This window comes from Microcaecilia unicolor, chromosome 5 (assembly GCF_901765095.1).
Source record: "Microcaecilia unicolor chromosome 5, aMicUni1.1, whole genome shotgun sequence".
In the NCBI taxonomy this organism is placed as follows: Eukaryota; Metazoa; Chordata; class Amphibia; order Gymnophiona; family Siphonopidae; genus Microcaecilia; species Microcaecilia unicolor.
Genome location: NC_044035.1, coordinates 261,475,368 through 262,568,271, shown reverse-complemented (window position 1 = coordinate 262,568,271; position 1,092,904 = coordinate 261,475,368). Strand labels below are relative to the sequence as shown.

Genomic DNA, 1,092,904 nt, shown 5'->3' with positions numbered 1-1,092,904 from the left:
AAACCTCTCCGCGAAAAACTGCACTGGCTCCCAATCAAAGAACGCATTGCCTTCAAAATCTGTACCCTGGTCCAAAAGATTATCTACGGTGAAGCCTGGGATACACGACAGACTTGATCGACTTACCAACTAGAAACACATCAGAATCAACACGATCATATCTAAATCTGCACTACCCAAGCTGCAAAGGACTTAAATACAAATCAACTCACACATCCATCTTCTTCTACATAAGCACACAACTATGGAACACATTACCAAAAGCTTTGAAATTGACGTACGACCACCTAAACTTCCAGAAATTACTAAAAACTAACCTGTTCAAAAAGGCATACCCCACTGATCCAATTTAAATGCCTGATCCCTACAACACAACAAAACTAAAGTACGTAATGGACAAAAAGCAACTCTTCTGATGTACGTTTCCCTAATGTGGCTATGCCACATGAACTTCATCTTGCCACAACATCAGTTTGTATTTGTTCTCACCGGAGTCTGCAAACGCCTCTCTGATACTATGTAAGCCACATTGAGCCTACAAATAGGTGGGAAAATGTGGGATACAAATGTAACAAATAAATAAATACATCCTGTGGTATTAGTTTCTTTAGGCTTTCTGCATATTTGCAGAGAGCTTAAGCTTAATTCCTGTGTCACGTCTTCTGCTGTATGTACCCCCGTGCAGGACATGCACGCAGGATGTCAGGAGTCAGAAACAGATCATCAGCGAAGGCGCCGAAGTCGACTGGCGCTGAAGAAGACTTCGGCTGGCGGGGGTTGGGGACCCCTGCCAGCAAAGGTACCTGGTGGTGACGGGGGAGGGTCGGCGGCTGCGGCGGGAGGGGGGTCCAAAGTTGTAGGGGCCCATGCCCCCTGGCCCCACCTAGCTATGCCCCTGCCCTGGAGGCAGGCTTTTGTTGCAAAACAGCAGTGGAGATAGGTTTCACAGCTAACACATTCTATAGTTCCTTGGTTGTTTAGGCCCTTCCACCCTGCACCTCAGTCCACCCCCCAAGGGTGCCACTTTCTATATAGTTTGCCAAATCTACTGTATCTCCAAAACTTACTTATTTTATTTTTATTTTTAAATCATTTTTATTGATGAACCTCAGAAAAAGAATAAGTATAATACTGGCAATAAAGAATTTTTGTTTAAAACATGGAAGACTCCCATTATCACCCCACCATCCACTCTCCTTTCCAAGCCAGTTATCATTCAACTTCTTATTAATGACAGTAGAAAAAGGTATATCTATCAAAGCACTTACAAACAGTATATATGGAGTGTGTACAATAGAAAAACACAGAAAATTATCAGCAGTCCAATAAATTGACTAAACAAGCAAGAAATAAATGCAGATAACCTGTAAAGGCATAAAACGTATGAGTCCACTAACTTATACAGACGTCCGACTGGGGGAGCAACAGAAACCCTAAATTAAACATTGCAGCACTTCTAGTTCAAAGATCCCAACCATCCTCCTTCAATTCTCGGCGGCCATTTTGAATCTCGCCGAGACCGTCAGGCAGCAATGCATACAGGAGGATGGAGAGCAGCGCGCTGGGCAGGAAAGAGGGGGCTCTTTCCTGCCCCGACATCACTAGACCACCAGGGAAGATCGCGTGAGTAAGGGGAGAAATGGTGACAGGGCCGGGGGGGGGGGGGGGGGAGGAGGAGGTAACCCTGATGGCGATGCCGAACTCGGAGGGAGGGATTCGGACAAGACGCACTGGAGCACCTAGGTTTTAGAGGAGGGAAAAAGGAAACTTTTTTTTTTCCTATTTCCCTCCTCTAAAACCTAGGTGCGTCTTATGGTCCGGTGCGTCTTATAGTCCGAAAAATACGGTAGGTCTTTAGGACTTTTCTGAATGGAAGATAGTTCATGATGCTTCTTATGACTATGGGAATTGAGTTCCACCATTTTGAGTGCAGGTAGCTAAATCCTGCTGTGTAGGTGGACTTATATAGTACGTTTTTGCAGTTAGGTGGGTGAAGTAGTAGGTAACCTCTGGTTCCTGGGTTTGCATTTCTTGGTGATAGTTTGATCATGTCTAGCATACATGCTAAACAGTATTTTGAAGATGATTGTGCTGGTTTTGAAAAATAGTCTGGCCTTGATTGGAAGCCAACGTAGCATTACACATCCACCTTTCCCTATATTAGCGCTCATTTGTGGAATGGATTACCTAAATCAGTAAAAACTACTTACGATCATCCGACTTTCAGAATATCTCTGAAGACCACCTCATTTGGAAAAGCTTACACTAAAGTCCCGCATTGCATCAATAACTCCTGAACTGTAACTATCATACGGACGTATTGAACTCTACTGCCCTTTCTCTTTTCTTCCCCTCTGTAATTATTCACCAACCTCTTCAACTGAAATGTGTCTGAATGTTTGTTGCTAGATTGATGTAAGCCACATTGAGTCTGCCCATGGGTGGGAAAATGTGGGATATAAATGCTATAAATAAATAAATTATGAGTAGTGGTGTTGCTCTATCATATTTTGACATTTTGAATATCAATCTCACTGTGTTTTGGATGGTCTGCAACAATCGTAGTAGGTTTTCTTTGCAGCCTACATTTGCAGCATTACAGTAGTCTACTTGGGACAATATCAGTGTCTGTACTATAAGATGGAATGACTGTCTGGGGAAATAGTCTATATATATATATATATATATATATATATATATATATATATATATATATATATATAAAATCCAATTTGCAGCTATTTTTTGAAAAGCCAATCATCTCTGATTGCAGTAGCTCTCCAGCTTTGTACCAGGCGCCCTTCCTATTTTAGATTAAAAAGATCTCTTTTTAGCATAAACATAGGTTTGTTACTTTTTATATACCTTTAATAGAAGGGTATCAATTTACCTTCTCTTACCCTTAAACTTACTACAGGTTTTTACCTTTTCTGTACTCTATAAAGTTTACAGTTAAACTACCTGCTTCCAGTAACTTACAGAACAGGTGAAGGAAAAAAATAGGGTTGGGTCTTTGGTAGGCCTCTTCACGTCTTTTATCCATAGGTAAAAATAGCTCCTACAATTGTTGTATGGCAAAGAAACATTGTGCCCTTAAAGCTACGGCTCTTGTTACAGCTCCTGACTCTGTCCAGACTGAATGCTTGGCCCAAGACAATATTCTGGTTTCATGCGATAGATGCATACACATTGAATCCCTCATGAAAGAAGTACATGAACTAAGAGAGGAGGTGGCAAAACTAAGAGGCATTTGTGACTACCAGAAATTCATCCCAGAGACACATGATGGAACACTGAGGATCACCAGCAAATGGAGAGAAGATTGTGTGCAGAAAGAGGACAGTTGGACACAGGTCACCAGATCCTGCAATATCAACCCCCCAACTCTATCTTCTGTTGAACTGAACAATCGATTCACAACCCTTGAGGTAGAAGAACTGAAAACATCTCGGGACATTTCACAGTGGTGCACACAGAGACGGCAGACAAACCACAATCCAATACTCTACTTAATAGAGCACCAAAATCCACCTCTCCACTGTCCTACTCAATAACAAGACAGCTCACAGCTTGACTTATTCCCTTTTATATCAGGTCTAGGCATGGAAATCCTTGGTTCCAGTCATGAAGCGTTGTCCCACTATCCATTAGGATATCCAGAGTGTAATGCTGCCTTTGACATGCTCCTAGAATACCCATTCAGGGAACATCCAACTTGGAACACCTAGCTTATCCGACATTGCTGCCTGGATGTCCAACCGCCACCTGAAACTGAACATGGCCAAGACCGAGCTTATCGTTTTTCCACCAAAACCCACTTCTCCTCTTCCTCCACTCTCTATCTCAGTCAATAACACCCTCATCCTCCCCGTCCCATCTCCCGCAACCTCGGAGTCATCTTTGACTCCTCCCTCTCCTTCTCTGCGCTTATCCAGCAGATAGCCAAGACCTGTCGCTTCTTTCTCTTTAACATCAGCAAAATTCGCCCTTTCCTCTCTGAGCACACCACCCGAACTCTCATTCACTCTCTCATTACCTCTCGCCTTGACTACTGTAACCTACTCCTCACTGGCCTCCAACAACCATCTATCCCCCCTTCAATCCATTCAGAACTCTGCTGCACGTCTTATATTCCGCCTGGACCGATACGCTCATATCACCCCTCTCCTCAAGTCACTTCACTGGCTTCTGATCAGGTACCGCATACAGTTCAAGCTCCTCCTTCTAACCTACAAATGCACTCAATCTGCAGCCCCTCATTAACTCTCTACCCTCATCTCCTCTTACATTCCCACCCAAAACCTCCGCTCACAGGACAAATCCCTCCTCTCAGTACCCTTCTCCACCACTGCCAACTCCAGGCTCCGCCCTTTCTGCCTTGCTTCACCCTATGCTTGGAATAAACTTCCTGAGCCCTTACGCCAAGCCCCCTCCCTGCCCATCTTCAAATCCTTGCTTAAAGCCCACCTCTTCAATGTCGCCTTCGGCACCTAACCTTCATACCTCTATTCAGGAAATCTAGACTGCCCAATTTGACTGCCCCTATTTGACTGACTGTACATTTGTCCTTTAGATTGTAAGCTCCTTGAGCAGGGACTGTCCTTCTATGTTAAACTGTACAGCGCTGCGTAACCCTAGTAGCGCTTTAGTAATGTTTAGTAGTAGTAGTAGTAGCTCACTTGGATGTTCCCTATTTAGGTAGTGCAAAATCGCTATTTACACAATCGAGGCAAATGGATGTCCTTTTTGGCTTTTTGAGATGTCCATCTGCTTCAGAAATGAGTGCCATAGGGTGACAAATAATACCTTTGTACTGGCCTTGGGAAAGAGGCTGGTTTGACTAAACTGGAAACTCAAAATGCAGGAGGAAACTGCTGGACTATTCCCCCCAAAATTAAACATTTGCCTCTCCTTTCCACTAGAGGTCCTCAGAGGCTTATAATTTCTAACACAAATGCTACAAAAGCTCATTAGAGTTTGTAGTTCAGTTGTGCAAGCAATAGCTTGGAAAAATGTTCATTAAAAAAAAAGAAATATAACTAGGTGTCACTATTATTTCATTTACAGGTTTATCACTTCTAACTTAGAACAGGATCACAGATGGAAGTGAAGGTCATGATTTAAGTGTGGAGCGGAGAAATACAACCCCCACCTTCCTAGTAGGAATAATGAGTGGTGAAGTGTCTTTTTATCTCAGTATTTGGTAGGGGTAGGGCTGGATTGGGGAGTTGGGAGGGGGGGGGGTGAAATTCCTCTTCAGTTGTGTAACCTGCACCCTTACAGGGAGTAGAAGAGTAGCCAAGTGGTTAGAACTGCAGGCTCTACACAAGGGAGGCCAGGGTTCAAATCCTGTTTCTCCCAGAGACATCCTATGGGGGTCTTTTACTAAACTGTGGTAGCGGTTTTTTTTTTTTAGCTCACAGTAGAAATCAACTGGCAGTAAACACAGAGACACCCATAGGAATATAATGGGTGTCTCGGCATTTACCACCAGCTGATTTCTACCGCAGCTTAATAAAAGACCTCCTTTGTGAATTTGGGCATATCACTTAACCTTCCATTGTTTCAGGTAAAAAAAAGAATGCTTAACTAATATTGTGGTAGCATCAGGGCCAGTGCAAGAGTATTGAGTGGAACAGGTGAACCTTCAGCCTTACATCCCCACTTCCCCAAATTAACTTTCAGATCCCTAATCTGCTTCTCCCCAAGACATTGTGCTTTTAAATATTAAACTGTTGTTTGTGTGTATATGTATATGTTTCACTTACACATAATGAAAGCAGTTTTTATTTAAAATTTACCTACCATTTCTCAGGTAAAAGCACGTGATTATGGTTCTTTGAGTTTGTGTGGCTGGCAGGGACCTGTTGTTTTGCTTTAACTACAGCTGCTTTTTGCTGTCCCTAGTGCCCACTTAATCTTGCCTGATGGTTTGAGCCAGCCCTGGTTAGATTTACTAAAATGCCTTATAGTAAATCTGTCTCTTAGATTATAAACCCTCTTTTATGTGCCTAACTGCAAGCTCAGCCTTGGGAAAGCAAATTATTAAATTCAAAAATCCATTTATGAGGCTTTATCTTCAGCTTTTTAGGTGGAAAGGTTCAGATTTTTCCTGATGTTTTGAAAGGAAAGGTGAGAAGAAATTGTTGGGGATGAGGTAAGTAGAATTATGTTTGGGTGCCCATTTCCAACTTCATTTTCCCTGTAAATGTCTCCTTCTGATTTAAAGACAAGAAATATGTTTTCTTTGAACCTTTTCAATTGTGCAGCTTTCTAAAGGGGTCTTTTACAAAGGTGCGCTAGTGTTTTTAGCGCGTGCTAAACAATAGCATGCATTAACCTTGTAGATGCCCATAATATTCCTATGGGCATTCTATTGCATGCCAAAAACGCTAGCGCACCTTTGTAAATGGGCCCCTAAATTTGCAGTGTAGTTTGGGCCCTATTTCCAGTGAGTTAGCTGGTTAAGGGCCCCTTTTACAAAGGCGCACTTGCATTTTTAATGTGTGCTAAACACTAAGACACCCATTATATTCATATGAGCATCTTAGCGTTTAGCGCACATGTATTTTTAGCACACGCTAAAAATGCTAGCTGCTTTTGTAAAAGACCCCCTAAATAAGTTTATGGGAAGGTTGCCCTATCTTTCCTAGTTACTTTTTTCTTTATCCAACTTCCCTGAGGTTGATAAAAACAACATTATTCAGCACCACACAAGTGATATGACCCGACACGGGGCCATGTTTCGACGGAACTATCATCTGCCTCAGGGGTCTGACATCAACTGTTGAAAATCACAAAATATTGGTGCAGAATAGTACGATTGATGATCAAAACAGCTTTTGTGGAGCAGATCTTTCGCCATGCCTAACAACCTTGGTGTGAGAAGGGCCGGTTTTGGGAAGGGCCAATACCATCTTGATCCAAACAGCACCATTAGCCACTTTGCACTTGTGGATTTTGTGTTGACTCAAGTGCAAAGTGGCTAATGGTGCTGTGTGGAGCAAGATGGTATTGGCCCTTCCCACACCTTTCAACAGTGAGTGTCAGACCCCTGAGGCAGACAGCTGTTCCGTCAAAACAAGGCGCCGTGTCAGATCATACACTTGTGTGGTGCTGAATAAAGTTGTTTTTATCAACCTCAGGCTGCGAAGATTTTTTGGTCCTCTCCTAATTCCTGGATTTTATGCTTACCTTTTAAACACCAGTCTAAAGTCCAGAATATTCTCATTAATCAAACATTCTCAAAAATACTAGTAAGAGTCCATAGAATGCAGCCTGTAATTGACTGTATGTTCCATTGGCAGGGTATATGTTCTATCTCTTATATTTTTGCAAATCTGAAGGAGGCAGAAAAATGATAGCCTCCTTAAATTTGTTAGCATTACTATTTAGTTGAAAAAAGGAAAGTACTATAACAGTATTGCATGAGTCAATTCATGTGATTACGATGATCCTCCCCCCAACAGTTTATAATCCCATGTTGCCTTCTGAGAGGTTAAGTGATTGCACTGCCAGCGAATAATAGTTGGCGTTATAGAGTCTAATGAAGTCAGTATGTCTCTGCAACAACTGGCAGTGCTGGAATTCTGCTGACAGATTGCAATTTTCCATGGAACAGCTCTTCCTTGCGTTTGGCCAGATGCATGAAGGGGTTTCTCCATTTTTGTGTCCATGGGAAAATGATTTCTACATCTGGCCAGTTGTGTCTTTCAAATTCAGAATGTAAACAGCATACGCTTCCATTTTCTACCATCATCTCTTGCTCTCTCTGCTCATGAACATGCAAATTAAATTAAAATATTTTTATACATGGCGTGTAAGCTTGGGGTGAACTGTGCAATGTGTTTTCTGCCTCATCATCTAGTTGAGCTTAGATGTCTTTGAAATGCAAATTTGACTATACTTCAAACCCATTTTGAGGGCAAGTTAATGAGGACCAGGCTGTACTCATGAAATTTTATCCATGCTAAAAATAATATAAAATTAACACATCTTATTATGTGATATGCATTATTTTATTTCCATATTATGTTGGATCCTTTCATGAGTAAACCTGGAAATTGATTTGAGTTTATGGTGAGTTTCTTCTCCCCATAGATGACCTCTTGTAATTTAATAGACTTTGTATGTGAGAGGTCAGCATTATTCAGCTACATTCAAACTTGGAAGCATTGACTGAAATAGGAAAACTGTAGGATACTGGATATTATGTAATGATCTGAAAAGGTAGTCTTTATAAATGTGGATTATATAATAACATAACCCTGGAAAACTGGACACTATCCAGGAAAAGTTGCTGGTCTTGCCTATTGATCTTATCTTTCCCAATAGTTTCTCCTTTATCACTGTTCTCTTTAACATGATGTACTTGGGTAAAAGATCTGTGTGGCACATCATTCCATTTGAGGACCCTCTGATTTATAGGACCATATGATTTATAGAACAATCCTTAGGGGAGATTATTATTGTAGCCAGCAAGATATACATTTCAATTTTTTCTTTGTAACAGTTTGTACTGGGCTGTGGGAGCTCCGAATATCTTCCCCTGTCTATTTCTCTATTTATTTATTTATTTAGCCATTCATTTATTCTTTTACATTTTTATTTGTTTTATTTTTCATGTGGTTTTTTAATAATCCTATATTTATCATTTCACATTTTATTTTTATCCTTCTGTTTTTGGTTTCATTAGTTTTATTAAATGATCAAGCTGTTTTTATAAAATGTTTAAATGTAAATATGTCCTTATATTTGTTGTACGATTGTTGGTGTGATACCCATCCTAGTGGCAGTGTTGATGCAGGCATTTGATTGCCAAAATATGTTGGGCATCGACTATAACATCTAAATGGTAGGACAACATTGATACATGCTGCTATCAGATGTTGCTCTTCTAATAAAAGTGTATATGTCTACAGCCATGGTTTGTGGAACTGCTTCTGTTTGTGGACTTGTGGCTTGCTGTAGCTATTCCGTGCCCCTTTCTCCTGGTGTATAGGTTTTGCAGATGTACACAGTGAATATGCATGAAATAGATTTGCTTGCAGTACCTCCATTGTTTGCAGATCTATTTCATACATTTTCAATGTGGATGTCCTAGAAACCGCACTGACTGGGTGTGTCCCTAGGACTTTGAGAAACCTTAATTTATAATGATATGATATATCATCAAGGTAACAGAGAGTAGACACTGTCCCGGTCAGACTTTCTAGCATGTGTTTTAGGAAAGATACTCTGTAAAGCAAAGATTGTGCCTGTTTTCAGTGTGCACTGTGACATCTTGAACCCTCTCTCTGTATATGTAAAGGTAATAGTGTGGTACACAGAACAGCAGTAAACACTTAAGATATACGCAGTCGACTGAAGTGACTGTATGTTCACTGACTCTGTGGACCCCATCCACTCCAGCAGTGATCTGGGGTTTTTTCCTTCCCAGAAAATCCATTATATGAGGAGAGAAATGGAATGGGGGAGCACAGAAACCTGCAGAAAAAAATCAGGGGTAGATTGCCCTGCTGGTCATTTGGATGTGCCCTAATAGACTGAGTGATACTGGGAGTTTGGGCCAGAGAGCATCAGCAGCATGTGCGTGAAGGGAGCTGCAGGTTGAAGAGGCAAAAAGAAAGTAAAAACAAAACAAAAACAAAGCATGGGGCCTCTGAGCTGCTGCAGGGCTGAACTTAGGCCCTGCAGTGTTCTCATCCTCTCCTTTGGCTATATTGGTATCAGGAAGTCTGTGCCAGAGCAGGGGGCATGAACACAGCAAGCAGTAACTTAGAGGTCCTGCACTTATTTTTTACTTTATTGCTGCAGATTGAAGGGATCCTTCTGGCCCATGGTGAGGCAAGGGGAGAAGAGCAGATGGGAAAGAAAGAGATGGGCTGGTATGAGAAAATAATCCTCTGGGCTGGTATTTTCATACAGTCTGCCCCAGGAAAGAAGGCTGTGTCAGCAAGTGCTGTAGTAGCCAGCATTTGTCGTAAAAGTGAGAAAAGCCATATGATTCACAGTAGTAACCAAAGTTGCCAGGGTTGCGTTTTTCCAACGCAATTGGGTGGCTTGTCGGAGATGGTTGTGGAGCATTTTCGAATCTTGCGGGTTGCGGGGATTGGGCGGGTTTCCCAGCAGCTGCGGCGTGGGATTTGGCAGTTTTTGCGGCCGCTGATTGGCCGGTTTTCCCCGTGTTACCATGGTAACCACCAATTAAAGCCTCGCTGAGCAGCCTTTAAAGAAGTACGCATGCTGACCGAACCCCCCCCCCCCCACGGAATAAGTGCATGACGAAGTAAAGTTCTTCTGTTCAGAGACTTGTCTGTTCCTGCTCACCGCCCGTGACCCGTCCCGTCCGTGACCGTGACTAGAGAATCATCAATCATCATCAGAGAAGAAAAAAAAGAGCACCACTGCTACTGCTGTAAGTACTAAGAAGTTAGAACTTTAAACCCCACCACGAGCCCCAGACCCCGTTGCCTTGCCAGACTAGCCACTCACCGCCGCTGGACCCCCCCCCTCGTTCCCCGCCCTCCCCCCTCCGATCCACTGTGGATAAGGATTTCAGATGGCTTGCAATTGCAAAGTTTTTGTCTCTCGACATTGGGAATGGGATAGATAGATGGAAGGGAGGAAGGTCTGTTTTGGCAGTGCCTTTTTTTTTGTCTTAGGTAAGGTTTTTCTAATCGATCTGAGTAGTCGACAACGGTGTTAGTCTTAAGCAGATATCAAAGATTTTACGAAATGGAGACATATTTCGTCTACATTTATAAAGATTATGTTCTAGCCTCGCATGCTATAATGTTTAACAAAGTAGGGAGTTTTGTTCTCTTCAGATGTACTTTTAAACTCGGTCTATAGAATTTCAATTTGAAAAAGTTACATGTTTTGCCTCTTAAACACACCCTGAAAAGTTATGATTATTTTGTCTCTACGGGAGGCGGGGCTGGTGGTTGGGAGGCGGGGATAGTACTGGGCAGACTTATACGGTCTGTGCCAGAGCCGGTGGTGGGAGGCAGGGATAGTGCTGGGCAGACTTATACGGTCTGTGCCAGAGCTGGTGGTTGGGAGGCGGGGATAGTGCTGGGCAGACTTATATGGTCTGTGCCAGAGCCGGTGGTTGGGAGGCGGGGCTGGTGGTTGGGAGGCGGGGATAGTGCTGGGCAGACTTATACGGTCTGTGCCCTGAAGAACACAGGTACAAATCAAAGTAGGGTATACACAAAATTAGCACATATGAGTTATCTTGTTGGGCAGACTGGATGGACCGTGCAGGTCTTTTTCTGCCGTCATCTACTATGTTACTATGTTACATTGTTAAGTGATTCAACAATTGACCCATTTTATTCATCTGTAGCGATCGATTGCCTACCTATATAATGGCTTAATTTACAACATTTATACAATTGATTATAAGGTTCCCTAAACTGTTTTGAGGACCCCAAGTCGGTCAGGTTTTTAGGTTATCTGCATTGAATATGTACGAGAGAAATGTGCTTTTATTCATTGTAATACACAGACAAAAGTTTTCTGTCTCTCACTGTATTTTCAAATGTAAGCCACATTGAACCCGAGTTTGTTTGAGATAATGTGGGACAAAAAAAATGGACAACAAATGTATCCTCCACCTTTTAAGACACTGCCTATGCCTATCCAGCTGGTGATGGCAAAAGAACAAAATGCAAGAACAGTGAAGTGCATTAGGGGCTTATATAGCCCATTTAGTTATGTTTAAACAAAAGAGATCTGCATGAAACAAAGTATTTATATGTATTTTGACTTATTTATTTAAATTCTTACATTTGTATCCCACATTTTCCCACCTATTTGTAGTCTCAATGTGCTTCAGGCCTCTCGCAATATGAATATAACTTTATTGCTACCAAGTAATACACAGTGCAGGGGCATCTGCTTTGAACTTGTTTTTGTTCTTGCATGCAGATGCAGACATAAGATTGCTAATGTAAAAGGAGAGGGGAAGGGGTTACAGTGGTGGAAATAAGTATTTGATCCCTTGCTGATTTTGTAAGTTTGCCCACTGACAAAGACATGAGCAGCCCATAATTGAAGGGTAGGTTATTGGTAACAGTGAGAGATAGCACATCACAAATTAAATCCGGAAAATCACATTGTGGAAAGTATATGAATTTATTTGCATTCTGCAGAGGGAAATAAGTATTTGATCCCCCACCAACCAGTAAGAGATCTGGCCCCTACAGACCAGGTAGATGCTCCAAATCAACTCGTTACCTGCATGACAGACAGCTGTCGGCAATGGTCACCTGTATGAAAGACACCTGTCCACAGACTCAGTGAATCAGTCAGACTCTAACCTCTACAAAATGGCCAAGAGCAAGGAGCTGTCTAAGGATGTCAGGGACAAGATCATACACCTGCACAAGGCTGGAATGGGCTACAAAACCATCAGTAAGACGCTGGGCGAGAAGGAGACAACTGTTGGTGCCATAGTAAGAAAATGGAAGAAGTACAAAATGACTGTCAATCGACAAAGATCTGGGGCTCCACGCAAAATCTCACCTCGTGGGGTATCCTTGATCATGAGGAAGGTTAGAAATCAGCCTACAACTACAAGGGGGGAACTTGTCAATGATCTCAAGGCAGCTGGGACCACTGTCACCACGAAAACCATTGGTAACACATTACGACATAACGGATTGCAATCCTGCAGTGCCCGCAAGGTCCCCCTGCTCCGGAAGGCACATGTGACGGCCCGTCTGAAGTTTGCCAGTGAACACCTGGATGATGCTGAGAGTGATTGGGAGAAGGTGCTGTGGTCAGATGAGACAAAAATTGAGCTCTTTGGCATGAACTCAACTCGCCGTGTTTGGAGGAAGAGAAATGCTGCCTATGACCCAAAGAACACCGTCCCCACTGTCAAGCATGGAGGTGGAAATGTTATGTTTTGGGGGTGTTTCTCTGCTAAGGGCACAGGACTACTTCACCGCATCAATGGGAGAATGGATGGGGCCATGTACCGTACAATTCTGAGTGACAACCTCCTTCCCTCCGCCAGGGCCTTAAAAATGGGTCGTGGCTGGGTCTTCCAGCACGACAATGACCCAAAACATACAGCCAAGGCAACAAAGGAGTGGCTCAGGAAGAAGCACATTAGGGTCATGGAGTGGCCTAGCCAGTCACCAGACCTTAATCCCATTGAAAACTTATGGAGGGAGCTGAAGCTGCGAGTTGCCAAGCGACAGCCCAGAACTCTTAATGATTTAGAGATGATCTGCAAAGAGGAGTGGACCAAAATTCCTCCTGACATGTGTGCAAACCTCATCATCAACTACAGAAGACGTCTGACCGCTGTGCTTGCCAACAAGGGTTTTGCCACCAAGTATTAGGTCTTGTTTGCCAGAGGGATTAAATACTTATTTCCCTCTGCAGAATGCAAATAAATTCATATACTTTCCACAATGTGATTTTCCGGATTTAATTTGTGATGTGCTATCTCTCACTGTTACCAATAACCTACCCTTCAATTATGGGCTGCTCATGTCTTTGTCAGTGGGCAAACTTACAAAATCAGCAAGGGATCAAATACTTATTTCCACCACTGTATGTATGGCACTTTATTGCATATATTTGTGGTTTACATGACTAGCAAATCAGTCTTTCTTTACTATAGCTTCTTTTCTAATACTACTACTATTTATAATTTCTATAGTGCTACAAGGCATACGCAGCGCTGTACACCATAGACAAAAAAACAGTCCCTGCTGATAGTTTGCTACTTCCCGACCATTCCTATTCATATCATCATGGGAAAGTGGGCATCGTATACCAAGAAATACTGCAAGAGCTGGGAGAAAGAGGCACACTTAAAAGACTGGATAAGGAGTGTGCCAGGAGACGACAACAAAGCATATTGTCATTTTTGCAAAGCTGAGATACGTGCACATCATCATGATTTAGTTAACCATTCCATTACAGCCAAACATAAGAGGAATGCAGCGCCATTTTCAAGTGCTAGGACTTTATTTGATATGGGCTGCCAGTCTACCACTATCGACAAATCGACCAAGATAGCGGAGCTGAAGTTGGCGGCACACGTTGCATGCCATTCCAGTATTGCAACGATCGATCACCTAGGCGAGGTTATCAAGGACATTTCAGGCAAAGACATAGCTATACACCGCACGAAATGTTCTGCACTGATCAAGAATGTCCTTGGCCCTGCAGTCCATCAAGAATTAATTTCGGACCTGGGCAAAAATGACATGTCTTATTCCTTGATCATCGATGAAAGCACAGATATTGGCCTAGAGAAGCAGCTGTGTGTGATGGTGCACTACTACAGTACTTCCTTGAAGTGTATTACCACCGCATTTCTAGGAATATTAGCCCTTGAGACTGGTACTGCAGAAGGAATATTCAGTGCCATAACCAATTTTCTTCTAGCAAATCATCTTCAAATAGACAAATGCATTGGCTTAGCAACCGATGGCTGTAGTACCACATGTGGAAGAAATAATTCAGTAATAACAAGGTTCCGTGAAGGTCCCCAACATTGTACATATAAAGTGTATTTGCCATTCAATTCAGCTTAGTTCTTCACATGCGCTGATGGTGTTGCCAAGGAACATTGAATTCATGTTTGCTGAGACCTATAACTGCTTCTGCCATAGTACTGTACGCCAGCAGAAATACAAACAGATATATCAATGCATTAATGTTGGTCAAGAACCACTAAAGATCCTGAGGTTGTCAGACACTCGCTGGCTGTCCATAGCTGCTTGTGTTCAGTGTGTGCTTGATCAATATGATGAACTGAAGCGTCACTTCCAGGTAGCAAAGGATGAGGCACGCAGCTACACCGCCGACCAGCTCTACCAGATGTACAACCAGTGCTTTTTTTGTAGAAAAAAAGGTGCCGGTACTCATTATGGGCGGGGTCACCACATATGGCCCCACCCCTATGATAGCCACACCCACATTAACCACACCCCCTATACCAGCCATGGCGCATATAAACAGACATCATTGAAAATATTATAGTACTATAGGAGACAAAAATAACCTGAATTTTTTTCATTATAAATAATCTCTGTAAGCTCTTACAGCTCCAGTATACCCAGTGCAAAATAAGACAGCCAATGTAAATTCTCAAATTAGACATACAGTGGTGGAAATAAGTATTTGATCCCTTGCTGATTTTGTAAGTTTGCCCACTGACAAAGACATGAGCAGCCCATAATTGAAGGGTAGGTTATTGGTAACAGTGAGAGATAGCACATCACAAATTAAATCCGGAAAATCACATTGTGGAAAGTATATGAATTTATTTGCATTCTGCAGAGGGAAATAAGTATTTGATCCCCCACCAACCAGTAAGAGATCTGGCCCCTACAGACCAGGTAGATGCTCCAAATCAACTCGTTACCTGCATGACAGACAGCTGTCGGCAATGGTCACCTGTATGAAAGACACCTGTCCACAGACTCAGTGAATCAGTCAGACTCTAACCTCTACAAAATGGCCAAGAGCAAGGAGCTGTCTAAGGATGTCAGGGACAAGATCATACACCTGCACAAGGCTGGAATGGGCTACAAAACCATCAGTAAGACGCTGGGCGAGAAGGAGACAACTGTTGGTGCCATAGTAAGAAAATGGAAGAAGTACAAAATGACTGTCAATCGACAAAGATCTGGGGCTCCACGCAAAATCTCACCTCGTGGGGTATCCTTGATCATGAGGAAGGTTAGAAATCAGCCTACAACTACAAGGGGGGAACTTGTCAATGATCTCAAGGCAGCTGGGACCACTGTCACCACGAAAACCATTGGTAACACATTACGACATAACGGATTGCAATCCTGCAGTGCCCGCAAGGTCCCCCTGCTCCGGAAGGCACATGTGACGGCCCGTCTGAAGTTTGCCAGTGAACACCTGGATGATGCCGAGAGTGATTGGGAGAAGGTGCTGTGGTCAGATGAGACAAAAATTGAGCTCTTTGGCATGAACTCAACTCGCCGTGTTTGGAGGAAGAGAAATGCTGCCTATGACCCAAAGAACACCGTCCCCACTGTCAAGCATGGAGGTGGAAATGTTATGTTTTGGGGGTGTTTCTCTGCTAAGGGCACAGGACTACTTCACCGCATCAATGGGAGAATGGATGGGGCCATGTACCGTACAATTCTGAGTGACAACCTCCTTCCCTCCGCCAGGGCTTTAAAAATGGGTCGTGGCTGGGTCTTCCAGCACGACAATGACCCAAAACATACAGCCAAGGCAACAAAGGAGTGGCTCAGGAAGAAGCACATTAGGGTCATGGAGTGGCCTAGCCAGTCACCAGACCTTAATCCCATTGAAAACTTATGGAGGGAGCTGAAGCTGCGAGTTGCCAAGCGACAGCCCAGAACTCTTAATGATTTAGAGATGATCTGCAAAGAGGAGTGGACCAAAATTCCTCCTGACATGTGTGCAAACCTCATCATCAACTACAGAAGACGTCTGACCGCTGTGCTTGCCAACAAGGGTTTTGCCACCAAGTATTAGGTCTTGTTTGCCAGAGGGATTAAATACTTATTTCCCTCTGCAGAATGCAAATAAATTCATATACTTTCCACAATGTGATTTTCCGGATTTAATTTGTGATGTGCTATCTCTCACTGTTACTAATAACCTACCCTTCAATTATGGGCTGCTCATGTCTTTGTCAGTGGGCAAACTTACAAAATCAGCAAGGGATCAAATACTTATTTCCACCACTGTATTACAAACACTAAAATGAAAATAAAATGATTTTTTTCTACCTTTGTTGTCTGGTGACTGTTTTTCTTTCCATATTGGTCCCAGTCTGTGATTCTGCTTTCCTTTGTTTTCGCTTAACTCTTCTGTGCCATTTGTCATTTTTGTCTCCTTTTTCTTTGCTTTCTTCAATATTTTTCAGGCTCTCTCTCTGTCCAGATTTAATTCATTCTTACTATCCATTCTTTAATTTCTTTCATCTACCTGTGGCTTTTCATCTTTTCTTCACCCTTGTTCTCCCCATGCCCCTTCCTCTTATTCTCCAGTCTTTCTCTATTCCCCTTTTCCATCCAGCAGCTCTGCTTTCTCTCCCCATCCTTCCAGTGTCTCCCCTATTTCTTTCTGCATTCTTCCATCCAGCGTCTTCCCTCTTTCTCTCCCTATCCTTCCATTTTCCCTCTCTCTCGCCCCATCCTTCCATCTGTTTTTCCCTCTCTCTCTCTCCCCATCCTTCCATCTGTTTTCCCCCTCTCTCTCCCCATCCTTCCATCTGTTTTCCCTCTCTTTCCCCATCCTTCCATCTGTTTTTCCCTCTCTCCCCAATCCTTCCATCTGTGTTTTTCCCTCTCTCTCCCCATCCTTCCATCTGTTTCCCCCTCTCTCTCCCCAATCCTTTCCTCTGTTGTTTTCCCTCTCTCTCCCCAATCCTTCCCTCTGTTGTTTTCCCTCTTTCTCTCTCTCTCCCCAATCCTTCCCTCTGTTGTTTTCCCTCTCTCTCTCTCTCCCCCAATCCTTCCCTCTGTTGTTTTCCCTCTTTCTCTCTCTCCCCAATCCTTCCCTCTGTTGTTTTCCCTCTTTCTTTCTCTCCCCAATCCTTCCCTCTGTTGTTTTCCCTCTCTCTCCCCCAATCCTTCCCTCTGTTGTTTTCCCTCTCTCTCTCTCTCCCCCCAATCCTTCCCTCTGTTGTTTTCCCTCTTTCTTTCTCTCCCCAATCCTTCCCTCTGTTGTTTTCCCTCTTTCTCTCTCTCCCCAATCCTTCCCTCTGTTGGTTTCCCTCTTTCTCTCTCTCCCCAATCCTTCGCTCTGTTGGTTTCCCTCTTTCTCTCTCTCCCCAATCCTTCCCTCTTTCTCTCTCTCCCCAATCCTTCCCTCTGTTGTTTTCCCTCTTTCTCTCTCCCCAATCCTTCCCTGTTGTTTTCCCTCTCTCTCTCTCTCCCCCAATCCTTCCCTCTGTTGTTTTCCCTCTTTCTCTCTCTCCCCAATCCTTCCCTCTGTTGTTTTCCCTCTTTCTTTCTCTCCCCAATCCTTCCCTCTGTTGTTTTCCCTCTCTCTCTCTCTCCCCCAATCCTTCCCTCTGTTGTTTTCCCTCTCTCTCTCTCTCCCCCCAATCCTTCCCTCTGTTGTTTTCCCTCTTTCTTTCTCTCCCCAATCCTTCCCTCTGTTGTTTTCCCTCTTTCTCTCTCTCCCCAATCCTTCCCTCTGTTGGTTTCCCTCTTTCTCTCTCTCCCCAATCCTTCGCTCTGTTGGTTTCCCTCTTTCTCTCTCTCCCCAATCCTTCCCTCTTTCTCTCTCTCCACAATCCTTCCCTCTTTCTCTCTCTCCCCAATCCTTCCCTCTGTTGGTTTCCCTCTTTCTCTCTCTCCCCCCAATCCTTCCCTCTGTTGGTTTCCCTCTCTCTCTCTCTCCCCAATCCTTCCCTCTGTTGGTTTCCCTCTTTCCCTCTCTCCCCAATCCTTCCCTCTGTTGGTTTCCCTCTTTCCCTCTCTCCCCCCAATCCTTCCCTCTGTTGGTTTCCCTCTCTCTCTCTCTCCCCCCAATCCTTCCCTCTGTTGTTTTCCCTCTTTCTCTCTCTCCCCAATCCTTCCCTCTGTTGTTTTCCCTCTTTCCCTCTCTCCCCACTCTTTCCCTCTGTTGTTTTCCCTCTTTCTCTCTCTCCCCAATCCTTCCCTCTGTTGGTTTCCCTCTTTCTCTCTCTCCCCAATCCTTCCCTCTGTTGTTTTCCCTCTTTCTCTCTCTCCCCAATCCTTCCCTCTGTTGGTTTCCCTCTCTCTCTCTCTCCCCCCAATCCTTCCCTCTGTTGTTTTCCCTCTTTCTCTCTCTCCCCAATCCTTCCCTCTGTTGTTTTCCCTCTTTCTCTCTCTCCCCAATCCTTCCCTCTTTCTCTCTCTCCCCAATCCTTCCCTCTGTTGGTTTCCCTCTTTCTCTCTCTCCCCAATCCTTCCCTCTGTTGTTTTCCCTCTTTCCCTCTCTCCCCACTCTTTCCCTCTGTTGTTTTCCCTCTTTCTCTCTCTCCCCAATCCTTCCCTCTTTCTCTCTCTCCCCAATCCTTCCCTCTGTTGGTTTCCCTCTTTCTCTCTCTCCCCAATCCTTCCCTCTGTTGTTTTCCCTCTTTCTCTCTCTCCCCAATCCTTCCCTCTTTCTCTCTCTCCCCAATCCTTCCCTCTGTTGGTTTCCCTCTTTCCCTCTCTCCCCAATCCTTCCCTCTGTTGGTTTCCCTCTTTCCCTCTCTCCCCAATCCTTCCCTCTGTTGGTTTCCCTCTTTCTCTCTCTCCCCCCCAATCCTTCCCTCTGTTGGTTTCCCTCTCTCTCTCTCTCCCCCCAATCCTTCCCTCTGTTGGTTTCCCTCTTTCCCTCTCTCCCCAATCCTTCCCTCTGTTGGTTTCCCTCTTTCCCTCTCTCCCCAATCCTTCCCTCTGTTGTTTTCCCTCTTTCCCTCTCTCCCCACTCTTTCCCTCTGTTGTTTTCCCTCTTTCTCTCTCTCCCCAATCCTTCCCTCTTTCTCTCTCTCCCCAATCCTTCCCTCTGTTGGTTTCCCTCTTTCTCTCTCTCCCCAATCCTTCCCTCTTTCTCTCTCTCCCCAATCCTTCCCTCTGTTGGTTTCCCTCTTTCTCTCTCTCCCCCCAATCCTTCCCTCTGTTGGTTTCCCTCTCTCTCTCTCTCCCCCCAATCCTTCCCTCTGTTGGTTTCCCTCTTTCCCTCTCTCCCCAATCCTTCCCTCTGTTGGTTTCCCTCTTTCCCTCTCTCCCCAATCCTTCCCTCTGTTGGTTTCCCTCTTTCCCTCTCTCCCCAATCCTTCCCTCTGTTGGTTTCCCTCTTTCTCTCTCTCCCCAATCCTTCCCTCTGTTGGTTTCCCTCTCTCTCTCTCCCCCCCAATCCTTCCCTCTGTTGTTTTCCCTCTTTCTCTCTCTCCCCAATCCTTCCCTCTTTCTCTCTCTCCCCAATCCTTCCCTCTGTTGGTTTCCCTCTTTCTCTCTCTCCCCAATCCTTCCCTCTGTTGGTTTCCCTCTTTCTCTCTCTCCCCAATCCTTCCCTCTGTTGTTTTCCCTCTTTCTCTCTCTCCCCAATCCTTCCCTCTGTTGGTTTCCCTCTCTCTCTCTCTCCCCCCAATCCTTCCCTCTGTTGTTTTCCCTCTTTCTCTCTCTCCCCAATCCTTCCCTCTGTTGTTTTCCCTCTTTCTCTCTCTCCCCAATCCTTCCCTCTTTCTCTCTCTCCCCAATCCTTCCCTCTGTTGGTTTCCCTCTTTCTCTCTCTCCCCAATCCTTCCCTCTGTTGTTTTCCCTCTTTCCCTCTCTCCCCACTCTTTCCCTCTGTTGTTTTCCCTCTTTCTCTCTCTCCCCAATCCTTCCCTCTTTCTCTCTCTCCCCAATCCTTCCCTCTGTTGGTTTCCCTCTTTCTCTCTCTCCCCAATCCTTCCCTCTGTTGTTTTCCCTCTTTCTCTCTCTCCCCAATCCTTCCCTCTTTCTCTCTCTCCCCAATCCTTCCCTCTGTTGGTTTCCCTCTTTCCCTCTCTCCCCAATCCTTCCCTCTGTTGGTTTCCCTCTTTCCCTCTCTCCCCAATCCTTCCCTCTGTTGGTTTCCCTCTTTCTCTCTCTCCCCCCCAATCCTTCCCTCTGTTGGTTTCCCTCTCTCTCTCTCTCCCCCCAATCCTTCCCTCTGTTGGTTTCCCTCTTTCCCTCTCTCCCCAATCCTTCCCTCTTTCTCTCTCTCCCCAATCCTTCCCTCTGTTGGTTTCCCTCTTTCTCTCTCTCCCCAATCCTTCCCTCTGTTGGTTTCCCTCTTTCTCTCTCTCTCCCCAATCCTTCCCTCTGTTGGTTTCCCTCTCCCTGCCAAGTTTCCCGCGAACGGCGCGAAGTCGCGACGCACGCGGCACCAGCCCTTATTTCCGGCCGCTGCTGCTTCTCCTGTTGAGCAGCAGCGGCCGCTACACAAAGAAAAAGAAGATTTAAAAAAAAATGTGAAACCTGGCTGAAACGCGGCACCCCAGCACTGTAGACAGCCATTAGGCATTGGCTGTTGCCCCGCAGCCGCTCCTCCTCTTGCCTCTACATCACTGCCCCTGGAGGAAGACCCCGGAGGAGCGCAGTGACGTAGAGGCAAGAGGAGGAGCGGCTGTGGGGCAACAGCCAATGCCTAATGGCTGTCTACAGTGCCGGGGTGCCGCGTTTCAGCCAGGTTTCAATTTTTAAAAAAATCTTTTTCTTTGTGTAGCGGCCGCTGCTGCTCAACAGGAGAAGCAGCAGCGGCCGGAAATGGGGGCTGGCACTGCGTGCGGGACATGGACTCACGGGGCGGGGGGAGCAAAAAAAAAAGGTGCCGGTACGCCGTACCGTTGCGTACCGGCACAAAAAAAGCACTGTGTACAACACACCACAAAACAAGCTGTACTTGATATTTTTGAGGCCCATACTGCAGGAAGTCAACCGAGTGAACAAGCTGTTTCAGTCTGATAAAGCGAGCCCTGTCTGTTTGCTCGACGACCTGATGACATTGTATCACACCATGCTGCTGTGACTTGTGAGACCGACCACATTCACATCGTGGGGAGCAACTCTGATGTATGATTTGGAAGACAGGTCTAAGAATCTACCGCTGGCAGCGATGAACTTTGGTATTGAATTCCAGTTGGCGCTGCATGACTCTGGAATCGAACCTGTATCTGCAGAACACATTAAAGAATGCTGTAGAAATTACCTATTTGAACTTCTAAGGGAAATGCGTCAGAGGCTACCGTCAAATGTCCACCTGCTAGAGTCTCTGTCAGATCTTTCTCCATCTGTTGCCCTTGGAGCCCTGAAACCACAGCTGTCGAAGTTGTCATTTCTACTTCTGTATAACGGTAGTATTGGAGATCTGGAGCAACAGTGGCTGCGGATCAGCACAGTGTTATGGCCAATCTACAGTGACAATGAGATCGAGCAGTTTTGGGTGACTGTAGCAAATCACACAGATGCTACAGGAGATCATGACTTCCTCCTGCTGGGGAATTTTGCCCTATGCATGTTGGCTTTGCCTTTCAGCAATGCAGCTGTGGAAAGAACCTTTTCTCAGATGAATCTTATCAAGACAAAACTGAGAAACAGGATGCGACAAAGCACTCTGGAAGCTTTGTTGCCTATTTCTTAGCTACATGGGGCGCAAAGGCATATGCTGCAATGAGTTTGTTCCTACAGATCGGATGCTGAGTTTATTCAAGTCTGATATCTATGCGAGTACAAGCCAGGCCCAGGAGGAGGAGGAGGATGACGCGATATTGATACCCAACGATGACGATTGTGCACCTTCCTGCAGCGGAGTTTCCAGGCCGTAAGAGCCCGGTGAGTACTCTGCTTAGAGGGGGTGGGTGTGGGTAGCCTGACTGACCATTGGGTGAGACAGTTCCATTTTCATCTGTTTCAATGTAGTTCTAACTGTTCCATCCTAATCTGTTTCTTTTTCTCTTTCAGTTTCAGTGTTCCTGTGCCTGTTCCTGCCTTGATGATGGTCCTGTTCCTGTCCCCGTCCCTCTGGGCCTACCTTGGTGTTCCTGCTACTGTTTCTGTTCCTATTCCTGGCCATCAGCAGGAACACCAGGGGCAGTTCCAGGAACAGTAAGATTGGGGCAGGCCTCAGTGTGTACCCTGTTCCTGGGCCTGCCTCAGTGTTCTGTTCCTGGCCTGGGCCTACCTCAGTCAGCATTGCGGCTTGTGTTTCCAGGTGCTCGGCTTGTGTTTACAGGTGCTTTTTACTGCTCTGCTTCTGTTTTTTTTTTTTCAGGTGCTCTGTTCCTGCCTCAGTTGGCATCCTGTTCCTGTTGCCTCAGCATTTCCTGTCAGGATCTTCTTGATACTTAAACTAAGTTCTTGCTTAAATTAATCTCTCAAAAATGTAATTTGAAAAGTATATATATATTCTCGAGTTCCTCATGAATATTCACGATTCCTCATGAATATTAACTTTGGGCTCCTTTCGGGCTTCTTTTGACCACAGATTGGGCTGGAAAGTTTTTTGCAATCTGGCAACCCAACCCCTCAGCTAAGATCAACTGTGATTTTTTTTGCTTAAAGAGGAGGAAACCAGCAGCTGAACATGCAGGGTTGACTGGAAAGCAGGAAGAGGAGCCACTTATCTCCATCCCCACTGTTAGGATACATTTCCTGGAATAGATAGACTCAGTGGGTAGCTGGATATAGGAAGGAATACCAGAGCAGTGCTTCTTTTTTTCATACTGACTAGAGTCTAGAGCAGATTGTTCAAGAATCTACTGATTTAAAGAAACCATGTTTGGGATTTCAAGATTTAGAAGCTGGGTCTATTGAAATTCTGATAATTGCGGAAGGTCTGAAGAAGTCAGTTAGTAGTATGATATTCCTTAAACATGCACAGGAAATTAGCATAGAAGTAGTGACTGCTGAAGCCAGGAGCACCCTCTAACCACAGCAGGTTATTTAGAAATGATTCTGGCCTTTTTGCTTCTCCTCTGCCCTCAATCCAACCTCAGCTTCAGCAACTGCTGCAACAGAACCAAAGAGTCACTCAAAAATGTGGATGAGGCACTTTAGCACCATGGGGGATCAATTTGCACTTTCATAAAGCAAAAGATGGGATTTTGGTATGTCACCTTTCTCTGGTTATAATCAAAGCAGTTTTACATGTTATATGCAGGTACTTATTTTATAACTGGGGCAACAGAGAGTTAAGTAACTTGCCCAGAGTCACAAGGAGCTGCAGTGGGAATCAAACCTGGTTCCCCTGATTCTCAGGCCACTACACTAACCATTAGGCTACTCTTCCAATCCACACTGCTGTTAGTCAAAAATTTGGTTTAAATTCAGTTCATTTTTATTGTTCACTATCCTTCCTGTCATCATGCACATTAAGGCAACTAACAAAAATTTCCAAATACATAAATAAAAACAAACTCTGTCCATTCCTACCCTACCTCAACACAAATTAAAAAATTTAAAACCCAGGGGTCGATAATCAACGTGATGTAGTCGGCCAGTACGGCTCTTGGCCAGTTGAATTGCTTGTTCAGGGTTAACTGATCATATTCAGGGACTATTTTGGGGGCATTCTGGGGGTGGAGCTAGGACTTGGCTGGTAAAGTGCTGATATATTCAGCACTTAACCAGTCAAGGTAACTGTATAAATAGGACTACATTAAGAGTCAGTCCTATCTTTGTGCGGTTTGCCATAGCCAGTTTAGGGGTCCTTTTACTAAGCTGTGGCAAAAAGTGGCCTGTGGTAGTGTGGGTGTATGTTTTTGGCGCATGCTGGGCCAGTTTTTACCGCATCTGGGGAAAAAAAAGGCTTTTTTTCCAATGGGCCAGGAAAAGGGCCTGTGGGAATATTTAAACCAGCGTGTGCCTATTTATGGCCTGAGCCCTTAACATCATCCGTTGATTTAGTGGTAAGGGCTCACATGCGGTGACTGGTTGGCATGTGCTAACTGCCCATTAATGCTGGAAATGTCGCATGTGGTAGGAAATAAAAGAATAATTTGTCCCGGCGGTATGTGCATGCACCAAATCTGAAATTACCACCAGGGGGGCATGCTAGTCTCATTTTGGTATGCACTGCACATGCGTAGAGTCTAACGCGCCTTTGCAAAATGTCCCCTAAGTGCTGAATATCGCACTTAACTGGCTATGGTTTCACCAGCTCCGTAAACCTGGATTGAATGCCAGAGCCCAGACATGACCTGGCATTGAATTTGTGGGTGTATAACGCTGGCAGTGGTCAGAAAAATGCTGAGTGCTGCCGGCTGAATTTCAACCTCCTGAGTATAACTCAGCAGCCCCCATCTCCCTGTCTCTCCCTCCTTCTTTAGTACATAAGTACATAAGTATTGCCATACTGGGACAGACCAAAGGTACATCAAGCCCAGCATCCTGTTTCCAACAGTGGCCAATCCAGGTCACATATACCTGGCAAGATCCCAAAAAGTACAAAACATTTTATGCTGCTTATCCTAGAATTAAGCAGTGGAGTTTCCACATTTTAATAGTGGTCTATGGAATTTTCCTTTTGCAAGCCGTCCAAACCTTTTTAAAACCCCGCTAAGCTAACCACCTTTACCACATTCTCTAGCAATGAATTCCAGAGTTTAATTACACATTGAATGAAGAAACATTTTCTCCAATTTGTTTTAAATTTACTACTTTGTATCTTCATCGAATGCCCCCTAGTCCTAGTATTTTTGGAAAGCGTAAACAGATGCTTCACGTCTACCCTTTCCACTCCACTCATTATTTATAGACCTCTATCATATCTCCCCTCAGCTGTCTTTTCTCCAAGCTGAAGAGCCTTAGCTGCTTTAGCCTTTCCTCATAGGGAAGTCGTCTCATCCCCTTTATCATTTTTGTCACCCTTCTCTGCACCTTTTCTAATTTCACTATTTCTTTTTTGAGTTGCGGTGTCCAGAATTGAACACAATATTTGAGGTGCGGTTGCACCATGGAGCGATACAAAGACATTATAATGTCCTCATTTTTGTTTTCCATTCCTTTCATAATAATACCTAACATAGCTATATCAATAGAAGTCATTTTTGATTTCTGCATATTTTTGTTATCAATAGAAATCAAACAAAATAAAACATGGAAAAGAAAATAAGATGATACCTTTTTTATTGGACATAACTTAATACATTTCTTGATTAGCTCTCGAAGGTTGCCCTTCTTCCTCAGATCGGAAATAAACAAATGTGCTAGCTGACAGTGTATATAAGTGAAAACATTCAAGCATTACTATGACAGTCTGACAGGGTGGGAGGATGGGGGTGGGTAGGAGGTATGCATGGGGACATCAAAGAATATGATTGATATTCTAACAGGATGGGTGTGGATAGGTGAGGGGTGGGGTGATCAACAGAGTTGCACAGTTGCAAACTATGCCAAAACATTTCACAGGACCCCACAGTCATCCACAAAGGAAAGATATTCAACATAAAGGAATCTTTCACTTGCTCATCTTCCAATGTGGTATATATCATTCAGTGTAAAAAATGTAATGAAGGATGCTATATTGGAGAAACAGGCCAGAAGCTTAAGACAAGATTCAATTTACATAGACATCACATGAACAATACTGGTGCCAGTAGGGCTCCCACCCCTGTTGGTCAGCATTTTACAGGACCAGGACACTGTACCAGTGACTTCACAGTGAGAATCCTGAAAGGTAACTTTAAAACCATACAAGAACGTAAGACCTTTGAAGTCAGAATGATTGAATATTTTAACACCCAACAGAAAGGACTTAAGGATCTGGGGTTCCTAGCCCATTATAAACCATAAAGCTGTATTTCTCTGTTGATCACCCCAGCCCTCTCCTATCCACACCCATCCTGTTAGAATATCAATGATATGCTTTGATGTCCCCATGCATACCTCCTACCCACCCCCATCCTCCCACCCTGTCAGACTGTCATAGTAATGCTTGAATGTTTTCACTTATATACACTGTCAGCTAGCACATTTGCTTATTTCCGATCTGACGAAGAAGGGCAACCCTCGAAAGCTAATCAAGAAATGTATTAAGTTATGTCCAATAAAAAAGGTATCATCTTATTTTCTTTTCCATGTTTTATTGTAAGCTCCTTGAGCAGGGACTGTCCTTCCATGTTAAATTGTACAGCGCTGCGTAACCCTAGTAGCGCTTTAGAAATGTTAAGTAGTAGTAGTAGTATTTTGTTTGATTTCTATTGATAACCTTAAGAGTGGACTAACACGGCTACCACACTCCTCTGCATATTTTTGAAATTTTTTGTGCATGTCAATTTCAAATTAGTAGCATGAAATCTCAAAAGTGCTGGTACAGAGCTATAGCAGGACACTCAAGTTTTTCCTCTATAGTTTAAACAGAAAAAAATTCTGTTGCTTCTTGCTCCTTTCCAAGTGTGATTTACGAGGTAACTGGAGGATGGCCCTGTGTATCCCTGGGCAGTGGGTGTATCCTAGGTTTTTGAAGGAACATATAAAAAGGCCTTGCTTCTGGGGTCTAGGAAATGGTTGATATGTAGGAGCCTATTGTCAAAGCACAGCTTGAGCCTTGTGTGACTCATGCTGTAGAGAGCAGCAAGTGAACTGCACCTCCGATGGCTGGATTGGTCAAACAGAAGTAGATGGTTTCTTCCTTAGGCTGGATTGACCTAAGAAAGAAAGGAAAGAGTGGAAGAAGCCGGCCAAACCAAGGAAGGTCTAGGGGAGAGGTCAGCTGGGACAGATTAGAAATGATGAAGACTAAGGGACATCAATCCAAGTGTCAGAAGGAGCATAGCTGCCTGGAAAATTTTTGAAACAAAACAAAAATGTTTTCTATGCACAGCCTTACTAACAGGGCAATAGACTCCATAACCTGCACGTATAATTAAAAATAAGCAGATCTGTTGGAACATATTCACAAAGCAGAGTTCTTCTTGTTTTGTTTTTCCATCTGCATGTTCTCTAATTTCTCATTCTGTGCTTTCAATCAGGTATTGGAACTATAGAAGACTGGGGAGCAGACTCGCATTATGCATATGTCAAAAGCTATACTCCCACTATAAAAAATTTTCAGATTCCTTTGATAATACCGTAGTGTATCTTCTGCCTTGCAATCTTGGAGTTATATTATCTAGCAAATGCAATAGATGTAGACAGATGGGCTCTCATATTGCCTAACTCCAGTCCTGTGGGTTGTCATAATTCAGCTCACTGTGAGTCCCCATTGGACCTTGACAGTTTTGTTGGGTAGGATCAGAAAGCCAGGTGTTCTTCTAGTGTTTTCTCCAAAGCACAACATTAAAGTCTATCAAACTACTATTTTCAGTATTCTAGAAGATGCATATAATGAAAAATGTGCATTGCAGGCAGTCAAGTAGGAAAAATATTTTGCTTTAGATCAAATCAAAGAGAACAGCAGAAACTGTGTAGATTTGCTCAGAAATACAGACTGGTTCCAGTTTGTACAAAACAATGACTAGAGCACTGGTAATTGCACCCTCAAAATGCCAGATTGGAATACAGAAATTTCTCAGTATTCCAGGAAAGCATGTCACTACATGAAGACACATTTTCTATAAAGTGTTCAGGTAAGTGCATTGAGGCAGCTCTGTATAGTTTCACTTCAAGACATTTGCAATTCTCTCTTTTATCACCTGAAGATTTACTTTTGTTCCAGAAAGAAAAGTTGATTACTTTTCCAGCAGTTCAACTTGCAAGCTGTTGGCACCTATGTTTCATAGTCTGCTGCTAGCTGCTTCTAATTCTGTCACTTTAAGCTCTTGACTAATGCTGTACCCAACTGTTTACGTTGTTTAATAAATGTTTAAACTCATATGTGACAGAATTGAATTCAACAATTTGTGACCTGCCAAGTGTTTTGACCCAGTTATGACACATTTTGGGCACTTCTCTACCGTAACTTAGGCACAAACACACCGCCTGCCAGCTGTCAGCTATATTCAGAAGCAGTCCAAGGTTGTTTAATATCTTGCACATAGATCTATCAGAAAGGTATGAAGGGGAAATTCTGTTACAGTACAGCTGCTCTGGCATCTGGTCTGGTTATCGAGAGTCTACATATCAGACAAAAAGAAGCTGTCTCTTTTTCTTTTTTTTTTTTTAAGTGAGTGGGAGGATATGGAGTCATGTTTTGGATAGTATTTGCCCCAGTGAACCTCTGTAGAAGGTGAGGCAGTGACATTTCAGCTCGTACCATCTGCATCTATGTAGCTCCTGCAGCGCCAGTACTGGAGACTAAAGTCTCCTTGGGAACTACAAGTACACCACGTCCTTATTAGAGATGGGCCAATTCATTTTTTGGCAATCTGTTTTTTAGTTTAAAAAAAAAATCACAAATTGGCTCAAGTGAAAAAGTAATAAAAACATTGAATGTAGTGGCAGATAAAGACCATATGCATGGACAGATTAAGGCATAAGCAAACTAGGTGCATGCCTAGAGCCCCATTTAGAGTTACCAACTGACTGCAGATTTTCAAAATAGGTCAAGCCAGGCCTGCCTTTAGCTTGCCGCCTGCATGGGCTTGTCTTGTTTTTCTTAGGAAAACCAATAGGGACACCAGAACTAAAAGTTTATACAGGAAGGAGGGTAAAGCTAGGACGGAATCAACCTTTTCTGAAAAAACAAAAAACGGAGCCTGTTGGCAACCCAAGCACAAATGTTCAGGGGGCGGCCTCTACCACTTGTGCTAATTCAGTGTTTTGCAATTCCTATGTTTAACTCTGCTAGTAAATTATGGTCCCAGAAAGGCAGGTGGTGCCTGACCATCTGGCAGAGAAGAGCAAGGATAGTCTAGAGCTACTGTAACCTGCAAAAGTCTTTTTATCTATTCTCCATGCCTTCCGATGCACTATCCTCTAATTAGCAAGAGGAAATGGCAGTCAGTGCTTTTTACTTGCTGTTACCACAGCCTTTTCTGCCTGCTTTTTACTACTGTTGGAATAATGTGACACTGGTAGTGCTTTCTAATCTGCTAGTTCTCCACAGTTCCAACTGCAGAGGAGGAGGAGGAGGAGGAGGAGGAGGAAGAGGAGGAGGAGGAGGCAACAGCAGCAGCAGCAGCAACAGGAGATAAGAAGCACTGCTTACAAGCAGTCTGCTGGAAGAGTTTAGGAATGGGGCAGATGATAAAAGTGATTATGTATGCTGGTGTGATGGTGGTAGGAGGAGAGGATGAGGGAGAGTTTTTGAGTATATCACTTTGGAACACTCATTACAAATGAAAGAGAAAAAAGGTGCTCTGATATGTGATCTGAAGCATGAAGGACTGACTGATTTACCTTGCAAATAGTGGTGGTGGTGGTTATGTATGTGACTGTTCATTGCTTTGAGTCCTCCCGGATAGGTGGTTTCTATATGCAAGCAATAAATAAATGTTGTATATCAATTGAACCTGCTGCATTTGTACCCCGCGCTTTCCCACTCATGGCAGGCTCAATGCGGCTTACATGGGGCAATGGAGGGTTAAGTGACTTGTCCAGAGTCACAAAGAGCTGCCTGTGCCTGAAGTGGGAATCAAACTCAGTTCCTCAGTTCCCCAGGACCAAAGTCCACCACCCTAACCACGTTTTGAACTGAATATAGGTTTTCATTCTTTTTCTTAGTTGAATCAATTTTATTGAAATGTAAATTGAACATTTACATTCATCTAGTCTATAAACTCCATTAACAAACAGGAGACCTTCCGATTACAATTCCCAGTTGTAGCTATAACCTCCCAACCTCCTTTATCAAACTTTAGCTCTTTCCGCCCATCAGATCCACTCTCACACACCAACACACAACTGCCTAATCTTTCCAATGGGTCAGCACTCTACAGTTCGCTCATAAATTTAGAATGGCACTTCAGTTGCTCATGGGGATAGATTGAATGCAAGGAAGCCACATGTCCAGAAGACACCTCTCCTCTCTTTAAAAAAAAAATAATTTTACCACCTAGAATAGAATTCATCATTAATAATTTAAAGAGTCTCCCGCTAACTAGTAGTTCCAATGACCACTACCCCCCCCCCCCCCCAAGATAGAGTTTTCTTAATTTCTTGAGTATTGTGGGATTAGTGTTCCTTGTTATGTTAATACTATTCTTTATTTGAGTACTGGTGATTTCAATATGCAAATCTTCAGTCCACTGGGGTGCTAAGCATTGATGGTCAATATCTGGTGTGGAGTCAAGTAGGTGCCTGTAGTAAAATCTTAAAGGAACCAATTGCTGAGAGCCTAGGGTAAAGGCTTCACTCAACGTCTCCTGTATATCTTCCGTGAGATCTGTCCATTGCAAAGATTGAATATAGTGACACGTCTGCCAATATGCAAATACATCTGTTGCTGGTAAATTAAATTCACGCTGAAGAGTGGGAAATGATTTAACCTTCACTTCCAAATCTATCAAATGGAGTACATAGACAATTCCCTTTCTACTCCAATGTGTAAATACACTCTTCCCTGTCCTGGGGGAAACTCCACATTATCACAGAGTGATATATATGGTGTGGTCTGTGACAAGAATGTGGACTTCTTGCAAACCCATTTCCAAACCTCTCGTCCTCTTCTAATGGTAGAGTGAGCTTTATAGGTTCCAGTAGGCAGGGAGAGCAGACCATGTAAAAAACACTAAAATGTATCCCCTGTACCTGGTGAGTCTCTAGGTCCCCTAAGGAAAGATAATTGGTCACCCTGTACCAGTCAGTAATGTGGTGCATGCCACTCCCCACTGTTAAATATCTCAAATTTAACAGGCCCATCCCACCATGCTTTATGGGAGTTTGTAAAATTTGTAACGGTAGTCTTGATCTTTTACCCTGCCACAGGAATTGTCGCAACATCCTGTTGATCTTCAATTAGTTACCGTCTTTCAAAATTAAGGGCAAAATTTGAAATGTGTACCGCCATTTTGGGGCCAATATCATGTTAAATAAATGAATGTAACCCCACAGAGATACCAGGTACATCCTCCAAAAGTGTAATCTTATACAAGTATCTCTGAGAAGGGGCTTAATATTAAGGGCGTACAGGCATGAAAGGTCTGCGGGCAATGTGATGCCTAAGTGTGTGAGGGCAGTCAACTCCCATGTAAGCAGAAAAGACCCCTTCCAGTCTTCATACACCTTCATAGAAAGTGGCATGGCCCTTGATTTTAAGAAATTCAGGGAGAAACCCAAGATGTTCCCATATCTAGTCACCAGGTCATGGAGAGCAGGTAAAGAGCGTTGGGGTCTATTAAGGACACTATTAAGTCATCAGCAAATGCTAGACCCTTCACCTGGTGCCCTGATATCGCTGTTAAAGATAGCAAGCAGGGGTTTGAGGGCTAGGATGAACAAAAGGGTGGAAAGGGGACACCCCTGTTTTGTACCTCACTCTATAGTGAACCCAGGTGACCTCCCTCTGTTAATTATGAGTTGCGCCTTGGGAGCTACATATAATGAGCAGATGGCTCGCAAAAACCATCTCTGAAACCTAAAGTGAGTAAACACTTCAGAAAGATATGGCCAGTGGACTCTTATCAAAGGCCTTCTTGGTGTCCAGACTGATAAGCATGGTTGGAATCTCCTGGGACTGGCAATGAGTCATAGCGAGAAGTATCTTCCTGACATTAAGAACAGAGTGATGAGATTGCACAAAGCCCACTTGAGTATCCGCCACTAGTTATGGAATAAGTTTCCCCAGTCTGTTGGCCAAAATTTGTGCAAGCAGTTTTAAATCTACATTAAGTAATGATATTGGTCTGTATGAATCTGCTTGTTCTCTAGGCTTATAATGTTTTGGGTGTATTGGCATGGAGTGGAAACTCTCCCTGTTCTATCACCTGTGTAGTATTAAATTAGGGGCCCCATTAGCAGAACTTGAAGCATTTTATAGAACTCCCCTGAAAATCTGTCCAGCCCCGAGGCTGAGCAATATTTAAGAGAATGAATTGCCTGTTGGAGCTCCTTAGTCTGAATTGGCTGATTTAGGACCTCCTGGTTATCTGGGGACAACTTGGGAAGTTTGGCTACCCCAAGAAATGCTGCTATCTCATCTGGGATAGCCTGGGTGCTGGACACTTAGAGTAACGAGAAGTGGTCAACTAAAATTTGAATAATGCGATCATGCTTACATGTGACCCCTTCTATTGGGTCTTTCAATGCAGATATTGGTCTAGGACCTCCCAAATGTTTTACTAATTGGGCCAGCATTTAGGCAGATTTATTCCCGTAATAGTGAAAGCGATACTTTCTAAAGATAGCTGAGCGAGTTACATGTTCTGTATTAAGGTATTCAGTTTGGCCATTATAGCATGATATCGTTCTTTTGTGGTAGCATTTGGGGTCTTAGCTAACTTCTTTTTTGCCACTGCAAGATCTCTCTTTAGCATCATAATTGCTGCGGTGTGCTGTGCATTCATTGCACTTGTATAGGTGATTATGTCCCTCCGCAAGACCACTTTCATGGTGTCCCAGAAAAGGCAGGGTTGGTCATATGTTCACCATTACTGTGGTGAAGTCCTCTCATTTACACTGTAGAATTTTTTTGAAGGAGGGGTTCTTAACTAAGTAAGTCTGGAAGCGCCAAGCCCATTGTGTCTGGTATTCAACTCTGGAACGCCATACCAAGATACATCCGAACAACTAACGAACATCTACCTTTCCAAAAGTTGCTGAAAACATACCTCTTCAAACAAGGCTACCCAAACTACCCAACTTAACTCGCGAACCTAATCCACATCACCTACATTAACCATAACCCATTCCTCCCCCACATCTCTTCCTCTCATCCTTCTCTATACAATTGTGCTATCTATGGGATCCATACATTGTGTTGTCTCTGGGATACTTTGTACCCAAAACATTGTGTTATCTCTGTGATATATTGTACCCATACATTGTAAGCCGCACTGAACCTGCTATCGAGCGGGAAAGAGTGGGGTATAAATGCTACAAATAAATAAATAAATTGGAGATTCCAAATCTACCCACACCAGGGAGTGGTTCGAAACTCCTCCCGACCCAATCTGCACTCCTTTCACCTGTTGTAATAGTGTGTGATGCAGTAACACGTGGAGGGGCATAATCGAAAGGGGTGCCCAAGTTTTCCTGAGGAAGTCCTCGCAGGATGTCCCACCTTCGCTACGCCTCCGACACACCCCTGGGAACTTTGGTCATCCCTGTGACAGAAAGCAGTTGGGGACACCCAACATCAGCTTTCGATTATGCCGAATTGGGCGACCCTAGGAGAAGGACGCCCATCTTCCGATTTGTGTCGAAAGATGGGTGTCCTTCTCTTTTGAAAATAAGCCTAATAGTTCTAGATAGTGTCCCATATGCTCTAGAGATGTGTGTATAGTCCCTCTCATTGGGATATAGAAGGCGCCATGAGTCTACTAGGTTCATATCTGTTGCAAAAAGGTGGAACACCCTGGCCCACAACTATGCCTCATGCCAGCTGCTCCTGCTCTGTCCAATTCGGTGTCCATAACCAAATTAGTATTGCTCATTACTAGTAGGTGTTTATAGGCTAGCAATTTAGTAAGTAGAGATGGAAAAAACTTTCTGTCAAATGATGTGGGCCATATAAGACTAATAAGTAAAGCTCTTGACCCTGCACCCATACCCACAACAGGAGGTAAGACCCTCTGTCATCGCGGAGTAGTTCCTTAGCTGAGTAATTAAGGGATTTGCTAAAGAGTATGGCCACACCCCCGCATCTTCCCCCAGTATGTTCTTTAAAATGGCTGCCGAGACTTCCAATGGTGGCCTTCCAACAGTGGAAGTCTCATGAGGCCACCGATGGAAGTCTCAGCAGCCATTTTTAAAGAGCGATGTGGCTGGCAGCAAGAGGGTCAGCGCTGGTAGCGGCAAGGAAAGACTGGGGATCTTTCCGGCCCTGAAGACTCCACTAGACCACCAGGATGGCATCAGGTATGTGTAGGGAGGGCACCCTGCAGCTCTGGGGAGGAGAGGAAAGAGTCAGATTGCGGCAATAGCAGGGAGCGGGAGGGAGTGTTGCAGGGTCCCTGGAAGCACGAAGCCCTGTGCAACCGCCCCTGTTGATCCTGCCTAAGACCAGCCCTGTAAGCAGGCAGGAACCTCTCCTGCTTGCTTAAATAGCTTCCTGATGCCTAACCAGGGATATTCAAAGCACTTAACTGGAAGTGCTGCTAAATATTCCCTGAGACCGTCCAAACAAAAAGTGGGCAGGTCAGAGGTGGCGTTATGGGTGGCACTGGGGAGGAGCCCCAGGTTATGCGGGTTCCAGCATTATTCAGTGATGGCACCCGCATAGCTAAGCAGCTTCATTTAGGACAGCTCAAGAGCCGACCTAAATAAGACTGCTTAGCTGTGCGGGTGCCGGCTCTGCATATTGAGCTGGCACCCGCATAACTTAAAAGTTTTTTTAAAAAGTCTTTTATTTCTTTAGTAAAGCCCCCGAGCCCCTTCAAGCCCCCCATGCCAATGTCTCCTTCTTTCCCTCCCCCTCCCAGTCCGCATCAAGACCCCCTACTCCCCAGCCATGCAGGAAGGCCCTCCAGGCCTACCTATATCCCTAGTGGTCCAGCGGGGTCATTGGGGGCAGGAGTGCAGCCACCTCTCTCCTGCCTCTTGCAGTGCCATTCTCAAATGACTGCTGCGATCTCTAGAGGCAGCTCATGGCACTATACAAAGTACCGTGAGAGGTCGTGGCAGCCACATTAGAGTGGCACAGTAGGGGGCAGGAATGAGGGGGCCACGCTCCTGCCCCCAATGACCCTGCTGGACCACCAGGGATATAGGTAGGGATGGAGGGAGGGCCTGTCTGCACTGCTGGGGGGTGGGGGGGAGTCCTACAGGGTGGGGGACCTTGATGCAGGCTGGGAGGAAGGAGAGAAAGAAGGGGACACTGAGGAGGGCTGGAGGGGGCTTGGATGCTTTAGTAAAGAAAAAATAATTTATGAGGGCCGGCTGGCCCAGTATTCAGACAGGGCCGCATAACCCAGCCCACCCCAAAAAAATCCCCAATATTCAGTGCCAGTGCCTGGACATGGCCTGGCACTGAATATAAGGGGATAAGTTAGCCAGCAACGATCAGCATTTAAAAAAACACTGACCACCGCTGGCTGAATATTGGGGAGTAGGTTCTTACTTCTTGAAACATTTTCCAAAGATTCCAATTTTCTCTGTAGTACCCAATTACCTTTAATTAAGACAGTTTGTAATTACTCAGCTTTGGAAACTCTCTCTTCTAGTTTTTCAAACTTTTTAGCTTGTGTTTCAAATAAAATAATCTGTTCAGGTGTTTTCTCAGGCAAAAAAAGTCACCTGTATGTTCACATCTTTAAACTGCATAACCAAAATCATTCCTAAACATACAATTCCAGTGCTGTTATTTGTGGTTTCACATATCTCCAGAGATTCTTGAGCTTTAAAGGCTGAAGTTTGTGTCACAGAAGCCATACCAGGTGTAGAGACACAATCTTCCCCACTAACTGTGTTACACCCCCTGAACTCTGGGTTGAGGTCACTGCATATGCTCCATGCATATCTTCTGGGTCACTCCCCCATTGAACACCAGAAAGCTCTTTGCCAGGTTGGGGGGGGGGAAATCTACACTCTTTGGGACTTACATTGGTTTCAGAAGCCAAGGATGATGTCCACCTCTGTCAACGCAGGCAATACCTCCAGCAGTCACTCTACCAAGGTTCTAGACAAGTCCAAGCATCATTCCACAAAATTGTCCATAGGACCAAATACAGGTAAGGGAAGTGACTGTTTTAGACTCATTTGGGTGTGTCCTTTCAGTCTACCTGTTGTAAAAGGCAATTCAAGAAAGCAAGTAGGGTTGCCATCATGCTTCACCCTACTCAAGTCTTTGTTTTGGTAAATAAGTAGGACAATAACAATAGCAGAGGCAGTCACTTTGGTAGAGGCATAAGCAAAACAGTCTTTACAAAGTCTACCTCTGTTGTAACTCCTTTCATGTGAGACTATGTGAATATCATCTCCTTAACACTCCTTGATAACAGTGTAGCAAATAGTATAAATTAGTATCAAAGATGATAATCACAGTCTTTGCTGTTAGAAGTGTTCAGAGACTCAGGGACTCTAAGGCTCCAAAGCCTCAGAGCTGGGTCTTGCTGGGTTGTATGTTGATCCTCAGGAGACTTACCTGCTTATAATCGAACGAGAAAAACGCCCAAGTTCCGACCTAAATCGGGAGATGGACGTTTATCTCACAAATATGAATAAAGCGGTATAATCGAAAGCCGATTTTTGGACGTTTTCAACTGCACTCCGTCGCGGATGCGGACAAAGTTGATGGGGGCGTGTCAGAGGTGTGGTGAAGGCGGAACTGGGGCGTGGCTATCTGCCGAACAAAGATGGGCGCATTTCACCGATAATGGGAAAAAAGTATGCGTTTTTAGCTAGAATTTAGGACACTTTTCCTGGACCCTGTTTTTTCACGAATAGGGCCCCAAAAAGTGCCCTAAATGACCAGATGACCACTGGAGGGAATCGGGGATGACCTCCCCTGACTCCCCAAGTGGTCACTAACCCCCTCCCACCACAAAAAAATGATGTTTCACAACTTTTTATTTTCACCCTCAAATGTCATACCCAGCTCCCTGGCAGCAGTATGCAGGTCACTGGAGGAGTTGTTAGGGGGTGCAGTGGACTTCAGGCAGGTGGACCCAGGCCCATCCCCCCTACCTGTTACAATTGTGCTGCTTAATGCTTATTAGTCGTCCAACCCCCCCAAACCCACTGTACCCACATGTAGGTGCCCCCCTTCACCCCTTAGGGCTATAGTAATGGTGTAGATTTGTGGGCAGTGAGTTTTGAGGGGGATTTGGGGGGCTCAACACACAAGGGAAGGGTGCTATGCACCTGGGAGCTCTTTTACCTTTTTTTTTGGTTTTGTAAAAGTGCCCCCTAGGGTGCCCGGTTGGTGTCCTGGCATGTGAGGGGGACCAGTGCACTACGAATCCTGGCCCCTCCCACGAATAAATGTCTTGGATTTATTCGTTTTTGAGCTGGGCACTTTCATTTTCCATTATCGCTGAAAAACGAAAACGCCCAGCTCACACATTGTTGAATAAAACATGGGCGTCTATTTTTTTCAAAAATATGGTTCGGTCCGCCCCTTCACGGACCCGTTCTCGGAGATAAACGCCCATGGAGATAGGCGTTTTCATTCAATTATGCCCCTCTTGGTGGTGTAAGCTGCACTTGTAGTTTCTTCTTCAGTCTCTGGAGATGTACCAGGAGCCTATGTAGATGATAGATGATCCTGGTCACCCTGCTGGAAATACACAACAGAGCCAAGTTTCTCCTTGAGACCTTTGGTTCTAAGAGTGTATATAAGGATGGTTCCCTATATCTACAGAACTTAAGTGGTTGCTGTCACTGTAAATGCTCCTAGACTTTTTTTTTTTTAAATAGATTGTCCTAACTAGGGTAGCCAGGTATCCCTATTTTCTATAATTGTTTGGGCTTAGATGGCTAAAGCGTTTGAGCTGGTTGGCTCTCCTCTCATGTGCAGGTTATTTGGCTAGGGAGGCAAGGAGCCAAAGACAGAGATATGAATTACAGTAATACCTCAGTTTTCGTTGATTTCGGTTATCGTCGGTTTCGGTTTTCATCGATTTTTTCCGCGAAACATTTGTCTTGAATTTTGTCGGTTGCCTTGGATTTCGTCGGCGTGCCTACGTGACCTCGCTGCAAATTTTGCGAAAACAAAGGGCGACCCACGCGTTCTCCTGCTCAGTGTGGTGTTGTTTCTCGTTGTGTGAGCATCACCCTGTGCATTGATTCATATGGAAATAATTGCCTCGGTTTTCGCCGATTGTTTTTGGATGGATTATCAACGAAAACCGAGGTATTACTGTATGTGCAGGGTTTTATACCCTTAGCTGGTTCCCTCCAAAACAAATCTCCTCCCTTGATTAGGATACTTGTAAAAGGGGAAGATATTTTGCTCTAGCAACTAGGAATGTCATAGTTAAGTTAAAGTAGATTATTTTAGGAGAGTCTCTAGGTGTCACTGTCAGCATATCATACTATATACTGTAGCAGGACTCTAGGCTCTATATACAAAGAAGGAGGTATGCCCCTTTCCCATTACAGCATAGCAGATTGTCAGAGGAAAACCCTCTCCTCTTCCTCTTGCTACTCCTGCACAAGGTAAATCTGATCTTGTACAGAATGGTAAAATCTGGAAGAAGATTTGGCATAAATCATCAATATAGTACTTCTATTCTTCAGCCTGCTTCCATCTGCTTTGATCTCCTGTACTCTTATGGATGTCAAAATTGCTCTGACATCTCAGAGGACCACAAATGTGTTTTTCCATATCCTAGGGTGACTGCACATTCGGTCACTGGCAGCCATGTATTAAAACCATACTAAGAAAGTATGCGGCACCTTTTGATGGATGAGCCACATGGGTTTGGAGTTGGAAATGTTGAAAATTAAATAGCAGCTGTAAAAATAACTAAGGGCACAAGGGGATGTGTGTGGCATAAACAGATAACCATTTCAGGGTTGTCAAAGTAAATGAAGTCAAATGTTCTTGTTTATTAAATACAGCACTGGAGGAATATGATTAAGGAATGTTATTCTTGCTTTGATATATTTAATTGTTTTTCTGGATTTAGTTTACATTAATCTTCCAGAGATGTCACTGTATTAATCTGTAAAGAACACAAGGCTGGTGGCACCTTATTCATTAAGGGATCCTTTTACTGAGGTACATTGAAAAATGGCCTGTGTTAGTGTAGGCGTGTGTTTTGGATGCGTGCAGGTCCATTTTTCAGCATGCCTGTAAAAAAGGCCTTTTTTGGGGCTGAAAATGGACGTGTGGCAAAATAAAAATTGGCGCGCATCCATTTTGGGTCTGAGACCTTACCGCCATCCATTGACTTAGCGGTAAGGTCTCACGTTAACCGGGCGGAAATTATCAGCGCACATACACTGCCAGTTACCACCTGGTTAGCATCATGCGTTAGAAAATAAAAAATATTTTCTGATGTGCATATCTGACGCGCGTATAAAATGGAATTACCACCCGGGCCATGTGGTAGTTCCAAAATGACACATGTTGGACATCTTTAAGGAAGAAATACATTTGGACTGTAATGTGTTAATAGCCATAAGGTATATTTCCTTATGAACTCTGGTAGTTACATAGTGCCATCAAAGATAAAAGTTCAATGAAAGAGCCTATATGGTCATGAACAATTGTAGTCTATAAAATGTTTTAGAACAATATGGATATTTAAAGTATAATTTACCTGAACGGGTTGTCCATTTCAAAAGTTTTTAATTTCTGTAATTTATTTATATTTTTATTTTGCCGGATTTTGTATTACAGTTGTGATTTATTTAGTATAAGACCTCCAGATGCAGGCATGAAACCGAAGCATGGCTGTTGGGTCTCTATAAAGTATTTATCATCTTGTACTTGTTTCTCATGGGTTGTTTTTTGGCACCTTCTTTCTTGGTTATTAGTCTGAAGTATTTGTGGAGGTTGTCTACTCTTCCTTCCATTTTCCTTATATTATCAATTAGCATGCATGTATAGGTACCAAGGCTCATAGCATCAATTATTTTCAGTTATTGCTTCTTAAAGGAACATCCAAGCCCTAAGGAACACAGGAGAGATTCATATGTATATGTAAAGAAAGATGTTCCAATAATATCAGCTCGATTATTCTCTATATTTCAAAAATTTTTTCTCTGTATTTTGAATAACATTACCAGTTGAGAACAGTGACAGCCAATATGAACCTATGTATTAAAAAGGGAGTGAAGAAAGAGACTTTAGTTTATTAATTTCTAACTATGCTAATACAAATGAATAAAAATCATGATACTGACATTGATTTGAAAGCAAATCTATCAAGGAGTATGTATTAATGCAAGGATCACTCAACACAGGCAAGTGCTGGATTTAAAAAATCAGCAACACTGTGCTCTGTGAAAAAATAAACAACTTCTTGAGAAGGGACTCGCTCAAAACTAAGGCATCTGAAAGGAGAGAGATACTTAGTGGAGAAAGGCTGCCTGAGAGAAAGCTTGTTGCAGTTCCATCTTTTGTGTAGTTTCAGCAAAGTGTGCAAGCAGCTAGGGTACCCCTGAGCTCACATCATTGCTTGAATCCTTGGTACTGAGAAAAGCGTGCCTTGCAGGATGTGGCCATAGGAGTGTGCCCAAAGGGGCATGCCATGCCCCTTGGGAGCACCACAGGAGTAACACAGGAGCTACAAACGTTTATGAGAGATGCGCTGACTATCATCACTGGAAAATTCCCAGAGGAAGACATTGTTATTTGTGAGTTAATTTAATGCTTATGGGGAGAAAGCCAGCTAAATCTACAGGAATGACTGTATCCAGCACACCAATTCATGGTCCTTTGGACAAACATGTTTTACTAACACAACCTTCTGACTCTTGGGCCAATACTCAGAACTCGGCACTCTGGAACAGCACCCGATCAATACTGCGGGAGCAGCACTGCAAAATAGCTCTCCAGTGCTCAACTGTAAAAAGATGCAAATGATATGCATGCTGTTTGACTGAAAGCAAGGGGGAGGAATATGCCTGGTGCACGTATACAAGAGTTTTGCGATACGCACAGCTCTTGTATGCATTCACCAAGCAAACTCAAAAGCAAAGAACACATCAGCACTGTTCTTTTGCGCCTTTAAATATAAGCTTTTCAAAATATTTTTTCACCTGAAAAGCTTATATTTAAACACAGAAAACAGGTGCCAATGTGTGCTTTCACTTTCGGGTTTGCTCTGATTTGCATACTAGAGGCTTGTATGGGCTTCTTCTGCTTTCAAATTAAAACCAGCAGCTTTTAAAGAAAAAATTGCAGGAAATCTTCTCTTCAAACACCCTGATGTGTGCTCTGAGCTGGCGTTAGGTTTTCATCATTAAGGGTGGCTTTGTTTTGTGCACTGTTCTCTGAGCATTGGGAGGAAATAGGAAATGATCTCAATAACATCTGTTTGACTACATTTGCATGCAATTTGCGCTAATCTTTGGCCCACACATTGAGGCATATTTTCAAAGCACTTTGGGAGGCTAAGTTCCATAGGTTTCTATGGAACTTTGGGAGGCTAAGTGCTTTGAAAATGAGCTTGATTGTCTCCTGCGCTAGAGCCCTCTAAGCATTCTGTATTCACTAACGTCGGCTCTATTGGTTTAGCTGAGAGAATCCCTCCCCTGGCTCCTAATATTTCCTTGACACCAACTTCCTTAGTGCCTGCAGTGGGACTGCTTTGACTGCTGCGAGTAAACCAGTGTGTGTGTGTGTGTGTGTGTGGGGGGGGGGGGGGGGGGGGAGGGGGAGACAACTCGAAAATTCCTATGCACAAACCAGTTTATTTCTCTGATTCTGAGAAGCCAGTTTGGAACATCATCAGAGCAACTAGGGTCCTGCAGCTCTCACCTACAGTCCTTTTGTGATAGGACAGACCCTGTACCTGTTACACTATCTATTAAATAGATAGATATAGGTTTATATTTAGGTGTAGCAGGACTCCAAAAATGTACCTTCCTATTTAGTTGCAGGAGGAACATTCTTGATTCCTGCTCCAGAAAAGGTGCCAATCAAACTTGAATAGTGGGAGGTCTATTCTGGGATTGTGGCCCAATCACATCTGAGTTTGAGCTTTTGGAGGGAAGTATAAAGATCTAAGTACAAGGGAGGAAGCTGAGGAGCCAGGGTCTTCCTTCTTCAGAGGGTGTCCAACAAGGAGCATGTAGAGGAGCAGCAGGTAGGGAAACTCTACCCAGGAGTCCACTAGAACCTTAGTTCCTTGCCCTAGGGACTAAAGGAAAGGAAGGAGAGGAATCAGGCACAGGAGCTGCCAACTTTACTTTCAGTTGTCCCTTAAAGCAATGAAGAAGGAGAGCACTGTTTCCATATGAGGGCGCCTTTTACCAAGCTGCAGCAAAAGGGGGCCTGTGCTGGCGTTGGCGCGTGTTTTCACTTGTGCCGAGGCCCCCTTTTACAGCAGCGGGTAAAAGGGAAGTCTCTCTTTCCTGCAGGACACGGCCATGCGGCAAGTAAAGCACTTGCCACATGGCCACTTCGGGAGGAGCCCTTACCACCACCCATTGAGGTGGTGGTAGGGGCTCCCTTAGTGACTGGGCAGCATGCAACACTGTCCGATTACTGCCGGGCCCACTCTGGCGCTACAAAAATAAATAAATAAATAAATAAAAATTGATTCACTTCTACCCAATCTACACCACTTATGATTTAATAAACCTCAATCATATTTCCCTTCAGCCGTCTTTTTCCAAGCTGAAGAGTCTTAACCTCTTTAGCTGTTCCTCATATGGGAGGAGTTCCATCCCCTTTATCATTTTGGTTGCTCTTGTTTGAACCTTTTCTTATTCCGCTATATCTTTTTTGACATACGGCGACCAGAATAAATATATTTTTGTAGCACCAGATATGATGGCGTGCTAGGGGTGGGAAGTACCGCTGGGCTGCTGCGGTAGCCCAGTGGTACTTCCTGTTTAGTGAGCGGTAAGCCTGTGTTGGGCTTACCGCCGCTTAGTAAAAGGGGCCCTAAGTAAACTGATCAGCCTGAGTCACAGCTGCCCCTGAGACACAGAGTGCCCTAAGAAAGGAGATCTGATGATGGAGAGACTGCATCCTGAATCTCAGAGTGAAGCTGTTGATGATAGTCCCAAACAGAGAAGAGATTTGAAACTGGAGACAGAGGTGCCAGTGAGTGCCTACCACTGTTAAATAGCAAAGGAAAATACACCCACCCAGGGATTTATCCTTAACTTGTTCAATAAGCTCAAATCTACAGCTCTCAGGAAACAGAGAAACACCAAAGAGAGATAACTGAAACACTGAAGTGATAGGAGCACAAAATACCTATTGATGCCTACTAGGACATAAAGAGAACCGCAGGGCTTAACTTTTGCCTCAACATGCTCACTAAATTAAGGAGGACAAAAGATCTATAGAGTAAGAGAGAGAGAGAGAGAGAGAGAGAGAGAGACAGACAGACAGACAGACAGACAGACAAAAACACCAAAGGCAGCTACATTTGGAGTTTGAAATGCAGGAAAATTCCCAAAGGAGACCCAGAACATTTTTCTTGCCAAAGTGTTATGGTACTTGTAACTACTTTACACTGACTTTAGAGACAATTTGCCTTTTGCTTTTTATTATTCTTCCTTTGTACTTAACTATGGAGTGGAGGAGGAATAGCCTAAAGGTTAGTGAAGCAGGCTGTGATCCTGGGGCACTGTGTGCAATTCTCACTGCAGCTTCTTGTGACCTTGGGTAAGTCACTTACCCCAGACACAAAGGCACTTAGATTATGAGCCCACTAGGGACAGAGAAAGTATCTGCAAACAATGTGTACAGCACTCCATACATCTAGTAGTGCTCTAGAAATGATAAGTAGTCATTGCGTTCATTACTGGCATGCACATTAAATTAAATTTTTCTTTTTTAAATTTTATTTTGAAGGCAGCCATTGCCTTCACTATCTGTATTGCTTGTTCTGGTTAAATCCAAGTCTTGTAGTTTGGAAAGTATGTAGGATGCTGAGGCTGGCATTGAGAAAAATCTACACAAAGGGGTAATTTAAACATTTATGCATTGATTACATTTGTAAATGGTTAGAATGCTGGCATTTACATGTGTATGTGTGCACATATGCTTTTAAATGCTGAACATCTGCCTAAGTGCTAGTCTAAAAATACATACATATCTTATATAGTGCATAATTGACTGGCAGTTGTACACATGGAGAGGGCTCATATGCATATATCTTAAGCAATACTATAAGAAGATAAGAATAGCCATACTGGGTCAGACCAATGGTCCATCTAGCCCAGTATTCTGCTTCCAACAGTGGCCAATCCAGGTCACAAGTACCTGACAGAAACCCAATTAGTAGCAACGTTTCATGCTACCAATCCCAGGGCAAGCAGTGGCTTCCCCCATGTCCATCTCAATAACAGACTATGCACTTTTCCTCCAAGAACTTGTCCAAACCTTTTTTTAAACCCAGATACACTAACTGCTATTACCACATCCTCCGGTAGTGAGATCCAGAGAGTAACTATTCTTTGAATGAAAAAATATTTCCTCTTCTTTGTTTTAAAAGTATTTCCATATAATTTCATTGAGTGTCCCCTAGTCTTTGGTTCTTTTTGAAACAGTGAAAAATTGATTCACTTCTACCCATTCTACACCACTTATGATTTAATAAACCTCAATCATATTTCCCTTCAGCCGTCTTTTTCCAAGCTGAAGAGTCTTAACCTCTTTAGCTGTTCCTCATATGGGAGGAGTTCCATCCCCTTTATTATTTTGGTTGCTCTTGTTTGAACCTTTTCTTATTCTGCTATATCTTTTTTGACATACGGCGACCAGAATTGAGTGCAATACTCAAGGTGAGAGTGCACCATGGAGCGATGCAGAGGCATTATAATATTTTTGGTCTTATTATGCATCCCTTTACTAATAATTCCTTACATCCTGTTTGCTTTTTTTGGCTGCCACTGCATCTTTCCATTTTCCAGATCATTTATAAATATGTTAAATAGCACCTGTCCCAAAACAGATCCCTGCAGTACTCCACTATTCACCCTCCTCCATTCAGAAAAATGGCCGTTTAACCCTACCCTTTGTTTTTTTATCCAATAACCAATTCCTAATCCAAAGAAGGGCATTGCCTCCTATCCCATGACTCTTTAATTTTCTCAGGAGTCTCTCATGAGGAACTTTGTCAAAAGCTTTCTGAAAATCCAGATATACTACATCAACCAGTTTATCTTTTTCCACATGTTTATTTACGCCTTCAAAGAAATGAAGCAAATTGGTGAGGCATGACTTCCCTTGGCTGAACCCATGCTGACTGTCTCATTAAACCATGTTTGTCTATGTGTTCCATAATTTTATTCTTTAAAATAGTTTCCACTATTTTCCCCAGCACTGAAGTCATGCTTACTGGACTGTAATTTCTTAGATCACCCCTGGAACCCTATTTAAAAATCAGCGTTACATTGGCCACCCTCCAATCTTCAGGTACTATGGATGATTTTAACGACAGGTTACAGATACTAACAACAGATCAGTAATATTATGCTTGAGTTCTTTTAGTGCTTTGAGTTCCTGGGGTATAGGCCATCCTGTCAAGGTAATTTTTCACTCTTTAACTTGTCAATTTGGCTTAGTACGTCTTCCAGGTTCACCGAGATTTCTTTCAGTTCCTCTGCATCTTCACTCTTGAAAACCATTTCTGGTATAGGTACATCTCTTTCATTTTACTCATGTATCTCCTACAGTTAGGTACGAGCACTTTACATCAGCTCTGTGACTGACATAAGTACTTGTATCTAAATTATATGCACGTATCTAACCTGTTATGCACCTACTTTCCTTTATAGAATATGTGCCAATCAGGCACCCTCTAGGCATCTACGTTTAGGCACTCTGTTATAGGATTCTGCTGAAAATGCCCATTAGGGTTGCTCAGTTACAAGATTTTTTTAGTTTGTACAAAATTGGCAGAGAAAGATATTTATGGATGTAAGCAGCATCTGGCCAATTTGGAAGCTAAAATACATCAAAGAAAAAACAAAATGCTCACTTGACTGATAAGATAGAACACTTGGAAAATGTTATGTGGTAGCATGTTTTAAGCTTCAATTTTTCTAAATCATCTATGATATGTTTGTTGGATTTGTTGATATGTCCAGGTGTCTCTAACAATCCTACATTTGTAGTAAAGATTCTCTATGTGCCTGCAGGGATGCAACTGCCCTGAAAACAGCATCCACTTGATTATAAAAAGGCTGCCAAAAATTGTGCATGCAAATTTAGGTCTGTTCTCCCAATTTGCGCATGCAATTTAATAGAATAATGAGCCAATTAGTGCCAATAGGCTTTTTAACAAGCAACTATTGGCACTAATTTGAATTAATTGGGACTTACATGCATAACGTTAGGTGTAGGATCCACACCTAAAATTTACACATGGCCCAAAAAAGGGGGCATTGAAATGGGAGAGTCATGGGCGTTTCGGGGTGGATTGGGGATGTGGTTTTGAGTTACACATGTAATTGTAGAATAATGGGGCTCTTCGCATAAATTTAGGTGTGGGCATTTGCACCACATTTTTGTTGGTGCAAATGGTGGCACCTAAATTTATGCACAACCTCTCTGCTTAAGTGTTAATTCATAAGCGGGATTTTTTTCAGTGCCAATTTTGTATGCACCATATATATAAACTAGACCCATATGGGAATAAACAACTGAGACTGCTCTAGCTGGATACCCAATTGGCATGTTAGAGGGGTTCCTTAGATTATTTAAGGGTCCACTTTTGAAGAAAAAGCCTTCTCTCTGCTTCTGTTCTGCCTCCCAATAGAAAGTTCCATGCCAGCACCCTGCTGGATGTAGCCATTTGGGCCATGAGAAAATCCTTTGGATTTCAGGGCAATAGAAAAAGAAGGTTGACTTCTTGGAGAAGAGGTTATTGGATCCCAAATTCTTGCTGCTCAGGAAGCAGACTGAATTCTGTTTGGGGAAGAGAGTTTCAAGTCCTGTGAGGGAAGGTAAAGTGGTGTAGCCAGGGGGATTGCCAGGGGAGCGGCTGCTTCCCCAAATGGAGTTCTGCCAGCTCCGGCGCCTATTTTTTTCTCAATGTGTTGCATTGAAAATGTGCGCCAGCCTGCTCTCGCTCCCCCCACTTCGTCAACCTGGCTCCACTTCTGGGAAGGTATACTTAGAAGCACAGAGGTAAAGGGAGAAGGAAGCCTCTGACCAAGAGAACAACTAATTGGCTCTTGCATTTTAGCAATTGTAATATCTTTAAACTAGAGTAACACGTGGCATTTGAGTGTCTGACTACCTGCATTTCACTAGGTGTTTTTTTTTTGAGCCACTAGCAGCTCTGAAGACTCCTGAATGGATAAGAGGTATGAATGGAAATAGAGGAGCCAGAAAAAGAGCTGCCTAAAAATGATATTGAGTAGAAATCCGAGAATAAGTGAAGCTGTAGAGCTGTTCATTAAACTTACCCTTGAACTGTAGATATGTTCTGAAGTGTCTTCCAAGAAGATGCTGTATCAGATTGAGTTGCCCCAAAGTTAATCTGTAAAGTTATTTAATGCTCGATCAGTCACCACCACAGAAAGGGGGTCCCCATGTAGGGACCTTTCAAAATGGGGACCCCTTTTCTGTGGTGGTGACTGTACATAAGTACATAAGTACATAAGTAGTGCCATACTGGGAAAGACCAAAGGTCCATCTAGCCCAGCATCCTGTCACCGACAGTGGCCAATCCAGGTCAAGGGCACCTGGCACGCTCCCCAAACGTAAAACATTCCAGACAAGTTATACCTAAAAATGCGGAATTTTTCCAAGTCCATTTAATAGCGGTCTATGGACTGATCGAGCATTAAATAACTTTACAGATTAACTTTGGGGCAACTCAATCTGATACAGCATCTTCTTGGATCTTCAGCATCTTCCAAACAGTTTGGAAAAAATGTGTCTTTTTGAGTGCGTAGTGGTGTAGGGCCTTGAAGAAGAGTTTCCCCTGCCACACATCCACCCCCCCCACCAAAAAGTTATGTAAACCCAGATTCTACCTCAATAATAGGGGGTTTATCAGAACCTACCTTAAATGTAAAAAAATATATATTTTTTAAGGTTTTGGAAATACTAGAAAATTCTTGTCCTCTCATATCTAGAGTCTGTTATTTGCCTCTTTTAAAAAGGTGGAGATGGCAGCAGAGACAGGGGCATAGCCAGACCTCGAGATGGGAGGGAGACAGAGCCCAAAGTGAGGGGGCACATTTTGGTCCACCCCCCCCCCCACCGCCATCACCATCGCCACTGCTGCTGTTGCTCTCTTCCCCACATGTCATGACCGGCATGCTCGTTTTAATTAAATTGAGCATGTGCACATGCTCAGTTTCACTAAAATGAGCATGCCAGATGTGAAAGGAAGAGAGAGTATGGCAGGAAATGCAGTGGTGCCGGAGACCAGCACTGGAAAAAACGCTTCAGTTGGTGGGGGTTGGGGACCCCCACCAGCCAAATAAGGGGCACAGATCCAGTTTGGGGGGCCCAGGCCCCCGTGGCCCCCCGTAGCCACGTCTCTGCATTTCCTGCTTCCTAGCTGTCTTTTGATTCCCTTGATTTGACTGCCATCCTGGATTCATCAAATCTATTTCATCTGCTACTTTAATTATGAAGGATATAATTTTTTTAAATCATAGAATACAAATGGGAGCCTGGTTTTGGATGAATTTTTCCTGAAAACATGTAATTAAATATCTGGATATTAGGTTTATATTGATGAACCATTGCATTTGACCACATTTAAATCTTCTAGAACAGTTAGTTCTGTTGTCTCTGACTCTTCTCTGGCAGCCCACACCAAGAGTTTCCTCTTAAGATGTAGATTCTTGTAATTCATGTCAGATTAAGGAATGACTGGATGTACCGCTTTCTCATAAATTTCTTCTATTGTGGTGTCCTGGAAATGAATTTCCCTATCACTGTGGACTGGGAAGTACAAAGAAAGTTATTTTGCCTTTTTCTTTTTCTTTGTAATAGGGAATATATTTACTCATTGCTGATTTCTGTACAAGATATATTTCTTATTTTGTATGTTAAAATTTCCATAAATACAAAGAAAATAAAAATTGGAGTATTTCATCTTCTCTACAGATAGATCAGTACTTTTAAAAAAAAATACATATTTGTGTTTCTGATACTTCAGTAAACTAGTCAGTTAAGGGTGTATAACAGCGAAGAACTGGTGTGTTGCCTAGCAGATATATAATGGACTGCCAAAGATTGTTTCTTCTCCCCCCATCTCCTCCATCTTGCCACTTTCCATACGAGTTCTAGTACTCTTAAGGAAGCATTAATGCAATTATTTTGGTAGCTATAAACCATTATTGCATGTCCTGGATGTTTGTCTGAGAATGAGGAGATGAGTAGAAAATTTGAGATTTAACTTGAACCATGCAAATTTCATCTTAATTTTGAGTTTTCATACAGGGGTAGATCCTGTTTAATTCAATGAATGGACATTCCTACAAGGTTCACTGAATTGTGGTAAGAAAATACAGACTCTGTTTGCTGCAGTCCTCATAATTCAGAGGGGCCTGCTTCCCTGCAGGTTTGCTGATTCAAGGACTCTGCATAATATTCTATTTCGTGATAAAGTTCTCCGAGCTAATTTAAACTACAAACATTCCTGTGGATTCAGTGAATTTGTGGGCCAACACAGTTACCTTACATTAGAGCCACGCGCCAAAGCTCAGTGCTTGGTTTCCTATCGTAAGTGTAACGCAAACATTTGCTTCCCAATGCTGTGCGCAAATAGCATGCAAATAGGCCTAGTGTAAAAAAGTATGTGCTAACATGGGACAGCGTGTTAGGGATGGGCAGGCAGAAAATGTTCATTTCATGTCATTTCCCATGTCGTTTAGGGGAATATTTGTTTTGTTTGGAGGTTCTGTTTGAACTTTTACTGTGCTTCCTAAAGGATGCAAAATGGTGCTGCCCTTTGACAATTGTTCCTCTTGAACTAGAATAGCTAAGACTACTGATTTTTGCTGCGGTGTTTAAAGAATGCCATAGCAGGTTTTATTTCGCTTCATGACACAAATATGGCCTTGGTATTACAAATCACTCGTTGGCCCCTGGGATAACTGTACTGTGAAACAAAACAGATCTTGATTGAAAAAAATTCCATATGGTTTGGTTTTGTCTGGCAAGAATAAAATGAGGGAGCTTGGATAGCAATGCAATTCTGCTAATCAAAAGCACACTTTAAAAAACAATAGGAAAGCAGTGTATTGTTGCAAAAGATGGAAGAAGAAATCTATACACTATACTTATTCTCTTGTTTTATGGCTGATAATAAACATGGTGTGTATTTGTCCACCTGAACCAGAACAATGAAGTTTTTTTTGTCTGTGTGTGCTAATTTCTTCTGCTTCTTTTCAGTTTACAGTATTTTCTGGGGGAGGGAGAGGGTTTTGTTACAATTATTTAAGCATCCTCTATGGCTCAACCACCATTTTCCGATCCTCTATGGCTCAGCCACCATTCTGCAGTCTGTAGGCCACAAGCCCCAGATTGATTCCCAGCAAACCCTCACACAAAGAGATTCCACATAGTGCCTTTTGTTAAAAGGTGACCCTTGGGGGGGGGGGGGGGTATCACATGATAGAAGATTCCTGAACAGATACCTCGCGTCTGCTTTCCTCTCCCAACTCCTCTAAATTCTCTCTTTTTTTTCCCACCTTGCTTCACTTCATATATACTATTTTTTTTTTTTACCTTGCTGGTACCTGCTCATACCTTAGAGTCAGCAGTTCAGCTGTTTTTCTCACTTTTTTGGGACTGACTGCTGTTATGCTGATTAAAACACTGCAGCTGCATGAGAACCGCAGGAAGTTGTCTACAGGTAAGATGGTAACAGAATCAACTGCATCACCTGTGCAAGTGCCCACCCTAGTCATCGAGCAGCAAGAAGCAGCTATTAAAGAAATTACAAGACACATTTTGGATGATAAACTGGTAAAGTTACATTCTACTATCGAGGACATTACAGGCTGATTGGACTCTCTGGCAGGTCGTATTCAACAAACAGAGGAAAAAATATCCAAACAAGAAGATCTTACTCGGGAGACAGATGGGAGAGTGTCCGAGTGGGAGAGGCAGTGTAAGACTCTCAGTGCGCAAGTGGAAGAGCAAGAAAACAGGGGCTGCCAAAATAACATTAATATTATTGGAGTCCCTGAGTTGGTGAAGGACAGAGAACTGGGATATGGTGGAGATGTGGCTGGCCTAGAACTGGATGGGCTACAGCTGAAGGCAGAAAAAGTTCATTAAATTGGAGTTTTTAAAAAAGATCAGGGGAGACCTCTCTACTGATGGCTCGTTATAACACTAAATGAGCTGTGGAATACAAGGGTGCAAAACTGTTGTTATTTCAAGACTTCTTGGTGAAAGTTACAGAGCAGAGAAGACTTTTGATGCCCTACTTTACTCAACTGTTTCAAAGAGGTATCAGGTTTTCCCTATAATACCTAAGAGTAATGCACAAGTCTTTTACTTTGGAAACACCGGATGAACTGCGGGCCTTTCTTGATAAGCCACCTGAAAGTTACCTTTTTATGTCTAAGTCAACTGATAACTTTCTTAGGGACAAAGTGTCAAGGTTTATGGTTTTGAGGTTGGAACCCTTGTGGATAATTGCTACTCTTTCTTTCATATCATCTTAATAACCTTTTAGTCTATGCAAGTGTTTACTGATTCGCTTGTTATCAGTTAAATTAACTTGTTTGCTCCAGATGTACGAAGCTAGTACCAGATCTTGCATACTGGCCATATATGGTGGGAATAAAATGTCTTATCCAGCTTAGTTACGCCATTTATGCGTGGGAGCAGTATCCAGGTGCTGACTACAGTTCTCACTAGCTTCCACAGAGGCAACATCTTTGTTACCCAGTTCTGGATTATCTGCTACTAGTCCTGTTTTAATGGATCTGCAGATGATCACTCCTGGATTTTTTTCTGGTGGGCTTATGGTACCTGATGGCAAGGGAGCCTGCTTACTTTCCAAATCTTTCCATCGTGGAGGTCGCTGTGGACATTTTGATAAAAATTATGAGTTGAACTAAGTGCAGCGGGTTTATATTTCTTATCTTTTCTTTCTTCCTTCTCCTGTTTGGGAGGTTTGGGGGTGGGGAGGAGGGGGACAACTATTCTATCAGTTGATGGAGAATGGGGGTTCCGTGTGCATGGGGGTTGATTGCTGGAAGAAGTGTATGGGGTGTTTTGTCCTTGGGGAGGAGGGAGGGGGTGTTGAGTGGGGTGATTGGAGACTCTAGAGACGGGGGTACTCTAGTTGGGGAAAGGCCCCTTGGGACAGGTTGTTCGGGTGAGCTCAGCTGGGATATGCTACTTTTTACAGTAGGTTGTTCTTGATTGCAGTACTGTGTAACTGTGGTAATATCTGTCAAATTAACATGTTCGCAGATGATATGCTCCTATTTATCGCTCAAGCTACCATAAACATATCATGAGCATCATTTGTGCATTTGGGGCATTCGCAGGACTGAAAAAAACTTCTCCAAATCAGAGGCCTACCTATATCTCACTCCTGTGGCTGTGCAGTGATGCAGAACTTTCAGCTTACCTGGGCTGGTAATGGGAATCAAATATTTCAGTGTTTTACTTAGCCCCAACTTTGATTGGCTTTACAAACAAAATGTGATTAATAAACTAGAGGTCATGTGATAGCTTTGTAATTTACCCGTCAATTTTTTGGGTAGGGTAGTGCTGACTAAATTGGCCCTACTTTACAAGCTGCTTTACCCCCTCCAAATGATTTCTGTTTCTGTGGCTCCCAATGAGGATAAACTCTATAGATCAATCATCAGCACTTTTGTATGGCAGACCACGCATACGTTTCACTAAGCTGACCTAAGGCAGAGGGATGGGGGGAGTTTGCCTTTCGGATTTACGTCTGTATAATGTAGCCACACCAATGAGGTGGATAAACGAGTTACACACGAAACAAGCTTTCTTTGCCCCAGCTAACTTTTAGGATATTTGATGTGTGCCCTTTGCAACTTTTAAAGTTTTGGCAAATTGGGAGAAGCAATGATGATCTTTGTATAAGCTCTTGGTAAGGCATGGTCCTCGTAGAGGTTTATCCTGGGTGGTGCGAGGGGTGCAAATCCCTTTATTACCTTAGAAGGCATTGCAGACTTCCTGGCAGGGCAGAAATTCTCCCCCTTTCAGGGATGGCAACTTAAAGGATGCACATATCTGGGGGATCTGGATACACTGTGTGGTGGGCATTCCTGTCCTTTGATCAGATCAAACATGCTTGGGCCATTCCTAAACATCATTTCTTTGACTACGTATAAGTCCATCATTACTACTACTCTGTAGTAAACAGAAGCAAAAATTGGATTACTTTCACCAAATTGGATCAGGTGTTCCTGCTGCACCCACCAAAAATTAAACAAACTCTTTCAATATTATCAGATAAGTAGGGATAATAGAGGGGCCCTGTACTTGGAGCAGCTTGCAAGGGCCTGGGAATCAGTCAAGGTCAAGAATGTAACAGTTAAACAACTGCAGCACGTGTTTGAGGAAATTCAGGGGACCACACCTAATGCCACACTTCAGATGATTCAGGGTAAAATTTTATATCGTGTCCATATTACTAGACAAAGAGGGACACTTATAGGACTGTGGGAGGATTCTACTTGTCAGAGGTGCGGGGCTGGTACTAGTACTTTTGTACATTCCTTTTTGGAATGCCCTGAATTGCATAACTTGTGGACAAGGGCCCTGGGGACAATGGAGCAGGTGCTGCAGATGAATGTTGAATGGTCTCACAGTACATTATTGATGGGCTGACTGATGCTCAATATAAGTTTTACAGTCATGGGCTTTACCAGGTGTGCCATCATATTCTGCTTGGCTTAACTTGATGCGAGAAATGTCAACTTGGGTAACCACCCAGTCTCAGCTGCAGTCATCTCAAGGTAGCTGCCATTATCAAGAGCTCGAGGAAATTTACTGAACTGAAAATATAATAGGATTTGGGGTCATTTATTGTTTGACTGTGGAAGTATGCGGAGAAAGAGGGGAGGGATGAAGGGAAGGATGGGTTTTATTATTGAAAATGCCAATCACAATTTTCTTTTTCTGTACTGCTATGATGTTGGTAGAATAACTCTTTGACATTGTTGCTATTATTCTTGTGAGTATTGATGCTTTATACTGCTTTTGGTCTTTATTAAGATATCTATATAAATAATTCTCACCTCCAATTCTGAAGCTCACTGTGTGGCAGGGAAACACTGAAGCCCTGTACTGTTGCAGCCTCTCACACCACTCATTCTCACTCTCACTCATACACCCGCCCTCAGCCACGCCCCATCTGGACATAATTCGCAACCCCAACATTCGAATGAAGCCACCCAAGCTCCACCCACTTTCGTGAAGAGTTCGTGGATTCATGGTGGTGAAGCCTCTCCACTGCCCATACCTGTCTGTCACGCCCTCGCGTCGAACGTCATGACGTTGACGCTACGTCACGATGCCCCGCGCCACAGAACACAAGTGCCAATTAAACCAGGAACGCCCCGCAGCCGACAACACACATGTGCCTCCGCAGGAAAGGGATCGTGGATTCGTGCTGCTAAAGCCCATCCAACTCCCCATGTCTGTATGCCCCGCCCACGCGTCACAACGCGATGACGTGAAGGGCGGGGCGTTACACAGAGCGGCGCTGATACAGGACTTGGAGGGAGATCCCGGAGTTCCCCTCAGTATTTCCGGTGACACGGCGGAGTAGCAGCGAGGACAGAACAAAAAATAAACACCAACAGGACTTCGAGGGAGATCCTGGAGCCCCCCTCCGAATTTCAGCTGACATGGTAGCGGCGAGCCCAAAACAAAAATAAAACACCGAGAGGGAACTGTAGCTCCGCCCTCGTGTCAAAACACTATGACGTTGAGGGTGGGCTGGTACAGACAGCGGCGCCAAGACAGCACTTCTGGGAGATCCCGGTGCACCCCTCGGTAAGCACCTGGCTAGCGCCCGTTTCATTTTTTTCCGAAACGGGCCCTTTTTTACTAGTATATATATATATTTTAAAGTGACCCTCATTGACAGAAAGCATTCCTGGGGCTTTTTAAGGAAATCAAAATTGCGTTTTCCTTTTTTGAGATCCTGCTCTATACTTGTAACCTGGATTGGCCATTGTTGGAAAGAAGATGCTGGGCTGGATCGACCATTGGTCTGACCTAGTTTGGCAACTCTAATATTCTTAGGTTCACTGTTATTTCGAGATCATGCAAATGCTTCTAAACAAAGATCTACTGTTCTTACTGTTCTGCTTTGATGTGGTGAGCTATATCATAGAGATAGCCGTTTGGTTCTTGCCATGTTGGGACTGATGCCTTCTAAGCACTTGGTCCAACAAATACTTATATTTGGAGCATGGCAGTATCCCAGAATAGTACAGCCAGGATTCTAATTGTATGTCCACAGAAGACCACGAGAGGAGGTCCCAGGCAAAGGCGAATAGCTTTGTCATGCTGCTTGTACAGGAAATGTAGTTCTAAGTCCTCTGCATATAACACTGTGACTTCATTTGCAACAGAAATAGTTTTGATGCACATTGAACCTAAAGCGCATAAGTTAGCTGAAATTATTCATGTTGCACCTTATCTATCACTGCCCAATGACCTGTTTAATTTGCAAAGGCCTTTTTTGGAGCAACCTCTCTTACCACTTTTTGGACCAAGGAATAGGAATCACAAGAAATCACGAATAACTTTCTTGTGTCAAATCCCACTCATCAATTTGCTGGAATGCTCTACCATCATCATTAAAAGAGACCACACTGTGTTTAAGAAATTCTTCAAGACTTATCTCTGTGACAGAGCCTACTCCACTGTTACTTAACTGCCTGCCGTCCCTCATTTGTTCCCCCTGTTGTTCCCCCCCCCATGTTGATCCCTATTCTCTGTTCCACCCTGAATTAGTATGTTGTTATTTCTTTAACTGCTGTTAGCCACATAGAGCCTGCTATGTTGGGAATATGTGGGATATAAATGTTCTAAATAAAAATAAAATAAAAAATAAATAATACAGTGAGAATGGTCCTCATTAAAAAGGTTTAAGAGAGGCACGTTAGATGTTAGCTGTTGTGTGCTGCAAGACTTCATATATCAGCATTCTGTTAATTTCAAATACTGCTCCTGTCTCTCCTATACCAAATGGAGTTCCTATTATCCTTCTCTCTTTTGACCTATTTATGCTTACTCTCATTTCTTCTATTCTTTATTTTTGATTTAACTACTACTATTTAGCATTTCTATAGCGCTACAAGGCGTACGCAGCGCTGCACAAACATAGAAGAAAGACAGTCCCTGCTCAAAGAGCTTACAATCTAATAGACAAAAAAAAATAAAGTAAGCAAATCAAAACAATTAATGTGTACAGGAAGGAGGAGAGGAGGGTAGGTGGAGGCGAGTGGTTACAAGTGGTTACGAGTCAAAAGCAATGTCAAAGAGGTGGGCTTTCAGTCTAGATTTAAAGGTGGCCAAGGATGGGGCAAGACGTAGGGGCTCAGGAAGTTTATTCCAGGCGTAGGGTGCAGCGAGACAGAAGGCGCGAAGTCTGGAGTTTGCAGTAGTGGAGAAGGGAATAGATAAGAAGGATTTATCCATGGAGCGGAGTGCAAGGGAAGGGGTGTAGGGAAGGACGAGTGTGGAGAGATACTGGGGAGCAGCAGAGTGAGTACATTTATAGGTTAGTAGAAGAAGTTTGAACAGGATGCGAAAACGGATAGGGAGCCAGTGAAGGGTCTTGAGGAGGGGGGTAGTATGAGTAAAGCGACCCTGGCGGAAGATGAGACGGGCAGCAGAGTTTTGAACCGACTGGAGAGCGGCGAGGTGACTAAGTGGGAGGCCAGCAAGAAGCAGATTGCAGTAGTCTAAATGAGAGGTGACAAGGGTGTGGATGAGGGTTTTGGTAGAGTGCTCGGAAAGAAAGGGGCGGATTTTAGGGATTTAACTTCTTGTATATTTATTATGTAAACCACCCTGAAGGCCTATGCTCTGGGGTGGTATATCAAATTTTAATAAACCTGAAACCTGCAAAAAGATCAATGTACAGCCATCCTACGTTGTGCAACTATGGCAAAATAAACCATGATGCTGTCAGGGCCATCAGGAAGCCTGAATTAACTAGTGCTGGGCATGAGCCTCCCTGTCTGTAGAAGGAGCCATGTCCAATGAGGAAACACAAGTGATGGGGATGGGTATGCCCCTTGTTACTAGCCCTCTTTCCCTGTGTCTTGTCTGATTGGCCCTTGCTGGACCCAACCCAGACAGCAGGAGTTATATTACCTGCTTATGTATTTGATCAGCACTGGGCCATTAACTGTGATACTTGTGATATCTATGGTTCCTATGATTCCCATATTTCTTGGTTCTTGTTTCTCATCTGAGTTTCCAGCTGGCTGTAATTCCTGTTGTCCTGTGTCTGTGTTCATGCCCCCCCCCCCCAACCTTGGTCTATGTTTCTATTTCATTTGGTGGTGTGTTGTGTGTCCATGGATTCCTTGTCAGTGCTCGCACCTATGGATTATGCTTCATGTTCTATACCTATCCATGGACTCTCACAAAGGGGTGAGTGAAGGAACTAGCCCATTGTACAATAGTTCTGTATCTATTTAACCTGTGTATTGTGAGGCTAGTGAAGATTAAACTGCCTTTGCACCTGCTGTGATGTTCACTGTTTATTAGTAGTGGACCAATCCCTTTTGGCCAGTTCCCCTCACAGTTGCAAATTACTGAGACATATCGCTGTACACACGAAGGCTATTCCTTGGTTTCATAGTATAACTGATAGTCTTTAGAAAAGGAGCACAACATATTGCATCTGTCCACTTAACAAGCCACATACAATTCCCCTAGCTAACTTGTTACAGCTGAATAAATACACTTTATCTACAGTGAGTATGCAGCTAGTGATAAGTGCTTATCTTTTCCTTATAGTGAATATGAAATGACAAGGCATGATATGCAGTACTAGAGGAGGTAATCTCAAAGCTACAGAACTGCTTACATTTAACTTTGGCCTTCTTGCCATATTTCCTTCCTGGCGAAAATCACAGGTAGATCATGAGTTTTCCATGTAATGCCTTCAGAAAGCTTGTGATGATGAAGGTCACCTTTATTTCATAACTAGTAAAAAAGGCCCGTTTCTGACACAAATGAAACGGGCGCTAGCAAGGCTTTCCTCGGAGTGTGTATGTTTGAGAGAGTGTGTGTGAGAGTGACTGTGTGTGTGAGAGAGAGAGAGTGAATGTGCGAGTGTGTGTGTGTGACAGAGAGAGAGTGAGACTGGGTGCAAGTGTGTCTATGAGAGAGAGAGAGTGTGTGTGAGCATGAGAGTGTGTGCCAGGGCCCCCTCCCTCCCTGTTCCAGGGTCCCCCCTCCCTCCCACCCTCTGAGTTCCAGGGTTGTCCCCCCCTCCCTCCTTGCCTTTGAGTTCCAGGGTCGTCCCCTCCCTGCCTCTGAGTTCCAGGGTCGTCCCCTCCTTGCCTCCCTCCGAGTTTCAGGGTCCCCTCCCTCCCCTGCATTCATCCATATGCAGGCAACGTCCTCTGTGCCCTGCCTCCTCCTTCCATCCAAGAGTGCAGCATCTCTCCCCTGCCCCCTCCACCTCCCTTCGAGTTCCAGTGTCCCCTTCCCTCCCTCCCATTTCCAGGGTCCCCTCCCTCTGTCCCTCCATCCCTCCCTCCCAGTTCCAGGGTCCCATGGAACTGGGAGGGAGGGGGGACGGAGAACGTTGGAGGAGTGACATCAGCAGGTGGTTACAATCCCAGTGACACACATTGGAATGTTGGAGGAGCAAATTATTATATTAGATGTGCATTATGGACTCTGTTCGCCAGTGGGTGGTCTTATACTTGGTACTTATTTCAAGGAATGTCTTCAAAGCAAAACATAAAGAGGAATAGAAACTGCAAGATATACATTGTTGGATTAAGTCCTCTCTGAATACATGCGTTACTGAGAGCCTCCATTTTTAATAGTTTTTGCATTTCCGTAATTGTTTCAATGCACAAAATGTCAAACTTTGTGTTTTGTGCAATCTGACACTAAGGCTGGCATGAGCAGTAACATTTGTTTAGAAAAGTTCTTTGAAATGTGAGCCTGAGAATTTAAGATTCTTGTTTCAAATAAACCATACTTAACAAGAAGGAGGAAGAGGGAACTAATTCATTGTTTTTCATTTAACCCCACAGATAAAATTTGTAGGTGAAAATTTGTTAACAATCTTGCTTCATTTTATTGAAATCATGGAGAATCTCTTGAGTCCTGCAAGGGGTTTGATGTCAGCTGCATTGGTCCTGGTATGTTTTTTAAGCTATGATTTTTGTGGAGCAATCCAAAGATGATATAATGCACGAGCTTTCCAGGCCACATGGGTCTCCCCTTCAGATGCAACTGAAGGCTGAGGAAAATGTGAAGATGTGTGAGACAGTTATATCTAGGACTTTTCCTCATTAGACTGCCTGGTCGTCTTTTGTCACAATGTCGATTTAAAACAAAGTTGCTGGTAACAGGAAAGGAAATAATGGAGGCATTTATGGATGCTTCAGGGAACAAGGAGGCTGTTCTGGAAGCTCTGATTTGGCTCTCACACCTTGCTCAGCATCACCCCAGGAACAGTGTAGAAGCAGCCACATTGAAGGGTTTCTTTTTTTTTACCAAGCTGACCTGAATGCTGGACAAACTCAAGCCAGAGGGATCTCTGAACTCAGAAGGAGGGGAGACAAAAGAAAAAGACAGGGAGAGTGCCTAGATGTCCTCTCATATTTATCACTGAGGAAAGGAAGGACCAGTAGAGCCTCAAATGGACTCAAGACTCAGTAGCTAATCCTGCAACCCATAAAGGAAGGTGATCTTAAACTAGTTAACAAAGCTGGGGTCTCCTGTGGAGCTTAGAATTGAATAAATGAGAGCAGTGCAAGAGAGAATCAAGTCTTCTTGCCTAGAAAGTAAAGCTATTGTATATATTACTGTATATCTATAGGAGAAAGTATATCTACTTCGTGTTCCCTTTGCTGCTGTTCATTTTGATTAATGACAGTTCCTTATGTTTGACTCCTGTTGTGTTGCTACTAAATTTGGAGATACAGTTCTCTGATTGCATATGGAATGGACTTATTTCTGAAAACCACCCAATGCAGGAATCTAATACTGTAAAAAAAAAGCTGCAGGTGTGAGGGCCATAAAGAGAATTCTCCCCCTCACCACCACCACCCCAGAGTATCCATCCTTGGATTATTTGTGTAGCCCCAGATAATGCCTTCTGTAAGGGGTCTACCTGGGATTTCTTACACAGGAGTCCATGGGTAGGCATAGAGAATATGAAGCATCAGCCATAGACAGGAGTACAGTCAAGTAATCCAAGGATTCATGATATACAGCCAACTGGAATGGAAACAGAGTCCCAGAACATGACAGCATGAGCACAGGCACAGGAAGCAAAGATCATGGCCAGCTGGAAACTCAGGAATTGGACAAGAACCAAGGAACATGGGTAGCACAGATATCATAGATAATGATCCATTGGTTCAGAAGATCCTTCTCAGTGCACAAAAACTATCCAGTCAATATTCAGCCAGAATGTTTCTAATGCTCACCATTGCCAGTCAATTTAGACCTGAATTTTCAATGCTGGGCAATGCCTGGGCACCAGCATTGAGTATCTGGGTGAGCAGCGATACCTGGAAGTTATATGGGTATGGATGATATTTTATTTTTTTATTTATTTTATTTATACCATGCCTATCACCTAAGCAGGTTACAATTAAAACACATAAAAATTGTCCATAAACACAACAGCAATGACATCCTTCCAAATTAACTCTTAATCAACATCATGCATAGGACTGTGCAAATAAATACGTTTTCAACTTCCTCTTAAAATCAAGTACTGATGGTAACATATGAATGGTGCCTGGCAACTTATTCCACAAAATTGAACCAGCAAAAGAGAGAGCACTATCTGAAGTATCCACATGGAGGGGCATTTTTTGATATGACGTCTAAGTCAAATTTGTATATCATCAGCATAAATTCTAAATGACACATCTAGTTTTCTCAATCAGTCACACAGTGATTTCATATACAAATTGAATAACAAAGCTGATTTAGGCCGAGCTCTGGAGAACCCCCTTATCTAGCTGGTAAATCACTGATGTTGTTTCATTCCATCTCACTACCATTTTTCTATTCTGCAGGTAAGAAACAAATCAATCAAAAACTATTCTTCATCCCAAAACTCCAAATTCAATTCAGAAGAATGGTGTAATTCACTGTATCAAAAGCTGATGATATATCAAGAGCCACAACTATTCCCTTTTTAAGCACATATTCAGTGCCATAAGGGTAATTCATGATATACCTCTGCAAAGTTAGGACTGCTATGTATGTGGTCCTATTTGCCCAGTTAACTATGTAGGTGCTGGCACTGGATGTTGCCACTGCCCACATAACCTTTGGGACCACCCTGAATCCACCCCCAGACTGTTCATGAACTGCCTGGTCAGAGCCATGGTCGTCAGAGCCGATATTCAGTGACACTGCCTGCTTAAATTATGCTGAATATCTATGCCCAGGTTGTAGCTCATGTCTTAGAGCATGCCAGTTGACACATATAATTTGACCTGGAAGACTTTCCAAATGCTGAAGGAATGCGTCCCTCTTCACTAATAACTACAAGGCTGATAGAAGTCAGCCTAATATGCACTGTGTCATGGATGGTAATCACCACTACAGTGATCCATATGGTTGTACTACTACTACTACTACTATTTAGCATTTCTATAGCGCTACAAGGCGTACGCAGCGCTGCACAAACATAGAAGAAAGACAGTCCCTGCTCAAAGAGCTTACAATCTAATAGACAAAAAATAAAGTAATCAAATCAATTAATGTGAACGGGAAGGAAGAGAGGAGGGTAGGTGGAGGCGAGTGGTTACAAGTGGTTACGAGTCAAAAGCAATGTTAAAGAGGTGGGCTTTCAGTCTAGATTTAAAGGTGGCCAAGGATGGGGCAAGATGTAGGGGCTCAGGAAGTTTATTCCAGGCGTAGGGTGCAGCGAGACAGCAGGCGCGAAGTCTGGAGTTGGCAGTAGTGGAGAAGGGAACAGATAAGAAGGATTTATCCATGGAGCTGAGTGCACGGGAAGGGGTGTAGAGAAGGACGAGTGTGGAGAGATACTGGGGAGCAGCAGAGTGAGTACATTTATAGGTTAGTAGAAGAAGTTTGAACAGGATGCGAAAACGGATAGGGAGCCAGTGAAGGGTCTTGAGGAGAGGGGTAGTATGAGTAAAGCGACCCTGGCGGAAGATGAGACGGGCAGCTCATGCTCCAGGTACGTTTCACTTCTGTTGCACATTCTGATGACAAGTGGTTCAAGGCCTTCATAGCTCAGAATTCGAAAGGTTACAATGGTTATTTTGTTGACAATCAGCTGTTGCAGGAAATGATGGATATGAGTTTGTTAGTGCAGGGCAGTAAGCTTTTAAAACCCGGGTATCCAATAATCCTGAAATCCATCCACCACTCCCCATAATGAGAACCATATAAAAAAAAAAAAGAACCCACCACATTTGCTTCATTTTCGATTTGTCAAATTACAGCTAATCTAATAGTTAAAAATTGCTATCTAAAATAGAGGTTTGACTCACGTCTGCCACACACAAAAATCATAAAACTCCCATAATACTGAGTCACTGATCCAGTCACTGCACAAAGGAGCACACTAAGGAACCTGCCTTTGACTTGCAGCTTAGATGATGCGCTGAGCGGCAGCACGCTGCTAGGTGCTTGTTTAAAACAGGCGCTGTGGGTGACATCAGGAAAAGGGGGTGGAGTAATCTACCATGCCCAGACTTCGATAGAGATGACAGCACAGCTCGAGCTCTCAGGAACAAGATGGCACAGCTCTCCGCTAGTGAGTAGGTAACACAGGCTGTAATAGTAATAAAGTCTTTAGCGGGCTTTGAATTTACCATGTGCTAGTTTTTACACTTAATTCCTAGGAAGTCTACCACACTTTAGGGAAAGGATCCTTACATTTTTGTGGTTTGTTCCTGGCCCTTGTTGCTTGGATTACAGCTTCCCAAAAGGTAGGTCGAGACCCCCAAATGGGGTCACAAAACTTAAGTTTGGGGTCACGACCTAGGTGGGCTCTTCATAGTTTTTTTTTTATTTTTATTTTTTTTACCTTTATTAATCATTTAATGATTCACACAGCAATGTGATAATACAATTCACATTGAAATTACAAAAGAAATTCTTTACAAAAAGTATGAGGAAACAATAAACACTTTTTTTTCCGTCCACAACTAAAGAAAAACGATTCCAAGAAAAGGAAAAAAGATTAAGAAGAAGCATTAAATTATTAATACACACTTACTATCTCTAAATTCAGACTCGAGCCTGCAATGTAGGAGGGCATGTAACAGTCACTTCAACTCTAGCATCTAGAAAATCTTTAAGCTGTTTAGGGTCTACAAATTGAAATTGTTTGCCCTCAAGCATAACAGTACATATACAAGGAAAACGTAATACAAAATTAGCTTTCAAGGCTTCTACTCTGGGACGGAGTTCCAAAAAGGCCCTGCGTCTCACTTGTGTCGGCCTAGAAAGATCAGGAAAGATCCTAACTTTGGAACCCATAAACAGATCGTCTAAATGTCTCAGGGAAAGTCTTAACACAGCGTTCCGATCTGGTTCCAGCACAAAAGTGACTAACATTGTAGTCCTGTAGGTAATCACATCCAGTGAACTTTCCAGGAAGGAAGTAAGATTCATTTCTTCACCCATTTCTCGTCTAGGGGGATCTCCCAATGTCCCCTTAATATTCCAGATGTAATAGGCTCGAGTTATGGGAGGCAATGATTCTTTGTCCATTCCCAGAATGTCAATCATGTATTTTTTCACCATCTCCATTGAGGAAATTAAAGGAGACTTGGGGAAATTAAGAAACCGGAGGTTAAGTCTCCGAGACTGATTTTCAAGGTATTCCAAACGTTTGTGTAGGAAATTATTGTCCTTAACCAAAACGGATTCCAAAGACCCCATTTCTTGAATCTTAGTATCTAGTTTTTCAATCTTAGAGGACTGCTGTGCTGTCACCTGTGCCTGAATCAGAACTGCTTCTGAAAGAGTTTTAATATCTTTAGTATTTTCTTTTAGCATACTTTGCATGGAGGAGTGAGTATTATATACCATATCCCACAGTGACTCAAGTGTCACAATAGAGGGCTTACTTATTCCACTTGTTGGCAAAAGGGAGTGTGGTGGGGTCTCGGTACAAATAAGTCTATTAATAATAGCTTACGGTAATACCTTTGAGGCCAAATCAGCTGAAAACGTAAAGTCCGGGGTCCCACTCAGTTTTGCCGCTGTCCTCCCCTCTGGCAGCTCCGAATTCACCCCTTCGGTTTCGGATACTGCCTGGGCTGCGGCAAGTAGTTCACTTCCTGGCTGTGGAGGTTCCCTGCGGTCTTCGGGGCTCAAGGAAACCCCGTCTCCGCTTTCCATCGACGTCGTCACGTCGACAGTGGCAGAGGGAGTCGATGAACATAGAGGTCCCGGCGGCGTCCTGGGGAACTGTAAAATTGTTTGCCTCAAAACCGACGAAGGTCCAGGAACCGAGGGGAGCTCCCTAACCTTCCCCCTCCGTTTTCCCATCGTAAACGACGGGATGAGGGAGTCGCAGAAGGAAATAATTCGCAGCGTCCTCAGGGAGCTCACATAGGTGCGTGTGTACGAAACGCCATCTTGGAATCTCCTGGCTCTTCATAGTTTCACCATTATTTTGCATTTCCAGGGGGTGGGGGGGGGGGGGGGGAGTCACAGAATTTTATCTGCTGTAATCACAGGGTCATGCACACAAAAAGATTGGGAATCACTGCCTTGGATCTGAATTCTGAATTGGAATTCAGAAAGTTTTTTTGTGTAATTCTTTACTGATATGCCATAGATAATTACCATCTGCTCACATGCCCATATGCAAAAAGTGACCTACAGATGGCACTCTCTGGATAGTATAAAGTTTCAGAATTTACCCCTTCAGGTCTTGCAAAAGGAATCCATTTATTAAAACCTGTCACATTGCTTCCAAATGATTCCCATTATTTTTTTCTTCTGCTATGTGTTGAGATATAACTAAATTCTTTCTAAATCTTGTAAACCAAAAGCTCAATGGTTATACAAATGTAACAGGAAATTCATTATAGAATTAATGCATGTCTTGCATACTTTATTAGTCATGCAGGCATATCTTCTTGTCAATTTACATCATTATGAACCTATATGCTTAAATAGGATTAGCTTTTTTTTTCACAAGTCACTGCAAGGACAATATTTAGATAGAAGCAGCTTAAAGTTAGCAGAAATGTATTTCTAATTATTCAGTACTGGTTGCATGCCAGGACCTTTCTTGTGAACCCCCCCCCCCCCCCCCCCCCCCCCAATGTGGAATCACATGAAGAATTCTATTATATGCTGTATAATAACCATAGAGGCATCAGGAGACTGGCAAAATAGCATATCTATAACAATAAATGTAGATAATTGCAATAGACAAAATATATGAAGCTTTTTTTTGGACAAAGATTAAATGAACTCTGTTCTTGGGAAAATGCTGTACTTCTTAAAAATTATTTATAATGATATTATATAAATCATGGAAAAATTTTTAACATATGGGATTGATTTCTCTTACTCAGGGATTAATCACAAGTACTTACAGGAATGTAGGAAGAGGTACCTCCTTATTTATACTTTTTAGTGGACTAAGGCGCCCTTTTACAAAAGGGTGGTAGGGCTACACATAGTAACATAGTAAATGATGGCAGATAAAGACCTGAACGGTCCATCCAGTCTGCCCAACAAGGTAAGCTCATTTTACATGGTATGTGATACTTTATATGTATACCTGAGTTTGATTTGTCCTTGCTTTTCTCAGGGCACAGACCGTAGAAGTCTGCCCAGTACTGTTCTTGTACTAAGTTCTGAAGCTAACATCGAAACCCCTTAAACTTTACACTCCAGCCCATCCCTATCTATTCAGTCACGATCAGGACATAGACCGTAGAAGTCTGCCCTGCTCCCATTTTGTTTCCCAATTACCGTCGTAGCACACGGAAAAACAGCACTACAGCCGGGCATGCTCGGGCGCCCCGCAGTAGTTCTGTTTTTGGTGCACACCATTTCCTGCGCTAGAAAATAATTTTAATTCTGTAGTGTGGGGACAGGGAACAGGCATTCCTGATGGTAATTGGGTAGCATGTGAGCCCTTACTGCCTTCTAAAGAGGTATTAGTAAGTGCTCAGGTAATATGTGGAGGAGTGGCCTAGTGGTTAGAGCACTGGTCTTGCAATCCAGAGGTGGCCGGTTCAAATCCCACTGCTGCTTGCTGTGATCTTGGGCAAGTCACTTAACCCTCTGTTACCTCAGGTACAAACTTAGATTGTGAGCCCTCCTGGGACATAGAAATATCCAGTATACCTGAATGTGATTCACCTTGAGCTACTACTGAAAAGGTTGTGAGCAAAATCTAAATAAATTAAGGACCTTAATTAAAAGTAGGGTTTTTCCCACCATGGTAAAGAATGGCTTCAGTGCAACAATCCCATATATGATTTAGATTTTGCATACTTTGGAAATGCTTCCAAAATGTGCCTAGATACCTAAGGGTCCCTTTTACTAAGCTGCGGTAAAAAGTGACCTGCGCTAGTTTGGGCATGTGAAATTGGTGTGTGCCGGGCCATTTTTTACCATGGTGGGTAAAAAGGCCTTTCTAAAAATGAGCAAGTAAATGGCCGTGCGCTAATATTAAAAGTAGCGCGTGGCTATTTACTGCCTGAGCCCTTACCACCACCTGTTTACTTGGCGGTAAAGGCTCACGCGCTGCTCGTGCGGTAATCATTCAATTTGGCCGCACTGCCAATTACTGCTAGGCACGCCCTCATAGTAGAAAAGAAAATTATTTTCTACCATGGGAAACTGTGTGCGCCAACTTTGGAACTACCACCGGTTGCCCACACTACCCTGGCAGTAGTGTTTATTTGGTGCACGCTTCCCGCACAGTAGTCCTACTGTAGCTTAATAAAAGGGCTCCTTAATAAATGGAAGTGTATCCATGCCTCTAGTTTTATTAATATTCATTAACTTACATGTGCTGTTTCATTATGCATTTTATAATGGGACAATAAAGGTTAATAAATAAAAATCAAAAATAAAAGATAAGAAGATACCTTTTTATTGGACCAAGTATATTTTAAGCCCCATTTTGCATAGGATAGCTGAATGCAGAGGTTTAAAAAAAAAAAAAAAAATACATATAAGCCACTGTTCCTTCTAAGCTGAATGGGAGTCCTCCAACTGCATTGCTACCAGTAGGGGGTGGTGCTTCAACATTATGTTTTCAATTGCAAGGGACAGGCAGGTTCCCTGAAACAGCATCCCCCATTTGCAGGAGTGTAAATGGAGGACTCCCACTCAGTTTAGAGGGAATAGTGGTATAAGCATACTGGCAAGTATACTTGTTTTTGCCAGCATGTACAGTGAGAGCATCAATTTCACAAATCTACATGATCCCCAAAACAAACAAACAACAAAAAAGCAAACCAGCAGCCTCATTTGGGGCTTTACATGTGCAAGCGATGGCAATTACATGTATGCATACCAATCTACACATCTGTTTGCCACCACTTACATGTGTAACTGCTGAATTTCACAAAACTACAAGTTCTAGAAAAATCAGTTTATGAAATGAGTGAAATACGCTTCTTAAAAATTTTTTTGGTGTTAAATGCCACAGAGGAAAGCACAATGGCTCCCTTAATCAATGGCAGAGACAAGCTTTAGCTGATGCTAATGCCTACCATGGATTAAAAGCAGGGATGGAGCATGATGGCAGCATGAAGGGTTTATTTTTTTTTATTTCCTTTTGGGTTTATTGCCTCGGTATGTCTGATAAAAGAAAGAGGAAGGTTTGTATTTACTTCTCTAAGGGTGTGGTAGCTCCTGCAGATGAAAGGAAGACTGAGGAATTTACAACCAACCTGACAGTTGGGGGAACAAATTTCCATAGCTGATATGATGAAGGGAGGTTCTGTTTGGTTGGGAAATTATATATTCTTAATCCCTCTAGAACCGATCCCACCACTGCTGAAGGATTAAGGCACATTGGAATGACATCAAGCCCCTCCGAAGGGACACCACCTTGTAGGGGTGGAGGGGCTTGTGTGTTTCAATGACTTAGAGGGCTATGCCAAAGGGTTACCCATATCAGACAGGCCTCTGAGGAGAAACCAGACAAAGAGTGTCCCAAACTGGGAGAGTGGTAAGATGGTGACCTGAAGTTCGTATGCCCAACGGCCCAGCTGCCCTCTGAAGTTTCATCTTCTTTAAGTAAATTTCCTCTCTGCAATTGCAGTTACCTTAACTGAGAGGAAGGGGACAACCGGTGGTCAGCTGTCGATGGCCAGCATTTTATCCCCTGAGCAGCAAGTGCGCGACAAACTGCCCACAGATGAAAGGGTTGGCGAGTCCTTTGATTAGCGCCGGCGAAGGAGCGTCAACGCTCTTGGACCTGGAAAAAACAACTCCATCGCTCCCGAATTATTCGACCACCATGCCCAAAGGAGTGGAGGAGTGAGTTAGAGGTATACAGTGGTGGAAATAAGTATTTGATCCCTTGCTGATTTTGTAAGTTTGCCCATTGACAAAGACATGAGCAGCCCATAATTGAAGGGTAGGTTATTGGTAACAGTGAGAGATAGCACATCACAAATTAAATCCGGAAAATCACATTGTGGAAAGTATATGAATTTATTTGCATTCTGCAGAGGGAAATAAGTATTTAATCCCTCTGGCAAACAAGACCTAATACTTGGTGGCAAAACCCTTGTTGGCAAGCACAGCGGTCAGACGTCTTCTGTAGTTGATGATGAGGTTTGCACACATGTCAGGAGGAATTTTGGTCCACTCCTCTTTGCAGATCATCTCTAAATCATTAAGAGTTCTGGGCTGTCGCTTGGCAACTCGCAGCTTCAGCTCCCTCCATAAGTTTTCAATGGGATTAAGGTCTGGTGACTGGCTAGGCCACTCCATGACCCTAATGTGCTTCTTCCTGAGCCACTCCTTTGTTGCCTTGGCTGTATGTTTTGGGTCATTGTCGTGCTGGAAGACCCAGCCACGACCCATTTTTAAGGCCCTGGCGGAGGGAAGGAGGTTGTCACTCAGAATTGTACGGTACATGGCCCCATCCATTCTCCCATTGATGCGGTGAAGTAGTCCTGTGCCCTTAGCAGAGAAACACCCCCAAAACATAACATTTCCACCTCCATGCTTGACAGTGGGGACGGTGTTCTTTGGGTCATAGGCAGCATTTCTCTTCCTCCAAACACGGCGAGTTGAGTTCATGCCAAAGAGCTCAATTTTTGTCTCATCTGACCACAGCACCTTCTCCCAATCACTCTCGGCATCATCCAGGTGTTCACTGGCAAACTTCAGACGGGCCGTCACATGTGCCTTCCGGAGCAGGGGGACCTTGCGGGCACTGCAGGATTGCAATCCGTTATGTCGTAATGTGTTACCAATGGTTTTCGTGGTGACAGTGGTCCCAGCTGCCTTGAGATCATTGACAAGTTCCCCCCTTGTAGTTGTAGGCTGATTTCTAACCTTCCTCATGATCAAGGATACCCCACGAGGTGAGATTTTGCATGGAGCCCCAGATCTTTGTCGATTGACAGTCATTTTGTACTTCTTCCATTTTCTTACTATGGCACCAACAGTTGTCTCCTTCTCGCCCAGCGTCTTACTGATGGTTTTGTAGCCCATTCCAGCCTTGTGCAGGTGTATGATCTTGTCCCTGACATCCTTAGACAGCTCCTTGCTCTTGGCCATTTTGTAGAGGTTAGAGTCTGACTGATTCACTGAGTCTGTGGACAGGTGTCTTTCATACAGGTGACCATTGCCGACAGCTGTCTGTCATGCAGGTAACGAGTTGATTTGGAGCATCTACCTGGTCTGTAGGGGCCAGATCTCTTACTGGTTGGTGGGGGATCAAATACTTATTTCCCTCTGCAGAATGCAAATAAATTCATATACTTTCCACAATGTGATTTTCCGGATTTAATTTGTGATGTGCTATCTCTCACTGTTACCAATAACCTACCCTTCAATTATGGGCTGCTCATGTCTTTGTCAGTGGGCAAACTTACAAAATCAGCAAGGGATCAAATACTTATTTCCACCACTGTATGCTGAAACGGAGGACGTTTACAGCAGAACCCGAATCGGCGGAACCACTCCTAAACACCTATGAGAAATCAACTTGGAGTTTTTGGCTCCCGTGGAGGTTACATTGAATACCATCTTAAGGGCGCTTCGGGACCTAACAGTGGCAGTAAATAATTTTGTTTCAGATATCATTTTATTAGAGAGTTACATGGACAATTCAACTGAACCCTTTGAGAGTAAAAAATTGATATAACAAATGATTCTACATGAGCAAGAAGTGGTTATGATTTTGAAAACAATAATAGACCAGAAATTTTGATTAATAAAATGAATATTATTATAGATGACTAATATCGAGATTACTGTTTTTCCCAGAGTTCCGGGTATGACTCCTAAAGTGTTCCTCAGAAATATTTCCTCAAATTATTACTTTAAAAGGAGTGAAGCCTGTGAAAACTGAGATTACTTTAATCAGTGGGATTTGAATTAGAGACTTAAGTATATATATAGTTAAATAACTTCTGGTTTTTAAAAGAGAAAGAATGTAATCAGATGTATTATTTGTAACTAATATTGGATAATAAGTATGTTTTCAATGAAATGATTTGACTATACACCGTATTGGCCCTGAAGAAGCCAACCAGATGATTAATGTGGAATAATGAATTAGATGAGTAATATCTGGGGATAATCAGGTTAATACCATGGTTTTTTTTCTGTTTACTGTTTAATTGATCTCCTTATCTTGTTTCACTCTCCCTATTTAGTGGTCTGAAGAAGGGAATAGAATTACCTGACTGAAATAATTCCTACATATTACTTTCTCTGTATTTTCAGCAAGTTATTTTATCGCTTGTAAAAATTTAAATGGTTATAAATAAAAAATTTAAAAAAAAAAGGAATGACATCAAGCTCTGACTGTAGGAAAAGGCAAGCAGTCAGAGGGTGTCAGTATATAACATTCGGATATAAGAATTGTTATGCTTGGTTGGATCAAAGTTCCATGAAGGGGTACTTTTAACAAGCGGTGGTAAAAGGACCCCAGCGGTGGCATCAGCACACAGGTTTGCTGTGCAGCGAGGCCTCCTTTTACCGCCACTGGTAAAAGGATTTTTAAAAAAGAAAAATTGAAATGGCGGTGCAGTAAATGTAACACTTGCCATGTGGCCATTTCCGGGGAGAGCTGCCTGATTACCGCCGGGTAAGCCCATGGTGCTAAAAAATAAAAACAAAATGTTGGGGGGGGGGGGGGGGTGGAAATGCCATGCAGTGGGAGTTGGCACTACCACTAGGCTCCCACAGTAGCTCGGTGGTAGGGCCGAATCGCTACACGCTAGGCCCGCAGTAGCCCTACCGCAGCTTGGTAAAAGGGCCTCTAAGCCTAATATCCTGTTTCCAGAAATGGCTAATCCAGGTCAGAAGTACCTGGCAAAATTCCCAAAAATAGTAAGGCTCCATACTGCTTACCCCTAAGGAATGAACAGTGTCTTTAAGAAAGATGTATCACATTCATACAAAGCACAACTATACACTGAAAAACAAATTCTACAATATAACTACTACCGTTTAAATATTAACCCTCCACTCATGATTTTATAGATTCCTATCATATCTCCCTTCAGTCCATAACCTCTTGAGCTTTCCCTCATAGGAAAAATTAAATCATAGACTTGCATGCTGCAGAGCTCCTGCACACCCTTTTCATTCCTCCACTCAGTATTGTATAGACCTCTGTCATATCTCCCCTCAGCCATCTCTTCTCCAAGCTGAAAAGCCCTAGCTTTTTTTTTAGCTTTTCCTCATATGGAAGTCGTCCCTTCCCCTTTATCATTTTGCTTGCCCTTCTCTGTACCTTTTCTATTTCTACTATATCTTTTTGAGATGTACTGACCGGAATTGTACACAATATTTGAGTTGCAGTTGCACCATAGAAAGAGCCAGGATCCAACAGATGAAAGGTCAAGGCAAAGAGTTGGACACAAAACCACATAGCAGTATTATGAAGATGCTTTAATTGATAAAGTATTATGATATTCTTTGTTTTATTCTCTATTCCTTTTCTATTAATTCCTAACATTTTGTTTTGTTTTATGGATGCCACTGCACACTTAGCAGAAGATTTCTGCAATGATGCTTAGATCCTTTCCTGGGTGGTGACATCTAATGTAGAACTTAGCATCATGTAGCTATAACTTGGAGTATTCTTTCCTATGTGCACCACTTTCCATTTCTCGGTATCCGATTTCATCACTCATTTGGATGCCCAGTCTCCAGGTTTCCCAAGGTCCTCCTGCAATTTCTCATAATTAGCGTTTGATTGAACAACTTTGAATTCTTTTGTATCATCTACAAATTTGGGGGTAATTTTACTAAGGTGCGCTAATGATTAGCTTGGGCTAAATTATAAGATATCCATTATACTCCTATGAGCGTCTTATAATTTAGCGCACACTTAGGGGGCATTTACAAAGCCACGCTAGCATTTTTAACTCACGGTAAAAATCAGCTGGCAGTAAATGTTGAGATGCCCATTATATTCCTATGAACATCTCAGCATTTACTGCCAGCTTATTTTTACCACGAACTAAAAATGCTAGCATGGCTGAATTGAGGAAAAACAAACAGGCTAGACATCCCAAGCTAAAAAAAAGTGTTGTCAAATGAAAAAATAATTGCGATTAAATCTATAAATAAAAATAAAAATAAACACGCAAAAAAGTAACGATATTAATGAAAATCCAGATACACAATATCAACTGGCTCCCTTTGTCCACATGTTTGTTTACTCCTTCAAAGAATTGAAGTAAATTGGTCAGGCAAGATTTCCCAACACAAAAGCCGTGCTGACTCGGTCTCAGTAATCCATGTCCTCGGATGTGCTCTGTAATTTTGTTTTTAATAATAGCCTCTACCATTTTCCCCGGCACCAATGTCAGACTCACCGGTCTATAATTTCCCGGATCTCCCCTGGAGCCTTTTTTAAAAAGGGGCGTTACATTGGCCACCCTCCAATCTTCCGGTACCACGCTCGATTTTAAGGATAAGTTGCATATCACTAGTAGTAGCTCCACAAGCTCATTTTTCAGTTCTATCAGTACTCTAGGGTGAATACCATCCGGTCCAGGAGATTTGCTACTCTTCAGTTTGCCGAACTGCCCCATTACGTCCTCCAGGTTTACCGTGAAGTCAGTAAGTTTCTCCGACTCGTCCGCTTGAAATACCATTTCCGACACCGGTATCCCACCCAAATCTTCCTCGGTGAAGACCGAAGCAAAGAATTCATTCAGTCTCTCCGCTACGTCTTTGTGTTCCTTGATCGCCCCTTTTACCCCTCGGTCATCCAGCGGCCCAACCGATTCTTTTGCCGGCTTCTTGCTTTTAATATACCGAAAAAATTTTTTAATTATGTTTTTTTGCCTCTAATGCAATCTTTTTTTCGTAATCCCTCTTGGCCTTCTTTATCTGCGCCTTGCATTTGCTTTGACACTCCTTATGCTGCTTCTTGTTATTTTCAGACGGTTCCTTCTTCCATTTTCTGAAGGCGTTTCTTTTAGCCCTAATAGCTTCCTTCACCTCACTTTTCAACCAGGCCGGCTGTCTTTTGGAGTTCCGTCTTTCTTTTCTAATTCGCGGAATATGTATGACAAGGTACCTCATGAAAGGCTACAGAGGAAATTGGAGGGTCATGGGATAGGAGGAAATGTCCTATTGTGGATTAAAAACTGGTTAAAGGATAGGAAACAGAGAATGGGGTTAAATGGGCAGTATTCACAATGGAGAAGGGTAGTTAGTGGGGTTCCTCAGGGGTCTGTGCTAGGACCGCTGCTTTTTAATATATTTATAAATGATTTAGAGATGGGAGTAACTAGCGAGGTAATTAAATTTGCTGATGACACAAAGTTATTCAAAGTCGTTAACTCGCGACAGGATTGTGAAAAATTACAAGAGGACCTTACGAGACTGGGAGACTGGGCGGCTAAATGGCAGATGACGTTTAATGTGAGCAAGTGCAAGGTGATGCATGTGGGAAAAAAGAACCCGAATTATAGTTACGTCATGCAAGGTTCCATGTTAGGAGTTACGGACCAAGAAAGGGATCTGGGTGTCGTCGTCGATAACACACTGAAACCTTCTGCTCAGTGTGCTGCTGCGGCTAGGAAAGCGAATAGAATGTTGGGTATTATTAGGAAAGGTATGGAAAACAGGTGTGAGGATGTTATAATGCCGTTGTATCGCTCCATGGTGTGACCGCACCTTGAGTATTGTGTTCAATTCTGGTCGCCACATCTCAAGAAAGATATAGTAGAATTGGAAAAGGTGCAGCGAAGGGCGACTAAAATGATAGCGGGGATGGGATGACTTTCCTATGAAGAAAGACTAAGGAGGCTAGGGCTATTCAGCTTGGAGAAGAGACGGCTGAGGGGAGACATGATAGAGGTATATAAAATAATGAGTGGAGTGGAACAGGTGGATGTGAAGCGTCTGTTCACGCTTTCCAAAAATACTAGGACTAGGGGGCATGCGATTAAACTACAATGTAGTAAATTTAAAACAAATCAGAGAAAATTTTTCTTCACCCAATGTGTAATTAAACTCTGGAATTCATTGCCGGAAAATGTGGTGAAGGCGGTTAGCTTAGCAGAGTTTAAAAAGGGGTTGGACGGTTTCCTAAAGGACAAGTCCATAAACCGCTACTAAACGGACTTGGAAAAATCCAAAATTCCAGGAATAACATGTATAGAATGTTTGTACGTTTGGGAAGCTTGCCAGGTGCCCTTGGCCTGGATTGGCCGCTGTCGTGGACAAGATGCTGGGCTCGATTGACCCTTGGTCTTTTCCCAGTATGGCATTACTTATGTATTATGTACGTTATTATTGAAACTATATATACACAAAACTATGAAAAATGGAGCCATGGACTCATTTATTTTTTAATGTAATGTAAATGTATGAAAAAGATGAATGCCAAAATTCAAAAGTGCTGAGTTAGAAGAACATACCCAAAGGGTGATAATAATTTGAATGAATGTGAAAGAATACATGTATGTGTGTTAATTAAAGTGAAGAATCTTGTTCTGCACAAATCTTACATAATGCAAGAGTGACGATGTCATGGAAAAGAACATTATTTGGGGAATAGTGTATGTAATTAAGTGGAAGCAGCAGCCACAGCTTGCAGAGAGCTGTGGTCCCATGCAGCTTTGCTGTATAATTAGTACTGCAGTCACGACAGACATGGCAACAGGAGAGAGGGAACAAAAAGTGCTACAGATCGGACGGAGGGTGGCTTGGGGAAGGGGGACAAAGGGTCAATACTGGGAAGATAGCAGGTGGGGAAGGTCACGGTTGGAGCTGGGGAGTCTTAGCTTCCCTGAGCCTTTTATACCGGACGCCTATGTTGCCTTTTTATTTAAAAAGGTGAGCCTACTTAACTGTTTAACTTTGTGTTTAAGGAAAGATATTCAGACATTAAGGAGGAGTAGCCTAGTGGTTAGTGCAGTGGACTTTGATCCTGGGGAACTGGGTTCGATTCCCACTGCAGCTCCTTGTGACTCTGGGCAAGTCACTCAACACTCCATTGCCTCAGGTACCAAAAAAAAACTTAGATTGTGAGCCCTCTAGGGACAGAGAAAGTACCTGCATATAATTTATACAGCGCTGTGTATGTCTAGTAGTGCTATAGAAATGATTAGTAGTAGTGGCTAGTTACTAAACTCAAAATATTGTATTTTACTACAGCTTAATTTAACATGGGAGTCACAAACCTGTGATAACTCAGTAGTGTAAGTTAGTGACTCCACAGAAAATGAATAATACAACTTGAAATCAACCTCACCGGCTGCATTATTCTGTTCCAGGAAGCCTTGTTAAAGAGGTCAGAGCAAAAATTTAGGTTTCCCAGCCCTGGTCCCAAACTATGTGAGCAGTCGCCCTTATAGCAGGTGCAAAGATCAATGCTATCTCCCTTCCTTATATCCCTCCCCCCCAAACTTCCAGGTCTTCATGCTCACACTACCTTAACAGGAAGAATGACCCTCATGATGCATCCTAATGTGAAGACCTCCCCCCTCCACTGTTGAAGATGCCCTCCCAAATATCAAACCCCTCCTTCTCTAGGCTGCTCCTCCGAACATCAATACCCTCACATGAGGGTCCCCTCGGTAGACCCTCTCATATCCCCTGATGCCAGTTCCAGCTCCTATTGAGAATCCCTGGTGGTGTTGTGGGAGTAGGAACAATTCCCAGTCACTTCTATTCCTGTGGCTCATCTCAAAATGGTGCCACGTCCCCTAGCAATTGTCTCATGATACTGCTGGTAGGGGTCAAGCAGCCAAATAAGGAAATATCCCCTAGGAAGCAGAGGAGAGGAGTAGCAGACTATGGACTTTTCTTCTGGGAACCTGTCCAAACCTTTTCTTAAACCCAGATATGCTAACTGCTATAACCACATCCTCTAGCAACAAGTTCCAGAGTTTAACTATTTGCTCAGCTTAAAGGGAACAATGACCTGATAGATCTGCATTCAATGGAAGCAGTGCATGTAAAATTTATCTCATGTATGCTCGTTGTGGATGTTTTGAAAACCAGACTGGCTTGGTGTGTCTCGGGAACCCCTGCTATAAAAGGTACAATATTAACAGTACTCAGAGCACTCTTTTCCATTGACATTTACTAGCAGAGTGGGCCTGCTTGAATGCATATCATAGTGGTTAAAAGTAATTCATTTTGCACCATGAAACAGGTTTGCAAACTCCTAGGATAAGAGGCAGCAGGCTGTATTAAAAACTTGCTCCTATTTTTGTTAGACTTGGCCATCCTAGCATCTTCACCTTGGGTAGACAATGAGCCCCCTTGAATTTGAAACATGAAGGCATCCCTCTTAAAGAGGCCCCTTCCTAAATTGTTTTTGTAATGAATGTTCTAATGGCTCACTTTCTGCTGCTCATGTGTAAAAGTGATTTCTTTCTTTTATTTTAGAATTTCAACATAACATTCAAGCATATATTTGAAAAAAAAAAAATCAGAACAAGGCAGAGAAATACAGGGAAACCCCTCAATAGAGGAAATAAACATAATCCATTAGTCCACAATATTGCTAGAGTCAAGCAGGAAACAAAAATATAGAAAAATAACCCCTCCCATAACAACAAGGCAGATGAATCCTATACAGTGACATCCAGATTACGTGCTAACCAAGGGGAACTACCATTGCAATCGAACCTCTTTCCCAAGCTACCAAATATTCCAACAATTGCTTAGGTTCAAGAAGCCTTATGCCTGGAACAGACTTCCCGAGCCCATATGCCATGTGCCCTCCCTGCTCATCTTCAAGTCCTTACTCAAAGCCCATCTTTTCTCCCTTGCTTTTGGCGCCTAACCACCTTCCCTACATAGCTTATAACCTTTAGATTGTAAGCTACCTACATTGACTACATAAGTTGTAAGTTACCTACACTGACTACATAGTTTGTAACCTTTAGATTGTAAGCTCTCTTGAGCAGGGACTGTCCTTCCCCATGCTAAAATTGTACAGCGCTGCGTAACCCTGGCAGCGCTATAGAAATGCTAAGTAGTAGTAGTAGTAGGTTCAAGAAGTAACAAATCACCACCATTAAATTTTACATGATGTATAGCTGGAAATTTTAACAAGTAAGATGGCCCCACATCGCCAAGACCCTTGGGCAGAATCCGAGAAAAGTCCTTACGGTGCCTTGGAGTTACCTAAGAAAGATCAGGAAAAAATACGAACATCAGAAATTGTTCATTCATATATCTGAAGTAATCATGCGACACCAAATTTCTGTCTAGTTCTAGGGCAAAGGTTACTAATAGGGTGGATTTAAACACCCTGTATTTCCACCTTGGCCTGGATATCCCCAGACTTTTCCAGAAATACTTCACAGTTTGCTATAGGGACAAGCAAACTGTCCAGCATCTTGATGGCTTCCCATATGGTGTCACAGTCAACTACTGCTAGTCTCTGTAATCCACTGAGGGCAGTGCTGTGCTGAACCAATCCTGCAGCGCCAGAAGTTGTAGTGTCAAACCTTGATCCCCAATAACCTCTCCCCCAGCCAACTTGGGGGGAATGGGGCATTCCATGCTCTGACTTCCCGCTTGATGAGGCTGACTAACTTCTCCTGCCCTTTGCAGATAGTGCAGAAGCTGACAAATAGCTTACTGATCTCAGTGGAACAAGTCTATCTTCCATGCTCAAAGACACTCGCTTTGCACTAAGGCCCGACTCATTAAATGTTGGGTCCTCCGAAGGCACTGTAGCGGTTTCATGGGTTGTGATGCCAGCAACCTCGAAGGCCTGAATCAGCTCAAAAACAGAACCATGCACCTCTGGATAGGTATGTATCTGTCCTTTCTTCTTCCCCATTGTAACAGGCACAAACAGGGAGAAATTGGCTTAAAACAGATGCCAACACAGGAGCTCACAGCACTTCAGCCTCAAACACTATCTTGACTCCTGTAGGTATGTGACACTCTTAGTCTGGTTTCTCCTCAGAGGCCTGTCTGATATGAGTGGCCCTACAGCATAGCCCTACGAGTCATTAAAACACACAAGCCTCTCCACCACTACAAGGTGGTGTCCCTTCAGAGGGGTGTAAAAGTTAATTCTGCACTATACAAGCCCCTTCGAGAAGAACTGCATTGGCTCCCAATTTAAGAACAAATTACCTTCAAAATCTGTACCCTGGTCCACAAAATTATCTACGGCGATGTCCCAGGATACGTGACAGACCTCATAGATTTACCATCTAGAAACAGAAGCGGATCATCACGAACTTATCTAAACCTCCACTACCCAAACTGCAAAGGACTCAAATACAAAACAACCTATGCATCCAGCTTCTTCTACATAAGCACACAACTATGGAATGCACTACCAAAAGCAGTGAAAACAACCTACAACCATCTAAACTTCAGAAAATCACTAAAAACCAACCTGTTCAAAAAGGCATACCCAACATAAATACCAATACTCTGAAACACAGCAAAACCAAAGATCGTTTTGGACACTATCACATAACCTCCCTCTTCGACCCCATTGTGCCTGGAACAATCGTAACTCTTCAGCTATAACATCACCTTGTATTTGTTTCTCTACCGGTCTTGGCATACACCTTACGGTATTATGTAAGCCACATTGAGCCTACAAATAGGTGGTAAAATGTGGGATATAAATGCAACAAACAAATAAATAAATAAATAAATAAATAAATAAAATGCGTACATAGCCAAGAAGGATATCATGACAATTACCTTTCAGTCAGCCTACTAAGCCTTAGATAAGCTGCAGATGGGAACTTCCTACTAATAATATAGGATTATTGCCCATAGTATAATCATCCTAAATTCACCTAATACAAGGTATGTTTGTAAGGCTCTCCTTTAATGCCAGTTTCCTTCCATATCACTTGCCAAACTATTGCTAGAATCCAGAGCACATTGGTAAATGATAACTAGAGACTTACTGATTACTTATCTTATGAAATCTCAAGCGCTATGTTTAGCAGCCTGAAATATTTATCCCTCAGTCTAATTTCTATGTGCCTGATTTTCCAATTATACATAGTCCAGTGCTGTCGTCATGGAAATTCCTCCCAGCCTTTCATGTGGCTGTTCGTGAGAGAGTGTTTTTGTATATTTAAGTAAAAGCACAAGAAACAAGGGGCACATTTTGCACTTGCTGATTGCGGTCAAAGGGAATTTTTTTGAAGGAGTTCCTGGAAGGACATCCTGTGCACTCAAAGGAAAGTGCTCAAATGCAGAGTGTTCTTTTAAGAAAGCATTTTGATTAAGAAGTGATGTTTGTATCAAAATTGGTCATGTAGATATGCTCTTATTTAATAACAATGTGTGTGTTCAAGGCACTGAGGGCCCCTTTTGCAAAGGCACGCTAGCGTTTTTAGTGCGTGCTAAAAATAAGTATGTGCTAAATGCTAGAGTTGCCTGTATATTCCTATGGGTGTCTAGCATTTAGCGTACGCTAAAAACACTAGCGTGCCTTTGTAAAAGACCCCCTGAATGAGGCATTTCATATAACTACAAAATCTACATGGCTACAGAACCATTTAGGTTTGACCATAGGGAGCTTAAGGTCACATACTGCAAACTGGATAAAGTGATTTTTCGCTTTTATCACTTTATGGTCCAATGGTTTCTGTTCCTTTTGGCTTTAGTTCAATTGGATTTGTCCTTTGTTGTTACCGTGGAGGGGCATAATCGAATGAAAACGTCTATCTCCATGGGCGTTTATCTCCGAGAACGGGTCCGTGAAGGGGCGGACCGAACCGTATTTTGGGAAAAAATAGACGTCCATGTTTTATTCGACAATTTGTGATTTGGGCGTTTTTGGTTTTCAGCGATAATGGAAAATGAAAGCGCCCAGCTCAAAAACGAATAAATCCAAGGCATTTGTTCGTGGGAGGGGCCAGGAGTCGTAGTGCACTGGTCCCCCTCACATGCCAGGACACCAACCGGGCACCCTAGGGGACACTTTTACAAAAACAAAAAAAAGGTAAAAGAGCTCCCAGGTGCATAGCACCCTTCCCTTGTGTGTTGAGCCCCCCAAATCCCCCTCAAAACCCACTGCCCACAAGCCTACACCATTACTATAGCCCTAAGGGGTGAAGGGGGGCACCTACATGTGGGTACAGTGGGTTTGGGGGGCGGTGTGGAGGGCTCCCATTTACCAGCACAAGTGTAACAGGTGGGGGGGGGATGGGCCTGGGTCTACCTGCCTGACGTCCACTGCACCCCCTAATAACTGCTCCAGTGACCTGCATACTGCTGCCAGGGAGGTGAGTATGACATTTGAGGGTGAACATAAAAAGTTGTGAAATGGCATATTTTTGTGGTGGGAGGGGGTTTGTGACCACTGGGGGAGTCAGGGGAGGTCATCCCCGACTCCCTCCAGTGGTCATCTGGTCATTTAGGGCACTTTTTGGGGCCCTATTCGTGGAAAAACAGGGTCCAGGAAAAGTGCCCTAAATTCTCGCTAAAAACGCATATTTTTTTCCATTATCGGCGAACGGCGCCTATCTCTGATCGGCCGATAACCACGCCCCAGTTCCGCCTTCACCACGCCTTTGACACGCCCCCATCAACTTTGTCCGCATCCGCGACGGAGTGCAGTTGAAAACGTCCAAATTCGGCTTTCGATTATACCGCTTTATTCGTTTTTGTGAGATAAACGTCTATCTCCCGATTTGGGTCGCAATATAGGCGTTTTTTTTTTCAATTATAAGCTGGATAGTCTCTCATGAGCCTCTATTCACAAATACTTGGATTTTGCTTACTCTAGAAAAGTCCCTCCCACCCTTCTCCCCCAGCCTCACTTATCACCCCCCAGCCTCACCCCACCTCACCCCCCAGCCTTACCCTCCACCTCATCCTCACGCCCCCCCATCCTCACCTCCCCCAGCCTCAGTCTCTCCACTCTCACCCTTCCACAGCTCTTACCACAGCACCAGGCTACTCCAGGGACCTGCTTGCTGCTCTAATAGGACTGGTCATAAAATCTAAAGCTGTCATAGAGGCTGGTATGTACTGTTTCTTTCACATCTTTGGGGGATGGGTGGGGGTCAGTGACCACTGGGGAAGTAAGAGGGGATCATGCCTTAATTCCTCCAGTGGTCATTTTGTCATTTAGAGCATCTTTTTGTGACTTAGTTGTGATTGAAACAGGTCTAGACCAAAAGATCTAACTTTTTAGCCCTGGATGTTTTTGCTTTGTTCCATTATGGCAGGAAAAGGTCCAAGTTCTGGGAACGCCCAAATCCCACCTCCAACATGCCTCCAACACACCCCCTTATAATTTGGCCACACAACACACAAACTGCATAGAAAACAGTCTTAAAAATGGGTTTTGAGAATAGCAATTTGGATGTTGGTAAAAAAACATCCATCTGCCGTTTGTGTCACTTTTTGTCTGTTTCGAAAATGAGCCCCTATAACTTTTTGCAATCTTTGCTCCTTTATGTTAAATGTAAAGCAGGGATCCATTTGGCAATGAATTATGTTGTATTTTTTAACAAATGTGCATTCAAGGGAAAGCCTGTACCGAATATTCGTATTTCATTTGATTTGGCCCCAAATAGTGCCTCATATACATTATTTGTATTTGGCCGAATAGTGATTTAAATTCGAATATGAATAATCCGAGGATGTACTGTGCTAAATCCTACTGCAATAAATACTTGATCTCTGATTTCACGTTGCTTCTTTTATTATTTGTTATGTTAAATCTTAGTACCCATTATTCGTATTTGGCCAAATAATATTTTTCATTATTCTTATTCAGTACAGCTCTACTTTTGAGTATTTATTATATGCAAGGGTAACCAAATGGCTTCTTGACACCAATCTTGATATATAGATCATAGAGGATACATTCAGGGGAAGCATAAAGAAATATTTATTTGCAGAAGAGATGGTGAATGCACAGCTGTCTCATAGAAGAAATGACACAGGCAAAAACAGCAACAGAATAAATACAGAGGATCCTTGCATGTGAGGATGAAGCCCAAGATATTCTAACAGGAAAGGGCAGACTAGGTAGAACCTGCATCCTTTTTGTGCCATCATGGTCTGTTTGTAATATGTCTAAAGGGGCCACAGTACCCTTTACTAGAGTCCTGTGCTTCTCCACTGTGTAGCAAATGGAAGAAGTAGAGCAGAGAGTGAATGTAATAGGGACTATACCATTTGGCCATGATGCACTCCTGTGGGCCTGACCAGAATAGTATGGTCAAGGGGGTTAGTCAGTTTCACATGGATCAAGAGAGTAGTGTTTCTAGGATTTCTGCTGGGGAGCAGCCTTTGAGAAGCCTCCTAGTGTTGATGACTTTGGAGAAGCAGAAATCCATTGATCTGCTCCTAGGAGTCACCAGAAAGGTGAATAAAGTCATCTGAGAGGTAAGATTCTGTCTCTCCTTGAGTTCTAGAATGATGGAAGCAGAGGTGCTTCTGTCTCTTCACTTGTGGAAGCTGTTTTGCTCCACCAGTGTTTCATCCCTCTACTCAACCACTATGTTATCCAAGTCTGTCAATAAGGCTGTCTCTTCTTATATTACTATTCTCTGTTCTGGATACTCTCGCTCTTCCCATTCCTCATTCTATAAGGCCTACCAAACCCCAGCCTTGGCTGACCTCTAGAATCCGCTACCTACTTTCCTGTGCCTAATCTGCTGAATGTCTTTGATTATATCCTGTGTCCATGCTGACTTCCTAAATTTCAAATTCTTGCTGACCTCCTTCCAGTCTGCTGTTTCACTTGCCAAGCAAGACTACAACATCCAATTGACAAACTCTCTTGGCTCAAACCCTCGATGTCTCTTTGCCACACTGCACTCACTCTTCAAAGTACCTTCACCTCCTTAGACTATGGCTGAGTATTTCCATGACAAGGTTCACAAGATTAACCTTGAGTTCTCAACCAAGTCACCTTCTTCTCTCCTTTTCCAAGTCCATCCCATTAACCCTCCGTCAACCTCTGCCACCTTTTCTTCCTTTTCTGAAATCACTGAGGAGGAAGCTGCACATTTTCTTTCCTCCTCCAAATTGACTACCTGTTCCTTTGATCCTATTCTCACCCATCTACTCAATACTATTTCCCCTATTGTCATCCTTTCTATCTGTCATATGCTCAACATTTCACTTTCCATTGCCACTGTTCCTGATGTCTTCAAACATGCTGTAGTTACACCATTCCTCAAAAAACCTTCATTGGACCCTACTTGCCCTTCCAACTATCGTCCCATCTCCCTCCTCCCTTTCTTATCTAAGCTACTTGAATGGTGCTGTTCACTGCAATTGTCTTGGCTTTCTTTCACCTCAAGCTATTTTTGATCCACTTCAATCTGGCTTTCACCCTCTACATTCAACTGAAACAGCCCTTGCTAAAGTCTCCAATGACCTGTTCCTGGTCAGATCCAAGGTCTTTATTCTTTACTCATTCTTCTTGATCTATCTGCTGATTTTGCACTGTTGATCACCACCTGCTCCTTGATACACTGTCCTCACTTGGATTTTAGGGCTCTCTTCTTTCTTGGTTTTCTTCTTATCTCTCCCATCACACTTTTAGTGTATGCTCTGGTGGTTGCTCCTCCACTTCTATCTCGCTATCAGTTGGGATATCAGTTTCTCTATCTATACTTATTCCCTTGGTGCTCTGATCTCCTCCCATGGTTTTTAGTATCACCTTTATGCTTTTGACTTCCAGATCTATCTCTCCACACAGAAATTTCAGCAGGAATATAGGCCTAATTTAGGCATCAGCATTTATACCAGGTTTTACTTGGTGTAACTGCCCGCAACTACATTTAGCTGTGCAGATGGGCGCTCGGCATAGTCTATAAACTGCATGGAAAATTAGGCTTATTCTATAAAGTGCCTAAATTAAGGTGTATTTTATAGAATCCGCTTAGGTAAATTTCATTTTGACGCCAAAATTTAGGCATGATATCTAGGCACCTAACTTTAGATGATCTTTCTTGAATTAACCCCTAGATACCACATATACATTGAGGAGAGGAGATGCATATACTGCAGCATTGGAGAAATTGTGTTGGTGTGTCCCTGGTGGACTGGGATTACATTATGAAAAAAGCTAGCAGAGTGTACTGGGCAGTTTGGCTTTTAGAGGTAAAGTTTTCTTTTTCTGGTTAAGTTTGAGGTGTAGGCCCTTTAGTAGGTTTTGTGGTGGCACTCTGTGGTCTTTATCTTTTCTTTAGGGCCTTATTAATAGTGTTTGTATAGCTGAACTGTGGCTACACACCTCCTTGATATATACTAGAAACTACATTAGCACATAATAGAAGCCTCCATTGTCCTTGAACTGATGTAGCCTTGTGTCAGCATCCTGCAGTAAAGTTCCCAGACCTCTAGCAAACAGAAACCGAACACTGTAAAATGAGAGCAAATGACATATGACCTATTGGAAATAAATTCCAATGTATCTCTTTTCAGCATGTTACATACTTAGGATTTATTTTCAGTAGCTGGATGCACTGCTTCTCTTAACCACTTGGTAATTTGAAGCCATCCAAATCATGAAAATGGCACACAAGCCTGCAGTGGGCAGAATACTGTAATCTTGATTCTGTATATTTCAGGTAAGAATAAGGGTTTGTTTCCCTTAGATGATGGGGTAGGGGGTTGGTAGTTAGGCCCAGGTTTCTCACAGGAAGAAATATTAAATTAAACCATTGACCAAAAATTGATTTATTATCCTATATAATAATTCTCATCTCCAACGTTCCATTTGTCTTGCGGGCCAAGACCGTGGCACCTCGGTCTGCTAGGCTCCGTAGCTCAGGCTGTTCTGCGCATGCGTCGCCCCCCCCAGGAGGACGTCACGTACAATGCCAGAGACGGAGGAGGAGGGGCGAAAGGAACAGGGCACAACAGTCGAGCGACGTCAGAAACAGAGGAGGAGTGGCGAAAGGGACAAGGCACAGGGGTGGAGGCGTAGCTACACAGAAAAACAGAGCGTCGTGACCAATACAACAACACAGGTATGGGCACAGGGGCGGAGGCGTAGCTTCAAAGAAAAACAGAGCGTCGCAAACAATAGAAAAACCCGGGTAAGAGCGCACGGCGACCAGGAATATTTCACTGAAACTGGGAGGAAGCGAGGGAGGAAAGCAGCCTGAACGTGGGATGGAGGGAGCGAGCCAGCCTGAACGTGGGAGGGAGGGAGGGAGGGAGGCAGGCAGGCAGGCAGCCTGAATGTGGGAGGGTGGGAGGGAGGGAGTGAGCCAGCCAGCCAACCTGAACTTGGGAGGGAGGGAGAGAGCCAGCCTGAACGTGGGAGTGGGAGGGAGGGAGCCAGCCTGAATGTGGGAGTGGGAGGGAGGGACCCTGAACGTGGGAGGGAGGGAGGGGGCAACGACCCTGAAAGGCGGAGGGAGGGGGGCCACGACCCTGAAGCTGGGAGGGGGGAGGGGAGGAAAAATGGGAGGGGGAGGGGAAGGAAGGGGGGGAAGGAGGGTGGGAGACGGAGGGGGGGCCCCTGCCGTACACTCTCATTCTTTCTCACACACCCACTCTCACACAGACAGTCTCACTCTATGTCACACACACAAACACACACACACACACACACACACACACACACACACACACACACACACACTCGCACATTCACTCTGTCTGTCTCTCTCACACAGTCACTCTCACACACACTCTCTCAAACATACACACTCCGAGGAAAACCTTGCTAGCGCCCATTTCATTTGTCTCAGAAACGGGCCTTTTTTTACTAGTATTGAATAAGTTGAATCATGAGAGATTGAATAAGTTGAATCCTGAGGGGTGGACCCTTGCCCTGAAATGTTGGGACCAAGAGGTGAAAAGGCAACGAGCCCTGCAAAATGGGATAGAATAGCTCAATTTGATAAAAGCAAGCAAATTAACAAAACAGTCTAGGAGTACTGCAGGGATAACACTGAATGAGAAGAAAGGAGATTCAGAAGCCAGTCTTTGGAAATACTTGCAAGCCAAAAGTGGCATTTTCTAACCTTTAAGAGTAACTGATACTCAAAGTGTATGGGTGCCTGGTAGAATTTCAGAAGTTTGTTATTCTGCTAGCAGGATTACATTGAATTCTGAGTTAGACCACACAAAACACATGGAGGGAAGGAGACCAGGATATCTAAAAGTTGCTTATGATAGTTCTTTGATGTTATGCCATTTAATATTTATATGTTTTATTAGTGTGTGAACTTTCCAGAGCTGCTATTATATTTCTTGTGGGTTTTAGAAATATGAGTTGCTTTCTGCATCATATATAAATTACAAAGAGGGGCATTTTTGATAGTGTATCTATGTCGAATTTGAACGTTTTACGCTAAACGTACCAAATCTGAATAGAAAATATACCCATTTTTGAAAAAAGAAAGTCTTTTTTTTCTTCAAAAATATAGTTTAGAACAAGGTTTTGTGCTTTGTGCATTTATCTTTTTAGATAATTTTCGAACCCCCCCCCCCCAAGTTAAAAATGCACAAAATCAAGCCATTAGGATGTAGGAGGAGCCAGCATTTTTAGCAGACTGTTCCCCCAGATCTTCCAGAAGAGCAATGGGGCACCCTAGGGGGCACTGCTGTGGACTTATATAAATGCTCCTAGGTACACATCTCACCATTGCTCCCTTATCTTGTCATCTGATCCCTCCAAAACCCCCGACCCCCAACTGTACACCATTACAATAGCCCTTATGGGTGAAGGAGACACCTATATGTGGGTACAGTGGGCTTCTGGTGAGTTCTGGAGGGCACACAGTTTCCACCACATGTAACAGGTAGGAGGAGGTATGGGCCTGGGTTTACCTGTCTACAGTGCACTGCACCCACCACTACTCTACTCTAGGGACCTGCATGATGCTCCAATGGACCTGGCTACAACATCTGAGGCTGTCATAGAGGCTGCTGAATACTATTTTTATGCACATTTTTGGGGGTGGGAGGGGTCGGTGACTGCTGGGGGAGTAAGGGGTGTCATCTATGAATCCCTCAGGGCACCTTTTTAGTTTTGTTCCATTATGGCTGTAAAACGGCCAAGTGTTAGGTCTGCCCTAATCCCACCTTTGAAACACCGCCAACATGTCTCCTTGTGATTTGGGCACACTGCAGCCAAAATGCATAGATGGATGTCTGGAACAAAATACTGATTTGGATGTTTTTCTCTTTCAAAAATGAGCCCCATAGTCTACATTTTAATGAAAATTAGAAGTCAAAGCACAACATTATTATAACAACTAAACTGCATTATATTCAGTTTATAATTTTATATTATCACTCAATTTGAAGGTTACAAAATTAAAATTAGTGTAATAAAAATCAAATAGAGGCATTTTTACAAGACTTGTTCTTTTTATTTACTTCAATTATTTTCCCATCTTGAGTCTTTCTGGTTTTAATTATTTTAATAAACGTTTATAGAAATAGGTGATCGGCACCGTTTTGTTGCATGGCCATAGGCTGTAATACTGGGGATCGATCCTGCCTCAAGTCAACTGCTATTGCAACCTGGCCCAGATCTGGAGGGAGAGGAGCAACTGGGGAATACTCCTGCTCCTTACCTACATGGGAAACGTGGGGTTCAAGGATCTTGTTCATTCATTTGAAGACACAATGAAAAATGCTGCTTCTGTACTCTTCTCCGGATGCTTCAGTCTATTATTATAGTGAGAAAGAAAGAATCATAAGTCAAAGAAAATTACAAGTAAACATATTGCCAATTACACCATAGGGATAAAAACAATAGAATTCATAACAGACAGTTAAAATAGCAAGCTGAGCTGGCAGAAGAAAGAGAAGGAGGAATTCCAATAACTGGCCTTGAATTCAGAAATGTGGTTAGTTGAGAAGGTTAAAAAAATATATACTCTATTAGCTTGGTTTTGATTATACGTTTACAAGGGAAATTTTTTGTAAAACCAGTTCCTTCATTTCCTCCTTTTGGAGTAAAAATAAGGCTTTTTGTTCCGTCTTTCTACAAAATGAAATTCTGGAATTGGTTTTTCATACTCTGGGCAAACAATGTCAGAAATATCTATATTATGTTACCTTTTGTGCTGTCTTGGTTCCATTTGTATGAATGATTTTCTCTTTTCATGTAATTGAAGTTGGGGGGGGGGGGGGGGGGGGTGAAGGGCCTCAGGAAAAATTCTTACTATTTACTTACCTGTGTATAACAGGGTTAAAATTTAAATTCAAACTCAGCATTAACTTTCATTGTCACTATATCCTTACTTTTTGAATGACTGGAAATCTGATTTCAGATTCTGAGTGGCGACATTCCAAAAACTTTAGTATACAGTTTTGTCCATTTCACTTGAAAGAAATTCAAAAGGTCCATTATTCTGTAGCATTTAACTGAGTAGTGCCACTCAGTATCTCCACAAACCTCGGGGCAAAGTTTGGGCAAAGCCACAACTTAGCTGGTTACAGGTGATATTTGGTCTGCTAACCGGCTAAGGTAAGTACATAAAGTTAGGACAGCAAAAAGGTTGTCCTAACTTTAGGCACTGAGGCCCCCTTTTATCAAACCGCGCTCGCAGCTGCCGGTGCGGTAATACCGACATACTTTGAATGGACTCCGTCAGCATTGCCGTGCAGCTTGATAAAAGGGCACCTGGGTAATCCAGGCACCAGTCAATATTGGCCTGTGCCCAGTTAACTTCTGGGTCCACACACATACCCGGAAATTCAGTGCTGGAAGCCGTGCATGTTCCAGCATTTATATCCAGGTTAGTTCAGCCCACAACTTTGAGTAGCTTCAAGCCACCACCATGGGCTGAATATTTTGGAAGCACAATTCTCGTGTCCATAGGAGCCAACACTTTGGATGCCAGTAGGAGCTGCACCCCCAGTAGTGAGCAAGCTCCTTCATTGTGCCCACAAAGGGGTAATTTATATTGTGTTTGGCACTTTTAATCATTTGAAACGTTGGCACCTAATGTTAAAGTCATACTTCCAGAAGAAGACCATAACTTTCTTTGGTCAATTGATTTTAATTGATGTGGCTAGACCAACCCAATTGAAATGTAAAGCCTTCCTCCATCTCAAGCCTCATGTTTTGCCTGTTGGAGGCACATTTTTCCTGAAGTTTCCTTACAAACTGTCTAGTCACGTATGGAAGTTTTTTGGATCCGACTCATCTAGAATTATTTCTTTCTGCTAAAGTGACTGAGAATTCCTTAGATGTTACATAGATTATGGTTTTTTTTTGGTGGGGGTGGGGGTGGGGATTGTAGTTATTCTCTTTCCTGTAGGAAATTTTTCTCTCTTTAGTTTTTCTTGGAAGATTATTAGTCACCGGTAAATTCAGCTGTTTTCTCCTCGATGTAGACTGAGAGATGTGGTGATACTGTATTACTGTTTATGTAATTTTTCTTATATGTTTTCTTTGTAAATGACTTATATATTTCAATAAAACCAAAAACAACAACAAAAAAAGAAATGTTGGCACCTTTGACTCTGACCCTCTCCCTAAACCATTGATATTTGTTCTTTTTGCTAGTATGTTTTGAACTAGTGGAGAGTAATTTTGTAAAAGATCACCTAGGTGGGGTGAGTAGGGTTAAATGGTCAGTATTCTCCGTGGGGAAGGGTAGATAGTAGGGTTCCCCAGGATCTGTGCTGGGAGCGGTGCTTTTTAACAAATTTATAAATGATCTAGAGATAGCAGTAACTAGTGAGGTAATTAAATTTGCTGATGACATAAAGTTATCCAAAGTTGTTAAATCACAAGAGGATTGTGAAAAATTACATGAGGGCCTTATAAGACTGGGAGACTGGGCATCCAAATGGCAGATGAAGCTTAATGTGAGCAAATGCAAAGTGATGCATGTTGGGAAAAGGAGATAGAGAAGCTTTTAAACCAGAAACGAGGGGAAGGCCGACAGTCGCTCAAAAGCGCATGGTTTGGGATAAGGTATCTTTCAAAGATATCACCAAAACAGGGAAGATAGGGTATCCTGATAGTGAGATTGCAAAACAGACCATAGTAGATCAGGTGTCCTTAAATAAAAATAAAAATCAGACAAAGGATTGCAAATTAATACAATCAAGTACTAAGCATCATGTAAATAGGAACAACAAACATACTTTGAAATGTCTATATGCTAATGCCAGGAGCCTAAGAAATAAGATGGGAGAGTTAGAATATATTGCACTAAATGAAAAATTAGATTTAATAGGCATCTCTGAGACCTGGTGGAAGGAGGATAACCAGTGGGACACTGTCATACCGGGGTACAAATTATATCGTAGTGATAGGGTGGATCGAATTGGTGGAGGGGTAGCATTGTATATTAACGAGAGCCTTGAATCAAATAGATTGAAAATTCTGCAGGAAACAAAACACTTTTTGGAATCACTGTGGATTGAAATTCCATGTGTAAAGGGGAAAAGGATAGTGATAGGAGTGTACTACCGTCCGCCTGGCCAGGATGAACAGACGGATACAGAAATGTTAAAGGAAATTAGGGATGCAAACAAACTGGGCAACACAATAATAATGGGTGATTTCAATTACCCTGATATTGACTGGGTAAATGTAACATCGAGGCACGCTAGGGAGGTAAAATTCCTTGATGAAATCAAGGACAGCGTTATGGAGCAGCTGGTACAGAAGCCAATGAGAGAAGGAAAAATTCTAGACCTAGTCCTTAATGGAGCGCATGATCTGGTGTGGGAGGTAATGGTGCTGGGGCCGTTTGATAACAGTGATCATAATATGATTGGATTTGATATTAGCTTTGAAGTAAGTATACACAGGAAATCAAATACGTTAGTGTTTAACTTTAAAAAAGGAGACTATGGTAAAATGAGAAGAACAGTGAAAAACAAACTCAGAGAAGCGGCTGCGAGGGTCAAAAATTTACATCAGGCGTGGATGCTGTTCAAAAACACCATCCTGGAAGCCCAGGCCAAATATATTCCGCGTATTAAAAAAGGGCTGGCGGGTATTTTAAGTCGTAATTGTATAATTTTCTCCTTGAAGTATTTCGCAAGGTTGTTGACATCTGGTATGTCTTTGCTGTTGTTTGTAACTGGTGTGGTGTCTAACAGTTTATTCACGAGGTAGAAGAGTTTGTGAGTGTCTTTGTAGTTTGGTCCTATCATTGTTTTGTAATGTAGTCTTTTAGTCTGTTTTATGGTATATTTGTATTTCCTCCAAAGTAGTTTCCAGGCATTTAGTGTTTGTTCATCTTTCTTTTTGTTCCATGCGCGTTCTAGTTTCCTGACTTGTGTTTTAAGTTTTTTCAGCTCTTCAGTGAACCATGGATTTGATTTTTTCCTATGTGATGTTCTGGTTTGGATTGGGGCAATTTTGTCTAATGTTGTTGTGCATATATCGTCCCATTCTAGGAGGAATTGGATGGTGTCAGCATTTGTTGACCATTCGTTCTGGTAGATCTGTTGCCAGAATATTGTGGGGTCTATTTTTCCTCTCGTGGTGTATGTTGTTCGCTCAAGTTTGTTGATTGCGTTTATGTGTGTTTTTCGCCAGTAGAGGGAGACATGTGCTTTGTGGTGGTCTGACCATAGTGTAGGTGTCCATCTTGTGTCGGTAAGTAGGATAGTTGAGTCTGGGTCGAATTTGTGTGTAATGATGTCTAGTGTGTGTGTCCTTTTGTGTGTGTTGGTTGAGTGTTAGGTGCATGTAGATCCCAGAGTTTTAAGAATTCTTTGCATTCTTGTGTGCCTGTTGAGGTGTCGTCTTCAAGGTGTAGGTTGATGACTCCTATTATAAGGATGTTTGAGGCAGAGACACATGTGTTCGAGATGAAGTCCATGAGTTGCGTTTGGGAGTCTTGCCATTTTTCTGGTGGCCTGTAGAATAGGATTGCGTTGAGGTGTCCTTGTAGGTTTGGATGATTGATTCTTGTCGAGGCAATTTCAAGTTGTGGTGAGGTGGATTCACCCGTGGTTGTGATAGTGAACTTGGGTTTGTAAATTATGGCTATTCCGCCCCCTCTTTTTCCATTTCTTGTCCAGTGGGTGATTTTGTATTCTGGTGGGCAAGTCTCTAGGATGGCGGGGTCAGTAGGGCTGTGGAACCAGGTTTCTGTGATGAGTAGAAGGTCTAAATTATCTGTGGTAATCCAGTCTAGTATATCTACTGAGTTGCTTACTGCTGATCTTGCATTGATGTATCCTAGTTGGATTGAGTGGTATGGTTCTGTGGGGGGGTTCGATGTGTTTATTTTTATTAGTTGTCTGTTTCCTCGGTGGTTGAATTTGTTGTTGTTGTTTTTTTCCTCTTTCTGTTGGTGGTTTTCGTATGTGGAGATTTTTCCTTTTGGTTGGTTATTGTGTCTTTGGTCTGGTGAGTTATTAGTAGGTTGTACATAGAGTTGGTGTATTGTGGTTGGGTTGTTTTGTATGTTCTTTAGGGTGGACATTATGTGTATGTAAGTGCTGTATGATTTGTGAGTTATGGGGTTGTTGCTATCTGGGTCATGGATTGTGGTTGCATGTAAGAGTAGGGTGAGACAGTAAATGGTTAGGAGTGTTTTGTTGGTGTTCATATCAGTATTTAGGCGCTATAACAATCAATCTGCTGGTTTACATTCAAATCGAAGCAAAGCCTTCATTTACATTTAAGCTTGGCAACAGTTCATGCTGATCATATTTGGTTTATAATCAAAGCATAGCAAAGCCTGCATTTACAATTAAAGCATAATAGTAAGTGTTACATGTTGATGATTTTAACTTACTGTGCAAGGTGGCTGATTTGTCTAAAGGTCAGAACAAGCAAGGTGAGTTAGTTGCATTTAAATGAAAGCTGTTAGCAGTGCAAGCGACAATTTTTGCTTTGAAATAAGAACAAAGCTGCTCATTTGCTTTGTATTTAAGCGAAGCAAGGCAATTGCATTTAAATCTTTAAAGAAAATAGTGTTATTTTAGCTGAGCAGCTCATTTGCCTTCTGTGTATAATATTTAAGATATTCAGAAGCATTCACCTTTAAATCATTGCAAGGAGTGGTGCTATTCTACCATGGCAGCTTGTTTGCCTTCTATTTAGAGTAGAACAAAGTAAAGTATAAAACTTTTAAATCATAGCTGTTAGCGTGTGCATGCATTTAAAACAAAGTAAGCAGTTATATTCAGTTCTTAAGGGCTATATTATCCTTCTTCCGTGGTTGGGGTGCTCCTCTGTCCACCGCTCCACCGGATCAGTGGTTACCAGCTGTACAGCACGTACCTCTTTCTCCACCGGATGGTACTTGCAGCGTGTACTGGACCGTTGTTGCTAGTCCAGCGCTGCCACCGTTGTGGGGAGTTCCGACGCTCGGGTCTGCCGGTCTCCACACTGCAACTCCGCTGGTCTTGCTCGTCGGATCGGCAGAAGATTTAAAAAAAAAAAACCAAAAACCTCTGTTTCAACAGGGCCAAGTGGCCGAGCCCACAGACCCCAGGTTCTGGCACCGGAATCTGCCTTCGCCTCCTTGCTCTAGGCCGTCTCCTCTGCCTCCGCTGCGGTGTGGTAAGGTGCTGTGCAGTCGGGTTGTGGGGAGTGGCGTCCCAGCTCCTCTCTCTTTTCGCTGCCCGTTCACTGTTCAGCTCCGCGAGCCCAGACGGCCGGGTGGGAGAATGTGGACAGGCGGGGGTGCTGGTCTGGGTCCGCAGTCGTAACTCGGCTGTCTGCCTCCTTCCAGACTCGCACTCTCCGTCCGCTCATTAATCGGCCGGTTTGGATGGGTCTGTCCGGTCTGATGTGTTGGGCCACGAGGTCAGCTGCGGTCGGCTCGCTTGTTCGCTCCAGAGAGCCGCGGCACCGCTCCGGTCTAGGGATCCCGACCGGCTACGATCCTGTTTTATTATGGGCCAGTTCTCAGCTCGGTCCCCTAGGCTTGGGCCGATCCGACAGGCTCAGCCAGTCCCAGATGGGCCGTCTGGTCGGGAGTACGCAGGGACACCAAGGTCAGCTACGGCCAGGCCAACCCGGCCAGTCTTGGCTTTGCTCACCTGTGCTGTGCTGTTCCTTGTGGTCCCGCAGTTCTCGGTTCAACTGCGGACCCGTTTCGATTTAGTTCCGGCCCATTCCGGTCCGGTTGGAGACAGCGCACGGTGGTCCAGGTACGTTTGTTTCTCTGGACTTCGGGAGCTTCTCACCTGGGGTCCCTACCTGTCGGCCATTGGAGTCACTGACCAGGAACAGGATCTAGGTGTCATCGTTGATGATATATTGAAATCCTCTGCTCAGTGTGCAGCGGCAGCTAAGAAAGCAACTAGAATGTAAGGTATTATTGGAAAGGAATGGAAAACAAAAATGAGGACGTTATAATGCCTTTGTATCTCTCCTTGGTGCGACTGCACCTCGAATACTGTGTGCAATTCTGGTCACCGCATCTCAAAAAAGATATACTGGAATTAGAAAAGGTACAGAGAAGGGAGACAAAAATGGTAAAGGGGATGGGACGACTTCTCTATGAGGAATGGCTAAAGTGGCTAGGGCTCTTCAGCATGGAGAAAAGATGGCTGGCAAGATGGGGAGATATGATAGAGGTCTATAAAATATTGAGTGGAGTGGAATGGGTAGACATGAAACACTTGTTTACTCTTTCCTAAAATACTATGACTAGGGGGCACACAATGAAGCTACAAAGTAGTAAATTTCAAATGAATCAGAAATATTTCTTCAGTTAATGTGTAATTAAATTCTGGAATTTGTTGCCAGAGAATGTGGTAAAAGCAGTTAGTTTAGCAAGGTTTTAAAAAGGTTTGGCTAACTTTCTAAAAGAAAACTCCATAAGCTATTATTAAGATGGGCTTGGTGAAAATCTACTGCTTATTTCTAGGATAAACAGCATAAAATGTATTGTACTGTTTTGGGATCTTGCTAGGTACTTGTAATCTGGATTTACCACTTTTGGAAACAGGATGCTTGACTTGACGGACCTTTGGTCTGTCCCAGTACGGCAACATTTATGTTCTTATGGTCAAGTGGGTGCTTATTTTGGGACTGTCTTATAAAGACACATATGTACACAAACCCTGCAGCAATTGTGGTTATAATGAACTTGCATATCTTTATACCAGCTTGAGAGCAGATATAAATGCATGCACATATGGGCTAGATTCAGTAAATGATGCCCAAAGTTAGGCGCCGGGAAGATCTGTGCTAAGTCAGTATTCTGCAAAGGGCGCTCTGTGCCAAAGAACATTTACAGAATACTAGCTTAGTGTAGATCTTGCATGTAACTTTGGGCACGAGCACTTACCTCTGCCAAAAGCTGGTGTGAAAACTGGCGCCTAACTAATGGCAGTTGGGTGTGTAGATGACACTATTCTATAACATCATCCCTAAATCCTGGGAATGTCCCTGATCTGCACATGCCCCTCCCATGGCCACACCCACTTTGAAGTTGCATGTGGGAGAAGCTAGGTCCTCAGTTTACAGAATAGGGGCGTAAATCAGTTATGCATGCAACTGCTAATTAGTCTCAATTAGTATTAAGGCCAATTATTGGTACTTATATCCAATTAAGTGCCAATTTAGCTTAAGTAGCTAATGATGTTCCACACATAACTGACCCTATTCTATAACTGGGAGTATTTGCTCATCCAAATTTAGGCACCGTTTACAGAATTTGGAGACTAGTACACAAGAATGCATTTATTTTCTAAAGTGCATGCAAAATTGTGATTCTACCCGCACTCTGCTCATTACCCATTCCTGAATACACCTACACCCAAGTGACATACCAATATGCTCCTTTTTCAAATAGCACATATTTTTACATGTAAGGCAGTATATTCTTGAATATATGCATGAAAATTTCTTTCTAAAATTACCCCCTTAGTACAAAGTTTAAGCTTCTTATCTGGTCTAGAAGTTTCAGAATTCGGCATGGAGACCAGGAGCAATATTCTTGCTAAAGAGCTGAAATCTGTGTAGGAGCCTTCCACTGGTGTTCCTGCTGAAATATCAGGCTTCATTTGCAACAGGCAAGCAGGCTGTGGATATTTTAGCACCACCCCCACTGCCAGGAATGCTGGCGAAGGACTCCTGAGCTGCTTCCAACTGCTTAGTGGTTGACCAGGAGCCAGCACCATTGGTGCTATACCAGTCTTTTTATTTGATTACCAGAAGAACTGATCCTACCTCACTTCATTGCTTTCTCCTCCTCGCCATGTGGGCCTAACATCAATAGAATCAATAATGGGCCTTACATGTCCAGAAGGAGGAAGCAATGGATTGAAGCATTATCTGTGGCATGGATGGTAAAACAAAACATTTGGTAAAACAAACAAATAAACAAGGAGGCCTTTGAAGTCAAAGAAGGAAGCAAGAGAGGCAGTGTTGGATTGGAGACTAAAAGTGAGCTGGGGATCTTGTTTGGGAGATGGAGAAAGAGAGGACTGGTGGTAGAGTGGCCAAACCTAGAGTGGGTGTATAGAAACCCAGAGAAATTGGGAGACTTACTGGGGGTGGAAAGTGGGAATTGAGAGTCCAGACTGGGAAGTGCAGAGGAGAGTTGGGGGTGGGGAGAATAAAAAATAGGTTGAGGGTTAAACCTGGGAGAAACAGATTAAGCTGAAGGTAGAGAGGAAAAGAGAGAGTTGGGAGGGTTGAGCCAGGGTTGGAGGGTGGGGAGGAAAAGGAGACAAGACAGAGTGATGATGATCTAGGATGGGGAAGTTAAGCCAGAAAAATGGTCTGGGATTTATGATTGGGAAGTTCTGGATAAAAAATAGATACATTTGAGTAATAACTTTTTCTGTATTGCACCAGATTTACTCAAATACCCTAATTATACTGTGTTATACTGACAAATAGGGTATCCATATTTTTAAAATATTACATACAGAAGAAGGAGGAGAAGGGGCCGGAAAAAGAAGAACATGAAAGTATTTAAAACTGTCTGCTGCTGGAGAAAAGATTTAAAGAAAAGAAAGACATGAAATTAGAAAAGAAAAAGGACGGAGGACACTAGAAAGACAGACAGAAATAGGAATAGAGATGAGGGCAAAGAAAGACATTGAGCCAGAAAATCAAGTGAATAACACTACTAGGGATGTGCTGCCATTTGAAACCAAATAGGAAATGTCAAGAACATTTCCCTTTCATTTTATGCAGAATTTCAGATAAGGGCTCTAAAGTCCATCTGATCTTTGCCCAATTACATTTTTGATGCAATACCATAGACCCTAGTTGATCTTTGGCTTTCCCCCACCTCTTTACACCTAAGATTCCTTTATGTCTATCTCAGGCTTTCTTGAATTCCATTACTGTTTTATCTCATATTCCCGAAGATTCCCGAAGATCAAGAGATTATGGGGGCAATTCTATAACTTGGCACCTCCAGTTAGGTGCACCAATGCCACGTGCTGAGTCCAGTTCTATAATGGCATCTGTGCACCAATGGAAACCTGGATTGGTATGCCAAAATTTAGGCATAACCATTTATACCAAGTCAATGGCAAGCATAAATGAGCATGTGATACAGCTCTTGCATCCCGCCATTTCCCACTGAATCAGTAGTTAAAGGTAGAAAATGCAACTTATGATATGCCTAACAAAAATAAAACAAAACAAAAAACACTAAAAGACAAAAAAACTCCGCTTAAACAAATACGTCTTAAGAGTTTTAGAAACTGAAGATAGCCAGAAGAATTTCAAAGATTAATAGGAAGAGAAAGTCAAAACTAAGGGGAATAATAACAAAACAAAGTTTCCACTATTTTCTTATATTTGATACCAACTAAAGATGGTAGTAATAGGCGTAACAGATCTGTAAATTACAAAGAACCTCGTACACGGGGAAAAGTATTCAGATTTAAGAAACACTCTGGAGATGAACCATCAAATATCTTGTAAAAAACATACATGCCACCATGCAACACGTGCAACTTATAATATTCTATAAGTATGCCCGTCCCATGGTCTGCCCACATGTACACCTCCCTGGTGTTGTAGAATAGTGCATAGTGCACCTATGTGCATTAATGCCAATATTCTCAGCACTTGTGTGCACCATCCCCTGGATTCTATAAAGGGTGTCTATATTTGGGTGCCCAAATTTGCACATGATTGAGAGTTGCATGTGCAGCTAAATTAGGGGTCCTTTTACTAAGGCACGCTAGCATTTTTAGCATGAGCTAAAAATAAGTGTGCGCTAAATGCTAAAGATGCCCATATATGGGCATCTCTAGCGTTTAGCACACACTAAAAACTGTACTGTGCCTTTGTAAGAGACCCCCTTAGTTAACATGCCATTAACAATCTGTACTTGAGTGCTAACAATCAATTACTGGCATTAATTGGCAGAACTGCCTATGTGCAATTCTATAATGAACCGCTCCTACATCTTCTCGTGTGCAGCTAAAAGGGGGTGTGGCCATGGGAGGGGCATGGGTGGATCAAGGACATACCCAATAGTTGGATGCACTGGTACAGAATTCTGTCATTTATGTGCCAGAATTACACCAGGTTTCAGCTGACATAATTCTGGTGCCCAATGTTAGATGTGAGAATCGGCACTAAGCATGTGCCCTTTATTGAATAGTTCTTAGCGCTGATTTTTTTCCTGTGCCTAAATTTGGGTGCAGTTTACTGAATGTGGCCCAAGGTGTGCATAAGTGCAGGTACCCTTTAAGTATATGTACGGGTGGGTGGGAGGGAGGGGAGGAAAAAGTATTGAACCTGTCAGGAGCAGAATGAAGAGAGCAAAAGGATAAATATGTGAAGATGGAGACACACAGACAGAGCAAGAAATTGCATATGTGTGTATGTATGGGGGGGGGGGGGGGGGGGCGGTTGGAAATAAAAAATGTGACACTCATCACAATAATTAAAACCTATGATCTTTAGTACCAGGGTTGCTGTGGGATAAAACAAATTGCAGCTAAATTAAATTCTCTTCCCCAGTGGGACCAATGACCTGAGACTGAAAGAGTTTAATGCTATTTTTTCTTATCATGTCTAGTAGAAGTGGATACACCAAAGTGTCATCTAAAATTAAAGAGAAAGAAAAAATAACTCCATTTTCAAGTTAGAAGAACTACAGTTTAGCAGGCTGGGGTCTGAACCAGAGGAAGCATCTATTGATTATTAATTTTTGTATTTTTTTTCTTTTTTTAATTTCCTTAATCTTGGAATCAAATTTCCTTAACTTGTGGACAAATGGGCTGTAAAGATATATACTTATCATTTTTGTTTGCTAATGTTAAATAATGCCGATTGCATATTCACTTTAAGTGGTGATATATTGGAAAATTTAAATAATTAAATAAATAAAAAAAAAGAAGAACTACAGTTGGGCAACCCAGTGTTAAATGAGTAATTTTTTTCATCTGCTATATTTTATTACTGTTAAAGCAGGTCTGTATTTAAACCAAGTTAATTGTTTTCAGTGGTTGTTTTGTTTATTTTTCTGATTTTATTACTGTTGTGGTCTATAAATAAAACCACGCTTTTGATCTTTGGACAAGCTGGAGCTGCCTTGGGTTAAGTTGTGCATGCAGTGCAGACCTGCAGGAGTTGATGTGCTGACAAAATATTCTGACATTTGATATTCTGATGTTCAGTCTTGTGTTTATTTTTTTCTGCAAACTTTTTGCTTTGTTTGCACATAGGCACCTGGAAAAGTTAAGCATTCCTGAAACCCAAGCAGAAGCATAAGAATGCTCTACTAACAGTGTAGGCTGAAAATGTGGTGGGACAGGAGTCGAGGTAGGAGTCTGGATGAAGTTATCTGTTGTTGGTGCTGCTAATTCCTCACCTCTTGCTTCTGATTGGCTCATTTTGCAAGTAGTGAGAAGCTGGGAGAGGAGCAAAGAGTGGGAATGGAATCAGGTGCTTCGAAACAAACCAGAGACAGTTAGGCATCAATCAATAGTCTTTAATGGAAGATGACTCAACAAGGTACCCTGTTTTGGAACACAAGGTTCCTTCCTCAGAAGTCTTGTAGTTGGCTTTTGAAAAGGTGAATCTTCTAATCGAAAATCATGCTTTTTTAGCAACATCCAGAAGCGATACTATTTTACTTCTTCAAAGGTCTTTCTTAAGACCAATGACGCTCAAGAGATTATGTGTTCGTATTTGTGTGGGAGATCAAGTCTGAATGTGAAAAGGGATGCAAAGAGGAGAGAATAAGAATGGTGTGTATGAGGGGGGGGAGGGAATAAGGCAAGAGAGGAAAAGACTGAGTTTGGAAGGCAAAACAGAGATGAGAAAGCAGGAGATTGTGAGCATGAAGAGAGACCAGTCTTTTTTTTCTTCAACCCTTTAACAGCCTTAGTCCAAGACCACAATATAACTACGTATTATTGTACTGATGACATCCCTTGGTTTATTATGTAGATTCCTTATCTCTAGATATTTCAGACTTTCAAGTAGAACTCAACGCCATCTCAGCATGTTTACAGCAAAACTGCTTGGTCCTTAATCCATCAAAAATGATCGCTTGTTGGATAACTGGTAATTTACAACCGCCATCATTAGCACCATCAATTCAGGGTACATCTATTAAATTAGTTACACAGTTCAAAATTCTAGGCATCTTCATTGATCAAAGTCTATGCTTTGAACCTCAGGTATCAGCACAGATTAAATCCTTCTTCTTTTCTCTTAGACAAGTCCACAGACTATTATGAGCAATGTGAACTTGGGAAAACCATTGCTGAGTTGCCCATATATTCTTGTGGGTATCACTAGCGTTTAGGACATGCTAAAAATGCTTCCGCAGCTTAGTAAAAGACCCCTGAGTGAGGAAATATTTTCTTTGATTTGTAACTGCCCATTCCACCACACTCATGATTTTATAGACTGCTATCATATCTCCCCTCTGCAGTCTCTTTTCTAAGCTGAAGAGCCCTAACCTCTTTAGCTTTTCCTCATAGGGAAGTTGTTTCATCTTCTTTATTCATTTTGGTCACTCTTCTCTGTACCTTTTCTAATTCTGCTGTATCTTTTTTGAGATGCAATGACCAGAATTGCACACAGCATTCAAGATGTGGTCACACCATGGAGCAATACAAAGGCATTATAATATTCTCTATTTTATTCTCCATTCCTTTCCCAATAATTCCTATTTGCTTTCTTGACTGCTGCTGCACACTGAGCAGAGGATTTCAATTTATCATCATTGATGATATCTAGATCCTTTTCCTGGGTGGCGACTCCTAATGTGGAACCTTGCATTATGTAGCTAAAGTTTTGATTGTTCTTCCCTACTTGCATCACTTTGCACTTGCTTACATTTAATTTCATTTGCCATTTGGATGCCCGGTCTCACAGGGCCCTCTTGCAATTTCTCATAATCCTCTTGTGATTTAACAACATCAAATACATTTCTACCATCAGTACATTTGATCACTCCACTCATTCTTGTTTCCAGATCATTTATAAATGTTAAAAAGTAGTAGTCCCAGCACAGATTCCTGGGAAACCCCACTATTTACCCTTCTCTATTGAGAATAATGACCATTTAACCCTACTCTCTTTTTTCTATCTTTTAACCAGTTCTTAATCTATAGTACGACACTGCCTCCTGTCCCGTGACATTTTAATTTCTCAAGAGTCATTCATAGGATACTTTTAAAATGTTTTCTGAAAATCCAGATGCACAAGATCAATCAGCTCACCTTTATCCACATATTTATTCACCCTTTCAAAGACATGTAGCAGATTGGTTTGGCAAGATTTTCCTTGGCTAAGTTTATGTTGACTTTGTCCCATTAATCCATGCCTGTGTTCATGTGAACCCAAAGATGAGTTCTTGTTTTGATTGTAGGTTTGTAGAAAAACAGACATCTTTGTTCAGATCTTCATAAGTGTAGCCCTTTTGACATTCTGGTGAAGTCCTTTCAGGGTTATTTTACTCTGTTTGACAGACTGGGGGCACACCTTCAGAGAGGTAACTCTTCAGTGGAGGGTTATTTTCCCTGGATAATATATGAGGGTCCAAGTTGGGATCAGTAAAAATAGGGAGCAATTGGCAAATTAATCCAGTCTTCCACTGGTACTCAATAACTTAGTCCAGGCCACAATTGAGGTCCTGAATCAAAAGGTTTACTTAAAATTAGTCTTTAAGAAAAAAGGGACAGACTTCACAACAATAGCAAAAAACAAAGGCAGAGAGCAATAATTAACAACAGACATTTGCAGTCACTTAATTCTCTCAGGACGCTTCCAATCCCCACAGGCTTTTCCTTCTCTTTTTCCTCTTGTACACTTTCAGAACTGGCTTTAACTCACACATAGTCCCAGATGCAGTTCTGTTTAGCTGTTTGTCCTCCTTATTCAGACCCATGGGATGTTCCCAGTATCCTCTTCCAGGATCAGGCTCCCTGCTGATTACTTGTACTCCAACACCGCTTAACTCCTTTCTGCAGTGGAGTTCTGGTATCTGTCACTTCTCACTATTTCTCTATTCCCAAATATCCAAGTTTATTTTACACTTGATATATCGCCCATCCTTAAATACCATCTAAGCGGTGTACAATAAAAATAAATATAAGGATGAAAAAAGCTGCATGTCCAGGAATGCCCCAATCACCCCAGCCAGCACTGAGCACCAAAGCCACAGAGTATTAGCCAGGGTAGCACTGGAAGAATAAATGAGATTTCAAATGTCCTTTAAACTGGGAGAGCAACTGTTCCAGTCATAGACTTAACAAGAGATTATTCCACAGTGACGGAGCAACCACCGAAAAAATAGAGGACCAGATGAGACTGGGAGACTGGGCGGCTAAATGGCAGATGATGTTTAATGTGAGCAAGTGCAAGGTGATGCATGTAGGAAAAAAAGAACCCGAATTATAGCTACGTCATGCAAGGTTCCATGTTAGGAGTTACGGACCAAGAAAGGGATCTGGGTGTCGTCGTCGATAATACACTGAAACCTTCTGCTCAGTGTGCTGCTGTGGCTAGGAAAGCGAATAGAATGTTGGGTATTATTAGGAAAGGTATGGAAAACAGGTGTGAGGATGTTATAATGCCATTGTATCACTCCATGGTGCGACCGCACCTTGAGTATTGTGTTCAATTCTGGTCGCCGCATCTCAAGAAAGATATAGTAGAATTGGAAAAGGTGCAGCGAAGGGCGACTAAAATGATAGCGGGGATGGGACGACTACCCTATGAAGAAAGACTGAGGAGGCTAGGGCTTTTCAGCTTGGAGAAGAGACGGCTGAGGGGAGACATGATAGAGGTATATAAAATAATGAGTGGAATGGAACAGGTGGATGTGAAGCATCTGTTCACGCTTTCCAAAAATACTAGGACTAGGGGGCATGCGATGAAACTACAGTATAGTAAATTTAAAACAAATAGGAGAAAATATTTTTTCACCCAACGCATAATTAAACTCTGGAATTCGTTGCCGGAGAACGTGGTGAAGGTGGTTAGCTTAGCAGAGTTTAAAAAGGGGTTAGACGGTTTCCTAAAGGACAAGTCCATAAACCACTACTAAATGGACTTGGGATAAATCCACAATTCCAGGAATAACATGTATAGAATGTTTGTACGTTTGGGAAGCTTGCCAGGTGCCCTTGGCCTGGATTGGCTGCTGTCGTGGACAGGATGCTGGGCTCGATGGACCCTTGGTCTTTTTCCAGTGTGGCATTACTTATGTACTTATGTACCAGGGGCGTAGCTACGGGTGGGCCTGGGTGGGCCCAGGCCCACCCAATTTCAGTCCAGGCCCGCCCAGCGCCAGCGCCAGCTCCCATTGCCGGCCACTGCTGCTTTTCCTGATGAGCAGCAGTGGCCGGCGCTACAAAAAGAAGAAGCGCTCAGCTGACTGAGCTGAGCGCCGCCGCCAACGCATCGCTAAGGAAGAGAAAAAAATGTTTAAAAAAAAACGCGGCACTGCACGCAGCCTCGAACCATTGGCTGCTGGCTCTGTGCAGGCTTCTCCCGTCTCTTACATCACTGCCCCTGTAGCGAAGCAGGGGCAGTGACGTAAGAGACGGAAGGAGCCTGCAGAGCCAGCAGCCAATGGTTCGAGGCTGCCTGCGGTGCCGCATTTTTTTAAAAACATTTTTTTTCTCTTCCTTAGCGACCCGTTGGCGCTCAGCTCAGTCAGCTGAGCGCTTCTTCTTTTTGTAGCGCCGGCCACTGCTGCTCATCAGGAAAAGCAGCAGTGGCCGGCAATGGGAGCTGGGGCTGGTGGGCCTGAATGGGAGAGGGAAAATGGATGGCAGGATGGGGGGAGAAAGAGGGAAAATGGAAGGATGGGGAGAGAAAGAGGGAAAACAGATGGGAGGATGGCAGAGAAAGTGGGAAAACAGAAGGATGGGGAGAGAAAGAGGGAAAACAGATGGGAGGATGGCAGAGAAAGAGGGGAAACGGAAGGATGGGGAGAGAAAGAGGGAAAACAGATGGGAGGATGGCAGAGAAAGAGGGGAAATGGATGGATGGGGAGAGAAAGAGGGAAAACAGATGGCAGGATGGGGAGAAAGGGAAAATGGAAGGATGGCGAGAAAGAGGGAAAACAGATGGCAGGATGGGGAGAAAGAGGGAAAATGGAAGGATGGCGAGAGAAAGAGGGAAAACAGATGGGAGGATGGCAGAGAAAGAGGGAAAACAGATGGGAGGATGGCAGAGAAAGAGGGAAAACGGAAGGATGGGGAGAGAAAGAGGGAAAACAGATGGGAGGATGGCAGAGAAAGAGGGGAAACGGAAGGATGGGGAGAGAAAGAGGGAAAACAGATGGGAGGATGGCAGAGAAAGAGGGGAAACGGATGGATGGGGAGAGAAAGAGGGAAAACAGATGGCAGGATGGGGAGAAAGAGGAAAAATGGAAGGATGGCGAGAGAAAGAGGGAAAACAGATGGGAGGATGGCAGAGAAAGAGGGAAAACGGAAGGATGTGGAGAGAAAGAGGGAAGACGCTGGATGGAAGGGTAGGGAGAAAGAGGTGACACTGGATGGAAGGATGCAGAAAGAAAGAGGGGAGACTATTGGAAGGATGGGGAGAGAGAGGGGAGACACTGGAAGGATGGGGAGAGAAAGAGGAGAGGCTGCATGGAAAGGGGGAGTAGTGAAAGATTGGAGAATAAGAGGAAGGGGCATGGGGAGAACAAGGGTGAGAAAAAGATGAAAAGCCATAAGTAGATGAAGGAAATTAAAGAATGGATAGTAAGAATGAATTAAATCTGGACACAGAGAGAGGCAGAAAAATATTGAAGAAAGCAAAGAAAAAGGAGAGAAAAATGACAAATGGCCAGGAAACCCTGGCAGAAGAGTTAAGCGAAACGAAGGAAAGCAGAATCTAGAGACTGGGAGCAACACAATGAGAAAAAGTAAATGGCCATACAACAAAGGTAAAGAAAATAATTGTATTTTTAATTTAGGATAAAGTAATATGGTGTTAATAAAGTTTCAGAGACCAATACTTCCTTCCTTAGGTCAGGAGAGGATACCATTATTCTGACCTGAGGCAGGAGGTTTTGGGCTCTGAAAGCTCATTGAAAAGGGTGTTAGGCTATTAAATAAATTTTCTGAAATCTGATGCACTGAAAAGCAGCACTTTACCCTGTGTGACAAATGCATCTGAGTGTGACTAAATTTTGCTGGGGGGGGGGGGTAGAGAGAAAATTTTGTGCCCACCCACTTTGGGTTCAGGCCCACCCAAAATTGGCAGTCTGGCTACGCCACTGTTATGTACATAAGAAAAACTGAAAGAGGGAACCACCAACAATGCCTGTTGGGAGGACCAGAGAATCTGAGAAGGGCACAAAGAGTCTATGTAGAAATTGAGGAGATTCCGAAGAGTGAATTTTATGAAGTAGCAAGAAAATCTTATAAGAAATCCTTGATACAATTGCATCCTTCTATAAGACCTTGATTGCCTTACAGAAAGGTGCAATGGCTGGAGATTTACTAACCAAAGACGCAGAATTCAAACAGGGCTATGGCTTTATACCAAAACGGGTTACCTCCTACCATTACCTCACTGGTCTGGAGGGCCCTCCTTTTGTTCTAGAAAATGCAGAGTCTGCCATCCACCAAAAAGCAGAACCTTAGAGGTCTCTACAGAAGATTCTATTTGCACATCTAAGTAAACTAGCAACGTTTAATATCAAATAATTCATCTAACTCCTCTGCCTTCAGCTTACCTATTCACTTTACAATATTTTACAACTTTGCAAACACACTGCTGTTATAATCCAACTTACAATTTCATTGTATGTTCAGACATTATCCATCTTTGGCTATTTTTTCCTATTTTAACCGGTTGAGGCATAGTACAGGCCACCAAAAAGTGACACCTGCCAATGCCTTAGGTACATTTTGCATGAAATGCCTTTGCCCTTTTTTCAAAAAGTAAAAAAGGGCACAATCTTTACTTCTTCTAGAAAAAGTAAGGATCACGGGTAACTGCATGAACAACAAAACAATTTTGTATAACAAGCAAAATTAATAGAAAGAGGTTTAAAAAAAACCCAAACAAACAAGTGAGGGGAGAGGATCAAATAATGTGCCCCATGTCTTAGGACACCCTATGCTATGGGGCACATTTATTTGATGCTTTCTCCTCACTTGGCTTTTTTTTTTTTTTCTATTAATTTGTCTTGTTATATAAAGTTGTTTTGTCATTCATGCAGTTACCCATGATCCTTACCTTTGTCCTGTTTTACCCATAATAATCATATCTGATGTGATTTATATATAGGGGCTTCTGATTTTTTGGAAAACCCCTGAAAAATTGCTCTTCCTTTGCATGTCACCTGGCAGTTGCTGTACCAGATGGATGATGTCATTGAAACTGGCTACTGTGGCAGTTTCCCTTTGTAGTGGATGGGAGTTTGTGCTTTTGCTCCCACTGCTGTCTCGTTCTTCATTAGCTCTGCCAACAGCAGTGGAAAGGGTTAAGATATAAAAGCAGGTACTTCCTGTTTTTGTGTTTCAAATCCTTCCGTAGTGCTGGCAGCAGAATTAGCTAAAGAAACACGAGCTTCCACTGCCGGAGCAGGTAGGGGAAACACTGATGCTATTGTTGGACTTGGAGAAGGGGGACTAATACTGGGGATGGGAGAAGGTAGCCGAGATTGAAAAATTGTGTTTTGGGCCATTTATTTTATTCATTTGTATTTAGTTCATTCCTTTCCAGTAGTATTCCAGGGTGAATTACATTCAGCCACAATAGATATTGTTCTATTCCAAGTGAACTTACAATTAAGGGGCCCTTTTACTAATGTGGCGTTAGCATAGGAAAACAGGCATTAATGCTTATTGTGGTGTTTTGCCTGTTTTCACACATTACATCCACGTTAACGTAAAAAAATATTTTTTGTAGAGAGGACGTGTCATGGGTGGAGACTGCTATTTATTTGATTCATTTGTAGTTAGTTCATTCCTTTCCAGTAGTATGAATTACATTCAGCCATAATAGATATTGTTCTATTCCCAGTGAGCTTACAATTAAGGGGCCCTTTTACTAATGTGACATTAGCATGGGAAAACAGGCTACCACAAAATGCATTAATTCTTTTTGTGGTGATTTGCCTGTTTTCGCACATTATATGCACATTAACATAAAAAAATATTTTTGTAGAGGGGATGTGCTATCTGGCTAGCACATTCTGGTTAGCACACACCAGATAATGCAGATTTAATGCAGGAGCAAGTGCTCCCATGTTAATGTTTTGCAGGTCTTGTGTACTAATGATAGCATTAGCATACAACCTGCAAATTAAAAAAAAATATATATATATAAAGCCCTAAAAAGTGCCACATTAACTCCCTGTTTACAAAGCCGCACTAGCGGCTGCCATGCGATAATGATGATACAGCCCATTCGCTTTGAATGGACTATGTCAGCCCAAATAATAAAGCCTGGGATCAGAAGCCCTATAAAAATCTATCTACATGATCCATGAAATTCAGGAGAAGCAGTTTTAATCATAGATTTCTGTGTAAGGATACAAGAATCCAAGATGGCAGCATTCTACCTCACTGTCACAGCAGGCAGGATTTACAATTGTTTTTTTTCCTTGCTATGGACAAGCATAAGCACAGGTCACACATCTATCCAACAACATGTGAGTGAGATTTCTTCAGCTGGCCCTCATAGACCAGCATGTCACCTGCATTGTAGTGGCCACAGTGCCAGGCTCAGTGGAGAGCTGCAGACTGCTAGAGGACCACCGATCATAAGGTTACTTTTATCCATGAGTGATGTATTCCTCCCTTGATGCCAGTTGCATGTGAGCATGGAGTGTCCCAGAGGAGTTGTAGATTATTGATATGCTGGCAGGGTTGGCAGGCTCAGCATAGTTGGCTGTGAGGGCAACAGATGGAGCAACAGCTGTAACAGCAGTGTCCTTAGAAAAAAAAATGAGAACAGAGCAGCAGAGAACTGGTTCAGGACTTTAAGGTTGCTTCAGTTGATGTTCCTTTAAGAGAAATCTTGGAAGAGGGGCCACTTGAATCATTTGAGTCAGCAAACAGATATAGAGGTCCTGATGAAGGTTCAAGCTCTAAGTTTGGAGTTGATTTGAGATGCTATAACTACTATGTTGGTACAGATTAATCAACTTCCAACCCAGGCCTAGTTTGCTATTATATCAGTTTCATGTAACTTGAATTGGGGAGCCATAAGCACCATTTGGATCTATCTGATGGAATAACAGATGGAAACTATCCAAGAATGTACTAACTTTTTTGCTAAAGGAAATTTGATTCTTCAAATTAAACTGGATTCCATGGACACGATTAAGTATGCATTTCTGATTGGAAATGTTTAAAACATCTCTTTGTGAGGTATTAAATATCCCTGACTCTGCTGTTCCACTTATTTCTAGGCTTTTCTTTTACCTTCATTCCTTTTAACAAAAGAGATGAGGGAATAAGTAATCCCTCTCCTGTTCCATTGCAGGAGTCCTTTGATTTGCTTGATCTATAAAAAGGTTTTGGAATCCCCTCAAGGTGAAGTTTCTGTACCTGTCACACCTATTGATAATCTTGTGTTGGACTCAGATTAAGACTTTCTTTTTAAACATTTTTCTGGAGGCAGCCTTTAACGCCACCTACTTAGGTGATGGTAAGGCTCCTGTGCTAACCTGGCGGTAATCGGGCAGTGCGCGGTGCTGCCTGAATACCATCGGGTAAGCCTTGCACTACAAAAATACTAAATATTTTGTAGTGCCAGAAATGGCATGCGCTGGGGGTGGGAACTACTGCCGGGCTCCTGCCATAACCTGGTAATAGTTCTGAATTGGCGAGTGGGATGTTATAATGCCGTTCTATCGCTTCATGGTGCGACCGCACCTTGAGTATTGTGTTCAATTCTGGTCACCGCATCTCAAGAAAGATATAGTAGAACTGGAAAAGGTGCAGTGAAGGGCAACAAAAATGATAGCGGGGATGGGACGACTTCCCTATGAAGTAAGACTAAGGAGGCTAGGGCTTTTCAGCTTGGAGAAGAGATGGCTGAGGGGAGACATGATAGAGGTATATATATAAAATAATGAGTGGAGTGGAGCAGGTGGATGTGAAGCGTCTGTTCACGCTTTCCAAAAGTACTAGGACTAGGGGGCATGCGATGAAACTACAGTGTAGTAAATTTAAAACAAATAGGAGAAAATATTTCTTCACCCAACGTGTAATTAAACTCTGGAATTCGTTGCCGGAGAACGTAGTGAAGGCGGTTAGCTTGGCAGAGTTTTAAAAGCGGTTGGACGGTTTCCTAAAGGACAAGTCCATAGACTGCTACTAAATGGACTTGGAAAAAATCCACAATTTCGAGAATAACTTGTATAAAATGTTTGTACGTTTGAGTAGCTTGCCAGGTGCCCTTGGCCTGGATTGGCCACTGTCGGGGACAGGATGCTGGGCTCAATGGACCTTTGGTCTTTTCCCATTATGGCATTACTTATGTACTTATGTAATAGTGTGCGGCAATCTCCAAGGAACAGAGACCAGTTTTTCATGCAATGAAATGGGAAGATAATATCAAAAAGAAAATATATAAGGTACTAAATATGACTTGACTTAGGAGTCCTTTTACAAAAGGGCAGTAGGGGTACCACCGCCTTGGTGTGTGGCGATTCAGCCCTACTGTGGGGCTCCCGGGGGAGCTCGGCAGTACTTCTGACTTCTGCCAATTCTAGCACTAGAAAACATTTTTTAAATTGTCTACCACTAGGAGGTGGTAAGACCTCCCCAGGGAAATAGCCACATGGCAAGTATTTTAACTTACCACATGGCCATTTCCTTATGTAAAAGAAAAAAAGCCTTTTACTCGCGGCAGTAAAAGGGGGCTTCGACAAGTCTGTACACCACCACCACCGCAGGGCCCCTTTTAATGCTGGACTACAAACAGTTCCAAAAATCTATGAAAGCTTTTTTATTTTGTAAAGTTGTATTAACTAGTAGGAGTTGCCTAGTGGTTAGAGCACCGGTCTTGCAATCCAGAGGTGGCTGGTTCAAATCCCACTGCTGTGCCTTTTGATCTTGGGCAAGTCACTTAACCCTCCATTGCCTCAGGTACAAACTTAGATGGTGAACCCTCCTGGGACAGCGAAACATCCAGTGTACCTGGATGTAACTCACCCCAAGCTACTACTGAAAAAGGTGTGAGCAAAATCTAAATAAGTAAGAATGTGTTTTGGAGTCTTGTAACTGATTGATGTATCAATTCCTGAGAATGTTCAGTTGCTTCTTATTGTGAGCCGCCTTGAACTTTGAGGAATTGGCAGTTGATAAACGCAATTTGTAATTTAATGTAATATATATTTGAAAATCTCCCCCAAAAGTAAATAGATTTACACATAAATACACTGAAGTAGTGGTAAACAAAATCTTAATAGCAGAGATGGCTGAACATATGGTTGCATGTGCAGCCATGCCAACTATTAAAAAAGATAGGCATACATGGATATATACCAGAAGGAGATTGGCAAGCAGGTTCTTAGATTTCAGATTGCCTGAGCATATGTGTCATGAACAGTCTCATTGTTGTGCTTCATGTGTTAGAGGCCGGGTCTGTATGTGCTGCTTAATAGCTACTGAAATCAGTTTCTCCACATTCTCCCCTCTGCAAAACAAAAAAGAATTGGAGGAGGTAGGAGACATCAGATCATATTATTGTATCAGCAGCTAATATCTATTGACTCTGTAAACACATCTGATTAAAACTACAGTGGATGAAGTTATTAGCTGTCCAGTTTTGGCAAAAATATGAACTAATCAAATGACCATCTGATGGAATAACCAAGCAGTTTTAGTCTTATCAGTCTAGAATCTCTCTCTCAAAATGAAACCATCCTGGTTTTTTGATTCCTACCCCAGTTCGTTTTGCCTTTCTCTTGGGCGGCTTGAGGTGAAGTTGGCCGTGCTTCAGCTATGTGTGACAGAGTAGTTTTCTGTCTACATTATATTACATGTTCTACTTTTCCATAGAAAATGCCAAATGTGAGATTCCCATTGAACAAGGATGTGGCTGACACCAGAAACATAACGTGGCAGGCAGATGGCTCAGATAGATGTTTCCAGATTCAAAGGGGAATGAGAACCCAAGAGATGAGTGAGGTTAGTCCAGGGCACAGAAGCAGAGGCACAACAACCAGACAGATGATTTGCAAATGGAGACACATTGGTGTCTCAACAGCTGCTAAGCAGGTGTGGCATGGCAGTGCGTAATATACAAACAAAAATTATACCTTAAGGTTCACTTGGTCTGCCCGGTTTTATTTCCAGTGCAGTTTCATAAACCCAAATTGATTGTTAGTTTTCCTCTTATAATTTTGCAACCAGAAATAGGGCCAGTGTAGTTGTGAGATCAAAGCCTTTAACAAGGCAAAGCGAGTGCATTCCTGCAGAAGCCTCTCCGCACTCTGGCAAGTTAAAGGATGGAGTTTTGTTAGTGTTGTTTTTCTATGGGTGCCAGTTGATTTAAAAGTGCTTGTTTCTTTTCAAAAGGGGACTGAATATAGACTGGAAGCAGCTTTTTAGGTGCTGATCTTCTTCACTGCCATCCAGAGGAACTTGGATTCGATTCCCTGCTCAGGTCTTCCACTTTTTGACTGGCCATCATTTACATCTTTTGAGGCAGAGGAGTCATTATCATTGTGCAATGACGTAGACCTGCTAAGTTACTCAGTTCTAACTGGTACATTTTAGACCCAGTCCAGGATTTCTGATGGCCCTATCCTGGTGTATTATGGGACCTGCAACACTGATTTTGATGGGTAGACTCAAGGACTACAAATCCCACACTGCTATGGGTTGTCAGTTTAAAACCAGGACTGACCACAAAGTCTCCCTCTTGGATCTGGATAACTTGGCAGTTCTGATGACACCTAATGACTGGATTCAGAGCCCATGAATGGAAGGACCTGGAAGGGGCCCTGATGCATGGACCCCTGACCCAGGACCATCACTGCAACAGCTGGACTGAGTTGGGATGGGATTTAAAACATAAAATAAATCCCCAGGTAATAGAGTTGACAACTAGATCCAGATTTGCCCTACAGGGTGCATGCAGGGACTTGTGGTTCTGATCTCCCCATTGGAATCCCTAAGAAAAGCAAGGCTACAAGTTCCTGCATGCATTGGGGGTAATCCCAGGACTGGATCAACCCTTTCAGGCGAATCTGGATCTTGTTGGCAACCCTACCAGGTGATTGCAAGTGAAGGCTCATGGCACTAATTCCCAGCCCTGGTTTCAACTGAGCTAAAGTAAGAAGAAACTGCTTGGTTAAAAAATAAAAATTCCCTCAAGCATAAATCTCATCTTCTACCAATTTGTTTGTTAATTTCTATCATTTGCTTATTTTCTGCTTAGTGATTTCTGCAGATTCCTTTGAAGATATCAGATGCTCCAGACATAAACATAAGTATAAAAATAAACCGAGGGTTCAATCTGCAAAGGAATTCTCCATATATAAATTTTATTTATTTATTTGGTACATTTGTATCCCACATTTTCCCAGGCTAAATGTGGCTTACTTAGTACCGTAAATGGCGTTAGCCGATTCTGGTATGAACTAATACAAGTATGAACAATTACAAGGTGATATTGTGTTAGAAAGAGGTACATGTGTGGTAAATACAATTGGGGGAACATTAGAGAGGGGGAGGAAGAGTTAGGATATGTCCATTACGGTCTTTGGCCTCGTTATGTCGCAGGTATACAGGTTTTATTATGTTGGGTCGGTGGGATATGCTTTTCTGAACAGGTCTGTTTTTAGTGCTTTCCGGAAGTTTAGGTGGTCGACCATAGTTTTTACTACTTTTGGTAGTGCGTTCCATAGTTGTGCGCTTAAGTAGGAAAAGCTGGATGCATAAGTGGATTTGTATTTGAGTCCTTTGCTGCTTGAGTAGTGGAGGTTTAGGTATGATCGTGCTGATTTCCCAGTGTTTCTGGTTGGCAGGTCGATGAGGTCTGTCATGTATCCCGGTGCCTCGTCGTAAATAATTTTATGAACTGTTGTGCAGATTTTGAAAATGATACATTCTTTAATTGGAAGCCAGTGCAGTTTTTCTCGTAGTGGTTTGGCGTTGTCAAAACACGTTTTTCCACATACAAGCCTAGCTGCTGTGTTTACCCACAGAGAACGGTAACTTACCCTTCTTTGTCCATGTGGATAATTTTGAAATCCCCACACCTGCAAAATGTGTAGGTTGAGAGCTTTCTGCAATATCTGCAAACCATTTGATCCCTAAAGGGAACTCACTGGAGAGTTTCACTTTTAAAATTGGTCTGCATGACAGCCTGGCTAAAAATTACCCTTTGAAACTGCAGTTTGGATCCATTCAGTTTTCTAGGATGCTAGCAATAGATAAATGTCCAAGGGGCCCTTTTACAAAGCTACGCAAAAAAGTGGTCTGTGCTATTTTTAGCATGTGGGATTCCTGCATGCTGAGGCCACTTTTAGGGTGGCTATAAAATGGCCACAATTTCAATTTTCCCCTGAATTTCCAAATTAGCATGTAGCCATTAGCACGTGAGCCCTTATTGCCATTTATTTATTAGGCGGTAAGGGCTCCTACACTAACCTCACACTAATCGGGCAACACACGGTGATTTACCCGCACTATCCAATTTGCACAGGGCATGCTTATCCTCCATCTCCAAACATGCCCCCCCATGCAGATACCAGAACTACTGCTTTGCAAAAGGGCCCCATATGTTGTCCCCTTTCTTTTCTTATTACTTGGAGTGGAGGAGTGGCCTAGCGGTTGGAGCACTGGTCTTGCAATCCAGAGGTGGCTGTTTCAAATCCCACTGCTGCTCCTTGTGATCTTGGGCAAGTCACTTAACCCTCCATTGCCTCAGGTACAAACTTAGATTGTGAGCCCTCCTGGGACAGAGAAATATTCAGAGTACCTGAATGCAACTCACCTTGAGCTACTACTGAAAAAGGTGTGAGCAAAATCTAAATAAATAAATCTATTGGCATTAGCTGCAACAATTAACAAAGTAGCAAATATTGCACTTTGTAAATGGCCATTCAAGATGCAGATTGAGAAATGGTTGTGTCCGTGGCTGTAGAAAAGAAGGGACTGCAGGTCATGTAGAACAGGATGGTGCTCTGAGCAAGTGCAGAGGTCTTTGTACCAAAACCGTCATCTCAAGCACTGACATGAGCCTTTCAGAACTTGTTTCCTCTTCCCTTTTGCTGCTGGCCCTGATTTTGTACTCTTTTTTAAAAAACATTCTTTCTAACCTAACAGAAGTTGGAAACAATTACACAAAACAGGTTGAGAATGTCTGTCTCTGTCTGGGGGGCAAAATAACTCCAAAAGTTTAGTGGAATGGAATGAAACTTAGCTTGTGGGGGAAATAGACACACCGAATTCAAAAATAGGTTAAATGGGAATGGGGGTTCCAGGGAAACAAGCCCCCACCCTAGCATAAAATGGCCCAGTGCATTTCTATGTGAGAAGGAGTTCCAGCTTTTATAGCCTAGAAACTTGCATACAGTGAAATTCAGCAGTTAAGGAATTCCTCCTTTCAAACCACCTTCCCCTATTATCTACTTTTCCAACACCCAAACTGCCCTACCCCATAAAACTAGCTCCCTGCACAAATTGTCCTACCCCCACAATCTACTCCTGCAACTTTCCCAGCATCCCACAAACTGTCTCATCCCTGAAATATGCCCCATGCAATTGCTGCACCATCCTGAAAACTGTGTCACACTCAAAATACCCCATAACTGCCCTACTACCCTGAAAACTGCCCCACAACCCTTCTAGTTGCTTCTACTCTCAAAATCTACCCCTGCAACTGTACTACCACCTTCCAAATTGCTCCAACACCACCAACTATCCCGCACAAGCAAAACACATGCAGATTACACACAGAACACACAACAGAGATACACACAAACAGGGATTACAAATTATTCCCTAGCTGCAATGTAGGCAGGGCTAGGTCAAGACACTGACAAACTAAGAACATACCCAAGGTCCAAAGATTAGGGGAGCCCTGCTAGATGTGCTACAATCGTGTCTGGAAGCTAAAAGGATGGCTAATATGTCCGAACATTGTTTTGAGTTTAAAAACTCTATCTGCACATCTCCAATCCTTCCTCCTGTGTGACTGAACTTGCCCTCAAGGTTTCCAGTGTAACTAACAGAGACTGTGGATGTGATCCAGCCAATGGGATCACAAATACCTAGCAAGATTCCAGAACAGTGAAGTTGTGGTATGACCTGGTAAGTCCCACTCACCAGGTCATACCTGGATTTCAGTAGCACTTACTTGGATAGTGCCAGTGAAATCTGATCATATTGATTTGGCACTATCTGGTTGACGCTGGTGCTGTCTGGGGGTGAAGTCTGGACAGAGCCAAGAGTTAACAGCAATATTCAGGGGCCCTTTTACTAAGCCACATAGGCACCTATGTGCGTCCTACGAGCGTCAGTTTTGAACTACCACCCAGCTACCGTGTGGCCCGGGCACTAATTTCATTTTTATGAGCGTCCACTAAGGATGCCGGGCGGTAATCAGCTTTGTATGCGTATAGACCATTACTGCCTGGTTAATGCGTGAGACTTTACCACTAGGTTAATGGGTGGCAGTAAGGTCTCAGGCCCAAAATGGACGCACGTCAATTTTTACTTTGCCGCACATCCATTTTCGGCCAAAAAATTTAAAAAGGCCTTTTTTGCAGGTGTGCAGAAAAATGGACCTGTGCGCATCCAATACACATGTCTACACCAGAGCAGGCCACTTTTCGGCGCACCTTAGTAAAAGGACCTGCCGATATTCAGGGCTATTTAACCGGCCAGGAATGGCTAAATTTATTCTTGGTACAAACTAAACAAAACTACGAGGAAGAGAACCCTCTGAAGAACTCTCGTCTAAACAAAAACAAAAGTGGGGGTTCCCTTGCTAAACTAAATTCATGAGCAGTGTGGAATAAGGAGGAAAAAGCCTCAAGAAGCTCCCATCTAGAAAAAGTAGCGGGAGCAGGGCTGCTTCATCATCGGCATAAAAAACCTCCTTGTAACAATAAGTGCAACACAATCTCTTCAGTGATGTGACACAAACTTCAAACAATATGCTGTATTTAAATATTACTTAGCTTTTGAAGTCTTTCATTCCTTCCTTTCCTCAAAAATCAGACCGAGACCAACAGTGGCCAGCGTTTCGTCTGCCTGCATCAGGGTCTAATGGTCAAAGTGTTTGAATGTCTCCACTGTTCACAGTGGAGGTGTTCAAACACTTTGAACGTTAGGCCCTGATGTTTGAATACCTCCGCTCTTGACCATTAGACCATTTGACCGTTAGACCCTGATGTTTGAATACCTCCACTCTTCACTCAACGGAGAATCTCCACTGAGTGAAGAGTGGAGGTATTCAAACACTTTGACCGTTAGACCCTGATGCAGGCTGGCCTCCAATGGTCATAGTCTGATTTTTAAGGAAAGGAAGGAATGAAAAACTTTACAAGCTAAATAATATTTAAATACAGCATATTGTTTGAAGTTTGTGACACATCAATGAAGATATTGTGTTCTGTACTTATTTGCACTTATTGTTACAAGGAGGTTTTTTATGCCGATGATGAAGCAGCCCTGCTCCTGCTACGTTTTCTAATTGGGAGCTTCTTGAGGCTTTTTCCTCCTTATTCCACACTGCTCATGAATTTAGTTTAGCAAGGGAACTCTCCCCCCCCCTTTTGTTTTTGTTTAAATTTAGTCATGGCCAGTTACGCCGAGTAAAAGTTAGTGTAAATGCTGACACCTAAATTATGCGTAGATCGGGCATATTCAATAAAAATGCGCATAGATTTTAGGAATGCCCATGACATGCCCATGGCCACACCCACTTTTCAACTATGCGACTTAGAATTTAGGGACATCACATTACAGAATATGCATAGACAGTTGTGCGCATAAATTCTAATTGATGCCAATTAGTGTCAATAATTGCTTAAGTGGCAATTAGTGCCGACTGACTTTTTAGCTAATTAAGTTGGATGTACAAATACAGAATATGACTGTGTGCACACAACTTTAGACACACTGTATAGAATCCAGGGGATAGTGGCTAACTGGCTATATCGCGTGATATAACCGGCTAGCTGTGAATATTCAGCGCATCGCTGGCTACATTTGGAGGCCAAATCGGGCCATCCAAATAGCAGGCTTATCTTTGGCCGCTATAAACTTAACCGGCCAGCACAATATATTGACTTGGCTGACTGACCCCCCCCCCCCCCCCCCCCCAAAGCAGATATTCAATGCCGGTCACCAGAAACGGCCCAGCATCGACTATCCAGGCTTAGCGCCAATCGGGGGACTTAGCTGGCCTGCCTCTCATTGGCTGAATATCGGCCAGTAGGTAACTAGCCATATAAAGCTAGGACAGCAAAAGGCTAAGCGCCTGTGGCTGTATTATACCTGCATATTCATCATCGGTATCTGGGTATGGCCAGCACTGGATATCTGGATATATTATATATTATAATATATGTATCTGGATATCTGGATATATTATAAAAAGCCTATGGTGGCCAGCATTGAAAAATATTATTGACTGCTGCGGGGTGAATATTGGCCTGGAAGTTTCTGTATGTGATAGGAGATGGAAGAGAAATGAAACCACTCCCTAACACAGCAATTGCAGAACTGTACCTTTCAAATAGTCAGCCCCCTCTCATCTCCTCTTCCAATCACAGACACACACACAACATGCCCATTTCTTTACTAACACACACATATACAAGCATTTACACACATACAAGCATTGACACACAAACATAGTCATATATATATGAACACACAGACATGGCAGCCCAGAAATATGAACACACACAAAGAAAATACAGATACACATTCACACATACAAAACAGAGATGCTTGCACTCATGCATGCACACAGCGGTTGCAAAGAATTCCATGCATGCTATTCCCATTTGTTGTTAAGAAAATTACCACCGATTCCAAGAATCTTGGTAGCAGAAGATGAGATGATATCAGCGTACAGTTTCATGCTATACCTATCCAGATAGAAAGCTTTTAAGGAATGAAAGGAAACATAAGCTGTTGATAGAGACAGCTCAAGGCATAAAAAAAACTGCAATTCAAGGAACACTAATCATATTGTACGTCTTGCTCCATCTCTACCTATTTTCAAATCTATGCTGAAAACCCACCTTTTCACTGCTGCTTTTGGCTCCTAGCCACTACTCATTTGCCTCCCCTTGTTCCTTCTCACCCAGTACTTGCCCTTATTGTCTTGTCTGTCTGTATTACTTTAGATTGTAAGCTCTATTGAGCAGGGACTGTCTCTCTGTATCAGGTGTTCAGCGCTGCGTGCGTCTGGTAGCGCTATACAAATGCTAATAATAATAATAATAATATTGTGGAGCAAATGTAATCCCCTGAAATGACTTTCAAAGAGAACTATACAAAGGTGGTGGCATTGATGGGAACAAAGTCTTCTGTATAGTAGCAATACTATTATTCATGGTGTGCCTTTAAGAGAAAACTAGTGATTTGTTGAGGAAGGCTCCCAGATATTTATTGGGCCCCCCTTCTGATTTATAAGCTTTGTGGTGCAATTGGTAGGTCACTTTCCCACTGTGCCTATGATTTGAGTTCTGTTAGGTATCTGGCCTCTGGCCTACTCAGCGATCCATCCACCTTTGGTCAGTTAAAGGGTCTTTTACTAAGGCGCGCTCACGTTTTTGGTGTGTGCTAAAATTGTAGGCATGCTAAACATTAGCGATGCCAATGCATTCCTATGGGCGTATCTAATGTTTAGCACGCCCACAATTTTAGCACGCTAAAAACGTGAGTGCACCTTAGTAAAAGACGCCGTAAATGAGTACCTAGCCTTGGCGGGGCGGGGGGAGGGGGGGGGGTAAAGATGACTGGCAAACCACCCTGCTAATAGTCTGCCAAGAAACTGTCACACAACTGATGGCATGAGACTACCTTTATCTTTTAGCTTTCCAGTTACTTTATGAAAACAAGGAGTGTCTAGTAGATTGTATAGAGCTGGTCAGAGGCTCTTGATATAATATGTTGGTACCACATCACTGTATAAAACATGAAATGGAGTCAGAGCAGAAACGGGGAGTACCAGGTTTTGGTGGTCCATTTGTTCATGTATATGGCTCTGGGTTTCTGTATACTGATGCATTTGTGTAAGGTGAGATTTTTAAATAATTCTTTGTAGAAAATATGTCAACCCAAGTCCAAGAACTAATAGAATGGAAGCTAAAAACCTGGAGTAACTGTTCTGTGAGGCCCGAATCCAACTAACACAAATTGGACAATTCAGACTTTTCTGCCAAATTAAGTCCTGATGTATGGGAAAATCTAGTGCTTTTCTTGTAGAAAAAAAGGTACCGGTACTCATTATGGGTGGGGCTATGGCTCCACCCCTATGATAGCCACACCCATGTTAGCCACACCCCTTATTCCAACCATGGCGCATATAAACAGGCATAGGAGAAAAAAAAACTTGAATTTTTTCATTATAAATAATTTCTGTAAGATGTTACAGCTCCAGTATACCCAGTGCAAAATAAGATAGCAGATGTAAATTCTCAAATTGGACATATTCCAAACACTAAAATGAAAATAAAATGATTTTTTTCTACCTTTGTTGTCTGGTGACTTTGTTTTTCTGATCATGTTGGTCCCAGTCTCTGATTCTGCTGCTCTCTATCTGTTCCCTTAACTCCGTTTCCAGGGATTCCTTTCCATTTATTTCTTTACTTTCCTCCTTTCTTTTTCATTTCTTGCTCTACATGCATAGGTAAAAGCTGGGTCCTCTGCAGACTTGACTGGAGGAGGTATAGAGTGGCTCCAGTTTTTGCCTATTTTCTCCATCCATGTGCAGTTTTTCTCCTCTTTTCCCTTTCCCTCATCTCCGTAAGTATGCATCTCCTTCCTATTCTTCCCTCCCATCCATCCATATGCATCTCCTGTTCTTCCTCTCTCTTCCCTCTCATCCATCCATGTCCAGCATTTCTCCTCTCCCCTTCCCTCCATCCATGTTCATCTCACTTCCTCCCCCTTTCCTCTCCTCCATCAATGTTCATCTCATTTCCTCTCTCTTCCCTCCCTTCCATTCATGTCCAGCATTTCAACTCTCTCCCCTCCATCTGTGTCCAGAATTTCTTGTCTCCCCTAAATCCATGTTCGTCTCTTCCTCTGTCTTCCCTCCCCTCCATCCATATCCAGCATTTCTCCTCTCCCATTCCCCTCCTTCCATCCATGTTCATCTCACTTCCTTTCTCTTTCCTCCTCTCCATCCATGTCCAGCATTTCAACTCTCTCCCCTCCCCACCATCCATGTGCATCTCCTTCCTCTGTCTTCCCTCTCCTCCATCCAAGTCCAGCATTTCTCCTCTCTCCCTTCCCCTCCATCCGTGTGCATCTCCTTCCTCTGTCTTTCCTTCCCTCCAACATTTCTTTTCCCTGCCCTCCACTCTATCCATGTCCAGAATTTCTCCTCTCTCCCCTCCATCCATGTGCATCTCCTTCTTGTCTTCCATCTCCTCCATCCATGTTCAGAATTTCTCCTGCCCTCCCCTCCCCTCCATCCATGTCCAGCAACTCTCCTCTCTCCCCTGCCCTCCCCTCCCATCCATGTCCAGCGATTCTCTTCTGCCCTCCCCTCCCATCCATGTCCAGTGATTCTCCTTTGCCTCTATTCTTCCCTCCCATCCATGTCCAGTGATTCTCCTCTCTCCCCTGCCCGCCCATCCCATCCATGTTCAATGATTCTCCTCTCTCCCCTGCCCTCCCATCCCATCCATGTCCAGCGATTCTCCTCTCTCCCCTGCCCTCCCATCCCATCCATGTCAGCATTTCTCCTCTTTCCCCTCCGCTCCATCCATGTGCATCTCCTTCCTGTCTTCCCTCTCCTCCATCCATGTCCAGCATTTCTTCTGTCCTCCCCTCCATCCATCCATGTCCATCAACTCTCCTCTCTCCCGTGCCCTCCCCTCCCATCCATGTTCAGCAATTCTCCTTTGCCCCGATCCTTCCCTCCCATCAATGTTCACCGATTCTCCTCTGCCCTCCCCTCCATGTCCAGTGATTCTCCTTTGCCCCCTATCCTCCCCCTCCCTTCCATGTCCAGTGACTCACCCCAGCCTCCACCTACCCACAAGATCGTTCCAACCCCATCCCCACCTGCCCGCCCCCAGCTCCCCAACTTTCCGTTCTGTCCTCTGCGTTGAAATCTTCTATTTACCCAAAGTCGCAGCGGCGAACCGGCAGTGAAAGCAGCAGGCAGGCAGGCTCACCTCATCGCTTCCCTGCCCTCTCAGCATCCCGCCCTCGTGGAAAGGAAATTACATTAGAGGAAGGCGGGGTGCTGAGAGGGCAGGGAAGCGACAAGGAGGCGATCCTGCCCATAGGCGCTCGGAATAAGAGGCTTGGGGAGGCTAAGCCTCCCCAGCCCAACCGCTGCCCCCACCCCGCAAGCTGCAGGCTTCCCCGTCTGCCCTCAGCTGCCATTTCCTGCCGTCTTCCAGATCACCCGCTCCCCCACTCCCCCCGTCGTCAATCATCTCACGTCTGCCCGGAGCAGGGGTGTATCTGAGGTTCGGCGGTAGGGGGGCAGGGGCACATTATAGCCCCCCCCAGCCGCCCCCCCACTTACCGCCGTCAACCCTCCCCCCTACCGCCGTTAACCCTCCCTCCCCTGCCTACCGCCATCACCTACTCCCGAGGTCCACTGCCTCCTGCCGGCTTTTTAAAATATTGCTTCAGCTGGCGGGGGACTCCAACCCCCCGCCAGCTCAGCCGCGGTCTTCTTTAACTTCTTCATCCTTGTCGTGCTGAAAGCTGCATGCATCCTTAGTTCCAGTTGGACGGAGTCTGACGTCGCAGCACGTTGTCACGTACTGCGACATCAGACACCGTCCAACTGGAACTAAGGATGCATGCAGCTTTCAGCACGACGAGGATGAAGAAGTTAAAGAAGACCGCGGCTGAGCTGGCGGGGAGTTGGGGTCCCCTGCCAGCTGAAGCAATATTTTAAAAAGCCGGCAGGAGGAAGCAGACCTTGGGGGTAGGTGACGGCGGTAGGCGGGGGAGGGAGGGAGGGCTAACAGCGGTAGGGGGGTCCGGGGCAGATACGCCCCTAGCCTGGAGTGCCCACCCCTCAGCTGCCCGATAGCCCGTTTCCTTCCTGCCCTCACCCTACGCCCTACCTTAAAATATTGTAATTTTCCTGGAGCGGGCAGCGCCGGCATTGCAAGGAGCAGCAGGCTCCAGCCTTCCCTCGCATGGTTCCGCCCTCTTCTGATGTATTTCCTGTTTCCACAAGGGCAGAACCATGCGAGGAAAGGCTGGAGCCTGCTGCTCCTTGCAATGCCGGCTTCTCTCAGCATAACCTCCCCGTCTCAGCATCCGGCTGCAGCTTAACCCCACACTGACACTAACTACTTCCCCCTGCAGCCAGGGCCGCCGAGAGCCGGGGCCAGGCCTGGGACAAGGCCGCCCCCAGGCTGCCCCCAGGCCCCCCCACTTGAGGTCGCGTCGCGCCCCCCCATCCGAGGTTGACGGCACCTCCCCCAACCGGTGCCAGTGCCGGGCCCCCTGATCTTACCTGAAGCGCCTTCATCTTCGCAGCAAGCAGCAGCAGGGCAGACCTCTCCTTCCTTCCCTGCCCCGCCCTCACAGACGTTACGTCAGGCGAGAGCGGGACACAGAAGGAAGGAGTGGCCTGCCCTGCTGCTGCTGCGAAGATGAACGTGCTTAAGGTGGTTAGTTGTGGGAGCGACGGAAGGCTTAAGGTTAGTTGTGGAAGCGACGGAAGGGCGGGCGGGCGGGCCTGACTGCGGCAGCGCCGGGCCCCCCCTGGAGGCCCGGGGACTTTTGTCCCCCCTGTCCCCCCCTCTCGGCGGCCCTGCCTGCAGCTGCAGGCTGGATTGTGAGAGCAGAAGAAGGCAGGAGACAGCAGCAAGGGAGCATCTGGTACAAGTTTACCCAGAGGTAAGGCAGAGAGACAAGTCCCCTCTCACGCAGAGAGTGCCACTAATCAGAGAATGTGACAGGCAAAGAAGGACTAGGGCTATTCACTGCTCCAAGTCCTGAACAGAGGACAGATATGAAACACAGCAGGAGATATGAAAGAGGTGAGACTTGGAGAGTGCAAAAAGATATAACATGAGATTGAGAGAGATAGGAAAGAAGAGACAGAAAGAGGGAGAGATTGATAGGTAGCAAGGTGAAGAGATAGAAGATGAATGGAGTTTAGAGAGATTTATCAGTTAAGGGAAAGGGGGGAAGAAGGAAAAGTTGTGCATAGTGTTTTGCAGTTGAGCGATTGTGGTTAGTATATGCTTTGAGCAACCACTTTATTCTTTGACATATGATACATATCTAATATCAAAATTTAATAAAAGGTATTAATTGTGACTTATTTTTATTTATTTTTTCTGTGTGCTATCAGCCAATTATGGATTTAAGCTCCACCCCCAACCCCACCCCCAACCCACCCCCTTTAGCCTCCCCAAACAGTTGGGCCACCGACCGCCTATGATCCTGCCTGTTTGCTGCTTTCACGGTCGCCGGTTTGCCACTGCGACTGCAGGTAAATAGAAGATTTGCAGGGGGCAGAACGGAAAGTCAGAGAGCTGAGGGCCGGCAGGTGAGAACGAGGTCTAGTGTCCAGGTATTCTTCTATAATTTTTAAGCAATCTTGTTGAGGTAGGGACGTATAAAGAGCTGTGAAGTCTAGTGTGACCATGATGAGTTGATGTTCTCTGGGAGGTATAGTATCTAAAAAAATGTCAAAAATGTGTGCTATTTCTTAAATAGGAGGCACTGCCTTGTACCATTGGACTAAAGAACCAATTTATGTATAGCCACAACTGAATTATGTAGAATACCAAGCCAAAGTCATAGACCAATTCAGTCTCTTTTTAGTAATAACTAGAGATCAGGGAAAGTTAGATCATTATTTAAGCAGCCTGGTTAAATAATCCTTCTATTACAAAGCAGAGTTCATTCTGAGTCTGGGTAATATCTGATTGAACATATGCATAAACTATTCCACTGGAAGAAAATGTGTCAACAAACCAAATGGCATGGTGGTGTTTATGTATAACTTAAATTTTGTGCACAATTGAAATCATTGGCTTATGCTTTCTTGACATATACTGTAAGCAGAGCTAGTTGCAATTCAGGCTCTTAGGGCTAAATTCTATATATGGCACCCAAAAAAAAGCAGCACAGAAAAAACTGCTATTCTATAAGCCTCGCTTAAAGTTAGGCACGGTTTATGGAATAACGCTTACACCTTGGAATCTACTATTTACTACTACTATTTAACATTTCTAAAGCGCTATCAGGGTTACGCAGCGCTGTACAATCTAACAAAGAAGGACAGTCCATGCTCAAAGGAGCTTACAATCTAAAGGACAAAAAAGTGCAGTCAATCAAATTGGGGGCAGTCTAGATTTCCTGGATAGAGGTACAATGGTTAGGTGCTGGAAGCGACATTGAAGAGGTGGGCTTTGAGCAAGGATTTGAAGATGGGCAGGGAGGGGGCTTGGCGTATGGGCTCAGGGAGTTTATTCCAAGCATAGGGTGAGGCGAGGCAGAAAGGGCAGAGCCTGGAGTTGGCGGTGGTGGAGAAGGGTACTGAGAGGAGGGATTTGTCCTGTGAGCGGAAGTTACAGGTAGGAGCGTAAGGGGAGATGAGGGTAGAGAGGTAATGAGGGGCTGCAGATTGAGTGCATTTGCAGGTTAGTAGGAGAAGCTTGAACTGTATGCGGTACCTGATCGGAAGCCAGTGAAGTGACTTGAGGAGAGGGGTGATATGAGCATATCGGTCTAGGCAGAAGATAAGACGGGCAGCAGAGTTCTTAACGGATTGAAGAGGGGATAGATGGTTAAGTGGGAGGCCAGTGAGGAGTAGGTTGCAGTAGTCAAGGCGAGAGGTGATGAGAGAGTGGATGAGAGTTCGGGTGGTGTGCTCAGAGAAGAAGGGGCGAATTTTGCTGATTTTATAGAGAAAGAAGCGACAGGTCTTGGCTGTTTGCTGGATATGGGCAGAGAAGGAGAGGGAGGAGTCAAAGATGACTCCGAGGTTGCGGGCAGATGAGACGGGGAGGATGAGGGTGTTGTCGACTGAAATAGAGAGTGGAGGGAGAGAAGAAGTGGGTTTGGGTGGAAAGACAATGAGCTCGGTCTTGGCCATGTTCAGTTTCAGGTGGCGGTTGGACATCCAGGCAGCAATGTCGAATAAGCAGGCTGATACTTTGGCCTGGGTTTTCGCAGTGATTTCTGGTGTGGAGAGGTAAAGCTGGGTCTCGTCAGCATAAAGATGGTATTGGAAACCATGAGATGATATCAGCGAGCACAGGGAAGAGGTGTAGATTGAAAAAAGAAGGGGTCCAAGGACAGATCCCTGAGGAACTCCAACAGAGAGCGGGATGGGGGTGGAGGAAGATCCATGAGAATGTACTCTGAAGGTACGGTGGGAGAGATAAGAGGAGAACCAGGAGAGGAGAGAGCCCTGGAACCCAAATGAGGATAGTGCAGCAAGAAGTAAATTATGATTGACAGTGTCAAAAGCGGCGGATAGGTCGAGGAGATGAGGATGGAGTAGTGACCTTTGGATTTGGCAAGGAACAGGTCATTACATACTTTAGTGAGTACCATTTCTGTTGAGTGTAGAGGGTGAAAACCGGATTGAAGAGGATCGTGGATGGCATGAGAGGAGAGAAAATCAAGGCAGCGGCTATGAACGGCGCATTCAAGTATCTTGGAGAGGAAGGGTAGGAGGGAGATGGGGCGGTAGTTGGAAGGACAGGTAGGGTCTAGTGATGGTTTTTTGAGAAGTGGTGTGACTACAGCATGCTTGAAGGTGTCAGGGACAGTTGCAGTGGAGAGAGAGAGGTTGAGGATAAGACAGATGGGGGGGGGGGGGGAAGGTGACAGTAGGAGAGATGGTGTTTAGTAAGTTGGTGGGGATGGGATCAGAGGAACAGGTGGTGCATTTCGAGGAGGAAAGAAGGTGGGCGGTTTCATCCTCAGTGATATCAGGAAAAGAGGAGAAGGAGGCCTGGGTTGGTTGGTTGAGGGAGTGGGTTAAAGGGTGAAGAGGAGGAGGTGGCTTGGTAGTGAATTTGAGGTTGATCTTCTGCACCTTGTCACAGAAGTAGTCAGCTAGTGATTGAGGAGAGAGTGAGGGGGGTGGGGGTGGGAGCGGAGGGCACTTTGAGGAGGGAGTTAAGGGTGGCGAAGAGACGACGAGGGTTGGAGCTGAGAGAAGAAGCGATATGGATCACCTTAAAAAGAGAGGATAGAACCTTGGTCCACGTGGGTGTTGTCTATAGACCCCCGACACAATTGGAAGAACTAGATAAAGATCTGATCGCTGATATTCAAAAGTTGGGGAAGAAAAGAGAGGTACTGTTGTTGGGAGATTTTAATCTGCCAGATGTAGATTGGAGGGTTCCGTCTGCAAAATCGGAAAGAAGTAGAGAGATTGTGGATGCTTTCCAAAGTGCTCTGCTCAGACAAATGGTGAACGAACCCACGAGGGAGGCAGCCACGTTAGATCTGGTGCTCACGAATGGGGATAGTGTGTCAAATGTCCGAGTAGCTGCGCATCTTGGAAACATTGACCATCAAATGGTTTGTTTTGATGTAACGGCTCATGTGGACGGCAGCCACTCTAAACTCAAAGTCCTCGATTTCAAGCGAGCTGACTTTAACAAAATGGGAGAATACCTGAGGAAGGAGCTGATGGGCTGGGAGGACATACGAGAAGTGGAAGGACAGTGGTCCAGGCTAAAAGAAGTAATAAACAGGGCCACAGACCTTTATGTAAGGAGAGTAAATAAAAGCAGGAGAAAACGGAAACTGATGTGGTTCTCAAAGCAAGTGGCTGAGAAAATAAAGATTAAAGAGTTAGCGTTCCAGAAATATAGAAAATCTCAAGAGGAGGAACACTGGGAGGAATACCGGATGAAACTGAAAGAAGCCAAGAGAGAGGTACGTCTGGCGAAGGCGCAAGCGGAAGAACAAATGGATAGAAATGTAAGGAGAGGAGACAAAAACTTCTTCAGGTATATTTGTGAAAGGAGAAAGACTATAAAGGGAATTGTGAGACTAAAAGATACAACAAAACATTATGTAGAAAATGATGAAGAAAAAGCCAATTTGCTAAATTTATTTATTTATTGCATTTGTATCCCACATTTTCCCACCTATTTGCGGGCTCAGTGTGGCTTACAATAAGATATGAATAATAGAGATACATTGGTTACAACTAGGTTATGGATTACATTGAACAGGGTTGTGCGAGACATTCTAATATCATTGGGAATATAACAATGGGACATCAATTGAAAAACATTGGAAAGAGACAATGGGAAAAAACATTCATTGTTGGACACCAAGACATTTGGTGTATAAAGTTCTGTGAATAAATATGTGATTGACTGGATAGCGGGATGAGGGATAAGAAGTGGATGTGCATTGCATTGGTGAACAGTGAGTGTGGTCTCTATGTGTTTAGGCTCTTTCCGTAGGTTTGTTCAAACAGGTGAGTCTTCAGTAGTTTACGGAAGGAGGCTTGTTCGTTAATCATTCTTAGGTTGCGCGGTAGTGTATTCCAGGATTGCGTGCTCTTGTAGGAGAAGGTTGACGCGTATAGCGTCTTGTATTTCAGGCCCTTGCAGGTTGGGTAGTGGAGGTTGAGGTGAGTTCGGGATGATCTTTTAGCGTTTCTGAGTGGTAGGTCTATTAAATCAGACATGTACGCTGGGGCTTCGCCGTGAATGATCTTATGGACTAATGTGCAGATTTTAAAAGTAACGCGGTCATTGAGTGGAAGCCAATGTAGTTTCTCTCGTAGTGGTTTTGCTCTTTCGTATCTAGGTTTTCCGAAGATGAGCCTGGCTGCTGTGTTCTGGGCTGTCTGAAGTTTCCTCAGTATTTGCTCTTTGCATCCTGCGTATAATGAGTTGCAGTAATCCAAGTGGCTAAGGACGAAGGATTGAACTAGGCTGCGGAAGACAAATTTTGGGAAGAATGGTCTTAGCCTTTTCAACTTCCACATGTAGAAGAACATCTTCTTTGTTATGTTGTTTGCGTGGGTTTCGAGTGTTAGGTAGCGGTCGATAGTCACTCCAAGGATTTTTAGCGTTTCTGAGATAGGGAGTTTAAGGTTTGGTGTGTTTAACATGTTGAATTCAGTTGTGTTGTATTGGGAGGTGAGTATCAGGCATTGGGATTTTTCAGCGTTCAGTTTCAGGCGGAATGTATTTGCCCATGTGTTCATGATGTGTAGACTCTGATTGATTTCTTTTGAGATTTCTTTGGTGTCTTGTTTGAATGGGATGTATATTGTAACATCATCGGCGTATATATATGGGTTGAGGTTATGGTTTGATAGGAGTTTCGCTAGAGGGATCATCATTAGGTTAAATATGGTTGGTGAGAGAGGTGAGCCTTGTGGGACTCCACATTCAGGTATCCATGCTTTGGACGTGGTTGAGTTTGATGTGACTTGATACGAACGCAGGGTTAAGAACCCCTTGAACCAGTTCAGGACGTTTCCTCCGATGCCAAAGTATTCAAGTATGTGTAGTAGGATTTCATGGTCAACCATGTCGAAGGCGCTTGACATGTCAAATTGTAGGAGGAGTATATTGTTGCCGGTTGCAATTATTTGTTTGAATTTGGTCATAAGGGTGACTAATACTGTTTCTGTACTGTGATTTGAACGGAATCCTGATTGGGCATCATGCAGTATTGAATGTTTGTCTAGATAGTTTGTGAGTTGTTTATACTTTTGTTCTGTTTTCACTGAAGAAAACCCTGGGGAAGGACCGAGAGAGACTGGCAAAAGTACACCTGAAAATGAGGTGGATAGAGCGCCGTTCACGGAAGAGAGTGTGTATCAACAACTTGGAAAGCTAAAGGTGGACAAAGCCATGGGGCCGGACGGGATCCACCCCAGAATACTGAGGGAGCTCAGAGAGGTTCTGGCGGGTCCTCTTAAAGACTTGTTTAATAAATCCTTGGAGACGGGAGAGGTTCCGAGGGATTGGAGAACGGCGGAGGTGGTCCCTCTTCACAAAAGTGGGGATAGGGAAGAAGCTGGAAACTACAGGCCGGTAAGCCTCACTTCGGTTATTGGAAAAGTAATGGAAGCCATGCTGAAGGAAAGGATAGTGAATTTCCTGGAAGCCAATAAGTTGCAAGATCCGAGACAACATGGTTTCACCAAAGGGAAATCGTGCCAAACGAATCTCATTGAATTCTTTGACTGGGTGACGGGAGAATTAAATCAAGGACGTGCTATGGACATCATCTACTTAGATTTCAGCAAGGCTTTCGACACGGTTCCCCACAGGAGGCTCTTAAATAAACTAGACGGCCTGAAAATAGGACCCGAAGTGGTGAACTGGATTAGGAACTGGTTGACGGACAGATGCCAGAGGGTGGTGGTGAATGGAGTTCGCTCGGAGGAGGGAAAGGTGAGTAGTGGAGTGCCTCAGGGATCGGTGCTGGGGCCGATTCTGTTCAATATATTTGTGAGTGACATTGCCGAAGGGTTACAAGGTAAAGTTTGCCTTTTTGCGGATGACACCAAGATTTCCAACAGAGTGGACACCCCGGAGGGTGTGGAAAACATGAAAAAAGATCTGAAGAAGCTAGAAGAATGGTCTAACATTTGGCAATTAAAATTCAATGCGAAGAAATGCAAAGTGATGCACTTAGGGAGTAGAAATCCAAGGGAGACGTATGTGTTAGGCGGGGAGAGTCTGATAGGCACGGACGGGGAGAGGGATCTTGGGGTGATAGTATCTGAGGACCTGAAGGCGACGAAACAGTGCGACAAGGCGGTGGCAGTAGCTAGAAGATTGCTAGGCTGTATAGAGAGAGGAGTGACCAGCAGAAGAAAGGAGGTTTTAATGCCCCTGTATAAGACGTTGGTGAGGCCCCACCTGGAGTATTGTGTTCAGTTTTGGAGGCCGTATCTTGCGAAGGATGTTAAAAAAATGGAAGCGGTGCAAAGAAAAGCTACGAGGATGGTATGGGATTTACGTTCCAAGACGTATGAAGAGAGGCTTGCTGACCTGAACATGTATACTCTGGAAGAAAGGAGGAACAGGGGTGATATGATACAGACGTTCAAATATTTGAAAGGTATTAATCCGCAAACGAATCTTTTCCGGAGATGGGAAGGCAGTAGAACGAGAGGACATGAAATGAGATTGAAGGGGGGCAGACTCAGGAAAGATGTCAGGAAGTATTTTTTCACGGAGAGGGTGGTGGACGCTTGGAATGCCCTCCCGCGGGAGGTGGTGGAGATGAAAACGGTAATGGAGTTCAAACATGCGTGGGATATGCATAGAGGAATCCTGTGCAGAAGGAATGGATCCTCAGAAGCTTAGCTGAAATTGGGTGGCGGAGCAGTTGGGGGGAAGAGGGGGTGGTGGTTGGGAGGCGAGGATAGGGGAGGGCAGACTTATACGGTCTGTAACAGAGCCAGTGATGGGAGGCGGGACTGGTGGTTGGGAGGCGGGAAATACTGCTGGGCAGACTTATATGGTCTGTGCCCTGAAAAGGACAGGTACAAATTCAAGGTAAGGTATACACATATGAGTTTGTCATGGGCAGACTGGATGGACCATATAGGTCTTTTTCTGCCGTCATCTACTATGTTACTATGTTACTAATTGGGTGTAATAGTCCTGTTTGGCAAGGAATAGGGAGGACTGGAAGGAGGATAGCATGAGTTTGTAATGAATGAAGTTGGTATGGGTGCGAGATTTCCTCCAGAGGCGTTCGGCAGATTGGGCGCAGGAACGAAGGTATCGGATGCAAGGGGTCAGCCAGGGCTGGGGATTAGTACGCCTTGTGGGACAGGAGATGGATGGTGCAAGTGTGTCCAGAGCAGTGGAGAGAGTGGCATTGTAAGCAGAGACAGCCTTGTCGACAGACTCGGAGGACTTGATGGAAGGGAGGAGATTTGAGATACAAGAGGATAAGGTGGGAGGATCGACAGCCTGGAGATTCCTGAAAGTAGTGGTTAATGTTGGGCGGGACTGAGGGGGAGGGTGATGAAGTGTGAAGGTGATCAGGTGATGATCTGAGAGAGGAAGAGCAGAGGCACAGAAATTGGAGGGTGAGCAGGTAGAGGAGAGGACAAGGTCAAGACAATGGCCAGTTTGGTGAGTAGGGGTGGTGGAGCTCAGCTGGAGGTTGAAGGAGGATGTCAGAGTGAGGAACTGAGAAGCATAGGAGTCGGGTGGGTCATCAGCATGTATATTAAAGTCTCCAAGAATGAGGGACGGAGATGAAGGTTCAAGAAAAACAGAGAGCCAGGCATCAAAGTCGGTAACGAAGGAAGGAAGGGAGGGACTTATCGGGGGGGGGGGGGGGGCAGTAAATGACTGCAACTCTGAGTGGCAGCGGGTAGAATAGATGGATGGAGTGAACTTCAAAGAATGAAAAGCAGTGAGACTGCGGTAGAAGGAGGGGTTGGAAACTACAGGAGGGCGAAAGTAGAAACCCGACTCCTCCTCCGTGGCCAACTGGGCAGGGAGTGTGGGAGAACAGATAACCTCCATAGCACAGGGCCGCGACTGAGGCAGAGTCGTCGGGGGTGAGCCAGGTTTCAGTTAGGGATCGTGCCTAATTTTAGGCACGGCCATTTGCACCAACTGAAATGTGGTGCAAATGTACGCACCTACATTAGGCATGTATCCCCATTATTCTATAACAACTCGTGTTAATTTTAGAAATGGCCCCGTTACAATCATGACCCTCCCATTTCCGCACCCCCTTTTCACGTAAATGCCAATTAAATCAAATTAGTGCTAATTGCTTGTTAAAAAGCCATTTATTGGTGACAGCTCGTAATTCAATTAAATTGCATGCACAAATTGGGCATGTACCAAATTTGCACACACAATTTTTGGTGACTTTTATACAATTCTGAGGTTAATAAATAATATCAGCATTGATAATATGTGCATTCTCAATGTTAAAGAATATCCTAGCATTTAGATACTGTGTAATATTTCAAAAGTACTAGTGACAAGTGGTAATAGTTACTCTATACTATTTAATTAAACTTGAGTTGCTTGTAATTTTCTTCAGTTAACTTGACTCAGTTCCCTTGGGTGCAACCATGTTGATAATAATGGATATTACACTCAGTGGATGTAATTGGTATACATTGGGTATAATGGTAGAAATGATGAGAACATTATATGGAACAGTTAGAGACACTGTATGCATGTTACACTCCTACCTTGCTGCTCCTGGCGGCGGCCATATTGAGAGATTCATTTGAGGGGCGGCCATCTTGAGAGGTTCATCAGTATCAGTTTCTGAAGATCAGCCATCTTGAGAAGAGCATCTTCATCGGTTCCTGAGGGGCAGCCATCTTGAGAGGCTTATTCATATGGGTGTGCCCAATGAGGTTCCTCGCCTGTCAGCTGTGGCAGGGATCTCCTGATGAGAGGCCTATTTAAGAACAGAACACTGTCATCAGTTTGCTTCGGCTTCTATTTTGGTGGAGTTCGTGGTGTTTCCTGTTGTTTTGTGGATTTGACCATTGCCTGAATCCTGACTACTTCTTTATTTGTAGCCTGCCGTGACCATTGCCTGAATCCTGACCACCTCTTTGTTTGCTGCCTGCCGTGACCATTGCCTGAATCCTGACCACCTCTTTGTTTGCTGCCTGCCTTGACCATTGCCTGAATCCTGACCACCTCTTTGTTTGCTGCCTGCCTTGACCATTGCCTGAATCCTGACCATCTCTTTGTTTGTTGCCTGCCTTGACCATTGCCTGAATCCTGACTACTTCTCTGTTTGCTGTCTGCCTTGACCATTGCCTGAATCCTGACCACCTCTTTGTTTGCTTCCTGCCTTGATTATTGCCTGTATCCTGACTACCTCTTTGTTTGCCGCCAGCCTCGACTCTTGCCTGTCGTCTGACCACTCCCGGTTGGAGTTCAGAAGTCCTGTCAGCCCCCGGCCCTGGGGGCTCAATCCCTGGGGGAAGGGGTCGCTCCAGGTGAAGTCTCGGGATTGTTCGGCCGCCCTGTGGAGCTCAGGTCTGAGCTTGTCTCATCTGTGCTTCGTTGGGCACAGGGACTCACAGCCTTAACAATGCATTAAGGATTATTTTGTGCTTGCCAACAAAAGAATTGAATAACGTCTGTGGTGGTGACCAAAAAGCAAACAGGATGCTAGGAATTATTAGGAAAGGGATGCAAAATAAGACCAAAAATATTACAATGCCTCTGTATCGCTCCATGGTGCGAACTCACCTTGAGTATTGTGTTCAGTTCTGGTCACTTTATCTCTAAAAAGATATAGTGGATTTAGAAAAGGTTCAAAGAAGAGCAACCAAAATGATAAAGGGGATGGAACTGCTCCTGCATGAGGAACGGCTAAAGAGTTTAGGGCTCTTCAGCTTGGAAAAGAGACAGCTGAGGTCTATGATTGAGGTCTACAAAATCCTGAGTGGTGTGGAGCAGATGGAGGTGAATCGAATTTTCACTCATTGAAAAAGAACAAAGACCAGGGGGCACTCAATGAAGTTGCATGGAAGTACTTTTAAAAAAAATACGAGGAAATATATATTTCACTCAAAGAATAGTTAAGCCTTGGAGCTCATTGCCAGATGATGTGGTAACAGCGGTTAGCGTGTCTGGGTTTACAAAAAGGTTTGGACAAAGTTCCTGGAGGAAAAGTCTATAGTCTGTTATTGAGATGGACATGGGAGAAGCCACTGCTTGCCCTGGGATTGGTAGCATGGAATGGGGCTACTAATTGGGTTCTTGCCAGGTACTTGTGACCTGGATTGGCCACTGCTAGAAGAAGGATACTGGGCTAGATGGACCATTGGTCTGACCCAATATGACTACACTTATGTTCTTATGAAATGATTTTCCCTAAATTTATAGCAGGTGGTTACTGCTGTTTACAATTAAAAAGATAAGCACATGCCATTATATGTCTAAATTTCCCAAGGTCTGGTGACTCTTTGACTGATGATGAGAACACCCCAGGCATTCATATCATTAAAGTCTCTGCACAATGAACTGCTGTATGCAGCCCATAATCTAATCCAGTAGTTCCCAAATTCTGTCCTTGGCATGCTCAACCATGGCAGGCTAACCAGTGCATGGCAAATTAACTTGGTTCTTAGATCAAATATGTGAAAATATACTTCATAAATATTTGTCTTGAACCAGACCTGACAATGTGACAAAGTCTGAATTTTGGAGCCAGTGATGTAACACTGAGAAGTTCTCATCAAAAATTACAGAATGTCTTACTCTTAAAACTATTTATACTGATTGAGTTACATTTTAATAACAGGAGTCTCTCCATGAATATCAGTTCTATCCTGAGGAGAAATGTTTTTATTCATAGAACTCTTTTCTCCCAAGTGAAAACATAGAATCAAAGATTACGATGTGTTTTGGTTTTTTTCCAAGCTATAGACTGGTATTCACAGGTAGCTGTAAAAAAGAAAAATGAATACGATAGGATCAGTCTGCCATTTGTGGAGCAATCTCTACAATGTGTCTATTTCTCAAGGTTTCTAGCTCAAGGTATGGACTACAGTGGTAGCATTTTATGGCCCCTTGAGGAAATGTGTCATTTTAATTTTAGTAAACACAAGAATCCCTACATAGGAGAAGATTCTATATATGGCACCTAAAAAAATCGGGGCAGAAATCAATGCCAACAAAATGTATTCTATAAGCAGTATCTAGATTTAGGCATGGTATATAGAATACATTTAGTTGATATCTTCACCTAAAACTACTTGCCTCCATTTACACCAACAAAAACATGGCATAAATCCTGGCATGTAGATTTAGGCACACTGGGCCATATTTTATAACTATGCACATAAATTTCAGAAAACCCACAAAATGCTCATTTCCCCTCCTATAACCACACCCCTTTTTGCCTGCATGCATTAGAAGGTAGGTGCACTGCTTTACAGAATGCAAAAAGCGAGCTGTGAGCTTAAGACTAATTGTTGCCAATTAATGCTCATTATTGCTTCTTAATGCTGATTAGCTTGCTAAGCTAATTAAGGTACACGTGTTGTTAAAGAATGTGCTTGGATTTCGGCACAGATCTCTAGGTGCACTATGTAGAATCTAGGGGATATTGCATAATACTGAACCTGGATTGGCCACAGTTGGAAGCAGGATACTGGGCTAGATGACCATTGGTCTGACCCAGTATGGCTAATCTTATGATACAGAGGCATTATAGTATTTTTGGTCTTATTTACCATCCCTTTTCTAATAATTCCTAGAATCCTGTTTGTTGTTTTGGCTGCCGCTGCACACTGGACAGAAGATTTCAGCGTATTGTCTACAATGATACCTAGATCTTTTCTTGGGTGTTGACTCCCAAGGTAGACTCTAGCATCCGGTAACTTTGGTTCAGATTATTCTTCCCAATGTGCATCACTTTGCATTTGTCCACATTAAATTTCATTTGCCATTTGGATGCCCAGCCTTCCAATTTCCTAAGGTTTTCCTGCAAATTTTCATAATCCGCATGTGTTTTAACAACTTTGAATAGTTTTGTGCCATCTGCAAATTTAGTCACCTCACATGTCATTCCATTTTCCAGATCATTTATAAACATGTTAAATAGCACCGATCCCAGTACAGATCCTTGCGGCACTCTACTATTCACTTTCCTCTATTCAGAAAAATGGCCATTTAACCCTACGCTCTGTTTTCTGTCCAATAACCAATTTCTAATCCACAACAGAATATTGCTATCCCATGACTCTTTAATTTTCTCAGGAGTATCTCATGAGGAACTTTGTCAAAAGCTTTCTGAAAATCTAGATACACCACATCAACCAGCTCACCTTTATAGACATGTTTATTCATACCTTCAAAGGAATGAAGTAGATTGGTAAGGCAAGACTTCCCTTGGCTGCATTCGTGCTGACTCTCCCATTAAACCATGTTTATCTGTGTGTTCCGTAATTTTATTCTTTATAATAGTTGCTACTGTTTAGCCCGACACTGACATCAGGCTTCCGGACTGTAATTTCCCGGATCACCCCTGGAACCCTTTAAAAAAATCGGTGTACATTGGCCACCATCCAATCTTCAGGTACTATGGATGATTTTAAAGACAGATTACAGATCACTAACAGCAAATCAGCAATTTCATGGTTGAGTTCTTTCAGTACCTTAGGGTGAGTGCCATCTGGTCCAGGTGTTTAATTTGTCGATTTGGCTCAGTATGTCTTCCAGGTTCACTGAGATTTCCTTCAGTTTCTCTACATCATCACACTTGAAAACCATTTCTTGTACAGGTAGATCTCTTGCATCTTCTTCCATAAAGACCAAAGCAAAGAATTCATTTAACCTCTCCGCTATGGCCTTGTCATCCCTGAGTGCTCCTTTTGCTCCTTCATGATCTAGTGGTCCCTCGGATTCCCTCACATGTTTTCTGCTTGTGATGTACCTGAAAATGTTGTTACTATGAATTTTTGCCTCTGTGGCAAGTTTCTTTTCATATTCTCTTTTAGCCTTCTTTATCAATGCTTTGTTTCTAACTTGCCAGTTCTTATGTTGCTTCTTGTTTTCTTCATTCAAGTCATTTTTACATTCTTTGTTCTTTTGTCTCTAATAGCCTCTTTCACTTCAACTTTTAACCATACTGACATTGTTTACTCTTCTTTTCACCTTTTTTATATGTGGAATGCTTCTGGTCTGGGCTTCCAAGTTCAGATTTTTAAACAACATCCATACCTGATTTAAAGTCCTAACCTTTGCAGCCAATCCTTTTAGCTTCTTTTTAAACATTTTCCTCATTTTAGCATAGTTGCCCTTTCAAAAGTTAAATGCTGCTACAGTAGATTTCATTTGCAATTTAACTCTAGATATTAGCTCACATTTGATCGTGCTGTGATCACTGTTTCCCAGCAGACCCAACACCGTTACCTCTCATACTTTGCCTTGCATTCTACTAAGGACTAGATCTAAAATAGCTCCCCCTCTTCTCGGTTCCTGGACCAGTTGCTCAAAGAAGCAGTAATTTATTACATCTAGGAAGTTTACCTCTTTAGCACTCCCTGATGTAAAAATGCATAATTGGACATCATACTCTTTGCTGTCCCTCTTCAAAGCTGCTGCCCTAGGTGACTTGCCTAGTCCTGCTTTTTTTTTTTTAATCTAGCTTCATATGATCTTTTTTTGGGAGTGAGGAAGGCAGTATCAACAACTTTTTCTGTTTGGGGCTTGCAGAGACCCTTTCTAGAGGACTGAGGGGGCAGGATACAATAGCAGAAGCCTTCATTTCTTCAGGGAGCACAGGCTAGGAGGCAGCTGCACAGATTCGTTAATCTCAGCATATCTAAGCATGTCACCCTCCTCCAGATGTTGGTGCTCTAGGTCACACCTAGTTTGCTTAATTGTTAAAGAACCCAGCCTCTTTGGCAGTGAGCTTTCCCTGCTAGCATCATGAGTTTATTTTAATCTGGCGAGGTCTGCATGCAGGAAGTTTGAAACATGCTCATAGTGTTGGCCAGGCATATGCACTTTTGTGGCTGCTCCATCAATGGTCTGGAAAAACACAAATGTTTTCTTTCAGCTTTGTTGTTGTTGTCATTTTATTTTGTTGAAAGGGAGGCATCATTAATTTTGTTTTCGTATATGGTTTTAAACAACTATAAATCCCTACAGGACCTGCAAAACTAAAAATAGAAGATGGAGGAGTGGTCTAATGGTTAGTGCAGTGGCCTGAGTACCAGGGGAACCGGGCTCAGTTCTTCCTGTAGCTCCTTGTGACTCTGGGTAAGTCAGTTAACCCTCCATTATCCCAGGTACAAAATAAGTACCTATAATTTAGGCGCACCCGTTTAGGCCACCTACAGATTTATATTCATTTACCTCCAATAAAACCATAGAAATACATAGAAGTCAACACTGAAAGAGAGAGAACCGGTAGGAGAGGGTCTTACTCAGTTATCTCCCACTGCCCATACCATGCCTGGATATTGCTGCTGAATATCTGGGCAGATTGCCATGACACTATCTGGTTAGTGCAGGGGTGATCCAGGAGTGGAGCCATAACTTAACTAGTTTGCAGTAATTTTCACTCCATTAACTGATAAGTCCCTGGATAAAGTTAGGACAACAAAAAAGTTTGTTCTAAATATATCCAGGTTGATATCAGGGTATTGATCTGAATATCGGCTGGCACCTGGATCATTTCTGACAGCTGCCAATGACCTGGATTCAGTGCTGGTTCTGGGTTAGGTTCAGCATTGAATATCTGGATCATTTTTTCCTGCTGTGGTCAGCACTGTCAAAGTTGTTGATACAGCCTATCTTGTCTGCCCATCCATACCAAATATTAATCTGTACTATTCCTTCCTGTCCTTTAGCGATCCCCTGCACATGCCTCATGCTTTCTTGAATTAAGATACAGCCCTCATGTCCACCACCTCCACTGGGAGGCCATTTCATACATCTATCATCATGACATCATGCTTATATAATATTGAGGTAAACAAAGGACTTGAATACTAAATTAGCCAAAAGCTCTTTCAAAAAGAAACACCTTCAGTTTCCACCTAAACTGGAAATACTTCAACTCTGGTCTAATATTTTGAAGAGCAAAGTAAATGCACTCAGAAGAAAAGTTAGGCCCCTTCAAGAGTTACTGGCCAAATGCAGAAGTTAGAATTTCCCAACAGAGAAGTTATGATTCAAGTTCCAAGTTTATTTAATTCTGTTATGCCACATAATGGGGATACCTTGTAAGCAGTTTACAAAACTAAAAGCCGAAATAGTCTAGGAGTATTTAAATAAAGAAGATACAGAAATAAATAACTTCAGATTACCCCCATCGACTGCTATATGAGTTTGAAATACACATCAACATTCTAAAAATAAGACGGGAGAGTTACAATGCATGGCATTAAATGAAGAGCTAGACATAGTTGGCATCACTGAGACCTGGTGAAAGGAGGACAACTAATGGGATACCATAATATTATTGTACAATTATACTGAAATGACAGGGTGGATCAAATTGAAGAGATAGTGCTAAATATTAAGGACGGCATAGAGTCAAACAGATTAAAGGTTTTACAGGAAACAAGATGCAAAGTGAAATCTTTATGGATAGAAGTTCCGTGTGTGATGGGGAAGAGAATACTGGTGGGAGTATACTACTGTCCACCTGGATAGGATGAAGAAACAGAGAGTGAAATGCAAACAGAGATTAGGAAGACTTACAAATTTGAGGGCCTTTTCACTAAGATGTGCTAAGCCCTAAATCAGGCTTAGCGCACTGATAAAGGCTTACCACAGAACACACTAAAGCATCCTATAGTAATTTTCTTGTTTGAATGCACTAATTGCACACTATTTATTCTTTGGAGGGGGGGCATGGTATGGGTGGGGAAGTGTTATCCAGCTAGCACATTCACATTAGTGCTTGTAACTAGATAATGAGAATGTAACGTAGGAACCTTTAGTGCCTCCTAAATAGGAGGCAATAAGTGCTCCTGCATTATTTTTTTACAAATCCCATGTGGTAATTGAAAAATTTGCACGGGACCTGCAAAACTAAAACTAGAACATGGATGAATGGCCTAATGGTTAGTGCAGTAGCCTGAGTACCAGGGGAACCGGGTTCAATTCTCCCTGCAGCTCGTTGTGACCCTGGGTAAGTCAGTTAACCTTCCATTGTCCCAGGTACAAAATAAGAACCTGTATAGAATATGTAAACTGCTTTGATTGTAGTTGCAGAAGTCTTATCCCCTTTCCCTATATTTTACTACTGTGGTAAAAATGGGCTTAGCAAATGGGAAAGTCCCATGTTAGGATGTGCTAAGCCCTTTTTAAATTTTTTTTTTTTACCACAGTTCCAAGTAAAGGGCCACTTGGTGGTGGGATTACTGGGCAATAGTGATCACAATGCAACCAAAGTTTAAAAAGGAAAATTGATGAATGAGGAGATTAGTTAGAAAAAAAATATAGTTGCCAGGGTCAAAATTTAGCATGCACGAGAAGTCCCAGCATGCTGCTCAGAGCTAGAAACAAGCAGCGGGAAGTGATGGCAGTCCATTTATTGGCTGGTGGGGCTCAGCATCCCTGCCAACAAAGGTATGCCTAACATGCCCGTATGAGGGGGGGGGAGAGAGGCATGAGTTGCCCCCCCCCCAGTCCACCCCTTCCCACCCCAACTTCAGGGCTAGCTATGCCTGGAGAGTCTATTGTTAAAAATTTACCATCACACCCCTGGTCATTTCCCTCAGAATAGACCTCCTACTACTCAGACTTGATTAGCACTACTCAACTAAAATATTGGATTTTGACTTGTAAATATCCCCATAGCTTCTGGAACAAGGAGAGGGTCTCTCCTGTCCAGTGAAGTCATGGTAGAAGGAGACGTCTTTTGGAGGGAGACTGTGACAGGTATAAAACCCAGACCTGTTCTAATTTATTTGTTTTTGGCTTCTGCTTCCTCAGCCATTATACCACACAACAAGGAGAAGAGGTCCTTAGCTAACCCAGTCATTGTACTAGAAGGAGAACATAGAGCAATGCAGAATTGCTGAGGTTCTTACACTAGTCTTCAGGTGTAAGCTAGAATGAGGAACCAGCCCACTGCCACTTCTAAGGAGGATGATAAAGGAGAAAATAGTAGCAAAGCTAGAGAAGTAGCTGAAGATCCTGGTCCTGATACAAGGAGGAAGTCCCCTGCGGGGATAGTGCTGGGCAGACTTATACGGTCTGTGCCAGAGCCGGTGGTGGGCAGTGGGTCTGGTGGTTGGGAGGCGGGGATAGTGCTGGACAGACTTGTACGGTCTGTGCCAGAGCCGGTGGTTGGGAGGCAGGGCTGGTGGTTGGGAGGTGAAGATAGTGCTGGGCAGACTTATACGGTCTGTGCCAGAGCCGGTGGTTGGGAGGAGGGGCTGGTGGTTGGGAGGCGGGGATAGTGCTGGGCAGACTTATACGGTCTGTGCCCTGAAGAGCACAGGTACAAATCAAAGTAGGATATACACAAAAAGCAGCAAATATGAGTTATCTTGTTGGGCAGACTGGATGGACCGTGCAGGTCTTTTTCTGCCGTCATCTACTATGTTACTATGTTACAGAGACAAAGAAACTTACAGAGGAGTTCCTGATGGGGAACCAGTTCAACTCGGAGAGAGCACAGCCTCAAGAGAAGGGTACAGGAGGGTCTCTAAAGAGTGGACAGCCCTTTAGCCACAGATGAAAAAAACTGTGTTATGATTTTATTGCATTTTTCCTGCTTCTGCCTGTTTGACAATTATGAGAATTGTTGTCCCTTTTGCTTACAGATTTTAAGTAAATCCACTTGGTTCAGAACCCAAATTCTGACCTGGACTGAATTACTGTGTGCCAGAGAGGAGTGTGGAGCGAGTAGATTAATTATGCCTGTGGTCCCTCAGTGAATGCTGGTCCCGACCTGGACCAACCAACAAAATTTAATATATTTTAAATAAAGTGACCCGCTTAAGACTAATTTATCTGAAATAGGGTTAGAAATACTAGCATAGTTTTAAACACGTGGATTTAAACATCTGTTTTCCTATTTAGGCAATCTATGCAAAGTTATCCTTCACATGTTCTATAGCTAGACTTTTTATTTTCATTTTTACCATGATGGATTTGTCTAAGTAAAATAGCTGACTTGTCCTTCATGGACCAGTTGTGAAGTTTCCATAAATTACTTAGCTATGAATAATTTGGGATTAAGACTCTTGTCTTCAACATGTCATTCAACAGACGGTCCAGCAAAGCACTATTCCCCAGCTGTCTTATGTACAGCTTTCATCTTAAGCTTCACCTGCTATGAATACTCCCTTCCACAAACCTCTTTTCCCTTTCTGCTCTGTGTTCCAGGATAAGTTTATCAGTGCTTCTAAAAAGCTAGAATATATATTTAGTGCACATCAAAGATGTTCTAATGCCCATGTTAGTATTTGGCATGCATCTAGTTCAGTTAATACTCAGTCTCTTGTGTATCTTACAAATAATGTAGGGGCTTAAGGGATAAACTGAAGAGCAGTTAAAGAATTGTTGGCAGTGCCAGCTGTCATTGCACTTTAACATCATGCCCTATGTGTATTCACACTTTAAAACAGCGGTCTTTGCTAATTTTCAAGTCAGAACCTCTTTGGGTCCAAAGGGATGAAAGAGAGCTGCCAAATGTATTCCCACATGGGGAGTGGAGGAGTAGCCTAATGGTTAACACGGTTAGCTGAAAACTTGGGAAACTGGTTTCAATTCCCACTGTGGCTCCTTTTGCCCCAGGCAAGTCACTTACCCTCAGAATCTATGTAGCCTGCCTAGAAATCTGTGCTAAAATTGGTGCAGATTGTACAATAACACATGTAACTTAATTGGCTTAACAAGTTAATCAGCATTGATAACAGCTCTCAACAAGCAATAATGAGTACTAATTGGTACTGATTAGAATTTATGCACACAACTTGCTAAGCGTATTCTGTAACAAAGTGCGCTGACCTTCTAATGCGTGCAGGCAAAAGAGGGCGTGGTTACGGGCAGAGAAATGGGTATTTCATAGGTGTTCTGAAATTTACACGCATAGTTATAGAATATGGCCCAGCGCACGTAAATCTACATGCTGGGATTTATGCCACGTTTTCATTGGTGTAAATGGAAGCGTGTAGTTTTAGGTGCTGAGATAGCAACTAAGCGTATTCTTTAATCGATTATAGAATACGCTTAGTCGGCACTGATTTCAGTGCCGATTTTTTAGGTGCCATATACAGAATCTCCTCCTTAACCCTTTTTTCCCACTACATCAGATACAAAATAAAAACCTTCCCTCAGATTGTGAGCTCACTAGGAATAGAGAAAAGTGCCTTCATGCAGTAAATGTAAATCACTTTGGTTGTACCACAGAAAAGCGGTATATAAAATCTATGGCCACAACACTAACCAGTGTATGCCAATCACATCAGATACTGTATGCTTTTAAGAGATCTTTATAGGGTTCTAATCCCAAAGAAACTTGGTTGTGAAGGCTAGTATTTGAGCAGGGCAGGGAAGGGAACATCTCCAGATAAGACCAGAGGTGTCAAGGGTGAACTATCCCAAAGAATGAAAATTTCTGCCCCAAAGAGTGAGACTGAAGGCTAAAGAGTGAGATTTTTCTGGTTTGTGGTATAAATGTACAGTACAATGAGTTAAGTGTTATAATATTTTAGAAGTGAAAGAAGCAGTTATAAACTGATATTTGCTTTTCTGTATGCCTCTGAGAAGATATAGAAGAGCAGAGGCAATGAGACAATTTTCAAAGTGGTCTTCACTCAATGACTAAAAGTATGTGCTCAGATTTAACAGCATCTGTAGGGTGTAGGGGAAAGGGATGGGGCAGTGGAAGGCAAAGTTTGCAGGAAGGTGTGTGTTCAGATTTCTTCTTACTGGTCGGGCTACCTGGCTGTTTTCTTTTTAGAGTAATTCTCATGAAAATAGTGATCAGATCACAGCACTAATACTGAGGCTCTGAGTGAGAGAGGAGACTAAAAGAGTGAGATAGCCTTCAAATAAATATGACACACATTCCTAATAAGTGAGCTTTGGCATTTTTGTGAGACAACATGAGTAGATGTACAGAGGGCTAAGAAACTACCAGAAGGGTCAGGGCCAAAAAACGGTCAGGAAGATCATAGAGTGAAAGTGGGAGGGAGATTGTAATAGGCTTAACACTAGCACTTCAGTTCAAGAAGTGAAAGCTGCAGTCAGTGCAAATGTACAACTCAGCAAGGGCTTTTGGGTGGTTGCACAGAGTGTGGACCAGCTTTTAGGTAAACATCCAATGAACATGTGGATTGTCCTAGTGGCTCAGGGATGGGGCTAATATTATAACTGAGATAACAGTCTTGAATACAGAATACACTTACCTGGGAGCCTCTAAATTGTGATCAGCCTGAGATTCATTGGTGCACGGAAGCTGAACATGTGCGGTGAGCCAGCATTGGTGTCAGCCCAGGGGCATTGCCACTGACTGCCAAGCTTGGTAGGAATTCTTGTTGCCAAAAGAGAAGGTCATCAGCTGGTGGGACTTGGGGAGACCTTCAGATTTCATTGAACTCCTGGAATCTCTGGGTGAAATCTGAAGAATTCTCAGGTATAGAAATATAAACATTATTTAACTGCACGTGCCTGGCTAGGTGCAATGTTTCTGGGAGTTTTAAAGCAGCCCAAAACAGGTTACAAGCAGCAGGCTGTTACACCAGTATATTATTATTATTATTATTAACACATTTGAGTGCTAACAGGTTGATAAGTAGAAAAAGGGAATGCATATATAATACAGTATTTGGATTCAGGTCATGAAGAATTCTTCAGTATGTTCCTGTACTTGGTATTCACCTCTGAAGCAGCAACATTTACTATTCTTACCAAAACACTATGGTAATTCTATGTAAACAAACATTGATGGCATATTTTGCATTTTTTGCATAAGACAAATTTTTATGTTAGTGTCTACAGTGCAAACCACTACAACCATCTAGGGTTGTTGTATGCAGCCCACAGGCATCTCCATTGTTTGCATGGAACAGCACACAGATTTAGTGGTTTATGCAGTTCAAACAAGAAAAGTTTATAATGTGTATAAGGTTATGACTTCGTCTTGTAAATTGTGGTATACTGTATTCAGAGGCCAGGTCAGATGGTGAAAAGTTGGCAGTCTTTCCAAGTGCAGAGGACAGTCCATTTGCACTCAGATAAACAGGGCCGTGCCAAGGGTCTCTGGTGCCCCCCTGCAGACTATCAGTTGGTGCCCCCCCCCCCCCCCCCCCCCCCCCCCCCGTCTCGCTTCTTCATTAGATGTTTCTCCATTGCTACCTGTCTTTCCTTTAGACTGAAAACTACAGGCCCAGCCAGACCTGACAAAAGGGTCTACCACACCCTTCAATGTCAAGCATATACTAGAAAACTGTAAATTAGCTTACACAGGAAAGCAGTTTAAAAAAATAAACACAGTTCCTGCTGTTTGTTAACACTGCTCTCCAGAGAAAGCACTGCCTTTATAAAGAGGCTTTTCAGTGGGACTTAGCCTATTAAAAACTATTAGCATAATTAGGAATGGCCAGCCCTTGTAACTGCAGAGACCTAAGCTTTGATTATGCATGTTCCTGTCTTTGTTACAGTGGGGGGTGTGGGGGGGGGGGGGGGGGGTCTCTTCATCTCATTTACACAGTCTGACCTCCCCTGACTCACTGGGAGCCCAGTCTCTTGGAGACTGCTATACATTGCAAAATAAAATAGCAGATGTAAATTCTCAAAGTGGACATATTCCAAACACTAAAATGAAAATAAAACGATTTTTTTCTACCTTTGTTGGCTGGTGACTTTCTTTTTCTGATCATGCTGGCCCAGTATCTGATTCTGTTGCTGGTATCTGTCCTCTTAACTCTGTTTCCAGGGCTTCCTTTCCACTGTATGTATCCCTCATTGATAAGTCTCTGACTCTAAAGTTTAGCAATTTCATTAAAGCAAAATGTATTTTCAAATATCACAAACTCTCCCTATCCAAGCAGAATGTTTTATATAAAAACAAACACACAAAAAAAGCAATCAGATTTTTACTTACCAGCTATTCTACACTATACGTCAGCTAAACTTCCTCAGCCAATTAAATGGATTTTAGCTGTAGCTATGATAATTATGTACACATCATTGCAGTCATGCCCTCCTCTCAGTGTACATGCTCAAAAAACAAAAACTTTGAACCACTTACAGATAACAATTACACTATTTATTTTTTATTTCTCCCCAGTCTCACTTGCACACCTGCCTCCAAACCTGTTCTCTTTAATTTGAATGTTGTTCCAGCTCACCCTGAATAAAAGTTGTTCACACACCAAAGCCATAAATAGCTGCTGGTTGTACTCTTTGAAACAGCTTTAGCAGAGCAGCGTGTCTGTCTCAGCACTGGTGGGCTACCTTCACTTCCTGATGCGGGAAGGGCAGGGGAGAAAGGAGAATCACAACTTCAGGTAAAAGATTTTGCAAGTGAGTGGCGCCCTCTAGAGGTCGGTGCCCGCCCTCTAGAGGTCGGTGCCCCCCTGCATTGCTTACCTCGCTTACTGTGTCAGCACGGCCCTGCAGATAAATAACATCTTTATTGTCTAAATATTCCAAAGTGAGTTTTTTTTAATTTAAGCATTTCTTCACCTGGCATGTACTAAGCCAGTGGTTCATGCCAGGTGAAATGTTCTCAAACCTGTCCTGGTGGACCACCAGCCAGTTGGGGTTTCAGGATATCCCTAATAAATATGCACTGTTTTCCCCAGTAACTTATCATACACTTTTTCAACATATACAATCATTTTTATTTATAAATGTTTAAATTCTTGCACATTTTGTTTCTTTCATTGTCCTATCCTCTCTCTTTCTCTCATACTCCACTTGTACTCCATTCATACCTACTCACTCATACCTACTACCTTTCAACACAGTGAAATTGTCTGGACTAACGTTCTTGAACCTCAAGCAGTTAAATAAAGCTGTTCTTTCTAATTGCGGGATTCTGGCTACATTAGTATTCAATGTTTCTTATATAGCACATTGGAAAAAAAGTCTTATTCTGTCATATCACTCTATTTGTAACCATAGCATAATTTCTTTAGGACTATAAAGATCTCGTCGTTTATTTCATTGATGCATAATGTGCTGAATGAAGAAAGTTTCTCATTAAAGAGCTGTCTCTTTGGAGTGCTGTCACTACTCCCTTTTCTTCTTCTCAGTCTTGTCCCCACTGAGAAAATGCAATCCTTTCTCTCTACACCTTTATCTCCACCGACAATGTCCAACAATTGCACCGTGCTTCTATGGAATTCCTTTTCGGTTGTATCAAAACCTTCCTTTTCAACTGTATCAGGGCCCTTGTAGATCAGGCAGAATTAATGAGACAACTTGTCAGACAACAGGGATACCCTCAAAAGAGTCATACATAAGGCATTTAAAAGGGCAATTGTTGGACTTTGTCGGTGGAGATAAAGGTGCAGGGAGAAAAGGACAACTCTTTAATGAGAAACTTTCTTCAATCAGCACATTATACATCAATGAAATAAACGACGCAATCTTTCTAGTCCTAAAGAAATTATACTATGGTTACAAATAGAGTGATATGACAGAATAAGAAGAATTGGATTAGACTTTTTTTTCCCAATGTGCTATATAAGAAACATTGGATACTAATGTAACCAGAATCCCGCAATAAGAAAGAACAGCTTTATTTAACTGCTTGAGGTTTAAGAACGTTAGTCCAGACAATTTCACTGTGTTGAAAGGTAGTAGGTATGAGTGAGTAGGTTTGAATGGAGTACAAGTGGAGTATGAGAGAAAGAAAGAGGATAAGACAATGAAAGAAACAAAATGTGCAAGAATTTAAACATTTATAAATAAAAACGATTGTATATGTTGAAAAAGTGTATGATAAGTTACTGGGAAAAATAATAGATTAAGGTAACTAATTGAAGATAATTACTCACAAGGGGAAGTAATGAGATTTGCATATAATGGAGGTAACAGGCATACAAATATGTCTCATGCATATTCTTTAGGGATATCCTGACAATTTGACAGGCTGGTGGCCCCCCAGGCCAGGTTTGATAACCACGATACTAAGACTTTATTTTCATCTGAATATGCTTAGACAAGAAACCAGACTGATAATTCAGCAATAGCCCTGTATAAACACAAGAGCACGACAGGTTGACCTTCATTTTGCAGTCTGAACAGGAGGGTGGACAACTCCAGTCCTTAAATACTGCAAGTTGGTCAGGTTTTCCAAATATCCATAATAAATATGCATGAGATGCGTATGCTTAAAAAGTGGAGGCCATGCATACAAATGTATCTCATGCATATTCAGTGAGGATATCTTAAAAACTTGACTGGCTTGCTCCACTCAAGGACTGGAGTTGCTTGCTGGATCTTAACCTTTCAGTGACAGTACGGGAAACGTGATCTGATCATTTTTACGAAAAGGGTGTCAAGGCACCGAATCTCACAATTCCATGTATTTTAATTGGCTTTTCAGAAGTTGCAAACTTGGAACTGAGGCAGAATGGAACAGAGGTTTTGAAGAGAGCAGTGTTGAGTAGTGAATCCCCACATTAGAAGTATGATTTTCTTTGCTTCTCTCTAGAAAAATGGGTCAGTTCAGTTTCCATCATCAAAAAATCACATTCCAGCAGTCATTTTGGGTCACAGGATGCCTGGTTCATGAAAAACAGAAAACTCATGGTACAGAGCCAGATGGATCATGAAAAATTCATGAATCAAAAGAGGTCTAAGTTAAAAATGATTATACTCATCTATAACGTTTCTTAAGCAAGCCTAAGATCACAGGCGTCGAATCAAAGCGATTGACCTGGGTGGGAGAGGCTCCTGCCTGGTTAAATCGCTTGTGCAGTGACACTTCATTAGCTAGTGCTTCTGAATATCAATCCTAACCACTAAATCCATAGCTGTGATTTTGTGGACAATCCGGGGGGCGGAGTTTGCACTTTTGCAGTTAAGAGCTGATATTCAGCACTTATCACCTAAGTTAACCAGACAAATCGGACTGCAAAAATCTCATTTTTATCTGGTTTCACTTAGGAGGTTGCTTGCAGAATATCATACTTAACCAGATAAGGGATAGCAAGCTGTACAAACCTGGATAATCAATGACAGTGCTCAAACATGGCTTGGCATTGTATATCCAGACATAGTGCCACTAGCAGCCAAAAAATACAGACCTCTGCTGGCTGAATATTTATGAGGAGAGAGATGAAATCGTGGGAGCCACCAAAAAACAAGGAACGTAAGAACAGTCATACTGGGTCAGACCAATCATTCATCCCCTTATTTGGGGAAAAGCCACTATTTCTGGGATAAGCAGTATAAAATGTTTTGTACTTTTTTGGGATCTTGCCACTGTTGGAAACAGGATGCTGGGCTTGTTGGACCTTTGGTCTGTCCCAGTATGGCAATACTTATGTACTTATGTAGCCCAGTATCTGCTTCCAACAGTAGCCAATCCAGGTCACAAGTACCTGGCAGAAACACAATTAGTAGCAACATTCCATGCAAAATATGGCACTGACTCTCGCCATCCAAACGGCCTTTGCTTTTCAGCACTACTGTCCGATTGTGGATGTTACAAAGATTTGACAACCAGGATTTTACAGCCAGGACTTTGACTACCATCTCGTTGTTTAGAATCTTTGCCATAACATCAGAGATTCACCAGACGCTGTTTTCCAATAAAAACTACTTGATATCCTCCCCACATCCACCTCACTGTATTGTTTGTTGCTCACATTCACATGAGGTCTGCTCCTCCTTTTCGTTTGTCTTGTTACCTCTGTAGAACCAGTTACAATTGGTCTGGGAGTCTGAGAATGCAGGAGAAACCTGCTGGGCCCAAAAAAGAAATGTGCTATCAGGATTGGATTATCCTTGAGAGACCAATACAGTCTACATTGTCATACTATGGAATGCATGAATGAAGTCTAGTAACTAAGAATCATATCATGTACTTAAAATGTATGAAAGAATGTTCTGAAATTGCAACCAGTACAATAGTATTGACTAGCACTCATCAGCAGCATAGCCACGGGAGGGCATGGGGCCATTCATTTTTGCCTCAGGCCCATTTAGCAGCAGTGCACCATTGGTGTAACTGGCGGGGACCCTTGATCCCTGCCAACTGAAGACATCAGCAGCTTGCTAAAGTTGCAGGCCACTGATAAAAACCACAGCGATCAGCACTCCAAGCCACCAATGCCAGTACCCCACGAATGCTCAGTTCTAATGCATGCTGAGTTTGTGCTTGAGAACTGAGCATTGATGACACTGATTGCTATGGTTTTTGGTGGGGGTTGAAAACTTTGATGGGCCCCCAGCTTGGGGATCCCTGCCAACCAAGGTATTTAAAGTTTTGTGGATGAGTAGCGGGTATGGGGCAGTGGAGTGGGGCCAGAGAGAGGAAATGCATGCCCACTCAACCTACCCATTAGCCCCCATAAAATCTGCCTTCTGTCTAATTCACATCACTGCCACTCATGATGATACCAGGACCAGTTTTAGAGAAGAGGAAAGTAGTACAATTGCCTGAGGCCACAGTACCACAGGTAGCCCCCCCCCCCCCCCCCCCCCCCCCGACCCCATTTGTGAAGCTGAGTAATGTCATTAGGGCCGAGCTGCAGGGTGCTTAGGCTTACTTCCTAGTTGCTATCTTTGGCTCAATGTGTCTAATCCCTGTCTTTGTTGTGTGACATTATCATTTGTAGTAGTGTTGGATACTGCTACTTAGGGGTAAGAAATGCAAAGTGCTAGTCATGGTTTCAGTACTGCAACATCATATGCTCCCAAAGTATAGTCAAATGTGCCTCTTGTAAGGAACCTATGAGACAGAAAATATTGAATTTTCGTCTTCTACAAACATCTAAATATGTGCACAGACTTATGCAGCATAAATGAATCCTAAAAGAGAATTTTCTAAGCTCCATCTGCAAAATCCATTATCACTCTCTGGGAGGTCTTAAAAGCTCATGCCCTGCAACATCTCATTTTGTACTTTTTGAAAGGTATTTTAAATCTGCTAAGACCTCACTTTTCTCTTGGACTAATAGGTCTACTTAGAACTGCATTCCCTGAGCTAAATTCATTATCCAACTTGCCACCAGGATGAGCATATATCCCGTTCACTGTCCGGTTTGCAACAAAAATCTCGGTCACCAACTTTCTTTCCAAGTTTCCCCATCTTTATACACTCCTGTATTGTGTGGTTTTTTTACACTTCCTAATTCAATAAAAAGTTAATAAAGGCCATACCCAAAGTCAGTAAATGTATTTATTCATCTTTTGGGTGCCATTAATAAACTAGTACAAATAATCTGTCTGATATTTACAAGCACTTATGTAGCTAACAGCACCTGCTACTTGGATAAGTACTGTTGACTGGGGCCCCTCTTTGATTTTCAGGGGCATTTTCCGAATTATGCTGTTGAAAGTCATTGCAGATTGTGCCGGTGCTATCTGGATAACATGGGAGCAGAGTGAGTGCAGTCCCTGGAGTTAGCCAGTTAGTGGTGTGATTTAGGGCCCTGTTGAGTGCTGGGCAGACTTATATGGTCTGTGCCGGGGCTGGTGGTTGGGCGGCGGGGATAGTGCTGGGCAGACTTATACGGTCTGTGCCAGAGCCGGTGGTGGGAGGCAGGGATAGTGCTGGGCAGACTTATAGGGTCTGTGCCAGAGCTGGTGGTTGGGAGGCGGGGTTGGTGGTTGGGAGGCGGGGATAGGGCTGGCCAGACTTATACGGTCTGTGCACTGAAGAGGACAGTACAAATAAAAAAGTAGCACATATGAATTTATCTTCTTGGGCAGACTGGATGGACCGTGCAGGTCTTTTTCTGCCGTCATCTACTATGTTACTATGTTACTATGTTTACTAAGCTGTGCTACAGGCACACTAGCATTTTTAGCATGTGCTAATCAGGGGCGTAGCCAGACTTCGGCGGGAGGGGGGTCCAGACCCCAAGGTGAGGGGGCACATTTTAGCCCCACCAGCCATTGCCGACTTTGCTCCCCCCCCCCCCCGCCGATGGCTCTCTCGACCCCCCTCCCGCTGCCAACCCGCCGTCGCCTACCTTTGCTGGCGGGGGACGCCAACCCCCGCCAGCCGAGGTCCTCCTCTTCTCGCAAAAGGGTTCCTTCTGTTTCTGACGTCCTGCACATTGTGCGTGCAGGACGTCAGAAACAGAAGCAAGCCTTTTGCGAGAAGAAGAGGACCTCGGCTGGCGGGGCTTGGGGTCCCCCGCCAGCAAAGGCAGGCGATGGCAACGGTGGGTTGGCAGTGAGAGGGGGGGTTGGGCGGGTCGTCGGCAGGGGGGTCCAGGGCCAAATCTATGGGGGCCCAGGCCCCTCCTGGTCCCACATAGCTACGCCACTGGTGCAAACGCTAGAGACAGCCATAGTAATATATGGGCATCTCTGGTGCTTAGTGCACGATAATTTTAGTGCACGCTAAAAATGCTAGCGTACCTTAGTAATCAAGGCCCTTAGTCTGATAAGCCCATAGCCATCTAGACAATGTTAGGAAAGCAAAAAGGATACCCTAACTTTATCCAGTGAGCCATCTACTGGGTGAGGCAAAAAAAAGTAACCCCCTAGAGTTTTTTGCCGTTTTCTCAGCAACCACTTTGAATTTCAGTGAGAAATTGTATGTACTTCTTTTGCCATTACTATTAAATAACATTTAATTATCTTAAGTTATGTTGATGTTACTGACATTTTAGCATTACTACCTAGCGGTTTTTGCATATTAAAAATGTTTGAGCTAAAACACAGTAAAAAAACATCATTCAAACAATACAATTAACAATGTGTCAGAAGTCTGCTGTCACTGTGAATGCTCAAAGTGTCCACCCCAGCTTTAACACAGGCCTTCAGTTGCTTTGGGAAGTTCTTAACAGCCTTGTCAATTGGTTCCTGTGGCAGGCTGTCTCAGACCATCTGCAGGGCTTCCTTGAGTTCGGCGATTGATTTGGCTTTGGGTGGAGGTAGTGATAGGCCTCCAAAATTGCTCCCCAGACAAAAGTCTAGGTCACTGTGACGTAAATTAACAGTAAGCTGGTACCATAATTTTTTTTTTTCAAATAATGGTAGTTTTACAGTGCAAACATTTTTGAACATTTGAAAATCGCTGGGTGGTTATGCTAAAAATTCTATAACTTGATCGCGCTTAAAGATAATATCATTCCACTTAATATATAAAAGTAGATAGTAATAACAAATAAAGCTATAAAATTTAATGTCGACATTCCAAGCAGTGGCTGAGGAAACAGCAAAAACCTCCCTGTAGATAGCAGGCTGAATATCATCGCTATCTGAATAGTGCTGGCACTGACCACCCTATCCAGATATTCAGCACCACCACTGTCTGAAAACTGGCACCTTTTATCTGGATTTATTTCAGCCACAGATGCCAGCATTTTAAAAAATGCTGACTGCTCTGGCTATTGACAGATGTGTACATAGGCTTACCATCTGGTTCCAGTTCAAGAAGAATCAGCGGATCAGTCCTGGTTTAATTCCATCACTGGTGATTCTCAAACCTGTCTTTGGGGGTCATCAACTAGGCTGGTTTTCAGGATATCTGCAATGAATATGTATGTACTAGATTTGCATACACAACCCTATATTGCATGGAAATATACCTCATGCATATTCATTGTGGATATCCTGAAAACATGACAAGCTGGTGCTCCTCCAAGAGAGGTTTGAGAACTACTATCCTACAGTAGATACAAAGGTGGAAATTAGGACTTGTTCAGCCTATGCCCTGTAGTCTTACATTGCCTGTGCTACCTTGGATCTCAGTCAAGCAGCTAAGGGTCTCTAGCACATACTTTCAAATTCTATATATGGCACCCAAAATTGGGCACTGAACTTTGGTTGCCGATTCAAGATGTGCGCCTAACTAAATTGGCTCACAATTCAGGCTCCGCTCATTCTGCCTCACCTCACCCTATGCTTGGAACAACCTTCCTGAACCCTTACGCCAAGCCCCCTCCCTGCCCGTCTTCAAGTCTTTGCTTAAAGCCCACCTCTTCAATGCTGCATTCGGCACCTAACCCTTACCGTTCGGTGAATCCAGACTGCCCCAATTTGACTGCCCCTATCGGACCGACCGTTCACTTGTCTATTAGATTGTAAGCTCTTTGAGCAGGGACTGTCTCTCTTTGTTAAATTGTACAGCGCTGCGTAACCCTAGTAGCGCTCTAGAAATGTTAAGTAGTAGTAGTAGTAGTAGTACTAATTACTGCTGATGATTAGGTGCAAATTGTCACTAATTTGGAATTGGGCACACATCTTGCTATACACTATTCTATAACAATGTGTGCCCAAATACTATAGAGGGTCATAATCGAACGGCGCCGACCAAATAGATAGCCGGCCATCTATATGGCTGGTGCCACAAAGAGCAGTCCCGAACCGTATTATCGAAAAAGATGGCCGGCCATCTTTCGTTTCGATAATACGGTTCGGGCCGGCCAAATGTCAGAGATGGCTGGGTTTGAGATGGCCAGCATCGGTTTTCGCCGATAATGGAAACTAATGCCGGCGATCTCAAACCTGGCCAAATCCAAGGCATTTGGTCGTGGGAGGAGCCAGCATTTGTAGTGCACTGGTCCCCCTGACATGCCAGGACACCAACCGGGCACCCTAGGGGGCACTGCAGTGGACTTCAAAAATAGCTCCCAGGTGCATAGCTCCCTTACCTTGGGTGCTGAGCCCCCCAAATCCCCCCAAAACCCACTCCCCACAACTGTACACCACTACCATAGCCCTTAGGGATGAAGGGGGGGCACCTACATGTGGGTACAGTGGGTTTGGTGGGGGGGGGGGGTTGGAGGGCTTAACATTTACCACCACAACAGGTAGGGGGGGATGGACCTGGGTCCACCTGCCTGAAGTGTACTGCACCCACAAAAAACTGCTCCATGGACCTGCATACTGCTGTCAGGGAGCTGGGTATGACATTTCAGGCTGGCATAGAGGCTGGCAAAAAAATATTTTTCTTTTTTTTGGGTGGGAGGGGGTTGGTGACCACTGGGGGAGTAAGGGGAGGTCATCCCCAATTTTGTTCGGTGGTCATTTGGTCAGTTGGGGCACTTTTTTGAAGCTTGGTCCTGAAAAAAAAGAGACCAAGTGAAGCCAGCGAAATGCTCATCAAGACTGGCTTTCTTTTTTCCATTATCGGGCGAAGCTGGTCATCTCGTACCATGCTCCCGTCCTGCCTTCGCTACCCTACCGACACGCCCCCTTGATGTTTGGCCAGCTCAGCGACAGAAAGCAGTTGGCGCCGGCCAAAATCGGCTTTCGATTATACTGATTTGGCCGGGTTCAGGAGATCACCGGCCATCTCCCGATTTGTGTCGGAAGATGGCCGGCGATCTCCTTCGAAAATAAGTTGGATAGTGTGCAACCTGAAGAGGGCAAGGCCAAGGGAGGAGCATGGGCAGGTTGGGGGCATTCCTAAAATTTGCACGCAATCTTCTAGAATATCAGAGATGTGTGCCCAAATTGGGCGCTGAGACTTATGTCTTGGCACCATATTTGTGCACCAAAAATTAGCACTCAATGCTATTCTATAATGGGTACTCATCCTTTAATACCCATTCTAGAAGCACCGTTTTTTGAGAACCATTTACTTAATCTAGCCCATAGGGGATAATTCTATAAAATGGATGTCACAATTAAGTGCTAAGTATGCACTTTTTTGGACTTAAGACATTAGGCGTCATTGTTAAAATTTAAGTGGCACTTGAAAACTTATTTATTTGAGCAAGCCTTTTCAGCTGTTTCCCACCATTGATTTGATTTTTCACCATTGATTCTTTTCACCCATTTGTGTACCCTTTTGCAGCAATCTTACCCTACTATACTCATATTTTGCATTTGTTATCTCTTCTTTTTTACTACCTTCCTTCCTTACGTATCTCACTATTACATGGAGGGGCATAATCGAACGGGGCCGGTCATCTATGTGGGTGACCATCTCTAAGGCTGGCCCCGTAAAGTGGCATACCCGACCGTATAATCGAAACAAGATGGCCGGCCATCTTTCTTTTTGATAATACGGTCGGGGTCGGCCAAATTTCAACATTTGGGCCGGCGTTAGAGATGGCCGGCGTTAGAGATGGCCACCATTGGTTTCCCGCCGATAATGGAAACTAATGGCGGCCATCTCAAACCCGGCCAAATCCAAGGCATTTGGTCATGGGAGGAGCCAGCATTTATAGTGCAGTGGTCCCCCTCACATGCCAGGACACCAACCGGGCACCCTAGGGGGCACTGCAGTGGACTACACAAATTGCTCCCAGGTCCATAGCTCCCTTACCTTGTGTGCTGAGCCCCCCCAAACCCACTCCCCACAACTGTACAACACTACCATATGGGTGAAGGGGGGCACCTACATGTGGGTACAGTGGGTTTTGGGTGGGTTTTGGAGGGCTCACATTTATCACCACAAATGTAACAGGTAGGGGTTGGATGGGCCTGGGTCCGCCTGCCTGAAGTCCACTGCAGTACCCACTAAAAACTGCTCCAGGGACCTGCATAGTGCTATGATGGAGCTGGGTATGACATTCGAGGGTGGCATAGAAGCTGGCAAAAAAATGTTTTTTAATTTATTTTTTGGGTGGGAGGGGGTTGGTGACCACTGGGGGAGTAAGGGGAGGTGATCCCCGATTCCCTCCAGTGGTCATCTGGTCAGTTCGGGCACTTTTTTGAGGCTTGATCCTAAAAATAAATGGACCAAGTGAAGCCGGCCAAGTGCTTGTCAGAGCCGGTCTTCTTTTTTCCATTATCGTCCAAAGCCGGCCATCTCGTAACCACGCCCCTGTCCCGCCTTCCGTTCCCTGCTGAAACGCCCCCTTTAACTTTCGCCGGCCCTGAGATGGAAAGCAGTTGAAGCCGGCCAAAATCGGCTTTCGATTATACCGATTTGGCCGGCTTTAGGAGAAGGTCGGCCATCTCCCAATATGTGTCGGAAGATGGCCGGCCTTCTCGTTTGAAAATAAGCAGGATAGTTACCCCCTTTTACAATGGGCTGTGTCGACATTACTGCACCGGCAGCCACTAGTGCAGCTTTGTAAAAGGGGGGATTAATTAGGAGGGAATTCAATAAACAGTGCCAAAACTTAGGTGCTGAAAAATTCAGTGCTAAGTGTATTCTATAAAAGGTGCGTGTCTATATGGAAGAGCATTTAGCATGGATACCACACCCGAGTTAGGCATGGTTAGGCTATGTTCTGTAATTCTGCATGCAACATTTTAGAATGCCCCTGACATGCACATGGCCACGCCCTCTTTTGAGATACACACCATGAGTTATAGAATAGCGCACATTCAGATACAAGCATGAATTTTAATGAGTGCCAATTAACATCAATAATTGATAGCACCCAATTATTGATGTTCAGAACTCATTCTTCAATGTATTTGTGCACGAATCTCAGAAACACATAACCACGGGCGCCATATATAGAAATCAGGGGTTATTGTATAAATGTGATATATAATTGACTCATCTTACCTAGGCCACTCTTCTCTTCCAATTCCTTTTCGTGCTATTTTCTTTGTAATTGTAAACTGCTTAGCTATCATGATTTTGTGGCATATTAAATAAATTTGAATTGTAAACTGAGTGTAAATGAACAGTATACCGGCACTTAAGCACATAAATGCCTAAATTCTGGCTATGCGCTATTCTATAAAAAGGCACCTAAATGCATTAGAGTGTAATTTGAAAGTGGGCAGAACATTACACACATAAAGAATACCATAATTTACACGTGTTTCAACAATTTAGGTGAAATCTTTTACACCAGCTCTACAGCTGGCATAGCTGTTTGCACCTAAATTATATGCACATATTTTACCGATTAAGCCAGTATTCTGTAGAACGCAGGTACCTACGTTTCTTTATATATGTAAGCCCCCTTTGTAGAGGTGCCTAGGCTAATGCCTAGACACAGCCCAGAAGATGGAAGAAGAAGCACATACTTTATTTGTTTGGTGGGACCAGGGCCGGGGCCAACCTTAAGGCTGGAGGGCCGAGCAAGCAAGGCATCAGACCAGTGGCTTAGCCAGAAGACAATTTTTGGGTGGGCCAGTGGGTTGGATGGGTGGGCACTAACCCCCCCCCCCCACACACACACGGTCCAGCACATTTAAAGTTATCGGCGCTGCCTTCACTCACCTTCTCCCACTGTGGCGCTGCCTCCTCTCCTGCACTTCATGGTTTCCTTCTCCCACCCCCGCGGCAGCGCTCTATCGGCGCTGCCTGCCTGACAGCTGACAGAAGCGGCGCGATGACGTCCTGCTCCGGGACCTTCCCTCTGCCGCATGCAATCCACCCTGTGTAAACAGGAAGTTGAATCAATGCAGCAGAGGGAAGGCCCCGGAGCAGGAGGACGTCGTGCCGCGTCTGTCAGCTGTCAGGCAGGCAGCGCTGATAGCAAATTGAAAGCGCTGCCGCGAGGGTGGGAGACAGACACCGTGAAGTGCAGGAGAGGAGGCAGCGCTACGGCGGGGGTGGGAGAAGGTGAGGATGGGCCTGAGACAAAACTGGGTGGGCCTGGGCCCATCCAGGCCCACCCATAGCTACGCCCCTGCATCAGACTGTCCATCCATTCAAAAATCTGGGCCATACCATGAGGTAACTTAAAACTTGAACCTTTACTGTACTGTCAACTGATGAAGCACAGGAACATTGCAAACAAAAGTCAAGTGAAATAGCAACTTATTTACAGCAGATATCCATTCCTCCTGCTCACACTTCTTAAATGTTAAGGCTACTCAGGGTAAGCTGATGGTATTCAGACAGTTGATAGCACAGTTCCATGAGATGTTACATTTACACAAGCTGATGGTCACACAATTTAGATAAACACTTTTGTTTTATTGTTTTTTCTAAAATTTCCTCTACTCTGCCATGGATGTAGTGTCCCATACAAGTGGTGTATGGACTGCCTGGGTGGTAAGGCTGAGATTCCCCTTACTTCTTCCAAAGGGTCTATAAGGAGTGAGAAGGGTTCCCGCATCTCCTCACTATAGCAAGCCAGCACCGGGTTTCAGATCTGTCACTTGCCCCAGTCTCTGAATCCTTGCTCCTGCAAGTGCCAAGAATGTCTAACCGATTGGATATAGGCAGACTGATTCTCTCTCTCTCTCTCTCTCTATCTCTCTTTCTCTCATCGGGGCCAGCTACAGGCTTTGGCAGGAATGGGGCTCTCCCTTGACAGGTATGGTCAGTGGCGGGAGAGATTCCACAGACAAATGTTTGGCGACAAGTCAGAGTTTAAATCTTCTTCAGGTGAGTATACTACTGCCACTAGCAACACCCTTTAGAAGGTTCAATTCCTTCCCTGCGTCTAGGTGCCCCTTCCAGAAACTGCTGTAATCCTCTGGCAGGATCTAGTGCCAGAATGTCTGAGTACCTCATGCACTTGAACAGGTGCAGGAAGCACACAGGAAAAACAGCAGGTCAGAAGTGCAGCCTAGAGCACCTAGGTCTGAAGATGGCTTAAACCCCCCCCCCCCCCCCCACACAAAGCCACCAAACATTCATTCTTATGGGCTGACAGAAAAGAAGGCTGCCAGCCATCAGCTAAACTAAAAAACAGCAAGGCGGCCGGATAACAAGATCCAATGTGGAAGAGAACAACAGTAAGCCGATGAAACTTAAAAAAAAAAAAAATCTTGTTTATTCACCACACTTGCTCCAGGTTGCTTAAAAACAGATGCCCAACATGGCCATGTTTCTCTAAGGTCTGCTCCAGGGGCATATAAAGTACTGTAAACACATATATACATTAAAACATATTAGTAAAATTATAAATACATATTCAAACCATATATAAAAAAAATAAGGATTCCTTTTACAAAGCTGCGGTAATTATGACTGTGCGCTGAAAGTGACAAAGCACATAGGAACTGAATGGTCTTTGTCACATTTGGTGCACCGCTAATCACTAGAGGTGGCTTTATCAAAGGAGCCCTAAATTACAACCATTTCAAAACTCAATAAAACTAGCTATAAAAAAATCAATAAATATCAAATCAGGACAAATATAAGAAATTAAAATTGAAAATAGGCTTAGACATACATTAAAACCACAGCTGCAAAATAACACCCAGTTGGTTCTAAAATCCACCCTTGACCAACTGGTAAAATCTAATAGAAAAGTAAAACAATAAATAAAAGCCTCAAAACCATACTGAGTGACACAAAAATAAGGAATTAAAAAAATCAGCTGCTAAAGAAATCTAAAAACTATATTTATCAGTGTCTCCAACATGAGCTGCAGTGTAATGAATCTACCAAACGTCTTAGCAAAATCTACCTTTGTAGCTCCAGAAGGCTTCTATTCTGCAACCATATACTGTATATTTTCCATTACATAGGAAAGGCACCCTATAGGCCTCCTCCTGGCACCTAAATAGAGGCACATGTTATAGAATTGCCATTGTCGTGGCTGGGAAAGGAAAAGGCGGTTGCAAAATCTGGTATTAATTGCAATGTCTTAATAGAATTTAAAGGATACTATTGTATTAACTGGAAGAGCAAGTTTTCAGTCCTCTTATAAGTGGGAGAGAGATCACAGGCAAGACATAAATTAGCATCAGAACAAAGAGAAGAGACTGTTAAAGATTTGTCCATTCAGAAACATATAGAATTTAAAGACCAGAAATGAGGTTACTTCAAAAACATCAAGTATCATGCATGTCCTTGGAATGAACACAATACAGAGTCAAGCCACAGGTGTCTGGCAAACTCTGAGGCCAAACCAGAAAATACTCATGGACCCAGGAGGTTTGAAGGCACGCTCATCTCCAATTAAAATCCTTCATTTCACAAAACAGGATAGGATTAAATGGTGCTTTCAGAATGTAACTTTCTGTTTTAATAATTTGCATGGTTATGTGTTTCCAACTATTCTTTACACATGATAAAGAGTTTTTTCTGGTTTCCAGAGGGTTTTTTTTTGTATGTTAATCCCACGACGGAACTATTTGGATTTAGGACAGTTCCTTATGACTCCTGTTAGGGAGAGAATTTTATTTCTATTTTTTTTTTCTGATTAGAAATGTGCATCAAGAAAATAACCCGCCCGATATTCAAAAGGATTTAATCTGGCAGGAGAGGCTAAATCCATTCTGGCAACCTAAGCATTGATGTTCAGTGGCACTTAATCAGACAGTGCTGCTGAACATCACCAAAGACTGCCCCTGCAGTTAGAGTTGGGGTGGTCTGTGGTTAGAGCTTGGGTGGTGTCTGGAAGGAGCTGGGACATCTCTCCCTTTCTCTTCCTTCCCTCCCTCTCCTCTTTTTGCACATCCATTATCTCTCTTTCTTTCCTGGGGTCCATTCTCTATCTCTTCCCTTCCTTCCTCCCTCCCATTGTCCAGCACCTCTCCCTCTCTCCCCTCCTCTTCCATGAGCAGCACCAAGCTCTTCTCATAGTTCCTGGAGCTCACTGCCTTGGTCATAGCTTCCATCAGTGGGCCCTCCAGTTCTGATTGGGTCTGCAGCTCACTCCCTTCCCCCCACCCAGGGTTCAGCATCTTCTCCCTTCTCAATCCCCTCCACCTGTCTGACTTAAAGGTAGTCTTCTATTGGTTCCTGTAAGTGGCAGCATTGCACATATGTCCCTCTGATGATTCTCCGTTGGAAAATGTGGGTGCTAGTACTGCACTAATGGCCTCTAGTGCCTGCGTTTACTTTTGATCATCAGGACCTGAAGGACAACCTTTGACCATAATGAAATGGAAGGAGAAATGCATCAAGAAATTGGCAACTTGATATTATAAAGAACATGTAGCCATATTTATGGTAGAACTGTTGCTTTAACCTATTAAGAATACTGTGACCAGGTATGTCTTGGGTAACATATTGTGCTTTTGATTGGTAAATTTATTTGTATGTACTTGATTGATTGCTTTCCCACATGCGCATGCTTAGTTTCACTAAAACGAGTGTGCTAGATGTAAGGGAAAAAGAGAGCAGGGCAGGCAATGCAATGCAGCAGGAGCGCCAGAGACTAGTGCTAGACAAACGCTTCAGCTGGTGGGGTTGAGGACCCCCCACCAGCCAAACCAGGGGCACAGAGCCAATTTGGAGGGGCCTAGGCCCCCATGGCCCCCCGTAGCTACGCCACTGCCAGTCAGGAAAAGGCAGGGCCCAATCAGTTCGAACTGAAGAAAATAGGTAGTGAAATGACATCGTTTAGGTGAGGTGGCCATTGTGAGTGTAGGCTTGTTGCAAATTTATTCAGGATGGTATATCTCAAGTTATATTGAAATTGGTCAAGTTTTGACAAAGTTATCCAAAAAACAAGATTTGTTTGAAACACAGTGTATATTGTGAAACGTATGCGCCTATTTGACTTAACGCCTTGGAGTGTTGCTATACAATTACCCTCCACATGTATTAAGTTAGAAAGATATCATATATTTTTTGTTGGCAATTATTTCTGTGCATTCTTGTGGACAATGTCAACCATGCTACTTTATCTTTGACTGTAGGTTAGAATCCATACATACTGTCTCTGAGCAATAAACAACTTGGCAGGTCTTTCTTGGCTCCAATATCATCTTCTTTTTTTAGTAATGCTATTGTTGGAATTTGACAGCTCTGGAGCCAAGGATATGAACATGAGCAGAAGTTCATTCTTCTGATCAGGTATTCTTAGTATTGAATGCAGTGGCTTCTATTGCAAGAGAAACCACTGTATGAACCTCTTCCTTCCCTCCTAGCTACTTATGCTACCAACCAATACTGGTATCATTTATTAAAGAGATTTTCACTATTATTATCTGTACTGGAGAACAAATGCTTAAACATTTGATGTGAGCCTGATCCCTGTGACCCTTCTCATTTCTGATTTGATTGGTTTCTTTTTCCGCATGACAATCTATTTTTGGTATTTATTTAGTTGATAAGATTTTGGTTGTACCTCAGGAGTGGACAGAAATTGGCCATCCATGTTTCACCGCTGGAGGTTATTGAACATCATCTTTTCAGTCATAAGAAACAGGCAGATCCCTTGGGAGTCCTGCAGAACTTGCAAGCACCACACAATGGAAAAAGAATGATTTCTGCACCACACTCAACTGTAGGAACAAGGAGGGCAGAGCCCTATACATCTTAGAATTAGTTATAATACCATTCCTTTACATTTGCAGATCAATGTGGTTGCCATTTTGCCTTCTTTTATTATGGGTTATAGCACTAAAAAACAAGAATACACTTGGCAACCTGTAAAAGTGGGAGACCAGTTCAAAAATCTTTGTGAAATGATGCTATGTTATTAATACTTACACACTACATAGTTTTTATGTTAAATATTTTTATTGCTTTACTTATGTTACACAAGTAGTAACTTGTTACATGCAACACAGGGAAATAATACAAATTCAATATGTCTTCACAAACAAGAAAAAGGAAAAAAAAAACTTTTTTGCCATCATTTTTGTTTCGTATTTAACCCTTCCTTAGACCACAAACTTGGGGAGTGACCAAACAATTGAGGCAATCAAAGTGGAATACAATAAACAAGATAAGGCCCAGCCCGCCCTACGTTAAATCATACAGCCTCTTTAACAGTTGTTAATTCCCTTGATACCCTCTTCAGGTCTAAGAAAGCCCTAAGCTGATCTGGTACAAAAAAACCCCATATTTGATTCCAAAATATTTAACTATGCATTTACAAGGGTAAGCTAAAAAGAAAGTAGGCCCCAACAATTTTGTTTCATCTCTCATATCTAAGAAACTTTTCTGTTTGTCTTGAGTAGACCTGGTGACATCTGGGAATATCCTTAATTTTTGACCACAAAATTTTTGGTTAGCATTCTTAAAGTATAATTTCAGAATGGCATTAAAGTCTTGTTCAAATACAAATGATACCAATAATGTGGCCCTTTTTGTTACTTCTGATAATGAGTCCTCCAAAATCAAGGAAATATTTCTTAAATCATCCAGTTTCTCCTCTTCCTGGACCTGTTCCATTTCTTCATAACAACCTACTTGTCTCTTCTTTTCCAGAAGAAAGAATATCTTATTTATAGGAGGAATATTTTGAGCTGAAATTTTCAAATTTTCCATGAGGTATTTTTTTAAATGGTTCTAAAGGAAGAATTCCAACAGGCCTTGGGAAGTTCAATATCCTCATGTTTAGACGTTTGTTATAATTTTCAATTTGTTCTATTTTTTTTTTTACGTATAAACTATCTTTCATAACTGCCGAAACATTGTCCTTAATAGTTACAACTTCAGTTTGATATTTTAGTACCTGATCGTTGAAGTTCTGCTTTAATTTATCCATTGATTTGGAAAGCTGCTCCACCGTTGAAACTAATGTTGTTGTTTCACAACTAGATGATCGTCACAGAAACCAAGACTGAGGATTTGCCTCGGTGTTAGCATTGCTAAATTTCTCAGCAGCTTTTGACACTGTGGATCATTATATCATGCTAGCACAACTGGCAGAAACATATATCAATGGAGCAATACTTGCTTGGTTCAGAGCCTATCAGACAGGCAGCAATCCATAATGTTTGGCAGTACCTCATCACTACCATGGGCACTTATCTGTGGGGTACCAGAAGGATCGATACTGTCATCTTTTCTGTTCAATATCCACCTCAAACCACTAGCCAAGCTAATTTGGTCAATGGACACTCAGTTCTACATTTATGTGGATGATGTGCAGCTACTCATACCCATTGAACCTGACTCACCTAAAGCTCTGAATAAACTGATTACTTTTACTAAAGCTTAGCTCGAGTTATCTGCATGGGCCCTGCTAAGCTTTAGTAAAATACCCCCTATATGTTCCATCTTTGCTTATACCTTACGCTGTCTATTAAAATGTTCTATTTCATATTGTGATGACATTGTAAGTAGTATACCATGCCATACTTTGTATTGTTATTTGAATATTTTTACTGCTGTAATTGTCTATTGCTTATGTTTGATTTATTCTTATTGTACACTGCCTTGAGTGAATTTTTTCAAAAAGGTGGTAAATAAATCCTAATAAATAAAATCAAAGGCGACACAATGCAAGCTAGTCAGATTTCAGAACACTTGACATTGTAACAGTTCAGCATGATCTCTTATCCCAGTAAACATTTCACAACTGAACAGATGGGAGCTATTACCCTAGTTTTATTGGCCCTATCCCATGTATTTCACATGTTGTTCACAGATCTCCTATATGTGGTAGAAAAAAAGTGGGTTTAATGATTGTGAATTATATGTTTCAGATTTTTTTGTTGTTGTTTTTTTTTTGAACACTTTCCAGTTGTGAACCACAGAGACTATTTTCAACCAATATTAGAACATATTACTTGCCATACTAGGTCAGACCAATGGTCTATGTAGTCCAGTATTCTCTTTCTAACAGTGGCCAATCTAGGTCACAAGTACCTGGCAGAATCCCAAAAGGATTAAGCAGTAGCTTTCCCCAGGTCTATCTTAATAATGGTTTATGGAGTTAATCCCCGGCAATTTATCCAACCCTTTTTTAAATACAGCTACATTAACTGCTTTTACTGGTTGCTATAGCATCAAGGTTATGAGCTTAACTATAAGCTGAGTGAAAAAATATTTTCTCCTATTTTTTTTTAATTATTACTATGTAACTTCATAGAGTGGATCCTAATTGTTGTACTGTTGAAAGAATAATCTTTCAATTCACTTTTAACCATTCCATTCCACCCTTCTCCAAATTCAAATGGGAGTGGACGGCAATTCAGCTGCTTTCATGCATTACTCGTCTTCTCCCCACCTCTCCCTCTCTTTTTCCATTCCCCTTTTTCCCAAGCTCACCCTTTTGCCTACATGAAGTATATGTGAGACACAGTGACGCATACAATTCTTCTGAATTATAGAAAATGTATTAACAAGGCTGCAGCACAAATTTCATTGATCAAGTTGACTAACAAATCAGCAATCTAAACAAACAACCAATGTAATTATGCTTATCAATACCTAACACCTCCAGCCTTAATGTATAGGATGGTAACCCTTGAGACACACCATGTTAACAGCCATCAACACTTTATCAGGAAATTGCAACATTATCAAATGAATCATTACAAACACATATTAGTATTGATCATAAAAGCCAGTTATCCTTACAGCCAGTCCCTTCTGATGGTTGCCATAAAAGCTTGCCTATTCATAACCCTTGTGCTTCCCCTGTAAACATCAAAATTTGGGGGTATATGGCAGGTTCAATCAAGCATTTCTGTATTAGTATGAGTTTCAGGCCCCCTTCTGTATAAGATAGGGGGCTACCCCCTCCTTGCTTTACATCAGTTGCTACCCGTCACTCATCAGAGATGTAACTCTGTTGTTATGACAATAAGCTCCTTTTTGATGATCTCCTAATCCAGTGTAATCCTTCTAGTTACCACCCTACTATGCCACGGCCCATGACATCAACACCTCACTTGGCAGGGGCTCCCCCACTCAACTAACCCTGGCTGCGGCCTTCCCTTAGGAGTAGTATATCAATGGTACCATGAATGGTCCTGATAAAAATATCTAAATCCACATCAGACAAGTGCGTGCCATTAAGGCGATAGAGTCCTGAGCATGATTCCATTAAAATGTCATGCAAGATAATAAGCCCTCTCATAGAAGATGTGAACTTACACATCCGTTTATTGAACTTTTGCCTTTTTTTAAATCATGCAGTGTGATCGTTCACCTTTTCATATGCATAGTGGGATGATGCAGGACTATACCAAATGGATACTTCAAGTATGTTACATTGCTTCTTGTGGACTAATTCAATGGTTCGTTGCCCCCAAGGTGGATGATGAAGGCCAAAGGGGGCTGATGTGTGTTCTGTCATTCAAGGAAGGATGACATCGGCTGATCCCACAAGCAAAGAAAAGGAATGGAAGGAGCCAACCACCACAAGACAGAATGTCACAAAATGGCTCAATTTATCAACAGCAAATTTCCAAAAATATCCAATAAGAATGTATAATGTCCAAAAATGTATATTAAAAGTAGTGTATAGTGGATACTTTATCAGCTGATCCCACTTCATACCACAATGTCCTAACCAAGTCACCTGGATGCCTAACTCCATAAACCAAAGCTAATTCCCTGGGGTTTAGTTAGTGCCTTCTTGAGGGCCTAATTGGGGGGGGGGGGGGGCGGGGGAACGTAACAAAGTTAGCAAAGTAAGCATGCAGGGGAGGGGTGGCGGTGAAGATTTAACAAAAAATGGGTCTAATATATTGCTTATACTTCTTCGACCACCATTTCCCAATGGCCATAATTTGGTCTTTTGAAAGGCCTAGCTCATTTGCAGTCTTAGCCGGTCCAATTATAAAGGAATGTGTTCCAAATTATTTAGAATCCAATCCCATTGCTGTTACACCTAGCTTTAGAACTTTCGCAAATTGATAGCAGATTAATGGGAGGCTGTTTTCATATATTAGTAATTTAGTTTACGAAGTTTTGAATGGGACATGTTATGTTACCTTTTAGACTTAAACTGAGTGACTGGCCTCAAACATGATGGTCAATTTTGGAACAGTAGATAGTAATCTATATCTTGCAATTGTCTACAGTTAAGTCAATCAGTAATAGCCTATTTGTGTAATCTGGATGAGTTTTGTGGGGAACCGACCCAAAAAGCACTGAAAAGGCAAGTGAGAACACACATCTAAATAGCATCTAAAAGTGATCAAAACATACTTGCTCTAAGACTAATATTAAGCCAGTTAGTATCTTGAGGGTAATAGGACACTTATGATCATCAGTTCTTGGTAAGGATGAGGCCCACCCCTTTATCAACTGCCTCACTGGAAAGCTCTCTGAGGATTCCATATCCCAAATGTTTCTAAGAAAAAATGATGCTCGTTAGCTGTGTCCATGTAGCGGAATAACTCTCATTGTTAGCCTTCGTTATTAGTATACATTTCATACTTGTGTTAACATCAAATTGAAAGTCATTATTGTAAGTCTCAAACTGACAGAAATCAAGGATCTTCAGGAAGGACTGGATGCACTTTCATCTGGTGCTTTCTGGCAGGGCAGCAAGAATCAGCCTCAAAGTTTCTGGAGGCCAAACATCTATACTGCATCGGGAATTGGCATTCTTGTATCATCTACCAATGGGGCAAAGAAGCCGAACTTCCTAAACTTGAAATGAGATAGTGCGTCTGTTATATTATTTCTTATGCCAGAAATGTGTGACGCTCTAAAAATAATATTTTGACACATACAGAACAGAACTCTCTCTAAGTAGGCTGATTACAATTAAATTCCTGGCAGAAAGTCTGTTAATGGCTTCAACCACTGCCATATTATCGGACCTGAAAACAATGTGCTTGTTGGCCAGCTTAGTGGCCCAAAGCTGTAATGCTACCATAATAGGAAACAACTATAAAAAGTAATGTCCTTTGTGGACCCATTGTCATGCTATGTAGGTGGCCGTTGCTATGTGCACCAGGCCCCAGGGAAATATATACCAAAACCCACACCCCCAGATGCTTCTGGAAACAGCCCCAATGCCTCATTGCAAATGGGATCATGCTGCCAAAGGTTAAACCACTGAAGGAGCATAAGAAACTGTCCCAAACTTGCAAGTCATCTTTTAGATCCTTGGTTATTCTGAAGTAATGATCACTCCTTCTGACCCCTGTTGTGGCCAGTGATAAGTTGCATGAGAAAACCCTACAGTACACATAGGAACCATGCTGAAGGCAAAAACCATGGACCATAACAATGACTGAAACTACCTTCTTAGCCTGACAAAAATACTCTTGTTTCACCACTTAATTTGGAAAGCTTGTCCTGTGGCAAAATGGAAACTTGGTGCGCTGTATCAAGCTCAATATCCAAAAAGGTTAGGGATGGTAATGGGCCCACCATCTTTTCAGCTGCAAGAGGAATGCTTAAGTGGCTGCCCAGTCTCTAAAATGTATATAAAGCTATAAGCATTCCTCCCATGTCCCTTTCCTATCAATAAGAAATCATCAAGATAATGAACAATGCAAGGAGCACCAATCAGTTGCTCTGTCAGCCAGTGTATAAATTTACTGAATTGTTTGAAATGCCTGCAAAAAAAACGGAGAATCCCATATGTATGCATTTGTCAAAGCAGAATTCATTACCCAAACCCCAAGGCCATGTTAATAATGGCTTATGGACTTTTCCTTTAGGAAGTTAAACAAACTTTTTTAAACCTCGCTAAGCTAACTGCTTTTACAACATTTTCTGGCAACGAATTCCAGAGTTTAATTACACGTTGAGTGAAGAAATATTTTCTCCAATTTGTTTTAAAATTACTACTTTGCAGCTTCATTGCATGCCCCCTAGTCCTAGTATTTTTGAAAAGAGTAAACAAGCGATTCACATCTACCTGTTCCACTCCACTCATTATTTTATAGACCTCTATTATATCTTCCCTCGGCCATCTTTTCTTCAAGCTGAACAACCTTAGTCGCTTTAGCCTTTCCTCATTGGGAAGTTTTCCCATCTCCTTTATCATTTTTGTCGCCCTTCTCTTTACCTTTTCTAATTCCAGTATATCTTTTTTGAGATGCGGTGACCAGAATTGCACACAGTACTCGAGGTGTGGTCGAACCATGGAGTAATGTAAAGGCATTATAACGTCCTCATTTTTGTTTTCTATTCCTTTCCTGATAATACCTAACATTCTATTTGCTTTCTTAGTCGCCACCACACACAGAGCAGAGGGTTTCAATGTATCATCAACAATGACACCTAGGTCCTTTTCCTGATTGGTGACTAATGGGAAACCTTGCATCACTTAGCTATAGTTCGGGTTCCTCTTTCCCACACACATCACTTTGCACTTGTTCACATTTGACTTGCCATTCGTTATGCTGTTTCCTATTATTTTCATTCGGATCCTTTTTCCATTTTCTGAAGGATGTTTTTTTTTTTTTTAGCTTTAATAGCTTCCTTCACCACGCTTGTTAACCATGCTGACTGTCATTTGGCCTTTCTTCTTCTTTTTTAAATACATGGAATATCTAGCTTGGGCTTCCAGGATGGTATTTTTGAACAGCATCCATTCCTGATGTAAATGTTTGACCTTTGCACCTACTCCTCTGGGGTTTTTTTGCCGTTCTTTTCATTTTATTGTGGTCTCCTTTTTGAAAGTTAAATGCTAAAGTATTGGATTTACTGTGCATACTTAATCCAGAGCTTATATCAAATTTGATCACGTTATGATCACTGTTATCAAGTGACCCCAGCACCATTACTTCCTGCACCAGATCATGTGCTTTACTAAGGACGAAGTCTAGAATTCTTCCTTCTCTTGTCGGCTCTTGAACCAGCTGCTCCATAAATCAGTCCTTGATTTCATCAAGGAATTTTACCTCTCTAGCATGCCCTGATATTACATTTACCCAGTCAATATTGGGGTAAATGAAATCACTATTCACAAACAAACCTCTACACTGTTATTCTGTATCTCAAGAAGGGTCATGAAAAGCAATAGTATTGAAAATATCAAAAAAGTGGAGAAAAAAGACTTCAGAAACAACGAGAAGCACACCCACTTGTAAGGGCAAACCTTCATATATGTAGGTGGCTCTCCACAATCAGTAGTCATTAAAAAAACCACCTTATTATCCATTTTCTGCAAATTGACCAAAAACTTTGAGAGATACAGAATTTTAACTTTGGAAAGCATAAAAAATGTTGTTGCTTCTAAATCAATAAAGTACTTATCTTGGGAGCAATCAACTATATTTTTCTTGAAATAAATTTCACCAATCCTGACAGGGGTTCCCTGTTTCACCACCATAGGCTGCTTCAGGGGAAACACATAATTTTATAACCTCCTTCCAAGATAGTTTGCCATCAGCAATTTTCAAGAACAAACTTTCCATACATGGCTTCTCTCAAAATGGCAACGGGCTTAAAAAAAACGCCTTCAATATATACCGATGTAGTGACATCATCACTTTCAACACAACTGATGTCAACATTCATAAAAAAGCTTTCCACTTAATCGCAACGTTTAAACCTTGAGGTGCCACCATGCATAATGAAAAAAATCCATCTTTATTACCGCATTCAGTTCAAGCTCCTCCTTCTTACCTACAAATGTACTCAATCTGCTGCCCCTCACTACCTCTCTACCCTCATCTCCCCTTATGTTCCCACCCAAAACCTCCGTTCACAGGACAAATCCCTCCTCTCAGTACCAGGGGCGTATCTGGACTCCGGCGGTAGGGGGGGCCAGAGCCAGAGGGAGGAGGCACATTTTAGCCCCCCCCCCGCCGCCGCCGAGCCCCCACCGCCGAGCCCCCACCGCCACCAATGACTCTCTCCACCCCCCCCTCCCGCCGCCAACCCTCCCCCGCTGCCGTTCTTACTTTTGCTGGCGGGGGACCCCAACCCCCGCCAGCCGAGGTCTGCTTCCACCTGCCGCAAAAACTTCTTTTTCAGCCGGCGGGGGACCCCAAACCCCCGCCAGCCGCCCCGCGGTGTTTAAAATTCATCTTCGGCCTCCGTGGCCGTGCTGCTGTGATAGGCGCTGTTGAAATCCACTTCGGAGTCTGACGTCGCAGCACGTACAATGTACAACGACGTCAGACTCCGAAGTGGATTTCAACAGCGCCTATCACAGCAGCACGGCCACGGAGGCCGGAAGATGAATTTAAACACCGCGGGGCGGCTGGCGGGGGTTTGGGGTCCCCCGCCGGCTGAAGAAGAAGTTTTTGCGGCAGGTGGAAGCAGACCTCGGCTGGCGGGGGTTGGGGTCCCCCGCCAGCAAAAGTAAGAACGGCAGCGGGGGAGGGTTGATGGCGGTAGGGGGGTCCAGGGCAAAATCTGCAGGGGCCCAGGCCCCTGAGGCCCCACGCAGATACGCCCCTGCTCAGTACCCTTCTCCACCACTGCCAACTCCAGGCTCCGCCCATTCTGCCTCGCCTCACCCTATGCCTGGAACAACCTTCCTGAGCCCCTACATCAAGCCCCCTCCCTGCCCATCTTTAAGTCTCTGCTTAAAACCCACCTCTTCAATGCTGCCTTCGGCACCTAACTCTTACCTTCAGGATATCTGGACTGCCCCAAATTGACTGCCCCCATCGTATCGTCTACTGACTTGTCCTTTAGATTGTAAGCTCTTTGAGCAGGGCCTGTCCTTTTATGTTAAATTGTACAGCGCTGCGTAACCCTAGCAGCGCTATAGAAATGTTAAGTAGTAGTAGTAGTATACGTCTCACATCCCCTCTTCTTTCGGGAATGCTTAACTGTTCCAAAATGATACAGCGAATCTCGGCGAAGGAGTGCCATTTATCCAAAAAATGTATCACTAGAGGTACATTTAGCTTTTCAGCTTGAACGCAATGTCAATGTTCTATCAATCATGTTTTCAGAGATCTAGAGGTTTGTCCTATGTAATATAAATTACATGGACATTTAAGTAAATATATCACATTAGTGGAATTGCAGGTTGTGTTAGTGTGTAAAGGGTATACCCTGCCTGTATGTGTGTCAACAAACTGACTAGATTTAATCATCACCGTGCATACCAAGCATGTCCCACAAGCTTCATGTTGTGCTCTGTTCGCCATTTCAATGTTTTTTCTATTCCAAACTTCTGTTGTACATAAAATATAATTTAAGTTGTTATTCCTTTGATAAGAAAATATCACTTGAAGTTGTTGAAAACAGGGATGAATCTGCAGAACCGGTAAATGTTTTCTAAAAGCCCTTACCAACATATTAGTATGGGTATTGAACTTAGTAACAAATGTAAACATCTCATTTCTCACTGTTCGACTATTATTCGGAGCAAGTAACAGCTCTCTCTGGTTATAGAGAGCCCGTTTACCTGCCTTCTTGACCAAGGAAGTGGAATATCCTCTTCCAATAAACTTCTCCGATAGCACTGGCAATTGTTGCTTAAACTCAGATGTAGAAAAGCAAATCCTGCGATAACGCATGAATTGTGAAAAAGGTATACTAGACTTGCAATGAAAAAGATGCATACTCGTAAATTGCAACAGTATATTCCTGTCCGCGGGTTTAACATATACTGATGTTTCAAATACCCCCTGTTTTAAAGTGATCCAAATGTCCAAAAAAGCAATGCTTGAAGTGCTGCTCTGCATATCAAACTTGATGGTATTCAGACACTCATTCAAATAGTGCACAAAAAGTTCCAAATATTCTTGGGTGCTCTTCCACAACATAAAAATATCATCGATTATATCTCCACCAACAGTTGACATCGTCTGTTGGTGGAGATATAATCGATATTTTTATGTTGTGGAAGAGCACCTTTCTGTCTGTATTGATAGAGATGTCTTTGAATCGCTTAATCAATAGAGGCATATTGCACTGAGCAAATCCGGGGGTCAATGAAATCATTTACTAAACCACATATAGGATATAATAGGTAATGTATAAGGCAGAATTTTCCTGGCTTTTTCTTAGGCACGATGCCCAATAGGGATAGTACCATGCTCATGATTGAAGCCTTAGGGAAGGAGCCTGCAACCCCACCTATATTAATTTCTTTTTGAATTTTTCTGGTCATCACCTGTATATGGATATCTATAGAGTTAGCATTGTGGGGGTATGGAATACCCATATGAGCTGGGTCGCTATAGGGAATCAGGAAAGCATTGGAAAAACCTTCTCTTTCTCCTACTTCTGCCTTAGGTATTGAGCTAACCAGGAGAGCATCACTTCCAGATTAATTGGTGATGAGCCCGTGAACATCAGATGCTCAAAAGGGGTGCTACAGCTGGGGACATTTTCCCTAGTGGTCTGATACTGTGCGGCTTGGTGGGGAGCTCCATAGTAAGAACAGGCATGATGAAACCTGCATGAATTCCATGTACAAGGCATTGTTATATTGCCCTCACGGCAATGTTTGCTTATGCATTAATAAGTGATAAATAATTTTTTTATGATGATTAATTTTTTTATGAAGACCTCAGCAGAGAGGTAAGATGGATGTTAGATCTTATTCCATCTAAAACAACTCTCCAAAGTTGTCACCGGTCTTCTTCTTCTTATTTATTTTTATCTTTTTTTGCTTGTACTTGTAATTATCAAACCCTAAAACTGTCTTAGATTCTTCATTATAAATTGCATTACTTCCTTCCTTATTTTCTTTTTTTTAAATCTGCAACTGGCCCATCGCTCCATATACTGTCCCCACACCCAAAAACTACCCCCTGCAATAGCCACACCAGCCTGCAAACTGCACTATCTCAAGATTCAAGTTTTACTTCTAGGTGATTTACAATATTCAAATAAAGAAAAACATAAGGAAATAAGTAAGCACTAAGCAGGAGAGATATAAGAGAACTCCAGAGTAATGGACTTTACAGTAATTTAACTGGGTTATCATGAATGAGTGGATCAAGATGCGAATGGTAGATTTGTCAAAGAAGTGTCATAGGGAATAGATCTGCCTGAGTTTAAAAAAGGAAGTTTTTATGATGTTAGAGAACTGGACTGGGAAACTCATAGTGTCATCAAGAAGGACACCCAGGATTTTCATACAGGTAGAGAGGGTTACAGGCATCCCTGCTAGTAGGACTGGGGTTATCAAGTGGGGCGATCCCTATGGCCGAAGACTATGCTTTGCGACTTAGTTGTGTTTAATTTAAGCTTATGAATGTGGAGCCAGTCCACAATGCTGGACAGGTTCTGATGAAGGGTGCAATTTCATCTGGATCATCATTGCTAATGCTAGTCAAAACTTGAATGTTGTCAGCATATATAAAAAGGGAACAGTCTAAGAGACTGAATAAGCGTAAGAAGAGGGGACATAATGGTGTTGAAAAGGATCAAGGCCAGAATGGATCCTTGTGGGACACCAAAACCTACACCCTGTCCTTATACCCAAATTCTATGCCCTGCAATGACTACCCCACCCCACATACTGCTCCCATACCCAAAAGTTAACCCCCACACTGCCTCACCATCCTGCAAACTGTTCTTTCTCCTAAAAAAGAATTCCCACAACTGCCACCATACCCCACAAACTGCACTGCTACCTCCACACTCATAAACTACCCCCACAGCTGCTACACCACTCCATAAATTGTCCTATCCCCAAAATCTACTCCTTCAATTGCCCCATATCCAAATGTTACCCCCTGAGATTGGCATATCACTTGCATATTGTCCCCACACCCAACCTTCCCCCCAAATCCCCTGCAACTTTATCATCACCTCCAACTGCCCCACCACCTTTCAGTTTCTACAAAATACTGCTGCTGGACTGAGTTTTAAAGCAAGGAAATACGATAGAATGACTCCCCTGTTGATGAGGTTACATTGGTTGTCAATCTAGGTTTGGGTTTTCTTTAAAGTAGCTTGAAAAAGTTTAAGTATGCTTTGAGGTTTTAGTGCAGAGTATTTTCACATTCCTTAGTAATGCATGTTTCTAAATATTCATGGAATTCACACCACTGTTTGTTCAAATTCCCTTCTAGTAAAGAAATTCAGTTTAAACCAGTTTTTGATTCCTCTTTCCAATTTCAAGTAACTAAACTTTAGAAAGGGAAAAGGACTTGATATACCACCTTTCTGTGATTTTTGCAACATAATTTACATAGTATATACAGGTACTTATTTTGTACTTGGGGCAATGCAGGGATGTGCCCAGGGAGCTGCAGTGGGAATCAAACCCAGTTCCCTAGGCTCAAAGTCTTTTGCACTAACCACTAGGCTACTCCTCCACAATAGGGTCCCTTTACACTTCTTACTCGAGTTTTCATTGTGTTCTGAAAACATTTTGGGCCCTGTTTACTAAGCCGCGCTATAGGTACACTAGTGTTTTTAGCACATGCTAAAAATAAACATTCGCTGAATGCTAGAGATGCCCGTATATTCCTATGGGCATCTCTAACATTTAGCGTGCGCTAATAACACTACTGTGCCTTTGTAAAAGACCCCCTCAGGTGTTTGATATACCGGGAGTAGCCTAGTGGTTAGTGCAGTGGACGTTGATCCTGGGAGACTGAGTTCGATTCCCACTGCAGCTCCTTGTGACTCTGGGCAGGTCACTTAACCCTCCATTGCCCCTGGTACAAAATAAGTACCTGAATATATGTAAACCGCTTTGAATGTACAGTAGTTGCAAAAACCTCAGAAAGGTAGTATATCAAGTCCCATTTCCCTTTCCCTATATCAGAGTCTGATCAAAGTGGTTAACAATAAAAAACAAAAATATATAAAACAAGGGAAAAGAATGCCAATTCTTGAAAGGAAAGCAAACACATTCATAAACAAATGGGAAGGGAAAGTTAAGGTAGTAGATAAAAAGGGGGAATGAGCAAGGGCTGACTGTCCCCGGTATTTCAGGCTCAGTAGTATCAATTAAAATCATACCTAGAGTGGTCGGAAGGCTAATTCAAAGTAATATGTTTTAAGGTAAGACTTAAGTTTTGTAAAGGAAAATTCCAATCTGATATACTTTGGCAGATCATTCCATAGTCTAGATGCTAGGAAAAGAACGCTGACGACTTGGTACTGTCATAGCGGGACTGCTTGTTGATGGTAGAACAAAACGATGCCCAGTCAAGGAATACAATGCGTGTGCTGGGGTATATGGGATGACAATATTTGAGAAGTAAGAGGGAGTTCTGAGATGGTAGGCCTTGAAAGCTAGGCACAGAATTTTAAATTGTATGTAAGATTTGATAGGCAACCAGTGTAAAGAACGAAACAGAGGAGTGACGTGATCATGCTTTTTCACACAGCATAAGAAACAGATGGCAGCATTCTGTAAAGTTTGCAACCTTCTGAACTGTTAATTGGTTATTCCCTATATATAGGGGGACCCTGTGAGATGTGCTCAGGACTCAGGAGAAGAGAATGGCACAAGGACAAAGTTTGTACCTGTTCCCATGAGCTCTGTCCTGTCCCCACCCCATCCCTATGAGCTCTGTTTCCATCCCTGTCCTGTCCCCATGAGCTCTGACCCTCTATAAAAAGAAACAACATTCAGTGACGATCCTAGGTCGGCTGCCACCCGGGGCTGATCGCCGATGTGCACCCCCCCCCCCCCGGGTGCAGCACGACACCCCCCCTGGCGCAATGACACCTCCCCGGCGCATCAACCCCCCCCCCCCGGATGCATTCTTAGATGCTGGGAGCAGCCTCACGGCCCTCGGCTTCGCTGGCTCCCTGCTCCCTCTGCCCCTGCAGAAATAGTGCCTAGATTATGGGCACTGATGCTTATGCCTGCTTGGGTAGCAGGATTAAATGTAAGCATGTAAAGTACTTGTGTATTTTATATAAAACATACATAAATCACAGCTGAATCCATGCTTCACCCAAACTCTTCCCCTGAGCATTCCTACTCTACATGTATTTATATGTACCAATCGTACTTTTAGGTGGGGTCTTTTACTCATGGAAATCAGCGTTTTACAGGGCCAGATTCAGTAAATGGCTCTTTTATGATCCGCGCTAAGCTAGTTTTCTGTAAAGGGTGCTTTATGCAGAGCATCCTTTATAGATTACTAAATTTGCACATTTCACACTTAACTTTGGGTGTGAACACTTATGCCTGACAATAGCTGGTGTAAATGCTCATGTCCAACTGATGGCAGTTAGGCGCATAAATGCCAGTATTCTATAAAATCAACAATAACTATCAGGCTTATTTTCGAAAGTGATCGCAGGCAATCTTCCGACATAAATCGGGAGATGGCCGGCGATTTCGCAAAAGTGGCGAAATTGGTACAATCGAAAGCGGTGTTTTTGACACCATCACCGCTTTCCCGTCACTGCGCCGGCGAAAGTGCAAGTGGGTGTGTTGGTGGCGAAGCGAAGGCGGGACATGGGCGGGCATGGGCATGGCTACCAGATGGCCGGCTTTCACGGATAATGGAAAAAAAAAAGCGTCTTTAAGCAGTATTTTGCTGGGTTTACTTAGCCCTTTAATTTTCACGACCAAGCCTCAAAAAAGTGCCCCAATTGACCAGATGACCACCGGAGGGAATGGGGGATGACCTCCCCATACTCCCCCAGTGGTCACCAACTCCCTCCCACACTAAAAAAATAAAAATAAAACACTTTTTTGCCAGCCTGTATGCCAGCCTCAAATGTCATTCCCAGCTCCCTGACAGCAGTATGCAGGTCCCTGGAGCAGTTTTTAATGGGTGCAGTGCACTTCAGGAAGGCAGAACCAGGTCCCCCCCCCCCCCCCCCTACGTGTTACACTTGTGGTGCTAAGTGTTGAGCCCTACAACCCCCCCAAAACCCACTGTACCCACATGTAGGTGCCCCCCTTCGCCATAAGGGCTATGGTAATGGTGTAGAGTTGTGGGGAGTGGGTTTTGGGGGGATTTGGGGGGGATTTGGGGGGGCTCAGCACCCAAGGTAAGGGAGCTATGGACCTGGGAGCTATTTGTATATATTTTTTTAATTTTTAGAAGTGCCCCCTAGGGTACCCGGTTGGTGTCCTGGCATGTCAGGGGGACCAGTGCACTACAAATGCTGGCTCCTCCCATGACCAAATGCCTTGGATTTTGCCGGGTTTTAGATGGCCGGCATTTTTTTCCATTATCGCTGAAAAACAAAACCGGCGATCTCAAACCCGGCGAACTCTGGCATTTGGCCGGGCTAAACTGTATTATCGAAAAAAAAGATGGCCGGCCATCTTTTTCGATAATACGGTTCCGGCCAGCTGTTGTGCCGCCGCTAAAATAGATCGCTGTCGACCTATTTCGCCGGCGATGTTCGATTATGCCCCTCCACAATACCCAGCACCAAAAATTCTTTCAAACACTATGTTATTGTCAAACAGGCTTGAGCAAATTAACTTACTCAAGAGCTCAGCGGCGACTTGTTTTACAAGAGCTAACATGCTCTTGATTCACCTGTCTCTTCATTGGTCCATAATGAACTTTAATCAATAAACATTTTCTGCTCCATTGTTTACTTCATATCTATGCTCTTTTTTGAAAATACATTTTCTGTTATTCTAAAATGTAATATAATGCACTTAGCTTAAAGTATGTCAATTGCAGGACCACTAGCCTACATGAGGCATGTTTCACTATATCGCTGCATCAGGGTTCGGTCCTCTGCCAACGTCTCTCAACTCCCATAGGCTGCCCTGCCCTGGTCTGGCTCCTCCCTACTGCGAACAGCCCTCCTCTCTGATGCAATTTCCTGTTTCCTGGTTCATATCCTGCTGCTGCTCCTTGTGATCTTAGGCAAGTCACTTAACCTACCATTGCCCCAGGCAGAATAATTAGATTGTGAGCCCTCTGGGAACAGGGAAATACTTAGTATACCTGGATGTAACTCACCTTGAACTACTACTGAAAAAGGTGTGACCTAAATCACAATAAATAAATATTGATTCTATTACTTCTTAACATGCAGCTTATGGGGCCACCCGCAGTAGAGAGAAGGGGCGGTGGCAGGGCAGCCCATGGGAGTTGGGGTTGGAGAGGGGAGGGCGGGGGGGGGGGGGGTGATGCCACCTCACAACAGTGCGGCCTGAGGCCCCCGCCTCAGGTAGCCTAATGGTAGGGCCGCCACTGCATACACACTTGACATGGCCATGTTTTACCAAAGGGGCTCCTTCAAGGGAGAATGGATACTGCTAGAAAAGCAAACCAGCCTAGAAGCACTTTTGCTACCAATCAAGCTAATACAAAGCTCTAATTGTCCTTGAATATATTTTGCTATGAGAAATGGCTGTCCTTTTACTACACAATCTTTTTGTAAGCTGCATGTTAAGAAGTACTAGACAGAATCAATATTTATTTATTGGGATTTAGGTCACACCTTTTTCAGTAGTAGGTCAAGGTGAGTTACATCTAGGTATACTAGTTATTTTCCTGTTCCCAGAGGGCTCACAGTCTAATTTTTCTGCCTGGGCAATGGAAGGTTAAATGACTTGCCCAAGATCACAAGGAGCAGCAGCAGAATATAAACCAGGATTCTCTGAATATCAAACCAGTGCTCTAACCACCAAGCTACTTCTCTACCACTTGTTGTGATGTAAATAATATAAACCTTGGAGCTGGGACCCGTTCTCCACCAAGCCCCCCCCCCCCACCCCATCTTCCCCCCCTTCCCCTTCACCGTAATAACTCTCTTGAAACCATTGTTGGGAAAACTTAGGCCGCAGCTTACTTTATTAACAATTCAAGTTAGTTAACTTGTACAACTTATCATCCCCCCCTCACCCGAGCTACGTGGGTCCGGCCATGCCATAAGCCTGGACCCCCCCCCCCCCCCCCCCCATCCGCCGATCGCCCTGTCAGCAAATCGGCACTCTCGTCTAAGCCCCGACCTCGCAGCAGGGGCCGACTCTGTGTGGACCTCCACACTTGTCTCCCGGGTCACCCGACCCGCCTTCCATGCTCCGGCTCAGCCCCCCCATGAGCCATGTCTTTTGTAGCTCGGGTTTTCGTTCTTTATTTTTGCCGCTGCGACATCACCTGCTCAACCTGAAAAAACAAAAAACACACACATCCTCCTACAGCACATCCCCCTCCCCCTGTCACCTGAGGGCGGGTGGGTGGGAAACAGCCTCCGCGGATCACCAGCACCCTGGTATCCGACGTCTCCCTCCTCCCTTTATGTCCTCGCCCAGCCCCGCCCCTTTCCACCTTCCCAGCCAATCAGCAGCCTGCCCTGCCCCAGAACCAGAGTGCATTCTTTGTTCTAGCCAATCTGAGCTGGCTGCTCTCCTGCATGACCCCTCTCCCTCCCAGCATGCCCATCGCTGGCTCGAACGGGCCCAGCCCGCGTTTAACTGGGCCCTTCGAGACCAGCTCTCGGGCCTCTCATAAACCTTGGAGCTGGGACCCGTTCTCCACCAAGCCCCCCCCCCACCCCATCTTCCCCCCCCTTCCCCTTCACCGTAATAACTCTCTTGAAACCATTGTTGGGAAAACTTAGGCCGCAGCTTACTTTATTAACAATTCAAATTAGTTAACTTGTACAACTTATCATCCCCCCCTCACCCGAGCTACGTGGGTCCGGCCATGCCATAAGCCTGGACCCCCCCCCCCCCCCATCTGCCGATCGCCCTGTCAGCAAATCGGCACTCTCGTCTAAGCCCCGCCCTCGCAGCAGGGGCCGACTCTGTGTGGACCTCCACACTTGTCTCCCGGGTCACCCGACCCGCCTTCCATGCTCCGGCTCAGCCCCCCCATGAGCCATGTCTTTTGTAGCTCGGGTTTTCGTTCTTTATTTTTGCCACAAGAGGAGGGTCTTGCACCTGCAAGACTCTCCTCTCCCCCCAAAGAAGCTGCGGCCTACCTCATTGTTGACCCCAAATGAACTCTAAACACTCTTGTATGTCCAACAAAAACAAATCTAGTCCCACATCAGACAAATGGACTCGATCCCTGGCAAATAGCCCCGCACACGATGTATCCACCCAATCGTGCTTTATTTGATACCCCCCCCTGGCTGTAACCCAAAGACCCACCTGCCGATTTATCTTGCTTAGCCCGCGCCGCCATTTGCGGGCTGGCAGGCAAGCAGGCCTGGGTATTATATCTGACCAAACCAGTTTGGTATCCGGATACCACATCATGACCAGGCGCAAGTCATCCTTCACCATGTCGATCAGTCGCTTGCCTGTCAAACTATCCACATCGTTGCCTCCCAAATGAATCAGCAATATCCGCGGAGATCGCTGTCTTCCTCGCAGCCGATACAGCAAGGACACCAGCTGCCTCCACCTCATTCCGCGCTCGCCCCACCACGATATTCGGAGGCCCCGCGTCGCCAATCCCAGATGGAGTCCACCCGGGCACCTGGCTGCCCGAGCACTGGCCCAATGCACAAAGGAATGTCCCACAATCCATACAGCTTCCGCGACTCCTCCATCTACAAGGGGAAGCAACCAACACAAAGAGTCCCCACTCCGTGTCAACTGACAGCAGGTCAGAGAACCTCACCCCCCCGTCGCCCCGCGCCCCTACGCACCACCCTTACCCCTTTTATGTGGGCCTAATATACCCCCGATATGCCCCCGACGCCCAACGTCCTATGCGACGAATATCGGCCGCTCCAAGCCCAGCTTGATGTGCACTGGTCGCCGCTCCTATCCGGAACGAATGGGTACCAAACTGCCGAGGATCTTCCCCCACCGCCGTAAGACTCTGGCGCAATACTGCTGCAAATTGGTACCTCGTCAAGACCTGCCCGTCCGCGTGCACCAACAAGGATGACGGCCCCGCTGGCCGGACCTCGAGGTACGCCGCCACCAATGCTACCGGACAATAGTCAACGCCCGGCACCCCTATCAACACGATTGTACTGCCCACTCCTCTCTGATCCGTTTTTGACCGCAGCAATCTGATACGTAACTGCCCGTCTTGAATGGATGCATTCTCCCGTAATAGACCTGAACACTCCGTCACCGACCGGCGTCTTTCAACTAACTCCCCCACTCGGAACGCCCCATAGAATGCCAGCGCATAAGCCGCGCGAAAAAGCCTCGCTTCGAAATCCGACCGCGCCACCTGGAACACCGCGTGTAACACGCGCACTAATAACCCATGTGTAATTGGCCGCCTTGTGTCCCCCACCAGTGGCACGACCCTCCCCCATCCCTTCAATGCGCTTCCCACCAGAAACTGCGATTCAGGAACCCCCCACCCATATGCCTTACTGAAAAAATAAAAACCCGCTAAATGCCTTCGGACCGCACTGCGCGAAGTACCCGACCCTCGGGCACTCGCAACATAAGCTGCTAACAATTCATCAGATGCCCGCCCATCCTCCCAACCCTGGCTGTGTAGGAAACCAGTCACTTTGTCGAAGCCACATACGTATGCTGTCCATGTAGCTGGGGCAACTGAAGACTTCAACAACTGCCACACCTCGGGTCTCCGAGTCGCCAAAGTTGTTCCGGCATTCGCTGCCCTTCCTGATCCGCCCCCGGCGCTAATGTTCTGAACGTCTGCAATTGAAAACGGGACAGCGCATCAGCTATCCGGTTATCCACTCCTGGAACATGCCTCGCCCGCAAATGAACATTTAGTCGCAAACAGCGCAGCACTAATTCCCTCATTAACGAGTTAACTAATAAACAACGCGCCGACTGCTTATTCACCACCTCCACTACCCCTAGATTGTCACACCAGACTACAACGCTTTTGTTCCGTAGTCGCTCTGGCCACAACTCGCAGACTACTACAAATGGAAACAACTCCAGAAATGTGATATTTTTTGTAATCCCAGACGCGACCCACCAACCCGGCCATGGGGCCGCGCACCACGCACCCGCACAGTACACTCCGAAACCATGACCCCCCGCTGCATCTGTAAACAGTTCCAAATCCACATGCGCCACGACTGGACTCTGTAAAACCAACGTGCCATTGAACTCAGCAAGGAATTCCAACCACATACGCAAGTCTCTGCGCACCCCCGCGGACAAACGGATGTGGTGATGCGGCTGTGACACTTGAGCCGTTGCCGCCCCCAGGCGCCTCAAAAAGGCGCGTCCCATCGGAAGCACCCGACAGGCAAAATTCAGGCTTCCCACCAACGACTGAATGGCCTCGAGCGTGGCCTTTTTTGCATGCAACACCCCTATGATCTGCTCCTCTAGCTGCTCGACTTTCCCTTGCGGTAACCGCGTCACCATTTGTTCCGTGTCAATCTCAATCCCCAGAAATGTGAGGACTGAAGTTGGGCCCTCTGTCTTGTCCGCTGCCAAGGGAATACCGAACTCCGCAGCCACTGCCATAAAGGCAGCCAGCAACTGGCCACACGCCCCCCCGTCCGCTGCTCCTATAAACAGGAAATCGTCTAAATAATGGACCAGTGTGTCCAACCCTGCCTTCTGAGCTGTCACCCAATGGGCGAAGGAACTAAAGCGCTCGAAATATGCACAAGACACTGAACACCCCATTGGCATACAGCGGTCGTAGTAGAAGGCCCCCTCGAAATGGAAACTGAGCAAAGGGAATGCCGTCGGGTGCACCGGCAGTAAACGAAAGGCCGCCTCAATATCAACCTTCGCCAGCTGGGCGCCCTCTCCGCACTGTCGAACCAATCGCACCGCGCAATCAAATGAAGTGTATTGGACCGAACAGCAATCTTTTGGGATACCCGCGTTCACCGACTTGCCCTCCGGATACGAGAGGTTATGTATGAGGCGAAACTTCCCAGGCGCTTTCTTAGGGATCACTGCTAGCGGGGAAATCATGAATGGGGAAAAGGGGGGGTTCTGAAACGGCCCCACAATTCTCCCTAAACTCAGCTCCTCATCCAGCTTTTGCCGTACCACCTCCTTCAATTTCGTTACGGACGCCGAATTCTGCACCCAATTGGACTCTACCCTCCCCCGATAAGGAATCCGAAACCCCTCCCGAAAACCACCCTCCAGCAATTGAGCCGCTGACCGCACCGGATATCGATGGAGCCATGGCAGCATCGCATCGACTTGCACCGGCGTGGGGGCCCGACCCGCCCACTTACTTGGCAAGGGTTGTGCCCCCTGCTCCCTTCTTGGTACATTTAATGGACGGGTGCCCCTGCCCACACGTGGAACAGGCGTGCCTGAATTTGCAATCGGGGAATAGACATGCTGCTCTATTGAACCGCCATACATACATATGCTGTTGAAGCCGTCCCCGTCCCGCCAGCGCTCCCCTCTCCTCTCCCCGCGACCCGAAAGGGCCGACTACTCGAGGCCTGCTGAATACCCCCCCTTCCCACTCCCCCAGCCACCGCGCCACGAGGGGCCATGTGCATTAGCCACAGGTTTATGTCCTGTGTCCCCCACGTCATGTGGAGGTTTTCTTCCATCTTATCTCTAAAGGCTTCGCCAAACGTAAAAATGCCCGCATCCAATTAACTATTGTTTTCGCTACCTTACGCTCCTTATCGGCCTCTACTTTCTTACCTCGCTTTTTTCCGCGCCTAGGCTTCCTACCTTCCAACAACCGGAATACGTCTATACACTTCCGGCGCCGAATTTTTCGCCGTAACGCCCGCGGGACCTGTTCCCATAGTTCCGACAACGCCACTAGCGCCGGCGGCCCTCTCTCTCCTACCCCTGGCATCCCTGCTGCAACTCTCCCCGCCTCTTGTCTCTCAGGCCTAGAAGTGGAGGAAGAGGACGAAGAAGTCGTAGATGTGTTAGACGACGAGGACGAGGACCTATCCCTTTTCCCCTTCCCCTTACACCTGCGCCGCCCTCGCCTCCCCCGCTCTCCCCGTGCGCACTCACTGTTACCACATCCAGATGGCCCCGCCGTGGGGAGCGCTGGCCCATCTCCTGCTGCTGGGCCACTGCCCGCCGAGCATGCCGCCTGGTCCGTGGTCACAGTATGCTCCGCTGGCCTCGCTCGTCCTCCCGTCTCGGTCTCCAGCTGTTCCACTCGTGTGGTCCCAAACTGGTCTGTCTCCAGTCCTGGGCGCCTCGGTGCTGGCACTCCAACCGCGTGGACCTCTCCTTGCACCTGTAAAGACAAATTGGGAGGAGCAGCAGGGACAGCCCACCGTGTGCCCCATCCGGGGTCCCGGACCCCCACCCCAGGACGTCCTGAGCTCGGCCATCCCTCCATCCAGCCCGGTGCTCCACCCCAAGGGACTGCCCACTGACCTGCTACTTGTTCCGACCACAAAGGCATCCCAAACGCGGGCCAAGCACCCCAGGGGTACTGGCCCCACCCCATCCTATCCCCACTTACGCCCCGAGGGGGGCATTCACCAAAGCTGCCTGCAGCAAGACCGGTTGCTGAGGCTGGGCCACCCGGGGCTGCCCTCCATGACCAATCTGGGCCGCTCTCCCGCTCCGGTGCTTGCTGGCTCCCCCCATCCTCCAAGTCCTCCAACCCCTCCCGTCCCCTTCTCCCACTAGTGCCCCTCCTCTTACCAGTGCCAGCCCCTACTCCCCTCTCTCTTCCCTCCGGGCCGCCCTGTGCTTCCTCCTCAGGCCCAAACCCCTGCCCCAGAGCGCCCCCCAACCTGCCTGCACTAAGATGTTGAGTTTTCTTCTGCCTCTTCTTCCCTGCCACAGCTGCATCAGCAGCTATGGCTGTTCTAGCAATCTCCTTGATCTGCGGGGGCCTGCAGGCTCTCCTCCCTCCCTCCCCCCCCTCCCGCACTCACTTCCTCCGGACTCCTCCCGATAGAGTCACTAGCACAGAAGGACACCTCCGCTCCTCCAGTTTCTTCTCCTGACTCTCTTCCATCCGCCATGCTGGAGAATCAGGGCCCTGCACAAAAACGCCTCAGAAAACCGCCAAAAAACAGCCTCCGCGGATCACCAGCACCCTGGTATCCGACGTCTCCCTCCTCCCTTTATGTCCTCGCCCAGCCCCGCCCCCTTCCACCTTCCCAGCCAATCAGCAGCCTGCCCTGCCCCAGAACCAGAGTGCATTCTTTGTTCTAGCCAATCTGAGCTGGCTGCTCTCCTGCATGACCCCTCTCCCTCCCAGCATGCCCATCGCTGGCTCGAACGGGCCCAGCCCGCGTTTAACTGGGCCCTTCGAGACCAGCTCTCGGGCCTCTCATTCTTTCTTGTATAAAGTGATAACAAGGAAGCAAGTTTTAAAATACTAGTGAAAAGTTGAATCCTGAATACTAAAGCATTAGGAGTTTGATTTGTTTGCAAAAAAGGAGCTAAGCAATGACATCCTGCTGTTCAGTTGCAATCATCATGGATGAATCTGAAACATGGTTATCGCCTGTCTTGTCTGTCTGTTCTATGATTCCCTTTGTTCAGAGCGTAAGTAATGAAAACCTTTCCAAAGGGCACAATGATTAAAGTGAGTAATTACTAATGTCTTGTGTGTTTCTAAGGGAGGGAAACTAAACAGCAGATGGCGTAGTTGATCATAATGTAAATTTATTACAAAATGCAAATCTTGGATGCTTCGTTTGAAAAAAAAAAAAGACTTGATGTGCATGGATTCAAGTGATTCAGATTTGGCTACCAACTATAAGAGATAGGATACCTCAAGTTCGTAATATGTGCTAAAGAAGAACTCATTTCAGCATCTCGAACTAAATCATCAGTAAGAATAAGTGTAAGAACTAATAAAGGAAATCCCCTTCTAAAATGTGTATAACACTATAAGAAAGGTGGTCCTTGAAGAAAATAAAGGGCATGTTACAACACTAGTCTTAACATTTAATTTTGTGTTGCAACATCAGGTCATAATTGAGATATTGCATCCCACCGGGAACATTGCTATCCAAAAATCAGATAATTTTTTAAAACAAATTACACTGGGGAGATCCAAAGGAAATAATGTCACTTAGTAGTAGTGTTCAAAGGAATGAGTTGGAAATGCTAGTACTTAAGTTTACACAGAATCCTATAAGCAGAGTGCTATGCCAAAGATCCATGAAAAAAGCCCCACTATTTGTCTGAAGATCATGGTCCAATTGAAACCAGTCTTCAATAAAATGTACCAAATAACTGAAACTCGCCACAGCATGATAAATGTGAACAATATTTCTAAGTGTGATCTTTTTGTTTGGATTTCACTTTTTCCACAGAATATTATAGTCAGTTTCATCGGGTACAAAGACTTCAGAGAATAAACTGAAAAAAGGTGAACAACACAAAGCATTAATGATTATAAATATAAACATACAAATATAATCAATAATAAAATAAAATAATGGTATAGATAAAAAAAAATTAATCAAGGATACACACTGTGGATACACAAAAAACAGTATAAAACTTTGCTGCTCCCGATAACCCCCATCATGCCTGCACTCGTTAATAGCAAATACCCATACGTTTTCCTCTTACCACCTGGCGACACAAAACCCAGAGCCCTGAGACTTGATAGCAGTTGCACAGCAGGTGGATGGCATCCTATTCCTAACCCGCAAAGGAGAAAGGGAAATCTGGAGAAGCCAAAAAGGCTGTCGGTGGCCCAACTGTTTGGGGAGGCTAAAGGGGGCGGGGTTAGGGGTGGGGCCAGGGGTGGAGCTTAAATCCATAATTGTCTGATGACGCACAGAAAAAAAAAATAAAAATAAAAGTCACAATTAATACCTTTTATTAAATTTAGATATTAGATATGTATCATATGTCAAAGAATAAAGTGGTTGCTCAAAGCATATACTAACCACAATCGTTCAACTGCAAAACACTATGCACAACTTTGTGCAAAAACACACTCAGAACCTTACTGTACCATAAATATTACACTGGGCAGAACCTAATACACCATTAGGGGCTTATAGCCCATTTAGTTATGTTTAAACAAAAGAGATCTGCATTAAAAAATATTTATTTTTATTTTGACCTATAAAACCACTTGTCCCTGAAACATGCCTAAAAACAGAATAATCCAGTTGTGTATCTTAAATGTAAATTCCTACAAATGAGACGACGTTAAAATGTGCATCCATGTGCCCCAATGAAAGGTGAGTTTAATTCTACTTCCATTTAATTTCCATATATTCTATCATCTTTATAACACCAGCTTCCCAAGGCAGAGTACAACAACAGTTGAGATAAACTCATTAGGAAACAGGATATCCTCACTTGTATAGAAGAACAGTGAAGAAAAATGAGCACAAACTACAGAGTTTATAATTGCTTTTTCTACCAGCTACAATAATTTTTTAAGCCGTTTTATTTCCTTTCTCCTCCAGCTTTTAAGGCATTGCCTATTAACAGAAACAGCTTTAGCCTTGTTACAGATCAACAATAAGGAACGACAACGTGGATGCAGTAGCTCATAAGTTTGCTTAAGTTCTCAAAATAGACTTGTGAAATGCAGAAAAGGTATTTTTCAGTGACAAAAGCACTTTCTGCCTCTTTGGAGACCAGATTTGCACATATAAGGTGATTTCAAGGTAAAGAATGCAAGCAAGAGTGTTTGAATGTGTCTGTCAAACATCCGTTGAAGATCATGTCATGGCATTAAATGACAACAAGTGATGTTGGGATGTCTACAAATTGTCAGTGGTATGGTAAATGCCAAGGAATACAATGAGATACTGCAGAAGTGCATGACTCCATCATCAGAAAAACTTTTTCAGGTAACTACATTGTCTAGGATGACAATGTCCCATGTTATTGAGCAAAAGCAGTTGTTGACTGGAAGAAATCCAAGATCTCTGCCTTTGATTGGCCAACTCAGTCACCAAACTTTAATCCAATCAAGAACTTGTGGTTTGAAAAATCACTGGAAATATCCAAGCGGCACCCTGCATCCACAACCACTGACGGGGACACTCACTGCAGCCTGGAATCAAGTGGTCACCAGCCAACGTCTTCTAAAGTTGGTCCATTCAGTGCCAGAATGATGCAAGACCAAATCCTAACCATCACTAACATGTACCCAAATGGCCATGTTGTAGCCACATTAAATAAATAAATACCTTTAGTTTAGTCATATAGGGCTAGATTCTATATATTGTGCCTGGATTTCTGTGCGAAAATCAAAGCGTATTCTGTAAAGTATGCTTTAATTTAGGCAAATATTGTAGAATACGCCAAGTGCTGCTCCATGTGGCTAAATTTAGTCATGGTCAATTACACCAACTAAAACCTGGTGTAAATCCTAACGCCTACATTAAGTGTGGAGTGGGTGCATTCTATAACAACACGCTTAGATTTTAGAAACGCCCACAACCCATCCATTCTACTCCCATAGCCACCCCACTTTTAAACTATGCAATGTTGAATGTTTTATTGCTGTAATTGTCTATTTCTCATGTTTGATTTATTCTTACTGTACACCGCCTTGAGTGAATTCCTTCAAAAAAGCGGTAAATAAATCCTAATAAATAAATTCTAATTAATGCCAATTAGTGCTGATAATTGCTTATTAACATCCAATTATTGTCACGGTTGTGGCCGTGCCACGGGTCTACACTCACCTCTCCTTCCAGTGACCAGGCCCTGTGGCTGCTGTGGACTGTTTCTCCCCTGTTTCCCAGTTGTGTTCCAGAGATTATTTCAGTCCTGTTCCGATGTTTCAGCATTCCAGCCTTGCTTTGGTGTTCGTAAAGCCAAGCCTCGCTTTAGAGTTCTCTGTAGCCAAGCCTCGCCCTGGTGTTCCTGCTGCCATCATGATGTGACATCATCAGTAAAAAATCCTTTATAAAGCACCTGGGAACTTTCAGGCTTTGCCTTTGCAACAGAGGTCTTCAGGTGAGTTTTCGTCTGTGTTTGTTTGTTGCAGTTCCAGCCCTGCTTGTTCCAGTCTTCAACTTCAATCCTAACCCTGCTTGTTCCAGTCCTGTAAGTCTTCAGCTTCAGTTCCAGTCCTGCGTGTTCCAGCCCTGTCTGCCTTCAGCTTCAGTTCCAGTCCTGTTTGTTCCAACCCTGCCTGCTTTCAGCTTCAGTTCCGGTCCTGCTTGTTCCAGTCCTGTCTGCCTTCAGCATCAGTTCCAGTCCTGCTTGTTCCAATCCTGTTTGTTCAAGCCTTGCCTGCCTTCAGCTTCAGCCCTGGTCCTGCTTGTTCCAGTCCTGCTGTTCTAGCCCTGCCTGCCTTCAGCTTCAGCTCCAGTCCTCCTTGTTCGAGTCCTGCTGTTCCAGCCCTGTCTGCCTCCAGCTTCAGCTCCCGTCCTGCTTGTTTGAGTCCGGCCTGCCTTCAGCTTCCACTCTAGTCCTGCTTGTTCCAGTCCTGCTTGTTGAGTCCTGCCTGTCATCCGCTTCAATTCCAGTCCTGCTTGTACCAGTCCTGTCTGTTTTCAGCCTTGATCCTTGTTTGGGTGGTTCGCCTGCTACTGCCGGTTGTCGGCAGTGCCCCAAGGGCTCACTATTCCTGACTTTTGTGACAATTATCAGCGCTGATTAGCTTGTTAACTAATTAAGTTATGTACATTGTTATGGAATACACTTTCATTTTCGTACGGAAATCTAGGTTAGGGATAGATTCAAGAAAGAGCACCAAAAGTTTGGTACTGGGATGATGCATTCTAAGCACGAATTCTATAATGGCAGTTTCACATGGAGAAAAAGTCCATAGTCTGCTATTGAAACAGACATGGGAAACAACTGCTTCCCTGGGATTTGTAGTATGGAGTGTTTATTAGGATTAGTTTTATTTATTAGGATTTATTTACCGCCTTTGTGAAGGAATTCATTCAAGGCGGTGTACATGGACTTGTGACCTGGCTTGGCCACTGTTTGGAAAACAGGACACTGGGCTAGATGGACTGTTGGTCTGACCCATTATGGCTACTCTTATGTTTTTATATAATACTAACGCAAGTATGTAGTTTCAACCCTAACGAGGTGTAAGCACTTATGCCATGTTAAAAGTTGGTGTAAGTACTCACACCTAACTGTTGGCAATTAGGTGTTGTTATGTTACTATTAATCTTTATTTAAGGAGGAGAGGCAATTTTTTTTTTTATTTTATATCTGATGGAAATCACATAAGCCATGTTTTCTTAAACTTTTTTTTTAACAACATAGGCAACAATCCAGTATTCAGTAGAAATTATTTCTTCAAAATATGGTGCAAACAAGTCATGTTTGGAATAAGTGGGTTCTTTTTTTGCAATGCAGTTTCATGTGCACCATTGTAAGGCAACCAACATAGGTCTGCCTACTAGGTCTTCTACCAGATTTCACATTATTGAAGTTCATAGAAATAATCAGGACTGGCGCAAGGGTGTTAGACATCCTACGGGAAACTTCAGCCTTTTGCCACTACCCCTCAATTATTTATTTATTTGTTGTATTTGTATCCCACATTTTCCCACCTATTTGCAGGCTCCATGTGGCTTACAATATTCCGTCATGGCATTCGCCATTCCGGAGTAGACAAACAATTGGTGTTACATGAATACATGGATGACAATATAGATTTAGCTTATAAATCTTTTATGTTCCTAGGCACCCCCTAAGATTTTCATAATTAAATTCAACAATCATAATTACCCATCCCAGGACAATCCTGTAAAACTGCACAGATGGACATCACACTTTTATGTATTAACCTTTGTTTTGTGTGAATGTACAAAGTGATGAAAAGCCATTTGCCCAGGTAAATAGGCTATTTGAAAATTACTCATCCTATCTATAGGTAAAAGTACGGGCTGATAGTTTTTTGAGCTGCATTCTACTATTTTGTTTTGACTGTGCCTTCTCTTTGCCTCCTCCAGAAGCTGCTGCCCCAGGCAGCTGTCTAGTTTGCCTGATGGTTAACCTGACCCTGGAAATAGTACCCTCATAACAATACCTTTCATATTGACTTTACATTATGAAGATATGGGAGGCAAAATCTGGTAGAAACAGTGGTGTAGTAATACCAGCTTTCTGTCTTTTTCCCTCTCTATGCACCTGCCACCCAACCATGCTTATACTTTGATGGTTTTGCAATGTTTGTGTTTCATCTAACCAATTTCATGCTTCCTGCTGCTGGTCATTCCTACAGTGGTGTCCTTGAAAATTAATTCTCTGCAACTTTTCAAAGCATTTTTCATTAGCTTCTGCAGTCTCTGATATTGTTGTACGCTCAACTAGGTTTTTTTTTTTTACACCTTGGCTCCATAGAGGCTGCTTTTCCCATGACTCTTCTCTTCCTAGGGTCATGTATTACTCTGCCAGTAATCTTTAGATTCTGCTGACAGAATGCAACCCTCTCCAGCTCTGCACTCGAAGTCTATTGCCAGCTGATTCCCTTATGATTAATACTAGCCTGTAGTACAAGGAGGCTTACCCTCTGTCTAATGAGCTGATAAGAATACTATTACTATTTCTCTTCCTCTTACTTGTCTTGCATTGTTTTCCATTGCGATGGCTGTAGCTTTACTCTTGTGGGCTTTTGATATTCACATAACCCCTTGATGACAGTACAGGATTGATAGCATGATAAACTACACATCCTATGTCTACTTTATGCTAGGCTGACTGTTCACAGCTCATGCAACTGGCAACAAGACCATCTTATGATGTCCTGGGCTTTTAAGGCAGACTTTCATTATTCTCCATAAACCTAAGTATAATGCACATTTCTGACCCCCTTTTTTGTGCAGAAACAAACAAATCAGTTCCTTTTGCCATCATGGTTTTGAAACTGAGAGGAACAGGGGACCTCAGAGTTTGCAGAAGATAGCACATATATCTTCTGCCCAGCAGTACTTCAGTGCAAGCAGAAGAATAAGTATGAAGTGGATTAATTTGTTCCATGTGGCATTCCATCATGGCAATGTTTACTTTAATTAAACAAACTTAATAAGAAATTAACAACCATTTCTCTTTACTGAAACCTTCTGCAATGATTATAGGGTTTGCAATACAGCATCTTAACCCTGTATTTGCCCAAATCTTATGTGATGTCTCTTCACTCCATCTCAATGCCTGCCTGGAAAAATAATCATGATTCTTTCTACCCACAGAGTGAAATTTACAGTTAAAAATGTATGAAAATGTAATATGTTATTAATTAGTGCATATGGTCTTTATCAGGAACTATTTTAATTCATGTCTTGCTCTGCCTTGGTTCATTAGTGAATCTTCACAATGGTTAATTAACGAGTCTTCAAAAATACTGTGTTAATGCTAAGTGTATGTGTTTCACATGTACTATAAAACTGGGGTTAAGAGAATAAACAAACATTTATACTGAAAAATGGATATCTTACTCTTTGCCCCGAAAATAAAGATCAGCTCAGCATCGTCCTACCATACTCTCCATCCATAATATTTGCTTGGATACAGATCACAGGCCAATCTTTAGCATAGAAGGACCCTCTCTCTGGAACACTGTCCCCTCCTGCTTAAGGTTGGAAACCGCTTACAAGTATTTAAGAAAGGATCTGAAACATTCTGTTTTCTTTTAGAATAGCTAATCTACAATTTTCAACTACAGCTCTTTAACTCAGTACAGGGCAGCTCAGGGTGCAAGGTCAGTTCTCCTCTCTTTGCTGACTTATTCTGAGGTTTTAACTTCTGATTTCTCCCTTTTTTCTATCTTTTATTCTTATTTATAATTTTAGTTTTGTATACCGCCATGAAGGTAAATCCAGTTAGCAGCATATCATGTCTGGAAACCTGAATGCTTGACATTTATCTATTTCACTCTCCGAGAAGACAATACTTTCAGTGTCTGTAGCATCAGTGCCTTGAATATCTGCATCACAGCTGCCTCATCTTTTTATTAGCATACACAAAATATAGTTTTATTTCTGATTGAAACCTGTATTAAGCTTGCAAACATGGTTTCTCCCCTATATTTGTGCTGAATGGTAAAGGGAAAATTATCTTCAGGCAACTAAGAGAGAACCTAATAGAGATGGAAGTAAAACCCCATATGTCTTTCCATACCACACGGCTACCACATCACTTTACCATACAAGTTTTTTTTTTAAATTCAGAGGTTGTTCTGCATTCTGTGCAAGAAAATTTGGAAGTGTTTATTTTTCCTGACAGAAAATCAGTTTTCTTGTTTTTCTACTTGTTGGAAGCTGCTCTAGTTGAGGTCATTCAGGCTATGTCCCTTAGGAGGTTGTCAAAAATCAGTGCTGGACTTATAAACAAGAGAGAAATCTGGCACTCATTCCACTTTTCACCAAATATTTTTTAAAAGCAGATTTTGTATGGTATCTTTTCCATTCCTCCGCTTTATAATTTTGTACCACCAGGCTTTGAGGTGACTAGCGTCAATGGTTTTAAAAAAAACCTAAAACCTGTTGTAGGTCTTAATACTCTGTGGCTCTGCCGTACCACCAGATCATGAGCAAGATCCTTAAACAACATCCCCACATTCCAGGGTTTGTTTTGTAGAAGCAGTGTGTTTTAACCACAGTCTCAGCTGCTCCACAGTGCACAGACCTGTGTCTGCATCTCATGACACAGTTTTTCACATGCTGGGAATTTTATGATCTTATAATGGCAAATTATCGCTTTGGCTGCTGCTGAATCCCAGTATGGCTTTTAAGGCACTGTGTTGCTGTTCCCAAAGCACCTTAATATATGGAAACATCAATATATATTCTTCTTCTGAAAATTATATGGAAGAAAGGAATGACAATTGCTGATGTAATTTAACTCTTTATACTTATTTTAAATTTTTTACGCAGATGTTTAAGGATTAAGGGGTCTTTTTACTAAGGTGCACCGAAAAATGGCCTGCGCTGTTGTAGAATCGCCTGCCTCAGGGGTCAAGGTGTATCTTCACAATGTATAAGCAGATATCCCAAGTGAATTGCCAGCTACTGCTGGACGTACTTTCAATCACGCTGAGAGCTGGCTAGTTTCCAAAACAGCCAACTAGCCAGCTCTCAGCGTGATTGAAAGTACGTCCAGCGGTAGCTAGCAATTCACTTAGGATTTCTGCTTATACATTGTGAAGATACACCTTGACCCCTGAGGCAGGAGCTTGTGCGCCGAAACACGTCCCGTGTCGGGTCTTTTTCACAATAAAAGGACGGCTATTATCTCTTTCTTGAGTGGTGCTTTTTTGTCTGTGCTGTATATTTGTATGCTGTATTACCCTCTCTTTTGTTACTGCACTGTTGTAGACGCACGTATTGGATGCGCGCATGTCCATTTTTCAGCGTGCCTGCAAAAAAGGTCTTTTTTGGGGCCAAAAATGGATGTGCGGCAAAATAAAAATTGGTGCGCGTCCATTTTGGGCCTGAGACCTTACCCGCCATCCATTGACTTAGCGGTAAGGTCTCGCGTGTTAACTGAGTGATAATTGTCTGCAAATGTACAATGCTGATTACTGCCCAGTTAGCACCACACACCGGAAAATAAAATATATTTTCCGGTGCGCGTAGTGGGCATGCGTAAAAAATGAAATTACTGCCCAGGCCACACGGTAGCAGGGTGATAGTTCCGAATTGGTGCTCATAGGCACCTACGCAGCTTAGTAAAAGGGCCCCTAAGCTTTTGGACGTGAAATATAAAATATAAAATATAATATTTTATATTAGATACAGCATTTTTTAGGATTAGTAGCACTGAAATAGTATGGGCATATCTTATGTTTATTTACATGTCATTATGGGATAATTTATGAAAAGCACTTATGTGGAATGTCCAGGAAAGTGCCTATTTTATAAAGGGCCAGTTTTGGCAGTTCATTCAAGTTTTGTTGATTTTCCTATTATGACGTTTCAACAAGGCAACAATATTGGTGAGTTTATTTCCCTCAAGTGCCCGAACAGGATACAGCAAGTGATGAATGGACATGCGGCTTATAGAAATTGTTCATGGTGTGCCTGAATCATGAAAAGTTTGGCATGGACCTCTCCAATTAATAATTATAAAATAACAGCTAAGGCTGATAGTACCTGTGAGTCATCATGGGGCAGATTCTATATATGGCACCTAAAAAATCTGAGCAAAAATCAGTGCCGACTAAGTGTATTCTATAAGCAGTGCCTAAATTTAGGCGTGGTATATAGAATATGCTTAGTTTATATCTCAGGACCTAAAACTACGCGCCTCCAATTACACCAGTGAAAATGTGGCATAAATCCTGGTGCATAGATTTGGGCGCACTGGGCCATATTGTACAACTATGCACATAAATTTTGGAACACCCACAAAATGCCCATTTTCCCCACCCATAACCATGCCCCTTTTTCCCTGTGTACATTAGAAGTTAGGCACATTGCATTACAGAATGCGCTTAGTGAGTTATGCGCGTAAATTCTAATTATTGCCAATTAGTGTTCATTATTGCTTGTTAAAAGCTGTTATCAGCACTAATTAGCTTGTTAAGCCAATGAAATTATGCATGTTGTTATAGAATACACTTGGTTTTCAGCGCAGATCTCTAGGTGCGCTACATAGAATCTGGGAGCATATGTTGTATATGTTATATCATGCTCGTATCCTTTAGTATATGTGGAAAGATTGAAGCAATGCACAAAATTGAGACTTAATGAACCCAAGAGTTGGTTGGGAACAGGACCACTCACAGTGCCTTTAGTGGTCCACTGACATAAATCAGCAGCATCAGATTACTGATTTGAAGTGGTAAATTGTAGATGTTGTGCTGGGTCCCAGACTGGGAGGGGATTGCAGCTGGCAAATCAAGAACAATTTTGGATATATAAATTAGCCACTTGGGGGTAATTCTACATATCACACTATAAGTTAGATGCCAATCAGGTGCCTAATTGAAGGTATGATAATGGCAGATAATGGTAGTTAAAAGCACCAAAATGGGAGTGAAAGGCAGGTAGGCATAAAAGTGCACTTAGGTCCCCAGTTATAAATTAGCACCTAAGTGTTCTCGCACGTAAATGCAAAGGGGGCATGCCTCTATAGAGACTACTGTACCAGTGCATATTTTTAAAATTTTAAATACCCCCCTGGATAATAGAACAGTACAGAAAACCAAGAACAATCCACACTACGAAAAATGGACAAAAGAACAGCCATGGCTGAGGCGTGCAGTCTTCTACCCCAAGCCACGTTACCTGTGGATTCCAACCTGTGGTTTCAAATTGAGGTTTACATTGAAGGGGGAGGGGGTTCATATTCAACTAATAACCTATGCATATTCAATCGATGGGTTATTGGACATTTTATAGGTGTATTTTTTTAATAGATAAGCTTTCAGCATTTTGTGGAATGTCCCAAGGTGAGATAAAGTCCTTATCTGAGTCAGTAAACTATTCCAATATTTTGCAGTTAAGTAGGGTAAAGTTAGTACATACATTGATCTGAATTTGATGCCCATAGTAGAGGGGAATAGCAAATCTAGTAGGTTGCCAGCTAGGCTCCTATTCCTGGGTTTGGGTAATAGTATCCATTGGTTTGAATTTTCCGGCGAGTTACCGTACATTGCCAAGTATATCATTATGCAAAGTATGAATATCCCTCTTGCCCCCACCAGGAACCAATGTAGTTCAGTGAGCAGTGGAATTACTCTCTCAAATTTCGATATGGAGAATATCAAATTTGCATTTTGTATCGATTCTTTTTCTAACTGATATATTACAGCTGACATATTGCAGTAGTCAATTTGAGATTGGGTGAGGGACTGTACCAGTAGTCTGAAGATATCAGTGCTAAAACGGTGGATCATGGGGGTAGGCCTTCCGGAACAGGTTGGTCTTGAGTATTTTCCTAAAGTTGAGATGGTTTTGAATAGATTTGACAGCTTTTGGCAATGCATTCCATAGTTGGGTGCTGATGAAGGAAAAGGAGGAAGCGTAAGTGGATTTATATTTGAGGCCGTTACAGGTAGGGTAATGGAGATTTAGGAATGAACGGCATGTGCTTGATGTATTCCTGGCTGGAAGATTGATTAGGTTATACATGTATCCTGGGGCTTCTCCATAAAGAATTTTGTGGACTATGGTGCAGATCTTGAAGTTAATTCGTTCCTTTATTGGGAGCCAGTGCAATTTCTCTCGAAGGGGCTTGGAACTTTCAAATTTGGATTTACCAAAGAGTAGTCTTGCTGCTATGTTTTGTTAATTATGATTAACGCACATATTATATTCCATAACGATCTGCACATAAATCCTAATGCATGTAACTATTTGGGGGCATGGCTAGGGGCATTTTTGGGGCATTCCTAAATTTTATGCGTATACATATAGAATCGCACCTAACTATAGGCGCCTACAACTAGGTCTACTCATAATAGGACTAATTGTAGGCACCTACAGTTAGGCATAGTTATGCACTAAGCACAATTCTATAAAGGACACATATCCCTTATAGCAGAGATTTTCAAAAATTTTCATCTCATGGCACACTTACATGGCACCAAAATTCTCAAAGCACACCCCTATACAGAGTGCATAATTTTACCTTCTCTCTCCCCCTTCACAAAGAGTCTAGCATTTACCTTCTGTTCCCTCCACCCTCCACCCTCACAAATAGTCCAGCATATACCTTCTCTTCCCCCCACCCTCACAAATACTACCACTACTACTACTTAGCATTTCTATAGCGCTGCCAGGGTTAGTCCAGCATTTACCTTTTCTCCCCCCCCCCCCCCCCCGCAACCACAAAAATAGTCCAGCATCTCTTCCTCTTGTCCCCTCTCCAGCTGGTGATCAGGCATCTCCCCTTATCTCTCTTGATTCTCCCTCCCCCCCATGTACCTTTAAAAGTTTTCTTGTGGCACCATATGCATGGCTGGCAGGGATGCTCAAATCCTGCCAGCAGAAGAAATTTGCCACTGGAGCTCCCACCCATGCTGTTTGAGCAGCAGGAAGTCAGCAGGATGCTCCAGCCACTGATGCTGGCACTTCTGCGCATGCTTAGTTCATGCAATAAACTGAGCATGTGCAGAAGAAGTGTCAGCGTTGAAGACTAGAGCACCCACTGGCTTCCTTGCTGCTCCGGCAGCACAGGCAGGGGCTCCAGTTGCAAAATCCACCACACTTCCTCCACAGGTCTTCACCCTATGCACCTTGCCCACTAGTTCAAAACTGAGGCTGAACAGAAAGGTCCATTTATACTTGACCTTCTCTTTGTTAAGACACTAAAATATTGGTCAGCCTAAAGGAGGAAATGTCCTGGTAGACTTGAATAGATGCATCTTGAAATCACACAAATACTCCCCATCATGCTTTCAGCAAGAGTTGCTCTTTACAAACTTAGGAAAGCACAAAATGATATCCTGAGTTCTGTGGTTTACTGGCAGGACCAATGCTCAATCTGTTCTTTCCAGCTCCACAGGGGCTTGATCAGTCTCACTCCCCAACAACTGCTAGCAAAGGGTCTGCACAGTTATCGGAATGTCCTCCTGCCCTGATTTTCAATGTCATCAAGTTTATACTGCAGTTCTTCATATCTTTCCAAGAGAGCCATATTCTGTGCACATGCTTCTCCACTTTATTCTCCACATCTTCAAGCCATGTTCCCAACTTGAGCAATTCTTCATGGATAGTGTCAATTACTGCACTCAGTCCTAAGATTGCCCTCCTCCCCCCCCCCCCCCAATCAAAGACTGTGCCTCAGAATCACAAAGCAATGTCTGCAATAGCAAGTCTGCTCAGCGCTGTGCCTTATCACCAGGACAAGGTGTTGAGCGGCCTTCTTCAACCACTTTTGATCATTTGAACTTTGATACCATACAACTGGCCTTAGTCAAGGGCAATGTCATCAATAGTGCATTCTGTTGCACAATAGTGTGCCTGTTGATAAATAGTGCATGTTTTTGAGCAAAAGGGTGCATGGGGGAACCAAGGTCGACACCAGACAGACTTCTACAGTCTGTATCCCACAAATGGCAAAAGACTGGTGAAGATTCAGCATAGATCACTTTATTTTTACGTGCTACAAGTGAAGGTACTGTGCAGCTTAGGGAGGAGGGGAAGACATCTTGACTGGTAAGTTGAATACTGTCAGCAATATTTGGGGTTGATATATGGTACCAAGACTCCATCATGTTTGGCTACCTATTTGTGGTTGGCATGATGGAGGTTTAAGCATGTTTAAGCATGGGTGGCTGTGGCTCGAACACAGTGGTGAGTGTGGCTTTGAATACCTTATTGGGCAGACTGGATGGACCGTGCGGGTCTTAATCTGCTGTCATTTACTGTGTAACTGTGTTTTGATGACATGGGGAGAAAAACCTCTACATTTCATTGTTTTTTCTTTTGTTTCAGGTTAAAAATGAAATTACATTCCAAATGAATGCACATGGAAACTCTTTGTAACATTAGAAAGAGTAGGCTTCCTACAGTTCAGCTTTTTGTAACTAGAATTGCTCTCCTCTCTATATAGGGGGTAATTCTATAACAGTGCACCTAAATATAGGAGCCTAGAAGGCATCTGATTGGAGCATATTCTATAAAGGAAAGTAAGCACCTACTAGTATAACAAGTTAGATACATGTGTATAATTTAGGCGTCAACACTTACACCAGTCAAAGTATTTTATAAATTACACATATAAGTCTGAGTCCTATTTACACTTCACCCAGACTCCACCTATGTGTGTGTGTGTCTACATGCAAATACACCCTATGTAAGATACAGAATAACACTTAGGCAGAATATTGGTATTTATGAGAATATGTGCAAACATATGCACATATATGCTATTATTCTAATCATTTTGCATGTAATCTGCATGTAAATGTTAGCACCCTCATAGTGCAGTAGTGCACCCTGAAGTGCAACAGACCTAGAAAAAGCACCCCCCCCCCTTCTCAAATGGTTAAAAATGCCCAATCATGAAAATGAAGTAGATATGTTTTAAAAATGTCAGCATAAGAGAAACTCCTCCATGCATCGTGTGATAGAATGGTTCCTTGTATCAACTCTTCCTTAGTGATGGTCCTATTGAGTTCTTCAGGAGGACTAGGACCAGGAGCATTGTAAGATAAAAGTATTGAGAAGCACTTAGCTAGACCTAGGGCACCATTCCTAACAGATAGTGTATACTGTCTACTGCAGGGCCTATTTTATTCCTCTGGGCCCTGCAGCAGATAATACACACTAACACCATTAGCCTGGACTCATCATTAGTAAATGATCCCCTAAGTGGGTTGCAAAGAGCAGTGTTGCATTTAGAAACTGCACTTAAGAGAACTATATTTGGGTTTCTTGGCAAAGTACTTTGGCTATATATGGGATAGAATTTGAGAGAAAATGAGGACATCGTGGAATAGTGAAACTGACTTCTTCCATTAGCAACTCTATAGAAATAAAGATCAACAAATATTGTGGGTGAGAACTTTTTTTTTAATTGGGCTATTGCTTACAACCTCTTTATTGACCTTTTATTTTTACGCATCCAGGTGGATTAACATGGCAACTGCACTATCTCATTACATTAGCAAGTATAGTTTTTCAAAGCTATCACATATGGCATGTACTGAAGAACTTGAGATGGGCAAAGTTTTGAAATTATTCCAGACTCCTTTAAGCCAAGAGAGATTTATTTATTTAATAAACAGAAGCTTAACAGACTGAAAACTGAGATCCTGTGTTTGGGTCACAATCCTCTGCCTAAATGAGCTGAATACCCTGTAGCTGAGGAAGGCCTGTTTAGTAAAGAACATAGCAAGCAATAAAATAAAATTAAAAAATTAGGGATTGTGCTAGAGGCTCATGAGGTGTGACTACTGTAGGGGCGGAGCCATGGTGAACCTGCCCCTGGATGGTAGGGAGCGCTGACTAATAAGCTTTAGGAGGGCACCAGAAACCCAAGCTCCAGCCCTGAGCAAAATGGTGCCTGCAGCGGATCCCTGGACGATGACATGAGTCACAAAACCCTCCAATGGTGTTTGAATTAACTTAGGTGTCGAGGAAACTGCCCTTGAAGCTGCTGGAGCAACCTTCCCGTAGCAATTTTTAGGCATACTTGCGGTAAGTGGAGGAGCAACTTCTGCGTCTTGCCTCTAGGGCGCCATCTTGCCCCCGCCGCAAGCAATCTTGATAAAAGAGGTGCTAAATTAAATACCACCTGGATCTTGAAAATCTCAGAAAACAGCCTAAAAGCACTAACATGCTTGCAATTTCAGTGAGAATTCTTTCTCCTTGAAAAGAATACACCTTTTCTCCCATGGAGAGAGGGACATAAATGTATACAATTCTGGTGGGGGAGGGAGCAAAAGAGACTTACCTGAAACTTAAGAGTGTGTTCTCAAATGAAACCATATGCAATTCACAAATATGTAAAAAAAATCACAGATCGCTAGCTGAAGTAAGTGAGAGGTATTAAGGATTGTGATCAGATGACCACCAACTTAGACCAATCCCTCTGTATTAATTAGTGATGCAGAAAGTGGCATAAATTCCAAAGGTGGGAACGAGGGCCAGAACAATCAGAACTGAACCACTACAGGTGGGGATCATGTCAGATAAATCCAAAACATTTTGCTGCAAATTATTTTGTCATGCAGCCCAAATCTCCAGATTTGCCTTATGGGAACAACTTAGAAGAATATTTTTCAAGCAGGGGCCACTTTGGCAAGAAGACTTCAGTGTGACAGCCAGAACCTTCACTGGACAAAGTGACTGGAGCCCTAAACAGTGGGGACAATGAAGGATTTCCCTCTAATGATGCAGTCAACCCAAGTGGCCTGTGCTGGTGAAGGCACGTGTTTTGGATGCACACTGGTCCATTTTCTGAACACGCCTGGAAAAAAGGGGATTTTTTTAATGTGCCAGAAAATGGACATGTGGCAAAATGAAACCCAGCGCGCGACCATTTTTGGCCTGAAATCTCAATACCACCCATTGAATTAGTAGTAAGGTCTCATGCGCTAACTGGATGGTAAGCATGCAGCATGCACCAATTGCTGATTACTGCTGACTATGGGCCCCACGATAGAAAATAGAAAATATTTTCTGTGTGTTTTGGGCATTTGGAATTACCGGCCAGGGCATGCAGTAACTGGGCAGTAGCACCAATTTGACTTGCGTAGGCACCTACGCGCCTTTGTAAAAGGGCTCCCAGATGTATTGGGGTCGACTTCTTGTTATGTCTTCTTGTCGGATTGTACTGCTAATTCTTGGAAACTTGTTTGTTTTTGGAAGATGTGTTGTAATCTCCTTCCATTCAACAATAAAGACAATTTTTAAAAAATGAAGTCTGCTTCACCCAAAACACATTCTCTCCCTCACTCAGCTTATCAGCTTCTAGTCCATCTCCCACCAAATCATCTCCCTCAATATGCTTTCTACAAAAACTCTCCCCAACTCTTCTCTTCAAGAAATACTCTTCCCAGTGGCGTAGCCACAGGTGGGCCTGGGTGGGCCAGGGCCCACCCACTTTGGACTCAGGCCCGCCCAAAATTGTGACACTCTTTCTGTGGCTGGTGGGGATCCCCAAAACCTTGCCAGCTGAAGATTTTCTCTCCTTGGGCACCAGTGCTCTTCCAAATGTCAGCCAGCGGCACTTGCCTGGAGACTGGCCCTTCTGCACATGCTCAGTTTTCACATATGCATAAGCACTGAGCATGCACGACAAGCTGGTAGCAGCATCAGTTTGAGGCAAGTGCTGCCGGCTGCCGTTTGGAAGAGTGCTGGCTGCTTGAGGAGGAGGAGGAAATCTCCAGGAAGCAGGGTTTGGGGATCCCCGCCTGCTCAAGTATTTAATATTTGGGGTCTGTGGGCAGGGAAGGGTGGAGAGAGGAGCAAACCAAAGGGGGATTGGGGGGGGATGTGAATTCCATGCCCGCCCATCTTGGGCTCAGGCCCACCCAAATTTGACCATCTGGCTACGCCCCTGACTCTTCCCCCAGTACATGCTCTCCTCCAGCCTTACCACAGTCAGTTTTAATGCTCATCTGGTTCTTTCATCAGTCTGGTCGCACCATCCTGTCTTCATTCCCACCTCCTCCAAGCCAGCTCATCACTTGCACTCTCTCTCTCCCTTCCCCCAGTTTATAATCTCTCTCCAGATGTTTTCTACCAGTGGCACCTCTAGAACAGCTTTTCTGTTTTCTTCCTGTATGGCACAACTTTCAGTGAATTTGAGTCACCTGTTGTCCCAACTTGTCCAGTGTCTGCACAGCCTCACAAGACTAGCATGGCAGCTCAGGCACTGCATTGCTCAAACTCAATGACAGCCACACAATACCAGAAGAAAACAGCACAGCTGTTCCAAAAACAGTGCTGACAGCAGGCCTCCAGAGAATGTGGGGGAGAGTAAGCACTGAGGAAAGAATCAGTGAGGTGCATTTAAGGCTGATAGATGCCACTACTGCACTTTCCCTCTCCCTCTTCCGTTGACCCTTATTGTACCTTATACCCTAACCTTACCTGACCCCTATTTCAATCTATATTTGTTTACCCCTACCGGACTTGGTGTTCGCCTTTACGGTATTTTGTAAGCCACATTGAGCCTGCTAATGGGTGGGAAAATGTGGGATACAAATGTTACAAATAAATAAATAAATATGTGGCACAGTCCACAAATGATTTCAAGGATTCCTGAAATCAAGATCTTACAAATTGAAAATGAAAGGAACCTTATCCTCTCCTTGGTCACCAGACTGTGGTGTTCTTCAGGGCTGAAACAGCGGGTTTAAAAACATTCATATATGCTGACGATGTTACCATATACATGACCTTCAAAAAGAACATTCAAGACATCTTACAAAAGGCAAAACGGCTTAAATTTGATGGAAACCTGGGCCTCAGAATTCAAACTAAAGCTAAATAAAGAAAAAACTAAATTCATGGTCATTATCAACCTATTTGAGCAAAACAACTTCAACAGTTTCACAGTTGACAACATTTCATTCCCCATTGACAATAATCTGAAAATTCTAGGTATAATTATAGATAAACATTTAACATTTGAAACTCAAATTTCCTCAGTACTCACAAAATCTTTCAGGTCTCTTTGGAAACTAAAAAGGATAAAGACCCTAGTTCTCATCAGATTTGTGTAGTAGGGAGAAATGTGAAAGGTAGTCCATAGTTTGTGCTGCTACTATTCCTTCCATCGCCTTTACTACTACTACTACTACTACTACTACTACTTATCTTACCATCAAAGGAATGGAGGCTACTGGTCTGTAGTTTGTTATATCAGATATGGTGATTGCGCTGCGCACCCCCCCCCCCCCCCCAGGTGCAGCACGGCGCACCCCCCCCCCCCTCGGCGTGCGCTTCCCCCCAGGAACGCTTACCACTACCATAGAAAAAGGGGCAGGCGGGCGGGAGGGCCATTCCGCCTGGAGTGCACGTCGCTGGGAGCTGCGTCGGCTCTGCTGGTTCCCTGCTCTCTCTGCCCCGGAACAGGAAGTAACCTGTTCCGGGGCAGAGAGAGCAGAGAACCAGCAGAGCCGACACCCCCCCAGCGGCATGCACCCGGGGCGGACTGCCCTACCGCCCCCCTTCCTACGCCACTGTATTGGTGTTAGGGTAATAGAGCACCTTTTTGTCTCAGCTTAGGGAGATGGAGAGGCCATGATCCCCACCACCACCACATCCTTCACCAATTTCTCCAGGTCCTCACCAAAAAGTAAGCACCCCCCAAAGGGCAGCTGACTAAAAAGCTTCTTAGAGGCCACAACCCAGTGGTGGAGCCACAACAAACAGCGTCCCATCACTGGAGCAGTCACCAAGGGGGAAGCCAAGTGGACCAGATCATATTAAATGTCTGCTAAAAAAAGCCATCCCTGATTCCAGGCAGGCACATTGGTGGACTGCTGCAGCTGCTGCAACCAATGCAGCATGACCCTAGTCACATAGCCACTACAAATAGTGACATGAATGCTTGAAGCTTCCACTGACAAGACCAAGTGGAGCTGCTGTTTCACCTTTTTATCATGGAGCTCCTTAAAGGTCAACCCCCCCCCCCCCGGTCTGGCACCATAGTCGCTTTTGTGACCACCATAACCAGAGTATCTACATTGGGAAAACCTATTACTTCTCCACCTCTGCAGGAGTGAAGGTGTAGAGATGAACTAGAACCCTGAAACCCCGAAGGGATCCCTCTGAAGACTCCCTCTCTGCCATCAAAATGTGGATGAGGGCCTTGTGGAGGGGAAAAACTACATTATGGGACAGACCTCTACCCTGACAAAGTGCTCGAAACCTGGCTATGTTGACAGAGAATCCAATTTGCATTATTGATTTAAATGCTTTAAAAGTTAAGTACTTCAATTGCTTTTTAATAAAAGTTATATGAGAAGCAAGCTGTTAAGCATTTTTGTAGATATGTGGCCAGCTGAAATTGAGAAGAAAAAAAATGGACCGACAAGGAATGTGCAGCAATGCATTTTATAAAAAATTAGTATGCTCTAAGATTAAAAAAAAAAAATTAAAAAATTATTCAGAAAATATTTTTTTAATAAGTGATTAAGTATATTGGAACTGGTGACAGAAATGAAGTATTTGGTTGCTGGGATTTTGATTGCTGGGAAATGGCCCCGGGCCATTTCAGAAATCAGAAATGACCCATCACACTGGAGACAGAGCCAGCAGCTGTACTTAGCTGCCAGTTCATACAAACCCCGCAACACCTACAGGCTGGGATGCCCAACCATGTGGCACTGGCAGGTAAGCATGGGCTTGCCTGTCCTCTTAGTTCTGCCTTGGCCTAGAGGTCTGACGACCCCGCCATTCCCTGGCTCTCAGAGGATGTATGAAACAAGGAAAAGCCTTTTTCAAAGCTGCTGTAGCAGTTTTAACTCACAATAGCTTTAGTCCCTTAAACAGGGAATAAACCCAAGCCAAGCCAAATTATTATTTTTTTTGTAAAGCCTGGAAGCTGCATGGGAGCCCGTGAAGATTACACCCAAACAGGGTGTACAGGCAAGAAGGGTGAGTGGGGGAGGGGGGATATGCACCCCTAAGACAAGGTCCTGTGGGACCGAGCCAAAGCTTAACACAGTGCCAATAAGAAGTGTGACTGGGGGCTGCAGAGCCAATTTCCACACTCAGCCAGGTATGGTTCAAGACCTTGAACCTGGGACCGGCCATTAGTCTCAACCACACTATATGGCCATGGCCAGCAGAGCAGGGAGCTAGGCCAGGGATAGGAGCACTGACAGCACAACCCACCACCTGCTGAAGATAGAGAAAAATACTGGATTGTTCCAGGGAGCACCCCAGCTTATACCGGTGATGTCACTGGTAGAATTCAGTTTTTGCTACCTCCACCTGCTGGTAGGAAAGGATAACACCCATCAGTGCAGAACAGTGGAGCTGACTCAAAGGAATGGGCTGTTACCTTGATTGCATTTGGGGAAAAAACATACGCTATTATACATTCATTGGTCTCACTGGAGATTACAGTGTTACTAGAGAACCATTTCTTACCTATTTTATCTATAATTGTGCTAATGTTTCAGTTTCACAAACAGAATCAGGTTTGTAATGAAAGCATTTCCATCAATATGGATGTGCTGCACAGAATCAGGGTGAATTCTTAATATGCTTCATGGTCATCTAGTCTGTGGGGGTCCAGAATAGGGTTACCATATGTCCCGATTTACCCGGACATGTCCTCTTTTTGAGGACATGTCCAGACAACCGGGCGGGTTTTGCCAATCTGCCCGTTTGTCTGGATTTCTGGACAAACGGGCAGGCTGGTGGGTGGACAAATGGGCAGATTGCTAGCCTCCCCTCCCCTTATTTACTACTGCCCTGGTGGTCTAGTGACCTCTTCCGCCTTCGGGGCAGGAAAGAGCCCCCTGCTGCCCTGCATGTATCCTTCTTGTTGCTGATCTCGGCGTAGGTTCAAAATGGCCGCAGAGAGTTGAAGTGACCTCGCGAGACTTCAACTCTCGGCGGCCATTTTGAATCAGCCTGCCCCGAACAGGTCACTATACCACCAGGGCAGTAGCAAGGTAAGGGGAGGGGTGATGGGGTGTGTGACAGGGGGGAGGGAAAATGTGACAGGGGGCGGGGTGAGGGTGTGAAAGGGGGCAGAGTGAGGATGCGAAAGGGGTGGAGTGAGGGCGTGAAAGGGGGTGGGGGTGTGTGACGGGGCAGGGTGGGTGTGTGGTGGGGCGGGGCATTTGTCCTCCTTTTTGGGGGACAAAATATGGTAACCCTAGTCCAGAATAAAGCATGTCAGATCCATTTCCTTGCTAAGTCAGACCTCACTGCAGAATTACAACTCAAACAGGAACAGGAGTTAGACACCTCCTTGGGTTCATCTACTTTGCACTCTTTTCCTTGCTTCCATCATCAAGATCACTGGACCTCTGATGGAAAACTCTGGCATTGCCATATTGATCAACTGTAAGATAATGTATCCTTAAGTACTGAAGTGTGTAATTCAGAGCACACTGTCATTCCAGTAGCACCAAGCTCTCCTTTAGTTCCAGACATGCCCACCACTGTGTGGTGATTATGACTTATTAATGGCTGAAAGTGATGTGTACCCTTCAGAAACATTAGTTGATCACAGCCGGGGCATGCAGAGACCTAGATGCAGTTGGCAGCAGCTCCTAAAACTGGACAATTATCGTCACCTAGCCAGAGTGTCCACAGGGGGAGCTCTAGTATATGTTAAGTACAGGTTCTGTTCTAGACACTTTTTTTTTTTTTGTCCAGTTTTCTTATGTCTGATGCCTCTGGTTGTGCAGCTGTCATCCAAAGTGGCTACTGGTGTAGATAACAAAGGCTCATATGAAAAATTGCTGGCTGTTTGGTTATGTTCTTTTCTGACTTGACTCTGCACTGTTTTCATACTCTGCTCTGTTCCTTCTCACCACTTCATACCATGGATTACGCAGCTTCTTGCACAAACTTCTAAGCTGTTTTTCTGTTCACTAATTCCATTCAGAACCTGTTAACACATAGGGAGAGAACACATGTGGAATTTACATAACTTCAATTTCCATGTCACATTTCATTTATCACAAAGCAGCTTCTGCCTGTGAAATGTTGCAATATAAGTCTCTCACTTTTCCTATCATTCCTCCCCTTTCCTTTTTTTTTTTAACTTAGCTTCTCCTCTTTGCTTTGTTGTCCTGGATACAAAACAGTCCTTAGTAGTCACAAGATCTAATCTACAGTATAGGGTGTTCTGAGCTAAACACATGAGCAAAAGAGAAAATGACATTTTTTTTTCAGCCAGGATAATGAAAGTTTGTATGTCAAGAGAAAGCAGTTCAAATTGATCATGAGCTTATCAGAAAAGTATTTTTTATGCAGTAGGTTTTAAAAATGGATCTGATTCTGATTTTTTTTCTTAGGGGGATTTTGGTCACTCAGAATACAAATATTTATATTCAATTATATTACAGTTATTTATTAGGATTTACCGCCTTTTGAAGAAATTCACTGAAAATGGTGTACAAAATATTCGGGACATGTGAACCAAAGATCCTGATATCCATGGGACCTCCTTAACTGTGTAATCTGAAATTTTGTTTTTGGGCTCTGCTAATGCAGCAAATGATTAGAAACATGGCATCCAGAATCATCTACAATGAACTAATTTCTTGGTTTTCTTTCCATTTCAGGTTACAGGTAGATGCATTAATACCTATTTCCTTGCTCCTCACTCTCAGTCCTCGAGGGCTTCCAACAGGTCAGGTTTTCAGGATGCTACTAATGAATATGCATGAGAGAGATTTGCATGTGTACTACCTCTATTGTATGCAAATCTCTCATGCATATTCATTAGTAGCATCCTGACCTGTTGGAAGCCCTTGAGGACTAGGAGAGAGTGAAGACCATGACTTATTTTAATACTTCGCCGATTCAGGTTTATCCATGGTCAACACTAGCTGTTACAACCTGTAGGCTATTCTCTAAAACGTGCCCACTTGGAATCAACCTGTCACAGTGCTTTCTTCTTCCTGGCTCCTCATACCTGGAACAATCTCACCCTTTCTCTCCGTAGCAATTCCTCTTTTAAGGATTTTAAAACTGAGCTGAAAACCTGGCTTTTCTGCTTAGCTTTTGGTGAAATGCTTTGCTGAAATTGCCAGTTTTGGAGGCCGTATCTTGCTAATGATGTAAAAAGACTGGAAGCAGTGCAAAGAAAAGCTACAAAAATGGTATGGGATTTGCGTTGCAAACCGTATGAGGAGAGACTTGCCGACATGAACATGTATACCTTGGAGGAAAGGAGAAACAGGGGTGACATGATACAGACGTTCAAATATTTGAAAGGTAATAATCTGTAAACAAACCTTTTCCGGAGACGGGAAGGTGGTAGAACTAGAGGACATGAATTGAGGTTGAAGGGGGGGCAGACTCAGGAGTAATGTCAGGAAGTATTTTTTCATCGAAAGGGTGGTAGATACGTGGAATGCCCTCCCGCGGGAGGTGGTGGATATGAAAACGGTAATGGAATTCAAACATGCGTGGGATAAACACAAAGGAATCCGGTTTAGAAAGAATGGATCTAAGGAATGTTAGCGGAGATTGGGTGGCGACACCGGTAATTGGAGAGTAAAACCATTGCTGAGTGGACTTCTACTGTCTGCACCCTGATCGTGGCTGAATAGATATGGATGGGCTGGAGTGTAAATTTTAAGGGGCTTCACATTAGCTTCAGAACATTTAGTACAGGAACAGTGCTGGGCAGACATTTACGGTCTCTGCCCTGAGAAAGGCAGGGACAAATCAAATTTGGGTATACATATAAAGTATCACATACCATGTAAAATGAGTTTATCTTGTTGGGCATACTGGATGGACCGTTCAGGTCTTTATGTGCCGTCATTTACTATGTTACCCTTTGACTCTGTCCTTCTTTTGTGTGTTTGCTTTGCTCTCTTTTTGCAATGCTTATGTCTCTTCACTTAACACCCTGCTTTCCTATACATTAATGGAGTTCTTGTTTCCTATTTTTAGCCTGTACACCGCTCTGTTCTGCCCGTCAGCTAGAGCGGTATAGAAAGTTATTGCAAATAAAATACATCAAAAAATTATCTTTTTTTCTGCTATCATCTAGCGTGCTACAATCAGTCCCTACAGCCCATCTACGCATTCATGCCCACAATGTATGTGTATGGATATGTCCCAGCTGCCATTCATAGAGTGTGATCATTAGATATCTCTTTATCCAAGACAATTTTTGTTGTCTTTAGTACTCTTGGGCAGATAAGCATACAAAATCCCCAACTTAGCTCATATCCAATATCCACCTTTCCCATTTATTTTTATTCATTTATATTCTGGCTGAACCAAGATAGATCACAAATCAATATACATAATAAAGTAACATTTAAGACAGCAATCTAACTTAGGACAAATTACAACTAAGACATAAAACAGCAACTACTATGGCAGTTGGAAACAAAACAGCCCATCTCCAGGTTTACCAAGACAACATTATATTAGTATGGGCCTCCAAAACCCTGCACAAAAACAAAATTTCAAGCTGTTTCCTAAAATCTACTGTGTCAAACATAAATCATAAACCAATTGAGAGTGTATTTCAGTGATAGAAAATGTGCATGCTCTTATTTCAGTGAAATGGATTTTGGAAAGTGAAGGTATGAACAGGTGCTGTGATCCTTCAGACCTCAGTGTCCTATAAGGTCTATAGATTTTCAAGATTGGAGAAATAGCAGGGGTATCCAGAGATGCCAAGGGTGGCCCATCCCAGAGCTGAAGATTTACCACAGCAATGCTGGAGATTGAATAAGGTTTTTCTTGTGGGCCCCAGCCATGTCTAAAACTAGTTCTGCCAGATGCACATTCCAAAACTTGACATGTTCCAATCAATAAATAGAAAATAAAATTCTTTTTTCTACCTTTGTTGTCTGGTCATTTTTTATTTTTCTAATTGTGTTGGTCCTAATCTCTGGTTTCTTCTTTCCTCTTTCTTCTCTTAACTGTATTGTCAGAGTCTCCTCATCCATTTGGCATTCTTTTCTTGCCATGTTCACCATCCATCTTCTATCTGGCTGAGCATCACCCCTGTGTCCTTGATCCCATCTTCCCATTATATTGAGCATCTCCCATTTCTGTGTTCCTATTCTTGCCTTGCCCAACATAACTCTTCTGTGTCCCTATGCTGCCTCCAGTTGCCAGCATCTCTCCCTCTTTTTTCCTTCTCACCTGTCTCCTCCCCAGGCCAGTATCTCTCCCTATCTCTTCCCTCCCTCTGCCCCCATGGGTCCAATAAATGTTCCTCTCTCTTCCCCCACTCCTGTTCTATATCCCCTTTGCATGTCCAGCACCTCTCCCTCTTCCTTCATTACCCACAGGTCCTGGCATCTCTTCCTCTTCGGTCCCCATCCTGGAAGTTCTTCCTTCTCCCCCTCATCATCTTGGCAGCTGTCCTGGCATTGCTTCCTCTCCACCTCCCCAACCATCCTGATAGCTATTCCCCCCCCCCCCCCCCCCCATCTTGGCTTCTCTTCCTGGTAGCTGTCCTGGGATCTCTTCCTCCCCTCTCCCCATCCATCTTGGCATCTTTCTCTCTTCCATCACCATCCTAGCATTCTTTCCTTTCTCTTCCCTCATGTGCAGCATTTGCTTCCTTCCATTATTTCAATCCATGTGCAGTATTTGCCCCCTCCCTTTCTTTTAATCCATGTACTGGATTTCTCTCCTCTCCCTTCCCTTCCATTCATGTGCAGCGTCTTCCCTCTTCTCCTCCCCCTCCCTCCTGCAGGTCTGCAGCTTTTCTTATCTCCTTCTATAAACCTGCAGTATTCACTGGCACTGAAGGCAGCGATTACAGCAGGCTCCCTTCAGCTGATCCAAGGCTTTCCCTCTACTGCATTCTGCCCACATGGCAACAGGAAGTTGCAACAGAGGGAAGGACCTCGAGGCTGGCCAGAGAGAGCCTGCTGTAATCGCTGCCTGCAACACTAGTAATCACCACAGGTTTGTAGGGTTTGGGGGGGGGGGGGGCAGAGGTTAGGTAGGAAGGCAATATTGGACCTGTGAAAGGGAAGGGGGAATAGAGAGGGAGGTATGAGCCAATGCCAGGGAGCAGGGAGGGAGTCAATGCATGAGATTGGGCCTTTTAAGCTTGTGAGTTGGAGAAGGGGCCCTTAAGTGTGTGACTTGGCATGTCTGGGTATCCTTTCAAATACACCTTGCAAGTTAGGAGCAGACTCCAGAATTATCCCCTTTTTAAAAATATAAAGGGACAATTAGGGAGCTTTACTAGCTACAAAAGTTTGTTGAAAGTAAATCTGTATCTGTAATATTTTGCGTTTACATTGCCCCTTCAGACATGAAATGGTAATCAAAACTGAGAAATAAGTACTGCTACAAGCCAAGGACTTTTTAGATATCATCTGCAGCATTCCTTGGTGACGCTATAAATTGTCTTTTGGCAGATTTCTTCTAAAGACAAATTAACGTGTATTTTTTCATTGTTCTGATTCCTTGCACACTACTTCAGTGATTTAAATTTTTCATTTGTGAATAGCATATATTTATTGTTTTAGTATAATTTAGAATTTCTGACCTAAACCTAGATGTATTTTCTTACTGCTTTGTTATCAACAATACTGAGGGGGTCTTTTACAAAGGGGCGCTAGCGTTTTTAGTTCAAGCTAAAAATCAGCTGGCACTAAATGCTGAGACGCCCATAGGATTACAATAGGCATTTTAGCATTTAGCGTGAACTAAAAATGCTAACGCACCTTAGTAAAAGACCTCCTGAAAGAGAAGCTACGGCACAGGATGGCTTATAGCTCAGATTTGGAGTTCTATCTGTTTCCACTTGCTGGTGGATGGGCATACCCCGCAAGTCTTTGGATTGATCTGGTGGGACTCAAGGAAAGTAAATTAACAGATAAGAACTAATTTTCCTTCAGTTAATGAAAACTGAAACTAAAAGCCACAGTGCTTTTCAATGGCTGACTTTGCACTACATTTGGAGTGACAGCTGATGCCATATCTCCACAGAGGGGCTAATTCCTAAAGAGCTTATCATCCCAAATCTACAGACTTAAATTTCTGCTAAACTTTTGCATTAAAAACATTTATTTGGAGCACTCTATTTACCATATAAACTACTATGTAAGATCATAAGTGCATTACTTGCATTCACATTACATAAAAAAAAAAAGAAAGCAAAGAGTAACTCCCTCAACCCCCAGACTGCCTTGCAATCCTTTGTGGTCTAGTGGTATAGGCAGGGCAGGAGTGATCCCCAGTCGCTTTTGCTCATATCAGCTCTCCTCTCAAAATGGCTGCTGTGACCTCTTGCGGCAGTCTCATGAGATTGCCACTAGAGGTCATGGCAGCCATTTTGAGAGCAGAACCTAGAGGGAGACAAAGAGGACAAAGAACACATTTTTGACTTCCACCAAAAACACACAGTCATTTTTCTGCCAAAACTATAACTGAAACAAACTGAAGCTTGGTCAGCCTCTACACCTGAGACCAGATTTTCTGCTTCCGGGGATATGGAAGGAGCATGTTCCCCGACCAGGTATTGTAAACCACCCCCCGGTATTCGAGGGTTTGAGAGGACATCAACTGGCTCCTAGCAAATTTGACCACCCATCCCAAGGACTGAAGGAGGTTGACCACTCTGGCCATCACCCAAACACTCTCCTCCAAGTACGATGCCTGAATCAGCCTGTTATCTAGATATGGATGGACCCGAATCCCCTCTCAATACAAGAACTCCACCACAACTACCATGACCCTGGACAAGGTATGTGGGGTGGTGGCAAGCCCAAAGGGCATCCCACTGAACTTTTAGTGTTCCCCCAGAACTGCAAATCACAGGAAATGCTGATGTAGAGTCCAAATAGGGATAAGTAAATATGCCTGTTTGAGGTCCAGAGAAGCAAGAAACTCTCCTGGTTGCACCAACAGCACCACTGAACGTAGAGTTTCCATGTGGAAATGACAGACCTTGAAGGCCCTGTTGACATGCGTGAGATCAAGGACAGGATGAAAAGAATCTCCATTTTTGGGAACCACAAAGTAAATAGAATAGCGCCCCTGTCCCTTGTTTGTACAATGAGCCTGTGCACCGCCCCCAAGGGGATGAGACCTTGCAAGGTCTCCTGAATCACTTGAATCTTGTCTGGAGCCTTGCAAGGGGAGACCAAGAAAAAATCTGTGAGAGGATGAGTGAACTCTAACTTATAACCTTCTCTGATCATGTCCAAGATCCATTGGTGTGAGATGATCTTGGCCCACTCCTCAAAGAAGGGGGACAGCTGCCCCCAGATGAGAACTTTCAAGGAATGAGCCTGCAGACCATCATTAGGCAGGCTGCCCTATTGCGGCCAGCCTTGAGGTGGGGGCTGGAGCCCTCTTGTCCAACCGAAAGGACTGCTGATGTTACGGATAACAGGTTTTCTGGAAGGAGCCAGATTTACTAGCACCTAGCCTCCATAAATTTGGCCCGAGGCAGGGAGGAACAGAACATAGACATAGGCTTATCCTTGGGCAAGTACTGGCCTTTATTGTCCCCCAAGACTTTCACAATCTTCTCCAAGTCCTCTCCAAAACACACAAGGGCAACTTGGATAATCTGGCCTTTAAAGCAGCATCCACCGCCCAGTGAAGGAGTCAGAGTCAACATCTGGCAGTCACTGCCAAGGACATCTCTTTAGCAGAGGCCAGCGGCAGATCATACAACAAGTCTGCCAGATAGGCCAAGCCTGCCTCCAAAGAAGACAGTGATGGTATCAGTTCCTCAGCAGATGAGGCCTTCTGAACCCAACTGAGGCATGCCTTGGTCATATAGGAGCCACATACTGTAGCCTAGAGGCACAAGGCCACAACCCAAATGACATCTTAAAGGATGACTCCACCTTGCTCTCCTGGATAATCTTACATTCAGTACCAACCTCTACTCATAGAGTGGACTTTTTGGTGACTGCCACGATCAGGGAATCCACCCTAGGCAACCTCAAAGACTCCAACTCCTAAGCAGGGAGGGGATAAAGGTGAAATATAGTGTGCAGACCAGAATCAGGGGCTTCAAACTTAGCTGAAATCAGGACCCTCATGGCTACATGAATGTGAAAGATCCTGGGCGGCTTCTTGGTGCTAGACATAATGGGATGGGACGAAGCCCCCAAGCTTAGGGGGGCTGGAGACTGGATATTAAAGACCTCCAAAACCTTGGATATCAGGAAGGAAACTCATTCTTACAAAACAGCCTGACTGCAGTAGGACCAGCACCCTCCTTGGAAGAAAGCTCACCCTCTTCCAGAGGGTCTGAGGGAGAATGGCCCACTGCTGCCGAGAAATGGACATTAGAGCCATGGTCCAGGTCCCTCAGTGCCTCCAAATGCAGCTTCTTAGTCTGTAAGCCAGAAACAGATCCTGAGGGAGCAGGAGGGGTCTGAGGGAGCACAGGCCACTTTAACAAAAAGGCCTGGTGCATAAGCAGCACAAACTCTGTAGAAAACAGATTGTTCAGCACCAACTGACCTATCTCCACCAGGGAAGAAGAGTTCACTAGCTGTGAGTACATGCCAGCCAAACTCCCCTCCAAACGTGACTTCTCTGCTGCAGGCACATTTAAAGAAGAGCTGGACAGCAAATCAAAGATGGCCACCGTGCGCACTGGCTGCGACAGCAAGGGGCCCACCAAAATTTTAGCCCATGGTCCATCTGATCCTCCCCCTGCCTGCGGTAGCTGATGACCTCGATTTGGCGGGGGGGGGGGGGGGGGGGGGGGGAGGGAGGAGAGCTGACGGAAGAGGAGGAGGCCGGACTGCAAGCTCTGATGCTGCCCTCTGCCTCTCACACTGGGAGCAGCAGCATTTAACTGCACGTGGGCCTGCATCAGGAGCAGAAAAACTTACAGGTTGGAGGATCATTGCTAGCAGAGGCAAGTGTAGTAAGCAAGCCATGGTGCTTCCCAAGGCTCCATCCTACCGAGCACTGATTGAGTCGTCCAGCACAACTGTCCTGCTGCTCCTTCTCTTTTTTTTTTGTTTTCACTTTTAAAGAGGCAGGAGGTTTTCTGGTGAATCAATCCCCCTTTAAAAAAAAAAAAAAAATCACCATAAGGAGTAGGCAAAGTAAGGCAGTTTTGGGGAAGGGGGGAGAGAGGGACCTGGCAACCACCAGCAAAGCCAAGGCACCCCCCTTAGCTCAACTAAATGTGGAAACCAGGCCAGGAGCAAGCACCCATTACAGAACTGCGCAGGATATGTCCATCCACCTACTGAGATAGAGAGAATACTGAAGGAGGAGCTATCTATGGCACAGGATGGCTTATAGCTCAGATTTGGCATTCTGTCTATCTCCATCTGCTGGTAGATGGAGAAATTCAGAATGATGACTCTTCCCATGATCCTGCCACTCTTAGATAGGAACACTTGGTTGGTAGCGCTGGACTTGTAAGTTGCTTACTTGCACATTTCAATCCATCCATCTTCCAGGTAGTATCTACACTTTCAATTAGGAAATCAGCATTACCCATACTGAGTTCTACCCTTTGGATTCACATCGGCTCCAAGGGTTTTCACAGTAGTGGCTCACCTGTGACAGCAAGGTATTGCGGTGTTTCCGTATCTAGATGACTGGTTGATCTCAGCATTGACATCAGACAATACCCTCCAAACATTGCAAAAGACTGTTCCACTCCTTTTGATCGAGACAAGTCTCAGATGACTCCTATTCAAGAACTCAAATTCATTAGAGCATTTCTCCAAACACCTCGGGCATTAGTACAGTTGCCCTCATCCAGAGCAGAAACAATTCGGGCACTAATGCTTCAACTACAATTGGTCACATTCACGATGGCAGCTACTGTCTCTCTGGTGCCATTGGCACGACTCAACATGAGAGTCCTTCGATGGCATCTGCTGAGAGATTGCTGTATTCAAGCAATTCAATCACTGTCGGTGAAAGTCAGCTTGACACAGCAACTCAAGGACTCCCTCATGTGGTGGACGCATATGAGCAAATCCAAGAAGACAGGAGGAGCCTCCACGGAGAGTCAAAGCAAAACAGCAGACGTAGAGGCTGACAAATGCGCAAACCAATAGGGAGATAATATCAAAAAACAGTTTATTCAGAATATTCATATCAAAGACCCGACACGGTCCGTGTTTCGGAGCCAAAGCGCCTGCCTCAGGGGTCACAAACAACTTTCTCTGAGAAGAAGCTGATTGGCTTGAATAATTCCTTTATGTATGCACGTGGTTATAAAAACAAGTTAATCCACAGAGAGAATAAAAGACCAGCCAACCGATCAGCAAACACCATATAATAGGACGCATATGACCCATCTTCTGCAAGGAGTGCCATTCCATCCTCCACAATCAACCACCTATTTGACTATGGATGCATCAAAGCAAAGATGGGGAGTTCATCTCAAGAAATACAAGACTCGGGGCTCCTGGACTCTGGTAGAGCAGAGGAGCAGCATCAACTTCCTAGAATTGAGAGTTATCAAAGTAGCTGTCTGAGTGTTCCAACAACAGTTGACCCACCACTTGATCCATGTGCACACAGACAATAATGCATTACATCAACAAGTACAGGGGAACAGGATTCCACTCTTTATGCAGAGAAGTGATGGAGATATGGCAGTTTGTGCTTGAGATTCATTCCACTCTCATGGCATCATGTCTTCCAGGAAAATTGAATACAGTCACAAACTCGTTCAGCAGAAAACTGGAACCTCACAAATGGTCACTCAAGATGTTATTCATTCCCTCTTCAAGAGATGGGGAAAGCCATTCATCGATCTGTTTGCATCCCTACTGAATGCCAAGTATTCCAGATACTGCTCAAAATATCAGAGTCTGAAAAGAGAAGCAGAGGACACCTTTCAGCTCAACTGGATGGTCTCCTATATGTCTATCCTCCAATTCCACTAATATCAAAAACATTTCAAAAGGTGAGGTCCAAAGGAGCAACACTCCTGCTAATAGCTCTGTATTGGCCCAGACAGGCCTGGTTCCTATTACTACTGCACATGACTACACAACCTCTGATTTCCTTGCCTCAAGAACCAGACCTCATTCAGAAGCATCAGGGATGCCTGTTGCATCCAAGCCTCACCACTCTTCACCTCACAGCGTGGTTTATCATCCCAAAGAGATCACACCAATAGACTTATCCCAAGATGTTATAAATATTCTCCTTGCATCCAGGAAAGACTCTACCAAAAAGTCATATGTTGTGAAATGGCACCGATTTTGTCAGTGATGTGATTGAAGGCACCTGGAGCCGACCACTGTTCTATTCCCTCGAGTCTTGGATTACCTCCTCCATCTGTCTAGGGCTGGCTTATCGTACAACTCTAACAAGGTTCATTTCACAGTGTTGTCCATATTTCATGACCCACTTGACAACATGACTCTTGTCCAATACCCTGCTACTAAAAGATTTATAAAAGGCTTACATCTTCCACTTTGGCCTCCTCTACCAGCGTGGGATCTTAATTTAGTGCTCAATCTACTCACCTTTCCACCTTTTGAGCCTCTGGAACTCACGGAGAACAAGTTTTTAATGTGGAAAACACTGTTTTAGTCATATTAATGTCGGCACAATGCATCGATAAAATACAAGCGTTGGTCTATTATCCACTATTCACTCAAGTACTTCATGACAAAGTTTTACTCAGAACCCATCTGAAATTCATGCCAAAGGTAGGCTCTCCTTTTTCATTTGAATCAGACTATTGTGCTTCCTGTTTTTTTAATCCATTTCCTCATATGGATGTCATGCAACTGAGATTGCATACCTTGGACTGTGTTATCTTCACAGGACAGCATGTGCAGACAGACCATCTCAATTATTTCTCTATCTGTTCTGATATTAGGCCACAGCTTGTAACAAAGAGAACACTATCCCACTGGATTGTGGCATGTATTTGTTACTGTTATCAGCATGCGGACGCTACAGTATCTATATGCATGTAATTGCTCATTGCTTTCGTGCCATGGCAGCAACAAAAGCCCACATACAATGTACTTTGCCAGCTACTTGGTCAATTGTGCATACATTTACCAAGTATTACTGCAATGACACTGCATCCTCTGCAGATTCTTCTTTTGGGCAAGCGGATCTGTCCTCTGGAATATGAGGCATCAACTTTCCTCCTTCTGGACCAGGTACCAGACATTCCTTTATATATATATATATATATATATATATATATATATATATATGTCAGTATCGTGTATATTACATGTATGCTTTATGTCTGTAGAGCTTAGAAGTCTTCAGCTGTGTGGCTGCAACATAACTCTGTCCAGGGAGAAATAAAAGTTTCTTACCTAATGATAGTTCTCCTTGGACAGATGATCTTGCAACCCCACACATCCGCCCTGCCCTCTCAGAGTTGCTGCCAGCTTTCAGACATAACTGATGGGAGGCAGGGTTAACTGTATATAAAATATGTACGGTAAGGCAGGAATTCCCACATATGCGCATAAAGTTTTCCTGAGCTTTCACAGCTTTGACAGTGGCCAGGTTGATTCCATCACCTTAACGTAATTCAATTGCCTGGCTGCAAGATCATTTGTCCAAGGAGAACTAGCATTACAGGTAAGCACTTTCATTTACACTCTCTCTGACCAGGAAGAAGAAACTCAACCCTCTGGTAGGATTGCGACATAATTGTTTGCACACTTAACAGGTGAGCACCTCTTTTAGTGAGGTTCCCTCACAATATAATTAAATCCTGGGTTTATAAAATGTTTGGGTAAGTTCCTGGAGGAAAATTCTATAAACCATTATTAAAGTGGACTTGGAGAAGTCCACAGCTTACTCCTAGGGGTATGCAGCATGGAACCCATTTATCTTTTGAGATCTGCCAAGTATTTGTGACCCTGATTGACCATAGTTAGAAACAGGAAACTGGGTTTGATGGACCTTTGGTATGACCCAGTAAGACAAATCTTATGTTCTATATTTTCTGCAGTGCAAAGGAGCCCTTGTGCAAAAATGTGGTAATTATTATTATTATTATTATTGCATTTGTACCCCACATTATCCCACCTCTTTGCAGGCTCAATGTGGCTTACAAAGTGTTGTTATGGTGCAGTCATTACATGATCTTAGATAAAGTCGATAATAAGTTAAGGTAGGTAAATTTAGAAGTAAGAGCTAGGTAGGTATTGTGAGAGGTATTTTGGATGCACCTGGGTAGTTTGGGAATAGTTAGTTAGTGAGGATGTCCTTAATAGGCTTTGTTGAAGAGGTGTGTCTTCAGAGATTTGCGAAAGCTGGTTAGGTTGTCCATTTTTTTCAGGGCCATTGGTAGTGTGTTCCAGATCTGTGTACTTTTGTACTCAAAAGTGGTAGCGTATGACTGTTTGTATTTGATTCCTTTGCAGCTGAGGAAGTTCAGGTTGAGGTAAGTTTTTGTACTTTGTGCTTTAACTTAAAAATTGAACATATGATAAGTGCAAGGGCAGTGTGATAATTGTTGAAGGTGTACCCTGCATGTCCTCTGCTAGTTACTGCACTAAAATGCTCTTTACTGTGTAAGACTATTTGCAATTTGCTTAGATGCACTTACCGCCTCCTCTTCTGACAGTGCATGATAAGCACTTTCTGCTAACTGCCGTGTGCAATCCATACCTACTCTCTACCCAAAACCTGCTTAGTTCCCCCCTTGATACAGAATGCAAGTGATGCATGAATTAGCGTGCAATTTATTATTATTATTTATTTATTTGTTGCATTTGTATCCCACATTTTCCCAACAATTTGCAGGCTCAATGTGGCTAACATTGTTCTGTCATGGCAGTCACCATTACAGAGTAAAAGATACAATTAGTATTACATAAAGAACATGGGTGACATAATAGAATTAAACAATCAGTATGCAGAGGTCGTATTCGGAATAATAGATAAAGCGTAAATGCGATACAGTTCTTATGATGGCTCGCTGGAGTATGCTTTGTTGAAGAGATAAGTCTTCAGTGATTTCCGAAAGCTGATTAGATCGCGTATTGTTTTCACATCAGATGGTAGTGCATTTCACAACTGCAAACTCATGTAGGAGAAACTGGACGCATGTATTAATTTGTATTTTAGACCTTTGCAGCTGGGGAAGTGGAGATTCAGGAATGTGCGTGCTGATCTTTTAGTATTCCTGGGTGGTAGGTCTATGAGGTCTGACCTGTAGGCCAGGGCATCTCCGTAAATGATTTTATGAACCAGAGTGCAGACCCTTGGTCTTTTCCCAGTATGGCATTACTTATGTACCTTGAACGTAATATGTTCCTTGAGTGGAAGCCAATGCAGTTTTTCTCTTAAGGGTTTGGCACTTTCGTATTTTGTTTTACCAAATATGAGTCTGGCTGCAGTGTTTTGGGCTGTTTGAAGTTTTTTGATGATTTGTTCTTTATAACCAGCAAAGAGGGCGTTGCAATAGTCTAGGTGGCTTAGCACCATTGACTGTACCAGGCTGCGAAAGATATCCCTTGATATCCCTTATTATTTACTAAACCAGTTACCATGCTCATGCAATATCAGCACGTGTTAATTCATTTCTCAACTGCTTAATGTGCTGTATTCTGTGTGAGTTAACAGCATGGCCAGATACTGGGAAAGCCCCCAACAGTTAACATAGAGGTTTTGCAATTACCTTTCTGTAATTTTCATACGTACAGTGCAGTAACTGCAAAATGTTACTGCACTTTAATAAAAGACCCCCTTTTCTCATGAGCTTCTGTGACTCAGAACACACACACACAAAAGGAAATTCCATCATCTGGTATGAATGGATGATTTATAGCATATTCTAAATTGTAGAAGTTGTGGTTACACAAACAAAAGGGTTTCCAAGCATTTCTTCATCAGGTGCTTCACCCTTAACTACCTCCATCCCACTTTACATTTAGCTATTAGCCTATACAATGGAAGCAGTTAACTTTTACTATGCTAAATTTATGAAATATTTAACAGATTGTTACACACAAGAAGATTTGCAAGTCAACACATTTTAACAAAGCACTTGTCTTTCAAATGATGGCAAAAATAAGAGCTTTGCCGGACCATCATGGTGGCTGGCCAGATTAGTGGTGTGTATCTTGTCTGAAAGCACACAGGTTCTGCCCCATGGAGCTATAATAGTGAAAGAGTGTACTGGTTCTTGATTGTTCTTTCTAGTAATCAATAAAGAATGTTTGGCTGATGCTAGTGACTAATGAAAAGCAATAATGGCTGCCTAGAGAATCCTCTCTCCTTGATTTCTTCCAACGTGGTGTTTGTGTTGGCAAGAAAAAAGTAGAAATAAATTCCATCTTTAGCAAATGATGGCCTAATAGTAATTTGTTGCTGTGACTTCTCCATGGTAACAGTTACAATGTTGACACTTTAATTAAGGGAAATCATAAAAGAGGGCTTTATTACAGCAGAGTACAAACAATACTTAGAAGTTTGCAGTATAATAGGTCTGGCATCCCAGTGAGTTTCTGAGTTGAAGAGGTAAGGAAGGGGGGAGGGGTGTCCAGGAGGAGTCTGGAACTCTGTACTCGGCTACTGACCTATAGCTTTGGGTCCAATGTTTAGTTTTGTCTGGTAGGAGAGATGCACAAACTTCATATTGAACCCAAGCCTGATTTCCACCAGATTGGAGTTTCATATCTGATGCAATTTTGGATTTTCCTTCCGGATGCACTGGGGAAATCTATTTACTTTTGCCCATTGGATCTGGGAAAATTTCAAGGTGAATTTCAAAAATGTGTTTTGCGCCTTTGGAAAACCTGAAGCTGGTTCTGACAATCTGATGAATTCTGCTGTGGATTTCTCAAAACCCAAAGATGTTTCTGGTTCAATGATTCTTCGTCTTCTTTGTATTATTATTATTATTATTCCAGTTCTTCATAGACACATCCAGCTAGTCTGGTTTTCAGTATATCTACAATTAATATGCATGAGATAGATTTGCATACCATGGAGGCAGGATATCCTGAAAATCCATCTGGCTGAATGTGTTCTGTGGACCAGGTTGAGAACCATTGTTAAAGTGGGGCAGGAAGCTCCGTACTATATTAATATGCAATAGTGATAATAATAGTATATTTGAATATGTAATAATAATACTAGGTCACAAAATACCAAGCTATGCAAATGGAAATTGTGAAAATTTTGAAAACAAATTAACAGTAGTACAGATTGTCATTGGGCACTAGGTACAATACCACAATGACTAAGAAGGAATTGGATTGTCTAAAACTGGAACAAATGACAGCTTATATTATATTAACAGGAACCACCTTCATGATTTCCAAGCCCAAGCCCTTGGCTAGTATATGAATCATGAAAAAAAAATTGTTCAAAACTCCAAAAAAGGAGAAAATATCCCCTATGACAAAATGCAAATGAAAAAGAAGTAGGGAAGGATCAATATAAAAATAAATCATAAAAAGGAACCTAGGAGACTAGAACTGACAAACACAAAGTTTCTTATAATAAAACCTAGACCATTAACAATTCCCCTAAACAGTGGAAGTTCAAAAGGACTCGACACAGTGCTGTTTCAGCGCAACCACCTGCATCGAGAGTCACAAAAATCTGAGTAATTCTAACCACAAGTATCTGTTATTGGAGATTAAATAATCCTCTAAAGAGGAAAGCCTCCATGTGAATGCTTCGTCTGCTAAATACTCCATTGGTTTTGACACACTATTTATGATCTGTGGACAATAATAATAATAATAATGTCTCAAGTTATTTAACAAACCTTCAAAAATTTTCTAGATAAATATGTTCAGTGAACCTATAGATTTAAGCTGATACACTTTTTTCTATAATATTTTTTACACTACAACATCATTTCATAGCTTGCACTTATGAATGTATATAATACTGTAGGCATGGGCATAGGAAAACATTGTTTGTGTCATGAAGCCCATAGGAAAATATTTTTTGTCATGTTCTTTCCTATTTGCTTCCTCTCATTTGCTGCACAGGAATTTGTTTGTGTTATTCTTACCACATAATATACTGATACAACATGAATACACTGTTTACAATATACATACCTTTACTACATTCTCAGAATATGTGCAGGAGTGTGGTAGCCGTGTTAGTCCACTCTTAAGGTTATCCACACCCATCCTGTTAGAATATCAATGATATGCTTTGATGTCCCCATGCATACCTCCTACCCACCCCCATCCTCCCACCCTGTCAGACTGTCATACTAATGCTTGAATGTTTTCACTTATATACATTGTCAGCTAGCACATTTGCTTATTTCCGATCTGATGAAGAAGGGCAACCTTCGAAAGCTAATCAAGAAATATATTAAGTTATGTCCAATAAAAAAGGTATCATCTTATTTTCTTTTCCATGTTTTATTTTGTTTGATTTCTATTGATAATCAGAATATGTGCTAAACTGACATAAGCGATATTTTGTTAATTTTTGTTTGACATTTCAGATGGATACAGCACAAAATAATATCACAAATGTTACTGTTTTCACTTTTTAAAATGATAGCACTACACTGTTGCCCTAATATGTGATGGGTAACTAGTGAAAACAATTAGTAAAATGTTAGTATTATCAATGGAGAAGGGTAGACAGTGGGGTTCCCCAGGGGTCTGTGCTGGGACTGCTACTTGTTAACATATTTATAAATGATCTAGAAATGGGAGTAACTAGTGAAATAATTAAACTTGCTGATGACACAAAGTTATTCAAAGTTGTTAAATCGCGAGAGGATTGTGAAAAATTACAAGAGGACCTGACGAGACTGGGAGACTGGGCGCCTAAATGGCAGATGGCGTTTAATGGAGCAAGTGCAAAGTGATGCATGTGGGAAAGAGGAACCCGAAATATAGTTATGTTATGCAAGGTTCCACGTTAGGAGTCACCAACCAAGAAAGGGATCTCGGCGTCGTTGTTGATGATACGTTAAAACCCTCTGCTCAGTGTGCTGTGGCAGCTAAGAAAGCACATAGAATATTAGGTATTACTAGGAAAGGAATGGAAAACAAAAGTGAGGACATTATAATGCCTTTGTATCGGTCCATGGTGAGACCGCACCTCAAATATTGTGTTCAATTCTGGTCACAGCATCTCAAAAAACCTATAGTGGAATTAGAAAAGGTACAGAGAAGGGCGACAAAAATGATAAATGGGATGGGACAACTTCCCTGTGAGGAAAGGCTAAAGCGTCTAGGGCTCTTCAGCTTGGAGAAAAGACGGCTGAGGGGAGATATGATAGAGGTATATAAAATAATGAGTGGAGTGGAATGGGTAGACGTGAATCATTCGTTTACTCTTTCCAAAAAGACAAGGATTAGGGTGCACGTGATGAAGCTACAAAGTAGTAAATTTAATACGAATCGGAGAAAGTTTTTCTTCACTCAACATGTAATTAAACTCTGGAATTCTTTGCCAGAGAATGTGGTAAAGGCGGTTCGCTTAGCGGGGTTTTAAAAAGGTCTGGATGGCTTCCTAAAGGAAAAGTCCATAGACCATTATTAAATTGACTTGGGGAAAATCCACTGCTTATTTCTGGGATAAGCAGCATAAAATGTATTGAACTTTTTCGGGATCTTGCCAGGTATTTGTGACCTGGATTGTCCACTGTTGGAAACAGGATGCTGTATACCTGGCTGTAATTGGGCAGTGCCGTGTGCTTCCCAGTTACTGCCAGGTTAGCATGGGAGCACTTTCCACTACCTCAATGGATGGTGGTAAGGTCTCCCTCCCCGAAATGGCCGCATGTTAAGTGCTTCACTTGCCACATGTCCATTTCTTTAAAAAAAAAAAAGAAAGATCTACCTTTTACCCACTGTGGTAAAAGGGGGTCTTAGCACACATCAAAAACACATGCTAGCGCCAGGACAAGCCCCTTATGCTGCATCTTGGTAAAAGGGGCCCTTTGTGTCTGATGGAGTTTGGCAATTCTTATGTTAACCACTAGGGGGAGGAAAAGACTTTTCCTCCATTGAATGCTATATGGGCTTGATGTACTACAGGGATTGTCCTATGTGTAAAATGATTTTATAAAATTAGGTCACGTCTAAAAGTGTATGCAGTGAAAGTCGGAGTGTACTTTTACAATAGATGTGTTCAGAGAAGGAGTTAAGGTAGGGTTTGTGCACGTGAAGTATGGACTAACATTTACACCTGTTCTTAAGCAGGTGAATTAGCGCCTTCAATCTAAGTGCAATTTCTGCAGGACCTGTGCTTGTATTTTATAAAAGCACACAAGCGCCTAAGTCTTTATAAAATAAGTTTAAAATGGGCAGCTTCACCTCCAAACCTAGGAGCCTTTTTAAAAAATGGGCGTTACATTGGCCACCCTCCAATCTTCCGGTACCACGCTCGATTTTAAGGATAAGTTGCATATCACTAGCAGTAGCTCCGCAAGCTCGTTTTTCAGTTCTATCAGTACTCTAGGATGAATACCATCCGGTCCAGGAGATTTGCTACTCTTCAGTTTGCCGAACTGCCCCATTACGTCCTCCAGGTTTACCGTGAAGTCAGTAAGTTTCTTCGACTCGTCCGCTTGAAATACCATTTCCGACACCGGTATCCCACCCAAATCTTCCTCGGTGAAGACCGAAGCAAAGAATTCATTCAGTCTCTCCGCTACGTCTTTGTCTTCCTTGATCGCCCCTTTTACCCCTTGGGCCGCTGGATGACCAAGGGGTAAAAGGGGCGATCAAGGAAGACAAAGACGTAGCGGAGAGATTTAGAGATGGGAGTAAGTTATTCAAAGTCATTAAATCGCGACAGGATTGTGAAAAATTACAAGAGGACCTTACGAGACTGGGAGACTGGGCGGCTAAATGGCAGATGATGTTTAATGTGAGCAAGTGCAAGGTGATGCATGTGGGAAAAAAGAACCCGAATTATAGCTACGTCATGCAAGGTTCCACATTAGGAGTTACGGACCAAGAAAGGGATCTGGGTGTCGTCGTCGATAACACACTGAAACCTTCTGCTCAGTGTGCTGCTGCGGCTAAGAAAGCGAATAGAATGTTGGGTATTATCAGGAAAGGTATGGAAAACAGGTGTGAGGATGTTATAATGCCGTTGTATCGCTCCATGGTGCGACCGCACCTTGAGTATTGTGTTCAATTCTGGTCGCCGCATCTCAAGAAAGATATAGTAGAATTGGAAAAGGTGCAGCGAAGGGCGACTAAAATGATAGCGGGGATGGGACGACTTCCCTATGAAGAAAGACTAAGGAGGCTAGGGCTATACAGCTTGGAGAAGAGACGGCTGAGGGGAGACATGATAGAGGTATATAAAATAATGAGTGGAGTGGAACAGGTGGATGTGAAGCGTCTGTTCACGCTTTCCAAAAATACTAGGACTAGGGGGCATGCGATGAAACTACAGTGTAGTAAATTTAAAACAAATCGGAGAAAATTTTTCTTCACCCAACGTGTAATTAAACTCTGGAATTCGTTGCCGGAGAAAGTGGTGAAGGCGGTTAGCTTAGCAGAGTTTAAAAAGGGGTTGGACGGTTTCCTAAAGGACAAGTCCATAAACCGCTACTAAACGGACTTGGAAAACTCCAAAATTCCAGGAATAACATGTATAGAATGTTTGTACGTTTGGGAAGCTTGCCAGGTGCCCTTGGCCTGGATTGGCCGCTGTCGTGGACAGGATGCTGGGCTCGATGGACCCTTGGTCTTTTCCCAGTATGGCATTACTTATGTACTTATGTACTCTACATACTAAGGGGCCTGTTTACTAAGCCACCAGGGCTTTTTTTGAGAGGATACTTGGGGGTACTGAGTACCGGCACCTTTTCCATTGTCTGTTAAAATTGACCCATGGTCCCCAGGTTTTAATGAAAGTGCTCAGGCTCTACACACCAATTCTGCCTTGTCATAGATTCTGTGACTGGTTGCAGGGGGCCTGGCTATTGTGGGGCGGATCCTTCAGTGATCACCCCACCTCTGAAGGGTGGCCTGGCATTTGAATAACGGCACCTTTTTTGCTAGAGAAAACACACTGCCTACCACACACCAAAAAGCACTGCCAATCACCGTACTACTGTGTTAAAAAAGAGGCTTTATTTTTAGTGTGGGAGGCATGTTTATGGGCGGAGATTAGGTGTGCAATTAGTGCGGGAACCTTTACCACCTAGTAAATAGGTGGTGGTAAGGACTCCCGTGCTATCACCATGCGCCAATTGGGAAATTAGCACATGGCCATTATGGGATACAATACAAATGTGATCGCGGGTCACTTTTTAGCACAGCTTAATAAAAAAAGCCCCTAAGTATGTGTAGTATAGTATGCAGTGTTTTATTCTTCAGCAGTTGTCAGTTTAAGCTTTAGCTTCTATTTTTTTTGCTTTTAATTTGCCTTATCTCTTAACTGATCTGGCTTGTAAGTTGTTTCTCCATAGTATTCTCTTTTCCCCCCTCCTACTCCTTCCTTCTCTTACAAGTTCTAATCCCTCTTAGCCCCCCCCCCCCCCCCCCCAAGTTATCCTGTCTTGCTGCAATTGTTCACTACCAGTTGGTATGACTGCTCTTTTGGCTTTCTTATCAATTATTGTAGTTCCTTTCTGTTTTCTTTTGCATTGTTTTTGGATTAATGTACACTGCCTAGATCTGCAAGTTAGTTATGGCATAAGTACATAAGTATTGCTATACTGGGAAAGACCAAAGGTCCATCAAGCCCAGCATCCTGTATCCAACAGTGGCCAATCCAGGTCACAAATACCTGGCAAGATCCCCAAAAAGTACAAAACATTTTATACTGCTTACCCCAGAAATAGTGGATTTTCCCCAAGTTCATTTAATAACGGTCTATGGACTTTTCCTTTAGGAAGCCGTCCAGACCTTTTTAAAACTCTGCTAAGCTAACCGCCTATACCACATTCTCTGGCAACGAATTCCAGAGACTGTGGTAAAGATGATTGTACTATTGCAATTTTAATAAACTATAAACTATCCTAATTTATGGAGTCCGTTTCTATATGGTAAATGCTGTGTGGTTTTATTGTGGTTTTTTAAAATATTTGTCTTTATAGAGTATTTATGTTTTTTGATTTATGCTATGTCTGTTTTACTGATTTCTGTATATGTATTGTCACTTGCCTTGAGCTATATATTGTAATAAAAAAAACCTCAGCATATCAGCAGAACTGGTTGAACAGGAAGACAGAGAGGAGCCTGAGGAATGGTGGTCTGATTCCTTACAAGGCTGAGACAGAGCAGGAAAAGACAGAGTGAAAGAGATGGACTTGAGTTCAGTTGAAGTAACTCCTGCATAACTGTGTAAAGTCAAAACTCTATGGGCACAGTGGTGCTGGTTTTTATCTTTTGTTTTATAGGAGGGCTGCTAAGTTTAGATCAACCTCCTAGTAACATAGTAAATGATGGCAGATAAAGACCTGTATGGTCCATCCAGTCTGCCCAACAGGATAAACTCATTTTACATGGTATGTGATACTTTATACCCGAGTTTGATTTGTCCATGCCATTCCCAGGGCACAGACCATAGAAGTCTACCCAGCACTGTTCCTGTACTAAGTTCTGAAGGTAACGTCGAAGCCCCTTAATATTTACACTCAAGCCCATCCATATGTATTGTCACGATCAGGATATAGACCGTAGAAGTCTGCCCAGCACCGGTTTTGCTTCCCAATTATCGGTGTAGCCGCCTAATCTCTGCTAAGATTCCGTGGATCCATTCCTTCTAAACAGAATTCCTTTGTGTTTATACCACGCACGTTATAGTAAAAATTCTAATTGTTTTTACCTCTAAAGCAGCCTATTTGTGGGCAAAAAGGAAAACCACATCAAGTGATTGTACTAATAAAGGAACTGTGCATCTGAGAACCATGGGGTCCTTTTACTAAGGTGCACCAAAAAGTGGCCTGTGCTGGTGTAGACAGGTGTATTGGATGTGTGCAGGTCCATTTTTCAGTGCAACTGCAAAAAAGGCCTTTATTTAGTCAAAAATGGACATGGGGGAAAAATAAAAATTGGCGCGTCCATTTTGGGCCTGAGACTTTACCGCCACCCATTGACTTAGTGGTAAGGTCTCACGTGTTAACCAGGCAGTAATCATCAGCACATACCAAGCCGATTACCATCCAGTTAGCGCCATGTGCTGGAAAATAAAATATATTTTCTAGCGCACGTAGTGGACACGTGTAAAAAATGAAATTACTACTCAGACCATGCGGTAGCTGGGCGGTAATTCCAAATTGGTGGACATTGGGTGCACGTAGGTGCCCACGCAGCTTATTAAATAGGTCCCCATATTCTGGGATCTGCTCTTTTCTATTCCATTGGACTACCTGCAGATTTATATATTGGAATTGGAGGATATAAACTATTAAGCATAAAGGAACCTGCATGCTAGTTTTGTAGAAAAATAATCATGGCCAGCTTTGAGTATCTATAAGTGTTTTGTACAGTGCTTTTTTTGTAGAAAAAAAGGTGCCGGTACTCATTATGGGCGGGGTCACCACATATGGATCCACCCCTATGATAGCCACACCCACATTAACCACACCCCCTATACCAGCCATGGCGCATATAAACAGACATCATTGAAAATATTATAGTACTATAGGAGAAAAAAATAACGTGATTTTTTTTCATTATAAATAATCTCTGTAAGCTCTTACAGCTCCAGTATACCCAGTGCAAAATAAGACAGCCAATGTAAATTCTCAAATTGGACATATTACAAACACTAAAATGAAAATAAAATGATTTTTTTCTACCTTTGTTGTCTGGTGACTGTTTTTCTTTCCATATTGGTCCCAGTCTGTGATTCTGCTTTCCTTTGTTTTCGCTTAACTCTTCTGTGCCATTTGTCATTTTTGTCTCCTTTTTCTTTGCTTTCTTCAATATTTTTCAGGCTCTCTCTCTGTCCAGATTTAATTCATTCTTACTATCCATTCTTTAATTTCCTTCATCTACCTGTGGCTTTTCATCTTTTCCTCACCCTTGTTCTCCCCATGCCCTTCCTCTTATTCTCCAGTCTTTCTCTATTCCCCTTTTCCATCCAGCAGCTCTGCTTTCTCTCCCCATCCTTCCAGTGTCTCCCCTATTTCTTTCTGCATTCTTCCATCCAGCGTCTTCCCTCTTTCTCTCCCTATCCTTCCGTTTTCCCTCTCTTTCTCCCCAATCCTTCCATCTGTTTTCCCCTCTCTCCCCAATCCTTCCATCTGTTTTTCCCTCTCTCTCCCAATCCTTCCATCTGTTTTCCCTCTCTCTCCCCATCCTTCCATCTGTTTTCCCTCTCTCTCCCCATCCTTCCATCTGTTTTCCCCTCTCTCTCCCCAATCCTTCCCTCTGTTGTTTTCACTCTTTCTCTCTCTCCCCATCCTTCCATCTGTTTTTCCCTTCTCTCCCCAATCCTTCCATCTGTTTTCCCCTCTCTCTCCCCAATCCTTCCCTCTGTTGTTTTCACTCTCTCTCCCCATCCTTCCATCTGTTTTTCCCTCTCTCTCCCCATCCTTCCATCTGTTTTCCCTCTCTCTTTCCCCATCCTTCCATCTGTTTTCCCTCTCTCTTTCCCCATCCTTCCATCTGTTTTCCCCTCTCTCCCCAATCCTTCCATCTGTTTTTCCCTCTCTCTCCCAATCCTTCCCTGTTGTTTTCACTCTTTCTCTCTCCCCATCCTTCCATCTGTTTTTCCCTTCTCTCCCCAATCCTTCCATCTGTTTTCCCTCTCTCTCCCCATCCTTCCATCTGTTTTCCCCTCTCTCCCCAATCCTTCCATCTGTTTTTCCCTCTCTCTCCCAATCCTTCCCTCTGTTGTTTTCACTCTTTCTCTCTCTCCCCATCCTTCCATCTGTTTTTCCCCTCTCTCCCCAATCCTTCCATCTGTTTTCCCTCTCTCTCCCCATCCTTCCATCTGTTTTTCCCCTCTCTCTCCAATCCTTCCCTCTGTTGGTTTCCCTCTCCCTGCCAAGTTTCCCGCGAACGGCGCGAAATCGCGATGCAGGCGGCACCAGCCCCTATTTCCGGCCGCTGCTGCTTCTCCAGTTGAACAGCAGCGGCCGCTACACAAAGAAAAAGAAGATTTAAAAATAATTTGAAACCTGGCTGAAACGCGGCACCCCGGCACTGTAGACAGCCATTAGGCATTGGCTGTTGCCCCGCAGCCGCTCCTCCTCTTGCCTCTACGTCACTGCCCCTGGAGGAAGACCCCGGAGGAGCGCAGTGACGTAGAGGCAAGAGGAGGAGCGGCTGCGGGGCAACAGCCAATGCCTAATGGCTGTCTACAGTGCCGGGGTGCCGCGTTTCAGCCAGGTTTGAAGTTTTTAAAAAAAATCTTTTTCTTTGTGTAGCGGCCGCTGCTGCTCAACAGGAGAAGCAGCAGCGGCCGGAAATGGGGGCTGGCACTGCGTGCGGGACATGGACTCACGGGGCGGGGGGAGGAAAAAAAAAAAGGTGCCGGTACGCCGTACCGTTGCGTACCGGCACAAAAAAAGCACTGGTTTTGTAGCCATTTGCATTGTGTTGAACTTACATCAACAGTTGAAAGGTGTTCAAGAAAATTAAGGAGCAAAGCCAGAAGACAGAGTACTGTGACTCAAGAAAAGTTATTTCTGTGATTTTCAAATATTTTTGTTTTGTTGCTAATAGAACAGCATTTTCAAGAGACTCATTTGATATTAGCATTTGTTTTCACTGAAAGCAATTTTTTTTAAAAGAATAAAGAATTGGTCTTTTGTCCCTGTAGGTACTAACACACATATTGCTGATTTATATAGAGGAGACAGAAATTTGTCTTAGACTCTAGTTTGCTGATGGTCATAAATAAAGTGGTCAGTTGAAGGGATTCACTTGTATGTACACAGTCTACAAATCATGAATCTGAACAACAAATAATCCAAAAATCTAAAAGGAAATTAGATATCCTGAGAACCAAACTGACTGGGTGTGCCTGAGAACTGGGTTAAGAACCACTGCTTTATTACACATCTGTAATTGAAATACTTACTGTGAAGTTCCACTGCCAGCCACAGATGGTTCAATTTCTAAGATGACATTCTGATGGAATGACCTTCTACCCTCCCACTAGCTGTTGTTAGCATGTTTTGATGTAACTATTTTTATTGATAGGAGAGACTCGATGAAGTGCAATGGCCGGACTCCAGGCCATCCCCAGTACCAAAGCAAAGAAGGTACTGACTTATAAAGCAATCACCTTTCAGTGGAGTTGTGCCCTCAGGTGCAGGCAGCCATGGCCTTGGGCCATGACTTCACAGGATTGATTCTTATTGGTATGATAGTAAAAATGTTGACACAAACAGCTGAGACACTCCCAATGCGAAGGCTGCTTTGGAGACCAGAGCAGAAAGAAACAAAAACATGGCAAGGAAGCAGGGTCTGAAGAGTAACTAAATCAACTGAGGTTGGAGTCAAGGAGATATTACATTGTTCCTCCTTATTAGGCGAATTTAGATCATTTCTAACAATTCACCCCTAGCCTCATCATAGCAAGAACATTTTCTTTCTTTTTTTATTATTTTTTATATACTACCTGCATGCCCACAAACTTCACCTACTCTGTAAAGAAGAAAAATATAAATTACCCTACATATATTTTCTCTCTTTCATTACTCATTGTTCTTGGCCACTTTCTGAGCTTTTTCTACTCTGTAGGTCTCCAAGGGGGTCTTTTACTAAATGGTAGTAAGCCCAACACTACCGCCAGTGCGCGCCATTTTCGGTGCTAGAAAAAAAAAGGTTTTTTTAGAGCCGATGTTTATCCAGTGGTAATCAGGCAGTGCCATGGGCTGCCCAGTTACCGCCAGGTTAGCACAGAGCCCTAACCACCACCTCAAAGGGTGGCGGTAAGTGCCTCCACCATAATGGCCACGTGGCAAGTGCTTCACTTGCCATATGGCCATTTCTTTAAAAAAAATCCAGCCTTTTACCCACTGCAGTAAAAGGGGGCCTCAGCACAAGTCAAGAACACTTTTGCCGCAGCTTACAAATCAGCATACAAATCAGCTGAGTCACAAAAGCAACGAACAGCTCATTTGCATGCGATTTTTACCGATTTGGAAATACAGACAGATTCTTGACGGGGACCTTTGTGCATCTGGGTCTCAGTGTGGTGTGCTAACTGCCATGTGCACTCTATGCCCATAAGCTGCTCAGTTCCCATCTCTTACAGATGCCATTAGAGAGTAAGCTCTCCTCATGGTACCTAGATGTCAGTGCTGTATGATTAGTGGGATTATCTCCCCCATGAGCATCTCAGGTCTGGCCAGCCAAAGCAATGAACTACCTGACACAGGGATCAAATCAAATCAAGGTCCTCCCGTGGTGGCACTGCCAATGTGCCACCAGGTTGAATTTTTGTTTTAGGGGTTTGAAGTTTTTGTATTTTTTAAAAATCATTAACTCATTAAATGTGAAAGGTTTTGCTTTTTGCTTGAAAGGCACTACTGTTCTTTCATTTGCTTTTATTCTCAAGTTGAGCTTCCCTCTTTTGAGGCTTAGAATAGCTTTGAGGGTCTCATTTTTGTCTTTGCTTTTGGATGGATTCCTTGTTCATTTCAAAGATCTTAAATGGAAAGAACCAGTTTCTGAAGAGTATATTTTAGTAATGATGCTCTTAATATGGCCAACCTGATTGTCCGACATTCTGCTTGGAGCTGGGAACGGACTGAAGATTGTAATTTATTGCACAAGTACTGTAAACATGATCAACTTTCACATACTGTTAACAGTCTGGTAAGAAATGTTCCATGAGTGTAATTGACCCAAGATGGGGGTGCCATATTTAAGAAGTTACAAGTTGTTCCTTTCTCAGCATAAGCAATTAATACTTGGTCTGTTGAGTAACTGGGATTCACATTTATACATTTGGCTTGCTTGGTTGGTGTATTAGTTTCCTTGGCCCTGCTTACCTTGGGTTTCTTATTGATTTCCTATCTAAGGGGCCCTTTTACTAAGACCGTAGGTGCCTATGCGTGTACAACATGCATCAAATTAGAACTACCGCCCGGCTACCGCGTGCCCCTGGCGGTAATTCTAATTTCTATGCATGTCGAAAATGCACAGCAGAAAAGAATTTCTATTTTCTATCTCGTTGCGCTAACCGGGCGGTAATCAGCAGTGTATGCGCGCTGATGATTACCGCCTGGTTAACACGTGAGACCTTGCCGCTAAGTCAATGGGTGGTGGTAAGGTCTCAGGCACAAAATGGACGCACGCTGATTTTTATTCTGCCGCATGTACGTTTTCGGCAAAAAGGCCTTTTTTGCAGGTGTGCTGAAAAATGCACCTGCGCGCCTCCAATGCACACGACTACACCAGCGCAGGCCATTTTTAAGCGCACATTAGTAAAAGGGCCTCTAAGTACTAACCAGTTCTGATCCTCCTTAGCCTGGTATTTGTGAAGTACAATCCATAAATGTTGTTTCAGTGCTAGTCCTTGAAGTGGTAAAACACTCGCTTTGAAAACTTTCAGTAAACTTGTGTGCCAAATGTCTTGCTGTTGCAATCTCTGAAAACAGAAATTAATAGAAATGCTAGGGGACTATTAAGGCAAAATTCCATCTTTTGTATAGGGTTTGTGCTGTTTCATGGCAGATGACCAGCTAGCTGCTCTAGAGTCACACACATACACCAGGGGCGTAGCCAGACACCCAATTTGGGTGAGCCTGGGCCCAAGATGGGTGTGCAGAAGAACTCTGCCTTCTCCCACAAGTGATTTGGTATCTCCCTCTCTCGCCTGCATGCCATATGGTCTCTCTTAAACATCCCCCCTCCTCCCCTGCATATCTTTTAAATAGCAGATTTTCATTGGCAGCAAGCAGCAACTAATACACATTGCTCATGTGGGCCCCACAGCCTTCCCTCTGATGCAACTTCCTGTTTCCGCATAAGCGGGAATACATCAGAGGGAAGGCTGTTGCGCCGGTGCGAGCAGTATGTATCAGTCACTGCTCACTGCAAGCGAAGATCTGCTATTTACAAGGTATGCAGGAGGGACAGTTGTTGGGAGTTTTCGACTGATGGGGCTTGGGGATCCCTACCAGTCACATCATAGGTGTACTGCTATTGGGTGGGCCTGAGCCCAAAGTGGGTGGGCCTGGACCCACCCGAGCCCACCCCTACGCCACTGAGTCATACACAAAAAAAGAATAAGGTGAATTTTCTCTGACATAAAGACTTATTACTAGCTTTCATAAGTTAGAAGATGATCATAAAATAAGTGGACAGAAAAAATTAGTGTTTTGACACTGTGTAAGGCTCTCTGCCACATAATTAAATTTTTATGAAATGCCAAAGGCACAGTAAGGCTAGGTGACTGATTTTTCCTCTTGTATTCCAGGACTGTTGGGATTTTCACTTAAATGTACAAGGATATAGAAACACAGAAACAGAGAAAAATGTAGGCGTGTGGCCTATTCACTTTACCTATCCATGCCATATATGAATTTGCAGAATACTTATGGAAGTATTTGTGATATGAATTTTCTTTCCTCTTCACATGTCCTTATGCAAAGTTATCACATTTTTGACTGTTTTTCTGTGTTGAGGAAAATATCTCCAAATGGGTTAGTTTTGAGAAGAATAACCCTCACTCCTAAATCAGAGTGTGTGGGATGATCTCAGTCTCTCAGACTTACTGATAGTGTTTGCCTTAATCCAGGGTGACTCAATATGCCTTCTCCACTGGGAATTTTCCTGCATCCAGGAAGTTTACTATACCTTGGTGCAAAAATAGCAAAACTTCACATGGAACACTTTACAACAAGTACGCAGGACAGACATCCAGTGAACAATGAGAGCTAGCATACTTTTGTAGACATGTTTAACTAGAGCAACAGGAGGATGAGAATACCTTTCCCAATTTCTATTTGCATCAGCAACATCACCATCATAATCTAACTCCTGGATGTAATGGATGCAATGTTTGGGTTGGTATTTCCTAAAAAATGAGGCAAGCACATCTGCAGGTGGAACTGTTTCATTAGTAGCAAGTAGCTCCCTCTGGTTGGTCATATTATTAACAACTGAGTAGATTTTTTTATAGATCCATATGCTCCTTACCCACATAATTTGAATAGTAATTTAGTTGAACTTACATTTTTCTTCCTTGCGTTTTGTGGTTGATGTGTCTTTGATATTGTGTATCTGGATTTTCAAAAAGCGTTTGACAAAGTACCTCATGAAAGACTCCAGAGGAAATTGGAGAGTCATGGGATAGGAGATAGTGTCCTATTGTGGATTATGAACTGGTTAAAAGGTAGAAACCAGAGAGTAGGGTTAAATGGTCAGCATTCTCAATGGAGAAGGGTAGATAGTGGGGTTCCTAGGGGTCTGTGCTAGGTCTGCTGCTTTTTAACATATTTATAAATGATCTAGAGATGGGAGTAACTAGTGAGGTAATTACATTTGCTGATGACACAAAGTTATTCAAAGTTGTTAAATCGCGAGAGGATTGTGAAAAATTACAAGAGGACCTTACGAGACTGGGAGACTGGGTGTCTAAATGGCAGATGATGTTTAATGTGAGCAAGTGCAAAGTGATGCATGTGGGAAAGAGGAATCCAAATTATAGCTACATAATGCAAGGTTCCACGTTAGGAGTCACCGACCATGAATGGGATCTAGGGTTGATGATACGTTGAAACCCTCTGCTCAATGTGCTGCTGCAGCTAAGAAAGCAAATAGAATGTTAGGTATTATTAGGAAAGGAATGGAAAACAAAAATGAGGATGTTATAATGCCTTTGTATTGGTCCATGGTGTGACAGCACCTCGAATATTGTGTTCAATTCTGGTCACCGCATCTCAAACAAGGTATAGTGGAGTTAGAAAAGGTGCAGAGAAGGGCATCGAAAATGATAAAGGGGATGGGACGACTTCCTTATGAGGAAAGGCTGAAGTGGCTAGGGCTCTTCAGCTTGGAGAAAAAATGGCTGAGGGGAGATATGATAGAGGTCTATAAAGTAATGAGTGAAGTGGAATGGGTAGACATGAATCATTTGTTTACTCTTTCCAAAAATACTAGGACTAGGGGGCATGCAATGAAGCTACAAAGTAGTATATTTAAAACGAATCGGAGAAATATTTCTTCACTCAATGTGTAATTAAACTCTCGAATTTGTTGCCAGAGAATGTGGTAAAGGCGGTTAGCTTAGCGGGGTTTAAACAAGGTTGGACAGCTTCCTAAAGGAAAAGTCCATAGACTATTATTAAAATGACTTGGGGAAAATCCACTGCTTATTTCTGGGATAAGCAGCATAAAATGTATTGAACTTTTTTGGGATCTTGCCAGGTATTTGTAACCTGGATTGGCCACTGTTTGAAACAGGATGCTGGGCTTGATGAACCTTTGGTTTGTCCCAGTGTGGCAATACTTATGTACATATTTTCATCAGAAACTTGCATCACATCTTACTGATGTAGCACCTATTGTCTGCAGTACGTAAGCCCAGTCTGCCTTGCTTGCAGAAAATGCCCTGTAGAGTTCTGCTACATTTTTTGATCCTGGATAATGTCTGGAATCACAATGATTGAACCGGTATGGTCCAAACATATTGTAGTACATGAGGGTTTCAGAACACATCAATCTTACATCAATCTTGTCCTCCATTCAACATGACTACTACTACTAAATATTTCTATAGTGCTACAGGCATACAGAGCTCTAGGGCTAAACTAAACAATACATGTGTATTCCTCATTTCAGAAGGGGAATGAATGTTTATGGTCAACAAGAGCAACATTGAGATTTAAAGTGCTCATTTTGGGCAGCGTTCCACAGGAGGGATTAGGAAACGCCAGCCTTTTAATCTACCAGTGTTTGATCCCCCCGCTCCTCCAAATCAGTTGTGCTGAATGATTGCAACCTCTGTACATAATTAGTAGCATTTAGACATTTAGATTTCCAAAATGGCAAACATACAGGTCTAACATAAAAACATAAGCATTGCCATACTGGGACGCACTGAAGGTCCATCAAGCCCAGTATCCTGTTTCCAATAGTGGCCAATGATTTCCAGAGTTTAATTACATGTTAAATAAAGGCATATTTTCTCTGATTTGTTTAAAATTTGCCACTTAAGGGGGAATTCATCAAGGGGCATTATGGCCTTAACGTACGATAAGGGAAATAGTGCACGCTAAATACAAAAGCCCATTGTATACATTTGGGATTTTAGCATTTAGCGTGTGCTAATTCCCTTAATTTGTGTTATGGTGCTTTAAGGCCATAACATCCCTTGATGAATTCCCCTCAAGTAGCTTCACTGCATGTCCCTTAGTCCTTGTATATTTGCAATGAGTAAACAAGTGATTCATGTCTACCATTCCACTCCACTTAGTATTTCATAGACCTCTATCATATCTCCTCTCAGCCATCTGTTCTCCAAGCTGAAGAGCCTTAGTCGCTTTAGCCTTTCCTCCTAGCGAAGCCAACCCATCCCCTTTATCATTTTCAACACTTTTCTCTGTACCTTTTCTAATTCTGCTATATCTTTTTTGAGATGCGGTGACCAGGAGTGCACACAGTGTTTGAGGTGCAGTCACACTATGGAGCGATATAAAGGCGTTATAACATTCTCATTTTTGTTTTCGATTCCTTTCCTATTAATTCCTAACATTATATTTGCTTTCTTAGCCACTGCTGCACACTGAGCACAGGGTTTCAATGTATCGTCAATGATGACACCTAGATCCTTTTCCTTGGTGGTGACTCCTAATGTGGAACCTTTCATCATGTAGCTATATTATGGGTTCCTCTTTCCTACATGCATCACTTTGCACTTGCTCGCATTAAATGTCATCTGCCGAGTACCGGAGAGGAGTTAAGATGGCGGCATGTACTCCACACGCTTGAGAGCTTCTCTGTTCAGCCACAAACAAACTTTTTTTCCTGCTAACTAATATGCCTCATACCAAAAGAAAAGGCTTGGTTAAGACCGCAGCCTCGACGATCAGAACCTTGTCACCGTCACAGCTGAGCATTGAGAGGTTCGCGGTGAAGATGCCTGGACAAAAATCCGGGACAAACCCTGCTGACTTAGGAGGAGGAGAACCCTTCATCCAGGGGCTAGATGTCATGCTTTCACCCCCGGAAATCAATCCACCGCCTCCACCTGCAGCTTCCCTGTTACAGTTGAGGTCTTCAAACTCGGAAGACGGTGAAGAAAGGCCTCAGGTATGAGGCACTGTAGAGGGAAATGCTAGCGGAGGCCTGGGATGTTTGGATTCCCACTGCTTTATTTAGATCTTTGCCATCTAAGGAGCCGGTAACTTTGGAGAGCATTTGGCAAGCTCTCCAAAGACTTGACATTAAACTAACTAATTCTACGCAAGAAATTTCTATCCTAGTAACTACAGTTGATTCATTATCAAAATCTTTTGAAACATTTAAAACAGATTCTTCAAGTCAAATATCTGAAATAAAGACTGATGTAAGAAAGTTACAAGATTTTTCTATAGCAGCGATAAAAGATAAAAACATAATTCATAGAAAAATTGAGCAAATAGAAAATTACAATTGAAGACTGAACTTACGTCTTTTAAATTTTCCTAAAAGTTTTGGTTATACTCCTCTTGATATCTTTAAAAAATATTTGGTGGGAATTTTGAATTATTCTTCTGATCATATTCCTCTGATAAACCGAATATAAATTCCAACTAAAAAGAATCAAGAAGGAGAAATTTTGGATTCATCCCAACAATTATCTTCACAAAAAGATTTAAAAGAAAATATGCTTAACTTAACGGAGATTTTAGAATCTTCAATAACTGAGATACTGAAAGGAAGACTTTGGTTGTTTCATTTATATTTGAACAAGATATGGAAGCAGTGAAACGCATGTTTTTTAAGAAGTCACAATCCTTGTTTTTATGGGAAAAAGATATGGATGTATCCTGACGTTACTAGACAGACACAGGAAAGAAGAAAATCTTTTTTGGCTTTAAGAAAAGACATTTTGGACCTAGGAGCTTCCTTTTACTTGAACTATCCATGTAAATGTGTGATAAAATTCCGAAGTCTAAAATATGTTTTTTCAACCTGAACAATTGATAGCTTTCATAAATCAAAAGAAAATGTTAAAGTAATTAAAGTTTAATGTCAAATGAAGAGAGATTGTGTTATTCTAGTAACAGGTGATTGTGCTATGCTAAATTGTTCTAATGTTTTTTTTCTATTTTTCAATTTCTCTCCTGAAAATGTACCTTCTCCCCAAAATGCTCTTTTGTGGTCTAAAGAAGGTAAAAATGTTTATCAAAATAATACTTTATATTGGTGTTACTCCTGTATTACCTTATTCAAGTTTTGTACTTGGTAAAAAAATTTAAACTAATAAACATAAAATTAAAACAAATAAATGTCATCTGCCTGGCAAATGTGTTGGCATTTATACACCTAAGTTCTGTAATACCAATTTTCACATGGATGGTCTTACAGACAAGTGGACTAACCCTCAATTTTACTAATTTGTGGCTTTTTGGATCTGACGTCGGTGCCGGGCAAGATGGTGGAGGCTATTATTAAGAATAAAATTGCAGAGCATATACAAAAACATGGACTGATGAGACAAAGTCAGCACGGATTTAGTGAAGGGAAGTCTTGCCTCACCAATCTAATGCATTTTTTTGAGGGGGTAAGCAAACATGTGGACAATGGGGAGCCGGTTGATATTGTATATCTGGATTTTCAGAAGGCGTTTGACAAAGTGCCGCACGAAAGACTCCTGAAGAAATTGCAGAGTCATGGAATCGGAGGTAGGGTATTATTTTGGATTAAGAACTGGTTGAAAGATAGGAAGCAGAGAGTAGGATTGCGTGGCCAGTATTCTCAGTGGAGGAGGGTAGTTAGTGGGGTCCCGCAGGGGTCTGTGCTGGGTCCGTTGCTTTTTAATGTATTTATAAATGACCTAGAGATGGGAATAACTAGTGAGGTAATTAAATTCGCCGATGACACAAAATTATTCAGGGTCGTCAAGTCGCAGGAGGAATGTGAACGATTACAGGAGGACCTTGCGAGACTGGGAGAATGGGCGTGCAAGTGGCAGATGAAGTTCAATGTTGACAAGTGCAAAGTGATGCATGTGGGTAAGAGGAACCCGAATTATAGCTACGTCTTGCAAGGTTCCGCGTTAGGAGTTACGGATCAAGAAAGGGATCTGGGTGTCGTCGTCGATGATACGCTGAAACCTTCTGCTCAGTGTGCTGCTGCGGCTAGGAAAGCGAATAGAATGTTGGGTGTTATTAGGAAGGGTATGGAGTCCAGGTGTGCGGATGTTATAATGCCGTTGTATCGCTCCATGGTGCGACCGCACCTGGAGTATTGTGTTCAGTACTGGTCTCCGTATCTCAAAAAAGATATAGTAGAATTGGAAAAGGTACAGCGAAGGGCGACGAAAATGATAGTGGGGATGGGACGACTTTCCTATGAAGAGAGGCTGAGAAGGCTAGGGCTTTTCAGCTTGGAGAAGAGACGGCTGAGGGGAGATATGATAGAAGTGTATAAAATAATGAGTGGAATGGATCGGGTGGATGTGAAGCGACTGTTCACGCTATCCAAAAATACTAGGACTAGAGGGCATGAGTTGAAGCTACAGTGTGGTAAATTTAAAACGAATCGGAGAAAATTTTTCTTCACCCAACGTGTAATTAGACTCTGGAATTCGTTGCCGGAGAACGTGGTACGGGCGGTTAGCTTGACGGAGTTTAAAAAGGGGTTAGATAGATTCCTAAAGGACAAGTCCATAGACCGCTATTAAATGGACTTGGAAAAATTCCGCATTTTTAGGTATAACTTGTCTGGAATGTTTTTACGTTTGGGGAGCGTGCCAGGTGCCCTTGACCTGGATTGGCCACTGTCGGTGACAGGATGCTGGGCTAGATGGACCTTTGGTCTTTCCCAGTATGGCACTACTTATGTACTTATGTACTTATGAACCTAAGTGGGAGATGAAGTGACTTGCACAAGATCACATGTCATGTCAGTCCACTTTAAAGGTTAATTAAAAAAATAAATAATAATTTTAAAAAAAGGAACATGAGGTGATACTTTTTTATTGGACTAACTTAATACATTTTTTGACTAGCCTTCAGAGGCCAAAACCTCCTTCCTCAGGTCAGGACAGTATAACTGATGTGAACAGTGGACTATCAGGTTTTAATAAATCAAAATGTGAACCTGGTTTCTCTAATTTGCAGTCTGGCACTCTTACCGCTAGGCTGCTGCTTCTCTTCCTTACTGCGATGTCATTTGGGACCCTGAACATTTTTTCTACTCCTTTTCTATGCCCACATCTTCCCTCTTCTTGCTGCTTGCTGCATTTTCCACAAAGCAGCCTCCTGTTTAGATCAAGTAGTCTACTGTTGCCTCAGGCCAGACTGCCTTGGTTTCTGGCAGCCCTGGGTTCTGGCAGGGGTTGAATAAAGACTATCATCACTTTGCAATTAATGGAGTGACCCCTCAACCAGAACACGGTATCATGTTCATAAAGGGTCTGGAAAAAAAATCCAGTAACTGAATGGTTAACCCATACAGCACATTTCCTTGACTTCATAAATAGAAGATACTCTACACTAATATTGGATCAGACTATTGCCCCAGTCCTTTGCACATGAAACACCCTTAGAGAAACTCTCAGCTTTTTTGTGTGTGCTCCTTGGCTTTTTTCTCCTGTAAGTAATCTGAAGACCTAGATGGAATTTTGACATAATCCAGGGAGTTACTTTTGCAACACAAGTAATTATAAGCTAAATTTTCCTGCCTCCCTCCCTCTATATATACTATCATGACAGTAAGCAGGGGAATGGGGCATGGGGGACCGCAGAATATCTCTTTTTATGCTAAGTAACAACTTTTTTTCAGTGAAAGCCTGTGGTGATGTCACTGTGTCTCCTCCCCTCCAAGCTTAGCTCTTGTCAAAGTTGCTGCCTCTGTGAGCAGTTCCCCACACTGCAGCTACCTTGCCTGATACACTCCAGCATCACTGACAGGGCGAGTTTGGGGTTGTTACCATGCTGTCCAGATTGTTTTTCCTTCTTATTTGTGGAAATATTGCAGAATACCTGGGAAATGCAAAGAAATTGCCAAGAGGCGAGTAGCAATACAATTCTCTCTACATATTTTTTTTCTTTGTTTAAAATGCTTCTGTCAATAATTTGCTTTAAAGCATGCAAAGCTGTGCTGTTCTGAACAAGAAAGATTATACACAGTAAATACCAGATGAAATGAATACCTGGATCTTCAAAGATCGTATAGTTATTGCTTGGAGCCTGTAAAGAGTTGAGGAGCTTTTTGTTTTTCGTCTAGGTAATAGATAAATGTTTATATAGTGCATATACTTACAGAGGTGAAGCATCTAACCTATATAAAATACAGTGTTTATACGAATTTCCTAAACCTGTGTAGGAACAAAACATCGTACTGTAACAATCCCCCCATATAAGGTTTTGTTTCTGGAGCGTTCCATATTATTTATGTAATACAGAAGATGATTTAATGGTGTGTATTAAAGAACATGATAATGAAGACACCAACCTTTGGAAGATGATTTGCAAAATGCTTGTCCTAAAGGGACACTCCCCCTTTCTTGTACTGATTTGAACTGCACGCTGGCATTTTGGTATTTGTTTGTTGTACGAACAGCTGCAATTAGAAATTAAACCAGTTTCTAAATCTGGATCGAAAGCAGGTCATTTTTACAGCTTTGGCACTAATGGGTCTTTTCTCCTGCCTACAAAACTTTTCTATGTAATAGCTGGGTGCACCAGCTGTCTGCTTGGTGCTTATTGAGTGCAATGGATATTTTATTCGGTCCACTCTTGAGAACAGGGGTTGGTTGTAAATCAGTCATTTTAGTGAGAAGCTAAATGAAACATTGGTCACTCTTCTCAACCCTTCTATCTGCAATCAAGGCAGTGTCAGGAAGGGAGGAGGGTATATACCAGACATGGTAACTCTAACACAGTTTGGACACTGGAGGGATTCTGAAACAAACCAGAAGTGTTCCTTGTAAGCCTGGCAATATTTCCAGCTGTCTACATTGGAGCTGCTGGAGGAGCAACTTGAAGAATTTGCAAAATTGTGATGGGAAGGAGGGGATTTCCTTGATAATAGGCGGCAACTGAGATGTCAGATTTTTTATTTTTTTTTTTTGGCTTTACTTACAGACATTTGGAATCCAGTCAAGGTTCCAAGACTCACTTGCTGGCCCAGGTGTTGCCGAATTTTATTCTCTGGGTCTATTTAAATAATCATTTTGACTTCAGCAACTAAAAGCAAAAGGCAAAAGGAACTCTACATCTGGTTTGTCAGTTAGTGCTACTCGGAAAAAAAGACACTCACACCTACTCCAGTTTCTGCTGACAGTCTCTCCTTTCTGAAAGAACCTATAGGAGGGAGGTTTATGGTACAGGTCTTACAAGTTTTATAGCAAGAACAGGGGTATTTTAACAGGATCTAGCCCAGAGGGTTTCTGCTTTTTTTAAATTTATGTTCCCGAGAAGCCTCATTTTCCAACCTTTCCAGTGTCAAAGCCCCATAGATGGTTTGGTTTGATTTTCTTGTAGCTTGGCTGGGATGATAGCAGATGTATTGAACTAACAGTATACTTTTGGCAGGATTGAAGTTTTATTTTTAAAATTCATTCCTGAAGCATTACTAAAGATGCAGGTGTCAAAAAAGAAAAATGCATAATGCGCTGCATTGCATTGCAGGACTTTTCCTTATGTAGGGATTCCCTCACCAGCCCTGGCGATCTCCACAGCCAGTTGGATTTTTAGGATAACTACAATCAACACACCAGACAATGCTGCAGAAAGCACCAGAAGTGCCTTTTAAAAAAGATGGCAGCTGTGTTAGTGCCCCAGTTGCCCTGACAATGAATATGCATAAGAGAATCTTTTGCTGATACTAGATTTTCCATAAATGTGAACGTACCTCACCCTTATTTATTCTGAATATCCTAAAAATTAGACTGGTTTGGAAAGCTGTCCTATAGCACGTTGAACTGTGGATCTAGTGAGTTCCTCATTTTTGAATCTCTATCCCTTTATAATGTCTCTCCTATTGGCGGGCAAACTCTAACCTAGTAGTTCATATTTGTGCAGTTTGTAAGCTTTTCTCCAAATTATTTTATTTATTTATTAGGATTTATTTACCACCTTTTTGAAGGTGTACAGTAACAACATAGTAACATGGAGAGGCATAATTAAATGTCACCGGCGAAATAGATCGCCGGCGATCTATTTTGGCGGCGGCGCTACAGCTGGCCGGAACCGTATTATCGAAAAAGATGGCTGGCCATCTTTTTTTCGATAATACGGTTTAGCCCGGCCAAATGCCAGAGTTTGCCGGGTTTGAGATGGCCGGTTTTGTTTTTCAGCGATAATGGAAAAAAATGCCAGCGATCTCCAACCCGGCGACATCCAAGGCATTTGGTCTTGGGAGGAGCCAGCATTTGTAGTGCACTGGTCCTCCTCACATGCCAGGACACCAACCGGGCACCCTAGGGGGCACTTCTAAAAATTAAAAAAATATACAAATACCTCCCGGGGGAATAGCTCCCTTCCCTTAGGTGCTGAGCCCCCCAAATCCCCCCCAAAAACCCACTCCCCACAACTCTTCACCACTACCATAGTCCTTATGGGTGAAGGGGGGCACCTACATGTGGGTAAAGTGGGTTTTGGGGGGGTTTGGAGGGCTCAACACTTACCACCACAAGTGTAACAGGTAGGGGGAGTGGGCCTGGGTCCACCTGCCTGAAGTCCACTGCAACCAACATAAACTGTTCCAGGGACCTGCATACTGCTGTCAGGGAGCTGGTTATGACATTTGAGGCTAGCATAGAGGCTGGCAAAAAAGGTTTTTATTTTTATTGTTTTAGTGTGGGAGGGGGTTGGTGACCACTGAGGGAGTATGGGGAGGTCATCCCCCATTCCCTCCGGTGGTCATCCGGTCAGTTTGGGCACCTTTTTGAGGCTTGGTCATGAAAATAAAAGGACCAAGTAAAAGCAGCGAAATACTGATTAACACTGCTTTTTTTCCCCCATTATCCGCAAAAGTACAAAAGCCGGCCATCTGGTAGCCACGCCCATGCCCACCCATATCCCGCCTTCGCTTCACCACTGACACGCCCCCTTGAACTTTCGCCGACACGGCGACGGGAAAGCGGCGATGGTGTCAAAAAAGTAGCTTTCGATTATACCGATTTCGCTGCTTTTGCAAGATCACCGGTCATATCCCGATTTATGTCGGAAGATCGCTGGCAATCACTTTCGAAAATAAGCCTGATAGTAACATAATAGATGACGGCAGAAAAAGACCTGCACTCCTTCCAGTCTGCCCAACAAGATAAACTCATATGTGCTACTTTTGTGTATACCTTACTTTGATTTGTATCTGCCATTTTCAGGGCACAGACCGTAGAAGTCTTGCCCAGCACTAGCCCCGCCTCCCAAACCCCAGCCCCGCATGAGCAATAGACAATTACAGCAGTGAAAATATTCAAATAACAGTACAAAGGATGGCATAGTATACTACTTACATTGTCAACACAATACATAATAGAACATTTTAATTGACAGTGTAGGTAAAGCATTCCTAATTCTATTTTTTTGTTTCATTTACTGTTTTGAGTTTTTTAGGCTAATGTGAGGGGTAGCTTATATGATTATTGTGCTGATATTCAGGACTCCATAAATACAGTGGAGTCTGTTCAACTGGCTAACTCAGTTTTGAAGACTGTGTTGTTCTAAAATCATTTATTATGAGGAATTGGTTTGTGGGTGTGTGTGGGTTGGGGGTTAGAGGTAGAGAGGTATTAGGGCTCACAGAGGGGACAGCTACATGGGAAACCACATAGGGAAGGCAGAGATGCCATTGCCAAGTCACCCAGTTCCAGGCTGGAGATTTTGGGATAGTTCTAGATTTCTGACTACCCCATCCTAGGGTATTATGGGACCTGCAGCACTGATTTCAATGGGCAGGATCAGGCATTACAAATCCAACACTGCTTTGGGATGTAAGTTTAAAACCAGGATTGTCCCAAAATCTCCAGCCTGGAATTAGGTAACTTAGCATCTGTGGAGGGGGTCCTGCAGGTAGCCTCATTGAATAAGCATTGGACATGCAGGGAAAAGCATAGGGAGGGGCTCCCCCAATAGGACAACTCACAGCAACAAACGTTTAAAAAAAATCAAATAAAAATGTAGGAAGGATGAAAAAATCATGAACAAAGTGACAGAAAATGACAAGTCATGTGAAAGTGATATCAAATGGTTTGCATAACTTCCATGACACATGTAACATGACATATTTGAATGCAAAGAATAAATCTTGCTAGTCTGGAAAGCTATGGGGCTCATTTTCAAAGCACAGACTTACAAAATTCCATATGGTGCTCATTTTCAAACTTTGCAAGTCTAAGTGCTTTGAAAATACGCCTTGCCTAACATCTTTTTAAAGGAAACATAAAAGGTACCTGTGCCTACAGAACTTCCAGTTATCTCCAGAGCCAGTGTGGCTAGTAAAACTCTGTGTTGCAAGGCACCTGTGAAATATGTGTTGGAAACTGTGTGGTTTGTGAAGTGTGATTCTTCCTAATCTTTACTGATTCATTTCTAATCAGCTCTTGTGATATTGTGCTTGCATAAGAAACAAGGTCAGAGCATTTCATGCCGACTGAATCTTCACTCCATCTATGTGGTCAACTGTGTCAGTGGTTACTAATGTATCAGGTGGCAGCCAGGAGTGACAGAGATGAAGGAAAGCTCAGAAGGAGCATGAGAATATATAGTAGATCACTGTAAATGACTTGCTCATAGTTTCACACTGCTGGCAGTGGAGATGGAATTCAAACAAGAGAGTCTGATAGCTCTCGGGTTCCATGGTGTTGACCTCTCTGTTAGGGGTGTTGTCTGCTTGCCCTGGCACTAGACTGGCTTTACTTTGATTGTAGGCAGGCAGCGGTGACCAAAGGAATATTCTGCAGATATAGGTTTGATTGGTGCAGAAAGTTTTGTTGACTCGTATCTTTTAAATGAGAAACAGAAAGATGAAAGAAAAACCTGGTCCTCCCAGAGTTTAATTCAGCTGTTGATCGACGATGTTACTGTATAATGATATTTGAGTGTTGGAATTTAGCTATCCTGAGAACGTGGCTATCATTCTAAGCTAGGAGGAGACAGCCACAAAGTTGATCTTACTGCTTTCCTTGCAGCGGCAGACTCCAGACTTAATGCAACATGAGTCTTGAACATAGGTGCCAACTCTGTAGGCGCTTAAGTACCCCCCTTCCCCCCCTTATTGTGTAGTTTATGTGGATTGTAGTGGGGATGTTCATTCATTTCCCCCGTGTCTTTTTTTTTTACCTGAAATAAGAGGAACCCCCTGGAAATTTTATTTTTTCTATTTATTTAGATTTTGCTCACACCTTTTTCAGTAGTAGCTCAAGGTGAGTTACATTCAGGTACACTGGATATTTCTCTATCCCAGGAGGGCTCACAATCTAAGTTTGTACCTGGTAATGAGGGTTAAGTGACTTGCCCAAGATCACAAGGAGCAGTAGTGGGATTTGAACTGGCCACCTCTGGATTGCAAGACCAGTGCTCTAACCACTAGGCCACTCCTCCACTCTCTGTCATCAATGGTGCGCACAGTTTCATAATAGATGCACTGTTGTAGAATAGTGTACCAATTGATAAAGAGTTCATTTTATTGATTGATAGTATGTGGATATTGAGCAATAGTGCGCCCTATTGACGTCATTTCTCCTGAAATGAAAAATCCTAAACAAAACAAAAAATCCCATAAATGCCATGGGAAGTTAACAAAACAAAGGGCCCTTTTACAAAGCTGTGGTAAGCACTAATGCGTGCTTACCGCAGGAACAAAAATGGCTTACCAGAGGGCACACTACCCACATGTTAAAAAATGAAATTTATTTTACAGAAAACTCATATTTGGAAGACTTCTGCAAAGATTGTAGGGGCACAAAGGGCTTGATTTCTTGCCTGAACATATATTTGAGATCTTTGGTTAAGCCTTCTTGTGTACACCGCACTAGGTGGCAGGACGAACTGAGGACTGAAATTGAGGAGGATGATTGGTCTCTCCTGGAGCAGGCTTCACTAAAGGTTTTCATATCTGTCCCCTTAAAGGAAAACTGTGTCAAGGTGCTATAAAAGCCCTGAAAACCACGTACGACCACCTAAACTTCTGGGAATCACTAAAAACTTACCTGTTTAAAAAGGCATACCCTACCAATCCAACATAAATGCCGATCTCTGCAACACACCAAAACTAAAGTACGTAAAGGACATGACACAACTCTTCCATTGTACGATTCCCAAATGTGGCTGTGCGACATGAACTTTATCTTACTACAATATCACTTTGTATTTGTTTACACCAGAGTCTGCAAACGCAGCTCCAGTACTATGTAAGCCACATTGAGCCTACAAATAGGTGGGAAAATGTGGGATACAAATGTAACAAATAAATAAATAAATATAGATGGTACTTGACTCCTGCTCGTCTTAATCAAATTTATCCCCAAGTGTCATCGTCATGTTGGAGGGCTAGGGGAACAATGGGTCACTTATGTTGGACTTATAGTAAAGCTAGGGCATACTGGAAGGTGATACAGTAAAGGCTACAAAGATGGCTAGGTAGGCCACTTTGGTGATCTCCTCTTTATTTTTTGTTTTGTAAGAAGCTTCCAGGCTTGACCAAGTCTCAAGCACTGTTAGTGTGACATGCAATGTCTGCCGCTCAAGTGACGTTAGCAGCACATTGGAAACAATCCTCTGTCCCCCACTATTACTAAATGGCTGAACAAACTTTGGTATATCTGTGAAATGGAAAAACTTTGGGCAATAAAATGTCACACTCTTGTTAAGTGGGAAGCTATCTGGGACCCCTTTTTGAAATATTGTTCTCACTGATCTGATTTGATGTTTGATTTGAGGAGTTGGGGGATGGGTAAAGGGGAACTTGTACAAGACAATGCTTAAACACTTTGAAGTTAAGTCCATCTTTTTGTATACTAGGAAGTACTATTCTCATATATTGTTGTTTCTTATACTGTTGGTTGTTCTGGTACTGTGTACCAGTGGCCTTGATGTTTGCTTGTTTTGGTGTGATGTGTCTTACGCTGTTGCTTCGAAAAGATTTCAATAAAGACTTCATACAAATTTTTTTTTTTAATGAAATTTATTTTTTTGTGCTAGGGTGTGTCTAGGGTGAAGAGTGGGTGTGTTCTGTGCTAATTGGTTAGCACAGATACATTGCAGTGCGCTAACCGATTACCGCATGCTTAGTGCATGAGCCCTTACTGCCTATATATTGGGTGGCAGTAGAGGCTCACGCGCTAATGGGTATGTGCTAATAAAATTAATCTTAAAAAATTGAAAATTTGTCAATTTTACTCCAATGGTAAAAGTGGCCTTAACACACAGGAAAGACCTGCGTAAGGGCACACCAAGGCCACTTTTTACCTCTGTTTGGCCTGCACATCCCTAGAATTTAGCATATCTGATCATTTTGAAAAGTTGGCTTGAAATAAAGCAGCTGCCCAGGCCCTTTCCATCTCCTCCTCTCTCACACATCTTGCTACTTGGAGGATGTTTAAAAGATTGTCCTCTTCCAGGGACAGACTGACCATTGGGGCAACCAGGCAGTGCCTGAGGATCCAGAGACTCTAGTGGGCTCAGAGGCTCTTCCCCCCCTCCCAGCCACCACCACACACTACAGCACCCCGAGCTTCAGTGGGCCCTCCCTGGTACCACCTTGAAGGGCCCCTAGTGGTCTAGTTGCCTCTGCAGGGGCAGGAAAGAACCCTACTCTTTCCTGCCTGCTGCTGCTATTCTGCCCAGTGCCGCACCACTCTGTTTTAAAAATGGCTGCCGAGACTCCCTACAGCAGCTTCGCGAGACTGTCGAGACACGCGAAACTACTGCGGGAAGTCTCAGCAGCTATTTTGAAAACATGGCGGTGCCGGGCAGAATAGCGATAGTAGGCAGGAAAGAGTGGGATTCTTTCCTGCTCCCGAAGAAGCCACTAGACCACCAGCGCCCTTCAAGGTATGACCAGGGAGGGCCCACTGAGGCATACGGGACTGTAGTGTGCAGGAAGGGGCAGCAGCTGCGGCAGTAGAGGGGGCTGTAGTGTGTGGGAGGTGGGCGGTGGGCAGCTGCCAAGGGGGCCCCAATGATCTGTACTGCCTGGGGACCCAGATCACTGTCAATCCGCCCCTGTCCTCTCCACACATTTTAGAAAGGAAGGACAAATTGGAACTGAGCCAGTCAAGGACGTGTCAAGGTCCGCTACCATTTTAAAACAGGATCTGGTAACACAGAGCCTGTTCTAAAATGCATCCAGGAATAGACATGTATGTGCCAGTTATGTGCAGTGGGAGTATTCATTTTACAAATATCAACATCTAAAATATGAATGAGGTCAACATGGCAACACGTTCATGTAAGTACCAGCATATATACTTGTATGTTAGTATTTTACAACATACATGTGTATGTGCTGGAATATAGATGTAGATGTCAGCCATTTATTTAAGAAACCTACATGCGTAAGTTTCACCAAATATAGGGGGAACCATCCCTAATCCCTCCTATTATAGCACTGCACAAAACAAGCAACTTTCTCTAATCTAGATATCCCCAGGAACAGATGGAAATCCTGACATTGATATCAATGTGCCTTCCCCTCCTGAAATGGGAAATGCATATGTACATTTTAGCCCAGACCTACTCCTGCCCAGAACATGCCCAGACCACACCCCCTTGCAATATGCATGTATTCGTGATTTGGCTGTGTTTATCCTGGCTTCCTAAAACTGGGATTTAGATATGTATGTAATATGCCCATTTAAATGCTAGTTTATTGACTTCCAAAACATGAATAAGGCTTCTAAAATGACTGCCAAAATCTGTGTTACTAAAGGCTTTTACCACACCTTGATTTACCACGGGAGCAGAGGCATAGCCAGACTCAGTGTTTTGGATAGGCTCTTCCACATGCACGAGCCCCTTCCACCCCAACCACATACCACAAATATCTTCCCGGAGATATTTTTTAAGAACATAAGAAGCTTTTTTTCACCTACCCCATATCTTCTCCCTCTCCTCTGCAGCATCCCAGCATCTGTGCTCCTGTCTCTGAACTCTGTCCCTCCCCTATGTTGGTACAGGCGTCCTTGGCGCCTGCAGAGATTCATTCTCGCTGCTTGTGCCGGCCCCGCAGGCTTCCATCTGCCATGTCCCGACCTTGCTGACGTCATTGCCTGTTTCCTGTCTGATGGAACATGGCAGATAGAAGCCTGCGGGGCCAGCTCAAGCAGCAAGAATGAATCACTGCAGTCGCCGAGGACATCTGTACCAACATCAGGGAGGGAAGGGTTTCAGAGACCGGAGCGCAGATGCCGGGACACCACAGAGGAGAGGGGGGAAGGGAACAGTGTGGCACTGTAGCTGGGTGGGCCTGAGCCAAGATTGAGTGGACCTGTGCCCACCCAGACCCACTCGTAGCTACACCACTGCATGGAAATCAGCAACCTACACTATTGCAGTACCACAGGTCTGAATAAAATGATCCAGGCTGCTTGCGAGTAGATGTCCTTATACAGAAATATAACTCCTAGTGGTAGTTATTTTACCAACTATATCACAGCTTCTGGTGTGCTCCTGATGCACCCCACAAGCCACAGTATATTATTTACATAGTAATGAGATACACAACATACATGTTTACTATCTATGTAATAAAAATAGATCAATGTATATCCAAGTGTCCTTGTTTGATGAAAAAGCTTTACTCAATGACAAGTTTAAGATTCTAGAGTAACTCAAATAAATAATTCATTTCTTTAATATTTCAAAAGACCTCAGCGATGTTCGTTGCCATCATATTTAATGTGGTGGCAGCGTTAACATCCATATTCTTCATTGGTCTTATTGTAATAATTCTTAGAAAACTTAAGTTTTCTAAAAATTATTACAATAAGACCAATGAAGAATATGGATGTTGTTTAACGCTGCCACCACATTAAATATGATGGCAACGGACATCGCTGAGGTCTTTTGAAATATTAAAGAAATGAATTATTTATTTGAGTTACTCTAGAATCTTAAACTTGTCATTGAGTAAAGCTTTTTCATCAAACAAGGACACTTGGATATACATTGATCTATTTTTATTGATATTTTGTTATCCAAAAATTTCTTTATAAAATTAATAGTCATACATAGTTTTATACTATCTATGTAAAGCAGGGTGACCTAATTATAACAACATTAGGGCACTGCACCCAGCTTTAGAATCCTTTAACACATGTTAAGGGGCAAATAATGCATGTTAGTGCCCTATGATACCTTGATAACTACCCCTTTGACATCATTAGAGATGGTAAAAAAAAAATAGAGCAGATTTCAGACTGGTTTTGGTTTCTCATTAGTTTTGGATTTTTTCCCAGATATAAATTCTTACCAGTAAATCTGTGGAATGTTTTGGAAAATGTCAAAAACTACCAATCAGATAGGTAAGTCACTGAAACCTGCTTTGGTTTTCTTCCAAAGAAATTTGCCAGACCAGCTTAATGAACCTTCAACATTTTTCCAGGTTTATCAAAGTGCTTGAACTTTCACTGTCCTGCACAGCTACAGAGCTCTGTCTTGGCTTATAGCTAATCCTACTGTGATTCTCCTGAAGGTTTGAGGTACTGTGCTATAACTCCATTCAGTGGTCTACTCTGTCCACTCAGAATCTGCCTTTAGTTAGCAGTTATTACCCTTGACCTCATTCGGGGGGGGGGGGGGGGGGGGGGGTGTTTGCAAAACTGGATGCTGTGTTGACTATTGTTATGTCTGATTTGGTTTCATTATCAAATGAGATAAAAGTATTGGCACACAGGGATGAAGCTTGCACCAAGGAATACTGGGAAAGAATTGTGGCCTTGCAGAATAATATAGGGAATATGAAAACTGTTAATGCCTTTCTTATTCAAGAAAATATATATCGTTAGGAAGTTGGCGCATTTGGAGACTTCTGCATGGCAGCTTACACTTGCACATTAAACTTTTCTAAAGTGATTGAGATGGCTCGTTGCAAGCTGCTTAGTGCAGTGGGGTACCCTGGAGGGCACTATAGCTCTATTATAATGCTTTTTTCCCCCTTCTTTCCTATCCAAATGGAATTCTCTTTTTTTTTCTTTTGACTTATAATATTGTAATGTTATAATATTGTAATATTGTGATACTGTAATATTGTGATATTGTATTCACAATTGACTGAAACCTTACACTAGAGAGCCAAGTGAAATCTACAACAAAGAAAATGTTCCACTCAATGTGGAAACTCAAACGCGTGAAGCCATTCTTCCCTAGAGAAATATTTCGCAACCTGATACAATCAATGGTACTAAGCCATGTAGACTACTGCAATGGAATATATGCAGGATGCAAAGAACAAATCATAAAGAAACTACAGACCGCTCAGAACACGGCAGCCAGGCTCATATTTGGAAAAACGCGTTTCAAAAGCGCCAAACCCCTCCTAGAAAAACTGCATTGGCTCCTAATCAAAGAACGTATAGCCTTCAAAGTCTGCACCATGGTTCATAAAATTATCTACGGCGAGGCCCCGGGATACATGACAGATCTCATAGACCTACCAACCGGAAATACAATCAGATCAGCAAGAACATACTTAAACCTCCATTACCCGAGCTGCAAAGGACTTAAATACAAATCAGCTTATGCAGCTAGCTTCTCCTACATAAGTACACAACTGTGGAACACACTACCAAAAGCCATAAAAACAACCTATGACCACCTAGACTTCCGGAGATCACTAAAAAACAATCTATTCAAAAAGGCATTCCCTACGGACCCAACTTAAACGCCTGAATCCCACAACACAACAAAACTAAAGTTCGCAATGGACATAACTCTTCCTCTCTATGTTTCCAAATGTGTCTGTAACACATGAACCTTATCCTACCACACATCACACTGTATTTGTTCTTTACCGGACTGGGCGAACGCCTTTACGGTACCATGTAAGCCACATTTAGCCTGCAAATAGGTGGGAAAATGTGGGATACAAATGCAACAAATAAATAAATAAATAAATAATGTATGTAAACCACTCAGACCTGTATATCAAGTAATAAAGAAACTTGAAACTTAAGAGATAGCTGGTAGATCTTAAACATTCTCCTAGAGGCCTCTATACCAGTGAGTAAACTTTGATATCTAGCAAGAATTGCAGTAATGGGGTTGGGAGTTGAGTCCTGTGTCCTGGATGTTGTATCCTGTTGAAGAACTCAAGCTTTGCTGTGAAGAACAGCCTATTGTACTCATCACTTTGATGCAGGAGCAAGATCTGAAGACAATTATGCATCCGTACCTTCCCAATATTCACTCGTCATTTATGGGACAAGGGGCCCATATTTTTTCAAGACCTTGATCAAGTAACTCAAGAGCGATGTAAATCGTTCCTGAATACCTTATTTTTCCTCCAGTCCCCTGTAATATCTAAGGGCCCTTTTACCATACTGTAGTAAAAAGTTGTCTTAGCGTGCCCTTACATGGGTCATTCCCACACGCTAAGGCCATTATCACCGGAGGGTAAAATGTCTGATTTTCCTGTTTTTTGAATTAATGGCCATGTGCTAATTTCCTCATTAGTGCAAGGCCATTCGCGTGTAAGCCCCTACCGCCACCTATTTTGTAGGCACTAGGGACTCATGAGCTAAACCTGTGCTAATCAGCTAGCGCACAGCAATGCCCGCATGCTAACCTATTAGCACAGAACACACCCACTCTCCGCCCCCAGACCAGCCCTCAGTGCTAAAAAATACATTTTATTTTTTTAGTGTGAGGTAGCGCATGCACATACCAAAATTAGGGGTCCTTTTACAAAGGCACGCTAGCATTTTTAGCACATGCTAAAAATAAGCATGCGCTAAATGCTAGAGACACCCATATGGGCCTCTAGCATTTAGCACGTGCTAATTATTAGTGCACGCTAAAGACGCTAGCGCACCTTTGTAAAAGGACCCCTTTCTGTGGGACGCTTCAGCGAGCCCACTCGAAGCCGTTTTTGCTGCAGTAACAGGGCTCCCTAGTGAAATATGTTGCAGTAAATTATGTCTTTTTAGCTTAAGAACAGTTATGTTTCTTTTTAGATGCTAAAGCACTTCTAATACCCCAGGTAACATAGTAACATAGTAGATGACGGCAGAAAAAGACCTGCATGGTCCATCCAGTCTGCCCAACAAGATAAACTCATATGTGCTACTTTTTGTGTATACCTTACCTTGATTTGTACCTGTCCTTTTCAGGGCACAGACCGTATAAGTCTGCCCAGCACTATCCCCGCCTCCCAACCACCAGCCCCGCCTCCCAACCACCGGCTCTGGCACAGACCGTATAAGTCTGCCCAGCACTATCCCCGCCTCCCAACCACCAGTCCCGCCTCCCACCACCGGCTCTGGCCCAGACCGTATAAGTCTGCCCAGCACCATCCCCACCTCCCGCCACCGGCTCTGCTACCCAATCTCGGCTAAGCTCCTCAGGATCCATTCCTTCTGAACAGGATTCCTTTATGTTTATCCCACGCATGTTTGAATTCCATTACCGTTTTCATTTCCACCACCTCTCGCGGGAGGGCATTCCAAGCATCCACTACTCTCTCTGTGAAAAAATACTTCCTGACATTTTTCTTGAGTCTGCCCCCCTTCAATCTCATTTCATGTCCTCTCGTTCTACCGCCTTCGCATCTCCGGAAAAGGTTCGTTTGCGGATTAATACCTTTCAAATATTTGAACGTCTGTATCATATCACCCCTGTTTCTCCTTTCCTCCAGAGTATACATGATCCTGCTGGTAGATTCCTGGTACTGCAGGTATTATTGAATAATTTGCCGTTTTCTCTGGTGGTGGCTTATGCACCCAATGAATCTCAGGGGGAGTTCTTTGTCAAGCTTGGTAAGGCTGTTCAATCTGACCCTTATGGTAAATTGGTGTTGGATGGCGATTTTAATGTGTATTTTAACCCACTGTTGGATAAGTCTGGGGTGGCTTCAGGCGCGGATGTTAAGAACTCGAAGGCTTTGGTTAAGCTAGCGTGTTCATTAGGGGTGTGTGACGCGTGGAGATTATATCATCCTAGAGAATGGGATTATTCTTTTTATTCTCATTCTCATGACTCTTACTCTTGCATTGACCATGTACTATTTGATATATCTATGATTCAAGGAAGTTGTCAGTCAGGTATTGGGCCCATCACTTTCTCTGATCGTGCCCCAACCTGGGTAAGGATTTCGTCCATGGGTGAGGAAGATAAGGATTGTAGATGGACATTAAAGCAAGCTGGGAGGAGATATAAAATGGGAAAAGAAATCTCTGGGTAGCTGTATTTGAAGGCTTGTGGTACCAGATCCCAGCTTTTGTTCTGGTTGAGCTGGAAATCCAAGGGATCAAGAAGAAACTGCCAGCCAATTCCCCCTCCCCCCAATCATATCTTGATCAAGTCAGTATGGATTATCGCTACTTATTCTGCATCATTTTTCTCATCTGTGAGAATAATCTAAATAAAACTTTTTCATTACTTGCTTATTCTTTGAGATCTGCAAAAGTTTTAGTCATGCTGGTTAACTAGTGAAAAACTTTTCTACTTTATTAATCTAGTTTAAAATAACCCCCAAAAGTATAACATGGTCTCTACAATTAGACTAGGGTCACTTGGCTCACAACAGTATTGTTCCATGTTAATGCACTTCCTGTAGGGGATGCTGTTAGGTTTAAATTCTAAGAAAATCAATCATTCTCAGACACAAGAAGCTTCTCGGTGCAGGTGCATCCAAACCGTTAATAAATAAGGACAAGGCGAACAGTGGTGATTAAAAAGGAAAGACTGACAGAAACACATGTGCTACTAAGCTATATTAAGCCATTCCCTTGCTAAAGTTACTGTAGAATAAGCATGAAGCCTGTCCAGCTGTTGGATTAATGCATGAGGGTGGGAAATATCTGCTGGGCAACAATGTGATAGTGATTGGAGAATGAAGAAAAGTTGGCTTGAAATAGCAGGTTGTACTGTACCAGGTGGTACAGTACGTCTAATCCTAGTATGGCTAGGCAGTGTCAGAGGCTTGCAATAGCAAGTCAGTGAGGATGTGCTAAATTATATTTATGGGGATAATGCCTAATAATAATCTTCTAATATAATAATTTGTACCGTCAATGTTTCATGGCTGGCTGGCTGGCTGGGTTCGTAACATCCTGACGTCAGCAAGCCTTCAGCGTTCCATTCCCTCTTACTGTCCCGCCCTTATGTAAAGATGAAATGACATCAGAGGGTGGAACAATGAGAGGGAAGGGAATGCTGGAGGCGAGCTGACGTCAGGATGTTACGAACGCAAGCAAGACAAGTGAAGGCAACAGAATGCTGGACATGGAGGGAAGGACAGAATCAAGGGACGTCGAGGGGAGGGCAGGACAGAGGAGAATCGCTGGACTTGGAGGGGATGGGAGGCGAGGGGAGAATCGTGGGACAAGGAAGGGAGGGCAGGGCAGAGGAGAATCGCTGGACATGGAGGGGAGGCCAGGGCAGAGGGGAAGCGATGGACATGGATAGGATGGGAGGAAAGGAGAGAATCACGGGACACGGAGGAGAGGGCAGGGTAGAGGACAATTGCTGAACATAGAGGGGAGGCCAGAATCGCGGGACACGGAGGGGAGGGCAGGGCAGAGGAGAATCGCTGAACATGGAGGGGAGGCCAGAATCCTGGGATACGTAGGAGAAGGCAGGGCAGAGGAGAATCGCTGGACATGGAGGGGAAGCCAGAATCGCGGGACACGTAGGGGAGGGCAGAGGAGAATCACTGGATATGGAGGGGAGGCCAGACTCGCGGGACATGGAGGGGACGGCAGGGCAGAGGAGGATCGCTGGAAATGGAGGGGAGGCCAGAATCGCAGGATATGGAGGGGAGGGCAGGGGAGAGAAGAGAAATCGCTTCGACGAGAGCCTTAAAAACATAATCACCATTACAAGATAGCCTTGTTAGCGCCCATTTCATTTTTTTGAGAAACGGGCCTTTTTTTACTAGTTATATATAAAAGAACGTTCAATATTGGTGGCATTTAATAGTAATGTTATGTAGCTATACTTCTATTCCCTAACCAAATATATGAAACCAAAGCAATGTTTTCCTTTTTGATTCTTTTTTCTCTTGCAAGGGATGAGAAAGGAGAGTAAGGCGGGGTCATTTTAGAGGTTTTGGTCGTCATTTTACAACTCTGCATTTGATATGTGCATAAACCAGCACTTAAACGTTATCTTGCATAAACATTTAAGTCCCCATTTTGCAAAGCCAGGTTATGTATGTGACAAACCCAGTGCATGGAAAAGGCAAGGGAGTGTGGTCGGGGTGTGTCTTGGTTGGGACAAGGGTGTGGCAAGTTCATAGATCCTAAAAGATGGACTTCAGGATTTGCACCTACTACCAAGCAGCTTTAGAATTTGATAAACAGTTGCTGTTGAGCAGCAGTTCACTGGAGGGATTAGGGGAGGTTGCCTCTGTAATCTCCCAGTAGTTTTTATCCTTCCAAATGCCACGAAAGAAACTGGTCACTGTGGCAGTGTTGGGATAATAACTAGTTAAGGGGTCTTTTTACTAAGATGCACTGAAAAATGGCCTGCGCTGGTGTAGACATGTGTATTGGATGTGCGCAGGTCCATTTTTCAGTGCACCTGCAAAAAAGGCTTTTTTGGGGCCGAAAATAGACCTGTGTCAAAATTTAAATTGCCGCACGTCCATTGTGGGCCTGAGACCTTACCGCCACCCATTGACTTAGCAGTAAGGTCTCACGTATTAACTGGGTGGTAATCGTCAGCACGCATTCGCTGTCAATTATCGCCTGGTTAGAGTCATGTGGTAGAAAATAAGATGATATAGAAGAAGAACCAGCAGCCATTTCTCATTCTAACAACTATTAGAAAATCAAAGTTAAATCCAAGTGGCCAAAAAGGGCTGTCAAGGCTACCTGAACTAATCATGGGAATGATTACATTGTATAAACATCTGTTTCCAGAATAAATACAAAGCTGAATACATCGTGAAAACTACAGTACATGGTATCCAAGAACAACTTGATAAACTGAGTGCAGATAATCCTAGCAAAAAAAAAAAAAAAAAAAACTATAAAAAAGCATTACAAGACAGAGCCAGGGTGTTCATTTTGGCCATGTACAGACTAAATAGAACTCCATTAAGGCACTTCTTTTCTGTCTTTCTCTTCTCTGGCCCCTGTTCTGTTAAAGAACTGCCATAGATCAGAACATGTTTGACTTTTGTACCTTGTGAAGTATGTTTTATGTAGAGCAGATGTTGCAGCCAGAGAAGGGTCAAAACATCCCATCAGAACATCAGGTGATGAAACGTGAGGTTAACATATCCTTGAACTAAGGCTTTCCTCTCCTGTCATGGTAAGCCCTGTTGGGTTTTCAAGATTATCCTGGGTCTCCACTGTATATACATTGATCTCGTGCATGGTTGCTTTAAACATACTTCCTTGCTGACTATGCCTCTGTACAGTAATAAACTTAACACTGATATCAGGTAATCAAAGGAGTACAAAATTTCCCTCTCTCTTAATTAGTCTTTCTTTCTTAATTTCTCACTTTTCTTACCATAGCTTACCTTCTCAACCATGTTTGAGCTGTTTTCATCTATCTTTCTCAGTGGTCTGCTTTTCGTTACCATCATCCGTTGTCTGCTAGTAGATTGGTTAGCTTCAAAAGACCTCTTGTAAAGGGTGAAGCAATGGCTGGCAGCTTACATGTCCATGTCATTTAAGGACAAAAAAAAAAAGAAAAAGAAAAACATATGCTGTCCATCCTACCCTTGCTCAGCACTCTCGGCAGAGTTAAGTTGTATATCTTATGACAGTCATGGACAAATGGAAAATGAAATAGAAAACCACCATCAAGATTTGCAAATAACTGGGTGGCTGTTTAAAAGAAAAATCATCATTGTGTTGGTCATCGTCCTTATTCATTGTGGTTGCGATTTATTTTTGTGAATCTAAATCAAAGTTTGAAGTGTTTGATCCATGTTAGATCTAGGTGAGTTATTTAAAACTAGTAAAAAAAGGCCCATTTCCGAAACTAGCATGTGGGGGGGGTTTTTTGTTTGTTTTTCTGTTTGATATTAAGTGAGATAAGAATTAAAGAAAACATTGACGTCATAGGTGCAATACAAAATATCAATGAAGTGTGATACAGAACAGTCCTTGCATGACCCACAGGCAGCAGAAGGTGTGTCATACTGTTTAATGAAGATGCTGTTTATTTGATGAATTTTTTTCCTTGTGTTTGTTGTGTGAAATTGAACAATGTAATGAAGCATTCATGTCCATAGGTGGCATTGAAAAGATGCATTCCCATAGTGAAGTATCCTGTGTTTGCTTACAGGGAACAGGAGTTTCCTCATCGTATTTGACTCAGAGGCCATCAGTTTGTTGACATGTGTTTCTGGCGTGTGTTCATGGTTGTGCTCCTGTGCCATTGTTGTAGTGGAAATAGTGAATTTGACGATTTGAAGAATGCATTTATGTGGATAGTTCCCATATAAAATTGGTTTGAAGTGTCATACTTAACGTGTTTAATGTACTTTAATAAAAAAGTACTCTGACTTTGTGAATGTGTGTGCCTTCACTTAATGGTTTGTTATTAGTCGATTTGGCGGAGCAGTTTGTCATTGCGTGAAAATAGTATATGGAACCCATTGACAGTGGTAGGGAGCAGTATAATAGGACATTGGTTAGTTTTGTGTAGGAGTGTGTTTGTTTGGGAGGCTGCCTTGTTTCAGTTTGTGAATGAAGGAGTTTATGGGGGGGGGGAGTGTGTGTGTGTGTGTGTGTGTGTGAGAGAGATGCTGTCTGTGCATGGCTCAGTGTTTGTGTCTCTGTGTGATTGAGAGAGTTTTTCATTGTTCATTTGTCAGTTTTTGCTATTTTGCCGTTTGTGTGTAAGGCAGCGTGTTGTTTTTTGAGGGGGGGGGGCGGTGAATGTGTGTGGCTTCACTGAATGGTTTGTTAGTAGTCAATGCGTTGGAGCAGTTTGGCATGGTTTGAAAATAGTATAGGGAACCCAGTGACAATGGTATGGAGCAGTACAATAGGACAGTGGTTAGTTTTGTCTAGGAGTTTATTTCTTAGGGAGGCTGCCTTGTTTCAGTTTGTGAATGAAGGGGCTTGTGGGGGGGGGGGGGTCTGTGTGAGTGAGAGAGATGCTGTCTGTGCATGGCTCAGTGTTTGTGTCTCTGTGTGAGTGAGAGAGTTGCTCATTGTTAATTTTTCAGTTTTGGCTATGTTGCCGTTTGTGTGGAAGGCTGCGTGTTGTTTTTTCAATCTCCTTGCTTCAAAGAGATGGGGTGGAACAGAGAGCTCGTAATCCACTGGTAAGATAGTTGAAGTTCGTTGTAGTCACCCCGAGAACTGCTTTCTAAAGTAAGTTTTTCCGATTCTGCTTTAACTTTTATTTGAGGTTGGTGATGCGGGATGGCGTCTTGTCCGAAGGCTCTGTGTCTAAACCTCTGTGGCAGGACCCTGAGAATTGGTAATTCTTGAGTTGGCCACCGTTCCTACAGACTTAGGGGGAACTTTGAAAAGTTAGTCGTTTTCTCCTGCACAGCCCTCCTGCTATATCTAATGTTGTCAACACCCACACTCATTCCAGAAGGAGATTGGGAATGTCTGGTAACACACTGATGGGAGAAGGGGGGGGGGGGGGGGGGGAAGGGGACTTATGTCACTCCTGCATAGCATGCTAATCGTCTCTTCTCTCTCAACTGGTGGAGTAAGGAGTTCATTTGCTGCCCCTGCGGGTGCGGGATTGTTGCCACGAAACGCCACCTCCTCCAGAAAGGGGCAGAGTTTGTTTTGAAAGACAGTTACCCCCTTCTCAGGAAGGGGTGGGACTTGTGTTTTTTTTTTACCCGAACACACTGGTTTTTCTTCACTGTCCCCCTCCTGCTCCTCTGCTGTGCAGATTAAGGCAAGGTGGTTTAGAAGTCCGTGTGAGTGTTTGGGAGGGGGAGCTGAACTGGGTGCGCATGCGGTGGCTGGAGCTGGTAGTGCAGGCATGTGCAGGAATCACTGTCAGCTGATTCCTAGGCAGGGGGAGGAGTAGGGAAACACGCAGAGCTCCGCATGTTTCCCTACTCCTCCCCCTGCCTGGGTTGCGAGAACGCCGGCTTGGAGAATCACCGCATCAAGACAGAGCTTCCAGAGTAAGGGCTGCAATGTAGAGGTGCGTTACTGGCGGTCTTCGCCCACGCTTTCCTCGTGGTTGGTCCCCATGCTGGTACTTTGTGGAGGAGTGTGATAGACTTTTGCTGGCCGGCCTGGAGCAATTCAGTGACTGCTTGTTTTTTCCACATCGTCGCCGAGGGGGTGGGGGGGCACTGGCAGCTGATTCCTAGGCAGGTTTCCCTACTCCTCTCCCTGCCTGGGTCGAGATTTTGTGTTTTGCGTGACGGCATCCATGCTTGCGACGTCATCCAAGGCTTCAACTGAGGCACAGGCAATCAGCAGCGCAACACGGTCGGTGAGTATCATTGCTCCGCCCTCGACGTCATCACGTTTGACGCGTGGGCGGGGCAGACACTCATGGATGAAAAGCGATCTAAGCCGCCTCACTTTTAGAACGTTGGGAAAGTGAGGCTTCATTAGAACGTTGGAGGTGCGTTTTATATAGAGAGATGCTTTCTCTGTTGGAGATTTTTTGTCAGACAGGAATACATGTGAAACCATTTTCCCATAGACACAAGAGGAGATAAAACCTTCTGGCACTTTTGTTGGATAACTAGCTTCTCATATGTTAAAATAAATGCAATTAAGGTGAGCTAGACAGTGTTCAGATTTTCTCTAAAGGATCTGTCCGTCAAGTTGGGGTGTTTTGTTTTGTCATACTTTCATTTTACATGTATTCCAAGGTCCTTTTTACTAATCCCTTCAATGCACAAAAATAAAGGTCAACAAACCTGAGGGGAGATATGATGGAGATAGAGGTAAATGAAATACTGAGTGGAGTGGAACGGGTAAACTTGAATTTCTTGTTTACTCTTTCCAAAAATACTAGGACTAGGGGGCACGTGATGAAGCTACAAAGTAGTATATTTAAAACGAATCGGAGGAAATATTTCTTCACTCAACATGTAATTAAACTCTGGAATTCATTGCCAGAGAATGTGGTAAAAGTAGTTAGCTTAGCGGGGTTTAAAAACATTCAGACAACTTCCTAAAAGAAAAGTCCATAAGCCATTACTTAGATGGACTTGGGGGACAATCCACTGCCTATAAGCAGCATAAAATGTATTGTACTGTTTTGGGAGCTTGCCAGGTACTTGTAATCAGGATTGGCCACTGTTGGAAACAGGATGCTGGGCTTGATGGATCTTCGATCTGTCCCAGTATGGTAACACTTATGTTCTTATGTTCTAACCAAGCGGTAAGGGAAGGATTTGGATTTAGCACACACCTTCTCAGAAGTTCAAGGTGAGGTATATTAATGTACAGTAGGTATTTTCTTTCCCCTCGAGGGATTACTATTTAAGGCCCCCTTTTATAATGGTGCACTAGTGTTTTTAGCGTGCGCTAAAAATTAGCATGCACTAACTGTGTAAATACTCATAGGAATATTATGGGCATCTACACAGCTTATGCTATCGCACCTTTGTAAAAGACCCCCTAAGTTTGTGGCTGAGGCAGTGGAGAGTTGAAAAATGTGCCCAAGCTCACAAGGAGCAGGTGTAGTATTTGAACCTGGCTTCCCTGATTCTTAACTCACTGTTCTAACCATTAGGCTACTCTTTTACTGGTTACATGACATAACTGATCAGTTAATAGATTACGTCATGAACTATAAGTTCAGAAAGGGGCTTGATTTAAAATGGCACTGTTAGGGCATGCTTTCATCTTCCTATTCCTCCACTTTATCTGCTCTTAGCTACAAGTCTTCCACCTCTTTCAGTTCACCTTGGTGCCAGCTTGCATGGGTGATTATAAAAAAGTAAAAAGTAAAAAATAAACAAATGGGGTTATATTGTATTAAACTTGTTCTCCTTATACTGATGATATATATCAAACAATGAAGAATATTTATTGTTATAATTTCAATTAAAATTATTATTAAGAATATGAGGGGTCCTTTTACTAAGCCGTGGCAAAAAGTGGCCTTCAGCAGTGTGAGTGTGTCTTTTGAGTGTGCGCCGGGCCGGTTTTTGCCACGTCCTGGAAAAGGGCCTTTTTTAAGGGGCCGGAAAATGGCTGTTCGGCCAAATAAAAACCAGCGCGCATCCATTTTCGTCCTGAGACCTTACCACCACCCACTGACTTAGCATTAAGGTCCCATGTGCTACCTGGACGGTAAGCATGTAGCACACATCCACTGCCGTTTACCGCCAGGTAAGTGCCAGGCAGTAGAAAATAGAAAATATTTTCTACCACATGTTTTGGGCGTACGTCAAATTCAGAATTACCGCCTAGGGCACACGGTAGCTGGACGGTAATGCTGATTTGGCGCTCGCTGGACATGCGTAGGCCCTTAAGCGTATTTGCAAAAGAGCCCCTTAGTGAGGATGCTCGGAATGTTGTAGTTGCAACAACTGCAACATTCTGAGAACCCTCACTGAGGGGCCGTTTTACTAAGCTGTGGTAAAAAGTGGCCTGCGGTAGTGTGGGCACGTTTTTGGTTCGCGCTGGGCCATTTTTTACTGCAGCTGGGAAAAAGGGCTTTTTTCGTGGGGCAGAAAATGACAGTGCATTAAAAATAAAAGTAGCGTGTGGCTATTTACTGCCTGAGCCCTTACCACCACCCATTGGCCTAGCAGTAAGGGTTCATGCTCTATTTGTTTAGTAATCGGTTTGCATATGCTAACATAGCCGCACTGCTGGGAACACCCCTTGCGGTAAAAATTAGAAAAATATTTTTACCGTGGAAAACAGCGTGTGCCAATTTTGAAATTACAGCCAGGTGCCTGTGCTACCCGTTTGGTAGTGTCGATTTGGCACGCTCTACCCACGCAGTAGCCCTACCGCTGCTTAGTAAAAGGGCCCCTAATATTCTTAATAATAGTTTTCATTGAAATTATAACGATAAATTGTAAAAAGTACCAGGTCAGGGGATAGAGTAGCAAGGGAGGGGTGCAACAATGCAGAATTTCTCTCCAATCTCCCTCCCTCCCTTCTTCCTTCCTACAGTACCTAACCAACAACACAGGCTATGGGGACTCAGTGTAAACAGGAGAAAAAAAGAAAGCAGGGGTGTAGCCATAGTTAGGCCCGGGTGGACAGGGGCCTACCCAGTTTCCCTTCAGTCCCACCCAGTGGCAGCGCATAAGGTCAGTGTAGCCGGTGGAGATTTCGAAGCCCTGCCAGCTGAAGAGTCCTCCCTCCCCAAACTGTCTCATATTCGGGGTAGTTGATGGCATGCCTCCAGCCACCAACACTGATGGTCCCCGTGCATTTTCAGTTCATGCGCATGAACTGAGCATACTCAGGGGTCCTTTGGCATCAGTATGTAGAAGCTTGCCGCCGACTGTCCCGGGTTTGAGACAGTTTGAGGGGATCCTGGAGAGGCCTTTTCAGCTGGCAAGGCATTAGGTTTCCTGCCAGCCAAGGTATGCTTTATTACCACTTCAGGGGGTATAGCAGGCAGAAAAAAATGCAAGGCTGTGCCCACCCAGTCCATCTGCAGGCTTACCTAGGAACTGAGCTCTGGCTATGCTACTCGAAGAAAGGAACAGGTACACAGATAAAACTCTGCTAGTACCAAGATAAGCCTCCCTGTTATCCACCTAAAAGAAAGAAAATAAATCTCACGTATGCACAATGAATTATGGGGGTAATACAAAAAATTACTAATCTTTGTGTAATAACACAAATGCAGACATCTTCTATTATATACATACTCGATGAGGGGAGCCCCACCAGCAGAAGCATGTCCCTTTGTTCCCTGAAGCGATGATTATTTTGGTCCAAGGTGATGTTCTGCACTTTTGGGTAGGGAGCTCTGCTTTATACACTGATTTTACACTAACAGGCGTTTGTGTCCCTGTTTGGATTAAGTGAGAAGCTTTCAGTCATGTACTACTCTGGAAAGTTGTACCTTAAAGCAGCTCTGTGAATCATTACTTAATCTTTCTGTGAATTCTTATCTACTGTAACTGATTCCCTGTCTCCCTACACTCAGCATTCCCAATGCCTCTGATCCCCATGGTCCCCTTGTCTTTCTACCTATGCACTTCTGCTTTGGAATAGGAGTGTGTGAATAAATAGAGGGCTCTGCAAGGACTTGCAGTACTGTACACCTATTGTGAGTCCTCACAGTCCACACTGATGTGCTGCCAACCGAGCTCATGAAGAAATCAAAAGTGCAGCTACTACTTGCTGATTGACCCACACTGGAGCTGGCTTTACTCCAGCTGTTCCTCATTTATTTATTATTACATTTGTATCCCGCACTTTCCCACTCAAAGCAGGTTCAACGCGGCTTACATAGTAATAGGGAATAAAGAATATTGTTAGAGAAAGTAAAAGTTAAACATACCAGAATAATAGAAGAGATGAGTAGATTTCATCTGTCAACCAACAAAAATGAGGAATTAGGTGAATAGAAGGCTGTAGAACCTTGACAACTTATATTACCCCCTCACGTCTAAATAACATAGTCGAAAAACGTGGAGCGAGAGAGGACATCAGTCGTGTAGATCTAGGTTAGCGGATCTCTCACAGCGCACAGCTGTCCGAAGTCCAATTATATGTTTAATCATTTGTCATTCCTGCCTCCATCTTATCAAAAAAACCTTTTTATTAGGACATGGCTGTCTTGTTAACCCCGGAAGCAGGCTTTAATGCTGAAATGCCATGAATAGTTGGTGGACGTCAGGTGTGTGAGACAAGTCAGCGCTGCCTGTTTCTTTATCAGCTAAGTAACCGCATTTGGTTTCTTCTTTTCTTGATTTGTGTGATATTAACATTTTTAAATACTTACTATTAATAGAATGCTCTAAAGTCCTAATAAGTTTTTTTGATAGGGTGGAGGCAGGAGTGACAAAAAATTAAAACATATGTATGAAGGTTTTGGACTTGGGACAGCTGTGAGAGGTCCATTAACCTAGATCTACATTTATTTTTGTTACATTTGTACCCTGTGCTTTCCCACTCATGGCAGGCTCAATGTGGTGGGCAATGGAGGTTAAGTGACTTGCCCAGAGTCACAAGGAGCTGCCTGTGCTGGGAATTGAACTCAGTTCCTCAGGACCAAGGTCCACCACCCTAACCACTAGGCCACTCCTCCTCCCTCTCCATATTTTTCGACTATGTTATTTAGATGTCAGGGGATAATTTAAATTGTCAGGGTTCTACAGCCTTCTATTCACCTAATTCATCATTTTTGTTGATTGCGTATTGTGGAATAGGTTTTTTTTCCCCCTTTTTTGTCCTTTTTGCCTCCTTTCATATGGGCCAGACCTTGTTAATCACATTGTACGGCAGGGCCCGTTTCACTGTGGAACCCCAGTGTACTTCCACCTACTGCTTCATCTTCCATGCCGCTACCTCTACCCTTACTGAGACCACTCTCTCATCATGCTTAGGCCACATGGCCCACCGATGCCGTTTCCTCGTGCCTTGTCCCATCTAGACCTCCGATGTTGCTTTCTTCTCCTTTGACCATTGAGGTGAAAAGGATCCAGGTCAGTGGCCCAATACAAAATCACTACTGTTAGTTTGTAAATACTTGTCAAATTTGTCAACCTTTGAAGCAGTCTCCAAGATTCTAGTCTAATCATCTTTATGGAGTTGGTATAAAAAACAAACAATAAAGCAGTTGGCTAAAGATGATACCCATTTTATAAAGCCTCCATTGTTTTCAAGGAACATTTATTAGCCTTATAAAGGCATTAGCTTTATCCAGCAATGCTGCTGGTTTTCTTTCAACTAATTTTATCTTTGGCAGGCTAACACATTGCTCCCTTTCTACACTTTAATGTAATCTTAAATCCATAAATTACAGGAGAATAAATAGTGTACCTTTAATTCCTGGCAGAAATGCTATCATGTACACTTCCTTAAGTGCAATCAAATTTGAATTGCAATACAATTTGCCTTTAGTTTCAGACACTAACCTTTTGTGGTATGGAATTTGTTACAAATCTAGCATTGCACACTAAAAAGGTATCATAAGAACATAAGCACCACCATCTTTCGTTTCGATAATAGAGTCGGGGACGCCCAAATCTCGACATTTAGGTCGACCTTAGAGATGGTTGACCTAAATGTTGAGATGGTCTCTCAGTTAGTATGAACCTCATAGATATTGGGACTTAATGGTGGCTCAAGGCAATCTGCTGCTTGAGGCTGACACTTTCTCCTCCACCTAGGCACCCAAAATTGGGGGGGAGGGGGAGCCTTCTCAGAGCTCCAGTCAGGGGGAAGAGGGTCCCCTCATTCTGAACATCGATCAGGTAGTTGTCTCAAGAAAAAAGAAAGCAACGTGTTCACAGGTTATATTACACAGGTCAGTTTTCTAAAGGCAGTTGGACGTTCAGCATAGCACAAAATATCCAAGTACCTTTGTGTAACTATTTTCAGCAAATGTACATGTATAGTTTCATATATCAGAAAAATGGTGCCACCCTGGAACTTCCCTTCCATGTCCCAAGTACACATATACTCTAAATGTGTAGACACCGATATTCAGCACCTATATATGTAGCTTATATGTTTGGTCTGGATGTGACAAAGCCAGGTATAACCTGAAGCGCCATGGTCAAACGTACTTTTAGGGCTGAAGTACACATGCAGTACCACTGAATATATGGCTAAGCTACATATCTTCCTCCTGTCTCCCCATGTCTAGAATCTCCCAATTCACACCTCCTTCTACCATCTGCATTCTCTCTCCTGATCTTTCCTCATATCCCTTCACTCTCGCCTCATAATGAGCATCTGTACCCTCTCCCCATCTCTTTCCATGTCCTACATCTGCACCCACTCCCCATAATCAGCAGCTGCACTCTCTTCACGTCTTTCCCCATGTCTAGTATCTGCACCCTCTCTCCATGTCCAGCATTTGCATTCTCCTCTCCCCATACCCAGCCCATCTCCAGCATCTGTATCTTCTCCCCATGCCCAGCACACGCCCACTATTTGAACCCTCTCCCCAAGCCCAGCCCATGTCCAGCATCTGCTGCCACCCCTCACCACTTCTGGGACTGCCTCCATCCCCTTGAACACTTCTGGGGCTGCCTCTATCCCCTTCACCACTTCCGGTGCTGCCTCTGCCCCCTCTCTCATCGCTTTTGGGGCTGCCTCTGTTCCTCACCCACTCCACTGCTTCCTTTCCCTCCCTCGAAAGTCTCCTACTCTTCACTGAAAAATGAAACAATAAGCACTGTGGCATTCAAACTCCGGTACATTTCTAAGACCTTTTCAGTCCTGCCCCCTCTGACACATTTCTGATGTATGCTTTCAGAGAGGGCAGGATCGACAGGGTATTGGAAGCATGCCAGCGACTGAAAGACCCTGCACTTACTGGTTCATGTGTGAGCAGTGGCAGACTTCCAAAGATGCACAGGACGGAGGCAGCTGTGAAAGAGGTGGACGGACAGGGGCAGCCGCGAAAAAGCAGGGGGCAGAGACCAGCATGAGAGTTCTTGCATCAGCACCAACAAAAAAAATCCCAGGTGCCAGGGACAAATTTCTAGTCACCATGGTGGCCTGGTGCCTGGGATTTCTCGAGCCCTGGTATTAAACCTTCCCCTTGCAGGTATCATCTATATACATTTTACAATAATGAAAATTGTCTGCATGTTCAATGTAGTAAGAACACTAAAGGGATCATTTTCAAAGCAGAAAAACATCCAAAACGCAGCATAAAGCAGCAGATGGACATTTTGTTTTTGCCAAAATATCCAAATCGCCATTTTTGAAACCCATTTTAAGACGGTTTTCTATGCAGTTCATATGCAGTGCATCACAAGAGGGCATGTTGGGGGCATGATTTGGGCATTCCCAAAATGTGGATGTTTTTCTGCCATAATGTAACAAAACAAAATGTCCAGGGTTAAAAGTTAGATAGTTTGGTCGAAACCTGTTTCAATCATGACTAAGTCACAAAATGGTGCCCTAGATGACCAAATGACCACTGGAGGGATTAAGGAATGACCCGCCTTACTCCCCCAGTGGTCACTGACTCCCTTCCACCCCCCCCCCCCCCAAAGATGTGAAAGAAACAATAAATACCACCTTCAATGACAGCTTCAGATGTTATAGCCAGTCCTATTAGAGCAGCAAGCAGTTCCCTGGAGTAGCTTAGTGGTCAGTGCAGTGGACTGTAGAGAATGTGACCCAGGCCCATATCCCACTCTAGCTGTTACACTTCTGGTGGAAAGTGTGAGCCCTCCAAAACCTACCAAGAACCTACTGTACCCACATATAGATGACACCTGCAGACATAAGGTCTATTGTAGTGGTGTACAGTAGGGTACAGTAGGTTTTTGGTGGGTTTTGGAGGGCTCACCTTACAATATAAGAGGGTAATGATGAGATGTATACCTGGGACCTTTTATGTGAAGTCCACTGCAGTGCCACCTAGAGTTCCCCACTGCTCTGCTGAGATGTCTGTGTGGCCAGTCTACTAAGAGTGCTGGTCCCCCATACATCCCAATGTCTTGCTTTTGTGTGTTTTTCCCTTGGGCATTTTTTAAAATGGTTCAAAAAGATGCATGCATTGAGCACAAAAAATCTAGCAAATGGTTATGTTCACTACTGGATTTTTGGACTTTTCTGCAAAACTTTCAAAATTGGATTTAGACATATCGAAAATGCTCTTCTAAGTTAACAAATTAGACTATATTATCATATTATAGACACATTACTGCATATAATAAAGATCACAATAGAACTCAAAACAAAAGGGCTGAAATGAGGCCACATTATAAGTTTTATTTTTCCATCATATTATATTGTAATTTTGGAAGAGAGTTGTGGCAAATGGCATACAGGCTTACTGGCCTCTAGAGGATAAGAGATTTGGCAGCCTTAGCTAAGTAAGGCATTAAAGTACTGATGAGAAATATGTAAGTTTTGGATAAGAGTGTTGTCCATAACCAAACAACAATAAATAATAAAAACAATTTGCATTGGTACAAAGGTTGCTTGACAGAGAGGTTTAGTTCCAATTCAGTCCCTGAATGGCTTTAATAGCAAACTAGTGATTTAAAATGTGGGAATTCTTCACACTATTACAAAACCAAAAGGCAAAACATTGAAAACAATTACAGATGTATAATTCATTATAAACCTCAATGAACAGGAGAATTGAAATTCCATATGCAGCTGGCTGCTGTGTTGGTCTTCATTCCATAACAGCCTGAGGCTGCCAAAAGACCTTTAGTAGCTATTCCACAAAAAGGGACAGAGTGCTAAGACCACAGTTCTCAAACTAACATAAGAACATAAGAGTAGCCATACTGGGGCATACCGATGTTCCAATTAGCCCAGTATCCTGCTTCCAATAGTGGCCAAGCCAGGTCACAAGTACCTGGCAGAATCCCAAATGGTATCATGATTCTATGTTACCAATCCCAGGGACAGCAGTAGCTTTCCCCATTTCTATCTCAATAGCAGACCATGGACTTTTTCTCCAAGAACTTGTCCAAACCTTTTTAAAACCCACATACACTAACCACTATTACCATATCCTCTGGTAACGAGTTCCAGAGCTCAACTATTGGTTGAGTGAAAAAATATTTCCTCCTATTGTAATAAGTATAGGTAATGCCCTGCCATGAAGAGGCCACCAGAGGGAGCTTTCATTGTGAAAGGCCTGTGCAATGACATAAAAGGGGCCAATAGAGGGAGTTCTGGCGTTAAAGGGACCTGGTTAACTAGCAAGGGCCACTAGAGGGAGCTCTGCCTCCCTGTTAGCAAAAAGCCAGGAAGTTATAGGCCACCCATACAGAGAGAAAAAGATGGTTCCCCTTTAAGATGAAAGCACCATTGAGAACGTTCTGGACCCTTCCAGAAGCAGGAGGAGGAGCCTAGAGGGGTAGGCTATTAGCAACCCCATAAAAGGACTTCCTTGGAGGAGGGATTCAGAGGGATGAATGGGTAGGGTGGGCATGCCTCCCCTCTCTGGAAGAGTGGACAAGGAATTGGAGGACTCTGGATTCTAGACCCAAAGGCAGAGGTGAGAAAGCAAGACCTGAGATAAGGTTTTTACCTAAATTCCTGGATGATATGAATGTTAAAAACTATAATATGGATCACAGTGTGGAGGCAGCACTGTGTCCTTTGAAGTGAGACTTGGATTAATTACTGGAGGTGAGGGAAGTACCATAAGGTTATGGTGAAAGTTAAACTCCTGTCCAAGGGGAGGTGGCTGTTTAACTGAGACTCCAAGTCTCCTGATGGAGGGCTCAGTTGGAAGATTGCTTTATGAACTATCTGTTGGAAGAAGGGATCCCCTATCCATGACCTGAAGAGTACTAGCAACAGTAGGGGGAGCTGTCTCTGAGCAATCTCTTAGGGATCCTTATTGGTGTACAAGAACTTTACTATAGGGGGTCAAGCTGGCGGGGTGCTAACTGTTGCTTGATCACACTGGGACAGTATAATAAACAGATGTGGGACACCAAGAAAGAATCAGTGCTTTAAACTGGTGCCACACAGCAAGGAAATATCAGTACCTGAGCTAGCATAACCCTGACCAAAAGGAGCACTCTGAGGGGTTGAAGGCCTTGTATGAAGGGGCCAGAAGTCAAACACCCAAGGTTCTCAGGGAGACAGGAGACCAGGTGAGCAGGCCATTGGTCACAAGGATCATCACATTATTCATTGTAAAACTATTACCATGTACATTCATTGCCTGTCCCCTAGTTTTATTTCTTTTTGAAAGAATAAACTATAGATTCATGTTTACCCATTCAACACCACTCGGAAGTTTGTAGACCTCTATCATATCCCGCCTCTGCTGTCTCTTTTCCAAGCTGAAGAGCCCTAACTTCTTAAGCCTTTTTTCATATGAGTTCCATCTCCTTAATAATTTTGGTCACCCTTCTGTGAACCTTTTCTAATTCTGCTATATCTTTTCTGAGCTATAATAACCAGAATTGCACACAGTACTCATGGTAAGGTTGCACCATGGTTTGTTACAGAGGCATCAAAATATTTTGTCTTATTTTCTATCCTTTTCCTAATAATTCCTGGCATTCTGTTTGCTCTGCACACTGGGTGGAAGATTTTAGTGTATTGTCCATGATGACACCTAGATCTTCTTTTTTTTTTTTGTTTAATTTTATTTATTTATTTATTTTTGCTTACTGTCTCTTAAGGTGGGACCTAACATCAGGTAGCTACTATTATTTTTCTAGAGGACTTATGTACATAAGTATTGCCATACTGGGACAGACCAAAGGTCCATCAAGCCCAGTATCCTGTTTCCAACAGTGGCCAATTCAGGTCAAAAGTATCTGGCAAGATCCTAGGACAGTAAAACAGATTTCATACTGCTTATCCTAGAAATAAGCAGTGAATTCTCTCAACTCTATCTTAATAATGGCTTATGGACTTTTCTTTTTTGTAAGTCTCCAAGCCTTTTTTAAACCATGTTACGCTAACTGCTCTTACCACATTCTCTGGCAACGAATTCCAGAGTTTAATTATACATTTAGTGAACAAATATTTTCTCTGATTTGTTTTAAATTTACTGGTTAGTAGCTTTATTGCATGCCACCTAATCCTAGTAGTTTTGGAAAACTGACTCTGGTCCTGGGGAACTGAGAAACTGAGTTCGATTCCCACTTCAGGCACAGGCAGCTTCTTGTGACCCTGGGCAAGTCACTTAACCCTCCATTGCCCCAGGTACAAATAAGTACCTGTATATAATATGTAAGCCGCATTGAGCCTGCCATGAGTGGGAAAGTGCGGGGTACAAATGTTAAAAATAAATAAATAAATAAATAAAAATAAACTGATACATTTGGTCAGACCGATACTCTCTGAGCTTTGAGGCCTTGTTTATTTATATTTTGAGATTTTTTTAAAACCCCTCCCCAGAGTCTGTTAGCCATGTTGTTAGCAAACTGCGTGTTTTATGCTTTTAGTGGATATTTTGAAAGTTTGCTACCCCTTGTGTATTTCTGATATGGTATTTCCCATGTTATTTCAAATGAATGCACAACCCTGGAAATTGAAATACATCATTAATCAACAGAATGAGCTCTGAAAGGATAACTGTATTGCTCACTTCTATCCTATCCACTCAATGTATCTCAACAGTTTGGAAGAATCTCTAAAGGTTCATTTTCTATGACAAGTCATTCTTTGACTTCTCTGCTGAAGACCATTCCAATTGATGTCAGTTTTGTTGGTAATTTAAATGCTGTCAACACCTGTCCACTAGAAGCTGAACTGGCATCATAGACCCTTGTCATAGAAGCTAGTCAATAATTTTCTGCTGATGACTCTAACATTAACATTAATTTGGAGCTCCTAGTGGTGGCAGGTTGACTTCATAGCATGATGACCTTGATTCATTAGGGCAGTAGTGTGAACCAAATCTTTCTTTTCCCTGGAGTCTGTCCTTGATCTGTAATCAAAATTTGTTAACTTAGAAATTTTAATTCTATTATAAAACAAATGTCCTTATTTTTTTTTTTTAAGAGGACTTAACTTTTTATATTTTACCAATTTTGACTTTGGAAAATTTAGATAACCAACCTGCTTATTTTCGAAGGAGAAGGGCGGCCATCTTCTGACACAAATCGGGAGATGGCCGACCTTCTCCTAAAGCCGGACAAATCGGTATAATTGAAAGCCAATTTTGGCCGGTTTCAACTGCTTTCCGTCGCAGGGCCGGCCAAAGTTCAAGGGGGCGTGTTGGCAGCATACCGAAGGCGGGATGGGGGCATGGTTAAGAGATGGCCGGCCTTGGCCGATAATGGAAAAAAGAAGGCCGGCCCTGACGAGCATTTGGACGACTTTACTTGGTCCCTTTTTGTTCACGACCAAGCCTTGAAAAGGTGCCCGAACTGACCAGATGACCACCAAAGGGAATTAGGGATCACCTCCCCTTACTCCCCCAGTGGTCACCAACCCCCCCCCCCACGCCCCCCCCCCCCAAATTAAAAAAACATTTTTTGACAGCCTCTATGCCAGCCTCAAATGTCACACCCAGCTCCATCACAGCACTATGCAGGTCCCTGGAGCAGTTTTTAGTGGGTACTGCAGTGCACTTCAGACAGACCCATCCCCCCCTACCTGTTACACTTGTGGTGGTAAATGGGAGCCCTCCAACCCCCCCCCCCCCCAAACCCACTATACCCACATGTAGGTGCTCACCTTCATCCCTAAGGGCTATGGTAGTGGTGTACAGTTGTGGGTAGTGGGTTTTGAGGGGGATTTGGGGGCTCAGCACCCAAGGTAAGGGAGCTATGCAGCTGGGAGCAATTTGTGATGTCCACTGCAGTGCCCCCTAGGGTGCCTGTTGGTGTCCTGGCATGTGAGGGGGACCAGTGCACTACAAATGCTGGCTCCTTACACGACCAAATGGCTTGGATTTGGCCGGGTTTGAGATGGCCGCCATTAGTTTCCATTATCGGTGAAAACCAATGGCGGCCATCTCTAAGGCCGGCTCAAATGTTGAGATTTGGTCGGCCCCGACTGTATTATCAAAACGAAAGATGGCCGGCCATCTTGTTTCGATAATACGGTCCGGTACGCCGCTTTACGGGGTCGTCATTACAGATGGCAACCCTTATAGATGGCCGGCCCCGTTCGATTATGCCCCTCCAAGTAAAAGAATCTGGACTTCAGAAAAGCAGTATACCCAAACCACTGCTCTCACTGTTTTCTCATGATGGGATTGTCCTGATCCAAAAATCAGCTCAACTCCGCTTATTTTGGCTCTTAAAAAATAAAATTAATGGAAGAAGCGACATGGAGGGGCATAATCGAAAGGGACGCCCAAGTTTTGCTGAGGACATCCTCGCAAAACGTCCCGGTGGAGAGGCAGGGAAACCCGTATTATTGAAACCAGATGGACATCCATCTTTTGTTTCGATAATACGGTCGGGGATGCCCAAATCATGAAATTTAGGTCGTCCTTAGAGATGGTCGTCCCTAGACTTGGTCGTTTTTAACCTGACTACAAATTCCTCTGTCTCAAAGACCATTACCTCAGCTAGGCCTACTATCCAGATGGCTACGGAGACCCTCCCTGGTCTTATTTGAATTGTGTTGACCCTGATCCATGGAAATAGGGCAGAAAATGACTCATCTTGAAAATTCCATCCTGGAATCTGAGGTTTTTATCTACAGGCCTGTTTCACCTGCTTTGATATTGTTTTTCATATACAACACTACTCTGTTCTTCCCAAAAAGAGTATAGCCTGATCATGACATACCCTTACTCAGATCTGAACATTATCTACTCCAAACTGTCTTTCTAATCTACTCACGCTCTATGTTCCTGTTCTGTGGATTAGGAATTGGTTATTGGACAGAAAACCGAGGGTAGGGTTAAATGGTCATTTTTTTCAATGGAGGAGGGTGAATAGTGGAGTGCCGCAAGGATCTGTACTAGGACTGGTGCTATTTAAAATATTTATAAATGATCTGGAAAATGGAATGATGGGTGAGGTGATTAAATTTGCAGATGAGACAACTATTCAAAGTTGTCAAAAAACACATGCAGATTGTGAAAAGTTACAGGAAGACCTTAGGAAACTGGAAGACTAGAAATCCAAATGGCAGATGACATTTAATGCAGACAAATGCAAAGTGATGCACATTGGAAAGAATAATCTGATACAAGAATTCAAAAATTATGGAAGGGAAAACACTAGTATACTAATGAGATTAATAAAGTGTTTACTGCAATACCATTGGAACCCAGTTATATTGCTACAAGTAACTAGGCCTCAATCATCCAGGGTGAGGTTACATAATATCAAACACCCTCTTTTGGACATCAATCTTATCATAGGCTTACCATCCACCGCCAGAAAAACCACTACTTCAAAAACCAGGTTTGGAGATGTTTTATATACAAAAAATTATCAAACCAACACAACTAGGTTTCAAATGGGATTCAAAGTTTGAAGATAAAAGCTTTACAGTCATACATTTGTAGAAGTGAGAGAAAAGCTGTCACTTATCTGTGCTATAGAGATTCCAAGATAGGGTTATTCAAACTCCATGCCGCATTCACAGGTCCATGTTCCGACTTATATCAACTCCCATGTCTTTCTAAACACGAAGCTTCAAACATTCCACTTTAATATGCCCCCTCAACATGAAGTTTCAAATATTCCACTTCAAAATTCCTTTTCAACAAGAGATCCGGGCCCTCGTTTCAAAGCCCTGCTTCAGGAGGAGAAATATTTCCCTGAAGCAGGGCTATGAAACAAGGGGAGCCCGGATCTCTTGTTGAGGAGGAATATTAGCTTTTTCTCATATGGAAGGAGTTCCATCTCCTTTATCATTTTGGTCGCTCTTCTTTGATCCTTTTCTAACTCCACAATATCTCTTTTTGGGGATACGGTGACCAGAAATGAATGCAATTCTCAAGGTAAGGTTGCACCATGGAGTAACACAGAGGCATTATAATGGTCTTATTTTGCATCCTTTTCCTAATAATAATAAGAAAAGGTTTGGACAAGTTCCTGAAGGAAAGGTCCATAGTTTGTTATTGAGATAGACATGGGGGAAGCCACTGCTTGCCCCAGGATTGGTAGCATGAAATGTTGCTACTAATTGGGTTTCTTCCAGCTACTTGTGACCTGGATTGGTCACTGTTGGAAGCAGGAAACTGGGTTAGATGGACCATTGGTCTGACCCAGTATGGCTATTCTTATGTTTTTATGTTCCTGTTTGTGCACTTTGATCTTCTCATAATTCACTTCTACAGCTCTCTCCACGTTTGTCTAGATGTCACTCATGAAACTGCATTTGCTTATGCCAATCCAAAACTATGGAATACACTACCAACCAACATAAAAACTGAATCCACTTATTCAACATTTTAAAAACTCTTCAAGACATGACTTTTTTAAACAGACTTTCAATATATGCACACCATCCCTCATTTCTTTATTTTCTTCTTTTTCTCTCCATCTTTCTCTTGAGTTGTATTATTGTGAACTGCAATGCAGCAATTTTTACGATTTGCAGTATATCAAATTATTGTAACTAAATAAAACTGTTTTGACATCCTGGTAATGAAAGTTGGTACAATAAGTCCAATTGAACAGAAACATAAACATTCAGGAATTGCAAGGTCAAGTCTGAAATCTTGAAAACAGATCCTGCGACTGTAATTTGCACTAGAGGATTGCCTGAAACCAGTGACTTTACTGATTGTGTGGACATACTTAAAAGATTAAATCAAGTGATACTGAGCACAGTGTCGAGAATTTGTGCATGTCCATATCTGGACACCCCAATTTCTATCTATATGCCCTATTCAAAATTAGTTTTTAAGTAATATGTTGGCAATCACATTATTAACTGCTCTTCAAGATCTATTGATTCCAAAAAAATAGCTATCTGTGGTGTTTGCCAGAAATCAATATGCTGCAGATGAAAACACTAGCCTGCATGCACATCCAGCCAAGAAGCTCCTACAGACAACCATAAAATATTTTTGTTGGCCCTAACACATACCTTCCCCCTCTCACCTGATGTCATCAATGTCCCGTGTGTCCTTTCTAACTGGTGTATGTTCCTTTCACCCTCCGCTGCTGCTGCCTCTGCCTCTGCCAGTCCATATCAGGCAATCCAACTATCACTGCTGGTTTCTGGATCCAACAACCCTCATAGGCTGCAGGAGGAGAAAGGGACAGTGGTACCAGTTAAATGGAGCACATCTCACACTGATGCCATTGGTCGGGGGCACTGGAAATGTAGAATTACTTAGGAAACTGGAAGATGAATTTTAATGGCAGATGAAATTTAATGTGGACAAATGCAAAGTGATGCACATTGGGAAGAATAATCCAAATCATAGGTATCTGATGCTAGGGTCCACCTTAAGAGTCGGCACTCAAGAAAAAGATCTAGGTGTCATTATAGATAATACACTGAAATCTTCAGCCCAGTGTGGCAGCGGCCGAGAAAGCAAACTGGATGCTAGGAATTATTAGGAAAGGAATGCAAAATAAGACCAAGAATATAATGCCCCTGTAATTTCTCCATGGTGCAACCTCAGACAACTGAGGGGAGATATGATTGAGGTCTACAAAATCCTGAATGCAGTAAACAGGTAAAAGTGAATTGATTTTTCACTCTTTCAAAAAGTACAAAGACCAGGGGACACTCAATGAAATTAGATTTTTCATTCAAAATATAGTTAAGCTCTGGAACTCATTTCTGGAGGATGTGGTAACAGCAATTAGCATATCTGGGTTTTAAAAAGGTTTGAAGTTCCTGAAGAAAATGTCAATAGTCTGTTATTGAGATGGACATGGGGGAAGCCACTGCTTGCCCTGGGATTGGTAGCATGAATATTGCTACTAAGGGGGATACATAAATGACATATAGTATAAGAACGTAAGAGTTGCAATACTAGGACAGACTGAAGGTCCAACAAGCCTAGTATCTTGTTTCCAACAGTGGCCAATCCAGGTCACAAGTACCTGGCAAGATCCTAGAACAGTAAAACTGATTTTATACTGTTTATCCTAGAAATAGGATAAAATATTTAGTAAGATACAGAGCAAGATGGTGAATGTTGAATGCAAGTGATTGATAACGATGTGGAGGCTTGGGATTTGGAATACCTTAGCACTATAAGATCCAATAGCCTCAGTCATAGCTTATCAGATGCATTCACATTCAACTTGGTTATTCATTTTTGTTCATGTCACGTAAGCTTGGCTCTCTTCTGTTTGGTTTATTTACCAATTGGGTTTCTGCCAGGTACTTGTGACCTGGATTGGCCACTGTTAGAAACAGGATATTAGGCTAGATGGACCATTGGTCTGACCTACTATGGCTATTCTTATGTTATACTAATCACTGGAAATGGTTGTTTGGAAAGGAATCTATTCCCAGATTCAGTTTTCCTTGTTTACTTTTTTATTCTTTTATCTACCTATCATTCTGGTGAACTCCTTGCAGTTTGCTTAATTAATGCCATGGCTTGCTGTTATAATAATGTTTCAACCTCATGTCAGTAAGAAGTACAGATTATTATGAAGCATCTTGCTATAATTTTACCATGCAGCAAAAAAAACAAAACAAAAAAGATTGTTTAATTAATGACGTATCATGCTCATAACAATTATTGGAGGCATAAGCATTATAAATATTTTCTTTTCAATATGGCAATTGAAGTAATTGAGCCACTTTTTTTTCTCTTCTTCAAATAAGAACCAGATCATTCCCTTTCAAAATTTTTTTTTTGAGTAATGAATGTAATACTGTACAGAGCACAACACTATCCAGGCATTTAGAAACATATGGCACCCAGTCAAGCTAATTTTCCCCTGCTGTTGCACTTCTTGAAACCCAGAGAGATCCAATGACATAGAGTGTTGCTTCACTTGTCATTCTTCTCTAATCAGCAGCAGTGGATTCGTGGAGGGGCATTTTCGAATGGGGACGACCATCTCTAAGGGCGCCCAACTATAAGGGCGGTGCTGCGAAGGGGTAGGGCAACGCATATTATTGAAACAAGATGGACGTCCATCTTTCGTTTCGATAATGCGGTCGGGGACACCCAAATCTTGACATTTAGGTTGACCTTAGAGATGGTCATCCTCGGTTTTCGGCGATAATGGAAACCAAAGGTGTCTATCTCAAAAACGTCCAAATCCAAGCCCTTTGGTCATGGGAGGAGCCAGCATTTGTAGTGCACTGGTCCCCCTTACATGCCTGGGCACCAACCGGGCACCCTAGGGGGCACTGCAGTGGACTTCAGAAATTGCTCCCAGGTGCATAGCTCCCTTACCTTGGGTGCTGAGCCCCCCAACGCCCCCCCCAGGTCCACCTGCCTGAAGTACACTGCACCCACTACAACTGCTCCAGGGACCTGTATACTGCTGCAATGGACCTAAGTATGGCATTTGAGGATGGCATAGAGGCTGGCAAAAAAAGTGTTTTTAAACTTGTTTTTTTATGGTGGGAGGGGGTTAGTGACCACTGGGGGAGTAAGGGGAGGTCATCCTCGATTCCCTCCGGTGGTCATCTGGTCAGTTCGGGCACCTTTTTGAGGCTTGGTCGTGAAAAAAAAATGGACCAAGTAGTCGGCCAAGTGCTCGTCAGAGACGCCCTTATTTTTTTCTATTATCGGCCGAGGACGACCATCTCCTAATCACGCCCCAGTCCCGCCTTCACTACCCTGCTGACACGCCCCCGTGAACTTTGGTCGTCCCCGCGATGGAAAGCAGTCGAGGGTGTCAAAAAATCACCTTTTGATTATGCTGATTTGGACGACCTTGCGAGAAGGATGCCCATCTCCCGATTTGTGTCAAAAGATGGGCGTCCTTCTCTTTCGAAAATAAGCGTGTTAGTGCCCTCCTTCCCTTCCACATACCTGTTACCTCCAGGCATGTGGCTTACTCCCACAAAGTTTCATAAATGATGACAAGCATTCATGGCTGGCTCTTGTCATTGATCAGCTACAGATGTGGTGTGGGAATAGGGCAGCTGCTTATAGGAACTGGCCTTGTCTTCCCATTGGTAAATTTCTCCCTGCTCAGCAGTAGCAATTTGTGAAAACTTTGAGGTCTAATTCAGATTGGGTGGGTTTCAGCCTGGTTTAGCTTTGATGGAATTTGTGAAACGTTCCTCAGATTCACTGGAGAAATGTATTGAAATTTTCCAAGCGAAACTGTGGATGCATCCAACCTGATTTTTGTGGGAATGGATTTTGAATCTGCTTGAACTCCAAAGTAGCTTGACCACATTGAAGAATTGGCATTGGGTTGGTTTGTTTGGGGTTATTTTTATAAATTATAATTGGAAAGCAACATGAACCCAAGAACCTCTTGCACATTTGTTTGGACTGTTTTTGAAAACTTCACATATCTCTGCTTGCCAGTCTCACTGTTAGAACTTTTTATGCAGAAGGGTTGACAAGTCAAAAATTATATAAAAATATTTATTGATTCCTTGATAATAGTGTCTCACTGATCTTCACAGTAGTATGTTTTCAGACCTAAATATTGGCTGTAGCTATGGAGGAATGAATATATCTACTGTATATACCTTAGACCTGAATACGTATATCCTAAAAGAAAGGAGGGCCAGGGGAAATAGGATGTAGATATTTAAGGGCCCTGTTTACTCAGGTATGCTAGCATTTTTAGCGCATGCCAAAAATTAGCATTAGCTAATGCTAGAAAAGTCCATATATTCCTATGAGTGTCTTTAGCATTAGCACGTGCTAATTGTTAGCACATGTTAAAAATGCTAGCGCACCTATAGGATGGCTTAGTAAAGTGGGCCCTAAATACTTGAATGCTATTAATATATAAACAAATCTCTTCCAGAGAAGGGGGAGCAGTAGAAACTAGAGGACATAAATTGAAGTTGCAAGGTGGCTGATGTAGAAGTCACAAAGAGGTCTTTATCAGCTGTCATTTCTTATGTTACCATTATCTATCTCTCTCTAGTTGGCCCCTAAACTTATCCAGTTATGTGCTGAATATTGGTGTCATTCAATATAGCTGGTTATGCGCTAGGTGCTAACCACTAATATTCAGCAGAGATAAGCAATTATCTCCTGCTGAATATTAGCAGTTAGGCATCAATATGCTGTTTAACCGGTCAGCGGCCATGTCTGGCTGGTTATAGAGCTTTGAATATTGTGGGGAGAGCTCCTGGTCTGTAAACACCACATAGATGATGATGGCAGATAAAGACCAATTTGTCCCACCCAGTCAGTCAAGCTATGTTGTTGTTGTTATTTTCTTCTTTGGTCCTGTAATATGTTGAGTAACTTAGCATATAAGTTTCCATTTCATAATCCAACACTAAATAGGAGGTGGTAATCGCTCCAGCAGTAAATGGGCACACAGCAATTTTTTGATTACTGCACGGCCATTTACCGGCCCTTAAAATAAAGTCCTTTCACCGGCAGCGGTAAATGGTGGCCTCAGCATGTGGCAATCCTGCTCTCCGATGCCACCGCGGGTCACTTTCTACCGCAGTTTGAACTAGCAGTGTTGGGGGTAATTCTATAAAGGAGCTTCCCAGCTGTAGGAAGCAAAAATGCATGCAAACATTGGTATTATAGTCATTTACATGCATAATTTTATTACTTAGGAATAATATTTGACTATAATAAGCTCTCATTTAGGGATTCCTTTAGTAAGCTGCAGTAAAAAGTGGCTTGCAGTAGTGTTGTGTTTTTGGCGTGTGCTGAGACATTTTTACTGTGGCTGGGAATAAAGGGCTTTTTTAAAATGGGGGCAGTAAATGGCCATGTGCTAAAATTAAAAGTAGCACGTGGCTATTTACCACCTGAGCTCTTACCGCCACCCACACATGCGGTAATCATGTAGCACTCTCCAATCTGGCAATGCTGCCGATTGCTGCCAGGAACACCCCTAAGGTAGAAAATAGAAAAATATTTTCTGCTGTGGAAAACAGCATGGGCCAACTTTGCAATTACTGCTGGGTTGGTATGTTAACTGGGTGGTAGCTTTGATTAGGTGCATGCTACCCCCACAGTAGCCCTGCCACTACTTGGTAAAAGGGCCCCTTAATGAACAAGTTTCATCACTTAAAAAAAAAGGGGGGGTTCTATACTACACCAGATACAAGCAATGAAATATCTTTTCAACTATTCAGTTTTACATACACTATTGCATGCACTTTTAATTTCCCATTTAGAGGATGGGAACATGGTTTATGCAGACATTTCTAATATAACATTAAACATCTTCAAACTTTGCCAAATTTAGCACTTAGGTTACCTGGGATATAATCAGTGCATTTTTTCTAACAAAAAAGGTGCCGGTCCTCAAATGACAGGCCACCCTTCAGGGGTGGGGGTGATCACCAAGGGACTCACCCCACCATAACCAGGCCTCCTGCAACCAGTCACAGAATCTATGACAAGGAAGAATTGGTGTGTACAGCCTGAGCTCTTTCATTAAAACTTGGGGACATGGGGGACATGGGTCAATTTTATCAGGCAATGGAAAAGGTGCCAGTACCCCCTCAAAAATAGCCCTGGATATAATAATGTTACCTCCCTCCAAGTTCATATTACCCATAAAGCATATTATGAGCGGCTACTGCTCTAAGTTTTCTGCCTATTCCTTACACTCCTGCTAGAGTTCTTAGATTATTGCAGGATCATACAATGGCCCTTCTGCATATATCCAGAATCCACGCTCAGTGTGCAGCGTCTTGGTGCCTAATTTAGGCAACCTAAAGAGAATTACCCCCAATGGGGGGGGGGGGGGAATTCTATATATGGTGCCTAAAAAATCCACGTGGAAAACTCTATAAGTGGCACCTAGATTTAGGTGGGGTATATAGAATATGCTTAGTTGATATTCCAGTGCCTAAAACTATGCATATCTATTTACACCAATGAAAACATGGCGTAAGCCCCGGCACATAGATTTAAGCGCACTGGACCATATTCTATAACTGCACATGTAATTTTTGGAACGCCCATGAAATGCCCATTTCCCTGCCTATAACCACACCCCTTTTGTCTGTGCAATAATTAGAAGTTACATGCACAACTCTCTAAATATATTCTGTAACGCAATGCACCTATTAGTGCTCATTATTACTTGTTAACTGCTGTTATCAATGCCAATTAAGTTACACATGTTACAGAATACACTTGGATTTTGGCATGGATCTTTAGGCATGCTCATGGGCGTAGACTGGGGGGGGCAAGGGGGGGGCTTTGCCCCCCCAAACGACGACGACCCGCAGCGGCGAACGGGTGGCCGGCAGTAGTAAAGGCAGCAAGCAGCAGACAGGCTCGACTCCGCTTTCCTGCCCTCTCTGCGTCCCGCCCGAAAGGAAATGACATCAGAGGAAGGCGGGACGCAGAGAGGGCAGGAAAGCGGAGTCGAGCCTGTCTGCTGCTTGCTGCCTTTACTACTGCCGGCCGCCCGTTCGCCGCTTCAACTTCGGTACCAGGGGCTGTTGGTAGCGGCGCTGCAGCGATTACAACAGTCTGCCTCGGCCTTCCCTGCCACACGTCCCGCCTATGCGGAACAGGATGTTGTACCAGAGGAGGCGGGACGTGTAGCAGGGAAGTCCGAAGCAGACTGCTGTTATTGCTGGCTGGCTGCAGTGCCGCTACCGGCAGCGATCAATGCAAGTGAGTGAGGAGGAAGGAAAAAGGAGAGACGCTGGAACCGGGATGGGGGGGTGACAAAAGGAGAAAAATTGAGGTACTGTTCAGCCTCACCTTTGGGAGGAGCGAGGTGATGGAACCATGTGGGTAGGGGTGAATGGAGGGCAGAAGGAGGATCTACAGGATGGAGGGAGAGAGGTGCAGGTCTGCTGTGCTGGATATTTTTTTGGGGGGGGGGGGGATGATGAACAGAGAGGAAGAGGTGATGGATTGGGGGGGGGGAGAAGGGATTGTTAGATGTGGATTAGCTGGTAGGAGGGAAGAAGGGAGAATGGATGGTAGGAGGAAGGGAAGAGAAAAGAGAGTGTCAGGGAGACAGAGAAGCGAGATTGTGGTCATTGAGGGAGCATAGAGACAGGGACACAAAGGGACAATGCTGGACAGAGAGGGGATAAGGGCATACAGGGACAATGCTGGGAGGGAAAAAGGGATATTGGAAGATGATGGATATAGGGTGAGTAAGAAGACAGGGGAGATGCTGGAAATGGGGAGGTAAGAAAATGATGGGGGGTGTGCTAGACATTGTATGGGGATGGGGATATGCTGGACATAGGAGAAATAATGATATAATGGAGAAGCTGACATGGAAGGGAAGGGGACATGGAGGGATGCTGGATTGAAGTAAGGGAAGGAGGATATGCTGGACAGAAGAGGGTGAGAGAAAGAGAATATACTGGTCAAAGGAGTGAAAATAGGGAGAGAGGGTGCTGTATAGAAAGGAGGAAATAGAAAGAGAGGGTGCTGGAAGAGGGGAGAATTAACAAAAAACACAGGAATAACAGGATGAAGATTGGGGTGAGGGACACGTTGAGGGCAGATACTGAAACTCGAGGAAGGGTAGAGACAGGGCTACTGCATAAAGAAGGCACTGCATAAAACAGAAGACACTGGGACCAAAGCGAATAGAAAAACTAAATGATGAGACAACAAAGGTAGAAAAAAGTATTTTATTCAGAATTTATTAATTGGAATATGTCAGCTTTTGGAAATGTGTATCTGTGATATTTTGCATGTAAGTTTCAATTTTTCTGGTATTGCTGCATGCTGAGTCTGTCCTTGGAATTAGTGCTGTTATGGTTTAGTAAGAATATGAGTGTGTTTTTGTACAAGTTTGTCTATAGCGTTTTGCAGTGGAGAGATTGTGTGTTGGCCTTACTGAGGTGGCACCAAAACATCAGAAAGGGTGTAGAGCCTAAATCACGACACACTACCTCTTGAAGGATCTACATATAGAGCCTATGCATTTCTAAGGTCAACACTGGTATGGTATGGGAAAGGGGGTCGGGAAATACTACTGGAGATGAAGAGGGAGTGCTGGGTAAGGAGGAAGGAAGGAAGGAAGGAAGGGAGAAAGAGCTGGCTTGATATCTCATACATATTCATTATGGTTATTCCCCCAAAAAGCCAGCTCTTTTTCCCTTCCTTCCTCCATATTAGCATATTCATTTGCATATGTATATATGCAAATGAATATGCTAATATGCTCCGCCCCATCCCTTGCCCCCCCAAATAAAACAGTCAAACTACGCCTATGGGCATGCTATATAGAATCCGGGGGAATAAGTGTAATTCCATAACAGGACACCTACTAAAGGGGTTGGCTATGGTGCCTATTTCAAGCCTATTGTGTAAACAAAAGTAGTTGCCCACTTTTCTTTATAGTGGCCAAAAATGCCCTTATATAAAGTACAAGCACTTACAACAGCCCTATAGCAGATATAGATGCCCATGCCTAGCTAGTTTTCAGCTTTTTCAGCTAGTTACTATTCTTTAAGAGTTCATTTATGTGCGCAAATGGCTATTTAAGGTTTATTCAATTTGATATACCGCACAGCCTCTTCAGATCAGGACAGTTTATAAGAAAAGAAAATCACTTAAATTTTAGAAAAGAACTCCATAATATATGAAAGAAAAGAGCTAAGCACATCCAGTCCCAAAAAAAGAAGAGAAGGAAAAAAATAAAAAGAGATTCCAAGTTAACTGTATTGCATCCATCAATCAAGCCAATAAATCCTCTTCTCATCCACAAGCTGATCATCAAAAGCCAGCCCAAAGAAATGAGTTTTTAATAAAGCTTTGAATCTTTTCAGACCCATTTCAGCATGAATGGTTTTAGGAAGATTATTCCAGAATGTTGGTGCCAGCCAAAAAAAAAAATGCACATGAACATGTGGACTCCTAGCATGCACTGGATATATGGGTTGATAATTAAAAAAAAAAAACAGAGGCCTTGGTGGTCTCTAGGAGCTAGAAGTTTGTCTTGCCTAATACAATCATATTGAAAAAACATATAATTCCAGTTTGGCAGGAGACGCAATTATGTTAGATGCTATGCTGTCATTTCAGTCGCTAGTGATGAAGGTTATTCATACAGTATTCTAGAGCATACATCACACTCATTATTAGATCCTTCTGATTTTTCCCTAAGTAGTCCAGGCATTTTACCATATCTGGACTACTGTAATGTGATGTACATGGGATTACCCAATTCAAGGGGGAAGTTATCAATGTGGATGTGCTATTGTACTGTTAAGATGTGTTCATTCATTCATTTAGGCATTTATATGCTGCTTAGGGTTTAGTTTCATTTTACAGGTACTGGGGCTGTCCCTAGTGGGCTCACAGTCTCTATACAGTACATTGTACTATTGTTGTACCTCAGGCAACAGAGGGTTAAGTGACTTGCCCAGGGTCACACAGAGCTACAGAGGGAGTTGAACTTGATTTCCCAGGATCTCAACCCACTGCCGACCAACAGGTAGCAGCGGAAATCGAACCCAGTTCCCCAGATCCACAACCTACTACACTAACCATTAGGCCACCCCTCCAGTTATTTTACTGTTAACCCCAGTTACTAGTAACTAGGTCTCATTGCATAAAATGGGACCTGTACTACAATAGCATGAGGTAGTCTTAATGGTAGCCTACATTGATAACTTCTCCCCCCTCAGTATTAAGGCCTCTTCAAGTTGTACAACAAGCACTTTGCAGGCTTTAAGAGATTGGACCATATGACTCCCATGTTGGCAGAGTTGCACTAGTTGCCAGTCAAGTATAGAATTCAATTTAGGTGTTTATGCCTTGGTCTTTCAGTGTCCTCATGTGTTTCAGGATGTGGAGTATAGCAATCGCTTGCAATTTTATGAACCAGCCAAGGCTTTGTGCTCTAGTAAAAAAGATTTTTTACAAATTCCATCTTTTGATGAAGGCAAAAGGAACTGTGCGCAAAAGTGTGCACTTCATTAGCTGGTCTGAGAATATGGAATCAATTATCTCTGGCGCTAAGGCAGAGAACAAATTTTGCTGTGTTTTGAAGTGAGGAGAACACATTTGTTCAGAATTGCTTATGCCATTTTGATGCCATTTTTAGATTTCTGCCTGTTATGAAACCTGCATTCTTATATTATTTTATAGTGTGGATTTATGTATGTTGTCTGTTTCATATATGCATGTCAATTGTAAACTACCTAGATTTTTGGTGATAGGTGGGATAAATTTAATAAATGAAATGAAATGAAATGAAGACTTAGAGAGCAGTGAAGAAAAGAGGAAATCTCGAAGAAACACAGGGGGAAAGAATGAATTAGGGTGGCAGAGCACTGCAGAAAGGATCCAGTGGAATATACTGGGGGAAACAAGGCTTTGAGATGGAACTGGGGGAGAAAGAGTGGAGCTGGTGTGGGGGACCACTGGGGGAGAAGGACTGGATTTGGGATGTGGGGAGCACTAGAAAGAGGATAACTGAACTGGGGGAGTACTGGAGCAGGAGGAGTGAGGCTAGGAGGTGGAAGAGTAAGATACAGGAGAGAATGCGTGAGGATGAATGAGGTTGAGGTGAACATGGGAAGGATGAGTGAGGCTGTAGAAAAAATGAGTGAGACTTGGGAAGTGTTGGAGGAGGATGAATGAAGATGGGTGATGAGTAAGGCTTGAGGGGCAGTATTATTTATATTTTGCTCACACCTTTTTCAGCAGTAGCTCAAGGTGAGTTACATTCAGGTATACTGAGCATTTCTCTGTCCCTGGAGGGCTCACAATCTAATTTTTGTACCTGAAGCAATGGAGGGTTAAGTGACTTGCCCAAGATCACAAGGAACAGCAATGGGATTTGAACTGGCCACCTTTGGATTTTGAGACTGGTGCTCTAACCACTAGGCTACTCCTGCACTATAGAGGAGATGGGAGATAAGAGAAACTGAGAAGGGGAAACGGGTAAAGGTAAGGAGGAGCTGAAAATGGAATATATGGGATTATGGTTCACTGAGATCAGGATCCCCTAAGCCTTTGAAACATGGGCCAGAGTTGAACATTTGAAAATGTGGAGAGGTTGGGCATTCTCTTTGAAGATTTTGCTGAATGGAGGGATGTGCAATAAGAGCAGAAAGAGAAAAGTATGTGAGAGGGAGGGCAGAGCACTGTAAGAAAGGGATGTGTGAAGAATCTAGAGTAGGATAACCTGGCTGGGTCCACAAAACATATGCCCCAATGATCAAAAGCCTCACGCTGTTCCAGTGTTCGAAAAATAGCGCTGGAACAGCATGGGGCTTTACCGCCCCTATGATCAGCGATTAATAGCATACATATTTATGAGCGCTATTAGCTCTGAGGGTAAAATGTGGGAGGATTGTGTACTCAGGCACAATCCTCCTGCACTTGTTTGACAGGTCTGGGCTGTCAAAAGCCCAGACCTGTCAAATACAGGGGCTGGATGTCCATGGGACCACCACACCCCAAACAGCATGGCCCTGGTGGTTTAGTGCCCCCACCGAACCCTCACCCCGAGCCATCAACATGAGGGCTGGAGGTCCAGTGGACCTCTAGTCCCCCGACCCTGCCCCCCCCCCCCGACACAAGGTTGGGGGGGATGGAGGTCTGGTGGGTCTAACCTCAACTTTATACATCACGGGACCTGTGGCACTCATTTCAATGGGTAGAATCAGCCTACAAATCCCACACTGCTTTGGGATATAAATTTAGTCACAAAATAGAAAAATAAAATTACTTTTTAAACCTTTTGTCTGGTCATTTTATTTTTCAAATCATATTGGTCTCAGCCTCTGGTTTCTGCTTCTCTCTGTCTTCTCTTAACTGGCTCATCAACGTCTCCTGTCCATTTGGATTTTTTCTCTCACCGTGTCCACTATCCATCTTCTTCCATCTCTGTGCCTATCTCCCTTTCTCTGTGTCCCTATATTTCCCTGTCCATCTTCTCTCCTCCTCCTTCCTCCCCCATGCCAATGTGTCTCTCCTCTCTGACCCCATTCCATCCAGCTTCTCTCCCTCTCACTCCCCCTCCCCTTTCCAGCATCTGGCTTGCTTGCCTGCCTGCCCCTCCTCCCTCCAGTGGGTTCAGTATTTGATCCCCTCTTCCTTTCTCTTTCCCTTCCTCTCCCTCCCCCTCCTACAGGCTCAGTGCCTCTCTCCCTTCCCTTCAGTCCTCCTTCCTCCCATGGGTCAAGCACTTCTCTCCCTTCCTTCCAGCCCCCCTTCTCTCCCTTCCTTCTAGCCCCTTCTCCTTCTTGTCCCACAAGTCCAGCACACCTCCCCCTTTCCCTGCAGCACACCTCTCCCTTCCATTCAACCCCACTCCTCCCAGAAAGTCCAGAACGCCTCTCCATTCCCTGCAGACCCACTCCTCTCACTCCAGCACACCTCTCCCTTCCCTGCAGCCCCTCTTCTCCCAGAAAGTCCAGCACACCTCTCCTCCCTGAAAGTTCAGACTGAAGGGAGCTATTTTAAAGGCAACTAACCTTTCCTATATAATAAAACACACCTCCAACATTCTGAAGCTGACTGCATGGCTGAGGCATTCCTGCTCTCTGTATCCATCTCCTGAATTGACATCACGTACTTCCGGGTTCATCACAAGCAGAAGTGACCAACCACACGAGGTTTCTCGGCTTCAGAATGTTGGCGGTGCATTCTATTAAATAGGATTGGTCAGTTCCTTGAAGCACAGCCAGAGCTCAGCGTCCTGCACAGTAACGCTCAGACACCAGAGAGAGGGGGGGGGGGCTGACACCAGAGGGGGGGGGGGGGGAGGTATCTCTGTCACACACACACTCTCTCTCTCTCACAGTCAATGTCTTTCTCTCTCTCACTCTCACACACTGTCTCTCACACACTCTGTCTCACACTGTATCATACTCACTCTCTATGTGTCACACAGTCACTCACACACTCTCTTGGTCTCATACACTCAGTCTCACAAAGAGTCTGTCCACCTTATGAGAAAGACGCCCATATTTCGACCCAAATCGGGAGATGGGCGTCTTTCTCCCATGGGCGCCCAAATTGGTATAATCGAAAGCCGATTTTGGGCGTATTAAACTGCAATCTGTCGCGGAAATGGCCAAAGTTGACGGGGGCGTGTCGGAGGCGTGGTGAATGCGGGACTGGGGCATGTTTATCGGCCGAGGAGAGATGGGCGTCCTCGGCCGATAATCGAAAAAAGAAAGGCGTTTTTAGCGCAAATTTGGGTCACTTTTTTGGACCCTTTTTTTTCACGAACAAGTCCCAAAAAAGTGCCCTAAATGACCAGATGACCACCGGAGGGAATCAGGGATGACCACCCCTGACTCCGCCAGTTTTCACTAACCCCCTCCCACAAACAAAAACAACTTTAACAACTTTTTTCCAGCCTGTATGCCAGCCTCAAATGCCATCACAGCAGTATGCAGGTCCCTGGAGCAGTTGTTAGTGGGTGCACTGGACTTCAGGCAGGTGGACACAGGCCCATTCCCCCCCTACCTGTTACACTTGTGGTGGTAAATGGGAGCCCTCCAAACCACCCCCAATACCCACTGTACCCACATCTAGGTGCCCCCCTTCAGCCATAAGTGCTATGGTAATGGTGTAGAGTTGTGAGGAGTGGGTTTTGAAAGGCTCAGCACCCAAGGGAAGGGAGCTATGGACTTCAGAGGTATTTTACTTTTTTTTTTAATTGTTACAAGTGCCCCCTAGGGTGCCCGGTTGGTGTCCTGGCATGTGAGGGGGACCAGTGCACTACGAATCCTGGCCCCTCCCACGACCCAATGCCTTGGATTTGTTCGTTTTCGAGCTGGGCGCCCTCGGTTTCCATTATCGCTGAAAAACGATGCCGCCCAGCTCAAATCCGCACAAATCCAATGCATTTGCCCGGCACAAACCGTATTATCAGAAAAAAGATGGACGCCCATTTTTTTCAAAAATACGGTTTGTCCCGCCCCTTCACATACCCGTTCTCGGAGATAGACGCCCATGGAGATGGGCGTTCATGTTCAATTATGTCCCTCTGTGTCTCATACACACTCTCTCTCTCGCACACACTGTATCTGTGTGAAACACTCTCTCTCACACACTGTGTCTCACATACACACTTGCACACACTCTCATTCTGTCCCAAACCCCGCCAGTGGCAACGCTCACCTGTCTGCTGCGGGAATCGGTGGGCAGCGTGTTCCAGCCTCGCCTCGGATGGCCGGCCATTCTCGCGGCCATTCTCACGGGTCTTCCGCCGGTCGGCTATCGGCACCTGACAAGGATGGCCGACTATTACCTCCGGCCACGGGGACTGGGCGTGCCATGTCTCCACCCCGGATCGCCGGCCATTCTGGCGCGGTTCTCCTCGGTGGCCGGCGTTCCACTTCTGGAGCGAAACTTCTGCAACATGGCGCCTCAACCTCTGCCAAGCTACTGACTCTCCTTGACCGCCGCCTGCCTCGACCTCTGCCAAGCTACTGACTCTCCTTGATCGCCACCTGCCTCGACCTCTGCCAAGCTACTGACTCCCCTGGACCGCTGCCTGCTTCGACCGCTGCCAAGCTCCTGTCTCTCTGTGCCTGCTGCCAGTCCCGCCCGGGGCATCTGATCATCCGCCTCCCCGGGGGGGTCCTGTCCATTCTCTGTCGGGTCGGCCTGTCTGCCCCCTGTTCCCGAAGCCCTGTGGACCGCCTGCACCTGGAGGCTCAACTTCCAGGGAACAGCGGCCTTCCCAGGCGAAGATCAGGGGTGGGTCGGCTGTCCTCTGGAGAATGGTGGCTAACCACTCCGCTGCCCTCCGGACGGACCCAAGGGCTCACATCAGGGTGTCTCCTCAGAACTCTGTGGAACAAGACACATTCTCACAGACACACTCGCACCCAGACTCACTCTCTCTCTCTCTCTCTCTCTCACACACACACACACTCACACACACATTCACTCTCTCTCTCTCACACAGTCACTCTCACATACACTCTCTCAAACAGAAACGGGCCTTTTTTTACTAGTATGCTAATAAATTACGTAAAGGAAAGAGGAAAAGAAGGCCACTCTGGTTCTTGAACATAGTAGCTGAAAAGGTATGGACAAGGAGGTTATCCTTCATATGTTATAAAACGACTCAGAAGAAGACAGGCGAGAATACCTGAATAATTTAAGAGAAGCTGGAAAAGCTGTCAGGAAAGCGAAGAGGCAAATGGAAGAAAAGATAGCTAATAGGGTAAAATTGGGTGATAAGACGTTTTTGAGATATGTAAGCAACAGGAGGAAGGGCCATAATAGCATTGTGAGGCTCAAAACTGAGGGGGAGGAATATGTGGAAGCTGATAAGGATAAAGCTGTACTGCTTAACTATTTCTGTTCTGTGTTCATGGATGAAAGGCCATGAAATGCAAATGGGGATGGATGGATGGTAGACTGGAAGCAATTCTCAGATGACTGTGTTTGTGAGGAGCTAGCTAAAATAAAAGTAGACAAAGCGATGTTGCCTGATGGGATACATCTGAGGGTGCTCAAGGAACTCGGAGAAGTTCTGGCGGCTCCGCTGACGGACCTCTTCAAAGCACCGGTGTCACAAGAATAGTGGACGCCATTTTGTAAGGCAACGTGACTTGCCACAAGTTACATGGCCCCCTGAAGAAGCTCAAATACAGAGTGAAATGGAGAGCCCCGTTGGGCAAACTTAAAAGCTAAGTAACATCACGGGTAAATTTAAATGCTAAGTAATATCTCAGGATTAATCATATGCCAAGTAATATGTCTTAAACCATTCAAGTTTTTCATTTACAACTGGTCATAACATACCTTTACTCACACACAGTGGAGTTTTTTGACCAATGATAAGAATGGAGTCAGAGAAATGCGGGCATTGAGTGCATTTATTGTTCTGCTGCCACGCGTTGACTACTGAAGTCTTTTTCTCCACGGTCACTAACTCGATATCATGTACCAACGGTTTCTTAAGGTGATTAACCTGCTTATTTTCGAAGGAGAAGGCTGGCCATCTTCCGACACAAATTGGGAGATGGCCGGCCTTCTCCTACGGCCGGCCAAATCGGTATAATCAACAGCCGATTTTGGCCGGCTTCAACTGCTTTCCGTCGCAGGGCCGGCCAAAGTTCATGGGGCCTGTTGACAGGGTACCGAAGGTGGGACGGGGGCGTGGTTAAGAGATGGCCAGCTTCTGCCGATAATGGAAAAAGGAAGACCGGCTTTACTTGGTCCATTTATTTTTAGGACCAAGCCTCAAAAAAGTGCCCCAACTGACCAGATGACCACTGGAGGGAATCGTGGATGACCTCCCCTTACTCTCCCAGTGGTCACCAACCCCCTTCCACCCAAAAAAACCCCATTTTTGTGCCAGTCTCTATGCCAGCCTCAAATGTCATACCCAGCTCCATCACAGCACTATGCAGGTCCCTGGAGCAGTTTTAGTGGGTACTGCAGTGCACTTCAGGTAGGCGGACCCAGGCCCATCCCCCCCTACCTGTTACACTTGTGGTGGTAAGTGGGAGCCCTCCAAAACCCGCCCGAAACCCACTGTACCCACATGTAGGTGCCCCCGTTACTCTTTAAGGGCTATGGTAGTGTTTTACAGCTGTGAGTAGTGGGTTTGGGGGGTTTTGGGGGGCTCAGCACACAAGGTAAGGAAGCTATGCACCTGGGATCAATTTGTGAAGTCCACTGCAGTGCCCCCTAGGGTGCCCGGTTGGTGTCATGGCATCTCAGGGGGACCACTGCACTATAAATGCTGGCTCCTCCCACGACCAAATGGCTTGGATTTGGCCGGGTTTGAGATGGCCGCCATTAGTTTCCATTATCGGCAAAAACCAATGGCGGCCATATCTAACGCCGGCCATCTCTAAGGCCAGCCCAAATGTTGAGATTTGGCTGGCCCCGACCGTATTATCGAAACGAAAGATTGCCGGCCATCTTGTTTAGATAATACGGTCAGGTATGCCGCTTTACGGGGCCGGCCTTAGGGATGGCTGCCCATATAGATGGCCGGCCCCATTCGATTATGCCCCCCCCCCAAGTTAGTTAAGCTCATTTCAGCTCAGTACTAGTATGATACCTTATCTCGCTGAAATTTTGTCTAGTTACATCTGTATTTACAGCCATTAGTGAATGGCCATTAGAAGAATTTAGCACATGAGCACTTATCGCCACCCATTTTGTAGGTGATAAGGGCTCACGTGGTATTCCTGTGCTAAACATTTAGCATGTGCTAATGTAGCTCTGTTACTGGCTAGTGCAGGAATGCTCACTCTCTGTTCCCAGACAGCCCCTCCAAAATATATATATTTTTTAGCACACGGTTAAGGTACTTACATTTTGGCAGTTATCACAGGATGCCTGAGCATGTCCCACAGTAGGCCATTTTAACCAAATCTCTGTGACTGTCACTAAATCCAAATTAACCTTTTCCATCAGTCTCTAAGTCCAGAACCTTATTTCTCTTATTGTGGGCATTAGTATTAGTGCTCTTGAGACCAGAAAATATTTCATGAATTAAACCTTTAGAGGAGGAATAGTCTAGTGCAGTGGTTCTTAACCTGGGGTCCACAGATCCCTTTCAGAGGATCACTGGACCTGACTGGGGAAAAAATGCAACTTTATTTTCTCTAACATCTAACTGAAATTTAGCTTTTCATTCAATAATGAATGTAGGGAACAAAGTCATTTATGGCTTCTAGATTTAAAATATGTTAGTGCAATTTATTGAAGTTAACAATCTAAAATTATACCTAAAAAAATGAAACTAGAATACATTTGGTTGTGTGAAGTAGCTTTTTCTCCAAAAGCTAGTAATTGATAATGGTCAACAAAGTTTGCATTTCAAAGGGTCTTTACCTAAATAGTCCATACAAACCATTAATCCTATGGTTTTAGATGAGTCCGTTCCATTCAGTGGATTTTTGGCAGTTATGCATATTTGTGTACACGTGCATATGCCAATATTCTAAACATTTATACATGTAATTGGCACATAAATTTTATAGAATTACTTAATTAATGCACAGGACTGACGGTTACTGCATGGGCCTGTTTTCCATGCCTTAGCAAATATCATGGGTGCATCCTCGCTACTTGCCCATTCTGATCTTCATTGACATTTCCCCCCACTTCCGATCCACTGCTCCAAGCCGACCTCTTCCGACTGACCTGGAGGTTTCCTGGTAGTCTAGTGGCATTATGGAGGAGGGGTGGGAGTGGCTTCCTTCCGCTTTCACTCTGAGTGGCTCCAGATTTCAAAATGATTAACCTGCCCCCTAGTGGCAGTCATGTGGTATTACCGCAAAGGGATCATATTTCCATATAAGGTCAATCACTCAGGGTGGGTGTGGGGAAGGGAGGGAGGCAGTGCCGGGGGGGGGGGGGGGGGGGGGGGGGGGGATTGGGAGGATGCAAGTGCCGCTAGATGTTTGTTTTGTATTTACTTTGAGCAGCCTTTGTTTCTGCCCTTTCACCACCTATAACTTGCTCCTATCCTTGTTAATCAGTTACCATGGGTCTTATATCAGACTGGGCATTATCATACAGTAGCTGTTCATGTGGGCCCATGCTAATGATTACCATATGGTAAGCCCCATTCTAGCTGCTTAAAATAGTGTAATAAAAGGGCACCTATATGACCTTAGTATGTAGCTTTTTACACTGATCATTTTACAGGTTTTACACTGAGCTTTTTACCATGATCTTTCAATGCAAACTGGGAGATTTTTCTCCCATTTTGTATTTAATAATGTGAATAATGAGAGCTACATTCACAAAATACAGTGAGTTGAATAGTCAGACACTGGTTAACTGAAATTTCTGGTTATTTTAAACTTAATGTCTAGTTAAGTCCAGGCTTTCAAAAATGCCTGGAGAAGGTTAATTGGGTAACTTTAGGACACGTGTGTTTGACCAGACGTAAAGGCCCATTTTGCATAGGATATCAAGGGAGGAATTGAGACGTCCAGGTCAGGACATGCTGAATTCCCCTTGTATAGAAGGGTGTGCAGGTGTGGACATCCATTTCCTGGCACCTACAGCAGAAGCAGAGATTTACAAAATATAACTGAGCCTGCAAATAGGTGGGAAAATGTGGGGTACAAATGTAACAAACAAATAAACAAAAATGTGTCCCAATGCTAGAAATTACAGTATATGTTGCTGCAACCAAGAATATCATGAGTTCCTGGCTGAAGCAACAAGATGGTGGACCCTAAGGGACGAGGATACACCAGATACCAAAGAGAGGTTATAGTTGTTGTTGTTGTTTTTAATATGGGGAGGGGGAGGTTGCTCCTGGAAAAAAACTCAGAGCAAGGGAATCATATTATGCTGCCATGAACCTGATGGAAAATTTCTTACATTGTGCACACGTTACAAACCCTGATTTTCTGTACATTGCAATGGAATACTTAATGGCCTCATTTGCACCTTTTTCAATGCACTGTGCAGCCATGTCTTCTGCACAAGTTAATACCTATGCTCGGCCCTTCTCTGCATAATGTCCCATGGTTACCATGTGGTTAGGCTTGCAATAGCTCTCTGCATCAGTCGTTTTATCTGGCTAGTTAAGCAGATAAGTGCCTTTGAATATAGGCCAATTTTTTTTTTGTTTTGTTAATATTGAACCATGAAATAGCTAATAAAGGGGGTCCTTTTACTAAGCCATACTAAACAGTGGCTGGAGGTAGTTTTAGTGCACAGTTTTCCTGCAAGCTCCGGTCACTTTTTAGCGTGGCTTTACAATGGCCAAATTTCTATTTCTGCCATTAGTGGCCATGTTCTAATTTCCAAATTAGTGACTTACCATTACCGCCTGAGCCCTTACCGCCACTTATTTAGAAGGCAGTAAGGGCTGACGCACTACTTGTGTGGTAATCAGACACTGTACAGCAATAAAAAAATATTTTCTAGCGCAGGAAATGGGGCTCAGCAAAATCAGAACTACCGCAGGGCACCTGGGTGTGCCTGGCAGTAGTGCTGTTTTCCACACGCTACCCGCAAGGTAGCCCTACTGCATATCTCCTGTGATCTGCTTGCTTACTTAAGGGGGCCTCTTACAAAAGCGCACTAACGTTTTTAGTGCGCGCTAACTTTTAGCATGCGCTAAATGCAAGAGACACCGATATATTCCTATGGGTGTCTCTTGCATTTAATGCGTCCATATTTTTAGTGTACTCTAAAAACATTAGTGCGCCTTTGTAAAAGGACCCCTAAATGACCAGGGTTCAAACACTCGCCCACAGTACCACGTTTCGTATTTAAAGTATCGCATGCTAACTGAAATGCATAATCCATGTCTGTTCCCTGCCCATTACCCGCTGCATGTCAATGAACTTAGCGTATGAATTAGCATATGTTGTCATGCTAGCATAAGAATGGTTACTTTGGCTGTGCGCTAATTTCATGCACTAACTGCTTAGCACCGCTGGCTTTGACATTTAAAAGAAAATCAAAATCCTTATCCTTATCCAAAAACACAAAGGGAAATGTTGTCATAGCAGCTGTACGGTTACCAGCATGTTGAAGTTGCTGATTGCCTGATCTTTTAATCCCTGCATGAGAGGCCAACCTGTATAATGCTGGAACACTAGCAATTTATATAACACATCAGGACAGTTCAAGATGTAGACTTTCATTTGTGTGTTTATCATTTACTTTACTTTGTTTATGTAGCAGGCAATAATGCAAATGGAGATCTGTTCCCATTTTCTCCTTTTCCTGAGGCCTGAAGAAGGGGAATATTATGAAATATATTTCTGTTGTAACAGAGGGTGTGTGTTTTCTGGCACCCAAACACATCACTCCGGGGGTTTAATATGCTGTCAGCTGAAAAAATATTTTACATGTGTTTTGTGGTGAGGACCATTGGCACAGGTTAAAACTTTGACAGAGATAATTACTGTAGTCCTTTTGAATGACTTGTTTACTACCCCCACTGTATAGAACCAGATCAATTTTGAGGGAAATATTTATTGTTTCCAGGGCCTTGCTAAACATTTCTTTGTAATATGTGATCTCTGGGTGTGGGGATCATGCTAAACTCTGAGTGGATAGAAGTAGTCTTTGAAAATGTCTAAGTGTGAGGAAAGCTGAGAGATTTCCTGGCACTGATTATTGCTGTTAAAACATTTATGTAGCACTGTGAGATGCATTGTGCTGGAGAATATGTAGAAAAGCCAGTCCATGCCATACTCTGTGAAGCCTACTGTCATGGCCCTGGCCATGCTTCGAGCCCCATCTCCACACTCACCTGATGTGGCATCAGAGTATGAATCTGCAGTGTCCTTCGGTGGCCCTGCATGAGCAGCAGCAGCCCATACCTTCATCTTCGATGCTCCGAGGCACCTAGCGAATGGGCAGGCCATGCTTATCTGGGTCATGCCACGGGTGGGATCCCTGGGGCACGTGCATGTGTGCCAGGAGCACTCTTTGTTGACCTTTAGGGGGAGTTTTGCTGGGCATGTTCTGCTGATGTCAGTTTCAGGGTCCCTCCTTAGGCAGGCTGCGTTCCTCCTCCCATTGCTTTCGCAAAGGGTTATCCTGCTTGCCTTAGCACTTCTGTCTCCAGCCCTGGTTCCAGTCTCCATCCTTGGTTCCTGATTCCTGTCTCGATCCCAGACCAGGCCTGCCCCCCAAGGGCTCTTTTCAGAGCCATCCCAGGTCCCGGTTCTGCCAGGCCTGCCCCCAAGGGCTTTCTTCAGGGCCACCCCAGGTACCTGTTCTGCCTGGCCTGCCACCAAGGGCTCTTTTCAGAACCACCCATGACATGAGGCTCTACGTTTTTGGGGGTGACTTACTGACCACTGATACCTGGTGATGTCCCAAGGACTCACCCATCTAGAAACGTGAGAGATTGTAAAGGCCATGAGTTCAGCCAATTCATCAGCCTTGCAGCTACACCAGCAATTGGTCTTCCAGCTCTCTGGCTCAGTATAGAATCTGACTGCCCACATGGACCACTTCCAAATGACTGTGACAGCACAGGCTCCTGCAGCCAGAGCTGCCAAGGGGTCCCAATTTTTGAGAGGGAGATTTTAGTATATGCCCCAGCCTCACCCCTCTGCCTTGGCTCCACCCACTGTATTTGGCTCCACCCCCTGGCACACCTCAATCCTACAGCCATTTCAGAAAATATTTTGTTTAATAGCCTAATACCCTTTTCAATTAGCTTTCAGAGGTCAGGACAGTATAATGCTGTTATGGTGTCCTCTCCTGATCTGAGGAAGGAAGTGCTGGTCTCTGAAGGCTGATCAAAAATATTTTAAAAATCAGAGACGGTGACCTTTTATTTCTGTGTCCAGGCCTGTAGTGTTTCCAGCTGGTTACATGGGGCCTGATTGTTTGGAAACCAGATCCCATGTGGTGCTGTTGAACTGTGGCTGTAGAATAGGACTGGTCCAATTGAGAGAATAATGCAACTATCTGTGTGTTCAGCTAACAATGCTATTGTGTAAAATGTCAATAAATTTTGAATAACATGAGAATGATATGTTAAATAAAGGTTGGGTAATAGATCCTATGAAACAATGTTATAGAATTATGTTAAAGTAATAAAGGTAAATGTTAATTATTAATGGAAAGTAATAATGAAATATTCTCATTAGTTGAAACTTGGTTTAAAAAGTCCATAAAGCAAGAAAATATGAATGCAAGTATTACTGTTAAATAAAGTTTCATTTCAAGAATTCAGATTTTGAAATGTTGAAACTAATCTGAGCAATAATGTTTATATGCTGAACAGAGTTGGGATCCTTGAGGGCAAGCAGTTCCAACTTGAGGGAAGATGTAACTCTTGGCTTGTTTAAGAATATGATAGAGTGAGCCCTGGGTAGCAGGTCATTAGGGGAGTGACTAGAGAACCCGGGAGGAGCCAAAGGTTATAAAAGGGAAGCTCAGAGGAAAAGATTTGTCCCTGGTTCTTCCTCCTGATAGAGTAACTACTTCCTTAGTTGCCTGAGTTCTGAGTTACCTATAGCCCCCTGCCAGATGACCCATTGAAATTAAGGGGAGTCGTGTAGTGCTGTAACCAGCGGATTGAAGCCATAGACAGTGAGCTGTTACATTGCATTAGCTGTTTGAGGAGCCAGAAACTCAGTGGATTGGGGAGTCCAGTCATAACTGGTGCTCAGGTGGAATGTGGTCTACCCCTGGCTGAGGTGAGACCTTTTGGGTGGCAGCCCGAAGGGTGGAGACAGTTACAATGAGTCTGGCCCGGATATTATTGAAGTCCATCGGGAAAGTGAAATCCATTCTGGGCTCTAATTAGGCTGCAGGACAGGCATGAGGGCTGTACACATGTTAATCCAGAAATGTACTATTGCTTGTGACAATCTTGAAAGCAATTATGATTTACATTTGAACTGTAAGATGTTCAATGCAGTGAAACCATCAGTTAAAGAAATGTTCCAGTTACTTTTAATCCTCTGAATGTCGTGTGGTTCCTAAGTGGATGAGCTGATGGGACCTGAACCTAAGTAAGTGACTGCTAGCCTCTCAAGCCCCCTCTAAACTGGGATAGCATGACCAGGTCACACTGGCACAATACCTGGAACAAGTCAAACAAGTCCTACAGAGCCTATGCAAGAATCACCTATACACCAAACTAGAGATGAGCATCTTTGAGCATAATGAACTTCCATTCTTGGGCTACATTATATTTAACCAGGGCCTGAAGATGGATCCTACAAAGCTCTCTGCCATTCATGACTGGCCTCGCCCCCCAGGGGCAACAATGAGCCCTACTGCAATTTCTGGGTTTTCTAAATTATCACCAATTTATCCAGAATAATTCATTTATTGCTGTCTTCAACCTCTTGAAACAAGCCTTCATGACAGCCCTGATACTGTCATCCTGATCTTCCATAGGGGCTGGCATTATACTGTCCCAGTTTGATGTGAAGGGCAAGTTGTTACCTTATGCCTTCTTTTCTAAGAAGTTCTCGCCTGCAGAGAAGAATTATATTTTCATAGACTGGGAGCTGTTGGCTATCGAGATGGCATTAGATGAATGGTAGCACTCTATCTCTCTATTTTTCCTTTAATTGGGTACCTTGGTTTATTATTTTCTATAACAATCTATTTCCAAGGGTTAACGTATGTAATGACCCGGACCTCCAATGCTACAATGTGTTTTATTATCAAACTGACCTCAATACCTCCACCCCTGGTCTAACACCTATTGGTGAAACAGAACCTTTATATAAAGGATACCAGGGATTCTGTGGGGTTGCTTCTTATCATAGGTCATAATTTAATTAATAATTCAAAAAATTTTTTCATATATTTTTTACCAATGAGAAACTGTTTTGTTAGCATTGGTTGACCTGAATCAACACATACTCTTCACATCTTATATAAAAGTGTCCTAATTACTATGTGTACATGGAGACCCCTTGTCCCAATACCTTTACTTTCTATTTTTCATTTTTCACATTTGTCCACATTTTCCTCTCATCACAAAACTACTTGCACTTAACTGAATTCTATTCAATCTTCTCCAGCCGGCTGGTGCCTACTCACAGCCCCTGGGGTTTGTGGCAATGTTTTCTCCGGTTTGTGGATCCCTGCGTGTCTCCGTTCTTCTTCGTTATATATTTCAACTTTTAATTTTCCAACTCCGTTCCTTTGTTTTCTTCATGCAATATTTCAATATTGTATCTTAGTGTTCTATTCCGACAAGCACGTCTTGTTTCGCGATATTCATCGCTGCTTCAGGAACTTTGTTATTCTTTAATTTCTTACTTTCAATTCTGATGTTACGATGCACAAAATGGCCGCGGTTTTTTATATGACGCCCACATGAACCTCTTCCAATCCCCTTCTTTCTTTTATTTAAAGGGGCCATCTAATAGAACGCCTTCCATTCTACATTCTTGTTCAATCCTCTGGGCATAGTTGTTTTGAACTGATAAATCAGCCGTTGTTCCCGCTGCCATAGTTGTTGTTTAATATCCCCCCCTCTCTTACCCTTAGTAATCACTTCCAACACTATAAACTGCATTTGTTCAAAAGAATGACCCTGTTCTGCACAATGCTGTGCCATAGGTGCTTCCGATTTTTTATGCACTATTCCATGTTTATGTTCTATTATACGTGTTTTAAATTTTCTTGAAGTGTGTCCTATATAGATCTTACTACATGGGCACTTACTTGCGTACACTACATTCTCTGTCTCACAATTAGATTGACCTCTCACTTTGATCGTTTGTTGCCCATACTCCCATTCTAGAGTTGATCCTTCTAAAATGTTTGGACAAACACTGCACCTACCACATTTCTTGTGGATACCTGTAATTGTATGCCCCACCGTCCACACGTCTGATCTACACAGAGTGTCTTGCAGATTCGTATTTCTCTTATATGAAACCATCAATCTTTTATCTTTGAACTCCTGCTGTGTTTGTAATATACCCCAATGTTTTTTTAATATTTTTGTTATCTTGTCTGATGCTTTTGTATATTTCAATATGCAGTTAATTTGCGGTTCCTCTATCTTCTCTCTAGACCGCAATAACCATTCTCTGTCATTGAATCTTGCTCTTTTTTGAGCTCGTTTTATCTCCTTATTGGGGTAACCCCTTTCTTTAAATTTATTCTTCAGCATTTCTGATTTTTCCACATATTTTTGAGTGGAATCACATATTCTTCTGTACCGTATGAACTGCGAAAAAGGCAGACTTCCTATAAGATGTTTGGGGTGCATACTATCATATGCCAAAAGAGAATTACTATCTGTTGGTTTTGTGTACAGATCTGTGTGTAGTTCTTGCCCTTCCTTTTGAATCCATATATCCAAAAAATTGATATGGACCTTGTCCAAATTGTAGTCAAACTTAATTGTTGGATGACAATGATTTAATTTTTCTACAAACTGTGTATGTGTGTTTGCGCATTATGAACAAAGATATATCTATACCGCCCCAGAATGGCAGAAAATCACATATTGGGGTCGATATATAGACGATATTTTTGTCTTATGGGAAGGTACAGAACAAGAATTGGTACAGTTTGTAGAAAAATTAAATCATTGTCATCCAACAATTAAGTTTGACTACAATTTGGACAAGGTCCATATCAATTTTTTGGATATATGGATTCAAAAGGAAGGGCAAGAACTACACACAGATCTGTACACAAAACCAACAGATAGTAATTCTCTTTTGGCATATGATAGTATGCACCCCAAACATCTTATAGGAAGTCTGCCTTTTTCGCAGTTCATACGGTACAGAAGAATATGTGATTCCACTCAAAAATATGTGGAAAAATCAGAAATGCTGAAGAATAAATTTAAAGAAAGGGGTTACCCCAATAAGGAGATAAAACGAGCTCAAAAAAGAGCAAGATTCAATGACAGAGAATGGTTATTGCGGTCTAGAGAGAAGATAGAGGAACCGCAAATTAACTGCATATTGAAATATACAAAAGCATCAGACAAGATAACAAAAATATTAAAAAAACATTGGGGTATATTACAAACACAGCAGGAGTTCAAAGATAAAAGATTGATGGTTTCATATAAGAGAAATACGAATCTGCAAGACACTCTGTGTAGATCAGACGTGTGGACGGTGGGGCATACAATTACAGGTATCCACAAGAAATGTGGTAGGTGCAGTGTTTGTCCAAACATTTTAGAAGGATCAACTCTAGAATGGGAGTATGGGCAACAAACGATCAAAGTGAGAGGTCAATCTAATTGTGAGACAGAGAATGTAGTGTACGCAAGTAAGTGCCCATGTAGTAAGATCTATATAGGACACACTTCAAGAAAATTTAAAACACGTATAATAGAACATAAACATGGAATAGTGCATAAAAAATCGGAAGCACCTATGGCACAGCATTGTGCAGAACAGGGTCATTCTTTTGAACAAATGCAGTTTATAGTGTTGGAAGTGATTACTAAGGGTAAGAGAGGGGGGGATATTAAACAACAACTATGGCAGCGGGAACAACGGCTGATTTATCAGTTCAAAACAACTATGCCCAGAGGATTGAACAAGAATGTAGAATGGAAGGCGTTCTATTAGATGGCCCCTTTAAATAAAAGAAAGAAGGGGATTGGAAGAGGTTCATGTGGGCGTCATATAAAAAACCGCGGCCATTTTGTGCATCGTAACATCAGAATTGAAAGTAAGAAATTAAAGAATAACAAAGTTCCTGAAGCAGCGATGAATATCGCGAAACAAGACGTGCTTGTCGGAATAGAACACTAAGATACAATATTGAAATATTGCATGAAGAAAACAAAGGAACGGAGTTGGAAAATTAAAAGTTGAAATATATAACGAAGAAGAACGGAGACACGCAGGGATCCACAAACCGGAGAAAACATTGCCACAAACCCCAGGGGCTGTGAGTAGGCACCAGCCGGCTGGAGAAGATTGAATAGAATTCAGTTAAGTGCAAGTAGTTTTGTGATGAGAGGAAAATGTGGACAAATGTGAAAAATGAAAAATAGAAAATAAAGGTATTGGGACAAGGGGTCTCCATGTACACATAGTAATTAGGACACTTTTATATAAGATGTGAAGAGTATGTGTTGATTCAGGTCAACCAATGCTAACAAAACAGTTTCTCATTGGTAAAAAATATATGAAAAATTTTTTTGAATTATTAATTAAATTATGACCTATGATAAGAAGCAACCCCACAGAATCCCTGGTATCCTTTATATAAAGGTTCTGTTTCACCAATAGGTGTTAGACCAGGGGTGGAGGTATTGAGGTCAGTTTGATAATAAAACACATTGTAGCATTGGAGGTCCGGGTCATTACATACGTTAACCCTTGGAAATAGATTGTTATAGAAAATTAGATGAATGGTGCCATCTCCTCGAGGGAGCCAAATACTCAGTTATCATGACTACTGATAAGAACCTTCTATATCTATAGGAAGCCTGTAGACTTAACCCCCAACATACCTGATGGTCTCTGTTCATTTCTTGAAACAGCAGTTTCCATACTGGTTCTTCTGAGCAAGATTGTGGTGCCCAAGTGACTTTGGGACTCGGTACTGAAAGGGAGGCACAAATCCAAGATCGCTGGTCATCCAGGAATCCAAGGCAAGTTGGAGCTCATTTCTCAGGTTTACTGGTGACCTCAGCTGAGAAGAGATGCACATGACTACATGACATCTTGCCCCGTTTGTGTGTCATGGCCCTGGGGGCCTTTGCAATCTGTCACGGCCACAGAGGCCTTTACAATCTGTCATGGATTCAGGGATGGTGAGTCCTTGGATCACAGCCAGGGCTGTGGCAGACAAGTCCTCTGGGCTGGCACAGGGCAAGAGTAAAAGGATTCAACAAACAAGACAAAGACCGGATCCAGATGAGACAAGAAAAGCAAGGCAAAGGGGCAGAACAAGGCAAGACTCAGTACTAGGTTAAAACTGGGTTCAGAATAAGCAAGACAGAACTAAACCCCAGGGAGAACAAGGCAAGATACAGAACTAGGTTAAAACTGTGTCCAGAATAGACAAGACAAGGGCAAGGTAAGAACTGGACAGGACTGGACAAGGCAAGGCTAGGTACAACTGGACAAAGCAGACAGGCAAGACAGAAACTGGATCCAGACAAGGCAAGAAAGCAAGGCAAAGGGCTAGAAATGAACCAGACAGGAACACGGCAAGACACAGAAACAGGGATAGAACTGAGTTCAGGCAGGGCAAGAACTGGATCCAGACACAAGAGAGCAAGACGAGACAAGGCACAAGACACAGCAGACAGAGCAGGGCAGAAGCTAGGCAACAGGAACAAACAGCAGCAGACTAAAGACAAGGCAGGAATGGAGCTTGACTGTAGCAGAGACCAGGAATGGAGCTTGACTGTAGCAGGGACGGAGCATGGCCATAGCAGGAACCAGGAACAGAGCTTGGCTGTAGCAGGAACCAAGAATGGAGCACTGTAGCAGGAACCAGGAATGGAGCTTGACTGTAGCTGAAACAGAGCTTGGCTGTAGCAGGAACTAGGAACAGCACTTGGCAATAGCAGAAACAGGAGCAGAACTTGGCCGTAGCAAAAACCAGGAACAGAGCTTAGCTATAGCAGAAACAAGAACAGAGCTAGGCTATAGCAGAAACAGTAGCTGAGCTTGGCTGTAGCAAAAACCAGGAACAGATTGGCTAAAGCAGAAACCAGGAACAGAGCTAGACTGTAGGAGAAGCCAAGAACAACGTTCCATGAACAACGTTTAACTGTAGCAAGAGTCAGGAACAGGGTAAGATTGTAGCAAGAGTCAAGAGCTGTGTTATACTGTAACAGGAGCAGGGTGAAACAGTAACAGAATCCAGGAGCAGAGTTTGGCTATAGCAGGAGCCAGGCTTTCAGGAACAAAGTTCAAAAACAAGACATACAGGAACAAGGATTCAGGGACAAGACTCATAGGAACAAAGCTAGGCAGGAAACAAGGCATACAGGAACAAAGCCAAGCAGGAATTGGATCCAACAGGGAACACAAAAACAAGACTAAAAGAACTCTTGCAAAGGCAATGTATGAAAGTCCCAAGATGCATTATAAAGGACCTCACTGATGTCACAACTTGGAATGAGGCTTGGAATACACTAAAAAAAACACAGCAGCGCACCAAAGTGAGGCTTGGATAGACTCTGAAGTGAAGCTTGGATGCAGGAACATCAGAGTGAGGCTTGGATAATCTTCGGAATGAGGCTTAGATAACAAGGAAACAGGCAGCAGAGGCATCAATGCAGGAAAAAGGCAGTCTGGAAAATCCACAGAGCCAGATCACTGGAAAAAGGAGAGTCTGGACGTGGGGGCACTTTTTTTTTTATTAAAGATTGTACCATTGAACCAGTTCTTGAGGCTCATTTGTGCTCTTTTTGTGCGTATTATTTGATATACCATTTTTCAAATCAATGTCAATGCGATGTACAAAGTATATCTATATTAACAAATCCCACCTTGAACGTTCTGAAGCTCACTCCAAGGCAGAGAAGCTCACTCCAAGGCAGAGAAGCACAAAAATCCTGTAGTCTTCATAGGCTAGGACCAGTCACCCTCACTCATAGACCCGCCCTCAGCCACGCCCCATCTGTACATAAAATGCTACCTCAACATTCTGAAGACAACCTGCTGAAGCCATCTGCAAAATCCCTAAACAGTTCGTAAGTTCATGGTGGTGAAGCCATCCAACTCACCATGTCTCTCTGCCCCGCCCTCGAGGGCGGAACACAGAGAGTAAAGGGATCCATAAAAGCACCCCTACCAACTGGCAACCCCCTCCAACAAACAAGGACCCAGGCAGGGGGAGTGTTTCCGTACTCCTCTCCCTGCCTAGGAATCGCTACAGACTGCTGGCAAACTCCCCAACCACACGACCACAAAAGCCACCCGCAACCCCCCCCACACACACACACACACAAACACACACACAAACACAAACACACACACACATACACACACACACATAAACACACACACAAACACATACACACACATAAACACACACACAAACGCAAACACACATAAACACACACACAAACACATACACACACATAAACACACACACAAACACACATAAACACACAAACACAAACACACACACAAACACACACGCAAACACACACACACATAAACACACACACAAACACACGCAAACACACATACACATAAACACACACACAAACACACAAACGCAAACACAAACACACACACACAAACACACGCAAACACACACACACACATAAACACACACACAAACACACGCAAACACACACACACAAACGCAAACACAAACACACATAAACACACACACAAACACACAAACGCAAACACAAACACACACACAAACACACACACAAACACACAACCGCAAACACACACACAAACACACAAACATAAACACACAAACGCAAACACACACACATAAACACACACGCAAACGCACACACACACACATAAACACACACGCAAACGCACACACACAAACACACACAGAAACACAAACACACACACATACACAAACACACACACACACACAAACACACACACACACACACACAAAGAGCCTCAACGGTGCACCTCTAGGTGCCCCCCCGCCGCATCGCCAATGTGAGACTTCAGCCAATGTGAGATGCTTCTCAACGGAGGTGCGTTTTAGGAGGATTTTTTTTTTTGGTTTTCTTTATGTACGGGCTGCTGCTGCTGAATAGCAGAAGCAGCAGCTGCCGGACACAGTTTGTATTAGCGGTTGCGGGTGGCAAGGGGGTTGATGAGGGGGGAGGGGCTTGGTGATGTGCCACGGTGGGGGGGGGTCGGGTGATGCGCGAAGGGGGGACAAGGGGCTTTCTTTGGGTGTTGCGCCGGCTGGGGGGGGAGGGGGGGTCTCGCTGGACATGGGTGGCTGGAAGGAAGCAGGGGGAGGGGAGGGTCGCTGCACATGGGTGGCTGCAGGGGGGGGCAGGGAACAGGGAGATAGGGATGGGGGTCCACACACCACATAGGTGCCTGCAAGGGGGACAGGGGATACAGGACGGACACTGCAGGGTGGGCAGGGGGACAGAAGGGTCGCTGGACATGGCTGGCTGCAGGGGGACAGGGGAGAGAGGAGGGACGCTGCACATGCGTGCCTGCAGGGGGACAGGAGGGATGCTGAGGGGGGGGCCTGAGACCACATGGGTGGCTGCAGGGGGAGCAGGGGAGACAGGAAGGACGCAGCAGGGGGAGAGGAGGGTTGATGGGCATGGGTGGCTGCAGGGGGATGCTGGACATGGGTGGCTGCAGGGGGATGCTGGACATGGGTGGCTGCAGGGGGAACACGGGGAGAGGAGGGCCGCTGCACATGCCTGGCTGCAAGGGGGCAGGGGAGGGGGGGGGGTGAGGGGGTTCCTCACACCACACACGCAGTCACTCATTCTCTGTCTGCCACATACACTCTCACTCACACACTCACTGTCTTTGTCCCTCTCTCTCACACAGTGTCACACAGAAACACAAACACTGTCTCTCACACACTCTCTCACACAAACACATACACTCTGTCTCTCTCTCTCTCTCTCACATTCTCTCTCTGACACACACACACTCCATCTCTCACACATGCTCTTTCTGAAATATACACTCCAAGGAAAACCTTGCTAGCGTCCGTTTCATTTCTAACAGAAACGGGCCTTTTTTACTAGTTTAAAATAATAAAACATATATAAAAATTTTGTTATAACAGTTTCATTGATAGATACAAAAGAATGAGAATGTAATAGCACAACATTAGTATATCAATAGACATTTACGCCCTAATTCTATATATGGTGCTCTGAATTGCATGTGCAAATTTGGGTGTGCAACCAATTTGCACATACAATTTAATAAATGAGCCAATTAGCGCAGATTGGGCACTAATAATCAGCACTAATTAGCATTAATTAAAAATTGCATGCACATCTTTAGGCACTGAGATCCGAAAAGGGGGCATGGCCACAGGAGGGACATGGATCGCTCAGGGCCATTCCTGGAATTTGCGTGCAGTGTTATAGAATTCAGGGGATCTGCACCTAATTTAGATACAAGAATTTGCACTAGGTTTCAGTTGGTGTAAATCCTCGTGCCCAAAATTGGGCATGGATCCCAGCAACAAACACTGTTCTATAAACGGCGCCCAACTCTGAGCATCGTTTATAGAATAGCACTTAGCACTAATTTTTATCGGCTCCCGAATTTGGGTGTTATTTACAGAACCAAGTCCTTAAGGGGGCTTTTTATTAAAGATTAGTACGTTATCTGCCTCAGAACTCATTTTATTCCTATGGGCCCTGCTGCAGATAACGTGCTAATCTTTAGTATGAGACCCCCTTGGTGTGGGGAAGGAAAGGATAAATATAAAATGTAGTAATTCCTAGAAAACTACAGATATCCACCTTTCTCAATTATAAAACAGATCCAGAAGTTCGCTTTCATCTAATACATAACACGCATGTCGAAATAACCAAATTTTCAGTCCCATTTTGAACTTTTGACAGAATTGTCTGGGAGAATTGGAGTACCTTGAGGAAGAGATTCTTCTGCTTAACATTGTGTAGGTTTTTGCTCTCCTTCTTGAGTGTGACTGTTGGGAAGACTGGATGGCCAGGTCAGGTCTTTATCTGCTGTCATCTGCTATGTTACTAAGGGCTTCTTTTACAAAGCCCCACTAGCGATTCCCATGTGGCAAATGAGAGGAAGCCCATAGCAATTGAATGGGCTTTCTTTCACTTGCTGTACCAAGAATAAGTAGCGCAGCTTTGTATGTTCTTCAAGGTAATAGCAGGCTTCTCCTCTGTCCTCCTCATGCTGGACAGAGGACTCCTCTGAAGATATGGGCAAAATCTTGGGCAATATCTTTCATGTTGAAGTTAAATGTAACAAAACCAAGGTTCTTTGGTTTACTAACCATGTGGAATGTTTACCAGATGTTATTCAAAGAGGGCAAAATGATAACTTGAAGGCTGAGCAATCATCTAGGATATTAGGAATGATGATTCATCTTTATCATTTGAAGCACAGATTGATAGCTTGTTTGCGAAGGTTTTCTTGAAATTAAGACAATTACGATCAGTTTTGACCCTGTTCTCACAAGTATCATTTCAGATTGTTGGTTCAGAGTTCTAGTTTAGCCCAACTGGATTACTGTAATGCTTTATATCTGGGCATTTCAGTGGATTGAGGAATCGTTTGCAGTTGCTGCAGAATTAGGTGGCTCGTCTGATCTTTAAGAGGAGTAAGTTTGACCATGTGTCTCCCTTGTTGAAGGAACTACACTGGCTGCCATTGCAAGCATGAATACTTTTTAACGCTTGCTGCATTAATTTCAAGATTTTGCATGGTTTAATACCAATTCAGATCACTCAGTCTTGTATTCATCTAGGCTAGTTCTAATCGATCATTATGTTGGATGGACCTTGTCGGCCCATCATTTAAAGGTATTAAATTTTAAAAAGTTTTGGAGACTTCTTTTTCATATCAGGCTCCACATGTTTTTAAGTATCAAACTTCCTATGTACTGTTTTGGAAGGATTTGAAAACTTTTTTTATTTAAGAAATTTGGGAATTCAGACATTTAAGTAGATTTAACTATGTAAGTTTTATAAATGCTTATAACTATATATTTTTAAAATTGTAAGCCGCTTCAGACCTATACTACTACTACTACTACTAGTTAACATTTCTAAAGCGCTACTAGGGTTACGCAGCGCTGTACAGTTTAACAAAGAAGGATAGTCCCTGCTCAAAGGAGCTTACAATCTAAAGGACGAAATGTAAAGTTGGGGCAGTCTAGATATCCTGAATTAAGGTATAATGGTTATGTGCCGAAGGCGACATTGAAGAGGTGGGCCTTGAGTAAGGATTTGAAGATGGGCAGCGAGGGGGCTTGGCGTATGGGCTCAGGGAGTTTATTCCACGCATAGAGTGAGGCGAGGCAGAAAGGGCGGAGTCTGGAGTTGGCGGTGGTGGAGAAGGGAACTGAGAGGAGGGATTTGTCCTGTGAGCGGATATTATGGGTAGGAGCGTAAGGGGAGATGAGGGTAGAGAGGTAATAAGGGGCTGCAGATCAAGTGCATTTGTAGGTAAGTAGGAGAAGCTTAAACTGTATGCGGTACCTGATCGGAAGCCAGTGAAGTGACTTGAGGAGAGGGGTGATATGGGCATATCGGTCCTAACGGAAGATAAGACGTGCAGCAGAGTTCTGAACGGATTGAAGGGGGGATAGATGGCTAAGTGGGAGGCCAGTGAGGAGTAGGTTGCAGTAATCAAGGCGAGAGGTAATGAGAGAGTGGACGCGTGTTCGGGTGGTATGCTCAGAGAGGAAAGGGTGAATTTTGCTGATGTTATAGAGAAAGAAGCGACAGGTCTTGGCTATCTGCTGGATATGAGCAGAGAAGGAGAGGGAGGAGTCAAAGATGACTCCGAGGTTGCGGGCAGATGGAACGGGGAGGATGAGGGTGTTATCAACAGAGATAGAGAGAGGAGGGAGAGGAGAAGTGGGTTTGGGTGGAAAGACAATAAGCTCGGTCTTAGCCATGTTCAGTTTCAGGTGGCGGTTGGACATCCAGGCAGCAATGTCAGATAGGCAGGCCGATACTTTGGCCTGGGTTTCCGCAGTGATGTCCGGTGTGGAGAGGTAAAGCTGGGTGTCATCAGCATAAAGATGGTATTGGAAACCATGGGATGAGATCAGCGAACCCAGGGAAGAGGTGTAGATTGAAAAAAGAAGGGGTCCAAGGACAGATCCCTGAGGAACTCCAACAGAGAGTGGGATGGGGGTGGAGGAAGATCCTTGAGAGTGTACACTGAAGGTGCGGTGGGAAAGATAAGAGGAGAACCAGGAGAGGACAGAGCCCTGGAATCCAAATGAGGACAGTGTGGCAAGAAGTAAGATGTGATTGACAGTGTCAAAAGTGGCGGATAGGTCGAGGAGGATGAGGATGGAGTAATGACCTTTGGATTTGGCAAGGAACAGGTCATTACAGACTTTAGATAGTGCTGTTTCTGTCGAGTGTAGAGGGCGAAAGCCGGATTGAAGCGCATCAAGGATGGCATGAGAGGAGAGAAAATCAAGGCAATGGCTGTGAACGGCGCATTCAAGTATCTTGGAGAGGAAGGGTAGGAGGGAGATGGGGCGGTAGTTGGAAGGACAGATAGGGTCTAGTGATGGTTTTTTGAGAAGTGGTGTGACTACAGCATGCTTGAAGGTGTCAGGGACAGTTGCAGTGGAGAGAGAGAGGTTGAGGATATGACAGATGGGGGGGGAGGGTGACAGTAGGAGAGATGGTGTTTAGTAAGTTGGTGGGGATGGGATCAGAGGAACAGGTGGTGCATTTCGAGGAGGAAAGAAGCTGGGCGGTTTCCTCCTCGGTGATATCAGGAAAAGAGGAGAAGGAGGCCTGGGTTGGTTGGTTGAGGGAGTGGGTTAAAGGGTGAAGAGGAGGGGGCGGAACCAAGATGGCGGCGTAGCTGGCAGCGTCGATAGGCAGCTCGTAGGTCCGTTTGGAAAATTTTTCTACTATTTAATTTAGATGCCGCATACCAAAAGAAAGGGGACTGCGAGGTTAGTTCCCCCACCTACCTCGACATCCTCGCCGCTTCATTCGGGCCTCGAGCGCTACTTCGCGCCAATTTCCCACATTACAGGAGAAGCGGATCCCATTGCGGGGCACCCGAGAGAAGCGGAGACCCTGCTGGGAGAAGAAGTTTCTCTTTCACCTCCATCAACGCTGACTCCCCCGTGCCCGGCGTCGGCGGCGTGCCTGGGTGGATCGCACCAGTCTACCGGAAGTGTTTTGACTGCTGCTCCCGGTGAGGGTCAGGAAGCGCCACGGAAGACGCCTGGAGTAGAGACAGAGATCTCTAAGAAAGAACCGGGAATTAACCTCGAGATGATTTGGGAGAAGCTGAATGAAATGGATAATACTCTACAGCAGACATCGGGAGAGGTCAGAGCCTTTAATATTAAATTTCAAGAACTAAATGCTAAAGTAGACGTAATTAATGAAGAAATTGCTGAAAAAATTCAAAAGATTCAGATGAATGTTGACTCTTTTCAAGAATTTAAAACATCTGTGGTTAAAGACAATCTTGACATTCGAAAGAGGGTTGAGCAGATAGAAAACTACAACCGAAGATTAAATTTAAGAATGTTAAATTTCCCTAACCTCCCAAGGATTAATTCCTATGACATGTTTAAACGCTACTTACATGAAGTTTTGAAGATACCACTTGACGCAATTCCGCCTATAAATAAGATATTCTATATTCCTAATCCCAAAGGAGAGGGGGGGGAAAGACAAGGCCCCCGAGATGCCAATTTGGATTTAAAAAATATCTCAGCAATTCTGGAACAAACATTAGATGAAAACTCTGAAAGATCTACTTTGGTTGTATCATTTATATTTGAACAAGACCTAAATAATATAATGAGACTATACTTTAAAAATTTAAAAGCTTGTTTTGGCGGAGTGAAGGTTCAGATTTTCCCAGATGTAACGAAATCAACCCAACATAGAAGGAAAGCCTTCCTGGCATTGAAATCACAAACATTAGATATAGGAGGGACTTTCTTCTTAGCTTTTCCATGTAAATGTATTGTTAAATTGGGTCAGGTTAAATATACTTTTTATTTACCAGAACATTTAAAATCATTTCTTGAGTTGAAACAGCTGAAATGAATATAAGATATTTGTGGAAATAATACGCCCCATGTCATTTATTATTTTTACTATTTAAGTTTAACTTCTCTACTCTTACCGCCTCCTCATTTAATGTGGTCTAAGAAAGCATTAATGTTATTTGTTGGATTAAGCTGATGTAATTAATGCAACTGTATTTCTTTAATTTTGTTTTCAGTTTAAACTCTTATTATCTTTGAATCATGCTGTATTTCAATAACAAAGTGAACTCTTGTTATAAAGTTAAAAATTTAATAAATAAATAAATAAATAAAAAAAAGGGTGAAGAGGAGGAGGTGGCTTGGTAGTGAATTCAAGGCTGATCTTCTGCACCTTGTCACATAGGGAATAAGCAGGTTAAAAGTGTCAATTTAGATTAGATTAGATATGGGCTAAAAAAAAAGCAGAGATCCTTTAGTGAGGCTGAAAATGTCTGTGCTTTAATAGTCTGCTTTCCCTGCACATTTCTGTTCAGGTTCTTTTTCTTGTGGCAGTCTTTCTTCCAAGTTACTTTCCCATAGGGAGATTGGAACCCATATTTTGTATATTAAATTGTTCTAAATAAGTCTACATCTGGTTACTTGCTGTTCATTTTGTCACATGATGCTGTATTTTGATTTTGATACTCCTTATTGTAAAAATGTTTAATTGTCTGTATTCTATTATAATTGTACTCAACTGTGATTTTTAGGGTTAGTGGCCATAGTTTTTACATCTGAAAGGATGCCTAATGAAGCATTTGTGAGCCAGAGTGAAACTGATGTTTATTTCCGAGAAGCTATTACCATGTAACACAGCTCTGCTAAAAATGACTAGTGACAATAAAAGATATTTACAACATTGAACATACACTTTAGGTTTTATTGGGTTTATTGCAGATGTGTTCTAGAACATTCCATGTTCAGTGGAAAAGATGGTTTCCATAAAAGCCAAATAAAAATGACATTTTAATTTTTATGTGGGATTTTTAAAAATCTCAATGGATATTCTTTAATGGGATATTTTCAGGCTCTGTTGTGGTTGTGTCAATGATTTTTAGTATCCTGGCAACCGGAGTTTACAGCCACAGGGCACGGTATTAGGGTTTCTGTTTTGCTCTGTTTGGGGATCTTGCCAGGTACTTGTAACCTGGATTGGCCACTGTTGGAAACTGGATGCTGGGCTTATTGGTCCTTCAGTCTGTCCCAGTATGGCAACACCTACGTTCTTATGTTCTAAAGTGTTTACAAATTGTAAGCATAATTTACGCTCCTACATTTTTGCTCCTAAATTATGAGCATAATCTATTTTGGAGCATAGTGTGTGCTTGTAATTTAGGAACATAAATTTTAAGAGCATAAATTTAGGAGCATAACCTTTATAGAATGAGGTCCATAGCAGTTAGTGCTGCTTTAAATGGTGGCCACTGCAGGATAACTTTGACCCAGATGTTCACAGCAAGACTATATGGCTAGATTGAATAAATGGCACTCAAAGTTATGCACCAGAAAGATTCACACCAAGATATAGTATTCAGCAAAGGGCGCTCAGTACACAAGCCCTTTGCTGAATATTGGCTTAGCCTGGATTTCACACCTAACTATAGGTGCAAGCATTTACGCCTGCTGAAATCTGGTGTAAATACTGGCGCCCAGTTTTCGGTAGTTGGGTGTGCATTCTACAGTATTCCATAACATTGCACCTAGCTTCTGGAAATACCCCTGATCTGTCCATGCTTCTTTATGCACATTATAATATTTAGGCAGAGATTTATAGATTAGTTCCTAACGCAGATGCGCGGGTAACTCCAAATTTGGTGCCAATGAATGTCAATTATTGATTGTTGATGCTTCATTAACTAATTACATTGCATGTGCATCTTCCCTTGGTGCCCAACTTTGGGCAACATATAGAATCTGGGGGTATGTGTCTGATGTCAGTAAAACCCCATCTTTTCGATGCTTCTTTTAACTCCTAACCCTTACTCACCTGTTCAGCACCCATTTTTATCATTCTCACCTTAGTAATTCCATTATCCCTTATTTATGCTGTTTGTCCTAGTTAGATTGTAAGTTTTTTCAAGCAGGGACTGTCTGTTCATGTCCAGTGTACAGCGCATTGTATGTCTAGTAGTGCTATAGAAATGATAAGTAGTAGTAGTAAATTTCTGGGTCCTGTGAAGCCACTGGAAGTTACCTGGGTACTGACGATATTCAGAGTCAGTACCCAGGTAGTTATCCAAGCAAACTGCCATTTATGCAGACCTACTTACCCGGGGAGTTATCCAGGCACCAGCACTGAAATCATTGGGGCCCAAATAACGTTTTGCATGGTTCATAATTATGTTATGCATTGTAATTTTATGTCTGAGTCACTGCAGGCTATGCGGTGAATGAAAATGAATGAATGCAAGTACAGGTGCCCTGGTGTGAATTAATATATTATATCAGTACTATCCCAGAAATATTTTATCACTGATTTGAACCAGAGGTCAAAAATTTATCACCCTTCTATTGTCCTTTCCCATAGGGGGTTCAATTTGGGCTTAGAATGAAGAAATGCTAATAGTGATGATTAAGATTCCATATTGTATTAACTCTGCCATCTTTCCGCAGCTAAAAGACAAAGCCTGAAAGTTCAGATCAATGCAACTGAAGACACCATTGCCATGAAGTTTCTGCGTCCTAGCCCCAATATGCAATTGGAAGGCTTCATCATGGGATATGGTAGCAACATTTTCTCCAGTCAATATATTCAATTGCCAGCCCATGGAAAATCCTATGAGACTGAAATTGGTAAGATAGTTGATGGCTAATGCTCTGTTGTTTACACACAGTATATGCATATAGAAGTCAATTCAATAAAGGGCGCTAAAAGTTACAAGCCAAAGATCTGAACGTTAAGCTAGTATTCTGCAATGACAATTGTGCACGCCAAATCTGTTATATTATTCCATCATAAGTCCACATTTATGTGCCAGCATTTAAGCGCAACTACTTATGCCACGTAAAAAGGCTGGTGAAAGTGTGTGCGACTAGATGTTGGCTCTTACACACTTAACTGGCAGTGTTCTATACGTTTAGTACATAAGCATGGGAACCACCCATGTGCATGTCCCTTTGCAGTTATGCACTATAGCACTTAAGAGCTATCTTATAGAATAGTACCTAAATACTATTACGCACATAAACGCTGTTTCCTTCATTGTGGCACATAACCTCCGTTATGTGATGAATTGGCACCAAACCTTTGGAACACTATATAGAATGAGGGGGAAAGAGGGCAATTCTATAACTGGGCACCTTCTTTCCAGGTGCTCCGGAGCCACATAGTGAGACCTTATTCTATAACGGCATTTGAGTGCCCAGATTCATTATAAAATACTAGCTTAATCCAGTATCATAACTGGTGCCTACCATTTAGGACCACAGTTACACTGCAGGCGCCAAATGCATGTAAGGGCAAACGGAACTTATTATATTCTGTAAGATGCATGCTTAAGCGGCAGTCCTGCCATGCCCCTCCCATGCTCCACCCTTGTGTACGCTCCCTCTCTTGCATTTATCTGCAGTACCACTTAAGCATGCCCTTACAGAATAGGGCTCAGTCAATTTGCTGCGTCTTATGTGTGTAAAGGCCGGTTTTCTGTACATTTATGTGACCGAGTGCTCTGTTACAGAGTTGCTCTTTATGGGCCAGATTCTATAAAGGGCACGTGTGCCTAACACCAATTCCTGTGCCCTAATTTTAGGTATCAGGCTTACACCTGCTGAAACCTGGTGTAAATGCTGGTGCCCAAGTTGGATGTGCTGATTTAGTATTCTATAACTACGCGTGCAACTATCTGGAATGTCCCTGACACGTCCATGCCCCTCCTATGGCCACACCCCCTTTTGAGATACACAGTATGGAAGTTAGCCAGATGTGTGTGCAAATTCTAATGGGTGCCAATTAACTTCAATAATTGGTTGTTAGCACCCAATTGTTGATGGTTTAGAGCTCATATTTCAATTAATTTGCACATTCATCTCGGGAGCATGCCCAAATTTGGGTGTGCAAATCTGGGTGCCGTATATAGAATCTGGGGGTATATTCGAGAATGACATGGGGACAAAGTTTGTCTCCGTCCCCATGGGCTCTGTCCTCATCTGCAGAAGCCTCAAACAATTATGATTTTACATTTAAATCTTTTTATTAAACTATAAAAAGGAACAATATGCTGTGCAACTATTGTGTATAAATTACAAATAGAAAACAATAACAGCTAGCAGCTATAATAACCCACCTCACCACCACCCTCTACCCTTCCAACCCCAACAATAGCTGATTTCTACTACCCCAAGAAATCCTAATCCACCCTGTTAAAATGTCCAGTGGTAAAAAAATACAACCCGTTCTGTATGCCCTAGAGGGGAGCAATATGCCCTATGAAGCACTGTTATGATTTTTTAATCTGTGGATGAATAAGAAGTCATCAACAGTCTCAGGATTCAGTCTAGCTCTCCTGTTTTCCACAATCCTTCCTGCAATAGAAGATGTCTTCTTAGAAGATGTGCTGGTAGCAGGATGTACAGGATCCCCCATGCAAATTTTGCTGGTTTTTCCAAAAAAATCAAAATATCATTGTCTGCATTAATCAAACATAAGTAACAGTTCGGTTCATTAACAGGCTTCAAAGTAGAAAATGACACGGGGACAAAGTTTGTTCCCATCCCTGTGAGCTCTGTCCCCATCCCCATGTCATTCTCTAGGGTATATGTCTTTTAAAATAGCATTTCAAAAGCAGTGACCTAAAAGTTCCTTGTTGAAATGTGTTGGTGCAGTCTTTCCATCCTAAGCTGTATTTTTATTCCTCATCCATCTCTAGTTCTTTTGTGTACTATATTCCACAGCCAAATGCCAACATTATATTAGCTTTCACTGGGGTAGGGGTGGGGGGGGGGGGCAGGCAGCATCTAACAGATAAAATTTGTTTCATTTTGAGTTTGAACTTTGTACAAACAGGCTTGCATACCTCAGTATTGATGTGAAGTTTTTTTTTTTTACTAAAATGGTTGTATGCTAGTTTGAAAGACCCACAAAAAATTCTCAGGTTCATAAATAGATACAAAGTTAAAAAAAAATAGATACAAACTTGCTAAATGTGCTGAGTTCATGAAGGCTCTTCTGATTTGTAATAAGGACTGGGCAGCTTCTCAGGGGCTTCAAATCTTTTGTAAATCTGCATAGAATCCGGTGAAATTGTTCCCCAAGATTTGCTGGAGAAATATAGTTGAGCTTACCTAGTAAGTCTGGGGAAAACTCTAAAAATTCCATGAAACTCAAAACTAGGTTCAGATTTGCCTGGTTTGTATTTAATCTAAAATTGTCTGGTATGTATGGTTCTTGGTCATGGAACACGTTTTGATTTGGATGTCCTTGCAAAATGTCCCCATCCAGGGGCGGGGGGAATCCCATATTTTTAAAACAAGATGAGCGTCCACCTTTCATTTCGATAATATGGTCAGGGATGTCCAAATCCTGAAATTTGGTCGTCCTTAGAGATGGTCGTCCCTAGACTTGGTCGTTTCTGATTTTCGGCGATAATCGAAACCGAGGACGTCCATCTCAGAAACGACCAAATGCAAGCCGTTTGGTCATGGGAGGAGCCAGCATTTGTAGTGCACTGATCCCCCTGACATGCCAGGACACCAACTGGGCACCCTAGGGGGCACTGCAGTGGACTTCATAAATTACTCCCAGGTACATAGCTCCCTTACCTTGTCTGCTGAGCCCCCCAAAACCCACTACCCTCAAATGTACACCACTACAATAGCCCTTACGGGTGAAGGGGGCACCTAGATGTGGGTTTGTGGTGGGTTTTGGAGGGCTCGCTGTTTCCTCCATAAACGTAGCAGGTAGGGGGGATGGACCTGGGTCCGCCTGCCTGAAGTGCACTGCACCCACTAAAACTGCTCCAGGGGCCTGCATATTGCTGTGATGGACCTGAGTATGACATCTGAGACTGGCATAGAGGCTGGCAATCAATATTTTTAAAGATGTTTTTTGTGGGTGGGAGGGGGTTAGTGACCACTGGGGGAGTAAGGAGAGGTCATACATGATTCTCTCCTGTGGTCATCTGGTCATTTCGGACACCTTTGTGTGCCTTGGTTGTAAGAAAAACATGACCAAGTAAAGTCGTCCATGTGTTCGTCAGGGATGTCCTTGGTTCTTTCGATTATGGGTCGAGGATATCCTAGTGTTAGGCACACCCAAGTCCCGCCTTCGCTATGCCTCCAATACGCCCCCTTGAACTTTGGCTGTCCCTGCAACAGAAAGCAGTTGGGGACGTCCAAATTTGGCTTTCGATTATACCAATTTGGACGACCCTGTGAGAAGGACGCCCATCTTCCGATTTATGTCGAAAGATGGGCGTCCTTCTCTTTTGAAAATAAGCCCAATTGTCTCACTCCTTTGTCACCCTTCCACATTGAGATAGGGACCATAGAATATATTATCTCACTTCTTTGTCTCCCTTCCACATTGGGACATTGGGAACATGGAACACATTATCTCTCTCCTTTGTCTCCCTTCCACATTGGGACCACAGGATTGGTAGCATGAAATGTTACCATTAGCTGGGTCTCTGCCAGGTACTTTTGACCTGGATTAGCCACTTTGGAAACAGGATACTGGTCTAGATGGGCCATTGTTCTGACCCAGTATGGCTATTCTTATGTTATTATGACCATGGAATACATTATCTCACTCCTTTGACACCCCTTCCACATTGGGACCACGGGGACCATGGAGCATATTATCTTAGCCCTTTATGTCACTCTTACACATTGTGATATGTCAGAAAAGGACATCTTACATTATTAGGGTCATTTTATAAGGGACTTGAGCATGTTGGCTCTTATAAATTTGCTTGGATGTATATTTATTTATTGGGATGTATTAACCGCCTTTATGAAGAGATTCACCCAAGGTGGCACACAGATACATAATTTTATGCAATATAAAGGCAATTCTATAACAAGGTGCCTATAACTAGGAGTTTATTCTGTAAAGGGTAGATAAGAACACTTCAGCCGATATTCAAAGAGAGTTAACCAGCCACCGACCAATTAACATGCTTGTATGGGGCTATCTAGTCACTTTCAGTCACTTTCAGTAGCACTTAACTGGTTAGTGGTGCTGAAAATGACTGATTAGTGCCAATGTGGAAGCCGGCTACATCTGGGTGTTCCAGGGACGTTTCAGAGATGGAGTCCAGTTAGCTCCAAATATTCAGAACTAACTGGTCATGTTTAGCACATAAATAGGTCAGCTATTTATGTGGTCCTATCTTTATGCACCAGCCCATGTGGCCCATTAAGTCTGAATATTGACTTAACCGGGCATTTGCTAGCCGGCTTTAAAAAAAACAAAACAGAAATTCAATGCTGAAGCCTGCACATGGCCTGGCATTGAATTTCCGTTTTTAGCAGCAGTGGCGGAAAAACAATTTTGTCCACCACTGGCTGAATATTGGCCGGACAGTACTTAGGCATGATTGCTTATGCCAGCCATAGAGCTGGTGTAAATACAGTTGCCTAAATACAAATGATACGTGTGTACTTTTTAGTATCCTATAAGCTACACGTGTAAATGAATTCCAACCATGCTTCATCCATGTGTACACCCCCCTTGCAAATACATGCTATGCAAGAGATTTCCAAACTGTGGGTTGCAGTCCCAAATTAGATCATGAAACATGCATCTGGAGTCTTGATCTAGGAGCGCCCTCCATAAAGACATCATTGGCCCAAATCCCCAGGGGGTCATGTGCTTTCTGAGTCCATGCAAAAAAGGTCATAGCCACAGAAAGATTGATATACACTGGCAAAGGGTGTAAGCAGAGTTGAAATATATAGACAGATAAGATATAACAAAAGGAGTTAGATAGAAAATAAAAGAGACTAAGGGGTCCTTTTACTAAGGCACACTAATGATTAACGCATGCTAAATGATAAGATGCCCATAGGAATATAATGGACATCCTAGCATTTAGCGAGTCCTAAATCCATTACTGTGCCTTAGTAAAAGGACCCTGTGATACTGTGAGAGAGGGCTGAGAGTGGGTCTTCACAATAACAGAGCTGGACAAGGTTGTAAACATAAACATAAGTACTTTATTAATGTAAAGCTGAGGCCTGTTACTTCACAGACCTAGGAACAAAAGTAAATTTTGGTTTACCGAGTCCATCCAAGATTGTCAGCAGTGCTGATTTTCTAATGAGAGAACGCAATAGGAGAGGGACCGCTTGGCCAGGGTCTTCATGGTTTCTCTGTTCTTGTTGTTCCTTGGTAATTGTGTGGGTCCTCTGCCTCTGTCTTTTTTGCCTTCTCATCATGGTGCCAGGCCGTGGAATGTTGGACCTGTGGTAGAAAAGTGGGGGGCACGCTGTATCTTTGGTGGTAGAATTTCCCTCCCCGTGGCTACTCCAGTGCTGTGGAAGGGCATTTCTGAAAAACATCCAAGTCAGAATTGGGATGTCTTGATCATTATGTCCAAATATATTGTCTACCTCACAGCCATTTTTGAACAGGAAAAGCATTGGGATTTCCTGTTTGAAAATATGAATTCTTTCTTGTGCTGAAAACGTCCAAATTGAAACAGCCAAAAGAGCAGGCACAAAAATGTCTGTCTGGAATCATTTGTACCAAAATGGCCACACAGACATCCCTATAGAGCAGAGGGGCAGCTTAGTGGTCAGTGCAGTTAACAAATGGCACCCAGGTACAAATCCCACCTTAACTCCTTTTATTATGTGTTGTGAGCCCTTCAAGTACGGGGGGAAAAAAACAACTAATGTACCTAACTGTACACCACTACAATAGCCTTCAGGTTTCTCCTACATATAGGTACAATAGGTATTTTGTTATATTTGGAGGGCTCACAATTTCCACCAAAAAAGACCTAGTTAGAGTAGGATTTGGACCTGGGTCCCCTTGTGTACAGCCCACTACACTGGCCACTAGGCTACTCCTAGTAGCTGCTTTCTGCTCTGATGAATATGCCCATAATACCTGATGCTGTCATAGCGCCTGGTATCCCCTTTCAGTTTCACTTCATAAGGAGATGGGAAGGGGACAGCATCAACTGGGGAATTACGGAAGGGTCATACCTTAATCCCTCCAGTGGTCAGCTGGACAGTTAGAGCACCTTTTTGTTACTTGGATGTGATTGAAACAAGTCTAAATACAAACGTCCTTCTTTTTTGACTTGGATGTGTCTTCCTGTTCCACTATTGCTGAAAGACGTCCTAATTTTGGGCCCATGCAAAACACACCCACAACATACCCCCATGCTATTGGATGAACTGCAGTATAAAACATCCAAATTCTGCCAGATGGACTTTTTTTTTTTTTTTGGCCATTTTGAGACATCCATCTGCTTCAAAAATGAGCACCATAGTCTCTCTATCCCCTGCCCTTCTCCACTGTCCTCTTACTTCACTCAGTAGATTATGGCTGTTTGTGTTTGGGATTTTTGCTACATGCTGTTGCTGCCCCTCCCCACCTGTTCTTCTCTCCTTCCAGGCAGTAAGAGACCTATTCCTAATCCAGGAAGGGAAGAAGGGGCAAGGTGCCATGAGCCCCACAACCCCACTGTTCCTGACCCCATTTAGACCCAATAGTCCTGTATTTTCTAATTGATTTCTAGGCCCAGCAGTGGTGCAGGCTAGGAGGTGAAATGCAGTAAATTAATTAACTGTCCCAGATTCTTCTTCCTCTGTGGAACCTCTCTTTCAGCGAGTGATACAGGCTAGGGGGAAGGAGAGACTACCTGCCTCATTTGGCTAGCTCTGGCTTCCTGCACCTCCTCTTTGGGGAAAGGGGAGGTGATATCATCGGATCATAATATCGCACTGCCATGATCCACCGTGACCAGCTCCAGCTTTTTCTTCCAAAGACTTTTTCTGAGGAGTGGGAAGAGGAAGGGTAGGTTGTATAGACTCAGGAAAAGCAGGTTGTGAGTTTGCTAATCCACCAGCTCTGGCTTCCTGAACTTCCAACTCTTCCTTCAAGTTACTAAGGAATGCAAGTGCACAAGCATTTCCCCTCCCCCCCCCCCCCCCCCCCCGCCCCACCTTCCCACATCAGTGACTCACCACCATATGCACTGCTGCACTTAGATGGTCCTGGGCCAAAAGGTTTCTGGCATAAAATCATCCCTGGCCACAGAGCAATTATTAGGGTTATAATTATTAGAATAGCACTACCAAATGTACATAGCACTTTACACATACTAGACAGTCCCTGTTTTTTGAAGTTTACAATCTAATAAAGACAGACAACAAGAGCCATAGATAAAACATACTGGGGGTATGGGGCAGTCATTGAATTAAGAGGAGCAGCTGCAAGGAGTGAGGCCTCCTGAGAATCTCAGAGCTGGAATAATGAACAGAATTCAGCTGAAGACGGAGACCATCCTACCCAATTACATGAATCAACAGGAAAATCCTTGCCCTTGAAAAAATTTAGATGTTACCACCTGCAGTGACTGAATTAAATCCAGATATTCAGCTCCAGTATCTGGATAATGGGAAGCACTGAATATACAGATAGTGCTGAGGTTCCGTTTGCAATCTAGACAGCTGACTGAATAGTTAATAAACTCTAGGGCCCTTTTACTAAGCTGTGCTAAAATGTTTCCAGTGCTATTCCCAGTGCGGGGCTTTTTCGTGCGCTGAGGCCACTTTTAGCGCTGTGGTAAAATGTCCCCATTTTCCATTTTTCCTATTAATGGCCATGTGCTAATTTCCCCATTAACATGTGGCCATTAGCATGTGAGCACTTACCAATACTTATTTACTAGGTGGTAAGGGCTCATGCGATAGCCATGCACTAATCAGTGCGCAGCGATGTAGCTGCATTAACTGATTAGCACAGTACACACCTACTGTTCACCTCACAGCAGGGGTGTAGCCAAAGGTAAGGGGGTCCAGAGCCGAGGTGAGGGGGCACATTTTACCCCCCCCCAGTCCCGCCGACCCCCCCGCTCGCCAGCCAGCCATTGCCGACACCGACCCCCCCCACGACCCGCCCTGCCCGCCCGCCATTGCCAACACTTCCAACAACTTTGACCCCCCCCCCCCGGCCGATGACCCTCTCGACCCCCCCGCCCGCTATCGCCTACCTTTGCTGGCGGGGGACCCCAACTCCCGCCAGCCAAAGTCTTCTTCCTTCGTTTGGTTTCTGACTGAGTCTGACATCCTGCACATTGAATCTGACGTCCTGCACGTACAACATGCAGGACGTCAGACTCATAGAAACAGAACGAAGCCTTGCGATCTGCAGGGCTTCATTCTGTTTCTGTGAGTCTGACATCCTGCACGTTGTACATGCAGGACGTCAGAGTCAGAAACCAAACGAAGGAAGAAGACTTCGGCTGGCGGGGGTTGGGGTCTCCCGCCAGCAAAAGTAGCAGGCGGTAGGTTGGCAGCAGGAGGGGGGTTGAGAGGGTCGCCGGCAGGGGGGGTCCAGGGCCAAATCTACGGGGGCCCAGGCCCCCATGACTCCATAGCAGCTACGCCCCTGCCTCACAGAAGTGCCCTCAGTGCTAAAAAATAAAATCTCTTTTTTAGCATGAGGGAAGTGTGCACAGATCCCAAAACTACCACAGGGCATGCTCAGGCATCCTGTGTTAGTGGTTTTTAACCTGCGGTGAGCACGCATTAGTGCTTACTGCAGCTTAGTAAAAGGACCCACCTTTTTGCTATCCTAACTTTATCTGTAAAGTTATCGAGTTAACAGACTAAATATTGCCACTATCTGGATAGCTCTGGGAACAGTCCTCGCTCCATCTGTGGCTTGTATCAGCGCTATCCAAATAGCACTGGAATTGTCCATGATAATCTCCAGTGGCATTATCCAGATAATGCCATTGAAAATCACTGACTGATCTAGTACTGCAGAGATCTTTGGTTCTGGGGCAAGTGATTAGATAAAATAAACTGCATTGTGGTTGAATATAAAATGATTGGATGTGATTGGATGGATAGGAAGGGAGTTGTCACAAGTCTGGATGGTGAGCTCTTGCACCTTTGCCGGGTCCCCAACCCAGAGGTCAGGAGGATCCCAATAGACGGCAGTCAGGAGGATCCCAATAGATAGCAGACGAGTCACTGAGGAATAGAGGAATCGAGCGGACGCTGGAACTAACAACAGGAACAGTGGAGCTGGGATCTAGAACACTAAAACCGGGTTGGGATACAGGAGCTAGAAACAGGATATTGGAACCAGAGGCAGGAACAGTGGAGCTGAAGACTGGACGCTGGAACTGGAGGCAGGGTAGAGCTGGAAGCTGGAGACGAGGCAGGACTAGGTCTGGAGGCAGGACTAGGAGCTGAAGACAGGATGGAGCTGGAGGCGAGGCAGGACTCAAAGCTGGTGGCCAGGCAGGACACAAGAGCAGCAGTTGCAAAGGCACTGAGAGAGGAGCTGGAACATCTTAAGTAGTCTGGGGAGCCTGAAGCATCAGAGGGCGTCCTGCCACCCTTCCCATAGCAGGACCTCTGGTGCACATGCCTACAGGAGCAGCTGTTGGAAGGAGCGCCCTGTTGGTGGGGGTGCCAGGATGCCATACGCCATTGCCCCAACTCAGGGGCTTTGATGACAACTTCAGAAGTTTTAGAACAAGGTAAGTACCGGGCAGACTTCTATGGTCTATGCCCTGAAAATGGCAAGGACAAATCAAGATCAGGTATACATATGTAATGAGTTTGTCTTGTTGGGCAGACTGGATGGATTGTACAGGTTTTTATCTGCCATCATCTACTATGTTACTACGTTATCATACAAGGTTCAAGGCCATGCTGTGAACTATGGCAACAAAGAATGGCAAGAAGCGGAGTGCTGACATAGGTGATCAATCAAGCAACCAGAGCCACCAGTGAAAATGTATTCAAGTTCCCCTCACAAGCTCTCTGCCCAGACAAGGAGCTATTTCACAGAGACAGGTTTGATCCTGAAGTCTTGTTGATGATTCCAGAACACAGGATGCTGTTTGCAACAGTTGAATGATGTGGCTTCAGAAAATTTTGCCAGTGATGTACATATGCCTGCTGTCCAACTTCCAAATAGACGCAATCTACCACAAAACTTAAAAGAACTGTATGACATTCACAAGAACTTACTTATTAGAGAATTAGAACAGGTGGAAGATGTTTCTAAAACAGCAAATCTTTGGAGCAGCCCGTGCTTTGATCGTTTGAAGGTTTAAATATTCCCACATTGAGGAGAAGATTTTTCAAATGATGGCTGAACTATTCATAGAATTCCACATAACAACTTAAGATTATTTGCTGTGTTACTGACAATGCAACAAATATTACAAAAAACCTTGTTTCTTCTAAATGACATTTGCACTGGTGGCAATGAAGAGAACAGCAGTTCATGCTCAACAGAATCCAACAGCCAGTCACTTTCCAAGTCAGAGGTGATCAAAGCTGCTGATGCCTGGTCTCTGTTTGATGCAGTTGAAAATGAATCATGCGCTGATGACATTGACTCCAGCTGGTTTCACAAGCACAAGAGATATCCTAATCACACACTCAATCTTGTAGCACCTGTTGACAGCCATGAAGCATGAAAAGATTTGCGCTACAAGCGAATGTTTGACAGGGCCACAGGGAAAGTACAGGTTCTCAGCAATGCAGTCAATCGGAGTAGCAAACATGTAGATGTTGAAGAGGTGGCTGGTCTTACATTTCTCAATCCAACCTGCACATGTTGGATTTCAGATTGCTTAGCCATCAGTCGACTGGTTAAAACTGGAGTGGAGAAGACACAAAAATGTGAACAAAAAATAGGACTAGAACTGATGACTGATGCTGAGATGATGTTCCTGAGGAACTGCATCAGTATCATGAAGCCATTGTCAGCCGCAACTGATATTCTGCATGCTGAAAGTGGCTGCTCTATTGGACATGTAATTCCCACAATAATGGGAATTCAATCAAAATTACAGGGATTGGCTAATGATGTCAACTTGGATAAGACAAAGCTGCCACTAATTACAGCTCTGACAGAAGGAAGTGATTCAAGGTTTGGTCCAGAATTTGAAGATGATGACTACCTTATTGCAATGATGCTTGTTCTGAAGATCAAGTTGAGATATCTACCAGAACAAAAATTGAATGAGAAGACTCAGCCGCTCATTCATGCTGACAGAGCTAGTGGCGTAGTTCCACTTTCATTTGCACAGGAGTTAGTCGGCCTCCAGAGGTGACGACTTCTTTGATTTTCTGTCCATTGCAAAGAACAACCTTCCAGCAGCTGAATCTGGAACAAAGGAAGAGGCTGAGTGTTACCTGGAATGTTCATACACTTCAACAAACAGCTTGGTTACATTTCCAAAAATGGCAAAAGCTTTTATCAAGTTTAATGCTGCACTTCCCAGCAGAGCGGCAGTAGAATGGTTATTTTAGTACATGTAGTAAGTGTTTCATTTATTGAATTTGGAAAGGGAAGATATCCTAGCCTTGGGCTACAGTTCTATATGTTTACTTCCTTGTATGGTATGGTTAGAACCTACTGGAATGCCTTAAGAACTTAAGATGAACATAGGCCCATCAAGACCAGTATCTTGTCTCTGACAGTGGACAGTCTGGATCACAAGGAAATCACCAGAAGATCTCAAAGTATAAATCCTTCTTGTTGTACACTTCCAGGTGATTCTTCATAAGTCTTCTGATTATTAATTATTTATTGGCTTTTTCTTCAGTTAGCTTACCAGGGTTTAAAAAAAGTTTGGACACGTTTCTGCAACAAAAGTCTGACTTATCCTTGGGATAAGTGGCATAAAATCTGATTTTACTCTTTTGGGATCTTGACAGGTACTTGTGATGTAGATTGGCCACTGTTAGAAATAGGATAGATACTGGGCTTGATAGACCTTCAGTCTGACCCAGTATGGCAATGCGTATGTTCTTATGTAAGTTTCCACATTAGGAGATATCACCCAGAAAATGGATTTATTTATTTATTTATTTTTATTTATTTATTGCATTTGTATCCCACATTTTCCCACCTTTTTGCGGGTTCAGTGTGGCTTACAATAAGAAATGAATGATGGAAGTACAATTTGTTACAAATTGGTTATGGATTACATTGTGTAGAATTATGCGAGACAATTGAAGTGTTGTTAAGGAGTGCAACAATGGAACACAAACATTGAACATTGGAAGGAGACAATGGGAGCTTAAAGGGCAATACTAAGGCATAAAGACATACGGTGTACATATTTCTGTGAATAAAGGTATGAGTGATGTGAGATTACGGGGGATGAGAGTTCAGAAGTGGATGTATGGTGCATTGATGAACAGTAAGTGTGGACTTTATGTGTTTTGGCTCTTTCCATAAGTTTTTTCAAAAAGATGGGTCTTTAATAATCTGCGGAAGGAAGCTTGTTCGTGGATCATTCTTAAGTTGCGCGGCAGTGTATTCCAAAACTGCGTGCTCATGTGAGAAAAGGTTGACGCGTGCAGCATCTTGTATTTCAAGCCCTTGCAGTTGGGGAAGTGGAGGTTGAGGAAAGTTCGGGATGATCTTTTGGCGTTTCTGGGTGATAAGTCTATTAACTCAGACATGTAGGCTGGGGCTTCGCCGTGGATGATTTTGTGGACTAAAGTGCATACTTTAAAAGTGACGCGTTCCTTGAGTGGAAGCCAGTGCAGTTTCTCTCGTAATGGTTTTGCACTTTCATATTTTGGCTTTCCAAAGATGAGTCTGGCTGCCATATTCTGAGCTGTTTGAAGTTTCCTCAGTGTTTGCTCTTTGCAGTCTGCGTATAGTGAGTTGCAGTAATCCAGATGGCTGAGTACGAGGGATTGCACTAGGCTGCGAAAGATGGATCTTGAGAAGAATGGTCTTATCCTTTTCAATTTCCACATGCAGTAAAACATCTTTTTAGTTGTGTTGTTTGCGTGAGTTTCGAGTGTTAGGTGGCAGTCGATAGTGACTCCAAGGATTTTGAGCGTTTCTGAGATTGGAAGGTTTAGGTTTGGTGTGTTTATAGCGGTGAATTCCTTTGTGTTGTATTGGGAGGTGAGTATCAGGCATTGAGTTTTTTCTGCATTTAATTTCAGACGAAATGCATCTGCCCATGTGTTCATGATGTGTAGGCTTTGATTGATTTCGTTGAAGATTTCGTTAATGTCTTGTTTGAAAGGGATGTATATTGTCACATCATCAGCGTATATATATGGGTTGAGGTTATGGTTTGATAGGAGTTTTGCCAGAGGGATCATCATTAGGTTGAAAATGGTTGGTGAGAGAGGTGATCCTTGTGGTACTCCACATTCAGGTGTCCATGCCTTAGACGTGGTTGAATTTGATGTGACTTGATATGAACGTTGGGTTAGGAACCCCTTGAACCAATTCAGGACATTTCCTCCAATGCCAAAGTATTCAAGTATGTGTAATAGGATTCTGTGGTCAACCAAATCGAAGGCACTTGACATGTCACATTGTAGGAGGAGTATATTGTTGCCAGTCGCAATTATTTGTTTAAATTTAGTCATAAGGGTGACTAATACTGTTTCTGTGCTATGATTCGACCGGAATCCTGATTGGGCCTCATGCAGTATTGAGTGTTTGTTTAGATAGTGTGTGAGTTGTTTAGTTACCATTCCTTCGGTTATTTTGGTTATTAGTGGTATGGATGCTACTGGCCTGTAATTGGTTAATTCACTCGTGCTTTTCTTTGTATCTTTAGGTATTGGGGTGAGTAAGATTTTTCCTTTTTCTTTTGGGAAACGCCCGTTTTGTAGCATGAAGTTTACATGGTTCGTTAGGTCTATTATGAATTGTTGAGGAGCAGATTTCATGAGGTTATTTGGGCATGTGTCTAGTTTGCAGTGGGATTTGGCATATCTTTTGAGAGTTTCAGAGATGAGGTCTTCTGATAGTATTTCGAATTCGGTCCAGGTTCTGTCTGCTGGGTGTGTTCCTTCTTCTGGATCTAGACAATCTAAGAGTGTGGCGTACTCAATAGGGCTAGCGGGTATTTTGAGTCGTAATTGTATAATTTTCTCCTTGAAGTATTTCGCAAGGTTGTCAACATTTGGTATTTCATTGCCGTTGTTTGTAACTGGTGTGGTGTCTAGCAGTTTGTTCACAAGGTTGAAGAGTTTATGTGTGTCTTTGTGTTTGGTCCTATTATTGTTTTGTAGTGTAGTCTTTTGGTCTGTTTTATGGTGTATTTGTATTTTCTCCGAAGTGATTTCCAGGCGTTTAGTGTCTGTTGTCTCTCTTTTTGTTCCATTCTCGTTCTAGTTTCCTGACTTGTGTTTTAAGGTTTTTCAGCTCTTCGGTGAACTATGGATTTGCTTTTTTCCTGCGTGATGTTCTGGTTTGGATTGGGGCGATTTTGTCTAATGTTGTTGTACATAGATCGTCCCATTCTTGGAGGAATTGGATGGTGTCAGCGTTTGTTGACCATTCGTTAGGTGTTGTCGTTGATGATACATTGAAACCCTCAGCTCAGTGTGCAGCAGTAGTAAGGCTGAAAAGGCTAGGGCTGTTCAGCTTGGAGAAGAGATGGCTGAGGAGATATATGAGAGATCTATAAAATCCTGAGTGGAGTGGAATGGGTAGATGTAAATCACCTGTTTACTCTTTCCAAAAATACAAGGACTAGGGGGCATGCAAAGAAGCTACTAAGTAATACATTTAAAACAAATCAGGGAAAATATTTTTTCACTCAACATGTAATTAAATTCTGAAATTTGTTGCCAGAGAAAGTACTAAAAGCGGTTGGTTTGGGCAAGTTCCTAAAAGAAAAGTACATAAACCATTAGTAAGATGGACTTGGAAAATCCACTGATTATTTCTGCAATAAGCATCATAAAATATGCTTTACTCTTTTGGGAACTTACCAGGTGCTTGGACCTGAATTGGCCACTTTTGGAAAAAGGATACTGGGCTTGATGGCTATTCAGTCTGTCCCAGTATGGCAATGCTTATGTTCTTATTATATTCAATGCTGGAGCCGAGACATGGCCTCTCATTAAATTTATAGATTTAATTCAGTCCACAGCTGTCAGTGTTTAAAAACCCTTACTGCTGTGCGCTGACTATTGGATCCATTGTAATCTACCTTCAGCTTTACTTGGAAAGGTAGGTTAAAAATCCCAAAATGACTACACCACGGGCATAGTAGATAGAAAAATAAAAGGAAGAAGAAAATGAGGGCAAGAAAAGAAATAAACATGGATAAGAAGAGCAGATAAGGGATTGCCTGCTGTGTGGTTTCAGTCCACAGAGAGCTTGTGTGTGGGAGGAGGTCAGAAGTGTTGAATAGATATTACGCACCTGCCTTCTTTTTCTCAGAAGTCGAAACATTAACTGTAATACTATAAATATCCACTTCAGGCATATCTTTTGGGGCATTGGAGGCCCCTTTCCTTACACCGTATCATATACTACATAGGTCCAGATGTAGAAGGAGCTGGAAAAGCTGACATAATGCTCTCAATCCTGCTCTGCTCTTCTCAAATTTTCTGGATTTTCTTCTACTAGTCTCTGGTAGGAGAATCTAATCTAATATTGGTATTGTTATTCCACTTTACCAAAAGAGGCTCCAGGTGGATTCCATCAGAAAAGAAAAGATCAAGACAATTCCTCATGATAGCAACATATTTCCATAATAATTGTCCTAATTCTGTAAATCAAACCCCTGTCAAATATAAAGTAAAAAAAAGAGAGCCTGTAACTGCTCTCCTAAAATCATTGTAACAAGTAATATTTTGAATATGTCAATTCATTCCAAAACATCAGACCCCTACCAGTTAAAGTTCTCTGCCTAGTAGTCGGTTTTTGACAGACTTGTTTTGTTGGAATACACAATCTAACTTCCCGAGCAGAACATAGAACCCTAGAAGGCGAGTAAACAGTTTAAAATGTATCCTTGCCTTTACCGGCAGCCAGTGCAATTCTATAAGCATTGGAGCATCATGATCATTATAATTTCCTCCTAAAATCAACTTTGCAGTCACATTCTGTATAATTTGCAGTCAATGTTATTGTCTTTCCAGTAATCCTAACGGAACAATATTAATGATATTATAGGGGCTGAAGGTGGTCAGCAGTTTTTAAGCCACTGACAACTGCAGGCAGTTAATCCTGGATCTTCAGTGCCAGGCCATGTCCAGGAACTGGCACTGAATATCCAGGTCAGCCGCTGACTCAGAGGTTATGCGGGTGCAGGCTGATTTCACTGATTTCACATAGCTAAGTAGGTAAGTATAGGACTGCCTTTTGTGCAGTCCTATATGCCTGGTTAGCTATGCAGATGTTCAAATATTTGAAAAGTATTAATCCACAAACGCAGTGGCGTAGCGAGGGCGGCTGACACCCGGGGCGGGTCGCCGCTGCGCACCCCCCCCGGGTGCAGCATGGCGCACCCCCCTCGGAGCGTGCATTCCCCCTCGGAGCGCATTCTTACCAATGGCGCTCCGCCCCGAGTGCACGTCGTCACTGGGAGCTGCTCCGGCTCCGCTGGTTCCCTGCTCTGTCTCTGCCCTGGAACAGGAAGTAGCCTGTTCTGGGGCAGAGAGAGCAGGGAAGCAGCGGAGCCAACACCCCCCCCCCCAGCGGCGTGCACCCAGGGCGGACTGCCCCACCGCCCCCCTTCCTACGCCACTGCACAAACGAACCTTTTCCAAAGATGGGAAGATGGTAGAACTAGAGGACATGAATTGAGGTTGAAGGGGGGCAGACTCAGGAGTAATGTCAGGAAGTATTTTTTCACAGAGAGGGTGGTGGATACATGGAATGACCTCCTGTGGGAGGTGGTGGAGATGAAAATCATGGTAACGGAATTCAAACATGCGTGAGATAAACACAAAGGAATCCTGTTTAGAAGGAATGGGTCCATGGAATTTTAGTGGAGATTGGGTGGCAACACCAGTAATTGGGAAGCAAAACCAGTGCTGGGCAGACTTCTATGGTCTGTGCCCTGATCATGACTGAATAGATATGGATGCCCTGGAATGTAAATTTTAAGAGGCTTCGACATTAGCTTCAGAACTTTTAGTACAAAAACAGTGCTGGACAGACTTCTATGGTCTGTGCCCCGAGAATGGCAAGGACAAATCAAACTCAGACATACTTATAAAGTATTGCATACCATGTAAAATTAGTATATCTTGTTGGGCAGACTGAATGGACCATATAGGTCTTTATCTGTCGTCATTTACTATGTTACTATGCGGATACCAGCATGGAATATGGCCAGTGCCTGCATAATCAATGGCTCCTTCTTCACTTTGATTTCAGATCACCCTGGCATTAACTGGACAGTGCCATGGCAGTCGGTCAATATTCAGTGGCACTGCCCAGTTAAATGCTACTGAATATCGGTGACTAGGATGCAGAGTGTGATTTAACCAGGCAGGATCCTCTCCTGCCTGGTTAAATTGCTTTGAATTTCAGGCCTAGAATTGTTATTACCATCTGGATTTGTAGAATGGTTTTCATCCAAACAGAAATTTAGCATATATTACAGTACTTGGGGAAACCTTGATGCAGCCTTTTTCAGTACTGCTGGCTCCTTTCATTAATTCAGTTCTAGTTGAGTAAACTTGGGGAGAGAGAAGTTGATTTGGCCAAGGGCACGTGCAAAATCATGTTCCAAGCACTCCAAATTGAGCTCACATCCCTGGAGTCCTTCTGACTCATATTGCAGTTCTGATGTTGAAGGGATTTTCCTATTCTGTAGTCATGACAACCATCCTTTGGTAGGGTGGCCCACAAAGTATTTTATTTTTTAATCCCTTTCTTTCTTATTTTAATAGCACGTGCTAAGCTAGGGCCTAGTTAGAACATCATTTTCAACTATTTTTTCTTCGGTCTCCCTTCTGACTTCTGAACTTTTCACCCACATCTTCACCACCTGTACGGTATATACTATATAAAAAGAACTTCTCAACAGAACAAAGAAAGCAATGTTGTTAGAGAGGCGCTGACTGATTTAATCCACTTGTGTATAATTTAGTGTATGTTTCTGCATGAAAAGACTATCCAGCTGAAAGTATAAATGTTTACGAAGACCATCAAGGATGATGTAGCTGAAATGGAACTCTTTCCTTATCCAGAATAAGAGCTTGAACAAAAAGAAGGGAAATGTGCCTTTCTCCATCACTATGCAATTCCCTGAAATTAGTTGAAACTTGAAGTCATATCCTAGCAACCTGAGTAAAGTGCATTATTCTTTAGGATCCTATAATGACACATTATCCTGTGCTGAAACAAAAACCACCCTGAGCCTATCGCCATGTTCTCCATGAGCCTGGTTCATCACATATGTGATGACTATGGTGGATTGTTTGGTTGTGTTAGGAAAATGATCTCAAAATACTAGGACACGGGTATTTCAAAGGACACTCCATTGTATCATACAGCTAATTTCATTCATCACTGTGTTTTATAGACTTATTGAACCCATCCAGATAACTGTTCTGTTTCTCCTCAGGGGCATTGTAGAAATGAACATTTGTCAGTATGTTAATATGTACTAGCAGACTGAAGTTCTTTGTAAATCTTGTGGGTGAGAGGGAGAAATAATCTGGCAATTGAAGCAACAGATTGGGAACCAGAATTGAAATCTTGCTACTCCCACTGATGCTTCTTCTGACCTTGGGAAAGTCACATCATCCTCTATAATGCCTTAGAAACAAAACTTAGGGGCCTTTTTTCAAAGCATTGGTAAGCCAATGTGGGCTTATTTAAAGGGTTGGAAAAAAATTAAAAAAAATAAGAGTGTGTCCCCTTTAAAAGGGGTTTTACCTGGGTGTGTGTGCTGAGGGTTAGAGCTAGGGAGAAGGTTCTAAAGTGACATCACTGGGAGAACAGCTGAGCAAGCTGGCCTGATTGCCTTGGCAACGGCTTGCTGGGCAGTTGGGAGATAGATTTGATGCTGAATAGATCTGTGTTGATGGTCTCTGATCAGCTGTGAGGAAAAGTCTGTTTTAAAATGGATTAAGTGATTTTTAAGAACTGTTGGTGTGTTGAGAGTGTGACTTTAATTAATTAATTAATTTTAAAAGCCTCCCGCGTCTTTTAAGGCTTTTAGAGTTGTGGTTGAGAGCTGTATGGTAAAGGTGCTGTTTTAATAATAAAATAATTTAATTTATCAAACAATATTATTCAGTTTGATAAGCTGGGGTGGCTTGTTCAGCTAATAATTTGTCACACTGAGTATTTATGAATAATGTGTCATCTGCTGTGCACATTTAATGCTGTCTTTCTAAAGTGGGTTCTGTGAGACACTATTAATTGGAAAACTTTTGCAGAACCTCAGAATAAATTACTTTGAAAAGAAAAAGTAATCAAATTGACTTTAAAATACAGTGGATTTAGAATAGCTGTGAGCTGTTCTGATTTGGGAGATTTTAAAAATCTCTGAATTTGTTTAACTATCTCAGTAGTTCTGTTAATGTAAAAAATCTGAGAGCATTGTTGATGGGAGGGAGTAGAACAGGGATAATTAATTATATTTTTATTTACTTGGGAAGTTAGTTAGGGAAATAAGTTGAACAATCATATAGGGAAATGAGTTGGAAATTATAGCAAAAGAGGAATTGATTTGATGAATTAGACAGGGATAGGGTTTTGCCTTTTTGATTTTCTTCAAAGCATAGAGTAGTAGGTACTCAAGTTCCGGGTTCCTGCTCCCTGGCAGCGTTGAACCAAGGTACTGGCAACATCAAAACAACAAGTGCACCAACGTTAAAGAAAGACCAAAGTTAACCCCATACAAGAAAGGTCTACAAAACAGCTAAGTACAAACACCTACAGTGGTTCAGAGACTAAAAATACTTACCTGAAGGTAGAGAAGTGTTTGCATATCCACGTGGAGGAGGTTTGATCTTTAAAGAGAAAAAATTGAGAAAAAGAATCAATTTCTTCATTAAGACTTTCTGTTTAAAGTAAATTTGAAGAATAGAGAACATAAATAACTGTATTACTTATCTGGTTTATTTGGTGAAAGATGTCAGTAGACGTGAGTCAATTTATTGAAGATGTACACATCTTCTGAAAGTGGAAAAACATGTTGCAGGTTATAAATGTTTTACTGTTTGTTCTGAAGTGAAAACAAACCTTTTACATTTGTTATTTTAATACAATTGGACAGCTGTTTTATTAATGAAATTCTTACCATTATATATTGAATTTTTAAAGAAACACTTTGCACAATAAATTATTTTTAATTTCAAGTCCAGTGTGCAATATTGTCATCGCTTTGTAAAATTTGAACCATCACCAAGGGAAATTCATTTATTACCATCTTGAATTGCACACTATACCAAATATAGAATTTCCTTATTTTTCTCTGTATTTCCTCGATTGGTGAGTGTTGAGTGTGGGGCCTGTACACCGTGATTACATACTCATACCATCTGCTCTAAACCTCACCCATAGGGGATCTACAAATGGCGTCACGGACACAGGATATCTGAACATTCTAATTCAGAATGTTCTATTTCTGAACATTCTGATTTTGAATATTTTATTGTTGAACATTATAATTCAAGTTTTTTTCTTAGAGGGAGCAAAAGGTCATATTTGCCCTTGTTCCTGGAGGGTGGTGGTGCTTTTGAAAATTAATAAGTGTGTGAAACCCTGTTTTCCTTGGAGAAATTGTGGTGAGCCAGAATCATGGAAGACTGGAGAACTGAGATGGAGAGCCTGCGCCAACGGTTGGGAGAGCAAGAGAGACTGACTCGAGAACAGGCAGAGGTAATCCGAACATTTCGGGGAGGTCATGGGGACGCTAGTACTTCGCGTCCGGAGGAAAGTATGCGGTACCCTGCTTTGTACATACCTCGAGACAAGCGAATTTTGGATTTTTCGGGACAGCCTCTGAAGGTGGGGGAACCAACCGTGGAGGAGTGGATTAAGATGACTAAATCAGCTTTGAAAATTTTGAGAGTGCCACCCGAAGACCAGTGGGAAGTGGTCCAAGATCACTTAAAAGGAGCAGCAAGTGATGTTATGAAATTGTACGCCGGAGATCAGAGACATGTGGAGGATATGTTTCAAAGACTGTTGAAGGAGTTTGGAGACCGAGCGCCCTTAAATTTAAGGAAACATGAGTTTTATGGTAGGAAACAGCTACCCGGGGAGTCGGTGCGTGCCTTTGGCTGTGACCTGTTTGAACGAATGAATAGAATTTTGGCCCGGAAGCCACAGGCAATCCTGGATGTGGAGGATGCACTCAAAGATCAGTTAATAATGGGATTAAAAAGCGACAGTCTGCATCGGGAAATGAAGAGAAAGAACAAAGAAAATCCAGGTTTCACGTTCCAAGAACTACTTGCAGCGGCTATTGAGGGAGCTGAGGAGGAAGAGAGAATTTTTGGGGATGGAGATCGGGATAGGCTGCGAATGTTGCCAAGAAGAAATGAGGGGTTGGTGAGAGCCACTGCAGTGGAAGCAGATCAGACACTGTTGGCTATTCAACAGCTGACTCAGGCAGTTGATAAGATGGGTAGGAGTTTAAGCCTACAGCAACAGGAATTATTTAATGTGATACGGGATAGAGAGGAAGATACCAGGCGAGAATCTTCGAGGTGGAGAAGAAACGATAATCGCCAGAGTGGGAACTATGGACCTTCGGATTGGAGAGGATCCCGAAGAAATAACAGAGAAGACATAATTTGCTTCAAGTGTCACGAGCCGGGACATATTAGCCGGTTTTGTCAAAATGAGAGAGTAGTGGAAAATAAAAAAGGAAAAGTGACAAAAAATCAGGAAGATGTCGAAGAGACAAGTCGTACTGTAGTGCGGAAGGAAGAGAAAAAAATGGAGATGAGATCGGAGTCCCCGAGACCTTCCACTTCCAGAGGGGGAGTGAAAGTGGTGGTTATAGATGAAACATCCTCTATAGATGGATTAAAGGAAAATGCAGTGGGCCCTAAGCCCATAATGGAGGTATGGATCGGTGGGGTTCCAGTTCGCTGTCTAATTGACACCGGATCCGCGGTGACCACTTTAACAGCCACTTTCTTCTACCAGAACTTGGCAGAAGGGAAGCGGTTGAAGGATGCGGCCTGGATAACCTTGACTGCAGCGAATGGGTTAGAAATTCCCGTCGTTGGATGTCTGGAGGTGGATGTGGAGTGCTTTGGGCAGAGGATCCCACAAACGGGAATTTTCATCATTCGGGATGACCCTTGGGATGCGCAGTCCGGAGAGGAAAAGATACCCGGGATCATTGTGCATGTGTAAACTTACATAAGAGCATAAGCGTTGCCATACTGGGACAGACTGAAGGTATCCTGCTTCCAACAATGGCCAGTCCAGATCACAAGTACCTGGCAAGATCCCAAAAGAGTAAAACAGATTATATGCTGCTTATCCTAGAAAGAAACAGTGGATTTTCCCATGACTATGGAGTGGCCTAGTGGTTAGGGTGGGTGACTTTGGTCCTGAGGAACTGAGTTTGATTCCCACTTCAGACACAGGCAGCTCCTTGTGACTCTGGGCAAGTCACTTAACTCTCCATTGCCCCATGTAAGCTGCATTGAGCCTGCCATGAGTGGGAAAGCATGGGGTACAAATGTAACAATAACAGCTTATGAACTTTTCTTTTAGGAAATTATCCAGACCTTTTTTTAAAACCTTCTAATCTAACTGCTTTTACTACATTCTCTAGCAACAAATTCCAGAGTTGAATTACAAGTTGAGTGAAGATATATTTTCTCCAGTTTGTTTTAAATATACTACATAGAGGGGCATAATCGAACGGAGTGCCCAAGTTTTCCTGAGGACGTCCTCACAGGACGTCCTGGCGAAAGGGCGGGGAAACCCGTATTATAGAAACAACATAGGTGTCCATCTTTCATTTCGATAATACAGTCGGGGGGATGCCCAAATCTCAACATTTAGGTCGAGCTTAGAGATGGTCGTCCTCAGAGATGTTTGTCCTCGATTTTCGGCGATAATGGAAACCGAGGACACCCATCTCAAATGACCAAATCCAAGCCATTTGGTCATGGGAGGAGCCAGCATTCATAGTGCACTGGTCCCCCTCACATGCCAGGACATCAACCAGACACCCTAGGGGGCACTGCAGTGGACTTCAGAAAAATCTCCCAGGTGCATAGCTCCCAATACCCACTGCCCACAATTGTACACCACTACCATAGCCCTTAGGGATGAAGGGGGTTACCTAGATGTGGGTACAGTGGATTTGTATTGGGTTTTGGAGGGCTCACATTTACCATCATAAGTGTAACAGGTAGAGGGGATGGGCCTGGGTCCGCCTGCCTGAAGTCCACTGCAGTACCCCCTAAAACTGCTCCTGGGACCTGCATACTTCTGTCATGGAGCTGGGTATGATATTTGAGGCTGGCATAAAATATTTAAAAAAAATTTTTTAGGGTGGGAGGGGGGTTAGTGACCACTGGGGGAGTAAGGGGAGGTCATCCCCGATTCCCTCCGGTAGTCATCTGGTAAGTTCAGGCACCTTTTTGAGGCTTGGTTGTAAGAAAAAATGGACCAAGTAAAGTCGCCCAAGTGCTCATCAGGGATGCCCTTCTTTTTTCCATTATCGGTCAAGGACGCCCATGTGTTAGGCATGCCCCAGTCCTGCCTTCGCTACACTTCTGACATGCCCCTGTGAACTTTGGTCGTCCCCGCGATGGAAAGCAGTTGAGGACGCACAAAATCGGCTTTTGATTATGCCGATTTGGGCGACCCTGGGAGAAGGACGCCCATCTCCCAATTTGTGTCAAAAGATGGGCGCCCTTCTCTTTCGAAAATAAGCCTGATAGTATCTTCAGTGTGTGCCCCCTAGTCCTAGTATTTTTTGAAAGAGTAAACAAGCGATTCAAGTCTACCGGTTCCATTCCACTCATTATTTTATAAATCTCCACCTTTTCTCAACTCAGTCATCTCTTCTCCAAGCTGAAGAGCCCTAGTCTCTTTAGCCTTTCCTTATAGGGAAGCCATCTCAGCTATTTTATCATTTTCGTCACCTTTCTCTGTACCTTTTCTAATTCCAACTACTTCCAATCAGTTAGCTCTATTTTTTAATAGAAAGATTAAATTGCTCTTTGAATCTTTACAATTACATGATAAATAAATAGACTAGTTCTATTATAACTCATTATCTGATGAGGGATGTTTAATAAATCATAATTGGAGCATGTTTCATAAGGTAACCATGGATGAGATAGATATTATGGGTCCCTTTTACCATGGCACATTAGGCGCTATTTGTGTGCAGTGCGCACCTAAATGAGACTACCACCAGGCTATCATGCCCCCTGGTGGTAATTTTAGATTTGGCACGTGCCCATAATGCCTGGATGATTTATTTAATTTCCTCCTACGTGCATCATTTCCAGTGGTAACTGGCAGTTGGCATGTGCCAACCGATCACTGCACGTGTAGTACATGAGCCCTTACTGCTAGATCAATGGGTGGCATTAAGGGCCCAGGCCAGTTTTGGACATGTGCCCATTTCAGTTTTACCGTATGCCCTTTTCCAGTCCCATTTGAAAAAAAGCCCTTTTTTGCAGACACAGTAAAAACTGGCCTGGCGCCTACACTACCACAGGCCACTTTTTACCATGGCTTAGTAAAAGGAGCCCTATGTGTTTGAAATTTGCTAAATCTCATTGTCATCTGGATAGTTGCCCAACATACACCCTAGTGAAGTAGGAAGTTCTTCTGTAGCCAGGACCTGCCCACCAGGGGATGTACTATCCTCTCGCACCGAGGATATGTCTCCAAGTGTTGCCCGGGAGGGAAAGGTTAGGACAGCTGTTGTAGTTGGTGATTCGATCATTAGGCATATAGATACCGTGTTTCCCGAAAAAAAAGACATCCTCCGAAAATAAGACCTAGTAGCGATTTTGCTACATTTGTAAATATAAGGCCTCCCTCCGAAAATAAGACCTAGCAAACTTTTTTTTTGCAGCAGGGCCGCCGAGAGCCGGACAAGACCGCCCCCCTACCCGAGGTCGCCCCCCCACCTGAGGTTGACGGGCCCCCCCTCCACCCGCCCTCCGTCACTCCACCCGCCCTCCGTCACTCCGGGACTAACCTTAAACTCCTTTCACCTTCGCAACGCAAGTTCCCAGCAGCAGGGCAGACCTCTCCTTCCTTCCATGCCCCGCCCTCACCTGACGTTACGGTACGTCAGGCGAGGGTGGGGCATGGAAGGAAGGAGAGGTCTGCCCTGCTGCTGCTTGCTGCTGGGAACTTGCGTTGCGAAGGTGAAAGGAGTTTAAGGTTAGTTCCGGAGTGACAGAGGGCGGGGGGGGGGGGCGGCGACTTCGGGTGGGGGGGCGACCACGATCCCAGAAAAATAAGACATCCTCCCCCCAAAATAAAAACTAGCGCATTTTGGGGAGGATAAATTAATATAAACAGTGTCTTATATTCGGGGAAACACGGTTGCTGGGTGGTTGGTGGATGTGAGGATTGCCTGGTGACTTGCCTGCCTGGTGCGAAGGTGGCGAACCTTATGCGTCACATAGATAGGATTGTAGATAGTGCTGTGGAGGAGCCGGCTGTCTTGGTTCATGTGGGTACCAATGACATAGGAAAATGTGGGAGAGAGGTTCTGGAAGCCAAATTTGGGCTCTTAGGTAGAAAGCTGAAATCCTTTAGGGTAGCATTTTCTGAAATGCTACCCGTTCCACGCGCAGGGCACAAGAGACAAGCAGAGCTCCAGGGTCTCAATGAGTGGATGAGACGATGGTGCAGGGAGGAGGGTTTTAAACTTGTTAGGAACTGGGCAACATTCTGGGGAATGGGGAGCCTATTCCGAAAGGATGGGCTCCACCTTAACAAGGGTGGGACCAGGCTGCTGGCATCGGCATTTAAAAAGGAAGTAGAGCAGCTTTTAAACTAGAAATGGGGGGGAAGGCCGACAGTCACTCAAAAGCGCATGGTTCGGGATAAGGTATCTTTCAAAGATATCACCAAAACAGGGAAGATAGGGTATCCTGATAGTGAGGTTGCAAAAGAGACCGTAGTAGATCAGGTGTCCTTAAATAAAAATAAAAATCAGACAAAAGATTGCAAATTAATACTGTCAAGTACTAAGCATCATGTAACTAGGAACAACAAACATACTTTGAAATGTCTATATGCGAATGCCAGGAGCCTAAGAAATAAGATGGAAGAGTTAGAATATATTGCACTAAATGAAAAATTAGATATAATAGGCATCTCTGAGACCTGGTGGAAGGAGGATAACCAGTGAGACACTGTCATACTGGGGTACAAATTATATCGTAGTGATAGGGTGGATCGAATTGGTGGAGGGGTAGCATTGTATATTAACGAGAGAGCCTTGAATCAAATAGATTGAAAATTCTGCAGGAAACACAACACTTCTTGGAATCACTGTGGATTGAAATTCCATGTGTAAAGGGGAATGTGTACTGCTTAAAAAGGCTTATTCTCTAGGCTCAACATAATCCAAATTAACTTCTATTCTAATCAAAGATTTAATGGACACTAATTATATTATTATCTATCACATATTGTTTGTTTCAAATGTTGTTAAATATCTTACTTTTAAACTGTAAAAATGTACCAAATGCACTGTAGCCTTTTCTACAGATGTGTAAACCACATGGAGCCTGCAACTGGTGGGAAAATGTGGGATATAAATGTATTAAATAAATAAATAAGTAAGTAAATAAATAAATAAATAAAAGGATAGTGATAGGAGTGTACTACCGTCCACCTGGCCAGGATGAACAGACGGATGCAGAAATGTTAAAGGAAATTAGGGACGCAAACAAACTGGGCAACACAATAATAATGGGTGATTTCAATTACCCCGATATTGACTGGATAAATGTAAGATCAGGGCACGCTAGGGAGGTAAAATTCCTTGATGAAATCAAGGACAGCTTTATGGAGTAGCTGGTACAGGAGCCGACAAGAGAAGGAAAAATTATAGACCTAGTCCTTAGTGGAGCGCATGATCTGCTGAGGGAGGTAATGGTGCTGGGGCCGCTTGATAACAGTGATGATAATATGATCGGATTTGATATTAGCTTTGAAGTATGCATAGGAAATCAACTACATTAGCGTTTAACTTTAAAAAAAGAAGACTATGATAAAATGAGAAGAATGGTGAAAAAAAAAACTTAGAGGATCGGCTGCAAGGGTCAAAAATTTACATCAGGCATGGATGCTGTTCAAAAATACCATCCTGGAAGTCCAGGCCAAATATATTCCACGTATTAAAAAAGGAGGACGGAAGACCAAATGACAGCCGGCGTAGTTAACAAGTGAGATGAAGGAAGCTATTAAAGCTAAAAGAAAATCCTTAATGGAAGAAGGAACCAACTGAAAATAATAAGAAACAGCATAAGAAATGTCAAGTCAAATGCAAAGTACTGATAAGGAAGGCTAAGAGGGACTTCAAAAAAAAGATTGCGTTGGAGGCAAAAACACATAGTAAAAATTTTTTTAAAGGTATATTAAAAGCAGGAAGCCGGCAAAAGAATCGTTTGGACCACTAAATGACCAAGGAGTAAAAGGGGTGATCAGGGAAGACAAAGCCGTGGCGGAGAGATTAATTGAATTCTTTGCTTCGGTCTTCACCAAGGAAGATTTGGGTGGGACACCGGTGGCAGAAATGGTATTCGAAGCTGACGAGTCGGAGAAACTTAATGAATTTTCTGTAAACCTGGAGGATGTAATGGGGCAGTTCTACAAACTGAAGAGTAGCAAATCTCCTGGACCAGATGGTATTCATCCCAGAGTACTGATAGAACTGAAAAATGAGCTTGCGGAGCTATTGTTAGTAATATTCAATTTATCCTTAAAATCAAGTGTTGGAGGGTGGCCAATGTAACGCCGATTTTTAAAAAAGGTTCCAGAGGAGATCCGGGAAATCATAGACTGGTGAGTCTGACATTTGTGCTTGGCAAAATGGTAGAGACTATTATTAAGAACAAAATTACAGAGCATATTCAAAAGCATGGATTAATGAGACAAAGTCAACATGGATTTAGTGAAGGGAAATCTTGCCTCACTAATCTACTACATGTCTTTGAAGGGGTGAACAAACATGTGGATAAAGGTGAGCCAGTTGATATTGTGTATCTGGATTTTCAGAAGGCGTTTGACAAAGTACCTCATGAAAGACTCCAGAGGAAATTGGAGAGTCATGGAATAGGAGGTAGTGTTCTATTGAGGATTAAAAACTGGTTAAAAGATAGAAAACAGAGAGTAGGGTTAAATGGTCAGTATTCTCAATGGAGAAGAGTAGTTAGTGGGGTTCCCCAGGGTTCTGTGCTGGGACCGCTGCTTTTTAACATATTTATAAATGACCTAGAGATGGGAGTAACTAGTGAGGTAATTAAATTTGCTGATGACACAAAGTTAATCAAAGTCGTTAAATCGCGGGAGGATTGTGAAAAATTACAAGAGGACCTTACGAGACTGGGAGACTGGACATCTAAATGGCAGATGACGTTTAATGTGAGCAAGTGCAAAGTGATGCATGTGGGAAAGAGAAACCCTAATTATAGCTACATCATGCAAGGTTCCACGTTAGGAGTCATGGACCAATAAAGGGATTTAGGCGTCATCGTTGATGATACGTTGAAACCTTCTGCTCAGTGTGCTGCTGCGGCTAAGAAAGCGAATAGAATGTTAGGCATTATTAGGAAAGGAATGGAAAGCAAAATTGAGAATGTTATAATGCCTTTGTATCGCTCCATGGTGCGACCGCACCTTGAATATTGTGTTCAATTCTGGTCGCCACATCTCAAAAAAGATATAGTGGAATTAGAAAAGTTGCAGAGAAGGGTGACAAAAATGATAAAGGGGATGGGATGACTTCCCTATGAGGAAAGGCTAAAGCAGCTAGGGCTCTTCAGCTTGGAGAAAAGGCGGCTGAGGGGAGATATGATAGAGGTTTATAAATTAATGAGTGGAGTTGAACAGGTAGATGTGAAGCATTTGTTTACGCTTTCCAAAAATATTAGGACTAGGGGGCGTGCGATGAAGCTACAATATAGTAAATTTAAAACAAATCGGAGAAAATGTTTCTTCACTCAACGTGTAATTGAACTCTGGAATTCGTTGACAGAGAACATGGTAAAGGCAGTTAGCTTAGCAGAGTTTAAAAAAAGGTTTGGCCGGCTTCCTAAAGGAAAAGTCCATAGACCACTATTAAATGGACTAGGGGAAAATCCACTATTTTTGGGATAAGCAGTATAAAATGTTTTGTATTTTTTGGCATCTTGCCAGGTATTTGTGCCCTGGATTGGCCACTGTTGGAAACAGGATGCTGGGCTTGATGGACCTTTGGTCTTTCCCAGTATGGCAATACTTACCTGTATGTACACAATGTAATCCCTGCCCACAGTGTTTAAGAAATCCTCTCTTTACTGGATTGAGGCCCATCTTAATGCTGGCAGTTTTCCAAAAACTTTTCTAAGATCATTCTTACGTCCTTTGTAAAAAAAAATCCAACAGTTTCAAAGGGAGATACAGCTAATTATAGGCCAGTAGCATCTATTCTCTACTTTGTTAAGATAATGGAGGCCTTGATAACAAAACAGCTGGTGTTGTATTTGGACAAGTTTAATAAGTTACACATGTCACAATAGGGTTTCCATGTGATCACAGCACCTCTAGATTATATTATCAGATTACATGAGAAAATATCTGTGTAAGGGTAAAAATGTTCTTATTATGCAACTGGATTTATCCAGTGCTTTTGACTTGGTGGATCACAGGGTTTTATTGGAAAACCTTAATAGGTATGGTGTATCCGGTAATGTTTTATCTTTGTTTAAGGGATTTCTAACCTACCGGTCTTGTCTTACTGTGTAAAGTTTCAAGGAGAAATATCTGAGTGCTGGTCCACGCCTTCAGGGGTACCCCAGGGCTCACCATTGTCACCAGTCTTTTTTAATGTTCTTTTGTCTTCCTTGGGTCATATTCTGGAGAAAGAGGGCTATATAAACTTTATATATACTGATGACATTACTTTAATTTCTTGTTACCACTACTTTTCAGACCCTAATACTGTTTCTCATTGTTTTCTTAACATCACTGACTGGACGTTATCCCACCATTTGAAAATGAATAAGGAAAAAAATACAAATTTTTATTAGTAAGGGGTGCATCTGGTCTCAGGACCCCCTCCCCACCAACCCTCCTCTCCCCCTGCAGCCACCCATGTCCAGCGACTCTCCTCTCCCCCTGCCCCCCCTGCAGCCACCCATGTCCAGCAACCCTCCTCTCCCCCTGCAGCTATCTATGTCCAGCGACCCTCCTCTCCCCTGCCCCCCTGCAGCCACCCATGTCTAACGACCCTCCTCTCCTTTCCCCTTGCCCCCCCGTAGCCACCCATGTCCAGCGACCCACCTCTCTCCCCTGCCCCCCCCTGCAGCCACCCATGTCCAGTGACCCTCCTCTCCCCCTGCCCCCCCCCTGCAGCGTCCCTTCTGTCTCCCCTGCCCTCCCCTGCAGCCACCCATCTGGTCTCAGGACCCCCTCCCCACCTCCCTCTTCCCTGCCCCCCCTGCAGCCATCAATGTCCAGCGACCCTCCTCTCCCCCTGCAGCCACCCATGTCCAGCGACCCTCCCCTCTCCCTGCCCCCTCCAGCCACCCATGTCCAGCGACCCTCCCCTCCCCCCTCGATGCATCACCCAAACCCCTACCCCCCCAGCGCATCACCCAAGCCCCTACCCCCCTCGGGCACATCAACCCTCTTGCCACCCGCAGCCGCCAAGACTAACGCTGTCCGGCCGCTGCGGCGTCTCCTGTGGAGAAGCAGCGGCCGGTACAAAAAGAAAAAAGCCCAAAAAAGATTTTTAACCTGAAACGCGGCTCTGTAGACAGCCATCTGGCATTGGCTGTCATCTCTGCATCCGCTCCTCCTCTCCCCTCTGACGTCGCTGCGCTCCTCCGGGGTCTTCCTGAAGGGGGCAGTGACGTGGAGGGGAGAGAAGAAGCGGCTGCAGTGACGACAGCCAATGCCAGATGGCTGTCTACGGAGCCACGTTTCAGGTTAAAAATCTTTTTTTGGCTTTTTTCTTTTTGTACCGGCCGCTGCTGCTCCACAGGAGAAGCAGCAGCGGCTGGACAGCGTTAGTATTGGCGGCTGCGGGTGGCGAGGGAGTTGATGTGCCCGAGAGGGGGGTAGGGGCTTTGGTGATGCGCCAGGGGGAGGGTCTTGGGTGATGCGTCGAGGGAGGTAGGGGCTTGGGTGTTGCGCTGGGGCAGAGGGGCTTGGTGTTGCGCCGAGGGGGGGGGCACTGAGAACTGATTGGTAGTGTTTCCCTACTCCTCCCCCCTGCCTGGCTCGCGGTTTTGCAGGGCAGGGGCTTGGGTGTTGCGCCGAGGGGGGGGCACTGACAGCTGTTTCCCAGGCAGGGGGAGGAGTAGGGAAACACGCTCCGCGTGTTTCCCTACTCCTCCCCTTGCCTTGGAATCAGCTGTCAGTGACATCACTGACGTCAGTGCATTCTACACTGCCTAGCAGACCACCTCCGAGGGAGCCACGGTAACAGGCACATTAGAACGTTGGAGGTGAGAATTATTATATAGGATATTTAACAGTAGACCTATTTCAATTAGTGTTGCAGGCTTTGATTCTTAGTAAGCTTGATTATTGTAACAATCTATTTGGGTTTACCAAAATATCTACTGAGAAAAATTCAAACAGTTCAAAATGTGGCTTTATGCGTAATATTCTCCCTTCGAGAAACAGAATTGCTGTCTACTTTGTTAAGGCTCATTGGTTAACTGTTGAGGCGAGGATACTTTTTAAGTTGGGCTGCTTGTTGTGGAAAATTGTATTTGGACAAGTTCCATTATATATGACTACTCTTGTGCATTATTCATCAGCGAGCTATTTATAAAACTTCCGAAAATTTGCATTATTTGACTTCACAAGCAGGGCCGCCGAGAGCCGGAGCCGGGCCTGGGACAAGGCCACCCCCGGGCCCCCCCCCCCCACCCGAGGTCGCCGCCCACCTGAGATCGCCGGGCCCCCCGCCGCCCACCCGAGGACGCCGGGCCCCCCTCCATCCGCTATCGGGCCGGGCCCTCGGAACTAACCTTAAGCCTCCTTTCACTTTGCAGCAAGCAGCGGCAGGGCAGACCTCTCCTCCTTCCTTCCGTGCCCCGCCCTCGCGGACGTTATGTCAGGCGAGGGCGAGACATGGAAGGAAGGAGTGGCCTGACCTGCTGCTGCTTGCTGCGAAGTGAAAGGAGGCTTAAGGTTAGTTCTGGGAGTGACGGAGGGCGGGCCAGGTGGCGACAGAGGGCGGGCCAGGCGGCGGCGGCGCCGGGCCCCCCTGGAGGCCCAGGCCCCGGGACTTTTGTCCCCCCTGTCCCCCCCTCTCGGCGGCCCTGTTCACAAATCCTAGAGGTGTTACTTCAAAGAAGCTTTTTAATTGTTTGTTTGTCTTTAAAGTTGCTAAAGTTTAGAAATTTATACCAGTTAATTATAGATATATCATTTAAGAAAGGCTTGAAAATGCTGCTGTTTCAGACCTATGTGACTAAGAAATAATCTGATTATAGTTACTTTTTACTTTTGTGTGATATTGTTAAGGTTTAAGTATATTATGTTAACTTCCTAGACTATTGTGTTCTAGAATCTTGCTGTAATCCGCTGTGAACTATCTAGATGGGAAACGGCGGGCCATAAGTGAATGAACTGTAGATGTGGTGACCAGAATTACACATAGTATTCGAGGTGCGGTCATACTATGGAGCAATACAAAGGCATTATAACATTCTCATTTTTGGGTTCCATTCCTTTCCTAACATTCTAATTGCTTTCTTAGCTGCCGCTGCACACTTGATACATGCATCATTAGTTTTTGTTATTCAGCTGTGGAGGTCAAAATAATTTCTAGCCACCTCATAGCATAATTTCAGTGCTCAGCAAGTAATGATGCCAGATTCAAAGTGGTAAATCTGAAGTAGCTGAAAACACATTACGCACATGCATCACCTTAATTTGAGCTTCTGGATTTGTTGCTGGTTAACCTCCTCCTGGACCACAAGGTGGCCACTGCATTTCACCTTTGCTTTACAGAATTTGGGATGTAGTGATGAACATATAGGGTGTAATGTTATAATAGGGTGTTTCTATGAAAAATCCGTGTCAGGACGTTTGAAGTTCCACTAGTATGTTGTTGATGTAGAGTCTATTCAAAAATGTTCATGCACTGGTTATGGGCAGCATGGATATCCACTTTAGAGAAAGACACATCTAAAATTTCAATGGGGCAAAACAGGTACATGGACATCTGTGTGGGAGCACATGAATAACTCTGTTTTGAAATGTACATACATAAGTACTTAAGATGAAATTAGAATGTGGTAGGTTTAAAACAAATTGGAGAAAGTTTTTCTTTACTCAGCGCGTGGTTAGACTCTGGAACTCATTGCCAGAGAAGGTAGTGACGGCAGCTGGCCTTGCTGAGTTTAAAGGGGGTCTGGACAGATTCCTGAAGGAAAAGTCCATTGATTGTTATTAAATTTTGGGGTTTTGCCAGGTTCTTGGGGCCTGGATTGGCCGCTGTCGGAGATGGAGTGCTGGGCTTGATGGACCTTTGGTCTTTTCCCAGCATGGCAGTGCTTATGTACTTATGTACTTAAGTACATAAGTATTGCCATACTAGGACAGACCAAAGGTCCATCAAGCCCAGTATCCTGTTTCCAACAGTGGCCAATCCAGGTCACAAATACCTGGCAAGATCCCAAAAAAGTATAAAATCTTATCCCAGAAATAGTGGATTTTCCCAAGTCCAATTTAATAATGGCCTCTTTTTAAACTCTGCTAAGTTAACCGCCTTTACCTCACTTTCTGGTAACAACTTCCAGAGTTTAATTACACGTTGAGTGAAGAAATATTTTCTCCAATTCATTTTAAATTTACTACTATGGTAACATAGAATCCATGTCCAGGAATATAAATGCCTATATGAGCCATGAATTTTCATTTTCCTGAAGCTGTCATAGAACTCAGTATCCCTTGCTAGTTTTGCTTCCAGAGGACTCATCAACCATGGGGGATTAAGGGATGATTTCCATTAATCCCTCCAGTGGAGTGTTGCTCAATAGAGCAATTCTGATCACTGCATATCAAAAAAGATATTGTGGAATTAGAAAAGGCAGCAGGTCTAAATAACAACGTTGATCTTTTTGTACATAGACATCCATTCCCCTTCTGAAATGGGGTATAGACCTCTATATTTTGGGCCCTCATAGCCCCACCCAAAACATGGTCAGACCATGTCACCTTGTCATATGGATGTTCTTCTGTATTACATGGACGTCCATATTACATGGACGTCTAAATCCTGATTTTACAAGACTGGGATATAGACGTCCATGTAATATGGATGTCTAAATGCTGGTTTATGGACATCTAAAACCCAAACAGTGCTTCTAAAATAAACACCATAGAGTCTGATGTGGCTTTATAAAATTGGTTCTTACAATGAACCTTAGTAGTGCACAAATTCTCCTGTGCAAATTTGTACCTGATCCTAAAAACACTTGAATTTTACAAGTGATATCTTGCAACCTTACCCAAAATAAGCCCCTGGAACACCTACACGCCTCCTTTATACATGCATATACCCAAATATAATTTTATAGCAGCCATTTGCAGCATGTAAAAATGCTTTAGACATGGAAAATCCTTTATAAATTTTCAAAAGGGCTCATTGAAATGTGTCCTTCCTCCATGCAGCTTAAAATGCATAAATTGTTCCACAACACATGTTTTCAATTGCATTGTGCAGAGTGGGGATAGGTCAAGGGAGGCAACATTGCATGTTGTTTTGTATTATTTATATACCTCCTGTTTCCCAAGCTGGCAGAACCTGAGGTATATCTGGGATTAGTGTGGAAAAGTATTCATTTTATTATTTTATTTCATTTGTTTCATTTTTCATTGAAGTTTCAATTTGGGAAGCAATTCTTCCCATTTCTGACTTTAACACTGTGATTTTCCATCCAGATTTTATAAAACTTAAAGTTAGGTATCAGCAAAATAGGCAATGGCACCTCCAAGGCATGAAGAGTGGGGCAAAGTGTCGTGAAGAGTTGCAGTAACACCCCATGGCACATCAAGATGGGCAAAGTAGCTAAATGTTGATAAGAACACCTTACAGAGGAGCAAAGTAGCCAAAAATGGATAAGAATGCCCTTTGCTACAGTGAGAGGGGCATCTAGCCAAACATGGCATTAATACCCAGGTACCGTGAGGAACAAAGCAACTCTAAATGTGACATGAACAGCCCAAGACACTATCCCTCAGATTCTGTATATGGTGTCCAGGTTTGCGCACCAAAATTTGGGTGTGCTCCCAAGATGCGTATACGAATTAATTGGCTAATGAGTCAATTAATGTCAATAATTGGGTGCTAACAACCACTTATTGAATTGGCAACCATTAAAATTTGTGTGTGCATCTGGCAGCATGCTATTCTATAAGGCCTAGCACCTAACTCTACTAGCGTGTAACTCAAAAAGGGGTGTGACCATGGGAGTGTCAGGAATGTTCCGAAATGTTGTGAGCATATTTAGAGAATACTGCCTCATCGTGCCTAACTTGGGGGCCAGCATTTACACCAGGTTTCAAAAGATGTAAGTCTGGTGCCCATAGTTAGGCGTAGGCCCTTTATAGAATCGTACTTAGTGACAAATTTTTTATGGTGCTGAATTTCGAGTACTACTTATTGAATTTCCCCCTATGAGAGTGGCAGAGGAGAAGGTTTTTCTTTAGTTTGTATTGGGTCAGTACTGAGCCAGAGGCAATGTTTCTTTAAATCCTGACCACCACCAGCTAATTTAGACCAGGTATTCAGTGCCTGGCCATATCTGGTCACTGGCACTGAAAATCCGGTCAGCAGAACACTCAGAAGTTGTACACTTATGACCAATATTGTGTTTTGTCCCCATATAACTAAATAAGCAAAGTCAGGACTGCTTTTTCTGCAGGAGGAAGCTAAAGAGCAAACACCTGTGATTCTGTGCTCCTGTTTTCAGCATGGAAAATTCTAGTTCGCACTTCCCTGCTCCTAAGTTGTGCCAGCTGTTATACCCCTAGGAGGATTACACAGACCACTTTCTGAGAAATTGCTTCCTTCAAAGAGTTAAACCAAACATTACACATGAAGGAATATGTTTAAAACTGTTGCATTAAAGTAAGACTGTTCTTCAGCTTGTGCAGATAGAGACCTCAGGCCAACTGGCTGTGATTTGCCCTTGTTTTGCTGCGAGTCTGCTCTTGGTGAATTCTTTTGTCACCTCTAGAGACATAAGGATTTTGGAGGAGTTTTCTATTGCTGTTTTTCAGTACAAAGGATGTATGAATGTCACTGTATTACACTTGTGAATGTGGACTTTGTAAATATCTTGGCTCCTGTAAACAGATGCATGTTGGAACTACCACCTCTGACTTCTGTCTGAATTACTTGTCTGGGAGTTGATCCAACTAATTTGTTTTTAAAAAATTGTGCTTCTGATGTGGCTCCTTTTATTGCAGGTTATGGTTAATATGTTTTTGACACAAAGAAAAGCACCAGGGGTTTATACAATCAGCATTGAAACCTGCTATTTTATAGTTACATTTGTAGGCCTTGGTGCGAGTCTTCCATTGTTGTATTGTCCAGTCTCTAACCTACCCTTTTTTGGTCAGGTTTACTGAAAAATTAATATTTATATAATTAGACAAAGGGATGCTTCATTTCAATCTGGATTTTGATGTAGAGATGGTATACAGACAGTTATTTGGTTCTTGCTGGGTGGAAGATTTTTTTTTTATTTATCCGCGGCATGTGATGGATTGATCACACTTTAAAGGCAGTTCTGTAAGGTGCACATAATATAAGACGCCAATTTGTGTGCCAAGTTTATAGAATGGCTGCATTTACGCACATGATTGGTGCCATAAATTGGCATAAATTACGTGCATAAATAGTGGATGCTATTTTATAAACTTGCCAATTATGTCGCTTTAGACCAGATTCAGTAAATGGCGCTCAAAATTGGGCACCAAAAAAAATTGGCACGCACCCTTTATAGAATTGTGCTTAGTGTCAATTCCCACCAAGTTAGGCGTGTTGAGGCCGAATTCTGTAATTCTGTGCACAACATTTTGGAATGCCCCTGATACACCCATGGCCAAACCCCCTTTTGAGTTACAAGCTAGTAGAATTAGGCACCATGCCTTATAGTACAGCAAGCAGCCAGATGCACATGGAAATTTTAATGAGTGCCAATGAACATCAATAATTGGTTGTTGGCACTCAATTATTGATGCTAATTAGCTTGTTCTGCAATTAATTTGTGCACACATCTTGGGCCCATCACAAATTTGGGCACACAACTTTGGGTGCCATATATAGAATCCAGGGGTCAGTGAGTAATCAAAAGTGGGCCATACTGATCCATGCACACAACTTATAGATTACTATCAGTTGTGCATATTGCAAGATGTACATAGGCATGCCAGCTAATTCCAGTCATTGACCTGGCTAAGCGGTTGCACTTAAATTTCAGCACACCAAATTGTGCTAACACAAATTGAATTTGTGCTAACATTCTATAAAACATAGTAACATGGTAACATAGTAGCTGACAACAGAAAAAGACCTTCACGATCCATCCAGTCTGCCCAACAAGATAAACTCATATGTGCTACTTTTTGAGTATACCTGACCTTGATTTGTTTCTGCCATTTTCTGGTCACAGACTGTAGAAGTCTGCCCAGCAATAGCCCCGCCTCCCACCACCAGCTCTGCCACCCAATCTCAATTAAGCTTCTGAGGATCCATTCCTTCTGAATAGGATTCCTTTATGTTTATCCCACGCATGTTTGAATTCCGTTACCGTTTTCATCTCCACCACCTCCCGCGGGAGGGCATTCCAAGTATCCAACACTCCCTCCATGAAAAAATACTTCCTGACATTTTTCTTGAGTCTGCCCCCCTTCAATCTCATTTCATGTCCTCTAGTTCTACCGCCTTCCCATCTCTGGAAAAGATTCGTTTGTGGATTAATACCTTTCAAATATTTGAACATCTGTATCATATCACCCCTGTTTCTCCTTTCCTCCAGGGTATATATGTTCAGGTCAGCAAGTCTCTCCTCATACGTCTTGTAACGCAAATCCCATACCATTCTCGTAGCTTTTCTTTGCACCGCTTCAATTCTTTTTACATCCTTAGCAAGATACGGCCTCCAAAACTGAATACAATACTCCAGGTGGGGCCTCATCAACGACTTATACAGGGGCATTAAAACCTCTTTTCTTCTGCTGGTCACACCTCTCTCTATACAGCCTAGCAACCTTCTAGCTATGGCCACCGCCTTGTCACACTGTTTTGTCACCTTCAGATCCTCAGATACTATCACCCCAAGATCCCTCTCCCTGTCCGTACATATCAGACTCTCACCGCCTAACACATACGTTAGATGTGCCCTAATGCTATTATAGCATTGACACTAAGGGGCAGATGGTCAAAACTCCAGTGCTATTCTGAATAGTGCTCTAAAAATAGAGCCAGAACAGTGCCCTAATGCTCAATGCTAATGAGATGCAAATATAGGTGCGCTCATAGCGTTGAGCATAAGGGAGTTCGGCAGGAGGATTGTGCTTGGAGCATGCGTAGAAGAGTTCAGTGGTAAGCTCAGATCCTGTGCGCATGCGCTTGGTAAAACCTGAATGTGAAGCACACATTGTCTCATCTGTTTTCTGCAGCCTAAATATAAGCGGTTTTAATCTTTTTTTTCTGGATGCTTATACTTAGATACAAGTAACAGACACCAATATGTGCTTCATGTTCGGGTTTGCTGTTTCTCACAACCAGCGCTCAAGGGCTTGCACAGGCTTCCTTCTGCTTCCAAAAGCAATCAAAAGCAGTAGAATTTGCAGAAAGAAGCATGAGAGAAGAATGAGAATCATGGGAAATCCTCTCTTCCAACACCCCAACGCCTGCTCAGACCTGGCATTATTTTTTACAGCAGTAAGGCACCTTTGTTTCGGGTGCTCTTTTCTGATCATTGTGGAGGAATATAAAATGATCTCATTTAAATGAGCTTGACTATATTTGCATGCTGTCTGCAATAAGGCCTGGCGCGCTGCTTGTTTGCTGCACTAGACCCCTCTGATCATTCTGCGCTTGTAAATGCGGGCACTAGTACGGTGCTAATGGCTTCTAGTGCCCATGTTTACTTTTGATCATTGGCACCTAAGCGTGCCTTTTATGGAACCTTAATTTAGATGCCACTATATAGAATTGCCACCTTAGTTATTGGAATGCATTACCAAATGGGAATTCAAAGGACAGTATGAGAATGGATTTGTTATTTCCTACTGAAGAGATCATGAAACATTTGGTCAGATGATGGTTTTGATTCTTGTGAACTTATTTGTGGCCTGCCTCGGCAGGGCCGTGCCAAGGGTCTCTGGCGCCCCCCTGCAGACTACCAGTTGGCGCCCCCCGCACCTGCCTGGCTCCAAGGCAGCGATTCCCCTCTCTCCCCTGCCCTCCCGCTCCCATGTAGGAACTGCCCGCCCTCTTCTCCCCCCCAAGATCCCGTTCCTTTTTTTTTTCTTTTAAATTTACCTTCCTCCGACAGCGCAGCGTCAGTGAAGGAGGCGGCGCTCCCAGTCCCGACGTCTCTAGCCTTCCCTTGTTCGCTGCTCACTGCCCCACCTTCTTCTGATGTCAGATGAAGGTGGGGCAGTGAGCAGTGAACAAGGGAAGGCTAGAGACGTCGGGACTGGGAGCGCCGCCTCCTTCACTGACGCTGCGCTGCCGGAGGAAGGTAAATTTAAAAGGAAAAAAAAGGAACGGGATCTTGGGGGGGGGGAGAAGAGGGCGGGCAGTTCCTACATGGGAGCGGGAGGGCAGTGTAAGCATGCAGCGGTGGCGCCCCCCCCAGAGGATAGCGCCCCCCTGCGGCGCTTACCCCGCTTACCGCATCGGCACGGCCCTGTGCCTCGGGGTTCTATCTTGTCCTCGCTTTCCTTTAATGTGTTCTTCAGCCCAGTTCTTACTATTGTTGAACAGGTTGAGGTTATCAGTCATGTCTATGCAGATTACATCCAGCTGAGGAGGATCAGAGGGCAGCTTTGCTGTATGTTCAAGCGTATTTGGAAGCAGTTTCACAATAGTTTTTTTTCCAGAATAAGTTGAAATTAAATCCAGACAAATCTGAATATTTCTGGATAAGTAGATCATATGAATGGCTGCTGCAGTATTGGAGGTGTAGTACGCCAAGGTAATAAACATTGTATTGAATGAGGAATTTGCTTTTGCAAAACAGATTTCAAGATAATACAAGCTTCTTTATTTTCCTCTTTGGTTATTGTGTGGGGTTCACAGCACATTGCAGAATTTGTAATGCTTATCTAAGCATGGATCTAGTGAAGGGAAATCTTGCCTCAACAATCTATTGAATTTCTTTGAAGAGGTGAACAAACATGTGGATAAAGGTGAGCCGATCGATATTGTGTATCTGGATTTTGAAAAGACATTTAACAAAGTACCTCATGAAAGACTCCAGAGGAAATTGGAGAGTCATGGGATAGGAGGTAGTGTCCTATTGTGGATTAAAAACTGGTTAAAAGATAGAAAAAAGAGAGTAGTGTTAAATGGTCAGTATTCTCAATGGAGAAGGGTAGATAGTGGGGTTCGCCAGGAGTCTGTGCTGGGAGCGCTGCTTTTTAACATATTTATAAATGATCTATAGATGGGAGTAACTAGTGAGGTAAGTAAATTTGTTGATGACACAAGTTATTCAAAGTTGTTAAATTGCAAGAAGATTGTGAAAAATTACAAGAGGACCTTATGAGACTGGTAGACTGAGCATCTAAATGACAGATGATGTTTAATGTGAGCAAGTGCAAAGTGATGCATGTAGAAAAGAGGAATCCGAATTATAGCTGCGTAATGCAAGGTTCCACATTAGAAGTCACCGACCAGGAACAGGATCTAGGCATCATCATTGATGATAACATTGAAACCCTCTGCTCAGTGTGTGGCGGCGGCTAAGAAAGCAAATAGAATGTTAGGTATTATTAGGAAAGGAATGGAAAACAAATATGAGGACATTATAATGCCTTTGTATCACTCCATGGTGCGACCGCACCTTGAATATTGTGTTCAATTCTGGTCACCGCATCTCAAAAAAGATGTGGTGGAATTAGAAAAGGTACAGAGAAGTGCGACGAAAATGATAAAGGGGATGGGACAACTTCCCTATGAGGAAAGGCTAAAGCGGCTAGGGTTCTTCAGCTTGGAGAAAAGATGGCTGAGGGGAGATATGATAGAGGTCTATAAAACAATGAGTGGAGTGGAACGGGTAGACATGAATCGCTTGTTTACTGTTTCCAAAAATACTAGGACTAGGGGGCACGCAATGAAGGGAATGGGACTTGATATTCTGCCTTTCTGTGGTTTTTGCAACTACATTCAAAGCAGTTTACGTGGAGGGGCATAATCGAACGTCGCCGGTGATCTATTTTGGCGGCGGCGCAACAGCTGGCCGGAACCGCATTATCGAAAAAGATGGCCGGCCATCTTTTTTTTCGATAATACGGTTTAACCCAGCCAAATGCCAGAGTTCGCTGGGTTTGAGATCGCCAGTTTTGTTTTTCAGTGATAATGGAAAAAAATGCCGGCCATCTCAAACCCGGCGAAATCCAAGGCATATGGTCATGGGAGGAGCCAGCATTTGTAGTACACTGGTCCCCCTGACATGCCAAGACACCAACCGGGCACCCTAGGGGGCACTTCTAAAAATGTTTTAAAAATACACAAATAGCTCCCAGGTGCATAGCTCCCTTACTTTGGGTGCTGAGCCCCCCAAATCCCCCCCAAACCCACTGCCGACAACTCTACACCATTACCATAGCACTTATGGGTGAAGGGGGGCACCTACATGTGGGTATAGTGGGTTTTGGTGGGGGGTGGAGGGCTCAACACTTAGCACCACAAGTGTAACAGGTAGGGGGGGATGGACCTGGGTCTGCCTGCCTGACGTGCATTGCACCCATTAAAAACTGCTCCAGGGACTTGCATACTGCTGTCAAGGAGCTGGGTATGACATTTGAGGCTGGCATATAGGCTGGCAAAAAAAGGTTTTTATTTTAATTTTTTTAGTGTGGGAGGGGGTTGGTGACCACTGGGGGAGTAAGGGGAGGTCATCCCCCATTCCCTCCGGTGGTCATCTGGTCAGTTGGGGCACCTTTTTGAGGCTTGGTCGTGAAAATAAAAGGACCAAGTAAACCCGGCGAAATACTGATGAATGCAACTTTTTTTTTCCATTATCCGTGAAAGCCGGCCATCTGGTAGCCACGCCCATGCCCATCCATGACCCGCCTTTGCTACACCGCTGACACGCCCCCTTGACCTTTCGCCGGCGAGGCGACGGGAAATCGGCGATGCTGTCAAAAAAGTCGCTTTTGATTATACTGATTGCGCCGCTTTGGAGAGATCGCCGGCCATCTCCCGATTTATGTCGGAAAAGATCGCCAGCGATCACTTTAGAAAATAAGCCTGATAGTATATATAGGTACCTATTTTTACTTGGAGCAATGCAGGGTTAAGTGACTTGCCCAGAGTCACAAGGAAATGCAGTGGGAATTAAACCCAGTTCTCCAGGATCAAAGTCCGTTGCACTAACCACTAGGTGTGTAATTAAATTCTGGAATTCGTTGCCAGAGAATGTAGTAAAAGCAGTTAGCTTAGTGGGGATTATAAAAGGTTTGGTTAGCTTCCTAAAGGAAAATCCATAGACCATTATTAAAATGGCCTTGGGGAAAATCCACTGCTTATTTCTGGGATAAGCATCATAAAATGTATTGAGCTTTTTTGGGATCTTGCCAGGTAATTGTGACCTGGATTAGCCACTGATGGAAACAGGATGCTGGGCTTGATGGACCTTCGGTCTGTCCTAGTATGGCAATACTTACAGTATGTACTTATGATATCCAGATAGATTACTGTAAGAGCTTTTATTTTGGTCTTAAGTATTAACTTAGGCAGCTGCAGTTGGTGCATAATACTGCAGTAAGGATGCTGTTAGATGAAGGCTTGGGAGTATGTGATCCCATTGTTGGCCACTCTACACAGGTTATTTATAGACTTCAGGATCCGGTTCAAGACATGCTTGATTTTTAAGGTTTTACAGACCAATAGCATCAATGATGAAAATAATGGAAGGCATTGTAACAAAGCACCTAACCGAGTACCTCAACAAGTTTTCTAAACTACACGAATCCCAGTCAGGATTTAGGTCCCAACACAGCACAGAAACGGTACCAATCACACTATTAGCAAAATTAAAACAAGAAGTCTCCACAGGGGATAATATCCTACTACTACAATTCGACATATTGAGTGCATTTGACATAATTGACCACACCATTTTACAAAGAATCCTTGACAAAATAGGAATTGAAGGAAAAGTACTAAAATGGTTTCATGAATTCCTAACCACTCAATCATACCAAGTGAAATCAAAATCCACTACCTCCTAAGGCAGAATGCGGAGTACTCTAGGGTTCTGCACAATCTCCAATTCTATTCAAACTAATGATGGTCCCCCTAGCACAATCCTTGTCCAACCAAGAACTCAGCCCCTTCATCTATGCAGACGACGTCTCCATTTATAACCCATTCAAAAAAGACATATCTGAAATCACCAGCAACATAAATATCATGGAACATTAGGCATGAAACTTCAAACTGAAACTAAATTGGGAGAAAACACATTGCTTGATACTTCACCATACAACAATGACCACTTTACATCCATCAGTCCTATGGGTACAAAGCTTCCAATAGCAGATGACTTAAAGATACTAGGAATCGCTGAGATTGCAAATTATCCTTCGATAAACAGGCAGCTAACACCACAAAGAAAATGTTTCAAACAATGTGGAAACTCAAACAAATAAAAAAGTATTTCCCACTAGAAGTCTTTCGCTCCCTAGTCCAATCCATGGTCCTTGCCCATGCAGATTATTGGAACTTTAAAGAAACTATAAACTGTACAAAATACAGCTGCAAGACTCATCTTTGGCAAATACTGTTTTGAAAGTGCAAGACCTCTACTCCAAAACCTACGCTGGCTACCTATCAAAGTGCACATATCCTTCAAGATCTGTACACTGGTCTTCAGAATAATCTTTGGCGTCTCCCTGGCATACATGTTAGACCTAGAGGGGCATAATTGAAAGGGGCGCTCAAGTTTTCCTGAGGACGTCCTCGCAGGATGTCCCGGTGAAGGGGCTGGGAAACCCATATTATCGAAACAAGATGGGCATCCATCTTTCATTTTGATAATACGGTCGGGGACGCCCAAATCTTGACATTTAGGTCGTTCCTAGAGATGGTCATCCTTAGACGGTCGTTTCTGATTTTCGGCGATAATGGAAACTAAGGACGCCCATCTCAGAAACGACCAAATGCAAGCCCTTTGGTAGTGAGAGGAGCCAGCATTCATAGTGCACTGGTCCCTCTGACATGCCAGGACACCAACTGGGCACCCTAGGGGGGCACTGCAGTAGACTTCAGAAGTTGCTCCCCGGTACATAGCTCCCTTACCTTGTGTGCTGAGCCTCCCAAAGCCCACTACCCACAACTGTACACCATTACCATAGCCTTTATGGGTGAAGGGGGGCACCTAGATGTGGGTACAGTGGGTTTCTGGTGGGTTTTGGAGGGCTCACATTTACCACCACAAGTGTAACAGGTGGGAGGGGTGGGCCTGGGTCCGCCTGCCTGGTGCACTACATCCACTAAAACTGCTCCAGGGACCTGCATACTGCTGCGATGGACCTGAGAATGACATTTGAGGCTGGCATAGAGGCTGGCACAAAATATTTTTAAACTATTTTTTGAGGGTGGGAGGGGGTTAGTGACCACTGGGGGAGTAAGGGGAGTGGTCATCTGGTCATTTCGGGCATCTTTTCATGGCTTGGGCGTAACAAAAAAAGGACCAAGTAAAGTCGTCCAAGTGCTCGTCAGGGACGCCCTTTTTTCGATTATGGGTCAACGACGCCCATGTGTTAGGCACGCCCAAGTCCCGCCTTCGCTACGCCTCCGACATGCCCCCGGGAACTTTGGTCATCCCCACAACGGAAAGCAGTTGGGGACGCCCAAAATTGACTTTCGATTATGCCAATTTGGGTGACCCTGGGAGAAGGACACCCATCTTCCGATTTGTGTTGAAAGATGGGCGTCCTTCTCTTTCGAAAACAAGCCTGCTAGTTACCCTACCACCACGCAATGCAAACAAGAACGCAAGATCCTACTTAACCCTCCAATTAGGATCTTGGACACAATGTTTCAGCATCAAAACCTGCATCAGGCTTTGATGCTGAAACACGGTCATGTCAGGTCAATATTTAGTTAATAATAAAAACTTCCTGAGCTCCTCTTCAACTCTTCCTCACCGTTTGTGTCCATTGCTTTTGTTGTACATGAGGATTTCCCTCCTCGCTTTTTGTTTTCCTGAAGAGATGATTAATCATGAACATTTTGCAGTAATAAAATTGCATGCAGAAAATAATGCAAACTACAACATCCTGTGAAACTTAACTGTATCTCAGGAAGGACTGTAGACTTTGAGATAAAGTGTGCACCTTCACAAATTCATTTGCATATTATTTAGATGAGATTTAGCATGATGGTATGGGTCTTTTAACAGAGACACTGAATTAATATTAACTAGACCTGATAAACTGGAATAATCATGTTTAACAATACTATGTAAGCCAGATTGAGCCTGCAAATAGGTGGGAAAATGTGGGATACAAATGCAATAAATAAATAAAATAAAATTGTCTGCTGTCAGTAAGCAAACATTTTCATCTTGTTTTCTTACTTCAATTTATTTGCATATTTTTTAAGGCATTGGAGATGTTGTAATGACATTAAGGAAAAGCCAAAGAAACAAGAAGGTCACAGGTTCTGCGCAAATGAAACTGGGCAAATGATTGTAATAATCCTTAACTACTGTCATATTCTATTCCTATGTTTTTATGATCTACCTGAAGACTACAGCTGAAAATGTTATTATATATTTACACAGACTCATTTTCTTGTTTTCAGATGCAGAGCCAAGATATTTGATATCGGTGAAACCGGTTGCAAATCCAAAGAAGTCGTGCTCAGGTACTGTGTCCAGGTACTTCACTCTCTATTATACAGGTGCAGAATTTGTGTGGGCAATCCACAAAAGACATTCCGCTGGGTACTTCAGCTGCCTGAAAACTGCCCATCAATGTGTATATCTTTAGTTGCAGTAAAAGTATGGCGAGCTGGGGATGGGGTTAGGTCAGGAGAAACAATACATTCAATTCTGCATTTTTCTAAGGCGGGGGGTGGGGGGTGGTAAACCATCAGAGTTATATCAAAGTATTACTGTTATATTCAGAATTAGACAGGCAACACCCACCTACAACAGCCCAGTAAGTAACAGATACTCTTCTGAAACACCGTAGGATTAAGGAATTTAAAGAGTGCATCATACCTTCTTGTCCCACACAGTTAAGAAAAGGTTACTGTACTTTTATTACATATGATGGATGGAAAACACCTTCTGGTGCAAATCTATATTATGTCTGGCAGGTGCATTATCAAAAGATCACCATATTTCTTTAGTGGAAAAATATCAGAGATATGAAAAGCTAACAAAAATTATGCATGTTGTTTGTTTTTGGAAAAGTACCTGTAGAAGAAGTGGGTTCAAATCTCTGTGGCTACATGTCTCCTAGGCAATTTTCAAAGGGGCAATATACATTCCCATAGAGAACGGAGTATCCGTGGATTTTGCAGCTAGCTGGATAGTTTTGAAAATTGTCCCATGTTTGTCATACCTCAACTTAGTTTCATTTTTCCTTCTCTCTTAATGAGATTTCACCAACAACCATGTCTCACACAGTGCTGAGATTGCTTTTGCACTTAGGTGAGCACTTAAACACTGGGGAACTTCCATTCAGATCTGTTTGGTTTATATATATATGTATTTTCTTGCTGAAACAGTCAAAGGGTAATAGAGGACAGGATGAAAATATTTTGGTTCTCATGCAATTATCTGACAGCCCCACATGATGTACTATTGTACATGAAGGCATTATAAATTGAAAAACCAAAAATTCAATTCAGATTTTGAACTGGATGAGACTCAAAGGTAGAGCTGAATTCTCACTAACCTCATGTGCTGTGCTATGTGGGGTGGGGGGGCGTTCTTTTTTTAAAGTCATGGATATATGCCACCGTGGTTCATAAATTTATGCTCGCAAATGGGCCAGTACTGTCAGTGACACTTCATGTTTTCTGCTTAATAAAAATTGTGGTTGAATGTTTTAGTTCATGAGTGTGGCCAGTGAAATGGGTCCCTGCCAGCTGTGCAAGATCACTGACATAACATTTAATGATTCCAGCTGAAGTGAACATGACAAGTCGTTTGGCGAAGATGCAGTTCCCTTATTAGCAAAGTGCTGAGCTCTGTTAGCTAAGCAGTTTAAAGAAATCTGTTTCATGACAGCTTATTAGCCTTCCAAAAGGGGAAAAACATGAGCACAATTTTCTGTGTTACATGGGTTGGAACTCACTGTTTCTTCAAACTGCAATGAAGATGCCATAGTTTAATGTTTATTCTCCATTAATTGCCGGAATTTGACTTCACTTACACAACATTCATCTTTTCCTTAAATCTATACATTAGAGTTTTCTTGAGACCTATAATTTTTTTTCTTTAACCTAGCAGTTTCCTCCTTCTCCTTTGTATTTCCAGTTGTCAGAATAAAAAGAATTTAAAAATAAAAAATAAAATAAAAAAAACACTAAAAATTCTGTTGCTGTGGTCAAATACAGAACCATTTCCATAACTAAGGAGCCCTCTTAAAAAGGCTCGCTAAGAAGTGGCATGTACTACTTTTAGTGGGTGATTTTCCCGCGCTCTCAGGTCACCTCTTAGTGCGTCTGCCAAAAAGCCGAATTTCTATTTACGGCAATAATGGCCAGGCACTAAGTCCAAAATTAGCACCTGGTCATTTCCCATGTGAGCCCTTACCACCTTCTATTTATTTGGCAGTAAGGGCTCATGCGCTAACCTCACAGTAATTGGGCAGCGTGGAGCAATGTGACCGCACTGCCAATTCCCACCAGAAATGCTCCCCGAGGTAGAAAATTATTTTCTACCACGGGAAACTGCATGCACCAACTTCAGAACCACCACCGGGCTACATTGCTACCCCGGGGGCAGTGCCGATTTGGCATGCGCTACCCACATGGTAACCCTGCCACGCCTTTAGCAATTTATTCCAGAGACCTGGAGTTGCAGCAGAAAATACTCTGGCCCCTATTCTAGTGTTCTAGATTTTGTAATATCATTATATGATATTAATAACAATAACTATCTGTTACTGGAACGCAACTGCTGTTGTGGACTATACAAATTCAGCATGGACTATATATATAATAGCCCATTTCCACAAAGCTCTAAATACCAGAGATAAGATTTTAAACTACATTAGAGCATCTACTAGGAGGTACTGTAGTCTGAGCCAGCTTAACTATTGGGCCAGGTGAGACTCTGGCCCAGGGCGCCGGCGATTAAAGGCACCAAAATATCCAGCCTATGACCTTACCTGGTCTACAGGTTATGCCACGTCTTCCCTCCTCCTCCCATCCGGTCTCTCATTCCCTTCTATCTTCCCCCTCCCTGTAGGTCTAGCACTACTCCCTTACCCTTCTCTCTCCCCCCTCCCGCCACAATCCTGTAAAGTTTAGGTCGGTCGCCGGCAGCAACAGCAGCATCTCCTGCAAAATGATATGGGAAACTAAATGGAATGAAAATTTTTACCCTGCACATTCCTGATGAGTTTGTAGGAGATTTTGATTTATTTAGTTTTCCAAAAATTTGGTTGGGGGGGATGTATCTTTTCCTGTCATTTCAGACTAAAAACGCTGCTTTGTTTTGTAGGAGAAAAGGTACCGATACTCATACGGGGCCAACCTTAAAGGTGTGGTCACTATCTATGGCTCCACCCCTACAGTAGCCACACCCATTTTATCAGCCATGGAGCATATAATAAAAGCATCATTGAAAATAGTTCACAAGTCCCTAGGTCCAACAAAAAAAACCCCTAAGAGTAATCATAAAATATATAGACAAAAATTCAGCTGAAATCCCCCAAAACCAGATTCTGGCATGCAGGACAACACCGGAAAAACAAAAATATTTCCCCCTTGTACTTCTATAAAGATAGCAGTCGTAAATTTCAAAAACTGACATATTCCTTTCACTACATTACATATTAACAACTACAAATAAAGCAAAAAATTAATACAGCTGTTACACAACTTTATCTTAAACGAAAAATAACATTTTTCTACTTCTGACCATGTACTTTTTTTCAGTTGTGTTGGTCCCAGTTTCTGGTTTCTACTTTCCTTGTCTTCTCTTAACTCTATTACCAGGATTTCCTGTTTCTTTGTCATTTTTCTTTCCTCCTTTTACTTTCAGCTTTCTTTGATTTTATTTTCTGCCTCTGCCCACATTTAGTTCTTTATTACTATGCAATCTTCCATTTCCCTCTTTAATTGTATCTACCTACAGCTTGCCCCTCTGTCCTACCCACTTCCTTCGTCTGCCCCTCTCTCTCCTCCCCATTTCTATCCAGCATTGCCTCTCCTCTCCTCTCCTCTCCACATCCATCCAGCATTCGCCCCCTCTCTCCCCTTGCCTCCTCTCTCCCCATCTAGCATCTCTTCCCATTCGGCATTTCTTCACTCGCCCCCTCTCTTCCCATCTAGCATCTCTCTCTCCTTGCCCCCTCTCTCTCCACCCAGCATCACTCTCTTTGCCCCCTCTCTCCCCATTCAGCATTTCTCCCCTTGCCTCCTCTCTCCCCATCCAGCATCTATCTCCCCTTGCCCCTCTTTCCTATCCAGCATCTCTCCTGTGGCTGCTGCTGTTTCTCCAAATGAGCAGTGGCGGCAGGCAAATGAAGAAGTAAAAGGTGCAGGGCTACAGTGCTCAGATGTGCACTGTCGGCTCTGCCAATCCCTTGCCCCTCTGATGTCAACTTCCTATTCCAGGGCAGGGGATCGGTAGAGCTGACAGCGCATGTCCTAGCATTGCAGCCCCGCTCCTGCTACTCATTGGGAAAAGCAGCAGTGGCCAAGGGAGAGAGGAGGGAGATGGGGAGATGAGTGGGCAAGGAAAAAAAAGGTGCTGGTACGCTGAACCAGCGCATACCAGCACAAAAAAAGCCCTGGCTAAAAATGATATGAAATGACATAGAAAATGTCATTGACATTCCCCATGTAGATTCAAATGAATGCACATCCCTACATACATCTAGATGTCTCACATATTCTCCTGAGGAAACCACATCGCAGCTCAACAATAGGCTAACCGACTGGGCTGATGTTAAAATGTAAAGTCTATTGGTCCAATGAATATAGATATTTGCAATTAATTGCACGTGTTAGGAAGCAAACATTTCAATTGCTTACAAAACATTTAATTCATTCATTTCAGTATTTATGCACTGCTTTGCCCTAAGCAGTTTGCAGTTTCATTTTACAGGTACTGGGTCTGTCCCTAGTGGACTCATAATCTAAGTAGTACATTGTACTACTGTTGTACCTGGGACAATGGAGGGTTAAGTGACTTGCCCAGGGTCACACAGAGCTGCAGAGGGAATTGAACCTGGTTCCCTAGGATCTTAATCCACTGCCAACCATCATGCAGCAGTGGGAATTAAACCCAGTTCCCCAGGTCCGCAACCTGCTGCACTAACCATTAGGTCACTCCTCCACTAATGATATAAGAAAACAGAGGGCATTTACAGCCTGAACCCTAGCATTAATATCGAAAGTTACAGTTGAGGTCAATACTGCCACTTTGAACCTGGGACCAGGATGAACAGGAGCGACTGGGGATCACTCTTGCTCACAGAAAGCACCAGGGACCTCCAGTATGGCCAGGGATGGGTTCAAGGGTGTGGGTGGAAGAGTCTTGTGGGGACCTTTCTGGAGGGCCCTTGAGGGGGGTTCCATTGTTCTTCAGGGGTTGGGGGTTTTCATCCAGGGCAGCTGGGAAACTCAGTTGGCTGTGGGAAGAGGACTGGGATAGGATCAGATGCCTTTAGTGAGGGCCAAGAGGATCACTATTGGGGGGTTATCTGTGAGGAGATAGATCTTGGTATTTACATTTCCCACTTCAGGCAGGCACTTGTGCATACCTGGAGGTAGGGGTAAGGGCTGATGTGTATTCTATTTCTATCCCTTTGGTTTCCCTTGTAAAATGGGGAATCTGCACTCCCTGTTCTCACCCCTACCATGGTATGCAATCTACATATGTAAATACTGCTAAAATAAGGGCCTGGTTACCTGACAGCATAATAGATTATGAGAATTTCACATGGCAGCTGAATTCTCTACAGTAGCAGAGGAGAATGAAAATAACTGTAGGTAAACTTCTTTCTGTATTGTACAATGGAGTAAGAGGGTTCACATTTCCATTTCAAGTTGAAAATAATGTTTCTTCCCTTCCTTGCTCACTAACCCCACACAAATAGCATTTTTATAATGAATTTATTACATTTTTTTATAATTCTTACCCAGGTAAAAACAGTCAGAAGCCTCTGCAAGTTGTGGTTGGAACCTTGTCGCCAACATCCGTCTTCCTGTCGTGGGGTGTCCTCATAAATCCACAACATGATTGGACTGTGATGAATAATTGTCCCAATGACAGGTAAGAAACCAGAAACATAGCAGAATGGGATGGGCCATGAGGGCCATGACTCCACTTGTATTTTGCCCACACAGCTTCAGCAACAACATAGCTTGGGAGTGTGGCTGGTGTGTTTGACCATCAACCAAAAAGTTGTTCCACTGCCCCGATCAGTTTGCTACTAGGAACATCTCCAAATACAAGATAGCTTCTGGAAAACATAATAACATAGTAAATGACAGCAGATAAAGACCTGTACAGTCCATCCAGTCTGCCCAGCAAGATAAACTCATTTTACATGGTATGCGATACTTTTATATGTATACCCGAGTTTGATTTGTCCTTGCCATTCTCGATACAGAACGTAGAAGTCTGCCCAGCACTGTTTTTGTACTAAAAGTTCTGAAGCTAACATCGAAGCCCCTTAAAATTTACACTCTAGTCCGTCTATATCTATTCGGTCACGATCAGGGCATAGACCATAGAAGTCTGCCCAGTACTGGTTTTGCTTCCCAATTACCAGTGTTGCCACCCAATCTCCACTAAGATTCCATGGATCCTTTCCTTCTAAACAGGATTCCTTTATGTTTATCCCATGCATGTTTGAATTCCATTACCATTTTCATCTCCACTACCTGCCTTGGGAAGGCATTCCTTGTATCCATCACCCTTTCCGTGAAAAAATACTTCCTGACATTACTCCTGAGTCTGCCCCCCTTCAACCTCAATTCATGTCCTCTAATTCTATCACCTTCCCGTCTCCGGAAAAGGTTTGTTTGCAGATTACTACCTTTCAAATATTTGAACGTTTGTATCATGTCACCCTGTTTCTCCTTTCCTCCAAGGTATACATGTTCAGGTAAGCAAGTCTCTCCTCATAAGGTTTGCAATGCAAGACCCATACCATTTTTGTAGCTTTTCTTTGCACCACTTCCAGTCTTTTTACAACTTTAGCAAGATACGACCTCAAAAACTGAACACAATACTCCAAGTGGGGCCTAACCAATGACTTGTAGAAGGGTATCAACACCTCCTTTCTTCTGCTGTTTATACCCCTCTCTATGCAGCCTAGTATCCTTCTGGCCATGGCCGTCACCTTCTCACATTGTTTCTTCACCTTCAGATCCTTGGACAAAAACGCTCTTGAGACAAGCTTACTAATCTCTCACCTCCTATTCAGTATCTCTCTTTTGGGTTTCTGCATCCCAAGTTCATCACTCTCCAAGTGGGGCCTCACCAATGACTTGTAGAAGGGTATCAACACCTCCTTTCTTCTGCTGGTTATACCCCTCTCTATGCAGCCTAGTATCCTTCTGGCCATGGCCGTCATCTTCTCACATTGTTTCTTCACCTTCAGATCCTTGGACAAAAATGCTCCTGAGACAAGCTTACTAATCTCTCACCTCCTATTCGGTATCTCTCTTTTGGGTTTCTGCATCCCAAGTGTATCACTCTGCACTTCTTGGCATTAAATTTTAACTCAAATAAATTTAGTCTGGAAGAATATACTCAATAATACCACAGAGTCAATTTCTAATGAATACAATACAATCCTCACTGATTTAGTACTGAGGATTGTATTGTATTCATTAAATTTTAACTGCCAGACCCTTGACCATTCTTTTAACGTTTGGAGATCCCTTCTCATTGTTTCTACTCCCTCCAGTGTATCCACTCTATTGGCTATCTTTGTGTCATCCGCAAAAAGGCAAACCTTTCCTTCCAACCCTTCAGCAATATCTCCCATGAATATATTAAACAGAATCGGCCACAGCACTGAGCCCTGAGGAACTCCACTGCTCACCTTCCTTTCCTCTGAGCGGATTCCATTTACCATCACCCTCTGCCACCTTTTGGTCAACCAGTTTCCTATCCAGTTCAGCCCTTTCAGCTTATTCAAAAGTCTACTGTGGGGTACAGTATCAAAGGCTTTGCTGAAATCCAAGTAGATTACATCTAGCGCACGTCCTTCATCCAGTTCTTTGGTCACCCAGTTAAAGAAGTAAATAAGATTCGTTTGGCAGGATTTTCCTTCAGTAAAGCCATGTTGCCTTGGGTCCTGTAGCCTGTTGGCTTCTAGAAAGTTAACTATCCTTTCTTTCAGCAGCGACTCCATTATTTTTCCTACCACTGATGTGAGATTTACTAGTCTGTAGTTTCCCACTTCTTCCCTATTTCCACTTTTGTGAAGAGGGGCCACATCTGCTTATCTCCAATCTCGCAGAACCTCTCCCGTCTCTAAAGATCTATTAAATAAATCTTTAAGAGGTCTTTTGCTAGCCATATTTCCCTCTTTGCTTCTTTGAGTTTATTCCGATAATCTTTTCCATGATCCTCTCATTGAGTTATTTTGTATTTCTTGAACAAAGCCTCTTTTGCTCTTATTTTTCAAAAAACTTTTTAAAGTCTATGGATCTTTAGCATGGATCTTCAGCAATAAAGTGCTATGAAAATTAGCATGTTCATATACAAAACAGTGCCTCGGGCACCTTTCTGTAAAACAGGTCAAAGCTATTGGTATCTCTTTTCCTTTTGGATTCATATGCTTAGAGACTTACTTAAAGAGTAATATAGTATACTTACTATGTCAACACAATACAGTTACTATTGACTGTCTATGAAACATCAGGTCAGTGTTCTAATTTTAAAAAAGCCTTTTGGAAATTAAGAAAAATGCATAGGATCAGATACTATTTTCAACAGGATCAATTTAAAGTATTAGTCCAAGCATGTATTTTAACAGAGTTAGGCTACTGTACTAGTTTTTATATGGGTTGTGAAAAGCTAATTACCCCCAGGCTACATTGCAAACTCTTCAAAATGCTACAGCCAGACTAAAATGACATGTAAGAACTTTTGATAAGGTTTCTCCACTATTTCAAATGCCTGTGGAACTCCGAGCAGCATTTAAATTAAGCTGTCTCATCATTAAGGCATTTTGAGGCCAAGCCCTACTTTGTCTTAGTCAGTTATTCCTTTTTTTTTCCTTTGGTACTTTTAAGTTTACAAAAATAATAAAACAAAGATGCTTCTATCGACAACATAGAACTTTATCCCATCCCATTCCTTGTCCTACTTACTAGCCTTCCTCCCCTCTCCCTGAGGCTTATGCCACTAAAATTTCAAAGTCTTTAATCTTGTAGCAGTTTGTAATAGTCCTTTGGGATTATACCAAGTCACTATCATAAACAATGTTCTGCTGTTCCTGGGCTTTCTTCCATACTTCCAAAGGTAACCATCTTTTTAAATATCTGTAAGTTTTTTTCTGTTGCTGAACAGCCTGTTCATTCTGCAGATTTCTAGTTATTTTCTATTCACTTCTTTGACAGGTGATCTACTGGACTTCCAGTGTTTTGCATAGACACACTGAGCTGCTACCAGCCCATATTGTAAGCTATTCACAGTTGCCCCCCCCCCCCCCCCCCCACATTCTTGGTAATGTTGTTAAACAATAAACATACAGAGGGAAAGTTTATAGTTTATTTTTACTTGCTATACTGCTCTAAGGGAGTCTTTTACAAAGGCATGTTAGTGTTTTTAGTGCACGCTAAAAATTCACTTGTGCTAAATGCTAAGATGCCCATAGGATTATAATGAGCATCTTGCATTTAGCAAACACTAATTTTAATGCACACTAAAAATGCTAGTGTGCCTTTGTAAAAGGGGCCCTAACTGACTAGGCATAGCAGAGGGGTTTACATACTGCAAAATTCAGAAAAGGAAAGGAACTCCATTTTTGGACAAGAAAGCAATACATTTACACAAAGAGAAGGAAGATGGAGAGAACTATCCGCCGCTTTTGACACTGTCAATCATAACTTACTTCTCGCCACTCTGTCCTCACTCGGGTTCCAGGGCTCTGTCCTCCCCTGGTTCTCCTCTTATCTCTCCCACCGTACCTTCAGAGTACATTCTCAGGGTTCTTCCTCCACCCCCATCCCGCTCGCTGTTGGAGTTCCTCAGGGATCCGTCCTTGGACCCCTTCTTTTCTCAATCTACACCTCCTCCCTGGGTTCTCTAATCTCCTCCCATGGGTTCCAATATCATCTTTATGCTGATGACACCCAGCTTTATCTCTCCACACCAGACATCACTGCAGAAATCCAGGCTAAAGTATCGGCCTGCTTAGCCGACATTGCGACCTGGATGTCCAACCGCCACTTGAAACTGAACATGGCCAAGACCAAACTTATTGTCTTCCCTCCCAAACCCACTTGTCCTCTCCCTCCACTCTCTATCTCTGTCGATAACACCCCCATTGTCCCCATCTCATCTGCCCGCAACCTCGGGGTCATCTTTGACTCCTCCCTCTCTTTCTCCAGCAGATAGCCAAGACCTGTCGCTTCTTCCTTTATAACATCAGCAAAATTCGCCCCTTCCTGTCTGAGCACACCACCCGAACTCTCATCTATTCTCTCATTACCTCTCGCCTTGACTACTGCAACCTACTCCTCACTGGCCTCCCACTTTGCCATCTATCCCCCCTTCAGTCCGTTCAAAACTCTGTTGCACGTCTTATTTTCCGCCTGAACCGGTACACTCATATCACCCCTCTCCTCAAGTCACTTCACTGGCTTCCGATCAGGTACCGCATACAGTTTAAGCTTCTCCTTTTAACCTACAAATGTACTCGATCTACAGCCCCTCCCTACCTCTCTACCCTCATCTCCCCTTACATTCCTACCCGTAACCTCCGCTCTCAAGATAAATCCCTCCTGTCGGTACCCTTCTCCACCACCGCCAACTCCAGGCTCCGCCCTTTCTGCCTCGCCTCACCCCATGCCTGGAACAAATTCCCTGAGCCCATACGCCAGGCCCCCTCCCTGCCCATCTTCAAAGCCTTGCTAAAAGCCCACCTCTTCAATGTCGCCTTCGGCACCTAACCACCATACCTCTATTCAGGAAATCTGGTCTGCCCCTACTTGACATTTCACCCATTAGATTGTAAGCTCCTTGGAGCAGGGACTGTCCTTTTCTTAATCTGTACAGCGCTGCGTAAACCTTGTAGCGCTCTAGAAATGTTAAGTAGTAGTAGTAGGAACTAACAAATGGAGAGGACAGAGCAGATGTTAGACATTCAGGGGCCCAGGCAGAAACAGGGGAGGGGACCCAAAACTAGCCTTCAGCCTATGCCTCCCTTAGTTTGAGGCAGGTTTGGGGCCTACTATGTTATGGGGACCCAGGGCAATTACCCTGTTTGCCACCCCCTAACGCTGTCCCTGGGAGGGGATAGATGGAAAGGGATAATAAAAACCTTGATATGCTAGGGGGGGAATGGGGGAAGCTGGTGGTCTCTGTCTGTTACTCTACAAATCTGTTTGAAAATATATTAAGGGGTTTTTTATGACCAATGATGAAAACGGGGTCTGACAGATGTTGACACTGTGAGATTTTGAAGGCGTCACTGCTTTGACTTTTGAGGTCTTTTTCCCTCCTTAATTAATTAACTAATGAATAACACTAAATAAGTTATAATTAGTTCTTTGTTTTGCTGTTCAGAGTATTTCTTTCTTCAGCTTTGATTTTTGTATTTTTCATAAAGATCATTTTCTCTTGCTTTATTTCTAGTTTCCATTTTAACAGCCTCTTGCAGGTCTTTCACTTTCCTTAGACATTGCAAATGATATTGAAACTAGGAAAACAGTCTCAGAATGATAGATTAGGCCACCTGTAAAGTCTGTGGAGTAAGCTTTAAATGCCAAGGACATGAAAATTAGGATAGCCAGCAAAAAGAATTCCAGCACTGTAGAAATATTTGTTGAAGGAATGAATCTAGAAGAATTTAAAGAATATAAACATCTAGGTAATTGGATCACAAAGGAGCGAATTTGTTTAACAGACATGAAAAAAGAATGCTTAGAAAAGCACAATATGATTTTGGGGAATGGAAAGAGTTTCTTGGCACAAACTGAGGTTTAAAGTAAACAGAAAGCTGAATACAAATGTCTTCTCAGTGGGAATGTACATTCATTTCAAACAAAATAGGAAACATTGTTGACATTCCCCATTTCATTCAGTTTTATTTTTAAAATGAAATGAAAATTTATTTTTAAAATTTTTCATTTTGTTTCAACCCCTCATGCAAAATCCAATGGCAAATAAGAAGCCCCTCTCCCCCTCCCCATGCTTGTCTCAATCCTTAATTATCCTTCCAGTATATATATATATATATATGTATGTATCTCCACCACTGTCTTGTTCCCATCCCTCACTCCCTTGCCAGTTCATTGTAAAGTAGCCTATCCTCCTGATTCTGCCAGGGTGGGCAAGTTGAGAGGGGAATAGCCCGGGGGGGGGGGGGGGGGGGGGTTCAGAAACAAGGCAACAGATGACAAAGATGCAAGGAAGGTCATGGGTACTTTGAGTAAGCCCAGTGAGGTGCTTTTTATGTTTGGTGACAAGGGATAGGAGTTTCTTCTGGAAAAGTTACTCCAAAAGAAAAGAGGCAAAAACCAAGGAAATGCACCAGTGAAACAAAACAATACCCCTGCTTCTCAGTAGAAGGATACAGAAGTGAAATATGAAGTTACAGTAATGAGATCATAGGGAAAGGATATGCATTTGCAATATGGAAGAACACCACTACCATAGCCCTTATGGGTGAAGGGGGGCACCTACATGTGGGTACAGTGGGTTTCGGGTGGGTTTTGGAGGGTTCCCAATTACCACCACAAGTGTAACAGGTTGAGGGTGGGGTGGGCCTGGGTCTGCCTACCTGAAGTGCACTGCACCCACTAAAACTGCTCCAGGGACCTGCATACTGCTGTCATGGAGCTGGGTATGACATTTCAGACTGGCATAGAGGTTGGAAATAAACGTTTAAAATTTTTTTAGGGTGGTAGGGGGTTGGTGACCACTGGGGGAGTACGGGGAGGTCATCCCCGATTCCATCCGGTGGTCATCTGGTCAGTTCGGACACCTTTTTGAGGCTTGGTCCTGAAAATAAATGGACCAAATAAAGTCAGCCAAATGCTCGTCAGGGCCGCCCTTCTCTTTTCCATTATCAGCCGAGGGCGCCCATGTGTTAACCACGCCCCAGTCCTGCCTTCACTACGCTCCTGACATGCCCCCTTAAACTTTGGCCACTCCTGTGACAGACTGCAGTTGAGGGTGGCCAAAATCGGCTTTCAATTATGCCGATTTGGCCGCACCTGAGAGAAGGGCGCCCATCTCCCGATTTGTGTTGGAAGATGGGCGCACTTCTCTTTCGAAAATAAGCAGGATAGTCACATTCTACTGACCCTATAGTACACAACTTTCAAAATGAAAGCTACCCTTTCATACTTTTATAGCCTGTATCTCTGTTATTTGTAACTCTATTTTGACACCTTTTCGCTCAGCAGGTCACAATTAGTGTGCACTATTGATCAACAGGGCACCTATTTGTGCAATGGTGCATACTATTGATGGCACAGGATGAAAAATACAATTTTTATTTTTTTCTTGTCATTTTGGGTTAAAAATGACATGAAACATCCCCACAGTGCTGTTTCATCCTCTTTACCAGCTCCTTCCACTGCTTTGCAATTAGGATAACCTTCTCTGTTGGGTCACAAAACCCCTTCTTTCTAGTAAAAACGTCAGTTCTTTTTTGTTTTTTTTCTCTTTCATTTTGAAAAGTATTTCACTCATTTCGTGTTGCATGCATACAGTTCTTATTCTTACAACACACATATTTCTGTAGCATGCTCTTTTAAAAGTAGCAACTGTTAAAACAACATGAAGGACAAAATTATTTTTTTTTAGACTTTGTATGTTGATTTGGAGGGGAAATTGACACAAAACAATATGACAAGTCTTGTTAGTTATGTCACTTCAAAGTGATAGCACATCCCTACTTCTTTTCAGCTCCAAATCACTATTTCTAAGAATCCTATCACTAGAATCGTCACCTCATGACAGCCTCTGGTCTTTGTCATACCCACAATGACACTATTAACAGATTTATATCCATCCCAGGTAGCTTGTTCAGTGTTTTCATATGTTTCTTAGACTTCAAACCCTTGGGACAGGAGCCATCTTTTCTTACCCCCTTTCTGGTGCCTTTTCACTACTACTACTACTACTACTTAGCATTTCTATAGCGCTGCCAGGGTTACGCAGCGCTGTACAAGTTTAACATGGGGAAGGACAGTCCCTGCTCAAAAGAGCTTACAATCTAAAGGTTACAAACTATGTAGTCAGTGTAGGTAACATGAATGGGGAGGGTGGTTAGGCGCCAAAAGCAAGGGAGAAGAGATGGGCTTTGAGTAAGGACTTGAAAATGAGCAGGGAGGGCGCATGGCGTATGGGCTCGGGAAGTCGGTTCCAGGCATAAGGTGATGCGAGGCAGAAGGGGCGGAGTCTGGAGTTAGCGATGGTGGAGAAGGGTACAGATAAGAGTGATTTGTCCTGAGAGCGGAGGTTACGGGTGGGAACATACGGGGAGAGGAGGGTAGAGAAGTAATGGGGGGCTGCAGATTGAGTGCACTTGAAGGTCAATAGGAGAAGCTTGAACAGTATGCGGTAGCAGATCGGGAGCCAGTGAAGCGACTTGAGGAGAGGGGTGATATGATAGTTCTGGATAGTTCTGGATAGCTTGAATGACTTTCTTTCCTGGTATAATTTATTTTTATATTCCTCCTTTTTTGTCACGTGGCTTGTGATGGTGAGGCTTGGTAAATAAATAATACTTTCTGGTACAGATCCCTGCATTGAAAGAGAATTATGCAAGGAACCAAAGGGGGCTTTTTTTTTTCATTCACTGATTAATGTATTTCCTTTGTCCTAGTTGTTGGAAGCTGTTGGTGCACTTAAAAAAATTAAAGTATTATGAAGTGATACTAAGTTTTAAAAAACATGTTTGGCAGCAAACGTAGCATCTTCTGTGCATGGTATCCTTCTTCCAGGAGCAAAGCTCATACTGTGACTGCCAGACATGATAATGATTGCAGAACAGCCAGTCTCTCCATGCAGCCCTTTAGACTACAATTCTTTCTGGCATCAAACACTGTTTATTGTTCAGTTGGCTTTATATTATTTTTCTTTTCTTTTCAAGTTTTGCAAACTCTCTATTTTTCTTTTGTTTCTGATTCTATTTTTTTTGCTTCCCTAATTTGTTAGTGTAAGCTGAGAGCTGCACTTCAAAAGAGACAGGCAAAGCCGGGCCTGGTCTTACCCTTTTGCATGTTTGAAGATATGAAGGGTAGTTCTGTAACCAGTCACCCACAGTTAGGGCCAGATTCTGTAAATGGAATCAAAAATCTAGACGCATCCAAGAAAGTACTTAGTGCTATTCTGTATAATGTACCTAAAGTTAGTCATGTTGTGTAGAGAATCACATTGAGCCAGAGAACACACTTACATTTAGGAGTGACCATTTACGCCAGTGAAAACCTGGTGCAAATATCCACACCTAAATGTAGGCACGTTCCCTTTATAACAACATGTGTAAATTCGAGTAACGCCCCCCTCCCCCAACATTCCCACACACCTCCTATGGCCACATCCCCTTTTCAGCTACACGCATTAGAATTTGCACGCACCTCTGTTTAAAATATGCCTAAAAAGACGCACTTGTAAATTCCAATTATTGACAATTAGTGATTGCTTCTTGTTATTGGCCAATTATTATCACTGATTGGTTTGTAACTCAATTAAGTACCATGCGTAAATGGGGTATGCACCCAATTTAACGTGCACTACTCACCATGCCTTTTGTAGAAACCGGGGGTTAATGTGTCATGCATGCGTAAATGCTAAGAAAATTAGCAATTTTGTATGTAAGCTCCCTAAGTGCTATTCTATAAGGGTGCATGTAAGTGCTATGCTTGCAACTGCAAGGGGGCATACAGATAGAGCATTGGCATGAAATTCAGATACAGTTATGCGTGAAATCATGTGTGCCCTTACATATTTGCACTCCATCAGTTGTGACATCTCTTAGCTGGTATAACTGATGGTGTGTAAATGTTAGGCATGCCAATAATGTCTTAAACTAGTATTCTATAATGGGATCACGGTGCACAGATGCCATCATAGAAGAGGTGCTCATAGCATGTCACTTGTATCCCTAACAGGAGGCACCCAGTTATAGAATTACTCCCCATACTCTGTATCAGGGGTGGGCAACCTTGGTCCTCAAGGGCTACAACCCAGTTGGGTTTTCAGGATTTCCCCAATGAATATGCATGAGATCTATTTGCATACAATGGAGGCAGTGCATTCAAATAGATCTCATGCATATTCATTGGGGAAATCCTGAAAACCTGACTGGGTTGTGGCCCTTGAGGACCGAGGTTGCCCACCTCTGCTTTATATGCTGGAGCAATTTTATAAGTACCTACTTGAGTGTGTAAAGATGCTGCTCTACATGCTGAAGCCGTTTATAAAATTATCCCCCAAGTGACTCTAGTAGTTTTGAGAAGATCACTGATCATGAAGAACCTGTAACAGCATAGTAGGCAGGCAAAGAAGGTGAACCAGTTGGTCCTTCTCTGCCAGTGTCTTACTGGAAATTGAATGGGTTCTATGATGCTGGGAATCTAACCATTTATTTAAAAAGGTATTTCTGAACATGGTATGTGCCATGGGAAAAAGAGTAATTAATTCTTCCAGTCCTTCCTTTTATTGAACAGATTCTATACAGTTCGCTTCAGAGAAAAAGATAAGACCAAGAAATGGCACTTCCAGCTCTGCCCAGCCACGGAAACATTAATAGAAAACCTGAAACCAAACACAATATATGAATTTGGAGTGAAAGATAATTCAGAAGATGGGGTGTGGACTAAAGCTGTGAATCACCAAACCAGTATGCCTTGTAAGTACATCCACTCATTCTTAAAGGGGAACTTGAGTCAGATTGACCAAATGAGTTGAATTGTATTGTTCCCTGAGCAGGGTTGTAATGGTAATACCATATTACCATACTCCTTTATTTAAATTTGACTTTAACTCAAGGGCTGATTCAAGATGGATTGTTTGGAAATCTGTGCATCTACTAAGAGCTTAATCAATATTCATGGGGAACAGACAAATTGGGCGATGTGATAAACCATGGATGCATTTCCAATGAATATTGCCACAGTGGATGACTAGCATGGAGCTGGGTTTATAGGAGAGCTCTGACATCCTTGGTGATCCTGGGAAATGCCAGATCTACTTAAGTGGTTGATTAACTGAATGCTATGTCTGTGGTGGTTATAGTGCTGATACTGAAAATCAAGAAACAAATCAACAGCTCTCTAAAAATGGTGAAAGAAATATCAGTTATTAGTACCTCTGCACTAATACTAACCCTAATACTAACTGTTACTAATACACTATACTAACTGTTGTGTTTTAGAGGTTGACCGAATTTCAATATCAGTTTCGGACTTGGCACTGAAACCAGACCGAAATCCAGGTTTGGGTTTTAGCCAAAAATGCCTGTGCATTTTCAGCTGACACCCGAAACCCAGTCCCCCCCCCCCCCCCCCCCCCCCCCGTGATTATTCTCTTTCCTCTGTCTCACCTGTAGGCCCTCCCCAAGCCTACTGTAGGAAGCCCTAGTGATCTAGTGGCCTCTTCAGGAGCAGAAACAAACCCACTTGTTCCTGCCCTGTGCCACTATTCCCGATACAATGGCTGCTAAGACTTCCCATGATTCTGCCTGTGCTGGTTCCAATCGCAAAATGGCTGCCAGGACTTCCCACGGCAGTCTCATGAGACTGCCACGAGAAGTCTTGGCAGCCATTGTGTCAGGAGCAACAGCATGGAGGAGGAACAAGTGGGATTCATTCCTGCTCCTGAAGAGGCTACTAGACCACCAGGGCTTCCAAAGGTAGGCCCGGGGAGGGCTGGGTGGTCAGGTGGGATGAGGGGGGGTGGACAGTGATCAGGGGTGAAGAGAGGAAAGAGGACAGTTTCTTGCACCATTTTGGCTTCATTTTCGCTTCTGTTGAAACCGAGCAGCCAACTTCATTTGCAGATTCAGTTTTGGCAGAAATCAAAGATCATGGGTTCGGTTGGGCTCTGTTCTATTTCACTGAAATGTCTATTTGCATGTTATATCAGATGAATGAAGTGTTAAATGAGGGCCATGCCATAAAGAACCAATTTATTTTAAGCTTTTAAAAGAATATTATTTTTTTTTTAATGTGAAATATTTTTGCATTTAATTCCCATTGTGACAAGAATAGGCTAAAAACACAAGAATAATTTTTCTACATTTGTTTTCTCTTTCTCTGCAGCTAAAAATAAAGAAAATGGACAAATTCAAAATACATATAAAATACCTAAAGGGCAAATACTGGTATGTGAATAACTGTATGCCATGCTTAGTGCATAGTTTGGTACAGTTTTAATGTCCTATTTGACACTGTGGTGATTACTTTTAAGTTCAATGTATTTTTATTCATTTGTTTAACAATATATAATTAGCAGATCATGCCATATACAAATGACCAATTAACATAGTACTCAGATGTACATTGAGAAATTAAGAATGGTAACAATAGTAGATCAATTAGTATTATACATATTAATAATGACTAATTTATTCACTGACAACAGTAGAGCAATTTTAAGATATGATTGTATGAGTTACTGGTGGTTTCTTTAGAACAGGATTGCCCAACCTTTTTCTATCAGGGGCCACATTTTATACTTTGTAACACTGAGAGGGCCAAAACACATGTGCACACGTGCACTTATGCTCTCTTTCTGAGAATCACATATGTGCCCCCACACCTATTCTTTCTCTCTCATATGTGCCCCGCCTTCACCCATTCTCTGTCTCTCATATGTGCCCCCCCCCCGCCTTCACCCATTCTCTGTCTCTCTCTCTCCCCCCCCCCCCCCCCCCCCCCCCCCCCCCCACATACACCTTTACCCATTTCATTTTATATCAATTGAGCATAAAGTAGCAGAGGGGGAAAAAAGCTGAAAAAAATGAAGAGTCCTCTTTTCTTTTAGTTGAATTCATTGTGCCTCACCTGGTTTCAGTTGCTAAGCCCTCCAATGAGATCCCTGCCGCTACTCCTCTAACTGCAAATTTGAGCCATGTGGCTCCTGAAGTTTGGGTTGGTCTCATGGTATCAAGTCTTGCAGGACCTGAAACCGTGGGACCAACCCAAACTTCTGGTGCTGCAGGGCTCAAGCTCACAGTTAGTAGCAACTATGTATTTTCAGTTTGTTGCGGCAGGGAAGCAGGGATCTCATTGGAGGAATCTTTGTCTCTACTTAGCTATTGCAGGCCAGAAAAATTAAGTTGGTGGGCCGAGTTTTGGCCCGCAGGCCATGGGTTGGACAAGACTGCTTTAGAAGCATCTCCATGTGTAAATAGCAGCATTTACAGATCAAATGGCATATACATGTGAATGGTGATTTCTAAAAGCCACAATGTACATGTAGAAATCCACACCATGCAGAGATTTCAAGGGGATGTGATGGGTGTGTGGCTTCAGTAGACCAAAAATCTAATATTTTACAAAGGAAATACACATATATGGAATAAATTTCCCCATAAGGTTTGCACCAGCTCAAAAGCACACACAAATTTTTGAAACATTCTCATTTCAGCTAGAACTTTAAATGAAAGCTGAATGGAGTATTTTTCCTTAATCCTCTGTTTATTTCCACCTCCAGACTGAAAAAAAAAAGATTTGTGGTCTCATTACTTAATTGGCTGCACATATATGGATAGGTTTTTAAAATGGGATGGCTGTACCTGGAACTGGCACCACTTCCATGTGGAAATTGTGAAATCCTCACTTCCATGTGGAAACTGCTGGATTTGTGCTGCTCATTTTATCATGTGTATATTTGTAAAATGGCTGCACCTACTGTGCGTATCAGGAAACACACGTTCACTCTTGCACATCATGATATGTATTTTACAAAAGGCTCCCCTTCAGCAGAGCCTTTTGTAAAATACTGCCTGAATTGAGCACATCCTGACCTGGATATTTCAAATCCAATATATTCTATATAAAATGGGCCTTCGCATGTATTGCTGATGAGTATGGAGACAGTAATTCTGTTGCTGTTCAACATTCCCAAGGAACTGATTAATGACACTGAGTAAAAGGCATTGTGTTGTGCCACTTTTTAATTTAAAAAATTAGTGGACATAGGGAATATGGAGAGGAGATGGGAGAGATCCTGTCCTCTAACCTGAGAGTTTCAGACAAAATAAGCAAGCATACACAACATTAGCAACTGGACCTCCTGTGTAATTGATTACACAACTGGTTTTGGAATATTTTCTGTACAGTGGAAAGGAATGAGATACTGCATAATGCCTGAAAATCTCTTGCTAGAAAGGGGCCATTAGGTACATTATGGATGGCTATTTCATGCTACTCTGGATAATATGTAAGCTTCAGATCAACAAATCTGATACAGGCAAGGAACATAACAATGTATTTTCATTCATGTTTTGGAAAGTTATCCATTCTAAAGAGGAAATAAACCTCAGCCACAATACTCAGTGGTGATGGTGTTTGCAATAATTATTCAGTGGTTATGGGGGTTCATATCTCCGGGGACTCAGTTTGAAGGGATTTGCTTTGGCTTTAAGGATGTCTTATTGCCTTAGAAGCAACTGTGTATTTTCAGTTTGTTTGGTAAAGGAAACCCAGCTCTTGACAGTGATGGAATATTTGAACTAATAGAGAAGTGATATAAAAAAGTAGCACCCTTCCTGTGCTTAAAGGATGGGATTCCTTTAAGATCACATCATATGAGGAAAGCATGAAAATGATATTCTTGTAGTTTCAGCCATAAAAGCCAAGTGAAGTTCTAAGCCCTTTACTGCATCTGGGTGTGCTGAAGGGGTCGAGATTGTTGGCCGGAGAATCAAAGGTGCTTATTTTTATTTATCTATTTAAAAATACTTGATTATACAGCCTATATCACATTTGTTATCTGGATAAGTGCTGCTGACTAGGGCCAGTCATCGATTTTCAGCAGCATTATCCAAAGGATGCAGCTGAAAATCATTAGTTTGTCTAGGGTTACCATATGGCTCCAGAAAAATCATTTACTAAAGCGTAGCTCGAGTTATCTGCAGCAGCAGGGCCCGTAAGAATAAAACGAGCCCTGCTGCAGATAACTTGAGCTGTCTTACTAAAAGCCCCCTAAGTTTGTAAAATGTAAGTGTAGTGATAGCATAAAACTCAAAGATGTCATTCTTTTTGAGGAATCTTTTCTGTTGTGGAGGTTATCAGGATGCTTCCCTTTTGTAGGGATGGAGATATGGAGAGGTGAGATCTGACTGCTATTGCCTTTGAAAAGCTCTATACAATTCCACAGTAGATGTATGGCTTCCATGATCATTCTGTTGCCATGAGTGCAAGCAAATGTGTTATATGTATTATGCACCTCTGTAAATTTGTGTTACTTGTGATGCAGACTGGTCAGGCAAGGGAGCAAGTGACAATAACTAGCATCTTATAAACTGTTCTGGACAGTTCTGTAGATAGTAATCAACTTTTATATGGGGAAAAAGTTCTCATATCAAGTTGTAGTTCCAGCCAACAAAAAGAGAAAGGGCAAAAGAAAAAGAAAAAAATTATTTTAATCTACAAGGAGCATAATTGAAACATAGAAAAATTCCAGATGACTACAGATAAGAGCAAAAGGCCTATATAGTTTTGCCAGATTTCATTCCTGGAACAATGTCGTAGACTCGTTGATTGCTGGCTTTCTCTTCACTTCTTTGCCTCTAGGTATCCTCTTCCCTTGTCCCTTCATCCAGGTATTTTTTGAACTCAGTTATTGCTTCTGTCTCCACCACTTATAAGTATATTCCTCTGTTACCTGCACCTTTCCCCACTGAAGCATACCTACCGCATATGGTTAGATTTTTAGAACAGTGACTTTGGTATGCAGCATTATTCTGGGATGTACTCAACACCAGCTTTCTGAAACTGTTCTCAATTTGTGGTAAGACCCAAATATTTGCAGAAAGTTGTTGTAAGCCTTGAAGCCACTAGCAAATTTTACACACATGCCTGAATGTGTTGAACATGCGCAGCAGGAGCATGAGTTTCCTGTATTGCTGAAGACCCAGCAATATATTATACAAATCAGTTCTTTGTGTGAAGCAATATATTAAAGCAATAAGTGTAAAGCCAAGGTATTAGAGATTGACTCAAAATATCGTAATTTCAGATTCAGATTGCTATCCTAGGGCTTTACTGAGAGGTTTTAATTAAATTCTGATCCCATGAAGATCTCTAAATCACAATTTTGATTTCTCAGCTCACTTCTGCCACCAGTGTATGTGTATCAGTGGAAGTATTTTGAAGAGTGCACACAATAGGTGGGATTCCTGATCGTATTTTCTTGGTGCTAAGTGGGCTTGGGTACAGGTTTAACTGCAGAGTATGTAGCATCCTCCTTCCTGAACTTGTATCAGAGGATTGCGACTAATGAACCTGCTACAAATGGCACCCCCTGGTGGTACCTGGGATTTCACTTTGCTCTGTTCTCCTTGACTTTGGAAGTCAACTAGAACGAAAGGAAGGTATGTGGCTGATTTAGAAGGGAAGAAACAGGAGCTTTGTTTCAGATCACAAAGGCTGAAGGGAGCTGGTGGATACATAGTTGAGAGGAGTAGCGGGAAGGCCCAGCATCTGTACTAAAGGAGGGAAAACTGAGCTGTTTCCTCTAGAAGGTGAGCTGCAAGGAACAGTTTCTTTGTGACTTGCCTGGAAGTCAGAGGGAAAAAGAGAGAGCCTACTTTCTGTCCTTTCAGAGAGTGGAACAATGGTTAAAACTGTGCTATGATCCCTTCCCCTTAACAAAAAGAGGAATTAGCAATGGAAGTTCTTGCTGGTGAGTGACCAAAAGTAAGGGGATTATCAATAACCATTCCAAGAGTAGACACTGCATCTTTTAAATAAATGTGAGCACTCCCAATTGATGGCAAAACAGAGGGGATCTTTTTGGTTCTTTAGAAGCAAATAGGTTCAGATTTGAGTGCATGAAGCTACAATTTATGATGAAGAAGCCAATTAGTCAAAACATCAAGACAAACGATTAAGAGATGGAATTGTTATTTGTTTCATTAATTTATATTCTACCTAAAACCTACGTGAATTACAATAAAACATGCATAAAGTTAAAATAAAAAACGTAAAAATCTCAGCCAAAACAATTAAACTAAAATATATAGCCTATTATAGACGAAAATACTGCTGAGTAACCAGTAGAGGAAAGTTGATCACTCATACTTCAAATGCTTATTGATGAAGGGGAGAGCAAGTCAATTAATTTTCATGCGTCACCTACATAGGATTTTAAATAGTGCTGGGGAGCAGCCGGCTGTCTTGGTACATGTGGGTACCAATGACACAGGAAAGTGTGGGAGGGAGGTTCTGGAAGCCAAATTTAGGCTCTTAGGTAGAAAGCTCAAATCCAGAACCTCTAGGGTAGCATTTTCAGAAGTGTTCCCTATTCCAAGCGCACAGCCCAAGAGACAGGCAGAGCTCCGGAGACTCAATGCATGGATGAGGCAATGGTGCAGGGACCAGGCAATGGTGCAGGGAGGAAGGTTTTAGATTTGTTAGGAAGTGGACAACATTCTGGGGAAGGGGGAGCCTATTCCAGAATGATGGGCTCCACCTTAACCAGGGTGGTACAAGGCTTCTGGCATTGGCATTTAAAAAGGAAATAGAGTAGCTTTTAAACTAGAAACTGAGGGAAGCCAACAGTCGTTCTAAAGCACATGGTTCAGAACAAGGTATCTTTCAAAGATATCACCAAAACAGGGAAGATAGGGCATCTCGATAGTGAGGTTGCAGTAGAGACCATAGTAGACCATTCGGCTCATTTTCGAAAGAGAAGGGCGCCCATCTTTTGACACAAATCGGGAGATGGGTGTCCTTTTCCCAGGGTCGCCCAAATTGACATAATCGAAAGCTGATTTTGGGCACCCTCAACTGCTTTCCATCGTGGGGATGACCAAAGTTCCCGGGGGCGTGTTGGAAGCCTAGCGAAGGCGGGATTGGGGCGTGCTTAACACATGGGCATCCTCGGCCGATAATGGAAAAAAGAAGGGCGTCCCTGATGAGCACTTGGCCGACTTTACTTGGTCCATTTTCTTCTTGCAACCAAGCCTCAAAAAGGTGCCCGAGCTGATCAGATGACCACCGGAGGAAATCGGGGATGACCTCCTGTTACTCCCCCAGTGGTTACTAACCCCCTCCCACCCTAAAAAAAAACTTTAAAAATATTTTTTGCCATCCTCAGATGTCATACTCAGCTCCATCACAGCATTATGCAGGTCCCTGGAGCAGTTTTAGTGGGTGCAGTGCACTTCAGGCAGGCGGACCCAGGCCCATCCCCCCCACTACCTGTTACACTTGTGGTGGTAAACGTGAGCCCTTCAAAACCCACCACAAACCCACTGTACCCACATGTAGGTGCCCCCATCACCCCTTAGGGCTATGGTACTGTTGTACAGTTGTGGGGAGTGGTTTTTGGGGGCTCAGCACACAAGGTAAGGGAGCTATGCACCTGGGAGCAATTTCTGAAGTCCACTGCATTGCCCCCTAGGGTGCTCAGTTGGTGTCCTGGCATGTGAGGGGCACCAGTGTACTACGAATGCTGGCTCCTCCCACGACCAAAGGGCTTGCATTTGGTCGTTTCTGAGATGGGCATCACTGAAAACTGGGGACGACCATCTCTAAGGACAACCATCTTTAAGGTCGACCTAAATGTTGAGATTTGGGCGTCCCCGACCGTATTATCAAAACGAAAGATGGACGCCCACCTTGTTTCGATAATACAGGTTTCCCCGCCCCTTCGCGAGGACGCCCTCAGGAAAACTTGGGCGCCCCGTTCAATTATGCCCCTCCATGTGTCTGTAAATAAAAAGCAGACAGATTTTCAAGATTGCAAATTATCACCGTCAACTGCTGAGCAAGATGTAAATAGGAACAACACAAATAGTTTGAAATGTCTATATGCGAATGCAAGAAGCCTAAGAAAAAAGATGGGAGGGCTAGAATATATTGCACTAAATGAAAAATTAGATATAATAGGCATCTGTGAGACCTGGTGGAAGGAGGATAAACAGTGGGACACTGTCATACCAGAGTACAAATTATATCGTAGTGATAGGGTGGTTCGAATTGGTGGAGGGGTAGCATTGTATGTTAAGGAGGGCCTTGAATCAAATAGACTAAAAATTCTGCAGCACACAAAACACATCTTGTCATCCCTATGGATTGAAATTCCATGTGTAAAGGTGAAAAGGATAGTAATAGGAGTGTACTATCGTCCACCTGCCCAGGATGAACAAACAGATGTAGAAATGTTATCAGAAATTAGTGAGGCTAACAAACTGGGGAACACAATAATAATGGGTAATTTCAATTACCCCGATATTGGCTGGGTAAATGTACCATCAGGGCATGCTAGGAAGGTAAAATTCCTTGATGAAATCAAGCACTGCTTTATGGAGCAGCTGGTACAGAAGCCTACAAGAGATCTAGTCCTTAGTGGAGCACATGATCTGGTGCAGGAGGTAATGATGCTACATGATAACATTGATCATAATATGATCAGATTTGATATCAGCTGTGGAATAAGTACACATAGAAAATCCAATATGTTAGCATTTAACTTTCAAAGGAGACTATGATAAAATGAGAAGAATGGTGATAAAAAAAATTGAAGGAGCAGCTGCAAAGGTCAAAACTTTTACATCAGGCATGGATGCTGTACAAAAATACCATCCTGGAAGCCCAGGCCAGTTATATTCAATGTATTAAAAAAGGAGGAAGGAAGGTCAAACGACAGCCAACGTGGTTAAAAAGTGAGGTGAAGGAAGCTATTAGAGCTAAAAGAAAATCCTTCAGAAAATGGAAGAAGTATCTGACTGAAAATAATAAGAAACAGCATAAGGAATGGCAAGTCAAATGCAAAGCGCTGATAAGGAAGGCAAAGAGAGACTTTGAAAAGAAAGAATGCGTTGGAGGCAAAAACATATAGTAAAAACATTTCTTTGTAGGTATATTAGAAACAAGAAGCCGGCAAAAGAATTGGTTGGACTGCTAGCTGCCAAAAGAATCAGTTGTACCCTTTTACCAAGGGGTAAAAGGGACATGCAGAGAAGACAAAGGCATAGCAGAGAGTTTAAATGAATTCGTTGCTTCGGTCTTCACCAAGGAAGATTTGGGAGCGATTCCAGTGCCAGAAATGGTATTCAAAGCTGACAAGTCAGAGAAATTGAATTAAATCTCTATAAACCTGGAAGATGTAGTGGGGCAATTTGACAAATTGAAGAGTAGCAAATCACCTGGATCAGATGGTATTTATCCCAGAGTAGTGATAGAATTGAAAAATGAACTTGCAGAACTATTGTTAGTAATATGTAATTTATCTTTAAAATCAAACATGGTACCAGAAGATTGGAGGGTGGCCAATGTAACACCGATTTTTAAAAAAGGTTGCAGAGGGGGGGTCACGTGATGCAGTGAGCGGCAGAGGACGTGTTTCACTCTAGCTGCTCAAAGCCTCGCTCGAAAATCAACTTCCTCGGCGATCTCCGCCATTGAGAACACCTAAAACAGCTCAAAAGCGCCTTCTTATCATATGGACAAGTATATTACGAGATCTTTGATGGCTCAAACGGCGAAAAGTGGAAAGAAAAAGGAAGATAGAGTAAGAGCTAGCGAATCCAATATGGCGCCGGTTTCGCCGACACCTTCCCCTCCCTGCCAGACTGCAGAAGCGCTCATTCCGGAACTCACGGAGGCGGTTGTGCGGGCATTAGCTCCACAATTTGACCAACTCTCAACACAGATAGCAGGCATAGCAGCGGTGACCTCAGAACTTTCGCGACGCACGGGTGAGTTGGAGGCCCGAGTGGCTGAGGTGGAGGAGGGGCACCAGGAACATTCTGGCGAGCTGGAACGCTTGACCCGCATGGTGCATGAGTACTCAGAAAGAATAGAAGATTTGGAGAACCGTTCCAGGCGGGACAACCTTCGCTTTGTGGGCTTCGCGGAATCCTTGTCAGATGCCAATCTAAAACCTACGCTTGAAACTTGGCTACAGGCGACCTTCCCTGAAGCGGGAGAGGGGAGACTGATCCGACTGGAGCGAGTCCATCGAGTGGGGCCTAGACCAGTGAGAGAACAGCGCCCTAGGGTAGTCATAGCAAAATTTCATGACTACTCGCAGAAGGCGGCCGTTTTACGGACATACAAAGGGAGTAGAGATACCACTAAATATGATGGTGCTCTAATTCGTGTTTTCCAAGACTACTCGGCCGCCCTGGCTGCACAGCGGCGGGCGTTCTCGACAGTCTGCACAGGCCTGGTAGACAAGAAGTACAGATTTATGTTACAGTACCCAGCTACTTTAAAAATAATGGAAAATGGGATTTGGAAAGTCTTCACTAAACCAGAGGTAGCTGCGGAATGGCTGAATAAACAAGTTACAGGGCCAGCGGACTGACTAAAACATCCTTTGTTAGCGGGTCTGTATGGAGAAGGCGGAGAATCACGCAAGTATATGTGAGATTACAACATTCGGAAATGAAAAGTTATCTGTTGGAACTTTGCTGAGCAGCTGTTACGCTGGTTTGAACAGCCAAGTCTTTTTTGGAGAGAATTGGCACAACATGTAAGACTGGAAGTACTCAGATGATAGAGAGACAAAACCAGGACTGGAACACTAATAGATGTACATCAGAGACACTTAGTTCGCAGACACACCGAGCTAGACAAGAGAGGTGTTTCCTGGTTTGTTGAGTGCTTGGAGCGGGTGGAGGGAAGTTCGGAAATTTGTTAAAGTTAATTAGGTTTGACGGAGGGCGGGGCTTTACTGGCACCCATTGATCCCACATCAGACGCGACTTATATCAGGTTGCGTCTGGTGAAGGAGGACTAGATACGATTAGATGGGGAATACGCTAGGGAGGGGGGTTGGCTTAGAGTGGGGGGGGTTGGGAGAAGATGGAGGGAAGGGAAGAGCTGAGATAAGACTTGTATTGTGGGATGGGGAGGGACTAGGGGAAAGATTCAAATTTAATTGCTCTCTATATTGGGTGATGGAGTTCAGTGGGACAGAGCCGGTGCCATCTCCACAACAAAGCCCTGTGGGAGAGCAAACATGGGGTACACTCTGCTGCCGTGCCAGGGCAGGTAAGAATGTGAGGCTATTGAGAACTAATCAAATGCCATTATTGTTGCAGGCGCAGGGCTGCTGGGTGAAGGCTGGGCACCCGGGAGTCCTAAGAATACAAGAAACACATCATTTAGTTAATCGGGTCGATTTGGGTGATGGCTAAACTACCATCCCCCAGATTGATATCGTGGAATGTATCTGGTATCTCCTCCCCCATAAAACGCACAAAAATCTTGACAGCGTTGCAGCGCCACCAGGCTGGAATAGCATGCCTTCAAGAAACCAAATTAACAGACGCAGAGCATCAAAAGCTTAAAGAACGATGGGTGGGAGAGTGTCACTTTGCGTCCTCCGGTGGTAAAAGGGGAGGAGTGGCAATCCTAATACACAAACATATGCAATGCACATCAAAGCTAATTTGCAAAGATAGAGATGGTAGATATATACTCCTACAATTAAACATAATGGGGCAGGAAGTTTTTCTGCTTAATGCTTATGGCCCTAATGTATATGACCATTCCTTTTTCCAACACCTGGTCCGGCTAGGAATCCAATACGGTCACGCCCCATGGATAGTGGCCGGGGATTTTAATCAAGTCATGGATGGGTCACAAGATCGCTCGGGGCCGCAGGTCAGCTCAGCGTATGGGTCCGGAAAGGGACTGGGATATTTGACCACCGCCTTGGATCTCATAGACCCATGGAGGTTAACGCATCCTACATCTAAAGACTACACACACTTATCAAGAGCACATAGTTCATGGTCCAGAATAGACTACATACTGATATCCTCAACTTTGTTCCCCCAAATACCACGGGCAGAGATAGGAGTGATGGAGGTTTCAGACCATGCAATGATTTGGATTGAACTGGAGTTGGGAGTAGCGAGGTTGCGCCACCATGTATGGAGGTTTCCCAGATATCTGGTAGATGATACGGACTTTCAAGATTACTTGAAACAACGGTGGTCACACTTCTTAGACACAAATGGGGGCCATATGAATGAAGCGAGGTTGTTCTGGGAGACTTCCAAAGCGGTGATTCGAGGTGACATAATTGCCTATATGTGTGCCCGTTCGAAGCGACTGGCTCAGGGAGTGAAACACCTAGAAGCCGCATATCAAGCAACGAAGCGGGCACACATAGCACACCCCTCACAGGAGACTAGGGAAGCCATGCTAGCCTCTTTGGCAGCTCTGAATACAATGATCCATGAGAAAACAAAGAAACAATTCTTCCATAGATCTTTCTCTTTTCACAAACATGGTAATAAATCTGGGAAGCTGTTGGCTCGCCTTAATAAGACCTGGGGAGGGAATAGGTTTATACCAACACTCCGAGACGTAGAGGGCAAGCAGGTAAATAACCCGGAGGAGGTAGTACGGTTATTGGAACAGTATTATACAAAGCTATACGCAACCCCAGAGCCAATTTTGGGCCCACCCATAGAAGATTACTTGGTAGATTCTGGAATGCCACGCCTGAACCCAGAGATATTGGAGAAATTAAATATGCCCATACAGGCCAAGGAGTTGCAAAAAGTAGTGAAATCCCTAAAGCGAGGATCGGCCCCGGGCCCGGATGGGTTTGGGGCTGAATATTACCAGTTGTTATTCCCACAAATGTGTGGCCCACTTCTGGATTTTTTTGATGAATCCATTGAATGTGGGGGATTCAGGCGAGAATCAAATGTAGCCTTGATAACCCTAATACCAAAAGAAGGCAAACCCCCAGAAAACCCGAGTTCTTACAGGCCTATATCACTTATAAATGTGGATCTCAAGATCCTAGCGAAAGTTATCTCTGAGCGTCTGTCCCCTTTGATGCCAAGTTTAGTGGGAGAGAGCCAGGTGGGGTTTGTACGGGGTAGGCACCCTTGCCACAATGTAAGGAAGGCATGTATGGCTATCGCACAGAGTCTTACCCAGAATGAACCACTGTTGTTGGTTAGTCTCGACGCGGAAAAGGCCTTTGATAAGGTTCGATGGGATTATCTTTTTTCCGTTCTTGAGTACATTGGCCTTCAAGGGTGGATACTCAGTGCTATAGAAACTCTATATGCAAACCCAAAAGCTTCATTATTGGTCAATGGTTTGAGATCCAGCTCCTTTTCTATATCATGTGGCACGAGGCAGGGTTGCCCACTTTCACCTATCTTATTTTTGTTATACCTTGAACCCCTATTGAGCACTATTCAAAGGGACCCAGATATAGGGGGGGTTAGATTTCAATCACAGGAACTCAAAACTTTAGCGTTTGCAGATGACATGTTGTTAACCTTGACAAGGCCTCAATCTTCCATATCTCACTTATTTGGCACTCTTGAAGAGTTTGGCTCTTATTCGGGTCTTACTCTGAATATGAGTAAATCCAGGGCATTGCCAGTCCAGATACAGACCCGCAGAACTTGGGAGGGTGAATTCCCGCTGTCTTGGGCAGAGGGTAAATTGAAGTACCTAGGCATATGGCTAACAGCTGACGTGAACTCTTTATACAAACTGAATATAGAACCTCTTAAGCTGAAAACTAGACAGACGTTGCAGACGTGGTCAACTCTGCCCCTTTCCTTGATGGGGCGGATAGCCCTCTACAACATGATCCTAGTCCCGAAATGGGTCTATGTCTTACAGGTGGTTCCCTTGTTTTTGAAATACAGGGAAGACCTGATGTTGACGAGGGTGGTCACTAAATATATATGGAATGGGAAAAAACCAAGATTGCCAATCTCGAAATTATATCTCCCCAGAGTTAAAAGGGGGTTGGGACTTTTAAACTTAAAGCTCTTTTCTGTGGCCAGTAACATGCGACACCTTTCAGATTGGTTTCGCAACACGAGTTATTTTTCGTGTACGAACATGGAGACCAAAGTGTTTTTCCCCCGCCATTTCAGTTCTTGGTTACATGCTACTCCAGGGGCAGTAAATACACCCCGATATTTCACGTCAGTGGTGTCTCCGTTGAGACAGACTTGGCGTTGGCTGGGCCGCAAGTTTGGCTTCCTGGCAACTTGTACTCCGCTACTACCGATACGAGGCAACAGTCAATTTCCCCCGGGAAATACAACTAGACTTTTTTCAGATTGGGATACATGTGGTATACGATACATTCACCAATTATACTCAGACGAAGGTATTTTAAAACCCATGGAGGACTTAGATAGAGAATACGGTACACTTAGTAGAGACTTTTTTGCCCTCTTTCAATTACGACACTATTTACGTTCACTTCCATCCACACATTTGAGTCCCCAAATCTGGAGCCGGCTGATGTCTCTTTTGGCTCTGGATGCTCAGGGGTCTGTCCCATTAAAATATTACCATTCGGAAGTACGGGAACAACTAGGTGAGAATGACTATGGGCACTTGGCGGCACAATGGAATAAAGAACTGACAGTGAACATTCAAGCTGAATATTTGAAGGCATGCTTTCTAGATATCTCCAGAATTTCGGAGAGTGTGGCGCTGCAGGAGACGGCATATAAATTTCTGTCTAGAATGTTTTTCTCCCCACATAGAGCATGGAGAGCTCATATGAGTCAGGATGACAAATGCTTGAAGTGTGGCCACTCCCCAGCAAGGATTGGACACATGTTCTGGACTTGCCCCAGAGTAACCCGATTTTGGACACAGGTGTGTGAGCATGTGTCAGAGATGTGGAGGATCTCTTGGCGGAAGAAGCCGCAAATGCTATTCCATAAATTTCATTTGGCCCGAAAACCACCTAAGGGGTTGCGTCTATTCCTAAAAAAAACGGTTCTACTGGGCAAGAAGGTCATCTTACACCTATGGATTACACCAGACCCACCGAGCTTGTCTCAGTGGCGAGCGAGAATGATCTTTTTATGCTCTTTAGAACGCAGAGCAGTAGGTGATCTGGCCTCACCCAGAGGAGAGTTATTTTGTCTGACATGGGCCCCCTTTTGGGACTCATTAACGGAGGTAGCTAGAAGTAGAATTTTGAATTCTTAACGGCTGATGGGATGGTTTTGCCCTGGTGTGGTGACGAGGAAAGGGGAATTGATAGAGTTTAGTGACAAGAAGTAGGAGATAAGCCAAAAGCCAATGAAGTGTTGAGCTAGGCACTCTGGAGGCTCATGTGATTAGGAGTAACAATACGAAATGAATAATGAAGGAGAACCGAAGTAGCCTGACTGGTAGATATGAACAGGTTTTCTGGCTGAGAAATGAACAGAATGTTGTATAATTGTATAAACTGCAGGGCTGAATAGTAACAATCTGGCTCCACACCCACAATGAAACTTGGGGAAGGGAGGAGGGGAGGGGGGAGGATGGGGGGAGGGGGAGTCTCAAAATAAAAGAAAATTGTTAAAACTTGTTAGAGGCTTCTGACTGTACAGCAAAGTCTTTCAGTTGTATTTTTTTGAAATAGCCCTGTAAATTGTATTATTCTTTCTTTAATAAACAAATTCAAACATGAAAAAAGGTTGCAGAGGTGATCCGGGAAACTATAGACCAGTGAGCCTGACATTGGTGCCCAGCAAAATGATAGAGACTACTATAAAGAACAAAATTACAGAGCATATTCATAAGCATGGATTAATGAGACAAAGCCAACATGGATTTAGTGAAGGGAAATCTTGCCTCAACAATCTACTACATTTCATTGAAGGGGCAAACAAACATATGGATAAAGGTGAGCCAGTCGATATTGTGTATCTGGATTTTCAAAAGGCATTTGACGAAGTACTTCATGAAAGACTCCAGAGGAAATTGTAGAGTTATTTAGATTATACCAAGTCTAAGCAGAAGCAGAAAGTGGTCCAACAAATCAAATGCAGAGTTCATGTCCTGCATCCATGGACAGTTTGCATTAACCATACTAATAAGGATGCTCCTATGCTGTGTTCAGATCTACATCCTGATTGCTCATGGTACAAAACATTTGTTTTTACCAAATAATTAAGCAATTGCAAGGAAATAGCCTTTTTGGTTACTTTACTGGTAATAAGAAGGTTGGAAATAGGATGATAATTTGCCAGAACCAGTGTCTGTTTATGAATACTGGATGGTTTCTGCTGTAATTGGTAGTCCAGATTGGCTGTTTATGGCTAGTCATCACTGGTATCTGATTTATGACACTTCTTAGACTCCTGACACAGGTATATGTTTTGCTGAAACACGGCGGTGTCGAGTTTCTTTGTGCCACACATATGAAGTAGAGGCTTTTGTTGTGTCAGGATCAGGCGACCCTCAGGGGGAGGAATGCTGGCTTCGGCCTAACCCCTGGTAAGCCTTTCCTCAGCTGAGAGGTGCCCAGCTCTACCACCGGCTGCCTTTCAGGTTCTGTGGAGGACTTGCAGCTCATCTGCATATCCTTACAGCCTTCTCCGGGGTGACACCCAGGTCCACTCCGATCCACTCAGGGCCTCCGCTCTAGGTGCCCAGCGCTCCCACCAGGTGCTGTGGAGGACTTGCAGCCCTTCTGCATTTCCTCACAGCTGTATCCGGGGTGACTCCAGTTCCACCCCGATCTTCCCAGGCCCTTCGCTCCAAGTGCACAGAGTTTCCAGGTGCTTTTTGGCTAGGATCAGGCGACCCTCAGGGGGAGGAATGCTGGCTTCGGCCTAACCCCTGGTAAGCCTTTCCTCAGCTGAGAGGTGCCCAGCTCTACCACCGGCTGCCTTTCAGGTGCTGTGGAGGACTTGCAGCTCATCTGCATATCCTTACAGCCTTCTCCGGGGTGACACCCAGGTCCACTCCGATCCACTCAGGGCCTCCGCTCTAGGTGCCGCGCGCCTAAGGACGCGCGGGGCATTTTTCTCTTTACATCTAATCTTGCTAAAGTACCTCAGTCATTTATGGCCCCTATTCATAGTCTCTTCCTAGCCCTGTCCCTTCCTAATCTTTTCCCTCACCCCCTACCTGTCTCCGCTACAGGAACTCACTGCCCATCCATCGACTTCATCACCTCACCTTCCCTCCTACCCTCTTCCTCCCTCTTGGCTTTTAATCTCCGCCTCTTTCTTCCGTCCATTTTGCCTTCCCCATTCCACCTAAATACCTCTCGCCTTCGACGCCTTCGTGGCCACACCTCTCCTCCTCTCCTCCGCTCTCTTTTACTCCTTCTCTTACTCTCAGCCGGTGACATCAATCCCAATCCTGGCCCCCTTCACAAACTATTATCCCAACTCTACAGATCTCACCGCGACCTCTCTAACCTCATCTCTATTTCTCTACTCCCCTCCTCTTCTCTGCCCTTCTCTTGCGCCCTATGGAATGCCCGCTCTATCTGTAACAAACTCGCCTATATCCATGACCTCTTTATCTCGCGTCACCTCCATCTGCTCACCATAACAGAAACCTGGTTCTGCCCTGATGACTCTGCTTCAGTCGCAGCCCTGTGCCATGGCGGTTATCTATTTTCACATACTCCTCGCCCTGCTGGCCATGGGGGCGGTGTTGGACTACTTCTCTCTCCCTCCTCCAGATTTCAACCCCTTCTTCCACCTCAATCTCACTGTTTTTCCTCCTTTGAAGTCCACTCTATCCGCCTTTTCTCTCCTCTGCCTCTTCGAATAGCGGTCATTTATCGTCCCCCTGATAAGTCCCTTTCATCCTTTCTCAGTGACTTTGATGCCTGGCTTGCCTTCTTCCATGATCCTTCCTCCCCCTCTCTCATCCTTGGTGACTTTAATATTCCTGCTAATGATCCTTCCAACTCTTATATTTCCAAGTTACTCGCTTTAGCGTCCTCCTTTAATCTCCAACTATGCTCCACCTCCCCCACTCATCAAAATGGTCACTGTCTTGATCTCATCTTCTCCTCCAACTGTTCACCCTCTAGTTTCCTTGCCTCTGATCTTCCCTCCTCTGATCACCATCTTATAACTTTCACACTTAAATCTCCTCCCTCCCAGTCCCGTCCTATCTTATCTAATTTATCTAGGAATCTTCACGATATTGACCCTTCATCTCTATCCTCCCACGTTTCAAACCTCCTCTCTACTGTGGCACCATCCACATCTGTCAACGAGGCTGTTTCTTCTTACAACAATACTCTATCCTCTGCCTTAGACACTCTTGCACCTTTGATGACCCGCCCTGTAAGGCGTACAAAACCCCAACTTGGCTGACTTCTAATATCCGCTACCTACGTTCCTGTACCCGCTCCGCCGAACGCCTCTGGCGGAAATCTCGGGCCCTTGCTGATTTCTTACACTTTAAGTTCATGCTGACCTCCTTCCAATCTGCTCTTTCACGTGCCAAACAGGATTATTATATCCAACTGACCAACTCTCTTGGCTCTAATCCTCAACTTCTCTTCAACACATTGAACTCTCTCCTCAAGGTGCCCCCTCCCCCAACTCCCCCTTCATTATCTCCTCAGACCCTTGCTGAATTCTTTCACAACAAGGTTCAAAAGATAAACCTTGCTTTCTCTACCTCACCACCTCTCCCTCCACTACTCCGTTCCCCTCTCTCTCATTCCCCTCATTCCCTTTGCTCCTTTCCTGAAGTTACTATTGAGGAAACTACACTTCTCCTTTCTTCCTCAAAATGTACCACCTGTTCCTCTGATCCCATTCCCACCCACCTTCTTAATGCCATCTCTCCTGCTCTTATTCCTTTTATCTGTCACATTCTCAACCTCTCACTTTCCACTGCGACTGTCCCTGCTGCCTTTAAACATGCTGTGGTCACACCTCTCCTTAAGAAGCCTTCACTCGAACCCTACTTGTCCCTCTAATTACCGACCCATCTCCCTCCTTCCTTTTCTCTCCAAATTACTTGAGCGTGCTGTTCACCGCCGCTGCCTTGATTTTCTCTCCTCACATGCTATTCTTGACCCACTACAATCTGGTTTTCGCCCTCTCCACTCAACCGAAACTGCGCTTACTAAAGTCTCCAATGACCTATTACTGGCTAAATCCAGAGGTCAATATTCCATCCTCATTCTTCTTGATCTTTCCGCTGCTTTTGACACTGTCGATCACAGCATACTTCTCGATACCCTGTCCTCACTTGGATTCCAGGGCTCTGTCCTTTCCTGGTTCTCTTCCTACCTCTCCCTCCGCACCTTTAGTGTTCACTCTGGTGGATCCTCTTCTACTTCTATCCCTCTGCCTGTCGGCGTACCTCAGGGTTCTGTTCTTGGTCCCCTCCTCTTTTCTATCTACACTTCTTCCCTTGGTTCATTAATCTCATCCCATGGCTTTTCCTACCATCTCTATGCTGATGACTCCCAAATCTACCTTTCTACCCCTGATATCTCACCTTGCATCCAAACCAAAGTTTCAGCGTGCTTGTCTGACATTGCTGTCTGGATGTCTCAACGCCACCTGAAATTAAATATGACCAAAACCGAGCTTCTCATTTTCCCCCCCAAACCCACCTCCCCGCTCCCCCCGTTTTCTATTTCTGTTGATGGCTCTCTCATTCTCCCTGTCTCCTCAGCTCGAAACCTTGGGGTCATCTTTGACTCTTCTCTCTCCTTCTCTGCTCATATCCAGCAGATTGCCAAGACCTGTCGTTTCTTTCTTTTCAACATCCGTAAAATCCGCCCCTTTCTTTCCGAGCACTCTACCAAAACCCTCATCCACACCCTTGTCACCTCTCGTTTAGACTACTGCAATCTGCTTTTTGCTGGCCTCCCACTTAGTCACCTCTCCCCTCTCCAGTCGGTTCAAAACTCTGCTGCCCGTCTCATCTTCTGCCAGGGTCGCTTTACTCATACTACCCCTCTCCTCAAGACCCTTCACTGGCTCCCTATCCGTTTTCACATCCTGTTCAAACTTCTTCTACTAACCTATAAATGTACTCACTCTGCTGCTCCCCAGTATCTCTCCACACTCGTCCTTCCCTACACCCCTTCCCGTGCACTCCGCTCCATGGATAAATCCTTCTTATCTGTTACCTTCTCCACTACTGCCAACTCCAGACTTCGCGCCTTCTGTCTCGCTGCACCCTACGCCTGGAATAAACTTCCTGAGCCCCTACGTCTTGCCCCATCCTTGGCCACCTTTAAATCTAGACTGAAAGCCCACCTCTTTGACATTGCTTTTGACTCGTAACCACTTGTAACCACTCGCCTCCACCTACCCTCCTCTCCTCCTTCCTGTACACATTAATTGTTTTGATTTGCTTACTTTATTTTTTTTTGTCTATTAGATTGTAAGCTCTTTGAGCAGGGACTGTCTTTCTTCTATGTTTGTGCAGTGCTGCGTATGCCTTGTAGCGCTATAGAAATGCTAAATAGTAGTAGTAGTAGTAGTAGTCCCAGCTTGGTCTTTTGTCATTCCTTGTCTAACTATCTCACTGCTGTTTCCTTCCCGTTCAAAGTACTAGGTTAAAGTACTTAAGTAAAAGTAAAAATAAATGTATATTGTAATACATAAGTAAAAGTACCACAGCTACAATGAATGCATCTGTTAACATTTTGATCTCAACTTTACTGCTCCACAATTCAAGTCACTTTGTTTTTAGTAAAAATACATTTTGAAAATGTCTATCACTCATGCAAGTATGCTTGTGACTTGTACTGTCCATTATAAAAATACTTACAAGTTGTGAGTCATTAATCCAGCACAAATGAAAAGATGTTCAACAACTGCACTAGCAGAAAGTGGATTATTCAGTCTGATAAAAAGGTCCTTCAAATCAGACCAGGCTACAGTATTGTTTATTTCTTCTGATTGGGTCTGCAGGTTTTGATCAAGGCAATCTCTAAAATACTTGGTTTCCATATAGCAAAGAATACTTTATTGTCATTATTGGCACTGTCATCTGCATTAGCAGTAGTGCTGATTCATCACTTGTATCTTCATCTTCATCTTAGTTATCATCATCATGCTGTCCAATTACAGAGAAGGCTTTCATAAAGTTGGAATCATTGTTTCTGTTCTAACAATGTTTCATCTGATGACAACCTCTGTTTGAATATCTTTGAGAACTGATGCAAGAATATCAAATATGTGGGAACCCTTCAGTCTTAAGGCTATACAAGTAGACTTCCTCTTTAAAGATTATCAATCCAGTGGATAGTCACTTCAATGTAAAGTTTTTCTATGGGATGACCAACAGTCTGTTCTCACTTGGATTTCAGGGCTCTGTTCTTTCCTGGTTTTCTTCTTATTTCTCCCATCACACTTTTAGTATGTACTCTGGTGGATCCTCCTGAGGTACACCAAATGATAGTGGGTGGATCTATCCCACTATCAGTTGGTGTACCTCAGGGCTCTGTCTTGGGACCTCTTCTTTTCTGCATCTATACTTCTTCCCTTGGTGCTCTGATCTCATCCCATGGTTTTCAGTGTCACCTTTATGCTGATGACTCCCAGATCTACCTCTCCACACCAGAAATTTCAGCAGGAATCCAGGCCCAAGTATCAGCCTGCCTGTACGACATTGCTGCCTGGATGTCTCACCACCATCTGAAACTAAACATAACCAAAACTGAGCTTCTTATCTTTCCCTTAAACCAACCTCTCCTCTTCCTCCATTCTCTATCTCTGTGGATAACACTCTCATCCTCTCTTGAGGTCATCTTTGACTCCTCTTTCGCTTTCTCTGCACATATTCAACAGAAACCTGTGGAGGAGTGGCCTAGTGGTTAGGGTGGTGGACTTTGGTCCTGAGGAACTGAGTTCAATTCCCACTTCAGGCACAGGCAGCTCCTTGTGACTCTGGGCAAGTCACTTAACCCTCCATTGCCCCATGTAAGCCGCATTGAGCCTGCCATGAGTGGGAAAGCGCGGGGTACAAATGTAAAAAAAACAAACATTTTCTTTCTCTATAATATCACCAAAATTTGTCCTTTCCTTTCTGAGCAAACTACCAGAACCCTTATACACACTCTTATCACCTCTCGCTTAGACTATTGCAACTTGCTTCTCACAGGTCTCCCACTAAGCCATCTAAGGAGACTTCAATCTGTTGAAAATTCTGCTGCATGATTTATATTCCACCAGTGTTGCTATGCTCATATTAGACTTCTCCTCAAGTCACTTCATTGGCTCCCTACTCGTTTCCACATATAGCTCAAACTCCTCTTATTGACTTACAAGTGCATTCACTCTGCAGTTCCTCAATACCTCTCCACTCTTATCTCTCCCTACACTCCTCCCCAGGAACTCATTCATTAGGTAAATCTCTCTTATCTGTACCCTTCTCCTCAACTCCCTTTTATCTTGCTGCACCATATGCCTGGAATAGTCTTCCCAAGCCAGTACATCAAGCTCTATCTCTGGCCGTCTTCAAATCTAGGCTTAAAGCCCACCTTTTTGATGCTGCTTTTAACTCCTAACCCCTATTCACTTGTTCAGTACCCATGTCTGTTTTATCATTCCCACCTTAGTAATTCCCTTATCCCTTATTTGTCCGGATTAGATTGCATGCTCTGTTGAGCAGGGACTGTCTCTTCATGTTCAAGTGTACAGTGCTGCGTATGTCAGTAGTAGTATAGAGACATGTATCTATTCACCAAGAATTGTAACCAGCTTCCCACTTCAAAGTGACCCAACTCATTCTGTTTGGTTGGAGACCAGTAACCACTTCAACAAACACAGGCAACTCCACTGTTCTCCTAGGCTATATTCACTGAACAGCAAAATTTAAGATGAGATGATCTTCTGTTTGCATGATGAGGTTTGCAATAGCAAAATCCTGTTCCTTATTCCATTTGATTTACTGAGGAATTGTCACATCTCCCTTCCGCTTTTACTTTTTACTTTTAACTGCAAGCATCATTTGCTACGTGGGAATCGCTAACGCGGCTTTGTAAAAGAAGCCCTGAATAATCAAACATAGATAAGGAAAGAGCAGGACAAGAGAAGGGGTGGGTAGAGAAATGCAAAGACTGGGAAGCACTGACCAAGCAATTCACCAACACAAACCTCTAATCCAAGCAGCAGGTCCCAATGGACAAGTAAGTCCTACCTTAAGCATCCTATAGGACAGGTGTAAATGTATGCATGGGTGTTTGATAGCTTATACGCTAAAGAACATTATAAAATACTTACCACATGAAGACCTGGAAATACACCCCTTGTTCATATGCACAGTTATGAGCAAACTCTCTTGTACATGTGCATTATTCTTTTTTTAATTGCACCCTATGCATAACCTGTTTTGTATGGACATTTCTTCACCTTTTATAAACCCATGTCCCACATAAGCCTTTTCGATTTTGCCTTTAGTTGTGTATTATCGCAATATAGAAGTAATTTTGCACCCCCACATCTGTTTTATTTATTTATTTTCCCAAATTTCACAATCAAGTAAAACTTGTACAATAAATTTGAACTATCAACAAATTCAAAAATAAAGAATTCTATACAAAGACAGAAAAAAGAAAAATATCAGATAGTTAAACTCAAGTCCACTATTTAGGAATCCAAGGTTACATAAGTGGATATATTTTATAAGTAAAGTTATAAAGAATTAAAACCTGAGTGATTGCAAAGTGCCTTATCACATTCTTTAGAGCAAATAATATTGATGATACTAACTTGCCCCCACGAGTCTTTTAGCTACTAGAAAATCAGTGAGGTGAGAAGGCTCAAAGAAAACATATTTAACTGATTGGTAACGGACTACACATTTACATGGATAATGTAAATAAAAAGTAGCACCAATCTGAAGAATCTCTGGTTTAAGTAATATGAACTGGCAACGCCTTTTCTGAGTTTCTTTTGAAACGTCTGGAAAAACTTGGATTTTGAATCCCATGAAGGCCTTATCTTTATTCTTAAAGTTTGGTTGATGAAGATGTACTTTATCTGGATTCAAAGCCACTGATGCTAATAAAGTTGATGCAATTGCCATTTCAGAGTCCGAAGACTTCATCTCTTTTTCTCATTACTCAGAAGACCAGAATATAGACCCTGAATCATCCGGGAAGGACATAGGGAACTAAAGATTGTTTAACAAGAATATATAAGCATGAATAAAAGCATTCAACTTAAGCAAAAACACATTCTGCCTGATATTTAAAACCATTTAACCAGTTATCCAGCAGTCTTAACTTGGAGTTAGCTGGTTATCTCCCACTGAATATTGCAGGTTAGCGCTTAGCGGATAGCCGGTTATTTTGCACAATATAACCAGCTATCCACTGATATTTAGACCATCACTGGCTAAGTTTGGGGCAAAATTAGGTAGCCAAAATAGCAGGCCTATCTTTGGCTGGTTTCAACTTAACCAGCCAGCACTGAATATCGGCTTGGCCAGTTAAGTTGAAACCGGTCACAAAACACCCAAATATTCAATGCCAGTTACCGGAAACGGCCCTGCATCGAATACCTGGGCTCAGCACCCACTGTGGGAGGCAGCCCGGCTACCTCCCACAGTCTGAATATCGGGCCCATGGACTCAAATGTTTTAACACTGTTTTGATTTACCTAACCTGTATTAAAGTAACCATAACTTGCTGTTAAACTGGGGTTAATCTGCTGAAATACCAGAGTCATCACTGAACAAGTCTGTGTGAGACAACTCATCACTGCAAAGATTCAGGTATTACCAGTGACTGGATCCAAATGACTAACTTCCTTCTTTCCTTTTCTTTTCTTATCAGATGGCACCAGAAGATATGAAGAAACTAATCACCATTCAAGTGATAAAGCAAGGTAATTATTTGAGGCTTCTCCTAAGTGGATGAGCATAGCAAACACACCTAGGTCAATATTCAAGTGCAGCAGTCAGCATTTGTTGTAAACACCAGCTGCGACCTTTAAATTGTCCAAATATATTCATTGCTGCTATTCATATTCAGCTGTGGCTGGCACTAGCTATACAGATAAAAGGCAATGGTCACCAAAACTTAGGCACCATGGGGTAAATATCAGCCGGCAGTGGTGGGCGTTATTCCCAGATAATCAATTCTGGACCTTATCTAGGCCTCAGCAATGAATATCTGGTTTTTACAGCGCTGGCTAACACATGGCCACTTAAGTCGATATTCAGAAGCGACCATCGGTTGCACATTAAGATTTATTTATTTACTAGCCGTTGAGCCTGTTAAAACGGGCTGGTGGGTCGCTGCCCCCCTCCCCCCAAGTTCGCCGCCCCCGCCGCTTCTCCACCCGGCCCGTCTCTTCGCTATTCAACTTACATCTCCGCAGCAGGCAGAGATCAGCTGAGCTCCCGTCGGCCTTCCTTCTCTGCCTGTGTCCCGCCCTCGTGTGACGTAAAGTCAGCGAGGGTGGGACACAGGCAGGGAAGGAAGGCCAACGGCAGCTCAGCTGATCTGCCTGCTGCGGAGATGTAAGTTGAATAGCGAAGAGATGGCCGGGTGGAGGGGTGGCGGCAGCGGCGACTCTGGGGGGGGGTACCAGTGGCGGCAACCTCAGGGGGGGGTAGCGGTGGTGACCTCGGCGGTTCCCTCCCCTTCGCGCAGTTTCCCTCTCTGTCCCGCCCCCCCGTCATCACATATTGACGCGGGGGCGGGACAGACAGTGAAGTCTCTACTGCGCATTTGCGAGTGAGTACGGTCACTCGCCGTTTATATGTTTGATATTTGCTGCATTTGTATCCCACATTTTCCTACCTCTTTGCACGCTCAATGTGGCTTACATTATGCCGAAATGGCAGTAGCCATTTCCGGAGTGAGAAATACATATTATTATTAACAATAAAAGTACAAAAATATGAGGTACATTAGAAGTAAATGTATATATAATACATTTCAGGAGTTTGAAATCAAGGGTAATGTATAAAAACATTCAGTAGAGAAAAAGAAATTAAAGTAATCAAATAGAAGAGTTCACTGTTAACTTGTTCTGATTGAGTTTAGATGTCAGGTCATTTATGAAGGATCCTTTTGATATGTCTTTTTGAACAATTTAGTCTTTAATAGTTTCCGGAAGGGTGTCAGATCATGCGTTGTTTTTATGGCATTCGGTAGTGCATTCCATAGTTGTGTACAGATGTAGGAGAAGCTAGATGCATATATTGATTTATATTAAGTCCTTTACAATTGATAGGACTGTGTTTATGCAGTTTTTATTATGCAAGTGTTTTTACCCCCAAAACTTTATTGTTCTGCAATTCAATCTATAACCACATTATATCTGATTTATGTTCAGCAGGAACACTAATATATCATGTGTCCCCCATCCACCTCCATGGCAAACGCTTGTTTAAAGAAATAGGTTTTCATTAATATCTTTAATTTTTTTAATTATTTCAGCTCGAATTTCCTTCAGAAGAGTATTCCACAAAACTGGTACCAACTAAAAAAAAAAAACCTTTATTATAGGTTGATTTTCATTTTACCCTATGCCTTGATACTTGCGTAGTGAATTCGCATTAAGAAAATTTAAGTCCTTCTTGAAAACCTGGCTTTTTGAACATGCCTATGCTACATGAATCAGTGAGTGTTAATTGGCACAGTTTGACACCAGTGTCTGAAGGGGTGCATATATTTTGCATGTCATTATTCTTGTATGATTGGGTTTTGTCCCTATTTTTCATTGTAGTTCTTTTCCTTTGTTTTATTAGATTGTAAAGCGTGTTGCCCTGCTTGACAGTTAAAGCGGTATACTAAATCTGGAATAATTAAATATATAAGCTGCCTGCCAGGAGCGGACTGACCATTGGAACAATAGGGCAGTGCCTGAGGGCCCACAGCAGTAGGGGGCCCACTCTCTCCTAGCTTCCATCTAATTTAATCACTTTTGATAAGGGGTGAGGGACCCATGGCCCTTATTGCCTGAGGACCCAGAACACTATCAGTCTACAGCAGCTGCCTGCTATCCATGGCATTTTTAACCCTACACATGCAGAAAGTATGACATATTTAGGGGAAAATCATTTGGACTTTTACTTTTTCAATTAGAAGACACAGAGAATTGGACTACCAAGGTTTACTCTCTGCAAACTTCTTCAGATGTTTGTGTAAAGATTCTTGCTGGACCCTCGTTAGTCCTGTATGTTCATGCACCAAGGACCATACCAAGTCAGAGTAGAGAGGAGATGTATACCATCTAGTTATAGCATCTCTTCCCTGGGTTGGCTGCAGTGGTACTGCCTGCTGTTATACAAGTTAAAGATCCCTACTGAATGTGTGGTGGTGATGGATTGACAGAGCATTATGCTAGTTTTCTTCATGGAAGCTGTGTGTATAGAATGTCCAGCCTTTGGCTTCATTTTTGCTTGTGTTGAGAGCAGTTTCTCCAAATGGATTAGTTTTGTGCATACCATGACAAGAATGAACCTCACTCCTATGCTAGGGCATGTGGAGTATGATCACTGTCTCTCAAATTTATTGCTAATGCTCATTGTAATACTTCCATTGTGGAAGGAGTGGCCTAATGGTTAGGGTGGTGGACTCTGGTCCTAGGGAACTGGGGAACTGAGTTCACTTCCCACTTCAGGCACAGGCAGCTCCTTGTGACTCTGGGCAAGTCACTTAACCCTCCATTGCCCCAGGTACAAATAAGTACCTGTATATGTAAACCGCATTGAGCCTGCCATGAGTGGGAAAGTGCAGGGTACAAATGTAACAAAAAAAAAGAGAGCATCTTTCTGGAGTTTATAACATATAGCAGAGCTTGTCAATCTTTTTGTGATCATAACCCCATGATTGCTGCCAAAGAAAATTATGTGACCCTCCCCCCCCCCCCCCCCCCCCCCACAGAGGTGCAGAATACTGATGGAGAGCCCATCCAGGTCGCGACTCATAGCCCAGATTTTGTGACCTCATTTGGGGTCTCAACCCACACTTTGGGAAGCTCTGATATATAGGCAACTTATCCAGGTACACTTGGAAGTTCTTTTTGATCAAGCCTGTGAACCCAAAATGATGGGAAATATTTCTGTATCTTACCGCCACATTTTCTTGGACTGCATTTCTTGGTACTTGAGGATCTTCTCTCTCTCCTCGCGATTCACCGAGTAATCGCTTGGGAGTGGCACCTCTATAATTAATGCTGTTCTGGTGCTTTTCTCTTTTACCACTATTACCAGTTTTTTTTTTTTTTGCATTCAGCATTTTATCAGTCATGATGGGGATGTCCCAGGTGATCATAACCTCTTCTTTTTCCAGAATTCTCATAGGGTCATGGTCCCAATGCTTTTCTGGTATCTGATGTTGTAATGCTTACAGAGTTTCCAATGAATGAGACTCACCACCTGGTTGTGCCTTTCTGTATAAAACTTTTCTGCCATCAGCACTTCACAGCCAGCCTGAGAAAAGTTGAATTGGCTCCCAATCAAAGAACAGATCACCTTCAAAATCTGCACCTTAGTCCACAAAATGATATACGATATAGTCCCAGGATGTATGACAGACCTTATAGATCTGCCAATAAGAAACAAAGTCAGATCGTCAAGATCCTACCTAAACTTACACTACCCAAATTGCAAAGGATTGAAATACAAAACAACTTACGCATCCGGCTTCTCCTAAATAAGCGCAAAACTATGGAATGGCCTCCCAAAAGCTGTGAAAACAATCCACGACCAGATGAACTTCAGGAAATCACTAAAAACCAACCTCTTCAAAATGGCTTACCCTAACAACCCCACGTAAACCTCTTCAACCAGCAACATAGCAAGACTATAATCATACTGGACAACATGCAATCTTCATCCCTTCCAACCCATCACTTATACCTCATACGATCACTATCCAGCTTATTTTCGAAAGAGATTGCCGGCCATCTTCCGACACAAATCGGGAGATGGCCAGCCATCTCATGAACCCGGCCAAATCGGTATAATGGAAAGCCGATTTTGGTTGGCTCCAACTGCTTTCCGTCGCAGAGCCAGCGAAAGTTCAAGGGGGCGTGTCGGCAGGGTATGGAAGGCGGGACGGGGCATGGTTAAGACATGGCCAGCTTCGGCTGATAATGGAAAAAAGATGGCCGGCTCTGACAAGCATTTTGCCTGCTTCACTTGGTCCATTTATTTTAGGACCAAGCCTCAAAAAAGTGCCCCAATTGACCAGATGACCACCGGAGGGAATCGGGGATCACCTCCCCTTACTCCCACAGTGGTCACCAACCCCCTTCCACCCAAAAAAAAAATTAAAAAAACATTTTTTTGCCAACCTCTATGCCAGCCTCAAGTGTCATACTCAGCTCCATGACAGCAGTATGCAGGTCCCTGGAGCAGTTTTTAGTGGGTGCAGTGCACTTCAGGCAGCTGGACCCAGGCCCATCCCCCCCTACCTGTTACACTTGTGGTGATAAATGGGAGCCCTCCAAATCCCCCCAAAACCCACTGTACCCACATGTAGGTGCCCCCCTTCACCCCTTAGGGCTATGGTAGTGGTGTAGAATTGTGGAGAGTGGGTTTGGGGGCCTCAGCACCCAAGGTAAGGGAGCTATGCACCTAGGACCAATTTTTGAAGTCCACTGCAGTGCCCCCTAGGGTGCCCGGTTAGTGTCGTGGCATGTGAGGGGGGCCAGTGCACTACAAATGATGGCTCCTCCCATGACCAAATGCCTTGGATTTGGCCAAGTTTGAGATGACCGGCTTCAGTTTCCATTATCAGCGAAAACCGATGCCGGCCATCTCAAACCCAGCCATCTCTGACATTTGGCCGGCCCCAACCGTATTATCGAAACAAAAGATGGCCGGCCATCTTTTTCGATAATATGGTCGTGGATAGCTCTTTATGGCGCCGGCCATATAGCTGGCCAGCCAACTATTTGGCTGGCGCCGTTCGATTATGCCCCTCCATGTAACCTTGTATCTGTTATCAACCGACTAGGCAAACGCCTCTGACGGTACTATGTAAGCCACATTGAGCCTGCAAATAGGTGGGAAAATGTGGGGTACAAATGCAACAAATAAATAAAGAGTAACTGTTTCTAGCTCTTTCTGACAGAATCAACAGGTGCCTGTTGCACCAGTTTTTTCAATGCTTGCTGTAAACCATCTCATCTGTAATCCACTGTCCTGAGCTGCAACTGTCAATCACTTATCCTTAGGTTACAATTCAACTTTCCTTAACCATTTATGTGTCCAATTTTAATCCACAAATGTTTCCTTGAATAACACTTTGTATTTCCTACTGTACTTATGCAGTTGCCATTTGTTCTTTCTCCTCTGCTGATCCAATTTCTTGAAGAGTTTTTTTTTCTCATCCTTTGGAAATTCTGATGCTTCCTTCCCTTTTGGTACCGATGGATTTTCACCTATTCCTTCTACTCATCAGAATGCTTGTCCAAGTTTTAAATTGGAACTGGATTCTGGAAATTTTCTTTCATATTTCACACCTTTTGTGCATTTGATAAGCTTGGAGGCCAATGATAGTAGCTCAATAGGTGTAATCGTTTTCTCTCAAGACCCATTCCTCCTTCAGCTCTAGGACTGTACAGTCTTGGCATACACTGATGATCATAGATAACTCCTCCATGCCCATGAGGTCTTCTCATTTGCACATCTAGTTTTTCAAGATCTTTAAGAGGCCATTCTACAATACCAAAGCTATATGAGAGTGCAGGAAGTGCCAGCTGATGTTAATGCAGTCTTCAATATCAATTTTAGGGGGGAGGGGTAATTCATCAATCAGGGCCTTCTCATGGGCATTAGGTCCATAATGCGCACTAAGAGAATTAATGTGTACTAAATACTAAGAAGCCCATTTTATACCTATGGGCTTCTTAGCATTTAGGGCACATTAAGACCCTAAATGGTAAAATTCTCTATAATAATGTTGCACAGTAGTGTATTTGGTTAATTTCTGTAATATCCAAAGGTTGTCTTTTTTATACAAATTATGGCCTTATTCATCTCATTGATCATACTCTTTACTCTAGGTGTTATATTCAACTTGGGTAAACCTTTCTCTCTCCTGGATCCCAGCATATTTATCTATATCTATGTAAGCCAATACTTCATGATTTTCAGTTGACTTCTGTTTCTGTCTTTCATTTATCATGCTATCTTGCGTTTGTGGAGCATCGCCACCTCATCTATCCCAGAAACCTTCCCCATTGCTGCCTTCAAATACTGAATTGGCTGTGGCCTCTCTCTCTTCCTGCACTCCTTGTTAAATCATAAGAACATAAGTATTGCCATACTGGGACAGACCGAAGGTCCATCAAGCCCAGCATCCTGTTTCCAACAGTGGCCAAACCAGGTTATAAGTACCTGGCAAGATCCCAAAACAGTACAATACATTTTATGCTGCTTTTCTTAGAAATAAACAGTGGATTTTCCCCAAGTCCATTTTAATAATGGCTTATGGACGTTTCTTTTAGGAAGCTAGCCAAACTTTTTTTAAAACCCCGCTAAGCTGACTACTTTCACCACATTCTTTGGCAACGAATTCCAGAGTTTAATTACACATTGAGTGAAGAAATACTTTCTCTGATTCATTTTAAATTTACTACTTTCTAGCTTCATTATGTGCCCCGTAGACCTAGTATTTTTGGAAAGGGTAAACAAGTGATTCACATCTATCCATTATACTCCACTCATTATTTTATAGACCTCTATCATATCTCCCCTCGGCCGTCTTTCCTTCAAACTGAAGAGCCCTAGCCACTTTAGCCTTTCCTCATAGAGAAGTCATCTCATCTCCTTTATCATTTTCGTTGCCCTTCTCTGTACCTTTTCTAATTCCACTAATCTTTTTTGAGATGCGATGACCAGAATTGCACACAATATTTGAGGTGCGGTCACACCATGGAGCAATGCAAGAGCATTATAATGTCCTCATTTTTGTTTTCCATTCCTTTCCTAATAATACTTAACATTCTATTTGCTTTGTTAGACACCACCGCACACTGAGCAGAGGGTTTCAACATATCCCCTTTCTCCCTCTCTATTTCTCTTTCTGCAGCATCAAGCAGGTGTTTCAAGATATCCTCTCTCCGATACTGTTCTTTAATTTGTCCTCTTTGCTCCATTTTCTGACTCGCCCTCTTTGTGGACCCTCTGTATTCAAATACGGAATTCATAGTGTAATAATAGCAGTACATTATCTCCTCACAGTTTTTAATCCTCCTAAATGTTCTAAGTTATCTGGATAACAAGCAATATAGCCACTCTCTGGGTAAGTTCTGGTACTGACCACCTTCTCTTCATATTCAGTGCCAGTCGCTGTCTGGATAGTGGTGCTGAATATCTGGATATTTTTTGACTGCGCCAGCAGGCATTTTAAAAAGAAGCTGACCATGGTGACTGAACAGTGACGCCAAAATTTCCATACGTTAATTAAAGAGAGCAGACTGTAGAACAGGTGTGACTTAATTCATTATTGAGTCTCAAGGAGAGAATTAAACCAACCCACATTGCCAACCAAAGCATGTGCCAAAATAAAATGAAATCATTTCAGGTTTTGAACGAAAAGAAAATTCTCAGTTCCACCAAAACCAAAACACAGACATTCATTTGTTATATTTGGATGTGGCTACTGCTAGGTTTAACTTGCCAAGTGAAAACCATTCTAAAGGGTGCAAAGAGTATGCAGTGGTGAACAAAATGTTATTTACTGTGGCAATTTGGGAATAGAACATAAATAAAAAATGAATATATCTCTGTTCTAACAGCTCATTTAGGAGCTTATAACATGGTTTGGATTAACTTTTCAAAACAAAAAACTGTCTAATAAACTTAATCTATGATATCAGCTGATACTGGGGGTGATTCCAAGCGGAACCTGTTATTTCCTGAGAAGCATGATATTAGGAAAAACTTGTAGGCTGAAGGGTCCTGGCATGCTTACCACTTATTCAACACTTACTACTGATTCAAATATCATTTTATTTGAAGACAGCCTTATTAAATCGTACTGAATGTCTGTGTATGGTGTGGTTTTGTGTGTTTGTATGTCCTTCTCCCCTTATAACTTAAAAACAGCTGGATATAGGTTTACCAAATTTAATGTGGAGGTAGATCCTGGAGTTTTCAGAGTTGTGTGAGTACTGGGGGGGGGGGGAGGATGAGCTCTGGGAGGTGGATCAAAGTTGGCAATTTTGGCATAAGAAATTAATGGGGGGTTGAACTAAGACTACTACTAGCTCAACTTTTTAAAAGGAAAGTTAAAGGCGCACCTTTTAAGTCAGTTTTAAAAAACAAGTTTCAAAAGTTTTCCATGCAGCTTCCCCCAACCCCCTTTCCCTCATGAAATCCATGAATAGAGACATGAATCCTAAGTTTGTAAGTTTGTACATTTGGTCTAAAGCACCTTGGAGGAGTATACCTTTCAGGAAATATAGACTGCCCCTATTTGACTGACTGTACATTTGTCCTTTAGATTGTAAGCTCCTTTGAGCAGGGACTGTCCTTCTATGTTAAATTGTACAGCGCTGTGTAACCCTAGTAGCGCTTTAGAAATGTCAAGTAGTATTAGGAGTAGCCTAATGGTTAATGCAGTGGCCTAAGAACCAGGGTAACTGAGTTTAATGTCCACTGAAGCTACTTGACCCTGGGCATGTCACCTAAACCTCTATTACCCTAGGTATAAAAGAAACCCCTTAGATGTGAGCCTACTGGGGACAAATAAAGTACCTGCATATACCCCCTAATTGTATTTAAAAAATCAGCGCACAATTTAGGAGCAGATCAACAATTTTGGCGCCAAAAAGAAGGGTATGCGCTAAGCGCAATTCTATAAAGGTCCATGGAACTTAATTTTCTGCACATAGGTCCTGCATCACGCCTAACTTTCCGTGTTGTAAAAAGGGGCAGAGAGTAGGCCGAATGAGAGCATTTTGTGAAAATCGGCATGGATCTGGATAGTGTCAAAGATCCATGCAGATATTTGCACCTGCTATAAAAAGTGCCTTAGGTCCAATTTTATTTGATTTTTCAGGGTCAGGAATTTGATTAGCATGTTCTACTGTACATCTGGTAATATTTCACATATATGGGTGCTGAATAAATTCAGCACAGGTTTTTCAGTGTATTTTATACAATTTTCACTGTGTTTTATACAACATCTTTTTGTTAGATTATACAGAAACAGGTGTTTCTTACCTTGATCTCTGCTTCTGTAGGATAGTCCATCCTGTTTTTTAGAGCACCTTTAACTGCACCCGTTCCCTGTAATGAGAGTGAATTTCCTGCCTCACCTGTTCTGGCTCTCCTTCTGTCTCTCCTCCCTCCCCTTCTAACTGCTGTGTTGTGCTAGTCCTGCACTCACCTCCCTGTGGCCAAGAAGCATGTAGGTAAAGGTCAGGATCCCATCAGGCCCAGAATTATATCCTGTCAGTGAGGGGATCAGAAAGATGCAACCAGATTGGATCAGTAACAGACCTACCATGTTACCCTTTCCAGGAGTGAGATTTGTGCCCAGTTCTGGATTCCTGCCAACCTCATGATGCATTATGGGATGGGCAGTGCTGATCTCAATCAAACCCTGTACTACTTTAGTTTTGCCAAAGCTAAGATTAAGTCCATCAGGAACAGAGAGGATGTTTTTAGAAAAGAATGTCTGGAAACTTTGTACCGTGTACCATAAAAGAATCCCGTTGACAGAGTATGTTTAGGTAAAACCAGACAATTGGATCTGTCTTCTGGCTGTGGCCTATGGAGGACAGATGTGTGCTCAGCATCATTGTTCTGTTCTGTGTTAGTGGTCCAGTTGGGCTGCATTATTATATGCCTCATAGCATTTGCTGAGTTTCACAAAATCTGTTTTCTTCTATCAATGCATGTCCTGTTCAACGTTTTATTTATTGATTTATGACATTTTTACCCCACATTAGCCTGAGAGTGACTCGGGTTTAATGTGACTTACATAACGAACAATTAAATGAGTGACACATATTGTGATTGTGAAAGGCCAATAAAGGGCTCACTACCTCTTACTCTTAAAATTTTCCACTCATATTACTCCTTTTTATGGAACGCTACATTGGCTTCCAGTAGAGGCTTGAATTGTGTTTAAACTTGGGAGTCTAGTATTTAAGATCTTATAGGGTTTAATTCTCTCATATATGCCATCTTTGATCTGTAGGCCTGTATCTACAAGAAATCATCTTGTATGCTATTTTAAGTTGTTATCGTTCCCAAGTCCTAAGAGTATACGTTATTGGAAATTATTTCCAACATCATTTCCCCATCAAGCAGCTAGATTCTGGACTACATTACCAGAAATATCAGGTTTTTATCTAGCTTTGATCTTTATAAAAAGGCCATTAAAGCTCAACTATTTCAGAAGCATGTTTTGGGATAAAGCTCTGTTTAATAACTACTATATTAGCTCCTAGATATTTTGATCTAGTACTCGTCATGTTATCCACTTAGAACTATACTTGGTAAAAGTGGAATATAAAAACTATAACTGTAACTGCAACTCAATGTCCACTCTATCATATTCTAGGAATATGCTATGGGAGGCTGAGGGCCCATTGTGATGAGGTATTGTGGCTCATAGATTACTTGGGTTCACACCAGGTGACACATACATCAGACAGGGCATTATGACAGCACTCCTTTTCTCTCATTCCCTTCCACTCTTCACAGTGGGCAGGAAACCTGTGTAGTAGCCTCAGAATCTTGATATCAGTTAGGGCAACCAAGAGCACTGAAATAAAAACATAGGACACTGATATTAACAAACAAATCTTTTATATAATAGGTATTATAAAATGAAAACAATATATATAACACATTTTCATAACCAAAATATATATAATAAAATGTAAAATATGATAAAATAATAAAACTAAATGTGCTTAAATGTGTAAAAACAGTAAAAAAAAATAATACTTAAATACTATGTACAAAGAACAAAAAGGGTTAGGGAAGAGGGACAGATCACTTTGGGCAGAGGGATGGGAGGGAAGGGAGGCCATCCCAAGAGCTACAGGAGCTGCATCAGAAGGTGGGACAGACTAAGGGTCTTGGGAGGGGTCAGAGAGCAGGGTCCCAGGATGCTCTAGGCCAGATGAGATGTGCCACAGAGTATGCTCAATCCTTGTCTTACCAGCTTCCAGGGGCCTCATTCACTGGTCCATGCTCTCAAGCATTGATCCCATCCCCTCTGACATAGATTCCATTCTAATGGCAAGTGCAGGGCAAGGTGCTGCTACATCTGCACCTGCCCCTGCTCCAAGAATTGCCAGAGATTCAGCTCTCTGTGTTGGGGGAGATGGGAACAGCAGCAGGAGGCCACTGTCCTCTTCCAAATGAGGCTGGTCTTGCTGCTCCTGGGGTGGCATAGGGAGGGTGAGATGGGCTGGAGGGGGGGTGGGATGTTGGGCTGGGGCTTCTTCTTCTACCTCCTCCTCTTCTTCTCTCTCTCTCTTCCCCTTCTTCTTCTTCCCCCTCCTCCTCCTCTGCTTCCATTTCTTCCTCATCTCCTTATTCCTCTTCCTCCTATTTCCCCTCCCTAGGGGCCGCTGGGCCTGGCCCTGTGGCAGCAGGACCAGAGGGTGGTACATTTGGTGACTGAGCTACAAAGGTGAGAAACATAGACATTGGTTGCAGTCATGGTCTCCATCAGATGCACATTTGACCATTACATATTCCAAGGTGGGCATTGTAGGTTGGGAGTTAACCATGGTATTAGGGGGTCAGGGTTCAACATTTTGCCTGTTGGTTATACATTTCCACCTCCTGTTTACAGTAACCATGTTAGAGTGTTAAGGTAGAGTGACAGCTCATTCAGATGCTCCCTTCCTCTAGGCTGAGTGAGAAGTACAGAGGGAGCCCATGGTGTGTGCATTTAACACTACAGTGTTTCTCACCTGCCTGCGCCTCCAGTTGGCATCTCATCCCCTGGAGGTAGTCTTGCTGGTGCTGCTACAGGTACTGTCCACATTTCCTTAGGTCTTCTCTCTGAATACAGACAAAGGATGAGGAAGGGAGAGGAAGAAGGTTGAGTGGCAGGTACATGACAGATATTTCACAATGCTACCTTCCTGTTCACAGTGGGGCTTGACATTAAAGTGTTACATAACTTCTCCTGTCTCCACCTCCACATGCCGCAATGTAGATTGCCAAGCTGATGTATATTTGCCTCATGACATGAAGGAAGAGGCTGTTGTGGTATTATAAGGACAAGACATATATGGCAATGGCAATCTTACACTCTGACATGTGTGGAGGAATGGAGAAGGTGGAGTGCAGAAGGTAACCTAGTGGTTAACAATTGATTTGCCATGCAAGTGTAGCCAATTCAAATCCCACCAGCAACACCCATCATCCTGAGCCACTCACTTTACCCTCCATGACCACAGGTACGCAATCAACATACAAACAATATCTTTTGCTGGGGTCACATCTGATAGTACCTTGCTTGCACTTTGCACTGACCCCCCTAGGGAGGGAGGTTTGCTCATTGTAAGAGGCACTGCTGTAGCTTGGAAAAGGTAGCCTAGTGGTTAAAACAGTTGATTTCACATTCAGGTTTGGCAAATTCAAATCCCACCAGTGGTATCTATCGCACCTGATCTGTTCACTTCACCTTCCATTACTACAGGTACATGATTAGCATGCAAACAGTGCTTTGTTGTTCTGCAGTCAAGAGCTTTACTTGTATTTTGCACTTACCTCCCAAGAAATTATAGACTGGTGAGCCTTAGTCAAGGGAAATCTTGCCTTATCAATCTACTACATTTCTTTGAAAGGGTGAATGAACATGTAGATAAGGTGAGCTAATCAATACTGTGTATCTGGATTTCCAAAAGATATTTGACAAAATACCTCATGAAAGACTCTTGAGAAAATTAGAAAGTCATGGGATAGGAGGTAATGTCCTATTGTGGATTAAAAACTGATTAAAAGATAGAAAATAGAGTAGGGTTAAATGATCAGTATTCTCAATGGAGAAGAGTAGATAGTGGGGTTCTCCAAGGGTCTGTGCTGGGACGGCTGCTTTTTAACATATTTATAAATGATCTAGCAATGGGAATAACTAGTGTGGTAATTAACCCCCCTGTTTACGAAGCCATGCTAGCGGCTGCCATGACGCAATGCCAATACAGCCCATTCAAAGTGAATGGGCTGTGTCAGCATTAGCGCACGGCAGCCACTAGTGTGGCTTAGTAAACAGGGGGGTAAATTTGCTGATGACACAAAGTTATTCAAAGTTGTTAAATCACAAGAGGATTGTGAAAAATTGCAAGAGGACCTTACGAGACTGGGAGCCTGGGCATTCAAATGGAAGATGATGATTGATGTGAGCAAGTGCAAAGTGATACATGTGGGAAAGAGGAACCCAAACTATAGCTTCGTGATACAAGATTCCACATTAGGAGTCACTACCCAAGAAAAGGATCTAGGTGTCATCATTGATGATGATGCTGAAATCCTCTTCTCAGTGTGCAGCGGCAGCTAAGAAAGCAAATAGAATGTTAGGAATTATTAGGAAAGGAATGGAAAACAAAAATGAGGACATTACAATGCATCCATGGTGTGACCACACCTCAAATACTGTGTGCAATTCTGGTCACCGCATCTCAAAAAAGATATTGCAGAATTAGAAAAGGTTAATAAAAAGGGCAACAAAAATGATAAAGGGGATGGATCGACTTCCCTATGGGGAAAGGCTAAAGTGGCTAGAGCTCTTCAGCTTGGAGAAGAGACGGCTAATGGGAGATATGATAAAGGTTTATAAAATACTGAGTGGTGTGGAATGGGTAAAGGTCTATAAAATCTGGAATTCGTTGTCAGAGAATGTGGTAAAAGCAGTTGGCTTAGCAGGGTTTAAAAAATTTGATAATTTCCTAAAAGAAAAGTCCATTATTAATGGACTTGGGGAAAATCCACTACTAATTTCTAGGATAAGCAGCATAATATCTGTCTTACTGTTCTGGGATCTTGCCAGGTACTTGTGACCTGGATTGACCACTGTTGGAAACAGGATACTGGGCTTGATGGACCTTTGATCTGCCCCAGTATGGCAATGCTTATGTTCTTATATATTGTGTGAGAGAGAGATTTATACATACATGATGAGAGCAATTTATGATGAAAGAACATACATATGCTATCAAGTATTTTTATTGGATTGTTCTGGGAGGATGTGTACAGCATCAGTCTTGAGAAGATCCAGCTCCAGGATCAAACCTGGGACCATCTACAGAGGTCTGGGTCAACTCATGGGCACAACTTCTAATTGGAAAGAAAATATCATGTGAATACTCAATGAGAAATTCAGATGTTGTGATTGGTACCATTTGTATGGTACCACTAGATATACAATGTATACAGCTTTCTCTGTGTATAAAGTGGCACATATCCACACAATGTATATATGATGTATACTGAAAGTATATAATATGAGGTTGATATTCAAACTTAAGCTATACAGTTTTCATACACTCCTCCTTACTGGTTAATTTTAATCTAAGCAAAAATGTGCAATGTCAGTCATCTGGATAACATAAGCGCTTGGTGGATTTTTGAATATGGAGCTCTATGTAGCTAATGCAATATGTATAAAAAAGGTAAGACATTTTAATTGTTTGCTTTTTGTTTCCACAGTGATTCAAAATATCACAAATATGAAACCTCTCAACCCAAAACCCACTGTTGGGCCTTCACCACCAGAAGCAACCCCAGGTGATCAAGTGTTTATTCTTCTTATGTGTCACCAGAAATCAGCATGTTCAGAATTCAAAATGCTCTACAACATGAATCAGTCTCAACAGGAAGTTCTGCTGCATGCAGTATCGGAATTTTTAATTACTTCAGTTTTATTCATTTATTAAGCATTTATCAAATTGTTCTAGGTGAAGTATAATAAAGATTAAAACATGAAAAATAGAAACAATAACAAATATAGAGGTCCTTTTACTAAGGTACACTAACAGATAAAGGGCCATGGTTACAAAGGCATGTTAGCATTTTTAGCATGCACTAAAAATTAGCATGCGCTAACCATGCATTTGTAAACAGAGCCCATAGTGATAAGACACCCATAGAGAGGCATAATCGAACAGCGCCAGTCAAATTGATGGGCGGCCATCTTCGGGGCTGGCTTCGTGAAGGGGCAGAGCCAAGCGTATTTTTGAAATACGCTTGGCGCCAGCCAAATCGCTCGCCAGGGTTAGATGAGATAGCTGACTCCAATTTTCAGCCATAATGGAAACTGGAGATGGCCATCTCAAATCCGGCGAAATGTAAGGCATTTGGGCATGGGAGGAGCCAGCATTTCTAGTGCACTGGCCCCCCTGATATGCCAGGACACCAACCGGCACCCTAGGGGGCACATTAAAAAATTAATAAAAAAAAACAAAATTAGCTTCCAGGTGCATAGCACCCTTCCCTTGTGTGCTGAGACCCCCAAATCCCCCCCAAAACCCACTGCCCACAACTCTACACTATTACCATAGCCCTAAGGGGTAAAGGGGGCACCTACATGTGGGTACAGTGGGTTTTGGGGGGCTCCCATTTACCAGCACAAGTGTAACAGGTAGGGGAGGGGATGGGCCTGGGTCCACCTGCCTCAAGTGCACTGCACCCACTACAAACTGCTCCAGGGACCTGCATATTGCTGTCAGGGAGCTGGGTATGACATTTGAGGCTGGCATACAGGCTGGCAAAAAATGTCTGATTTTTTGTGTGTGTGTGTGTGGGAGGGGTGGTGACCACTGTGGGAGTAAGGGGAGGTGATCCCCGCTTCCCTCCAGTGGTCATCTGGTCAGTTGGGGCACTTTTTTGGGACTTGGACCTAAAAAAAAAAGGTCCAAATAAAACGGACCAAATTCTCCTGATGGCCGGCTTTCTTTTTTCCATTATCGGGCGAAGCCGGCCATCTCAACGCATGCCCCCGTCCCGCCCATCTCCCGCCCACGTCCCGCCTTCGCTACCATGCTGACACGCCCCCTTTCAACTTTCGCCGGCCCCGCGACGGAACGCAGTTGAAGCCACCCAAAATCGGCTTTCGATTATGCCGATGTGGGTGGATTCAGGAGATCGCCGCCCATCTCCCGATTCGTGTCAGAAGGTGGGCGGCGATCACTTTTGAAAATCAGCTGGATAGGAATATACGAGGTCTTTTACTAAAGCTTAGCTTGAGTTATCTGGAGCAGGGCCTATAGGAATAAAATGGGTCCTGCTGCAGATAACTCGAGCTAAGCTTTAGTAAAAGACCCCTTTAATGAACATCTTGTCATTTAGAGCATGCTAAATCCATTAGCACACCTTAGTAAAAGGACCTCATAGAAAGAATAATATATCAAATTTTATCTCCACAGCAGTTGTCTATTTAAACATCATAAAAACTTTAAATAGTAATTAGCTAGCATTGACAAACAATGATCTCCCAACAGAAATTTGTATAACACAAATGATAAATTAATAACAAATTTAAAGAAGTAAGCTGATAAATGGGTTCCCCAGGGGACCTACAACCCCCAAAAAACCCAAACTATGCAGATACACCAGAAAGCAGTTCAATAAAACACCTTTTGAAAAAGATGAGCCTTTGGAAACCATTTACATTTTAAACATTGTTTTTCTAATCTTGAATTCCAAAAAGCTGAGGCCATGCAGCTAAAACCCAACACCTTTTTTTGGATCAGCTTTATATGCCCTGATCAAAGGGACAGAAAGCAACAAGTCATCTGCCTGTGCTATGCTTCACAAGCTTTTCAGACAAATAGGCTGAACACAAATCATGTGCAGCTTTAAAGGAAAGATAGACCTATAACATCAATATATTCTGTTATTATATGCATGTTCTTGATATGATCCAACAAAAACTAACATTGAAAACAATAAAAATGAACTGTGAGAAATCAACAACCAGTGAAGGTAGGACAGAATAGGGGAATACAATCCCATATACCACAGTTAGAGATCAACTGATGCAGCATTTTGAGCCATCTGCATGCATAGAATCTTTCTAGCAAGGCCAGTAAAGAGAGAATTGCAATAATCCACTGATTTCAAGTGCTATTGACTGCAAAACAGTGGGAAAAGGTATGCAGACTAATACTATAGCAAAAAGGAAGGCATCTGTTGCCAAACTTAATTCTAATGAATAGTTGCTTTCATTCATTTAATAGTTTTATATCCTGCCTTTCTTATCGTATCTACCATAGAGCATGTGAAAACTTCAAAAAGTATCAGTCAAGGCATGTGCGCCTACAATATTTATGTATCTGTCATTGCATGTTCATTCCATAATACTATTGTGTGCTCAAACTAAAATTCTCTTAACTGAATTACAGAGAAGTATTAGTTTGACAGCAGCCATTGAAATTGATGGACAAGGTTTGATTGCATTAAAGAATGAGCATGCAGTTGCGGATATGCAGGGTGAGGCAAAAAAAAAAAAGCAACCCCCCCCCCTAGAGTTTTTTGCTGTTTTCTCAGCAACCGCTTGAAATTTTCACATGACAATTTACTGCTTTATTTATTATTACTATCTACATTTAATTGCCAAGTAGAATGAGAATATCTTTAAACATGGTGAAGTTAACAGAATTTTTAGCGTGACTACCCAGTCATTTTGATTAACAAAATTTCATTTGTAGTATCGTCTATATTGCATTTACAAAAATGTTTGCACTGTAAAACTGAACTAAACAGCAGCAGTGATCCAAACACAGCAAGAGTTTATCCAAATATCAACGTTAATGGAAACAGGATCCAACCTGACCAAATTTCGGAAAAACCTTCGTCAGGGGTCACATAGCTTTCCACAATACATTCATAGATTCAAAGCATGTACTGCAATACCTGCATAGAAAAAGTTCTGGTCCAGTTCCAAAGGTCAGTAACCACCAAGACTTCTGATCCCTGATGAAGGTTTTTCTGAAACTTGGCCAGGTTAGGTCTTGTCTCCATTAAAGTTGACATTTGGATAAACTCTTGCTGTGTTTGTCCTTCCTTGGATTGCTGCTGCTGTTTAGTTGTCTGTTCTCAGGGCCGTGCCGATGCGGTAAGCGGGGTAAGCGCCGCAGGGGGGCGCCATCCTCTGGGGGGCACCGCCGCTGCGTGCTTACCTTGCCCCTCCCGCTCCCATGTAGGAACTGCCCGCCCTCTTCTCCCCCCCAAGATCCCTTTCCTTTTTTTTTCTTTTAAATTTACCTTCCTCCGGCAGCGCAGTGTCAGTGAAGGAGGTGGCGCTCCCAGTCCCGACGTCTCTAGCCTTCCATTCGTTCGCTCAGTGTCCTGCCTTCTTCTGACATCATCCTTGACGTCTGAAGAAGGCGGAACACTGAGCAAACGAATGGAAGGCTAGAGACGTCGGGACTGGGAGCGCCGCCTCCTTCACTGACACTGCGCTGCCGGAGGAAGGTAAATTTAAAAGAAAAAAAAAAGGAAAGGGATCTTGGGGGGGAGAAGAGGGCGGGCAGTTCCTACATGAGAGCGGGAGGGCAGGGGAGAGAGGAGCATAGATGGGAGGGCAGGGTTCATGGAAGGGAGAGAGGGGAATTGCTTGATCGGGATGAATGGCGGGGGCAGGGGACAGATAGGCATGGATGGGTGGGAGGGTAGGGCTCAGGGAGAGAGGGGAATCGCTGCCTTGGAGCCAGGGGGGGCGGCGGCGCCGCCAACTGGTAGTCTGCAGGGGGGCGCCAGAGACCCTTGGCACGGCCCTGTCTGTTCTACTTCTGCAGTAGGCTGTGTCCTGTTTGTTTCTTCTGCACTGAAAACTACCATTATTTGAAGAAAAAAAAAACCCAGAGCTGGCTTACCCTTAGTAACTGGCAGGCCTTGAGCATGTGCAGATGCTCAAGGCCCTGATTGGCCCTACTTGCAGTTACTTATGTGTCTGTGTCAGCGTCAGTGTCCAGGCTTACTATTAAGGTGAAATGCCAGAGGGAGAAGGGAGAGAGATAAATACCAGTCACCAATGGGTAGGAGAGACTTGACGACTCAACTATAAACTGCAATCCCAATCTATGGGCTTTTTTGGGGGCATCCAAAAAATTCAGCATATAGTCGAATATATACAGCATAAGTTATCTGGATAGCGGACTGAATATCATCACTATCCAGACTGTCTTATCCGGATATTCAGTGCTGGCCACTATCCTGATAGTGGCGCTGAGTCCATGGATGTTTGACTGCTGTAGCTCCTCCGCACTATTTTTACAATTCTAGGTGGATTACAAATCAACACACACAGTTTAAAACTTATAAAACAAGACATGCAAACTATTTTTTAAATTTCACATATCACTTAAACATCATGAAGTCTCTTTATCAGACTCATATATTCAGTTTGAAAGCCTGACCAAACAAAAAGGTCTTTAATGCAACTTTAAATTCTTTCAAGTCCCTCAGAGACCAGATCTTTGCTGGTAAGTCATTCCACATTTTAGGTCCTGCAACAAAAAATGAAGATGTTCTATTCTCCTCAAGATGTACCATGCGAAAAGATGGCACATCCAGCAAATTGGAAGCTGCTGACCATAATGACCATGAAGGTTGGTGTAAATGCAATGTAGACAATACTACTAATCAGGGGCAGACTAAGGGTGATCTGGGCCCCCGTTCAGCTGCTACCCAACACCCCCCTGCCGCCTCAGCTGCCACCCCTACTGCCCTGGTCCTACCTAAGGGGTACTGGTAGTCGCCCAGTGGCCTCTGCAGGGGGGAGGGCATGTTCTTTCCTGCCTGCTGCATTGCCAGTATTCCCCTGCCTGCCGGCACCGCCATGTTTTCAGAATGGCGGCTCAGACTTCCCACGGTAGTCTCGCAGGTCTTGATAGTCTTGCGAGACTTCTGCAGGGAGTCTTGGCTGCCATTTTTAAAATACGGTGGTGCCAGGTGGGGGTGGGGGAATAGCGGCAGCCCTACGGGCTGAGCAGGAAAGAACATGTCCCCCCCTCTAAGGCCACAAGATCACCAGCGGCATGCCAGGCATTCGGGCAGAGCCTCTGGACCTAATGATTTCATTTTCTGATGATTCTGGTGGCTGAATATTGACCCAAGTGTGTTTTACATCTTAGATGCTTTGACTTTCAGCTAGATCTTAATTATACTAAAATTAATATTCAGCAGATGAAATTTTGGAGACATACTCCTTTTTTGTTATAGAACTAATGAGCAACTGCGTGTAATGGTCTACCAGATAGAAAATAAGATTTCAAGGCACATCATGTGTCGCTTATACCAGGCCCTTCATACTGACCACACCAATATGACTCACAATATTGAGATCTATGTCAAGAACCACACCCAGACTCTTAGCCTGGAGTTTTACAGAACGAGTAATTCCTATTAGGAAGTTCTGTATCAGTCATGCCTCACTTGTTTGTTGGTATAAAGAGAAAATACTCCTTCATGGACACAAAATTGTGTTTACCATTGTTTCTGTGTGCTGTCTCCATGTACGTTTTCATTAAATTGATTAAGGATACACTATAAATAAACTAGACAGTCTCAAAACTAAATCCTGAATGTACATACCCTACTGACGTCAACAGAATGCTGAGTTATAGTGTGTGCCTGGGAAAATCTTTTGTTTATTTTCCTGTTATTAACTTTTTTTCTTCATGGGTGGAGGCTTGTTTTCTGCATTTTACTACATAAAATTTTCTTTTCATCTTGGCATTTTATTTCTTGTATCATTTCAGATTGGAAACCAACACAACATGTAAACAAACGTGGTGTTTCAATGTCATTTAAATAACTGCACCTCCCTATTGATTAATCCATGCTCAAATGCATCTTAATGCGATTTCATTTCAACACATCATAATAGCAATAGTGTCCTGAACGGTCACGTTCCATGCATGTACAGCCTTCTGTCCAATCCAGGCATTGAAATGTGGGGGTGACATAGGACTGGATTCAGTACATGGCACCTCAAATACTGTGTGCAATTCTGGTCAGGGCAACTCAAAAAAGATATAATGAAATTAGAAAAGGAACAGGGAAGGGCAATGAAAATGATAAAGAGGATGGGACAACTTCCCTATGATGTTGGAGCCAACTTTTCAAAATGATTGGGGGTGCTGCAATTTTTTTTTTTTTACAGGCAGTGCGCCCCCCCCCCCCCCCCCCCCCCCCCCCCCCCCCCGGTACCATAAAATCCTGTCTACTGCAGTGGCAGCGCCACTCATAGGCTGCCTGCAACCTGCACCAGGACTTCTTCCCTGAAAAGTTCCGCCCCTCAGTCCCCCTGTACTGTGCAAATATAAAGAGATGCAAATTTCAAAAACTGACATATTTCAATCACTATACTATAGGTTAACAAATAAAACAAAAAATGGAAAATATGATATCATTTTATTGGACTAAATACATTTTTCAATTAGCTTTCAAAGGCCAAAACCTCTTTCCTCAGGTCAGGACAGTATACTGCTGTTATGGTATTCTGTTCTGACATGAGAAAGGAGGGTTTGGTCTCCAAACATTAGTCAAAATGTATTAAAATAGTCCAATAAAGATATCACCTTGCTTCCATATTCTTTATTTATTAACATAGCTACCACATTACTTTATCCTAAACTAAAAATAAAATTCATTTTTCCTACCTTTGTGGTCTGGCCATTTACTGTTTCTAATTGTGTTGGTCCCAGTCTCTTGTTTCTTCTTTCATCGATCTTAACTCTTCCCCATTTCCATCCAGCGCCTGCCCCCTCTCTTCCCCCTTTCCATCCAGCGCCTGCCCCCTCTCTTTCCCCTTTCCATCCAGCGTCTACCCCTTCTCTCTCCCTTTTCCATCCAGCATCTATTTTCTCCATCCATGTCTAGTTTTTCTCCTCTTTTCCCTTTCCCTCATCTCCATCAGTATGCATCTCCTTCCTCTTTCTTCACTCCCCTCCATCCATATGCATCTCCTTCCTCTCTCTTCCCTCACCTCCATCCATGTCCAGCATTTTCCTCTCTCTCCGCCCCTCCATCCATGTTCATCTCACTTCCTCTCTTTCCTTCCCTCCATCCATGTCCAGCATTTCTCCTGTCCTCCCATGAATCTTTGTACAGCAACTCTCCTCTCTCCCCTGCCCTCCCCACCATCCATGTCCAGCAACTCTCCTCTTTCCCCTGCCCTCCCTCTTCTCCCTCAACAGCCCTCCTTGCCTTCCTGCCACCTGCGTTTAAAACTCATTTTACCTGAAGTCGTGACGGCAGTGAAAGAAGCAGAGCAGGCTTGCCTTCCCTTCCCTCTCAGCGTCCTGCCCTCATTTCCTTTATCCGTGAGGGCGGGATGCTGAGAGGGAAGGGGAAGACTGAAGGCGAGCCTGCTCTGCTTCTTTCACTGCCATCACGACTTCAGGTAAAATGAGGCGGGCAGGTAAAATGAGGACGTTGGAACCGGAACTTCGGACACGTTGGATGACTGACAGGTTGCAAAATATTGGGGGTGCTTGAGCACCCACGGAGTCGGCGCCTATGCCCTATGAGGAAAGGCTAAAGTGGCTAAGGCTTTTCCGCTTGGAGATAAGATGGCTGAGGGGAGATATGATAGAGGTCTATAAAATACTGAGTAGCATGGAACAGGTAGACTTGAATCGCTTGTTTACTCTTTCCAAAAATATAAGAACTGGGGGGCATGCAATGAAGTAAATTTTAAACAAATAAAAGAAAATATTTCAACGTGTAATTAAACTCTGGAATTTGTTGCCAAAGAATGTGGTAAAAGCAGTTGCTTAGCGGGGTTTCAAAAAGGTTTGGATAGTTTCCTAAAAGAAAAGTCCATAAGCCATTACTAAGAAGGACTTGGGGAAAATCCATTGCTTATTTCTAGGATAAACAGCATACAATTTATTGTACTGTTTTTGGGATCTTGTCTGGTACTTGTAACCTGGATTGGCCACTGTTGGAAACAGGATGCTGGGCTTGATGGACCTTCTGTCGTCCCAGTATGGCAATACTTATGTTCTAAAATTAGGCACCAGGAAAAATCAGTGCTATTCCATAAAGGGCATTTCAGGATGAGTGCTCTTTATACAACAGTGCACAGCACTGATTCCCATACCCAACTTTGGGTATGAGAACTTAGAGCAGCTGAAATCTTGTATAAATCCTGGCACGCAAGTTGGGCACACATCTCCCAAATTCTATAACATTGCACTCAGTTTTTCGGAATGCCCGTGATCCACCTATGCTCTTCCTATGGCCATAACCTCTTTTGGATTGCACACTATGAGATTTGAGCACCTGTGTTTTAGAATAGTGTGCAGAGAGAAGCAAGTGCAAATCTTAATTGGTTCCAATTAACATCAATAGTTGATTTTTAGCATCCAATTGACTGTTAATTGCTCGTTAATATATTAACTTGCTTGCACATCTCAGGATCATGCCCGAATTTGAGCAACCTTTATAGATTCCAGGGGTTAATGTTTTGGGATCAGACCTTGTTGTCCATTGCTATCTTTAAAGCTCAGATTTGTCTACAAAAATTCTGTCTCTGCTGAGGCTCGATACAGTAATGTCCATCTTCGGACACAGGAACCACATTTGACTCCAGTAACACAGAATTGTAAGAGTAGCACAGAACAGAATTGGATTGGAGCAGAAAGTAAGACAGACAGTGAATATTGCTATGTGAAATTTAGCACACCACCACAATAACCTTAATGTTGACAGTCTCAGGTCATCTTAGGTCTTCATCTCTTCTAACCTTGAGATTCTCATAAAGATGGACTTTATTATTTAGGGATGTGAAAAACTTCCTTTCTCTGCTATCAAGAAGATTGAATAACTCGATGAACAGAATACTAGATTTTACGTTCCTTATTGCCACCACCTTTTTTCCTTTTATTTTTAAAGGAAAATAATATTTTGTTCCAGGGCACAAAAAAATACTACATGGAGTCCCTGAGCCAACCAAAGTAGAAGTGCTTGAAACGCCAAAGCCAAAATTGGGTGAGTTTCTATGTTCTATATAGATTCAAAGATGGATTTTAGAACTGTTGTGCAGTTCCATGTACTGAGTAGACTCGATTGCTGTTTATTTTGGGCTCCTTGCCATTGTGATTAAAGATTTTGAAGTGGTACGAAATTTAGCTGCCCATCTTTTGACAGATTGTAAGCATATTGATCACATTTTCTTGCAACTTAAGGCCCTTTATTGGTTGCTTGTGATTCAGCAAATCATTTTTAAAGTGTGTTTTTTGATTTTCAAAATGCATAAGAGGAAGGACCCAGTTTATTTGCAAGATATTCTGACTTATGTGCCAACCCATTCCTGGCATTCAAATGCTGTGTTTCTGTGGAGAAGTCGTTAAGGGTGGCCCACTTTCCTATGATTTACAATTGTGCAATTTCTATCGTGGGCTCTGGAATCTAGAACAGGATTATGATTTAATTCAGAGCAGATCAGGAATTGTCTCTCATTTTGAAAGACTATTAAGTCTTTTTTGTTTGTTTCTTTGTTTTCTCGAGCTTTTAAGGACATGATCTGATTATTGTTTAGTTTTAACATCTATCTTGATGTTACAGTTGATGTATGTTTGTTGATAACTGTTAATGTTTTATTATTGTGTTCCACAGAGAACAGTCTGTGACTAGATCTGCAGAATATAAATGATTAAATAAAAATAAAGGAAATAAAACATAAAAAATGAATAGGCTAAGTACGCAGAAAAATCACACAGGAGAATCAAATAAGGCCACAAAGAAAGTATAATGTACAAAAAATTGTGGATTCAGTTCACACTAAGCACAAAAATTTAAAAAAAATGTATGTACATATATTTAAAATTTAGGATTCAATTTACTAAACTGCAGCATCTCATTTTATTCAATAGGACCTATTGCCTAATCATGTTCACTAACACGGTAGTGACATTTCTGGGTGCGATTTTATAATCCAAACAGTGCGCACACAGAACCATGGCATCCTCTAAAATATTTTATTACATTTCTTCTAACACACATAAATAGCACAAATGCAAACTTTTAGGACTTTCCCAAAAAGCCTCTAGTACCAAGGTGAGGGAAATGTGCAATATGTCACCAATCAAAAAAACAACATTTCCAGACAGAACTCAAATATTGTGTTCAATTCTGGTCACCACATCTCAAAAAAGATAGAGGGGTATTTCCAAAAGGGACATCCATCTTTCGTTTCGATAATACAATCAAGGACGTCCAAATCCTGAAATTTGGTCGTCCCTAGACTTGGTCGTTTCTGATTTTTGGCGATAATCGAAACCAAGGACGTCCATGTCAGAAACGACCAAATGGAAGCCATTTGGTCATGGGAGGAGCCAGCATTTGTAGTGCACTGGTCCCCCTGACCTGCCAGGACACCAACCAGGCACCCTGGGGGGCACTGCAGTGGACTTCATAAATTGCTCCCAGGTACATAGCTCCCTTACCTTGTGTGCTGAGCCCCCCAAAACCCACTACCCACAACTGTACACCACTACCATAGCCCTTACGGGTGAAGGGGGGCACCTAGATGTGGGTACAGTGGGTTCGTGGTGGGTTTTGGAGGGCTCGCCGTTTTCTCCACAAACGTAACAGGTAGGGGGGTATGGGCCTGGGTCCGCCTGCCTGAAGTTCACTGCACCCACGAAAACTGCTCCGGGGACCTGCATACTGCTGTGATGGAGCTGAGTATGGCATCTGAGGCTGGCATAGAGGCTGGCAATCAATATTTTGAAAGATATTTTTTGAGGGTGGGAGGGAGTTAGTGACCACTGGGGAAGTATGGGGAGGTCATGCCCGATTCTCTCCGGTGGTCATCTGGTCATTTTGGGCACCTTTTTGTGCCTTGGTCATAAGAAAAGCACGACCAGGTAAAGTCGTCCAAGTGTTCGTCAGGGACGTCCTTGTTTCTTTCAATTATGGGTCGAGGACATCCAAGTGTGTGCGTATGTGAGAACTCATACGCATGTGAGATGGAACAAGATTTCCACACTGGCAGAGACAGTCCCAAAACATCAAAGCTGACCTTCTAGTGTTAGGCACGCCCAAGTCCCGCCTTCACTACGCCTCTGACCCGCTCCCTTGAACTTTGGCCATCCCTGCGATGGAAAGCAGTTAGGGACATCCAAAATCGGCTTTCGATTATACCGATTTGGACAACCCTGGGAGAAGGACGTCCATCTTCTGATTTATGTTGAAAGATGGGCGTCCTTCTCTTTCGAAAATGAGCCCAATAGTGGAATTAGAAAAGGTACAGAGAAGAGCGACAAAAATGATAAAGGGAATGGGATAACTTCCCTATGAGGAAAGGCTAAAGTGTCTAGGGCTCTTCAGCTTGGAGAAAAGATGGCTGAGGAGAGATATGATAGAGATCTATAAAATACTGAGTGGAGTGGAACGGGTGGAGGTGAATCGCTTGTTTACTGTTTCCAAAAATACTAGAACTAGGTTGCATGCAATGAAGCTACAAAGTAGTAAATTTAAAACCAATTAGAGAAGATATTTATTCACTCAATGTGTAATTAAACTCTGGAATTCGTTGCCAGAGAATGTAGTAAAAGCAGTTAACTTAGCAGGGTTTAAAAAATGTTTGGATGGCTTCTCAAAGGAAAAGTCCATAAACCATTATTAAAATGGATGAGGAAAATCCACTGCTTATTTCTAGGATAAGCAACATAAAATGTATTGTACGGTTTTGGGATCTTGCCAGGTGCTTGTAACCTGGTTTGGCTACTGTTGGAAACAAGATGCTGGGTTTGATGGACTTTCGGTCTGTCCCAGTATGGCAATACTTATGTACTTATATAACTTTCTAAGACATAGTCTTATATCCTAAAGTAAATATCTGTCTCAGGATCCTCTTGAACCCCTGACGTGGTCTGAAAACTTGGTGGGATAGGATCAAACACACGCTATAAAGGAACACACACACAGGCCAGCCCTCCAGCAGCTGGCTGTCTCTTTCAAATCTGGGAAATACTATTGGTGTGGTGTACCCCCTGACTCCTAGTCACACTCAGGACCTTGTCCTCTGAATATTCTCAGTTCCTGCTTCCCCTATCTCTCTAGCTCTAACAGTTTGGCTTCCTTCCTGTTTCAACTACAGCTGGCTTCTCACCAGAGCACTCAGGACTACAATTTCTATTTTTCTCACTCCTAAAGTGACCTCACCTGCTCTTTTTCTTGTATTATAAATCCAGAAGGTCAGCTTTGATGTTTTGGGACTCTCTCTGCCAGTGTGGAAATCTTGTTCCATCTCACATACGTATGGGTTCTCACATACGCACACACATGCATGCATACATAAATACACATACACATCTCATTAGCTTTCTTCACTTCAGTAAGTGGGTCACTAAGCTGACTTTTCAGATTTGAAGAAGCCCTGACACAATAGTCTGTGTATTGCCAAAATAAACTATCTCAAGGGGAATTTCCAAAAGTTCACACTCTCTCATAGCCCAGCATTTCTCATCCCACTTTTAAAGTGTTGTAAAATCATGATGTCCAGGAATGAGATGAGAGATACTGGTAACCTTTCAGACAAATTTTTTTGGCAAAACAGACTGTAGCTGAATAATAATTACAATAAATAAACTATTGCTAGAAACCCCCTTCCAAGCCTTCCTGTTCCCCTGCTTTTCACTTTCCCATAATCAACAAACAGAAGAGGGAAACAATACTGTAGAGCTCATTTTCAAAAGAGAAAAACGTTCAAAAAGTGTCATAAAGCCCAATTTGGACATTTTTCTTCTCAAAATGTCCAAATCAGTATTTTTGAAACCTATTTTGCAGATGTTTATCTATAGTGTGTGTCAGAGGCATTTCGAAGGCAGGATTAGGGAGTGCCTAACACTTGGACGTTTAACAGCTATAATGGAACAAAACTAAAACATCTAGGAGTAAAACTAAGACATTTTGGTCTTTATTGTTTTCAGAACAAAGAAGGCACAAAAAGGTGCCCTAAATGACCACCGGAGGGAATCAGGGATGATCCTCCAATACCCCCCAATGGTCACTAACCCCCTCCCACAACCCCAAAATGTGAATAAAAATATGACTTACCAGCCTCCATGACAACCTCCGATGTTAAAGCCAGGTCTATTAGAGCACCCCTTCACAAAAAACCACCAAAAGAGAAGATGTGGGGACTATTAAATAATATACATAAACATGTCCCAGACATCAATATGGAGCACAGGTCATAATAAGTAACATTCTAGTATCTGGAGAACATCAGATCTAACTGCCTCACACAACCATCAGAACAAACATTTGTTCTATCGCAATAAGCGAAATGGTGTGGTGCAAATCCTCATGAGCTCTCCTCATTATTTTACAACTATTTGTTTCATTCTTATTTTTCTTTTTTTAAACAGTATATAATCTCATGAAAAAACTAGTGTTTCTAAGAACACTTATCTTAAAAGGCAGCAGCTTGAAGATATCAGAGATATCAGAGAACCCCCGCCTATTAGGTCTATTAGAGCAGCATGCAGGTCCCTGGAGTAGTGTAGAAGCCGATGTAGTGCACTATGGAGTGGAGGACCCAGGTCCCTATCTCCCTCTACCTTCACACTTGTGGTGGAAACTGTGACCCTTCCCAAAGTCACCAAAACCCTATTGTACCCACATATAGGTGCCCCCTTCATCTATTGTAGTGGTGTACAGTAGGGGACAGTGTGTTTTGGGTGGGTTTTGGAGGGCTCAGGGGATAACATAAGGGAGGAAAAGTGAGATGGGCACATGGGAGCATTTTTATGAAGTGCCCTCTAGGGTGCCCCATTGTTCTCCTGGGATTGTCTGGGGGACCTATCTACTAAAAATGATGACTCTTCCAACATCCAATGTAATAAATTTCTCTGTTTTGCATTTATTCATTTTTTGCTTGTTTGTTTGTTTGTTTGTTTGTTTTTAACGGGCCAAAAAACAAAATGCCCAAAGCACAAAACCTTGTTTGAAACAGTATTTTCCAAAAATAAAAAAAAACATTTTTCATTTTCAAAAATGACCTTCTTTCCTATTCGGATTTTGGACGTTTTGTGCAAAACTTCCAAAGTTGGACTTAGACATCATATTGAAAATGCCCCTCCATATCGTCCTCAAACTGTGTCTGCCTGCTGTAGAAGAGTGCTTTAGAAATTCAGGGGCCCTTTTACTAAGCCATGGCAAAAGTGGCCTGCGTCAGTGAGAGCATGTCTTTTGGGCACGCGCTGGGCCAGTTTTTACCGAGCCTAGGAAAAAGGGCCTGTTTTTTAGGGGTTGGAAAATGGACGTGTGGCAAAATAAAAACCAGCGCGCATCCATTTTTGGCCTGAGACCTTACTGCCGCCCATTGACTTAGCAGGAAGGTCTCACATGCTACCCAGGCAGTAGGCATGCAGCACATGCCCACTGCTGTTTACCGCTGGGTAAGCGCCACATGGTAGAAAATAGAAAGTATGTTCTACCGTGTGTTTTCAGCACACACTAAATTCAGAATTACCACCCAGGGCATGCGGTAGCTGGGCGGTAATACCGATTTGGTGCAAACACTGGATATGCATAGGCCCTTATGTGCCTTTGTAAAAAGGCCCCTGAAGCAAGAACTCAAAGCTCAATGGAAAGAGAAAAAATCTTTACAATGATATAAGAAAAAGATATTCCTACTTATTTAAGTTGTATTTTGTGACCCTCGATAATTTCAGCATCAAAGACCACAATCACGAATGTTCAAAGAAATCAAACCTCAAACTACATGTTTTTATGGTCAGGGCTGGTGGAAGCATGAGCAAACTAGACAGCCACCTAGACCACCATAGGTTGGGGGATGGCGCCAATGAGTGGCAGCCCTTTAAATCTGAGCCCAGCTGCCCAGAGCACCTCAAAAGTCCTGAGCACTGCTTGTTGAAATAAGCCACAGTTGCTACATAGGAAGGATGCTTTGAGGCTCATTTTCAAAGCACATGGACTTACAGAGTTTCATAGGTTACTGTGGAACTTTGAGTCTAAGTGCCTTGAAAATATGCCTCGATGTCACTTTGTTGTTGTCACTGCTCTGCCTCTTCTTAATAACATCATGCTGCAAAGGGGAAGGATGAGGGAGTATGCTTCGGAAAGCATGGCTGGTCCACAGTTTGTGCTACGTGCTACCTGTAGGACTCCTATCCTGTCCCAAAGAGAACCAAAACTAACAGTGGGTGGGGCAGTGGAGCAATAGCTAACAGCCCAATGGGAGGCAACCAACTGAATGAGAGCAAGCTGAAAGTGTGCTTCAGTGAAGGACCAAGGGGAAGGCCACAAAGCAAGATACTCTCTAAGAAAGAAAGGCTTCAGAGGCAGCAAGAGCCAATGGATTAAAGGAAGGACTGTACTGCAAGCTTCTACAAACCTGGTACCAGCCAAGCTGAGATGGGAGAAAGAGCGAGGAGAGTTTATTACTGTGATGAACTAGGGCTGGTGCTGCTCAGACTTGTATGGTCTGCATCCTGTAAATGGCAATTTGGTTTAGGATGGGCTGGAAAGGGCTTTGATAGCAACGTCAGTGGCTGGAACCTGAGGACAGTGTCGGGCAGACTTTTACGGTCTGTGTCCCAATGTGGCTGCCGGCAAAGTATCAACTCTCAAAAATCAACCATCAGTCCAAAACATTGTGGGCCTGATATTCAGATCACGAGAGGCATCACGCATAAGTGACGCAATCGGCGCTGACCCTGGGCCGTTTCCAGTGACCGGCATTGAATATCTGGGTTTTTATTTTAATTTTTTGGCTGGCTCACACTTAACCAGCTAAGTGAATATTCAGCACTGGCCAGTTAATACCAACCAAACACAGGACTGCTATTTATGTGGTCCAATTTGGCTGCTAAACTTAGCCAGTCAGCGCTGAATATTGCTGGTTATTGTGCAATATAGTTGGTTATCTTTTTGGTACTGACCTTGAATATCCAGCACTGAATATTTCTGGTTAGGCGCCAAAACTCTATTTAGCTGGTAAGCGGCCGTTTCTGGACACTTTTTTAGCACGTCCCTGTTCTTGTGAAAGAATTTATAAATCCAAATGATTGCTGATAGAAGCACACCGGAGACTTCCCTGCAGACAGTGAGGTAAAGTCTTCCTTATGCTGTTCATCTCAAGGAAATATGTTTATTGTTGTACATACTATAGTATGAGAACATATTTAAGTCCTTCAGTCTCACTTGTAGGTATCCTTTTTCCCTTACAGCTGTCGCTGAAAGAGCCCCAGAAAACATTAAGGCTACAGTGTCTACTGGCTTAGACCTTTCAAAGGCGGCTCCAGGTAATGTTTCTGATTACTTCTCATGTTAAGATTCTCTAGCTTCTACTTCCTCTTCCTCTCCCAAGAATGCCTACTTCTTGTTTCCTACAATGAGATACTGTGGCCGATATTCAAAGTTATTTAAGCAGGCTGCAGAGGCTCCAGGCTGCTTAAATTGCTCCTGGCCACCTAATCATCAATATTCAGTGGCATATTACTGGGAAGGGCACCTGAATATCAGTTCTGACCAGCCCAAAAAAGTGGGCAGCTCAGGGGTGGTACAGGGAGTGGCATTGAGGAGGAGCTGGGGGTTATGTGGGTGCCAGCCAGCAATACACAAGTACTGCGAGCTGCCATGAGAGGTCTCACCCCCATTACCCCCACTGGTAGGGTTACAATATTTGGTCCCCCCAAAAAGAGGACACATGCCCCGCCCACCACACCCTGCCCCGCCCCTTTCACAACCCACCCCGCCCCCCTTTCACACCCTCGCTCCACCCTCTATCACACCCTCACACCGCCCCCTGTCACATATTCCCCTCCCCGTCACACACCCCGTCACCCCCCTCCCCTCCCCGTCACCCCCCTTCTCTTACCTTACCTTACTCTACTGCCCTGGTGGTCTAGTGACCTCTTCGGGGCAGGAAAGAGCCCCCTCTTTGCTGCCCAGAGTGCTGCCCTGCATCCTGTTGCTGATCTCGGGGCCAATTCAAAATGGCTGCCGAGGGTTGAAGTCTCACGAGGTTGCTTTAACTCTCAGTGGCCATTTTGAATCAGCGTCGAGATCAGCAACAGGATGCAGGGCAGCGCTCCAGGCAGGAAAGAGGGGGCTCTTTCCTGCCCCAAAGGCGGAAGAGGTCACTAGACCACCAGGACAGTAGAGTAGTAAGTAAGGGGAGGAGAGGGCCGGGAGGCTAGCATAGGACGGCCCACCCGCCAGCCTGCCCGTTTGTCCAGAAATCCGGACAAACAGGCAGATTGGCAAAACCCGCCCGGTTGCCCGGACATGTCCTCAAAAAGAGGACATGTCTGGGTAAATCCGGACATATTGTAACCCTACCCACTGGACCACCAGGGAGCTAAGAAAGGCCTGGAAGGCCTACCGAGGGTCTTCCTGGAAAAGGAAAGGGGTCTTCATGTTGCTGGCTGGGAGGGAAAGGGAAGGAAGGATATGGCTGATCAGGAGGTGGGAGAGAAATTTCAGAGGGAAGTGGCAATATTTTTTTTAATGCAAATCCCAGCCAATATTTATGCAAGCCCCATCTGAATATTAGCCAGAGCCTGCATCAGCTCTGGCAGTCAGCAAATAACCAATTAGGCCCAGATATTCAGTGCATAAATGCACATATGTGCACACTGAGCGCTATTCTGCAAATATCCATTTAACTGAGATGGCTGAGGGGAGATATGATAGAGGTCTATAAAATAATGAGTGGAGTGGAATGGGTAGACATGAAGCGTTTGTTTACTATTTCCAAAAATACTAGGACTAGAGGGCATGTGATGAAGGTACAAAGTAGTAAATTTAATACGAATTGGAGAAAATCCACTGCTTATTTCTGGGATAAGCAGCATAAAATATATTGAGCTGTTTTTTGTTACATTTGTACCCCGCAGTTTCCCACTCATGGCAGGCTCAATGCAGCTTACATGGGGCAATGGTGGATTAAGTGACTTGCCCAGAGTCACAAGGAGCTGCCTGTGCCTAAAGTGGGAATTGAACTCAGTTCCTCAGTTCCCCAGGCCCAAAGTCCACCACCCTAACCACTAGGCCACTCCTAGGATCTTGCCAGGTATTTGTGACCTGGATTGGCCACTGTTGGAAACAGGATGCTGGGCTTGATGGCAGGGGCGTATCTGCATGGGGCCACAGGGGCCTGGGCCCCCGCAGATTTCGCCCTGGACCCCCCTACCACAGACCCTCTCCACCTCCCCCTCCCTCCCGCCCGCCCGCCACCAACCCGTCGCCGATCTTTGCTGGCGGGGGACCCCAAGCCCCCCGCCAGCCGAAGTCCTCTCTTCCATGCAGGATGCAAGTTTCAACGCTTCCTGTTCTTCTGAGTCTGACGTCCTGAGCCTAATTGAGAAATTAGCACCTAGCCATTAATAGGAAAAGTGGCCTCAGCGTGTGGGGAAACCCACGTGCTAATCATAGCGCGGGCCACCTTTTAGCACAGCTTAGTAAAAGGGCCTCTTGATGAATATAGGTAAGTTAAGCACATGGTTTAATGACACCAGTCAAGTTGCTTGTGGAACCCTATTGCCAGCTCAACTCTGTGCCATTGCAAGATTTCTGCCCTGCAACAATGCATTCTGGTTCAGAGCAGGAGGTCAAAGACTGAAATGCAAAGAGATGGAATATTGAAATCCAAGTCACAGAAAGTGTATAATGAATGTGATTTGGCTACTAGCACAAATTTTGGATGAAAAAGTGATAAATCTTACCTGCTTATCTTGTTTACTGTAAGCACAGGAAAGCATAGAGCCAAAGTACCAGTTATTAAGTTTCCAGTTTCAATTTATTTCATATATCGCCCATCATCACAATATCTAAGGGTTTTACAATAATAAAAATAGTAACATGAAATGTAAACAAAATAAAGTTCTTATTTATAGAAGTCTCCCTTTACAATGATACAGGAAAAATATGTAACTGGGGAAGAGTGTCGAATGCAGGAATATGACATTTTTAACTATGAGGTTTGTACAGGTTGTTCTGGCTTGTTGCATATCCATCGTGAGGGGCTAAGCCCCACTGCAGAACTATTACAAGTAGAATTCTATCACTGTTCTTTTCTTATTGCAGCTCATATTGAAAGCAAGACAAGATCTTTAAAACCTGATTCGACTTCTAGCCCTCAGCCGCCAGTGAGCACCCGAGGTAGGGAAAATCTTCCATTTCCACTGTTTCTGCTGCAAGTTGCACAATGTCACATAAACTACTTTGGATAAGCGGAGATAGCCCATGTTGATCTATGGGAGGAGATTTTGAGAGCTGGCTTCAAAAGGACCAAGTTTAATATCTGGCTTTGAAACTACAACAGCCCTGCTTTTTATAACTCACTTACAATAATTATTTGAGACACGGTAGCAGTTTCATGCCTTTTTGCACTCTCACTGGTGCAACTATCAGATTGTGAAATGCTTTCCAGCCAGCTCTCCCCTTTTTAAATGTCACACTTGGTCATTAGTCTTAAATAGTTGTATATACTTCTGCCTGGTTTTTTCCACAAAAGGCAGGGCCGGTACAAGGGGTTTAGGTGCCTAAGTGAAACATCAGCCTTATTCTCCCTGTCAATTAACTTTTATACTCCTACCAACCTCCCTTCCCCCATCCCCACAAAATCATGATTATCCTAACACCATGGTTCCAGAACAATCCTATAAAAACACATATTTGAACATTATGAGGGATATTTTTGATATGACATCTAAATCCGATTTTGGACGTTTTCCTGAAAACATCCAAACTCAAATGGTGAACATAGCCATTTTTGAACCAGGAAAAGTCTATCTTTTGTTTCAGAAATGGTCATTTGCTAGATGTTTTTGTGCTGAGAGCATCTATCTTTTTGGAACATTTTCAGGGGGAAAAAGTGCCCAAGGGAAAAACACACCAAAATAAGCCATTGGGATGTATGGGGGGCCCAGCATTCTTAGTAGACTGGCCCCACAGATGATGAGCATATCCAAAAAGGTTTTCAGGAGTTTTATACTGTAGATATAGGAAGGATGCACAGGTGCAAGAGAAAAACACCTGTTTAACTTACTAGACAAGCGGAAGAGGAAGCAGCAGAGTTGAATAGGAAGATAATGGCTGAAGAGGTAGAATGGGCAATAAACATGTTAAGAAATGGAAAGTACCTTTGGCTAGATGGGCTAATGGCTAAGTTTTATAAGAAGTTTAGAGTACAACTAACCCCATACATAGTTAAGCTTTGAGGTATGTGAAGGGCAGTCTTGCTCAAACGTGGACAGGACCAACTCAATGTGGTTCTTACAGATCAATATCCCTATTAAATTTGAGTATAAAGATTCTAGCAAAAAAAATTAGTATGGAGATTGTCAGGGCATATTCCTAAATTGCTTCATGAGATCAAGCAGGCTTTATGCCTGGTAGATATTCAGGAGATGACATCTGGAGGGTGTTGAATTTGATCTGGTGGGCAAAACAGCAGATAATCTCAGCCTTGTTGTTAGTAATCAATGCTGAAAAAGCTTTCAAGCATGTTAATTAGGAGTTTGTTACACTGTGGAAGCTGGGAGGAAGTGAGATATTCAGAGGGTAGATTAAGGCCACGTGTACAGAACCTGAAGCTAAGAAATTCATAGAAATTTACTCTAGAGAGGGGAAGAAGGCAGCGGTACCCATTATTCCCCTTGTTGTTTACACTCATAGTTGAAGCATTGGTCAAAGTTGGTAGACAACAAATGGATATTAAGGGAATAAAGGTGAAGGATATAAATTACAAAGGTGCAGTATAGCGTCTGTTTTAAAGTAAATTATGACATATCAGAAGACCTCAAGGTTTTTCCAGATGAGAATGAAGAAGAGTCGTTACGAGGGGCATTTCCTTTTAAGTGGGCCAAAATCACCATTAAATATTTGAGGGTTAACTTCTCAATGCAATTAGAGAAGTTAGGTGATAAGAACTATGGTAGATTTTTTTAAAAATTACGAGAGTATTTTGAAAGTTGCTGGAGCGGATAGCAAATGTTAAAATTAGTTTATTGCCTCAGATATTATACGTATTTTATACACTTCCGATTAGTGTTCTACTGCCAGTTATGAGGCAAGCGCAGAGAAAGATATTTCAATTTATCTGGAGGAAACCTCCCAAGGTGGCTAGAGAGGTACTATATAGAAACGGAACTCCTGGAGGCCTAGCAATGCCAAATCTTATGGTTTATGGTTTATTGAGCACCGCTCTTCCTAAAAACCATAAGAGAGTGGTGTACATAAAAATAACTGTTTTATATAATATTAAAGGTTGGCCCAATGAAAAATATTACTGGAAAAGGAGTCTGTCCCTCAAAAGTTGCTGCTCAAAATAGACCAAGAGTTGTCATAGGACTTGGATACTGCAGAATCTGTGGACCAGACCCATGAGAAACAACCTCATTACTAAGTTGGCATTGAAGATTTGTAATTATATACAGGGGGTGGGGGGGACATATATAATAAATTATTTTAACCAGGGTCCATATATGAGGCTTTTAGGAGATAGGAGCATGGGGGACTGAAGCAATTAGGCCTTTGTTGTCCACAGATGAAAAATGACTAAGTTCTATAAACTAAAGCTAGAAGTGCAGGATGTGGCACTGAGATTTTATATAATATAGCAGTTTCAAAGCTACTTAAAGAGGACAAGATAGAGGCAGATCTATGCAGGGAGACTAGGATTTGAAATGTATATCGAGAAAGGGAATGGGACTTGATATACTGCCTTTCTGTGGGGTACAAAGCGAGTGACTTAAAGGTACTTATTTTGTACTGGGGCAATGGAGGGTCAAGTGGCTTGCCCAGAGTCACAAGGAGCTACAGTGGGAATTAAACACAGTTTCCCCAGGATCAAAGTCCACTGCACTAACCACTAGGCTACTCCTTTACTGAAGGGGGTCCAGGAGTAATTTCTAACATATATGCTTGGTTGATGGAACCCAAGAAGAGAAACCATTGTTTATGAGGAACTGGGAATTAGACTTGGGGAGAGAATTACTGAGGGAAGAACAGGAACTTTGAACATGTATGTGCCAGTGGAAGTCATAGCATGTCTGCATATAAATGCCAATCTCCACTCTAGTCTGCCCATTCTTTGACTTTGGAAACATTTACATGTGTATTACACAGGCATAGCCAGACTTCGGTGGGAGGGGGGTCTAGGGCCCGAGGTGAGGGGGCACATTTTAGCCCCCCCCCCCCGCCATTGCCGACCCCCCACCACCGCTGCCAACAACAACTTTCACCCCCCTGCCGCCGACCCTCTCAACCCCACCCCCACTGCCAACCCACTCCCACCGCCACCGTTTCCTACCTTTGCTGGCAGGGGACCCCAACCCCCGCTAGCCAAGGTCCTCTTCTTTCCGTGAAACGGCTTTGTTTAGTTTCTGAGTGACGTCCTGCACTTTGTACGTGTAGGACATCAAACTCACAGAAACAGAACGTTTCTGTGAGTCTGGCGTCCTGCATGTACAATGTGCAGGACTTCACTCAGAAACTGAATGAAGCCGTTTCGTGGGAAGAAGAGGACCTTGGCTGGCGGGGGTTGGTGTCCCCCTCCAGCAAAGGTAGACGGCGGGTTGATGGTGGGTTGGCGGTGGGAGGAGGGGTCGAGAGGGTCATTGGCATGGGGGTCCAGGGCCAAATCTACGAGGGCCCAGGCCCCCATGGCCCCACATAGCTATGCCCCTGGTATTACATAATAGGTGCTATTGGGAGCAATTCTATAATTTAGTACCTCAAAGTAGGCACCCAAATGACACATGCTGAGCACCAGTTTTATAACACGTCTGTACGCCAAAATGTTATTATAGAATACTAGCCTAAACCTGACTGGATGCCCCTCCATTTAGGCACAATTATTTATGCCAGGTCAATGGCAGGCATAAATGGGTGTGAATAAATGCACCATGCAACACATGGAAGGCTGAATTGTTCGACTGTGTTTTCTTTTCCTTCGCCAAGAGGAAGGAAAGTCTAACAATATTTGAAACAGTGGTATTTCAAGCCATCAGTCATTTAGGGAGAATTTTAAAACTCTGCTCTTTCGGGGGGGGGGGGGTCACGTGATGCCGTTAGGGGGGGGTCACCTGATGCTGTTAGGCTGACTGGAGTCTCGTCAACTCTGCTCCTCCTCACCCGCACTTTAATCTGCAAATTAAAGGACACACAGGGCCCCCTCGAGAGCTGTGTTTGGGTTGGATTGTTACCTAGTACACCCGTGTTCAGGCTGGACAGGTTCTTATAGCCATTACGCGCTGTTCGCCTTGGTATGCCAGCGAAACCTCCAAGGCCTAGCAGAGACCGCTTGCCAGCAGGGAGTCCCAAAATGGTGGTGCAGCAAAGCAGTGCTTCTGTGCTCACCCTGCAAGAAGAGGCAATACGGGAGCTGACCAAACAGCTCACTGTGGTGCTTGATGATCGTCTCTCTAAACTTCAGGCCTCGGTTGATGAAATAAAAGAAAATTTTGAGTGCCAGGCATTGCGACTTCAGATGGTGGAGGAGCGCATTGGCAGGCAGGAGGACTGGTCAGAGGCAGTGGAAGGCCGATTGGCGGCAGCGGAGGCGCAAGCTAAGCAGCTTCTACAAATAACAGATGACCTGGAAAATAGGAGCCAGCGCAATAACATTAAGATTATTGGCTTACTGGAGACGATGCAAGATAAGGAGCTCCGAGAATTCCTTGAGAGCTGGCTTCCATCTCACCTGGATGTGGCCTTACCGCATGGGCCGGTGGAAGTGGAGCGCATCCACCGGGTGGGGGCCGCCAGGGAGGGAGAACAACGACCCAGACCTGTGCTTGCATGAGTTCTTAACTACACTGATAAGGAGCGGCTGATGCAAGCATTCAGGGCAAAGCATTCTGTGGATTGCAAAGGGACTCTGATCCTTCTGTTCCAAGATTACTCTGCACGTGTGTCCGAAAGGCGGATGGGACAGCTTTGCAAAACCCTGTTTACTAGGGGTATTCGCTTTGCCATACTTTATCCCGCGAAGGTCCGAGTGACCCATAATAATAGCACACTTTTTTTTACTGACCCATCGGATCTCAAATCATTTATGGACAAGCTGTAAATAGGATTAAACAGCTGATGGGTGCAAGCAGAGGAGTTTTTCATCTGCATCAAATGATCAACCCCATTGCTGGGCGAGGTAGAGTTCCTGGGCTAGCCGGAGGACCCCATGGTCGCACTGCACAGTGAGAGGAGATTTATGAGGGTCATGGCTCTAGCGACCCGTGAGAGCGGCTAAAAGTGAAACATCTGGGCTCTCTGCTACGATGCTCTCCCCTGCTTAAAGTATGACTGAGACAGTTGTTTATATTATCATCTACCTGTTCATTTATATGTTGTTAGTCTCATTGAGGCTGTTAGATTTGCTGTGGGGAGGGAGTGGTACGGGGAAGTGTTTTGTGAGTGGGAGGGAGGGAGAGGGGTTGGTGTAGATGAGCCGGAGTCGGGTGGAGAGGATGTTGGTTTATTATGGTTCGAGTGTGTGTGTGGTTGATGGTGGGTATTTTACTTGGCAAGGGAGGGTGGTATAAGGGGGGGGATGGTAGAAGGGGAGGGAGGCAGGGGAGGGAAGTTGGTGTTGGAGGAAGGGGGGAAGGGGGCTGCTTTAAACCTGGGTCTCCACTCTATAGCATCTATGATGCAGATGCTTACCCCGATGGGTGCACATATGGGGAGAAAACAGTATCCGGGGGGATCTAGCTGGGAGGTTCCATGGATCTTTTCCAACCTCAGTGTCCCTGACGTTGAGTCTGATCTGTATAAATATGATCAGCTAAATTGAGGGTTATTTCCCTTAATGTGGACGGGGTACATTCCCCAATAAAACGAACAAGGGTTCTACAATACCTAAAGCGAATGCATGCTGATGTCGCCTTACTGCAGGAAACACATCGGAATAATATAGAACATGCTAAATTGCATAGAGACTGGGTTGGGGAAATCTATTATGCTTCCTTCAATGGCCGTCAGAGAGGAGTGGCTGTATTAATCAAAAAATCTTTAGCATTCACGCTACATAGCCTTTACCAAGACCTGAATGGCAGATATATGGTTGTGACTGGGATGTTGCAAGGGTCAAGAGTGGCTTTTTGCAGCTTATATGCCCCAAATGTATACACTCGCAGTTTTTTCACTCAGGTGCGAGCTCGGTTAGCTAGGTTGGATGACTATCCCCTGATTATAGGGGGAGATTTTAACATTACTAGCGACCTATCCATAGACTGTAGGCCACCAAGGCATTCCCTGGGGGATCACTCCCAAAAAGGAGTCAACAATATGATTGAAGAGCTAGCAGTATTAGATGTTTGGCGACTGCTCCATGCGGAGGAGCGGGATTTCACCTTTTTTTCACACCCCCATGGGTCCACACTCGCTTGGATTATACTCTGACCTTGCGTGCTTTGCTGCGCCTTGTAGCGCAGGCAACCATTGGAGAGGCGGAGGTGTCTGATCATGCCCCGGTGTGGATAGACGTTGGTTGGGAAGGGCTCCCATCCCAGCGGTGGCGCATGAACCCAGCCCTATATCAAAACACTGAATTTAAGACATACCTCAGGAAAGCATGGTCGGAATATTTAGACGAAAATCGAGTGGAAGATGTGGTCCCCCGGGTTTTCTGGGAAGCAGCCAAAGTAGTGCTCAGGGGAAGGATTATCGCTTTTACTGCCGCACAAGCCATCTTAGAGAGGGCGGACAAGCTGAGGGGAGCGCATCACCTTTTACTATCGCAGCCCACAGAGCAGCATCGACTTGCATATCTAGAGTACAAGAGGGAGTTACAGAATCTATTGGGTGACTGGGCCCTATATAATGTTAAACTGTACAAATATAGACTACATAGGTGGGGAAACAAAATAGAGAAGCTATTGGCCTCCTTGGTGAAGCCCCGCCCCGCTATAAGTTATATTGCTAAGATCAAAGATTCAGAAGGGAAATATCATCATACCCAGTTCGACATACAAAAGGAAGTCTCCCATTTCTTTACGTATTTATATGACAAAGGCTTCTCCTCAGGCCCATTACGAGAAGAGTTTTTCAGCCATTTACAACTACCGAGTCTTACATTAGAGCAAACGGAGGTGCTCAATGCGCCATTAACCGGGGAAGAGGTCCGAAGGGCTATTAAATGGCTTAAGCTGGCGAAAGCCCCTGGCCTAGACGGGATAGGCACAGAGTTTTATAAAACTCTTCAGGATATCATCATCCCGCCATGTATTTGTATGTGCGAGGACATAAGAGATTCTCAGGTAATGGGTTCGACCCTCAACCATGTTTATATAACTGTGCTGCCAAAGCCGAGGAAAGATCTTAAACTGGTGGGCTCTTACCGCCCTATTTCACTAATAAACTAAGACTTAAAGCTTTTGGCCGGGGCACGTGCGGCTGTGGGTTTTCCTTCCCCAACTTATACATCACGATCAAGTGGGATTTGTACCGGGCAGATTTGCGTCAGCTAATATCTTAAAAGTATGCAGGATACTAAGGGAGGGGGTAGGGTGTGAAGGGGATGCGATTCTAGCCAGTCTGGACGCAGAAAAGGCATTCAACAAGATATTATGGGAATACTTGTTTTGGGTTCTGGAGCTATTTGGCATCTCGGGAGCCTTCCTAGAATGAGTACGGGTGCTATATAGTAATCCCACAGCTCAACTTCTCATCAATGACGCTGTTACTGAACCGATCTCACTGGGCTGTGGTACAAGGCAGGGATGCCCACTCTTACCTCTTTCATTTGTACTCTTTCTGGAACCACTGGCAGCTAAGATCCGACAAGATGGGGTACTAGAGGGCGTGAGGGTAGGAGATTGTGAATATTGGGTAGGAGATTGTGAATATCGGGTGAATTTATTCACTGACGACATGCTGTTACTCCTAAAAAACGCTTCGGTTATGCTGCCTCTTCTTATGAAGATAAGAGCTTTTGGAGATTTCACGGGATTACGAATAAACTTTGGGAAAGTGGAGCCTCTGCCTATTAGTAACCCCTGCAGAAGTACCACCATTGCTAATTTTCCCCTGGTGTGGGCCCGGACTGGGATAAAATAACTGGGGGTTTGCTTGAGTGCTGATTACGAATGGATGTACAGGAAGAATGTCATAGAGAGACTTGAGCACATATGCCATTGTGCGTGCATTGGAATGACCTTCCAATGAACTTCCTGGGTCGTGTAGCTCTTGTAAAGATGGTACTTCCAAAATTATTATACCCCCTACAAATGCTGCCCATAAGGGTTCAGCAGAAGGAGGAGGTACTATATCGTAGTATTATTAGCTCATTTATTTGGCACTCTAAGCGGCCCCACATTGCTTTTGCTAAACTAATGCAGGACAGATCTAAGGGGGGTGTACACCTTACAGACCTTAGGCTTTATAATGTGGCATCATTGATGAGATGGGTGCAAGAGATATACACATTGATCGCTAGATATACCCTGCCGGGCTTTTGGCAAAGTTGGTGCGCCCCTATTGATACATTCTTTTGTTTTGCAAGGTCAGGGACGACGCAGAGGAGGTAAAGCAGGAAGGAACCAGTTTGTACAAGCTCTAAGTAAGGCATGGAAATGATGGAGGATCACAGTGGAGGGAGCTGGGAAGGTTTACCCATTCGAGCTTCCCTACCTTTGATCAGATCAAGCGAGTGTGGAGCCTCTCTAACTCCCAATTTTTTCAATTTTTACAAGTCAGAGATTACTACAATTCGGTGGTGCGCTTAGTGGGATCCCAGGTGGCTTTCACTAAACTTGACATTCTATTTTTAAGCATGCCTGCTTTCTATACCAGACTTTCTCAGTGGAGCCGCTTGATGGGGAATCACAGAACTGCAGCCTATTTGGAGGGATTAGCTGCATGTTGGAGCTCGGATCTGGGTGAAACAATTTCCCAGGCTTTTCTTAGAGGGGCATTTGAGATAATACCTAGGATTACAGTGAATGCTGCGCTTCAGGTTATACAATTTAAAGTTTTGCATAGTGTATATAACCAGACAGATGGGGAAAATGTTGGGTTTATGGGATGATGATTTGTGCATAAAGTGCCACTCGGCTAAGGGCAATCTCATTCATTCATTTTTGGAGTGCCCGCTGCTTTCGCAGCTGTGGCAGGGGTCCCTGGCAGTCATTGAGGAAACACTTGGCTGCCCATTTGAGTGTTCGTATAGCACCATTTTACTATGTGTTGAGGGGCAGCTAAAGGAAGAGAAACTTAACTAAGTACAATGCCAGTTTATTTTAGTAGTTGTCTTGTTAGTTTAAAAATGTGCTTTTGTAGCAGTGGGCAGATCCTAATCCTCCATCAGTATCAAGACGCCATTCATTAATGAAGGAAATGGTGCAATGGGTCTCGCTGCAATATTCTATTTCAATGTCCAGCAGACATAGAGCTTATCAGGAGATATGGAAAAGGTATTCCAGCCTGTATGTGAAGAAAGGTGATGCAGAATCTTCGGCGCCCAAGGGGGTGGAGACCTAGGGGATGGGTGGGCAGAAAAGTGAATTCTGAGGGAGGGGGACAAAGGGAGAAAATGTCAAGGGAAGAGTGTGGAACATATGCTAAGTGCTAATGATCCTACCAGTTACTTTTGTATAAATATAGAACAGTGGCGGCTTTACAGCTGCCTTATGTGTGCATTTATTGTTGGTGTTTGTTTACCTTTTCTTTTTTTATGAATGGTGGACTTTCTGCTTCTGTAATTGTTCCTTCTACCATTGACTCAATAAAAATATTAACAAAAAAAAAACTCTGCTCTTTCAGAAAGTTGTACTACAAAAACATTCTTTTTTAACTGTCCTCCAAGAGGATTGTTCTGGCTCTTGATGTTACTATAACTGTTAGTGCCGCTTGATGTATGTTGGTTGGAGTTTCGATGGAAGTTGCTTTCCTCTTTAAATTGGCGTTCTGCTCTGTTCTTAATTATTAATATTGTAAACCACTCTGACTTGTTTGACAAATAGGATGGTATATTAAGTATTTTAAACTATTAAACAGGTGTAAGTGGGATATAAGACCTTATGTTATATTATGTTACACATTACTTATAGTATTCTATAGGTTACACATATAAGTTGGAGACACACGCATACCCCTCACATACTCCACCCATGTATACATCCCCTTGCAATTACATGCTAAGGCACATATACTCTTCTTTATAGAATAGTGCATTAGTGTATAAAACACTGTTCTAAACACTTGCTTGTAGAAATACCACCTCCTATGAGAAGGAACAATGCAATCAAAAGGATTCTTTTCCTTTCCAGTTTCCAAAAGCACAAATACCATTCAACCATTAATTAGGTTATGCAGTAAACAATCTGTTGCTTCTGCTCCTAGCTTCAGGCACCTTCTGATTGCGAATCAAAGCACTAAGCAGTTCTGTTTATTCTCAGAGATGTCACAGTATAAAGGCCTGATTCCTATTTATCTTCAAATAAAGCATAGCTGACACCCTTCTGAAACTTTCCAAAATGGCTGCACATCAGTCCTGATGATGATGATGATATTTTTATGTTCCTTTTAAGAATAATAGTCCTGGAGTGTAAATTTTTATGCATCATTGTACAGAAATATGCATGCATTATGTGCCTATCGCAGACCTTATAAAGCACGCTGTGTGCCTGTGATGTGCAATATGTATATTTGTTATGCATCATTGTAAATTAAATTTAAGCAAATGCTTAGACATCTTTCACCTCTGAATAAAACACAAATAAAGTATTTGATATTAGAAATTAAAAATAAGACCTACAAAAAGAAACAAGAGGTGATCCAGGAACATTTTTAAAAAACAAAACTAAGAACTATAAATAAAAAAGATAAGGATTATCATATGGTAAGAAAGATAGCACCTGTGCATTTGCAGGGCAATTCTACAAGCAGGCAGTTACTATCCCCCTAATTCTAGAAAATTCTATGCCAAAATTTCCAAGAAGCATGCAACTTTGCACACACAACTTACAGAATAAGGTCAGCTGCATGTGTAATGTAATAGATTCATTACATGCTAATTGACCTTAACCAATTATTGGCTATAATTAGTGTTAATTGTCGCTAATTCACAGTTATGCACATAAACCAGCCCTTTAGCTGGTATAAATACTCGCACCTAGATAATAATGTACATGCATATATGATAGGATTCTAGAGTTTACGGGTGTATCTGTGAGCGCTGTGCAAATTCTGGCCAAGGACACACCCACTGGGACAGTGCGCACCATCAAATCAAAACATGCACTTTTCTGCTAGTCAGTTTTCTGTAAAGGGTCACTTAAGTGCATAAATACACTAGAATCCTGCCACTTAAGCACCTTCCTAAAATTAGGCATCTTCTTGTAGAATGACCCTGTACTCTTTAATGAAAAGGGAAATAACTGAATTTGAACTATAACAAATGAATGAGAATGTATGGTCATTTTAAAATGACAAGGGACTAACATTAGTCAATTTCATGTTCTTCCTCATTTGAAAACATTGAAATGTCATTTCTTGTCTGTTTATTTAGCTAAAACAATATATCATCTGCTAAAATGATAGAAACAAAACAAAACCAACATAAATAGACAATGAAATGAGAAATTAAATGAACAAATTTTCTTGGACTCCGGAGCTCTGCCTGTCTCTTGGGCCCTGCACGTGGAACGGGTAGCATTTCAGAAAATGCTACCCTAGAGGATCTGGATTTGAGCTTTCTACCTAAGAGCCTAAATTTGGCTTCCAGAACCTCTCTCCCACATTTTCCTACGTCACTGATACCTACATGTACCAAGACAGCCGGCTCCTCCCCAGCATTATCTAAAATCCCGTCTAGGTGATGCGTGAGGTCCGCCACCTTCGTACCAGGCAGACAAGTCACCAGGTGATCCTCCCGTTCACCAACCACCCAGCTATCTATGTTCCTAATGATTGACTCACCTATTATAACAGTTGTCCTATCTCTTCCCTCCCGTGCAGCACCGGGAGACACATCCTCGGTGCAAGAGGATAGTACATCCCCTGGTGGGCAGGTCCTGGGTACAGGAGAACTTCCTACGGCATCTTCTGGGGGTTCTCCCTCCTCCAAGGTAGCACAGAGGCCACCTGACTGGAGGTGGGGCCTCTCTACAACATCCCTGTAGGTCTCATCTATGTATTTCTCTATCTCCCTCATCTCTACCAAGTCTGCTACTCTAGCCTCAAGAGAATGAACTCGGTCTCTGAGGTCTAGGAGCTCTTTGCATCGGGCACACACAGATGACAGCTTACCAACTTGGAGATAATCATACATGCGGCACTCATTTCGATGCATAAATTCAAGTATTCTATAAAATGGTGACTAAATGCTGGGCACACCCCGACCAGCCCATGCCCCTCTATTGGCCTTGACCCCTTTGATTGCGAGCTAATTAGGCATGCTGTTTATAGAATAGACAACTTAGTATATTGCCAAAATTTGTGCCAGCTTCAAAAATTGTACAACAAAATCCAAAACTTCTTTATTGAATTTTAAGCACAACAAGCTCCAATGCACAGCTTTTAAATCTTTAAATTTTTAAAGTGAAGGGCAATAAACCTCAGCCGCGCCACACTGCTTTCATGTTTATAGCAGAGACTTATGCGCTCGCATCGTCATTGGCTCAACTGCCTCCACTACCCTAAACAAAATTTGCATTTATAACTGACTCGAATATTTTAAACTTTTTTTGATTAACGGTATGCTCATCTTATGATGAAAGTTTCAAAACATGTCAGCAATACGGGCACAGTGCTCCGACATGGCACGTGTTTCACATCAAGCTTTTTCAAGGAGGTCCCCTACTGATCAAATTAACATAGTCTGCCGACTTCATGCCTTAGAATTAAGAAATAAGATGTTAATTAAAAAAAAAAGTTTAAAATAGTTGAAGATTGAAGACAGTTATAAATGCAAATTTTGTTAAGGGTAGTGGAGGCGGTTGAGCCAATGATGATGCAAGCGCATAAGTCTCTGCTATAAACATGAAAGCAGTGCGGCGCGGCTGAGGTTCATTGCCCTTCACTTTAAAAATTTTAAAGCTATGCATTGGAGCTTGTTGTGCTTAAAATTCAATAAAGAAGTTTTGGATTTTGTTATACGTTTATAGAATAGAAGCATAGGTTACGTGTGTAACTACTAATTACTGCCATTTAGCACTTGTTAAGGCCAATTATTAATAGCTATCACCAATTAAGTACCAATTGAGTCAGTTTATGCACATAATGACCCTATCCTATAACTGCACGCTTATCTTTGGGCACCATTTATAGAATGAGGGGGATAGATGGTGCTAAGATTTAGGCCGAAGCGCCAAACCCACCAATAAGTGTTCCCTATTAAGGAAGATGCTGTCCAAGGAGTAGGGAAGGGACGTGGGGCAATCAATCCAGGCAGGACACCAAAAGTTGAGTACAGGAAATCTTTATTGCCAATGTCCAGATATAAAAGACTCGACACGGTTCCGGGTGTCAGTAAATGGTATGCCTGCCTCAGGAGTCAACATATCTGTGTCAATTATGGATATATTTTCAGTTGTGCAATCTTGAAGCTGGAAAACTAAATCGTCTAGTAACAGCTCAAAAAGCACAGCACCAATAATATCGCATAAAGTGTGGGAAAGCTAAGATTTAGGCACCAGGAACATGCGTATATGACCCTATGAGCCACCAGAAACAGGTGCTGTGGGGAATTGAAGGCACAGGCAGCTGAGAAGTACTTTTTATAAAGGCCAAATTGCTTTAAGGGGCTCCCCAGAAGCATCAGGCACCTTTGAGATGGCATTGTCTTATGAATAACACAACTTTTTATTTATTTGGATTTTGCTCACACCTTTTCAGTGGTAGCTCAAGGTGAGTGGGTATTTCCCTGTCCCTGGAGGGCTCACAATCTGTTTATGCCTGAGGTAATGGAGAGTTAAAGGGGTCTTTTACTAAAGCTTAGCTCGAGTTATCTGCAATAGTGCCCATTTTATTCCTATGGACCCTACTACAGATTAACTCGAGCTAAGTTTTAGTAAAAGACCCCCTAAGTGATTTGCCCAAGATCATAAGGAGCAACAGTGGAATTTGAACCAGGCACCAGTGGATGTAAAGACTGGTGCTCTAACCACTAGGCCATTCCTCCACACCCATGTGATGTTAAATGCAAGCTGCATTATTTATTTTATTTTGCAGCTCTATTATTTAATACGTATTGCACTAAAAAGAATAATGTGTTAAAGGCAACTAATGCACAATTTTATCATTTAATGCGTGTTATTTGGCAAAATGTGTGTTGTTCCCTTAACACGCATTAGTAAATTTCCCTCTTAGGATGTGGTGATATAACCTGAGTATTACTTTCACCTTCCAAAATGGATCCAATTTTCTTTTTGACCAAAGGTTGTAATATGTGGTTTGCAAAATAGCACATGCCCGGGAATCACGCCTAACTTTAGGTGCAGGCATTTGCACCAACTAAAACATGGCGCAGATGTATGCACCTGCATTGAGATAGTGAAATTTACCACTGATCATCCTACCTTCAAAAAGCGCCTCAAGACCTTTCTATTTGGCAAAGCGTACACACCACTACCGTCTGGCACCTCTACTTTCTGAACTGTCTTCCCTGCTGTCATATAACCACCTCTGCTTCTTCTCTTTTTCTTCATCTCACTTCTGTCCTTTCCATTATACTTCTAGAACATTTACTGTTTGACCTTGCCTGCTGTATGTTTATGTAGATTGTTGTAAGCCACATTGGACCTACCCTTGGGTGGGAAATTGTGGGATATAAGTGCTGTAAATAAATAAATAAATAAATAAATAAATCCCTGTTATTGTATAACAATGCATGTTAATTTTAGGAGTGCCACATGATCTGCCTATGACCTCCCATTTCCATGCCACCTTTTTGAGATCGCATGTAAAATTTAGGCGCAGATCAAGCACCTAAATATACATTGTAAAGTTCAATTAAATTTAATTAGTTCCAATAATTGCTGGTTAAAAAGCCAATTATTGGCACTAATTGGCTTGTTATTTAATTAAATTGTGCATGCAAACTAGGCACATGCCCAAATTTGTGAATGCAATTTTTGGCGACTTTTACAGAATTAGGGGGAGAGTGTATTCTAGGGAAACTTTTCTTGTCATTTTACCTTTGCCCGCTGTTGCTGAGGTCAGGAATTAAAATACTGAATATCAATGCTTTCAACTATCAAGTTTTCTATCTAGCTTATAGCAAACTATAGTTTTTGTTGTTTGTTTGGGCAAGTTCCTCATTGTCCATTCTTTTTGTTTGTTTTTCTTTGTTTTGAAATTCCCAAAAATCTAACCAAAGTTCTTGTCATAGAAGAACTTGATTGTTTTGATCCAACTGCTGCAGCCACCAAAACACCAACTGTCTTTCCCAGACATCATTAACAAAGATGCATGCAAGACAAAGATGTTGGTTGGGCCAGTTGCAAGGAGGAAGGGACTGTGTAAATGTTCCTATTCCCCTACTTCCCCATTACAATCAATGAGAGGAAGCAAGAACTATTTCAGAGGTGGTAAGGGCTCCCGTGTTAAGTCTGTGTTAGCCAGTTAGCATGCAGTAATGTCAGTATGCTAGCTGGTTAATGCTTCCATTCCCACTCTCCATCCATACTCTGTCCCTGACACCTCCCCACCCCCTTCAAAAAAATAAATACTGCACTCTTTGCATGTGCAGAATGCAAATCTAATACAGGACACCCAACACCGTCTAACAAAAGGGCCCCTGTTCCCATATTCTGTATGATGAAGACTACTGACCATTTTAGTTGCCACCCTGGACTGACTCCATCTTGTTTGTGTCCTTTGGAATTTGCAGTCTCCAGAATTGAACACAATATTCTAGGTGCTCTTTATACTTGTATCACACTTTGAGCAACTCTGTGGAAAGGTGGATGAACAAATAAAATGTTATATTACAGTTGCCACTTGTCATTTACTGGTCTGCTTTCTGCTTGATATATATCTTAACATCTCCTTTCTAAAACGTAGTAACATCATGATGTGCTTGAAATTCTAATGCTGCTGTTGAAATGTGACTTCTAGTTGCTAACATCTATCGAGTATTGTGTAGGAACCTAAAAAGGTTATTGGTGCACATAAAACTGAAGAATAGTGTTTTATATTGACAGGAAAACTGTGCTGGGCAGAGTAAGCAACTCAGCTGGAACAACATTTACATATTTCAAGCACTGCGTTATTGTTATTTACAGTATGTTTCTCGTACATAACTGGCAAACGATCCATGTGGAACCATTCATGCAAAACTCTTCCAAGTGTTCATTCACCCCTTCAGATTTATTACTGTAGGTTATCCTAAGCTTCAGCCCACATGACTTTAATTAGCTGGAATTAGTATTTGGGAGAGTCTAGCTACAGATGGAACGTGTCTTGCATTTGCAACAAAACTGGTGAAAAAATCATTTTATAAAAAAAATAAAATAAAATCAATGTGAAGGTTCTATACTGACTTCTTTAGAAACAGATCTCCCAGTGTTTCAGAAACCACAGTAACATTCCAGACATTCTCATAGTTTCCTGCCAAGAAACATCAACTCCACAGTGGGGAAAACCTCTAGGGATGAAAGTGTCTTATGTTACAGTATCCAATACCCTAGGAATCTACACTTTGAGGCTCATTTTCAAAGCACTTAGCCTCCCAAAGTTCCATAGAAACCTATGGAACTTAGCCTCCCAAAGTGCTTTGAAAATATGCCTCCCCGCCTGTCAACTCTAGTACCAATTCAAATGTTGGTATTAGTGATGGTAGACACTTGCCTTCTAACAACTAGATGAAATCCATGTTGAAATGAAAGCCCTAATTTACTAACCTGCGCTAATGCGATTTATCATATGTTAAATAACAGAAGCCCCATTTTTTCAGTGTGGCCTCTTTATTAACTGTGCACTTAATTAGAATTAATGTGCATTAACACGCATTAAAACGTTAATGCAGAGTAGTAAATGAGGGCCTAAAGTCATTATTAACCATCTGATGGTTGTGTAGAACTATGGTTTTCCACCCTGTCCTTGGGCACACTCAGCCAGTCTTGTTTTCAAGATATCCACAATGAATATTCATGAGTGAAATTTGTATGCATTGGCTCCATTGTTTTCAAAACTATATCATGCATATTCATTATGAATATCCTGAAAACTAGACTGACTATCCTGCTTATAATTGAACGAGAAAAACGCCCAAGTTCCGACCTAAATCGGGAGATGGACGTTTATCTCACAAAAACGAATAACGCGATATAATCGAAAGCCGAACTTGGACGTTTTCAACTGCACTCCATCGCGGAAGCGTACAAAGTTGACGGGGGGGTGTCGGAGGCATGGTGAAGGCGGGACTGGGGCATGGTTATCACCCGAACAGAGATGGGCGCCTTTCGCCAATAATGGAAAAAAAGTATTCGTTTGTAGCTAGAATTTAGGGCACTTTTCCTGGACCCTGTTTTTTCACGAATAAGGCCCCAAAAAGTGCCCTAAATGACCAGATTACCACCAGAGGGAATCGAGGATGACCTCCCCTGACTCCCCCAGTGGTCACTAACCCCCTCCCACCACAAAAAATGATGTTTCACAACTTTTTATTTTCACCCTCAAATGTCATCATACCCACCTCCCTGGCAGCAGTATGCAGGTCCCTGGAGCAGTTGTTAGGGGGTGCAGTGGACTTCAGATTGGTGGACCCAGGCCCATCCCCCCCTACCTGTTACAATTGTGCTGCTTAATGCTTAGTCGTCCAACCCCCCCCAAACCCACTGTACCCACATGTAGGTGCCCCCCTTCACCCCTTAGGGCTATAGTAATGGTGTAGACTTGTGGGCAGTGGGTTTTGAGGGGGATTTGGGGGGATCAACACACAAGGGAAGGGTGCTATGCCCTGGGAGCTCTTTTACCTTTTTTTTTGTTTTTGTAAAAGTGCCCCCTAGGGTGCCCGGTTGGTGTCCTGGCATGTGATGGGGGACCAGTGCACTATGAATCCTGGCCCCTCCCACGAACAAATGCCTTGGATTTATTCGTTTTTGAGCTGGGCGCTTTAATTATCACTGAAAAACAAAAACGCCCAGCTCACAAATTGTCGAATAAACAGGACGTCTATTTTTTTCAAAAATACGGTTTGGTCAACCCTTCACGGACCCGTTCTCGGAGAAAAACGCCCATGGAGATAGACGTTTTCGTTCGATTGTGCCCCTCTAGGTGTATCCTGAGGAGTTGGTTGAGAATCACTAGTATGCAACACTGTTGCATTGCCATCTGCTAAAAGTTCCTTATTAGTGACATAGGGTTATTCACGTTTGCTCTTGCTACAGAAAGTACCCTTAGAGGTCCTTTTACCTCAGCTTGTGGTCAGCACTAAATGCAGCAAAAAGGACTACCACGAGGCACACTCAGGCATGCCATAGTAAGCACAAAGTAGGGCATAAAGTGGGCGTGGTTCTGTGCTAATCAGATAGAGCAGCTACATTGCCGTGCACTAACCAATTAGCATGTGGTTAACACATGAGCCCTTACCGCCTACAAAATAGGTCAGTAAAGCCCCGACACACTAATGGCCATGTGCTAATGTGTTGTACAGGTGGTACTGATACTCCTATTCGCAGTGCCATTCTTGTGTTTATCTCCTTTACCACAATATCTGGTTTTATCACAATCACAACTTATTCTCTACAGTTCTATCAGGGGTGGTGATTCCAGTGTTTTTCTGATAGATTGATGTTAGTGTTATAAGGTTTGCAGTAAATGAGCCATTCAGTATTAATATGCCTTCTCACCCTAGTTGAAGAGCTGATAGTTACCAGTGTTGTTCAAAGGACTTGATCAAATTACTTACGTAAAAGTAAATGTAATTTTAATACTTAAGTAAAAGTATGGTAAAGAACACATTAAAAAATGTACTTAAGTGAAAGTAAAAAAGCCATTGCATAATATAACACCTATTGAGTAAAAAGTAAAAGTACTGTAACTTCAATGAATGCAATTATTGTTAATATTTTTATCCCAACAACTTTATTAATCTACAATTCAATCTACTTTGATTTTAGTAAAGCTAAAGTGGAAAATGACTATCACTCATACGAGTGTGCTCGTGAGTTATTATTAAACCAACATAGCTAAAAAGGTGTTCAACAACTGAACTAGCAGGACATGGATTGTTCAGTCTGATTTTTTTTAAAAAAGTTCCTTCAAATCAGACCAGTTTGCAATATGACGTCTCACTGACGACGTCTTCTGACTGGGTTTGCAGCGGATATTGTTCAAGGAAATCTCTGTCTGAAACACTTGACTTCTGTATAGTGAAGAATGCTTTATCATTATCATTGTCGTTATCATTTACGTTAGAAGTAGTGTGGTCTCATTCATCACTTGCATCTTCATCTTCATTATCATCATCATTGCTGTCCAGTTACAGAGAAGGCTTTCACAAAGTTGGAATCATTGTCTCTTGTTCTAACAATTTTTCATCTGATGGCAAACTCTCTTTGAATATCTTCGAGAACTAATGCAAGGATGTTAACTGTGTGAGAACCCTTCAGTCTAAGGCCAGACAAGCAGACGTTTTCTCTAAAGACTATCAATCAGTGGACAGTCACCCCAATGTGTAAAATTTTTAATTGGATGACCAGCAGTCTGTTGTAGTAGGGACAAATATCAGCTTCATCTCCACTTCAAAGTGACCCAACTCATCACTGTACTGTTTAGGTGGAAACAAACACAGGCAAATTCAGTCTGCCCTTTCTGCTCAGCTATACAATCCTCTCCTGTCCCTTAGAGATTTTTTTTTAGCACTTAATTTTTTTGAATCTTTTTTGATAGAGCCATAACTTAAAGCCACCTAGTTAGCTTGAGGAGGCAAAGAAAGAAAAGTCAAAATGAAGTTAACATTATTAACAATTAGCAGCAATCACAATTTACAAATCTCTCCAGGGATGCAAAAATAATGGCCAAGTGAGGCCATAATCACTTTCAGGATATTAAATCATCAAGATTTATAATATTTTTAGTGAGCTACCCTTTAGTAAACAAAACAACTAGTAGATTGACGGCAAGAAAAAGACCTGCACGGTCCATCCAATCCGCCCAAGACAAATCACATGTGCTACTTTTTTTTATCGTACTGTCCTCTTCAGTGCACAGACCATACAAGTCTGGCCACGCCCTATCTACGCCTTCCAACCCCGCCTACCAACCACCAGCTCCGGCACAGACCGCACAAGTCCGCCCAGCACTATCCCCGCCACCCACCACCAGCTCTGGCACAGACGTATAAGTCTGCCCGGCACTATCCCCGCCGCCCAACCACCAGCCCCGGCACAGACCGTATAAGTCTGCCCAGCACTAGTCCCGCCTACCAACCACCAGCCCCAGCACAGACCGTATATGTCTGCCCACACTAGCCCCGCCTCCCAACCACCAGCTCTGCCACCCATTCTAGGCTAAGCTCCAAATCTTGATTGTGACTACTCTATTAGTCTTGATGGAGACTGTCTTCTCAACTTTGGAGATTATACATACTGAATTCCAACAGAACTGTTAAGGAGAGCAATGTTGGTGTTCTTCCAGTTTGTTACCATTTGTTGTGTAACAGCTAACATCAAATCCAATAAGGCCTTTCTGCATTTATTTCCTTCCACCCATGGAGTAGATGACTGTTATACTGTTATCACATAAAGCTGAGTAATTGTCTTCAAATATTTATTCCATTACTGTATTTCCTATATGTTTTTTCAAATATGTGGATTTTAGGACATTTTTAAAAAGCATATTGGGTCTCATTGATTCAATGTCAACAATTTGTCTGTCTTTTGAAGACCCTGCTTAAATAAACATCTTGTTACTAAGGGACCCTTGTATAATAAAGAAAAGCTCTTGTAATAGGTTCACTGACATACTCAGTTGATTTAGTCGTATCAAAATCATTTCCAATCTATTTTTCTCCCAGGCCATAATCTTTTTTCCATACACTCTTGTGGCCCTAGATCTAGTAGGATTAGGTTTTAAGTACTGGTAGTAGATAGAAGCTGAGCAGACAATTTGCTTTGACGCCTCAATAAATTGTGTGCAACTCTGGTACATCGCATACCTTCAATAAATCAATTTTGATTCCCTCTTAATCAATGTTGTAACTGAATCCAACAAATCTTGAGACTGAAAAAGATTATATTTATTTCTTTAATTCACCAAAAAGACATGAAATGGCAATCCTGAATTAAAGCCCTAGGTTTCTAAGTCTTGTCTTCAACCACTTCTCCCAGTACAAACAAAAATCCCTCCCAATATGAAAATTTGGGCATTTCTAAGCTATTTGACCAAGCTGATTGTAGAGATGTTCCTAATTTGATATCACTGCCGGTGTAGGAGCTAATAGTGTCCCATCCCTTATCTTTCTGCCTACGCTAGACCCCCGCTAACATCTCTGAACATTCTAGAGCCTGTTACACTCTGTTCTAAAATCTAACCAAGCTGGGGAAGAAGAATAAATTGCTAGGGACTAACCAGGCTGCCACATAGCAGTTGCAAAAGTCAAATGGTATAGAAAAAATCTGGGATATTTACTCCTCCATAAGGAGTAACATGTATAGAAGTTCTGTACGTTTGGGAAGCTTGCCAGGTGCCCTTGGCCTGGATTGGCCACTGTCGTGGACAGGATGCTGGGCTCGATGGACCTTGGTCTTTTCCCAGTGTGGCATTACTTATGTACTTATGTACTTATAGGGAGGGTGTTTCGTGTGGTGTTAATGTTTGTGGGCTTGTAGGTATTGTATTGGGATGAGATGATGAGACTGTGTGTTTTTTCAGTATTGATTTTAGTTGGAATGCATTTGCCCATGAGTTCATGATGTTTAAGCTTGATTTCATTGGTGATTTCCACCAGATCATGTTTGAAGGGGATGTATAATGTGACGTCATCAGCTTAGATAAATGGGTTAAGGCCTTGGATGGATAAGGTCTTGGCTAGTGGAGTCATCATGAGGTTGAAAAGGATCGGTGATAGTGGTGATCCTTGCGGTACTTCCGCAGCCTGGTTTCCATGGTGACAATATGTTTGTTTTTTATTTCACTTGATATGTTCTTGTGGATAGGAAACCCTTAATCCAATTGAGAGTGCAACCACTGATTCCGAAGTAGTCTAGGAGTCTTAGCAATATGTTATGGTTAACCATGTCGAACACCACTTGACATGTCAAATTGGAGGAGGAGAATGCTCTGCCTATCGCTATTTTCCTGCTTGAATTTGTTAGGAGATGTAGTAGTACTGTTCGGTGCTGTGTAGGGGCCGAAATCCTGATTGTGACTCATGTAGTATAGTGAATTTGTGTCTGTAGTCATTGAGTTGGTTGGTCACCGAGTCCTTCCATTAGTTTGACTGCTAATGAGATAGATGCTACTGGGCGGTAAGATGGTAATGCCGTTCTTGCCAGTACACCTTGCCAGTCAGGTTTTCAGGATATCCACAATGATATGCATGAACTTGATTTGCATACACTGCCTCCATTATATGCAATCTCTTTCAATGCATATTCATTGTGGATATCCTGAAAACTTGACTGGCAAGGGGCACTCCAGGAGTCCGACTTGGAAACACTGCACTAGGCACTTAGGTGCCAAGTTACAGAACAGCACCTAAGTGCACCTACATGCATACCTGTGTTTCACCACAATTTGGTGCATAACTGCCGGTTGTAGCATGGAAATTATGTGCCAATTGGCACCTAACCTGGGGTACACTCTATAGAATTAGGGGATAAATAAAAAGATATAGTTTAGGTTGTTACTTTATATCAAAGCAACAAAAACAAGGAAGGATTCCCTACGGAGAGTTGCAATCAAAACATGTAGTAGGGAAGGGATATAGGCCAACAAAAAGTCAAAACTCAGAGGTTGATTGTAGTGGAATTTATTAAACAACCAGATACAAACAGACTTTATAGCATGCAGAAAATCTGTGTAATGTGTGTACAGATTACAGAATCAATAGGTGTCCAATGAGGGTAGTCAGGGCCGGTTTTTAAACATGGTGGGGCCCAGGGCAAAAATTAAGGAGGGGGGCCCTGATCCCCTCTCCTCCCCCTCCCCTGGTCTCCCCACGTACATTGCTACTACCCGATCTGGCATCTCTTACCTTTCTCCTCACTACAGTCCATCTCCCTCACGTCTCCTCACCTTGCAGTCTTCTTTAAAAAATATTTCCCTTCTCAGAGGGGCCCCGCACAGCAGCCATCCTCACAAGCTGTCTCCGGCTGCCCCAAAGCTTTCCCTCTCTGCCACAATCAGCCCAGGTGGGAAACAGAAATTGCGTCAAGGGAGGGGCATAGGCGCCCCGTATAAGAGGCTTGGGGAGGCAGCAGGCGCAGCCAATTGTGGACTTCCCTTGGCGGCAGCTGCTGCTCATAAACGCAGCGCTTTTGCCAGGCAGGCAGCTCTCCCTTCCCCGCTCTAGGCTCCCCAACTGGCACAGCCCCCCCCCCCCATTTTAACCTTTTACTTTCTGTTGCAGCAACGCCGACGTCAATGAAGAAAAAGGTACAACAGGCTCGTCTCTGGCTTCAGCTTCTCCCTTCACACAGAGTGTCCCGCCCTCGTGATGATGCATTTCCTGTTTCCGCGAGGGCGGCGGGACACTGTGTGAAGGGAGAAGCTGGAGCCAGAGACGAGGCCTGTTGTGCCTTTTTCTTCATTGACGTCGGCGTCGCTGCAACGGAAAGTAAAGGTTAGCAAAACGGGGGGGGGGGGGGGGGCTAATTACAATGGCTTCAGAAATCGGCAAAGGTTTCTCTCTCAAGTGACGGGGGGGGGGGGCTAATTACAATGGCTTCAGAAATCGGCAAAGTTTCTCTCTCAAGTGACGGGGGGGGGGGGGGAGGCTAATTACAATGGCTTCAGAAATCAGCAAAGTTTATCTCTTAAGTGATACCTCCACCTGTGTCTCAGTCGTCTGACTCACTGTAATGGCTGACCTACGAGCTCAGAGTTATCCGTTGTAGGGACGGAGAGGAGATTCTCAATCTTTTCTATGTGTACCACAGAGATAGCAGGTAAAGTTAATAATACCTGTAAAGCTGACCAAAGTGAACATAAGGGGCATACATATCTACGTGAAAAGATAGCTCATTTCTTGGAATGGAATGGAAATTTAAGAACTTAAAAAGTAAGGTTGAACTTTTAAAAAATACCCAGTATTTCACTTGCAACCAATGGAAAATCCATAAGAGTAGGAGTTTATATGTTCATCTCTCCTACTCCTTATATTATTTATGAAGTTTATTTCACTTCATTTTGGGCTAATTACAATGGCTTCAGAAATGAGTTGGGTAGCCAATAGTATCAGGTTGCATAGTCAGCGTGTGGTAAAACAAGTGACTGCACTACCATCCTAAAATCTGAAGGATCCAAGTAATACTAGTTTCCTTACTAAATTAAACTTAAAAAGCACAGCTTGGAGAATCTTGCTCCCTTGCGGTCTAAAAGACAAGTTTGGAGCTCATTGTGAACACTATCCACCCTAAAAGGGTGTTTTGTGGCTCTACATGAGAATTGGTGATATGATGATCCCTTGTTTCATTATTGTTGACGGTCCTGCATTTTCTGTATGGCAGTATATTGGTGTATTAGGGTCTGCCCAGTGTAATATTTATGGTACAGTAAGAGTCTGAGTGTGTTTTGCACAAAGTTGTGCATAGTGTTTTGCAGCTGAGCGATTGTGGTTAGTATATGCCTTTGAGCAACCACTTTATTCTTGACATATGAGACATATCTAATATCTAAATGTAATACAAGGTATTAATTGTGACTATTTTATTTTTACTTATTTTTTTTCTGTGTGTTGTCAGACAATTATGGAGGGTAAGCTCCGCCCCTGGCCCTACCCCTAACCCCGCCACCTTTAGCCTCCCCAAACAGTTGGGCCACCGACAGCCTATGGGGGCGGAACGGAACAGAGAGGAAGAACTTTATGGCAGCCAGAGGCAGCTTGTGAAGATGGCTGCTGTACCGGGACCCTCTGAGAAGGGAAATACATTTTTAAAAAAGATCAGGAAGGGAGGAGGAGACAGACTGTGGTGGGGAGAAGGGGAAGAGATGCCTGTACCGTGGGGGCCCCTGGAGCTGTGGGGCCTAGGACAGCTGCCTTGCTTGCCCCCCCCCCCCCTCTCCCCTAACACCAGCCCTGATGGTAGTGTTGAAGCAGGCCTCAAAGATCATGGTGAAAACTGGAGTCTGTGTACTTTGAAATACCCAAATTAAGGGCTAGTGACAAAATGGCACCTTTAGGAGCTTTTGCAATGTTAAGGGCCTCTTCTTTGGATATGATTTGCATTCTAATTTACTAGAGATAAAGTTTCCTTCATTCATAACTATGAGTAGTTAATACAGTACATTTTGTGGTAACAGAACATTTAGGGATGAGTCAAAAAAGCTGATTTGTAAAGGACCAAATAAACTGATGTCAGCTAGCAGGAAATTCACGTAAATTGGGTGGGAATCCAAGATCAAATGTATTGATGGGAAGTTTAATAATGAACTTATGATATCTTCCAATAGTCTAATCACAGGTGTATTTATTTTCTTTCAGCAACAGTCCAGACATTCCTGAGACCTTCTGCACCGAAAGGTAGTATTGCCAAATGTAGTTTCTCTGTGTAAGCATTTCTGCTTTTTGCAAGGCACAAGCCTGCACAGAGTTGCATTGCATTGTCTTCTCCAGTTGATCATTCATTCACGCTGTCATGGCCTCTCCACAGACATGCAGCTTGCCAAAATCTACCATCTACACGTATAAGTAGTAAAATTGGCACATGTGGAGTGGCCTAGTGGTTAGAGCACCAGTCTTGCAATCCAGAGGTGGCCAGATCAAATCTTGCTGCTGCTCCTTGTGATCTTGGGCAAGTCACTTAACCCTCCATTGCCTCAGGTACAAACTTAGATTGTGAGCCCTTCTGGGACAAAGAAATATCCAGTGTACCTGAATGTAACTCACCTTGAGCTACTAGTGAAAAAGGTGTGAGCAAAAATCTAAATGTACACGCATGTAATGCAACTTATTATATAGACACACCCTGTTTCCACAAATGTCAGCCTTTGCTCTTTCACTTGCTAGTGTACAATCTAAATCTACACTCAAAGAACTGTTGGTGACCCTTGGAATGCACTTTGTATAACTTAATAGTGTTTTGGGTTTTTTTGTTTGTTTGGTGGCTGTTTTTTTGTCTTGTTTTTTTTCTGGCAAACACTTTTCCTCTTCCTTAAAAAGGAAGGGGTTTGATATTCAGCTGGCAGAGCTCATTGTGTTGCTGACCCCACTGGTGTTATGCCTGGAAATTCAATGTTGGACCACGTCCAGGCTTCGGCATTGAATATCCAGGGGAGGGAGTTGAAGCGGCTAACATATAGCTGGCTAAGTCCATATTGAGCCCATAACTTCATAAGCCAAACCACTTAAAGATAGGACTGCTATATATGTGGCCCAATTTAAGCGGTTTACTTATTTGGTGAGGGGCTGAATATCAGCACTTAACCGAACACTGCCCCTGGAATACTCACAAGTTAGCCACTTTTGAGTTTGGCACTAACTGATCATTTCAGCAAAGATAATTGGTTAAGTGCTGCCAAAAATGAAACTGTGGTCACTGACATAATCTGTGTTTATGTCCCATGGGCAATTCTTTAACTGGGTGAATACCAGCTGCAGTTTAAGTGTACATTCAGGGCTGGTTTTAGACCATTCAGGGCCCAGGGCAGAAACCAGGGAGGGGCTCAAAAGCTGGCCTCCACCCTATACTTCTGTTAGCTGGAGGCAGGTTTGGGAACCCTATGGTATGGGGGCACAGCAGTCCGAGGGCCCCCGGGCACTGAGGGTGGTCTGGGCCCCCAGCCTGGCCACTGCCTGACACCCCCCTGCCACCGCTGCCACCACCTCGTTGCCCCAGTCCTACCTGAGGGGTCCTGGTAGTCTGGCGGCCTCTGCGGGGGAGGGGGCATGTTCTTTCCTGACTGCTGCGCTGCTGCTATTCCCCTGCCTGCTGGCACCGCCTTGTTTTCAAAATGGCAGCAGAGACTTCCCGCGGTAGTCTTGTGGGTCTCGACAGTCTCACGAGGCTTCTACATGAAATCTCGGCCGCCATTTTTAAAATAAGGTAGAGCTAGGCGGGGAGGGGGGGGGCAATAGTGGCAGCCCAGCGGGCCGGGCAGGAAAGAACATGTTCTCTCTCCCCACCCCTGCTGAGGCCACTAGATCACCAGCAGCATGCCAGGTATCTGGGCAGAGCCTCTGAGCCCCCTGGAGCCTCTGGGCCATCGAGCACTGCCCAGTTGCCCGAATGGTCAGTCCGTCCCTGGGGCACAGGGCAATTGCCCTCTTTGCTACCCCCTAACTCTAGCCCTGTGTACACTTATGCACGGAAGTGGCAGCAAAGCACAAGCCATTCTTCTCCCAAACTTGGGTTATTGTAGCTCGCTGTATGAGGGCTTACGATTAAGTTAGTTAGGAGCATGCAGTTTTTGCAGATTACTGTAGCAAGATTGATTTATGAATTGGGTAGATACGAGAGAGCTACACCATTGCTGCATGATTTGCATTGGCTTCCTGTTGAGTCTAGGATAAAATGTAAACTGGCTTGCTTAGTACATAAATCTCTATGACGCCTAAAAAAATTGGTGCTCAAATCAGTGCCGCCTTTATAGAATATGCTTAGTTGATATGTCCAACATCGAAAAACAGGAACAAAGTACTGTGTACTATAAATCACTGTGTGGATTATAATATACTTAGATAGGAGGAGTTCTCTCAGACCTTTTTGTTCACCCACGTGCAGGGCTAATAAAACCTTTCTTTAGTGGGACATAGTACTTCCTTCATTGGGAGCTCACTCCTGTAATGATATGAATGTGCTATAAGTGCTCAAAATAAAGTACAAAATGCTATAATGCTTAAATGCTTAAACTGCACTTGTTAATGCCACAAAATATGCTGGAATGCTCACTGGATGGAATAGTTAAAATATAAACATTAAATGATATAATAACTAGTAACGATGAAAGTACTTATGTGGTGAGCCTAGCGTTTCCCAAGATGCCGGAAGCTCCCAACAGTAAGTCACTATAATTGTTCATATGTTGATATGTCAGCACCTAATTCTACGTGCATCCATTTACACCAGTGAAAATGTGGCGTAAATCCTGGCGTATAGATTTAGGTGCACCAGGCCATATTCTATAAGTAGGCGCGTATATTTCAGAACACCTAGAAAACACCCATTTCCCTGCCCATAACCATGCCCCTTTTTGCCCGTGCGCATTAGAAGTTCAGTGCACATCATATGCTTAGCGAGTTGTGCGCCTAAATTCTAATCAGTTAATTAGTGCTCATTATTGCTTGTTAAGTAGTGTTATCAATGCTCATTAGCTTGTTAAGCTTGTTAAGTTACTTGCATTACTATAGAATCCGCGCCAATTTCAGCACGAATCTCTAGTCACACTATATAGAATCCGGAGGATTGGGCCTTATTCTATAAAGGTTATGCTCCTAAATTTACGCTCCTAAATTTTATGCTCCTTATTTATAAGCATAATTTACATTCCTAAATTTATTCTCCTAAATTACAAGCATAATCTATTTTGGAGCATAGAGTATGCTTATAATATAGGAGCATAAATTATGCTCATAAATTTAGGAGAATTAATTTTAGGAGCATAAATTTAAAAGCATAACCTTTATAGAATAAGTACCTTAGTTCATTATCTTGATTTCTTGTCATCATTTTGTTCGTCTTATAAAGAAAGTTGTTTAAAGTTAAACTATCCATCTTAGTTAGAGTAATGGGAGTGAACACGCGGAACAAATTAACTGAAGATTCAGAAAATTCATATATGCATTTCTTTTCGAAAAGTCTTAGTTTTCTGAAAAAGTTTGATTTTTTTTTAATGAGATGAATGTACTTCTATTATGTGGGATTTCTTTCTGTGTTATCCACTTTGAATCCAATTGGAATTTAGCAAAATATGGAGGTCATTTACTAAGTGGCGGTAAGCCCAACGTGGGCTTACCGCTCGCTAAACCAGAAGTACCGCCAGGCTACTGCAGCAGCCCAGCGGTAGTTCCCATGCCCAGAGTGCGCCACTCAATGGCGTTCCTAGGGGGGCTGACACCCGGGGAGGATCGCCGATGCGCCCCACCCCCCGGAACAGTGTGACCCCCCCCCCCCCCCGGCGAAAGAACCCCCGATCCCCCAGCGAAAGAACCCCCCTGGGTGCACGCCGCTGGGGGGGGGGGGTGCCGCGCGCCTGCCGGCTCTTCGTTTTCATGCTCCCTCTGCCCCGGAACAGGAAGTAACCTGTTCCGGGGCAAAGAGAGCATGAAAACGAAGAACCGACAGGCGCGCACCACCCCCCCAGCAGTATGCACCCGGGGAAGACCGCCCCCCACCGCCCCCCCCCCCTTGGTACACCACTGGCGCCACTTCTGGCACTACAAAAATATTTTTATTTTTGTAGTGCTGGTGTTTACCTGGTGTTAATCGGGCAGTTTGTGGAATAAAAGAATAGTCTTCAAAACTCAAACTAAATACCGACAAGACTAAAATGTTATGGTTCTCTATGAATTTAGCCATGATTCCACAGGTGATTGTAGATGCTGATGGATCTCATTTTAAGATTGAGAAAACTTCCAGAGTTCTGAGAGCAGTTTTGGACTCCTCATTGAGTATGGAATCAGAAATTAATAGTCTTATTAGAAAAGTTTATTTTAAGTTGAAACAGCTATGCTTGTTGCAATCATATTTTTTACCATATCATTTTAGGGTTATTGTTCTGATGACCATTTTATCTTTACTGGATTATGGGAACTCTCTCTACTTAGGTCTGTCTTCTAAACAATTTTCTGAATTCAGATGAATCAGAATTCAGCTGTACGACTGATATTTCAGAAGTCTCGGTGGGATCATATATCATTTTTATTGAATACTTTTACACTGGTTGCCTGTGCAGGCTCGAGTTGTTTTTAAAGCACTTTGTTTAGTGTTTAAATTTTTAGATGGTACTTGCCCTGAAGATGGCTCCAAGGTAGTAAACTTGTAAAAATTTAGAGAGACTGTTAGGAGCTGCAGTTATTTGTTGTTAGCTCTCCTGTCTGTAAAGGATATATATATGGTTTAAGACTGCTTTTACAAAATTTTTCTTTTTTGCTGAGTTCAATATTGGAATAAAATTCTTTCTGAACTTCCATTACTAACTAACTATTTTTTGTTCCATAAAGCCCTAAAAACATATTTGTTTAATCAACCTTGGGGGTTTTAGTATTGTTGTGTCTAGCTTTTTCAGTTTGTTTATCTGTAATTCGTGATAGTTGTTATCAGTTGTATTTTTGTACTTGTAACTCGCCTTGAATCTAATCAAAGAGAGTTGGCGAGCAATACATCCCTGTTAACATAACATAACATTTCAGCCAGTGCTTTACACAAGAGATTAAAGGAGTCATTCTCCTTGATTCCGTCTAGTTTATTCCCACCTCCAAAATAAAACTAAGTTAAAATTGCATCCCCACTACTTATTAGCAAATGTAGGTTTGTGAAATGGGGTAGCTTCAGCGTGGAAGTTGCAAAATCACCAGTTCCACATGTAATGCTGCCGCCTCCATGTGGAAGCTGCTAGGTCCATTCTGTTCATTTTTTTTAATGTTTATTTGTAAAATGGGTGCTCCCATTATATGAGCCAGGAAATACACATGCACCCCTGCAGCTATTTCAGAAAAGACTATGTCAGCAGATCCTTTTCTAAACTACCACAGAAAACAAACAAAAAAGAGGATATCAATGTTGAATATAAGGGACACAAAAATAGCCCTCAGCTTGCAAGCCACCCTCCCACAACCATCACCCCAGGCTTACCAGGGTCCCTGGTCTCTAGTGGGGCAAGAGCAATGCCCACTTGCCCCACCTCATGTCTTACCCCAATGCAAAATGGCTGCCAAGACTCTAGTGGTAATATTGCAGCACATAATATGATGATACTACCATTAGAGTCTCAGTGGCCATTTTGTATTGGGTTGAGACATGAGGCAGGAGTGAGTAGGCATTATTCCTAGCCCACTAGAGACCTTTTCTGTTTTGTAAAATGGCTGTTCAGTTTTGGTTGGCACCAAATATATATGTGCTTCTTTGGCAGCATTATGGGGATAATTCTCTGCAGGTTGCCTAAAGTTAGATGTTGGGATGATGCAAGTTTTATTTATTTATTTATTTATTTATTTGTTGCATTTGTACCCCACATTTTCCTACCTATTTGCAGGCTTAATGTGGCTTACACAGTACTGTAACAGTGTTTGCCAAATCCGGTAGAGAGCAGATACATGGTTGTGTTGTGTTCGAGTAGGTAGGTGTATTCCAGGCTCCATTAGGGTCAAAAGGAGGGAGGTTGTATATTGTCCAGTACGATCATTGGTTTAGTTGTGTGGCCGGATATGGGGATTTACATGGGGATTTACATTGGATCTGTAGGGTAGGCCTTTTTGAAGAGGTTGGTTTTTAGTGATTTTCTGGTGGTTATGGATTGTTTTCACAGCTTTTGGGAGTGTGTTCCATAATTGTACGCTTATGTAGGAGAAACTTGATGCGTAGGTTGTTTTGTATTTGAGTCCTTTGCAAGTTGGGTAGTAGAGGTTTAGGTATGTACGAGATGATCTGGATCTGTTTCTGGTTGGTAGGTCAATTAAGTCTATCATGTATCCTGGGACTACACCGTAGATAGTGTGGACCAGGGTGCAGATTTTGAAGGTGATCCGTTCTTTGATTGGAAGCCAGTATAGCTTTTCTCGGAGGGGTTTGACACTTTTGAAATGTGTTTTGGGCGGTCTGGAGTTTTTTTGTAAGTTGTTCTTTACATCTCGCATAGATTCCATTGCAATAACCTTCATGGCATAGAACCATTGATTGTATTAGGTTTCGAAATATTTCCCTCGGGAAGAAAGGTTTTACGTGGCTCGTGTAAATTCTGACATTTAACCGCTGTCAGGCACATAACTGATAGATTCTATAACCCACACATATAAATCCTAGCCATGCCCCTGACCTGCCCATGCCCCAGGTCCATGCCCCCTTGCAGTTGTGCACTATGGATTTTGCACACTCAGGGGCCCTTTTACTAAGCAGTGGTAGGGCTAACTGATGGGTAGCATGCACCAAATCGGCACTACTGCTGGGGTAGTGTGGGCACCTGGCAGTAATTCTGAAGTTGGCATGCGCTGTTTCCCGCAGTAGAAAACAATTTTCTACCACAGGGCCGCTCCCAGCGGTAATCGGCAGCGCGGCCACATAGGCTTGTAATGCATGATTACCGTGTGAGTAGCGCATAAGCCCTTACCGCTAGGTCAGTGGGTGGTGGTAAGGGCTCAGCAGTAAATAACTGCACACTACTTTTAAGTTTAGCACACAGCCATTTACTGTCCCATTTTAAAAAAGCCTTTTGTTCCAACCATGGTAAGAAAAAATGGCCCAGCATGCACCAACTTCATGCGTCCACACTACCACAGGCCACTTTTTACTGCAGCTTTAGTAAAAGGCCCCTCAATGTGTAGAATACCGACTAAGCACAGACACGCGTGTAAATGCATATTAGTGCCATTTGGTTATTAATGCCAATTAGCAGCTAATTTAACAATTAAGTTTTGTGCATAACTGGCACTATTCTATAATCTGCACATGCAACTTTGCACACTAATCATCAAATTGTGCATGCAAATGTATAGAATTAGGGGTATATGTATTTTAGAAAATATTCCATGTTCACTGAGGCTTTTTTTCCCTAATTGCCCTTATCTGAAAGGCTGACCCCTAACAGTATCGACCCAGGCATGCAGCACAGTGCCTGTGTCTTAAATGTCTCCCCTGTGTGGTAAATGCAGGGCAAATTCAGGCCACATCTCCTGCATTTACTGCACTAGCTTTGCATTGAACACGTGTTAATTTTTCCTCCTATTATCGTGCAGTTAGTTCAAATACTTACCATACTTTAGGAAAAGATTTCCTAACTGCAGACAATGGGCCAGATTCTACAGTGGTGGAAATAAGTATTTGATCCCTTGCTGATTTTGTAAGTTTGCCCACTGACAAAGACATGAGCAGCCCATAATTGAAGGGTAGGTTATTGGTAACAGTGAGAGATAGCACATCACAAATTAAATCCGGAAAATCACATTGTGGAAAGTATATGAATTTATTTGCATTCTGCAGAGGGAAATAAGTATTTGATCCCCCACCAACCAGTAAGAGATCTGGCCCCTACAGACCAGGTAGATGCTCCAAATCAACTCGTTACCTGCATGACAGACAGCTGTCGGCAATGGTCACCTGTATGAAAGACACCTGTCCACAGACTCAGTGAATCAGTCAGACTCTAACCTCTACAAAATGGCCAAGAGCAAGGAGCTGTCTAAGGATGTCAGGGACAAGATCATACACCTGCACAAGGCTGGAATGGGCTACAAAACCATCAGTAAGACGCTGGGCGAGAAGGAGACAACTGTTGGTGCCATAGTAAGAAAATGGAAGAAGTACAAAATGACTGTCAATCGACAAAGATCTGGGGCTCCACGCAAAATCTCACCTCGTGGGGTATCCTTGATCATGAGGAAGGTTAGAAATCAGCCTACAACTACAAGGGGGGAACTTGTCAATGATCTCAAGGCAGCTGGGACCACTGTCACCACGAAAACCATTGGTAACACATTACGACATAACGGATTGCAATCCTGCAGTGCCCGCAAGGTCCCCCTGCTCCGGAAGGCACATGTGACGGCCCGTCTGAAGTTTGCCAGTGAACACCTGGATGATGCCGAGAGTGATTGGGAGAAGGTGCTGTGGTCAGATGAGACAAAAATTGAGCTTTTTGGCATGAACTCAACTCGCCGTGTTTGGAGGAAGAGAAATGCTGCCTATGACCCAAAGAACACCGTCCCCACTGTCAAGCATGGAGGTGGAAATGTTATGTTTTGGGGGTGTTTCTCTGCTAAGGGCACAGGACTACTTCACCGCATCAATGGGAGAATGGATGGGGCCATGTACCGTACAATTCTGAGTGACAACCTCCTTCCCTCCGCCAGGGCCTTAAAAATGGGTCGTGGCTGGGTCTTCCAGCACGACAATGACCCAAAACATACAGCCAAGGCAACAAAGGAATGGCTCAGGAAGAAGCACATTAGGGTCATGGAGTGGCCTAGCCAGTCACCAGACCTTAATCCCATTGAAAACTTATGGAGGGAGCTGAAGCTGCGAGTTGCCAAGCGACAGCCCAGAACTCTTAATGATTTAGAGATGATCTGCAAAGAGGAGTGGACCAAAATTCCTCCTGACATGTGTGCAAACCTCATCATCAACTACAGAAGACGTCTGACCGCTGTGCTTGCCAACAAGGGTTTTGCCACCAAGTATTAGGTCTTGTTTGCCAGAAGGATTAAATACTTATTTCCCTCTGCAGAATGCAAATAAATTCATATACTTTCCACAATGTGATTTTCCGGATTTAATTTGTGATGTGCTATCTCTCACTGTTACCAATAACCTACCCTTCAATTATGGGCTGCTCATGTCTTTGTCAGTGGGCAAACTTACAAAATCAGCAAGGGATCAAATACTTATTTCCACCACTGTATATATGGCACCTAAAAAATCTACGTGGTAAAGATTTCTGCCTAAGCGTATTCTATAAGCTACGCCTAGATTTAGGTCTGGTATATAGAATACACTCAGGCGGAAATCCTAGGCACCCTTTTACTAAGGTGCATAGGCGCTTATGCATGTACAATGCACGTCAAACTGGAACTACCACCCGGCTATCACGTGCAATTTTTGACATCCACCCAAAACACGCGGTAGAAATTTTCTACCACGTGGCACTTACCCAGCGGTAATCAGTAGTGTACGCGCACTGACAATTACCACCCAGTTAATGCGTGAGACCTTACCGCTAAATCAATGGGTGGCAGTAAGGTCTCATGCCGAAACTGGATGCATGCTGGTTTTCATTCTGTCCCACATTCACTTTTGGCCACAAAAAAAAGGACTTTGCTGAAAAATGTACCTGCGCATGTCCAAAACACACGTCTACACCAGCGCAGTCCATTTTTCAGCACGCCATAGTAAAAGAGCCCCCTAGTGTCTAAAACAGCACACATCCATTTAGGCCAACGAAAACATGGCCTAAATCCCTGCACGTAGATTTACACACACTGGGCCATATTTATTTATTTATTTATTTATTTATTTATTATCTCATTTGTACCCCACAGTTTCCCAACAGAGTCAGGCTCAATGTGGCTTACAGCGCACCACAGAGGCAAACGCCAATGCAGTAAAATGAAGCTAATACAGCAGGAAAATCTACAAGAGATAATAGGGAAGAGTAGGAATTGACGGAAGGAGTAGGGAAACCAGGAGGGAAGAGGGAAGGGGAATGTGTCCAAAATGTCTCTGGATTGATGCGCATCCAACAGTGGAGACACATGCAGAGGCCGTGGGATAAGCATTTCCGAATAACATGGTCTTTAGTGATTTCCTGAAAGTTAGATGGTTAGTGATGGTTTTTATGGTTTTCGGCAAAGAGTTCCAAAGCTGAGTACTGATGAAAGAGAAGGATGTAGCATATTTGTATTTGTACTTGATGCTGTTGCAGTTTGGATAATGAAGGTTAAGATATGAACAGGAGAGCCTGAAAGTATTCCTGAGAGGTAGGATGATGAGATCTATCATGTAGCCAGGTACCTCACCATATAGGATTTTGTGAACTAGAGAGCAGAGTTTAAAGGTGATTCGATCCTTGACAGGAAGCCAATGCAGTTTCTCTCTGAGGGGCGTGGTACTTTCAAATTTTGCCTTTCCATAAACCAATCTGGCTGCTGTATTTTGGGCCATTGCTTTTTACATCCAGCATAAACTCCGTTACAGTAATCCAGATGACATAGAACGATGGACTGTATGAGGTTGCGAAAGACCTCTCGAGGGAAAAATGGTTTTATTCATTATATTCTACAACTGTGCATGTAAATTTTGGAACGCCCACGAAACACCCATTTCCCTGCCTATTTAGGTGCAGTTCATTACAGAATACGCTTAGTGAGTTGTGCATGTAAATTCTAATTATTGCCAATTAGTGCTCATTATTGCTGTTTAAGTGCTGTTATCAACGCTGATTAGCTTGTTAAGTCAATTAAGTTATGCGCATTGTTATAGAATACGCCTAGATTTCAGTGCGGATCTCTACTGCGCACTATATAGAATCCAGGGGAATGCTATTATTCTGCTCCGTAGAGTTTACAATGGGTAGAACTCATTTTTTTTGTCTTTTAGTTCCATATAAAGTGCAGTATGATCTTTCTTCACCTGAAAATTCCAAGAAGGAAGAAATATCACAGCCTGAATCTGGTAATTAGTTTTAAAATTCATGTATTTTGTTTTTCAAGTATAACTATAAAACAGCATCATTTGTACTGTTGACATCTGGTTTTTTATTTTAATACATAGAATATTGATAATACTCATAGCGTAGTCAACTCTGGAACACAATGAAGGCGTCACAAAAGTCACATAGTGCTTACAATATATGGGGAGGAAAAGGAGAGAGAAAAAAGACATGAGTGTCAGCACAAGAGCAGTTACCCTGAAAAATGGGTGGATTCATGCAGCAGATTGTGGTAGAATGGAGAGTACCAAACCCAACTAAAACCTTTCAATGGAAGCATTGTACTGTATTAGGAAAAATAGCTCATAGCAGTAGCCTAGAACAAGGGTACCCAGTTCTAATCCTAGAGAACTGGTTAACAAGCCTGCTTTTTGAGATATTCTATTTGGGAACTCCAGAAACATTAATTATGGTAATAGTGATAGGAATGTATCGAGTTTATGTATTTATGGGAGAGCATTTACATGTTCTTGTATTATAAGGGGAGGAGTATCTGATATTTTTAAGGAACAGCTGGTTTATTCTCTACTGAGAGTAGGGTGTAAGACCTGCTACTTCTATAATTGCATTTTGCCTTACAGTGGATTCCAGCAATTGGGACACATCAGGACTAAAATGCGTTGTCCCAATTAAGTGGGTGCCCCAATTATATGGGCTAGATTCAATAAATGGCACTCAAAGTTAGGCACTGGGATGATTCAGCTAAGCTAGAATTCTCTAAAGAGCAGTCTGTATGGAGAGTCCTTTCTAGAATGGTACTTAGCACACATTTCATGCTTAACTTTGGACGCAAACCTTTATGCCTGTCAAAAGCTGCTGTAAATGCTGGCATTCTGGGAACACCCCTGACCCGCCCCATGTCCCTCCCATGACCACACCCCTTTTGGAGTTACATGCTGTGAAATTTAGGTACACATGTTATAGAATTTGGTGTAAGGCAGACCCGTGTAACTCCTAATTACTGCCAATTAAGTGCTTGTTAATTCCAATAATTGATTGTTAGAGCCTAATTAATTAGTTTACATGCAGACCTGAGATCAGTGCCCAAATTTGGTTGACCTATACAGAATCCGGGGGTAAATGTAGAAAAGATAAGTTTTCCATTTATTGATTAAAACAAATATACAGTGCTGACTTTAGATGAGCAGAAACAATTGGTGGAAATCACAGAAAGGTTTTTACCCTACAAGCAGTTGATAACATTGGAGGAATTGATCACGTGTACCCTGATGTGCTTTCTTCATTGACTACAGCTGTTCCAGTAAGGCTTGTCAGCAAGTGTTATATCTCTTCTAGGCATTTTTGAAGGGATCTAAATTTAATGAGAAAATCAGTGCACATGCCACAAAACCGAGAGCAACTGTAGCTAGCTGTCCATTTATACTGACTAAGGGGTCTTTTGACTAAGCTGCGTTAGGCAGTAACATGCACCTAATGCAGCAAAAAATGGAGTACCATAAGACACTGTGGTAAAAAGGGGCCTCGGCACATGGTGAATCCACGCTCTGATGCTACCGCAGGGCCCCTTTTCCCACAGCCTGGTAAAAGGGGCCCTTAGTGGGGAAAAAATATTTCTACCATTTGTTTTAAATCTTCTACCTGTTAGTTTCATGGACTAGTCTTTGGACAGATTGAGAGTATATATAACCATTCCATCCCACTCATAATTTTATAAAAATCTATCATATCTTGTCTCAGTCATCTGTTCTCCAAGCTCCAGCCTTCTATTCCCTGTACCATTTTTGTCACCCTTCCCTGTTCTATGTCCTTTTTGAGGTGGGATGATCAGAACTGTATACAGTACTCAAGGTGCAGTTGCACCGTTGACCTATTGTCATAGCTCAATGGTTTCACCCTCAACTAAGTGTGGTAGTTTGTCCTCTAATAGGATTATATCTGCAATAGATTGGGTAGTACAATCTTCATTGATTATCACTCTGTAAAACACCAACTCATTTATCTAACATTAGCTCCAGCAGTTCTGGGTTATTACAGGATTTAATAGCCAAACAATCCACAACTCCACTTTCTTCAGTCCAGCATTCCTGCAAAGTCTCTTACACCAGGACTTAAGAGCCTAGCCTCTGGTGCTCAGACTTGGCTTGCCCCTCTCTCATCTTGTGTAAATCAAAATATTCCTCAGCGACCCTCCAGACCGGTCAAGACGCGTGGGTTATGTCCTCCTACCAGCAGAGGGAGACTGAGAAAACACTAAGCTTTTGAAGCCTGTATATATAACCTGTGCAGAACCTCCACTAGCCAGTATTTTCTCAGTCTCAGCAGAGGTAGCAGTTGACAGCCTGTGCAGTCTCCAATAATCTGGTGAGGTAGTTTGTCATTGGGTCGTAGGATTTTTTCCTTCCAAACTTTATTCTGTTGCAGTACCCTGTACGTGTGTGTAAAAAAAAAAAAAAAAAAAAAAAAGTGCTTTGGGGCCCTGGGTCTGGTGGGGCCCAGTTTTTCCCCCTGGGGTGTTACACCTATGTTTGGGTCCCTCCCCCTGTGCTGCTCTCTATTTCTGTTGGCTTGGCAGCTTTGTGCCTCGGCTGCTTTCTCAGTATTGTAGCCTTGAGTGCCTTACAATTTCCAGATGCCAGAGTTAGAGTACGATGCCTTTAAGGTCAGTTATTCTATGTCATTTTGCTTGCCAGCTTTGTGCCTCGGCTGCTTTCTCAGTATTGTAGCCTTGAGTGCCTTACAATTTCCAGATGCCAGAATTAGAGTACTGTGCCTTTAAGGTCAGTTATTCTATTTCGTTTTGCTTGGCAGCTTTGTGCCTCGGCTGCTTTCTCAGTATTGTAGCCTTGAGTGCCTTACAATTTCCAGCTGCCAGAGTTGGAGTACTGTGCCTTTAAGGGCATTTATTTCTTTATTTTCAGCGGACCGAACGGGGGTTTTGATTCCTTGCTGGAACGAGAGAGCAGCGCTTTCTCCAGTGCTTTTGCAGTGTGAGTGAGTTTTTGGTTTGGCGCGTTTGCGGAACAGCTTTTCCCTTCCCTCGTGGTTTATGGCGGCCCAGCTCCTCCGATGTCGCGCGTGCTCGTGGCGAGGGGTAGAGGCGCCGGGCGCTCAGTGTAGCTTTGCGGTGCACCTATAAAGGTGGCTGCGGCACCCCCCGACTTGACCGCGGAGGGATCGATGGTGTCGGGAGTCTCCGGGTCAGCGGGAGCGTAGGCAGGGCCGCTGTCAGCGGGAACAGTTTCGGCGGGAACAGCCGCCATCTTGAGTCTGACGCGGCCCATGGAGCCGGCTGGTTTTGGGCCTGCGGCCTCCGTTTTTGGCACAAAAGGGCCTAATGACGGTCCAGGAATGGTGGGCTTTCCTCCAGATTTTGTCTGGACGCGGTATCAGGCCTGGAGATCGGGACCCCCCCCCCCCAATTGGAAGAGGGGGCTATTTCCGTCTTGGCTGAGAGACCACGGTTAGAGTGGTCAGAGGACAGGCAATGTTTTTCTTCTGTAGCTGCAGAAGCTGCGCTTAGTGATCTGGTGGAGTCAGATGGAATTGACGGCTCTCAGGAGCAGGATTGTTGGATTCCTGGAGAGGATCCTTCAGTAGTGCGGATTTTCCATAGAGATGAGCTGTCAGAACTCATAGATCAGGTGTCGTCCACCCTTCAGTTTGGTCCTGAGGTGGCGTTGGGGGAAACTGTCCAGGATCCGTTGGTGAAGGGCATTCAGCGTCAGGCGTGATCCTTCCCTATGAACAAGGATCTCCGGGAGATGATTTGTCAGGAATGGGATTTGCCGTGTAAGGTGGCAAAGGCAATGACGAGGCTTTATCCCCTCCCTCAGGACGATAAGGATTCCTTTAAGGCTCCCACGGTAGATGCAGTAGTGACGGCAGTAATTATAGCTACGGCTATCCCGGTTGATGGAGGAACGGCTCTCCGTGATCCTCAGGATAGGAAGTTGGGATCTTTTCTCAAGCGTAGTTTTGTTTTGTCGGCTCTAGCCCTGCAGGCCTCGGTTTGTGGGGGTCTGGTAGCTCGGGCATGTTTTCGTTGGGCCGAGAAGCTCCTGGATGATTCGGTAGATGTTGGTTCTTCTGGGGGTCAGGAGTTAGCCGACTTGGACATGGGTTCATCCTTTTTGTCTGAGGCTTTTATGATTTGTTGCCTACTTCAGACAAAAAATATGGCTATGGTTGTGGGTCTCTGCCACTTAAGGGAGCTATGCTCTTTGGAGAAGATTTGGACAAGTTAGTGTGAGGTCTTAGTGATACCAAGGTTCTATGGCTTCCAGATTTTCGGTTCAAGGCAGGGGCCAGAACTAGTTCCTCTCGGGGACGGTTTAGGGAGGCTCAGCAGTATAGGCCGGGCAGATCGAGTGGGACCTACCCCTAGCTGTCTGTTTGTCCAATTTAGATTGTAAGCTCTGTTGAGCAGGGACTGTCTTTTCATGTTAATTTGTACAGCGCTGCATAAGTCTAGTAGTGCTATAGAAATGTTTAATAGTAGTAGGACCTCTAGGGGTCGGTTTTTCCAGCGCACACAGTTCTTTCGTGAGAGTCGTCGCGGAGGGCGTGGCTTTTCCGCGGGAGGTTAGTATTCAGGCCACAATTCCCAATGAAGGTGTGCGGGCTCAGGCTCTGGTGCATGTTGGGGCTCGGCTGAGTCTGTTTTACCAGAGTTGGGCCCAAATCAGGTCAGATCAGTGGGTTCTCAAGGTGTTTCGAGGCGGATGTGCGCTGGAATTCGAAAGCTGTTCTCCCGAAGTGTTTCTGGAATCCCTCTGTTGGTCTTGGAGCAAGAGGGCAGCAGTGAGGGACACTCTGCGGTGGCTGCTCGCGTTGGGAGCCGTGGTTCCTGTTCCTTCAGATCAGCAACGCTCAGGGTGCTGTTTGATCTATTTTGTGGTCCACAAGAAAGAGGACACTTTTCGTCACATTTTAGATCTCAAAAGGGTCAATGCGGCACTCAAGGTGCCCTCTTTCCGGATGGAGACGTTGCGGTCGGTCACTGGTGCGGTCAGGAAAGGAGAGTTTCTCACTTCCCTGGATTTGACGGAAGCTTATCTTCACTTTCCTTTGTGCAGCCTTTTGGTTCCAAGTTACAGGGTCCGATTCGTCGGTTCCTTGCAGAGAAGGCGCCGACGGCCCGTACTTATCGTCAGGTCCTGGGCCTGATGGCGGCGACCATAGAGGTAGTTCCGTGGGCCAGGGCGCACATGCGTCAGGTACAGTCAGCTCTGCTCAGTCGTTGGTCCCCTCTGTCGCAGGACTTGGAAATGTGTTGTCCGCTGTCGGTGGCCCCTCGTCTCAGTCTCCGCTGGTGGCTCAGTCCGCGCAATTTGGGAAAGGAATGCCGTTGGAGTCCCCACAGGGGCTGGTAATGGTCACGGATGCCAGTCTGCAAGGTTGGGGGGCACATTGTCTCAGTCAGGTAGCTCAAGGCCGGTGGTCTCGGGCAGAAGCAGAGTGGTCCATCAACCGGCTGGAAACTCGGGCCATTCGGGTGGCGCTCCAGGCCTTGACGTCGGTGGTTCGCCACAAGGCAGTCCGAGTGCTCTGTGACAATGCCATGGCAGTAGCATATGTCAACCGTCAAGGGGGGAACAAAGAGCCTTGGCGGCGCAGTTGAACTCATCTTCAGGCTCTCTTGGCAGCGCATGTGGCCGGGGTAGGTCACATAGATGCAGATTATCTCAGCAGGCACACTCTAGATCCCAGAGAGTGGTCTTTTCTTCGGTCAGTGTTCCAGTGAGTTGTGTCGGTCTGGGGACTTTCGGTGATCTTAGGGCAACGGCTCGCTATGCGCAAGTTCAGAGATTTTTTTTTTTTTTCAGTCGCTGAAGAGACCCTTGAGCGGAGGAAATCGACACTCTTCTGTTGCCTTGGCTTCGGGAGTGACTGTATGTGTTTCCTCTGTGGCTGTTAGTCGGTCGAGTAATATAGCGCATCGAACATCACTCCGGTCGGGTGATTCTGGTAGCTTCGGATTGGCAGCGTCGACCATGGTATGGAGACCTGGTGCGGTTGGCAGGGGCGGCGGCCCTGCCTTTGTTGGGATCAGTTCTGTGTCAAGGCCCGATAATCATGCCGGATCCGGCTCGGTTTTCGCTTATGGCTTGGCTCTTGAGCGGCACAAGTTGAAGAAGAAGGGGCTTTCGTCCAGTGGCTTTGCTACGATGTTGAGTTGCCGTAGACGATCCACTTCCTTGGCATATGTCCGGGTTTGGAGAATCTTTGAGCACTGGTGTGAAGACCATCGAGTTCGGCCGTTTCACTCTTCGTTGGCGGAAGTTTTGGAATTTTTGCACGATGGTGTTGATAGAGGTCTGGCCTTGTCTACACTGAAGGTTCAGGTGGCAGCTTTGTCATGTTTTCGTGGGAAGCTTCAGTGAAAGTCCTTCGCGTCTGTGCCTGAGGTAGTGCGTTTTTTGAAGGGTGTTAAGTTGCTGCGTCCGCCTCAGTGACGGATGGTGCCTCCGTGGGATTTGAAGCTAGTTTTGGATGCTTTGATCAGGCCTCCGTTTGTGCCTCTGGTATCGGCATCTTGTAAGGATTTATCTTTAAAGGCGGTCTTGTTGGTGGCGATTACTTCAGCACGGAGTGTTTCAGAGCTTCAGGCTTTGTCTTTTAGGGAACCATTTTTGTCCTTTCTGAGGGAAAGGTTTCGTTGCGGACGGTGCTTTCCTTTTTTGCCCAAGGTGGTTTCCGAGTTCCATGTTAATCAGGTCATCTCTCTGCCAGTGTTGGGTGATATGGCTGGAGATTCGGAGCAGCGTGGTATTGCCAAGCTGGATGTCAGGAGAGTTTTGAGTTGTTATCTCTCTGGAACTCAGGACTTCAGAGCCTCTGACCGTTTGTTCGTTCTTCATGGTGGCCCAAAGAAGGGTGCAGCGGCTCCTAAGGTGACCATAGCACGGTGGTTGAAGGAGGCGGTTGCATCTGCTTACTTGGTGAAGGGTCCTGTGGTGCCTAGGGGCTGGTCTGCTCATTCCACTAGGGGAATGGCAGCCTCGTGGGCGGAGAATAGTATGATTTCTCTGTTAGATATTTGTCGGGCTGCGGTTTGGTTTTCGTTGCATTCCTTTGTGAAGCATTATAGGATTCCTGTGCATGCAAAGGACGAGGTGCGCTTTGGGGCAGCAATTTTGAACTCTGGCCTTAGTAGGTCCCTCCCATAAGTTAGTTACTGCTCTGGTACGTCCCACGCGTCTTGACCGGTCTGGAGGGTCGCTGAGGAAGGTGAAATTAGATCTTACCTGCTAATTTTCTTTCCTCTAGACCCTCCAGACCGGTCAAGAGCCCGCCCTGTCTGTATTGGAGGCCAGGAGGTGTGTTTGTTGGATAATTCTTGGCTGCTGTAAATTGTTGTTTCTCTAATTGCAGACTGTTTATTTCTGTTTTGTGATAGGAGTCCGGGACAGGTGGGGCTCTTCTTTGATAGTCCACCTGTAGAAGCCCAACTGTTTTATCAAAGGCAAAGGAACATGTTTCCGTAAGAGCAAGCGGAAGATGTTTCTTGTTTTTGCAGTTTACTGTGACCACGTACAGGGTTGCTAGTTGTTGTTAGTGTTTTTTGTTTCTCTGCTTTGTCAGGGGTATACTGGCTAGTGGAGGTTCTGCACAGGTTATATATACAGGCTTCAAAAGCTTAGTGTTTTCTCAGTCTCCCTCTGCTGGTAGGAGGACATAACCCACGCGTCTTGACCGGTCTGGAGGGTCTAGAGGAAAGAAAATTAGCAGGTAAGATCTAATTTCACCTTTCCCCAAAACGTCTCTGGACAATGTGCTAAGCTGCAAACACACATTGTCAACTCAAACTGATTTGTAGAAAAACCCAAAGGAAAAGAAAAACTTTTTGCCTTGGAAGCTGGAAAAGTCCAGACCTTGTTACACTAGATCACTGATGGCTATCTAAGGTAAGTGTTCAGTCATTGTAGTAGCAGCTCATTATATTTCCAGTGTTAATGAAATACATCTAGAAGTTTCTCTCACCCTCTTTCAAACACCGGCATGCAAAAACTACTTAAAGTCAAAATAACCCTTTATACACAATACAAATCAAAAATGATTCAAACAATTTACAATATCTTCTACCCCCCCCCCCCTCCTTTTGTAGTTTCAACCATTTTAATTATTCGCCCTCATAAATTCTCTTGACATGCATTATTAATGTTTTATATCTTATCTAATTTTTAAAGGCTGCTTCTTTGGCTTTAATAGCATTCTTTATAGTACTATTTAGCCCCCCTGGCAGACACTTGATTTTCCTTTGACTTTTTTAATTTGTGGGATGCATTTTATCTTGGCTTCTAAGATGACATTTTTAAATGATTTCCATACATCATGCAGACTTCCAATCCTTGTAACTGCACCTTTTAATTGCCCTCATTTTATTATAATCTTTCCTTTTAAAGTTATATGTTGCTACAGTTTAATTTATTACTGTTCCTTTGGCGATTATCTGAAATTTAAATTTGATTGCATTATAATCACCACCTCCAAATGACACCAATACTGTTAACCCCTTGTATGAGATCTGGTATAGATCTAAAGTAGCCTTACTTCCTCATTGGTTCTAAGACCACCTGCTCTATTAAAAAGTAATTTATGGCATTCAGAAGCCCTTTTACTAAGCCGCATAAGAGTCTATGCGCGCCCAATGGACGCCAAAATGGAGTTACCACATGGCTCCTGCATGGCTCTTGTGGTAATTTCATTTTTGCCATGCATCTGATACGTGTGGCCGAAAAATAATTTTTATTTTCTGCCGCTCGTATCGAATGTGCACCAAGTGGCATTTGGCGCACATAGGTCATTACCACGTGAGACTTTTCCGCTAGGTCAATGGCTGGCGGTAATGTCTCAGACCCATAATGCACGCGCGGAAATTTTCATTTTGCCGCACGTCCATTTTCGGCAAAACTTTTTAAAAAGACATTTTTACAGGTGCACTGAAAAATGATTCTGCTTGTGCCCAAAATCCATGCCTACACTACCGCATGCCATTTTTCAGTGCACCTTAGTAAAAGGACCCCTCAGAAACTAGAAGAAGGTTCTGACAATGCAAATTTATTTGCTGCATCTGTAAAGCATAATGGCTACGAGGAGATTGTTCATTTATGAAAGAATATAAAACATCTGTTTATAAGTACATTAGACCTGCTGTATTTCAAAATCACTGCTAGAGACCCATTTGTGTTTTAATGTGTCTCAGCTTATCAGAAATTTACCTTGGCATCTCAGAATTATTCTAGACAGGTGAAGATCAGGTCAACTCAATGGTTACCAAAACCTTCAAATCTTTGTGGAAACTAAAAAAGACCAAACCTTTCTTCCCAACTAATACCTTTCACTTACTTATACAAGCACTAGTCATGTCACAACTGGACTACTGCAACTCAATTTATTTAGGGAACAAGGGATCTTTATCAAAAAGTCTTCAGACTACCCTTAGTACAGCCACCAGGCTTGTATTCAAAGCTTCATAATTCGACAGGCCTTCTCCATTGCTTTCCAAACTTCACTGGCTCCAGATCAAAGCTAGAATCATCTTTAAAACACGTACACACATATATAAAATAATTTATGGTTTGGCCCCAGACTGCATGTTGGACCTGATTGATCTCTCAGCCTGTAATGTGTCTATAAGAGCCAGAGAATTTCTCATGCTACATTTTCCTAGCTATAAAAATATCAAATTTAAATCTATTCTATAGAGATACTTTTCTCACATGGGGCTGGAATTCCATTCCAAATGAGATAAAAAGTATTACTAACTACTTAATGTTTCATAAATTTATAAAGGCCTTCCTGTTTGACAATGTTTACATTAGTTGTACAATTTACTATTTTGAGAAATGTTTCTGATCCACAATCAATTTGTTAATATGTATAGGGGCCCTTTTACAAAGGTGTGCCAAAAAGTGGGCTGCAGTGGTGTGGGCGTATGTATTGGACACGCCATGTACCATTTCTCCAGCGTGTCTGGAAAAAAGAGGTTTTGGGGGGCCGGGAAATGGACATGCGGCAAAATGAAAACCAGCACGTATATATTTAAGGCCTGAGGCCTTTTCTACCACATGTTTTCGGCACACGCCAAACTCAGAATTACAGCCAGGTGCATGCGCTAGCCGGGCGGTAATGCCAATTTGACGCACACTGCACGCGCATAGGCCCTTACACGCCTTTGTAAAAGGGCCCCATATTTCCTACAATGATATTACCTGTCATCTTGCTTGAAACTAAATATTGTACAACTTATCACTTCTTTACTATTGTAAGCCATATAGAATTGAATAATTGGAATTCGGATTATGTGGAATAGAAGCACCAATAAATAAATAAATTCATTTTTCCTGCAGCTACAAATAGCCCTGATCTGGAAACTACCATCTCTCTCATAACCAGTACACCTCAGGTGTTCAGAACAGCATCGGGTAATGATGTAGCCATCCTAATTCTTACAGTCCTTTTGGTTATTGTTCTTGTTATAACATACTATGTTCTTCTACTAAGTTCAGCACTTTTTCTCTCTAGAGCATAGTTCAAGCTTGCTATTCAGAGCATTCACCAGTGAACTGATTGCCGATCATTGTCAAGGCAGCTGGTAGAGGCCACTGAAGTTGTCCCCTATGAGGCTGCCTGCCTGGCAGACTTCATTGTATTGTCTGAATGACAACAGCATTACCTTTCTTTTCAAGCTGTAGCTATCAATGAATGCATGAAGAGACAGTCTGTCAAAGTTAAACAATGTTCTATGAATTTTGACTTCATTGCCAAAGCTCTTTGCCTCTCTTGATAATATTTTAAAATTCCCTACAGCAGCATGAACCACAGAAAGTCCAGGTGTTTTCCTTAACATTTAATTCTCTTCAGCTCTCTTTAACCACTTAGCTTTTGCATAACTTATATTTGCGCTGGTCCCTTGAAAACAGAAGGCATGTTCATTTCATACACTGGCCCTCAGAGTTCTGTACAAGGACAGCTCCGGTGTAATTATATGATTGCTCTGTTCCTTTCTTTAGCTGGAAATGTTGCACATCCTCTTCCTGCAAGACCAAAACCATCTGATCATCTACACCTACAAGATACCAAATCAGGTAATGTTGTGTCATTTTCCAGTTCTACAATTTTATTTTAGAAAATTAAAAAATAAACATACAAAAGTATGAGATTCAAAAATAACAGAATAAGAAACAGCAAACACAGAGGAACATAGAAAGGAACAGAGAAACATGATAACAAATGTTGTATATAAAATGTCATCAGTCAGATAATAATAATAATTGAGTCTGCTAAAAATAATAAAATAAATAATATAATTAAAGAATATTCGTAAAAGGCATTGCCAATGGAAGAAAAAAAGAACTTGGTACGTCAATGGTTATTATAGGAAAATTTTAAAGGAGACTCTCCAGATCATTTTCGAAGGAGATCACCGGCCATCTTCCGACACAAATCGGGAGATGGCCAGCCATCTCCTAAACCCGGCTAAATCGGTATAATCGAAAGCCGATTTTGGAAGGCACCAACTGCTTTCCATCGCGGAGTCGTCCAAACTTCAAGGGGGCGTTGCGTTAGGGTAGCAAAGCCAAGACAGGGGCGGGACAGGGGCGTGCATTGAGATGGCAGGCTTCGCCCGATAATGGAAAAAAGAAAGCCGGCCTTGATGAGCATTTCGCTGGCTTCACTTGGTCCCTTTTTTTTTCAGGTCCAAGTCCCAAAAAAGTGCCCGAACTGACCAGATGACCACCGGAGGGAATCGGGGATGACCTCCCCTGACTCCCCCATTGATCACTAACCCCCTCCCACCTTAAAAAAAACAACTTTTAAAACTTTTTTTGCCAACCTCTATGCCAATCTCAAATGTCATACTCAGGTTCATTGCAGCAGTATACAGGTCCCTGGAGCAGTTTTAGTGGGTGCAGTGGACTTCAGGCAGGCGGACCCAGGCCCATCTCCCCCTATCTGTTACACTTGTGGTGGTAAAAGGGAGCCCTTCAAAACCCACCCGAAACCCACATGTAGGTGCATCCTTCACCCCTTAGGTCTATGGTAGTGGTGTATAGTTATGGGGGGAGTGGGTTTGGGGGGGGCTCAGCACCCAAGGTAAGGGAGCTATTTTAATTTTTTTTTTGTTTACTTTTTAGAAGTGCCCCCTAGGGTGCCCGGTTGGTGTCCTGGCATGTGAGGGGGACCAGTGCACTACAAATCCTGACCCCTCCCGTGACCAAATGCCTTGGCCGGGTTCCATTATGGGCAAAAACCGATGTCGGCCATCTCAAACCCGGCCATCTCTGACATTTGGGCGGCCCCAACCGTATTATCGAAAAAAAAGATGGCCGGCCATCTTTTTCGAAAATACGGTTGGCTCCTCCCACTTGCGGAGCTGGCCCCGGAGATGGCCGGCGCCGTTCGATTATGCCCCTCCACAGTGCTCATTTTCAAGCACATAGGGCTCCTTTTCCAAAGTTGCAGTAGTGATTACCGCTTACCGAATGCAACAAAGCCCATAGGATTTGAATGGGCTTTGTCACATTTAGCGCACCTCTAATTGCTAGCGTGGCTATGTAAAAGGAGCCCATAGACTTACAGAATTACATAGAGGGGCATTTTTGATAGTGATACTAAATGTACCAAAGCCAAATAGGAAATATACCCATTTTGAAAAAAAGAAAAATGTCTATCTTTTTGTGAAAAATACCATTTCAAACAAGATTTTGTGCTTTTTGCATTTATGTTTATAGACCATGTAAAAAAAAGCATAAGTTAAAAATGCACAAAATCAAACTATTGGGATGGAGGAGGGGCCAGCATTTTTAGCAGACTGGTCCCCCAGACATCCCTGGAAAGCATTAGGGCGCTGCTGTGGACTTCATATAAACAGGGCTGGTCTTAGGCCGAGGTAACCGAGGCAGCCGCATAGGTCCTTGCGCTTAAGGGGGCCCCGCACGGCGTGCCTCAACTCTGCCTCCTCCGTTCCATCCTGCTCCCGCACCGGCGCTCACAGTCCGCTGCCAACCACCCGCAACCCAGACCCAGCCAGACTGCTCTGCTGCGCGTGAGCCTGGCTGCCTGCCAGATACTTGCAGCAGCCAGGCTGCAGCGCTCCCTAGCCCTGCTCTCCCGGTCGCCGCTCCGGACTGTACCTCTCCTCCTGAGTGAGTCCGCATCTCTGACCGCCCCCGGGCCGCGTGGCGTGATGCAGCAGAGCAGTAGATCCCTCCTGCTCGGTCCTCCTGAGTGACAGACAGTCCTGGTCTGCCACTGATGATGCGGCCCACCCCCGCAACAACTTCCTTCTTCAAGGGCGGGTCGCGCGGGACGGGCAGAGAGAGTTGAGAGAGTTCCAGTTCCAGCTTGAGCTTCCAGCCGCAGCCAGTCAGAGACAGAGTGACAGACAGAGTCGGAGTCTTCTTGAGTCAGAGAGTTGTGGTATATATTTTAAAACAATTTTAATACCTTGGTGGTCTATATGTTTTATATTGTACATTATATTTTACACATCACTTTATTTTATTGTATATCTTTTCATTTCATTTTTATTTTATTGCATATATCTATATTATTTTTGCTTATCAATGGGGTGGAGCTAGGGCAGGGGCGTGGGCTAGGATGGGGCCCCACCAAATTGGTCTGCACAGGGCCCCGCACTTGCTAAGACCCTACATATAAATGCTCCCAGGTACACATCTCACCGTTGCTTCCTTCTCTGGTCTGCTGAGCCCCTCAAAACTCACTACTCCCAATTGTACACCACTACAACAGCCCTTATAGGTGAAGGGGGCACCTATAGATAGGTACAGTGAGTTTCTGGTAAGTTTTGGAGGGCTCACAGTTTCCACCACAAGTGTAACAGGTAGGCAGAGGTATGGTCCTGGATCTACCTGTCTACAGTGTACTGCACCTACCACAACACTACTCCGGGGGTCTGTGCTGCTCTATTGGACCTGGCTATAACATCTGAGGCTGTCATAGAGGCTGGTGAGTACTATTTTTATTCACATTTTTGGGGGGTAGGAGGGGGTCAGTGACCACTGGGGGAGTATTGGGGATCATCCCTGAGTCCCTTCAGTAGTCATCTGGTCATTTAGGGCACCTTTTTGTATCTTATTCATTAGAAAAACAGGTCTAGACCAAAACTTTGATATTTTCACCCTAGACGTTTTGGTTTTGTTCCATTATGGCTGTAAAACGTCCAAGTGTTAGGCACATCCTCATCCTGCCTTTGAAACAGCATCCCCCTTGTGATTTGAACACCACAGACAAAATGCATAGATATATTTCTGCAAAACAGGTTTTGAAAATACCAATTTGGACGTTTTGAAAAGAAAACAATTCAAAGGGTGCTTTATGACACTTTTTGGACATTTTTCTCTTTCGAAAATGAGCCCTGTAGTAACCTATGGAACTTTGTAAGTCTATGTGCTTTGAAAATAAGCTTCCATATATTGTCAATAATGTATTGTCTATTGGTGTGTTCAGCAGCTTTACATTCATATTTATGAGTCATGAAAAAAATTCATCCATCAAAAAGTAATATTAAGAAGATTTGCAAATTTCCAATTAGATAAAATCAATTGGAGTGTCAAAACCAATCAGAGTATCAAAAAAGCATTTCTGCCATATGGTTTAAAATCATCAGGTACAGCTAAAGAACAGAATATAATAATATCAGTGGTTCAAGGAGAGGAAATAGGTAACAGATTGATCTCATCCTAAACAGTAGTCATTTTCAATATATTACACTTTTTTTGCAACTTTTTTTGTATTGAGGCTTTAAACGTTGCTCCCCGGGATTGAAGTCTTTAAAGGGATTTCTCAGGCTCAAAATTCAAGACATTCAGATATATAGGCCATTTATTTATGTATGTATGTATATATTTATTTTCAGCACTTGATATACCGCAAGTGATTCCTGAGGCAACTATGCGGTTTACAGTTTCTACTACAGGTACTTTGCAGAGTTAAGGCAGAGATAGATTTCTATACCGTAGCAGCAGTGCATGCAAACCTTCCTCATACATATTCATTGAAAGAAAAAGAAGAATTTTATAAATGTTCATGTGTTCTCGAAACTTTGGAGATTCTGTGAGTTTTGTCATCTACAAATTCATAAAAGGAAATCACTGTGAAGTAACTTTGAGAATTCAGAATGTTCCAGGATTCCATGTAACAAAAAAATCCATTTTATTTATAGATATATTAATAGAAACTTGTGAAGTTCCATTTTTAAAATTATTTTATGTTTTCTTCTTATTGCTCCAACCTCATAACAGGATTGAAATAATGTGGGTAGATATAAGGAACTGCAAATGTTAATTTATATTTTCTATAGGAGAAATCAGTTTTATTCAAGGAAGAATTAGCTATTTTTGATAATCTTATGAATTAGGATTGTTACATTTGTTTTTCCAGCAGCAACAAGCCAGACCACACTGGAATCCATCCCATCGGAAAATCTGCCTACACTTGAATGGGTCAGGGCAACCAGGGGTAATGCTTGCACAGTGAACGATTATGCATTTTTTATATTACTAGATCTGAAAATCTGATCTTTGCCAGGGCTGCCAAGAGGCAGGGGGAAAAATTCCCCAGGTGTGGCCTCTAAGGAAGGCCCGGCACAGGTGCCGACAATCACCGCGGACAGGGGAACAAAATTTTTTACCACCCCCATAGGAATGGTAAAAAGTTTTTTTCCCACAGTAAAAAATCTCTTTCTCCCCACAGGTTTTACATATAGGATCCTGTAGCTGTCAGCGATCACAGTCAGAGGCTGTGTCTGTGGCCTTCCTTCTACCATGCCCCACCGTCTCTACTTCAACTTCCTATTTAGTGTCAGATCAGGAAGTTGCAGTAGAGAGGGTGGGATGCAGCAGAATGAAGGCCTTGGAGATGGCCTCTGACTGTGAATCGTTGCCGGCTACAGGAACCTGTAGGTGAGACCAGCAGGGAGGAGGAAGGGAAGGGAGAAAAACGGCAGTGGTGGGGGCAGCGGAAATGGCAGTGGGGAGGGGCAGCAGTGGTGGGCAGTAGCAGTGGTGACAGTGGGACCCTGAAGATTTTTTGCCCCTGGTCCTGCTTTGTCTGTCAGCGGCCCTGGTCTTTGCTCTTCAGAAGACTATTAATTCCATCATAGCTTGCCCTTATTTTTTTCTCCTGCTGCTTTTAGCATAGACTTCCACCCCTCTTATTTTGTATACTTTTCTCCATAGGGTAACCAGATTTATTCCTTAAACCACAACATGTGCATGGAACAGCATCACCATCACTCCTTCTTCATGTCTGTCACTTCATTTTCAGAGATTCTGGTCACTTTTGGAGCACTAAATTTCATTTTATAACATTTCTTTTCTTTGAAATAATTGTGTTGTGGCAAGAATTTGCCTTCAGAACCTACATTGTGTTGCCACTGCTCTGTTGCAGGCTTCAGTCGTCTGTTGTTGACTAAAAAATAATGCTAAAGGGCCCTCCAAAGATAAGTCACTTTTCTACAGGTCACCTAAAATTAGGTGCTGCATACCAAGCATGAATTCTAGATCAGCAATTGCGAGCATAATTGCTGTTAGGAATACTAGCATCATAAGTCTGCAGTTACACACCAACATTTAGGCAAGGCTGCTTAGACCCTGTCAATGGCTGCTGAAAATACCTGTGACTAAATGTTATAGTTGTACACATAACTGCCAAGGTCATTTGGTCCTCCCCCACCCCCCATCTGCACACCACCAACCTGAACCCCACACACTGCCGCCCCCCTTCCCTCCTCACACTAGTGCGCCTTCCCCCGTCCTACCTTGAAGGGCCTTGGTGGTTTAATGACCTCTTCGGGGGTAGGAATGAACCTTATCCTTTCCTGCCTTCTGCTGCTGCTGTTCTGCCCGGCATCGCTATGTTTTCAAATTTGCTGCTGAGACTTCTTGCACTAGTCTCGCAGTTCTCAGCAGTCTTGCGAGAGTGCCGCAGGGAAGTCTGAGTAACCATTTTTAAAATGTGGCGGTGCTGGGCACAGTAGCGGCAGCGGGCAGGAAAGAGTGGGGTTCTTTCCTGCTCCTGAAGAGACCACTAGGCCACCTGGGCCCTTCAAGGTAGGATCCGGGAAGGCCCACCGAGGCTCAGTGGGGCTGTAGTTTACGGGAGGGAGAGAGCCCAGTTGCCCATGTGGTCAGTCCGCCCCTGCTGCCATGATTCTAGAAGAATAGCACATAAATATTTGGCACACCCCTGACCTGCCCATGCCTCTCCCATATACATATCCTCCCAGCAGTTATGGAGCAAAATGTTTGGGGAAGTTCAAGATGGTATTTCAAGAGAAGATGTCAAAATGTCATTCTATTGCTTGGTAATGTCAGCGGCTAATCGCATTACTCTTACCTTTGAACTGCAGTCACTTTTATCAGCAGGGCATCACTTTAGCAGATTCCTGAGGAACTATGTTTAACCCAGGTTTTTTCTTCCAGTTTCTAATGAAACTCCATTTGTTCCTTCCAAAGCTGATCAATCTGCAAGTCCAGAAGCAAAACCTGGTAACTGTGTTGCTTAGCATGTTTAACGTGATACAATTTTCTGGAAATTATTTCTGTGCTGCATATGAAGAAGAGTCTATGATATGCAACTAACCTCCCTTCCTCCATCTGTGCTTAGCTAAAGTTATACAAAAGAATTAGCTCTTTTTAAGGTGGTAATCTCAATGGAAGGTAATAATCTTACATGAGACTGGTGAAGCTGAAGGCAGTGTTTCTACTCCTAAATACATGTGGCCATTTAAATTGAGACTGGAGGAGTGGCCTAGTGGTTAGGGTGGTGGACTTTGGTCCTGAGGAACTGAGTTCAATTCCCACTTCAGGCACAGACAGCTCCTTGTGACTCTGGGCAAGTCACTTAACCCTCCATTGCCCCATGTAAGCTGCATTGAGCCTGCCATAAGTGGGAAAGTGTGGGGTACAAATGTAACAAACAAAATTGCTTCTGCAGAGCTATCCAGGGTTATTCAGTGACACTTTACTGCCACTGAATATCCCCTCTAACCACCTATATCAAAACCAGCTAGTTTGTTGGTGGTCTGGGGGTGGAGTTAGAGCAGAGCAGAAACTTAGCCGGTTAGTGGTGATTTTCAGTCCACTAACCGGCAGTGGCGTACCAAGGTGGGGGCGGTCCGCCCCGGGTGCACGCCTGCTGTGAGAGTTCACTAACTTCTCTTGTTCGCTGCAGCTCCCTGTTCTGGGGCAGAGGGAGCTGCAGCGAACGAGCACCCCCCCCCCCCAGCGGCATGCACCCGGGGGGGGGGGGGCTCTTTCACGGGGGGGGCGCTGCACCCGGGGGGGCAGGGCGCCGCCCCGGGTGTCCGCCCCCCTAGGAACGCCACTTCTAACCGGCTAAGTAACTGTATAAAGGGCCCCTTTTATAAAGGTGCACTAGTGCATGGTAAAAAATTAGCATGCACTAAGGGCCTGTTAGTTGCAAAAATGCACTTTAATAAAAGGGCTCCAAGGTCTGATAGAATATTTTGTTTTTCAGTTAGTGTGAAAGACATTTGAGGACAAGTGACAGAAAATAAAAGGAGTATATGACCTAGAGACAGTTAACTATTTCTAAGAAGTACAAGCTCATGGATATTTTTTTTTTTTGTTACATTTGTACCCCGCACTTTCCCACTCATGGCAGGCTCAATGCGGCTTACATGGGGCAATTGCTTAAGAGAGTCACTCTCTAGCATTCACGCACTTTGATATGTGATCTTATCATTTTAGCCTACATCTAGGCAGTAGGTATATATATGGAACAAATGGTTACATATTTTTAATGATTTAAGTTTTTTAAAAATTCAATTGTCATTTTAGCAAGGGTTAAAATCATTTAGCTTATGATAAAATGACAAAGAGAATGAAATTTTTTGAGGTTCGTGTCATTTCAGGTTAGAACCTAACCGATATTCGGTTTCAGTTTCATTTCTGGTGCCAAAACTGGCCCAAACAGCTGTTTTCGGCAGGTTTCAGCCCATTGAACCCGGGATGAAATCTTCAGCCTTAGTCACATAGCTCTCATACACATTCTTAATTCAAGTAGCTTAAAATCAGGGCCGGTCAAACCCGGTAAGCAGGGTAAGCACTGCAGGGGGACGCCTTCCTTCAAGGGCACCGCCATACCGCGCCGCCCTTTGTGCTTTAAATCTTTAATTTACCTCAGTTCCAGCAGCCGTGTCATTTGAAAGCCCTGCCCTGTCTCTAGCCTTCCCTCCCTTCGTTAGTTTGTTCCGCAGTCCCGCCTTCTGATGTCATTTCCTCGAGGGCGGGACTCTGAGGGAACAAACTCACGAAGGGAAGGAAGGCTAGAGACAGGCCAGGGCTTTCAAATGACATGGCTGCTGGAACGGAGGTAAATTAAAGATTTAAAGTACCAAGGGCGGCGCAGTATGGCGGGGGATGGGGCGAAGGAGAATCGCTGGACAGGGGCAGGGTGGGAGATTGGGGGGGCGCCAACTCATAGTCTGCTGGGGGGCGCCAGAGACCCTAGGACCGGCCCTGCTTAAAATGATTTTAAAAATGTATGAAATCTAAAAGTTAAATCTTACGTTCACTTGACATATACTGTTTTTGCAGTTTTCAAAGCCTGATATTAGAGAACTTGGAGGCCCACAACAGAATATGGGCATTCAGGGAAGGAAAGGGGAAGCACATTCTTCATCGATGAAATCTGTCTTTTGTAGGTTCTTACATGCTATCAGAGAAATGGAGTTATTTTTGCAGATTGTCATTGGTTTACTACTACTATTTCTCCATTCCAAGAGCAGTTGTTTCAGGAACAATTAATCTCTGTCTTGTAAAGTTATTCATACACATTTTTCTTCATTTGAGTAGTTACTTCCACCCTGAAAATGTCAACAGCAACACATCAAACACCCCAAGAGCCAGCAGCAGCCAAAACAGCTACTATTCTCAGAGAACCAAAATTGACAATGGGTAAAGAAGGTAGTTTTTTATTTATTTATTTTTTTACTCTATGTTGACCTGGCAGTTTTCTCTTGCTCCTTAGGCCTTCCAGCTCAGTTAGAATCAGGTCTGGGATCTAGTGTCATGAGCCCTTGCTTCACATCTACCCTGGGGACTTTTCCTCTGTTACACAGTATGGACTAGATTCTATAAAAAAAAATCAACACTGAGAAAATATAGCTCTTATACTAATCTATAACCCACGCTTAAAGTTAGGGATGGTTTATAGGATAATGCTTAGCACCGGGAACTATGACTACATTTAGACAAGACCATTTACGCCAATGAAAAACCTGGTATAAATCCACATGTGCAAATTAGGCACAGATCCCGCTAATTCTGTAACAACACACATAAATTTGTGGAATATCCTCAACTTGTTCGTGTTCCTCCCATGGCCATGCCACCTTTTTACATCTGCGCTCTAGAATTTATATGCATCCCTTTATAGAATTGCCAATTAGTGCCCATAATTGCTTGTTATTGCCCAATTATCAGCGCTGATTGGCTCATTACTCAATTAAGTTACATGTGCAAATTGGACACACAACTCAAAATGCCATAGATAGAATCCAGGGTTATATCCTCTTCAATCTCACTTAACTTAGGGACCCTTTTACTAAAGCTTAGTGTGCACTAATGGAATTAGTGCGTGTTAAATGCCACTGGGCTTCTTAGCATTTAGCACTCACTAATTCTGTTAGCACACACTAAGCTTCAGTAAAAACTCCCCTAAAGGTGACTAAATCCAACCACTAGATGTCGCTGGTGAGCAGTGACCAAGATTCCCTCCCAACAGAGACTGTGATGCTGAAATTCTCATGATTCTTAGAGAAGTGCTTTTCAGCCCTCTCTTGAAGGCATACTTAGAATATGCATGATATAGCTTTGTATACAATGGGTTTCCAGCATATACAAATGTATCCCATACATATTCATTGTAGTAATCCTAAAACCTAACTGGTTAGGTGTACCTCCAGGAGATGTTTGAGAAGCACTGTCTTGGAGCACCGATGCATTCTTTGGCGCCAAACTAGACCTGGTCTCTGTTAATTCCTTTTTTATCTTTCTTTTTTCAAAGTTCCTAGAGCTGGAAAATAATTCAAGTAATCTCCTGAGTTATCTAATGAATGACTAAACAATCTTTTGCATCTCATTATTTTCCTTTTCAGTAAACATTTTAATAAGCAGTTTTGAGCTCCTATCAGTTAAATAGCTGTTGTACCACCCCCCACCTCAAGAAATGTGGTATATGGTTCCATTAATCCAAAATTTCCTCTCTAATGAAAATAAATAAGAGGATTGGGACGAGATGTGGCCTGGTTGGAAGACTTCTGAACTGTGAATCTGAATGCCTGGTGCCTCAATTTATCCAAATTTTATTGCATAATAAGAATAACAATGTTCCTCTTTGGTCCCCTCATCTGTGGAATGTTTCACACACTCTGAGTGCCTGAATTGGGCTGCCAAACTCAAGAGATATCTACATGAATGTTTTGGAAATATCCAAATAGAATGGACCACGGGATTCTGCTTGTGCCAGTGGTGCTGTATATTTGCCAATTATAATGGTAACAGTTAAATGATTGTTTCTTTCAGCTCCCATTGAAACACAGTTTACTCATTCTCCTCCTATAATACCTACCAGCCCAGAAACAAGTCCTGGTAAATGCTTACTTTGTGTCTTTCAATATGATTCTCCTGCCTCCCTGTAATAATGTTTTATGCATTGCTCTTGAAGGGGAGCCTGCCCATGAATAACAAGATATATGACCATCAACAATATTAACTGAAATTAGTGATAAAGTTCAGTGACTGTCTCTTCAGTTCTTAGGAATTCAGACAGTGCTCTATTATGCCAAGTTCTTGAGTCAGAGAAATAATCAAATATCTGCAGTTGTTTGTTAGTTACATATTTATTCATGTTCCAAAAATGTTATTCTTGGTAGTTTGAGGAGTATTATGTTCTGTCCCTTATAGATCTATTCCTATACATATTTTTTGTGTGCCATTAAATGTCACTGAATCAAGGCCCCTAGAGCAATCAGGTATTCAGTATATTTTAATACAGTGGTTCTCAACCCAGTCCTCAGAACACACCCAGCCAGTCAGGTTTTCAGGATATCCATAATGAATATGCAGGAGATTGAATTGCATGCATGGTTTCCATTTTATGCTAATTGATCTCATATAGATATCCTGAAAAGCAAACTGGCTGGGTGTATCCTAAGACGGTTAAAAAAAAAACTTTCAAGCTGTAGTTGACTCAAGCCAGTGACCAGTATTTTCAATCTGAAGTGCAAAGAAATGTAATGAATCGCTGCTTAGCAATTTTTAACCGCCTTGGAAATGACCCCTGATGCAGGCTTATTGATGCCGAAACACAGCCCGTGTCAGGTCCATTAATAAAGGATTGTTGATTTTTCCATACATGAGGGCCCTTAGTGCTTTTTCTTCTTGTTCTTGTGTGTGTACCTTGACCCTCTCTTCTGCCATTTAAATCAACAAAAGCAACAGTTATGAATATTGCTTTCTGAGCAGACAATCACCTTCTGGTTACAGAAACCTTCCCCTGCACTGCTAAACCATTATATTTTCTTCACATATATATTTTTACTAGGATCCTGATTCACTGAGAGGCCCTTTTACTAAAGGGTTGGCATGCGACAACAGGCTTGCCACATGCCAATCTGGAACTACCGCTGGGCTACCACAGCGGTGATAATTTCCCCCCCCCCCCCCCCAATGTGAACCATTTCCAGCTTACTCTGTGGTAATTGGGCAGCGCAGTGCACTGTCCGGTTACCACTGGAATAGCTTGGGTGCCCTTACCACCACCTAGATGGGTGGCAGTAAGTGCTTCCCCCTGAAATGGCTGCGTGGCAAGTGGTTCACTTACAGCACGGCCATTTCTTTTGGAGACAAAAGACAGCCTTTTACCCTCTGCAGTAAAAAGTGGCCTCAGCATGCATCAAAAACACACGCTGAAGCTAGCGCAGGCTCCCGTTTACCGCAGCTTAGCAAAAGGACCCCTGAGCTTTTTATCCATACCACAGAGTGGTAAAACAAAGCCTAGCTAATCATGCCCTCCATAAAGCATAGTCTTTTGCACAATTTATATCAACCCCATTATATCTGTTAGAACCCACATCAATACTGTAGTTTCCCCCTCTCTTGCCACCTGTCATTTGTTAAGTAGCAAATGGGACTGTCTTACAAGCAATTGATGCTTCTGCTCTTTGTGCCTGCAGAAGACACCATAGCAGCCCATCGGGTCACATCTTCAGACATTCATTGACCTTCAATGAGTAATCAACAGATGATTTATTTTTGCATTTTCCTTTTGCCATGAAAGAGAGTGTATTTATTGCACTTTGTTCTGCTTCCTGATGCCAATTGCTTCAAAAGGAGAGTTGTTACTAAGCTTGGCTTTATACTCTGGCTACTTAGCACATTTACCTTTCATCTCATTGATGCAGTCTTCTGTTGCAAAGCTTTAATTTACAGTAAGATCTGTTCCTGCCTGTAAGCTGATTTAGAAATCTGTTCATTTTTACCCTAACAGCAACATGTCAAATGACATCAGAGCCATTTAGAAAAGAAATGGCTATTTCCTTTGGACCGACTGGGACCATACTGGGAAATGCTTTTTATCTTTTTTCTCATTAAAACGTTCCTTTCATCTCTCATGCTACCCATGACCACCACGGATGGCCGTTTTGCTTTTTAATTTACATTTCTCCATATGCATTGAAGGCTCAGCATTTTGTATTCCTGATCTGCATTTTTTCTGATTTACTCTCATGATTCTTAATGAATTCAAGTCTCCATTGTGTTTATGCTCACCAAGCGGAATAGTTTCCTCTCTTTTAGTCTTCAAAAGCTGAGTTTCCAGAGAACCATAAATCCTTTTAATTCTCATGGTGTATCCAGCTTTTGCTGGGAGCATATTAATTTTTTGCAATTAATATTTTCTTTATTTTTCTTGGTGCACAGCTTGTACTAACCAATTGTTATATGATTATCCCATTTCAGGATACAAATGTTCTATGTTGCTTGATATGATTTGGAAGATAAATAAAGAAGGAGCATTTAAAATTTAACTTCTTTCTTTCAGCTTCTACTGACCCACAGTTCATTTCATCTGAGTCTAGTATTTCTTCCAACCCAGAAAAGCCACAAGTAATACTTGGCAATTACAATTCATATAATTTAGCATTTGGTATCTCCAAGCTATCTTTCTATTGAACAGGACTTGAAAATACCGTGAACAATGAAATCATTGAGGTTCTGAAAAGTAAAGAAAATGTCAAATCTACAGAAATATTTCTAATCAAGTCCAAAGTTTAGTTTCTCATAAATGAACGTGAAACTTTTTATCCACACACCACCAACTTTATTTGAAACAACTTAAGAAACATATGTAGAATTTTGCTGAACGTAAATAGGGTTGTAAGGAAATTTGCTGTAGTTACTTTAACCCCCTCCCCTCCTTTTACAAAGCTATGCTAGCGGCTGCCTTACTGTAATACCGACACAGCCCATTCACTTTGAATGGGCTGTGTCAGCATTACCTCACCAGCAACCGCTAGCACAGGTTTGTAAAAGGGGGGGTGGGGGATAAGTAAATCATGAGTACAGAAAAGAAAAGCACAAGCTTTTTTTTTTTTAATATATGGAGTTGTTGATAAACTGCTTCACTGGCTGCATTTTGTAAATTGCAGAAGCAATTCCTTTAACTTGAGTACTGTGCATAAAATTTACCAGTCATGTTTCACAGTAGCAAGTAGCCTTCCTCATCCCCCTCCCCTGAATTTTCATGCATATTGCTTTGAAACAATAAGTATCCTTACTTTAGGATATGCACATATTTTAATGAATAATTTGATCCCCTCCAAGTAATTTCATGTTTGATCTTTCTTTAAATAAATACTTATACCTACACGTGTGTTTAGGATTGCTCTGCATTTTTTTGCAGCAGTGGCACATCAAATGACACTGAATCCCTTACATCTGAAACATCTATTCCTCTTCAGCAGTCAATAATGACACTGGTAGAGGAGTATTCCCTCACATCAGGTAACCTTTATTCGTCCTCAACCTCTGTTCTGCCCAGAGCGAAAGCTTGTTGGGAAGCAATTATATATATTGAACATACTTCTGTAATCTGACCCTGGCTATATACTCCGAATATTATAAAATGGTGACCTAGACCATCCAGCCTTCCCCTCATATGCTCCTTTCACAAAATCTTATTCTACAAATACCTGTTCTATGGTAAAAACAGCCATCGTTTATCATTTACTTATTTTACTATACCGTCACTTAATGCGTGGCAAATCAGAACAGTTCACATAACATGTAATACAATAAAATAAATATAAATTAAAACTTTTTAGAACTCCATCTAAACTAGGATAGAAAACAGACAGAACTTTCACACTAAAAGACAAAATCAGTCAGCTTAAACAATACACATCAAAGACTAACATCAGCAATTAAAAAAAAACACCTTGAAACTCATAGGCCACAGGCCCCATTGTCACTTATACCATTATGTTAGCCATTGTGAACCAAATTCTATACATAACACTGAAATAATGACACTGAAAAAAACCCATGCTAAGTGCTATTCTATAAACGGCACTGAATGTTAGACACCGTTTATAGAATACATTTAGCACCAGAATCAGCACCTAACTTTAGATGCAAGGATTTACACTAAGTAAACACTGGTGTAAATCCTTCTTATTCTATAATAGTGTGCATAAATTATAGGAATGCCCCTGCTCATCCCATGGCTACACCCACCTTTTGGAGCCATGCGTAAAATTTACACGCAGATCCCCCACAACAAAAAATGCAAGCATAAGTGTCAATGCCAATTAGTGCTTATAATTGATTTTAGCACCCAATTATTGGTGCTAATCAGCTTGTTCAATTAAATTGTGCACACAAATTGGGTGCACACACAAATTTGTGTGCCCAATTTTAAGCGTCATTTATAGAATTTCAGGGTGTGGGTGCCGGTTTAAAAGGCAGGACATAAAAAGAAATGACTTGGGTATTTTGCCACCCTTCTCTCAAGCTATTAATTTATTTCCAAATTTATTTCCAAAAAGATTTTAGCAATTTTGCTTTTTTTTACAAAAACGTTTTTTTAAATATGTTGATAATATCAATGCTATCTTCAAAATTTATTTAGTTCATAAAAACCTTCACTGATTCTGAGGAAGTGCTATAAAGCAGCTTTGCAAAGATAAAGTCGAGCACTTATCTGTTGCCCAAGTACTCGACTTTAAAATCTTTTTGGAAATAAATTTGGAAATAAATTAAAAGTTAAAATAATTCTTTCCAAGCAAGGTTTTTATGACCAGTGATGAACACCATGCTGCCGAAAACTGAAAGTAAGTGGTCGGGCGTTTTGAGGTCTTTTCCTTGCTTTTTAGAAATATTTTGTTAAAATCAAACATCATATTTCCATATAATTTTTATTGGATTCCTCTTTATATGTTTGGTGACCTTGTATCTTGGAGTCCTGTATGGTGATCCTCCTACTATTGCATACTCACACCAAAGCATTCCAGTCCTCTCAAAGGTTCTCTCTTTGTGCATGTTGCTCAGATAGCAAAGTTTCTTTCTTAACAGATAACTGCATTTTATGATTTTACTTTGTGTTCCCCTTTCGATTTCAAAATGGCTTCCATCTTCCCAACAGCAGCACATCCACAACCACCGTCCTCAAAAACGTCAGTCACTTTTGAATCACCACAGGCAACTCTAGGTAAAGAAGTTCCCACAATAACTTTTTACCTCTTTGTCAATGAAAATAAGTCCAACATTCATCTAAAGATCTTGTCATTCTGCTATATGTAATCATTGATGCTTCTCAGTACATTTGTCTTGTGCCATCAATCCTCCATTCAGCTGAGTCGGCTACATGGCTTTCTCTTTATCATATATTCATATTGCCATTAATGTAGCAAAGCTTTCTTCATATAAAAAAAAGCCTTGATCAGCCCTATTGTCCTGTGATGTCAATCTTGTCTAATTCTTCTCTGTCTATTTCTTTTTATACTAGAAGCTCCTAAAATTCATCCTACAATATCCTTCCTAATTATCAATTGCATAAAAATGCAGTAAAACATTTTTATGTATTTTTCCGTGATTTTATTATATGATTTTCAGCTTTCATCATTGGCTGATAGTTGATGTACCCTCACTTTGGGCTCTGCTAATCTATTTTCCATACTGGCTGGGATACAGTTTCAGAGGACTGAACTACATCCAAGGATCATAATTCACTTTCTTTCTTTCAGCCCTGACTGAAACATACTTCATTGCTCCTAAGCCTATAGCACCTGCAAGCTCAGAAAAGCCACAGCACAAACCTGGTAATGTTCTGATTCAGTATATTGAGGTTTGTGTGTCTGCTAAAACAGTGTCTTCTGCTCTATTCATAAGGGGATGTTTGCTCTGAGTAACATATCGCTTCCAAGTTGGTAATAAAAGAAAACATGTTCAAAATAGTAACTTAGCTGTAAGGGCGTCAATGCACAATAACTTGATGAGCATTGAAAATGTTACTGGCAAAAGTTATTCAAGTAGCTCTTCCATGAAGAATAACATTAAGATTTTGCATTTTTTATGATGTACTTTCTGCTGTCTTTTGCCACAGTCTTGAAGGCCCAGCTGCGCTTTTTTCTTTTGCTAAATGTGTTAACTGATCATTCGTACCTAGGGTCTGTACAGAGCACTGATTGAGGGAATTTGCAATCACTGTTCCCTCTAAGCTGAGGGGGGAGTCCTCCACCTACAGGCCTGCCAGTGGGTGGTGCTGTTTCACTATCACATTTTCAATACTGAGGGACAGGCAAGCTCTGCAGGACTCATAAGAACATAAACAAAAGACTAGCCGTACTGGGTCCGACCAATGGTCCATCTAACCCAGCATCCTGTTTTCCAAACAGTGGCCAAGCCAGGTCACAAGTACCTGACAGAAACCCAAATCATGGCAACACTCCATACTACAAATCCCAGGGCAAGCAGTTGTCTGTCTCAATAGCAGACTATGGACTTTTCCTCCAGGAATTTGCCCAAACCTTTTTTAAACCCAGATACGCTAACCGCTTTTACCACATCCTCTGGCAAAGAGTTCCAGAGTTTAACTATTCGTTGAGTGAAAAAATATTTCCTCCTATTTGTTTTTAAAGTATTTCCATGTAACTTCCTCGAGTGTCTCCTAGTCTCCGTACTTTTGGAACGAGTAAAAAATCAATTTACTTCTACTCGTTCTACACCACTCAGGATTTTGTAGACCTAAATCATATCTCCCCTCATCTGTCTCTTTTCCATGTTGAAGAGCTCTAACCTCTTTAGCCTTTCCTCATATGAGAGGAGTTTCATCCCCCTTATCATTTCGGTCGCTCTGTCTCTAGTCATTAAAAACACAATATTGAAGCACTACCCACTACTGGCAGCAATACAGTTGGAGGGCTCTTGCTCAGCTTAGAGGGAACAGTGGTTGTAACTTTAATTGGCTCTCCTTGGCCATGCATTTTTGTATAAATTTCAATATTTACACAGGAGGCCGCTCATTTTTTGAACATGTTTCTTTGTAAAATGCTTGGCACTGCTGTATGTACCACAAGTTTATGTGTTTTTCCCTCAGCCTTATGGGTACTTTACAGTGGCGGTGGGTGCAGTCCGCCCCAGGTGCACGCCGCTGGGGGGGTGCCACGCGCCTGTCGGCTCCGCTCATTCTATGCTCCCTCTGCCCCGGAACAGGTTACTTCCTGTTCCGGGGCAGAGGGAGCATGGAACGAGCGAAGCCGACAGGCGCACGGCACCCCCCCAGCAGGTAAAAATGCACCCAGGGGGGTGACGTTTCACCGGGGTGAGGTGTCATTTCGCCAGGGGGGGGCGCATTGGCGATCCGCCCCGGGTGTCAGCCACCCTAGGAACGCCACTGGTACTTTACAAAAGGTTCCATGTTCAGCCAGCTTTTTGTCAAATACCTTGCAAACCCTGAATGTCCCTCCTTGGACATAACTTTTCCTACCTGAATGACCTACATAAAATTTGGCTTTAAATTTACTGGTTTCGGTTTACCATTTGGGTGACTGGGTTACCCATTTACATTTAATTGGTAGATGCTGAATGTCATGCTAAGCCTGATCCAAGAATGCTTCTAAGCTGGCCCCAGGACTGCTCCTACCATTGAGACACTGTGTTTTTCACACCTGGTCCTACTTTTCAGCCCCCTACTTACTTATGTAAATATGCAAATTTAATCCCGTCAATAAGACTCTAAACATTGTTTTACATTCCTCTTAGGCCACCCCTGCCTGGCTTCTTTGGTAATCACTGAAACTCGTACAACTTGCACTGTTACTGCCCAAATTTAACCAGTTTAAGGAGCTCAAGATTTAAACATGGAGATCTTCCCACATAAAACCTGATTTTAGCTGAGCAAATTCTTCAGATATAGACCCATTAAGTTATTTTCTTTAAATATAGGTCAAATCAGTGTCTGATCCCAAAACATGTCTCTAATCCAGTTATTTGTCAATAGGTGGGGTGTATTGGATCACAATCAGATTTAGTTCACTCGTCTTTCATGCTTGGGCTACATTGTTGTTTGGTTTTACAAAAATATATCAACAAATGAAATAATTCTGTGTTACATGAAGACTAGGATGGATTTTACTGTACTTTGAGCTACATTATAACTCTATGCATTTATTTCAGCAACAACCAGTCAAACACTCCCAGGAACAATTCTTGCCCCTGCTCTTACCTCTGAACGGCCTACAATAACGTTGGGTAATGGTATGTTCTCCCACAGAACAGTTGCTTTTGACTTTTCTTGCCAGTGCTCACCTTTCAGCTCTGTGGACCACTTTAAGTCGTCACGTCTACTGATGAAGCTTCTTTCTGCTTTATAGGTACCAACTATGCTTGCTTAATTGCACTGAGAACTCCTAGCCCTTCTCTTTTTTTTTCCGTATAGTCTGAGGGAGACTCGCTGCTTTACAGGAATGTATAATATTACTAATACACTGAAAGCTGTGAGAATGGTCTTTTCTTCTTTGCTTTTTCATAAGGTTTAGTCTGGAAGAAGTGGAAATTCCTATCACCTGCTCTTAAACAAGAATTTATATTTATTGAAACCAGTGTCTAATCATGCACATTTTATCTAAGGTTACTGAATACATTGTAAACTAATACCTGGATTAATTTCTAATCCATTTTTTTTCTTTCAGCTATAAGTGAAAAACTGATCATTCCTTCCTTACCAAAAGCTTCGGTGAGGCCAGAAATGTCCCATACTAAACCTGGTAATGGCATTACTGTATTGCTGAAACTCAGATTGCAAAATTAGATACAATCCTGTTTCTAGGAAACAGATAATACCAGGGTGAGGTTAGGATGGTGTGAGCACAGAATGCCCTGTTATCCAGATAGTGGTGATAAATCATCAACCGTAATGCTCAGTGGTATCATTTAGGCCAGAAAAAGAGTTGTCCTAAATTAAACCACATAACCATACACACAGCCAATGAATATTGTTGTTATGTATATAGCCTACAACAGTGACCATCTTACATGTGTATTAGTGCTGCCACAACTGGCATTTTAAAACTCAGGTGTACAAGCACTATTAAATATTGACCAGGTATTTTACACAATATAAATAATTAAGCATATTTTTAAGGAAGTAGAATCACACTGCCCTACTGAAAGATTTCCTATGAAGGAAGCCCACAGTGCAGAAGACATGCATCACTGAAGAGGGAGGTCTATGTTGTTCATTTTTTAAGTTCTGAAGACATTGAGGGGACACTTTTACTAAAGGGTGTTAAACTCAACACTTTCTTAGCATGAGGAAAATAGGTTACCACAAAATGCGTTTTGCTTGTTTGCACATGTTAAGTGTGCCTTAAGAAAGGGCATAGAAGCATTAACCAGATAGCTCATTCAGTTTAGCGTGAATAAACTAGTTAGAGCAGAATTAACACAGGAACACTAAATAGTAAGCAGTAAATGCTCCCATGTTCGTTTTATTTTATTTTTATTTTTTTGCAGTTTCTGTGCACTAATGGGAACATTAGCGCATGCTCTGCAAAAAAAAAAAAGTGTATGCAACAGTAAATCTGGGCTGTGGTAAATTTCATTCTAGAATGTGCTAAGCCCAGATTTCCCTGCACATTAGTAAAAGGGCCCCTTAGCTAGTTGATGCAGAACCACCGAAATTTGAAAGCCTCAACCAGGAATGCTTCTAAGCTGGCCGCAGGTCTGGCCTTACCATTGAGCAACTGTGTTTTTCATATTTGGTGCTCTTTTTCAACCCCTACTTACTTATATAAATGAGACCCTGCAATAAAACTCTGCACATGGTCCTGCATCCCTCATAGGCTGGCCCTACCTGGCTCCTTTAGTAACCAATGAAATTGGCACAGCTTATTATTATTAACATTTGTATAGCGCTACCAGATGCACACAGCACTGAACACCTGACACAGAGAGACAGTCCCTGCTCAGTAGAGCTTATAATCTAAAACTACAGACAGACAACAAGACAAATACAGACAGACAAGACAGACAAGCTTCAAATTGGAATAGTTCAAATGTAACCACTTTAAACGGCTTTTTGTTTTTAGCAGGTAGATATGTGCTGCTAAAACCTGATTTAAACTGAGGACATTCTTCAGATGATGATCCATACATTTATTTTCTTTAAATATGTCAAATCAGTGCCTCTGACCCCAAAACTTATCACTAATCCAGTTGTCAATAGGTGGGGTTTATTGGATCACAATCAGATTGAACTCACTCATCTTTTTATGATTGGGCTATTTTGTGTTTGATTTTGCAGAAATATATCAACAGATGAAATAATTCTGTATTGCATGAAGGCTAGGATGGGTTTTGCTGTACTTTGAGCTACATTATAATTCTGTGCATTAATTTCAGCGACAATCAGTCAAACACTCCCAGGAACAATTCTTGCACCTGCTTTTACCTCTGAACAACCAGCAGTAACGCTGGATAATGGTATGTTCTCTCACAGAACAGTTGCTTTTCACTTTTCTTGCCAGTGCTCAGCTTTCGGCTGTGGTGTGGACTACTTTAAGTCATCATGATGAAGCATCTTCCTGCTTTTAGGTACAATCTATGCTTGCTTAATTGCACTGAAAAATCCTAGCCCTTCTGTGTGCTTTTCCTTACAAGAGACCTGCTTTTAGGCAATGACTGTACCAGCCTGAAGCAGGCTTTCATTCCTTCTTTCATCTCTGAACTGATCATTCCAATCCAGGGGGTGAACTGACCATTGGGACAAGAGGGCAGCGCCCGAGGGCCCACAGGAGTAGAGGGTCCATTCTCCCCTAGCTTCTTTCTAATTTAACCATTTTTGATAGATGGTTAGGAGCCCATGACCCTTGGTATTCATGGGCCCAGATCACTGTCAGTCCACCCCTGAGCTATGGGAAGAATAAACTGTCCTATTTCAACTGCAGCTGGATCACTTCCGTCTTCTTTTTATCCAGCAAGAGTTTATTTTCTTGTGTTCTTGTCTTACCTTCAGTCAATTGTATCTCCTCCTACAAAATACAAGGCTTCCTCCTTTGGCACTGAATAAACTCATTCTTTCAGTTTGCTTTTCTTTACAGTGGTGGTTCTCAACTCAGTCCTTGGGAATATACCCAGCCAGCAGGATTTCAGGATATTCACAATAACTGTATTTATGAATCTATTTATTAATTTATATTCCACCTCAGAGCCTAGGCAGATTACAACAATACATACACAGTCATAAACAGAAATACAGTCACAGTCAGACAAAGTGAAATCACATCCATGAACTGTTATCAGTGCCTTCCAAACTGTTATCAATGTCTTCCAGGAGTAATTCTGCTTCAGAATGTTAGATCACCTGCATGATGGTGTTAACACGCTTGTGAGACATTTCTTCAAGTACTTCTTGCATTCTTCATGGGCCCTTTTACTAAGCTGCGTAGGCACCTACGTGCAACTAACATGCGTCAATTTTGAGTTACCACCCAGCTACCGCGTGGCCCTTGTGGTAATTTCATTTTTGACGTGCATCTGCTAAGCACGCCAGAAAATATTTTTATTTTCTGGTGCGCGGGGGGGGGGGGTGGTAATCAGGCGATAATCAGCATTTTGCACGCATAGACCATTACCATCCAGTTACCATGTGAGACCTTACCATTAGGCCAATGGCTGGCGGTAAAGTCTCAGACCCAAAATGGACGCACCCAAAATGGACGCTCAGCAATTTTCATTTTGCCACACGTCCATTTTTGGCAAAAATTTAAAAAAGGCATTTTTTTTTTACAAGTGTGCTGAAAAATGATTCTGCACACGCCCAAAACACGCATCTACACTACCACAGGCCATTTTTCAGCTCACCTTAGTAAAAGGGCCCCTCAGAGTATTCCATTCTTCTGTTCTAGTAACTGAAAAAGATCAGGCTCTTGTTTCTGCAAAATGATACTTTCTAAATGAAGAAATGGATAAGTGTTGGGCTCCCTCAGAGCAGAAGACTCTGCTGGTTTCTGTAAACTCTCAGTACAGTTATCAGATAGTAAGTAATGAGCATCATGCTGTAAAGAGCAGAAACAACTGGAACATGACTTGGTAAAACCATAGGTCAGCAGTGTAAGGATTTCAAAAAAGGTGATATATGCAAGTTTCAGGGAGCACTTGTCAGCAATTGGGCCACATCATTTTGTACCAGTTGAAGTGATTTTTAAGTTGTATTGGGGCCAGGGCTTTTTCTGAGGGGGTACTCGGGGGTACTGAGTACCGGCACCTTTTCCAGTGTCTGCTAAAATTGACCTATGGACCACAAGTTTTAATGAAAGAGCTCAGGCTCAAGATACCAATTCTGCCTTGTCATAGATTCTGTGACTGGTTGCAGGGGGCCTGGCTATTGTGGAGTGAGTCCCTCAGTGATTACCCCACCCCTGAAGGGTGGCCTGGCATTTGAGTACCGGCACCTTTTTTGCTAGAAAAATTGCACTGATTGGGGCAAGCCTAGTATCAAGGAATTACAACAGTCCAGTTTAGAGAGCCCATTCTTTGCATCACTGCCTTAAAGTCCAAAAGATCGAACGTCAACTTAAGCTTATGCATTTTCATTGTGGAGATCCTGAAAATCCATCTGACTGAGGGAGACTCGTTGCTTTACAGGAATGTACAATATTACTAATACGCTGGAAGCTGTGACATCGTGTGTGTCTAATAAGGCCCACACGTCTTTTTGTCTTTGCTTTTTCATGTTTAGTCTGGAAGAACTGGAAATACCTATCACCTGTTCTTAAACAAGAATTTTATATTTATTGGAACCAGTATCTGAACATCCACATTTTACCTAAGGTTACTGAATGCATTGTAAACTAATACCTAGATTGACTTTTAATCCAATTTTTTCTTTCAGCTATAAGTGAAAACCAGCTCATTCCTTCCTTACCAAAAGCTCCAGTAAAGCCAGAAATGTCCTTCACGAAACCTGGTAATGGCATTATTGTATTTCTGAAAGTCAGTTTGCAAAATTAGGTACAATCCTTTTTCTAGCAAACATACTAGCATGGTGAGGTTAGGATGGAGTGAGGGCAGCAGAACGCTCTGCCCTCTAGATAGTGGCAATAAGTCAGCAGCTGTCCGTAGTGCTAAGTGGTTTGATTTTGGTCAGAAAAAAAGCTGTTCTAAATTAAACCACATAAACATACATACAGCCACTGAAAATTGGCCTTTTATGTACCTTAGTGCTGCCATCTATCCAAATAGGTGCTCACGGTATACCTATTTTTGAAATGCCACAAATAGCATTTTTTTTAAACCAGGCTTATAACTACCATTGAATACTGATCATGTTTTTTTGCACAACTGAAAATTAATTAAGCATATTTTTCTAGAGATCTAGAATCATGTTGCCCTACTGAAAGATTTCCTATGAAGGAAGCCCACAGTCCAGAGGACATGCATCACTGAAGAGGGAGGCCTGTGTTCAATTTTCAGTTTCTGCTACCCAAACATTTAGGAACCCTTGTGCAAAGCCATGCTAAAATCTGGGCTTAGCACATCTGCAGGCTAAGTCCAGATGCAGTGTATTTTTTTAAGGTTTTTTAAAAAAATTATTATCTTATTGCTAGCTATGTGCTAATATTTCCTTTAACTTGCATTACTGGCAAAAAATTAGGGGTCCATTTACTAAGGTGTGCCGAAAAATGGCCTGCGCTGTTGTACGCGTGTGTATTGGAAACATGCAGGTCAATTTTTTAGTGCGCCTGCAAAAAATGGCCATTTGTTTTGGCTGAAAATGGACGTGCAGCAAAATAAAAATTGGCACGCATCCATTTTAGGCCTGAGACCTTACCACCACCCATTGACTCAGCAGTAAGGTCTCACATGTTAACCGGGTGCTAATTGTCAGCACACGGACACTGCCGATTACTGCCCGGTTAGCGCCATGCGGTAGAAATTTAAAAATATTTTCTGCCACGCATATCAAACGTGTAAAAAAATGAAATTACCGCCCGGAGCACGCAGTAGCCAGGTGGTAGTTCCAAATTGATGCGCGTTGGACGCAAGCAGGCGGCTAAGCGCCTTAGTAAAAGGGCCCCTTAATGTGGGAGCACTTAACCTCTAATGTGAATGTGTTAACTGAATAAATATTCCATGCTTGTTCCCCGCCCATGCCACACCCCCTCCCAAAAATTAAGGGGCCTTTCTACAAAGTCACGTTAAGTGCTAGTGCACACTTAGGAAGTGTTTAAAGGGAAAATACCGCAACATACTTTAATGCGTTTTGGAGCAAGCCTTTTTTTCTTGATTAACCTCCAAATTCTATAAAAGTTGCTAAAAATTGTGCACGCAAATGTGAGCGTGCGCCCAATTTGCATGTGCAATTTAATTGAATAATGAGCAAATTAGAACAAATAATTGACTTTTTAACAAGCAATTATTGGTGCTAATTAGATTTAATCAAAATTTACACGTAGGTCTAAAAAGAGGGCATGGGAGGATCAAGGGCAGATTGGGGCATTCCAACAATTTATGTGCATTGTTGTAGAATAATTATTTATTATTATTATTTTATTATTTGCTGCATTTGTATCCCACATTTTCCCACCTATTTGCAGGCTCAATGTGGCTTACAATTTTCCTTCATGGCATTTGCCACTCCAGAGTAGAAAGGTACAGTTGACATAAAATATAAGAACAGGATGACATAATCTATTAAGTAAATAATATAATGGATCGTCATTACAGGGTAAAAGAGACAATTGACATTTCCTAAAGAATATTAATGACCTGGTAGATTAAAGAAATAGATTAATAGCACGTCATTTCAGAGTATAGATGCAATTTGTATGATACAGAGAATATAGATGATCTACAAGAACTAAACAATAAGCACAAACATTTGGATATCAAGTGAGGTGTTGTGTTGTATTGCAGTTCCTAATATGGGTCATTGCGGTATGCCTTGTTCCAGAATAATGGGGATCTATGTGAAATTTAGGTGCAAGGGTTTACATCAAGGTTACGTTGGCGTAAATTGTCGCTCCTTAAGTGTAGTTGCAGTTTCTGGCGCTAAGTGCCGTTCTATAAATGGCACCTAACTTTTTTAAATAACACTAAGCGCTATTTTGGCACCAGTGTTTTTAGGTGCAATTTATTGTCTTTAGTCCCAAGGGTGTGTTAGCGCTTAGGGCCCCTTTTACCAAGTGCAGCAAAAGGAGACCTGCGCTGGCATCGGCGTGTGTTTTTCACATGCGCTGAGGCCCCCTTTTATTGCAGTGGGTAAAAGGGAAGTCTTGCTTTCCTGCGGGAAATGGCCATGTGGCAAGTAAAGCACTTGTTGCGTGGCCATTTCAGGGTGGAGCCCTTACTGCCACCCATTGAAGTGGCAGTAAGGTCTCCTGAGCTTACCCAGCTGTACCCTGGCAGCATGTGGCACTGGCCGATTACTGCTGGGTACACTCCGGTGCTACAAAAATAAATATATTTTTATAGTGCAACATTGGGCTTACCACCACTTAGTAAAAGGAGCCCTTAATGCAGCTTTGTCAAAGGGCCTCTTAATTTGTTGATGATAAATGGTAATTTACAGAAGAAAAAAAAGCCACATAAATTGGTATTAATAAATCACATTTAATTTGAAGAAAGATTTTTTGTGTTCACAATACTGGGACGACAGTGGCATCAACAGGTGTTAAACCATATCATCTCATAATTTTAATCGTTGCACAAATTTTTTTTGAATAAAGTGCCCATAAAGAAACATTCAAACAGAAAACAAAGAGCTTCATAAATCAATAGCAGAGTTACCAAAAATAGATTAAAAAAACAATATTACATAGCTTAGCTATTGGAACCAAATAGTCTTTTCTAATTGCATTAATCTTGGTATACTGGGTCCCCAAAATGCAGTATGTTTCACATCAGTTACTTCAGGGTGACCATCTACACAAAATAGTGGGAAAATGCTGAATGTCATGCCAAGCACCAAAATTTCAAAGCCAGACCCAGGAATGTTTCTAAGCTGGCCCCAGTGGCGTAGCTATGGGTGGGCCTGGGTGGGCACAGGCCCACCCAAATCTTGACGTAGGCCCACCCAACTGCAGTGCCACACTGCTGTCTTCCCCCCTCTCCTCCGTGGTGTCCCGGCATCTGCACTCTGGTCTCTGAACCCCTTCCCTCCCTTGCATCGGTACAGGTCTCCTCGACACCTGCAGCAATTCATTCTCACTGCTTGTGCCAGCCCCACAGTCTTCCATCTGCCGCGTTCCACCAAACAGGCAATGATGTCAGCGAGGGCGGGATATGGATGGAAACCTGCGGGTTCCGACACAAGCAGCTTGAATAAATTGCTGCAGGCACTGAGGATAACTGTACTGACATCGGGGAGGGATGGAGTTCAGAGTCAGGAGCAAAGATGTCGGGATGCCGCAGAGGAGAGAGAGAGAGAAGATGTGGGATAGGTGGGAAAAAAACTTCTTATGTTCTTAAAAAATATCTCCAGGAAAATATTTGTGGTGTGTGGTTGAGGGAGAGGGGGCACGTGCACATGGAAGGGCCCGTCCAATTTACCTCTGGGCCCATCCAAAATAATGAGTCTGGCTATACCTCTGGCTGGCCCCCAGAGCTGCTCCTACCATTCAGCAACTGTGTTTTTCACACTTTTCAAATCCTACTCACTTATGTAAATATGCAAATGAGGCCCCACAATAAGACTCTAAACATGGTCTTACATTCCTCTTAGGCCGCCCCTACCTAGCTTCTTTGATAGTGAAATCTGTACAGCTTGCAACTATTAACTGCCCAAATTTAACCAGTTAAGCATTTTTTGAACAGGTGAACCTTCGCAGCTAAAACTTGACTTCAAATATTGACCCATAATTTTATTTCTTTGAAATATAGATCAAATCAGTGTCTCTCATCCCAAAACTTGCCTTTAATCAAGTTATTTATCAATACATGGGGGGGGGGGGGTTATTGGATCACAGTCAGATTTAGTTCACTCATCTTTTCATGCTTGGGCTATGTTGGTGTTTGGTTTTACAAAAATATATCAACAAATGAAATAATTCTCTATTACGTGGACTTTGAACTCCATTATAATTCCCGGCATTTATTTCAGCAGCAGCCAGTCAAACACGTCCAGGAACAATTCTTGCACCTGCTCTTACCTCTGAACAACCAGCAGTAACATTGGGTAATGGTATGTTCTTGCTAGTGCTCAGCTTTCAGCTCTGTGACCACTTTAAGTCATCACATCTACTGATGAAGCTTCTTCCTGCCTTTAGGTACAATCTATGCTTGCTTAACTGCACTTAGAACTCCTAACCATTCTGTTTGCTTATCCTTACAGCTAGAATCTGGCTTCCATTGCTTCTTTCACATCTGACTTGAGCATTCCAGTCAGCTATGGGAAGAATACACCATGTCCTACCTCACGATAATGCTTTCTTTCCTAGTCCTCGGATTGCTGCAGATGGATTTTCAGCTTTTGAATGTTGGAAATGCAAAGCTTCCTAATTTTCTTTCCTAAGCAGCTGGATCACTTTTGTTTTGTCCAGTAACAGTTTATTTTCTCAAGTTCTTGTCTTGCCATCAGTCAATTGTTGTATCTCCTCCTACAAAGCACATGCATTCCCACTTTGGCACTGAATAACATCATTCATTCGGTTTGTTTTCTTTACAGTTGTGGTTCTCAACTCAGTCTTTGGGACACAACCAGCCAGCTGGATTTCAGGATATTTAAGAATACACATGAGATAGGTTTGCATGCATATTCTGTATTGCATGCAAATCTACCTTATTCATCAATTAATTACTGTATTTGTTTATTTATATTCCATCAAAACGTCTAGGAGGATTAAATCAAAACATACACAGTCATAAGCAGAAATACAATTGGAATCAACAAAAGGAAATCACAACCATAAGCTGTTATCAATATCTTACAGGAATAATTCTGCAGCAGAATGTTAGAATACCTGCATCAAGGTGTTAGCAGGCTTGTGAAAACAGTAAGATCTTCAAACACCTCTTGCATTCTTTGTCAGTACTTGTAGGGGGACCAGAAACCTATTCAATTCTTTTGTTCCAGTAATTGAAAAGGAGCAAGCTCTTGAGTGTTTCTAAGTGAAGGAATGGATACATGCTGGTGACCTCAGGGCACAAGACTCTGCTGGGTTCTGTAAACTCTCCTCTCAGGACAGTTGTAAGATACTAAGGGCCCTTTTACTGAGCATCTATGCACACCCAACATGCACCAAAATGGAGTTACCGCCCGGCTACCGCGTGGCTCTTGTGATAATTTCATTTTAGGCACACGTCCGATACACGCGGCCGAAAAATAATTTTTGTTTTTGGACATGCATATCAGACGCACGCCAAGTGGCATTTGATGAGCTTAGGTCATTACCGCCTGGTTAATGCATGAGACTTTACCGCTAGGTCAATGGCTGGTGGTAAGTTCGCAGACCCAAAATGAACACGCGTCAGTTTTCATTTTGCTGCACATCCATTTTTGGCAAAAAATTTTTAAAAGGCCTTTTTTACAGGCATGCTGAAAAATGGATCTGTTCATGCCCAAAACCCACACCTAAACTACCACAAGTCATTTTTCAGCACACCTTAATAAAAGGACCTCTAAGTAGCAGAAGTAACTTGAATATGACATGGTAAATCAAAGGTCACCAGTGCAAGGATTTGAAAAAAGATGAAATATGCGACTTGAGGGAACACTGTCAGCAATCGGGCCACAGCATTTTGTACCAGCTAAATTGAGTTTAGGCTATATTGGGGCAAGCCTATTAACAAGGAATTACAATAGTCCAGTTTGGAAAGCACCATTCTTTGCATCACTGCCTTAAAGTCTGAAGGATCTAACATCAACTTAAGCTTATACATTTTCATTGTGGAGATCCTGGAAACCCATCTGACTAAGGGAGACTCATTGCTTTACAGAAATGTACAATATTAGTAATACATTGAAAACTATGATATGTGTGTCTAATAAGACGCAGAAGTCTTTTCTTCTTTGTTTTTTCATAAACTTCAGTCTGGAAGATGTGGAAATACCTATCATCTGCTCTTAAACAAGAATTTATTGAAACCAGTGTCTGAGCATCCACATTTTACCTAAGGTTACTAAATGCACTGTGAAAACCATACCTGGATTAATTGACTAACTCTTCCTCTCCCTCTCTATTTTTTACCACACATGTACCTCTCTCTACCACAATATCACCTTGTAATTGTATTAGTTCATACCGGACTCGGCTAATGCCGTTTACGGTACTATGTAAGCCACATTGAGCCTGCAAATAGGTGGGAAAATGTGGGATACAATGTACCAAATAAATAAATAAATAATCCAATTTTTTTTTCTTTCAGCTATAACTGATAAACAACTCATCCCTTCCTTACCAAAAGCTTCAGTGAGGCCAGAAATGTCTCATACAAAACCTGGTAATGGCATTACTGTAGTGTTGAAAGTAAGATTGCAAAATTAGATACAATCCTTTTTCTAGCAAACAGACAGCGCTGGGGTGAAGTTAGGATGGAGCGAGGGAAGAACACTTTCCTATCCAGATAGTGGCGATAAGTCGTCAGTCTGTAATGCTAAATAGTTTAGAGCAGATAAACAGCTGAACTAAAATAAACCGCAAAACTATACATATAGCCTACACAGCCTACAGCAGTAACAATCTTGTATGTGTATTCAGTGCTGCCACATGTCAATATAGGCGCTCTGAATATACTTATTTTTGAAATGCCGCAACTAGCATCTTATAAAAAGGGTTACAACCATCACCATGCATTTTGCAGAATAAAAATAATTAAACCTTTTTATTTAGGGATCTATAATCACGCTGCCCTACTGAAAGATTTCCTATATATGAAGCCCATAGTACAGAGGACATGCATTGCTGAAAAGAGAAACCTGTATCTAGTGTTCAATCTTCAAGTTCTGATAAGTGGAGGGGCATTTTTGATATGAAGTCTAAGTCCGACTTTCCATATTTTGTTCAATACATCCAGAATCCAAGTGGTGAATATAGCAATTCTCGAAACAGCAAAACATCTATCTTTTTTTTGTTTTAATGGCCACTTGCTAGATGTTTTTGTGCTCTGTGCATTTAACTTTTTGGCCCATTTTCGAAAAGAAAAAAAAAAGACTTAAGTGAGAAGCACACAAAATCAAGCCATTGGGATTTAGGAGGAGCCAGCATTCTTAGTAGACTGGCCACACAGACACCCCAGCAGAGCAGTTAGGCACCCTAGGGGGCACTGCAGTGGACTTCACATAAAAGCTCCCAGGTACACACAGGGGTGTGCTGGTAAATTGTTAACAGGGGGCTCTCTCTCACCAGCAAAGTAAAAGAGAATTCAGGTGGGGCCCAAGCCCACATTTTGGGATCCATTTGTTAAAGTAGCCAAAATTCTTAAAAACTTAACAAATGGCTCTCGAGAGCCTGTGAGAGCCTGCTCCAGCACACCACTGGGTACACATCTTACCATTACCCCCTTATATTGTAAGGTGAGCCCTCCAAAGCACACAAAAACCTACTGTACCCAACTGTACACCACTACAATAGTCCATATGGCTGCAGATATCACCTATATGTGAGTGCAAAAAGTGGTGAGTTTTGGAGGGCTTACACTTTCCACCACAAGTGTAACAGTTAGAGTGGGATATGGGCATGAGTTCTCTTCTCTACATTGCACTGCACCAACACTAGACTACTCCAGGGACCTACTTGCTGCTCCAATAGGACTGGCTATAACATCTGAGGCTGGTTTATACAGTTTATTTTAAATCTTTTGGGATGGGTGGGAGGGGGGTCATTCCTTTATTCCTCCAGAAGTCATCTGGTCATATAAGGCACTTTTTTTTGTGTAGCTTAGTCGTTATTAAAACAGGTCTAGCTCAAAACATCTTAGTTGTAGTCCTGGACATTTTTGTTTTGTTCCATTATGGCATAAAAACATCCAAGTGCTAGAAACTCTATAATCCTGCCCCTGACATGCCCCCTTGTGATTTGGTTGCACTGCAGAAGAACTGCATAGATAAACGTCTGCAAAATAGGTTTTGTAAATAGTGATTTGAACAATTTGGCAAGCAAAACATCCAAATGCTGCTTTATGCCACTTTTGAAAGATTTTTCTGTTTCGAAAACGAGCCCCACAGCCATTTCATTAGTTGATGAAGAATGTCACGCTAACCACCTAGTTTCAAGCCTGATCCAGGAATGCTTCTAAGGTGGTCCCAGGTCTGGCTCTACCATTGAGCAACTGTGCTTTTCACACATGGTCTTACTTTTCAGCACCTATTTGCTTGTGTAAATATTAAATGAGGCCCTGCAATATGACTCTACATGTGGTCCTACATCCCTATTAGGCTGCTCCTGCCTGACTTCTTTTGAAACCAGTGAAATCTGTACAACTTACAATTTTAACTACCCAAATTTAACCAGTTTAAGGAACCAGTTTTTAAATAGGTAGATCTATACAGCTAAGGCCTCATTTTAGCCCAGTCAGTCCTTATATTGACCCATAAATTTATTTTCTTTCAATATAGGTCAAATCAGTGTCTCTCATCCCCAAACCTTTCTCTAATGCAGTTATTTCTCAATAGGTGGAGTTTATTGGATCACAGTTGGATTTAGCTCACTCATCTTTTCATGCTTGGGCTACATTGTTTGGTTTTGCAAAAATATATCAACAAATGAAATAATTCTGTATTACGTGAAGACTAGGGTGGGTTTTACTGTACTTTGAACTCCATTATAATTCTCTGCATTTATTTCAGTGGCAGCCAGTCAAACACGCCCAGGAACAATTCTTGCCCCTGCTCTTTCATCTAAACAGCCAACAGTAACCTTGGGTAATGGTATGTTCTCCCACAGAACAGTTGCTTTTGACTTTTCTTGCCAGTGCTCAGCTTTCGGCTCTGTGGACCACTTTAAGTCGTCACGTCTGCTAATAAAGCTTCTTTCTGCTTTTAGATATAACCTTAATTGCACTGAGAACTCCTAGCCATTCTGTTCACTTTTCCTGAATCTGGCTCTCATTGCTTCTTTCACATCTGACTAAAATATTCCAGTCAGCTATGGGAAGAATACACCATGTCCTACCTCGATGGATTTTCAGCTTTTGAAAGAAGGAAAAGCAAAGCTTCCTAATGTACTTACCTAAGCAACTGAATCACTTCTATCTTCTGTTTCATCCAGCAAGAGTTTATTTTCCCAAGGTCTTCTTTTACCCTTGGTCCATTGTTGTATCTCCTTCTCCAAAGCACATGCCTTCCCCCTTTGGCACAGAATAACCTCATTCATTCAGTTTGCTTTTCCTTTCAGCAGTGGTTCTCAAGACACACCCAGCCAGTGGGATTTCAGGATATACAATATATATATATATATATATATATATATACGAGATAGATTTGAATGCACTGCAGAATTGAATGCACTGCCTGTTTTGCATACAATCTACCTTATTAATTAATTAATCTATTTATATTCTGCCTAAATGCCTAGGCAGATTACAACAAAACATGCATAGTCATAAACAGAAATACAATCGCAATCAGGCAAAATGAAATCACATCCATTAACTTTATCAGTATCTTACAGGAGTAATTCAGAATGTTAGATCACCTGTATCAAGGTGTTAGCACTCATGTAAAAGCAGTAAGATCTTCAAGCGCCTCTTGCATTCTTCTGTGTCTGTCAGTACTTGTAGAGGGACCAGCAGCTTATTTAATTCTTCTGTTCCAGTTGTCAAATAGTAAGTAAGGAGCATCATGCTGTAAAGATTTGCAAATAAGCAAAAGTAACTTCGATATAGCAAACCACAAGTAACCAGTGCAAAGACGTAAAAAAAGGGTGAGATATGTGAGTTCCAGGGAGCACCTGTCAGCAATCGGGCCACAGCATTTTATACCAATGGAAGTGATTTTAAGCTGCTTTGGGTCAAGCCTAGTACCAAGGAATTACAATAGTCTAGTTTTGGACAGCACCATTCTTTGCATCACTGCCTTAAAGTCTGAAGGATCTAACATCAACTTAAGCTTATACATTTTCATTGTGGAGGTCCTGAAAACCCATCTGACTGAGGGAGACTCATTGCTTTACAGGAATGTACAATATTACTAATACATTGAAAGCAGTGACATTGTGTGCATCTAGTAAGGCGCAGAGGTCATTTTTCATTGCTTTTTCTTAAGGTTTAGGCTGGAAGATGTAGAATTTATATTTATTGAAAACAGTGTCTGAGCATCGACATTCTACCTAAGGTTACTGAATGCACTTTGAAACCAATGCCTAGATTAATTGACTTGTAATCCATTTTTTTCTTTCAGTTATAAGTGAAAAACAGCTCATTCCTTCCTTACCCAAAGCTTCAGTGAAGCCAGAAATGTCCCATACTAAACCTGGTAATGGCATTACTCTATTTCTTAAAATCAATATGCAAAATTAGATAGAAATCTTTTTCTAGCAAACAGATAGTACCAGGGTTAAGTTAAGATTAAGCAAGAGTAGAGAGCCCTGCTATTCAGATAGTAGCCTGACATAGAGCTGTCCTAAACTATACCACAGAGCCATACATAGAGCCCTGGCAACAGTATTTCAGCGACACTGATGTAGATCACATGGTAAAAACCTACCACCGTGTTTTACTAATGGAAACCACTGTGGTCTTTTTTCCTCCCTCTAATTTTTTTGAGTCTCACTTGGGAAGCTGTGTTTATGCACTGAGGGATCCTTTTACTAAGCCGTGGCAAAAAGTGGCCTGCGGTAGTGTGGGCATGTATTTTTGGCGTGCGCTGTACCAGTTTTTACCGCTTCTGGGAAAAAGGACTCTTCCATATCATCAAGCTGATCAATCCATAGACTGGTGGGTTGTGTCCATCTACCAGCAGGTGGAGATAGAGAGCAAACTTTTGCCTCCCTATATGTGGTCATGTGCTGCCGGAAACTCCTCAGTATGTTCTCTATCTCAGCAGGTGGTGGTCACACACAGCAGCAGCTCTGGCTAGGCCTCCAAGCCTAATTTTTAGGTTTTGTTGAGTGCCTGGGGTTGAGGGCTCTTTTGAGCAAGTGCAAACCTGGTGGTGCCAGGTCCCTCCTTTTCTCCCCCCTCCCGCTGGCTCTCTATCTCCACCTGCTGGTAGATGGACACAACCCACCAGTCTATGGATTGATCAGCTATGATTAATGGAAAGAAAATTATCAGGTATGATTATACATAATTTTACCTTTTTCAATGGGCTGGGAAAAGGACCTGCGGTTAAATTGAAACCAGCATGCGCCTATTTATGGCCTGAGCCCTTAATGCCACCAATTGATCTAGTGGTAAGGGCTCATGCACTACACACACGGTGACCTGTCAGCGCAGTAGGAAATAAAAAAATAATTTGACCCAGTGGTATGGGCGCGCACCAAATTCAAAATTAGCACCAGGGGGCGCACTAGCCTGGTGGTGGTCTTGTTTTGGCACACGCTGCACGAGTGTAGAGCCTACCACCTTTGTAAAAGGGCCCCTCTGTGTTCCAAATTCTTTCCCTTTTCTGCTTGTACTTTTCCTTAAATACCATCCATAATGTTCTCATGAACGGTTTTGCACCAGCCTTTTTTCATAAACTCTAATTTCCCAAACCGTATTTTTATTACACCTCACAGATTTTGTCTCTTACACAAATCCTCTTCAGAATCTGACATCTGTTAAAACAGAATTTGTTTCTCAATTCCAGGTGAATCACAGCAACACTTCAAGATTGGGCTACAAAGAAAGTAGAATGTAACTTTTCTAACCCAGGTTCTTTCTTCTATTTTAGCTCCCACTGAAAGCCTTGCCCTTCCTTCAAAACCAAAAATAACTTCCAGACCTGAAATACCACAGACAAAACCTGGTAATGAAGTTATTTTTGTAATTTTATAAATGGAATCTTACTTCCTTAGAAAACCCTCAGAATCAGTGCATTTGAAGGATTATGGTGTCTCCCCCCTCCCAAAAATACTGGAGATAAGTGAGAGATGAGATGTTCATCTCAGTCTCAGTAGGCTGAGGTAATAGATATGGCCTTATTCAAGAAACTTTTATTACAGAAGTAAGGAGAAAGAGATGTCTGAGATTTAGAATGTTGATGTGTGTAAATGGCCATTTTACCCCGGATTCTATATAGTGCGCTTAGATTTAGGGCACTGTGCTAACTCAATTGGCTTAACAAGCTAATAAGCACTGATATCAGCACTTAACAAGCAATAATAAGCACTAATTGGCACTGATTAGAATTTAGGCACACAACTCACTAAGCATATTCTGTAACGATCTGCGCTGAACTTCTAACATGCGCAGGCAAAAAAGGGGCATGGTTATGGGCAGGAAAATGGGCATTTTAGTTATAGAATATGGCCCGGTGCGTCTAAATCTACGTGCTGGGATTTACGCCAAGTTTTAGTTGGTGTAAATGCATGCACATAGATTTAGGCGCTGAAATATCAACTAAGGGTATTCTATAATCGGTGCCTAAATCTAGGTGCCAATTATAGAATATGCTTAGCGCTGAGTTTTGAGGCACCATATATAGAATCTCCTCCTTATGTAAACCACTTTGAATGTAGTTGCAAAAACCACAGAAAGGCGGTATGTCAAGTCTCATTCCCTTTCCCTTTTCTTTTTCCTTTATGAGTACAGTATTCTGTAAGTACACACCATTCTTCAATGGTACTGTGCAGTTGGGCATTTGCATGGGTGGAGTATGGACAAAGCATGGACATTATAAAATGCATTTTTGTTTATCTAGTCATGAGCATTTCCACCAGCTTTATGGAGTCGGTCCTGAGAGCGGCTACTAAAATGTTCAGTGGTCTTCAATAAAGCATATAGAGATAGACTCATAGATCTCAATTTGTATACTTTGGAAGAAAGATAGTAGAGAGGAGACATGATTGAGACATTTATATATCTCCATGACATAAATACACAGGAGGCAAGTCTCTTTCAACTAAAAGAAAGTTTTGGAATGAGAGGGCATAAGATGAAGTTGAAGGGGGATAGACTCAAAAGTAATCTAAGGAAATACTTCTTTACGGAAAGGGTGGTAGATGCGTGGAATGACCTCCCAGAGGAGGTGGTGGAGACAAGGACTGTATCTGAATTCAAGAAAGCATGAGACAGGCATGTTGGCTCTCATAGGTGGAGGAAGCAATAGTAAATTATATGGATGGGCAGACTGGTAAGGCCATATTATCTGCCATCATTTTCTATAAGTAATTATCGATGAAAGCCTGGCTCTCCTCCCAAGCCTTTAAAACATATGTTAACTGACTAGTCACTCACTCCACACCTGGACTAACTTGCTACACACTCTGTAACTTAGATCAGTTTCTCATAAGTTATTCAATGTTTATATAATTTACCTTCAGTTTAGCCACCCATTTGTTTAGCATTAGCATCACATCTATATTATTTGAATGCTCTCATGCATGCCAATTAGTTGTTTCATTGGTATTGTGCTGACATTGTTTCATATCTATGTGATTTGAATGTTTTTTCATGCTGTCTATTATGGTACCATTTGTATTGCAAACTATAAACTCAACAGGGAGTAATCTCCACAATTAATTAACAGGATATCTAGAAAGATGGGAGATTCTATAAGTAGAATATTGGCGTGTCGAACTATGACATTTGTTGTTTAAACCGCTCTGGCATTTCAGAGGAAAAGGCCTCAAGAAGCCCCCAGCTCAAATTTTAGAATTCAGGGGCAGGACTGCTTCATCATTGGCCAAAAACCTTGTTACTCTTTCTTTTATTCTTTTATTTTTTGTTTTTTATGCTTATTTAATTCACTTTATAGCAACATTCAGAGCATAGATTAGCTTAAATTGACTTAACTTGTCTGTTGCTTCTTCTCCTTTGGGTACTTCCTGCACCTCAAGTCCCGACTACGACCTACGATGGCCAGCGTTTCGATAACCTGCCTCATGGTCTAGTGGTCTGCATTACTTCTCCCATCTTTCTAGATACCATTTGTATTGTACAGATATTTACCGTATTTCTGTTATATGATTGTTCTACAGTGCTGTTAAATGTCTATATTTTTGAAACTGTATCATGTTAGTCCTATTACTAGGTTTCAGTTTACTATTTCCAAGTTTACTTCGTTGATTGTATTTATGTTGATATTTGGCCATTTTACTATTGTTATACTGTTGATAAAGTTGTAAGTTTTATGTTAAACTGTAGCTGCTGTACACCACCTTGGATGAATATCTTCATAAAGGTGGTTAATAAATCCCAATAAATAATAATAATACAATGTAGGCATGTTCTTAGCCTACTACACTAGTATTCACACAGAAAAATAAACATCCACGTTCCTTTATAGAACAGGCTCCAAACAGGCCCGTTCTTAGTACCTAAAATTAGGCACTCCTTTATACAATTATCCTCTCAGCCATTTGTGGAAGGAGGTACCTGGCATTAAGGGGTTCTTTTTACTAAGGTGTGGTAGGCCTACCACAGGCCTACCATGCAGTAAAAGGGCACTACCATGGGATGCGCTGAGGCATCCCACAGAAATTTGACCATTAGAACGTGCTACTCCCATAGTAAAAATTGGGTAGTGCGGGCACATTACTGCGTGCTACCCAATCACTGCAGGAGTAGCACAGGAGCCCTTACCGCCTCCTAAACAGGTGGTGTTAAGGGCTCCCTGCAGTAATGGCCACATGCTAATGGGAAATTAGCACATGGCCATTAAGATTTAACAATTTTTATTCAGGATCAAACACATCCAATATCTAACAACTAATCAACAAGTCTAGACAAAAAACATAGAGTGATTACCTGACAGCAATCAAGCGTAACAAAATAATAAGCAAAAACATCATACAGTAAAAAGTTGAATAACACATGATCCCATTTTTGTTTTATGAGACTTCAGCGCCCTCCCCCCCTCATTACCCTGATTTCCTTTCAAATGTAGTAGTTACACACAAGAGCACCCCTCTCCCCTTCCCCCTCAACCCTACTTTACCCATATCATAAACATACATTGAAATGACCCGGCGTCTGGACTCTTATGACCCCAGGTCATCTTTGAAAGGATAACATCTAGTATTCCCAACAGCACGTGGCCAATAAAAAAAATACCAACCATGACCATTTTTCAGCCACACTAGAAAGTGGCCTGAGTACGTAGCAACCCCATGTGCTAATCGCAGCACCAGCCACTTTCTAGCCAACTTGGTAAAAGGACCCCTAAGAGATGAGTGATTAAGAGTTCTGCTCTCTCTGTGAAAGCTGCCAGAACCTAGTGAAACATTATGCTACAGCTAACTGTATAAGCTAAAATAGGTGGAAATGGCCCTTCTAAAGTTGTAATGATTTCTCTATCTAGGTCTTGTCTGGGGGTTTGGAGAATTAGAGAAAATGTAGAGGACTGCCAGAGCAGGTTACTAAAAAAATGAAGCACCTTAACCATCACATCTGACAACACATAACTTTTATTTGGATTTTAGATCCAAAACTAGAGTTGTACGAGTGGCAGTGATCCAAAAGCAAACCATTTTTAAAGAAAATATGCAGCCAGATATGCTCATATGATGTCTGCATTTTTCAGTCATGTAATGGAATATAACAGAAGGGCAATTCATCATTAATACTTTAATAATTTAAAAAATATGGCTTTATTTAAATTTGATTTATTGCCAATCCCATAGGCTCAAAGCACTGTGCCGTATCCACTTAAATGGCTTCTGCACAACTTTAAGAAGGGAACTACAGTAATTCCTTCTCCTTTAGCAGACATGGATGTGCCTGTCTGATTGTCACTAATGATTATTTTCCATATGTAAAAGAGACCCAAAGTCAGGGAAAGTTTTATAACCTGCTTATATACTCACTACTTCAGTCACTAGGCCCAAAGTCTGAGGTATTTTTTCGGGGGGGGGGGGGTGGAATTGCATGGGGGGGAGTTTTCAAGATGGTCTACCATTAAGATGTGTTATTTTATTGTTAACCCTAGTTATTAGTAACTGTGTTAGAAATAAAACAATACATCTTAACAGTAGCTCACTTTGATAGCTTCCTTCCTAAAAATCAATTGCTTATTGGAGCTGTTATTCCACAGCACACAGTCTGGCTGATATTCACCCCACAGTGGTCAAAACGCTGACCATCATGGGCGGTATTAGCCCCAGACACCGGGCACTGGCATTGAATGTCTAGAGAGGCCATTCCCAACTCAGTCCTCAAGGCACACCTAGTCCCATCAGGTTTTCAGGATATCCACAATGAATATTCATGAGTTAGATTTGCATGCAGTTGAAGCAGTGCATGCAAATCTATCTGATGCATATTCATTGTGGCTATCCTGAAAACCCAATAAGACTAAGTGTTCCCCAAGGACTGGGATGGGAATGGCTGATCTAAGGCTAATTCAAGATAAGGAAGCACCTGGGGCTTATGTGGGCTATGGCTGAATAATGCCTGGGACCGACATAAGGGATGCAGGTCAGTGCCCTCTGCTCCTCCAAATCCCCCCTCCTTCAACTGTGATCCCGAGCCTCTCTCTCTCTCCCATCTCTGACATGCATAAGGACTCCCCACTACAGAAGCTCCCCCAATCAGCCAATAGCCCCTACCCTCCCATAGCCCTCCCCCCCCCCCCCCCCCCCCCACCCAGGCCTTACTTGAATATCCCATGTGGTCTAGTGGGGTCTAGGCAGGAGTTATCACCAGACAAAATTAACACTAGTGACCCCTAGGGGTAGTCTCATGGTTCCACCACTAAGAGTCAAGCTGCTGCATATTTCAATATATTATCAGAAGTATACATAGGAAAATGTTTTCTAAATTTTGGAGGGTTTGTTTTTATTTTGGGTTTTTTAAATATGTATTTTGTTAGTTTTAATATATCATTTTAGCATGTTCTATTTTTTCAGAGCCTGTCTAACCATTAGGCAAGACTAAGCAATCACCTAGGGCAGCAGCTTCTTTAGGCCAGCTGCAATCTAAGCAAAATAGATCCTAAAGCCACACAAACTCAAACAATCATCAGTTAAGAAAAACAAAAGTGCCTGAAGCCACACAAATTCAAAGAACCATCATTTAAGAAAACAATAGGGCCTGAAGCCACATAAACTCAAAGAACCATCAGTTAAGAAAAACAATAGAGCCTGAAGCAAAACAAACTCAAATAACCATCAGCACATATTTTAACTTGATTTTTATGGTAAGATTTTTCTGTGATAATTGTTAATTTTAATTATCAAATACTTGGGGGGGCTGCAGGTTAATGGCCTGAAAATTAATCAAAGAGGGGGTATAAGTCTGAAGGTTTGCCTGGGGTGCCCACTACAATTGTGCCAGCTCTCTAATTTTTTTTATAGCACCTTATTTTGCAAGTAGTGCACACTAAAACAATATTACAAAAAAAACTTTATTTTGTTGTTTCAGTACAACAGAGAATGTAAAAGGAAGGTTCACTGGTTTTTCCTTGTTTTCAAACAGCAGGACACTGAACTTCACCTACTCCTGATGCAGTTACCACTAGAAAATAACAACCTGATGTAATTACCACTAGACAATAACAACTAATAGAACCTTCTTTCATCAGCTAGTATCGTTTACAAGAATACTTCAAAATCTTGTAAAGAAGATCAATGAACATATATGCAAGAAAGCATTATTTCCATTAAAATACACTAAAAGGGGCTGAATTAGTGTACATTAGAAACTTTTAAGCACTAGCTCCAGTAATCAAGTCTTCAAACCTAGCTGCTTTCATGTCCATTGACGATCTTCTTCAAAAAGATATAAACAGTCAGTCCAGAGGGTGGCTACTAAAATGGTCAGTGGTCTTCATCATAAAACGTATAGGGACAGACTTAAAGATCTTAATATGTATACTTTGGAAGAAAGGTGGCAGAGAAGCAATATGATAGAGACATTTAAATACCTCTGTGGCTGTATTGAATGAAAAATGTTATTTTAATTTGTGTAATATCACTCATAAGTATTATGTTTGGTAAAAAATCTAAAATAAAGATAAAAAAAAAATACCTCTGTGGCATAAGTACAAAGAAGTTGAGTCTCTTTCAGTTGAAAGGAAGCTCTAGAATGAGGGGGCATAGGATAAAAATGGAAGGGGATAGACTCAGAAGTAACCTAAGGAAATGCTTCTTTATTGAAAGGGTGGTGGATATGTGGAACAGCCTCCCAGTGCAGGTGGTGAACTGTATCTGAATTCAGGAAAGCATGAGACTACTAACACATAGGATATCTTAAGAAGAGGAAGGAATAGTGAATGGTGTGGATGAGCATACTGGATAGGCCTTATAATCTTTATCTGCCTTCATTTTCTGTATTTCTTTGTTCCTCTTTGCATTAAAGATAAAGCACCTGTGCGATAGGCCTTATGGTTAGGGATGTGGCCTGATCCACAGGTGAAAAACTCTAGTTATTAGGCAGGGACAGTGATTCCATTCCACTTACTGTCAAGGGCACTGCCAGTCTTACAAAATGAAAGTTACAGAAAAGACATTAGCTTGAATGGGGGGGGGGGAATTGGGAATTTTATCAAAACTGCTGCATCAGCTGCAAGGCTCAATGTACTTCTACTGATTCTGAGACCCTATTGATTGGCAGAAACCTTCCATGTTACTTCTGCCACTGACATTCATGATGTGTTTTTCTACAGCAAAACAAATTGTCTTGGACTCTAAAACATCCAAAGCTGCAGAACCAAGAACAACACTGGGTAATTTCCTCATAAGATGACTTTGTTTTTCTACATTCATATAAGAAAATTCTTCTCATTTATTTTTTTTCTAGCAATGTTACTCAACAACACATTAGATTCTTCAGAGTCCATAGTATTTCATTAAGAGACTTTTCAATGAGCTCAAAATAAAATAACTATAAGCTTAAAAAACAAGATGAAGCTAAGAATTAAGACCACATCAAATGTGGATCTATGGGGCCATTACTGCATAAGTTGCTTTTTATATAACTAAGTTTGAATATCATTGGTAGATGAGATCATGTTACGCTAGCATTTTACTTTCATTCAACTTGCTTTGTCAACTGTCATCTGCTTTTTTGCTCTTATGTAGAATTGAAATACAAGATAGCTTCACTTATCAGCCTTTTAGCTAAGATCAGCTGGATGGAGGACCATTGTTCCAATATCGTCATTACCTTGCACTGTTTTTTTTAGTTTTGTTCATGTTTAGTTCTTTCTCCTTTACTGAATATGCATTCTATCCCTTTTTTTCTTATTTCCATCTGCTTACAATTGCATTCCAATGTAACTTCATCAGTTATCATTCATTATCCATTTTCAGCCCCTCAAACTGCGGGGCCCTTTTCCTAAGTTGCACTAAAAGGGGCCATGCACTATGATTAGCACGTCGGTTTCCCCACATGCTGAGGCCACTTCTAGCGTGGCTGTAAAATGGCCACATTTCCATTTTTCCCATTAATGGCCAGTGATAATTTCCAAATTAGAGCGTGGCCATTAGCATGTGAGCCCTCACCAACACTTAATTAGTAGGCAGAAAGGGTTCACACGCTAACCATATGCTAATCGGTTGGCGTGCAGCAATGTATCTGCACTAACCTATTAGCGCTGGGCATGCCTTCTCTCAGCCCCCCCCCCCAAACACGCCCCTAGCACTAAAAAATACAAAGTGTTTGGAAGTAGATGCCTGAATTACCACAGGGTGCTTGAGCATGCCCTGCGATAGTGCATTTTGGCGCACAGAAAGCACGCAGTAGTGCTTACCTCCGCTTAGTAAAAGGACCCTGCATTTCTTCCTTGCAGGTATTTTGGAAGTCTTGGGAGGGACGTCTTCCTGGGATTTCAATAAAGCTTAAGTATATTCTAAGATTTCTTTTTCAGCTCCTAAAGAAAAAACATACTTTCAGTCTGAACCTGAAATGTCTCCCAAACCAGACATGTCACAGCATGAACCTGGTAAATGCTCATCTGTATCTTTGTGTCTGAATGCACTGAATGTTATCTTTCATCCTTAATAAACCCATAGTTTTGGTTCGGAATTTTTTTTACTTGCAACTACAGGAATATTATATTTTACTGTGCATTTTATTTTGTAAATTTGAGAACATTATTTCTACACTGCTATTCTATCTTACGACAGGTTTTCCTTTCAGTTATGCTGCAGAATTATTCACATATTGTATTTTCTAGTGTCTACCAGCCTGCCCATCACAAAACCAGTCACTGCCAAATCTTCTGATACTGTTAAACAGGAGCAATCAACACAAGGTAATTCTTTCTCCGGTGATCACTGCACCATTGATTTATGCTATCTGAAGCTTTTTGTATACTTCATAATATCATTTCATGCCATCTCAACCTCTCATGGATTCTCACTCTGCTTCTTGATATCTGTTTATCCTTTTAGACCAAAGACCCTCATCCATTCTATTTGCTTCTCTCTACTGGCTAATAGATTGTAGCTCTTTGATACTGTGTTCCATCCATTTCCTCATTCTTACTTTTTTCTGTAGAGAGATCCTAGAGAACTAGGACTTCTCTATACTTGCAAGTCTCCCTAACTCTAATTGTGAGATTTTGACATATGGACTTTCTCTCTGAGTTAACAAATGTTGCACCTAAAGCATTTGGAAACTCTTATCCAAGTTTCTGTTTTGGGGAGCCCAGAGAACCTTGGCTCATACTATCTCAATCTAAAACATTTTCTAGACCCAAAGTGTTGACAACCAATACTGTAACTATACCAGGGTTTTAGTTTCGGTCTAAAGGAACTGGAACTTTGAAGCCAGAGGAGGAGGTGTGCCAGGGGCAAACACAACAGGAGAAGAGGGGCTGGATTAGGGAGCAGATTGGCTGTTGCCTGCCCTGCCCCAGGCTCACATCCTACCTTTCTCTTTCCCTGAGAACTACCGTGTACCCAACACCTCTGCTGCTCTGGTACTGAGGTCTGAAAAGAAGTGGTGGAACCGCATTCCAGGCCATTCCCCCCAAAATTAAGCCCTGAATTGTGCTATCTTCCCAATATTTTTTTTCCAGTGGGCACTTGGTGATATTGAGTACTGGCACATTTTCAATTGCCTGCCAAAATTAACCCAGAGTCCTGTAAGCACTAATGAAAGTATCCAGGCTCTGCACACCCAAAATGCACACACAGAGTGCCCACCCCCTCGAAAGAGCACTGTCTTCAGTCAATCCCTACAGGTCCATGCTAGAATGTGGAGGCACATGCTACAGCCAGCACATAACAGGGTGAATTCTATATATCAGGCCAAGAAATATCTGCTGTGTAAAAAGCGCTATTCTATAAACCCCACTTAAAGTTAGGTGCGGTTTATAGAATAGTGCTTATGCCTGTGAATCATGCCTAACTTTAGGCATGGCCATTTACACCCACTGAAACGTGGTGCAAATCTTGCACCTAGATTAGGCATGTATCTCCATTATTCTATAACTACCCATGTAAATTTTAGGAATGCCCCTGTTCCGCCCATGACTCTACCATTTCCATGCCCCATTTTTGAATATACACGTAAAATATATGTGCAGATACCACACCTAAATTTATAACCATATATTTTAATTAAATCTATTGCCAATAATTGCTAGTTGACAAGCCAATTATTAGCACTAATTAGCTCATTATTTAGTGATTTGAATATGCCACTTTTGGGAATCTAAATATGCAGCATCTCTGATATCTTTGTATTTTGCACAGTAGAGGAGAAAATACATTTCCATTTCTGTGGTGTTATATTGCGAGCAGAGTCCAGCTTCTTGGAGTTTTCAGTTCAGTTTTTGTCCACAAATTTTCAAGTTTTAATTTGTGATCATCTGTTCTATATTTGGTGAGGTTCTGTCCTTGTTATGCATATGTGACCAAGGTGAGATAATTTGCAAGTATGTAGTTTCTGTATTGGACTTGTAGTAGTTCACCTTGTTCTCTTTTCCCAGCAATATGTGTATTCTAAGAACTGGAATAATGATTGCAGTGCTGCCTTTTCACAGCCTCTGTAGATGGTTACAGAGAGTGTGGCTACTTAGGGGTGGACCCTAGGTGGTCACCTCACCCTGTCAAGCACAGTCTTGCATTTGAGTACCAGCACTGTAGACTGAATCATCAAAACCACTACTCCATTATCATTAGCAATCTTTAACTCAAGTATATCTATAAAGTGATGTACTCCATAACATATGGGAACTTCAAGATTGATAAATACTTATAATTTTTCAGAAGTGTCTAATGAACCTGTTTCTCCTCTGTACTAATAGATTCACACTTGGAACTATATTATTAAATATGAATTTTCTAAAACATTGTTTTTTCCTTTCAGCAGCATATCGAAAGATTTTATACCCACTTACAACTAAATCTCCTTTAATCTCAGAACGGCGAAGAACAACAACAGGTAAAGGCATTTTATCAATGAATAGTTTTTCATCAAAGAAACTACTTAATATTTCCTTGAAAATCATTTCAGGAACAGAAAGCTGTCAGCAGGGTCCCATTCATATGTGTTCATGCTTGTCTGGGCCACCAGTTTTCTTCATTCACTTCCTTTAGGGCTGAGAAAATTTAAGTTTGCTGTTGGTGGGTTATCTCAGCCACTTTTGAATGACATAATGATATGCTGTTCTGCCTCTATTAAGACATTTTTTTACAATACTGAAAAATATGCTTTAAGGACTTGATTTTAAAACAGAACAACTTTTGTGAGAAGTCCAAAAAAAATGCTTATGATAAACCTATGTTATAAGGGCTAGATAGGTAGCAATCCTGCTTATTTTCGAAGGACAAGGGCGGCCATCTTCCGACACAAATCAGGAGATGGCCGCCCTTCTCCTAGGTGCGGCCAAATTGGCATAATCGAAAGCCAATTTTGGCCGCCCTCAACCGCAGTCCGTCGCAGGGTCGGCGAACGTTTAAGGGGGCGTGTTGGAGGCGTAGCGAAGGCGGGATAGGGGCGTGGTTAACACTTGCCCGCCCTCAGCTGATAATGTAAAAAAGAAGGGCGGCCCTGACAAGCATTTGGCCAACTTTACTTGGTCCATTTATTTTCAGGACCAAGCTTCAAAAAAGTGTCCAAACTGACCAGATGACCATCAGAGGTAATCGGGGATGACCTCCCCATACTCCCTCAGTGGTCACCAACCCCTTCCCACCTTAAAAAAATAAAATTAAAAACATTTTTTGCCAGCCTCTGTGCCAGCCTGAAATGTCATACCCAGCTCCATGACAGCAGTATGCAGGTCCCTGGAGCAGTTTTAATGGGTGCAGTGCACTTCAGGCAGGCGGACAAAGGTCCACCCCCCCCCCCCCCACCTGTTACACTTGTGGTGGTAAGTGTTGAGCCCTCCAAACCCCCCCCCCAAAACGCACTGTACCCACATGTAGGTGCCCCCTTCACCCATAAGGGCTATGATAGTGGTTTACAATTGTGGGTAGTGGGTTTTGGGGGGGATATGGGGGGGCTCAGCACCCAAGGGAAGGGAGCTATGTACCTGGGAGCAATTAATAAAGTCCAATGCGGTGCCCCCTAGGGTGCCCGGTTGGTGTCCTGGCATGACAGGGGGACCAGTGCACTAGAAATGCTGGCTCCTCCCATGACCAAATACCTTGGATTTCGCCAGTTTTGAGATGGCCGGCCTCAGTTTCCATTATCGGCGAAAACCGAAGCCGCCCATCTCTAAGTCCGGCGATCTCAACATTTAGGTCGACCATCTCTAAGGTTGACCTAAATGTTGAAATGAAAGATGGCCGCCCATCTTGTTCGATAATACGGTTGGCTCCGCCCCTTCCCGGGGCCGGCCCCGGAGATGGCCGCCCTTATAGATGGGCGGCCCCGTTCGATTATGCCCCTCCACGCGCCTTTATAAAATAGATTCCCAGGCTCAACCCCCTAGAGTACCCAAATGCTGACATACAGATTTGCACCTGCTCTGACAACGATGTTGATATGTGTATGTACTCTATGGGAGGAATTCAGTGAATGGTGCTCAAAGTTAGACACTGGGAAGATCCATGATAAACTAGTATTCTTCAAAGGACACTCTGCGCAGACCATCATTTGCATAGCACTAGCACAGATCTCACACCTAACTATGGGCACTAATTTATACCTACCAAAACCTGGTGTAATGCTGGCACCCAGCTTAGGCGTGGAAATGACATTATTCTATTACATTGTACCTAAATTCCGTGAATGCCCCTGACCTGCCTGTGGTCACGCCCCCTTGTGCACCATAATATGTAGACGTGCATGTTATAGAATAAGGCATAGGACAGATCCACATGTAACTGCAAATGAGTGCCAGTTAACACCAATTATTGATTGTTAATGGCTTATGAACTAATTTACCCGCCCCCCCCCCCCCCCCCGTTTACTAAGCCGCGCTAGTGCTGACACAGCCCATTGACTTTGAAAGGGCTGTGTCGGCATTGCCGTGTGGCAGCTGCTAGTGCAGCTTAGTAAAGAGGGAGGTTAGTTTGTGTGCAGATCTGTGCTCCATGCCCAAATTTGGGCGACTTATATAGAATCTGGGGGGTAGGTGTATACATGCGTATATTATATATGTGTCCCTCGCAACTCTGCATCCACTCCGCCCAAGCTCTGCCGCAAAAAGTGCCTATGCACAGATTGTGTAAAAGTAGGTACATTACCTTTTGTGTGCATACATTCTACAGTTGTGCAATTTTATAAAGGCCCTTTTCTGCATGGAAAACAGGTTTTACACATGAAAAAAGTTAGATAAACTTACTTCCTAATGGGGCGATTGTGTAACCTAGGCACTAACATTTACATGTGTGTTATGTGCTTAAATGTTTAGAATACTAGCATATATGCACATATGTGTGCATTAAATCAATTTATATAGTCTGTAACTTTACAGTGGGGGCAATAATTCCACACTCAAATTCAAAAGCCCAACACCAAAAAATTCTTACAAAATATAGCAGGCACAATCCACTTGACCTCAGCAGTGACTCTTTTCACACTGAGACACAACTCAGTGATTCACTGTAATTGTCATCGGTCACCCATATTCTTTAATCTATCAATATTTTAGAAACCTATATGTTTCTAAAAAATATTATAAAAAGTTTCTAAAATACTGAAAGATTAAAGAATATGGGTGACCGATGACAATTACCTATGCTCTGCCCAAATTCCATCCATGTGAATGTACTTACAGAATACCCTTAGGCCGTAAAATGGTTATTTACACATGTATGTGTTCACATATGCATATAAATGACTAGAATACCGGCATTTACCAGTGTTTTTGACACCTAAAATTAGGCAGCTGGTTCTGGAATTACTTCCACCCCCATCTCCCAGTGTCTAAATGTGAAGTTGAAATTTAATTGTGCAAGAAAACATTGACTCTTTTGGGTCTTTCTTTCAGCTCCAAAAACAATCCATCTCGCTCCTTCAAAACCTAAACCCTCCTCCAGACCAGGAGCACCACAGACTAAACCTGGTAAGGTAACTGCATAATTTGCTCTATGAAATGTAACACAGAAATGTATTGATTTTCATTAAAAATGAGAATATTCAGTCTTTGAGTGACAAAGAACCTACACATCAATTTACCATTCAGAAGTCTTGTACTAATTTTGAGACGTATGTCAGTCAGTAGTAGTAGTAAACAGCAAATAAAAAATGAATACAGTGTGCATTACCAAAACATTTCTGAATCAAATACTAGAACTGTATTATTATCTGGTATCTGAAAATATTTATTACCTCTTTTTATTCAGTAGGATTGAATCATCTCACTAAACTCTTAGCAATTAACGTTTGGTCATGATCCAGCCGATATTCAGCTGGCGGTGGTTAGCGTTTTTTTTAAACACTGACCTTTGCCAGCTAAATTAACCCTGGATATTCAGTGCCAGGCCATTTGTGGGCGCCAGCACTGAATATCTGGGGTAATTGCCCAGCTGCTAGCTCTCAGAGCTTATGCAGATCCCAGCTGAATATCAATTAGGATCCACATAACTTTTTTTTTAAGTAAAAGTCTCATGATCTCCTCCCACCCCCCCCCCACCCCCAATGCAGCCCTCCTCCTTCCTTTCCCCTCCCCCCCAGCCCTCAAGAGTCACAGACCTCTCCTCCTGGAACATCCCCCAACCCCCCCCCCCCCCCAGTGCAGATAGCCCCTCCTCTCCAGGCTATCTTCCATTCCTGGTGGTCCACAGGGGGCAATGAGGGCAGGATCAAAGCCCACTCACTCCTGCCCCTTGCAGCTGCCTAAAGAAAATGGCAGCCACAACCTCTCATGGCAGCTCATGGTACTTGTGTAGTACCCTGAGCAAGTAGGCTTTGTTCCCATCCCCATTGCCCCCACTGGACCACCAAGGATGGAAGGTAGGCTGGGGGGATATCTGGACTGGGGGGAGTTCGGGGGCACATTTGTCAGGGCAGTACCCCTAAGCACAAACCCATACAGCCATCTCTAGAGTTCTTTGTATCATTCAAGAGCTCCCGCTGGACTGATCTTCATCTCATCGCACCAGCACAGATGCTATATCCACCTATCACTGCAAACAGAACAAAGCCACACAGCAGTGCAGATCATGATACAGCTGTCCCAGTGACACAGTGCAAGCATCACTGTACAGAGCCGGCACAGATATCACCTTGCTGTCTGATTGTAGCACAGAAACATCTCTTGCAATGATCAACAGGGCAAATTCCACTGATGTCCACTCTAGTCCTTGCTATGGTAGCTGATAGGCCACCTTTTTTGCTGCCTTTACCCAAGCAGTCGCACTCATTCCTAAAGAAAATGTTCAAGTTTATCAAGAGCTGTTGTAAAGATCTGCCATTCATCCTGTGTCAAGAGCCAAGTACCACATATCTCAATCCACAGGCACTACTCCTGTGCAGAGAGATGCTAGTTTATCTCAAGATCCAATAGTATCTTTCTTGTCTACCTCAGCCTTTGAACCAAAAGGGTGGTATTCTCTACTTCTTCTTTCACTACATTCAGAGATCTCGCAAAGTGGCTGAGAGGATTACCCAGATCTCAGTTTCTTTCTACCTGAATCGTCTTTAGAAGAGGAGAATACTCAACTGAGATCTCCTCTAATCCATCTCCTCCTACTGCTTGAAATGAATTGCTTATGAATATATTTTTTACCCAAGATTTCTTCAGTGCATGTCTACAGAGGTTACTTTCCCATTACAACAGGGGCAGAACCATTTTCAGATGTGTTTGATCTCTTGAAGTACTTAGAGACACCAAAAGCTACAGTGGCCATTCCTGTCCATGGCCTCTTAATGGACCAATCATGTGGCTGTAATAATTGAACCTATGTCTAAAATGACTTAAAGTAAAAGTGCACCTGGTTTCGATAAAGTCCAACTTTCTCATTTCTCAGTACTAGTCAAGTCAGTAATGAAGAAGGTGAGAAAATGTATAGAATTCTAATAACACTTCCTGGTAAAGATCACGGGCTTTTAGATCATTTAGGAAAGAAAGTTTTCTATGGCACAATGATATCTACACAGATTACAACTCATCAGTTCTACATGGTTCAGTAAAGACAAAATCACTACCACCAACCCAGCAGGCTACAATTAATCTCCAAAAGTGTTTTTTTCACTCTACTTTAAAACAAAAATTTCTATACAAAAAATATTTATTTAAAGATTCAAGGCTCAAGAAAATCAAAAAACTTATCTTTTAAATACGCTGTTCAATCTGTCCATCGATGTTAATAAATTTCAAAAGGGTCTCTCAAACAGGAAAGGTCCATATAAATGAAAGTTCAAATTATCATCATATTAAAAGAGATGAAGTCTATACAAATGATTTATAATCACCTCCATAAAAGTGTCACTCCGTGTCATCAACAGTAATAGAACATTTAAAATGCGATTCAATAGCTCCACTCCAACTGGTTTCACCCTCCACGGGCTTCTTCAGGGAGCAAATATTCCTAGAGCTTCATAGGTATCTAAAAGCAATCCTGCTCAATCACCTTAATTGAGATCAGTATATACAAACCATCTTCCAAAGAATGCTGCAGTTTTTGTCTGACCTGGCAGCAACCCTAGCTGACACAGATGCATGTGGAGCCCATTTTCTACAGTTTTGATACATTTTACAGAAACTCAGCTTCTGGTATTGCCATTAGATGTCTTGCATAGCTGCATGTTCTTGGTATCCATGAAGACATTCATACATGGTTAACATATGTACTGGAAGCTACCATTATGGTGATAAAGTTAGAGGCCAAAATTGTGAATGTGGAAGGCAGCCCAGCTAAATCCCACGGTCAGCATGTAATTTCCATGTAACTTCATTGAGTGTCCCCTAGGCGCTGATCCACACAAGTCCTCATGAGAAACCCGTTTCTTTTAGATCCTTGGTAAAAGTTAACAAGTTCGAAATAGCGAGCAATACTCAAAGGAAATCTCATGCAGATGAGCTGTTCGCAATTACAGCAAGCAGCTTGGTAGGGAAAGCATCGGCACATGTGTAGAACAGCTACCTGCTAAGCACCACATGCATAGAACAGTCACTCACTAGGTGTCAATGCTATGCACATGCCCAGAACAGCATGTGCTATGGACATACCTCCACAGTGTTCCACTGCTACACATGGCTTTCATACACATATATAAGCAATAAACCACCCGGGTCATGAAAGTTTCTTTTTGTGGGGTTCCACGGCAACTTTCACACCCCAGGAAGTTTATTGTTTATATGTGTGTGTAGGAAAGCCATGTTTAACTTTTTTTCAAAAGTACAGGTGCCATGGGTGTGCCTCCATAACATACGTTGTTGTTCCAAGACAACTTCTTCACAGTGCTGTTACATGTGGGACACATACACATGCAAATACTATTTAAAAATAAAAGGAGACTGCTCTATGGAGAAGCCACCATCATGCTATGACAGGTCCTGACCTCCTGTGAAAATTTCCTCGTTGAAGGTAGGTGCTCCTCTCTATGCATCACTTGGAAATAGCTGTGCATCGCTCGGAATGTACATTTAAATACTAATCAGCTCGATGTAATTCATTTGCATATGATTCTTTTTGGCTGCTACCGTGAATGGTAAAAGCCATGCAAGACCCCTTTGTGCATTACTTGCTGAATAACGTGCATTCTAAACTGGATTGAACTGGTCAAAATTGGATGTTCCAAGCACAGTAAGCTTCATGCATTGAAAAAGTAAAAAATTGATCACTTCTACTTGTTGTACACCACTCAGGATTTTGTAGACCTCAGTCATATCTCCCCTCAGCTGTCTCTTTTCCAAGCTAAAGATCCCTAACCTCTTTAGCCTTTTCTCATATGGGAGGAGTTCCATCCCTTTTATCATTTTGGTCACTCTTCTTTGAATCTTTTCTAAATCTGTTATATCAAGATGCAGTGACCAGAACTGAGCACAGTACTCAAGTACCATCCCTTTCCTAATAATTCCTAGCATCATGTTTGCTTTTTGGCCACTGCCTCCACTGCACACTGGGCAGAAGATTTCAGCATATTGTCTACAATGACACCTAGATCTTTTTCTTGGGTGCTGACCACCAAGGTGGACCCTAGCATCAGGTAACTATGATTTGGGTTATTCTTCCCAATGTGCATCACTTTGCATTTGTCCACATTAAATTTAATATGCCATTTGGATGCCCAGTCTTCCCATTTCCAATTTTTCACAGAACATTTATAAATATGTTAAATAGCACTGGTTCCAGTACGAATCCCTGCGGCACTACACTACTCACCCTCCTCCACTGTGAAAAATGGCCATTTCATCCTACTCTCTGTTTTCTGCCCAATAACCAATTCCTAATCCATAACAGAGTATTGCCTTCTATTCCATGACTCTTTAATTTTCTCTTTGGCTCTCATTAACTCCCAGATTTTTCACCAAATGCCTCATGGTGATGCTGCTCACCTGCACAGGCAGGGACATCTAATCTTTCCATACCTTGACAATTGGCTTCTGGCACCTTCCATGGAAAATCTGACCTTCTTCCTTAGAGATGAAACAATATGCCTCCTTTAGAGTCTAGGGATTATCAACTTCATGAAACACTTAAACCTGCAAGCAAGAATGTATAGAAGCTATTCTAAACACAAACCTAGTGAAAATTTTTCTCCCACAAGACAGATTACAAAAATGAATGCATCTTGTTCAGAAGATTCAATGTTCCATGATTGGCAGCCAGAGTCTGCTTGTAGAGGTTGGGCCATATGGGGAGTTATTGTCAATATTGTGCCCTAAGCATACCTGAAAATAAGAAAAGCACGAGACCTCAGATTTCAGCCTCTTTCATTTTTTTGGTTCTTTTTTATATATATGCACATTTTACAATGATATCACGTATACATCTATCTATAGCTTGAATAGATCCAAAATCAAATTTAGGAAAAAGAGGGGAAAATAAAAGAGGAAAACAATCAATTGTTTAGCCCACAGTATAAAAAGGGGTCAAATCAGGAAAATCACAACAAATTAAAAATTAGACTAATTACCAAGAGAAGCAGCTCAAACAAAGAGGTTGCCTACAGCCAGAACATGCTAGCTCTAAGTCAGTATGTCAGAGCCAACAAAGACACCACTCCCTTTCCTAGCCACAATAAATTAAATCAGTTGCCTAGGCTCAACAAAAAGAAAACTCTTACCCCCCCCCCCTCCCCCCCGTTTACTAAGCCATGTCAGCATTGCTGTGTGGCAGCCACTAGCATGGCTTAGTGAACAGTGGGGTTAGTCTAATATGTAATACAGCATTTTGCAGGAAATTTCAAAATAAATGTGACACCTAAAGCCAGAACCCTTGACCTAAGAGCCAAGAATTCTTTCCTACGTTTCTGTGTCACTTGAGATACGTCAGGAAATATACGAATAACAAAGCCTAGGAACTGTTTATTAAGATGTTGGAAATAAAGCTTCATAACATAATCTCTATCATTCCTCAATGTGAAAGTTACCAGGAGAGTTATTCTAGCTGTAATAACTTCCAAGGAGCTTTCTAGGAATGCTTTTGAATTCAATTCATCTGGACCCTGTCCCATTGTCCCAGCTGGGGTTGAACTTCCACGTTCTCCTAAAGTCAAATACTGAGTTCTCACAACAGAAGGAATATTCTTGGATAGTATCGGTAGAATTTCTCAGAAGAATGTGTGTACCATTTCTATAGGAGAAATAATTGGAGACCTAGGAAAGTTCAAAAATTGTAAGTCGTTTTTCCTCAATTGATTCTCTAAATATTCTAACTTCTGAACCACCAAAGATCTTTCCTTTAAAAAGTCAATTCAAGTTGTTTCATCTCTACTAATTGTTCTGCCTGTTTCCTCAATCTTTCTCCATGGACAGACAACAACTCTCTATATTCTTCCACTCTGGAGAAGATACTCCCAAATCAGTCCTTAATACAGGCAATGCCATTTGAAGGTTAACATCCATGACTCTAATGGCCTGCCAAAGAACCTCCAAATCCACCACAGCTGGTTTTCTAATCTCCTCCAAATTTAGAGTGTTACCTCCAGAAGCTCCATCTTCCACTCCTACAGCCAGCAGCTCAGAGCTCTTTGCTGTCAGGCATTTCACCAAAGGCTCCTGCTCGGCTGCCTCTCTTTTAATGAGGATTCAACAACCTCTTGGAAAAGGAAATTTCATCAGATGCCACTGCTGTACTGCTTCCGGGTTGTGGGAGGTTAGGCCTGTGCTCTAGGCTCAATGATATCCAGTCAGCACTGAGGTTTGCCAACTCTCTCGGCACATTATTACTATTATTAGCATTTGTATAGCTCTACCAGACGCACGCAGCGCTGAACACCTGACACAAAGAGAAAGTCCCTGCTCAAAAGAGAACTGCTGTTCCTGCATGCCACAAAACAGCCCCTGCTGTGGTCTGGATCCGATGCCTCAGAGCCACTGGAGCTGGAGGGTAAATTCTGGGAGCTCCTTTCTGCTTCCCCATACCAAACAAACAGACTGGGTAAAAAGCAGTACCTAAACTTCCAGCAAACAGGGGAGCAACGTGCCTGCTCTTAATGCCATCTTGACCCCGCTTCTTCTATGCACCAGCTTCTTTCTACTGAAATTCATCCATCAGTTCCACTTTAGATTATGTTACAATGGTGGATGCCAAAATTCACCCTGATCAAGGGTATCCTCTGTGAACAGATTGCTTCCAACACCACTTGGAGAGTCCATCTCAGCTCTCAAAGCAACCTGGTCAAAGGTTGAAGAATTGCTCTATATCAATCTAAAGCTCAAAGTGGTAATCTACTCCCTCCAAATATTTACACTTCTTGTTTAGGATCACTAAGTTTCAATTTAGTTGAACAATCAAGTTGCCTTGTTTTATGTCAACAATCAAGGAGAAAGCAGCATGGATTTGGGTCTGTGATTTCTAACTGCATACAAATCCAAGTCACTTACATCTTTGGCAATCAGAACCACAGAGCTGACAGGCTGAAAAGGGCGCTTCAGTCCCATGAATGGTCTCTGGACCATCAAATCCTACAGGACATTTTTCAGGATTGGGCAACTCTTCAAATATTCCTGTTTTCAAGCAATGACATTACAAAACTGCCCCTTTATTTAGTGCCCCATCCCTGGACTGGCAGGTGAGGGTTGTGCTGCTTCTTTGTTTACCCTCCTATCTTTCTCATAACCAAAACTCTGCAAAAGTTCTAAATAGACCCAGTACAATAATTGTCATAGCACTGTTCTGGCCTTGCCAAAACTGGTTCCTTCTTCTCAGAAGACTCAAAATTCTTCCTCTGGGCAGGCTTCAAATGTTTCCATCACTTATAATGCAGAACAAGGGCTCCCTTCGACATCCAGATATTGAATCACTAGCTCTGAAAATGTGGAAATTGAACCACGTTTAGTTTCAGATCCACCAATGCCCATTTAGTGCATCTTGGTCACAACAAGAAAACATTCCACCAGGCATATCTGTACTTTTAAAAGGAAAATATTCTCTAACTGGTGTTTCACATATGGTCACGACACCATTCGGGTTCCTCTAAATATCATGCTTAAATATCATCTAGATATGCAAAACTCCTTACCAGCGAATATCCTAGTGCACTCTCAGTTTATCATGTCCCCATTGACATAATTCTAGCATCACAATGTCCCTTCATTTCTTGATTCATGAAAAATCTTCTTCATATCAAACTACCTGTTCAGAAGCCTCTTGTACCATGAGACCTCAATGTTGTCCTTATATATGTCATGAAGTCACTTTTGAACCAATGAAATCTGCTTCACTCAAGGATCATATCTGGAAGGTGCTTTTTCAAGTATTAAGAAAAGTAAGAGAATTTCACATCTAAGAAGGGAGCTGACCCTGAGCAGTGATAGTTCAAATGCATAACTTTTAGGATAAAGTTTATGTTCTCATAGCTGTCTGGAAGAAGGAAGAGGTGGTTTTTCCAGAACAAAAATATCTTTTTTTCTATGATTTGTAATTCCTAGCTTGGGGATATTAATAAATTCATCCTTGGCATTTGAACAAAAGATTATCCAGCTTCTTAAAATATATTTTATTAAGCTGAGATTATTAAAGCAAATTCAATTCTTATTTACTCTTGATAAACTTCAGTTGATATTTCAAGTCATAATATCTCCATGTTCTGATTATTGCAATATTTTATATTTATGGCTCCCAAAAAAGTTATTTGATAAAAATTCAACTACTTCCAAACATGGCTGCAAAGAAAATTTACATAAATGGAGAATGGACAGAATTATACCTTTGTGATCCTTACGCTGGCTTCCTATCCATGCTTGAATCGAGTTTAAATTCTATGGCCTATTTTATACGCCTTGAGTTTAACTAACCATCATATTATTCCAACTGACTCTGTACCACACTTCTTGTTCCTATCATATATCCTCTTGGTCCCTCAGTGTAGAAAATCATTAGCATCATATCTGTTATTTGAATGTTCTAATGCATGCTTATTAGGTGTATCATTAATATTATGCTAACATTGTATTATATCTCTGGTATTTGAATTCCAGTGCTGTTAAATGTGTATATTTTTATACTGTTTCACGGTAGTTCTATTATTAGGTTTCAGTTTGCTGTTTTCAAGTTTACCTCAATTGTTGTATTTATGGTTATTTTACTATTGTTTTGCTGTTAACAAAATTATAAGTTTTATGTTAAACTGTATCTACTGTACACTGCCTTTGGTGAATCTCCTCATAAAGGCGGTTAATAAATCCCAATAAATGAATATGGGCTTGCTCCAGGGTATCTGTGTCGTTCTTCAATCAAGAATTCTTTCTTCACATTCTATTTATATTAATCTACAGCTGCTGTCAATTTAAAATATTAGGAAAACGGGGTACACAGGCAGCTGTTCCCTGTGCTAGCTGTAGATACATGGAATTCTTTGCCACTAGAAATGTGGAATGAAAATAATTGTGTTAATTTTAGGAAACAGCTTAAAACTTGGCTTTTCAAGAAATGTTTTACTTAGAGTATTATTGTTTTTATATTTTATACATGGAATATTGTTCCTGTAATTTATAAAGGTTATGGAAACATTGATTTTGTAAATGTCAAGACTGTGAGATATTTTGAGTTTCTAGTGTGGAATCATTTTCTTGTAAACTGCCAAGAGCTTCTGGTTAAAGCGGTATATAAAATTAGAGATTAAAGATTTTTTTTCCATGGAGTTTCAGAAGGCTTGTTAGACCTTCAGTGAGGTGAAGGAAAAGTTAAAAGCATGTGGAGTCAAATATACTCCTCTGTATCATGCAAAGCTTTGTATGAACCATTGTAAGAAAACTCATTTTTTTCACAATGGTAGTAACAGCTGAGTGGTTTGTTAAATTGCAGTTAGGCCTGGATCCGGGGATCAAAAGCACAGAAGCTTAGAACAAGTCAGGTTGGTAGGCTGTTGTCATGAAAATGGCTCAAAGACAGGCTGAACTTGACTGGACTTGCCAGCTTTTGGAATGCAGGGGGTTTGGGGTTTAAAAAAAAAAAATAATGGAGGATAGGTCAGTTTGGGAAATGCTTTATGGAATGGTTGCATGGGCATTGGATAGTAAGTGGTGTGTGACTGGTGATAGGGTCTTTTGGCACTGGTGTAGGGGGAGGTAGGTAAGGAGAGCTAGGTTGAGGGTTTGATGTGTAGCTACTGTGGTTTGATATGGGGCTTCAAAGTTGTCTACTGGAATGGATTCAGAGTGGATTGGTAGAGTCAGTTCTATATTGATGCTTGCTAGACTGAGAGGAATTGTACATTTTGCCTGCCAGGATGGTGATATGATGGGACCTTGATCTTGACCTGAGCCTTAACGAAAATAACTAGCATTAAATTTGATCTCAGGCACCTAAGATTTCCATCTGTTACAATACAGTGGAGATGTGTGTCTTCCTGTCACATCATGCCTACAGATGTCTCACCTTTTTTTTTTTTTTTTGCAAGATTTGACCTGGTCTCCAGCCCACTGGGCTGGAGGAACTGTAGTGAAAGAGGCACTTATTTGCATATGTGTTGTACATACCACTTTATGGTCGATTTCTTGGGCCATGTTGCAGCAGAATTGGAAGGCTTACTTTGAGTTCATGTGGAGCTTATGCCACAATTGTGTTTTCTTGGGATTCAGGAGGGCAGCCAGGTGCCCGGGACTGCTAGGTGGCTTTCAATTCAGATTATTCTGGCTGCTCAGCTCAAAATTGCCCAGGCATGAAAGAGGATACTGCAGATGGAGGCATGGAAGCAGAATGTCTACCACACAACAATCTATAAAATCCTGAATGGAGTGGAACAGGTAGACCTAAATCGATTGTTTACTCTTTCAAAAAGTAGAAAGATTAGGGGATATTACTTGAAGTTACACGGTAATACTTTTAAAATTCTTCTGGAATTTGGCACATCCCAATCTCAATGTCTCAATTATGGTATAAGGCATGCATGGAGAGTAGACATGCATGAAGGAGCTCCACAATTTCCACCTCTGCATTCTCTCCTAGATTTCTATTATCGGAAGTGACTGTGGCAGAGATCAAGTGGGATGTTAATGGTCATAGTGAACGCTTGCATGGAAACATGCCAAAGCAGATCAAGCCAAAATCAGCTACATCTATAAAAGAACTGTATGCAGCAAAGGCTTTGAAGGCACCAAAGGATGCTAAACCACTGGCAGGAAGTAAGATGGACAGCCCGCAGATGCTCCCTGCCCTGGCGAAGCTAAGGGCATCTAAATACAAGCCTCCAAAGCAGAGATTGCTGACTTAGTTGTGGTTAAGTTGGAGGAGAGCAATTAATGCTTGCATGGACACCCAGAGGCACGGCTGATGGACTTGAGGAAGAGGCGGGGCTGATCGGAGTGAACGCGCTCAGCTGCTGCAGCAATTGAAACTTTTACAAGAGAAGGTGGAGGATCAAGAGAATCATTTGGTGAAGGAGTGGAGGAGTGACCTAGTGGTTAGGGTGGTGGACTTTGGTCCTGAGGAACTAAGTTCAATTCCTGGCACAGGCAGCTCCTTGTGACTCTGGGTAAGTCACTTAACCCTCCATTGCCTGCCACATTGAGCCTGCCATGAGTGGGAAAGCACGGGGTACAAATGTAACAAAACAAACAATCATAATTGGAGATCCAACATCAGGATCTTAGGTGTACAGGAGGGTCAGGAGAGTGCCTTTCCAATTACACATGTTTTCCTGACCCAGCTGCTTCTCCACCATATGAAATAGAATGCACCCACCAGGAAATCAAACTCTGACCTGACTCAACTCTGCCCCTGTGGGCCTTTATTGTAAAGCTTCTTCGCTTCCAAGACACAGAAAATGTCCTCCGGAAAGCTAAACTAGAAAAAATGTCCCGTTATGATAATATGGAAGTATGGTTTTTTCCTGATTTAAGTTTAGAGACCATGCATAAGCACAAAGAGCTATGGGGGTTTAAAAAGACCTCCAGGCCAAGAGGTACCAGGTTGATTTATGGTATCGAGCTCGGTTGATGGTGTTGGTGGATGATAAAAAGTGCTTCACATCCACACCTAAGAAAGTTAGTCTGCTATTGAGACAGACATGGGAAGCAACTGCTTGCCCTGGGATTTGTAGTATGGAGTGTTGCCACTATTTGGATTTCTGCCAGGTACTTGACCTGGCTTGGCCACTGTTTGGAAAACAGAATACTTGGCTAGATGGTCCATTGGTCTGACCCAGTATGGCTACTCTTATGTTTTTATGTTCTATGTTCCAAATTAAACCCTTTTTTAATACTCCTTCTAAAGATGGTTCTGTGGTGAACTTGGAGAAAGTCCCCTCACGGAGACCTTTAAGTGAATACTAAGGGGTTTAGGTACTTTGAGGTTAAGCTTTCTGGGAATGTTCATGATTTGTATGCTGTAAATTATATCCCCTTAAAACAATCCATTCTGGCAGCATTGGGAGAGTGGAATGACCTCATGCTCACCTGGATGGGTAGGATTGCAGTGATCAATTTTGTTTTTCTTTACCCAACTCTATCTTGCTTTACCAAGGCACCTCTTTAGAAAGAGGGATCAGATGTTAAGAACCTTTGATTGGTGTGGGTTGCACCCTAGGATCAGTCTCCGCCGGCTGTCTCTTCCTAAAGCACAAGGGGGGCGGGGATTTCTGAACTTATAGCAATATTATAAGGCTGCAGTTATCAAAGCCATGAAAGACCAACAGGAGCAATCAGTAGAAAAGCATTGGGTTTCTATTGAGAGGAAATGCATGGCTCCACATTCTATTCACAAGTATATGCTTGCGATGGGGGGAGGGGTAGAGGCAGTGCACACCTGGTTCTGGTCAAATATTTTTGGATCCACTATGTCATCGTTGGGTGTCCACTCAGGCCTTAATGGGAGTTTACAGGCTGTTTCACCCTTATAGTTGTTTAAGAGACTGTTTGCCTCTCACCACTGGCCATTTGACACCACTGAGGAAGAGGATGGAGGCTTTGGAGTTGCCCTATTATAAAGACTTGTGTCTGCAGGAGGTGTTTCTTTCACTGCAGCATTTGCAAGACTTGATGGGGCTGAGGATCCCATTTTTCCAGTACTTCCAGGTTCAGGACCTCTTCCAGAAACAGGATTCTATTCCTAATTTGCACCAGAAGCCAGAGAGTGTTCTGTTTAAGGCCAGGGGAAATGCAAAGCTCCTTTCACACATTTACCAAGCATTGTTGAACCTGCACCCCTTCCATGACACTCCGTATGAAACAGCTTGGGAGCACTGGCTAGGGATTACTCTGGACATGGAGGATTGGTTTTATATTTATGAGTTTATTTGGCGCTGTACAACAGTGTCTAATTATCAACATATGCAGCTCATGTTGGTATTGAGACTTTATTGGTATCCTGCCAAAATTAAATCCCTAATAATGATCTAGTGGCCTCATTGCTCTTTTGGAGAAACTATGACATGGGTGATAGGGTGAATCGGATTGGTGGAGGGGTAGCATTGTATATTAACGAGAGCCTTGAATCAAATAGATTGAAAATTCTGCAGGAAGCAAAACACTCCTTGGAATCACTGTGGATTGAAATTCCATGTGCAAAGGGGAAAAGGATAGTGATAGGAGTGTACTACCGTCCGCCTGGCCAGGACGAACAGACGGATGCGGAAATGTTAAAGGAAATCAGGGACGCAAACAAACTGGGCAACACAATAATAATGGGGGATTTCAATTACCCGCATATAGACTGGGTTAATGTAACATCTGTACACGCAAGGGACATAAGATTTCTTGATGAAATCAAGGACAGCTTCATGGAACAGCTAGTTCAGGAGCCGACAAGAGAAGGAAAAATACTAGACTTAGTCCTTAGTGGTGCTCATGATCTAGTGCAGGGGGTAACGATACGAGGGCCGCTTGATAACAGTGATCATAATATGATCGGTTTTGATATTGGCATTGAAGGAAGTGAAACTAGGAAATCAAGTACGCTAGCGTTTAACTATAGAAAAGGTGATTACGACAAAATGAGAAAAATGGTGAAAAAAAGACTGAAAGGAGCAGCTCGCAGAGTAAAAAACTTGCATCAGGCGTGGATGCTGTTTAAAAACACCATCCTGGAGGTTCAGGACAAATATATTCCACGTATTAGAAAAAAGGGAAAAAAGACTAAACGTCAGCCGGCGTGGCTAAACAGTAAGATAAAGGAAATCATTAGAGCCAAAAAACAATCCTTCAGAAAGTGGAGAAGAGAACCAACTGAAAGTAACAGGATAGATCATAAGGAATGCCAAGCCAAATGCAAAGCGGAGATAAGGAGGGCAAAAAAGGACTTTGAGAAGAAATTAGCGTTGGAAGCAAAAATACATAGTAAAAACTTTTTTAGATACATTAAAAGCAGGAAACCGGCCAAAGAGTCGGTTGGGCCGCTGGACGAAAATGGTGTTAAAGGGGCGATCAAGGAGGACAAAGCCGTAGCGGAGAAATTAAATGAATTCTTTGCTTCGGTCTTCACCGAGGAGGATTTGGGGGGGACACCGGTGCCGGAAAGAATATTTGAAGCGGGGGAGTCGGAGAAACTAAACAAATTCTCTGTAACCTTGGAGGATGTAATGGGTCAGTTCAGCAAGCTGAAGAGTAGTAAATCACCGGGACCTGATGGTATTCATCCCAGAGTATTAATAGAACTAAAAAATGAACTTGCGGAGCTACTGTTAGAAATATGCAATCTGTCCCTAAAATCGAGTGTAATACCGGAAGACTGGAGGGTAGCCAATGTTACTCCGATTTTTAAGAAAGGTTCCAGAGGAGATCCGGGAAATTATAGACCGGTGAGTCTGACGTCGGTGCCGGGCAAGATGGTGGAGGCTATTATTAAGAATAAAATTGCAGAGCATATACAAAAACATGGACTGATGAGACAAAGTCAGCACGGATTTAGTGAAGGGAAGTCTTGCCTCACCAATCTAATGCATTTTTTTGAGGGGGTAAGCAAACATGTGGACAATGGGGAGCCGGTTGATATTGTATATCTGGATTTTCAGAAGGCGTTTGACAAAGTGCCGCACGAAAGACTCCTGAAGAAATTGCAGAGTCATGGAATCGGAGGTAGGGTATTATTATGGATTAAGAACTGGTTGAAAGATAGGAAGCAGAGAGTAGGATTGCGTGGCCAGTATTCTCAGTGGAGGAGGGTAGTTAGTGGGGTCCCGCAGGGGTCTGTGCTGGGTCCGTTGCTTTTTAATGTATTTATAAATGACCTAGAGATGGGAATAACTAGTGAGGTAATTAAATTCGCCGATGACACAAAATTATTCAGGGTCGTCAAGTCGCAGGAGGAATGTGAACGATTACAGGAGGACCTTGCGAGACTGGGAGAATGGGCGTGCAAGTGGCAGATGAAGTTCAATGTTGACAAGTGCAAAGTGATGCATGTGGGTAAGAGGAACCCGAATTATAGCTACGTCTTGCAAGGTTCCGCGTTAGGAGTTACGGATCAAGAAAGGGATCTGGGTGTCGTCGTCGATGATACGCTGAAACCTTCTGCTCAGTGTGCTGCTGCGGCTAGGAAAGCGAATAGAATGTTGGGTGTTATTAGGAAGGGTATGGAGTCCAGGTGTGCGGATGTTATAATGCCGTTGTATCGCTCCATGGTGCGACCGCACCTGGAGTATTGTGTTCAGTACTGGTCTCCGTATCTCAAAAAAGATATAGTAGAATTGGAAAAGGTACAGCGAAGGGCGACGAAAATGATAGTGGGGATGGGACGACTTTCCTATGAAGAGAGGCTGAGAAGGCTAGGGCTTTTCAGCTTGGAGAAGAGACGGCTGAGGGGAGATATGATAGAAGTGTATAAAATAATGAGTGGAATGGATCGGGTGGATGTGAAGCGACTGTTCACGCTATCCAAAAATACTAGGACTAGAGGGCATGAGTTGAAGCTACAGTGTGGTAAATTTAAAACGAATCGGAGAAAATTTTTCTTCACCCAACGTGTAATTAGACTCTGGAATTCATTGCCGGAGAACGTGGTACGGGCGGTTAGCTTGACGGAGTTTAAAAAGGGGTTAGATAGATTCCTAAAGGACAAGTCCATAGACCGCTATTAAATGGACTGGAAAAATTCCTCATTTTTAGGTATAACTTGTCTGGAATGTTTTTACGTTTGGGGAGCGTGCCAGGTGCCCTTGACCTGGATTGGCCACTGTCGGTGACAGGATGCTGGGCTAGATGGACCTTTGGTCTTTCCCAGTATGGCACTACTTATGTACTTATGTACTTATGTCAGTACTTTTGAACACTTGTGGTGGGATTGTCCACATAATCAACAGTTTTGGCTCAGTGTTTGGTTGCAGATCCGCAGTTGGTGTAGAACAATGTGGAACTTTATGCCAGAAATCTGTTTGCGCTGCACAAGAACACTTCTTGTGTGGTGCAAACAGATTTCTGGCATAAAGTCCCACATTGTTACACACTTGGCATTTTGTCTTTGCTTTTGGTGGCAAAAATTACTGTTGCCCAGTCTTAGAAAGATTGCAGTTTGGGACACTATTTATGCTGAGCTGCAGAAGTAAGGAAAAAATTACAGCTGCTTTGCAAGGGAAGATGAAGCAGTTCAGGGAAAAATAGCGTAATGTACCTTATTGACTACATTGTTTTGAGGCTTCCGTGTTAGAGACATCGGTCTCCACTTGCAGCTGCCTTTGACATGTTTTTTGTTTTTTTTTAATTTTAGTTACCTTCATGCTCGACCACTCATTAGACAGGATGTTAGTTTGAGTGGGAGGGGGTGGCTGATAGTGGGGGTAGGAGAGAGAGGGTAAGGGGGACATATGTAAAACTGGGTGTGACACAATGCTATTTCTAGTAATGTTTTGGCTTTGCCTGGTTCTTCGTACCAGCATTACAAATTTTGTCTGTTGAACTTTTCAATAAACAATGAATAATTTAAAAAAATGATGGTATAATTTAATTTCTGCCCATGATCTGTCCAAACTCTACTCTACCACCATATGGATAATACTGAAGCAGGCACAGCAATTTTTGCTGGCATTATCCATATAGTGCCATTGAAATTTTGCAGCCACTCCCTCATGCATGTCCCAATTAGCACTGAATATTGACCCCACATTTTTTAATCTCCTTGTCTCACTTCCCTTCAGTTAATCTGCTGCTCTCTTTATGGAAACATTCCCATCTAGCAGAAGACAGGCCAACTGTCACCTGCTTTTGCCTTGAGTTTTGCATTTTCTCTATCTTTATGAAAGATATTTTCTTTGGAAGATGAGAATTTCAGAAAGTAATTGCATGTCAAATTCTGATGTTTTGTTTTTAGTGCCAAATGAAACTCAAAAGCTCATTGAGCCAGAAACAACTCAAATACCTGAAAGTCCAGGTAATTAAATTGTGTACTTGTTTATTTTTAGTGTGGTTCTTTTTTTATCTGATTATTTTCCCTCCTCTCAGCTTCCTAGGCTGGTTGTCTGGCTGATCATGGCTACTCTTGTTGGTTAAGGGCTACAAGGGAAAGCAGCACCTGGCTATGAGACTCCAACACCACACTACATCCCCTCAGTTTTATCATGCTTTGTTCAGAAGGCCTACCTCTCCCATTTCCCATAACACATTCAGACTCTACCAACTCCAACAGAAGGGAGACAAACAGTGCTACCTCATAAGCCAGCTCTGCAATTGCAGTTCCTGTGTGGACCAGTTTGGTGCCCCACTTGGGCCTTAAAATTTCAAATTTGTTTTCCCCAGCACTATCCCTCTGAGAAGCGTGAAACTAAAGGGATAGGGAAATGAAAGGGAGGAGATATAAGGGCTGGCCAGCAGTGCATTGGGAGGATCATAGAGCATCAATGCTGAAAAGCATGATTACCAATGGGGAGGATGAGGGAGATAGAAGATAGAGATGGAAGGGGAAAAGATGATTTAACTTTTGGTCAGCCACCTGTTGTAAAGCTCAGTTAAGCTCAGAATCCTGTGTGGCCTCCTCAGTCGTCCCTGCTTAAGGCCAGCCCTGCTTGTAAGCTCCTTGCCTGAGTTCATCTTTGGGTTTTGCTTTATTTCCTTTTGTTACAGCACATTTTACTGTTTTATCTGTCTTCAGCTGTCAGTGACCAATTTTTTTTTCTCTTTACAGGTCCAAAGAAGACTCCCTGGGCACCCATTAACTTAAAACGACTTAATATCTTTGAAGACCCAAGAATCCCTTTGTGTAAAAAGCATCTTCCATGAAAGTCTATGTGCTTTGCTTGATTTTATTCTTTTATGTGCAGCTCATCTTCAGGTCTTTCAGTTTAGCTTTTTACTTTGCTGTTTTAGAGCATGAGCAATTTTAATTCTCGGTACCAAAGAGGAAGGCAACTGAGCTACTGTCCACTTTGTAATGCATCATCCTACCTTCAGAACTTTGAAACTATATGTTCTGTCTTTCTGTTTCAAGCTAAAATTTTCAGCTGATGCATGGGTAGCTGCTTTTCCAATCCAGACTCTTAGTGTTAATTTTGGCCACTTCTAAAAGTATTCACAGCAGAGGTTGATGTGTATTTGTACAGTAAGTGTGCTTGGGGCAGAGTTGGGTCTGAGTAGAGTTGCAATTCATGCGTATATTCTACGCACATATATTTACACCTGTTCACAAGCAGGTATCGGGCTGGATTCTGTAAATGGCACTCAAAATTTGGTGCTGAAAAAAATTGGTGCTAAGCGTGAGGCTATAAAGTGCACATGCCCTTTATACAATCACTTCCTGCACCTAACTTTAGATGCCAGACTTACACCTGCTGAAACCTGGTGTAAGTGCTGGGTGCCCAAGTTAGGCGTACTGAGTCCATATTCAAGAATTCTACATGCAACCTTTTGGAACACTCTGACATGCCCATGGCCACACCCCTTTTGAGTTACACTCTAGTAGAGTTAGGCACCATGGCTTATAGAATATCACACAGCCAGATGCATGCTCAAATTTTAATGAGTACCAATTAACATCAAACATTGGCTGCTAGCACCCAATTATTGATGTTGATTGGCTCGTTACTTAATTAATTCGTGTGCACATCTTGGACACATGCACAGATTTGGGCACACAATCCTGGGTGCCATATATAGAATCTGAGGAATAATGTCTGTGCCTTCAGCCTAGGCACTATATCTGCAGGACTTGTGCTAGTATTTTATAAGTACATGTGAGGCACCTATGAATCTTTATAAAATAAGCAAAACCTGGGTGCCTTCCTGTCCTGTTAATCAAGGCACCCTGTTACTCTCTAAGGCAGAGGTTCTCAACCCAGTCCTCAGGACACACCTAGCCAATCAGGTGTTCAGGTTATCCATAATGAATGTACATCAGATAAATGTGCATGTACTGCCTTCATTCTATGCAAATATCTCTCTTGCATATTCATTGTGGGTATCCTGAAAAACCTGACTGGTTAGGTGTGTCCCAAGGACTGGGTTGAGAACCCCTGCTCTAAGGGGATAATTCTATAACGGTGTGCCTATATATAGGTGTCCAGAGGGTGCCTCTGTGACACCTATTCTATAAAAGAAAGTAGGCCCCTATTTTCCCCTTTAGAATGTTCACCAATCAGGTCCAAGAAAACAAATCTACAAGATCCAGCCCGGAAAAAGAAGAGCACTTGCTGCTGCTTTTCTGGGAGTGAAGTTCTATTTACAAGCCCCTGACGCAGCCCCTGAAAAGGCGAAACATGGCCGTGTTGAGCATTTAATTATTTATCTATTTATTATTTTAGTGGTGAATAAATTGGACCTTTTTATATTTTATCTTCATGATCTGCTCAAGTTTTACTCTACTCTATATAGGTACTCAGTTATAGAATTACCTCTTAGGTTGCCTAAAGTTAGGCACTGGAATGATACACACTAAGTGCAAATTCTATATTCTATCTGGCCAATAATCAAAGTGATTTAAGCAGGCAGGAGAGACCAAGTTAGAACAGCTTTTGACAGCATGTGTAAAAACCAGTATTTTATGCAGGAGAATGGATTATAAAATTATCTCCAGGAGTCTGAATTGGAAAAGCAGCTATTCATACTTCAGCTCAAAAGCTGGCCTAACTTGACCAATGAAGCTGAATATCAGCCAGGACCCTCATAACTTTTTTTTTAATTCCCCCTCCCCCATCCTGCACCTGTAAGCACCCCCCTCCCTTTCCTAAAAGAAAAGTCCATAAGCCATTATTAAGATGGACTTGGGAAAATCCACAGCTTATTTCTAGGATAAGCAGCATAAAATGTATTGTACTGTTTGGGGATCTTGCCAGGTACCTATAACCTGGATTAGCCACTATTGGAAACAGGATACGGGGCTTGAAGGACCTTTGGCCTGTCCCAGTATGGCAACGCTTATGTTCTTATATTCCCATGCCAGTAAGCAACCCCCTCTCCTGGATGAATATCAGCTTGAACACACATAACTTTAAAAAAGTTTCCCGCCCCAAGCTCCCCTAAGCAGCCCACCTCCCCCCTTACCCCCCTCCATCAAGTGCCAGTATGCACCCCTCCTCCCATCCCATGCCAGTGAGCAACACCCTCTTCCCAGCTGAATATCATCCTGCATAATTTTTTGTAAATTCCCCTCCAGCCCCCTCCCCCGAAACAGTGTGCCTTCCCCCTCCTTATCCCAAGTTAATAATAATCTCCCCCTCCCCTAATGTTCCCCCAAATCCCCAGGCCTCCCTGCATCTCTGGTGGTCCAGTGGGGGCAGGAGCAAAGCCCACTCAATCCTGCCCCTTATAGTGCCTTCAGAAAATGGCTACCAAGACCTGAATATCTACCCCTATAATTTAGGCACAAGATTTACACTAGCTCAATGGCTGGAGTAAATGCTTATGTCCAGAGGCAGCCCAAGGCAGGGATGAGATGCCACCCCTGCCTGCTCCCATACCCCCCTTCCCTCCTCAACCCTTTTCTCTGTGTTTATCTTATTTTTTTTCCATAGGCTGCCCTGCTGCTGTTCCATCAGCACCAGCCTCTTTGCTCTACTAAGTCCCGCCTCTCAGGAAACAGGAAGTTACATCAAGAAGCAGGTCATAGTAGGGAGAAGGGGCCGGTGCCAGCGACAGGGCAGCCTATGGGAATCACTGCCACTGCTGCCTTTTGGAAAAGAAAAAAATAAGTTAAATGTGGGGAAGAGGGTTGAAGAGGGAAGGCTAAATCCAGAGGTCAATATTCCATCCTCATTCTTCTTGATCTTTCCGCTGCTTTTGACACTGTCGATCACAGCATACTTCTCGATACCTTGTCCTCACTTGGATTCCAGGGCTCTGTCCTTTCCTGGTTCTCTTCCTACCTCTCCCTCCGCACCTTTAGTGTTCACTCTGGTGGATCCTCTTCTACTTCTATCCCTCTGCCTGTCAGCGTACCTCAGGGTTCTGTTCTTGGTCCCCTCCTCTTTTCTATCTACACTTCTTCCCTTGGTTCATTAATCTCATCCCATGGCTTTTCCTACCATCTCTATGCTGATGACTCCCAAATCTACCTTTCTACCCCTGATATCTCACCTTGCATCCAAACCAAAGTTTCAGCGTGCTTGTCTGACATTGCTGTCTGGATGTCTCAACGCCACCTGAAATTAAATATGACCAAAACCGAGCTTCTCATTTTCCCCCCCAAACCCACCTCCCCGCTCCCCCCGTTTTCTATTTCTATTGATGGCTCTCTCATTCTCCCTGTCTCCTCAGCTCGAAACCTTGGGGTCATCTTTGACTCTTCTCTCTCCTTCTCTGCTCATATCCAGCAGATTGCCAAGACCTGTCGTTTCTTTCTTTACAACATCCATAAAATCCGCCCCTTTCTTTCCGAGCACTCTACCAAAACCCTCATCCACACCCTTGTCACCTCTCGTTTAGACTACTGCAATCTGCTTTTTGCTGGCCTCCCACTTAGTCACCTCTCCCCCCTCCAGTCGGTTCAAAACTCTGCTGCCCGTCTTGATTTCCGCCAGGGTCGCTTTACTCATACTACCCCTCTCCTCAAGATCCTTCACTGGCTCCCTATCCATTTTCGCATCCTGTTCAAACTTCTTCTACTAACCTATAAATGTACTCACTCTGCTGCTCCCCAGTATCTCTCCACACTCGTCCTTCCCTACACCCCTTCCCGTGCACTCCGCTCCATTGATAAATCCTTCTTATCTGTTCCCTTCTCCACTACTGCCAACTCCAGACTTCACGCCTTCTGTCTCGCTGCACCCTATGCCTGGAATAAACTTCCTGAGCCCCTACGTCTTGCCCCATCCTTGGCCACCTTTAAATCTAGACTGAAAGCCCACCTCTTTAACATTGCTTTTGACTCGTAACCACTTGTAACCACTTGCCTCCACCTACCCTCCTCTCTTCCTTCCCGTTCACATTAATTGATTTGATTTGCTTACTTTATTTATTTTTTGTCTATTAGATTGTAAGCTCTTTGAGCAGGGACTGTCTTTCTTCTATGTTTGTGCAGCGCTGCGTACGCCTTGTAGCGCTATAGAAATGCTAAATAGTAATAGTATTAGTAGTAAGGGAAGAGTACAGCTCATGGAGTGTGCCACCTTACTGATTTCAGTTAGGTGTGTAACTGATAGTATTCTATAACCTGTGTGCACATAAGTACTAGGCACTCCCTTGACCTGCCCATGCCCTCCCAGTTCCACACCCCTCTTATAGTTGCACACTATGGATTTTGTGCGTTGAATTTGTAGGATATCAGCTAAAGGCAGTTGTACACGTAACTACAAATTAATGCTAGTTAGAGCCAATTAACCCAATTATAACTAATAATTGATTAATGCCAATTAGCAGCTAATTTAACAGTTACGTTTTGCACGTAAGTGGCAGTGTTCTATACTTTGCATGCAAAACTTGGCACGCTGGTTGTCAAATTGTGTGCACAAGTTTTGTACAGTTAGGGGATTAGTGTGTTTGCCTGTTCTACAAGAAAGGCTTCATATTTCTGCTTTCTTTGAATTACTATTGTGTGCTAAGTATAGCTTCATAGATGTGCTTAATGCTGCTTAGCCTATTGCTTCATATGCACAGTGCAGAATATTTGTAAATTTGGTTGCAAACAAGGAAGGCTGCATGTGATGGAAAAAATGTCTTTTCTAAATGCAGTGATATTTTCCATTGGGCAATCAGTACTTTTGTCAATGAAGTTTGCTAAACATTCAGTGGTACACCCCACAGTGCTACAAAAGAACTGGAAAAGCCTGGCACAACAGGATAGAACATGAAATTGGTTTTGAAAGACTCTCTTAAATACTGCCAAAAATATAATGCATGTTGATTTCAAGAAAAAGCTATTTGCACGGCCTTAAGTTTCCAATTTTAATATTTTTTTTCCAGTTGCTAATGAGACAGAACCCCGAATTGTCCCTTCTTCTTCCAAGCCTAAAACAAGACAGACAACTAAAACGCCCTACACACGAGCTGGTAATTGAATTTTTATTTCCATTCAGTTCTTTAAGATAGCACCTTTTAAAGCCTAGATCACTTGAGTACTCTGAAATCATGTAGAACAACAGAAAAACCATACAAGCATCTGTAGATGATCTGCAGGCGCATGTAAGTTGCCTGCGATTAATCTCTTCCTTAACATAAAGCTCCCACCATCAGCCCCAGGTTGCCACAGGACCTCCTAGGAATTTGCATCTTTTCAGCAATCTGCTCTGAATACAGATGGAACAAGCAGCCTTCTGTTCTTACTGCCCACTATTCACTGCTGTCTTCAAACAAAATAAAGCTGATTGCATTTGCAATGGGGATACCCAAAGGTTAAAGTTCAAATTTGGGGCCCTCAAGCAAGATAGCAGAAAGGGCCCCCAAGCAGGGGGATTCACTTCAGAAAATACAAGAGCAGGCTATAAGTGAGCCACCTCCTTGCCGCAGCCTGCTTGAATGAATTTATTCCACCAGAATTTATTCCACCCTCACGGTGAAATTATAATGGCATTGCTTTTCTCTTCTGGATTTTTTTTCTTCCTCTTCTTTCTTCTCGAAACCTGAATTTTCCAAAGAAAGAACTGCTAGCCAGGTTTCCAAGTCTGATACTTTTACCAGTGTTGAAACTGCTCAACAAAAACGATTTTATCTTTCACTTGAATAGCCATTGTAACTTCAGAATCTGAGTAAGGAAATGTAATTCATTAAGCTCTGGTATTTCAATTTCAGTGCCAAATGCAACACAAAAGACTTCTTCTTCTGTGCCCAAAACCACCGTGAGGCCGCACTCAAGATCTGGTAATTGAATTGTTTATTTGTCTGCTTTGGCATTGAAAAACAGAAGTTTTGTGGGAAAAGCTTTCTTTATTAATCCGTGCACAGTAAGAGCTAAAACATCCATACCCCCTTTATCTCTCCTGCCTATGTCATTTATGGAAACAAGAAAAACAAGAACCCCCTCTGGGAAAGTGTATCTATCAAAATATCAAATCACAAACTCTCCCATCAAGAACAAAACTAATGGAGTGGAGGAATGGCATAGTGGTTAACCAGTGCTTCTCCTTGTGATCTTGGGCAAGTCACTTAGGGCTTCTAGTACAAATCCACGCTACCGATTCTCGGTGCGGCAAATGAGAGGAAGCCCATTCAATTCCTATGGGCTTCCTCTCATTTGCCACCCGGGAATCGCTGGTGAGGCTTTGTAAAAGAAGCCCTTAACCTTCCATTGCCTCAGGTACAAACTTAGGACCCTGTTTACTAGGGTGCACTAGCATTTTTAGCGTGCGCTAAAAATTAGCATACATTAACGCTACAGACACCCATATGAATACATGGGTGACTCTAGCATTAGTGCGCACTAAAAATGTTAGCACGCCTACAGCACGGCTTAGTAAACAGGGCCCTTAGATTGTGATCCCTCCAGGGACAGGGACATACCCAGAGTACCTGATTGTAATTCACCTTGAGCTACTACTGAAAAAGGTTTGAGCAAATCTAAATAAATAAATAATATGAGGGTAAAATTACACTTCCCAAAAATGTGTATATAAGCCCTGACTCTTCGTCTCCTCCACATTTTGGATGTGTAATTTTACCCTCATTAGTTTTTTTTTCTTGGTGGAAGAGTTTATGCTTTGATATTTTGGTTATAGGGCATCATCGTATCTGGAGTTTTGGGAATCTCTTCTCTAACCTTGTGAATCAAAGCAGCGCTGCGGTTACTTGTTATATATGCATTCCAAGTCAACTCCTTACAAAAACGGGTGAAGCATGACTTCTGGGGTAGGGCAGGGAGGGGAAACAAATGTTTTTCATCAAAGTAAAGAGGTATTTACAAGGAAAGGAAGGAAGGCATTTATCTGCAAATATATTGAAATTACTAGATAAAAGTGAACCAAAAAAGATAATGATGGGAATAAAGTGTGATGAATTTGAAGAGAAAATGTATACTTCTCTGAAGCCACTCACTTTTACTGTGCTCTGTTACATTGTTTTTTCCAAATTCCCTTGTCCTGTGCCTTTCATCCTGCTCTGCCTATCCTCAGATAAAGCTGGTCACTTTTCTTAATTCCTACATGTATAGCATTATAGGATATCAAAAGTACTCCATATATTATATTTCTCTGTAACTATGATTATATAGAGGAAGGGAAAAGCCTCAGAATCACAGCAACAAAAAAAAAAATTACCTTCCTTCCTGACTGTTATTCAGATCCTATTATCCAAAAAATACAGTGGGGGAAATAAGTATTTGATCCCTTGCTGATTTTGTAAGTTTGCCCACTGACAAAGACATGAGCAGCCCATAATTGAAGGGTAGGTTATTGGTAACAGTGAGAGATAGCACATCACAAATTAAATCCGGAAAATCACATTGTGGAAAGTATATGAATTTATTTGCATTCTGCAGAGGGAAATAAGTATTTAATCCCTCTGGCAAACAAGACCTAATACTTGGTGGCAAAACCCTTGTTGGCAAGCACAGTGGTCAGACGTCTTCTGTAGTTGATGATGAGGTTTGCACACATGTCAGGAGGAATTTTGGTCCACTCCTCTTTGCAGATCATCTCTAAATCATTAAGAGTTCTGGGCTGTCGCTTGGCAACTCGCAGCTTCAGCTCCCTCCATAAGTTTTCAATGGGATTAAGGTCTGGTGACTGGCTAGGCCACTCCATGACCCTAATGTGCTTCTTCCTGAGCCACTCCTTTGTTGCCTTGGCTGTATGTTTTGGGTCATTGTCGTGCTGGAAGACCTAGCCACGACCCATTTTTAAGGCCCTGGCAGAGGGAAGGAGGTTGTCACTCAGAATTGTACGGTACATGGCCCCATCCATTCTCCCATTGATGCGGTGAAGTAGTCCTGTGCCCTTAGCAGAGAAACACCCCCAAAACATAACCTCCATGCTTGACAGTGGGGACGGTGTTCTTTGGGTCATAGGCAGCATTTCTCTTCCTCCAAACACGGCGAGTTGAGTTCATGCCAAAGAGCTCAATTTTTGTCTCATCTGACCACAGCACCTTCTCCCAATCACTCTCGGCATCATCCAGGTGTTCACTGGCAAACTTCAGACGGGCCGTCACATGTGCCTTCCGGAGCAGGGGGACCTTGCGGGCACTGCAGGATTGCAATCCGTTATGTCGTAATGTGTTACCAATGGTTTTCGTGGTGACAGTGGTCCCAGCTGCCTTGAGATCATTGACAAGTTCCCCCCTTGTAGTTGTAGGCTGATTTCTAACCTTCCTCATGATCAAGGATACCCCACGAGGTGAGATTTTGCGTGGAGCCCCAGATCTTTGTCGATTGACAGTCATTTTGTACTTCTTCCATTTTCTTACTATGGCACCAACAGTTGTCTCCTTCTCGCCCAGCGTCTTACTGATGGTTTTGTAGCCCATTCCAGCCTTGTGCAGGTGTATGATCTTGTCCCTGACATCCTTAGACAGCTCCTTGCTCTTGGCCATTTTGTAGAGGTTAGAGTCTGACTGATTCACTGAGTCTGTGGACAGGTGTCTTTCATACAGGTGACCATTGCCGACAGCTGTCTGTCATGCAGGTAACGAGTTGATTTGGAGCATCTACCTGGTCTGTAGGGGCCAGATCTCTTACTGGTTGGTGGGGGATCAAATACTTATTTCCCTCTGCAGAATGCAAATAAATTCATATACTTTCCACAATGTGATTTTCCGGATTTAATTTGTGATGTGCTATCTCTCACTGTTACCAATAACCTACCCTTCAATTATGGGCTGCTCATGTCTTTGTCAGTGGGCAAACTTACAAAATCAGCAAGGGATCAAATACTTATTTCCCCCACTGTATATATGCACAAAAAAATGCTTAGCTTCTGAAAAAGTTGCTGATGAACTGCTGTTAACTGAAGAAAATGTTTGTCCCAGTTCCAGTGATGGCCATTGTTTCACCTAGCTGCTTCCAGGAAGTAAGGATCTTAAAGGATATCATATCTCTAAGGATCTCAAAAGTTCATTGGCTTACCAGGGCCATTGCCAACAGTTTGCAAAGTGTTTGTAATCTTTTGCACTCAAGAGCAATAAGCTCCCATCTGTGTGAGGACTAGCCTAATGATTAGTGCAATGGCCTCAGAACCAAGGGAACTGGGTTCAATTTCTACTATAGCTCCTTGTGACCACGGGCAAGTCATTTATCCCTCCATTGCCTCAGTTACAAAATATGTATCTGTATTTAATATGTAAACTGCTTTGATTGTTACCACAGAAAGGTGGTATATTTAATCAGGGATGGCCCAAGGCAATCTGCCGCCCGAGGCAGGGATGAGATGATGCCTCCCCCGCTCGCACCCAGTCTGGCATCTCCCCCCTTCCCTCTTCAACCCTCTTCCCCTCATTTACCTTATTTTATTCTTTTACAAAAGGCGGCAGTGAGTCCCATAGGATGCCCTAACGTCAGCACTGACCTCTCCACTCTACTGTGTTACATCAAGTTATGCCAAGAGGCGGACGCAGTAGGGAGAAGAGGCTGGTGCTAGTGGCAGGGCAGTCTATGGGAATCACTGCCGCTGCCACTGCTGCCTTTTGGAAAAGAAAAAAAAAGGTAAATGTGGGGAAGAGGGTTGAGGAGGAAAGGGGAGGGTGCCACCTGAGGCCCCTGCCTTAGTGGGCCTAATGGTAGGGCCGCCACTGTTTCAAATCCCATCCCCATCCCTTTTCAATATTAGATTCTCTATATCTTACTGTTCATCCTACACCCTGTAGAGTAGATTCAGTAAATGGCACCCACAATTAGGCCCAAAGAAATCTGCATGCATGGAGAACGCTAAGGCCCCACGGGAATACACAGACAAAAGAGAAAAGTGGGTGATGGACCATGGGTTCCAGAGACTGAACAGACAATCTTGAGGTAAAAAGTGTTTATTGAAAAAAGACTCGACACAGCGCTGTGTTTTGGCCAACAGGCCTGCATCAGGAGTCTAAAAACAAATATACATATGTAGGTAAAAATCACACATAAATATATATACAGTAAATAAAGACCAACCATAACATACATAAGTGAAAAGAGCCAAAGGCTGGTGTAAATGATGGCACCTAACTATTGTCAGTTGGGCATAGAAACCGAAGTATTCTATAACTCCACACCTAAATCCTGGAAATGATCATGCCCCAAAGAACAAACAAAGCAAAAGAAGAACTAGGCTTTCCACACCCAAACAGAAACACAAACAGCAAAGGTAACACAAAAGTCCAAAAAATCAAATAGTGTGGTGCAACAATTTATTCTGATATCAATGATTCACAGCAGGTATTGATGACTAGACATGGGCTGTGTTTCGTCTACAAGGGCCTGCCTCAGGAGTCAATACCAATGATATTACTAAATCAGTGAATTCTTACAGGACTCAACAGTGAAAGCACCAATGGGGCACATGTTATACAATCTACCTAATTATAGCACTGACTGCCAGCATGATGTCCAGTTAACGAAAGGATCATGCTCCACCTATGCTCCTCCCTTGGCCACACCCCCTATGGAGTTGCAAGATGAATTAGGCATGCAGGTTATAGAATAGGGGCACAGAGCGCATATTCATGTAACCAGTAATTACTGCCAATTACCACTTGTTATGGCCAAATATTGATTGTTATCACCATCTTTAACTGAGTATCTGTGATCCATACCCAACATTGCGTGCCTAACTTTGGGTGACCTATACAAAATTTGGGGGGAGGGTGTATCATATAAATGTCAAGGAAGTAATGTTCAAATCAAGACAGGAGTTAAATGACCTCATGGCTGTTGATGTGTTACGATGAGTAGGAGTCGTATTTAGACAGCATCCTCAGTATTGGGAAGTAAGGCCAGTGCAGGGCAAACTTCTATGGTCTGTGTTCTGTGAATGGGAAAAGAAAGATCTGGTTAGCTGGCGTGGTACTTTGACAGCAACTCCAGTTGTTGGGCAGACTTCTATGGTCTGTGTCCCGAAAATGGCAAATGTAGATTGGAATCAAGAATGCATATTTATATCACATTTACTATGTTGAAATGTTTTTTTTTGTGAGTAAATATATATGTTTTAAAAAAGAGGAGATTGAAAATTACCCCCCCCCCCCCCCACACACACACACACACACACTTTGTGCTGGTTAAAATGAAAAGGGTTAGACCACAAAATGGAAAGTATGAAAATACTTTAACACGTGTACTTTGCACCTGCTTGAAATCATCTGAAATTCATCCTATGGAGCCATGCTCTGTCCTTCCACTGTTGTCCATTGTGTATCCTGTCAGCCAGTGCAGTTGATGCTTCTTGGACATGAAACAGACAAGCTCCTGTCTCCTCTGTCTGAAGATCATCCTCCCCTTCCTTATTCCTTTACCATAGATCAGTATCGTCTCGGCTTGTGTAATTTCCAGCTCTGAGACCTGAGACTTCTAATGGAACCATGCCCAGACAGGTCTCATGTCAGATTTATTTTCTCGCTAGAGCAAGCCACTTCTACACAGACTGTACTGCAACCTTGGAGTTCAAGAAGGCAGATTCTAGTTAAGTTTTCATGATGTCCTTCTAATTCTAACCAGAGCATGAAAGCTTTTTGCCTTCAGTACCAAAACATTTCAAACATCTGAAATTCCAGATGCAGAACCTGGTCATTGATCTGGAGTTCATCAGTTTCTCATTTGAAGATTATTTTATTCCTCTGAGGCAGTTCTGCATGCTGCCTTTTCCTAGCAAATAAGCTTCTAGGAATCCATTGTGCATAGCAGAATATATCCCCTTTCAGAGTCTTCTTATAATGAAAGGAGCACATTTTTGTGACCTGCAGAAGCCAGGGAAATCGATGCAGTCCCAATTTTCTTCAGATGGAGGAGAAGCAGTTTACTTCTAAAATCGAAGGAATCAGTTTCACCGTTGCTCAAACAAAGTTCTGCACGTACAGATGTATTATCCCATTCCATAAAGTTTACTGAAGCAAATATGTAAAGTGGTAGGAAATAAAAATCCCCTTACAGAATTACAGTCTCTCAAAATTATGCAATCCAACAAAAATACACTCCACAGTGGAGTTTCCAGATGTCCCTTCGGCTTCCATTGCCTCCAAGGGTTTCCTGGAATTAAAATGGGCTTCTCTGTTGCTAGTTCAAATTTTCCTTTGTACCTGTAAGTGTGGCAGTCCCTCTCCTTCCAATGGTTTAAATGACAGATTTCTCTTTGACAAAAATAAAATATTAGTTAGCTGTGGTTTTCTAGTATGCTGCTAGAGATACTTAGGAGCCTTTTTAGTAAAAAGAGTGATAAAAGTTTGCACTTAATGGACACAATTCTATATATGGTGCTGAAACAAAGGAGCGCTAAGCGCTATTCTATAAACAGAGGTCCGAGTTGGGCGCTGTTTGTAGCATAGCACCTACCACCAGGATCCACACCTAAGGACTTACACCAACTGAAACCTGGTATAAATCCCTGCACCTAAATAAGTCACGGATCAGGTGTATTCCATAACAATGCGTGCAAATTATTGGAATGCACATGATCCGCCCATTCCTCCCATGGCCACATCCCCTTTTCAGATTTGCACACTAGAATTTGTATGCAACTTTATAGAATATGCCTGGCAAGATGTGCCTGTAAATTCTAATTGTTGCCATCAGAGCAGATAATTGATTACTAGTGCCCAATTATCAGCACTAATTGGTTTGTTATTCAATTCAATTGTGCACAGAATTTGTGCGTGCGCCCAAATTTCCACAAGCAATTTTGAGTACCATATATAGAATCCAGGGGAACTTTCATTAAGTTCAAAGCTTGTGCGGAAACTGCTATAAGCATTACAAACCTCTTCCCATACATAGGGCAAGTCCACATCAGGGCACCTTCTTTAAGGCACCCCAATGCTGTGTATGTTGTGCCTATTCTATAACAGCATCTAGGTACCCTGATTCCGTTATAGAATACTAGCATAAACCCATGTTGGTTCGCCTAAACATAGGCACTTCCATTTATGCCAGGTCAATGGAAGGCATAAATGGGCACAACTAAGGATGCAAACAAATACAGCGAATATGACAACAAAGCAACACACAGTCAGTGATGGTGTTGATAATGCGTTTGATTGGAGCTCACCAAGCGACTTTGAAAGTGAAAGTGCATGTAGCACTCATGCTAACATTTATTTCTTATCATGTGGTTTATTGTAACTTGGGTACAGTTTTAAATAGTGGCAATGGACTCCTGATGCAGGCCTGGTGGCCGAAACATAGGCCCATGTCGAGTCATGCTTTGTTTTGAATTAAAGTTTTATAACATGATCACTGACTCTGTGTTGCTTCATTGTCATCTTTGCTGTGTTTGTTTGCATCTACACTGTTTGCGAAGACTGTTTCTTATGTTTTGCTGCCTCACAATTAAGGATGCCATGCAGTGCTTGTAACTTATTTGATTCTATAAGTTGCACACGTAAGTTAGAGACAGGCCCTTGCACCTCCCATGCTCCACCTATATGTAGACTTCCCTCACAGTTATGCACCATAGCACTATCTTATAGAATAGTGTGTTGTGCACATACACACACACATAAGTGCTGCTTTTCTGTGCACCTATGTGCCCGAGGTGCCTAAAACTGTATCCACCCAGATACAAAATTGCCCTTATAGTTTCCACATGGAAATAATCTTAACCCTGCACAAAATGTGTCTACACCATCTGCAGCAGTGACAGCACATGTGGTAACGTGAGCGAGGGCGGGCCCGGAGTCCTGATAAATGGATCCACACAGGGGAAAATTCTATAAATGGCGCTCAAAGAGGAGGGCGCCTTGTAGACTAGCACTAAGTGTCGATTTTGGTGCTCAAATTTGAGCGCCAGGACTTATGACTGCTGAAATCAGGTATAATTTCTGGTGCACAATTTGGGTGCACATCTCCAGTATTCTATAACACTGCACTTTGAATTCAGCCAGCGGCATCTAACAGCCACATTTTACACTACGCACCAAGGGTCTTTTTCAAGACCAGTACGTAATCCATCAGAGATTCTATTCTAGAAAAAGTCTTGTCTACTAATTCTTAGAAACTAAGTACCAAGACTCCTGAAGAAGGCACTTCATGTGTCGAAACAGGGTACCTTGTAGAGTCCTCCCTCAATAAACCTTATATTCCAAACCTTGGATGTCTTCAGTCTGTTCTTTGAAAAGCCTGGTTCTGTTCTCACTCCTCCTCTGCTCCTGAGACTATCTGCGGGATATTGCTGTTCTTGTCCACCTCGTTGGAATTTCTGCTCCTGCATAGGAATAGCCATACTGGGTCAGACCAGTGGTCTATCTAGCCCAGTATCCTGTTTCCAACAGTGGCCAATCCAGGTCACAAGTACCTGGCACAAACCCAAATAGTAGCAACATTACATGCTACTAATCCCAGGACAAGCAGTGGCTCTCCCGTGTCTGTCTCAATAGCAGACTATGGACATTTCCTCCAGGAACTTGTCCAAAACTTTTTTAAACCCAGATACACTAACTGATATCACCACATCCTCCAGCAATGAGTTCCAGAGCTTAACTATTCATTGAATGGATTGACTAGGTTGATACCCTACAATAAAGATTTATCAATACCTACTACTGATCTGCTTTGTTTGTTTCCACATTGGAGTTTGCGGATCATCGGTCTTCTTGTTTTCTGGGAACAGCTTCCCCTCTGACAGCATGACAGGCTGGGACCTAGCCCAGCTTTGCCTGTTGGTGGTTTTATTTTGTATGTGGATAAGATTGAAAAAAGATTAAAAAAAAAAAAAAGAAGATGCAACCCTTTCGCTGTTTTAGGAGGTCCATGTGTTTCACCCAGATTTGAGGTTTGGGAGCACAGCAGTCCATTCCTCCAGGCTCCAGGACTCTCCCAAGGCCTGCTCTGTGTGACCCGCATGGTTCAGTAACCAACAATAATCAGGACCAGATTTCCTCATTTCAAATCTCCTCCCTGCTGAGAAACCTAGAAAAGGAAAGGTAAACAAAAGGCAGTATTATTGGATTTCAGAGCCCAGGCCAAGGGCAGCTTCCTTCTGCAGAACAAGAGTTTATTGTTGGTAGCATTTTTATTTGATCTCACACTTAAACATGCCAACTTGTGCAGCATAGGGATGCACACAGAACAGAGGAAGTATTGGTTTCATCGGTTAGAGTACTAATTTGTCCAAAAATTTTAAATCAGTGTATCATTGGGATAAGCTGGTTATAGGGACTCCTTGTATTCGTGCAGAGATGTTAACATAACATTATGAGAATCAGGTACTTAACAATGGCTTACTATTATAAATGCAATTAAAAGAAAACATTAGATTGAAACCTGAGAGCTTTAACATTTTTTCCTGTGTCTACAACAAAAGATAGCATGTGGAAACTTGCTGCTTTTGTTTTGTGGATAGCAGTGTTATAGTACAAAAATGCACTTGCCTTTTTTATTACTACTATTTCAAAGACAGGTATTGAATAATGAGTGAAGGACTTCACATGAGAGAAGGACTTCTCTCATGTAGAAGCTCTGTCCAGAGTCAGTCTAAATGTGCCAACATTGTTCAATTCAGCACACTATTAGCTGCCAAGTTCATACAAAGTTAATTATGTTCAATGGAAAATAAATCTGTTGGCTCAGGTTGCTTGCTATGTGAATTATTGCTACCAATAATTACATATTAAGGGCATTTGCTTTAAACTTTGTTGTAATTTGTTTATCCAGTCCTTACATGCATATAATTTTGCTTTTTAAACCCATAGGTGAATCCTAAGGGTGGTTGAGTAATTAGGTGTAAATTGTGTTTCTGACTTTACTTGTTTTGAACTGCTTTGGGTCCTGCTGAACTGTACAGCTGCAGTCTGGAATTTTGGAAGAGGGAAATGAGAAGATGATAATTAAGTTTTGGATGTATTATGTATATGTCAGTTTTTAAATACATGTCTGCCAGAACTAGTTTTAGACGTGACTGGAGCCCACAAGAAAAACCTCACTCGTTCGCTTTCAATCTGCAGAATAGCGGTGGCAAATCTCCAGCTTTGAGATGGGCCACCCTTGGCATCTCTGAACTCCTTTACCTTTGCTGGCAGGGATACCAAGCCCTGCCAGCCAAATAAATGGACTGCTGCTGTTTCTGGCTCTGAGCAGTTTCTGGCTCTGAGCAGCATGCCAGGACTTCTTGCACATGTATACATTTATTCAGCACCCCCAATCATTTTGAAAAGTTGGCTTCTATGTTGCTACTAATTGGGTTTCTGCCAGGTGCTGGTGACTTGGATTGGCCACTATTGGAAGCAGGATACTGGGCTAGATGGACCATTGGTCTGAGCTAGTATGGCTTTTTTGTGTTCTTATGTTCTTAAATCTCATGCCAGTGTACTAACGGTTTCTATGACATGCGTTAACAATTCCTGTGGGCTAACTCATGTGCTGCCTGCTTAGCACACTGTAGTTAAAGGGTCCCTTAGTATTGTGTAGAAGGTTAACCTTTCTTCCCACTGGGGACAAGGGGAAACTCTCTCACTCACAAAAATAATAGAAAAACACAGGAATAGACCCATGGAGGGTAATTTCATAGCAGGTCACCTAGGTTGGAAGTCCACGTAAACACCTATTTTGAAGCTATTTAATAAAAACACATAGCAGGTAACTCTATAAGGAGCTGTCTAAAAATAGATGGTAAGTACAAATGTAAATACCAGTATTCATTTGTGATTGTTTGTGAACACATATGTTTGTAATAACTATAATCTGGCTACGTTCTAATCCGTAAGTACACGCATATCTTTGATAGTGCCAGGGGAGGACTGACCATTCGAGCATCCGGGCAGTGCCCGAGGGCCTGGACGCTCTAGGGGGCCCAGAGGCTCTGCCCGGATGTCCGCCGTACACTACAGTCCTCCCCAGTCCTACCTTTAAAGGTGCACCGCTGGTGATCTAGTGGCCTCTGCAGGGGGGGAACATGTTCTTTCCTGCCCATTGTGCTGCCGCTATTCCCCCTGCCCGGCACCGCCGTACTTTAAAAATGATGGCTGAGACTCCATGCGGAAGTCTTGCAACACTGTCAAGACCCACAAGACTACTGCGGGAAGTCTCGGCTGCCATTTTGAAAACACAGCGGCACCGGCAGGAGGGGGAATAGCAGCATCATAGTGGGCAGGAAAGAACATGATCCCCCCCCCATCACAGAGACCACTGGACCACCAGGGCCCTTCAGGTAGGACTTGGCAGCGGTCCGTTGGCTGCAGCAGAAGGGAGCAGCAGCGTAGCTGTAGGAGAGGTGTCGGGCCGAGGGGCCAGACCATCCTCAGTGTCCGGGAGCCCAGACCACTCTCAGTCCACCCCTGGATAGTGTTACTTTGTGGGTGAGCATTCACCTGGGTGCAGTCTAGGCAGAGCAAGGGTGGGACACATACTTATGCACAAACCTTATACATGGTGCCCGAAAAAGAGACCCCCCCCCCCCAACATTCTTCCAAATAACCCAAAAATGTCCTACTACAGCAGAATCTTCTGCCTGAAATTCCAGACATTTCTGAGTGCTTTATTCTTCAACAAGGTGGAGCTCCAGCTTATTGAGCTCGTATAACAGTTGAGCTCTTATTTAATGAAACCCCAGAATACATTGAGCCAATAGTTCAGTGGCATCAAGGACTTTGTGAATGTGTCAAGGTTGAAGGAGGACATTCTGAACACAAATCATGAATTAACTAAAGAAAAAACTCATTATACTAATGTATTTTCAAAGGTCATACTAAATGACTAAACGATTGCAAAGTATTTTGAAACTATATAAGGGGTCCCGTTTATTCCAGGCACCATATAGAATGCTATAAATTATGTGCATATTTCCTGAATCTAGGCATGAACATTTACACCAGCTGTATGGCACACATGCTTTAACATGTACGCCATATATATCCAGTTACATGAATATTCTATATAGGATAATAGGTGCTTACTTTACTTTATAGAATAGGCTTCCAACATGTGCCACTTAATAGAATTCCTTCCAAAAAAACTCATTTTATATAGATCATAAAGATCAGAATTGAGACATCCAGGTTGGGATGTGCTCAGTTCCGATGCTATTTTAGAAGAGTCTGCTAATGCAGAGCCTTTCCTAAAATACCTGCAGAGTGCATAAGTAAATACCAGCACGTTCAATGGGAGCAGCAATTTCACAAATATACACATCGAAAAATGAACAGCTCGGACCTGACCAGTGTACACACCCACCGTCAGACATGGCCCCCTGCCCACCCCCCACCTATGTCTTAAAATTATCTCTGTTTTGTGAAGGATGGGAAGGTTCAGAGAGAAAGTTCCAGTGCAGGCTGCAGGCAGCCTATGAGCACTGCTGCTGCTGCTGGGCAAAGACTGGAGTAGAGATGATTTTAAAGTACCGGGGGGGGGGGGGGGGGGGGGGGGGCTACGTCACAGGATCTGACAGCTTCCACGTGGAAGTAGTGATTTCACAACTTCCATGTGTATGCGGCATTACTTCTATGTGCAGCTGCACCATTTTACAAACTCTTTTGTAAGTGCTGCCAATTAAGTAATGAGGCCACAATTTTAACTTGATTTTGTTTTGGAGCTGAAAATAAAGTACGTGGGATTATAGAGAATGACTCATTTAATCTCTTGTGTAAAGCCCTGGCTGAATTGAGCACTTTTATTTTTCTACATGTGTGTACCATGGGAAATGCATGTGTACATTTTTGTCCTACCCAAGCCACGCCCAAACCACACCCCCTTGAGATTTCTGTTTGGTGTGGATCATCACATGCAAATAGCGGAGTGTGGGCGGAGCATGGGGAGGATGCACAGATATTATGTAAATTATAGAATCCTAAAATCTGTGCACATTGTATCACACACCTTGGTGCAGACATTTATACCAGGAATAAGGCTGGTGTAAGTGATCACGTCTTACATTTACATACGTATAATGTGTAGGTGGGCGGTGCATGGGCAGAGAACGGGCAATTATAGAACAGTGTAATCTCTGAGACTGAGGTGTGATCATTTACATCAACAAGGGACAGAGAAAGTTCCTGTATATAATATGTAAACCACTTTGGTTGTACTACAGAAAAGCAGTATATTGATGTCAAGGAGAGAGATCGGCAGCTGTTTGGGGTGTTGGGGACAGTCGAGGAGAGGGATCAGTGGCTGTGTGGGATGACAGGGACTGTTGGGGAGATGGATCTGTGGGGCAGGTTTGAGCACTGCCACAGACCTTGGGTTGACAGCAGGCACACTACTGGACTGCCAATAGTTCAACTGCTCTTACCACCTCCTCTTGAGGTAGTGGTAAGTTTGGCTGTGCTATCAGCATTGCTGACAGCTAGAGCACAATAATGACTCTTAGGCTAGCTGCCACAGTCAGCCACTCCTTCTGCCCATGTCCCATCCTCTTCTGTGTTGAGCGGTTAATGCAGAGATTTTACTGCAGCAGCTGTCTTTTTAATGCAGGAGTCAGTAGCATGGGTCTGTGTTACTGTCTACTACATACACAGTAGACCCTGTATTAGCTGCTTAACACATCTTAATAAAAGAGCCTCTTAGGTTCATAAATGTTGGTGAATTTCAGACCTAAATTTAGGTGCCTAAATAAAGAGCCAAACACCTATTGAAAAGTAATCCTTTTACGGCTAAGACAGAAGCTCTAAGCTCTAGTCCTCAAGCACCAGAAACAAACCTGGTTTTCGAGATGTCCAAAATGAATGCTTATTGATTTGATTTTCATGTGCTTGCTCCAAGAATTGAAGCTTAAATTAATACCCTCAGTACAATCATATATTTCCTTAACATATAGAAAACATTTTTGGACCTTCAGAGGGTGGAAATCTTAGTACTTCAATTAAACTATGATTTATTTCACCATACATCATCATCACTCTAGTTTTTTACTTTAGCACATTTCAATTTTATTTTGCTTTTTGTTTCCTCCAAATTTGGGCAACTTTACATCTGTTGGTTACTCTAAAAGCCTGTGGGTCCTCAGGGATCAAAGCTGAGATCCCCTAACTATGGACAATTCCTTCAAGCAGTAACATTGTTAGACAATGCCTATGCCTTCCTATTGACGCTGATGTCTGAAAGAATCATAAGCGACTGTACATTCTAGTTCAGACATTTTTTTTGGACTACGTTCAGCACATGCTATGTCATAGGTATTGTATTATCATACATGACTGCTTCCAAGGCAGATGGAGGAACTCTTAATATAGCTTTTATAAAGCATTTCAATGTAATCCTTTCCCCTTTCCCTTGAAATGTTTTATATTTGCACTGCATATCTGGATATTCTAGAGAGGATCAAGTAAACTGTAATGAGCCATTGATACCCGGTACGGTTCAGAGTAACACTGTGGTGATCCCCACTGTCTGCATTTGTTTCCACAGCTCCCAGTGGAATAATCACAGAACCTGTTATGTCTAAACTACCAGTCCCTCCTCAAAGACCTAAGGCAACATTGGGTAAATGTGGCCACATCACTTTCTCTTTGCTACTGCTACATTTGCTATAACTTTCATTTCTCCATTTGGATCAGAATGCGTTATGTCAGAGTGCTAACACCTTTCGCATCCTTTCATTATATTGCCTTCCAGAGTACAAATCAAACCTCATGAGGTATCTGATCTCTTGCAAAGTTGAAACCTTAATCTTTCTACATGCAGCTTTCTTTCCCCTCCCACCTACTTATTTTTCTCAATTATAATGCAAACTGAAGCATCACTAACTTTAAAAAGTAATCATAGCTAACAAAAAAGTCAGGGTCGATATTCAGCCAGCAGTGCTCAGTGTTCTGTTGACCACCACCGAAGTTCTACCTGGAAATTCAGTGCTGGGCCACGGGCGGGCTTTAGCATTGAATTTCAGGTTTGCAGAGCCGACTAAGGCCTAGCCAGTTAAGGGGCCCTTTTACTAAGCCGTGTAAGTGTTTACGTGTGCCCAACGCACGTCAATTCCAAGTTATCACTTGGCTTTCGCATGGCCTGGGTGGTAATTTCATTTTTCACACGCATCAGAAAATATTTTTCTTTTCTGGTGTGCGGGTGGTAATCGGCATTTGAACGTGTGCTGACCGTTATTGCCCAATTAGCGTGTGAGACCTGATCACTAAGTCAATGGCTGGCAGTAAGGTCTCAGAGCCAAAATGGACATGCGTCAATTTTCATTTTGCCACATGTCCACTTTTGGCCCCCCCCCCCCCCCCCCCCCAAAAAAAGGCATTTTTTACAGGTGCGCTGAAAAATGATTCTGTGCGCAGCCAAAACATGCGTCTACACTACCGCAGGCCACCTTAGTAAAAGGATCCCCACGTATGATATTCAGCACTTAATCGGCTATGGAGCACCACATAAAGATAAGACTGACTTTTATGTGCTCCTATTTATGCGGTTACCTTGGCTGCTTAAGTGCTGAATATCGGCACTTAACCAGCCAAGTTCTGACTCCACCCCCAGAATGCCCCCATAATAGTCAGCTTGGAGATAGGTGCCAATTGGACATTTTCTGCGGCCCCATCCAGTTAAGTACCACTGAAAATGACTGGTTAGCCTTGAACAAGCGATTTAACCAACCAGGAACTGTTTCTGGTCATTTAAATATCGACCCGGTCATTTTCATTTTCACTTTCACGAAGGTTGGTGTGCTCAGTATAACCTGGCATTGCTGTCCCTGGAAGTGCAGCAATTAATTCTGAGTTCTTTTCTTCAGGCCCCTACAAAGTCCGTTCACCTAGACCCAGAACATCTGCAAGACCTTGGATTAGACCAGGTAACTGCTGCCTTTCATGTAGCCATGGGACCTTCATGCTTTAGACTTTTTCTGTTTGTTGCCATACAATACAACTAACAAGACCAGATCTTTCTGAGGTTATAAAGGAAGGCTATGGCATATTTTTATCCATCTATACATCCATCCATCCAAAGAACAATTTCTTGCCTGAGATTTACCCTGTTGAAACTGACCTCAAGCTGATATGGATGAGATAATTTTCAACAGAATCAAAGTTGAAAGTGCTCCAAATCCATATATATGCTTTGCCTTCAATTATTTGTGGGGTTTGTGAGATTTGTGAGTCATGGTTCATTTTTGACAGATCATTAATATTGTTAGGTTAATTTACAGTGGATGTTTAAGGAACTTATGGACCTTTACTTCTCCACTGATTTAATGGCAGAGCGATACATTTCAGCTCCAGATATATTGTGATTATAAGATTCTATCAGACTGCTTTACTTAAAATGTAACTTCCGAACCATATGCTGATGTATGATAAAGAAATAATAATAATCTCCATACTTTTAACTTTGAATTATTTATTGAGGAAAAGTACTGTGTTAAGATTTAATGAACAGTTTGAAGGTAGGGATTTCCAAACTGGATTCAAATGTAATGTATCTGCCTTTGGTTTGACGGTTGTTGCTTTGAAAGATTTTCTGTCCTCTTGCAAAACTTTGTCAGCCAGGGTTGCTCAGCATTGGACTTGGTTTTCTTTGTCTTCTGTGTCTATTATGAAAACAGTTGTAAATTGTTTCAGCCACTTCTGACTCTTTTCTCTTCAACAGTCGATGGAACAACCCAAGGATCTATCAGAACAAAACCATTGGATGAGTCCAACTGGCTGCCAGGGAACACAAATAGTAGGTATATTTACCAGATTTTTAAGTGCCACAGTTTCAGGTGGCAACAGCAGAATGTCAGCAATTTTTCTCTCTTTTTTTGGCAATTGTGATTTATTTTGTCACTTGAAGAGGTGAATTCCAAAACCTGATACATACATAAAAAAAAAAACCAGACTGCCTTTATAGATAGCCTTAGGATGTGTGAAACTTGTACTAAAATGCATTTATTCGTAAGGTATATGGTATTCAGTGAAAAGAATTTTCTAATGTTGGCTAGAATTCTTGAAAATAAAAACTTGCATTTATGCAGCGAACAGCTTTTCATACTTAACAGGTTTTGGAACTCACCTCTTCGCTTGAAGACTGGCCATAGAAAAATAACAAAGAGTCAGAATGTACTAGTGTACCAGCCCCCTTATTAGTTTTTACCCTGGGTAAATTATCAATTTGTGGTGTCTATGGCCAAATAGTTACTTAACCCTCCATTGCTCCAGGTACAAAAACGTAAAACTGTGAACCCACTAGGGACAGAGAAAGTACCTGCATGTAATAAATGTAGACTGCTTTGGTTGTACCACAGAAAGGAGTATACCAAATCCCATGACCCTTTACTCTCTTAACTTCTACTCACAGCACACAGAATGTATAGGGTTCCCTCTAATGAGTTTATACCTTTATGGATATAATGTTAATAATATGCACAATATGGAAATAGGCAAAAAGAGTACTGGAGGCAATGGTTGTCTTTAAAATAAAAAACCTCCCTTTCAGCAGGCACTCCAATAGTGAATAATCATGTACAAAAATAGAATGATAAAAAGTAAAAGGCAAATTGTCCATAAAATCAATGTAAAATGGTTGCAACAAGTATCATAACACCAGCAAAGAAAGTGTATGTTACTCTGTAGCTCTCTCTTTCTGAATTTGGTGTATATGTTGGACCAAATATTATGCTCAGTAGAGGGTGGCCATTGTGATGCCAGTTTTTAAAAAGGGTTCCAGGGTGATCTGGGAAATTACAGACCGGTAAGCCTGACATCAGTGATGGGTAAAATAGTGGAAACTATTATAAAAAATAAAATTACAGAATACATAAATAAATGTGATTTAATGGGAGAGAGTCAGCATGGTTCAGCCAAGGGAAGTCTCGTCTCACCAATTTGCTTCATTTCTTTGAAGACGTGAATAAACACATGGATAAAGGTGAGCCAGTTGATGTAGTATATCTAGATTTTCAGAAAGCTTTGACAAAGTTCCTCATGAGAGACTCTTGAGCAAATTAAAGAGTCATGGGGTAGGAGACAATCCTGCTTATAATTGAACGAGAAAAACGCCCAAGTTCCGACCTAAATCGGGAGATGGACGTTTATCTCACAAAAACGAATAACGCGGTATAATCGAAAGCCAAACTTGGACATTTTCAACTGCACTCCATCGCAGAAGCATACAAAGTTGACGGGGGCGTGTCGGAGGCGTGGTGAAGGCGGGACTGGGGCATGGTTATCACCCGAACAGAGATGGGCGCCTTTCGCCGATAATGGAAAAAAAGTATGCGTTTGTAGCTAGAATTTAGGGCACTTTTCCTGGACCCTGTTTTTTCACGAATAAGGCCCCAAAAAGTGCCCTAAATGACCAGATTACCACCAGAGGGAATCGGGAATGACCTCCCCTGACTCCCCCAGTGGTCACTAACCCCCTCCCACCACAAAAAAATGATGTTTCACAACTTTTTATTTTCACCATCAAATGTCATACCCACCTCCCTGGCAGCAGTATGCAGGTCCCTGGAGCAGGTGTTAGGGGGTGCAGTGGACTTCAGGCAGGTGGACCCAGGCCCATCCCCCCCTACCTGTTACAATTGTGCTGCTTAATGCTTATTAGTCGTCCAACCCCCCCCCAAACCCACTGTACCCACATGTAGGTGCCCCCCTTCACCTCTTAGGGCTATAGTAATGGTGTAGACTTGTGGGCAGTGGGTTTTGAGGGGGATTTGGGGGGCTCAACACACAAGGGAAGGGTGCTATGCACCTGGGAGCTCTTTAACCTTTTTTTTGTTTTTGTAAAAGTGCCCCCTAGGGTGCCCGGTTGGTGTCCTGGCATGTGAGGGGGACCAGAGCACTACGAATCCTGGCCCCTCCGACGAACAAATGCCTTGGATTTATTCGTTTTTGAGCTGGGCGCTTTCATTTTCCATTATCGCTGAAAAACAAAAACGCCCAGCTCACAAATTGTCGAATAAAACATGGATGTCTATTTTTTGCGAAAATACGGTTCGGTCCGCCCCTTCACGAACCCGTTCTTGGAGATAAACGCCCATGGAGATAGACGTTTTCATTCAATTATGCCCCTCAATGTTCTATTGTGGATTAGGAATTGGTTATTGAATAGATAGCAAAGGGTAGGAATGAATGGCCATTTCTCTCAATGGAGGAGGGTGAACAGTGGAATGTCACAGGGATCTATACTGGGACCAGAGCTATTTCACATATTTATAACTGATCTGGAAATTGGAATGACGAGTGAGGTGATTAAGGGGTTCTTTTACTGAGCTGCGGCAAAGGGGGGCCTGCGCTAGCATTAGCAAGTGTTTTCAACTTGCGCTGAGGCCCCCTTTTACTGCAATGGGTAAAAGACTGGGGGGGTTTAAGAAATGACCATGTGGCAAGTGAAGCCCATTTTGGGAGGGCGCCCTTACCACCCCCCATTGAGGTGCTGGTAAGGGCTCCCTCGCTAACCCGGCAGGAACTGGCAGCGTGCGGTACTGCCTGATTACCACCAGGTAAATACCAGCACTACAAAAATTAATATATTCTTGTAGCACTAGAAATAGCATGTGCTGGGAGTGGGAACTACCTCCAGGCTGCTGAGGTAGCCCGGCTGTACTCCGGTTTAGCGAGTGGTAAGCCCGCATTGGGCTGACCGACACCTAGTAATAGACCCCCTAAATTTGGAGATGGCACAAAACTATTCAAGATTGTTAAAACAGATGAGGACTGTGAAAAATTGCAGGAAGACCTTAGGAAACTGGAAGACTGGGCATCCAAATGGCAGATGAAATTTAATGTAGACAAATGCAAAGTGATGCATATTGGGAAGAATAATCTGAATCATAGTCACCTGATGCTAGGGTCCACATTGAGGGTCAGCACCCAAGAAAAAGATCTTGGTGCTGTAGACAATATGCTGAAATTTTATGCCCAGTGTGCGGCGGCTGCCAAAAAAGCAAACAGGATGCTAGGAATTATTAGGAAAGGGATGGTAAATAAGATCAAGAATACTATAATGCCTCTGAATCGCTCCATGGTGCAACCTCACCTTGAGTATTGCATTCAGTTCTGGTCGCCGCATCTCAAAAAAGATATAGTGGAATTAGAAAAGATCCAAAGAAGAGCGACCAAAATGATAAAGGGGATAGAATGCCTCTTATATGAGGAAAGACTAAAGAGATTAAGGCTCTTCAGCTTGGAAAAGAGACTGCTGAGGGGAGATATGAGTGAGGTCTACAAAATCCTAAGTGATATAGAACGAGTAGAAATGAATCGATTTTTTACTCTTTCAAAAAGTACAAAGACTAGGGGACACTCGAGGAAGTTACATGGAAATACTTTTAAAATAAATAGGAGGAAATATTTTTTCACTCAATGAATAGTCAAGCTATGGAACTCTGCTGAAGGATGTAGTAACAGCGGTGAGCATATCTGGGTTTAAAAAAGGTTTGGACAAGTTTCTGGAGGAAAAGTCCATAGTCTGCTACTGAGACAGACATGTGGAAGCCACTGCTTGCCCTGGGATTAATAGCATTGAATGTTGCTACTATTTTTTTTTTTATTATTATTCTTTATTGATTTCAAATTATACACCAAGTATTACACTGGTAAAGAAAAGGTACATTTGTCCATAATTTTTAAAGGAAATATTCAAAAAATATATATATATAATAAATCCTGACAAGTACACACTAGTCCTCAAAATTAGATCCAAGATTTACAATAACCGGAGAATATAGTAACAATTTTAAAGAAAACAAAAACCGGTCTGGGGTTTTTCCCTTTTTCTATTCAAGCATGTTCTTTTCACTTCAAAGATCTTTTAGCAGTTATAAATTCACTAAGTTGTACAGATTCAGAAAAGACATATTTGACCGATCGATAGCAGACAATGCACTTACAATGATAACGTAAGAAAAATGTTGTACCTAGCTGGAGAACTCCTGGTTTCAATAATAAAAACTGTCTGCGTCTTTTTTGAGTCTCCTTAGAGACATCAGGAAATATACATATCTTAAAGCCCATAAATTCTTTTTCTCTATTTTTAAAATATTTCTTCATGATCATAATTTTATCAATAGGAATAGCTAAAGTTACTAATAATGTAGCCGGGGCTACTAAGTCCTCTGTTGGTGTCTCCAAAATCGCTAATACGTCAAGTGGTTCCTCTTGTTGTTGTATAGAGGGCCCGGTTTTCGCTTGCGGTAAATAATAAACTTGACTCATAGGTGGAAAATTTTCATCTGTAAATCCTAAAATTTCTTTCATATATCTGGCTAACATTTCTCTTGGAGGAATAGTTACAGCTCTCGGAAAGTTCAAAAGTCTTAAATTGTTTACTCTTTGGGAATTTTCCAGATTTTCGATTTTTTTCCTCATATTAGTAAAGTCTCTTATCATACTAATTTGTACCTCCTGCGTTTTTTCCACTTGTTGTAACGAGGTCTTAGATTTTCCCATTAGCTCTTTTTTCTCTCTTTCCATTGATTCAACATTTTTTTCTAAGTTTTTTACTCGAGACTCCAAGTCCAATATTTGTGGGCACAGTACTTTCCCTAAATTAGCAATCAAGCTCCATAAACTTTCCAGGGTAATCTCTGCTGGTTTATCTTGAAGGAAAATCAAAGTACCTTGTCTGAATGTTGCTACTATTTGAGTTTCTGACAGGTACTTGTGACCTGGATTAGCCACTGTTGGAAACAAGATACTGGACTAGATGGACCATTGGTCTGACCCAGTATGGCTATTCTTACGTTCATATGTTCTTTATGTGTTTCACTTCTCCTAGTGGGTGGCAACAGGGTTTCTGTGCTCTTATCCTTTCAATGGTTTCAGTTAACCATCTTTGTTGTTTCTCTGTGTTCCCCCGAGTTCTTTAAGTTTTGATCTTGTTGGAAACGTTAAGGATAAGTCCCTTGGTGGGTATATTACCCTATGGCTTCAAGATGCTATGTTCTCTCTGACTAAGATTCAAGATGAAGTGTCCTCATGACTAGTCTAGACCTCCTTCCTTAGAGCACACTGTGCCTCCGAGAGAGAACTGTGAGTCATGCTGACCTCCCTTAGGGGCCATTTTACTTAGGCACGGTAGGCCTAACGCAGGCCTACCACAAATCAATAACTCCGGTAGTGATGAAATCACTTTGGAGTGAGCGTTCCTGCAAGCATGACAGATCATCAATGTATCATTAGTATTATGCCAACATTGTATTATATGTCTAGTATTTGAATTCCAGTACTGCTAAATGTGTATATTTTTGATACAGTTTCACGGTAGCTCTATTATTAGGTTTCAATTTACTGTTTTCAAGTTTACCTCCTTTATTATATTTATGTTTATTCTTGGTTATTTTACTATTGTTATGCTGTTAACAAAATTGCAAGTTTTATGTTAAACTGTACCTGCTGTACACTGCCTTGGGTGAATCTCTTCATAAAGTCGGTTAATAAAGCCCAATAAATAAATAAAATGCTAAGCTGTGCTAGCAGTGCATGGCAGCCACTAGCATGGCTTAGTAAACAGGGGGGGAAAGGTTTGTTATCAAAACCCTTGAAAGACCTAAAAGATAGGCTCAGGGTGGGGAAGATATTTATAGGTATGGTCATTGTAAAATCTTTCCTTTCTATAGTCCAGTTTTCCCAGGTGCATTTTTACATAAGTGTATGCTTTCTCTGGGTCTTTAATACTGAGTAATTTCTTCATTAGAGGCCCCTCCTACATAGCAGGGGATAAAAAGTGGAGTAAGCCAAGCCTGCCCATCTGATTAGCTGATCTGGCTTTGTACAGTGGGTTTTTCCTTCTCCTGGGAGATGCAAACTACCCAACCCACAAGATTTCAACCAGACTACTCTGTTTGCCTCAGCTCAGTTTGTTTATCCTAAAGCTAAGGCCAATAAATCTTGAAGATTGTTTGCAATCCATATGACTCTTAAATGGCCTTGAAATGAAAATTCCTACTACGATGCTGAATCATCACAATGGTTTCGCCATTAAAACCAAAGATTATCCAGTTTTTCTGGAAAATGAGCATAAAATGAAAACAATAAATGCATGAATTGATTGGGAAAATAAACAAGGGAGGATTCACCCTCCACACCCCTCTGTCCGTGCTGTGGAGAACTTGCAGCTCATCTGCATATCCTCACAGCCTTCTATGGGGTGACTCCCAGGTCCACTCTGATCCACTCAGGGCCTTCGCTCAAGGTGCCCAGCGCTCCCACCAGCTTCCTTCCAGGTGCTGTGGAAAATAAACAATAAATGCATGAATTGATTGGGAAAATAAACAAGGGAGAATTCACCCTCCACACCCGTCTGTCTGTGCTGTGGAGGACATGCAGTCCATCTGCATATTCTTGCAGCCTTCTCCGGGGTGACTCCCTGGTCCACCCCAATCCTCCCAGGGCCTTCACTCCAGGTGCCAAGCGCCATTTTCTTCCAGTTACTACTTATGGCTCCAGTACACTTTCTCTTCTTGGTACTGTCCCTTCCTAATCTGTTTCTCCATCTGAAACCACTGTATACTGCAGGAACACATTGCCCACCCTCTGCTTTCATCATCTCACCATCTTTTTTGTCTTCTTCCTTCTTCTCAGCTCACAACCTTCAACATTTCCTTCCTTCCATTCAACCATCTCCATTCTATCTAAGTACATCGCGCCTTCATCGCTGTCACCATGCCTCTCCTACTGTTCTCTGTACTCTCTTACTCCTTCTCCTGCTCTCTGCTGAGGACATCAATCCCAATCCTGGTCCTCCACATCAGGTCTCATCCTGTTCACGCAGGTCACACCGTGATGTCTCCAATCTAATTTTTGTTCCTCTCCTCCCCCTTTCTTCCCTGCCTTTCTCATGTGCTCTGTGGAATGCCCGCTTTGTCTGCAACAAACTTTCCTACATCCACGACCTCTTTATCTTTCATACTCTCCATCTGCTCACCCTAACTGAAACGGCTTTGCTCTGAAGACTGTGCTTCAGCCGTGGCCCTGTGTCATAGAGGTTACCTTTTCTCCCATACTCCTCAACCCGTTGGCCGCAGAGGTGGTGTTGGGCTACTACTTTCACCCTCCTGTAGATTTCAACCTCTTCATCCACCTCAGTCTCACTGCTTCTCTTCCTTCAAAGTCCACTCCATTCATCTAGTTACTCCTCTGCCTCTCCGAGTAGCAGTCATTTATCAACCCCCTGATAAGTCCCTTTCTTCCTTTCTCACTGACTTTGATGCCTGGCTTTCCTTCTTTCTTGAACCTTCATCTCCTTCCCTCATTTTGGGGGATTTTAACATTCATGTCAATGATCCCTCTGATTCTTATGTTTCTCAGTTTCTCACTTTAACATCCTCTTTCAATCTTTAACTGTGCTCCACTACTCCCACTCACCAGAAGGCCACTGTCTTGATATTACCTTCTTCTCAAACTGCTCACTCTCCAGTTTCTGTGCCTCAGTTCTTGCCCTCTCTGACCATCACCTGATAATTTTCACACTTAAACACCCTCCCCTCCAGTCCCGTCCAATCTCAACTAATACATGTAGGAATCTTCAGGCTATTGACCCTTCTACTCTGTCCTCCAGTGTTTCTAATCTCTTCTCAACCACCACGTTATCCAAGTCTGTCAATGAGGCTGTCGCTTCCTATAATACTACTCTTTCCTCTGCTCTAGATACTCTCACTTCTCCATTCCCCATTCTGTAAGTTGTAACAAACCCCACTTTGGCTGACCTCTAGAATCTGCTACCTACGTTCCTGTGCCTGCTCTGCCGAATGCCTTTGGCTGAAATCCCGTGCCCATGCTGACTTCATACATTTCAAATTCTTGCTGACCTCCTTCCAGTCTGCTCTTTTACTTGCCAAACAGGACTACTATATCCAGTTGACAAATTCTCTTGACTCAAACCCGCAACATCTCTTTGCCACATTGAACTCTCTCCTCAAAGTGCCTTCACCTCCAACTCCCCCTTCACTTTCTCCACAGACTCTGGCTGAATACTTTCATGATAAGGTTCACAAAATTAACCTTGAATCATGTGCATAGTTTGGGGGTGAGGGGGAAAATGCCCCCCCCCCAAATGAGCTGCCACCCCATTGTTCTGCCTGGGCATCCCCCTGAGTGGTGCAGCTGCAGCAGCATCTCTCTTTCTCTACTGCCGCCACCAACACAACATTGGAATCTTCCAGTTCTTTCTCTCCTTCCAGCCCTGAAGCACCTGGTATTGCTTCCCCCTCGAGTCCTCCAATCCCCCAAGCCACCGACAACCTCAGTGAGAAAGCAGTATGCATTCTGCTTTAGACCTGCCCCCAGAAGCCTTTCTCTCTCCAACTTCTTGTTCCTGTGTAGGCGGGAAGCTGTAGGAGAGAGAAGGGCTTCCGGGGCAGGTCTAAAGCAGCATGTGTACTGCTTTCTCGATGAGACTGCTGGTGGCTCAGGGGATTAGAAGACTGAGGGTGGTGATACCAGGTGCCACGGGGCTGGAAGGAGAGAAAGAACTGGAAGACTCCAGTGCTGAGGTGGCAGCGGCGGGTGTGGGGGTTGGAATGAGAACGAGAGAGACAGGGGCGGGCCCGGGCATTGAAGGGTAAAAAAAAAAATGAGACAACTGGGGGGGAGTGAGAGAGAGAGATGGAAAAGGAGCAGAAGATGGATGGGACTAGGGGAAGGAGAGGGAGCAGAAGATGGATGCAACTTGGAGTGTGGGAGGAATGGGAATAAAGAAGAAGATGAGTGGGACTTGGTGGGGGAGGGAGAGGGAGCAGAAGATGTATGGGACTGGATGGTGTGGGTAGGGGGAGGGATAATGAGCAGAAGATGGATGTGACTAGGGTTGTGGGGGGAAGGGGAACAGAAGATGAGTGGGACTTGGTGATTGAATGGGAAAGGAAGATGACAAGAGGGAAGAGAAGAAATGGAAAAGCCAAACTGGAAAAGAATTGTTACTTAATATTTTTTAAAGATTGAGATGTGCCTGCTTTGTGAAATGTACATTTTTTTTGTAATTTTTTATTTTGCAGAGTACAGGAGAAAAAAATATTTCTGTTTCTCTCTTACCACTATTGCCCTGCTTGTAGAGTCTGGCTTTATTGAGTGGAGGGGAGGGGGGTTTCCATTTCAGTTTTAGTCTGAATGGGGTTTTTTTTGTGGTCCCCTATATATATATATATATATATATATATATACACACACACACACACATATTATGCTGGCTTCATATTCTGTGTTTTAGGCTTGTGTGTGTTTTGAATAATTATAAGATGTAGTATGCAAATGATATGCTAATGTGCCATGGCCCACCCTTTGCCCCCCCAAAATTAAACTGTCAAACTTCGCCCATGCCTTGAATTCTCAACCAAGTCACCCCCACCTCTCCTTCCCTTAGTCCATTCTCTCAACCCTCCTTCAACCTCTGCCTCCTTTTCTTCCTTTTCTGAAATCACTGAAGGGGACACTGCACATTTTCTTTCCTCCTTGAAACTAACTACCTGTTCCTCTGATCCTATTCCCACCCATCTACTTAGCACTATCTCTCCTACTGTCATCCCTTTTATCTGTCATATCCTCAATCTTTCACTTTCCACTGCGATGGTTCCTGATGCCTTCAAGCATACCGTAGTCACACCACTCCTTAAAAAACCTTCATTGGACCCTACCTGTCCTTCCAACTATCGCCCCATCTCCCTCCTCCCTTTCCTATCCAAGATATTTGAACATGCTGTTCACTGCCGTTGTCTTGACTTTCTTTCATCTCAAGCTATCCTTGATCCACTTCAATCTGGCTTTCGCCGTCTTCATTCAACTGAAACAGCGCTTGCTAAAGTCTCCAATGACCTGTTCCTGGCCAGATCCAAAGGTCTCTATTCTATCCTCATCCTTCTCGATCTATCTGCTGCTTTTGACACTGTTGATCACAGCCTACTCCTTGATACGCTGTCTTCACTTGGATTTCAGGGCTCTGTTCTTTCCTGGTTTTCTTCTTATCTCTCCCAGTGTACCTTTACTGTATACTTTAGTGGATCCTCCTCTACTTCTATCCCACTGCCAGTTGGTGTACCTCAGGGATCCGTCCTGGGACCTCTTCTTTTCTCCATCTATACTTCTTCCCTTGGTACTCTCATCTCATCCCATGGTTTTCAATATCATCTTTACGCTGATGACTCCCAGATCTACCTCTCCACACCAGAAATTTCAGCAGGAATCCAGGCCAAAGTATCAGCCTGCCTGTCCGGCATTGCTGCCTGGATGTCTCACCATCATCTGAAACTAAACATGAACAACACTGAGCTTCTTATCTTTCCCCCTAAACCAACCTCTCCTCTTCCCCATTCTCTATCTCTGTATATAACACTCTCATCCTCCCTGTCTCATCTGCTCGTAACCTTGGGGTCATGTTTGACTTCTCTCTCTCCTTCTCTGCACATATTCAACAGACTGCTAAAACCTGTCGTTTCTTTCTCTATAATATCACCAAAATTTGTCTTTTTTTTCTGAGCACACTACCAGAACCCTTATCCACACTCTTATCACCTCTCGCTTAGACTATTGCAACTTGCTTTTCACAGGTCTCCCACTTTGCTATCTCTCTCCTCTTCAATCTGTTCAAAATTTTGCTGCACAACTTATATACCACCAGTGTTACTATGCTCATATTAGCCCTCTCCTCAAGTCACTTCTTTGGCTCCCCATCTGTTTCCGCTTACAGTTCAAACTCCTCTTATTTACTTACAAGTGCATTCACACTGCAGCTCCTCAGTACCTCTCCAATCTTATCTCTTCCCTTCACTTCTCCCCGGGAGTTCAATTCACTGGGTAAATCTCTCCTATCTGCACCCTTCTCTTCCACCGATAACTCCAGACTCCTTTCCTTTTATCTGGCTACACCATATGCCTGGAATAGACTTCCTGAGCCGGTACATCAAGCACCATCTCTGGCCATCTTCAAATCTAGGCTAAAAGCCCAACTTTTTGATGCTGCTTTTAACTCTTAACCCTTACTCACTTGTTCAGTACCTATGTTTTATCATTCCCACCTTAGTAATTCCCTTATCTCTTATTTGTCCTGTTTGTGTGTCCTAATTAGATTGTAAGTTCTATCCAGAAGGGACTATCTCTTTTATGTCCAGTGTACAGTGCTGCTTAAGTCTAATAACACTATAGAAATGATAAGTAATAGTAATATTAGTCCTCCCCCATCTTCAGCAATTTGTCTTGAATAGTTACTAGAAAATAGTATGTGGTGTTTTTGTTTTGTTTATAAAGCTGTCAAGAATGGTAGAAGTTTTTTCTCAAATTTGCTGACATTGACTAGCAAGCTTGGATTGATTTATTTATTTATTTATTAGGATTTATTTACCACCTTTTTGAAGGAATTTACTCAAGGTGGTGTACAGCAAGAATAAGTCAAACATAAGCAATAGACAATTACAGCAGTAAAAATATTCAAATAATAGGAAGTATGGCATAGTATTCTATTCTATTCTGTTCCTGTTATTATATCCCACCTAAATCAACCTGGAATCAAAGCAGGTTACATCCAGATAAAACAACTAATATGGCATCAAGCATGTACTACAAATTTTCCATATATTTGCTAAATAAGTAGGTTTTCAATGCTTTCCTAAACATCATATAATTAGGAACTGTCCGTTTCTGAACTGGAACAGAATTCCAAATCCTGCTGGACTGAAAGTTAAACGAACTTTCATGAATGTGTTTAAAACAAACTTGAGTTACAGGAAGACCACCCAATCTTACTAATGATCGAAAACAAGAGGCAGAACAAACAGTATGAAAAGTAATTAACTGAACAAGAACTTGAGGGCGTCTCAGCATTTACCGCCAGATGATTTTTACCACGAGCTAAAAACTCTAGCGCGGCTTTGTAAAAGACCCCTCCAATGAGCAGCCTTTTTAGTGCACACGTGGCAGGCCATTTTATCAAAGCCCTTTTCCACGTTTGAAGCAAACCCTTTATAGCATTACCCCCACTATGGATATATGCAATATACGAAATAAAGTTTAATATTTAAAAGTACACTGGTTGATATTCAAAACGATTTAACTGGCCAAAATGGCCACTAACCAGTTAAATCACTTGTTTGTGGCTATCCACTCATTTTAAGCAGTACTTAGTCAGTTATCACTACTGAAAATCAGTGGTTAGCGGCTGTTCGGGGGTGTTCTGGGGGTGGAGTCAACACTTGGCCAGTATAATGACGGTATTCAGCACTTAGCCAGTCAGGGTACCTGCATAAATGGGACTGCAGAAAACACAGTCCTATCTGTATACAGCAACCCATAGCCACTTAAGTTCTGAATATAAACTTAATCAGATGTGTGTTAGCTGGTTCTGCATAAACCAGTTATTCAATGCCAAAGCCCAGACATGGCCCAGTATTGAACATCCAGGAATAACGCCGGCAGTGGTCAACAAGCACTCACTGCTGCTGGCTGCATATGTACCCCATGAAGTCCATTTATGGGACTGTTCTGGAAAGGGTGATCATGATTGCTGAGTTCAATTATCCAGTCCTCTAGGGAGGGGCCAAGGAGTCTGAAAGTTAATTGAGGAGGGGGCTCAAAGCTGAAAGTTCACCTAGGATACCTAATACCCTTGCACCAGTTCTCCCCTTTCCTGGTTTGCAGGAGGAAGAGGCAGAAAATGTTCTGCAGGATCCAACTTCAGTTGGCTTTCATCCATTGGAGCATGACTTTTCTGAAGTGGATGAGTTTGACGTCATATAATGTCGGCTGCAGAATGCTAGTGTCCAACAACAGCATTCATGCTGTCTGTGGGGCCCAGGGTTACAGGTTGCACTGTTCCATGCTCCTCCCTCTTGATGTGTCTGCATGCCAACCCAAACGGCCTACCATACCCAGACCTGCCAAGTCTCCCACTTTTAGCGGGAGACTCCCACTTTCGCTGGTCATTTCCTGCTGAGAAATCGGGATCTCCTGCTGAGTGCCTCCCGTCCAGTGACAGCAGGAAGCGCCTTCATATAGCACCATCTCCTGCTACTGCTGATCCTACGCCCCACGGCAGCAGGAGATGAGGTTTTATGAAGGCTTTGCCTGATGCCACAGGATGGGGAAACCATTCCTGTAGCCGCTGGCCGTTAATCAGCTGTGCTAGGGGTGGGGAAATGGGTGGAATTGTGGGTGGAGCTAGGTGGAGCAATGGGTGGGGTGGGGCAGAGTTGGTGGTGGGGCTGGGGTGGGCTGGGACAGACTGTAAATCTCCTGCTGAGTGGATCAGCCCCCTTGGCAGCTTACCCCAACATGTGGTTATAAGAACTGCACGACGTTTTTTATCAACATGCATTGTAGGTAATGTTTTGGCAGTTTGAAATTAACTGCCAGGAACATGTGCACAAAAATACTTACAGACTTTACATCTAGGTAGACTACTGAAATCCGATCCCTAACTAGTATGCCAAATACCACTTGGTATCCTATCGTCTATAATCTTTTACTTACCATAAGAAAAGGGAAAGACAGGGCTGGCCCAGCTATTAACCAGGACTAGGCAATTACCTAGGGCAGCAGCTTCTGGTGGGGTGTCAAAGAACAAATGAAGTCAAAGCAAAACAATAAGTCTTGTCAACCACACAAACTCAAATAAGTATTCAAAATAGCCCATTTACAGATTATTTGGGGATGAATGGTGTTGGGTGATCATGATTATTGAGGGGCAAAGGGGCCTATAAGTTCATTAGAGGGAGTGCAAGGCTGAAGGCTTCCCTAGGACACCTAATATCTTTGCAGCAGCTCTGGGGGAAGAAAGCTCTTTCAAACTGAAGCATCAGCTTATTTTATGGGACATAATATACTTGTCCTCTTTTGCAATTTTTGGTACTGTGCCTAGTGTTATATATTCTGAGTCATCTGTCCATTCCGATGGGCTTTTCCAGTACATTTGCAGATAGTAAATTAAAAGACTGCCTTATTATCTACGTTGTTGGTCTGCTGTTTGTTTTGCTGCATTTGCAGATAGTAACATTTTGGTGGGGAGCCGGAAACTGGCTAACATCAAAAAAATGCAGGAATTTAGAAACAACAACCAGCTGGAACTTTGATGGCTTCTGGCTTTATAAGAAGAGGTACCAGAAATGGGTGAAACCATGTATCATGGAGTATACAGAAGAAGTGTTCAAAAGCTGAGAACAGTCATACAATGTGATGTATAATATAAGCAGGAAGCAGCAATTGTTAAAGCAACATGTATTTCTGAGAAACAGAGTCCTGCACTGAAGTTTAAATCCACGGAGAGAAGAGATTAACACACAGGAGCTGATGCAGCAGAGTGCGTGAGGCTTTAAGCACTGGTCACCTCGGTTTTTTTAACGCACAATGTTGTGGGCACACAGTGCAAAAACAAATTTGTGCACAAGCCAGCAATGTGCAAAACCTTGTGTAGAACCAGCACACAGTCTATGTAAATCCCTAATAATGAAGCTATTAGCAAATACAAAAAAAGTGCGCAGGAGATCCAAAGATTGATCTCGGTGCTGGAGCTTTAACGCAAGATCTGAGGAAGCATAAAGGGGTCTTTTACTTAGGCGCGCTGGCATTTTTAGCGCACACTAAATGCTAAAAATGACCATAGGAATACATGGGCGTCTTTAGCGTTTAGCGCACACCTATTTTGAGCACGTGCTAAAAACACCAGCACACCTAAGACCCCCTAAGTTTTTCTGCAGTCAGCTGTAAGCATAGAAGACCGACAACTTTGGGGGGGGGGGGTTCCACAGAGAGCATGGGTACAAGAAAAAAAGACAGAACTGAAGGGAGATGTGCAGGAGCAAAGGTGTGCTGGGCTGTTGAAAATTGCATGCATGCAGTCCTGGATTAAGCAAAATAAGCACATGCTTAGGGCACCAAGGGAAGAGGAGGGGGCACCACAGAGTTTTCCCCGCTAGCTATCATGCCCCTAACTCTTTCATTAATGTCTGCCAAACCCATTAACCAACATGAATTTCATTGTTTTTCTATTCATTATAAATATATATGATGTCTTCTTTCATACAATAATGATATTTCTCAGCACTTACTGAATCCTGATCTTGTCAGTTAAACAACGGAAGGGCCGAGGGGCACCATTCATGGGCATAGCCACAGGTGGGCCTGGGCCTACCCAGCAGTGCTACACCTTTAACATAGCTTGCATGAAGGGGATCAGGCTGGGCTCCCATGGTCCTGCATCTCCCTCCTTTCTGTCACTCTCACGAGAACGACAGTGACAGCGGCGGCAATTCCCACATGCTCTTCTGGTGCCGATAAGCCAGAAGCCTCCTTTCTGCCATGTCCTGGCCCCCTATGTCACAACTTCCTGTTCTGACTCGGCGGCAGGATGCTGCACAAAGGAGGCTTCCATCATAGCAGCAGGCAGCATGTGAGAATCGCTACCACTGCTGGAGACCTGTTCACACAAGAGCAATGCTTAAGGGAGGGAGATGCAGGACCACGGGAGCCCAGCCTGCTTCCCTCCACACTGTCGCTGCCAGGAACTTGATCATAGAAAGGTGTGAGGTAGGGTAGGGATTGAGAGATGCTGCGGGGGGGGGGGGGGGGGAATACTCAGTTTCACTAAAACGAGCATGCAAGTGATGTGAGGGAAGAGCAGGGCAGGCAATGCAGTGGAGACTTGCGCTGTACAAATGCTTCAGATGGCGGGGGTTGGGGACCCCCCCCCCAGCTAAAGTATGTGAGGCGGCAGGGCAGCGGGTAGGCAGGACAAAATGTGCCCCTCCCACTTTGGGCTCTAGACCCCACACACACACACACACACACTCACAAATCAAGGTCTGGCTATGCCACTGATGTAAAATGGACCTTTTAGTGTTTCCTATGCTTAGGTACACTAGAGTATGCTTATGAGGCATCTATTCTGGAAAGGAAGGTAGATGTCTGCTTTCCTTTATAAACAGTTTAAATAAGTGCATCTAATTTTGGCGCAAGCAGTTACACCAGTTCTACAGATAGTGTAAATGCTCATGCTTGAATCAGGGCCGCCAAGAGGGGGGGACGGGGGGGGGGGGGCAAAATTCCCTGGGCCTGGACCTCCAAGGGGGGCCCGGCACCGTGGTCTCTCTTTCTCTCTTGCTTCTGCCGGATCCCGAGAGATCGCGTCCTGACAGGAGCAGGAGACAGAAAACTCCGTCGCCGCAGCCAGGCCCCTCTTGGCAGCTGGGGAGGACCCGGAGAAGCAATTCCAGCGCTGCTCTTCTGCCCAGCTGAGCGGCGGCTTTTCCTTTCAGGGCACATGCTCAGTTTTGAAACCGAGCATGCCCTGAGAGTAAAAGCAGCTGCAGGGACAGGCAATCGGCAGAAGAGCAGTGCTGGAGAAAGACGTCTTATGCTGGAGGGGCCTCGGGATTCTCACCAGCCAACAAGGTATTTCGGCAGCGATCTGGGGAGGCGGCAGCGATCTGGGGGGTCCAGCAACGACGATTGTGGGGGAGGGCAGCCGCGATCCATGGGAGGGGACGGCGGCAGCCCTGCGCTGGGTCTCGGCGGCCCTGGCTTGAATTGCTAAAACATGCATGTAAATTACAAAATTCTCTAATTCAAGTGCATAAATGTGCCCTGCCTATGCTTCACCCAGACTCAGCTCATACGTATGACCATCTTCAAACAAGTGACATCGCATATAGGCACCTTTTTATTGAATAGTACATAGCCAAAATATTGGTATTTATGCACATATATACATGGGTAGATGCCAGTATTTTGGTCATTCTCATGCATACTTAGTGCCTAAATATTGGCACCTGCTTTATAGAAATACCCCCTTTAGAGGTTTATGGACTTCCTTGGTGCTGCCCTTGTCTTCCCTCATGTGCAGGTCTATCTATAAGTTGGCATGTGACTCCTGTGTTTTATTGTTATTTTTTTTTAAATGTTGTTTTACTGTGGTTGGGGTTTTGTTCACCTCTGGGTAACTCTAGCAGTCTATAAACATTTTTAAATATATAAAATTAATATTTATTGTCAAAAAGAGATTATAAATAGTGGAAGCCTCAAGTCCTATCCTACATTATGAGTTTCCTAGCACATAATAACATTGTAAATGATGGCAGATAAAGACCTGTATGGTCCATCCAGTCTGCCCAACAAATCAGCCAGAGCCATATTATTCTCATACCTGCAACACAGGCATGATCAAGAGAAGATCTATTATCAAGACATGATTACTACTACTACTACTACTACTATTTAACATTTCTAAAGTGCTACTAGTGTTACGCAGCGCTGTACAATTCAACATAAAGGACAGTCCCTGCTCAAAGAGCTCACAATCTAAAGACAGTCAGTCCGATAGGGGTAGTCAAATTGGGGCAGTCTGGATTTCCTGAGAGGTGAGAGTTAGGTGCCGAAGGCAGCATTGAAGAGGTGGGCTTTGAGCAGCGACTTGAAGATGGACAGGGAGGGGGCTTGGCGTAAGGGCTCAGGAAGGTTGTTCCAGGCATAGGGTGAGGCGAGGCAGAATGAGCGGAGCCTGGAGTTGGCGGTGGTGGAGAAGGGTACCGAGAGGAGGGATTTGTCCTGTGAACGGAGGTTTCGGGCTGGAACGTAAGGGGAGATGAGGGTAGAGAGGTATTGAGGTGCAGCAAACTGAGTGCATTTGTAGGTAAGGAGGAGAAGCTTGAACTGTATGCAGTATCTGATTGGAAGCCAGTGAAGTGACCTGAGGAGAGGGGTGATATGAGTAGATCGGTTCTGGCGGAATATAAGACGTGCAGCAGAGTTCTGGACAGATTGAAGGGGGGATAGATGGCTAAGTGGGAGGCCGGTGAGGAGTAGGTTGCAGTAGTCAAGGTGCGAGGTAATGAAAGCATGGACGAGGGTTCGGGTGGTGTGTTCAGAGAGGAAAGGGCGAATTTTGCTGATGTTGAAGAGGAAGAAACGACAGGTCTTGGCTATCTGCTGGATATGCGTGGAGAAGGAGATGGTGGAGTCGAAGGTGACTCCGAGGTTGCGGGCAGATGAGACGGCGAGGATGAGGGTGTTATCAACTGAGATGGAAAGTGGAGGAAGAGGAGAAGTGGGTTTTGGTGGAAAGACGATGAGCTCGGTCTTGGACATGTTCAGTTTCAGGTGGCGGTTGGACATCCAGGCAGCAATGTCGGATAGGCAGGCCGATATCTTTGCCTGGGTCTCCGCGGTGATGTTTGGTGTGGAGAGATACAGCTGGGTGTCATCAGCATAGAGATGATACTGGAAGCCACGAGATGAGATCAGGGAGCCCAGGGAAGAGGTGTAGATTGAGAAGAGATTAAACCAATAATCCAGTGATATTGCTGACATTTTACACAAACCACTCTTGGAGAATATAAACTCAACAGAAATAATTCCAACCTAATAAAAGGAAAAACTGTACCAAATGGAACCTCAAACCTCCAACCTCCAAACCTCAAACCTCCAAACAAGGGACCATTCCAATGGAACTTAAACACACCTTGTATAAAGCGGAGTAAGTTAATATCATAGGTTCCTCCTTCTTGGGAGGAGCCTATGATATTAACTTACTCCGCTTTATACAAGGTGTGTTTAAGTTCCATTGGAATGGTCCCTTGTTTGGAGGTTTGAGGTTCCATTTGGTATAGTTATTATAGGTAGGGGAAGTTTTTTCCTCTCAGTGAATGGGACACCCTCAAACAAACTTGGCATATAATATAAACTCCTTTTATTAGGTTGACATTTTACACACGAATTTCAACCTAAAGATGTCTTCCACTCCCCCACTGAGATACACAGCACTCGCACTCTTGACATATGATGTGAATGCAATAAGATACCCATACTTGATCCTGATTTGACTTTGCCATTTAAGGGACACAGACTGTAGAAGTCTCCCTGATATTGATCTACTTTCCAACAGCTAGAGGCATGTAGAGGAGTAGCTTAGTGGCTAGTTTCAGTGGACTTGGATCCTGAGGAACTGGGTTCAATTCCCCCTACATCTCCTTGTGACTCTGGGCAAGTCACTTAACCCTCTATTGCCCCAGGTACAAATAAGTACCTGTATATACTTTATAAACTACTTTGAATGTAGTTGCAAAAACCATAGAAAGGTGGTTTATCAGGACCTTTTTCCACTCTCAGCCCATCTTGATCTGTCTTGACATTTTTGGAACACAGACCATAGAAATCTGCTTGGCACAAGACTTACTTCCCAACCACTGGAGTTACTTTTCAAGTATCACTCTTACCCATTATAACATATCGACAGACATGAGGTCATAAATTTTGTTTTGATGACCTTGATGACCTGATGTCTAACCTGCAAAGTCCTCCTTATCCAAGAAACAACTCAATCTCCAGTAAGCGACCCTCGAAAATAATTTTACTGAGTCCTTGTTTTTTGCCCCAGGACTGAGAGAGCTCTGATTCTATTATTGACTCAGATGACGACCTTTCAATGCTTCAGTGGAATGTGAGCTTGGCAGCCAGCTCAAAAAATCTAACTGCAATGGCAAACCCATAGGGAACAACATTTTTGCTTTGTAAACTATATTTAAGGAAGAAAACATATTAAGACCTCTTATTTCATGTTTTAAAAAAAGCATTATTTACTTAGAAATCTAGTGTATCATGATCCCTAAAGCCAGCTTCTATCAAATGTATATCTTTCTTAATACTAAGAGTCTCTTACCCCTTTAAATAATATTTATGATGATAAAATATTTTTATTTTCTTTTAGCTATTAACGTTAAGGACTCTTTTAACAAAACCGTGGTAGTGATTTCCGCATGGCAAATGTAACAAAGCCCATTGAATGGACTTTGTTGCATTTGTCATGAGAAAATTACTACAGCAGCTTTGTAAAAGGAGCCCTAAGTATGCTTTATAAATAGCTTTGATGGATGTGTACTGAAAGGTGGTCTAGTAAATTTGTTTTTTTAATTTTATTTATTGATAACAGATGCAACTTATTTACCAAATAAACAATTCATTAATCTTGAATACAACTTCTCAGCTGTTATGAAAGAGTAAACAACAACTGACTGATCTACACCTCTATGCAGTTCCTTGCTTACCATAATTGTTTGTTTTATTTAGCTGCCCCCATCACCTGCTGCAGATAACTCAAGCTAAGCTTTAGTAAAAGACACCCTAAGCAATCAAAAGCAAATCAATGTGTCAATAGTGAGCCCTTGGCAGTCAACAGTTTTTCTTTTTTAAAATGCTGGCCTCTACAGGCTTTTCTATACCCAGATTCAGCAATGGGCCATACCTGAATACCAACATTGAATATCCAGCTATTAGGTGGCCACCTGGAGTTATCTGAGTATCACCAATACTCAGCAACAGTACCTGAATATCTATGTGGTTAATATAGGTGTAAGCACCCTTTTTAGAGCACCTAGGCACATGCCTAGACACATCCTGGGGGTGAGACAAGGGGCACATAAATTATTTATTTGGTGGGACCAGGGCTGAGGCCAACCTTGAGGTTAAAGGGCCAGGCAAGCAAGGCATCAGACTTCCAAATACACAAAATCCAGACCACACGATGAGGTAACTTTAAAAAAAAACTGGAACTTTACTGCATTCTCAATTTATAAAGCAAAGGAACATGTCAATCACCAACTTATATACATTGGATGTCCATTTCTCCTCGCACTTCTTAAATGTTAAAGCTACTCAGGGTAGACTGATAATATTCAGATAGTTAACAGCACAGTTCAGTAAGATATTACATTTACACAATTTGATGGTCACCTTTGCTGCTCTAGCCTGGTACAGTAGAAGATGTTTCTTATTCTGAAATGTTCTTCCACTCTGACAGCTGTGGACACAGCCAGATGAGAGTTGGCAATTCCAGTGTCCAGATGCTGAGCTTGGAATGTGTTTTTCAAGCAGCATCTGGAACAGGATCGCTTCCTGACCTTCTGTGGACAGACCTGTTTAGGAAGTCTCTAGGCCAGCTGGGAATTTAACATGGGCAAGTTCCAGAGCGAGAATCTCCTTGTATTCTGCCTGCTCTATAGCACACCTTCCATCAGAGAAGCTATGTCCCGCATTTGTTTCTCAAGATCTGTTCACTCTTGCCATTTTTTATACTTGTTGAGTTTTGGCACATGGAAACTGTCCAATTTAATTTTAAATTTAGATTTTGCTCACACCTTTTTCAGTAGTAGCTCAAGGTGAGTTACATTCAGGTACACTGGGTATTTGTCCATAATTGTTAAATGTGGTGTCATCCATTAACCCAAATTTACTCTGAATTATGTGATCAATCAAATCATGGGTCCCCTTAAACGTTTCCAGCTTATGTCTCACAGATTAAAAGCATTTCAAAGTCTAGACCGAAATGTATACATCTTGTAGTTCAATACGATAAGTATGCAACTACCATGCTTTTGTTTTTGTTAGTGGAATAATGATAATCTCTCTCAGTCTGTTCACGTGTTTAAAGTCATCATCAGACTGATACTTACATGGGACCCAAGGCAGATAGAAATCAAAAGGCCCTCACTACCTTTAAAATGCAGTGCTCTGCAGACAAAGGAGCTGGGGAGTCCATCAGTATCAAGGAACTTTCAGTGTCTTTGTGCAGGAGCTGTGATAAGCATGCCCTTTACCCCATCAGACCCACTGTATGGAAGATACTGAGGCTGATCAGTTGCATGGCTGTAGCTACCCTTCCACTTAACAATGCTGAGGGGCCCTTTTACTAAAGGGTTGGCGCACGCCAATCCAGAACTACTGCTGGGCTATTACAGTACTACTACTACTACTTAACATTTCTATAGCGCTACTAAACGTACGCAGCGCTGTACACTTGAACATGAAGAGACAGTCCCTGCTCGACAGAGCTTACAATCTAATTAGGACAGACAAACAGGACAAATAAGAGATAAGGGATTTACTAAGGTGGGGATGATAAAATAAGGGTACTGAACAAGTGAATAAGGGTTAGGAGTTAAAAGCAGCATCAAAAAGGGGGGCTTTTAGCCTAGATTTGAAGACGGTCAGAGATGAAGCTTGACGTACCGGCTCAGGAAGTCTATTCCAGGCATATGGTACAGCAAGATAAAAGGAACAGAGTCTGGAGTTAGCGGTGGAGGAGAAGGGTGCAGATAAGAGAGATTTACCCAGTGAACGGAGTTCCCGGGGAGGAGTGTAGGGAGAGATGAGAGTGGAGAGGTCCTGAGGAGCTGCAGAGTGAATGCACTTATAGGTCAATAAGAGGAGTTTGAACTGTATGAGGAAATGGTTAGGAAGCCAGTGAAGTGACTTGAGGAGAGGGTTAATATGAGCAAAGCGCCACTGGCGGAATATAAGTCATGCAACAGAATTTTGAACAGATTGGCTAGGAGCCCAGCGGTAGTTCCCACCCCCAGCGCGCACCAATACCGGCGATACAAAAATATTTTCTATTTTTGTAGTGTCAGTGGTTACCTCTGGGATAGTGCGGGAGCCCTTAGCGCTTCCTCAATGGGTGGTGGTAAGTGCTCCCCCCACCCCACCCCCGAAATGGTTGCATGGCAAGTGGTTCACTTACTGCATGGCTGTTTCTTTTTGAGAAAAAAAAAACAGCTTCTTATCCACTGTGGTAAAAGGGGGCCTTCTCGTGTGTCAAAAACACGTGCTGATGCTAGGGCAAGCTCCTTTTTACTGCAACTTAGTAAAAGAACCCCTGAGTCACTTGAGAGTTTTAGTTCCACAGAAATAACTTCATGTCATTAGGAAGCCAAGTACCAAAACCAGACTTGGGATGGGAAGCCAGAGACATCTTTATACTATGTGATCACCATATGAGGAAAATTGAAAACAACATTGAGGAAGTGGTTAGGAAACTAGCTAGGGGATGAACATTGACTTTCACTTCATTATTAAAATCTTGATGTGCAGTGTGATGAGGGCATTCAAGCTTAGACAGCTGAAAGGAGAAATAAATTAGCCTCCTTTCTATAGAAACCATATGAGTGGCCCACTGTTAAAATATGTATTATAATTTCTAAGAAGAAAACAAGCTATATTAAAATTGGAAAGCCCCAACGATATATATATTTTTGTACGGTAGATTGAGCATTGAAAATTATTAGCTGTCAATGATAGGCAATCATCACAGAACAATTGATGACAGACAGGCTTTGTCTGCAAAAAATAATCACAGCAAAAATTGAAGACCAGAAAGCCAAATGTTCAAAGTGTATAGTATCCTTGTTCAAAATAAGATCAAGGTCTTGAAGGCATCATTGCTGCAAAGCAATGAATGAAAAACTTAAAATGAATAGGTTTGACTGAAACTACATAAAGGGTGTCTTTCAAAGCCATTTCTAAGTGAAAATGAGCTATTTGAAAATGATCTGCCTTGTATAGGGTTTAAAATGCAAGCATAGGTCCTTAGGAGTGGAGGAATAGTCTAATGGTTAGCGGCATGAGCTATCATCCTAGAGAACTGGGTTCAATTCCCACTACAGCTCCTTGTGATCTTGGGCAAGTCACTTAACCCTCCATTGCCTCAGATACAAAATTAGATTGTGAGACCTTCAGGGACAGAGAAATACCCAGCGTACTTGAATGTAACTCACCTTGAGCTACCACTGAAACATCCTATTATGTTATTTTCCCCTTAGTGCATGTTAAAGGGGAGTAATAAGTGTTATATTACTATAATGCATGTTAGGTACTGCAGGATACATAGTAATGAGGTGCAAAGCATTAATGTGGCTTGCAATGAGCAACAGAAGTTGTGTTATTCCTGGAAAAATACCACCAGAAAAAAAACTAGCAGTATGTTTCCATCCTAGCAAAGCTGCTGCCCAATACTCCTGGGCAGCTTCCCCCCCCCCCCCCCCCCCCCCCCCCGCCAAAGCTACTCCCTCTTGGCTAGACTTCCACCAATTCTGAATTCCCATAGTCCCCTCCCCCCCCCCCCCCCCCCCCCCCCCCAAGACCTATCTTGTAAATCCCAGGAGGCATATTGGGATTGGAGCAGGATTGATTCAGTCATTCCTGCACTTTCCACAGCCGGGTTCAAAATGGTGCCAGTGAATTCCAGCAGTAGTCTCAAGGTACTACCACTAGAGGTCAAGCTGCAGACTACCATATGATTTTTTGGCTTCTCGCTGCTCGACTACTGGTACAATAAATCCATTCAAGAAATTTACAATCTACGTGGCAGAAAAGATAAGACAATCACGCTTCTGTACAGATAGGCAATGCCAAAGTAACCATCTTGGTAGTTGTGATGCCTCCATTCTGTAGTCATGGCCAAAGCAGCAGAAGTTTGTAAAAAAAAAAAAAAAGAACGACCTGGCACAGGCAATTTGAGGCTGAAGCAAACCAACACAACAAGTGTGAAGTTGAGAAGTATCCTAGTGGTTAGAGCACCAAATTGACAGCCTAGTCAAGTCCCGTTGCTGCTCTCTGTGACCTTGGGCAAGTCACTTAACCCTCCATCACCTAAGGTACAAATGTACCTTGTAAGTCCTCCAGGGTCAGAAAAGTACTTTTTGTACCAGAATGTAACTCCCTGGAGCTAGTACAGAAAAAGATGTGAGCTAAATCCAAACAAATAAATGAGTTTGCCTTACAATACACACTTAAACATAACATTTCATTGTCTCTTTTAAAATTCTCTGAAATACGTCTCTTTTCATGTATAAGTACTAGCACTTATATTTGAAAGCTGCTAAATGATTCCACCTTTTATTCAATATATATTTTTGCACAATCGATGCTCCCACTGTACCTGCCAGCAAATACACCTTTATTTGCCAGTATCCTTGTCTATAGGTTATAACAGGCTCCATGTTTGGCGGCATCTTATAAAGTATCAGGAGAATTATAACATCCTGACATGGACATTCTAATTCCTACCTCTACTTGTGGCTTTACATGTTTTTTTTTTAATTTTTTATTTATAACCATTTAAATTTTTACAAGCGATAAAACAACTTGCTGGAAATACAGAGAAAGTAATATGTAGGAATTATTTCAGTCAGGTAATTCTATTCTCTTCCTTAGACCACTAAATAGGGAGAGTGAAACAAGATAAGGAGATCAATTAAACAGTAAACAGAAAAAAAAAAAGGTGGTATTAACCTGATTATCCCCAGATATTACTCGTCTAATTTATTATTCCACATTGATCATCTGGTTGGCTTCTTCAAGGCTAATACAGTGTATAGTCAAATAATTTCATTGAAAAACATACTTATTGTCCAATATTAGTTAGAAATAATACATCTGATTACATTCTTTCTCTTTTAAAAAACAGAAGTTATTTAACAATACATATACTTAGGTCTCTAATTCAAATCCCACTGATTAAAGTAATCCTAGTTTTCACAGGCTTCACTCCTTTTAAAGTAATAATTTGAGGAAATATTTCTGAGGAAAACTTTAGGAGTCATACCCGGAACTCTGGGAAAAACAATAATCTCTATATTAATCATCTATAATAATATTCATTTTATAGGCTTTACATGTTTTAATTGTCCAATAGTTTGGGAAATTTACGGTATTACTGCAGTCTGTTAACATTGCCATAAAAGTCTTTTTTTTTCAACTGGACAATTGAGAAAAACTATTTGCATTGAGGGAATATGTAGCAGATTCAGAGCCAAATTAAAAATATGTTGGAAGTAGCTGTGATTGTCCAAGTAAATCTGAGTTACTTAGATACTGATCTCTACCTGGATCTGAAACTGGTTGGAGGTTTGCCCATTCTTCCCAAACCACTCAAGAAAGACATGTGTACAAGCAAACTAAGTTTACCACGTCTAATCCATGTCACTGTATGTGATAAAATCAAGAGCTGATTTAAAAACAGGCTCCCAGACATTGCCTTATGTTTTGAGAGTGAGCAGAGTTCATTACTGAGGCTTCATTATACACTCAGAGGCCAATATTCAAAACACTTATGAAGTCTTCAGCCAGATAAGTGCTTTAAAAAAAATCCAGAGGGCTGAGTAGAAAACTTTGGATGTGTAAATCATTATACAGCAGAACTAAACTATCCAAAAAGAGGTCGAGTTTGGAACATTTCAGGGTCGGCACCACTTAGATATATACTAGGGAAATCCTAGATATGCATTAACCCCTGGATTCTATATATCACGCCTTAATTTCTATGTGGAAATCGAAGCATATTTTATAACAGTGCGCATAACTTAATTGGTTAACTAGCTAATCAGCGCTGTCAATTGGATGTTAACAAGCAATTATCAGCACTAATTGGCATTAATCAAGATTTATGCGTACAACTTGCTAAGTGTATTCTGTAACGCGATGCACTTAAATTCTAAGTCACATAGTTGAAAAGGAGTGTGGCCATGGGTGGGGCATGGGCGTTTCTAAAATTCTATTTGAAATATTATAGAGCACACCCGCTTTGTGCCTAACTTAGGAATCAGGATTTACGCCAAGTAAAACATGGTGTAAATGGCCGCGACTAAATTTGGTCACGTGGAGAGGAGCTCGGTGTATTCTATTTACCGCATGGAAATTTAAGCCAATTCTATAAAATATTGGCGTACTTTAGAGAATACACCTACGTGTATTTTATTTTCATGCAGAATTTTCAGGCGCCATATATAGAATCTAGCCCTATGTGTTAAATCTGCGCAGAAAAGCGTTATAACAGAAGCAAGGTGTCAAAATGGCCCAAAAATGGCAGATCGGCGAGGAACTACACTTATGTGCCTTGTTAAAGAATAGCGCCTAATTGTTTCCGCTTAGATCTGAAAAGGGGACAAGGGTGATCAGGTGCATTTCCTTAAAATGCATGCAGTGATATAGAATTTGGGGGATCTGCACCCAACTTGGGTGCCAGGATTTACACCTGGTTTCAGTTAATGTAAATGCTCACATCCAAAGTTGGATCCGTGTTCCGATGCTATGCACTATTCTATAAAAGGCAGCCATCTCAGAGCGTCCTTTACAGAATACCATTCAGTGCCGGGTTTTTTTGGCCCCAGATTTTTGAGTGCCATTTACTGAATCTAACTTATAGGGGGCGATTTTATAAGTGGGCACCAAAGTTAGGCACCTTGATATAGCACACTGAGTGCACATTCTATAACAGCTTCTGAATGCCAAGATTTCATTATAGAATGCCAGCGCAAATTGGCAGCTGTATGCCTACAATTAGGCTCACTTACACCATGTCAGTAGCAGGCATCAAAGCATGCACCTAAATGTGGCCTAGTGGTTAGAGCACCAGTCTTGCAATCCAGATGTGTCCGGTCCAAATCCCACTGCTGCTCCTTGTGATCTTGGGCAAGTCACTTAACCCTCCATTGCCTCAGGTACAAACTTAGATTGTGAGCCCTCCTGGGACAGAGAAATATCCAGTGTACCTGAATGTAACTCACCTTGAGCTACTATTGAAAAAGGTGTGAAAAAAATGGCAGCCTTGCCCATGCTTCACCCACATACACTCTCACTTTCATTCACCCACTAAGGGGCCTTTTTACTAAACTGCAATAAAAAGGGTCCCCGTTCTAGCAGCAGGGACAGTTTGTGCCACACACTGAGGCCCTTTTTACTGCAGCGGGTAAAAAGGCTGAAAAAAAGAAATGGCCATGTGGTAAGATTTCAATTATCATGTAGTCATGAATGAGGGAGCGCTTACCACCACCCAATGAGCGCACGGTGCTGCCCAATTACCGTCAGGTTAGCACTTGCAGAAACATTTTTTGAATATTTCCACACCACAAATGCTGCATGCAGTGGGTGGAACTACCACCGGCGCCCACACTGAGCTGCCGGTAGCTCCAAATTGGCATTCAGTAAGCCCATGGTGGGCTTGCCACCGCTTTGTAAAAGGGTCCCTAAGCAAATTGTGCACCAAAATTATAGAATAGAGCCAGGTACACACATAGGGGGAAAATTCTATAAATGGCAGTGAAAAATTGGCACTATTCAATAAAGGGCACCAGGATGAGTGCCATTTGTAGGATAGTGTATAGAGCCAATTCCTACACCTAACTTAGGAACCAGCGTTTACGCCTGCTAAAACCTGATGTAAATGCTGGTGCTTAATTTTCAGGAGTTGAGCACGTAAATCATAGTATTATATAACATCGTACCTAACTTCTAGGAGCTGTCCCCTTATCTGCCCGTACTTCTCCCATGGCCACTCCTCTTTAGAGTAGCACACTAGAATATTTAGGCGCGGATGTTTTAGAATAGTGTCTAGGGCAGATGTGTGCGCTAATCCAAACTGTTGTCCATTGAGTCCAGTTGTTGATTGTTTACAACTGGTTAACTGATTGATGTGCATGTGCACATGCTCAGCATGCGTAAATTCGTGCGCATAAGTTTTGGTGACCTATGCAGAATCTGGGGGGGTGCCATATACACGTGTAAGACTACATTTATCCACATAAGTGCTACTATTTTATCATTTTAGCATGCGAATGGTGCTTCAGACGCTAAAAGTTATAAATGGCAGGGATGAGAGACAATTCTAGAACTGGGCACCTCCATTTGGGCACCCAGAAGCAACTTGGCGAGCACGTATTCTATTACAGCATCTGTGTGCACAGTTCCATTATCAAATAATATAAGTTGGACGAAACGTACATACATTTAGGCACGCCCGCTTACAGCAGGTCTATGCAAGGTGCAATGGGGCATATATGCGCATAACTTACGGTATTCTGTAAGTTGTGTTTATAAGTGGGAAGCATGCCCATGTCCCACCTGTGCTCCACCTATGTGGAAATGGCCCGGCATCAAATATCCAGGCTCAATGCCGATTGCAGCATTTAGCCGGCCAGCCTCTCGTGGGCTGAATATCGGCTGGAAAATGAATATCTATCCCTCAATCTTAGGTCTCTCCAATAACCCTATACCAGCCAACTCTGTGCATACCTGAGTAGCTGACACTCCCAACCATTATTCTCCTTTAACCACCCTAACACTGCACAGTCACTAAATCTGACTTAAAAGCCTGGGCAAATACTAGGCTTTAACCTTTCTACTAAAAGTCAATTGGTTCCTCTCCAGCTCAGGTTCTCAAAGAATAGTGCTCCACAAATTGGAGAGGAGGGTTCACATATACAACTGTGCTTCAGTGGATACACACAACAACCTTTCTCTGTTGATTACTTTGCAGAAGAGCTGCTGGGAGAACTAGAGTCTGGAGTATAAGGGAGCAACTCTCCCTTTCATTCTATAACTTGGCATCACTGAGTGGGAGTCCTCCAACTGCATTGCTGCCAGTGGGAGGTGGTATTTCAATATTGTGTTTTCAATGGCTAGAGTCAGGCAGGTTCCCTGGAGTCCTGCAGAGCTTGCCTGTCCCTCACTATTGAAAATGTGATAGTGAAACAGCATCACCCACTGGCAAGCCTGTAGGTGGAGGACTCCCCCTCAGCTTAGAAGGAACAATGCTTGGCATCTACATTTGCATGCCAAATGCACACATAAGTTATAGAATGCTAGCTCTTACATGCAAGACTGTTACAGTTAAGGGCTAGTTGGACGCTAAGCAGTATTCTGTAACTTTAGTGCACAACTTGTTTGGTGTGTACATGCAAGGGGCATGCACAGGGAGAGGCATGTGGGTGGGGCATAAATGTGTCCAACATTTACGCACCTAACTTACAGAATACTGTTAGTTATACTCGAAAGTGTCGCATTTACACACGCTCACTTACACCTGCTATTGACATGGTGAAAGTGAACACAGGCATGTAGCTGCCAACTTATGCTAATATTCTCTAATGGAATTTGTGTGCCCAGATGCCATTATAGAATTAGAAGTCGGCACACTGCATCTGAGGGCCAAATCTGTGGCACCCAATTCTACAAGTTCAATTTGGCTTACAATATAAATTGAATGAATATAGAGAATGAAAAATTACATTGGTCATAATATGTTGGATTGAGTAACAAGGAATAACAGATTAATAGAAAGGTTATAATAATGTACAATTTGATAAAGACATAATGCAAGCAGGTTATCGACCAGTTAATTAGATCAAAAAACTTAATTTAATGTGAAGAAATTTGAAATGAATTTGTAAAGAGATCAGTTTCTCCAAGGACGGCATTACATGGAGGTAGTTCAATTAGATAGTGCATATAATCTGGTGCTAGTCCATATATTATTTAAAAGATAAAGGTACATATCTTAAACAAAAACCTGGCTTTAATAGGGTGCCAATTTAGCTTTTAAGTTAAGTTATATGGCACTGGAGACAAATCTGTATACAAGCCTGATTCTCCTGTAGCTTCTAGAGGAGAAGCCAAGCTTTAAACATCCAGTGCCTTTGAGTAGCCTAGAGTTATCCTGGCAAGAGAGGACTGGGTTTGTATTGATGATATGATGGTAAAATGTGCTCTTTTAGGGATTCCTAAGACAAACACTTTGATGTAGCTTGAGATGTTTCTGTGCAAAGTGTCTGGCGTAAACATATGAGTTTCTTTCGTGCACTGATTTAATTTGAGACTGCAGAAGATAGAATGCCAAACTCATAAAATGAAGAAGTCCATGTAGTTTTAAAGAAACCATAAAACAACATCCCAGATAATCAGGGATGGAGAATAATAACATTATAATGAATGCAGCGTGGTGGTAATGATGACAAGAAGCACTATGGAAAGAAAAAATCCGCAGAAGTGTAGCTCACAACGTATGAATAATATGCAATCAAAATCATTTTCTTAGCACAATATAAAATATCTGGTAAGGTACAAATCTGTTTTTCTGGTCTGTTGTCAGAGACATGGCATTATTGGTGCGAAAGATCTAAACAGTTACCAGTATCTTTAAGGGCTATCTGTCTTAGTTGGTATTGAACTTGGAGATTAGATGAAAGGCTTTAGATACTGTAAATTAAGGGTTTTTTTTGTTTATTATATCTTCTTAAATCATCATTACTTGCGCTACACCAAGCATGTTTCTTTCATTCTCAGATGGTCGGTTAGTAGGCCTCGACATCAGCAAACCTTTGGGCGTCAGCAGGAATACATCAATGGAACCCAACAATACTAGAAAAGGGCTGGTGTCAGGTACAGAATAACAATTAAAGATGATGATTATGTGTATGAATTAGAGCCCCCTTGTTTCCTTCAATGTCAAATACACACCCTGAAAGGTGAGTGTCCTTTGGAATTGGAGTGGACGATAAACACCAGTAGCACTTCAGTAACTGTCCAGGACATTATCTGTTGGCCGTGTTCCATATTTCACATTATTACCGAATCAGTATGTTAATATTAACATACTGATTCGGTAAAGTGAAATATGGAACACAAATCCCACAATGAAGTCAACTCATCTTGAGCATATGTATACAATGTTAAGATGAGTTTGCGTCATTGTGGGATTTGTGGACAGCAACTGTGCAAGGCATAAACCACTGCTGTTGGTCATTCTTCTGCTTTTCGGAGACTTATAGAACTTATAACAGAAATAAATAGACTCAAAAGGGCAATTCTATAACTGGGTGCCCATAGTTAAGTGTCAGTTACATGTGTGAATGAACAGAATGCCTACACCTTCGAGGGTAAATGTTCACTTTCACATGTCAGTAGCACCTAAACATCAACCACTAAAGTAGAGAAATGAGCACCACTATGCACACAACAAGTCAAACAATGGAGTAATGTTGTCAACAGGAAACTTCCAGACACTCTAGGGAGACGGCAACACGCTACATTGTTTATTTTTCAATAGTCTTTTTAAAGACTGTATCCCATTTTTAGCATCTTTGTGGAGGTCTTTTATCATACTTCGGCTTCTTACTTACATAAAGACTCCTGAGGCAGCCACTTTGGCTGAAACATGGTGCCGTTAGCACGCCTTTGTAAAAGATCCCCTTAGTGAAATTGAATATACATTTAGACACTCATCCCTAGTCAATTTTCAAAGAGACCAATCTAGGAGCATAAATCCTGTATTTTTATGAGCTACATGATACATCTCATGGAGTCATGGAGATGGTCTAGAGATGCTGGAAAGAATATCTTCCATTTTCATTGACAGATCCCTAGTCTTCTGTCCACTTCAGCAGGCCACTATCTAACTAGTAAGGCTTATGAAAATAGAACAGCCCCTCCCCACCCCCATTGACTTCAAATGCTAACAGCAGCACTTAAATTTATACCTGGATATTCAGCACTGGGCCATACTCAGATACTAGTGCTAAATATCCAAGTATCAAGTAGCTAGGGGAAGTTATCTGGATACCACCACTGAATATCAGCAGAACCTAGATAACTTCTGGCTCTGCCCCTGGACTACTAAACACTATTGGGATAGTGCTGAGTTGTTGGTAAAGATTTTCAGTGGTATTTATTTGGATTTTGCTCACACCTTTTTCAGTAGTACCTCAAGGTGAGTTACATTCAGGTACACTGAGAATTTCCCTTCCATGGAGGGCTCACAGAGGGGCATAATCGAAAGGGGTGCCCAAGTTTTCCTGAGGACGTCCTTGCAGGATGTCCCAGCAAAGGGGCGGGGAAACCCGTATTGTCGAAACAAGATGGTGTCCATCTTTCGTTTCAATAATATGGTCGGGGAAGGCCAAATCTTAACATTTAGGTCATCCTTACAGATGGTTGTCCTTAGACTTGGTCGTTTCTGATTTTCAGCGATAATGGAAACTAAGGATGCCCATCTCAGAAACGACCAAATGCAAGCCCTTTGGTCGTGGGAGGAGCCAGCATTCATAGCGCACTGGTCCCCCTCACATGCCAGGACACCAACCGGGCACCCTAGGGGGCACTGCAGTGGACTTCAGAAAAAGCTCCCAGGTACATAGCTCCCTTACCTTGTGTGCTCAGCCCCCCAAAACCCACCCTTACCTTGTGTGCTGAGCCCCCCAAAACCCACTCCCCACAACTGAACACCACTACCATAGCCCTTATGGGTGAAGGGGGGCACCTAGATGTGGGTACAGTGGGTTTCTGGTGGGTTTTGGAGGGCTCACATTTACCACCACAAGTGTAACGGGTGGGGGGGGGGGTGGGCCTGGGTCCATCTGCCTGAAGTGCACTGTACCCACTAAAACTGCTCCATGGACCTGCATACTGCTGTCATGGAGCTGGGTATGACATTTGAGGCTGGCAAAATATATTTAAAAAAATTTTTTAGGGTGGGAGGGGTTAGTGACCACTGGGGGAGTAAGGGGAGGTCATCCCCGATTCCCTCCAGTGGTCATCTGGTCAGGTCGAGCACCTTTTTGTGGCTTGGTCGTAAGAAAGAAATGGCCAAGTAAATTTGTCCAAGTGCTCGTCAGGGACGCCCTTTTTTTCCATTATGGGTTGAGGAGGCCCATGTGTTAGGCATGCCCAAGACCCCTGCCTTCACTATGCTTCCGACACGCCCCCGGGAACTTTGGTCGTCCCCACGATGGAAAGCAGTTGGGGACGCCCAAAATGACTTGCCCAAGATCACAAGGAGCAGCAGTGGGATTTAAACCAGCCACCTCTGGATATCAAGACTGGTGCTCTAACCACTAGGCTACTCCTCCAGTCTGGATAATGCCGCTGGAAATCAGTGGCTGGCCCCAGTGAGCAACACTGAAGATAATGGTCACCAGTATAGCAAAAAGGTGTTAGACAACAGAAGACCTGATGCAGCCATGTTTCAACTGTAGCCTGCATCATAAGTACATAAGTAATGCCATACTGGGAAAAGACCAAGGGTCCATCGACCCCAGCATCTTGTCCACGACAGCGGCCAATCCAGGCCAAGGGCACCTGGCAAGCTTCCCAAACGTACAAACATTCTATACATGTTATTCCTGGGATTTTGGATATTTCCAAGTCCGTTTAGTAGCGGTTTATGGACTTGTCCTTTAGGAAACCGTCCAACCCCTTTTTAAACTCTGCTAAGCTAACCGCCTTCACCACATTTTCCGGCAATGAATTCCAGAGTTTAATTACACGTTGGGTGAAGGAAAATTTTCTCCGATTTGTTTTAAATTTACTACACTGTAGTTTCATCGCATGCCCCCTAGTCCTAGTATTTTTGGAAAGCGTGAACAGACGCTTCACATCCACCTGTTCCACTCCACTCATTATTTTATATACCTATATCATGTCTCCCCTCAGCCGTCTCTTCTCCAAGCTGAATAGCCCTAGCCTCCTTAATCTTTCTTCATAGGGAAGTCGTCCCATCCCCGCTATCATTTTAGTCGCCCTTCGCTGCACCTTTTCCAATTCTACTATATCTTTCTTGAGACGCGGCAACCAGAATTGAACACAATACTCAAGGTGCGGTCGCACCATGGAGCGATACAACGGCATTATAACATCCTCACACCTGTTTTCCATACCTTTCCTAATAATACCCAACATTCTATTCGCTTTCCTAGCCACAGCAGCACACTGAGCAGAAGGTTTCAGTGTATTATCGACGACGACACCCAGATCCCTTTCTTGGTCCATAACTCCTAACGTGGAACCTTGCATGACGTAGCTATAATTCGGGTTCTTTTTTCCCACATGCATCACCTTGCACTTGCTCACATTAAACGTCATCTGCCATTTAGCCGCCCAGTCTCCCAGTCTCGTAAGGTCCTCTTGTAATTTTTCACAATCCTGTCACGATTTAACAACTTTGAATAACTTTGTGTCATCAGCAAATTTAATTACCTCGCTAGTTACTCCCATCTCTAAATCATTTATAAATATATTAAAAAGCAGCGGTCTGAAGAGTTATGCTAGCCCTTGCTCTCAGTAAAATACAGGCCAATGGCTCATAATAAGAGCTAGGCTTCTTAAAATCAAAATCATCTCTGATATAAAAGAAAGCTAGCTTGTAAAAATCAGAAATCACCTTTGACACAGTTACATTTCACTGTGGCAAGTGCTAAAATGAGGTAATTGAGAACTGGCAAGGGTGGGAGCAATCTACTCTATAAACAATCCTGAGATTGGCACCTGCAAGACGTCATGAGCAAGAGTTGTTATGGTTACGTAGAGATAGTGCTGGGTCAGCTGCACCCCGGGTGAGAACATCCAAAGGGGGGGGGCTACAGGAAGGTTTGGGAACATGTGAAGTCATTCTGATCAACTGATAAGGACTAGGAGCCCTGTTGAGACAGCTGGGGTCCATTGAAATGAATAGGGCCAAAATTGTATATAAGCAGCAGTTTGAGGAGTATTAGAGGAGACGAGAGGAGAAGAAGACCAGAGAAGGAAGACTTCAGAAGGCTAGAGAGAGAGGACGTGCCATGATATGCTGCCCCATTATGTGAATGCTTAACTTACCTGTATTACCATTGGTAAGATTGTAATAAACTATCTTATTATATCTACTACATACTGGGTTCCTTTCTAATTACAAGGGTCCATACTGCCTGACGGTGTAAGCCTGACATGAGCAGATTTAAGGTTGGGGTAATTAAGTATCTAGAGGGGATTTGCAGTTCTCTCTAGGATAGTACAGAGAGCCCATGGCTTCCGCTGCGCGAATGGGTGAGGCAGATCCTAATTATATACAGGTCCTAGCACAGACCCCCTGAGGAACCCCACTAACTACCCTTCTCCATTGTGAATACTGCCCATTTAACCCCACTCTCTGTTTCCTATCCTTCAACCAGTTTTTAATCCACAATAGGACATTTCAGGAGTATAGTTTCTAAAATCAAAATGAAAACACGAATTAAAGACAAATATCTATGATAAAAACACTAATATCTATAACTTAAATAAAAAGACATACTGGTGTTCTATTGTCTTCAGTGCTTCTTTGTTTCTCTGACTGCTTTTGCATTCTTTGCCTCTCTCGTTTCTGGCCCAAGTGAGCAGTCCTTATCCAGGTAGCAACTGCTCCTACCTAAATAAATTCTGTTGAGTATTGACCCCTACCTGAATAAATACTGTTGCATATGGACCCCAGAATTTTCATCCTGACAGTTTTGGAAGAATATGAGTACCCTTAGCCCACACCACCAGAGAACTGATTACCACCAATACCTCCTCTTTCTGCTGTCATTATTCACTTGGAATCTCTGACATCTGACAAGCATTATACAGAATGGGCTCTTTAGATAATGTCTTATTAAGAAAAACATGCCTTTGGTTGCAGTTGGGCATTGAACCTTTTGGAATCCTTAATGAGAAATGAGCTGTTTATATGTTCTGTAAATCCATGGAACACATTGGCTTAAAATACTTTGACAAGAGAAAGGCAAACATGCTGATTTGTTTGCTGTGTGGTTTATTTTTCAAAAGCTCTCTTCTCTTAAACATTACGCAATAAGGATAAAGTTGTTCTTCTAAAATTATTGAAAACGACACACACAGTTGTCTTTGGCCAGGAGGTAAGAAAGATTGTTTTCAAGAAAGATTCTTTCACAGTAAAACGATGAGAAATAGTTGGGGTTCAGAAATAAGTTTTTGAGGGTTTATTTTATTTTGTAAGTAGATTGGGAGTTTAAAATATCCAATTTCCTATATTTCACAAAATATTTACTTCCAAAAGAGAAAAAAAAGCTTTAAACATGCATCCAGTCCTGTGCTTTAAAACTGAAAGTTGGACTGCTGTGCATTGTGGAAGTGAATAACCGCTTTACTAAACTATTAAATAAAGAGGTGTTCGTACTCAGCTGGAGTTATATCTAGGATATGGGTCATTTTAGCACACTTAGCAGTGAAGAATGAGCCCAGATTCTAATGCTCTTTAATAAAAGGGCCCCTATGTGTTGAGCCTATCATCTAAAAGTGGGCTGAAAATGACAGGCTGTATATATATATACAGTGGTGGAAATAAGTATTTGATCCTTTGCTGATTTTGTAAGTTTGCCCACTGACAAAGACATGAGCAGCCCATAATTGAAGGGTAGGTTATTGGTAACAGTGAGAGATAGCACATCACAAATTAAATCCGGAAAATCACATTGTGGAAAGTATATGAATTTATTTGCATTCTGCAGAGGGAAATAAGTATTTAATCCCTCTGGCAAACAAGACCTAATACTTGGTGGCAAAACCCTTGTTGGCAAGCACAGCGGTCAGACGTCTTCTGTAGTTGATGATGAGGTTTGCACACATGTCAGGAGGAATTTTGGTCCACTCCTCTTTGCAGATCATCTCTAAATCATTAAGAGTTCTGGGCTGTCGCTTGGCAACTCGCAGCTTCAGCTCCCTCCATAAGTTTTCAATGGGATTAAGGTCTGGTGACTGGCTAGGCCACTCCATGACCCTAATGTGCTTCTTCCTGAGCCACTCCTTTGTTGCCTTGGCTGTATGTTTTGGGTCATTGTCGTGCTGGAAGACCCAGCCACGACCCATTTTTAAGGCCCTGGCGGAGGGAAGGAGGTTGTCACTCAGAATTGTACGGTACATGGCCCCATCCATTCTCCCATTGATGCGGTGAAGTAGTCCTGTGCCCTTAGCAGAGAAACACCCCCAAAACATAACATTTCCACCTCCATGCTTGACAGTGGGGACGGTGTTCTTTGGGTCATAGGCAGCATTTCTCTTCCTCCAAACACGGCGAGTTGAGTTCATGCCAAAGAGCTCAATTTTTGTCTCATCTGACCACAGCACCTTCTCCCAATCACTCTCGGCATCATCCAGGTGTTCACTGGCAAACTTCAGACGGGCCGTCACATGTGCCTTCCGGAGCAGGGGGACCTTGCGGGCACTGCAGGATTGCAATCCGTTATGTCGTAATGTGTTACCAATGGTTTTCGTGGTGACAGTGGTCCCAGCTGCCTTGAGATCATTGACAAGTTCCCCCCTTGTAGTTGTAGGCTGATTTCTAACCTTCCTCATGATCAAGGATACCCCACGAGGTGAGATTTTGCGTGGAGCCCCAGATCTTTGTCGATTGACAGTCATTTTGTACTTCTTCCATTTTCTTACTATGGTACCAACAGTTGTCTCCTTCTCGCCCAGCGTCTTACTGATGGTTTTGTAGCCCATTCCAGCCTTGTGCAGGTGTATGATCTTGTCCCTGACATCCTTAGACAGCTCCTTGCTCTTGGCCATTTTGTAGAGGTTAGAGTCTGACTGATTCACTGAGTCTGTGGACAGGTGTCTTTCATACAGGTGACCATTGCCGACAGCTGTCTGTCATGCAGGTAACGAGTTGATTTGGAGCATCTACCTGGTCTGTAGGGGCCAGATCTCTTACTGGTTGGTGGGGGATCAAATACTTATTTCCCTCTGCAGAATGCAAATAAATTCATATACTTTCCACAATGTGATTTTCCGGATTTAATTTGTGATGTGCTATCTCTCACTGTTACCAATAACCTACCCTTCAATTATGGGCTGCTCATGTCTTTGTCAGTGGGCAAACTTACAAAATCAGCAAGGGATCAAATACTTATTTCCACCACTGTATATATATATATATATATATATATATATATACATACATACATGCGATGAAGCTACAAAGCAGTAAATTTAATACAAATTGGAGAAACCTTTTCTTCACTCAATGTGTAATTAAATTCTGGAATTCATTGCCAGAGAATGTGGTAAAGGCGGTTAGCTTAGCAGAGTCTTAAAAAGGTCTGGACGTTTTCCTAAAGGAAAAGTCCATAGACCATTAATAAATTGATTTGGGGAAAATCCACTGCTCTTTCTGGGATAAGCAGCATAAAATGTATTGAACTTTATCTGGATCTTGCCAGGTATTTGTGACCTGAATTGGCCATTGTTGGAAATGAGATGCTGGGCTTGATGGACCTTTGGTCTGTCCCAGTGTGGCAATACTTACGTATATATACCCTAGTCTTGGGGAGCTGAAGAATTAACACTTAGGGGCCCCTTTACCAAGCAGCGGTAAAAAATGGCCCACAGTAGTGTCGGCATGTGGAATTGCCACGCAAAATACAACACACTTTAACACATTTAACAGTAGCCCATTTTTTATGTGCTAAGCATACATTAGGGCTTAACACCCTTTAGTAAAAGGGCCCCTTAATTTTTATTTTTTCAATAACTGAGGTAACTCCTCAGGGGTCCTTTTACTAAGCAGTGCTGGGGCTAATGTGTGGGTAGTACGCACCAAATCGGCACTACTGCAGGGGTAGCACAGGTGCCCTGCGGTACTTTCAAATTTGGCGCGTGCTGTTTCCCATGATTTTCTACAGCTGGATGCATTCCCGGTGGTAATCAGCAGCGCAGCCACATTGGTGCACGCTGCCTGATTACCCCACAGGTAGCACATGAGCCCTTACTGCTAGGTTAATGGGTGGCGGTAAGGGCACAGGCAGTAAATAACCGAATGCTACTTTTAATTTTAGCACATGACCATTTACTGCCCTCATTTTTAAAAAGCCCTTTTCCCCAGCCACGGTAAAAAATGGCCCAGCAAGTGCCAATTTCACGCATCCACATTATCGCAGGCTAGGGTTACCATATTTTGTCCACTGAAAAAGAGGACACATGTCATGCCCCCTGCCCGCCCCTGCCCCACCCACACAACGTCCCTTTCGGATCCTCGCCCCGCCCTTTCTTGCTTTCATCCCGTCCCCTGTCACATATTCCCCTCCCCCCAGGTCACATATTCCCCTCCCCTTCCCCGGTTCACATATTCCCCTCCCCTGCCCCCCCCCCCCGTCACCTCCCCTCCCCCGGTTTACATATTCCCCTCCTCTCCCCTTACTTACTATCTACTGCCCTGGTGGTCTAGTGACCTCTTCGGGGCAGGAAAGAGCCCCCTGCATCCTTCTCGGTCTCGGCTCAGGATTCAAAATGGCCACCGAGAGTTGGTCTCACGAGGCCACTTCAACTCTTGGTGGCCATTTTGAATCCCGAGCCGAGACTGAGAAGGATGCAGGGCAAGGGCAGGCAGCACTCCGGGCAGGAAAGAGGGGGCTCTTTCCTGCCCCAAAGAGGTCAATAGACCACCAGGGCAGATAGTAAGTAAGGGGAGGGGAGACCCACAGCACCGCTCGCCTGCCAGCCCGCCCGTTTGTCCAGAAATCCGGACAAACAGGCGGCCGGGCAAAACCCGTCGGACGCCCCGGACATGTCCTCAAAAAGAGGACATGTCCGGGGAAATCCGGACATATGGTAACCCTACCGCAGGCCACTTTTTACTGCTGCTTAGTAAAAGGACCCCTTAGAATCCATCTCAGATGGAGGAAGGGTCAACTCTGTTTAATAGCAGTCTCGTGGATATCACAGGCAAGGGCTCATGTCAGCAAGGCCCAGGAAGGTAACACTATTTTATTTTTGTACTGTTGTGCAATAGGTACAAGAATGAAAGCAAAAAACTACTCTTAAAAAAGATTACTGCCTAACTGCTGACATCTTTTCTGACATCAGTGACATCATTATTAAGTACAATGGCTCCACTGTTTCCTCTAAGCTGAGCAGGGGTTCTACACGTACAGTACAATAAATAATGCTGTACTGCTGGGTGCACTGAGGCATCCCGCAGTAATTCTTGGATGTAATTCTTTTTTAGCGCTGGGGCAGGCCTGGGGGTGGAGAGTGGGCATGTTCTGTTCTAATTGGTTAGCGCAGCTACATTGCCACACGCTAACCGATTAGCGCATGGCCATTAATACTGAAAAATTGACCATTTTATCCCATGGAAAAAAATGGCCTTAGCACACAAGAATGACCCACATAAGGACACGGTAAAGCCACTTTTTACCACAGTTTGGTAAATTGGCCCCTAAATGTGCAGAGCACCTTGGAAGAGCCTGATTTGTTTTTGGTTATATTATAGTTAGCAGTTTCTTTGTAGCACAGAAGAAAATGAGCCTTGATACCTTCAAACATCTTGCATCTTAACTACCTCTGAAATATAGGCATTCCACTTCTATAGGCCTTATCTTTTAGTTTCTCTAGGTGGACTATTTTAATGGCCTAATTAATCACTTAACCAGGATTTCCTGTATCATTTAGGGCCTTCACCACCCCAGCGTGTGTTCCCACCTCCTACACAACACACCTATACACGAAGAAGACCTTATCCTTTCCACAACGTGACTGGTAGGCCAGGAGGTCCAGGTACGGTATTATAATTTTTGCATAATAACTATCTACTTCAACTTATTTGAAAGTAATACTGCACTTCTCAGTTTAAAAAAAACAAGGCAATAGTGAAGCATCAGCATCATATATTGCAAACTAGCGTTAAAGTTCAAAGCCTTAAGAACATGAGCAGTGCCACATTCTGTTTTATTATAATGGGCAGTGCTGAGCATGTGTGTGTGTGTGTGTGAAGCAAACAAAACGTCACCTTTTTCTTACTATTAGGGACTGTCATGCCACGCACAATGAGATTTACAGCCAAGCCAACCCAGTTTTCTGTGGCTCAGAAGACCCAGATGCCAATGAAGCAAACAACTTTTTCAGCTTCTGAGTTGGATGATGGTAAGTAAACAGAGGCAGCAGCAGCCGGTACTGTCTCCGTTTCCTTAAGCAGAGATACATAGAAAGGTGACAGCAGATAAAGGCCAAATGGCCCATCCAGTCTGCCCATCCTCCGTAACCACTTCCTTTTCCTAAGGAATCCCAAGTACTTATCCCACGCTTTCTTAAATTCCAACACAGTCCTCGTCTCCACGACCTCTACCGGGAGGCCATTCCACGCTTCCACCACCCTTTCTGTGAACGAATGCTTTCTTAGATTCCTCCTAAGCCTATTTCCTCTTAACTTCATCGTATGCCCCCTCATTCCACAGTTTTCCTTCATTTGAAAAAGGCTCACTTTCTGTACATTATTGCCCCTAAAATATTTAAACATCTCTATCACATCTCCTCTCTCCCTCCTCTCTTCCAGCGTATACATGTTCAGGTTCCTGAGCCTGTCCCTATATGTTTTATGTCCAAGGCCGCTTACCAGTTTTGCAGCTGCCCTCTGGACCGACTCCATCCTGTTTATATCCTTTCATAGGTGTGGTCACTAGAATTGCACATAGTACTCTAAATGGGGCCTCACCAGAGACTTATACAAGGGCACTATCACCTCTCTTTTCCTGCTGGTCATCCCTCTCCTTATGCACCCAAGCATCCTTCTGGCTATGACTGTTGCCTTTTCCACCTGTTTGGAAACTTTAAGGTCATCAGACACACTCACCCCCAAGTCCCGCTCTTCCTTTTGTACACAGAAGCACTCCACCCCCTATATTGTACCACTCCCTTGGATTCTTATGGCCCAAGTGCATGACCCTGCATTTTTTAGCATTAAATATTGAACCATTCCTCGAGTTTCACTAGGTTCTTCCTCATGTCATCCACACCTTTTGGGGTGTCCACCCTGTTACAGATTTTGGTATCATCTGCAAAGAGACAAACCTTACCAGACAGCCCTTCCACAATATCACCACAAAGATGTTAAAAAGAGCCAGCCCTAGGACCGATCCCTGCGGCACTCCACTGATAACATCCCTATCTTCAGAGCAAGCTCCATTTACCATTACTCTCTGTCTCCTTCCGTTCAACCAATTTTTAACCCAGTAAGTTACTCTAGGTCCTATACCAAGAGTACTCAGTTTATTTATGAGTCGCCTGTGCAGAACCGTGTCGAAGGCTTTGCTGAAATCTAAGTACACCACATCTAGCGCCCCTCCCATTTCCAACTGTTTTGGTCACCCAGTCAAAGAAATCAATAAGATTCATCTTACATGACCTGCCTCTAGTGAAGCCATGCTGCCTCGGGTTCCGCATGCCATTCAATTTGAGAAACCTCACAATCCTCCGCTTTAGAAGCATTTTCATTAGTTTACTCAACACGGAGGTCAGACTGACAGGTCTGTAATTCCCAATCCCAACCTCCTCCTTACTTCCACTCTTGTGCAAAGGGACCACATCAACCCTTCTCCAATCCTCCGGGACCTCTTCAGACTCTAAGGAAGCATTGAAGAGGTCCGTCAGTGGAACCGCCAGAACTTCTCTGAGTTCCTTGAGCACCCTCAGATGTATCCCATCAGGCCCCATTGCTTTGTCTACTTTTAGTTTAGCTAGCTCCTCACGAACACAGTCCTCTGAGAACAGATCATAGTCTACCATACATCCATCCCCATTTGCATTTGTTTTCTGTGGTCCTACTACCCCCAGCCTTTCATCCGTGAACACAAAACAGAAATAGTTGTTAAGCAATTCAGCTTTATCCTTATCAGCTTCCATATATTCCTACCACTCAGCTTTGAGCCTCATAATGCTATTATGGCACTTCCTCCTGTCGCTTACATATGTGGAAAAAGTCTTATCCCCCAATTTTACTGTATTAGCTGTCTTTTCTTCCATTTGCCTCTTCACTTTCCTGACAGCTTTTCCAGCTTCTCTTAGCTTATTCAGGTATTCTTGCCTGTCTTCTTCTTTCTGAGTCATCTTATAACGTATGAAGGCTAACCTCCTTTCCCTTACCTTTTCTACTACTTATGGAAACCCACACATTGTGCGCTGCAGTGTTTGGTGAATTAGATTTATATTTAGTGCAATTAGGCTGCACATGATGATTAGCTGTGATAGATCTTGCAAACAGAATATTTTTTTCAGTTTAAAGCATATATAGCATAAATGTTCCAGAATGCTTCCATATTTTCTATGACCTTTTCTAGTTCTCTCCCACCCCTCCCCCCCAACCTCAATGTATTCACTCTATCTTCTTTCCCCTCCAACTTCCATATGCTCCCTTTCTTTCCCCTCTCCTCCCAATTTTTATATGCTCTTTCCAACCAACTCTCCCCTTCCTCCTGCAGTTTGCCCCCTCCCCCGAGACCCAGATTTACCACTGTTCTCTCCAGATCTTTTCTACTATCTCCTCTTCCTATCTAAAGTCCTTCTGTGCCTCCACCACTTCAACCATCTGACCACTTACAGCATTGCCATTTTTATCTTCCTCCTTTCTTACCCCTCTACCTCCAGCTGCCAGCTTCAGCCTTTCTTCCCCAGTTGCAAAAGCCATAGGAAAATATGCATCACAAAATATTTTAGGTATTTCTCTACTTCATTCTCATACTCTGCACTGTTAGAATTTTCTATATACTCTAGGTGAAGTCTTTGTTTTCTCATATAATATTGCTGAAGTCCCATCTCTAGAACCGGTCTGTCTCTCTAGGACTTAAAAGTAAGGAGCAGCAATGACTCAGATGCAGCAAGGTAAACCAAGATTTTTTTTCAGGCCCTAAAAGAGACTTGGGATGCTAGAAATGAATTAGGGTCTATTTATTCTTTGATTTTGGCACTGACCATGTCTCGGTTTTATGCTTTCCAGACAAATTCCTGTCAGAGTGAAAACAAGAATGGCAGACGTTGCAATTATTTTATTGTTTCGTTAGAAGGCACATAGAAACTAGGGCATTGTATCACATCCTCTATGTGATGTCAATGCTTCTTTTACTTCAGTCATGAAATTCTTGTATTTTTCAGCTAATGATACGATCTTCAATCCCAAACCCAAGTCAGAGCTTGATCCACAGGGCAAATCAAGGTTTACAGGTAAGATTAGGCTTTTCATGTTCCCTAAAAATAATTGGGCCGATATTCAACCAGCACCATCATCACATTAAGTGCCATCTCTGGTGCTTAATTTAATATATATTCAGCACCACTCTTCATGTAGGTAGTGGCATCGAATGTATATACTGAGCAGTGACCATACTGGCACTATCTGCACAGGCCTAAACGAAACACCTAATTTATCTGTTTTGCGCATGGCCAGATTTAATTTGTCGGTGCCTATAGACAAAGCAGAGGGAATGGATCCACCTCTCTAACTTGCCTGGAGTCTTCCTTTCATGGTGCCCTCTTACCTCTGTGCTGTACCTTAGATTCCTGCAGCAGCCAGGAATGTTTCTACATTAAGCAACACTCCAACTTCAGTCCTTCCTGCACTCATGCACTGACAAGCCCTGCAATGCCCTGTCCCCTCGGGCCTAGGCTTCCTGCCATCATAGAAACCTGTGCAAGGGATGGAGCATCACAAGGCCTGTCAGCGTGCAAGTACTGGAAAACCCTATGCTGGGGAGTGCTTCTCCATTGAGAAGCATTACTGGCTGCTGTGAAGATCTAAGGTACAACTGCACCAGGCCTGGATCAAGGCATTTGGCACCACATACAGTTGTCTATACTGCCTATGCTTTAATCCAGCCTAGTTTAGCTACTGAATATCACTGTTCTGCCCCTCCCCTAAGCTGGGCCCAGATAATATCTGGCTGTGTGATGATTTAAATGGCCCAATGATATCCATATCATTTTTGAAAATACACAGATAGGGAAGTTATAGGTCTGCCTGGCAGAAAATGTGTAACTGCCTGACTGTATTTATTAAAGATTATTTTCCTTAGCATCAGCCTTGTTAATGACTTATATTTATTCTTTATGAAATAAAATACCTCAGAATATACATTTCTTGAGGAATCTCATGACTTTTACACAGTCCCTGAAAACATGAGGATCAATATTCAACTGGACTTATCCAGGTCATGTATACAAATAGCTTTAAAACATCTGGCCTGGCAGAAGGATAACTTTTGGCTGGACATCTCAATGCTAGGTCAGAATTATCCAGTTCATATTAAGGGATGTCAGAAACATGGAAGGGTGAATTTAAACTAGCCATATAAATTTAGCCTTGGGTGAACTTATTCAAAAAGACAGTAAATAAATCTAAATAAATAAATAAACCAGATAGCAGTTAAGTAACACTGGGCCTAATATTTATCCAGCTGTTTTGCTGTCCACCACCAGTGTTAAACCCAGATATTCAATGCCAAGTCGTTTCCACAAAACAACAGTGAATATCTTGGGGGGGAGGGGGGAGTTTAACCAGCTAAGCCGATATTCAGCATTAGCCAGTTAACGTTTTAGCAGTTAAAGACAGAACAGCTATTTATGTGGTCCTATTTGACCGCTAAACTTATACGGTTAGTAGCTGAATATTTATTTATTTTGCTGCATTTATATCCCACATTTTCCCACATATTTGCAGGCTCAATGTGGCTTACAATATAATACAACTACAGTCACATTGATGGAATAGAGAATCAGAGTATATATAACAGATAAGGTGCATAAGAATATTATGGCAATCATATTAACAGAGAAGAATTTCAGAATTATTGCTATTAATATCAGTGTCTAACCGGATAAGTCACTTGATATAGTCGATTATGTGCTAGGCACTAACTGACAATATTTAGTGGAGACAGTTGGTTATCTGTTGCTGAATATTAGAGGCTAGGTGATAAAATGCTATTTGTCAGCGGCCGTGTCTGACCGGTTAAATAGCTTTGAATATCAGGGGGACTAGTCAGAACTGTAGCTAGGTGGGCCACCAGGGAATTGGCTGCTCCCCCAAACGGACTGCCAATGGTGTCGGCACCTATTTTTGACGCAACCTGTCATGTTTAAATTATGCGCCAGCGCCATCGGCAGTCCGATCTCTGCTCCCCCTGCACCCTTAACCTGGCTACGCTTCTGGGACTGATACCTGGATAAGTCAGATACAGATACTGCAGACCTAACATATCCAGAGAAAGATATTCAGATATCTAAGAGCACTGACTTGCTTATATATGTCATTCAATATCCAGTTGCGGGTAACTTTAACTCGATAAACTGCTGCTGAATTTTGGCCTCATGGATTTTTATTTCTACTTTTTAAATGTGGCGTTTTGGCCCTGTTGCAAATATATTACAGATGTTTATTAGTTGGTTGAATGGGTTGATTGTATTTATTAAGCTTGAATTATGTTTTGTTGTTTTGTAATCTGCTTTTGATGGAGGAGTTTTATTTGATATGTTAATTTACTTTATGCTGTTTTATTGTGCTTAGTGTTTATTCTGTACTCCATTTTAAGGATTGATTCAGATGGATGAGTTAAATAAAGTAAATAAGTAAAAACATTTTAAATTGTTTTTATTTTAATGGGACCACCATATAGATCTCTACCCTCTGTACAGTAGGCCTTGTGAAAAAGTCATGATTTAATGTATAATAAACCAGGGGCTCTTTCATTAAGCAAACATGATATAAAACCACAGAGGACTGAAAAATATTTTCTATACCATCTCAGCAGAGTTTTACAGAAAACCTCTTTGTTCTGGATGCTCACCTTAAGATATAAAAATAACTCTAGAGGTTTCCTAACAATTCTGTGATATTGATTTCTTTCTAGCTTCTCATGTTAAATATATTAGAAAAGATGATCGTGTACCATGCTCCATTACTGAATCACTCAAGCACTTCCCAGCTGAACAGGCAAGCAATCAGGACATCACTAGCCCTCCACAGAATCCGCCTTCCAATCTTACCGTTGTGACAGTTGAAGGCTGCTCATCCTTTGTCATACTGGACTGGGAACAACCGGACAATGACACAGTCACTGGTCAGTTCTGCTTGCTACTGCATTTCTTGTGGCGTACACACTCGGCTCCAGGTCCTGAGAATAAACTGAGTCTACCTTGGGTCTTTCAAAGCTTTTTTGTATTGAAACAGTCCCAGAATGCTTTGAGACAGGAGTTGAAAACCCAAGACAAACTTGCTCATTCCTTATGATTTGGAGCCAGGGGCTCACACATTCATGACAATAAAATGTATGTTTATGTTTATTCCACACTTGATGTATAATTTTCCCCTATTTGTTTACAGCAGTACATAGAAGAGTGCCTTCTTTCACTGGCCCAATGTGTTAAAGACCTTAGGGGCCCTTTTACTAAGCCGCGTAAGTGTCTACGTGTGCCAAAATGGAGTTACCTCCCAGCTACCGCGTGGCTCTTGCGGTAATTTCATTTTTGGCACGCGTCTGATACGTGCATCTGAAAAATAATTTTTATCTTCAGACGGTGTATTGGGCGCACGCCAAGTGGCATTTGATGCGTGTCGGTCATTACTGCCCGGTTACCACATGAGACTTTACCACTAGGTCAATGGCTGGCAGTAAGGTCTCAGACCCAAAATAGATGTGCAGCAATTTTCATTTTGCCACACATCCATTTTCAGCAAAAATTTTAAAAAGGCATTTTTTGCAGGTGCACTGAAAAATGATTCTCTGTACGCCCAAAACATGCATCTACACTACCACAGGCCATTTTTCAGCGCACCTTAGTAAAAAGACCCCTCAATTGCTTATGCCCCAGGTACAAAAAAAGTACTTGTAGACAGTGAATGCACATTCAATAGATAGATAGATAGATAGATAGATAGATAGATAGATAGATAATGTAAACCACTTTGATTGTACCACAGAAAGGCTGTATATTAAATCCACACCCCTTTACCCTTTATTTGATGACCATAGTGACAGATCCTCAGGTTTGTACAATGAACAACTATACTGCTTTTTGAGGTGTGCACCTGCTGCACATTGCAAGCTGCAGTAACACCTGTAAAATTAGCTGAGGTTATTTTACTGCCTGGGAGCATTGAGCTGCCAAACCACAGCCCAATACTTCTGGGCCGTCTCTTAAAGGGGTCAGCAACCTTTACAGTTGTGCACTCCTGCGTGCCTTCCCTCCCTCACAGAAAGCCCCTGTTGTAGCCACCTCCACCTGAAGGGCCATTAAAGGTGCGACCCCTTGCACCCAGAAATCAAGCCCTCAAGTCAATAATGCCCCCCCCCCAAAAGCCTCCTCACTCCCCTGAAGGCTTCCCCCCACCAGTACCTGAAACATTCCCTGGGGTCTAGTGCAGGACTGCCAAGAGACACAGCTGGGCCCAAGGCAGAACCGGACTGCTGTGCACCGCCATTCCCTCCCGCCCACCCCTTAACTTTCTGTCTCTGCCTCCAAGAGGGGGCCCAACAAGCCTCTTCCTGCCTGCCTGCTCCCGCGGTCTGTCATCTCCTCCTGTCCGTGCCATTAGTCAGGAACCAGATGATTGCATTAACGCGATATCGTGCTAATGCAATCATCCGGATCCTGGGCAGCACACAGAAGAGGACATACCCAGAAGCAGGCAGGCAGGAAGAAGCTTGCTGGTGCCAAGCCCAGGCCCCTCCTTGGAGGTCGGGCCTGGAGAATTTTGCCCCCCCCCCCCACCTCCGCCCTCGGCAGCCCTGGTCTAGTGGGTGGGCAGGAGCAATCCACAGTCACTCCTGCTCTTGCTGGTATCAGGAACCAAAATGGTACCTCTGACCCCTGGTCAGTGGCGTAGCAGGGGGGCTGCCACCCGGGGCGGGGCGGTTCACTGTTGCACCCCCCCGAGTGCAGCACGATGACACCCCCCTCCCCCTCCGACCAGCTCCCTCACCCTACCTTTAAAAAGAATATCAGGAGGCGAGGCGCAGCGCCTCGTGCCTGCCCTGCACGTAAAAGAAATGTGGACCGTCGGGCCTTCTCTCGCTCTGTCTGTCCCGCCCTTGCGGAAATAGGAAGTTGCGTCAGCAGAGGGCGGGACAGATAGAGCGAGAGAAGACCCGACGGTCCACATTTCTTTTACGTGCAGGGCAGGCGTGAGGCGCTGCGCCTCGCCTCCCGATATTCTTTTTAAAGGTAGGGTGCGGGAGCTGGTCGGGGGGGGGCCAATTCGCTGAGGGGGGAGCTGGCAGGGAGCACCCCCCCCCTGAGCTGACACCCGGGGCGGACCGCCCCGCCTGCCCCCCCCCCCTTGCTACGCCACTGCCCCTGGTGGTACTACCACAGCACTATGACTAGGGATAAGTTTTCCATATATGGGCTTCTTTCCATATAAGTTACCACAGGTTAGTGACTCCAGTAGTAAATCAAGGTGTAGTAAAAGCCCACCTTTTACTGAACCTTGTTAACTACCTCTTTTAATCTGCTATTTAAATTTATTTGTTTAACTGCCTCCTTTTGGTACATTTTTTTTTCAAACAATCAACTCTCAACAAGCTTTAAAAATAAGGGTGTCAGGCAGTCAAGCATTACTTCATGTTGGCCTCTGTAGTGTATTTTACCACTGCCTTGGCTACAGCTAAAGTGTAGAAAAATAGATTTTTTTAAATATCTTGGAAGTCTTTTGTAGAGATTTTCCAATTCATCTTATTTTGCATTTGGACACCAGATATGTTGAAGGAGAACAGTACAACGTATTATTTGTTCCTTTATTAAACCTTATGCCGACTTCATTTCCATTAAGGCTTACCAGCGGGCAAACTATCTAAATAAGTCTTGGCCTTCATAAAGAAAAATGTTCCTGTCACAGGATAAAGGCCTGTGTGCACATTTATTTTTTTTTATTTTATTTGGATTTTGCTTACACCTTTTTCAGTAGCAGCATAGGAGCCAACTTTTCAAAATTATTGGGGGTGCTAAGCCCAATGGAAATGACCCCTCCATGGACACATACAAGGAATTTTCTCAATATTGGGAGTGTTCAAGCACCCACAGAGTCGGCTTCAACGGTAGCAGCTCAAGGTGAGTTACATTCAGGTACACTGAGTATTTCCCTGTCTCTGGAGGGCTCACACTCTAAGTTTGTACCTGAGGCAATGAAGGGTTTAAGTGACTTGCCCAAGGAGCGCTCTAGCTGGCAAGAAGGCATGTAAATGGTGCTATTCTAGCTACTTAATACAGTGGAGAAGTAGCCTGATGGTTAGAGCACCATGCTTGGTACCCAGGGGCACCTGGTTCAAACCTTACTACTGCTTCTTGTGATCTTGATCAAGTCACTTAACCCTCCATTGCCTCAGGTAGAAATATTAGACTTTGAACCCTCCAGGGACAAGGAAATACCTAGTATACCTGAATGTAACTCACCTTGAGCTTCTACAGAAAAAGGTGTGAGCAAAATCCAAATTAATAAATAAGATTAAGTGACCACTTACATACATTACTGAGCTCCTACAGTGGAAATGTACATGCCATGACTTGATAGCACCTAGTTTGTCAATCGGTGTGCATATTGGTGGCATTAGGGCAGAGTGTACGGGGCACATATGAATCACTGAATATGATCATTTATTCATGTTCTAGCATGCACCTAGGCTTGGCATTTACACAGCTGTAGTGCTGGTATAAAGAAATGCTCCTTATATTTAAGCGCACTTTTGGTCACTTGTGCTAGTGTTCTGTAAAGAATAGGCTTGAAATAGGCACCATAACCAACACCTTTGGTAGGCACCTGCTACAGAATTACCCTCATGGTGCAGAACACCACATAGGGCAGTATTTTGCTCATCAGCATAATATATTTCAATGAATTCTAGCCTTTGTAAACTTAAGTATACAACTAAAATAGCAAGAAGAAAATCATTACATTTATTGAGTTTATATTTTGTTGGACTTTGGACTTCCACACTTATCTGGGACCAGAAAAAGCTGTATCTTGTGGCTAACCATCCTTCTGATATAGATTTCAATTCAATTCAATTTTGGTCTTATACCCTGACTAGGGTTCAGTGCGGTTTACAACATTAGTAGAACAACAGTTACATTTTTATAAGTAGGCTAATGTGTAAATACAATTCTTATTGGAATGATATGATGTTATGCAGTGTTATTATAGTCTATGTTAAATTCATTATTTCTAAAGTTTATTTGGGGATCGGTGATTGGTAAGTATTATGTAGCAGCCTTTGGGAAGAAGAAGGTTTTTAGCTTCTTTTGGAAGCTGAGGTAGTTATACTCTGTTCTGATAGCCAGAGGGAATGAGTTCCATAATGTGATCCCTGCCACTGAGAAGAACGAGATAAAGATCTTCTGAGATCAGATTCCCTTGAGAAACGGTGGGGCTATGATCATTTGTTCTTCTAGTCTGTTGGAGTGAACAATGCAAATAGATGAGATGTTGATCAGGAGTTCAGAGGTAGCACCTCGAAGAATCTGAAAGACTAGACAGGCAACTTTAAACTTAGTTCTTTCAGCTATTGGTAGCCAGTGTAGTTTTGCAAGATAAGGTGAGACATTGGTGTATCTGTTCAGTTTGAAGATTAGTCTTGCCACTGTGTTCTGTATGATCTGTAGGTTTTTTTTTTGTCTTTGCTCCTAATGCCAAGAAATAGAGCATTGCAGTAGGATAAGCATTTGTACCAGTATCTCAAAAGATTTTGATCAAAGAATGACCTGACTAGATGAAGCTGTCTCATTTTAAACATTGTTTTCTTCCATAGCTGGTTGATATGGGATGTGAGTGATAGGGAGGAATCAAGAACGACTCCAAGCAGCCTTGCTTCTGATTCAACTGGGAAGGTGGTGTTGTTGGGTAGTGTTATTGAAGATGGGACCTCCGTTCCTTGATTCCGGAACCAGAGAATCTTCGTCTTTTAAGTATTCAAGTTCAGTTTGTTTGCTAGGGCCCAAGTCTGGATAGAGTTCATCCCGATTGTTACTGATTGGGTTGGGTCGTGGTGCAAGGATGTCGGAGGTAGGAGGAGCATGATGTCATCCATGTATGACAGTAGTAGTTCTCCTGATCCCAGGTGAATAGAGCTAAAAGAAGACATGAAGAAGTTGAACAGGATGGGAGAGAGCAGGGACCCTTGGGGAACCCAGCATTTTGGAGTCCAGTATTTGGAAAGGTTATTGTTTTGTTTAACTGAGTAGCTTCGGTTTGAGAGGAATTCGTTGAACCATTTGAAGACTTGGCCGGTAATTCCAATCTGATTCAGACAGTCTAGTAGCATTATGTGATTCACTGCATCAAACGCTGCTGAGATGTCAAACTGAAGTAGAAGCACCTGATCTCCCTTGCATAGGTATTGTTTGGCATACATTGTTAGTGCTAAGAGCAGGGTTTCGGTGTTGTGTGTGGATCTGAATCCGAATTGGGACTGGTGTAGAGTGGAGAAAGTGTCCAGATATTTGGAGAATTGTTTACTTACATATGATTCAAGCATTTTTGTAAAGAGTGGTATATTTGCCACTGGGCAGTAATTTGCAGTAGAGGCGGAGTCTAACCCTGATCCCTTTAGAAGTGGTTTGAGGACAATTTTGCCCATATCTGAAGGAAGAGAGCCACAATCTAGTAGCCCATTCAAGCAGTCTATTAGCCAATGAACTACTTCTGCTCAGGTAGTTTGGAACAGGAATTCTGGACAATGGTCTCGGTAGCAATGCGAGCATGAACATTTTAGTAGTAGTGATTTTACGTCTTCAGTTGATAGTGGTTGGAATGATTCCCATAGTTTGCTTTAATTCCCTGACTTGAATTTAGGGTTGAGATTTGTATTTCTACTGTATGTAGAAGTGAAGATCAACAATTAAGTTGTACCCAAAACCTTATTTTATTGAACTCAATAGCATAGCAACTTAGTGGATAACACAGATAAAAGACCAAAAGAGCCCGTCCAATCTGCTTAGAGTTGTAACTGCCACTGTTTTCAGGTTACTCCCCTCTCACTATGCCTTCCATTAGGGTTGTGATTGCACTCTGTGCAGGTAACCCCCTCCCCCACCCAACCTTTGTTTAGAGTTGTAACTCTCACAGTGCAGGTAACCCCTCCCCCTACCTTCTTTAGGGTTGTGACTGTGCAGGTAACCCCACCCCCTGACAGCCTTTGTTTAGAGTTATAACTGCCACTGTGAAGGTTAACTTCCCCCCTTTCCCCCAGTCAATGCCTTTCTTTAGGGCTGTGACTGCCACTCTGATCAGTGGAAGGAGAACAGCTGGTCATAGATGTGCATGGAGTAAACTTTCCTTGTGTTTGTTTTTTTTGTTGTTGTTTCTTTGTTTGTTTGTTTGTTTGTTTGTTTGTTTTATCTACTGTTTATATTTTCATTTCATTTCTGCATTTTAGTGCATGCAAAAATTCAGAAAAGGAAAGGAAACTCAGGAATAAGAAACAACAAGCATTAACAGGCAAGCTGATGTTTTGAGGAATTTAGCCACTGCCGCTGCTCTAAAGAGAAAACATATGAGCACCTTTACTAAGATGATATATTTTCAACTTTTCAGAATACGAGGTTATATCAAGAGAAAACGGGGGAACTACTGGACATGATCAATCCATATTAACTACAAATCAGACATATTCGACAGTAGAAAACCTAAAACCCGATACAAGGTAAAGTGTATGACAAGTTACAAGATCATTCTGTCTGCTGTTCACTGGGTTCTCAACCATATTTTATTTTTAAATGTGTTCATACAAGGGAAGATGTAACAGGCTACTAAACTTCCAAGCACTAACCATTTTACTCAGGGGTTATGTCTCCAAATGGGTTTATTTTACACATACCATGACATTAATGAAGCTCACTCCTAAACCAGGGTATGTGGAGTATGGTTTCAGTCAAATTTACTGCTAACACTCACAGTAGTACTTGTGCTTGAAAATTCATTTTAGTCTAGCCTGTGGCACCCAAAATGATTGGAAATATTTCTGTATCTTTCATTTTCGTGGTCTCCAACTACATTTAGTGAAGGGAAATCTTGCCTCACCAATCTACTACATTTCTTTGAAGGGGTGAACAAACATGTGGATAAAGGTGAGCCGGTTGATATTGTGTATCTGGATTTTCAGAAGGCGTTTGACAAAGTACCTCATGAAAGACTCCAGAGGAAATGGGAGAGTCATGGGATAGGAGGTAGTGTTCTATTGTGGATTAAAAACTGGTTAAAAGATAGAAAACAGAGAGTAGGGTTAAATGATCAGTATTCTCAATGGAGAAGGGTAGTTAGCGGGGTTCCCCAGGAGTCTGTGCTGGGACCGCTGCTTTTTAACATATTTATAAATGACCTAGAGATGGGAGTAACTAGTGAGGTAAGTAAATTTGCTGATGACACAAAGTTATTCAAAGTCGTTAAATCACGGGAGGATTGTGAAAAATTACAAGAGGACCTTACGAGCCTGGGCATCTAAATGGCAGATGACGCTTAATGTGAGCAAGTGCAAAGTGATGCATGTGGGAAAGAGGAACCCTAATTATAGCTACGTCATGCAAGGTTCCACGTTAGGAGTCACAGACCAAGAAAGGGATCTAGGTGTCGTCGTTGATGATGCGTTGAAACCTTCTGCTCAGTGTGCTGTTGTGGCTAAGAAAGCAAATAGAATGTTAGGTATTATTAGGAAAGGAATGGAAACAAAAGTGAGGATGTTATAATGCCTTTGTATCGCTCCATGGTGCAACCGCAGCTCAAATATTGTGTTCAATTCTGGTTGCCGCATCTCAAAAAAGATATAGTGGAATGGAGAGGAACAAGATGGCTGCCGCTGCATAGAGCTGTTGTAACAGCGTTCCAGCTTACCTGGGCAAAGCGATTTTCCTCTTTTAAAATGCCGAATACAAAGAGAAAAGGGGCTGTGAAGAGGGTTCCCTCGCCCTCTGCTACCTCAACACCAACCCAGCTAAGTTTGGATCGATTTTTGACATCAATCTCCCAATTACCAAGGGAAGGTAGTACCGCAGTGGAACGAACCGGAGAAGCGGAATCTCTACCGGTTGATGAAACCTCCCTGTCTCCTCCATCGCAGATGCTTCCTCCATGTCCGGCAGCATCAGCAGCCCTAGGGGCGACCCCATACACCACCAGAAGTGTGGTTGGAGAGGCGCCGAGTGAGGGACTCGAGCTGCAACAGTCGGGGCCGAGCCCTGAGAAGATTATCTCGGGGGAAAAAACGGAGGTAAATTTAAATTTGATCTGGACCATGTTGAATGGAATGAATGAAAAGTTGTTAAAAACGTAATTGTTGTATCTTCCGCTCCCCGCCGGCGCCCACCCCACCGCGCATTTCTTTTCTTACAGGCTGACTGACTGCCTGCCTGTCTGACTCGCTATCTCCCTAAGCCTCCTTCCCTAGCGATTCCGGCAGCGGTTCCATCTCTGCTGGAAGGGAACCTCCTTCCATCAGCTTCTCGCTGGGGACACGGGCCTGTAGTGAGCGTGGTGAAGGGTGCCGGGTTCCGTCCCACTCTGCCTGTTACAGCGTCTCGGGGAAAGGGAGAGAGGTGCAGCAGGCCTAATCAGCGTCCGGGGGCCTAGTCGGTGTGTGACATCCCCTTTCCCTTCACCTGTTTGGTCTGTGTCCACCGCTCACCCCAACCCCCCCAGCCCCTGCTCAGTGTCTGACCCCTTTCTCCTGCTCCTTCATCATCCAGGCCTGCTCGCTTTCTGTCAGCTGACCCCCGAGGCTCGCTTCATGTTTCTCTTCTGGCTCCCGATCTCAAGCTATGCTGCAGCGCGTATGCGGCTCTGCGAAATGCTCTTTGCTCTAAGAAACGTTTATTTTCTTGAAGGTTGGTGTTTTGTTTTTAAGATCTCTGGGGCGTTGTTTCAAATCAGCTTTAACAAGTTAACTTCGATTTACATGCAAGTTTGCTAATGATTTTGCAAGCAGTATATGTAAGTAAGGCGGGTTGTTTTGGAAATTGTAGCCAGTGTAGTGTTGATAGGGGTACATCCCATTGCATATTAGTGTCAGTTGAAATTGAAAACTCTTATCTTTATCTGGTCATTAATAAAAGGAGCTCATTGTGAACACTATCCACCCTAAAAGATTGTTTTGTGGCTGTACATGAGGAATTGTGATATGATTCCTTGTTTCATATTGTTGATAATCTGTGTTTTCCTATAGGTGGTAATTGGTGTTTCCATATCATCAAGCTGATCAATCCATAGACTGGTGGGTTGTGTCCATCTACCAGCAGGTGGAGATAGAGAGCAAACTTTTGCCTCCCTATATGTGGTCATGTGCTGCCGGAAACTCCTCAGTATGTTCTCTATCTCAGCAGGTGGTGGTCACACACAGCAGCAGCAGCTCTGGCTAGGCCTCCAAGCCTAATTTTTAGGTTTTGTTGAGTGCCTGGGGTTGAGGGCTCTTCTTGAGCAAGTGCAAACCTGGTGGTGCCAGGTCCCTCCTTTTCTCCCCCCTCCCGCTGGCTCCGTTGAAAAAAAAAAAAAAAAAAAAAAAAAAAATTTTAAACGTCTTTAAAGGCGTTTATTTCGACGTTTATTTAAGCGTCTATTGCAGCTACTCACTGGGACACCAGGTCGTTACAACTCGGAGCGGACAGCAGGTAATTTTACCTTTTTATAGTGGGCGGGGGTTCCCCGATTCTTCTCCTCGTGGCACATGGCGTCGGAGGGCGAGGGCGCAAAGGGTCGCTCCCCGGGTCGCTTGAGCGCTTCTAGAGGGGATGCGGGGGTCTTAAAGCCTGATTCGCCCTTGTTGGGTGGCAGTTTCGTGACCGATGAATGTCCCGGTCCTTCCTCCGGCGTGGCGGTTTTTCCCGCCATAAACGCCCATCCCCCGCTCCTCGCCTCCGCCATTTTGGCCGGCCATGCGGCTCGGACGGCTTCTTCTTGGGCCGCCCTTGAGGTTGGAGACATTAATGCCATGAACGCCCTTAATTTGGGCGACGGCACAGAAGCGGCTAAAGTTAAGAGCCGTTCTTCCCGCGCGGCTCCTTCGCGGAGTTTCGCGCCGGACGCCATTTTGGATGCGCAGCATGTCTCTCCCCCGCTGTTGCGAGCGCCGGTTGAGAGAGCGCCTAGGGCTGTTGCCCAGGCTGCGGAAGTGCACAGTCTGGGGGGTTTCTCCCCCGAATTTGTTTTGCTGCTGCATCGGGCCTTCCTCATGCACAACGCTGCCCCCGCTCCCTCCTCTGGTAAAGAGGTTGAGGTTCCCAGAGGTAAACGTCCTCGGGTTGATTCCCAGGCCTTGGAGGAATTTGTCTCCTCCGATGTAGATGAGGGCAGCGTGTCTGAGGTCTCCCAACGGTCCTTTGCGGATTCCTTGGAGGAGACGGATCCCCGCTCGGATGGAGCGGATGACCCCTCTGCAGCGCGGCTTTTTCGCCCAGAGGATTTGCCCAACCTGTTGTTACAGGCCATGGACACTTTGAAGATTTCCTCTCCGGAGGACGTCTCTCCCTCAGCCCCTGTTGGCTCTGCCATTATGCTGGGGACGAAGCGCCCGCCTAGAACCTTCCACGTGCATGATGCCATGCACACCTTAATTTCGGCTCAATGGGATGTCCCAGAAGCGAGCCTTAAAGTGGCTAGGGCTATGTCCCGCCTCTATCCTTTGGCTGTGAGTGAACGTGAGGCCTATCTGTGGCCTACCGTGGATTCTTTAATCACTGCGGTGACTAAGAAAACGGCATTGCCGGTGGAAGGTGGCACGGCCCTAAAGGACGCCCAAGACAGGAGATTGGAGGCGGCCTTAAGGTCGTCCTTTGAGGCGGCTGCTTTAAGTTTGCAGGCCTCAGTTTGTGGCTCCTATGTGGCCAGGGCGTGCCTGACTATGGTGCAGCGGGCTTCCCCCTCGGATCATTCCTTGAGGGATGATTGGCCAGCCCTGGAATCGGGCTTAGCCTATTTGGCAGACTTGCTGTATGATGTCTTGAGAGCCTCAGCTAAAGGCATGGCTCAGACAGTCTCTGCGCGGCGGTGGCTTTGGCTGAAACATTGGTCTGCTGACCACGCCTCTAAATCCCGCCTGGCTAGATTGCCTTTTAAAGGCAGGCTGCTCTTTGGGGTCGAGCTGGACAAAATCGTGACCGATCTCGGCACGTCTAAGGGCAAGAAGTTACCAGAGGTCAGGGCTCGGGCTAGTGCTCGTCCCGGTACCTCCAGAGGACGCTTTCAGGAAGCCCGTCGGTACCGCCCGGGCAGGTCGGGTTCTTCTGCCCCCTCTTCCTTTAAGAGGCATTTCTCCCCCAAGCAGCGTTCCTTTCGCAGAGACCGCCGTCCCGGAGGTGCTCCCTCCGGTCCTCCCCCAGGGTCTCGTACCCAATGACGGGGTCTTGGTCCACGCCCCAGTGCAGATTGGAGGACGGCTGTCCTCGTTTCTGGGCGAGTGGACCACAATAACTTCAGACGCTTGGGTGCTGGAAGTCATCAGAGACGGCTACAAGCTAGAGTTCTGCCGACCCTTAAGAGACGGGTTTGTACTCTCTCCCTGCAAGTCTCCGGTCAAAGCTGTGGCAGTGCAGCAGACTTTGGACAATCTGATCCGCCTGGGTGCGGTCGTTCCGGTGCCAGAAAGTCAGCTTGGCAAGGGGCGTTACTCCATTTACTTTGTGGTACCAAAGAAAGGAGGTTCTGTCCGGCCTATCCTCGACCTCAAAGGGGTCAATCGGGCCTTGAAACTGCGGCACTTTCGCATGGAGACTCTCCGCTCTGTTATAGCGGCAGTGAAGGCAGGGGAGTACCTGGCATCCTTGGACATCAAGGAAGCGTACCTGCATATTCCCATCTGGCCTCCTCATCAGCGCTTTCTGCGTTTTGCAGTCCTGGGCCGACACTTCCAGTTCAGAGCCCTCCCGTTCGGGTTGGCTACTGCTCCGCGGACCTTTTCCAAAGTAATGGTGGTCATAGCGGCCTTCCTGCGAAAGGAAGGAGTACAAGTCCATCCTTATCTGGACGACTGGTTGATCCGAGCCCCCTCTTATGCAGAGTGCGGCAAAGCTGTGGACCGGGTAGTTGCTCTTTTGAGCTCCCTGGGATGGATCATCAACTGGGAGAAGAGCCAGCTGCGCCCGACTCAGTCCCTGGAGTACCTGGGAGTTCGATTCGACACCCAAGTGGGCAGAGTGTTCCTGCCGGACAATCGGATTGTCAAACTTCAGGCTCAGGTGGACCAGTTCCTAGTAGCCTCTCCCCTTCGGGCTTGGGACTATGTGCAGCTGTTGGGCTCTATGACGGCCACGATGGAAGTTGTGCCCTGGGCCAGGGCTCATATGAGACCACTTCAACACTCTTTGCTACAGCGCTGGACTCCGATGTCGGAGGATTATGCTGTGCGCCTTCCCTTGGACCCAGCAGTGCGCAATGCGCTGAGCTGGTGGATGCAGGCAGACAAGTTGTCTGCGGGAATGCCTCTGGTGACCCCAGAGTGGATTGTCGTCACGACGGACGCCTCGTTGTCGGGCTGGGGAGCCCACTGCTTGGGAAGGACAGCGCAGGGGCTCTGGTCTCCTGCAGAAGCAAAGTGGTCTATCAACCTCCTGGAACTCAGAGCCATTCGGTTGGCGCTTTTGGAGTTCATCCCGTTACTGGTGTTGAAGCCTGTACGGGTTCTGTCGGACAATGCCACGGCTGTGGCCTATGTCAACCGCCAGGGAGGTACCAAGAGCGCCCCTCTAGCCAAGGAGGCTATGAGTCTATGCCAGTGGGCGGAAGCGAACCTGGAGCAGCTGTCAGCGGCCCACATTGCCGGAGTCATGAATGTCAAGGCGGACTTTCTCAGTCGCCATACCTTGGAGCCCGGAGAGTGGCAGCTATCTGCTCAGGCGTTCTTGGACATCACGAAGCGCTGGGGCCAGCCGAGCCTAGATCTGATGGCGTCATCGGCCAATTGCCAAGTGCCGCGCTTCTTCAGCAGAGGACGGGACCCTCGATCCCTGGGAGTAGATGCTCTTCTCCAACAATGGCCGACGCAAGAGCTTCTCTATGTGTTCCCGCCCTGGCCCATGTTGGGCAGGGTGCTAGACCGGGTGGCAAAGCATCCCGGCAGGATAATCCTGGTGGGTCCGGATTGGCCCAGACGTCCCTGGTATGCGGACTTGATCAGGCTCTCAGTCGACGATCCTCTGCGGCTGCCAGTGGAGCAGGGCCTGTTACATCAGGGTCCCGTGGTGATGGAGGATCCCTCCCCCTTTGGTCTTACGGCCTGGCTATTGAGCGGCAACGTCTGAGGAAGAAGGGCTTCTCAGACAAGGTCATCGCCACTATGTTGAGAGCGAGGAAGCGCTCTACTTCTACTGCTTACGCCAGGGTTTGGCGTATCTTTGCAGCGTGGTGTGAAGCAGGCTCTCTTTCTCCTTTCTCTGCTCCAATTTCTTCAGTGTTGGCGTTCCTGCAAGAAGGTCTGGACAAAGGCCTGTCGCTCAGTTCCCTTAAAGTCCAGGTAGCGGCTCTGGCTTGCTTCAGGGGCCGCCTGAAGGGTGCTTCCCTGGCTTCGCAGCCAGATGTGGTGCGCTTTCTCAAGGGAGTTAATCACCTGCGCCCTCCTCTGCACTCAGTGGTGCCTGCGTGGAATCTCAACCTGGTGCTAAGAGCATTGCAGAAGCCGCCATTTGAACCCTTGTCAAGGGCATCTCTGAAAGACCTGACGTTGAAAGCAGTCTTTTTGGTGGCTATCACTTCAGCCAGAAGAGTTTCCGAGCTCCAGGCGCTCTCATGTCGAGAGCCTTTTCTGCAGTTCACTGAGGCAGGAGTGACTATTCGCACAGTGCCTTCCTTTCTGCCCAAGATTGTTTCTCGCTTCCATGTGAATCAGCAGCTCTGTCTCCCTTCCTTTCGTAGGGAGGACTACCCAGAGGAGTACTCTGCTCTTAAATATCTGGATGTGAGACGGGTCATCATCAGATACTTGGAAGTGACCAATGATTTCCGGAAATCGGATCATCTGTTTGTCCTGTATGCAGGTCCTCGTAGGGATCTGCAGGCTGCTAAGCCTACAGTGGCAAGATGGGTCAAGGAAGCCATTGCAGCGGCTTATGTGGCCGCGGGGAAGGTGCCGCCTATCCAGCTGAAGGCTCACTCCACAAGAGCTCAAGCGGCCTCGATGGCAGAGGCCGGTTCCGTATCCTTGGAAGAGATATGCAAGGCGGCAACTTGGGCTTCGGCCCATACATTCTCCAAGCATTACCGCTTGACTGTGGCTGCTCGGGCGGAGGCCCGGTTTGGAGCTTCAGTGTTGCGGTCAGGGATTTCTATGTCCCGCCCTGGGTGAGTACTGCTTCGGTACATCCCACCAGTCTATGGATTGATCAGCTTGATGATATGGAAGGTAAAATTATGTATAATCATACCTGATAATTTTCTTTCCATTAATCATAGCTGATCAATCCATAGCCCCTCCCAGATATCTGTACTGTTTTTATTCTGGTTGCATTTCAGGTTCAAGTTCAGTCTTCAGTTCCTTCAGAAAGACTTCGTGTTCAAGTTTTTTCACTTGGATTCTTCAAGAGTTAAGACGAGTTTGTGTTACAGTGAGCTGCTGCATTCCTCTCCCCTCCGTTTTACGGGGCTGGATTGAGACTTAAAATTCTGCCGGCACTCCCTCCCGCTTCGTGCGGCTGTAGGGCAGTTTTGTACCCCTCCCGCTTCGGCGGTGTTCGGGGCAGTCAGCTCCTCCCGCGGTTGCGGTTGCAGGATAAGCCAGATCCCCCCGCATCGGCGGGTGTGGTGTCCCTCCCCCGCTCCGCGGGGATGAGCTGGACGGATTCCCCTCCCCCACTTGTGTGGGGATGAGCTGGGTTATTTCCCCTCCCCCGTTTCGGCGGTGGTGAGCTGGGCAGAGTGTCCCTTCGTGGGTGTAATTCTCTAAGTGCTGAGTCCTGCGGATGGAGCTTTGATATCGACATACTGAGGAGTTTCCGGCAGCACATGACCACATATAGGGAGGCAAAAGTTTGCTCTCTATCTCCACCTGCTGGTAGATGGACACAACCCACCAGTCTATGGATTGATCAGCTATGATTAATGGAAAGAAAATTATCAGGTATGATTATACATAATTTTACCATTAGGGGCTGCCCAGTGTAATGTTTACAGTATTAATTGTGACTATTTCACTTTCACTTATTTCTTTTTCTCTGTGTTGTCAGACAGTTATGGATATAAGCCCCCCCCTGACCCCGCCCCCTTTAGCCTCCCCAAACAGTTGGGTCACCGACCGGCTATGGTGGGCAGCAAGTGTTCTCCCCCCCCACCAAGCATGCGTAGGTGCTGGTATTGTGGACAGTAACATTTTTGTTACCATCAGCAGGAAGTCTTCAGCTGGTGAAGCTTGGGATCCCCACCAGCTACTACTAAACGTGTGCTACTGTTGGGTGGGCCTGAGCCCTAAGTGGGTGGGCCCTGGCCCACCCAGGCCCACCTGTGGCTACGCCACTGCTACATTGGGAATCCCATGGAGAAGGTTGGGAAAAAACTGGATTTGAAGCAAACAAATGATAATTTGGACATTTCTGCTCTATTAGAACAAACTTTGGATAAATGTACTGACAGGGCGACCCTCACAGTTTCTCTGGTATTTGAGCAGGACTTAAATGTCATTATGAGAAACTACTTCAAAAATTCCACTATCCCTTTTGGAGGGGAAAGGATATGGATATACCCGGACGTTACAAAGCAAACCCAGCAAAACAGAAAACTTTTCCTGGCAACGAGAAAGAGGACATTGGAGATAGGGGGTTCTTTTTTTCTTGCGTATCCATGCAAATGCAATGTTAAGTTGGGCTTAAATAAGTATGTCTTCTATTCACCAGACCAGTTAAAATCATTTTTTAGATTTAAAGCAACTTAAATAACATCTAATAAGTAATTATTGGGAGTATGCAGCGAATATTTCCTTAATATGTTATTCCTACTTTGTAATCTTCTCTATTCCTTTGTTCCTCCAATCTCGAATTGGGGTCTGAGGAAGCTAACTAATGTTTTTCTTTTTGTTTAAATAATTGGATGGTATATTTTCTTTGGCTATATTTCATAAACAAGTCATGCTTGTTAATTATATTGAAATTAATAAATAAAATTTAAAAAAAGATATAGTGGAATTAGAAAAGGTACAGAGAAGGGCGACAAAAATGATAAAGGGGATGGGACGACTTCCCTATGAGGAAAGGCTAAAGCGGCTAGGGCTTTTCAGCTTGGAGAAAAGGTGGCTGAGAGGAGATATGATAGAGGTCTATAAAATAATGAGTGGTGTTTAACGAGTAGATGTGAAGCATCTGTTTACACTATCCAAAAATACTAGGACTAGGGGGCATACGATGAAGCTACAATGTAGTAAATTTAAAACAAATCTGAGGAAATGTTTCTTCACTCAACGTGTAATTAAACTCTGGAATTCGTTGCCAGAGAATGTGTTAAAGGTGATTAGCTTAGCGGAGTTTAAAAAGGTTTGGACAGCTTCCTAAAGAAAAAGTCCGTAGACCATTATTAAATGGACTTGGGGAAAACCCACTATTTCTGGGATAAGCAGTATAGAATGTTTTGTACTTTTTTGGGAGTGGCCAATGTTGGAAACAGGATGCTGGGCTTGATGGACCTTTGGTCTTTCCCAGTATGGCAATACTTATGTACTTATGTACTAATTAGCCCAGTACAAGGTGTATATACTGTAAAGAGGTAGCCAACAGATGTGCAGCTCCAGGGGAAGGATAGCTGCTGTGCATAAAGACACTCTCCAGCTTATAATTGAAAAAGAAAAACGCCTATATTGCGACCCAAATCGGGAGATAGACGTTTATCTCACAAAAACGAATAAAGCGGTATAATCGAAAGCCGAATTTGGACGTTTTCAACTGCACTCCGTCGCAGATGCGGACAAAGTTGATGAGGGCGTGTCAAAGGTGTGGTGAAGGCGGGACTGGGGCGTGGTTATCGGCCGATCAGAGATAGGCACCTTTCGCCGATAATGGAAAAAAAATATGCGTTTTTAGCGAGAATTTAGGGCACTTTTCCTGGACCCTGTTTTTCCACAAATAGGGCCCCAAAAAGTGCCCTAAATGACCAGATGACCACTGGAGGGAGTTGGGGATGACCTCCCCTGACTCCCCCAGTGGTCACAAACCCCCTCCCACCACAAAAATATGCCGTTTCACAACTTTTTATGTTCACCCTCAAATGTCATACTCACCTCCCTGGCAACAGTATGCAGGTCACTGGAGCAGTTATTAGGGGGTGCAGTGGACGTCAGGCAGGTAGACCCAGGCCCATCCCCCCCCCACACCTGTTACACTTGTGCTGGTAAATGGGAGCCCTCCACACCATCCCCCAAACCCACTGTACCCACATGTAGGTGCCCCCCTTCACCCCTTAGGGTTATAGTAATGGTGTAGACTTGTGGGCGGTGGGTTTTGAGGGGGATTTGGGGGGCTCAGCACCCAAGGGAAGGGTGCTATGCACCTGGGAGCTCGTTTACCTTTTTTTTTTTTTGTAAAAGTGCCCCCTAGGGTGCTCGGTTGGTGTCCTGGCATGTAAGGGGGACCAGTGCACTACGACTCCTGGCCCCTCCCACGAACAAATGCCTTGGATTTATTCGTTTTTGAGCTGGGCGCTTTCATTTTCCATTATCGCTGAAAAACAAAAACGCCCAGCTCACAAATTGTCGAATAAAACATGGACGTCTATTTTTTCCCAAAATACGGTTCGGTCCGCCCCTTCACGGACCCGTTCTTGGAGATAAACGCCCATGGAGATAGACGTTTTCATTCGATTATGCCCCTCTATGGATCATAATGCACCAGAAACCACATCAGGGCTACACCATTGGCTATAGAGTTCATTTTCAAAGATGAACCTAACTGGAATAAATTTGAGGACATGGAGAACAGAAGGGAGTTTCAGTCAGTAGAACCCAATCTGAATATCCGATCAGATGTCTGAATGGGGTGGGAACAAAGGAAGGCTAGACAAACCTCAGGAATAATACAATCAAAATGTATTACTTAGAATACGTATATAATGTATATAAAATGATACACAATAACATAAGAATACTAAACATCTAATAATATGCAATAAAATTAACGTCAAAGCTCAAGACTCAAGTTCAAGACTGGACACGGCACCATGTTTCGGCATATAACGTGCCTACCTCAGGAGTCTATAATAAAAGAAAAATAATATATAAAACTGTGATAAAACATGTATATTCATGAGCATTCAATAGAAAATGTATAGAAATATAAATTAAAAATAAATTAAAAATTCAAAAATTCACCACAGATATTTGTATGTATAAAGAATATGTACAAGCGTAACAGTATAGAATATGTGTAAAAAAACATAAGAAATATACAATATGCATACATTTAAAAGTGTGCTTAAAACATGTCAAGGAATATAAATTAGTAATAGTAGAGCATAGCGAAAAAAGGACATTCTATAAAATACATAAATTATAGACATGTATACAGGTGTCAAAACACTGGAAAGGATAAATAAGATAAGGAAAGATATACTGATCTTACAGTAAAATATCAAAAAAATCTGTTAGGTGGAAATTGCTTTTATTATGCCACTGTTATGGTATCACTATGCTTTATTTATTTTAACTGTAACTTGCCTTGAGTAGCCCTTAGAAATGCATGATATAATATAAAATATGATATAACTAGTAAAAAAGGCCTGTTTCATTATGAAATGAAACGGGCACTAGCAAGGCAATCCCCCACCCTCCCTCGCTGTCTCGCTCTGTCCCCTCCGAGTTCCAGACCCCCCTCCCACCCTCCCTCCCAGTTCAAAGCCACCCTCCCTCCCAGTTCAAGGCCGGCCTCCCTCCCTCCCTGTTCAAGGCCTCCCTCCCTCCCTCCCAGTTCAAGGCCTGCCTCCCTCCCTCCCAGTTCAAGACCTCCCTCCCACCCACCCACATACACAGGCCTCCCACCCACCCATTTCAAGGCCCCCTCATGCCCCTCTCACAGAGTTCCAGACTCCCCCCTCCCTCCGATTTCAACACCACCCTCCGTGTTACGGACCCCTGGACCCCCCCCCTGCCGTGACCCCCTTGCCCCCCCTTCCCGAAGAAAACACTCCCCCGCCGCAGTCGCATACCTGTGCTGACGGGGGACCCCAACCCCCAACAGCCGAAGTTCTGTTTTCGCCTGTGCCGGCGTGTTGCTTGCTGAATGATCATCTGTTGAAGTTTCTGTGCGTGCGTCTGATGTCAGACGCACGCACAGAAACTTGAACAGCTGATCATTCATGAAGCAAAGCCCCGGCACAGCCGAGAAGAGAACTTCGGCTGTCGGGGGTTGGGTTCCCCCGTCAGCAGAGTTACGTGACGGCGGCGGGGGAGTGTTTCTGTCGGGAAGGGGGGGTCGAGGGGGGTCACGGCAGGGGGGTCCAGGGTCCGTAACGCGGAGGGAGGGTGTTGAAATTGGAGAGAGGGAGGAGTCTGGAACTCGGTGGGAGGCACACGTCATGATGTTGCCTAGCAGACCACAGGAGCCACAGTCCCAGGCAGGACAGAATGTTGGAGGTGAGAATTATATATATAGATATTTCAAATTAGACTTTCCAGAGATGTAGCTGGGGTTGAATGGGCCCTGGCAGAAAAATTAAGATAGGCCACTATAACACCATCTTTCCCAAGTACAGATTGAGGGGGGAGGGAGGAAGGAGGAAGGAAACGCCACAGATCAGTAATAGAAATAGGAAGGCAAAAATAATAAGTCGTCAGACTCTGCATGAACAGCAAAACTAGAGAAATAGAAAATGAAATGCAAGATAGCAGAAATGCACATTTCCGAAAGCTAACATATTTAAAATTAATCAAAAGAGCCTAAAAAACCACAAGGAGCCTTCAAGAATAGGGGCATTAAACAGACTCAACATGGTCTGTGCAGAAACAATCATCAATTGTATCAATCAATCAATGGAAAGATACAATCTAACTATAAGAACAAAGGAGTCTTGTACCAAGAAAGACACCTTTAACCAGTGTGGAACACAAGGAATCAGTGAAAATGCTCCCGCGCACTCTAAACTTGCTTCTCCCAACAAAACACCACTGTGGCAAAAGTGCCACATTAAAATTAATGCATTCAGAATAAAATACTTTTTTCTACATTTGTTGTCTGGACATTTTATTTTTCCATTCACTTTTGTCCCTGTGTCTCTTTTCTGCTTGTCTCTGTTTATCCTGACTCTCTTTCTAGGGACTTCTGTTCTTTTGACATTTCTACCATCCCTCTTTCCTCTGCATCCCTATCTGTTCTGTCCAGCAACTCCCCTCTGTGTCCCTGTCCCTATCCTCTCTCCCTCATGTTCAGCATCTAAACTCTTTGTCCCTATCCTCCCCCTTCCCTATATTCATCTCCCTTCTGTGCCTTATCCTGACCTCTCCAGCATCTCCCCCTGTGTCCAGCACCTGCAGTCAGTGCCTATGTTCTTATGCTCCTTCCATGCCCGGCAACTCTTCTCTGTGTCCCTGCACCTCCCCACATCTAGCTTTGCCCCTCTCTCTCTTATCTTCCTCCAGCACCCCTCACTCCAGGGCCAGCATCTCTCCTCTCTTTCTCCCCTCACAGAAATGGTATTTTTCCATTCCCCCCCCCCCCCCCACCACCACCACCAAGGGTCCAGCATCTCTCTTCCTGGTCCTCTAAACTTACAGTGGGTTGCTGGCAGCATAACTACAGAAAGCAGGCCTCCTCCAACCAGCCCCAGGGATATTCCTGTGACACATCCAACCTCCTCTGATGCAACTTCCTGTGGGTGGGACACACAGAGAGAAGACCTTGGGGCTGGCTGGAGGAGGCCAGTCTTTAGTATTTTAAACATGAGATTGAAGGATTAGGGGTCTGCGCAGGAAGAGATGCCAGATCTGGTCAGGGGGGAGGGAAGGAAAGGGAAAGAGAGAGATACCGGACCGCAGAGGTGGACAGCAGAGAGCTGGGATGCATATGTGTGGAAATAGGACACTTCAATACAGCAGGAGGCAACCCCTACCACTGAGCAGACCTGGGCTTTTTGCCAGGCTTGTACAATGGTAAATATTTATTTATTTTTTTTATTTATTTATTTACGTCAATTTATATACCGTATCTTATTGCTACTGCAAGACAGAACGGTTTACAATTTATAAAAAGAAGCAATACAATAAGTACAAATTGGACAAACATTAGAACTCCAATCATTACAGGAAAGCACAGCAAACCCACAAACTAGCTACATAAGATGAAAACAATATAACTACACCCCTGGGTCTGTCCATGGAAAATCTGGCACTTCAAAGAAATGCACTAAGTATGTCAGCCAATGGTGGCTTCAATTATTTCTTCCTCGGAACCACAGCTGGGTACAATTGAAAACAACTCCCCGTCAGCACAGTCAGGTATGTTCAGATCTACACATTTGCTTTTGGATAATCTATAAAATGAATGAAGATTTATTGAAAACAACACATGTATAGATACCAAACTGATTGACATTAGCAAGACATATGCAGCAACCCCTTAAAAAAAGGAAAGAAAAAAAAAAGGAAACTGTGTCAATAGCATACAACTTGTTCAGAGAATACGAAGGTTGTTCTTGTGACAACTTCCTTCCAGCCCCACGCAACCTGGCCTGGTTATAAATGGCTGATGTGTATATTTTTTTCACCTATACTTAGCACTATGAATTGTGGATAGAGGCCTGATCACCCAGAGTTTATAGTTAGATTTTGAGCCAAGTAATTAATGCCAAAAGTAAACTGTCTTCAACCAAAGGTCAACGGTATCCAAGTTTTCTTCTGTGTTTTCATTTCAGCTGATGTCATGACACAAAGCAGTCCATACTAAATGGCATGGAAGTGTGTGATGGCTTTCTTTACAAAGCTGTCCATTGTGAAGTGAGAAGTGCTCTGGAGCAGGCTTGCTAGATTCAGACATAAACTATCAGTTCAGCCCATCTTTTCTAGTGTTTGTTTAATTCTGGCAGTGCAGCCGTCTCTGCTTTCATGAAAGCTGGGATTGCTGGGACCATGGATGAGTGCTCATTAAGCTCACTCACATCCCTTCACTTCCATCACATCACCACCATCACACACCCTTGGCAACCAATTAGGCATTGTAGCAAAAGGAAACATCTTAAACAATTAAGAGAAACAAAATCATTGAGGCTTCCTTTCTTTGTTCTGGTTTCTATTCAGTTCCTGGAGAACTATTAAAGTTTTTAAAACATTCCTCTGATATAGCCATTCCCTCATCATAAACTGAATTAAATTATAAATCTTTAGTAAGAACTCATAAAAGCATCACATTGACATGTGGAAAAGTTTGAAGAGTAAACTTGCGAAACAAGCTTCTTCAAAACATTTTGTGTGGGTGAAAAAAGAAAGGAACATATACACACATTGATAGATCTCTTAAAATAATCACACATTGGTGTTACTATGAACTTCCAGTTCTCAACAGTATCCTCCAGCATCAAGAATAGACCCCACAATGGCAACAACCCAAAATGACAACTGCTAAAATATGGAAGACAACAGAAAGAAGTCCAAACCATATTAAACCAACTCCTGATTTGTTTATTGTACAACAAATCATGCATCAGTTTCTAACTTCAGACTCCTTGCTCTGTTTAACTGCCCTGTGTAAAAGCTGTCTTTCATCTTATTTACATGGTTTGGAAAAGGAAGGTATTTAGTTGGCTTTCCTGAGTTCCATATGGAAAAACAATTACCTACATAGGAAAATACAGTACCCTTTACAGTAATTGATATAAATCCAACTCATTTAATCTTTCTAAATTCTCTTTTCACCCTGTGTGGTTAGAGTAAATCTGAGAGGCTAAAATAGAAGAAATAAATCCCCTAGGCTGGCTGGAGGTGAAGGCAGCTACACAACTGTTGGTTTCATTGTGATTAAGAAATGAGAATCATGGGTTGACGACCGTCCCTGAAGCAGATATGAAACATGGCCTTGTCGGTCGGTCTGTGATATTTCCAGAAAAAATTTGTAATAAACTATTAAAGATTCAAGAAGAAATGTTTATATTAGCGCTGAGCCTTTTTTCTGAATACTGTTAAGGAATTGGACATTTCTAAAAGTCGTTTTGTGTGGCTGAATGAGCTATTAAAAAATTGCCCGCCCTCCTATGGATAAAAATAGGGACTGATGGTTCTTTCGGTTTGTGCGACTGTCAGGATCTTATTGTTTTGCTGTTTTCTGCCCCCCTCCCCCAGAAGATGCCACCCTGAGCAACTGCCTGGTCTGCCCAATGATTTAGCCAGCTCTGAGTGCTAACGGTTCCTGTGCCAGGAATTAATGACGCTACTTGTGACTCTGGTGAATCAGCAGCAGTGTCTGGCAGTTGAAATAATCACAGCAGTAGGAATCATCTCCACCCACAGGAAGGCAGTACTTGCAGCTGACAGCAGGACATCGGACAAGTTCAGTATACTCGTCTCGTTCACAGCTGTTGATGGTTAGAGTGTGGGACGTGTTATAAGTTTATTTTATTCTGATTTTTCTGCTCAACAGTGTTATAAGGAAAAAGTTAAATATTCAACTATTTATGTTCCCTAGGCTCCAGTGGCGTTCCTAGGGGGGCTGACACCCGGGGCGGATCACCGATGTGCCCCGCCCCCCGGGTGCAGCGCCCCCCCCCCCGGATGCAGTGCGACCCCCCCCTGGCGAAAGGACACCCCCCGCAAAAGCACCCCCGCCAGGGTGCATGCCGCTGGGGGGGGGGGTGCCATGCGTGCCTGTCCGTCATTCATTCCAGAGGGAGCATGGAACGAACGACGGACAGGCGCACGCGGCACCCCACCAGCAACGTGCACCTGGGGCAGAGGGCCCCCACTGCCCCCACCTAGGAACGCCACTGCTAGGCTCCTTCTTCAGTCATTCTTGTGCCTCAGATAACATAGAGGGGCATAATCGAATGTCACCAGCCAAATAGATCACCGGCGATCTATTTTGGCGGTGACACTACAGCTGGCCGGAACCGTATTATCGAAAAAGATGGCTGGCCATCTTTTTTTTCGATAATACGGTTTAGCCCGGCCAAATGCCAGAGTTCGCTGGGGTTGAGATCGCCGGTTTTGTTTTTCAGCGATAATGGAAAAAAATGCCGGCGATCTCCAAGCCAGCGACATCCAAGGCATTTGGTCGTGGGAGGAGTCAGCATTTGTAGTACACTGGTCCCCCTCACATGCCAGGACACCAACTGGGCACCCTAGGGGTCAGTGTGGTGGACTTCAGAAAAGGCTCCCACATGCATAGCTCCCTTGCTTTAGGTGCTGAACCCCCCAACCCCCCCCCCAAAACCCACTACCCACACATGTACAACACTACCGTAGCTCTTAGGGGTGAAGGGGGCAACTACATGTGGGTACAGTGGGTTTTGGAGGGCTCCCATTACCAGCACAAATGTTACAGGTAGGAGGGAGATGGGCCTGGGTCCGCCTGCCTTAAGTGCACTGCGGTACCCACTAAAAGTGCTCCAGGGACCCGCATACACACAGGCCTTTAGGACTTGTTGCTGCTGTATAACCTTGGCATACCAGTTGACACCTGAAGACTAATCTCTTTGAAAAAGTCCTTTATTGGAATAAGCACGTTTACTCACAGTTAACTGCAGATCAGAGGTTGTGCCCCACTGGCAAAGAGTCTCCCTGGTACTGAGATTAGCAGTAGGTCAGAGCTGGCAGAATGGTGTACAATGCCCTCTTTCAGCAACATTCAAGGTAATAACTAAGTTCTCTAATGTGGGTAACACATGAAAGGGATCTAAAAGTGGCTTACAAAAATGGCTACTACCTCATGGACTACCGGAAACAAAACAGGGCACACTCTGACCAAGTTAGCAGGGGGAAAAGCACCATGGGAGTAGAGCCCACTACCCTACACCCACCACAATGCATTGCTGATGTGACTCTGCAGTGCACCAAACAGAAAAGGTGTCACACTCACCCGAGAGCCACATCACAACCAGGGAAAGGCTGTCAAAGGATAGAACACATTCTGCTGTCACGGAGGTGGGTACGGCATTTCAGGCTGGCATAGAGGCTGGCAAAATATGTTTATAATTGTGTTTTTTAGTGTGGGAGGGGGTTGGTGACCACTGGGGGAGTATGGGGAGGTCATCCCCGATTCCTTCCGGTGGTCATCTGGTGAGTTGGGGAACTTTTTTGAGGCATGGTCGTGAAACTAAAAGGACCAAGTAAATCCGGCGAAATACTGCTTAACGCCGCTTTTTTTTCCATTATCGGCGAAAGCCGGCCATCTGGTAGCCACGCCCATGCCCGTCCATGTCCCAACTTCGCTAAGCTACCGACATGCCCCCTTGAACTTTCGCCGACGAAGCGACGGGAAAGCGGCGATGCTGTCAAAAAGGCCGCTTTAGATTATACCGATTTCGCCGCTTTTAAGAAATCGCCGGCCATCTCCTGATTTATGTCGGGAAATGGCCGGCTATCACTTTCGAAAATAAGCTTGATAGTAACATATACATAGTAGATGATGGCAGAGAAAGACCTGCCCAACAAGATAAACTTATATGTGCTACTTTATATGTATACCTGACCTTGATTTGTATCTACCATTTTCAGGGCACAGACCGTAGAAGTCTGCCCAGCACTAGCCCTGCCTCCCAACCACTAGCCACGCCTCCTAACCACCGGTGCTGCCACCCAATCTCTGCTAAGCTTCTGAAGATCCAACCTTCTGAACAGGATTCTTTTATGTTTATCCCACGCATTTTTGAATTCCGTTACCGTTTTCATCTCCACCACCTCCCAAGGGAGGACATTCCAAGTATCCAAGTATCCACCACTCTCTCTGTGAAAAAATACTTCCTAACATTTTTCTTGAGTCTGCTCCCTTCAATTTCATTTCATGTCCTCTCGTTCTACCACCTTCCCATCTCCGGAAAAAGTTCGTTTGCGGATTAATACCTTTCAAATATTTGAATGTCTGTATCATATCACCTCTGTTCCTCCTTTCCTCCAGGGTATACATGTTCAGGTCAGCAAGTCTCTCCTCATACGTCTTGTAACACAAATCCCATACCACTTTTGTAGCTTTTCATTGCACCACTTCAATTCTTTTTACATCCTTAGCAAGATGCAGCCTCCAAAACTGAACACAATACTCCAAGTGGGGCCTCACCAACGACTTGTACAGGGGCATCATCACCTCCTTTCTTCTGCTGGTCACACCTCTCTCTATACAGCCTAGCAACCTTCTGGCTATGGCCACCGTCTTGTCACACCGTTTCGTCGCCTTCAGATCCTCAGATATTATCACTTCAAGATCCCTCTCTCTGTCTGTACATATCAGACTCTCACCAGCTAACACATACGTCTCCTGTGGATTTCTACTCCCTAGAGTAGAAATGCATCACTTTGCATTTCTTTGCATTGAATTTTAATTGCCAAACATTAGACCATTCTTCTACCTTCTGCAGATTCTTTTTCATGTTTTCCACTCCCTCCAGAGTGTCCACTCTGTTACAAATCTTGGTATCATCCGCAAAAAGGCAAACTTTACCTTCTAACACTTTGGCAATGTCACTCATAAATATATTGAACAGAAATGGCCCTGGCACCAATCCCTGAGGCATTAACCACCACCCTCTGGCGTCTGTCCGTCAACCAGTTCCTAATCCAGTTCACCACATTGGGTCCTATCTTCAGCCTGTCTTTTATTCAAGAGCCTCCTGTGAGGAACCGTGTCAAAAGCTTTGCTGAAATCTAAGTAGATTACATCTATAGCACATCCTTGATTCAATTCTCTGGTCACCCAGTCAAAGAATTCAATGAGATTCATTTGGCACGATTTACCTTTGATAAAACCATGTTGTCTTGGATCTTGCAACTTATTGGTTTCCAGGAAATTCACTATCCTTTCCTTCAGCATCGCTTCCATTACTTTTCCAATAACCGAAGTGAGGCTTACCAGCCTATAGTTTCCAGCTACTTCCCTATCACCACTTTTGTGAAGAGGGACCACATCCGCTCTTCTCCAATCCCACGGAACCTCTCCCGTCTCCAAGGATTTATTAAACAAATCTTTAAGAGGACCCGCCAGAACCTCTCTGAGCTCCCTCAATATCATGGGGTGGATCCCGTCCAGTCCCATGGCTTTGTCCACCTTTAGATTTTCAAGTTGTTCATACACACTCTCTTCTGTGAACAGTGCTATATCCGTTCCATTCTCATATGTACTATTGCCAGTCAATCGTGGTCCTTCTCCAGGATTTTCTTCAGTGAAAACAGAACAAAAATATTTGTTTAGCAAATTTGCTTTTTCTTCATCATTATCCAATAGCGGTCCATAGCATCTTTCAGTCTCACAATCCCCTTTTTAGTCTTTCTCCTTTCACTAATATACCTGAAGAAATTTTTATCGCCCCTCCTTACATTTCTAGCCATTTGTTCTTCCACTTGTGCTTTTGCCAGACGTATCTCTCTCTTGGCTTCTTTCAGTTTCATCTGATATTCCTCTCTGTTTTCCTCTTCTTGAGTTTTTCTGTATTTCATGAACGTCAACTCTTTAGCCTTTATTTTCTCAGCCACTTGCTCAGTGGCGTAGCCAGACAGCCAATTTTGGATGGGCCTGAGCCCAAAGTGGGTGGGCACAATATTTTCTCTGCCCTGCCCTACCGCAAAATATAAATACATTAGCTAATAAGGATCCTCAAGCTCTGTCAGCTGAAGACTTTCTCTGAAGGTGGCCAGAACTCCCTTTTACCAAACTTGGCAGGCAGCAGCAACATCAGTAAGCCACTGATGCCAGCACCCTATGCGTGCTTAGCTGTTGGTGACTCAAGCATGCTGTCACCGACTGCAGAGCTTGGTAGAAGGAAGTTCTGGCCGTCTTTGGAGGAAGTCCTCAGCTGGGGAGGCTTGGGATCCCTACCAGCTATACAGCAAAGGTCAGAACTGGTGTTAGACATGCTAGGGCCCCCTCCCTGATCCCCTCTCCTCCCTGCCTGCCCTCCGATTTCCCAACCTGCCATTACTGTCACACCAACAGACCCTCACCAAATACAGAACAAGGGATCACGTATCAGAAATAAAAATATTTAGACAAAAATTGAACTCAGAACCCCAAAAAGTTAAACTTAGCATGTACTTCAACACTGGAGAAATAAAAACAGAAATGCATTTCCTTTCTCCTGTACACGATACAAACACATTTGCTATGTAGATTTCCCAAAGCCAACATATTCCATTTAAAACATTCAAAATACATTGCTTTTTTCTACCTTTGTGGTCTGGACATTGTATTTTTCCATCATGTTGGTTGCAGTTTCTTTTCTGCTTTCCTGTCTGTCGTCTTCTAATTCTCTTTCGAGCAGCTGCTGTCCATTTGTCTTCTTTTACCTTCACTACACCTGCTTCTGACATATTGACTTCTTATTTTTAGCTGTTTCCTCTCTTTTTTCTTCTTTCTGCCTTGCTATCAACTCAAATTTCACCCTCTCACTGTTCTCTCCTTTTTAGTTTACAGCTACCTATCAGGTTTTCATCTTTTTCTCTCACCCACTAGCTTTTCCATTTCCCCATCTCACTCCTTCCTCAGCCCTCCATTCCCTTTCATTACCATATGTCTATCCTCTGTAATCACTATCTTTTTATTTATTTCCTTGCCACCCTCTTCCTCTCCCTCCTGGCCTCTCCCACATGGTTCCGCCATCTTCCTTTCCTCCACCCTTCTAGCCCAGCATCTGCTCCCTCTTTCTCCCCACCCCACTCTTGCAGCTTTACATCTCTCTGCCCCTTCTCTCTTCCCTCCTGCCCTCTCCCTCATGTTCCAACATTTCTCCCTCTCTCTTCCCTCACTCCCACTGTCCGGCACCTCTCTATCACCCTTCTGCTCCTGAATCCAACATCTCCTCCTTTCTCCCCTCTCCAGCTCCTGTGTTTCTCTCTCCCTCTCATTCACTACCAGGTCCAATATATCTCCCTCTCTCCCACTTTCTACCATTTCTCCCTCTCTTGTGCCATGGGTCCAACACTTCTCTTCCCCCTCTCCCCATGCAGCATTTTCTTTCTTCCTCCCTTCCACTGCCATGCCCAACATTTCTGCTTCTCCCCCTCCCTTGTGCCCCATCCAACATCTCTTCCTGCCCTCCACCATCATGTCCAATTTTTCACCATCTATCTTCTCCTCCTCACCACCCCCTGGCCAAGTCCAACATTTACCATTTCTCCTTCCCCACTACCCCCCTATGTCCAACATTTCTCCCTCTCTTGTCCCTCTCCCCTCCCAATGCAAGATTTTTTCCTTTCTTACCCCTCTCTACCCTATGTCCCACAATTCTCTCTCTCTCTCTCTCTCTCTCTTGCCCCTCTCCACCTCATGCCCCCCCTTCCAGCATCTATCTTAAGAAGCCCTTCCCCCAACTCTCCATCTCTTCAATGGGGCACAGCACCACCCTTAGCAGGCTGAGGCCCGATCCTGCTTCTGCCTCCCTCTCTCCCACAGCGCTTCTCAAACGCTGCCTACCTACCGCCGCCACAATCTAGTATCTTCCTCCCGTCTCAGCACTGCAGAGGCGGAGCAGCGGTAGCGATTCATGCTGCCTCCTGCTTAGTTCTAACCCAGAAGCGTCTCCTCTGCCACGCGCCTGCGTCCTGCCCCAGCAGAAACAGGAAGTTGTAATAATGGGGGTGGGACGCGGCAGAGGAGACGCTTCCGGGTTAGAACGAAGCAGGAGGCAGCATGAATCGCTACTGCTGCTCCGCTGCTGCCGTGCTGAGACGGGAGGAAGATGCTAGATCGTGGCGGCGGTAGGTAGGCAGCGTTTGAGAAGCGCTGTGGGAGAGAGGGAGGCAGAAGCAAGATCGGACCTCAGCCTGCTCCCTCCGCTGCCGAAATTGAAGCTCTCCGCTGCTGAGTGGGCCTGAACCCCAACTGGGTGGGCCTAGGCCCACCCAGGCCCACCCGTGGCTACGCCCCTGCACTTGCTTGGAGAACCATATTGGTTTCCTTTTTCTCTTGCTTTTACTTACTCTCCTTACATAAAGCTTTGTGGCCATATTTATAGCTTATTTCAGCTAGGACCACTGCCCTTCCACTTCTCGTATGTCCTTCCAGCTCATCAGTTCCTTCCTCAGGTATTCCCCCATTTTTACTGAACTCAGCATGCTTGAAATCCAGGACTTTGAGTTTTGAGTGGCTGCCCTCCACTTCAGCTGTTATATCAAACCATCTGTTTGATGGTCACTGCTGCCCAGGTGGACACTCACTCGGACATTTGACTCACTATCCCCATTTGTGAGCACCAGATCCAGCATCACTCCCTCCCTCGTGGGTTCTGTCACCATTTGTCTGAGCAGAGCACTTTGAAAAGCATCCACGATCTCTCTACTACTCTCTGATTCTGCAGATTGAACTTTCCAGTCTACATTCGGCAGATTGAAATCTCCCAGATAAGATAGCAATCTCATCCGATACTCTCTTCCCTTCATGTCATCTTGTTTTCCTCAAACTGGCTTCTCCTGCCTCTGCATATGCTTTATTCAGATCTCATTCATGTGCTTATAAAAGCTGTGCTACAAATTTACATGTAAGAAGGTTTATATCAATGGCTTCACTAGTTCTGCCAACCGCTTTGGTATGCTCCTCCGCTCGAAGGGCGGTCAATCAGATGCTTATAAATCAAATAAAAATAAAACATGACCTATCCAATATACAAATGTGGTCAAGCTGAAATTAGGTTTTAAATGACAAGTTATGATGAAATGTTTGGCAAGCTCTCAGAATAACCTTAACTCTGCACTAGGCCCAGTTTAATATCAAGTTTGCAAAAGCATTTGACATGCTACAGAGTCTTGTTACTGCTCTGCTAGAGAATTTTATGCCTCTCCTTCTGCCAGCAGCAGTGTGGTGAAACACAGGGTCCATGTTGTGCAAGGTTTTGTTTTGACGTGCTTCAGAATATTTCAATAGCTAACATCTCATGAGATTATAAATCATGTGGAGGAACTTTGCCGTGAACAAGAGCTACAATTCTCAAGTACTAAAATATACAAAGCAAAAGATTATTAATCATGTCATCTCGTAATAACTTTCAAAAGTGTGTTCCCTGAAGCATCATTAGCACTTGGTTTATCAGGCATTAGAATCCAAACAAAAGGACCTATTAGAGATCCTCCCTTTAAATTTGGAAAATAAAGAAATGCCCAGACAATAAAAGAATTCCCCAAGCTGCAGATTCTTTAATTGGCCACACAATATTTCAATCTGATAGCCGATTGCTAGCAGGATTGCTTTCTGTCTGTGGGAGTATGAGTTTGGCAATGATGATCATAGGAAAATGGAAGCTACAAGGGAAAAATTGAATTGATGTTCATTAAGGTTCAAAATATTTCAGCATGTTTGATAACTAATTAAAAATATCAAAAATATGATCTAATAAAATCAATGTACCCCAAAACAGGCTGTAATATATATCTTCATTATTATTCACTAAATTTTATTATATTTCAATGAAGACTCAACCGAGTTCAAAAATCAAATTCAAAAATGGTTTTAAAAAATTTAAATATATCTGGATACTGATCATTTTCTGTTGATCCATATCACTATTAAATAAAAATAAATTTGTGAATATAAAGAAGGGCTCAAAATAGAACTCAAAGTTGATGTTTGTATCATAAATTGTGAAATATGAGCAGGGCCGGCATTAGGGGGTCCCCACTGCCCTGGGCCCCCCAGTGAGTCAGCATGTCTCCCCCTTCTCTCCGCCCCTGTCTGGCATCTCCTTCAACTTCCCAGTCTAATTTTAAAATGCATTTTGCTTCGCAGGGGGTCGCCAACTACTCTCCCACAATTGCCTCCACACACCACAAGTTGACCCCACCCAAAAAACCTAGCTCCACCATTGCTCATGACCCTGCAAACTGCCCCACCCCCAAAACCTATCCTCTTAGAACTGCCCTACCACCCCACCAAGCATCTCACTCACAAAACCTACCCTTACAACTGCCCCACCATTCTGCAAATTGCTATCACCCCCAAAAATTACTTTCCCACAACTGCCTCCACAGTCCACAAGTTAACCTCAACCCCTAAAATTCTCCATGCATCTGACCCAGCCCCACAAACTATCACCCACAACTGTTTCACCACTCCACACATTGCCCATAAACCAAATAACTATCCCTCCACAATTGCCCCAACCCAAAAACCTATTCCTGCAACTGCCCCACTGCCCTGCAACTTATCTACACCTAACAACTGCCTTACCACCACACAAATTTCCCCCACCAATAAAAAACTTTCTTTGCAAGGCACACATAAGAGTAGCCATACTGGGTCAGACCAATGGTCCATCTAGCCCAGTATCCTGCTTTCCAAATTGGCCAAGCCAGGTCACAAGTACTTGGCAGAAACCTAAATCGTGGTAACATTCCATACTACAAATCCCAGGGCAAGCAGTTGCTTCCCATGTCTGTCTCAATAGCAGACTATGGACCTTTCCTCCAGAAATTTGTCCAAACATTTTTTAACCCCAGATACTCTAACCGCTGTTACCACATCCTCCAGCAAAGAGTTATTAGGTGAGTGAAAAAACATTTCCTCCTATTTATTTTAAAAGTATTTCCATGTAACTTCTTCAAGTGTCCCCTAGTCTTTGTTACTTGTTCTACACCACTCAGGATTTTATAGACCTCAATCATATCTCCCCTCATTGATTTCTTTTCCAAGCTGAAGAGCCCTAACCTCTTTAGCCTTTCCTCATACGAGAGGAGTTCCATCCCCTTTATCATTTTGGTCGCTCTTCTTTGAATCATGCTGTCTGCATGCTCTTCCCACTTGTATTGATTGGTACATGTAAGGCATGTTAAGGTAGTGAGACAATCTGATTATATAGCAGCGTTCTGGTAAATCTCTCACTTCCTCTGCCACTCCACATGAGATTAACCTACCTCTTCTGTAGTACATAACTCAGTGACATTGTATTCACTGGTTAGAGTGATAATTTCCTGAGTGTTACAGATTCCTGGTTTGTTTCTTTCAGCAGCAGCTTCAACCCATTTGAAGTAAATTTGCTTGAAGGTAGTCTTCTGTAGTGGGGATGTGCATTTATTAGTGCTCTTTCGGTTAATTAGTGCCCCTTAAAAAATTAATGTGCACAAAATCAATTTAACACACATTAAATTCAAAATTATTTATTAGGATTTATTTACTGCCTTTTTAAAGGAATTCATTCAAGGCAGTGTACAGTAAGAATAAATCAAACATAAGCAATAGGCAATCACAGCAGTAAAAACATTCAGATAACAATACAAAGTATGACATAGCATACTACTTACAATGTCAACATAATACGTAATAAAACATTTTAATAGACAGCGTAGGGTATAAGCAAAGATGGAACATATAGATAGGTAAGAGAGTAAGTGGAGTTAGAAAATAAGGGGACTAATTTAAAGAAAGTTGCATATGAGGTCAGGGGGTGTGAATTCTATTTCCACTATAAACATTTTAGTAACAAAAAATTTTGAAAATGAATCAAAAACCAGTATAAAAATCATGAAAAAGTCCTTAAAAACTGAAATTTTTTCCGTGCATGTCCCTAATCTATAGTATTATTTGAAATGTAATGAATGTTTAAATTAGTTCCAATATTTTTATTTAGTTTTATCAATGAAGCAAAACACAAATGGCTAAAATGTTAGCCAGTATACAAATATGAACAATAAACTTGTTTTGCTTTAATTTCTCTCGTGTACCCTCTGATCACTATCTCGTGGTCTGAATGTGTTCAGTGCAGCCATTATGCGGCCTTTTTCCTGACACAGATTCTAACCACAAAGTGTTTACATTTTTGAATGGTCTTCAATTCACTAGCTAGACATATGAATGTTTATATTATGTTAGAGTGGAGAAACAGGCTGGCTGGTGCAATGGATTCCTTGAAGATTTTGACATGGGTGGCTATAGATATCCCTGTGCCTCAACCACAGTTTTGCAGGTCATAATGTTCATATACTAAACTCATGTACAGTGGTGTAGCAAGTGCGGAGCGGTGGGGGCGGTCCGCCCCTGGTGCAGAGAGCAGCCGCGCGCCTGTCGGCTCCGCTGGTTCCCTGCTCTCTCTGCCCGGAACAGGTTACTTCCTGTTCCGGGACAGAGGGAGCCAGTGGAGCCGACAGGCGCGCGGCTGTTCTCTGCACCCTGTAGCAGCCAAGAATGCACCCGGGGGGGGCTTGATGCGCCAGGGAGGGGGTGCAATTGCACCTGGGGGGGTGTCATGCTGCACCCTGGGGGAACGGGTGCCGTTGCACCGGGGGGGTGCACAGCGGCGATCTGCCCCGGGTGGCAGCCGACCTAGGATCGCCACTGCTCATTGAGCCCGCATCCTGTGGGATAAGGTGGGGTAAAAATGCACTAAATAAATGTAACATAGCTTCTGTAAAAGAGGTTAGTAGGATGAGCTACACATAGTAAATCAAATACCCTTCCAGCTTATTATTGTTAAGCATAACCTATATATCAGTTTCCTTCCATCAAGTCCCTTTCCAAAAAGGTCTGGAAGTAAGAAATACTTGTGGTTCACCCCAAACTCATAGATGTGAGAGTATTGGAAAGCTTTCTTGGCACATATTTTATTTTAAGATCATTTCTTTGTGGTGATTCAGTCTCTGGCTGAATAAGTTTGAGTTTGGAAACAGACCACTCTGCACAGGGCAGAACATATTTTGAAGCGTGGTTGGCAGACAGTGGCCTGGCATTTTTGCCAGTTGTTAATGGCTAGAAGAAGTCCATTTAAGTGTACTCTAACATCAAACAAGCACACTTTTGTCTGCTTTTTGCTGCATTAAATAAGTTGTTTATTTTCCATACTTCATTCACTTAGTATGGGAAGAAAATACAAAATTGCCTGAGTGGTGGCCAGCTGGCGCTTTTAAGATCTTCAGACTAAGCGCTATCCTGCTCTTCTTTGGGAATATGGGAGATTACCAACAGCTGAAGCTAGTGTCACTACGCATACCGTACCCAAGATGATTTAAAGGTTATAACCTGGGATCACCTGGTCACTTTCCTGCCTGGTGCAAAGGTGGCAGACCTCACACATCACCTTGATAGGATTTTAGATAATGCTGGGAAGGAGCCAGCTGTTTTAGTACATATGGGTACCAATGACATTGGAAAATCTGGGAGGGACATTCTAGAAGTTTGGACTCTTAGGGGCCCTTTTTCTACGCTATGGTAAAAGGGTCACTGTGCTAGTGGCAGCATCCGTTTTTGCCATGCGCCAAGGCCCCTTTAACTGCAGCAGGTGAAAATAGCCAAAAATGACATGGCTGTGCAGTAATTTCGCACTTTCCGCACAGCCATTTCGGGGAGGAACACTTCCTACAACCCTTTTGAGGTGGCAATAAGGACTGCCATGCTAACCTGGCAGTGACAGGGCAGCACGCGACGCTGTCCAATTACTGCTGGGTAATCCCCCATGGAAATATTTTTTCAATATTTCCACTAGCGCCGGAAATGGCACACGCTGGGGCAGAATTATCGCTGGCTCCTGCCTTGGGCTGGTAGTAGTTTTGGGTTACCACGTGGCCCCTTAGGTAGAAAACTGAAATACAGATTCTCCAGGGTAGCATTTTCAGACATGCTCCCCATTCCACATGCAGGACCCATGAGGCAGGAAGAGCTCTGAAGTCTCAATCTGCAGTTGAGAGGATGGTGCAGGGATAAGGAATTTAAACTTGTTATGAATGGGCAACATTGTGGGAAAGGGGAAAGCTATTCCAAAAGGATGGATTCCACCTTAACCAGGATGGAAGCAGGCTGCTGGCACTTAGGAAATAGAGCAGCTTTTAAACTAGAATGGGGACCATATGGTTCAGAGTGGGGTATCCTTGAAGGATACTATTAAAACAGGACATTTAGGGAATTCCAATAGAGAGGTTTCAAAAATGGTGAAGCAAAGCCAGGAATGTTTAAGGGGAAAGCCGAGTAAAGGAAGCAAGTTATCCCCGTCAACTTCTAAGCAGCTTGTAGATGCAGGGAAAAAAACACAGTTTGAAGTGTCTGTATAGAAATGCTAGAAGCCTAACAATAAGATGGGAGAGTTAGAATATATAGCACAAAATGAAGAGGTAGATATAATAGGAATTTCTGAGACCTGGTGGAAGGATGGCAATCAATGGGACACTATCTCCATTTTCAAAGTACTTAGACTTACAAATTTCCATAGGTTACTATGGGGCTCATTTTCGAAAGAGAAGGACGTCTATCTTTCGACATAAATTGGAAGATGGATGTCCTTCTCTCAGGGACATCCAAATCGGTATAATCGAAACCCAATTTAGGACGTCTCCAACTGCACTCCATCGCAAAATAAACATTCTGCATGAAACATATAGCAGTGTGGAATCCTTACGGATAGAAATTTCATGTGTGAAGGGAAAGAGTATATTACTAGGGCTACACTATACTTTCCACCAGGACAAAAAGAACAGACAGATGAAGAAATGTTAGCAGAAATTAGGAAAGCTGGCAAATTAAGCAATAGTATAATAATGGGTGATTTCAATTCTATAATTATGTGCCGGGTATTCAAAGGTGTGTCTTGTGAGTTTCAATGAAAAATTAGTGGAGAGAAAAAGACCAGTATTCTAGGAGACCCCAATATTGACTGGATCAATGTTACATCAGGGAGTGCTAAGGAGGTAAAATTCCTAGATGTAATAAATGACTGCTTTCTGGTCCAGGAACCATCAAGAGGGGAAGCCATTTTAGATTTAGTCCTTAGTGGAATGCAAGGTTTAGAACAAGAGGTGATGGTACTGGGTCTGCTGGGAAATAGTGATCATATCATGATCAAATCTGAGCTAATATCTGGAGTGAAGTCACTAAGAAAATCTACTGTACCAATATTTAACTTTTGAAAGAGCAACTATGATAAAATGAGAAAATGGTTAAAAAGAAGCTAAAAGGATAAGCCGCAAAGGTTAGGACTTTAAATCAGGCATGGACGTTGTTTCAAAATACTATCTTGTGACCAGGATTGGCCACTGTTGGAAACAGGACAATAGGCTAGATGGTCTATTGGCCTGACCCAGTATTGCTATTCTTATGGTCTTGTGCCCACCCCTTCTTCCAGCACTGTAGCTGCTAGGGGACTAGAGATAAAAAATTTCCATAAATAATGGTGTGATTGGAAACAGGAAAAAAAATGAAATGTTGGGGAAAACTGAAATGTGCATGCATGAATGTGTTTGTATCTATGTCACGTTTTCGAAGCAGGAAACTAGGATGTGAGCCCTTGGGCCACTGCCGAGGAGCGGCAGGCAAAACCACCCCACACCAGCGGCAAGGCAGAACTCTAGCGAACAGTGAGACTTCACCTACACTTGGCCACCTTTCACCAAGAGTTGAGCTCTGGGCTTCAGGTGGCCGGTAGGACTTGCAGGACAGGGCAGGATTGGATAACAGCTAGGCAGCACAGGGACTGAGGGTCAGAGGGGAAAGGAACATACAGGGACAGCAGGGCACACAGGGAGGCTAGGTAGAAAACTAGACTAGGACTCTCAGACAGACAAGGGACAGATCTGAAAGCTGCAAGCAGCCACTGAAACAGGGAACAAACACTGGAAGACAAGAAACAACTGGAAGCTGCAAGCAGCCACTGAAACAGGGGAAAAAACACAGACAACCTAGCACTAGACAAAGACATACAAACAAGAGCAAGACTGGGAAACAAGCAATACAGAAAACAAGCAGTACAGGACACAAAGCTACACAAAGACTAAGGTAGAATCAGGCAAGAATACAAACTATAAACTGGACTGGGCAGAAGTGCAGCAAGCACCAACCAGGGGCGTATCTGGAATCCGGCGGTAGGGGGGGCCAGAGCCAGAGAGGGGGGGCACATTTTTGCCTCCCTCCCCCCCCCCCGCCGCCGCCGCCGCCTCTCTCCACCCCCTCCCTGCCGTCAACCCTCCCCCGTTGCTTACTTTTGCTGGCGGGGGGCCCCAACCCCCGCCAGCCGAGGTCCGACCCGCAATCTCCATATTTCGTCTTCCTCCGTGGCCATGTGCTTCAAGGAAGTAACGCTGCAGTGCTGATTGGTTGAATCCAGTTCGGCATGTTTATGGGCAGGGAAATAGTCATTTCATGGGCATTCCAAAATTTACACACCTAGTTATAGAATATGGCCCAGTGCGCCTAAATCTACATGCAGGGATTTGCACCAAGTTTTCATTGGTGTAAATGGATGCGCATAGATTTAGGTGCTGAAATATCAACTAAGCATATTCTATAATCGGTGCCTAAATCTAGAATATATAGAATATGCTTAGTTGCACTGATTTTTTAGATGCCATATATAGAATCTCCTCCTATGCGTGAATTCTATAACAGCAGTTTTGTGCACAATTGCTGTTATACAATACCAGCATAAGTCCACAGTCTTGTACCTAACTATAGGCACAAGCATTTTGCAGTTGGGTGCGTAACTCCTAGTATTCTATAACTAACTCCTAGGCATGCCCCTGACCTCAGGCCCCTCCCATATCCACACCCCCTAGAAGTTGCACACAATAGAATCGACGTACAAAACTTCTAAAATAGTGACTAAGGACAAATGCTAATTGGTGCCAATTAATGCCATTAACACCAATGTAAGCCAATAACTGGCTGTTAAATCCAATTAGTCAACTATTAAAATAAGTTGCACACGCAACTGTCCTTATTCTATAACTTGCATACGCAAATTTGCATGCTGGGATAAATTTGGGCGTGCAAATTTATAGAATGAAAATGTTATAATGCCTTTGTATTCCTCCATGGTGTGACCACACCTTGAATACTGTATGCCAGGGGCGTATCTGCGTGGGGCCTCAGGGGCCTGGGCCCCCGCAGATTTTGCCCTGGCCCCCCCTACCGCCATCAACCCTCCCCCGTGCCCGTTCTTACTTTTGCTGGCGGGGGACCCCAACCCCCGCCAGCCGAGGTCTGCTTCCACCTGCCGCTGCCTTCAAAACTTCTTCTTCAGCCGGCGGGGGACCCCAAACCCCCGCCAGCCGCCCCGCGCTGTTTAAAATTCATCTTCGGCCTCCGTGGCCGTGCTGCTGGGATAGGCGGCGCTGTTGAAATCCACTTCGGAGTCTGACGTCGTTGTACGTGCTGCGACGTCAGACTCCGAAGTGGATTTCAACAGCGCCGCCTATCCCAGCAGCACGGCCACGGAGGCCGAAGATGAATTTTAAACAGCGCGGGGCGGCTGGCGGGGGTTTGGGGTCCCCCGCCGGCTGAAGAAGAAGGTTTGAAGGCAGCGGCAGGTGGAAGCAGACCTCGGCTGGCGGGGGTTGGGGTCCCCCGCCAGCAAAAGTAAGAACGGCAGCGGGGGAGGGTTGGCGGCGGGAGGGGGGTGGAGAGACTAAGTCATTGGTGGCGGTGGGGGCTCGGCGGCGGCGGCGGCGGCGGCGGCGGCGGCGGCGGCGGGGGGGGGGGGGCGCTAAAATGTGCCCCCTCCCTCTGGCTCTGGCCCCCCCTACCGCCGGAGTCCAGATACGCCCCTGCTGTATGCAATTCTGGTCACTACATCTCAAAAAAGATATAGTGGAATTAGAAAAGGTACTGACAAGGGTGATGAAAGTGATAAAGGGGATGGGACGACTTCCCTATGAGGAAAGGCTAAAGCGGCTAGGGCTCTTCAGCTTGGACAAGAGACTGCTGAGGGGAGATATCATAGAGATCTATAAAATAATGAGTGGAATGGAATGGGTGGAGTAGGGGGCACACAATGAAGCTATTAAGTAATACATTTAAAATAAATCTGAGAAAATAGGTCTTCACTCAACATGTAATTAAACTCTGGAATTTGTTGCCAGAGAATGTGGTAAAAGCAGTTAGCTTAGCAGGGTTTAAAAAGGGATTGGCTAACTTCCTACAAGAAAAGTCCATAAGCCATTATTAAGATGGACTTGGGGAAAATCCACTTTTTATTTCTGGGATAAGCAGCATAAAATCTATTATACTTTTTGGGATCTTGCCAGGTACTTGTAACCTGGATTGGCCACTGTTGGAAACAGGATACTGGGCTTGATGGACCTTCGATCTGTCCCAGTTTGACAACACTTATGTTCTTATACTGAAGGAGTTATGAGCATGGTGGAGTCCTAGACTGTATTCCTGAGCCAAATGCCTGCAAAATGTTCTGTATTCTGCAATGTTGGAAAGAACTTCACCAACATAAAGTCCTAAGATGATTGCTTGCTTAATAATCCAATAAAATGCAGTAGCAATCTCATCATCATTGTTCATCAGTTACCTTTATTTATTATTTATTTATTTAAACACTATGCAAATCTATTCAGAAATGGTGGAACACAAAAATATCAACAACTATCAATAAACATACATCTGTAACATCAAGATAGACAATCAAAGTAGACAATTCAAATCATGCCCTTAAAAGCCCGAGAAAACAAAGAAAGATCTTCCAAAATGTCCTGATATGCTCTGAATCAAGTCAGAAGGTTGTTCCAGATTCTGGGCACCACTGTAGAAAATGCACCCTTAATGACATCACCACCGAGAGATCCCTTCTTTCTATTTTGGACCTAACAAATTTGTATCAGTGTGAATTGGTAGGCAACAAACCTAAACGTAAAAGAGCTTAAAATTAGGCATGGTTTATAAAATAGTGCTTACATCTGGGAATCGTGCCTAACTTAGGCGTGGCCATTAGCACCAACTGAAACATGGTGCAAATGTACGCACCTAAATTGGGTGCATATCTCCCCTTATTCTATAACAGTGCGCATAAATGCTAGGAATGCCCCCATTCTGCCCATGACCCTCCCATTTCCGAGTCCCTTTTTTTTTTTATTAGCACATAAAATTTAGGCACGGATCCCACGCCTAAATTTATGTGCATAAATTCCAATTAAATCTCATTAGTGCTAATTATTGGTGCTAATTAGCTCATTCATGTGCAATTTTTGGTGACTTTTATAGATTTAGGGGAATAGTTTTATACATACACTTCTAATGAAAATGAAACTCAAATGGCACTTAGAAATCTTGCACAGTGCCAAACATCTAAGTGACATTTACTACTACTACTACTACTACTACTACTACTTAGCATTTCTATAGCAACATACATAGTAACATAGTAGATGACAACAGAAAAAGACCTGCACGGTCCATCCAGTCTGCCCAACAAGATAACTCATATGTGCTACTTTTTGTGTATACCTTACCTTGATTTGTATAGGTCTTTTTCAGGGCACAGACCATATAAGTCTGCCCAGCACTAACCCCGCCTCCCAACCACCAGCCCCGCCTCTGCCATCCAATCTCTGCTAAGCTCCGGAGGATCCCTCCCTTCCGAACAGGATTCCTTTATGTTTATCCCACGCATGTTTGAATTCTGTTACCGTTTCCATCTCCACCACTCTCTCCGTGAAAAAATACTTCCTGACATTTTTCTTGAGTCTGCCCCCCTTCAATCTCATTTCATGTCCTCTAGTTCTACCACCTTCCCATCTCCGGAAAAGGTTCGTTTGCGGATTAATACCTTTCAAATATTTGAACATCTGTAACATATCACCCCTGTTTCTCCTTTCCTCTAAAATTTTACTGTCAACCCCTCTTTTCTCCTCCTTTTGTTTTACTGAGCTGTAATGAAATATGAGGAATGGAGGAGTTGTCTAATATTTAGTGCAGTGGGTTGCAGACCTGGGGAACTAGGTTTGATTCCTGCTGCTGCCTGATGGCCAGCAGTGGATTGAGATCTTGGGTTCAATTCCCTCTGCAGCTCTGTGTGACCCTGGGCACATCACTTAACCCTCTGTTGCCCCAGGTACAACAGTACTACAATGTACTACTTAGATCGTGAGCCCACTAGGGACAGACCTAGTACCTGTTAAATGAAACTATAAACCATTTAGGTCTAAGCAGTATTTAAATACTGGAATGAAACATATGCCCTTAGAAGTCTCTATACCTTTTTAAAGCCACTGTGTAACTGCATTCTTTCTTCACTGATCTGATGAATGGGGCATAGCTCTCAAAGCTAGCTACAGATGTATTAGGTTAAGGCTTAATTCTACGCATTCAGTTGGATTAACAGAGCAATCACACTTTGCTGAGGAATGGAATTGTAATCATTTAATTTTCTTCATGGTCTTTAAGGATATGCATTCATTGGAAAAGACATGGAAATGTCAATAGAAAACAAAAAGCACCAAGAGCCTTCAAAAATGGAACAGTTCTTTAACTCATGGACCTGACAGTCTACGTTTCGGTGCACAGCACCTGCGTCAGGGTTCACAAATGCACACATATTTATAATGCAGCAAGCCCACACCAGGGCTGATCACTGTGGTAACAACCAAGTAGGTATCACCTAAGATGCTGGACATCAACATTCTATGAACGAAGTGGCAGCAAAAACTCAGATTTCTGTAATGCTCTGTACCTGGGAATAGGTAAATCTAAGATGCATGCATTGCAGACTATCCAGAATGCAGCAGCTAGGTTATTGGCTAGTGTGCCACGGTTTCAACATGTATCATCAGTTCTTCAGCCTTTGCACTGGCTGCCAATCGCTTCTCAAGTTCAGTTTAAGATTGCACGATTTATTCACCATGTGTTGTACTCGATGTCTATTCCATGGTATTTCAAGCAGATCATCAATCTATATCATCCAAAATCACATCAGGAGCTTCATTGAGCTTGACTTTATTGTTTTATTTCTCAACTCATCACATGTTGAAGTGTTTTGACTCCTGAAGCAGGCGCCTTTTTTGCGCCGAAACACAGGATTGCGTGAAGTCCATTGTTTTGATTTAATTAAACGTTTGCTCTTGTGTTGGAAATTAAATTGTCTCTCCCCCCCCCTTTTTTTAAATATATTTTCTCTGTTTGGTGTGCTTGGGGTTTGCTTCTTTTTTTACTTTTAGCACTGTCAGGGCAACCAGGTTCAATGCATGGCTTCTGCTTCTCAGCTGGTTAGGACTGGAGGTGTTGAGGTAGCTGGGTTCACAGACCCTAGGAAGGAAGGAGCCCCAGCTAAGACCAGGGTACATATATACCAGATTCTGGAGGGAGTGATGCCTGATGTAATAGGCAGTTGTATCTGGGCAGCTGCCCTAGTGGATGACCTGTGTGAGAACCAGCAAAGGTAAGCTGAACAAGCACAGCTGTGACATCACAGGGGAACCCTCTTCCTCAGCCAGCCGGAGGGGATGGTGGCCAAGCGGGTAAACCCTCTGCTAGTAGCTTGGCCCCTGACCAAGGATTGTCACTAGGTTCATTTTGCTAGACAGGAAGGGGAAAATGTTATTTAAAAATGTGAAACTATCCTGGTGATTTCAAATAAAGAAGCCCTTTTTCTAAACTGTGTTAAGCACTAATAGGTGCTTAACATGGGGGGAAAGGCTGACCACAAAACATATTAAAAGTCAGTGCTTGCTAATCGCGTAGTATTTCATTTTTAATTTTTTTCTGGAGGAGGCATATCAGAGACAAGGAATGGGTATGGAAACGTCATCCAGCAAGCACGTTCTGATTAGCGCATGCTAATTAGATAATGTGGACTATGGGGTCCGTTTACTAAATCACGCTAAAAAGTGGCCGGTGCTGCTGTCAGCATGTGAGTTTCCCTTGTGCTGCGGCCACTTTTAGTGTGGTATTAAAATGGCTGTGTTTGGGGAGGGGGGTTGTAATGGCCATGTGTTAATTTTGCCATTAGCGTGTGGCCGTTGCCACAGTAGCACTTACTGTCACCTATTTAGAAGGCAGAAAGGGCTCCCGCGCTACTCCCATGCTAATCAGGTAGCGCATGGTAATATGCCCACACTACCCAATTAGCACAGGCATGCCTACTGTCCACCCCCAGACATACCTCCTGCGCTGGAAAATAAAAAATGTTTTCCAGCACAGAATTAGCATGTGCTAAGCAGAACATTCCCACGCGATGCCTCAGCATATCCTGCAGTAGTGCTTTTTTTAGCGCATGGTAGGCCCGCGGTAGGTTTACCACACCTTAGTAAAAGGGCACCTGCAAAAAACGAATTGAAAAAATCCTTAATATACTGCCACAATGAATCTGGGCTTAGCGAATGGGAAAGTCCTGTATTAGCACACACTAAGCCCAGATTTTGTCGCGGCTTAGTAAAAGGGCCCCAAAATCTTATAGTTCTGTATTCCCAGCAAGGATGGGTTCCAACCAAGTTTTGAAGCCCAAAACAAAAAAGCTGCTGGGTCAATAATTGATGAAAGGAAGAAAAAATACTCTAGGAATGCGATAATTGAGCATGAGTTTGAGTACGTTTCTGTTTGCCCTTGTGACTTTCACCTCACCACAATGATTTAATAAAAGCAGTGCTGTGGGAAGGGATATGGAAACCAGCAGGACACACATTAAAAGAACAGAGTATATAAATAAATTCAGGCAACAGAACCCTTCAAAGCAAAGGGCAACTTTTCCCTAATTTGAAATCCTGCAGAAATGGGTAATCATAAACGGTACAATACTTGAAGATTCTCAAGCCGCACTATTAATGTTCTCCCCTTGGTTTGCTTTTGCAGCTATGAATTTAAAGTGAAACCCAGAAACCCTCTGGGTGAAGGTCCAACCAGCAATACCGTAGAATTTAGTACAGAATCAGGTAACTATTGCAATATGTCTATCAGTGAAAGTTGAGAAAAACAGTGGATTGAAAAAAAAGGTTTTTGTTTTCTTTGGACAAGGAAAGGCTAACCAAGACTGAGGTGGGTTTTTCTATTATCATTTTACTGATTGTGAAATTATTACCTAGTATGTGATGGCTGGTAAGGATAATCTTGCCTGCCCTTTCCTGACAAGTAGCTAATGCAGCCTCAGAGTTTACTCTCACATCCAAGGGATTCTCTGCGACTATCCCCAGGCAATATTGAATTTTCTTTTCTCATTTAACAAAGATCTGCTCCCTCACTGCCTCACTTCTCCTTTACCTGGTAAGAACAGAAAGGAATGACTTCAATATTCCACATAACCCTTGCCTCCCTTTCAAATGACTGCAGTGTAGGAATATGCATTCATTATAAAGGGCTCCTTTTACTAAGCTGCACTAAAAAGTGGCCTTAGCATGCCCCTACATGGGTCTTTGATGGAACAAAAAGTGGAGTCAAATATAGGAACCAATAATTCTTTAATTGCCAGCATCAATAATAAGAATAAAGTACAACACAGCTGTGTTTCAGCATGAAAATGCCTGTGTCAGTATTGTCAGTTTTGATCGAGGCATATTGTTTGAACGGTGAATTAAGTGCCTTGACTTGTATTGCTGCCTTTATATTGCGCTTTCAGGAGTGTGATAAATATTCAGAACCAGTTCATTTATTGATTCCACAGTCATCTGACAAGAAGACATTTTGCGTACCCCTAATGCAGGCATTTTTATGTTGGGCTTTATGCTTATTATTGATACTGGCAATTAAAGAATTACCTGATTCCTATATTTGACTGTTGACTCCAGTTTTGTTTCCATCTTTTGTTTGCACCATCCGTGGAGGATTTTTTTTCCTTCTTTTCTTCGTGGTCTTTCGTGGATCATTCCCACATGCTAAGGCCATTTTTAGCGCAGCTGGAAAATGGCTGATTCCAAATTAATGGCCATTCGCTAATGTTGCCATTAGCGCACAGCCATTAATAAAAGTTAGTGCAGGAGCACATACTGACACCTATTGTGTAGGCAGTAAGTGCTCTTGTGCTAATCCTGCCCCAGTCAGAGTGCGGTAATGCAGATGCGCTGATTAGTTCAGAAATGCCCATTCTCTGCTCCAGACACGTTGCCACCGCAGAAAAATAAAAATCACTTTTTAGCGCATTACAGTGGAACGACTCAGCGCGTCCAACGGTAAGCCCTTTTCAGCTGCAATAAGCATGCACTAGTGCTTTCCACAGCTTAGTAAAAAGAGCCTAAAATGGCATGAAAATGACACAAAAATAACTCCAAATTAAATATTGTCATTCATGTTGCTTTATCTTATGCTAAAGAGTTTCTGCATGCATGGTAAAATAAGTGTGTGTTGTGAAAATAGCTTAACTAAAATCAAAACTAATTGATTCACTTTTCAAAATGAAACAAAACTTTTGTCCATGCATACCCATGCTGCCATTTGAAATACAGTCCATTCTCAGTATTCACGATGGTTTGGTTCCCAGAAAACATCTTGAAAAGGAAAGTCCTAAAAAGTGTACTTATGCGAAATAGGGATTAGGTTTCAGCTGTATCAATTTTTCTTCAAAACTCCCTAAGTGGGATGAGGCTGCCAGTACCACCCCAGCCATCCCAAGGCAATGGAGGGTTGAGTGGCTTGCCCAAGCCTACTAGAAGCCACTGTGGAATTTGAACCTGGGTATTCTGGTTCCTATCTCATTGCTCTAAACATTAGGCTACTTCTTACCAGAGTATGGCTCAAATACAGTTCTGTTTCCACTTTATTTCTCTGATGGGATTGAGGAAGAAGAATTAAGGAAAAGAGAGAGAAGGAAGAGGAGTCAAGGATGTGATTTAAAAGCAGCTTTTTACCATAGCACTATGATTCTCACACTAATGTCTCAGTACAGTTGAATGCATGATTGGCTAGATTGGCTATAGCAGGGCTTCCCAAACTTTGGGTCAGGATCCCAAATGGGGTCACAAAACTTGCCTTTGCAGTTACAACCTAGGTGGGTTCTCCATAGGTGTATCATTATTCTGTACCTCCAGGGAGGTCACACAATTTTATTTGGCTGCAATCGTGGGGTCACAGCCACAAAAAGATTGGGAAGCACTGGGCTATATAAACATGGTTAAGAAAGTTCTCATCCAAGGTATTAATCCGCAAACAAACCTTTTCCGGAGATGGGAAGGTGGTAGAACAAGAGGGCATGAAATGAGATTGAAGGGGGGCAGACTCAAGAAGAATGTCAGGAAGTATTTTTTCACAGAGAGGGTGGTGGATGCTTGGAATGCCCTCCCGCAGGATGTGGTGGAGATGAAAACGGTAACGGAATTCAAACATGTGTGGGATAAACATAAAGGAATCCTGTGCAGAAGGAAGGGATTCTTAGGAGCTTAGCCTAGAATGGGTGGCAGAGCTGGTGGTTGGGAGGCGGGGCTAGTGCTGGGCAGACTTATACGGTCTGTGCTGGGGCTGGTGGTTGGGAGGCGGGACTAGTGCTGGGCAGACTTATACGGTCTGTGCCAGAGCTGGTGGTGGGAGGCGGGACTGGTAGTTGGGAGGCGGGGATAGTGCTGGGCAGACTTATAGGGTCTGTGCCAGAGCTGGTGGTTGGGAGGCGGGGATAGGGCTGGCCAGACTTATACGTCTATGGACTGAAGAGGACAGTACAAATAAAAAAAGTAGCACATATGAATTTATCTTCTTGGGCAGACTGGATGGACCGTGCAGGTCTTTTTCTGCCATCATCTACTATGTTTACTATGTTTATTGACATATAATGTTTTGCTTATATTTTTCTTTCAGCGGACCCCAGAGTGAGTGAGTTTATTTCAGGTAAGTTCTTTACATCTATATGTTCTCCAACTCAGACATCTTTCTTTTATGCGTAATAGCCAAGTTTTATTCTTAAGGGCCATCTCTCCTGGGTATGCAGGGCCTGAAATCATGCATAACTGATGGTTTCACTAGTTCCCACATGTGTGCCACATCTGGAGGGTTTGTGCCAGACTAAAAACCTGGAGAAAAATAATATTGCAGATGAGGGCGAGGATTAGGCTCCTTTCAGAAGCAGCGGTAATAGCTAAAGCCCAAATGCACAAAGTGTAACAAGGTACTTTCCACCAGTCTCTCCTAAAGAAATGACAGAAAAGAGAATAAAGATCCTAATAAGTGATTTAACAGCAGTCCTCTGTAGTAACTGCTGGGAATGTACCCAGCATCTTCTCTTGCATTAAATGCATTGTAGATAAGTGCATGCAAGTAAAAGCCACCTCCTGCAGAGGCATTAAGTACATGTGTATTACTTGCTGTGATAACAATTAACATGCAATGTTACCATGTATTGACTGCAAACAACAATTGATGCCCATTACCCTACCTTTTCTACCCTATGCACTTCCTGCCAAAAATTAAATGTTATTTGTACATATAAATTTATAGAATACAGCAATTTACACAGTAAGTATGCACTTGCATGTGTAAATGTCAGTATTGCACCTAACCACTATTCTATAATTAAATGCTAAACTGGCTTGGTGCATAATTGTTAGAGGGCATTCACAAAGGAGGGGCCTGGGTGTATCATGGGTGAGGCCTACATTCACACAAAATACTTTTATGCAGTGCATTTTGCCTAGCAAAAAAGGTGCCGGTACTCAAATGCCAGGCCACCCTTCAGGGATGGAGTGATCATTCAGGGACCCACTCCACAATAGCCAGGCCCCCTGCAACCAGACACAGAATCTATGACAAGGCAGAATGTGTATGTAGAACCTGAGCTCTTTCATTAAAATATGAGAACCATGGGTCAATTTTAGCAGACAGTGGAAAAGGTGCCGGTACTCAGTACCCCCAAGTACCCCCTCAAAAAAAGCCCTGCTTTTATGCATGTAAACCCTGCATTTAGGCATGCACATTTATGCCAGCCAAACACCTGGCATAACTGTTTGCACCTACATTTAGGCACACAGAATTCTATAAGAATGATAGCATTCTATAACAATGCTAGTGTTCTATAAGAACACCTCTGCACATAAACATTCTATCATAATGCTAGTGTTCTATGCACTTTTCTAAGAAAACATTCATTCAAAATGCTGTTCTAGGAACACCTCTGCACATACACATCTACTATAATAAAACTCACCCTCAACGTTCTGAGGACACTAACGTCAGTGAAGCCAAGCCCTGACTTCCTTCAAAAAGGTTTGAAGGTTCGTGGTGGTGAAGCCACCAAAATAGCTCCGGGCCCCGCCCTCGAGGGCGGAGCAATGGCAGAACAACGAAGGGGTTGGCAGGGAGGGAGGCAGGGAGGGAGGCAGGGAGGCGTGGGGGGGTGGGAAATCGCTCCGGGCCCCGCCCTCGAGGCGGAGCAATGGCAGAACAACGAAGGGGTTGGCAGGGAGGGAGGGAGGCAGGGAGGCGGGGGGGTGGGAAATCGCTCCGGGCCCCGCCCTCGCGTCAAACGTCATGATGTTGGGGGCGGAGCAATGGAAGAATAACGAAGGGGTTGGCCAGGGAGGGGGGGGGTGTTGGCGACGAACACCTTGCTAGCGCCCGTTTCATTTGATCTGAAATGGGCCTCTTTTACTAGTTCTATAATAATAACAGAATTCTAAGAGCACCTATGTGCGTAAGCATTCTATCACAATGTTGTTCAATCATAATGCTAGTATTGTAAGAACATCTATGCATATAAGCATTGTATCATAATGTCAGTGTTCTAAGAACACCTATGAGCGTATGCTGGTGGTCTAAGAACACCTCTGTGCATAAGCATTCTATAATAATAATAGCATTCTAAGAACAACTATGTATTTAAGCATTCTAACATAATGTTAGTGTTCTAAGAATACCTATGAAGTATGCAGTCTATAAAAATAGTGTTATAAGAACACCTATGCGCATAAACATTCTAATATAATGCTACTGTTCTAAGAGCACCTGTGCATATAAGCTTTCTAACAAATTGCCTAGTGTTCTAAGCACATCTATGCGCATAAGCATTCTAACATAATAATAGTGTTCTAAGATCACATATGCAGATAAGTATTGTAACATAAACTAGTGTTCTAAAAACACCTGTGCACATAAGCATTCAATCATAATGCTAGTGTTCTAAGAACACCTATGAGTGTAAGCATTCTATAATAATTACAGTGTTTTAAGAACACCTTTACACTCAAGCATTCTATCTCAGTGCTAGTATTCCGTGCACCTATCCGCATCAACATTCTATCATAATTCTAGTCTTCCAAGAATACCTATTTGTGTAAGCATTCTAACACAATGCTAGTTTCCTATGCAACTGTGCGCGTAAAAATTCTATCACAATGCTAGTGTTCTAAGAACAACCCTGTATATAAGTAATTTTTTTAATGACATGTTGTGCAGTGCTCCTGGCAACACCCAGATTGGGGGGGGGGGGGGGGAGAGATGCAATGCACAGGCACAGGTGCTGTTTGATCTGAGGTGGCCATTGGGATTGAGGGTGGCATAGTGGCCTTTCTGTGGAGTATGTTCACTGTTGCTGAGAGTGGAAATGAGCAGTGGGGTAAAGCAGGTGTACCTTTGGGTGGCTGCAAGCACTTTTGTGAGCTGCTGCCAACATTCCTATAAGTATGTAGGCGTTGGGCAAGGGTCCAGATACGTGCAGCCCCTCATTTCAGCATTTAATGGTTAGTGGAGGGAGCCCCATAGTTGCTTGTCATTAGATTGGACATTCTGATTTTATCTATGTTTTGTTATTCTTTATTATGAGAAATCAATAATATTTATTACAACAGTAAAATTAACTCATTGTATCTCACCCTGCCTATGTATGGTCCTAGACATGAGTGGTGATGTGATCCGGGGGGGGGGGGGGAGCACTGCTTCCCATTCAGTTTTACAGGCTGCTCCTGGTGGCTGTCCATGCACTCATGAAGACATTATGGGATGGCAGGTGGTGCTGGCACTTAAATATCTCTCTCCTGTGCCTGAGACACAGGAGGACCAGGAGCTCAGACTCCTGCAAGGAAAAAGTGGGCTCTCTGCACAATGATATTGTTGTCCACAGTGAGGAATGTTCTTCCACGTGCAGAGGTATATATATATGCACATTTTGCACATGGAGGGAAAGCCCTGCCGTTGCACCGGATGTATTCTGGATGCAGGGGCCAGTACAGCAATTGTACATTTTGTGTAGCGTATTTCCAATTTGTGGAGACGTTTATTTCAAAACATTTATGATGTTTGCAGTGCGCCTGGGTTTTTTTTTAATAGTTTTTTTGTGTACTTTTAAATATCGGAAAATATTTTGTTACTTCTTGCATTATGGACTTAGGCATCAATGCACAAAGTCCCCAGAAACAGCAGCTCGCTATTTCCACCTCGGTAAACATTACAGAGGTGGAAATAGTGAGTGATTCTCAAAAGAAATCCGACGCAAATGAGCTGCACAGACTTTTAACGTGCAGCTTAGTAGAGAAAACACCAGGGCAGGCACAAAGCATCCACATGCGCAGGACAGTCAATCACTAAGGATGGCTGCTCTGTGCATGCTCAGAACACAGCTTTCATATACACATACAAGCTGCATGTATGAAGACTGTGTAGCTTTTTTTTTTTTTTTTGCAAAAGTGCCCATTGGGAAAATGTCATCTGGCTGAAATCAAATGGGGAGAAAGAGATGTCACATGACCACGATAATACCTTTGATTCTCTGCAGAGGTCCTTTTCAGATTTGTGCCTGAATACTGCCCCTCTCCCGGGGAGTGCTTGGGACCAGAAGATTATGGTACTAGTGTTCCCCAGCACATCCATGTGCGATCTTTCCCTACCAGGCAGCACAAGTGTGACTGGTGCCTAGCCCCTCAGCCTTCATCATCACCCATGAGTGATCTCTTCCTCTCACAGTGTTTTGGGATGGCTAGAAAGACAACTTAAAACCAGAGACACTACAGTTTTGGTGCCTGATCAGCGGCATGCTTGGAGAAATCTGTTATTGTTACCAATTATTGGTGCACCAGCTGCTTTCTGGACTCCTGCACCCAAGAATTTTGAAGGAAAAACAGGAGCAGGCAGCTTGGATAATGTTGCAATGATAGATCCTGACCTCCCATAAAAATTTCCTCATTAAAGGTAGGGGCTGCTTCTGTGCTCCACTCAGAAAATGGCTGTGCATCACTCAGAATGCACATTTACATACTAGTCAGCTCATTAAAATAACTTTGCATACGATTCCCGTTGGCTGCTTACAGCGAATAGAAAAGAGCCAGCAGAACCCCTTTGTGTATGTCTCGCAGAATGCCGTGCTCACTAAACCAGCTTGAACCAGTCAAAATTGCACATTGCTGCCCCAGTAAGTTTTGTACATTGGGGCCTTAGGTTTTTACACATTTTCCGATAATTTTTTTTTTTCGCCATTTGGACGTTTTCACGAAATGCCTAGCTACCCACCTTGGGCTATCCCATGGCCACTTAGAGGGTCTATCCCCAGCACAGCTCAGGTCCTCCTGCACCTGCCACTTGTGCTCTACACTAGCACCCTCCTCCACCGACTGCGTCCTAACCACCTCTTTGCAAGTCTCCCACTCTCAAATTATCCCCAGTGATTTCTAGGTTACTGGGGGCCACACTCCCAGTGGTCCCATAGTTCCCAGAAAGCACTCACAGACCCAATACACAGACCACCAGGATTCTTAGTCAGTCCAGCCAAGCAGAGGCAATAAACTAAAAATGTTTATTGTCATGAAAAAAAATATTGAACAGTGAATCATAAAAACATATGGAACAAAACAGTACATAATAAAAGGTAACTACATATGGATCAATTATAAAACTATCTAAACATTTGTTTACTATCTAAATAGTACCTGGAAAGTACAGGAAATGTAGCTGCTCACAAATTACAGAATATAACTGCTTACAGGGTCTCAGTAAAGAGGCCTTGCAGTCTCTACTTCCAAGCTGAGACTGGAGGAAAAGCCAGTACATCCTAACTGAATTTTGAGCTCCTGGGCCAATCAGAGCCCAGAACAAGTTTCAAAAATAGCCACATCACTGCAGGTTACCTCTTATCTGTGTAAAAATGGAACGGTCAGTTCTCTTTAATAGCTTTAAACATAAACATGCACCACCTATTGGCCAAACTTGAGAAATACACTTCAAGAATGAAGGCAATTTTACAGGCTTAAAAACCCATTGTTTTGTCATAGTCATCATATTGAAAATGACCTTCCACAGGTTTAGTGGATTTTTTGATATGTCATTAATAGGTGGTGAAAAAGATTTTTAAATTACATTTGTAACAGTATGCTATGAATCTATGATTCATTTTGTGATTTCTAGTGTGCAATCATTTTGTGTTCATGATTAATTGCAAAATGGTCTTGGACACTAGTCTAATACCTCATTGTGTAAGGATTATAACAAGGGAATAAATAAAATCAAATGAACATTTCATAAAAGTACTGATTGAAAGAAAAGGCCTCATGTTTTTAACTCTGCTTGTGCAGGAGGAAAAGATGCCATATGGACTGAACTCTCCTTTAAATCAGATGGGTTTTCAGAATGCAAAGGGAAGCAGTATGTGAAGAGGACCTGGTATAAGAAATTTGTTGGAATACAGCTGTGTAACTCTCTAAGATATAAGATTTACCTCAGTGATTCACTTACAGGTAAGGTCATTCTAAAAATGTGCCAGAAGGGTTGCTTCTAGCCAAGTGCTCTGAAAAGATCACAAGGATTTGTGTATATCTGCATACCAGCTCTGTGAGCAAACCGCCTGGTGTCATAATGTCAGCCACCATCGCGGTGAGACTACTCAGCACACCTAGGTTGGATTGCTAGTATAGGTTGTGTTTCTCAGACTGGTGAGGCCTAAGTGTGGTGCTGGTCATAGGAGTCGACTCTGAGGGTGCTTGAGCACCCCCAATATTGAGAAAATTCCTTGTATGTGTCCAGGGAGGGGCTATTTCCACTGGGCTTAGCATCCCCAATAATTTTGAAAAGTTGTCTCCTATGGTGCTGATGGTGTTGTATTTTCTGTCCTTGAGAAAGATTTAGGGGTCTTTTTACCAAGCTGCAATAAAAGGGCCTCTGCGGTGGTGTTGGCACGTGGATTTGCTGTGTGCCGAGGCCCCCTTTTACTGCAATAGTTTGGTTTTTTTTAAGGAAATGGCTGTGTGGTAAGCTAAGCACTTGCTGCGCAGCTATTTCCTGGGGGAGCCCTTACTGCCACACTAACCCAGCGGTAACCGGGCAGCACTGATTACCACTGGGTAAGCCCCTGGCACTAAAAAATACATGTTTTTTTTTTTTTTTGGAACACCAGAAATGGCACAGGACACACACCGGAACTACCATCGGGCACCTGCAGTAGCCTGGCGGTATGGCCAGTTAGCCACGTGCCATTACCATGGTAGCCCTACCATGGCTTTGTAAAAGAGTCCCTTAGGGAAGTAATTACAAAGGTGCTATAAAAGTCAGGCTTTTAGCACACCTTAATGTACCACAGGAGTGATTAACCTGCTCAGTACTGTGAGTTAGACACTCCTGTGGTATATGAATAATGCTACCTGCGATCAACTTCGTAAGCAGCATTACTCAACAGTCCCAGGATAATCAGGCTACAAATCCATGGCCCACCAGCCAAAAATCATAGAGAGTTGCCTCCCTGATACTCCCTGCCAATGACAAACCCCTCTCTCAAAGATACCCCCATATACAAACCCCCTTCCAGAAGAACCCCAACCCCCCCCCAAATCAAGACCCCCCCAGCCCCAATTCAAGGTCTCCACCCAAAAGTACCCCATAAATCAAGACCCCTCCAATTAAAGACCTCCCACACATGGAAGGCCCTCAATCAGTAAATGTACCCCCACCAATTCCTGCAGGCCCCCCCCCCCCCATGCCTACCTTGAAATATCCCTGGGTTCTGGTGATGTCAGGTAGGAATGAACCCCAGTCATTCCTTCCCTTGCCAGCACCAAGTTCAAAATGGTGCTAGTGAACCCAAGGTACTACTGCTAGGGGTCAAATTGCCATATAAGCTCCTGGGTGGGGATCTTCAATTGGGGGGGGGGGGTGAGAATCCCAGGTGAGAGTCTTGATTTGGGGGGAGGCACTTCCAGGTAGGATGGTCTTGAATTGGAAGGGGGTGGTTCTTTGGAGATGTACCCAGGAGCATCAGTCCACAGCTTTGTGGCCCAATGCACCTGGGATGGAAAAATAATGTCAGATTTTTCCTGGAATAACACAGCTTGTGGTGTTCAGAGCAAGCTGTGTTACTGAAGTTACACACTAATGAACTGTTTTACATGTATTTGCGTCTTTTGTATCTCAGTAGGTAACTCATGGTAACTTTAAAGTGCGATGTGTTACAATAATATAAGGAAAAATTAATTCTTACCTGATAATTTTCTTTCCATTAGTCCCAACAGATCAATCCAGAGACTTGTGGGTTGTGTCCCTCTACCAGCAGGTGGAGATAGAGAGAATCTCCAAGGTTTGCTATATGTGGACCTGTGCAGCCAGCTGAACCTCAGGATGAACAATACCAAAGCAGTGGAATGGAAACAATAGAAAACTCTCCTGACATTGTCAGACCAATTGCCCAACATACTTCCACCACGTCTATATTTATTTATTTTAGTTTATATTTTAATCAAATGAAGGAACATTCAGAACAACAGAACCCCAAAAAAACTAACCAACCGCAACAAAACCGCAGGCAGTAAACCCAGGGGGTGGCCTCTGGATTGATCTGTTGGGACTAATGGAAAGCAAATTATCAGGTAAGAATTCATTTTTCCTTTCATGGCGTCCCACAGATCAATCCAGAGACTTATGGGATGTACCCAAGCAGTCCTCAAGTAGGGCGGGACACCCCCAACCCAGCAGAAATCACCAACGAGCCAAACACTGCATCTTGATGAGCTGCCACATCCACCCGATAATGGCGAGTTAATGTGTGGACCGAAGCCCATGTAGCTGCCCTGTAGATATCTTCCAGAGAAACCAAACGGGACTCTGCATAGGAGGAAGCTTGAGCTCGCGTAGAATGAGCACTGACTTGCAAAGGGGCTTGCTTGCCCAATGCCACATATGCCGAAGAGATGGCCTCCCGCAACCAATGGGCTATGGTTGCCTTGGACGCCATATGACCCTTCTTACTGCCTCCAAAAAGGACGAAGAGATGGTCAGAAAGACTAAATTCATTCGTCACCTCCAAATACCTGCGAAGAGCCAGTCTCACGTCGAGGCAGTGAAGAGCCTGGAATTGCTCAGGGTAATCTTCCCGGCGGAAGGCCAGCAAATGCAAGGACTGCCCCAAGTGGAAACGAGAAACCACCTTGGGCAAAAATGAAGGAACTGTCCTAATCGATACCCCCGCCTCCGTAAAACGCAGGAAGGGGTCTCTGCAAGAAAAGGCCTGCAACTCTGAAATTCTCCGAGCGGAAGTAGTGGCTACTAGGAAAATCACCTTCAAGTTGAGATCCTTAATCATAATCCCCGATAAGGGTTCGAAAGGAGGACGCTGAAGCGCTTTGAGAACTAGATTAAGGTTCCAGGATGGCAGAACTGGCACGTGAGAAGGGCACAAAGGATTTACGCCCCTCAAGAAACGAACCACATCCGGGTGGGAGGTGATGGATGCCCTCTGAAGCTAGCCTCTAAAACATGTCAGAGCTGCCACCTGCACCTTAAGAGAACTCGAGAGTGATTTTTGTACAGCCTCCTGAAGAAATGCGAGGATAACCGATACTGAAGCCGAAGCCACTGACAATCCCGAACTCACACACCACAAATCGAAGGTATGCCACACCCTAGCATAAGCTATCGAGGTGGATCTTTTCCGAGCCTACAGCATCGTAGCGATAACCGCGTCCGGCTACCCTTTTCTTCTCAACCTCGCCCTTTCAAGTGCCAGGCCGTGAGACTAAAGGGAGAGGAATCCTCCATCATGACAGGTCCCTGCAGCAGGAGACCGTCCTGCACCAGTAGCAGAAAAGGACGATCGAACAGAAGCCTGATCACATCTGTGTACCAGGGTCATCTGGGCCAATCTGGGGCCACTAGGATCACTGGCAAAGTGAGTCAGTAACCTGCCCACCATTGGCCATGGAGGAAAGGCATTGAGCAGGCCCCTGGGCCAAGGTTGAAGAAGGGTATCGATGCCTTCTGAGCCCAGCTCTCGTCCCCTGCTGAAGAAACGGGGAACCTTCGCATTCAATGCGGTGGCCATTAAGTCCATCACTGGCATCCCCCAACGGGCAGTTATCTGAGCAAAGGCCAGAGGAGAGAGCGTCCATTCCCCCGGCTCCAACTGAGAAAGTCCGCTTGCACATTCTGTGACCCCACTATATGAGCCGCTGTCAAGAAAGAGAGATGAGTATCTGCCCAACCGCAGATCAGAGCCACCTTACGCACTAGGGGTGCACTCCTGGTGCCCCCCTGACGGTTTACATAGGTGACCACCGTTGCATTGTCCGAAAGAACTCGAACTGGGCAACCGCGGAGAAGAGACAGAAACTCCCAAAGGGTCAGACAAGTCACCCGTAACTCCAAGCGGTTGATGGACCAAGACACCTCCGTCGAAGTCCAAACGCCCTGGGCTGTCTGTTGCAGGCAATGAGCCCCCCAGCCAGACAGTGACGCATCCGTGGTCACTATCTTCTAGTCCAGAGTTGCCAGAGGAATGCCCGACATCAGATTCTTTTGAATGAACCACCAATGCATGATTGTGTGAAGACAGGCCAAAAATGGCACCCGAACCTCATAATCCTCTGAGAGCGGAGACCAACGGCTCAGAAGGTGCCACTGGAGGGGGTGCATGTGAGCTCTGGCCCACTTTGCCACATCCAACTTGTTCATGGTCCCAAGCCCGCGGGTTCGGAGTTTGAAACAGTGCTCGAAATTGAGCCTGTAACCGCTGTGCTTGAGCTGAAGGAAGAGAAACTATCCCTGTTTGGATATCGAAGCACACCCCCAAGTATTCCAGCATTTGGGAAGGCATTGAGCTGCACTTCGGGAAGTTGATCACCCAACCAAGCGACTGAAGCAACCCAACCACTTTGTCGGTTGCCCGTTGACTCTCCTCAAAAGAAGACACCCACACAAGCCAGTCGTCTAGATAGGGATGGACCTGAATCCCTTCCTTCCTGAGATAGGCCGCCACTACTACCAGGACCTTGGAAAAGGTCCAAGGCGCTGTGGCTAGGCCGAAGGGCATCGCTTTGAATTGAAAATGACGACCAAGCACTGCAAAGCGAAGAAAGCGCCTGTGGGGAGGCCAGATTGGAATGTGTAAATAGGCCTCTTTGAGATCGAGAGAGGTCAAAAACTCCCCTGGCTGTACCGCTGCGATCACTGATCGGAGGGTTTCCATGCAGAAAAGCCGAACCCGTAATGACCTGTTGACGCACTTGAGATCTAAGACGGGTCGCCAAGAACCGCCCTTTTTTGGCACCACAAAATAAATGGAGTATCGACCGCACCCTCTTTCTGCTGGGGGTACAGGCTGGACGGCACCCAGCCGTTGTAAGTTGAGGAGGGTCTGTCGAACGGTCCGCACCTTGGTGGGACATTTGCAAGGAGATTCCAGAAAAAAGTCTACTATCAGATGAGCCAATTCTAACTTGTAGCCGTCTCTGATAACCTCCAAGACCCATTCGTCAGATGTTACCCTGGTCCACTCCACCAGGAATAGGGACAGTCTGCCCCCAATAACCGGAGGATATGGACCAGGGCCCCATCATTGGGCGGACCTGGCTGCAGGCTGGTTTCTGTTACTGGAAAGGAAGGCCCGCCTGTCACCTCAAAGGGCTGAGGCCTCTGAGAAGACCTTGCTCTCTGAAAAGAGGCCCCGCGACCTGGACGGTAACACTGTGTATCCCTAAACTTAGGTCTATGTCTCGCCGGTCGTACAAATTTGGATCTATCCTCTGTGAGGCACTGGCCCTTAGAATCACCGAGGTCCTTCACAATCTGTTCTATGTCTGTCCCAAACAAAAGCTTTCCCCTAAAAGGAAGCCTTGCTAAACGTGACTTAGAGGCCACGTCTGCAGCCCAATCCTGCAACCACAGCCAGTGACGCGCGGTGACCGCTAGGGAAACCTCCTTCGCCAAAGCCCTCAAAAGATCATAAAGAATATCCACAAGGAAGGCTAAACCGGACTCCAAGGCCAGCAAAACAGCCATGAGATCTTCCGGAGAGGAGGCTTTCTGTACCCACGATAAGCATGCTCGCGCCGCATAGGAGCCACAAACTGAGGCCTGCAGGGAAAGGGCCGCTACTTCAAAGGACAGCTTCAAGCAAGTCTCCAACTTACGATCCTGAGGGTCCTTGAGTGCCATGCCACCCTCCACAGGGAGAGTGATTTTCTTAGTGACCGATGTGATTAAGGAATCCATCGTAGGGACCTTTAGCAAGTCTAAGTCAGGAGCAGGTAGCACGTAAAGACGTGACATAGCTCTAAGCAACTTTAAGCCCACTGTCCAGTGTATCCCACTGCGCCGAAATAAGGATCTTCATGGCCTCATGCACATGAACGGAACGAGGTGGGCATTTGGTGCCAGACATAATAGCGGGCACCGGACCTGTTCCCCCTGACGATTCAGGGGGGAAATGGCCAAAACCTCAAAAGCCCTAACAATCAGGGAGGGAAGCTCTTCCCTGCGAAAAAGGCAGGCAGATGTCTGATCATCCCCCTCCTCAGAGGGCAGGGTGACCTCATCTGCCAAATCCAAAGATTCTGAGGGAGAGCCCAGAGACAAAACTGGGCCATCTGTGTCAGATAGCTCCTTGGGATCCAAAATCTCCACCCGGGGACATTTTGGCAGGAAAGACTGAGAGACTGCAGCAACCGAAGTTTGCTGAGGAAGAGATAGGGCTGCCTGAAGAGAAGCTCCTGACTTCTTCAAAAGAAAGGCATTGTGCATTAATAAAACAAAATCTGGGGAAAAATGAACTGCAAGGGACTCCCCTGCTCCCTGTACATCGCTTCCCTCCATCAGAGCCTGTGCCACAGAAGCGCGCTGTGCCTCTTGTCTATCAACCAGCACATGCGGAGCGGGTCGCGCCTGAGAGGAAAAAATGGCGCCTGCCAACACATGCTGCACTAACTGCCCTGAGGAATCTGCCGAAACTATCCCCTGCGCTTCTGACTCACCGGATGCCTAAGGGGAACCCCCGTCTCACTGAACACCCGCTGCGGGCTGACGGCGGCAGGACTCACATTCCCCTGATGCTGCTCTCCGGCCCCCACACTGGGAGCAGTGCTTAGCCACCTCAGAAGGCACTGACATGCTCCACAAACGCCTGCCCCAAAACTGACTCGGCAAAACGTCCAGTTCCTCCGTATGATTAAACAAAAACAGTCTCTTACCTTTTTTTTTTTTTTTTTTTTTAGTCAGGAGAGAAAGGTAACACCCGATCAGGCCAACAGCCCAGGGCGATGGAGGAAAGGTAGGGGGAGACCGGGAGGGACCTGGCACCAGTACACCATAAGCTGCAAACAGCCACTCAACCCCTGTCTGTGCTAAACTAGGCCCAAAGGACACCAGTAGCAAGATCAAACCAGAGCTGCACAGACATGTCCCTCCACCTGCTAGATAGAGAGAATCAGCTGGCTGCACAGGTCCACATATAGCAAACCTCAGAGGTTCTCTCTATCTCCACCTGCTGGTAGATGGGCACAACCCACAAGTCTCTGGATTGATCTGTGGGATGCCATGGAACTTGCGTTAGTGTCCTGTAACATGCGTTAAGGAGTAACTAACATGCATTATAGCCAAAATGCAGCTTGAAAACTACCTCTTACCACTGTAATGGCCTCACCAAGCAGCCTGAAAAATAACATCCTACATCTGTTGACCAAGAGAGATGGCAATATTTTGTGACTCTTGGAGAACATTCTGGATTGTCACGGTACCCCATATTTCCTGACAAGTCTATCTCATTTGGAAGGAAATACTAACACTAATCTATGAGAATGACTGAATTTGTGTTTGTAATTTTCACTGTGATGTTCTTCACTTTCTATTTCCAGGGAACTTTTACAACATAGGAGATCAGACAGGCCATGGAGAAGACCACTGCCAGTTTGTAGACTCATTTTTAGATGGCCGGACAGGTCAGCATCTGTTGCCGGACCAATTACCAACCAGAAAAGGTGAGCACAAGAAATAACCAGTTGTTTCTTGTTCTGCTATATAGTATAGGAGTATTAGAACAGCAGCACTTCTGTGAAACATATTGGTAAGAACTATGACCCTCATATATAGAACATGGTTTGTTTTTTTTTTGGTGCTAAACAAACTAGGGTGGTATCGCCTTTCTCAACCAAAGCTTTTTGTGTCTTCTGTGATACAAAAGTTTTCTTGCTGAACTTATTAACCCCCCCTGTTTACTAAGCCACACAGCAATGCTGACACAGCCCATTCAAAGTGAATGGGCTGTGTCGGCATTAGTGCACGGCAGCCACTAGTGCAGCTTAGTAAACAAGAGGATAATTTATTAAAGAGCACCTAGGAGTTTACATAGGCAGTAAGAAATGCTGTTCTTTTTTCATTTAAACCTGTGGGAAAGACATACAATTCTGTTGTCTTGCATGATGGAAGAAATTATTGCCTAAGGCAATAGGGATGTACATTTGTTAGAGTACATTTGGTTTGTTTGTGTGGTTTAAAACATTTAGTGCACTCTAAATTGATTTAACACCCTTTAACTTAGAGCCTCTTTTTTATCAAGCCACTGTAGTGGCTCCCGGTGCAGTAATGCCGACAAAGGCCATTCACTTTGAATGGACTCCGTTGGCATTGCTGTGCGGGAGCCACTAATGTGGCTTGATAAAAGAAGTCCTTAGAGATTAACATGTATGAAGCTGATTAGCACACATTAAAAAGTTCTTACATAAGTTAACACGTTTTATTATAATGAATGTGTGAAAGGAACTAGATAAAGTCCAAAAAGCTGGAAAGAAGCCCCCATGAATAGAAAGCGCACTGAAAATGTCTACCCTGTGCCCATTCCTATGAGGCAACATGTTACAAAGGACAATATGAGCTGTCAGGTGATCAAGCAATGCTCCTGGTGCTTTTGATGTGCAATGCTGGAGGGGCCAAACAACCCTATCTTCTGGCCCTCCCACCCCACCTCCAAGCTCTCTACTTGCTGATGCTCTATAGGGTAAAATGTTAGTCAAGCCAAGGCCCCAGTGATCCACCCTATTCTGTTGCTACTGGGCCATGTAATTGCTGCAGTGGGCACAGTAAAAGGGACAGATAGTCTGGCTTTTATATACAGTGCACTCCATTTAAGTGCACGTCGGATAAGCGCATGCTCTGTTTAACTGCATGCCATACTTCAGTCCTGTTTTTGGCGCCATCAATTTCTATGGGGACAAACTTCGGTTTAGCGCACCACTGATAAGTGCAAGATTTGCTTATATGCATGGTTTAAGACCGCTCCTCTGCAGGAAAGACTCCGCATAAGCGCACACATGGAATATGGAAGCTGATTGGTGCGTGACAAAGGGGCGGTAAATTTGAAATCTCATTGGTTAACTGCCACAGGCAGAATAAGCGAAAGAATGTTGTTAGAGTGTACACTGGAGTCGTCATCATCGCGCAACTGTAAGACTTTAACACTGGCTGAATGAATAGAAGTTCTTAAAAAATTAGAAAACAAAGTCAAGCATCTATTGCTAAAGAATATGGTGTCAATCCCTGTCAAATTTCACAAACCTTGAAGCAGAAAGACCAGCTTCTGGAAGACTGGCAAAACAATACAAATCCACAATGGAAACGTAAATGGGCGGGAAAAGCTGAGGAGGTAGAAGATGCTCTTCTTTGGTGGTTTTCTCAAGTCAGGAGCAGACAGTTTCCTGTCAGTGGTCCATTGCTTAAGGAGAAAGCTAATCAGCTAGCTGAAAGTCTTGGACTAACTGAATTCAAAGCCACTGTTGGATGGTTGGAAAGATGGAAGGAGAGGAACAACATAAAATTCAAGAAACAGCATGGTGAAAAACAAGACACTGATGACTTTGGTGCTGAAAATTGGGTTGTTTCAATTCTTCCTACCATCTTGAACGAGTTTGCACCTCATGACATTTTCAATGCTGATGAAAATGGACTCTACTGGTGAGCGATTCCTGATGGAACACTTGCATTCAAACAAGCTGAAACTACAGGAAGTAAAACGTCAAAGGACCGACTGATGATCTTCCTTTGCTGCAATATGGATGGGAGTGAGAAGTTGGAACCACTCGTCATTGGAAAGAGCAAACAGCCCCGTTGCTTCAAGAATGTTAAGCGACTTCCTGTGTCATACGAGGCTAACCCAAATTCATGGATGACTGGGGAAAGTTGGAAGCAGTGGCTAAAGAAGTTAGACAATAGAATGCGGGCACAAAAGCGTCAGATTTTGTTGCTTTGTGATAATTGTGCTGCACACAGTGATGATGTCAGGCTGTCTAATGTCAAGGTGGTCTTCCTGCCACCAAACACTACCTCTCTGATCCAACCTATGGATCAGGGCATAATAGCCAATTTCAAACAACATTATCGGGCTCTTGTGCTATGTTATCTGATAAGCGTTATGGATGACCAGACAGGCAAGGCTAAACGTGCTGTTGAACTGGCTCATAATCTATCACTGTTGGATTCCCTACATATGCAGAAAGAAGCCTGGAATCATGTTACACAGGCAACCATTGTGAACTGCTATAAGCAGGCAAGCTTTGTTAGGGATGTGGAGAGGGACGAAACAACTGCAGCCGTTGCAAACGCGTCAGATGAACAGGCTGTTGACATCCCAGCCGGTGTTACTGAAGAGGAGTTTCATCACTACATAGCTGTTGATTACGATCTACAAACAGCTGACAACAGCATTGATGTCCAGATATGCACCTACACGCAGGCAACGGCTGATGATGAAACAGATGATGAAATAAGCAGCGAGGCACATGCTGACGAAATTCAACAACCTCTGGAGGCCACTGGATGTCAGTGCTATGACAGTTTTTACCATCTGGCAGACATAGTCTATGGAACTCACAGACACAAGAGTGTACAGAGGACTATGACTGATTACTTCAAGTAAGCCTAACGTCAGTTAACGGAGACTGTATACTGTATGTATAAAAAACAGTACTGTACATATGTTTATCAGATGTCAAGCTTCTTTTTTGGGTCACAATGGTTAAGTGCACGCGCCGGTTAACTGCATGTATTTCTTTGGTCCCAGACCCTTGCACTTAAGTGGATTGCACTGTACTACCGTCTGTTCAGCTCTAACTTACACACTCTCCACATACATTATAAAACTAAAACTAAAATTTGTTTTAGAAGAAACCTTTCAGAACAGTTTTATTAGCCAAAGGTTTAATCCTCCCACTTTGGTCATGGTCTTAATGAATTTGGGTAGTGTAGTTTAACCCCTCTTAATGTACAGGCAGGATCTTTAGTATTCTGATTTTTCACCATCTGCTGAAGTTTTAGCTCTTTCACAGAGCTTTTCACTACTTATTTTAACTGACTTCCAACATTTAGGAAGATGGGTTAAAAATCCAAAATCAAAGCTGGAAATTACTTTACAGATTACTCATCCCCATTTCTTTAATTATTTCTTTTTGTTTTCTCCAAATTAATTATCTGGGTCCCCAGCTTAAGCTTTAGCATATTTTAATAGTATTATATATTGCTGATGTGATAACACCAAGACTATTTGTATTTGGTTTTTTAATATTTGGGTTTTTTTGTTACAACATGTATTTCTGTACAAGTTTTCTTTACTTGGATGCAGAAGCGTAGCCAGGTTGTGACACGGGGAGGGGAGCAAAAAGCAGACTGTGTAGGCGCAACGGAACGCATGAAAAATAGGAGACGGCGCTGTTGGAAGTCCATTTGGGGAAGTGGTCGCTCCCCTGGTGCCCCCTAGCCACTGATTGGATGGATATTGTTGTAATTCAGTAAATAAATAATAATAATAAAAAGATTATCCACCCCATTCTTATCATTCAGAAATTAATCCAAACCATTTATTTTTTTTCCTGCTGTAGGGCCTCCAGAGAATTCCATATAGTACCTTTTCCCATAACAATATTAGGATCTAGGTTATTTTACTTTGGAATCATCTGCTAATGACATTGGCGTGTGCTATCTGCACCTTTAGCAACAGATGGCACACACTAACCTTTAGTAAATGGCCCCCTTTGTTTCTTATTTATAATGTTTTCTATTTTATTACTATATGCATTATTATTATGCATTATTATTATGACCATGGTCTGCTGATTATCTATCTTTTCATCATTTGCAAGTATGGGTCCATTTTACTGAAGTGTGGTAAAGTTTGGCACTTACACAGCATGATAATTGCAAAGCCTATGTGATAAGTGTTAGGAATGTTCCCAGCATATTCCCATACAGTTACTGTACAAGCAAAAGTCTTTACCATGGGGTAAGTATTAATAGTGCAGCTGCACTTTCTGTTTAGGAAATAGTCCCTGCTCATAACCTCCCATTTGTCACCCTATAACAGGGTATGCAGTTAGCATGAATTAGCTTGACTCTCATATCAATGCAGTAAGGGGCAGTTTTACTAAGCCACGTAAGCGTCTACGCTCACCTACCACACACCAAAATGGAGTTACCGCCTGACTACCGCGTGGCTCTTGTGGTAAATATACGTGGCTGAAAAATAATTTTTAACGCACATATCGGACAAGCACCAAGTGGCATGTGACGTGCATAGGTCATTAACGCCCGGTTACTGCATGAGACTTTACCGCTAGGTCAATGGCTGGCAGTAGGGTTGCAGACCCAAAATGGACATGAAGCAATTTTGATTTTGCCGCACGCCCATTTTCGGCAAAATGTTTTTAAAAGTCCTTTTTTACAGATGCACTGAAAAATGGATTGGCGCACGCCCATAACACATGCCTACAGTACCACAAGCTATTTTTCAGCGCACCTTGGTAAAAGGACTCCTAAGTTTTCAGGGCCCTGCACTGTTACTACACACTAATTCACACTGCTTAGCACATTAATAAACTGTTTTTTTCCTTTTAAGTTTGTATTTCACTCTTGAGTTCTTCAGTAGAGAGAAACTTGCAGATGTTATATATAAATAATAAAGGATTTTTTTTTTAGGAGGAGGAGGAGAGGGAAGACATTTGTCAGGAGTCAGCTTCTTCTGTTCCTTTGCACTTTCACTTCAGTCAAAACCAGGGCTGCAAACTCATGCAATGAACATACATCTCGGCATTTTTGCTTTCTATTTTATATTTCCTTCCAACTCACCTAGCACAGTTATTGCATGGACCATGCATCTACAAAACCCTGCAAACCTGGCCCCTTAAACCTGCCACTCGGTGTCCCCATTATTCAATGGCTGGAACTCTCTGCTCTAGAGGCTGCAAATAGAATTTAATGCTTAGGATTAGATACATTTAAGCACATTTCTGAGCTGACTATAGTGTGCACATTCCTATTCCATGGCTCACTCCGAATACCAATTCTGAGAAACAGTGATTCAAGACATGCAATAAATTGCAGAATTGTAAAATGTTAAGAAATTTCACAGATTTAGCAAGTTTTTAAAAAAGTTCTAAAATTAGTTATCCTACAGGTCCTCTGCTTCTGACCCTGGCCCTTCTTCATATTTGGCAGGGAACTGCTGGCAGAACACCAGGACAGAATCCCTTTGGGGATTAAATAGCTCGCAATAAAGTGTACACTGACTAGATCTTAGTATGCATAACCTTGGTTGACCTTTGCTGAGGATTCAGTTCCCTTTTCTTTATATGCTGCTGGTGACTTTCTCTGTGTTAATTGATGTAAGCATTATTGTTGTTTGTTTTTTGTTTTTTTACATAGGGTCTCTTTTGCAAAGACGTGCTACAGATTCTCGGTGCGGCAAATGAGAGAAAGCCCATTCAATTTCTATGGGCTTCCTCTCATTTGCCACATGGGAATCGCTAGTGCAGCTTTGTAAAAGAAGCTCTTAGTGAATGAAATGATGGCAAATCAAGACCTGAAAGGTCCATCCAGTCTGCCCAGCAGTCACACTCATTATCAATTCATGATTAAACCAACAATGAATGTGATATAAAATACTTGATCATGGTCTTTCTTTGGCATTTCTGGGACATAGACCGTAAGAAATCCACCAGGCACTGTCCTTATGTTCCAACTACTGGAGTTGCCATCAAAGCCCACTCCAGTTTATCTGAATCCATCTTGTCATTTGCAGGACATAGATTTTAAAAGTCTGCCCGGCACAACATTCCATCTACTGGAGTTGCTGTCGAAGCCCTCTCCAGCCCATCCTAAACCAGATTGCCATTTACGGGATACAGACTGTACAAGACTGCCCAGCACCGGCTTTAGTTCTTCACAGCCGGAGTCACCAGCTAAGCACCACTCAACACATCAACACACATAAGCAACTTTATTTAATACGTGGTCAAATGATATAATCTGAACAGAAACCATCCATCCATAAAGAGGGGCATAATTGAACGCGAATGCCCATCTCCATGGGCGCCTATTTCCGTGAACGGGACAAACCGTATTTAAAAGATGGGCGCCCATCTTTTTTCTGATAATACGGGTTGTGCAGGGCAAATGGCTAGGAGTTGGCCGTTTTTCAACTGGGCGCTATCGGTTTTCAGCAATAATGGAAACCGAAGGCGCCCATCTCAAAAACAAACAAATCCAAGGCATTGGGTCTGGGAGGGGCCAGGATTCGTAGTGCACTGGTCCCCCTCACATGCCAGGACACCAACTGGGCACCCTAGGGGGCACTTTTACAAATTAAAAAAAAACAGTAAAAGAGCTCCCAGGTGCATAACACCCTTCCCTTGTGTGCTGAGCCCCCCAAATCTCCCCAAAACCCACTGCCCACAAGTCTACACCATTACCATAACCCTAAGGGGTGAAGGGGGGCACCTACATGTGGGTACAGTGGGTTTTGGGGGGGGTTTGGAGGGCTCAGCATTAACCAGCACAAGTGTAACAGGTAGGGGGGGGATGGGCCTGGGTCCGCCTGCCTGAAGTCCACTGCACCCACTAACAACTGCTCCAGGGACCTGCATACTGCTGTCAGGGAGCTGGGTATGACATTTGAGTCTGGCATACAGGCTGGAAATAAAAAGTTTTAAAAGTTGTTTGTTTTTTTTTGTGGGAGGGGGTAAGTGACCACTAGGGGTGTCAGGGGAGGTCATCCCTGATTCCCTCCGGTGGTCATCTGTTCATTTAGGGCACTTTTTTGGGACTTGTTTGTGAAAAAAAAAGGGTCCAAAAAAAGTGCCCTAAATTTTCGTTAAAAATGGCTATTTTTTTCCATTATCGGCGAAAGCCGCCCATTTCTGTTCGGCCGATAAACATGCCCCAGTCCCGCCTTCACCACGCTTCCAACATGCCCACATCAACTTTGGCCGATTCCGCAATGGAGTGCAGTTGAAGACGCCCAAAATCGGCTTTCGATTATACCGATTTGGCCACCCACGGGAGAAAGACGCCCATCTCCCGATTTGGGTCGAAATATGGGTGTCTTTCTCTTTCGAAAATAAGGCGGATAGTCATCCAACATCACAAATGAAAAAGTAAAAGGCAGAAAGAAGTGGTCCATGACCTCATAACCTCTCTTCTGTTATGTAAGAAACAGTGTCAGATTCACTGTTCACCATCCAGAGTTCAGAACACAGAAGGAACCCTGTCTATCATCCACATCCAAAAATCTAATTCATAACTTGCCCCTTTTCCTATCACCCTAGCACTGGAATCTTTAATGGAGAGTGTCATTTCTTAGTGTTGATGATTTCAAAACACGGATCCGACCAAAGTTCTAGTGAAGGTACCTGCTTCCAATACTTAAGCTTTATTAAGTGCCAAATTTATGATTACTGTTTTAATATTGCTTTATTTTTAGTGTTTAATAGTGCTTGCTTTTAAGATTACCTTTTTGTGCATGTATTGTGTGCCTCCAGATGTCATGTGTGAACTTGTCATTTCTGCTTTAATATTCACTTGTGCAGTTCATACTAACTGTATTTTGTGCACTGTGCAAAGTTAAGTGTTTAACTTGCTGTCCTCTATTGATATGTTTTGGATGGGATAAGGGTGGCACCCATATGTTTGCCATGTACAACATAACTCCATAGTGGCATGAGATTATTTTCTTAATTCTTAAGATTTAGAGACTATGAAACAGGGGCGTAGCCAGACACCCAATTTTGGGTGGGCCTGGGCCCAAGATGGGTGGGCAAAAGAACTCCGCCCTGTCCCACAAGTGATTTGGTCTCTCCCTCTCTCGCCTGCATGCCATATGGTCTCTCAAACATCCCCTTCCCCCCATACCTTTTAAATAGCAGATTTTCACTGGCAGCTAGCAGCAACTAATACACACTGCTCATGTTGGCCCCACAGCCTTCCCTCTGATGCAACTTCCTGTTTCCGCATAGACGGGAATACATTAGAGGGAAGGTTGGTATGCAGGAAGGACAGTTGTTGGGAATTTTTGGCTGGTGGGGCTTGGGGATCCCTGCCAGACACTTCGTAGGTGTGCTGCTACTGGGTGGGCCTGAGCCCAAAGTGGGTGGGCCTGGGCCCACCCTTGGCTACGCCACTGCTATGAAAGATCTCACCAAAGGGTTTTCAATATACTCAGAAGTGAATTTGAACTAGGCAAAGACCTTTTTTCAAAGTAGCCATGACATTTAAAATTGCTCAAACTTTTTCTTTCAGAATGAAGGACGTGCTTTGCTAATACTTTTTCCCTAAAATTGAAGTATATGATTGCACCTATCGCCATTGCTAATGAATACCGTATTCACAAGTCCAATTTACTGTTAACATATAGGATACTTATCAACCGAGTGGGATATACTGCACCACAAACAGCTGGATTGCACTAAACAGATGAACTCTTCAACCAAGCTCCATCCCCTTCACTCAATTAATACAAGAAAACTACTTGAATTAGTTTGCAATAACACTACCCTCCTCCTCCGCAGCACTACATAATTGTCACAAACAATACAAAAATCTGATCCTCATTATTGCCTCTTAAAACATTACCAAATATTTACATTAACTCAATTGCTTTGGAGTGGAGGCGAAGCCTAACAGATCAGCAGATTGAGAACCAGAAAAGCAAGTTCAAATCCCACTACTGCTCCTTGTGATCTTGGGGAAGTCACTTTGAGGTCCTTTTATTAAAGCTTAGTGTGTGCTAATGAACTTAGAATGCACTAAATGCTAAGAAGCCCATTTTACATGTATGAGCACCTTAGCATTTAGCATGTGCTAATTCTGCGCAGAATGCACAGAGGACTTGAGCATGCAAGTTAGCTCAAGCGGAAGACACGGTTGCTTCCTCTATAAAAATGCATGGTAAGGAGCTTTCCGTGCAAAGCGGAGCATATTCTGCTCAATGTTCAGATCTTTTGACACATGCACAACAGGGCCGCCGAGAAGGGGACAAAATTCCCTGGGCCTGGCCTCCAAGGGGGGCCCGGTGCTGGCAAGCTTCTTCCTGCCTGTCTGCTTCCAGTTCTGTCTCTCTCCTGCTCCTGTGTGTCAGGACCTGGATGATTGTATTAACGCAATAACCCGGGTAACCCGTGTTTTCGCGTTAATGCAGTAATCCAGGTCCCGGCACACAGGAGCAGGAGACGACAGACCGAGGAAGGAGTAGTCATACACTGGAAGGTAAGGGGGCAGCAGCCTGAATGTGGGGGGGGGGGCCGATTGAGGGGGAGGCATGGCGTGGCGGCCCACGTGGGAGGGGGGTCCTACCCCAGGCCCAGCTGTGTCTTTCAGTAGCCCTGAAGCACAACAAATTTTTGCTCCAGATCCAGGGCATCGTAGTTTTTGAGGAGAGAATTTCTTGTCAATTATTCACATTTAACTGTCTGTTTTGTCATCTTTTACAAGTGAAAAGAAGCTTCTGCAAGTTTTAAAGACAGACAGGAAGGAACAAAAATGAGTTTGTGTCCAAACAAAACTGAAAGTAAAAGCACACATTTATTTTACTTATTTATTTATTGCATTTGTATCCCACATTTTCCCACCTTTTTGCGGGTTCAGTGTGGCTTACAATATGAGTTAAATGATGGAAATACAATTTGTTACAGATTGGTTATGGATTACATTGTGCAGAGTTATGCGAGACAATCGAGGTGTCGTTAAGAAATGTAACAATGGAACACAACCATTGAAACATTGGAAGGAGACAATGGGAGCTTAGAGGGCGATAATAAGGCATGAAGACATATGGTATATATCTTTCTGTGAGTAAAGGTATGAGTGATGTGATATTACGGGAATGAGAGTTCAGAAGTGGATGTATGATGCATTAATGAACAGTAAGTATGGACTTTATGTGTTTTGGTTCTTTCCGTAAATTTTTTCAAAAAGATGGGTCTTCAATAATCTGCGGAAGGAAGCTTGCTCGTGGATCGTTCTTAAGTTGCGCGGCAGTGTATTCCAAAACTGCGTGCTCATGTGAGAAAAGGTTGACGCGTGTAGCGCCTTGTATTTCAAGCCCTTGCAATTGGGGAAGTGGAGGTTAAGGAAGGTTTGGGATGATCTTTTGGCGTTTCTGGGTGGTAAGTCTATTAACTCAGACATGTAGGCTGGGGCTTCGCCGTGAATGATTTTGTGGACTAATGTGCATACTTTAAAAGTTCCTTGAGTGGAAGCCAGTGCAGTTTCTCTCGTAATGGTTTTGCACTTTCATATTTTGGCTTTCCAAAGATGAGTCTGGCTGCCGTATTCTGGGCTGTTTGAAGTTTACTCAGTGTTTGCTCTTTGCAACCTGCATTTAGTGAGTTGCAGTAATCCAGATGGCTGAGTACGAGGGATTGCACGAGGCTGCGAAAGACGGATCTTGGGAAGTATGGTCTTATCCTTTTCAGTTTCCACATGCTGTAAAACATCTTTTTAGTTGTGTTGTTAGCGTGAGTTTCGAGCGTTAGGTGGCTGTCGATAGTGATTCCAAGGATTTTTAGCGTTTCTGAGATTTGAAGGTTTAGGTTTGGTGTGTTTATAGCGGTGAATTCCTTTGTGTTGTATTGGGAGGTGAGTATCAGGCATTGAGTTTTTTCTGCGTTTAATTTCAGACGAAATGCATCTGCCCATGTGTTCGTGATGTGTAGGCTTTGATTGATTTCGTTGAAGATTTCATTAATGTCTTGTTTGAAGGGGATGTATATTGTCACATCATCAGCGTATATATATGGGTTGAGGTTATGGTTTGATAGGAGTTTTGCCAGAGGGATCATCATTAGGTTGAAAATGGTTGGTGAGAGAGGTGATCCTTGTGGTACTCCACATTCAGGTGTCCATGCCTTAGACGTGGTCGAATTTGATGTGACTTGATACGAACGTTGGATTAGGAACCCTTCGAACCAATTCAGGACATTTCCTCCAATGCCAAAGTATTCGAGTATGTGTAATAGGATTCCGTGGTCAACCATATCGAAGGCACTTGACATGTCAAATTGTAGGAGGAGTATATTGTTGCCAGTCGCAATTATTTGTTTAAATCTAGTCATAAGGGTGACTAATACTGTTTCTGTGCTATGATTTGATCGGAATCCTGATTGGGCATCATGCAGTATTGAGTGTTTGTTTAAATAGTTTGTGAGTTGTTTGGTTACCATTCCTTCGGTTATTTTGGTTATTAGTGGTATGGATGCTACTGGCCTGTAGTTGGTTATTTCACTCGTGCTTTTCTTTGTATCTTTAGGAATTGGGGTGAGTAAGATTTTTCCTTTTTCTTTTGGGAAAAGTCCGTTTTGTAGCATGAAGTTCACATGGCTCGTTAGGTCTATTATGAATTGTTGAGGAGCAGATTTCATGAGGTTATTTAGGCACGTGTCTAGTTTGCAGTGGGATTTGGCATATCTTTTGAGAGTTTCAGAGATGAGGTCTTCTGATAGTATTTCGAATTCGGTCCATGTTCTGTCTGCAGGGTATGTTCCTTCTTCTGGATCTAGACAATCTAAAAGTGTGGCGTACTCAATAGGGCTAGCAGGTATTTTGAGTCGTAGTTGTATAATTTTCTCCTTGAAGTATTTCACAAGGTTGTCCACATCTGGTACATCTTTGCAGTTGTTTGTAACTGGTGTGGTGTCTAACAGTTTGTTCACAAGGTTGAAGAGTTTATGTGTGTCTTTGTAGTTTGGTCCTATTATTGTTTTGCAATGTAGTCTTTTGGTCTGTTTTATGGTGTATTTGTATTTTCTCCGAAGTAGTTTCCATGCGTTTAGTGTTTGTTCGTCTCTCTTTTTGTTCCATTCTCGTTTTAGTTTCCTGATTTGTGTTTTGAGTTTTTTCAGCTCTTCGGTGAACCATGGATTTGTTTTTTTCCTGTGTGATGTTCTGGTTTGGATTGGGGCGATTTTGTCTAATGTTGTTGTACATAGATCGTCCCATTCTTGGAAGAATTGGATGGTGTCGGCGTTTGTTGACCATTCGTTCTGGTAGATCTGTTGCCAGAATATTGTGGGGTCTATTTTTCCTCTCGTTGTGTATGTTGTTCGCTCCTGTTTATTGATTGTGTTTATGTGTGTTTTTCGCCAGCAGAGAGAGACATTTGCTTTATGGTGGTCTGACCATAATGTAGGTGTCCATCTTGTGTCAGTGAGTATGATAGTGTGTGTCCTTTTTTGTGTGTTGGTTGCGTGTTGGGTACTTGCAGATCCCAGAGTTTTAGGAATTCTTTGCATTCTCGTGTGCTTGGTGAGGTGTCATCTTCTAGGTGTAGGTTGATGTCTCCTAGTATGAGGATGTTTGAGGCAGACACGCAGGAGTTCAAGATGAAATCCATGAGTTGTACTTGGGAGTCTTGCCATTTTCCTGGTGGCCTGTAGAATAGGATTGTGTTGAGGTGTCCTATTAGGTTTGGATGATTAATTCTTGTCGATGCAATTTCAAGTTGTGGCGAGGTAGATTCACCCGTGATTGTGATGGTGAATTCGGGTTTGTAGATAATAGCTATTCTGCCTCCTCTTTTTTTTTCCATTTCTTGTCCAGTGGGTGATTTTGTATTCTGGTGGGCATGTTTCTAAGATGGCGGGGTCTGTGGGGCTATGGAACCAGGTTTCTGTGATAAATAGAAGGTCTAAGTTATCTGTGGTAATCCAGTCTAGTATGTCTACTGAGTTGCTTACTGCTGATCTTGCATTGATGTATCCTAGTTGGATTGAGTGGTATGGTTCCGTGGGGGGGTTTGATGTGTTTATTTTTATTACCGTGTTCCCCCGAAAATAAGACCTACCCAGGTTTTGGTGCCCTTAGTAAATATAAGGCCTCCCCTGAAAGTAAGGCCTAGCAAAGTCTTATTTTCAGGGGATGTCTTATTTCGGGGAAACACGGTTGGTCCGCCCACCCTCCCTCCGTCGCTCCTGCAACTAACCCCCCACCCGAGATCGCCGCCCCCCCTCCGTTGCTCCGAAAGTAACGGTTGGCCCGCCCACCCTCCCTCCATCACTTCTGCAACTAACCCCCCACCCGAGATGGCCCCCCCACCCGAAGTCGCCGGGCCACCCCTCCGTCGCTCCGAAAGTAACCTTTCACTTGCCTTCCAGTTCGCATCGCAGCAAGCAGCAGGGCAGGCCACACCTTCCTTCCGTGTCCCGCCCTCGCCTGACGTAACGTAACGTCAGGCGAGGGCGGGGCACGGAAGGAAGGAGAGGCCTGCCCTGCTGCTTGCTGCGATGCGAACTGGAAGGCAAGTGAAAGGAGGCTTCAGGTTAGTTCCGGAGCGACGGAGGGGTGGCCCGGCGACTTCGGGTGGGGGGCCATCTCGGGTGGGGGGTTAGTTGCAGAAGTGATGGAGGGAGGGTGGGCGGGCCAACCGTGTTTCCCCGAAATAAGACAGCCCCTGAAAATAAGACCTAGTGCCGTTTTGGGAGCAAAAATTAATATAAGACAGTGTCTTATATTCGGGGAAACACGGTAGTTGTTTGTTTCTTCGGTGGTTGGATTTGTTGTTGTTGTTTTCCTCTTTTAGGCGGTGGTATTCATACCTGGAGATTATTCCTTTTGGTTGGTTATTGTGTCTTTGGTTTTGTGGGTTGTTGATAGGTTGTACATAGGATTGTTGTATTGTGGGTGAGTTGTTGCACCTGTTCTTCTGTATCTAATATGAACCTTGCAAAAATCCCATATGCAAGAAATTTTTGTAAGGTTCATAATTTAGGTGCGAAAGAACAAGCGCCAATGTGTGCTGACACTTCAGTTTTTGTCTGGGCAGGAACCGAAGAGCCACACTTACCATAAAACCTTAGTGCATGTGTCAGGCATGTTCCTCCACCCCCTCCCCATTAGCCACAAGTTTTCTGCACATATAATCTGCATATAATTTGGCTTTGTGCCCTGCATGGTATTACGCTCATAGCAGAAGCCATGCGCTCAGACATCTGCCTTCAGCTCTATCATGAGCCTTTGAGCATTGGCCTCTGTGTGATCTTAGTGACAGGGAAGACAGAAGCAGAGAATTTGTGGTCATTCAAGTCAAATTGATTTGACTTAAGAGACAATGAGAAAGTAAAAGAAAGCAAGGGAAAAGAGGGAAGGGAAAAAGAAACTTTTTCCTATTCAATACTGTCTATTGTAAAAGGGTAAGCTTTCTGCCGTGCTTGATAAGTTGTATACTTATACTAGTCTCCTGTAACTGTAGTTTAGAAGAGGGCTGCTTTGTTTATTATAGAACATTGCTATAAAGGGGCATTATGTCACAGGTCATTATGACTTTAGAATACTGTCTAATTTTTCCATTTACTGGAAGGATGGAGCAAGCCTAAAATAGCCTACCAGCAGAGGTGATAGCAATAACAATGGTATCAGAACTTAAACATGCATAGGACAGATGGTGCTGAGAAGCTTAAAAGAAGAAGACCAGAGCTTGGGAAAGGCATGAAATAAGAGCAGAAAATAGGGAGACTTAAAACGTAAATATCAAAAGGTTACCAAAATGTAGGACTCTAGTCAATTATCATGAAAAAGAGTGCTTGTTTATGGAGAAAAGACCCACAGAAACCGTGAGCAAACAGCCACCAGTTTTGAGCGAGGTTACTGATATAGATAGGTAACACCTGCTAAGGTTCTATCATTGGGCATAAAAAAACTCCACAAAACAATCGAGCGTGTTTTCTGCTCTCAATTCTTAACTCTTGAATAGTTCTGCTCTTGTACACAAAATGAACAACTTATGTGTAAATAAACAGCATCAGAAAAGAAAGCACTTAGCTTAACAATGCTTAACGAAGCACTCCTTGTCTTAGCGTTCAACTGGGACCACAGTTTCACCCCGGAAACAAGGCTTCTTCAGGAACGGAGCGCTATAGCGTGATGCTGAGAGTATCTGAAGAAAGCACTACGAGTTTAAAATGGCGCCTCGTCGTTCCATTTTCCAGATCATTTATAAATAACAGTTATGTGTGCATCTGCTGTTACAGAATACTAGCATAAGTCTGCATTTACAAGCACTTATACCAGCTTAATGGCTGGCATTTTGCTCATGCCTAATCATAGGCAGTTAAGTGCATAATTCTATTAACTTGTACGCATAACTACCTGACACGCCCCTGACCCACCCATTCCCCTCTCAGGTTCATGCCTCCTCAAAGTTGCACACTTCGCTCTTTAACACTAGTGTGATTTGACTGATGAGACTGTATTTTAATGAGCACATAATACAAATAGTGGATCAATAGCTCTTCAAATCTACTCCGGAATGTGAAATGTGTGAAATATTATAAAGTGATTTGCAATCACACAGTTGTTACGACATCTCATCAGTGTCCTTCTACTGCATTACTTTTTTAATTTATTTTTTCTCTATAGTTCATAAAAAAGGAGGTAAAAGACCTCAGTTGGCTGTGATTGTCTTATCTGACTCAAAAAGCAGGCAAACCTGCAGTCAAGTAGATATTTATTTTACCATCATGTAACCAAAACTTCTGCTAAAACAAATGTATACTATTCTCTATTTCCAATATTATGTATTTCATCATTATGTACCCAAAACTTGCTGTAAAACCAATGTACATTCTTTTCTATTTCCAGTATCCACGATGAATTGTAAACCACATTGAGCCTGCAAAAAGGTGGGATAATGTGGGATACAAATGTATTAATAATAATAATATTTAGGATTTGTGAACAAATCATTGGCCTCAAAAAACCTCCATAATTTTTTTATTCAAAATAAACCCATAGATTCTTCTTAAATCTTTTCAACAGGAATAAATATAAACTGTGTGTGTAGAAAATCACTTAGCTTTAAAGCACAAGCGGTCCCAACGGGGACCCATTTCACCAACGTAGGCTTCCTCAGAGGAATGAGCTCACTGCCAGCGATTCAGAATTGTATCCCCCTGCCGTTATATGTATTCCCTTGATGCAATACCCTTGATGAGATTATACTGAAACAGATAACTTCATTATAAAAGAAGTCTTTTCTCTGTTGTGACACACATCAGTTGAAACTAATTGACTACCAACCATGAGAAGGACCAATCTGCTTTATTTGAAGCACCACACAAATCTTGAAACGTATTCGTCCAGTTTTAAGGTTGGCACAGCTTAACACAAAACATCTTAGTAAACAATCTATTTTTAAAAAAAAGTAATCTAGTGAATTTCATTTTCTGTTACTTTGCCAGGTTATTATAGAGCATTTCGCCAACAGCCTGTTGAGTTTGGGAAAATAGGACGTGACACCCAAATCAATTACGTCCATTGGTACGAATGTGGAACTACAATACCTGGGAAATGGTAGAAGTTATCAACTTGGAGAAAGCATGACGCACTTGTACCACAACAGCAGTCACCAATGTGGAAATGTATTATTTGTATGAATTCCTGTCATTTAAAAGTGTTTACTAATGTATAAAATTTATAAAAGGAAAAAATTTAAGCAATGAAAATATTGTGGAGTTGATTCTAGCTTAGGCTGCTTACTATATTTATAGGTTTTCATTATCAAAAGATGAGAAAAGGATGTTCACCGAAAAAAAAAAGTCTCGGGAAGCTGGCTCCCTGGTCTTGTTATTTTAAGATATACAGGTTGTATATTATTTATCACAGTGTTGTAATAAATGTTTTAAGGCACAAGTATGGCAAGGTTGATGTTCATAATGCTACAGATTGCATTCATTTTCTTATATACACTCATAGTTTTTTTGTAAAACATATACTGGCTACTCAGTGTCTCCAGAAATGATTTGTTTTCTCCTTTCGATTTTATGTTAGTGAATCAAGCTGCCTATTTTCTGTATATGGCACCTGGAAAAAGACTAAAAATTGTATCCTAATGGAAGCTTATTACCCATTTTCATTATCATAGTGAGGTTTAATTTTTCAGACATTTTTCAACATGCCTCTTCTGAAAACAGTGACTTCAGAAAAAAAATAATTTTCCTGACACCAATTTTAACCACTTCAGAAAAGCTGAGGCACATTTTTAATTTTTAATGGGTTTTATGCATTCATCTTGCCTTAAATAATGTGTTGCGATGATATTAATATGATGTGCTGATGGATCTCGCTTCTATATAAGCTAACCTTGGTCTCCAAACAATCATCAAAAAGCAGCTTATATATCAGCTTTTCCATCAGTTATACATTTGATGAATACACAAACAACCACAGAGACTTGAATGATGGTTTATTTTTTTGTAATGTTACATCACCAGTTTATTTTACTAATAAAGAGTCTTTCAGATCCATAAAGTCATCACATTTTAAAGATAGTGTATATTTTTGTATGAAGGACATCAATGAAAATGTTGAGTTCCTCCTTGCAAATTGTTTTAGAGCAAAATGTGAGTGTTGCCTTAAAAGATGTTTGTGATTTTGATTTAGTGCAATAGGCATGAGTGATTTCATTATTGCCTCTTTCCTAAATGGAACCACACACTACCAAAGAAATAATTTTAGCCACCATGAACGGCAAATGTATAGTATGCAGATATATTCGCCTGGCTTATCTGAAATGCAAGCTTGGTTTTTGTATTGAATATGAAATATACAAACCTCAGCAATAAAGATGTACTTTTTTAAAATCATGGAGTCATTTTTCCTTCAGGATCACAGTAACAATAACCAGCTATCTACAGCACAAATATAAGCTTCCCGACAGTATAAAATGCATGTGTAAAAAATAATAAATAAATAAAAATTAGCAGGTGCCAAGTGTGACTAACCTTGAGGCATTCCTCCACCCCAACCTCCATGAAAACATCAAAGCAAACATTTGTAGTTGGTTTGGTTGGTGTGCATTACAAAAAAAAGAGTGGTAGTATTAGTATATACCTCCAGTTTCTGATCCAGATATTGATTTTAGAGCTTTGTTTGGGGGGGGGGGGGGGGGGGGGGGAGGTGTTGCGCTTATGTAATAAGCTTTGAAATGCTCCTAAGAATACATCACATAATCCAAGATGTATCATCTAGCTCAGGGCCCCGTTTACAAAGGCACGCTAGTGTTCTTTAGCGCACCCTAAAAATGAGCACACGCTGTGTAGACGCCTACAATATTCCTATGGGCATCTATACAGTTAGCGCATGCTAAAGAACACTAGCACTCCCTTATAAACAGGGCCCTCAGTGAGTTATATTTCTGTCATACAAGTCCACTCTACCTGCACAGATCTGGCCTTTCAGATTACACATAATACAAACAGAAAAATAATGTCAAAAACGACTGCATCACAATCTGCCCATCCAACGGAACAGCCCAATCGCTACATCCACTTGTCCCTCAGATATCCTCTGTGCTTGTCCCATGCTTTCTTGAATTCTGATACTGCCCCTGTCTCCACTTCCACTGGGAGGCTGTTCTACGTGTCCACTACCCTTTCTGTACAGAAATATTTTCTTACATATTTCTCCTGGCTCTGTCCCTTTTCCCCATTGCAGGATGTCTTTACAACTGAAGAGGGCCTGACTCAAATGTAGTTGGAGGTATTTAAATGTAGCTAGCATTGAGTTGAGGAGTGGAGGAGTGGCCTAGTGGTTAGGGTGGTGGACTTTGGTCCTGGGGAACTGAGGAACTGAGTTCAATTCCCACTTCAGGCACAGGCAGTTCCTTGTGACTCTGGGCAAGTCACTTAACCCTCCATTGCCCCATGTAAGCCACATTGAGCCTGCCATGAGTGGGAAAGCACAGGGTACAAATGTAACAAAAATAAATAAATATATATATGCGATAGTTAACTACTTTACTAAAGGCAGACTATCTCCTCTTTCCTACCTCTCTTCCAGGCTACACATTTAGATACATCTGTCCCCACATCCCCATATGCTTTATATCAAAGTCAACCATTTTAGTAGCTGCCCTCTGGACCAACTATCCAATTTTGCTCTTTTTGAAGATGAAGTCCCCAGAACTGCACACAGTACACCAAAAAAGGTCTCATCAGAGACTTTTACAAAGGCACTATCACCTCATCTTTCCTGCTAGTCATTCCTCTCCTAATGCACCCAAGCATCGCTCTGGCGTTTGTCATCACATTATCTGTTTGGCTACCTTAAGATTTAAAAGATTTATTTAAGATTTATTGCCTTTTTAGCAATATGTAAACCACATTGAACATGCCATACAGTGGGAAAATGTGGGATACAAATGCAATAAATAAATAAATAAATGTGTCATCATCTCCAGCTCCCATTTTTTGTCCATAGCACTTCACCCCCTACTCTGTACTGCACCCTTGGGTTTTTGAAAACCAAATGCATAATCGTGCATTTTGTATCATTAAATCTTACCTACCAAACTCTAGGTCACTTTTCAAGTTTTCCTAGATCTTTCCTCATGTTTTCCGTATCTGCCATGGCGTCTACCCTGTTTCAGATCTTGGTATCATCAGCAGAAAGGCAAACCATTCCCCAACAGCCCCTCTGTAATGTCACTTACAAAAATATTGAAAAGAAGCAAAGCAAGGAACAATCCTTGGGACAGCATCCCTTTCTTTGAAGTGAACTCCATTTCTCCCTACCTATGTTACCTCCCACTCAAGTAGTTTCTAAACTTACTGGTTGGGCCCATACCAAAATCACTGTATTAGTTGCTTATGTTGAGACCCTTGTTAGACTCCAAATACATCACTTCTAAGACTCTCCCACTGATCCAACTCTCAGGTCATCCAGTCAAAGAAATTGATCAAATTCAACAGATAAGACGTAACTGTAGTAAAACCATGCTGTCTCAAATCCTGTAATCCACTGGGATCCCAGAAACGGCATTATCATGTTTTAGCAGAGTCTATTGATTTACCCACTACTAAGGTCAGAACAACCTGCATGTAGTTTCCAGCTTCCACTTTACTTCCATTTTCCAGAAAGAAACCCCATCCATACCATCTCCAATCCTTCAGAACTACCTCCAATTCTAACAAAGCATTGGAAAGGTCAAACAGCAGAGCAGCCAGACCTTTCCTTAATACCACAGATGTATCCCATCTGGCCCTATAACTGTCTATACTTTTAGTTTAGCTAGCTCCTCAGTTTTCATAAATTGATCCTGGTTCTACTTCATTTCCATTCCCATTTGTGTCTGTTTTCTGTAATCTACTCCCAGCAACTCGTCAGTGAACTGAACAGAAACATCTGTTATGCAATTCCTCTTTTCCCCCTACAGCATCTACATAGACCTTCCCTTCACCTTTGAGTGACAATACCACTTTTGTACTTCCTCTTATCATTTATAGATATTTTTCAAGTTGTGTCCATGTTTTACTGTTTCAGCTATTTTTTCTTCCATTTGCATCTTTTTTCAGCAGACTACTTTCCCAGATTCTCTTACATTTGCCAGATATTGTTGCCCATTTTCCTTCTTCTACAATTGCTTGTAATTTATGAACTTTTTTTTCCTTATCTTTTCAGCAGCTACACTTGCAAAATTTAGTGTCTTCTTTTTCCTGCATTGAGATGTGTGTTAGTATCATTGGAGAATATTCTGATAGCTTTGAGCCTGAAAGGGTACAAAGCGGAGCTGACCCTAATCACTATCCACTATTTGCCTTAACCCTGGAGCCTCTGGCTGAAAAAAACAAACTTAGGATATAGCAGGCATTACCATCAAAGTAAATATGCCAGTGCTGGTGGATAAACTGAAGAAATATGCAAAGTAGCAGGATTCAAATGAAATACAAATAAGATGGAGGCCATGAATATTTCATTAAATACCAGATGGTACCACTATTGAAACAAAATTTCCCATTTAAGTGTGTGCAAGACCAGATTAAATATCTAGAAGTTGAGATAACTAGTGACTTCTCCAGACTAGCAGAGGTTAATTACTAACTTATAATTATGCAAATTATTAGAAACCTACAAAATTGGCAACATGACAATCATTCAATGCAGGCAATCCTGCCTATCTATCAATGTTCTCCCCAGACTGCTCTACCCACTTCAAACTTTGGCGATACCTATTCTGACAAGATAGCTTTGGAAGCTCGAGAAAAAGTTTCCATTTTATGTGGAAAAATTAGCCTCTAAGGGTGGTTAAGTGCATTTTTGCAAAGACTAGTAGCAGGGAGGGTTGGCAGCACTAAACCTAGAAAAATATCTTCCAGCTGAAGCACTGAGATCAATGTATGAATGGAGAGAGGATCCCTGGGTAAACAATGGGTAGAACCAGGACATACTGTAGATATGTAATCCCCATACTTATTACAGCAAGATGACACCCCCCCTAACCAACTAGAAAGACCAAACTACAAAAACCAAAACAAACCAGAGATCAACACCCTAACCAAAAAGATAAGCACAAAGATCAACACCCTACCAAAAAGATAAGCACAAATAACAATCGCAATGGCCACAACATCAAAAAAGATATAACGCTCATTTACAGACTGTTAAGTACACCAACATTAATACATATGTACCCATTCCTATAGGTTATAAATGCAAGATCAGCAGTTAACAAATTAATCATAATTAGAGAATGGATTGAAACTGAGCAACTAGGTATACTATTCATAACAGAAACTTGACTGCAAATGCAAGACAACCCAGTACTGCTTGACTTATGCCCACCGGGCTATAAAATAACACACATCAACAGAACTAAAAAGAAGGAGGCAGAGTTGCCTTAATATACAAATCCTTCTTTACAGTAGAAACCATAGCTGAACACATATCCCCTGTGATTGAAATCATGGCATGCAAAATAATTGATCAATTATGCAGTATACTTTTCTACCGCCCGCCTGGAAGATGGTTCAACGCCCAAGATGACTTCATGGACAAGCAACAAGACGCCAACACCAGGCTTCTAACAAACTTCCTGAACCAATGGAACTTCAAAACAGTACCAGCCACCTCATCTCATATAAAAGATCACCAATTCAACATACTAGCTTACAGACTCTTAGCCAATAACAACCATATAATATAAAATCATAACTGGGCAAAGGTGCCATTGGTCAGCCCATAACAAACTCACCTTCACATTTCAATGGAAAGAGAACAGCAAAAAAAAACAGAAAACTGAGGACACCACACACTGCCCTAACCAGACAAAAAGTGACAACCATAGCTTCTGGACAACAGCAGTGAATGACCAAACAAACATAACACCTACCAACACTCACTTCATGAGAAACTGGGGTGAACTAAGTGGAAACACACCAAATGAAATAGCACCACTCAAAATGAAAACTAAAAGGAACAACCACGCTCCTGGTTCAATAAGGAACTATTAGAGATGGAAAAACTGTGCAGAAAACTGGAAAGAAAATGGCCCAAAAAAACAAACCACACAGGAAACATTGATGACACAAAAATAAGTCTCAATGCTTGGTTTGTCTGAATTTATTGTGTAACTTTAAAGACTCGACACAACCGTGTTTCTGCCAACCAGCCTGCCTCAGAAGTCTTTGCAGTCTAAATTAAAATACATAGAAAACTTATAATGTAAACAATAAAAATATCAAAGTAAGATTAAAAACAGTACTGCAAAACTGCAGTAGAAGAACTGCAAAAATGACACAATCAAGAAAATGTTACTAGTAAACATCAATAAAATTAAAATCAAGATAAGAGATATATACATACTATGGAACTGAGAGACTGTGCTTAGAAACAGTCATCAAGATTGTGAACGGAGGTGACCTCTCTGAGGTAAAATAATGCTTAATCTCTTAAATTAGACATAATAAAACAAAATAACTATGTGCATCCTGAACAATTCAAACATCTCATAGCAAACAACATATAAATATACTCAAATGCACACATATATTTGTCAAATAACCTACATATATCAAATGACATATACATTTATTCAAAATGTAAACATACATGATATGTTCAGAAACACAAGATGATGTGTGAACATATATAAAGAAAACCCATAAGATCAATTATGAGTGGATAATATTGGCATTGCTGCAGTAGTGTCTATATATATTTTGATATGGTGAAGGGATTAAAAAAAAGAATGGCGTCAGGGGAGATATATACTCGATAGGAAGATAATTTAATTATTTTGCAATGTGAGTCTTATAAAGACTTAGGAATTAAAATTAATGAAATTTGCGCACATGAGCACGAAACAAGATGGCTGCTTAGAGATCGAGCTCGGCTTCCCATTATATTACTTTTCCTTATCATAACATCAGATCTCATATATTGGTAGTAAGCAGCGCATTATGGCTTCATCAATAACTCATAAAAATGAGGTTATGATTCAATATTCATCTCAAGGGCTAAAGAGGTCGAAGCAAGAGCTGCCGTCATCATGTAAAAATAAGAATGACAGCCGCAAAGAAGTTTCTCTTCAAACTTTGCTAGCTGAACTGCTTCAGGTTAAAGATTTAATCAAGGATAACGCAGAGACATTTTCAGACCTTATAGAAGAAATTCTTAATATTAAGCAGCAGCAATCCTCACATTCTGATCGTATTGAGCAGTCCGAAAACTGTTTAAATGATCAGGCTGATCAACTGTCAGAGACTCCAAAACTGACTCGGAAGCCACAGCGGCTTGACAGAGAGCTAGAAGATTTAAATAATAGATCTCGGAGAAACAATATTAAAATTTTGGGTTTACCAGAGAAATGTGGATAAGATTTATTTCAATTTTTGTCATCACTGCAATGTGGTATAAAAAGCAGAAAGCGGAACTACCCAATTTAGAAACAAAAATTAGATCCTTAGAACTTGAATATGCTTCTAACTCAAAATTTGGTATTTTTCAAGCACTGTGTAAATATCGTTCAGACTATAATTCTATATTATCTAAAGTCTCTTATCATCAAATGGTTATCTTTTGAGCTAAGTATTATTCTGAAAATAATAAAATGGGTCGTATGCTAGCTAATTTGTTGAAAGAAAAAAGGAGCAAAACAAAGGTGGCATCTCTTAGAGACCCAGGTAGTAATTCTACAGTTAGAAATGATTCCAAAATATTGAAGCTATTTGAAAACTTTTATAACAAGTTATATACTTCAGAACTTTCTGCTTCAGATCAGACTATTAAAGACTTCTTAAAAGATCTACCATTCCCTATATTATTACAACAACAAGCACATCTCTTGGATTCATCATTCACAATAAAAGACATTGAGCAAGCCATAAAATATTTGCCATTAAATAAATCTCCTGGTCCAGATGGTTTTACAGCAGAATACTACAAATGTTTTGCTAAAGAATTATCTCCTCTTTTGTTAGAACTTTTTTCTGGTATTTCGGAGAATCACTATGTGAATGGTACATTTACAGAAGCAAAAATTATTGTTCTGCCTAAACCAGAGACTTAACCTTAGTTTCTAACTATAGGCCAATTTCGTTAATTAATCTAGATAGCAAGATTTATGCTAAGTTGCTGTCACTCAGGTTATCCAAAGTGTTATCAGATATTATTCACCCTGATCAATGTGATTTTGTGCTTAATAGATCCACACGTGATAATGCCAGATTATTTTGTAATATCCTTCCGGTGGCTAATCAGCATACGGACAAATTGGTAGCCCTTACCTTAGATGCTGAAAAAGCATTTGATAGAGTAGAATGGAGATATTTGTTCCTGACAATAGAGTATTTTGGATTTGGAACTTTATTCATAAATATGGTGAAATTATTATATCAGCACCCTAAAACATATAAGTCAACCCATTTTTTTCAGTGTCCAGAGGAACTAGACAGGGTTGCCCCTTGTCTCCACTGTTGTTTAATCTAGCAATAGAACCATTAGCAATAGCAATTAGGGAAGATCTACGTACAACAGGATTTAAAATTGGGTCTAATATTGTTAAATTGTCTCTGTATGCTGATGACTTACTTTTGTATACCAACATACCTTCGATACCATATATTTTATCATTGATATCTTCTTTTTCTATCATCTCTGGATATAAGATAAACTGGGACAAAACAGAATGCCGTCCATTGCATGATGATATAACAATTCAAGAATTGAGTATTTTCCCATTAAAAAGCACAAATTTCATTCATAAAATATCTGGGTATATATTTGGGCAGGTCTTTACAAGATACCATTGCTAGAAATATTGAGTCAATCATAAATTCCATTAAGGCTTCAGTTTCTAAATGGTCCCCTTTGTCTCTTAGCTGGTGGGGTAGATGACTTTGGCTGCTAGAATTAACTATTTATTAAGTATGCTTCCAATCACATTTCCTGTTAACTTTTTTTTTATAGGATTCTTTCACAATTTTTGTGGAAGTCTAAACCTCCCCAAATTTCAATTCGCACTCTAAAGTTACCTAAACAGAAAGGTGGAGTCAATTTTCCAGATTTTGCTGTCTATCACAATTCTTTTATTTTATCTAAAGGGTATTATTGGTTTCTAAAAGAGTATTCTTTTTGTACTCATTCATGGCTGTTTTTAGAAATGTCTTTATCTCATCATTTTCCTTTGAATGTATTAGCAGAATTAAACCCTAAAAGTTGTAGGTGTGTGCTCCCCAGTATTAGAGTTGTTATAATTACAACTATTACAGCTTTTTCAGCTTTGTCAAAGTCTCTCCCAAAATCTTAAAATTTTCCCTCTAATTTGGTTTTGTGGAATAATAAGCATTTAATGATTGATAGAAAGACCATAAATTGACCTATTTGGCAAAATTGCAATGTCTGGTTTTTGAGTCAATTGATATCTGATGGTATTCTTAAAACTTTTGCTCAGTAACAAGCTGAGTTTAACATTCCTAATTCTCAATTATTACAGTGGTATCAGTTGCACAATGCAGTTAAATCGAAAAAATGGAATCTAAACTATGCTATGCATGACATGGCTCTTACTGGTTTTATTGAAAATCATTACAGACTGCAGCATAGGGCATCATTATTTTATAAAGCAATGAAATCTAACATTACTGCTTCTTGTTCTACACAACATTTATGGGAATTAGATCTCAAAGATTGTCAGATACTCAATGGTCTCGTATATGGTCGACTGGCCCAGGGGCGTAGCTATGGGTGGGCCTGGGTGGTGAAGTCCAGAGTGAAATACAAACAAATATTGATGAGAATAATATATCCGCTATCTTGGAGCAATCATTGGAAATAGTATCTGAACATGCTACACTAGTTGTTACCTTTGTCTTCCAACAAGATCTAGACGCAGTTTTGAGACTATATTTTAAACTGCCTAAGACCCCTTTTTGTGGGGGGAAAATTTGGATCTATCTGGATGTAACTCGACAGACTCAAGATCGGAGAAAAGATTTCCTGAAAATGAAATCAGAAGTTTTGAAAATGGGAGGGACTTTTTTTCTTGCATACCCTTGCAAGTGCTTAGTCCAGTTTGCTGATATTAAGTATACTTTTTTTGTTCCTGAACAGTTAAAGAGTTTTCTAGATTCTAAACAACTTTAATAATGTTGGACTATAAAAGATTAGAAGTCATCACGTGCAACCTTTAATTTAATTTGAATATTCCGCTGATAATCTTCTATAAATCTGTAAGCGCTCCCCATTTATAGTGGTCTAAGAAAGCGACAATTGAATAGTATGTTAAATGTGGGGAAGCAAAATTGTTTCTTTTCTTTTATTAGTGTATCTTTATATTCTTTTGATTTGCTGTATTGCCATAACAAGTATATGCTTATTAAAAGTTTGAAAAGTTTAATAAATAAAAAGATAACAAAAGCACATCAGTAACAGTTGTAGCAGTGTAAAAGTTTTGGAACTCTAATCTGTGGAAACCCTTAAATATCTATGATAAGCCCTGTACCCCACCTCCCTATCTCCTCCCAAGCACAAATGCCCTCCCACCCTTCTATCCCTCCCATTCCCAACATAAATCACACCAAACAAGAGGTCGATAGACCAACCCCCCACTCTCCCAGCAGCCCCGTCCACACATCTCCCCACTCCCAAACACAGCTCTACATGCATACTCCAAGTAGTATCTCCCCCAAATAGTACAAACTGTCAGCCCATGATACTCCAATCCCAACCCAACATGTCCTGTCCCCACTTTCCATACATACTTCCCCTCTTCCCCCAGTTCAAGAAAGACCTAAAGACCCACCTCTTCAGGAAATTATATGAGTAAAATATGCACTAATACACAACCTCTAACGAATCTTTTTCATTTAGAAATGAACTAAGACATAACTTCTCAAGAAACCCAATGACTATTCCATATGTTCTAATTAGTTATCTTGCCAACCACTGTAAAACATAGCACCATACAAAGATGGCCTGGTTAATGAAAAATTAAAATTCAAAATAAGCAGACATGGAAATTTGAGATCTGATAGCTGTTTAAGCAATACCTGAAGGAGAAGAAGTGTGGGGGGGGGGAGAACAGAAAATAAAGGTGTTAGCTGAGCAGGTTTTGTGTTAAAAAGATGGAGGGGGAGGGGCAAGGAGAGGTGATAATGAAGGATGGGATGTAGGGAGAACAGAGAAATGGGTGAAAAGCAAAAGAAAAACTTCTCTGTTAGAGTTAGGGTTTGAATACTCAAGCATGACTTTAGATGTATGGGTTGATTTGAAAGTTTTTCCATAAAGAAAATGTTTTTTTTTGTAAGCTCTCATGGGGCATGGAATTTGTATAAATGATATGGGCACCAGAAAGTTTTACAGTTCGATGTAACACTTTCAATAACGATTTAAGGTTTACATTTTTTTGTAATTAGTTTGTTGCCCTAACAACATTTCCTTTTTCAATATTAGCCTATTGGTCCTATACTTCTAAATATTTTCATCCAGCTAATGACTCCTTGGGGTACCCACCAATCTTAAAGTTAGTTCTCCTAAAGTCCAGGACCCTTGCGCCTTTGAAAGAACCATCACCACTTGTGCATTAATACTGAATCATACCATCCAGTGATCCCTGAATCTCAGATAATCACCTATTATGATATCAGAATCACTTTCCCCATTTATAAGCACCAGGTCCAGTATTGCCCCTCTCTTGCATGGGTTCGGTTACTAGTTGCTAGAACAGTTTTCCCTGCAAAGAATCTAGATTTCCTGCTAAATGATGTCACATCTGATAACTTGAATTCAATTAATAGCACATCCCAGGGAGGACCACGTGATGTGTTGAGGGGAGCGGATGTGTGCTCATTCCTCTGGGGTTCTCGCACCCCAATCTACCTTTTTGGGAGCTGATATAGAAGCCTCTCACTAGAATTTTATGCTGAAGCCTTGAAGTGGTTGATGGACAGATTCCTGTTGGCGCCTGTGAGCAAAATGCCTGTGAAAAACCAGAAGCTTGACCATGACAAGCCCCACGGCTGTGAAGACAAGATGGCACCAGATGAGCACTCCGAGGCCCTGGTCTTTTCAGCGATGCAACTGCAACAAATTACAGAAGCTGTAGGTCAGGCCCTGGAACCTCGATTGAGCAAGCTTTCCGATCAGCTTATCAAAGTGAAATCGATGTTGGTGGATACTAATAAAAGGACTACAGGAGCTGGAGTTTCAGCGACGGAGGATGTGGGGACTGAGATGACTAAAAAAAACAGCGCAACTGGATAAACAAGTGAAAGACTTGGAAGCTCAAGTGGATGATTTAGAAAATGGTCAAGGAGAAATAATCTTTGCTTGATCGGCCTGAGTCCTTGCCGGACCGAAGCCTCCTGGAGCTGTTGGAGTGGTGGCTCCGTGCAGAGTTTGTCTTGTCAGACAATATGGGTCCTCTCTGTCTGGAAAGAGCACACCAGGTGGGACGCCTGCGAGGAGGTAGCAAGCCTCGGGTGGTGCTGGTAAAGGTACACAATTATATCCATAAGCAGGGGATCCTCCGTGGCTTTTGGCAAAAAAAGAGACACTCAACTATGATGGCACTGCAGTACAGATATATCAAGATTACTCAGTGGCCACTTTGCATGGAACTGCAGGATCTCAAAGCCTGATTTATGTTTCTTTATCCAGCTTTCTTGTAGATATTCCTCCATGGACAGTGGAAAGCTTTTGATTCACCTAAAGCAGCCCAGCAATGTTTAAGACTTTCAGGAAGCTGTGAACCTTGTTACCTGATCACTTGGTCAGGAACTTGGACTGATAAGTATAGTTTTCAGAATGTGTAGCTAAAGGAGGATAAGCTGCTGTCATATCTGATTCGGGTGCTGGACCCCGTAACATCAATGTTGAGTTCTCCATTTTCACTACATGGGAATGTGGTAGGAATTGCATGGGGAGTTGATGGGAGGGAGGGGGGGATTCAGGGTCTGGGAGGGTGTTCTGGAGTTACTTGGGGGTTGGGATGCTGCATGTGAGTGTGTGTAGTCACTGTTGGGCTATGTGGAAATTGAAGGTGGATTTTATGAACAGTGGTACGCGTGTGGGGGGGTGCCGGACCACCACTGGGTGAGGCTGGTGCCTGGTGGTGTATTGTAGGTGGATGCTTCACAAATTGTTATTGCATGTGATTTTCCAGATGATGAACACCCAGAACGCACGCCACGTTACATTTACTTCTTGGAATGTGGGTGGCATCACCTCCCCTGTAAAGACAGCTAAGATCTTGGGGGCCCTCAAAAGCCATAAAGCTGATAATGTGTGCCTACAGGAAACTAGGTTGTCAAGGGCAGAACATTTAAAATTACAGCGCCAGTAGGTGTAGCAAGTTTTCTGCTCCCCCTCTATGGGATGTTGGGGAGGTGTTGCCATATTACTACATAAATCTCTGCAATGCACAGCTAAACAACTTTTTCAAGATGACAAGGGTCGGTACATTCAGATAAGGTTGACTTTACATGGTAGGGAGCTGGTGCTGGTGGGGGTGTATGGACCGGTTCCTTGAGACCCCTCTTTCTGTAGTCTCTTGCTAAAGGAATGCCTTAAATATGTGGCCTATCCACTAATAGTAGCGGGAGACATAAACATGGTACTGGATCCAGAGATGGATCGGTCTATGATATCACATGCCCGAGCGAGACGGGGAGAGAGTGAGCTACAGGTTTTGTGTAGGGCTTTAGGCTTGCTGGATCCATGGCGGCTTTTGCACCCCGAGGAGCGGGACTACACACACACCTCTCAGGTGCACCAGTCCCTTTCCCACCTGGATTATCTGTTTGTGAGTAGTGGTCTGTTTCCTCAGGTGGTGTCACAGTGGTTATCGGTCTGGAAGAGATTTCGGACCACGCTCTGATGTGGGTGAAAGTAGAGGCAGCTCCACACACATACCAAAATTCGGGGTGGCATTTTCCCTCGTACTTGTTTCACTCTAGAGACTTTCTTGCCTACCTACAATGGCAATGGAATGATTATGTACAGAATAATCAACATGTTACTGACCCAGCACTTTTCTGGCCTACGGGTAAGGCGGTGCTAAGGGGCCATATTATTGCACATCAGTGCCCATAAAAAGCGCTTAGCACATGAAATAGTAATGTTGGAGCGTAGACTACAGGCAGCGAAACGGTCTTACGTGGCTCACCCTTTTTCAACTACTTTTGACACCCTGCAGGCCACTATGGTAGCCTTGAACTCTCACATTCATGAACGCATCTCTCAGCTGCTTTTACGAGTGAAAGAAAAATATTTTAGATTTGGAAACAAAGCGGGTACATTACCTGCCAAAGTGGTTAAGGAGTGGAAGGGCTCCAGGCACATATCAGCCTTAAAGACACCGATGGGGTGGGTCACATCGAAACTGAATGAGATCGCAGAGGTTTTTGTGGGCCATTTTTGGCAGCTTTATGCCCATCCTGAGACACCCGGGGTGGAACCGTCAGCTATCCAGGCATATTTAAAGAGGTCAGGGATGGCCAGATTTGCAGTGGAGTTTGTGGCTGCCCTCAATGCACCGCTCACTGCCAAGAAAGTGCAAAAAAATGATTAAGAGCCTCAAACTAAATTCGGCTCCAGGCCCAGATGGCTTTACGTGGGAGTTCTACAAATTGATGCAGACCCAGATATTAGGCCCTCTTGTAGATTATTTTGAAGAGGTGATTGAAACAAAGATTGCCAAGGCATGAAAATACGACATTAATTTGCCTGCTGCCCAAACCGGAACACCCCAGGGATTTACCCGGGAGCTATCGCCCAATCTCACTTATCAACATTGACGTAAAAATCCTATTTAAGATATTGGCTACAAGGCTGGCGGAGGGACTGCCATCCATTTGGATCAGGTTGGCTTTGTCAAAGGGCGCCAGTCTGTATGTAATATCTGTAAGTTGCTGATGGCCCTTTCTCTTCTCATTGCCAATGGAAAGACACCCCTTAGTGGTGGCTAGCTTGGATGCAGAGCATTTGATAGGGTACATTGGCTATTTTTATTTGACACTCTCACTTACCTAGGGGTCTCGGACTGGTATTTTAGGGTACTGTCGGCATTGTATGGAGACCCCAGAGCAGCATTGCTAGTCAATGGGCACCAAACTGACTCGTTTCCCATCCTGCGTGGTATGAGGACAGGGCTGCCCTCTATCCCCTTTGTTGTTTCTTATTACACTTGAACTGCTGCTCAAACCCCGCGCAACAATGGGGCACTGGAAGGGGTCACAATACAACATAAAGAGATTAAAGTTATGGCCTTTGCGGATGACTTATTGCTAACTCTTACTAACCCTCAGGCTTCTATTCCGCATCTAGTATAACTGATTTTTTGTTATGGTGCCCTTTCGGGGTTTAAACTGAACTTTACAAAATCTGTGGTTCTTCCATCTTCTCCTACAATCCCACGCTCGGAGCATGGGAATTTCCCATTTAGTTGGGTGGATGCTTGGATCAAATATTTGGGCGCTATTATTCCAGCTAACTTGTCCACGTTGTATGCCTGCAACATTCGTCCACTGGCATCCTCCTTACAGAGGACTCTCAGTTTGTTGCGAGCCTATCCAATCTCATTGCTGGGGCATATAGCACTATTTAATATGATCTGGGTCCCGAAATGGCTGTACTTTTCCAGATGCTACCCTTGTTCTTGCGTGTCAGGGATGAGAAGGCACTGAACAGAATGTTGCAGGCATACTTGTGGCAGGAGGAAGGGCCTGCCTCCCCATTTCAACTTTGCAAAAACCTAAATCATATGGGGGGATTAGGCCTGTTAAATTTGAGACACCTAACGGTGGCTTGTACAATGAGCCATATTAATGACTGGTTCAGGAATGTAAATGATTTCTCTCTGTCTGGATTGGAACCTAACCTTTTTTTTTTTTTACAGATATCACTTCAGCTGGCAGATTCACACTATACCGAAGCGCTCCCCACCACAGCTTCGTCTCAACCTGTTTATCCGAGCAGCCAGAGCACAGTTTGGAGATGGTTGTGCAGACATCACTTTTCGGCAGCAGTGACTCCCTTTTTGGCAATTAGGCACAACCTGCTGGTTTAGACTTGTCTGTGTTTGTTCGATGGGAAACCCTAGGGATTCATTATCTGTCCCAGCTGCTTTCGGAAGATGGCAAACTGCAATCTTTTGAGGTACTTTACTCAATATCAGCTGCCCCCCCACAGACTTTTTTTTGCATATTTTCAACTACAGCATTATGTTAACAGCCTGCCCTGGAAGGACTTGTATGAGGATGTCCAGGAGACACTGAGTGAGGCACTCACATTGAATTCTCAGAATCTGGCATTCTTAGCCTTTCATCACATGTATCTGCAGGAGTCTTCTCCAGAGTTGGATTATGCACGGCAGGCTAGAAATTGGAATCGGGATCTGTCAATACAACTGTCTGGCCAGCATATCCAAAGCTGCTTGCAGCAAATATATCGAACCATTTGCAATGCTCAATTGTGGGAACCACAAGTTTCTTTTCAGACTTTATATCTCGCCACGTAGGGCGCTCAAGGCAAACTTTGCGAGTTTAGAGGAGTGCCTGCGGTGCTTTGGCACCCCTGCTACGCTGGGCCATATGTTTTGGCTATGCCCTACGATACAGGGCTTCTGGACAAAAGTGTTACATGAGACTGAGTTACAGTGGGGCTGTGCCCTTTACAAAGGCCCACTGATTGTGCTTGAAGACTATCAATTACCTACACCTGCATCTCCAGGCCTTCTAGACTTCTTCAGGAGAGTGGTGTTGATAGCAAAGAAGACTATCTTACAACGATGGAGGGAGCCCTTGACCCCTACCTTTTCGTCTTGGCGGACTCAAATGACTTCTTTGCTGGCCATGGAGGCTCAAATTTTTCCCGGAAGCCTCCTCCCTCCTCAGGCAAAAGATTTCGCCACTGTTGGGAGCGCTTCGGTTGTACTCTGCAACCCTCCACCAGAAATCATTCATTCCATTGACTGACAAGTTAGCCTTCCATGCAGCATAGGGGTGGGGGTGGGGGGGGAGGAAAGGGGAGGATTAAAGGGGTAACATGATTGTAGTCGCTTTTGGTCTCTCTTTATATGGACAGCTGGGGACAGAATTTGGGATGTAACTGTGTGAATGTCTGCTGTCATGCTTCAATAAAAATTATTTCAAATAATAGCACATCCCTTTCAAATTTTGTGAATGTCTTCAATTAAATCTATTTCTTCTGCATGCCATTCCATCTTTCAAAATTAACCCAGTGTCACCCTTTTACTTCGTAAGCCCTCCTGTTCTGTTGCTTTAATATTTTTTACATATGGCACCATTACTTCTCCCTTTCTTCCTAATCTGTCTTTCCTGAATAAATCCCAGTCATAGTTCTCCATATGCTACAGCTCCCTGACTGCCACTACATCCAGGTCAGCCTCTAGATCTGGGACTCTCTCATTCTAAAGGCACTGTTATGCATCACTTTCCAGATGTATAGAACTGGGGGAGGGCAACACGTGATATTTGTACAAAGTGGGTATTCATACTGGATTTCTGCCTGGTATTTCTTTATTTTGTACAGCGCTGTGTAACCCTAGTAGCGCTCTAGAAATGTTAAGTAGTAGTAGTAGTACTTGTGACCTGGATTGGCCACTGTTGGAAGCAGATTACTGGGCTAGATTCTTATAATATGCAAATGTTCTTTGTGGCTATGCTGAAAAACTGCCCTGTGGGAAAATCCTTTAAAGATGAATATTGTTTATACTGAACTTGCCTATAAGTTAGCATATAAAATGGACACTGCACAGAGGGAGTACATCCAGTATAACAGAAAATATTATATACCAAGCAAATCATTCAATGCTTTTATTAGGTCTGACTGTGAATGTTACAATTTATACACAATACCTAGTTTTCACTTCAGTAAAGCTCTAATCCAGTACATCACATGTAAAAGTGAAAAGCCAAATAACTAGGTTAAATCGCAGTATCCTTCAGACAAGGCAAGCTAGAATGTCATAATCACTTTACATACACAGGTAGTGTTTGGAAAAATTATATAAACTAGTACAACCGAAAGCAGGAAAAAATTACTTTAGTCTTTTGTCCCTGTAAATTATATTCAATTTACTTAAAAGCAACAGTGATGCCCATGAAGAATAGTCTGCTGTTTTTCAGGTCTTAAATTTCAATACACACTGAAAAGGGGAATATATGAGTCTGTCGGGAAGAATAGGGTCTACCATCCTGTGCAATCATTGCACCACAGAGGTTCTTTTATCGGTAGCCAGGTCCTGGCTGAGTATAAGCCTGACCAAAGGGAGGTCGGTTACGGGCATAAGGATTTGGCCCACTTGGAGGAGGGGTCACAGTACTTCCTGGGGGTGGTGTGAGCCCTGGTCTAGGTTGATAGGCAGCAGGCTGGCCTGTAGCCATTCCTGGCTGTGAGACAGGCGGTACATTGTAGTTAGCAGGCTGGGAGGCTTGTGTAGTATAATTCTGTGGTGGGTAGGTGCCTGCCTGGTACTGTTGAGGGGTCTGAGAGGGCAGCTGCTGCTGCTGCTGAGCAGGGAATCCAGCCTGCTGGCTATAACCCTGGAACTGCTGAGGTTGCTGAGGTGTTGTCTGCTGAGTGTAACCTGCTGGAAGGTAGAAGAAAAAAAATACATCAAGGCATTAAAATCTAAATATAATGCAAAACAGATGTGAACCCACAGCTCAAAACTAAGGACTTCTTAGGCACCTGAACAAGAAAACAAGCATATCAAATGTTCAATTTTAGAAACTTCAGGAAACAAAATACATTTATGCTATAAACAGCAGAGTATATATGTATATTTATTCAATGTTAAATATGAATCATGAAATTTGAAAAAATCTGATGTCACACTCATCAACTCGTCAACACTTGGTGTGTTTTGGAAAGAATCCTGAAAGAGGAGACAAAGAAGCACAAGAGGCAGTAAAAGCACAGATAAAGCAGTGCTATACAGGTACTAAAACAGAAATTAACAATGTGACTACAGAAGGGACAGCTTAGCATGTCACCAGCATTTCTTAGAGAATAAAGAAAATGAAGAGCAAAAGAACGCATTCATACAAACGTTTCTATAGGCAATTTAGAAAAGATATTGCATTTTTTTTCTTCAGAGACACAAGCATTAAGACATTGAAGATGCTACAAGTTACCATAGACCAAAGTCAACTTTAAGGAGAAAAAGAAACTCCAGTTCATCGTTGTATACTTTTGAGCCCAGCTCAGGAAATCTCAAACACACTATTTCTGTACTGTGTAAATTGATAAATGAAGCATCCAAAATCCTGACTTTAAAATAGGCTAAAAATCCAGAGTACTGTTCTTGAGCAGAAAAAATTTCAAACCACCATCTGACATACCAGGATACTGAATTCCATACTGGGGCTGGGGCTGGCCCTGTTGCTGCACTGTAGGATAGCCAGCCTGCTGTTGGTACTGTTGATACATTTGACCTATTAAAAAAAAAATCAATCAAGAATAAATGTTGGTTTAAAGATAGAATAATCACAATACTAGCATTTTTTGTAATTCTAAAGCTCTTAAAATAATTAAATTTTTTAGTTTCAATTTCAACACAAATTAGCCAATTCTCTCAGGGTTGCTGTGGGATAACTTTGCAGATACCCAACACCTCACTGTGAAGTTGTGTTTACATCAGTGTTTCTACCTATGTACTCATTTCTTAGCACAGTCTTAAATCTGATTAAAATAAAAGATTTTCATCGTTTAACCCTATTTTAATGAAAGATGAGCAGTGGGGTTAGCCAAGTATTTGATAGCATAAACCTAATGACTTTACAGATCCCTTTTTTTTTTTTTTTTATTTAGCTGCCAACCAACCAAATTACGTAAATACATTTTTTTTTGTTTGGCGAGGGCTCTTTGATGTTTTAAAAACTGTAATAGAAAGCTAAGAGCATTCAAAAATCAGGGAGAAGAGGTTGTCTCTAGAGTTAAGCTTTCAACTATACAAAAGGGAACAGGCTAGTTACTCATTCAGAAAAATACTAAAATTAGAAAAGACACCATGAAATTAAGTGACAGCAGATTTAAAATAACTTAAAATATTTTTTCAGTCACACAGGCACAATTAAGCTGTGAAATTTTCTGCAAGATGATGTGGTCATGGACAATACTATAGGTGGGTTTCTAAAAGTTTTGAGCAAGTCTCAAGGGAAAACTATATCAAATTCAGGGGATGTCACAGCCATGCACCGAGCGCCACTATATGCAAACTTCTTATGTATATTCATTGGAGATATTCTGAAAGCACAAGATAAGCTCTGGTTTAAAGAAAGTCACCTTTTCCTGCCAACAGCTGGAAAAAACAACAGGGAATGGATAACCGCATTAGGATCTGTTAGGTACTTTTCAACCTGGACTAGCTGCTGAGAGACAAAACGCTGGATTCCATGGACTGTTGGTCTCACTCAGCATGGCACTTCTTATGTCCTTAACTAAATTAATGATCTGGTGGAAATGCAGGCACTGCCAGAGACATACAACAAAATGTTCTGAAAAACCTCTCGTCTCTCTAAGGACAAGATAAAGGGATGAAAGGGGGAGGGAGGGCAGCAAAATCTAGACAAACACTCAAACAGAGAGGTTTCTTAAAGCCAATTAAAATTGGCATTAAAAAACATGCCAGATCTAAAACCATTCAAATCTGAAATATTGCTTTTGGCAAAGAAATATACATCAGCATCCTAGTTTACTTGCTATGTCAAAAATGTAGCTATTATTCTTGAAAGCAGAATGATCAGAATAAAGAAAGCAGATGTGGTACAAAATATGAATGGTCCAAATTAACATAACAGCTGCATTAAGCAAAGAATGGTGGTACCCTACAAGAGACTAGGACCCCAAAGAAAGCTGTTAAGTTTATATAAGAGCAGGACAATCTGGAGATTGTGCATTTCCCAATGGCGACCCCCATCCAATTGTATCAAAAGAAACAAAAAGCTGTGTGGACTATCTGTAGAGCCTAGTCCGCTATACAAGTAAAAGGCCAATGCTCGCTTGTAGTACAAGGTGTGCAGTGCGCTTTTGCCAGGATGAGCATGAGGCTCGGGAAAGAATATTGGAAGAACGACTGACTGGTTTAGATGGAACTCCAACACAACCTTAGGCAGGAACTTAGGGTGTGTGCAGAGAACTACCCTGTTATGATGAAACAGTGTAAGGTGGATCCACTACTAGGGCCTGAAGCTCATTGACCCTGCAAGCTGAACAGCCACCAAAAATATGACCTTCAAGTACTTCAGATGACAGGTATCCAGTGGTTCAAAAGGAGCTTTCATCAGTAGTAAGGACGACGTTGAAGTACCATGACACAGGCAAAGGTTTGGCAGGGGGCTTTGACAACAGCAAACCTCTCATGAAATAAACTAGACACTATCCAGAGATAGGCTTACATTCCACATGGGAATGATGAGCACTAACGGCACGGAGGTGAACCCTTACAGAGTTGGTCTTAAGACCAGACTCAGAGAGGTGTACAATGTACTCAAGCAGGGTATGTGTAGGGAAAGTAGTAGGATTTAGAGCCCTGCCCTCACACCAGATGGTGAACCTCCTCCATTTAAAAAAGTAACACCTTTTAGTGGAATCTTTCCTGGAAGTCAGCAAGACCTTGGAGACACCCTCAGGAAGATACAAGGAAATAAATTCTAAGCTCTCAATATCCAGGCTTTGAGGACCAGGGACTGCAGGTTGGGATGCAGAAGAGACCCCTCGTTCTGCGTTATGAGTGTGGAAAAATATTCCAATCTCCAAGGCTCTTCGAAGGATAACTAAAGAAGAGGAGGGAACCAAATCTGCCTGGGCCAATAAGGGGTAATCAGAATCATGGATCCACAGTCTTGCCCAAGTTTCAGCAAAGTCTTTCCCACGAGAGGTACGGGAGGACACGCATAAAGAAGCCTGCTCCCCCAACGGAGAAGGCAGGCATTCAATGCTAGTCTGTCATGTGCCCTGACCCTGGAACAGTACTGAGGGACTTTGTGACTGAAAGGAGTGGCAAAGAGATCCACTGAGGGGGGTGCCCCATGCTCGGAAAATCTCACGGGTAACACAAGCTGAGCGACCACTCTTGCGGTTGCATGACCCTGCTCAGTCTGTCAGCCAGGGTGTTGGATTTGCCCACGAGGTATAGGGCCTTGAGAACTATCCCATTCTGGACAGCCCAGTGCCACATCCATACAACCTACAGACACAAAGGGTATGATCCGGTCCCCCCTGCTTGTTGGTGTAATACATTGCAACCTGATTTTCCGTTTGAATGAGTACAATTTGGTTGAATAGCCGATCTCTGAAAACCTTTAGAGCGTTCCAGATTGCCCAGAGCTCCAGGAGATTGATCTGGAGATCTTCTTCCTGAGCCAACCAAAGACCTTGAGTGTGAAACCCATCCAGATGAGCCCCCCACCCCAGGCAGGATGCATCCATCATCAGCACTTTGAGGCTGAGCAAATTGAAATGGAAGACCAACAGTCAAATTGAATCAAACTGTCTACCAGAGAATGGACTGAACCAACTCCGGCGTCACTCGGATGACATCCGCTAGGTTCCCAGAAGCTTTACACCACTGGAAAGCTAGAGTTCACTGGACAGTTCTCATGTGAAGATGTGCCATGGGTGTGACATGCACCTTGGTAGGAACCTCAACATCTACTGAGCTATGACCCGCTGGCTGGCACAACCTCGAGTGGCAATTGCGACTACAGCATCCGTCTGTCTTGCAGGGCTCCAATGAACTCCAACGAATTGGGAGCAGATGGGACTTGGGGTAGTTTAAAATGAATTCTAGTAGCTCTAGCACCCGAATAGCTATCCACATGGACTCCTGAGCACCATCCTTCGATGTGCTCTTCAACAGCCAATTGCCCAGGTAGGAAAACACAGAATCCCAATCTATGTAGCAACACTGTGACTACTGCTAGACACTTGGTGAAAACCCTGGAAACTTATGCAAAGACATAAGTACATAAGCATTGCCATGCTGGGACAGACCAAGGGTCCATTGAGCCCAGCACCCTGTCACCGACAGCAGCAAAAAGAACAAGCAATTTGTCCCGCCCCTCCTAGAAATAGTGTATTATTCCGTCGTCCATTCAATAACATTCTATGCGGCCTTTTCCTCCAGGAAGCCATCCAACCTTTTTTTGAAGTTCGCTAAGTTAACCGCCTTAACCACTTTTTCCAGCAGCGAATTCCAGAGTTTAACTACGTGTTGAGTGAAGAAATATTTCCTCAGATTCGTTTTAAATTTACCACACTGCAGCTTCATTGCATGCCCCCTTGTCCTAGTATTTTTGGACAGCGTAAACAGACGCTCCACATCGACCCGTTCCATTCCACTCATTATCTTATAGACCTCTATCATATCTCCCCTCAGCCGCCTCTTCTCCAAGCTGAAGAGCCCCAGCCTCCTCAGCCTTTCCTCATAGGGAAGTCGTCCCATCCCCTGTATCATCTTTGTCGCCCTTCTCTGCACCTTTTCCAGTTCCACTATATCTTTTTTGAGGTGCAGCGACCAGAATTGAACACAATACTCAAGGTCCGGTCGCACCATGGAGCGATACAATGGCAGAATAATATCCCTGTTTTTGTTTTCAATCCCTTTCCTAATGATACCCAACATTCTATTTGCTTTCCTAGCCGCAGCAGCACATTGAGCACCAGTTTTCAATGTATCATCAATGATGTCACCTAGATCCCTTTCTTGGTCCGTGACTCCCAATGCTGTATCTTGCATGATAGTTATAGTTTGGGTTCCTCTTTCCCCACATGCATCACCTTGCACTTGTTCACATTAAACGTCATCTGCCATTTAAACGCCCAATCTCCCAGTCTCGTAAGGTCCTCTTGTAGTTTTTACTATCTTCCTGCGATTTGACGACTTTGAATAACTTTTTCATCAGCAAATTTGATTACCTCACTAGTTACCCCCATCTCAAGGTTATTTATGAATATGTTAAAAAGCAGAGGTCCCAGCACAGATCCCTGAGGGACCCCACTAACTACCCTTCTCCATTGTGAATACTGACCTTTTAATCCTACTCTCCGTTTCCTATCTTTCAACCAGTTTTTAATCCACAGTAAGACAAATGGCAACATGCGGTACAGGAAGTGACGTGTTCCCAACCGAAATCTGAGATACTTCCTGTGGCCTAGAAATCTCAGGATAAGAGTGCAGGCATCCTTTAAGTCCAGAGATCACAGCCAATCTTTCTACTTAATCACTGAGCGTAGAGTGCCCAGTGAAACCATCCTGAACTTTCTTGAACAGGAATTTGTTCAGGGCCCTTAGGTCTAGGATGGGATGCATCCCCTTGTTTTCTCTGGGATAAGGAAGTACCTGGAACAGAATCCCTGCCTTTCCTACCCTGGAGGAATAGGCTCGACCACACGGGCCTTCAGAACATAAGAACAGTTTGGTCGTAAAGCTTATCATGTTCGCCAGATGACAGACTAGCTTAAGTCAACTAACTGCTACACTCCGATCTCCCATGAACAAGCATTAACCTCCCCTTTCAGCTATGTTTCAATATTTCTATGCTGCAAGTGCTAAATTACACCTCCTGCTGAAATGTACTGGGCTTTTTTTTTTTTGGGGGGGGGGGGGGGACTTTTTCTGCAGAACCGCCAGTCTGTTCTGACCTATTCTGAACTCAAACAGTCTTTCCTGGGGGGAGAGAGCTGCAGAGATGGCCAGAGACAGTTGGAATGCCATATGTGGCGGCAAGCAGCGCCTGACAATGGAGGTCAGTGGGAGCTTCCCTTTGGCAGGGATTCTGCATTGCTGTTCTTCTGTTTTGTTGTTTGTAGTCTTTTTTTAGTTTTTATTTATTATTGTATACGTGGAGAGAAAGGGAGCGCTGTGACCATTTAGGAGTGGCTGTAGAAAACAACGAGATCAAATGGGAGGAGAACTCCAGATGCAAGAACTACCGCATATGCCCAGTAAGCCCAAAGCGTACCACAGCTAGGGGAGAGCATCAACACACAGATCAGTTTGAGGACTTCACCATGAAGTGTGCCTGCATTTCCCCTGCTTACTCACCTGTAGCAGATGTTCTCCAAGGACAGCAAAACATGTATTTTCACACATGGGTGATGTGACAGAGCCCAGTGCAGATGCTACCTAGCATTCTGTATCTTTAAAAGGCCTTTGGTAGCACTGTACAGTACATTTGCAAGTACCTCCCCACCCAGCGTGAGCACACAGGACCAGCAGTACAGTTACAAAGTTAATTTCCTAGGGGAGATAGGAGGGAATGTGAGAATACATGCCCTGCTGTTCTTGGAGAACACCTGATACAGGTAAGAAACTTTCTACCATCTTTCCGTGCCTTGATTAAATCCTCAATTGTAATCTCTATCCCCAATCCTCTGGTCCATTGTGCTGCTAACTTAACGAGTGCTCACCTCTACCGTGATGCCCATCCATTTACCAAACAGATAACTTGTTAAATCTATTAGGAAGTTTGGCAAAACCCTCATTCACTTCCTAAACCTCTTGACCCTCCAGACGTTGCACTCCAAGGTAAAAAAATAAAAATAAAAAATGAAAAAATAGTGACAAAGCTGCAGGTAATACAGAAAACGCCCATTAGGCACCTGACACGCTTCACTTGCTGAAAGGAAGGAAATGTGCCTTGCACCAGCTGTATAAGGTCTTGCAAGCATGTACAGTCTCTAGTCACCCAGAGCCGTAACTGGGAAGTCTCCTGACCTGGTTCAAACTCAGGATTATCAAAGACAAGGGGGTAATGGTAGGAGACACCCACCGGTGGTGCCGCCATCCACGCCTTCCCCAACAGAATTGCCATACTCCCTCCACTCCTCAGTGCTTGTTCTGTTAATTCAGGATTTCTTTTCAATTTAAACATTTAACTGATTTCCAGGGGGGGGGGGGGAAGGGATTAGGTCTTCCTGATCTAAATCTTGATTGTAAAGCTTATCTTCGCCAGTTGACAGACTGGCTTAAGTCAACTAACTGCTACACTCCGATCTCCCATGAACAAGCATTAACCTCCCCTTTCAGCTATGTTTCAATATTTCTATGCTGCAGGTGCTAAATTACACCTCCTGTTGAAATGTGCTGGGCTTTTTTTTTTTTTTTTAATTTGTATGAAAGTTTTTTTTTTTTGGGGGGGGGGGGGGATTTTTCTGCAGAACCGCCAGTCTGATCTGACCTGTTCTGAACTCAAATAGGTCTTTCCTCAAACCCATTAAGTCAACAGTTATTTTGGTGCCAGATAGACAGATGTTTCCAACCCCTTCTAACATTTAATTGGGCCAGAAAGAATAATAAGCGCAGGGTGTAATCCCTGACTCAGATTCATCAGGGCTCAGGACATCATCATTGTGCGAAGGCGACACCTAGTGACTGGATGCAGGAGTCCTGCTGCACAGCCTTTGAACAAAGTACTGTTGCTACAATGACTTGACTAAAGCAAGCTGCGAGGAGAAATATATACTGAATACACCTAAACAGATTATCCTGAAACAGACCTGTAGGAGAAAAGGGAAATGGAACTTGATATACCGCCTTTCTGAGGTTTTTGCAACTACATTCAAAGAGGTTTACACATATTCAGGTACTTATTTTGTACCAGGGGCAATGGAGGGTTAAGTGACTTGCCCAGAGTCACAAGGAGATGCAGTGGGAATCGAACTCACTTCCCCAGGATCAAAGTCCACTGCACTAACCACTAGGCTACTCCTCCATTCCAGGCTACTCCAGGAAGCTTCAAGAATGGAGCTCAGAGACAGGTCAATTAGTCTTTAGATTTGTTTTTATTTTTAATAAAAAAAAAAAAAACACAAGGAAAAATTTCCAAAAGTAAACAAAAACCAGATAAGTGCATGTAGATTTTGAGTAACATTGAAATTCCAGCTCTTTAGAGTCCCTTAAAGAGTCATTGCTTTGACATTATAGCATCCTATTTTGTACGAATTTCGACGAGACTCGTAGGTGTGAACATTTACATTTATTATTTCACTTTTGGTTCGAGCACATATGCACACGGATTACATAGAGGCATATTTTCAAAGCACTTTGGGAGGCTAAGTTCCATAGGTTTCTATGGAACTTTGGGAGGCTAAGTGCTTTGAAAATGAGCCTGTATGTAACATAGTAAATGATGTCAGATAAAGACCTGAACAGTCCATCCAGTCTACCCAACTTTTTTTGTGTGTGTAATATTCTTTATTTTCCTTTGACCTTTAAAATCATCTGAGTAATGTTTGTGTAAACAGTAAAATGGAATGAAATTACATCAAGTTGTATGCAAATTGGTTTACAACACCTTAATTATGAAAAGGCATTATAAATTAATATTTCCTGTTTTAAGTACATTGAAGAGCTGCCATTTAGTTAGGATTAGGTAAGTAAATAATGGTACAGTTAAGAAATCTCTTCTAGAGAATGTATTCCCTGCTCTGGAAATCAAACATTCATAAATCTTCATAATATCTATTTGTAGGGTAAGCAAGACTAGTCAATATTACTAACTTTAAAATTTAATTGCACAAAGCCCTATTATCTCCTTCAGTTCAACCATATTATTTTTCATATATTCAAGTATTAGTTTTCAGTTTATTCCCTTTGTACAATAACCCTGCAATTTAAGAATCTGCCAAATTAATATGGGTGCAGAAAGCAGCCTCCTAATGGCAACATCTTATAGTACTCTAGCTTGTAGACACTTCAAAGCAGAACAACATTTGCAGGTCAAATGCTTTTCCTCTATTTATTCATTGAACAAAATTCATAAATTAATAAGTAAGCAGTCTTAGGCACATTCTCAGCATGTGAAATCTGCAAGGCACCTCCCATACCCTACACAATCAGATGATCATTTGTTCATTTCCTCCCTACTTGAACCAAATTGAACTTCCTACCCTCTGTCACACTCAAAATTAGAGGATATTAATACCTGGAAACTTCGTATAATGGACAACTACTTGCAAATAGTTTATCAAAATGTAACTAGTTTTGCTAAACAGGATGTTCAAAGTTAAGAAAATAAATTTTGCAGAATCCAAGTTCAGTTAACAAATCTCGATTTTCAGAAGTACATTACTAAAGAGGGCATAAAAGAAACAATATTGATAAAGAAGCAATTCAAACAGAGAAACCTTTATAAGGAAGATATATCTGCTAAAAAAAAAATTCCTTTAGTAACCAATACATACAGCAACAAGTTCATAAATGTCGCTCATAAAACTGCTGGCATTCATTTTAATTCTTTTGAAGAAGGGTTCATATTTCTGCATAAGTACAAAAATATCGCCATACTGGGACAGACTGAAGGTCCATCAACCCCAGCATCCTGTTTCCAACAGTGGTCAATCCAGGTAACAAGTACCTGGCAAGATCCCAAAAAAGTATAATACATTTTATGCTGCTTATTCTAGAAATAAGAAGTGGATTTTTCCCAAGTCCATTTTAATAATGATCTATGGACTTTTCCTTTAGCAACCTATCCAAACCTTTTTTAAACCCCACTAAGCTAACTGCCTTTACAACATTCTCTGGAAACGAATTCCAGAGTTTAATTGCAATTTTGAGTGAAGACAATTTTTCTCAGATTCATTTTAAATGTACTACTTTGTAGCTTCACTGCATGCCCCCTAGTCCTAGTATTTTTGGAAAGAGTAAACAAGCAATTCACATCTACCCGTTGCACTCCACTCATTATTTTATAGACCTCTATCACATCTGCCCTCAACCGTCTTTTCTCCAAGCTGAAGAGCCCTAGCCGCTTCAGCCTTTCCTCATAGAGAAGTTGTCCCATCCCCTTTATCATTTTCGTCGCCCTTTTCTGTACCTTTTCTAATTCTATCTTTTTTGAGATGCAGCGACCAGACTTGAACACAATATTCGAGGTGCGGGAACGTGGATTGTGGAGGACCCAAGTTGTTGATGTTTATGGACTCGAGTCTTCCAACTTCATAATGTTTCACTACCATTTTGAAATTTCTGTTATAAGACTTTGTATTTCCAATTACTATGTAAGCCGCATTGAGCCTGCATTATGTGGAAGCGCGCAGGGTACAAATCTAATAAATAAATTAAATTTCAATCTGGTTTTGGTACAACCTTCTCAGAGGTTCTGTTGCCTGTGTTTTTACATCTGGGAAGATAACTGGATTGCCTTTCAGACATGGGTGTAGAAGAGAACCAAAAGTGTTGGAAATGCTCTTTGATGCTAGCAACAATCGATGAATCTGTTGGCAGTCCGGTTTAGGATGGGCTGGAGAGGGCTACACGGAAACTCCAGTAATTTGAAACGTGAGGACAGTGCCAAGCAGACTTTTACAGTCTGTGTCCCGCAAACAACAAGACAGATTTGGATAGGCTAAAGAGGGCCTCAATGGCAACTTCAGTACTTGGAATCCAAGGACAGGGCTGGGCAGACTTCTACGGTCTATATCCCAGAAATAATGATCAAATATTTTATATCACATTCATTGCTGGTTTAATCATGACTTGATAATGAATGTGACTGCTGGGCAGACTGGATGGACCTTTCAGGTTTTTATCTGTCATTTACTACATAACAGTAAAATGCTTGAGCAACTGGGCACATGATGGAAGGACATTGCAGACAGTAGGAGTCTGATCAGCAAAGACTCTTGTTGCCAAATCAAATGCACACAAGACACAAATGGTATCATTTAATAGTGCTTCATTTCAATCCAAAAGCAGCTTCTGCAGTTTATCATTGAATTCAGTTGCCAGTTGTTTAAGATATATTAAGTTTTTACATATTGATATTAGCATTTTACAGATGCTGTTCCATCTAGTTAGAACAGCCTGTTTCAGGCTAGTATCAAGCCCCGTCGGCGCTGTCCCTGTCCCCATATCACTCTTGACTTCACACACCATCATGCAAAGTTGCCTTCTAATGGTTTTGCATTGAACATTCAAATATGAATCATTTATTGGGTGGTTGCCTGAAACATGAGAAGCCAAATATACTGACTTTTAATGTTTACATTTTCCGCTATAAGAAGTCTCAACTTCAATGAATTTTTGAAAAGTTAATAAAAGCAAAGAGCGCTGACCTTCCATCTGACCTGCCTGTGGCTGTACCCCAGGATAAGGTGTCTGCTGTGGCTGCACACCAGGGGGATGGACTGCAGAAGAGGAGGAAGCAATGCTGTCAGGTGTACCAACACGTTCTTCTGTAGGAGCACTGGGAGGGCCTGAGAAAGAAAGCAATTAGAAATAGTATGAATGCAGAGAGTAGGTAAAAAGAACCATGATTCAGTGGCAAAATAATCTGCACCTTCCCTAATAATTTTTGTTCTTCAATTGTGTCTTCTCCTGCCTCCTTCCCTACCAGCAATACTGTGTTCTTATCCATTTATCAAAATATACCAGGACAGAAACAGGGCCAAGTCACCTGTAATGTCCAGCTTCCATTCCCATATCATACAGAAGCCACACACATTGAAGTCAACCCCTCTGTAGATATTAAGGACAGCGATATGAAAAAGTCCCTCTCTCCTGTTTCGTCCCTATTGTTGTATTTATATCACACTGAATGATTTATGATCCTTAAACAAAATGTAATATTGGACAAAGGGAACATAACAGTTTTAAATTACCACCTCATTTAGGGAACAATGTTATCCAACACTTATATCACCCATGTAAAAGTGTAACTGCCCCTAACTTAGTAACTAGTTGCACTACCTTCAGCAGCAATAACTGCAACCAAATGCTTCCTATAATTGCAATACCAGTCTTTTATATCGCTGTTGAGGGATCTTAGCAGAACTACTTTAATTCAGACACATTCATACATTTTCGTGCATGAATTACTCATTTCAGGTCCTGCCATAGCATCTTGGGTTCAAGTCAGGACTGTGATTAGGCCAATTCAAAATGTTATTATTATTATTTATTGCATTTGTATCCCACATTTTCCCACCTCTTTGCAGGCTCAATGTGGCTTACAATACATCATGAATGGTGGAGATATATAAGAATAAACATTTAGTATTACAGAAGGAACTTGGGTAACATGATAGTGCTAAAGCATGATATTAGTGTAACAAGCAAATATTATAAGGCAATTCTGGATATATGTGGAGGAGTTCATGTTTGTTGGTCTTTGTGGTATGCCTTGTTGAAAAGATGGGTCTTCAGTAGTTTGCGGAAGTTAGTTAGTTCATAGATCGTTTTTAAGTTGCATGGCAGCGCGTTCCAGAATTGTGTGCTCAAGTAGGAAAAGGTTGACGCATGGGTTAGTTTGTATTTTAGACCTTTGCAGTTGGAGAAATGAAGATTAAGGAATGTGCGGGATGATTTTTAAGCATTCCTGGGTGGTAAGTCTATCAGGTCTGACATGTAGGCTGGGGCATCTCCGTGAATGATTTTATGAACAAGGGTACATATTTTGAACGTGATGCGTTCTTTAAGAGGTTTAGCACTTTCATATTTTGTTTTACCGAGTACGAGTCTAGCTGCCGTGTTATGGGCTGTCTGGAGTTTCTTGATTATTTGCTCTTTGCAGCCAGCATAGAGTGCGTTGCAGTAGTCTAAATGACTGAGTACCATTGATTGTACTAGGTTACGGAAGACGGTCCTTGGGAAGAACAGTCTTACTCTTTTTAATTTCCACATTGAGTGGAACATCTTCTTGGTTGTGTTTCTCGCGTGACTCTCAAGTGTTAGGTGTCGGTCAATGGTGACTCCAAGAATTTTTAGGGTGTCCGAAATTGGAAGATTCAGTTTTGGTGTGTTAATGGTGGTGAATTTGTTCGTGTTATGTTGAGAGGTGAGTATTAGGCATTGGGTTTTTTCTGCATTGAGTTTCAGCTGAAATGCATCCACCCATGAATGCATGATATGTAGACTTTGGTTGAAGTCACTGGAAATTTCCTTTAAATCTTGTTTAAATAGGATGTAGATTGTTACGTCATCTGCGTATATGTATGGGTTAAGGTTTTGGTTATGGTTTCCCCTCAGTCATTCAGACGTAGACCTGCTTTTGGGTTTCAGATCATTGACTTGCTATATAACCCAATTATACTTCAGTTTATGGACAGATGGCCAGACATTCTTCTTCAGGATTTTCTGGTACAGTGCAGAATTAATGGCTCCTTCAATAATGGCAGTTTTTTTCCAGGTCTTGAGACAGCAAAGCACCCCCACATCATCACACTACCACCACCACGTTTGACTAATGGTATGATGTTCTTTCTGTGTTGTATTTGCTTTATGCAAAACAGAATAAGAGGCAATGTCCTATTGTGGATTAAAAACTGGTTGAAAGATAGAAAACAGAAGGTAGGGTTAAAGTCAGTATTCTCAATGGAGCAGGGTAGATAGTAGGATTCCACAGGGGTCTGTGCTGGGATTGCTGCTTTTTAACATATTTATAAATGATCTAGAGATAGGAATAACCAGTGAGGTAATTAAATTTGCTGAAGACACAAAGTTATTCAAAGTTGTCAAATTGCAAGAGGACTATGAAAAATTGCAAGAGGACCTTACGAGACTGGGCATCCAATGGCAGACGACTTTTAATGTGAGCAAGTGCAAAGTGATGCATGTGGGAAAGAGGAACCCAAACCATAGTTACGTGATACAAGGTTCCACATTAGGAGTCACCGCCCAGGAAAAGGATCTGGGGGTCATCAATCATGATATGTTGAAACCCTCTGCTCAATGTGCAGCAGCGGCTAAGAAAGCAAATAGAATGTTAGGAACTATTAGGAAAGGAATGGAAAACAAAACTGAGAATATTATAATGCCTTTATATCGTTCCATGGTGCAACCACACCTCGAATACTGTGTACAGTTCTGGTCACTGCATCTCAAAAAGATATGGTGAATTTTGAAAAGGTACAGAGAAGGGCAACAAAAATAATAAAGGGGATGGGACAACCTGCCTATCAGGAAAGGCTAAAGTGACTAGGGCTCTTCAGCTTGGAAAAGAGACAGCTGAGGGGAGATATGATAGAGGTTTATAAAATACTAAGTGGCATGGAACAGGTAGATGTGAATTGCTTGTTTACTCTTTCCAAAAACATTAGGACTAGGGGGAATGCAAAAAAGCTACTAAGTACTAAATTTAAAACGAATCGTAGAGGAATTCCCTCAAGGAATTAAAATCTGGAATTCGCTAACAGAGAATGTAGTAAAAGCAGTTAGCATAGCAGGGTTTAAAAAAGGTTTGGATAGTTTCCTAAAAGAAAAGTCCACAAGCCATTATTAAGATGGAATTGAGAAAATCCATTGCTTATTCTAGAATAAGCAGCATAAAATCTGTTTTGCTGCTCTGGGATCTTGCCAGATACTTGGGACCTGAATTGGCCACTGTTAGATACTGGGCTTGGACCTTCGGTTTGTCCCAGTATGGCAAAGCTTATGTTCTGTATTATCCAATAAGTTGCACTTTTGACTCATCTGTTCATGGAGCATTATCCCAAAAGGCTTAGGGATCACCCAAGTATGTTTTTGCAAATGTGAGATAAGCATTGATGTTATTCTTTGATTTCAATGGTTCCTGCTTTGCTATTCCCCACTAATCACATTTTTGCTTGGTCTCTTTCTTATTGTGGAATCATGAACACTGATGCTAGTTGAGGCTAGAAACGGCCTGAAGTTCTTTGGATGTTCTTCTGGGATGGTTTGTGAGTTAATACTAACAAAACTGACAATAGTCACTATCAAATTCAAAACAAGGCAACAGTTTAGTTAAGGAGACCTCAGAAACCAATAGAGTGATTCTCATTGGTTGTAACTGGCATGTCTTTCAACTGGTATTCAGTTTCTATCATCGGTCTCAAAACTCCTATATTTTAAAATTTATATGCTCTTCTGTGCCAACTTAGTGCATACAACACAATTTTTTTTTATAAACTTGATTTGTGTTTTTTTGAAAAGCTACTTATGTGATGATTAAAATATGGGAGTTTTGAGACCGATGATAGAAACTGAATAACGCTTGAAAGACATGCCGGCTACAACCAATGAGAATCACTCTATTGGTTTCTGAGGTCTCTTTCTTCTTTAACTAAACTATTGCCTTGTTTTGAATTTGATGGTGACTAGTGTCAATTTCGTTACTATTGATTTACCTGATTTTTACACTAGTATTGCTGCAATTTTTACATTATTTTGTGAGATGGTTTGTGAGTTCTCAAATCAGTTGTCATTGTGACCTTTGAGTAATTTTGGTAGGCCGGCTGCTCCTAGAAAGGCTCACCACTGTTCCGAGTCTTCTCCATTTGGAGATAATGGCTCTCACTATGGATGGGTGCAGTCCCAAAGTTTTAGAAAATGGCTTTGTAACTGATATATTTCAACAATTTTTCTCAGCTCTTCTGGAATTTCCTTTGATCATAGAATAGTGGTTGTTGTAGAAACTTTGTGGTGACCACTTTCATGGTAAGGGTCATTATATAGTGAGGTTTAAATTCAACAAGGCTGGCTAAAATCAAGCTGGCTGTGTTCAATCAGCTGCATCTAATCAATTAAATTTGGTCAACTGGCTGTTGAGTAACTAACTTAGATTGTGAGCCCTCCTGGGTCAGAGAAATATCCAGTGTACCTGAATGTAACTCACCTTGAGCTACTACTGAAAAAGGTGTGAGCAAAATCTAAATAAATAAATAAGGGGGCAATTACATTTTCACATGGGTGATGTGTGTTTTGGATAACTTAGTTCCTTAAATAAATGAATAATTTTCGTGTTTACACTCAGGTTACCTTTGTCTAATATTACATTTTGATTAAAGATCATAAACCATTGCGTATGACATATATGGAATAATAGGGAAAATCAGAAGGAGAATAGGGACTTTTACACATCACTGTCTGTGCCATCCCACTGCCTCTATTGAACGAAAACATAAGAAGAAACCTGAAATATCTACAACACAAAGGATGAATCCCCCGAGTGGAGGAGTAGCCTAGTGGTTAGTGCAGTGGACTTTGATCCTGGAGAACTGAGTTTGATTCCCACTGCAGCTCCTTGTGACTCTGGACAAGTCACTTAACCCTCCATTGCCCCTGGTACAAAATAAGTACCTGAATATATGTAAACCGCTTTAAATGTAGTTGCAAAAACCTCAGAAAGGCGGTATATCCAGTCCCATTTCCCTTTCCATAAAAGGAGTGACAATGAGGCGTATTTTCAAAGCACTTAGCCTTACAAAGTTCCATGGGTTACTATGGAACTTTGTAAGGCTAAGTGCTTTGAAAATGAGCCCCATCGTGTCTGTTTTGGAGGTGGTGGGGAACGTTTGCAAACTGTAAGAGAAATATAGCTACTAGTCCCTAGAAGAAACATTTCTTTAAGCAGGAGACACCTATCACTAAACCACAATGAAATAATCAACAATAATTAGGTGCATTAATTTTTTTATATATGCAATGCAATAATTTTAAGATACCAAGTTTATTGGAAAAAAAACCCACACACACCTGCAAAGTTCTAACTTTATATTACTTTAGCAGTGACATCTCACAGTTTTAAATGATAGCTCTGTGCCATATATGGCACAATATTTTGCCAAAATTAAACACATTCAGCACCGATTTCTTTCAAACAACCTTGGTTCTAAAGTTCTGAGCATGTGCAGACTCCTCAGTCCCTCAATTAGTTCTATACCTCAAGGGAATACATGTCTAGGTGAGGCAGGTACATCCGATCAATCCTGCAGGGCTGAGGAGACCACAGCGCACAGGAAAGGCTGCACAAATTCAGAACTTTACACTTCACCCTGAGTTTCAGCTGTTCCGTCCTGGTGCCATCAGATGTCATTGTTGATATGCTGAAATCCTCTGTTCAATGTGCAGATCACGCAGGGGATAGTAGGATTAGAAAAGAAGTGGAGAGCAATTAAGCGTTGCTATTCGCAGAAACCCAACCCCCATTCTATATCTTATCTTTATCAATGAAACATGGATTCACAACCAAAACTACCCCATAATCCTTGAACTGTGCCCGCCAGGTTACAAAATCACCCACCGAACCAGATCAGAAAAGAGAGGTGGAGGCATAGCACTAATATACCGAGAAAAATTCACCACCAAAACCACAGCCACCTCCATAACACCCCAACTAGAAATTGCCTCATTTAGAATCCATAACAACTCCCTAACCGATCACCTGAATTGCATATTATTCTACAGACCACCCGGCAACTGGAAGGAAAGTCAGCCCACCTTCATGGACTTCATATCAAACAACTGTGTAAACAACAACAACATACTGCTACTAGGCGACATTAACCTTCATCTAGAAGATCCCAACTCCACAAACGCACTTGAATGTAAAGACTTCCAACAGTCCTGGGATTTTAAATGGCCCCACATGCAAACTACCCATATCACAGGACATACATTGGACCTCCTATCAGATAAACTACCTACAGACAATAACCTATTAATAAGAGACATCAAATGGACTGACCATTACAAACTGAACCTAACTGTAAACTAGCAGAAGAAGGCCTCAAACAGTACACCAGAATGTACTACTTACACTACAAGAGGGCAAATCGATCCACAAATATTCGACAACGAATGGACAACACGCACTGATTCCAATCTTTATCTCAACCACTGGGATGGCAGATGCAACAGCGTACTAAACAAAATAGCACCCTTAAAAACAAAAATATCAAAAAGACAAAACATGTACCTTGGTTCAATGACGAACTAAAAAAAGCTCAAAACACAATCTAGAAAACTTGAACGAGTATGGAGAAAGACAAAAGATGAACACACACTCGCGCATGGAAACAAATACATAGACAATACAAATACGCAATAAAACAAACCAAAAGGTTCTACTACAAAACCAAATTAGGACCGGACTACAAAGATATGAAGAAACTATTCCAACTCGTAAATAAGTTACTAGACACCACCCCTATCACCATAACCAACACAGATATCCCACCCGCAGACAAACTTGCTAACTACTTTAACGAAAAAATAATAAAACTACGCAGCACACTTCCTCATCACAATACAGACATCGAAATCTTCTTCAACGATCTGGACCTATCCTCCGAAGGATACCCAGCTGAACGCATTTGGACATTTAATCTCCTCAGCACCGAATCAGTTACACAAGCGACTCACAGGTTCGCCAAGACCCACTGCAAACTGGATACATGTCCCAGTCATGTACTCAAGTCTGCCCCAGACCCCTTCATAGGAGACCTTACATCCCATCTAAACTTCATGTTACAACAAGGTCTCTTCCCTGAGGAACATGGCAACATCCTGCTCACCCCCAATACCAAAAGACGCCAAGAAAAGCACAAATGATATCACCAATTACCGCCCAGTTGCATCTATCCCATTAGAAGTAAAAATGATGGAGAGCTTCGTGACTAAACAGCTTACAGAATACCTGGACAAGTTCTCAATACTACATAATTCACAATCAGGATTCAGATCCCACCATAGCACCGAAACTGTCCTAGTCACCCTCCTGGCCAAATTCAAGCAGGAGATTGCCACAGGCAAAAGCATACTCCTCCTCTAGCTCGACATGTCGAGCGCATTCAACATGGTAAACCACAACATACTACTAAGAATGCTAGGCCACATCGGGATTGACAGAAACGTACTTAACTGGATCAAAAGCTTTCTAACCACCAGAACTTATCGTAAAATCAAAGTCAAACATATCACCACCGTGGAAAGCAGTCTGCGGAGTACCTCAAGGATCACCATTATCACCAATACTCTTCAACATGATGATGATTCCACTGGCATAGTAATTATCCAACCGAGGCCTTAACCAATTCATTTACGTAGATGATGTTACAATATACATCCCCTTCAGACATGATCTGACAGAAATAACCAACAAAATCAAAGATAGCCTGAACATCATGGACTCCTGGGCAAACTCATTCCAACTGAAACTGAACACCGAAAAAACACATTGCCTCATCCTCTCCTCTCCATATAACAAATACAAACCTACAACCATAAATACTCCAGGACATACCCTCCCTACCTCGGACAGTTTGAAAATACTCGGTGTCACACTCGATCGCAACCTTACCCTCAAGAGCCAAGTAAACTCTGTAACAAAGAAAATGTTCTATTCAATGTGGAAGCTCAAACGATTAAAACCTTTCTTACCAAGAGCAACTTTTCGATACCTAATACAATCAATGGTCCTAAGCCATGCAGATTATTGCAATGGAATCTACACGGGCTGCAAAGAACAACTCATAAAAAGACTGTCCAAAATACAGCAGCCAGGCTGATATTCAGCAAAACACGCTTCGAAATTGCCAAACCCCTCTGAGAAAAGTTGCATTGGCTCCCAATCAATGAATGGATCATCTTCAAAATCTGCACCTTAGTCCACAAAATCATATATGGCATAGTCCCAGAATACATGACAGACCTCACAGACTTACCAATAAGAAACAAAGTCAGATCATCAAGATCCTACCTAAACCTATACTACCCAAATTGCAAAGGACTGAAATACAAAACAACTTACGCAGCCGGCTTCTCCTACATAAGCGCACAACTATGGAATGGGCTCCCAAAAGCTGTGAAAACAATCCACAACCACTTCAACTTCAGGAAATCACTAAAAACCAACCTCTTCAAAAAGGCCTACCCAAACGACCCCACGTAACCATCTTCACCTACCAACACAGCATGACTATGATCGAACAGGCAACACGCAATCTTCATCCATTCCGACCCTCCACGTATACCTCATACAATCACTATACAACTTTGTATTTGTTATCAAGCAACTGGGCAAACGCCTCTGACGGTACTATGTAAGCCACATTGAGCCTGCAAATAGGTGGGAAAATGTGGGGTACAAATGTAACAAATAAATAAAATATGAAACTAACTGCAACTGGAGCAGCACTAAACAGTCTTCTGCATGAGCGGACTATGAAATCACTTATCGTAAATGTAATTTTTTTAGGCACGGAGAGCGGGCAGGGGGGCTACTGGCGCGCATAATGAACAAGAGTAGAAGATCACATTTTATGCCAGCAATACGTAATTGTGCTGGAGCTATTTCCACCAAATTGGAAGAAATAGCACAAAATTTCCACCACATTTTGCTGCTTTATATGAGGCAGAGACAGTAGATAAAGATTTCAAAACCAATATTCACTGATATCTTCAGGCAGTGGGGATGCCAAAACTCCCCACAAAACTGGAAACATCGCTTAATCAGTAAGTGAGGGAAAAGGAGCTACAGCAGGCCATTAAAGCATTAAAAGATTTTTCCACACCGTGCTCTGATGGGTTCACCAGCGAGTTTTACAAAATATTACAGCCCCATATAGTAGGTGCCCTACTTGACTATTATAACACGGTAATTGAGAAGGGAAGATTTCCCCTTCAAGCCAATGCTGCGCTTTTTAGCTTATTACCCAAACTAGGAATGGATTTGCAGCAGCCGGGTGGGTTCCTATAGGCCAATCTTTTTAATAAATGTAGATAAACTGTTGGCTAGAGTTCTGGCAGAACGACTGTCGCCCTTGGTGCCTCAATTAGTTGAATACCAGGTGGGTTTTGTGAGGGGATGGCAGTCAGCGGTCAATGTTCGCAAATTAATCTTAACCATATCGCAGGGTCAGAAAATGGGGGTTTCATACTTGGCGGTGAGCCTTGATGCAGAAGGAGCATTTGACCGTGTGCAATGGGCCCTGTTTGCTACATTGCGCTGGGTGGGATTTTAAAGGTTGGTTTCTCCAGGCAGTGTTGTCATTGTACACGGCGCCCCAAGTAGCATTATAGTCAACGGAGTGAGAACGGCAGAGTTTTCAATAAAACGGGGGACCTGACAAGGATGCCCATTATCCCCGTTATTATTTCTCCTGTCTTTAGAACTGCTTCTATGTATGATTCGGGCTAACAAAGATACGTGGGGTGCAATTTCAGCATCATATAATAAAGGTGTTAGCATATGCAGATGATTTACTTTTAACTTTAGATGATCCACAAAACTCTCTCAAACACCTTTTACAGACCATGGGGCGGTTTCTGGATTCCAGCTAAACCTGACTAAATCTATAGCTTTGCCACTTAAGACAGACACTCAATGCAAGTGGCAGAACCACTTTCCACTGCAGTGGGCCCCTAGTCAAATTAAATAATTGGTAGTTATCATCCCAACTGATTTGTCTAAATTATATGATAACAATATACTCCCTCTATTGACAAACACTAAGCACCAGCTACAGCTCTGCAGTACTTGCTCCCTCTCTCTGATTGGCCACATAGCATTGGTTAACATGATGCTGGTCCCCCACTGGCTCTATGTCTTTCAAATGCTGCCATTATTTTTGAGGAGGAGGGAGGAGCGGAAGCTGAATTAGGTAATTCAAGTTTTTTATGGAGAGGCAGGCGCCCCAGGCTCCCCATATCAATATTACAGAAGCCTAGACAGCATGGGGGCTTGGGACTGTTGAATATAAGATACTTAACTGTATCATGTTCCATTAGACATATGCGAGACCGGCTGTTGGGAATGAAGTCCTTTTCTGCCACTCCCTTAGAATCTTCACTCTCTCCCATGGTGCACCTCAGCAGGCTATTGCACACTATTCCAGGTAAATCAGTCACAGTATTGTATCATAACCCACTTTTTCTTTCAGCGAGAGCGGCTTGGAGGTGGCTGTGCCAGCGTCATGGCTTCTCAGCAGCAGCTACACCATATCTGGCCCTTCTGCATAACCTGGACTTCCCGGCGGGCACGACTTCTTCGGTCTTTGCCCGCTGGAGGAGGGCTGGAATCTATTATCTAAACCAACTCTTAAATGAGAAAGGGAAGCTGAAGTCCTTAACAGAGTTAGTGTGAGTTTGCAATGCCACGGTTAGACTTTTATGCTTACTTCCAACTGCATCATTATGTTTCAGCCTTAGGATAGATGAATCTTTGTGAAGATGTACAAGACACTCTGAACTCAGCACTAACACTTGGGACACGAAATGTTATACCTTTACAATATCATCATAGACATTTACTGGATACGAAGGAGGATTTAGACTACAAGAGGATTGCAGGCGTCTGGTCTGCTCAGCTGCAGACGGACATAACGGAAGAACAATTCAAGCAACATGTTTTGAGTTTGCAGCATAGCTCCTCTTTTATACGTCACTGGGAACTGCAATATAAGTTTGTGTTACACATATATATCCCCTTCCAGAGCATATCGATCGGGATTTGGAGTGTCCAGGGCTTGTCCTAAGTGCAGACAAGAACCAGCAACACTAAGCCGTATGTTTTGGCTCTGCCCCCAAATTGCTAACTTCTGGACATCAGTGCTAAGTACAGTGTATCTATACTGGAGGCGCTGAGTGACTGTACATCCACTGATATTGTTTGGTATATAGAAATACTCTAAACCCACACACTCAGAGTTTCGGCGTTTTCTTCAAAAAGCCATTTTAATTGGCAAAAAAGCCATAGTGTTATATTGGAGAGAACCTTGTGCACCAACGTTGGAGAGGTGGTGCACACACGATTGATTTGCTGAAGATGGAACGGTGTGGGGTCAAGGACGTTTCCTCTGCGGAAGGCAGACAATTCCAACGAACTTGGGAAGGTTTCTAGGATATATTGCAGCCGGTGGCACGCAGTAGACTCAAATTGCTAAGCTCAGAGATGTTTCCTTGCAGGGAATGAAGTAATATTTAAAGTGTATGCAAGATAGGGGAGGGGTTTAGGGGTTCAGAAAAGGGCATGGCACAATAGGTTTCATGTTCTTGCTGTGACTGTTTCTATATGTTTGGTGTTCTTTTCCTTGTGTTTTTAATTATTTTGTAAATCGCTCTGATTTATTTGCTACAAAAGGCAATTCAGCAAGTCTGAATAAGCAAACATACCTTGATGATGTTGGAAAGAAATATGGCTAGGACATTCTTTAAGTGTAAGAAAGCTTTTTATTAATATGGGATAACTATATATAATCATTGTCACTTAGGGCTAGTAGCGGGGTGTTGAACTCAGAGCTTTAGGGATCCTGATGTGAGGCACTGAATCTGTTTTTTTTCTTTTTTGCAATTTTCAGAGGGTCATAAGAACACAGGCCTTCTGATAATGGTTTCAAGCTTTGAATCTGTTGTACTTGGGGGGGGGGGGGGTTCTTTCAGAAAAATGTTTCTGATGACTTAATTGCTTTGTTACTTGTGGCTTGTATTATACTTGTCATCAATAAAAATGAATATAAAATACTATACAGAAAAAGCCACCACCAGAAACTGCAAAGCTCAATTTATTTTTTTGTGAAAAACTTTAAGGACTAGTTTAAGAATGCATCATTAGACACAGCCCCCTGCCGTTACCTCACTCCCTCCATTCTTCCCATACACAGCCACCCCAGGAGTGAGCCCTCTCCTCTGTCTTCACCCCCCACTAAAAACTCCATAACTCACTCCACCAACCAGCCCTCAATGTTTTCTCCCTCTCATGGTTAAGGCTCCTACTACCCAGACTAGTCTCCCCTTACTCAATATCACTTCCAGCTCTCACCCCAGATCTTCCCCCAAATTAGGTATCTCCAATTCTCTCCCTCCCCAAGCTTCAACTTCACTCCCATCCTATACCAGTATTGACCCTCACCACTCATGTTGACTCTCCCTGGCCTCCTCACTCCATTGATTTCTGCCCCATAGCATTTACTGGCTTTATTTCTCTCCCCTCCCCCCACCAGGTATCTTTCCTGAATTCCAGTCTCATTAGCAATCTTGCCCTTGCTAGGCCTGAACCTCCTCCAGTTCCTTCTCCTTCCACCTCAGGCTTAATCTCCTCCCCAGTTTATGTTTTGCCTTTAACCTGGACCATCACTCTAGAATCAGCACTTCAGTTGTCAGTCAGCTGAATGAATCTGCTTCCTCCTTCTCTCCCCAATTGCTGAAGCATCAGACTCTTCCTTCACCAGCTAGCACCCAGAGCTGTGCTTTCAAGTGTCCTGGCCACACAGACCATGTGGCTGTTTCTGCTACTCCTCTTCTGGCAGCCTGCAACAACAGCTGTTCCCCAGTTTCATCTTCAGCTGGCTGCAGGAGCAAGCTTCTTTTTTTTAAATGCAAAATTCTGCACAAACTCTGCATTGAACAAGATTGCCCCAGGAGTGAAAAACGTCAGCAGTGTCCCAAATTAAAGGATAACCAATACAGAAAAAGTACCACACACTAATATCAAAGCAAGATCTAGAGACAGGAAATCTAAATTAAGTAATGTACATCACAAAAATAATCTTTTCAAAATGAAACTGCATAAAAACAAAAACTAATTCTATCCCTAAATGAAATATTTAGCCTTACCTGATGCCTGCTCTTCTGACAGTCCAAATGATGACATCACATTTTTGTTGATTTCATCTGGATTTTTCAGTGGGTCAAAAGCAGACATGTTAGCTGCTATGACTTGGTTGGAAGGTTTAACAGTTGAGTCAGGAGCAGTGGGTTTTTCTTCTCTACCCTCCAAGGTATCTGTATGCAAAAATTACTAGCATATCAAAAGACCTCGTGACAGATAAACAAATATAAGAAAAGCACATGTAAATAGTCCTGGACCCTTTGCAGAATTATATCCCTCCCAATCCCTCTCTCAAAAAAATAAAAACAAAACATTTCTCTGTATGTAAAAATATATTTTGAAACTTTGTTCTGTATGTCACTAGAAGACAACCCTGCTTTAACTCACCATTCTCAGGAAGGCTGATAGTAAGTCCTGGCTCTGAGGGTGGCTCAAAGCAATCCAGCAGCCGGTTCACCTTGTTTCGAAGTTCAGTCAGCTCTCGACGGAGGTACTTTACCTGGCTAGATTCTAGGGGTCTTGGCTGACCATTAACTGCCAAAAGAGAAGACACAGAAAATGTAAATCCAGTAACAAATGAAGCTGGGATCCATCATATACATATTGGAATAAAGCAATCATTTCTTGGAAGAAAACTGTCTTCTATGACCCTTCACAGACTTTTGTAAAAGTAAAGCAAGGGTGTGATTTTTCTTATTACATGGTCTAATAGTCTAATGTTCTGTGTTGACACAATCTTGGTGTAGAAGGCAGAACATGAGTAACCAAAATAACCTGCTTAAAGATAACACCAGAATTGAAATCTCTAAGCAGCAGTATTACATCAGTCAGGCATAAAACATTTATCTTAACTGCAAATTTACATTACAATGTGGCTCAGATCCACTAAGCCAAACACTTGGCTAAAAGATGCAATACGAGTATGATTTACGCTGTATACACACCCTAGTTCCAACCCAGATCACAAACTGGAAGAAATGTGTAGTACCAACAAAACAAGGCTGCATTAGCACTTAAGGTACAGATCTATACCTTCCTCTGCCACTGTTTTCAGGGTATGGGTTACTTTAGCAACCCTCACCTCCCCTACCCCATCTTCCAGACCAGACTGCTTAAATACACTACATCTATTATTTGGCCAAAAATTGACAATCAGAACCTAATGAGACAAAGCTTGTTCAACATTTATTCTAGAACTACTAATAACCACAAATTATAACAAATTCTTTAAAATTTCCAAATATTACTATAGCAAAGTAAATCCTATATAATAATTTGCACCTCCAACATTCTACGTCTGGATGCCTGGGTTCGTAACATCCATTCCCACTCATTGCCCCGCCCTCATGTCAAAACGTAATGACAGAGAGTGGAACAATGAGAGGGAAGGGAATGCTGGAGGCAAGATGATGTCAGGAGGAGAGAATCGCGGGACATCAAGGGGAGGGAGGGAGGGAGGAAGGGGAGGGCAGGGCAGAGCAGAATTGATGGGAGGACAGTCATAGGCACCCCGTATAAGAGGCTTGGGGAGGCTACGCCTCCAAAGCCCAACCTTGACCTTCTCCTGGCTGCTGCCCCCCAAATGCAGGGCTGCCTGGCGCAGTGTTTCCGTGAGGGTGGGACACTGTGTGAGGGAAGGGAGAAGCTGTGTTGTCCTCTTCACTGCAGTCACTGCGCCTGAAAGTAAAAGGGTTAAACCTGCGGTGGGGGGAAGGAATGGAGAGGAGGGCTGTCAGGGAGCTGAAGGAGAGCAGGGAGAATCACTGGACATGGACGGCAGGGCAGGGGGAGAGATGGCTGGAATTGGAAAGGAGGGCAAGGGGAGATGACATCACTGGACAGGAGAGGAGGGGAGGGCAGGGGGAGAGAAGAGATCGCTGGACAGGACAGGAGGGCAGGGGAGAGAACAAATTTGCTGGATATGGATGGATGAGGAGAGGGCAGGGGAGAATGGAGAGTTGCTAGACATGGATGGATGGATGGATGGAGGGGAGGGCAGGGCAGGGGAGAGAGGAGAATTGCTGGACATGGATGGATGAATGGGGACAGGGGAGAGAGGAAATTTGCTGGATATGGGTGGATGGAGGAGAGGGCAGGGGAGAATGGAGAGTTCCTGGACATGGATGGAGGGGAGGGCAGGGGAGAGAGAAGAATTGCTGAACATGGATGGATGAATGGAGGGGGGCAGGGGAGAGAGGAAATTTGCTGGATATGGGTGGATGGAGGAGAGGGCAGGGGAGAATAGAGAGTTGCTGGACATGGATGGATGGAGGGGAGGGAAGTCAGGAAGGAGATGTAAATGGATGGAGGGGAGGGAAGAGAGGAGAAATGCTGGACATGGATTGAGGGGAGGAAAGAGAGGAGAAATGTTGGACATGGATTGAGGGGAGGAAAGAGAGGAGAAATGCTGGACATGGATGGAGTCTGCGTACTCTTTATCTTTTAAAAAATACTATAAATAAAAAGTACAAGAAAAGAAAGATTAAAACAAAAAAAACACAGATAAAACGATCCGTATCTCATACCCCTGGAGCATATTACTCATTATACACTCTTCCCAATTATTACTTATCATGACAGAACATTTCTCCTAACGGTTCCCTTAAAAACATAATCGCCATTACATGATATCCTTGCTAGCGCCCGTTTCACTCGTGTGAGAAACGGGCCTTTTTTACTAGTATGTTAAGAAAACATGGTGAAACTAGTGAGCTTCAATTAGTATATTACAGCAAGTTGATCTCACCCTGCCTGCTCGTTATTCGTGGCCACAAATTACAAAGAACACCACTTCCTTATCTGATGCACAACAACAAAGCTGATCAAAAAGCACATGCTACTGACAGGAGCACCAAAGGGAATAAGAGGCAGATGCACTAAAGCTAAATGAGCCTTTAATGACCCTCCAACGAGGAAAATTTGATCCGTTGCATGCATCAAAGGGCTTTTACCGAGGAAGCCAGCAGCTAACGAAAACGGAATGGAGATGAGCAATTAGTGTGAAAACCCCATTGAAACGACATGCACTAACCTTTTCCGATTGCCTTTACGCAGGAAAAAGGCAGGAAATCTAACGAGAGGTCTGGACCTGTCGTTAGGACAGCTCCGTGCCAGGAAAAATCATTAAGTTAAAAAATAAACAAACTTTGAGCCAATCCCAGCGCATTAGCAGAGCTAAAAGCGCTGTGATTGGTCCAAAGGATGTCAGAAAACACATCAAATAAAAAAAATAAAAAAAGGATCGGGAGGGGGCAAGGGCGCTCATCAGGAGCGTCCTGTATGGACGGCCTTGCCCCCCCCCCCCCCGCTGCTCCCCACTTTCCGCCGCCCCCCCCCCCCCCCGAAAAAGTAAAATGCTAGCTGCCCCGGTCCCCCTCCCTTCCCTTCCTGTTCCTGTGTTCTGCAGAGCTAACTCCGCCTCCCGTCATTCTTCTGCCCCGTGCCCCGCCCCCGCTGCCCCCCCTGAGGTCGACTACGTCAGAAGGAGGCGGGGCCTGGGCCAGGGAAGAAGAGACGTCATGGAGACTCTACAACCAACACAATAGATCTTCCTGCCCGTGCAGCGCTTCAGAAAGAGGCGAGAGGCGCTGCTCGGGTCGTTAATAGGGAGGGGGGTCTCGGTGGAGGGGGGGAGTGGCGTAGTCGACCTCAGGGGGGGCAGCGGGGGCGGGGCACGGGGCGAAAGAATGACAGGAGGCGGAGTTAGCTCTGCAGAACACAGGAACAGGAAGGGAAGGGAGGGGGACCGGGGCAGCTAGCATTTTGCTTTTTCGGGGGGGGGGGGGGCGGCGGAAAGTGGGAAGCAGCGGGGGGGGGGGGGGCAAGGCTGTCCATACAGGACGCTCCTGATGAGCGCCCTTGCCCCCTCCCGATCCTTTGTTTTTGGATTTTGCTGACCGGGTAGCCACGTGTATGTGTTGTGGCTTTTTTTTTTGTTTGTTTTTACGTTTGCAGCATGCGCAGAGCAGCCAGCAAAACGCTTGGCTGCTCTGCGCATGATTTAGGGGCCGATTACCGATGTGTATTGTGATTCTTTGATACATTGTACGTTTGAATACCGATCTGAGCATGTGTGACTTTTTTTTTTGGTGCATTCTTCGTTTTTTAAAAATCGTTAGGGACTTTAACGATTTTGATTTTTTTACGTTTGGTTGCTGCATCTGCCTCTAAATCTGATACTGAACAAGATCCTGCAAGATTTTATCACCTCTTTAAACATTAACTCTATATCACAGTGATGGTTCTCAATGAAAGAGTTCTGAACCAGACTGGTGAGAAAACAAGGTGGCAATTGGTCCACAGTATCCACCGTGGAACAAAAGACAAGAAGCAGGCCTTGATGAAGAAAATGCAGTCTTTAATAAATCGTATTGATGCTCCCAGGATTCACACTCAATATGCCTGACATAGCCATGTTTTGCCATAAGTACAGGCTGCGTCAGAGGCATAAAATACTAGAACAAACAACTAAAACAAATCAGTAAAAAGTACAACTGGTCACATATAAATTAATGAATATATAAGAGTACAATATATATACATATCTATATAAAAACCCATCAGGTGCTAAATGAACAAAAGTTTAATAAAATACCAAATTATCATCACTAAAATAGTGCACCAGCGCTACTACAAGTTAAAACTTTCAAAGAGACAATGAATGAACAGAGAATGGCTTACCCAGTTAGTGCAAACCTAAACACTCCACCAACATAGGTCACTGTAAAAAACTAAAATCAAAGGGATAAAAAAACATTCGAATTCTATAAAGCTTACTTAAAAGCCATCAAAATTCTCTAAAGAGTAAAAAATAGTTTAATACATCAGTAAAAAGGTCTGTGATTAAATTTTTTGAAAATTGAAAAAAGGGAAGGGGAATGGGACTCGATATACCGCTTTTCTACGATTTTTGCAACCACATCCAAAGCGATCTATCTGGGGCGACGGAGGGTTAAGTGACTTTACCCAGCGTCACAAGGAGCTGCAGCGGGAATCGATCCCAGTTCCCCAGGACCAAATTCCGCTGCATTAACCGCTAGGCTACTCCTCCACTAAAAAATCATCAAGGAACATGTAAATAAAAAAAATCTAAATAAAAAATGATTAAAATCGTCCTGAGATGTTTATATATTCATGCTTTCTTCATGATTTTCTCAGCGATTTTGGTCAGCATGGATGTATAGACATCTCAGGACCTTTTTACTGATATATTAAACTATTTTTTACTCTTTTGAGAATTTTATGGCAGCTTTTAAGTAAGTTTTACAGAATTTGAATGGTTTTTATCCCTTTGATTTGTTTTTTTGCTGACCTCTGATTATTACTCATACATAGCCACATGGATTCAGTATTTAAGATTGGAACAGTAAAAACAAACTTCCTGCGACAGGGAAACAGACCCAGGAAAATACATATGAGTAAGCCACTTAATCGGATTATTTCTTTGTTTGTTCACTATTACATACTTATAACCTGATCAGGTTTGGGTTTAGATGTTTGGCAGAAAGAGATTTTATTTTCTCCCTTTTTTTCCGGGACCCGAATTATAGCTACGTCTTGCAAGGTTCCACGTTAGGAGTTACGGATCAAGAAAGGGATCTGGGTGTCGTCGTCGATGATACGCTGAAACCTTCTGCTCAGTGTGCTGCTGCGGCTAGGAAAGCGAATAGAATGTTGGGTGTTATTAGGAAGGGTATGGAGTCCAGGTGTGCGGATGTTATAATGCCGTTGTATCGCTCCATGGTGCGACCGCACCTGGAGTATTGTGTTCAGTACTGGTCTCCGTATCTCAAAAAAGATATAGTAGAATTGGAAAAGGTACAGCGAAGGGCGACGAAAATGATAGTGGGGATGGGACGACTTTCCTATGAAGAGAGGCTGAGAAGGCTAGGGCTTTTCAGCTTGGAGAAGAGACGGCTGAGGGGAGATATGATAGAAGTGTATAAAATAATGAGTGGAATGGATCGGGTGGATGTGAAGCGACTGTTCACGCTATCCAAAAATACTAGGACTAGAGGGCATGAGTTGAAGCTACAGTGTGGTAAATTTAAAACGAATCGGAGAAAATTTTTCTTCACCCAACGTGTAATTAGACTCTGGAATTCGTTGCCGGAGAACGTGGTACGGGCGGTTAGCTTGACGGAGTTTAAAAAGGGGTTAGATAGATTCCTAAAGGACAAGTCCATAGACCGCTATTAAATGGACTTGGAAAAATTCCGCATTTTTAGGTATAACTTGTCTGGAATGTTTTTACATTTGGGGAGCGTGCCAGGTGCCCTTGACCTGGATTGGCCACTGTCGGTGACAGGATGCTGGGCTAGATGGACCTTTGGTCTTTCCCAGTATGGCACTACTTATGTACTTATGACCTATGTTGGTGGAGTGTTTAGGTTTGCACCAACTGGGTAAACCATTCTCTGTGCATTCATTGCCTTACTTTAAGTTTTAACTTGTAGCACTGGTACGCTATTTTAGTGATAATAGTTTCCCTATCACACACTGCTCCCTCTAGATCAAAACTACGTCACAAGATCCTGATTTCATTCTACTCCCTCACAAGCCACTAGCAATCCCATCTTGATGTACCACATTAACCTCTATAGTTGAAGTAAACCACATCGAACCCTGGAAAGGGGATTTTAGCTGTACAGAAGTCCTAATTTGATTTGGCATTTTATTAAACTTTTGTTCATTTAGCACCTGATGGGTTTTTATATAGACACATATATATTTTGTACTCTTACTTTTTATTTATTCATTCATTTGTGTGACCAGTTGTACTTTTTACTATTGTTTTTATGTTTATTATAGCATTTTATGCCCCTGACGCTGCCTGTACTCTTAGCGAAACGTGGCCATGCCAGTCATGAACCCTGGGAGCATCAATACAGTTTCTCAAAAACTGCATTTACTTCATCAAGGTCTGCTTCTTGTCTTTTGTTCCACAGACCCAGATGGGGTCACATCAGTTGAGAGGGTCACACAAAAATATAAAAGGCTTCACCCCTTCCCATTGGATGTGTGGCCTGTGCCCAGTAATGGCAGTCTTCAAAGGGTTCGAGAATCAGTGAATGTATAAAGGTTTTGCCTCCTTCCTGTGCTAATAATCACTACTGTTGACATCACTGCTGCTGCTCTTCAAGCTTAGGTAAGCGAGAAGCAGGAGGAGGAAGTGGATGAGAGAAGGAAGGGGCTTGGAAGCCTATTTTACTTTTATCTTTTTGGACCATGTGAATTTTTAAAGTGGTAAAATGGTGTAATTCTGGGTAAAAGTCTGTAAAGCTCTTCATCACTATATTTTGCTTTGGAAATCTGCAGCTATTCAGTTTTGAGTGTAGACATGCCAGAAAAAATTAATTTCTAGCTCTGAACCTTTTAAACAATGACATAGATGAAAGCATATTAGAAATAGGACCACCTGTGACCAAATAAGAAAAAACTCCTTCAAATCAGTCACAAGGCAAATGCTGTTTATATATTCTGCGCCATTTTTCTCTGTAGGAAAAACCACATTTGACAGAAAAAAATATGTATTTTGTGGCTCAGGCTGTAGCATTTCATGCTGCAAATCAGGGCTAGCTAAAGTCAACAGTCCAAAGAGACTATTCAAAATTGGTCCTTACGGAACTGTAGCAACCAGAAGTAGAGTTGGGCAACCTTTCTCCAATGTTAATTCCTCCTCTGTATCTTTGATTATCCTCTTACTTCCTGCCATGCTGATCACGCCTGCAGTAGGACAAGGCAACAGAGGCAATACACTGGATCACTTCCTCCTCTTCTGTCACTGGGCTCATTTATACTTTGAATCACACCGCACTAATGGTTCATATAGTTCAAACTTATCAGCAGAAGAGGGAGGGAGTGGCCCAATGCATTCCACCTCTGCAGCCCAATTGGTACAGGGGTATAAAGGGAAATAAAAAGAAGGAATCAAAGGAAAAAACAAGGGATGCTGGAGAGAGGTTGGGTGAATTGGCAGTACAAAAGAGTGGAGTAATTGGAAGAGACACTCCAGGTTTCAAATTTATTAAAAAACTTAATATACCGCTCTAGAGCATTATCTTTCAGGGCAGTGTACACAAGATAAAAATTGAAAAAGCAGAAGTTAAAATAAAGGATAGTGAGGAAGAGAGGAACTCCATATATTAATAGTCATACCTCTGAGCCATAAGTATATAAGTATCTTCTAGAGAAATGCAGCTGTTGCAGCTTAAGGGAGTAAGAAAAGAGTTTGCATAATCGCCTTATTTCTCTATCTTCCTTAATCCCCTTTGGTTGAGATATTCATTTTCAAGTGATGATCTAATTGTTTCTGATGTATTAAATAGAAAAGCATTTTGTGTTTAACTAAATGAATTATATATAAATAATCTGTCTCCCAAGATATGTTTGCCAGTTTATCAGTGGGTGTGCATGTTTTTAAGCCTGTGAACTGTATTATTTCATGAAGTGTATTTTTCCTAATTGGCCACCAGATGGTGTTTGTTTTATGTTTCAAAGCTATTGTAGGTTATCAATAGAAATCAAACAAAATAAAACATGGAAAAGAAAATAAGATGATACCTTTTTTATTGGACATAACTTAATACATTTCTTGATTAGCTTTCGAAGGTTGCCCTTCTTCCTCAGATCGGAAATAAGCAAATGTGCTAGCTGACAGTGTATATAAGTGAAAACATTCAAGCATTACTATGACAGTCTGACAGGGTGGGAGGATGGGGGTGGGTACGAGGTATGCATGGGGACATCAAAGCATATCATTGATATTCTAACAGGATGGGTGTGGATAGGTGAGTGGTGGGGTGATCAACAGAGAAATACAGCTTTATGGTTTATAATGGGCTAGGAACCCCAGATCCTTGATAAGTCCTTTCTGTTGGGTGTTAAAATATTCAATCATTCTGACTTCAAAGGTCTTACGTTCTTGTATGGTTTTAAAGTTACCTTTCAGGATTCTCACTGTGAAGTCACTGGTACAGTGTCCTGGTCCTGTAAAATGTTGACCAACAGGCGTGGGAACCCTATTGGCACCAGTATTGTTCATGTGATGTCTATGTAAATTGAATCTTGTCTTAAGCATCTGGCCTGTTTCTCCAATATAGCATCCTTCGTTACATTTTTTACACTGAATGATATATACCACATTGGAAGATGAGCAAGTGAAAGATCCCTTTATGTTGAATATCTTTCCTTTGTGGATGACTTTGGGGTCCTGTGAAATATTTTGGCATAGTTTGCAACTGGATAAATTACAGGGAAGTGTGCCCTTCTGTTCCTTTTCAGTCTGTGATGGAAGTTTACTTCTAATCAGCTTGTGTTTTAAGTTGGGTGGCTGTCGGAAGGCCAGTACTGGTGGGGATGGGAATATCTCTTTCAGTAATTCATCCTCCTCGAGTATAGGTTGTAGATCTCTTATGATTTTCCTCAGTTTTTCCAGCTCTGGATTGTATGTCACTACAAGAGGGATTCTGTCTGTGGATTTTTTTTCCTTGTACTGTAGCAGATTCTCCCTGGGTGTTTTGAGGGAGGAGGCAATATTCTTGGAGATTATTTTGGGGTTGTAGCCTGTTTGAAGGATGCACTCAGGCTTTTAAGGTGTCTGTCTCTGTCCCCTGGGTCAGAGCAGATACGGTGGTATCTTGTGGCTTGGCTGTAAATGATGGATCTTTTTGTATGTGAAGGATGGAAGCTGGAGTTGTGGAGGTAGCTGCATCTGTCTGTGGGTTTCTTGTATATAGATGTTTGTATACAGCCATCACTGATTGAGACCGTGGTGTCCAAAAATTGACTTTTTCTGGGGAGTTTTGAATCTGATTGTAGGATGGTATGTATTGAAGGCAGAATAAAATTGTTTCATAGTTTCTTCACCCTCTGTCCAAATCATAAAAATGTCATCGATGTACCGGTAGTATTTTAGAGGTTTGGTCTGGTGTGTATCCAGAAATGTCTCTTCCAGCTCAGCCATAAAAAGGTTTGCATATTGGGATGCTGTCCTGGTGCCCATCGCAGTGCCCATTATTTGCAGATAGATATCATTGTTAAAGTGGAAGTAGTTGTGAGTTAAAATGAATTTGATTAATTTTGTAATAGTTTCTGGTGAGTATTGATGGTCCAGTGTGGATTTTTTTTTAGGAGTCTTTCACATGCAGCTATGCCATCCGCATGTGGAATGTTGCTGTATAGTGATTCTACATCCATCATGACCAGAAGGGTGGTAGTTGCTTGATATTTTTCAGTCAGTGGGAGGAGGGTGCTAGTATAGAGCATGTGACCAGGTGCAGGCGATCATGAGCATTGTTGGGGTCAGACCCTCCAAGGTGGCCGAAGGGTTAACTCCAGGCAGGTATTAGCGTTTAGTGACAGTTGGCTTTTACCTATTTTGCTCCTCTTGATGTGGCTGTCTGTTTTCCCAAAATTTAAGCTATCGTAGAAAGACTTTTTCTTTTCCAGATTAAGCTTAGTGAAAGGCAATCTGCAGTACCATTGGCCAGATACTTTCAAAGCTGGTGCCCTGGGCTCTGATTAGGCCTGGAGTTCAAATCTAGCCAGGAGGTACTGGATTTCCCCCAGTCTCAGCTTGGGGGAGCAGAAGGTGAACATCTCTGCCCCGAGATACTGTTCAAGACTTGTGAGCAGTTAATTTCCAGAAACTCCCCAGGTGCTACCCAGGTAGTAACAAGTGTTAGATAGTTTTGATGTTTTGTTCTTGTTTTGGTTATCTGTTATTGCTTGCTTGCTGTACTTTTCCACCTGTTTTTCAAGCATTCACTGTCCTACTGCAACAATAAATTTGTTAGTTTATTGACTCTGTTGTCCTGGACTAAGAATCCTGGTGGTTTGTGTGTTGGGTCTGTGGGTGCTTTCTAGGAACTGTGGGACCCCTGGGAGTGTGGCCCCCATGTCCTAGAAATCACCAGGGAATAACTTGAGAGTGGGAGACTCACCCAGAGGCAAGGGGGACCCAGTCAGTGGGAGGAGGGTGCTAGTATAGAGCATGTGACCAGGTGCAGGTGATCATGAGCATTGTTGGGGACAGACCCTCCAAGGTGGCCGAAGGGTTAACTCCAGGCAGGTATTAGCGTTTAGTGACAGTGGGCTTTTCCCTATTTTGCTCCTCTTGATGTGGCTGTCTTTGTTTTCCCAAAATTTAAGACCTCCTGAAAGTCCATGGGAGTTCAGAGCAAATCACTGTTATTACAGCATGCACAGTTCCAGTTTTTAAAAAGTACTGGGGGAAGCAGTACTAAAAGTAGAAATCTGGCAATAGAATGCGCATATGAGAGGTTTGAGAGTGGTGGCATATACCAAGGGAGGTTTTGAGCAAGAGTATGGGAAAATATTTGTCAGATCTCATTCAGCCACTCTGGAGCCAAATAACCCCTGCTTAAAAATTAGTGAAGACCAATGACCTCACAGAAGAAAATACAGTTATGCCTTATTTGATAACTTGGTAGGTCTTCGCGCTGATCTGTCAATCATCCAGGTAAGGATGAACAAAAACGCCTTCCCTCCTGAGAGCCGCTGCTACCACCAACATCACCTTGGTAAAGGTGTGAGGGGCTGTCGCAAGGCCGAAGGTCAATGCCCGAAACTGGTAATGCTTGCAAAGAATCGCAATGCTCAGATAATGCTGTTGCAGTGGACAACTGGAATGTGTAGATAGGCCTCTAAGGTCTAAGGCCGTCAAAAATTCTCCAGACCACACTGCTACAATGACGGAGCAAAGGATCCTCCCCAAGAATAAAGGGTTCAGCCCCTGAATCTCCCTGGCCACAGTCCTCCTCCCGAGAAAAATCCTGTTCCTTTAAGGAGGACATCTCAAGATCTGGATCAGAACCAAGATTCTCCTCCAGATCCCAGGACTCTCTGGATCTTTCAGCTGCTACCAGATGTCCTTCTGAAGGTCTTTTGCCAGAGGGAACCAGAGAAGGGTTTGACTTCTGCAACAAAAAAGCCTTATACATTTGTAGCACAAATTCAGGAGGGAACCCCCCCCCCCCCCAGCCGACCCTGCCAGGAAGAGAGAAAAACCCTCTGAATGCGCCTGCTCAGAAGAAACCGGCAGGGAGACAGAATTCTCTGCCAAGCTGGATGAGACAGCTAAAAGGCGACGGTTCCTGCCAAACTGGGACCGCCAATTTCTCCTTACCCCCTGCTGAAGGAACCAGTGCAGGAGAAGAGGAGGGCCCTGCCTCCGAGGAGCCCTCCACAGCAGTGCAGTATTTGCAGCAGCCGCTAGCGCCTAAGCCTCAGAGCTCACACACCATACAGTGTTGGTGCTTCTCAGCCATGATGTCCACAAAAACGGAGGCACAGTACCTTTCTTTTTTTTTGGTCTGGGAGTCAGAGGGAACCTGAAAGGACAGCCACCAGCCGAAACCGCAGGAGAGCTGGCTTGAACCTTAATGCAGAAAGCTGTGGAAACCGGGTTTGTTTGGGGTTTTTTTTTGTTAAACGGCTGCCTCTCCCAGCCTAACTGCTCTTCCCTTGAAGGGACCTAGGCAATATAAATACAGCAAAAGTGCTAAAATAGGGAGAATTTGGGGGGGGGGGGGGGGGGGAACGACACGGCCACCCGAGTGTAGCATCCCCGAGGCTGTAATAGATCCCTGCGGACCTCGGCCTCCACTAAGCAGGTTCAGCAAACCCCAGATGCACAGAAGGGTACAACTCCAAAACACAGAATACCAACAAAAATATCACTAAAAAGAGAATAGAGAAGAAAACAGAGAGACTGAAGGGCTCACCACCTTCCACATGCTGGAAACTGAGATTACTGGATCTTTCTCTGCCTAGCAAGGGCTCTTATTGGTTCTCTCTGAAGAGTCACAATTCTCAGTCTCCACCTGCTAGAAGGCATGCACAACCCATAAGTCACAATCTGGGCCGGTCCAGAGGGACACTAAGAGGCATATTTTCAAAGCACTTAGCCTTCCAAAGTTCCATAGGTTTCTATGGAACTTTGGAAGGCTAAGTGCTTTGAAAATATGCCTCTAAGGTTATTATAGCTAAAAGAAAATCCTTAAGAAAATGGAAGAAAGATCAGACAGAAAATAAACAGAATAAGGAATGGCAAAACAAATACAAAGTGCTGATAAGGAAGGCAAAGAGAAACTTTATACAACATTTTTATTAATGACACTTCAATAAAATACACTCTAGTGTCCATTTATATACAGCCTCACAGATATAAATGTTCACAGAGAAAGTTTTTGTTAACCTATTACAGAGTGCCAACCACTTTTCACATTTTATCCCCATCCCCCTCTTTGATATGAGGGATGCCCCCATGTCATTTACACATTGCTTTAGTAGTGACTGTACATGGAATTCTCATACGCATTATGGATCTTAACCTCAGGTAAATATTTGAGATACAAAAAGCTCCATACAATCATCAACTGTGTGGCTACTATCCTCATCTGCTCGCTGTTACGTGGACAGTATGTAAACCATATTCCCTAATAACTATTAAACTGTGTCCTATATAGTCTTTAGACCTTTATATAGTAAAACTATTGCGAACTTATGACTAAGCAAACAGGTATTCTAACAACCAATTTTTCATCAGTCTTTGCACTGTATTTTATCTACCTGTATTCCAGCAGATTACACGCAATTTATGAGTATACATCAACCTTTGGTCTTATTAAGTGTGACAAACAAAGATTGTCGGCCGTATTGAACATGGTACACAACCCGCATCTTAGTGTTTTCACCTTCCAATTAAACCAACGCTAAAAGGAACTTTTTATAACAAATTAGCAAGTGAACACTCCTTATAATGCTCCTTCCCTCCCCCTCCCTATCCCTTTATCTCCCCCACTACTCTCTCACTCCTTGATTCCCATCGAATGTGTGCTTATAAAAATAAGGTCATAAATGTGTATCTTTGACTGCTTCTCAGTTATAACGTGTTAAGTACAAGACTCCGTCCTCTTTGAGTTAATGTGTCTAACACTGTCCCCCAAAGCTTTAGAAAACGCGCCTTACGGCGGCATGAACCTTTGGCCTCCCTTGCTTCCCATGTCATCAGTTGGTGTGTCTGGTTTCGCCAATGCCAATAGTCAGGAGGTTTATCTGAAGTCCAAGATTGTAATATGCATTTTCTTGCCACCAGACACAACTTACGACATAGAAGTGTCTCATCTGCTGTTAAGCCCCGAAATGCACCTGGGCAGTCCAATATCAATTGCAGGGGAGTACCCACTATTCTACGTGATATCAGTGAAGTCATAAAATTTACTACCTTCCGCCAGTAGCTCTGAATCATTAAACATTCCCAAAATGCATGGTAAAAAGTGTTCTCCAGAAGATTACATTTCAAGCATTTTGGTGTAAGGATTCCTCCCATTCGAGACAATTGAGCTTGTGTGATATAGGCTCTGTGTAACACCATGAATGCACATTCCCTGTAATTGGCTCCACTGATTAGTCGGGGAATACTTTTAATGTAGGCTTCAACATCCCAGTTAGATAAATCCGCTCCCATATCTGCCTCCCACCGCCGACGGAGCTGAATCAACCCCACTCGCGGCGTCGGGATCCACAACGTCCTCTGAAGCTGTGAGATTGATGGGGCTTCATCGGAGATATCAAAAAATTTCCGAATTTTCTCACCTAAATGAAGTTTTAGCGCCTCCCCATCCAAGGATTGAATATAATGCTTCATCTGACCATAGCTAAAAATGTGCCTCCAGTCTCCCTCTAGTACATAAGTACATAAGTAGTGCCATACTGGGAAAGACCAAAGGTCCATCTAGCCCAGCATCCTGTCACCGACAGTGGCCAATCCAGGTCAAGGGCACCTGGCACGCTCCCCAAACGTAAAAACATTCCAGACAAGTTATACCTAAAAATGCGGAATTTTTCCAAGTCCATTTAATAGCGGTCTATGGACTTGTCCTTTAGGAATCTATCTAACCCCTTTTTAAACTCCGTCAAGCTAACCGCCCGTACCACGTTCTCCGGCAACGAATTCCAGAGTCTAATTACACGTTGGGTGAAGAAAAATTTTCTCCGATTCGTTTTAAATTTACCACACTGTAGCTTCAACTCATGCCCTCTAGTCCTAGTATTTTTGGATAGCGTGAACAGTCGCTTCACATCCACCCGATCCATTCCACTCATTATTTTATACACTTCTATCATATCTCCCCTCAGCCGTCTCTTCTCCAAGCTAAAAAGCCCTAGCCTTCTCAGCCTCTCTTCATAGGAAAGTCGTCCCATCCCCACTATCATTTTCGTCGCCCTTCGCTGTACCTTTTCCAATTCTACTATATCTTTTTTGAGATACGGAGACCAGTACTGAACACAATACTCCAGGTGCGGTCGCACCATGGAGCGATACAACGGCATTATAACATCCGCACTCCATACCCTTCCTAATAACACCCAACATTCTATTCGCTTTCCTAGCCGCAGCAGCACACTGAGCAGAAGGTTTCAGCGTATCATCGACGACGACACCCAGATCCCTTTCTTGATCCGTAACTCCTAACGCGGAACCTTGCAAGACGTAGCTATAATTCGGGTTCCTCTTACCCACATGCATCACTTTGCACTTGTCAACATTGAACTTCATCTGCCACTTGCACGCCCAATCTCCCAGTCTCGCAAGGTCCTCCTGTAATCGTTCACATTCCTCCTGCGACTTGACGACCCTGAATAATTTTGTGTCATTGGCGAATTTAATTACCTCACTAGTTATTCCCATCTCTAGGTCATTTATAAATACATTAAAAAGCAACGGACCCAGCACAGACCCCTGCGGGACCCCACTAACTACCCTCCTCCACTGAGAACACTGGCCACGCAATCCTACTCTCTGCTTCCTATCTTTCAACCAGTTCTTAATCCATAATAATACCCTACCTCCGATTCCATGACTCTGCAATTTCTTCAGGAGTCTTTCGTGCGGCACTTTGTCAAACGCCTTCTGAAAATCCAGATATACAATATCAACCGGCTCCCCATTGTCCACATGTTTGCTTACCCCCTCAAAAAAATGCATTAGATTGGTGAGGCAAGACTTCCCTTCACTAAATCCGTGCTGACTTTGTCTCATCAGTCCATGTTTTTGTATATGCTCTGCAATTTTATTCTTAATAATAGCCTCCACCATCTTGCCCGGCACCGACGTCAGACTCACCGGTCTATAATTTCCCGGATCTCCTCTGGAACCCTTCTTAAAAATCGGAGTAACATTGGCTACCCTCCAGTCTTCCGGTACTACACTCGATTTTAGGGACAGATTGCATATTTCTAACAGTAGCTCCGCAAGTTAATTTTTTAGTTCTATTAATACTCTGGGATGAATACCATCAGGTCCCGGTGATTTACTACTCTTCAGCTTGCTGAACTGACCCATTACATCCTCCAAGGTTACAGAGAATTCGTTTAGTTTCTCCGACTCCCCCGCTTCAAATATTCTTTCCGGCACCGGTGTCCCCCCCAAATCCTCCTCGGTGAAGACCGAAGCAAAGAATTCATTTAATTTCTCCGCTACGGCTTTGTCTTCCCTGATCGCCCCTTTAACACCATTTTCGTCCAGTGGCCCAACCGACTCTTTGGCCGGTTTCCTGCTTTTAATGTATCTAAAAAAATTTTTACTATGTATTTTTGCTTCCAACGCTAATTTCTTCTCAAAGTCCTTTTTTGCCCTCCTTATCTCCGCTTTGCATTTGGCTTGGCATTCCTTATGATCTATCCTGTTACTTTCAGTTGGTTCTCTTCTCCACTTTCTGAAGGATTGTTTTTTGGCTCTAATGACTTCCTTTATCTTACTGTTTAGCCACGCCGGCTGACGTTTAGTCTTTTTTCCCTTTTTTCTAATACGTGGAATATATTTGTCCTGAACCTCCAGGATGGTGTTTTTAAACAGCATCCACGCCTGACACAAGTTTTTTACTCTGCAAGCTGCTCCTTTCAGTCTTTTTTTCACCATTTTTCTCATTTTGTCGTAATCACCTTTTCTATAGTTAAACGCTAGCGTACTTGATTTCCTAGTTTCACTTCCTTCAATGCCAATATCAAAACCGATCATATTATGATCACTGTTATCAAGCGGCCCTCGTACCGTTACCCCCTGCACTAGATCATGAGCACCACTAAGGACTAAGTCTAGTATTTTTCCTTCTCTTGTCGGCTCCTGAACTAGCTGTTCCATGAAGCTGTCCTTGATTTCATCAAGAAATCTTATGTCCCTTGCGTGTATAGATGTTACATTAACCCAGTCTATATGCGGGTAATTGAAATCCCCCATTATTATTGTGTTGCCCAGTTTGTTTGCGTCCCTGATTTCCTTTAACATTTCCGCATCCGTCTGTTCGTCCTGGCCAGGCGGACGGTAGTACACTCCTATCACTATCCTTTTCCCCTTTGCACATGGAATTTCAATCCACAGTGATTCCAAGGAGTGTTTTGTTTCCTGCAGAATTTTCAATCTATTTGATTCAAGGCTCTCGTTAATATACAATGCTACCCCTCCACCAATCCGATTCACCCTATCACTACGATATAATTTGTACCCCGGTATGACAGTGTCCCACTGGTTATCCTCCTTCCACCAGGTCTCAGAGATGCCTATTATATCTAATTTTTCATTTAGTGCAATATATTCTAACTCCCCCATCTTATTTCTTAGGCTCCTGGCATTCGCATATAGACATTTCAAACTATGTTTGTTGTTCCTAAGTACATCATGCTTAGTACTTGACAGTATTAATTGGCAATCTTTTGTCTGATTTTTATTGTTATTTAAGGATACCCGATCTACTACAATCTCTTTTGCAACCTCACTATCAGGATACTCTATCTTCCCTGTTATGGTGATATCTTTGAAAGATACCTTATCCCGAACCATGCTCTTTTGAGCGACTGTCGGCCTTCCCCCCATTTCTAGTTTAAAAGCTGCTCTATCTCCTTCTTAAACGCCGATGCCAGCAGCCTGGTCCCACTCTGGTTAAGATGGAGCCCATCCTTTCGGAATAGGCTCCCCCTTCCCCAGAATGTTGCCCAGTTCCTAACAAATCTAAAGCCCTCCTCCCTGCACCATCGTCTCATCCACGCATTGAGACTCTGGAGCTCTGCCTGTCTCTTGGGCCCTGCGCGTGGCACAGGTAGCATTTCAGAAAATGCTACCCTGGAGGATCTGGATTTCAGCTTTCTACCTAAGAGCCTAAATTTTGCTTCCAGAACCTCTCTCCCACATTTTCCTATGTCATTAGTACCCATATGTACCAAGACAGCCGTCTCCTCCCCAGCACTATATAAAATCCTATCTAGGTGACGCGTGAGGTCCGCCACCTTCGCACCAGGCAGGCAAGTCACCAGGCGATCCTCACGTCCACCAGCCACCCAGCTATCTATATGCCTAATGATCGAATCACCAAGTACAACAGCTGTCCTAACCTTTCCCTCCCGGGCAATATTTGGAGATATATCCTCGGTGCGAAAGGATAGTACATCCCCTGGTGGGCAGGTCCTGGCTACAGGAGTACTTCCTACTTCACCAGGGTGATGCTCTCCTTCTAGGAGACCTCCCTCCTCCAAGGTAGCACAGGGGCTACCTGACTGGAGGTGGGACTTCTCTACAACATCCCTGTAGGTCTCATGTACCTCTCTGTCTCCCTCAGCTCCATCAAGTCTGCTACTCTAGCCTCAAGAGAACGGACACGTTCTCTGAGAGCTAGGAGCTCTTTGCATCGGGCACACACATATGACACCTCACCAATTGGGAGATAATCATACATGTGACACTCAATGCAAAAGACTGGATAGCACCCCTCTCGCTGCTGGACTGCTGACTCCATCTTAGTGTTTTTTGAGTTTTTCCGTAATTTAAAACTTGCTAAAGTATTAAGGATATCAGCCTATCACTAACTTACAGTTCCTCCTTTAAACCCCAATCTTCAAGTTCCGAAAGCACAAGCAAAATTTGTTCACTTACCAGAGAAATATCCTCTTCTCCCAGAACTTATTAGAAGGAAAGCTGGGCACCTCTCAACCAAGAAAAGGCTTACCAGGGGTTAGGCCGAAGCCAGCATTCCTCCCCCTGAGGGTCACCTGATCTTGGCTAAGAAGTACCTGGTAGCTCTGGGTAGGTGGAGCGAAAGCCCTGGGTAACTGTGGCGAAGGCCCTGGGAAGGTCGGGGTGGATTTGGGAGTCACCCCGGATGCAGCTGTGAGGATATGCAGAACGCTGCAAGTCCTCCACAGCACCTGGTAGGAGCACTGTGCACCTTGAGCAGAGGCCCCGAGTGGATCGGAACGGACCTGGGAGTCACTCCGGTGAAGGCTCCGAGGATATGCAGATGAGCTGCAAGTCCTCCACGGCACCTGAAAAGGCAACCGGTGGGAGAGCTGGGCACCTCTCAACCAAGAAAAGGCTTACCAGGGGTTAGGCCGAAGCCAGCATTTCTCCCCCTGAGGGTCACCTGATCCTGGCTAAGAAGTACCTGGTAGCTCTGGGTAGGTGGAGCGAAAGCCCTGGGTAACTGTGGCGAAGGCCCTGGGAAGGTCGGGGTGGATTTGGGAGTCACCCCGGATGCAGCTGTGAGGATATGCAGTTGTTCTAGAGGTTTTAATCTCCCTTCTCCATCTAAGATTGTTTTCAAACATACAAGGCCTTTTTCAAAGAGAAACTTTAAAAATTAGAGTGTATTGGAGGCAAAAACATATAGTAAAAACCTTTTTAGATACATTAGAAGAAGCTGGCAAAAGAATCGGACCACAAGATGACAGAGGAGTAAAAGGGGCACTAAGGGAAGACCATGCCATACCGGAGAGATTAATGAATTCTTTGATTTGGTCTTCACCAAGGAATATTTGGGAGAGATATCAATGCCAGAAATAATATTCAATGCAGACGAGTCAGAGAAAACTGAATCAAATCTCTGTAAACCTAGAAGATGTAATGGGGCAATTTGATGGGAAGCAAATCACCTGGACTGGATGGTATACAGAACTGAAAAATGAACTTGCAGAGCAATTGTTAGTAAAATGTAATTTATCGTTAAAATCAAGCACGGTACCAGAAGATTGGAGGATGGCCAAAGTAACATCAATTTTTAAAAAAGGTTCCAGAAATGATCTGGGAAATTATAGATCAGCAAGCCAAATGTTGGTGCCGGGCAAAGTGGAAGACACTATTAAGAACAAAATCACAGAGCATACATAAGCATGGATTAATGAGACAAAGCCAACATGGATTTAGATAAGGGAAATCTTGCCTCACCAATCTATTACAATTCTTTGAAGGGGTGAACAAACGTGTGGATAAAGATGAGCCAGTCGATATCGTGTATCTGGATTTTCAAAAGGCGTTTGACAAAGTACCTCATGAAAGCCTCCAGAGGAAATTAGAGAGTCATGGGATATGAGGTAATGTCCCATTGTGGATTCAAAACTGGTTAAAATATAGAAAACAGAATGTAGCGTTAAATGGTCAGTATTCTCGACAGAGAAGGATAGCGGGGTCCCCCAGGGGTCTGTGCTGGGACTACTGCTTTTTAACATTTATAAATGATCTAGAGATGAGAATAACTAGTGAGGTAATTAAATTTGCTGACGACACAAAGTTATTCCAAGTTGTTAAATCGCAAGAGGATTGTGAAAAATTGCAAGAGGACCTTATGAGACTGAGAGACAGAACATCCAAATGGCAGATGACTTTTAATGTGAGCAAGTGCAAAGTGATGCATGTGGGAAAGAGGAACCCAAATTATAGCTAAGTAGTGCAAGGATCCACATTAGGAGTCACTGACCAGGAAAGGGATCTAGATGTCATTGTTGATGATACTTTGAAACCCTCTGCTCAGCAAGCAAATAGAATGTTAGGAAAGGAATGGAAAGCAAAAACGAGAATGTTTTAATGCCTTTGTATCGCTCCATGGTGCAACCGCACCTTAAATACTGTGTGTGCGATTCTGGTCACTATATCTCAAAGAAGATATAGAGGCATATTTTCAAAGCACTTAGCCTTCCAAAGTTCCACAGGTTTCTATGGAACTTTGGAAGGCTAAGTGCTTTAAAAATATGCCTCATAGTGGAATTAAAAAAGGTACAGAGAAGGGCAATGAAAATGATAAAGGGGATGGGTCGACATCCCTATGAGTAAAGGCTAAAGCGGCTAGGGCTCATTAGCTTGGAGAAGAGATGGCTGAGGGGAGATATGATAGAGGTCTATAAAATAATGAGTGGAATGGAATGGGTGAACATGAATGGCTTGTTTACTCCTCCCAAAAAATACTAAGACTAGGGGGCACGCAATGAAGCTGTTAAGTAGCAAATGTAAACAAATTGGAGAAAATATTTCCTCATTCAACATGTAATTAAACTTTGGAATTTGCTGCCACAGAATGTGGTAAAAGCAGTTAGCTCATCAGGGTTTTAAAAAGGTTTAGATAACTTTCTGAAAGAAAAGTCCATAAGCCATTAATAAGATAGACTTGGGGAAAATCCACTGCTTATTTCTAAGATAAGCTGCATAAAATTTATTTTACTGTTCAGGGATCTTGCCAGGTATTTGTGACCTGGATTGGCCACTGTTGGAAAAAAAATACTTGGCTTGATGGACTTTCAGTCTGTCCCAGTATGGCAACACTTATGTTATGTTCTCCGAAAAAGACAGACAGGAATCCTGACAAGACAAGGCCTGTAACTCGGAAACTCTTCGAGCTGAGATGACCGCAACCAGAAAGACAGACAGTCCTGAGTGCAAGCTCCTTAACAGAGGCCTAAAGAAGAGGCTCAAATGGAGCCCCAGGCAGCAGTCAGAGAACAAGATTGAGGTCCAATGAGGGACATACAAATGCGCTACACCTCTCAGGAAATGGGCCACCTCCCCATGCTGACCATTACCACAATGAATTCTGTTCACTACATCTGCTGGACATAACATCTCTTTCAGATTGCGGTCCCTCGAGAATGCATTTGTAAATCAGAGTCTATGAATGCATTATGAGCCTGGATAATGTCCCAGTTCTTACGAATAATGGCTGCCACCTCTTCCCCTCCCTGCTGGTATCTGACAACAAAAGTTTCCTTATGTTCTCGATTGTTGGTTTGCGATCCTGTTGTATTGGATAGTAAGAGTTCTCTGCTGTTGTGTCACGCTCTTTTATATGACCTTTTCAACACTGGAATGGGATAACCCCGTTGTTGTAAAGACTAGCCAATTGGTTGGATTGAGATTTAAAATCATTCAGATCACTACATATTCTTCTGTATCTCAAAAATTGAGAAAACGGCAGGCTGTTTTTCAAAGTCCTAGGGTGGCAGCTTTTGTACTGTAGCATCGTATTTCTGTTGGTAGTTTTTTTATAAACACTGGTGTGAAAGATACCTTCTCTCAATTCAATACTCACATCCAAAAAATGTACGTGGGTGGTGGAGCTTTCACTTGTAAAGGACAATGCCAGATTTAAAGAATTCAACCAGACGACGAACTGATTTAATGAAGAGCTGTCACCTTTCCACACCACAAATGTCGTCAATAAATCATTTCCACATCAGCACTGGATCTGCCCATTGAAAATTAGTCAGCCACCGTTTCTCAAATCTGGCCATGAAGAGATTGGCTACTGAAGGGGCAAATGAGGCACCCATAGCTACCCCCGAAATCTGCTGGTAATAATTATGTTGGAGCAAGAAAAAATTTTAGCATAAAGCTAATTCAGCTATTTCCATCAAGAACTCAGTAGGTACGTCAAATGGTATTTGGCGGGATTCCAAATACACCTCAATAACTTCAAGTGCCTCTTGTTGTGGAATCGACGTAATGATTTAACGTCTAGAGTGACCATATATACATCAGTGTCAACTGGTAATGATACCTCCTCCAAGATGTTGAGAAAATGGGTAGTATCCTTGATATAAGAAGGAATGGAGGTTACAAAGGGTTTCAAAAAATAATCCACAAACATGGACAAAGGTTCTTAACGCGCAAGCTGGAGAACAGATAAGATAAGTGGCGGGTTCAATGTGAAATGTTTTAACCCACTAAGTTTTTGAATGTATCACATATAAGCTGAAATAAGCAGCAAGCAATTTAAAAATAAATGATAAAATAATAAAAATATATAATAATATTGCAACAAAAAATTATTGTTTATCCAGGGGGTTTTCAGTCGATGATGACTTTTTCTGCATGTCCTCCTGAGAATTATACAGGAGGCATCAGTATTTGAGACTTTTCCCCTGTTTAAGAGCAGACACAGGTTGACTTGGCTTGTTGTTTTTTTGATTTTATCAACATTTTGCAAGCAGCCTTTGATCAGTTTTGAGATTTTATATGAAATCAATGCAGCCTTAAATATCAAAGACAAATTGAAAATCAAGTTAGACAGGTGATTTACTGCAGCCAATGAATAAACCAATCATATTGTCTTTCGTAACCTTAGTTAACTATCATGCTGGGGCTGCAGGGCAGGGCTGATGACAGTAGTACCTCCACACCCTATTATGTAATACTAAGAAATCTTATTACTGTTGCAAAGAGGCTTAGAAACCTATTTTGTTCTTAGGCTAACCATCATATGGCTATAGTCTAAGATCTCTCCCTAGCCACCAACCTATGCAAATCAATTCTGTTCTGGATTGTAGCCCAACTAATCAATGCTTCCCTTTATTCTTCATAGCCCCTTTCAGTTGTTTTATTACTGTCCCCTAAAAGACAGTGTGGATCACTGCTTCCCATGCTGCTACGTAGCAGACCATTAGCTGTCACTATAAGAGCACAACTCCCCTCTACCCCACAAAGAACCTTGAACATTTAGCAATACAGTCAGAGCAAGCTGCTAGAGCCCAAACTGGAATCAAACCTCAGATTCTCTTTAACTAACAGAGTAAGCTAAAGAAAACAACTTTTTAAAGCACTAGAAAATCAACCATTTCAGCCTACACTATAATACAGGACTTTCGAAATCTGTCCTGGTGACCCCAAAGTCTAAGTTGTCTCCTGCATCTTCATTGTGCATATCCTAAAAACCTGCATATACAGGAGCACCAACGTATTCAAATTTATCTTATACTACTAGTACTACTGACACACACAACTTTACACAAACATGTAAGCGATCTATCTAAGACAAACAGGACAAAAAAAAGAAATTAGGTTTCACTGATTATGGGAATGATAAAACATGGTTATTAAACAGGTGAATAAAGGGATAAAAGTTAAAAGCAGCCTTAACCCCTTTTTTCACCCGTTTAATACCCATGTGGTTTGTATTTTGGGTATCCTGAAAACCCAACTGGATGTGGGGTTAATATTCACAGCCAAAACCTACCATAAACTAAACTTCAGCCCTATCTGCTGGGAAATTTAGAATATGTATTTATTTATTGGTATTTATTAACCACCTTTATGAATAGATGCAGTTGACACAGCTGCTTTAATCATATAATACTAGCTATGGACAAACAGCATTGACCTAGACTACATTCAAAGCATTCACTTGCTGGTTGATTAGCAGAGCTAAATCTTATAGTCAAATTGTGTTTACTCAGTCCCATCAAAACAGAAAAATAGCAAATTAGCATTAGCAGCACAAACCATTAACATTCCACTGTATACAATCCACATTTATTATTCCAAGATGCAACAGTATGGAGTATCTGAGGTTGCAAAATCCATTGATAAGTATATGCCCAGAAATACAAAGGAAACAATACTCACCAAACAGTGTCAATTTGAGTATCCTACTGCACTGAATAGCAAAGGAAAGATCCGAGCTATCAAAAATAGTTATAAGATCTCCATCTAAAAAAAAATCAACAAAAATGCTAAGTTAATATAACAGAACTTACGATGAAGAAAGGGCAGTTTTATATTTTGCAGCTTTCATTTTAATACACTGACACATACGCTTTTAAGCAGAGCCAACACTGTACAAAAGTACATATAGTAAGTAGGTAATAGAGTTTACAATCTAATTGGGACAAACAGACAAACAAGAGATAAGGGAATATTAAAGTGAGGATGATAAAATAAGGGTTCTGAACAAGTGAATAAGGGTTAGGAGTTAAAAGCAGCATCAAAAAGGTGGGCTTTTAGCTAAGATTTGAAGACGGCCAGAGATGGAGCTTGACGTACCGGCTCAGGAAGTCTATTCCAGGCATATGGTACAGCAAGACAAAAGGAACAGAGTCTGGAGTTAGCAGTGGAGGAGAGATTTACCCAGTGAACGGAGTTCCCGGGGAGGAATGTAGGGAGAGATGAGAGTAAAGAGGTACTGAGGAGCTGCAGAGTGAATGCACTTATAGGTCAATAAGAGGAGTTTGAACTGTATGCGGAAATGGATAGGAAGCTAGTGAAGTGACTTGAGGAGAGGGCTAATATGAGCATAACGACACTGGCGGAATATTAATCGTGCAGCAGAATTTTGAACAGATTGAAGAGGAGAGAGGTGGCTAAGTGGGAGACCTGTGAGAAGCAAGTTGCAATAGTCTAAGCGAGAGGTGGTAAGAGTGTGGATTAGGGTTCTGGTAGTGTGCTCAAAAAGGAAAGGGCGAATTTTGGTGATATTATAGAGAAAGAAACGACAGGTTTTAGCAGTCTGCTGAACATGTGCAGAGAAGGAGAGGGAGGAGTCGAAGATGACCCCAAGGTTACGAGCTGATGAGACAGGAAGGATGAGTGTGTTATCCACAGAAATAGAGAATGGGGGAGGAGGAGAGGTTGGTTTAGGGGGAAAGATAAGAAGCTCAGTCTTGGTCATGTTTAGTTTCAGATGGCACTGAGACATCCAGGCAGCAATGTCAGACAGGCAGGTTGATACTTTGGCCTAGATTTCGGCAGAGGTCTCTGGTGTGGAGAGGTAGAGCTGGGAGTCATCAACGTAAAGATGATACTGAAAACCATGGGATGAGATCAGAGTACCAAGGGAAGAAGTATAGAAGGAGAAAAGAAGAGGTCCCAGGACAGATCCCTGAGGTACACCAACTGACATTGGGATAGAAGTAGAGAAGGATCCACTAGAGTATACACTAAAGGTACGCTGGGAGAGATAAGAAGAAAACCAGGAAAGAAAAGAGCCCTGAAATCCAAGTGAGGACAGCGTATCAAGGAGTAGGCTGTGATCAACAGTGTCAAAAGCAGCAGATAGATCAAAGGATGAGGATAGAAGAGAGACCTTTGGATCTGGCCAGGAACAGATCATTGGAGACTTTAGCAAGCGCTGTTTCAGTTGAATGAAGGGGGGGGGGGGGGGGGGGGGGGAAGACAGACTGAAGTGGATCAAGAATAGCTTGAGATGAAAGAAAGTCAAAGCAACGGCAGGAAAGGGAGGAGGGAGATGGGGCGATAGTTGGAAGGACATGTAGGGTCCAATGAAGGTTTTTTTAAGGAGTGGTGTGACTACGGCATGTTTGAAGGCATCAGGAACAGTCGAAGTGGACAGTGAAAGATTGAGGATATGACAGATAAAAGTGCTGCTTGTATTTGAGTTGTCACCAAGCTAGAAAAAGGAAACTTAACAGGAAGTATATATACACAGGCAAAGAATTTAAGTCAATTCAACATGGCAACTTTTAGAATTGTTAACCAGAAGTTTTATCTCCCCCAGAGCATGGGCACGGGTACTGGCAATAAAATACCACCTCTACCATCTTAATGGGTTAAAGTACAATATGTACGTTATTTGCATATTTGTATTACAGCTGACTACACAGAGTTAATTTGAAAACTTCTACCTAAAAGCGTGATTCTGCCCAGGTATATGAAAGCAAAAACCAAGCAGTTTGAATTAAGTTTATATGAATTACACTATACAGCAATAAAACCCAACACATAGACTGAAGGAGAAACCTTTTTTTTTAATTAAATATCTGTGACCAGCCAACAAGACCTACTAACATGGAACTATGTGGTCAACGACTGAATTTTTACCCAATAGATAAAACAGGTTAAATATATTTTTAAAGCTAGAAATACATTTGTATTTCTTTTTTTAAGTGTGTGGGGTTTTCCATTTTATTTTTTTCCCCCTAATTTTCTTTATAAATCCTTTGCTTTACCTTTCTGCTTCCTTTCAGTCTGAGGGTCAGCAGGTCAGGTATTCAGAATATCCTTAATGAATGTACATTATGTTTGCATGGCTACTAATACCAATGGAAGCAAATCTCTCGTATGCTTATACATTAGGGATATCCTGAAAACCTGACCTTTTGGCAGCCCTAGCCTCACAGTACTTCTGTACTAACCACTGCATTCTTCAAATTATTTTCATATATAAAAAAAAGCCTACCTTCATCTTTATACTTTATTATGACTTCATCACTGCTCTGAAGCTTCCCTCTAAACACTCTTTGCATCATTAGCACCAGCTCATCATAGGTGATGTCCTCATTGTGAATAGGAATTCTCCGAATATCCTCGCCAAGCTGTGCTTTGATTATCAGTTTCCCACTCAAGTCTAGCTGTCCGTTCATGGTGGACTTTGTGTTCTACACAGCTGTCAAACAAGAAATTAAAAGGTCACATATAAATAAAAAAATTCATAGCTGTATGCTTAAAATACAGCATGTTCTATATTAAATTGTACATTATATAAAATATACCTATTATCTGAGTACTTACATGGTGTGCTATACTGTCATCTAAGTGAGATAGTGGAGTTCAACTAGTATTCAAATTTGAAAAAGAAGTACAATAATATAAAAAGGGTCATTTAGATCAAATCCAGATGGCTTTTGAGCTGACAACATAACTCACCTTGTGCACTCCATTAACACGTCTTGAACTAAATAAATGTAACAGCACAACAAAAAAGAACATTTTGTAAGAAATTTACTGATAAAGCAAAAAGTTACTCACCTGTTAATAGGTGTTCCCCAAGGACAGCAAGTCAAGTATTCTCACAGCTGGGTGACGTCATCTGACAGAGACCTGTGCAGATGCCAACTAACAAGATTAAGTTAGAAGCTTCTAACAGCACCCCAACGCACATTCATCAGTCAATTAACCAAGGTTTCTTCATGGCTTAGGGAAAATAATTTATTTCTTAACACCTCTGAGTGTGAAGCTATCGTTTTTCTCATGGTCCCACTCATCATCGCTCCCCTGCTCCATCTTGGACGGCAGTTCTATCCCTCTCCAAGAGACTGCCTTCTTGGTGTCACGTTTGACTCACACTTAACCTTTAAGCCACAAACTGACTCTGTCCTTCATTCCTCCTTTTTTGCCCTCTATTGCATCTGTCCATTATGTTCTACCCTCCTCTTTATTCCGTACTCCTCTTCTCTCCAAGGTCATTTCTCATGTAGACTATTGTAATTCTCTATATGCTGATCTTCCTTTGTCATCCATTAAATGCCTTCAGCTTGTTCAGGCCACCACTGTTAAGTTACTCCATTCTGCACAACGTTTCGACCAGGTCACCCCTCTCCTCCACTCTCAGCATTGGCTTCCATTCTCTGCTCATATTAAGTTCAAGCTCTTTTGTCTTGTCTTTAAATCCCATCTTCCGTCAGTTCCGGCTTATCTCTCCTCTTCTTACTCCTTATACTCCTTCCCGCGCCCTTCGATCTGCTTCTGGCAATCTACATACAATTCCTTCTCTCCCTTTATTCGGCTCTCAATCTCTCGTGAGACCAGTTTGTTTTCTAGGACCCTCCCTCCTTGCATCCATTTAGAACCCTCCTACCCCAAATTCAAGACTTTACTCAAGACCCACCTGTTTACTGAATCCTTTGGCTCATCCACATAATTGTCTCCCCTCCTTATGTATCTGCTCCGTAATTGCTTTTCTATTGTAAACTGCACAGTCACCGTATGGACAAATTGCAGTATATGAAGTGCCGAAAATAAAGAATACAACTCCAAGGGGAGGTGGGAGAGTATGTGAGAATAAATGGACTTGGGGAAAATCCACTATTTCTGGGATAAGCAGTATAAAATGTTTTGTACTTTTTTGGGATCTTGCCAGGTATTTGTGACCTGGATTGGCCACTGTTAGAAACAGGATGCTGGGCTTGACAGACCTTTAGTCTGTCCCAGTATGGCAATACTTATGTAGTTAAATTATGTAATACTTGGCTACTGTCCTCAAAGAACACCTACTAAAGGTAACTTCACTTTCTCTGAGGACAAGCAGGCGTTGCAAACTCACAGCTGAGAATCCCTAGCTATCAGGCTCACCAAAAACAATGCTGGGACAATAGGGACTCAAAACATCAAGGCCTGAAAGTCAATTAACCTGAAACTATTTACATACTAGTTGTGACTGCCTGCCTGAACTGGCTGTCACGTCAGATATTCTGCTGAAGGCAGTAATGAGATACGAATATGTGGACATATGACCACAACGCAGCTTTACAGCTTGTTTTTATACTACCTATCCCACATGATGAATATTGCCTCTGACATGGACTCACAGAATATGACAATTTTCAGTGAGGCATATCAGGAAAACTATAGCTTTCAGCTGCACAAAAACTAACAAAAATATTGCTCATTTTAACCAGTGCTAACAGATAAACTATGAAAACTTTTCCTTTAATACCTTTGTTATAATGGTTTGCTGAAAGTGGCATTTTGTTATGCAAGATTGAATAAAATCCAATTTTTGACAGTATCTCACACACCATATATCCCAGTTCAAAATTGGTTGCAGTTTCTGAATCTACACAAAATTCTGAATAAGTGGTGCAAATTTCACAGCAGTAGAACACTTAACAGCAGAGTTATTAAGACCTAAAATGTGTCCAAACTTTCAGCCAGCTGTAAACTGTGACAACCCCCCCCCCCATTGGATAAAAAGTTGGTATCTCGAAAACCGATGAAGCTAAGGTTTGCAGTTTTTCATCTTATATATTGGTCTCCATTCTGATAGATTAGCATCAATTTCTGAATTGGGGAGGTTTCCAAATTTTAGTTGAATTGACATGGAATAACTCTAAAAGAAAGTCCATAAACCATGAATAAGATGCTTGGAGAAAATCCACTGTTTATTCCTGGGATAAGCAACATGAAATGTATTTTACTCTTTTGGGATCCTGCCAGGTACTTGTGACCTAGATTGGCCACTGTTGGCTACAGGATACTGGCCATACTGTTTCAGTATGGTTATATTTATGTACTTAAACTCTGCCAGTGACTGTGAAGTTGTTAGAAATTACATGAAACTGGGTGCTGACATCCTTGGTGATGATAGAAGGGTACATTTTCTCCATGTTTTGAAAGGGAGAAGAAAAATTAAATATTTGCAGTTGTCGTTAAGGCCAATGTTGAAATTCCTAACTATAACTTTTTGGTGCCTTTTATGAGAATTTGTGTCAGGAAATTGAAGAGTGGTGTTGCTTGCTTTGGGGGATAATACAGAAATTGTTACATCTTTGTAGGCTGATCTATTAGCACAGTATTGATGTTGTGTACAAATGTCTTTATTATGTTCTAATGAAGGCATGCCTCTCTAAATGCTTTCCTATGCAGTGGGCAGACTATTCTGTGTACTTGTTGTAAACCTGGGATAGGTATAAGGTCAACATGTCCTGTTTTCATAAAGGAGCAAAATATGTGAGACTGTTTAACATGCATCACTGGGTAGTAATTTTGCAAGACTGAATATTGTTAAATATTATTTGTACATTAGTGGCCTGGTGAAGGTGGTGGACTCAGATCCTAGTAGATTAGATTCCATTCTTGCCATTTCTTTGGCTGTGGCATCTATAAAACTTGAAAATAGCATCCTGATTTGTTGTTTGTGAACAAGTGAGAGGGCTGTTCTGGGGTTGTTGTTTTTTTTTTTTTTTGGGGGGGGGGGTTATTATATATAACAACACTGTTGTATGTGGTCCTTTAGCTTTTGTGGATGTTAATGGCTTCAGCGGAGCAAATGGGAACTGGTGCCATCTAATTTGAAATTGGCTAGTTTTTCTGAAGGTGGTCATTTCCAATGGAATTCATATAGTAAGGAAGTTTGTTCATTTGCACGCATTGCACCAGCCTACAGTCAAATTCTAGACAAACTTTAGATGGAAGCCTATTACCAGATGGATGAAGAAATGTTTAGAGAGATTAGAAAAACTGGCAAATTGGGCGACGCTATAATAATGGGTGATTTCAATTACCTGAATTAGACGGAATCTGTAGAACTCAATATCATAAATCCAAGAAAATTCTACATGAATATATTCTGTATCCCAAGGGATGTCTTTTTATTGTTCAATAAAAATATAGTGGAGAAAAAAAAAAAAAAGAGACCAGTACAAACAAGAGACACCCCTATTTGAAAGATAAACCTTCATAAACACAGGGGGCTCTTTATAATCATAAGTCATTAAAAAAAATTCCACATCAGTATTTCAATATTTTTCTAAAGACAAATAACCTTTCATGGATACAGAATAAGCTGAAAAAATAAGCTAATTTTGTTGGATTTATGATTTCAATTACCCCAATACTGACTGGATAAATGTTACATCAGGGAATGCCAGAGAGATAACATTTCTAGATAAAATAAACGACTGCTTCTTGGAGCAGCTGGTCCAGGAACAGACCATGCGATGGGATGATGCAGACACAATTTTAAAGATAAGTGTCTTTCTGCAACTTTACCAACAGTTGTGGATATATGCTATACTTAATATATTGAATGACAAAACTGAATATTTTGAATGTCAAATACGTATAAGTTGTTGAATTTAAAACCATAAAAGAGAAAAAAAGAAAGGGTTTTTTTTAGAAAATGAAGGACTGTCATGCGAGTCTGTTCATGCAAAAATATTCAGAGCGCTGACGTACAGAGGCTTTTTCCCTCTTTTGATACTCTTTTTCTTTGAGGTAATGGTCTGGAAATTATAAGACATTAATGAATTTATATTGTGACCACAATATTCGAACCACCACACATAGGTTTTGACATGTCTTTTATGCCAGCAAAGAAAAATTACTACTACTTATTTCTATAGCGCTATCGGACGTACGCAGCGCTTCACACTTGAACATGGAGAGACAATCCCTGCTCGATAGAGCTTACAATCTAATTAGGAGACAGACAGGACAAGTAAGGGATAAGGGTTAGGACAGACAGGACATATCAGGGATGGGGGACAGTTGAAGGGTTAGGTTTAGGAGTTAAAAGCAGCATCGAAGAGGTGGGATTTTAGCTTAGATTTGAAGATAGACAGAGATGAGGCTTGGCATACCAGCTCAGGAAGTTTATTCTAGGCATACGGTGCAGCAAGATAGAAGGAACGGAGTTTGGAGTTAGCGGTGGAGGAGAAGGGTGCAGATAAGAGAGATCTGACCAGTGAGCGGAGTTCCCGGGGAGGAGTGTAGGGAGAGATGAGAGTGAAGAGGTACTGAAGAGCTGCAGAGTGAATGCATTTGTAAGTCAGGAAGAGGAGTTTAAACTGAATGTGGAAATGGATAGGGAGCCAATGAAGTGACTTGAGGAGAGGGCTAATACGAGTATAACGACACTGGCGGAATATTAGTCGTGCAGCAGAATTTTGAACAGATTGAAGAGGAGAGAGATGGCTCAGTGGGAGACCTGTGAGAAGCAAGTTGCAGTAGTCTAAGCGGGAGGTGATAAGAGTGTGGATGAGGGTTCTGGTTGCATACTCAGAGCAGAAAATGAGCAGAAAGACACAAAAGTTTATGTTTTTTCTTACCCACCCCCCTAAAAAGAGAGGGTGCACTCTAACATATGCGTAAATAAGGCGGACTCTTTCCAAAGAGGGTGCGCTCTTGATGATATATGTCCTGTAAGAAAAAAATGCTCAGAAAACCCTGAACAAAATGAACATCCCCCAACCTACACAGGAAGTAAAGTACTACGGTGAGCATTAGCAGTAAATTTGAGAGCTTGAGATCATGCTGCATATGCCTTGGCTTAGGAATAAGGTTCATTCCCATCATGGTATGCATAAGACTAACACACTTGGAGAAATACCCCCCCTCCCCAGAGAAAACGTTTTGGCTGCACACCCTAAGAGAAATCCCAGGTGGCCAAGCTCAAGTGCTTCACTGGCAGCATGTATCCAGCTGAATTATAGCAGGCTATTGCCACTCCTGTATTATTGGAAAGAAGGTAGAAGACAGACAGGCAAAATGCTGGAGAAAACCCACAATGAAAGAAGATGTGAATCAGGAAACTAAGATCATACCAGTTAAGCAGGATCTGCTCATGCCTGAAGGGACAGGATGTATGTATTCCTGCACACAGCGATCTACCAGAAAGCATCTTTTACTTCTTGTTAACCCAAAAGCTGCCCCCAGTTAACTTCCAAACAGTTATCAAGTACTTTATGTTTAGTTTGGAGGCCGTATCTTGCTAAAGATGCAGGAAGATGATGCAGTCCAGAGGAAGGCGACAAGAATGATATGGGCCTTGTGCCAAAGAACATAAGAGACTGGAATACCTGAATATGTATACTGGAGAGGAGGGACAGGGGAGATATGTTACAGATGTTTAAATACTTGAAAGGTATTAATACAGACAAATATTTTCCAAAGAAGGGAAAGTGGTCAAAACTAGAAGAAATAAATTGAGGTTGCGGGGTGGTAGACTTAAGAGTAATGTCAGAAAACTCTTTCACAGAGAGGGTGATGGATGCCTGGAATGACCTTACAAAGGGAGGTGATGGAAAAACAAACCGTGGTGGAATTCAAAAAGGTGTGGGATGAACACAGAGGATCTCTAATAAAAAAATGAATGATATAAAAAACAAAAACTTAAAGGGCTGCATATGTGTTTGCGTTTCAAGTGATGCTTAGATAGCAACTCTGGAACAAATAAGGCTGGTGCTAGCTGGCTTGTACGGTCTGAGTCCCACATATGACGATACGGTTTAGGATGGGCTGGAGAGAGCTTTGACGGAAAAACTCCAGTGGTTTGGAACGTGAGGACAGTGCCGGACAGACTTTTACAGTCTTTGTCCCGCAAATGACAAGACAGATTTGGAGTGGGCTTTGATGGCAACTCCAGTAGTTCGAACATAAGGATGGCGCCAGGCAGACTTCTATGGTCTATGTCCCAGAAACAACAAAGAAAGACCATTATTAATCACGTTCATTGTTGATTTAAATCTTGAACTGATAATGAATTTGACTGCTGGGCAGACTGGATGAACCATTCAGGTCTTTATCTGTCATCATTTACTATGTTACTATGTAACTGTTAATAAGCCCATTTAGCTATAATTGTCTCAAACCCCCTTACATGAATATATGTATGTATATATTTTATTTGAAGAGGCCTTTCAGATTTTGTAGAATTTTGAGACTGAGTGGAATAGAAAACGTTAGCTAAATATTACTCATCAAATCCCATAGTTCAGAATAAGTTATAAAAATATATATAAGCAAAGGTACATGTAGATACACTGACATAGCTAACACATTCAAGACTTTCAATATACTCACAGCAAGCCTAAATATAGGCCCTAATATTCAAAGAATTTATGATCCTAAATTGGCCTCTGAAAATTTACTAGAGCCGAGTGCCTAACTCTATACTCAAAATTTTACCGAATTCCTACATTTAGAGGATAAGTGGGTGGCAACAGGGGTGGATTTATGGCAGAGAAAAAGAGTTAAGAGCTTAGCACTAATTTCAGCACTGCTCTCATAAATCAGGTTCAAATTTAGGCAAATGAACATCAGCCCTAAATTTATAGTGAAACTTCACTCCAACACTAAACGTTCAATGAAGCAATGGACATTCCTGGGCCTGGAGCAGAACAGAGGGACTTTTGTGATCGGATCGAGCGGCAAAGAGATCCACCAAAGGGGTGCCTCACAGAAGATCTTGCAGGCAATGCCCATGTCGAGTGGCCACTCGTGCTGTTGTATGACCCTGCTCAGTCTGTCGGCAAGGCTGTTGGATCTGTCTGCTAAGTAAGTGGCCTTGAGGCGCATTTGCTGCTGGACTGCCCAATGCTACATCCCGATGGCCTCCTGAAACAGAGGGCGTGATCCGGTACCCCCCTGCTTGTTGGTGTAATACATGGCATTCCGGTTGTTGGCCTGAATGAGAACAATTTGGTTGCTCAGCTGATCTCAAAGCTTTTAGCAAGTTCCAGATTGCCCAGAGCTCCAGAAGGTCAATGTGAAGATCTGTCTCCTGGGATGACAAAACACCTTGAGTGTGAAGCCCGTCTACATGAGCTCCCCACCCCAGATGGAATGCATCTGTCATCAGCACCTTCGTGGGCTGTGGAATTTGGAATGGGAGTCCCAGTCAAACTGGATGAAATTGTCCACCAAAAAACAGCTTGAACCAGTTCTGGTGACACTCAGATGTCATCCTCCAAGTTCCCCATGGCCTGACACCACTGGGAAGCCAGGGTCCACTGGACAGTTCTCATGTGAAGACATGCCATGGGTGTCACATGAACAGTGGAGGCCATGTGGCTCAACCACCTCAACATCTGCCGAGCTGTGACCTGAGCTTCTCGGACTTGAGTGGCAAGGGTGACGAGAGTCTGCCCGTACCACAGGGAGGAAAACCCAAGCCCACAGTGTCCAGCAGGGCTCCAATGAACTCTAATCAATGGACAGTGAGTAGAGGGGACTTGGGGTAGTTTAAAACAAACTCTTAGTAGCTCTAACACCTGAATAGTCATCCGCACGGACTCCTGAGCACCATGTCCTTCGATGTGCTCTTCACCAGCCAATTGTTGAGACAGGTGTACACATGGACTCCCAGTCTGCATAGCGACACTGTGACTAGAGCAAGACTCTTGGTGAAAACCAGGGGAACCGATACTAGGCCAAAAGGCAACATATGGTACTGGAAGTGATGTGTCCCCAGCCAAAACCAAAGATATCTCCTGTGTTGGAAGTATATGGATATGAGTGTAAGCATCCTATAAGTCTAGAGAGCATAGCCAATTGTTTTCCTGAATCATGGGGAGAAGGATGCCCAGGAAAACCATCCTGAATTTTTCTTTGACCAGGAATTTGTTCAGACCCTTAGGTCTAGGATGGGACGCATCTGCCCCGTCTTCGTTTGCACAAGGCAGTATGAAAGGAGCAGATCTTATGGATCACTTGACCTGTTGTTTCCTTGGACCATCTCTTTTGCACAAGGAAATACCTGGACTAGAGTCCCTTCCCTTCTTCTCCTGGTGAAACAGGCTCGACCACATGGGCCTTTAGAAGGGCGGAGATTTCCTCTGCAAGTACCTGCTTCTGCTGAGAGATGAAGTAAATTGTTCTCGGTGGGCAATCTGGCAACTTCTTTTGCCAATATATGGCATAACAGACACGGACTATTTGTAGGACCCATCAGTTGAAGGTTACAAGGGACCACCTTTCTTGAAAAAAACTTCAGCCTCCCCTCGACCGGAAAGTCATCCAGGATGGTCACTTTTACAGCAGCTATGCTCTGCTGGAGCCAGTCAAAAACTCATCCCTTGCTTTGACTGGGTCTTAGGCGCACGCTGTTGATGAGAATGAACGTACTGGGGTTGAGCCTGCGGAGAAGAAGTGGTGTACCCATGCCTCTGAGAGTAGTAAGTAATCCTCTTCAACATGCCAAAAAATCTCCTAAATGAGGAGGTAGTTGCAGGAGGTGCCCGACAGGAGAGAGTATAGATTGTATCAGTGTGCTTCTTGATGAGGTCAGCAACCTCTTACACTTTCTCTCCAAAAAGGTTATCCCCTCGGCACATAGTATCTGTCAACCACTGTTGGACCGCCAGGTCCAAGTCAGAGACACGCAGCCATAAGTCTGTGCATCACTATACTCTGAGCAGAGATCCTGGACCCCACATCAAAAGTGTTGTAGGTAACCCTGGCCAAGAACTTACAATATGCCTTGTGCTGCTTGACCAGCTGGCGAACAGAGTCAGCCTGCTCCGGTGGGAAAGAGTCTGCTAAATCAGACATACTACACACCAAGGACCACGAGTACAGGCTCGTGTACAGCTGGTGCAAATGAATATGGGAGTATAGAGGCCTGATACATCTTCCGTCCAAAAGAATCCAGAGTTCTTGTTTCTCTGCCAGAGGGTGCTGAAGCATAGTCCCTAGAACTCCTGGCCCTTTTGAGCACAGATTCTACCACTAGGAAATGAAGAGGCAACCGAGACCTATCAAACCCAGGGAAAGACTGAATCCAGTACATAATGTCAACCTTCTTGGGAAGGAATTGAAATGGCATTTGCCATTTCCTTAACAAAAGATGGGAAGGAAAGGTTCTCAGGTGGAAACTTTCTCCTTTCCTGTGGAGGGATCAGACGGAATGCCATAAGACTCCTCCCCTTAGAAGTACTGTGGATCATCCTCCAACTCCCATGAGCAGTCCTCATCAGTATCAGACAGAAACTCTGCATTGGAGGGCTGAGACCGAGCCCGCCTCTACAAAGAGGAACCATGTCTCCAAGGTGTCGAGGCATCTGCTCCAGCCTCGACGTCAGTAAAAGCTTCCTCCACCGACGTCGAGGGGGTGCCAACATGGGCAGCAGTCAACACAGAAGCTGCAAGCAGCTACAACGTTGAAGACCTCATCACAGGATGATGGCCATGTGGGACAGCAGCAAAAGGCATGGCAGACACAAGAATGGGTGTCTTTGACAGAGATGGTCCTATTGCACCGGGTACAGCACTTAAAGCCACTGGGGACCTTCAATGACATGGAAGGAAAAACAGCTGTGGCTAAATCAAAAGACTTGATGGTGCAGAAAAAGGGGCAAAGCACCAGAGAAAAATGAAGGGAAGAATCCGACCGAAGCTCAGACCTAAATGCAGACAACTGAGCACAGTAGAATAAAGGAAACCTTAAAAAGGGGGGAAATAAACTAAAAACGTAAGGGAAAGGGAGAAAAATACCCCAAATGAGATACAGAATAAAACAAACTAAGAGAGAAGCTGGGAAGGCACAAAAAGAAGCTGTTAGAAAGCCAAACTGGCAGCTGTGCAGAGAAGTGAAAAACACGTCCACTCCCCACTAATGTCCCGTGCTCTTGCAGCAGGCGGGAAGGCACTCACACTCCAACAGCTCTGTAAAAGACTGTCAGAAACTCTGGTCTGGGCAACACGGCTCACATTACTCACATGTGAGAATCATAGGCCTACTTGTCGGCCTACTTGTCCTCAGAGATTATTAAGTATAATTATATTGGTGTGATTTCCACATATACATTACTACTAAACATTTATAGTGTCAACATAAGCAGTCTTTAACAAAAATGTTTTATATTTAAATTCTGCGTTCATTAATAATTTCACACTTAAACACCAAAAAACAAAGGTAAAAAAATCTATAAAAATCAACTTCCTTCAAAAGATGTTTCCATTTAAAAAAAAAAAAGAAAAAAAAGGCAATGAAGCCTTAAAAGGTTTAACCCTCATGCCAAATGCTTATTTACAATCACACTCAACATACCCTGACTTATGAGTGCCGTTCGTTTCAATTATATGTGGAAAACAAACCCATTTGGAGACATCAAGCCAAAAGAAAACCGGTTACCATAGGCTGGGCCACTGGGGCCATGGCTTGAGGCTTTTTACCCCACACAGGATCAGCAAATAAAGAACTTGAAAGGGGGGGGGGGGAGGCAGAGTTTATTTGTCGCAACCTCCCTCCCACCAAAAAAAAAAAAAAAAAAAGGTGTGCCACGATCCCTGGATTATGACGTACCTTACTCAACAGAAAAGTACATTCAATGACAAAATCGGTGTGGTTCAAGTGAACACAAAGTTTTTATATACAAATATATAAAATAAATTCTTAGTATTTCAAGTTAGAAAGCATTGACCCAACAATCCCAGCCACTCCCTGAGCCAGACAGCACATTACTCTGCCGCATAGACTGGCATAAGGGAGAGGAAAAGCAGTGCGGTATGAGTAGCAACGACCCAGACCTTCACATTACCTGCCGATGGGGAAAAGAGACTAAGGACAAAAAGTAAGCCACAACCCTCGGAACAGGCCCAGCCCGTGCCTTAAAAATAACCACAAACCGGCCCTCACCAAGCTCAGGCGAGACGGAATAGGCAGAGAGATCCCACCAAGAGTTCAGGTTGAACCACCACTTCTTTCTATCCCTAACAGTAATGGGCCCCCGGACATATCTCCTCAATCCGGAAGGGGTCTACGGCCAAGACTCACTGACCCAGGCCCTCACCATGTTCCCACATCCTCAGCCCCACCCCGTCGTCTCACCTCAACCCCAGCTCCGTCCGTTCCACCACTTTCCCTCGCTCCCTCTCTCAGCCAGCGTTTGTCTCGCTACCTCCTGTCTGCGACTGCGAGCGTTCCAACCAGTCGCGCGCCGGTGCCGTCATTCACGCTCCCAAAACCCGTACGTGGCAAACAGGATTGAGCATGGGCAGTACGCATCAGCTGACACCCGGAAGTGACGTAGTCGTGTCACGACTTCCTGTTGGTAGTACTTGTGGCTGTGCAGCTGCTACTAGTAGTAGGCTGGTTTCAACCAAGGCTTTTTTTTTTTTTTTTTTTTTTTTGGGGGGGGGGGGGGGGTGGTAATAGCGCAGCGGTTACCAAGCCTTGTCCTGGAGGCACCCTAGTCAGCCAGGTTTTCAGGATATGCACAATTAATATTCATGAGAGTCGTTTGTATGTACTGCTTCTACTACATGCAAATCTCCCTCATGAATATACCTTGTAGATTTCCTGAAAACCTGACTGACTGGGAACCACTATGATAAAATGAAGACAATGGTCAAACAAAAAAACTTGAGCAGCTGCAAAGGCCAAAAAATTTACATGAGGTGTAGATATTCAAAAGAAAATATCATCCTGGAGCCCAGCCCAGATATATCCAATGTGTTAATAAAGGAAGACAGAAGGCCAAATGACAAACTGCATGGTTAAAAAGTGCAGTAAAAGCAGTGCTTTTTTTGTAGAAAAAAAAGGTGCTACTCATTATGGGCGGGGTCACCACATATGGCTCCACCCCTGTGATAGTCACATCCACATTAGCCACACCCCTTATACCAGCTATGGCGCATATAAACAGACATCATTGAAAATATTATACTAGTACAGGAGAAAAAAATAACGTGATTTTTTTCATCAGAAATAATTTCTGTAAGCTGTTACAGCTCCAGTATCCCCAGTGCAAAATAAGACAGCAGATGTAAATTCTCAAATTGGACATATTTCAAACACTAAAATGAAAATAAAATGATTTTTTTTCTACCTTTGTTGTCTGGTGACTTTGTTTTTCTATCCATTCCAGTCTCTGATTTTGCTCCTCTCTATCTGTTCCCTTAACTCTGTTTCCAGAGCTTCCTTTCCATTTATTTCTTCACTTTCCTCTTTTCTTCTTCATTTCTTGCCATACATCCATAAGTAACAGCTGGGTCTTCCTCCATGGAATTGACTGGAGGAGGTATAACGTGGATCCAGCTTTTGCCTATTTTCTCCATCCATGTGCAGTTTTTCTCCTTTCTTCTCTTTCCCTCATCTCCATCCATGTGCATCTTCTTTTTTCTTTCCATCTCTCTATCCATGTCCAGCACATCTCCTCTCTCCTCCCCTCCATCAATGTCCAGCATTTCTCCTCTCTTCCCTCCCCTGTATCCATATAAAGCAATAATTCTCTCTCCCCTCTCCTCCACCCAAGTCCAGCATTTCTTCTCTCTCCCTGCCAACCCCTCCATCCATCCATGTCCAGCAATTCTCCTCTATCTCCTGTTCTCCTCTCCATCCAAGTCCAGCGATTCTCCTCTCTCCCCTGCCCTGCCCTCCCCTCCCATCCCTGTCCAGCGATTCTCATCTCTCCCCTGCCCACCCCTCCCATCCATGTCCAGCAATTCTCCTCTTTTCCATTCCCAGCGATTCTCCTCTGTCCCCTGCCCTCCCCTCTCCCATGTCCAGTGATTCTTCTTCCAGCCCATCCTCCTCCCAGCCCGTCCTCCTTCTCCACTGCCTGTCAGCGTCAGACTCAGCAGCGTGAATGGTGCAGGCAGCGATTGAAAGAGGCTGTCAGCGTCGGAGCTTCCCTCTGCAAGTCCCACCTATGTGGAAACAGGAAGTTGAAACAACATAGGCGGGACTCGCAGAGGGAAGCTCCGACACTGACAGCCTCTTTTCTCCTGTCGGGCTGCCACTGCCCTCAGAGCTGTCAGTAGATGCAGCTGCCACTGCTGCCTTGAAAATCTGACCACCTGGTTGGCTCTGTAGCTGAGCTGCTGCTGAGCTCCAGCACCCAGCAGAGCAGTGTGTGATGGTCCTGAGGGACCTGGCCTCAAGGTTGACCCACTGGCTTGGGGTCCAGTGAGTCTCATCTGTGGCCACTTGGATGGTGATTGCTTCTCAGCAGTTGAGGTGGTTGCTGTGAAGCTGGGCTGGGTGGTGTGGCCACTGGTGCCATTTGCCACTGATTAGGAGGGTGATGCCATAGGACTGGTGGCCTCCTCGGTTCCATTGGGAGGATCAGGCATCTGCTGAGTGGACAGTGTGCTGGACAAAGCCTGAGTGTAATCATGGAGATCTTGCCAAATTCCCAGAAGCTGCTGCCAGATATTATGACCAGCATCCTGGCTCTTTCTGCATGGTATGCAGCATCTGTAGGCTGTCCTCTTGGGCCAGGAGCCTCTGCCACTGAACTTCCACACCTTCATGCAGCAGCTGTAGCTTCTGGTGCTGGTAGTAGCCGGCTCCACATTTTGCCCTAGCGGTTTGGTGGTCAACCGCACTACCTGCCACCTGTGGCAGGAGGGTTCCCTACGGGCCAGTTGTGGCTCCTCCTTTGGCAGGAGGGTTCCCTACAGGCTGACTGTGGATTAGCCTCTACAGGGGCATCTGACAATTCCGTCCGGGGAGGGAGGGGTTCTACCAGTAATTGTTCCTTCTCTTCATCCCCTGCAGGCACTTCCTAGCTGGTGTGCTCAGCATATTCCACTGCCATGTGACCCCTCCCCCCCCCCTCCTGCTGCCACTGGCTTCCCCTCCTCCTGCTGAGGCATCTGTGCTGGCTGTTGGTTCCAGCCTCTCCTTTGGACTCTGAGGCCCAGATGCACTAAACTTTAATGACCCTTTAACAACGCTTTAACGAAGAAGTTTTGAACCGTGGCACGCATCAAAGGCCATTTTCCGACCACGGTAGCAGAAAACGAAAACGGAGTGCAGATGAGCAAATTGTGTAGAAACCCCATTGAAACGAGATGCATCAAAGTTTTCCGACTACCCTAACGCAGGAAAACTGCCGGAAAGCTAACAACAGGTCTGTACCTGTCGTTAGGGCTATCCGACTAAAAACTTTAATGTAAAAAACAAAAAATAAAAAGCAAGGGGGTGAAAACTCGCGACTGAGGGGCGTCTTTTATTGACGCCCAAGGTCGCTGCTGCTCCCTGCTCCCCCTGCAACACTATAAAAGTAAAAAAGAAAAAAAAAGGTTCAGGAGGGGGTAAAGGCGCTCGTCAGGAGCGTCCTTTATGGACAGCCTTGCCCCTCCCCCCCCCCACCCGTGGTTGCCTCTGCTGGATCCCGCTTCCTCCCCCAGCATTAAATAAAAACACAAAACAAAACTCAAAGCTTTAGGAGCCCTGGCCCCCCTCCCTTCCTGTCTCTAAAGTCTTTCTCCACACAGCTCCGCCTCCTTCTGCCCCTGTGCCCCATCCCCGCCACCCCACCTGAGGTCGTCGCCGCTGCTACCCCCTCCACCAACCCCCCCCCCCCTCCGCAGTACCGGGCCCGTGCAGCGCTTCTCACCTCTGTATGAAGGCGCTGCACGGGTAAGAAGACCATCAGATCGCTGCAGTCTTCAGGACGTCTCTCTCCTTTGTCTTCCCTGACCTGGGCCCGCCCCCATCTGATGTAGGTTTCTTACATCAGACGGGGGCAGGGCCAGGTCAGAGAAGGAGAGAGATGTCCTGAAGACTGCAGCGATCTGATGGTCTTCTTGCCCGTGCAGCGCCTTCATACAGAGGTGAGAGGCGCTGCACGGGCCCGGTAATGCGGGGGGGGGCCCGGTGGAGGGGGGAGCGGCGGCGACGCCCTCAGGGGGGGTAGGGGCGGCGGAGCTGTGTGGAGAACGAGTTTAGAGACAGGAAAGGAGGGGGTCCAGGGCTCCTAAAGCTTTGAGTTTTGTTTTGTGTTTTTATTTAATGCTGGGGGAGGAAGCAGGGAGCAGCAGCGGCGACCACGGGCAGGAGGGGGCAAGGCCGTCCATACAGGACGCTCCTGACAAGCGCCTTTGCCCCCTCCTGATCCACGTGTTTGTGTTTTGTTTTTTTGACGTTTGTGGCTTGCGCAGAGCAGCCAGCATAACGCTTGGCTGCTCTGCGCATGCTTTAGGGGCCGATTACCGATGGGGATTCCACCAGATTGATGCATTGTACTTTACAATACCGCACCGAACATGTGCGACTTGTTTTTTTTGCTGCATTGTTCGTTTTTTAAAATTCGGTAACAGCTTTTACGTTTTTGCTTTTTTTACGTTTGGTTGATGCATCTGGGCCTGAGTCCTTGCCTGCTTATGGAAAGTAGAAGAAAAGTGTCTGTTGCACTAGCTAACCTGTCAGTCTATTGCAGCCTTCCTAAACAGGCCCTTCTATGGGCACCTGTATACCACAGGTGATATTATCATGCCATCCCTTGATGTACACCTCCATATCCCACTTTGCAGGAGACAAGGGATATCATACACTGTGGGACTCATTTTCAAAGCACTTAGGCTTACAAAGTTCCATAGGTTACTATGGAACTTTGTAAGTAAGTGCTTTGCAAATATGCCTCTGTGTATCTCAGAAGCTAGTGGGTAAAGGAATAAAGATAGTGGGAGTGATCTTGAGGGCACATTTGAGAGTACCACAGATGAATGTACAAATAGCCACTGGTTGGTGACAGTCTGAGGTGAAAGGGAGGGGGGGGAAAGGCACCTAAAAACATGTCAGACACAGGGGCACTCCAGCCAGGGAGATGAGAGCACCCAGACCTAAGCACTACTGTAAGCAGAATGGTTAGGACATGGGTCCTGATAACCAGCCTTTCACGCTGTGGTCTGGTGTGCCTTCTTACCCTCTTCCCCCATCTATCTAAGAACATCTAGTACAGCTGGGTTTCCCATCAGCCCCCCAACACTGTGCAACTTGGAGACAGAGTTAAACAGAGAGAGATGCCAGGACATCTTCATTCCCCAAACCTTACCTAACTCCCCGGTGTCTGCATCCAGCAGGTTATCTCCAGCCTTGCACTTCACCTCCCTCTTCAGCTGCTTCCATTGTCTTTTCATCCTCTACATCTCGATTTGCATGATACACATTACGCCTCTGGCATACTGACACCCATTCTCTTTGCTCGATATAAGCAGAGATTGTTTATCTCATGTGAGTGACTATGAGGCATATTTTCAAAGCACTTAGCCTATGGAACTTTGGAAGGCTAAGTGCTTTGCAAATATGCCTCCATGGGATCTACTGCCACTATTCTAGAAGGATGAATTACTGAAAGATATTCCCAGCCCCACCAGTGCTGGCTTTCCAACAGCCACCCAATTTGAAACAGTGAAAAGCAAACTCCCAATACAAACTCAAAAATAAGAGAATGGCACATGTCCCTGCAATATACCTACTTGCAAACTGTGCCAACACATCACACAGGATCCCACAGTCACTCACATGGGAAAAAACATTCAGCATTAGGGGATCCTTCATATGTTCATCTTCAAATGTGGTATATATCATTCAATGTAAAAAGTGTGAAGAGGGGTGCTATATTGGAGAAATGAGCCAGATGCTAAATACTAGGCTCAATTTACATAGCTGTGGGACAGCTCTTTACAAAACCAGAACACTGCATCAATGACTTTATGGTAAGAATACTCAAAGTAAAATTTAAGACAATCCATGAATGTAAGACCTTTGAAGTCAAAATGATGAAATATTTTGACACCCACCAGACAGGACTTAAAGATCTGGGCTTTCTATCCCACTATAAAACATAAAATTATACTGCTTTGTCACTCTATTATCAGCCATCCATCTCTCCATGTTTCTTACCTAACCCACCTCAACCTCTTCCTGTGAGACTGTCATTGGAATGCTTTTGTGTTTCACATATATTCTGATATTTGTCAACATTTGCTCATTTCTGATCTGAATAAGAAGGGTTACCTTCAAAAGTTAATCAACAAATGTATTGTTAGTCCAATAAAAAAGGTATAATCTTATTTTCTTTTCTATGTTTTGATTTATTTCTATTTATTACCTACTAGTAAAAAAGCCCCGTTTCTGATGCAAATGAAATGGGGGCTAGCAAGGTTTTCTTCAGAGTGTGCATGTGGGAGTGTGTGTGTCCCTGCCTTCTGCCCTTTCTCCCTTCCCCTCTGCTCTCCGTCCCCTCTGCTCTCTGTCCCCCCCCCCCCCAGTCCTTCAGTGTTAAGTTTCCTGCTGTGCTGTGTTTGTTTGTTTGTGTTACAGAGAGAGTGAAGGCGTCTGCCCTCTCTCCCCTCCCTCCTCCAGTCCTTCGCTGTTACAAAGAGAGCGATTTCCTGCTGTGCTGTGTTTTCCTTCACTGTGTTACAGAGAGAGAGAGAGCGAGGGCGGGGCAGACACTCATGGGGAAACTGGATATCTCAGCAGCTTCACACTTCCAGCTGGAGGCTTCATTAGAACGTTGGTGCTGCCTTTTATATATAGAGATTATGTTCATGCATTTCTTTTCTTTTCTTATTTCTTCAGTGTTGCAATACATGCTGAGTTTGACTTCTTGGGGTTCCCAGTTCAATTTTTGTCTTCATATTGTTATTTGTAAATTGTGATCCCTTGTTATGTATTTTATGAGAGTCTGCCTTTATTTTGGCTATGACTGAGGTGTGGTATTCTGTATGTAGTTTGTGTAGATAGCAATTCCACTTGTTCTGTTTTGCCTGTAGTTGGTGTATTGGTGTTTTAGGGCCCAGTGTAATAGTTTTAGTACGCACTATTCATAGGTAGGGTTCTTGCTGTTTGAATCATAAGATTAGTGGTATATTTATGTTAAGTTATGATTTTTTTCAGGTTTGTATTTCACAATGGGCCTGGAAGTGGAGAGATTTATGAGAATGAATGAGAATCAGAATGTTTTTTGTATGGTGACTTCCGTTGGGAAGTTTCCTAATTCTGATCTGCACCTGTTGTTGGGGAGAGGTTGAATTTTTGTGGATGCAGAGCATATGTACATTTAACTCATAACAACTGCTATACTGTGTCAGACCAAAGGTCCGTGAGGGTCAGGTATGCAGTGTGTCACATATGTGAGTTGTCCTTCAGGTGTGTCCAAATGAAAAAAGGTTGAGCCTCATCAGCCTTTAGAAAGCAAAACATGCAGATCATTCCATTTGTATGCCCTGGATGTATGATTAGCAGGATTTAATGATTTTGTATATTTCTACATCAGGTTTATGTCTAAAGTGTGTTTTAGAAATATTATGACAGATGCAGAGCTAGTAATCTGTCAGATGGGAGGGGGGGCATGACCCTTATTGCCCCGGGGCCCAGATCCCTATGTCCACCCCTGCCCCCTAAGATCTTACAGGGCAATATTCAAAGCCATTCATCTGGATAACAGCTGTCATTATCCAGGTAGACATCAGCAGATAGCTGGTCATATCTGCTGATATTCAGTGACAGTATCCAGATAGTGCTGCTTGTATCCTTACAGTCCACCTTGATGCTGTGTAAATAGTTCTGGGACAGTTCAGGGACAAAGCTTGGGCAGAGTTAAGAGTTACCTGGTTAGTGGTGATATTCAATCTCCAAACCAGATCACTTTCCAGATAAACTTAAAACAACAAAAAGGCTTTCCTAATGTTATCCAGTTCCAGAAATCTCAATATTGCCACTATCTGGATACTGACACTAAATATTCAGATTTAATTCAGCTGTGGTGGTCCATATTAAAAAGAAAAACACACTGAGTGCACTGGCTGAATTTAAACCCACTAAAAGTGATTTGCTCCATGAGTTGTGCTAATAAGAGGTGAACACTATCCCTTCTTCCATAAGCCATTACCAGCTGTGCTGTTTAATTCTGAAGGACCCAAATTCTTCTAATAGCTTTTCTAGGTAAGCCAATATACAATGCATTACAGAAGTCCAGCAGACTGCTCTAAGCTATGTTTAATTCTTTTGAATCAGAGTTGTTGGTGTCCAGTAGAGCTGAACTTCTCAAAACTAGTCCCAAGGACCCCACAACAGTCAGGTTTTCAGGATATCCACAAAAAATATGCATGAGAAATCAACACAACCTGAGCCTCCAGTGGTAGTATATGTCCATAGTATTTATAAAATTTGGCAGATGCCACACCCACTTCCAGGTGTCAGCCAATCAGAAGCAAGGACACACCTAAGTCATGCCAACTCAATGCCCCTTTTGATGATGTCCCCACCCAAACCCACTCCCCACCCCCAGTGATGATGTCATCAGATATGACATCTTGACTGCCCAAACCCCACCCCTTTTGCATAATCATGCCCCTTGCCCCCTTATTTATATAGCCTACCCCAAACCCCACCTCCTTTGCATAGCCCTACCCCCAAACCCCACCCTTTTGGTGATGTCACAGAAAGTGATATCATAGCCATGCCCCTTTTTTTCAAGATACAACCTAAACAACAAAGTAGACCCAGTGCTCACTTAGATGTATGTTATTAAATATACAATATATAATGTTGGGGGGGAAAAGGGTCTCAATGGTCACTGGGACATACTGCTGAATAGCAACTCAGTGAAACTGAAAAAATCCAACTTGTGACTAATATCATCAAGCCCAAAAAATCCCTCCTACCTTTACATATTATATATGAAAATATTTTTTATAATACTTTTGTTAATGATTCAATTGTGATGATATAAACCAAAGATGTGGACTTTGGAGAATAATTAGTAAGGTATAAGGCAATGTAAGCAGCAAAACTTAGCTAAAGGTGCGGCACATCCCGACAGGCATCTGTTTCACTGCTGCTTTCTCAAGGGATCATAACCAATGTGTACTTCCTACTAGTCGATCCTACTGGGGTGCACTCATGGAAAGGCTTTATTCTTTGTTGTAGTGCCTTGGTGTTTCAGTACTTATTTATTCATTTGTATTGCTGATGCATGCAAGGGATATTCTTTTCCTTTTGGAAATATAATAAGTATAATATATAATTTAAAATGTTAAAATTACATATTTGAAATCTGCTAAAGGCAGTATATTATTTTACATGCTGTGTTTATTACTTTGCATTACCCATAAAAAATAAAAGGGATTCTAGATACATTGATTTAATATCACAACTGTCAGGAATAGTGAGCCCTTGGACCAAAGCCAGAGCTTTGGCAGACAAATCACCTGGGCCAGCACAGGCAGGAATCAGAACAGACTGGACTACGATTAACTAAGACTCAACAAGGCAGGACAGAGGTAACTAAACACAATGGACAACACAAGAACTGGATCCAGACAAGGCAAGAAAAAGAAGGCAAGGGCCAGAACTGGAACCCAGACAGGACAAGGTAAGACTCAGAACTGGATTAAAACTGGGACTGGGACCCAGAAATGCAAGACAAGGTAAAACACAGATGTAGATTAAAACTGGGTCCAGAAAAGGGCAAGACAAGGACAAGGCAAGGACTGGATCCGGACAGGACTAGACTGAAAGAGACAAGACAAAGCACACCTAGTCAGGCAAGACAGGGTAGAAGCTAGGCAACAAGAATAACAGAAGCAAGACAATAAACAAGGCAGGAACAGGATTCAAGATTCTCAAACAGGCTGGGCTGGAACCGGATTCTGGAACAGGCTTGGCAGGGAACTGGGACAGAACTAGCTCAAACACACAACAGGAACAGAACTTGGCAGAAACAGAGCTCAAGAGCCAGGAAGCAAACATAGCAGGCAAAGGATTAAACAGACTAAAGGAAGACAAACAACGAAGCAATGCGCTTACCAGCATCCACAGCTGAAAAGGGACAGGCCAGGCAGATTGAGAGGCAGCAGACACACCTGCATAGCAGTGAGGTAATTAGGGACAATGCTGGCTTCTACAGACTCTCAGAATTAACAGACAAGAACTACACACACAGGAAACAGAACAGGGAAAACAGGAACAGAGCTTGGCTAAACACAGAGCTTAACTATATCTAGAGTCAAAAGCAGGGCTAGACTAAAAGCAGAAGCCTAGGGAAGTCAAACAGATACAGACACCATGGGCAGGGTGTGGCTCTAGAGCCAGGCCTTCAGGATCAAGGTTCAAAAGCAAACTCACAGAAACAAAGGAAAGCATTGAAACACAGCACAGACCTTCAGGAGCAAAACACTCAGGAACAAGGCCAAGCATGGATATGATCTAAACAGGTAACACAAGATTAAGAAACCTCTTGCAAAGGCCAGCAGGAAAGCTCCCTGGGTCCTTATAAAAGAGTAGGCTGATGATGCCACAAGTAGGAAATGAAGCAGAAGCAGGGAGACCAAAGCAAGGCTTGGCTTACAGGAAGAACACTAGGGGAAAGGCAGACTGGAGAGGTCACAGAGCTAGATACAGAGAAACAGTAGGTCTGAACATAAGGGCACGGGCACGGCCACAACCGTGACATTTAAGTTTAAGAATTTCTGTGGCATGAGAGCTTGCAGAAAACAAATCAACCGGAGTGGATAAAGAACAACAATGTCCCACGGATAATCTCAGGAGCAAAAGAGGCGTGGGAACGGAACCAGGCTCTCCAATGAACAAATCGGAGACGTTTGAAGTTGGAAGTATAATTTAATGAATAGAGACTCTACAAGGTACCCTGTTTTGGCACTGCAAGTGCCTTCCTCAGGAGTCTGTATAAACATGGAAAACATATATAAGACATATATAACAATTTTTTAATAAACAGATTATTGAACTATAAAATACGTGTAAAAATATATGCAAGACATATAAAACAATTTTTGATAACAGATCAATAAACTGATCGATAAACTATAAAATGAACTATAAAATATACACTATTAGATAATTGGATAGTGCAGGTTGGCGAAGGCCAAATATAATTATAAATATGACTACAAGATATTCAAAATGGTTGGATATACTGGTGACATTTATAGGCTGGCTAGACCTGTGTTGCATTTAGTACTGGTGGTTTTTATGGCTTATGATGTGCTTGATTGTTTATATGTTATATGTACTCCGCTTTGAATTTACTTGTTGAGGAATACAAAACTTGAACACTAAAAACAAATATAAACAATTAACTTGTTGTTTTTTGTTGTTTTTTTTTTTTTTTTTTTTACTCGATCCATTACCTAGCAGCGTCGCTAAGACTACAACTCCCACAATCAACACAGTCAGCCCCTCCCAGTTTAGCTAAAGAAAGGAGATGGGTAGAGGAAAGCTACAAGTGTCTTCTCTGTTACCTGCTGCTTTGGTCCATGTCCTGAATGCCTAACGTAACCCAACCTGAAGGTGCGTACTGAAATAAAAAGGCAAAAGGAATCCCAATTTGCCACTGGGAGAAAGAGCTTTTCCCTACTTATTCCACTGCGGACAGATACAGTCGTAAACAAATCCGAATAATGCTTTTGCTTGTAATGTTTCTATAGAGAATGTGAAACGAAAAGCACATTTGATTTCCCTTTGAGCGCTGTGTTCAGTATTTGAAGCAGTGCACTGGTCCTCTATTAAATCTTGTGCAGATACAGATCAGAAGCATATGAGACCATTGTCTTGTTATTCACAAACAATAAAAATGTTTTAATTAAAATAAAAAAAAAACTGGCGCAGACACTTTGAAACCCAAAGATTTCACTCCAAGTTGTTTGCAAGTTTTTATTTTAGGCAGACAGATGTTTTTTTTTCGGTCAATTTGATTACAAATAATTCGAATCAAGGTTAATAGAGGCTATGCTTCTCCCCCCATAGGAGTAGCATATATCGTCCACAGAGAATTAATATCCAGGCTAAAGACTTGAGTGAAGAGCAACTGTTAATCCTGAAAAGACTTGCTGCAGCTGTCCCGCAGGGCTTTGATGGCTTGTCTGGAGCTTTTGCACCTGGCGAAAGGCGAAGGACAGTTTGATCAGTACCATAGGCTGGATCGGTGGTGCACCGACTGCAGGCCAGAGGGGAGGGATCGCCCAGGCAGAGCAACGTGTTGCTGTCAATCCACACAAAGGCTTAGCACCTCCGGTGTTACCAGTAGTCCTGCCCCACCTTGCCAGAAATATTCAGCCGTCTGGGAAGAGACCCGGCACTGTTTGGAGAAGGAGCCGCCCAGGTCTTCCACTCACCTGGATCATGAAGGCATTAATCTGGAAGCGGGGAGCACTGCCCAAGCAGAGGTACAGCCCAGCTCCGCCCCGATCCCCCCTCATCAGTACCTTCTGGCCGAAACCCAAGGCAGATCGGTGGATTACGGCTTTGTCAGCGCCGTGATCTTTTTGTTGTCCGGGGCGCTGCTAGTGATCGTTTCCCACGCGGTCTCGCGGGAAGTGAGGAAGGAACGCGACGAGATCCCTGCCCGGGAAATGGAGCGCCTGGTGCAAGAGAGTGCCAGGCTGGGAGCGCATCTGGACAGATGTGTGCTGGCGGGTATCTGCCTGCTCACGCTGGGGGCCGTTTTGCTCGCCACTTTACTCATGAGATCCCTCTGGGAAGGGGAGGTGTATAGAAGGAAGAGACGGGCTGCTCTGAGGGAATCTGCCAAACTCTATGGCTCCTTCAGCTTCAGAATGGGATCTGGTGCTGGGGAGAGTGTGCCAGAGCTATTCATTGAGGGACATGCTAATAGCGTACAGAACACAGTGTGAGGTAGCCTGCACTGACACAGAAGACTCTGATTTAAAAATCCTTAAAAAAAAAATAAAACCGTGAAATAAACTTCTTTTCCAAGATGAAACAACTCTTAACAAGAAGGGCTGGACAAGCCCCCTGCTGACCCAAGGCTACCTGGCACATGTTCTAGGCGAACCTTCAGCCCTGTGCCCTTCCCCTGGGGCAACTCAAGGCCCTACCCACCTTCTCGACCCCAGCATCTTCCCTTCTTCCAGATGGCCAGCTTCTCATTTCCCCTCCTTACCCATCCTCCCCCCACCCATGGTCAGTATCCCGTTTACCCTCCCTCCCCTCTTTACTTTCCTCCTAGTAGCCAGCATATCCCTTTCCCTCCCCCAAATTCGGCATCTTCTCTTTTTGTCCAGTGTCCACCAATTCCTCCCTCTGCCCTACCTATCTATACTCCACAAGTAGATGCAGCACCAGCTCAGTTCCTTTAACACAGGCTCCAGGCCAGTGCTGTGTCTACTGGTGACTTTGACTGGGGAAAAGGTAGGGCAGTGCTGGGGGGGGGGGGGGGGGTAAATGATGGGGTGGGGTGAAGAAGGGGAGAGGAGATGCTGCTTGTTTGCTTCTGCATCATATGCTGCCACCCTAGGAGGTTGTCTAGTTTACCTAGTGGAGAGCTGGCCCCAATGAACCCAAATTGCTAGGAAACAAAATTGAGACTTGGAAATCCTGACTTCCAATCCTTTTTTTTACTAATGGCTTTGTCTATGATTTGGGACAGGTCACTTCCTAGACTTAGTACCTCTATCTATCCAACTGTAAAAGAGTGCAAGATTAGAATAAACAATGCTATTGTTAATCTTCTCATCCTACAGGCCTGCAATTAGTCCCCTCACACCTGACTGCTTTTATGTTCCTGTGTGGTCCTCAGGGTGTGAGCAGTGTGCTACAAGTAATTAAGATATCTTGAAATTTAAAAATAATGAAAGAACTAGATCTCATTAGAATTTGATCTTAGGTTCCACAGATTGTAGCACAAAAACAGGAACATTTGTGGCTAAAGCCACAGAACATTATCGTTTTGATTGATGAATGAAAAACTGATTGACTGTGGTTTCTTTTTAATTTATGTATTGGATTTGGCTTTTGCCTTTTCATTAATAAATCAGTAAATTATAGAAGGCTTTGCCCTGGCCCCAGAGAGCTTTCATTCTAAAATTTATAGCTGAGGCAGGTGAAGTAACTAGCACATGTTACAAGGAGTGTCACTAGTATTTCAAAGCAGGGTTTCCCTGGTTCTCAGTCTGCTGCTCTAACCATTAGATTAATAGTGGTTAGAGCAGTGGGCTGGAGGTATAAGGTAGTGGTTAGTGTAGCAGGTCTAGTCTCAACCTTTCCTGCAAGCCTGCCTAGCCAGTTGGGTTTTCAGGAGTACCACAGTTATAAGCAGGGCTGACAAAAAGAGGCATCAGGTGCCCTAGGCTAACCTATAGCCATGTTGCCTGTCTCTCCCCTCCCCAAGTATCTCCCCCTATTCTCCCTCCCTGCAGATGTCCAGAATCTCCCCTTCTCCTCTAACTCTACCCTCTCAGTTGTCCAGCTTCTCATCTCCTGGGGGGGGGGGGGGATTAGGGAAGGGGAGATGCTAGGGTAGGGAAGGAGGGTAGGGTCTTCAGTTGCCCCAGGGGAAGGGTGCAGGGATGAAGGTGCACCTAGAATATGTGCTAGGTAGCCTTGGGTTAGCAGGGGGCTTGTCCATCCCTTCTTGTTAAAAGCTGTTTCATCTTGGAAAAGAAGTTTATAAATTATTTCACAGGGTTATTTCATGGGTACCCCCTATCCAGCATCTCCCCTCTTCCTGCCGCTGCTATCCCTCACCTGTGGACAGATGATCGAAAGCCCTGCGCTGTTTCAAACAGCACTCTAAAAGTAGCGCTGGAACAGCACGAGGCTTTACTGCCCCATGATCATAGATAATAGCATTACATTTTAAGCATGCTATTCTCTCTGATCATAGGGTAAAAGTGCAGGCGGTTTGTGCCTGAGCATTTATTTCTTTAGATTTTGCTCACACCTTTTTCAGTAGTAGCTCAAGGTGAGTTACATTCAGGTACTCTGGATATTTCTCTGTCCTAGGAGGGCTCACAATTTAAGTTTGTACTTGAAACAATGGAGGGTTAAGTGACTTGCCCAAGATCATAAGGAGCAGCAGTGGGGTTTGAACCGGCCACCTCTGGATTGCAAGACCAGTACTCTAACCACTAGGCCACTCCTCGCGCTCGGGCACAACCCTCCCACACTTGTTTGACAGATCTAGGCTGTCAAAAACCCAGACCTGTCATGCACAGGGGCTGGAGGTCCATGGGGCCACCAGACCTCAAGTACCCCCACCCTGCCCAACGTGGGTGCCGGTGATAGTTCTGCCCCCAGTGCGTGCTGCCATTTCCAGCGCTAGAGGAAATACTGAAAAAATATTGAAGCAAGGGGTTAGCCAGCGGTAATTGGACAGCATTGTGCCCTGCCTGGTTACTGCAAGAGCCCTTACTGCCACCTCAATGGGTGGCAGTAAGTGCTCCCCTTCCCCCCTCCCAAATCGGGTGTCCCACAAGTGCAAACTTACACATGGCCACTTCATTTTTGGTTATTTTCACCCGCTGCGGTAAAAGAGGCCCTGGTTTCACAGCAAAAATGGCTGCCACTGCTTTTACAGCAGCTTAGTAAAAGGGCCCCTTAAAGAATTAACCTAATGCCTTACAGTAGTTACTGCTATTTTGCAAGCAAAAAATCATGATCCGATAGTAACTTCGTAACTTTCTTCTCTAAGGTTTCTGCTTTATTCAATGTAACCATAAGTACCTCATGAATGTGTTTCATAGAGAGCATAACTTGGGGACGCTTCTACCAAACCACGCTAGCGATTCCCGTGTGGCAATGCCAACGAAGCCTACTCAAAGCGAATGGGCTTTGTCAGCATGACTTTATAATGAGTGTGACTGTTAGGCAGTCTGGATGGACCATTCAGGTCTTTAGCTGGCGTCATTTTCTATGTTACTATATATTACCATGCCAGGAATCGCTTGCATGGGTTTGATAAGAGGCCCTTAGTCTGCTCAGTATATATATATATATATATATATATATATATATATATATATATATATATATAATCCTCTCCTGTCTTCCACCACAAGTGATACCTGCTCATGTTTCTTATAAAAATGTACAATAATTTCAGTTGTGGTTTTCTTGTGTGTGAAAAAGAATGCTAGTTACAGTTTAAACCTTTGTTATGGATACATACATTTTGGAAACTATACATTATTGGTAGTATTTTAGGGTGTCTTACTAGAGGCAGGTGTGCTTTCTAGTTAATAAAGTCATATGGATTCATCAGTCCAGACCCGTCATGTGAGTTTGTTTGACTGTGAAAGGTCACCTGTCACACGGACTTTGTATTTAACAAACCTTCCTTCAGTGAGGTTTGGGTGAGGTGTTGGGGCCCAGAAACTGGGGAACAAAAGAAGAAGTTATAGCTATGTAGGTACACGTTAGAGGTGTGCGCGGGGACAGGGCCAACAGGAAACCCGCAGAAATCCACCAGGATGGGGACTAAAAAGTCATTACTACCACGGGGATGGGAGGGAACAGATCAAAAGGGAATAAAGATGGGAGGGGTGGACTGAAAATGAATGGGGACCAGCTTATGTCCCTCTGCGCACCTTGAGAAATCTAACCCAACATCTCAGTTTAAAAAAAAAAACTTGAAAGAGGAGCTCACCTTGATGAAAATTGATGCATGTGTTCAGTAATTTTGGCAATGAGGGAGACCACTGATAAACTGGTGAGAATATTCACATTGATTTGTTTCAAGTGTTTTGGCAGAGTATAATCTCCACCGAGCTAGTCTCATCTGTCACTGATAATGAACCATAATATAAAAGCAGCATTTCAAGATGAGGTTTGGATAGATTGCGCAGGTCATAATCTCACTCTCGTGGTCTCTCCAGCCATCAGAAACTGAAGTTGATCCTCAACAATATCACTTATAACATTATTAAAAAGAAGCGTGGAACAGTGCCACTAACAGCAGATCAAGCTGTACTTGAGGTGCAGCCAATTGCCGACCCACCAACATAACATCCAAAACAAGAAGACTCAGAGTCAGTTTTTTTGTTTGTTTGTTTTTTAGACTTATTCAAGAGCCAGGAAATACCTTCTGTGATTGGTGGATACATCCATATCGAGCTCAGACAAGGAATTCTCATCTCTTCCTACCTACTGGCAACAGAGGTCCCATGTATGGCCGAAACTGCCACGTGTTGCCTGCTCCCTGCTTAGAAATCCTGTCACTAGCACATCAGAACATTCTTTTGTGTTTGAGGATGAACAATCGAGGAACATAAAATGGAACTGAATTCTGTCTCTGTAGATGGTTTATTATTTTTACATAGTATGAAATGATTGTTTTCTCAGTCCATGTTAATATGTTTTTCTTGTATATTTTAACAAAGTTATGCCTATTTTTTGTGGTAAATTTTAACAAGTTATAGGACGCATGTTATGTTTTGCTTGAATTTATAAGATCTTTTATTTTTCAACGGTTTTTATTGATGACAAGTCACGAAAGACAAATCTATCTCAATACAGTAACCTCAATACAATATTACAGCATGCTCGGTGATTACATAACAAATAAACATCTCTACTTACTGTCATCAAACATTTTACATTTTTACCCCCCCCCCCCCTCATCTTTGTGACCCTCCTTAATCATTTCTCCATCCCATCACTGATCATATGCTTTTATGCTTCCAATCACCATTGAACATATGTATACCCCCCCCTCCCTTCCTTTCCCCCCCCCCCCCTCCCTAACCCTTTAATTTATCCTATCTTGCCTATCGTGGAAAACAACTGTATAGTTTTATGTGTGTGTGGTTGTACTTCACAAAATATTCCCTCATTTCTTGTGCCAGAACCTAACGAGTTCACATCGAGTTAAGAATATGGCTTCTACCTTTCTGAGTTAGAGTCCCCAAAAGGGGGCCCCAAATGCTAAGGAAGCGCTTTTTACGTTTGCAGGATCCTCTTGCTTCCCGCGCTTCCCAAGCCATCAATTGATGCGCTTGATTACGCCAGTGCCAATATTCTGGTGGATTTTCTGACACCCATACCTGTAATATACATTTCCTAGCAACTAAACTCAATTTACGGCACAATAATATCTTAGCCGCGGTCAAATCCCCGAATGATCCTAAACAGTCTAATATTAACTGACATGGGGTACCTGTTATCTGTGTTGATAAAATATCAGATAAAAATTTCACTACTCCCCTCCAAAATCTCTGTGTTCTAACACATTCCCAAAAGGCATGATATAATGTATTCTCCTGTTGGCCACATTTCAAACACACTGGCGAGTGAATTCCCCCTGACCGGAACAATTGTGTTTGTGTAAAGTATGCCCTATGGAGTGTCCTAAAAGCACATTCCCTATACCGGGCACCTGTAACTAATTTAGGTATCCTCTTAATGTGTTTGTCAATATCCCAATTGGTTAGGTCTAGGTTTAGATCTGCTTCCCATCGCTGTCGGAGATGCTCCAGCCCTTCTCTTGGAATCAAGACCCACAATTTTCTATGTATTCCCGAAATAGATGGAGTCTCAGGCGAGATTTCATCGTAAAAGGCCTGTACTTTTTCTCCCAGGTTGACTACAAGATTCTCCTTACCCAAGGATTGAACATAATGTCGGATCTGGTTATATGCAAAAATATCCCCCCATCTCTGTTCATCACGTGAAAGTAATTGGCCTAAGGGTTTGATTTCTCCAGAGGCATCCAGAATATTTTTTAAGTTACAATATCCTCTGGTTGCCCATTGCTGAAAAACCGAGTTTTCAAGTCCTGGTGAGAATTCTGGATTCCCTTTGATCGTGATTAATTCGGATATCTTCGGGTCTCCCCCTAAACTTCTCCCCAAAAACTGCCATGCATCCCAGAGGGGCTCTAATAAAATGCTATGTCTAAAAGCTTTTGGTATCATCTGTTTTCTGGTATGCAATAAAGCAATTAAATCAAAAGGCTGAAAAAAAGCCCTCTCCAATTCACACGGCACATGTATACTAGTCCCAAACAGCCAATCTCTCAAGGATCTTAGCAAGCAGGCCATGTTATAATATCTTAGATGGGGTAGGCCAAATCCTCCCTGACTCCAGTTACCCATCAAAAACTGTAATTTAAGTTTTGCCTTCTTTTTTGCCCAGCAAAATCTCATGACTGCTTTATAAAATTGCCTAATGTCCTTTTTAAGGAGTCGCAATGGTAATATTTGCAACACATATAGCCACCTAGGCAGTATCACCATCCGGATGAGACTAATGCGACCTCCCAAAGGCATCATCACTACCTTCCAAGCTTCTAATTGTCTTTCTGTTTGCTCTAAGAGTCTATTAATATTTAATTTGTATATCTCTGCAGTGTTAGCTGCCAGGAGAATCCCCAGATATCGGAATGCTTTTCCCGCCCATGTCAAAGGGAATCCTTCAGCCCACTGGCTACGAGTCTCTGATGTTACTGCTATAGCTTCTGATTTCTCCAGATTCAGTTTAAAGCCTGAATAATCCCCATATTCATGAATAAGCTCTAGTAAATTTTTCAAGGATGATTTCGGTTTTGTTATTATGACCAACAGGTCATCGGCGAATGCCGCAATTTTGAATTCCTGCCGTCCTATCTGCACTCCTTTTATAGCCTGACAGTCTTGGATGTCTCTGATCATGGGGTCTAAATAAAGAGCAAACAGCAACGGAGATAAAGGGCAACCTTGCCTAGTCCCCCTATTAATCTCGAAGTCCTCAGATCTCCCTCCATTCACCATTATTCTGGCTCTAGGTGAAGAATATAGCGCCTTAATCGCTTGTATAAACCAACCCTGGAATCCATAACCATCCAAGGCCTCAAACAAAAATGCCCACTCCACCCGGTCAAAGGCCTTTTCGGCATCAAAGCTAATCAAAATGGCTGGTTCCGGGTCTTGCTTAAGCTTCTCCAAGGCCGTTAGTATACACCGTAAGTTCTTGGTAACAGACCGGTCCTGGACAAAGCCTACTTGCGCTTCGTTGACTAATCTTGGCAATACTTTGTTTAAACGGTTAGCCAATATCTTTGCGAATAGCTTCACTTCATTATTTAACAACGAAATAGGCCTATAGGAAGATGCTAACAATGGGTCTCGATTAGGTTTGGGTAGTATTATAATTTGAGCCAGATTTAACCGATCAGGCAAGCGCCCTTCCTCCACCCATTCATTAAAAGCCCCAGTTAGAGCGGAGGTTATATGCTCACCCAGTATTTTATAAAATTCGGCCTTAAATCCATCAGGTCCAGGGGCTTTCCCCAACTTACTTTGGCCAATGGCCCAATGAACTTCATCTCTACTAATAGGAGAGTTCAATTTTAAACGTTCTCGCTGCGTTAATATAGGAGTCACCACATTTTGCAGATACACCTCCCCCTGTAGACCCTGCGAGTCTCCTGCTTTGTAAAGATTATGAAAGAAATCGCGAAAGACCTCTTGAATTTTTTTATCAGTGCGCACCACTCTACCTTCCCTATCTTTGATACCTAGGATGTGCTTTGATGTATACTGCGGTGCCACTAATCTTGCCAATAGTTTGCCCCCCTTATCCCCATGTTTGTATAGCTGATATTTATAGTATGTTTGGGATTTTACTGCTCGCTCGTGGAGTAATGAGTTCAATGCTATTTGATCAGCTTCCAAATCTTTCCGCACTCCAACACCTGGGGCCCTCCCAAATTGTTGCCTTAATTTAGCCAATCGCTTCTCTAATCGTAATATCTCTCTATCTCGAGACTTTTTATAATGGCTAGCAAAACTAATTATGTGCCCTCTCAGTACCACTTTAGCTGCTTCCCAATAAATCGAGGCACTTTGTACTGTTCCTTCATTAAATAACTTGTATTCCTCCCATTTTTTACCTAAGAATTCACTGAATTTTTCATTGCCATATAGATAACTGGGAAACGACCACCCCCTTGTATCATTATCTGAGTTTTCTATCTGCCAAGTCATCCAAACTGCTGCATGGTCAGAGATTACACAAGGACCTATGACAGCTTCTCTAATATGGGTAAAAAATGTTCTCGAGACTAACAGATAATCAATCCTCGAATGTGTATGGTGTGCCCTTGATTGATGAGTGTATTCCTTATCCCCAGGATGTAACATGCGCCATACATCTATAAGATCTAAAGTGTTACACATGTCTGGTAACCCCCTTGTTCTGGTGCGTCCTCCTGTTGCTGAGGGATGAGATCTATCCATCTGTGGGTCCCAGGCCACATTAAAGTTGCCACCTATCATCATAGGCAGTGAGTCATTCGCACTAAGAATCATAGTCAATTTCTTGTAAAATTTCATATCTAATGTGTTTGGCGCATAGATGTTTCCTAACCTAAGTTTTCTTCGTGCAATGGTTACGTTACAAAAGACAAATCGTCCCTCCGGGTCTTTCTGCAGTTGGTGAATCTGTGAGGCAATCCCTTTTCTAAATAAAATAGCTACCCCCCCTTTCCGCCCCGCTGCTGCGGAAGCTATACAGTCTCCTACCCACCATCTGGCCAACTTTGCATGTTCTAGGTCTGTTAGGTGTGTTTCTTGTAAAAGGGCCACGTCTGCCTTAATTCTTTGAAGGTATTGTAGTATTTTTGACCTTTTAATAGGTGATTGAATTCCCCCTACATTCCAAGTCACTACTTTAATCCCCCCCCATCTCCTAGTTCATTGCTTAATGTCTGATGATCTATTATAGTGATCAAGCGGAGCCATCCCAGCCTATAGCTCCACTCTGTCTTACAATGCTTTTGTTGTTCTGGCTCTAATTTTTTAAACCATTCATCCAACCACATCATATCCCAAATATGATCTATCTTTCCAACCACTCTTGTAATTTTTCCAGAATAATGATTGTTATCTGACTGTTCTTCCACCTCTTTAAGATCTCCCCCTATGTCCCCTTCCCCCCCTTCCCTCCCAATCCCAAATTTCCCCTCCTTCTGTACTTCCCTAGAGGAAGTCGTCACGTTTAACGTTTACCCCACTACTCTTTAGCATTCTTAGTCCCTAACACCCTATTCCCCTTAAACCCTCTTGTAACATTTTGCTAAGCAATACTTCTATTCCCCTTCTTCATTCCAGTAACCGGTTCACATGTATATCTACCAATGTCTCCCCACCCCCAACAATACCCTAATAGGGTCAACTTATTCTTTACAATTTCTGCTTGCAATAGTACAGTGATGAACAAATTTGAACTTGTTGCAACCTGCAATTCAACATTCTTGGTTATCTTTAGCTACGGTCCATTAAAACATTACTTCAACGACAGCCTCTTTTCCCCTATATCCCAGAGTTATTGCTTTTTTTTTTTTTTTTTTTTTTTAAATTAAAGGGAGATCCTTACAGCGGATCTATATCCTAGCTCCAGTATTAAGTTCAATACTTGCCGCTGATTCCCCTCTTTCCACGTGAGGGTTCCGGACTTAAAGCATACACACTGGCTTTATTATCCAATTGTAGGGGTCTGATATGTTCACATAGGTTAAGACCCCCAATTGTGGACCATCCCAATCAAAAAGTCTCGCAGTTTGCCCTTATATCCACCAAGATATCCTCCGTGGGTTCTTTCTGAACCTATATCCAGTAGGTTGGCAAGTGCTGCTGTCTGAAGAACGTTAACACTATAACCTTTAACATTTAAGTTTCAACTTTACTTTAGATATAAAACAGCTGCTGCACTGCTATTCCAAAAGATCTCTAACTTCAAACTAGGCACCAATTCTTTGCTGTTTATGCCATTTTATTTTGTAATCCTTTAGGAGTGCACTTATGAACTCACTCAAGTTTGCCCGCCATCTGCCAGCGCTCGACCCTCCGTTTTCGTCAGTTGTTCCACGTATTTTCTCGCTTCTTTATCAGATACAAATGATCTAGCAGTGCCTTTATATATAATTTTCAGCGTAGCAGGATATTGAAGTGAGAATCGTATCTTCATGTTAAACAGCTGGGAGCACACTGCCGAAAAAGCGCGCCTCTTTGTCGCTATGGCGGCCGAGTAGTCCTGGAAGCACAGAATCTTTGACTCCTCAAAAAACAGAGCTTTGTCAGATCTCGCTGCCTGTAGAATCAATTGCTTATGTGCAAAATTTAAAATTCTGCATATCACCACTCTTGGTTTATTTTTCTCCTCTTGTCGCACTCCCAATCTATGGGCTCTCTCTATGCGTAAGGGACCCAATTCAGCGGGAAAGTCAATTGTTTTAGTAAGCCATTGCTCAAGTACTCGCTCCAACGAGCGGCCCCCAAGAGCTTCCGGTAATCCCACCAGACGAATATTGTTCCGCCTGGAACGATTTTCCAAGTCTTCTAATTTAGCTTCCATTACCTTACATTGGCTTGTTAAATCTGTTTGGCGGCTTTCTATTACAGTTATTTTTTCCTCCACTTCGCTGGTTCTAGTTTGGTATGCTCCACATTCTTTGGTCAGCTCTTCCAGCTTCAAACTTAGTTGTTCTAGTTTGTTGTCTAATTTTTTATCAAGCGGGGCGAGGCGCCGATCCAATAATTCCTCCATCACCACCATCATCTCCGTTGTAATTTCACTTATCCATGTGGACGACACCGACGATCCTGCCTCTGGAGGAGAGGCCGCCATTTTGTATTCGGTTACCTTTCCTCGGAGCTTCTCTTTTTGTGCAGATTTCGCTGCCATCTCGTTCTTTTAAATTTTCAAATTTGTACTAATTCATTCACTGCTGAATGTTAACTCGGGGAACATTCCGTTCCGGGCTCCGACACTATAACTGAGTCTGATAAGAGCAGTCAGGCCACGGAGAAAAGCTCACACACATCTTCTCTCCACCATAACGTCACGTGACCCCTTATAAGATCTTTTAAATGTGGGTGAGGAAACAAAGCTGGGGGGATGGCGAGGGGACAATACCAATATCATGGGGACAGAAAATAATTGACTGGGGGTGGTATCAATATGATGGGGTGGGGGACAGAATAGAATTGACTGGAGAATGGGTGAGGATGGGGACCACATTATGTCCCCGTGCACACCTGTAAAACAAATGTACTTCTATCACCATGATTAACGTTCATATATAATCTAGAGTGATACTGCATCTACAAACAGTTGGAACATACCTGATTTGTATGTGTGTGTATAGATAGATATATATAGTCTCCAGTAGGGGGCACCAGAGTGGGCTTGTCCTGGTCCTAATGCTTCCACTGGAGCTGAGGACTGCTTGAATGGTGTCCATCTTTCTATAGTGGAAAGGGCTGGCACTGAGAGATTCACTTTCTACTATGGCTAAGCTACCCTGCCCACTACTTTAAGATCTCAGGTATCAGATGTTTTTTTTCTGTGGAATTTTAGCAAGCAGTTTTTCTCCTTTCTTCTTCCAATGGTAAAGAGAATGTTCGCTCATTACATTCAACAAGGTTCAATTGATGGTACATTTGCTGAGGCTATGACTATTGTTATACCAAAACCAGGGAAGGATTTACAATTGCCTCAAAGCTTTAAATAGTATTGATAGGCTATTCAACTTGCTCCAAGAAAATCTTCAGACATTCACAAAATGCAAGTTGTAATTTGACATACTGTATTATTTTACAAGGATATTGAAAAGAAGGAAAAAGATTTCAGAAGCTTAGAATTCTGTCTTGCTCATTAGCACACCGGACTTGAAACTCAGCAGCTTCCTCATCAGTCTTAAAAAAAAAAAAAAAAACCACCTCATTTTATCTTTGTATTCAATTTCTCTTTAATTATATTTCACTTTTAAAATTTTTGTAATATTTTTTTAAAACTTCTAATCATTTGATCTTGAACATACTGAAATGGGACACTTATCTGAGTTTCAAAGTTGGTTCGCTCTACAGAGCACTACTGTTTCACCAGAGCTTCCTCAGAAGCATCACTGATTTTCTTATGTAATGTGTCCAGTAAAAAATAAGATTTACCCCCCCCTTTTTTTTTTTTACAAAGCTGCGCAGTAATGCCAACACAGCCCATTTACTTTGGATACTGGGACGGCAGGAGGGTGGCCAGCCCAGCAGTACTTGCTCTTGGCTGGGGGGGGGGGGGCTTGGGGGTGGTGGCCCACTAGGACTTGCTCTGTCTGCCAGAAGGGGGCGGCACCATTTTTAGGTTTTGCCTTCAGCCAAAACAAATTGTCAAATTTAAGCTGCTGACTCAGTTTCAGTTGAAACCAAGAACCCTGGTTCTGGTCACCCTCTACCTGTACTCCCAGGCCTGTTCTACATGCTGAAGTTGCTTATAAAATTATTCTTTGATGAGAGACTAGGTAGAGAAATCCTAAAATAAGCCATATAGTAGGTGAAATTTTATCACACATTCCCACAACTTCTGCTATCCACTCAGGGTTACTCCACTTCTGAGCACCAGCTAATATAATACTGAATGACACTTTTCTATCTTTACTGCCACTTGGCCTGCAGGGATCATGGTGCAACAGCTGTTCCACGTGTACAGGAGCAACAGTTCACAGGAACCTTAGGGCATTTATGAGCCTTTTTGAACATTGCAACACAAAAAGTGATTGAAAACTGCTGCTAATAGCTGGCTGTAAATGACTACAATGTAAAAAAAAAATGGCCTTTTCTTAATCTTCTTAAAATAATAAATTTCCTCCCCACAACAACCACTGAGCTTTGCTTGAGTTATTTTATTCCGGCTGTCTTGATGCTTTCTGACATTTGCAGTTCTGAATTTTCACATAGATCAGGAGCTCAAGGTCGTTATTTTAAAAACTTTACCTGGCAAAGTCTGCATGTAAATGTTTTATAAATTAGAAATAGAAGAAAACAAAAGAAAGGGACATAAAGTGATAACTTTTTATTGGACTAAATGTATTATTTGACAAGCTTACAAAGGCAAAACTTTCTTCTTCAGATCAAGTATGAGCAGAAGCAAAAGATGACTATATCAGAATATATGTGAGAGAACTTGAAAAACATTCCAATGCCAGCCTCAAGGGAAAGGTAGGGGTGGACAATGTAACTAAAACATTTTGCTCATGTCAATTCAGTCCTTAGAGGGAATATTACCCAGTGAGTGCTACTCTGTCATTATCTATTTGTATGTAATGAGCTTACGTTTCAAGCATTAGACTGCATTTGAAATGTATTGATTGAAATGACATATTTATTTAAACTATTCAGGCACCAGAAGTATATAACATGAAAATATTTCCAAATGTCATATCACTTCAATATACAAGCAAAGATACATCTGCACATAGTTTGGGATCATCACTGCTGTGTCACATGTCTCTAACTCCTCATCAGCTGAGTTCGGCTCTCTGTGGGTATTCAGGCTGGGGATAATTCACCAGTACTATGAGGGACTGGATTACTGTTTGGAGAGAGAAGTGAAGAGCTAGAGATGATGCAAAACTGCACTGCATATATGCTTGGTTATATATTGAAATGGTAGATGACATCTGAAAATGGAAATATTGCCTGAATAGTTTAAATAAACATGTCACTGGTTGCATGCATTGTAGTTAAGGCTGTCAGTCACTTGTCTGCAATTTTCTGAAATGGCCTTCTACTAAAATTTGATTATCAGAGTCAACAAAATATCACACCTGATCCCTTCTAAACAGTTGTGCTCAAAGCTTCAATTAAAATCTAAAAGGTATGGAATTTTAGGAAAGTTTATAAATCTTATTATAAACTTTCCTAAAATTCTCTTAAGTAATTCTCTTACTTAAAACTGAAGAGTAATATTAGCTTTAAGAGTCATCTTATGATGTCTTACCCATCAAAGACCTGGAGAGATTCTGGACCTGTAGTGTTATGTTTTTCACCATCATCAATACAGCTTCCCATATCATCTATTCACTCAGCACAGAGACCCCATGCATGGTTTCTAACTCATAAATGTATATTTTACTAGTTTTTTTCCAGATTTCTACTGCCATTTTTTTCAATCAGATTAGATACTATCATTACAAACACTACAAGAATACTCAGCCCAGTCAGCCAGCTCTTTCCATTTCACCAATAGTTTTAAAAAGGCTTGCCTAACCTTTTTTTTTTTTTTTTTTTAATCAGGAGCCACATTTTCATATTTTGTAACATTTTGGAGGGACAAAACATGCACCATCATTTTGTCACATGTTTAGTCAAAGTGGCAAAATACAGTGGTGCATTATCCCCTCTCCAGCTTTCAACTAGTCTTCTCATGTACCCCCCCCCCCCCCCCCCCCCCCCCCGTGTTCACCCCAGTCTCTTTCCCCTTAATTGGCTTCAGCTGCAGAAGAAAAGGATCCCTGCTTTTCCAGCGCAACAGGGCTGGTGCCAGAAGTTTGGTTGGTCTCATGGTTTCAAGCCTTGGGAGACTTGAAACTGCACAACTTCTGGCACTGCATGGCTCAAGCTTACAGAAAGCCAGGTCATGGTGGGGAAGCAGGAATTCTGCTGTAGGTACCACAACAATTTTCAAGCTGCTGAGGGTCAGGAAAAAAAACACTTGGTGGGCTGGATTCTGGCCTGCAGGCTGTAAGTTGGACCAGCCTGGTTTAAAATGGTGAGGTGCTGATCTTATCAAATGTACCACAGAAAAGTAATCAATGCCTGGTGCTCAGATCCATGTAGGTCTCGGTCCACTAAACCTCTTTGAAAATTTAGAAAACAAACTGGTTGAGCTTTCCAAGCTTTCCTAAGCCATGACTCCTCACCATTTCTGCATTGCCACCTCCATGGAGGTTAAGGGAAGGTATGTATTGAGTTTGAAAAGGCTGGGAAGCACTGAGTTGGACTTAGGTGTCATTGTAGACAATATACTGAAATCTTCTGTCCAGTGTGCTGCAGCAGCTGCCAAAAAAGCAAACAGGATGCTTGGAATTATTAGGAGAGGGATGCAAAATAAAACCAAAAATAATGCCTCTGTATCGCTCCATGGTGCAACCTCACCTTGAGTACTGCATTCAGTTTTGGTCACCATATCTCAAAAAAGATATAGCTGAATTAGAACAGGTTCAAAGAAGAGCAACCAAAATGAGAGGGGATGAAACTGCTCCCATATGAAGAAAGGTTAAAGAGGTTAGGGCTCTTCAGCTTGGAAAAGAGACAGCTGAGGAAGGATATGATTGAGGTCTACAAAATCCCGAGTGGTGTGGAGCGGGTGGAGGTAATCGATTTTTCACTTTTTCAAAAAGTACAAAGACCAGGGGACACTCAATGAAATTACACGGAAATACTTTTAAAACAAATAGGAATCAATAGTTTTTCACTCAAAGACTAGTTAAACTCTGGAACTCATTGCTGGAGGATGTGGGAATGACAGCATATCTGGGTTTAAAAAAAGGTTTGGACAAGTTCCTGGAGGAAAAGTCCATAGTTTGTTATTGAGATGGACATGGGGGAAGTCACTGCTTGTGCCGGGATTGGTAGCATGAAATGTTGCTACTACCTGGGTTTCTGCCAGGTACTTATGACCTGGCCACTGTTGGAAGCAGGATACTGACCTAGATGGAGCATTGCTTTGACCCAGTACGGCTATTCTTATATTCTTAATTCACCTCTTTATGAGGGAACATGTAGTAGATACCTCTTTACCCAGATTTGGACTTTACCTGTGAATATTTGAAGCAACGACAGTTCAATGACTGCATAGGAACAGAGACATACCAGATGTGATATTTATAATTTTGAATTGTTGAAATGAGAAACTATTTTGTAATGTTATAATGTATTGTTTTAGTGATTTTTATGTACATCTGATTGTACCCTGCTTTGGTCTGAAGTGGGTTTATAAATGTGGAAAATAAATAAATATTTTTAAAAATTAGAAAAATATATTCTGGACCTATGAGGAATACTGGTGTTAGTGAGACCATCTATTTTGATGTTGATGATTAAGCCTCATATTCCCCACATTTTGATGGTCCATTAATTATCATTTATTTTTGAACTGTTGTTGGTACTATTTTGCATATTGGATTTGTGAGATAGATATTATTCAGACCACTTTAAACATTACAATTACACTAATGAAGCAGTTCACCTCATGTCATGTCAGCAGTTAGGAAAAAAAAAATCTAACCTAAAGTTCTCCAGTTAAATGCGGTTTACATTGGGATTGAATATTTTAAACAGCAGAAAAATGCTCACTAACAGGACCTCATAAGTAAAAGAAAAATATGGGTCACTCTGTGAATCAACAAGACAACTCAAATGAAAATAGTGTACCATGCCGCTTTCAGCACGAAGCTTCCAAACTATGCTGGAGCCTTTTGTCGCCATCTTAAACAGGGTTTCCCTCGCTTTCTGACAGCCATGTCTTAACCTGAGAGTTGTGCAGTGTGCAAGCATATGTTTAATCCTAGCATATCATCACAGCATACTGTGTATATTCTGTTTGCGTTTGGAGACCCCAGAATTGGAACCCCTAATAAACCCATGCATACCTTTGCCACGTAGTCTGATCTAAGTGGGGGGGGGGGGGGCACGTGAGCCACAGTACTGCCATTGGTCATCTTCGCTGTTTTTGTTTTTTTGTTCCCTTGTTTGTTTTACATTTACTACTTCGTAGCTTTATTGCATGCCCCCTAGTCCTAGCATTTCTGGAACAAGTAACCTAGCAATTTACCTCTACTGGTTCCACTCTATTCAGTATCTTATAGACCTCTATGCACCTATATTATTTATTGTATTTATGTTTATATTTGGTTGTTTCACTAATATTAAACTGTATCTGCTGTACACCAAGTTGGGGGAATCTCTTCATAAAGTTGGTTGATAAATCCATTTGTATATATATAAAAGGTATTTTTTTTTTTAATCTAATTCACCTTCCACCCAGAAGATTCAGCAGTTCATACAGCCCAGGAACCAGAAAAACAGAAGACAGGTTAATAATGAGAAAGGAAAAGTGATACACAAGGTTGTGGAAGACATTAATCAGAGGATATTGAACACTAGGGCTGGGGTGTCATTTGCAACGACATGGGATACATCATCGACTTGCCCTTAAAACCCAAAAACAATTGGGTATGCACAAAAAATGTTTCTTCACTTGCTGATAGTAGTGTGCATCTTTTTGAAAAAACATGCACTATTTGGAAAAAGGGCACACTTTTCCCAATACTATACCATTGTGCGTGTGTGAACTACTGTTTCAGACAGAATAAGCAGTGTTATAGAATAGCGGGAATGTACACCCAAATTCAGTGCCAGGAATTACACTTCATTTCAGTATGTGCAAGTCCTGGCGCTTAGTGCTGTTCCATAAAGGGCACTCATCCTGGAGCAACCTTGAGTACCGATTTTTGAGCACCATTTACTGAATCCAGCAAAAAAAAAAAAAATATATATATATATATACACACACACACACATACACATATACATACATACAGATATATACACACATACATACAGATATATTGATTGAGATTTATCAACTGCCTTTGACTTGACTCCCATGAAACAAAAAATGGCCATACAAAAATGATTGAGATGAGCATTCCCAGAAGCACAACAAAATTTTCCGACTGCTCATCCCTGTTGAACACCTTATGTAAACCAAGCTTAAGATCGCCCTGAAACCAAGACTGCTACACATTGGGAAGGCATGATGAGAGATGGACTACTCTGCATATGCTCCGTTTGTACTATATGTCTGCTAAGTGGGCCCCAGGCACCCCCTGCCAAGCAGAGGAGCAATTCTGGCTTCCCCACCTCCCTTGTGCCTGTATGGCTGCACTGCTCACACAGCCCTCAGTATGGCTTTGATAAAACTATTCAAATCAGTCCCATGACATCTCTCCCTTACTGTGCCTGCAGCAAATGTCAAGGGAATTTGCACATTCCAACCTAATACATTTTTAACCATTTACTTCAGCAAATATAAAAAGAATTATAGTAGCGGGAATTAAGCATGTTTACTTGCATAAAAATGTTCTTGAAATATCCCCAACCACCTTCAGCATAGGTAAGAAGTACACAAACTGCTTTATAGCAGACATATTTTTATGCCCGTTGGGAAAAAGGGGCAGAGTTAGCTTGAGGAGGGAAAGTATGTGTAGTGATTAAATTTGAAAATTCGTATTCTATCTGGCGTTGCAAACAAATCTTTAAAACTTGGTTATTTGAGAAATTCTTCTGAGTTAATTTACTCATTTTATTTAGGTACTAATATGTATTTCCTGGCCCAGTTTTTCTCTTTATGTAATCCGCATCAAACTGCTCTGGTGTTTGTGGACAAGAAGAAATGTATAGTATAGTATAAATGCCCTTGCACACATACATAAAAGCATGTGGGCCGAAAGCCCCCACAGTGTGTTCATGCCAGGCATGTTGGCAAAGGGAAAGTCCATTGTGAGTTTCCCTTGAAAAGTTTATTTATTTATGCCATTTATATCCCACATTATCCCAAGGAATCTTGAGTTCAATATGGCTTACATCGATTACTATAGCTGTGGAAAGGAACAAAGTAGTATCGGTATAGTTAGTTACCTGTAAGTTGAAGAGTTGGTAGAATTATAACAAGGATGGAGGTGAAAAGTTTGTACAAACTGACATATAGTAGTAAGGTTTGTTTGAAGCCGGACTGGGAAAAGAACCGGGACGGTTTTTACTTTACTTTTAGGGTATATATATTTTTTATATACCCTCTTTTTAGTTTTACCCCTGACGCAGCCTGAGGGCGAAACGTGGCCACGTCGGGTATTGTTTTAATAAACTACTCTGTTTTCATCCAAATCTGCTTTTCTGTTTGTTTACCCTTACTCAGTAAGCAGATTTGTGCCTTTTTTTGTTTGTTCTTCTATAGTACAGTAACATACTATTATTATGAATATAATGTACTTAGAATTATTGCAAGGATGATGGTTATAAGTACAATACAAATTGAGTTTGGAGGCCCACAGCCAGCACTGAATTTGCCGCCTTAATCTATACAGACAGCACAATGCACCAGACAATATCTTATGTGGCTGTTGAATCTCCCATTAGCGATATGTATATACTGAGTAGGACATATACATGCACATTGTAAGACAAAGTACCTAATTACAATGAAGTTAATGTTCAAAGATTTCATCTGGCTAATTTCCGGAGTTAATCAGAACAGACTGCTGTTCTATCCTCTCTCACCCCCAACTGCAGACCACATAAGTTTTGTGTAAGCAACTCAAAATGCAGATAAAGGGGCCCTTTTACAAAGGCGCATAAGGGCCTTGCACGCCAAATCAGCATTACCGGAAATTCTGAAATTTTCTACCGTGTGGCGCTTAACCGGCAGTAAACGGCAGAGGGTGCTCACTGCATGCCTACTGCCTGGGTAGCATGTGAGACCTTACCGCAGGCTGAAAATGGACACGCTCTGGTTTTTATTTTGCCGCACGTCCATTTTCTGGCCCCTTAACAAATGGCCCTTTTTCCAGGATGCAGCAAAAACTGGCTCAGCGTGCACCTAAAAGACGTGCTCGCACTGCCGCAGGCCACTTTTTGCCGCGGCTTAGTAAAAGGACCCCAAAGAAAGGCAAGCCTATTGACAATGGCCATTCCTGATTTTCTATGCTGGCTGGTCAAGGTTAAATAAATAAATAAATACATAAATAAAAACTGGGCAACTCTGGCCTAAAATAAAACTAGCTAACTTTAGACCAAATATCCACCTTGTCCAGTATGCTTCCAGTCATAGGGCTCCATTTTTCCTCAACACACTTGGGGAAGGGGAGGGGCAGTATCTATTCCAAGCATACTTTGTGTCAGAGTATTGGTTACTATTATCCCCTCCATATCATTCAAGATATTTCCCACCCTTTCAATAAAGAAGTATTTCCTCTGAGCCTCTCTCTCAGTGTCTTGTGTATTTATGTCTGTGTGGACCATGCCACCTTCTCGTACTCATCAGAGACTGCTAGGTATTTGAAGGTCTCCACTGCACTTGATGTGCCAAACCAGCTGTTAATCCACCTGCCACAAAATACATACTCCCCACCCCAGTCCCCCAGCTTCTATATGCTGTAACATGAAACACTTCAAAATTAGGGAAGCCACGCTCTTGAGCCACCTCCTGGTCCAATACCCAAAGCACTGTTTCTTTCATGGAAGCTATTTGTTCCATCTTCACAGTCTGGGACTTAATTCAAAATGTCTCCCTGCCTGTGGGACACACTCACTGAAGAAAAGTTGTTTTTACAACACAGAAAAAAAAAAACACACGATCACCAAAAATTGAGAAATTTATTTTAATATAATTTTAACAGTAGTTTAGAAAAAGATAAGAATTAATTTATCACTCTAAAGCAAAATAACTTCTCTCCTTTAGAGCTCCCATCCATTATATTATAGTCTCAGAAATGTAATGCAAAAATTTGCCCTTGGACCTTTTCATACCTTTATATTTAGAAACTGGGGAGCTGCTGGTGTTCCTTTCTAATAGGAGATGTGGTTGCACAAATCCCTTATGTTATCATTCAGGAGACAGAAGGCACTGTCCTCTGACAAAGAGACCAGGCAGGTCCCCCCAAATGTACTCAGAGGGTGAGACCAAGACAAGCCTTCTAAAACAGCGTTTCCCAAGTCCAGTCCTAGGCTACCCCTTGTCAGTCAGGTTTTCAGGATACCCACAATGAATATTCATGAGAGAGATTTGCATGGAGTGGAGGCAGTGCATGCAAATCTCTCTCATGAATACTCATTGTGGGTTTCCTGAAAACCTGACTGGAAAGGAGTACTCCAGGACCGGACTTGGGAAACACTGTTCTAGAATAATCATGTCCTATATACTTGCTTGGCTTAACTTGTCACTCACTATAACCATGAGAGAACCAAGTCTCAGATGTACAATCCTCACTTTAATGTTACTTTCAGATGAAGGGCCACGTTTACTTACCTAAGTAAAAATGGCAGTCTGAAAATTCTCCACCCCTTCCCTGGGTAAAAATGTGTGTAAGTGGATCAGCAACATACTGATTTTTACCCCTGACAAAAGGCAGGTAGGCTCAGGACAAGGTTAGGTTTGGGACAGCAATAACGCACAGCTTTGCATTCTCCAACCTGCATGTCTTACTTTTCCTATGGGTCAATTTTCTGTGAGAAACTATATGCAAATCCTTGCAGGCACTTTTTCCAAAGCAATTTTCAGAAGGATAAGTTTTTTTTTTCCTTTCAGAACTGGCACAAAGTCCCCCAGAATTGCAGGCTTTATACCTGCCCACAGAGTCTGAAAATGTTCCCCTTAATCTTCATATTTAAAGTATTCCATTTTGTTCTGAGCCTTATAACAATTCAAATATATGAATGAGGTATTCTGGAGATCCAGAAGAGTTAGTCAATTCCCCCACATTTCCAGCAAAAACAGCCTTGTCAAGCCAGTTACAGCAAAAGATAATCTTGATTCTTAATCTTAAATATTTCAGATTTCATCTGCAGGCCAATGGTTTCTTTCACCTTCAGCCTCAAAGGGAGGAAAACGCAACCCTAACTGATAAAGATGTGTGGCATAAAGAGAACATGAAAGCAACTTACATAATACAAACAGCTCTGATTTTTGAAGTTGGCCACAATTTAAGGCTTTGGTATGTAGTAGCAGCAAGGCATCTATTGGCACAGTTATGACTAGTCAGGCTTTGGCTTATCAGCTATAAAAGAGCAGTGGCATCTATCGCCCAGGAACAGAACTGCAAAGTCAAAGAGAGACGAAATGAAAACCTTCCAGAGACATGACTGTGTCAGACAAAACAACAGATATGACACAAGACATTCACTTTCTGTGGAATTTTCAGCACACAGAGGTAGACACAGAGCAAAAATCCAGTAATGACATTCAGACGTAACAAAAGTACAGTACATATATTCATCCCAGATTAAATGCTGAGTGGAGGAGTGGCCCAGTGGTTAGAACACCAGTCTTGTAATTCAGAGGTGGCTGGTTCAAATCCCACTGCTGCTCCTTGTGATCTTGGGCAAGTCACTTAACCCTCCATTGCCTCAGGTACAAACTTAGATTGTGAGCCCTCCTGGGACAGAGAAATATCCAGTGTACCTGAATGTAACTCACCTTGAGCTACTATTGAAAAAGGTGTGAGCAAAATGCAAATAAATAAAATAAATATATTTGTGAGTTGTACACTGTAATTCAGAATCTACTTGTAAGGCTTCCTTCATCAGGTAAAGGTTTCAGAACCATCAAGTATTCCTGCTCTCCCCATGTTTCTGCAAACCAGCTGTGGTGCTGAGAATGGAGGATGCACCTTGCTCAAAAGCTACCCCTTAACCCCTGGTCATGACCAGAACTGATATGCAAGCAAACTTTGACTGGAGATTCCAAGGCACTTCCTGTGTGCTTCTAAGCAGTGATAATACTGCCAGACTAGACTAAACTAACTAACTTATTTATTTTGTGTCACACAAACCAAGCAAAAATAAAAATGGATCCCCTGAGGCACTATATATTTTACAGATTTAAACTCTCTGTGAACTCATAATGGGAGCTTGGACGAGTGGGTCCCCACCAGTTTACTGGCATTGGAGGAACAAATTACATGAACTTCTATTGTTGGAACGCAGGGGAGTTGGGTCTTCCCCCAGAAGGCGAAAAGCATTTTTGGCGGTGTGGGAACCCTATATACAATCCTTGTCACATAAAGCTCGCAGTTTAATATTTAACAAGCTCTGATAGGAAGAGATGTGTGTTTTTGTTTTTGTTGGTTTGGTGAACAGTCAGGAAGAATAAAGACACAGAAAATGGGAAATTGCATTAATAGTGAGGGTTTGGACAGGGTCATGGGGGGGGGGGGGGGGGTTAATAGACAATTACTAAATTAGGGTGGAGTGTCATCAGAGTTCAGGCACTCTGCTAGAGCAGGGACTTTTAAATACTGCTGTGATAGTTGAAGGCTCCACTATTTATGTTTGTGACGCAGCATTGCAATATAGTTTTATGTTAGAGGGTCATAAATGGATTTCAATACAATGTGGAAAGCAGTTTATGAGGGATTTTGGGGGGGGGGGGGGGGGAGGGGGGAGGAGAATGCTGGAGAAATGTTTAATGGTAGATTGTTCTATTCTACGAGAGTCGCACACACATTTGTACTGTATATCTTATCTCTATTTGTTATTTGGAAATGTTCTTTCTGAAGTACCATCAATAAAACTGTTGGAGACTTTGGGGGGGGGGGGGGGGGGGGAGGAAGGGAGGGAAGAAAAATGTAAAATGTTCTTGGAGAGCAAAGTTAATTGTTTTATTTCTCTGTGTTAGCTTGCAAAATGGAAGTTGTCTCTTCAATAAAATATATTTAAACATAAACAAACTCTCTGTGAGTGAGATGTGAGAAACATAGGATCATATGAGTGGGGCGAGGATTACATGAAAATTAGAGCAGTGTGCCTTCGGCCAGCAAACCGGGAAGTGAGCCATGAAATAGAGGTTGAGACGCGCTTGGACTAAGAAACTGTCCGAGTGTTTGAACACCTATGCCTTCTACCCTTCTTACTTGGGACCGAGCCCTATTTGCCAGAACGGTAAAAAGTTAAGTTTGTTCCTCCTGCTCATCTACTAGAGATGATCTGTCACAAGAACGCTGTGTCTGGGATTCCAGTACCTTACTTCTGGCTTCTACCTACAGTACTCATGAAATGGATGCTCAGCAGTGTGAGACAGACCCATGCTGTGAGCACACTGCAAAAATCAGGTGCTAATATCATCCAAAATGCACATAGCAACCACTGGTAAGAGACAATTATACATATTCTGAAATATGAACTGCTAGTGTGGTGCATTCTGGGAGGCTATGGACCTAAATGGAGGTGGGGAGGGGTAATAATGCTAGGCAGGAGATTGGGGACTCAAAGATGTCAATGAATGCTTGTTTATGAGGCAGGACTGGGGACACCTCACATCATGCTGGATATGCCCTGCCTTCCAGAACAGACATGAAGCTCAAACACATATCAACATACACGTATAAACACAGACATATATACAGACAAATGCTGAAGTATGACTCTGTCATAGATAGGACACAAGCAGAAAGTAAGGATCAGGTTAACTGTAGAAAAGGCACAGAACTAGCATGTACACAAGACTGTTTAAAAACACACATACACATGCTCTCTAGATCTCATCTTCAGATTCCTGCTCCTGTCCAGAGGTTTTCAACAATTCCATTTCCATAGGCTTGGCCCCTTTCATCTTGATCCGAACCACCCTGAAAAACACATATATGTAGACACATGAAATCCTAGCTATTTCCCCATTCAGATACAAAGGCCTAGAATTATTAAAGACAGTTTTTAACTTAAATAAAAGGACTTTCCTGTAATCTCCAGGTAAAGAATTTATCAAAGGAATGTCTCCAGTTATGGATCCATAGGCCTAATGCTACAGACTCTACATATACTTCTGCTGCTCTCCACAAAGCTGTAGAATCATATTACAATTTAAAACGTTAAAAATCAGAGCATTAAACTCTCTCCCAATCCCAAAATAAGTACATAAGCACCGCCTTACTGGGAAAAGACCAAGGGTCCATCAAGCCCAGCATCCTGTCTCCGACAGCAGCTAATCCAGGCTTCAAGAACCTGGCAACCCCCCCCCCCCCCCCCCGAAAAAAAAAAAAAAAAAATTTAAATAATTTTCAATGGACTTTTCCCTCAGGAATCTGTCCAATCCCCCTTTAAATTCCGTAAGGCCAGCTGCCGACACTACATTCTCCGGCAACGAGTTCCAGAGTCTAACTAAACGCTGAGTAAAGAAAAACTTTCTCCTATTTGTTTTAAATCTACCATATTCTAGCACCAATGATATAAATGTTTGATGTGAATGTAGAAAAATGCAAGCACTTTTGATTCCATTATGTAGGTCAGTACTTCTTAACCCTTTCCTGGATACATATTTAGCCAGTCTTGTCTTCAGGATTACCACAGTAAAGATATGAGAGTTGCCTTTCACATGTACAGATTTCTATCAGCTGGCTCCAACATGTAAGCACTAATAGTGCACCTAGGTTATAGAACAGTAGTGCTTACGTGTGGCTAGCACCAATAATTGGCATTCATAGCTTGGTGCCAATTTATTGAATTGCTACCACAGAGACCTATTTGTATGCAAACACACACTCATGCTTATTCACTGGGGTAATCCTGGACTAGCTAAGTGTGCCTCCAGCAATGGCTTGAGATGCAGTGATGTAAGCAAATAAAATATCTGTGCTCCTTGAGACCAGTGTGATTTGCCAGCTTGTCCACATGAATATTTATGTGATATATTTGCATACAACCAGTTGAATTTACGTATGTTGGTTAGCCAAAGAATCTGGACTTGTTTAGAGGTCGTGAGGGCCATACTTAAGACCTGGTTCAGCTTTCAGCAGTGCTCTTCTTGAGATTACTGCTCATTCCCATCTCCCACTGTCATACTTACATCCAAATATCTGGCAGAAGCCCTCTACAAGTAATGCGTCTGCTAAAGTACAGGAAGACTACTGGTGCCCAACTAGCCATTGCTTCTAGCACCAGGATATCCCATACTTACCAGGTGACCACAGTGTAATTCACTGCCAGGAGGAGGAGAGCAAAGGCGTAATGCCAGCAGTAACACATGGTGATAAACATCATGTTGTTGTGATCATTTTGATCCCACTCAGGACCACCACTGGGGGGAAACAGCACAAAGCCAATCTGTTTAATGAAAAACAATGCAATGACTATCTGAAAGACAAGAAAATAGTCTTCCATGCCACCTGATGGAAGGATATTAATTTCCCTGCTTGAAAAGGGTGCCCAGTAGCATCTTTGGGCTACTTTGAACCTTTTAGTCAAGTGTTGGTCTTCAGGATGAATGGGCCAGTCAAATATAGAAGACACTGATTCACTTTCCAGGATTATAGGATACAGCTGAAGGTCATTTCACAAGATATTGCTTCTCTCTCCACTGTCCAATAAAGGGTAACATTATTTCTGTCTATCTTGGTTTGACTCCATTATCTGGGCCAATTGATTCTGGTCCTCCTTTCCCCAGTCATGGATTAAGGCACAGGGTGACACTATCAGATGTGCTGAGGAGGCTAATATTATCCTGTCTGTATTTTTTCAGGACTGTAAAGATTTTTGTATTAATGTCCAGAAGCCAGAAGAATGGCTAAAATGTCTAAAAAAAATGTGAAATTTATACATGTGTCTGCAGCTCGCAAATCCTCCCTCCTGCAATGAGTCTGCTCTATTTGCTTCCAGGGCCACCAGGGCTCCAGCAAGCCAATCAGCTTCTTGATAATGCTTTGGAGTTCTGTTGACCAATCCCATGCAGGGCAGACAGACTGTGGGCAGGATCCAGCCAATGGGAAGGCACTGGGGAGTGGGGGTGCAAGTACTGGAGGCAGCCAGTGTTGCCAGGTGGGCGGTTTTACCGCCCAATTGGGCGGTTTTCCGCGACCCGCCGCGGGAAATTTTTGCCCGCGGCGGGTTGCGGTTTTTTGGGCGGCTTTTTGGGTTTCTGGGCGGTTTTTTGGGCGGCTTTTTGCCTTTTTCGGCCGCGGGGGGGGGCGGGGTTAGTGACGTTTTGGGCGGGCCGATGACGTAGGAGGCGGGGCCGATGACGTGGGAGGCGGGGCCGATGACGGGGAGGCGGGGCCGGTGACGGCGGGGCGGGGGTGATGACGCGGGGGTGGGGGTGTCAGGGGCGGGGTTTGTGTTTGGGCGGGTTTTGGGCTGGTTTTTGGGCTGGATTGGGCTAGAAAAAAATTTTCCACCTGGCAACCCTGGAGGCAGCTCTAGTCACAGAAGGGAGAGGAGATAACCCAGGGAGGAATGCCTATGCTGTGCAAAAGAGGCTTCTGCATGGGGTGGAGAGATTGAGGGGCACTGCATTTAACATGGAGTCAGTGGAACCAGGGAGTGTTCTGAGAAGTTCTGAGAGAAGAGGACATCTCTGTGGGTAAGTGATATTATTTTATTCTGTGCTTGGTAACTTAAAGATTATGGTTTAAAAGAGGAATTGTAGGATATTAATAAACACAGTTGGAATAAAAATAAACCCCCCCCCCACACACACACACACACTTTATTAGCTAGTCTCCATACCCTTTTACCCATAGTTTTAAAACTTGAATTTTCTGCCACAGCATTAACAGTCTCTAGAAGGCCCAGTAAGGCCCAGTTCGGTCCTCATTCCCACCCACCCCTACCTCAACTCTTCATTTATTGTCAATTATTCTAATTAGGGAAACAAGAGGGGAGTTCTCAATCGAGTTTTAATACAATTAATTTGTTTCTAAGAAGCAAACCCAAAATAAATTACACCAATCTTAAGGCTTGTTATATTCATCTGATATCCCTAGTAACTTAAGAAGTTTTAATTAAACAACTCTATAATATTAAGATGCAGACAGTAGTCCAGCAGTGAGACGGGTTCTGTCCAGTCTTTTGCGTTGATTGTCACATGTACGATTATTTCCCAGTTGGTGAGATGTCATATGTGTGTGCTTGATGCAGAGCTCCTAGCTCTCAGAGAACGAGTCTGTTCTCTTGAGGCTAGAGTAGCAGACTTGGAGGAGCTGAGGGAGACAGACAAAAAAGATATAATGGAATTAGAAAAGGTACAGAGAAGGGTGACAAAAATGATAAAGGGGGTGTGACGACTTCCCTATGAAGAAAGGCTGAAGCGGCTAAGGCTCTTCAGCTTGGAGAAAAGACGGCTGAGGGGAGATGCGATAGAAGTCTGTAAAATAATGAGTGGAGTGGAATGGGTAGAAGTCAAACACTTGTTTACTCTTTCCAAAAATACTACAACTAGGGGGGCACGTAATGAAGCTACAAACTACTAAATTTAAAACGAATCAGAGAAAAGTTTTCTTCACTCAACATGTAATTAAACTCTGGAATTCGTTGCCAGAGAATGTAGTAAGAGCAGTTAGCTTAGCGGGGTTTAAAAAAGGTTTGGATGGCTTCCTAAATGAAAGGTCCATGGATCATTATTACAATGGATTTGGGGAGAATCCGCTGCTTATTTCTAGGATAAGCAGCATAAAATGTATTGTACTTTTTTGGGATCTTGTCAGATGACCTGGATTGGCCACCGTTGGAAATAGGATGCTGGGCTTGATGGACCTTCGGTCTGTCCCAGTATGGCAATTCAGTGCACTCCATTTAAGTACACGTCGGATAAGCGCATGCTCTGTTTAACTGCATGCCGTACTTCGGTCCCGTTTTTGGCGCCATCAATTTCTATGGGGACAAACTTCGGTTTAGCGCACCACTGATAAGTGCAAGATTCGCTTATATGCATGGTTTAACACCGCTCCTCTGCAGGAAAAACTCCTCATAAGCGCAAGCACGGAATATGGAAGCCGATTGGCACGTGACAAAGGGGCGGTAAATTTGAAATCTAGTTGGTTAACTGCCATAGGCAGAATAAGCAAAAAAATGTTGTTAAGAGTGTACACTGGAGTCGTCGTCGTCGCGCAACTGTAAGACACTGGCTGAATGAATAGAAGTTCTTAAAAAATTAGAAAACAAAGTCAAGCATCTATTGCTAAAGAATACGATGTCAATCCCAGTCAAATTTCACGTATCTTGAAGCAGAAAGATTAGCTTCTGGAAGACTAGTAAAACAATACAAATCCACACAGGAAACGAAAACGGGCGGGAAAAGCTGAGGATGTAGAAGATGCTCTTCTTCGGTGGTTTTCTCAAGTCAGGAGCAGACAGTTTCCTGTCAGTGGTCCATTGCTTATGGAGAAAGCTAATCAGCTAGCTGAAAGTCTTGGACTAACTGAATTCAAAGCCACTGTTGGATGGTTGAAAAGATGGAAGGAGAGGAACAACATAAAATTCAAGAAACAGCATGGTGAAAAACAAGACGCTGATGACTTTGGTGCTGAAATTGGGTTGTTTCAGTTCTTCCTACCATCTTGAACGAGTTTGCACCTCATGACATTTTCAATGCTGACGAAAACGGTCTCTACTGGCGAGCGATTCCTGATGGAACACTTGCATTCAAACAAGCTGAAACTACAGGAAGTAAAACGTCGAAGGACCGACTGACGATCCTCCTTTGCTGCAATATAGATGGGAGTGAGAAGCTGAAACCACGTGTCATTGGAAAGAGCAACCAGCCACATTGCTTCAAGAATGTTAAGCGACTTCCTGTGTCATATGAGGCTAACGCAAATTCATGGATGACGGGGGAAATTTGGAAGCAGTGGCTAAAGAAGTTAGACACTAGAATGTGGGCACAAAAGCGTCAGATTTTGTTGCTTTGTGATAATTGTGCTGCACACAGTGATGATTTCAGGCTGTCTAACGTCAAGGTGGTTTTCCTGCCACCAAACACTACCTCTCTGATCCAACCTATTTATCAGGGCATAATAGCCAATTTCAAACAACATTATTTATTTATTTATTTATTTATTTCCTGCCTTTTTGAAGGAATTCACTCAAGGCAGTGTACAATAATAATAAATCAAACATCCAGATAACTGACAAGACAGCTTGTGTTTGGGGAAGGGAAGGGGGGGGTCATACCTTTGGGAGGGTGGGATTTTGGGGGGGAGTGGGGAGGGGAATAAACGAAAAATACTTGGCGTTGACACAGTTACTGCTAGTTGCTTGTTGTGTTAGTGTTTTAACGATTACAAACCTTGATTGTATTCTATCAAGCATTATATGTCAATAAAAATGATTTAACCATAATAAATCAAACATGAGCAATAGACAATTACAGCAGTAAAAATATTCAAATAGCAATATAAAGTATGGCATAGTGTACTCCTTACAATGTTCAACACAATACGTAATAGAACATTGTATAAATCGTTGGTGAGGCCCCACCTGGAGTATTCTGTTCAGTTTTGGAGGCCGTATCTTGCTAAGAATGTAAAAAGAATTGAAGCGGTGCAAAGAAAAGCTACGAGAATGGTATGGGATTTGCGTTACAAGACGAATGAGGAGAGATTTGCTGACCTGAACATGTATACTGTGGAGGAAAGGAGAAACAGGGGTGATATGATACAGACGTTCAAATATTTGAAAGGTACTAATCCGCAAACAAACCTTTTCCGGAGATGCGAAGGCAGTATAACGAGAGGACATGAAATGAGATTGAAGGGGGGCAGACTCAAGAAAAATGTCAGGAAGTATTTTGCCAGAGAGAGAGTAGTGGATGCTTGGAATGCCCTCCCGCGGGAAGTGGTGGAAATGAAAATGGTAACGGAATTCAAACATGCGTGGGATAAACATAAAGGAATCCTGTTCAGAAGGAATGGATCCTAAGGAGCTTAGCCGAGATTGGGTGGCAGAGCCAGTGGCGGGAGGCGGGGATGGTGCTGGGCAGACTTATACGGTCTGTGCCAGAGCCGGTGGTGGGAGGCGGGACTGGTGGTTGGGAGGCGGGGATGGTGCTGGGCAGACTTATACAGTCCGTGCCAGAACCGGTGGTGGGAGGCGGGGCTGGTGGTTGGGAGGCAGGGATAGTGCTGGGCAGACTTATACGGTCTGTGCCCTGAAAAGGACAGGTACAAATCAAGGTAAGGTATACACAAAAAGTAGCACATATGAGTTTATCTTGTTGGGCAGACTGGATGGACCGTGCAGGTCTTTTTCTGCCGTCATCTACTATGTTACTATGTGCTACGTCGTCTGATGAGCGTTATGGATGACCAGACTGGCAAGGATAAACGTGCAGCTGAACTGGCTCATAATCTATCACTGTTGGATTCCCTACATATGCAGAAAGAAGCCTGGAATCATGTTACACGGGCAACCATTGTGAACTGCTACAAGCGGGCAAGCTTTGTTAAGGATGTGGAGAGGGACGAAACAGATGCAGCTGTTACAAACGCATCAGATAAACAGGCTATTGACATCCCAGCTGGTGTTACTGAAGAGGAGTTTCATCACTACATAGCTGTTGATTACGATCTACAAACAGTTGACGACAGCACTGATGTCGAGATATGCGCCTACATGCAGGCAACGGCTGATGATGAAACAGATGATGAAATGAGCAGCGAGGCACATGCTGACGAAATTCAACAACCTCCTGTCACTTTTGCAAGAGCGCTGGAGAGTCTCAACACTGTGTGGGCCTATCTGGAGGCCACTGGATGTCAGAGCTATGACAGTTTTTACAATCTGGCAGACGTAGTCTATGGAACTCACAGACACAAGAGTGTACAGAGGACTATAACTGATTACTTCAAGTAAGCCTAACGTCAGTTAACGGAGACTGTATACTGTATGTATAATAAACAGTACATATGTTTATCAGATGTCAAGCTTCTTTGGGACACAACGGTTAAGTGCATGCTCCGGTAACTGCATGTATTTCTTTGGTCCCAGACCCTTGCACTTAAGCGGATTGCACTGTACTTGTGTACTTATGTAATGCTGAGGGTTGGTGAGCTGCTGCAAGCTGAGAGAAAGTGGGCAGCAGCTGCAAGAGCTTTACATGATGGGTACAGCTGGATGGGAGAAAGCACTAAGGCGCATAATTATCAGCATGGGCTATTCTACCACAGCTCCCATTTTATGTAATGAGACGTAGTTACTGATAACTAAGGTTAGCAGTAAAATAACCCAAGTTAACCACAGTCCATATTGATAACTTCTCCCTTTAATAAGCATATGAGTAGCAGACAGCATTATAATACCAGAAGTTTGTATGTGTTTCTGTATCTGTCTCTGGTGCAGACAGTGTCATATAAATAGTGAACAACTAAGTGGAGGGAAGTATTCAGCCTGAAGAACTTTCCCATGTAACTATAGTATCCTAGGCAAATTCATTTCAAAGCTGTCCTAATACTGCCTCCACTCTGTCTATATCCGTTCAGAGGCATCAAAGAAAGCTAAATGTAATTTACTTTTGCTCTTTCCATTTATGAAGCCTTTTCTAGATTTATACCTCAGATACATCATCTCTAACTCTCTTCTCACGCTCGTTCTTTGAGACAGTCCACCCTTGCCTTCTCTGTTTTGTACCAGAGACAAGGGAGAGTGAAAAATTACTTGCCCCATTGCCCTGGTTCTCAGCACACTGTTTAATCCACTAGGCCATTCCAGTCAAAGCATGCACGTACCCTGACCCGAAGCTAACTCAAAACCACCTGCTACTGCCACACTTGGAACTAGGCCCTGCAGTTTTACCCATGCTATGTCAGGAGAGGTGAAGTGTTGGGGGAGGCAATGAACCAAGATCTCATGGGAAGAGGGGAGGAGGTAAGGAAAGAGTAAACGTAACTTGGGAGGGAAGCCCATAAATGTATGTTTGCCTAGGTGCTGTCTCTCCCCCCATCCACCCTCACCAGCGTTATCCAGATAGAAATGAGACTAGGAAAAAAAAAACTAACTTAGGGGTCCTTTTACTAAGCCGCGATAAAAAGTGGCCTGCGGTAGTGTAGGCATGGGTTATGGGCTAGCGCTAATTATTTTTCAGCATGCCTGTAAAAAAGGCCTCTTCCCCCCCCCCCCCCCCCCCCCCAAAAAAAAAAACCAGACATGCAGCAAAATCAAAATTGCTGCGTGTTCATTTTGGGTCTCAAACCTTACCGCCAGCCATAGGCCTAGCGGTAAATAATTTGTATGGTAATGACCTATGCGTGTCAGATGCCACTTGGCGCGTGTCTGCTACGTGCGCCAGAAAATCACAAATATTTTTCAGATGGCAAAAATGAAATTACTGCAAGAGCCACGCGGTAGCCAAGCAGTAAGTCCATTTTGGTGCACATAGACGCTTACGCAGCTTAGTAAAAGGGGCCCTTAATTTCTGGTATAAAATTAGTCTAAAGTCCTTTTGCTTGTGCCATTCTATGCAGGATTTCCTAATTCCATCTTCTGCTTCTTAACTGAGTTAGCAGGAAATAAGCAGAACTTGCCAAGCGCCAATTCTGCAGATCCAGGGCCGTGAATTGTACCACCATGTAGCACCTCCTCTCACCTGCCAGAACCAGCTGCCCTGTAGGATAAAAAGACTTGTCCGCAGCAGCTCCAAGACGATGTTACCACGGCAAAAGACCTCTAGGAAAAAGCACAGTGCTGTGCCAAAGATAGCTGTCAGCAATAAGATGTGAATGTGGACATCCAGCATGGCTCGCCCATGAACGTGGAAATAGAACAGGTAACCTAGGACAAGGCAGGCAGACATCAGGCTGTGCTATCTCACAAAAGCAAGCAGAATTTGACAACTGCATCACAGAGATGATCAAATAAAGTACATCTCTTAATAAGAAATCCCAAAGTCAAGACTTCTTTCACTCAGTTAGTGTTAATGAATCTTAAGATTTCCCAAATCCTGACCTGAGGAAATGGTGCCCTGCACCAACGCTGCTCGCAGGTGGGCGCTGGGAAGATCTTTACTACACTGGTATTCTGCAAAGAGCGCTCTGCACAGAACGCTCTTTCTAGAATACTAGTTTAGCGTGGATCTCGCATCTAACTTTGGGCACTGCACTTTCGCCTGCTGAAACCTGGTGTAAATGCTGGCGTGCCACTAATGGCAGTTGGGCATGTAAATTATCCTATTCTATAACATCGAACCTCATTTCTGGGAACATCTCTGGCCCACCCATGCCTCTCATATGGCCACGCCCCCTTCTGAGTTGCACACTATGGGGCCCTTTTACGAAGGCGCGCTAGCGTTTTTAACACGTGTGCTAAAAATAAGTGTGCACTAAACGCTAGCTTACCTTTGTAAAAGACCCCCTATAAAATTTAGGTGAACACTTTATAGAATAGGGTGCAGGGCAAATCCGCCCATAAACCCAAATGAGTGCCAACTGACCCAATTACTGATTGTTAATGATTCATTAACTAATTAGCTTGCATGCAGATCTGGGATCTGCACCCAAATTCTAGCGACCTATATAAAATCTAGGGGATGATGGGGTAATTTTATACAAGGCTATGTAAAAGGGCTTTTATAGAATTTACGCATGAAGCCCCTAGGATGAAAGTATGCACAATAACATGAATTCACATATTTTTGTGACCCACACATAGGTGGGTTCAGAGGTGGAAGTCTGGGCAGACAGCAGGCAGCATTGCAATTCACACGCACTTATAAAATATGCATGTACGTTTATATCTACTTTTGAGCAGTGTCAATCAAACTGCACCCCTAGTATTTCATAAAGGCACATAGGTGCCTCCACGCCCTTTACATATAGGTGGCCCATTACTCTCGATATCTTCTGTCACGTCATAGTCCCCCCACATTATGTAAGTAAATATTTCAATGCTGCCCAGCTAAGCTCTGGTTTCTGGGCTACACATACTGACTATGCATGCCTGCCACCAACTTCACGATGGACCACCCAGCAGTGAATACAAAGGTGCGGGTAATGCAAAATAATTATTACATTGCTCCTGCTTTTCTGTGGATTATACAGGGGTGAGGGGAATATATGCGAAAATACAGTATCTCCCAGGCTATGGAGAAAAACATGAGGGGGGTGGGGAAGCAAAAAGGCATAATAGCAAAATGTGGCGCACCTTCCACAAATTCAGCTAAGGACATCATCAGCCTATCGAAGGCCACAGGAACAACATTTGTGGCATGGGTCAGGATGTCAACCACCCCCGAGAGTCCGTAGAAGAGGTACATGGTGGAATGTTGCCAGTTCATCAGGTGATCCCACTCCTGTGCCTTGTAATTATACAACTTCAAGTGGGGTCCACTGGGTACAAACTGCTCCCCTAATATACCTACAGAGCAAGGACAGACACGGTGACAGCATTGCCCTGAAAATGTACCTGAAATCACATACATTCATGAACAGGCCTGTTTACTTTTTTTTCTAAATGAATTTCCAAACAGGCTCTTGGACAATTTTTCACGCAGCAAAATTATACAACTTAAACCAATATTTAAAAAAAAATCACCAGTAAATAATATGGAGAGCCATTTTCATATAAAGTTTTTTTTTTTTTTTCAATAACCAGGACCAATGAAAACACATTTCTTACTTTTTTTTCTGTTTCCCTATATATATAATTTTTTAAAATATTATTATTTTTTTTATTCTCTTTTTTTTTTTTTGCAACGCTCTGGTTCAGCCCATGTGTCAAAACTGCAGGGCTACCAAGCTGCCCTGTGCCAGGAGGGCAATTTTAGGCCAATGGCCCCATCCTGATGCATTTTAGGACACATAGTACTGATTTCAAACAGTAGAACTAGCAGCTACAACTACCACACTATTCTGGAGGCATAGGTTCAAAAGCAGGACTAGCCAAATAGTCTCCCTTTTGGATCCAGGTAACTTGGCAGCTCTGAAAATGTAAACTATTAAAACCTAATGCAATTATCTGTTATCTAATGTGGCAGTGTGTATAAACCTCGACCCTATGCTGCAGCACAAGGCTCAAAGGAATGCACAGTAGAGAATAACACAGGAACGGGGCAGGGACAGAGCCTGAGAGGACGGGGCGGGGATGGGGACAGAGTCCATGGGGACCCTGTCATTTTCTACGCTGAAGCTTGTTAATGAACTGGACTGTTATTTATGTTTCAGTGATGCAGATGATGATATTTTGATTTTTTTGGAAAAACAAGCAAACATACTGGCCACAACTAGCAAAATTTGCATGGGGGAACCTGTACATTCCTGCTACCAGCCCATCTTCTGAGAAGACAACTTCTATGGCAGGAAGGACTGTAGAAGACAGGAGAGCTAGACTGAATCCTGAGATTGTTGATGCCTTATTATTCATCAACAGTTTTTTTTTTTATATATCTTTTTATTTATTTCCACAGCATACAACACAATGCAGTTACAGAACAGGTATAAATAAACAAAGGCCAGTAAGTTCCATAACATGGTCTTCATTTTTCCCCCTTTTCCCCCCCTCCCTCTTCTCTCCCCCCTACCTCCCTCAACCCTATCCCAACCCATCCCCCCCCCCTTTTTAGCAGTTCAAAATCTTACTTCTTGCTGTTGGAGTGAGAGTATCCCAGAATGGGGACCAGATTTTGCAAAATGTGTCACCTCGCTTGGAAGCTAGGTCCGTAATCCCCTTCTTTTCTAATGAACAAAAATGAATCATGGCTAACCTCCAGTGTGCCACGGTTGGACCTTCAGTGTCCAACCACAACTGAAGGATGATTCGCTTTGCCATCAGAGTGGATTTCTTTAAAAATGATTTATATCCCACCGAGTTGGTCTCTGTGTCTTGAATATGTCAAACAGTTGCTCCGGAGATGGATGCCACTTGCAGGACCACATCAGTAACCCTGTGAGGCCAATAACCGCCAGAAAGTGCGGGATCTGGGACAGGACCAGAACATATGTCCTAAGTTAGCACCACCACCCCCACACAATTATCTGTTTCCCGGAGGGTGGCCCGGTATGCTCTATGAGGAGAAATGTATAATCTCAACAGGAACTTGTATTGAATTTCACACCATGCCACGTTTTCCGTAAGGCTATAAACTGCCCGAAGACACTCCGCTATTTGCTCTTGTTGGAGATTAATGTTCAGTTCTCGGTTCCACTCTTGAGTCACCTTTAAGAGATCAAGCTCTTGTTGTGAGTCTCTAAGGAGTCTATGAAAATAGCTCAAAGGGACTCGCAATTGCGCGTCTAGTCCCAATAGTTCTTCCAGCTCGTCCCACATTTCTTGGGTTAACACAGCTGGAGGTAGCGAGTTGACATAATGTCTTATCTGGTAATATGCAAAAACATCTTGGATACCCAGCCCATATTCCTCACATAGGTCTTTAAATGGTTTGATAGCCCCTTGCTCCGACACCACATGGTATAGATAATGTATCCCAGAGGAGGCCCACCTCCGAAAAGTAGCCGAGGAGATCCCCTCCGGGAATTCTAGGTTTCCCTGGATCGGCAGTAACAGGGAAACCTCCCTATCTCTACTGTAGTGTCTGCGCACCCACCTCCAGGTGGCTCTTAAGGGCATCAAAATATATTTGTAAGGGCCTAGATTTGATAGTTTCCCGGGAGGTGCTTGTAACCAGTACGCGAAATGCAGGGGGCCGAGTAGTGCTGTTTCGGTTTGGGTGCAAGAGAAAAATTGTTTGGAGTGGAACCAATCGGAGATGTGTCTGAGACTGCTGGCAATAAAAAATAATCACAGGTCCAAGAGACCCAACCCTCCCTTGGTCCGGGGGAGCATTATTTTAGCCAACGGTAATCTGGCTCTCTTGCCCTGCCACAAGAAAAAATTGAATTTCTTCCTTAACCACCTATCGTATCTCCCGCGCCACCACACAGGCAGCATTTGTAACATGTACGTCCATTTTGGAACTAGGACCATGTTATATAATGCAATACGACCTGTCAGTGTGAGTGGAAGCGCCTGCCACCTATGGAAAAGCTCAGTCACTTGCTGCTTCAGCAATTCTATGTTTGTATCATAGAGCTGGTTGAGCTCTGATGTGATAACAATTCCTAGATATCTTATGCTCGATTCTGCCCACTGAAAGGGAAACTGACCTCCCCAGGTCGAACGTATCTCGGCCTGGATGGGCAGGGCCACTGACTTTTGAAAATTAAGGGAAAACCCCGTGTGGAACCCAAATTCTGCTAAGACCTCTAGCAACTGTTTCACCGATTGAGCTGCCTGGGTGAGTGTCAGTAGAATGTCATCGGCGAAGGCCAAAACCTTCACCGACTGTGAGGGCAGGGAATCAACAGATTTTTTAAAAATCATAACAGTGTTTCATAGGGTGTATTTCTCCCCCGCTAGAACATACAGAATGGGTTGTATTTTGTACCCCTGGACATTTTAACAGGGTGGATTAGGATTACTTGGGTGAATAGAAGTCAGCTATTGTTGGGGTTGGAAGGGTAGAGGGTGGTGGTGAGGGTTATTATAGTTGCTCATTGTTATTATTATTTTCTATTTGTGATTTATAAACAACAGTAGCACAGCATACTGTTCCTTTTTATAATAAAAAGATTTAAATATAAAATCATAAGTGTTCGAGGCTTCTGAGGATTAGGACAGAGCTCACGGGGATGGGGCAGAGAGAGAACCTGCGGGGATGGAGTGGGGCTCTGATCATGGGGCGGTAGCAAACGTCGGCGCTAGTATGGCGCTAACAGCCTGTAGCGCCGGTGTTTGCTTTTGATCATCTGCCCCCTGGCGAGTAGGTGAGGAGTTGAGGGGAAGATGCCAGCTCTGGGTGAGGGCAGGAGAGATGCCCAGAAATAGTAGCACAGCAGCTGAAAATCAGTGGTGTGGGTGATAGATGGCTGGGGGGCCCTTTTACTAAGCCGAGTAGGTACCTACGCATGCCCAACGCGTGTCAATTTTGAGTTACTGCCAGGCTACCGCGTGGCCCTTGGTAATTTGATTTTTGACGTGCGTCCCCTATGTGCACTGGAAAACAATTTTTATCTTCTGGCCATGCACGGCAGAAACCAGGCGATAATCGTCATTCTATGCACGTAGACGATTACCACACGGTTAATGCGTGAGACCTTACTGCTAAGTCAATGACTGGCAGTAAGGTCTCAGACCCAAAATGGACACACGCCAATTTTTGCTGCACGTCCATTTTTCAGTGCACCTTAGTAAAAGGGCCCCTGGGTTACTCAGTCTGATTATGTAAGACTAGTAAAACATGCCCGTTTCTCACACAAATGAAACGGGCGCTAGCAAAGTTATCCTCCGAGTTCCAGCTTGGCCACCTCCCCCCTTTCATCCGAGTTCCAGGCCCCCCTCCCTCTCCTCTGAGTTCCAGGCTCCCCTGTCCTCCGAGTTCCAGGCCTCCCTCTCTCTCTTCTCCGAGTTCCAGGCTCCCTCCCTCCCTCCCTCTCCTCCGAGTTCCAGGCCTGCCCCCCCTCCCTTTCCTCCCCTCCAAGTTCCATGCTCCCCCTCTCCTCCGAATTCCAAACCCCCGCGCCTCCCTCCATCTCTCTCTCTCCCCTCCGAGTGGCAGCCCGACCTGCATTGCCCGCCCTTTTCTCCCAGTCCTCCGCCTGCCCCTCGCCTTCCTGCGTGCCAGCTTGAATTTAAAAGTTCTTACCTCGGGGTCCGCCGACAGCAGTGAAAGGCAAGCAGGCACGGCGCTTCAGCCTGCCTTCCCTTCTGTCTCAGTTCTGCCTCTGGTCCCGCCCTTCCGGAAACAGGAAATGAGGGCGGAACCAGAGGCAGAGCTGAGGGGAGAGAGAGAGAGAGGGAGGGAGGCGTGGGGGTCTGGAACTCGGAGGAGAGGGGGGCATGGAACTCAGAGAGAAGGGGGGCCTGGAACTCGGAGGACGGGGGGAGGGAAAGGGGCGATTCTCCCACGATTGTATCCTCACCTCCAACGTTCTGTGACTGGCTGGTGCTGATTTCCTTTCTCTCTCATTGATCCGCCCTCTGACGTCATCACGTTCAGACGCGACGGCGGACCAATGGGAATTGTGTTACGAACCCAGGCATCCAGACGTAGAACGTTGGAGGTGCAAATTATTATACAGGATTACTTGGCTTGTCACATAGATAAATAAAAATAAGACAGTGGGAGACACTATAGCTTCAAAACCACCAGAGGGCACTCCTATTCAGGGCACACTTCCTTACACACTTGCTTTTCAAAAAAATATATATCAGCCCAATCAAACTTATTTCCTCTTTTTACTAATGAAACCAGATAGAAAATTTACAGATGAGTCACAGACGTTGCAAGCAGGTGACAATTGTGAGGCTGCAGAAGGGCTCCATTTTTTTCAGAAAAGGTTGAGTCAGTGCCGATTTTAATTCCCCTAAATAAATAGGGTTACTAATTGACGCAAGCTGTTGAGGAGCATTGAGGACTGCAGCAGCCTGTTCTGAAAGATGGAGTCCATTGGTAACCCTCTGATGAATGAAGCAGATAGCTTCATTGTAAGCTCCACAGAGCAATAACTGTCTCTAATGCGCATCTGGACAGCACCGTGTATGTCCAGAACATTAAAGAAAAAAATAAATTATCAATACTAGTAGCTTGCTTGATGCTTCCCTTCTCCCGTGTTGTTTTGTTGGTCTTGACATGGAGGAAGCAATGAGATGTATATTCCCAGACCTACCAAGACTCCCAATTTCACAAGTCATTTCCCATCAAAAAATCAGGATCTCCCACTGAGTGGCCTCCTGTCTAGCAACAGCAGGAAGCATCTTCATAAATCACCATCTTCTGCTACCACTGATCCCACACCCCACTGAAGCAGGAGACGACAGTCTATGAAGGCGTTTCTTGCTGCTGCTGTACAGGGAGACCAGTCCTGTAGCCACTGCCCGTGAATCAGCTGTGCTGGGTCATAGAAATGGGCGGAGTTGTGGCTGGAGCTGAGTGAAGCAAAGGGCAGGGCGGAGCTGGGGTGGGCTGGGGGGACCCTAAATCTCCCACTGAGTTGACTGGCCCCCTTGACAGCTCTGCATTCCTACTCACCTATCAGTGCAAAGACTGCTTTCACTATTCCTTCGATAATTTCAGCGCGCTGAAATCCAGCCTTCGACCCCAGGTAAAAGACTTTCTTGTTCTTTCTGCAGGCATGTTTCAGCGGGAACTTCACTGACCACCAGAGGCCGAACAGCAGGAAAAAGCTCCCAGGAAGAGCATGGCCTATGAAATTTGCCATGATTTCTAGGATGTAAATATACCTGGGGAATAAAATGAGCAGAGTTCACTGAATTTATCACCAAAAGTAGAAGCCTTTCTGAGCAAGTTTAGGAGAAGAATATGGAATCAAAATAATAGAGCATCTTTCCTAAAAGCAAAGCCTTCAAAAAGGGTATTGGGGGTGGGATAACCACAGAGTAGCAAGCAGAACTCTACCTAGAGTTACCACATTTGCCCTAAGGTAAAAGAGGATATATGCCCTGCCCCCTGTCACACCTGCCCCACCCCTGTCACACCCTACCACGCCCCCTGTCACTTTGACCCCTCCCCAAAGAAAGCCAGATTCCCTCTCTCACCCTCCATATATATCCCCTCCCCAATTTTCCAGCCTCCCTCCACCCACATGACTCCATTCACTACCCCTCCCCTCCTGTACCTTAATGTAGTGCCCTGGTGGTCTACTGGCCTCTTTGGGGCAGGAAAAAGCCCCCTCTTTCCTGCCTGGCTTGGCTGTAGACCTCTCTTGCTCCCAGCGCTGATTCAAAATGGCTGCCAAGAGTTCCAGCAGTGACATTGCAAGACTTCTGTGGAAGTCTTGCGAGGCCACCGCTTGAACTCTCGGCGTATTTTGGCTGGTTAGTGGACTGTATATCGTCACTAACTGGCTCAAGTTGATGCTGCATACTAACCAGTTAAATACCACTGAATATCTGGTACTGACTAGCTCAGTGGGGTTGAACTAGACAGCAGACTCTCCTGCCCGGTTAAACCCTTTTGAGTATCTTCTATCCCTTAAGGGGCCAACCTATATAGAGAATGGAGGAGTAGCCTAATGGTTAGTGCAGTGACCCAAGAGCCAGGGGAACCAGCATCAATTCCCATTGCAGCTCCTTATGACTCAACATGCTTAGTTAGTACTTGACAGTATTAATTTGCAATCTTTTGTCTGATTTTTATTTTTATTTAAGGACACCTGATCTACTACGGTCTGATTTGCAACCCCACTATCAGGATACCCTATCTTCCCTGTTTTGGTGATATCTTTGAAAGATACCTTATCTCAAACCATGCGCTTTTGAGCGACTGTCGGCCTTCTCCCCGTTTCTAGTTTAAAAGCTGCTCTCTCCTTTTTAAATGCCGACACCAGCAGCCTGGTCCCACCCTGGTTAAGGTGGAGCCCATCCTTTCAGAATAGGCTCCCCCTTCCCCAGAATGTTGCCCAGTTCCTAACAAATCTAAAACCCTCCTCCCTGCACCATTGTCTCATCCACGCATTGAGAGAGACGACTTCCCTATGAGGAAAGGCTAAAGCGGCTAGGGCTCTTCAGCTTGGAGAAAAGGCGGCTGAGGGGAGATATGATAAGAAGTCTATAAAATAATGGGTGGAGTTGAACGGGTAGATGTGAAGCATCTGTTTACACTTTCCAAAAATACTAGGATTAGGGGCATGCAATGAAGCTACAAACAAATCGGAGAAAATCTTTCTTCACTCAATGTGTAATTAAACTCTGGAATTCATTGCCAGAGAATGTGGTAAAGGCAGTTAGCTTAGCAGAGTTTTAAAAAGGTGTGGACGGGAGATCACGTGATGCACTGAGAGCAGCAGCAGTGTTTAGGCTGTGCTCCGGGGTCCCCTCTCCATAATTGCAGCCCAGACTGTTCTCAATTCCCCTCCTGTGCCAACCTGAGAGGGTGAACGTGATTCGGAAAAGTGTATGGAAGCTTACTTGGTGCCGATGCCTCCCGGAGCCATAAAAAGAAGTGTAAAAGGCGATAAAGGCAAATCGCCACCGACCACGGTCGAATCCAAGATGGCGGATCCGGCGAGCGAGGCGCAACCAGAGTTTTCCAAAAAGCAGCTTGCGCAAATAACTAAAGCAGTCGAGGCAGCTCTGGAACCAAGATTTGAGTCCCTTGCGGGCCAGTTGGGACAGATGGAGGCGCGTATATCGGAGACGGTGAGGCGGACAACAGAACTTGAGAAACGCATGTCGGAGGCTGAGGACTCATGGAATAAAAGCGCGCCGGCGCTCAAAGAACTGGAAGAGAAAGTAAGAGCGCAAGGCGAAAAGCTTGAAGACCTAGAGAGCAGAGCGCGCCGTTCAAATATAAGAATAGTCGGGATTCCTGAATCGACTCCAGAAAGGAACCTGGGGGCCCTCCTTGAAACATGGCTGCAACAGGAGTTTGCGCTCTCGGATAGCCGCGGGGCCTTCTGTATTGAACGGGCGCACCGACTGGGCAGACTTCAAAAAGAGAACTCAAAACCATGAGTTGTGATTGTGAAAATTCATAATTACATCCACAAGGAAGAAATTATGCAAGGATATAGATCCAAGAGGGACTCCTTAAGATACAATGGTGCACCGAGCTTGATCTTTCCTGATTATCCAGCGGGCGTTCAGGAAAAAAGACGACGCTTCCACCCGGTGTGTTCGAAGCTGGTGGAGAAAAAGATCCGATTCACATTGGCCTACCCTGCAACCTTAAAGATTCACTTTGGTGGCAAGTGGACTAACTTTGACTCAGAAAAGGCAGCGATGGAATATATCAACAAACAACAGACTGACCCCATCAGTGAGACCTGAGTGTATCCAGCTGCGAAGAGGACAACGTGGTGATAACGCACAGAGCGATTATGCTAGACTGACTAGGGACAGTGAACGTGAGGGGAACTTACTGGTATTACACATTTCTATGCTGTTTGTTTTAGAGGCATATGTATGAGTAATGTACGGATGTTTAGTTACCTCAAAGGGAGAGAGGACCCTCTGCATTAGGGTGAATCCTTGCGATGAACGCAAAATCATCGCCAAGTTCTATGGGATGTTTGGGGCAGGGGGGTTGGGAGGGAATGGTTGTTGGGGTTGGGTATAGGATGGTTATAGGGGAACCTTGTGAGCCATATAATAACACTTTTAGAGGGCAGGGAAGGCTACGGGTCTTGTCTATTGTGAGCGGAGATAAAGATGGCAAATGGGTGTGGGGGAGGGGCTGGGCTCCCATATCCATAGAACCTGATTACAGGGTGTTGTGGAACGATCATGTATTCATAAGGGTCTGCCCCTTATAAACTTATAACTTGGAATGTGGGGGGGATCTCCTCCCCAATAAAACGGAAGAAGGTCCTAACGCATTTAAAGCGACTTAACGCAGACATAGCTTGTCTTCAAGAGACCAGATTGTCTGCTGAAGAGCACGAAAAGCTTAAGAGAATGTGGGTGGGACAGGTAGATTATGTATCCTCAGGTCGGAGAAGAGGTGGGATTGCAATCTTATATCGTAAACATTTAGTGTACTCATCAGAAACTTTGTTAAAAGATGATGAGGGGTGCTATTTGATGGTCAGGCTGAATATTCAGGGAAAAGAACTGTACTTGCTGTCAGTATATGCTCCCACTCCCCAAACACCAGAATTTTTTCCTGAATTGATGCGGGCCCTCCTCCCGTTTCGAGATAAGGAGATAATTCTTGCAGGAGATATGAATGCTATTATGGACAACGAGGTGGACTGAACGGGGAGGAGGAACATGAGGGCAGATAATAGAAAGGGGCAGGATATATTGTCTTCTTTCACGACCTCGCTGGGGCTAATAGACACATGGAGAGCCCTGCACCCGGAGGGCAAAGATTTCACACATAGATCCCGTGCACATGGGACTTGGGCACGCTTAGATTACATTTTTGTATCGGCATCCTTATTCCCATGTGCCCTAGAAGCCTCCATAGAACAAATTATAATCTCAGACCATTCCCCGGTGAAGATTACTCTAGAAATAGGTGGGGGGAACCACACAACAAAACACTGGAGATTTCCTGGATATCTAGTGAAAGACGTAGATTTTACCAGTTTTTTTACAGGAAAAATGGGAGAAGTTCTCTTCCCACAACCAGCAACATAGAATGGACCCAGTCTTATACTGGTGCACTGCAAAGGCAGTAATGAGGGAAGAGGTTATCTCTTACATGGCGGCCAGAAAGAAAAAAGTGGCCGCTAGTATCATCAATCTGTCAGGGCAATTGAGCAGTGCCAAGCGCAAACTTTTAACCTCCCCCTCACAGACACATAGAGATAATTATGAAGCGTTGCAAGCTACCATAAATTCTTTAATACAAGAACAAACACAAAAGAACATCACATACCAGAAATTTAGATTACATAAACATGGGAATAGACAGGGTGGTCTGTTGGCCAAGTTGGTTAGTCCCCCGACTGGAAATCGTACTATCACTGCGCTGAAGGACGCGCGAGGGAATATGCACAATAGAACCAATGAGCTACTGAGTCTGTTACAGAATCACTTTAGAGACTTATATATATCTGCCGGGCCGCCCTCCATGGAGGAGGTGGACAGGTTTCTGTCCACTTCGGGGATGCCCCGGTTAGACGAGGGGACCCGTGATGCCTTAGAACTGCCCCTGCAGCTAAAAGAGCTCCAAAACGCTATTCGCAGCCTCAAGTTGGGATCGGCCCCGGGGATAGATGGATTCTCTGGGGAATTCTACAAAACATTACAGTTGTCCACAGGGCCGTGCCGATGCGGTAAGCGAGGTAAGCGCCGCAGGGGGGTGCCCACCTCTGGAGGGCGCCGCCGTGGTGCTTACCCTTGCCCTGCGCCGCCGAGGACTTTAAATCTTTTGGCACCAGAGAGGGGGGTGCCGCCGCTCCCGCTGCTCTTCATCCTGGCACCCCCTCCCCTCCCGCACCAATTTATTTGCCGAGCGAGCGCAGCACCTCGTGTGCAAGTAAAAGAAGCGGATCCAATCATCTCATTGGGCCTTCCCTCACTGTCCCGCCCTCCTCTGACGCAACTTCCTATTTCCTCTAGGGCAGGACAGTGAAGGAAGGCCCAATGAGATGATCGGATTCGCTTCTTTTACTTGCACACGAGGTGCTGCGCTCGCTATCGCGTCGGCAATTTCTTTTTAAAGACGGGTGGCAGGGAGAAGACGAGGCAGGGTGAGGGTGGGGGACAGATGTGGTGACCGTGAAGGCGGGGGGGGGGGGGGACTCGGATAGCAGAAGGGACTGGGTGGGAGACAGATGGGGTGAGGGGGACTCGGATGGGCAGAAGGGACTGGGTGGGAGACAGATGGGGTGAGGGTGGGGGGCACTTGGATAGCAGAAGGGACTGGGTGGGAGACAGATGGGGTGAGGGGGACTCGGATGGGCAGAAGGGACTGGGTGGGAGACAGATGGGGTGAGGGGGACTCGGATGAGCAGAAGGGACTGGGTGGGAGACAGATGGGGTGAGGGTGGGGGGCACTTGGATAGCAGAAGGGACTGGGTGGGAGACAGATGGGGTGAGGGGGACTCGGATGGGCAGAAGGGACTGGGTGGGAGACAGATGGGAGAAGGGGCGTGGAGCTGGAACTGGGGTCTGAAAAGTGAGCAGGAGGGAGAATGGGGTCATGCCTGGGGCAGGGGTGGATGGGAGAATCAATGGATCTGGAACTAGGGGCAGCCGCAAGTGGGAACTGGGAGCCGAAAAGAGGGGGCAGTGAGAGAGGGGGGATAGATCCTGGATGGAATGGGGAGTGAGAGGGAGGGAGGGCAGACCCTGAATGGATGGGAGGGGGAAAGAGAGAGGGCAAATGGTGAATCGAAGGAGCAGAGAGAAAGGGCAGACAGTGGATAGAAGGGAGTGAAAGAGCAGACAGTGGATGGAAGGGGGCAGAGATAGAGGGCAAATGCTAGAGGGAAAGGAGAGAGAGAGAGGGCAGATGGTGGATGGAAGGGGAAGAGAGAGATGGCAGACTGGGGCAGATGGTGGATGGAAGGGGCAGAAATAGAGGGCAGATGTGGATGGAAGAGACATTAGAGAGGGCAGACACTGGATGGCAGAGAGACAGCGAAGACAGATGCTGGATGGAAGGAAGACGGTGAAAAGAAGATGAGGAAAGCAGAAACCAAAGACAACAAACTGTAAATATATATTTTTATTATTTTGCTTTAGGATATAGTATTTTAGCTGTGTTAATAAATGTTTATAAATAGAACATGTAAATAAGGTAATCTTTTTATTGGACTAATTTTAATACATTTTGACTTAACTTTCAGAGAACAAAACCCCCTTCCTCAGATCAGGATAGGATACTGTAATAGCACTATACTGTATTGACCTGAGGAAGGAGATTTTGGCCTCTGGAAGCTAAATGTATTAGTCCAATAAAATGGTATTATTTTATTTTCTGTATTTGTTTTATTTCTATTTGTTAATTTGTAAAGTGGTGATTGGTATTTGTTAGTTTTTTCAAATTTACATCTGCTGTCTTTATATTTTGCACAGTACTAGGAGACATATTCTGTTTCTGTGGTGTTGCATTGTATGCAGAGTCTGGCATCGGGGGTTCAGTTTAATTTTTGTCTAAATAGAAAGTTTATGATTACTTATTCTATAGTGGATTAGGGTGTATCTGTGTTTGTGAAAAAGACATGGCTTTCAGTTGGCATTGACTGTGCAGGATTGACGATCTGTACTATTCTGTCTGGTTTCGTTTTACAATAGGTGAATTGATGTTCTAGTGCTCACTGTAGTGCTTAAGATGCTTTCCTTTTCCTTGTGTGACTCGTAGAAACGACTGCTTATGGTATGGTAAAATTGCTCTATAGGTTGTGAGTGTTTTGTATTCTCGGTATGCCTAGTACTGGATTTGGGGGGGGGGGGGGGGGTGTTAAACAATGACCGGTGTAAATAATTGGCAATACAAAATGGAGTCAAGCAGAAAGAAAATGGTTGCTTGCTGGACAAGCAGCAGTTGAAATATAATTGACCTTGTACAGAATGTGCAGAGGTCTGCAGAATGAACATGTGAGCATGATTCATAAGGAAAGAAATAACAGAGAACAACGATTGGCAAAAGAACTGAAACTTGTGGCTATAACTTTTGCAGATAAGATAAGAAAAAAAGGGAGTGAAAGGAAGACGCCAGATGGCCTGTATGAGAATCATGATTCACATGAAAAGAATAGAGCAGTGTGTGATGAAAAGAAAAAAACTGTATATAAACTGAAGGTGAAATGTAGTAGCAGGCAACTATAACTGCAGCTTTGTAACTGATGAGATTGTACTTGCCTCCTAGGCAACCTAATGTTGCGTAGCTCTGTCATGGCATTGGCAGTTGAATAAAAATCTTTTTCTTGGTACCATTTGTTTCTACATATTTTTTCATATACTATGAACTGAATGAACTGAGTTTTGGATTTAGTACAACTGTGGATTTTGTACAATTGGCGACCTGCACGAAGGGACTCCAATCCTTGGAGCTGTTGATTGAGTCCAGGAGCATCGGTCTTACGATACTGATCAGCTCGTAAGAAGTGCCCCTGCAATCTTCTGATCTCGTGTGAGGAGCCAGCGTGGTTGATTGATCAACGGTGCATCGGTCTTACGATACTGGCCAGCTCGTGAGAGGTGCTCTGCAATCTTCTGATTTGTAGACGGGGACTGCTTGGTTTTTTTTTTGTGAGTATTATTTTTTTTTTTGACGTCATTCTTTCTTCTGTATTATATTTCCTTACGCTGCTTGCCATTTTTCTGTTTTATTTTTTATTTTTTCTTGCACTCTTTGTTCTTTGCTATTATTTGCAATACTATTGTACTATATGTAAAATGGCTAATATTAATATTGATATTGAGGTTCCTGTCTCTTCTACAGCAGACGGTGCAAGCTTTGTATATGCAGCACCAGGATTTCGTTGCTGGGGATAATGTTGTTTATCTTTCTTGAATCTGGTTGTTAAAAAGGGTATGACAATTCATGCTTTTCTTTAAGTCTGATGGGTATAGTATTACGGAGGTTAAATACAAAGCCTCCCTTCAGGAATGTAGCCTTGATAGTTTTTTTCCTCCAGCTGTGCTGTTTTTTTTGTTTTGTCACGCTATGTTAACTTTCAACTTTGTGATTTACTGAAAGGTGCATGACGGCATTTTCTGAGGTTTAAAATAAATAAATAAATAGGAATTATTTAGCTGAGTTTTGGATTATGTAGTTATTACAAATTTTATATACCTTGCATACCAGGATTTTGTGCTATCCCAGTGCCCTTCTAGGCAACTGCCTGGGTTGCCTCACTTTGTTTCTCTTTTATTACATTAGATTTAATATTTGTATTCTTATAGCTCCATGCTGCACTTGGGTTCAAAGCACGGTGTATCTGTTGTAATTTACTGTGAGATTTATGGTATCGTGTTCATTTACTGACCATAGTCCCTAAAGAATGTAAAGAAAACCACAGAAGGTATCCCACACCCCACAAGCTAAAACATTGGATTTTAAAACTCAGATTTGTAGCTTATGTCAAAGTTACCGAGACAGCTTGTTGCAGCTTGTTTCCTCCCCGCTTCTGCACAGATACATTAAACAAACCCTGCATTCGGAAAAAAGAAAAAAAAAAAAGAGAAGGGTCCAGTTTGTGCTTTTCTTCAGGGACATATCAGCTGCCTGTAGCCATGATTCATTTGCCTTTTATGCAAACCTTATGAGTCTCGTAGGCAGTGCAAATCACAGCTGCTTAATTGTATTGCACTAAATTTGTTTTCCTCCACTGCAGGGGAGGGATGCAAATTCCTAAGTTATTCATGAGATTTGCAGACTATTTCTTGCCTATTCTCTGTACCTACCTCAGTAGGATTTGTACAATAAATGTTTGTCTAGTGAAATATCCCACGTGTATGTTCTGTACCCCAGGTAATTGAGATTTCAGAGAGATAAGTTTTAGGTTTCATGTGGATTTTCGTTGTTTCAGTGTTCAGTTGTTTGCTTAGGATGTCACTCTTCTTTCTTTTATTGATGACTTCCTCCCTCTGCTGATCTTTGTGTGTATTACATGCACAAGTTGCTTTGGGAAAGAAAAAAAAAAAAAAGAGAGACAGTCCCTGCCCAAAGGAGCTTACGGTCTAAACCAGGGCAGACAGACAAGACTCACAATTACAGACTTTAGTTTTAATAATGTGATTTATGCAAGGAACCGTTTGTCTACTAAACTACTTAATGTGTTTAATTCATCATGCTTGTGATAAATATATATCTGTGTTACTTTACTTTAAGCAATTGGGACTCCAGAGATATTGCCCCCTCCAGGGTAAAGGAATTTAGCTGAATGCTCAGATTAAGAAGTTGTTAATGTACCTTGAATGAGAATGCTTTGTGCTGCTATAGAACATTTCTAGGCACCTGCCTACTTGCTGACATCATCCTTGTTCTAACTTTTCTCCATAAATCATATGTCTCATGATTTTAGCTGAACGCTTAAACCTGGTTGTCCAGAGAGGTGAGGTGTACCATGATAAAGATCTAAATGTAAGTTTTAAATCATAGGGAATCACATTGTGAAGAAGATGGAAGCAAGTTCCCATTCATTGAAAGGTTACTGTGATGTTTGAAGCTTGTAAAAGATATACTGCCAATGTGCAAGTTGTGTGAATAGTGTGAATAACCACATGGCAGGAGTACATGATTATGTGCTACGAAAGTACACTTGTAAGTTAGATAGAAGGGTTGTGGAAGTGGACATATGTGGAAGTGTTTCAACAGGACTATACTGTTTGGGGATAGGCCAGAATAGCAATTCATTTTATTCTGTATTACCTATCAAAAGAAGCATGAAATTTGAGTATAGAATTAAGCTAATGGCATTTTATTAAGGGTTTGACCAGATATTGAGTGAATTATTATCATTTATGCCCTGAGGCCTACATAGAGGCCCTGTTCTGATTAATTGATTTAAAATAGATGCAGGAAAAACTAAATGGATACACCCGAGTGGAAAGATATGTATTTCTACTTCTGAATTGATAAATAATTTTTATAATTGGCATGTGACATTACACTTACCAGCGTCTGACATGAGTAAAGCTATGGAAGTCTCATTTTGGCATCCAAATATGTTTTCTTATGCCACACGAATTGTATTAAACTGTTTAGTTTGTTCCAAAAATATAGTACATCGAGGACCAGTTATTTCTCCTGGATCCATTCCAATTCCAACGGGACCCGGAGTAGAGTGGCATTTGGACTTTACAGATATGGTAATACCAGTAAAAGGTAAAAGGTATCTTTTAGTGTGGGTCGACGCATTTACAAAATGGGTGGAAGCGTTTCCGTGTTCAAAGGAAACAGCTCAAGTGGTGATAGACACCTTTTTGAAATATATATTACCAGCCCATGGATGTCCACAAAAATTGGTAACGGACAATGGAAGTCATTTTGTAAACTCACTGGTCAAAGATATGACTGATTTATGTGGAATACTGCATAGACGGGTGGCAGTCTATCGCCCTACTTCTAATGGCCTAGTGGAACGCTATAATGGCCTATTAAAAACAAGACTTAGAGTCTTACTAGCCTCATTAAATCGGGGCTCAGAAAAGAAATATACCTGGTTGGACTTATTGCCCATGGCTGTGCTACAGTTAAGGTGTCATCCAAGTACAAAATTACAGATCACACCTTTTCAATTACATACAGGACGAGACCCTAGAGGGGTACCTGTAAAAGAAATTGATACCGGCTTTGACGGTATAACTAATTATTGGAAACAAATAAATCCAATAATAAATTTAACTAGAGATATGGCAATTTGTAAATCGAAGGAAGCTCCTAATCTGACTTTTTCTTCATCTTTTTCAGTAGGTCAAAAGGTCCTTCGAAAGAACTTCACACATAAGACCTGGAAGGACCCAATTTACGTGGGACCATTTGAAATAAAAGAGCTAACTCACACAGCTGCAAGACTGTCAGACCATACCACCTGGGTACATCTATCTGATTTACGTAAGGCTCATGATCTAGGACTACCTGAGGAAATAGAAACCACTATTGCACCTCCAGAAAGCAGAGAGCATTGATTAACAACATTACCAGTGAAAAAGGATTATGAAGGCTTTTGTAATCTGTTTGCTGGTATGACTTACTTATGGACTCAATACATATGTTGAGAGAATTCAACATGCCTCAAAGACTCTTAATCTGACTAACTGTATTGTTTGCACTCCACTTGTCACTTCCGTACTTACCATTCCAGCACACATTCACCCTTACTCTATGATTAAGTTGCAAGGTATTCATAATTGTTTCAGTAATGGTACCTGCTATTTGGGTCTGGGTCATGAGCACAGACAATATTGGACCAATGTTACTGCTCAACGCCTGCCTTCTTTGTTTGCTCATACTATACCTGCACTAAACTATTGGTGTCTGATAAACTCTAGTTTACTTCAGGGTAAGATGCCTAATGTTTTATGTAATTATACTTATGACATACAATCCCGAAATTGGACTGTGTTACAAGGATCCTATGTCATAAATCAGACTGCAACATCCATAGCCTGTGCTAACAAAACAACTTGTAACCGGACACTGACAACCTCTTATGTGACCTCTACTAACCTTACTCTTACAAATTTGACTTTCTTCTTTTCATTATGTCAATTTAATGCCTCTTCTATACAAGCCATTACTGCTATGCCTATTGCGTGTTCTTCACTTAAGGCACTAAATAATCCTATTTTTCCTTTTTCTCAAACCTATGCTTTATATCATAACCTAACTTCTCTACAGTTTTTACGGTTAGGGGATTATTTGTTATGTGATAATATCCTGTACACTTATCTTCCATCATGTTATAAGTTCTGCACTCTTGTTCAACTAAATTTATTTGATTTGATCATTCCATTAAATGACACATCACATAGTTCCAATAGTCAGAGACGACGTAAAAGACATGTTTCTAGTACCTCCTTTAGTGCTTTAACAGGAGATGATCAAGCTTTACAATTAGCATTGGATTATATTAACAGTACCTATCCCATGACTAAGAAACGTCTAGATGCCTTGTCAGCCACTGGATGGCTTCCATTTGCAGGATCTGCCATTGCAGCTGAAATGGGTATGTCAATCAGACGCTTACAATCACTATTACATGTTGTAACACATGAATTAGATATAGCTATAACAGCACTCCAAGAGGAAATTGATGATACAGCGAGATATGCAATGCACACACGCATAGCGGTTGATTTCATGTTAGCCCAATCTGGAGGAGTGTGCGGCATAGTGAATGATACCTCCTGTTGTTCAGTTATTAGAAATAAATCAATAATTGTAAAAAATGCAATGAAGCGTATTGTTGACTTGGTAAAATTATCAAGTCAAGATTATGAAGGTATATTGGATACCTCATGGTGGGACTCAGTAAAAGGATGGTTTGGAGGACTGGGCCCATGGTTAAAAGGTCTTGTAACATTTGCAATTGTTTTTATAATAGTTTTATTGCTACTGGCTTGTCTAATTCCTTGCTGTATGAAAATATGTGGAAATATATTGACAAAAGTAACAGCCACAACCATGATCTCTCAAAAACAAAATGTAAACATAACCCAGATCAATCAGGAATTGATTGAGAAAAAAGAAATACACAATTTGTATGCTAGAGTATCTGCAATGAAAAAACAGCACTTGACAGAAACTGTATGCTAGCTATGACGGCCTCTAGAAAGGGAGTAATGGAAAATACTACATCCCTATAGAGCTCAAACATGCTAGACATACTATAGTGTTTGCCTAAATGTGTGAACACTGTACACAGTGTTCAAGGGAGGTATGTAAATAATTGGCAATACAAAATGGAGTCAAGCAGAAAGAAAATGGTTGCTTGCTGGACAAGCAGCAGTTGAAATATAATTGACCTTGTACAGAATGTGCAGAGGTCTGCAGAATGAACATGTGAGCATGATTCATAAGGAAAGAAATAACAGAGAACAACGATTGGCAAAAGAACTGAAACTTGTGGCTATAACTTTTGCAGATAAGATAAGAAAAAAAGGGAGTGAAAGGAAGACGCCAGATGGCCTGTATGAGAATCATGATTCACATGAAAAGAATAGAGCAGTGTGTGATGAAAAGAAAAAAACTGTATATAAACTGAAGGTGAAATGTAGTAGCAGGCAACTATAACTGCAGCTTTGTAACTGATGAGATTGTACTTGCCTCCTAGGCAACCTAATGTTGCGTAGCTCTGTCATGGCATTGGCAGTTGAATAAAAATCTTTTTCTTGGTACCATTTGTTTCTACATATTTTTTCATATACTATGAACTGAATGAACTGAGTTTTGGATTTAGTACAACTGTGGATTTTGTACACCGGCCCCGGGTGTCAACTACCCTAGCTACGCCACTGCTGCCGACGTCTCCCTTCCCTTGCACTCGTTGGTTCCCTCAGTGTCCCGCCTTCTTCTGACGTCAGAAGAAGGCGGACACTGAGGGAACCAAGAGCGCAAAGGGAAGGGAGACGTCGGCAGCGCTCCGCTTTCACTGACGCTGCTGCGACCGGAAGTAAAAGATTTAAAGGCCCCAGGGTGCGGAGGGAAGGGCAGAGAGGCATTGATGGGAGGGCAGAGAGGCATGGATGGGAGGGCAGGGCCCAGGGAGAGGACAAATTGCTGGAAGGGGAGAGGAGAGAGGATTGCTGGCTATGGATGGAGGAAGGAAGGGCAGAGAGGGACAAGGATGGACATGGGGGCCCAGGGAGAGGACAAATTGCTGGAAATGGAGGGGAGGGGAGAGAGGAGGATTGCTGGCTATAGATGGAGGAGGGAAGGGCAGAGAGGGACAAGAATGGACATGGATGGGAGGGCAGGACCCAGGGAGAGAGGAGAAATTGCTGGAAATGGATATAGAGCAAGAAATGAAAAAGAAAGGAGAAAAGTAAAGAAATAAATGGAAAGGAAGCCCTGGAAATGGAGTTAAGAGGACAGATAGCAGCAGAATCAGATACTGGACCAGCATGATTGAAAAAAGAAAGTCACCAGACAACAAAGGTAGAAAAAAATTACTTTATTTTCATTTTAGCGTTTGGAATATGTCCACTTTGAGAATTTACATCTGCTATCTTATTTTGCAATGTATAGCAATTTGTTTCTAAGAATATTGCTGACAATTCCTTTCAGTGTGGCAAGTGGTGAGCGATCATTTTCATGGGGGGGGGGGGGTGATCATTTTCACGGGGGGGGGGGCGCCAACTGATAGTCTGCAGGGGGGCGCCAGAGACCCTAGGCACGGCCCTGGTTGTCCATTGTCTCACCTCTAATGGATTATTACCAGGCGGTGATAGATGAGGGGAAGCTCCCACAGCATGAAAACACAGCTCTGATCACACTACTACTTAAACAGGGCAAGCCAGCAGAGGACCCTGACTCCTATCGCCCCATCTCTCTTATCAATGTAGATGTCAAACTTCTAGCAAAGATCCTGGCTAATAGATTAGCAGCGAATATCTCAGCCCTCATAAGTCCAGCACAGGTGGGGTTCATCCCCAAATGCCATTCTGTTTTACACGTGCGGAGAATTCTCTTAGCCATGGCCCAATGCACTGGTCAAAAAGAACCGGGTATGTTAGTTAGCCTAGATGCGCCAAAGGCATTTGACCATGTGGATTGGAGATATCTGTTCAGGGTGCTAGAGTGGATGGAGTTTCCAGAGAGATTCATTCGCCCTATAAGAGCACTATATGAAGGGCTAGGGGCACAAATAGTAGCAAATGGGGGGAGATCTGATTGGTTTCCGGTTCGCAGGGGAACAAGACAGGGGTGTCCCCTGTCGCCCCTCTTATTTGATCTTTCCTTGGAGCCCTTGATATGGGCTCTGAATGGTGCAGGAGAAATTAAGGGGGTGAACATTGCGGGTGAAGAGGTGAAAACACTGGCTTATGCGGATGACATTCTGCTGGTCCTGAGGGAGCCCCAGGTGTCTTTGCGACACGTTCTGGAAGTTGTGGGGAGATACGGGGCTCTCTCGGGGTTTTCGCTGAACCTTCAGAAGTCATGCGCACTTGCCCTAGATGCTGGGTTGCAAAATACTTGGCAGGGGAGTTTCCCGCTACGTTGGGCAGATACAGAACTAAAATATCTGGGAATAGTAATTCCACGGGACCTGTCGAAGCTATATAAACTCAATATTGGCCCAATGATGGAAAGCATGAAACTTAAATTGACGCTGTGGCAAGCTCTTCCACTCTCTCTATGGGGGCGGATTGCACTCTTTAACATGCTTATGGCTCCGAGGTGGCTTTACCTTTTTCAACAGCTTCCACTGTTTTTGAAATGGAAAGAGGAGCGGGTTTTAAACAGGCTAACGCAAAATTTTCTCTGGCGGGGCAAACGTCCCAGACTGCTTCTGTCAGTGATCCTCACGCCAAAAGAACAGGGCGGGATGGGGCTTTTGAGTTTAAGGAACCTTTCGATAGCATGCGCAATGCGGCATGTTAACGATTGATTCCGGGGAACAGCGGAGTTTTCTAATACAGTGGCTGAGACGTCAATTTTCCCCGGGACACACTTCTACAAATCTCAATTCCTAGTATTAAGACTGTCACTTCTACTGATTCCTTGCCCAAGTCGCTGTGAAAATCCAGCCCTGTTAGATCTTCCAGACCTCCGTCCAGATTCTTCAGCGCTTCCACCGCCTCAACCATGATCGATGAAAGAGAACCAACTGATACTTAATTAGAGATTTACTGTTGCTGTTTATGGACATTATAGACTCATATTTTGTTTTATTTCCAGTTTAGCCATAATCCTGATTGAAAAGTTCAATTTTATTTTGTTTTTCTTGTTATTCCCTTTCTAGCTAATGACTCTCTATTATGAATGGACAGTCAGAATTGGACTATAATTGTCTTTATTTTCTCTTGTTGTATTGGTTTTGAAACTCTTTTCTGCCATTTCTATTTATGTAATTTAAATTGAAGTTGATATTGCTCAGACACAGGGGTAACAACAAACCCTAATACTGGCTAAGATATCATAATGTAGGTGTAAACCCTGTTAGTATCAACCAGTTATGCATTTGTTTAACTTTGGTGTAGGCTTACCTAAGCTGCATGTCTTTCTGTAGGTTTGACTAAGCTCCAAGTGGGGTAACGGATATATAAAATGCTTCCCATACTTCCAGGTCATTATGCATATGTCAAGATCCATGCATGTCCTTTGTTAATATAAATTTTCCTAGGATTGACCATTTTTGCTGTATGAGGCAACCTCATACTTGCTATCCACTTTTTAGTGCTCATGATTGGATGCCAATGATGAGTAATAGTAAGGTCCAGGAATTCCGACCTGTTTAAGGATTCTGAATACCTACAACCTAAAACAGCCTGCAATCAGAGTACTAACCATATATTTGTTGAGCCCATAACAATGCTTAATCAAAACCACTATTCCTTCCAAGGACCACTGAGACAGATACATTAGATTATCTCCCCATGCACTATGCTACAGATACAATAGAAGCCATAGAAAGACCTGAAAGTGTTTATTAGCATGATCCACCTGAAATTGCTATTACCCACATACCGATACTTCAAGAGATTTTGTAGATGAACTCATGGATTTGTCCCATTCATAAAACCTTTCTTACCACATGTTTGAGCAAGTCTCAAGAGGGGTGACATCATGATTAAGGCCCAAGGGATTGGGTAATATAAAGGGAATTCCATGCGCCCCAAATAATATATCACCTGAGAATGAAGTTTCCTATCTTGCACCATACCTTCTAGCAATTTGTAAGACCAAAACTCGCCCTCTCGTTTGATAGCTTGCCACCTTCTGGAATGGATGATGACAAGCTTGACGAGCTTTGTGTCACCCCTTCCCAGATGGGGTGACAAGTGGGGAATGTATAATTATGGTACAGCCAGAGACCCCCCCACTGGAATGGTGGCGGGCCCAGTCATAGAGCTCAGGCCATTACAGACCTTGGCTGAGTCAGAAATCTGATGGCTGACATAACTGGGAGCTTACTGGAAAAGTATGGCCTAGTTTGTAGCCCGGATTGAGGCCTAAATAAGCTAAATTAGGAAAAGTTAGGTCAATAGATATGGAAACGAAATGGAGGATTTCAGCACAAAATGGAAGCCGTATCTGTTACAAAGTGGAATTTTCTCTAATGTAAGTTAGAAAAACAAGTTGAGAAATGAGACTTTCCTGTGAGCAGGATTGTGGTCAGCCATGGTGTGAGAAAGGAAAGGTGTAGCTGGATGCAGGGTCTTGCTTAAGATTTGTGGTCAAGCGAGCTAAAGACAAAACCATGGTAGCAAGATAGAAGCTACTCATTAGCATGAGCCAATCAGTGACAACCATGACATTAGCATAGATCCAATCAGGTATATCTACTGTCATATTATCCATATCCTGAGGGCACCTATAAAAATCAGGGTATTTCCTGGTTTAAGTTAGAGAGAAAAGGGTTGCCACTCTCTCTCTCCAAGGGAAACCAATGTGTCCAGCAGAATTGACAAATTACCTAATTGCTTTCCCTTGTAAAACCTCTAATTGGTAAAAGAAATTATAAAAGATTAGGAATTAACACCTGTTTGCAGCTGGATTATTATATTCCTATAATTAATTGATTGTACGTGCCTGTTGTCAATCACTGATTTGACTTGTATCATGGTAAATAAACTCCTCATCCCAAATGATGATTTGTGGGCTTCACTTAATGATGAAAGGCTGTAAGTATAAATGCTTTTGCTGTATCAGGCTATCTTTCGCTGCATTGTATAACTTGTAATCTAAATCCAGTTTGTCATAAGGCTGGTATCTTTTCCTTAGACCTAATGTCTCTCTTAGTGGCAATTCCTTTTAGAACTTCACAAATCCTTGATTACCCCAGTACTAGTGCTATTTAGAGATGGAGTCAGATTTAAGGTCACTCCAGCCTTCTTGGGGGGCTCTGGACCCCTCAATTCACAACAATACACACCAGACCAAACCTCTAAAATACTACCAATACATCGATGACATTTTTATGATTTGGACGGAGGGTGAAGAAACTCTGAAACAATTTTATTCTGCCTTCAATACATACCATCCTACAATCAGATTCAAAATTGACTACTCCCCATAAAAAGTCAATTTTTTGGACACCACGGTCTCAATCAGTGATGGCTGTATACAAACATCTATATACAAGAAACCCACAGACAGATGCAGCTACCTCCACAACTCCAGCTTCCATCCTTCACATACAAAAAGATCCATCATTTACAGCCAAGCCACAAGATACCACCGTATCTGCTCTGACCCAGGGGATAGAGACAGACACCTTAAAAGCCTGAGTGCATCCTTCAAACAGAAAGGCTACAACCCCAAAATAATCTCCAAGAATATACTGCCTCCTCCCTCAAAACACCCAGGGAGAATCTGCTACAGTACAAGGAGAAAAAATCCACAGACAGAATTCCCCTTGTAGTGACATACAATCCAGAGCTGGAAAAACTGAGGAAAATCATAAGAGATCTACAACCTATACTCCAGGAGGATGAATTACTGAAAGAGATATTCCCATCCCCACCAGTACTGGCCTTCCGACAACCACCCAACTTAAAACACAAGCTAATCAGAAGTAAACTTCCATCACAGACTGAAAAGGAACAGAAGGGCACACGTCCCTGTAATGTATCCAGTTGCAAACTAAGCCAAAATATTTCACAGGACCCCACAGTTACCCACAAAGGAAAGATATTCAACATAAAGAGATCTTTCACTTGCTCATCTTCCAATGTGGTATATATCATTCAGTGTAAAAAATGTAACGAAGGATGTTATATTGGAGAAACAGGCCAGATGCTTAAGACAAGATTCAATTTACATAGACATCAAATGAACAATACGGCCAGTAGGGCCCCCACCCCGGTGGGACAGCACTTCACAGAACCAGGACACTGTACCAGTGATTTCACAGTGAGAATACTGAAAGGTAACTTTAAAACCATACAAGAACGTAAGACCTTTGAAGTCAGAATGATTGAATATTTTAACACCCAACAGAAAGGACTTAACAAGGACCTGGGGTTCCTAGCCCATTATAAACCATAAAGCTGTATGTCTCTGTTGATCACCCCACCCCTCACCTATCCACACCCATCCTGTTAGAATATCAATGATATGCTTTGATGTCCCCATGCAAACCTCCGACCCACCCCCATCCTCCCACCCTGTCAGACTGTCATAGTAATGCTTGAATGTTTTCACTTATATACACTGTCAGCTAGCACATTTGCTTATTTCCGATCTGACGAAGAAGGGCAACCTTCGAAAGCTAATCAAGAAATGTATTAAGTTATGTCCAATAAAAAAGGTATCATCTTATTTTCTTTTCCATGTTTTATTTTGTTTGATTTCTATTGATAACCTTAAGAGTGGACTAACACGGCTACCACACTCCTCTACTGTAACCATAGAAAGGCAGTATACCAAATCACACCCCCCTATATGAGAACCTCCATTTTAAGTGCCTCTGTGTTGTGTGGTGAGAGTGTATTCTATAAGGGTGTCTTTCACTAAAGCTTAGCTCGAGTTATCTGCAATAGGGACCATTTTATTCCTATGGGCCCTGCTGCAGATAACTCGAGCTAAGCTTTAGTAAAAGACCCCCTAAAACAGCTTCTGGGTGCCTGGATTCCATTCTAGAATATTAGCATAACATTGTCACACCTTGTATTACACACTCCAGTCACAGACCTGATATAACTGCAGTCACCTAAATGCAGCAAGGGTCTGCACAGCTTACAGTATCCTGTGAGTAAGTATGTAGTCGCCGTATCTCAAAAAAGATATAGCGGATGTTTCCTTTTTCGGCAATTCCTCTTTTTAATAAGATTTATTATCTTCCTCCTTCCTCTCAAGTTGGGGCAGTGCTCGTGGGTCCTGGTGATCCAGGTCAGATATTGAGACTGGAATTCAAAATTTATCCGCAATACTGGAATACTCTTTGACCGATGTATCTAATCGAGGGACATTTATTGTTTCTTTCGTATTTGAACAAGATCTTAATGCAGTAATGAGATTGTATTTTAGGATCATAGAATTTGGATATATCCATATGTAGCAAAGGTTACACAAGATAGGAGAAAGTTATTTTTGGTTCTCAGGGAAAAGACGAGGGCTCTTGGAGCATCTCTTCTACTGGCATACCCATGCAAATGTTTAGCTCGGTATTTAGGTATTATGTGTTTTTATGTACCAGAACAATTGAGAACTATTTTGGATATGAAGAAACTTTCCGGTGGATTGATGGAAACAACTGGTTAAAGCTAAGAAGTATACGTGGGTTTAATAGGGTTAAGTCTTTCCTGTGTTTGTTACCTAATTTGGAGCCCTGTTTACTAAGCTGCATTATAGGCGCGTTAGCATCTTTAAAGCGCGTTAACCATGTATATGCCTACAATATCGCTATAGGCATCTACATGGTTAGTGCGTGGGCTAATTGTAGGCATGCTAAAAATGCAAACGCACCTTAGTAAACAGGGCCCTTGATCTCCTTATTCTTATTTCACTCCCCCCCCCCCCCTCTTTAATTGAGGTCTAAGGAAGAGAGTATGGAATTAGTTTCTATATAGTTGGGGAGGTGTTTTTTCTTAAAACTTTTGCCTTCTTTTCTCTCTGCATTTCCTGCAGGCAATGACAGAGAAACGGCATAATCACCTATGAACCCCCATAAATCAAGGGGTAATGTGGAAACCAGCCAGCACCTCCAGCATAAAGGTTAGAAGGAAGTGTCATCATGGAGAAGACCATAGCCAAAAGGCAGATTCCATCCATGACCATGGTTACAGGCCTTCTTCCTCCCAGATGTAAAAGAGACAGACATGAAACAGAGAGAAATAAGCACTGTATGATAAGCCTAGGTTACATTCTATCCTTTACTTGTGTAACACATAAACAGAGCTACATTATCAATTAGTGTTTGTGCTTCAGCCTCTTTACGTGTTCAGGGCCCCTTTTACTAAGCTGCTTAGGTACCAACGCGCACCAAATTGGAGTTACCACCCGGTTACTGCATGGCCCTTGTGGTAATTTCAATTTTGCCGCGCATCTGCTATGCGCATCTGAAAAAAATATTTTTTCTTTTCTGGCGTGCGTAGCAGACGCACGCCAAGTGGCATCTGACACGCATAGGTCATTACCACCCAAATTCTTTACCACTAGGTCTATGGCTGCACATCCATTTTCGGCAAAAAAAAAAAGAAGGCATTTTTTTGCAGGCGCGCTGAAAAATGGATCTACTTGCGCCCAAAACCCGTGCCTACACTACCACAAGCCATTTTTCAACACACCTTTGTAAAAAGACCCCTCAGTTTCTTGCTCCTAAAATACACACATGTAAACCTCATCCCACAAGGCACAGGCTAACATCCTAGTGCACCCCTTAGATAATTCTGTCTCTCTGTGTCAGGTGTTCAGCGCTGCTGCGTCTGGTACCGCTATACAAATATTAATAATAATAATACTTTTCATAGAATGGCAATCACAGAAGCACCATGCCAGTGTTGACATGAGAAGTCTCCTTAAAATGACCAAGAATTTCCTCTGAGCACTTTAGAATATACCATCTTAGCTGATTACAAGCCAACAAGCCACAAGTGGAAAGGGGCTTGCAAATTAACCCTTTCATGCAAGAACGCCACATCATGGAATGTCAAGAGTCTGTCTCAGCTGGTATGCAATTTGAGGGGGGGGGGGGACAGGGTCTCAAAATACCGATCTCATGTCCAAGCGATACAAAGCCAATCAAACTTTGTCATACACAATGCACAGAGGAGGAATGGGCTTTACTTACAGCAAGCTGAAAAAACTACAGAGATCTCATGCCAGGTCACTGACCACTCCCAGCTTTTCACCAAGAAAAACGATGATCTCTTCCTTTCTGCTGTATGTAGTCCACTTCCCCTCTCTTCTTCCCAGCATCATGCTTAATCATTAACTGAAGCACATGAGGGAATTACCTGACAACCTCCTGGGAGTGACAGCTACACCCAGTGTGTGTACAGAATCTAGAACAGGCTAGATCACTAATGTATTTTTTAAAAGGAGAAAATCCCTCAGAAACCTGACGGACTGAAAAGTCCCAGGCTTGCAACTGGTCTAATGAAGAGCCGTTGCAAAGTTTCTATCATGGGGATTGTCTTGACTCTCCTACTTTTTTTATAATTTAAGGTGCTCGATGCTATGATTCAAAATAATAAGCATTCAAAACAAAACCTCAAAAGGCTGAATGAAAGCTACGCTCCTAAAAATGGTGCTGCTTTAGGAACGTAACTTGAATAATATCGCTTATGGATAGCAGCACTCGTCCCTGAGGAAGCCACTTGAAGGTGAAACGGTGGCGCCGTTGGACTTAAGTGTTGCTCTTTTCCCACTGGCGCTTTCAAAATTCAGCCTTTTGAGGTTTTGTTTTGAATGCTTATTATTTTGAATCATAGCATCGAGCACCTTAAATTATTTTAAAAAAGTAGGAGAGTCAAGACAATCCCCATGATAGAAACTTAGCAACGGCTCTTCATTAGACCAGTTGCAAGCCTGGGACTTTTCAGTTCGTCAGGTTTCTGAGGGATTCTCTCCTTTTAAAAAATACATTAGTGATCTAGCCTGTTCTTACCGTATTTGATTTGTATTTTACTTACCTTACCTACACACTAGATTTACTGCACTTCTCCATAGTGTGTGTAGAGAATCTCTTAGGTGCAAAGCAATGGCATTCAGGAGTCCTTTTACAAAGGCGCGTTGAAAAATGACCTGCGGTAGTGGAGACGCGTGTTTTGGGCGCGCTGTGACAAGGCTACTGCCAGGGTGGCTGGGATGAAGCATTTAGACCCTGAAATACAAGTACCAGAAGCCATTGCAAGGAGGGAGGCAGAGAGTAATCTGGTTTCCTAGCTCCAGCAGAGGGAGCCAGGGGGATAGCCAGGCTGAGCCTATATTTTCGTTCCGCCCTAGGGGGAGGCGGAGGGAAGAAGGTCAGTTCCCCTGGATACGCAATCAATATACCATGCGGCCCAGCTGGAATAGAGAGGGGCCCATGGAGAGGGAAGACGATGATTGGATGGATTATATAGAAGGAGGGGTAGATCAGGGGGGAGAGGAATCCCAGGGGGGGGGGGGGAGAGAAGCCTCTATGGAGTGGGAGAGTTCCTAGGCAGGGATGGCCAGCTGCTGAGGGTTTGGAAGGGTGTTGGAGGTGAGAGAAACCTGCTTTATTGAAAGCCTGATGTATTTGGAAACCTGCTTTATTGGAAGCCTGATGTATTTGGGAAGACTGCTTTATTTACCTGCTTTACTGAAAACCTATGTGGTTGGAAGCTGTTTGTTTGGGGATAACCTATGTACTGAAGTTGGTGACAGCTGCTATTGGCTTGATAATAAAAATCGTTTAACCTAGCCATTGTCTGCAGTTGTGGTGATATCTGGCAAACAGCTGGTGGACGGCTCCACTTTGCTGGGAAGCAATGGACCCTTTTCACAGCGCACAGAATCATTTTTCAGCGCACCTATAAAAAATGCCTTTTTTAAAATTTTTGCCGAAAATGGACATGCGGCAAAATGAAAATTGCCGCCCGTCCATTTTGGGTCTGAGACCTTACCGCCATCCATTGATCTAGTGGTAAAGTCTCACGCGGTAACTGGGTGGTAATGACCTACACGCCTCAAATGACACTTGACGTGCATCCGATACACGGGTCCGAAAATTATTCGGACACGCATATCGGACGCGTGCCAAAAATGAAATTACCAAAAGAGCCACGCGGTAGCTGGGAAGTAACTCCATTTTGGTGCGCATTGGGGGCACATAGACGCTTACGCAGCTTAGTAAAAGGGCCCCTCAGTGATCTCCCCTCCATTTTCTTTAAGAATCACATTTTGCCATTTGAATATGCATATAAACATCCCTGTATAAAAACCCAGTTAAGTGCAGACCTTCTGGTACAAGCTCTATTATTAGGCTTTAAGACTATTAGCATCAGCGTTGCTTATTCTAGACATAGAACAAGAAATTACAGCAGATGAAGAGAATATGGCTTATTCAGTCTGCTTATCAACACCAACTACTAAGCTCGACAATCCCTTCCTCTCCTTTAGACACCCTCTGTGCTTGTCCCATGCTTTCCTAAATTCAGATACAATCCTGTCTTCACACCTTCACTGGAAGGCTGTTCTACACATCCTTACATTACTCCTGAGTCTTTCCCCTTTCAACCTCATCTTATGAACCGTCATTACAGTGCCACCTTACCCTTGAAAGTGGCCCGCCTCCTGTTCATCTCTATCTTGGTGGTATTTAAAACATCTCCACCATATCTCCCTTATCCTTATCTTTGTCCAAAGTACACATATTTTCAGGGATTAAGCTGTAAACAAAAAGAAAGTGGATGGGGGGAGGGGAACAGGGACAGGCTAGGAAAGGGTGTGAACCAGTGGTGTAGCCAACTACACACTGTGGGTGAACTACAAGCAAAATCGGTGGGCACAAAATTTATTCTCCATCCCCTCCCAAACTCAATTTAAAATATAAATACCGTAGCTGGTTGGGATTCCTCACTCCCCCTCCCCCATGTTCGCCTTCCTGCCTATTTTCTCAGCTTCTCTTAGCTTTTCCAGATATTGATGCGTGATCTTTTGTAGTTTATAAAGCCTAACCTCTTTGTCCTTATTTTGTCAGCTACTTCTTTAGAAAACCATAGCAACCTATTTCTTCTCTTAATTTGATTTCTAACAGAGATTTGTTGCCCTCACAATACCTCTTTTCAGTCTCTTCCCTCCACCCCCTCCCCCCCCGCCCCCATACTGCTCATCTACTTCCCCTAGGTTTCTCTTCCTGCCATCTTGACAAAGTTAGCTTTCCTGATGTTTAGCACCCTCCATTTTGGATGAACCCGGGGGCGTAGCCAGACACTCAATTTTGGGTGGGCCTGGGCCCAAGATGGGTAGGCATAAGAACTCCTCCCTATCCCACAGTGATTTGGTCTCTCCCTCTCTTGCCTCTATGCCATATGGTCTCTCAAACATCCCCCCTCCCCCGCATACCTTTTAAATAGCAGATTTTCACCGGAGCGAGCAGCAACTAATACACACTGCTCATGTTGGCCCCATAGCCTTCCCTCTGATGAAACTTCCTGTTTCTGCATAGGTGGGAATACATCAGAGGGAAGACTGTGGGGCCAGTGCACAGTATGTATCAGTCGCTGCTCGATGCACGCAAAGATCTGCTATTTTCAAGGTATGCAGGAGGGACAGTTGTTGGGAGTTTTCAGCTGGTGTGGCTTGGGGATCTCTGCCTACCAAATCATAGGTGTACTGCTACTGGGTGGACCTGAGCCCAAAGAGGGTGGGCCTGGGCCCACCCGAGCCCACCCTTGGCTACACCACTGGATGAACCACATCATATGTGGTGTAATACTGAACCCAGAGATCACCCAGCATCACATCAGAGACAATGAGGGGCATAATTGAACGAAAACATCTATCTCCATGGGCGTTTATCTCAGAGAACGGGTCCGTGAAGGGGCGGACCGAACCGTATTTTCGAAAAAAAATAGACGTCCATGTTGTATTCGACAATTTGTGAGCTGGGCGTTTTTGTTTTTCAGTGATAATGGAAAATGAAAGCGCCCAGCTCAAAAACGAATAAATCCAAGGCATTTGTTCGTGGGAGGGGCCAGGAGTCGTAGTGCACTGGTCCCCCTCACATGCCAGGACACCAACCGGGCACCCTAGGGGGCACTTTTACAAAAAAAAAAAAAAAAGGTAAAAGAGCTCCCAGGTGCATAGCACCCTTCCCTTGTGTGTTGAGCCCCCCAAATCCCCCTCAAAACCCACTGCCCACAAGTCTACACCATTACTATAGCCCTAAGGGGTGAAGGGGGGCACCTACATGTGGGTACAGTGGGTTTGGGGGGGTTGGACGACTAAGCATTAAGCAGCACAATTGTAACAGGTGGGGGGATGGGCCTGGGTCCACCTGCCTGAAGTCCACTGCACCCCCTAACAACTGCTCCAGGGACCTGCATACTGCTGCCAGGGAGGTGGGTATGACATTTGAGGGTGAAAATAAAAAGTTGTGAAACATCATTTTTTTGTGGTGGGAGGGGGTTAGTGACCACTGGGGGAGTCAGGGGAGGTCATCCCCGATTCTCTCTGGTGGTAATCTGGTCATTTAGGGCATTTTTGGGGGCCTTATTTGTGAAAAAACAGGGTCCAGGAAAAGTGCCCTAAATTCTAGCTACAAACGCATACTTTTTGTCCATTATCGGCGAAAGGCGCCCATCTCTCCTCGGCCGATAACCACGCCCCAGTTCCACCTTCGCCACGCCTCCGACACGCCCCCGTCAACTTTGTACGCTTCCGCGATGGAGTGCAGTTGAAAACGTCCAAAATCGGCTTTCCATTATACCGATTAATGTCTCCTTTCTTAAGCACCAGATCCAGTATGCACCCCCCACACACACACACACAAACACACACATATGGGTTCCATTTCTAGTTGCTGAAACAGCTCTTGCAGAGAATCCAGATCTTCCTATTTCCAGACAATGCCACAGCCATCCCACTTAGGGTTTGCCTGACCATTAGGCAGGCTACATGTCTGCCTAGGATGGCACAATTTTTTTTTTTTTTGGGGGAGGGGGCAGCACTGATGTGGCAGTCAGCATGTCATGTCTAGACAAGCCTCACTACAGCAAGAGAGGCAGAATTCAGCAGGCCCTGTACTAACAGCATGTCTTTTGAAGACATGCTGACTCCTGCATCTGTTCCACCCCCAGAGGGGGAAAGGAAGAGAAGTTTCTGGACACTATGGGTTGGGTGATGGAGAGGCAGAAAAACAGAAATATGCTGGACATGACAGGTAGGGCAAGCAAGATGCTGACTACAGAAGAGTAGGGAAGGAAAGGGATGCTGAACACGGGAAAAGTGGAGGGCTTTTGAGCCACCCCTGAGTGAGGAGTGCATACCTGAAGGTTTGGCTAAGGTGTCAGATACCCTTGGGTTGGCCCTGATCTCATTCTTTCCTGGGAAAAAGATTCAGCTAGAGTTTAAATCTAAGCAGAAAGCAACACTATTTTGTGCAACCTGCTTAAATGAAGCATGTGACTTCAGGAAGGACTGAGAAAGCAGAACATGTGGAAATTTGGTGAAGGAAGGAATGCAAACCCAGAAAACAGAAGTTACCTACTTCTCCACCTCCCCAACTGCAGAAACACAATGTGCAAAACCATCTACACAGCAGGATTTAGCTACCTGTGTTCCAAATGGTGGAACTCAATACCAAAAGCCATAAAAAGTATCACTAACTATCTACAGAAAAGAACTGAAAACCTACCTTTTCAAAAAGTTCTACAGATAACTACACAAGCTATCGATGACGTCCCTACGCAATAAATGTAAAACACTAATGTAATTTCACCTAAATATAAACTGTAAGCCACTTTGAACCGAAATCTGTTTTCAGATAACAGTAGGATACAAGAATGCATAAGTAAGTAAATAAATAAAAGAGTTTCTTAAGAAAAAAGGTGAAGAGCTGAGAGAAGGAATGGAGAACATAAGATGTGCTGGAGCCTCTCCAATGTCATCAGTAGTGACAATAAGGCTCATTAGTGATGGATCAGAACTTTGGGGGAAGGAGGAGGTAGATAGCGGCATGGAAAAATTATTAAAAAAATATAAGAACACTAGGAAGATGAGAGAAACCAACTACAAAAGCATAAGTAATGCCACACTGGGACAGAACAAAGGTCCATGAAGCCCAGCATCCTGTTTCCAATAGTGGCCAATCCAGGTCACAAATACCTGGCAAGATCCTGAAAAAGTTCAATACATTTTATGCTGCTTATTCCACAAATAACCAGTGGGTTCTCCCCAAGTCAATTTAATAATGGTCTATTTAGAAAGTTGTCCAATCCTTTTTTAAAACCCTGTTAAGCTAACCACCTTTACCACATTCTCTGGCAATGAATTCCAGAGCTTAATTACACGTTATTGGGTGGCAGAGCCGGTGGTGGGAGGCGGGGCTGGTGGTTGGGAGGCGGGGATAGTGCTGGGCAGATTTATACGGTCTGTGCCAGAGCTGGTGGTGGGAGGCGGGGCTGGTGGTTGGGAGGGCGGGGATAGTGCTGGGCAGACTTATAAGGTCTGTGCCAGAGCCGGTGGTGGGAGGTGGGGCTGGTGGTTGGGAGGCGGGGATAGTGCTGGGCAGACTTATAAGGTCTGTGCCAGAGCCGGTGGTGGGAGGCGGGGCTGGTGGTTGGGAGGCGGGGATAGTGCTGGGCAGACTTATACGGTCTGTGCCAGAACTGGTGGTGGGAGGCGGGGGTGGTGGTTGGGAGGCGGGGATAGTGCTGGGCAGACTTATAAGGTCGTCATCTACTATGTTACTATCCAGCTTATAATCGAAAGTGATCGCTGGCCATCTTCTGACATAAATCGGGAGATGGCCGGCGATTTCTTTAAAGCGGCGAAATCGGTATAATCGAAAGCGGCATTTTTGACAGCATTGCCGCTTTCCCGTTGCTTCGCCGGCGAAAGTTCAAGGGGGCGTGTCGGTAGATTAGCGAAGGCGGGACATGGGCGGGCATGGGCATGGCTACCAGATGGCCGGCTTTCGCCAATAATGGAAAAAAAAAAAGCGGCGTTAAGCAGTATTTCGCCGGCTTCACTTGGTCCTTTTATTTTCACGACCAAGCCTCAAAAAGGTGCCCCAACTGACCAGATGACCACTGGAGGGAATGGGGGATGACCTCCCCATACTCCCCCAGTGGTCACCAATCCCCTTCCAAACTAAAAAAATAAAACTAAAGACCTTTTTTCCAGCCTGTATGACAGCCTCAAATGCCGTACCCACCTCCATGACAGCAGAATGTGTTGTATCCTCCGACAGCCTTTCCCTGGTTGCGATGTGGCTCTGGGGTGAGTGTGACACCTTTTCTGTTAGGTGCCCTGCAGAGAGTCACATTAGCAATGCATTGTGGTGGGTGTAGGGTACTGGGCTCTACTCCCATGGTGCTTTTCCCCCCTGCTAACTGGGTCAGAGTGTGCCCTGTTTTGTTTCCTGTTGTAGTCCATGCGGTAGTGGCCATTTTTGTAAGCCAGTTTTAGTTCCCTTTCCTATGTTACCCACGTTAGAGAAGGTAGTTCTTACCTTCAATGGTGCTGAAAGAGGGCATTGTACACCATTGTGCCAGCTCTGACCTACTGCTAATCTTAGTACCAGTGGACTCTTTGCCAGTGGGGCACAACCTCTGATCTGCAGTTAACTGTGAGTAAACGTGCTTATTTCAAGAAAGGACTTTTTCAGAGAGATTAGTCTTCAGGTGTGAACTGGTGTGCCAAAGTTATACAGCAGCAATAAGTCCTAGAGGCTGTATGCAGGTCCCTGGAGCAATTTTAGTGGGTGCAGTACATTTGTGGGTAGTGGGTTTGGGGGGCTCAGCTCCCAAAGTAAGGGAGCTATGCACGTGGTGGGAGCTTTTCTGAAGTCCACCGCAGTGACCCCTAGGGTGGCTGGTTGGTGTCCTGGCATGTCAGGGGGGCCAGTGCACTAAAAAAGCTGGCTCCTCCCACGGCCAAATGCCTTGAATTTGGCCAGGGTTTGAGATGGCCGACATAACTTTCCATTATCGCTGAAAAACAAACCCGGCCATCTCAAACCCGGCAAACTCCACGGCATTTGGCCGGGCTAAACCGTATTATCGAAAAAAGAGATGGCCGGCCATCTTTTTCGATAATACGGTTCCGACCAGCTGTAGCGCTGTCGGCAACATAGATCGCAGGCGATCTATTTGGCCGGCGACGTTCGATTATGCCCCTCTATGTTACAATGAGCAGCTATAATAACCCTCCTTCCCACCACCACCCTCTACCCTTCCAATCCCAACAATAGGTGATTTCTACTACACCAAGGACTCCTAATTCACACTGTTAAAATGTCCCGGGGTATAAAATACAACCCGTTCTATATGCCCTAGAGGGGAAAATATGCCCTATAAAGCACTGTTATGTTTTTTTAAACTGTGGATAAATAAGAAATCATCAACAATCTCAGGATTCAATCTAGCTCTCCTGTCTTCCACAGTCCTTCCTGGAATAGAAGTTGTCTTCTTAGAAGATGTGCTGGTAGCAGGATGTACAGGATCTCCCATGCAAATTTTGCTAGTTGTGGCCAGTATGTTTGCTTGTTTTTCCAAAAAATCAAAATATCTTTGTAGGCACCACTTAAACATAAAAGTCCAGTTCATTAACAGGCTTCAAAGTAGAAAATGACACGGGGACAAAGTTTGTCCCCTGTCCCCGTCCCTGTGGGCTCTGTCCCCATCCCCGTGGGATCTGTCCCCGCCCCGTCCCCGCGAGCTCTGTCCCCATCCCCGCGGTTACTGCAGTTCCCTGTTCCCGTGTCATTCTCTAATGCTCTCTCATAACTGTTGTAAGAGCACAAGAACCAAAACTGGATACACTAAACTGCAGGGGTAGAACAGTGTCATAGCCAGAGCTGATTTTTTGGGAGGGGCCCCAAGGTTAATATGGCCGAGGGGGACACTAAGCATACAGGTCTGAATTATACTAGATACATTCTTCCTGACAGATAATGCTGTTGTTTACACCTAAAAATGAATTTCCATGTAAAAGTCTGCACCGGCTATCATTCATCATGCTTGACATATTTTAAACTCATTTTTAAGTCCTGACCAATGCTAAACCACACACATCCCATATGGAAATTTATTCAATTAATCCATATTCATAGAACAGAAACCTTCTATTCTTTTTATATTTCTTGCAGTTTATACAAGCACAAGATAGATATTGTATAGAAGGCAAAGAACACACTATATGAACATCAGAGCTAATTAATCATGAACTAAAGTATATATCAATGAACTTTTTCAAAAGTCCATCTCTAGGATGTTCAAGCCAGAGAGCAACTTTACTACAATAAAATAAAATATGTGAACTTAAGAAGTGCAATGGGTGCAGAGAAATAGAATGTTTCACTGTGCACCAAACTATCCTTTTTTTTTTTTTTAACTACGGGTACTAAAGATTTGATGTCACTTCGGTAAAGGCATCACAGAATCCACTACAAAACACTGTATGCAAAACCTTGGAAGAAGACACTCCGAACCTTACCATACCATAATAGCATTAATTCCTGGGACTCAAATGGCAACCCACCTTATCTTTACAAAGAAAATCACTGCAAGTTTATTACACCACCCACTGAGAAAACAAAATAAGCAGGATTCCCACAGATCATTACACAGACTATATACTAGTAGAATACCACACTTCGGTCACATGTGCCATACACAGATCCTTGGCAAATAGGGAACAAGCCAGGGACCACAAATTAGTAATGGAAATATGAAGAAAAAAAATTAAACTGGAACCAAGAAGACAGACTGCATTCAGTGCAATAGTGGAGAAATAGAAAATAGAATTGCATTTCTGCTTTCACTGAGCAAAATACAGAAACAATTAGAGATGCATATCACCCAAAGCTAACATACTGTTTTGTTGTGAATTTACTATCTTTATTGCCTGGACATTTTATTTTTCTGGCCCCTAAATTTGCCACCAGCCCTAACCCAAGTCCCTGAGGAAAGTTGGTCTGAAACCCGCGCTATCAGGCGCATTGTTATGTTTCAGGGGAGAGCAGTCTTTCTTCACAATCATGGAGCGATTCCATCAATGGAGCCCTTAGCGTCAGGTTGTACCGACACAGGGCTCATAAGATAAGTGACAAGTTCTTAAAGTTTTTTGAACTGTATTTTCTTTGTTATGAAAGCTGGTTAATATGGTTAATTGCAGTGCATTTGCTTGATCAGTGTTCGGGGTGCATAATCGCACTAAGCACAAAATAGCACATTTTTGCAAAATACCACAATAAGAGTGAGCGACCTAATGAATTAAGTGCTATATTTCACCCGAAAGTGGTTGTGACGGACTACCAAGTGAGTGTCTAATGGGCTCATTTTCGAAAGAGGATGTCCATCTTTCGACTTAAAACGGAAGATGGACGTCCTTCTCCCAGTGTAACTTCGCCAAGGAAGGCTTTACCAACTGTCGAGTCCCTGTTGACCTCAGTGAGTGGACCAGATCATAAATTATTCAAGTGTTCAAAATAGTCAGGAGCAATATCAATCAATGCCTTAAAGATCAACATCAATATTTTGTATTGCACTTGGAATCATATAGGAAGTCAATGAAGAGCCTTCATCAAAGAAGACACATGATCAGTTCTTTACAGCCCTCAGTATAGCTGTATGTTGCACCACCTGTAGAACTTTGTAACATGCTTGCAAAAAGCCTAAGTACAGGCCATTGCACTAGTTCGATCTTGATAGTACGAGACTTTGAACAATCCTAACATCAGCTTTAGGTATCATAAGCTTGATTTTGCTCAAAACACATAATAGATAGAAACAAGTCTGAACCACTTTAGCTAACTGTAACTTAAAATCCAATTGAGCATCCAGAATCACTCCAAGACTAACAATTTGATGTTTAACAGGAATAACATAGCCCTGAAGTTGTACTGGTCCAACAACCTCACCATTAACAGTTCTACCAACAATCATTATTTCAGTTTTTTTCCATATTTTCACCTACCCAAGCTTGAATAGCATCTATACAATGATGCAGTTTCAAATGCCCAGTTTCAATTTCCCAAGGGATCTCCTTAAGTTTGCACCCTGAAAGTTAGTGATCAGTCATTTTTGATGCAAGCATGAGGTAACTCAGGCCTTGAGGGGAACCCAAAAAAATACCTCTTTCACCAACCACCCAACTAATGTTGAAGAACTGGGGTGAAGGGGTGCAACAGAGAGCATGGGTCTGCCACAGCTCCTTTAAACCTAATTTATTAAGGCTGTATTCCCATTCTTTTTCTAAGGGGTGAAGCATAGTAAATCAAACCCTTAATGCCTCATTGAACAGACAAAAGCAGCCTGCAGTCCATATCCCCCTCAATCTCTCGCTCTGTCTTTACTCAATCTACCTCCAATCTCTCTTTTAGCCTTCCACACAATCCCCACCATTCTTCTCAAGCCTCTTCTAACCCCAGCATTGTCCCTCTTTCAATCTCCCCCTCATCCCTTACAGTCTCAATCTCTATTTCATTTTCCCCTTCCTTCCCCATTGTACCCCACTCAACATCTAGACCAGGGGTGGGCAAACAGTCATCAAGGGCCACAACCCAGTCATGTCTTCAAGATTTCAACTAAGAATATGCATGAGATTGATCTGCATACAATAGAAGCAGTACATCCAAATAAATGTCATGCATATTCATTGTAGAAATATGGAAAACCCAACTGGATTGTGGCCCTCGCGGACCATGATTGCTCACCCCAATCTAGACACACACCTTTCAGCTCCCAGCCATCCTTCCAGGCCACACCCACCCTGAGCACTCTAGATCCCCCTTCCCAAACAAAACATCCAGGTCCTCCTCTTAAACACCTCTTTAAACCCCCATCCCACCACTATCACCTTACTATCTGCTAAATCAGCTCCTATTTAGGCAATGGCAATTGTCTTGTTGGCTGTGCAGAACTCCCCTGCTGGTCTTGGGGTATAAACTATCACCAGACCAGCACAGCAGTTCCTGTACCACAGGGCTCAAATTCACTGAAGGCCTTGCAGTGCTGACATGAAGACGTCTGTTTCAGAGGTGGGAAGCATGAAAATTCAAGATGTTACAGGGAAATTCCTAGACCTGGCACTTGAGATTGGTGTAGCCTTCAGGTAATGAATATCAATTTTATTTTCCACTTCAGACAGATTTTTTTTAAATCTCTGAATTAAGAATATGTATGAAAAATGTATGAATGGATAGTGATTACAACAGAAGCCTTGAGGATTGGTTTTACAGTTCATCAGCAGAATGAGGCAGGAAATAAAACCTGAAGTGTCTTCAGCTATTGCTGCCAGAGTTTGAAAACATATGCTTATTAAAAAAAAGAACAGTGATGGAATCTAATTAGAGAGAGAAAGTCAGAGGAAAAGCACGAAATGGTCTCTGTCAAGCTAAGCCTATCATCTGAGTTTATAGCTTTATGTACAGAGGACAGCACTTTCCCCTGCACATACAGAAAAGGTCCCACTGAACTTTCTTTCTGAGAAGTTCCGAGAGAAGAGGACATTTCTCTGGTAAGTGAACACTATTTTGCTTTGTGCTTTGGGAACTTAAAGATTGGGGTTTAAAGGAGGAATTTTAGGTTAGTGATAGGCAAAATAAAAATATAAAAAGCAAATTTTATCAACTAATCTCCATAGTCTTTTCCACTTAGTTTTAAAAACTTTGTACCACAGCATTAACAGATAGAATCTAGCAGGCACTGCAGGATCTAGTTTAGTCTTCCCACCCGCCCTCCCCAACACCCACCCCTAGGAGAATTCTTCATTTATAGTCAGTTATAGTAATTAGGGTAACAAGTAAGAAGTGCTCTTACACAGTTTTAAATACATTTCATTACCGTCTAAGAAGGAAACACTACATAAATCATACAATATACTATATCAACTAAAAGACACTTTTATATTAGGCTAATATCCTTAATACTGTAGCAAGTTTTAAATTATTGAAAAACTCAAAAATACTAAGATGGAGTCAGCAGTCCAGCAGCGAGAGGGGTGCTATCCAGTCTTTTGCATTGAGTGTCACATGTATGATTATCTCCCAGTTGGTGAGACGTCATATGTGTGTGCCCGATGCAATGAAACATTTTGACACCCACCAGGCAGGACTTAAAGATCTGGGTTTTCTAGCCCAATATAAACGATAAAATTCTACTGCTTTTGTCAACTCTCATCAACCATCCATCTCTCCCTCTCTCATCCACCCAGCTCTCCCTGTTTCTCAGTATATATTTATTTTATCTTAATTTATTGGGATTTATCAATCGCCTTTATGAAGAGATTCTCTCAAGGAGGTTATAGCAGGTATAGTTCAACATAAAACTTACAATTTTGTTAACAGCATAACAAAAGTAAAGTAACCAAGTATAAACACAAATGCAATAAATGAGATAAACTTGAGAACAGTAAATTGAAACCTAATAATAGAACTACTGTGAAACAGTATCAAAAATATACACATTTAACAGCACTGGAATTAAAATACCAGAAATATAAAACAATGTTAGCATAATACTAATAATACACCTAAAAAGCATTCAAGTATTAAAAGCTTTCAACCACAGAACCCAGGTCATGGGACATTATTCAGGTGTCAAAGGGGGTCACTGAAGGATGACCTTTTCACTGTCCACCCCATTCACTAAACTCAGCAAACAGGGAGTGACATAGATGTGTCTAAGAAGTCAGGGGCAGGTGGGGCAAAATTCCCAAGGCCCAGCGCTGGCAAGCTTCTTCATGCCTGCTTCCAGTTTTGTTTCTCCTGCTCCTGCTGCCCAGGACCCAGATGATTGCATTAACACAAGGTAAAATTATGTATCATACCTGATAATTTTCTTTCCATTAATCATAGCTGATCAATCCATAGACTGGTGGGTTGTGTCCATCTACCAGCAGGTGGAGATAGAGAGCAATCCTTTTGCCTCCCTATATGTGGTCATGTGCTGCCGGAAACTCCTCAGTATGTCGATATCCAAGCTCCATCCGCAGGACTCAGCACTTAGAGAATTACACCCACAAAGGGACACTCTGCCCAGCTCACCACCGCCGAAACGGGGGAGGGGAATTAACCCAGCTCATCCCCACACAAGTGGGGGAGGGGAATCCGTCCAGCTCATCCCCGCGGAGCGGGGGAGGGACACCACCCCGCCGATGCGGGGGGATCTGGCTTATCCTGCAACTGCAACCGCGGGAGGAGCTGACAGCGAATGCTACATACCTGTAGAAGGTATTCTCCGAGGACAGCAGGCTGATTGTTCTCACTGATGGGTTGACGTCCTCGGCAGCCCCCTCCATCGGAAAGTTTACTAGCAAAGGCCTTTGCTAGTCCTCGCGCGCCCATGCGCACCACGCATGCGCGGCCGTCTTCCCGCCCGAAACCGGCTCGAGCCGGCCAGTCCAGTATGTAGCAAGACAATACACTTCAAGGGAAGACTCAACTCCAAAGGGGAGGCGGGCGGGTTTGTGAGAACAATCAGCCTGCTGTCCTCGGAGAATACCTTCTACAGGTACGTAGCATTCGCTTTCTCCGAGGACAAGCAGGCTGCTTGTTCTCACTGATGGGGTATCCCTAGCCCCCAGGCTCACTCAAAACAAGAACCATGGTCAATTGGGCCTCGCAACGGCGAGGACATAACTGAGATTGACCTAAAAAATTTACCAACTAACTGAGAGTGCAGCCTGGAACAGAACAAACAGGGCCCTCGGGGGGTGGAGTTGGATCCTAAAGCCCAAACAGGTTCTGAAGAACTGACTGTCCGAACCGACTGTCGCGTCGGGTATCCTGCTGCAGACAGTAATGAGATGTGAATGTGTGGACAGATGACCACGTCGCAGCTTTGCAAATTTCTTCAATGGAGGCTGACTTCAAGTGGGCTACCGACGCAGCCATGGCTCTAACATTATGAGCCGTGACATGACCCTCAAGAGCCAGCCCCGCCTGGGCGTAAGTGAAGGAAATGCAATCTGCTAGCCAATTGGATATGGTGCGTTTCCCTACAGCCACTCCCCTCCTATTGGGATCAAAAGAAACAAACAATTGGGCGGACTGTCTGTGGGGCTGTGTCCGCTCCAGGTAGAAGGCCAATGCTCTCTTGCAGTCCAATGTGTGCAGCTGACGTTCAGCAGGGCAGGAATGAGGACGGGGAAAGAATGTTGGCAAGACAATTGACTGGTTCAGATGGAACTCCGACACAACCTTTGGCAGGAACTTAGGGTGAGTGCGGAGGACTACTCTGTTGTGATGAAATTTGGTGTAAGGGGCCTGGGCTACCAGGGCCTGAAGCTCACTGACTCTACGAGCTGAAGTAACTGCCACCAAGAAAATGACCTTCCAGGTCAAGTACTTCAGATGGCAGGAATTCAGTGGCTCAAAAGGAGGTTTCATCAGCTGGGTGAGAACGACATTGAGATCCCATGACACTGTAGGAGGCTTGACAGGGGGCTTTGACAAAAGCAAACCTCTCATGAAGCGAACAACTAAAGGCTGTCCTGAGATCGGCTTACCTTCCACACGGTAATGGTATGCACTGATTGCACTAAGGTGAACCCTTACAGAGTTGGTCTTGAGACCAGACTCAGACAAGTGCAGAAGGTATTCAAGCAGGGTCTGTGTAGGACAAGAGCGAGGATCTAGGGCCTTGCTGTCACACCAGACGGCAAACCTCCTCCAATGGAAGAAGTAACTTCTCTTAGTGGAGTCTTTCCTGGAAGCAAGCAAGATGCGGGAGACACCCTCTGACAGACCCAAAGAGGCAAAGTCTACGCCTTCAACATCCAGGCCGTGAGAGCCAGAGACTGGAGGTTGGGATGCAGAAGCGCCCCCTCGTCCTGTGTGATGAGGGTCGGAAAACATTCCAATCTCCACGGTTCCTCGGAGGATAACTCCAGAAGAAGGGGGAACCAGATCTGACGCGGCCAAAAAGGAGCAATCAGAATCATGGTACCTCGGTCTTGCTTGAGTTTCAACAAAGTCTTCCCCACCAGAGGGATGGGAGGATAAGCATACAGCAGGCCCTCCCCCCAATCCAGGAGGAAGGCATCCGATGCTAGTCTGCCGGAGGTCTGAAGCCTGGAACAGAACTGAGGGACTTTGTGGTTGGCTCGAGATGCGAAGAGATCCACCAAGGGGGTGCCCCACACCTGGAAGATCTGCCGCACTACACGGGAATTGAGCGACCACTCGTGAGGTTGCATAATCCTGCTCAGCCTGTCGGCCAGACTGTTGTTTACGCCTGCCAGATATGTGGCTTGGAGCACCATGCCTTGACGGCGAGCCCAGAGCCACATGCTGACGGCTTCCTGACACAGGGGGCGAGATCCGGTGCCCCCCTGCTTGTTGACATAGTACATGGCAACCTGGTTGTCTGTCTGAATTTGGATAATTTGGTGGGACAGCCGATCTCTGAAAGCCTTCAGAGCGTTCCAGATCGCTCGCAACTCCAGAAGATTGATCTGTAGATCGCGTTCTTGGAGGGACCAACTTCCTTGGGTGTGAAGCCCATCGACATGAGCTCCCCATCCCAGGAGAGACGCATCCGTGGTCAGCACTTTTTGTGGCTGAGGAATTTGGAAGGGACGTCCCAGAGTCAAATTGGACCAGATTGTCCACCAATACAGGGATTCGAGAAAACTCGTGGACAGGTGGATCACGTCCTCTAGACCCCCAGCGGCCTGATACCACTGGGAGGCTAGGGTCCATTGAGCAGATCTCATGTTAAGGCGGGCCATGGGAGTCACATGAACTGTGGAGGCCATGTGGCCCAGCAATCTCAACATCTGCCGAGCTGTGATCTGCTGGGACGCACGCACCCGCGAGACGAGGGACAACAAGTTGTTGGCTCTCGCCTCTGGAAGATAGGCGCGAGCCGTCCGAGAATCCAGCAGGGCTCCTATGAATTCGAGTTTCTGCACTGGGAGAAGATGGGACTTTGGGTAATTTATCACAAACCCCAGTAGCTCCAGGAGGCGAATAGTCATCTGCATGGACTGCAGGGCTCCTGCCTCGGATGTGTTCTTCACCAGCCAATCGTCGAGATATGGGAACACGTGCACCCCCAGTCTGCGAAGTGCCGCTGCTACCACAGCTAGGCACTTTGTGAACACCCTGGGCGCAGAGGCGAGCCCAAAGGGTAGCACACAGTACTGGAAGTGGCGTGTGCCCAACTGAAATCGCAGATACTGTCTGTGAGCTGGCAGTATCGGGATGTGTGTGTAGGCATCCTTCAAGTCCAGAGAGCATAGCCAATCGTTTTGCTGAATCATGGGGAGAAGGGTGCCCAGGGAAAGCATCCTGAACTTTTCTTTTACGAGAAACTTGTTCAGGGCCCTTAGGTCTAGGATGGGACGCATCCCCCCTGTTTTCTTTTCCACAAGGAAGTACCTGGAATAGAATCCCAGCCCTTCTTGCCCGGATGGCACGGGCTCGACCGCATTGGCGCTGAGAAGGGCGGAGAGTTCCTCTACAAGTACCTGCTTGTGTTGGAAGCTATAAGACTGAGCCCCCGGTGGACAATTTGGAGGTTTTGATGCCAAATTGAGGGTGTATCCCTGCCGGACTATTTGGAGAACCCACTGATCGGAGGTTATGAGAGGCCACCTTTGGTGAAAAGCTTTCAACCTCCCCCCGACCGGCAGGTCGCCCGGCACTGACACTTGGATGTCGGCTATGCTCTGCTGGAGCCAGTCAAAAGCTCGCCCCTTGCTTTTGCTGGGGAGCCGCGGGGCCTTGCTGAGGCGCACGCTGCTGACGAGAGCGAGCGCGCTGGGGCTTAGCCTGGGCCGCAGGCTGTCGGGAAGGAGGATTGTACCTACGCTTACCAGAAGCATAGGGGCCAGTCTTCCTTCCCCCGAAAAATCTTCTACCTGTAGAGGTAGAGGCTGAAGGCTGCCGGCGGGAGAACATGTCGAACGCGGTGTCCCGCTGGTGGAGAGACTCTACCACCTGCTCGACTTTTTCTCCAAAAATGTTGTCCGCACGGCAAGGCGAGTCCGCAATCCGCTGCTGGAGTCTATTCTCCAGGTCGGCGGCACGCAGCCATGAGAGCCTGCGCATCACCACACCTTGAGCAGCGGCCCTGGACGCAACATCAAAAGTGTCATAAACTCCTCTGGCCAGGAATTTTCTGCACGCCTTCAGCTGCCTGACCACCTCCTGAAAAGGCTTGGCTTGCTCAGGGGGAAGAGCATCAACCAAGCCCGCCAACTGCCGCACATTGTTCCGCATGTGTATGCTCGTGTAGAGCTGGTAAGACTGGATCTTGGCCACGAGCATAGAAGAATGGTAGGCCTTCCTCCCAAAGGAGTCTAAGGTTCTAGGGTCTTTGCCCGGGGGCGCCGAAGCATGCTCCCTAGAACTCTTAGCCTTCTTTAGGGCCAGATCCACAACTCCAGAGTCATGAGGCAACTGAGTGCGCATCAGCTCTGGGTCCCCATGGATCCGGTACTGGGACTCAATCTTCTTGGGAATGTGGGGATTACTTAGTGGCTTGGTCCAGTTCGCAAGCAATGTCTTTTTCAGGACATGGTGCAAGGGAACAGTGGACGCTTCCTTAGGTGGAGAAGGATAGTCCAGGAGCTCAAACATTTCAGCCCTGGGCTCGTCCTCCACAACCACCGGGAAGGGGATGGCCGTAGACATCTCCCGGACAAAGGAAGCGAAAGACAGACTCTCGGGAGGAGAAAGCTGTCTCTCAGGAGAGGGAGTGGAATCAGAAGGAAGACCCTCAGACTCCTCGTCAGAGAAATATCTGGGGTCCTCCTCTTCCTCCCACGAGGCCTCACCCTCGGTGTCAGACACAAGTTCCCGAACCTGTGTCTGCAACCTCGCCCTGCTCGACTCGGTGGAACCCCGTCCACGGTGGGGGCGTCGAGAGGTAGACTCCCTCGCCCGCATCGGCGAAGCTCCCTCCGCCGACGTAGTCGGGGAGCCTTCCTGGGAGGTGGCCGCGGTCGGCACCGCACGCGGTAACGACGTCGGGGACCTCAACCTGGGCGATGGGCCAGCCGGCGCCACGCTCGACGGTACCGGAGGCGCAAGCACCGCCGGTACCGGAGGGGTAGGGCACAACAGCTCTCCCAGAATCTCTGGGAGAACGGCCCGGAGGCTCTCGTTTAGAGCGGCTGCAGAGAAAGGCTGAGAGGCCGATGCAGGCGTCGACGTCAGAACCTGTTCCGGGCGAGGAGGCTGTTCCGGGCTGTCCAGAGTGGAGCGCATCGACACCTCCTGAACAGAGGGTGAGCGGTCCTCTCGGTGCCGATGCCTGCTGGGTGCCGAATCCCTCGGCGACCCAGAGCTCTCGGTGCCGACATGGGAGGAGACCGGTGTCGATGCTTCTTCGACTTCTTCCGAAGCATGTCACCGGAGCTCCCCGGCACCGACGAGGAGGACGTAGAATCCATCCGTCGCTTCCTCGGGGCCGAGACCGAAGAGGGTCGATCCCGGGGGGGCTGTACCGCAGGAGCCCTCAGGGTAGGAGGAGACCCACCCGAAGGCTCACCGCCACCAGCAGGGGAATGGACAGCCCTCACCTGCACTCCTGACGATGCACCTCCGTCCGACGACATCAGCAGACGAAGTCTCGGTACCACCGACGTCGATACAGTCGCCCGATGCCTCGGCGCCGATGCAGAGGTCCGATGCCTCGATGCAGTCGATGGAGCGGCAGCCAAGGAAGATGGTCCGGACACTGACGACGTCGATGCACTCGATGCCTCCGGTGCCGATGCCGACGAAGAGCCCGAGAACAAAACGTTCCACTGGGCTAATCTCGCTACCTGAGTCCGCCTTTGTAACAGGGAACACAGACTGCAGTTCTGAGGGCGGTGCTGGGCCCCTAGACACTGAAGACACGCAGAGTGCCTATCAGTGAGCGAGATTACCCGGGCGCACTGGGTGCACTTCTTGAAGCCGCTGGAAGGCTTCGATGTCATGGGCGGAAAAATCACGCCGGCGAAATCAAAAGCCGAAATGGCGAAAATTGAAGCACCAAAATTTAGAGGGAGAAAAATCTCGACCGAGGCCAAAAGAGGCCTACCCCGACAACGAAAGAAAACTTACGGGGCAAAAACTAAGAAATACGGGAAGGGCAGAAAACCCGAAAGGGTCTTCCGGAACACTACCGGAGCGCTTCCCGAACTTTTCCAAGGAAAAAAGGACAAAAACACGTCGAAAAGGACGCGCGAGGTCGACTCTCTGGGGCACGAACGGCGTAACACGACCGTACCGAGTGCGGACGAAAGAAGACTGGCCGGCTCGAGCCTGTTTCGGGCGGGAAGACGGCCGCACATGCGCGGTGCGCATGGGCGCGCGAGGACTAGCAAAGGCCTTTGCTAGTAAACTTTCCGATGGAGGGGGCTGCCGAGGACGTCAACCCATCAGTGAGAACAAGCAGCCTGCTTGTCCTCGGAGAATGACCCTAACACCGCCGAAGCGGGAGGGGTACAAAGCTGCCCTTCAGCCGCACGAAGCGGGAGGGAGCGCCGACAGAATTTATGTCTCAATCCAGCCCCGTAAAACGGAGGGGAGAGGAATGCAGCAGCTCACTGTAACACAAACTCGTCTCAACTCTTGAAGAATCCAATTGAAAAAAACTTGAACACGAAGTCCTCCTGAACAGGAACTGAAGACTAAACTTGAACCTGAAATGCAACCAGAATATAAACAGTACAGATATCTGGGAGGGGCTATGGATTGATCAGCTATGATTAATGGAAAGAAAATTATCAGGTATGATACATAATTTTACCTTCCATATCATCATGCTGATCAATCCATAGACTGGTGGGATGTACCGAAGCCGTACTCACCCAGGGCGGGACATAGAAATCCCTGACCGCAACACTGAAGCTCCAAACCGGGCCTCCGCCCGAGCAGCCACAGTCAAGCGGTAATGCCTGGAGAAGGTATGGGCCGATGCCCAAGTTGCCGCCTTGCAAATCTCTTCCAAGGAGACGGAACCGGCCTCTGCCATCGAGGCCGCCTGAGCTCTAGTGGAGTGAGCCTTCAGCTGGATAGGCGGCACCTTCCCCGCGGCCACATAAGCCGCTGCAATGGCTTCCTTGACCCATCTTGCCACTGTAGGCTTAGCAGCCTGCAGACCCTTACGAGGACCTGCAAACAGGACAAACAGATGATCCGATTTCCGGAAATCATTGGTCACTTCCAAGTATCTGATGATGACTCGTCTCACATTCAGATATTTGAGAGCAGAGTATTCCTCTGGGTAGTCCTCCCTACGAAAGGAAGGGAGACAGAGCTGCTGATTCACATGGAAGCGAGAAACAATCTTGGGCAGGAAGGAAGGCACTGTGCGAATAGTCACTCCTGCCTCAGTGAACTGCAGAAAAGGCTCTCGACATGAGAGCGCCTGGAGCTCGGAAACTCTTCTGGCTGAAGTGATAGCCACCAAAAAGACTGCTTTCAACGTCAGGTCTTTCAGAGATGCCCTCGACAAGGGTTCAAAAGGCGGCTTCTGCAAGGCTCTTAGCACCAGGTTGAGATTCCACGCAGGCACCACTGAGCGCAGAGGAGGGCGCAGGTGATTAACTCCCTTGAGAAAACGTACCACATCTGGCTGCGAAGCCAGGGAAGCACCCTTCAGACGGCCCCTGAAGCAAGCCAGAGCCGCTACCTGGACTTTAAGGGAACTGAGCGACAGGCCTTTCTCCAGACCTTCTTGCAGGAACGCCAGCACTGAAGAAATTGGAGCAGTGAAGGGAGAAAGTGAGCCTGCTTCACACCACGCTGCAAAGGTATGCCAAACCCTGGCGTAAGCAGTAGAAGTAGAGCGCTTCCTCGCTCTCAGCATAGTGGCGATGACCTTGTCTGAGAAGCCCTTCTTCCTCAGATGCTGCCGCTCAATAGCCAGGCCGTAAGACCAAAGGGGGAGGGATCCTCCATCACCACGGGACCCTGATGCAACAGGCCCTGCTCCACTGGCAGCCGCAGAGGGTCGTCCACTGAGAGCCTGATCAAGTCCGCATACCAGGGATGTCTGGGCCAGTCCGGACCCACCAGGATTATCCGGCCCGGATGCTTTGCCACCCGGTCTAGTACCCTGCCCAACATGGACCAGGGCGGGAACACATAGAGAAGCTCTTGTGTCGGCCACTGTTGGAGAAGAGCATCTACTCCCAGAGATCGAGGGTCCCGTCCTCTGCTGAAAAAGCGCGGCACTTGGCAATTGGCCGATGACGCCATCAGATCTAGGCTCGGCTGGCCCCAGCGCTTCGTGGTGTCCAAGAACGCCTGAGCCGATAACTGTCACTCTCCGGGATCCAAGGTATGGCGACTGAGAAAGTCCGCCTTGACATTCATGACTCCAGCAATGTGGGCCGCTGACAGCTGTTCCAGGTTCGCTTCCGCCCACTGGCATAGATTCATGGCTTCCTTGGCTAGAGGGGCGCTCTTGGTACCTCCCTGGCGGTTGACATAGGCCACAGCCGTGGCATTGTCCGACAGGACCCGTACTGGCTTCAACGCCAGTACCGGGAGGAACTCCAAAAGCGCCAACCGAATGGCTCTGAGTTCCAGGAGGTTGATAGACCACTTTGCCTCTGCAGGAGACCAGAGCCCCTGCGCTGTCCTTCCCATGCAGTGGGCTCCCCAGCTCGTCAAAGAGGCATCCGTCGTGACGACAATCCACTCCGGGGTCACAAGCGGCATCCCTGCAGACAACTTGTCTGTCTGTAGCCACCAGCTCAGCGCCTTGCGCACTGCTGGGTCCAAGGGAAGGCGCACAGCATAATCCTCCGACACCGGAGTCCAGCGCTGCAGCAGAGAGTGTTGTAGTGGTCTCATATGAGCCCTGGCCCAGGGCACTACTTCCATCGTGGCCGTCATAGAGCCCAACAGCTGCACATAGTCCCAAGCCTGAAGCGGAGAGGCTACTAGGAACTGGTCCACCTGAGCCTGAAGTTTGACAATCCGATTGTCCGGCAGGAACACTCTGCCCACTTGGGTGTCGAATCGAACTCCCAGATACTCCAGGGACTGAGTCGGGCGCAGCTGGCTTTTCTCCCAGTTGATGATCCACCCCAGGGAGCTCAAAAGAGCAATCACCCAGTCCACAGCTTTGCCGCACTCTGCATAAGAGGGGGCTCGGATCAACCAGTCGTCCAGATAAGGATGGACTTGTACTCCTTCCTTCCTCAGGAAGGCCGCGATGACCACCATTACTTTGGAGAAGGTCCGCGGAGCAGTAGCCAACCCGAACGGGAGGGCTCTGAACTGGAAGTGTCGGCCCAGGACTGCAAAATGCAGAAAGCGTTGATGAGGAGGCCAGATGGGAATATGCAAGTACGCTTCCTTGATGTCAAAGGATGCCAGGAACTCCCCTGCCTTCACTGCCGCTATAACAGAGCGGAGAAAGTGCCGAACTTTCAAGGCCCGATTGACCCCTTTGAGGTCGAGGATAGGCCGTACAGAACCTCCTTTCTTTGGTACCACAAAGTAAATGGAGTAACGTCCCTTGCCAAGCTGATTTTCTGGCACCGGAACGACCGCACCCAGGCGGATCAGATTGTCCAAGGTCTGCTGCACTGCCACAGCTTTGACCGGAGACTTGCAGGGAGAGAGTACAAACCCGTCTCTTAAGGGTCGGCAGAACTCTAGCTTGTAGCCGTCTCCTATGACTTCCAGCACCCAAGCGTCTGAAGTTACCCTGGTCCACTCGCCCAGAAACGAGGACAGGCGTCCTCCAATCTGCACTGGGCCATGGACCAGGACCCCGTCATTGGGTACGAGACCCTGGGGGAGGACCAGAGGGCGCACCTCCGGGACGGCGGTCTCTGCGAAAGGAATGCTGCTTGGGGGAGAAGTTCCTCTTGAAGGAAGAGGGGGCAGAGGAGCCCGACTTGCCCGGGCGGTACCGACGGGCTTCCTGAAACCGTCCTCTGGAGTTACCGGGGCGAGCACTGGCCCGAGCCCTGACCTCTGGTAACCTCTTGCCCTTAGACGTGCCGAGATCGGTCACAATTTTGTCCAGCTCGACCCCAAAGAGCAGCTTGCCTTTAAAAGGCAACTTAGCCAGGCGGGACTTAGAGGCGTGGTCAGCAGACCAATGTTTCAGCCAAAGCCAGCGCCGCGCAGAGATTGTCTGAGCCATACCTTTAGCCGAGGCTCTCAAGACATCATACAGTAAGTCTGCCAAATAAGCCAAGCCCGATTCCAGGGCCGGCCAATCAGCCCTCAAGGAAGGATCCGAGGGGGAAGCCCGCTGCACAATCGTCAGGCACGCCCTGGCCACATAGGAGCCGCAAACTGAGGCCTGCAAACTTAAGGCAGCCGCCTCGAAGGACGACCTTAAGGCCGCCTCCAATCTTCTGTCTTGGGCGTCCTTTAGGGCCGTGCCACCTTCCACCGGCAACGCCGTTTTCTTAGTCACCGCAGTGATTAAAGAATCCACGGTAGGCCAAAGAAAGGCCTCCCGTTCACTTTCAGGCAAAGGATAGAGGCGGGACATAGACCTAGCCACTTTGAGGCTCGCTTCCGGGACATCCCATTGAGCCGAAATTAAGGTGTGCATGGCATCATGCACGTGGAAGGTTCTAGGCGGGCGCTTCGTCCCCAGCATAATGGCGGAGCCAACAGGGGCTGAGGGAGAGACGTCCTCTGGAAAGGAAATCTTCAAAATGCTCATGGCCTGCATTAACAGGTTGGGCAAATCCTCTGAGCGAAAGATCCGCGCTGCAGAGGGGTCATCCGCTCCATCCGAGCGGGAATCCGTCTCCTCCAAGGAATCCCCAAAGGACCGTTGGGAGAACTCAGATACACTGCCCTCATCTACATCAGAGGAGACAGAGTCTTCTAAGCCCTGGGAATCCACCCGAGGGCGTTTACTTCCGGGGGGCTCAACCCCTTTGTCGGACAAGGGAGAAGGGGCAGCGTTTTGCATAAGGAAGGCCTGATGCAGCAGCAAAATAAACTCGGGGGAGAAACCCCCCAGACTGTGTATTTCAGCAGCCTGGGCCACAGCCCTAGACGCACCCTCAACCGGCGCTCGCAAGAGCGGGGGAGAAACATGCTGCGCATCCAAGATGGCATCTGGCGCGACACTCCGCGAAGGAGCTGCGCGGGAAGAATGGCGCTTAACTTTAGCCGCTTTTTTGCCATCGCCCAAATCAAGGGCGGCCATGGCATGAACGTCTCCCAGCTCAAGAAGAAGCCGTCCGAGCAGAGTGGCCGGCCAAGATGGCGGAGGCGAGCAGCGGGGGATGGGCGTTTATGGCGGGAAAAACCGCCGCACCGGAGGAAGACCCGGGACACTGACCGGCCTCCAAACTGACACCCAACAAGGGCGAATCAGACTTTAAAACCCCCGCATCCCCACTAGAAGCGCACACGCGGTCCGGGGAGCGATTCTTCGCGCCCTCGCCCTCCGACGCCATAGGCCACGTGGAGATTGATCGGGGAACCCCCTGCCCGCTATAAAAAGGTAAAAATTACCTGCTTCTCGCTCCGAGCTGTAACGACCTGCTGTCCCAGTGAGTAGCTGCAATAAACGTTTAAATAAACGTCGAAATAAACGCCTTTAAGGACGTCCCAAATTTTTTTATTTTTTTTTTTAACGGAGCCAGCGGGAGGGGGGAGAAAAGGAGGGACCTGGCGCCACCAGGTTTGCACTTGCTCAAGAAGAGCCCTCAACCCCAGGTACTCAACCAAACCTAAAAATTAGGCTTGGAGACCTAGCCAGAGCTGCTGCTGTGTGTGACCACCACCTGCTGAGATAGAGAACATACTGAGGAGTTTCTGGCAGCACATGACCACATATAGGGAGGCAAAAGGATTGCTCTCTATCTCCACCTGCTGGTAGATGGACACAACCCACCAGTCTATGGATTGATCAGCATGATGATATGGAATATCGCGTTAATGCAATCATCCAGGTCCTGACTCCCAGAACACAGAAGCAGGAGAGGATGACAGCAGCAGTCAGGCAGGAAGGTAAGGGGCGGGCAGGCAGGTGGCCCAGGTGGGGCGTGGCAGCAGTGTGTTGGCAGGCCGAACAGGGGTGCCGAGGTGGGGTGGGGTGGCAAAGGTTGGGGGGGGTGTGGTGGTCCAGTCCTGCCACAGGCGCAGCTGGGTCTCTCGGCGGCCCTGTAACAAGCCTCTGTGAGAAACCAATAGCACAAGCACAAAAAATACATACAAGAGCCTTAAGATGGACTAGCGATGATCCAGCGAATCCAGCTTCTGCACAGCCCCCATGTTTTGTTTAGGAAATCACATAAAGTTGTTGTAACGCTCTGGATAGCACTTTACAACAGGTTTTGGGTTTTGTTGTTGTTGCTTCCAAGTAAGATAGATTAGACGAGTAATGCTTCACACCAGGTAAAAGCCCTGCATGTTCCGTCTTTCCAGTGCTCATCTCAGGTAACTTACGTCAATGGAGGGCGGGCACAGGAACAACAGACTGACGTCGGAGAAGGGAGAAGCAATTGTCAATCAGATGTTTTATCCTATGCAGCGCCTCCACATACAGGTGACAGGCGCTGTGTGGGACGGTAATGCGGAGGGGGGGGTCCGGTGGAGGGTGGGAGCGGCAGCGACGATCCCAGGGGGGCGGGGCACGGGACAGAGGCTGAGGATGGCGGGAGGTGGAGCCCTGGAGCAAGGGACAGGAAACACAGGAAGGGAGGGAGACCGGGGATGAGAAAATGTGGAGATTTGTTTTTATTAAAACCGGCTGAAGCGGGGAACAGTGGCGATCTCGGGGGTGGGGGGGGGGGGGGTGGGCAAGGGTGCCCATACAGGACGCTCCTGACGAGCGCCTTTGCCCCCTCCCGATCTATTTGAATTTTTTTTTTGTTTCGGTTACTGCAGGGGGAAGTGGGGAACTACCGGTTTGTGTTTTATATAACTTTTTTTTTTTTTTTTTTACTTGCCAGCTTGCATTTTTAAGGTGCAGGAGGGAGCAGGGAGATGACAGCTCAGGCCTGAGCGACAGGTCTGAGATCTCGCTAAATTTCTCACGTTAAATGATTCGTTAGAATCATCGGTATGGTTAGTGCATTGCGAATTGTCCACATTTCAATGGTTGTTTCTGGTTTGCATTCCGTTTTCGTTATCTGCTAGCGGCTTCAGAAAAAGGCCTATAATGCATGCAACGGTGGCAAATTTTGTCGTTAAAGGGTCGTTAGAGTTTTGTGCATCTAGGCCTAAATGTGAATGTGAACCAGCGAGGGCTGCTGGGGATTGTGAAAGCTTGCAGCCTGCATCCCTCTGCTAAACCCACAATATTCAAGCCAGAATATAATAATGTAAATAATGAAAGACCGTATTTTACCTCCAAGCAAACTGCCACCATACACATGGACCACCGCTAATGAAAATGAAACAAAAAGCTACAGTGCCAGGGGCACAATGACCATTGGAACAATAGGGCAGTGTCCGAGGGACCACAGCAGTAGGGGGCCTACTCTCTGCTAGCTTCAATCTAATTTAATCACTTCTGGTAGGTGGTTAGGGGCCCATGGCCCTTATTGCCCAAGGGCCCAGAAAACTGTCAGTCCGCCCCTACACAGTGCTTTTACAGTGGCTGCTTTTGCACCACACTCAGGCTGACAGCTGACATAATTCCACAGAGATACTAATTCCTAAGGAGTTTATCCCAAATTTACAGACTTAATTCCTGCTAAAACATTTTTTATCAAAAGCATCTACTTGGAGCACTTTATTTACCATATAAATTATTGTGTAAGATCATAACTGCATTAGTTGTAATCACAGTACCCAAAAAAAGAAAGAATAGAAAGAGTACCCCCCCCCCCCCCCCCCCCGGCAGGACTACCGTATATTCTCTGGTGGTCTAGTGTTATAGTCAGGGCTGGAGCGATGCCCCAGTCATTGCAGCCATTTTGAGCACAGAGCCAGAATGGGTAGGAGTAACAGGGGATTGCTCCTGCCCCAACTACACCCCTAGACCACCAGGAATTGTAAGATCGGCTCAGGAGGGCCTACAGGTGGGAGGGTGTATTTGGGCAAGGGTCCAGGAGGAGGGGCAACTCTTGTTCAGGGAAGAGGGAGGGAGACAAATGGGACAAAGTATACATTTTCAGCTTCCACTGAAAACACATGGTCATTTATTGGCCAAAACCGAAAACATGACTGAAATTTTAAAAAACCTTTTGGCTAAAACTGAAACCAGGCAAAAAAGGGATTTGGGGCAGGTTTCTGCGCCATAACTGAAACTGAAACCAAAATTCAGTTGGCCTCTAAACAGAATAATATGAAGGAAAACCATGTTTACCCTAAGGTAGAGAATGACACAGGGATAAAGTTTGTCCCTGTAGGTTCTGTCTTTGTCCCCACAAGTTCTGTCCCTGTCCCCGCCCCATCCCCATGGGCTCTGTCCTCCTCTGGAGAAGCCTCAAACACTTATAATTTTATATTTAAACTAGTAAAAAAGGCCCGTTTCTGACACAAATGAAACGGGCGCTAGCAAGGTTTTCCTGGGAGTGTGTATGTTTGGGAGAGTGTATGTGAGAGTGACTGTTTGAGAGTCAGAGTGAAAGTGTGAGTCCAATCCATGCTCCTCTGTCACCTGGCCCCTCCATTCATCCCTATCCAACAATTCCCCTCTTCCTGAGTCCTGCCCTTCCAATCCATGCCCATCCATGCTCCTTTGTCACCTGCCCCCTCCATTCATCCCTATCCAGCAATTCCCATCTCTCCCTGAGGCCTGCCCTGCAATCCATATCCATCCATGCCCATCTGTCCCCTCCATTCATCCCTATCCAGCAATTCCCCTCTCCCTGAGTCCTGCCCTTCCAATCCATGCCCATCCATGCTCATCTGTCACCTGGCCCCTCCATTTTCCCTATCCAGCAATTGCCCTCTCTCCCTGAGGCCTGCCCTGCAATCCATATCCATCCATGCCCATCTGTCCCCTCTATTCATCCCTATCCAGCAATTTCCCTCTCTCCCTGAGTCCTGCCCTCCCAATCCATGCCCATCCATGCTCCTCTGTCCCCTGCCCCCTCCATTCATCCATTTACAGTAATTCCCCTCTCTCCCTGAGCCCTGGCCTCCCAATCCATGCTCCTCTGTCCCCTGCCGCCTCCATTCATCCTTTTCCAGCAAGTCCCCTCTCTCCCTTCCTTGACCCCCCCTCGCATCCATGCTCCTCTCTCTCCCATGTGGCAGCCTGGGCCGGCCTCTTCTCCCCCCCCCCCCCCTTCGCATCCATGCTGTGGTTTCTCCCCTGCCCTCCCGCTCCCATTGTTGTAGTTTACTGGCCACCCTCTTCTCTCCCCCCAACATGCGTTTTTTTTTTTGTTTCTTGTTTTTAAATTTACCTCCGTGGCGGTTCCGGCAGCGAAGCGTCAGGGAAGGAGGCGGCGCTCTCGACGTCTAGCCTTCCCTTCGCTGTGTTCCGCCTTCTTTTGACGTCATCCTTGAAATTAAGGTGTGCATGGCATCATGCACGTGGAAGGTTCTAGGCGGGCGCTTCGTCCCCAGCATAATGGCGGAGCCAACAGGGGCTGAGGGAGAGACGTCCTCTGGAAAGGAAATCTTCAAAATGCTCATGGCCTGCATTAACAGGTTGGGCAAATCCTCTGAGCGAAAGATCCGCGCTGCAGAGGGGTCATCCGCTCCATCCGAGCGGGAATCCGTCTCCTCCAAGGAATCCCCAAAGGACCGTTGGGAGAACTCAGATACGCTGCCCTCATCTACATCAGAGGAGACAGAGTCCTCTAAGCCCTGGGAATCCACCCGAGGGCGTTTACTTCCGGGGGGCTCAACCCCTTTGTCGGACAAGGGAGAAGGGGCAGCGTTTTGCATAAGGAAGGCCTGATGCAGCAGCAAAATAAACTCGGGGGAGAAACCCCCCAGACTGTGTATTTCAGCAGCCTGGGCCACAGCCCTAGACGCACCCTCAACCGGCGCTCGCAAGAGCGGGGGAGAAACATGCTGCGCATCCAAGATGACATCCGGCGCGACACTCCGCGAAGGAGCCGCGCGGGAAGAATGGCGCTTAACTTTAGCCGCTTTTTTGCCATCGCCCAAATCAAGGGCGGCCATGGCATGAACGTCTCCCAGCTCAAGAAGAAGCCGTCCGAGCAGAGTGGCCGGCCAAGATGGCGGAGGCGAGCAGCGGGGGATGGGCGTTTATGGCGGGAAAAACCGCCGCACCGGAGGAAGACCCGGGACACTGACCGGCCTCCAAACTGACACCCAACAAGGGCGAATCAGACTTTAAAACCCCCGCATCCCCACTAGAAGCGCACACGCGGTCCGGGGAGCGATTCTTCGCGCCCTCGCCCTCCGACGCCATAGGCCACGTGGAGATTGATCGGGGAACCCCCTGCCCGCTATAAAAAGGTAAAAATTACCTGCTTCTCGCTCCGAGCTAGTGTCCCAGTGAGTAGCTGCAATAAACGTTTAAATAAACGTCGAAATAAACGCCTTTAAGGACGTCCAAAATTTTTTTTTTTTTTTTTTAACGGAGCCAGCGGGAGGGGGGAGAAAAGGAGGGACCTGGCGCCACCAGGTTTGCACTTGCTCAAGAAGAGCCCTCAACCCCAGGTACTCAACCAAACCTAAAAATTAGGCTTGGAGACCTAGCCAGAGCTGCTGCTGTGTGTGACCACCACCTGCTGAGATAGAGAACATACTGAGGAGTTTCCGGCAGCACATGACCACATATAGGGAGGCAAAAGGATTGCTCTCTATCTCCACCTGCTGGTAGATGGACACAACCCACCAGTCTATGGATTGATCAGCATGATGATATGGAATATCGCGTTAATGCAATCATCCAGGTCCTGACTCCCAGAACACAGAAGCAGGAGAGGATGACAGCAGCAGTCAGGCAGGAAGGTAAGGGGCGGGCAGGCAGGTGGCCCAGGTGGGGCGTGGCAGCAGTGTGTTGGCAGGCCGAACAGGGGTGCCGAGGTGGGGTGGGGTGGCAAAGGTTGGGGGGGGTGTGGTGGTCCAGTCCTGCCACAGGCGCAGCTGGGTCTCTCGGCGGCCCTGTAACAAGCCTCTGTGAGAAACCAATAGCACAAGCACAAAAAATACATACAAGAGCCTTAAGATGGACTAGCGATGATCCAGCGAATCCAGCTTCTGCACAGCCCCCACGTTTTGTTTAGGAAATCACATAAAGTTGTTGTAACGCTCTGGATAGCACTTTACAACAGGTTTTGGGTTTTGTTGTTGTTGCTTCCAAGTAAGATAGATTAGACGAGTAATGCTTCACACCAGGTAAAAGCCCTGCATGTTCCGTCTTTCCAGTGCTCATCTCAGGTAACTTACGTCAATGGAGGGCGGGCACAGGAACAACAGACTGACGTCGGAGAAGGGAGAAGCAATTGTCAATCAGATGTTTTATCCTATGCAGCGCCTCCACATACAGGTGACAGGCGCTGTGTGGGACGGTAATGCGGAGGGGGGGGGGTCCGGTGGAGGGTGGGAGCGGCAGCGACGATCCCAGGGGGGCGGGGCACGGGGCAGAGGCTGAGGATGGCGGGAGGTGGAGCCCTGGAGCAAGGGACAGGAAACACAGGAAGGGAGGGGGACCGGGGATGAGAAAATGTGGAGATTTGTTTTTATTAAAACCGGCTGAAGCGGGGAACAGTGGCGATCTCGGGGGTGGGGGGGGGTGGGGGTGGGCAAGGGCGCCCATACAGGACGCTCCTGACGAGCGCCTTTGCCCCCTCCCGATCTATTTGAATTTTTTTTTTGTTTCGGTTACTGCAGGGGGAAGTGGGGAACTACCGGTTTGTGTTTTATATAACTTTTTTTTTTTACTTGCCAGCTTGCATTTTCAAGGTGCAGGAGGGAGCAGGGAGATGACAGCTCAGGCCTGAGCGACAGGTCTGAGATCTCGCTAAATTTCTCACGTTAAATGATTCGTTAGAATCATCGGTATGGTTAGTGCATTGCGAATTGTCCACATTTCAATGGTTGTTTCTGGTTTGCATTCCGTTTTCGTTATCTGCTAGCGGCTTCAGAAAAAGGCCTATAATGCATGCAACGGTGGCAAATTTTGTCGTTAAAGGGTCGTTAGAGTTTTGTGCATCTAGGCCTAAATGTGAATGTGAACCAGCGAGGGCTGCTGGGGATTGTGAAAGCTTGCAGCCTGCATCCCTCTGCTAAACCCACAATATTCAAGCCAGAATATAATAATGTAAATAATGAAAGACCGTATTTTACCTCCAAGCAAACTGCCACCATACACATGGACCACCGCTAATGAAAATGAAACAAAAAGCTACAGTGCCAGGGGCACAATGACCATTGGAACAATAGGGCAGTGTCCGAGGGACCACAGCAGTAGGGGGCCTACTCTCTGCTAGCTTCAATCTAATTTAATCACTTCTGGTAGGTGGTTAGGGGCCCATGGCCCTTATTGCCCAAGGGCCCAGAAAACTGTCAGTCCGCCCCTACACAGTGCTTTTACAGTGGCTGCTTTTGCACCACACTCAGGCTGTCACCTGTTGTAGTTTACTGGCCACCCTCTTCTCTCCCCCCAACATGCGTTTTTTTTTTTTGTTTCTTGTTTTTAAATTTACCTCCGTGGCGGTTCCGGCAGCGAAGCGTCAGGGAAGGAGGCGGCGCTCTCGACGTCTAGCCTTCCCTTCGCTGTGTTCCGCCTTCTTTTGACGTCATCCTTGACGTCAGAAGAAGGCGGAACACAGCGAAGGGAAGGCTAGACGTCGAGAGCGCCGCCTCCTTCCCTGACGCTTCGCTGCCGAGCAATGCGATTGGTTGTTTCATAGCTCCGCCCTCAACGTCATCACGTTTGACGCGTGGGCGGGGCAGACACAATGCGATCTCACCCCCTTCACTTTGCTAAGAGAGGCTTCAATAGAACGTTGGAGGTGCGTTTTATATAGAGAGATAGTTGTATTAAATAATAAAAAGGGAACAATATGCTGTGCAACTGTTGTTTATAAATCACAAATAGAAAACAATAACAACAACAAGCAACTATAATAACCCCACCACCAACACTCTTCCAACCCAACAATAGCTGACTTCTACTATCCCAAGGAATCCTAATCCACCCTGTTAAAATGTCCAGGGGTACAAAATACAACCCGCTCTGTATGCCCTAGAGGGGAGAAATATGCCCTATGAAGAACTGTTATGATTTTTTACTCTGTGAATAAATGTCATCAACAATCTCAGGATTCAGTTTATTTCTCTTGTCTTCCATAGTCCTTCCCACAATAAAAAAAAAAAAAAAAAAAGTCTTCTTAGAGGATGTGCTGGTAGCACGAATGTGCAGGATCCCCAATGCAAATTTGGCTAGTTGTGGCCTGCATGTTTGCTTGTTTTTCCAAAATATCAAAATATTGTGGGGGGGGGGGGGGGTTTGTTACATTTGTACCCTGCGCTTTCCCACTCATGGCAGGCTCTATGCAGTGGGCAATGGAGGGTTAAGTGACTTGCCCTGAGTCACAAGGAGCTGCCTGTGCCAGGAATCAAACTCAGTTCCTCAGTTCCCCAGGACCAAAGTCCACCACCCTAACCACTAGGCCACTCCTCCACTCCTCATTACTCAAATATAAATAACAGACCAGTTCATTAACAGCCTTCAAAGTAGAAAATGACACGGGGATAAAGTTTGTTCCTGTCCCCATCCCTGCCCTGTATTGGATTTGACCCCGTCTTGTCCCCTCAGGCATGGTCCCCCGTAGTTACCGAGTGTCCCGGTCCCTACCTTAGCTTCAGGAAGAGGCTAAAAAAACATTTCGCTTCCCAAAGACTGCTTCTAACAATCCATTGACTTCTAACTGCTAGTGTCCATTATCCTTTCCTATGATGTTCTTGGTCTCATACATTACACTAATGGTCTCTAATTGTTCCCATACCTCACACTAACATTATCGGCTTTTACCTCACCTAGAATGTAAACCAGACTGAACCCTAGAAAAGGGATATTAGCAGTATGGAAGAATTGATTTGATTCTCTTCCCTCCTATTCTACTGCCCAGTGGGGTGAATTTTAGCCAAGTTATCTCATTCTAATTTACCTTAGAAAAGCCTGAAGAGGGACTTGAAACACCAAGCTTTATCTATGATATCACACTGCATTTCACTACTGACACATTATACATTTCCACATTTCTGCCAGTTTTCAACGTCAATAGGTATTTGATTCGAGGGCGATACGACTTGCATGCGATTTTTTCCCCCACCCAACAGGGGCTGCGAAACAGATTGGCCTACTGTGGTCCTATTTCATCGAGGCTCTCCGCCTGCTTTAACGACTGGAGAGTTACAGGCAGCCTCCTCTGGGGCAAACAGCCTGGCAGCAAAAAAAAACGAATGAAAGCAGGAAAAACTGATTATGTGTCTTTAAACACCCCCCCCCCCCAGCCCGATCCTCATACAGCAAACACATCCACCAACAGCACACATACAAAAAATGTTCTCAAATCTCTTTTCGAATGGCAAAAAGTTTGCAATCCCTTACACACAAACCTTATTCCTAATCTAATAAGGAGCACTATCATTTTACGAAAATGAACTGTAAGTTCCACATTTTTTTTGCAGTTACATTTTCATTTTCGGATGCCTTTAATTAATATCCACGTACCCAAAAGATGAATATGCGCTTGTTTCTGGAAATTGAGATATTAAGCACATCCACGTCCCCTGAGATGCTATCACTGGGGTCGCCGCTCATTGGCTACTGCCTATCTGGCTTGGGCTTCCGATTGGTGCTCCCGCGTGTCAGTATCCGGAACTTCTGAATCGTCCACGTGTACTGTTCTTATGCCCCTGGCGGTCTCTGGGGCTAATGCAACGAGAAGGTGATACAGTATTGCTGAGCTGAGGTTGTAGGGATGAGAGCGGCAAAGAGGACTACCTTGAACAGAGAAGCTGCCTGCCTACAAGGGAGAAGGACAAGAATCAGGCACTGCGAGGGAGAAGAGCCATAGGTGCCAACTTTTCAAAATGATTTGGGGTGCCAAACACAGTACAAATTACTCCTCCTTGTATACAGTGGAGGAGCTTGCTCAGTATTTGGGATGCTCAGCACTCACTGCCATCCCTAGAGCTGGCTCCTATGTGAAGAACTGCCCTGGGCAGAGAAGTTCCAGGGGTGAAGGAGAACAGACTGGGATGGGGAGGGTTGCCCTGGAAATATAGCCCTGAGGGGCCCTGAGGTGAGGTAAAAAGAGAAAGAGAGATGGGCAACTAAGGTCTATAGCAAGGGGAAAAGAGAAGCTGCAGATATGAGAGGGATGGAGCAGGGGAGAAACAGGCAGCACCAATACCAAGTGAGGCAAAGGGAGAAAAGTAGTGGTTTCGGAAGAAAGAGACTGGGAGGACTGCCCAAACCAAATAACCTACATGGTGGGTGGGGAAGGCAGTGTGACAAAGGCTGGGGAAGGATGGAATGCCCTGGTCAAAGATGATGCAAGGAGGAGGGCTACCCCAGGGCAGAGAGGCTGCAGGAACAAGGAAGGCCACTCTCAGAAAGACTGAAGGGATCAGGGAGCATTTCTGTCTGGGACAGGGAAGGTGAAGAGGTTGAGGGGGAGGTTATTAAGTCAGGACCTTTAGGCGACTGTGAATGCTGTGGTTGCAGTGAGCATAGTTTAGCAGCAAGAGGCAGCTGGATTGGACACATGAGATTAACCCCCTTCCTTTCTCTAAATCACTTTCAAAGCAGGCCAGCTGTTTGGACCATTTGTGGACCAAGCTGCAAGAAAAGCACACTGGAGGACCTGTGATCTTATCACACTATGCCCTGCTCCATCCTTATGGTGGCTGTTGGCCTGTTAATGGCCCCAACTAAAGAAAATGAAGCAAATTCAGACTATAGCTCATACCATTCCAGTTATTTGGAGGACCATCCCTTGAGTTAGAAACTCTCCATCTCCTTTCCTTAGCGGTAGTGTTCAAGTCTAGTCCTTCCTTTTAAGAAATGTTTCTGACAAGGACAAAAACAGAGCTGTGAAACTATACATCAGAGAAAATGTTTTTGATTAAAAATATAAACAATTATTAATTAATGAACTAGAGTGAACTAGCCAAATATAGCCATGAGGATACATAGAGATTTTGTAGGTGCCCCCAAAATGTAAAATATAAGACTCTGAAGAACATCCTCCATTCCCTAAAATGTTATGAGTTTGCTTGCATTTCAGTTTTCCATTCAAACCATGGAAAACCTTGTAATCCACTGAGGAAGTCAGCAAAAACACATTTTAAGTCCAGGCCTGAGGTGATGATGTGGAGCAATTGAAAAAAATCTCGCTTAACCTGAAAGATGTACTGAGTCAAATCAACAAATTAAAGAGTAGTAAATCACCTGGACTGGATGGTATACACCCTAAGGTACCGAAAGAACTCACAATAAATTGCTGATCTGCTGATAGTGATCTGTAACCTGTCCTTAAAATTGTCCATAGTACCTGAAGATTGGAGGGTGGCCAATGTAATACCAATTTTTTTAAAAGAGTTCCAGGGATGATCCGGGAAATTACAGACCAGTAAGCCTGACTTAAGTGCTGGGCAAAATAGTGGGAACTATTATAAAGAATAAAATTACGAAATACATAGAGTCCACGTGGATTTAGCCAAGAGAAGTCTTGCCTCATTTCTTTGAAGGCATGAATGAACATGTTGATAAAGGTGAGCCAGTTGATGTAGTGTATCTAGATTTTTTTTTTACAAAGTTCCTCGTGAGTGACTTCTGAGAAAATTTGAGTCATGGTATAGGAGGCAATGTTCTGTTGTAGATTAGGAATTGGTTATTAGACCGAAAACAGAGGGTAGGGTAAAATGGACATTTTTCTCAATGGAGGAGGGTGAACAGTGGAGTGCGACAGGGATCTGTGCTGCGACAGGTGCTATTTAACATAATTATAAATGATCTGGAAATTGGAACGAGTAGATTAAATTTGCAGATGACACAAACTATTCAAAATTGTTAAAACATTGCAGGAAGACCTTAGGAAATGAGATGACTGGGCATGGCAAATGAAATTTAATGTGGACAAATGCAAAGTGATGCACATTGGGAAGAATAATCCAAAACATATTTACCTGATGCTAGGGCCCACCTTGGAAGTCAGTACCCAAGAAAAATATCTAGGTGTTATTGTAGACAATGTTCTCAGATCTTCTGCCTAGTGAGTGACAGTGGCCAAAAAAGCAAACAGGATGTTAGGAAAGAGATGGTACTATAATGTCTCATTCCATGGTGTGACCTCACCTTGAGTATTGTGTTCAATTCTGGTCACCATATCTCAAAAAAGATATAGCAGAATTAGAAAAGGTTCAAAGAAGAGCAACCAAAGAGGGGATGGAACTTTTTTCATATGAGGAAAAGCTTAAGAGGTTAGGGCTCTTCAGCTTGGAAAAGAGAAGGCTGAGGGGAGATACGATTGAGGTCTACAAAATCCTGAGTGGTGTGGAACGGGTAAAAGTGAATTGATTTTTTTACTCTTTCAAAAAATACAAAGACTAGGGGACACTCAATTAAGTTACATGGAAATACTTTTAAAACAAATAGGAGGAAATATTTTTTTACTCAAGCAATAGTTAAGCTCTGGAACTCATTGCCAAAGGATGTGGTAACAGCAGTTAGCATAAAAAAAACAGTTTCAGACAAATTCCTGGAGGAAAAGTCCATAGCCTCCTATTGAAATAGACATGAGGAAAGCCACTGCTTGCCCTGGGATTTGTAGCATGGAATGTTGCTACTATTTGGGTTTCTGCCAGGTACTTGTGACCTGGATTGGGCAAGTTGAGAAACAGGATATTGGGCTAGATGGACCATTGGTTTGACCAAATATGGCTATTCGTATGTTTTTATGTGAATCTGTATTCTCTGAACATCTCCTGACACAGTGGAAGATGTATGTATAGCACATGTACTGCCCCTCTATTGTTTCTAAGTCTAGCAGTCTGAGAAGTATGAATCAATTTCTGATGAAGCTTCCAACCACTGATATATCAGTTAAGGGTTTTGCCCAATGTTTCAGTGGACTTTTCATGAAAAAAAGTTCAACAGTTTGATCAGTGCCAAACCTCTACCCCTTTATAGCCATTCTGCAACACAAGTTTTATTAATTAATAATTTGGGTTTCTGATGCAACTCATGCAGGTAGGATCCCAGCATCCTCTGCAGTAATATGTCTGAAATATGCATGCAGCCACATCTGGGGTAGTGAGCCTAGGAGCACATGATCATAATTCAAACTGCACAGAATTTTCTAGGAACAGGCATAAAGTTAATATTATTATGATCAGCATGGCAGAGTGAAATAACCTGCCCTGCTCAGAGCCACACAGCATCAATTGTAGAAAAAACATGGCTGACCTCTAGAATCCGCTACCTACGTTCTTGTGCCCGCTCTGCCGAACGCCTTTGGCTGAAATCCCGTGCCCATGCTGACTTCATACATTTCAAATTCTTATTGATCTCCTTCCAGTCTGCTCTTTTACTTCCCAAACAGGACTATTACATCCAGTTGACAAATTGTCTTGGCTCAAACCCTCAACGTCCCTTTGCCACACTGAACTCTCTCCTCAAAGTGCCTTCACCTCCAACTCCCCCTTCACTTTCTCCCCAGACTCTGGATGAGTACTTTCATGATAAGGTTCACAAGATTAAACTTGAATTCTCAACCAGGTCACCTCCATCTCTCCTTCTCTTAGTCCATTCTCTCAACCCTCTAGCCCCTGCCTCTTTTCTTCCTTTTCTGAAATCAATGAAGCGGAAACTACACATCTTCTTTCCTCCTCAAAACTAACTACCTGTTCCTCTGATCCTATTCCCACCCATCTACTTAACACTATCTCTTCTACTGTCATCCTTTTTAATCAGTCATATCCTCAATCTTTCACTTTCCACTGCGACTGTTCCTGATGCCTTCAAAACATGCCGTAGTCACACCACTCCTTAAAAAACCTTCATTGGACCCTATCTGTCCTTCCAACTATCACTCCATCTCCCTCCTCCCTTTCCTATCCAAGATACTTGAACGTGCTGTTCACCGTCATTGCCTTGACTTTCTTTCATATCAAGCTATTCTTGATCCACTTCAATCTGGTTTTCGCCCCCTTCATTCAACCAAAACAGCGCTTGCTAAAGTCTCCAATGACCTGTTCCTGGCCAGATCCAAAGGTCTCTATTCTATCCTCATCCTTCTCGATCTATCCGCTGCTTTTGACACTGTTGATCACAGCCTACTCCTTGATACACTGTCCTCACTTGGATTTGAGGGCTCTGTTTTTCCTAGTTTTCTTCTTATCTCTCCAAGCGTACTTATAGTGTATACTCTGGTGGATCCTCTTCTACTTCTATCCCACTGTCAATTGGTGTACCTGTTTGTGCTTTTCGTGCCGCACCTCCAGAGTCTTTAATCACAGTCAGCACTACTTCCACAATACAATCCTCTCAACCGATATCTTAAGAGCTGGACAGCGGATAAAACTTATTTAGCCTGAAACAAAGAAAAAAGCACCAGAGAAGTGCTTCTCGGGGTTAACACTGGTTTATTTAATTATCCAAAGAAGATTAGGATAAAAAAATTAAGAAAAATAGTCATAGAAATAGTCTAGAATATGACAGAAATGAGAACATATATAGAAATGGAAATTACAATGGAAAGTGGAAGCAGGACATTCTTTCAAACTCCCTGGCTTGGGAGCCAAAAGAGATGTACACTGTCCAACCTCCTATCTGGCAGAGAAATATTATATAGGGTTTCTTTTCCCTTACAAGACAAAAAGGGAGCACAAGGGGGAGGGGTTGTCACACCCCCTTAGTTAGCACCTTACAGTCAGTCAGGATCTCTAGTATCAATAAAATACACAGCATCTGTTTATATTTCCTTTTGAAGATGCATTTGGTCTGTTGTCCAAAAGTTTTGGACCTCTTCTATTCATCTATAAATACATTTCTCAAACCTTTAATTAGTATTTCCCCTATTCTAAAAGAGGAGACAAAAGTTAACTACTGCTTCCAGTTGCTATAGAGGTGTTAGGTTTCTCTTGTCAATAGAACTATTGCTTTTGACTCCAGGTATCAGGGAGATAGTGTTTGAATTGTTCTAGGCAGAGAAGGAAATAAGGTGTTACCTGGTTTATGGCTGTAAAAAAAAGGGTAATTCTCTCCTGGATAGTAGCCTTACTTCCAAGGGCATGGGAAAGAATTCTGTCTCCTGGCCATATTCAAAGGGAGAAATTCTCCCCCTTCTGCAATAATATTTTCTTATCCTGTCCTGACTACAGGATTTCTCTTTCTCTCCTCTGTCAGCCCTGCCCCCTTCACCTGGAACTTCCTTTGATCTGCATCCTAAAAGTCTCTCAAAGGCTAATAAACATACTCATGTAAACAGCAAATGGACAGCAAATGGCAGGAGCTCATTGTCTTTCACTTGCTTGGTCAGAGGAAGGTGGGGGAAGAGGTGGGGGTACTTGCTCCACCTGGCCTGCTTAATATCATTGTAATTTACAGAAAAAAAGAGAAATTTCCACTTCTCGTCTGTACATTAATTCTTAGATATTAGATACTTAGCAGCACTGAAACTGCTTGGTTCAGGCCTTCATAAGTACAAAGTACACCTCCACCAACATACCTCAGGGATGTGTCCTGGGACCTCTTCTTTTCTCCATCTATACTTCTTCCCTTGGTACTCTGATCTCATCCCATGGTTTTCAGTATCATCTTAATGCTGACGACTCCCAGATCTACCTCTCCACACCAGAAATCTCAGCAGGAATCCAGGCCAAAGTATCAGCCCGCCTGTCTCACATTGCTGCCTGGATGTCTCACCGCCATCTGAAACTAAACATGACCAAAACTGAGCTTCTTATCTTTCCACCTAAACCAACCTCTCCTCCTCCCCCATTCTCTATTTCTGTGGATAACACTCTCATCCTTCCTGTCTCATCAGCTCATAACCTTGGGGTCATTTTCGACTCCTCCCTCTCCTTCTCTGCACAGAGTGCTAAAACCTATAATTTCTTTTTCTATAATATGACCAAAATTCGCCTTTTCCTTTCTGAGCACACTACCAGAACCCTCATCCATACTCTTATCACCACTCACTTAGACTATTGCATCTTGCTTTTCATAGGTCTCCCACTTTGCCATCTCTCTCCTCTTCAATCTGTTCAAACTTCTGCTGCACGACTAATATTCCGCCAATGTTGCTATGCTCATATTAGCCCTCTCCTCAACTCACTTCACTGACTCCCTATCCGTTTCCACATACAGTTCAAACTCCTCTTATTGACTTATAAGTGCATTCACTCTGCAGCTCCTCAGTACCTCTCCACTCTCATCTCTCCCTACACTCCTCCCTGGGAACTCCGTTCGCTGGGTAACTCTCTCTTATCTGCACCCTTCTCATCTGCACCCTTCTCCTCCACCGCTAACTCCAGACTCCGTTCCTTTTACCTTGCTGCACCATATGCCTGGAATGGACTTCCTGAGCCAGTACGTCAAGCTCCTTCTCTGGCCGTCTTCAAATCTAAGCTAAAAGCCCACCTTTTTGATGCTGCTTTTAACTCCTAATCCTTATTCACTTGTTCAGAACCCTTATTTTATCATCCTCACTTTAATATTCCCTTATCTCTTATTTGTCCTGTTTGTCTGTCCTAATCAGATTGTAAGCTCTGTCAAGCAGTGAATTAATTCAATGTAAATGCTTAGGTCTTTTTACCACCTCTCCAAATCTTCATATACCAGTTACCCACAATTTGTAGAGATAAAAGACCAAGGCTGCCACTTATGAGAAAAGTAATTTATTTACTTACCAAGTATAGATACAATTAATATTTTCGCATGGGAGGATAGAACTACTGCATACATATGCTTTCTATATCTATCACTCCAACATACTGAACTGAAACAGTTATTTTTATACACTTATATCTGTCTGTTTAATTTTATTAAGACTTCCATGTGTTTGTATGTAACACCAATTGCTCTCCTATAATCTGGAATGGCGAATGCCATAACGGTACATTGTAAGCCACATTGAGCCTGCAAATAGGTGGGAAAATGTGAGATACAAATGCAACAAATAAATAAACAATGATTTACAAGGCTTCAGCAAGTTATCTTACTCGGGATCATCTGGTCTTTTTTCAAAACTATCTGGTTTCCCTCGTCTGCTAGACCACATTCTCATGTTTGTGTATACTTCCTCCTTTCTCAGGCCTGTTTGCCCATAAGGATATCATATCAGATCATAAGTTCCTGGGCCTCATGATTTATGTCCTTTGCCCTTTGACTCTACTCCAGGGTGCATAACTGTGTTTATTATCTACAGCAGGGACTGTCTCTTCATGTTCAAGTGTACAGCACTGCGTACATCTAGTAGCGCTATAGAAATGATAAGTAGTAGTATTAGTAGTAGCCTGGATAGGCAGTCTAAGCCCAGTTTCTGTTGAGAAGGCACATAAAAGATGCATTTCCTGGGTCCTTAGTGACACATCCTCAGTAAAAGAACCCTTATCTAACTTCAAAGGTCAGGATCAAGTTCTCACAGAGTCCCCACCCTTGCAATATGTCATTCTCCTTTCCTTGTCTTTAGGCTACAAGAATATTCTCTCTCCTTCCATGTCAATTGCCTTGCTCCCTTCAAATGGTAATTAGTTCTCAACAGATAGAAACCTGCTGCAGCCAAGTAGTCTCCAAATGGCCTCTTTGAACACACCCACAGTGAATTGCATGACTCAGGGCCAGATGCACTAAACTTAACGAGCCAGCAACGTGGGTTTTAAACTGGTTCTAGCCAGTTTAGCGCACAAGTAGTAAAACGGGGACATGCACAAAAGGGCATTTTCCTGTCACAGTAGCAGCTAACGAAAACGGAATGCAAATGATCCAAAGACTATTATAATGAGATGCACTACCGTTTTCTGATCCCTTTACCATGGAAAACCTAATGAGAGGTCTACACCTCTCGGGGCAAAGAATAGAATCTGAAGAAAACAAATGTTGTCAGGGACGTCCTTTTTGGATGTCCTTCACTAAAAAAAAAAACCCTCTAAAAAGACATCCTTTTTGGACGTCCTTCACCTGTAACAAAAAAACCCCACTCCAAAAAGACATCCTTTTTGGACGTCCTTCACTTATTATTATAATAATAAAAAACCCACTCCAAAAAGACGTCCTTTTTGGATGTCCTTCACTTGTAGGATCCCACTCCAAAAAAGACGTCCTTTTTGGACATCCTTCACTGCGTGATCCCGTTTAGCTCAGCTGAGAGAGACCTGGAGGTCTCTCAGCCAATCAAAGTGCGTTTAGCTGAGCTAAACACGCTGTGATTGGCTGAGAGAGGCCTAGGGGCGGAAGATGGATGGGTGTCAAAGACGTGGATGATGGACGTCCTCAACTGCGCTCTCCTGCTAGGATCACAGAAGGGAGGAACCCGAGCCACATCGGAGCCTTCCTGCAGCAGGCCATGGAGGAGGTGAGTGGCGTGGCATCTTCCTTTCCCGGGCGGCACAGGGAGGCGCAGGGACGGTCACAGGCAAAGCAGAAAAGGTGGACGTCATCAGGGACGTCCTTTTTGGACGTATTTGGCATGTGCAGAGCAGCCAGCATAACGCTTGGCTGCTCTGTGCATGCTCGACCGGTCGACTGGCTTCGGAGGGAATAGAGAATGCAAGTGAGCTACAACGAGCAGCTCATTTGCCTTCCATTTCCTTGATGCATGGCCGTTCCCTACCGATTCACTGTGGAATCGGTAAGGGAAGGGCTCTTCCGAGGACCTTAGTGCATTTGGCCCTCATTGTCTTTCAATTACCTGGCCAGAAGAGGGGAGGAAGGGGGGTGCTTGCTTGTGCTGGGCACCAAATGGCCTTGTTTGTTATGTAATCCTCAGAAGAAAAAAAATGCTCCACACTTCACCATTTGTAGATTATGTTTTTTTCTTTATATTAAACATTACCAGCACTGGACCTGCATAGTCTGAGCCTTCATCATTGCATGCCCACCAACACCACATATATTTACATCTGCCCGTAGTCGATATATATATATGGATGCACTCTATATATGTAACTGAATATTTTATAAAATATATATGCACATCACAACTCCACCTCTGCTCTACCCAAACTATGCCTCAGGAACGTCTATATCAAATCGCAAAAAGTAGGCGCATATTTTCCATGCACATACTTTTTATGAGTGTATTCAATTGCACTATTTTTTAAAATCCCTTTTCTGTGTGTAAAGCAGACTTTATACTTGGAAAAAGAGGTATAAAATTATTCCCACTGAGGTCAATTTTTAAAAAAAGATTTGTTGGGCTAACTTTAGGAGTTAGCTGAACAGAATAAATTCCCCCCCCTTTCCCGCCCACTGCTTGGGTATATTTTGTCTGGGTGAATTGCTCTCTGCAAATCTTTCCCTGTATAAAAAGCGGCATGGCTGGAAGCAATCCAAGGGCATGGTTACACACTGATATTCAGTGCTGAGAAACTAAAACTTATGGGTGGAAGTCCAGTTGGGAAAAAGTACCATCCTAAAGTTCTCCAATAAATTTACCCTTATATATTCAGCAGTAGATTTATAAGTCCAGCTGAATATACAGCTATAATTATCCAAAAAACTTGCCCATCTAGCAGACTTTTTTCAAAATATAGAACTCCTTCTAACTGGCTTGTGTCCAGGTGCTAAGGCACTGCAGGTCTTTTTCTTGTGAGCTGTGGAGGGTGACTGACTTATCTTCACTGCTCTGTAGAACGCTCATGTTCTCTGCTCACAGAACCTTCATTGTGGAAGTAGTGTCTGGGACCGACATGTGGGGCAGGTCTGCTTCATGTCCAGCCACTTTTCAATGCACTGTGAAAGAAAGATGGAGAATATAGAGAGAGTTGAAACAGAGGGAACCAGATTAGTAAATGGTGTCCTAATTTGGGCAAATAGCAATCAAACACAGCAAAGATGACAATGAAATCACAAAAAAACACAGATAATATTGGTGCTGATAGAACTTTGATCCAAACAAGGCACAACGATACGGGCCTGTGTTTCAGCCACCTGGCCTGCCTCAGGAGTCCAATCTCATAAACTGGTTTCTTTCATTTGAGACAACACGCCTAGAGTTTAACGAGCAGAACACGAGTGTAGTGGCGTAGCTAGGGTAGTTGACACCCGGGGCCGGTCATTTTTTAACACCCCCCTCCAAAATCCAGTACTAGGCATACCAAGAATACAAAACACTCAGGATCTCTAGAGCAATTCTACCATACTATAAGCAGTAATTTCTACGAGTCACATAAGGAAAAGGAAAGCATTTTAAACACTACAGTGAGCACTACAACATCAATTCACCTATTGTAAAACGAAACCAGACAGAATAGTACAGATCGTCGTTCCTGCACAGTGAATGCCAACTGAGAGCCATGTCTTTTTCACAAACACAGATACACCCTAAACCACTATAGAATAAGTAATCATAAACTTTCTATTTAGACAAACATTAAACTGAACCCCCCAAGAGGCCAGACTGAGCATACAATGCAACACCACAGAAACAGAAAATGTCCCCAAGTACTATGCGAAATATAAAGACAGCAGATGTAAATTTGAAAAAACTAACAAATACCAATCACTTTACAAATTAACTAATAGAAATAAAACAAAAATAGAAAATAAAATAATATCATTTTATTGGACTAATACATTTAGATTTCAGAGGCCAAAACCTCCTTCCTCAGATCAATACAGTATAGTGCTGTTACAGTATCCTATCCTGACCTGAGGAAGGGGGTTTTGTTCTCCGAAAGTTAGTCAAAATGTATTAAAATTAGTCCAATAAAGCTTACCTTATTTCCATGTTCTATTTATAAGCATTTATTAACACAGCAACAATACTATATCCTAAAGCAAAAAAATAAAAATATATATTTTATTTACAGTTTGTTGTCTTTGGTTTCTGCTTTCCTCATCTTCTTTTCACTGTCTTCCTTCCATCCAGCATCTGCCTTCTCTATCTCCCTGCCATCCTGTGTCTGCTCTCTGTCTCCTGTCCACTCCATAAAATGTCTGCCCTCTCTCCCTGCCCCTTCCATCCACTGTCTGCCCGCTCTCTCTCTCTCTCTCTCTCTCTCCTTCTAGCATCTGCCCTCTCTCTCTCCTTTCCATCTAGCATCTGCCCTCTATCTCTGCCCCCTTCCATCCACTGTCTGCTCTTTCACTCCCTTCTATCCACTGTCTGCCCTTTCTCTCTGCTCCTTCGATCCACCATTTGCCTTCCCTCTCCCTCTCCCATCCATTCAGGGTCTGCCCTCCCTCTCACTCCCCTTTCCATCCAGGATCTATTCCCCCTCTCTCACTGCCCCCTCTTTTCGGCTCCCAGTTTCAGCCCCATTATCCCACCTGCGGCTGCCCCTAGTTCCAGATCCATTGATTCTCCCACCTACCCCTGCCCCAGGCATGATCCCATTCTCCCTCCTGCCCACTTTTCAGACCCCAGTTCCAGCTCCATGCCCCTTCTCCCATCTGTCCCCCCACCCAGTCCCTTCTGCCATCCGAGTCCTCCCACCCTATCTGTCCCCCACCCAGTCCCTTCTGCCATCTGAGTCCCTCTCACCCCATCTGTCCCCCACCCAGTCCCTTCTGCCATCCGAGTCCCCCCACCCAGTCCCTTCTGCCATCCGAGTCCTCCCACCCAGTCCCTTCTGCCATTCGAGTCTCTCTCACCCCATCTGTCCCCCACCCAGTCCCTTCTGCCATCCGAGTCCCCCCACCCTATCTGTCCCCCACCCAGTCCCTTCTGCCATCTGAGTCCCTCTCACCCCATCTGTCCCCCACCCAGTCCCTTCTGCCATCCGAGTCCCCCACCCTATCTGTCCCCCACCCAGTCCCTTCTACCATCCGAGTCCCCCCACCCTATCTGTCCCCCACCCAGTCCCTTCTGCCATCTGAGTCCCTCTCACCCCATCTGTCCCCCACCCAGTCCCTTCTGCCATCCGAGTCCCCCCACCCCATCTGTCCCTCACCCAGTCCCTTCTGCCATCTGAGTCCCTCCCACCCTCACCCTGCCTTGTCTTCTCCCTGCCACCCGGTTTTTAAAAAGAAATCTCCGACGCGATAGAGAAGCGCAGCACCTCGTGTCTGCATGTAAAAGAAGTGGATCATCTCTCAGATTCGGGCCTTCTCTCACTGTCCCGCCCTTGCAGAAATAGGAAGTTGCGTCAGAGGAGGGCGGGACAGGTGAGGGAAGGCCCAATGAGATGATCAGCTTCTTTTGCTTGCAGTCGCAGACACGAGGTGCTGCGCTTCACTACCGCGTCGGAGATTTCTTTTTAAAGGGCTGGTGCGGTGGGGGGGTGCCAGAGGAGCGAGCAGCGGGAGCGGTGGAGCACCCCCTCTCTGCTGACACCCCACCGCCCCGCCCTTGCTACGCCATTGCACGAGTGACAGTTCTGCTTTCAATTACATTTGCTGATTAACAACACTTTTGGTGACTAGAGAGTACAGTACCTTTTATGAGATTGGACTCCTGAGGCTGAAATACAGGCCCGTGCCGAGTCGTGCCTTGTTTGAATTAAAGTTCTATCAGCACCAATAGTGACCATCTGTGTTTATTTGTGATTTCATTGTCATCTTTGCTGTGTTTGATTGCTATCTGTGATATCTGCAAGAATTGATTCTTCTGTATTGGATGCAGCTGCAGCCATGAGCAGAAGCAAATAGCCATTACTTCTGCCAAAACAATCCCTCACTGGACCATCAGGGATGAAGGTAGTGCTGGGGAGTGTGTGTGTGGAGGGGAAGAGTATCCTGCTGAGAGGGGGTCAGAAGCGATGCACTAAGATTATAGAATAATAGCATTTATATATGTGAATGTAACATTCATGTGTGTAAGAGCCAGTTGGGCACTAAGCAGTATTCTACAAGCAATTCAGAGCTGCAAGAGGATGTATACGTGGGCAGTGCATGGGCGGGTCCTACACTTACATGCTAAAATGGCACAAGTGAAAGCACCTAAATGTCAGCACACAAATACTGACTTACACTCTATTCTAGAACAGAATTTGGATGCCCAGCTGCCTTTATAGAATTTATGAACATGTATACCCTGGAGGAAAGGAGAAACAGGGGTGATATGATACGGACGTTCAAATATTTGAGAGGTATTAATCCGCAAACGAACCTTTTCCGTAGATGGGAAGGCGGTAGAACTAGAGGACATGAAATGAGATTGAAGGGGGGGCAGACTCAAGAAAAATGTCAGGAAGTATTTTTTCACGGAGAGAGTGGTGGATGCTTGGAATGCCCTCCCGCGGGAGGTGGTGGAGATGAAAACGGTAACAGAATTCAAAAATGCGTGGGATAAACATAAAGGAATCCTGTTCAGAAGGAATGGATCCTCAGAAGCTTAGCTGAGATTGGGTGGCAGAGCTGGTTGTGGGAGGCGAGACTAGTGGTTGGGAGGCGGGGCTAGTGCTGGGCAGACTTCTACGGTCTGTACCCTGAAAATGGCAGAAACAAATCAAGGTCAGGTATTGTAGGAGTATTTGCTGTGATCTCACCCACCCTGTGTGCAAATGAGAGCACCTTGTCAGCCAACATGGACGCTGCAACCTTTCACCTATATGTCTGACTACCAACTGTGCAGAAGTCAGCATTTCAGCTTGTAATAGATTTACTGAAGCCTGCACCACCTCCAAGGTCACTCTGTATCGGGAGAGAATGCATGTCCCTGAGGGAGAGAGAGTGAGAGAGAGAGCTTACGAGATAAGACGGACAAAGGAAGCTTCATACAGATGCTGGGAGTACATGGTGGGATTATTTCTGATTGGCTCCCAGAAAACTGATTGGTCTGAGAAGCGGGAACAGAAGAAGGTAGTTGCTGAAGAACCGAACAGAAGAAAAGAAGAGGAGAACACTTGCATTTCTGCAAGCACCTGATTTACCTGAGAGACTTACTGATAATACCTGGCAAAGCTTTTCCCCAGATTACAGCTGTCTACAGGATCTATACTGAGTCTGTATCATCTGTGGCTGATCAAGACAAGTGCATCACCTGAGCTTGTGGGACCTCGCTGAGACATTCGGCTGAGGTATCGGAAGGAATCTGATCTGGTGACCGGGACGGTGAGATCATAGTTTACTTCCTTCAGGCTGGGTTAGATAATTAGTCTGTGCTCGGACCCATCAGATGTGTGACGTCAGGATTTATGATCTCTAGTTGCTGTTAGCCTAGTATAAGATTTGTGTGGTAATCATTAGGATCTCGGTATTGTGTTTATCTGTCATTACAGATTTTAGCCCATAGGATAATCATAGTTATTCTCTATATTTTTGGTATCATTGTGCATGCAATCAGGAATTGCTGATGCTATAAGCTGATAAGAGTTTTCTATATTTTTGTATATAACGCTGTATAAATAAACTAATATATTCCATTGGTCTGTCCGTTATTTTCCATGCAGCTAAGGTTGGGCAGAGGCCACGCCCCCTAGACATAAGCGAGTACATAGGTAGGAATTGGCCTCTTACAAAATTTATCTATAACCACCTACAAATTGGGGCTCTCGTCCGGGACGGTTGGTGCAAGAATAGCAGAAGTTAAAACTTTTCTGGGTCTTTTCAGAAAGCTGGTTTGATCTTCTGTTTTTCTTTGCACGAACTGCAGTTCCACCTAGCTGACGGCAGACCTTTGTTTATACAGCTGTGTTTTATTGCTGTAATTGGTTGACAGATTTATTACTCTGAGCTCCAAAAGAGGAAAAACGGGTTCTCTAACTCTCTGTAAGGAAGGAAAACAGGGTGTGTTTAGTCTTTAACATGGCGACCGGCACGGTTGGCACATTGCCTGAAATGCTCCTAAGTGAACAGGAGAAGGGCGTGCTGAAAATATTACTGCCACTCTCTCATAGTAAGACGAAACCAACACCTCCTACAGTAGAGTCTGTACGTGCTTTATTTAGTAGCAGTTCACCGAATAGCTCAGAAGCATATGCTACGGTTTTAAATACAATTATAAAAGAGAAACAGCATTTGTCACAATGGATGCTTTGTGAACTGGGCGTGTCTCTTTTGGCAGTTAAAGACTCTTTGATGAATGAGATAAGAGAGGTATCTGCACCTCTAACAGATCGCATAGCGGAGTTGCAGTTAGATTTGTCCCAGACTAGGGAAACTGTCCAGGAGCGAGACAGTGAGTTAGCTGCATTACGAGTTGATTTAGACACTGCCAAATCTGCTTTAGCAGGGACCAATGTAAGCCCCGCCCCACCTGACTCCTCTGAAGAGATTTGTACGGAGTGCCAGACACTGGATGATAAGTGTAAAACTTTGCAGTGTGACCTAACTGATTGTGAAGCACTTAATTACACATTAAAGCAAGAAATTGCCCAGTACCTCGTGTCTTTTGATTCGTTGCAAGAGAAATTTTCTCGTTTGACTGATGCATTACACAACCAGATTAGGGAAACAGATAAGTTGCAGACATTAAATCGGGAGCTAAAACAGGTCTCAGAAGGTGTTCAGAGTGAGTTGCGCAGGGAGCTAGTGACCACTCAAGAAGAATCTGTGTCTGTGTTTCAAGATTGGCACGCGGCCAAGCTAGAGTTGGCTGAGTTAAAAGAGAAGCAGGAGACAGTCTCACTGCAATTACAATGTACAGTGAAGGACAGAGATTCATTGTCTAAAGCATTAGATGAGTGCACTGTAAAGATTTCCATAATGCAGCAAGAGCTTACGCACATGGCGCAGGAAGAAGTACCGTATACCTTAGAGTTCCCCGACAGTTTTGCTGCGGGTCACCCAAGCCCAGCTCCCGAAATGAACCGTTACGTGAGCCGGGAGGGACCCGAGTTAAACACACCCATTGGGGGCATGGCTTCGGCTCTTTCCCGCCCCTCTGTACAATCCAGCCCCATAGTGGCTGGTGACCGAAGCAGCAGACCCGAGACAGTGACACACCCATTGGGGGCACGGGACCAGGGATGGCCTGCGGAAATCATCAGCTCACTTGGTCAGGTGCCTAGCTCAGGGTTTCAGCCTTCGGCAGATCTACCCAGTTTTAGCAATACACCTGCCCCGAGGTTCTCTACACCTGCTAGTGATCAGCGGCATGTCAGGCCGGAACCCAAGAAAGGAATGTCTATGGAGAGGCAAGCATATATTATAAAGATGCTACGCACCGTAATAGCGCCTTTTAAAGAATCTGCCTCGGTATCCATAGAAACCCATCTTAAGGCAGTGCATGAACTCCTGCAGACCATGCACGTCTCTTCTGAGGATGACATCAGAGCCCTCCTCAAATGGACCTTTAGTACCGAGTGCCATGAAGTTCTAGATTTGATCATGTCCGATAACCCCGATTTACGGTCAGTGGAGCAAGCCTTAGCGAAGCGCTACGGTCTCTTTGCCAACTCTCTTGAAGCTAAGCGTGCAGCGTATACTATTAGTTGTAATCCGGAGGAGAGTCCGCAGGAGTGGGCCCATCGCTTGAAGCGTGCATTTTACCAAGGGGGGGTGCCGCCTGATTCTAAAGATCTTGAATTTGGTGATTTCAGGGAACTTTTTATACAGGGTCTGCCTGATTCGATAAAGATTCCCTTGGCAGGAAAAAACGCAGAACCCTATTCCAGCCTTCTAAAGCAGGCTGAAGGAATTTTTGAAATCTGCCGCGCCAAGCCAATCGCAGAGACTCCGAAACCGGCATCCAAGAGTCGCAACAGGGTGATACCACCCGCTGTTTGTGCGGTCACTTCCACGCTTTCTCTGGAAAACAAAGTGCCGAGACCAACTACGCCGCCGGGCTCTCAGGCCCTGCCGCGGGATGCAGCGCCTCCTATTGCGCAGGAGGGACAGCAACAACCTAAAAAGAAGCGGTTTAATCAGAAGAAGTGGAATGCAGAGAAGATCCGTGCTATGCAAGCTCAGCTGGACCAATTGATGGCCAGATGTTCAATCGCGGAGTCTAGCAATGTACCTAAGACACCTCCATCTCATAAAAAGGTCAAATTCCAGAAGCAGAAGGACCAGTCTTCTAGACCGCCGACCCCTCCGGGGCTGAGTGTTAAATCTGTTGAGGTGGAACAGCCATCCTCTTCGGAGGAAGAACAAGCATGACTAGACGTGGCCACGACACCTGTTACCGCAAGCGTCCCCACGGTCCACGTGGATGCGTTGTCGTCCTTCAGTGAGGAGTCCCCAGGGAACCATGCCGCGTCGCAGCCCTCGAACCAGGAAGGGCCTCTTTCAAAAGACTCATCCCAGGAAGTCAGGTATTTTCTAGGTAAGCTTATATCTAAAGGTTACAGATATACCGTGGAGTTGTTAATTCAACAAGTACTTTCCTGTGAAGGTCTCCTGGATACGGCATCAGAGGTGACTTTGGTCACCCAGGGCCTGTTTCAGAAACTAGAGGCATCTCTAGGGGGGGGTCAGGATGTGCTGCATGTCACACCGAGCGACTTGTCACTGGTGGCCTATGGCAATCAAAGTATTGGAACTGTGGGACAGGTTTGGCTATCTTTACAGCTTGGACAGATGACCGTCAGGCACCCAGCCATCATCACTACCAGCGAGGGTGAAGAATTTCTGATTGGAAATGACCTTTTGAAGAGATTTCGGCCTGTTTTGGATTATGATGAGGAAACGATCTGGTCTAAAGTCACTCGACCCCTTAAATACGTGCGAGGGAGATACTGGCGTACAGTCGGTGATGCCAACTCTGTGGAGCTACAGGACACTCCCCTGCGGACTGATCTCCGGTGTTCCGCGGATCCGCCCATGCGGGAGCCTCCGTTGACAGAGGCACCAGAAGGGGGTCAGAAGCATGAAGAGCTGGTGCAACAAGCGGACCAACTAGAGATTGTTTCACAGGACTCAGCCAAGACGGATGACTTAACAGATACTGTGTCTCCAGCATTACTTGAAAAATCACCTCCTATCTCTGGTCCTGATTTTGCTCATCCTTGCAAGGTGACTATCATCACCCAGAAAGGTGATGAATTCACCATACCAGTTCAAGTGGCTAACACCCAATTGCTTCAAGCTACTTTACTGTTCACTAGTGATCTCTCCTACATCAGTGACTCGTTGTACAGCCAAATTCGTAAGTCTGTACAACTTCCCTTCAGCAGATGTTCCTCTACTTCGGTACAGGTACGGGGACAAGGCTCCAAGCCGCTTGACAGAATATGTGGCCTTCCCTTGACTGTGGGAAAGAAGACATTCACTCACCACTTCTCTATTGTCCGGGGCTTGAGGGAACCCTTATGTTTGGGGTCAGATTGCCTTGCACGACTGGGAGTTTATGTGGACCTGGTGAATCTTGTCCTGTGGAGTAGAATGCAGAACAACCCAGTGGAACTTGAACCTACGGCTGTTTGTTTGAAGTCTGGACAGACCATTCCCCAGGTCTGTGAGGTAGTCTGTGACAAGGATGTAACCATTCCAGGAAGAGTTCGGGATTTTTCCCTCAAGCTTCGCCTCGCTCAAGGACGTCTGCTGGATGATGTAGTGTTCTTTAACCCACATGCCCACTTTCGAGACCTTGTATTGGCAATTGGTGTTCTGCCATGTTTGGAGGTCACCGGTACCACCTTATACCTGTTGGTCACCAATCCACAGTCTGCTGAAGTTGAGCTATCTGCTGGAGATTCTGTTGGCTTTCTGGTTGGCCAGTCCTTCCATGATGTCGAGGTAAGTTTGCCTATCCTTGGCAGGCTGCCTTCTTCTTGGGACACCTGCCAGGGGGGGGAGACGACTGACAGTTGGTTTACCTCTCCCAGGGGCCTCATATCTCTCGAGTTTGTTTGGCCCTATGATGCGACGTGTGCTCAGGTACAGGTGGAAGATGACTTCTTGTTTCTGTCCAGGGAAATGTCTGTACCTCAGAAGCCTCGAAGGGTGAATTCTATGGAAACCTCAACCTTGCAGGAGGACATTGAAGAACAGGTGGAAATTTCATCCAACCAACCTTTCTCAGAGTTTGATGCTATGGTGAAAGAGCAAGTGGAACAGGCTGATGCTTGTACTACTCACACAGAGAAGAGGAGGTTGACTCAGTTGTTGTACAATTACAAGGACCTTTTTGCTGTAGATTCGTATGACTGTGGACTTACGAACCTACATGTCACCAGAGTGCCTACGGAACCTGGTAGCAAGCCTGTCTTTGTGCGTCAGTATAAGATTCCATTGGCTTCCTATGAGTCTGTACAAGAGATTCTCAACACTTTGGAGACCAGGGGTATCATCAGACAATGCAACAGCACGTACAACTCCCCTCTGTGGCCCATCTTGAAAAAGAATAACAGCTGGAGAATCGCTCTGGATTACCGTCAGTTGAATAAGCGAGTACCCTTGTCCCGGTGGCCTATGGCTCCACTGGATCAGAACCTTGCAACCATCAGGGGGGCTAAGTATTTCACCAGCCTGGATTTGGCATCAGGGTTTTGGACAGTACCAGTCCATCCCCACGATCAGCATAAACTGGCTTTTACGTTTGGGAAGAAGCAGTATACGTGGAACAGGACACCCTTTGGGTTTCTCAATTCACCTGCTGAATTCAACATTTTCCTACACAAAGCCCTACCAGATGCTGAAGCTCGAGGAACAGTGGTCTATGTGGATGACATTCTGATCAAGAGTCCTACCTTTCAGGAACACCTGGAGGAGATGGAGCATGTCTTCACACAGTTGGCAGATGCTGGAGCTAAACTGACTCTTGCCAAAGGACAATGGTGCAGGAAATCACTGAATTACTTAGGGTATGAAATTTCTGCTGAGGGTCTGCGACCCCAGAAGAAGCGAGTGCAGTCTTTACAACAGTTGAAACAGCCCACCAATATCACTGAACTTCGTTCCTTTCTAGGAATTTGCAACTACTCCAGACAGTTCATAGATGAGTATGCGGAGATCACCCGACCGTTGGTCAAGTTGTTGAAGAAAGATACACCTTGGGTCTGGGGGCCAGAACAGAAATCTGCTATGCAGGAGCTGAAAGACAAGCTTAGCTGCTTCCCATGCCTCGCATACCCCGAGGGAGGTCGTGAGTTCTACGTGGACTTGGGATATTCCCAACACTCTAGGAGTGCTGTCCTATATCAGAAGTATGACACGGATAAGAGGGTAGTGGCGTATGCCAGTAAAGGACTAACGGATGTGGAGAGGAAGTATTCCGACTGTGAGAAAGCACTCCTGTCTACCGTTTGGGCTTTGCAACACTTCAGAAGTTACATCCAAGGTGAGAAGCTAATTGTGGAGACTTGCCACCAGCCCATCAGTTTCTTGGGTAGTGACCGAATTAAGACCGGTCGAGTGTCAAACAGCAAAATAGTCTCCTGGACATTGGCTCTTCAAGGCTGGCCTCTGGAGGTAAGGTATGCTCAGAAACATCGTAACGCAGTAGCCCAAGGTATGGCTGACCTACATGATTGTGCAGAACAGGATTCCATTGCAGGTATTCCCGAAGCAGATGTTCCCCCGCTAGAGAAAGAACCTCATCGACACCATCTGTATGATGAACAGACTTGTGCTACCATGCCTAAGGTCTATGTAGATGGTTGTGCTTACCGTCGTGATACAGTCAAGGAATTGGTTGCAGGAGTAGGAGTGGTATGGGATCCAACCAATCTTGAAGAGACCCTGAAACACAGCTTGGGCTCGCGAACTAATCAGTACGCTGAGATTGTGGCAGCTCTGGTGGCGGTACAGTCTGCAATTCAGAAAGGAGTCAGACAGTTGGTCATATGTACGGATTCGGACTATGTGAGACAGAATTTTGTGTCCCATTTGCCCATCTGGAAGCAGAAAAATATGTTAAATTCCAAAGGAAAACCAGTACATCATGGAAACTTGATCCAGATTTTAGATCAACTGGTAAAGGACCATGACATGACCATCTATTGGAAGAAGGTCAAGGGTCATGCAAAAGTTGACAGTCCCGACAAGCTGGGAAACGACTTGGCCGATCACCTGGCCAAGGAGGGTGCGCTTACAGGAGAATTATGGCGACCCCCAGATGTGGAGACTGCGGCTGTCCATGCAGTCACCCGACGACAGGCGAAGCAGTCCAACGACACGCCGGTGGTCCAGTGGTGCAGGGAAGTCCCATCCTTTGATCTTGTCATGGCACAGAAATCCGACCCGGTGATCGGGAGATTTTATGAGTACATATGGAATCCGCAAGACTGTTCCCTGACGGAAGAACACAAGCAAGATGAGGAGATGAGGATACTCTACGCCTCCCGAGAGAAGTTCAAACTTCACAAGGACCTGCTTATTCGGACGAGTAAGCATGGCATTGAGCAATGGGTGGTGCCTAAAGAATATCGAGGCATTATGTTGCAGCATGCCCATGACGAACCATGTGCTGGACATCGAGGGGAGAATATCACCTATGAGACCCTAAAGCAAGTAGCTTATTGGCCTCACATGCGACAGGATGTACAGTTGTACACGCGAGGGTGTTTGACCTGTTGTCGTTTCCAGCCATCTTCACCATCTCACCGAGCACCACTTAGGAAGAAGGGTATCGCCATGCCCTGGTCGGATATCCAGATTGATTGGGTTGGTCCTGTAGTTCGATCCACTCGTGGTAACAAGTACTTGCTCACAGTCACCTGCTTGTTCACCAAGTGGTTGGAGTGTCTGCCTGCACCCAACTGCACGGCAGAAACCACGGCTACCTTACTACTGAATCATGTGTTCAGCCGGTGGGGTTTGCCTATGCGAGTGGATTCAGACCAAGGTTCTCAGTTCACGGCAGAGGTGATTCAACATATGTGGAAGATGCTTGGAGTAAAGAGTAAGTTGCACATAGCTTACCGACCTCAATCTTCAGGACAGGTGGAAAGAGCTAATCGCACCATCGTGACCATTCTGAAGAAGTATGTGTCATCCTCAGGTAAGAATTGGGACCTTGTCTTACCATTGGTCCTTATGGCGATTCGTTCCACACCCCACCGTTCCACCGGAGTGTCTCCTTTTGAGATGATGACAGGTAGGGAAATGACATTACCAATTCATTTGTTGTACAGGACTAATGATGTGAACTTGTCCAGTGCTACCTCCACTCATGAATATGTCACCCATTTGCGTAAGCATTTGCAAAGTGCCTTTGCCTTTGCTCAGAAAAATTTGGAAAGTAGCGCTAGAGGTAGAAAAGCCTATTATGATCAAGGGACTACCTCTAAAGAATACCAAATTGGCGACAAGGTATTCTACTTCAATTTTGCCAGAAACAAGGTTAAAGAAAGGAAGTTTCTGCCTAGTTGGCGTAGTCCATTCCCAATAGTGGAAAAAGCTTCACCTGTGGCTTACCAAATTTGCCTCAAGAAAAATACTAAGGGTGAAGACACCCTTAAATGGGTCCACTTCAATCAGTTGAGACCACGTCATCCCAGTCATTTGATTCCAGACGTATGTGTTGATGACACGAACTGTACTAACACCCCAACAGCATAGTCTGTTTTCTTTGTACCTTGCAGATGCAGAAAAGAACCCTGATGATCGTGTTCTGGATCTCCGTGCTGCTGGGATCGTGGTCCAAGATGATCGAACCTGGTCCCATGTCTGGAGTTGTTCTGCAAGATACCCCTGGCTTCCTGATTACCCAGTCCCAGATTGTTCCCCAGAAAGTAGTTGTGTCCCTTGATCCAATGCATGTACTACTGAAACATTTCAATATGAGTAACTTATCTCTGTCTGCTGTTACCCATTCCTGGTTTCTCAATTATATGCAAAATGCCCGTGCACAAGTGAAGAACATTTTGCATCAACTGGACAAAGTCATGGTACAACCTATGCAACCTTATAATTCCAGGTCCAGATCTAAGCGTTTTCTTGGTCTGGCCGGTGGTTTGATTTTTTCGGCCATTGGTTCACTTTTTGGTATTTCCATGTCTGTTGCCAACGTAGTTTCTGTCCAAAAGCTGCAGGCCAATATACAAGCCATCCAAGCAGACTTGAAAGCCATCGAGACCAAATTGGTAGTCCAACAGAGCCAACTTGTGGCCCAGGGTAAAACTATTGCTGATACGGTCACTCTTGTGAATTTACATACACATAAAATTAGTGCTAACACAGCTGATTTGTTGACAATTAAAGGTACCATGAATGAAGACCGTGTGTTTATACAACCTGTTAAGGACCTTATCCAGGATTTATTTAGGGAAGTAGATACTAGTATTAGTAAGCTAATGCAGGGACAGATACCAACGTACCTGATACCATCTGATGTTGTTAAAGATGCCTTTGCCAAAGTTACCCGTTTGTCTATTGAACCTTTTCAAATTCAAATCGCATTTCATTTAGGTACTGCCTTTCCCCTTTATTTGGATATGGAGCGTATGGAAATTGCCTTCATCCTTAATTTGCCATTTATTATGCCTGAGAATGTATACCAGCTTAAACAAGTTGTAAATGTAGGTACTTGGCATGAGAATTTGTACCTTAATGTTGATACACCTAAGTATGTTGCTTACCAACAGGATGCTCCGCAACATTATTTGGTCCCTAACTTAGACCTTTGCCACAAAACTAAAGATGTTAATTGGCTATGCCCTGGTAAACCTTTCCTGAAAGACACAACAGAAGCTCTTTGTGGCTTGTCCACAGAGAATGTCCAAGAGAAGTGTAAGGTTACCGTGTCAAAATATGACGATTTTTCTGATACCACTGTAGCTGTACTGGATACGGTATGGTTAGTTAGCACACCTAGTACGGAACTTACTGTCACCTTTCAGAAGCATGATGTAATCAACCGTTACACTCTCCCTTGCAATGTTTGTGTGATCGCTGTACCCAAGTATGCTGTTGCCCATGTAGGAGGAGTTTCCCTGTTTTATCTTGACACAGACCCGGTTGTTTCTGAGTTGGAAGTGCTTGATGTATTTCGTGGACATCCTATTGACTTTGCTATGGACCTTATACCATTTTTACAGTCCAAAGACTCTCACACTGTTGAATTATCTGTCGACCATGAGACTCTCGAGGTTGCAGATTACAAACGTCGTTCATCTGATGTCACCCAGTTCCACATGTCCACTCACGTTGTCATCCCACTTTTGACCATCTCGTGGGTCATCATGCTCCTGTGTGCTGTAGTGTTTTGGAGAGACCTTCGTCATTTACGCTATCGCGTAAACACTTTGTCTCCTACGGTGATGAGATTGCAAGACTTTATGTAGTTACATCTGACCAGCGTTTTGCCAACAATTTATTCCGTTTTCACTTTCCTGTACTAATATGCTTTGCTTTGCATGATGTGATTTTCATGATCTATGTGATTATGGTTCATGATTTGTTTGATTAATTTTCATGTGTTAAGACTTTTAACTAACTGCACATGCGGGTTCTATTATTCAGTATTTTGCTGTATTAGCATTTGTGATTTCCTTGTGAACATTATTTTGCTTAATTGAACTGTTTGAAGAGCGTTAGTTTGCATTAGTTGAGATTTACTTTGAAACTTTTTGTAGTTTTGACCATGAAGTTTGTACCTGAATCCTGACTGAACTGTCTGGCTTATTTTTGTAGTTAGGTTGGAGAAGGCCTTTACTCCTTTGCAGTAATTTCCATCTCCAAGGGGGGGAATCTGTAGGAGTATTTGCTGTGATCTCACCCACCCTGTGTGCAAATGAGAGCACCTTGTCAGCCAACATGGACGCTGCAACCTTTCACCTATATGTCTGACTACCAACTGTGCAGAAGTCAGCATTTCAGCTTGTAATAGATTTACTGAAGCCTGCACCACCTCCAAGGTCACTCTGTATCGGGGGAGAATGCATGTCCCTGAGGGAGAGAGAGTGAGAGAGAGAGCTTACGAGATAAGACGGACAAAGGAAGCTTCATACAGATGCTGGGAGTACATGGTGGGATTATTTCTGATTGGCTCCCAGAAAACTGATTGGTCTGAGAAGCGGGAACAGAAGAAGGTAGTTGCTGAAGAACCGAACAGAAGAAAAGAAGAGGAGAACACTTGCATTTCTGCAAGCACCTGATTTACCTGAGAGACTTACTGATAATACCTGGCAAAGCTTTTCCCCAGATTACAGCTGTCTACAGGATCTATACTGAGTCTGTATCATCTGTGGCTGATCAAGACAAGTGCATCACCTGAGCTTGTGGGACCTCGCTGAGACATTCGGCTGAGGTATCGGAAGGAATCTGATCTGGTGACCGGGACGGTGAGATCATAGTTTACTTCCTTCAGGCTGGGTTAGATAATTAGTCTGTGCTCGGACCCATCAGATGTGTGACGTCAGGATTTATGATCTCTAGTTGCTGTTAGCCTAGTATAAGATTTGTGTGGTAATCATTAGGATCTCGGTATTGTGTTTATCTGTCATTACAGATTTTAGCCCATAGGATAATCATAGTTATTCTCTATATTTTTGGTATCATTGTGCATGCAATCAGGAATTGCTGATGCTATAAGCTGATAAGAGTTTTCTATATTTTTGTATATAACGCTGTATAAATAAACTAATATATTCCATTGGTCTGTCCGTTATTTTCCATGCAGCTAAGGTTGGGCAGAGGCCACGCCCCCTAGACATAAGCGAGTACATAGGTAGGAATTGGCCTCTTACAAAATTTATCTATAACCACCTACAGTATACACAAAAAGTAGCACATATGAGTTTATCTTGTTGGGCAGACTGGATGACCCGTGCAGGTCTTTTTCTGCCATCATCTACTATACTACTATGTTTATGTTTATTAAAAGCTTACTACACTGCCCTTCCTGGCAGACAGGTCGAATAAAAACAAAATTTTAGCATATAAATAATAGAAAAAATTAATCCAGAGATAGCATTCAAGTGACCTTGAATTTTTTTCAGGCAATCAGACCTACAGAGACCAAACCAAAGACTGCTGATCAAAAGCTAGTGTAAATAGGTGAGTCTTTAGCAGAACCTTACATTTTAAAGAATAATTCTTTCCTTAAGGAGACTGGAAGGGCAATCCACCATAAAGGAACAACAAAGAAAAAAGCTGATTGTCAAGTGGATTCCAAGTGGACACAGGCAGAACGGAGAAGGACCAAGCATTGTTTGTGAATGGATTGGAGAGAATAACCAAGGACATGTGGAGTAATCAGAGAGACAAATAAGATGAAAGAACTCAGAGCAGCCTTTATAGAATAGCGCTGGATGCTAATGCCCAAATTAGAACATAGAACAGAAGAAACAATCCTCGCAGATATCACAGATAGCAATCAAACACAGCAAAGATAACAATGAAATCACAACTAAACACAGATAGTCACTACTGGCATGACTCAACATGGGCCTGTGTTTCTGTCTCAGAAGTCCAATCTCATAAAAGGTACTGTACTCTAATTGCTATTCACCTAAAGTGTTATTAATCAGCAAATATAACTGAAAGCACAACTCTCACTCGTGTTCCGCTTGTTGAACTCTAGGCGTGTTGTCTCGAAAGAAACCAGTTTATGAGATTAGACTCCTGAGGCAGGCCAGGTGGCGAAACACAGGCCCATGTCATTGTGCCTTGTTTGGATTAATGTTCTATCAGGACCAATACTATCTGTGTTTATTCGTGATTTCATTGTCACCTTTGCTGTGTTTGATTGCTATTTGCCCAAATTAGGACACAAAGAGGCATATTTTCAAAGCACTTTGGGAGGCTAAGTTCCATAGGTTTCTATGGAACTTTGGGAGGCTAAGTGCTTTGAAAATGAGCCTCCATGTAATGCATGATGAGTCTTGTGCTCAGTGCCCTGCATTTTAGTGCCCACATTTGGCTGACCTTTATAGAATTGCCCTCTGTCTATCCCAGGAGTAGGCAACCTTTTTACAGAGAGAGCCACATGAATCTATCTCTAGTGGGCCGCCACATTGCATAATATCAGAACTGGAAATGCACAGAGCTCCGTAGACCTTCTGTGATAAAGACATAAGCAAAATGTTAACTAAAAACCAACGGCTACTCTGAAAACACCTCAAGACCTACCTGTTTAAAAAGTTCTTCCCCAAAGACAACAAAAACTAAACCATTCACACCATACAACACGTTGCAGACCCCCCCCCCCCCCCATAACCTCTCTTCTTACCACGTCCATTCTCCTCTCTATGTTCCAATCCTCCACCTTTCCTATTAAAATGTAATTCACTACTTCCACTTTCCTATCAAAATGTAATTCACTACCTCCACTAACATTGTAGGCCACATCGAACCAAACATGCTTGGAGAATGTGGGGTATAAATGCTGCTATAAACAAAATAAATAAATTTGCAAAATACAGTATCTAAAATGGCCAAAACCCTAGTTAATGATGTTTTCTGTGTATACTTCCCATGGTCTCACGAGATGCAGGTTACCCACCCCTGGTCTGTCCCAAGGAGGTTTAATTGACAGTGACAAGGGTGAAGCCATAGCTGCCACCTTGATACACTCAAACCAAAGCAAACTATTGGTCCACACCAAGCCACGTATAGGCAGTCCTTATTTTTAATAATCATTTGCTATTGTTTTGGATGATTCAATATGGCGGCAAGCTTAACCTACTGGCTTCAGGTCATATAATGGGCCAAGCATGCTCCCGCTATCTTCTGTCCATTAAACCTCCTTGGTCTATCCTGTCTCATGAGTATCACATTCAGAGTCTTGTCATTTGCCAGTACCTCTTTGTGAAATCTGTGCCTGCAGTGAAGTTCCCTTATACTGCTAGTCTGGAGGTCATCATGGCAGATAAGACATGGATCCTCATCTTCGTCCTTCATAGGGAGAACTTGAGATGTTAGCACTTACATTACCATGACACAGAACAAGTACCTCTATGTAGGTGTCCTAGTCCAGCTTAACACACATATGAACCTTGGAGCATGAATTACATGAAGGATGCCCGAGGTGGATGCAATTTAAGTCTCTGTTCTTCATACAAATTTAACCAGTACCTCATATAAAAGAAAAGTGTCATTCATTGACTGAGTGCAAATGGACTATATCTCTTCAAATACCGTGTAAAGGAAAGGTTTGTTATTGACTCACAGCATTGGTCTGATGAACACATCATACACTGTTCAAAGGTCCTACAGGCTGGGATCAATGAACTTGAACGGGGAAATATGCTTCAATAAATTTATTTTGAATAATTATTATGTACCTCTTTTGTAAAATACCTGTACCTCCTTCAGAAAAACTGTAGGACCTGCTTGACAAATAGACAAGTACACAGGAGCAGAGGGAATGGGGTGTGACAAAGCATCCTAGTGGTCAGAATCATTAACTTTACACCAGGGAAACATGGGATCAAATCCTGCCTCTCGGCACTAACATGCCTTAGGCAAGTCCTTTTATCTCCCATTGCTCTTAAAGACACCAACTTAGTATCAATGTCCAGCACTGTATCCATCCAGTAGTAATGTAAAACAATAAGCAGTATTGACCCAACATTTTTAGATGACAAAATGCTAAATATTCCTTCTTTCCCTTAATGTATTGTCCCTTCTTTCCTTAGTTTTGTTAAAACACTCTAGCAAAAAGGTTCTATATTTTTGTAATACCAAATTGCTTCCCTCATCTTCGGATGCTTAAATTTGAGTAATTTGTATATATTTTGGAGGTCATTGTATAATGAATTTTCATGTGTACACACTAGTCTACATATGTAAAAGGCCTAGAAACTACCTCACATGTAGAAGTACACATGGTCCAATTAGGCACATATTTGCGTGTGATTTTAGAGCAGGCATGTTCAGGGGAGGAGCAGGGACTGAGCTGTGATTTATGCATATATTTTATAAAATATGCACATTTATGTGTACTATATGCACTAATATTTACACCTCCACCTGCGCAGGTGTAGATGATGGTAGATCAACCTAATCGCTATTTCTGCAGGATATACAGAGGCAAATTTTCAAAGCACTTGGACATACAAAGTTCCATAGAGGGGCATTTTTGAAAGAAACATCTAAATCAGAATTTGGACGTTTTACAAAGATGTCCAAATTCCGAACAGGAAAGAAGGTTATTTGCGAAAAAGATGGACGCCTTATCTTTTGCGTTCAAAAATATGGACGTCCTGTGACTTGGACGTTTTGTGATTTGGACTTCTTTGTTTTTTGACCATTTTTGGGAAAAAAAACGTCCAAGTGTAAAACGTCCAAAATCAAGCCATTGGGATGTAGGAGGAGCCAGCATTTTTAGCAGACTGGTCCCCCTGACATCCCAGGACAGCAATAGGGCACCCTAGGGGGCACTGCAGTGGACTTAATAAAATGCTCCCAGGTACACATCTGACCATTGCTCCCTTACTTTGTCTGCTGAGCCCCCCAAAACCCACTACCCCCAACTGTACACCACTACCATAGCCCTTACGGGTGAAGGGGGCACCTATATGCGGGTACAGTGGGTTTCTAGTGAGTTTTAGAGGGCTCGCAGTTTCCTCCACAATTGTAACAAATAGGGAGAGGTAGGGGGCTGGGTCCACCTGTCTGCAGTGCACTGCACCCACTACTAGACTACTCCAGGGCCCTGCATGCTATTCTGATGGACTTGAGTATAACATCTGAGGGTGGCACAGAGGCTGGCAAGTAATGTTTTTCATCACATTTTTGGGGGGTAGGAGGGGGTTAGTGACCACTGGTGGAGTAAGGGGAGGTCATTCCTGATTCCCTCCTGCGGTCATCTGGTCATTTGGGGCACCTTTTTGTGCCTTATTCGTAATAAAAACAGGTCTAGCTCAAAGTTTTAGTCCTGGACGTTTTTGCTTTGTTCCATTATGGCTGAAAGACGTCCGAGTCTTAGGAACATCCAAGTCCCACCTCAACCACACCCCTGTCACGCCCCATTGAGATTTGGACATCCTTCTGATGGACATCAGAGAAAGACGTCCAAAAAGAGGTTTCGATAATACTGATTTGGACGTTTCTGTGAGATAAACGTCCAAATGCTGACTTATGTCACTTTTTGGACGTCTATCTCTATTGAAAATGAGCCCGTTTGTAACCTAATGAACTTTGTAAATCTAAGTGCTTGAAAATTAGCCCCACAGTATGCTAAAATTTTGTCGACACATAGAGGGGCATAATCGAACAGCACCGGCCATCTATATGGCTGGCGCCGCAAACAGCGGTCCCGAACCGTATTATCGAAAAAGATGGCCGGCCATCTTTCGTTTCGATAATACGGTTCGGGCCGGCCAAATGTCAGAGATGGCCAGGATCGGTTTTCACCGATAATGGAAACTGAGGCCAGCCATCTCAAACCCGGCCAAATCCAAGGCATTTGGTTGTGGGAGGGGCCAGCATTTGTAGTGTACTGGTCCCCCTTGACATGCCAGGACGCCAACCGGGCACCCTAGGGGACACTGCAGTGGACTTCAAAAATTGCTCCCAGGTGAATACCTCCCTTACCTTGTGTGCTGAGCCCCTCAAAACCCACTCCCCACAACTGTACACCACTACCATAGCCCTTAGGGGTGAAGGGGAGCACCTACATGTGGGTACAGTGGGTTTTGGAGGGGGGGTTGGAGGGCTCAACACTTACCACCACAAGTGTAACAGGTAGGGGGGGGATGGACCTGGGTCCACCTGCCTGAAGTGCACTGCACTCACTAAAAACTGCTCCAGGGACCTGCATACTGCTGTCATGGAGCTCGGTATGACATTTCAGGCTGGCATAGAGGCTGGTAAAAAAAAAGATTTTTTAATTTTTTTGGAGGGGTGGGAGGGGGTTGGTGACCACTGGGGAAGTAAGGGGAGGTCATCCCCTATTCCCTCCAGTGGTCATCTGCTCAGTTGGGGCACTTTTTAGAGACTTGGTCCTAAAAATAAATGGACCAAGTGAAGCCGGCAAAATGCTCCTCAGAGCCTTCTTTTTTCCATTATCGGCCGAAGCCGGCCATCTCGTAAGCACGCCCCTGTCCCGCCTTCATATCTGTCGAAACGCCGCCTTGAAGTTTGGCCGGCCCTGCGACGGAAAGCAGTTGAAGCCAGCGAAAATCGGCTTTCGATTATACCGATTTCACCGGCTTCAGAAGATGGACGGCCATCTCCCGATTTGTGTTGGAAGATGGCCAGCCTTCTCTTTCAAAAATTAGCTGGATAGGCACTTATATGTCTTTATAAAAATAGTTTCAAAATAGGTGCCTATCCAGCTTATAATCGAACGAGAAAAACGCCCAAGTTCCGACCTAAAGGGGCAGCCTTCTATACCAGTTTTTCTTGAGAAATCCATCTTTTTTACAGATTAACTGGCTGTGCTGCAGCTCTGTCTGTACATTTTAGACTTAGCAGCTCTGTCTCTGAATCTCCCCCACAAATTCAAACTTAGTGGGTGTGACCTGATTCTCTGTTAGAGGGGCAGCCTTCTATACCAGTTTTTCTTGAGAAATCCATCTTTTTTACAGATTAACTGGCTGTGCTGCAGCTCTGTCTGTACATTTTAGACTTAGCAGCTCTGTCTCTGAATCTCCCCCACAAATTCAAACTTAGTGGGTGTGACCTGATTCTCTGTTAGAGGGGCAGCCTTCTATACCAGTTTTTCTTGAGAAATCCATCTTTTTTACAGATTAACTGGCTGTGCTGCAGCTCTGTCTGTACATTTTAGACTTAGCAGCTCTGTCTCTGAATCTCCCCCACAAATTCAAACTTAGTGGGTGTGACCTGATTCTCTGTTAGAGGGGCAGCCTTCTATACCAGTTTTTCTTGAGAAATCCATCTTTTTTACAGATTAACTGGCTGTGCTGCAGCTCTGTCTGTACATTTTAGACTTAGCAGCTCTGTCTCTGAATCTCCCCCACAAATTCAAACTTAGTGGGTGTGACCTGATTCTCTGTTAGAGGGGCAGCCTTCTATACCAGTTTTTCTTGAGAAATCCATCTTTTTTACAGATTAACTGGCTGTGCTGCAGCTCTGTCTGTACATTTTAGACTTAGATCCCTCCCACCCACCCCTAGGGTGATAGTTCTTATATACCCTCCCAAGCAACCTAATCTGCCTGCAGATAACTGCTCTGTCTCTGTGTTCAGGCTCTTCACCTCCTTTCCTCCCACATTTTTCAAACATAGTGGGTGTGACTTGTTCTTACTGGGCAGTGCCTGCTGCCTACCATTCCAGTTTTAAGCCTCTAATCCAGCTCTGCCGTTCTATCTATCGCTTAACACCTCAGTCACTACATATATACCCATAACACCTGTTACTACTTATGGCCCCTTTACACATTCTCTTCCTTGCCCTGTCCCTTCCTAATCTTTTTCCCCTCCCCCTACCGCTGTCTACCACTGGAACTCACTGCCCACCCATGTCCTCTCCCATCTTGCTCACTACTGCAATACCCTACTCACCCCCGTCCCTCACCACCTCACCATCTCTCCTGTCCCCCTCCTCCTTCCTAGCTCTCAACCTTCAACACTTCCTTCCTGCCATTAACCCATCCCCATTCCTCCTAAGCGCATCCCGTCTTCGTCGCCTTCGTCGCCCTACCTCCCCCACCCTCCTCCGCACTCTCTTGCTCCTCCTCCTGCTATCCGCAGGAGACATCAATCCCAATCCAGGTCCCCCACACCTGTCTTCGTCCTATCCATGCAAACGTTTCCGGGATGTCTCCAATCTCATATCTATTCCCCTCCTCCCCCCCTCTTCCCTCCCCTTCTCATGTGCACTGTGGAATGCCCACTCGGTCTGCAACAAACTTCCCTTCACCCACGATCTCTTCATCTCTCATTCCCTTCACCTGCTTGCCCTAACTGAAACCTGGCTCTCCCCTGACGACTCTGCCTCAGTTGCGGCTCTATGCCATGGAGGCTCTCTCTTCTCCCATACTCCCCGCCTAGTTGGCCGTGGAGGAGGCGTCGGGTTACTACTCTCGCCCTCCTGTAGCTTCCAACCCCTCCTCCTACCACAGTCTCACTGCTTCTCATCCTTTGAAGTCCACTCCATCCGTCTATTCTACCCGTTGCCACTCAGAGTGGCAGTCATTTACCGCCCCCCTGATAAATCCCTCCCTTCCTTCCTCACCGACTTCGATGCCTGGCTTTCTGTTTTTCTTGAACCCTCATCTCCATCCCTCATTCTCGGAGACTTCAACATACACGTTGATGACCTGTCCAACTCTCACGCTTCTCAGTTCCTCACTCTAACATCATCCTTCAACCTCCAGCTTTGTTCCACCACCCCTACTCACCGTGATGGCCATTGCCTTGACCTCGTCCTCTCCTCTTCCGGCTCACCCTCCAATTTCCACACCTCAGCTCTTCCTGTCTCTGATCATCACCTGATCACCTTCACACTTCTTCACCCTCCCCCTCAGCCCCGCCCAACATTAACCACTACTTCCAGGAATCTCCAGATTATTGACCCTCCCACCTTATCATCTAGTATTTCTAATCTCCTCCCCTCCATCATGTCCTCCGAGTCTGTTGACGAGGCTGTCTCCGCTTACAATGCCACTCTCTCCTCTGCTCTGGACACCCTTGCACCATCCACCTCCCGTCCCACAAGGCGTACTAATCCCCAGCCCTGGCTGACCCCTTGCATCCGTTACCTTCGCTCCTGCGCCCGATCTGCTGAACGCCTCTGGAGGAAATCTCGCACCCATTCAGATTTCCTTCACTACAAATTCATGCTATCCTCCTTCCAGTCCTCACTATTCCTTGCCAAACAGGACTATTACACCCAATTGACTAATTCTCTCAGCTCTAACCCTCGTCGTCTCTTCGCCACCCTTAACTCCCTCCTCAAAGTGCCCTCCGCTCCCACCCCCCCGTCACTCTCTCCTCAATCACTGGCTGACTACTTCCGCGACAAGGTGCAAAAGATCAACCTTGAGTTCACTACCAAGCCACCTCCTCCTCTTCACCCTTCAACCCTCTCCCTCAACCAACCAACCCAGACCTCTTTCTCCTCCTTTCCTGATATCTCCGAGGAGGAAACCGCCCGCCTTCTTTCCTCCTCAAAATGCACCACTTGTTCCTCTGATCCCATCCCCACCAACTTACTTAACACCATCTCTCCTACTATCACCCCCTCCATCTGTCATATCCTCAACCTCTCTCTCTCCACTGCAACTGTCCCCGACACCTTCAAGCATGCTGTAGTCACGCCACTCCTCAAAAAACCATCACTAGACCCTACCTGTCCCTCCAACTACCGCCCCATCTCCCTCCTACCCTTCCTCTCCAAGACACTTGAGCGCGCAGTCCACAGCCGCTGCCTTGATTTTCTCTCCTCTCATGCCATCCTTGATCCGCTTCAATCCGGTTTTCGCCCTCTTCACTCGACAGAAACAGCACTTTCTAAAGTCTGTAATGACCTGTTCCTTGCCAAATCCAGAGGCCACTACTCCATCCTCATCCTCCTGGATCTATCCGCTGCTTTTGACACTGTCAATCATGACTTACTTCTTGCCACACTGTCCTCATTTGGGTTCCAGGGCTCTGTCCTCTCCTGGTTCTCCTATTATCTCTCCCACCGCACCTTCAAAGTTCACTCTCATGGATCTTCCTCCACCCCCATCCCCTTATCTGTTGGTGTTCCCCAGGGATCGGTCCTTGGACCCCTTCTCTTCTCAATCTACACCTCTTCCCTGGGCTCCCTGATCTCATCTCATGGTTTCCAGTATCATCTCTATGCTGATGACACCCAACTGTATCTCTCCACACCAGACATCACCGCGGAGACCCAGGCAAAGGTATCGGCCTGCTTATCCGACATTGCTGCCTGGATGTCCAACCGCCACCTGAAACTGAACATGTCCAAGACCGAGCTTATCGTCTTTCCACCAAAACCCACTTCTCCTCTTCCTCCACTTTCTATCTCAGTTGATAACACCCTCATCCTCCCCGTCTCATCTGCCCGCAACCTCGGAGTCATCTTTGACTCCTCTCTTTCCTTCTCTGCGCATATCCAGCAGATAGCCAAGACCTGTCGCTTCTTCCTCTTTAACATCAGCAAAATTCGCCCTTTCCTCTCTGAACACACCACCCGAACTCTCGTCCACGCTCTCATTACCTCTCGCCTGGACTACTGCAACTTACTCCTCACCGGCCTCCCACTTAGCCATCTATCCCCCCTTCAGTCTGTTCAGAACTCTGCTGCACGTCTCATATTCCGCCAGAACCGATATACTCATATCACCCCTCTCCTCAGGTCACTTCACTGGCTTCCGATCAGATACCGCATTCAATTCAAGCTTCTCCTTCTTACCTACAAATGCACTCAGTCTGCTGCCCCTCACTACCTCTCTACCCTCATCTCCCCTTACGTTCCCGCCCGTAACCTCCGTTCACAGGATAAATCCCTCCTCTCAGTACCCTTCTCCACCACCGCCAACTCCAGGCTCCGCTCATTCTGCCTCGCCTCACCCTATGCTTGGAACAACCTTCCTGAACCCTTACGCCAAGCCCCCTCCCTGCCCATCTTCAAGTCTTTGCTTAAAGCCCACCTCTTCAATGCTGCGTTCGGCACCTAACCCTTACCGTTCAGTGAATCCAGACTGCCCCAATTTGACTGCCCCGATCGGACCGACCGTTCACTTGTCTATTAGATTGTAAGCTCTTTGAGCAGGGACTGTCTCTCTTTGTTAAATTGTACAGCGCTACGTAACCCTAGTAGCGCTCTAGAAATGTTAAGTAGTAGTAGTAGTAGTAGATGGACGTTTATCTCACAAAAACGAATAAAGCGGTATAATCGAAAGCCGATTTTTGGGCGTTTTCAACTGCACTCCGTCGCGGATGCGGACAAAGTTTATGGGGGCGTGTCAGAGGTGTGGTGAAGGCGGAACTGGGGCGTGGTTATCTGCCGAACAAAGATGGGCGCATTTCAGCGATAATGGGAAGAAAGTATGCGTTTTTAGCTAGAATTTAGGACACTTTTCCTGGACCCTGTTTTTTCACGAATAAGGCCCCAAAAAGTGCCCTAAATGACCAGATGACCACTGGAGGGAATCGGGGATGACCTCCCCTGACTCCCCCAGTGGTACCTAACCCCCTCCCACCACAAAAAAATGATGTTTCACACATTTTTATTTTCACCCTCAAATGTCATACCCAGCTCCCTGGCAGCAGTATGCAGGTCACTGGAGGAGTTGTTAGGGGGTGCAGTGAACTTCAGGCAGGTGGACCCAGGCCCATCCCCCCCTACCTGTTACAATTGTGCTGCTTAATGCTTATTAGTCGTCCAACCCCCCCAAACCCACTGTACCCACATGTAGGTGCCCCCCTTCACCCCTTAGGGCTATAGTAATGGTGTAGACTTGTGGGCAGTGGGTTTTGAGGGGGATTTGGGGGGCTCAACACACAAGGGAAGGGTGCTATGCACCTGGGAGCTCTTTGACCTTTTTTTTTGTTTTTGTAAAAGTGCCCCCTAGGGTGCCCGGTTGATGTCCTGGCATGTGAGGGGGGCCAGTGCACTACGAATCCTGGCCCCTCCCACGAATAAATGTCTTGGATTTATTCGTTTTTGAGCTGGGCGCTTTCATTTTCTATTATCGCTGAAAAACAAAAACGCCCAGCTCACACATTGTTGAATAAAACATGGGCGTCTATTTTTTTCGAAAATACGGTTCGGTCCGCCCCTTCACTGACCCGTTCTCGGAGATAAACGCCCATGGAGATAGGCGTTTTCGTTCAATTATGCCCCTCCATCAGGCTCATTTTCAAAGCACTTAGCCTCCCAAAGTTCCATAGAAACCAATGGAACTTAGCCTCCCAAAGTGCTTTGAAAATATGCCTCTATGTGTCCTTCACATTTAGGCAACCTGTTATAAATTTACGTTCTTTATGTCCTTTTTCCTCTGGCTTGCAAGCCTGGGAACACACAATGGCCTTTCCACTCTTGATTGTGTAAAGTGTACTCAGATGGCTCCAACACTATTTTTCCTGTGTGCTCCGCGTCACCACACTTCTTCTGTGGGCACCAGACTGGGCATTCCCAACCTCTGAACCTCCCAGCCCTGCTGCCACCATTTAACCTTTCCACCTGTTCAGTTGTACCAGCTACAGATTCCGGACACCCTCCCTCCTGCTACAGAACTAATTAGCTGTACTTGCAGGTTGCCCTGTACCATAACTCATGAACTGTTGACAACGTGCTGTACTAATACTGTAGAAGTCCAAAATCCATTTCCCCTGCAACCCATCACTTCTGGCAGTGAAGCACTAAGGGTTGAATTCTATAAATTGCATTTAAAAAATCAGCACCAAAAAAATGCTTAAACGCTATTCTATAAACCATGCCTAAAGTTAGGCGTGGTTAGTAGAATAGTGCTTAAGTCCTGGGGGTCGCACGTAAATTTAGCTGCATCCGTTTGCACCAGTGAAAACTTGGTGCAAATGCCCCTGGCTAAATTTACATGCAAAACCCCCTTATTCTATAATGCATGCATAACCCCAAACCACACCCATGATCTACCCCAAACTGCGCATGACCCTTCCATTTCTGTGACCCCCCCCCCCCCCCCCCCCCCCGTTTTTGGGACACGCTTAAAATTTAGGCACAGATCATGTGCCTAAATTTACACACATATCATAATTGATTCCAATTAGCACTAATAGTTTGTTAATAAGCCAATTATTGGCACTAATTGGCTTGTTTTTCAATTAAATTGTACACACAATTTTGGCGACTTTTATAGAATTAGGGGGTAGATGTGCTTCCAGAAGCCAGAAGAACACTTTCAATCATGTTTGCAAGCCCACTGCATGTTCAGAAGTACCGCAAAACAGGACTTGTTCAGGTTTCAGGCTTGTGGCAGAAGAAATGAACCTGCTAGAAAATCTATTCTTTAAAATGATTTTGCTAAGGCAAAGAAAGGATGATTCTCAGAAACCAGTTCAGAGATCTATTAAGTTAGTACAACAAAAAGGTCTCACCTATAGTTTGCTGTCCATTATTTCCACACATCCAAGTAGACTAACATTCTTTGCTAAAGAAGGGCAAGACTCCATGCTTTTCTTTTCTTGCTCAGGTCATGACATAAGACATCTGCTTAATGGAAATAGTTTTGTTTGTGATTGCCATATATCGCTTCCAGTTGGCACTGACCTACAGCCTCCTTTTTCTCTATCACCTCTCTCCCCACCCCAAATACACACACAATACTTTTCCTCTTATGACATCCAAAGTGTATTGGAGCCTGGCAAACTTTCTGCTTTATAACATCCCCCTGTTTCCAAGGAAGAGGAAAATAACTCTGCAGAAAGCACATTTTTGCCAGTGTTTTATTTCGTGTTTTCAATAAATATAATTCAGAGAATCATGGAAAATACAAGTAACACTGTTTAACAGAACCACCACCAATAAAAAAAATCATCATGACACATATCAGCAGCATATTAAAGTTATGAAAAAGTACAATGATACAAAGTGCACAACAGAAGAGAGAAGAGAACCAGGATAATGCAAGCCTGTGGCAGTTCACTAATTCTCCAGTCTATCTTATTAATGACATGAATAACTGGGCTTTCAGACTAACCACAATGAATATGCATGAGATATATGTATAATGGCAACCCCCTACAGCAAATTTATCTTGTGTATATACAGTGGGGGAAATAAGTATTTGATCCCTTGCTGATTTTGTAAGTTTGCCCACTGACAAAGACATGAGCAGCCCATAATTGAAGGGTAGGTTATTGGTAACAGTGAGAGATAGCACATCACAAATTAAATCCGGAAAATCACATTGTGGAAAGTATATGAATTTATTTGCATTCTGCAGAGGGAAATAAGTATTTAATCCCTCTGGCAAACAAGACCTAATACTTGGTGGCAAAACCCTTGTTGGCAAGCACAGCGGTCAGACGTCTTCTGTAGTTGATGATGAGGTTTGCACACATGTCAGGAGGAATTTTGGTCCACTCCTCTTTGCAGATCATCTGTAAATCATTAAGAGTTCTGGGCTGTCGCTTGGCAACTCGCAGCTTCAGCTCCCTCCATAAGTTTTCAATGGGATTAAGGTCTGGTGACTGGCTAGGCCACTCCATGACCCTAATGTGCTTCTTCCTGAGCCACTCCTTTGTTGCCTTGGCTGTATGTTTTGGGTCATTGTCGTGCTGGAAGACCCAGCCACGACCCATTTTTAAGGCCCTGGCGGAGGGAAGGAGGTTGTCACTCAGAATTGTACGGTACATGGCCCCATCCATTCTCCCATTGATGCGGTGAAGTAGTCCTGTGCCCTTAGCAGAGAAACACCCCCAAAACATAACATTTCCACCTCCATGCTTGACAGTGGGGACGGTGTTCTTTGGGTCATAGGCAGCATTTCTCTTCCTTCAAACACGGCGAGTTGAGTTCATGCCAAAGAGCTCAATTTTTGTCTCATCTGACCACAGCACCTTCTCCCAATCACTCTCGGCATCATCCAGGTGTTCACTGGCAAACTTCAGACGGGCCGTCACATGTGCCTTCCGGAGCAGGGGGACCTTGCGGGCACTGCAGGATTGCAATCCGTTATGTCGTAATGTGTTACCAATGGTTTTCGTGGTGACAGTGGTCCCAGCTGCCTTGAGATCATTGACAAGTTCCCCCCTTGTAGTTGTAGGCTGATTTCTAACCTTCCTCATGATCAAGGATACCCCACGAGGTGAGATTTTGCGTGGAGCCCCAGATCTTTGTCGATTGACAGTCATTTTGTACTTCTTCCATTTTCTTACTATGGCACCAACAGTTGTCTCCTTCTCGCCCAGCGTCTTACTGATGGTTTTGTAGCCCATTCCAGCCTTGTGCAGGTGTATGATCTTGTCCCTGACATCCTTAGACAGCTCCTTGCTCTTGGCCATTTTGTAGAGGTTAGAGTCTGACTGATTCACTGAGTCTGTGGACAGGTGTCTTTCATACAGGTGACCATTGCCGACAGCTGTCTGTCATGCAGGTAACGAGTTGATTTGGAGCATCTACCTGGTCTGTAGGGGCCAGATCTCTTACTGGTTGGTGGGGGATCAAATACTTATTTCCCTCTGCAGAATGCAAATAAATTCATAAACTTTCCACAATGTGATTTTCCGGATTTAATTTGTGATGTGCTATCTCTCACTGTTACCAATAACCTACCCTTCAATTATGGGCTGCTCATGTCTTTGTCAGTGGGCAAACTTACAAAATCAGCAAGGGATCAAATACTTATTTCCCCCACTGTAGATAGCTTGAAAACCCAATGGGCAAGTGGTGTCACAAAAAGAGTAAGGGGAACCACTGAAATAGATTTATTTATATTTGTATATGTAGACCACCTCTCCCCAGAAAGCTACATAGTGGTGTGGAGAAGTTATACATAAACAACCATCAATTCAGAGAGCAATAAAACAATTGGATTATAGACATACACTAAATTAAAATTAAAATACACGTAGCACACTGCAAAACTAATCACTCAAGGTCTTATGCCCTTGGTTTTCCAGCCTTTGAGGGCTGCCAAATGGTCAGGCTTTCAGAATATCCCTAACGAATATGCATGAGAGACATCTGCACATCCACTACTTCCATTGTATGCAAATCTTGCTCATGCATATTCATTAGGAGCATCCTGAAAACCTGTACTGTTGGCGGCCCTTGAAGACAGGGAGTGAAGACGAAGGTTATGCAGTTAAATAATAACCAGAGATAAACTTCTGAAGTAGGTTGTAAACAGAAATCAAATCAGAATCCACGCAATCCCAACGTAATATTATTTTAATTAGGTTTTTATTTATAGATGTTTGTAAAACTGTTAATTTAGGTGTTTATTTTCCAGCATATTAGGGGTTTTGTTGAGGCTGCAAAAAAGTGTTTACCTGTGTTTTTGCACCATGCTAATGCTTGGTATATTTTCCTATAAAAGATTGTGCGGATTATAAATACTGATAAAAATAAATAAATAAATAAATGCATGTTTGTATCACAGGCCACTTTCTAGCACTGCTTGGTTAAAGGGCCCCTAATTGTCTCTTTTGCCATATTTCCTCTTCCCTCTAATTTCAAATTTTTCTTTTGGCTCAGAAAAGAAACAATACAGAGTGAAGGATACAAGATAATGCTCCTCCCCTGGCTTAAGGAAATATACTGGACACGTGGGAAAAATGAAATTACCGCAAGAGCCACATGGTAGCCGTGAAGTAACTCCAGTTGGGTGCGCATTGGGCGCACGTAGACGCTTACGCAGCTTAGTAAAAGGGTACCTCAATGCCCAGAAACTAGAGATGAGAAGAAGGGAGCCCTACAGATATGTTCCTAAAATTTAATTCCATGCACATTCTACTTTAGCTTATATTTGGTTTGTCTGAAGTACATATGGACTCTGTTTGAGGAAGGTGAAGATTCAGAATGCTGGGACTGGATTAGCTTCTATTCCCAGCTCCAGGTTTACCTTGTATGGTACCTACCAAAGATGTAGGGTGCCTGCTTCTGAAATGAAATTGCTTCCCAAAGGATTCCAAAAACTGCAAGGAGTTGGAGCTCTTTTTTGGAACTTTACTTCCCTGGAGTAGACTTTCCATTAACAACATTTTGTGTGGCTTCATGTGGTCACTACAGTTGAAGTCTTTATCCTCTCTGGTCTCTTCACAGCCTTTGAGATACACAGGAGATGGTTCTTTCAAAGCTGTGTGAAGTCTAGCCACATGTATGGCAGAGAGCTGGCCCTGCAAGATCATATAAACATAGAAATAACAAAGACAGTAACTGAAGAGATACCAATAGAAAGCTTAATATTCAAAAAACGTTTAAGCTCCTACATTTATGCTCCTAAGTTTGGTGCCATATTTGTTTATGCTTTGGCTTACAGGGCCTGCATCAGGAGTATTATTAGTTATGCTAGACAGTTTGGGCGTAAAGTTTTTTCAACTTACAGAGAAGCTGTAGTTTTGTCTTGACATAATTTGTAGTGGCTCTTCAGACCTAGTTCAGTCTTTGCATTGTATCAAACCTTATAAGTTATATGGTGACAAAATAAGACTCCTGGCCCTGTAAGCTGAAACATGGCCGTGTCGAGTCGTATGAAAATTGTTAATATGTTTCTTTTGCTACCTCCGATGTCTTCACTATGGTGTTTATTTGGTATTCTATGAGATATGAAACAAAAAGTGAGGAGAACGAATGAGGATACCAAAAAATATATTTATTCATATAAAAAAATAATGAAAGATGACGACCCGACACGGCCGTGTTTCGGCCCAAAGGCCTGCCTCAGGGGTCTTTTTACAATCTAAACATAAACAATGGAAAAAATAAAATAGAACATTGTGAATAATTATATTGTATATAATAAAATAGCAAGTGACAAACAAGTACTAGGAGTTACAACATGACTTAATATGTAAATTTGAATTTAAATTATGTAATAAAAATATATAATAAAATTTCTTAACAAATATGGATTTTAAAACACATGGCATACACAATGGATACTGCATGAATCTATATTACGAAACATTATCATTTTATTTAAATTAAAACTAGAACATGAGAGAATTTATGTATAATTTATATGTAAAATTGAAAATTAAATAAAAATTATATAATAAAGGATAAGGAATGTGAGGATGTGCATACATCTTCGATTATCATATAACAGAATATCAACCATGAGCTAAGGATATTAAATAATAAATGAACTTAAAACTGAGGACACAATCAAAAGTATGCTTATTTCTAAAAAATCATAATTACCAGTGTTGATGAAAACCGCATCGTAATGATGGCTCAATCGTACACAATCAAAAGTTATACATTGCTCATACTGTAATTGAGAATCTGATCAATTAATTATAAAGCACCTCAGGTAGTATGATGTGCATACGCTCTGAGAAGAATATTGAAGCCGGACTCACTTAGATCTATATATGTGTATTGAAAAAAGAAAGCAATAAAGAAATATTGTGAAAAGCGTAAATGAATGCTTGTATGAGATCAATCGTATCAGTCTGTAATTTCGTATGCAATGATTCTAAATGAGACTAATAATGTTAATGAAACGTGAAAGAATACATCTAAGATAGTGCGGTGTCAAACTAAACTGTGAAATAAAAAAGATTGAATGGTTAAAGAATAAATGCTACCAATTCTATACTGTGAACAAGAGACAATGAAATGTATTTGTGCAAAAAAAACATTTGTGAACGGTATTTGTGTTGAACATGGTCTGGACTATAGAGAATCGGAACGAGCTTACCTCCTCTCCTTGGAAAAAATTCTGGTAATGATCAGGAACGAGCCTGTAATACTGCAAGAAGGAAAAAATGAAGTTGGACAAGAACAAAAATGAAACAGTCAGTGAAATAAACGCAAAGTGGAATGACATCTTGGAAAAAGTTTTTATATGCTACTCATATTGTGAATGACCGGAATTTATGAGGTATGAAGTATGTTATTGCTAATTTTATAAATCACTTGGTTATCTGTTAAAACGATACTCGCTCGAGAAAAAATTTTTTTGGCAACCTATACTAAGTGAGTGCCTCTATAAATTATGTGTTATATAGGTATGTATCCACACGCTAGAAACCTATGTTACCAAAAGTATTATCTGTGCGAAACCAACGGAGATATGTAAACTAAATCATTGAAATGTTGGTGTGGTAGTCAAATGCTCTGAAACAAAGAAAAATGCTTGATTCTTAATGCTTAACTCCTCTTGTAAAAGACGTTTGCAAATGCAAAATGCTATAAAAAATGGCGGTGGCAACAGTGCCTATTAAATAAATTAAATGAAGGAAATTACGTTTTTCAAATTTTTGGAGGGAAAAAATGTTTAATTATCATTTATTTCGAAACGGAAATTGAAGTGCTTCTAAACTTATACTAAGTCAATGATATGCGATAAGACGCAACTGATCTAAATGACAAATAGAGCCTACCGTTGCATGAACGTTGCCAATTATTTATTCCAATCAAAGAAGAATAATGATAGTAGTCAGTAAATAAGAATGTGATAAAACAAATTATATAATGTGTATCAAAAAAGAAAATGTGCAATAAAGCACTACTTATCTAAATGATAAATAAAACCTATTGTGTGTAAACATTATCAATTATTTGTGCAAGTGAAAGAATATACGTGATTGAGAAATAAAACGCTCTGATTATGTGTTTGAGTGAAAAATAGAACCTGCCGTTGCTTGAACGTTACCACTTATTTATTCCAATAAAAAGGTAATAGTAAATATAATGAAGAATGAGAATGTGATGAAACGAATTGTGTGATGTGTATGAAAAAGAGAGATGTGCTATGAAGCGCAATTTAACTAAATGATGAAGAAAAACCTTTGTTATATGAACATTACCAATTGTTTATTCGAGTGAAAGAATATACGTGATTAAAAAATAAGACACACTAATTATATAAAAATGAGAGGGGATTGTGCCGCCATGAAATACGAAAGAATGGATTTAAAAAGATGAGATATAAGTGATATCTAATTTTTAGTTCGACAATCTAAAATAATATATTAAAACTACCTCAGATACTTGATAGCAATCCAATAGTTACATATGACAAGGAAAAATGAAGCCTAAATTTGCATTAAGTTTCAAAAAGACTATATATATTGGATACGAATATTATATGACTTGATTATATATAAATAAAAACTTAGCGGCAGAGTAACCAAGAGCTACACAATAGATCTACTCTTAATATAACAGTAGTATAAAACGAAGGAAAACGCAGAAAGGGTAACGCTCAGAATTGTAGTAATGTGCAAAACACATATTGGTGAAACGTTGTCCACGTAATGTGAAAAGTGAAAACCATGAACACGTGTTTCCAAATGTGATTCTGATATTTAAAGTGTAAAATTATGCCCAGAATATGCAAAATGCGAGATTTAAAGGACTTGCCTAATGGGTGATAAAGGTGAAAATAAAAAATGTATGTATATACTAAAAAAATAAATTGCAAAATACAAGAATATGATGATGAAAAGAAAATTGTGAGGAAAATGTGAGAAAAATTATGAACATAGAGATATGTATTTGTATATTATATAGTGTAAATTAGGTAGCGGGTCTCATAGGATATTTATTTATTTGTTGCATTTGTATCCCACAAATAGACAAAATGGTTCATGGGACCCAGTTATGTAACCTCCACTCAAATCCTTCATGTCTGAGAATCCTGACCACCTGCCAGAAAAATAAGGAGAAGGTTCAGCAGTCCATAGCTCCATGTTCCAGAACAAAATATTGCTATTAGTATATTAGCAATAGTCAAATTTGCTATTAGTCTGTTGCTAATAGCATATTTATGGATTTTGTGTTCTGTTATATTTCTATCGCCTGCTGATGTGACCCTCTTTGGAACCAAAAATAAAGCGAATGCTACATACCTGTAGAAGGTATTCTCCGAAAACAGCAGGCTGATTGTTCTCACTGATGGGTGACGTCCACGGCAGCCCCTCCAATCGGAAACTTCACTAGCAAAGGCCTTTGCTAGTCCTCGCGCGCTGATGCGCACCGCGCATGCGTGGCCGTCTTCCCGCCCGAACCGGCTCGTGTTCGTCAGTCCCATACGTAGCAAGACAAAACAAGGGAAGACACAACTCCAAAGGGGAGGCGGGCGGGTTTGTGAGAACAATCAGCCTGCTGTCCTCGGAGAATACCTTCTACAGGTATGTAGCATTCGCTTTCTCCAAGGACAAGCAGGCTGCTTGTTCTCACTGATGGGGTATCCCTAGCCCCCAGGCTCACTCAAAACAACAAACATGGTCAATTGGGCCTTCGCAACAGCGAGGACATAACTGAGATTGACCTAACAACTTATCCAACTAACAGAGAGTGTAGCCTGGAACAGAATAAAACATGGGCCTAGGGGGGTGGAGTTGGATTCTAAACCCCGAACAGATTCTGAAGCACTGACTGCCCGAACCGACTGTCGCGTCGGGTATCCTGCTGCAGGCAGTAATGAGATGTGAATGTGTGGACAGATGACCACGTCGCAGCTTTGCAGATCTCTTCAATAGTGGCTGACTTCAAGTGGGCCACTGACGCAGCCATGGCTCTGACATTATGAGCCGTGACATGACCCTCAAGAGCCAGCCCAGCCTGGGCGTAAGTGAAGGAAATGCAATCTGCTAGCCAATTGGATATGGTGCGTTTCCCCACAGCCACTCCCCTCCTGTTGGGATCAAAAGAAACAAACAATTGGGCGGACTGTCTGTTGGGCTGTGTCCGCTCCAGATAGAAGGCCATGCTCTTTTGCAGTCCAATGTGTGCAGCTGACGTTCAGCAGGGCAGGAATGAGGACGGGGAAAGAATGTTGGCAAGACAATTGACTGGTTAAGATGGAACTCCGACACTACCTTCGGCAAGAACTTAGGGTGAGTGCGGAGGACTACTCTGTTATGATGAAATTTGGTGTAAGGGGCCTGGGCTACCAGGGCCTGAAGCTCACTGACTCTACGAGCTGAAGTTACTGCCACCAAGAAAATGACCTTCCAGGTCAAGTACTTCAGATGGCAGGAGTTCAGTGGCTCAAAAGGAGGTTTCATCAGCTGGGTGAGAACGACATTGAGATCCCATGACACTGTAGGAGGTTTGACGGGGGGCTTTGACAAAAGCAAACCTCTCATGAAGCGAACAACTAAAGGCCGTCCTGAGATCGGCTTACCTTCCACACGGTAATGGTATGCACTGATTGCGCTAAGGTGAACTCTTACAGAGTTGGTCTTGAGACCAGACTCAGACAAGTGCAGAAGGTATTCAAGCAGGGTCTGTGTAGGACAAGAGCGAGGATCTAGGGCCTTGCTGTCACACCAGACGGCAAACCTCCTCCATAGAAAGAAGTAACTCCTCTTAGTGGAATCTTTCCTGGAAGCAAGCAAGACGCGAGAGACACCCTCCGACAGACCCAAAGAGGCAAAGTCTACGCTCTCAACATCCAGGCCGTGAGAGCCAGAGACCGGAGGTTGGGATGCAGAAGCGCCCCTTCGTCCTGTGTGATGAGGGTCGGAAAACACTCCAATCTCCACGGTTCTTCGGAGGACAACTCCAGAAGAAGAGGGAACCAGATCTGACGCGGCCAAAACGGAGCAATCAGAATCATGGTGCCTCGGTCTTGCTTGAGTTTCAACAAAGTCTTCGCCACCAGAGGTATGGGAGGATAAGCATACAGCAGACCTTCCCCCCAGTCCAGGAGGAAGGCATCCGATGCCAGTCTGCCGGGGGCCTGAAGTCTGGAACAGAACTGAGGGTCCTTGTGGTTGGCTCGAGATGCAAAGAGATCTACCAAGGGGGTGCCCCACACCTGGAATATCTGGCGCACTAATCGGGAGTTGAGCGACCACTCGTGAGGTTGCATAATCCTGCTCAACTTGTCGGCCAGACTGTTGTTTACGCCTGCCAGATATGTGGCTTGGAGCACCATGCCACATGCTAACGGCTTCCTGACACAGGGGGCGAGATCCGGTGCCCCCCTGCTTGTTGATGTAATACATGGCAACCTGGTTGTCTGTCTGAATTTGGATAATTTGGTGGGACAGCCGATCCCTGAAAGCCTTCAGAGCGTTCCAGACCGCTCGTAACTCCAGGAGATTGATCTGCAGATCGCGTTCCTGGAGGGACCAGCTTCCCTGGGTGTGAAGCCCATCGACATGAGCTCCCCACCCCAGGAGAGACGCATCCGTAGTCAGCACTTTTTGTGGCCGAGGAATTTGGAAAGGGCATCCCAGAGTCAAATTGGACCAAATCGTCCACCAATACAGGGATTTGAGAAAACTCGTGGACAGGTGGATCACGTCTTCTAGATCCCCAGCAGCCTGAAACCACTGGGAAGCTAGGGTCCATTGAGCAGATCTCATGTGAAGGCGGGCCATGGGAGTCACATGAACTGTGGAGGCCATGTGGCCCAGCAATCTCAACATCTGCCGAGCTGTGATCTGCTGGGACGCTCGCACCCGCGAGACGAGGGACAACAAGTTGTTGGCTCTCGCCTCTGGGAGATAGGCACGAGCCATCCGAGAATCCAGCAGAGCTCCTATGAATTCGAGTCTCTGCACTGGGAGAAGATGGGACTTTGGATAATTTATCACAAACCCCAGTAGCTCCAGGAGGCGAATAGTCATCTGCATGGACTGTAGAGCTCCTGCCTCGGATGTGTTCTTCACCAGCCAATCGTCGAGATAGGGGAACACGTGCACTCCCAGCCTGCGAAGCGCCGCTGCTACTACAGCCAAGCACTTCGTGAACACTCTGGGCACAGAGGCAAGCCCAAAGGGTAGCACACAGTACTGGAAGTGACGTGTGCCCAGCTGAAATCGCAGATACTGTCTGTGAGCTGGCAGTATCGGGATGTGCATGTAGGCGTCCTTCAAGTCCAGAGAGCATAGCCAGTCGTTTTCCTGAATCATGGGAAGAAGGGTGCCCAGGGAAAGCATCCTGAACTTTTCCTTGACCAGATATTTGTTCAGGGCCCTTAGGTCTAGGATGGGACGCATCCCCCCTGTTTTCTTTTCCACAAGGAAGTACCTGGAATAGAATCCCAGCCCTTCTTGCCCGGATGGCAAGGGCTCGACCGCATTGGCGCTGAGAAGGGCGGAGAGTTCCTCTGCAAGTACCTGCTTGTGCTGGAAGCTGTAGGATTGAGCTCCCGGTGGGCAATTTGGAGGTTTGGAAGCCAAATTGAGGGTGTATCCTTGCAGGACTATTTGGAGAACCCACTGGTCGGAGGTTATGAGAGGCCACCTTTGGTGAAAAATTTTCAACCTCCCCCCGACCGGCAGATCGCCCGGCACTGACACGTTGATGTCGGCTATGCTCTGCTGGAGCCAGTCAAAAGCTTGCCCCTTGCTTTTGCTGGGGAGCCGAGGGGCCTTGCTGAGGCGCACACTACTGACGAGAGCGAGTGCGCTGGGGCTTAGCCTGGGCCACAGGCTGTCGAGAAGGAGGATTGTACCTACGCTTACCAGAAGAGTAGGGAACAGTCTTCCTTCCCCCATAAAAACGTCTACCTGAGGAGGTAGATGCTGAAGGCTGCCGGTGGGAGAACTTGTCGAAAGCGGTATCCCGCTGGTGGAGCTGCTCTACCACCTGTTCGACTTTTTCTCCAAAAATATTGTCCGCTCGGCAAGGGGAGTCCACAATCCGCTGCTGGATCCTATTCTCCAGGTCGGAGGCGCGCAGCCATGAGAGTCTGCACATCACCACACCTTGAGCAGCGGCCCTGGACGCGACATCAAAGGTATCATATACCCCTCTGGCCAGGAATTTTCTGCACGCCTTCAGCTGCCTGACCACCTCCTGAAATGGCTTGGCTTGCTCAGGAGGGAGCTTGTCCACCAAGCCCGCCAACTGCCGCACATTGTTCCGCATGTGTATGCTCGTGTAGAGCTGGTAAGACTGGATTTTGGCCACGAGCATAGAAGAATGGTAGGCCTTCCTCCCAAAGGAGTCTAAGGTTCTAGAGTCCTTGCCCGGGGGTGCCGAAGCATTTTCCCTAGAACTCTTAGCCTTCTTTAGGGCCAGATCCACCACACCAGAGTCGTGAGGCAACTGAGTGCGCATCAGCTCTGGGTCCCCATGGATCCGGTACTGGGACTCGATCTTCTTGGGAATGTGGGGATTACTTAGAGGCTTGGTCCAGTTCGCCAGCAATGTCTTTTTTAGGACATGATGCATGGGTACTGTGGACGCTTCCTTAGGTGGAGAAGGATAGTCCAGGAGCTCAAACATTTCAGCCCTGGGCTCGTCCTCCACAACCACCGGGAAGGGGATGGCCATAGACATCTCCCGGACAAAGGCCGCAAAAGACAGACTCTCAGGAGGAGAAAGCTGCCTTTCAGGGGAGGGAGTGGGATCGGAAGGAAGGCCATCAGACTCCTCGTCAAAGAAATATCTGATGTCCTCTTCCTCTTCCCACGAGGCCTCACCATCGGTATCAGACACAAGTTCATGAACCTGCGTCTGAAGCCGTGCCCGACTCGACTCCGTGGAAACACGGCCACGGTGGGAGCGTCAAGAGGTAGACTCCCTCGCCCGCACCGGTGAAGCTCCCTCCGCCGACGTCATCGGGGAGCCTTCCTGGGAGGTGACCGCAGTCGGTACCGCAAGCGGCACCGATGCCGGAGACCTCACCCCGGGCAATGGGCCAGCCGGCGCCTCACTTGACGGTACCGGTGGCGCAAGCACCCCCGGTACCGGAGGGGAAGGGCGCAACAGCTCTCCCAGGATCTCTGGGAGAACGGCCCGGAGACTCTCGTGCAGAGCGGCTGTGGAGAAAGACATGGAAGCCGATGCAGGCGTCGAAGTCAGAGTCTGTTCCGGGTGTGGAGGCTGTTCCGGGCTGTCCAAGGTGGAGTGCATCGACACCTCCTGAACAGAGGGTGAGCGGTCCTCTCGGTGCCGATGCCTACTGGGTGCCGACTCCCTCGGCGACCCAGAGCTCTCGGTACCGATGCGGGAAGGAGACCGGTGTCGATGCTTCTTTGACTTTTTCAAACGAAGCATGTCACCGGAACTTCCCGGTACCGACGAGGAGGATGTAGAATCCAACCGTCGCTTCCTCGGGGCCGAGGCCGAAGAAGGTCGGTCTCGGGGGGGGGGGGGGGCTGTACCGCAGGAGCCTTCAGGGTAGGGGGAGAACCACCCGAAGGCTCACCGCCACCAGCAGGGGAATGGACAGCCCTCACCTGCACTCCAGTCGAAGCACCACCGTCCAACGACATCAGCACTAGTGGAGGTCCCGGAACCACCGACGCCAACGCAGCCTTTCGATGTCTCGGTACCGACGATGCAGAGGGTCGATGCCTCGATGCAGTCGATGTAGTCGATGCCGAGGTCGAAGGTCTTGAAGCTGTCGACGTCGATGCACTCGATGCCCCCGGTGCTGTTGCCGACGAAGAGCCCGAGGGGGGGGGAAGACAGACTGAAGTGGATCAAGAATAGCTTGAGATGAAAGAAAGTCAAAGCAACGGCAGGAAAGGGAGGAGGGAGATGGGGCGATAGTTGGAAGGACATGTAGGGTCCAATGAAGGTTTTTTTAAGGAGTGGTGTGACTACGGCATGTTTGAAGGCATCAGGAACAGTCGAAGTGGACAGTGAAAGATTGAGGATATGACAGATAAAAGTGCTGCTTGTATTTGAGTTGTCACCAAGCTAGAAAAAGGAAACTTAACAGGAAGTATATATACACAGGCAAAGAATTTAAGTCAATTCAACATGGCAACTTTTAGAATTGTTAACCAGAAGTTTTATCTCCCCCAGAGCATGGGCACGGGTACTGGCAATAAAATACCACCTCTACCATCTTAATGGGTTAAAGTACAATATGTACGTTATTTGCATATTTGTATTACAGCTGACTACACAGAGTTAATTTGAAAACTTCTACCTAAAAGCGTGATTCTGCCCAGGTATATGAAAGCAAAAACCAAGCAGTTTGAATTAAGTTTATATGAATTACACTATACAGCAATAAAACCCAACACATAGACTGAAGGAGAAACCTTTTTTTTTAATTAAATATCTGTGACCAGCCAACAAGACCTACTAACATGGAACTATGTGGTCAACGACTGAATTTTTACCCAATAGATAAAACAGGTTAAATATATTTTTAAAGCTAGAAATACATTTGTATTTCTTTTTTTTAAGTGTGTGGGGTTTTCCATTTTATTTTTTCCCCCTAATTTTCTTTATAAATCCTTTGCTTTACCTTTCTGCTTCCTTTCAGTCTGAGGGTCAGCAGGTCAGGTATTCAGAATATCCTTAATGAATGTACATTATGTTTGCATGGCTACTAATACCAATGGAAGCAAATCTCTCGTATGCTTATACATTAGGGATATCCTGAAAACCTGACCTTTTGGCAGCCCTAGCCTCACAGTACTTCTGTACTAACCACTGCATTCTTCAAATTATTTTCATATATAAAAAAAGCCTACCTTCATCTTTATACTTTATTATGACTTCATCACTGCTCTGAAGCTTCCCTCTAAACACTCTTTGCATCATTAGCACCAGCTCATCATAGGTGATGTCCTCATTGTGAATAGGAATTCTCCGAATATCCTCGCCAAGCTGTGCTTTGATTATCAGTTTCCCACTCAAGTCTAGCTGTCCGTTCATGGTGGACTTTGTGTTCTACACAGCTGTCAAACAAGAAATTAAAAGGTCACATATAAATAAAAAAATTCATAGCTGTATGCTTAAAATACAGCATGTTCTATATTAAATTGTACATTATATAAAATATACCTATTATCTGAGTACTTACATGGTGTGCTATACTGTCATCTAAGTGAGATAGTGGAGTTCAACTAGTATTCAAATTTGAAAAAGGAGTACAATAATATAAAAAGGGTCATTTAGATCAAATCCAGATGGCTTTTGAGCTGACAACATAACACACCTTGTGCACTCCATAAATGTAACAGCACAACAAAAAAGAACATTTTGTAAGAAATTTACTGATAAAGCAAAAAGTTACTCACCTGTTAATAGGTGTTCCCCAAGGACAGCAAGTCAAGTATTCTCACAGCTGGGTGACGTCATCTGACAGAGACCAGTGCAGATGCCAACTAACAAGATTAAGTTAGAAGCTTCTAACAGCACCCCAACGCACATTCATCAGTCAATTAACCAAGGTTTCTTCATGGCTTAGGGAAAATAATTTATTTCTTAACACCTCTGAGTGTGAAGCTATCGTTTTTCTCATGGTCCCACTCATCATCGCTCCCCTGCTCCATCTTGGACGGCAGTTCTATCCCTCTCCAAGAGACTGCCTTCTTGGTGTCACGTTTGACTCACACTTAACCTTTAAGCCACAAACTGACTCTGTCCTTCATTCCTCCTTTTTTGCCCTCTATTGCATCTGTCCATTATGTTCTACCCTCCTCTTTATTCCGTACTCCTCTTCTCTCCAAGGTCATTTCTCATGTAGACTATTGTAATTCTCTATATGCTGATCTTCCTTTGTCATCCATTAAATGCCTTCAGCTTGTTCAGGCCACCACTGTTAAGTTACTCCATTCTGCACAACGTTTCGACCAGGTCACCCCTCTCCTCCACTCTCAGCATTGGCTTCCATTCTCTGCTCATATTAAGTTCAAGCTCTTTTGTCTTGTCTTTAAATCCCATCTTCCGTCAGTTCCGGCTTATCTCTCCTCTTCTTACTCCTTATACTCCTTCCCGCGCCCTTCGATCTGCTTCTGGCAATCTACATACAATTCCTTCTCTCCCTTTATTCGGCTCTCAATCTCTCGTGAGACCAGTTTGTTTTCTAGGACCCTCCCTCCTTGCATCCATTTAGAACCCTCCTACCCCAAATTCAAGACTTTACTCAAGACCCACCTGTTTACTGAATCCTTTGGCTCATCCACATAATTGTCTCCCCTCCTTATGTATCTGCTCCGTAATTGCTTTTCTATTGTAAACCGCACAGTCACCGTATGGACAAATTGCAGTATATGAAGTGCCGAAAATAAAGAATACAACTCCAAGGGGAGGTGGGAGAGTATGTGAGAATAAATGGACTTGGGGAAAATCCACTATTTCTGGGATAAGCAGTATAAAATGTTTTGTACTTTTTTGGGATCTTGCCAGGTATTTGTGACCTGGATTGGTCACTGTTAGAAACAGGATGCTGGGCTTGACAGACCTTTAGTCTGTCCCAGTATGGCAATACTTATGTAGTTAAATTATGTAATACTTGGCTACTGTCCTCAAAGAACACCTACTAAAGGTAACTTCACTTTCTCTGAGGACAAGCAGGCGTTGCAAACTCACAGCTGAGAATCCCTAGCTATCAGGCTCACCAAAAACAATGCTGGGACAATAGGGACTCAAAACATCAAGGCCTGAAAGTCAATTAACCTGAAACTATTTACATACTAGTTGTGACTGCCTGCCTGAACTGGCTGTCACGTCAGATATTCTGCTGAAGGCAGTAATGAGATACGAATATGTGGACATATGACCACAACGCAGCTTTACAGCTTGTTTTTATACTACCTATCCCACATGATGAATATTGCCTCTGACATGGACTCACAGAATATGACAATTTTCAGTGAGGCATATCAGGAAAACTATAGCTTTCAGCTGCACAAAAACTAACAAAAATATTGCTCATTTTAACCAGTGCTAACAGATAAACTATGAAAACTTTTCCTTTAATACCTTTGTTATAATGGTTTGCTGAAAGTGGCATTTTGTTATGCAAGATTGAATAAAATCCAATTTTTGACAGTATCTCACACACCATATATCCCAGTTCAAAATTGGTTGCAGTTTCTGAATCTACACAAAATTCTGAATAAGTGGTGCAAATTTCACAGCAGTAGAACACTTAACAGCAGAGTTATTAAGACCTAAAATGTGTCCAAACTTTCAGCCAGCTGTAAACTGTGACAATCCCCCCCCCCATTGGATAAAAAGTTGGTATCTCGAAAACCGATGAAGCTAAGGTTTGCAGTTTTTCATCTTATATATTGGTCTCCATTCTGATAGATTAGCATCAATTTCTGAATTGGGGAGGTTTCCAAATTTTAGTTGAATTGACATGGAATAACTCTAAAAGAAAGTCCATAAACCATGAATAAGATGCTTGGAGAAAATCCACTGTTTATTCCTGGGATAAGCAACATGAAATGTATTTTACTCTTTTGGGATCCTGCCAGGTACTTGTGACCTAGATTGGCCACTGTTGGCTACAGGATACTGGCCATACTGTTTCAGTATGGTTATATTTATGTACTTAAACTCTGCCAGTGACTGTGAAGTTGTTAGAAATTACATGAAACTGGGTGCTGACATCCTTGGTGATAGAAGGGTACATTTTCTCCATGTTTTGAAAGGGAGAAGAAAAATTAAATATTTGCAGTTGTCGTTAAGGCCAATGTTGAAATTCCTAACTATAACCTTTTGGTGCCATTTATGAGAATTTGTGTCAGGAAATTGAAGAGTGGTGTTGCTTGCTTTGGGGGATAATACAGAAATTGTTACATCTTTGTAGGCTGATCTATTAGCACAGTATTGATGTTGTGTACAAATGTCTTTATTATGTTCTAATGAAGGCATGCCTCTCTAAATGCTTTCCTATGCAGTGGGCAGACTATTCTGTGTACTTGTTGTAAACCTGGGATAGGTATAAGGTCAACATGTCCTGTTTTCATAAAGGAGCAAAATATGTGAGACTGTTTAACATGCATCACTGGGTAGTAATTTTGCAAGACTGAATATTGTTAAATATTATTTGTACATTAGTGGCCTGGTGAAGGTGGTGGACTCAGATCCTAGTAGATTAGATTCCATTCTTGCCATTTCTTTGGCTGTGGCATCTATAAAACTTGAAAATAGCATCCTGATTTGTTGTTTGTGAACAAGTGAGAGGGCTGTTCTGGGGTTGTTGTTTTTTTTTTTTTTTGGGGGGGGGGTTATTATATATAACAACACTGTTGTATGTGGTCCTTTAGCTTTTGTGGATGTTAATGGCTTCAGCGGAGCAAATGGGAACTGGTGCCATCTAATTTGAAATTGGCTAGTTTTTCTGAAGGTGGTCATTTCCAATGGAATTCATATAGTAAGGAAGTTTGTTCATTTGCACGCATTGCACCAGCCTACAGTCAAATTCTAGACAAACTTTAGATGGAAGCCTATTACCAGATGGATGAAGAAATGTTTAGAGAGATTAGAAAAACTGGCAAATTGGGCGACGCTATAATAATGGGTGATTTCAATTACCTGAATTAGACGGAATCTGTAGAACTCAATATCATAAATCCAAGAAAATTCTACATGAATATATTCTGTATCCCAAGGGATGTCTTTTTATTGTTCAATAAAAATATAGTGGAGAAAAAAAAAAAAAAGAGACCAGTACAAACAAGAGACACCCCTATTTGAAAGATAAACCTTCATAAACACAGGGGGCTCTTTATAATCATAAGTCATTAAAAAAAATTCCACATCAGTATTTCAATATTTTTCTAAAGACAAATAACCTTTCATGGATACAGAATAAGCTGAAAAAATAAGCTAATTTTGTTGGATTTATGATTTCAATTACCCCAATACTGACTGGATAAATGTTACATCAGGGAATGCCAGAGAGATAACATTTCTAGATAAAATAAACGACTGCTTCTTGGAGCAGCTGGTCCAGGAACCGACCATGCGATGGGATGATGCAGACACAATTTTAAAGATAAGTGTCTTTCTGCAACTTTACCAACAGTTGTGGATACAGTGGTGGAAATAAGTATTTGATCCCTTGCTGATTTTGTAAGTTTGCCCACTGACAAAGACATGAGCAGCCCATAATTGAAGGGTAGGTTATTGGTAACAGTGAGAGATAGCACATCACAAATTAAATCCGGAAAATCACATTGTGGAAAGTATATGAATTTATTTGCATTCTGCAGAGGGAAATAAGTATTTAATCCCTCTGGCAAACAAGACCTAATACTTGGTGGCAAAACCCTTGTTGGCAAGCATAGCGGTCAGACGTCTTCTGTAGTTGATGATGAGGTTTGCACACATGTCAGGAGGAATTTTGGTCCACTCCTCTTTGCAGATCATCTCTAAATCATTAAGAGTTCTGGGCTGTCGCTTGGCAACTCGCAGCTTCAGCTCCCTCCATAAGTTTTCAATGGGATTAAGGTCTGGTGACTGGCTAGGCCACTCCATGACCCTAATGTGCTTCTTCCTGAGCCACTCCTTTGTTGCCTTGGCTGTATGTTTTGGGTCATTGTCGTGCTGGAAGACCCAGCCACGACCCATTTTTAAGGCCCTGGTGGAGGGAAGGAGGTTGTCACTCAGAATTGTACGGTACATGGCCCCATCCATTCTCCCATTGATGCGGTGAAGTAGTCCTGTGCCCTTAGCAGAGAAACACCCCCAAAACATAACATTTCCACCTCCATGCTTGACAGTGGGGACGGTGTTCTTTGGGTCATAGGCAGCATTTCTCTTCCTCCAAACACGGCGAGTTGAGTTCATGCCAAAGAGCTCAATTTTTGTCTCATCTGACCACAGCACCTTCTCCCAATCACTCTCAGCATCATCCAGGTGTTCACTGGCAAACTTCAGACGGGCCGTCACATGTGCCTTCCGGAGCAGGGGGACCTTGCGGGCACTGCAGGATTGCAATCCGTTATGTCGTAATGTGTTACCAATGGTTTTCGTGGTGACAGTGGTCCCAGCTGCCTTGAGATCATTGACAAGTTCCCCCCTTGTAGTTGTAGGCTGATTTCTAACCTTCCTCATGATCAAGGATACCCCACGAGGTGAGATTTTGCGTGGAGCCCCAGATCTTTGTCGATTGACAGTCATTTTGTACTTCTTCCATTTTCTTACTATGGCACCAACAGTTGTCTCCTTCTCGCCCAGCGTCTTACTGATGGTTTTGTAGCCCATTCCAGCCTTGTGCAGGTGTATGATCTTGTCCCTGACATCCTTAGACAGCTCCTTGCTCTTGGCCATTTTGTAGAGGTTAGAGTCTGACTGATTCACTGAGTCTGTGGACAGGTGTCTTTCATACAGGTGACCATTGCCGACAGCTGTCTGTCATGCAGGTAACGAGTTGATTTGGAGCATCTACCTGGTCTGTAGGGGCCAGATCTCTTACTGGTTGGTGGGGGATCAAATACTTATTTCCCTCTGCAGAATGCAAATAAATTCATATACTTTCCACAATGTGATTTTCCGGATTTAATTTGTGATGTGCTATCTCTCACTGTTACCAATAACCTACCCTTCAATTATGGGCTGCTCATGTCTTTGTCAGTGGGCAAACTTACAAAATCAGCAAGGGATCAAATACTTATTTCCACCACTGTATATGCTATACTTAATATATTGAATGACAAAACTGAATATTTTGAATGTCAAATACGTATAAGTTGTTGAATTTAAAACCATTAAAGAGAAAAAAAGAAAGGGTTTTTTTTTAGAAAACGAAGGACTGTCATGCGAGTCTGTTCATGCAAAAATATTCAGAGCACTGACGTACAGAGGCTTTTTCCCTCTTTTGATATTCTTTTTCTTTGAGTTAATGGTCTGGAAATTATAAGACATTAATTAATTTATATTGTGACCACAATATTCGAACCACCACACATAGGTTTTGACATGTCTTTTATGCCAGCAAAGAAAAATTACTACTACTACTACTACTACTTATTTCTATAGCGCTACCAGACATACGCAGCGCTTCACACTTGAACATGGAAAGACAGTCCCCGCTCAATAGAGCTTACAATCTAATTATGAGACAGACAGGACAAGTAAGGGATAAGGGTTAGGACAGACAGGACATATCAGGGATGGGGGACAGTTGAAGGGTTAGGTTTAGGAGTTAAAAGCAGCATCAAAGAGGTGGGTTTTTAGCTTAGATTTGAAGATGGCCAGAGATGAGGCTTGGCATACCGGCTCAGGAAGTTTATTCTAGGCATACGGTGCAGCAAGATAGAAGGAACGGAGTTTGGAGTTAGCGGTGGAGGAGAAGGGTGCAGATAAGAGAGATCTGACCAGTGAGCGGAGTTCCCGGGGAGGAGTGTAGGGAGAGATGAGAGTGGAGAGGTACTGAAGAGCTGCAGAGTGAATGCATTTGTAAGTCAGTAAGAGGAGTTTAAACTGAATGTGGAAATGGATAGGGAGCCAATGAAGTGACTTGAGGAGAGGGCTAATACGAGTATAACGACACTGGCGGAATATTAGTCGTGCAGCAGAATTTTGAACAGATTGAAGAGGAGAGAGATGGCTCAGTGGGAGACCTGTGAGAAGCAAGTTGCAGTAGTCTAAGCGGGAGGTGATAAGAGTGTGGATGAGGGTTCTGGTTGCATACTCAGAGCAGAAAATGAGCACAAAGACACAAACGTTCATGTTTTTTCTTACCCACCCCCCTAAAAAGAGAGGGTGCACTCTAACATATGCGTAAATAAGGCGGACTCTTTCCAAACAAGGTGCGTTCTTGATGATATATGTCCTGTAAGAAAAAAATGCTCAGAAAACCCTGAACAAAATGAACATCCCCCAACTTACACAGGAAGTAAAGTACTACGGTGAGCATTAGCAGTAAATTTGAGAGCTTGAGATCATGCTGCATATGCCTTGGCTTAGGAATAAGGTTCATTCCCATCATGGTATGCATAAGACTAACACACTTGGAGAAATACCCCCCCGCCCCCTCCCCAGAGAAAACTTTTTGGCTGCACACCCTAAGAGAAATCCCAGGTGGCCAAGCTCAAGTGCTTCACTGGCAGCATGTATCCAGCTCAATTATAGCAGGCTATTGCCACTCCTGTATTATTGGAAAGAAGGTAGAAGACAGACAGGCAAAATGCTGGAGAAAACCCACAGTGAAAGAAGATGTGAATCAGGAAACTAAGATCATACCAGTTAAGCAGGATCTGCTCATGCCTGAAGGGACAGGATGTATGTATTCCTGCACACAGCGATCTACCAGAAAGCATCTTTTACTTCTTGTTAACCCAAAAGCTTGCATCAGCCACAGAACAAGCAGCTGCCCCCAGTTAACTTCCAAACAGTTATCAAGTACTTTATGTTTAGTTTGGAGGCCGTATCTTGCTAAAGATGCAGGAAGATGATGCAGTCCAGAGGAAGGCGACAAGAATGATATGGGCCTTGTGCCAAAGAACATAAGAGACTGGAATACCTGAATATGTATACTGGAGAGGAGGGACAGGGGAGATATGTTACAGATGTTTAAATACTTGAAAGGTATTAATACAGACAAATATTTTCCAAATAAGGGAAAGTGGTCAAAATTAGAGGAAATAAATTGAGGTTGCAGGGTGGTAGACTTAAGAGTAATGTCAGAAAACTCTTTCACAGAGAGGGTGATGGATGCCTGGAATGACCTTACAAAGGGAGGTGATGGAAAAACAAACCGTGGTGGAATTCAAAAAGGTGTGGGATGAACACAGAGGATCTCCAATAAAAAAAATGAATGATATAAAAAACAAAAACTTAAAGGGCTGCATATGTGTTTGCGTTTCAAGTGATGCTTAGATAGCAACTCTGGAACAAATAAGGCTGGTGCTAGCTGGCTTGTACGGTCTGAGTCCCACATATGACGATACGGTTTAGGATGGGCTGGAGAGAGCTTTGACGGAAAAACTCCAGTGGTTTGGAACGTGAGGACAGTGCCGGGCAGACTTTTACAGTCTTTGTCCCGCAAATGACAAGACGGATTTGGAGTGGGCTTTGATGGCAACTCCAGTAGTTCGAACATAAGGATGGCGCCAGGCAGACTTCTATGGTCTATGTCCCAGAAACAACAAAGAAAGACCATGATCAATCACGTTCATTGTTGATTTAAATCTTGAACTGATAATGAATTTGACTGCTGGGCAGACTGGATGAACCATTCAGGTCTTTATCTGTCATCATTTACTATGTTACTATGTAACTGTTAATAAGCCCATTTAGCTATAATTGTCTCAAACCCCCTTACATGAATATATGTATGTATATATTTTATTTGAAGAGGCCTTTGAGATTTTGTAGAATTTTGAGACTGAGTGGAATAGAAAAAGTTAGCTAAATATTACTCATCAAATCCCATAGTTCAGAATAAGTTATAAAAATATATATAAGCAAAGGTACATGTAGATACACTGACATAGCTAACACATTCAAGACTTTCAATATACTCACAGCAAGCCTAAATATAGGCCCTAATATTCAAAGAATTTATGATCCTAAATTGGCCTCTGAAAATTTACTAGAGCCGAGTGCCTAACTCTATACTCAAAATTTTACCGAATTCCTAAATTTAGAGGATAAGTGGGTGGCAACAGGGGTGGATTTATGGCAGAGAAAAAGAGTTAAGAGCTTAGCACTAATTTCAGCACTGCTCTCATAAATCAGGTTCAAATTTAGGCAAATGAACATCAGCCCTAAATTTATAGTGAAACTTCACTCCAACACTAAACGTTCAATGAAGCAATGGACATTCCTGGGCCTGGAGCAGAACAGGGACTTTTGTAATCGGATCGAGCGGCAAAGAGATCCACCAAAGGGGTGCCTCACACTCAGAAGATCTTGCAGGCAATGCCCATGTCGAGTGGCCACTCGTGCTGTTGTATGACCCTGCTCAGTCTGTCGGCAAGGCTGTTGGATCTGTCTGCTAAGTAAGTGGCCTTGAGGCGCATTTGCTGCTGGACTGCCCAATGCTACATCCCGATGGCCTCCTGACACAGAGGGCGTGATCCGGTACCCCCCTGCTTGTTGGTGTAATACATGGCATTCCGGTTGTCGGTCTGAATGAGAACAATTTGGTTGCTCAGCTGATCTCAAAGCTTTTAGCAAGTTCCAGATTGCCCAGAGCTCCAGAAGGTCAATGTGAAGATCTGTCTCCTGGGATGACAAAGCACCTTGAGTGTGAAGCCCGTCTACATTAGCTCCCCACCCCAGATGGAATGCATCTGTCATCAGCACCTTCGTGGGCTGTGGAATTTGGAATGGGAGTCCCAGTCAAACTGGATGAAATCGTCCACCAAAAAACAGCTTGAACCAGTTCTGGTGACACTCAGATGTCATCCTCCCAAGTTCCCCATGGCCTGACACCACTGGGAAGCCAGGGTCCACTGGACAGTTCTCATGTGAAGACATGCCATGGGTGTCAAATGAAAAGTGGAGGCCATGTGGCTCAACCACCTCAACATCTGCCGAGCTGTGACCTGAGCTTCTCGGACTCGAGTGGCAAGGGTGACGAGAGTCTGCCCGTACCACAGGGAGAAAAACCCAAGCCCACAGTGTCCAGCAGGGCTCCAATGAACTCTAATCGATGGACAGTGAGTAGAGGGGACTTGGGGTAGTTTAAAACAAACTCTTAGTAGCTCTAACACCTGAATAGTCATCCGCACGGACTCCTGAGCACCATGTCCTTCGATGTGCTCTTCACCAGCCAATTGTTGAGACAGGTGTACACATGGACTCCCAGTCTGCATAGCGACACTGTGACTAGAGCAAGACTCTTGGTGAAAACTAGGGGAACCGATACTAGGCCAAAAGGCAACATATGGTACTGGAAGTGATGTGTCCCCAGCCAAAACCAAAGATATCTCCTGTGTTGGAAGTATATGGATGTGAGTGCAAGCATCCTATAAGTCCAGAGAGCATAGCCAATTGTTTTCCTGAATCATGGGGAGAAGGATGCCCAGGAAAACCATCCTGAATTTTTCTTTGACCAGGAATTTGTTCAGACCCTTAGGTCTAGGATGGGACGCATCTGCCCCGTCTTCGTTTGCACAAGGCAGTATGAAAGGAGCAGATCTTATGGATCACTTGACCTGTTGTTTCCTTGGACCATCTCTTTTGCACAAGGAAATACCTGGACTAGAGCCCCTTCCCTTCTTCTCCTGGTGAAACAGGCTCGACCACATGGGCCTTTAGAAGGGCGGAGATTTCCTCTGCAAGTACCTGCTTCTGCTGAGAGATGAAGTAAATTGTTCTCGGTGGGCAATCTGGCAACTTCTTTTGCCAATATAGGGCATAACAGACACGGACTATTTGTAGGACCCATCAGTCGAAGGTTACAAGGGACCACCTTTCTTGAAAAAAACTTCAGCCTCCCCTCGACCGGAAAGTCATCCAGGATGGTCACTTTTACAGCAGCTATGCTCTGCTGGAGCCAGTCAAAAACTCATCCCTTGCTTTGACTGGGTCTTAGGCGCACGCTGTTGATGAGAATGAGTGTACTGGGGTTGAGCCTGCGGAGAAGAAGTGGTGTACCCATGCCTCTGTGAGTAGTAAGTAATCCTCTTCAACATGCCAAAAAATCTCCTAAATGAGGAGGTAGTTGCAGGAGGTGCCCGACAGGAGAGAGTATAGATTGTATCAGTGTGCTTCTTGATGAGGTCAGCAACCTCTTACACTTTCTCTCCAAAAAGGTTATCCCCTCGGCACATAGTATCTGTCAACCACTGTTGGACCGCCAGGTCCAAGTCAGAGACACGCAGCCATAAGTCTGTGCATCACTATACTCTGAGCAGAGATCCTGGACACCACATCAAAAGTGTTGTAGGTAACCCTGGCCAAGAACTTACAATATGCCTTGTGCTGCTTGACCAGCTGGCGAACAGAGTCAGCCTGCTCCGGTGGGAAAGAGTCTGCTAAATCAGACATACTACACACCAAGGACCACGAGTACAGGCTCGTGTACAGCTGGTGCAAATGAATATGGGAGTATAAAGGCCTGATACATCTTCCGTCCAAAAGAATCCAGAGTTCTTGTTTCTCTGCCAGAGGGTGCTGAAGCATAGTCCCTAGAACTCCTGGCCCTTTTGAGCACAGATTCTACCACTAGGAAATGAAGAGGCAACCGAGACCTATCAAACCCAGGGAAAGACTGAATCCAGTACATAATGTCAACCTTCTTGGGAAGGAATTGGAATGGCATTTGCCATTTCCTTAACAAAAGATGGGAAGGAAAGGTTCTCAGGTGGAAACTTTCTCCATTCCTGTGGAGGGATCAGACGGGATGCCATAAGACTCCTCCCCTTAGAAGTACTGTGGATCATCCTCCAACTCCCATGAGCAGTCCTCATCAGTATCAGACAGAAACTCCGCATGGGAGGGCTGAGACTGAGCCCGCCTCTACAAAGAGGAACCATGTCTCCAAGGTGTCGAGGCATCTGCTCCAGCCTCGACTTCAGTAAAAGCTTCCTCCACCGACGTCGAGGGGGTGCCAACATGGGCAGCAGTCAACACAGAAGCTGCAAGCAGCTACAACGTTGAAGACCTCATCACAGGATGATGGCCATGTGGGACTGCTGCAAAAGGCATGGCAGACACAAGAATGGGTGTCTTTGACAGAGATGGTCCTATTGCACCGGGTACAGCACTTAAAGCCACTGGAGACCTTCAATGACATGGAAGGAAAAACAGCTGTGGCTAAATCAAAAGACTTGATGGTGCAGAAAAAGAGCAAAGCACCAGAGAAAAATGAAGTGAAGAACCCGACCGAAGCTCAGACCTAAATGCAGACAACTGAGCACAGTAGAATAAAGGAAACCTTAAAAAGGGGGGAAATAAACTAAAAACGTAAGGGAAAGGGAGAAAAATACCCCAAATGAGATACAGAATAAAACAAACTAAGAGAGAAGCTGGGAAGGCACAAAAAGAAGCTGTTAAAAAGCCAAACTGGCAGCTGTGCAGAGAAGAGAAAAACACGTCCACTCCCCACTGTGGAAAAAACAAAACTAATGTCCCGTGCTCTTGCAGCAGGCGGGAAGGCACTCACACTCCAACGAGCTCTGTAAAAGACTGTCAGAAGCTCTGGTCTGGGCAACACGGCTCACATTACCCACATGTGAGAATCATAGGCCTACTTGTCGGCCTACTTGTCCTCGGAGATTATTAAGTATAATTATATTGGTGTGATTTCCACATATACATTACTACTAAACATTTATAGTGTCAACATAAGCAGTCTTTAACAAAAATGTTTTATATTTAAATTCTGCGTTCATTAATAATTTCACACTTAAACACCAAAAAACAAAGGTAAAAAAATCTATAAAAATCAACTTCCTTCAAAAGATGTTTCCATTTAAAAAAAAGAAAAAAAAGGCAATGAAGCCTTAAAAGGTTTAACCCTCATGCCAAATGCTTATTTACAATCACACTCAACATACCCTGACTTATGAGTGCCGTTCGTTTCAATTATATGTGGAAAACAAACCCATTTGGAGACATCAAGCCACTGGGGCCATGGCTTGAGGCTTTTTACCCCACACAGGATCAGCAAATAAAGAACTTGAAAGGGGGGGGGGGGGGGGAAGGCAGAGGTTATTTGTCGCAACCTCCCTCCCACCAAAAAAAAAAAAAAAAGGTGTGCCACGATCCCTGGATTATGACGTACCTTACTCAACAGAAAAGTACATTCAATGACAAAATCGGTGTGGTTCAAGTGAACACAAAGTTTTTATATACAAATATATAAAATAAATTCTTAGTATTTCAAGTTAGAAAGCATTGACCCAACAATCCCAGCCACTCCCTGAGCCAGACAGCACATTACTCTGCCGCATAGACTGGCATAAGGGAGAGGAAAAGCAGTGCGGTAAGTATGAGTATTCTTCTATCACCTTCTCCCACTACTCCAACCAGAGTTACACCTAATCACACTGACCACCCTTCAACATCTTCTGTCCTTCTGTGACTGTTCTCTTGTGCTTGACTGCTTAAATATTTTACAATCCAGGGATCGTGGCACACCTTTTTTTTTTTTTTTGGTGGGAGGGAGGTTGCGACAAATAACCTCTGCCTTCCCCCCCCCCCCCCTTTCAAGTTCTTTATTTGCTGATCCTGTGTGGGGTAAAAAGCCTCAAGCCATGTCCTTCTGTGACTGTTCTCTTGTGCTTGACTGCTTAAATATTTTAAATTTAAATGCTTTACTTTTTGTCTATTAGATTGTAAGCTCTTTGAGCAGGGACTGTCTTTCTTCTGTGTTTGTACAGCGCTGCGTACACTTTGTAGCGCTCTAGAAATGTTAAATAGTAGTAGTAGTAGTATGAGTAGCAACGACCCAGACCTTCACATTACCTGCCGATGGGGAAAAGAGACTAAGGACAAAAAGTAAGCCACAACCCTCGGAACAGGCCCAGCCCGTGCCTTAAAAATAACCACAAACCGGCCCTCACCAAGCTCAGGCGAGACGGAATAGGCAGAGAGATCCCACCAAGAGTTCAGGTTGAACCACCACTTCTTTCTATCCCTAACAGTAATGGGCCCCCGGACATATCTCCTCAATCCGGAAGGGGTCTACGGCCAAGACTCACTGACCCAGGCCCTCACCATGTTCCCACATCCTCAGCCCCACCCCGTCGTCTCACCTCAACCCCAGCTCCGTCCGTTCCACCACTTTCCCTCGCTCCCTCTCTCAGCCAGCGTTTGTCTCGCTACCTCCTGTCTGCGACTGCGAGCGTTCCAACCAGTCGCGCGCCGGTGCCGTCATTCACGCTCCCAAAACCCGTACGTGGCAAACAGGATTGAGCATGGGCAGTACGCACCAGCTGTGACACCCGGAAGTGACGTAGTCGTGTCGCGACTTCCTGTTGGTAGTACTTGTGGCTGTGCAGCTGCTACTAGTAGTAGGCTGGTTTCAACCAAGGCTTTTTTTTTTTGGGGGGGGGGGGGGGGTGGTAATAGCGCAGCGGTTACCAAGCCTTGTCCTGGAGGCACCCCAGTCAGCCAGGTTTTCAGGATATGCACAATTAATATTCATGAGAGTCGTTTGTATGTACTGCTTCTACTACATGCAAATCTCACTCATGAATATACCTTGTAGATTTCCTGAAAACCTGACTGACTGGGAACCACTATGATAAAATGAAGACAATGGTCAAACAAAAAAACTTGAGCAGCTGCAAAGGCCAAAAAATTTACATTAGGTGTAGATATTCAAAAGAAAATATCATCCTGGAGCCCAGCCCAGATATATCCAATGTGTTAATAAAGGAAGACAGAAGACCAAATGACAAACTGCATGGTTAAAAAGTGCAGTAAAAGCAGTGCTTTTTTTGTAGAAAAAAAAGGTGCTACTCATGGGCGGGGTCACCACATATGGCTCCACCCCTGTGAGGGTCACATCCACATTAGCCACACCCCTTATACCAGCTATGGCGCATATAAACAGACATCATTGAAAATATACTGAGGCAGCCATGGCATAATTATATATATAAGAAATCATATGAAGGGTTAATTCTGTTAAAAGCTTGAAGTTAGAATTCTAACTTTTTACTTTGCAACTGAAGTGAAGGTATGCCAGATGTTTCATATTATTTCAATGTCTAGCTGCCGAGCTAAGGTTAGGAAAGGTCAGTGAGAAATGTCCCTTGTGAATTGCCAATGCTAGCTGGCACAGCTGTAAACTATTATGACTGAACAAAGGAATGAGCCAGATATATTGTAGTTTACAAGATAGAAAATACTATTTAGAGAGAGGCAATAGATTAGTATTTAGAAGTTCTGTTTATATTTAGGATATGTCTTATAAGAATGCTTACTTTAGAATATGTTGTATTCTGTGTAAATTAATAATTCTGTGTAGGATGTTTGTTCAACTCTGTGTTACTTTTAAAATGATCCTTTGTTTGCTGTTTAGGGCTACAGTGAAGGGGGGCCAACATGTGTTTTGAATTAACTATGGTCTTAGCTAGTTCTGTGTATGGAGCTGAGAGGTGAAAAAGGTCAGGACTAGTCAGCTCTCTTCTCCTTGATTAATTATAGGTAAAATGCAGAAATGGTCCTGGAAGTAATAACAGACCATAGACGTATGCTATTAAGTAAGACTGACTTTTGACCTCTTTAATGAATGCCAGAGTTTAGTTAATAGGTAGTATGAAGCTGATTAGGAATATGGGAATAACCAATGTTAGATGGGGCCTCTTAGTCTCTAAGGGAATCCAGTTTAAGCTATAGATGAGACATCAATCATAATGAGAAATGTAAGAGACTGGAGACCAAATGTCTGGCATGAGGGGCCCCAGGTCACAGGTCAGTTTAGGATGTCTGGAACCTATGTAACTGATATTTCAAAAGTAATGATTGGTTGAGGCAAGGTAGCCAATCAGTTTCTTAACCAATTGGGAGTAAAGGGGGCTAGGCTAGGAGGAGGGCTTAGGACCCTATTTAAGTGGGAGCAGAAGCAGTTTACGTCAGAAGGAGCTCAGAAGAAAGAGAAGGACAGAAGGAGCTCAGAAGAAAGAGAAGGACAGAAGGAACAGACAGAAGAAGGAGAAGACAGCATAAGAAGAGAAGCAGCTGAGAGAAAGACACAGAGAGCTGAGAGAAAGACACAGAGAGCTGAGAGAAAGACACAAAGAGCTAAGAGAAGAGAAGAGAGCTAGAACTGATGTCCTGCTTTGTTTGCTGGCAAATAAAGAAGATTTCTCTCTCATACTGGTGTGTGCTGTCTGACTCCTGAAGCATCACAAATTCATGTATTAATTCCTGCAACAATTCTTGGTGGCAGCGGTGGGATAAATCCTGCATTAATCCCAGCACCCAACTGACTGGAGAACATTCGCCGGGTATGTATCCTGTATTTTGTATTGTAATCCTAGCTAGGAAGTTGTAAATCAGCCCCTCAAGAAGGAGGGAAGGAGAATCTGATCAATTCTCAGCGAAGGCCCTAGTACCTTCTAGTCGCGGGGACTAGAAGCGAAAACGCTTGAGCTTATCTGTATTTGAGAAATCTGAAATTGTTGGGTGGGATTTTCTGTATGGAATGTGTGATGCGTGAATGCTAACTGAGTGCGGACTTCTTATAGCTGCATTTCCAATTAACGCGAGTTCAATTGGTCAGCAACGGAAGGAAGCGATTGTTGTCTGTCTACCTAGTGTCTCGAGAGTGCGGACCCCTTACTGCACTCTCAAAAACTCCCTCCCTTTTGTGTGTTGTAATTGTAAGCATTATGGGTGGGACATCATCTAGACAAATTGTTACCCCCCTAGATTGTATGCTTAGAAATTTCAAAAAAGGCTTTTTAATTAATGACTATGGACAGACTTTAAGCTCAGGTACTTTAAGAACCTTGTGTGAAGTTGAGTGGCCATCTATGGGAGTGGGGTGGCCCCCTAGTGGCAGCTTAGATATTGAAGTAATCCGGAAGGTCTATAGCATAGTAGTAGGAGAATCAGAATATTCTGAACAACTCCCTTATATAGATTCCTGGGACAGCCTTGTGACTGACCCTCCCTCCTGGTTGAAAACTTATATGGGATCCCCAGTAAAATTCATGTTAGGCCGTGTTCAAAGAAAGATTAGAAAATCTAAACTAGAAGAGGGAAAGAGCCCCAGGAAGCTTACCACCCAATCGGTGGCTTCCGCCCCTACCCTGTCTGAGAAACCCATACTCTCTGATGATCCCTCAGATCTTGAGCCACCACCTTATGGCCCATTGTTGGGGTTCCGTGCCACCCCTAGAGATCCACGCCGCCCAGCCCAAGCCTCTCCAGCACAGGCTTCTCCGGATAGTTCTTCCCCTCCTGTGCCAAACCTGCCACACCCTAGGTTGGACTTTTCACCTGGCCTCTACCCTTCTGTGCCACATCCTCCCCTGTTAACCTCCGAAGACCCACTTTGGGCTCCACTCCCTGACTCCTCAACTCCTGACAGCCCAGCCTCTCCCTCTAGTACCCCTACCCACTCATTAGGGGCCCGGTATCCCTTTCAATGGACTGACTCACCTGTGACCACCTCTCAGTCTATGAGTACCCCTCCCCATCCCTCAGGGGTTCAACACACCTCCACTGAATGGGTTAGACCTGCTGCAATCACCTTTGAGCATGATAGGAGGGTAGCTCCTAGCTCTACCTCAGGTTCCATTCCCACTTCCTCGAGAGTTCTGCCACTTCGTCAGGTAACTACCACTCGACCGGATCCTAATAATCAGGGTCAGGTTATACAGGCACAGGCCTACCAGTATGTACCCTTCACAACCACCGATCTCCTGAATTGGAAGACGCATTACCCCTCTTATACTGAAAAGCCTCAGGCAGTGGTGGACCTAGTGACTAGCATTATGGCCACCCATAACCCAACCTGGACTGATTGTCAACAACTTCTCTTGACCCTCTTCACAACTGAGGAGAGGCGGAAGATTTTGCAAAATGCTGAGGCCATCACGCGAGAGCGTGTTCCCGACGGGACACAGGATCCAGAGGGATGGGTTAGAGCTCGGTTTCCTCGCGCAGCTCCAGATTGGGATCCAAATGATGGGCAGCACTATGAACTGTTGTCTGGCTATTGCCGGGACTTACTGGAAGGTATGAGGAAAGGCATAAAGAGGCCCATTAATCTGGCAAAGGTCTCTGAAATTCTCCAAGGGGCAACTGAATCCCCTGGGGCCTTTCTAGAGCGACTAATTGAAGCCTACAGAACATACACCCCATTTGACCCTGAAGCCCAAGAAAACCAGAGAATGGTGAATAGCGCATTGGTGGCCCAGAGTATGCCAGATATCCGGAAGAAGTTGCAGCGTCAGGAGGGATTCGCAGGGATGAATACCACCCAGCTAATTGAGATCGCAACCAAGGTTTTCATTAATAGAGATCAGGAGGTGCGCCGAGAGGCTGACCGGAAGATGCAGAAGAAAGCCGACCTTTTAGCGGCAGCCATTACTAATTCCACCCTTAACCGAGGTCGACCTCTAGCTAATGGGAAGCCAAAGTGGGACCCCGGACCACCAGCCAGGCCCCGAGATTCCTTCAATCAATCCCGGCCAAGGGGGGAGAATCCCAGACCAAGATTGGAGAGGGATCAGTGTGCCTATTGTAAGGAAAGAGGGCACTGGAAAGATGAATGCCCCCAGAGGCGCCAGGGACTGAGAAGGGGACCAGGAGATCGAGGAAGCCGAGGCCGAGTTCGAGAGGGAAGATATGAGCCTCCTGAATCTGACATCATCGGGATAGCCGAGATGGCAGAATGGGACAAATAGGACAGACCGGGTTCCTATAAACTGGGCTCCCAGGAACCTATGGTCAAGCTAACTATAGGGAGCCGCTCAATCCCATTCATGATTGATACAGGAGCTGAACATTCTGTTGTGACGGAGCGATTAGCGCCTGTGTCTGGAAAAACTGTCCGAGTGGTGGGAGCCACGGGGGTGCAGAACCGGAGGCCCTTCCTGACAACCCGTAGATGCCAATTAGGCTCACACATAGTCACTCATGAATTCCTGTATATGCCAGACTGTCCAATCCCTTTGTTAGGTCGAGACCTGCTGTCCAAGCTTAGGGCCCAAATTTCTTTTGACTCTGATGGCCAGACTTCAGTCTCCTTTCGGCCTCCGACATCCAGCCCTAAGGGTATATTGAGTTTCTGCTGCCCTCTTGAAGAAGAATGGCGGCTGCATCAGTCGCATGGCCAAGTTGACCTACCCCTGGCAGACAGCTTTCAGGTCAGTGGGGTATGGGCAGAAGATAATCCCCCAGGGTTGGCCCGAAATATTCCTCCTGTACATGTAGACTTACTTCCAAGTGCCCGGCCAATCCATCTTCGCCAATACCCAATTCCCCGAAAGGCTCTGGAAGGGATTCAAGCACATCTGAATCGTCTGTTATCCCATGGAATTATTCGTCCTTGCCAGTCTCCATGGAATACGCCACTATTGCCAGTTCAGAAGCCAGGGACTGAGGACTACCGGCCAGTCCAAGACTTACGAGTGGTCAACAAATCCACTATCTCATTACACCCTGTAGTGCCTAATCCATATGTCCTGCTAGGATTGATACCTTCTGGAGCTACTCATTTCACGACACTAGATCTAAAAGATGCCTTCTTTTGTATTCGGGTGGCCCCCGCCAGTCAATTGCTTTTTGCCTTTCAATGGGAAAACCCAGTAACAGGAAGGAAGCTTCAGTATACATGGACCCGCCTGCCACAGGGGTTCAAGAATTCCCCCACTATTTTTGGGACAGCCCTAGGGCAAGACCTTAAGACTTTTAAATCTGAGCCTTCCAGGCGAGTTTTACTCCAGTATGTAGATGACCTCCTGATTGCAGCAGTGACCCAGGAAGAGTGTTTTGAGGCTACCAGAGAATTGCTGGAGCTACTCTTGGATGCAGGCTATAAGGTCTCACGCTCAAAGGCCCAACTCTGTCAGTCAGAAGTGAAGTATCTGGGTTTTTGCATTTCCCAGGGAAGTCGGAGACTGGATGCTAGTAGGAAGCAAGCGGTAGCTGCAATTCCCCAACCCAAGTCCAGAAGAGAAGTTAGGGAATTCCTGGGAGCAGCCGGATTCTGCAGAATTTGGATTCCAAATTTTGCATTAATGGCGAAACCCCTTTACCAAGCCACAAAGGGGGGTGAAAAGGAACCATTTGAATGGGGACCTACTGCTCAACAATCCTTCATTGCCATAAAGAAAGCCCTACTCCAAGCCCCTGCGTTAGGCCTTCCTGATGTGGAGAAACCTTTCTCACTGTATGTCCACGAGCGACAGGGGGTTGCTCTGGGTGTGCTGACCCAGATGATGGGATCCTGGCAGAGGCCTGTTGCATACCTGTCTAAACAGCTGGATGGAGTGGCTAAAGGATGGCCAGCCTGCATGAGGGCCATTGCAGCAACAGCCTTACTGGTCCAGGAAGCTGATAAGTTGACCTTGGGGCAAGAACTGGTTGTTAAAGTCCCCCATGCAGTTCTCACCCTCATGGAGTATAAGGGCAACCACTGGTTTACAAATAACCGCATGGTTAAGTACCAAGCTAGCTTGTGTGAGAATCCACGGATACACCTGGAAACAGTGGCTACATTTAATCCCGCCACTCTTTTGCCAGCATCTGAGGGACCACCAGATCATGACTGTATCCAAACTATGGATGAAGTGTACTCCAGTCGACCAGATCTTAAAGATGTTCCGTGGAGGGACCCAGATGTAATTTATTTCACAGATGGAAGCAGTTATGTGGAGAACTCCAAGCGATTGGCAGGCTATGCTGTGGTGACAGAGGACAAGGTGATAGAAGCAAGAGCCCTGCCCCAAGGAACTTCAGCCCAGAAAGCAGAACTTGTGGCCCTCATACGAGCTCTGGAGCTAGCAGCAGGACTGGTGACCAACATTTATACTGATTCTAAGTATGCTTTCACAACCCTACATGCTCATGGAGCTTTGTATAAGGAAAAGGGACTTATAAATGCTGCAGGCCAACCTGTTAAGTATGGACCTGAAATACTTCAGCTGCTAGAGGCTGTGTGGGCCCCTAAGAAGGTAGCTGTTATTCATTGCAGGGGACACCAAAGAATAGATACTCCAGTGGCCCGAGGGAATCGCCATGCTGATCGGGTGGCCAAGGAAGCTGCTCGAGGACCCCCAGCAAGTACTGTGACCCCCCTGTTCCAAATTCGACTGCAAGAATGGACACCTATGTATACCCAAATGGAAGAGAGATGGGCTCAAGAAGAAGGTGCAGTAAGGAGACCTGATGGTTGGTTACATCTCCCTGATACCAGAGTTCTGGTGCCACGCCACCTAGCTTGGCCTGTAGTGTCTCAAGCTCATGACCTATCACACTTAGGGAAAACAGCACTAGCCCGCCTACTCAGTCGAGTAGTGGTGCTGGAAGGATTGGATAGTCTGGTTGCCACTGCCTCTGCCCGATGTACTCTCTGTGCCCAGAATAATGCTCGTCAGGGACCCCGTATTCCACCAGGAGTTCAGTCTAGAGGACTAACACCCTTTGAGTCCCTAGTTATAGACTTCACAGAAATGCCCAGGAGTGGTAGGCTCCGATACCTCTTAGTCATGGTTTGTACCTTTTCTGGGTGGGTGGAAGCATATCCTACAGTCACTGAGAAAGCCACAGAAGTAGCTCGAGCCCTCCTTAGGGATGTCATCCCCAGGTATGGATTGCCCCTTGCCATAGGTTCAGATAATGGTCCCGCCTTTGTTGAAGCTACACTTCAGGCCCTGTCCCGCGCATTGCGCATTACCTGGAAATTGCATTGTGCCTATCGTCCCCAGAGTTCAGGGCAGGTTGAGCGAGCAAACAGAACCTTGAAAAATAGCCTAGCAAAGATTTGTCAGGAAACCCAATTGAAATGGCCACAGGCATTGCCACTAGCCCTCTTCCGTCTCCGATGCACCCCAACTAAAGGAACAGCCCTCTCTCCCTTTGAAATTGTGTATGGGAAGCCCCCAGCCATTTTACAGGGAATTAAGGGAGACATAGGGATTTTAGGGTCTGCCCAGGTGCAGGAGCAGGTAGCCCTCTTGGGGAAGATAATTTCTGAGCTTCAGTCTTATGTGAGAGAAATAAACCCTGTCCCCTTCCAGGCTCAGGTACATTCCTTCCTGCCAGGGGATAGAGTTTGGGTGAAAGACTGGAAGCTCCAGCCTTTGGGGCCCCGATGGAAAGGACCTTTTACTGTTTTGCTTTCTACCCCTGCAGCTGTGAAGGTCGCAGGGATAACTCCATGGGTCCATTGGTCTCGAATTAAGTCTGCTGACCAGACTGAGCCCAGCACGGATCAGACGGAGCCTAGACAGTGGAGAGCAGAAAGAGATCCAGCGGAGCCATTGAAGTTGCGCCTGACCCGAACCAAAGAATCTACTAGCTGAAAAGAAGGGTCAACTGCATACTGCAGGAGCGGCTGAACTTCGGCTTCACACTGAGACTCTCTCTTGCCTGATTCTGGCTTTCCTGGAATTTGAAAGCTTGATCCTTGTCAGTTGAGGGTCTATCCCAACTGGTATAAGAACTCAAAGACTGAGAACACTATATGAGAGTAATCTGTGATTAGCACAGACTGTTGAAATATTATTGCTTAATTAGTTTGCTGTATTTGTTTTAGATTAGGAAGAAAGAAAATGTTAGTAGTTTGGATGCTTTTGTTGTTTTCTACTCCTTGCCTCCTTGTTCCTAATACCCCAACTCGCTCCAACCTTTGGTTACACTCAGTCCAGGAACTAATTAGCCAGGCAAAGATTACTTCCCCTTGTATTGTGTGTTCCCGATTTTCTCCTTATACTACAGATGTCCCAGCTGTTCCTGTCCCTGTGCAACTCCCAGCTCTTATACCTCCCTACTTTTCGAGTTCAGGCCCTTGGAGCCAGGATTATACTTGGTGGTCCTTTTATAATGCTACTTCCCCCTCTGACTCTTCTCTAAGGCCAGTTTTTACGTCTCCCTATCCAGCTTCTGGAGTGTTTTGTTTAACAAGAAGCATCTCAACTGTTCTTCCCATTCCCTGTAACTATACTAATGTTCTCCCAGAGAAGGAGGAACCTGTGTGGGTAGTTTCTCCAGGTACTCCTATGTGCCCTACTACCATACCTGTAGATTATGACCAAGGTGATTATCTGGCTCCTAACTATACTACTGAGAAGACTATAGTGTCCCATCCTATTTTCTACTTTCATAAGTCCCCGGGGGATGAAGGGGTTGCATCATATGAGCGGTCTGTTACAATTGGGGATTGGCACCTATGGTGTACAAAGTCTCCATTTCTTCTTCGTTCCCCCTGGGATAGGGGCTCGCATTATGGGCATCCTAATCTCCATCCTGTGCCTACATTTATTGGGAACTTTCGTCGCCCTCTCCTTGGTCATTACTGGCTCTGTGATAATGTCCTCCACATGATTCTTCCCTCCACATATGATTTTTGTGTATTGGTAACCTTGAATTATTTTCCTAAAGTTATTCCTCTTAAGCCACTATCCCCGCACCGCTCTAAGCGAGAGGCTTTGTCCTTACCCTCCTCCGTTGCCACAGAGGATGAGGCGATTGAATTAGCCCTCCAGTATATTAATTCTACTTATCCTCTGACTAAAAAGAGACTTGTAGCCCTTTCTGCCACGGCCTGGATTCCAATTGGAGGCCCGGTAGCGGGTATTACTGAACTAGGTATGGCTACCCGGAGACTTCAATCCCTACTCCATGTTTTAGTTCATGAGCTGAACGTGGTAGTCAATGCATTGCAGGATCAAATTAATGAATTAAGTATAGTTTCTAGATATAACCGTATGGGCCTTGACTATCTCTTTGCAGCCCAGGGTGGTCTCTGCACAGTGTTAAATTCTTCAGAGTGCTGTACTATTGTCATAAATAGGACGCATGTAGTTAGGCATGCCATGGATAAAGTCCTACAGTTGGCCAGCCTTAATGTGGAAGATTACCGAGGAGGATTAGACCTTACCTCCTGGTGGTGGTCATTGACCTCCTGGATACGTCCCTTGTTCATTTCCCTAATAGTCTTAGTTTTAGCAGGGTTTTTGTTTTGTTTCCTGGCCTCATGTGCTTCGGCAGTATGCCGTCGGACCTTAATAAGTAGGGTAATGGTGATTCACAAGTCTATTCCTAGTTAGGATCACTATAGTCTCCAGAGTTTGAGATGTGAGACTTATCTCTGCATAAGCTGATTTTAGTCTCAAAGGGGGGAATGAGGCAGCCATGGCATAATTATATATATAAGAAATCATATGAAGGGTTAATTCTGTTAAAAGCTTGAAGTTAGAATTCTAACTTTTTACTTTGCAACTGAAGTGAAGGTATGCCAGATGTTTCATATTATTTCAATGTCTAGCTGCCGAGCTAAGGTTAGGAAAGGTCAGTGAGAAATGTCCCTTGTGAATTGCCAATGCTAGCTGGCACAGCTGTAAACTATTATGACTGAACAAAGGAATGAGCCAGATATATTGTAGTTTACAAGATAGAAAATACTATTTAGAGAGAGGCAATAGATTAGTATTTAGAAGTTCTGTTTATATTTAGGATATGTCTTATAAGAATGCTTACTTTAGAATATGTTGTATTCTGTGTAAATTAATAATTCTGTGTAGGATGTTTGTTCAACTCTGTGTTACTTTTAAAATGATCCTTTGTTTGCTGTTTAGGGCTACAGTGAAGGGGGGCCAACATGTGTTTTGAATTAACTATGGTCTTAGCTAGTTCTGTGTATGGAGCTGAGAGGTGAAAAAGGTCAGGACTAGTCAGCTCTCTTCTCCTTGATTAATTATAGGTAAAATGCAGAAATGGTCCTGGAAGTAATAACAGACCATAGACGTATGCTATTAAGTAAGACTGACTTTTGACCTCTTTAATGAATGCCAGAGTTTAGTTAATAGGTAGTATGAAGCTGATTAGGAATATGAGAATAACCAATGTTAGATGGGGCCTCTTAGTCTCTAAGGGAATCCAGTTTAAGCTATAGATGAGACATCAATCATAATGAGAAATGTAAGAGACTGGAGACCAAATGTCTGGCATGAGGGGCCCCAGGTCACAGGTCAGTTTAGGATGTCTGGAACCTATGTAACTGATATTTCAAAAGTAATGATTGGTTGAGGCAAGGTAGCCAATCAGTTTCTTAACCAATTGGGAGTAAAGGGGGCTAGGCTAGGAGGAGGGCTTAGGACCCTATTTAAGTGGGAGCAGAAGCAGTTTACGTCAGAAGGAGCTCAGAAGAAAGAGAAGGACAGAAGGAGCTCAGAAGAAAGAGAAGGACAGAAGGAACAGACAGAAGAAGGAGAAGACAGCATAAGAAGAGAAGCAGCTGAGAGAAAGACACAGAGAGCTGAGAGAAAGACACAGAGAGCTGAGAGAAAGACACAAAGAGCTAAGAGAAGAGAAGAGAGCTAGAACTGATGTCCTGCTTTGTTTGCTGGCAAATAAAGAAGATTTCTCTCTCATACTGGTGTGTGCTGTCTGACTCCTGAAGCATCACAAATTCATGTATTAATTCCTGCAACAATACTAGTACAGGAGAAAAAAATAACGTGATTTTTTTCATCAGAAATAATTTCTGTAAGCTGTTACAGCTCCAGTATCCCCAGTGCAAAATAAGACAGCAGATGTAAATTCTCAAATTGGACATATTTCAAACACTAAAATGAAAATAACATGATTTTTTTCTACCTTTGTTGTCTGGTGACTTTGTTTTTCTATCCATTCCAGTCTCTGATTTTGCTGCTCTCTATCTGTTCCCTTAACTCTGTTTCCAGAGCTTCCTTTCCATTTATTTCTTCACTTTCCTCTTTTCTTCTTCATTTCTTGCCATACGTCCATAAGTAAAAGCTGGGTCCTCCTCCATGGAATTGACTGGAGGAGGTATAACGTGGATCCAGCTTTTGTCTATTTTCTCCATCCATGTGCAGTTTTTCTCCTTTCTTCTCTTTCCCTCATCTCCATCCATGTGCATCTTCTTTTTTCTTTCCATCTCTCTATCCATGTCCAGCACATCTCCTCTCTCCTCCCCTCCATCAATGTCCAGCATTTCTCCTCTCTTCCCTCCCCTGTATCCATATAAAGCAATAATTCTCTCTCCCCTCTCCTCCACCCAAGTCCAGCATTTCTTCTCTCTCCCCGCCAACCCCTCCATCCATCCATGTCCAGCAATTCTCCTCTATCTCCTGTTCTCCTCTCCATCCAAGTCCAGCGATTCTCCTCTCTCCCCTGCCCTCCCCTCCCATCCCTGTCCAGCAATTCTCATCTCTCCCCTGCCCACCCCTCCCATCCATGTCCAGCGATTCTCCTCTTTTCCATGCCCAGCGATTCTCCTCCCCTACCCTCCCCTCCCATCTATGTCCAGCAATTCTCCTCTTTTCCATTCCCAGCTATTCTCCTCTTTCCCCTGCCCTCCCCTCTCCCATGTCCAGTGATTCTTCTTCCAGCCCATCCTCCTCCCAGCTCGTCCTCCTTCTCCACTGCCTGTCAGCGTCAGACTCAGCAGCGCGAATGTTGCAGGCAGCGATTGAAAGAGGCTGTCAGCGTCGGAGCTTCCCTCTGCAAGTCCCACCTATGTGGAAACAGGAAGTTGAAACAACATAGGCGGGACTCGCAGAGGGAAGCTCCGACGCTGACAGCCTCTTTTCTCCTGTCGGGCTGCCACTGCCCTCAGAGCTGTCAGTAGATGCAGCTGCCACTGCTGCCTTGAAAATCTGGCCACCTGGTTGGCTCTGTAGCTGAGCTGCTGCTGAGCTCCAGCACCCAGCAGAGCAGTGTGTGATGGTCCTGAGGGACCTGGCCTCAAGGTTGACCCACTGGCTTGGGGTCCAGTGAGTCTCATCTGTGGCCACTTGGATGGTGATTGCTTCTCAGCAGTTGAGGTGGTTGCTGTGAAGCTGGGCTGGGTGGTGTGGCCACTGGTGCCATTTGCCACTGATTAGGAGGGTGATGCCATAGGACTGGTGGCCTCCTCGGTTCCATTGGGAGGATCAGGCATCTGCTGAGTGGACAGTGTGCTGGACATGGAGATCTTGCCAAATTCCCAGAAGCTGCTGCCAGATATTATGACCAGCATCCTGGCTCTTTCTGCATGGTATGCAGCATCTGTAGGCTGTCCTCTTGGGCCAGGAGCCTCTGCCACTGAACTTCCACACCTTCATGCAGCAGCTGTAGCTTCTGGTGCTGGTAGTAGCCGGCTCCACATTTTGCCCTAGCGGTTTGGTGGTCAACCGCACTACCTGCCACCTGTGGCAGGAGGGTTCCCTATGGGCCAGTTGTGGCTCCTCCTTTGGCAGGAGGGTTCCCTACAGGCTGACTGTGGATTAGCCTCTACAGGGGCATCTGACAATTCCGTCCGGGGAGGGAGGGGTTCTACCAGTAATTGTTCCTTCTCTTCATCCCCTGCAGGCACTTCCTAGCTGGTGTGCTCAGCATATTCCACTGCCATGTGACCCCCCCCCCCCCCCCCCCCCCCCCCCCCCCCCCGCTGCCACTGGCTTCCCCTCCTCCTGCTGAGGCGTCTGTACTGGCTGTTGGTTCCAGCCTCTCCTTTGGACTCTGAGGCCCAGATGCACTAAACTTTAATGACCCTTTAACAACCCTTTAACGAAGAAGTTTTGAACCGTGGCACGCATCAAAGGCCATTTTCCGACCACGGTAGCAGAAAATGAAAACGGAGTGCAGATGAGCAAATTGTGTAGAAACCCCATTGAAACGAGATGCATCAAAGTTTTCCGACTACCCTAACGCAGGAAAACTGCCGGAAAGCTAACAACAGGTCTGTACCTGTCGTTAGGGCTATCCGACTAAAAACTTTAATGTAAAAAACAAAAAATAAAAAGCAAGGGGGTGAAAACTCGCGACTGAGGGGCGTCTTTTATTGACGCCCAAGGTCGCTGCTGCTCCCTGCTCCCCCTGCAACACTATAAAAGTAAAAAAGAAAAAAAAAGGTTCAGGAGGGGGTAAAGGCGCTCGTCAGGAGCGTCCTTTATGGACAGCCTTGCCCCTCCCCCCCCCCACCCGTGGTTGCCTCTGCTGGATCCCGCTTCCTCCCCCAGCATTAAATAAAAACACAAAACAAAACTCAAAGCTTTAGGAGCCCTGGCCCCCCTCCCTTCCTGTCTCTAAAGTCTTTCTCCACACAGCTCCGCCTCCTTCTGCCCCTGTGCCCCATCCCCGCCACCCCACCTGAGGTCGTCGCCGCTGCTACCCCCCTCCACCAACCCGTCCCCCCCCCCCCCCCGCAGTACCGGGCCCGTGCAGCGCTTCTCACCTCTGTATGAAGGCGCTGCACGGGTAAGAAGACCATCAGATCGCTGCAGTCTTCAGAACGTCTCTCTCCTTCGTCTTCCCTGACCTGGGCCCGCCCCCATCTGATGTAGGTTTCTTACATCAGACGGGGGCAGGGCCAGGTCAGAGAAGGAGAGAGATGTCCTGAAGACTGCAGAGATCTAATGGTCTTCTTGCCCGTGCAGCGCCTTCATACAGAGGTGAGAGGCGCTGCACGGGCCCAGTAATGCGGGGGGGGGGCCCGGTGGAGGGGGGAGCGGCGGCGACGCCCTCAGGGGGGGTAGGGGCGGCGGAGCTGTGTGGAGAACGAGTTTAGAGACAGGAAGGGAGGGGGTCCAGGGCTCCTAAAGCTTTGAGTTTTGTTTTGTGTTTTTATTTAATGCTGGGGGAGGAAGCAGGGAGCAGCAGCGGCGACCACGGGCAGGAGGGGGCAAGGCCGTCCATACAGGACGCTCCTGACAAGCGCCTTTGCCCCCTCCTGATCCACGTGTTTGTGTTTTGTTTTGTTTTTTGTTTTTTTGACGTTTGTGGCTTGGCTGCTCTGCGCATGCTTTAGTGGCCGATTACCGATGGGGATTTCACCAGATTGATGCATTGTACTTTACAATACCGCACCGAACATGTGCGACTTGTTTTTTTTTGCTGCATTGTTCGTTTTTTAAAATTCAGTAACAGCTTTTACGTTTTTGCTTTTTTTACGTTTGGTTGATGCATCTGGGCCTGAGTCCTTGCCTGCTTATGGAAAGAGAAGAAAAGTGTCTGTTGCACTAGCTAACCTGTCAGTCTATTGCAGCCTTCCTAAACAGGCCCTTCTATGGGCACCTGTATACCACAGGTGATATTATCATGCCATCCCTTGATATACACCTCCATATCCCACTTTGCAGGAGACAAGGGATATCATACACTGTGGGACTCATTTTCAAAGCACTTAGGCTTACAAAGTTCCATAGGTTACTATGGAACTTTGTAAGTAAGTGCTTTGCAAATATGCCTCTGTGTATCTCAGAAGCTAGTGGGTAAAGGAATAAAGATAGTGGGAGTGATCTTGAGGGCACATTTGAGAGTACCACAGATGAATGTACAAATAGCCACTGGTTGGTGACAGTCTGAGGTGAAAGGGGGGGGGAAGGCACCTAAAAACATGTCAGACACAGGGGGCACTCCAGCCAGAGAGATGAGAGCACCCAGACCTAAGCACTACTGTAAGCAGAATGGTTAGGACATGGGTCCTGATAACCAGCCTTTCACGCTGTGGTCTGGTGTGCCTTCTTACCCTCTTCCCCCATCTATCTAAGAACATCTAGTACAGCTGGGTTTCCCATCAGCCCCCCAACACTGTGCAACTTGGAGACAGAGTTAAACAGAGAGAGATGCCAGGACATCTTCATTCCCCAAACCTTACCTAATTCCCCGGTGTCTGCATCCAGCAGGTTATCTCCAGCCTTGCACTTCACCTCCCTCTTCAGCTGCTTCCATTGTCTTTTCATCCTCTACATCTCGATTTGCATGATACACATTACGCCTCTGGCATACTGACACCCATTCTCTTTGCTCGATATAAGCAGAGATTGTTTATCTCATGTGAGTGACTATTTGTTATCTCTATTATAACCTAAATTTACAATTTACAAAACAATTTTCAACCACTACTAATATATCAAAACTATACCTTTATTAACATTAAACACAAATTCTAAAATACTCCAACCGAAGCAGGATAATTATCAACTATGACATACAACAGTACTTTCCAAGTCACATCTTCCAGAATTTTGCATGTTATATATATAGTCTTAAACTTATCTTATTTTCCCGAAAAGATGTTGTAATGTTCTTCCATAAATCAAAGTCAGATATACTGTTCGTTGATAAAAAGACCAACATTCACCAGTCAAAACAATTCCAATATCCTTAGGAGAAGTCAGTCTCATCAGACGCAATCTGCTCCTCTCCAAATCAATTCTTCTATTGGATTCCTCTCACAGCGGTGTTGTAATCTCACATTATCCACACAATCCACGGATCTCTTAACATTAAACACAAATTCTAAAATTTTCTCCATGTTTCTTATTTTAGAATTTGTGTTTAATGTTAATAAAGGTATAGTTTTGATATATTAGTAGTGGTTGAAAATTGTTTTGTAAATTGTAAATTTAGGTTATAATAGAGATAACAAATTTAATTAACTGATAAATAAAGATTTAAGACCAGAAGTGCTAGTTAACAATGTGAGTGACTATGAGGCATATTTTCAAAGCACTTAGCCTATGGAACTTTGGAAGGCTAAGAGGCAGATGCAGCAACCAAACGTAAAAAAATCTAAATCGTTAAAGTCCCTAACGATTTTAAAATAACGAAACATGCACCAAAAAAAAAAGTCACACATGCTGAGATCGGTAGTGAAACGTACAATGTATCAAAGAATCACAATACACATCGTTAATCGGCCCCCAAATCATGCGCAGAGCAGCCAAGCGTTATGTTACCGCACCGAACATGTGCGACTTGTTTTTTTTGCTGCATTGTTCGTTTTTTAAAATTCGGTAACAGCTTTTACGTTTTTGCTTTTTTTACGTTTGGTTGATGCATCTGGGCCTGAGTCCTTGCCTGCTTATGGAAAGTAGAAGAAAAGTGTCTGTTGCACTAGCTAACCTGTCAGTCTATTGCAGCCTTCCTAAACAGGCCCTTCTATGGGCACCTGTATACCACAGGTGATATTATCATGCCATCCCTTGATGTACACCTCCATATCCCACTTTGCAGGAGACAAGGGATATCATACACTGTGGGACTCATTTTCAAAGCACTTAGGCTTACAAAGTTCCATAGGTTACTATGGAACTTTGTAAGTAAGTGCTTTGCAAATATGCCTCTGTGTATCTCAGAAGCTAGTGGGTAAAGGAATAAAGATAGTGGGAGTGATCTTGAGGGCACATTTGAGAGTACCACAGATGAATGTACAAATAGCCACTGGTTGGTGACAGTCTGAGGTGAAAGGGAGGGGGGGGGGAAAGGCACCTAAAAACATGTCAGACACAGGGGCACTCCAGCCAGGGAGATGAGAGCACCCAGACCTAAGCACTACTGTAAGCAGAATGGTTAGGACATGGGTCCTGATAACCAGCCTTTCACGCTGTGGTCTGGTGTGCCTTCTTACCCTCTTCCCCCATCTATCTAAGAACATCTAGTACAGCTGGGTTTCCCATCAGCCCCCCAACACTGTGCAACTTGGAGACAGAGTTAAACAGAGAGAGATGCCAGGACATCTTCATTCCCCAAACCTTACCTAACTCCCCGGTGTCTGCATCCAGCAGGTTATCTCCAGCCTTGCACTTCACCTCCCTCTTCAGCTGCTTCCATTGTCTTTTCATCCTCTACATCTCGATTTGCATGATACACATTACGCCTCTGGCATACTGACACCCATTCTCTTTGCTCGATATAAGCAGAGATTGTTTATCTCATGTGAGTGACTATGAGGCATATTTTCAAAGCACTTAGCCTATGGAACTTTGGAAGGCTAAGTGCTTTGCAAATATGCCTCCATGGGATCTACTGCCACTATTCTAGAAGGATGAATTACTGAAAGATATTCCCAGCCCCACCAGTGCTGGCTTTCCAACAGCCACCCAATTTGAAACAGAAATTAGTGAAAAGCAAACTCCCAATACAAACTCAAAAAGAAGAGAATGGCACATTTCCCTGCAATATACCTACTTGCAAACTGTGCCAACACATCACACAGGATCCCCCAGTCACTCACATGGGAAAAAAACATTCAGCATTAGGGGATCCTTCATATGTTCATCTTCAAATGTGGTATATATCATTCAATGTAAAAAGTGTGAAGAGGGGTGCTATATTGGAGAAATGAGCCAGATGCTAAATACTAGGCTCAATTTACATAGACAAAATATTAAACATTCCAGTGCCAACCAGGATGCCACCTCTGTGGGACAGCTCTTTACAAAACCAGAACACTGCATCAATGACTTTATGGTAAGAATACTCAAAGTAAAATTTAAGACAATCCATGAATGTAAGACCTTTGAAGTCAAAATGATGAAATATTTTGACACCCACCAGACAGGACTTAAAGATCTGGGCTTTCTATCCCACTATAAACCATAAAATTATACTGCTTTGTCACTCTATTATCAGCCATCCATCTCTCCATGTTTCTTACCTAACCCACCTCAACTTCTTCCTGTGAGACTGTCATTGGAATGCTTTTGTGTTTCACATATATTCTGATATTTGTCAACATTTGCTAATTTCTGATCTGAATAAGAAGGGTTACCTTCAAAAGTTAATCAACAAATGTATTGTTAGTCCAATAAAAAAGGTATCATCTTATTTTCTTTTCTATGTTTTGATTTATTTCTATTTATTACCTACTAGTAAAAAAGCCCCGTTTCTGATGCAAATGAAACGGGGGGCTAGCAAGGTTTTCTTCAGAGTGTGCATGTGGGAGTGTGTGTGTCCCTGCCTTCTGCCCTTTCTCCCTTCCCCTCTGCTCTCCGTCCCCTCTGCTCTCTGTCCCCCCCCCCCAGTCCTTCAGTGTTAAGTTTCCTGCTGTGCTGTGTTTGTTTGTTTATGTTACAGAGAGAGTGAAGGCGTCTGCCCTCTCTCCCCTCCCTCCTCCAGTCCTTCGCTGTTACAAAGAGAGCGATTTCCTGCTGTGCTGTGTTTTCCTTCACTGTGTTACAGAGAGAGCGAGGGCGGGGCAGACACTCATGGGGAAACCGGATATCTCTGCAACTTCACACTTCCGGCTGGAGGCTTCATTAGAACGTTGGTGCTGCCTTTTATATATAGAGATTATGTTCATGCATTTCTTTTCTTTTCTTATTTCTTCAGTGTTGCAATACATGCTGAGTTTGACTTCTTGGGGTTCCCAGTTCAATTTTTGTCTTCATATTGTTATTTGTAAATTGTGATCCCTTGTTATGTATTTTATGAGAGTCTGCCTTTATTTTGGCTATGACTGAGGTGTGGTATTCTGTATGTAGTTTGTGTAGATAGCAATTCCACTTGTTCTGTTTTGCCTGTAGTTGGTGTATTGGTGTTTTAGGGCCCAGTGTAATAGTTTTAGTACGCACTATTCATAGGTAGGGTTCTTGCTGTTTGAATCATAAGATTAGTGGTATATTTATGTTAAGTTATGATTTTTTTCAGGTTTGTATTTCACAATGGGCCTGGAAGTGGAGAGATTTATGAGAATGAATGAGAATCAGAATGTTTTTTGTATGGTGACTTCCGTTGGGAAGTTTCCTAATTCTGATCTGCATCTGTTGTTGGGGAGAGGTTGAATTTTTGTGGATGCAGAGCATATGTACATTTAACTCATAACAACTGCTATACTGTGTCAGACCAAAGGTCCGTGAGGGTCAGGTATGCAGTGTGTCACATATGTGAGTTGTCCTTCAGGTGTGTCCAAATGAAAAAAGGTTGAGCCTCATCAGCCTTTAGAAAGCAAAACATGCAGATCATTCCATTTGTATGCCCTGGATGTATGATTAGCAGGATTTAATGATTTTGTATATTTCTACATCAGGTTTATGTCTAAAGTGTGTTTTAGAAATATTATGACAGATGCAGAGCTAGTAATCTGTCAGATGGGAGGGGGGGCATGACCCTTATTGCCCCGGGGCCCAGATCCCTATGTCCACCCCTGCCCCCTAAGATCTTACAGGGCAATATTCAAAGCCATTCATCTGGATAACAGCTGTCATTATCCAGGTAGACATCAGCAGATAGCTGGTCATATCTGCTGATATTCAGTGACAGTATCCAGATAGTGCTGCTTGTATCCTTACAGTCCACCTTGATGCTGTGTAAATAGTTCTGGGACAGTTCAGGGACAAAGCTTGGGCAGAGTTAAGAGTTACCTGGTTAGTGGTGATATTCAATCTCCAAACCAGATCACTTTCCAGATAAACTTAAAACAACAAAAAGGCTTTCCTAATGTTATCCAGTTCCAGAAATCTCAATATTGCCACTATCTGGATACTGACACTAAATATTCAGATTTAATTCAGCTGTGGTGGTCCATATTAAAAAGAAAAAAACACTGAATGCACTGGCTGAATTTAAACCCACTAAAAGTGATTTGCTCCATGAGTTGTGCTAATAAGAGGTGAACACTATCCCTTCTTCCATAAGCCATTACCAGCTGTGCTGCTTAATTCTGAAGGACCCAAATTCTTCTAATAGCTTTTCTAGGTAAGCCAATATACAATGCATTACAGAAGTCCAGCAGACTGCTCTAAGCTATGTTTAATTCTTTTGAATCAGAGTTGTTGGTGTCCAGTAGAGCTGAACTTCTCAAAACTAGTCCCAAGGACCCCACAACAGTCAGGTTTTCAGGATATCCACAAAAAATATGCATGAGAAATCAACACAACCTGAGCCTCCAGTGGTAGTATATGTCCATAGTATTTATAAAATTTGGCAGATGCCACACCCACTTCCAGGTGTCAGCCAATCAGAAGCAAGGACACACCTAAGTCATGCCAACTCAATGCCCCTTTTGATGATGTCCCCACCCAAACCCACTCCCCACCCCCAGTGATGATGTCATCAGATATGACATCTTGACTGCCCAAACCCCACCCCTTTTGCATAATCATGCCCCTTGCCCCCTTATTTATATAGCCTACCCCAAACCCCACCTCCTTTGCATAGCCCTACCCCAAACCCCACCCTTTTGGTGATGTCACAGAAAGTGATATCATAGCCATGCCCCTTTTTTTCAAGATACAACCTAAACACCAAAGTAGACCCAGTGCTCACTTAGATGTATGTTATTACATATACAATATATAATGTTGGGGGGGGGGGGAAAGGGTCTCAATGGTCACTGGGACATACTGCTGAATAGCAACTCAGTGAAACTGAAAAAATCCAACTTGTGACTAATATCATCAAGCCCAAAAAATCCCTCCTACCTTTATATATTATATATGAAAATATTTTTTATAATACTTTTGTTAATGATTCGATTGTGATGATATAAACCAACGATGTGGACTTTGGAGAATAATTAGTAAGGTATAAGGCAATGTAAGCAGCAAAACTTAGCTAAAGGTGCGGCACATCCCGACAGGCATCTGTTTCACTGCTGCTTTCTCAAGGGATCATAACCAATGTGTACTTCCTACTAGTCGATCCTACTGGGGTGCACTCATGGAAAGGCTTTATTCTTTGTTGTAGTGCCTTGGTGTTTCAGTACTTATTTATTCATTTGTATTGCTGATGCATGCAAGGGATATTCTTTTCCTTTTGGAAATATAATAAGTATAATATATAATTTAAAATGTTAAAATTACATATTTGAAATCTGCTAAAGGCAGTATATTATTTTACATGCTGTGTTTATTACTTTGCATTACCCATAAAAAATAAAAGGGATTCTAGATACATTGATTTAATATCACAACTGTCAGGAATAGTGAGCCCTTGGACCAAAGCCAGAGCTTTGGCAGACAAATCACCTGGGCTAGCACAGGCAGGAATCAGAACAGACTGGACTACGATTAACTAAGACTCAACAAGGCAGGACAGAGGTAACTAAACACAATGGACAACACAAGAACTGGATCCAGACAAGGCAAGGAAAAGAAGGCAAGGGCCAGAACTGGAACCCAGACAGGACAAGGCAAGACTCAGAACTGGATTAAAACTGGGACTGGGACCCAGAAATGCAAGACAAGGTAAAACACAGATGTAGATTAAAACTGGGTCCAGAAAAGGGCAAGACAAGGACAAGGCAAGGACTGGATCCGGACAGGACTAGACTGAAAGAGACAAGACAAAGCACACCTAGTCAGGCAAGACAGGGTAGAAGCTAGGCAACAAGAATAACAGAAGCAAGACAATAAACAAGGCAGGAACAGGATTCAAGATTCTCAAACAGGCTGGGCTGGAACCGGATTCTGGCACAGGCTTGGCAGGGAACTGGGACAGAACTAGCTCAAACACACAACAGGAACAGAACTTGGCAGAAACAGAGCTCAAGAGCCAGGAAGCAAACATAGCAGGCAAAGGATTAAACAGACTAAAGGAAGACAAACAACGAAGCAATGCGCTTACCAGCATCCACAGCTGAAAAGGGACAGGCCAGGCAGATTGAGAGGCAGCAAACACACCTGCATAGCAGTGAGGTAATTAGGGACAATGCTGGCTTCTACAGACTCTCAGAATTAACAGACAAGAACTACACACACAGGAAACAGAACAGGGAAAACAGGAACAGAGCTTGGCTAAACACAGAGCTTAACTACATCTAGAGTCAAAAGCAGGGCTAGACTAAAAGCAGAAGCCTAGGGAAGTCAAACAGATACAGACACCAAGGGCAGGGTGTGGCTCTAGAGCCAGGCCTTCAGGATCAAGGTTCAAAAGCAAACTCACAGAAACAAAGGAAAGCATTGAAACACAAGACTCAGAGAAACACAGCACAGACCTTCAGGAGCAAAACACTCAGGAACAAGGCCAAGCATGGATATGATCTAAACAGGTAACACAAGATTAAGAAACCTCTTGCAAAGGCCAGCAGGAAAGCTCCCTGGGTCCTTAAAAAGGAGTAGGCTGATGATGTCACAAGTAGGAAATGAAGCAGAAGCAGGGAGACCAAAGCAAGGCTTGGCTTACAGGAAGAACAATAGGGAAGGCAGACTGGAGAGGTCACAGAGCTAGATACAGAGAAACAGTAGGTCTGAACATAAGGGCACGGCCACAACCGTGACATTTAAGATTAAGAATTTCTGTGACATGAGAGCTTGCAGAAAACAAATCCACCGGCGTGGATAAAGAACAACAATGTCCCACGGATAATCTCAGGAGCAAAAGAGGCGTGGGAACGGAACTAGGCTCTCCAATGAACAAATCAGAGACGTTTGAAGTTGGAAGTATAATTTAATGAATAGAGACTCTACAAGGTACCCTGTTTTGGCACTGCAAGTGCCTTCCTCAGGAGTCTGTATAAACATGGAAAACATATATAAGACATAACAATTGTTTAATAAACAGATTATTGAACTATAAAATACGTATAAAACTATGAAATACCTGTAAAAATATATGCAAGACATATAAAACAATTTTTGATAACAGATCAATAAACTGATCGATAAACTATAAAATGAACTATAAAATATACACTATTAAATAATTGGATAGTGCAGGTTGGCGAAGGACAAATATAATTATAAATATGACTACAAGATATTCAAAATGGTTGGATATACTGGTGACATTTATAGGCTGGCTAGACCTGTGTTGCATTTAGTACTGGTCGTTTTTATGGCTTATGATGTGCTTGATTGTTTATATGTTATATGTACTCCGCTTTGAATTTACTTGTTGAGGAATACAAAACTTGAACACTAAAAACAAATATAAACAATTAACTGCGTTGTTTTTTGTTTTTTTTACTCGATCCATTACCTAGCAGCGTCGCTAAGACTACAACTCCCACAATCAACACAGTCAGCCCCTCCCAGTTTAGCTAAAGAAAGGAGATGGGTAGAGGAAAGCTACAAGTGTCTTCTCTGTTACCTGCTGCTTTGGTCCATGTCCTGAATGCCTAACGAAACCCAACCTGAAGGTGCGTACTGAAATAAAAAGGCAAAAGGAATCCCAATTTGCCACTGGGAGAAAGAGCTTTTCCCTACTTATTCTACTGCGGACAGATACAGTCGTAAACAAATCCGAATAATGCTTTTGCTTGTAATGTTTCTATAGAGAATGTGAAACGAAAAGCACATTTGATTTCCCTTTGAGCGCTGTGTTCAGTATTTGAAGCAGTGCACTGGTCCTCTATTAAATCTTGTGCAGATACAGATCAGAAGCATATGAGACCATTGTCTTGTTATTCACAAACAATAAAAATGTTTTAATTAAACTTAAAAAAAAAAAAAAAAAACTGGCGCAGACACTTTGAAACCCAAAGATTTCACTCCAAGTTGTTTGCAAGTTTTTATTTTAGGCAGCCAGATGGTTTTTTTTCGGTCAATTTGATTACAAATAATTCGAATCAAGGTTAATAGAGGCTATGCTTCTCCCCCCATAGGAGTAGCATATATCGTCCACAGAGAATTAATATCCAGGCTAAAGACTTGAGTGAAGAGCAACTGTTAATCCTGAAAAGACTTGCTGCAGCTGTCCCGCAGGGCTTTGATGGCTTGTCTGGAGCTTTTGCACCTGGCGAAAGGCGAAGGACAGTTTGATCAGTACCATAGGCTGGATCGGTGGTGCACCGACTGCAGGCCAGAGGGGAGGGATCGCCCAGGCAGAGCAACGTGTTGCTGTCAATCCACACAAAGGCTTAGCACCTCCGGTGTTACCAGTAGTCCTGCCCCACCTTGCCAGAAATATTCAGCCGTCTGGGAAGAGACCCGGCACTGTTTGGAGAAGGAGCCGCCCAGGTCTTCCACTCACCTGGATCATGAAGGCATTAATCTGGAAGCGGGGAGCACTGCCCAAGCAGAGGTACAGCCCAGCTCCGCCCCGATCCCCCCTCATCAGTACCTTCTGGCCGAAACCCAAGGCAGATCGGTGGATTACGGCTTTGTCAGCGCCGTGATCTTTTTGTTGTCCGGGGCGCTGCTAGTGATCGTTTCCCACGCGGTCTCGCGGGAAGTGAGGAAGGAACGCGACGAGATCCCTGCCCGGGAAATGGAGCGCCTGGTGCAAGAGAGTGCCAGGCTGGGAGCGCATCTGGGCAGATGTGTGCTGGCGGGTATCTGCCTGCTCACGCTGGGGGCCGTTTTGCTCGCCACTTTACTCATGAGATCCCTCTGGGAAGGGGAGGTGTATAGAAGGAAGAGACGGGCTGCTCTGAGGGAATCTGCCAAACTCTATGGCTCCTTCAGCTTCAGAATGGGATCTGGTGCTGGGGAGAGTGTGCCAGAGCTATTCATTGAGGGACATGCTAATAGCGTACAGAACACAGTGTGAGGTAGCCTGCACTGACACAGAAGACTCTGATTTAAAAATCCTTAAAAAAAAAAAATAAAACCGTGAAATAAACTTCTTTTCCGAGATGAAACAACTCTTAACAAGAAGGGCTGGACAAGCCCCCTGCTGACCCAAGGCTACCTGGCACATGTTCTAGGCGAACCTTCAGCCCTGTGCCCTTCCCCTGGGGCAACTCAAGGCCCTACCCACCTTCTCTACCCCAGCATCTTCCCTTCTTCCAGATGGCCAGCTTCTCATTTCCCCTCCTTACCCATCCTCCCCCCACCCATGGTCAGTATCCCGTTTACCCTCCCTCCCCTCTTTACTTTCCTCCTAGTAGCCAGCATATCCCTTTCCCTCCCCCAAATTCGGCATCTTCTCTTTTTGTCCAGTGTCCACCAATTCCTCCCTCTGCCCTACCTATCTATACTCCACAAGTAGATGCAGCACCAGCTCAGTTCCTTTAACACAGGCTCCAGGCCAGTGCTGTGTCTACTGGTGACTTTGACTGGGGAAAAGGTAGGGGTGGGGTGAAGAAGGGGAGAGGAGATGCTGCTTGTTTGCTTCTGCATCATATGCTGCCACCCTAGGAGGTTGTCTAGTTTACCTAGTGGAGAGCTGGCCCCAATGAACCCAAATTGCTAGGAAACAAAATTGAGACTTGGAAATCCTGACTTCCAATCCTTTTTTTACTAATGGCTTTGTCTATGATTTGGGACAGGTCACTTCCTAGACTTAGTACCTCTATCTATCCAACTGTAAAAGAGTGCAAGATTAGAATAAACAATGCTATTGTTAATCTTCTCATCCTACAGGCCTGCAATTAGTCCCCTCACACCTGACTGCTTCTATGTTCCTGTGTGGTCCTCAGGGTGTGAGCAGTGTGCTACAAGTAATTAAGATATCTTGAAATTTAAAAATAATGAAAGAACTAGATCTCATTAGAATTTGATCTTAGGTTCCACAGATTGTAGCACAAAAACAGGCACATTTGTGGCTAAAGCCACAGAACATTATCTTTTTGATTGATGAATGAAAAACTGATTGACTGTGGTTTCTTTTTAATTTATGTATTGGATTTGGCTTTTGCCTTTTCATTAATAAATCAGTAAATTATAGAAGGCTTTGCCCTGGCCCCAGAGAGCTTTCATTCTAAAATTTATAGCTGAGGCAGGTGAAGTAACTAGCACATGTTACAAGGAGTGTCACTAGTATTTCAAAGCAGGGTTTCCCTGGTTCTCAGTCTGCTGCTCTAACCATTAGATTAATAGTGGTTAGAGCAGTGGGCTGGAGGTATAAGGTAGTGGTTAGTGTAGCAGGTCTAGTCTCAACCTTTCCTGCAAGCCTGCCTAGCCAGTTGGGTTTTCAGGAGTACCACAGTTATAAGCAGGGCTGACAAAAAGAGGCATCAGGTGTCCTAGGCTAACCTATAGCCATGTTGCCTGTCTCACCCTCCCCAAGTCAAGCATCTCCCCCTATTCTCCCTCCCTGCAGATGTCCAGAATCTCCCCTTCTCCTCTAACTCTACCCTCTCAGTTGTCCAGCTTCTCATCTCCTGGGGGGGGGGGGGGGATTAGGGAAGGGGAGATGCTAGGGTAGGGAAAGAGGGTAGGGTCTTCAGTTGCCCCAGGGGAAGGGTGCAGGGATGAAGGTGCACCTAGAATATGTGCTAGGTAGCCTTGGGTTAGCAGGGGGCTTGTCCATCCCTTCTTGTTAAAAGCTGTTTCATCTTGGAAAAGAAGTTTATAAATTATTTCACAGGGTTATTTCATGGGTACCCCCTATCCAGCATCTCCCCTCTTCCTGCCGCTGCTATCCCTCACCTGTGGACAGATGATCGAAAGCCCTGCGCTGTTTCAAACAGCACTCTAAAAGTAGCGCTGGAACAGCACGAGGCTTTACTGCCCCATGATCATAGATAATAGCATTACATTTTAAGCATGCTATTCTCTCTGATCATAGGGTAAAAGTGCAGGCGGTTTGTGCCTGAGCATTTATTTCTTTAGATTTTGCTCACACCTTTTTCAGTAGTAGCTCAAGGTGAGTTACATTCAGGTACTCTGGATATTTCTCTGTCCTAGGAGGGCTCACAATTTAAGTTTGTACTTGAAACAATGGAGGGTTAAGTGACTTGCCCAAGATCATAAGGAGCAGCAGTGGGGTTTGAACCGGCCACCTCTGGATTGCAAGACCAGTACTCTAACCACTAGGCCACTCCTCGCGCTCGGGCACAACCCTCCCACACTTGTTTGACAGATCTAGGCTGTCAAAAACCCAGACCTGTCATGCACAGGGGCTGGAGGTCCATGGGGCCACCAGACCTCAAGTACCCCCACCCTGCCCAACGTGGGTGCCGGTGATAGTTCTGCCCCCAGTGCGTGCTGCCATTTCCAGCGCTAGAGGAAATACTGAAAAAATATTGAAGCAAGGGGTTAGCCAGCGGTAATTGGACAGCATTGTGCCCTGCCTGGTTACTGCAAGAGCCCTTACTGCCACCTCAATGGGTGGCAGTAAGTGCTCCCCTTCCCCCCTCCCAAATCGGGTGTCCCACAAGTGCAAACTTACACATGGCCACTTCATTTTTGGTTATTTTCACCCGCTGTGGTTAAAGAGGCCCTGGTTTCACAGCAAAAATGGCTGCCACTGCTTTTACAGCAGCTTAGTAAAAGGGCCCCTTAATGAATAATGCCTTACAGTAGTTACTGCTATTTTGCAAGCAAAAAATCATGATCCGATAGTAACTTCGTAACTTTCTTCTCTAAGTTTTCTGCTTTATTCAATGTAACCATAAGTACCTCATGAATGTGTTTCATAGAGAGCATAACTTGGGGACGCTTCTACCAAACCACGCTAGCGATTCCCGTGTGGCAATGCCAACGAAGCCTATTCAAAGCGAATGGGCTTTGTCAGCATGACTTGATAATGAGTGTGACTGTTAGGCAGTCTGGATGGACCATTCAGGTCTTTAGCTGCCGTCATTTTCTATGTTACTATATATTACCATGCCAGGAATCGCTTGCATGGGTTTGATAAGAGGTCCTTAGTCTGCTCAGTATATATATATATATATATATATATATATATATATATATATATATATATATATAATCCTCTCCTGCCTTCCACCACAAGTGATACCTGCTCATGTTTCTTATAAAAATGTACAATAATTTCAGTTGTGGTTTTCTTGTGTGTGAAAAAGAATGCTAGTTACAGTTTAAACCTTTGTTATGGATACATACATTTTGGAAACTATACATTATTGGTAGTATTTTAGGGTGTCTTACTAGAGGCAGGTGTGCTTTCTAGTTAATAAAGTCATATGGATTCATCAGTCCAGACCCATCATGTGAGTTTGTTTGACTGTGAAAGGTCACCTGTCACACGGACTTTGTATTTAACAAACCTTCCTTCAGTGAGGTTTGGGTGAGGTGTTGGGGCCCAGAAACTGGGGAACAAAAGAAGAAGTTATAGCTATGTAGGTACACGTTAGAGGTGTGCGCGGGGACAGGGCCAACAGGAAACCCGCAGAAATCCACCAGGATGGGGACTAAAAAGTCATTACTACCACGGGGATGGGAAGGAACAGATCAAAAGGGAATGAAGATGGGAGGGGTGGACTGAAAATTAATGGGGACCAGCTTATGTCCCTGTGCACACCTTGAGAAATCTAACCCAACATCTCAGTTAAAAAAAAAACTTGAAAGAGGAGCTCACCTTGATGAAAATTGATGCACGTGTTCAGTAATTTTGGCAATGAGGGAGACCACTGATAAACTGGTGAGAATATTCACATCGATTTGTTTCAAGTGTTTTGGCAGAGTATAATCTCCACCGAGCTAGTCTCATCTGTCACTGATAATGAACCATAATATAAAAGCAGCATTTCAAGATGAGGTTTGGATAGATTGCGCAGGTCATAATCTCACTCTCGTGGTCTCTCCAGCCATCAGAAACTGAAGTTGATCCTCAACAATATCACTTATAAAATTATTAAAAAGAAGCGTGGAACAGTGCCACTAACAGCAGATCAAGCTGTACTTGAGGTGCAGCCAATTGCCGACCCACCAACATAACATCCAAAACAAGAAGACTCAGAGTCAGTTTTTTTGTTTGTTTGTTTTTTAGACTTATTCAAGAGCCAGGAAATACCTTCTGTGATTGGTGGATACATCCATATCGAGCTCAGACAAGGAATTCTCATCTCTTCCTACCTACTGGCAACAGAGGTCCCATGTATGGCCGAAACTGCCACGTGTTGCCTGCTCCCTGCTTAGAAATCCTGTCACTAGCACATCAGAACATTCTTTTGTGTTTGAGGATGAACAATCGAGGAACATAAAATGGAACTGAATTCTGTCTCTGTAGATGGTTTATTATTTTTACATAGTATGAAATGATTGTTTTCTCAGTCCATGTTAATATGTTTTTCTTGTATATTTTAACAAAGTTATGCCTATTTTTTGTGGTAAATTTTAACAAGTTATAGGACGCATGTTATGTTTTGCTTGAATTTATAAGATCTTTTAAATGTGGGTTAGGAAACAAAACTGGGGGGATGGCGAGGGGACAATACCAATATCATGGGGATAGTGTGGGGACAGAAAATAATTGACTGGGGGTGGTATCATTATGATGGGGTGGGGGACAGAATAGAATTGACTGGAGAATGGGTGAGGATGGGGACCACACCTGTAAAACAAATGTACTTCTATCACCATGATTAACGTTAATATATGATCTAGAGTGATATTGCATCTACAAACAGTTGGAACATACCTGATTTGTATGTGTGTGTATAGATATATATATATATATAGTCTCCAGTAGGGGGCACCTTAGTGGGCTTGTCCTGGTCCTAATGCTTCCACTGGAGCTGAGGACTGCTTGAATGGTGTCGATCTTTCTATAGTGGAAAGGGCTGGCACTGAGAGATTCACTTTCTATTATGGCTAAGCAGTGCATTATTTCTAGCAAGAAAGGTGCCGGTACTCAAATGCCAGACCATCCTTCAGGGATGGGGGTGATCACTGAGGGACCCACCCCACAATAGCCAGGCTGCCTGCAACTAGTCACAGAGTCTATGACAAGGCAGAACTGGTGTGTAGAGCCTGAGCTCTTTCATTAAAACTTAGGGACCATGGGTCAATTTTAGTAGACAATGGAAAAGGTGCCGGTACTCAGTACCCCCTCAAAAAAAGCCCTGTGGCTAAGCTACCCTGCCCACTACTTTAAGATCTCAGGTATCAGATGGTTTTTCTGTGGAATTTTAGCAAGAATTTTTTCTCCTTTCTTCTTCCAATGGTAAAGAAAATGTTCGCTCATTACATTCAACAAGGTTCAATTGATGGTACATTTGCTGAGGCTATGACTATTGTTATATCAAAACCAGGGAAGGATTTACAATTGCCTCAAAGCTTTAAATAGTATTGATAGGCTATTCAACTTGCTCCAAGAAAATCTTCAGACATTCACAAAATGCAAGTTGTAATTTGACATACTGTATTCTTTTACAAGGATATTGAAAAGAAGGAAAAAGATTTCAGAAGCTTAGAATTCTGTCTTGCTCATTAGCACACCGGACTTGAAACTCAGCAGCTTCCTCATCAGTCTTTAAAAAAAAAACACCTCATTTTATCTTTGTATTCAATTTCTCTTTAATTATATTTCACTTTTAAAATTTTTGTAATAATTTTTTTAAACTTCTAATCATTTGATCTTGAACATACTGAAATGGGACACTTATCTGAGTTTCAAAGTTGGTTCGCTCTACAGAGCACTACTGTTTCACCAGAGCTTCTTGAGAAGCATCACTGATTTTCTTATGTAATGTGCCCTGTAAAAAATAAGATTTACCCCCCTTTGTTTTTTTTGTTACAAAGCTGCGCGGTAATGCCAACACAGCCCATTTACTTTGGACAGTGGGACGGCAGGAGGGTGGCCAGCCCAGCAGTACTTGCTCTTGGCCAGGGGGGGAGGGGGGCTTGGGGTGGTGGCCCAGGAGGACTTGCTCTGTTTGCCAGAAGGGGGCGGCACCATTTTTAGGTTTTGCCTTCAGCCAAAACAAATTGGCAAATTTAAGCTGCTGACTCAGTTTCAGTTGAAACCAAGAACCCTGGTTCTGGTCACCCTCTACTTGTACTCCCAGGCCTGTTCTACATGCTGAAGTTGCTTATAAAATTATTCTTTGATGAGAGACTAGGTAGAGAAATCCTAAAATAAGCCATATAGTAGGTTAAATTTTATCACACATTCCCACAACTTCTGCTATCCACTCAGGGTTACTCCACTTCTGAGCACCAGTTAATATAATACTGAATGACACTTTTCTATCTTTACTGCCACTTGGCCTGCAGGGATCATGGTGCAACAGCTGTTCCACGTGTACAGGAGCAACAGTTCTCGGGAACCTAAGGGCATTTATGAGCCTTTTTGAACATTGCAACACAAAAAGTGATTGAAAGCTGCTGCTAATAGCTGGCTGTAAATGACTACAATGTAAAAAAAAAATTGCCTTTTCTTAATCTTCTTAAAATAATAAATTTCCTCCCCACAACAACCACTGAGCTTTGCTTGAGTTATTTTATTCCGGCTGTCTTGATGCTTTCTGACATTTGTAGTTCTGAATTTTCACATAGATCAGGAGCTCAAGGTCGTTATTTTAAGAACTTTACCTGGCAAAGTCTGCATGTAAATGTTTTATAAATTAGAAATAGAAGAAAACAAAAGAAAAGGGACATAAAGTGATAACCTTTTATTGGACTAAATGTATTATTTGACAAGCTTACAAAGGCAAAACTTTCTTCTTCAGATCAAGTATGAGCAGAAGCAAAAGATGACTATATCAGAATATATGTGAGAGAACTTGAAAAACATTCCAATGCCAGCCTCAAGGGAAAGGTAGGGGTGGACAATGTAACTAAAACATTTTGCTCATGTCAATTCAGTCCTTAGAGGGAATATTACCCAGTGAGTGCTACTCTGTCATTATCTATTTGTATGTAATGAGCTTACGTTTCAAGCATTAGACTGCATTTGAAATGTATTGATTGAAATGACATATTTATTTAAACTATTCAGGCACCATAAGTATATAACATATATCACTTCAATATACAAGCAAAGATACATCTGCACATAGTTTGGGATCATCACTGCTGTGTCACATGTCTCTAACTCCTCATCAGCTGAGTTCAGCTCTCTGTGGGTATTCAGGCTGGGGATAATTCACCAGTACTATGAGGGACTGGATTACTGTTTGGAGAGAGAAGTGAAGAGCTAGAGATGATGCAAAACTGCACTGCATATATGCTTGGTTATATATTGAAGTGGTAGATGACATCTGAAAATGGAAATATTGCCTGAATAGTTTAAATAAACATGTCACTGGTTGCATGCATTGTAGTTAAGGCTGTCAGTCACTTGTCTGCAATTTTCTGAAATGTCCTTCTGCTAAAATTTGATTATCAGAGTCAACAAAATATCACACCTGATCCCTTCTAAACAGTTTTGCTCAAAGCTTCAATTAAAATCTAAAAGGTATGGAATTTTAGGAAAGTTTATAAATCTTATTATAAACTTTCCTAAAATTCTCTTAAGTAATTCTCTTACTTAAAACTGAAGAGTAATATTAGCTTTAAGAGTCATCTTATGATGTCTTACCCATCAAAGACCTGGAGAGATTCTGGACCTGTAGTGTTATGTTTTTCACCATCATCAATACAGCTTCCCATATCATCTATTCACTCAGCACAGAGACCCCATGCATGGTTTCCAACTCATAAATGTATATTTTACTAGTTTTTTTTCCAGATTTCTACTGCCATTTTTTTCAGTCAGATTAGATACTATCATTACAAACACTACAAGAATACTCAGCCCAGTCAGCCAGCTCTTTCCATTTCACCAATAGTTTTAAAAAGGCTTGCCTAACCTTTTTTTTTTTTTTTTTTAATCAGGAGCCACATTTTTATATTTTGTAACATTTTGGAGGGACAAAACATGCACCATCATTTTGTCACATGTTTAGTCAAAGTGGCAAAATACAGTGGTGCGTTATCCCCTCTCCAGCTTTCAACCAGTCTTCTCATGTACCCCCCCCCCCCCCCCCATGTTCACCCCAGTCTCTTTCCCCTTAATTGGCTTCAGCTGCAGAAGAAACGGATCCCTGCTTTTCCAGCGCAACAGGGCTGGTGCCAGAAGTTTGGTTGGTCTCATGGTTTCAAGTCTTGGGAGACTTGAAACTGCACAACTTCTGGCACTGCATGGCTCAAGCTTACAGAAAGCCAGGTCGTGGTGGGGAAGCAGGAATTCTGCTGTAGGTACCACAACAATTTTCAAGCTGCTGAGGGTCAGGAAAAAAAACACTTGGTGGGCTGGATTCTGGCCTGCAGGCTGTAAGTTGGACCAGCCTGGTTTAAAATGGTGAGGTGCTGATCTTATCAAATGTACCACAGAAAAGTAATCAATGCCTGGTGCTCAGATCCATGTAGGTCTCGGTCCACTAAACCTCTTTGAAAATTTAGAAAACTACTACTACTACTACTATTTAGCATTTCTATAGCGCTACAAGGCATACGCAGCGCTGTACAAACATAGAAGACAGACAGTCCCTGCTCAAAGAGCTTACAATCTAATAGACAAAAAATAAATAAAGTAAGCAAATCAAATCAATTAATGTGAACTTCATTGGTCCCACAACCTCTAAAGATGGCAATTAGCACACCACAACTCTTACTGTCTTATGTTAATTTCAAGTCGCTGGAAAAATGCTCTGCAGTATTGGACTCATAAGTTTTCTCTGTCTCTTCTCTTCCTTTAATATTTTAAAGGGTGACAGGATACCATGTACCTCCCCAATTTTTCTTCTGGTCACATCATTTGAGTCTTCTCCACATCTGCATTGCGCATACTCTGCAGAGGATAGTTTGCCACACATTTTGTTAATGTAGGTATCCTTGGGATTAAAATCTTCTGAAAGCCTGCTGTATTCCACATTTTCCATGATTCCTCCCTGCTGTACTATTCATATCTCCATCTCTAACCTATTGTGACATGATCCCTATAATAGAGGCTGACTGAAATCCATCCTGCAAATGTGCTTATATTTGTTTTTATTTTGCATTACCCATTGACAGTTTGATTAAACAAACTGGTTGAGCTTTCCAAGCTTTCCTAAGCCATGACTCCTCACCATTTCTGCATTGCCACCTCCATGGAGGTTAAGGGAAGGTATGTATTGAGTTTGAAAAGGCTGGGAAGCACTGAGTTGGACTTAGGTGTCATTGTAGACAATATACTGAAATCTTCTGTCCAGTGTGCTGCAGCAGCTGCCAAAAAAGCAAACAGGATGCTTGGAATTATTAGGAGAGGGATGCAAAATAAAACCAAAAATAATGCCTCTGTATCGCTCCATGGTGCAACCTCACCTTGAGTACTGCATTCAGTTTTGGTCACCATATCTCAAAAAAGATATAGCTGAATTAGAACAGGTTCAAAGAAGAGCAACCAAAATGAGAGGGGATGAAACTGCTCCCATATGAAGAAAGGTTAAAGAGGTTAGGGCTCTTCAGCTTGGAAAAGAGACAGCTGAGGAAGGATATGATTGAGGTCTACAAAATGCCGAGTGGTGTGGAGCGGGTGGAGGTAATCGATTTTTCACTTTTTCAGAAAGTACAAAGAACAGGGGACACTCAATGAAATTACAAGGAAATACTTTTAAAACAAATAGGAATAAATAGTTTTTCACTCAAAGACTAGTTAAACTCTGGAACTCATTGCTGGAGGATGTGGGAATGACAGCATATCTGGGTTTAAAAAAAGGTTTGGACAAGTTCCTGGAGGAAAAGTCCATAGTCTGTTATTGAGATGGACATGGGGGAAGTCACTGCTTGTGCCGGGATTGGTAGCATGAAATGTTGCTACTAACTGGGTTTCTGCCAGGTACTTATGACCTGGCCACTGTTGGAAGCAGGATACTGACCTAGATGGAGCATTGCTTTGACCCAGTACAGCTATTCTTATATTCTTAATTCACCTCTTTATGAGGGAACATGTAGTAGATACCTCTGTACCCAGATTTGGACTTCACCTCTGAATATTTGAAGCAACGACAGTTCAGTGACTGCATAGGAACAGAGACATACCAGATGTGATATTTATAATTTTGAATTGTTGAAATGAGAAACTATTTTGTAATGTTATAATGTATTGTTTTATTGATTTTTTATGTACATCTGATTGTACCCTGCTTTGGTCTGAAGTGGGTTTATAAATGTGGAAAATAAATATTTTTAAAAATTAGAAAAATATATTCCGGACCTATGAGGAATACTGGTGTTAGTGAGACCATCTATTTTGATGTTGATGATTAAGCCTCATATTCCCCACCTTTTGATGGTCCATTAATTATCATTTATTTTTTAACTGTTGTTGGTACTATTTTGCATATTAGATTTGTGAGATAGATATTATTCAGACCACTTTAAACATTACAATTACACTAATGAAGCAGTTCACCTCATGTCATGTCAGCAGTTAGGAAAAAAAAAATCTAACCTAAAGTTCTCCAGTTAAATGCGGTTTACATTGGGATTGAATATTTTAAACAGCAGAAAAATGCTCACTAACAGGACCTCATAAGTAAACTAAAAATATGGTTCACTCTATGAATCAACAAGACAACTCAAATTAAAATAGTGTACCATGCCGCTTTCAGCACGAAGCTTCCAAACTATGCTGGAGCCTTTTGTCGCCATCTTAAACAGGGTTTCCCTCGCTTTCTGACAGCCATGTCTTAACCTGAGAGTTGTGCAGTGTGCAAGGACATGTTTAATCCTAGCATATCATCACAGCATACCGTGTATATTCTGTTTGCGTTTGGAGACCCAGAATTGGAACCCCTAATAAACCCATGCATACCTTTGCCACGTAGTCTGATCTAAGTGGGGGGGGGGGGGCACGTGAGCCACAGTACTGCCATTGGTCATCTTCGCTGTTTTTGTTTTTTTGTTCCCTTGTTTGTTTTACATTTACTACTTCGTAGCTTTATTGCATGCCCCCTAGTCCTAGCATTTCTGGAACAAGTAACCTAGCAATTTACCTCTACTGGTTCCACTCTATTCAGTATCTTATAGACCTCTATGCACCTATATTATTTATTGTATTTATGTTTATATTTGGTTGTTTCACTAATATTAAACTGTATCTGCTGTACACCAAGTTGGGGGAATCTCTTCATAAAGTTGGTTGATAAATCCATTTGTATATATATAAAAGGTATTTTTTTTTAAATCTAATTCACCTTCCACCCAGAAGATTCAGCAGTTCATACAGCCCAGGAACCAGAAAAACCAGAAGACAGGTTAATAATGAGAAAGGAAAAGTGATGCACAAGGTTGTGGAAGACATTAATCAGAGGATATTGAACACTAGGGCTGGGGTGTCATTTGCAACGACATGGGATACATCATCGACTTGCCCTTAAAACCCAAAAACAATTGGGTATGCACAAAAAATGTTTCTTCACTTGCTGATAGTAGTGTGCATCCTTTTGAAAAAACATGCACTATTTGGAAAAAGGGCACACTTTTCCCAATACTATACCATTGTGCGTGTGTGAACTACTGTTTCAGACAGAATAAGCAGTGTTATAGAATAGCGGGAATGTACACCCAAATTCAGTGCCAGGAATTACACTTCATTTCAGTATGTGTAAGTCCTGGCGCTTAGTGCTGTTCCATAAAGGGCACTCATCCTGGAGCAACCTTGAGTACCGATTTTTGAGCACCATTTACTGAATCCAGCAAAAAAAAAAAAAAAATATATATATATATATATATACACACACACACATACACATATACATACATACAGATATATACACACATACATACAGATATATTGATTGAGATTTATCAACTGCCTTTGACTTGACTCCCATGAAACAAAAAATGGCCATACAAAAATGATTGAGATGAGCATTCCCAGAAGCACAACAAACTTTTCCGACTGCTCATCCCTGTTGAACACCTTATGTAAACCAAGCTTAAGATCGCCCTGAAACCAAGACTGCTACACATTGGGAAGGCATGATGAGAGATGGACTACTCTGCATATGCTCTGTTTGTACTATATGTCTGCTAAGTGGGCCCCAGGCACCCCCTGCCAAGCAGAGGAGCAATTCTGGCTTCCCCACCTCCCTTGTGCCTGTATGGCTGCACTGCTCACACAGCCCTCAGTATGGCTTTGATAAAACTATTCAAATCAGTCCCATGACATCTCTCCCTCACTGTGCCTGCAGCAAATGTCAAGGGAATTTGCACATTCCAACCTAATACATTTTTAACCATTTACTTCAACAAATATAAACAGAATTATAGTAGCGGGATTTAAGCATGTTTACTTGCATAAAAATGTTCTTGAAATATTCCCAACCACCTTCAGCATAGGTAAGAAGTACACAAACTGCTTTATAGCAGACATATTTTTATGCCCGTTGGGAAAAAGGGGCAGAGTTAGCTTGAGGAGGGAAAGTATGTGTAGTGATTAAATTTGAAAATTCGTATTCTATCTGGCGTTGCAAAAAAAATCTTTAAAACTTGGTTATTTGAGAAATTCTTCTGAGTTAATTTACTCATTTTATTTAGGTACTAATATGTATTTCCTGGTCCAGTTTTTCTCTTTATGTAATCCGCATCAAACTGCTCTGGTGTTTGTGGACAAGAAGAAATGTATAGTATAGTATAAATGCCCTTGCAAACATACATAAAAGCATGTGGGCCGAAAGCCCCCACAGTGTGTTCATGCCAGGCATGTTGGCAAAGGGAAAGTCCATTGTGAGTTTCCCTTGAAAAGTTTATTTATTTATGCCATTTATATCCCACATTATCCCAAGGAATCTTGAGTTCAATATGGCTTACATCGATTACTATAGCTGTGGAAAGGAACAAAGTAGTATCGGTATAGTTAGTTAACTGTAAGTTGAAGAGTTGGTAGAATTATAACAAGGATGGAGGTGAAAAGTTTGTACAAACTGACATATAGTAGTAAGGTTTGTTTGAAGCCGGACTGGGAAAAGAACCGGGACGGTTTTTACTTTACTTTTAGGGTATATATATTTTTTATATACCCTCTTTTTAGTTTTACCCCTGACGCAGCCTGAGGGCGAAACGTGGCCACGTCGGGTATTGTTTTAATAAACTACTCTGTTTTCATCCAAATCTGCTTTTCTGTTTGTTTACCCTTACTCAGTAAGCAGATTTGTGCCTTTTTTGTTTGTTCTTCTATAGTACAGTAACATACTATTATTATGAATATAATGTACTTAGAATTATTGCAAGGATGATGGTTATAAGTACAATACAAATTGAGTTTGGAGGCCCACAGCCAGCACTGAATTTGCCGCCTTAATCTATACAGACAGCACAATGCACCAGACAATATCTTATGTGGCTGTTGAATCTCCCATTAGCGATATGTATATACTGAGTAGGACATATACATGCACATTGTAAGACAAAGTACCTAATTACAATGAAGTTAATGTTCAAAGATTTCATCTGGCTAATTTCCGGAGTTAATCAGAACAGACTGCTGTTCTATCCTCTCTCACCCCCAACTGCAGACCACATAAGTTTTGTGTAAGCAACTCAAAATGCAGATAAAGGGGCCCTTTTACAAAGGCGCATAAGGGCCTTGCACGCCAAATCAGCATTACCGGAAATTCTGAAATTTTCTACCGTGTGGCGCTTACCCGGCAGTAAACGGCAGAGGGTGCTCACTGCATGCCTACTGCCTGGGTAGCATGTGAGACCTTACCGCAGGCTGAAAATGGACACGCTCTGGTTTTTATTTTGCCGCACGTCCATTTTCTGGCCCCTTAACAAAAGGCCCTTTTTCCAGAACGCAGCAAAAACTGGCTCAGCGTGCACCTAAAAGACGTGCTCGCACTGCCGCAGGCCACTTTTTGCCGCGGCTTAGTAAAAGGACCCCAAAGAAAGGCAAGCCTATTGACAATGGCCATTCCTGATTTTCTATGCTGGCTGGTCAAGGTTAAATAAATAAATAAATACATAAATAAAAACTGGGCAACTCTGGCCTAAAATAAAACTAGCTAACTTTAGACCAAATATCCACCTTGTCCAGTATGCTTCCAGTCATAGGGCTCCATTTTTCCTCAACACACTTGGGGAAGGGGAGGGGCAGTATCTATTCCATGCATACTTTGTGTCAGAGTATTGGTTACTATTATCCCCTCCATATCATTCAAGATATTTCCCACCCTTTCAATAAAGAAGTATTTCCTCTGAGCCTCTCTCTCAGTGTCTTGTGTATTTATGTCTGTGTGGACCATGCCACCTTCTCGTACTCATCAGAGACTGCTAGGTATTTGAAGGTCTCCACTGCACTTGATGTGCCAAACCAGCTGTTAATCCACCTGCCACAAAATACATACTCCCCACCCCAGTCCCCCAGCTTCTATATGCTGTAACATGAAACACTTCAAAATTAGGGAAGCCACGCTCTTGAGCCACCTCCTGGTCCAATACCCAAAGCACTGTTTCTTTCATGGAAGCTATTTGTTCCATCTTCACAGTCTGGGACTTAATTCAAAATGTCTCCCTGCCTGTGGGACACACTCACTGAAGAAAAGTTGTTTTTACAACACAGAAAAAAAAAAAACACACGATCACCAAAAATTGAGAAATTTATTTTAATATAATTTTAACAGTAGTTTAGAATTAATTTATCACTCTAAAGCAAAATAACTTCTCTCCTTTAGAGCTCCCATCCATTATATTATAGTCTCAGAAATGTAATGCAAAAATTTGCCCTTGGACCTTTTCATACCTTTATATTTAGAAACTGGGGAGCTGCTGGTGTTCCTTTCTAATAGGAGATGTGGTTGCACAAATCCCTTATGTTATCATTCAGGAGACAGAAGGCACTGTCCTCTGACAAGGAGACCAGGCAGGTCCCCCCAAATGTACTCAGAGGGTGAGACCAAGACAAGCCTTCTAAAACAGTGTTTCCCAAGTCCAGTCCTAGGCTACCCCTTGTCAGTCAGGTTTTCAGGATACCCACAATGAATATTCATGAGAGAGATTTGCATGGAGTGGAGGCAGTGCATGCAAATCTCTCTCATGAATACTCATTTTGGGTTTCCTGAAAACCTGACTGGAAAGGAGTACTCCAGGACCGGACTTGGGAAACACTGTTCTAGAATAATCATGTCCTATATACTTGCTTGGCTTAACTTGTCACTCACTATAACCATGAGAGAACCAAGTCTCAGATGTACAATCCTCACTTTAATGTTACTTTCAGATGAAGGGCCACGTTTACTTACCTAAGTAAAAATGGCAGTCTGAAAATTCTCCACCCCTTCCCTGGGTAAAAATGTGTGTAAGTGGATCAGCAACATACTGATTTTTACCCCTGACAAAAGGCAGGTAGGCTCAGGACAAGGTTAGGTTTGGGACAGCAATAAAGCACAGCTTTGCATTCTCCAACCTGCATGTCTTACTTTTCCTATGGGTCAATTTTCTGTGAGAAACTATATGCAAATCCTTGCAGGCACTTTTTCCAAAGCAATTTTCAGAAGGATAAGTTTTTTTTTCCTTTCAGAACTGGCACAAAGTCCTGCCCACAGAGTCTGAAAATGTTCCCCTTAATCTTCATATTTAAAGTATTCCATTTTGTTCTGAGCCTTATAACAATTCAAATATATGAATGAGGTATTCTGGAGATCCAGAAGAGTTAGTCAATTCCCCCACATTTCCAGCAAAAACAGCCTTGTCAAGCCAGTTACAGCAAAAGATAATCTTGATTCTTAATCTTAAATATTTCAGATTTCATCTGCAGGCCAATGGTTTCTTTCACCTTCAGCCTCAAAGGGAGGAAAACGCAACCCTAACTGATAAAGATGTGTGGCATAAAGAGAACATGAAAGCAACTTACATAATACAAACAGCTCTGATTTTTGAAGTTGGCCACAATTTAAGGCTTTGGTATGTAGTAGCAGCAAGGCATCTATTGGCACAGTTATGACTAGTCAGGCTTTGGCTTATCAGCTATAAAAGAGCAGTGGCATCTATCGCCCAGGAACAGAACTGCACAGTCAACGAGAGACGAAATGAAAACCTTCCAGAGACATGACTGTGTCAGACAAAACAACAGATATGACACAAGACATTCACTTTCTGTGGAATTTTCAGCACACAGAGGTAGACACAGAGCAAAAATCCAGTAATGACATTCAGACGTAACAAAAGTACAGTACATATATTCATCCCAGATTAAATGCTGAGTGGAGGAGTGGCCCAGTGGTTAGAACACCAGTCTTGTAATTCAGAGGTGGCTGGTTCAAATCCCACTGCTGCTCCTTGTGATCTTGGGCAAGTCACTTAACCCTCCATTGCCTCAGGTACAAACTTAGATTGTGAGCCCTCCTGGGACAGAGAAATATCCAGTGTACCTGAATGTAACTCACCTTGAGCTACTATTGAAAAAGGTGTGAGCAAAATGCAAATAAATAAAATAAATATATTTGTGAGTTGTACACTGTAATTCAGAATCTACTTGTAAGGCTTCCTTCATCAGGTAAAGGTTTCAGAACCATCAAGTATTCCTGCTCTCCCCATGTTTCTGCAAACCAGCTGTGGTGCTGAGAATGGAGGATGCACCTTGCTCAAAAGCTACCCCTTAACCCCTGGTCATGACCAGAACTGATATGCAAGCAAACTTTGACTGGAGATTCCAAGGCACTTCCTGTGTGCTTCTAAGCAGTGATAATACTGCCAGACTAAACTAACTAACTTATTTATTTTGTGTCACACAAACCAAGCAAAAATAAAAATGGATCCCCTGAGGCACTATATATTTTACAGATTTAAACTCTCTGTGAACTCATAATGGGAGCTTGGACGAGTGGGTCCCCACCAGATTACTGGCATTGGAGGAACAAATTACATGAACTTCTATTGTTGGAACGCAGGGGAGTTGGGTCTTCCCCCAGAAGGCGAAAAGCATTTTTGGCGGTGTGGGAACCCTATATACAATCCTTGTCACATAAAGCTCGCAGTTTAATATTTAACAAGCTCTGATAGGAAGAGATGTGTGTTTTTGTTTTTGTTGGTTTGGTGAACAGTCAGGAAGAATAAAGACACAGAAAATGGGAAATTGCATTAATAGTGAGGGTTTGGACAGGGTCATGGGGGGGGGGGGGGGGGGTTAATAGACAATTACTAAATTAGGGTGGAGTGTCATCAGAGTTCAGGCACTCTGCTAGAGCAGGGACTTTTAAATACTGCTGTGATAGTTGAAGGCTCCACTATTTATGTTTGTGACGCAGCATTGCAATATAGTTTTATGTTAGAGGGTCATAAATGGATTTCAATACAATGTGGAAAGCAGTTTATGAGGGATTTTTGGGGGGGGGGGGGGGGGGGGGAGGAGAATGCTGGAGAAATGTTTAATGGTAGATTGTTCTATTCTAAGAGAGTCGCACACACATTTGTACTGTATATCTTATCTCTATTTGTTATTTGGAAATGTTCTTTCTGAAGTACCATCAATAAAACTGTTGGAGACTTTGGGGGGGGAGGGGGGAGGAAGGGAGGGAAGAAAAATGTAAAATGTTCTTGGAGAGCAAAGTTAATTGTTCTATTTCTCTGTGTTAGCTTGCAAAATGGAAGTTGTCTCTTCAATAAAATATATTTAAACATAAACTCTCTGTGAGTGAGATGTGAGAAACATAGGATCATATGAGTGGGGCGAGGATTACATGAAAATTAGAGCAGTGTGCCTTCGGCCAGCAAACCGGGAAGTGAGCCATGAAATAGAGGTTGAGACGCGCTTGGACTAAGAAACTGTCCGAGTGTTTGAACACCTATGCCTTCTACCCTTCTTACTTGGGACCGAGCCCTGTTTGCCAGAACGGTAAAAAGTTAGTTTGTTCCTCCTGCTCATCTACTAGAGATGATCTGTCACAAGAACGCTGTGTCTGGGATTCCAGTACCTTACTTCTGGCTTCTACCTACAGTACTCATGAAATGGATGCTCAGCAGTGTGAGACAGACCCATGCTGAGAGCACACTGCAAAAATCAGGTGCTAATATCCAAAATGCACATAGCAACCACTGGTAAGAGACAATTATACATATTCTGAAATATGAACTGCTAGTGTGGTGCATTCTGGGAGGCTATGGACCTAAATGGAGGTGGGGAGGGGTAATAATGCTAGGCAGGAGATTGGGGACTCAAAGATGTCAATGAATGCTTGTTTATGAGGCAGGACTGGGGACACCTCACATCATGCTGGATATGCCCTGCCTTCCAGAACAGACATGAAGCTCAAACACATATCAACATACACGTATAAACACAGACATATATACAGACAAATGCTGAAGTATGACTCTGTCATAGATAGGACACAAGCAGAAAGTAAGGATCAGGTTAACTGTAGAAAAGGCACAGAACTAGCATGTACACAAGACTGTTTAAAAACACACATACACATGCTCTCTAGATCTCATCTTCAGATTCCTGCTCCTGTCCAGAGGTTTTCAACAATTCCATTTCCATAGGCTTGGCCCCTTTCATCTTGATCCGAACCACCCTGAAAAACACATATATGTAGACACATGAAATCCTAGCTATTTCCCCATTCAGATACAAAGGCCTAGAATTATTAAAGACAGTTTTTAACTTAAATAAAAGGACTTTCCTGTAATCTCCAGGTAAAGAATTTATCAAAGGAATGTCTCCAGTTATGGATCCATAGGCCTAATGCTACAGACTCTACATATACTTCTGCTGCTCTCCACAAAGCTGTAGAATCATATTACAATTTAAAACGTTAAAAATCAGAGAATTAAACTCTCTCCCAATCCCAAAATAAGTACATAAGCACCGCCTTACTGGGAAAAGACCAAGGGTCCATCAAGCCCAGCATCCTGTCCAATCCCCCTTTAAATTCCGTAAGGCCAGCTGCTGACACTACATTCTCCGGCAACGAGTTCCAGAGTCTAACTAAACGCTGAGTAAAGAAAAACTTTCTCCTATTTGTTTTAAATCTACCATATTCTAGCACCAATGATATAAATGTTTGATGTGAATGTAGAAAAATGCAAGCACTTTTGATTCCATTATGTAGGTCAGTACTTCTTAACCCTTTCCTGGATACATATTTAGCCAGTCTTGTCTTCAGGATTACCACAGTAAAGATATGCGAGTTGCCTTTCACATGTACAGATTTCTATCAGCTGGCTCCAACATGTAAGCACTAATAATGCACCTAGGTTATAGAACAGTAGTGCTTACGTGTGGCTAGCACCAATAATTGGCATTCATAGCTTGGTGCCAATTTATTGAATTGCTACCACAGAGACCTATTTGTATGCAAACACACACTCATGCTTATTCACTGGGGTAATCCTGGACTAGCTAAGTGTGCCTCCAGCAATGGCTTGAGATGCAGTGATGTAAGCAAATAAAATATCTGTGCTCCTTGAGACCAGTGTGATTTGCCAGCTTGTCCACATGAATATTTATGTGATATATTTGCATACAACCAGTTGAATTTATGTATGTTGGTTAGCCAAAGAATCTGGACTTGTTTAGAGGTCGTGAGGGCCATACTTAAGACCTGGTTCAGCTTTCAGCAGTGCTCTTCTTGAGATTACTGCTCATTCCTATCTCCCACTGTCATACTTACATCCAAATATCTGGCAGAAGCCCTCTACAAGTAATGCGTTTGCTAAAGTACAGGAAGACTACTGGTGCCCAACTAGCCACTGCTTCTAGCACCAGGATATCCCATACTTACCAGGTGACCACAGTGTAATTCACTGCCAGGAGGAGGAGAGCAAAGGCGTAATGCCAGCAGTAACACATGGTGATAAACATCATGTTGTTGTGATCATTTTGATCCCACTCAGGACCACCACTGGGGGGAAACAGCACAAAGCCAATCTGTTTAATAAAAAACAATGCAATGACTATCTGAAAGACAAGAAAATAGACTTCCATGCCACCTGATGGAAGGATATTAATTTCCCTGCTTGAAAAGGGTGCCCAGTAGCATCTTTGGGCTACTTTGAACCTTTTAGTCAAGTGTTGGTCTTCAGGATGAATGGGCCAGTCAAATATAGAAGACACTGATTCACTTTCCAGGATTATAGGATACAGCTGAAGGTCATTTCACAAGATATTGCTTCTCTCTCCACTGTCCAATAAAGGGTAACATTATTTCTGTCTATCTTGGTTTGACTCCATTATCTGGGCCAATTGATTCTGGTCCTCCTTTCCCCAGTCATGGATTAAGGCACAGGGTGACCCTATCAGATGTGCTGAGGAGGCTAATATTATCCTGTCTGGTTTTTTTTCAGGACTGTAAAGAGTTTTGTATTAATGTCCAGAAGCCAGAAGAATGGCTAAAATGTCTAAAAAAAAATGTCAAATTTATACATGTGTCTGCAGCTCGCAAATCCTCCCTCCTGCAATGAGTCTGCTCTATTTGCTTCCAGGGCCACCAGCAGCACCAGCAAGCCAATCAGCTTCTTGATAATGCTTTGGAGTTCTGTTGACCAATCCCATGCAGGGCAGACAGACTGTGGGCAGGATCCAGCCAATGGGAAGGCACTGGGGAGTGGGGGTGCAAGTATTGGAGGCAGCTCTAGTCACAGAAGGGAGAGGAGATAACCCAGGGAGGAATGCCTATGCTGTGCAAAACAGGCTTCTGCATGGGGTGGAGAGATTGAGGGGCACTGCATTTAACATGGAGTCAGTGGAACCAGGGAGTGTTCTGAGAAGTTCTGAGAGAAGAGGACATCTCTGTGGGTAAGTGATATTATTTTATTCTGTGCTTGGTAACTTAAAGATTAGGGTTTAAAAGAGGAATTGTAGGATATTAATAAACACAGTTGGAATAAAATAAAAAAAAACCAACCACCCCCCCCCCCCCCCACACACACACACTTTATTAGCTAGTCTCCATACCCTTTTACCCATAGTTTTAAAACTTGAATTTTCTGCCACAGCATTAACAGTCTCTAGAAGGCCCAGTAAGGCCCAGTTCAGTCCTCATTCCCACCCACCCCTACCTCAACTCTTCATTTATTGTCAATTATTCTAATTAGGGAAACAAGAGGGGAGTTCTCAATCGAGTTTTAATACATTTAATTTGTTTCTAAGAAGCAAACCCAAAATAAATTACAAATTACACCAATCTTGAGGCTCGTTATATTCATCTGATATCCCTAGTAACTTAAGAAGTTTTAAATAAACCACTCTATAATATTAAGATGCAGACAGTAGTCCAGCAGTGAGACGGGTTCTGTCCAGTCTTTTGCGTTGATTGTCACATGTACGATTATCTCCCAGTTGGTGAGATGTCATATGTGTGTGCTTGATGCAGAGCTCCTAGCTCTGAGAACGAGTCTGTTCTCTTGAGGCTAGAGTAGCAGACTTGGAGGAGCTGAGGGAGACAGACAAAAAAGATATAATGGAATTAGAAAAGGTACAGAGAAGGGTGACAAAAATGATAAAGGGGGTGTGACGACTTCCCTATGAAGAAAGGCTGAAGCGGCTAAGGCTCTTCAGCTTGGAGAAAAGACGGCTGAGGGGAGATGCGATAGAAGTCTGTAAAATAATGAGTGGAGTGGAATGGGTAGAAGTCAAACACTTGTTTACTCTTTCCAAAAATACTACGACTAGGGGGGCACGTAATGAAGCTACAAACTACTAAATTTAAAACGAATCAGAGAAAAGTTTTCTTCACTCAACAAGTAATTAAACTCTGGAATTCGTTGCCAGAGAATGTAGTAAGAGCAGTTAGCTTAGCGGGGTTTAAAAAAGGTTTGGATGGCTTCCTAAAGGAAAGGTCCATGGATCATTATTACAATGGATTTGGGGAGAATCTGCTGCTTATTTCTAGGATAAGCAGCATAAAATGTATTGTACGTTTTTGGGATCTTGTCAGATGACCTGGATTGGCCACCGTTGGAAACAGGATGCTGGGCTTGATGGACCTTCGGTCTGTCCCAGTATGGCAATTCAGTGCACTCCATTTAAGTACACGTCGGATAAGCGCATGCTCTGTTTAACTGCATGCCGTACTTCGGTCCCGTTTTTGGCGCCATCAATTTCTATGGGGACAAACTTCGGTTTAGCGCACCACTGATAAGTGCAAGATTCGCTTATATGCATGGTTTAACACCGCTCCTCTGCAGGAAAAACTCCTCATAAGCGCACGCACGGAATATGGAAGCCGATTGGCATGTGACAAAGGGGCGGTAAATTTGAAATCTAGTTGGTTAACTGCCATAGGCAGAATAAGCAAAAAAATGTTGTTAGAGTGTACACTGGAGTCGTCGTCGCGCAACTGTAAGACACTGGCTGAATGAATAGAAGTTCTTAAAAAATTAGAAAACAAACAAAGTCAAGCATCTATTGCTAAAGAATACGATGTCAATCCCAGTCAAATTTCACGTATCTTGAAGCAGAAAGATTAGCTTCTGGAAGACTAGCAAAACAATACAAATCCACACAGGAAACGAAAACGGGCGGGAAAAGCTGAGGATGTAGAAGATGCTCTTCTTCGGTGGTTTTCTCAAGTCAGGAGCAGACAGTTTCCTGTCAGTGGTCCATTGCTTAAGGAGAAAGCTAATCAGCTAGCTGAAAGTCTTGGACTAACTGAATTCAAAGCCACTGTTGGATGGTTGAAAAGATGGAAGGAGAGGAACAACATAAAATTCAAGAAACAGCATGGTGAAAAACAAGACGCTGATGACTTTGGTGCTGAAATTGGGTTGTTTCAGTTCTTCCTACCATCTTGAACGAGTTTGCACCTCATGACATTTTCAATGCTGACGAAAACGGTCTCTACTGGCGAGCGATTCCTGATGGAACACTTGCATTCAAACAAGCCGAAACTACAGGAAGTAAAACGTCGAAGGACCGACTGACGATCCTCCTTTGCTGCAATATAGATGGGAGTGAGAAGCTGAAACCACGTGTCATTGGAAAGAGCAACCAGCCCCATTGCTTCAAGAATGTTAAGCGACTTCCTGTGTCATACGAGGCTAACGCAAATTCATGGATGACGGGGGAAATTTGGAAACAGTGGCTAAAGAAGTTAGACACTAGAATGTGGGCACAAAAGCGTCAGATTTTGTTGCTTTGTGATAATTGTGCTGCACACAGTGATGATCTCAGGCTGTCTAACGTCAAGGTGGTTTTCCTGCCACCAAACACTACCTCTCTGATCCAACCTATGGATCAGGGCATAATAGCCAATTTCAAACAACATTATTTATTTATTTATTTCCTGCCTTTTTGAAGGAATTCATTCAAGGCAGTGTACAATAATAATAAATCAAACATGAGCAATAGACAATTACAGCAGTAAAAATATTCAAATAGCAATATAAAGTATGGCATAGTATACTCCTTACAATGTTCAACACAATACGTAATAGAACATTGTATAAATCGTTGGTGAGGCCCCACCTGGAGTATTGTGTTCTGGAGGCCGTATTGTATATAATTGGCAATACAAAATGGAGAAAAAGAAAAGAAAATGGTTGCTGGAAAAGCAAGTTACAATTATAACTGACCTTGTACAGAAAGTACAGGGCATGCAGAATGAACGTGTGAGCATGACTCATAAGAAAAAGATTTACAGAGAACAAAGATTGGCTAGAGAACTAAACTTGTGGCTGTAACTAATAGATAAGGGAAAAAAGGAGTGAAAGGAACCTAGACGCCAGATGGCTTCTGTAACATTAATGAATCACATGAAGAATAAAGCATTGTGTGTAAAGAAGGAGAGGAGGGAAAGAAAAAAAGTGTATATAAGCTAGAGGAGAATTGTATTAGTAAGCAACTTTATTTCTGTACTGAGTAAGCAACTTCATCTCTGTACTGAATGAGATTGTTCCTGTATACTTGCTTCCTATGTAACATTCTTACATAGCTCTGTCATGGCATTGGCAGTTGAATAAAAAGAAAAAATTCTACAATTTATGTTTCTCTGTATATAACTTTATTGGGATTTGTTGAAAGAATTCAACAATTGGTGCCCCGTGTGAGGCTGTGTGTGAGGAGTCAGCGGCAGGACTGCTGACAAGTTATCTGTTTTTAGTTGATTGATCAATGGTGCATCGGTCTTACGATACTGATCAGCTCGTGAGAGGTGCTCTGCAATCTTCTGATTAGTAGACGGGGACTGCTTGGTTTTTGTGAGTATTATTTTTTTTTGACGTCATTCTCTCTTCTGTATTATATTTCATTACGCTGCTTGCAATCCTTCTTTTTTATATTTTATTTTTTCTTGCACTTTTTGTTCTTTGCTATTATTTGCAATACTATTGTACTATATGTAAAATGGCTAATATTAATATTGATATTGAGGTTCCTGTCTCTTCTACAGCAGACGGTGCAAGCTTTGTATATGCAGCACCAGGATTTCGTTGCTGGGGATAATGTTGTTTATCTTTCTTGAATCTGGTTGTTAAAAAGGGTATGACAACTCATGCTTTTCTTTAAGTCTTATGGGTATAGTATTACGGAGGTTAAATATAAAGCCTCCCTTCAGGAATGCAGCCTTGATTTTCCTCCAGCTGTTTTTGTCACGCTATGTTAACTTTCAACTTTGTGATTTACTGAAAGGTGCATGACGGCATTTTCTGAGGTTTAAAATAAATAAATAAATAGGAATTATTTAGCTGAGTTTTGGATTGTGTAGTTATTACAAATTTTATATACCTTGTATACCAGGATTTTGTGCTATCCCAGTGCCCTTCTAGGCAACTGCCTGGGTTGCCTCACTTTGTTTCTCTTTTATTACATTAGATTTAATATTTGTATTCTTATAGCTCCATGCTGCACTTGGGTTCAAAGCACGGTGCATCTGTTGTAATTTACTGTGAGATTTATGGTCCCTAAAGAATGTAAAGAAAACCACAGAAGGTATCCCACACCCCAAAAGCTAAAACATTGGATTTTAAAACTCAGATTTGTAGCTTATGTCAAAGTTACCGAGACAGCTTGTTGCAGCTTGTTTCCTCCCCGCTTCTGCACAGATACATTAAACAAACCCTGCATTCGGGAAAAAAAAAAAAAAAAAAGGGGTCCAGTTTGTGCTTTTCTTCAGGGACATATCAGCTGCCTGTAGCCATGATTCATTTGCCTTTTATGCAAACCTTATGAGTCTCGTAGGCAGTGCAAATCACAGCTGCTTAATTGTATTGCACTAAATTTGTTTTCCTCCACTGCAGGGGAGGGATGCAAATTCCTAAGTTATTCATGAGACTTGCAAACTATTTCTTGCCTATTCTCTGTACCTACCTCAGTAGGATTTGTACAATAAATGTTTGTCTAGTGAAATATCCCACGTGTATGTTCTGTACGGTAATTGAGATTTCAGAGAGATAAGTTTTAGGTTTCATGTGGATTTTCGTTGTTTCAGTGTTCAGTTGTTTGCTTATGATGTCACTCTTCTTTCTTTTATTGATGACTTGCTCCCTCTGCTGATCTTTGTGTGTATTACATGCACAAGTTGCTTTGGGAAAGAAAAAAAGAAAAAAAGAGACAGTCCCTGCCCAAAGGAGCTTGCGGTCTAAACCAGGGCAGACAGACAAGACTCACAATTACAGACTTTTGTTTTAATAATGTGATTTATGCAAGGAGCCGTTTGTCTACTAAACTACTTAATGTGTTTAATTCATCATGCTTGTGATAAATATATATCTGTGTTACTTTACCTTGGGCAATTGGGACTCCAGAGATATTGCCCCCTCCAGGGTAAAGGAATTTAGCTGAATGTTCAGATTAAGAAGTTGTTAATGTACCTTGAATGAGAATGCTTTGTGCTGCTATAGAACATTTCTAGGCACCTGCCTACTTTGCTGACATCATCCTTGTTCTAACTTTTCTCCATAAATCATATGTCTCATGATTTTAGCTGGACGCTTAAACCTGGTTGTCCAGAGAGGTGAGGTGTACCATGATAAAGATAAATGTAAGTTTTAAATCATAGGGAATCACATTGTGAAGAAGATGGAAGCAAGTTCCCATTCATTGAAAGGTTACTGAGATGTTTAAAGCTTGTAAAAGATATACTGCCAATGTGCAAGTTGTGTGAATAGTGTGAATAACCACATGGCAGGAGTACATGATTATGTGCTACGAAAGTACACTTGTAAGTTAGATAGAAGGGTTGTGGAAGTGGATATATGTGGAAGTGTTTCAACAGGACTATACTGTTTGGGGATAGGCCAGAATAGCAATTCATTTTATTCTGTATTACCTATCAAAAGAAGCATGAAATTTGAGTATAGAATTAAGCTAATGGCATTTTGTTAAGGGTTTGACCAGATATTGAGTGAATTATTATCATTTATGCCCTGAGGCCTACATAGAGGCCCTGTTCTGATTTATCGTTTGGAGTCCTCTTTCTTGTTTTTCAGGTTCATCAAATTGTCCTCTCACCTTAGTTGGCAGGCAGGACGTGACATCATTTGACTGTGATCACTGATGGCACCAGTCTGTGTTAAGGCCTGCTGTCTACCATTCCTGAAACAGACCTGGTCACCACATTCTCCTCTGTTCTCAGGGTTGTTGCCTATTACTGCAATTAACCTTTATAAGGTTGCACCAATGCTGGAAGGAGATTCTGGTTGAACTCATTTTTTAGATAAACTGCTAAACTCTAGGCCAGGAAAAACCTATTGAATCTGAAGAAATAAAATGGAAAAATTTCTACTTCTGAATTGATAAATAATTTTTATAATTGGCATGTGACATTACATTTACCAGCCTCTGACATGAGTAAAGCTATGGAGGTCTCGTTTTGGCATCCTAATATGCTTTCTTATGCCATGAGAATTGTACTAAACTGTTTAGTTTGTTCCAAAAATATAGTACATCGAGGACCAGTTATTTCTCCTGGATCCATTCCTATTCCAACAGGACCTGGAGTAGAATGGCATGTGGACTTTACAGATATGGTAACACTGGTAAAAGGTAAAAGGTATCTTTTAGTGTGGGTTGACGCATTTACAAAATGGGTGGAAGCGTTTCCGTGTTCAAAGGAAACTGCTCAGGTAGTAATAGACACTTTTTTGAAGTACATACTACCTGTACATGGGTGCCCACAAAAATTGGTAACGGACAATGGAAGTCATTTTGTAAACTCACTGGTCAAGGATATGACTGATTTATGTGGAATACTGCATAGACGGGTAGCAGTCTATCGCCCTACTTCTAATGGCCTAGTGGAACGCTATAATGGCCTATTAAAAACAAGACTTAGAGTCTTATTAGCCTCATTAAATCAAGGTTCAGAAAAGAGATATACCTGGTTGGACTTATTGCCCATGACTGTATTACAATTAAGATGTCATCCAAGTACAAAATTACAGATCTCACCTTTTCAATTACATACAGGACGAGACCCTAGAGGGGTACCTGTAAAAGAAATTGATACCGGCTTTGACGGTATAACTAATTATTGGAAACAAATAAATCCAACAATAAATTTGACCAGAGATATGGCAATTTGTAAATCAAAGGAAGTTCCTAATATGACTTTTTCTTCATCTTTTTCAGTGGGTCAAAAGGTCCTTCGAAAGAACTTCACACATAAGACCTGGAAGGACCCAATTTACGTGGGACCATTTGAAATAAAAGAGCTAACTCGCACAGCAGCAAAATTGTCAGACCATACCACCTGGATACATCTATCTGATTTACGCAAGGCTCATGATCCAGGACCACCTGAGCTAATAGAAACCACCATTGTACCCCCAGAAGGCATTCATTAGTAACATCATCAGTGCAAAAGAATTATGAAGGTTTTTATAATCTGTTTGCTGGTAGGACTTACTTATGGACTCAATACATATGTTGAGAGAATTCAACATGCCTCAATGACTCTTAATCTGACTAACTGTATTATTTGCACTCCACTTGTCACTTCTGTAACTACCATTCCAGCACATATTCACCCTTATTCTATGATTAAGTTGCAAGGTCTTCATAACTGTTTCAGTAATGGTACCTGCTACTTGGGTTTGGATCACGAGCACAGGCAATATTGGACCAATGTTACTGCTCAACGCCTGCCTTCTTTGTTTGCTCATACTATTCCTGCACTAAACTATTGGTGTCTGATAAACTCTAGTTCACTTAAGGGTAAGATACCTAATGTTTTATGTAATTATACTTATGACATACAATCCCGAAATTGGACTGTGTTACAGGGATCCTATGTCATAAATCAGACTGCAACATCTATAGCCTGTGCTAACAAAAGAACTTGTAATCGGACACTGACAACCTCTTATGTGACCTCTACTAACCTTACTCTCACAAATTTGACTTTCTTCTTTTCATTATGTCAATTTAATGCCTCTTCTATACAAGCCATTACTGCTGTACCTACTGCTTGTTCTTCAGTTAAAGAACCAAATAATCCTATTTTTCCTTTTTTTCAAACCTATGCCTTATATCATAACCTAACTTCTCTACAGTCTTTACGGTTAGGGGATTATTTGTTATGTGATAATATCCTGTACACTTATCTTCCATCATGTTATAAGTTCTGCACTCTTGTTCAACTAAATTTATTTGATTTGATCATTCCATTAAATGGCACATCACATAGTTCTAATAGTCAGAGACGACGTAAAAGAGATGTTTCCAGTACCTCCTTTAGTGCTTTAACAGGAGATGATCAAGCTTTACAATTAGCATTAGATTATATTAACAGTACCTATCCTATGACCAAGAAACGTTTAGATGCCTTGTCAGCCACTGGATGGATTCCATTTGCAGGATCTGCCATCACAGCTGAAATGGGTATGTCAATCAGACGCTTACAATCACTATTACATGTTGTAACACATGAATTAGACATAGCTATAGCAACACTTCAAGAGGAAATTGATGATACAGCGAGATATGCAATGCACACACGCATGGCGGTTGATTTTATGTTGGCCCAATCTGGAGGAGTATGCGGCATAGTGAATGATACATCGTGTTGTTCAGTTATTAGAAATCAATCAATAATTGAAAGAAATGCAATGAAACGTATTGTTGACTTAGCAAAATTATCAAGTCAAGATTATGAAAGTATATTGGATACCTCATGGTGGGAATCAGTAAAAGGATGGTTTGGAGGACTGGGCCCATGGTTAAAAGGTCTTGTAACATTTGCAATTGTATTTATAATAGTTTTATTGCTACTGGCTTGTCTAATTCCTTGCTGTATGAAAATGTGTGGAAATATATTGACAAAAGTAACAACACAACCATGATCTCACAAAAACAAAATGTAAACATAACCCAGATCAATCAGGAATTGATTGAGACAAAAGAAATACACAATTTGTATGCTAAAGTATCTGCAATGAAAAAACAGCACTTGACAGAAACTGTTTCCTAGTGACGACGGCCTTGTGAAAAAGAGTAATGTGACATTCTACATCTTAAACAAGCTCAAACATGCTAGTGAAACTATTAGTGCATAATATTGTGAACACTGTCAACAGTGTTCAAGAGGGGTATGTATATAATTGGCAATACAAAATGGAGAAAAAGAAAAGAAAATGGTTGCTGGAAAAGCAAGTTACAATTATAACTGACCTTGTACAGAAAGTACAGGGCATGCAGAATGAACGTGTGAGCATGACTCATAAGAAAAAGATTTACAGAGAACAAAGATTGGCTAGAGAACTAAACTTGTGGTTGTAACTAATAGATAAGGGAAAAAAGGAGTGAAAGGAACCTAGACGCCAGATGGCTTCTGTAACATTAATGAATCACATGAAGAATAAAGCATTGTGTGTAAAGAAGGAGAGGAGGGAAAGAAAAAAAGTGTATATAAGCTAGAGGAGAATTGTATTAGTAAGCAACTTTATTTCTGTACTGAGTAAGCAACTTCATCTCTGTACTGAATGAGATTGTTCCTGTATACTTGCTTCCTATGTAACATTCTTACATAGCTCTGTCATGGCATTGGCAGTTGAATAAAAAGAAAAAATTCTACAATTTATGTTTCTCTGTATATAACTTTATTGGGATTTGTTGAAAGAATTCAACAATTGGTGCCCCGTGTGAGGCTGTGTGTGAGGAGTCAGCGGCAGGACTGCTGACAAGTTATCTGTTTTTAGTTGATTGATCAACGGTGCATCGGTCTTACGATACTGATCAGCTCGTGAGAGGTGCTCTGCAATCTTCTGATTAGTAGACGGGGACTGCTTGGTTTTTGTGAGTATTATTTTTTTTTGACGTCATTCTCTCTTCTGTATTATATTTCATTACGCTGCTTGCAATCCTTCTTTTTTATATTTTATTTTTTCTTGCACTTTTTGTTCTTTGCTATTATTTGCAATACTATTGTACTATATGTAAAATGGCTAATATTAATATTGATATTGAGGTTCCTGTCTCTTCTACAGCAGACGGTGCAAGCTTTGTATATGCAGCACCAGGATTTCGTTGCTGGGGATAATGTTGTTTATCTTTCTTGAATCTGGTTGTTAAAAAGGGTATGACAACTCATGCTTTTCTTTAAGTCTTATGGGTATAGTATTACGGAGGTTAAATATAAAGCCTCCCTTCAGGAATGCAGCCTTGATTTTCCTCCAGCTGTTTTTGTCACGCTATGTTAACTTTCAACTTTGTGATTTACTGAAAGGTGCATGACGGCATTTTCTGAGGTTTAAAATAAATAAATAAATAGGAATTATTTAGCTGAGTTTTGGATTGTGTAGTTATTACAAATTTTATATACCTTGTATACCAGGATTTTGTGCTATCCCAGTGCCCTTCTAGGCAACTGCCTGGGTTGCCTCACTTTGTTTCTCTTTTATTACATTAGATTTAATATTTGTATTCTTATAGCTCCATGCTGCACTTGGGTTCAAAGCACGGTGCATCTGTTGTAATTTACTGTGAGATTTATGGTATCGTGTTCATTTACTGACCATAGTCCCTAAAGAATGTAAAGAAAACCACAGAAGGTATCCCACACCCCAAAAGCTAAAACATTGGATTTTAAAACTCAGATTTGTAGCTTATGTCAAAGTTACCGAGACAGCTTGTTGCAGCTTGTTTCCTCCCCGCTTCTGCACAGATACATTAAACAAACCCTGCATTCGGGAAAAAAAAAAAAAAAAAAGGGGTCCAGTTTGTGCTTTTCTTCAGGGACATATCAGCTGCCTGTAGCCATGATTCATTTGCCTTTTATGCAAACCTTATGAGTCTCGTAGGCAGTGCAAATCACAGCTGCTTAATTGTATTGCACTAAATTTGTTTTCCTCCACTGCAGGGGAGGGATGCAAATTCCTAAGTTATTCATGAGACTTGCAAACTATTTCTTGCCTATTCTCTGTACCTACCTCAGTAGGATTTGTACAATAAATGTTTGTCTAGTGAAATATCCCACGTGTATGTTCTGTACGGTAATTGAGATTTCAGAGAGATAAGTTTTAGGTTTCATGTGGATTTTCGTTGTTTCAGTGTTCAGTTGTTTGCTTATGATGTCACTCTTCTTTCTTTTATTGATGACTTGCTCCCTCTGCTGATCTTTGTGTGTATTACATGCACAAGTTGCTTTGGGAAAGAAAAAAAGAAAAAAAGAGACAGTCCCTGCCCAAAGGAGCTTGCGGTCTAAACCAGGGCAGACAGACAAGACTCACAATTACAGACTTTTGTTTTAATAATGTGATTTATGCAAGGAGCCGTTTGTCTACTAAACTACTTAATGTGTTTAATTCATCATGCTTGTGATAAATATATATCTGTGTTACTTTACCTTGGGCAATTGGGACTCCAGAGATATTGCCCCCTCCAGGGTAAAGGAATTTAGCTGAATGTTCAGATTAAGAAGTTGTTAATGTACCTTGAATGAGAATGCTTTGTGCTGCTATAGAACATTTCTAGGCACCTGCCTACTTTGCTGACATCATCCTTGTTCTAACTTTTCTCCATAAATCATATGTCTCATGATTTTAGCTGGACGCTTAAACCTGGTTGTCCAGAGAGGTGAGGTGTACCATGATAAAGATAAATGTAAGTTTTAAATCATAGGGAATCACATTGTGAAGAAGATGGAAGCAAGTTCCCATTCATTGAAAGGTTACTGAGATGTTTAAAGCTTGTAAAAGATATACTGACAATGTGCAAGTTGTGTGAATAGTGTGAATAACCACATGGCAGGAGTACATGATTATGTGCTACGAAAGTACACTTGTAAGTTAGATAGAAGGGTTGTGGAAGTGGATATATGTGGAAGTGTTTCAACAGGACTATACTGTTTGGGGATAGGCCAGAATAGCAATTCATTTTATTCTGTATTACCTATCAAAAGAAGCATGAAATTTGAGTATAGAATTAAGCTAATGGCATTTTGTTAAGGGTTTGACCAGATATTGAGTGAATTATTATCATTTATGCCCTGAGGCCTACATAGAGGCCCTGTTCTGATTTATCGTTTGGAGTCCTCTTTCTTGTTTTTCAGGTTCATCAAATTGTCCTCTCACCTTAGTTGGCAGGCAGGACGTGACATCATTTGACTGTGATCACTGATGGCACCAGTCTGTGTTAAGGCCTGCTGTCTACCATTCCTGAAACAGACCTGGTCACCACATTCTCCTCTGTTCTCAGGGTTGTTGCCTATTACTGCAATTAACCTTTATAAGGTTGCACCAATGCTGGAAGGAGATTCTGGTTGAACTCATTTTTTAGATAAACTGCTAAACTCTAGGCCAGGAAAAACCTATTGAATCTGAAGAAATAAAATGGAAAAATTTCTACTTCTGAATTGATAAATAATTTTTATAATTGGCATGTGACATTACATTTACCAGCCTCTGACATGAGTAAAGCTATGGAGGTCTCGTTTTGGCATCCTAATATGCTTTCTTATGCCATGAGAATTGTACTAAACTGTTTAGTTTGTTCCAAAAATATAGTACATCGAGGACCAGTTATTTCTCCTGGATCCATTCCTATTCCAACAGGACCTGGAGTAGAATGGCATGTGGACTTTACAGATATGGTAACACTGGTAAAAGGTAAAAGGTATCTTTTAGTGTGGGTTGACGCATTTACAAAATGGGTGGAAGCGTTTCCGTGTTCAAAGGAAACTGCTCAGGTAGTAATAGACACTTTTTTGAAGTACATACTACCTGTACATGGGTGCCCACAAAAATTGGTAACGGACAATGGAAGTCATTTTGTAAACTCACTGGTCAAGGATATGACTGATTTATGTGGAATACTGCATAGACGGGTAGCAGTCTATCGCCCTACTTCTAATGGCCTAGTGGAACGCTATAATGGCCTATTAAAAACAAGACTTAGAGTCTTATTAGCCTCATTAAATCAAGGTTCAGAAAAGAGATATACCTGGTTGGACTTATTGCCCATGACTGTATTACAATTAAGATGTCATCCAAGTACAAAATTACAGATCTCACCTTTTCAATTACATACAGGACGAGACCCTAGAGGGGTACCTGTAAAAGAAATTGATACCGGCTTTGACGGTATAACTAATTATTGGAAACAAATAAATCCAACAATAAATTTGACCAGAGATATGGCAATTTGTAAATCAAAGGAAGTTCCTAATATGACTTTTTCTTCATCTTTTTCAGTGGGTCAAAAGGTCCTTCGAAAGAACTTCACACATAAGACCTGGAAGGACCCAATTTACGTGGGACCATTTGAAATAAAAGAGCTAACTCGCACAGCAGCAAAATTGTCAGACCATACCACCTGGATACATCTATCTGATTTACGCAAGGCTCATGATCCAGGACCACCTGAGCTAATAGAAACCACCATTGTACCCCCAGAAGGCATTCATTAGTAACATCATCAGTGCAAAAGAATTATGAAGGTTTTTATAATCTGTTTGCTGGTAGGACTTACTTATGGACTCAATACATATGTTGAGAGAATTCAACATGCCTCAATGACTCTTAATCTGACTAACTGTATTATTTGCACTCCACTTGTCACTTCTGTAACTACCATTCCAGCACATATTCACCCTTATTCTATGATTAAGTTGCAAGGTCTTCATAACTGTTTCAGTAATGGTACCTGCTACTTGGGTTTGGATCACGAGCACAGGCAATATTGGACCAATGTTACTGCTCAACGCCTGCCTTCTTTGTTTGCTCATACTATTCCTGCACTAAACTATTGGTGTCTGATAAACTCTAGTTCACTTAAGGGTAAGATACCTAATGTTTTATGTAATTATACTTATGACATACAATCCCGAAATTGGACTGTGTTACAGGGATCCTATGTCATAAATCAGACTGCAACATCTATAGCCTGTGCTAACAAAAGAACTTGTAATCGGACACTGACAACCTCTTATGTGACCTCTACTAACCTTACTCTCACAAATTTGACTTTCTTCTTTTCATTATGTCAATTTAATGCCTCTTCTATACAAGCCATTACTGCTGTACCTACTGCTTGTTCTTCAGTTAAAGAACCAAATAATCCTATTTTTCCTTTTTTTCAAACCTATGCCTTATATCATAACCTAACTTCTCTACAGTCTTTACGGTTAGGGGATTATTTGTTATGTGATAATATCCTGTACACTTATCTTCCATCATGTTATAAGTTCTGCACTCTTGTTCAACTAAATTTATTTGATTTGATCATTCCATTAAATGGCACATCACATAGTTCTAATAGTCAGAGACGACGTAAAAGAGATGTTTCCAGTACCTCCTTTAGTGCTTTAACAGGAGATGATCAAGCTTTACAATTAGCATTAGATTATATTAACAGTACCTATCCTATGACCAAGAAACGTTTAGATGCCTTGTCAGCCACTGGATGGATTCCATTTGCAGGATCTGCCATCACAGCTGAAATGGGTATGTCAATCAGACGCTTACAATCACTATTACATGTTGTAACACATGAATTAGACATAGCTATAGCAACACTTCAAGAGGAAATTGATGATACAGCGAGATATGCAATGCACACACGCATGGCGGTTGATTTTATGTTGGCCCAATCTGGAGGAGTATGCGGCATAGTGAATGATACATCGTGTTGTTCAGTTATTAGAAATCAATCAATAATTGAAAGAAATGCAATGAAACGTATTGTTGACTTAGCAAAATTATCAAGTCAAGATTATGAAAGTATATTGGATACCTCATGGTGGGAATCAGTAAAAGGATGGTTTGGAGGACTGGGCCCATGGTTAAAAGGTCTTGTAACATTTGCAATTGTATTTATAATAGTTTTATTGCTACTGGCTTGTCTAATTCCTTGCTGTATGAAAATGTGTGGAAATATATTGACAAAAGTAACAACACAACCATGATCTCACAAAAACAAAATGTAAACATAACCCAGATCAATCAGGAATTGATTGAGACAAAAGAAATACACAATTTGTATGCTAAAGTATCTGCAATGAAAAAACAGCACTTGACAGAAACTGTTTCCTAGTGACGACGGCCTTGTGAACAAGAGTAATGTGACATTCTACATCTTAAACAAGCTCAAACATGCTAGTGAAACTATTAGTGCATAATATTGTGAACACTGTCAACAGTGTTCAAGAGGGGTATGTATATAATTGGCAATACAAAATGGAGAAAAAGAAAAGAAAATGGTTGCTGGAAAAGCAAGTTACAATTATAACTGACCTTGTACAGAAAGTACAGGGCATGCAGAATGAACGTGTGAGCATGACTCATAAGAAAAAGATTTACAGAGAACAAAGATTGGCTAGAGAACTAAACTTGTGGTTGTAACTAATAGATAAGGGAAAAAAGGAGTGAAAGGAACCTAGACGCCAGATGGCTTCTGTAACATTAATGAATCACATGAAGAATAAAGCATTGTGTGTAAAGAAGGAGAGGAGGGAAAGAAAAAAAGTGTATATAAGCTAGAGGAGAATTGTATTAGTAAGCAACTTTATTTCTGTACTGAGTAAGCAACTTCATCTCTGTACTGAATGAGATTGTTCCTGTATACTTGCTTCCTATGTAACATTCTTACATAGCTCTGTCATGGCATTGGCAGTTGAATAAAAAGAAAAAATTCTACAATTTATGTTTCTCTGTATATAACTTTATTGGGATTTGTTGAAAGAATTCAACAGTATCTTGCTAAGAATGTAAAAAGAATTGAAGCGGTGCAAAGAAAAGCTACGAGAATGGTATGGGATTTGCGTTACAAGACATATGAGGAGAGACTTGCTGACCTGAACATGTATACTGTGGAGGAAAGGAGAAACAGGGGTGATATGATACAGACATTCAAATATTTGAAAGGTACTAATCCGCAAACAAACCTTTTCCGGAGATGCGAAGGCAGTAGAACGAGAGGACATGAAATGAGATTGAAGGGGGGCAGATTCAAGAAAAATGTCAGGAAGTATTTTTTCAGAGAGAGAGAGTAGTGGATGCTTGGAATGCCCTCCCGCGGGAGGTGGTGGAAATGAAAATGGTAACGGAATTCAAACATGCGTGGGATAAACATAAAGGAATCCTGTTCAGAAGGAATGGATCCTAAGGAGCTTAGCCGAGATTGGGTGGCAGAGCCAGTGGCGGGAGGCGGGGATGGTGCTGGGCAGACTTATACGGTCTGTGCCAGAGCCGGTGGTGGGAGGCGGGACTGGTGGTTGGGAGGCGGGGATGGTGCTGGGCAGACTTATACAGTCTGTGCCAGAACCGGTGGTGGGAGGCGGGGCTGGTGGTTGGGAGGCAGGGATAGTGCTGGGCAGACTTATACGGTCTGTGCCCTGAAAAGGACAGGTACAAATCAAGGTAAGGTATACACAAAAAGTAGCACATATGAGTTTATCTTGTTGGGCAGACTGGATGGACCGTGCAGGTCTTTTTCTGCCGTCATCTTCTATGTTACTATGTGCTACGTCGTCTGATGAGCGTTATGGATGACCAGACTGGCAAGGATAAACGTGCAGCTGAACTGGCTCATAATCTATCACTGTTGGATTCCCTACATATGCAGAAAGAAGCCTGGAATCATGTTACACGGGCAACCATTGTGAACTGGTACAAGCGAGCAAGCTTTGTTAAGGATGTGGAGAGGGACGAAACAGATGCAGCTGTTACAAACGCATCAGATGAACAGGCTATTGACATCCCAGCCGGTGTTACTGAAGAGGAGTTTCATCACTACATAGCTGTTGATTACGATCTACAAACAGCTGACGACAGCACTGATGTCGAGATATGCGCCTACATGCAGGCAACGGCTGATGATGAAACAGATGATGAAATGAGCAGCGAGGCACATGCTGACGAAATTCAACAACCTCCTGTCACTTTTGCAAGAGCGCTGGAGAGTCTCAACACTGTGTGGGCCTATCTGGAGGCCACTGGATGTCAGAGCTATGACAGTTTTTACAATCTGGCAGACGTAGTCTATGGAACTCACAGACACAAGAGTGTACAGAGGACTATAACTGATTACTTCAAGTAAGCCTAACGTCAGTTAACGGAGACTGTATACTGTATGTATAATAAACAGTACATATGTTTATCAGATGTCAAGCTTCTTTGGGACACAACGGTTAAGTGCATGCTCCAGTTAACTGCATGTATTTCTTTGGTCCCAGACCCTTGCACTTAAGCGGATTGCACTGTACTTGTGTACTTATGTAATGCTGAGGGTTGGTGAGCTGCTGCAAGCTGAGAGAAAGTGGGCAGCAGCTGCAAGAGCTTTACATGATGGGTACAGCTGGATGGGAGAAAGCACTAAGGCGCATAATTATCAGCATGGGCTATTCTACCACAGCTCCCATTTTATGTAATGAGACGTAGTTACTGATAACTAAGGTTAGCAGTAAAATAACCCATGTTAACCACAGTCCATATTGATAACTTCTCCCTTTAGTAAGCATATGAGTAGCAGACAGCATTATAATACCAGAAGTTTGTATGTGTTTCTGTATCTGTCTCTGGTGCAGACAGTGTCATATAAATAGTGAACAACTAAGTGGAGGGAAGTATTCAGCCTGAAGAACTTTCCCATGTAACTATAGTATCCTAGGCAAATTCATTTCAAAGCTGTCCTAATACTGCCTCCACTCTGTCTATATCCGTTCAGAGGCATCAAAGAAAGCTAAATGTAATTTACTTTTGCTCTTTCCATTTATGAAGCCTTTTCTAGATTTATACCTCAGATACATCATCTCTAACTCTCTTCTCACGCTCGTTCTTTGAGACAGTCCACCCTTGCCTTCTCTGTTTTGTACCAGAGACAAGGGAGAGTGAAAAATTACTTGCCCCATTGCCCTGGTTCTCAGCACACTGTTTAATCCACTAGGCCATTCCAGTCAAAGCATGCACGTACCCTGACCCGAAGCTAACTCAAAACCACCTGCTACTGCCACACTTGGAACTAGACCCTGCAGTTTTACCCATGCTATGTCAGGAGAAGTGAAGTGTTGGGGGAGGCAATGAACCAAGATCTCATGGGAAGAGGGGAGGAGGTAAGGAAAGAGTAAACGTAACTTGGGAGGGAAGCCCATAAATGTATGTTTGCCTAGGTGCTGTCTCTCCCCCCATCCACCCTCACCAGCGTTATCCAGATAGAAATGAGACTAGGAAAAAAAAACCTAACTTAGGGGTCCTTTTACTAAGCCGCGATAAAAAGTGGCCTGCGGTAGTGTAGGCATCGGTTATGGGCTAGCGCTAATTATTTTTCAGCATGCCTGTAAAAAAGGCCTCTCCCCCCCCCCCCCCCCCCCAAAAAAAAAAAAACCAGACATGCAGCAAAATCAAAATTGCTGCGTGTTCATTTTGGGTCTCAAACCTTACCGCCAGCCATAGACCTAGCGGTAAATAATTTGTATGGTAATGACCTATGCGTGTCAGATGCCACTTGGCGCGTGTCTGCTACGTGCGCCAGAAAATCACAAATATTTTTCAGATGCCAAAAATGAAATTACTGCAAGAGCCACGCGGTAGCCAAGCAGTAAGTCCATTTTGGCACACATAGACGTTTACGCAGCTTAGTAAAAGGGGCCCTTAATTTCTGGTATAAAATTAGTCTAAAGTCCTTTTGCTTGTGCCATTCTATGCAGGATTTCCTAATTCCATCTTCTGCTTCTTAACTGAGTTAGCAGGAAATAAGCAGAACTTGCCAAGCGCCAATTCTGCAGATCCAGGGCATTGAATTGTACCACCATGTAGCACCTCCTCTCACCTGCCAGAACCAGCTGCCCTGTAGGATAAAAAGACTTGTCCGCAGCAGCTCCAAGACGATGTTACCACGGCAAAAGACCTCTAGGAAAAAGCACAGTGCTGTGCCAAAGATAGCTGTCAGCAATAAGATGTGAATGTGGACAACCAGCATGGCTCGCCCATGAACGTGGAAATAGAACAGGTAACCTAGGACAAGGCAGGCAGACATCAGGCTGTGCTATCTCACAAAAGCAAGCAGAATTTGACAACTGCATCACAGAGATGATCAAATAAAGTACATCTCTTAATAAGAAATCCCAAAGTCAAGACTTCTTTCACTCAGTTAGTGTTAATGAATCTTAAGATTTCCCAAATCCTGACCTGAGGAAATGGTGCACTGCACCAACGCTGCTCGCAGGTGGGCGCTGGGAAGATCTTTACTACACTGGTATTCTGCAAAGAGCGCTCTGCACAGAACGCTCTTTCTAGAATACTAGTTTAGCGTGGATCTCGCATCTAACTTTGGGCACTGCACTTTCGCCTGCTGAAACCTGGTGTAAATGCTGGCGTGCAACTAATGGCAGTTGGGCATGTAAATTATCCTATTCTATAACATCGAACCTCATTTCTGGGAACATCTCTGGCCCACCCATGCCTCTCATATGGCCACGCCCCCTTCTGAGTTGCACACTATGGGGCCCTTTTACGAAGGCGCGCTAGCGTTTTTAACACATGTGCTAAAAATAAGTGTGCACTAAACGCTAGCTTACCTTTGTAAAAGACCCCCTATAAAATTTAGGTGAACACTTTATAGAATAGGGTGCAGGGCAAATCCGCCCATAAACCCAAATGAGTGCCAACTGACCCAATTACTGATTGTTAATGATTCATTAACTAATTAGCTTGCATGCAGATCTGGGATCTGCACCCAAATTCTAGCGACCTATATAAAATCTAGGGGATGATGGGGTAATTTTATACAAGGCTATGTAAAAGGGCTTTTATAGAATTTACGCATGAAGCCCCTAGGATGAAAGTATGCACAATAACATGAATTCACATATTTTTGTGACCCACACATAGGTGGGTTCAGAGGTGGAAGTCTGGGCAGACAGCAGGCAGCATTGCAATTCACACGCACTTATAAAATATGCATGTACGTTTATATCTACTTTTGAGCAGTGTCAATCAAACTGCACCCCTAGTATTTCATAAAGGCACATAGGTGCCTCCACGCCCTTTACATATAGGTGGCCCATTACTCTCGATATCTTCTGTCACGTCATAGTCCCCCCAAATTATGTAAGTAAATATTTCAATGCTGCCCAGCTAAGCTCTGGTTTCTGGGCTACACATACTGACTATGCATGCCTGCCACCAACTTCACGATGGACCACCCAGCAGTGAATACAAAGGTGCGGGTAATGCAAAATAATTATTACATTGCTCCTGCTTTTCTGTGGATTATACAGGGGTGTGGGGTATATATGCGAAAATACAGTATCTCCCAGGCTATGGAGAAAAACATGAGGGGGGTGGGGAAGCAAAAAGGCATAATAGCAAAATGTGGCGCACCTTCCACAAATTCAGCTAAGGACATCATCAGCCTATCGAAGGCCACAGGAACATTTGTGGCATGGGTCAGGATGTCAACCACCCCCGAGAGTCCGTAGAAGAGGTACATGGTGGAATGTTGCCAGTTCTTCAGGTGATTCCACTCCTGTGCCTTGTAATTATACAACTTCAAGTGGGGTCCATTGGGTATAAACTGCTCCCCTAATATACCTACAGAGCAAGGACAGACACGGTGACAGCATTGCCCTGAAAATGTACCTGAAATCACATACATTCATGAACAGGCCTGTTTACTTTTTTTTCTAAATGAATTTCCAAACAGGCTCTTGGACAATTTTTCCCGCAGCAAAATTATACAACTTAAACCAATATTAAAAAAAAAAATCACCAGTAAATAATATGGAGAGCCATTTTCATATAAAGTTTGTTTTTTTTCAATAACCAGGACCAATGAAAACACATTTCTTACTTTTTTTCTGTTTCCCTATATATATAATTTTTTAAAATATTATTATTTTTTTTATTCTCTTTTTTTTTTTTGCAACGCTCTGGTTCAGCCCATGTGTCAAAACTGCAGGGCTACCAAGCTGTCCTGTGCCAGGAGGGCAATTTTAGGCCAATGGCCCCATCCTGATGCATTTTAGGACACAGTACTGATTTCAAACAGTAGAACTAGCAGCTACAACTACCACACTATTCTGGAGGCATAGGTTCAAAAGCAGGACTAGCCAAATAGTCTCCCTTTTGGATCCAGGTAACTTGGCAGCTCTGAAAATGTAAACTATTAAAACCTAATGCAATTATCTGTTATCTAATGTGGCAGTGTGTATAAACCTCGACCCTATGCTGCAGCACAAGGCTCAAGGGAATGCACAGTAGAGAATAACACAGGAACGGGGCAGGGACAGAGCCTGAGAGGACGGGGCGGGGATGGGGACAGAGTCCATGGGGACCCTGTCATTTTCTACGCTGAAGCTTGTTAATGAACTGGACTGTTATTTATGTTTCAGTGATGCAGATGATGATATTTTGATTTTTTTGGAAAAACAAGCAAACATGCTGGCCACAACTAGCAAAATTTGCATGGGGGTACCTGTACATTCCTGCTACCAGCACATCTTCTGAGAAGACAACTTCTATTGCAGGAAGGACTGTAGAAGACAGGAGAGCTAGACTGAATCCTGAGATTGTTGATGCCTTATTATTCATCAACAGTTTTTTTTTTATATATCTTTTTATTTATTTCCACAGCATACAACACAATGCAGTTACAGAACAGGTATAAATAAACAAAGGCCAGTAAGTTCCATAACATGGTCTTCATTTTTCCCCCTTTTCCCCCCCTCCCTCTTCTCTCCCCCCCTATCTCCCTCAACCCTATCCCAACCCATCCCCCCCCTTTTTTTAGCAGTTCAAAATCTTACTTCTTGCTGTTGGAGTGAGAGTATCCCAGAATGGGGACCAGATTTTGCAAAATGTGTCACCTCGCTTGGAAGCTAGGTCCGTAATCCCCTTCTTTTCTAATGAACAAAAATGAATCATGGCTAACCTCCAGTGTGCCACGGTTGGACCTTCAGTGTCCAACCACAACTGAAGGATGATTCGCTTTGCCATCAGAGTGGATTTCTTTAAAAATGATTTATATCCCACCGAGTTGGTCTCTGTGTCTTGAATATGTCAAACAGTTGCTCCGGAGATGGATGCCACTTGCAGGACCACATCAGTAACCCTGTGAGGCCAATAACCGCCAGAAAGCGCGGGATCTCGGACAGGACCAGAACATATGTCCTAAGTTAGCACCACCACCCCCACACTTCGGGCAATTATCTGTTTCCCGGAGGGTGGCCCGGTATGCTCTATGAGGAGAAATGTATAATCTCAACAGGAACTTGTATTGAATTTCACACCATGCCACGTTTTCCGTAAGGCTATAAACTGCCCGAAGACACTCCGCTATTTGCTCTTGTTGGAGATTAATGTTCAGTTCTCGGTTCCACTCTTGAGTCACCTTTAAGAGATCAAGCTCTTGTTGTGAGTCTCTAAGGAGTCTATGAAAATAGCTCAAAGGGACTCGCAATTGCGCGTCTAGTCCCAATAGTTCTTCCAGCTCGTCCCACATTTCTTGGGTTAACACAGCTGGAGGTAGCGAGTTGACATAATGTCTTATCTGGTAATATGCAAAAACATCTTGGATACCCAGCCCATATTCCTCACATAGGTCTTTAAATGGTTTGATAGCCCCTTGCTCCGACACCACATGGTATAGATAATGTATCCCAGAGGAGGCCCACCTCCGAAAAGTAGCCGAGGAGATCCCCTCCGGGAATTCTAGGTTTCCCTGGATCGGCAGTAACAGGGAAACCTCCCTATCTCTACTGTAGTGTCTGCGCACCCACCTCCAGGTGGCTCTTAAGGGCATCAAAATATATTTGTAAGGGCCTAGATTTGATAGTTTCCCGGGAGGTGCTTGTAACCAGTACGCGAAATGCAGGGGGCCGAGTAGTGCCGTTTCGGTTTGGGTGCAAGAGAAAAATTGTTTGGAGTGGAACCAATCGGAGATGTGTCTGAGACTGCTGGCAATAAAAAATAATCACAGGTCCAAGAGACCCAACCCTCCCTTGGTCCGGGGGAGCATTATTTTAGCCAACGGTAATCTGGCTCTCTTGCCCTGCCACAAGAAAAAATTGAATTTCTTCCTTAACCACCTATCGTATCTCCCGCGCCACCACACAGGCAGCATTTGTAACATGTACGTCCATTTTGGAACTAGGACCATGTTATATAATGCAATACGACCTGTCAGTGTGAGTGGAAGCACCTGCCACCTATGGAAAAGCTCAGTCACTTGCTGCTTCAGCAATTCTATGTTTGTATCATAGAGCTGGTTGAGCTCTGATGTGATAACAATTCCTAGATATCTTATGCTCGATTCTGCCCACTGAAAGGGAAACTGACCTCCCCAGGTCGAACGTATCTCGGCCTGGATGGGCAGGGCCACTGACTTTTGAAAATTAAGGGAAAACCCCGTGTGGAACCCAAATTCTGCTAAGACCTTTAGCAACTGTTTCACCGATTGAGCTGCCTGGGTGAGTGTCAGTAGAATGTCATCGGCGAAGGCCAAAACCTTCACCGATTGTGAGGGCAGGGAATCAACAGATTTTTAAAAAATCATAACAGTGTTTCATAGGGTGTATTTCTCCCCTGCTAGAACATACAGAATGGGTTGTATTTTGTACCCCTGGACATTTTAACAGGGTGGATTAGGATTACTTGGGTGAATAGAAGTCAGCTATTGTTGGGGTTGGAAGGGTAGAGGGTGGTGGTGAGGGTTATTATAGTTGCTCATTGTTATTATTATTTTCTATTTGTGATTTATAAACAACAGTAGCACAGCATACTGTTCCTTTTTATAATAAAAAGATTTAAATATAAAATCATAAGTGTTCGAGGCTTCTGAGGATTAGGACAGAGCTCACGGGGATGGGGCAGAGAGAGAACCTGCGGGGATGGAGTGGGGCTCTGATCATGGGGCGGTAGCAAACGCCGGCGCTAGTATGGCGCTAACAGCCTGTAGCGCCGGTGTTTGCTTTTGATCATCTGCCCCCTGGCGAGTAGGTGAGGAGTTGAGGGGAAGATGCCAGCTCTGGGCGAGGGCAGGAGAGATGCCCAGAAATAGTAGCACAGCAGCTGAAAATCAGTGGTGTGGGTGATAGATGGCTGGGGGGCCCTTTTACTAAGCCGAGTAGGTACCTACGCATGCCCAACGCGTGTCAATTTTGAGTTACTGCCAGGCTACCGCGTGGCCCTTGGTAATTTGATTTTTGACGTGCGTCCCCTATGTGCACTGGAAAACAATTTTTATCTTCTGGCCATGCACGGCAGAAACCAGGCGATAATCGTCATTCTATGCACTTAGACGATTACCACACGGTTAATGCGTGAGACCTTACTGCTAAGTCAATGACTGGCAGTAAGGTCTCAGACCCAAAATGGACACACGCCAATTTTTGCTGCACGTCCATTTTTGGCAAAAATTTTGAAAAGGCCTTCTTTACAGGTGCACTGAAAAATGGATCTGCGCATGCCCAAAACACGCACCTATACTACCACAGTCCATTTTTCAGTGCACCTTAGTAAAAGGGCCCCTGGGTTACTCAGTCTGATTATGTAAGACTAGTAAAACATGCCCGTTTCTCACACAAATGAAACGGGCGCTAGCAAAGTTATCCTCCGAGTTCCAGCTTGGCCCCCTCCCCCCTTTCATCCGAGTTCCAGGCCCCCCTGTCCTCCGAGTTCCAGGCCTCCCTCTCTCTCTTCTCCGAGTTCCAGGCTCCCTCCCTCCCTCCCTCTCCTCCGAGTTCCAGGCCTGCCCCCCCTCCCTTTCCTCCCCTCCAAGTTCCATGCCCCCCCTCTCCTCCGAATTCCAAACCCCCGCGCCTCCCTCCATCTCTCTCTCTCCCCTCCGAGTGGCAGCCCGACCTGCATTGCCCGCCCTTTTCTCCCAGTCCTCCGCCTGCCCCTCGCCTTCCTGCGTGCCAGCTTGAATTTAAAAGTTCTTACCTCGGGGTCCGCCGACAGCAGTGAAAGGCAAGCAGGCACGGCGCTTCAGCCTGCCTTCCCTTCTGTCTCAGCTCTGCCTCTGGTCCCGCCCTTCCGGAAACAGGAAATGAGGGCGGAACCAGAGGCAGAGCTGAGGGGAGAGAGAGAGAGAGAGGGAGGGAGGCGTGGGGGTCTGGAACTCGGAGGAGAGGGGGGCATGGAACTCAGAGAGAAGGGGGGCCTGGAACTCGGAGGACGGGGGGAGGGAAAGGGGCGATTCTCCCACGATTGTATCCTCACCTCCAACGTTCTGTGACTGGCTGGTGCTGATTTCCTTTCTCTCTCATTGATCCGCCCTCTGACGTCATCACGTTCAGACGCGACGGCGGACCAATGGGAATTGTGTTACGAACCCAGGCATCCAGACGTAGAACGTTGGAGGTGCAAATTATTATACAGGATTACTTGGCTTGTCACATAGATAAATAAAAATAAGACAGTGGGAGACACTATAGCTTCAAAACCACCAGAGGGCACTCCTATTCAGGGCACACTTCCTTACACACTTGCTTTTCAAAAAAATATATATCAGCCCAATCAAACTTATTTCCTCTTTTTACTAATGAAACCAGATAGAAAATTTACAGATGAGTCACAGACGTTGCAAGCAGGTGACAATTGTGAGGCTGCAGAAGGGCTCCATTTTTTTCAGAAAAGGTTGAGTCAGTGCCGATTTTAATTCCCCTAAATAAATAGGGTTACTAATTGACGCAAGCTGTTGAGGAGCATTGAGGACTGCAGCAGCCTGTTCTGAAAGATGGAGTCCATTGGTAACCCTCTGATGAATGAAGCAGATAGCTTCATTGTAAGCTCCACAGAGCAATAACTGTCTCTAATGCGCATCTGGACAGCACCGTGTATGTCCAGAACATTAAAGAAAAAAATAAATTATCAATACTAGTAGCTTGCTTGATGCTTCCCTTCTCCCGTGTTGTTTTGTTGGTCTTGACATGGAGGAAGCAATGAGATGTATATTCCCAGACCTACCAAGACTCCCAATTTCACAAGTCATTTCCCATCAAAAAATCAGGATCTCCCACTGAGTGGCCTCCTGTCTAGCGACAGCAGGAAGCATCTTCATAAATCACCATCTTCTGCTACCACTGATCCCACACCCCACTGAAGCAGGAGACGACAGTCTATGAAGGCGTTTCTTGCTGCTGCTGTACAGGGAGACCAGTCCTGTAGCCAATGCCCGTGAATCAGCTGTGCTGGGTCATAGAAATGGGCGGAGTTGTGGCTGGAGCTGAGTGAAGCAAAGGGCAGGGCAGAGCTGGGGTGGGCTGGGGGGACCCTAAATCTCCCACTGAGTTGACTGGCCCCCTTGACAGCTCTGCATTCCTACTCACCTATCAGAGCACAGACTGCTTTCACTATTCCTTCGATAATTTCAGCGCGCTGAAATCCAGCCTTCGACCCCAGGTAAAAGACTTTCTTGTTCTTTCTGCAGGCATGTTTCAGCGGGAACTTCACTGACCACCAGAGGCCGAACAGCAGGAAAAAGCTCCCAGGAAAAGCATGGCCTATGAAATCTGCCATGATTTCTAGGATGTAAATATACCTGGGGAATAAAATGAGCAGAGTTCACTGAATTTATCACCAAAAGTAGAAGCCTTTCTGAGCAAGTTTAGGAGAAGAATATGGAATCAAAATAATAGAGCATCTTTCCTAAAAGCAAAACCTTCAAAAAGGGTATTGGGGGTGGGATAACCACAGAGTAGCAAGCAGAACTCTACCTAGAGTTACCACATTTGCCCTAAGGTAAAAGAGGATATATGCCCTGCCCCGCCCTGTCCCACCTGCCCCACCCCTGTCACACCCTACCGCGCCCCCTGTCACTTTGACCCCTCCCCAAAGAAAGCCAGATTCCCTCTCTCACCCTCTATATATATCCCCTCCCCAATTTTCCAGCCTCCCTTCACCCACATGACTCCATTCACTACCCCTTCCCTCCTGTACTTTAATGTAGTGCCCTGGTGGTCTACTGGCCTCTTTGGGGCAGGAAAAAGCCCCCTCTTTCCTGCCTGGCGCGGCTGTAGACCTCTCTTGCTCCCAGCGCTGATTCAAAATGGCTGCCAAGAGTTCCAGCAGTGACATTGCAAGACTTCTGTGGAAGTCTTGCGAGGCCACCGCTTGAACTCTCGGCGTATTTTGGCTGGTTAGTGGACTGTATATCGTCACTAACTGGCTCAAGTTGATGCTGCATACTAACCAGTTAAATACCACTGAATATCTGGTACTGACTAGCTCAGTGGGGTTGAACTAGACAGCAGACTCTCCTGCCCGGTTAAACCCTTTTGAGTATCTTCTATCCCTTAAGGGGCCAACCTATATAGAGGATGGAGGAGTAGCCTAATGGTTAGTGCAGTGACCCAAGAGCCAGGGGAACCAGCATCAATTCCCATTGCAGCTCCTTATGACTCAACATGCTTAGTTAGTACTTGACAGTATTAATTTGCAATCTTTTGTCTGATTTTTATTTTTATTTAAGGACACCTGATCTACTACGGTCTGATTTGCAACCCCACTATCAGGATACCCTATCTTCCCTGTTTTGGTGATATCTTTGAAAGATACCTTATCTCAAACCATGCGCTTTTGAGCGACTGTCGGCCTTCTCCCCGTTTCTAGTTTAAAAGCTGCTCTATCTCCTTTTTAAATGCCGACACCAGCAGCCTGGTCCCACCCTGGTTAAGGTGGAGCCCATCCTTTCAGAATAGGCTCCCCCTTCCCCAGAATGTTGCCCAGTTCCTAACAAATCTAAAACCCTCCTCCCTGCACCATTGTCTCATCCACGCATTGAGAGAGATGACTTCCCTATGAGGAAAGGCTAAAGCGGCTAGGGCTCTTCAGCTTGGAGAAAAGGCGGCTGAGGGGAGATATGATAAGAAGTCTATAAAATAATGAGTGGAGTTGAACGGGTAGATGTGAAGCATCTGTTTACACTTTCCAAAAATACTAGGATTAGGGGCATGCAATGAAGCTACAATGTAGTAAATTTTAAATAAATTGGAGAAAATCTTTCTTCACTCAATGTGTAATTAAACTCTGGAATTCATTGCCAGAGAATGTGGTAAAGGCAGTTAGCTTAGCAGAGTTTTAAAAAGGTGTGGACGGGAGATCACGTGATGCACTGAGAGCAGCAGCAGTGTTTAGGCTGTGCTCCGGGGTCCCCTCTCCATAATTGCAGCCCAGACTGTTCTCAATTCCCCTCCTATGCCAACCTGAGAGGGTGAACGTGATTCGGAAAAGTGTATGGAAGCTTACTTGGTGCCGATGCCTCCTGGAGCCACAAAAAGAAGTGTAAAAGGCGATAAAGGCAAATCGCCACCGACCACGGTCGAATCCAAGATGGCGGATCCGGCGAGCGAGGCGCAACCAGAGTTTTCCAAAAAGCAGCTTGCGCAAATAACTAAAGCAGTCGAGGCGGCTCTGGAACCAAGATTTGAGTCCCTTGCGGGCCAGTTGGGACAGATGGAGGCGCGTATATCGGAGATGGTGAGGCGGACAACAGAACTTGAGAAACGCATGTCGGAGGCTGAGGACTCATGGAATAAAAGCGCGCCGGCGCTCAAAGAACTGGAAGAGAAAGTAAGAGCGCAAGGCGAAAAGCTTGAAGACCTAGAGAGCAGAGCGCGCCGTTCAAATATAAGAATAGTCGGGATTCCTGAATCGACTCCAGAAAGGAACCTGGGGGCCCTCCTTGAAACATGGCTGCAACAGGAGTTCGCGCTCTCGGATAGCCGCGGGGCCTTCTGTATTGAACGGGCGCACCGACTGGGCAGACTTCAAAAAGAGAACTCAAAACGAGTTGCGATTGTGAAAATTCATAATTACATACACAAGGAAGAAATTATGCAAGGATATAGATCCAAGAGGGACTCCTTAAGATACAATGGTGCACCGAGCTTGATCTTTCCTGATTATCCAGCGGGCGTTCAGGAAAAAAGACGACGCTTCCACCCGGTGTGTTCAAAGCTGGTGGAGAAAAAGATCCGATTCACATTGGCCTACCCTGCAACCTTAAAGATTCACTTTGGTGGCAAGTGGACTAACTTCGACTCAGAAAAGGCAGCGATGGAATATATCAACAAACAACAGACTGACCCCATCAGTGAGACCTGAGTGTATCCAGCTGCGAAGAGGACAACGTGGTGATAACGCACAGAGCGATTATGCTAGACTGACTAGGGACAGTGAACGTGAGGGGAACTTACTGGTATTACACATTTCTATCCTGTTTGTTTTAGAGGCATATGTATGAGTAATGTACGGATGTGTAGTTACCTCAAAGGGAGAGGGGACCCTCTGCATTAGGGTGAATCCTTGCGATGAACGCAAAATCATTGCCAAGTTCTATGGGATGTTTGGGGCAGGGGGGTTGGGAGAGAATGGTTGTGGGGGTTGGGTATAGGATGGTTATAGGGGAACCTTGTGAGCCATATAATAACACTTTTAGAGGGCAGGGAAGGCTACGGGTCTTGTCTATTGTGAGCGGAGATAAAGATGGCAAATGGGTGTGGGGGAGGGGCTGGGCTCCCATATCCATAGAACCTGATTACAGGGTGTTGTGGAACGATCATGTATTCATAAGGGTCTGCCCCTTATAAACTTATAACTTGGAATGTGGGGAGGATCTCCTCCCCAATAAAACGGAAGACGGTCCTAACGCATTTAAAGCGACTTAACACAGACATAGCTTGTCTTCAAGAGACCAGATTGTCTGCTGAAGAGCACGAAAAGCTTAAGAGAATGTGGGTGGGACAGGTAGATTATGTATCCTCAGGTCGGAGAAGAGGTGGGATTGCAATCTTATATCGTAAACATTTAGTGTACTCATCAGAAACTTTGTTAAAAGATGATGAGGGGCGCTATTTGATGGTCAGGCTGAATATTCAGGGAAAAGAACTGTACTTGCTGTCAGTATATGCTCCCACTCCCCAAACACCAGAATTTTTTCCTGAATTGATGCGGGCCCTCCTCCCGTTTTGAGATAAGGAGATAATTCTTGCAGGAGATATGAATGCTATTATGGACAACGAGGTGGACTGTACGGGGAGGAGGAACATGAGGGCAGATAATAGAAAGGGGCAGGATATATTGTCTTCTTTCACGACCTCGCTGGGGCTAATAGACACATGGAGAGCCCTGCACCCGGAGGGCAAAGATTTCACACATAGATCCCGTGCACATGGGACTTGGGCACGCTTAGATTACATTTTTGTATCGGCATCCTTATTCCCATGTGCCCTAGAAGCCTCCATAGAACAAATTATAATCTCAGACCATTCCCCGGTGAAGATTACTCTAGAAATAGGTGGGGGGAACCACACAACAAAACACTGGAGATTTCCTGGATATCTAGTGAAAGACGTAGATTTTACCAGTTTTTTACAGGAAAAATGGGAGGAGTTCTCGTCCCACAACCAGCAACATAGAATGGACCCAGTCTTATACTGGTGCACTGCAAAGGCAGTAATGAGAGGAGAGGTTATCTCTTACATGGCGGCCAGAAAGAAAAAAGTGGCCGCTAGTATCATCAATCTGTCAGGGCAATTGAGCAGTGCCAAGCGCAAACTTTTAACCTCCCCCACACAGACACATAGAGATAATTATGAAGCGTTGCAAGCTACCATAAATTCTTTAATACAAGAACAAACACAAAAGAACATCACATACCAGAAATTTAGATTACATAAACATGGGAATAGACAGGGTGGTCTGTTGGCCAAGTTGGTTAGTCCCCCGACTGGAAATCGTACTATCACTGCGCTGAAGGACGCGCGAGGGAATATGCACAATAGAACCGAGTTACTGAGTCTGTTACAGAATCACTTTAGAGACTTATATACATCTGCCGGCCCGCCCTCCATGGAGGAGGTGGACAGGTTTCTGTCCACTTCGGGGATGCCCCGGTTAGACGAGGGGACCCGTGATGCCTTAGAACTGCCCCTGCAACTAAAAGAGCTCCAAAACGCTATTCGCAGCCTCAAGTTGGGATCGGCCCCGGGGATAGATGGATTCTCTGGGAAATTCTACAAAACATTACAGTTGTCCATTGTCTCACCTCTAATGGATTATTACCAGGCGGTGATAGATGAGGGGAAGCTCCCACAGCATGAAAACACAGCTCTGATCACACTACTACTTAAACAGGGCAAGCCAGCAGAGGACCCTGACTCCTATCGCCCCATCTCTCTTATCAATGTAGATGTCAAACTTCTAGCAAAGATCCTGGCTAATAGATTAGCAGCGAATATCTCAGCCCTCATAAGTCCAGCACAGGTGGGGTTCATCCCCAAACGCCATTCTGTTTTACACATGCAGAGAATTCTCTTAGCCATGGCCCAATGCACTGGTCAAAAAGAACCGGGTATGTTAGTTAGCCTAGATGCGGCGAAGGCATTTGACCATGTGGATTGGAGATATCTGTTCAGGGTGCTAGAGTGGATGGAGTTTCCAGAGAGATTCATTCGCCCTATAAGAGCACTATATGAAGGGCTAGGGGCACAAATAGTAGCAAATGGGGGGAGATCTGATTGGTTTCCGGTTCGCAGGGGAACAAGACAGGGGTGTCCCCTGTCGCCCCTCTTATTTGATCTTTCCTTGGAGCCCTTGATACGGGCTCTGAATGGTGCAGGAGAAATTAAGGGGGTGAACATTGCGGGTGAAGAGGTGAAAACACTGGCTTATGCGGATGACATTCTGCTGGTCCTGAGGGAGCCCCAGGTGTCTTTGCGACACGTTCTGGAAGTTGTGGGGAGATACGGGGCTCTCTCGGGGTTTTCGCTGAACCTTCAGAAGTCATGCGCACTTGCCCTAGATGCTGGGTTGCAAAATACTTGGCAGGGGAGTTTCCCGCTACGTTGGGCAGATACAGAACTAAAATATCTGGGAATAGTAATTCCACGGGACCTGTCGAAGCTATATAAACTCAATATTGGCCCAATGATGGAAAGCATGAAACTTAAATTGACGCTGTGGCAAGCTCTTCCACTCTCTCTATGGGGGCGGATTACACTCTTTAACATGCTTATGGCCCCGAGGTGGCTTTACCTTTTTCAACAGCTTCCACTGTTTTAAACAGGCTAACGCAAAATTTTCTCTGGAGGGGCAAACATCCCAGACTGCTTCTGTCAGTGATCCTCACGCCAAAAGAACAGGGCGGGATGGGGCTTTTGAGTTTAAGGAACCTTTCGATAGCATGCGCAATGCGGCATGTCAACGATTGGTTCCGGGGAACAGCGGAGTTTTCTAATACAGTGGCTGAGACGTCAATTTTCCCCGGGACACACTTTAGTTATCTCCTGCACACAGGTTACTGCCTACCACCCCTAGCATACCAACGACATCCCTTATTGCACTCGCTCAGAGCTACCTGGAGGTGGGTGTGTAGGAGACATAATTTCAGCGCCAAAGTTACACCTCTGCTTTCTATTTGCAATAATCCAGAGTTTCCTCCGGGGCTGAGTGCTAGTGTTTTTAGTCAGTGGAGGAACAGAGGTGTTGTTTATTTATCTCAAGTAGTTAATGAAGAGGGGCAGCTTAAAACACTTGCTGCACTAACAGCAGAGTTTGGCATTCCTGGCACACACTACTTTGCATACACACAATTAAAACATTACGTGTCCTCCCTCTTGTGGTCTGACCTCACAGAAGATGTAGTAGATATACTTACTGAGAATTATTCGCTTGGGGCACAGGTATCTGTCCCCCTGCGGTTTCATCTCCAACAGCTAAAAGACACTACCCAAGAAATAGATTATATGCGGTTGGCTAGAAGTTGGTCGGAGGACTTGGGTTGCACACTTACACCTGATAATTGTAAGAAATTCATAAGAAAAATTTATCTGCTACACCTGTCAGTCCCGCAGTGTGAGAAGTTATATCGATTCTTCATGAGGACATACTTGGCACCAAAGAGAGTAGCTCGTATAACGGAATCGTGTGATGGGACTTGTACCAGGTGTGGGAGTGGATCAGCCACGTTGGGACATATGTTCTGGCTCTGCCCCCTGGTACAGCAATTTTGGGGGGATGTCCTTCATTCCTTACACACACAATGGGGGTGCTCTTTGGTGTGTGACCCTCTGATTCTATTTTATACCTATAAATTTACTGAGATGCCGCCACCAGGGTTCAAGAGATATGTGCAGTGGGCGATACTATTTGGGATTTTCACAATTCTAAAAACCTGGCGGTCAGAGTTGAGGCCTCCTCTGCCATGCTGGCGTGCTCTGATGATACAGCAAATGAAGCTCGATAGATGTAGTGTGCGGGTATTGGACAGCACCGAGGGAGAGGAGTTCCGCAAACTGTGGGAACCTTTGTGGCTGACTATGCCCTCACGAGCGAGAAGTTATATTTTGAACATTTGAATGACTCACAAGGGGGGGGGGAGAATAGGGGGTGAGGGGGGAGTTATTTAGTTCAGGGTTTGGGGTGGCAAAGTTATTTGTTAACGGAAAATTCAACATGGCTGATCTAATTTGTAAGTTTTATTTCATGCTTGTGATGTACTATGCAGCATTTGTTGACAATAAAAATGATTAAACATAAAAAGGTGTGGACGGCTTCCTAAAGGAAAAGTCCATAGACCTTTATTGAATGGACTTGGGGAAAATCCACTATTTCTGGGATAAGCAGTATAAAATGTTTTGTACTTTTTTGGGATCTTGCTAGGTATATTGTGACCTGCATTGGCCACTGTTGGAAACAGGATGCTGGGCTTGATGGACCTTCGGTCTTTCCCAGTATGGCAATACTTATGTACTTATGTAACAAGTCACTTATGGGTCCTTTTACCAAGCTGCAGTAAAAAGGGCCCTGCAGTAGAGGCAAAGGCTGTTTGTGCCACATGCCAGGGCCCATTTTACTGCAGCAGGTAAAAAGCCCCCAAAAAAGACATGGTCATATAGTAAGATTAATCTTACCATGTGGCCATTTTGGGGGGAGAGCACTTACCACTACTCACTGAGGTGATGGTAAGGGCTCCCGTGGCAACCCAGTGGTAACTGGACAGCACCACTACTGCTGGGTTAGCGCCACGCTAGAAATTATGGAGGTATTTTTCATAGCGCTGGAAATGGTGCACCCTCAAGGTGGAGCTACCACCGGCAGCCGTATTGGGCCGGCAGTAGTGCCGGGATGCCGTGCGACAACCCTTTAGTAAGAGGGACCCTTAATCCTCTATTGTCCCAGGTGCAATATTGTACCTGTATACAATATGTAAACCACTTTCACTGTAACCATAGAAATCAAACAAAATAAAACATGGAAAAGAAAATAAGATGATACCTTTTTTATTGGACATAACTTAATACATTTCTTGATTAGCTTTCGAAGGTTGCCCTTCTTCTTCAGATCAGAAATAAGCAAATGTGCTAGCTGACAGTGTATGTAAGTGAAAACATTCACAAACCAGGACTCATAGCCACCAACTTCAAGAAAGTGCTGTAAAACAGTTCACCCCAGTATAATGTAGTAAATATGTAATTTGTGTGTGTAGAGTACCCTCAGATATAAACCACTATAACTGCAGACAATAATGCTGCTTAAAAGTGGCATAGCACTTCTTTCATTGGGTAACTCTAGCAATTTTTTGGGAGAGCAACATATGCTCGTTTTTATATGCGTCCCAATCACCACAGTGCTATAAAATCACTTATTACTTTTAAAATTATATATACTAGGTGAAAACTGTGCACTTATCTCTTAAGTTCTTGCCTCCCAGGCAGAACTATCTTGCCTTGCTGAAACATTTGTCAGTTGCCTTCCCCTGGAACCGCCCGACTCCGCGGGGTTTCAATCACTTTCCTCAGGGACAAGGGTTAAGGCTGCATAAGTCTTTTCTTCCTCCTTCTTTTTTTCTCAAGCAATCCACAAAACAAGGCAAAGCCTGCTTGTCCCTTGTGGCTTATAAAGCATCCGCATCCATGTAAGGTCGGAAATGACGTCACAATTTACAACTAACTTTATGCAAGCTGTTCAAAAGCAGACAGAAAGACGAATAGCAAACATCTCTGTCAGCCACTCCAGATCAAATTATAGTATTCCATTCCACATTTTCATTGAGCCCCTGAGGATTCATTGTCTGTAAAGTAAAGATCCACCACTGCTCATGTCTAGCTAGTGCAGTGGTCCGATCCATGCTATTCATCCAAACAGGGACATGGTCAATGATGAACCACCGTAAATCTGCAAATGTGGTAGAAGCCACATTTAAACCGGAGGAACAGCTCAGCTTCGAACTGTCAGCATTGGACCAATACTACGGTTCTTTAAAACAGAATAAGATTAAAAAACTCCAACGTGACCAGTCAGATTATGCTGCTGGGCCTATATACAATTGGCTTGGAGCAAAAAACAATAATGATCAAAGTCAGGAATCTGGTACGGTTCCAGAAGCCTTTTCAAGTTCGGAAGATAGTTCTGACGGCGGGAGGCAATCCCGTGATCGCAGACGTGGTAGAGGCGGTAGAGGGAAACGCTCACGCCAACGAGGTAACCGACGTCCGGGGTTTCAAAATCAGCAACAATACTATGCACAACAACCTATGTTTCAACCACATTTTCAAGGTCCAATACCCACATCTTCTTTTCCAGGCGCTATGGCACCGAATGTGGGTTATCAACATCAACAGTATCAAGACATTGTAGCTCACAGTAATGCCAATATTCATCAAGGTTCTTTACAAATGATGCAATCCAATATGACAACATCGACGACACCATCTGCCCCAGCTTTTTTAGGGGCGCAAGGCCCAGTAACGCGATCCAGCCATTCCAGGAATCAAACGTAATTAACATTTCTCAGAGGCCACTCACTCCTACGCAATTGCAAGTGTTAGAAAGAGGGCTCTCGTTCGTTCCTACTACATCACATAATGCCTTTTCAACTAGGATTGATTTGGCTAGAATTTTTAGGAACTTACAGGTCAGACTATTTTTTTTCTCAGCAAAATCCATTGCAAAATGATGAGTCTTTATTTCGACCCAAATCACGCTGGATTCCCCCGGGTCCTATGGACACCCATATAGCGATGTTTAGAGCTTTAGTTCTCAGAGATGTGGAAAAATTAGAAACCACAGAATGCACTTATAGACAACATAGAAGACGGTATGATAACTTGACAAAAGTAGAACGGAAGGAGTTAGAAGTCTTATCCAAGGATCCTATGATTATTATACGTCCCGCGGATAAGGGCGGGTCGGTAGTAATTCAGGACAAGGATACATACAGGGAGGAGGTTCATCGGCAACTTTTTGATAACAGATATTATCAACGATTACTAGAAGACCCAGGTCCAATATTATACACAGAAATTGCTGACATAGTAGATCGAGCTACACAAAATGGCTTTTTAACAAAGGCTGAATCACGCTTTTTGAAAGTCACCAATCCCAGGAATCCAGTGTTTTACACGGTCCCTAAGATTCATAAAGATCTTCTAAAACCTCCTGGACGCCCTATCGTATCCTTATGTGGCACCATTTTGGAACCTTTATCCAAATTTTTGGATTATTTTTTACAGCCTTATGTCATTCTGGCTAGGTCTTATATACGGGACACTGCCCATTTTTTGCGTCAGTTGGCTGAAATAAAGGAAGTACCAGAGGACGCATTTTTAGTTACTCTGGATATCGAATCGTTGTATTCTAACATCCCCCAGGATCTTGCCCTTAATATCGTGGAGAATACGATGGCTAAGCGCCCTGTCACTGAACGCATACCATCTACTTTTTTACAGGCCTTGGCCAGACTCGTTTTAAAATCAAATTATTTTGAATGAGTCAACATTTTTTTTGCAAATTACTGGAGTGGCTATGGGCACAGCAGCAGCCCCCAGTATTGCTAACTTATATGTCAGTGATTTCGAGGAAATGAATTTATACAGTTCCCAGTGGATTACCCACATTAAATATTGGGGTAGATTTATAGATGATATTTTTTTCATTTGGTCATCCACTGAAAATCATTTAGATCAGTTTTTTGACTGGTTGAACAGCAGAGATGTCCATTTGAAATTCACTATGAACAAACATAGACAACATGCTATATTTTTGGATACAGAAATATTTAAGGGTAATGGTAGTTTATACACCACAGTTCACCATAAGCCCACGGACAGAAACACTTTACTGCAGTTCAACAGTCATCATCCTCATAGGTTAAAGTGGTCATTACCAGTGGGCCAGTTCTTACGATTACGGAGAATTTGCACCACTGATATATCTTTTAAACATCAAGCTGTTTTATTAATGGACAAATTACGGATCCGTGGGTACCCTGAGAACTGTATTCGACAAGCGTACAAACGAGCATGGTTCGCTCAGAGATCGTTATTGCTGACAGACAAGCCTAAGGAACCATTAAACAGGATGGTATGCGTGTTAGGCTTTTCTACCATGGCCCCTCAAATTGCCCAAATTATTAACAGTCATTGGCAGGTGTTAACTTTCCATACTATTTTTTCAGAACAGCCATGTATTGCATACACGCAAGGGCAGAATCTTAGGGACCGATTAGTGCATACTTCCATTGGATACAATAATCAAAATAGAGAGGATGGTTTACATCAACCTTGTGGTACTTGCCAATTTTGTAGTCAAACTTACCGTATGACACAGTGGACTCATCAACAAACGTCAAGAACATTTAAATTGAGATATAATACGATGTGTACTACATCTTTTGTAGTATACATTATTGAGTGTCCCTGTCATTTGTATTATGTAGGGCGTACCATCAGGCATATGCGGGTGAGGTTAATAGAACATAAAAGCAGATTATCTACAAAAACTATGACAGCTCCTATGGTTGCCCATTGTGAACAATTTAAACATACATTTGCAGATTTACGGTGGTTCATCATTGACCATGTCCCTGTTTGGATGAATAGCATGGATCGGACCACTGCACTAGCTAGACGTGAGCAGTGGTGGATCTTTACTTTACAGACAATGAATCCTCAGGGGCTCAATGAAAATGTGGAATGGAATACTATAATTTGATCTGGAGTGGCTGACAGAGATGTTTGCTATTCGTCTTTCTGTCTGCTTTTGAACAGCTTGCATAAAGTTAGTTGTAAATTGTGACGTCATTTCCGACCTTACATGGATGCGGATGCTTTATAAGCCACAAGGGACAAGCAGGCTTTGCCTTGTTTTGTGGATTGCTTGAGAAAAAAAGAAGGAGGAAGAAAAGACTTATGCAGCCTTAACCCTTGTCCCTGAGGAAAGTGATTGAAACCCCGCGGAGTCGGGCGGTTCCAGGGGAAGGCAACTGACAAATGTTTCAGCAAGGCAAGATAGTTCTGCCTGGGAGGCAAGAACTTAAGAGATAAGTGCACAGTTTTCACCTAGTATATATAATTTTAAAAGTAATAAGTGATTTTATAGCACTGTGGTGATTGGGACGCATATAAAAACGAGCATATGTTGCTCTCCCAAAAAATTGCTAGAGTTACCCAATGAAAGAAGTGCTATGCCACTTTTAAGCAGCATTATTGTCTGCAGTTATAGTGGTTTATATCTGAGGGTACTCTACACACACAAATTACATATTTACTACATTATACTGGGGTGAACTGTTTTACAGCACTTTCTTGAAGTTGGTGGCTATGAGTCCTGGTTTGTGTATACAAGTTGTTGAATGTTACCAGAGACATTGATATTGTGAATCCGTTTTCTGTTAGTGAAAACATTCAAGCATTACTATGACAGTCTGACAGGGTGGGAGGATGGGGGTGGGTCGGAGGTATGCATGGGGACATCAAAGCATATCATTGATATTCTAACAGGATGGGTGTGGATAGGTGAGGGGTTGGGTGATCAACAGAGACATACAGCTTTATGATTTATAATGGGCTAGGAACCCCAGGTCCTTGTTAAGTCCTTTCTGTTGGGTGTTAAAATATTCAATCATTCTGACTTCAAAGGTCTTACGTTCTTGTATGGTTTTAAAGTTACCTTTCAGTATTCTCACTGTGAAATCACTGGTACAGTGTCCTGGTTCTGTGAAGTGCTGTCCCACCGGGGTGGGGGCCCTACTGGCTGTATTGTTCATGTGATGTCTATGTAAATTGAATCTTGTCTTAAGCATCTGGCCTGTTTCGCCAATATAGCATCCTTCGTTACATTTTTTACACTGAATGATATATACCACATTGGAAGATGAGTAAGTGAAAGATCCCTTTATGTTGAATATCTTTCCTTTGTGGGTAACTGTGGGGTCCTGTGAAATATTTTGGCATAGTTTGCAACTGGATACATTACAGGGACGTGTGCCCTTCTGTTCCTTTTCAGTCTGTGATGGAAGTTTACTTCTGATTAGCTTGTGTTTTAAGTTGGGTGGTTGTCGGAAGGCCAGTACTGGTGGGGATGGGAATGTCTCTTTCAGTAATTCATCCTCCTGGAGTATAGGTTGTAGATCTCTTATGATTTTCCTCAGTTTTTCCAGCTCTGGATTGTATGTCACAACAAGGGGAATTCTGTCTGTGGATTTTTTCTCCTTGTACTGTAGCAGATTCTCTCTGGGTGTTTTGAGGGAGGAGGCAATATTCTTGGAGATTATTTTGGGGTTGTAGCCTTTCTGTTTGAAGGATGCACTCAGGCTTTTAAGGTGTCTGTCTCTGTCCCCTGGGTCAGAGCAGATACGGTGGTATCTTGTGGCTTGGCTATAAATGATGGATCTTTTTGTATGTGAATGATGGAAGCTGGAGTTGTGGAGGTAGCTGCATCTGTCTGTGGCTTTCTTGTATATAGATGTTTGTATACAGCCATCACTGACCGTGGTGTCCAAAAAATTGACTTTTTCTGGGGAGTAGTCAATTTTGAATCTGATTGTAGGATGGTATTGAAGGCAGAATAAAATTGTTTCAGAGTTTCTTCACCCTCCGTCCAAATCATAAAAATGTCATCGATGTATCGGTAGTATTTTAGAGGTTTGGTCTGGTGTGTATTCAGAAATGTCTCTTCCAGCTCAGCCATAAAAAGGTTGGCATATTGGGGTGCTCTCCTGGTGCCCATCGCAGTGCCCATTATTTGCAGATAGATATCATTGTTAAAGCGGAAGTAGTTGTGAGTTAAAATGAATTTGATTAATTTTGTAATAGTTTCTGGTGAGTATTGATGGTCCAGTGTGGATTTTTTTAGGAGTCTTCCACATGCAGCTATGCCATCCGCATGTGGAATGTTGCTGTATAGTGATTCTACATCCATCGTGACCAGAAGGGTGTTAGGTGGTAGTTGCTTGATATTTTTCAATTTATTCAGAAAGTCTGTGGTGTCTTGTATGAAGCTGTTAGTTTTGTGTACGAGAGGTTTCAGAATTCCCTCTATGAATCCAGATATTTCTTCCGTGAGTGTGCCAATACTTGATATGATTGGTCTGCCAGGGTTTCCCGGTTTGTGGATCTTGGGTAGCATGTAGAATGTGCCCACAGCAGGTTGGTTTGGTATGAGTTTCTTCAGGTGAGGTTGCGCTTGTGTAGGAAATGTTTTGATAAGGTCTTTCAGCTGTTTTGTGTAATCCTGTGTGGGGTCCTCAGTTAGTTTCCTGTAGTATTTATTGTCTGAGAGCTGTCTGTGCCCCTCTTCAATGTAATCCTGTGTGGGGTCCTCAGTTAGTTTCCTGTAGTATTCAATGAAGAGGGGCACAGACAGCTCTCAAACAATAAATACTACAGGAAACTAACTGAGGACCCCACACAGGATTACACAAAACAGCTGAAAGACCTTTTTCAAAACATTTCCTACACAAGCGCAACCTCACCTGAACCACTGACCTTGTACCAGGTTCTAGGACTGGTCAATATATATATTATTACTCTAGTTCATTTTTCTATAGCAAATTACAGGTCTGAAGCTTATTTGTAGACCACTTGCTCACTAGGTCCCGTTATTATACATATTGGGTGATGTTGTTCACTACCCATTATATCATATCTTCCTCTCCGCACCCAACACCAGATACTGGTGATCTGACATCTATTCAGATCTCTGGTAAGGACTTTCTGAAACAGACCTTTCTATTTTGTGGTTGACCTCCCTACGCCACCGAGAGTTCGGAAGGGCGTAGTGATCCCGCCAACTGTCCTCTTTCTCAATTGATTTTCTGCGCTGGAGAGTACATTGCACGAATCGTGAGTATATTTTCATTTATTGCATGTGTTACTATTAAGCTTGCCGTTGTATACTTTCATGGCCTGTTGGATTAGCTCTAATTTAAATGTTTTATTTTACCAAATTTAGGATTAAGATTTTGTCCTCAATACACAGGGACACCTCTGTATGTGGGACAATAACTGTGTATGTGTATGAGTGTGGTTTTCCTTTTCTGTCTGTGTGCTGTGACTTGTGATTGGCTACTGGAATATTTATTTTTATGTTTTTTGTTTTGAAACCCTAAACAATTCCTTAACCGTGCACAATTCCAATGATTGGTTTTGAACTACATTTAGAAATATCTCGCTTCATCTTCTAAGCTTTAAGTTTTCTACGTATCAGGATTAGGTTACTGTTTTAATTTTATGTCTGTATGTTCCTGTGTGTCCTGTGGTAAATGGCATAAACTAAACCAGCTAGTTATTAAGGAATCATCTCTTTAGTTTTAAATTAGTGCTTTAAGGTTACTCCGCGAGATTGCCTATCAACTGCAGTGGTAGTAAATCTCAAAGGAGTGTTTTTTTCCAGGATTGTATATTATTTCATTTAAGCAATGTTTGTTTGATTTGTGACATGATATCAAATAGATTGTTGTTATTTACTTCCGGTAAAATTGCTTTCACTAGAAATGCAAGGACTTTTTAGTTATAGTAGCTATAAATAGATTAAGGGTTTTTGATAATTCATCTTTGTTAGCTCCGGTACTCACATCCGGATTCTAAATCTGGATAAGACAGATAAAGTAATAACCTTCTCCTCTTTTCCTCTCCTGAAGTATTAATTCTATGAAGACTAATTAAACCAGCATGAAGTTTTAATACGAAAACTTAAACTTACAGTTTTTATTTTGATGTATAGTCCTATTTTCAGTCACCATAATATCCAATGCTTGCAGTGAGCAGTAAACTCAAATTAGACACAGGAAGCACAGTTATTTCGTGATTTCCTTAGGACCGAATGACAGAGATTAACCCTTGTAGTTCTTATTTTCTCTAAAGTTCATTTTTTACAAAAGCTTTGAACTCAGTATATGATACAGGAATTCATTACGTGTTTCAGATTTTTAATAACTAGATGGGTTTTTCTATGATTCTGTGTTATCCTTGCTACTCTTTGTTTAGAATTCAATTTACAATGTAGGCTTACAAGCTGTTCCATTTATCATACTGGTCTATATGAACATATCCTACTGGTCAATTTGTGCATTTATTGCATTAATAAAAATTGTTATTATATCCTTGATTTTTGAATTTTACTAAAATGTTTTAAGAAATGCTCCTACTTGTCTCCTGCTTATAAAGCGGCTCCTCCTCTGTATTTAAAATATACTCTAAATTGTAAATTGATTCCTGGGAATATATAAGCTTATTTTTAGCTATCCCTCTGAATGTGAATCTTGATATGCTGTCATAATTTAGGGCCCAAATTGTGAAAGCATAGAAAGGATCAGTTTAGAATTTAATATAATTTTCATTTTCCAAATTGGCTCTGAACTATTACAGATGACTATAGGTTATTGTCGTTCTCATTTGACCTATTTAAACCTTGTAAAGGTCATGTGAGGAGGCCTCATAGAAATATATAGTTTTTACATCTTTCTTTTCTGATATTGGCTTTTCTCTATTTCTCTAAATATCATATTAAAGGCTGTATTTTCCTGGAGCAGACTCTGACCACAATGTTTCCTCAGACTCTGCTGACTTCCTGTGCCAGCAAAATCTAATTTACAGAGAAAAATTGTTTTCTACTTGTAACTTGTGATTTTATATATTGAGACTATGCTCCACCTATTGGTGCCCCAAGGAACTAACAATGCATTCTTTGACTTTTCTTTCTAATGGTCCTGTGCTGAGATTTGACTACTAGATATTACTTCTTATATCAGCTCTATTTATTAAGTCCTGTAGGTTGAGTGAAGACTGCTAATCCAATTTCTGATCTACCTCCTCTATTCCAGTTTGGTACTTCTGCTACCACTGACCTCTGGCATGAAAAAGAAGCGCCACCTCCTCCAATGAGAATTTTCTTTTGTCCAAATGATGTAATTAATTTAGACCTTCTTGGTTATGCTCTTAAATATTCTATTGTATTAAATATTTTTGCAGGTTGTTCATCTTTTCCAGAACCTACATGGCACTTTACGTATGAGCTCTCTATTACAACAGACAGCGACCGTGATTCCAGAAGATACTTCCATCACCTGGACTAGTTATGAGTTTTAAATTTCTGCACATTAGTCTTCTGCTTTGACTATGACTATTTCCTAAGCTACCCTTCTTTCTGAATCATCGAACTCGTAAGTCCTGCTGGCCTCCTGCAGCTGAGGGCCCAACCCTTGGTGAATGGTAATCATCGCAGGTGAAGATTCCATACCTACTGGCGCTAGATTGCAACGCATTGCCCGTGCCTTTTGACTATTTTTGTGCACCATATTCCTGACCCTCCATACATCAATAACTTGAACAATCAACATCATCTCAAAATTTTAATTTTTATTGTTTTTTTTGGTACCCTTTTCTTTTGTTCCATATACTTAACTATTGTTATTTGATCATCTCTTAGTAGTAATTACCAATCTGTCTTGCACATTATGCAAGCCAGAAGTGGGGATACATTCTGCAAATCTCAATTCCTAGTATTAAGACTGTCACTTATACTGATTCCTTGCCCAAGTCGCTGTGAAAATCCAGACCTCCGTCCAGATTCTTCAGCGCTTCCACCGCCTCAACCATGATCGATGAAAGAGAACCAACTGATACTTAATTAGAGATTTACTGTTGCTGTTTATGGACATTATAGACTCATATTTTGTTTTATTTCCAGTTTAGCCATAATCCTGATTGAAAAGTTCAATTTTATTTTGTTTTTTTGTTATTCCCTTTCTAGCTAATGACTCTCTATTATGAATGGACAGTCAGAATTGGACTATAATTGTCTTTATTTTCTCTTGTTGTATTGGTTTTGAAACTCTTTTCTGCCATTTCTATTTATGTAATTTAAATTGAAGTTGATATTGCTCAGACACAGGGGTAACAACAAACCCTAATACTGGCTAAGATATCATAATGTAGGTGTAAACCCTGTTAGTATCAACCAGTTATGCATTTGTTTAACTTTGGTGTAGGCTTACTTAAGCTGCATGTCTTTCTGTAGGTTTGACTAAGCTCCAAGTGGGGTAACGGATATATAAAATGCTTCCCATACTTCCAGGTCATTATGCATATGTCAAGATCCATGCATGTCCTTTGTTAATATAAATTTTCCTAGGATTGACCATTTTTGCTGTATGAGGCAACCTCATACTTGCTATCCACTTTTTAGTGCTCATGATTGGATGCCAATGATGAGTAATAGTAAGGTCCAGGAATTCCGACCTGTTTAAGGATTCTGAATACCTACAACCTAAAACAGCCTGCAATCAGAGTACTAACCATATATTTGTTGAGCCCATAACAATGCTTAATCAAAACCACTATTCCTTCCAAGGACCACTGAGACAGATACATTAGATTATCTCCCCATGCACTATGCTACAGATACAATAGAAGCCATAGAAAGACCTGAAAGTGTTTATTAGCATGATCCACCTGAAATTGCTATTACCCACATACCGATACTTCATGAGATTTTGTAGATGAACTCATGGATTTGTCCCATTCATAAAACCTTTCTTACCACAAGTTTGAGCAAGTCTCAAGAGGGGTGACATCATGATTAAGGCCCAAGGGATTGGGTAATATAAAGGGAATTCCATGCGCCCCAAATAATATATCACCTGAGAATGAAGTTTCCTATCTTGCACCATACCTTCTAGCAATTTGTAACACCAAAACTCGCCCTCTCGTTTGATAGCTTGCCACCTTCTAGAATGGATGATGACAAGCTTGACGAGCTTTGTGTCACCCCTCCCCAGATGGGGTGACAAGTGGGGAATGTATAATTATGGTACAGCCAGAGACCCCCCCACTGGAATGGTGGCGGGCCCAGTCATAGAGCTCAGGCCATTACAGACCTTGGCTGAGTCAGAAATCTGATGGCTGACATAACTGGGAGCTTACTGGAAAAGTATGGCCTAGTTTGTAGCCCGGATTGAGGCCTAAATAAGCTAAATTAGGAAAAGTTAGGTCAATAGATATGGAAACGCAATGGAGGATTTCAGCACAAAATGGAACCGTATCTGTTACAAAGTGGAATTTTCTCTAATGTAAGTTAGAAAAACAAGTTGAGAAATGAGACTTTCCTGTGAGCAGGATTGTGGTCAGCCATGGTGTGAGAAAGGAAAGGTGTAGCTGGATGCAGGGTCTTGCTTAAGATTTGTGGTCAAGCGAGCTAAAGACAAAACCATGGTAGCAAGATAGAAGCTACTCATTAGCATGAGCCAATCAGTGACAACCATGACATTAGCATAGATCCAATCAGGTATATCTACTGTCATATTATCCATATCCTGAGGGCACCTATAAAAATCAGGGTATTTCCTGGTTTAAGTTAGAGAGAAAAGGGTTGCCACTCTCTCTCTCCAAGGGAAACCAATGTGTCCAGCAGAATTGACAAATTACCTAATTGCTTTCCCTTGTAAAACCTCTAATTGGTAAAAGAAATTATAAAAGATTAGGAATTAACACCTGTTTGCAGCTGGATTATTATATTCCTATAATTAATTGATTGTACGTGCCTGTTGTCAATCACTGATTTGACTTGTATCTTGGTAAATAAACTCCTCATCCCAAATGATGATTTGTGGGCTTCACTTAATGATGAAAGGCTGAAAGTATAAATGCTTTTGCTGTATCAGGCTATCTTTCGCTGCATTGTATAACTTGTAATCTAAATCCAGTTTGTCATAAGGCTGGTATCTTTTCCTTAGACCTAACGTCTCTCTTAGTGGCAATTCCTTTTAGAACTTCACAACTCCTTGATTACCCCAGTACTAGTGCTATTTAGAGATGGAGTCAGATTTAAGGTCACTCCAGCCTTCTTGGGGGGCTCTGGACCCCTCAATTCACAACAATACACACCAGACCAAACCTCTAAAATACTACCAATACATCGATGACATTTTTATGATTTGGACGGAGGGTGAAGAAACTCTGAAACAATTTTATTCTGCCTTCAATACATACCATCCTACAATCAGATTCAAAATTGACTACTCCCCAGAAAAAGTCAATTTTTTGGACACCATGGTCTCAATCAGTGATGGCTGTATACAAACATCTATATACAAGAAACCCACAGACAGATGCAGCTACCTCCACAACTCCAGCTTCCATCATTCACATACAAAAAGATCCATCATTTACAGCCAAGCCACAAGATACCACCGTATCTGCTCTGACCCAGGGGACAGAGACAGACACCTTAAAAGCCTGAGTGCATCCTTCAAACAGAAAGGCTACAACCCCAAAATAATCTCCAAGAATATTGCCTCCTCCCTCAAAACACCCAGGGAGAATCTGCTACAGTACAAGGAGAAAAAATCCACAGACAGAATTCCCCTTGTAGTGACATACAATCCAGAGCTGGAAAAACTGAGGAAAATCATAAGACATCTACAACCTATACTCCAGGAGGATGAATTACTGAAAGAGATATTCCCATCCCCACCAGTACTGGCCTTCTGACAACCACCCAACTTAAAACACAAGCTAATCAGAAGTAAACTTCCATCACAGACTGAAAAGGAACAGAAGGGCACACGTCCCTGTAATGTATCTAGTTGCAAACTACGCCAAAATATTTCACAGGACCCCACAGTTACCCACAAAGGAAAGATATTCAACATAAAGAGATCTTTCACTTGCTCATCTTCCAATGTGGTATATATCATTCAGTGTAAAAAATGTAACGAAGGATGTTATATTGGAGAAACAGGCCAGATGCTTAAGACAAGATTCAATTTACATAGACATCACATGAACAATACAGCCAGTAGGGCCCCCACCCCGGTGGGACAGCACTTCACAGAACCAGGACACTGTACCAGTGATTTCACAGTGAGAATACTGAAAGGTAACTTTAAAACCATACAAGAACGTAAGACCTTTGAAGTCAGAATGATTGAATATTTTAACACCCAACAGAACGGACTTAACAAGGACCTGGGGTTCCTAGCCCATTATAATCCATAAAGCTCTATGTCTCTGTTGATCACACCACCCCTCACCTATCCACACCCATCCTGTTAGAATATCAATGATATGCTTTGATGTCCCCATGCAAACCTCCGACCCACCCCCATCCTCCCACCCTGTCAGACTGTCATAGTAATGCTTGAATGTTTTCACTTATATACACTGTCAGCTAGCACATTTGCTTATTTCCGATCTGACGAAGAAGGGCAACCTTCGAAAGCTAATCAAGAAATGTATTAAGTTATGTCCAATAAAAAAGGTATCATCTTATTTTCTTTTCCATGTTTTATTTTGTTTGATTTCTATTGATAACCTTAAGAGTGGACTAACACGGCTACCACACTCCTCTACTGTAACCATAGAAAGGCAGTATACCAAATCACACCCCCCTTGAGAACCTCCATTTTAAGTGCCTCTGTGTTGTGTGGTGAGAGTGTATTCTATAAGGGTGTCTTTCACTAAAGCTTAGCTCGAGTTATCTGCAGTAGGGACCATTTTATTGCTATGGGCCCTGCTGCAGATAACTCGAGCTAAGCTTTAGTAAAAGACCCCCTAAAACAGCTTCTGGGTGCCTGGATTCCATTCTAGAATATTAGCATAACATTGTCACACCTTGTATTACACACTCCAGTCACAGACCTGATATAACTGCAGTCACCTAAATGCAGCAAGGGTCTGCACAGCTTACAGTATCCTGTGAGTAAGTATGTAGTCGCCGTATCTCAAAAAAGATATAGCGGATGTTTCCTTTTTCGGCAATTCCTCTTTTTAATAAGATTTATTATCTTCCTCCTTCCTCTCAAGTTGGGGCAGTGCTCGTGGGTCCTGGTGATCCAGGTCAGATATTGAGACTGGAATTCAAAATTTATCCGCAATATTGGAATACTCTTTGACCGATGTATCTAATTGAGGGACATTTATTGTTTCTTTCGTATTTGAACAAGATCTTAATGCAGTAATGAGATTGTATTTTAGGATCATAGAATTTGGATATATCCATATGTAGCAAAGGTTACACAAGATAGGAGAAAGTTATTTTTGGTTCTCAGGGAAAAGACGAGGGCTCTTGGAGCATCTCTTCTACTGGCATACCCATGCAAATGTTTAGCTCGGTATTTAGGTATTAAGTATGTGTTTTTTATGTACCAGAAAAATTGAGAACTATTTTGGATATGAAGAAACTTTCCGGTGGATTGATGGAAACAACTGGTTAAAGCTAAGAAGTATACGTGGGTTTAATAGGGTTGTCTTTCCTGTGTATGTTACCTAATTTGGAGCCCTGTTTACTAAGCTGCATTATAGGCGCGTTAGCATCTTTAAAGCGTGTTAACCATGTTTGCGCCTACAATATCCCTATAGGCATCTACATGGTTAGTGCATGGGCTAATTGTAGGCATGCTAAAAATGCAAACGCACCTTAGTAAACAGGGCCCTTGATCTCCTTATTCTTATTTCACTCCCCCCCCCCCCCCCCCCTCTTTAATTGAGGTCTAAGGAAGAGAGTATGGAATTAGTTTCTATATAGTTGGGGAGGTGTTTTTTCTTAAAAATTTTGCCTTCTTTTCTCTCTGCATTTCCTGCAGGCAATGACAGAGAAACGGCATAATCACCTATGAACCCCCATAAATCAAGGGGTAATGTGGAAACCAGCCAGCACCTCCAGCATAAAGGTTAGAAGGAAGTGTCATCATGGAGAAGACCATAGCCAAAAGGCAGATTCCATCCATGACCATGGTTACAGGCCTTCTTCCTCCCAGATGTAAGAGAGACAGACATGAAACAGAGAGAAATAAGCACTGTATGATAAGCCTAGGTTACATTCTATCCTTTACTTGTGTAACACATAAACAGAGCTACATTATCAATTAGTGTTTGTGCTTCAGCCTCTTTACGTGTTCAGGGCCCCTTTTACTAAGCTGCGTAGGTACCAACGCGCACCAAATTGGAGTTACCACCCGGTTACTGCATGGCCCTTGTGGTAATTTCAATTTTGCCGCGCATCTGCTATGCGCATCTGAAAAAAATATTTTTTTCTTTTCTGGCGTGCGTAGCAGACGCACGCCAAGTGGCATCTGACACGCATAGGTCATTACCACCCAAATTCTTTACCACTAGGTCTATGGCTGCACATCCATTTTCGGCAAAAAAAAAGAAGGCATTTTTTGCAGGCGCGCTGAAAAATGGATCTACTTGCGACCAAAACCCACACTACCACAAGCCATTTTTCAACACACCTTTGTAAAAGGACCCCTCAGTTTCTTGCTCCTAAAATACACACATGTAAACCTCATCCCACAAGGCACAGGCTAACATCCTAGTGCACCCCTTACATAATTCTGTCTCTCTGTGTCAGGTGATCAGCGCTGCTGCGTCTGGTACCGCTATACAAATATTAATAATAATAATACTTTTCATAGAATGGCAATCACAGAAGCACCATGCCAGTGTTGAAATGAGAAGTCTCCTTAAAATGACCAAGAATTTCCTCTGAGCACTTTAAACCAGAATATACCATCTTAGCTGATTACAAGCCAACAAGCCACAAGTGGAAAGGGGCTTGCAAATTAACCCTTTCATGCAAGAAAGCCACATCATGGAATGTCAAGAGTCTGTCTCAGCTGGTATGCAATTTGAGGGGGGGGGGGCAGGGTCTCAAAATACCGATCTCATGTCCAAGCGATACAAAGCCAATCAAACTTTGTCATACACAATGCACAGAGGAGGAATGGGCTTTACTTACAGCAAGCTGAAAAAACTACAGAGATCTCATGCCAGGTCACTGACCACTCCCAGCTTTTCACCAAGAAAAACGATGATCTCTTCCTTTCTGCTGTATGTAGTCCACTTCCCCTCTCTTCTTCCCAGCATCATGCTTAATCATTAACTGAAGCACATGAGGGAATTACCTGACAACCTCCTGGGAGTGACAGCTACACCCAGTGTGTGTACAGAATCTAGAACAGGCTAGATCACTAATGTATTTTTTAAAAGGAGAAAATCTCTCAGAAACCTGACGGACTGAAAAGTCCCAGGCTTGCAACTGGTCTAATGAAGAGCCGTTGCAAAGTTTCTATCATGGGGATTGTCTTGACTCTCCTACTTTTTTTATAATTTAAGGTGCTCGATGCTATGATTCAAAATAATAAGCATTCAAAACAAAACCTCAAAAGGCTGAATGAAAGCTACGCTCCTAAAAATGGTGCTGCTTTAGGAGCGTAACTTGAATAATATCACTTATGGATAGCAGCACTCATCCCTGAGGAAGCCACTTGAAGGTGAAACGTTGGCGCCGTTGGACTTAAGTGTTGCTCTTTTCCCACTGGCGCTTTCAAAATTCAGCCTTTTGAGGTTTTGTTTTGAATGCTTATTATTTTGAATCATAGCATCGAGCACCTTAAATTATTTTAAAAAAGTAGGAGAGTCAAGACAATCCCCATGATAGAAACTTAGCAACGGCTCTTCATTAGACCAGTTGCAAGCCTGGGACTTTTCAGTTCGTCAGGTTTCTGAGGGATTCTCTCCTTTTAAAAAATACATTAGTGATCTAGCCTGTTCTTACCGTATTTGATTTGTATTTTACTTACCTTACCTACACACTAGATTTACTGCACTTCTCCATAGTGTGTGTAGAGAATCTCTTAGGTGCAAAGCAATGGCATTCAGGAGTCCTTTTACAAAGGCGCACTGAAAAATGACCTGCGGTAGTGGAGACGCATGTTTTGGGCGCGCTGTGACAAGGCTACTGCCAGGGTGGCTGGGATGAAGCATTTAGACCCTGAAATACAAGTACCAGAAGCCATTGCAAGGAGGGAGGCAGAGAGTAATCTGGTTTCCTAGCTCCAGCAGAGGGAGCCAGGGGGATAGCCAGGCTGAGCCTATATTTTCGTCCCCCACTAGGGGGAGGCGGAGGGAAGAAGGTCAGTTCCCCTGGATACGCAATCAATATACCATGCGGCCCAGCTGGAATAAAGAGGGGCCCATGGAGAGGGAAGACGATGATTGGATGGATTATATGGAAGGAGGGGTAGATCAGGGGGGAGAGGAATCCCAGGGGGGGGGGGGGGGGGGGGGAGAGAAGCCTCTATGGAGTGGGAGAGTTCCCAGGCAGGGATGGCCAGCTGCTGAGGGTTTGGAAGGGTGTTGGAGGTGAGAGAAACCTGCTTTATTGAAAGCCTGATGTATTTGGAAACCTGCTTTATTGGAAGCCTGATGTATTTGGGAAGACTGCTTTATTTACCTGCTTTACTGAAAACCTATGTGGTTGGAAGCTGTTTGTTTGGGGATAACCTATGTACTGAAGTTGGTGACAGCTGCTATTGGCTTGATAATAAAAATCGTTTAACCTAGCCACTGTCTGCAGTTGTGGTGATATCTGGCAAACAGCTGGTGGACGGCTCCACTTTGCTGGGAAGCAACAGACCCTTTTCACAGCGCACAGAATCATTTTTCAGCGCACCTATAAAAAATGCCTTTTTTAAATTTTTGCCGAAAATGGACATGCGGCAAAATGAAAATTGCCGCCCGTCCATTTTGGGTCTGAGACCTTACCGCCATCCATTGATCTAGTGGTAAAGTCTCACGCGGTAACTGGGTGGTAATGACCTACACGCCTCAAATGACACTTGACGTGCATCCGATACACGGGTCCGAAAATTATTCGGACACGCATATCGGACGCGTGCCAAAAATGAAATTACCATAAGAGCCACGCGGTAGCTGGGAAGTAACTCCATTTTGGTGTGCATTGGGGGCACATAGACGCTTACGCAGCTTAGTAAAAGGGCCCCTCAGTGATCTCCCCTCCATTTTCTTTAAGAATCACATTTTGCCATTTGAATATGCATATAAACATCCCTGTATAAAAACCCAGTTAAGTGCAGACCTTCTGGTACAAGCTCTATTATTAGGCTTTAAGGCTATTAGCATCAGCGTTGCTTATTCTAGACATAGAACAAGAAATTACAGCAGATGAAGAGAATATGGCTTATTCAGTCTGCTTATCAACACCAACTACTAAGCTCGACAATCCCTTCCTCTCCTTTAGACACCCTCTGTGCTTGTCCCATGCTTTCCTAAATTCAGATAAAATCCTATCTTCACACCTTCACTGGAAGGCTGTTCTACACATCCTTATATTACTCCTGAGTCTTTCCCCTTTCAACCTCATCGTCATTACAGTGCCACCTTACCTTTGAAAGTGGCCCGCCTCCTGTTCATCTCTATCTTGGTGGTATTTAAAACATCTCCACCATATCTCCCTTATCCTTATCTTTGTCCAAAGTACACATATTTTCAGGGATTAAGCTGTAAACAAAAAGAAAGTGGATGGGGGGAGGGGAACAGGGACAGGCTAGGAAAGGGTGTGAACCAGTGGTGTAGCCAACTACACACTGTGGGTGAACTACAAGCAAAATCGGTGGGCACAAAATTTATTCTCCATCCCCTCCCAAACTCAATTTAAAATATAAATACCGTAGCTGGTTGGGATTCCTCACTCCCCCTCCCCCATGTTCGCCTTCCTGCCTATTTTCTCAGCTTCTCTTAGCTTTTCCAGATATTGATGCGTGATCTTTTGTAGTTTATAAAGCCTAACCTCTTTGTCCTTATTTTGTCAGCTACTTCTTTAGAAAACCATAGCAACCTATTTCTTCTCTTAATTTGATTTCTAACAGAGATTTGTTGCCCTCACAATACCTCTTTTCAGTCTCTTCCCTCCACCCCCCCCCCCCCCCCCCCGCCCCCATACTGCTCATCTACTTCCCCTAGGTTTCTCTTCCTGCCATCTTGACAAAGTTAGCTTTCCTGATGTTTAGCACCCTCCATTTTGGATGAACCCGGGGGCGTAGCCAGACACTCAATTTTGGGTGGGCCTGGGCCCAAGATGGGTAGGCATAAGAACTCCTCCCTATCCCACAGTGATTTGGTCTCTCCCTCTCTTGCCTCTATGCCATATGGTCTCTCAAACATCCCCCCTCCCCCGCATACCTTTTAAATAGCAGATTTTCACCGGAGCGAGCAGCAACTAATACACACTGCTCATGTTGGCCCCATAGCCTTCCCTCTGATGCAACTTCCTGTTTCTGCATAGGTGGGAATACATCAGAGGGAAGACTGTGGGGCCAGTGCACAGTATGTATCAGTCGCTGCTCGATGCACGCAAAGATCTGCTATTTTCAAGGTATGCAGGAGGGACAGTTGTTGGGAGTTTTCAGCTGGTGTGGCTTGGGGATCTCTGCCTACCAAATCATAGGTGTACTGCTACTGGGTGGACCTGAGCCCAAAGAGGGTGGGCCTGGGCCCACCCGAGCCCACCCTTGGCTACACCACTGGATGAACCACATCATATGTGGTGTAATACTGAACCCAGAGATCACCCAGCATCACATCAGAGACAATGAGGGGCATAATTGAACGAAAACATCTATCTCCATGGGCGTTTATCTCAGAGAACGGGTCCGTGAAGGGGCGGACCGAACCGTATTTTCGAAAAAAAATAGACGTCCATGTTGTATTCGACAATTTGTGAGCTGGGCGTTTTTGTTTTTCAGTGATAATGGAAAATGAAAGCGCCCAGCTCAAAAACGAATAAATCCAAGGCATTTGTTCGTGGGAGGGGCCAGGAGTCGTAGTGCACTGGTCCCCCTCACATGCCAGGACACCAACCGGGCACCCTAGGGGGCACTTTTACAAAAAAAAAAAAAAAAGGTAAAAGAGCTCCCAGGTGCATAGCACCCTTCCCTTGTGTGTTGAGCCCCCCAAATCCCCCTCAAAACCCACTGCCCACAAGTCTACACCATTACTATAGCCCTAAGGGGTGAAGGGGGGCACCTACATGTGGGTACAGTGGGTTTGGGGGGGTTGGACGACTAAGCATTAAGCAGCACAATTGTAACAGGTGGGGGGATGGGCCTGGGTCCACCTGCCTGAAGTCCACTGCACCCCCTAACAACTGCTCCAGGGACCTGCATACTGCTGCCAGGGAGGTGGGTATGACATTTGAGGGTGAAAATAAAAAGTTGTGAAACATCATTTTTTTGTGGTGGGAGGGGGTTAGTGACCACTGGGGGAGTCAGGGGAGGTCATCCCCGATTCTCTCTGGTGGTAATCTGGTCATTTAGGGCATTTTTGGGGGCCTTATTTGTGAAAAAACAGGGTCCAGGAAAAGTGCCCTAAATTCTAGCTACAAACGCATACTTTTTGTCCATTATCGGCGAAAGGCGCCCATCTCTCCTCGGCCGATAACCACGCCCCAGTTCCACCTTCGCCACGCCTCCGACACGCCCCCGTCAACTTTGTACGCTTCCGCGATGGAGTGCAGTTGAAAACGTCCAAAATCGGCTTTCCATTATACCGATTAATGTCTCCTTTCTTAAGCACCAGATCCAGTATGCACCCCCCACACACACACACACAAACACACACATATGGGTTCCATTTCTAGTTGCTGAAACAGCTCTTGCAGAGAATCCAGATCTTCCTATTTCCAGACAATGCCACAGCCATCCCACTTAGGGTTTGCCTGACCATTAGGCAGGCTACATGTCTGCCTAGGATGGCACAATTTTTTTTTTTTTTTGGGGGGGGGGGCAGCACTGATGTGGCAGTCAGCATGTCATGTCTAGACAAGCCTCACTACAGCAAGAGAGGCAGAATTCAGCAGGCCCTGTACTAACAGCATGTCTTTTGAAGACATGCTGACTCCTGCATCTGTTCCACCCCCAGAGGGGGAAAGGAAGAGAAGTTTCTGGACACTATGGGTTGGGTGATGGAGAGGCAGAAAAACAGAAATATGCTGGACATGACAGGTAGGGCAAGCAAGATGCTGACTACAGAAGAGTAGGGAAGGAAAGGGATGCTGAACACGGGAAAAGTGGAGGGCTTTTGAGCCACCCCTGAGTGAGGAGTGCATACCTGAAGGTTTGGCTAAGGTGTCAGATACCCTTGGGTTGGCCCTGATCTCATTCTTTCCTGGGAAAAAGATTCAGCTAGAGTTTAAATCTAAGCAGAAAGCAACACTATTTTGTGCAACCTGCTTAAATGAAGCATGTGACTTCAGGAAGGACTGAGAAAGCAGAACATGTGGAAATTTGGTGAAGGAAGGAATGCAAACCCAGAAAACAGAAGTTACCTACTTCTCCACCTCCCCAACTGCAGAAACACAATGTGCAAAACCATCTACACAGCAGGATTTAGCTACCTGTGTTCCAAATGGTGGAACTCAATACCAAAAGCCATAAAAAGTATCACTAACTATCTACAGAAAAGAACTGAAAACCTACCTTTTCAAAAAGTTCTACAGATAACTACACAAGCTATCGATGACGTCCCTACGCAATAAATGTAAAACACTAATGTAATTTCACCTAAATATAAACTGTAAGCCACTTTGAACCGAAATCTGTTTTCAGATAACAGTAGGATACAAGAATGCATAAGTAAGTAAATAAATAAAAGAGTTTCTTAAGAAAAAAGGTGAAGAGCTGAGAGAAGGAATGGAGAACATAAGATGTGCTGGAGCCTCTCCAATGTCATCAGTAGTGACAATAAGGCTCATTAGTGATGGATCAGAACTTTGGGGGAAGGAGGAGGTAGATAGCGGCATGGAAAAATTATTAAAAAAATATAAGAACACTAGGAAGATGAGAGAAACCAACTACAAAAGCATAAGTAATGCCACACTGGGACAGAACAAAGGTCCATGAAGCCCAGCATCCTGTTTCCAATAGTGGCCAATCCAGGTCACAAATACCTGGCAAGATCCTGAAAAAGTTCAATACATTTTATGCTGCTTATTCCACAAATAACCAGTGGGTTCTCCCCAAGTCAATTTAATAATGGTCTATTTAGAAAGTTGTCCAATCCTTTTTTAAAACCCTGTTAAGCTAACCACCTTTACCACATTCTCTGGCAATGAATTCCAGAGCTTAATTACACGTTATTGGGTGGCAGAGCCGGTGGTGGGAGGCGGGGCTGGTGGTTGGGAGGCGGGGATAGTGCTGGGCAGATTTATACGGTCTGTGCCAGAGCTGGTGGTGGGAGGCGGGGCTGGTGGTTGGGAGGGCGGGGATAGTGCTGGGCAGACTTATAAGGTCTGTGCCAGAGCCGGTGGTGGGAGGTGGGGCTGGTGGTTGGGAGGCGGGGATAGTGCTGGGCAGACTTATAAGGTCTGTGCCAGAGCCGGTGGTGGGAGGCGGGGCTGGTGGTTGGGAGGCGGGGATAGTGCTGGGCAGACTTATACGGTCTGTGCCAGAACTGGTGGTGGGAGGCGGGGGTGGTGGTTGGGAGGCGGGGATAGTGCTGGGCAGACTTATAAGGTCGTCATCTACTATGTTACTATCCAGCTTATAATCGAAAGTGATCGCTGGCCATCTTCTGACATAAATCGGGAGATGGCCGGCGATTTCTTTAAAGCGGCGAAATCGGTATAATCGAAAGCGGCATTTTTGACAGCATTGCCGCTTTCCCGTTGCTTCGCCGGCGAAAGTTCAAGGGGGCGTGTCGGTAGATTAGCGAAGGCGGGACATGGGCGGGCATGGGCATGGCTACCAGATGGCCGGCTTTCGCCAATAATGGAAAAAAAAAAAGCGGCGTTAAGCAGTATTTCGCCGGCTTCACTTGGTCCTTTTATTTTCACGACCAAGCCTCAAAAAGGTGCCCCAACTGACCAGATGACCACTGGAGGGAATGGGGGATGACCTCCCCATACTCCCCCAGTGGTCACCAATCCCCTTCCAAACTAAAAAAATAAAACTAAAGACCTTTTTTCCAGCCTGTATGACAGCCTCAAATGCCGTACCCACCTCCATGACAGCAGAATGTGTTGTATCCTCCGACAGCCTTTCCCTGGTTGCGATGTGGCTCTGGGGTGAGTGTGACACCTTTTCTGTTAGGTGCCCTGCAGAGAGTCACATTAGCAATGCATTGTGGTGGGTGTAGGGTACTGGGCTCTACTCCCATGGTGCTTTTCCCCCCTGCTAACTGGGTCAGAGTGTGCCCTGTTTTGTTTCCTGTTGTAGTCCATGCGGTAGTGGCCATTTTTGTAAGCCAGTTTTAGTTCCCTTTCCTATGTTACCCACGTTAGAGAAGGTAGTTCTTACCTTCAATGGTGCTGAAAGAGGGCATTGTACACCATTGTGCCAGCTCTGACCTACTGCTAATCTTAGTACCAGTGGACTCTTTGCCAGTGGGGCACAACCTCTGATCTGCAGTTAACTGTGAGTAAACGTGCTTATTTCAAGAAAGGACTTTTTCAGAGAGATTAGTCTTCAGGTGTGAACTGGTGTGCCAAAGTTATACAGCAGCAATAAGTCCTAGAGGCTGTATGCAGGTCCCTGGAGCAATTTTAGTGGGTGCAGTACATTTGTGGGTAGTGGGTTTGGGGGGCTCAGCTCCCAAAGTAAGGGAGCTATGCACGTGGTGGGAGCTTTTCTGAAGTCCACCGCAGTGACCCCTAGGGTGGCTGGTTGGTGTCCTGGCATGTCAGGGGGGCCAGTGCACTAAAAAAGCTGGCTCCTCCCACGGCCAAATGCCTTGAATTTGGCCAGGGTTTGAGATGGCCGACATAACTTTCCATTATCGCTGAAAAACAAACCCGGCCATCTCAAACCCGGCAAACTCCACGGCATTTGGCCGGGCTAAACCGTATTATCGAAAAAAGAGATGGCCGGCCATCTTTTTCGATAATACGTTTCCGACCAGCTGTAGCGCTGTCGGCAACATAGATCGCAGGCGATCTATTTGGCCGGCGACGTTCGATTATGCCCCTCTATGTTACAATGAGCAGCTATAATAACCCTCCTTCCCACCACCACCCTCTACCCTTCCAACCCCAACAATAGGTGATTTCTACTACACCAAGAAATCCTAACTCACACTGTTAAAATGTCCAGGAGTACAAAATACAACCCGTTCTATATGCCCTAGAGGGGAAAATATGCACTATAAAGCACTGTTATGTTTTTTTAAACTGTGGATAAATAAGAAATCATCAACAATCTCAGGATTCAATCTAGCTCTCCTGTCTTCCACAGTCCTTCCTGGAATAGAAGTTGTCTTCTTAGAAGATGTGCTGGTAGCAGGATCTCCCATGCAAATTTTGCTAGTTGTGGCCAGTATGTTTGCTTGTTTTTCCAAAAAATCAAAATATCTTTGTAGGCACCACTTAAACATAAAAGTCCAGTTCATTAACAGGCTTCAAAGTAGAAAATGACACGGGGACAAAGTTTGTCCCCTGTCCCCGTCCCTGTGGGCTCTGTCCCCATCCCCGTGGGATCTGTCCCCGCCCCGTCCCCGCGAGCTCTGTCCCCATCCCCGCGGTTACTGCAGTTCCCTGTTCCCGTGTCATTCTCTAATGCTCTCTCATAACTGTTGTAAGAGCACAAGAACCAAAACTGGATACACTAAACTGCAGGGGTAGAACAGTGTCATAGCCAGAGCTGATTTTTTGGGAGGGGCCCCAAGGTTAATATGGCCGAGGGGGACACTAAGCATACAGGTCTGAATTATACTAGATACATTCTTCCTGACAGATAATGCTGTTGTTTACACCTAAAAATGAATTTCCATGTAAAAGTCTGCACCGGCTATCATTCATCATGCTTGACATATTTTAAACTCATTTTTAAGTCCTGACCAATGCTAAACCACACACATCCCATATGGAAATTTATTCAATTAATCCATATTCATAGAACAGAAACCTTCTATTCTTTTTATATTTCTTGCAGTTTATACAAGCACAAGATAGATATTGTATAGAAGGCAAAGAACACACTATATGAACATCAGAGCTAATTAATCATGAACTAAAGTATATATCAATGAACTTTTTCAAAAGTCCATCTCTAGGATGTTCAAGCCAGAGAGCAACTTTACTACAATAAAATAAAATATATGAACTTAAGAAGTGCAATGGGTGCAGAGAAATAGAATGTTTCACTGTGCACCAAACTATCCTTTTTTTTTTTTTTTTTAACTACGGGTACTAAAGATTTGATGTCACTTCGGTAAAGGCATCACAGAATCCACTACAAAACACTGTATGCAAAACCTTGGAAGAAGACACTCCGAACCTTACCATACCATAATAGCATTAATTCCTGGGACTCAAATGGCAACCCACCTTATCTTTACAAAGAAAATCACTGCAAGTTTATTACACCACCCACTGAGAAAATAAGCAGGATTCCCACAGATCATTACACAGACTATATACTAGTAGAATACCACACTTCGGTCACATGTGCCATACACAGATCCTTGGCAAATAGGGAACAAGCCAGGGACCACAAATTAGTAATGGAAATATGAAGAAAACAAATTAAACTGGAACCAAGAAGACAGACTGCATTCAGTGCAATAGTGGAGAAATAGAAAATAGAATTGCATTTCTGCTTTCACTGAGCAAAATACAGAAACAATTAGAGATGCATATCACCCAAAGCTAACATACTGTTTTGTTGTGAATTTACTATCTTTATTGCCTGGACATTTTATTTTTCTGGCCCCTAAATTTGCCGCCAGCCCTAACCCAAGTCCCTGAGGAAAGTTGGTCTGAAACCCGCGCTATCAGGCGCATTGTTATGTTTCAGGGGAGAGCAGTCTTTCTTCACAATCATGGAGCGATTCCATCAATGGAGCCCTTAGCATCAGGTTGTATCGACACAGGGCTCATAAGATAAGTGACAAGTTCTTAAAGTTTTTTGAACTGTATTTTCTTTGTTATGAAAGCTGGTTAATATGGTTAATTGCAGTGCATTTGCTTGATCAGTGTTCAGGGCGCATAATCGCACTAAGCACAAAATAGCACATTTTTGCAAAATACCACAATAAGAGTGAGCGACCTAATGAATTAAGTGCTATATTTCACCCGAAAGTGGTTGTGACGGACTACCAAGTGAGTGTCTAATGGGCTCATTTTCGAAAGAGGATGTCCATCTTTCGACATAAAACGGAAGATGGACGTCCTTCTCCCAGTGTAACTTCGCCAAGGAAGGCTTTACCAACTGTCGAGTCCCTGTTGACCTCAGTGAGTGGACCAGATCATTATTCAAGTGTTCAAAATAGTCAGGAGCAATATCAATCAATGCCTTAAAGATCAACATCAATATTTTGTATTGCACTTGGAATCATATAGGAAGTCAATGAAGAGCCTTCATCAAAGAAGACACATGATCAGTTCTTTACAGCCCTCAGTATAGCTGTATGTTGCACCACCTGTAGAACTTTGTAACATGCTTGCAAAAAGCCTAAGTACAGGCCATTGCACTAGTTCGATCTTGATAGTACGAGACTTTGAACAACCCTAACATCAGCTTTAGGTATCATAAGCTTGATTTTGTTCAAAACACATAATAGATAGAAACAAGTCTGAACCACTTTAGCTAACTGTAACTTAAAATCCAATTGAGCATCCAGAATCACTCCAAGACTAACAATTTGATGTTTAACAGGAATAACATAGCCCTGAAGTTGTACTGGTCCAACAACCTCACCATTAACAGTTCTACCAACAATCATTATTTCAGTTTTTTTCCATATTTTCACCTACCCAAGCTTGAATAGCATCTATACAATGATGCAGTTTCAAATGCCCAGTTTCAATTTCCCAAGGGATCTCCTTAAGTTTGCACCCTGAAAGTTAGTGATCAGTCATTTTTGATGCAAGCATGAGGTAACTCAGGCCTTGAGGGGAACCCAAAAAAATACCTCTTTCACCAACCACCCAACTAATGTTGAAGAACTGGGGTGAAGGAGTGCAACAGAGAGCATGGGTCTGCCACAGCTCCTTTAAACCTAATTTATTAAGGCTGTATTCCCATTCTTTTTCTAAGGGGTGAAGCATAGTAAATCAAACCCTTAATGCCTCATTGAACAGACAAAAGCAGCCTGCAGTCCATATCCCCCTCAATCTCTCACTCTGTCTTTACTCAATCTACCTCCAATCTCTCTTTTAGCCTTCCACACAATCCCCACCATTCTTCTCAAGCCTCTTCTAACCCCAGCATTGTCCCTCTTTCAATCTCCTCCTCATCCCTTACAGTCTCAATCTCTATTTCATTTTCCCCTTCCTTCCCCATTGTACCCCACTCAACATCTAGACCAGGGGTGGGCAAACAGTCATCAAGGGCCACAACCCAGTCATGTCTTCAAGATTTCAACTAAGAATATGCATGAGATTGATCTGCATACAATAGAAGCAGTACATCCAAATCAATGTCATGCATATTCATTGTAGAAATATTGAAAACCCAACTGGATTGTGGCCCTCGCGGACCATGATTGCTCACCCCAATCTAGACACACACCTTTCAGCTCCCAGCCATCCTTCCAGGCCACACCCACCCTGAGCACTCTAGATCCCCCTTCCCAAACAATACATCCAGGTCCTCCTCTTAAACACCTCTTTAAACCCCCATCCCACCACTATCACCTTACTATCTGCTAAATCAGCTCCTATTTAGGCAATGGCAATTGTCTTGTTGGCTGTGCAGAACTCCCCTGCTGGTCTTGGGGTATAAACTATCACCAGACCAGCACAGCAGTTCCTGTACCACAGGGCTCAAATTCACTGAAGGCCCTGCAGTGCTGACATGAAGACGTCTGTTTCAGAGGTGGGAAGCATGAAAATTCAAGATGTTATAGGGAAATTCCTAGACCTGGCACTTGAGATTGGTCTAGCCTTCAGGTAATGAATATCAATTTTATTTTCCACTTCAGACAGATTTTTTTTAAATCTCTGAATTAAGAATATGTATGAAAAATGTATGAATGGATAGTGATTACAACAGAAGCCTTGAGGATTGGTTTTACAGTTCATCAGCAGAATGAGGCAGGAAATAAAACCTGAAGTGTCTTCAGCTATTGCTGCCAGAGTTTGAAAACATATGCTTATTAAAAAAAAGAACAGTGATGGAATCTAATTAGAGAGAGAAAGTCAGAGGAAAAGCACGAAATGGTCTCTGTCAAGCTAAGCCTATCATCTGAGTTTATAGCTTTATGTACAGAGGACAGCACTTTCCCCTGCACATACAGAAAAGGTCCCACTGAACTTTCTTTCTGAGAAGTTCCGAGAGAAGAGGACATTTCTCTGGTAAGTGAACACTATTTTGCTTTGTGCTTTGGGAACTTAAAGATTGGGGTTTAAAGGAGGAATTTTAGGTTAGTGATAGGCAAAATAAAAATATAAAAAGCAAATTTTATCAACTAATCTCCATAGTCTTTTCCACTTAGTTTTAAAAACTTTGTACCACAGCATTAACAGATAGAATCTAGCAGGCACTGCAGGATCTAGTTTAGTCTTCCCACCCGCCCTCCCCAACACCCACCCCTAGGAGAACTCTTCATTTATAGTCAGTTATAGTAATTAGGGTAACAAGTAAGAAGTGCTCTTACACAGTTTTAAATACATTTCATTACCGTCTAAGAAGGAAACACTACATAAATCATACAATATACTATATCAACTAAAAGACACTTTTATATTAGGCTAATATCCTTAATACTGTAGCAAGTTTTAAATTATTGAAAAACTCAAAAATACTAAGATGGAGTCAGCAGTCCAGCAGCGAGAGGGGTGCTATCCAGTCTTTTGCATTGAGTGTCACATGTATGATTATCTCCCAGTTGGTGAGACGTCATATGTGTGTGCCCGATGCAATGAAACATTTTGACACCCACCAGGCAGGACTTAAAGATCTGGGTTTTCTAGCCCAATATAAACGATAAAATTCTACTGCTTTTGTCAACTCTTATCAACCATCCATCTCTCCCTCTCTCATCCACCCAGCTCTCCCTGTTTCTCAGTATATATTTATTTTATCTTAATTTATTGGGATTTATCAATCGCCTTTATGAAGAGATTCTCTCAAGGAGGTTATAGCAGGTATAGTTCAACATAAAACTTACAATTTTGTTAACAGCATAACAAAAGTAAAGTAACCAAGTATAAACACAAATGCAATAAATGAGATAAACTTGAGAACAGTAAATTGAAACCTAATAATAGAACTACTGTGAAACAGTATCAAAAATATACACATTTAACAGCACTGGAATTAAAATACCAGAAATATAAAACAATGTTAGCATAATACTAATAATACACCTAATAAGCATTCAAGTATTAAAAGCTTTCAACCACAGAACCCAGGTCATGGGACATTATTCAGGTGTCAAAGGGAGTCACTGAAGGATGACCTTTTCACTGTCCACCCCATTCACTAAACTCAGCAAACAGGGAGTGACATAGATGTGTCTAAGAAGTCAGGGGCAGGTGGGGCAAAATTCCCAAGGCCCAGCGCCGGCAAGCTTCTTCATGCCTGCTTCCAGTTTTGTTTCTCCTGCTCCTGCTGCCCAGGACCCAGATGATTGCATTAACACAAGGTAAAATTATGTATCATACCTGATAATTTTCTTTCCATTAATCATAGCTGATCAATCCATAGACTGGTGGGTTGTGTCCATCTACCAGCAGGTGGAGATAGAGAGCAATCCTTTTGCCTCCCTATATGTGGTCATGTGCTGCCGGAAACTCCTCAGTATGTCGATATCCAAGCTCCATCCGCAGGACTCAGCACTTAGAGAATTACACCCACAAAGGGACACTCTGCCCAGCTCACCACCGCCGAAACGGGGGAGGGGAATTAACCCAGCTCATCCCCACACAAGTGGGGGAGGGGAATCCGTCCAGCTCATCCCCGCGGAGCGGGGGAGGGACACCACCCCGCCGATGCGGGGGGATCTGGCTTATCCTGCAACCGCAACCGCGGGAGGAGCTGACTGACCCTAACACCGCCGAAGCGGGAGGGGTACAAAGCTGCCCTTCAGCCGCACGAAGCGGGAGGGAGCGCCGGCAGAATTTATGTCTCAATCCAGCCCCGTAAAACGGAGGGGAGAGGAATGCAGCAGCTCACTGTAACACAAACTCGTCTCAACTCTTGAAGAATCCAATTGAAAAAAACTTGAACACGAAGTCCTCCTGAACAGGAACTGAAGACTAAACTTGAACCTGAAATGCAACCAGAATATAAACAGTACAGATATCTGGGAGGGGCTATGGATTGATCAGCTATGATTAATGGAAAGAAAATTATCAGGTATGATACATAATTTTACCTTCCATATCATCATGCTGATCAATCCATAGACTGGTGGGATGTACCGAAGCAGTACTCACCCAGGGCGGGACATAGAAATCCCTGACCGCAACACTGAAGCTCCAAACCGGGCCTCCGCCCGAGCAGCCACAGTCAAGCGGTAATGCCTGGAGAAGGTATGGGCCGATGCCCAAGTTGCCGCCTTGCAAATCTCTTCCAAGGAGACGGACCCGGCCTCTGCCATCGAGGCCGCCTGAGCTCTAGTGGAGTGAGCCTTCAGCTGGATAGGCGGCACCTTCCCCGCGGCCACATAAGCCGCTGCAATGGCTTCCTTGACCCATCTTGCCACTGTAGGCTTAGCAGCCTGCAGACCCTTACGAGGACCTGCAAACAGGACAAACAGATGATCCGATTTCCGGAAATCATTGGTCACTTCCAAGTATCTGATGATGACTCGTCTCACATTCAGATATTTGAGAGCAGAGTATTCCTCTGGGTAGTCCTCCCTACGAAAGGAAGGGAGACAGAGCTGCTGATTCACATGGAAGCGAGAAACAATCTTGGGCAGGAAGGAAGGCACTGTGCGAATAGTCACTCCTGCCTCAGTGAACTGCAGAAAAGGCTCTCGACATGAGAGCGCCTGGAGCTCAGAAACTCTTCTGGCTGAAGTGATAGCCACCAAAAAGACTGCTTTCAACGTCAGGTCTTTCAGAGATGCCCTCGACAAGGGTTCAAAAGGCGGCTTCTGCAAGACTCTTAGCACCAGGTTGAGATTCCACGCAGGCACCACTGAGCGCAGAGGAGGGCGCAGGTGATTAACTCCCTTGAGAAAACGTACCACATCTGGCTGCGAAGCCATGGAAGCACCCTTCAGACGGCCCCTGAAGCAAGCCAGAGCCGCTACCTGGACTTTAAGGGAACTGAGCGACAGGCCTTTCTCCAGACCTTCTTGCAGGAACGCCAGCACTGAAGAAATTGGAGCAGTGAAGGGAGAAAGTGATCCTGCTTCACACCACGCTGCAAAGGTACGCCAAACCCTGGCGTAAGCAGTAGAAGTAGAGCGCTTCCTCGCTCTCAGCATAGTGGCGATGACCTTGTCTGAGAAGCCCTTCTTCCTCAGATGCTGCCGCTCAATAGCCAGGCCGTAAGACCAAAGGGGGAGGGATCCTCCATCACCACGGAACCCTGATGCAACAGGCCCTGCTCCACTGGCAGCCGCAGAGGGTCGTCCACTGAGAGCCTGATCAAGTCCGCATACCAGGGATGTCTGGGCCAGTCCGGACCCACCAGGATTATCCGGTCCGGATGCTTTGCCACCCGGTCTAGTACCCTGCCCAACATGGACCAGGGCGGGAACACATAGAGAAGCTCTTGTGTCGGCCACTGTTGGAGAAGAGCATCTACTCCCAGAGATCGAGGGTCCCGTCCTCTGCTGAAAAAGCGCGGCACTTGGCCGATGACGCCATCAGATCTAGGCTCGGCTGGCCCCAGCGCTTCATGATGTCCAAGAACGCCTGAGCCGATAACTGCCACTCTCCGGGATCCAAGGTATGGCGACTGAGAAAGTCCGCCTTGACATTCATGACTCCAGCAATGTGGGCCGCTGACAGCTGTTCCAGGTTCGCTTCCGCCCACTGGCATAGATTCATGGCTTCCTTGGCTAGAGGGGCGCTCTTGGTACCTCCCTGGCGGTTGACATAGGCCACAGCCATGGCATTGTCCGACAGGACCCGTACTGGCTTCAACGCCAGTACCGGGAGGAACTCCAAAAGCGCCAACCGAATGGCTCTGAGTTCCAGGAGGTTGATAGACCACTTTGCCTCTGCAGGAGACCAGAGCCCCTGCGCTGTCCTTGCCATGCAGTGGGCTCCCCAGCTCGTCAAAGAGGCATCCGTCGTGACGACAATCCACTCCGGGGTCACAAGCGGCATCCCTGCAGACAACTTGTCTGTCTGCAGCCACCAGCTCAGCGCCTTGCGCACTGCTGGGTCCAAGGGAAGGCGCACAGCATAATCCTCCGACACCGGAGTCCAGCGCTGCAGCAGAGAGTGTTGGAGTGGTCTCATATGAGCCCTGGCCCAGGGCACTACTTCCATCGTGGCCGTCATAGAGCCCAACAGCTGCACATAGTCCCAAGCCCGAAGCGGAGAGGCTACTAGGAACTGGTCCACCTGAGCCTGAAGTTTGACAATCCGATTGTCCGGCAGGAACACTCTGCCCACTTGGGTGTCGAATCGAACTCCCAGATACTCCAGGGACTGAGTCGGGCGCAGCTGGCTTTTCTCCCAGTTGATGATCCACCCCAGGGAGCTCAAAAGAGCAATCACCCGGTCCACAGCTTTGCCACACTCTGCATAAGAGGGGGCTCGGATCAACCAGTCGTCCAGATAAGGATGGACTTGTACTCCTTCCTTCCTCAGGAAGGCCGCGATGACCACCATTACTTTGGAGAAGGTCCGCGGAGCAGTAGCCAACCCGAACGGGAGGGCTCTGAACTGGAAGTGTCGGCCCAGGACTGCAAAATGCAGAAAGCGTTGATGAGGAGGCCAGATGGGAATATGCAAGTACGCTTCCTTGATGTCAAAGGATGCCAGGAACTCCCCTGCCTTCACTGCCGCTATAACAGAGCGGAGAAAGTGCCGAACTTTCAAGGCCCGATTGACCCCTTTGAGGTCGAGGATAGGCCGGACAGAACCTCCTTTCTTTGGTACCACAAAGTAAATGGAGTAACGTCCCTTGCCAAGCTGATTTTCTGGCACCGGAACGACCGCACCCAGGCGGATCAGATTGTCCAAGGTCTGCTGCACTGCCACAGCTTTGACCGGAGACTTGCAGGGAGAGAGTACAAACCCGTCTCTTAAGGGTCGGCAGAACTCTAGCTTGTAGCCGTCTCTGATGACTTCCAGCACCCAAGCGTCTGAAGTTACCCTGGTCCACTCGCCCAGAAACGAGGACAGGCGTCCTCCAATCTGCACTGGGCCATGGACCAGGACCCCGTCATTGGGTACGAGACCCTGGGGGAGGACCAGAGGGCGCACCTCCGGGACGGCGGTCTCTGCGAAAGGAATGCTGCTTGGGGGAGAAGTTCCTCTTGAAGGAAGAGGGGGCAGAGGAGCCCGACTTGCCCGGGCGGTACCGACGGGCTTCCTGAAACCGTCCTCTGGAGTTACCGGGGCGAGCACTGGCCCGAGCCCTGACCTCTGGTAACCTCTTGCCCTTAGACGTGCCGAGATCGGTCACAATTTTGTCCAGCTCGACCCCAAAGAGCAGCTTGCCTTTAAAAGGCAACTTAGCCAGGCGAGACTTAGAGGCGTGGTCAGCAGACCAATGTTTCAGCCAAAGCCAGCGCCGCGCAGAGATTGTCTGAGCCATACCTTTAGCCGAGGCTCTCAAGACATCATACAGTAAGTCTGCCAAATAAGCCAAGCCCGATTCCAGGGCCGGCCAATCAGCCCTCAAGGAAGGATCCGAGGGGGAAGCCCGCTGCACAATCGTCAGGCACGCCCTGGCCACATAGGAGCCGCAAACTGAGGCCTGCAAACTTAAGGCAGCCGCCTCGAAGGACGACCTTAAGGCCGCCTCCAATCTTCTGTCTTGGGCGTCCTTTAGGGCCGTGCCACCTTCCACCGGCAACGCCGTTTTCTTAGTCACCGCAGTGATTAAAGAATCCACGGTAGGCCAAAGAAAGGCCTCACGTTCACTTTCAGGCAAAGGATAGAGGCGGGACATAGCCCTAGCCACTTTGAGGCTCGCTTCCGGGACATCCCATTGAGCCGAAATTAAGGTGTGCATGGCATCATGCACGTGGAAGGTTCTAGGCGGGCGCTTCGTCCCCAGCATAATGGCGGAGCCAACAGGGGCTGAGGGAGAGACGTCCTCTGGAAAGGAAATCTTCAAAATGCTCATGGCCTGCATTAACAGGTTGGGCAAATCCTCTGAGCGAAAGATCCGCGCTGCAGAGGGGTCATCCGCTCCATCCGAGCGGGAATCCGTCTCCTCCAAGGAATCCCCAAAGGACCGTTGGGAGAACTCAGATACGCTGCCCTCATCTACATCAGAGGAGACAGAGTCCTCTAAGCCCTGGGAATCCACCCGAGGGCGTTTACTTCCGGGGGGCTCAACCCCTTTGTCGGACAAGGGAGAAGGGGCAGCGTTTTGCATAAGGAAGGCCTGATGCAGCAGCAAAATAAACTCGGGGGAGAAACCCCCCCAGACTGTGTATTTCAGCAGCCTGGGCCACAGCCCTAGACGCACCCTCAACCGGCGCTCGCAAGAGCGGGGGAGAAACATGCTGCGCATCCAAGATGGCATCCGGCGCGACACTCCGCGAAGGAGCCGCGCGGGAAGAATGGCGCTTAACTTTAGCCGCTTTTTTGCCATCGCCCAAATCAAGGGCGGCCATGGCATGAACGTCTCCCAGCTCAAGAAGAAGCCGTCCGAGCAGAGTGGCCGGCCAAGATGGCGGAGGCGAGCAGCGGGGGATGGGCGTCTATGGCGGGAAAAACCGCCGCACCGGAGGAAGACCCGGGACACTGACCGGCCTCCAAACTGACACCCAACAAGGGCGAATCAGACTTTAAAACCCCCGCATCCCCACTAGAAGCGCACACGCGGTCCGGGGAGCGATTCTTCGCGCCCTCGCCCTCCGACGCCATAGGCCACGTGGAGATTGATCGGGGAACCCCCTGCCCGCTATAAAAAGGTAAAAATTACCTGCTTCTCGCTCCGAGCTGTAACGACCTGGTGTCCCAGTGAGTAGCTGCAATAAACGTTTAAATAAACGTCGAAATAAACGCCTTTAAGGACGTCCAAATTTTTTTTTTTTTTTTTTTAACGGAGCCAGCGGGAGGGGGGAGAAAAGGAGGGACCTGGCGCCACCAGGTTTGCACTTGCTCAAGAAGAGCCCTCAACCCCAGGTACTCAACCAAACCTAAAAATTAGGCTTGGAGACCTAGCCAGAGCTGCTGCTGTGTGTGACCACCACCTGCTGAGATAGAGAACATACTGAGGAGTTTCCGGCAGCACATGACCACATATAGGGAGGCAAAAGGATTGCTCTCTATCTCCACCTGCTGGTAGATGGACACAACCCACCAGTCTATGGATTGATCAGCATGATGATATGGAATATCGCGTTAATGCAATCATCCAGGTCCTGACTCCCAGAACACAGAAGCAGGAGAGGATGACAGCAGCAGTCAGGCAGGAAGGTAAGGGGCGGGCAGGCAGGTGGCCCAGGTGGGGCGTGGCAGCAGTGTGTTGGCAGGCCGAACAGGGGTGCCGAGGTGGGGTGGGGTGGCAAAGGTTGGGGGGGGTGTGGTGGTCCAGTCCTGCCACAGGCGCAGCTGGGTCTCTCGGCGGCCCTGTAACAAGCCTCTGTGAGAAACCAATAGCACAAGCACAAAAAATACATACAAGAGCCTTAAGATGGACTAGCGATGATCCAGCGAATCCAGCTTCTGCACAGCCCCCACGTTTTGTTTAGGAAATCACATAAAGTTGTTGTAACGCTCTGGATAGCACTTTACAACAGGTTTTGGGTTTTGTTGTTGTTGCTTCCAAGTAAGATAGATTAGACGAGTAATGCTTCACACCAGGTAAAAGCCCTGCATGTTCCGTCTTTCCAGTGCTCATCTCAGGTAACTTACGTCAATGGAGGGCGGGCACAGGAACAACAGACTGACGTCGGAGAAGGGAGAAGCAATTGTCAATCAGATGTTTTATCCTATGCAGCGCCTCCACATACAGGTGACAGGCGCTGTGTGGGACGGTAATGCGGAGGGGGGGGTCCGGTGGAGGGTGGGAGCGGCAGCGACGATCCCAGGGGGGCGGGGCACGGGGCAGAGGCTGAGGATGGCAGGAGGTGGAGCCCTGGAGCAAGGGACAGGAAACACAGGAAGGGAGGGGGACCGGGGATGAGAAAATGTGGAGATTTGTTTTTATTAAAACCGGCTGAAGCGGGGAACAGTGGCAATCTCGGGGGTGGGGGGGGGGGGGGGGGGTGGGCAAGGGCGCCCATACAGGACGCTCCTGACGAGCGCCTTTGCCCCCTCCCGATCTATTTGAATTTTTTTTTTGTTTCGGTTACTGCAGGGGGAAGTGGGGAACTACCGGTTTGTGTTTTATATAACTTTTTTTTTTTTTTTTTACTTGCCAGCTTGCATTTTTAAGGTGCAGGAGGGAGCAGGGAGATGACAGCTCAGGCCTGAGCGACAGGTCTGAGATCTCGCTAAATTTCTCACGTTAAATGATTCGTTAGAATCATCGGTATGGTTAGTGCATTGCGAATTGTCCACATTTCAATGGTTGTTTCTGGTTTGCATTCCGTTTTCGTTATCTGCTAGCGGCTTCAGAAAAAGGCCTATAATGCATGCAACGGTGGCAAATTTTGTCGTTAAAGGGTCGTTAGAGTTTTGTGCATCTAGGCCTAAATGTGAATGTGAACCAGCGAGGGCTGCTGGGGATTGTGAAAGCTTGCAGCCTGCATCCCTCTGCTAAACCCACAATATTCAAGCCAGAATATAATAATGTAAATAATGAAAGACCGTATTTTACCTCCAAGCAAACTGCCACCATACACATGGACCACCGCTAATGAAAATGAAACAAAAAGCTACAGTGCCAGGGGCACAATGACCATTGGAACAATAGGGCAGTGTCCGAGGGACCACAGCAGTAGGGGGCCTACTCTCTGCTAGCTTCAATCTAATTTAATCACTTCTGGTAGGTGGTTAGGGGCCCATGGCCCTTATTGCCCAAGGGCCCAGAAAACTGTCAGTCCGCCCCTACACAGTGCTTTTACAGTGGCTGCTTTTGCACCACACTCAGGCTGACAGCTGACATAATTCCACAGAGATACTAATTCCTAAGGAGTTTATCCCAAATTTACAGACTTAATTCCTGCTAAAACATTTTTTATCAAAAGCATCTACTTGGAGCACTTTATTTACCATATAAATTATTGTGTAAGATCATAACTGCATTAGTTGTAATCACAGTACCCAAAAAAAGAAAGAATAGAAAGAGTACCCCCCCCCCCCCCCCCCCCCGGCAGGACTACCGTATATTCTCTGGTGGTCTAGTGTTATAGTCAGGGCTGGAGCGATGCCCCAGTCATTGCAGCCATTTTGAGCACAGAGCCCAGAATGGGTAGGAGTAACAGGGGATTGCTCCTGCCCCAACTACACCCCTAGACCACCAGGAATTGTAAGATCGGCTCAGGAGGGCCTACAGGTGGGAGGGTGTACTTGGGCAAGGGTCCAGGAGGAGGGGCAACTCTTGTTCAGGGAAGAGGGAGGGAGACAAATGGGACAAAGTATACATTTTCAGCTTCCACTGAAAACACATGGTCATTTATTGGCCAAAACCGAAAACATGACTGAAATTTTAAAAAACCTTTTGGCTAAAACTGAAACCAGGCAAAAAAGGGATTTGGGGCAGGTTTCTGCGCCATAACTGAAACTGAAACCAAAATTCAGTTGGCCTCTAAACAGAATAATATGAAGGAAAAGTGAATGATACATACCTGTAGCAGGTGTTCTCCGAGGACAGCAGGCTGATTGTTCTCACGACTGGGTGACGTCCGCGGCAGCCCCCACCAACCGGAAAAAAGCTTCGCGGGACGGTCGGCACGCAGGGCACGCCCACCGCGCATGCGCGGCCGTCTTCCCGCCCGTGCGCGACCGCTCCCGCCAGTTGAATGACTAGCAAAAGATGAAACACACAACTCCAAAGGGGAGGAGGGAGGGTAGGTGAGAACAATCAGCCTGCTGTCCTCGGAGAACACCTGCTACAGGTATGTATCATTCACTTTCTCCGAGGACAAGCAGGCTGCTTGTTCTCACGACTGGGGTATCCCTAGCTCTCAGGCTCACTCAAAACAAGAACCCAGGTCAATTGAACCTCGCAACGGCGAGGGTACAACAGAAATTGACCTACGAAGAACAACTAACTGAGAGTGCAGCCTGACCAGAATAAATTCGGGTCCTGGAGGGTGGAGTTGGATTTACACCCCAAACAGATTCTGCAGCACCGACTGCCCGAACCGACTGTCGCGTCGGGTATCCTGCTGGAGGCAGTGATGTGATGTGAATGTGTGGACAGATGACCACGTCGCAGCCTTGCAGATCTCTTCAATAGTGGCTGACTTCAAGTGGGCCACCGACGCTGCCATGGCTCTGACACTATGAGCCGTGACATGACCCTCAAGAGTCAGCCCAGCCTGGGCGTAAGTGAAGGAAATGCAATCTGCTAGCCAATTGGAGATGGTGCGTTTCCCGACAGCGACCCCTAGCCTGTTAGGGTCGAAAGAAATAAACAATTGGGCGGACTGTCTGTTGGGCTGTGTCCGCTCCAAGTAGAAGGCCAATGCTCTCTTGCAGTCCAATGTGTGCAACTGACGTTCAGCAGGGCGGGTATGCGGCCTGGGGAAGAATGTTGGCAAGACAATTGACTGGTTAAGATGGAACTCCGACACCACCTTCGGCAGGAACTTTGGGTGGGTGCGGAGCACTACTCTGTTGTGATGAAATTTGGTAAATGGAGCATGAGCTACTAGGGCTTGAAGCTCACTGACCCTACGAGCGGAAGTAACTGCCACCAAGAAGATGACCTTCCAGGTCAAGTACTTCAGATGGCAGGTATTCAGTGGCTCAAAAGGAGGTTTCATCAGCTGGGTGAGGACGACGTTGAGATCCCATGACACAGTAGGAGGCTTGATAGGGGGCTTTGACAAAAGCAAGCCTCTCATGAATCGAACGACTAAAGGCTCTCCAGAGATGGCTTTACCTTCCACACGATAATGGTAAGCACTAATCGCACTAAGGTGATTCCTTACTGAGTTGGTCTTGAGGCCAGACTCTGATAAGTGCAGAAGGTATTCAAGCAGGTTCTGTGCAGGGCAAGAACAAGGTTCTAGGGCCTTGCTCTCACACCACACGACAAACCTCCTCCACTTGAAAAAGTAACTCTTTTTAGTGGAATCCTTCCTAGAGGCAAGCAAGACCCGGGAGACACCCTCAGACAGACCCAACGCAGTGAAGTCTACGCCCTCAACATCCAGGCCGTGAGAGCCAGAGACTGAAGGTTGGGGTGCAGCAACGCTCCGTCGTTCTGCGAAATGAGAGTCGGAAAACACTCCAATCTCCACGGTTCTTCTGAGGACAACTCCAGAAGAAGAGGGAACCAGATCTGACGGGGCCAAAAGGGCGCTATCAGAATCATGGTGCCGCGGTCTTGCTTGAGCTTCAGTAAGGTTTTCCCCACCAAAGGTATGGGAGGATAAGCATACAGGAGGCCGGTCCCCCAATGGAGGAGAAAGGCATCCGACGCTAGCCTGCCGTGTGCCTGAAGTCTGGAACAGAACAGAGGCAGCTTGTGGTTGGTCTGAGAGGCGAAAAGGTCCACCGAGGGGGTGCCCCACGCTCGGAAGATCTTGCGTACTACTCTGGCATGGAGCGACCACTCGTGCGGTTGCATGACTCTGCTCAGTCTGTCGGCCAGACTGTTGTTTACGCCTGCCAGGTACGTGGCTTGGAGGAGCATGCCGAACCGGCACGCCCAACGCCACATCCCGACGGCTTCCTGACACAGGGGGCGAGATCCGGTGCCCCCCTGCTTGTTGACGTAATACATTGCAACCTGATTGTCTGTCCGAATTTGGATAATTTGGCAGGACAGCCGATCTCTGAAAGCCTTCAGTGCGTTCCAGATCGCTCGGAGCTCCAGGAGGTTGATCTGCAGATCCTTTTCCTGGAGGGACCACAGACCCTGGGTGTGGAGCCCATCGACATGAGCTCCCCACCCCAGGCGAGATGCATCCGTCGTCAGCACTTTCGTGGGCTGTGGAATTTGGAATGGACGTCCCAGGGTCAAATTGGTCCGGATGGTCCACCAGAGCAGTGAAGTGCGGCAACTGGTGAAGAGGCGGATGACATCTTCTAGATTCCCGGTGGCTTGGAACCACTGGGAAGCTAGGGTCCATTGAGCAGATCTCATGTGAAGACGAGCCATGGGAGTCACATGAACTGTGGAGGCCATATGACCCAGAAGTCTCAACATCTGCCGAGCTGTGATCTGCTGAGTCGCTCTGGTCTGCGAAGCCAGGGCCAAGAGATTGGTGGCCCTCGTTTCGGGAAGGTAGGCCTGAGCCGTCTGGGTATTCAGCAGCGCTCCTATGAATTCCAGAGACTGAGTTGGCTGGAGATGGGACTTTGGGTAATTTATCACAAACCCCAGCAGCTCCAGAACTTGAATAGTGCACTGCATGGACCGGAGGGCTCCTGCCTCCGAGGTGTTCTTGACCAGCCAATCGTCGAGATATGGGAACACGTGCACTCCCAGCTTGCGTAGGTAGGCCGCTACCACCACGAGGCACTTGGTAAACACTCGTGGGGCGGAGGCGAGCCCAAAGGGCAGCACACAATACTGAAAGTGCCGTGCGCCCAGGCGGAATCTGAGATACTGTCTGTGAGCTGGCAGTATCGGTATGTGAGTATATGCGTCCTTTAAATCCAGGGAACATAGCCAATCGTTTTTCTGAATCATTGGCAGAAGGGTGCCCAAGGAAAGCATCCTGAACTTTTCTTTGACCAGGAATTTGTTCAGGTCTCTCAGGTCTAGGATGGGACGCATCCCCCCTGTTTTCTTTTCCACAAGGAAGTACCTGGAATAGAATCCCTGCCCTTCCTGCCCGGGTGGTACGGGCTCGACCGCATTGGCGCTGAGAAGGGCGGAGAGTTCCTCTGCAAGTACCTGCTTGTGGGGGGAGCTGAAGGATTGAGCTCCCGGAGGACAATTTGGAGGCAGGGAGGCCAAATTCAGGGCGTATCCGCACCGCACAATTTGGAGAACCCACTGGTCGGAGGTTATGAGAGGCCACCTTTGGTGAAAAAATTTTAACCTCCCTCCGACCGGCAGATCGTCCGGTACGGACACTTGTAGGGCGGCTATGTTCCCGTGGATCCAGTCAAAAGCCCGTCCCAGGCTTTTGCTGTGGAGGCGCAGGGGGCTGCTTAGGCGCACGCTGTTGACGAGAACGAGCGCGCTGGGGCTGTCCCTGTGCCTGACGAGGCCTTCGGGCCGGCTGGTTGTACCTACGCTTTGCAAAAGAATAGGGTGCAGCCTGCCGGGCCCGGGAAAAACGTCCACCTGTGGAGGTGGATGCTGAAGGCGCCCGGTGGGAGAGCTTGTCGAGAGCGGTTTCCCGCTGATGCAGTTGGTCCACCATCTGCTCGACCTTCTCACCAAAAATGTTATCCCCCCGGCAAGGGACGTCGGCCAGTCTCTGCTGGGTGCGGTTGTCCAGGTCAGAGGCACGCAGCCATGAGAGCCTGCGCAACACTATACCTTGGGCCGCAGCACGAGATGCCACGTCACAGGTGTCAAAAATACCCCTGGACAGGAACTTTCTGCACGCCTTCAGCTGCCTGACCACCTCCTGATAAGGCCTGGACTGCTCCGGCGGGAGCTTATCGACCAGGTCCGCCAGCTGTTGCACATTGGTCCGCATGTGGATGCTCATATAGAGCAGGTATGACTGGATGCGGGTCACGAGCATGGAGGATTGGTAGGCCTTCCTCCCAAACGAGTCCAGAGTGCGAGACTCCCGCCCCGGGGGCGCCGAGGCAGTATCCCTCGAACTCCGTGCTCTCTTGAGAGCAGAATCCACGACCGCAGAGTCATGGGGCAATTGGGGCCGCATTAACTCTGGGTCGGAGTGGATCCTGTACTGGGACTCTGCTTTCTTGGGAATGGTGGGGTTAGTTAACGGTCGCACCCAGTTCCGAAGCAGTGTCTCCTTGAGGACATTGTGCAGCGGCACCGTGGAGGACTCTCTAGGTGGTGATGGATAGTCGAGGACTTCGAGCATCTCGGCTCTTCCACAGAGACCACGGGAAAGGGAATGCTGATAGACATATCCCGCACAAAGGAGGCAAAGGAGAGACTCTCGGGAGGTGAGAGTTTCCTCTCCGGTGAAGGCGTGGGGTCCGAGGGAAGGCCCGTAGACTCCTCTGAGGAGAAATATCTAGGGTCCTCCTCTTCCCCCCACGAGTCCTCATCCTCGGTGTCGGACATAAGCTCATGTAGCTGAGTCCTGAACCGGGCCCGGCTCGACGTCGAGGCACCAGGGTCTCGGTGTCGTCGAGCGGTGGACTCCCGCGCCGGCGGGGACGGAGCTCCCTCCATCGACGTCGACGGGGACTCCACTTGCGTGGCTGTCGAGACCGGCACCGCAAGCGGCGGCGGTGTCGACTGCCCCGGCGCCGGGCTAGAGCTCGCCGGCGCCACAGTCATCGGCGCCGAGGGCGCAAGCACCCCCGGCGCCGGCACAGCCTGGCGCATCAGCCCTTCCAGGATCCCCGGAAGGATGGCTCTGAGGCACTCGTCCAGGCCCGCTGCCGGGAAAGGCGGTGGGGCCGGTAGGGGTGTCGGTGCCAGAATCTGGTGGGAGCCAGGAGACGACACCGAGGTGCCGGGACCCTGTTGCGTCGGCACCTCTATCACCAACGGGGATCTCTCCTCTCGATGGAGACGCTTCGGCGTCGACTCCTCTCCGACGTGCATCGAGGGCGACCGGTGACGGCGCTTCTTATCCTTCTTCCGATGCCCGTCACCGGCGCCGGGAGGCATGGAGGAGGAGGACGAAGATCCCCCTCGGTCTCGAGGAACCGGGTCAGACAGGGTTCGGTCCCGTGGGCCATGGGCTGAGGGAGTGACCGGGGCCGACTGCCCACGCGGCCTCTCACCTCTACCCTCACCGGCGGACCGGCGGGCCGACGGGACCTGTTCTCCTGGGGTCGATGCCATCGGTGCCGATGTCTCGGGCATCGATACCGGTACCGAAGGACCGGGCGTCGATACCGATGCCGTCGAGGTCGACGTCGAGGGGCCGGCGCAAGTTCCAAAAATACGGTCCCGTTGAACTTGCCTCGCAACCTGAGTCCGTTTCCGGAGACCGAGACACAGGGGACACGACTTGAAATTGTGCTCCGGCCCGAGGCACTGGAGGCACCAAGCGTGGGTGTCGGTCTGCGAGATGGGCCGGCCGCACCGACCACACTTTTTAAATCCACTCGGGACCTTCGAGGACATCGACGGAAAAATCGCGTCGGCGAAATTAAAGTCGTCGATGGTGGCGGAAATCACACCTCGAAAATGAAAAACGACCGAGCGGCCACCAGGCCGCAAAGCAACGTCCCCGCTGGAAGCCAGGGAAAATGGGAGCGCGTGCTCCTTTTTTTTTTTTTTTTTTTTGAAAAAGAAAAGTGGAGCGCGCGGCAATTAAACAAAAGAAATAAAAGAAGAAGATCGCGTAAACGCGACGGTTTTTCCGGGGCTGAAACAGAGAGAGCGGCACAGGCACGACTCTCTCCAGGCGCGGAAAAAAAGGAACTGGCGGGAGCGGTCGCGCACGGGCGGGAAGACGGCCGCGCATGCGCGGTGGGCGTGCCCTGCGTGCCGACCGTCCCGCGAAGCTTTTTTCCGGTTGGTGGGGGCTGCCGCGGACGTCACCCAGTCGTGAGAACAAGCAGCCTGCTTGTCCTCGGAGAAAACTCAGATACGCTGCCCTCATCTACATCAGAGGAGACAGAGTCCTCTAAGCCCTGGGAATCCACCCGAGGGCGTTTACTTCCGGGGGGCTCAACCCCTTTGTCGGACAAGGGAGAAGGGGCAGCGTTTTGCATAAGGAAGGCCTGATGCAGCAGCAAAATAAACTCGGGGGAGAAACCCCCCAGACTGTGTATTTCAGCAGCCTGGGCCACAGCCCTAGACGCACCCTCAACCGGCACTCGCAAGAGCGGGGGAGAAACATGCTGCGCATCCAAGATGGCATCCGGCGCGACACTCCGCGAAGGAGCCGCGCGGGAAGAATGGCGCTTAACTTTAGCCGCTTTTTTGCCATCGCCCAAATCAAGGGCGGCCATGGCATGAACGTCTCCCAGCTCAAGAAGAAGCCGTCCGAGCAGAGTGGCCGGCCAAGATGGCGGAGGCGAGCAGCGGGGGATGGGCGTCTATGGCGGGAAAAACCGCCGCACCGGAGGAAGACCCGGGACACTGACCGGCCTCCAAACTGACACCCAACAAGGGCGAATCAGACTTTAAAACCCCCGCATCCCCACTAGAAGCGCACACGCGGTCCGGGGAGCGATTCTTCGCGCCCTCGCCCTCCGACGCCATAGGCCACGTGGAGATTGATCGGGGAACCCCCTGCCCGCTATAAAAAGGTAAAAATTACCTGCTTCTCGCTCCGAGCTGTAACGACCTGGTGTCCCAGTGAGTAGCTGCAATAAACGTTTAAATAAACGTCGAAATAAACGCCTTTAAGGACGTCCAAAATTTTTTTTTTTTTTTTTTAACGGAGCCAGCGGGAGGGGGGAGAAAAGGAGGGACCTGGCGCCACCAGGTTTGCACTTGCTCAAGAAGAGCCCTCAACCCCAGGTACTCAACCAAACCTAAAAATTAGGCTTGGAGACCTAGCCAGAGCTGCTGCTGTGTGTGACCACCACCTGCTGAGATAGAGAACATACTGAGGAGTTTCCGGCAGCACATGACCACATATAGGGAGGCAAAAGGATTGCTCTCTATCTCCACCTGCTGGTAGATGGACACAACCCACCAGTCTATGGATTGATCAGCATGATGATATGGAATATCGCGTTAATGCAATCATCCGGGTCCTGACTCCCAGAACACAGAAGCAGGAGAGGATGACAGCAGCAGTCAGGCAGGAAGGTAAGGGGCGGGCAGGCAGGTGGCCCAGGTGGGGCGTGGCAGCAGTGTGTTGGCAGGCCGAACAGGGGTGCCGAGGTGGGGTGGGGTGGCAAAGGTTGGGGGGGGTGTGGTGGTCCAGTCCTGCCACAGGCGCAGCTGGGTCTCTCGGCGGCCCTGTAACAAGCCTCTGTGAGAAACCAATAGCACAAGCACAAAAAATACATACAAGAGCCTTAAGATGGACTAGCGATGATCCAGCGAATCCAGCTTCTGCACAGCCCCCACGTTTTGTTTAGGAAATCACATAAAGTTGTTGTAACGCTCTGGATAGCACTTTACAACAGGTTTTGGGTTTTGTTGTTGTTGCTTCCAAGTAAGATAGATTAGACGAGTAATGCTTCACACCAGGTAAAAGCCCTGCATGTTCCGTCTTTCCAGTGCTCATCTCAGGTAACTTACGTCAATGGAGGGCGGGCACAGGAACAACAGACTGACGTCGGAGAAGGGAGAAGCAATTGTCAATCAGATGTTTTATCCTATGCAGCGCCTCCACATACAGGTGACAGGCGCTGTGTGGGACGGTAATGCGGAGGGGGGGGTCCGGTGGAGGGTGGGAGCGGCAGCGACGATCCCAGGGGGGCGGGGCACGGGGCAGAGGCTGAGGATGGCGGGAGGTGGAGCCCTGGAGCAAGGGACAGGAAACACAGGAAGGGAGGGGGACCGGGGATGAGAAAATGTGGAGATTTGTTTTTATTAAAACCGGCTGAAGCGGGGAACAGTGGTGATCTCGGGGGGGGGGGGGGGGTGGGCAAGGGCGCCCATACAGGACGCTCCTGACGAGCGCCTTTGCCCCCTCCCGATCTATTTGAATTTTTTTTTTGTTTCGGTTACTGCAGGGGGAAGTGGGGAACTACCGGTTTGTGTTTTATATAACTTTTTTTTTTTTTTTTTACTTGCCAGCTTGCATTTTTAAGGTGCAGGAGGGAGCAGGGAGATGACAGCTCAGGCCTGAGCGACAGGTCTGAGATCTCGCTAAATTTCTCACGTTAAATGATTCGTTAGAATCATCGGTATGGTTAGTGCATTGCGAATTGTCCACATTTCAATGGCTGTTTCTGGTTTGCATTCCGTTTTCGTTATCTGCTAGCGGCTTCAGAAAAAGGCCTATAATGCATGCAACGGTAGCAAATTTTGTCGTTAAAGGGTCGTTAGAGTTTTGTGCATCTAGGCCTAAATGTGAATGTGAACCAGCGAGGGCTGCTGGGGATTGTGAAAGCTTGCAGCCTGCATCCCTCTGCTAAACCCACAATATTCAAGCCAGAATATAATAATGTAAATAATGAAAGACCGTATTTTACCTCCAAGCAAACTGCCACCATACACATGGACCACCGCTAATGAAAATGAAACAAAAAGCTACAGTGCCAGGGGCACAATGACCATTGGAACAATAGGGCAGTGTCCGAGGGACCACAGCAGTAGGGGGCCTACTCTCTGCTAGCTTCAATCTAATTTAATCACTTCTGGTAGGTGGTTAGGGGCCCATGGCCCTTATTGCCCAAGGGCCCAGAAAACTGTCAGTCCGCCCCTACACAGTGCTTTTACAGTGGCTGCTTTTGCACCACAGGCTGTCACCTGTTGTAGTTTACTGGCCACCCTCTTCTCTCCCCCCAACATGCGTTTTTTTTTTTGTTTCTTGTTTTTAAATTTACCTCCGTGGCAGTTCCGGCAGCGAAGCGTCAGGGAAGGAGGCGGCGCTCTCGACGTCTAGCCTTCCCTTCGCTGTGTTCCGCCTTCTTTTGACGTCATCGAATCAAACTCAGTTCCTCAGTTCCCCAGGACCAAAGTCCACCACCCTAACCACTAGGCCACTCCTCCACTCCTCATTACTCAAATATAAATAACAGACCAGTTCATTAACAGCCTTCAAAGTAGAAAATGACACGAGGATAAAGTTTGTTCCTGTCCCCATCCCTGCCCTGTATTGGATTTGACCCCGTCTTGTCCCCTCAGGCATGGTCCCCCGTAGTTACCGAGTGTCCCGGTCCCTACCTTAGCTTCAGGAAGAGGCTAAAAAAACATTTCGCTTCCCAAAGACTGCTTCTAACAATCCATTGACTTCTAACTGCTAGTGTCCATTATCCTTTCCTATGATGTTCTTGGTCTCATACATTACACTAATGGTCTCTAATTGTTCCCATACCTCACACTAACATTATCGGCTTTTACCTCACCTAGAATGTAAAGCAGACTGAACCCTAGAAAAGGGATATTAGCAGTATGGAAGAATTGATTTGATTCTCTTCCCTCCTATTCTACTGCCCAGTGGGGTGAATTTTAGCCAAGTTATCTCATTCTAATTTACCTTAGAAAAGCCTGAAGAGGGACTTGAAACACCAAGCTTTATCTATGATATCACACTGCATTTCACTACTGACACATTATACATTTCCACATTTCTGCCAGTTTTCAACGTCAATAGGTATTTGATTCGAGGGCGATACGACTTGCATGCGATTTTTTCCCCCACCCAACAGGGGCTGCGAAACAGATTGGCCTACTGTGGTCCTATTTCATCGAGGCTGCCCAGACTGCCCCAATTTGACTGCCCCGATCGGACCGACCGTTCACTTGTCTATTAGATTGTAAGCTCTTTGAGCAGGGACTGTCTCTCTTTGTTAAATTGTACAGCGCTGCGTAGCCCTAGTAGCGCTCTAGAAATGTTAAGTAGTAGTAGTAGTAGGCTCTCCGCCTGCTTTAACGACTGGAGAGTTACAGGCAGCCTCCTCTGGGGCAAACAGCCTGGCAGCAAAAAAAAAACGAATGAAAGCAGGAAAAACTGATTATGTGTCTTTAAACACCCCCCCCCCCCCAGCCCGATCCTCATACAGCAAACACATCCACCAACAGCACACATACAAAAAATGTTCTCAAATCTCTTTTCGAATGGCAAAAAGTTTGCAATCCCTTACACACAAACCTTATTCCTAATCTAATAAGGAGCACTATCATTTTACGAAAATGAACTGTAAGTTCCACATTTTTTTGCAGTTACATTTTCATTTTCGGATGCCTTTAATTAATATTCACGTACCCAAAAGATGAATATGCGCTTGTTTCTGGAAATTGAGATATTAAGCACATCCACGTCCCGGTGAGATGCTATCACTGGGGTCGCCGCTCATTGGCTACTGCCTATCTGGCTTGGGCTTCCGATTGGTGCTCCTGCGTGTCAGTATCCGGAACTTCTGAATCGTCCACGTGTACTGTTCTTATGCCCCTGGCGGTCTCTGGGGCTAATGCAACGAGAAGGTGATACAGTATTGCTGAGCTGAGGTTGTAGGGATGAGAGCGGCAAAGAGGACTACCTTGAACAGAGAAGCTGCCTGCCTACAAGGGAGAAGGACAAGAATCAGGCACTGCGAGGGAGAAGAGCCATAGGTGCCAACTTTTCAAAATGATTTGGGGTGCCAAACACAGTACAAATTACTCCTCCTTGTATACAGTGGAGGAGCTTGCTCAGTATTTGGGATGCTCAGCACTCACTGCCATCCCTAGAGCTGGCTCCTATGTGAAGAACTGCCCTGGGCAGAGAAGTTCCAGGGGTGAAGGAGAACAGACTGGGATGGGGAGGGTTGCCCTGGAAATATAGCCCGGAGGGGCCCTGAGGTGAGGTAAAAAGAGAAAGAGAGATGGGCAACTAAGGTCTATAGCAAGGGGAAAAGAGAAGCTGCAGATATGAGAGGGATGGAGCAGGGGAGAAACAGGCAGCACCAATACCAAGTGAGGCAAAGGGAGAAAAGTAGTGGTTTCGGAAGAAAGAGACTGGGAGGACTGCCCAAACCAAATAACCTACATGGTGGGTGGGGAAGGCAGTGTGACAAAGGCTGGGGAAGGATGGAATGCCCTGGTCAAAGATGATGCAAGGAGGAGGGCTACCCCAGGGCAGAGAGGCTGCAGGAACAAGGAAGGCCACTCTCAGAAAGACTGAAGGGATCAGGGAGCATTTCTGTCTGGGCCAGGGAAGGTGAAGAGGTTGAGGGGGAGGTTATTAAGTCAGGACCTTTAGGCGACTGTGAATGCTGTGGTTGCAGTGAGCATAGTTTAGCAGCAAGAGGCAGCTGGATTGGACACATGAGATTAACCCCCTTCCTTTCTCTAAATCACTTTCAAAGCAGGCCAGCTGTTTGGACCATTTGTGGACCAAGCTGCAAGAAAAGCACACTGGAGGACCTGTGATCTTATCACACTATGCCCTGCTCCATCCTTATGGTGGCTGTTGGCCTGTTAATGGCCCCAACTAAAGAAAATGAAGCAAATTCAGACTATAGCTCATACCATTCCAGTTATTTGGAGGACCATCCCTTGAGTTAGAAACTCTCCATCTCCTTTCCTTAGCGGTAGTGTTCAAGTCTAGTCCTTCCTTTTAAGAAATGTTTCTGACAAGGACAAAAACAGAGCTGTGAAACTATACATCAGAGAAAATGTTTTTGATTAAAAATATATACAATTATTAATTAATGGACTAGAGTGAACTAGCCAAATATAGCCATGAGGATACATAGAGATTTTGTAGGTGCCCCCAAAATGTAAAATATAAGACTCTGAAGAACATCCTCCATTCCCTAAAATGTTA

General features: G+C 43.6%; 6 protein-coding genes across 61 annotated transcripts; 2 read left to right on the top strand and 4 right to left on the bottom strand.

The window, feature by feature from the left end:
* The first annotated feature begins 245,862 nt into the window (after positions 1-245,862).
* On the top strand, positions 245,863-722,976 carry ABI3BP (ABI family member 3 binding protein). Of its 49 annotated transcripts, none has more exons than XM_030204093.1 (54): positions 245,863-246,014; positions 322,334-322,513; positions 368,848-368,910; positions 374,377-374,506; positions 385,102-385,283; positions 386,695-386,756; positions 410,123-410,174; positions 424,939-425,016; positions 434,155-434,229; positions 441,444-441,518; positions 444,304-444,378; positions 469,811-469,849; positions 480,570-480,644; positions 490,995-491,069; positions 491,658-491,732; positions 495,527-495,586; positions 496,054-496,128; positions 498,093-498,158; positions 500,490-500,600; positions 502,221-502,286; positions 507,340-507,405; positions 507,941-508,015; positions 510,372-510,452; positions 510,887-510,961; positions 512,598-512,678; positions 515,089-515,163; positions 519,298-519,378; positions 521,562-521,636; positions 523,981-524,061; positions 525,532-525,606; positions 527,008-527,082; positions 533,881-533,940; positions 535,084-535,158; positions 535,393-535,470; positions 537,534-537,608; positions 540,607-540,681; positions 557,468-557,527; positions 558,278-558,352; positions 563,485-563,571; positions 564,310-564,378; positions 578,969-579,043; positions 580,287-580,346; positions 581,141-581,215; positions 612,337-612,432; positions 622,252-622,356; positions 622,606-622,722; positions 625,723-625,791; positions 628,473-628,682; positions 635,150-635,258; positions 673,162-673,241; positions 676,087-676,116; positions 681,780-681,941; positions 689,316-689,438; positions 721,880-722,976. In XM_030204093.1, exons 1-54 carry the CDS (start codon positions 245,936-245,938, stop codon positions 722,029-722,031), a joined length of 4,650 nt encoding a protein of 1,549 aa, XP_030059953.1. In that variant the 5' UTR covers positions 245,863-245,935; the 3' UTR covers positions 722,032-722,976. The 49 variants fall into 49 exon arrangements, with proteins under 49 accessions (XP_030059953.1, XP_030059958.1, XP_030059956.1 ...); XM_030204098.1 differs by having other exon boundaries at positions 496,051-496,128; positions 498,126-498,158; XM_030204096.1 differs by having other exon boundaries at positions 496,051-496,128; positions 500,490-500,591.
* Positions 722,977-723,803: 827 nt separating this feature from the next.
* On the bottom strand, positions 723,804-788,579 carry TFG (trafficking from ER to golgi regulator). Of its 4 annotated transcripts, none has more exons than XM_030204088.1 (8): positions 788,414-788,579; positions 776,546-776,752; positions 773,977-774,060; positions 749,685-749,831; positions 749,303-749,470; positions 736,081-736,209; positions 725,349-725,441; positions 723,804-724,591 (listed from the first exon to the last, which is right to left on the bottom strand). In XM_030204088.1, the coding sequence occupies exons 2-8, from the start codon at positions 776,727-776,729 to the stop codon at positions 724,230-724,232; spliced, it is 1,167 nt and encodes a 388-aa protein (XP_030059948.1). In that variant the 5' UTR covers positions 776,730-776,752; positions 788,414-788,579; the 3' UTR covers positions 723,804-724,229. The 4 variants fall into 4 exon arrangements, with proteins under 4 accessions (XP_030059948.1, XP_030059945.1, XP_030059947.1 ...); XM_030204085.1 differs by having other exon boundaries at positions 736,069-736,209; positions 788,414-788,578; XM_030204087.1 differs by having other exon boundaries at positions 723,804-724,594; positions 788,414-788,578.
* Positions 788,580-799,977: 11,398 nt separating this feature from the next.
* On the top strand, positions 799,978-800,993 carry LOC115470688 (transmembrane protein 74-like). Its single transcript, XM_030204083.1, has one exon. It carries the CDS (start codon positions 800,197-800,199, stop codon positions 800,974-800,976), a length of 780 nt encoding a protein of 259 aa, XP_030059943.1. The 5' UTR covers positions 799,978-800,196; the 3' UTR covers positions 800,977-800,993.
* A 20,737-nt stretch (positions 800,994-821,730) lies between these two features.
* On the bottom strand, positions 821,731-902,369 carry TMEM45A (transmembrane protein 45A). Of its 3 annotated transcripts, XM_030204082.1 has the most exons (8): positions 902,325-902,369; positions 898,820-898,920; positions 841,388-841,599; positions 835,507-835,719; positions 833,954-834,138; positions 826,559-826,704; positions 825,131-825,233; positions 821,731-822,704 (listed from the first exon to the last, which is right to left on the bottom strand). In XM_030204082.1, the coding sequence occupies exons 3-7, from the start codon at positions 841,575-841,577 to the stop codon at positions 825,140-825,142; spliced, it is 828 nt and encodes a 275-aa protein (XP_030059942.1). In that variant the 5' UTR covers positions 841,578-841,599; positions 898,820-898,920; positions 902,325-902,369; the 3' UTR covers positions 821,731-822,704; positions 825,131-825,139. The 3 variants fall into 3 exon arrangements, with proteins under 3 accessions (XP_030059942.1, XP_030059940.1, XP_030059941.1); XM_030204080.1 differs by lacking the exons at positions 898,820-898,920; positions 902,325-902,369 and adding an exon at positions 897,577-897,648; XM_030204081.1 differs by lacking the exons at positions 898,820-898,920; positions 902,325-902,369 and adding an exon at positions 863,178-863,282.
* A 4,307-nt stretch (positions 902,370-906,676) lies between these two features.
* Positions 906,677-963,877, bottom strand: LOC115470686 (E3 ubiquitin-protein ligase MPSR1-like). 2 transcript variants are annotated; one of them, XM_030204078.1, is made up of 6 exons: positions 963,675-963,877; positions 949,755-949,961; positions 941,051-941,101; positions 939,264-939,521; positions 925,585-925,677; positions 906,677-907,806 (listed from the first exon to the last, which is right to left on the bottom strand). In XM_030204078.1, exons 2-6 carry the CDS (start codon positions 949,758-949,760, stop codon positions 907,735-907,737), a joined length of 480 nt encoding a protein of 159 aa, XP_030059938.1. In that variant the 5' UTR covers positions 949,761-949,961; positions 963,675-963,877; the 3' UTR covers positions 906,677-907,734. The 2 variants fall into 2 exon arrangements, with proteins under 2 accessions (XP_030059938.1, XP_030059939.1); XM_030204079.1 differs by lacking the exon at positions 941,051-941,101.
* A 40,053-nt stretch (positions 963,878-1,003,930) lies between these two features.
* LOC115470685 (transmembrane protein 45A-like) lies at positions 1,003,931-1,091,416 on the bottom strand. 2 transcript variants are annotated; one of them, XM_030204075.1, is made up of 7 exons: positions 1,091,363-1,091,416; positions 1,035,509-1,035,720; positions 1,029,561-1,029,770; positions 1,028,008-1,028,192; positions 1,008,593-1,008,738; positions 1,007,281-1,007,383; positions 1,003,931-1,004,873 (listed from the first exon to the last, which is right to left on the bottom strand). In XM_030204075.1, the coding sequence occupies exons 1-6, from the start codon at positions 1,091,410-1,091,412 to the stop codon at positions 1,007,290-1,007,292; spliced, it is 897 nt and encodes a 298-aa protein (XP_030059935.1). In that variant the 5' UTR covers positions 1,091,413-1,091,416; the 3' UTR covers positions 1,003,931-1,004,873; positions 1,007,281-1,007,289. The 2 variants fall into 2 exon arrangements, with proteins under 2 accessions (XP_030059935.1, XP_030059936.1); XM_030204076.1 differs by lacking the exon at positions 1,091,363-1,091,416 and adding an exon at positions 1,078,972-1,079,161.
* Between the last annotated feature and the right edge of the window lie 1,488 nt (positions 1,091,417-1,092,904).

Excerpts from the sequence above, each read along its gene's own strand:
- ABI3BP (XM_030204089.1), top strand. The coding sequence starts at position 245,936 with ATGCTGTCCAGATTGTTTTTCCTTCTTATTTGTGGAAATATTGCAGAA. Across the intron at positions 491,733-495,526 it reads CCTACAAGATACCAAATCAG|CACTTGATATACCGCAAGTG; the intron begins GTAATGTTGTGT and ends ATTTATTTTCAG. Across the intron at positions 622,723-625,722 it reads AGCTTCTGAGTTGGATGATG|CTAATGATACGATCTTCAAT; the intron begins GTAAGTAAACAG and ends TGTATTTTTCAG.
- TFG (XM_030204084.1), bottom strand. The coding sequence starts at position 776,729 with ATGAACGGACAGCTAGACTTGAGTGGGAAACTGATAATCAAAGCACAG. Across the intron at positions 749,832-773,976 it reads ACTCAAATTGACACTGTTTG|TTAATGGTCAGCCAAGACCC; the intron begins GTGAGTATTGTT and ends CTCTTTTGGCAG. Across the intron at positions 749,471-749,684 it reads TATCAGCCTTCCTGAGAATG|ATACCTTGGAGGGTAGAGAA; the intron begins GTGAGTTAAAGC and ends TTTTGCATACAG.
- LOC115470688 (XM_030204083.1), top strand. The coding sequence starts at position 800,197 with ATGGCTTGTCTGGAGCTTTTGCACCTGGCGAAAGGCGAAGGACAGTTT.
- TMEM45A (XM_030204080.1), bottom strand. The coding sequence starts at position 897,626 with ATGTGCTTAATATCTCAATTTCCAGAAACAAGCGCATATTCATCTTTT. Across the intron at positions 835,720-841,387 it reads AGCAGTCTTTGCACTGATAG|GTATATTAGGGGAGCAGTTT; the intron begins GTGAGTAGGAAT and ends CTTGCTCTGTAG. Across the intron at positions 834,139-835,506 it reads CTTAGCTGAATTTGTGGAAG|GTTACCTGTTCTATTTCCAC; the intron begins GTGCGCCACATT and ends GCCTTGTCCTAG.
- LOC115470686 (XM_030204078.1), bottom strand. Across the intron at positions 925,678-939,263 it reads GCAGGCACCCTACATCTTTG|GACGAAGATGAGGATCCATG; the intron begins GTAGGTACCATA and ends CTCCCTATGAAG. Across the intron at positions 907,807-925,584 it reads GGCACAGATTTCACAAAGAG|TGCATTGAAAAGTGGCTGGA; the intron begins GTACTGGCAAAT and ends TTTCTTTCACAG.
- LOC115470685 (XM_030204075.1), bottom strand. The coding sequence starts at position 1,091,412 with ATGTGCTTAATATCTCAATTTCCAGAAACAAGCGCATATTCATCTTTT. Across the intron at positions 1,028,193-1,029,560 it reads CTTAGCTGAATTTGTGGAAG|GTTACCTGTTCTATTTCCAC; the intron begins GTGCGCCACATT and ends GCCTTGTCCTAG. Across the intron at positions 1,007,384-1,008,592 it reads AATTACACTGTGGTCACCTG|GGTGGTTCGGATCAAGATGA; the intron begins GTAAGTATGGGA and ends TGTGTTTTTCAG.